This window comes from Podarcis raffonei, chromosome 5, assembly GCF_027172205.1.
Source record: "Podarcis raffonei isolate rPodRaf1 chromosome 5, rPodRaf1.pri, whole genome shotgun sequence".
Lineage (NCBI taxonomy): Eukaryota > Metazoa > Chordata > Lepidosauria > Squamata > Lacertidae > Podarcis > Podarcis raffonei.
The window spans coordinates 21,191,473-22,344,905 of NC_070606.1; the positions used below are offsets into that span (position 1 = coordinate 21,191,473).

Consider the following 1,153,433-nt stretch of genomic DNA (forward strand, 5'->3'; position numbering starts at 1 on the left):
CTCATGGCAGCGGAGGTTTAAATTCAGAGTTGACAAGCCCCATCTGCCCCCCCCATTTCCCTCAACAGTATGTGCAAACCGCCTTCTTGACCACTAGACCCAATATCGGCCTTGTCCTCTCAATCCGCCAGAGCCTGTCTTCGCACGCAAGGGAAGGCCCTGACTCACTGAGGGTTTGAAGGTAGCCACCCTCCCCTGGTTTAAGTAGCCAGTCAAAGCCATGGGATGTGGGCGCTGTCGCTTCTAGGATTAAGAACTGGATTCACAAACGCATGTTTAAGTTAAGAGTGGGTCCTGGGTCTTGAAAAGGTTTGAGTGTAGTAGTTTAGGGTGACGTGTTTTGAGAACTTAGGAAAAGGACTGTATACAGTGCTTTTTTTCTAGACAAAAAGCTGCCAGAACACACCTCCCACAGAAGACCCACCCCAGAGCCCAAAGAGAATCTCTTCAGGCTGAGGGTCAGGTCTCCTTGCCAGCCAGAAGCTTGTTGAGGCTGTTCCGCTGAGGTGAGGCGAGCCTTCTGCAGCTTAACAAGCCTCACGTGAGCCAGACCAGCTGGTGACTTACTCAGCTGAGGCGCCGCTTTCCCACGCATCTGCTATTTTCTGGGGGGCTGAAGAGCCTCAGCAAAACTCCGATGCGCCTCCGGCTTGTGAGGAGACCCTCTCCAGAGCCCATAGAGAACATCGCCTTTCGGTACTCCTCGTGACCCGGAGGCACAACGGGGCTTTGCTGAAGCTGGTCAGGTCTCTTCCTCCACTTCTGGGGCCCAGCTGAGAGGTGCTGTTCCGGCACGTTCCGGCTGGAAAAAAGCCCTGTCCATATACATAATAACTGTCATTGTCTTCCTCAGGAGACAGGCAGATGGAGTGGCATGGCATGCACATCTTTTCTTTAGATGGAAAAGGTGTGTTTCTAGAGAGATGGAAACACAGAGAACAAACTTCTTGCCTTCCAGATCCCTCTCCATCATCGCTCTCCACTCTGTGAGAGCGACAAAGCATCAGACTGCCTCCATGTGCCAAGGAACTACAGCTCCCACAGTCTCACCAAACATTTGTTGATCCAGAGAAAAATAAAATGCGTGTAAGATGCAGGACCGTGGGAAGAAACGGATGCTACAAGGAAACCATACTATTAGTAACATGGGACAACGGCTATATATATGGGGTCGCTCAAAGCAGGCCCCAGAGGAAATAGAGCTTGCTCCCAATTTGCAATGCAGCAAAGATGTGCACACAGGATACCTTTTGCCCAACTTGGCTGTGGAAGTCAGAGAATCCACAGCTGCCTGCCAAATACCCATTCCCCTCCAAGTTGTCTGCAAACGATTGAGAAACTTTTCTCCCCCTGCTGGCCTTTCTTTGGTTGTGCTGCGTTTCCGTTAACGATGAAGGGCTTTTGTCAGATGGTTTCAATTAGACCCATAAGGATTTCACTAAGAGAAACGGTCCAGTTTTTGTGTGTGTTTTTTGGTAGATTCACACTTCATGAATTCCTTGGCAGGCTTGCCTTATGTAACACTGATGTTGCTTTGGATTGCGACATTGCGTCACTGGGCCTGAAATGCGTTGGGGACACACTATCTTACTCTCCAACGCTTCACGGGTGAAACTGAGGACACGTATCCTTGTCACAACTTAAGTGTGGGTTTTGCTGCAAGGTGCCCTGCGAATATCGGCTTTAAGGGCAGGGCTGAAACATCAGTGACAATAACATCTGCAGTCACATTAAAAATAACTATCTTAACCCACATCTCTGCTACACATTGCCAAAAGTTCTTCTGAGCCGATTGTATTGAGAATTGTAGTCCAAACATCTGGAGGGTCACAGGTTCCTCGCCGCTGATGTGAAGGATTGCAGTATAAGGAAATTAAGGAACAATATCCTCTCTGCGGACCCATGGGTTTAAACTGCTTGGCTGCCTATGGCTGTGGCCATGCTGTCTATGGATTTCAGGCAAACAGATTAACTATCTTTTGGAACAATGTACAAACAAGAAAGTAACCATCCAGATTTCTCTCTCTCTCTCTCTCAGCTATGATAAAAGGTAAAGGTACCCCTGCCCATACGGGCCAGTCTTGACAGACTCTGGGGTTGTGCGCCCATCTAACTTAAGAGGCCAGGGGCCAGCGCTGTCCGGAGACACTTCCGGGTCATGTGGCCAGCGTGACAAAGCTGCATCTGGCGAGCCAGCGCAGCACACGGAAACGCCGTTTACCTTCCCGCCAGTAAGCGGTCCCTATTTATCTACTTGCACCTGGGGGTGCTTTCGAACTGCTAGGTTGGCAGGCGCTCAGCTATGATAGGTTCCTCCTTATCTTCAACAAATGTGGTATGGACTGTATCCAATATTCCTTTTAGCTTAAAAGGCAGTTGCCAAAAGAATCCACTAGGAATTCCACCACCAATACATTTCTGCCACACATACAAATTTTATTGACAATAAGGAATATAGATTGAAAAAAATCTATATGGGCTGATAGCACTAAACATACGCACAAAATGCTCAACAGGGAGAGGTCAAATCAGGAATCGGAAGAAAGGGAGAACAGGAAAAGGAACCACAAGGCAGTTTGATGGAGTTTCCTTGAGTGTTGGAGACTAGGTGCTCCCTTCCTCTTGGCTATCTGAAGTGTTTGGCACCAGCTGTCCAGTGGAAGGGAGTTCCATCTGATCTAGTCCAACCTCTGTGGTACCTCGACAGAACTTTGGGTTGACACCATCAGGCCCTTCCAGTCCTTGGGAAGATGTCTCTTGATCCTCCATCCCCTCCACCAAGGTGATGTAGAACTTGCTCTCAATCTTTTCAGAAACGTCCTCCTGAAGTTAGCCACAGGAATAAGGCGCACAATAAAGCCCTCTCCACATTGCAAAGGTATCTTACTCAGGGGCCAAGTTTCAGAAATGTCTTTTTTCCAGCACCCTGCACTATGAAGGGAGACTCCTCCATTCAGGAGCACATTAGAAATAGTTACTATCAAAGCTAGAAAATAAATTACTGCACTGAGGAGACAGTGGGCATGGAAAAAGGAGGAGCAGAATGTGACAATTGATCCACCCATCCCAAAACACTGAAACGAATTGCGTGTGAACCTGAGTGAAACATTTGGAGCCTGATTTACTCCCACTTATTGAATTATTCCCATACTGGGTAAAGCCACATTTTTCAGGGGGAAGCATCAACTGATTGACTGGAGCTCCCTGTCTATCATATATTTACAGGCACACACATTCCCTTTGCACATGGGGTGTGCACAAAAAAGTGTGCACTTTATCATTCACATAATGACAGTGGTTATTTTAGAGGTGGTATGGACAGTCAAGAAATTAATGATATTTCTTTTGCCTGCTTCAAAATGACTGAGTAGCCACTCTGTGTTCTTTCATTCTACAAACTTTTTTTCCTTTTTTTAGTCGTTGCCGAACTGCAGTCATTGGCACAGGTGAAACAAAAGGTTTGGGATTTCTCCTGTCTGACCAACACTATTGTCTGCAAACTCTTGATGAAGGGCTCCCTCTGTTGGGAAACTGGAGCAAACTAAATATGAGCTCTTTTTGTTCATTGCACTGTACTTCCAGGTTGATAACAGTAGTAAAATCACTAGACTGGCCAGTCCGTAGTTACATAATTTTAGATGATCTTCATAATTCTCTTTGGTGGTTCGGACAACAATATGCCCAGCAAGTATATTATACATGAAAGATAGCAAAGATATAGATGTTTAGATTTAGATTGGCTCTGTGTGTATATGTGTGTGTGTGTGTGTGTGCTGCGTACACACCATACATTTAAAGCACCCCAAAGGAATCCTGGGAACTGTAGTTTGTTAAGAATGCTGGGAACTGTAACTCTGGGAGGGCAAACTACAGTTCCCAGGATACTTTAGTGTGGAAACGTGCTTGTACTGTACGTAATGCTCTCTACATGTATGGTGTGTACGCAGCCGAAATCCTTCCCCCTAGACTAATTAACCAACAAGCAAGTCTCCACATGATGGCAGCAGAGTGTTGAATGAGTCATCCTATCCAGCAGTATGTTACAGACACAGCCATATGCTGTTTCATTCGAATCCTCTTTGGGACCACAGAACCTATTTTCACACCTGGATGATGTTCCAAAAATGACCAGAGGAATCAGGGCTCACGCCTCCTTCAACAAGTCCTGATCTTGCAACTTAAGGGATATTACGTGAGGATTCATTCTGTGGCACAATCTAGCTGTGACTTAAGAGAGGAAGACTGCACAGAGATCTGCCCGACACACAAGGAAGCTGGAGGTTCCCCATGCAATCTCTGTGGCTGCCGACACTGGTATGAAGATGTTATGCTCGTTTGGTAAGTGGGTTACAATTATTCCATCTGCATAAAACTGTTCTTACTGGGCTGTTTGCTGTTTGTGACTAGTGTTCTTGCTTTGCATCCGTTGCATTTTTAGGATGTTTTGTGGTTTTAAATTGATACCGATTTGATTCTGTAAATTTGTATGTTAAATCACAAAATTTTAAAACAAATGGATCAAAAATTGAAAGTCATCAATAATAAAAAGAGATTAAAGCGGAAAAAGTTACTAGCTACAAAAACGTATACTGTCCAACTTGCCCAAACATACGTATATAGATAATTTTTGGTTCTTTGCAGAAAGAGGGAAAGAAAGGAACCACTTTGTGTTCCAACATACAAAGGCTTTCCTGCCTTGGCTAGTCATGGCAACCAGGAAATGACTAAACCTCTTCCCTTTCATTTAGAACACAAATCTAGAAACAGAGTATCACCCAGACAAATATTTATTTTGTATTCTCTTCCATATTGTACTTTTCTCCATTTAAGATGCATGCGCTTTCTTTTACTCCCACCCCACTGCTTTTGGAACCATGATATAGCAGTGAATGCTTGCACAGAGAATCATAGAATCGTGGAGTTAGAAGGGACCATGAGGATCATCTAGTTCAACCCCCTGCAATGCACAAATCTTTAAGAGGGGGGAGGAACTAGGAAAAATTATAAAAAAGAAACTGTTCCTAAATTATGTAGAATGTACAGACAAAAATATTTGCGATAACCAGCTCTGCTTCAGAAGTTTCTAGGTGTTTGTAGTATGCTGAAATAACTCCTACATGCCACAAGAGGGCTATGTATATATTGGTCTAGTTTTCAGACTGTTATTTCTGCAGTAAGTTCTACACGCAAAAAAAACAACACATAAATATAAAAAATATAAAATAATACATTTCTTACCCACCTTTCACCACCAGTTCCCAGCACAGGATACAATAATTAAAAATTTAGAATTAAAAGCAGTTACAACAGATTTCAGTCATTGGAACAGGGTGGGTCTTGAAAACACACAAAAGACCAGGGTAAAAAGTGCATCTTTAGCAATCGCCAAAAACTCTATAGTGGACCCAGCACCCAGACCTCTGAAGGAGGTAGAACTTTCCTCTTTGTTGCCCTTAGCACCTCAGTGGATCTATAGGGAAGGAGACAGTCTTTCAGATATTTGGGGCTGAAGTAATTGAGGGGTTTAAACACCAGTGTGAGTACCTTATATTAGGCCCAGAAACAAACTGGCAGCCAATGCAGCTGTTTTAGAACAGAGGTTATAGGAGGCAACCCAAGCCAATAATTTGGCTGCTGCATTTGGACTGGTTGAAATTTCTGAGTCGTTTTCAGTGGCAGTCTCACACAGAGCTCTTTGCAACAATCCAATCTGGAATCTGCCACAACATCATCTCCATCTAAAAGTTTGCTGCAGCTGGCAAACCAGCCATAGATGGCAATAGCCACCGAGGCTACCTGGGCCTCGGGCAACAACACTGGATCCTTGAGTACCCCCAAGCTACAGAACTGCTCCTTCTAAAGGAGGACAACCCCACCCGGAAGAGGCTGCCTTCCCACCTCCTGGATTTGAGAACTTGGAACACAGAAGAGCTGTCTTTTCGGGATTCAGCTTGAATGTGTTTGCCCACATCCAGTCCATCAGGGCCTGCAAACACCTGCCCAGCACTCGCACGTTTGTTGTAAACAGCTTTGTTTGCTTTTATAAAGAAAGGATATGTCATTAAAGTAAATAATTAAATAATCAGGACCAACCAGAAGCACCTGGTGATGACAGGAAATTACGATCAATATTGTTGGTGGGCTTAAAGTGTCATCTTTTGAGAAACAGCAACTGTTTGGGCTGAGCAAAAAAACCCCAAAACCCTTCAGTCTTGTTTCGATTGCCAGCTACTTGGAATGTAGCTAGAATGCAAAGGCTTTTCTGCAAGTCACACCCACCTTGAAAAAGCAGATTGGAGACCTTAAAAATATGTGCGTCGTTCTGGCTCAGTTGGTAAATGTGAGGCTCAAGGCAGCAGTCAGGGTTGTCTTTACAGCTGCAATAGACATTCTCATACTCTCTTCTTCCAAGGAAACTGACCCTGAATTCCACATGGCTATGGGAGGGGCTGCAATGAAGCAGGCAAACACATCTTTTGTATTGTCAACAGAAGGCATCATTTGAAATGATCAGGAAACAGGTGATGGGTAAAGCTTCTGTCTGCTCCCTTGGGGAGCTGCTAACAGCCAGAGAGGACAGTCCTGGGTTAGATGGCCTGAGCTGATATGAGGAAGCTTCTAAGCAGCACTGTTTTTCTAGAAAAAGAGATGCCAGAACTCACCATGAACGCCTCCCTTCTTCTCTTATAATGACAATGATGACCACCTGAGAGGTGCCGGAACTGAGTTCTGGCGAGTTCCGGGTGGAAAAAGCCCTGCTTCTAAGTGATTCTGTGAAAGGGAATTGGAGGTACCTCTATAATTGGAGAAGGATCATATGCAGGTCCACACTATTCCCATTTCCTTCACTGGATCCGGGGCGTTAAAATAAAACTGCCTGAAGTAAACCCTACACAAATCCAGAGTGGAGTCCCTAAAATGGTTGGATGGAGTCTTGTACGCCTCCTTCCGGCAACTCCTGTGGCCAAGCTGGTGCCAAATGTATTGCTGTGCTTTCCTTTGGACCACATCAGCCGGGCCAGGAGGGGTGGCTTTTGTTGTCTGGGCAGCCCAGGACCTCCATAGAGACTGCCCAGGCCTGTGTCCAGGAGTTTCATTTTAAGCCTCTTCTTATGCCCTTCTGTCCACATACTGCTTTGCCCACAATTTCTCTACCTAATCATGCCTGTGCTCAATTTTTTTCTCAGCTTATAAAGCCCCTGGTTCCTGCTACTAGACACCCCCACCCTTCCCACCATATAGATTGTAAATAAATGTGGGCAAAGGGTCTCTGCCAGCCGGGCTCAGGAACTTTACTCCTTGCACTGCCATGGCAGAATTGGCAGAAGCCTTTTCCCCATAATATATGCTGTGTTGGAACTGCTTTTGAAGACAATTTGGACATCAGCTGACTCAAAATGCAGGAGCCAGAATTTTAACAGGTGCTGCCTGCTAAGACCACGTAAAAGAACCACATTGTCTGCTAGTTTCTGGGCTCAGAAGTGCTGTTTTTGACCTTTAAACCCCTACATGGTTTTGTTAATCCAAATAAATAACTCCTCCCACATACAGTGCAGTGGTACCTCGTTTTACAGACACTTCAGGTTACAGACTCTGCTAACCCAGAAATATTACCTCGGGATAAGAAATTTGCTTCAGGATGAAAACAGAAATCGCGTGGCGGCAGCGGGAGGCCCCATTAGCTAAAGTGGTACCTCAGGTTAAGAACGCACCTCCGGAATGAATTAAGTTCTTAACCTGAGGTGCCACTGTATTCCACATACAACCCTTGGCACCCTGTTAGTAGTATAGTGGGTGGCAGTTACAAGGTGTAGAGCCTTCTGGGTAGAGGCACCCCTGTTTGGAACCTGCTAATAAGGCAAATTCATCTATGGTCCTTTAGGAAGTACCGTATTTTTCGCACGATTGGACGCACCGGACCATAGGGCGCACCTAGTTTTTTGGGGGGGAAATAAAGGAAAAAATTTTTCCCTTTATTTCCCCCCCAAAAGCAGGTCAGGGAAACCGAACCAGGTCGAGGAACAGCGGGATAGTGGCGCTGCGCCTCCCTGCTGTCCCCCGAGCTTGTGGGGCTGGCTCATGTCTGCCTGGCGCGCAGGGCGCTCTGCTTCAGGGCGCCCCACCCGCCGGGCGGCAGGCTGCTATCCGCAGCGTGGGGAGCCTTGCGGGGAACTCCTGCAGGGCTCCCCACGCTGCGGATGTCTGCCCGGCGCGAGGGGCGCTCTGCCTCAGGTTGCCCCGCCCGCCCGCCGGGCGGCAGGCTGCTATCCGCAGCTTGGGGAGCCTTGCGGGGAACTCCTCCTAGACGGCTAGCGGAGACCTTGCCGGCACCCAGAAGCTTGGGGCGCGCTGAGCTCCGCACGCCCCAAGCTTCGGGATTAATGCAGCGCTCCGCTAGCCGTGGGAGAGCTGGGTCTCCCACGGCTAGCGGATAGCTTCCTGAAGCCTGGAGAGCGAGAGGGGTTGGTGCGCACCGACCCCTCTCACTTTCCAGGCTTCAGCGAAAGCCTGCATTCGCTCCATAGGACGCACACACATTTTCCCTTGCTTTTTAGGAGGGAAAAAGTGCGTCCTATGGTGCGAAAAATACGGTAAGTAAAAAAAAGTTATCATTTTAGCAAGACGTTGGATTTAAGATGGAGTACCAATATTTTTAATCCTTGTCATATTGGTTTTTTGAGTCTTGTGGTGGATTTTATCTTTATTTATTTCAGTGTTTGTATGAACATTTTCTTTTTGTTTTTTAACTGAATGTGCGAACTATGGTTATAGCGTGGTATATAAAAGTAATGACTGTAGAAACAATGTTTTTTTTTAACTATGTAAAAAAGTGAGACCAATGAAAGGGCGTGTGTGTCATACCAGTTTCCTTGGAGTGTGATTTGCCTGTTGCTTTGGAAATAAGCTCCAACTTCTGGATGACACAACTTCTGTTGTGACACAGAGGCACATGAACATTAACACAAGGTACTTGCTCTGTGCTAATAACAGATGTCACTACTTTTGGTAGGATTTGTCTTTTTATGAACAGGATTGGTTTAAGGAAGGTGCTGTTTATTTCAGCATTGTTACATCGTTAAGTAGAAAGAGATTTTGTTGTGTTGAAGGACTCTAATGGACATGCCTTAGTTGTATTCCCCCCCCCCCCTGGGAATGTACAGCACACTTTTAAAGTTCCCAGTTAGCTGCCTGGTGGGGTGTGAATGGGTGTCTTCTCTGGGACAGATCCATACAATTGGCTCTGGCGAGGGAATTCCCAAATTGCTGAGTGTTAGATTTAAACTTAACTGCGGGAGGCAGTGGAAGATAGGAGTGCCTGGTCCATGGGGTCACGAAGAGTCGGACACGACTAAACAACAACAAGATTTAAACTTAGTTTTGGTCATTCTGTTGTTGTTTAGTCATTTAGTTGTGTCTGACTCTTCGTGACCCCACGGACCAGAGCACGCCAGGCACTCCTGTCTTCCATTTCCTCCTGCAGTTTGGTCAAACTTATGCTGGTAGCTTCGAGAACACTATCCAACCATCTCGTCCTCTGTCGTCCCCTTCTCCTTGTGCCCTCCATCTTTCCCAACATCAGGGTCTTTTCCAGGGAGTCTTCTCTTCTCATGAGGTGGCCAAAGTATTGGAGCCTCAGCTTCAGGATCTGTCCTTCCAGTGAGCACTCAGGGCTGATTTCCTTAAGAATGGATAGGTTTGATCTTCTTGCAGTCCATGGGACTCTCAAGAGTCTCCTCCAGCACCATAATTCAAAAGCATCAATTCTTCCGCGATCGGCCTTCTTTATGGTCCAGCTCTCACTTCCATACATCACTACTGGGAAAACCATAGCTTTTACTATACGGACCTTTGTTGGCAAGGTTTTGGTCATTCTATAAGTGTGCAAAATATTAAGAAAACTGGACACGATGACACGAGGTTAAAAAAAACCGGATCACTTGATATGGAATGACCCGTTGGTAACAGAAGCGGACTTAAGAATCGCCTGAGCTAAATATTCCGAAGCGAGCGCGGGCGTGGCGGGGCTTTAGCAAGAGGAAGTGCACGTGTGTATGAGAGATTTCTTTCATGGGCAGAGCGGTTACTCAGCAGACCTGTCATTTGTTCCACCCGAAAATGTTTGCAGCGTGAAACCCGACGCTGTTGTTGCTGCAGCTGCCGCCGCCAAGTGGGAGGGCCCAGAAGGAGGAGGAAGGAGGAGAAAGTTCAGCTCCTCCTCCTCCTCTTCTGGGCTCTTCAGTTATTTTCTTCCATCTCGGAAGAGTTAGGCGAGCAGAGCACGGCTGAGAAAGCAAGAGGAGGACGCGCAGCGCTTGGGCGTTCCCTGGTCCTTCCTTGACAGCCTTCCTGGGGGCTTACCTGCCAGGTGAGAGGGTTGCACCAGGGGGAGGCCGCAGCTGCGCCTTCGTGCTCGGCTGCTGCGGGCGCTGGCGGGCATCGGGCGCGTCTCTGCTGGAAACGGAGCCCCGGGCGAGGCGGGCCTTGCTCCGCCTGAAGCCAGCAAGGCGGGGGACTCCCTGCCACACACCTATAGCAGGTTGGGAAGCGGCCCCTCTTAATTCAAGGGGGCCTGAATCTCAGGGAAGCTGGTGTCCTTCCTCTCTTAGGTCGCCCCGACCTAAACTGGGTTTGGGGGAAGGGTTGCCCTCCCTTCTCAAGCGCAAACATGGCTTGCAAATCTTCCTTCTCTGCCCGCCAAGGGCGGAGGTGCTGGGTTGGGTCGAGGAAGAGCGGGAGCCTCGGGCTGTTGCTCCTTGTTGGGTCAAACAGCCTGGCTCGGTGCGGGCCTTGCTCTGCAACAGGGCGGGGTGACTTTTTCAACTTACAACTGACAAAACTTGAGGGGTGCTCAAAAGTTGTAACGTGACTTGGGAGTTCAAAAGATTTAATAGGATGTTTGGTGGGTAACACCAGTGTAAAATCGCTTCAAAATCGTTTAAAAGGATGGCCAAGTGCTTGTAGTTGTGTAATGTATTAATATTCGTTATTTAGTGTTACCTGATGTTTTCAGAAGGTAGAATTAAAATGGTTTTCCGAAAGCAAGTTCATGTGCTTCTTCATCAGACGTAGACTAACCAAGATAAATGTTGTCCAAACACAAAAATAACAGCAGATTTGAATTCCTCAGACATATTTTCAAGACCCCTCGCAGAAGAAAATGGCAAAAAATAAGCTTCACTCCCTAAAATGCACACTCTACTCATGTAAGCTTTTCTGCTTCGCAGCATAGAATAATAGAATCATGGAGTTGGGAGGGACTATGAGGGTCATCTAGTCCAACCCCCTGCAATGTAGGAATCTCAACTGACACGACATATTGTCATCCAACTTCTGCTTAAAAACCTCCAAGGAAGGAGAGCCCACCATTATTATTATTATTATTATTATTATTATTATTATTCCTTAAATGTATACTCGGTGTCTTCTCTTAATGAATTCTTAACAACAGCTGCCTTTACTTGTTTTCTTTAAAAAAAAAAAAACCAACCAGGCAAATTTAAGATTAGAAGCTCCTTGGGGCAGGGACTTTTCTTTCTGATGTTGTGTGTTGTTGCCTTGTAAAGTGCCTTGGCATTGTGAAAGTAAATAATTTCTACTGGGCCCTTATAGGTAAAGGTAAAGGTACCCCTGCCCGTGGGGCCAGTCTTGACAGACTCTGGGGTTGTGCGCCCATCTCACTCAAGAGGCCGGGGGCCAGCGCTGTCCGGAGACACTTCCGGGTCACTTGGCCAGCGTGACAAGCTGCATCTGGCGAGCCAGAGCCACACACGGAAACGCCGTTTTACCTTCCCGCTAGTAAGCGGTCCCTATTTATCTACTTGCACCCGGGGGTGCTTTCGAACTGCTAGGTTGGCAGGAGCTGGGACCAAACAACGGGAGCTCACCCGTCACGGGGATTCGAACCGCCGACCTTTCGATCGGCAAGTCCTAGGCGCTGAGGCTTTTACCCACAGCGCCACCCAGACCCCCCTGGGCCCTTATAGCTGCATTTATATTCTTTCTGGCCTTTAAAGTGCTTCAAGTACATGATCTCAGTAATCCTGTAATTAACCCCTTCATTATTTGCCCCCGTATCCTGGCGCATCACAGCAGCCCTCAAGTGCAGGACAGAAAATATTTATTTATTCGTCCATCCTCCAAAGCGACATACATGGTTCATCTCTTTCCTCCGTTGTATCTTAACAACAGCCCTGTGAGGCAGATGAATGACATGCTCAAAACTTCCTTGCAAGTTCCATGCCTGAGTGGAGATTTGAATCTGAGTCTCTCCAGTCCTAGAATGAAACTTTAAAAATTTTTTAAAAAGATATTTATTAAAGTTTTACAAAAAGAAAAAAGTTACAGAGTAAAAAAGAAGAGAAAGGAAAAATACAAAAAGTACAAAAATACATGGGGGGGGAAATGTAAAATACAGAAAAAATAAATAGAAAATAGTTAAAAACAAATCAATCTTTTCATATCTTAGATTTCATTTACTTATTCCCCCGACCTCCTCACACCTCCCTTTTTTGTATTCCCGTTCACATGGTTAATTCAGCAAATCCTTACCCTCTTTATTTTAATCTTAATTCTATATCTCAACATATTATAACTTTATATTTTCATCCGTTATCAATCCATTTTTACATATTCTTATTAACCTTGTTGCTAAGGCCGCTTCATTTCAATCCAACATCATTTTAACATTCATTAATTTTACAATGTTTCTGCAAATAGTCTTTGAATTTCTTCCAATCTTCTTCCACCGACTCTTCTCTTTAATTGCTTCTCTGCACCACTTGTACATAGGGATAGGCCTGCCCTTGTCAGACTAGGTACATTCCGTGGGCTTAAGGTTAAGGTCGAAGACCTCGAGAACAAATACCTACAAGCAGATGGGCAGTGCTTGGTGAAATCTCAAACCTGGGATGTGGGGAGGAATTCAGTGCCCTACATAGCATCTTCCCTATGACTAACAAAGGCAGACCAAATTATGTTAGATAAGCAGCTCTATGAAAATTTGCTTATTTGTCCATAATATATACAGGGTGTGGAACCATGAGTTGTCTCAGTAGAGATCTTTTTTTAATTTTACATGAAGTTGTACACCTTGCCTTCTGTGGATTGTAAAATGATTTGCACAGTTGAAGTGCTATAATATTTTTTATGAAATGTGCTAGGTACTACACTAATTTCTAGACATGCGTGATGCAGATTTTTAAGGCCTAGCTTATTTCTGTAATTTTAAGTTGCTTAAGACTGAATTCCATATTATGTTGTCACTGTTACCTGCCCCGAGACCTTAGGGTGAAGGATGAGTAATAAATTGTTTTAGTAGTAGTAATTAATAATAATAAATAATAGAAATGCGTAGTGATATGTGTGGATTTGTGGTCTGCGATACTCACCCTTGTTTCCCAAATGTGGCAGTGTTGTTTTCTTTCCCTTCCTGTGTCTGAACTGACAACAAAGATTGTTCTGTCTCTTTATCTTCTATAGTTGTTCCTAATAACATTGTTGTTTCTGGGATCCTGTTTCTGGTTGTTTGTTGCAGAGGATTCTGGTTTAGGGGCTGCTTCAAAATGTGTTAGGTTGGCTCCTGCACATCCAGTGGCTGCTGCTCCTTCCAGGATTATTTTGGGATGTGTGTCTTGTTGGTAGACCTGCCTGAAAGCTACTGTAGTGACTGAAATGCTATGTTGCTGGTCTAGCATATCCCATAATGCTATTGTAATATGCTAGTGGATAGGGGTGGGCTGCTTAATCTTCCTCCCTGCCAATGACTCCAAGCAGCTTTCAGTTCATTTCCCCCCCAGGTGGGCTCTTAAACTGGAGCAAGGCCAGTTGAGATCAGCCTTCAAAGAACATTTGCATGGGAGAACTGGCAGCAGGTACAAGAGAGATTAGTCTCTCATTTCAGCCTGCTTACCCCTCTGCTCCACAAGTCCCATCCCCAACCCCCAATTCCTGGTCGGGAATAGGGTTAGGAATGTTCTTATGCCAAAATCATATGTAGCTCTGCCCAGAGCGTAAGATGTGGGAATCCCCTCGTTACCAGTACACATCGCGGAGAAACACATTTGATGGCTCCAAGCCACGGTCTTTTGATTTTTTCACTTCCCCATCTGCAATGTAGGGGATAATTATGCCGGCTCACTTTGTAGATCTCTCAAGTCTAGAACGATGGGATGGATATCTGCAATTACTGTTCATTCTCATTTAGATTTCAGCCTGCGCAAATCAGCAGGATTGGCAGAACCAGCCAGTATAACATCAGATCCTCTTTTCCCCACGCACTGTTTTATTTTTTTATGTACTGCCACCCAACCCTTTTGAGCTGTGGTGTGACCTTGCTGTGGCAATGGGTGGCCATTTGTGTCTCCCCTGATCAAGGGGGCATAAAGTGGGGCAATTGTTACCACAGAATTTGCGTGTTGGCAACTGAACCCTGTCCCCCCAACCCTGCCTTACCTCGCCATACTCCGTTGCTACGGGTGCTTCTATCCCAGCTGGAGTAGCGGTTAAAAATGGGATTAAAAATGAAGAATGTACCGGGGTAGAGACAGGGTTCAGCTGCCTTCGCCCATGCGCAACATTTGTGGTAAAAGTTGCCACCTTCTCCACCCGAATGTTATGCGTGAACTGGGCATAGAGGCCATGAAGTGCGTCTGGCCCCTTCATGTCCGGTTTAGACCTTGGTTTCAGCATGTGGACGTCTGGAAAAAGGAATCGGTGTGGCCTCAGTTTTGGCCTTGGAGCTTTCAGTCAGTTCCTTGCTCAGTTTCGGACAAATTCCAATCTCTTGGCTTCCATCCCTCAGCTGCTGGGCAGGGGAATGCAAATGCAGAACAGGGTGGTAACGAGGCCAAACTAAAAATAAGAATGTACATTTTGTAGTATTGAATAGCTAATAGGTTGTATTAATTATGACCACTAAGTTTCGTATAAAAATATATGCAGAAACATAACTTTGCTCTAGTAAAACAGGCCAGAGAATGAATTTTTTTGGAGGGGAGGGTTTCATGCAGTGGTGGTTGCTAGCTATCCCGTATTATCCTGAGCCTATCTTGCCTCATAGGGTGATTGTGAGAGAGAAGAAGCAGCACAAGGTTGTTTGGGGATTTTTATGGACCCAAAATCCACATACACACAAATTAATAAACACTGGCTCCAGTCTAGCAGGAGGTTGAACTGCAAGCAACCCATTGAAATGACTGTGCTCATGCAAGTCCTCTTCATTTCAGTGGGACCTGTACAAGAAAACCTCTCGAGTTGCACCTAGGGTAAATGCATTAAATTCTGTGCATCAAATCAATGATCAGGCAGGGAATTGTTTGATTGTGAATTCAAGCACACTGGACAGGTTTTATTGTTGTAGGCCTCCGAACTTCAGGAAGAGGGATGTGGGAAGAAAACTTCATTAACCGAGGGCTCGTTTGTTTCATTGCCCTTTCTTCCTCATTAACTCCCACATGTTTCTTTGTGCATTACAGCTTTAAGTGCTCAGTAGCAGTTTCTGCTTTCCTTCTAGAATAATTGACTTGTGACATCACTGCTGGCTGTCATGGAAACCATAACAGCCCAGCACAGTGTGTGGCAACCTTCCCCAGCTTGGTGCCCTGCATTTTTATGGGATCACATCTCCAATCAAGCCCAGCCAGCACAATACAGCTTCTTAAAATGGGACAAGCGCTGCAGGAACTGGCCAGGAACTCCACTGCTGATGGGAGCTCTTCTCATGAACTTTCTTACCACCCCAGTTCAAGAAGGATGTAAATACAATGGATGGGATTTGGAGGAGCACGAGGGAGATATGGAAGAGGTTTGTTAAAGTAATGGGGAAAGTCTTCAGGTGTTGAAGATCAGTGTAGTTGGCCAACTGGCGATCCTTGGGCTGGAACAAGCTTTTGAAATAATTGTCCCTGGAAGCTCTGACAAAATCAAGATGTGGCAGAAAGTTTGCCTGTGCTTTTGGCTTGTAAAAAAATGGTTCCCAAAAGAGCGAATCCAACACTTTAGGTTAAATCCGGATTGTAAATCTAATTCTGTAGAGTTTTGAAGCCCTTAAGATGGCACCAACTTCCTTGCCATCTGTGAAGAAAGGTCAGTTTGTATAGCAAAATATACTCTGGCTCCCAAGTTACTATAGTGCAGACCCTGAAAATATAGATTTGCCATTCCTGGGATATAGTTAAATTAATGGTTTTCAAATTCCGTACCTTCTGGAAACCATTTTGGATGGATCCATCTACTGAGGAACCTTCCCCTATAGAGAAAATTCTGGAAAACATTAGAGGGACACTCTGGTTTGGTTAGTACATAAAGGCCAGACTATGGTTTGGTGACTGAGACTTTGCTTGTGCTTATAGTTTGCTTGATTCGAACCCAGTGGCAATCTAAGGAAGTAAGAGAGAGAATTAATGTGATCTGGCAGCATGGTATGCATGATCATGTGCAATTCCAATCTTTCAAAACCAAGTTGAGAGAGAGCTGCTACTCTAAATATAGCATTTGCCTATAAAAAGATTAGTCTTAAGGTACCAGTGTGGTTTTAAAAGGAAAGTAGTAATAGAAGCTTTCATTTTTAGCTGTATCATAGTATATTCTGTATCTTAAATAGTAAGCTTAGTTCCCTGAGTGTCAGTCCTTATGTAGATGGAACTCAAAAGGGGAAGGCAGCAGAATTCAGAAACCCCTCCTCCCTGGGCTTTTTTTAGCTGGAAATCACCTGAACTCAGTGCCGACACCTCTCAGGTGGGCGCCATTGCCATTCTTAGAGAACAAGGGAGGCGTTCATGGTGAGTTTCCAGCACCTCTTTTTCTATAAGAATAGCACTGGGAACACCAGTATTTACAGTAGTACTTTGAAAACCTTGAGCAAAAAAATGGAGGTGGGCGGATTAATTCTCATTGACCGCATAATGCTGACTGATAGGGAAGAAAAGGAAAATGGGTGGGAAGCTGGGAGTGGTATGGAATATCCTTGAAACTAGCATGGCTGGGGCTCGGAGCAGTCTGCACTGTATAGGGAGCCACCATGACTAGTTGCCATTGACACCCTTATCCTCCGTGACTTTGCCTATGTTAAAATGCAGGCTTTGCTCTCACAGAAGGCAGTGGTGGCCATGAACAAGGAGCAGGGGCGGTTGCCCCAGGTGCAAAATTTCAGCACCTGGTGCTTCCTCGATACTGCTGCATGCTTCTGTTGCTGGGCTCCGTTGAAAACGGCTTCTCCATATGAAGCAGGAAGTGACCTATCCAGACAACGGAATGACTCTTATCTCTGTGGCGGCAATCTCCTGGGTGACAGGGACGCTGTTAGGCAGTTGAATGCACATACGTACTCAGTCCATTTCCCACCCACCCACCCCTGCCCCTCTGCCCAGCCCCGGGCGCTGGCTACCCATGCTATGCCACTGCTAGATGGGCATTGACCTGATCCAGCAGGTTAAGCCCCTTTGAGAGCTGTGTAAGGTGGTAGCCATCACATCTTCTGGTAACTAATTTCTTAAGTTCTGCATACTACATATTGAAAAGGTCTCATCCTGCCCCAGTGAAGGCTGGGATCCATTGCACCACCTTCAGCCAGCCTTCACCTGCTTGCTGTTGTACTTTCATCAGATCCAGGGCTGACTCTGGCTCTATCCACTTCTTGTCTCCCTTGGCTTCTGCCCTACTGGTTTCATGGAGCACCACTCCACCCCCTGACCCAAATGTATATTTATATTGGTGGACATGGCATGAAATCCTACAATCATCTGTACGAAAACTAAACAGGGGAACTCTGCAGTATAGAAACAGTGGCTTTATTAATGCTGCTAGGTAAAAAAAAAACAAATCCAAAACCCCATGGTTGTAAAAACTGTAGGCCTCTATTTACACTGCAGGCTTTGAGGGAAAGACCTTATTTATCCTTCAGCAAGCGAGTTCTCACATATAAATTGAGAAACTTTGTGCTTCTTTGGGGTATATAAATATGCCTCGGCTGTCCAATTTAAAGAAGTTCATTCAGCCGTGTATTTGCCAGAGTCCTGTGATTCACTCTTTAATTGTTTTCTGATGTAAATTTATAAATCCCACTCATGACCTACTTTCCTTTTGGGTAGAAGTATTCTCTTTTATTATTTATTTTAAAAGATTAAATGAAACTGCTAAAGTAATGAAAAATTAATCTGGTGCCTTTTTTAAAAAAAACCAACAACACTGTGTTAACTGATACAATACTTTTTAAAAACGGAATGTAGTTATGTTGACTCACAGGAAAAAAATCATATTAGGCCAGTACCTTCATTAAAACAACCAGTTAAGTCACATCATTCATTATTATGCAAGCTTTTGAGCTAAGCACCACTAGATGACTAGATGGTACAAAATAATGCAAGGCAATGGGATGAGGAACAGGATTTTATTTTATTTTATTGGCTGGTGTTCAAGTCACACACATCTGGATCTAACAAGAGTCTTATGATGGAGTGTGGCAGCAGGAGCCCAGAAAACTTTCAAAAGAACAGCAAGCATAATATAATCTGCCTTGCTCTTGAATACTGTGGGAGGGTCTGCCTTGTAAACTTTAGATATTTCATTGGGGAAGGTATAACGGTAATTTAAAAAGCCTTTGGGGGATGATCATCTTGCTGTTGGTACACTGGTCACTATTAAATCCAATAGGAATATGCAGTGGCAAATGGTTCCGGGTAATTCTTTGTTACTGTTTATATAGTTGAATATATTTTGGTGCGCTAATACTTATTAGTGAGGCCCATAGCATTCTTCTGTAGTTGTGAGGAAGTTTTACTTTGAGGAAGACTCCTTTGGTTTCCCCCAGAGTTTCAAAAGACTACTTTCCCTTTGGATATTTAAGATGCCTCAGAATATTTCAGTTCCTCACAGCATGCAAGTCTCCGTTCTCTCTTCAATTGATCAAAGTACTTCAGCCAAATTATGGCACACGTTGGGTTTGGTTATATATACAGTGTCTCAGCATGTGGAATGGCTGTAGAGATGTAGCTCCCTTGGTGATATTTTTGACCACATCTCTAATCTTTCAGCGCAGGAAAATGAATTGATGAGATGGAAATGGATTAGAACTTCCAAATGCCCCAGGACATTGAGAAGTCTGAGAAGTATCTGATCAGACAAGGTTTCATCTGGGTTTCCTGTGAATTAAGAGTAGAATTGCAGAAGGTGGTGCTCTATTCCAGTGAAATGCTAAAAGGTGCAACACTTTAATTTAAAAAACTGCCCTGCAACTTCTAAATTAGTAATTCACGGCAACACTTCAGAATATCATTTGCAATCTAGCAACAACTTTCTGGTCATAACTATGAGGTTTCAATCTGATAAAGAGTTATTAAACCATTGAAACAATACATGTAGAGCTCCAAACCATTTCTTGATTCAGTCAGTTTGTAAAAGCCACATAAACCAGAGTGTTCATTTACAGATGTTTCGCCCGTTTTCTTTTGTCCGTGATTGACAGCAACTTGCAGGAACAGCGCGAGTGTCTCACATAAGAAAACCTCTCTGTGTTAGCTGGATTGGGTCTGTTTAAATAGTTGCATCTTGGAAAGGTCAAATGCACCCAAAGGAAATGCTGATAAAAAGAATTGCTGCCTTATCACTCATAACAGGCATGTCATAAAACAGAGTTCGAGGCTGCAGGAGACAGTGCTTCCTTAGATTAGTCAAGAGTCACAAACTAATATATAATGTGTTACAAAGGCGTCTCATGTGACTTTTAAGGTTTCTGTGTGATACAGTTGGATCTTTCTCAAGCTTAAAGGCAGGGCTTTTTTTCAGCCAGGACCCTTCAGAACTCAGTTCTGGCACCTTTCAGCTGGGCACCATTGCTATGATAAGAGAACAAGAGGCGTTCATGTTGAGTTCCAGAACCTCTTTTTCCCTAGAAAAATAGCTCTGCTTCTAATGTGTGGCCATCTTCTTGTGCATCATTGTTAGGCGCTAACATTTGTAGCTCAAGAACAGGGTATGTTGGACTAGAAAATTTGTGGTGTGAGTGCCCCTGGCTGCCTGGAAAAACCCATTGTTTTCAAATGGAGAACATGAAAGAGGCAGGTTCAACTTCATTCAGAAACTAAGCAAAAGCACTTCAGTTTTATGTCGCATGCCACTGAACTTGATGGAGTTCTTTCAATTTAAACTTCACTTTTGTGACCTAGGCCCACATTTACAGCTGCAATGTCAAAATATTACATTAGGCTGTGCTATGGATGGCTTTTGACAAAGTGATCCCACATATTGGGTTTCTTCCTTGTTCAGCTGGCAATGTGGGTAGCTCCTATCCAAAGTTGCTTGCCTGGCTCTGCAACTCCTAAATATAATTTTCCCCTTTGGGTGGGCCTGAATATTTCTCAGCTGACAGCTGAATGCAGAGTTGGCTGGCTGGCTGCAGGGACTTGTCTTGTTTGAAACTGCGTGGAAAAGGAGGGAAGCTGTAGAGTGTGTATGAACAGACCACGCCAAATGCAACATGTTCTAATAGTTCGTCCTATATTTGGGTAGCTTGTCCTCCTGCTTTGTGTATTTGTACTTGCCCTTTGTCAATATTGTGTCATCTGCGCTTATATTTTTAAGGGAGCAAGCAGAACACATGCTCTAGGGATTGCTTTAAAATAATGGCAGTAGGAGCTGAGAGTAAATTTCTCTAGGAAAACCACTATCTATTTTTCAGGTTTGTTTCATGTATTGCAAAATCTAATCAGTTACCAGGTTAGCTTAAAAGCACACCAGTGATTGACTAAAAGAAGTTCCAATTAAGTGGGCAGCATATATATTTTTTTACAGAATTGTAAGGCAGGAAAAGCACATTCCATCTGCAAGTTATCATAACAAACATTTCCCTCTTCTCTCTTTGCTTTCAGAGGATGTTGAGTTACTGTCCCGTCCCCCACCCAATATTCTTTGCAAATTGATATTGTTTGCCTTTGTAATACCTTTGTAATGCAAGTTGTTTACTCTTTCCAAATTCTGCTGGTGGTGTTATAAGGCTGCTAGCTGGGATTGCAAAATACCACCAGAGTCCCATCTGATACTGTTTTCCGGAGTTGGTTCCGGGGGCCCTTTGGTGAGTTTGGGGCTGTTTGTTTAAGATACTTTGATAACATATTACCCAATGCAGGTACGGTACCAGAGAGAGAGAGAGAGAGGGAGGGAGAGCTCCACAGCCTGTGCATGCTTGCAAACCAGGAAACAACATGATGTAACCTCCTGCCGTCATTCAGAATTTCACTTGAGCCTGTACATGGAAGGCTGTGGGATTTGCATGAGGAGGAAAGAGGATGCTAGTCAGGTTCGGCATATTGGTGGATCTAACTCTCAAGATTGTTGTAGTGCTTAAGTGTTTCTGTTTTGGTGTGCTGGCAGGATTGATAACAGCCATCTATCTCCTAAACTTATAGCATTTATAGCATTTTTATCCCACCTTTTTCTCCAAGGGGTACATGGTTCGCCCCCCCCCCCCAGTTAATCCCTACAGTTACCCTGTGAGCCAGGTTAAGAGGCTATGACTGGGCAAAGGTCACCCAGTGAGCTTCATAACTGAATGGGGATTTGAACCCTGAACTCTCTAATCCTAGTCCGACACTCTAACTGCTACACCCCACTGGCTTCCAATAGTAGTTCTGCTATGGTGCAGCTCTGTAGATTGAGTAGCTAAATAAAAACAGGGAAAGCAAAATGTCACTTAGAGAAGGATCTGAAATATTTTCCTTGAGGCTTGGATTTGTTTTTTATGGTGTTTTAATGTGTTGTGAATCGCTCTGAGATTTTTTCCCCTTTAAAATATAAAGCGGTATAAAAGTGAAAGATAATAATAATAATAATAACAATAATAATAAACAAATTCCACAGGGGGGGTAGAAGACACCTACACATTCCGTTGTGGCAACCGTAACCTGGGTTTAAGGTGCCATTTGGCGATTAGCTCGTATATCTGAGTTTCTAACACTGCTTATTGCATCCTGCACCTGGTGGGAGCGTACTTGCAGTTGAGGCAGGTGACAGGGTGCAGGTGCGCAACATGTTTGCCTCTTTTACGACAGCCGGAATGGACTATGGAGTGGACTTTGTTCGCGACCTCGGTTTGAATGGGGAATCCAGGCAACACAGGATTCCATTGCATCCCAGGGATCTCCATGGTGTTCCCCGTATTGTTCTTGTTGCGCAGTTGCGAACACGTAGCAAGCCTTTGGTAGGATTTACTCAGGCTGCAGATAAGAGCAGCTCTGCTGCAGGGTTGATGGCGACTGGGAGATAACCAGGAACTTGCGAATTGTAGGGCTCTTGCCACAGAGCGAAGTCTGAGTCATTTAAAAATACATCAAAGAAGGAAGGAGGAAGGGCCTGGTTTTAAAAGGGGCTGAAAAAAGGAAGCAGGAAAGGAATTGCTTCTGAGGAGTTGCTTCTGCCTTTCCCATAGGGAAGGGCATTGTGCAAATATTACGGGGATTATGGCGACACTCTAAACACTTGGTGGTACCAGAAAATTGGGTAGGAGCAGTGCCCCAGCTGCACTCAAAGGTCCAAGTGTAGAAGCAAGTGTTCATCTCTACAAACTGAGAGCCAGGGCTTTTTAAAAATAAAATAAAAGCCACAGTTTCAAGGTGTCAGGTTCCCTGGTTTGCATTTACGGATAGCTTTGCTGATGAGCCCACAACTGCTGCTAGCAACAGAGATGACTAGTCTGTCAGCACTTGTGCCTAGATGGGCTGTGTGTGCTGTGCATATTTCCTTGGCTTGTCTCCTGGAACCAGTTCTTACTTGTTACCGGCAAGTGGCTATTTATGCACCTGGTTGAATGAACAACTGCCATTCCTTCCTTTCCATTCTCCACTTTTAGTTAGTTTAATCTAAGTCAGGCATAGGCAAACTCCAGCCCTCCAGATGTTTGGGACTACAATTCCCATCATCCCTAGCTAACAGGACCAGTGGTCAGGGATGATGGGAATTGTCGTCCCAAACATCTGTAGGGCCGGAGTTTGCCTAAGCCTGTTCTGTTTCCCCCTTGCAACAGTTTATTATAACTTTAAAAATCAAAACGAATTAAGATGGGAAGAACCTCCGAAAGGTTTTTAGAATGTCACAGTATAAGAACTTTGGTTTTAAACTGTGCTTATAGACTTGGAAGAGTTGAAGGGGACCCCCAAGGGTCATCTAGTCCCACCCACCTCCTGCGATGCAGGAATCGAACTCGCAACTTTCTGAGGAGCAAAATCACAACTAAGAGCTTTAAAGGCAACAGTTATTGTGGCGTAAGTTTTAGTAGGCTAGAGCTCACCTGATCAAGTGAGTCGCTCTTTCAAATGCAGGATGTCGTGGGGGCGGGGGTTGAAAGGCCATGGAATCTAAGATACAGCAGAATGAGTCTGACACCATAAGGAATTTCTCCCTAAGGAGCTTTCAGATTGTTAAGTAGGAAACTTGAGAAATCTAGAAGCAAAACCAAAGCAATTTCAGTTCCTGGTAATGGTGGAAATCCGACTGTTAATTACAGGCCTGCGCAACTACTGACTAGCCAAGCCTCACGCAGCTCACCGTGACCTGCCAGAGGCTTCACTGCTCTCCTCTTTTTAAAGGTTTGTCGAGCCACTTGGTGGGCCATCATCCATGGTCAGTCAGTTGGGTTTGTTGAGCTTACTGTGCCTCGAGTTGTGCTGGCCAGTAGTAGTAATAAATTGTATCTAGCATCCTTAGTTTGTGTTGCAGTGGCACACTCCTCTGTTTCTTTCAGTCTTGGGGAAACTGGTGATGGAAGAGGAAAATTGAGTGGTTCAGCTCCCCATTTCTCTTAACTCCCTCTAACTTGCTATGGGTGGAAACTTCCCTTGGAAACTGCATGAGGCTTAAAAATTCCAGTACAACATCCTGTTGTTGAGGACTGGCTATTTTCCTCTTGCTTTTGTTCCCAATGTTTCCTCCCACACTGATAAAAGGTAAAGGTACCCCTGCCCGTACAGGCCAGTCTTGACAGACTCTGGGGTTGTGCGCCCATCTCACTCAAGAGGCCGGGGGCCAGCGCTGTCCGGAGACACTTCCGGGTCACGTGGCCAGCGTGACAAAGCTGCGTCTGGCAAGCCAGCGCAGCACACTGAACGCCGTTTACCTTCCCGCTGGTAAGCGGTCCCTATTTATCTACTTGCACCTGGGGGTGCTTTCGAACTGCTAGGTTGGCAGGCGCTGGGACCGAGCAGCGGGAGCGCACCCCACCGCGGGGATTCGAACCGCCGACCTTTCGATCGGCAAGCCCTAGGTGCTGAGGCTTTTACCCACAGCGCCACCCGCGTCCCCCCACACTGATAGTAGGCTGCAAATTATCTGGTGGTCGGTTTACATAGATCTGTGTGGCTTTGCCCCCCACCAAATCAAAGTCAACCCGCTGGCTCTGAATGGCACCCCAGTGAGGACTCAGTGAAGCCTCATGGTTTTCCTACCTTCCTAGAACTGCAAAAATGGGGAGGGGGGTGTTAAGTACCTTAATAGGTTGCCAGTGGGCTACATTTGGCTTGACTGGTCAGTCACAATGGATTCTGAATTGATGTTACTGAATCTGTGATCTGTTGAATTACGCTAGAGGAGGAGGGAGGAGGCATGTTAACACTATTTTCCCCCCTTTTGGTCTGTGCTGTGTGCAATATGCTATAAGAGATTAGGGCATGGGTAAGCAAACTAAGGCCCGGGGGCCAGATCCAGCCCAATTGCCTTCTAAATCCAGCCTGCAGACGGTCTGGGAATCAGCGTGTTTTTACATAAGTAGAATGTCTCCTTTTATTTAAAATGCATCTCTGGGTTATTTGTGTGGCCTGCCTGGTGTTTTTACAAGAGCAGAATGTGTGCTTTTATTTAAAATGCATCTCTGGGTTATTTGTGGGGCATAGGAATTCGTTCATTTCCCCCCAAAAAATATAGTCCGGTCCCCCACAAGGTTTGAGGGACAGTGGACCGGCCCCCTGCTGAAAAAGTTTGCTGACCCCTGGATTAGGGCAATCCTTTTCAGTATTAACCATGGTTGGTGCCAGTGCATTTGTAACAGTGCACCTTGGTTAAATAAAACCATGCAGTTCAGATGAGAGGGTCCGAGATGTTTTCCGCTTATAGAATCAAAGAATGCTAGAGTTGGAGGGGACCCTGAGGATCATCTAGTTCAACCCCCTGCAATGCAGGAATATGCAGCTGTCCCATGCGGGGATCAAACTTGCAACCTTCACATTATCAGCCAACTGAGCTATTCAGGCTAGTCTTGTGCTTCCTGGGCACGAGTCCAAGCATTTGCCTTTGCCCCACAGTCCGTCCCCCCCAATACCCCACTCTTCCAGCAGTGAATTGGAGCAAACATCAATCCAGAGAAAATTGATGTTGGCTCTGATTTACCAGTCAAGATATCCCTGGGGGCAAGCAGCAGAAGAGTGAATGAGCCCTTAGTTCTGTAACACCTATGTAAAACTATTCTCGTCATGGGCAGGGGCATTGCTGGATGTCATAGTTTCAGAAAGTGCTGTGTGAAACAGCCATTTTAATTCCATTCCCAGTTAATTCCAAAAAAAGGCAATTCTAAAGGAATTTCCCTCTAAATCTCTTTCATCTTCCATCTGTGTGTAAAATAGGAATAACATAAGTGTTTTACCAGTTTCACTAGTTCATAACGCCTCTGAACTTATCCATGTGCAGCTTCTGGTTAGCACAGTTCTAACTGGAATGTGGTCCCACAGTATCGCCATAGTTCCTGCAGGTAACGCAGGGTGGGAAAGTTGGCATAGCAACGCGCTTTGGCTTCAGACGGACGAAGTGAATTCCAACCTCGGGGAGGCAGCTAAATCAACAAGCTTCTCTGCCTGCCGACTTGTGTTGCCTCCCAGCACAGTTCTTCGCTTGTGCTCCTTGTTCCCTCTTTCCTTGCTGGCATTTGGTGTGGCTGGTAGGAATGAATGAGCCTATTATGGTTGTATTTTTTTTTAAAGAGCTTTACAGTTCTAGAGGCAGAGGGATCTAAGTATAACATCAAACACTTGCTCTCCTGGATTTGTTCGTAATGGGGCAGATGTTTGTGTGCCACATCTGGAGAAGGCTCCCCTCTTTTTACTGGTTGTTACTAACAAGTAATGCTAGCTTCCATTGATGCATTTTCAGTTAGCTATGTTTCACACCAAAGCAATGTGTTTGAGTTCTTGTTAGCTCTCATTTGAAAACCTTTACTTTGAAAAGTAGAAGTTATAAATGTAGCTTAAAATAAAGGAAGTGGCTTCATGTTTTTACTAGGGAGAAAGAACTGCTTGTGGACAGGAGAGCTTGTCTAACAGCCTGATTCTGGGGGAACCACCCTGGGAGTATTATTTAAGTGGGGGGAGGGAGGGCAGGGAAGCTGAAGAAAAACAGGACCTGCTTTAGAAATTTAATCTGCAGCATGCATATTTAAAGCGTTTTATATGTGCAGATAAGTAAAAAAATGTGCTTGCAGCATACACATGCAGCATATCACTTGCATTTGATTGGCTGCTGGTTCCCCACTTTGTGAACATGATGCTTGAGCGAACAATGCATGTTCACTGTGTGGACATGCATTGCAGGGGGTTAGACTAGATGACCCTTGGTGTCCCTTCCAATTCTACAGTTCTCTGATTCTGAGATTAATAAGTACACATCTTCAGCCGTTTCACTAAAAAAGGTGCACCAGTTTCCAGCCTGAGGATGAAAAACCACTAAAGTGTCCTTATTTTACCTGTGATTGCAATCATATGAAAAAGTCCCGTAGCTACAGAGCTTTGCTGTTTCCTAAATCTAGATCTCATACAGTTTTGGATGGCAGGATCTCCTGAGATTGCCAGGATCATGAGGTTACAATTTATCTCAGTGATAGTGGCATCAAAACTATAAAAATGCACAACACGATGTAATGAGAAATAGTTGCGTAGTGGCTAGAATTTGACAAAATGGCCCTTCATTTGGCCACAAATCCTACTTTGAGCCACTTGCCATCTCTCAGTGTAACCTACCACAAAGAACGTTTTTGAGGATAATGGGTGAGGATGGGCAGAGCTTTGTGGAAGAAAGGCAAAACGAAGCTAAATTTGATGGTAAAATCCCAAAAGTTCAAAACAATCCCAGCTGCTTTAGTTTTAAGCTGCTGTGTGTTGCATATATAAGAATGTACGGAGAGCCTGCAGGATCAGGCCAGTGGCTCATATAGGCCAGCATCCTGTTCTCAAAGTGGCAAACCATATGCCTTTTTGGAAACCGCAAGCAGGATCTGAGCACAACTGCCTTCTTTCCAGCAACTGGTATTCAGAATATAGAATCATAGAATTGTAGAGTTGGAGGAGACCATGGGAGTCATCTAGTCCAACCCTCTGCAGTACAGGAATATTTTGCCCAATGTGGGGCTTGAACCTATGACCCTAAGATTAAGAGCCTCATGCTCTACCAACTGATATAAATAAAATATGTAATTAACACTTTGCATTGTATTAAATCATTGTTCTTCTTTTTGCAGTCCTGCAGAATGAGTTATCCCGGGTATCCTCCTGCCGGTGGTTATCCACCTGCTGCTCCAGGTAAGCTAACTGTATTTCATTTAAGAATCATAGTAACCTGGCGGGAATTGGATAATAGAAGGGTGCAAACCAGAGGAGTAGTGCAAATAACCTTGGATTCAGCCACCAGCATATTCAGTTGAAGGGATCTCCGGTTTGTAGAGCTCAAGAGGCCTGGGAGAGCTGTTGCCAGTCAGAGTAGACTGAACTGTGGCTGATAGACCACTTGTCTGACTCTTGTATGCAGCAGCTGCATATAGCTTCCTATGAAGATATAGTTTACATTCCCTGCTGTTATCACCTGTTCTCTCTTACATTGTTAGAAGGAAGGAAGAGACCGTTCCTCCTGCCATGTACTTTGCTCTAGTGTCTGTTATTTATATGCTGCATGTTTTGCAAACAGATGATTATCTATTTGACGGCTGTTCATTAGCCTTTGAAATGCACGCATGGTTTTAGTGTAGCTTTCAGAGAACCAGCTGCTTTATGTTGCAACATCTGTTGGTCCAGGGATGGAGAACAGAGCAAAATGGAACTGCATCAAAGCGTGCCTGCTTTTGCCAGTGGCCATTACAGTGAAAATTCTGCCATAGAAATCCATATGCTAACAAACAGATATACAACTGTTCTGTAGCTCTTGTGTATTTTTATTTTTTAATATTTCAGGTGGCAACCCCTGGGGGGCTCCCAGCTATCCTCCTGCAAATCCTCCTCCAATTGGGCTAGAAAATGTTGGGAGCTATGCCAACCAGTTTAATCCAGACTATATGTCAGGCATGGTGAGTAATTTCAGTTGGAATTTGGTAGATCTTCCTGTTTCTGCTAAAGCCAGCTGTGAAATTCTGCTGCCTGAATTTTTGTCTTCTTTTAATATATTTAGATCCTGCTTTTCAAGGAAGGGCCTCATAGTGGTTTACAGCAGTTATAAAGTTACATTCAACGTCTCTTCCCCTTGTCTTCTTTCCATATCTGTCCTTTATTTCATCAGTGGTAAAAGCTGTAACAGACAGATTATGTTCGCAAAAGTATTCTCTGAAGCTCCTCCTGGTGGTTGCAGCAACAATACTGTTAGCACATTTGTAAAGCTAAGCAGGGTCCCATATGGTTTCAAACTGGATGAGGGACCATGAGTTCAGATTATTGCATTTCAGGGAGTTGGTCTAGATGGCCCTCAGGGTCCCTTCCAAATTTATGATTCTACAGTTCTGTGAAGCACAGTGTGTAACAGGGTGCTCCACACCCCCAATTCTGTTTAACATGGCAAATGAGATATTTGCATAAGCCCATATCTCAAGCAGGCAAATGATACAGAATGGTAAAACCCTGTTTATATGCCAATAAAAACCCCATATTATCGAGGAGGAAATGGATACTTTGCATGTGCAAAGTATTGGACATTAGCATATGCTTACATAGATGAAATGCAGAACATAAAATATAAAGGTAGAAAATATAAAATAAAAATTTCTATGCCATGGTTCATTGTTGTACGAACGAACCTACCTTCCCTATCATAAGCTTTTTCTGATTAACTGCAGTGCAGCTTGTTGTTCAAATTCTAAACTGTGGTTTTTACTGTAGGTAGAGAAAACAAGACAGATTCGTAAACTACGGTGTGAAGTTACCTTGTTTCCACTAAGCATAGTTAACCCACAGTTTGGGTTACCATGGTAACATGGCAAACTGCGGTTAATCAAAACCAGAAACGAAAGATTCCAAATTCATCTCTGCCACTGTGCTGGTGGAGGAGCAGGGAGCACACAAGCTCATTAGTAGTCTAGACTCTGGGACCTAGGGAGCTCTTCTAGCCTGTTCAAAAAGATGACCCTGTTAATAGTTTGGATTGATGTGGAGCATCACACAGATGATGATGATGATGATGATGATGATGATGATGATGATAATAATAATAATAATAATAATAATAATAATAATAATTAATAATAATTTATTATTTATTATTTATACCCTGCCCATCTGGCTGGCTGGCCCATCCAGCCACTCTGGATGGCTTCCAACTAAATATTAAAAACAATACAGCGCCATACATTAAAAACGTCCCTAAACAGGGCTGCCTTCAGTTGTCTTTTAAAAGTAAAATAGTTGTTTATTGCCTTGACGTCTGCTGGGAGGGTGTTCCCCAGGGCAGGCGCCACTACCGAGAAGGCCCTCTGCCTGGTTCCCTGTAACCTCACTTCTCACAGCGAGGGAACCGCCAGAAGGACCTCGGCGCTGGACCTCAGTGTCCGGGCTGGATGATGGGGGTGGAGACGCTCCTTCAGACAAGAGTAGCACAGTGGACAAGTAGCTGGGCGGTCTTGCCAAGAAGTCCCAAGCTCAAATCTAGTGAACCCCAAAGGTCTTAAGCAACCTCCTATCTTGTGGCTTCCTATCTGTAATAATACCGGCCTATTTAGATGGTGGTTGTAAAGATGTACATAGAGTGCTCTCAACCCTCAAAGTGTTACAGAAATGTTACGTGCTATTTGAGACACACGTGCTAACTTTGTGCATGTGCTTGTTCAGGCTTCCAACATGTCGGGAACGTTTGGTGGCGCCAATGTGCCGCAGAGCATGTACCCTCCAGTCCCTGGTGGCTACCCCCCGGTTCCTCCAGGAGGCTTTGGACAAGCTCCTGGAGGCTTTGGGCAACCTCCTCAAGGACAGCAGCCGTCTTACGGAATGTACCCGCCAGCGCCAGGAGGAAACCCGCCAACAGGAATGCCATCTTATCCAGGGTACCCAGGTGGCCCCATGCCAGGAGCAGGACAGCAGCCCCAGCCGTATCCTGGGCAACAGCCATATCCTGGGCAGCAGCCAATGCCACCACCAGGGCACCAGCAACCTATGCCAAGTTACCCTCCTGGCCCAGCTGTTAATCCTTCTATGCCATCTTACCCAGGACCAACAGTGCCCACCATTACTCCCGGAGCGGTAAGAGAACCTCTTCTTAAATTATTGAGCTTCCTTTTCTTCCAGTGTATAATAGGAAAAGTGCAAAAACTAGGTGTTTGATGGCACATGTTGCATCTGTGTGCCCCAGATGCTGTTGAATGCTAAAAAGTGACGGGAGGGAGTTCAGTTGGCGGTTGACAGGTGGTGCATGGGGAGGATGCTTGACCCTTACCCCACCACTTTCCACCAGCCATGGTTTCCTGGTATGCGTTTGCCACGTTGAGTGGAGGGCGAAGGACGGGTATTGATGTGTTGTAAGGGAAAGTGGCAGGCAGGCGAAGTAGCAAACGTTGGTTGATAGCTTTCTCCCCCATTCTTCTTTGGACACTGCAGTCTGGAAACCGAGGCACAGTCCGTGATGCTCCATCCTTTGACCCTCTGAGGGACGCAGAGGTGTTGAGGAAAGCCATGAAAGGCTTTGGTGAGTAGTGCTTGCACTCAAAAGTTGGGTGCTTTTTCTTCACGTAATGATGTCCTCTTTGTCCCACCCTTTTGCTTCTTGCACGTTCAGGGATAGTTTGGGTACTGCTTTGCAAAACGTTGCAGGTTACGTCTGTGTTCTGGGTAACGTGAAAGCGATTCTGAGCGTTGCATCTTCTGCCCTTGGAGCACAGCCTGTGACACTGGCCATGGGTCTGGCTTCTCTGTACCAGGGATTCGGAAATTCCGTGAGCCCAACAGATGTATGCCCAAGTACACATAGAATCATAGAAATGGGAAAATCATAGAAGTGGGTTGTCTAGTCCGACCCACTGCAATGCAGGAATCTCAGCTAAAGCATCCATGACACATGGCCATCTAACCTCTTCTTATAAACCTCCAAGGATGGAGAGTCCACCACCTTCTGAAGGAGTCCGTTCCACTGTTGAACAGGATCAGAAAGTTCTTCCTAGGGTTTGGTAGGATTCTCCTCCTTGTAACTTGAATTCATTGGTTCGGGTCCCACCCTCCAGAGATGGAGGAAACATCTTCCATGTGGCAGCCCTTGAGATATTGGAGGATGGCTATCCTATCTCCTCTCATGGAGGAAAGACTGTTCATGACTACTCTCCCTGTTGGAAGCAGCCGTGCTTCTGATTTGCAGTTGCTGGACACAGGAGGTGAGAGTGCACTTGTGTTAAGTCCTGCTTGCGGGTTTCACAAAGGCATCTGGTCAGCCACTAAGATCAGGATGCTGGGCTAGATGGGCCACTGGCTGGATCCAGTAGGCTCCTCTTACACTTGGGGCTGTTTCAGCAAGGCTGCAACCCACCTGTCCTACTCCAGATGTCCTATTGAACTTTAGGTATGGGGCAGGTCAAGGTGTGTGTGTGTGTGTTGTGGAATAAACAATAAAGCCAGCCATCCAAATCTGGCTTCCCATCCTTGCTTTGCAAAGTCAGTCACTCAGATATACCTTTACAAGCTGGAAGGAACAAGTTTAATGTCCACCTCCTCTTCCAGCTAGAAAACATAAGAGGGATTTTGTGGAGCTTGCTTGCTACCCTTGAGGGCAGGGCCCCCCAACACTCTCCCCAAGCCACCCCCCTTTCCGGTCCTGCTCTGTGCCTGGAGGGAATCTGGTCCTGCCTGGATAGAGAGGGCTGTGTATAGACATCAAACTTTTGCATGGCTGGAGTGGAGCCTACTGTGCAAAGATAGAAGGGCATCTGTTGCTGCACTCAAGTTTTCCGTAGTTGCTCATTCTGATTGCAACGCCCAGATTTCTATTCCTTTCTAGCATTTGATCTTTTCTTCAAGGTTGGAAGACCTCAAAAGTTGCTTTTAGCTTCTTTGCTTTTTGTGAAACATTTTTCAGTGTTATACAAATTATTTCTTTCCTTTCCCACTGAATTCTGTCCTGCTTTTTTTCTCCCAACTTAAACCTCTCCATTCCTAGTCTATGCAAAACGTGTATGACTCTTCAATCCAAACCAAATGCACAACTGTCCCTTCCCTCAGAAATTTAAATATTTGGATTTCTTTTTTTTTAAAAAAAAGTAATTGGAATGTGTGCGAATACCCCATAATGTCATACAGGCTTAGCTCATCTGTCAGGCTTTGCTGCCTAAAGTACAACAGAATATAGAATCACAGAATCCTAGAGATGGAAGGGACTATGAGAATCATCTGTTCCAATAACCCAACTCCCTGCAATGCAGGAATCTTTTGCCCAGCGTGGCACTCAAACCCACAACCCTGAGATTAAGAGTCTCGTGCTCTACCAACTGAGCCATCCCATAGTTACTCATGACTGCTGCAGATTCAAATATGCATTTGAACAAGTGATGCCATGCAGTGTATAAGGTGGCAGGAGACAATACACTTGGTTTTAAAAGTTGGCCTTTTCCGATTACTCAATGCTGGGTTAGATTCTGCTGAAGTGGATTGATCAGAAAGTATTATAGCGGTGGAAGAGGCTGCACTAAACACTTGATTCTGTATATTTTCAGGAACCGACGAGCAGGCAATCATTGATTGTCTGGGAAGTCGCTCAAACAAGCAACGCCAGCAGATTCTGCTCTCTTTCAAAACAGCTTATGGAAAGGTAAGTTCTCCACCATGAAATTATTCTTTGATTATTGCAACAGAGGAAGGAAGTGGAGGCAGAGCTAAACATGGAAGTCATGTGCAGTCGGTCTAGTTTGTATGTTCTTTGGCTTAGCATCATGCTGAAGTCGCCAGAGGGCTAGGATTTTGTGCCAAGGGTTAAATGGAAAGGGCAGGGTTTGAGGATGGATTTAAAGGGAGGGGTGGCATTTGTGCAGGTGTTCTGGGAGGCAGTTTTAGGCCTGCAGCACAGTTAAGGGAGAAGGAGTCTTTTGAGGGAGGCCTTCAAATGGATAAGGATGGTGGAGCTGGACAAACAAACGGCACAGGCAGGAATGCAGAGAGATAAGGGGACAAGGCCATGGAGGGGGGTTGCATGTAGGAACAAGGCAGCTGGATCTGAGAATGGACAGGAAGCCATTGGAGGGATTTAAGGACAAGGGGTTGTCACATTATCGGAATGAAAATAATGAAAGAGACTTTAAATATCTTGACACCCCAACGAATGAGAGGTACAAGATAAGTTTGGTAATATCTTGCAGTTTTCAGCAGGATGACTTTTGTATTCCTCAAACACACTCTCTTCATATCATCAACTTTTACTGGTCAGCCACTCTTAAAAACCTTTGCATCAGAGTTCTACATTTTTGCTAATGAACAATTATCATCATCATCTTAAGATTACTAAGTGTAAAAGCACAAAATATGTAACAAAATAACAATACACATTCTTCTAAGGAATTACTTTTGCCAGCTTTGTGCTTGCTTAATTTTTAAACGGCACCATGACCCTTTTGAGCAAATTATTTATTTAATAAATAAAATAAGTATTATGTTCCTGGGTTGCTGCTTTTTAGTTTATGACATTGTTTATAATGTGTTCATTTGCTTTTTCCATATTTCTTATGCTGTGAAGTTGCTCTCAGCATATCGTGGACATAAGAGCGGGGTTTAAATTACTGGCTACTATGGTTCATTGCCCTATTCAGCTGAAATAAAACCTAAAATTTGTGTGGCTGCAAATATTCACATTGTTACATTTGTCCTCTGCTCTGGTAGAAATTTAGTTTGTAAACTCCTTTGGGCAGAAATCTTACCTTTACCCTTCCTTATGTTACTCAATAAAGTGCAGTCGACACTGATTGTGCTATATTAATAACTTCACAGATATTACCAAACTTTTCTGAAGTCTGACATTGCAAGAAAAGAGATTCAGATCATTAGTATAGGAAGCTTTGGCACAAACCTTTTGTTTCTCATCCTTTAAAAAACTCACTAAATATTACTTTACAAGGGAAACATGTGGTGTTTTTTCACTTAAAAAAACCCAGGATTTGATCAAGGACCTGAAGTCTGAGCTTTCCGGCAACTTCGAGAGGACAATCTTGGCAATGATGAAGACTCCTGTCCAGTTTGATGTTTATGAAATAAAAGAAGCCATCAAGGTGTGTATGGTTTAAATGAAAGCTACTGTTGTTGTTACATAATTCTTGCCTCCCTAAATTCTTTATTTGACGCATCATCTTTCTCCTGCTTCAAGCCTGTCTTCAAAACCCACCATTCTGGATTTGCATGTGTGAATACCTATCCTGTGACCCCCTCCACCCAACCCTTGCAGTATCAGTTTTTATTATGCTACTGAATCAAGGGACTTCTGCTTATCTTTCTGGTTCAAGAGCTATGTACAGTGTGATGGGACTACGGTATACCGTTATCAAAAGCAACTCTCCATTTGTATAATTCTTGGAGGAGGGGATTGCACAGCAGTTGCAGTTTAATCTAACTGAAGAAACTGAGAGCTCTGTTGCAATGTTTGCAGTTCCTGCCCTCTACACCTGTGTCATTGCTCAGCCTGTGCTGGCATCCAGCAGTCCACTGAAGTGCGCATATGAAAAAAAAATGCAATAATAGTTCTTTTGTCCTTTGTGTGATGCGCTCCTGTCACATGTGAGAGGACACCTCTTTTGAGGTGGTCTTTGTCAACCCTCATTCTTAAAAGCACATTCAATAATACTTTATCTGTAGACCAGTTAAGTCTATCAAAAAATAGAGAAATCAAACTGAGCAATGGATTAAACATTGCAGACCTAGTAAGAGTACACTCAGTCCACGTGAGGCCTAGAAATAGGAGTCACGCCAATAAGCCTGGCACTCTCTTAGCCTTAAAAGAGGGCAGAACCCAGGAGACAAATGCTTCTGCCTAGTGGTGAGCTTGAGTGTCTTTTCCTTTTCTTAGGGAGCTGGCACAGATGAAGCCTGCCTGATAGAAATCTTGGCGTCTCGCAGCAATGAGCACATTCGGGAAATCAGTCGGGCATACAAAGCAGGTGAGTTTTCCTCTCAACTCTGCAACTTCTGCTGTTCTGATAGAAGGCCATCCCAATACCTTTAAAGATGACGGGTTTAAGTTGAGCAGAAACATTTGTAGGAGGAATTGCATTTTGGACATTGAGGTCGAAGGCTGTTCAGTGCATAAGCTGCTGCTTTGTTTATAAATTTGAGCTTTGTTGGTTTGTTGGGTGGGGCTGTCAAATTTAGAATGGAGAAGACAATTTACAAGGGCAAACTGGAGTTCATGAAGGTTCACCCTTTTTCAGGCAGTTGTTTGATCCAGCGGTTTGTGCAGAAAGAGCCACTTAGTGCAATAGTACATTGCTAACAGTTCCTGGAGCTGAATATAGTGTGTCTCTCTTTGTTCTCCTTCCCTGCCTCTGTATTTTGTGTGATTGCAAAGTGCTGTATAGACTTGATGCACCACAAAGATTGCAGTCTGTACCTGCTTTTTCTAAGATTAAGACCCATTTAGTTCAACGGTACGTGCTTCTAAGTGGACACATAAGGCAGCAATCCTGCACACAGTTGCTTAAGAATAAACCTCAGTAAAGTTGTTGAGACTTCATCTCCAAGGAAGCATATGCTGGATCAGCTTACAAATTCATAAAGGACTAACATCAGCTGGCATGGTCAGTGGTTTGGGACAATGGAAATTATAGGCCAGCAACTTCTGAAGCACACTACATTATCTAGGGTTTCATTTGTTTAAAACACATAATTTTAAGGGTTTTCTTGACAGTTCTTGGTTCCTTTTCTGTGCTGTATAGAATCCTATCATGTGTTTGATCCGCCAGCTGAGCTTACGGTATCCAAAGTTTGCCCTGATTTAGATGTCCTAGTTTTACTTTCCAGGAATAAAACCGAGAGCTCCCTCTCCCTGCCCCACTAACAGTGCTCCATAAATCTGCTTGCCCCTGGTGCGCTTACTCCCGTTCCCACATATCGTCCGTCCCCCCCACATTTTGAAGGGGGCAGAGACATCATCAAAGCACTGCTGAATTATCTTGCAAAGTCCCAGTGTGAGAGACGGAAAAAGCACCAATCACCCCTTTTCTGCCCATGGCAAATTCAAAGGAAGAAACGGATGATGGTTTCTCAAAGTAGGATTTGTTAGTATCTTTGGAAGCCCAGCTTGAGTGATGGAAGGTATCTTGCGAGGAGGAACTAGTGGGCCGCCTTAAATATTCCCTTTGGCTAGTAGGTCAAACCGAAATTGGGCTATTTACACGAACTACTTTTAGTGTAAAATTTCCCTTTTCATCTCCCCCCCCCCCTTGATATTTTGGCTGGAGTATAAAAGAGTGGAATGTGAATCCTCTCCCCCAAGCAGATGTCCTTGCGGTGTGTTATAAAAAAATAGATAAGAATTATCTCTTCCTCTCCTCCCTTCTCTTTCTTCCCACCCCAGTGATCCTTATAATGAAATAAACACGGACCATTTACAAAACGAGTTTCCTTTGTATTTCTCACAGAGCATAAGAAAACTTTGGAAGAAGCCATCAGAAACGACACATCTGGACACTTCCAGAGGCTTTTAATCTCACTGTCTCAAGTATGCGCAAGATCCTTGCACCCGGTTGTCCTGTGTTGGTGTTGCTATAATTTATACGTAACCCAAGTTCTCCTAAGATTTACATTCATCCATTGAAGTAAAATTCACAGAAGTATTGGGGTGATATCTGTTGTCAGGCATATTTTGAGTCCATTCCTTTCAGTGGTTCTACTCATGAGTATGACTAAGACTGGAGATCACCTTTATGTTTTTAAGCCAGTGTGAAGAGGTTATGCCCTCTTGCCTCTAATGGAGGGCACAGAACATCCTGGCTGTGGTACTGGATGTCGGTTCCCTATGATGTGATATAATTCAAGACGAAAAGCATTGGAGTTAATGGAATTGTATATTGCAAGTTTCTTCCCCCTAACCAAACAATTCTCCCTCCTCAATTAAAACATTAAAACTTTCCTCCAGAGGGCGCCCCGTGCTTCGGGCTGCAGGCTGCTGCCCGCAAGGCTTACGGATAGCTTCCTGAAGCCTGGAGAGCGAGAGGGGTCGGTGCGCACCGACGCCTCTCGCTCTCCAGGCTTCAGCGAAAGCCTGCATTCGCCCCATAGGACGCACATATTTCCCCTTCATTTTTGGAGGGGAAAAAGTGCGTCCTATAGGGCGAAAAATACGGTGTATATATATCTCTGATAACTGTTGTCCATCTATATTTTACCAAAGAATCTTAAATTATCAGATCTTGGATATCAAGTTAATAGTGATCATGTTTGAAAATATACAGACTGGTGAGAATTTGTCTGTCCCATTTAACCTTAATGTGTTGCAACATTAAATTGGAAGCATCATGAAACAAATACGCATGTTTAACAAGCAAATAGAACAAAGCATACTTTAAACTGTTCGGCTTGCTTTTTGCTGGACTAACAACCTCATTAGGCTAACATCAGTTACAGTGTTTCAAAAGCAGTGTTTCATCTTTTGACTTGGTAATTATTTCAGGGAAACAGAGATGAAAGTACCAGTGTCAACATGGCGGCTGTCCAAAGCGATGCTCAGGTTAGTATGAGGAGTATTGTCTAGTTTATGTTCCACACTGATTTCTTTTTAAAGGCCCAGCCAGATGGCTGCTGCATTGAGCAGACTCTTTCCCGGAGTGGTTTCCTTTAAACATCTCCTACTTTAATGAAATCTGAAACTTGAGACCGTGTGTACCCCCCCACAACCTGGCATGTTTCTCCTCTGGCCTAATTTCTAGCGTGGAAGTTACCCTGAGAACAGTTTGCTTTAAAAAAATATTCCTCCTGACCCCACAGCCCCTGTTTCTGAAAAAAGGGGGGTATTGGCATGGCTTTCCCTCAGCTCTACATTGAGCAGTTTGCACGGTTTCCCTTTTTCAAGTTACTACAGATAAATGATCTCAAGATAACAGCAATAAGAAGATTGCAATCGAATATATCGAATATAAAAAACCCTTCTCAAATTTACCTGCACCTATTCCATTTTTGGAACTATTTACTAAATGAATTGGTGCTGCAGTAATAATTTCCCTGAAATATGCAACTTTCTCCTTTTGGTTCATCATGTGGTGAATTTTTTTGTTTATTTCAAATTGTATGGAAGGAGGAACCACGCACCTTTCTCAGGGTTGCATAGACTTGTGACTTACAAATCTGTCAAGTTTTTCTGAGCGAAAGCATGGAGGGAGGAGAGTTGGAATGTACTTGTGGAATTTTTCATTCACCCCCATTTCACACCGAAAACGTTCGCTCTGTCACATTTTGGCTCGGCCCTAGTTATAAGGAATACGCCACTGCCATTTTCAGTGGCATCCCTTTGTCCCAATATCATTTTGCAAGGATTTTCGCGCCAGTAACTTTCAGTCAGTAGTATGAGGTGGGGGCAGTGAAATGTGCAGCTTAACAGCATCAGTTGGGATGCAAGGTGAAGTTGTGTTGTGTGCAAGGGGAAGAAAGCAAAATTCAACATGAGCCTGTAGTACTTTGGCTGCAGTCCCAGGTTGCTTGCATTATAGTTGCATCCTTGATGGTTAGGGAGGTTAGCAAAGGTTAGCTAAGTGAACAAAGGTGTGGGAGAGAAATAGGACCAGTCCAGAAATATCAAGATAATTAAAGAATGAGTAGTAAGGGAGAAGAAACCTTTGAAAGCAGAGTGAAATTTGGAAAGCAGCTGAGCTCAAGTAATGACCTGTGATTTTTCTTTTTCTTTTAAGGCGCTGTATGCAGCAGGAGAAAATCGACTTGGGACTGATGAATCCAAATTCAATGCAATTCTCTGTGCCAGAAGTAAAGCTCACCTAATAGCAGGTAATTTCTGTCTATACTTTGCATCGAGAGGATGTTTGGTGATTGTAAAATTAGGCTGCAACAGTGCAAGAGACTACACAGGCTTTTTCTTGACAAGTGGTAACTAATATTTTCATTTTTGATGGTGCCTAAGATCAGCCAACTCTGATCAGATGCAAAGAAGGACTGGGTTCTTCGACCCTTTTAAATAGTTATGTAGAAATTTGTCAGGTGAGACAAGCTGCACCGCCTGAAATTCCTCCTTCTACATAACAAAGGGCGTTTGTCCTCCTGTTAGGGTCCACAGTTAATAATTGGGGAGGGGGTGTCTGTCTGTCATCCAGCCGCCAGATGTCAACTTAGATAAGTGATCGGAGTTAGGGCCATACCAGACAAAACAACTGAAGGCCTGTGATGGGGCAGCACAACTGACTCAAAACTTAGCAACATCCTTCAAGAGCTGGTTGTCAGACTTCACTCTTCCCACTCACTTGGCTTAAATGACTGATGATCCCTTTTCTCTCTCTCGACAGTTTTCAGTGAATATCAGCGAATGTGTAACCGTGACATTGAGAAGAGCATAATCAGAGAGATGTCGGGAGACCTCGAATCTGGGATGTTGGCAGTAGGTGGGTGAGGTCTCTTTAAGAGTGAAGATCATAGAATCATAGAGTGGGAAGGGACCCCGAGGGTCATCTAGTCCAACCCCCTGCAATACAGGAATCCAGATCACAGGCATCCCTTGGTGGGCTCAAACCACCAGCTTTCTGGTTAACAGCCAGATGCACTTGACCCATTGCACCACTATGAATCTAACTTTTCAAATTGTGGTTTGAATGTTCCTAAACACACACAGTTTTCTGGCCTGGACTGCACTCTTTAAAATATATAATTTTTGAAAAAGATCCAGAAGTTGGGGGATAGCAGGCTATGTATGGCACCTATTGGCTAGTACCTGCAATATCACCAACCTCTTCTCCCGTAAATTCTCAGAGTAGCTTTTAAAGTATTTGTATGTTTTGGGAGGGTAAAATGTGACATGTATGTTACTTAAGATGTATTTCAAAGCACAAAAGAGGGGCAAAACTAAGGGATATCGTATCTGAGTCATGTATATGTTTAGAAAGCAAGTCATAAAGCTTGGTTCAACGTGTAGGTGAAAAACTTTGCCGTTCAGAATATTTTATCATATATTTCATGCCACTTTCTACACAATAGTTCTCTTGAGAATATTTGGCTTTGGCTGCGAGTTTCAGTTTGGAGCTAATAATAATAATAATAATAATAATAATAATAATAATAATAATATTTATACCCTGCCCATCTGTCTGAGTTTCCCCAGCCACTCTGGGCGGCTCCCAATCGAGTGTTAAAAACAATACAGCATTAAATATTAAAAGCTTCCCTAAACAGAGCTGCCTTTAGATGTCTTTTAAAGATAGGATAGCTGCTTATTTCCTTCACATCTGAAGGGAGGTCGTTCCACAGGGCGGGTGCCAGCTACTTTTACTTCCCCCAGAGAACTTGGTTATAAATTTCATTTACCATTCCTTTGGTTTGTCTCGTTAAACCTGGTTCCCATTTAACAAATCACAGTTCATGTGATTGGGGAAATGGCTAGGATTCCACTGAGGATGCCCTTTGAACTTGCTACTTCACCTTCCATGCCAGGCACAGCAACCTTTGTCTGTATCCTCTCATCTTTCATTCCTCTTGTTTTGAAGACAAGTCACGTCCAACAACACCGTGTTTACATTCTGAGTGTGTTTCTTGGATGGGGCGAGTGTTGTGCCAAAAGCTTTTGCCATCACCAAGTTCCTAGGATCACTTAACCTGTCCTAAGTGGCCAACTATCAACCAGTGAATCCCGGAGTGCTAGTTAAAGTGTCATATTGGCCACAAATTCATTGGGTGACCTTAGGCAAACTACTATACTGACCAACCCTGCAGCACGGCCGTAAGGATTTACAAGGCAATATATATGAAGCTGCTTGAATATTTAAAATGTGTTCCATAAACACTCACTGTTTTATTTGTCGTATAAAATGGCTTTTACTCTTTGCACCAGATCTAACTGGAAATATGTACCCTTTTTTTTTTGGCTCCGTTATAGCTTTCAGGATTGTAAGCTTGGTAACTGTATGCAATACTCCCATAGTGTGTGACTAACTTCACTGCCTTCCATTTTCCGGTCTTGAAGTGTAATGTGTGCCTTGTTCATCTACATGAGAAATCTTAACATTGATATCAAAAAGGAACATACCTTGTATTAGGTTACAAATGAACATCACCATTGGTTCTTTCCACTCCCATAAAATGCTCAAATTAAAAGGTAGATGTTGTTTGATAGCTGTTTGGATTGCATGACTGTGTGCTTTTTTTAAAAAAAATCTGATTTTGTGTGATTGTCCCCTTTGTTCCTCCCCATGACATTCACTGAGTCATCTCAACTCCCAGGTTAACCTGAGAAAGCAGATTTCAGCAAAAACAGTATGGCATTGATGTTTTTTTAAAAAAAAGGTTAGCAAATGGTTAACAGTCAGTAACTGGTGATCTCAATTTCTTTTGCAGTTAAGTGTGTAAGAAATACACCTGCTTTCTTTGCAGAGAGGCTGCACAAGGCCATGAAGGTGAGTTGAAATCATGTGGGCCTCTGCACGTCCGTGTGGTCAGATATTCAAATGAGCTGTTAGAAGCTGACTCTGTTGGGATGTAGATCTGAGCCCAGGATATCAGATTTTAGGGGTGGTAGACATGTTTCACACAAACCTGTGTAACTGTAGCTTGAAAAACCTCTGGAGGCAATGATCGAGCAAGAAACGGCTACGGGTGTGTGCACATAACCCATTGCCATTTTCTTTATTCCAATTCCTCCCCCCCCCCTGGGTTCCACAGCCCTGATTTTAAATGACAGAGGTGTTGGGGTTGGAGTGTTTGTGAACTGAAATGGGGTGACAGCAGGGAGGCAAAGGGTTTGGTGCCCCCTTTTCTCCCCTCTCCTAGTCTCCCTTTTTCAGTTGTCCCTCCCCTTCCCCAACATATTTTCAGGCTAAAAAGGATATGCCACCCTGTTGTTAACAAATGGGCATGTGTAAAGTTTTGGACTTTGAATTTGTTATCAATTAAGCAGCTGTCCCCAACTCTGTTCTTCATATATTTTGGACTACCACTCATATCAGCCTCAGCCGTTGTGACCAATGGAAAAGGATGACAGGAGTTGTATAGTCCAAAACATATTGAGGGCACCACATTAGGGAAGGCCTGCCATAAAGCCTCGAGCGGCCATTTTGAGTAACAGTCAATGCTACATGTTCAGAGGGAGCATCGCAGTCTGGTAACAATTCACATTCTGGCCCTTTCCGCCACGTTCTTCACAGGGAGCTGGAACCAAAGACCGGACTCTCATTCGCATCATGGTGTCACGCAGTGAGGTTGACCTGCTAGACATAAGGCAGGAATACAAGAGGATGTACGGCAAATCTCTCTACACAGACATTACGGTGAGATTGTGAGGGGCTTGTCTCGCTTTCCATGCGTGCCAACTCAAGATGCCAATGTCCACACTGAAACCTTGAACTTGGCCCAGTACCATTTTTGGGAGCCGGTGCCATGTTCATCCATCTTCACAGTGGGGCTTTCTCCACCTGAACTCTAGCCACCATCTGGCCCAGTGTTTCCCAAACATGGGTCCCCAGCTGATTTTGGACTACAGCTCCCATCATCCTTAGCTAGCCAGACCAGTGGTCAGGGTTGATGAGAACTGTAGTTCAAAAACAACGGGAGACCCAAGTTTGGGAAACACTGATCTGGCCTGTTTCATAGGCTGTAGTTCCACAGTATACCAGGGGGCCAAATGTGCTCCACACCACTGTTGTTTTAACAGAAAGCAAAACAAAAAAACCCCATCATATTAAATAAGATGTTGCTATTGGAGTGTTGGGGGGTGGGGGGAGGGAGAGAAAAAATCAGGTGGCTGCTGTCTCCCCAGGTATAAAAGTCTTGTTTATAGGTTCAGATGAGCAGGGTGTATGCCTTGTGTAACTGGGAGGTTCACCTGTTGGCTTCTGGCACAAAGATGATTGCTCTCTTTAACCTTTGGCACAAGATCACTTTTTTCCCCTTTTGGTGTTTCTTACCAGGGTGACACTTCTGGAGACTACAGGAAAATCCTGCTGAAATTGTGTGGTGGAAACGACTAAGTTGAGCCCCCTGGAATTTTGTTTTTGTTTTTTTTAAAGAAATCAGCTGGTTTTACGCTATCATTTCACACATGCTGTCAAAACTCCAAATATCCAGAAGATTCTTTCTCTAAAGTGCCACGTTATTCCTTTCTTTGAATAATATATCATGAGTACAGAAATAAATCCTGCTATAGAGAGAGGCCGCTGCACCAGATAGCTGTAGTTCACAAACAGGTTTTTGCTTTCTTATGAGGGGGGGACGGACACACTCCACTGTATGGAAGTGGCTTGTGTTGCATGAATAGCTTTTGTTTGGAAACGCCTTTGTGTGTGCCAAATGATTCTATACAGCTTTGTGTCTTACCAAAAAAAAAGTACAAAACATTTTTTGTATGTGTGGTGAATGGTGCATTTGATATTTACATGCTTGTTGCTTAAATTAAAAAAAAAAACCTGTTCTGAAGAGTGATTGGGTAGACTTTCAGACCCTGTTCACTCACTGCTGTTCAAGGAGAAATGTAAAAGTCTGGCTAGAATCTTTATGCTGCCTTATGTTGTTTCGAATGCTGGATCTCCCTGAAGTCTGTGATATTGTCCCTCAATTGAAGGAAAAGGGATGTGGTGCATTGGCAGAATTCAGGACCAAGATGTTAGGAAGTCTGCCAGGGTGTTTGTCATTAGGGTCCCTCCGAATGTCCTGTTTCTTGTGCATTCTTGCAGATTTATGCTCCTGCTGATAACATGGTGGTTATGCAAGACCCCACTTCTAAGAGTGGACCTGCAAAATGTGGTACAGCTATGTTTTCTACTAGAAACATTTATTTTTGTCCCATTTTCACGTGCTAAGAGTGCAAGAGTGCTATTGAAGCATCACAGAACAACTAAGACAGCAGGATAGTGTCTTAATGCACTATTGTGTCAATGGCATGTTACAAAGCACACCCACAAAAACCTAAGTCTGCTAAGGCTTACACTTGCCAATGAGAGCTTTCCTCTCCAAGATGTAATAGCAGCATGAAATGGAACAGTTTTTTGTTGTTGTTGTTCAGAGTTGGGATAAGGAGAGGAAGGGCTTAATCTCTCTGCACATGCAGAATCCCAACACTTCAAACACACATAGCCATTTTTAAAACTTAAAAATCTATTGGCTTTCTGTTGATGTCTTCAGCATCATATCTACAGTAGTTTAGCTCTCAGGGACAGCCTACAATCAAACGCTCATTCATTTTTCAATAAGCAGAGGATCAGCTTTTTCTCCTGAAAGCAACATGTGAACAAGGCTTCATTGTTAGAAAAGGCTGCTTTACAAGCTCCAAACTTTTTATTGGAATATAAACAGGAACACAGAAACCAATGGAGATTCCACATAAAATGCTCCTCTTTTACAAAAATAGGCACAAAGGAAACCCCCATTGATTTAAGCGTTCAGCACGTTTCACTTTCCCCATTCAGTCCCTGATTCTTAGATGGACTTGCCGCTAGCATGATCCAGCCAAAGTTGTCCTTTGGGAGGCTCCAAATGCCTTCAATCTGAGTGTATGCCAAAGCTTTTTCTCTTTGCGTGTTTTTGTAGAATTCTACCTTAAAATCAAATATATAATTTTTTAAAAGATGATTTGTACAAATAAACCAAATTAGTACCCAAGCCTCCTGCACCAGTGTTCTTATTTCTGCCATGTTGACAGCATCATTTCTTTGGGATATTCAGCTTCAACCATGGATGGCTCCCCTCGGGGAATGGGGTGTGTCTCAGGCAAATCAGACTAGTGAGCTTAAGCACCATCAGGCAGTTTCTTGAGCAAATGTTTCAGAGGCATATGCAGAGGGGTTCTAGCTTCTACATAAAACATGAAATCATTCCACTTAGGCTGCTCACTGTGTCTCCTTGGTGACCTGTCCCTTCATAGGAAAGGCTTGGGCAAAGACACGAGGACAGAGTGTTACAAACAAACTCACTCCTGGGCCACTGAGCTCTGCATCCTATTTCCAACACTGGACAAACCTGGATATTTCAAGAAGTTTGGAGCCAGTTTTTGGCAAGTGTGCCACAAGTCCAGAAGTTAAGAGAATGCCCCTCAGTAGATATGCACTCAATGCGCTTTCACAAGGTGTTTCAGCTGGGGAGTACTGCCAGATTTGGAAGTCTTGCTGGACCAGACCAAAACTCCCACCATGGTGCTTCCAGCAATGATCACCATTAGATGCCTCTAGGAAGCTTGCGAACAAGGCTGTATATTTGACTGTGCTGCAGCCAGGCTCACGTGCTTTCCTGCCCCTACTCTCCAGGAGCGCCATAAGCACCTGTTGTTTATTTTCTCTTGTGGCACCAGTGCTACAGGTTAGCTAGTTAACAGGTTAACCATCCTAAAATTTGAGCAATCAATTAATAACAACAAAAATTTCTTTGTGACCAGAGATGCCAACCGAGTTTTGGAGACTACCAGGTACCCCATGAAAACTTCCAACAGTACCTCTTCTAATTTCTGCTTCTTTTTCTTTACCGCCAGACGGCTGGACCTTCTGGGACATTTAACTTCTCCGCGGGGGTCCTTGCCATGAGGATTCTTTTACGACAATTTTAGGAGTCTCTAAATCTTCAGGATAGGTGGGAAGAAAACTTCTCTCTTGGTATTCTGCGTCAGTATGATTAGATCGTAACACAGAATAACTTGTGATGGAATACTCCCCATCCCAAGTCTGAAGACATCTGTCTGGTCTGGAAGCTTATGAAAGAGTGCAATATGGGTTAATTATGCAGGTGGGAGATATAGGTATATAGATATTACAGTCTGTTCCTTTGGTCCGTTGTCTTGAAGCTCAGCTGGTATCTAGCAAATGAGAGAGAGGAAGGGAGATTGTAGTGGCAATCCACCAAGCCATCGGTTTCTAGAGAAGGCAGTATTTGTTAAAAAACAAATGAAGGGTCACATCCCAGTGTTAGCCTTCCACTAACAGAAGCAGGAGGTGCAGTTTTCACTTGATTCTCTCTCTCCCCCACCCCAAAAAAACCCAGAGGTAACCAAATTTTCCAGAGCAGATTTCAGGGCGGCACAGGGTCCTGCAGAGGGGAAACCCTCTCCCCAACACACCCACCCACTAGTGAAGGTTTTGCTAGATTAAAGCCCTTCTGTGTACAGGATTACTTCATTTACAGAAGGTCAACAATGAATAGTAGCCGATGAACTTGAAACAGATATTTCAGTAGTGTTACACAGCTTGGAGTTTTAAGGGTACAGCAACAGACCATATTATTCCCCAAGTGAAGCGATCTTCAGGGTACAACTGCATTCTGTGTGCTGAATTGCAACATTTACAAGCGGTTGTGGACGCTTGGATAATAGATGTACTACATTTCTCTGTGATTCATACCTTCAAAGATATCCACCAAGGGAGTTCCAGGAGCAAGAGGAACATTCCATGCAGTTTCACTTATGGTGTTCAGCAGGGACTTGACTTCAGAGTCAAGAAGATCAACCGTCTTTTCCACCTGCTAATGAAGACAAGTGAAATTTAGGGTAATCCACTTCTATCAGCATCTCCTGAATTAGCCTGGTTCTATGGCTTAGTATTTTGTGAGAACTCTGCCAGACAACTTAACTATGGTTTCCTTCCTTCCTTCCTTCCTTCCTTCCTTCCTTCCTTCCTTCCTTCCTTCTTTTATATCCCAACTTTTCCTTCAATGAGCTGGTGTACAAGGTTCTCCCCTCCCCATTTTCTCCTCACAACAACCCTGTGAGGTAGGATGTTAGGCTGAGAGACGTTGACTGCCCCTAGGTCACCCAGTGAGTTTCATTGCTAAGTGAGGATTTACTGCCAACAAGCTACTATCAATCCAAAGGCATTGTCTTTTGTTGGCTATGAATCTTGACGTTGCATGTGAACCATAATAATAATAATAATAATAATAATAATAATAATAATAATAATTTATTATTTATACCCCGCCCATCTGGCTGGGCCTCCCCAGCCACTCTGGGCGACTTCCATAGAAACCAAAAATACAGTAAAATATCACACGTTAAAAACTTCCCTGAACAGGGCTGCCTTAAGATGTCTTCTGAATGTCAGGTAGTTGTTTATCGCTTCGACATCTGCTGGAAGGGCGTTCCACAGGGCGGGCGCCACTACCGAGAAGGCCCTCTGCCTGGTTCCCTGTAGCTTTGCTTCTCGCAATGAGGGAACCGCCAGAAGGCCCTCGGCGCTGGACCTTAGCGTCCGGGCAGAATGATGGGGGTGGAGACGCTCCTTCAGGTATACCGGACCGAGGCCGTTTAGGGCTTTAAAGGTCAGCACCAACACTTTGAATTGTGCTCGGAAACGTACTGGGAGCCAATGTAGGTCTTTCAAGACCGGTGTTATATGGTCTCGGCGGCCGCCCCCATAAGGCTTGTTTGATCACCCTATCGCAGCTGTCCAATCTACAAAGGTCCAAGGCAAGAGCAAGGCTGGAAGAGATGTCAAACTTTTAAGGAAAAAAGCCATGGTTTGTCTGGTCATCTGGGGGAACAACTTGCAGTCACCACAAGAAAGTTCTCTGTTTGACTGAGTGGGCTCTGGGAGGCTCTTGCGTGGGTTTCGGAGGCTTTCACAAGAGCCTCCCAGAGCCTGGGAAGCAAATCGGAGAGCTTAACGGTTCTTCCCACGATGGGCTTTTAAGCTCTCCGCCTTGCATGCATTTAATTTGTTTTATTTCAGCTGGCTGGCTGGCCGCCATGCACATAGAATCATAGAGTTGGAAGAGACCACAAGGGCCATCGAGTCCAACCCCCTGCCAAGCAGGAAACACCATCAGAGCACTCCTGACATATGGTTGTCAAGCCTCTGCTTAAAGACCTCCAAAGAAGGAGACTTCACCACACTCCTTGGCAGCAAATTCCACTGTCAAACAGCTCTTACTGTCAGGAAGTTCTTCCTAATGTTTAGGTGGAATCTTCTTTCTTGTAGTTTGGATCCATTGCTCCGTGTCCGCTTCTCTGGAGCAGCAGAAAACAACCTTTCTCCCTCCTCTATGTGACATCCTTTTATATATATGAACATGGCTATCATATCACCCCTTAACCTCCTCTTCTCCAGGCTAAACATGCCCAGCTCCCTTAGCCGTTCCTCATAAGGCATCGTTTCCAGGCCTTGGACCATTTTGGTTGCCCTCCTCTGGACACGTTCCAGTTTGTCAGTGTCCTTCTTGAACTGTGGTGCCCAGAACTGGACACAGTACTCCAGGTGAGGTCTGACCAGAGCAGAATACAGTGGCACTATTACTTCCCTTGATCTAGATGCTATACTCCTATTGATGCAGCCCAGAATTGCATTGGCTTTTTTAGCTGCCGCGTCACACTGTTGGCTCATGTCAAGTTTGTGGTCAACCAAGACTCCTAGATCCTTTTCACATGTAGTGCTCTCAAGCCAGGTGTCACCCATCTTGTATTTGTGCCTCTCATTTTTTTTGCCCAAGTGCAATACTTTACATTTCTCCCTGTTAAAATTCATCTTGTTTGTTTTGGCCCAGTTCTCTAATCTGTCAAGGTCGTTTTGAAGTGTGATCCTGTCCTCTGGGGTGTTAGCCACCCCTCCCAGTTTGGTGTCATCTGCAGATTTGATCAGGATGCCCTTGAGTCCATCATCCAAGTCGTTGATAAAGATGTTGAATAAGACCGGGCCCAAGACAGAACCCTGTGGCACCTCACTAGTCACTCTTCTCCAGGATGAAGAGGAACCATTGATGAGCACCCTTTGGGTTCGGTCAGTCAGCCAGTTACAAATCCACTGAGTGGTAGCATAGTCAAGACCGCATTTTACCAGCTTCTTTACAAGAATATCATGGGGCACCTTGTCAAATGCCTTGCTGAAATCAAGGTAGGCTACATCCACTGCGTTCCCTTCATCTACCAGGCTTGTAATTCTGTCAAAAAACGAGATCAGGTTAGTCTGACATGACTTATTTTTCAGAAATCCATGCTGACTATTGGTGATCACAGCATTCCTTTCTAGGTGCTCACAGACTGTTTGCTTAATGATCTGCTCCAGAATCTTCCCTGGTATTGATGTCAGACTGACTGGGCGGTAATTATTTGGGTCCTCTCTTTCCCCCTTTTTGAAAATAGGGACAACATTTGCCCTCCTCCAGTCTGCCGGGACTTCGCCTGTTCTCCAGGATTTCTCAAAGATAACGCTGCAGCTGTACAAGTTAAATGTGCGTAAGTTGCAAGTCCATTGTACCCCTTGCCCGTTTGGATTCATCACTCTCACAGTGAATGCAGATGCAGGTGGGAGTTCATCCTTTGCAAGCTGCATCCGCCATAAGCCAACCCTACACCAAGGACTTTGATACACTACAAGCAGGGAGAGATCATCTGTAGAGCGCAGGGTTAGCATTTCTGGTCTTGTGCTGCCCTCTAGTGGACAAGGGTGTTGGTTGATTTATTTATTTTTTAATTGAGATTAAGCGGGCACTGGCCTGGTTTGCATGTACTTGTAATGTTAAACCACCTTCCTCTGCTGTGGTTGACAGAAGTGTTTTTTGTCTGTTGAGCGTATAAATTTATATTATTTTTATTAAGGTAAAGGTACCCCTGCCCGAACGGGCCAGTCGTGACCGACTGGGGTTGCGCGCCCATCTCGCTTAAGAGGCCGGGGGCCAGCGCTGTCCGAGGACACTTCCGGGTCACGTGGCCAGCGTGACGAAGCTGCTCTGGCGATCCTGCACCAGCGCAGGACACCGAAACGCCGTTTACCTTCCCACTATATAAAGCGGTACCTATTTATCTACTTGCACTTTAAGGGTGCTTTCGAACTGCTAGGTGGGCAGGAGCTGGGACCAAACGACAGGAGCTCACCCCGCCGCAGGGATTCGCACCGCCGACCATGCGATCGGCAAGTGCTAGGCGCCGAGGTTTTACCCACAGTGCCACCCGCGTCCCATTATTTTTATTGTAACAGAACAAAATAAAGCAAATAGAGTTGTAAAGAAAACAAAAACATGAACACACATATTAAACACCAAAAGAAGAAAAGAAAATGGATATTGTGAGCTAAAAACAAATGAATTTCTTTACCAAAATCATATAGAACACATTAAAGTCCTAAAGTACCAAGTAATACAAACAGGTTTGCCTAATCTTGAACCTTGTTGCTCCAATACACTATGAAAACAATCCTTTTTTCAGAAAAACCATCTGACTGGTATTGTCTGGTTCTCGCCCTATTTGTAACCTTAACCATATATACACAATGTCCCAAATTCTGATTATCCATTCTCATGAATGGTGTCATCCTCCTCCAGTTACAGAAGGTGATCATTCTGCCTACACAGTCAGATTCCCTATTTTCTGTGTACAATGCCTTTAACATAAAACAAGAGGACCCACTTATAATCTATAAACCTTTATCACTTCCAGTTACGTTCTTATGTCCTCCCCCAATGCAGGGCAGACTTTGGTAGTTCGGTGCCCTGAGTGAGGACAAAATTTAGCGCCTTCCGTGCTATGCATGCTCTCAAGTGCACTCCGTCAGAGTTTTACACCCCCTCATCTTGGCACCTGTTCAAGGGAACTGCCGTAAACCCAGCGCTGTGAAATGCTATGACTTCAGGACACAGACAGAGTATATACACCACAGCCCAGCATTTGCTATTTTTGCTGTACTATATATCTGATTAAGGCACGACAGCGTTAAGTACAAGCCACACAGAAATTTATAATAGCTTGGCTTAAGGCTTACGCTGATTGTTTGCTGGGGTACATTCTGCCCGATCCCATTTCCAAGGATCTGGAAGAGGAGTTTTGATTAATTGCAGCTTAGTGGCTCATCCGAACCCACACAAACTGCAGTTACTCTTAACTATAATCTACCAAAAACAAAACAAAACCCCAAGCCAAGTTCAGACAGTGATGAAACTGATTTAGTTTACAAAAACTGTATGCTAGAACATAGTCTTATAACAAGTCAGACTGTTGGTCGATCTGATTCAGGGTTATCAATCTTGCCTAGCAGCCATTCTGCAGGGCTTCAGGTAAGAGATTTTCACTAGGCCTACCTGGAGACCTTTCACATACAAAGAACGTGCAAACCCCTCATTTTATGATTAACTATAGTTTGGGATTCAGATGCAATGGTAAACTGTAGTTAAAATGGAATGACTTTCTTCAAAGCCACGCCAGAGGGAGTGCATCCTGAGGCTCGCATGAGCTCATTCTCATACCTCTGAATGTTCCATGCAAATACAGCCAGTGAGGGGTTCTTATACGTTGCTGGAAACACATACAAACAGAGGTAAAATAAAAGTGCTGTGTGCAAAACATGTGGGTGAAGAATCGAGGCAAGAATGTATTTGACAATCAGATTTCTGCCCAAAGGTTTCATGCACCTTGGTTGTTGAACGCCTTGGTACGCCTACATTTCGGCTCCCGAACGATTGAAACCCAGAGGTGAGTGTTCTGGTTTTCGAACGTTTTTTTGGAAGCCAAAGGTTCCTGCAGCCAATCAGAAGCCGTGCTTTGGTTTTCAAACTTTTGGAAGTCGAACAGACTTCTGGAACAGATTCCGTTCAACTTCCAAGGTACGACTGTACTCCCAAAAGTGATCACTGATGATTTGCATTTAACCTGTCCCTCCAAGCTCAAGGCAACATGCATGGATTTTCCCTGCACAAACATGTTATCAACATATATCAAACCATGTGGGGTAAGTTAAGATGAAAGATGGTGATTAAGCCAAAATTGATGATCATGCCTAAACAGGGATTTAATCCTAGATGTGGTACTCCATCCACTTCATCACACTGGCTTTAACATATGCACAGGAAAACCACTGCAACTAGCCATTGGTTACATAACCCAGTTTTGTTTATTCCAGCTCTCCAGAACCTAGGACTGGACCTGATACTTTCCATCCACAATGCATGAGCTGTAATAATGAATCCATGCTTGCTGGTATACTGTCACATCTAATTGCCCCGAACCTTCCCAGCACAGTAGTTCAGATATTTGTAAGTGTCTAAAGCAAGATTCATGAAAAGAAAGATGTTGTATTTCCCTCCCCGCCACCTCAGTGTGACACAATTACAGATCTCTTGCCCCTTTGACTGCGACCCATATATTGTGCAACCAGATTTTGTGGAAATCCCCAATCAAACTTGGTATTTTAAGTAAGCCATTTTGGAGAGGTACCAAGGAACAGACTGGAAGAGTAACTGTGGCCTGTAACATTGCTCTGCTAGATCGCCTTACCTCTTGGATAGTATCTAAGCGCTTATGAATTGTATTGTGTTCATCACACCAGTCATTCTGCTCCAAACTCCCTGGGAGATCAGTGACAGGATCAGCAGCAACTGCAAGAGGGGGGAAAGCAAGCAATATTAAAACTTTGCCTAGGCTTTGTTTTGTTATTCCACGCTATATTTAGGTTTTGCAAAAAATACTTAGAATCCCCCATGTCTGGGAACATCCACTGAAGAGTTGACCTCTTAAGGGTTCCACAATTCAGAAGAACTGGGACCTCCTATAAAATTAAAGCTCATCAGGGGTGACTCACCACAGAGATGACCTCTTCTTTCTAAAGTTTACTAGTGTGTGGAGGGAAATATGCCAAAGATCACAACTGTGTGGTTTTTCAATGTAATACCAAGAGAACAGAACAGGCAATTGAACTCTCTTAGGGTAAGTGACATTATTTACCGTATTTTTCGTCCCATAGGACGCACCTAGTTTTTTGGGGGGGAAATAAAGGAAAAAAAATTTCCCTTTATTTCCCCCCCAAAAAGCAGGTCGGAGAAACCAAACCAGGTTGAGGAACAGCGGGATGGCGGCGCTGCACCTCCCTGCTGTCCCCCGAGCTTGTGGGGCTGGCCGATGTCTGCCCAGCGCGAGGGGCGCTCTGATTCAGGGCACCCCGCCCGCCGGACGGCAGGCTGCTATCTGCAGCGTGAGGAGCCCTGCGGGGAACTCCTGCAGGGCTCCCCACGCTGCAAATGTGTTCCTGAAGCGCCGGGCGCCCTGAAAGCAGAGCGCCCGATGCTCCGAGAAGCAGGCTGCTATCCGCAGCCTAGACATCCCTGTGGGAACTCCCGCAGGGCTGCCTAGGCTGCGGATGTCTTCCTGAAGCCTGGAGAGTGAGAGGGGTCGGTGCGCACTGACCCCTCTCGCTCTCCAAGCTTCAGCGAAAGCCTGCATTCGCCCCATAGGACGCACCCAGATTTCCCCTTCATTTTTGGAGGGGAAAAAGTGTGTCCTATAGGGCGAAAAATACAGTATTTATTTATTGGTTGATTGATCATCTCATTCGCCCTCCTCTGCACATGTTCCAGCTTGTCAATATCCTTCTTAAACTGTGGTGCCCAGAACTGGACACGGTATTCCATTTCTGGTCTGACCAAGGCTGAATAGAGTGGTACTATTACTTCTCTTGATCTTGACACTATACAGTGGTACCTTGGGTTACATATGCTTCAGCTTACAGACTCCGCTAACCCAGAAATAGTGCCTCAGGTTAAGAACTTTGCTTCAGGATGAGAACAGAAATCGTGCTCCGGCAGCGCAGCAGCAGCAGGAGGCCCCATTAGCTAAAGTGGTACCTCAGGTTAAAAACAGTTTCAGGTTAAGAATGGACCTTCAGAACGAATTAAGTTATTAACCCGAGGTACCACTGTACTTTTGTTGATGCAGCCTGGAATTGCATTAGCTTTTTTTGCTGCTGCATCACACTGTTGACTCATGTTAAGCTTGTGGACTAGATCCTCAATAAATAGTAATATTGTTCGTAATATTTATATTGTTTACATCAATAATATTCTGTTGTTGTTAAACATAAGGCAGAAACTGGAGTGCTGTGAGATTAGGCGCATCAGTCCACATAGCGCTAGACCCTAGGAATGTTTACTCTGGCCAACTGAATTCAAGATGACTTAAAAGGTAAAGGTAAAGGTACCCCTGCCCGTACAGGCCAGTCTTGACAGACTCTGGGGTTGTGCGCCCATCTCACTTACCCAACAGTAAATTAGTATTAGTGCTAATTCTTTACACTGGTTTCTTTATTTTGCCTTTAGCATTGTCTTTATATGAGGGAAGCTGTCTCCTCATAATGGCAACACAAATATCTCTTTTTAAATCTTTATGGAAAGAAAAACAACATGTAATTAAAGAGTAGGGAAAAGGCCCTCCTCAAATATTTGGGCCAACCATCAAACCTTAAAAAGTTTTGTAGTGGAGGCCCCACCCATTTCAGAATGATGAGTGCAACCAAAACTATGTGGAACTCGCTTGCCTCAAAGTCAGGAAAGTTGGTTAAAAGTGTGTGTAATGCTAAACCACCACTGAGCTTTGGAAAATGTTTTTCAGTGGGGGGACAGCAAATGTCAACAATGTATTCCCTGACTTAATATGAAAGAGGCCACTTTACACAGGAAACTCCCAAGATGTTACTATAAAATAAGTACAAATGCTGCCAGTTTAAGAAAATGTAGGCTGTCAGCAGGTTTTTAACTTGGCATGGTAACTCTGGCCTGTGGCTGATATGTATAATCACCTCAATGAGAAATAATGGAATTTCCAAAAAGAATTTATTTCCATTAATTTACTTCCAGAGAGCATATCCCACAGATCCGTCATATACTTTGTCCCTGCACAACACTGAAAATTTTCAGCTTTAAAACTCATCTAAAAACTTCATGCTGCCACAACCTTTTCCTCCCTGCCTGGTTATCCTTTGTTGCAAAACAGTCTTCAGTCACCTCACGTCGGCTGCCCAAAACGTTCACCTCTTCTATCACTCAGGCATATGACTCTCCTCCTCAAATTCCTACCCTGGTTTCCTACATCCAGTGAAATCTCTTCACCTCTCTAGTGCTTTTTCCCCCTGGGGGACGCAGGGGGACACATACCCCTAAACATTTTGTGAATCCTTGTACTTTTGTCCATTTACTGTACAGTCATACCTCGGGTTACAGACACTTCAGGTTGTGTTTTTTCAGGTTATGATCCGCCGAAACCCAGAAGTACCGGAATGGGTTACTTCCGGGTTTTGGCAGCCGCGCATGCGCATAAGCGCTAAATCACGCTTTGCGCATGCGCAGAAGTGCTGAATCGCAACCCGCGCAAGCGCAGCTGTGCAGCTGCAGGTTGTGAACGTGCATCCCGCACGGATCACATTTGCAACCCGAGCATCCACTGTATTTATTTTCCCCGATCTGAACCATAAAATGGTGATTTTCTTGAGTCAAAATGAGAGTACCCCTAAGCATTTTTTTAAAGAAAAAAAGCACTGCCTCTCTCAGAACAGCCCTAGCGTCCATAGGTAGGTTAGGTTGAAACCTGATTAACTGGCCCAAGGTCATTGGGCAAGTTTCTGGGCTGAGTGGCAATTGGAACATGGGTCTCTCAAGTCCTAATCCAACACTAAGGATTAACAACAATACCATGCCAACTATTGCTTTGCTCAGCAATATAAACAGATGAGAGAAAAAGGCAGACAGCATTTTTATTTTGGAATTAACTTTCAAACCACATAATAATTAATGTGAGTTATTATAATTAAAGAGGCAACGTTCCTAGCTGTAGGACACAGAGCCACACACAGCATGATACAACCAGAATAACTATTTCCACATGTGATATCAACATCTGCTCGGAATTTCTTAGAAACATGGCAGCTTCGAGTTTTTTTTGCTGAATGCTTTCCTGGACTCATTGTGACTTACTCCTGATTAAAATATTTCTGTTTTCACTTATGCTGGGGAAACCTCAGCAAATTTTAAATCCTGTTTTTTAATGCATTGGGTACAGCAGATAAGAGAAACACAATTCTGCAAGATGAAACATCAGCCAGCGTGGAGGGGGGAAATAGAGTTTTGAGCAAAGTAATCACATGAGCACAACTGGTGGCGTGTAGAAAATGGTCTTTTCAAAATAAAAGCTACCAGAAGGCTGCTTCAGATGTGACATTCATGTTTTACCAAGCTGAAAATGAGCATCAGGCATGCAAGCTACTCCCTTGTCCATCTTTCCTTCACAAATAAACCAGGATCTCTGCATCAAAGCTGGCACACAGGGAAAGCCTAGTTCACAAGCCCATCACTCATTTCTGGCTTCATATTGTCACAAAGAATGTTTTGCCTGACTCCAAACTGGGACAAAACGTCTAAACTTTAACATGTTGTGTCCAAGCTTAGTGGACTGGATCTTGCTTAAATCTCATTTAACAAGCAGGCGGAAATAGGGCTTTGGAGGTACAGGGTTCATCCAAGTAGATCTGAAATAGAGTCCTTGGACTGCTTCTGTTTCCCTGCCCATCCATTCCAGAAAGCCTTTCTTGCTAAAGTTTGTGGATATCTCTACTTTGTGGGGTGCGGGGGCAGAACTGGACTAATTGCTCTTTAAATGTAAATTTGAGCTGCACTGCATTTGTCCCACCTTCAGAAAATGCACCTATCCCAAGATGAGGCAGCACACACACCTTCAAAGAGGGGGAAATGTTGAGCTGCTTTTTTTTATATATAGTTTTGCCCAAAATTGTTGAGCTTTTTGATAAATTCACCAAAAAAATATGAAGTTTTTGAGCTGTTTTTAAGAAACATAGTCAAAAACAACACTGCCAATATGAGTTGGATTTTCCTGGACATTTTTAGTGATTTTTGCCCAGACACAGATATGTCCAGGAAATTCCAGACATATGCCAACCCTACTAGACCACAAACCACCCCTTCTCACCTGGAGACCCTACCACAAGCTCTCCTCCGATGCCTTTGTTAGCAGCCTAATGCCAAAATTTATGAGGTCCAACCACCAACTTGCCAGAGGAAATCCTTTGCTTACTATTTGTGTGTGTGTGTTATGCTGTTGCTAAAATACAGACATGGTGGGGCAGAACCAGTGAAAATGGTGACAAGCCAAAGAGGCGAAGTTTCCTCATAAGCCTGAATAATTTGGTTCAGGCTGTTTCTTGTGGTTGCTATCTTCTCTACAGTACTCTAGCGTGAGCTAGAGCCTCATAAAGCAGCAGGGTGGAACGTAAGTTCTGATAGAACAAAACAAAGATTCTTAACTGGATTGCAGCCAAGGGTGAGAGTTGATTTCTAAAAAGAAATCTGGGAGCTGATTATACTGAGGTCATTCTCTCCAGCAGAGACCATTTCTTATGCACAGCCTATTTTGATTAATGCAAAAAAAACCCACCATTTCTTTTCTTAGATATGTAGCCTCAAAGCAGCAATTGTCAAATTGTTCCTGGTGCATTCTCAGTTAACACAGTATGACTGTCAGGCCCAATGGGTCTGGCTCCTTCCCATGTAAACTGAGTCAACCACCTCCCTGGGATCCTCTCCAATGCACAAATATTCCTCCTCTAGCAAAGCAACGTGAAACAGGCTCCTTGGAAAATATAGGGACCTGAATGCATGTCTCTCTTATATCGCAAGGTCAAACAAAAGATCCACAGAGCCGAGGTGATTTTTGCCTGGGTGTTTTTGTCCTACTCGGTTTCGTTTACTTGACAACGTCCCCTCTGTCCAAAATATTACGTCAGGGAAATAAGAACTCGCTTGGCTTAATTCTGTGCTTGCTTTGGCTATCCTTCCTCGCGCTTGGGAAGAAGATAAATATTTCTGAGAGGACTAGGAGCATTTTCAATTGCTCTTCAGTGGTAGATGGAGTTATGTGTCTGTGTGATTATGGAGATACTTAGCACCGATAAGAGTTCTTCAGAGTGTTCAAAGCACTTTACATATATTACTTTGGAATTATAATTCCGACAAGCCTGTAAGATCTGAGCTCCCTGGAATAGTCCATACCCTCCAAGTGTCCCGATTTTCCAGGGATAGTCCCGGAATTACAAAAGTCATCTTGGCTTCTGATTGGATCCTGGAATGTCCTTATTTACCGGTACCTCGCCAGGGCCACTGTAGCTGAGCCTGGAGAGGAGGATGAGCCAGGGCTTATACCGAGCAGTGACAGTGGCTGCCAGGAGCATCCCATGGCCTCTCCATGGCCAATGATGCCAGCCTCCTCCCTTGGGGAGCTTGTAGCGGCTGCTGGAGAGTGGGCGAGGAGGAGGAGGAGAGGCTGTTGCTGCCGTGGCCCAGCCCTGTGTGACGTGTCAGCTCTCTGAGGGGCAGGCAAAGGGCAGGGCTGCCCTGGGAGGGAAGAAAGTCTTGATTTTAAAAATAATAACACTTTGCGTGTTTGCATCTAAGCTTGTCCCTTTCCAAAATTTACTTATTGGGGTCTGTTTTTCTTTGTGTAAATCTACCAAAGAATAAAATAAAAGCGGGGTCAAGGGGAGTGTCCTGTTGACATAGTTGTATTGGCACCTGCCCTTCTTCCGATAGGAAATGCTCTGCGGCAGGGGTGAGAAACACAACAATGGGGGTGTCTAGTGGGAAAAGTCCCTACTTTCATCTGAGGGATGTTGGAGGGTATTCATTTGTACTCTGCCTTTTGGATCCAAAGTTTCTCCCCCAGCTGGCTACACCTTTCAGTTGCTAACCCATAAAACCTCCCAACTGACCATAAAAAACAGTGATCTCAAACAATGAAAGCTAAAACCCAACCAGAACAAAACAATCATTCATCAATATGTATTTACTTGATTTGTGTTTGCCATTGTGAAAGCTTGCCCCTAACTCCATCTCATAAAATCAGAATCACTTCAAGCCCATGAAGTTACTGTAGGGATAAAATCCTGCTTGTGCTATTTGCATTCTAATAATGGGAGCCCACACCACTGCAGACCACAGTTTTGTGGGTTGTGGTGGGAATATAAACCTTAGGATTGGTGTGTTTTTTATTAAAAAAAATGTTGCAAATATTTCTCAGAGGGGTAGCAAACACAACAAAGCAAACACAAGAAAGAGTCTTGTGGTGCCTTAAAGACTAACAAATGTGTTATGGCCACAATAATGTTGGTTTGGCTGTTCCAGACTCACTTATACATTTCACTAGAGGATTGTCCAGAGCTATAGAGTCTTAATTAAAACTGTAGCAGACATGATAAGCTTCTGCATCTTGTGTAAAACCTTTCACACGTGTGCCCATATTATATTTTTATTACTTTAAGGTAAAAGTAGTTGCCATCTATTCCCACACCCTTCCCACAGATTGAGGGAAATTTTCTCTTGTACTCCTCAGGAAATAACTTCAGCTGTAACTGAACGTTAGAAGTTTGCAGCTGCCAGAAAGAAATAGCAACCACTGAAAAAGCTGTTTTAGGCACATCTGAGAGTTTGCATGTGCACTGATGTGATTTGAGGTTGGTTGGTTTTTTTAATCTGCAGAGCCCATCGCAAAATGCTTTGGAGATTCCCCTCAGCACAAAACTAGAGCTGATGGTGACAAACCTGTTCACCTTAACCCAGGTATATCCCAAACATGCATATAATAGGGGACAGGTGACCGTTGTTGTTTTTTAGAGTAAAAGGAGAGCACAGGTGTTGGGCACGAAATCCTCTGTACCTGCCCATGGCCTCCCCTCCCTCTCACTGCACTGTCTTCCTAGCTTGGCATCTAAGCCCTATGAAGGTTAAAAGTGCTTGTGGGAACAGGTTGAAGGGACATAATATGCCATAAAGATGGGGAGGGTTTACCATCTGCCCACCACCTCCAGAACACATACAGAGTGGCTGGGGGGGGCCCAGCCAGATGGGTGGGGTATAAATAATAAAATTATTATCATCTTCATCAACCTCATCATCATCATTATATACTTGCCTGCTCCTTTTGCTCTAAACAACAGGACACATGCATACAGATCTCGATTTAAATTAGTGGGCTTCTTGCCTCATAGTTTGTTTATCCCTTGATGTCTAGTACTGAGCTACTTAAGAAGAACAACAAATTATAATAAATACGGTAATTTGCTGTGTAATTATGGGAGTTTGCTGTCTGAAAAACACAAGTCCTCTAAAACCTTGGGCATGTTGAACAGGCTGCATAGTTCTTTGCATCCTGCGCATTATCTGTGGGCGCCAGTTTTCACTTCAATAATACTTAGTATTTGAAGGTACCTGCGCATGTGTGTGCAGGAGCTGGTTTCTATGTGTGCATATTTCTTGCTGAATGGGGAATTGTGTGTGCAGTGTTTGCAATTCCACAGCACACTCCCACTTCGGGTTTGGGAAGCTGTGTACAAGGGGTGTTAGCTGCCATCCATATGTATCCTGCAGCTATCCTGTTATTTGTTACAAAATACTATGTTATGATACATTTCCCCACAAAACAGTTTTGATCCAAACTAAGAAAGAAAAACTGCCTGGCTGTGTTTTAAGCGTGTACACATCCTCAAGGCACAAAGCAACTCAAGAAGGTAGCACAACTGAAGCAGATCCAAAAGAGGAAAGTGGGGGGGGGGATCCAAATCAACAAAAAAAGTCCCAACTTGAATGTATTTCAAGTGAAAGGTCTGATTTTGCAACTGCGTCTGCATTTAGTGCTGCTTGCCAATCAACTGATCTGCCTGCAAGTTGGATTAGTTCCATGGCATTTTCCACAAGTGCTCAAAGGTTTACCTCAGTAATTCTTATAACAGCCCTGTAAGGTAATTCTACATTTTTATTATTATTCCCATACTGCAGGTTTGAGGCCAAGGTTGAGAGACAGTGGCTTGATCTGGCAATTGAGAACAGAGGCAGGAATTGTCCTGACTTATAGCATATTACTCACTGCTTCTACATAATGACTAAAGCAAACTCACAAGAGGGAAGTGAGGATCTACAAGTGGGATTTGCAGCCTATGGCAGGCAGCACCTATATACCTGGACAAAAGTAATTACCATAATGCTTGAAGAAATGCCGCAAAAACAACCTGTCTACACAGCCCTTTAGCATTTCTATGCAATACCGAAAGAACATGAAGCATAATGGGAGGGGTAAATGTGCCCAATGGAGACATGGGTGAAGCATGAAAGCCTACACCATGGCAAAAACAAAAATCTTTGCAGATTTAAAGCAATGTCTAGCAAGGATTTTTATACCCTGTTCATTTCAGTGAAACAGTTAAACACTGGCAAAATTTTCTTCTACTGAAATAAATTTTAGTCAAATCCTCTGCAAATTAATTCAGAAGTGGGACCCAATAAATTCAATTAGACTCAAAAGTATGTATGCATAGAGCTGCAGCGTTCATTTATTTGCCTTCGCTAGATTGCACCCTTATTCAAGAATGGCAGTGTGTGACACAAAGGTATCTTTAAAACATTTGTACATGCTAAAAGTCAAAGATCCAGCATTGTGCAAACCATTTCCCCTGCTACACAGTCCAATAAAAGAACTTAGAGTGGCAAACACAGCACTATTAACCAAGAAAAATCTCTAGAGGTAGGCTAACAAGCCTCTTCATTCCTAGCTTCTTGAAACACTGAAGTTCTCACAGCAATTTAATTCTTAAGCTCTCCAAAACTGAATGCTGTTCAGAGGGCCATATGACTGACTGACAAAAGTGAATCGCACTTGAACCTGCATACCGTTTTGGTGGTATTACTCTGACTTTTGGCAAAGCCTGACAAGTACTGCATATTTTTGAGCCCTGTAAAATTTTATAGTTTGCGTCTATAAAACATGATCTCCAATTGCACAGAGGTCATGCTTATTATATAGGGCTTTCCTTATGTGAACTTCAGAAGTTAAAATATCCCACTGGCTGTTTTGAACTAAGAATGAGCACATTGTATTTCTATCCATCTCTATCGATTTGCTTCCAATGGCTGCTCTTCCCTCAAGCAGATAATGCTTCTACAAGCTGCCAGTTTTGAAAGACTTACCCAATCCTTGTCCATTCAGCATTAAAATAAAAAGCAGAGGCCAAATGCAAAGCATAGTTTCAGAGGCTCCGTCCGGAGGAATCTCTCCTGGTCCAGCAGATGAAGAGAAATAAGCAGCCTCTCTCCCCAGTATGCACTGGCCCTCTGCAGAACAGTTTGGATTGGCAGCCGGAGAATTGGGAGGAAATAGTCTCTGGCTGCTGAGCCAAGTTTCTTAGGCGGTCCTCGCCTTCCTTTTTCCCCACCCCCATCCAAGCCACCCTTTAAACTCCACATAGGGACCAGTCACCCAGGGAAGCTCATTCTAGGCCAAATCTGCTGAAGCAAAAGGTGGGGCGTGTAAGAGTTTATTTACTTCTATGAAACATGAATGGAATGTGCCGAAAAAGAGCTCCACTGAATACAACCAATTGGATCAAGCACAAAGCAGCTGCCTTGGATTTCTGTATGCATAGTTTTTAATCACTCTGCAGGAGAGAACAAAGTGGAGTTCACCAGTCAGGCCTATTATTACTTGTTTGATTAGATTTCTTTAAGAATTCCACTCTGTCTTGAAAGCTCAGTGCAGGTTACCATAGTTCCAGTATTTTACATGTACTCACAAACTTAAGATTCCCCTCAGAAACATAAATCAGAGGCATAGGAAATAGGCTTTATACCACGTCAGACAAATAATTTATCACACCCAGCATTGTCCACAACAGAGATGGGGAACCTTTTGGGCTTCAGAGGCCAGATTGCACCCTGGGGGCCAACAGTGACGGTGGGTGGGACAATTCACCTGCTCAAATCCCTTGTGTGGGTTTCCACACAAGGGATTTTGAAAGCTAGCTGGCTATCAGGTGCTTGGGAACTGCAGCACAAGGGGAATTGCCTGCCTTACGCTTCCTGCTTTGGAAAGCCCAAAGCATAGTACTGGCAAAACATGGGCATATCCAGGATTTATGTCGGGGGGGGGGGCAGGACAGCCACCTGTCATCATCCTCTGTCTGGCTCCATCTAGCAGATTTGCAACTCTTTTAAATTACTTTCTTTTGACCCCAACTGCTCAGAAAAATCTCTCAAAACCTTTCTACAATTTCTACTTTTAGTTAAGTATCCTTATTTATTTACTTGATTTAAGGGCAGCTGCCCCCCTCTTCCCCCCAAATACACCCATGTGACAGAGCACTTCTTTCCCTACCCATCGACTGTTTGGGGGTGGGGGGAGTGAAAGAACGCTGCATTTTTCAAGTAATGGCTGTGCAAGGGAGAAGTCCTTCTCACAGCCAACGCCCTCAATGGGTATTTAGGACCCCCACACATCAGCTGACAAGCGGGGAGGGAGGGAGGTCAAATCCTGATGATTTGGCTGCACGTGCCTGTTCCCTCCTGTGAACAGGCACACACAGTGAACACAAAATCAAGAGAATTGTGCTCTTTTGTCTTTCCCATCAGCTGATGTCATGAGTTGCACAAGCTGATTGGCAATTGGGCGTGGTTTGGGGGAAGTAGTATCATGGGACAAAACTGACCTGCGGACTGGGGCTCCCCCACTCTGGTCCACACTGACTAGAAGCAAATCCGTTATGTCTTGAGCTTGAATCCCAGAACAATAGGCAGGTAGGATTCTAGAATGCAGCAACTTGATTCGCCAGTAGGAGCTGTCCAATCTGGCTCCAGTAGGGGAGTTTGAATCGGCCTATCATGCGTGACTGGTGGTATATAAATAAATATACTGGTGGTATATAAATAAGGTATATATAGCCCGGGGTCTGGGCGGGGCAAAGAAACAGGATGATTGACTGTTTTCACTATGAGCTGAAATACACACATGAAAACCCGAAGGCTCTACACTGAATAAAATCTCAAGGGTCTCTAGGTGGCGTCTTTCCCACTCCTCCCTGGAAATGCTGGGGACGGAAACCTGGGATCTCTTGCGTGCGAAACAATCTCTTGGCCACTACATTTCACTAAAATGGTTTATCAACTGCTGTATTAATTTATTACTCTTGTACTTTTACCCCACCCTTTCTCCAAGGCGATCTCAGGGCGGCATCCATAGGAATGGCCACATTTTACTTGAACATCAGCCCAGAGGGGTTGCTTAGGCTAATACGGGGGGGGGGGACCTGTGCTCCTCTAGATGCTGTACAACTCTCAACATCTCTCATCAATGGCTATACAGTGGTACCTCGGGTTAAGTACTTAATTCGTTCCGGAGGTCCGTTCTTAACCTGAAACTGTTCTTAACCTGAAGCACCACTTTAGCTAATGGGGCCTCCTGCTGCTGCTGCGCCGCCGGAGCCCGATTTCTGTTCTCATCCTGAAGCAAAGTTCTTAATCCAAGATAATATTTCTGGGTAAGCGGAGTCTGTAACCTGAAGCGTATGTAACCTGAAGCATATGTAACCTGAGGTACCACTGTACTGCCTGGGGCTGGTGGGTGCTGGAGCCCCACGAACAAAAACAACATGTAAAAAATAGGGACTGGGTGTTTTTAAACAGCAACAATAACAACAACCCGACAATTTAAAATACAGCTGCAATTTTGCCATACAGTCTTCTTCAGTGGTGGAGATTGTTTACTGCTTCAGAATGGATCCAGAATACACAATAGCTCAGGCATCTTTAAACAGGGATGTAAACAAAACTGAGATACTGTATGTTCCATGCCACTGAAGAAGACTATGTTCAAAATGCATTTGGCAGCAGAAAGTGTTGTTAATTTGCAAGATATTTTGGGAAATCGTTTGTTCACTACGCATTCAGACACTTCGTAAGGGATCATAACCCAATTTTGCATGGTGGTCCCCAGGAGCACAAGCTCCTGGGATCGAGCCCTTTTGGGGGGCCCAATGTCCAAGAAGAGCGGAGTCCCTTCAATTTAACCCCAATACCAGTTATGTATCAGCAGAGCTACCTCAAAAAGTGTGTGTTATTTTCCATTTGAGCAGCAGCATTAGTCAAAAGCTATGCCACAAACAGGCTGACATTTTTGAATAGTCTTCAACAGCAGTCTCAGGTAAAGGACATTAAAACAGAAAGCACTATGGCAGGGGTTTTCAATCTTTTGGGGGCCACATTTAGAAGTCTGGAAAAACTAGTTGGCACTACCATAAAATGGTTGTCATTGGAGGGGTGCAGTGGCTGCGCAGTAACAAAATGGCTGCTGATCTGACTTGCCTTTTCATAAAGGAGAAATCATTCCCCAAGGAAATGAGCGCAAGACAGAGGTTGAGGCTGAGCCCCAGATACAAAACCACATGCTTGCCTTTACAAAGCACAACAGAACAACCCATTTCACAGAAAGGAAACTGACAATGCTTACCAGAGAAGACTTTGCTTACTATACCAAAGAGTGCTCATGTGTCTTAAATAGTCGAATGGCAGAGTTTGTTCTGCAGCACATTTTAAGGCAATTTTCATCCTTTCTGTACCCTCCCTTAGTTTTATGAGTCTGTCTGTTTAAATAAGCATTATCTTCCCACACATGATTCCAAGTATAATAAAAGCAGTAAAGCACACTGGTGTTTTTAAAGATCAACTCAAGAGAAGTATTCAATTCAAAATAACGCCACAGATTTTTGGCACAATAATAGCCTGGAAAGCAAAAACATTCCTTCGTATCTTTAGTCCTAATATGGACTATTCTGAGAAACTAGTGAAATCATATGAATAAGAGGTTTGAGCAAAATCTGAGATTCAGTAATACCTTCAAGATGACAGCAGGTGCAGGGACTATCACCCTAATGCGATAGCCAGTGTTTTTATTCTATCTGGTTAAGTGTTGAGAGAGTGGGGACATGGTTGCTAAGCAACTGCCACCCCAATCCCTCAATTCTACTGGATATCAGTAACAACAAATTCATATTTTGTTTGCAAAGATGATAAAGTGGCAAAAAAAGTGTACATACCCTTCAGTTGCAAAAGAGAGAAAATGAATGCTGATGAATCTGATACACGCTATATATATATTTCCCTTGGCTATAGTAGATATTTCTCGGGGGTGCTAATGTGGAGTTATAGGCACTAGGTTCCTGGGAGGGTTTCTATACCTTCAGGAGTTGAGTAGAAGAGAGAATCTTGGCAGTTGCTGCTCTTATTACGGTGCAGCTGGGGGCCAGAAAAATGGCAGGTTGCTGTTAAAGGTACAGAAGCAGGACCTATGAAAAGGGGTTAGCAGCCCCAGCTCCTTTATAGGATGCTGAGTGAAAGGAAAGCAGGTGTGTCATAGCTGCTTACCTTATTCTTCTTATTTACCTATACCTGCAAGGCAGATATATGGTTCTCTCTGCGCCCATTTTATCCTGCAACACTATACCCCGTGACAGGATGTATTATGATGAAGGGCAGGCTATAAAAATCAACAAACAACCCTGCGAGGTAGGTCAGGCTGACAGCGTCTGGCTCAAGAGTCACTCCCTGCTCCACTTCTGTCGGAAAGGTGCCTGCGAGGAGAAGGGGAGATTGTGGGGAGAGGTCACCCCTGTGGTAGGAGCTGCATGTGGGAAAAGTGCCGAGCAACCAGGCCCTAGCAGCTGGGGGAGCAGCACCTGTAGCTCTCTGGATGCTATTGGCCTCTATCATAATTTCTGACTGCTGCCTGAGTTAGCCAATGGGAGTTCAGAAAGCCAGAGTTTCCTCCGGTCTAGAAGCTGGTGTTCGGCATTGATGGTGACTAGCTGCAAAGGAAGGCAGGGCTTCTTTCTCTTTAATGGTTGCGTAGGAAAGAGATTTTCAGCAGGTAGTTTTCTTACCCTGTAATGACAAGCTAGGATTTGCACTTTACACATGCTGGGGCACAGGAACCCTGTCCTCCTGTACAAACATCTGTTCATGCTATGGGCTGTGCATAGACAAAGAAGTGTGTTAGCAGTCCCAGAGTTCAGCTTTACATAGATAGCTGACATTGATAATCAGAAATCTGGAAGACGTCCTAATACATACACACATACAATTGGGTATGTGTGTGTGTGTGTGTATATATATATATATATATATGTATATGTATATATATATACCGTATTTTCCCGTGTATAACATGCCCCTATGTATAAGACGGCCCCTATTTTGGGGGACTCCAATTTAAGAAAATGAGGGGAGATGGGCCAGAGTTGTTGAGCTTTTCTTGGAAGGGAATGCTGAAAATAACTCACCAGACTGACAATCGCACTCGTCACAGAAGCCACAAAGTATCTGCCCACTTGCCACCAGCAGCCGGCAAGCGCACACCCAATTGCTGCTGCAGTAGCCAATCCACAGCAGCCCTTGCCACAGCCACCAATCACCCACCCAATCGCCTCTGACAAGCTCCTGCTCGCGGCTGCAGCCAATCACCCGCCTCCCTCTGCATTATCCGTGTATAAGATGACCCCTGATTTTGAACATTATTTTAGAGTAAAAAATAATAATACAGAAAAGTACGGTACACACACACACACGATTGGGTACTAGTAGAAAAATACTGCCCTTTCATATCAGCTTATTCATCACCATCTTTATCATGTTTGCATAATAATCCTAAAGCCATGATTGGTCAAGCTCACCTTATCGCTCTATCTCAGCCAAATGACTAACTTCTGACAACATTGTGTGCTAGACATTCATTGATTACTGTGGAAGACCCCTTGGGGGTCAAATGTGCTTAGTCTTTAGCATGAATCTAAGACGCCTGCTTCTTGGAACAAAAGCAGTGACAAACCTAGACAGCATCTTAAAAAGCAGAGACATCACCTTGCCAACAAAGGTCCATATAGTAAAAGCTATGGTTTTCCCAGTAGAGATGTATGGAAGTGAGAGTTGGACCATAAAGAAGGCTGATCGCTGAAGAATTGATGCTTTTGAATTATGGTGCTGGAGGACTGCAAGAAGATCAAACCTATCCATTCTGAAGGAAATCAGCCCTGAGTGCTCACTGGAAGGACAGATCGTGAAGCTGAGGCTCCAATACTTTGGTCACCTCATGAGAAGAGAAGACTCCCTGGAAAAGACCCTGATGTTGGGAAAGATGGAGGGCACAAGGAGAAGGGGACGACAGAGGACGAGATGGTTGGACAGTGTTCTCGAAGCTACCAGCATGAGTTTGACCAAACTGCGGGAGGCAGTGGAAGACAGGAGTGCCTGGCATGCTCTGGTCCATGGGGTCACGAAGAGTCAGACACGACTAAATGACTAAACAACAACAATCACTGCATGGCACATCAGCTCAGCACTGATGCATCATTCTCTATTGTTGAGTACATAATTTCTTGGTTTTAGGAATTTCATTCATATTCTGAGTTGGGGCGGGGTGTCTGCCTGGATGATATCCGTGGATCCCTTCCAGGCCTGTGATCCTTTGTCCAGTATATCCAATCAAAAAGGCTGTGCAGCCTGCCCGCCCAGTCCCTTTGTCAAGGTAATGGCTTTGGTTGGCTAGGTATGTACCACGATTTAGCATAAACGAAGAAGTTGCCCTTTGCCATAGAACAAATGGGTAGACCTTTTCCCCTCAGGCCTTCACCCCACCCCCTCACCTAGCTGCTATGTAGGAAAAGTATCTGTGTATGTGTGTGAGAGAGATACCCTCCAACATTTCTCCAGTGGAAATAGGGACGACCTATTCAATAATAACAAAAATAATAATTTTATGTGCTGCCCATCTGACTGGGTTTCCCCAGCCACTCTGAGCAGCTTCCAACATATATAAAAACATAGTAAAAGTATACAAGCCTGCCTTCAGATATCTTCTAAAGGTTGTATAGTTACTTATCTCCTTTGCTCAAGGGTCGCATAACTCCATACCCTCCAACATTTCTCCAATGAAAATAGAAACGTCCTAAGGAAAAGTGGGACTTTCCAGGATCAAATCAGAAGCGAGGACGGACTCTGTAAATCTGGGACTGTCGCTGGAAAATATGGAGACTGGGGGGTCTGCTGTTTGTGTGAGAGAGAGAGGGAGGGAGAGAAGCTAGCTAGAATCTGTAGAGAGACATGCCTTGTCTTGCTCTGTGCTAGACCTTTGGCTCCCCTGAAAACCTATAAGGGAAGCAAGGTCTAGGGTGGGTGTTGTAATACCACCCATCTTACATGCAGGTTGTATATATGTGTAAATAAAACCCTATATCCTAAAGACACAATAGTCTCTGCTGACTTGCATTCCAAGGAAACCAGACTTCTGGGACCCCTGGAGTCTGTCACTGCTCAGAGACTGAGGTGGCATTTAACAATATGTCTAATGTACATTCAGAGTTCAACTCCCATCGGCCCCAGACAGCTTGGCTGATGGTTGGGGATGACGGGAGTTTGGAGGGCCATGAGTTTTCCTAACCCTGAACGAGCCCAATGGCACAGACACTGCAAAACAACTCGCTGTGTAGTCACATGTCCAAGAACAACTGGCCCGCATAACGATGCATATAACTACCTAATGAGAACCATGTGTCACGAAGGGAAGGGGCACTGGGAGACTTCCCTGAAGAGCCAAGTCTGTTCAAGCACAATACGGCTTGTACTACGCTGAGACATCCTGCCAGCAGCGAGTGAGTCAGCCTTCTGAAAAAATGTCTTTGGGGGTTTTCAGTGCCAATATCTGGTGCTAAGTATTGTTTGCCAAAACTGAGAAAAGCTACACTGGTTCCAGGCCTGCCCTTCAGGACTGCTTGAAGAAAGGTGGGGCTTTGTAGTGACAAAGTGTGGTCTGTTTTCTGTTTTTAAAAGAGAAGTTGGTTAAATTTCCCAAACTGAGCCCAAAGTTGAAGGCTGTGCAACATACATGCTTCCTTTCTGTTGTGTGACCATATGCTATCAGCTGCCTGTGTCCACTTCAGTAGGACAAATAGTAGTTTAGAGATGGATCCCCTAGATTAGGCTTTCCCAAACTTGGGACTCCAGCTGTCTTTGGACTGCAACTCCCATCATCCCTAGCTAGCAGGACTAGTAGCTAAAGATGGTGGGAATTGTACTCCAAAACCTGCTGGAGGCCCAAGTTTGGGAAAACCTAGATGATGGGCAGAGCCCAACATTTGCTTCCTGAGACGGCACCTGAATCACATTGGTGATGTAACCCTTGAAAAATGGTTTCTTGGGAAGGTCCAGTCACAGCAGAGAAGGGTGGGCATGCATTCGCAACATATCCGATGTGCATAACACGGATGGGGTATGTTTTATAGGTTCCAAGATCAGGAAGTGCCTGTGGTCAATATGTGCTTGCATTTTTGTGGTACTTTTCATTGACATTTGGGCAATAGACATAGAAACGGAGGTGTAGTGAGAATACCTGGGTTGGTCCAAAGTCAGCTAGCAGCAGACTTTGCATCAAATACACGTCAACTCTTCCTCTATTTCAAAGAAGCCAGTAGCTGCTAATGTTGTGAGTGCAGCTGCCCTCCTAACCCTGCCATCGTTGCTGCTTACCTGGACTTGGCAGGGTCAGAGCAGTGGCAAAGTTGGAGCTGTGCAAGTAAATGGGTGGGAGCACTGCCACTAATTTGGAGTTCCCACAAAGCCCTGATCTTGACGCTGCCCCACCCTCGACCCATCCAGGTAAGCAGCAGCAACACTGGTGTCAGGAGGGCAGCTCCACCCCACTGCAGTCACCACTGCTACATTTCAAGCTTATTGGAACTTACTTGGGAGTAAATCAAGTACCGTACTGGGCCGAACATAAGCCGCACCCGCAAATAAGCTGCACCTTTAAAATTCAAGACTTATTTCTGGTGCAAGCTGCCTCCTGGCACTGCTGCCCTGAACAGGGGGCGGCCAGTGCTGGCACTCTGTTCTGAGTGTGCTGCGCACCTGCCTCCCGGCTCTACCACCTCCCCGCGCTCCTGGCACTACCTCCCCAAGCCGGCGTCCAGGGAGGCTTTGGCGCTGCGGGCAGGCTGTGCACCACTGTCCCACACCCCCGATGGCCCTCCTGGGCAGCTGTTTCAGCAGCGAGACCGTAAGGGTAAGCTGCACTTAACTTTTCACAATTGGAATTTGGGGGGGAAAGTGAGCCATATATATGGGCCAATACAGTGTAAGATTGAGTTGGAGACACTGGCCAGCTGCTCTGAGCAGCTCTGGGGGCAGAGCTTGCCCCAAAAGTTACCAAGCTGTACAACTAAAGAAAATAACCTGGGGGAGAGACAACAGCTTTGCCTCCTTGCTTTCTGGGAAAAGACCTCTAAGTAAAACCCAAAACAAAACAGCCAAACAGTTAGTTGATTCCCTGGCTGACAGGCTGCTGAAAGACTTACTCCAGATTTAATTTCCCTTTTCTCTTGGTTCAGTCCATCCAGAGTAAGAGTTCTGGAGTGGCACTAAGCTGGTTGTGAAGCTTGTTTTTAAACGCAGAGTGAACTGTGATTCAAAGCTAAGTCGGTCTAATTGGACACAGCTGGAAGAAGGGGAAAGGGATTTAGATCAATAGGAGTCTAGAACAGCCTAAGAGACTTTGAATGTTTAAGCTTGCAGCTACTTACACTGATTGGAAAGGAAAGAAGTTTAGGTATTCCATTTTGACAGCCCTGATGGATTGTGTAAGGCAGAGGTTTTCAACCTTTTTGAGTCCACAGCTGCCTTGACCAACTACATTATTTCTGCAACACCCCTGTGGGGCTCAGAAGCCGTTATGTCACACCCCTTGCCTGCAGAGCTGGCAGCCTCTACCTTGGGGAGTGTTCCCTCAGCCTCCTCTCCAATCCCACCCCTGGTCTCTGAGCTGCCTCCCCTACGTCAGAGAGGTTCCCTCTTCAGTTGTTGGGGAAATATACTCTTTTTATTTCTATCCATGAGCTTTAAGCCCACAGTTCAGTGACACCCTTGGCTCCAGGTTAAACCAAGAGAGTTTGCTGCTTGGGTTGGTCAGGAAAAGGGACCATCTCAGAGGTATTTTTCCTCTGAAAAGATAGATACCCTAAGATGCTTGTAACAATGAGCTACATCCCTTGATTTTTGTCTTTTTCCTGCCTACTACTAGTCCCTATCCTGATTTTAGCTACCTGGAACAACACAGGAATTTTAAAAATGTATTTTTAAGTGCCCTGTACCAATTAAAAACGTTTTTCCCATCATGTTTTGTACTTGAACAGTATGGTAGGGGAAATGGGGACATTCCAGGATCAAACCAGAAGCTTTTGTCATTCCAGGACTGTCCCTGGAAAATCGAGAGACTTGGAGGGTGTGCAAGTGGTAGTATTTAGTCCCACGCTGTGAAAAGCTTCAGAGGCTGATTTGTACTTGTGTAGATCAAGTTAAAGAGCTAGACTGCATCCTCCCCCCCCCCCAATGGCTGGCAGCCATATCTGGACCTCCTACACTGCTTTCTGTTCCTGCCTAAAGTTGATCATTGTCTCCAGAGACCACCATGTCTGGATTTGAATGTTGTCCCAGATTATGGGCACCATGCCTTTCCACTTTGGGGAGTCATCTCAGCCTGGCCTGCTCCTTCAGACATGAATCCTGGCCTACATTGACCCTGCATTTGGCTTCACCTTTTGGTGCCTGTTCAATCTCTCTGGTCCCTGATCTTGTCGACCCTGATCCTCTCAAGGCCACTTACACACTTACTCTTAGCAGCCCGCAGAGATTTGCAGATCAGAAAGCAAGCTGGCCCGGTTATCTTTCCCAACTGGTTCTGTAACCATTTAGGTGGAGGAGGACATTCTGAGGACTCTTCTACATGCCTTTATCTCGTTGGAAAATCACGGTATTTGATAAAGTGGAAGCATCTTTTGCTGTGCTGAAGGCTTTGGTAATAACTGGCCACAGGGGTCATTCATTGTCAAAGGAACAGACAGCAGAATCACACGGGAAAGCTTAGCAGGATCAGGCTTTAAATAGCCAACATCCTCTCAGTGTGTCTGCAAACACACCCCTTCCTTGTGAAATGTAGAAGCAAAGAGAAGAACCAGCCATACTATGAGGAGATGGTCCATATGGCACCTGAACTGACTAATATATGTGCAAGCAATTTACTGAAATGTGTGGTAAAACATCCAAGAAGGGGAAAGCTAATGTGGGTTATAGCAGTTAGAATACCAAGGTAGGACAAGGAAGAGTTGGGTTCAAATCCCTGCCCAGTCACGAAGCTCACTGATATTGTAATCTTTTGCATCGGGGTTGGGGAACTTCAAGCCCTGTGGCCAAATGAGGTCCTCCAGCTCTCTTGTGTTCATCTCCATGCCACACCCATTTCCCCAGCCGCACTTTTAATCCAGCTGGAATGTTTCCTTGAATTTTGATGACTGGTTTGAGAATGTTTTTCTTAGCTACCTGGGGCACACAGATGGGAAACATCAGAGAGAACAGGAATGTGTTCTAACTTGAGGGTTACTCCCAGTAAGTTGATCTGGTTCTCAAAAACTTTTGCAATTGAATAAGAAGATATTAAACCCAAGAGAGCATATAGCTCATATCAGCATCCAACCATTTATCTATCCCTAGACTGCTGTGATCTCATAGTGGGACAAAGTACAAATGTGTGAGTCTGCTGTGTAATATTATTGGTTGTGCAGAATGGGCTTATTTCTCTTTAGCTTGACACTTAATGAAGGTCCTGATTAGAGCTGGGCAATATATCGACATTGTGATATACAACCAGCTAAACATCACAATATACCGATACATCACAATGTCTGAAATAAGGATGGAGCTATGGCTGGCTTCATGTTTTTCCCACATCATGGTTTTTGCATAGCAGACACACAGACACACACACACGATTCATGATATATTGCCAGGTCAAAAATTATGAAACCAATATTATGGTGTGGACTTCAAGCTGGCTTTGGACAATATATCAATATATCGCCCAGCCCTAGTCCTCATTAATGACATCTGAGACCAGTGACTACTCCAAGCCACTGAAGCTTGTATCCAACCCCAACTGGTTGTAAGCTTGGAAATATAATTTGAATGAATGCAGGCAGAACTTAGAATACAAATTGAGTTGAGAGCTTGCACAAGCTGTTGCCAAGAGATTTCCGGGTGGCAGAAGTAGCTTGCCAAGATCTTGGGGTGCTTCACTGCTTTTGGTACAGGATTACTACTGCTTGCATGCATGTATGCTTCTTTCCCATCTGTTGTGCACCTGTATGTTTTGCAAACAAACAGCTTATTCCAAAAAGCACCATGAGACTCCAGTACCTTTGCCATACAAAGGATGTCAATGCTATAAAGTTGAAGCTGTCTATCAGTAAAGGGAGTGTGAATGGATATACTATAGTCTTAGCCGAACCACTGGGCAATATGTACAAGCAATTGCCTGGCAGAAGTTCATTTGGGATGGATGGAGGAGGAGGCCAGACTGAAGTTCGTTTTTTTGGCATCAATAGAAAGTGCACCAGGATAATCTGACACCAACCAATAATAGTATTAGTAACAAAGGAAGGATGCTGAATTTCCTAAGATGGCATATAAAGGAAAAGGGCAGTGAGAAAGTCCAGATTAATTCTTTAGCAAAGACTGTCCTGGTTGCGGAGAGGATTTGAGCAGGATTACAGTGCAGAGAGAGCAGGGTCAGCATTAGGGGAATAGTCTGAAAGTCTATTGTTTGTTTTCCAACTGTCCCACAAGATTAAAAAGAAAAATCATTTGTTACTAGACATACTGAAACCAAGACTTACCGTATATTGTTTATATACAATGGTGTTGTAACACTGTCTCATGAAAGAATTATGAAAGGCAAATCTGGTCAGTTAAAGGCATGAAGAACAGGATAAGAGGATTTACCAGTAGCAACAGAGTATGACAGGTGGGAATGAAAGGAAGGCCAGTACAATAATAGCTCCTTTACCCTTTATCTACCATTAAGAAGATGAACAGCTCCGACTACGGCTAGTTAATTTTAAACCAAAGATGGCAACTCAGCACCTTCCATATTCAGCTCAGTCAGTATCACCATATTAGTGAAACAATGTTTGTCAAAAATAATGACCTAAAACTGTCTTGGGGGTCTTTGCATTTTTCTCTAGAAAAATGGAAACTTGAAGGAAACTTGCGTCAAGACAGACAGCGTATAGAAGCACCTACCATCTCCCCAGATGTTGAAAGGGGCTGAGCATTTTTGTTTCCTCCTCGATCTCTGTGTCCTCTTCTCATTTTTTTCCCCTTTGCGGAGCAATGAGAGACAGAGCTAATCAACAAGAGCTGCAGCACAGATATGGCCTAAGTATGATTTTATGGTTTGCTGCATGAATATGACAGTGTTAGCTCTGTGTGTCCTTACATTCTCTGAGATCTATAAGTCGATTTGTGTGCAGTCTGTTACCAAATTATAACCTGTTTCAAGAACGGTTAAACTTTGTGACTTTTTGGGAATTTAAGAATGATTTCTCTTATTTTGCAGATAACAGTGGCTGGGCTGTTTTCTCCAACTCTCAGTTCTTCATGGTAGTGTGGGAAGCTGTTGTGCCAACATTCCTTAAATTTGCTCCTCAAAAGCACTGGTAAGCATACATTGGAAGTGCAATGTTTGGACCCTTCCGCTCGTTTCATTTCCTAGAAAGAGACACTTTGCAGCTTTGCAACAAACCACAATATCGTTCTTCAGCTCAGCAGTGAACATCTAAAGCTTTAAACATTCAGCTAACTGAATGCCAGCGAAGTATAATCCAGGGCCTGACTCAAATTGACAGGGACAGGTTGGCCTGTGAAATAATCTCTTTAAATAGTAGCAGCCAATCCTCAAAGTCGTTTCTTTGTCCCATCTTGAGTGGGAAGACGTCTGTCAGCAGCCTGTTCGCCAGGCAGACTGCTTTGCTGCCCTTCCTGACAGTATTTGGAAAGGCAAGTTTTGCTCATTGGCTGGGACTCCTACCTTTCAATAACAACCAAGGCATTGCTATGAATTTTGCTGCACAATTTCTCTACTCCAGGGTTTTTAAGAACCGAACTCCCAGGGAACGCGTCAGAGAAGAAGAAGAATATGACCCTTTCTGGCAAAGGTTGGAGAATGTTGCCATGTGACGTAGACCTAGAGTGTTGATTTCTTCCCCTTAGGAATTATGGAAAGTCCTAGGTTTGTGTCTGGGGCCAAGCCACTGGCCGTCGCCTCCTCTGGATCCTTCCTGCCTCCTTATGGTGCAGTAGTTGGAGTATTGCTTCACTTCTTTGTTTATTTCATTGCCATGCTTTATAGGTAATGATGATGATAATATGTTCTTCTACTTTATCTGCTCCTAATTCCCAAGTAACTGCAGTCTGTGTGTTTATTTTCAAACAGTGGGCAAAAACCATTAACTCTTGAATAAATTGCTAGAATTCAAGGCACCATCAGGAATTAGATGTGTTTTATTGTGCCTACAAATTAATTCTTGTGGATTTGCTTTACATCTCTGGATCTTTTGACCTCTTGTTGTCAATATTCTGCCAAAAATGAGCTGCAATAGCCCAATAGAAATATCAGTAAATGGTACTTATCCCATGGGTTGTATTCAGTTTTATATGCATTCCTTTAGCTGTTGTCATGATCACATTAGAAGTATATTTTGATGGGAATTTATGGATCTGCTTAAAGCTAATTGTATTACAGCAGTGTCCAGAGTCTTCAGTTGAGCTTAAGAAGCCTTGTGGAATGTTCAAGACATTTATTTGTCTCCCGGACTTCAAGTCCAAAGACCTGAGCCAACAAAAAGTTAGGATAATGCATAAACATTTGAAAGATCAAATTCCAACTTTCCTTGTAATGTGCATGGAGCTAGAAGTAGTGCAATTAAAGATGCTCTCATATAAGCCATTCAAATTGCCATTATGTAATGGATGCTTCCACACTAGAACCATTTAACACTGCTGAGGAAGAATTGAAACCGGATGCACATAGCATTTAATACAGTACCAAATTATCTAGCAACGCCCACACCCATTGCCAAAATCCTTCCTTTCGTAATGTCTTTTTCACAAGTAAATTGCATCCAGCCAAGGTCCCCCTGGTAACTTCAACTGACGTTTATAGTTTTTAGGATCAGCTGGTTGTATTACTACCTATTATTGTTTAGTAGTAGTATATTGATATAGTATATCACTCAGAGCACCTCACATTCATTCAGACTGTACAGTGTGATAATTACAGAGTAAAATGATAGTCATTATTTTAAGATCAATAAAATCTAAAAGAGCAAAATTAGTTGAAAAACAGCAGGGATGACAAAAGTCAGTTGAAATAAAATATAGCGTCATTTCTGTATTTAAAATAAGAACATAAGAAGAGCCAGCTGGATCAGGCCAATGGCCCATTTAGTCCAGCATCCTGTTCTCACAGAGGCCAACCAGATGCCTGTGGGAAGCTCAGGACCCGAGGACAACAGCACTCCCCCCTCCTGCTGCTTCCAGCAACTGGAATTCAAAAGCATATTGCCTCAAACAGTGAAGGTGGACCACAGTCATCGTGGCTAGTGGCCACTGATAACTTTATTCTCTATGAATTTGTCTAATCTTCTTTTAAAGCCATTCAAATTGGTGGCCACCACTGTCTCCTGTGGGAGCAAATTTCAATTTTAAGTATGCACTGTGGAAAAAAGTCTTTTTTTGTTGTTGTCTGTCCTGAATCTTCCAATGTACACCTTCACTGGATGACCCTGAGTTCTAGTGCTATGAAAAGGAAAAGCTTTTCTCTGTCCAGATTCTCTACACAATGTATAATTTTATACATGTCTATCATGTTTCCTCTTTCTCACCTAATATTGATGAAGAAGAAGAAGAATTAGTAATTAAACATCCCCACTGACACACAGGAACTAAAATTGGACAATTCTCAGGAACAGAAACGGACATGGGGGAGAGGTTATTCAATGGGAAATTGATCACTAATCCCTCGGTTTGGATAGGAAGCACTAAAATAGTCTAGATTTGCAATGGGGAACTGTGTTATTTAAAGGCACAGGAGCCAATAGCACTAGTGATGAGTAACAAATTGCCTGTTAATTGTTCTTTTCACGTTAATTGTTCTTTTCTTTTACACACACAAAGGCACACAAAAAATGGGGGAAAGCCTCAATATCAGGTCTGCTCCAAGAGGATTACTGGCCTCCCCATCCCTTCTTGTGTGTAAGTGCAAAATATCACTTTTTCCTATAAAAAGGGTAAATAAAAATGGTAGGAAACAAGTAATTAAAGTCCAAAATAGAACCTGACTGAGTCTATATAAAACTAGAATCTTCCTTGCTTTATATCTTGTTGATCGGAGCTCAGAGATTACTAGCATTGTCATTGGCATGGGTCTTGTCTCGATAGACAATGGAGTGCACCTCCAGAGGTGAAGTAAAACCGCTGGAGAATCACAGTGCTTGCTGTGGCTGCGGAGGCCAGTAATTCATAACTACTGCCTCCTGCATTGTTTTTTGCTGCATTAGCAGTACTAGAGTGACCTTTCCAGGACACAAGCCTGGGCAGTGTGTATTGGGGTCATGGGCTGCCCAATCTGCAAGACCCTCTCTCAGCCTTGCTGATGTAGTCCAAAGGAAAGCAGAGCAATACATTTGGCACCAGCTTGGCTGCAGGAGTAGCCAGGAGGAGGCGTACAAGGCACCATCCAACCATCTTAGGGACTTCACTCTGGATTTGTGTAGGGTTTGCTCCTTAGCCTTTTCTTCTCCCAAATATATCCTGCAAGGCAGTGGGTAGATTACTAATGAACAGCCTGTTAATTGCCCCTCAAATAACCTCTTGTAAGTGCAGTACTTTTGAGTACACATTATAAGAGGATCTTGCTGGATATGATAGTGCTATATTAAATGCTTATATGAAATCTTCATTTTAATTTAACTTTCAGCTAGTTATTAAAAAGCAATGTCCCTCAGCAGTACTAAAGGGGACTCTGATGTGGAAGCAAACTTGGTATCTGACAGACTGTTATAGGACTTTAGCATCTCTCCCCTTCTGCCAGGAGCAGGAGGGCTGGCTGCTAATGTATTGATTTCTTTCACTCCTTTATTGCCTTTCGTACCCATGTGGCTTTTCTGTGTTTTCTTCCTCAGCTTTGCAAAGAAGCTATTTGCAAAAAAGTAGGTTTTAAAATTGCATTGCATGTTTTACTAATCCCACTAAAACTGAAATGGAAAAAATACAGGCATGTCTCCAAGTCTCACAGTTCTATTATGCATGCATATTTAACAAACAAACAAATAAATAAAAAAACAAAAAATCCCCTCAAACATAATCCTGTGCACTGGAAACAGTGAAACTTACTTCTGAATTAAATGCATAGGATTTTGTTTTAGTGTACTGGGATTATACATAAACTCAATTACTGATTAATAAAGTTGACTATCCAATATATTTTCAGTTTGTAAATTTAAAACCTTTCACCAGAATTATGCATCTACAAACAAGGCCTTTAAGCAATAACCTCAGTTTGACAAGATCCTCAGTGGACTCCTGAGTTGCTTTTGTCTGGGCCTTCTGAAAAAGCGGAAGAGGGTGGTTTCACCCTGTGACATTGCTCTAGGCAGAGCTTTGTCTAGAGCAGGAGTGGGCAGGCTTGTGGGATCTACTTTGGTTTTTTTACTAGAACCTTGAGATCCACCAAGCAGAGTCATATACAAAAGACCATTCTCCATTCCAAAACTTAGAACAAATCATTTAGAAATCCCAACATATTAAAAAAACCACATCCACGGCCTGATAGTCTACTTTGTATTCTGCATAGAACTACAGTAAATGACACATTTACTGCTGTCTCTTGAGTTTCCTTGCTGTTTGGTCCCACTGGAGTAGTTTATTAATGTAGCCATGTGTGCTGTGTATATGTATGATATAACACTGAATTTTACTACGTTAGACTAACATGGCTATCCTTCTGGAATCCATCATGTTTGCGTGTCGAGGTCCCCAAGACACCCACCAATAAAACACAAGTGACACATTATTTTTGTTTACGGTTTTTGGCATAATTTTGGCCACAACTTTATTAAATTACAAGCAATGTGAGTGGTTGCTTAGGCATTGGTTGCGACTATCTGACCCCACACAGGGACAGTCTGACATTCGCACGCCTGCAAAGTCAGAAAAGGGTAAGACACCCGGGGAGAGAGATGGGACTGGGAACCATGCCTCACCTCTCCCCAAATGCTCCCGGGGACTCTTGCGTAGCCCTAGCCCTTTGACAGGGTTCGGACAAAAGCATGGCGAGCCCCTGGGTTCCTTTAGTGGAAAACCCTTGCAGCAGCAGCACTTTTGGAGGGGCAGGCACAGCCAAATCCATACCCCTCCATCAACCAATTCCCAAACCAATGCCTAACCGCAACCTTACAAGTTGTGACGATTTGCTACGCAGTAGGCAAAAACCAAATGGCATCAGCCAAATGGACAAAATTCCTACCGGGCCCCTGCCCCAAAAGCAGACGACCCCATGATAGGCATAGCAAGGTCAACCAAACAGCCTAAAATAGGGAGGGAGGGCGGGTGATCCAATGCACGCAGAGAAAAGAGGAAGCTCAACGCTGCGTGCAGGGCATTTAAAGACTAGGGCTGTCAATCAAAAAATGGCAACATATAATTCTCCCCAGCAACAGCCAGCCCTCTGCTAATGGTGGCCAAACTCTTTCCCGCCCAGCAACAGTGGGGTGTCTTGCTAGCTTCCACCGCAACACATGCTCTCCATGAAGGAGAACACACTTTGTGGAAATGTGACTAGTGGTACCCACTCAAGGCCTTCTCCAGAGCTGACAGCAGCAGTCAGAAGACTCAGATAGGGCTCACTAGAAGCATCATGGCTGCTTTTTTATTGGACTTGCTTTATTTTGTATTTCCTTTCATTATTGATTTTTAAAATTCCATTGAAATTTGCAACTACTGTTCCTTGGCCCTGCATGATTTGCAGAGGAGTGGCAAGTGTGACAAGAACGCTCAACCTTTCCCTACCACCCATTTTCTGCATGCCACACCGTCCCACCACATTTCAAATATGGGTTTGGAACAGAGGCTGGGGAGAAGTAACTATGGTATGTCTGTATGCAGGGGTTGGACCTTCCACTTACTCCAACTTAGATGCATGTTGCACCCTTCTGGCACTAACTTGAATAGGAGGAGAAGTAGCAAGGCTTTCAAGATACAATGGCCAAGCAAAACACACAAGTCAGACTATGTGGTTCCTGGAGTATCTGATGCAGAGGAAGCTAATCCACAAACTGGCAAGCTGATCTACAACTCATATTTAAAATGAACGGGGCATCTCTTGCTACTGCTTGTAAAATGTGCATTTAACTTGCAGCTTGTGATGTTGGTTGACATCACCATTGCTATTCCACCCCCGGAACACAGTCATTCATTTGATCATGAGCATGCATGGTTGTCTGTCATCTTGCTATCAAACTGATTCACTGCATGTATGTGCTGTATAGGGAGTAGTATAGGGACAGTGTAAAAGATGGAATAGGCTCTTTATTATAAATGAGCCAAAGAGAGTGTGATGTATTAAAGGCACTTGAGACAAATATTGTAGAACACAAGCCATTCCAATATTGTACTTTACCCTGGCCTTTGTTCCCTGAGATGTATGTTTTTGGGACTCACCCTATTCTTGCATCTGTGGTTTGTTTTAGACTGTTGCAATACTGTAGTTTCAATTATTGTAACCTGTCCCCGGATGTCATGTTCACAGGAGAGTCATGGAATGGCCCACAAGTGCAACTTTTAAGCTAGCCAAACCAAGAAAATAGTGACTAGATGGGATTGATGCAGGAAGCCACAACATGTGCACAGAGACAACTACTGGATACTGTTGCCAGACAATAGACTGCTGGGAGTGTCAACTTCTGAGCTACTCAGATTACTAGCTTAGATTCATGGAGTAAGCAAAAAAAAAAAAAAAGTCCACAGAAACTACATTCTAACATCCATTCTGAGCTATAAATGATTTTCCAGAACAGCTTCCAAGCTAGTCAAAGCAACCAGATTCACCAGTTCAACACGACTAGATTGGCTTCATGTAGTAAGCAACAAACTGTTCACAGAAACCATATTCACATGCTGGTTACAGGTCATAAACAATGCTCTAGAAAAATGGCCCAGAACACCAACTTCTAGCCAAACCAACTAAATCCCCCAGTTACACACAGCTAGATCAGCTTATACAGTAAGACACAGAACGTTCACAGAAACCATGTTCCAATTCCCATTCTTGGCAATAAAAGGTATTCTGGGGAAATGGTCCAGAACATTGTCATCAATTAATTAAATTTCTATAATACCTTTTATTGGACGATCACAGGGCAGATTTCTATAGCTAGAGCTATAGATATAAAACATACCATAACAACAAACAGAAACAATACCTCCCAGAGTTTAAAAGGTCACACATAGTTTAATTAGCCAACATATGTAACAAAGACGCCAGGCGAGCCTTCCTGGGGAGAGCAGGGAGCCACCACAGAAAAGGCCTTTTATCGTGTTGCTGCCCTTCAGACCTCTGCTGAAGGAAGCACTTGAAGAGGGGCCTCAGATGATGATTGCAGGGTCCAGGTTAGTTCATTTGGATGTTATCAGTTATTAGATGTTTTGTGGCTTACTGTATTACCCCCATCTGGCTCAATGTGACTTTTGACCTGGGTTTGTTTGGATAGCTCAGAAGTGGGCTATTTTTCTGGAACACCATTAATCCAAATTTGGTTTATGCGGAAGTTTTGTGGCTTAAGGCATCATTTGCTTTCATGTGACTGGTAAATTGGGTTAGTTCAGCTAGCATAGAAGTTGGCGCACCTGGCTGTATTTCCAGAATGCTGTTGAGTGCCCTGAATTGGTTATCCAAATGTGGTTTCTGAGGACGTTTTTGTGGCTTATTCAATTCACAGTGTCATCACACAACTATACTTCTCCAAAACATCTGACTCAGGGGAAGTTGTATATGACCTGGAACATTGTCTGGGTGCAGTGGTGGACCAGATGAGGGCTAGTAAGCTGAGCTTGAGTACTGGGAAGACAGACTTGGTTACCATTTCTGGTTGTGAATAGGTGTGTGTCAATCTGATCTTTTTCTATGGTTTATTACTGTGGATCACGGCATGAGTAAAAAGGTTGGCATAACTTAATATGACAGGAGATCCCCACTATGAACTTTCTTGACCCTGGTCCCAGACTGATCTCAAACGTGTCCTAGAAGGCATCGAGGAGACATATTGAGCTCCTAATACCTTGTATAAAGATCAGCCCATGTAATCTAGTTACCAGTGAAATCTAATCAACATCTCCTGCTAAAGAATGGTTGCTACACAGACAAAATGGTATGACAACTTTTTGCAGGATGCAAACAAGGATGACCAGTTTAGCTATTGCTCACCAGGATTATAATCTTTCACCTTTCAATTAAGCAGAATAAACAAAATAGGATATAGGCAGGAAACTATGGGAAGAAACAATAGAATAGAATTATTGGAATTTGCCCCTCCAACCTTCTCCATTAGAATGCATTGACTAAAATTAGTACAAAACCCCTAAATTTTCAATGGTTGGTTAGCTCTCCAAGTTCCAACAAGGAACTTGGCACTCTTAAGGAACCAACACACACCCTTTCTCTTGAATGAGCCAGTGATTTCTGAGGAAGTTTTGTGATTTACTATATCTGTCTGTCTCATTATACCTGGTGAATTTGGCTGGTTTGAACAGCTCAGAAACATGCCTCTGGACTGCTGTTCTAGAACACCATTTATGCTCTGAAACAGATACAGTGGTACCTCAGGTTAAGTACTTAATTCGTTCCGGAGGTCCGTTCTTAACCTGAAACTGTTCTTAACCTGAAGCACCACTTTAGCTAATGGAGCCTCCTGCTGCCGCCGCGCCACCGGAGCACGATTTCTGTTCTCATCCTGAAGCAAAGTTCTTAACCCAAGGTACTATTTCTGGGTTACCGGATTCTGTAACCTGAAGCGTATGTAACCTGAAGCGTATGTAACCCAAGGTACCACTGTACCAGAATGTGGTTTCTGTGGATATTTTGTGACTATAAAAATTCCAGGCCATTTCCCTGGAATACCATTTAGTGCCTTGAACAGGTATTGGAGTGCGGTTTAAATTGATGTTTTGTGGTTTTCTGCTTCAACCTTTCTAGTAGGTTCGCTTAGCTTGGAAGCTGGTGTTCTAAGCAGTTCATGGTCATCCTGTTCTGAACTGAATGGGATCTGGGCGTGAATGGATTAATGAAAAGTACACTGTTCGGATTCATTGAGTTCTAAAATGTTATTCTCAACAGTCTCACATCCCATTGTTCCCAGAATGGGCACCAGAACATGGCTTCTATGGGCATTTTGAGGCTTAATACACCATTCCTATTGGGTCCTATTGGATGAGTTAAAAGTTGGCTTTTTGAGCTATTTTTCTGGAATATTGTTTATTGCCTGGAATGAGTATCAGAACATGATTGCTCTGGATTTTTTGCAGCTTATTCAACTAATACCATATAGCCATGTTTGACCTGTGGATATTATTGGTTTGGATAGCTTGGAGGTTGATGTTTGAGGTCATTTTTCTGGGATACCATTTAATGCTTGGAATGGGTATCAGGGTGTGGCTTCTGTGGATATTTTGTGGCTTACTGCATCAATCACATCTAGTCACTATTTTAGTTGGTTGAACTAGCTGGTTGGTTTGATGAGAGCCACCCAGTCAAATGGGCAGGGTACAACTACTGTTGTTGTTGCTGTTGTTGTTGTTTTGAAAGCTTGCCTTCTGGGCTGTTCCAAGCATGTTTAGGGCATGAAGGGGCTAATAAAAAGGATTCTTTGAGTTCTAAAATACTGTTCTCAACTGTTGCTGACACTTCTTACTGTACCCAGAATGGTAGAGTGAGGTTTATGTGGACATTTTGTGGCTTTGTGTTTGAATTGCATTTGGCTTAATATGACTGGTGAATTTGGTTGCTTTGCCTAGCTCAGGAATTGGCGTTTCCAACTATTTTCCCACCATACAATATATTTCTTGGAATGGCAATCTCTCCACTTGATTTCAGTGGAGGTTTTGTGGCTTACTGCATCAATTTCATCAAGTCACTACGTGGCTAATTTGGTTAGCCCAGAAGTTGGCATTCTGAGATGTCCAGGGCAATTCCATTCTGCTCCAGGTGGGTCCTGGGTGTGAAGGGGTTAAACAAAAGTTTGCCGTTGCAGTGGTTTCAGTTCTAAAATGTTGCTCTCAAGCTTCTGTAACACATATCTTTGTACCCAAAATGGGTATCTGAATGTCTTTTCTGTGGACATTTTGTTGATTTTTTTGGATCAGTCCCAAGAAATCCCATTGGACTGGCACATTTGGTCAGTTTGACATTCCTGGCACTTTCCCCAGAATTCTGTTTTTCACCTAGCAGGTATCGGAATGTGAAGGAGTAAATGAAAAAATATATTGGAATAGTTTTTGTTTGAAAAAACATTGTTCTCAATTGTCTCTACCACATTCCTCTGCTTTTTCCTGTGTAAAGGGTTTTTCCATCCTGTTTCAGTTTTTACACTGCCATTGTAGAATGCAAGTACAAGCATCTGTACCTAGGTGTGGTTTTTAACTCTGCTTGTTTCATAAGGCAGTTGTTTCTCTTTCCCTTTTCTCCATAGAGATGAATGTATAGTGAGAAAATTGGATGTCCCTGCACACTGTGAGCTTCGGTGCTGTAAGGAGGGGCCAGTAGGAAATGGTCTCATTGGGCAGCGGCCACCCTCCATCAACCCTGAGAGACTGAAAGATTTTGGTGAAGAAGATTACCTAAATGGGGGAGTGAAGACATGGGAAATGAAGATAATCAGCCATAACGAAGAATTGCTAAGAGATCCAGTTGTTCGTCCAGAAAGAAGTAGCCTGCCAGCCTACAACAAGTTTATTCGATTTGAAGATATCAGTGCAGCAGCGTTCAAAATTCAGTGTGGAGTCCAGAAAACGCCTTGTACGGTATGATAAGCGACTTGTTTCACTACGCTAGTTAAAACGCAATGCATCCTAGAAGTTATTTACTTTATCGGTGCCCCACTGGCTTTAGTATAACATATGGATTGTGGCCTTGCTTTAAACCTCTGCGCACAAGGCAAAGATGAAGGCAACTTAGCCCAAACAAAGTGCCTTCCTTTATAAGCTTTGCTTATACAGGTTTGGCATCTGTTAGCAATGTTTCTCATTATCTCACATGGGTCTCTGCTCAGTATGGGAGCCTCCAGACTGTCAGTATTTTGCAGAAGAATTCAAGCACATACTGGAACCTTAAGGTAAAGGTAAAGGGACCCCTGACCATTAGGTCCAGTCGTGACTGACTCTGGGGTTGCGGCGCTCATCTCGCTTTACTAGCCGAGAGAGTGGGCGTACAGCTTCTGGGTCATGTGGCCAGCATGACTAAGCCCCTTCTGGCGAACCAGAGCAGCGCATGGAAACGCCGTTTACCTTCCCGCCGGAGCGGTATCTATTTATCTACTTACACTTTGACGTACTTTCAAACTGCTAGGTTGGCAGGAGCAGGGACCGAACAACAGGAGCTCACCCCATTGCGGGGATTCGAACCGCCGACCTTCTGATCGGCAAGTCCTAGGCTCAGTGGTTTAACCCACAGAGCCACCCGTGTCCCACACTGGAACCTTAGGTTTGCACAATTAAAGTGAATTAATGTAGTCTTTCTTTCACCCTAGTACAACAAATTCACTTAAAAAAAACCCAACCCCATAGGCTTTTTGTGGTTTGGAAAGGGGCAGAGATCAAATTAACTCCAGAATGTTCCATTGTTTTCAGTATTCTAGGCTTTCAAAGCAGTATGGAATGGACATATATCTAAAGAAAGAGTTCCTTCAGTACACAGGATCTGTCAAGGAGCGGGGTGTGCTTTACCTTCTGATGTCTTTGCAACAGGTAGGAAAACCAGTGGAGCAAAATCTGAGCATCAGAGTGAAGTGGCTCTTCACTCAATTTATAAACAACCCTGTGAGGTAAGTTGGCCAGAAAGAGAACGCTTCTCTCCCCATCCCTTAAAAAACCCACCACCTCTGTATTTGTCACCTTTGGACTGTTGAGGGGGCTCAGAACTTACAGGGTTAAGAGTTCTGAGTGATGACGCCTCACATTCTGAGGGCGGGCAGAGAACACGGAAGGGGCGTGGATTTCTCTGTGTGTTTTTCAGTCTGCGTGTTAAGCTCCATGGAGAAAGGAGCAACATGAGTTGCGTCTCACCGGGAAGATTTACGATGTGTTGATCTGTACAGCAATAAAGACTTTAAAGATAAGGAGATTGCTGTGTTTCAGCCTGAGTTATTACCACACGACAGAACGTTCCTGCTTCTGCTTCTGCTGTGTTTACTCTGCTGGAGTCAAAGGTCCCGGGGGGAAGAGCAGAGCTGCGCGGAGGAAGTGTGCCGGACCCCCCGGACGAACTTGACCCCCCCGAACATGGACAAAATCAGCCAAGCTTAGAGGGTCTTCCAAAAAATGATTCGTAGTTAAATGGGGATGTGAACCATGGTTTGCAATGTGTAAGCCCCACTGTCACGGTCTGGTCTGCTGCCAGATCCCATAGGCATTTCAGGGACACACAGGCAACTTGCTCCAGCAAAGGTTGAGAGCAGATTGAGGCCTTGTAAGCTTTTTCCTCCAGACTGCTTCTTCTAGGCTCCATCCCCTTGTAGAGAACTTCAGATTCTTACAGGGCCAACCCTCTGGCTTGAAGATGGGCACTCCTGCTCTGTTCTGTAGCCTTCTGCCAGTGTGCAGCCTGTGCTCCCAGACCAGAGACGTACTGTGAGCAGCATTATGGTCCTCTGATAGGAACCCGCAGCTGACAACCTCTAAGCCAGAGGTGGCCAAACTTTTTTGGCTTGTAGATTGCGCTGCCACTACTCCAGGGGCTGCATGCCAGCAGTAGGCATAGCCAAAAAGTGGGCAAGTCCACATTCTCTGGCCTACCACTTTCTAATTGCGACCTCCCTGTAAAACTAATTGCTAACCAGTGTCCTATGATTTGATGGTTTGTGTTCTGCAGGATCAGCAAAGGAAAGGTGTGATCGTTGCCTCGGACACTAACTTCTCCATGGCAGTCGCATATCATGCCTCAGAGCACCAAATCCCAGTGTTTGTCATCATGTCCACCAGCACCTTGCCAGCCAGAGTTAAAATGTGCCGCGAGTACGGTGCCATGGTCATTTCCTATGGCTCTACAGCGAGAGATGCTCAGATTCATGCCAAGAGGCTGGCACAGGAAAACGGCTACTTGTATCTCGAAGAGTAAGTGGATATTTAACAGATAATAACCACAACACTCAGGATGACCTTTTATAGCAACATCACTATAAAGATCTTGTCGGAAACACAGCTTGAGCCTTACCATATGTGGTGATGGGGAAAAGATGGGCTACATCTTGTGCATCATCGTCACTACAAGAACACTGCAGATAAGTCCTCCCTAGGTAGGAATATGAGTAATGGAACATTTCCAGTGTTGCACATTATTTCCTTGGCTAAAAGTAGAAAAGTCCATTTGTTTCTATAATTCTCTGAGCGGAAAATATAGCACATGTATTGGCCGCAGCATCACAATAACTGTTGAGATACCTTGGAACTAGAATATTTTCTTTCTTGCCAGCCGTAAGCGTCAAGCATTATTCTGGATCTCTGCTTGCTGTATCCACTGATGAGGCCAGTGGAATGAGCAGCTTCCAAATGCTATTTGGTACAACATTTCCATTAATTTGTCATCCTGCAGGTTAACGAATCAAATAAAAATAGCTCTTATAATTAGCTCTCCCCACTTCTTCCTGATCTGATATTGCTGCACCCACTTTAAACTTTGTTTCCTTCGGTTTACTCATAACTTGCTTGCTAACTGAAGGAGTTTTTTAGTTAGGATTTGGGCTGCCTTAAAACTTCTTTGTAGCCTTCAGGGAGGTCCTCCAAGTCAGAAGTTAAGGTATCAGATGTTGGCTTTGGGTCATGGAAAGACTTATTCAATGTTGGTCTGCACTGCGTTTCTGCAAAGAACTAAACTGAAAAGCTGTAGTTTCCTGTAAATTCCTTGCTGTCCAGAATGCTAAACTGATTTTGCCCTTATAGCAGATTAAGAAAGAGATCCGACGCCATTTCTTGCATTTTGAATGAGAGCAGAAAGCACCAGAGAAAGGAGAGCAATAGCAGAATAACCCAGGGATTCCTGCCAAGCCATAGCTGGTTTTTGCTGGAAAAACAACAACTAGAATAGCCCTCTCAGCTCTCTGAGAGGAAAAATGTACATTACAGACTTAATCTGATTTAATAGTTATGTCTTTTCCTTAGAATATCCTGGGAACTATTTAGACTACAAGGCGGCAAAGGGATCTCTAATGCTGATTCTCAGCCGACTCATCAAAAACAACTCCAAGGATTCTTTTTTTTTGGGGGGGGGACATGACAGCTACACTTGTAAAGAACAAATACCAGTTTGGAGTACAGATGTGCCCTCTGTAACCCTTCTGTTACCGTAGTCTTGTCTGCCTCCTAGCTCGAAATGATGATTTCCGCTAGTTCAAGTCATTTGCAGCAAGTGATGCATATGTTAGTTTTAAGAGTGTGTCTGTGACTTTTGTCACATGAAATGAAGTCAATTTGTCCGATGCAGTAACACCCATCCATGCATTTAAGGCAATAAGCAAAAAAAGGAGGTGGGGTGGTGGAGAGTACGTAATCTTAAAATGAGGCTATGAAGCAGCTGGGTTGTACCACCAAGTTATAGCAGGCAGGTATCCTCTCAAGTCTAGACAATTAAACCCACACCAGGACCATATAATCTGCTATGGCTGCTGTTAAAAAGAAATTCATTTGCCTTCACCATTAACGATGGCATGTGCTTTGTTAAATTATCTTAAATTTACTTAACATCTAAAATATGTAGGGCACTCTATTTCCCTGAATGATGGTGCAGAGGCTTGTTTCTTTCATCTCCTGATCTGGGTGTGTCTGGAAGCCTCATCAAGAGATTTCAGCAACTCAGAAGCCTGTGTGAACCTCCCAAATTCCATCCAGTCCTTAGTCCCATCTGAGTTACTCTAGATCTAGAAACGGGGTAAAGGGAGGAAACTTCGCATTGTGGAATACTTCAAGAGATCCAGCTGCACTTGGGTGCTGCACCCTCACTTTAGGATTTGTGTTCCTAAAAAATTAGTCTTCAAGGTGTCGCCAAGCCATTTGCTGTATTATGGGGAAAATATATTTTTTCAGGGTGCTCAGTGCCTTATATCCTTGTACAGCTTATTCATTCATGAACAAAATATTCAAAAATAAAAGCAAAGAAGGTGGCGGACTCTCTTTCCTTGGAGGATTTTAAGTAGAGGTTGGATAGCCATCAGTAATGTATGATATAGCTGAGATTCCTACATTGCGGGGGTTGGACTAGATGACCCTTGGCGTCCCTTCCAACTCTACAATTCTATGATTCTATGAACAAAAGCCATAAATTATACATACATACAAACTAAATATATAAGCAATGAGATATATATATATATATATATATTTGCATTCCAACAGAACCTGCAGCTGTTTTAGCAACATGCTCACGAAAGTTAACCCTTAGCTATTTTATCACAGCAAATAATGAAGGTATTGTTCATTGCTGATGAGCAAATATTTTCCCTCTGCTTGCTTTTGCAGAGAAGACAGTTCTGTCTATCTATCAGGGCTGGGGACCATGGGACTGGAGATCTACGAACAGGTGCCAAAACTGGATGCAGTGATATTCCCGGCAGGGGCCCACTGTGGACTGCTAGCAGGCTCAGCTGCTGCGCTGAAACACCTGAACGAACATATTTCTGTGATTGTAAGCATCTATATAGATTTAGCTCCTGCACGTATGCATTTTGAAAGCTGTACTTGGCTGTATTTTGGTTCAGACTCTAGTAGCATTAAACCAGCTTGTTGAAACTAACAATAACTAAACAAATTAAAAAATTGTCCAGTAGCACCTTAGAGACCAACTAAGTTTGTTCTGGGTATAAGCTTTCGTGTGCATGCACACTTCTTCAGATATTATTCATGGTATCTGAAGAAGTGTGCACGCACACGGAAGCTTATACCCAGAACAAACTTAGTTGGTCTCTAAGGTGCTACTGGACAATTTTTTAATTTTTTATTTATTTTGACTGCGTCAGACCAACATGGCCACCTACCTGAATCAATAACTAAACAGAAAGACATTGGGCTTTGATACAGGAGTTAAGTAGAAAAGCACACCCAAGGAGCTTCCTGGCAAATGGCACCGAAAGCTTCAGCTTTTGCTCTTCAAATCACATGAGCCAATCTACCTTTAGCAATGCTTCAGAAAAAGGTATTTATGTGTGATGCATTGCGTCAAAATGTATGGAGGGTAGTGCATGGAGCAAATGTGTATCTCACTGAAAACAATGTAACGAGGAGAGACAGGAATGAGAGTTCAAAACACATTCCAAGACACACATTCACAATTATTATCATTAATATGATTATTACAGTATTTTTTATATATATCTCACATTTTTATCAGTCTGGGACTCAATTGGATACGCATCCAGTTTATGCCTGTGATTTCTGGTCCCACAAGTGAAATGTGCAGAACGCCTATCTGTTCAAAAAGCGTTAAGCCAACCCACTTAAAACAAAGTGCACCATCTAGTGAAAAAGTTTGGCCATGTTGATTTCAATTGAAGAAACCTGGCCCCTGCATAAATAGTTCCCATTATTATTTGGTTTTGTAATTTCTTTTTTTAAAAAATATTTATATAGGTCAAAAGAACCTACAACATTTTCAAGTGACTTAGGACTCCCCCACCCCTCTATGGTTTCCTTAATTTTCCAAATAATGCTGCATATTATTGCTATTCTATACCTTATCTTCTCCGCAATATTTTCAATTTTAAATGTTACTGCCATTCTTATTCCGAAGCTACTTGCGCTTTTAACACGTTCGCAATATTTTTAAACAATAATCTACAAATATTTTCCAGTCCTCCTTAAATTCTACCTCATCTTGATTTCTAATTTTACTAGTTGCCAATGTGGCAGATTCCATCAACTTCAGCTGCCAATCCTCTTTAGTAGGTTTCATAATTTCTTACCTCATCAAAGGAGATCTCATGGCAGCTTACAAGATTAAAACTGAACTAAAGCTCCAAACCACAGATAGATCAATGGAACATGAAAGTGCTTATCTTACCTTTGATGGATCATAACCTAGATTTGCACAGGTACAAAGAATTGGTTTCACAATGATTTGGTGAAAGTATGGCTTGGGTGCAGTTTGTCAGGGTAAGCGTTGTATCTTATTTATGAGAAGAGTTGTACTCTTATGAGAAGAGAGATGTCTGTAGCCCTGCCTCTCTGTATAATTCACACTGGCTACTGGGTTGCCTAGTTGCAGATGAAAAACAAGGCCTGTGTGGTCGGCATAGCAACCCTATCTGAACTGCTACAAGAATGCTGCTGCTCCTGTCATAGAGGACAGGACCATCAATGGAAATTGTGTCGTGCCATCTAAATGGAGCTTTAGACCTTCAGAGGCAGTCTGTGCCCAGCTATATTTTTTTATCTTGGAGAGTTTTTTATATGAAAAAAGCACCCAGACTTTCCATGTCCCCACCTGCAGGCTAAAATGGATAAGACACATAATGTAAGTTGATCACATTGTTCAGCTCAGGATTCTTAGATTTTGATGGCATGAAAGAGGCAAGGATGAACTTTGTTGCCCATGACCACCTAATGAATCCTTTCTGGTAGAATGCTTTTGCAGTTTGTGTTTGTTAGGTTAAGCCTCATGGGTTATTCTGGCCTAGTTCTCACTGAGGTGATAAAGGTGACTGTATTGTACTACTTTGAACTTGGGAGTTAACATGACTGAATCCTCTTTCCCATGCAACTATTCCTCTTCATCTAAAAAACTGGATGCTGAGGGTATGGGTTCTTGCCTAATTTTCTCTGTGACACATTTGTTCTCTGTATGCACTGAATTGTTCCACATGAAGTTGTATTCAATCATCTGAATCTTCCACCGGCAATTTGAAGTGGCAAAAGACAGCCATAGGTTTGCTGCCTTTGTGAAAACTAGGTCTTGTACAAGGATTGAATTTCCGTGTCACTTTGCCTAGTCATAACACACTGCCTGTACCTCTTTGGCACAGGAGAACATGGTTGAGAGCAGTTGACTGAGACATGGAATGTTAGGATGCATGTTTGAAAACTAAACTGAAATGCTAAACCATCATTTAAATTGTCTTTCTCAGGGTGTAGAATCGGAGAGTTTTCCTGTGTTGCAGCAATCGTTAAAGATTGGTCACCCAGTAGAAGATCAGACCCACAGTAACCATCAGTTTTACAGAGGTAAGAGACTTTGGCATCTTTTCTACTTTACATATGTTCCCATTCCATTGAAAAGGAGACACTAAGTTATCCTGTTTTGTTTTTCTGCTGTTACCTGTGTAGGTAAGGTAGATGTTCAGATGCTCTTTGCCGTGTTATAAGCTGCAAAATGGCCAAGTATTTTTTTAAAAAATGTTTCACTTACAATTAGCAGGAAAAATAATTTACTACCTGCCCCCCTTGCTTTTTTAAAATGTGTTGCTTCAACCTACAGATGTGAGCGGACCTTGTTTTGGCACCAACTCCTTGCAGCTGACTGGGAAATTTGTTGATAAGGTTGTAACAGTGAGGTGAGTACAGCAAATGAGTAAATCAAGGACAACTATTGTCTGGTATTGTCACTTCCTAGAGCACTTCCAAGTGATTCCAAGAGGCAATTAACTTAAAACAAACCCAACAACCACCACCACCACAAAAGCCCCTGAGCACAAAATGTACTTAATATGATATGAAGAGTGAAATATTCATTTGGGTTGGAAAGGCATCATAAGTCACTATTGTAATAAGAAAGGGGCCTGGAATCCCTCAGTGAGGTTGGCTCCTGCAGTCACCTTTTTGTGGCCTTTTTTGACATCCAGGGCACCACAGCCCTTTACAGTCATTTGGTGACATCAATGACAGTCATATGTGTTGCCACAGCCAACAGAATTAAGTGGTAGCATGGACAAACGGGGACCAGGATGGGTAACGTAAAACTGTTGATTTTCAAGCCAAAAGTCAGAGGAATTGGCCACCCTCCGGGTGCCCGGCTTGAAACCTTGTTGACCTCCCTGTCAGCGACTCCTGGCAAGACCAGGCGAGGTCTCAATCGGCGATCCTTCTCAACGTGAGAAGAACAAACCTCCCCTCTCATCCCCAGGGAGGGGAAAGAGACAGACAGAAATGTATTTACATGCCTTTATTCCTGTCCTTCCAGCAGTACAGAGAAAACGTGACTGCTCTCTCTCATCACCAACAGCAGAGAGAGAAAAACTCCTCCCATGTACTTCCAGTACAGATCATGTGCCACTCTGAGCTAACATCCGGTGCTCAGTGCACTGAATAGACTGTCCCTTGTTCCCACGGTACAGTCCCATAACATCAACATCCTGTTTGGCTTTCCAGCCATCTGGAGCACTCAGCTGCATTGCTCCTTTTTCGTAACATCCTCCCCCAAAAGAATCAATGCGTGTTGCGGCAAGCAAAGCGTGATCCAGAGAAGAAAACAAACAGTTGTTATACACATAACACTCCCCTGTTGTTACAGTTCCACCCTTGGAACTCCCCGCCACTGGTTTCCCCAGTGTGCCTCTCTGGTTGTCTGGCTTCCAAGGAATGAGTGCATCTGCATTACCTTGGCTAGCAACTCCCTGTTGTGTCTTTGTCTCTGACTTAGACACAGCTCCAACCTGTCCTTGGTTGTGTACAACAGCAACACATGCAACAGCTAAGTTAGCAAACTCTTTTGAGTACCTCTTGGGTGGATCACCCTTTGTAACTCTCTCAGACCTTCGTATGAGGTGCTGATTCTCTCTGCTCACTGGTTCAGTCTCAGGACTCTTTGGAGAACCAGTTCCAATAGTTAACAGTGGTTCATCCTTCACCTGTGAAGGCCTATCCATTGTGTGAGATTTCCTCTCAATGACTGTGACAACTGAGCTCTCTGAGCTATCACTGTCACTCTCAGTACCACTGTAATCAGTAAAATCATCATCATCTGAATCGTCCTCAGTGGGAAATGTGTGTACTATCACTCTCTCCTGTTCAGGAGCACTCTCTAGAAATTTTGTGAGAATCACCTGACCAGATTCAGACAAAATTACTCTGTAGAGAACCCTTTTCATATCCCACAAAAATGCCTCTGGCATTCTTTACTCCACCTGGAGCTTCTGTTCTCACATGAGACCCAAAAACCTTGAAATGGGCAACAGAAGGTTTTCTATGGAACAGTTTCTCAAAAGGAGAACTTCCCAACTCTTTTGAAACCTTTCTCAACCACGTATAATTATACGACATTAGAGACTCCGCCCAGTACTCATGTGACAGATGTGAACTAAGCAATTGCGCATTCATCCCCTTTTGCAATTCTTTGTTCACCCGTACACAGACACCCCTGTTCCACGCTTCCGCTGAAACAGCAACCTTGTGTCTTATCCCTTTCTTCTGCAAGAACTCCTGGAAATCCTGTAAAAGAAAAATCTGCTTTTCATCTGTGAAAAGAAAATCAATGTTAGCATCATGCATATTTTCAACCTTATCACAAAACTCCTGAAACCTTTCCAAGGCTTCCTGTGGTCTTTTCAACACATAAATCCAGACAAAATTAGAGAAATGATCCACACACACAAGATAAAATCTTGCATTGCCTCTAGATGGTTCTAGAGGACCAATCACATCAGCATACACCCGCTGAAATGCTCTGTCGACCCTGGCCATCTTCTCGGCACTCGTTTTGGTCACACCTGCGAGAGAAATCAAGTTAGACTCAGAATTACATTCCATGTAATCACTTTGTGCATAAGTCAACAAATACATTCCATCTTTCTCTCTGGCAGAAAGAAACAACTCTCCATCTTTGAAGATCTTGCAGCTCTCAGCATCATAGGACAGTTTCAGTCCTTTCTTGGCAATCTGTGAAACACTCAGCAGATTGAACTTCAATTCAGGAACCAAGTAAACATTTTTTATAGTCAAGTTCAGACTCTTAAGATACACAGTCCCTATCCCGGTCGCTTCCAGCTCCTGACCGTTGGCCTGTTTCACAGCGAAGCTTTGCTTCTTAAACGTTGAAAAGAGTCCTTTGTGTGGGGACATATGAACCGTGGCTCCAGTGTCGATTACAAACGAGTTCCCAACATCTGGTGTGGTTCCTTTCGCCATCAAAGCCTTTGCAGGTTTCACCATAGGCTTGGTATGACTTTTGCCTGATGCCTCAGGCTTTGCTGAGCGGCCCTTTGCTCCTTTCAGCTGGCGTGGCTTCTTACAGTTCCGCTGAAGATGCCCAGCCTGTCCACAATTGTAACATTGGACAACGTTCAAAGCTACATTCTCTCTAGTAGCAACATCTGTGGGGGAATTAGAACTCCGTTCCTCCCTCCCCCTGTCCTTTACTTCCAGTGCAGCAAGCTGGTTGTGTTCATCCAGAACAACGGCACTCAGGGGAGGTGGATAAGGTAAACCTTCCCCCTTCTTGGCATCCATTCTGAATCCAAGTGTCTGCTCTCACTGTCGAGCCAGTAAAAATCCAAAAGTCTCTTTCAGGTTGTTTACTGCTTACTCTGGCAGGAAAACTGCACGCTGTTTAAAGCTCTTGCCAAGATAGTCAAAACAATTCCTCTTCCCAGGCTCTCTGACTGAGCCAGTAACTTTCCAAGCCTTCTGGCTGTCGTTGCCTAGCAACTGTGCATACTTCTTCTGCGGACAGGAAATCTTATCAACCACAAGAATTCCTGGTATGCAAGCCTTGCTCTCAGAGCTGTTTTTCCAAACGCAGCTCTCGTGAACCAGAGAATAAATCAATCTGCGTTCACACTTTTAGCCCGAAATTCCTGCGTACCTTTTGGGGCTCCGTTGCCTGGAAAACACCCCCTCTCGGTGTCCAGCTGTCTGTTCAGCTTCTGGCTGCATGCAGACGTTATCTTCTTCTTAGGTGCAGAGGATGGCAACGATACATCGACCTCTCACCTCTCATGCTGATTCCCATGGATCAGATAACCATCGGCTATTGCTACCAGTTGTTGATTTTCAAGCCAAAAGTCAGAGGAATTGGCCACCCTCCAGGTGCCCGGTTTGAAACCTTGTTGACCTCCCTGTCAGCGACTCCTGGCAAGACCAGGCGAGGTCTCAATCGGCGATCCTTCTCAACGTGAGAAGAACACACCTCCCCTCTCATCCCCAGGGAGGGGAAAGAGACAGACAGAAATGTATTTACATGCCTTTATTCCTGTCCTTCCAGCAGTACAGAGAAAACGTGACTGCTCTCTCTCATCACCAACAGCAGAGAGAGAAAAACTCCTCCCATGTACTTCCAGTACAGATCATGTGCCACTCTGAGCTAACATCCGGTGCTCAGTGCACTGAATAGACTGTCCCTTGTTCCCACGGTACAGTCCCATAACGTCAACATCCTGTTTGGCTTTCCAGCCATCTGGAGCACTCAGCTGCATTGCTCCTTTTTCGTAACAAAAACAGCATTTGTGCAACATAAAATTGATGGATATGCTTTTTGACATAAACATAGACACACACACACACAAACACACACACACGGACTAGTTGCCTTGTTGTGCTGCCGCTTGCTGTCATGCCCAGTGAAATGCTTTGGGGGAAAAGAAATATGAGAAATCAAGTGATGTGTGCATAAGCAACCCTCTGTTTGACCCTGTTCCTCTCACTCTTCAGAGAAGAGGACATTCTGATTGCCATGCTGAGGTTGCTGGAATATGAACGAGCCACGGTCGATGCAGAAGGATCCATTGGCCTTGCAGCTCTGGTCACTGGGAAGTTGCCAGAGTTAAAGGGTAAAAGGTACGGAAATATGAGGAAGGAAAAGAGAACTGTGTTTCTTAGATGCAAAGAGGGTTGTTTAGCCTCTCTCATTGCGCCTCCCAGATTATCCACTACTTTTGGGTGGAACACATCCAGAACCAAAGGACCCCCTGTTTTGAAGGTATTAGAAGTCACTTCAGCTGTTCTGTGTTTTTTCTTTTCTTAGCTTCAGTGAAGCAATACTGGGTGAAGGCAGGAGCTAAGCTTGCCAGAAATAATACTTCAGTTTCAGTAAAATCAAGCCCATGCCACAGTTAAAGCACTTTAGCTTATACATTACGGAGACTTCCACCACTCAGTAAAAATGGTGTTCTGCTGGAGCCAATGGCCAAGCACAGCTAAAAGGAAGTTTGAGGCCCAGATGATGATTCATCTCAAATCCACTTTTCAGTCTCTTGAATGACATTAGTATTCTCTCAGGAGCCCATCTTTATATGAAGAGCCAGGATAATGTAGTGTTAGCAATATTGATGCCTCCATTCTTAACTTTCTATTCCAGGAGTAGCATACCCCTGTAACTCTGCCACCTCACTGCCCTTTCTTAGCATACCTTATTTAAAAGCACCTTCCCACCACCAAGTTCCTTTCTGGAAGGAGAGACAAGTGATCTCTTCTTGTCCCCTCATCGGCTTGTGACAGTTAGATCCTGCCAATTGCTGGACTGCAATAAGTTTACTCCACAAAGCGCAACATGCAAGCTACTTGTGAGTCGGCCTAATTTTGAACACAAACAGATGCTCTACTGGGGAAGAACCAAGCCTGCCATTCAAAACAGTTTTCCTGGGGTGTAAATGGCTGATGTGATAGTACTCTTGGTCGATTTTGTTCATGGATGTCTGTTCTAAAAAAATGACATATAAACAATCGACTATTTCAGAGACCTGGCTTGAATTGACAGATATCAAATGAATATCATTTGCTTTGTCATCTATGCAAATGGCAGCTGTAATGGATGGGGGAAGGCAATAACATACTGTACATTTTAGCAGATGTTATCACGCTGATATAAAACATGATGAAGGGACTTCTTTTGTATAGTAATGAATTTCTGGTTATCTTATTCATTTTCCAGAGTGGCTGTTGCAGTGTGCAGTGGTAACCTGGAACTTTCACTGATGAGGCAATGCATAGATCGTGCCCTTACGCTGGACAACAGGGTTTGCAAATTCTCCATTCTGATCTCTGACTGTCCAGGCGATATTTCAAAGCTACTGGCGATCTTGGCTCGGGAGGAAACAAGGTAGCCTAGAATGATAACCTGGAAGAGAACAGTACTCAAAATACAACTAATTGGACTGCTGACATTCATTTTATGTTTCATATTTGGGGGGGAGGGGAGAAAGTCACATTGAAAGATACAAGAATGGGTTTATTGTTTTCTTTTGAGCTATATTTCACTGAAAGAATAGAGGAGGTAGGAATACACGATTCCAAATCTCTTCATTGCTCATTCATGTAACACCCAACCATGATTGGTGTTACATCTGAATTGCATCTTTCACTTGTACAATAACAAGTGAAAAATGAGAGAGATCAGGAGCAGTAAAGAGCTTCAGCCTGTCAGTCATATCCTTCCCTTCCAGCAATGATTTCTCTCTCTCTCTCTCTCTCTCTCTCTCTCTCTCTCGCTCTCTCTCTCTCTCCACACACACCACACACACACAGCCCCCAAGCTGCTGGCCGGAAAGTATCTGTGCTGACCTTGGAAGGCAACCATTCCAGCACAAGCTGGAAGAAGTTTATGATCTCTCCATGCAATGCTGCAAGGATGCTGCTCGTTCAGGTTTTCACGAGTACAGGCAGAAAGAGTCAGCATGGCCCTCCCTGAGAGAGATAGGAGACAAAATTAAGAGAATGACCCGTGACTCTTAAGACTGATGCTTTCTCTGATTTTTGCCCTCCTTTCCGCTAATTGGCAGATGCTAAAAAAAAAGAAAATCACCTTCTGCATAAAGGGCATACAACTATGACTAGATCTGCTGTGATCTCACATACAATCTCTTTGTTCTAGAGTATTGGACATAAAACAGGAACACATGTACGTGGCATCTGATCTGTTCACCAGTGAGGTAAGGAAAAGTCTTTCATTATGGCAATCCTGCACAGACTCAGTTGTGACTGTGTATGAAACTGCCACATACAGTCATACCACTGGTCAATCTTACCCAAATGGCACATGTTTTGACAGGCAGTAGCTTCCCAGGGTCTTCAGTAGAGTTCTTCCCCAACCCCTGATATTTGAGATCCTTTTAAGTGAGCAGCTAATCTAACCCGTAGGAGTGGGTTAGATAACACTAGAACTGGAGATCCAGTGAAATTGGTTTGTAGTAGATTCAGGAAAAATAAAAGTACCTCTTTTTCATAGTACATCATTAGCTTATGGAATTCCCTGTCACAAGATGATGACCATGGCCTTAGATGGATTTTGACAAAGGGACAGCTCTATGAATGCATGTGTCAGGGAGCATTGACCAAGTAGGACTTCCTGGAGCGAATCCCTAAGTTTTTAGTAACGTGTGTCCCTTTAGCTCACTTTATACAATTTCTGTGGAATGCGGATACAGCCACGACAAACATGATAGCTGCATAAAGTGCAACGTTTCACGAGTGAACGGTTCCATCCACCAAGAACTGATGCGATTCCAATGTAGTCATTTAAATGAATGGAGATTGAGCATCAACAGTGCTTGGTGGTTCATACTGGCTCCAAGCCTTGCTAGGCAGCGCAGTAAATCTGAACTCGTTAGCCAACTTTTGCTTGAACATTACACATTCACTCATGGAGAGCTGAGCATTTCCTGGCTCACGTGGTTGCTTAGCGAAATATTGATGGGATGGTTTTGCTTTCTTTTACATATAGCATTTATTCAGCTACCTTGGCCAGCTCTGGACAATTTTAATAATCCCCAGTGCTCCAATTATGTTTCACTGGTAAAACGCAATACAAGAATATTTATAGCTGAAGCTCCCAATTGATTCCAGATTTTTGGAACTTTCATAGCCAGCAGAGATACTTAGAATACATTAAAACATACATTGGAAATTCACTCAGCTTGCTAGAGAACAGATTATCTTTACAGAAAAGTACCCGGTTTCAAGAAAAACAGACTTTTGCCTTCCAGCTGCCACATGCTTTCATTTTAAAATGTATAATTTTGTTGGGAAAGGGGGTGGGGAGCATAAGTTAAATGGGACAATACAATGTATATGAATAGTTGAAAGAAAAATCCTTACAATACAGTTTAACAAGCGTTTGTGCACACCACTCTAGAAAAATGGCTGTTCTGGGCACTTCCAGACTGTAACTCTTTTCAGGGGGACAGAGAAAAGATCTGCACATAGTAAGGAACTGCAACAGTGAGGAAGGTGTGGAATCTTTCAAAACTGATTGGTAACAGAACCAGATAGATCTTTGGCTGGAGGCACCTGACATGTCTGTCACACACTTTGTGACTCCTGCATCTGATTCCACATCCCATGCTTTTTAAAGAGTTGCAGAATATACACAGCCCTGATCACATTTTCCCCATTTCAAGCCATGCATGGTTCCTGGGATTAGTATTTCTATATCCCTTTCTCCATGCCCTGGCCTAACCTGTCCTCAGATTATTGCACTGCCCCTCCTCAGTCTTATGACACCCTGCCTCTGGACATTACTTTGCATTCAGCTGAAAAGCTCTCTCTCTTTCTTACTCCACATCCCAATAACTCTATCTTCATGTCAACAACTCGCATCTACCCCTGTTCCTCAGTTCTGTGTGAAGGTTTTTTCCTCAGTGAAGTGCATTTTTTACTTCTGCATCTTGTCAGCAGTTTCCTTGACAACTTCCCTCCTGAGTGTTCATGAAATTCTATGAGGTCACAATAACATGTCCCGTGTTTACAGGGGGCTCACAGGCAACCGGCTGGCAGTAGTTTTTAGCCTATTATATGTTTTGCAAGCCAGCCAAACCATATACTGCGTCTCGCTTGCCAACTAGTGTGTTGTAGCGCTGCCAAAATACATTCAATCTAAACCAGGTAAGGGTTAAGATGATTTGTAAATTCAGTTGAGCTGTTATGCCTGTTTAGAAGTGAGTCTCTATACTGTATCAGTTTTCCAGCTGTAATTTCCTTGATGGTCTCATGTACAGCTTGCATGTCTTCATAGGTGAAGGACACATGATATACTTTATCAAATAAAAGAACTGGATGAATTACAGGTGCTACATCATAGCCATTCTCCATAGAGATGTTGTTTCCCATCTAATGATGGGAAGAATGTGAACACAATGTGGTCCTAATCACCCAGCTGTATACAGTGATCTCAGATGATGGTCCTAGGATGCGCCTGGCTGGGTAGGCAGCAGAGAGTTAGGAAGATGTGGCCCCAGTTTTAGTGGCAGCAGCAGGGGAAGGTATAGTAGGAGTGGGGGAGCTGACCACCATCTGGGGTGGAGACCTATACATTTGGTTCCTATCCTGATTCTCAAGTAGTCACTGTTCCAACACATCAATATGAGGGATGGAGACTGAAGACATGGGGGCAGCAATGAACTCCTTTGTCATGGCTGGACCATGTAACATGGTTAACTTTGGAACTGTAGCAGCACTTTGCCCCTGTAAATCTGGTGGGTGTTCAGATCACCTGCCTTTGGACACTTGTGGAACCTGAAGCAATCCTGAATGCTCTTGGGGGGGTCTTCTAGTGGAGATGCCCACAATCCTGCCAAAACCCTGGCTTTGCTATGGCATGGCAAGATGAAACGGGCAGCTGACACAATCACTCCCAAGCATCCTCTCTAGCCCCATGGAGCCTGAGTGGCTCCTTGATATCCTGGGGAGCTTCTGGCTATAAAGCACGCTGCACGAAGACTAGAGCCCCAATGGCGCAAAACACACTCCGAAGCCAAGTGAATGCTGGCTAGAGCACATAATCATGCTTACCATGTGGCTATGTGGGCTGCGAAGAAGGCTCATTTTGCAGCTTGCCTGGCATCCTCTGTAACTAGTGGGGAAGCAACCTCTGAAGCATGCAGAGACCCACTGTGACCAACTGGCAACACATTTGGAGGGTAAAGTCTAACTGCAGAGTGACCTTGATTCTGCAGTTCCAGATGAAGTATCCAATGCCAAGGATGTGTGGTGGGATCAGTTTCAGCTTATGCAGTCACCTGGTGTACACAAGGTGCTGGCGACCATATGCCCAGCCACTTGCCCTCTTGACACCTGCCCCTCTTGGCCTATTAAAAATAGCAGAGGTGACTTGACTACTTGGGGCCAGAATGTGGGTACCACTTCATTGCATGAGAGGGGGGTGCATTCTTTCAGGCCTCAATTCTTGCCCAGGCATCCTTCGCCATTTGCTTTCTTCAGCTGAGTAACAAAAAGTGGGGTTTTGCATTGCCTGGGTGAAACACCTTTCCCAAACACACATTTGCTAGGTGTAGTAGCAGCATTTGTGGGGAGAGTCACTGAGGATGAGAGTGGGAGAGTTGAGTCTTCCTTGCCTGCTGATTTCTCCAGCATTGCCTCCTGTCAGGTCTCCCCAAACTGGAAGAAAAATGGAACAAATGGGTGAAGGCAGGGGAGGAGTTGTGAGTGGACAGCCTCCCCTTTGCCTTGCAACATGGAGCTCTCAACAGAATTTGAATATATGTGTGAGCTGCGTGCATCAAGATGCGTCACATCGTTGTCTTGAATGCCTTGAAAGCTGCACGCAGTCGGAATATTGCAGATGCCAGATGGGGACTTTTTTAGGCAACAGCAAACACATGTGCTCCACGTGGACAATGGCTTCTTGCCAAATGGCTGGGTGGGGCGCTCCAAAGCGCTCCGCATGAGTTGTTTCCCAGCCCTCATTTATTGTTTTTATAAGGGGAGCTTGCCAGTTCTGCAACTCTCTTAATCTGCACCCCTTTGTTTAGCCTGACATTCCTCAGTGCAGGTGTGCGATAGCTATTTTTTAAATGTCTTTTTTCCCCCCAGCAACGAAAAAATTCAGCCGGCCTGGCTTTTGAATTTAAAAATGTCCTATAACACAGGTGAAGTCCTTTCACCTCCTATATGTTGGCCATTTTAACCCCAAGGAAACCTGCCCTCTGGGCACACAGCAGGGCTTAAAACAGGGATGAAGTTTCCTGTAAAACGAGGCAGGGCTCACCAAGACTTAGCCCTGCTCTGTATGCCAAGAAAAAGTATTGCCAGGAGTCAGACCTAGAACTGAACAATCTCCTATGATCCCAAGATCATCTGTGGGGCAAAATACAGAACAATCACACCAGTCACTGCAGACTTGCCTGGTATTTTTGCTGAAAGAGAAACCGTCAACCACGCCAACATTTGCCTTCAATTGGTTGGCAACAGTGGCACACAGATAAAAATAAAAACCCAATTTCTGGTCATGGGAACTGGCTCTTAAGAACAGAGTCTAACTTCCTTTCTAATTGATGGCTCCTGCTTGTCTGTGTTATCAAGAATTTCTTCATAACAGCAAACATATACCTGATCTGACGTTTCCTAAGAGAACTGGAGAAAATGAAAGCGGACCTTAGAAGCAAGACTTTAATGGAGTCTTTGGGTATTTACTGAAGAATCAGCAACTCACGATGCTTTCAGAAGACAACTGTTATCTTCCAGCTGCTCTGTCTAGGAACGCTGCACTCTGGGGGAGCAGTTGTTATAGCCAAAGGCAGGGGTAGGGTGCCCCCCAAGTCTTTCCATCCAACCCTCCAGACTCTCCCTGGGCCATGCCTCCTCCCTCAAGCAGCATTCCTCACCATCCCTGCCCTGTGCTTCTGTCTGGACAGAATGTCCTCTGGAACTGCAATGGCTCCCACTCACCTGTGTGGAGGTGTGTGTTTGTGTGCACGCATGCCCATCCAGACACTTCTGACTTTTGCATGGTTGAAATGTAGCCAGCTGCACAAAGGAAAGATTCACATCTGTTCCTCCATCAGTTTGCCTAGAGCACCGCCCAGCAATGGGGTGTGACCCCTATAATGCTGCTCATGGGGGGATGTGGTATTTGGGGAGAAAAAGGTTTCCTAGAGTGATATCACTGTATGTGGGTGCTTCACACATGCCGGACTGAACCAAAGTCCTACCATTTTAAAGTGGCAAAGTTTCTGCGGATGAGAAACCTGGGAATAATCCCACTGGTTTAAATGATGTTTGTTGCTGTTGTTTTGCAGGTCACCTGCATTGTAGAGACCAGAGACAAAATCCACACTGCCCAGTTAAGGAACGCCCTGCTAGACTGCTACCCAATGATGACATGGATGGAGCGGTGATGAGCCAGCCAATTTGAAAAGCTCCACGATCATCATCTTTGTTTCAGTTTCAAGAAAGTTGAAGATGTTATTGTTGCTTATTTCTATAGAGCCACCACACTGTATATGGTGCTTTACAAAGAACCGGGATCGACAGGTTCCTACTATCCCAAGGGGTTTACAGTCTAAAACAGCACTGCAATCAAAAATACGATTGCGAAAGCACTGGTATGTTTAAATCCTGCAAAATGAAAAAGTTAGGAAATAGCAGTAGGGTTTCTCTTCTGTGTATTCTCTCAAATCAGAATGAAACACCTATACTGTATCATGAAGATGAATAACTTATATCTTTAACTTAAGTGCTTCATAGCAGCTGCAGAGTTCCAACTGTAATCTTTGTATTAGCTATGTATTCCCCACCCCCACCCCCCATATGACACCACCCCCAAATTGCCTTCAGGATGATATAACTGAGAAACTGTTGAGTTCCCTAGTGTTGTATGGACTCCTGTAAAATACAAGAAGTAAATTCCAGAAAGGGACTTCTCCAAGCTCTTCTTCTGTGTAGGCAATTCCTGCTCCTTATGATGATACTTCCTTCCTCATTGCTTTGCTTATTCCACAACTTCCAAACCAGAAAACAATACTTCAGCCTTGCAATAAGTCCGGGGGGGGGGGGAGGGGAGGGGGAGGGGAATTACAAGTCCACAGAAATGTTTACAAGCCTGCCTACTCTATGCTAGTTATTTGTACCACCCTGACAATCCGAAAGAGGGGAGGTGAAAGAGTCCAGGATATCTCTGTTTACAAAATCTTCTCTGGTTCATTACCTGGAGGCAACACTTGCTCACCTTAGGCCAGGGGTCAGCAAGGTTTACCTTGCCTGGGCCAGTTCACTCCAGCGAAGATCCCTCTGTGGGCCGGATCACGTGTGCACGCCATTTCTGGCGTCTTCATCTGCGCAGATGCGATTTCCAGGGCCGCAAAAGTGAGTCCCCAGCGCCGCGTTGGTTCAGCGCAGCACGCGGGGACTTGCCAAGCGGGCCTCTCGGTTTGGGGGCGGCTCATGGGCCAGTTAAACGACCCCAATGGACACTTGTGGCCCATGGGCCTTATGTTGCCGACCCCTGCCTTAGGCGATTAGACATGTGGGTGTTTACAAGCCTGAATTACCTGAAAGTTGGGTTTTGTTTTGTTGGCTCCCCGCCCCCACCAGCCTGTAGATCTCTACTTTGCACATATTAAAATGTTAGTGAAAACTGCTTAAAGTTGTAGTACTACATGTTATCATGCTAATTTAAAAAAAATAAAGAAGAGAATCAAAACCTTTCTAATTATCACAATTTAAGCAAAGTGTTTTCCCCCCGATTGAACACTTCCAATCCATTTTTGGCATTTCATGAATTTAGTAATGGGAACCATGCTTCAGTGAATAAGTGTGTTGCGCTAAATAAACTTTTTTATTTAAAAAAAATGGGGTCATACATAATTTTCTTCTTCTTATGGCTGCTATGGGGAATTCCCCAACCACAGCAGCTATGTCATAACCACTGAGGTGGATGGAACAAAGTGGGATAAGCATACAGGAAAAGTGAAATACCCCGGTGGTGTGGAAAGTCAATTGCTGTTATGCTTTTAGCTTACAGGGGAAGAGCTATGATTTATTAGCACTAGGAACCATCTGTCTGGAAGCAGCCCAAGACTGTAAATCAGATCAGCTGATTAATAGCCATTCAACCTACAAGTCACAGCTATAATCTTTGCAAACCATTTTTCCTCCTGTTCAATCCAAATAGTTACAAAAAGTGAGGTGGGGTATAGAAGCTTGAATCACATAGCAATTGTTCGTGCACTTTGGGGAGGCCTCATACTTTAATGTAGAAGGTTAAGTAATAAAAGATGGCACCTACTGAGTTCATAATTCATTTCTGTATCACTTGTGATTGTTTACATTATTGCTCTCCTGTAGGTCAATAGTATTTCCATTTTACAGATGGAGAACTGAGGCTGGTTGATTGGGACTTGATGAATGCCATCCAGAGAATCTATGGGCAAGCTATTAGATTTTGACTCCAGTAGTCCATGAATTATTTTTAAAAACAGACAACATCTTAATTGCTAAGTATTCTAATTGCTAAAGTTGGTCCCTCCTTTAGACACCAAGGAAATCAAAGGTGTGCTAAAGAAGGTGTGCAGGGAAGCTAAAGGAATTAGGTGTTTCTGTCTTTACCGTGGGAAATGCAAAGCAGATCCCTATGCCTGAACTTTCTGTGGGACTGAGGCAAACAGTTTCAACAAGAGATTAGGTTCTAAGGCTTAATGGCAGATTAAAATGACCAGATTACGAGGCACAGATAGTTTCCACTGAAGAAGCTTCTGTAAAGTAAGTCCTGTCTCACGTTTTAAGAGGTATTTGAGAGTGTAAGCATGTGTATAGGGGTAATCACAAGGGACACAGCATTGTGTACATGGACATTCAGAAAGCTGTTGATACAGGGTGTATCCAGCACTTCATGCAACAGGTTCCACTTGCAGAACAGACTTCTTCTCCACCTCCTCTTATAATAGTAGCATCTGGTGTATTCCAATGAAGCTGATGCATGAGAGGGCTCTTGCCCCATGTCCTAGTTGCACGGATGGGACAGTATGCCAGACTAGATAGGCCTTTGGTCTGATCCACTGGGACTCTCATGTTTGCATGCCGCCGCCACCAACTTTAAGCATTATATTAACTAAGGAGCTCAATTTGATTAATGGGAAGTGGGACCACAATACTGGATCTTCCCGACGTGGCACGCATTTCTGGCCCTGCCCTTTGGCCACATGTTGAATGCAGACTCTTGTAGGAATCCTGATTGTGCACAGTATCTACGCACATTTACCTGCTCATGCAAAGGTGTTTGAATTATAGCCATTGAAGGGTGATGGCCAGCAGCACAAGCCTGCTGGGATAGCTCAGTCAGTACAGCATGAGACTCTGAATCTTGAGGCTGTGGGTTTGAGCCCCACGTTGGGCAAATGATTCCTGCAACTGCAGCAGGTTGGACTTCCAAACTCTACAATTCTATGTATATGTACCCTTATCACTTGGGAGTCGATGGGGCTTGTGATGAGAGAATATGGGAAGCCAAACGGAATGTTGTTTTATGAAGAACACAAGAACCTGCCTCTTTCTTTCTTTCTTTCTTTCGATAGAGGGAAGTTCTCACTATGAGGTTGGCAAACATTGATCCAAACAACTGAAAAAAGTTTAGAACTTTGTTTAGTTGGCATTGTTAAGTTAGAGCTCCTCCCGCTGGCCTTTCTGTGAACATGATCACAGTGATTAGGGTTGTAGATTCAGGCCGTTGTGCTTCCAGTCTACCAGTTCAGACTTAGTTCTCTGCTTATTTTATTTTTTTACTTTTTTCTCACACTGCTAGGTGGTGTTGCTGTTGCTGCAGTTGCTTCCAGTTACTAGTTGTATTTCATTATAATGACACCTGCTGTAGCATGCTAGCTAAGAGAGCAAGCTAAAAATCAGAAAGCCCCAGCTTTGACTGCTGCCTCTCTCATGCATTCACCAGGTTACCTTTGGCAATCCACTTTCTGCACACACCCCCATCTGAAGCATGGGGGATAATAATACTGATTTCCATTACAGGGCTGTTAAAGTTTACAACAATATAACGCTCATTTGAACCCTTGAAAGCGCTATGCAAATGTTAAGGATTATTCCATTGTTTTTCAAATGGTTATGAGATGCCTTTAAATGCTGTAAAATGAATGGTAGCATTACAGGATTCGAGCATGTGCAATCTTCTTGCACACAGTGTCTATGTGCAATACTTGGTGATCAAAATAAAGGTGGGGAAATACAGGAAGAAGGCTGGAAACAATGACAAAATGTCTTTATTGGAAAGAAAGCTGCAACACTCCCCAGCCACCAATTTAACCAACTAATTTGTATTGGAAATCTTCCGGGTGTTTCAGTAATATCATCTTCCTGCCCTAATCTCCATCGATTATTCTTTATTACCACACTGCAACACCCTTAATCTTCTCTCTGGCTTAATGCGAGCAGACTAGAACCAAGAAGTCCAGGATTTTGATAAATGCAGTGGAACCTCGAGTTATGTACCGTCCTCCTTATGAACGCTTTGGGTAACGAGCTCCACTAACCTGGAAGTAGGTTTCCTGGTAGCAAACTTTGCCCCAGGATATGAGTGGAAGTCGCAAGGCAGCGGCAGCGGGAGGCCCCATTAGCAAAAGCATGCCTCAGGTTAAGAATGGCTTTGGGTTGAGAATGGACCTACAGAACGAATTAAGTTTGTATCCAGAGGTACCACTGTGTATGGGTGGGGAGCCTATATTTGCCTACAGTCCCTCACGCCTCATAGAGTGCAAGTCTAGAATTACCGTATTGGTCTGAATATAAGCCTCACTTTTCCCCCAAATTCTGACCGTGAAAAATTAAAGTACGGCTCATATTTGCAACCTTATGGTATGCAGCTCGGAGCGTGGGGCAAACAGCACCAGGAACACGGCAAAGGGGCGTCTGCCCCGTGCGTAGTCCCCCATCCTCTCCCCCAAGGCCAGGAAGGGAGAGAGCGCCCCCAGTATGCAGCCAGGAATGCAGCGGTTTATATTCGGGTATTTTTTCTTTTTTTCTTTCCCCCCTCCAATTTTCAAGGTGCGGCTTATATTCGAGACAATGTGGCATCCTCTTGCGTTCCTGAATGGCATTTGAATCTATCAGCCATTGGAGGGAGGAGACTGAAAAAGCCCTACGTGCACTTGGCCTCCTCAATTTTCGGCTTAATGTGTATCCATGTCTACATGGAAATTTTGTGCCAATTAGAACAGGTACAGCAGGAAGTTCTCCTGTCACCTGCCTCCTCAACTTCCGTGACAAGCAGTTCCTGGGGGTGGGGCACGATGAAAGACAGGAGCATGTGGATGGGAACTTTTGCCAATGCCTTGTCTTCTACAGTATTGAGAAATGACAAGGTCTCTTTCCTAGTGGGCAAAATGAGAGGGGACACCTCCACAGGTGAGTCCCTTCAGCCCATTATCACGCAGAAGGCCCTGGGGGAAGAAACTGGCATGCCAGGAGCTGATGAGGAGTTCCATGAAAGTTCAGTGACCAGCCTAATCAGATTTCGTGGAAATAATGGGGAAATGCGGAAACATGTCCTTTGCCTCAGCTAACAAAATGGCTTGCACTGTTCCTGCTATCTACCCAAGTATCATCCTGCATATAACATTAACCCTTTTAATATGCATATTGCAAAATGTCCTTGTATGCAATGAATTCCTGCAGGCAGCTGAAAAAGATGGCGATGACTTTCCTGTGCTGGTGCTGAGAGACTATGACATTCCGTTCCCAGAAGTTTATCTATCTTGACCTCTTCCCTCCCACTTTTTCACAGGCAAGTCAAGCCACATTTTTTCAGAAGACTTTCAAATATTTTGTTAGTCTGGTTTCCAAACATCTTTACTGCTATTTTTAATGCCTGGAGCGTTGTGTTGTTAACCTTTTCTTTTCTTTTTTATGCTTAATGTTGGCTTGAGGAGAGATTGCCCTTTACAGGGCTACTGTGAAACTCCATATATAAACTGACTGGGCATTCCAATGTGGACAATATGTTCTCAGGCCAGTTGCAAGCAAAGACAGATTCCTGCATATTCTCCAGCAAGGGCAATGCACAGTTTTGTCACATCACCCTTTGCCAACCCTCTGGCGGCAACATGCCAGTGGTGGGTATGGACAAAAGTGGATGCGATCACCCTACACTGTCACACATGCACTCACACAAACAGCCCCCCCCCTTCCTAGTCAAAAATCAAAGCAGTCTTAGGGGAAGGGAGATATTTGCTTGAGAGATCAGGGCAGACCTGTCTATACCCACTCAATAGGGCGGGGATGAGAATGTCTAATTCCCAATTTGGCAGATGGGCAAGGGTTAAATTCTGCCTCAAGTCAGACACTACAATGAGAGTAATCCAAAATGGTTGCACCTGATTTGGCAAGCCATTTGCTCTTACCACATTTGTAGTGTTAACACATGCACACTTTTACAAATTATCTGGCCGTGTTCCTGGGATGCCCAAGCGCATTTCCTCACCAACTCCTTAGCATTCCTGCTGCAAACAGAGGGAACTGAGGAAAGAACCCAATACGATGACACACAAAAGCAGGTACAGTGGTACCTCGGGTTACATACGCTTCGGGTTACATAAGCTTCAGGTTACAGACTCCGCTAACCCAGAAATATTGCTTCAGGTTAAGAACTTTGCTTCAGGATGAGAACAGAAATTGTGCTCCGGCGGCGCGACAGCAGCAGGAGGCCCCATTAGCTAAAGTGGTGCTTCAGGTTAAGAACAGTTCCAGGTTAAGTACAGACCTCCAAAACAAATTAAGTACTTAACCCAAGGTACCACTGTATTGTTGAGTCAACCCCTTCATCCTATTAAGGCCTGGTTATTGTTCAAAGTTTCCTAGAAGGTGGTGGGGAAACCCAGGCTGCATTAAGAATTCTTAGGAGGCCCTATACTTTGTGTTTTGGCACCCCTGCTTTAAGGATGTGAACCCCCCCATCCTTTGTAACAATTTCAGGGCATGCATTATATTTTAGAGAGAATTATTAGCTTTATTCAAGGCCAGCAGTGAGACAGCTCTCAGAAATTATCAGCTCAAAATGCAGCATTATACCAATTAAGCACCCTATCTTAGGACACATTTTTATCACAAGATGCAACAGTCAAACAGCTCACCATATTTCCCTTCAAGTATTAACAGTATAAAGAACAGCAGAAGCTACCTTTAATCATCCAGACAATACCCAGGTAAAACGTAATGTGTTAAAGAGGTGATTCTCAATAGAACAAGCATGATGGAATATGCAGGGTGTTCAAGCACAAAGGCAAAATGCTGAGCTAAAACTATGAGCAGCAGTGTTCTTAAGAGCTGCCTAAAAATAAATCCAAATGAGACACAGAGTTTGAAGGACATTATAGGGCATTTCAGCAGAAATCATCAAGAGAATTAAAAGTCCAAACCATAGGCAAGAACTATGGTCCAATGTGGCTGAGTCATAACCTTTATATATTTGCTCAGGCACAGAATCAGCGGATCTGTCTCCTGCACCAACATAACAATGGCAAGCACTACAAAATGCTAAAAAGTTGGTGGGGTGGAGGGGTTTATTGAAGCTCCATGCTGGTGCCCTTTGCTTCTCACCCTCGTTCTGCCCCTGAGCTTATACTAGTGAAAAGTCTCTCTAGAGAGGGTAAAATCTTGTAAACCACTTCACTCTGCCAAGCAATGCCATGCCAGGGAAAAACTGCACCAGTAATTTTCCTTTCTCGGATCTGGGTGGTGGCATTGCATAACATGTAGATACTAAACATGTAGATACTAAACACATTGGCCAACACATCTATGAATTAGACACCCACTCATCTGACAGGCACTGTTAACTACTTCCTCCTAATCCAACTAACGTGCTGTTTCTAAACCTTCCCCACAGACAGCTCTGTCTATCACGACACAGCTTGGATGAGGAATGCCTAATGAAAGCTCTATCAAAGCTTTCTCTCAGATTGAAACTAGTAGACCTGCTTTGATGTATTTCTTGGGGGGGCATCTCCCCTAAAGAATTTAAGGCATGTAATATAAAACTACCTTTTAACAGCAGGTTGGATCTCTGAGAAAGAAAACTGCCCCAGTGGGATTTCTTGGTCTTGACTGCAGTTCTTATGTGGTCACCGCTTTCTCTCTCACAGCCTTTTGCACTTCAAGAAAAGCTTGCGCCATGCCCAAGAGTTTAGTGCCACGGTTATTAACTAAAGTGCTTTGCAATGCATGCAGGTTGTTAAGAGAGCACCAAGAAAACATAAGAGCAAAACCTGCTGGTAGACCATTATAAATCAGAGGGGTGGTGGCAGCGTTTGTGGAGAAAGATTGCAAGATGTTCGGGATGCAATGCTGACCACATCTACGGCGGATAAACCCCTTTAAACTCTGGGTGGGAAGGTGGGTGAGAAATAGAAGAGGTTTATTTCTCAAGAAAGGGGAAGAAAAGTTAACCAAGCCACCTGCTAAAACTGGATGCCCAACAAGGATAATCTGCACTGTTGCACATTATTTTTTAATAGTAATTTGTTGTTGTTGTTGTTGTTGTTGTTGTTGTTGTTGTTGTTGTTATTAAGCACAGCTAAAAGTACTAATGGAGTAGCATTAGCCCTCTTGGTCTATGGTGCAAATGACAGAGAATGAAAATGCCACCTTGCCTCCCAGTCACAGCTACACCCTGGACACAGTGTGGCTGCATGTAGAGATCAGTGCTCACAGACCTGCTTAATCTGCAATCCTTACCTGTAAAAAGGGTGGCGGGGGAGGGGAGAAAGAGGCTCATAAATGAAGGGGACTATCCATACAATCACTTATAGAGGGCAATCCAGCCATGCAGGCAAAACCAGGGGAGCAACAGACAGGTGCAAGTTGGGCCCAAAGGAAGATGCCTCACCACACTTCTATACAGCTCAGTTTATGAATAAGGCTACTGTTAGACCTGAGAAGTAGAGACTATAGGTTGCTCTGTGCTTGCTCTGTTTGTCACCCCTATTTTAAATTGGTCCTATGCAGATATCTTGTGAGTGTTGGCATTTTGGTCCTGACCATTAAGAACTGGCTTTATTTCCTTGATCTAAAAAGAAAGGCTCCATCCCCCATTGTCACAAGCTAGTTTCCTCGCTTTGCCCACAGCTGCAAAACCTGCAGAGGAAACGTCTGAAAGAAATTTCTCTTTCCAAGTGAAAGATTGCCACACTTCTGAACGCACAAAAAATATTTAGGAATACACCCATCCCTCTCCCTGAAAAATATACCCCAAAGCTAGAATGCATTGGAACCTTCTCTTCTGGCTGAATCCTTCACCAGCTTTTCTTCCGGGGGTTGTAGGTCAACAAAAAGTAGAGAGATCCTATTCCAAAGAAAAATGTTTGAACCAACCACAACCGCTGAGTTGAAGGGTCTGTGATGCCTTTCATCCTGCAGTGAAGAGACAGACAGATAAAGCCTGACATTTCTGCATGTATTACTTAAAATCCAAGTTAAGTAGATAGATGTCTATTTTGCCCTCAGCTGCTTGGAGGATGGGCGGAAACTGAAGTTGGGCTGTCATCCACACCCCTGCTCCCTCACCAGAAGCCTTCAGGGAACTTTCCAGGGTGGCATGTGATACACCAACGAAGGAAAGATATCAGCAATGCAGTCACTAGTTCCAGATAACCTCGAAACAGGGTTTTGAATCCAAGTGCATATATTTGGGATTTAGAACCATCATATTGTTACTCCTCTACTGGCACTCACACAGACCAGCCTACTTACACAGTCACTGGCTCCTTCTTGTGCTTCTTTTATGTTCTTTTATTTTGCTTACTTCATTTATACATCCCAAAGCAATTAACAATACAAAATCATCAACAATAAAGGCATATATAAACACAATGCAGATAAAGGCCAGGATAAAATTCTGATTAAAAGGCTTCTTAGAAGAGGAAGGTCTTTAAGAGGTGCCTAAAAGACAATAGACAGAGTTCTCAGGGGTAGGTGCCACCAAAATTTAAGGTCCAGTTCCCGCATTATACGGAGCAGATCTCCTGATGAGATGGTATCTGCAAGAGGCCCTCTCCTGCAGAATGCAACCATCAGTTGTATATATAAGGTGCAAGACAGCCTTTTAGGTATCCTGGTCCTCAGATGTATAAGGCTTTGTAAACTAGTACCAGCGCCTTTATTATTATTTTTTAAGAAACCTGACAAAAGGATCAGGGTAAGTTCACCTGCCACAGCTGGGTTGGGTTCCAATGCACAGCACACCTCATTGGTTCAATGTTGGAAAGCACTGGTTGCTTTTTAAAAAGCAAATTCAACAACAGCTCCGAAGTCGGTCCTTGACAGAATTTACTTTAGACCCAATTCTTGCAGATAGGTTGTGAAGATTATTAAAACCTGTGTGTCACTTCCATACCACTTCAGGCAGTGCTCATGCACAACACCCCATATCCGTACCCAGGAAACCAGCTTACAAGCCCAGACACAGTCCTAAACATTCTGCTGTTTAGGAGAGGGCAGAGGGAGGTGGAGGTAGAAGAGAGACCCAAAATAAAATAAAAATAGCTTACTTGCATAGCTTGAGGGCAAATAATGCTTCCCCGATGTGGATTAACCAGGTAATTAAATATCTGAAAGGAAGGAAAATAACACCATTTGTAACTGGCGTAAATTAAAGCAAGATAAGGGTTAGCCCAAAACATTTAGGTATTCCCAGGGGGAAAGCCAAACACATTCCCAATCACCAGCTAATTAACATGGGACACAACCCTGTTATTTCTCATGCAAGCCCTTGTGAAATGGACAGGAGTTCACTGAAGCAACACAAATATGCTTTGTGCAATGCCTCTTCATTTCGGTAAGCATGGCTTGTGCAAGAGAAACACACAATAGGCTCTGCCATAGGCTCTATCTGCCTCTCATGCCACTGCCTCTGAAGGGTACCAAAGATCAGCTTGTCTTATTGTATGGCTCCCTCTGTACTACTTGCATGCTGAATAAAGTTCAGGTGCAGGAACGGGGTTTTCAAAAAGCAGGCAATCATTCTGCCCTGCCCTTTACATTCATGTGCATATTTCTAATAACAAGTTATGCATAGCCTAAACCGGACCAGAAACATTACACAGTCTGAGTGGAGTAAGGCATGTATGGAGCTGCTCTTTAACCCATAGCTGCCAACCGTCCCTTATTTGGCGGGAAACTCCCTTATCCCAGCGCTGTGTCCCGCTGCTGTCCCTTATTGATGATGTCCCTTAAATTTCCCGGGTTTCATGCTCGCCAAGCTCGGGAGGGAAGCAGCGGCTCGGGGTCCTCCGCCTCGAGAGAGCAAGAGAGAGCGCGTGCATGAGCTGCTGTGCCTCCGTCTCTCCTTTTTCCCCCTCAGGGGCACATTGTGAGGAGACGGGTGGCGGCGGGCGGGCAGGCAGCCCCTCTTGCAAGACTTCTGCCGCGCTGCTAGGGGAAGCCGGAGGCGGCAGCGGTGGCTGCGGCTGAGGAGGCGGCCTGAGGGAGGAGGAAGAGGAGGGGATGGGGAAGGACACAGAAGGGCGGCACTTCAGCCGCCGCACCGCAACCGCCTCATGCCGGGCTCACGGGCGGCATGGGCAAGAGTCTCTCTCCCTCCCTCCCTCTCTCTCAGGCGGGGTAGGGCCGATGGAACTCCTTGTCCCAGGACGATGGCAGCCCCAACGTGCTGCTTAGCATACCCTCCAACCAGTGCAGTGATTTCCCCCTCTGCATCCCTTTCATAACTCTATTTTTATAAATCATTTGTCCATCCATAATTCAAATTTTTACTACAAGTTTTCTGTCAATCTTACCAATGTATGTAACTCTTTACAATAACACCGGTCTTGAAAGACCTACATTGGCTCCCAGTATGTTTCCGAGCACAATTCAAAGTGTTGGTGCTGACCTTTAAAGCCCTAAACGGCCTCGGTCCAGTATACCTGAAGGAGCATCTCCACCCCCATCATTCTGCCCAGACGCTGAGGTCCAGCGCCGAGGGCCTTCTGGCGGTTCCCTCATTGCGAGAAGCAAAGCTACAGGGAACCAGGCAGAGGGCCTTCTCGGTAGTGGCGCCCGCCCTGTGGAACGCCCTTCCAGCAGATGTCAAAGAGATAAACAACTACCTGACATTCAGAAGACATCTTAAGGCAGCCCTGTTCAGGGAAGTTTTTAACGTGTGATATTTTACTGTATTTTTGGTTTTTATGGAAGCCGCCCAGAGTGGCTGGGGAGGCCCAGCCAGATGGGCGGGGTATAAATAATAAATAATAATAATAATAATAATAATAATAATTATTATTATTATTATTATTATTATTATTATTATTATTTACAATAGCTTTCCAAATAAATGATAAGCTTTCCCCATTCTTTATTAAAGAGGTCCTCTTTCTGGTTTCTAATTGTGCCTGTAAGCTTTGCCATCTGGACGTCGTTCATCAGTTTTGTCTGCCACTCTTCTTTGGTGGGAGTTGTAGACCCTTAGGATCATCTAGTCCAACCCCCTGCAAAAGACAGTCAGTTGCAGGCAAAGCAGCCTGGCTCCATGAGTGCGGGATTTGTGTGTAAGTCAAGCCAAAATCCCTTATTTTGGCTGCTGGTCCCTTATTTTTGAGGCTGCTGGTCCCTTATTTTCAAATCTGTAAGTTGAGAGCTATGCTTTAACCCAGGTGACAAAAGTGCTAAGGGGAGATAATTATGGGCTGGAAAACTACCAGAGGAAGAAGAACAAAGGCTAGACAGCCTGTCCCGATCCACCCTTCACACATGTGTCGGACTGGTTTTTACAATTAACAAGGAAGGAAGAGAAAAGAATGAGGCCCTGGGTCCATTGTTAGAAACTCTACAATTCTATGACTCTATCATCTATGACTCTATCATCTCAAAATACATTGCTTGACTGTAGCTTGCTCTTACATTTCACTTGTCCCTCCCAATATGCAAGGAGAAACACATACATATGGCTGCATATTATATTACTCAACCAAAATCCCCACTGTTGGGTGAGCAGAAGGAATGTAAACAGGTAGAAGATGAGAATTCAGCTTACCCGATATTGAGAAGAGTTTTATGGTTTTCCACCAAATATTTAGTGAAGGTGCCTAATGGTCCCAGAAGGTCATAGGGGATTGTTGAGGGTGAAAAGACTGCCAACTGAGGTGTGAGGAGGGGGAGGGGAGAAAGAGATATACATTTAAGTAAGCATACAGGAGGTATTGTTTTATTTACTTCAGCTATACCACTTAATATTCCTAATTCCTAAGCGGCATACAGTGGTACCTCTGGTTACGTACTTAATTTGTTCCGGAGGTCCGTTCTTAACCTGAAGCACCACTTTAGCTAATGGGGCCTCCCGCTGCTGCTGCACCACCGGAGCACAATTTCTGTTCTCATCCTGAAGCAAAGTTCTTAACCCGAGGTAATATTTATGGGTTAGCGGAGTCTGTAACCTGAGGCGTATTTAACCTGAAGCATATGTAACCCGAGGTACCACTGTATATACGTGTCAACATAACCCATCATCCTGCAACATCAGAATTCACAACTTTTGTGTTTATCCCCCAGTATCCATACATAATATATGAAATTCGGGGATATCAATACAATGTGGCACAATCCAGAAATTAGCAGCCATTTGACCAAGGGTAGGCAACCTAAGGCCAGTGGGCCAGATCCAGCCCAATCGCCTTCTCAATCTGGCCCACAGACGGTCCAGGAATCAGTGTGTTTTTACATAAGTAGAATGTGTCCTTTTATTTAAAATACATCTCTGGGTTATTTGTGGGGCCTGCCTGGTGTTTTTACATGAGTAGAATATGTGCTCTTATTTAAAATGCATCTCTGGGTTATTTGTGGGAATAATTTGTTCATTCCCCCCCCCAAAAAAAATAGTCCAGCCCACCACATGGTCTGAGGGACGGTGGACCGGCCCACGGCTGAAAAAGGTTCTGACCCTTGCATTTTACAATGCAGGGTGTGGAGGACCCTGAAACACTGGACGTAGGCAAGAAAGCCCACAGCTGATGAGATCTCGGTCTAGATCCCCCTAAAAAAATAAATCACAATTACCATATAATGTACTTCCAGAATAAACCTCACCAGTACAGTGAAGCCGGCTGTCTTCATGAAATGCACTAAAAGTGCACTACGGTGGAAAACATATTTATACTGGACTCCAATCAGGGATTCAGCTCCCAAAAACCCTTGAGTGGAGGGATTTCAGAGCAGCAGAAAACACAACTCAAGATTCCGGGGTTTGTTTTGTTTTTTTCCAACCCATTCATTTCAGTGGAAGAGTTTAAACACCTGCTTGAGGCTTCTACCCTTTGCCCAGTTGCAGTGGAGTAATGCCCACTGAACTCAGTGCGGCGCCCTTCTGAATCCTGTAAATTCTCCCCGTGAAATAAATGTGACTTTAAAAAAAACCACGCTTGATTTGGGCGGGCTCATCCCTAACATCTTCAAAGCTAAGTACGGTACACAGGGATCCCCTCCAAGCCTTCCCATCTCTGGTTCCCACGGCAAGAGAGACATAGCTCAGCCAATGGAGGACGAAGACTTTAACTTCCAGGTCGCGCGTTCGAGTCTCGGGCGAAATGTTCCGGGTTGGACTATGATCCTAGCTGTCAACGTTTCCCTTTTTAAAAGGGAAATTCCCTTATTCCGAATTTGCAAGAAAAGGGAAAAGTTGGCAGCTATGACTATGATCCCCTCACGTCCCCCCCCCCGGTGCCCTTTGGAGCCGTGGCACCCCGCGCTTCCCCGCACCAGCTGCCCCGGGAGCCTGCAGGGAGGCTGCGCTCACCCCGTAATAGGTCAGGCCAACCAAGATCGCCACCATTACGAACAGGTTGGAGCGTCGGAAGTAATCGGCGCGGTGCTCGCCCTGGGAGTCCATCGAGCCCGCCACCCTCCTCATCTCTTCGGCGATCGGATCTGTTCCCGCCGCCTCTTGCGAGCAGCCCCAAGAAGCGCTCCGGAGGGGCGTGGCACCCTTCTGTGTCCCTCATCATTTGCATACGTCGCCTGCGTCACAAAGAGGGCCCTGTTGTTACGCTCAGCGCAGGCGCGGGGAGGAGGAGGGTTGGATTAGGAGGGATCCGCGGGACTCGCTGCCGCGGGCTCCGCGCTGCTGCCTGCTGCTTTCCTCCTCGGGCAACCGCGAGTGCGAGTCTTTGTGGCAAACTGCTGACGGCAATTCGCACAATTGGAGAGTTGGAAGAGGTCCCCAAGGGTCATCTAGTCCAACCCCGCCTGCAGTGCACGAATCCCGCCGAAAGCCGTCCCTGCGTGGGCTCGACTTCTGGTTAACAGGGCACTGACCCATTGTGCCACAATTCAGCACAGTGACAAGCGAGACAAGAGGGGGGATCGTAGAATCGTACAATTGGAAGGAACCCTGATGATCATCTAGCGCCCCCCCCCCGCAGAGCAGAAATCTTTTGCCCAGCGTGGAGCTTGGACCCACGACCCTCAGATTAAGAGTCCCATGCGCTACCAGCTGACCTGCCCGTGGTGGTGCAGTAGTGTCATGCGCACCTCATTCACACAAAATCACCACCACTCATTCGCCTTTCTGGAGTTTGCACACTCACTGAGTCCGCATCCCTAATGTGCTTATTGTCTGCTCTTCTTCCCCTTTCCAGTGCCCAGTGCTTGACCCCTCTTGCTGTTGGCTATTCTGCAGATTACCGTATTTTTCGCCCTATAGGACGCACTTTTTCCCCTCCAAAAATTAAGGGGAAATCTGTGTGCATCCTATGGGGTGAATACAGGCTTTCGCTGAAGTTTGGAGAGCGAGAGGGGTCGGTGCGCACCGACCCCTCTCGCTCTCCAGGCTTCAGGAAGCTATCAGCAGGATAGTTCCCGCAGGGCTCCCTAGGCTGCGGATAGCAGCCTGCCGCCCGGCGCGCGGGGCGCCCTGAAGCAGAGCGCCCTGCGCTTCGGGCAGACATCGGCCAGTCCCACAAGCTCGGGGGACAGCGGGGAGGCGCAGTGCCGCCATCCCGCTGTTCCCCGACCTGGTTTGGGGGGGGGAATAAAGGGAAATTTTTTTCCTTTATTTCCCCCCAAAAAAACTAGGTGCGTCCTATGGGACAGAGCGTCCTAGGGGACGAAAAACGGTAGTTGCGCTGCAGAAGGCGTGCTGGGGAGACCACACATTTCAAGAAACGCAAAAGTAACTTTTGCTAGGTTTTAATAACAAAAACAGAAACTCCTTTTACACTAAATTACAATATATCAATAAGCATGACCCATCCATCAGGGTATTGAGAGAGCTACGTGCTTAATTAACATAACAGCTTAACATAACAGCTTAATTAACATAACTTAACATCACCTGCTAAACTGCTTCACAGCTGTAAAACTAGGTCATGTTATTTGCTCTGGCCCTTAAAGCCATACACATCCTGTGAAACAATAATGAGCCTTATATTTAAAGAAACCATTCAACACTTGCTTCTGGTTTGCCTTCCTTCTCTTCTTTTATAAAACAAAAAATGGGCCAGGTTTTGTGTGTCAAAAACGTTGGTTTTGCTGGACAGGTTGTTTTTTTTCTTTTTATTTCCCTGCCTGCAAATAGTTAATGAATGGCAGCCTCTGATTGGCCGTGGTTCCAGGAGGGAGAGTTTAAAAGGAGAGGTTTTGGAGAGATAGTTAGTTTGATGAGAGGGTTGGTTGAAGTGGGTTGGAATTGTGGTTGGAGAAGGTGGGAGATAGGTAGGGAGACAGGTTAGGAGACAGGCTGAGGTATAAAGAGTGAATGGGAGAAAGAGTTGGTTCTGGAAAAAACAACTTCCACTCTGAGTGTATTGTGAAGGACAGAGTGTGGTGTCCTGAAGGAGGAATAGACCAGAAATTTACTGGGAGGCAGAGGCTGAACCAGGAGAAGTAGAAGCTGGAAAGGAACAGCCTACTTGGGACTCAAATCTAGTCTGGAGGGGAGAGATAGATTCTTCTAAGGAAAAGAAGAAACTCCCAGACCCAGTGAAGGGAGGGAGTGTGGAGAGCCCTGTGGTCTACATCTGAAGGCAGCCCTGTTTAGGGAAGCTTTTAATGTTTGATGTATTACAGTATTTTAATATTTTTTTGGAAGCCACCCAGAGTGGCTGGGGAAGCCCAGCCAGATGGGCGGAGTATAAATAATAAATTATTATTATTATTAGAATGGACCTCCGAACGAGTTAAGTTTGTAACCAGAGGTACCACTGTATTACTTAAAGTACCTCAGGAGCAGGATTGTTAAAGGGGGTGGATAACTGAAAGAAAGTATCACCAGAAAAAAAGAACCAAACCATAATGCAAAAACTGAGGACAAATTTAAAGTGAAATTGCACTGTATTTCTGAACTAACCTAAGTTGAATCCATTTGTTATATACTATCTTGCCTTAAATAAATCTTTATTGTTTATTTAAAGAAAACCTGTCTGATACTCCAACTTACTAGTTACCCCTTCACAAAGCTCCTTTGCAGCATACTCTGGGGCTAGAATTTTTAAGGGAAAAAGGAAAGAAACCTTCAGGTAAAGGGTTGTTCAGTGAGGTGGGGGCAATTTATCTAAGTGAGAGCGGGCCCAACGGCATGAGAGGAAAAAGTGCCGTCTCACCCATCACATTTTGTCCTCAGCATTTCTAGCACATGAAAGGAGTCAAAAGTGCTGGCTTCCTGCATGTCACATTTTCCAGAGAAGCCAGAAAAAGGGCTGCAGTGATGGAGAGGAGTGGGAGGGACCTGGTGCCAGAATATCACAAGTGCCAAGCTCTGCTGATCTGGCAGCTGCCTCCCTCTGAAAAGCAGGGGTAAGCACATTGTCTCTGCCAAAGAATGCTAGAAACAGCCATTTATCCCCTCACGGAGCTACAATTCCTGGCCCCCTTATGGGTCCCAGGATTGTTTTAAAGGACCATTAAATGTATGATGTGTGTGCAGCCCAGAAGTGCTTGGGCCATCTGGATTTGTTTCTCATAATGTTACATGATGCTTCACACATTTTAAGTATATTGCTATTACTGCAATTTAAAGCACGGGGGAAATTTCAATTTAAATAAATTACTCACAACTGTTTCCCCGTGCATATATTTTCAGAATGTATGTACATGAATGTAAATTACATATTCCCTGGGAGGACATGCATAGTAATTAGTTGCTACTTGACTTTCTATGAGAAGGCTTGCTGTTGCTGAGCCCAACCAACCTCAACTTCATTCTATGCTGTAGTGGTAGCAGAGGGAAACATGCAGCCTTTCTTAAAAAAAAAAATAAGGCTCTGTGCTTTAGCCTAATGTGACTTGGTTGATTACTTACTTAATATTAATGATTACTAAATCTATTTCACCTGCCTACAGGAATTAATGACCTACAATGAAATTTTGGAATAAACATATTAAGTGGTTATTTACTCGTGTGTGGAGTGTTAGAGGAGGGTAGGACCTCTGGTGGAGGACACATCATGCTCCTTCTGGGATAGGTTGCTCACCTTTGGTCCCCACCCTGCACTCAGCTCTCACCTGTGGCTCCTAGAAGCCGTCAGCATGTGACAGCAGCAACACCCTGGGAATGGCTTTGACTGGCTAGCTGAACCAGGGGAGGGTAGCTGATGGGTCTCAAACCCTTGGTGAGTTAGGGACTTCCCTTACATGTGGAGACAGTCTCCAGCTGTTTGAGCAGACGAGACCAATAGTGGGTCTTGAAGTTTTGCAAGAGCTGCCTGTTGCAAAGTTGCATCTGTGTGGGCATTTTCTTTACCTGAGCAGCATGTTGCAGAGAGGAGCAATCTGCTGGAGCTATCTGAATTTGTTCCCAGAAGATCTGCATTTAAATAAGGAAACGAAAGGATGAAGAAATGAGATAATAGGATTATCATTGCTTCAGAATATGAAGGTGTAATTTTAAGAGGGATTACAACTTGGCACCAACATGAACCTTGTACCTTCAAAGTTGCTACATGCAGCGGCCTGATTCTTAGAGAATTTTTTTTTTTTTTTACATTCATCAGAGCGAAAAGATTAAAATGTCGTTAGCTGTTGACCCACAAATGAGAAACATTTCCTCCTTGATTGTTTATTGTTGTTTTTAGGTATACTTATACATAAGTGCAATTGAAGACACAGTCCTGCAAGAGACTAATTCTCTAGTCGGAGTAAAAATGAAGGATGAAAAGCATCCCTGAATGAGAGAATGAGCTGTTTAAATCCAGGTTGAGCTAGGCTGTTCTTTCCTTGCTGGTAAATTATTATTATTATTAAGCAGCTATCCTATCTTTAAAAGACATCTGAAGGCAGCCCTGTTCAGGGAAGTTTTTAATATTTAACGCTGTACTGTTTTTAACACTTGATTGGGAGCTGCCCAGAGTGGCTGGGGAAACTCAGCCAGATGGGCGGGGTATAAATAATACATTATTATTATGCATCCTTCCTTCCTTTAAAAAAAATTAAATTCATCATCTGCATTCTGCTGTCAACGTGCATGCCTCTTTAGTAATAAAACAGCCAGATCTAAGTCCAATGAGTTTTGGCAGCATCAGACTGGGCTAACTCAGCAATACATTGCAGCCAGCACACAACTGTGTAGATGCACTGTGGAAATGCTAATTGACAGACAGCAATTTGCCGTGTCATGAGGCTCTGCTATCTTTTTTTTTTTTTTTTTTATAAATTTTTTTTATTGCTTTTTTCCAGAATCTAAATCCATCATCAATAACACAACAAAAGCGGTTTTACAGAAAGAAAAAGAAATTAAACAAGAAAAAATTCATTTTTCGAAGTCTTTTTTTTTTTTTTCATCATCCACTGGACTTCCCCATCTCCTCCATCCCTGCATTCTTTATAATAAATATAAACAGCAAATTAATACCTTGTTTCCTGTGTTTTTGTATTTTCATCTAATTATTCACTCTGAAATTAAAACTTTTCTCAATCATTAACTTTGTTTCTATCAACTCCGAATTTCAATACTGAAGCATATTTACCTCAAACCTTAGCAAATTTTTAACATTCATATATCTTATAATGTTTTTGTAAATAGTCCTTAAATTTTTTCCAATCCTCTTCCGCAGCCTCTTCTCCCAGGTCTCGGATTCTGCCAGTCATTTCGGCTAGTTGCATATAGTCCATCAGTTGTGTGTGCCATTCTTCCAGTGTGGGTAGCTCCTGTGCCTTCCAGTATTTAGCTATGAGAATTCTTGCTGCAGTCGTTGCATATAGAAAGAAGGTTCTGTCTTTCTTAGGTATCCTCTGGCCCACAATGCCCAAGAGGAAGGCCTCTGGTTTCTTCTGAAAGGTATACTTAAATACCTTTTTCAACTCGTTATAAATCATTTCCCAGAAGGCCTTCACCCTCGGGCATGTCCACCAGAGGTGGTAAAAAGTTCCTTCAGCCTCCTTACATTTCCAACATTTATTATCAGACAAATGGTATATCTTTGCAAGTTTGACTGGGGTCATGTACCACCTGTACATCATTTTCATAATATTTTCCTTTAAGGCACTACATGCCGTAAATTTCATACCGGTGGTCCATAACCTTTCCCAGTCCTCAAACATAATGTTGTATCCAATATCTTGTGCCCATTTTATCATGGCTGATTTGACTGTCTCATCTTGAGTATTCCATTTAAGCAGCAAGTTGTACATTCTTGAAAGCACTTTCGTCTTAGGTTCAAGTAATTCTAGTTCTAATTTTGATTTTTCCACCTGGAAACCAATTTTTTTATCTTTTTTAAAGATCTCTAAAATTTGGGCATAGTGAAACCAGTCTCGCACCTTCCCTTTCAATTTTTCAAAGCTCTGCAACCTCCAAGTGTCACCCACTCTTTCTATTATTTCACAGTATTTTGCCCAGCCACCCCCCATATTAAGTATTTTTGTGGCTTTAGCCTCCATCGGTGATAACCACCTCGGAGTCTTGTTTTCAAATAAGTCCTTGTATTTAGTCCAGACAGAAAACAGAGATTTCCTTACAATATGGTTTTTAAACAACTTATGAGACTTTACCTTGTCGTACCACAAATATGCATGCCACCCAAAAGCATTGTTGAACCCTTCCAGATCTAGGACATCAGTGTTTTCTAGCAAAAACCAATCTTTCAGCCAGCAGAGGGATGCAGCTTCATAATACAACCTTAAGTCCGGCAGGGCAAAACCCCCTCTTTCCTTTGCATCTGTTAATATTTTAAATTTTATTCGGGGCTTTTTGCCCTGCCAGACAAACTTCATAATGTCCCTCTGCCACTTTCCAAAACATTCCACTCTGTCCACGATCTGTAGGGTCTGGAACAGAAACAGCATTTTTGGCAATACATTCATCTTTACTGCTACAATTCTTCCCAACAAGGAAAGTTTCAATCTTGACCAGATTTCTAGATCCTTTTTAATTTCAGACCAACATTTTTCATAATTATCTTTAAACAGATTCAAATTTTTCCCAGTCAAGTTGACCCCCAGGTATTTCACTTTATTAACAACGTTTAGTTCTGTTTCCTTCTGAAACCCATCTATTTCTAAAGGTGTCAAGTTTTTTGCCAAAACCTTAGTTTTTTGTTTGTTTAACTTGAATCCCGCCACCCGACCAAACTCAGAAATTAATTCCAATACTCTTTTTGTGCTGGACACCGGCTCCTGTAATGTCAAAACCAAGTCATCTGCAAAGGCCTTCAGTTTATATTGTTTTCCTCCGACCTGTATTCCTTCCACCTGCTGATCCTTCCTGATCAAATTTAGCAAAACCTCAAGGACAGAAATAAATAGCAAGGGTGATAGGGGGCACCCCTGTCGTGTTCCTTTTTCAATTTTAAACTCTTCTGTCACCACATTGTTTACTATCAATTTAGCCTTTTGTTCTGAATATATTGCATCTATGCCATTTTGGAACGCCCTTCCCACTCCCATCCCTTCCAAATTCTTCTTCATAAATTTCCAAGATATATTGTCAAAGGCCTTCTCCGCGTCTATAAATATCAAAACTGCTTTTGTATTCAAATTTGTCTGTAGAAGTTCCAGAACGTCAACAATGTTCCTAGTATTATCTGACAAATGCCTGCCAGGGAGAAAGCCTGCTTGGTCTTTATGAATAACTCCATTTAAGACTTTTTTCAATCTATTTGCCAAAATGTCAGCAAAAATCTTGTAATCCACGTTTAGGAGTGAGATGGGACGGTAGTTCTTAAGTTGAGTCTTTTCAGATTCCAATTTTGGTATCAAAGTGATGAATGCCTCTTTCCACGATTCTGGTGCCCCCTTCCCTTCCATAATTTGATTACATACCTCCATCAATGGCTGAGTCAGGTATTCCTTCAATATCTTATAGTATTTGGAGGTAAGTCCATCTGGGCCCGGGGATTTGCCTAGTTGCATGTTCTGAATGGCATTTTCGATTTCCTGTTGGGTTATTTTATAATTCAGGTCAGTTTGTTTGTCTTGTGTTAGTTTTTGTAGGCCATAGCTTTTTAAAAATTTATTTATTTCAGTCTCCACTTGGGGTCCTTGGGAAAACAATTTTTTAAAATATCTCTGGAAACACTTTCTAATTTCCTCTGGTTTCTGAATACATTCTCCTTCGACCTCTAGATTGGTAACAAAGTTCAGTTTTTGTCTCTTTTTCAGCTGCCATGATAGCAGCTTCCCACATTTATTTGCCGATTCAAATGATCTTTGTTTCATCTGTTTGATTTTCCATTCAACTTCTTGATTTATCAGTTTTGCATATTGTGCTTGATGGAATTTTATTTCTCTCAAAACTTCTTTTGATTTTGGATTTAGTCTCAACTTTTTCTCTCCGTCTTTTATCCTTTCCAAGATCTTGTCCTTTTTACCGTTCCAGAGTTTTTTCTTAATAGAATTCTGCTGTATCAGAAACCCTCTCATAACAGCTTTGCTTGCGTCCCAGATTGTTTTTTTTCCACCGAAGTGTTCAAATTTAGTTCAAAGTAGTCTTTCATCGTCTTTTGGGCCTTCTTCACTATCTCCTGGTCTCTAAACAATGCATCATTCATTCTCCATCTGAAGGATCCAGCTGGTGTAAGTCTCAAGTCCATTTTCAAGGGGTTATGGTCGGAGCAAGTTTTAGGGCAGATCTCTACTTTTTTGGTCTTGGGTGCCAGTCCTCTAGATATCCAGATTTGGTCGATTCTTGTCCAGGATAGGTGGGCCTCAGAAAAGAATGTTCCCTCTCTACCTAGGGGGTTCTTTGTCCTCCAGATATCAATCAAGTCCATATTGTCTGTGAGTTCAAAAAAAGTCTTTGGTAGTCTGCCATCTTTAGTCACATTTTGATTTTGTGACTTATCCATGTGTGTGGAGACAACCCCATTCATATCTCCCATCAGAATGATGTTATTATAGTCCATATGGTCCAGCATTGTCTCATGCAGCTTCCCATAAAATTCAGATTTCCCCTCATTTGGTGCATAAATTCCAATTATCAAAAATTTTTCTCCTTGTGATTGTATTTCGATCGCCAAAATTCTTCCTTGTTCATCTTTGAACACAAATTTTGGTGCTAGGCTCTCCTTTGCATATATCACGACTCCCCTTTTCTTTTCTTTAGCTGATGAAATAAATTCTTGGCCTAGTCGCTTGTTTATTAGCACTCTTCTGTGGAGCCTAGTCACATGGGTTTCCTGGAGACAAATGACGTCTAGTTGTTCTTTCCTCAAAATGTGAAAAATCCTTTTCCTTTTTTCAGGGGAATTTGCCCCATGGATATTCCAACTAAAAAGCTGCAGAGACATCCTGGATCAGCTTGTTAGCCGATGGGGTTGTCTCCCTTCTCGTCTATGTCTGGAGGTGGATCTTTTGTACCAGGCGTGGGGGGTGGCCAGGTACCTGCTGTCCCTTTTCGAAGGTCCTCCCCGTGATCGTTTAGGAATTTTTCTTGCTCTTCTGCTGTTCTGATTCTCACCTTCTTCCCTTTCAAATTAAAAGATAATCCTTGGGGGAATTCCCACCTGTAAGGGATTGTGTTGTTTCTTAATAATCTTGCCAGATCCTTGTATGTAGTTCTTAAGTCCAACAATTGTTTTGGTATGTCTCTGAAGATTTCTGCTGTCTTTCCCTGTATCACCAATGGGTTTTTAAAATGTAGGCCAAGTATGTTGTCTTTTTCTTGCTTGTATCTCAATATGATCAAGCAATCCCTTGGTTTATCTTTCTTGGCCACTCTTCCCAATCTAAAAGCGGTGACGATTTTGAAGTCTTTCTCTTCTGCCAAACCCCAGAACTTGGATATTTCTGCAGTCAAAAAGCCAGCCAAATCTTCCTTTTCTAGTTCTGGAATATTTCTAATCCTAAGATTACTTTCCCGGTTTTTCAGCTCCGCCATAGACAGATAGGCCTGTTGTTCAGTGACCTGTCTACTCAGTGGTCTTACTTCCCCTCTTAATTCCTCAATCCTTTTTTTGTTTTGGTCTGCTTTCGTGTTTGCGTCCTCAGCTAATTTTCGGTTCTCTGATATAGTCTTTTCAAAATTTCCTATCGCCTGTGTGTTTTGAGCAACTTGGTCTGTCAACTTATTAATCGTTGCTGTAACCTGGTCAAATTTAGCCGCTTGTTCATCAGCTTTCTTATTTAATGCTGCCAGTTGATCCAATATTTCTTTTGAAATAGGGTCTAATCCTCCTGCAGCCATATCCTCCAAAACTGGCTGTTTAAATTGTCCTTCTTGCAGACCTGTCACAATTGGAACAGATGATCTACGTGGCTGCACAGGCAAAGTTGATTGCAATAGTTCAGTTTGTTTTGCTTTCTTGGCAGCCCTTGTTTTTCCTGCCACACTCATTCCACAACTGTCTAGGTTTCAAGGTCAAATTGTAAATCCCATGGGAAAAGCAATCATCCAGGCAAAAAGATTTCCAAAACAACCAGCAGTTCTCAGAGGTTTATATTTCCACAATCCAGCAGGGGGAGCTCCCCAAAAGTTTCCACCATTTAATTCCCAAATATGGTAAAATCCAAAATAAGGGGGGGAAACCCTCTAAATTCACTTTAAACTGCAGATGATAAAGGTTCTTTGCGAAGGTGTGAACAACAGTTCCTTTTTTGTAACTGCAAAGTAGCCCAATGTAACTTTATGTCTCTATACACAGTTGCCACAGTCTGATGTTACTTTGTATCCAGGCAGCCCGTGAGCTGGGGCTTATAACTTTATAATCCACAAAATATAGAGAGGTATAGCACAGTCTCACAATCAAATCCAAACTTGCAGGGTAAGTTCCAACTTCTTTTAAACTCCTTTCAACGCTTCCGCTTTAAAAAAACTTTGCTCAGTACTTTAAACAGGGACGGAAGACTGACTTCCTTTTTAGCGTCTCCCGCTTTCAGCCGAAATTCACCAATTTGATGTCCAAATAAAGCCTCAAATTTCTTACTCACGAGTTTGTTGTTTCCAATCAAATGTTCAAAGAAGAAAGGTCAGCGCTCATCAGCAGCAGCCGCGCGGCTTCGCTTCCGCGGAAAGAGCGATGGATTCACAGCACCGCTACCCCCTCCACGTTCCGGAGCCCCTTACGGGGTCCCTTCTACGTATCCGAGGTCGCTCCTGGTGCCCGCCGAATCCCACGGCCACGGGCTCACTCTACCCGTGGTTTTCCTAAACGGGTCGTCGCTGTGCCGCAGCGCACGACCCTTTTCCGCGGAGCCCCTCTTCAACAACTGAAGAGGACCGCCATTGCTGTTTCGCGCCGCCTCCGGCTCTGCTATCAAGACACGGCTCATAACAGCAATAAGAGACTTGGAATCAATGGCAACTTCTGCAAGACAGATTGCTCTTCTTACAAACTGATACAGCTTCCTTAACTTTCTATGTTGGAAGAGATTGTCTTAATATCTGCAGCTCCAGAATCTGGGTTTCCAGAACATTTATTTATCTGCCAAATAATATTTGTTTTCCAATTTTTTAACAAACCAATGCCAGGTTACATCAAATTTAATATTTATTTATTTATTTATTTATTTATTTCTGTCTGTCTGTCTGTCTGTCTGTCTGTCTGTCTGTCCCTCATCCCCATTTATCTTCACAACAATGTTCTGAGGTAGGTTAGGCTGAGCTATAAGTGGCTTAAGTCTACCCAGTGATCTTTGTGGCTCAGTTAGAGCTAGAACCATGTCTCCATGCATTCTAACCACTACACACTCTTCTGTCAGTAACTACAAGAAGAGTTTTTCTGTGCATGTGCAGATTGTCCTTTTACCCTCGAGCATTCGCAACCTAACCATATTTATTTAAGAGTGAAGAAGTCAGTTGGTCCCCAAGCAAACATGACCTCTCTTTTCCAGAAATGAAGCATTGTTGCAGACAGCACCATGGGCGTAGCCTGGATTTTTGTTTGTGGGGGGACAGGACTTTTGTTAGGAGGTGCAGAACCGACATGATTGGTTAGTTACTTAAGTATTTCTATTGTTTTGCTTGATGGGGGGCAGTTGCCCCCCTTGCTTACACCCATGAGCAGCACACTTATCTTTGGGACTGGAAATGAGGCCCTTTACTGGTATCTAGGAAACACAACAAAATCCTGCAGGGAATAAGGATAATCTGTTGGGCACGGAATAACTTCTGTAGAAACAAATCCAGATAGCTCAAGCAAACAAGAGAAAGCAGATAAACAGCATCTTAAATTCACAAATAAGCACTAGGGGGCAGTATTTCCCAGTGTTTCGCATCTAGATCAGATCCAAAAAGAACAGTCATTTCAGAAATTATCAAAATTAGGCATACGTATAGCCCAATATCAGATGTATAAAGTATTATCCTGAGTTGTAGAGGATTGTAAGTGAGGTCAAAGGGAAAGGAAACGCCCCCAAACCTTCTTAATAATGGACTGTTAATAACCAAATCATCACCATCTGAACTTATCTTCCTGGCCTCTGCTGTTTACAGTTCCTCCCACATATTTGCTGGCCCTCTGGGTCATTTATAGCCTCAGCCCCTTTCAGAATCAACTGATATAAATTATCGGGGCTGGGGGAGGCCAGTTTGAATAACTGATATAAAGCAAGCTTCCCACTGATATAGCTCCATATATATTGCAACAGTGTTGATTTACAAGTAAAGATAGTATTGTTTATACTGTTATTTCATTCTTACAACCAAGCTTCACATACCTTTTGCGGAAGAAAAACCGCAAATGCTAGGTGGTTGAATTGTGGAGGCATTGTTTGATATTATTGCAAATGACACTGTCCTTGTTGGTCTGCCATTTAAATCCTGCAATGAAAAGTGCACCTAGGATTGATTTCAACCACCTTTTTGTGGAGGGAAGATTAAGATACCCCCAGCCAGTATGATCAAATATTATTAGAGTTGTAGTCCACCTAATACATTTTCCTGCATTGGAGAGGGTTGGACTAGATGACCCTCAGGGTCCCTGCCAACTTCACAATTTGATGGTTCTGCTTCAGCACTGTGGAGAAGCTCTCTAGGGTTTCAGGTGGGAGTCTGATCAAGCCCTACTACCTCGGAGACACCAGGAGCTGGACCTGGGACCTTCTGCATGCAGACAACACGTTCTGCCACTAAGTTACAGTGTTTCCCATCACTGCAATAAGGTTTTCCCAGTGGCCAGCAATCTGTAGCGAATCTGTTGGTTCTTGCATCAGCTCATTTCCAGCTTCCATCTCTTTGCTTATGCTTATATCTATATGGAACTCATGAATGAGCAGAAAACTTTTCTGTCCCACGAAGCCTTTGCAGGCAATTTAAAGCACATCGCCCGCAATGGTCTGCTGGTGTTTGTCTCTAATTATTTTGCTTTTAATTTTTGATTATATATATATATATATGCAAATGTAAACCACTGTGATATATTATATCTATCTAATATTGCTTGCTAATTTTTCTGGTACAGCTTCATGCCTTTAGTTCCATGTCTTGCTGCCATGAAGACGCAGTGATGGGAAACAGTTCACTGGGGACATTTCTGCTAAATGAACAATTGTAAATACAACTGAGCCACAAGAGAAGTAAAAGGAAACTATTCTGGGAAGTGCAGCACCTTCCCACATTTTGTGGGATAGATTTCTGTTTCTGTGGTCTGCTGATGTGAACAGGACCCTTGCAATGTTGCAAGCAGCTTCTTGTTCTCTTGATCTCTGTCCATCCTGGCTGGTAAAGTTGACAAGTGTATCCAGGGGCCTGCTCCCTTTGGTCAATCAGTAGTACATAAATCCCTGAAGAAACCTCTGTGACGAAAAAGTTGGTTTTGCTGGACAGGTTGGATGAACAAGTGTTTCTTTCTTTTTTTTCCTGCCTGCAAATTGTTAATGAATGGCAGCCTCTGATTGGCCGTGGTTCCAGGAGGGAGAGTTTAAAAGGAGAGGTTCTGGAGAGACAGTTAATTTGAGAGGGTTGGAATTGTGGTTGGAGAGGGTGGGAGATAGGTAGGGAGACAGTTAGGAGACAGGCTGAGGTATAGAATCATAGAATCATAGAGTTGGAAGAGACCACAAGGGCCATCGAGTCCAACCCCCTGCCAAGCAGGAAACACCATCAGAGCACTCCTGACATATGGTTGTCAAGCCTTTGCTTAAAGACCTCCAAAGAAGGAGACTCCACCACACTCCTTGGCAGCAAATTCTACTGTCGAACAGCTCTTACTGTCAGGAAGTTCTTCCTAATGTTTAGGTGGAATCTTCTTTCTTGTAGTTTGGATCCATTGCTCCGTGTCCGCTTCTCTGGAGCAGCAGAAAACAACCTTTCTCCCTCCTCTATGTGACATCCTTTTATATATTTGAACATGGCTATCATATCACCCCTTAACCTCCTCTTCTCCAGGCTAAACATGCCCAGCTCCCTTAGCCGTTCCTCATAAGGCATCGTTTCCAGGCCTTTGACCATTTTGGTTGCCCTCCTCTGGACACGTTCCAGTTTGTCAGTGTCCTTCTTGAACTGTGGTGCCCAGAACTGGACACAGTACTCCAGGTGAGGTCTGACCAGAGCAGAATACAGTGGCACTATTACTTCCCTTGATCTAGATGCTGTACTCCTATTGATGCAGCCCAGAATTGCATTGGCTTTTTTAGCTGCCGCGTCACACTGTTGGCTCATGTCAACTTTGTGGTCAACCAAGACTCCTAGATCCTTTTCACATGTAGTGCTCTCAAGCCAGGTGTCACCCATCTTGTATTTGTGCCTCTCATTTTTTTTGCCCAAGTGCAATACTTTACATTTCTCCCTGTTAAAATTCATCTTGTTTGTTTTGACCCCGTTCTCTAATCTGTCAAGGTCGTTTTGAAGTGTGATCCTGTCCTCTGGGGTGTTAGCCACCCCTCCCAGTTTGGTGTCATCTGCAAATTTGATCAGGATGCCCTTGAGTCCATCATCCAAGTCGTTGATAAAGATGTTGAATAAGACCGGGCCCAAGACAGAACCCTGTGGCACCCCACTAGTCACTCTTCTCCAGGATGAAGAGGAACCATTGATGAGCACCCTTTGGGTTCGGTCAGTCAGCCAGTTACAAATCCACTGAGTGGTAGCATAGTCAAGACCGCATTTTACCAGCTTCTTTACAAGAATATCATGGGGCACCTTGTCAAATGCCTTGCTGAAATCAAGGTAGGCTACATCCACTGCGTTCCCTTCATCTACCAGGCTTGTAATTCTGTCAAAAAAACGAGATCAGGTTAGTCCGACATGACTTATTTTTCAGAAATCCATGCTGACTATTGGTGATCACAGCATTCCTTTCTAGGTGCTCACAGACTGTTTGCTTAATGATCTGCTCCAGAATCTTCCCTGGTATAAAGAGTGAATGGGAGAAAGAGTTGTTTCTGGAAAAAACAACTTCCACTCTGAGCGTATTGTGAAGGACAGAGTGTGGTGTCCTGAAGGAGGAATAGACCAGAATTTTACTGGGAGGCAGAGGTTGAGCCAGGAGAAATAGGAGCTGAAAAGGAACAGCCTACTTGGGACTCAAATCTAGTCTGGAGGGGAGAGATAGATAGATCAATTGGGGGGGGGGAATTCTGTGCAGTGTTTGAGCTTTCAAGTAGTTTGAGGAGAAAGGATACACACCTGGTGCTTCAGAGATCTGCCTGCCCTCACTGTAGTCTTATTCTTATCCTGAATGCAATTGGAGGACAGCCAAGCAGAGCAGTTTCCCAAGTTATCATTCTCTTAGGATTGCTTCACACACTATTTAGGTAGACATCTGAATGTTCAGCAAATCCATTTAAATTTCAATTCAGATAGAGCTATTCATGACATCATAGATGTTAACATGGTGATCAAAGTTCTCTGTCAATAGTGTAATCACATTGATGAAGCAATACTCAAGAGTTTAAGTGTTAACTGGTCAGGGTGGCAGAATCATTTTGTCTGGATGAATAGAAACTGGTCTAGAGAGCAACAATTTGGAACAAAAATGAGGTTCACATTTAACAAATAAATAATAAGATCCAACCTCCCACTAAACTACACTTTTAAAAGCTACAATCCTAAAATCATTGAACTTTCCCCCCTTGCACTTTGCCTTTGCTGTTTTATTACATTTTTAATTGATGCTTATTGTTTTGATATATTGATGTAAAGCACTTTGTGAGGTTCATTTCAAAAGCAGTACATAAGTAAATGAAATGGTAGGGATTGAGAGGGAAGTATTTCTGACTAAATGGATCTGTCTTGATTTATAATAATTAAAAATCATGTTCAGCCAAAAATAAAAGAGAACAAAAAACTTCCAAGCAGAGGCGGATTTAGGGCAGCACAACCCCCCCCCGCACTGCGTTATCACAGATCTCCAGTTCAGATAATTCAGAAAAGGGCAAGCAGAGTGATCAAGTGGATGGAACAATGAGGAAAGCTTTGGAGCATTGGGGACTTTTTGGTTTAGAGAAAAGTTGAATAAGAGGTGGCATGACAGAAATTTATAAAATTTTGCATTGCATGGAGAAAGTGGATAGAGAAAAATTTCTCTCCCACTGAACTACACTTTTAAAAGCTACAATCCTAAATGCATTGAACTTTCCCCCCTTGCAGTTTGCCTTTGCTGTTTTATTACATTTTTAATGGATGGTTATTGTTTTGAAATATTGATGTAAACCGCTTTGTGAGGTTCATTTCAAAAGCAGTACATAAGTAAATGAAATGGTAGGGACTAAGAGGGACGTATTTCTGACTAAATGGATCTGTCTTGATTCATAATAATTAAAAATCATGATCAACCAAAAATAAAATGTAGCCTTATTGGAGTTAAAATGTAGCCTTATTGGAGAGGAAAATAAACTTCCAAGCAGAGGCGGATTTAGGGCAGATGAGCCCCCGCCCCCCGCGCTGAGCCTGGAGGGGCCAGAGGGGAGCAAAAGGATAAAGTAATGAAAGGAGCAGCATGGAAGGCGAGAGGGGGCAGCCTTCCTCAGAGCCCAGACATGCTAATGCGCTTATCTGGCTTCCTGGGTGGGTCCCCCCTGCGGGTTGGGGTGGGGGGATCATTGTGTGAAGAGGGAGCGAAGAGGAGACCGAGGGGAGGGGGGAGAAGCGGGGAGACCAGGGAGGAGGAGGAGGAGGGCCGCCTCAAGGTCCCAGGGGAAAAGGTGGGGTCCTAGGAGCCAACTCTTGGGCCCAGGTCCCTTGTCCACCCCCCATTCTTCTATTCAAGTGGGCGCCCTTGGGTGGGATATAAATAGAGAAATAAGCTCGTGGAATTGAAACTCGGTTTCAGAACCATTTAGCTGGAAAGCAGAGGGAAAGCAAACCCTGAACCCTGAACCGCATAAGCAGAATTGGTCCCTTGTCTGGATGTCAGAAGCTCAGCAAGGATTAGCTTGGTTTAAGATTAGGTACAAGAGGAAATACTGAATGATGAAGTGATAAACAGAAGCATTATAAACAGATTGGAATCTTGTAAGGCATTCCCAATACTCTCAATTAGCATCCTCATTTAACATTTTGAATTCCATGATTTAACCCAATGTCTGAGTCACATCATCAAGCTACTGTGGATTTTGATTTGGGTGAACTCTTCCTTCGTGGAAGTTGCACGTAAAAGCAGAGAGGGGATCCGGCAGAACCAATCCCTTTCTGTATTCAGGCAACATTTCAAAAAGGGAGTGCATTATGTAGCATGGCAGGCAGGCAGGGCTTAGAAAAATCCATCCCCATAGAATCACATGCACAAAAACGCACGTATATATCTATATCCATATATGCTTTATTGTTTTCTGCAAAAAGTACAAAAATATATTGTGCTTACAACACAATGCATCAAACATTAAAAAACGAAACAAATAAATAGCAAACCAAGAAACCAATAGTAATAATAAATAATAATAATAATGAACAGTTTATACTTATACCCAAATTAAAGTAACCGCCAACCCCAACTAAACATTTAACCCACATCAACCCAACAAAAACAAAAGCAAAATTGGAACATTTTGAAACATTTACCCAATTGTTCTAACCCCAGATTTTGACTTTGGTCCTTATTTGAACAAGTGGCAAATTGTTCAGCTTTTATTTTTGACTTCAGTATACAAGTGGTCTTAGCGTGCTTGGGCAAAGGGAAGCGAATGCTTCAGTAAAAGGAAAGCCAGATGATGATCCCAGACAAAGGCATTAAAATAACAAACTTTATTGAAAAACTTTAAAATGTATTTATATGGATGGGTAACCCTAGAAGGCGTCGAGAGAAGGGAAGATATTGCTTTGCTGCCCATTTTGGTAATCTTCAAACAACATTTGCAGCTGGATGATTCCCCGTTGCATAAGTGTTCGCCATTGAATGACTGTTCCCCATTGCAGACCAGGGAGTTTTACTGCTTGATGGAGTGCAGAAGTTACCAGCCCTGCTGGAGGCTGCCTCATCATCTCTGCATCATAATATGGAACTGGGCAGTTGCTTGCCTTGGAAGTCTCACAAAGCCCAGTTCCACCAACAGCAGCTGGCTGGTAATGAACCGGGTTCAATTCCTGGGAGTTCTGCTGCTGTGCTGCATAGACGGGCTCTCCTGGTTGCGTGGTGCTGAGAGGTCACTGCCAGAACCCTGCTCCTTCATAGCTTTCGGGATAATGGAAGCTGCGTGGCTGGTAATGTTGCTGCGTCGGACTTCTTGCACTGCTCCTCGGAGTGCTTGGACTTCTTCTGTCAGAGCGGCTATAAGGAGTTGTAGCTCGGTTCCTGATCATTGTTTTGGACCCAGTCATCTTTGTTCTCGCTCTTCAGTTCTGAAACCAGGTCTGAACAAAAGAAAGGAGAGAACAAAATGCCCATTATTTCCAAATGGATAGGTCATAATTTCACTTTCTAGCTCAGAGGACAGCCAAATATTTGTGCTTCGTGTGGTGTAAGTTTTTCAGTGTGGGAGACCTAGGGACTTGCGGAACATTGGCTAGAAAAGCAATGTTGCTTAACTGTGGTTCCAGCTGAATGCTGCACATTTGGTCTCCCAATGCAAGATGCTTAATGCTGCCATCCTAATAGGATTATCCTATGCACACTCCCTTGGGAGTTCAGTCAGGTGGATCGGGCTATAAAGGCAGCCTAGAAAACCGGGTGGTTTTATCCTCAATTTAGGTTGAAACCAGGTCTGTTAAGAGTTTTTACTGTTCAGATCCAGAACCTTTGATATTTGAAAGTATGTGCCTCCAATAATTTGAGTGGGAAGGAAAAGGAAGCCTTAATCAGGAACCAGGATTTCTGAACAAGTATGGGCACAATTTCTTCCTACAGTTGAAAAGGAGGGGACACAACACACCCACCCCTTACAAAAAGCCTTTACATCCACGGTACAACACGCCCCCCCCGAAATAAAACCCCACAAAACCCCAGGAAAGAGGAAGTCGGCTCTTGAATACGGCACCTTTCACGTTAAGCTCGGAGGCACCAGGAAGAGCTAAGGCATTCGAATGACAACGAAAGAATTATTCTGAGCGATTTAAATTTATCCAGTATTTGCGGTTTAAGGAAGTCCCAGGAACCCCCACTATCCCTCTTCTTACGTGCACACGATCTTCTTCGACTCCGATGCACCTCGCCAGAGCCTCCCTAGTCCCGTATCCGGGGTACGGGTTCTCTTCAAACGCCTTCTTTAAAAGCTCGATTTGGGCGGGGGTAAAAACGGTCCTTTTTCTCCCATCTCCACCGACTTTGGGGTAGCTTCCTCCTGGGAAAAGACAAAGAGGCAAATCTGAAGGAAGCGCTGGGCAAACTTAAACTGAAGCGACGCTTGACATGCTCCCGCCATGGAAAGCTCAGGGCTGCATCGCCTGCACTTGACCCGGAGCAAGTCCTCCAGAATCGGGCGCTGCCTGAGGTTACACTGCGTAAAACAACCACCAGTATAGAACGCTTCGGTGGCAATTCTTTCAACCGCCCCGCTGACCACCCACCCGGCAGAGCGCAGAAGGGCAAAGCCTTTGCTTTTTACAGGAAGGCTTTTGTACCTGACATTGAAATCCACGCACTTTGTGGCCTTTAAATAAACCTCCGGTTGCTCGGCACAAGGCTTGCATGAAAACAAACCAAAGAATTTTCAGTAAGAAGTTTACGCTCTTATTTCTATGTCTGCCATCGTTTTCCGCAGCCGATCCTAATCGCGTTTATTGGGAAATTAAATCGCCGTTTATTTGAAAAGGATTTAACGTTCAGGAAAGTGTGTCCTGTAGAGGATCACATTTTCCACGCACTAAATGCTTCGTGTTTACGAATAAAGGTGTGCAAAGCAGTCTTGCCTGGGCTTCTTCCCAAGAAATAGCGAGACATGTTTAATCTCTCCCCGGCTACCACAAATGGGTCTTTGAAAGCCTTCCTTACGCCAGGATCCTGACCCAGATGAAACAGAAATCATCTTCCTTCCTACTCATTCCCCTATAAATAATTAGAGCAATGTTGTTTTTTATAGAAAGTGAATTAATAATCATTTTTTTAAAAGTTTCTTTTACCTTCGTTGTTGGTTGCCATCATGAAAAAACTCTTTCTCGCTCTCTCCTGAATTGGTTTTGCCTTAAAAATGGACACTAAGATCCCTCAGGTTCACTCTGCTATTCTGCTGGGGGTTCGGTCTGGGCAATTATCTCCGGTGGGCGAACCCCACCCTTACTTCTCAGCCGATAAGAGGGAGTCACCTTTTTTTTCAGTTGTTTTGCTAAACTGAGTCAACCCCCTCCCTCCCTCCCTGGCCACCCCTTTGGCAGTTGACTCTTCGGCCGCCAGTAATAACCAATTGACTCTGACCTACTTTAGTCTGTGATTTCTTCCTTAGCCCTTGGTTTTAAGCAGTGGTTCCAACCTTAAACTGCTGTTGATTCCAAGAAACGACAGACTAGCTGACGTCGTTTATTGCATTTTAAATGGTATTCATTGCATGTGAAAAAGCAATAAAATACATTTTAAAAAACGGCGTTGATATGCTTAATATTTCGCTGTTGGCACGTTTCGACTTGGAGCATTATCCAATGCAGGCAACTGAAGAGAAGAGAATTCAGAAGTGAGGGGAGAGAGAGAGAGAGAGAGAGAGAGAGAGAGAGAGAGAGAGAGAGAGAGAGAGGGGACTTTCCGGCGACTGCTACACATTTTCTTTGCCAAGCCAGTGCAAGTAACTGCCCCAGAACTGAATAAAGTGGGGTGTCCCACACCTGCATCGTACAAAAATCACACTTGCGGTCCAACCAAAGAACACGCCCCCCCCCGCGCTTTACCAGGTAGCACACACTTCCTATCTTAAACGGATAATAATAAAATAATAATAAATTTTATTTATATCCCGCCCTCCCCAGCCAAAGCCGAGCTCGGGGCGGCTAACAACAATAAAACAGTACAACAGTACAACACAACACAACACTCTAAAATCATTCATTACAAAATTAATTCAAATCAAACCAATGGCAACCATTGGGCCAGAGCTCCGTGAAGATTGCCAAAGGAGGGAGTCAGGCTGTGCCTTTTTAAAAAGTTTTTGTTGTTGTTCTAAAAAGAAGCAAGTGTAAATTATTTCATATGGACACAGAAGCTTGGAACAACTTAATTCCAATACCCCTCAAAGCATCCTCTCTCGTCTAAATAGATTTGTACATCGCCTTGGATGGAGGCAGTGGCAACGGCCAGGAATCGCATCAAATGCGAATAAGACGATAAACATAACAGCAGTGGCGAAGGAAATCTAAGCTGAGTAAGAAACTATATTTTTATTAATAGACTATTAAATTTGCGTCCATTTTACACTAGAAAAAAGCTTACGTTATTTTAAAAACAGTGCATTGGATACGCAAGCGCAGATCTCCTATGAAACCATTTAATCTTAAGATTCTGGGCGCCAAATCCCAGAGAGGCCCCAGACCTGAATTAATCCACATTCTTAAACATTTTTATTCACACCAATGACTTTGAGACGTGTGACAACCCAGAACAGAAATTCTAATCAAAATCTGCTTTTTAAAAATGTGGTGATCTGTCAGGGAACAACCCCATTGAAGATGACAACAGTGGTTACCCAGAACTCATTGCTAGTTGTGAAGGGGCCCCCAGAACAGCTCAACTTCAGGGCCCCAAAAATGTGGGTCTGTCACTGCTTGGGACTGATGTTGGGAGAACTGTAATAGTCATCTGCTGTTGGGTTTTAAAATAGCAAACGAGGGTAGGGTAGGGGAGTAGAGATTCAGAACTATTTGTGGTACAGGGGGAGGGGGATTATTTTGCGGTTATTGTGTTTATAAACACGGGGAGGGGAGGTCAGCAATCCTTTCTGATCTACTGCAAAACACCCAGCGTTCTTCCCACCGCTGCCATGCAAAGGAAACAGCAATTTAGAAAGCAATTAGGACTGGGGTGGGGGAGCGGGACAGGGATTAGTTGCGCCCCCCATCCCACCCTATGCATACAAGCATGTGATGAGTTATCACAGATCTCCAGTTCAGATAATTCAGAAAAGGGCCGGCAGAGTGAAAAAGTGGATGGAACAATGAGGAAAGGTTGGAGCATTAGGGATTACTTAGTTTAGAGAAAAGTTGGATAAGAGGTGGCATGACAGAAATTTATAAAATTTTGCATTGCATGGAGAAAGTGGATAGCGAAAAAATTCTCTCCCACTAAACTACACTTTTAAAAGCTACAATCCTAAAAGCATTGAACTTTCCCCCCTTGCACTTTGCCTTTGCTGTTTTATTACATTTTTAATGGATGCTTATTGTTTTGATATATTGATGTAAACCACTTTGTGAGGTTCATTTCAAAAGCAGTACATAAGTAAATGAAATGGTTGGGATTGAGAGGGACATATTTCTTACTAAATGGATGTGTCTTGATTTATAATAATTAAAAATCATGATTAACCAAAAATAAAAGAGACCGAAAAACTTATATGGATGGCATCATAGAGAGCATAAAACACCCAAGCTTCAATAAAGAATTAAACCATGTGGGTGAACCAAAAGGTCTTCACTAGATGATTTAGAGAAGATAAAGAAGGCACCAGGAAAGACTCACTGAGGAGGCTGTTCCATAGCTGGGGTTCTACTGCCAATAAAACTCTCTCTCCCTGATCGACACCCACTTCATCTCATTTCCGTTTCAAATATTAAAATTATTATATTACTCAAATAAGACCAATTTGACTGTGGGCAATGTGTTATGCCTGCAGATATCAGAAAAAGTGGAGTTGTGTCTTGACATTTCCTCCAAAAGCTCAATGTATATTTTAAAAGAGCAATCTTTAAATAACCATTTCAGCTCTTTAAATACCCATAATGCTTCCATTCATTAAGTTTGCCTAAAAATTCTTTTCACCATAAGTTATTTTACCAGAAATCATACTTCAATGTGGGTGCTCTTTCGAACGATCTGTAATTAATTAATTAATTAATTAATTAATTTGTGTGAGTGTTAGACAGTAACTTTGTGGTTTCTGAAGCCCATTGTGAGTAGGTTGTTTTTCTTTTCTTTTTAAAAGATATTTATTGAGATTTTCCACCTTAATACATTAAAAAATGAAAAAACAAAAAACAAAAAAGTTAAAAACACATAAAGTTTACAATCCCTATTTTCAATAACATATTTCCCTGACTTCCCCACACCTCCCCTTCTTATATTCCAATTCAAATTGTTAGTTCAACAAGTTCTTATCCCCCATTTTTTGACCTTTTTATATTTAATTCATTTTAGAAAAACCAATTTTAACTTATAAACATCAATATTTGTACATCAGTGCTCATTCTTAAAACTTTTTTCTAAGTCGACCCAAATTCCCTTCCACGAATTCCCCAATTTTCATACTAATAACAAAATAAAATAAAAAAGATTATAATTGTACACCCTTTGGATTCCCAAACCCCACCCCACCCTTTCCCGGTTTCGATCCCCAACAAATGTCCATCAGTCTTAGTCTACTATCAGCCTGGAGACCTCACGTCCAAGGCTCTTAATTCTCTCTCAATTCCTCTCTGCCGGTTTTTTTGGTAGTCCTTAGTATTAAACACCAGATCTCGGAGAAGCTCTGTCCCAGTAGGGTCCATGTTTCTTCCAGCCAGACCTTCATACTTAAAAGTGGAGCCCGAATCTTGTTTCTTACTCCTTTTAAGTCCAAATGTCCCGAAAGCTCCAACTTCCACCTTAATCAAATTTGTAATCCATAGGTCTTCAGATCTCCACATAAGGAGATCTCTCCATTCTTCAATCTCCAATTCAGACCAATTTCATCATCCAGTACTTATTTTCCTTTGTAACCATCATGTCAGGCCTCTGGCTCTCCTTTGTCATCTGCAATATTACATCTCCTCCTTCCTTTTCCTCAGAAACAACATATATCTCTTTCTCCACACTCTCAAATCTCTCAAGTTTCTCTTCTTGTCCAGCTGCGTGAACTTCCTGAGTCAAATCCTTATCAAATTCAATGAATTTGTTTACTGTTAAGTCCAGAGTTGCAACATTGGTAGCCAAAACATCAATTTGGCCTTGTAACTTTCCCAAGAGAAGAAAAACTCTGTCCAATTTAGCTTGAATTTTTCCTTCTTCAGCCATTCTTGTAATGTCCCAAAAACCCCTCTAGAGGGATTTTGGTTACTTAATCTTCCTTCCAGTTCAAATCCAAAAATCAAGTTAGTTTGTATCAGTTCTTCCTTGTTTTCAACAAAATATAACCAAATTGTAACAAATATATCCAGCAGAGACAACAGAAACAAAGTTCTCTTTTTCCTTCTTGACAGCTAATGTGACAGCTGTCAAACTCTTCTATATCTCCTCAACAGGCTCTCTCGCGGATCACTCCCGGGTCCGGGGGGGTGGCACTTCAGCTCTCAAAATTAACTCTTATCCTCCAGTAAAATCCCCGATCGTGCCTAATTCAAAAAAATTTTTTCTTTGCAAATCCAATTTCCGTACTACTCACGGGTTGTTGCTTTTAAAGTCCAATTGTTCACAAGAAGAAGTCAATGCTCTCCGACCATGGCATGCGGCTTCACTCCGCAGGAGAAGCAGTCGACTCTCAGCACCGCGCCGCTCACCCCGTCCCCCGTTCCGAAGCCTTTAAAAAGGCTCCTTCCCGGGTCTGGGGGCGCAAATGATGCCCGCCAAGTCACCAGGTTCACAGGCTTCAGCGCCTGTGATTTCTGAGGGTCCTCGCGTCGCCGCAGCGGCAAGACCCAAATCCTGCAGAGCCAATTCCCTCCGGAGCTCGGAGGGAATCCGCCATTAGTCGATGGCGCTAACCCGGAAGTTCGTGAGTAGGTTGTTTTTCACAAAGTTTAGCCTTGTTGAAGAAAAGTATAGTGGAAATTTGATTAAACAAAAGAGTGCTGGAACACAGACATAGCAGTCACACCATTCTTTGAAGGGCTTTATGGTCTAGCTGCAGTTTTCAAACAACTGCCAACCAACAGTCAGCATTTGGACAGCAGACTAAGCAGGCATTCAGGTCACCTAAATACAGTGAGAAGTATTATATTTCTGTTTAAATTACAGTAATTGTTTTTATGTTGCCTTTGGCCATTTGTTTATTTCATTAAATGTATACACCACTTGATTGTAAAACAAAAAACTGCAACGTGGTTTACTAACAGATAAAATAATAAAATTGAGGGGTGGGAATCAACCATACTTCCAAGCACACAAATTAATATTACCTTAAATTAGCACAGAGCCATTGAGTGATATCTGTGTCCTCGTTTTCGACAGTGCTGTGCTGTGGTGGTCACCATTTAGTCTTCCTCCAATGAGTTCTGGGAGGCACCTACTAGGCTATCACTCTAGAAACCCTTTCTCTCACCTAAGGGAATCTAACAGGAGCTGGTAGAGGATTTACTCCCAGGCATGTGCAGAGTGCTTATCCCTCAGCATCTGGCAACCACCCAGAGAATGCTAGTGCTCAGGACCCTCAGGGCTTTCTTTATGGAGGAGGGAAACACCAGCCGAATTTCCAGGGGCAGGTTCAGAAAAGGAGGCAAAGATGAAAAGGGGGCACAGGCTTCAGGGTGAAATCCTCCCTGGGTTGCATTTGCCTGAGCTGACATCCCAGCCACCTTGGCCAGACTTACTCCTGGAGGGGGGTCAGCAGGGCCGGCCCAAGACATTTGGTCACCTGAGCCGAGTCCCAAAACTGTCCCTCCCCCCAGGGGAGAAGGGGAGAAGGGAGGTCTACATCAGGAATGAGGGACAGGCTCTCCAAGAGTCTCTACTTTACCGGATTTACAGAAGGCGTCCGGTTTCTGATCAGTTCCTGGAATCACCCACTGTCCCTTGGGACGCCCCTGCTTTTAGCAGAGAAACGCTGGAGATTGTTGGGGGATCAAGATGGCGAAGAAAGGCGAGAAGAGACAAGTGGCGCCTCCTCTTTGCCCCGAGGCTGCTGTAGAGGCAGATTTGGAGTGGGGTAGAAGTGGAAGTGAGGAAGATCCAGCTTCCAAGCAGAGGAGGATTTAGGGCAGCCAAGCCGGTTCCCCCTCCCCCGGCGCTGAGCCTGGAGGGGCCAGAGGGGAGCAGAAGGATGAAGGAATGAAAGGAGCAGCGTGGAAGGCGAGAGGGGGCAGCCTTCCTCAGAGGCCAGACATGCTAATGCGCTTATCTCGCCTCACGGGTGGGTCCCCCCTGCGGGGTGGGGTAGGGGGGTCGTTGTGTTAAGAGGGAGAGGAGAAGAGACCGAGGGGACGGGGGGGGAGAAGAGGGGAGACCAGGGAGAAGGAGGAGGAGGGCGGCCGGTGTGGCCAAAGGGACAGGCGGGGGCGAATGCGCGGGGGCGGTTTGGGCGGGGAAATGAAATAAAGTGTTCAAAATATCCCCCCACAAAGTTTTTAATAGATATAAATGCCCATGTTGCAGGCTACGGCACATACAAGTTAAACTTAGATGTCATTAAAGCTTTGGAGAGCAACTTAACACACTCATGGTAGAAAAATCAATTAAACCTTATATCCCCATCTCAAACTTCTGTTTTTTAAAAAATGGAAACCGAACTTATTAACAAATCTACTTATAGCAGGATCTACAAATATACTTTTGCATACAAAGAAAATACAGCAACTTCCCACCACATTTATTGCCACCTACTCTAACCTCAGATACAGAGACTTAAAAATAAAAGAAAGGGACAGAAAGCCATTGGTGCATTAAAATGTGTCTCAGGAATTTTCAGCCATTAGAAGACCTGACCTTTTATCTCAAGAACCACATCTACCGCGCAACGGACTTTTTTCTATGGGAAAATTAAGCCCATGTTGATATGCTTGCACACAGGAAAGTGAATGTTTCAGTAAATGGAAAGTTAAATGAAGACTCCAGACAAGCTAGTAAAAGAACAAACTTTATTCAAAACATCCAAGTCATACATTAAAAGAGGGAGCTTGGAAAATATGTACAGGATAGCAAGGAAGGAGTTGGGGAGTGGGGATGCTAATTTGGAACCTGACTTAAAGAGAAAAACTGAGAGTCCGAAGCACTTCCATCAACATTCTGCATTTGTACAGGATTTGTAGCTGAATAATTCCCCGTTGCAGACCAGGGAGTATAACTGCTTGATGCCATGAAGAAGTTACTAGATGATGGTGGAGGCTGCCTCACCATCTCCGCACCGTAATATGGAACTGGGCAGTTGCTCGCCTGGGAAGTCTCACAAAGCCCAGTTCCACAAAAAAAAGGAGCTTGCTGGTAATAAGCAGGGTTCAATTCCAGGGAGCTCTGCTGTTGCGGGGCATACTCTCCTGCTTGCGTGTTGTTGAGAGGTGGCTGCCACAACCCTGCTCCTCCATAGCTTTCAGCATAATGAAAGTTCTGTGGCTGGTAATGTTGTTGCGTGTGAATATTTTGGAGGTTTCCTCGACTGCTTCTCGGGCTGCTGTCCAGGCTGCTTCTTGGACAGGTTCTCTCACTGTGGCTATAAGGAGCTGCAGCATGGTTCCCGATCCTTATCCTGGAACCTATCCTCTTTGGTGTTCTGGCCCTTCTGTTTTGAAACCAGATCTGAACAGAAGAAAGGAGAGAACCAAATGCCCATTATTTCCCAACGGGTAGGTCATAATTTCACTTTCAGGTACAACAACCAAACAAAGATTAGTGTATTAGTGGGAGAACCTACGTTAACTTGTTTTGTGTTGTGCGAAAGGCATATAGGCATTATGTTCAAAAGCCTTTATATCCACGATACACGCCCCCCCCCCAAAGAAAGAACCAAGAAAGAGGAAGTTAGCTCTTGAACAAGGCGCCTTTCGCGATAAGCTGAGAGGCACCAGGGTGAACCAAGGCCTTCGACTACGCAAGGGTTATTCTGAGCGTTTCAAATTCTTCCAGTATCTGCGGTTTAGGGAAGTCTTGGGAGCCCCCACCATCCCGATTCTTACGTGCACACGATCTTCTTCGACTCCGATGCACCTCGCCAGAGCCTCCCTGGTCTCGTATCCGGGGTACTGGTTCTCTTCAAACGCCTTCTTTAAAAGCTCGATTTGGGCAGGGGTGAAAACGGTCCTTTTTCTCCTATCTCCACCGACTTTGGGGTAGCTTCTTCCTGGGAAAAGACAAAGAGGCAAATCTGAAGGAAGCGCTCGGCTTAAACAGAAGCGACGCTTGCAGAGGTTCCTCCCGACATGGAAAGCTCAGGGCTGCATCGCCTGCACTTGCCCGGGCGCTGCTTGAGGTTACACTGCGTAAAACAACCACCAGTAGAGAACGCTTCAGTGGCAATTCTTTCAACCGCCCCGCTGACCACCCACCCGGCAGAGCGCAGAAGGGCAAAGCCTTCGCTTTTTACAGGAAGGCTTTTGTACCTGACATTGATTTCCACGCACTTTGTGGCCTTTAAATAAACCTCCGGTTGCTCGGAGCAAGGCTTGAATGAAAACAAACCATAGAATTTTAGATAATACGTTTACGCTCTTATTTCTATGGCTGCCATCGTTTTCCGCAGCCGATCCAAACCACGTTTATTGGGAAATTTAATCCCGTTTATGTGAAAGGGATTTAACAGTCAGAAAGTGTGTGTGTAAATGCTTCATGCAGTAAAATGCACTAAATGCTTCATGTTTACAAGTAAAATATGTGCAAACCAATCTTGCGAAATGTTTCCAACCCAAGACATTTGAGCCCCTGTGTAATCCCTCCCTGGCTACCACAAACGGGTCTTCCCTACACCCTGATCCTGACCCAGAAACAGAAACAACCTTCCTTTATAAAAACCTTCGTTTATGAAACCCTCAATTTATATCAAAGACAAGTGAACTAAAAATCGTTTTAACAATCCTCTCTTCTTACCTCGGCCGGTAGTTTTCATCTTGCAAAAGCGCTGCCTCGCTCTCTTCCAACAAAGCTGCTTTTCGCTTCCAAAATTGCCCTTTCTCCTCAAGGCGCGCTCCAGGTTTCTGGAGTTCGGCGCCTTTATAGCCCCTCCTGGCTGCCAATTGGCCGGCGCGTTTTCCTTGGAGAGAAGCGCTCCAATGGGGAGGCGGCTTTTGGGGAGGAGCGAGTTTCAAGTTCACTTTTCAAGCGCTGCTTGACCAATCTAGATTGGCTGGAGCGCACCCTTCCCTTGGCATCACCCCTTAGCAAAACTGGAAAATAGCCCCATAGGCTTGGAAATTAGTGCGCACAGTTGAAGAGAAGGGAATTGAGAAAACGGGTTGGGGAGCGAGAGAGCCAAAGAGAACTGTGGTTTATTTTTTAAAAACATTATTATGAGGCTTTCATTTTACAGACAGAGATGCGCCAAGAATGAGGCATGTTGAAAGGCTTTGCCCAAGAAGCCTAGATGCAGCAAGTACACTCTGAAACCCCCTGCCTTTTGAGATGAAGCAGGCGCCTTCACTGCACCCTTTTCGGCGCCTGCTATAAACTTTGTTTCCTTTACCTGCAAAAAGTTGCTATGCCTTTTAATCGGTGGTTTTAGCTTAACTGTAATTGCATTTTGCATGTTTTTCACTTTGACTTTTATCGATCATGTTCATGCTTTCGTAAGCCGCTTAGAGGTTTTCCTAAAGGTTAGGCGGTGCAAAAACTTTAAGGGAAGAATGTGAGTAACACCATTGCAAATAAAGGGAAGGCAAACTCCTCTTGCCAAGAAGTCAGTAGGTCTTTCAAGCCCAAGCGGTTCATGTTAGACTCTCGGAGTATTCAGCCCCTGACAGACGTCGCAACCAAATCCTGAATCTACACAGTCTCACTATAGCTTGTAACTGCAACGGGGTTGCATTCTGAGTCAAAGGGAGCTTTCCGTTTCCTAGGCTTGCTTCACACGTTGCTGGTGCTTCTTTTTCACTTCCACTATTTCTCTTTCTGGCTTTCTATCCCCACAACTATCCCGTGGCCATATTCCTCTGCCTTTCAGGGACTTGCGGCATCCAAATAGCCTGCCGCTCCACCCTGCACCCGAGGCAAGATAGTTGCCTCCGATCCTCAAAGGAACTGAAAACGTTCTGAAACCTTCCAGCTCATACAATGAATGTTCCCAGTCCCTGGCAGTTTGTTAATCAATAATGTTTCCCCATTGGTACATTCTTTGCTATTTTTGCTTAAGAAAATTAACACAAGGGACCCTCTCTAGGTGTACCTATAAACCCTAATCCTAAGTATGCTGACTCAGAATCGGCAAGGAAACTTTTTTTCGAGTAAGAACTCCATTTTTGTGGTGAGCTATGGGAAATTCAATATATTTTTCAAAATGTTTTTTTTTAGCATTTGCAGAGTGTTTTTTATGTGTAGATTCCACCCAGGGCAGCCGATAACGCTGCAGTCTTTCCTCATCCACACCAGATGACACACCACCTAGTACCTTTCCTTTCACTAAGATTTAGCAGTCTCTCCTGCGTAATGATGCCCTGTGCTCTCCACCACTCAACTCTTTCCCTCATTGAGAAAGATGGATGTGGGGAAATAAATCCCGCACCTTCCACTCCCAGAGAGGCGTGCCTGGCATCACTTTGATGTTTTTGTATGTGTCAGGTGAAGACATTTAGATCTAGTTGCAGCTAGTTGTCCTTATTGCAGCTTTTATCCTCCAACCTTAGCTTTTTGATCTCAATTGGGTGTTGTTTTAATCTTGCCTTTTATCTATTGTATTACATTTATCTCTCTCTCCAGAGCTGTTCTAGCATCTAGATTCTGGCATTTTCCCTATGTTTCCCTGTTGTTGGGTTTGAAAACAGCAAACTAGGGGAGGGGAGGGGAGGGGAGTAGAGGGGAGTAGAGAGTCAGAACTATTTGTGGTGCTGGGGAAGAGGTGTAAATACCATGCTATTTTACCCATCCAAGTTGCCCACTCAGAATTAATATTTGCCCAATAAGGGACTGGAAGTCACAGGCACCATGCAGCAAGAGATTTGCTTCCCTCGCTTTAACTAGAACCTAGGATCCAGCAATAAAGAGCTTAGTACAAAAGCCATACTCTTAGAATACAAGAATTATGAGCCCAGGAACTTGTTTGGAGAATCAGAATTAATGGGAGCTCACAGGCTTTCCACACATAAATCCGTTCCTGGTTAACTCAAGTATTCTTCATCTCAGCAGTATAATGTAGAGGGGGAGGGGGAATATTTTGCAGTTACTGTATTTATAAACACGGGGAGGTGAGGTCAGCAATCCTTTGTGATCTACTGCAAAACACCCAGCGTTCTTCCCACCGCCGCCATGCAAAGGAAACAGCAATTTAGAAAGCAATTAGGACTGGGGTGGGGGAAAGGGATTAGTTGCGCCCCCCATCCCACCCTATGCATACAAGCAGGTGATGCGTTATCACAGATCTCCAGTTCTGTGAGTGGAGAACTGGCAGAGTGATCAAGTGAATGGAACAATCAGGAAAGATTGGAGCATTGGGGACTTTTTGGTTTAGAGAAAAGTTGGATAAGAGGTGGCATGACAGAAATTTATAAAATTTTGCATTGCATGGAGAAAGTGGATAGAGAAAAATTTCTCTCCCACTAAACTACACTTTTAAAAGCTACAATCCTAAAAGCATTGAACTTTCCCCCCCTTGCACTTTGCCGTTTTATTACATTTTTAATGGATGCTTATTGTTTTGATTTGTGAGGTTCATTTCAAAAGCAGTAGATAAGTACATGGGATTGAGAGGGAGATATTTCTGACTAAATGGATTTGTCTTGATTTATAATAATTAAAAATCATGATCAACGAAAAATAAAAGAGAACAAAAAACTTATTTTGCAACTTATATGGATGGCATCATAGAGAGCATAAAGCACCCAAGCTTCAATAAAGAATTAAACCATGTGGGTGAAGCAAAAGGTCTTCACTAGATGATTTGGAGAAGAAGGCACCAGGATAGAATCCCTGAGGAGGCTGTTCCATAGCTGGGATACAACTGCCAATAAAGCTCTCTTTCCCTGATCGACACCCACTTCATCTCATTTCCGTTTCAAATATTAAAATTATATTACTCAAATAAGCCCAGTTTGACTGTGAGCAATGTGTTATGCCTGCAGATATCAGAAAAAGTTGTATCTTGACATTTCCTTCAAAAGCTCAATGTATATTTTGAAAGAGTAATCTTTAAATAACCATCAAAGCTCTTTAAATACCCATAACTCTTCCATGCATTAAGTTTGCCTAAAAATTCTTTTCACCTTAAGTTATTTTACCGGAAATCATACTTCTATGTGGGTGCTCTTTGGAACGATCTGTAATTAATTAATTAATGTGTATGAGTATGATGATCTCCAGGTTGTTAGACAGTAATTTTGTGGTTTCTGAAGCCCATTGAGAATAGGTTGTTTTTCAGAAAGTGTAGCCTTGTTGAAGAAAAGTATAGTGGAAATTTGATTAAAGAAAAGAGTGCTGGAACAGAGACATAGCAGACACAGCATTCTTTGAAGGGCTTTATAGTCTAGCTGCAGTTTTCAAACAAATGCCCACCAAAAGTCAGCATTTGGACAGCAGACTAAGCAGGCATTCAGGTCACCTAAATACAGTGAGAAGTATTATATTTCTATTTAAATTACAGTAATTGTTTTTAAGTTGCCTTTGGCCATTTGTTTATTTCATTAAATGTATACCCCACTTGATAGTAAACCACTTTGCAGTTTTTTGTTTTACAAACAGAAAAAATAATAAAATTGAGGGGGGTGGGTGGGAATCAACCATACTTCCAAATATAAGGATGAATATTACCTTAAATTAGCACAGACCCATTGAATGATATCTGTGTCCTCGTTTTCGACAGTGCTGTGGTGGTCACCATTTACTCTTCCTCCAATGAGTTCTGCGAGGTACCTACTGGGGTATCACTCTAGAAACCCTTTCTTTCACCTAAGGGAATCTAACAGGAGCTAGTAGATGGTTTACTCCCAGGCATGTGCAGAGTGCTTCCCCCTCAGCATCTGGCAACCGCCCAGGGAATGCTAGTGCTCAGGGCTTTCCTTATGGAGGAGGGAGAAAAACACCAACCGAATTCCCAGGGGCAGGTTCAGAAAAGGAGGCAAGGATGAAAAAGGGGGCATTTGCCTGAGCTGACGTCCCAGCCTCCTTGGCCAGACTTACTCCTGCAGGGGGGTCAGCAGGGCCGGCCCAAGACATTTGGTCACCTGAGCCGAGTCCCAAAACTTTCCCCCCCAGGGAAGAATGGAGATTGTTGGGAGATTAAGATCAAATGGCGAAGAAAGGCGGGAAGAGACCAGTGGCGCCTCCTCTTTGCCCCGAGGCTGCTGTAGAGGCAGATTTGGAGTGGGGTAGAAGTGGAAGTGAGGAAGATCCAGCTTCCAAGCAGAGGCGGATTTAGGGCAGCCCAGCCGGTCCCCCCCCCCGCGCGCTGAGCCTGGAGGGGCCAGAGGGGAGCAGAAGGATGAAGGAATGAAAGGAGAAGCATGGAAGGCGAGAGGGGGCAGCCTTCCTCAGAGGCCAGACATGCTAATGCGCTTATCTGGCTTCCTGGGTGGGTCCCCCCTGCGGGGTGGGGTGGGGCGGTCATTGTGTTAAGAGGGAGCGAAGAGTAGACCGAGGGGGGGGGGAGAAGCGGGGAGACCAGGGAGGAGGAGGAGGGCGGGATTCTATGAGGCGAAGCGAGAGGGAGTGGGGGGTGGGGGATGGAAGCGAGAGGGAGTGGGGGATTGGGACCAGAAAGAGGAGCGGGAAGGACACCAACCTCCGCCCCCGTTGCCCCGGGGAAATGTTCGTTATAGCGCTGATGCTGCGGGAACGTAATAAGGGAAGACAATGTCGAGAGGGAAGCCCTTCAGAGTTATCTCGTAGCCGGTCCCCAAGCGCCACCACAGGACGCGGCTATCTTCCCTCAGGCATATACAGTGGTACCTCTAGTTCACTGGCAACCCTCCCATAAAGCTTCATTGAAGACAGTAGAGCACAAAACGGGAGGGGGGGATTAAGAGCAAGAAAATGAAATAAAGTGTTCAAAGTATCCCCACACAAAGGTTTTAATAGATATAAATGTCCATGTTGCAGGCTACGGCACATACAAGTTAAACTTAGATGTCATTAAAGCTTTGGAGAGCAACTTAACACACTCATGGTAGAAAAATCAATTAAACCTTATATCCCCATCTCAAACTTCTGTTTTTTAAAAAATGGAAGACTCATTAATGGAAACCAAACTTATTAACACAGAAAAGTTTTACTAAATCCACTTATAGCAGGATCTACAAATATACTTTTGCATACAAAGAAAATATAGCAACTTCCCCCCACATTTATTGCCACCTACTCTAGCCTCAGATACAGAGACTTAAAAAGAAAAGGAAAGGGACAGAAAGCCATTGGTGCATTAAAATGTGTCTCAGGAATTTTCAGCCATTAGTAGACCTGACCTTTTATCTCAAGAACCACATCTACCGCGCAACTGACTTTTTTCTATGGGAAAATTAAGCCCATGTTGATATGCTTGCACACAGGAAAGTGAATGTTTCAGTAAATGGAAAGTTAAAGGAAGACTCCAGACAAGCTAGTAAAAGAACAAACTTTATTCAAAACATCCAAGTCATACATTAAAAGAGGGAGCTTGGAAAATATCTACAGGATAGCAAGGAAGGAGTTGGGGAGTGGGGATGCTAATCTGGAACCTGACTTAAAGAGAAAAACTGAGAGTCCGAAGCAGTTCCATCAACATTCTGCATTTGTACAGGATTTGTAGCTGAATAATTCCCCGTTGCAGACCAGGGAGTATAAGTGCTTGATGCCATGAAGAAGTTACCAGATGATGGGGGAGGCTGCCTCACCATCTCCGCACCGTAATATGGAACTGGGCAGTTGCTCGCCTGAGAAGTCTCAGAAAGCCCAGTTCCACAAAAAGCAGCTTGCTGGTAATAAGCAGGGTTCAATTCCAGGGAGCTCTGCTGTTGCGGGGCACACTCTCCTGGTTGCGTGTTGTTGAGAGGTGGCTGCCACAACCCTGCTCCTCCATAGCTTTCAGCATAATGAAAGTTCTGTGGCTGGTAATATTGTTGCATGTGAATATTTTGGAGGTTTCCTGGACTGCTTCTCGGACTGCTGCTGTCCAGGCTGCTTCTTGGACAGGTTCTCTCACTGTGGCTATAAGGAGCTGCAGCATGGTTCCCGATCCTTATCCTGGAACCTATCCTCTTTGGTGTTCTGGCCCTTCTGTTTTGAAACCAGATCTGAACAGAAGAAAGGAGAGAACCAAATGCCCATTATTTCCCAACGGGTAGGTCATAATTTCACTTTCAGGTACAACAACCAAACAAAGATTAGTGTATTAGTGGGAGAACCTACGTTAACTTGTTTTGTGTTGTGTGAAAGGCATATAGGCATTATGTTCTGTGAATATAGAAGACATTGTTACCATGAATATGTCTTTTTGATCCAACAGAGAGAATTACATTTAATAAATTATGCTTATTCCTCTGGGGTTCCACAAGACTCGCTTTATTGAAGTATAACCTGTGGATCATCTGTGAGCATCATCTTTAAGAAATTGTCAAGCGTTTCTTAATGCCAAGTGGATGGCTGCATACAAGACTTAACATATCTGTGTGAATTTGAGCTGGAAGGCAATACTTTATGCCTGGCAAATGTTTTAAAAATTCAATAAACTTAGTAATAGTAATTTTAAATGGCTCACTCAGAAGACCTACCCATTTGTTCTGCCCTGTTTGGGGTCAGAATCTCAGAAAACTCAGAATCTGCATTAAATGAATGTGTGCTGTGCATAATTTTACTGGGAAGGAAAAGGAAGCCTTAATCAGGAAGCATGATTTCTGAACAAGTATGCGCACAATTTCTCCCTAAATTTGAAAAGTAGGGAGCACAATCCACCCACCCTTTACAAAAAGCCTTTACATCCACCATACACCCCCCCCAAAGAAAGAACCAAGAAAGAGGCAGTTAGCTCTTGAGCAAGGCGCCTTTCGCGATAAGCTGAGAGGCACCAGGGTGAACTAAGGCCTTCGACTACGCAAGGATTATTCTGAGCGTTTCAAATTATGTGCGGTTTAGGGAAGTCTTGGGAGCCCCCACCATCCCGATTCTTACGTGCACACGATCTTCTTCGACTCCGATGCACCTCGCCAGAGCCTCCCTAGTCCCGTATCCGGGGTACTGGTTCTCTTCAAACGCCTTCTTTAAAAGCTCGATTTGGGCAGGGGTGAAAACGGTCCTTTTTCTCCTATCTCCTCCGACTTTGGGGTGGCTTTCTCCTGGGAAAAGACAAAGAGGCAAATCTGAAGGAAGCGCTCGGCTTAAACAGAAGAGGTTCCTCCCGACATGGAAAGCTCAGGGCTGCATCGCCTGCACTTGACCCGGAGCAAGACCCCCAGAAACGGGCGCTGCCTGAGGTTACACTGCGTAAAACGACCCCCAGTAGAGAACGCTTCAGTGGCAATTCTTTCAACCGCCCCGCTGACCACCCACCCGGCAGAGCGCAGAAGAGCAAAGCCTTCGCTTTTTACAGAAAGGCTTTTCTACCTGACATTGAAATCCACGCACTTCGTGGTCTTTAAATGAGCCTCCGATTGCTCTGAACAAGGCTTGCATGAAAAGCCAAAGCGTAAGAATTTTACGCTCTTATATCTACGCCTGCCATCCTTTGTCGCAACTAATCCTAACCACTTTTATTGGGAAATTTAATCCCGTTTATGTGAAAGGGATTTAACATTCAGAAAGTGAGTGTGTATATGCTTCATGCAGTAAAATGCAGTAAATGCCTCATGCTTACAAGTAAAGATGTGCAAACCAATCTTGCGAAATGTTTCCAACCGAAGACATTTGAGCCCCTGTGTAATCCCTCCCTGGCTACCACAAATGGGTCTTTGAAAGCCTTCCCTACACCCTGATCCTGATCCTGACCCAGAAACAGAAACACCCTTCATTTATAAAAACCGTCGTTTATGAAACCCTGAATTTATATCAATTATTTGAGCAATTTTTAAAAGACAAGTGAACTAAAAATCTTCTTAACAATCCTTTCTTCTTACCTCGGCCGGTACTTTTCATCTTGTAAAAAAGCTGCCTCGTTCTCTTCCAACAAAGCTGGTTTTCGCTTGCAAAGTGTCCTTGCTCCTCAAGGCGCGCTCCAGGTTTCTGGAGTTCGGCGCCTTTATAGCCCCTCCTGGCTGCCAATTGGCCGGCGCGTTTTCCTTGGAGAGAAGCGCTCCAATGGGGAGGCGGCTTTTGGGGAGGAGCGAGTTTCAAGTTCACTTTTCAAGCGCTGCTTGACCAATCTAGATTGGCTGGAGCACACCCTTCCCTTGGCATCACCCCTTTGCAAAACTTGAAAATAGCCCCATAGGCTTGGAGATTTAGCAGTCTCTCCTGCGTAATATGCCCTCTGCTCTCCACCACTCAACTCTTTCCCTCATTCAGAGAGATGGATGTGGGGAAATAAATCCCGCACCTTCCACTCCCAGAGAGGCTTGCCTGGCATCACTTTGATGTTTTTGTATGTTTCAGGTGAAGACATTTAGATCTACTTGCAGCAAGTTCTTCTTAGTGCAGGTTTTATCCTCCAACCTTAGCTTTTTGATCTCAATTGGGTGTTGTTTTAATCTTGCCTTTTATCTATTGTATTACATTTATCTCTCTCTCCAGAGCTGTTCTAGCATCTAGATTCCGATATTTTGCCTATTTTATACAGAGAGCAGCTTGGAATCAGGGGCATATCTCCTACGAAACCAATGAATCTTAAGATTCTGGGCACCTAATCTCAGAGGGATTTAGTCCACATGCCTACACATTTTTATTCACACCAGTGTCTTTGACACGTGAGACAACCCAGAACAGGAATTCTAATCAAAATCTGATTTTTTAAATGTGGTGATCTGTTGAAGAAGACAACAGTGGTTACCCAGAACTCATTGCTAGTTGTGAAGGGCCCCCCAGAACAGCTGAAGCTACAGAGCCCCTAAAATGTGGGTAGGTCTGCCACTGCTTGGGACTGATGTTGAGATAACTGTAAGTGATGTTGGGAGAACTGAGGCACATTGTCATTCAAATAGTGTGTATGTGCCATGCCATGTGACAAAATCTGTGGGGTGGGGCTTTCCTGGGACCCCCACTATTTTATTCAAGTTGGCACCCCTGATAATGGGTGTCGCCCCCCTTGCCTGGCATCACTTTAATGTCTTTGTATGTTTCAGGTGAAGACATTTAGATCTACTTGCAGCAAGTTCTTCTTAGTGCAGGTTTTATCCTCCAACCTTAGCTTTTTGATCTCAATTGGGAGTTGTTTTAATATTGCCTTTTATCTATTGTATTGCATTTATCTATATCTCCAGAGCTGTTCCACCATCTAGATTCTGGCATTTTGCCTATGTTATACACAGAGCAGCTTGGAATGCAGGGCAGAGCTCCTTGGAAACCAATGAATCTTAAGATTCTGGGCGCCAAATCCCAGAGGGGCCCCAGCCCTGAATTTAGTTCACAAGCATAAACATTTTTATTCACACCAGTGACTTTGACACGTGTGACAACCCAGAACAGAAATTCTTTTTTTAAAATGTGGTAATCTGTCATGGAACAAGCCCATTGAAGAAGACAACAGTGGTTACCCAGAACTCATTGCAGGTGATGCGTTATCACAGATCTCCAGTTCAGATAATTCGGAAAAGGGCAAGCAGAGTGATCAAGTGGATGGAACAATGAGGAAAGCTTTGGAGCATCGGGGACTTTTTGGTTTAGAGAAAAGTTGAATAAGAGGTGGCATGACAGAAATTTATAAAATTTTGCATTGCATAGAGAAAAATTTCTCTCCCAGTGAACTACACTTTTAAAAGCTACAATCCTAAATGCATTGCAGTTTGCCTTTGCTGTTTTATTACATTTTTAATGGATGGTTATTGTTTTGAAATATTGATGTAAACCGCTTTGTGAGGTTCATTTCAAACCCAGTACATAAGTAAATGAAATGGTAGGGACTAAGAGGGACGTATTTCTGACTAAATGGATCTGTCTTGATTCATAATAATTAAAAATCATGATCAACCAAAAATAAAATGTAGCCTTATTGGAGTTAAAATGTAGCCTTATTGGAGAGGAAAAAAACTTCCAAGCAGAGGCGGATTTAGGGCAGCCCAGCCCCCGCCCCCCGCGCTGAGCCTGGAGGGGCCAGAGGGGAGCAGAAGGATGAAGGAATGAAAGGAGCAGAACGGAAGGCGAGAGGGGGCAGCCTTCCTCAGAGGCCAGACATGCTAATGCGCTTATCTGGCTTCCTGGGTGGGTCCCCCCTGCGGGTTGGGGTGGGGGGATCATTGTGTGAAGAGGGAGCGAAGAGGAGACCGAGGGGAGGGGGGGAGAAGCGGGGAGACCAGGGAGGAGGAGGGCGGCCGGGGTGACGCCGCAGGGGAAGCCGTGGCCAAAGGGCGCCCAGGCAGGACAGGCGGGGGCGCATGCGCGGGGGCGGTTTGGGCGGGAAACGGCGCCAACCTGGATTTTATGAGGCGAAGCGAGAGGGAGTGGGGGATGGGCGGCCGTTGGGCCCAGAAAGAGGAGCGGGAAGGACACCCCCCCCGTTGCCCCAGCAAGACGTTCGTTATAGCGCTGATGCTGCGGGAAAGTAATAAGGGAAGACAATGGCGAGAGGGAAGCCCTTCAGAGTTATCTCGTAGCCGCTGCCCAGGCGCCACCACAGGGCGCGGCTATCTTCCCTCAGGCATATATATATCTCAGATGTGTATCTCATATGTTTTTGGGGTACCAGTGGAAGTCCTCAAGAGCACCATTGCACCCCCAGTCCCCGTTTTGGTAACCCTCTTGGGAAGACCATATATTTGTCCCATTTTGAGATATGAAACTAATACTGAGGATGACGTGACCTGGAAATCAGCTTTATAGCGAGCTTTTTATTTCTTTATTGTGGGAGCCTCACAGGACTGTCAAGTGAGATAGAATTACGATTCTCAAAAATGGAATATTAATGTCCCTAGCCGAGGCCAAATTGTCTGGAAATATTGACTATCAAGTATAAATGGTCTGGAATCCACTTCACATACCATCATAAACAGACATACTTGGATTCCAACGTTGATGAGTCAAAAAGTCTCCTTCACAGCTAATACATGCCGCAATCCCTAGATTTTGATGTTATATGGAAGCCATACTATGACCACCTGAAAAGAATGCTTAGAAATACAGTGGTACCTCGGGTTACAGACACTTCAGGTTCTAGACTCTGCTAAACCAGAAATAGTACCTCGGGTTAAGAACTTTGCACAGCATCCTAAATCTCCCTTCCAAAATAAGAGAATTTTGAAGCAAATTAGTTGAGACACATTTCTATATTCTGGAACGAATAAGACACCCCTTACATTCTTGATAGATGTTCCACCGCTATGATGAAGAATATATTGAGATAGATTGCAACGTATTGTATCCCAAAGGATACAAGTAAATGTTTTCCAGGAAATTCTGCTAGTCCCTACTGTGAGTACCTTTCAGGAATACAAGTTTATATCAATTGCCTTCTTCAGAAATACACCGAGCTTCTAAGCGATCATGATGGCAGAAATTAGAGACATTTCATCGTGTCTCTCCCACCCCCAATGTGAGCCCTCTTTTGTTCAGGGATAATCTTTCCTGAGACAGTACTGATATGTTTGCTGAGGTTTCCACATCTTTCTGTAACGCCCGCAACCTTCACGGAAGCTTTTATTTCAGTCGTAAAAAATGTAGTTCTTACTCGAAAAAAGAAAGTTTCCTTGCCGATTCTGAGTCAGCATACCTATGATTAGGGTTTATAGGTAGACTTAGGGAGGGTCCCTTGTGTTAATTATCTTATGCAAAAATAACAAAGAATGTACCAACAGAGAACCATTATTGATTAACAAACTGCCAGGGACTGGGAACATTCATTGTATGAGCTGGAAGGTTTCAGAAAGTTTTCAGTTCCTTTGAGGATCGGAATTGTATTCACTGCATGTTAAAAAGCAATAAAATACATTTTAAAAACCGGCGTTGATATGCTTAATATTTCGCTGCTGGCACGTTTCGACTTGGAGCATTATCCAATGCAGGCAACTGAAGAGAAGAGAATTCAGAAGTGAGGAGAGAGAGAGAGAGAGAGAGAGAGAGAGAGAGAGAGAGAGAGAGAGGACTTTCCGGCGCCTGCTACACATTTTCTTTGCCAAGCCAGTGCAAGTAACTGCCCCAGAACTGAATAAAGTGGGGTGTCCCACACCTGCATCGTACAAAAATCACACTTGCGGTCCAACCAAAGAACACGCCCCCCCTTTAATAGGTAGCACACACTTTCGACTTGGAGCACGTTTCGACTTGGAGCAGGCAACTGAAGAGAAGAGAATTCAGAAGTGAGGGGGGAGAGAGAGAGAGAGAGAGAGAGAGAGAGAGAGAGAGAGAGAGAGGACTTTCCGGCGACTGCTACACATTTTCTTTGCCAAGCCAGTGCAAGTAACTACCCCAGAACTGAATAAAGTGGCGTGTCCCACACCTGCATCGTTCAAAAATCACACTTGCGGTCCAACCAAAGAACACCCCCCCCCCACCGCGCGAGCTTTAGCAGGTAGCACACACTTCCTATCTTAATCGGATACTCTCCTTTTTAAAAAGTTTTTGTTGTTGTTCTAAAAAGAAGCAAGTGTAAATTATTTCATATCGACAAAGAAGCTGGGAACAACTTAATTCCAATACCCCTCATTTCAGCCTCTGCCGTCTAAATAAATTAGCACATCGCCTTGGATGGAGGCTCTGGCAACTGCCAGCAATCGCATCAAATGCGAATAATACGGTATACATAAGAGCGGCGGCAACCGAAGAAAGAAATCTAAACTATGCAAGCAAGCTATATTTTATTAACATATGATTTAATTTGCACTCATTTGCACTGGTTTTGAAGACTTAGGAAACAGCTTACGTTCTTTTAAAAACGGTGCATTGGATATGCAAGGGCACCCGCCATCTTAGAAGAGGAATTCCTTGCACCAAGAATGCCTTTTCCAAGCTGGTACCTGCAAGTTAGGATTCGTATGTTAATCTTTTATAAACCCAAAAAAATAAAAAATAAGACGACAGTGCCGTTGTAGTTGGTTTAATTTGCTTTAATTCAATCTGGACGGCCAGCCCATTTAAAGAGGTTCCCCGGTTGCGGAATGCTCTCTCTAGTGAGCTGCCCCGTCTTCATCATTATTGCGTTTCCTTAGGAATTTGAAAATATTGCTGTTTGCTCAGGCATTTGGTGGCTGCAGAATAATGTTCCTGACAACCCCGAGATCAGCGGACAGAAGAATAGTTTAAAAAACAAACCTCCTATAATTACTGTGTTTGCAATTGTTATTTTTTTTTAATATTTGAAATGGTTTAGAATGTTTTTGCTTTGTTTTTGTTTTTAGAGTGTGTACTGTTTCTGTTTGCCGATCTGGACTCCGAAGGGCGGCGTATAAATTCCGTAAATAAAACCGTAAGAACATAGCAACCCGGAACATTGCATAGGTTTTATTTGTAGGAGGACAAGGAAAGGAAAACAAGCAAGCAAAGTTGAGGTATCAAATACATAGCTGCGTTTCAACCTATTACTAGTTCGTTTATACATTATGTCCCTTTCTTCCTCCTAGGTTCAAAGATCCCAGTGTTTCACCGCATAAATTGTAATTTCACAAATTTCAAAGCAGAATGTACCACAAAGTAACTTCGTAATAAGAACAGTAGCCATGCCAATGAGAGATTAGCGCTGTGCTGGTGGTGGTTATAATGAACATTTAAACTTCATGGCTACTGAAACACACGGACCAGGAGGTCAAGTTTCTGCTGGGAAATACGTGTTGAATTAACACTGGCAGGACGCCTAAGGGGGCAGTTTCAATAGACTGACCTTTGCTGTAACTCGAGGGATGTTTTCTATTATGGATTTTAGGCAGAAAACCGATAGCAACCTAACCCCCAACCTCTGAGCTGCGACAGACTTGTCCACCACTCAACTCTTTCCCTCATTCAGAGAGATGGATGTGGGGAAATAAATCCCGCACCTTCCACTCCCAGAGAGGCGTGCCTGGCATCACTTTGATGTTTTTGTATGTGTCAAGTGAAGACATTTAGATCTAGTTGCAGCTAGTTGTTCTTATTGCAGGTTTTATCCTCCAACCTTAGCTTTTTGATCTCAATTGGGTGTTGTTTTAATCTTGCCTTTTATCTATTGTATTACATTTATCTCTCTCTCCAGAGCTGTTCTAGCATCTAGATTCTGGCATTTTCCCTATGTTTCCCCGTTGTTGGGTTTGAAAACAGCAAACTAGGGGAGGGGAGGGGAGGGGAGGGGAGTAGAGAGTCAGAACTATTTGTGGTGCTGGGGAAGAGGTGTAAATACCATGCTATTTTACCCACCCAAGTTGCCCGCTCAGAACTAATATTTGCCCAATAAGGGACTGGAAGTCACAGGCACCATGCAGCAAGAGATTTGCTTCCCTCGCTTTAACTAGAACCTAGGATCCAGCAATAAAGAGCTTAGTACAAAAGCCATACACTTAGAATACAAGAATTATGAGCCCAGGAACTTGTTTGGAGAATCAGAATTAATGGGAGCTCACAGGCTTTCCACACATAAATCCGTTCCTGGTTAACTCAAGTATTCTTCATCTCAGCAGTATAATGTAGAGGGGGAGGGGGAATATTTTGCAGTTACTGTATTTATAAACACGGGGAGGTGAGGTCAGCAATCCTTTGTGATCTACTGCAAAACACCCAGCGTTCTTCCCACCTTCTTCCCACCGCTGCCATGCAAAGGAAACAGCAATTTAGAAAGCAATTAGGACTGGGGTGGGGGAGCGGGACAGGGATTAGTTGCGCCCCCCATCCCACCCTATGCATACAAGCAGGTGATGCGTTATCACAGATCTCCAGTTCTGATAATTCAGAAAAGGGCCGGCAGAGTGATCAAGTGAATGGAACAATCAGGAAAGATTGGAGCATTGGGGACTTTTTGGTTTAGAGAAAAGTTGGATAAGAGGTGGCATGACAGAAATTTATTAAATTTTGCATTGCATGGAGAAAGTGGATAGAGAAAAATTTCTCTCCCACTAAACTACACTTTTAAAAGCTACAATCCTAAAAGCATTGAACTTTCCCCCCTTGCACTTTGCCTTTGCTGTTTTATTACATTTTTAATGATGCTTATTGTTTTGATATATTGATGTAAACCACTTTGTGAGGTTCATTTCAAAAGCAGTAGATAAGTACATGGGATTGAGAGGGAGATATTTCTGACTAAATGGATTTGTCTTGATTTATAATAATTAAAAATCATGATCAACGAAAAATAAAAGAGAACAAAAAACTTATTTTGCAACTTATATGGATGGCATCATAGAGAGCATAAAGCACCCAAGCTTCAATAAAGAATTAAACCATGTGGGTGAACCAAAAGGTCTTCACTAGATGATTTGGAGAAGAAGGCACCAGGCTAGAATCCCTGAGGAGGCTGTTCCATAGCTGGGATACAACTGCCAATAAAGCTCTCTTTCCCTGATCGACACCCACTTCATCTCATTTCCGTTTCAAATATTAAAATTATATTACTCAAATAAGCCCAGTTTGACTGTGAGCAATGTGTTATGCCTGCAGATATCAGAAAAAGTTGTATCTTGACATTTCCTTCAAAAGCTCAATGTATATTTTGAAAGAGTAATCTTTAAATAACCATCAAAGCTCTTTAAATACCCATAACTCTTCCATGCATTAAGTTTGCCTAAAAATTCTTTTCACCTTAAGTTATTTTACCGGAAATCATACTTCTATGTGGGTGCTCTTTGGAACGATCTGTAATTAATTAATTAATGTGTATGAGTATGATAATCTCCAGGTTCTTGGACAGTAATTTTGTGGTTTCTGAAGCCCATTGAGAATAGGTTGTTTTTCAGAAAGTGTAGCCTTGTTGAAGAAAAGTATAGTGGAAATTTGATTAAAGAAAAGAGTGCTGGAACAGAGACATAGCAGACACAGCATTCTTTGAAGGGCTTTATAGTCTAGCTGCAGTTTTCAAACAAATGCCCGCCAAAAGTCAGCATTTGGACAGCAGACTAAGCAGGCATTCAGGTCACCTAAATACAGTGAGAAGTATTATATTTCTATTTAAATTACAATAATTGTTTTTAAGTTGCCTTTGGCCATTTGTTTATTTCATTAAATGTATACCCCACCTGATAGTAAACCACTTTGCAGTTTTTTGTTTTACAAACAGAAAAAATAATAAAATTGAGGGGGGGGGGTGGGAATCAACCATACTTCAAAACATACAGATTAATATTACCTTAAATTAGCACAGAGCCATTGAATGATATCTGTGTCCTCGTTTTCGACAGTGCTGTGGTGGTCACCATTTACTCTTCCTCCAATGAGTTCTGCGAGGTACCTACTGGGGTATCACTCTAGAAACCCTTTCTTTCACCTAAGGGAATCTAACAGGAGCTAGTAGATGGTTTACTCCCAGGCATGTGCAGAGTGCTTCCCCCTCAGCATCTGGCAACCGCCCAGGGAATGCTAGTGCTCAGGGCTTTCCTTATGGAGGAGGGAGAAAAACACCAACCGAATTCCCAGGGGCAGGTTCAGAAAAGGAGGCAAGGATGAAAAAGGGGGCATTTGCCTGAGCTGACGTCCCAGCCTCCTTGGCCAGACTTACTCCTGCAGGGGGGTCAGCAGGGCCGGCCCAAGACATTTGGTCACCTGAGACGAGTCCCAAAACTGTCCCCCCCCCCCCCCGGGAAGAAGGGGAGAATGGAGATTGTTGGGGGATCAAGATCAAATGGCGAAGAAAGGCGGGAAGAGACCAGTGGCGCCTCCTCTTTGCCCCGAGGCTGCTGTAGAGGCAGATTTGGAGTGGGGTAGAAGTGGAAGTGAGGAAGATCCAGCTCCAAAGAAGAGGACGGATTTAGGGCATCCCAGCCGGTCCCGTCCCCCCCGCGCGCTGAGCCTGGAGGGGCCAGAGGGGAGCAGAAGGATGGAGGAATGAAAGGAGAAGCATGGAAGGCGAGAGGGGGCAGCCTTCCTCAGAGGCCGGACATGCTAATGCGCTTATCTGGCTTCCTGGGTGGGTCCCCCCTGCGGGGTGGGGTGGGGCGGTCATTGTGTTAAGAGGGAGCGAAGAGGAGACCGAGGGGACGGGGGGGAGAAGCGGGGAGACCAGGGAGAAGGAGGAGGAGGAGGGCGGCCGGTGTGGGTTGGCGCCGGGTTTAATGTGTGACAAGTATGTGGTAATCTGTCAAAAATTACATTGGCTGTCAAAAATTAAAAGCAAAATAATTAGAGACAAACACCAGCAGACCATTGTGGGCGATGTGCTTTAAATTGCCTGCAAAGGCTTCGTGGGACAGAAAAGTTTTCTGCTCATTCATGAGTTCCATATAGATACAAGCATAAGCAAAGAGATGGAAGCTGGAAATGAGCTGATGCAAGAACCAACAGATTCGCTACAGATTGCTGGCCACTGGGAAAACCTTATTGCAGTGATGGGAAACACTGTAACTTAGTGGCAGAACGTGTTGTCTGCATGCAGAAGGTCCCAGGTCCAGCTCCTGGTGTCTCCGAGGTAGTAGGGCTTGATCAGACTCCCACCTGAAACCCTAGAGAGCTTCTCCACAGTGCTGAAGCAGAACCATCAAATGGTGAAGTTGGCAGGGACCCTGAGGGTCATCTAGTCCAACCCTCTCCAATGCAGGAAAATGTATTAGGTGGACTACAACTCTAATAATATTTGATCATACTGGCTGGGGGTATCTTAATCTTCCCTCCACAAAAAGGAGGTTGAAATCAATCCTAGGTGCACTTTTCATTGCAGGATTTAAATGGCAGACCAACAAGGACAGTGTCACTTGCAATAATATCAAACAATGCCTCCACAATTCAACCACCTAGCATCTGCGGTTTTTCTTCCGCAAAAGGTATGTGAAGCTTGGTTGTAAGAATGAAATAACAGTATAAACAATACTATCTTTTCTTGTAAATCAACACTGTTGCAATATATATGGAGCTATATCAGTGGGAAGCTTGCTTTATATCAGTTATTCAAACTGGCCTCCCCCAGCCCCGATAATTTATATCAGTTGATCCTGAAAAGGGCTGAGGCTATAAATGACCCAGAGGGCCAGCAAATATGTGGGAGGAACTGTAAACAGCAGAGGCCAGGAAGATAAGTTCAGATGGTGATGATTTGGTTATTAACAGTCCATTATTAAGAAGGTTTGGGGGCGTTTCCTTTCCCTTTGACCTCACTTACAATCCTCTACAACTCAGGATAATACTTTATACATCTGATATTGGGCTATACGTATGCCTAATTTTGATAATTTCTGAAATGACTGTTCTTTTCGATCTGATCTAGATGCGAAACACTGGGAAATACTGCCCCCTAGTGCTTATTTGTGAATTTAAGATGCTGTTTATCTGCTTTCTCTTGTTTGCTTGAGCTATCTGGATTTGTTTCTACAGAAGTTATTCAGTGCCCAACAAATTATCCTTATTCCCTGCAGGATTTTGTTGTGTTTCCTAGATGATGGGTTACCAGTAAAGGGCCTCATTCCCAGTCCCAAAGATAAGTGTGCTGCTCATGGGTGTAAGCAAGGGGGGCAACTGCCCCCCATCAAGCAAAACAATAGAAATACTTAAGTAACTAACCAATCATGTCGGTTCTGCACCTCCTAACAAAAGTCCTGTCCCCCCACAAACAAAAATCCAGGCTACGCCCATGGTGCTGTCTGCAACAATGCTTCATTTCTGGAAAAGAGAGGTCATGTTTGCTTGGGGACCATGCTACCTGACTTCTTCACTCCTAAATAAATATGGATAGGTTACGACTGCTCAAGGGTAAAAGAACAATCTGCACATGCACAGAAAAACTCATCTTGTAGTTACTGACAGAAGAGTGTGTAGTGGTTAGAATGCTGGACTACAAGCATGGAGACATGGGTTCAAGCGTTAACTGAGCCACAAAGATCACTGGATAGACTTAAGCCAGTTATAGCTCAACCTAGCGGGTGGTGCTGTGGGTTAAACCACAGAGCCTAGGACTTGCTGATCAGAAGGTCGGAAGTTCGAATCCCCACGATGAGGTGAGCTCCCGTTGCTCGGTCCCTGCTCCTGCCAACCTAGCAGTTTGAAAGCACATCAAAAAGTGCAAGTAGATAAATAGGTAGCGCTCTGGCGGGAAGGTAGACGGTGTTTCCGTGCGCTGCTCTGGTTCGCCAGAAGCGGCTTAGTCATGCTGGCCACATGACCTGGAAGCTGTACGCTGGCTCCCTCGGCCAATAAAGCGAGATGAGCACCGCAACCCCAGTCGGCCACTACTGGACCTAATGGTCAGGGGTCCCTTTACCTTTAACCTACCTCAGAAAGTTGTTGTGAGGATAAATGGGGATGAGGGACATCATGAAAACCATTCTGAGGATTTGTAGGATGAAAGTGTAATAAATAAATAAATAAATAAATAAATATTAAATTTTATGTAATCTGGCATTAGTTTGTTAAAAAATTGGAAAACTAATAAATACTATTTGGCAGATAAATAAATGTTCTGGAAACCCAGATTCTGGAGCTGCAGATATTAAGACAATCTCTTTCAACCTAAAAAGTTAAGGAAGCTGTATCAGTTTGTAAGAAGAGCAATCTGTCTTGCAGAAGTTGCCATTGACTGATTCCGAGTCTCATATTGCTGTTATGAGCAGTGTCTTGATAGGAGAGCCTCATGACATGGCAAATTGCTGTCTGTCAACCAGCATTTCCACAGTGCATCTACACAGTTGTGTGCTGGCTGCAATGTATTGCTGAGTTAGCCCAGTCTGATGCTGCCAAAACTCATTGGACCACATCAGTGAGGCCAAGAGGGGGTTACTAAATTTGGACTAAATTTGCCTAGGCCGTCCTGTTAGATGAGCTTTGTTGGGAGAGTGATGCTTCAGCAGTCTCTCACATTGGCTTTTGATACCATCAGCCATGGTATCCTCCTGGTCTGTCTACAGAAGATGGGTACCTGGAGCATTGATCTGCACTGGTTCCGGTCTTGAGATAATGGGCAGTTCCAGAAAACAGAATTGGATGAGTGTTTCTCAACCCTCTGTCTCTTCAGCTGTGGGGTGCTGCAGGGCACGATATGTCTCCAGTGTTGTTTAAAATCCATATGAAGCTATTGGGACTTGAGAATTATGTGAAAGGCAATGCATTAATTGATAAAATAATAGTGTACATTCAATACCCGGTCTTGAAAGCTTTTTCTGTGGCTCACTTTAAACCATGGCAACCTATAGCTGATTATCCTTAACACCATGTTATATAAGTAAATAATTGTTTTTATAATGTACATTTTCATTAGATGATATCTATGGAGGAAATAGAATCATAGAATTGCAGAGTTGGAAGGGACCCTGAAGGTCATCTAGGCCAATCCCCTGCAATTCAAGAATCTCAACAACTAAAGCATCCAATTCTATAGAGATAAAACCCTTTCCCTTCCAAGCTCTTACAGAGGGATACGCCAAATTTGGATTGAGACCATTGCTGTGGTGTTATTTAAAGGCAGTTTCCCATTCCATATATTTATTTGCTGCATGGAAAAGAAATTGAGATCAAAGCCAAAGTCTCATGAAATTTTAAGAGAAATAAAGTTCTATCAGAGACAATATATGGAACTGATGAACCAGGAGATAGAATGGAAAATAAAGCAAATGAGACAAAAGACATTTGAATCGGCAGATAAATGTGGGAAACTTCTGGCATGGCAACTGAAGAAGAGACAAAAGTTGAATATGGTTACAAGCTTAGAGGTTGAAGGAAAGAACATTTTTAGGCCAAATGAGATTAGAAACTGTTTTCAGAGTTATTTCAGGAAACTTTATGCACAAGGGCCGGTGGAGGAAAAAGAGATGGAAGAATTTCTCAAAAAATATGGGTTACAAAAAATATCTGAACAAAGTAAAGTGATTTTAAACCAGAAAATAACTGAGCAAGAAATAGAGGGAGCCATTCAAAACATGAAACTGGGAAAATCTCCAGGACCAGATGGCCTGACTTCCAGATATTACAAAGCTTTGAAAGATTGGCTGATTCAACCGTTCAAGGAAGTCTGCAATGAAATTTTAGAGGGGAAGAAGGCACCTGAATCGTGGAAAGAAGCATATATTACACTTATACCAAAATCTGAGACTGAAAAGAACCAGATTAAGAACTACCGCCCTATATCATTGCTTAATGTGGACTACAAAATTTTTGCAGACATTTTGGCAAAAAGACTGAAGAGGGTTTTGGTGGGTGAGATTCATAAAGACCAGGCTGGCTTTCTCCCGGGAAGACATTTATCTGATAATGTGAGAAATATAATAGACATTATGGAGTTACTCGAAAATAATATTAATACTAAGGCAGTATTAATATTTGTGGACGCTGAGAAAGCCTTTGATAATATCTCTTGGAGTTTTATGAAAAAGAATCTCAAAGGAATGGGGGTAGGCCAAGGTTTTGAGAATGGTATAGGTGCAATCTATTCTGAACAAAAAGCAAAACTAATTGTAAATAACGTGGTTACTGAAGAAATTGCTATTGAAAAAGGGACACGACAGGGGTGCCCAATATCCCCATTACTTTTTATAACTGTTCTGGAGGTTTTACTAAATATGATTAGAGGGGACCAGCTGGTAAAAGGGATTCAGGTCGGAGCTAAACAATACAAGTTGAAAGCGTTTGCAGATGATTTAGTTTTAACTTTGCAAGAGCCAGACACTAGTACGAAAAAAGTTTTGGAGATAATACAAGTTTTTGGTCGAGTGGCAGGTTTTAAGTTAAATAAACAAAAAACAAAGGTACTGGGAAAGAATTTAACAGTGGAGGAAAGAGAGAAGTTTCAGAGTGAAACTGGATTAATGGTAGCAAATAAGGTGAAATATCTAGGGGTTAATTTAACAACTAAGAATGTGAACTTATTTAAAGATAACTATGAGAAATGTTGGACAGAAATTAAGAAAGATTTGGAAATATGGTCAAACTTGAGACTTTCCTTGTTAGGCCGAATTGCTGTTATTAAGATGAATGTTTTGCCAAGAATGTTGTTTTTGTTTCAAACACTGCAGATTGTGGACAGAATGGACTGTTTCAAGAAGTGGCAGAAAGATATATCGAGATTTGTCTGGCAGGGCAAAAAGCCCAGAATAAAATTTAAGATATTAACTGATGCAAAAGAAAGAGGGGGGTTTGCCCTGCCGGACTTAAAACTGTACTATGAAGCAGCAGCTTTTTGCTGGCTGAAAGACTGGCTACTTCTTGAGAACACAAACATTTTGGATTTAGAAGGGTTCAATAATAGGTTTGGTTGGCATGCATATATATGGTATGACAAGGTAAAAATTCATAAAGGTTTCAAAAACCATATTATTAGGAAAGCATTATACAATGTTTGGACTCGTTATAAAGATCTGTTGGAAAATAAAACCCCTAGGTGGTTGTCACCAATGGAGGCTAAGGAAGTTAAAAAACTTAATATGGAATCTAAATGGCCAAAATATTGGGAAATTATAGAACAAGAAGGTGGAAATGTGAAATTACAGAGTTATGAGAAACTGAAGTTTAAAGTAAGAGTTTGGCTTCATTATTACCAGATAAATGAAGTTTTTAAACAGGACAGGAAAATCGGCTTCCAGGTGGAAAAGTCAAAGTTAGAAACAGAATTGTTAGAACCCAATACTAAGAATTTGTCAAGAATGTATAATCTGCTGCTGAAATGGAATACACAGGATGAAACGGTTAAATCAGCTATGATTAAATGGGCACAGGATGTCGGTCACGACATTATGTTTGCTGACTGGGAACAGTTATGGACCACCGGTATAAAGTTTACGGCATGTAATGCCTTAAGAGAGAATATTATGAAAATGATTTATAGGTGGTACATGACCCCAGTCAAGCTAGCAAAAATTTATCATTTGCCAAATAACAAATGTTGGAAATGTAATGAGACTGAAGGTACTTTTTACCACCTTTGGTGGACGTGCCCAAGGATTAAGGCCTTCTGGGAAATGATATATAATGAAATTAAGAAGGTGCTTAAGTGTACCTTTTACAAAAAACCAGAGGCTTTTCTCCTGGGCATAGTAGGCCAATTGGTGTCAAAGAAAGATAGGACGTTTTTTATGTATGCTACAACAGCAGCAAGAGTGCTACTAGCAAAGTATTGGAAGACACAAGAACTACCCACACTGGAAGAGTGGCAGACGAAGGTGATCGACTATATGGGACTAGCAGAGATGACGAGCAGAATCCGTGACCAAGGGAAAGAGACGGTGGAGGAAGACTGGAAGAAATTTAAACTTTATCTTAAAAACTCTTGTAAGATTATGGAGTGTTAAAATGTCATGGTTTAAGCATAGCAGATTTGCAGCGATAAATGATTGGACAAGAGGAAAGAAAAGGGTTAAAGAAAGGAATTAATAAGTAATTCAGACCAGGGGTTGCTGAAAAAATTTAAAACAGGGATGCAGAAAAGGGAGGCATGGGGAAGTCGTTGAAATTGGGTATATGAAAAAAATTATGAAATTATACATGTTTATATGTTTGTTTGTTAGTGTTTGTTTTTTGTATTGTTTTATATTATATGTTGAAAAACCAATAAAAATTTTTTATAAAAAAAAAAATATTTATTTGCTGCATGTAGCATCTTAACTGTTCTTATCAATCCAAACTTAGTGCATAGCTGTACAGCAAAAATTATGGTGAATTAGAGTAATGAATTATTGCCGTACCATCATAAATGAGGGAGGCCTTGCCAATTTTGTGGATAAGGCAGCGGTCATTTTGAATGCACACTTCTCTTCTCACCTGCACCCCTAGAAGTCGTAACCACGGACATAATTTCTTTATCGGAAACTCAATATATAATTCCATTGTTTCCTCTTTCTGTCAGCTTTTTGACATCTAATAGACTTGATTTGAACAGAAAGAAGAAGAGTTTGGATTTGATATCCTGCTTTATCACTACCCAAAGGAGTCTCAAAGCGGCTAACATTCTCCTTTCCCTTCCTCCGCCACAACAAACACTCTGTGAGGTGAGTGGGGCTGAGAGACTTCAAAGAAGTGTGACTAGCCCAAGGTCACCCAGCAGCTGCATGTGGAGGAGCGGAGACGCGAACCCGGTTCTCCAGATTACCAGTCTACCGCTCTTAACCTCTACACCACACTGGCTCTGGATGTTTTAAAATTAATTCTTCCTATCCTAAAATTCATAGGAGACTCTTTGTATCTGTTTCCATACCCCACCACCACCTTCTGAGGAAGAGACTTAATCTTGCCTCTGGGTCAATGCCAAGCAGATGGGGATCAAACAAGTCCAGAATAATGCTAAAAGTGGGAGGGGAGGAAGGGAAGTGGGAAGGATTGCTCACATTTGGCAGCAGCTCCTCACACATCATGGAATGCAAGTCCAGAAGATTCTCTGACTTTCCTGAATAGCCTGTGGGCTGATTTGCCACTGAAGGGAGGAGACTGAAAAGCCCCTACACGGACATGGCGTCTGTGACAGAAAAGTTGGTTCCACAAGTATTTCTTTTTACTTTTATCTCCTGCCAGCAAATGGTTAAAGAACAGCAGCCTCTGATTGGCTGAGGTTCCAGGTGGGAGAGAGTTAGTAAGGTTGGTTTAGAGTTGTGTTTGTGGAGGGGGATGGAATTGAGGTTGGAAAGGTTGGGAGTGAGGTTAGGAGACAGGTTGAGTGCTGAGGAGGGAGAGTAGTTGGTTCAGGAGAAAACATCCACTCTGAGTGTACAGAGAAAGACTGAGTGTAATGTCTTGCAGGAGTAAGAGGACTGGATCTTGCTGGGAGACTGAGGGAGAGACAGGAGAAGTAGTTGAAAAAGGATCAGTCTACTTAGGTCTCTAGCTAGTCTGGAGGGGAGAGACTCTTCTGAGGAAGAGACTCCCCAAACCCAGTTAAGGAAGAGGAGTTGTGAGCCCTTAAGACTATTACTGAAAGTTACCTCAGGAGTTGGATTTGTTAAAGGGGTGGGTACCTGAAGGAAAGTGCTACCTCAGAAAGGAACCAAACTAAAATGCCGAAACCTCTGTGAAACAAATTCAGCAAACTAGCTTATTAATTCTGAAGTAACCTAAGTTTCTCCACTTGTATTATAATACCTTGTTTTAGAATAAACTTTTATTGTTATTGTAAAAGCATCTGCTTGAGACTCCAGCCTAGTGGTTGTCCCCCACAGGATACTCTGGGATAGTTAGCATTTGTTTTAAGGGTTGTTCAGTGAGGTGGGGGCAATATATGTAAGAGAGCGGGCAAGTCGGTGTGAGCGGTAACTGAGGCACCGAGCTTGTCACAGTGTCCTCCATTTCAGGCCTAACATAGTGGTTCTCAAAAGGTGTGGCACGCCACACTGCTGTTGCAGGAGGGGGTGGCAAGAGCAGCAGGAAGATTCAAGGACAATCAAAGAAACATATAAATTATTTCAGTATAGTATAGTATCAAAATACTTGACTGGAGAAACCACCGCTCGTTTATTTCCTTTTTTACTCCTTGCTCCCCCTCCTCATCCTGCCCCCAAGGAGAAGCAAACCAGGCAAGGCTTTCATATTGTGCTTCAGTTCCCTGCAGCTTTGGCTGAGTTAAGGTCATCCACGTAGCTCTCTCAATACCCTGATGGATGGGTCATGCTTATTGATAAATTGTAATTTAGTGTAAAACGAGTTTTTGTTTTTGTTGTTAAAACCTAGCAAAAGTCACTTTTGCGTTTCTTGAAATGTGTGGTCTCCACAGCACGCCTTCTGCAGCGCAACTAATCTGCAGAATAGCCAACAGCAAGAGGGGTCAAGCGCTGGGCACTGGAAAAGGCAAGAAGAGCAGACAATAAGCACAAACTCCAGAAAGGCGAATGAGTGTTGGTGATTTTGTGTGAATGAGGTGCGCATGGCACTATTGCACCACCACGGGCAGGTCAGCTGGTAGCGCATGGGACTCTTAATCTCAGGGTCGTGGGTCCAAGCTCCACGCTGGGCAAAAGATTCCTGCTCTGCGGGGGGGGGGGGGCTACATGATCATCAGGGTCCCTTCCAATTCTACGATCCCCCCTCTTGTCTCGCTTGTCACTGTGCTGAATTGTGGCACAATGGGTCAGTGCCCTGTTAACCAGAAGTCGAGCCCACGCAGAGACGGCTTTCGGCGCGATTCCAGCACTGCAGGCGGGGTTGGACTAGATGACCCTTGGGGACCTCTTCCAACTCTCCAGTTGTGCGAATTGCCGCCAGCAGTTTGCACAAAGACTCGCACTCGCGGTTGCCCGAGAGGAGGAAAGCAGCAGGCAGCGGCGCGGAGCCCGCGGCAGAGAGTCCCGCGGACCCCTCCTAATCCAACTGCGCTGGGCGTAACAACACGTCCCTCTTTGTGACGCAGGCGGCGTATGCAAATACTCCGGAGCGCTTCTTGGGGCTGCTCAGAAGAGGCGGCGGGAACAGACTCGGTAGCTGCAGAGATGAGGAGGGTGGCGGGCTCGATGGACTCCCAGGGCGAGCACCGCGCCGATTACTTCCGACGCTCCAACCTGTTCGTAATGGTGGCGATCTTGGCCGGCCTGAGCTACTGCGGGGTGAGCGCAGCCTCCCTGCAGGCTCCCGGGGCAGCTGGTGCGGGGAAGCTGGGCGCCACGGCTCCAAAGTGCACCCGGGGGGGTGGTGCGGGGATCATAGTTACAGCTGTCAACTTTTCCCTTTTCTGGCGAGGAATCCTATTCGGAATAAGGGAATTTTAGTGCATTTCATGAAGACAGCCTGCTTTAATGCATAGCACACACTGTTTATTCTGGAAGTACATTATATGGTAATTGTGATTTATTTTTTTAGGGGGATCTAGACCGAGATCTCATCAGCTGTGGGCTTTCTTGCCTAAGTCCAGTGTTTCAGGGTCCTCCACACCCTGCATTGTAAAATGCAAGGGTCAGAACCTTTTTCAGCCATGGGCCGGTCCACCGTCCCTCAGACCATGTGGTGGGCTGGACTATTTTTTTTGGGGGGGAATGAACAAATTATTCCCACAAATAACCCAGAGATGCATTTTAAATAAAAGCAAACATTCTACTCATGTAAAAACACCAGGCAGGCCCCACAAATAACCCAGAGATGTATTTTAAATAAAAGGACACATGCTACTCATGTAAAAACACACTGATTCCCGGACCATCCGGGGGCCAGACTGAGAAGGCGATTGGGCTGCATCCGGCCCACGGGCCTTAGGTTGCCTACCCCTCGTCAAATGGCTGCTAATTTCTGGGTTGTTCCACATTGTCCCCAAATTTCATATATTATGAATGGACACTGGGGGATAAACACAAAAGTTGTGAATTCTGATGTTGCGGGATGATGGGTTATGTTGAAATGTATATATGCCACTTAGGAATTTGGAATATTAAGCGGTATAGCTGAAGTAAATAAAACAATACCTCCTGTATGCTTACTTAAATGTATCTCTCTTTCTCCCCTCCCCCTCCTCACACCTCAGTTGGCAGTCTTTTCACCCTCAACAATCCCCTATGACCTTCTGGGACCATTAGGCACCGTCACTAAATATTTGGTGGAAAACCATAAAACTCTTCTCAATATCGGGTAAGCTGAATTCTCATCTTCTACCTGTTCACATTCCTTCTGCTCCCCCAACAGTGGGGATTTTGGGGGTGGGTGGGAGGGTGAGTAATATAATATGCAGCCATATGTATGTGTTTCTCCTTGCATATTGGGAGGGACAAGTGAAATGTAAGAGCAAGCTACAGTCAAGCAATGTATTTGAGATTCATAGAATTGTAGAGTTTCTAACAGTGGACCCAGGGCCTCATTCTTTTTTCTTCCTTCCTTTTTAATTGTAAAAACCAGTCCGACACATGTGTGAAGGGTGGATCGGGACAGGCTGTCTAGCCTTTGTTCTTCTTCCTCTGGTAGTTTTCCAGCCCATAATTATCTCCCCTGAGCACTTTTGTCACCTGGGTTAAAGCATAGCTGTCAACTTACAGATTTGAAAATAAGGGACCAGCAGCCTCGAAAAAAGGGACCAGCAGCCAAAATAAGGGATTTTGGCTTGGCTTACACACAAATCCCACACTCATGGAGCCAGGCTGCTTTGGCTGCAACTGACTGTGTTTTGCAGGGGGTTGGACTAGATGATCCTAAGGGTCTACAACTCCCACCAAAGAAGAGTGGCAGACAAAACTGATGAACGACGTCCAGATGGCAAAGCTTACAGGCACAATTAGAAACCAGAAAGAGGACCTCTTTAATAAAGAATGGGGAAAGTTTATAATTTATTTCAAAAGCTGTTGTAACGAGTTACATACATTGGTAAGATTGACAGAAAACTTGTAGTAAAAATTTGAACTATGGATGGACAAATGATTTATAAAAATAGAGTTATGAAAGGGATGCAGAGGGGAAATCACTACATTAAGATGCTGCACTGGTTGGAGGGTATGCTAAGCAGCCCGTCAGGGCTGCCATCGTCTTGGGGCGAGGAGTTCCACCGGCCCTTCCCTGCCTGAGAGGGAGGGAGGGGGGCCGCTAGGGGCGCATTGGAAGATGGCCGACAATACCATCTCTCCAACTCACACGAGGTAATTAAGAGGCTAATATGGGAGTAATTAGCCTCCCGAGTTTTCCCAGGGGAATTGGGAAAACACTGCCTCGTCTGCGGTTGCCGATAGTTCACCCCTGAGTTCAAAAGAAGGAGGGGGTGAGGGCACTAGACGCACAGCACTTTTGTGAGTTCGCTCTCCCAGACACTACTTCTTTTCGCGCCACCTGGTTGCAGGAGCTCAAAATAAACAATTAGAGAGCAGCAAATGCACATGTTTCGAGTGAAGAAAGGGAGTACTGACTGCTAACTGAAGCGACCTCTGTGAAGCTGAGCGACGGGTTGGATTCAACAGGAAAATATATCAAGAAGATGCATCAAAGATGTTGGTATGTCGGAACGGGGCGGAAAGGGGGGGGGACTTTTCTTTTTCTCTCTATGTGATTGCCTAACAATCCCCCCCAAGAAGAACCATTGCACAATTGATAACAAGTGGGATAATTATGAACTGTGTGGAAATGAATTTTTAACCAAAGGCTTTGTTTTGTGGAAGATCTGGAAAGGAATGGAAGGCTCTTGGAATGACGCAGTTCTAAAAAGAGATTCGCCATGACAGGCAGGCTTTGTTGCAGGATTTACGATCAAGAGGGGGAGAAAGCCATGACTTTGTTATCATACTTGACTCTGTGTTTGAACTGGCAGAACCCCCTGAAAAGATTGATGTTGGAGCGACAAGTCTGTGAAAGCTAATGAGCAGACGTTAAGACTGTTTTTTATGCAAGTGCTGAACTGGCGTCTGCTGTCTGAATATGATTTTTGGATTAATGTGAAAATCCACACAGGACTATAACACGTTTGTTTCAACTCGCTTGTGGAGACTTTCAGAGGGTATAAAGAAAGGAAAAATATACTATAACAACAAGAAGAGATGATTTGTAAAGGAGAACAACAAAGAGCGGAATGGACAGAATTGTGAACATCAAGGCAGCAGCAATAAGAGATGACTGGATTCCTTTCTGAGCTTGAAGCATGGGTACCCCCAACAAAATTTAAAATTTGGATTTGTAATTTGGAACTAATGTGATTTGATTCGTTTGTTAATAAAAATTATTTTTAAAAAGAGAGAGAGAGAGGGAGGGAGACTCTCACCCACGCCGCCCGTGAGCCCGGCATGTGGTGGTTGCGGCGGCGCCGCGGCCGCTGAAGCACCGCCCTTCTGTGTCCCTCCCCATCCCCTCCTCTTCCTCCTCCCTCAGGCTGCCTCCTCAGCCGCCACTGCCGCCTATGGCTTCCCCTGGTAGCGCGGCAGAAGTTTCACAAGAGAGGGGCTGCCTGCCTGCCCGCCGCCACCCATCTCCTCACGACGCGCCCCTGAGGGGGGAAAATGAGAGACGGAGACACAGCAGCTCATGCGTGCGCTCTCTCTTGCTCTCTCAAGGCGGAGGACCCCGAGCCGCTGCTTCCCTCCCGAGCCGGGCAAGCATGAAACCTGGGAAATTTAAGGGACATCATCAGTCCGGGACAGCAACGGGAAACGGCGCTGGGATAAGGGAGTTTCCCGCCAAATAAGGGACGGTTGACAGCTATGGGTTAAAGAGCAGCTCCATGCATGCCTTACTCCACTCGGACTGTGTAGTGTTTCTGGTCCAGTTTAGGCTGTGCATAACTTGTTATTAGAAATATGCACATTAATATAAAGGGCAGGGCAGAATGATTGCCTGCTTTTTGAAAACCCCATTCCTGCAACTGTTGTGTGTTTCTCTTGCACAAGCCATGCTTACTGAAATGAACAGGCATTGCACAAAGCATATTTGTGTTGCTTCAGTGAACTCCTGTCCATTTCACAAGGGCTTGCATGAGAAATAACAGGGTTGTGTCCCGTGTTAATTAGCTGGTGATTGGGGATGTGTTTGGCTTTCCCCCTGGGAATACCTAAATGTTTTGGGCTAACCCTTATCTTGCTTTAATTTGCGCCAGTTACAAATGGTGTTATTTTCCTTCCTTTCAGATATTTAGTTACCTGGTTAGGCCACGTCGGGGAAGCATTAGTTGCCCTCAAGCTATGCAAGTAAGCTATTTTTATTTTATTTTGGGTCTCTCTTCTACCTCCACCTCCCTCTGCCCTCTCCTAAACAGCAGAATGTTTAGGACTGTGTCTGGGCTTGTAAACTGGTTTCCTGGGTACGGATATGGGGTGTTGTGGGAAATGCATGAGCACTCCCTTTCGCTGCCTAAAGTGGTATGGAAGTGACACACAGGTTTTAATAATCTTCACATCCTATCTGCATGAACTGGGTCTAAAGTAAATTCTGTCAAGGACCGACTTCGGAGCTGTTGTTGAATTTGCTTTTTAAAAAGCAACCAGTGCTTTCCAACATTGAACCAATGAGGTGTGCTGTGCATTGGAACCCAACCCAGCTGTGGCAGGTGAACTTACCCTGATCCTTTTGTCAGGTTTCTTAAAAAATAATAATAAAGGCGCTGGTACTAGTTTACAAAGCCTTATACATCTGAGGACCAGGATACCTAAAAGGCTGTCTTGCACCTTATATATACAACTGATGGTTGCATTCTGCAGAAGAGGGCCTCTTGCAGATACCATCTCATCAGGAGATCTGCTCCGTATAATGCGGGAACTGGACCTTAAATTTTGGTGGCACCTACCCCTGAGAACTCTGTCTATTGTCTTTTAGGCACCTCTTAAAGACCTTCCTCTTCTAAGAAGCCTTTTAATCAGAATTTTATCCTGGCCTTTATCTGCATTGTGTTTATATATGCCTTTATTGTTGATGACTTTGTATTGTTAATTGCTTTGGGATGTATAAATGAAGTAAGCAAAATAAAAGAACATAAAAGAAGCACACGAAGGAGCCAGTGACTGTGTAAGTAGGCTGGTCTGTGTGAGTGCCAGTAGAGGAGTAACAATATGATGGTTCTAAATCCCAGATATATGCACTTGGATTCAAAACCCTGTTTGGAGGTTATCTGGAACTAGTGATTGCATTGCTGATATCTTTCCTTCGTTGGTGTATCACATGCCACCCTGGAAAGTTCCCTGAAGGCTTCTGGTGAGGGAGCAGGGGTGTGGATGACAGCCCAACTTCAGTTTCCGCCCATCCTCCAAGCAGCTGAGGGCAAAATAGACATCTATCTACTTAACTTGGATTTTAAGTAATACATGCAGAAATGTCAGGCTTTATCTGTCTGTCTCTTCACTGCAGGATGAAAGGCATCACAGACCCTTCAACTCAGCGGTTGTGGTTGGTTCAAACATTTTTCTTTGGAATGGGATCTCTCTACCTTTTGTTGACCTACAACCCCCGGAAGAAAAGCTGGTGAAGGATTCAGCCAGAAGAGAAGGTTCCAACACATTCTAGCTTTGGGGTATATTTTTCAGCTGAAGCAAGAAAAGTGGTGCTACCCTTATGCTATTCATATAATCAGTTATCAGTAATCAATATATTCACATATGCACACATAGCAGGGCTTACAGTAATATCATAATCCATTTGAATCAAGAAAAGCTTTTTGCCTAAGCTAACTGCAAACTGCTTGGAACCGCAAGTCCAGAACCGACCTTTCACCTAGTAACATCCTGCACCCTATAGGAAAAGGGAAGCCATGAATCCCAAGGCGCTGGTACAAATCCCCCCCTCAACTACAGGCTAAAATGGTCCACAAAACAGGAAGGGCCAAACCACAAAAACTCCCTACAGAGCAGATGCATAAGGGGGAGGTAGCGCCAGGAGATTCCCACCCTGAGTCTTATTTCCCTGTTCTGTCAGAACTAGGGAAAAGGTCAGACTGTGCATCATTGTGCAGACAATGGAGTGAACTCTGCATAAGATCAGGAGCATGGCAAGAAGCGCGCTAATTGGTTATTTTTCGCTGGAGTTCGTGACTGTCTCATGATTGTCTCATGATCTGTGATTTGCTCAGGTATATATTCTCAGGATTTGTATGGTTCTGGGTCCCAGTCTTTTGGAAAGGATTCCAACTGGGTCCATTATTGCTCAGCAATAAACCTCACCTTCTTTTCTCCAAGTTGCTGCGTCTGTCTGATCCTTGTTTAACCCTAAGTGGGTACCTCCTATATTTCACGTGCTTCACAGGGAGAGGGATGGGTGTATTCCTAAATATTTTTGTGTGTGTTCAGAAGTGTGGCAATCTTCTCTTTCTTTTTTTTAAAATAATTTTTATTAACCGACCAATCAAATTAAATCAAATCACATAAATTCCAAATTACAAAGCCGAATTTTAAATTTTTGTTGGGGGTACCCATATTTCAAGTTCCGAAGGGGATCCAATCATCTTCTTGCTGCTGCTTTAATGTTCACAAATCTGTCCAAATAATGTTCACAATTCTATCCAATCCTTTCTTGTTGTTCTCCACATCTCTTCTTGTTGTTTTCATATATTTTTCCTTTCTCTTTGTGACCTCTGATGGTCTCCACGAGCGGGTTAAGACAAATTGTAATCCTGTGTGGATATTTCCGTTCGTCCAAGAGCCATATCCAGGCGGTTTCCGTATAGCATCGCTTCCATAAATAAAGACACTCTTACCGTCGTTAATCTTCACAGGTCTATTGCCTTTCTCAGTCTACTGAGGAGGTTCACCAGGAATCCAGTATGAAAACAAATCAATTCCTCCTCCCGGTCGTCAATCTTTTGACAGAACCTGCCAACACGGCAACTCTGTTTTTATTGCTGCGTCATTCCAAAAGCTCTTGTTCTTTACTCAATCTCCATAAAACAGACTTTTAGTTAGAATTCATTTCCACACAGTCTTTAATCATCCTGCTTAGGTCAGTTAGATGATGGTTCTGACTTGAGGAGGGGTTATTGGTTAATCACATAGTAGAAAAGAAAAAAAGCCCCCCCCCATCCAGTCCCGCTGCTGACATACCAAACCTTTGACGTATCTTCTTCATGATATATTCCTGTTGATCCAACCCGTCGCTCTTCTTTCACAGAGGTCCCTTCAATTAGCAGTCTTCACTCCCGTTCTTCACTTGAAATATGTGCATTTGCTTCTTTCTAATTGTTTATTTCAAATTGGACCATAGTTCTTGCCTTTGGTTTGGACTTTTAATTCTCTTGATGATTTCTGCTGAAATGCCCTATAATGTCCTTCAAACTCTGTGTCTCATTTGGATTTATTTTTAGGCAGCTCTTAAGAACACTGCTGCTCATAGTTTTAGCTCAGCATTTTGCCTTTGTGCTTGAACACCCTGCATATTCCATCATGCTTGTTGTATTGAGAATCACCTCTTTAACACATTACGTTTTACCTGGGTATTGTCTGGATGATTAAAGGTAGCTTCTGCTGTTCTTTATACTGTTAATACTTGAAGGGAAACATGGTGAGCTGTTTGACTGTTGCATCTTGTGATAAAAATGTGTCCTAAGATAGGGTGCTTAATTGGTATAATGCTGCATTTTGAGCTGATAATTTCCGAGAGCTGTCTCACTGCTGGCCTTGAATAAAGCTAATAATTATCTCTAAAATATAATGCATGCCCTGAAATTGTTACAAAGGATGGGGGGGTTTCACATCCTTAAAGCAGGGGTGCCAAAACACAAAGTATAGGGCCTCCTAAGGATTCCTAATGCAGCCTGGGTTTCCCCACCACCTTCTAGGAAACTTTGAACAATAACCAGGCCTTAATAGGATGAAGGGGTTGACTCAACAATACAGTGGTACCTTGGGTTAAGTACTTAATTCGTTTTGGAGGTCTGTACTTAACCTGAAACTGTTCTTAACCTGAAGCACCACTTTAGCTAATGGGGCCTCCTGCTGCTGTCGCGCCGCCGGAGCACAATTTCTGTTCTCATCCTGAAGCAAAGTTCTTAACCTGAAGCAATATTTCTGGGTTAGCGGAGTCTGTAACCTGAAGCTTATGTAACCCGAAGCGTATGTAACCCGAGGTACCACTGTACCTGCTTTTGTGTGTCATCGTATTGGGTTCTTTCCTCAGTTCCCTCTGTTTGCAGCAGGAATGCTAAGGAGTTGGTGAGGAAATGCGCTTGGGCATCCCAGGAACACGGCCAAATAATTTGTAAAAGTGTGCATGTGTTAACACTACAAATGTGTTAAGAGCAAATGGCTTGCCAAATCAGGTGCAACCATTTTGGATTACTCTCATTGTAGTGTCTGACTTGAGGCAGAATTTAACCCTTGCCCATCTGCCAAATTGGGAATTAGACATTCTCATCCCTGCCCTATAGAGTGGGTATAGACAGGTCTGCTCTGATCTCTCAAGCAAATATCTCCCTTCCCTTAAGACTGCATTGATTTTTGACTAGGAAGGGGGGGGCTGTTTGTGTGAGTGCATGTGTGACAGTGTAGGGTGATCGCTTCCACTTTTGTCCATACCCACCACTGGCATGTTGCCCCCAGAGGGTTGGCAAAGGGTGATGTGACAAAACTGTGCATTGCCCTTGCTGGAGAATATGCAGGAATCTGTCTTTGCTTGCAACTGGCCTGAGAACATATTGTCCACATTGGAATGCCCAGTCGGTTTATATATGGAGTTTCACAGTAGCCCTGTAAAGGACAATCTCCTCAAGCCAACATTAAGCATAAAAAAGAAAAGAAAAGGTTGCAAAAATATATCACTTGCCCGATAATAAATGTTGGAAATGTAAAGAAATTGAAGGTACATTCTTTCACCTTTGGTGGACGTGCCCGAGGATTAAGGCTTTCTGGGAGACAATTTATAATGAAATGAAAAAGGTACTTAAATACACTTTTGTGAAGAAACCAGAGGCCTTTCTCCTGGGCATAGTTGGCCAATTGGTGCCAAAGAAGGATAGAACTTTCTTTATGTATGCTACAGCAGCAGCAAGAATACTCATCGCAAAGCATTGGAAGACACAAGAATTACCCACCTTGGAAGAATGGCAGATGCAAGTAATTGACTATATGGAAATGGCTGAGATGACTGGCAGAATCCGAGATCAGGGAGAAGAGTTGGTGGAAGAAGATTGGAGGAAATTTAAAATTTATTTACAGAAGTATTGTAAAATGTATGAATGCTGATGACATTGAAATAAAATGAAGGGGTTCTAGTAATAAGAGATAAAAATTTGAAATTATAAATTTGGGAGGTAAAATATATAAGGACAAAGTAGTAGGATATCAATTTGCTGAACTAATTGTTAAAAAGGGATATAAAAAAGGGAGGCGTGAGGAAGTCAGGAAAGTAAGTTAAGTGAAGATGAATATTTAGAAAAGAGTGATTTGTGTTTTTCTTATTTTATTTTATGTGTGATGATTGTTTTTTTCTTTCTTTTTCTAAATGTTTGTATTTTATGTATTGTGAAAGTTTGTATTGTTGTCTTTCATATTTTTTCTGGGTTTCTCTGTGTTTTTATTGTTCTATTTTTCTATTGTAAAAACTAATAAAATATCATATTAAAAAAAAGAAAGAAAAGGTTAACAATACAACACACCAGGCATTAAAAATAGCAGTAAAGATGTTTGGAAAGCAGACTAATGAAATATTTGAAAGTCCTCTGAAAAAATGTGGCTTGACTTGCCTGTGAAAAAGTGGGAGGGAAGAGGTCAAGATAGATAAACTTCTGGGAACGGAATGTCATAGTCTCTCAGCACCAGCACAGGAAAGTCATCGCCATCTTTTTCAGCTGCCTGCAGGAATTCATTGCATACAAGGACATTTTGCAATATGCATATTAAAAGGGTTAATGTTATATGCAGGATGATACTTGGGTAGATAGCAGGAACAGCGCGAGCCATTTTGTTAGCTGAGGCAAAGGACATGTTTGCGCATTTCCCCATTATTTCCACGAAATCTGATTAGGCTGGTTACTGAACTTTCAGCACTGTTGATGGGGCAGAGTCCTCAACTGCACTCTAGGGCAGCAGAATAGCATAGGGAGTGCAGGGCAGAAAACATGGCAGACATTTGGGGCCTCTTTCCATCCCTCAGAATTTGTCGCCTGAGGCAGCTGCCTCACAGAAGGGTAGGAAGCCCTGGGTGCAGGCATTTTATAGCTTCTAATGTTCTGACAGATCCAAGCCTTGATGAGCTTCCAGTGGACCATTCAGTCCAGAGGGGGAAGGGATGACGATGGGATGAGGGACGGTAACTAGGGGAATGGGCGTCCTTTCTGGAGGGAGAACATGAAACTCCTCAGCAGCTCCTGGGATGCCAGTTTCTTCCCCCAGGGCCGTCCACATGATAATGAGCTGAAGGGACTCGCCTGTGGAGGTGTCCCCTCTCATTTTGCCCACTAGGAAAGAGATCTTGTCATTTCTCAATACTGTAGAAGACAAGGCATTGGCAAAAGTTCCCATCCACATGCTCCTGTTTTTCACCGTCCCTCACCCCCGGGAACTGCTTGTCACGCCAGTTGAGGAGGCAGGTGACAGGAGAACTTCCTGCTGTACCTGTTCTAATTGGCACAAAATTTCCATGTAGACATGGATACACATTAAGCCAAAAATTGAGGAGGCCAAGTGCACGTAGGGCCTTTTCAGTCCCCTCCCTCCAACGGCAGATAGATTCAAATGCCATTCAGGAATGCCAGAGGGTACCGTATTGTCTCGAATATAAGCCGCACCTTAAAAATTGGAGGGGGGAAAGAAAAAATACCCGAATATAAACCGCTGCATTCCTGGCTGCATACTGGGGGTGCTCTCTCCCTTCCCGGCCTTGGGGGAGAGGATGGGGGACTACGCACGGGGCGGGTGCTGCTTTGCCGTGTTCCTGGCGCTGTTTGCCCCACGCTCCAAGCTGCATACCATAAGGTTGCGAATATGAGCCGCACTTTAACTTTTCACGGTCAGAATTTGGGGGAAAAGTGAGGCTTATATTCAGACCAATACGGTAATTCTAGACTTGCACTCTATGAGGCGTGAGGGACTGTAGGCAAATATAGGCTCCCCATCCATACACAGTGGTACCTCTGGATACAAACTTAATTCGTTCTGTAGGTCCATTCTCAACCCAAAGCCATTCTTAACCTGAGGCATGCTTTTGCTAATGGGGCCTCCCGCTGCTGCCGGCATGCGACTTCCACTCATATCCCAATGCAAAGTTCGCTACCAGGAAACCTGCTTCCAGGTCACTGGAGCTCGTTACCCAAAGCGTCCGTAAGGAGGACGGTACATAACCCGAGGTTCCACTGCATTTATCAAAATCCTGGACTTCTTGGTTCTAGTCTGCTCGCATTAAGCCAGAGACAAGATTAAGGGTGTTGCAGTGTGGTAATAAAGAATAATCGATGGAGATTAGGGCAGGAAGATGATATTACTGAAACACCCGGAAGATTTCCAATACAAATTAGTTGGTTAAATTGGTGGCTGGGGAGTGTTGCAGCTTTCTTTCCAATAAAGACATTTTGTCATTGTTTCCAGCCTTCTTCCTGTATTTCCCCACCTTTATTTTGTTCACCAAGTATTGCACATAGACACTGTGTGCAAGAAGATTGCACATGCTCGAATCCTGTAATGCTACCATTCATTTTACAGCATTTAAAGGCATCTCATAACCATTTGAAAAACAATAGAATAATCCTTAACATTTGTATAGCACTTTCAAGTGTTCAAATGAGTGTTATATTGTTGTAAACTTTAACAGCCCTGTAATGGAAATCAGTATTATTATCCCCCATGCTGCAGATGTGGGGGGCGCAGAAAGTGGATTGCCAAAGGTCACCCGGTGAATGCATGAGAGAGGCAGCAGTCAAATCTGGGGCTTTCTGATTTTTAGCTTGCTCTCTTAGCTAGCATGCTACAGCAGGTGTCATTATAATGAAATACAACTAGTAACTGGAAGCAACTGCAGCAACAGCAACAACACCTAACAGTGTGAGAAAAAATTAAAAAAAATAAAATAAGCAGAGAACTAAGTCTGAACCGGTTTACTATAAGCATGACGGCCTTAATCTACAACCCTGATCACTGTGATCGTGTTCACAGAAAGGCCAACAGGAGGAGCTCTAACTTAACAATGCCAACTAAGCAAAGTTCTAAACTTTTTTCAGTTGTTTGGATCAATGTTTGCCATCCTTATTATAGTGAGAACTTCCCTCTAATTCCCAGTAAATTTATGCACAGCACACATTCATTTGATACATTTGATGCAGATACTGAGTTTAAATCATTAAAAAAAAAATTCAGAGACCCACCTTAGAAATCTAATTTCTGCAATGGATGGACTTAGTGCTAAAAGTACATTAATTCTGGTTTTTAACACTAACTCCCAAGGTACAGTAATGTGCAAAGGACTGCAGCCATAAACAGCTTGCACTGGGGAGACTAAAACGAGTTATGTTGCACTGTTTTTTCTGGCAAAAGTTGAGTAAGTACTTAGTTCTCTCCTACAGAGAAATTGGCATATAGAAATATATATATATAAACCCTTCCCTGCCTAGTCCATTACCCCCAGGACACTTGGGAGGCTGAGGCAGAAGACCCCAAACAGGGCACAACAGATGGGTAGGTCTTCTGAGTGAGCTATTTAAAATTACTATTACTAAGTTTATTGAATGTATAAAACAATTGCCAGGCATAAAGTGTTGCCTTTCAGCACAAATTCACACAGAGATGTTAAGTCTTGTATGCAGCCATCCACTTGGCATTAACAAATGCTTGACAATTTCTTACAGATGAAGCTCACATCCACAGGTTATACTTCAATAAAGAAAGTCTTGTGGAACTGTACACTTGTACAGCTTTTAAAGGTGGCTTTTTCTGATACTGCAGAACAAAATACAGCCAAATAGCAGTATTTAGTCATTCCAACTTAGAAGCTTTATGATTAACAGTAACTGGAGGATATGAACATGGGATATTTGAATGCGGAGCTGAAGAGAGTAGAAAAATGCTGCAGAGAACTAAAGAGAAACCCCAGAGGAATAAGCATAATTTATTAAATGTAATTCTGTCTGTTGGATCAAAAAGACATATTCATGGTAACAATGTCTTCTATATTCACAGAACATAATGCCTATATGCCTTTCACACAACACAAAATAAGTTAACGTAGGTTCTCCCACTGACATACACTTATCTTTGCTTGGTTGTTGTACCTAAAAGTGAAATTATGACCTTCCCGTTTGGAAATAATGGGCATTTGGTTCTCTCCTTTCTTATGTTCAGATCTGGTTTCAAAATAGACGAGCCAGAACACCAAAGAGGATAGGTTCCAGGATAAGGATCGGGAACCATGCTGCAGCTCCTTATAGCCACAGTGAGAGAACCTGTCCAAGAAGCAGCCTGGACAGCAGCAGTCCGAGAAGCAGTCCAGGAAACCTCCACAATATTCACATGCAACAAAATTACCAGCCACACGACTTTCATTATGCTGAAAGCTATGGAGGAGCAGGGTTGTGGCAGCCACCTCTCAACAACACGCAGCCAGGAGAGTGCGCCCCGGAACAGCAGAGCTCCCCGGAATTGAACCATGCTTATTACCGGCAAGCTGCTTTTTGTGGAACTGGGCTTTATGAGACTTCCCAGGCGAGCAACTGCCCAGTTCCATACAGTGGTGTCTCGCAAGACGAAATTAATTCGTTCCGCGAATTTTTTCGTCTAGCGAATTTTTCGTCTTGCGAAGCACGAAATCCCATAGGAATGCATTGAAAATCAATTAATGCGTTCCTATGGTCAAAAAAAGTCCAAACACAGCCAAATTTGGTACAAGAGTTTATTAAGTGCTCTTTAAAGTCACACATACTGTAAAGAGCATTTCAAAATTCAAACCCAGAATTTTTTTAAAAAAACAGCAGAGTGGCCCAATGGTCACAGAAAATCATAAAAATGCAGAAAAAAAACCACAAGCTTCCAGATTCTTGCAAACCCCTCCCCAACTGTTCCCCCAGCAACCCAGCACACAGAAATTCAAATCCAGAATTTTTTTTAAGAAACAGCAGAGTGGCCCAATGGTCACAGAAAATCACAAAAATGCAGGGAAAAAAACACAAGCTTCCAGATTCTTGCAAACCCCTCCCCAACTGTTCCCCCAGCCACCCAGCACACAGAAATTCAAATCCAGATTTTTTTAAAAAAAACAGCAGAGTGCCCCAATGGTCACAAAAAATCATAAAAATGCAGAAAAAACACACACAAGCTTCCAGATTCTTGCAAACCCCTCCCCAACACCAAGTCCTTGAATTCCAAACACCCCAACCCAAAATCCAAACCCCCCAAAAAAAGTTTTAAAAGCTTAACTTACCAAATGGCTGCAAAAGAAGTTTTGGAAAAGCTTCAAAAATCACCAAAGTCTTTAAAAACCTCAAAAAAGGCTACTATGTACACTGCGTTCTATGAGTTGCTCCTCGAAGTCAAGTCGCAACTGTATTAACGGTGTTAAGAAAAAGGAAACAAACTTGCAAGACGTTTTCGTCTTGCGAAGCAAGCCCATAGGGAAATTCGTCTTGCAAAGCAGCTCAAAAAACGGAAAACCCTTTCGTCTAGCGAGTTTTCCGTCTTGCGAGGCATTCGTCTTGCGGGGCACCACTGTATTACGGTGCGGAGATGGTGAGGCAGCCTCCACCATCATCTGGTAACTTCTTCATGGCATCAAGCACTTATACTCCCTGGTCTGCAACGGGGAATTATTCAGCTACAAATCCTGTACAAATGCAGAATGTTGATGGAAGTGCTTCGGACTCTCAGTTTTTCTCTTTAAGTCAGGTTCCAGATTAGCATCCCAACTCCTTCCTTGCTATCCTGTACATATTTTCCAAGCTCCCTCTTTTAATGCCTTTTAATGTATGACTTGGATGTTTTGAATAAAGTTTGTTCCTTTACTAGCTTGTCTGGAGTCTTCCTTTAACTTTCCATTTACTGAAACATTCACTTTCCTGTGTGCAAGCATATAAACATGGGCTTAATTTTCCCATAGAAAAAAGTCAGTTGTGCGGTTCTAGAGATAAAAGGTCAGGTCTTCTAATGACTGGATATTCCTGAGACACATTTTAATGCACCAATGGCCTTTCTGTCCCTTTCTTTTCTTTTTAAGTCTCTGTATCTGAGGCTAGAGTAGGTGGCAATAAATGTGGTGGGAAGTTGCTATATTTTCTTTGTATGCAAAAGTATATTTGTAGATCCTGCTATAAGTAGATGTAGTAACACTTTTCTGTGTTAATAAGTTTGGTTTCCATTCATGAGTCTTCCATTTTTTAAAAAACAGAAGTTTGAGATGGGGATATAAGATTTAATTGATTTTTCTACCATGAGTGTGTTAAGTTGCTCTCCAAAGCTTTAATGACAAGTTTAACTTGTATGTGCCGTAGCCTGCAACATGGGCATTTATATCTATTATAAACTTTGTGGGGGGATATTTTGAACAATTATTTCATTTTCTTCCTCTTAATCCCCCCCGCCAAGGTTTGTGCTCTACTGCCTTCAATGAAGCTTTATGGGAGGGTTGCCTGTGAACTAGAGGTACCACTGTATATGCCTGAGGGAAGGTAGCCGTGTCCCGTGGTGGCGCCTGGGACCGCCTACGAGATAACTCTGAAGGGCTTCCCTCTCGCCATTGTCTTCCCTTATTACGTTCCCTCAGCATCAGCGCTATAACGAACGTCTTGCTGGGGCAACGGGGGGGGGGGTGTCCTTCCCGCTCCTCTTTCTGGTCCCAACGGCCGCCCATCCCCCACTCACTCTCGCTTCGCCTCAGAGATTCAAGGTTGGCGCCGCGCGCCGTTTCCCGCCCAAACCTCCCCCGCGCATGCGCCCCCGCCTGTCCTGCCTTGGCGCCCTTTGGCCACGGCTTCCCCTGCGGCGCCACACCGGCCGCCCTCCTCCTCCTCCTTCTCCCTGGTCTCCCCGCTCCTCTCCCTCCCCCGTCCCCCCTGTCTTCATCTTTGCCTCCTTTTCTGAACCTGCCCCTGCCCCTGGGAATTCTGCTGGTGTTTTTCTCCCTCCTCCATAAGGAAAGCCCTGAGGGCCCTCACACTAGCATTCCCTGGGCGGTTGCCAGATGCTGAGGGGGAAGCACTCTGCACATGCCTGGGAGTAAACCATCTACCAGCTCCTCTTAGATTTCCTTAGGTGAGAGAAGGGATTTCTAGAGTGATAGCATAGTACGTGCCTCCCAGAACTCATTGGAGGAAGACTAAATGGTGACCACCACAGCACTGTCGAAAACGAGGACACAGATATCATTCAATGGCTCTGTGCTAATTTAAGGTAATATTAATTTGTGTGTTTGGAAGTATGGTTTATTCCCACCCCTCAATTTTATTATTTTATCTGTTAGTAAACCACGTTGCAGTTTTTTGTTTTACTATCAAGTGGTGTATACATTTAATGAAATAAATAAACAAATGGCCAAAGGCAACTTAAAAACAATTGCTGTAATTTAAATAGAAATATAATACTTCTCACTGTATTTAGGTGACCTGAATGCCTGCTTAGTCTGCTGTCCAAGTGCTGACTGTTGGTGGGCATTTGTTTGAAAACTGCAGCTAGACTATAAAGCCCTTGAAATAATGCTGTGTCTGCTATGTCTCTGTTCCAGCACTCTTTTCTTTAATCAAATTACCACTATACTCTTCTTCAACAAGGCTACACTTTCTGAAAAACAACCTATTCACAATGGGCTTCAGAAACCACAAAGTTACTGTCTAACAACCTGCAGATAAACACACTCACACATATTAATTAATTAATTAATTAATTACAGATCTTTCCAAAGAGTACCCACATTGAAGTATGATTTCTGGTAAAATAACTTACGGTGAAAAGAATTTTTAGGCAAACTTAATGCATGGAAGAGTTATGGGTATTTAAAGAGCTTAGATGGTTATTTAAAGATTGCTCTCTTTTTTACATTGAGCTTTTGAAGCAAATGTCTAGACACAACTCCAGTTTTTCTGATATCTGCAGGCATCACATTGCCCACTGTCAAACTGGACTTATTTGAGTAATATAATAATTTTAATATTTGAAATGGAAATGAGATGAAGTGGGTGTCGATCAGGGAGAGAGAGCTTTATTGGCAGTATTTTTTGTGGGAATGTTCAGGGGTGCAGGAGAGGATATATTGTGAGATTATATCCTAATCCAACTTGTGCTAACAAGTTCCCAAAATATCAGCAGAGTTTATAGACATTCCCCTTTAAGTTCGCAACGGTAACGTGTGCACAGGTTCGCTAGAACCTCTATAATAATTACTCTGGTAATTTCCCCTTTGTTCCCTCTTAAAATACAAGACACAACACAGTCTTCATAAAAGTATAAAAGAGTTTACTCACGTTCTGTTCACAATATGATCCCAGAAGGCAGACAGGCTTAAAAAGGTAAAATACATTTAGAATCTATCTTGTAGCAAGATAGTCCTTATCTCCTCTCTTGGCTGGGAGCCAAGAGAGCATCCTTAGATGTTTCCTCATGGAAGGAAGATGGCAGAGAGAGAGAGATGGCTGCCTGCCCTGTGCTTTTGTCATTTACCTGCACAGGTGAGGCCACACCCACCTCTGGTCACATGCAGAGGAAGTCCGTCCCCAGGAAGTTTACCTGCTTGCTGGACAGACATCCCTCCCCATGTTCTAACATGTACACTCTAGGAATGTTGTCATTGACTGCTCCTGTGTTTACATCCCACATTTTTTAAATACTGAAATACACTTTTCCATTTTTTAAAAAACAGAAGTTTGAGATGGGGATATAAGGTTTAATTGCTGCTGCTGCTGCTCGCGTGAGTGTTGGGAGGACCACTCCCTCTCCTGCCAACTCCATCCGGCCTAGGGGGCGGGGCCTGCACTCACCGCCACAGCTTGAGGGCCTCCATCAAGGCCTCCGGGACACGGCTGCTGTTGCTGCTTGTGTGAGTGCTGGGAAGACCGCTCCCTCTCCTGCCAACTCCATCCGGCCTAGGGGGCGGGGCCTGCACTCACCGCCACAGCTTGAGGGCCTCCATCAAGGCCTCCGGGACATGGCGGCTGCTGCTGCTTGTGTGAGTGCTGGGAAGACCGCTCCCTCTCCTGCCAACTCCATCCGGCCTAGGGGGCGGGGCCTGCACTACCACTACAGTTTAGAGGCCTGAGCAGCTACCGGCAGCAATGGACAAAATGGTTTTAAATGTTTTAACCGCTTTTAATTTGCAGCACCTTAAATGGTGGTTGTTGTTTTTTATAATATTATATTATTTCCTTATTTTATTTTTGCTTGGGGTGGGGTAAGCATTTAGTCAGCACTATTGTTTCTTGCTTTGTTTCGTTTTGTTTTGTTTTGTTCTGTTTTGTTTTATTATTATTATTATTCTGTTAAATTATTATATAGTTTGTATTTTGCTTTTTAAGGGGAAGGGTCATGGCTGCCTGGGAGTGGGCCTCAGCCAATAGATTGGGTGGGGCAGGTTCCACAGGGGGGGATGTATTGGGACACCCGATCTCAGTGATCACGGGCAGGAGGAGGAGTTATGCTAAGACCAGACCATGTCATTACCGAGGAGGCTGGTTTAGTCGTTGTTTGAGGACTATCCCTGCCTCCAGGTCTGGTCCTGACCGGAAGGATACAGTAATCAGCAAGGGAAACCCACATGACCTGAAAGTGTTGCTGTGCAATGCCAGGTCAATGATGAATAAAACCACTGCCATCCACGACCTGATTGTGGATGGAGGATTTGACCTGGCATGTGTGACAGAGACCTGGTTGGATGAAGCAGATGGGCCTGTCCTTGCCGCTGCTTGCCCACCAGGTTTCTCTTACGCACAGCAACCCAGGTCATGTGGGCGGGGAGGGGGGGTTGCAGTGATTTTTAGGAAGTCATTAGTCTGCACCAGGCGTCCTATTGGGAAGACCCAGTTTTCTGAGTGCATGTTCTGGAAGTTGGGCAATAGGGGCAGTACAGGATTCCTACTGGTGTACCGACCTCCCCGCTGCACCAAGGATTCCCTGCCCGAGCTGCTTCAGGTCGTGGCGGATATGCTCCTGGAGACACCTAGCTTGGTTGTCCTGGGGGATTTTAACATCCATGCCGACACGACCTTACAAGGGGCCGCTCGGGACTTCGTGGAAAGCATGGCCTCCATGGGGCTGTCCCTGAATAAGTTTGGCCCAACTCATAGCCGTGGACATGCCTTAGACTTGGTGTTCACCTCTATGGATGTTGGTGATCTGACACTAACTAAAAGCGAAACAAAAGAAGTGCCATGGTCAGATCACTTCCTGGTGCAACTGGACTTCTCCACAACCCTTCCCCTCTGCAGGGAGGTGGGACCGATTCGGATGGTCCGCCCCCGCCACTTAATGGATCCAATTGGCTTCCAGAGAGTGGTAGGGGATGCTTTATCCCAAGTTGATGGCCTTTCAGCTGATTCCCTGGTGGCACGCTGGAATGCGGAGTTAACCAGGGCTATTGACTGTCTGGCTCCGAAGCGCCCTCTCCGATTGCATGGAGCCCGGACAGCCCCGTGGTTTTCCCCGGAGCTGAGGGTGATGAAACAAACGTTGAGACGGCTAGAGCGCCGGTGGCGGAAAACTCATTCTGAATCAGACCGGACACGGGTTAGAGCTCAACGTCGAGCCTACCAAGTGGCAATGGCGACGGCGAAGAGGGCCTTCTTCGCTGCCTCCATTGCATCTGCAGAAAACAGCAGCAGGAGACTTTTTCAGGTGGTTCGCAATCTATCGGAACCACCTGTACCACCGGGGCCTGGTAGGGACCCCAAGATCTCCTGCAATGCTTTTGCAAAGTTTTTTGCAGATAAAATCGCTCAGATTCAGAAGGAGGTAGACTCCACCGTGGGAGCAGGGCCAGGGCAGGAGAGTGCTAGAGTTCTGTCTGGTCCTGTTACATGGGATCAATTCCAATCTGTTACCTCCGAGGATGTGGACAGGCTGCTTGGACAAGTGAAACCGACCACCTGTCTCCTTGATCCTTGCCCATCCTGGCTGATAAAAGCGAGCCGGGAAGGGCTGGGCGATGGGCTCTGCGGGGTGGTGAATGCTTCCCTCTGTGAGGGAGCCTTCCCAGACCCGCTGAAAGAGGCGGTCATTAAACCGCTTCTTAAAAAAACATCTTTAGACCCGGCCAATTTGGCCAACTATCGCCCAGTCTCAAATCTGCCATTCTTGGGCAAGGTGATTGAGCGGGTGGTTGCTGAACAACTCCAAGCACGCCTGGAGGAAACGGACCATTTGGATCCCTTCCAATCGGGATTCAGGCCTCACCATGGGACTGAAACTGCCTTGGTCGCGCTGGTTGATGATCTCCGGCGGGCTAGGGACAAAGGTGAGAGCTGTTTCCTAGTTCTGCTGGATCTCTCAGCGGCCTTTGACACCATCGACCATAACATCCTTCTGGACCGTCTAGAGGGGCTGGGAGCTGGGGGCACTGTCATACAGTGGTTCCGCTCCTTCCTCCTGGGCCGTGTCCAGAAAGTGGTGGGGGGGGGATGAGTGTTCAGACCCCTGGGCTCTCACTTGTGGGGTGCCTCAGGGTTCTGTCCTCTCCCCCATGCTTTTTAATATCTATATGAAGCCGCTGGGAGAGATCATCAGGGGGTTTGGACTGGGTGTTCATCAGTATGCAGATGACACCCAGCTCTACCTCTCCTTTAAATCAGAACCAGTGAAGGCGGTGGAGGTCCTGTGTGAGTGCCTGGAGGCGGTTGGAGGATGGATGGCGGCTAACAGATTGAGGTTGAATGCTGACAAGACAGAAGTACTGTTTTTGGGGGACAGGGAGCGGGTTGGTGTGGGGGATTCCCTGGTCTTGAATGGGGTAACTGTGCCCCTGAAGGACCAGGTGCGCAGCCTGGGAGTCATTTTGGACTCACAGCTGTCCATGGAGGCGCAGGTTAACTCTGTGTCCAGGGCAGCTGTCTACCAGCTCCACCTGGTACGCAGGCTGAGACCCTACCTGCCCGCGAACTGTCTCGCCAGAGTGGTGCATGCTCTAGTTATCTCACGCTTGGACTACTGCAACGCGCTCTGCGTGGGGCTACCTTTGAAGGTGACCCGGAAACTGCAATTAATCCAGAATGCGGCAGCTAGACTGGTGACTGGGAGTGGCCGCCGGGACCACATAACACCGGTTCTGAGAGATCTGCATTGGCTCCCAGTACATTTCCGAGCACGATTCAAAGTGTTGGTGCTGACCTTTAAAGCCCTAAATGGCCTCGGTCCTGTATAGCTGAAGGAGCGTCTCCACCCCCATCGTTCAGCCCGGACACTGAGATCCAGCGCCTAGGGCCTTCTGGCGGTTCCCTCATTGCGAGAAGTGAGGCTACAGGGAACCAGACAGAGGGCCTTCTCGGTAGTGGCGCCCGCCCTGTGGAACGCCCTCCCATCAGATGTCAAAGAGATAAATAATTACCTGACATTCAGAAGACATCTTAAGGCAGCCCTGTTCAGGGAAGTTTTTAATATGTAACGCTGTACTGTTTTTAACACTGATTGAGAGCCGCCCAGAGTGGCTGGGGAAACTCAGCCAGATGGGCGGGGTATAAATAATAAATTATTATTATTATTATTATTATTATTATTATTATTATTATTATTATTATTTTCTACCATATGTGTGTTAAGTTGTTCTCCAAAGCTTTAAAGACACTTTATTTCATTTTCTTGCTCTTAATCCCCCCCCCCAAGGTTTGTGCTCTACTGCCTTCAATGAAGCTTTATAGGAGGGTTGCCTGTGAACTAGAGGTACCACAGCATTGGTGCTGTTCATATTAGGAAGTTACTTTGTGGTACATTCTGCTTTGAAATTTGTCAAGTTACAATTTACGCGGTGAAACATTGTGATCTTTGAGCCTAGGAGGAAGAAAGGGACATAATGTATAAATGAACTAGTAATAGGTTGAAACGCAGCTATGTATTTGATACCTCAACTTTGCTTGCTTGTTTTCCTTTTTTCGTCCTCCTACAAATAAAACCTATTCAATGTTCCGGGTTGCTATGTTCTTATTGTTTTTATTTACTGAATTTATACGCCGCCCTTCGGAGTCCAGATCGGCAAACAGAAACAGTATACACTCTAAAAACAAAAACAAAGCAAAAACATTCTAAAACATTTCGAACATTAAAAAAATAACAATTTTAAACACCAAAAAGCAATTTCAGTTAGGAAGAATCGTAAAAGTAATTATAGGAGTTTTGTTGGTTTGTTTTTTCAACTATTCTTCTGTCCGCTGATCTCGGGGTTGTCAGGAACATTATTCAGCAGCCACCAAATGCCTGAGCAAACAGCAATATTTTCAAATTCCTAAGGAAACGCAATAATGATGAAGACGGGGCAGCTCATTACAGAGAGCATTCCGCAACCGGGAAACCTCTTTAAATGGGCTGACCGTCCAGATTGAATTAAAGCAATTTAAACCAACACCAACGGCACTGTCATTTTATTTATTTATTTAGGTTTTTAAAAGATTAACATACGAATCCTAACTTGCAGGTACCAGCTTGGAAAAGGCATTCTTAGTGCAAGGAATTCCTCTTCTAACATGGCGGGTGCCCTTGCATATCCAATGCACCGTTTTTAAAAGAACGTAAGCTGTTTCCTAAGTCTTCAAAACCAGCGAAAAATGAGTGCAAATTAAATCATATGTTAATAAAATATAGCTTGCTTGCATAGCTTAGATTTCTTTCTTCGGTTGCTACCGCTGTATACGGTATTATTCACATTTGATGCTATTGCTGGCAGTTACCAGAGCCTCCATCCAAGGCAGTGGCGTAGCGTGGGGGGTGCAGGGGGGGCCGGCCACACCGGGCGCAACATCTGGTGGGGAGCGCGCTCGCACTCGCAGCTCTCTGCCCCTACTAAAATCCACAGGTTAGGGGGCGCAAATTACTTGCATTGCCCCGGGTGCTGACAACCCACGCTACGCCACTGATCCAAGGCAATGTACTAATTTATTTAGACGGCAGAGGCTAGAATGAGGGGTATTGGAATTAAGTTGTTCCAAGCTTCGTCGATATGAAATAATTTACACTTGCTTCTTTTTAGAACAACAAAAACCTTTTTAAAAAGAGAGTACCCGTTTAAGATACGAAGTGTGTGTGTGGGGGTGTTCTTTGGTTGGACCTCACAAGTGTGTTTTTTGTACAATGCGGGTGTGGCTTGACAAAGAAAATGCGAAGCAGGCGCCCGAAATCTCTCTCTCCCCTCACCTCTCAGTTCTCTTCCATTCAGTTGAAGAGTCAATTGCCAAAGGGGTGTCGACGGAGGGAGGGGTTTGACCCAGTTTGGCAAAGCAACCGATTTTTTGAAAGAGAATGTAACTCTTTCTATTGGTTGAGAAGTAAGGGTGAAACACAAAAATGATGAAGACGGGGCAGCTCATTGGGAGGGCATTCCGCAACCGGGGAACCTCGCATTGGTTGAGAAGTAAGGATGGGATCGCCCACCACTTCTTTTTAGTTTTTAAAAGAAGAATGGTAAGAATCAGAATGTATTGTCAATCTATTACATTCTTTTTTATTCATTTTTGCTTTTAACAATTATCATCTCACATAAATCATAGTCATTCTACACACAGGATTCTCTGAATCCCGAGACTTCCCTCCACCTTTCCATGGTTTCCCAAGATCTTCTTTTCCAACTGCAGCATATAATATTCTCCATATTTTCTTAAAACTCAGTTTTTACAATAGTTCCCACTACATTGCAAGAGCTGTTTGGATTCCTGCCAATGTTTTTAATTGTTTGCAGTGTTCTTTTAAGTAACTTATAAAGTTTCCCCATTCTTTATTAAATTTATTGTCCCCTTGGTCTCTGATTTTCCAAGTCATTTTTGCCATTTCGGCATAGTCCATCATCTTTATCAGTCATTCTTCTTTTGTAGGTACTTTGTCCTCTTTCCATTTTGGGCAAATAGCAGTTGTTGTAGCATACATAAATTGTCTATTCGGATCCTTAGGTATTTCTGGATCTAAAATTCTTAGTAAGAAAGCTTCAGGTTTTTTCACAAAAGTAATTTTAAATATCTTTTTCAACTCATTATCAATTTTGTCTTCTTGCACGTCCATCACGTGTGGTCAAATGTGCCTCCTTTCTCTTTACATTTCCAGCATATATCTGTAGCTGTTCTATACATTTTTGCAAACTTGGTAGGAGTTCAGTACCAGCGATACATCACTTTCATATAATTCTCTTTCAACATATAGCATGTTGTAAATTTTAAATCTTCCCTCCATAATTTTTCCCATGATGCCAATTGTATATTATGTCTAATATCCCTTGCCCATAAATCTATCACATTCTGATTCTTGCAGTGCATTTTAAAAGAATCTCCTTTTGAAATATGTATGAACAACAATCCCATTTCTGCATTGATCGTGAAGACCTTCACAGCTGCAAGAATTTGACTATGCACTTTGGAAAGTATGATGGTTGAATTGAAAATGAGTTCCTTGTCTTGCCAGCCACAGAATTTGGCTGAAGGCCAGCAAGTTGCTAACCAATCAGAGAATCAGGAAACCATCTTAAAATGCCTACAAAATAGAAAAGGTTTTGTCAAGTGTCTGAAGTTCAAAAGGCAGGAGAGCTGTCTAAACTCAGTCAGGACTGGGTCCATAATATTGAATGCATAGAATTTGTAAATTACAAGCTGTTCATCTGAACCATGGGGGACCACCACCAACGTCTTCCCTGAAAACCTCAGTCATCAAACTGTAATATAAGGGATCAGATGGGCTGTATCCTCCAGAAACTCCTGTAACAGCTCCTCCACCACTCTCTTCACCATGTTGCCCAAGAAGGGGGTATTTGCAAGCAGATGGTGGTTGTCGTAAAGCACAACAAAAGGTGCAAGAGGAGGCTGCAACAGGCACAATGACACTTTTTCCTCTCATGCCTTTGGGCCTGCTCTCACTTAGGTAAATTGCCCCCACCTCACTGAACAACCCTTTACCCAAAGGTTTCTTTCCCTTTTCCCTTAAAAATTCTAGCCCCAGAGTATCCTGCGGTGGACCTTTGTGAAGGGGTAACTAGTAAGTTGGAGTCTCAGACAGGTTTTCTTTAAATAAACAATAAAGATTTATTTAAGGCAAGATAGTATATAACACAAATGGATTCAACTTAGGTTAGTTCAGAAATAAAGTGCGATTTCACTTTAAATTTGTCCTCAGTTGTTTTTGCATTATTGGTTTGGTTCCTTGATACTTTCTTTCAGTTATCCACCCCCTTTAGCAATCCTGCTCCTGAGGTAATTGACCACAAGTCTCTCCACACTCCCTCCCTTCACTGGGTCTGGGAGTTTCTTCTTTTCCTTAGATGAATCTATCTCTCCCCTCCAGACTAGATTTGAGTCCCAAGTAGGCTGTTCCTTTCCAGCTCCTACTTCTCCTGGCTCAGCCTCTGCCTCCCAGTAAAATTCCGGTCTATTCCTCCTACAGGACACCACACTCGGTCCTTCACAATACGCTCAGAGTGGAAGTTGTTTTTTCCAGAGCCAACTCTTTCTCCCATTCACTCTTTATACCTCAGACTGTCTCCTAACCTGTCTCCCTAGCTATCTCCCACCCTCTCCAACCACAATTCCAACCCACTTCAACCAACCCTCTCATCAAACTAACTGTCTCTCCAAAACCTCTCCTTTTAAATTCTCCTTCCTGAAACCTCGGCCAGTCAGAGGCTGCCATTCATTAACAATCTGCAGGCAGGAAAAAATAAAGAAAGAAACACTTGTTGATCCTGTTGATCCAACCTGTTCAGAAGAGAGGATTGATCACATCAGGTCAATTACCTACTTACTTCAATCTGTTATAAAACAAGAGTGACTACAGAACTGAAAGCCTCTCTTCTATCTGAGATGCATTGGTGACACTTTCCTATCACAGGCCTTGGATGACAGCCCATTAACCTAAAAACACCTCTTCATGAGTAACAGGCCATATAACAGGATTGTGGACAAGAGGGACCAGACGCTGTGGCAGAGCCAGGTACCAACTTTATTCCCGTATCTAGTTTAACATAATTATTACAGGAGCTAATAATGTCAATAGAACCTGAGGGGCTAATTCACCTGCTCATCTTCCAAAGTAATATATGCCATCATTTGCCAAGAATGACCTCCTAGCTGGTCTATGCAAAAGAATGAATGAGCACAAATCTGAAATGGCAGTATAGAAAAGCCAATGAGGGAACATTTCAGCTTCTCAGGATGCTCTGTCACTGACCTTAAGGTGTTCATTATTGAATGAAGTGACCTCAAACCATGAGACCATTGTATTACAATGCACCAATGCTATTATTTGCAGATGGAATCAATGCAATAGGTGCTGGGTTTACGTTTTTTAAAACCACACTGGATGTGCTAAAAACTGGCTTACCAGTGCAAAGATGTCTGTGTTATCAGCTACTGTTTTTGGTGCATCGTCGCAGTTTAAAAGGTCATTATCCTCAACTGTATAATTCAGCATTTAGTTTCCCTCTGATCTCTTTTTACAAGCTCCCCACCAATTGTGTCCCTGCAACTCAGGATAACACTTTTGGCATCCAGTGAAGTGAATTATATTGTGTGTGTCATAATAATTTTTTAAATATTTCAGGTGCTACAAGACTCTTCTGTTGTTTTGCAGGATTGAAAAGATTCCCCCTGCACCAATTTTACAATGATTGCTTACCGATTGAAATGGTAATCTGAAAAAGCCATTGTGAAATGGGTAGTAACTTTTGTACTAGATTCTACTGCCTCAAATGAATGGCATCTCAGCCTGTGGTCTTTATCTTGCAGGTCCTGATTACAACATCTGATTGTGCTTAACTAAGAAAGAAACTCTGATCTCCTTCACCCCCTGCTTTGTGAAACACCTTGTCTGGTGAAGAGTTCTGGAGAGCTTGCCATACTTGTTTGGCATTCCTGTCGGTTTCAATAAACACATTACCCTACTGTGGATTGTGGAGTTGTGTTGTTGTTTTCTAATGGGCCAGCATGCCTACTTTTGCTTTTAATTGAGCTTATTTACAATGGATAGAGTACTCGTCATCTCCAAAAGAGTGCAGTATAGACTGAGTGCATCTTCTGAAGGCAAGGATATGGTTTGTTTGTTTTTTAATTGCATGCATTAAATGCTTGTTTTTATTTCTTTAACTGCAAATGATTCTGGAAGAAGATCTGGTCAGTTGGCAACTAAAGAACTACTTGTAGCTGTTTTATTCATAGAACTCTTGTATCACATCTAATTTGTGTATATGTGACCACCTTTCTGTATATGAGGTCTGTTTAGGAGAATGCCAGGTTTTCCAAGAAATGCCAGGTTTTCCAAGCATTCTGCTTCACACAGTAGCCAACCATAGCACTATGCAATACCAAAAGCAGGACACAGGTCAGCTGAGTACACTTTCGCCCTGTTCTTTCCCAGCAATTGATATGCCTCTGATAGCATATATCCATAACGATTAGTAGCCACTGATAGTCTTAGCATTCATGAATTTGCCTAATCTCTTGAGAAAGCCATCTAGGTTGGCAGCCATAATCACATCTTGTGTAATTCCAGGGCTGTGCTTGCGCACATACACACACACTAAGATGTGGACCCAGATCAGCCCTATCCCAACCTGGGTCACACCCAACCCAGATCTGGTCCTATATCAGGGTAGGACTAAAGGGGCAGGGCAGGGCAAATCCACTAGATTCAGTTTGATCTGCCCAATCTAGCGCCCAGCCCCATTAAATTCCATAGTGCAGTGTTGAGAAATAGAGTGGACTGGGCAGGTGAGGTTTTATGACATGGATTTGTCATATATTCCAAGCCTAAAGCCTATATCTCAGTGAATGGAGTAAATTCAGACTCATGCAGATTATGTAGAGATACTCAACAGAGATGTCCTCTATCTCCACTGCTGTTCGCACTTTCCACTGACCCATTAGCAGAACTATTTAGATCTGAATATATAATCAAATGAACAGGGAACATAATGATATGCCAATAATGTAGCATTATTTGTGAAAAGCTCTGAAACAACCATTTGGAGATGTCTTAGGCTTTGATAGATTTATACTCTTAGGCTCAGTTGTTTCAGGGTTTTTGCTGGGCGGCGGGCGGGGAGCATGTTGCAGCTGTTGTTGATTTGGTTGTGTATTAGTAAGTTCAGTGGGACTACTTCTAAATTAGTTGTCCTAAGAGGGTCCAATTAAGAATCTAAAATTAACTGACTTATTTTATAATGACTAAACCTGGTTAAATCAAGGCTGTACGTCACACAAGGCAAACTGTATTGGACACAATCTAGTTCACAGGCAACCCTCCTATAAAGCTTCATTGAAGGCAGTAGAGCACAAACCTTGGGGGGGAGGATAAGGGCAAGAAAATGAAATAAAGTGTTCAAAATATCCCCCCACAAAGTTTTTAATAGATATAAATGCCCATGTTGCAGGCTAAGGCACATACAAGTTAAACTTCTATGTCTTTAAATCTTTGGAGAGCAACTTAACACACTCATGGTAGAAAAACCAATTAATCCTTATATCCCCATCTCAAACTTCTGTTTTTTAAAAAATGGAAGACTCATTAATGGAAACCAAACTTATTAACACAGCAAAGTGTTACCAAATCTACTTATAGCAGGATCTACAAATATTATTTTGCATACAAAAAAAATACAGCAACTTCCCACCACATTTATTGCCACCTACTCTAGCCTCAGATACAGAAACTTAAAAATAAAAGGAAAGGGACAGAAAGCCATTGGTGCATTAAAATTTGTCTCAGGAATATCCAGTCATTAGAAGACCTGACCTTTTATCTCTAGAACCACATGTACCGCACAACTGACTTTTTTCTATGGGAAAATTAAGCCCATGTTGATATGCTTGCACACAGGAAAGCGAATGTTTCAGTAAATGGGAAATTAAATCAAGACTCCAGACAAGCTATTAAAAGAACAAACTTTATTCAAAACATCCAAGTCATACATTAAAAGGCATTAAAAGAGGGAGCTTGTAAAATATCTACAGGATAGCAAGGAAGGAGTTGGGGAGTTGGGATGCTAATTTGGAACCTGACTTAAAGAGAAAAACTGAGAGTCCGAAGCACTTCCATCAACATTCTGCATTTGTACAGGATTTGTAGCTGAATAATTCCCCGTTGCAGACCAGGGAGTATAAGTGCTTGATGCCATGAAGAAGTTATCAGATGATGGTGGAGGCTGCCTCACCATCTCCGCACCATAATATGGAACTGGGCAGTTGCTCGCCTGAGAAGTCTCACAAAGCCCAGTTCCACAAAAAGCAGCTTGCTGGTAATAAGCAGGGTTCAATTCCAGGGAGCCCTGCTGTTGCGGGGCACACTCTCCTGGTTGCGTGTTGTTGAGAGGTTGCTGCCACAACCCTGCTCCTCCATAGCTTTCAGCATAATGAAAGTTCTGTGGCTGATAATATTGTTCCTTGTGAATATTTTGGAGGTTTCCTGGACTGCTTCTCGGGCTGCTGTCCAGGCTGCTTCTTGGACAGGTTCTCTCACTGTGGCTATAAGGAGTTGCAGCATGGTTCCTGATCCTTATCCTGGAACCTATCCTCTTTGGTGTTCTGGCCCTTCTGTTTTGAAACCAGACCTGAACAGAAGAAAGGAGAGAACCAGTATAGAAGACATTGTTACCATGAATATGTCTTTTTGATCCAACAGAGAGAATTACATTTAATAAAGTATGCTTATTCCTCTGGGGTTCCACAAGACTCGCTTTATTGAAGTATAACCTGGGGATGTGAGCTTCATCTGTAAGAAATTGTCAAGCGTTTCTTAATGCCAAGTGGATGGCTGCATGCAAGACTTAACATCTCTGTGTGCATTTGTGCTGGAATGCAACACTTTATGCCTGGCAATTGTTTTAAAAATTCAATAAACTTAGTAATAGTAATTTTAAATGGCTCACTCAGAAGACCTACCCATTTGTTGTGCCCTCTTTGGGGTCTTCTGCCTCAGCCTCCCAAGTTTCCTGGGGGTAATGGACTAGGCAGGAAAGGGTTTATATATATATTTGTAAATGCCAATTTCTCTGTAGGAGAGAACTAAGTACTTGCTCAAGTTTTGCCAGAAAAAGCAATGCAGCTTAACTCGTTTTAGTCTCCCCAGTGCAAGCTGTTTATGGCTGCAGTCCTCTGCACATTACCTTGGGAGTTAGTGTTAACCGGATCAGGCTGCAAAGGCAGCCTATAAAACCAGATTAAATGTACTTTTAGCACTAAGCCCATCCATTGCAGAAATTAGATTTCTGAACTGGGTCTCTGAAGATTTTTTAAAAATGATTTAAACCCAGAACCCACCATACACACCCGCCAAAAAAAAAGAACCAAGAAAGAGGAAGTTAGCTCTTGAAGAAGGCGCCTTTCGCGATAAGCTGAGAGGCACCCGGGTGAACTAAGGCCTTCGACTGCGCAGGGATTATTCTGAGCGTTTCAAATTGTTCCAGTATGTGCGGTTTAGGGAAGTCTTGGGAGCCCCCACCATCCCGATTCTTACGTGCACACGATCTTCTTCGACTCCGATGCACCTCGCTAGCGCCTCCCTAGTCTCGTATCCGGGGTACCGGTTCTCTTCAAAGGACTTTTTTAGGAGCTCGACGTGAGATGGGCTGAAAACAGTCCTTTTTCGCCTTTCTCCTCCGACTTTGGGGTAGCTTCCTCCTGGGAAAAGACAAAGAGCCAAAACTGAAGGAAGCGCTCGGCTTAAACTGAACCGACGCTTGCAGATCTTCCTCCCTGAATTGGTTTTGCCTTAACAATGGAGACTAATTTTAAATAAACCTCCGGTTGCTCTGAACAAGGCTTGCATGAAAACAAACCAAAGAATCTTAAGTAAGAAGTTTACGCTCTTATTTCTATGCCCGCCATCGTTTTCCGTAGCCGATCCTAACCACGATTGTTGGGAAATTTAATCCCGTTTATGTGAAAGGTTTTTATCAATCAGAAAATGTGTGTGTAAATGCTTCATGCAGTAAAATGCAGTAAATGCTTCATGCTTACAAGTAAAGATGTGCAAACCAATTTGCGAAATGTTTCCAACCGAAGACATTTGAGCCCCTGTGTAATCCCTCCCTGGCTACCACAAATGGGTTTTTGAAAGCCTTTCCTACATCCTGACCCAGAAACACCCTTCATTTATAAAAACCGTCGCTTATGAAACCCTGAATTTATATCAATCATTTGAGCAATTTTTTAAAGACAAGAGAACTAAAAATCTTCTTAACAATCCTCTCTTCTTACCTTGGCTGTTGGTAGTTTTCATCTTGCAAAAGCGCTGCCTCGCTCTCTTCCAACAAAGCTGCTTTTCGCTTCCAAAATTGCCCTTGCTCGTCAAGGCTCGCTCCAGGTTTCTGGAGTTCGGCGCCTTTATAGCCCCTCCTGGCTGCCAATTGGCCGGCGCGTTTTCCTTGGAGAGAAGCGCTCCAATGGGGAGGCGGCTTTTGGGGAGGAGCGAGTTTCAAGTTCACTTTTCAAGCGCTGCTTGACCAATCTAGATTGGCTGGAGCGCACCCTTCCCTTGGCATCACCCCTTAGCAAAACTGGAAAATAGCCCCATAGGCTTGGAGATTAGTGCGCACAGTTGAAGAGAAGGGAATTGAGAAAACGGGTTGGGGAGCGAGAGAGCCAAAGAGAACTGTGGTTTATTTTTAAAAAATATTATTATGAAGCTTTCATTTTACAGACAGAGATGCGCCAAGACTTAGGCATGTTGTAAGGCTTTGCCCAAGAAGCCTAGATGCAGCAAGTACACTCTGAAACCCCCTGCCTTTTGAGATGAAGCAGGCGCCTTCACTGCACCCTTTTCGGCGCCTGCTATAAACTTTGTTTCCTTTCCTTTACCTGCAAAAAGTTGCTATGCCTTTTAATCGGTGGTTTTAGCTTAACTGTAATTGCATTTTGCATGTTTTTCACTTTGACTTTTATCCATCATGTTCATGCTTTCGTTAGCCGCTTAGAGGTTTTCCTTAAGGTTAGGCGGTGCAAAACTTTAAGGGAAGAATGTGAGTAACACCATTGCAAATAAAGGGAAGGCAAACTCCTCTTGCCAAGAAGTCAGTAGGTCTTTCAAGTCCAAGCAGTTGATGTTAGATGCTCGGAGTATTCAGCCCCGGACAGACGTCGCAACCAAATCCTGAATCTACACGGTCTCAAGGCACTATCGCTTGTAACTGCAAGGGGGTTGCATTCTCTTTCTTTTTTCTTCTGCTTTTATTAAAGATTTTCTTGTTTTACAGAAGTATGTGTAATGTCTCGTATTTTTTACATGTAACATTTTTACAAATCCGTTTCATTTGTTGAGACATTAGGGGGAGAAAAAAGGGCTGGAGGGTGGGGATATGAGTGGGGGTGGAGGTGGGTGGCGATGTTTCTATTATGCTTAATTTATGTAGGGTTTGGTGTCAGCGTTGCTTGTGCTGTTCACTTGTGTTCCTAACGGGGTTGCATTCTGAGGGAAAGCGAGCTTTCCGTTTCCTAGGCTTGCTTCAAACGTTGCTGGTGCTTCCTTTCTTTTTCACTTCAACTATTTCTCTTTCTGTCTTTCTATCGCCACAACTTTCACGTGGCCATATTACTCTGCCTTTCAGGGACTTGCGGCATCCAAATAGCCTGCCGCTCCACCCTGCACCCGGGGCAAGATAGTTCCCTCCGATCCTCAAAGGAACTGAAAACTTTCTGAAACCTTCCAGCTCATACAATGAATGTTCCCAGTCCCTGGCAGTTTGTTAATCAATAATGGTTCTCTGTTGCTACATTCTTTGTTATTTTTGCATAAGATAATTAACACAAGGGACCCTCCCTAAGTTTACCTATAAACCCTAATCATAGGTATGCTGACTCAGAATCGGCAAGGAAACTTTTTTTCGAGTAAGAACTACATTTTTTACGACTGAAATAAAAGCTTCCGTGAAGGTTGCGGGCGTTACAGAAAGATGTGGAAACCTCAGCAAACATATCAGTACTGTCTCAGGAAAGATTATCCCTGAACAAAAGAGGGCTCACATTGGGGGTGGGAGAGACACGATGAAATGTCTCTAATTTCTGCCATCGTGATCGCTGAGAAGCTCGGTATATTTCTGCAGAAGGCAATTGATTTAAATATGTATTCCTGTAAGGTACTTACAGCAGGGACTAGCAGAATTTCCTGGAAAACATTTACTTGTATCCTTTGGGATACAATACGTTGCAATCTATCTCAATATATTCTTCATCATAGCGGTGGAACATCTATCAAGAATGTAAGGGGTGTCTTATTCGTTCCAGAATATAGAAATGTGTCTCAACTAATTTGCTTCAAAATTCTCTTATTTTGGAAGGGAGATTTAGGATGCTGTGCAAAGTTCTTAACCCGAGGTACTATTTCTGGTTTAGCAGAGTCTAGAACCTGAAGTGTCTGTAACCCGAGGTACCACTGTATTTCTAAGCATTCTTTTCAGGTGGTCATAGTATGGCTTCCATATAACATCAAAATCTAGGGATTGCGGCATGTATTAGCTGTGAAGGAGACTTTTTGACTCATCAACGTTGGAATCCAAGTATGTCTGTTTATGATGGTATGTGAAGTGGATTCCAGACCATTTATACTTGATAGTAAATATTTCCAGACAATTTGGCCTCGGCTAGGGACATTAATATTCCATTTTTGAGAATCGTACTTCTATCTCACTTGACAGTCCTGTGAGGCTCCCACAATAAATAAAAAGCTCACAATCAAGCTGGTTTCCAAGTCACGCCATCCTCAGTATTAGTTTCATATCTCAAAAGGGGACAAAGATATGGTCTTCCCAAGAGGGTTACCAAAACGGGGACTGGGGGTGCAATGGTGCTCTTGAGGACTTCCACTGGCACCCCAAAAACATCTGAGATACATATTTCCCCTGCTCACTGCCCTCTTCCTCAGCAACTGTGAAACTTTATCGGATACAGTAGACCGTCGTTCACGAAAGCATATGCCACATTTGCGCTGTTAATTCAACACGTATTTCCGAGCAGAAACTTGACCTCCTGGTCCGCGTGTTTCAGTAGCCATGAAGTTTAACTGTTTATTAAAACAACCACCAGCACAGGGCTAATCTCTCATTGACATTGCTACTGTTCATATTAGGAAGTTACTTTGTGGTACATTGTGCTTGGAAAGTTGCCAAGTTACAATTTACGCGGTGAAACATTGTGATCTTTGAACCTTGGAGGAGAAAGGGACATAATGTATAAACGAACTAGTAATAGGTTGAAACGCAGCTATGTCTTTCATACCTCAACCCCTGCTTGCTGGTTTTCCTTTCCTCGTCCTCCTACAAATAAAAGCAATTCAATGTTCCGGGTTGCTATGTTCTTATGGATTTTATTTACTGAATTTGTACTCGGAGCCTAGATGAGCAGTACACACTTTGTGTGTGTGTAGAAGGATTGTGGGGTGGGTGTGTGTGTGCTGATACGCCGCCAAATATATATATTACCTGAGGGAAGATGGCGCCGCCGCGCCCTCTGGTGGCGCCTGGGGACCGCCTACGAGATAACTCTGAAGGGCTTCCCTCTCGACCTTGTCTTCCCTTATTCCGTTCCCGCAGCATCAGCGCTATAACGAACGTCTTGCTGGGGCAACGGGGGGGGGTGTCTTCCCGCTCCTCTTTCTGGGCCCAACGGCCGCCCATCCCCCACTCCCTCTCGCTTCGCCTCAGAGATTCAAGGTTGGCGCCACGCGCCGTTTCCCGCCCAAACCACCCCTGCGCATGCGCCCCCGCCTGTCCTGCCTTGGCGCTCGTTGGCCACGCCTTCCCCTGCGGCGTCACAGCGGCCACCCTCCTCCTCCTCCCTGGTCTCCCCGCTTCCCCCCCTCCCCCGTCCCCTCGGTCTCCTATTCACTCCCTCTTAACACAATGACCCCCCCCCCGCAGGGGGGACCCACCCGTGAGGCGAGATAAGCGCATTAGCATGTCTGGCCTCTGAAGAAGGCTGCCCCCTCTCGCCTCCCATTCTGCTCCCTTCCTGATTTAGAGAAGATAAAGAAGGCACCAGGAAAGACTCACTGAGGAGGCTGCTCCATAGCTGGGGTTCTACTGCCAATAAAACTCTCTCTCCCTGATCGACACCCACTTCATCTCATTTCCGTTTCAAATATTAAAATTATTATATTACTCAAATAAGTCCAATTTGACTGTGGGCAATGTGTTATGCCTGCAGATATCAGAAAAAGTGGACATTTCCTTCAAAAGCTTAATGTATATTTTAAAAGAGCAATCTTTAAATAACCATTTAAGCTCTTTAAATACCCATAATGCTTCCATTCATTAAGTTTGCCTAAAAATTATTTTCACCGTAAGTTATTTTACCAGAAATCATACTTCAATGTGGGTGCTCTTTCGAACGATCTGTAATTAATTAATTAATTAATTTGTGTGAGTATGATAATCTGCAGGTTGTTAGACAGTAACTTTGTGGTTTCTGAAGCCCATTGTGAGTAGGTTGTTTTTCAGAAAGTGTAGCCTTGTTGAAGAAGAGTATAGTGGAAATTTGATTAAAGAAAAGAGTGCTGGAACACAGACATAGCAGTCACACCATTCTTTGAAGGGCTTTATGGTCTAGCTGCAGTTTTCAAACAACTGCCAACCAACAGTCAGCATTTGGACAGCAGACTAAGCAGGCATTCAGGTCACCTAAATACAGTGAGAAGTATTATATTTCTGTTTAAATTACAGTAATTGTTTTTATGTTGCCTTTGGCCATTTGTTTATTTCATTAAATGTATACACCACTTGATTGTAAAACAAAAAACTGCAACGTGGTTTACTAACAGATAAAATAATAAAATTGAGGGGTGGGAATCAACCATACTTCCAAACACACAAATTAATATTACCTTAAATTAGCACAGAGCCATTGAGTGATATCTGTGTCCTCGTTTTCGACAGTGCTGTGGTGGTCACCATTTAGTCTTCCTCCAATGAGTTCTGGGAGGCACCTACTAGGCTATCACTCTAGAAACCCCTTCTCTCACCTAAGGAAATCTAAGAGGAGCTGGTAGATGGTTTACTCCTAGGCATGTGCAGAGTGCTTATCCCTCAGCATCTGGCAACCACCCAGGGAATGCTAGTGCTCAGGGCCCTCAGGGCTTTCCTTATGGAGGAGGGAGAGAAACACCAGCCGAATTCCCAGGGGCAGGTTCAGAAAAGGAGGCAAAGATGAAAAGGGGGCACAGGCTTCAGGGTGAAATCCTCCCTGGGTTGCATTTGCCTGAGCTGACGTCCCAGCCACCTTGGCCAGACTTACTCCTGGAGGGGGGTCAGCAGGGCCGGCCCAAGACATTTGGTCACCTGAGACGAGTCCCAAAACTGCCCCCCCCCAGGGGAGAAGGGAGGTCTACATCAGGAATGAGGGACAGGCTCTCCAAGAGTCTCTACTTTCCCGGATTTACAGAAGGCGTCCCGGTTTCTGATCTGTTCCTGGAATCACCCACTTTTCCTAGGGACGCCCCTGCTTTTAGCAGAGAAACGCTGGAGATTGTTGGGGGATAAAGATGGCGAAGAAAGGCGAGAAGAGACCAGTGGCGCCTCCTGTTTGCCCCGAGGCTGCTGTAGAGGCAGATTTGAAATGAGGTAGAAGTGGAAGTGAGGAAGATCCAGCTTCCAAGCAGAGGCGGATTTAGGGCAGCACAGCCGGTTCCCCCCCCCCCCGGGCGCTGAGCCTGGAGGGGCCAGAGGGGAGCAGAAGGATGAAGGAATGAAAGGAGAAGCATGGAAGGCGAGAGGGGGCAGCCTTCCTCAGAGCCCAGACATGCTAATGCGCTTATCTCGCCTCACGGGTGGGTCCCCCCTGCGGGGTGGGGGGGGGTCATTGTGTTAAGAGGGAGAGGAGAGGAGACCGAGGGGAGGGGGGGAAGAAGAGGGGAGACCAGGGACAAGGAGGGCGGCCGGTGTGGCCAAAGGGACAGGCGGGGGCGAATGCGCGGGGGCGGATTGGGCGGGAAAATGAAATAAAGTGTTCAAAATATCCCCCCACAAAGTTTATAATAGATATAAATGCCCATGTTGCAGGCTACGGCACATACAAGTTAAACTTAGATGTCATTAAAGCTTTGGAGAGCAACTTAACACACTCATGGTAGAAAAATCAATTAAACCTTATATCCCCATCTCAAACTTCTGTTTTTTAAAAAATGGAAACCGAACTTATTAACAAATCTACTTATACCAGGATCTACAAATATACTTTTGCATACAAAAAAAATACAGCAACTTCCCACCACATTTATTGCCACCTACTCTAGCCTCAGATACAGAGACTTAAAAAGAAAAGGAAAGGGACAGAAAGCCATTGGTGCATTAAAATGTGTCTCAGGAATTTTCAGCCATTAGTAGACCTGACCTTTTATCTCAAGAACCACATCTACCGCGCAACTGACTTTTTTCGATGGGAAAATTAAGCCCATGTTGATATGCTTGCACACAGGAAAGTGAATGTTTCAGTAAATGGAAAGTTAAATGAAGACTCCAGACAAGCTATTAAAAGAACAAACTTTATTCAAAACATCGAAGTCATACATTAAAAGGCATTAAAAGAGGGAGCTTGGAAAATATGTACAGGATAGCAAGGAAGGAGTTGGGATGCTAATTTGGAACCTGACTTAAAGAGAAAAACTGAGAGTCCGAAGCACTTCCATCAACGTTCTGCATTTGTACAGGATTTGTAGCTGAATAATTCCCCGTTGCAGACCAGGGAGTATAAGTGCTTGATGCCATGAAAAAGTTACCAGATGACGGTGGAGGCTGCCTCACCATCTCCGCACCGTAATATGGAACTGGGCAGTTGCTCGCCTGGGAAGTCTCACAAAGCCCAGTTCCACAAAAAGCAGCTTGCTGGTAATAAGCAGGGTTCAATTCCAGGGAGCTCTGCTGTTCCGGGGCACACTCTCCTGGTTGCGTGTTGTTGAGAGGTGGCTGCCACAACTCTGCTCCTCCATAGCTTTCAGCATAATGAAAGTTCTGTGGCTGGTAATTTTGTTGCGTGTAAATATTTTGGAGGTTTCCTGGACTGCTTCTCGGGCTGCTGTCCAGGCTGCTTCTTGGACAGGTTCTCTCACTGTGGCTATAAGGAGCTGCAGCATGGTTCCCGATCCTTATCCTGGAACCTATCCTCTTTGGTGTTCTGGCTCGTCTATTTTGAAACCAGATCTGAACAGAAGAAAGGAGAGAACCAAATGCCCATTATTTCCCAACGGGTAGGTCATAATTTCACTTTCAGGTACAACAACCAAGCAAAGATTAGTGTATGACAGTGGGAGAACCTACGTTAACTTGTTTTGTGTTGTGTGAAAGGCATATAGGCATTATGTTCAAAAGCCTTTATATCCACGATACACCCCCCCCAAAAAAAAGAGCCAAGAAAGAGGAAGTTAGCTCTTGAAGAAGGCGCCTTTCGCGATAAGCTGAGAGGCACCCGGATGAACTAAGGCCTTCGACTACGCAAGGATTACTCTGAGCGTTTCAAATTCTTCCAGTATCTGCGGTTTAGGGAAGTCTTGGGAGCCCCCACCATCCCGATTCTTACGTGCACACGATCTTCTTCGACTCCGATGCACCTCGCCAGCGCCTCCCTGGTCTGGTATCCGGGGTACTGGTTCTCTTCAAACGCCTTCTTTAAAAGCTCGATTTGGGCAGGGGTGAAAACGGTCCTATTTCTCCTATCTCCACCGACTTTGGGGTAGCTTCTTCCTGGGAAAAGACAAAGAGGCAAATCTGAAGGAAGCGCTCGGCTTAAACAGAAGCGACGCTTGCAGATCTTCCTCCCGACATGGAAAGCTCAGGGCTGCATCGCCTGCACTTGCCCGGGCGCTGCCTGAGGTTACACTGCGTAAAACAACCACCAGTAGAGAACGCTTCAGTGGCAATTCTTTCAACCGCCCCGCTGACCACCCACCCGGCAGAGCGCAGAAGGGCAAAGCCTTCGCTTTTTACAGGAAGGCTTTTGTACCTGACATTGATTTCCACGCACTTTGTGGCCTTTAAATAAACCTCCGGTTGCTCGGAGCAAGGCTTGAATGAAAACAAACCATAGAATTTTAGGTAATACGTTTACGCTCTTATTTCTATGCCTGCCATCGTTTTCCGCAGCCGATCCAAACCACGTTTATTGGGAAATTTAATCCCGTTTATGTGAAAGGGATTTAACAGTCAGAAAGTGTGTGTGTAAATGCTTCATGCAGTAAAATGCACTAAATGCTTCATGTTTACAAGTAAAGATGTGCAAACCAATCTTGCGAAATGTTTCCAACCCAAGACATTTGAGCCCCTGTGTAATCACTCCCTGGCTACCACAAACGGGTTTTTCCTACACCCTGATCCTGACCCAGAAACAGAAACAACCTTCCTTTATAAAAACCTTCGTTTATGAAACCCTCAATTTATATCAAAGACAAGTGAACTAAAAATCGTTTTAACAATCTCTCTTCTTACCTCGGCCGGTAGTTTTCATCTTGCAAAAGCGCTGCCTCGCTCTCTTCCAACAAAGCTGCTTTTCGCTTCCAAAAATGCCCTTTCTCCTCGAGGCGCGCTCCAGGTTTCTGGAGTTCGGCGCCTTTATAGCCCCTCCTGGCTGCCAATTGGCCGGCGCGTTTTCCTTGGAGAGAAGCGCTCCAATGGGGAGGCGGCTTTTGGGGAGGAGCGAGTTTCAAGTTCACTTTTCAAGCGCTGCTTGACCAATCTAGATTGGCTGGAGCGCACCCTTCCCTTGGCATCACCCCTTAGCAAAACTGGAAAATAGCCCCATAGGCTTGGAAATTAGTGCGCACAGTTGAAGAGAAGGGAATTGAGAAAACGGGTTGGGGAGCGAAAGAGCCAAAGAGAACTGTGGTTTATTTTTTAAAAACATTATTATGAGGCTTTCATTCTACAGACAGAGATGCGCCAAGAATGAGGCATGTTGAAAGGCTTCGCCCAAGAAAACTAGATGCAGCAAGTACACTCTGAAACCCCCTGCCTTTTGAGATGAAGCAGGCGCCTTCACTGCACCCTTTTCGGCGCCTGCTATAAACTTTGTTTCCTTTCCTTTACCTGCAAAAAGTTGCTATGCCTTTTAATCGGTGGTTTTAGCTTGACTGTAATTGCATTTTGCATGTTTTTCACTTTGACTTTTATCCATCATGTTCATGCTTTCGTAAGCCGCTTAGAGGTTTTCCTTAAGGTTAGGCGGTGCAAAAACTTTAAGGGAAGAATGTGAGTAACACCATTGCAAATAAAGGGAAGGCAAACTCCCCTTGCCAAGAAGTCAGTAGGTCTTTCAAGCCCAAGCGGTTCATGTTAGACTCTCGGAGTATTCAGCCCCTGACAGACGTCGCAACCAAATCCTGAATCTACACAGTCTCACTATCGCTTGTAACTGCAACGGGGTTGCATTCTGAGTCAAAGGGAGCTTTCCGTTTCCTAGGCTTGCTTCAGACGTTGCTGGTGCTTCCTTTCTTTTTCACTTCCACTATTTCTCTTTCTGGCTTTCTATCCCCACAACTTTCACGTGGCCATATTCCTCTGCCTTTCAGGGACTTGCGGCATCCAAATAGCCTGCCGCTCCACCCTGCACCCGAGGCAAGACAGTTCCCTCCGATCCTCAAAGGAACTGAAAACGTTCTGAAACCTTCCAGCTCATACAATGAATGTTCCCAGTCCCCAGTTCCCAGTTTGTTAATCAATAATGTTTCCCCGTTGGTACATTCTTTGCTATTTTTGCTTAAGAAAATTAACACAAGGGACCCTCTCTAGGTGTACCTATAAACCCTAATCCTAAGTATGCTGACTCAGAATCGGCAAGGAAACTTTTTTTCGAGTAAGAACTCCATTTTTGTGGTGAGCTATGGGAAATTCAATATATTTTTCAAAATGTTTCTTTTTTTTAGCATTTGCAGAGTGTTTTTTATGTGTAGATTCCACCCAGGGCAGCCGATAACGCTGCAGTCTTTCCTCATCCACACCAGATGACACACCACCTAGTACCTTTCCTTTCACTAAGATTTAGCAGTCTCTCCTGCGTAATGATGCCCTGTGCTCTCCACCACTCAACTCTTTCCCTCATTCAGAGAGATGGATGTGGGGAAATAAATCCCGCACCTTCCACTCCCAGAGAGGCGTGCCTGGCATCACTTTGATGTTTTTGTATGTGTCAGGTGAAGACATTTAGATCTAGTTGCAGCTAGTTGTCCTTATTGCAGCTTTTATCCTCCAACCTTAGCTTTTTGATCTCAATTGGGTGTTGTTTTAATCTTGCCTGTTATCTTTTTATCTTTTATCTATCCAGAGCTGTTCTAGCATCTAGATTCTGGCATTTTGCCTATGTTAAACAGAGAACAGCTTGGAATCAGGGGCAGATCTCCTACGAAACCAATGAATCTTAAGATTCTGGGCGCCAAATCCCAGAGGGGCCCCATACATGAATTTAGTTCACATTCTTAAACATTTATATTCACACCAGAGACTTTGACACATGTGACAACCCAGAGCAGAAATTCTAATCAAAATCTGATTTTTTTAAATGTGGTGATCTGTCAGGGAACAACCCCATTGAAGATGACAACAGTGGTTACCCAGAACTCACTGCTAGTTGTGATGGGGCCCCCAGCACAGCTCAAGTTCAGGACCCCCAAAATGTAGGTCTGTCACTGCTTGGGACTGATGTTGGGAGAACTGTAATAGTCATATGTTGTTGGGTTTGAAAACAGCAAAGGAGGGGAGGGGAGTAGAGATTCAGAACTACTTGTGGCGCTGGGGAAGAGGTGTAAATACCATGCTATTTTACCCATCCAAGTTGAGGTTCATTTCAAAAGCAATACATAAGTAAATGAAATGGTAGGGATTAAGAGGGACGTATTTCTAACTAAATGGATCTGTCTTGATTTATAATAATTAAAAATCATGATCAACCAAAAATAAAAGAGAACAAAAAACTTCCAAGCAGAGGCGGATTTAGGGCAGCCCAGCCCCCGCCCCCCGCGCTGAGCCTGGAGGGGCCACAGGGGAGCAGAAGGATGAAGGAATGAAAGGAGCAGCATGGAAGGCGAGAGGGGGCAGCCTTCCTCAGAGGCCAGACATGCTAATACGCTTATCTCGCCTCACGGGTGGGTCCCCCCTGTGGGGTGGGGGGGGGTCATTGTGTTAAGAGGGAGCGAAGAGGAGACCGAGGAGACGGGGGGGGGGAGACGGTGCGGAGATGGTGAGGCAGCCTCCACCATCATCTGGTAACTTCTTCATGGCATCAAGCACTTATACTCCCTGGTCTGCAACGGGGAATTAGTCAGCTACAAATCCTGTACAAATGCAGAATGTTGATGGAAGTGCTTCGGACTCTCAGTTTTTCTCTTTAAGTCAGGTTCCAAATTAGCATCCCCACTCCCCAACTCCTTCCTTGCTATCCTGTACATATTTTACAAGCTCCCTCTTTTAATGCATGACTTCGATGTTTTGAATAAAGTTTGTTCTTTTAATAGCTTGTCTGGAGTCTTCCTTTAATTTCCCATTTACTGCAACATTCACTTTCCTGTGTGCAAGCATATAAACATGGGCTTAATTTTTCCATAGAAAAAAGTCAGTTGTGCGGTACATGTGGTTCTAGAGATAAAAGGTCAGGTCTACTAATGGCTGGATATTCCTGAGACACATTTTAATGCACCAAATACTTTCTGTCCCTTTCCTTTTATTTTTAAGTCTCTGTATCTGAGGTTAGAGTAGGTGGCAATAAATGTGGTGGGAAGTTGCTGTATTTTTTTTGTATGCAAAATAATATTTGTAGATCCTGCTATAAGTAGATTTGGTAACACTTTTCTGTGTTAATAAGTTTGGATTCCATTAATGAGTCTTCCATTTTTTAAAAAACAGAAGTTTGAGATGGGGATATAAGGTTTAATTGATTTTTCTACCATGAGTGTGTTAAGTTGCTCTCCAAAGCTTTAAAGACATCTAAGTTTAACTTGTATGTGCCGTAGCCTGCAACATGGGCATTTATATCTATTATAAACTTTGTGTGGGGATACTTTGAACACTTTATTTCATTTTCTTGCTCTTAATTCCCCCCCCCCCCCGTTTTGTGCTCTACTGCCTTCAATGAAGCTTTATGGGAGGGTTGCCTGTGAACTAGAGGTACCACTGTATATGCCTGAGGGAAGATAGCCGCGCCCTGTGGTGGCGCCTGGGCAGCGGCTACGAGATAACTCTGAAGGGCTTCCCTCTCGACATTGTCTCGCAGCATCAGCGCTATAACGAACATTTCCCCGGGGCAACGGGGGCGGAGGTTTGTGTCCTTCCCGCTCCTCTTTCTGGTCCCAATCCCCCACTCCCTCTCGCTTCCATCCCCCACCCCCCACTCCCTCTCGCTTCGCCTCATAGAATCCCGCCCAAACCGCCCCCGCGCATGCGCCCCCGCCTGTCCTGCCTTGGCGTCCTTTGGCCACGGCTTCCCCTGCGGCGTCACCCCGGCCGCCCTCCTCCTCCTCCTCCTCCTCCTCCTCCCTGGTCTCCCCTCTTCTTCCCCCCCCCTTGCTCTCCTCTTCGCTCCCTCTTAACACAATGACCGCCCCACCCCGCAGGGGGGACCCACCCGTGAGGCGAGATAAGCGCATTAGCATGTCCGGCCTCTGAGGAAGGCTGCCCCCTCTCGCCTTCCATGCTTCTCCTTTCATTCCTTCATCCTTCTGCTCCCCTCTGGCCCCTCCAGGCTCAGCGCGCGGGGGGGACGGGACCGGCTGGGCTGCCCGAAATCCGCCTCTGCTTGGAAGCTGGATCTTCCTCACTTCCACTTCTACCCCACTCCAAATCTGCCCCTACAGCAGCTTCGAGGCAAAGAGGAGGCGCCACTGGTCTCTTCCCGCCTTTCTTCGCCATTTGATCTTGATCCCCCAACAATCTCCATTCTCCCCTTCTTCCCGGGGGGGAGGACAGTTTTGGGACTCGTCTCAGGTGACCAAATGTCTTGGGCCGGCCCTGCTGACCCCCCTGCAGGAGTAAGTCTGGCCAAGGAGGCTGGGACGTCAGCTCAGGCAAATGCCCACTTTTTCATCCTTGCCTCCTTTTCTGAACCTGCCCCTGGGAATTCGGCTGGTGTTTTTCTCCCTCCTCCATAAGGAAAGCCCTGAGCACTAGCATTCCCTGGGCGGTTGCCAGATGCTGAGGGGGAAGCACTCTGCACATGCCTGGGAGTAAACCATCTACTAGCTCCTGTTAGATTTCCTTAGGTGAGAGAAAGGGTTTCTAGAGTGATACCCCAGTAGGTACCTCGCAGAACTCATTGGAGGAAGAGTAAATGGTGACCACCACAGCACTGTCGAAAACGAGGACACAGATATCATTCAATGGGTCTGTGCTAATTTAAGGTAATATTCATCCTTATGTTTGGAAGTATGGTTGATTCCCACCCACCCCCCCTCAATTTTATTATTTTTTCTCTTTGTAAAACAAAAAACTGCAAAGTGGTTTACTATCAAGTGGGGTATACATTTAATGAAATAAACAAATGGCCAAAGGCAACTTAAAAACAATTACTGTAATTTAAATAGAAATATAATACTTCTCACTGTATTTAGGTGACCTGAATGGCTGCTTAGTCTGCTGTCCAAATGCTGACTTTTGGCGGGCATTTGTTTGAAAACTGCAGCTAGACTATAAAGCCCTTGAAAGAATGCTGTGTCTGCTATGTCTCTGTTCCAGCACTCTTTTCTTTAATCAAATTTCCACTATACTTTTCTTCAACAAGGCTACACTTTCTGAAAAACAACCTATTCTCAATGGGCTTCAGAAACCACAAAATTACTGTCTAACAACCTGCAGATTATCATACTCATACACATTAATTAATTAATTAATTACAGATCGTTCCAAAGAGCACCCACATAGAAGTATGATTTCTGGTAAAATAACTTAAGGTGAAAAGAATTTTTAGGCAAACTTAATGCATGGAAGAGTTATGGGTATTTAAAGAGCTTTGATGGTTATTTAAAGATTACTCTTTCAAAATATACATTGAGCTTTTGAAGGAAATGTCAAGATACAACTTTTTCTGATATCTGCAGGCATAACACATTGCTCACAGTCAAACTGGGCTTATTTGAGTAATATAATTTTAATATTTGAAACGGAAATGAGATGAAGTGGGTGTCAATCAGGGAAAGAGAGCTTTATTGGCAGTTGTATCCCAGCTATGGAACAGCCTCCTCAGGGATTCTAGCCTGGTGCCTTCTTCTCCAAATCATCTAGTGAAGACCTTTTGGTTCACCCACATGGTTTAATTCTTTATTGAAGCTTGGGTGCTTTATGCTCTCTATGATGCCATCCATATAAGTTGCAAAATAAGTTTTTTGTTCTCTTTTATTTTTCGTTGATCATGATTTTTAATTATTATAAATCAAGACAAATCCATTTAGTCAGAAATATCTCCCTCTCAATCCCATGTACTTATGTACTGCTTTTGAAATGAACCTCACAAAGTGGTTTACATCAATATATCAAAACAATAAGCATCCATTAAAAATGTAATAAAACAGCAAAGGCAAAGTGCAAGGGGGGAAAGTTCAATGCTTTTAGGATTGTAGCTTTTAAATGTGTAGTTTAGTGGGAGAGAAAATTTTCTCTATCCACTTTCTCCATGCAATGCAAAATTTTATAAATTTCTGTCATGCCACCTCTTATCCAACTTTTCTCTAAACCAAAAAGTCCCCAATGCTCCAATCTTTCCTGATTGTTCCATCCACTTGATCACTCTGCCGGCCCTTTTCTGAATTATCAGAACTGGAGATCTGTGATAACGCATCACCTGCTTGTATGCATAGGGTGGGATGGGGGGCGCAACTAATCCCTGTCCCGCTCCCCCTCCCAGTCCTAATTGCTTTCTAAATTGCTGTTTCCTTTGCATGGCAGCGGTGGGAAGAACGCTAGGTGTTTTGCAGTAGATCACAAAGGATTGCTGACCTCACCTCCCCGTGTTTATAAATACAGTAACTGCAAAATATTCCCCCTCCCCCTCTACATTATACTGCTGAGATGAAGAATACTTGAATTAACCGGGAATGGATTTATGTGTGGAAAGCCTGTGAGCTCCCATTAATTCTGATTCTCCAAACAAGTTCCTGGGCTCATAATTCTTGTATTCTAAGTGTATGGCTTTTGTACTAAGCTCTTTATTGCTGGATCCTAGGTTCTAGTTAAAGCGAGGGAAGCAAATCTCTTGCTGCATGGTGCCTGTGACTTCCAGTCCCTTATTGGGCAAATATTAGTTCTGAGTGGGCAACTTGGATGGGTAAAATAGCATGGTATTTACACCTCTTCCCCAGCACCACAAATAGTTCTGACTCTCTACTCCCCTCTACTCCCCTCCCCTCATTTGCTATTTTAAAACCCAACAGCAGATGACTATTACAGTTCTCCCAACATCAGTCCCAAGCAGTGACAGACCTACATTTTAGGGGCCCTGTAGCTTGAGCTGTTCTGGGGTCCCCTTCACAGCTAGCAATCAGTTCTGGGTAACCACTGTCTTCTTCAACAGATCACCACATTTAAAAAATCAGATTTTGATTAGAATTTCTGTTCTCGGTTGTCTCACGTGTCAAAGACACTGGTGTGAATAAAAATGTTTATGCTTGTGAACTATATCCCTCTGAGATTAGCCATCCAGAATCTTAAGATTCATTGGTTCTCTAGGAGATCTGCCCCTTATTACAAGCTGGTCTCTGTATAAAATAGGGGAAATGCCAGAATCTAGATGCTAGAACAGCTCTGGAGAGAGAGATAAATGTAATACAATAGATAAAAGGCAAGATTAAAACAACACCCAGTTGAGATCAAAAAGCTAAGGTTGGAGGATAAAACCTGCAATAAGAACAACTAGCTGCAACTAGATCTAAATGTCTTCACCTGACACATACAAAAACATCAGAGTGATGCCAGGCAAGCCTCTCTGGGAGTGGAAGGTGCGGGATTTATTTCCCCACATCCATCTCTCTGAATGAGGGAAAGAGTTGAGTGGTGGACAAGTCTGTCGCAGCTCAGAGGTTGGGGGTTAGGTTGCTATCGGTTTTCTGCCTAAAATCCATAATAGAAAACATCCCTCGAGTTACAGCAAAGGTCAGTCTATTGAAACTGCCCCCTTAGGCGTCCTGCCAGTGTTAATTCAACACGTATTTCCCAGCAGAAACTTGGCCTCCTGGTCCGTGTGTTTCAGTAGCCATGAAGTTTAAATGTTCATTATAACCACCACCAGCACAGCGCTAATCTCTCATTGGCATGGCTACTGTTCATATTACGAAGTTACTTTGTGGTACATTCTGCTTTGAAATTTGTCAAATTACAATTTATGCGGTGAAACACTGGGATCTTTGAACCTAGGAGGAAGAAAGGGACATAATGTATAAACGAACTAGTAATAGGTTGAAACGCAGCTATGTATTTGATACCTCAACTTTGCTTGCTTGTTTTCCTTTCCTTGTCCTCCTACAAATAAAACCTATTCAATGTTCCAGGTTGCTATGTTCTTACGGTTTTATTTACGGAATTTATACGCCGCCCTTCGGAGTCCAGATCGGCAAACAGAAACAGTACACACTCTAAAAACAAAAACAAAGCAAAAACATTCTAAACCATTTCAAACATTAAAAAAAAATAACAATTGCAAACACCTAAAAGCAATTTCAGTTTGGAAGAATTCTAAAAGTAATTATAGGAGGTTTGTTGGTTTGTTTTTTCAACTATTCTTCTGCCCGCTGATCTCGGGGTTGTCAGGAACATTATTCAGCAGCCACATAAAGGCCTGAGCAAACAGGAATATTTTCAAATTCCTAATGAAACGCAATAATGATGAAGACGGGGCAGCTCACTAGAGAGAGCATTCCGCAACCGGGGAACCTCTTTAAATGGGCTGGCTGTCCAGATTGAATTAAAGCAAATTAAACCAACTACAACGGCACTGTCATTTTATTTATTTATTTATTTAGATTTTTAAAAGATTAACATACGAATCCTAACTTGCAGGTACCAGCTTGGAAAAGGCATTCTTAGTGCAAGGAATTCCTCTTCTAAGATGGCGGGTGCCCTTGCATATCCAATGCACCGTTTTTAAAAGAACGTAAGCTGTTTCCTAAGTCTTCAAAACCAGCGAAAAATGAGTGCAAATTTAATCATATGTTAATCATATGGGTCCACATATTAGTGTGTGTGTGTATGTGCACAAGCACAGCCCTGGAATTACACAAGATGTGATTATGGCTGCCAACCTAGATGGCTTTCTCAAGAGATTAGGCAAATTCATGAATGCTAAGACTATCTGTGGCTACTAATCATTATAGATATATGCTATCAGAGGCATATCAATTGCTGGGAAAGAACAGGGCAAAAGGGTACTCACCTGACCTGTGTCCTGCTTTTCGTATTGCATAGTGATATGGTTGGCTACTGTGTGGAGCAGAATGCTTGGAAAACCTGGCATTCTTGGAAAACCTGGCATTCTCCTAAACAGACCTCATGTACAGAAAGGTGGTCACATATGCACAAATTAGATGTGATACAAGAGATCTGTGAATAAAATAGCTACAAGTAGTTCTTTAGTTGCCAACCGACCATATCTTCTTCCAGAATCATTTGCAGTTAAAGAAATAAAAACAAGCATTTAATGTGCATGCAATTAAAAAACAAACAAAGCATATCCTTGCCTTCAAAAGATGAACTCAGTATATACTGATTCTGTATGTCCCTCATCCCTAAAAAAAACAAAAAAAGCTGCTTTCTCTCTTGGAGATGACGAGTACTCTATCCATTGTAAATAAGCTCAATTAAAAGCAAAAGTAGGCATGCTGGCCCATTAGAAAACAACAACAACAACAACAACAACAACAACAACAACAACTCCACAATCCACAGTAGGGTAATGTGTTTATTGAAACCGACAGGAATGCCAAACAAGTATGGCAAGCTCTCCAGAACTCTTCACCAGACAAGGTGTTTCACAAAGCAGGGGGTGAAGGAGATCAGAGTTTATTTCTTAGTTAAGCACAATCAGATGTTGTAATCAGGACCTGCAAGATAAAGACCACAGGCTGATATGCCATTCATTTGAGGCAGTAGAATCTAGCACAAAAGTTAGTACCCATTTCACAATGGCTTTTTCAGATCACCATTTCAATCTGTAAGCAATCATTGTAAAATTGGTGCAGGGCGAATCTTTTCAATTCTGCAAAACCAAGAGAAGAGTCTTGTAGCACCTGAAAGATTAAAAAAATTATTATGACACACACAATATAATTCACTTCATTGGATGCATAAAGTATTATCCTGAGTTGCAGGTACAGAATTGGTGGGGAGCTTGTAAAAAGATACCAGAGGGAAACTAAATGCTGAATTATACAGTTGAGGATTGTGACATTTTAAACTGCAATGATGCACCAAAAACAGTAGTTGATAACACAGACATCCTTGCACTGGTAAGCCAGTTTTTAGCACATCCAGTGTGGTTTTAAAAAACGTAAACCCAGCACCTATTGCATTGATTCCATCTGCAAATAATAGCACTGGTGCATTGTAATACAATGGTCTCATGGTCTGAGGTCACTTCATTCAGTAATGAACACCTTAAGGTCAGTGACAGAGCATCCTGAGAAGCTAAAATGTTCCCTCATTGGCTTTTCTATACTGCCATTTCAGATTTGTGCTCATTCATTCTTTTGCATAGACCAGCTCGAAGGCAACTGATGGCATATATTACTTTGGAAGATGAGCAGGTGAATTAGCCCCTCAGATTCTATTGACATTATTAGCTCCTGTAATAATTATGTTAAACTAGATATGGGGAAAGAGTTGGTACTTCGCTCTGCCACAGCGTCTGGTCCCTCTTGTCCACAATCCTGTTATATGGCCTGTTACTCATGAAGAGGTGTTTTTAGGTTAATGGGCTGTCATCCAAGGCCTGTGAGAGGAAAGTGTCACCAATGCATCTCAGATAGAAGAGAGGCTTTCAGTTCTGTAGTCACTCTTGTTTTATAACAGATTGAACTAAGTAGGTAATTGACCTGATGTGATCAATCCTCACCTCTGAACAGGTTAACCAAAACTGGATGATTACCAAAGTCTTAGAGCTGCTTGGAGAGTATCAGAAAAGGATAAAATACAATGGAATAAAATAGATAGGCATTCACAGCCACAACTGCAAGGAAAGCTTTTAATTTTTTAAATTAAGCCTACGATCCTGAACACACTATAGAGTAAGTCCCATTTAATTCAGTGGATTTTATTTCTGTCACACTCGTATTTAGTCTATGAGAAGGTGACGGTACACAGGGTTTTTTTTTAAACCATATAGTGAGAAAATCCCCTTATAAAATATGGGAGAAAATATAAAGAAATACTAGAACCAAAGACCCCCTGGTGGACCTCACCGACAGAAGCCAGGGCAGTAAAAAAGAAAAATATGAAAGGAGACTGGCCAACGTATAGAATGATATTAGAAGAAAACAATAACAAATTGACACTGAAGAAGTTTGAAGAAATTAGGTTGTACCTGATGGATTAGTTACAATATTTTCAATTAAATGAATTAAATGAAAGTTACAATATTTTCAATTAGTTACAATATTTTCAATTAAATGAAAGATTAAGTACAGATTTAAAAAAAGGATTTGAAAATAAGACATCAGATTTGGGAAAAGAACTAATCCAATCCAAAGGAAAATATATTTCAAAAATGTACAATCCATATCGCGAGTGGGAGGTAAAAGAAAAGGGAAAAGAAAGGGGTGATGGTGCGTTGGGCCCAAGAACTTGGATATAATATTCGCATGAACCAGTGGGAGAAATTATGGAAGGTGGACATGAAGTTTACAGCATGCTATAATCTTAGAGAAAACATCATGAAAATGATGTACAGATGGCACCTTACCCTGACCAAATGGTATAAAAATAGATCAGAAGTGTGCTGGAGGTGCAAACCAATAATGCAAAAACAACTGAAGACAAATTTAAAGTGAAATCACACTTTATTTCTGAACTAACCTAAGTTGAATCCATTTGTGTTATATACTATCTTGCCTTAAATAAATCTTTATTGTTTATTTAAAGAAAACCTGTCTGAGACTCCAACTTACTAGTTACCCCTTCACAAAGGTCCTTCGCAGCATACTCTGGGGCTAGAAATTTGAAGGGGAAAGGGAAAGAAACCTTTGGGTAAAGGGTTGTTCAGTGAGGTGGGGGCAATTTACCTAAGTGAGAGCAGGCCCAAAAGCATGAGAGGAAAAAGTGTCATTGTGCCCGTTGCAACCTCCTCTTGCACCTTTTGTTGTGCTTTACGACAACCACCATCTGCTTGCAAATACCCCCTTCTTGGGCAACATGGTGAAGAGAGTGGTGGAGGAGCTGTTACAGGAGTTTCTGGAGGATACAGCCCATCTGATCCCTTATATTACAGTTTGATGACTGAGGTTTTCAGGGAAGACGTTAGTGGTGGTCCCCCATGGTTCAGATGAACAGCTTGTAATTTACAGATTCTATGCATTCAATATTATGGACCCAGTCCTGACTGAGTTTAGACAGCTCTCCTGCCTTTTGAACTTCAGACACTTGACAAAACCTTTTCTATTTTGTAGGCATTTTAAGATGGTTTCCTGATTCTCTGATTGGTTAGCAACTTGCTGGCCTTCAGCCAAATTCTGTGGCTGGCAAGACAAGGAACTCATTTTCAATTCAACCATCATACTTTCCAAAGTGCATAATCAAATTCTTGCAGCTGTGAAGGTCTTCACGATCAATGCAGAAATGGGATTGTTGTTCATACATATTTCAAAAGGAGATTCTTTTAAAATGCACTGCAAGAATCAGAATGTGATAGATTGACGGGCAAGGGATATTAGACATACTATACAATTGGCATCATGGGAAAAATTATGGAGGGAAGATTTAAAATTTACAACATGCTATATGTTGAAAGAGAATTATATGAAAGTGATGTATCGCTGGTACTGAACTCCTACCAAGTTTGCAAAAATGTATAGAACAGCTACAGATATATGCTGGAAATGTAAAGAGAAAGAAGGCACATTTGACCACACATGATGGACGTGCAAGAAGACAAAATTGATAATGAGTTGAAAAAGATGTTGAAAATTACTTTTGTGAAATAACCTGAAGCTTTCTTACTAAGAATTTTAGATCCAGAAATACCTAAGGATCCGAATAGACAATTTATGTATGCTACAACAACTGCTATTTGCACAAAGATGGAAAGAGGGCAAAGTACCTACAAAAGAAGAATGGTTGATAAAGATGATGGACTATGCCGAAATGGCAAAAATGACTGGGAATATCAGAGATCAAGGGGACAATAAATTTAATAAAGAATGGGGAAACTTTATAAGTTACTTAAAAGAACACTGCAAACAATTAAAAACATTGGCAGGATTCCAAACAGCCCTTGCAATGTAGTGGGAACTATTGTAAAAACTGAGTTTTAAGAAAATATGGAGAATATTATATGCTGCAGTTGGAAAAGAAGATCTTGGGAAACCATGGAAAGGTGGAGGGAAGTCTCGGGATTCAGAGAATCCTGTGTGTAGAATGACTATGATTTATGTGAGATGATAATTGTTAAAAGCAAAAATGAATAAAAAAGAATGTAATAGATTTACAATACATTCTGATTCTTACCATTCTTCTTTTAAAAACTAAACTAAACTCCTTACTTCTTTACTGAGTAGAGATGAACAACTAATGGCCTGGGAACTCAACCCATGCATTGGGAGTCATTCAAATCTATCATCCGTTTGCAAATTCTAAAGCCCACACCTCCATACATTTACTCCATGCTCTATGTGAAATCTACTTCCTACACTAAAAATTGTTTGTCTGTGTTACACAGAAAGTGACTTGGAACCAAGCCAGACCTAATTTTGTAAGTTTATCTGTAATAAACTCATTTCTTGTTAATTTTAGAAATGGCAAACACAACATGGGGGGGCAGGTGATAGTTACGGATTCAGATCTGTTTGCGGTGCTAAGGAATGGGTTTAAAACACCATGCCATTTCACCCAAGTTGCCCCCTCAGAGCTAGTATTTGCCCAGCAGGAAGGGTGGAGGTTGCAGGCACCATGCAGCAAATTTGTTTTCCCCCGCCCCATTTTATTTTATTTTTTACTGTATAGAATGTACAATTCTGAATTTAGGGGAGGGGGATTACTTTGTTGCTGTTATTGATAAACATGGGGAAGTCAGAAATCCTTTCTGAACTACTTAAAATCACCTAGAGCTCATCTACCTTCTGACCATCCCTGCCATGTGAAGAAAATAGAAGCTTCGGAAGCCATTCAGATTGGTGGGGGGAAACAAAGCAGAAAGGGTTAAAAATCCCCTTTCAAGCTCTTTCTGACTCCACCCACCCCCTCAGCTGCAAACATGTGATGCCTTATCACTGATCTCCAGACATTGAGTCTAGATTGATATCAGCTGTCTAGCAAGCCTTTGTTCACATTGGTGGGAGGAGTCAAACTGCCACAACTGTGTTGTTAAGGGATAATAATAAAGATTGCTTAAATACTGATTACTCAGTACTGTCAGGAACTGATCACAAATGCCTTGTGTGTTAAAATGTCTGGTTTGTTTTGCACAAAATTGTCAAATGTCATGAATTAAAATAAAGCAAAGGCATTCTAATGAAAAAAACAAAAAAACTGCCAAGAGTCAAAAGGCTTTGTTAGTATTGTGAAGAACACAAAATGTTGTCCCTGAGAAAACTGGAGCACTCTAGTCTCTCAGCACTCTAGAAAGGGCAGTGGCAATGGTAATAGAATGTACAGTGGAATGGATATCTATACACATTATGTGAACTCAGAAATCAGGCCCAGTCTTCACAATGTGCTGCATGTTAGAATGTGGTTCTTCTAGGGAAAACACCATGAAGAAGTTATATAAAGTAAAGGGTACAGGGACCCCTGACCATTAGGTCCAGTCTGGGGTTGTGGCGCTCATCTTGCTTTATTGGCCGAGGGACCCGGCATACAGCTTCCGGGTCATGTGGCCAGCATGACTAAGCCGCTTCTGGTGAACCAGAGTAGCGCACGGAAACGCTGTTTACCTTCCCACCAGAGCGGTACCTATTTATCTACTTGATCTTTGACGTGCTTTCGAACTGCTAGGTTGGCAGCAGCAGGGACTGAGCAACGGGAGCTCACCCCATCACGGGGATTCGAACCGCCAACCTTCTGATTGGCAAGTCCTAGGCTCTGTGGTTTAACCCACAGTGCCACCCGCGTCCTAAGATGTTATATAGATGGCATCATACCCCCTTGAAACTAGCGAAAATGTATAAAGGAGGATCATCGATTTGTTGGAGATGTAAAACAGATGTGGGGTTATTTTACCATATGTGGTCATTGGGGAATTCTGGGATAACATCTATAATGAATTTAAGAAACTATTCAAACTCACCTTTAAAAAAAAACCCCAGAGATCTTTCTTTTAGGCATCTTACCATTAGAAATTAAAAAACACCACCAGAAGGAAAACCTTCACAAACTAGTTTATAAATTCTTACTGAAGCTACTGATCAGATCTTAGAACATGTCATTGGCCTGGTTGTACGTAACACTAACCCCTTATTAACATTAACCATAGTTAATAAACCATGGTTACAACTGAGGCATCAGGCAGATAATCAGTTAAATCTTGATTCAATGCATTGTAGAATCATTAAAAGCACAGTGAGAGCAGATGTATCTTGAGAATAGTTTGAATTTTTTGCAGTACTTCATTGACAACATTACAACTTTTGGGCGATGGCACTTTAACCATAGCTAAGGAGGGTATCCAGGTTGACATGTAACACTAAGCTATGGTTAACATTAGCTAAGATTTCTAAACCAGCTAGAACATTTAACCATAGTAAATAAACCATAGTTATGGGCTGGGTTCACACACAATGCAGCTAAACCATTGTTTAATAAAACATAGTTTTGTAAGCCATGGTTTTAGCATTCTATACAAACTGATATGCTAGGCAGGTTGCTGGAAGTCACAAGGGCTTACTGCCATCAGCAAAGCAAAACATTTCCAAGCAAACTCTGCCAATGAGTAGGGGTAGTCCACATGCTTCAGAACTCCTCTTCTTTTCAGGCTGCATGTTAAAACATACTCACACAATGGCAGTGATCAATCTCAGGATCAATTATGGTTCATCATGCCAGGAATAAGGCTGTAATACAAAGAAATCCTGTAATCTTAATTTTCAGATGAGGAATTCTCTCACAGTTAACTGAATAGATAATTTGTGCTCAGGCCAAGGAAGTTGGACCATCAACTCCAAATCAGCCTGAGATGACTCTGTCTCTCTAAATAATTATCTTCTTTATGGACACAATCAAGCCCAACCTTATCATTCCAAGGGGCTAGGGTTGAGAGACAGAACTTGTCTAGGGCCATCTCTTGAGTTCATAGCTAGATAAGGCAACATGAATGAAAGGAATGTTTCCATGCTATGTTAACAGGACATGAATGTATCCAGGCCCCATAAAAGTGTGTGTGTGTGTGTTTACTCACACTAAAGTAACTATTGTCTTACTGAATAGGAAACCCTCTTTTAACTGAGAAATTTGGAAAGTATGAAACTGAAGTAGACACAAGCTATTTGTTGTTGTTGGTTTTTTAAAAAAAACAACTATGAAGAGAGGCCATTTTCAGAAATGATTCTCAAAATAGTTATCATTTGGTCTGCATGAATAGAAACTGGTCTAGAGAGCAACAATTTGGATCAAAAATGAGGTTCACATTTAACAAATAAATAATAAGATCCAACCTCCCACTAAACTTCACTTTTAAGAGCTACAATCCTAAAATCATTGAACTTTTCTCCCTTGCAGTTTGCCTTTGCTGTTTTATTACATTTTTAATGGATGCTTATTGTTTTGATATATTGATGTAAACCACTTTGTGAGGTTCATTTCAAAAGCAGTACATAAGTAAATGAAATGGTAGGGATTGAGAGGGAAGTATTTCTTACTAAAGGGATCTGTCTTGATTTATAATAATTAAAAATCACGATCAGCCAAAAACAAAAGTGAACAAAGTGAACTTCCATGGAGGGGCGGATTTAGGGCAGCACAGCCGGTCCCCCCCCCCCGCGCTGAGCCTGGAGGGGCCAGAGGGGAGCAGAAGGATGAAGGAATGAAAGGAGAAGAATGGGAGGCGAGAGGGGGCAGCCTTCCTCAGAGGCCAGACATGCTAATACGCTTATCTCGCCTCACGGGTGGGTCCCCCCTGCGTGGTGGGGTGGGGGGGTCATTGTGTTAAGAGGGAGCGAAGAGGAGACCGAGGGGGGGGGGGAGAAGCGGGGAGACCAGGGAGAAGGAGGAGGAGGAGGGCGGCCGGTGTGACGCCTCAGGGGAAGCCGTTGCCAAAGGGCGCCAAGGCAGGACAGGCGGGGGCGCATGCGCGGGGGCGGTTTAGGCGGGAAACGGCGCGCGGCGCCAACCTGGATTCTAAGCGGCGAAGCGAGAGGGAGTGGGGGATGGGCGGCCGTTGGGACCAGAAAGAGGAGCGGGAAGGACACCCCCCCCCGTTGCCCCAGCAAGACATTCGTTATAGCGCTGATGCTGCGGGAACGGAATAAGGGAAGACAATGTCGAGAGGGAAGCCCTTCAGAGTTATCTCGTAACCGGTCTCCATAGGGCGCCATGTTCCCTTAGGCATGTATACATTTGGCGGCGTATTAGCGTGTTAGCCTAAGGCCAGGCAGGGTTCAAATCCATGCACACACACACACACCCCAATCCCTACACACACACACACACACCCCAATCCCTACACACACACACACACACACACACACACACACACCCCAATCCCTACACACACACACACACACACACACACACACACACACCCTACTACCACCCCCGAAGCTCACTCGGGTGCCTTTGCGCCTCTCAGGCTGGTCTCCCTCGCGGGGGGCTGAGAGGGCGGAGGGGGAAGAAGGAGGTGGGCCGCCTCAAGGTCCCAGGGGAAAAGGTGGGGTCCTAGGAGCCAACTCTTGGGCCCAGGTCCCTTGCCCACCCCGCCCAATGTTCTATTCAAGTGGGCGCCCTTGGGTGGGATATAAATAGAGAAATAAGCTCGTGGAATTGAAACCCGGTTTCAGAACCATTTGGGTGGAAAGCAGAGGGAAGCAAACCCTGTACCGCATAAACAGAATTGGTCCCTTGTCTGGTTGTCAGAAGCTCAGCAAGGATTAGCTTGGTTTAAGATTAGGGACAAGAGGAAACACTGAATGATGAAGTGATAATGTGTAGTATTATAAACAGATTGGAATCTTGTAAGGCATTCCCAATACTCTCAATTAGCATCCTCATTTAACACTTTGAATTCCATGATTTAACCCACTGTCTGAGTCACATCTTCAAGCTACTGTGGATTTTGGTTTGGGTGAACGCTTCCTTCGTGGAACTTGCACGCAAAAGCAGAGAGGGGATCCGGCAGAACCAATCCCTTTCTGTATTCAGGCAACATTTCAAAAAGGGAGTGCATTATGTAGCATGGCAGGCAGGCAGGGCTTAGAAAAATCCATCCCCATAGAATCACATGCACAAAAACGCACGTATATATCTATATCCATATATGCTTTATTGTTTTCTGCAAAAAGTACAAAAATACATTGTGCTTACAACACAATGCATCAAACATTTAAAAAAAACACAAATAAATAGCAAATCAAGAAACCAATAGTAATTAATAATAATAATAATAAACAGTTAATACTTATACCCAAATTAAAGTAACCGCCAACCCCAAGTAAACATTTAACCCACATCAACCCGAAAAAAGCAAAAGCAAAATTGGAACATTTTGAAACATTTCCCCAATTGTTCCAACCCCAGATTTTGACTGTGGCCCTTATTTGAACAAGTGGCAAATTGTTCAGCTTTTATTTTTGATTTCAGTATACAAGTGCTCTTATCTTGCTTGGGCAAAGGGAAGCGAATGCTTCAGTAAAAGGAAAGCCAGATGATGATCCCAGACAAAGGCATTAAAATAACAAACTTCATTGAAAAACTATGTATTTATGTATGTATTTATATGGATGAGTAACCCTAGAAGGCGTCGAGAGAAGGGAAGATATTGCTTTGCTGCCAATTTTTGTAATCTTCAGGCAACATTTGCACAGGATTTGCAGCTAGATAATTCCCCATTGCATGACTGTTCCCCATTGCAGACCAGGGAGTTTTACTGCTTGATGGAGTGCAGAAGTTACCAGCCGATGGTGGAGGCTGCCTCATCATCTCTGCATCAAAATATGGAACTGGGCAGTTGCTTGCCTAGGAAGTCTCACAAAGCCCAGTTCCACCAACAGCAGCTGGCTGGTAATGAACCGGGTTCAATTCCTGGGAGTTCTGCTGCTGTGCGGCATAAGCGGGCTCTCCTGGTTGCGTGGTGCTGAGAGGTGGCTGCCAGAACCCTGCTCCTTCATAGCTTTCGGGATAATGGAAGCTGCGTGCCTGGTAATGTTGCTGCGTCGGACTTCTTGCACTGCTCCTCGGAGTGCTTCGACCTCTTCTGTCACAGCGGATATAAGGAGTTGTAGCTGAGTTCCTGATCATTGTTTCGGAGCTAGTCATCTTTGTTCTTGCTCTTCAGTTCTGAAACCAGGTCTGAACAAAAGAAAGGAGAGAACAAAATGCCCAGGTCTGTTAAGAGTTTTTACTGTTGAAACCCAGAACCTTTGATATTTGAAAGTATGGGCCACCAATAATTTGAGTGGGAAGGAAAAGGAAGCCTTAATCAGGAACCAGGATTTCTGAACAAGTATGGGCACAATTTCTTCCTTCAGTTGAAAAGGTGGGGACACAACACACCCACCCCTTACAAAAAGCCTTTACATCCACGGTACAACACGGCCCCCCCCAATAAAACCCCACAAAAACCCAGGAAAGAGGAAGTTGGCTCTTGAATAAGGCACCTTTCACGTTAGGCTCGGAGGCACCAGGTTGAGCTAAGGCATTCGAATGACAACGCAAGAATTATTCTGTGTGTTTTACATTTATCCAGTATTTGCGGTTTAAGGAAGTCCCAGGAACCCCCACTATCCCTCTTCTTACGTGCACACGATCTTCTTCGATTCCGATGCACCTCGCCAGCGCCACCCTAGTCTCGTATCCGGGGTACGGGTTCTCTTCAAACGACTTTTTGAGAAGCTCGACGTGAGATGGGCTAAAAACGGTTCTTTTTCTCCTATCTCCTCCAGTTTTGGGGTAGCTTCCTCCTGGGAAAAGACAAAGAGGCAAATCTGAAGGAAGCGCTCGGCTTAAACTGAAGTGACGCTTCCTCCCGACATGGAAAGCTCGGGGCTGCATCGCCTGCACTTGCCCGGGGGCAAGTGCCCCAGAATCGGGCGCTGCCTGAGGTTACACTGCGTAAAAAGACCCCCGGTAGAGAACGCTTCAGTGGCAATTCTTTCAACCGCCCCGCTGACCACCCACCCGGCAGAGCGCAGAAGGGCAAAGCCTTCGCTTTTTACAGAAAGGCTTTTGTACCTGACATTGAAATCCACACACTTTGTGGCCTTTAAATAAACCTCCGGTTGCTCTGAACAAGGCTTGCATGAAAACAAACCAAAGAATTTTCAGTAAGAAGTTTACGCTCTTATTTCTATGTCTGCCATCGTTTTCCGCAGCCGATCCTAATCGCGTTTATTGGGAAATTAAATCGCCGTTTATTTGAAAAGGATTTAACGTTCAGGAAAGTGTGTCCTGTAGAGGATCGCACCAAATGCTTGGTGTTTACGAATAAAGGGAGTCACCTTTTTTTCAGTTGTTTTGCTAAACTGAGTCAATCCCCTCCCTCCCTCCCTGGCCACCCCTTTGGCAGTTGACTCTTCGGCCACCAATTCACTTCGGCCTACTTTAGCCTGTGATTTCGTCCTTAGGCCTTGGTTTTAAGCAGTGGTTCCAACTTTAAACTGCTGTTGATTCCAAGAAACGACAGACTAGGTAACGTTTATTGCATTTTAAATTGTATTCATTGCATGTGAAAAAGCAATAAAATACATTTTAAAAACCGGCGTTGATATGCTTAATATTTCGCTGTTGGCACGTTTTGACTTGGAGCATTATCCAATGCAGGCAACTGAAGAGAAGAGAATTCAGAAGTGAGGGGAGAGAGAGAGAGAGAGAGAGAGAACTTTCCGGCGCCTGCTACACATTTTCTTTGCCATGCCAGTGCAAGTAACTGCCCCAGAACTGAATAAAGTGGGGTGTCCCACACCTGCATCGTACAAAAATCACACTTGCGGTCCAACCAAATAACACGCCCCCCCTTTAATAGGTAGCACACACTTCCTATCTCAAACGGATAATAATAAAATAATAATAAATTTAATTTATATCCCGCCCTCCCCAGCCGAAGCCGGGGTCAGGGCCGCTAACTACAATAAAACAGTACAACAGTACAACACAACACAACACAACACTCAAAAATCATTCATTATAAAATTAATTCAAATCAAACCAATGGCAACCATTGGGCCAGAGCTCCGTGAAGATTGCCAAAGGAGGGAGTCAGGCTGTGCCTTTTTAAAAAGTTTTTGTTGTTGTTCTAAAAAGAAGCAAGTGTAAATTATTTCATATCGACGCAGAAGCTTGGAACAACTTAATTCCAATACCCCTCAAAGCATCCTCTCTCGTCTAAATAGATTTGTACATCGCCTTGGATGGAGGCAGTGGCAACGGCCAGGAATCGCATCAAATGCGAATAAGACGATAAACATAACAGCAGAGGCAAGCGACGAAGGAAATCTAAGCTGAGTAAGCAAACTATATTTTATTAATAGACGATTAAATTTGCGTTCATTTTACACTAGAAAAAAGCTTACGTTATTTTAAAAACAGTGCGTTGGATACGCAAGCGCAGATCTCCTATGAAACCATTTAATCTTAAGATTCTGGGCGCCAAATCCCAGAGAGGCCCCAGACCTGAATTAATCCACATTCTTAAACATTTTTATTCACACCAATGACTTTGAGACGTGTGACAACCCAGAACAGAAATTCTAATCAAAATCTGATTTTTTTAAATGTGGTGATCTGTCAGGGAACAACCCCATTGAAGATGACAACAGTGGTTACCCAGAACTCATTGCTAGTTGTGAAGGGGCCCCCAGAACAGCTCAAGTTCAGGGCCCCCAAAATGTGGGTCTGTCACTGCTTGGGACTGATGTTGGGAGAACTGTAATAGTTTTAAAATAGCAAACGAGGGGAGGGGAGGGGAGTAGAGATTCAGAACTATTTGTGGTAGAGGTAGAGGGGGAGGGGGATTATTTTGCAGTTACTGTGTTTATAAACACGGGAGGGGAGGTCAGCAATCCTTTTTGATGTAGTGCAAAACACCCAGCATTCTTCCCACCACTGCGATGCAAAGGAAACAGCAATTTAGAAAGCAATTAGGACTGGAGTGGGGGAGTGGGGAAGGGATTAGTTGCGCCCCCCCCCATCCCACCCTAAGCATACAAGCATGTGATGCGTTATCACAGATCTCCAGTTCAGATAATTCAGAAAAGGGCCGGCAGAGTGATCAAGTGAATGGAACAATCAGGAAAGGTTGGAGCATTAAGGATTTTTTGGTTTAGAGAAAAGTTGGATAAGAGGTGGCATGACAGAAATTTATAAAAATTTTGCATTGCATGGAGAAAGTGGATAGCGAAAATTTTCTCTCCCACTAAACTACACATTTAAAAGCTACAATCCTAAAATCATTGAACTTTTCCCCCTTGCAGTTTGCCTTTGCTGTTTTATTACATTTTAAATGGATGCTTATTGTTTTGATATATTGATGTAAACCACTTTGTGAGGTTCATTTCAAAAGCAGTACATAAGTAAAAGAAATGGTAGGGATTGAGAGGGACGTATTTCTGAATAAATGGATCTGTCTTGATTTATAATAATTTAGAATCATGATCAACGAAAAAGAGAACCAAAAACTTCTTTTGCAACTTATATGGATGGCATCACAGAGAGCATAAAACACCCAAGCTTCAATAATGAATTAAACCATGTGGGTGAACCAAAAGGTCTTCACTAGATGATTTAGACAAGATAAAGACTCACTGGAAAGGAAAGACTTATTGAGGCGGCTGCTCCATAGCTGGGATACTACTGCCAATAAAGCTCTCTCTCCCTGATCGACACCCACTTCATCTCATTTCCGTTTCAAATATTAAAATTATTATATTACTCAAATAAGTCCCGTTTGACTGCGGGCAATGTGTTAAGCCTGTAGATATCAGAAAAAGTGGAGTTGTGTCTTGACATTTCCTTCAAAAGCTCAATGTATATTTTGAAAGAGCAATCTTTAAATAACCATCTAAGCTCTTTAAATACCCATAACTCTTCCATGCATTAAGTTTACCTAAAATGTCTTTTCACCATAAGATATTTTACCAGAAATCATACTTCTATGTGGGTGCTCTTTGGAACAATCTGTAATTAATTAATGTGTGTGAGTGTGTTAATCTGCAGGTTGTTAGACAGTAACTTTGTGGTTTCTGAAGCCCATTGTGAATAGATTGTTTTTCAGAAAATGTAGCCTTGTTGAAGAAAAGTATAGTGGAAATTTGATTAAAGAAAAGAGTGCTGGAACAGAGACATAGCAGACCCAGCATTCTTTGAAGGGCTTTATAGTCTAGCTGCAGTTTTCAAACAAATGCCCACCAAAAGTCAGCATTTGGACAGCAGACTAAGCAGGCATTCAGGTCACCTAAATAGGGTGAGATGTATTATATTTGTATTTAAATTACAGTAATTGTTTTTAACTTGCCTTTGGCCATTTGTTTATTTATTTCATTAAATGTATTCACCACTTGATAGTAAACCACTTTGCAGTTTTTTGTTTTACAAACAGATAAAATAATAAAATTGAGGGGGGTGGGTGGGAATCAACCATACTTCAAAACATACAGATTAATATTACCTACATCAGCACAGACCCATTGAATGATATCTGTGTCCTGTGTCCTGTGGTGGTCACCATTTACTCTTCCTCCAATGAGTTCTGGGAGGCACCTACTAGGCTATCACTCTAGAAACCCCTTCTCTCACCTAAGGAAATCTAACAGGAGCTGGTAGAGGATTTACTCCCAGGCATGTGCAGAGTGCTTCCCCCTCAGCATCTGGCAACCGCCCAGGGAATGCTAGTGCTCAGGGCCCTCAGGGCTTTCCTTATGGAGGAGGGAGAGAAACACCAGCCGAATTCCCAGGGGCAGGTTCAGAAAAGGAGGCAAAGATGAAAAGGGGGCACAGGCTTCAGGGTGAAATCCTCCCTGGGTTGCACTTGCCTGAGCTGACGTCCCAGCCACCTTGGCCAGACTTACTCCTGCAGGGGGGTCAGCAGGGCCGGCCCAAGACATTTGGTCACCTGAGCCGAGTCCCAAAACTGCCCCCCCCCAGGGAAGAATGGAGATTGTTGGGGGATCAAGATCAAAAGGCGAAGAAAGGCGGGAAGAGACCAGTGGCGCCTCCTCTTTGCCCCGAGGCTGCTGTAGAGGCAGATTTGGAGTGGGGTAGAAGTGGAAGTGAGGAAGATCCAGCTTCCAAGCAGAGGAGGATTTAGGGCAGCCCAGCCGGTCCCCCCCCGGGCGCTGAGCCTGGAGGGGCCGCAGGGGAGCAGAAGGATGAAGGAATGAAAGGAGCAGCATGGAAGGCGAGAGGGGGCAGCCTTCCTCAGAGCCCAGACATGCTAATGCGCTTATCTCGCCTCACGGGTGTGTCCCCCCTGCGGGGTGGGGTGGGGGGGCCCTTGTGTGAAGAGAGAGCGAAGAGTAGACCGAGGGGACGGGGGGAGAAGCGGGTAGACCAGGGAGAAGGAGGAGGAGGAGGAGGAGGGCGGTCAAGGTGACGCCGCAGGGGAAGCCGTGGCCAAAGGGCGCCCAGGCAGGACAGGCGGGGGCGCATGCGCGGGGGCGGTTTGGGCGGGAAACGGCGCGCGGCGCCAACCTGGATTCTGTGAGGCGAAGCGAGAGGGAGTGGGGGATGGGCGGCCGTTGGGACCAGAAAGAGGAGCGGGTAGGACACCCCCCCCCCCGTTGCCCCAGCAAGACATTCGTTATAGCGCTGATGCTGCGGGAACGGAATAAGGGAAGACAATGTCGAGAGGGAAGCCCTTCAGAGTTATCTCGTAGCCGGTCCCCAGGCGCCACCACAGGGCGCGGCGGCGCCATCTTCCCTCAGGCATGTATGTATTTGGAGGCGTATCTGCGTGTTGGCCTGAGGCAGGCAGGGTTCAAATCCCTGCACACAAGAACACCACAATCTCTGCACACACACACACACAATCCTTGTACACACACACAAAGTGTGTACTGCTGATCTAGGCTCCGAAGGGCAGTGTATAAATTCCGTAAATAAAAACCATGAGAACATAGCAACCCAGAACATTGAATTGGGTTTATTTGTAGGAGGACGAGGAAAGGAAAACCAGCAAACAAAGTTGCGTTTGCAAAATACATAGCTGCGTTTTAACCTATTACTACGTAGGCCTTTGGTCTGATCCATTGGGACTCTTATGTTTGCATGCCGCTGCCACCAACTTTAAGCATTATATTAACTAAGGAGTTCAATTTGATTAATGGGAAGTGGGACCACAAGACTGGATCTTCCCGACGTGGCACGCATTTCTGGCCCTGCCCTTTGGCCACATGTTGAACGCAGACTCTTGTAGTGAAGGGACAGGATACCCAAACCTGACTGTGTAGTCACCCCAACTAGGCCCCAAGACTTCCCAAATTCTTTCTTTGAGGATTCAGCAGCTAAAATGCATTAGCTAGAGCTGTATTTCTTTCTTTGAGGATGCAAACTTAAAATATGCATTAGCTTTTGCTGTATAACACAAAGTAGCTGAATGAACAAAGCCTTCTCCTCTTCTCAGTCCATGAAGGCATAAAAGATGGCCTTGTCAGTGGCACATCCAACTTATCTTACCAGGTTGCAACTATCCTGGCGCACTGACACACAGACCCCGGGAATGGCACCAGGAGTACAGAAACAATTTCTATTCATCATGAATGGAAATTGTTTCTGCAAACTTACATGTACAAGCTCATGAGGCTGGATTCCGGGGGGGGGGGGGGACCTAAAGAGAATATAGGCTGCCTGTTTCTACTCTTAAAAGTGCTGCTTGCTGTGGTTGACCACGCAAGTGCCTTTCTGCTGTCTGGGAAGCAGAAATAAAAAACTCTTTCTCTGAACCATCCTGTGTTTGGCTCCTCCCTCCCTCCCCGGGAGCAATGCTCATCCTACCCATGGGAAAGGCCTGAAAGGCTACAGTAGGAATCCTGATTGTGCAAAGTATCTACGCACATTTACCTGCTCATGCAAAGGTGTTTGAATTATAGCCATTGAAGGGTGATGGCCAGCAGCACAAGCCTCAACTCGAGGCTGTGGGTTTGAGCCCCACGTTGGGCAAATGATTCCTGAAACTGCAGCGGGTTGGACTTCCAAACTCTACAATTCTATGCATATGTACCCTTATCACTTGGGAGTCGATGGGGCTTGTGATGAGAGAATATGGGAAGCCAAACGGAATGTTGTTTTATGAAGAACACAAGAACCTGCCTCTTTCTTTCTTTCTTTCTTTCTTTCTTTCGATAGAGGGAAGTTCTCACTATGAGGTTGGCAAACATTGATCCAAACAACTGAAAAAAGTTTAGAACTTTGCTTAGTTGGCATTGTTAAGTTAGAGCTCCTCCTGCTGGCCTTTCTGTGAACATGATCACAGTGATCAGGGTTGTAGATTCAGGCGGTCATGCTTCTAGTCGACCGGTTCAGATTTAGTTCTCTGCTTATTTTATTTTTTTACCTTTTTCTCACACTGTTAAGTGTTGTTGCTGTTGCTGCAGTTGCTTCCAGTTACTAGTTGTATTTCATTATAACGACACCTGCTGTAGCATGCTAGCTAAGAGAGCAAGCTAAAAATCAGAAAGCCCCAGCTTTGACTGTTGCCTCTCTCATGCATTCACTGGGTGACCTTTGGCAATCCACTTTCTGTGCCCCCCCCCATCTGAAGCATGGGGGATAATAATAATGATTTCCATTACAGGGCTGTTAAAGTTTACAACAATATAACACTCATTTGAACACTAGAAAGCGCTATGCAAATGTTAAGGATTATTCCATTGTTTTTCAAATGGTTATGAGATGCCTTTAAATGCTGTAAAATGAATGGTAACGTTACAGGATTTGAGCATGTGCAATCTTCTTGCACACAGTGTCTATGTGCAATACTTGGTGAACAAAATAAAGGTGGAGAAATACAGGAAGAAGGCTGGAAACAATGACAAAATGTCTTTATTGGAAAGAAAGCTGCAACACTCCCCAGCCACCAATTTAACCAACTAAATTGTATTGGAAATCTTCCGGGTGTTTCAGTAACATCATCTTCCTGCCCTAATCTCCATCGATTATTCTTTATTACCACACTGCAACACCCTTAATCTTGTCTCTGGCTTAATGCAAGCAGACTAGAACCAAGAAGTCCAGGATTTTGATAAATGCAGTGGAACCTCGGGTTATGTACTGTCCTCCTTACGAATGCTTTGGATAACGAGCTCCACTAACCTGGAAGTAGGTTTCCTGGTAGCAAATTTTGCCCCAGGATATGAGTGGAAGTCGCACGGCAGCGGCAGCGGGAGGCCCCATTAGCGAAAGCACGCCTCAGGTTAAGAATGGTTTTGGGTTGAGAATGGACCTCCAGAACTAATTAAGTTCATAACCAGAGGTACCACTGTGTATGGGTGGGGAGCCTATATTTGCCTACAGTTCCTCACACCTCATGGAATGCAAGTCTAGAATTACCATATTGGTCTGAATATAAGCCTCACTTTTTTCCCAAATTCTGACCGTGAAAAGTTAAAGTGTGGCTCATATTCACAACTTTATGGTATGTAGCTAGGAGTGTGGGGCAAACAGTGCCAGGAACACGGCAAAGCAGCACCCGCCCCGTGCGTAGTCCCCCATCCTCTCCCCCAAGGCCGGGAAGGGAGAGAGCGCCCCCAGTATGCAGCCAGGAATGCAGCGGTTTATATTCGGGTATTTTTTCTTTTTTTCTTCCCCCCCTCCAATTTTTAAGGTGCGGCTTATATTCGAGACAATACGGTACCCTCTGGCATTCCTGAATGGCATTTGAATCTATCTGCCATTGGAGGGAGGAGACTGAAAAGGCCCTACGTGCACTTGGCCTCCTCAATTTTCGGCTTAATGTGTATCCATGTCTACATGGAAATTTTGTGCCAATTAGAACAGGTAAAGCAGGAAGTTCTCCTGTCACCTGCCTCCTCAACTGGCGTGACAAGCAGTTCCCAGGGGTGAGGGACGGTGAAAGATAGAGGAGCACATGGATGGGAACAGTTACCAATGCCTTGTCTTCTACAGTATTGAGAAATTACAAGATCTCTTTCCTAGTGGGCAAAATGAGAGGGGACACCTCCACAGGCGAGTCCCTATCATCACTTGGACCATGCTTTAGCCCTTTTGTAAGTTTGATGGACCACAGACAAGGTCTGACTTTTAAAGACTTGATTGGTTATTTAAAAGAAGAATGCATAGATAGAGCTGAATCTCCAGTGAGAAATGCTAAAATCAAGGACAGCAGTTATGCATCTAGGCAATTTACAAAGTCCAAAGAGATGCCTAAGAAAGTGATTTGTTTCAATTGTAACAAAGAAGGGCACATTGCAAAGAATTGCAGGGCTCCTAAAGCAAAGAAACCCCACCCCTTTCAGCCAAAAGGGGAAAAGAAGGGAAAATGTGAATGCACATGGCTGCTGCAAGAAAGGAATTAAGCTGTCCAGAATCGTGAGAATAGACGTAATAAATGGATAATTGATTCAGGTGCCAGCTCGCATTTTTCATATAAAAAGGACTATTTTAATGAGATAAATGAGATAAATGATGAAGAAGGATCTGAAATTGAGATTGCAGATGGCAACAACATTGTTAAAGCAAAAGGTGCAGGTTCCATGAGCCTGAAATGCAATATAAACAATGAATGCATTGAGAACACAATCTCTAGAGTTTTGTATGTTCCAGAGCTGAGCTGCAATTTAATCAGCGTGTCCACTTTGGACAAGAAAGGTTTCCAGATCACATTTGGAAATGGAGAATGCAAAAAATGGCAAAGTGGTTGCTCAAGCAAAGCTAATAAATGGTGTATATGAGCTTGATCTTTCAGAGAACCAGTCTGCAAAAGTGGCATATTCCAGCCAGAAGAATGAAGTGGATCTGGACCTATGGCACAGAAGGCTTGGACATAGAGATACCAACGTCATTCTGGATCTACAGAAAAGAGATCTTGTAAGAGGTTTGCAGGTAAAGCAGAGCAACAAAGCTCCAGCAAAGTGCATAAGCTGTATTACTGAGAAGGCTGTAAAACCTTCATTTCCACATTGTGCAGAACAAAGAAGCAACAAAGTGCTTGACATAGTGCACACTGACATATGTGGACCCATGAATGTTCCCTCACTGGGAAAGAATAGATATATTTTAATATTTCTGGATGACTTTTCAAGATTTTGTGTTGTATATTTCCTCAAAGAGAAGAGTGAGACAGTGGACAAGCTCCAGGAATACATTGCCATGGTCAAGAATAAATTCCAAAGAGCTCCAGCTGTGTTAATGAGCGACAATGAAGGTGAGTACTGCTCAAATGAAATGCAGGCTCTCCTGGCCAAGGAAGGAATTGCACACGTAACCACAATTCCTTACACACCACAGCAGAATGCCATAGCTGAGAGAAAGTTTAGGTCCATTATGGACATGACAAGGTGCATGCTAAAGGATGCATGTTTGCCACAGAAGCTGTGGGCCGAAGGAGTATACACGTCGGTCTATTTGCAGAATAGACTGCCAACTAAAGGAGCAGAGCGCACACCATTTGAACTTTGGCATGGGAAAGCTCCCAATCTGTCTCACATACGTGTGTTTGGAAGTCCGTGTTACAGTACTTCCACGTGCCCAAAGAACACAGACACAAGCTTGACTCCAGGGCAAAAGCAGGTATCCTGGTAGGATACGCCTCTGGAGGCAAAGGATACAGAATTATGGACTTACAAACTGGTAAGACAAATGCATACCATGCGGTTTATTTTGATGAATATGGAAAAGTAGACACTAAGAACACTGTTGTGGATTCTTCCGATGAGTCAGAAAGGACTCAAGAGTTTGTATATTTCCCTTTTGAGACCCCACAAAGTAATAATCTGCCTTCGAGTGTTGCAGCGCCTCCTACAGGCGACGCACCAGAAGACGCAGAGGACCAGAACCCTGGCGGCACCAGAGACGAAGAGGAGGACTCAGATGGGGACATGCCTGCATTGGAGGAGGATGAGGAAGCTGATGCAGTCACAGAACCAGAGGTCAGGTGCTTGTCCAGAACCAACAGAGGTGTCCCACCATTATGGTTGTCCTACTTTGCAGGGTCGGCGTTTCCACAGGAACCTTTCACTTGGGAAGAGATACAGGAGATGCCAGCTGCAGAAGCTAGTCTCTGGAGGAAGGCCGCGCAGGAGGAGATGGATGCACTGCATCAGAACAAGACCTGGACACTCACTGAGCTGCCTCCCGGTAAGAAGGCCATTGGCAGTAAATGGGTTTTCAAGGTTAAGAAGGGGTCAGAAGGAGAAGCTAGACTTGTAGCACAGGGATTTTCACAGCGTTTTGGTGAAGACTATGATGAAGTTTTTGCACCAACCGTGAGGTACAGCAGCATAAGAATGCTTTTAAGCATTGCAACCTCCAAGAAAATGAGGGTGAAACACATTGACATTGCTACCGCTTTTCTACATGGGCAGATTTCAGAGGAAATTTACACGAAACAGCCCAAAGGTTTTGTAAAACCACATGAGGCACATTTAGTGTGCAAACTCCAGAAAGGACTTTACGGACTCAAACAGGCTGCTAGAGCCTGGAACCAGAAGTTGCATAAAATGCTGATGCAACTTGGGTACAAGCAAGGCAACGCTGACAAGTGCTTGTACAGTAAGTCAAATAATGGACAATTCTCATATATCTTAGCTTTTGTCAATGACCTGATTATTGCCACAGCAAGTGAAAAAGACTATACACAGATAGTAAAACACCTTAGCAAAGAGGTGGAGGTCAAGGAGCTAGGAGATATCCAGTACTACCTCGGGATCCAGGTGGAAAGAGAAGAGGACGGCTCATTTCTTCTCAGCCAAAGACAGAAGATCCACGAGATGCAAGATGCACATCCAGTTGCTACACCAATGGCTACTGACTTCCTGAAGAATCAGCAGGATTCGAAGCAGTTGCCAGACAACAATGACTACAGGTCGGCGATTGGTAAACTTTTGTATTTAGTTACCACATGTAGACCTGACTTAGCTAATGCTGTGGGGATTCTTAGCAGAAAGGTGAATTCTCCCACTGAGCATGATTGGGCAGGTGTAAAGAGGGTGGTAGGGACGCGGGTGGCGCTGTGGGTAAAAGCCTCAGCGCCTAGGGCTTGCTGATCGAAAGGTTGGCGGTTCAAATCCCCGCGGCAGGGTGCGCTCCTGTTGTTCGGTCCCAGCGCCTGCCAACCTAGCAGTTCGAAAGCACCCCTGGGTGCAAGTAGATAAATAGGGACCGCTTACTAGCGGGAAGGTAAACGGCGTTTCCGTGTGCGGCTCTGGCTCACCAGATGCACCAGATGCAGCTTGTCACGCTGGCCACGTGACCCGGAAGTGTCTCCGGACAGCGCTGGCCCCCGGCCTCTTAAGTGTCTGTCAAGAGTCTGTCAAGACTGGCCCGTACAGGCAGGGGTACCTTTACCTTTAAAGAGGGTGGTGCGATATTTGAAAGGTACCATGAATTGTAAATTAAGGTTACCAGCCGTCAGAGACCCTAAGTTGGTTGGGTATACTGATGCGGATTGGGCTGGGGATAATGCTGATTATAAATCAACAAGTGGTCGTGTTTTCATGTTTGGGGATGGACCTGTTGCATGGGGCAGTTATAAACAGAGCTGTGTAGCATTATCTTCCACAGAATCAGAATACGTTGCAGCAACAGAAGCCTGCAGAGAGATTGCCTGGCTTGATCAACTCATAAAGGACTTTGGGTTGGTGAGAAAAGGGCCTGTCAGCTTGCTAGAGGACAATCAAAGTTGCCTGAAGCTGACACAGAGTGAGAAGTTCCTAGCCAGAACAAAACACATTGGAGTTACATATGCCAGATGATCCAGGATGGACTTGTGGAGCTATCCTACTGCAGCACCCAAGAGATGACTGCTGACATCCTGATGAAACCCCTACCAAGAGAGAGTTTCCAGAATCTACATGTCAAGCTGGGACTCTTGGTGGTTGAATAAAGTTGTTTATGTTTTGTATAATGTTGTATTGCCTGAGAAGGGGTATGTGGGATGTAAACACAGGAGCAGTCAATGACAACATTCCTAGAGTGTACATGTTAGAACATGGGGAGGGATGTCTGTCTAGCAAGCAGGTAAACTTCCTGGGGACGGACTTCCTCCGCATGTGACCAGAGGTGGGTGTGGCTTCACCTGTGCAGGTAATGACAAAAGCACAGGGCAGGCAGTCACTCTCTCTCTCTGCCATCTTCCTTCCATGAGGAAACATCTAAGGATGCCCTCTTGGCTCTCAGCCAAGAGAGGACAGTACTATCTTCCTATAAGATAGATTCGCGAAACGAAAGAAGTGCCATGGTCAGATCACTTCCTGGTGCAACTGGACTTCTCTGCGACCCATCCCCTCTGCAGGGAGGTGGGACCAATTCGGATGGTCCGCCCCCGCCACTTAATGGATCCAAATGGTTTCCAGAGAGTGGTAGGGGATGCTTTATCCCATGTTGATGGCCTTTCAGCTGATTCCCTGGTGGCCCGCTGGAATGTGGAGTTAACCAGGGCTATTGACTGTTTGGCTCCGAAGCGCCCTCTCCGATTGCATGGAGCCCGGACAGCCCCGTGGTTTTCCACGGATCTGAGGGCAATGAAACAATCGTTGAGACGGCTAGAGCGCCGGTGGCGGATAACTCATTCCGAATCTGACCGGACACAGGTTAGAGCTCATCGTCGAGCCTACCAAGTGGCGATAGCGACGGCGAAGAAGAATTTCTTTACCGCCTCTATTGCATCTGCAGAAAACAGCAGCAGGAGACTTTTTCAGGTGGTTCACAATTTAGCGGAACCACCTGCAACATCGGGGCCCAGTACGGGCCACATGTTCTCCTGCAATGATTTTGCAAAGTTTTTTGCAGATAAAATCGCTCATATTCGGGAAGAAGTAGACTCCACCGTGGGAGCAGGGCCGGGGCGGGAGAGTGCTAGAGTTCTGTCTAGTCAAGTTGAGTGGGATCAATTCCAATCTGTTACCTCCGAGGATGTGGACAGGCTGCTTGGACGAGTGAAACCAACCACCTGTCTCCTGGATCCTTGCCCATCCTGGCTTATAAAAGCTAGCCGGGAAGGACTGGGCGATGGGCTTCGTGGGGTGGTGAATGCTTCCCTCCGTGAGGGAGCCTTCCCAGACCCGCTGAAAGAGGCGGTTATTAAACCGCTTCTTAAAAAACCATCTTTAGATGCGGCCACGATGGCCAACTATCGCCCAGTCTCAAATCTTCCATTCTTGGGCAAGGTGATTGAGCGAGCGGTTGCCGAACAACTCCAGGCACGCCTGGAAGAAGCGGACCATTTGGATCCCTTCCAGTCGGGATTCAGGCCTCATCATGGGACTGAAACTGCCTTGGTCGCACTGGTTGATGATCTCCGGCGGGCTAGGGACAAAGGTGAGAGCTGTTTCCTAGTTCTGCTGGATCTCTCAGCGGCGTTTGATACCATCGACCATAACATCCTTCTGGACCGTCTTGAGGGGCTGGGACCTGGGGGCACTGTCATACAGTGGTTCCGCTCCTTCCTCCTGGGCCGTGTTCAGAAAGTGGTGGTGGGGGATGAGTGTTCAGACCCCTGGGCTCTCACTTGTGGGGTGCCTCAGGGTTCTGTCCTCTCCCCCATGCTTTTCAACATTTACATGCAGCCGCTGGGAGAGATCATCAGGAGGTTTGGGCTGGGTGTTCATCAGTATGCGGATGATACCCATCTCTACCTCTCTTTTAAATCAGAACCAGTGAGGGCGGTGAAGGTCCTGTGTGAGTGTCTGCAGGCGGTTGGAGGATGGATGGCGGCTAACAGATTGAGGTTGAATCCTGACAAGACAGAAGTACTGTTTTTGGGGGACAGGAGGCGGGCAGGTGTGGAGGATCCCCTGGTCCTGAATGGGGTGACTGTGCCCCTGAAGGACCAGGTGCGCAGCCTGGGAGTCATTTTGGACTCACAGCTGTCCATGGAGGCACAGGTCAAATCTGTGTCCAGGGCAGCTGTTTACCAGCTCCATCTGGTACGTAGGCTGAGACCCTATCTGCCTGCGGACTGTCTCGCCAGAGTGGTGCATGCTCTGGTTATCTCCCGCTTGGACTACTGCAATGCGCTCTACGTGGGGCTACCTTTGAAGGTGACTCGGAAACTACAACTAATCCAGAATGCAGCAGCTAGACTGGTGACTGGGGGCGGCCGCCGAGACCATATAACACCGGTCTTGAAAGACCTACATTGGCTCCCAGTACGTTTCCGAGCACGATTCAAAGTGTTGGTGCTGACCTTTAAAGCCCTAAACGGCCTCGGTCCAGTATACCTGAAGGAGCATCTCCACCCCCATCATTCTGCCCAGACGCTGAGGTCCAGCGCCGAGGGCCTTCTGGCGGTTCCCTCATTGCGAGAAGCAAAGCTACAGGGAACCAGGCAGAGGGCCTTCTCGGTAGTGGCGCCCGCCCTGTGGAACGCCCTTCCAGCAGATGTCAAAGAGATAAACAACTACCTGACATTCAGAAGACATCTTAAGGCAGCCCTGTTCAGGGAAGTTTTTAACGTGTGATATTTTACTGTATTTTGGTTTTTATGGAAGCCGCCCAGAGTGGCTGGGGAGGCCCAGCCAGATGGGCGGGGTATAAATAATAAATTATTATTATTATTATATTCTGAGTGTATTTTACCTTTTTTAAGCTGTCTGCCTTCTGGGATAATATTGTGAACAGAACGTGAGTAAACTCTTTTATACTTTTATAAAGACTGTGTCGTGTCTTGTATTTTAAGAGGGAACAAAGGGGAAATTACCAGAGTAATTATTATAGAGGTTCTAGCGAACCTGTGCAGACGTTACCGTTGTGAACAAAAAGGGGAATGTCATAAACTCTGCTGATATTTTGGGAACTTGTTAGCACAAGTTGGATTAGGATATAATCTCACAATATATCCTCTCCTGCACCCCTGCACATTCCCACAATTATCACGTGGAAGGCCCTGGGGGAAGAAACTGGCATCCCAGGAGCTGCTGAGGAGTTTCATGTTCTGCCTCCAGAAAGGACGCCCATTCCCCTAGTTACCGTCCCTCATCCCATCGTCATCCCTTCCCCCTCTGGACTGAATGGTCCACTGGAAGCTCATCAAGGCTTGGATCTGTCAGAACATTAGAAGCTATAAATTGCCTGCACCCAGGGCTTCCTACCCTTCTGTGAGGCAGCTGCCTCAGGCGACAAATTCTGAGGGATGGAAAGAGGCCCCAAATGTCTGCCATGTTTTCTGCCCTGCACTCCCTATGCTATTCTGCTGCCCTAGAGTGCAGTTGAGGACTCTGCCCCATCAACAGTGCTGAAAGTTCAGTGACCAGCCTAATCAGATTTCGTGGAAATAATGGAGAAATGCGGAAACATGTCCTTTTCCTCAGCTAACAAAATGGCTTGCGCTGCTCCTGCTATCTACCCAAGTATCATCCTGCATATAACATTAAACCTTTTAATATGCATATTGCAAAATGTTCTTGTATGAAATGAATTCCTGCAGGCAGCTGAAAAAGGTGGTGATGACTCTTGACCTCTTCCCTCCCACTTTTTCACAGGCAAGTCAAGCCACATTTTTTCAGAGGACTTTCAAATATTTCTTTAGTCTGGTTTCCAAACATCTTTACTGCTATTTTTAATGCCTGGTGTGTGTGTGTGTTGTTAACCTTTTCTTTTCTTTTTTACGCTTAATGTTGGCTTGAGGAGAGATTGTCCTTTACAGGTCTACTGTGAAACTCCACATATAAACTGACTGGGCATTCCGATGTGGACAATATGTTCTCAGGCCAGTTGCAAGCAAAGACAGATTCCTGCATATTCTCCAGCAAGGGCAATGCACAGTTTTGTCACATCACCTTTTGCCAACCCTCTGGGGGCAACATGCCAGTGGTGGGTATGGACAAAAGTGGATGCGACCACCCTACACATGCACTCACACAAGTCAGACACTACAATGAGAGTAATCCAAAATGGTTGTGCCTGCTTTGGTCTTAACACATCTGCATTTGCTCTTAACACATCTGTAGTGTGAATGCAAGAACAACATGTTTGTGTATGTATACACATGCACACCTACACATTATCTGGCCGTGTTCCTGGGATGCCCAAGCGCATTTCCTCACCAACTCCTTAGCATTCCTGCTGCAAACAGAGGGAACTGAGGAAAGAACCCAATACGATGACACACAAAAGCAGGTACAGTGGTACCTCGGGTTACATACGCTTCGGGTTACATACGCTTCAGGTTACAGACTCCACTAACCCAGAAATATTGCTTCAGGTTAAGAACTTTGCTTCAGGATGAGAACAGAAATTGTGCTCCGGCGGCGCGACAGCAGCAGGAGGCCCCATTAGCTAAAGTGGTGCTTCAGGTTAAGAACAGTTTCAGGTTAAGTACAGACCTCCAAAACGAATTAAGTACTTAACCCAAGGTACCACTGTATTGTTGAGTCAACCCCTTCATCCTATTAAGGCCTGGTTATTGTTCAAAGTTTCCTAGAAGGTGGTGGGGAAACCCAGGCTGCATTAGGAATCCTTAGGGGGCCCTATACTTTCTGTTTTGGCACCCCTGCTTTAAGAATGTGAAACCCCCCCCCCATCCTTTGTAACAATTTCAGGGCATGCGTTATATTTTAGAGAGAATTATTAGCTTTATTCAAGGCCAGCAGTGAGACAGCTCTCGGAAATTATCAGCTCAAAATGCAGCATTATACCAATTAAGCACCCTATCTTAGGACACATTTTTATCACAAGATGCAACAGTCAAACAGCTCACCATGTTTCCCTTCGAGTATTAACAGTATAAAGAACAGCAGAAGCTACCTTTAATCATCCAGACAATACCCAGGTAAAACGTAATGTGTTAAAGAGGTGATTCTCAATACAACAAGCATGATGGAATATGCAGGGTGTTCAAGCACAAAGGCAAAATGCTAAAACTATGAGCAGCAGTGTTCTTAAGAGCTGCCTAAAAATAAATCCAAATGAGACACAGAGTTTGAAAGACATCATAAGGCATTTCAGCAGAAATCATCAAGAGAATTAAAAGTCCAAACCAAAGGCAAGAACTATGGTCTAATGTGGCAGAGAGTCCCAACCTCTATATATTTGCTCAGGCACAGAATCAGCGGATCTGTCTCCTGCACCAACATAACAATGGCAAGCACTACAAAATGCTAAAAAGTTGGTGGGGTGGAGGGGTTTATTGAAGCTCCATGCTGGTGCCCTTTGCTTCTCACCCTCGTTCTGCCCCTGAGCTTATACTAGTGAAAAGTCTCTCTAGAGAGGGTAAAATCTTGTAAACCACTTCACCCTGCCAAGCAATGCCATGCCAGGGAAAAACTGAACCAGTAATTTTCCTTTCTCGGATCTGGGTGGTGGCACTGCATAACATGTAGATACTAAACATGTAGATACTAAACACATTGGCCAACACAGCTATGAATTATACACCCACTCATCTGACAAAACAAAGAATTTTTTTTCCTTCCAGTAGCACCTTAAAGACCAACTAAGTTAGTTCTTGGTATGAGCTTTCGTGTGCATGCACACTTCTTCAGATACAGATGTGTATTATTCAGATGTGTATCTGAAGAAGTGTGCATGCACACGAAAGCTCATACCAAGAACTAACTTAGTTGGTCTTTAAGGTGCTACTGGAAGGGGAAAAAAAATTTTGTTTTGACTATGGCAGACCAACACGGCTACCTATCTGTAATTCATCTGACAGGCACTGTTAACTACTTCCTCCAAATCCAACTAACGTGCTGTTTCTAAACCTTCCCCACAGACAGCTCTGTCTATCACGACACAGCTTGGATGAGGAACGCCTAATGAAAGCTCTATCAAAGCTTTCTCTCAGATTGAAACTAGTAGACCTGCTTTGATGTATTTCTTGGGGGGGCATCTCCCCTAAAGAATTTAAGGCATGTAATATAAAACTACCTTTTAACAGCACTTTGGATCTCTGAGAAAGAAAACTGCCCCAGGGGGGTTTCTTGGTCTTGACTGCAGTTCTTATGTGCAGTGGCGTAGCGTGGGTTGTAAGCACCCGGGGCAAGGCAAGTAATTTGTGCCCCCTAACCCGTGGATTTGCGCCCCCTAACCCGTGGATTTGCGCCCCCAAACCCTAACCCCCAGATGTTGTGCCCAGTGCGGCCGGCCCCCCCTGCACCCCCCACGCTACACCACTGCTTATGTGGTCACCGCTTTCTCTCTCACAGCCTTTTGCACTTCAAGAAAAGCTTGCGCCATGCCCAAGAGTTTAGTGCCACGGTTATTAACTAAAGTGCTTTGCAATGCATGCAGGTTGTTAAGAGAGCACCAAGAAAACATAAGAGCAAAACCTGTTGGTAGACCATTATAAATCAGAGGGGTGATGGCAGCGTTTGTGGAGAAAGATTGCAAGATGTTCGGGATGCAATGCTGACCACATCTACGGCGGATAAACCCCTTTAAACTCTGGGTGGGAAGGTGGGTGAGAAATAGAAGAGGTTTATTTCTCAAGAAAGGGGAAGAAAAGTTAACCAAGCCACCTGCTAAAACTGGGTGCCCAACAAGGATAATCTGCACTGTTGCACATTATTTTTTAATAGTAATTTATTGTTGTTGTTGTTGTTGTTGTTGTTGTTGTTGTTGTTGTTATTATTATTATTATTATTATTATTATTATTATTAAGCACAGCTAAAAGTACTAATGGAGTAGCATTAGCCCTCTTGGTCTATGGTGCAAATGACAGAGAATGAAAATGCCACCTTGCCTCCCAGTCACAGCTACACCCTGGACACAGTGTGGCTGCATGTAGAGATCAGTGCTCACAGACCTGCTTAATCTGCAATCCTTACCTGTAAAAAGGGTGGCGGGGGAGGGGAGAAAGAGGCTCATAAATGAAGGGGACTATCCATATAATCACTTATAGAGGGCAATCCAGCCATGCAGGCAAAACCAGGGGAGCAACAGACAGGTGCAAGTTGGGCCCAAAGGAAGATGCCTCACCACACTTCTATACAGCTCAGTTTATGAATAAGGCTACTGTTAGACCTGAGAAGTAGAGACTATAGGTTGCTCTGTGCTTGCTCTGTTTGTCACCCCTATTTTAAATTGGTCCTATGCAGATATCTTGTGAGTGTTGGCATTTTGGTCCTGACCATTAAGAACTGGCTTTATTTCCTTGATCTAAAAAGAAAGGCTCCATCCCCCATTGTCACAAGCTAGTTTCCTCGCTTTGCCCACAGCTGCAAAACCTGCAGAGGAAACGTCTGAAAGAAATTTCTCTTTCCAAGTGAAAGATTGCCACACTTCTGAACGCACAAAAAATATTTAGGAATACACCCATCCCTCTCCCTGAAAAATATACCCCAAAGCTAGAATGCGTTGGAACCTTCTCTTCTGGCTGAATCCTTCACCAACTTTTCTTCTGGGGGTTGTAGGTCAACAAAAGGTAGAGAGATCCCATTCCAAAGAAAAATGTTTGAACCAACCACAACCGCTGAGTTGAAGGGTCTGTGATGCCTTTCATCCTGCAGTGAAGAGACAGACAGATAAAGCCTGACATTTCTGCATGTATTACTTAAAATCCAAGTTAAGTAGATAGATGTCTATTTTGCCCTCAGCTGCTTGGAGGATGGGCAGAAACTGAAGTTGGGCTGTCATCCACACCCCTGCTCCCTCACCAGAAGCCTTCAGGGAACTTTCCAGGGTGGCATGTGATACACCAACGAAGGAAAGATATCAGCAATGCAGTCACTAGTTCCAGATAACCTCCAAACAGGGTTTTGAATCCAAGTGCATATATTTGGGATTTAGAACCATCATATTGTTACTCCTCTACTGGCACTCACACAGACCAGCCTACTTACACAGTCACTGGCTCCTTCTTGTGCTTCTTTTATGTTCTTTTATTTTGCTTACTTCATTTATACATCCCAAAGCAATTAACAATACAAAATCATCAACAATAAAGGCATATATAAACACAATGCAGATAAGGGCCAGGATAAAATTCTGATTAAAAGGCTTCTTAGAAGAGGAAGGTCTTTAAGAGGTGCCTAAAAGACAATAGACAGAGTTCTCAGGGGTAGGTGCCACCAAAATTTAAGGTCCAGTTCCCGCATTATACGGAGCAGATCTCCTGATGAGATGGTATCTGCAAGAGGCCCTCTCCTGCAGAATGCAACCATCAGTTGTATATATAAGGTGCAAGACAGCCTTTTAGGTATCCTGGTCCTCAGATGTATAAGGCTTTGTAAACTAGTACCAGCGCCTTTATTGTTATTTTTTAAGAAACCTGACAAAAGGATCAGGGTAAGTTCACCTGCCACAGCTGGGTTGGGTTCCAATGCACAGCACACCTCATTGGTTCAATGTTGGAAAGCACTGGTTGCTTTTTAAAAAGCAAATTCAACAACAGCTCCGAAGTCGGTCCTTGACAGAATTTACTTTAGACCCAATTCTTGCAGATAGGTTGTGAAGATTATTAAAACCTGTGTGTCACTTCCATACCACTTCAGGCAGTGAGAGGGAGTGCTCATGCACAACACCCCATATCCGAACCCAGGAAACCAGCTCACAAGCCCAGACACAGCTTTGCCGCGCTATCTGCTGTTTGGGAGAGGGCAGAGGGAGGTGGAGGTAGAAGAGAGACCCAAAATAAAATAAAAATAGCTTACCTGCATAGCTTGAGGGCAAATAATGCTTCCCCGATGTGGATTAACCAGATAATTAAATATCTGAAAGGAAGGAAAATAACACCATTTGTAACTGGCGTAAATTAAAGCAAGATAAGGGTTAGCCCAAAACATTTCGATATTCCCAGGGGGAAAGCCAAACACATTCCCAATCACCAGCTAATTAACACGGGACACAACCCTGTTATTTCTCATGCAAGCCCTTGTGAAATGGACAGGAGTTCACTGAAGCAACACAAATATGCTTTGTGCAGTGCCTGTTCATTTCGGTAAGCATGGCTTGTGCAAGAGAAACACACAACAGGCTCTGCCATAGGCTCTATCTGCCTCTCATGCCACTGCCTCTGAAGGGTGAGCAGAAGGAATGTGAACAGGTAGAAGATGAGAATTCAGCTTACCCGATATTGAGAAGAGTTTTATGGTTTTCCACCAAATATTTAGTGACGGTGCCTAATGGTCCCAGAAGGTCATAGGGGATTGTTGAGGGTGAAAAGACTGCCAACTGAGGTGTGAGGAGGGGGAGGGGAGAAAGAGAGATACATTTAAGTAAGCATACAGGAGGTATTGTTTTATTTACTTCAGCTATACCTCTTAATATTCCAAATTCCTAAGCGGCATACAGTGGTACCTCTGGTTACGTACTTAATTTGTTCCGGAGGTCCGTTCTTAACCTGAAGCACCACTTTAGCTAATGGGGCCTCCTCCTGCTGCTGCTGCTGCTGCTGCTGCACCACCGGAGCACAATTTCTGTTCTCATCCTGGAGCAAAGTTCTTAACCCGAGGTAATATTTCTGGGTTAGCGGAGTCTGTAACCTGAGACATTTAACCTGAAGCATATGTAACCCAAGGTACCACTGTATATACGTGTCAACATAACCCATCATCCTGCAACATCAGAATTCACAACTTTTGTGTTTATCCCCCAGTATCCATACATAATATATGAAATTTGAGGACAATGTGGAACAACCCAGAAATTAGCAGCCATTTGACGAGGGGTAGGCAACCTAAGGCCCGTGGGCCGGATGCAGCCCAATCGCCTTCTCAATCTGGCCCCCGGATGGTCCGGGAATCAGTGTGTTTTTACATGAGTAGCATGTGTCCTTTTATTTAAAATACATCTCTGGGTTATTTGTGGGGCCTGCCTGGTGTTTTTACATGAGTAGAATGTTTGCTTTTATTTAAAATGCCTCTCTGCGTTATTTGTGGGAATAATTTGTTCATTCCCCCCCCCAAAAAAAATAGTCCAGCCCACCACATGGTCTGAGGGACGGTGGACCGGCCCACGGCTGAAAAAGGTTCTGACCCTTGCATTTTACAATGCAGGGTGTGGAGGACCCTGAAACACTGGACGTAGGCAAGAAAGCCCACAGCTGATGAGATCTCGGTCTAGATCCCCCTAAAAAAATAAATCACAATTATCATATAATGTACTTCTAGAATAAACCTCAGCAGTACAGTGTGTGCTATGCATTAAAGCCGGCTGTCTTCATGAAATGCACTAAAAGTGCACTACCGCGGAAAACATATTTATACTGGACTCCAATCAGGGATTCAGCTCCCAAAAACCCTTGAGTGGGGGGGAGAGACAGAAACAAGAAAAATGGCCTCTATTTCAGAGCAGCAGAAAATAACTCAAGATTCCGGGGTTTGTTTTGTTTTTTTCCAACCCATTCATTTCAGTGGAAGAGTTTAAACACCTGCTTGAGGCTTCTACCCTTTGCCCAGTTGCAGTGGAGTAATGCCCACTGAACTCAGTGCGGCGCCCTACTGAATCCTGTAAATTCTCCCCGTGAAATAAATGTGACTTTAAAAAAAACCACGCTTGATTTGGGCGGGCTCATCCCTAACATCTTCAAAGCTAAGTACGGTACATAGGGATCCCCTCCAAGCCTTCCCATCTCTGGTTCACACGGCAAGAGAGACGTAGCTCAGCCCGTGGAGCACGAGGACTTTAACCTCCAGGTCGCGCGTTCGAGTCTCGTCGGGCGAAATGTTCCGGGTTGGACTATGATCCTAGCTGTCAACGTTTCTCTTTTTTAAAAGGAAATTCCCTTATTCCGAATAGGATTCCTCGCAAGAAAAGGGTAAAGTTGGCAGCTATGACTATGATCCCCGCACGTCCCCCCCCCCCAGGGTGACCTTTGGAGCCGTGCACCCCGCGCTTCCCCGCACCAGGTGCCCCGGGAGCCTCCAGGGAGGCTGCGCTCACCCCGTGGTAGCTCAGGCCGGCCAAGATCGCCACCATTACGAACAGGTTGGAGCGTCGGAAGTAATCGGCGCGGTGCTCGGCCTGGGAGTCCATCGAGCCCGCCACCCTCCTCATCTCTTCGGCGATCGGATCTGTTCCCGCCGCCTCTTGCGAGCAGCCCCAAGAAGCGCTCCGGAGGGGCGTGGCGACGGCGCCGTATTTGCATTTGGGGAGGAGGAGGGTTGGATTAGGAGGGATCCGCGGGACTCGCTGCCGCGGGCTCCGCACTGCTGCCTGCTGCTTTCCTCCTCTCGGGCAACCGCGAGTGCGAGTCTTTGTGGCAAACTGCTGACGGCAATTCGCACAATTGGAGAGTTGGAAGAGGTCCCCAAGGGTCATCTAGTCCAACCCCGCCTGCAGTGCAGGAATCCCGCCGAAAGCCGTCTCTGCGTGGGCTCGACTTCTAGTTAACAGGGCACTGACCCATTGTGCCATAATTCAGCACAGTGACAAGCGAGACAAGAGGGGGGATCGTAGAATCGTACAGTTGGAAGGGACCCTGATGATCATCTAGCGCCCCCCCCCCCGCAGAGCAGGAATCTTTTGCCCAGCGTGGGGCTCGGACCCACGACCCTCAGATTAAGAGTCCCATGCGCTACCAGCTGACCTGCCCGTGGTGGTGCAGTAGTGCCATGCGCACCTCATTCACACAAAATCACCACCCACTCATTCGCCTTTCTGGAGTTTGCACACTCACTGAGTCCCCATCCCTAATGTGCTTATTGTCTGCTCTTCTTGCCTTTTCCAGTGCCCAGTGCTTGACCCCTCTTGCTGTTGGCTATTTTGCAGATTAGTTGCGCTGCAGAAGGCGTGCTGGGGAGACCACACATTTCAAGAAACGCAAAAGTGACTTTTGCTAGGTTTTAATAACAAAAACAGAAACTCCTTTTACACTAAATTACAATATATCAATATGCATGACCCATCCATCAGGGTATTGAGAAAGCTACGTGTTTAATTAACATAACAGCTTAACATAACAGCTTAATAAACATTAACAGCACCTGCTAAACTGCTTCACAGCTGTAAAACTAGGTCATGTTATTTGCTCTGGCCCTTAAAGCCATACACATCCTGTGAAACAATAATGAGCCTTATATTTAAAGAAACCATTCAACACTTGCTTCTGGTTTGCCTTCCTTCTCTTCTTTTATAAAACAAAAAATGGGCCAGGTTTTGTGTGTCAAAAAGGTTGCTTTTGCTGGACAGGTTGGATCAACAAGTGTTTTTTCTTTTTTTCTTTTTATTTCCCTGCCTGCAAATTGTTAATGAATGGCAGCCTCTGATTGGCCATGGTTCCAGGAGGGAGAGTTTAAAAGGAGAGGTTTTGGAGAGATAGTTAGTTTGATGAGAGGGTTGGTTGAAGTGGGTTGGTATTGTGGTTGGAGAGGGTGGGAGATAGGTAGGGAGAAAGGTTAGGAGACAGGCTGAAGTATAAAGAGTGAATGGGAGAAAGAGTTGGTTCTGGAAAAAACAACTTCCACTCTGAGTGTATTGTGAAGGACAGAGTGTGGTATCCTGTAGGAGGAATAGACCGGAATTTTACTGGGAGGCAGAGGTTTAGCCAGGAGAAGTAGGAGCTGGAAAGGAACAGCCTACTTGGGACTCAAATCTAGTCTGGAGGGGAGAGATAGACTCTTCTAAGGAAACGGATGAAACTCCCAGACCCAGTGAAGGGGTGTGTGTGTGGAGAGCCCTGTGGTCTACATCTGAAGGCAGCCCTGTTTAGGGAAGCTTTTAATGTTTGAAGTATTACAGTATTTTAATATTTTTTTGGAAGCCGCCCAGAGTGGCTGGGGAAGCCCAGCCAGATGGGCGGGGTATAAATAAATTATTGTTATTAATTATTATTATTATTATTATTATTATTATTATTATTATTATTATTATTATGGACCTCCGGAACGAGTTAAGTTTGTAACCAGAGGTGCCACTGTATTACTTAAAGTACCTCAGGAGCAGGATTGTTAAAGGGGGTGGATAACTGAAATAAAGTATCACCAGAAAAAAGAACCAAACTGAACCAAACCAATAATGCAAAAACAACTGAGGACAAATTTAAAGTGAAATCGCACTGTATTTCTGAACTAACCTAAGTTGAATCCATTTGTGTTATATACTATCTTGCCTTAAATAAATCTTTATTGTTTATTTAAAGAAAACCTATCTGAGACTCCAACTTACTAGTTACCCCTTCACAAAGGTCCTCCACAGGATACTCTGGGGCTAGAATTTTTAAGGGAAAAGGGAAAGAAACCTTCAGGTAAAGGGTTGTTCAGTGAGGTGGGGACAATTTATATAAGTGAGAGCGGGCCCAATGGCATGAGAGGAAAAAGTGCTGTCGCGTCCGTCACATTTTGTCCTCAGCATTTCTAGCACATGAAAGGAGTCAAAAGTGCTGGCTTCCTGCATGTCACATTTTTCAGAGAAGCCAGAAAAAGGGCTGCAGTGATGGAGAGGACTGGGAGGGACCTGGTGCCAGAATATCACAAGTGCCAAGCTCTGCTGATCTGGCAGCTGCCTCCCTCTGAAAAGCAGGGGTAAGCACATTGTCTCAGCCAAAGAATGCTAGAAACAGCCATTTATCCCCTCACGGAGCTACAATTCCTGGCCCCCTTATGGGTCCCAGGATTGTTTTAAAGGACCATTAAATGTATGGTGTGTCTGCAGTCCAGAAGTGTAGGTGGATGGGGCTTGCATGCTTGGGCCATCTGGATTTGTTTCTCATAATGTTACGCGATGCTTTGCACATTTTAAGTATATTGCTATTACTGCAATTTAAAGCACAGGGGAAGTTTCAATTTAAATAAATTACTCACAACTGTTTCCCCATGCGTATATTTTCAGAACGTATGTACATGAATGTAAATTACATATTCCCTGGGAGGACATGCATAGTAATTAGTTGCTACTTGACTTTCTATGAGAAGGCTTGTTGTTGCTGAGCCCAACCAACCTCAACTTCATTCTATTTTCAGAATGTATGTACATGAATGTAAATTACATATTCCCTGGGAGGACATGCATAGTAATTAGTTGCTACTTGACTTTCTATGAGAAGGCTTGCTGTTGCTGAGCCCAACCAACCTCAACTTCATTCTATGCTGTAGTGGTAGCAGAGGGAAACATGCAGGCTTTCTTAAAAAAAAAATAAGGCTCTGTGCTTTAGCCTAATGTGACTTGGTTGATTACTTACTTAATATTAATGATTACTAAATCTATTTCACCTGCCTACAGGAATTAATGACCTACAATGAAATTTTGGAATAAACATATTAAGTGGTTATTTACTCGTGTGTGGAGTGTTGGAGGAGGGTAGGACCTCTGGTGGAGGACACATCATGCTCCTTCTGGGATAGATTGCCCACCTTTGGTCCCCACCCTGCACTCAGCTCTCACCTGTGGCTCCTAGAAGCCGTCAGCATGTGACAGCAGCAACACCCTGGGAATGGCTTTGACTGGCTAGCTGAACCAGGGGAGGGTAGCTGATGGGTCTCAAGCCCTTGGTGAGTTAGGGACTTCCCTTGCATGTGGAGATAGCCTCCAGCTGTTTGAGCAGATGAGACCAATAGTGGGTCTTGAAGTTTTGCAAGAGCTGCCTGTTGCAAAGTTGCATCTGTGTGGGCATTTTCATTACCTGAGCAGCATGTTGCAGAGAGGAGCAATCTGCTGGAGCTGTCTGAATTTGTTCCCAGAAGATCTGCATTTAACTAAGAGGAAATGAAAGGATGAAGAAATCAGATAATAGGATTATCATTGCATCAGAATATGAAGGTGTAATTTTGAGAGGGATTACAATTTAGCACGGGCATGCAAGTTGCTACATGCAGTGGCCTGATTCTTAGAGAATTTTTTTTTTTTTACATTAATCAGAGTGAAAAGATTAAAATGTCTTCAGCTGTTAATGCAATGGGACATGCTGTTGATGCAATGCAACACCCACAAATGAGAAACATTTCCTCCTTGACTGTTTATTGTTGTTTTTAAGTATACTTATACTTAAGTGCAATTGAAGACACAGTCCTGCAAAAGACTAGTTCTCTAGTCGGAGTAAAAATGAAGGATGAAAAGCATCCCTGAATGAGAGAATGAGCTGTTTAAATCCAGGTTGAGCTAGGCTGTTCTTTCCTTGCTGGTATGCATCCATCCTTCCTTTAAAATAATATAAATTCATTATCTGCATTCTGCTGTCAATGTGCATGCCTCTTTACTAATAAAACAGCCAGATCTAAGTCCTGCTGAGCTTCCAGTGTACTCTTCAGCCCAGGGAAGGAAGGGATGGGATGAGAACTGGGGGGAACGTGTATCCTTTCTGGAGGGAGAACATGGAACACATCTCCTGGGCTGCCAATTTCTCCCCAAAGCCTTCTACATGATGATGAATGAGCTGAAGGGACTAACCTGTAGGAGTGTTCCCTCTCACGTTGTCCACTAGGCAGGAGATGTTATCATTTCTCAATACAGTATAAGACAGAGCATTTGCAACTGTTCCCATCCATTTGCTCCTCTACCTTGTCTTTCACCTGCCTCACTTGAGGAATGCTATGGACTGGGAGCTGCAAGGAGCGTCCAAACATTGAGGGGGCCCAACACCTCACTAACAAATATTGTGGGGGGCTCAAAGGGGTCCAGCCCCTAGGAGTCAGCGCTCCTGAGGGAAGACAAGCCATGTGGGGAACTACTTATCCCCCGCCCTCTTCTCTCAAATATCATGCCAATAATTATGTTCAGAATTTGGGCTTCTGGGCTACACAGACACAAAACTGCTTGTTTCTAGAGACCTGTTGCTCCCAGGCTGCAGCTCTGCGGATAATAATAATAATAATTAATAATAATAAATTTTATTTATATCCCGCCCTCCCCAGCCGAAGCCGGGCTCAGGGCGGCTAACAAAAATCAAATAATCCCACATTCTAAAAACATTCCATTATAAAATTAATTAAAATCAAATTGATGGCAACCGTTAAGCAAAATTCTGTGCAGATTGCCAGAGGAGGGAGTCAGGCTGCGCCCTGACCAAAGGCCTGGTGGAACAGCTCTGTCTTGCAGGCCCTGCGGAAAGATGTCAGGTCCCTCAGGGCCCTAGTCTCTTGTGACAGAGCGTTCCACTAGATTGGAGCCGCAGCTGAAAAAGCCCTGGGGAGCAGAAGGATGAAGGAATGAAAGGAGCAGCATGGAAGGCGAGAGGGGGCAGCCTTCCTCAGAGGCCAGACATGCTAATGCGCTTATCTCGCCTCACGGGTGGGTCCCCCCTGCGGGGTGGGGTGGGGGGGCCATTGTGTTAAGAGAGAGCGAAGAGGAGACCGAGGGGAGGGGGGAGAAGCGGGGAGACCGGGGAGGAGGAGGAGGAGGAGGGCGGCCGGGGTGACGCCGCAGGGGAAGCCGCGGCCAAAAGACGCGAAGGCAGGACAGGCGGGGGCGCATGCGCGGGGGCGGTTTGGGCGGGAAACGGCACGCGGCGCCAACCTGGATTCTACGTGGCGAAGCGAGAGGGAGTGGGGGATGGGCGGCCGTTGGGACCAGAAAGAGGAGCGGGAAGGACACCCCCCCCCCCGTTGCCCCAGCAAGACATTCGTTATAGCGCTGATGCTGCGGGAACGGAATAAGGGAAGACAATGGCGAGAGGGAAGCCCTTCAGAGTTATCTCGTAGCCGCTGCCCAGGCGCCACCACAGGGCGCGGCTATCTTCCCTCAGGCATATCCAGTGGTACCTCTAGTTCACAGGCAACCCTCCCATAAAGCTTCATTGAAGGCAGTAGAGTACAAACCTGGGGGGGGGAATTAACCTGGGGGAGGGGAAGACCTGACCTTTTATCTCTAGAACCACATGTACCGCACAAGTGACTCTTTTCTATGGAAAAATTAAGCCCATGTTTATATGCTTGCACACAGGAAAGTGAATGTTTCAGTAAATGGAAAATTAACTCAAGACTACAGACAAGCTATTAAAAGAACAAACTTTATTCAAAATATCAAAGTAATACAATAAAAGGCATTAAAAGACACAGCTCACTCGGGTGCCTTTGCGCCTCTCAGGCTGGTCTCCCTCGCGGGGGGCTGAGAGGGCGGAGGGGGAAGAAGGAGGTGGGCCGCCTCAAGGTCCCAGGGGGGAAAGGTGGGGTCCTAGGAGCCAACTCTTGGGCCCAGGTCCCTTGCCCCCCCCCGCCCAATGTTCTATTCAAGTGGGCGCCCCTGGGTGGGATATAAATAGAGAAATAAGCTCGTGGAATTGAAACCCAGTTTCAGAACCATTTGGCTGGAAAGCAAACCCTGAACCGCATAAGCAAAATTGGTCCCTTGTCTGGTTGTCAGCTCAGCAAGGATTATCTTGGTTTAAGATTAGGGACAAGAGGAAATACTAAATGATGAAGTGATAATGTGTAGCATTATAAACAGAATCTTGTAAGGCATTCCCAATACTCTCAAATAGCATCCTCATTTAACATTTTTAATTCCAGGATTTAACCCAATGTCTGAGTCACATCATCAAGCTACTGTGGATTTTGGTTTGGGTGAACTCTTCCTTCGTGGAAGTTGCACGCAAAAGCAGAGAGGGGATCCGGCAGAAACAACCCCTTTCTGTATTCAGGCAACATTTCAAAAAGGGAGGGCATTATGTAGCATGGCAGGCAGGCAGGGCTCAGAAAAATCCCTCCCCATAGAATCACATGCACAAAAACACACGTATATATCTATATCCATATATGCTTTATTGTTTTCTGCAAAAAGTACAAAATACATTGTGCTTACATCTCAATGCAATAAACATTTAACAACAAAACAAATAAATAGCAAACCAAGAAACCAATAGTAATAATAAATTATTATTATAATAATAATGACAATAATGAAAAGTTTATACTTATACCCAAATTAAAGGAACCGCCAACCCCAACTAAACATTTAACCCACATCAACCCAACAAAAACAAAAGCAAAATTGGAACATTTTGAAACATTTACCCAATTGTTCTAACCCCAGATTTTGACTTTGGTCCTTATTTGAACAAGTGGCAAATTGTTCAGCTTTTATTTTTGACTTCAGTATACAAGTGGTCTTAGCGTGCTTGGGCAAAGGGAAGCGAATGCTTCAGTAAAAGGAAAGCCAGATGATGATCCCAGACAAAGGCATTAAAATAACAAACTTTATTGAAAAACTTTAAAATGTATTTATATGGATGAGTAACCCTAGAAGGCGTCGGGAGAAGGGTAGATATTGCTTTGCTGCCCATTTTGGTAATCTTCAAGCAACATTTGCACAGGATTTACAGCTGTATAATTCCCCGTTGCATAAGTGTTCCCCATTGCATGACTGTTCCCCATTGCAGACCAGGGAGTTTTACTGCTTGATGGAGTGCAGAAGTTACCAGCCGATGGTGGAGGCTGCCTCATCATCTCTGCATCATAATATGGAATTGGGCAGTTGCTTGCCTAGGAAGTCTCATAAAGCGCTGTTCCACCAACAGCAGTTGGCTGGTAATAAACCGGGTTCAATTCCTGGGAGTTCTGCTGCTGTGTGGCATAAGCGGGCTCTCCTGGTTGCGTGGTGCTGAGAGGTGGCTGCCAGAACCCTGCTCCTTCCTAGCTTTCGGAATAATGGAAGCTGTGTGGCTGGTAATGTTGCTGCGTCGGACTTCTTGCACTGCTCCTCGGAGTGCTTGGACTTCTTCTGTCAGAGCGGCTATAAGGAGTTGTAGCTCGGTTCCTGATCATTGTTTTGGACCCAGTCACCTTTGTTCTCGCTCTTCAGTTCTGAAACCAGGTCTGAACAAAAGAAAGGAGAGAACAAAATGCCCATTATTTCCAAATGGATAGGTCATAATTTCACTTTCTAGCTCAGAGGACCACCGAATATTTGTGCCTCGTGTGGTGTAATTTTTTCAGTGTGGGAGAACTAGGGACTTGCGGGACATTGGCTAGAAAAGCAATGTTGCTTAAGTGTGGTTGCAGCTGAATGCTGGACATTTGGTCTCTCAATGCAAGGTGCTGAAAGCTGCCATCCTAATAAGATTATCCTATGCCCAGAAAACCGAATGGTTTTATCCTCAAATTAGGTTGAAACCAGGTCTGTTAAGAGTTTTTACTGTTCAAATCCAGAACCTTTGATATTTGAAAGTATGTGCCTCCAATAATTTGAGTGGGAAGGAAAAGGAAGCCTTAATCAGGAACCAGGATTTCTGAACAAGTATGGGCACAATTTCTTCCTACAGTTGAAAAGGAGGGGACACAACACACCCGCCCCTTACAAAAAGCCTTTACATCCACGGTACAACACGCCCCCCCCCCAATAAAACCCCACAAAAACCCAGGAAAGAGGAAGTTGGCTCTTGAATAAGGCACCTTTCACGTTAAGCTCGGAGGCACCAGGAAGAGCTAAGGCATTCGAATGACAACGAAAGAATTATTCTGAGAGATTTAAATTTATCCAGTATTTGCGGTTTAAGGAAGTCCCAGGAACCCCCACCATCCCGATTCTTACGTGCACACGATCTTCTTCGATTCCGATGCACCTCGCCAGCGCCTGCCTAGTCTGGTATCCGGGGTACGGGTTCTCTTCAAACGCCTTCTTTAAAAGCTCGATTTGGGCAGGGGTAAAAACGGTCCTTTTTCTCCCATCTCCACCGACTTTGGGGTAGCTTCCTCCTGGGAAAAGACAAAGAGGCAAATCTGAAGGAAGCGCTGGGCAAACTTAAACTGAAGCGACGCTTGACATGCTCCCGACATGGAAAGCTCAGGGCTGCATCGCCTGCACTTGACCCAGAGCAAGTCCTCCAGAATCGGGCGCTGCCTGAGGTTACACTGCGTAAAAAGACCCCCGGTAGAGAACGCTTCAGTGACAATTCTTTCAACCGCCCCGCTGACCACCCACCCGGCAGAGCGCAGAAGGGCAAATCCTTCGCTTTTTACAGGAAGGCTTTTGTACCTGACATTGAAATCCACGCACTTTGTGGCCTTTAAATAAACCTCCGGTTGCTCTGAACAAGGCTTGCATGAAAACAAACCAAAGAATTTTCAGTAAGAAGTTTACGCTCTTATTTCTATGTCTGCCATCGTTTTCCGCAGCCGATCCTAATCGCGTTTATTGGGAAATTAAATCGCCGTTTATTTGAAAAGGATTTAACGTTCAGGAAAGTGTGTCCTGTAGAGGATCGCACTTTCCACGCACTAAATGCTTCGTGTTTACGAATAAAGGTGTGCAAAGCAGTCTTGCCTGGGCTTCTTCCCAGGAAATAGTGAGACATGTTTAATCTCTCCCCGGCTACCACAAATGGGTCTTTGAAAGCCTTCCTTACGCCAGGATCCTGACCCAGATGAAACAGAAATCATCTTCCTTCCTACTCATTCCCCTATAAATCATTAGAGCAATGTTGTTTTTTATAGAAAGTGAATTAATAATCATTTTTTTAAAAGTTTCTTTTACCTTCGTTGTTGGTTGCCATCATGAAAAAACTCTTTCTCGCTCTCTCCTGAATTGGTTTTGCCTTAAAAATGGACACTAAGATCCCTCAGGTTCACTCTGCTATTCTGCTGGGGATTCGGTCTGGGCAATTATCTCCGGTGGGCGAACCCCACCCTTACTTCTCAGCCGATAAGAGGGAGTCACCTTTTTTTTCAGTTGTTTTGCTAAACTGAGTCAATCCCCTCCCTCCCTCCCTGGCCACCCCTTTGGCAGTTGACTCTTCGGCCGCCAGTAATAACCAATTGACTCTGACCTACTTTAGTCTGTGATTTCTTCCTTAGCCCTTGGTTTTAAGCAGCGGTTCCAACTTTAAATTGCTGTTGATTCCAAGAAACAACAGACTAGGTAACGTCGTTTATTGCATTTTAAATTTTATTCATTGCATGTGAAAAAGCAATAAAATACATTTTAAAAACCGGCGTTGATATGCTTAATATTTCGCTGTTGGCACGTTTCGACTTGGAGCATTATCCAATGCAGGCAACTGAAGAGAAGAGAATTCAGAGATGAGGAGAGAGAGAGAGAGAGAGAGAGAGAGAGAGAGAGAGAGAGAGAGAGGACTTTCCGGCGACTGCTACACATTTTCTTTGCCAAGCCAGTGCAAGTAACTGCCCCAGAACTGAATAAAGTGGGGTGTCCCACACCTGCATCGTTCAAAAATCACACTTGCGGTCCAACCAAAGAAGACCCCCCCCCACTTTACCAGGTACCACACACTTAAACGGATACTCTCCTTAAAAAAAAAATAATTGTTGTTCTAAAAAGAAGCAAGTGTAAATTATTTCATATCGACAAAGAAGCTTGGAACAACTTAATTCCAATACCCCTCATAGCATCCCCTCTCGTCTAAATAGATTTGTACATCGCCTTGGATGGAGGCAGTGGCAACGGCCAGGAATCGCATCAAATGCGAATAAGACGGTAAATATAACAGCGGTGGCAACCGAAGAAAGAAATCTAAGCTGAGTAAGCAAACTATATTTTATTAATGGACGATTAAATTTGCGTTCATTTTACGCTAGAAAAAAAGCTTACCTTATTTTAAAAACAGTGCATTGGATACGCAAGCGCAGATCTCCTATGAAACCATTTAATCTTAAATTTCTGGGCGCCAAATCCCAGAGAGGCCGCAGACCAGAATTAATCCACATTTTTAAACATTTTTATTCACACCAGTGACTTTGAGACGTGTGACAACCCAGAACAGAAATTCTAATCAAAATCTGATTTTTTTAAATGTGGTGATCTGTCAGGGAACAACCCCATTGAAGATGACAACAGTGGTTACCCAGAACTCATTGCTAGTTGTGAAGGGGCCCCCAGAACAGCTCAACTTCAGGGCCCCCAAAATGTGGGTCTGTCACTGCTTGGGACTGATGTTGGGAGAACTGTAATAGTTTTAAAATAGCAAACGAGGGGAGGGGAGTAGAGATTCAGAACAATTTGTAGTAGAGGGGGAGGGGGATTATTTTGCGGTTATTGTGTTTATAAACACGGGAGGGGAGGTCAGCAATCCTTTGTGATCTACTGCAAAACACCCAGCGTTCTTCCCACCTTCTTCCCACCACTGCCGTGCGAAGGAAACAGCAATTTAGAAAGCAATTAGGACTGGAGTGGGGAGTGGGGAAGGGATTATTTGCGCCCCCCATCCCACCCTATGCATACAAGCATGTGATGCGTTATCACAGATCTCCAGTTCAGATAATTCAGAAAAGGGCCGGCAGAGTGAAAAAGTGGATGGAACAATCAGGAAAGGTTGGAGCATTAGGGATTATTTAGTTTAGAGAAAAGTTGGATAAGAGGTGGCATGACAGAAATTTATAAAATTTCGCATTGCATGGAGAAAGTCGATAGAGAAAAATTTCTCTCCCACTAATCTACACTTTTGAAAGCTACAATCCTAAAATCATTGAACTTTTCCCCCTTGCAGTTTGCTTTCGCCAAAATTAAAAGAGAACCAAAAACTTCTTTTGCAACTTATATGGATGGCATCACAGAGAGCATAAAACACCCAAGCTTCAATAAAGAATTAAACCGTGTGGGTGAACCAAAAGGTCTTTACTAGATGATTTAGACAAGATAAAGACTCACTGGAAAGGAAAGACTCACTGAGGAGGCTGTTCCATAGCTGGGATACTACTGCCAATAAAGCTCTCTTTCCCTGATCGACACCCACTTCATCTCATTTCTGTTTCAAATATTAAAATTATATTACTCAAATAAGCCCAGTTTGACTGTGAGCAATGTGTTATGCCTGCAGATATCAGAAAAAGTTGTATCTTGACATTTCCTTCAAAAGCTCAATGTATATTTTGAAAGAGTAATCTTTAAATAACCATCAAAGCTCTTTAAATACCCATAACTCTTCCATGCATTAAGTTTGCCTAAAAATTCTTTTCACCATACGGTGAGAAGTATTATATTTCTATTTAAATTACAGTAATTGTTTTTAAGTTGCCTTTGGCCATTTGTTTATTTATTTCATTAAATGTATACCCCACTTGATAGTAAACCACTTTGCAGTTTTTTGTTTTACAAACAGATAAAATAATAAAATTGAGGGGGGTGGGAATCAACCATGCTTCCAAATAGAAGGATTAATAGTACCTTAAATTAGCAGAGACCCATTGAATGATATGTGTCCTCGCTTTCGACAGTGCTGTGATGGTCATCATTTACTCTTCCTCCAATGAGTTCTGGAGGCACCTACTGGGCTATCACTCTAGAAACCCTTTCTCTCACCTAAGGGAATCTATCAGACGCTGGTAGATGGTTTACTCCCAGGCATGTGCAGAGTGCTTCCCCCTCATCATTTGGCAACCGCCCAGGGAATGCTAGTGCTCAGGGCCCTCAGGGCTTTCCTTATGGAGGAGGGAGAGAAACACCAGCCGAATTTCCAGGGGCAGGTTCAGAAAAGGAGGCAAAGATGAAAAGGGGGCACAGGCTTCAGGGTGAAATCCTCCCTGGGTTGCATTTGCCTGAGCTGACATCCCAGCCACCTTGGCCAGACTTACTCCTGGAGGGGGGTCAGCAGGGCCGGCCCGAGACATTTGGTCACCTGAGACGAGTCCCAAAACTGCCCCCCCCCCCAGGGAAGAAGGAGAGAATGGAGATTGTTGGGAGATTAAGATCAAATGGCGAAGAAAGGCGGGAAGAGACCAGTGGCGCCTCCTCTTTGCCCCGAGGCTGCTGCAGAGGCAGATTTGGAGTGGGGTAGAAGTGGAAGTGAGGAAGATCCAGCTTCCAAGCAGAGGAGGATTTAGGGCAGCCCAGCCGGTCCCCCCCCGGGCGCTGAGCCTGGAGGGGCCGCAGGGGAGCAGAAGGATGAAGGAATGAAAGGAGCAGCATGGAAGGCGAGAGGGGGCAGCCTTCCTCAGAGCCCAGACATGCTAATGCGCTTATCTCGCCTCACGGGTGTGTCCCCCCTGCGGGGTGGGGTGGGGGGGCCCTTGTGTGAAGAGAGAGCGAAGAGTAGACCGAGGGGACGGGGGGAGAAGCGGGTAGACCAGGGAGAAGGAGGAGGAGGAGGAGGAGGGCGGTCAAGGTGACGCCGCAGGGGAAGCCGTGGCCAAAGGGCGCGAAGGCAGGACAGGCGGGGGCGCATGCGCGGGGGCGGTTTGGGCGGGAAATGGCGCGCGGCGTCAACCTTGATTCTGTGAGGCGAAGCGAGAGGGAGTGGGGGATGGGCGGCCGTTGGGCCCAGAAAGAGGAGCGGGAAGGACACCCCCCCCGTTGCCCCAGCAAGACATTCGTTATAGCGCTGATGCTGCGGGAAAGTAATAAGGGAAGACAATGGCGAGAGGGAAGCCCTTCAGAGTTATCTCGTAGCCGCTGCCCAGGCGCCACCACAGGGCGCGGCTATCTTCCCTCAGGCATATCCAGTGGTACCTCTAGTTCACAGGCAACCCTCCCATAAAGCTTCATTGAAGGCAGTAGAGTACAAACCTTGGGGGGGGGGGAATTAACCTGGGGGAGGGGAAGACCTGACCTTTTATCTCTAGAACCACATGTACCGCACAAGTGACTCTTTTCTATGGAAAAATTAAGCCCATGTTGATATGCTTGCACACAGGAAAGTGAATGTTGCAGTAAATGGAAAATTAACTCAAGACTACAGACAAGCTAGTAAAGGAACAAACTTTATTCAAAATATCAAAGTAATACAATAAAAGGCATTAAAAGAGGGAGCTTGGAAAATATGTACAGGATAGCAAGGAAGGAGTTGGGGAGTGGGGATGCTAATCTGGAACCTGACTTAAAGAGAAAAACTGAGAGTCCGAAGCACTTCCATCAACATTCTGCATTTGTACAGGATTTGTAGCTGAATAATTCCCCGTTGCAGACCAGGGAGTATAAGTGCTTGATGCCATGAAGAAGTTACCAGATGGTGGTGGAGGCTGCCTCACCATCTCCGCACCGTAATATGGAACTGGGCAGTTGCTCGCCTGGGAAGTCTCATAAAGCCCAGTTCCACAAAAAGCAGCTTGCTGGTAATAAGCAGGGTTCAATTCCAGGGAGCTCTGCTGTTGCGGGGCACACTCTCCTGCTTGCGTGTTGTTGAGAGGTGGCTGCCACAACCCTGCTCCTCCATAGCTTTCAGCATAATGAAAGTTCTGTGGCTGGTAATGTTGTTGCATGTGAATATTTTGGAGGTTTCCTGGACTGCTTCCTGGGCTGCTGTCCAGGCTGCTTCTTAAACTGGTTCTCTCACTGTGGCTATAAGGAGCTGCAGCATGATTCCCGATCCTTATCCTGGAACCTATCCTCTTTGGTGTTCTGGCCCTTCTGTTTTGAAACCAGATCTGAACAGAAGAAAGGAGAGAACCAAATGCCCATTATTTCCCAACGGGTAGGTCATAATTTCACTTTCAGGTACAACAACCAAACAAGGATTAGTGTATTAGTGGGAGAACCTACGTTAACTTGTTTTGTGTTGTGCGAAAGGCATATAGGTATTATGTTCTGTGAATATAGAAGACATTGTTACCATGAATATGTCTTTTTGATCCAACGGAGAGAATTACATTTAATAAATTATGCTTATTCCTCTGGGGTTTCTCTTTAGTTCTCTGCAGCATTTTTCTACAAATCTTCAGCTCCACATTCATATATCCCATGTACATAATCTCCAGTTACTGTTACTTATAAAGCTTTTACATCCACGATGCACCCTCCCCCCCCAAAAAAAAACCCCAAAAAGAGGAAGTTGGCTCTTGAACAAGGCGCCTTTCGCGATAAGCTGAGAGGCACCCGGGTGAACTAAGGCCTTCGACTACGCATGGATTATTCTGAGCGTTTCAAATTGTTCCAGTATGTGCGGTTTAGGGAAGTCTTGGGAGCCCCCACCATCCCGATTCTTACGTGCACACGACCTTCTTCGACTCCGATGCACCTCGCCAGCGCCTCCCTAGTCTGGTATCCGGGGTACTGGTTGACTTCAAACTCCTTCTTTAAAAGCTCGATTTGGGCAGGAGTGAAAACGGTCCTTTTTCTCCTATCTCCTCCGACTTTGGGGTAGCTTCCTCCTGGGAAAAGACAAAGAGGCAAATCTGAAGGAAGCGCTCGGCTTCAACTGAAGCGACGCTTGCAGATCTTCCTCCCGACATGGAAAGCTCAGGGCTGCATCGCCTGCACTTGCCCCCAGAATCGGGCGCTGCCTGAGCTTACACTGCCTAAAAAGACCCCCAGTAGAGAACGCTTCAGTGGCAATTCTTTCAACCGCCCCGCTGACCACCCACCCGGCAGAGCACAGAAGGGCAAAGCCTTCGCTTTTTACAGAAAGGCTTTTCTACCTGACATTGAAATCCACGCACTTTGTGGCGTATAAATAAACCTCCGGTTGCTCGGAACAAGGCTTGATGAAAAGCCGAAGCGTAAGAATTTAACTCTTATTTCTATGCCTGCCATCCTTTGTCTCAACTGATCCCAACCACGTTTATTGGGAAATTTAATCCCGTTTATGTTAAAGGGATTTAACATTCAGAAAGTGTGTGTGTAAATGCTTCATGCAGTAAAATGCAGTAAATGCTTCATGCTTACAAGTAAAGATGTGCAAACCAATCTTACGAACTGTTTCCAACCCAAGACATTTGAGCCCCTGTGTAATCCCTCCCCGGCTACCACAAATGGGTCTTTGAAAGCCTTCCCTACACCCTGATCCTGACCCAGAAACAGAAACACCCTTCATTTATAAAAACCGTCGTTTATGAAACCCTGAATTTATATCAATCATTTGAGCAATTTTTTTAAGGACAAGTGAACTAAAAATCTTCTTAACAATCCTCTCTTCTTACCTTGGCTGTTGGTAGTTTTCATCTTGCAAAAGCGCTGCCTCGCTCTCTTCCAACAAAGCTGCTTTTCGCTTCCAAAAATGCCCTTTCTCCTCAAGGCGCGCTCCAGGTTTCTGGAGTTCGGCGCCTTTATAGCCCCTCCTGGCTGCCAATTGGCCGGCGCGTTTTCCTTCGAGAGAAGCGCTCCAATGGGGATGCGGCATTTGGGGAGGAGCGATTTTCAAGTTCAGTTTTCAAGCGCTGCTTGACCAATCTAGATTGGCTGGAGCGCACCCTTCCCTTGGCATCACCCCTTAGCAAAACTGGAAAATAGCCCCATAGACTGGGAGAATTAGTGCGCACAGTTGAAGAGAAGGGAATTGAGAAGACGGGTTGGGGACCGAGAGAGCCAGACAGAACTGTGGTTTATTTAAAAAAAATAGTATTATGAGACTTTCATTTTACATACAGAGATGCGCCAAGACTTAGGCATGTTGAAAGGCTTTGCCCAAGAAGCCTAGATGCAGCAAGTACACTCTGAAACCCCCTGCCTTTTGAGATGAAGCAGGCGCCTTCACTGCACCCTTTTCGGCGCCTGCTATAAACTTTGTTTCCTTTCCTTTACCTGCAAAAAGTTGCTATGCCTTTTAATTGGTGGTTTTAGCTTAACTGTAATTGCATTTTGCATGTTTTTCACTTTGACTTTTATCGATCATGTTCATGCTTTCGTAAGCCGCTTAGAGGTTTTCGTTAAGGTTAGGCGGTGCAAAAACTTGAAGGGAAGAATGTGAGTAACACCATTGCAAATAAAGGGAAGGCAAACTCCTCTTGCCAAGAAGTCAGTAGGTCTTTCAAGCCCAAGCGGTTGATGTTAGATGCTCAGAGTATTCAGCCCCGGACAGACGTCGCAACCAAATCCTGAATCTACACAGTCTCAGGGCACTATCGCTTGTAACTGCAACGGGGTTGCATTCTGAGTCAAAGGGAGCTTTCCGTTTCCTAGGCTTGCTTCAGACGTTGCTGGTGCTTCCTTTCTTTTTCACTTCAACTATTTCTCTTTCTGTCTTTCTGTCACCACAACTTTCACGTGGCCATATTCCTCTGCCTTTCAGGGACTTGCGGCATCCAAATAGCCTGCCGCTCCACCCTGCACCCGAGGCAAGACAGTTCCCTCCGATCCTCAAAGGAACTGAAAACGTTCTGAAACCTTCCAGCTCATACAATGAATGTTCCCAGTCCCCAGTTCCCAGTTTGTTAATCAATAATGTTTCCCCGTTGGTACATTCTTTGCTATTTTTGCTTAAGAAAATTAACACAAGGGACCCTCTCTAGGTGTACCTATAAACCCTAATCCTAAGTATGCTGACTCAGAATCGGCAAGGAAACTTTTTTTCGAGTAAGAACTCCATTTTTGTGGTGAGCTATGGGAAATTCAATATATTTTTCAAAATGTTTTTTTAAGCATTTGCAGAGTGTTTTTTATGTGTAGATTCCACCCAGGGCAGCCGATAACGCTGCAGTCTTTCCTCATCCACACCAGATGACACACCACCTAGTACCCTTCCTTTCACTAAGATTTAGCAGTCTCTCCTGCGTAATGATGCCCTGTGCTCTCCACCACTCAACTCTTTCCCTCATTCAGAGAGATGGATGTGGGGAAATAAATCCCGCACCTTCCACTCCCAGAGAGGCTTGCCTGGCATCACTTTGATGGTTTTGTATGTGTCAGGTGAAGACATTTAGATCTAGTTGCAGCTAGTTGTCCTTATTGCAGGTTTTGCGTGGCGAATTCCCGCCCCCCACCAGAGTAAATAAAGACACGAGACACCATAATTTAAGGTTAATTGGGCGAATTAGGCCACAACTTTATTGAATTCAGGAATGAGAGGCATTGACTTAGGCATTGGTCCTAACGACTATCCGGCTCCAGCCCGTTTGCTGGAGACGCGGGGAAGGGTTAACCTTATATCGGGGGAGTCTCCTGCCGAGGCACGTCGACTACCCGGGTCACCGCTCTGGGCGTGCCTTTGGCCCTCACCTCCATAGGCTTCGGACAGGGCCACGCCCCCGGAGTCCTTTAACGGGAACATTCATTGTATGAGCAGGCTATTTGGATGCCGCAAGTCCCTGAAAGGCAGAGGAATATGCCACGTGAAAGTTGTGGTGATAGAAAGACAGAAAGAGAAATAGTTGAAGTGAAAAAGAAAGGAAGCACCAGCAACGTCTGAAGCAAGCCTAGGAAACGGAAAGTTCTCTTTTCCTCTGAATGCAACCATATATGCTTTATTGAATGCAGCCATATATGCTTTATTCCATATATGCTTTATTGTTTTCTGCAAAAAGTACAAAAATACATTGTGCTTACAACACAATGCATCAAACAGTAAAAACAACAACAAATAGCAAACCAAGAAACAAATAGTAATAATAAATATAAAAATAATAACAATAATGAACATTTAATACTTATACCCCAATTAAAATAGCCACCAACCCCAACTAAACATTTAACCCACATCAACCCAAAAAAAAAACAAAAGCAAAATTGGAACCTTTTGAAACATTTCCCCAATTGTTCCAACCCCAGATTTTGACTGTGGCCCTTATTTGAACAAGTGGCCAATTGTTCAGCTTTTATTTTTGATTTTGATTTTTTGATACAAGTGCTTTTAGCTTGCTTGGGAATGGGAAGAGAATGCTTCAGTAAAAGGGAAACCAGACAAAGGCATTAAAATAACAAACTTTATTGAAAAACTTTAAAATATACAAAATTTAAAAGTTAGGGTGGATTTATATGGATGAGTAACCTTGGAAGGTATCGGGAGTAGGGAAGATTTTTTGCTGCCACTTTTGGTGATCTTCAGGCAACATTTGTAGCTCGGTTCCTGATCCTTGTTTTGGACCCCGTCATCTTTCTTCTCGCTCTTCTGTTCTGAAACCAGATCTGAACAAAAGGAGAGAACAAAATGCCCATTATTTCCAAATGGATAGGTCATAATTTCACTTTCTAGCTCAGAGGACCACCGAATATTTGTGCCTCGTGTGGGTAATTTTTTCAGTGTGGGAGAACTAGGGACTTGCGGGACATTGGCTAGAAAAGCAATGTTGCTTAACTGTGGTTCCAGCTGAATGCTGCACATTCGGTCTCCCAATGCAAGATGCTTAATGCTGCCATCCTAATAGGATTATCCTATGCACACTCCCTTGGGAGTTCGGTCAGGTGGATCGGGCTATAAAGGCAGCCTAGAAAACCAGATGGTTTTAGCCTCAAATTATAGTTGAAACCAGGTCAGTTAAGAGTTTTTACTGTTCAAACCCAGAACCTTTGATATTTGAAAGTATGTGCCGCCAATACTGGGAAGGAAAAGGAAGCCGTAATCAGGAACCATGATTTCCGAACAACGGGCACAATTTCTTCCGAAATTTGAAAAGGAGGGAGCACAATCCACCCACCCTTTACAAAAAGCCTTTACATCCACGATACACCCTCTCCCCCCAAAAAAAAACCAAGAAAGAGGAAGTTAGCTCTTGAAGAAGGCGCCTTTCGCGATAAGCTGAGAGGCACCAGGGTGAACTAAGGCCTTCGACTACGCAAGGGTTATTCTGAGCGTTTCAAATTGTTCCAGTATATATTCCAGAAATAAAATGTAGCCTTATTGGAGTTAAAATGGAGTTAAAATGTAGCCTTATTGGAGGAAAAAAAAAACTTCCAAGCAAAGGCGGATTTCGGGCAGCCCAGCCGCCGCCCCCCCCCCAGTCGCGCAGAGCCTGGAGGGGCCACAGGGGAGCAGAAGGATGAAGGAATGAAAGGAGCAAAATGGAAGGCGAGAGGGGGCAGCCTTCATCACAGGCCGGACATGCTAATGCGCTTATCTCGCCTCACGGGTGGGTCCCCCCTGCGGGGTGGGGTGGGGCGGTCATTGTGTGAAGAGGGAGCGAAGAGGAGACCGAGGGGACGGGGGGAGCCATCTTTCTCAGGCATAGATATATTTGGCGGCGTATCAGCATGTTGGCCTGACGCCAGGCAGGGTTCAAATCCCTGCACACACACACACAAAATAACACCACAATCCCTGCACACACACACAAAGTGTGTACTGCTGATCTAGGCTCCTAGTATAAATTCAGTAAATAAGAACCATAAGAACATAGCAACCCGGAACATTGAATTGGGTTTATTTGTAGGAGGACGAGGAAAGGAAAACCAGCAAGCAAAGTTTAGGTATCAAATACATAGCTCAGTTTCAAACTATTGCTATGTAGTTCGTTTATACATTATGTCCCTTTCTCCTCCAAGGTTCAAAGATCACAATGTTTCACCGCGTAAATTGTAACTTGGCAACTTTCCAAGCACAATGTACCACAAAGTAACTTCCTAATATGAACAGTAGCAATGTCAATGAGAGATTAGCCCTGTGCTGGTGGTTGTTTTAATAAACAGTTAAACTTCATGGCTACTGAAACACACGGACCAGGAGGTCAAGTTTCTGCTTGGAAATACGTGTTGAATTAACAGCGCAAATGTGGCATATGCTTTCGTGAACGACGGTCTACTGTATCCGATAAAGTTTCCCAGTTGCTGAGGAAGAGGGCAGTGAGCAGGGGAAATATGTATCTCAGATGTTTTTGGGGTGCCAGTGGAAGTCCTCAAGAGCACCATTGCACCCCCAGTCCCCGTTTTGGTAACCCTCTTGGGAAGACCATATCTTTGTCCCATTTTGAGATATAAAACTAATACTGAGGGTGACGTGACCTGGGAATCAGCTTGACTGTGAGCTTTTTATTTATTGTGGGAGACTCACAGGACTGTCAAGTGAGATAGAAGTACGATTCTCAAAAATGGAATATTAATGTCCCTAGCCGAGGACAAATTGTCTGGAAATATTGACTATCAAGTATAAATGGTTTGGAATCCACTTCACATACCATCATAAACAGACATACTCGGATTCCAACGTTGATGAGTCAAAAAGTCTCCTTCACAGCTAATACATGCCGCAATCCCTAGATTTTGATGTTATATGGAAGCCATACTATGACCACCTGAAAAGACACTTCAGGTTACAGACACTTCAGGTTCTAGGCTCTGCTAATCCAGAAATAGTACCTCGGGTTAAGAACTTTGCACAGCATCCTAAATCTCCCTTCCAAAATAAGAGAATTTTGAAGCAAATTAGTTGAGACACATTTCTATATTCTGGAACGAATAAGACACCCCTTATATTCTTGATAGATGTTCCACCGCTATGATGAAGAATATATTGAGATTGCAACGTATTGTATCCCAAAGGATACAAGTATATGTTTTCCAGGAAATTCTGCTAGTCCCTACTGTAAGTACCTTACAGGAATACATATTTAAATCAGTTGCCTTCTGCAGAAATACACCGAGCTTCTAAGCGATCATGATGGCAGAAATTAGAGACATTTCATCGTGTCTCTCCCACCCCCAATGTGAGCCGTCTTTTGTTCAGGGATAATCTTTCCTGAGACAGTACTGATATGTTTGCTGAGGTTTCCACATCTTTCTGTAACGCCCGCAACCTTCACGGAAGCTTTTTTTTCAGTCGTAAAAAATGTAGTTCTTACTCGAAAAAAGAAAGTTTCCTTTCCGATTCTGCGTCAGCATACCTATGATTAGGGTTTATAGGTACACTTAGGGAGGGTCCCTTGTGTTAATTATCTTATGCAAAAATAACAAAGAATGTACCAACAGAGAACTATTATTGATTAACAAACTGCCAGGGACTGGGAACATTCATTGTATGAGCTGGAAGGTTTCAGAAACTTTTCAGTTCCTTTGAGGATCGGAGGGAACTATCTTGCCCCGGGTGTAGGGTGGAGCGGCAGGCTATTTGGATGCCGCAAGTCCCTGAAAGGCAGAGGAATATGGCCACGTGAAAGTTGTGGTGATAGAAAGCCAGAAAGAGAAATAGTCGAAGTGAAAAACAAAGGAAGCACCAGCAACGTGTGAAGCAAGCCTAGGAAACGGAAAGCTCGCTTTCCCTCAGAAGGCAACCCCGTTAGGAACACAAGTGAACAGCACAAGCAACGCTGACACCAAACCCTACATAAATTAAGCATAATAGAAACATCGCCCCCCACCCATATCCCCACCCTCCTCCCCTTTTTTTCTCCCCCTAATGTCTCAACAAATGAAACGGATTTGTAAAAATGTTACATGTAAAAAATACGAGAGACATTACACATACTTCTGTAAAACAAGAAAATCTTTAATAAAAGAAGGAGAAAAAAGAAAGAGAATGCAACCCCCTTGCAGTTACAAGCGATAGTGCCTTGAGACCGTGTAGATTCAGGATTTGGTTGCGACGTCTGTCCGGGGCTGAATACTCTGAGCATCTAACATCAACCGCTTGGGCTTGAAAGACCTACTGACTTCTTGGCAAGAGGAGTTTGCCTTGCCTTTATTTGCAGTGGTGTTACTCACATTCTTCCCTTCAAGTTTTTGCATCGCCTAACCTTAACGAAAATCTCTAAGCGGCTTACGAAAGCATGAACATTATCGATAAAAGTCAAAGTGAAAAACATGCAAAATGCAATTACAGTCAAGCTAAAACCACCGATTAAAAGGCATAGCAACTTTTTGCAGGTAAAGGAAACAAAGTTTATAGCGGGCGCCGAAAAGGGTGCAGTGAAGGCGCCTGCTTCATCTCAAAAGGCAGGGGGTTTCAGAGTGTACTTGCTGCATCTAGGCTTCTTGGGCAAAGCCTTTCAACATCCCTAAGTCTTGGCGCATCTCTGTCTGCAAAATGAAAGCCTCATTATAATATTTTTAAAAAATAAACCACAGTTCTATCTGGCTCTCTCGCTCCTCAACCCATCGTCTCAATTCCCTTCTCTTCAGCTGTGCGCACTAATCTCCAAGCCTATGGGGCTATTTTCCAGTTTTGCTAAGGGGTGATGCTAAGGGAAGGGTGCGCTCCAGCCAATCTAGATTGGTCAAGCAGCGCTTGAAAAATGAACTTGAAAATCGCTCCTCCCCAAAAGCCGCCTCCCCATTGGAGCGCTTCTCTCGAAGGAAAACGCGCCGGCCAATTGGCAGCCAGGAGGGGCTATAAAGGCGCCGAACTCCAGAAACTTGAGAAGAAAGGGCATTTTTGCAAGCGAAAACCAGCTTTGTTGGAAGAGAGCGAGGCAGCGCTTTTGCAAGATGAAAACTACCAACAGCCAAGGTAAGAAGAGAGGATTGTTAAGAAGATTTTTAGTTCTCTTGTCTATAAAAAATTGCTCAAATGATTGATATAAATTCAGGGTTTCATAAGCGACGGTTTTAAAAATGAAGGGTGTTTCTGTTTCTGGGTCAGGCTCAGGGTGTAGGGAAGGCTTTCAAAGACCCATTTGTGGTAGCCGGGGAGGGATTACACAGGGGCTCAAATGTCTTCGGTTGGAAACATTTCGCAAGATTGGTTTGCACATCTTTCGTTATAAGCATGAAGCATTTACTGCATTTTACTGCATGAAGCATTTACACACACATTTTCTGATTGTTAAATCCCTTTCACATAAACGGGATTAAATTTCCCAATAAACGTGGTTAGGATCGGCTGCGGAAAACGATGGCAGGCATAGAAATAAGAGCGTAAACTTCTTACTTAAAATTCTTTGGGGGTTTTTCATGCAAGCCTTGTTCAGAGCAACCGGAGGTTTATTTAAAATTAGTGTCCATTGTTAAGGCAAAACCAATTCAGGGAGGAAGATCTGCAAGCGTCGCTTCAGTTGAAGCCGAGCGCTTCCTTCAGATTTGCCTCTTTGTCTTTTCCCAGGAGGAAGCCACCCCAAAGTCGGAGGAGGAAGGAGAAAAAGGACTGTTTTCAGCCCATCTCACGTCGAGCTCCTAAAAAAGTCCTTTGCAGAGAACCAGTACCCCGGATACGAGACCAGGGAGGCGCTAGCGAGGTGCATCGGAACTGAAGAAGATCGTGTGCACGTAAGAATCGGGATGGTGGGGGCTCCCAAGACTTCCCTAAACCGCACATAACTGGAACAATTTGAAGCGCTCAGAATAACCCTTGCGTAGTCGAAGGCCTTAGTTCACCCGTGTACCTCTCAGCTTATCGCGAAAGGCGCCTTCTTCAAGAGCTAACTTCCCCTTTCGTGGTGTGTTTTTTTTTGGGGGGGGGCGTATCGTGGGTTCTGGGTTTAAATCATTTTTAAAAAATCTTCAGTGACCCAGCATAGAAATCTGATTTCTGCAATGGATAGGCTTAGTGCTAAAAGTACATTAAATCTGGTTTTATAGGCTGCCTTTGCAGCCTGATCCAGTTAACACTAACTCCCAAGGTAATGTGCAGAGGACTGCAGCCATAAGCAGCTTGCACTGGGGAGACTAAAACGAGTTAAGCTTACATTGCTTTTTCTGGCAAAAGTTGAGCAAGTACTTAGTTCTCTCCTACAGAGAAATGGGCATTTAGAAATATTTCTAAATTGTCATTTAGAAATAAACACTTCCCTGCCTAGTCCATTACCCCCAGGACACTTGGGGGGCTGAGGCAGAAGACCCCAAACAGGCACAACAAATGGGTAGGTCTTCTGAGTAAGACATTTAAAATTACTATTACTAAGTTTATTGAATGTTTAAAACAATTGCCAGGCATAAATAACCCCAGAGGAATAAGCATAATTTATTAAATGTAATTCTCTCTGTTGGATCAAAAAGACATATTTATGGTAACAATGTCTTCTATACTGGTTCTCTCCTTTCTTCTGTTCAGGTCTGGTTTCAAAACAGAAGGGCCAGAACACCAAAGAGCATTGGTTCCAGGATAAGGATAGGGAACCATGCTACAGCTCCTTATAGCCGGAGTGAACGAACCCGTCCAAGAAGCAGCCTGGACAGCAGCCCGAGAAGCAGTCCAGGAAACAGCCAAAATATTCATATGGAACAATTTTATCAGCCACACAACTTGCATTATGCTGAAAGCAATAGAGGAGCAGGGTTGTGGCAGCCGCCTCTCAACAACACGCAACCAGAAGAGTGTGCCCCGCAACAGCAGAGCTCCCTGGAATTGAACCCTGCTTATTATCAGCAAGCTGCTTTTTGTGGAACTGGGCTTTATGAGACTTCTCAGGCGAGCAACTGCCCAGTTCCATATTACGGTGCGGAGATGGTGAGGCAGCCTCCACCATCATCTGGTAACTTCTTAATGGCATCAAGCAGTTATACTCCCTGGTCTGCAACGGGGAATTATTCAGCTACAAATCCTGTACAAATGCAGAACGTTGATGGAAGTGCTTTGGACAATCAGTTTTTCTCTTTAAGTCAGGTTCCAGATTAGCATCCCCACTCCCCAACTCCTTCCTTGCTATCCTGTACATATTTTCCAAGCTCCCTCTTTTAATGCCTTTTATTGTATTACTTTGATATTTTGAATAAAGTTTGTTCCTTTACTAGCTTGTCTGGAGTCTTCCTTTAACTTTCCATTTACTGAAACATTCACTTTCCTTTGTGCAAGCATATAAACATGGGCTTAATTTTCCCATAGAAAAAAGTCAGTTGTGCGGTACATGTGGTTCTAGAGATAAAAGGTCAGGTCTACTAATGGCTGAATATTCCTGAGACACATTTTAATGCACCAATGGCTTTCTGTCCCTTTCCTTTTCTTTTTAAGTCTCTGTATCTGAGGCTAGAGTAGGTGGCAATAAATGTGGGGAGAAGTTGCTATATTTTCTTTGTATGCAAAAGTATATTTGTAGATCCTGCTATAAGTGGATTTAGTAACACTTTTCTGTGTTAATAAGTTTGGTTTCCATTAATGAGTCTTCCATTTTTTAAAAAAACAGAGGTTTGAGATGGGGATATAAGGTTTAATTGATTTTCCTACCATGAGTGTGTTAAGTTGCTCTCCAAATCTTTAAAGACATCTTAGTTTAACTTGTATGTGCCTTAGCCTGCAACATGGACATTTATATCTATTAAAAACTTTGTGGGGGGGATATTTTGAACACTTTATTTCATTTTCTTGCCCTTATCCCCCTCCCAAGGTTTGTGCTCTACTGCCTTCAATGAAGCTTTATAGGAGGGTTGCCTGTGAACTAGATTGTGTCCAATACAGTTTGCCTTGTGTGACGTACAGCCTTGATTTAACCAGGTTTAGTCATTATAAAATAAGTCAGTTAATTTTAGATTCTTAATTGGACCCTCTTAGGACAACTAATTTAGAAGTAGTCCCACTGAACTTACTAATACACAACCAAATCAACAACAGCTGCAACATGCTACAACACGCCCAGCACAACACGCCCATGCTACAACACGCCCATGCTACAACACGCCCAGCAAAAACCCTGAAACAACTGAGCCTAAGAGTATAAATCTAGCAAAGCCTAAGACATCTCCAAATGGTTTTTTCAGGCCTTTTCACAAGTAATGCTACATTATTGGCATATCATTATGATCTAAATGGTTCTGCTAATGGGTCAGTGGAAAGTGCGAACAGCAGTAGGGATAGAGGACATCTCTGCTGAGTACCTCTACATAATCTGCATGAGTCTGAATTTACTCCATTCACTGAGATATAGGCTTTAGGCTTGGAATATATGACAAATCCACGTCATAAAACATCACCTGCCCAGTCCACTATATTTCTCAACACTGCACTATGGAATTTAATGGGGCTGGGCGCTAGATTGGGCAGATCAAACTGAATCTAGTGGATTTGTCCTACCCTGCCCTGCCCCTTTAGTCCTACCCTGATATAGGACCAGATCTGGGTTGGGTGTGACCTAGGTTGGGATAGGGCTGATCTGGGTCCACATCTTAGTGTGTGTGTGCGCGCGCACAAGCACAGCCCTGGAATAACACAAGATGTGATTATGGCTGCCAACTTAGATGGCTTTCTCAAGAGATTAGACAAATTCATGAATACTAAGACTATCAGTGACTACTAATCGTTATGGATATACGCTATCAGAGGCATATCAATTTCTGGGAAAGAACAGGCGAAAGGGTACTCACCTGACCTCTGTCCTGCTTTTGGTATTGCATAGTGATATGGTTGGCTACTGGGTGGAGCAGAATGCTTGGGAAACCTGGCATTTATTGGAAAACCTGGCATTCTCCTAAACAGACCTCATGTACAGAAAGGTGGTCACATATGCACAAATTAGATGTGATACAATAGATCTATGAATAAAATAGCTACAAGTAGTTCTTTAGTTGCCAACTGACCAGATCTTCTTCCAGATTCATTTGCAGTTAAAGAAATAAAAACAAGCATTTAATGCATGCAATTAAATCACAAACAAACCATATCCTTGCCTTCAGAAGTTGCACTCAGTCTATACTGATTCTGTATGTCCCTCATCCCTAAAAAAAAAAAAAAAGCTGCTTTCTCTTGGAGATGAGGAGTACTCTATCCCAGTGTTTCCCAACCTTGGGCCTCCAGCTGTTTTTGGACTACAACTCCCATCATCCCTAGCTAGCAAGACCAGTGGTCAGGGATGATGGGAATTGTAGTTCAAAAACAGCTGGAGGCCCAAGGTTGGGAAACACTTCTCTATCCATTGTAAATAAGCTCAATTAAAAGCAAAAGTAGTCATGCTGGCCCATTAGAAAACAACAACAACAACTCCACAATCCACAGTAGGGTAATGTGTTTATTGAAACCGACAGGAATGCCAAACAAGTATGGCAAGCTCTCCAGAACTCTTCACCAGACAAGGTGTTTCACAAAGCAGGGGGTGAAGGAGATCAGAGTTTCTTTCTTAGTTAAGCACAATCAGATGTTGTAATCAGGACCTGCAAGATAAAGACCACAGGCTGAGATGCCATTCATTTGAGGCAGTAGAATCTAGCACAAAAGTTAGTACCCATTTCACAATGACTTTTTCAGATTACCATTTCAATCTGTAAGCAATCATTGTAAAATTGGTACAGGGGGAATCTTTTCAATCCTGCAAAACCAACAGAAGAGTCTTGTAGCACCTGAAAGATTAACAAATTTATTATGACACACACAATATAATTCACTTCACTGGATGCCAAAAGTGTTATCCTGAGTTGCAGGGACACAATTGGTGGGGAGCTTGTAAAAAGAGATCAGAGGGAAACTAAATGCTGAATTATACAGTTGAGGATAATGACCTTTTAAACTGCAGTGATGCACCAAAAACAGTAGCTGATAACACAGACATCCTTGCACTGGTAAGTCAGTTTTTAGCACATCCAGTGTGGTTTTAAAAAACGTAAACCCAGCACCTATTGTACTGATTCCACCTGCAAAAAATAGCACTGGTGCATTGTAATACAATGGTCTCATGGTTTGAGGTCACTTCATTCAATAATGAACACCTTAAGGTCAGTGACAGAGCATCCTGAGAAGCTGAAGTGTTCCCTCTTTGGCTTTTCTATACTGCCATTTCAGATTTGTGCTCATTCATTCTTTTGCATAGACCAGCTAGAAGGCAACTGATGGCATATATGCAAATGTAAACCACTGTGATATATTATATATATTATATCTATCTAATATTGCTTGCTAATTTTTCTGGTACCGCTTCATGCCTTTAGTTCCATGTCTTGCTGCCATGAAGACGCAGTGATGGGAAACAGTTCACTGGTGATATTTCTGCCAATTGAACAGTTGTAAATACAGCTGAGCCACAAGAGAAGTAAAAGGAAGCTATTCTGGGAAGCGCAGCACCTCCCCACATTTTGTGGGATAAATGTCTGCTTCTGTGGTCTGCCGATGTGAACAGGACCCTTGCAATGTTGCAAGCTGCTTCTTGTTCTCTTGATCTCTGTCCATCCAGGCTGGTAAAGCTGACAAGTGTATCCAGGGGCCTGCTCCCTTTGGTCAAGCAGTAGTACATAAATCCCTGAAGAAACCTCTGTGACAAAAAAGTTGGTTTTGCTGGACAGGTTGGATCAACAAGTGTTTCTCTTTTTTTTCCCTGCCTGCAAATTGTTAATGAATGGCAGCATCTGATTGGCTGTGGTTCCAGGAGGGAGAGTTTAAAAGGAGAGGTTTTCCGCGCCCCATTTTATTTTATTTTTTACTGTATAGAACCTACAATTCTGAATTTAGGGGAGGGGGATTACTTTGTTGCTGTTATTGATAAACATGGGAAAGTCAGAAATCCTTTCTGATCTACTTAAAATCACCTAGAGCTCATCTACCTTCTGGCCATCCCTGCCATGTGAAGAAAATAGAAGCTTGGGAAGCCATTCAGATTGGTGGGGGAAAACAAAGCAGAAAGGGTTAAAAATCCCCTTTCAAGCTCTGACTCCACCCACCCCCTCAGCTGCAAACATGTGATGCCTTATCACTGATCTCCAGACATTGAGCCTAGATTGATATCAGCTGCCAAGAGTCAAAAGGCTTTGTTAGTATTGTGAAGAACACAAAATGTTGTCCCTGAGAAAACTGGAGCACTCTAGTCTCTCAGCACTCTAGAAAGGGCAGTGGCAATGGTAATAGAATGTACAGTGGAATGGATATCTATACACATTACATGAACTCAGAAATCGGGCCCAGTCTTCACAATGTGCTGCATGTTAGAATGTGGTTCCTCTAGGGAAAACACCATGAAGATGCTATATAAAGTAAAGGGTAAAGGGACCCCTGACCATTAGGTCCAGTTGTGACCGACTCTGGGGTTGCGGTGCTCATCTCGCTTTATTGGCCGAGGGAGCCGGCATACAGCTTCCGGGTCATGTGGCCAGCATGACTAAGCTGCTTCTGGCGAACCAGAGTAGCGCACGGAAACGCTGTTTACCTTCCCACCAGAGCGGTACCTATTTATCTACTTGCACTTTGATGAGCTTTCGAACTGCTAGGTTGGCAGCAGCAGGGTCTGAGCAACGGGAGCTCACCCCATCACGGGGATTCGAACTGCCGACCTTCTGATTGGCAAGTCCTAGGCTCTGTGGTTTAACCCACAGTGCCACTCGCGTCCTAAGATGCTATATAGATGGCATCATACCCCCTTGAAACTAGCGAAAATGTATAAAGGAGGATCACCGATTTGTTGGAGATGTAAAACAGATGTGGGGTTATTTTACCATATGTGGTCATTGGGGAATTCTGAGATAACATCTATAATGAATTTAAGAAACTATTCAAACTCACCTTTAAAAAAAACACCCAGAGATATTTCTTTTAGGCATCTTACCATTAGAAATTAAAAAACACCACCAGAAGGAAACCCTTCACAAACTAGTTTATAAATTCTTACTGAAGCTACTGATCAGATCTTAGAACATGTCATTGGCCTGGTTGTACGTAACACTAACCCCTTATTAACATTAACCATAGTTAATAAACCATGGTTACAACTGAGGCATCAGGCAGATAATCAGTTAAATCTAGATTCAAAGCATTGTAGAATCATTAAAAGCACAGTGAGAGCAGTTGTATCTTGAGAGCAGTTTGAATTTTTTGCAGTACTTCATTGACAACATTGCAACTTTTGGGCGATGGCACTTTAACCATAGCTAAGGAGGGTATCCAGGTTCACACGTAACACTAAGCTATGGTTAACATTAGCTAAGATTTCTATTTTATTTTTTTTAAAGATATTTATTCAGATTTTCAAAATATTACAAAATGAAAAAAGAAAAATACAAAATAAAAATAGTTAAAAACAATTCCATCTTTCCATTACTTATCTTTCATTTGCTTGTTTCCTGGACCTCCTCACACCTCCCTTTTTTGTATTCCAGTTCAATTTGTTAATTCAGCAAATCCTTTCCCTCTTTGTTTGTCCTAGTCTTTAATCTTAGAATATTTTAACATTAAGTTTTTACCTGTTAATAATCCATTTTTTCATATTCCTTTATAGCATTATAGCTAAAAACCACTTAACTTCTTATCCAACATCATTCTAACATTCTTTTTTTTTAAAATACGGTCAGTGACCAGGAAGCAATTTATAAAAAATATGACATTAAAAGTAGTATTGTGCTACAAATAACAGTAGAAATATGGCCAATTCACAGAATTGGTGCTTATATTTATGACCAGGTTTCGACTTTTAAGGTTTTAAAAATTCAATTCAGGTGTCGCTACTGTTTATTATCGTTCCTTCAATGTTTACAATTTGAACTCCGTTGTTGACATCATTGCTCGTCTTATTCTTGTTGCAATGTAACAGTACTTTGCCACGGACCTGTTAATTTCGGGCTCTTTGTCAGCTAAGAGGTGTCTGATATGTACTACGAGGTATTTTCCTCAGAATCGGTTCGATCAGCTCTTTTCTTGAGTCTCGATATAATGGGCAGTATAAGATGACATGCCCAATGGTTTCGATTTCATTGCTGTTACAGGGACATAATCTTTGTTCGATCAGTATTTTATTGTATCTTCCCTCTAGAAGAGCTGAAGGGAGAGCGTTAAAGCGGGCCCTGGAAAATGCCCATCGGTGTTTAGCGTTGTCTAGAACTTTGAGATAGTTTGCTAGATGGGGCCTTTGGGGATTGTATAGAAGTTTATAAGTTATTGGAAGTTGATTAAAGTCATTTTGGGCTTCAATGTCCCTGAGTCTTTCTTTGATTATGTTCTTGGCCCTTCCCCTTTCTAAACTTAATAAATACTCTGGGGAGAGACCATATGTGGCCATTTTTCTGAGAGTGCCCTTCAACCAACTAGATTGGAATTGTCAAGAAGCATCAGGGAAAGTAGTCCAACCGGCGAGTTGTTAAGTCTTAGCCAAGTGCATAAGGTTCTTATCCATACTTTGGCTTTAATGCTGTATAAGCCCGCTTCCAGTCGTAGGGCGGCGTTTGGGACACATTTAGGTGTTTGCAGGAGTGATCTAAGGAAACCTGATTGTATCTTTTCATATGGGTCTAGATTAGAGAGGGAGACGAGTGGTGCGCCATATAGTATTTGTGCTGTTGGTTTTGCAATGAATAGTTTAATTGTAGCAGGAATGAAATTTCCTCCCGTTGTACAATGGAATCTTAGGATTGCTGTTGTACTTTTTTGTGCTGTGGAGGAGCTGTAATTTATGTGGGCAGTCTTCTTCCTTGATGCTTCGAATATAACTCCAAATATTTAAAGCATGTCACTTGTTCAATCTCCTGATTGTCTAAATTCCATCTGTATATTTTCCTTTTGTTAGAGAAAACCATGATTTTTGTTTTTTGGTAGTTCACTGCTAGTTTCTCTTCTCTACAATATTGGGATAAGCTGTTAAGAGCTCTTTTGAGGCCCATCTGAGTCTGGGACAATATAACCGCATTGTCTGCATAGAGTAGGATAGGCAGTTTTTTGTCTGCTAATTTTGGGGCGTGTGTATCCGCTCCTTGTAGGTGGTCTATTAGGGAGTTTATATAGATGTTGAACAAAAAGGGGGCCAAAATGCATCCTTGTTTAACTCCCTTTGTTGTTCTAATGAAATTAGAGAGTTGACCTTCTTGGCTGCATCTTATACGAAGTCGTGTGTTGTTGTACAGTTTGTATATTAGTAGCAGCAGACGTCGGTCTATGGATGATTTGTTGAGTTTGTCTCAGAGTCGGGTTCTTGGGATGGAGTCAAAGGCTGCTTTAAAATCTACAAATGCTGCGAATAGGTGGTGATTGTGGTGCGACGTGTATTTCTCAGCTAGGTGCTGTAAGATCAGGCAGTGTTCCATTGTGGATCTCCCCTGTCTAAATCCTGCCTGTGCATCATCAAGAATCTTCGCTCTTTCTATCCATTCGCACAGTTTCTCGCTGAGGTGTTTAGCGTATAATTTACTTATTATATTCAGGAGGCTTATAGGTCTATAGTTGGAGGGATCATCCCTCGAGCCTTTTTTGTAAATGGGAATAATGATGGAAGTCCCCCAGTCGTATGGAATCTGTGCAGTTCTATCTATATATGTGAACAGAGAGGCTAGCAAGGGGGCCCACCAGTTCGCATTGGTTTTAAAAAGTTCCGCTGGTATACAGTCAATTCCGGGGGCTTTCCCATTCTTTAGTTGGTCAATCAGCAGATGAGTCTCTGTTATTGAGACTGCTGGCCATGGCTGTATCTGATCTTCCGGTATGTCTAATGCGTAGGACACATCGCTAGATTCCTAGTAAAGATTATGGAAGTGTGTTTCCCAGGCTTTCATTGATATGCAGCAGGATAGTTGTGATAGGCCCCTATTCGGCTGTACAGCTATGATTCTCCAGAATAATGATGGATTACTTGATTTGGAGGCCTCTATCAGTTGCTGCCATAATAACTTCATTGCGTATCTTTTCTTTTGTGTCAATTCTAACATTCATTAATTTTACAGTATTTCTGTAAGTAGACTTTAAACTTTTTCCAATCTTCTTCCACCGACTCTTCTCCCTGGTCTCGGATTCTGCCAGTCATTTCCGCCAGTTCCATGTAGTCCATCACCTTCATCTGCCATTCCTCCAGGGTGGGTAGATCTTGCGTCTTCCAATGCTTTGCGATAAGTATTCTTGCTGCTGTTGTGGCATACATAAAGAAAGTTCTATCCTTCTTTGGCACCAATTGGCCAACCATGCCCAGGAGAAAGGCCTCTGGTTTCTTCAGAAAGGTATATTTAAATACCTTTTTCATTTCATTATATATCATCTCCCAGAAAGCCTTAATCCTTGGGCACGTCCACCAAAGGTGAAAGAATGTACCTTCAGTTTCTTTACATTTCCAACATTTATTATCGGGCAAATGACAGATCTTTGCAAGCTTGACTGGTGTCATGTACCACCTGTATCTCATTTTCATAATATTCTCTCTTAAGGCATTACATGCCGTAAACTTCATACCTGTGGTCCATAACTGTTCCCAGTCAGCCATCATAATGCTATGACCAACATCTTGTGCCCATTTAATCATAGCAGATTTCACCGTTTCATCCTGAGTATTCCATTTCAACAGCAAGTTATACATTCTTGACAAAGTCTTAGTTTTGGAATCTAACAGTTCTATTTCCAATTTTGATTTTTCCACCTGGAATCTAATTTTTTTGTCCAAATTGTATGCCTCCATTATTTGATAATAATGAAGCCAATCTCGCACTTTGTTTTTTAATTTTTCATAACTCTGCAATCTTAGCTAAGATTTCTAAACTAGCTAGAACATTTAACCATAGTAAATAAAACATAGTTATGGGCTGGGTTCACACATCATGCAGCTAAACCATGGTTTAATAAACCATAGTTCAGTAAGCCATGGTTTAGCAAGCTATACAAACTGATATGCTAGGCAGGTTGCTGGAAGTCACAAGGGCTTACTGCCATCAGCAAAGCAAAACATTTCCAAGCAAACTCTGCCAATGAGTAGGGGTAGTCCACATGCTTCAGAACTCCTCTTCTTTTCAGGCTGCATGTTAAAACATACTCACACAATGGCAGTGATCAATCTCAGGATCAATTATGGTTCATCATGCCAGGAATAAGGCTGTAATACAAAGAAATCCTGTAATCTTAATTTTCAGATGAGGAATTCTCTCACAGTTAACTGAATAGATAATTTGTGCTCAGGCCAAGGAAGTTGGACCATCAACTCCAAATCAGCCTGAGATGACTCTGTCTCTCTAAATAATTATCTTCTTTATGGACACAATCAAGCCCAACCTTATCATTCCAAGGGGCTAGGGTTGAGAGACAGAACTTGTCTAGGGCCATCTCTTGAGTTCATAGCTAGATAAGGCAACATGAATGAAACAAAAGGCAACATGAATGAAAGGAATGTTTCCATGCTATGTTAACAGGACATGAATGTATCCAGGCCCCATAAAAGTGTGTGTGTGTGGTTACTTGTACATATATATTCACTCGCACTAAAGTAACTATTGTCTTACTGAATAGGAAACCCTCTTTTAACTGAGAAATTTGGAAAGTATGAAACTGAAGTAGACACAAGCTATTTGTTGTTGGTGGGGTTTTTTTTTTAAAAAAAACAACAACTATGAAGAGAGGCCATTTTCAGAAATGATTCTCAAAATAGTTATTTTTATTCAAATCTTTATTGGCATTGACCTACAAAAACTGGCAAGCACTGGAAAATAAAAATAACAACAAAAAAGTACTATATTCGGCACCTGCTAAAGGTGTTTTTGCTTAGGCTAGCCTATCTAGGCATGTAGAAATGGAATGTGTTTTAATATCTTTTTAGCTTACTGCTGATTTAAATTATATTCCAAATTTTAAAAATACTTGTTTTTAACTGTCAGTCATTGGTAATTTTAATGTTTTGTTTACAGAGATTCTATTACAATCAAGTGGTCTTTAAATGTTTCTTTTTAATGTATCTTTACTAAAGATTTTCTTGGTTTACAAAAGTATGTGCAATGTCTCTCTTTTCTGTCTTTAAATGTTTTTAATTAATTGATTGTTTTTAAAACCCTCCTAAAACTAGACAAATAGAACAAATCAGCAGCTCTTCCTGCATCCCTAAATCAGACAGAAATAATCCAATGTAGATCAATCGGTGGGGGGAAATTCTGTGCATTGTTTGAGCTTTCAAGTAGTTTGAGGAGAAAGGATACACACCTGGTGCTTCAGAGATCTGCCTGCCCTCACTGTAGTCTTATTCTTATCCTGAATGCAATTGGAGGACAGCCAAGCAGAGCAGTTTCCCAAGTTATCATTCTCTTAGGATTGCTTCACACACTATTTAAATAGATATCTGAATGTTCAGCAAATCCATGTAAATTTCAATTCAGATAGAGCTATTCATGACATCATAGATGTTAACATGGTGATCAAAGTTCTCTGTCAATAGTGTAATCACATTGATGAAGCAATACTCAAGAGTTCAAGTATTAACTGGTCAGGGTGGCAGAATCATTTGGTCTGGATGAATAGAAACTGGTCTAGAGAGCAACAATTTGGAACAAAAATGAGGTTCACATTTAACAAAAAATAATAAGATCCAACCTCCCACTAAACTACACTTTGCTGCTTTATTACATTTTTAATGGATGCTTATTGTTTTGATATATTGATGTAAACCACTTTGTGAGGTTCATTTCAAAAGCAGTACATAAGTAAATGAAATGGGAGGGATTGAGAGGGACATATTTCTGACTAAATGGATCTGTCTTGATTTATAATTATTAAAAATCATGATCAACCAAAAATAAAGTGAACAAAAAACTTCCAAGCAGGGGCGGATTCAGGGCAGCTCAATCGGTGACCCCCCCCCGCGCAGAGCCTGGAGGGGCCAGAGGGGAGCAGAAAATGAAGTAATGAAAGGAGAAGAATGGGAGGCGAGAGGGGGCAGCCTTCCTCAGAGCCCAGACATGCTAATGCGCTTATCTCGCCTCACGGGTGGGTCCCCCCTGCGGGGTGGGGTGGGGGGGTCATTGTGTTAAGAGGGAGCGAAGAGGAGACCGAGGGGACGGGGGGGGGAGCGGGGAGACCAGTGAGGAGGAGGAGGAGGAGGAGGGCGGTCAAGGTGACGCCGCACGGGAAGCCGTGGCCAAAGGGCGCCAAGGCAGGAGAGGCGGGGGCGCATGCGCGGGGGCGGTTTGGGCGGGAAACGGCGCGCGGCGCCAACCTGGATTCTAAGCGGCGAAGCGAGAGGGAGTGGGGGATGGGCGGCCGTTGGGCCCAGAAAGAGGAGCGGGAAGGACACCCCCCCCGTTGCCCCAGCAAGACGTTCGTTATAGCGCTGATGCTGCGGGAACGTAATAAGGGAAGACAATGTCGAGAGGGAAGCCCTTCAGAGTTATCTCGTAACCGGTCTCCATAGGGCGCCATGTTCCCTTAGGCATGTATACATTTGGCGGCGTATTAGCGTGTTAGCCTGAGGCCAGGCAGGGTTCAAATCCCTACACACACACACACACACCCCAATCCCTACACACACACAAACACACACCCCAATCCCTACACACACACACACACACACACCAACCACAATCCCTGCACACACACACACACCCCAATCCCTGCACACACACACACACACACACACACACACCCCAATCCCTACACACACACACACACACCCCAATCCCTGCACACACACACACACACACACACACACACACCCTACTACCACCCCCGAAGCTCACTCGGGTGCCTTTGCGCGTCTCAGGCTGGTCTCCCTCGCGGGGGGCTGAGAGGGCGGAGGGGGAAGAAGGAGGTGGGCCGCCTCCCAGGGGAAAAGGTGGGGTCCTAGGAGCCAACTCTTGGGCCCAGGTCCCTTGCCCCCCCCGCCCAATGTTCTATTCAAGTGGGCGCCCCTGGGTGGGATATAAATAGAGAAATAAGCTCGTGGAATTGAAACCCGGCTTCAGAACCATTTGGGTGGAAAGCAGAGGGAAGCAAACCCTGTACCGCATAAACAGAATTGGTCCCTTGTCTGGTTGTCAGAAGCTCAGCAAGGATTAGCTTGGTTTAAGATTAGGGACAAGAGGAAACACTGAATGATGAAGTGATAATGTGTAGTATTATAAACAGATTGGAATCTTGTAAGGCATTCCCAATACTCTCAATTAGCATCCTCATTTAACACTTTGAATTCCATGATTTAACCCACTGTCTGAGTCACATCTTCACGCTACTGTGGATTTTGGTTTGGGTGAACGCTTCCTTCGTGGAAGTTGCACGCAAAAGCAGAGAGGGAATCCGGCAGAACCAACCCCTTTCTGTATTCAGGCAACATTTCAAAAAGGGAGTGCATTATGTAGCATGGCAGGCAGGCAGGGCTCAGAAAAATCCATCCCCATAGAATCACATGCACAAAAACGCACGTATATATCTATATCCATATATGATTTATTGTTTTCTGCAAAAAGTACAAAAATACATTGTGCTTACAATACAATGCATCAAACAGTAAAAACAACAACAAATGGCAAACCAAGAAACAAATAGTAATAATAAATATAAAAATAATAACAATAATGAACAGTTAATACTTATACCCCAATTAAAATAGCCACCAACCCCAACTAAACATTTAACCCACATCAACCCAACAAAAACAAAAGCAAAATTGGAACCTTTTGAAACATTTCCCCAATTGTTCCAACCCAAGATTTTGACTGTGGCCCTTATTTGAACAAGTGGCCAATTGTTCAGCTTTTATTTTTGATTTCTATATACAAGTGCTTTTAGCTTGCTTGGGAATGGGAAGAGAATGCTTCAGTAAAAGGGAAACCAGACAAAGGCATTAAAATAACAAACTTTATTGAAAAACTTTAAAATATACAAAATTTAAAAGTTAGGGTGGGTTTATATGGATGAGTAACCTTGGAAGGTATCGGGAGTAGGGAAGATTTTTTGCTGCCAATTTTGGTGATCTTCAGGCAACATTTGTAGCTCGGTTCCTGATCATTGTTTTGGACCCCGTCATCTTTCTTCTCGCTCTTCTGTTCTGAAACCAGATCTGAACAAAAGGAGAGAACAAAATGCCCATTATTTCCAAATGGATAGGTCATAATTTCACTTTCTAGCTCAGAGGACCACCGAATATTTGTGCCTCGTGTGGGTAATTTTTTCAGTGTGGGAGAACTAGGGACTTGCGGGACATTGGCTAGAAAAGCAATGTTGCTTAACTGTGGTTCCAGCTGAATGCTGCACATTCGGTCTCCCAATGCAAGATGCTTAATGCTGCCATCCTAATAGGATTATCCTATGCACACTCCCTTGGGAGTTCGGTCAGGTGGATCGGGCTATAAAGGCAGCCTAGAAAACCAGATGGTTTTAGCCTCAAATTATAGTTGAAACCAGGTCAGTTAAGAGTTTTTACTGTTCAAACCCAGAACCTTTGATATTTGAAAGTATGTGCCGCCAATACTGGGAAGGAAAAGGAAGCCGTAATCAGGAACCATGATTTCCGAACAACGGGCACAATTTCTTCCGAAATTTGAAAAGGAGGGAGCACAATCCACCCACCCTTTACAAAAAGCTTTTACATCCACGATACACCCTCCCCCCCAAAAAAAAACCAAGAAAGAGGAAGTTAGCTCTTGAAGAAGGCGCCTTTCGCGATAAGCTGAGAGGCACCAGGGTGAACTAAGGCCTTCGACTACGCAAGGGTTATTCTGAGCGTTTCAAATTGTTCCAGTATATATTCCAGAAATAAAATGTAGCCTTATTGGAGTTAAAATGGAGTTAAAATGTAGCCTTATTGGAGGGGAAAAAAAACTTCCAAGCAAAGGCGGATTTCGGGCAGCCCAGCCGCCGCCCCCCCCCCCAGTCGCGCAGAGCCTGGAGGGGCCACAGGGGAGCAGAAGGATGAAGGAATGAAAGGAGCAAAATGGAAGGCGAGAGGGGGCAGCCTTCATCACAGGCCGGACATGCTAATGCGCTTATCTGGCTTCCTGGGTGGGTCCCCCCTGCGGGGTGGGGTGGGGCGGTCATTGTGTGAAGAGGGAGCGAAGAGGAGACCGAGGGGACGGGGGGGAGCCATCTTTCTCAAGCATAGATATATTTGGCAGCGTATCAGCGTGTTGGCCTGACGCCAGGCAGGGTTCAAATCCCTGCACACACACACAAAATAACACCACAATCCCTGCACACACACACAAAGTGTGTACTGCTGATCTAGGCTCCTAGTATAAATTCAGTAGATAAGAACCATAAGAACATAGCAACCCGGAACATTGAATTGGGTTTATTTGTAGGAGGACGAGGAAAGGAAAACCAGCAAGCAAAGTTTAGGTATCAAATACATAGCTCAGTTTCAAACTATTACTATGTAGTTCGTTTATACATTATGTCCCTTTCTCCTCCAAGGTTCAAAGATCACAATGTTTCACCGCGTAAATTGTAACTTGGCAACTTTCCAAGCACAATGTACCACAAAGTAACTTCCTAATATGAACAGTAGCAATGTCAATGTGAGATTAGCCCTGTGCTGGTGGTTGTTTTAATAAACAGTTAAACTTCATGGCTACTGAAACACGCGGACCAGGAGGTCAAGTTTCTGCTTGGAAATACGTGTTGAATTAACAGCGCAAATGTGGCATATGCTTTCGTGAACGACGGTCTACTCTATCCGATAAAGTTTCCCAGTTGCTGAGGAAGAGGGCAGTGAGCAGGGGAAATATGTATCTCAGATGTTTTTGGGGTGCCAGTGGAAGTCCTCAAGAGCACCATTGCACCCCCAGTCCCCGTTTTGGTAACCATCTTGGGAAGACCATATCTTTGTCCCCTTTTGAGATATAAAACTAATACTGAGGGTGACGTGACCCGGAAATCAGCTTTATAGCGAGCTTTTTATTTATTGTGGGAGACTCACAGGACTGTCAAGTGAGATGGAATTACGATTCTCAAAAATGGAATATTAATGTCCCTAGAACAGACATACTTGGATTCCAACGTTGATGAGTCAAAAAGTCTCCTTCACAGCTAATACATGCTGTAATCACTAGATTTTGATGTTATATGGAAGCCATACTATGACCAATAAGAGAATTTTGAAGCAAATTAGTTGAGACACATTTCTATATTCTGGAACGAATAAGACACCCCTTATATTCTTGATAGATGTTCCACCGCTATGATGAAGAATATATTGAGATTGCAACGTATTGTATCTCAAAGGATACAAGTATATGTTTTCCAGGAAATTCTGCTAGTCCCTGCTGTAAGTACCTTACAGGAATACATATTTAAATCAATTGCCTTCTGCAGAAATATACCGAGCTTCTAAGCGATCATGATGGCAGAAATTAGAGACGTTTCATCGTGTCTCTCCCACCCCCAATGTGAGCCCTCTTTTGTTCAGGGATAATCTTTCCTGAGACAGTACTGATATGTTTGCTGAGGTTTCCACATCTTTCTGTAACACCCCCAACCTTCACGGAAGCTTTTATTTCAGTCGTAAAAAATGTAGTTCTTACTCGAAAAAAGAAAGTTTCCTTTCCGATTCTGAGTCAGCATACCTATGATTAGGGTTTATAGGTACACTTAGGGAGGGTCCCTTGTGTTAATTATCTTATGCAAAAATAACAAAGAATGTACCAACAGAGAACTATTATTGATTAACAAACTGCCAGGGACTGGGAACATTCATTGTATGAGCTGGAAGGTTTCAGAAAGTTTTCAGTTCCTTTGAGGATCGGAGGCAACTATCTTGCCTCGGGTGTAGGGTGGAACGGCAGGCTATTTGGATGCCGCAAGTCCCTGAAAGGCAGAGGAATATGCCACGTGAAAGTTGTGGGGATAGAAAGACAGAAAGAGAAATAGTTGAAGTGAAAAACAAAGGAAGCACCAGCAACGTCTGAAGCAAGCCTAAGAAACGGAAAGCTCGCTTTCCCTCAGAAGGCAACCCCGTTAGGAACACAAGTGAACAGCACAAGCAACGCTGACACCAAACCCTACATAAATTAAGCATAATAGAAACATCGCCCCCCACCCCCACCCATATCCCCACCCTCCTCCCCTTTTTTTCTCCCCCTAATGTCTCAACAAATGAAACGGATTTGTAAAAATGTTACATGTAAAAAATACGAGAGACATTACACATACTTCTGTAAAACAAGAAAATCTTTAATAAAAGAAGAAGAAGAAAGAAAGAGAATGCAACCCCCTTGCAGTTACAAGCGATAGTGCCCTGAGACTGTGTAGATTCAGGATTTGGTTGCGCCGTCTGTCCGGGGCTGAATACTCTGAGCATCTAACATCAACCGCTTGGGCTTGAAAGACCTACTGACTTCCAACCCCCTTATTGCGCAAATATTAGTTCTGAGTGGGCAACTTGGGTGGGTAAAATAGCACCTCTTCCCCAGCGCCACAAATAGTTCTGAATCTCTACTCCCCTCCCCTCCCCTCGTTTGCTGTTTTCAAACCCAACAGCAGATGACTATTACAATTCTCCCAACATCAGTCCCAAGCAGTGACAGACCTACATTTTCGGGGTCCTGAACTTGAGCTGTTCTGGGGGCCCCTTCAAAACTAGCAATGAGTTCTGTTGTCATCTTCAATGGGGTTGTTCCCTGACAGATCATCACATTTTAAAAAAAGAATTTCTGTTCTGGGTTGTCACATGTGTCAAAGTCACTGGAGAGAATAAAAATGTTTATGCTTGTGAACTAAATTCAGGCCTGGGGCCCCTCTGAGATTAGGTGCCCAGAATCTTAAGATTCATTGGTTTCCAAGGAGATCTGCCCCTGATTCCAAGCTGCTCTCTGTATAACATAGGCAAAATGCCAGAATCTAGATGCTAGAACAGTTCTGGAGAGAGAGATAAATGTAATACAATAGATAAAAGGCAAGATTAAAACAACACCCAATTGAGATCAAAAAGCTAAGGTTGGAGGATAAAAGCTGCAATAAGGACAACTAGCTGCAACTAGATCTAAATGTCTTCACCTGACACATACAAAAACATCAAAGTGATGCCAGGCACGCCTCTCTGGGAGTGGAAGGTGCGGGATTTATTTCCCCACATCCATCTCTCTGAATGAGGGAAAGAGTTGAGTGGTGGAGAGTAGAGGGCATCATTACGCAGGAGAGACTGCTAAATCTTTGTGAAAGGAAAGGTACTAGGTGGTGTGTCATCTGGTGTGGATGAGGAAAGACTGCAGCGTTATCGCCTGCCCTGGGTGGCATCTACACATAAAAAACACTCTGCAAATGGTTTTTTTTTTAAAAAAATTTGAAAAATATATTGAATTTCCCATAGCTCACCACAAAAATGTAGTTCTTACTCGAAAAAAAGTTTCCTTCCCGATTCTGAGTCAACATACTTAGGATTAGGGTTTATAGGTACACTTAGGGAGGGTCCCTTGTGTTAATTTTCTTATGCAAAAATAACAAAGAATGTACCAACGGGGAAACATTATTGATTAACAAACTGCCAGGGACTGGGAACATTCATTGTATGAGCTGGAAGGTTTCAGAACGTTTTCAGTTCCTTTGAGGATCGGAGGCAACTATCTTGCCTCGGGTGTAGGGTGGAGCGGCAGGCTATTTGGATGCCGCATGTCCCTGAAAGGCAGAGGAATATGGCCACGTGAAAGTTGTGGTGATAGAAAGACAGAAAGAGAAATAGTTGAAGTGAAAAAGAAAGGAAGCACCAGCAACGTCTGAAGCAAGCCTAGGAAACGGAAAGTTCTCTTTTCCTCTGAATGCAACCCCGTTGCAGTTACAAGCGATAGTGCCTTGAGACTGTGTAGATTCAGGATTTGGTTGCGACGTCTGTCCGGGGCTGAATACTCTGAGCATCTAACATCAACCGCTTGGGCTTGAAAGACCTACTGACTTCTTGGCAAGAGGAGTTTGCCTTCCCTTTATTTGCAGTGGTGTTACTCACATTCTTCCCTTAAAGTTTTTGCACCGCCTAACCTTAACGAAAACCTCTAAGCGGCTTACGAAAGCATGAACATGATGGATAAAAGTCAAAGTGAAAAACATGCAAAATGCAATTACAGTCAAGCTAAAACCACCGATTAAAAGGCATAGCAACTTTTTGCAGGTAAAGGAAAGGAAACAAAGTTTATAGCAGGCGCCGAAAAGGGTGCAGTGAAGGCGCCTGCTTCATCTCAAAAGGCAGGGGGTTTCAGAGTGTACTTGCTGCATCTAGGCTTCTTGGGCAAAGCCTTTCAACATCCCTAAGTCTTGGCGCATCTCTGTCTGCAAAATGAAAGCCTCATTATAATATTTTTAAAAAATAAACCACAGTTCTGTCTGGCTCTCTCGCTCCCCAACCCGTCTTCTCAATTCCCTTCTCTTCAACTGTGCGCACTAATCTCCAGGCCTATGGGGCTATTTTCCAGTTTTGCTAAGGGGTGATGCTAAGGGAAGGGTGCGCTCCAGCCAATCTAGATTGGTCAAGCAGCGCTTGAAAAATGAACTTGAAAATCGCTCCTCCCCAAAAGCCGCCTCCCCATTGGAGCGCTTCTCTCGAAGGAAAACGCGCCGGCCAATTGGCAGCCAGGAGGGGCTATAAAGGCGCCGAACTCCAGAAACCTGGAGCGCGCCTTGAGGAGAAAGGGCATTTTTGGAAGCGAAAAGCAGCTTTGTTGGAAGAGAGCGAGGCAGCGCTTTTGCAAGATGAAAACTACCAACAGCCAAGGTAAGAAGATTTTTAGTTCTCTTGTCTATAAAAAATTGCTCAAATGATTGATATAAATTCAGGGTTTCATAAGCGACGGTTTTAAAAATGAAGGGTGTTTCTGTTTCTGGGTCAGGCTCAGGGTGTAGGGAAGGCTTTCAAAGACCCATTTGTGGTAGCCGGGGAGGGATTACACAGGGGCTCAAATGTCTTCGGTTGGAAACAGTTCGCAAGATTGGTTTGCACATCTTTCGTTATAAGCATGAAGCATTTACTGCATTTTACTGCATGAAGCATTTACACACACATTTTCTGATTGTTAAATCCCTTTCACATAAACGGGATTAAATTTCCCAATAAACGTGGTTAGGATCGGCTGCGGAAAACGATGGCAGGCATAGAAATAAGAGCGTAAACTTCTTACTTAAAATTCTTTGGGGGTTTTTCATGCAAGCCTTGTTCAGAGCAACCGGAGGTTTATTTAAAATTAGTGTCCATTGTTAAGGCAAAACCAATTCAGGGAGGAAGATCTGCAAGCGTCGCTTCAGTTGAAGCCGAGCGCTTCCTTCAGATTTGCCTCTTTGTCTTTTCCCAGGAGGAAGCCACCCCAAAGTCGGAGGAGGAAGGAGAAAAAGGACTGTTTTCAGCCCATCTCACGTCGAGCTCCTAAAAAAGTCCTTTGCAGAGAACCAGTACCCCGGATACGAGACCAGGGAGGCGCTAGCGAGGTGCATCGGTACTGAAGAAGATCGTGTGCACGTAAGAATCGGGATGGTGGGGGCTCCCAAGACTTCCCTAAACCGCACATAACTGGAACAATTTGAAGCGCTCAGAATAACCCTTGCGTAGTCGAAGGCCTTAGTTCACCCGTGTACCTCTCAGCTTATCGCGAAAGGCGCCTTGTTCAAGAGCTAACTTCCTCTTTCGTGGTGTGTTTTTTTTTGGGGGGGGTAGCCGTATCGTGGGTTCTGGGTTTAAATCATTTTTTAAAAATCTTCAGTGACCCAGCATAGAAATCTAATTTCTGCAATGGATAGGCTTAGTGCTAAAAGTACATTAAATCTGGTTTTATAGGCTGCCTTTGCAGCCTGATCCAGTTAACACTAACTCCCAAGGTAACGTGCAGAGGACTGCAGCCATAAGCAGCTTGCACTGGGGAGACTAAAACGAGTTAAGCTTACATTGCTTTTTCTGGCAAAAGTTGAGCAAGTCCTTAGTTCTCTTCTACAGAGAAATGGGCATTTAGAAATATTTCTAAATTGTCATTTAGAAATAAACACTTCCCTGCCTAGTCCATTACCCCCAGGACACTTGGGGGACTGAGGCAGAAGACCCCAAACAGGGCACAACAAATGGGTAGGTCTTCTGAGTGAGCCATTTAAAATTACTATTACTAAGATTATGGAATGTTTAAAACAATTGCCAGGCATAAAGTGTTGCCTTCCAGCACAAATGCACACAGAGATGTTAAGTCTTGTATGCAGCCATCCACTTGGCATTAACAATATACTTCAATAAATCGAGTCTTGTGGAACTGTACACTTGTGCAGCTTTTAAAGGTGGCTTTTTCTGATACTGCAGAACAAAATACAGCCAAATAGCAGTATTTAGTCATTCCAACTTAGAAGCTTTATATTTAGCAGTAACTGGAGATTATGAACATGGGATATATGAATGTGGAGCTGAAGAGAGTAGACAAATGCTGCAGAAAACTAAAGAGAAACCCCAGAGGAATAAGCATAATTTATTAAATGTAATTCTCTCTGTTGGATCAAAAAGACATATTTATGGTAGCAATGTCTTCTATACTGGTTCTCTTCTTTCTTCTGTTCAGGTCTGGTTTCAAAACAGAAGGGCCAGAACACCAAAGAGCATTGGTTCCAGGATAAGGATCGGGAACCATGCTGCAGCTCCTTATAGCCGGAGTGAAAGAACCCGTCCAAGAAGCAGCCTGGACAGCAGCCCGAGAAGCAATCCAGGAAACAGCCAAAATATTCATATGGAACAATTTTATCAGCCACACAACTTGCACTATGCTGAAAGCAATAGAGGAGCAGGGTTGTGGCAGCCACCTCTCAACAACACGCAAGCAGGAGAGTGTGCCCCGCAACAGCAGAGCTCCCTGGAATGGAACCCTGCTTATTACCAGCAAGCTGCTTTTTGTGGAACTGGGCTTTGTGAGACTTCCCAGGAGAGCAACTGCCCAGTTCCATATTACGGTGCGGAGATGGTGAGGCAGCCTCCACCATCATCTGATAACTTCTTCATGGCATCAAGCACTTATACTCCCTGGTCTGCAACGGGGAGTTATTCAGCTACAAATCCTGTACAAATGCAGAATGTTGATGGAAGTGCTTCGGACTCTCAGTTTTTCTCTTTAAGTCAGGTTCCAGATTAGCATCCCCACTCCCCAACTCCTTCCTTGCTATCCTGTACATATTTTCCAAGCTCCCTCTTTTAATGCCTTTTAATGTATTACTTTGATATTTTGAATAAAGTTTGTTCCTTTACTAGCTTGTCTGTAGTCTTGAGTTAATTTTCCATTTACTGCAACATTCACTTTCCTGTGTGCAAGCATATCAACATGGGCTTAATTTTTCCATAGAAAGAGTCAGTTGTGCGGTACATGTGGTTCTAGAGATAAAAGGTCAGGTCTTCCCCTCCCCCAGGTTAATTCCCCCCCCCCCAAGGTTTGTACTCTACTGCCTTCAATGAAGCTTTATGGGAGGGTTGCCTGTGAACTAGAGGTACCACTGTATATGCCTGAGGGAAGGTAGCCGCGCCCTGTGGTGGCGCCTGGGCAGCGGCTACGAGATAACTCTGAAGGGCTTCCCTCTCGCCATTGTCTTCCCTTATTACGTTCCCGCAGCATCAGCGCTATGACGAACGTCTTGCTGGGGCAACGGGGGGGGGTGTCCTTCCCGCTCCTCTTTCTGGGCCCAACGGCCGCCCATCCCCCACTAACTCTCGCTTCGCCTCATAAAATCAAGGTTGACGCCGCGCGCCATTTCCCGCCCAAACCGCCCCCGCGCATGCGCCCCCGCCTGTCCTGCCTTGGCGCCCTTTGGCCACGGCTTCCCCTGCGGCGTCACCTTGACCGCCCTCCTCCTCCTCCTCCTCCTTCTCCCTGGTCTACCCGCTTCTCCCCCCGTCCCCTCGGTCTACTCTTCGCTCTCTCTTCACACAAGGGCCCCCTCACCCCACCCCGCAGGGGGGACCCACCCGTGAGGCGAGATAAGCGCATTAGCATGTCTGGGCTCTGAGGAAGGCTGCCCCCTCTCGCCTTCCATGCTGCTCCTTTCATTCCTTCATCCTTCTGCTCCCCTCTGGCCCCTCCAGGCTCAGCGCAGGGGGGGGCGGGGCGGCTGCGCTGCCCTAAATCCTCCTCTGCTTGGAAGCTGGATCTTCCTCACTTCCACTTCTACCCCACTCCAAATCTGCCTCTGCAGCAGCCTCGGGGCAAAGAGGAGGCGCCACTGGTCTCTTCCCGCCTTTCTTCGCCATTTGATCTTAATCTCCCAACAATCTCCATTCTTCCCTGGGGGGAAAGTTTTGGGACTCGTCTCAGGTGACCAAATGTCTTGGGCCGGCCCTGCTGACCCCCCTGCAGGAGTAAGTCTGGCCAAGGTGGCTGGGACGTCAGCTCAGGCAAATGCAACCCAGGGAGGATTTCACCCTGAAGCCTGTGCCCCCTTTTCATCTTTGCCTCCTTTTCTGAACCTGCCCCTGGAAATTCGGCTGGTGTTTCCCTCCTCCATAAAGAAAGCCCTGAGGGCCCTGAGCACTAGCATTCCCTGGGTGGTTGCCAGATGCTGAGGGATAAGCACTCTGCACATGCCTGGGAGTAAACCATCTACCAGCGTCTGATAGATTCCCTTAGGTGAGAGAAAGGGTTTCTAGAGTGATAGCCTAGTAGGTGCCTCCCAGAACTCATTGGAGGAAGACTAAATGGTGACCACCACAGCACAGCACTGTCGAAAACGAGGACACATATCATTCAATGGGTCTCTGCTAATTTAAGGTACTATTCATCCTTATATTTGGAAGTATGGTTGATTCCCCCCCCCCCTCAATTTTATTATTTTATCTGTTAGTAAACCACGTTGCAGTTTTTTGTTTTACAATCAAGTGGTGTATACATTTAATGAAATAAACAAATGGCCAAAGGCAACTTAAAAACAATTACTGTAATTTAAATAGAAATATAATACTTCTCACCGTATTTAGGTGACCTGAATGCCTGCTTAGTCTGCTGTCCAAATGCTGACTGTTGGGTATTTCTTTATCTTCTCTAAATCATCTAGTGAAGACCTTTTGGTTCACGCACATGGTTTAATTCTTTATTGAAGCTTGGGTGTTTTATACTCTCTGTGATGCCATCCATATAAGTTGCAAAAGATGTTTTTGCTTCTCTTTTATCTTTGGTTGATCATGATTTTTAATTATTATAAATCAAGACAGATCCATATAGTCAGAAATACGTCCCTCTCAATCCCTACCATTTCATTTACTTATGTACTGCTTTTGAAATGAACCTCACAAAGTGGTTTACATCAATATATCAAAACAATAAGCATCCATTTAAAATGTAATAAAACAGCAAAGGCAAAGTGCAAGGTGGAAAAGTTCAATGATTTTAGGATTGTAGCTTTTAAAAGTGTAGTTTAGTGGGAGAGAAATTTTTCTCTATCCACTTTCTCCATGCAACGCAAAATTTTATAAATTTCTGTCATGCCACCTCTTATCCAAATTTTCTCTAAACCAAAAAATCCCCAATGCTCCAACCTTTCCTCATTTTCCCATCCACTCTGCTTGCCATTTCTTAATTATCTGAACTGGAGATCTGTGATAACGCATCACCTGCTTGTATGCATAGGGTGGGATGGGGGGCGCAACTAATCGCTGTCCCGCTCCCCCTCCCAGTCCTAATTGCTTTCTAAATTGCTGTTTCCTTTGCATGGCAGCGGTGGGAAGAACGCTGGGTATTTTGCAGTAGATCACAAAGGATTGCTGACCTCACCTCCCCGTGTTTATAAATACAGTAACCGCAAAATAATCCCCTCCCCCTCTACATTATACTGCTGAGATGAAGAATACTTGAGTTAACCAGCAACGGATTTACGTGTGGAAAGCCTGTGAGCTCCCATTAATTCTGATTCTCAAAACAAGTTCCTGGGCTCATAATTCTTGTATTCTAAGTGTATGGCTTTTGTACTAAGCTCTTTATTGCTGGATCCTAGGTTCTAGTTAAAGCGAGGGAAGCAAATCTCTTGCTGCATGGTGCCTGTGACTTCCAACCCCCTTATTGCGCAAATATTAGTTCTGAGTGGGCAACTTGGGTGGGTAAAATAGCACCTCTTCCCCAGCGCCACAAATAGTTCTGAATCTCTACTCCCCTCCCCTCCCCTCGTTTGCTGTTTTCAAACCCAACAGCAGATGACTATTACAATTCTCCCAACATCAGTCCCAAGCAGTGACAGACCTACATTTTCGGGGTCCTGAACTTGAGCTGTTCTGGGGGCCCCTTCAAAACTAGCAATGAGTTCTGTTGTCATCTTCAATGGGGTTGTTCCCTGACAGATCATCACATTTTAAAAAAAGAATTTCTGTTCTGGGTTGTCACATGTGTCAAAGTCACTGGAGAGAATAAAAATGTTTATGCTTGTGAACTAAATTCAGGCCTGGGGCCCCTCTGAGATTAGGTGCCCAGAATCTTAAGATTCATTGGTTTCCAAGGAGATCTGCCCCTGATTCCAAGCTGCTCTCTGTATAACATAGGCAAAATGCCAGAATCTAGATGCTAGAACAGTTCTGGAGAGAGAGATAAATGTAATACAATAGATAAAAGGCAAGATTAAAACAACACCCAATTGAGATCAAAAAGCTAAGGTTGGAGGATAAAAGCTGCAATAAGGACAACTAGCTGCAACTAGATCTAAATGTCTTCACCTGACACATACAAAAACATCAAAGTGATGCCAGGCACGCCTCTCTGGGAGTGGAAGGTGCGGGATTTATTTCCCCACATCCATCTCTCTGAATGAGGGAAAGAGTTGAGTGGTGGAGAGTAGAGGGCATCATTACGCAGGAGAGACTGCTAAATCTTTGTGAAAGGAAAGGTACTAGGTGGTGTGTCATCTGGTGTGGATGAGGAAAGACTGCAGCGTTATCGCCTGCCCTGGGTGGCATCTACACATAAAAAACACTCTGCAAATGGTTTTTTTTTAAAAAAATTTGAAAAATATATTGAATTTCCCATAGCTCACCACAAAAATGTAGTTCTTACTCGAAAAAAAGTTTCCTTCCCGATTCTGAGTCAACATACTTAGGATTAGGGTTTATAGGTACACTTAGGGAGGGTCCCTTGTGTTAATTTTCTTATGCAAAAATAACAAAGAATGTACCAACGGGGAAACATTATTGATTAACAAACTGCCAGGGACTGGGAACATTCATTGTATGAGCTGGAAGGTTTCAGAACGTTTTCAGTTCCTTTGAGGATCGGAGGCAACTATCTTGCCTCGGGTGTAGGGTGGAGCGGCAGGCTATTTGGATGCCGCATGTCCCTGAAAGTCAGAGGAATATGGCCACGTGAAAGTTGTGGTGATAGAAAGACAGAAAGAGAAATAGTTGAAGTGAAAAAGAAAGGAAGCACCAGCAACGTCTGAAGCAAGCCTAGGAAACGGAAAGTTCTCTTTTCCTCTGAATGCAACCCCGTTGCAGTTACAAGCGATAGTGCCTTGAGACTGTGTAGATTCAGGATTTGGTTGCGACGTCTGTCCGGGGCTGAATACTCTGAGCATCTAACATCAACCGCTTGGGCTTGAAAGACCTACTGACTTCTTGGCAAGAGGAGTTTGCCTTCCCTTTATTTGCAGTGGTGTTACTCACATTCTTCCCTTAAAGTTTTTGCACCGCCTAACCTTAACGAAAACCTCTAAGCGGCTTACGAAAGCATGAACATGATGGATAAAAGTCAAAGTGAAAAACATGCAAAATGCAATTACAGTCAAGCTAAAACCACCGATTAAAAGGCATAGCAACTTTTTGCAGGTAAAGGAAAGGAAACAAAGTTTATAGCAGGCGCCGAAAAGGGTGCAGTGAAGGCGCCTGCTTCATCTCAAAAGGCAGGGGGTTTCAGAGTGTACTTGCTGCATCTAGGCTTCTTGGGCAAAGCCTTTCAACATCCCTAAGTCTTGGCGCATCTCTGTCTGCAAAATGAAAGCCTCATTATAATATTTTTAAAAAATAAACCACAGTTCTGTCTGGCTCTCTCGCTCCCCAACCCGTCTTCTCAATTCCCTTCTCTTCAACTGTGCGCACTAATCTCCAGGCCTATGGGGCTATTTTCCAGTTTTGCTAAGGGGTGATGCTAAGGGAAGGGTGCGCTCCAGCCAATCTAGATTGGTCAAGCAGCGCTTGAAAAATGAACTTGAAAATCGCTCCTCCCCAAAAGCCGCCTCCCCATTGGAGCGCTTCTCTCGAAGGAAAACGCGCCGGCCAATTGGCAGCCAGGAGGGGCTATAAAGGCGCCGAACTCCAGAAACCTGGAGCGCGCCTTGAGGAGAAAGGGCATTTTTGGAAGCGAAAAGCAGCTTTGTTGGAAGAGAGCGAGGCAGCGCTTTTGCAAGATGAAAACTACCAACAGCCAAGGTAAGAAGATTTTTAGTTCTCTTGTCTATAAAAAATTGCTCAAATGATTGATATAAATTCAGGGTTTCATAAGCGACGGTTTTAAAAATGAAGGGTGTTTCTGTTTCTGGGTCAGGCTCAGGGTGTAGGGAAGGCTTTCAAAGACCCATTTGTGGTAGCCGGGGAGGGATTACACAGGGGCTCAAATGTCTTCGGTTGGAAACAGTTCGCAAGATTGGTTTGCACATCTTTCGTTATAAGCATGAAGCATTTACTGCATTTTACTGCATGAAGCATTTACACACACATTTTCTGATTGTTAAATCCCTTTCACATAAACGGGATTAAATTTCCCAATAAACGTGGTTAGGATCGGCTGCGGAAAACGATGGCAGGCATAGAAATAAGAGCGTAAACTTCTTACTTAAAATTCTTTGGGGGTTTTTCATGCAAGCCTTGTTCAGAGCAACCGGAGGTTTATTTAAAATTAGTGTCCATTGTTAAGGCAAAACCAATTCAGGGAGGAAGATCTGCAAGCGTCGCTTCAGTTGAAGCCGAGCGCTTCCTTCAGATTTGCCTCTTTGTCTTTTCCCAGGAGGAAGCCACCCCAAAGTCGGAGGAGGAAGGAGAAAAAGGACTGTTTTCAGCCCATCTCACGTCGAGCTCCTAAAAAAGTCCTTTGCAGAGAACCAGTACCCCGGATACGAGACCAGGGAGGCGCTAGCGAGGTGCATCGGTACTGAAGAAGATCGTGTGCACGTAAGAATCGGGATGGTGGGGGCTCCCAAGACTTCCCTAAACCGCACATAACTGGAACAATTTGAAGCGCTCAGAATAACCCTTGCGTAGTCGAAGGCCTTAGTTCACCCGTGTACCTCTCAGCTTATCGCGAAAGGCGCCTTGTTCAAGAGCTAACTTCCTCTTTCGTGGTGTGTTTTTTTTTGGGGGGGGTAGCCGTATCGTGGGTTCTGGGTTTAAATCATTTTTTAAAAATCTTCAGTGACCCAGCATAGAAATCTAATTTCTGCAATGGATAGGCTTAGTGCTAAAAGTACATTAAATCTGGTTTTATAGGCTGCCTTTGCAGCCTGATCCAGTTAACACTAACTCCCAAGGTAACGTGCAGAGGACTGCAGCCATAAGCAGCTTGCACTGGGGAGACTAAAACGAGTTAAGCTTACATTGCTTTTTCTGGCAAAAGTTGAGCAAGTCCTTAGTTCTCTTCTACAGAGAAATGGGCATTTAGAAATATTTCTAAATTGTCATTTAGAAATAAACACTTCCCTGCCTAGTCCATTACCCCCAGGACACTTGGGGGACTGAGGCAGAAGACCCCAAACAGGGCACAACAAATGGGTAGGTCTTCTGAGTGAGCCATTTAAAATTACTATTACTAAGATTATGGAATGTTTAAAACAATTGCCAGGCATAAAGTGTTGCCTTCCAGCACAAATGCACACAGAGATGTTAAGTCTTGTATGCAGCCATCCACTTGGCATTAACAATATACTTCAATAAATCGAGTCTTGTGGAACTGTACACTTGTGCAGCTTTTAAAGGTGGCTTTTTCTGATACTGCAGAACAAAATACAGCCAAATAGCAGTATTTAGTCATTCCAACTTAGAAGCTTTATATTTAGCAGTAACTGGAGATTATGAACATGGGATATATGAATGTGGAGCTGAAGAGAGTAGACAAATGCTGCAGAAAACTAAAGAGAAACCCCAGAGGAATAAGCATAATTTATTAAATGTAATTCTCTCTGTTGGATCAAAAAGACATATTTATGGTAGCAATGTCTTCTATACTGGTTCTCTTCTTTCTTCTGTTCAGGTCTGGTTTCAAAACAGAAGGGCCAGAACACCAAAGAGCATTGGTTCCAGGATAAGGATCGGGAACCATGCTGCAGCTCCTTATAGCCGGAGTGAAAGAACCCGTCCAAGAAGCAGCCTGGACAGCAGCCCGAGAAGCAATCCAGGAAACAGCCAAAATATTCATATGGAACAATTTTATCAGCCACACAACTTGCACTATGCTGAAAGCAATAGAGGAGCAGGGTTGTGGCAGCCACCTCTCAACAACACGCAAGCAGGAGAGTGTGCCCCGCAACAGCAGAGCTCCCTGGAATGGAACCCTGCTTATTACCAGCAAGCTGCTTTTTGTGGAACTGGGCTTTGTGAGACTTCTCAGGCGAGCAACTGCCCAGTTCCATATTACGGTGCGGAGATGGTGAGGCAGCCTCCACCATCATCTGGTAACTTCTTAATGGCATCAAGCACTTATACTCCCTGGTCTGCAACGGGGAATTATTCAGCTACAAATCCTGTACAAATGCAGAATGTTGATGGAAGTGCTTCGGACTCTCAGTTTTTCTCTTTAAGTCAGGTTCCAGATTAGCATCCCAACTCCCCAACTCCTTCCTTGCTATCCTGTACATATTTTCCAAGCTCCCTCTTTTAATGCCTTTTATTGTATTACTTTGATATTTTGAATAAAGTTTGTTCCTTTACTAGCTTGTCTGTAGTCTTGAGTTAATTTTCCATTTACTGAAACATTCACTTTCCTGTGTGCAAGCATATCAACATGGGCTTAATTTTTCCATAGAAAAGAGTCAGTTGTGCGGTACATGTGGTTCTAGAGATAAAAGGTCAGGTCTTCCCCTCCCCCAGGTTAATTCCCCCCCCCCCAAGGTTTGTGCTCTACTGCCTTCAATGAAGCTTTATGGGAGGGTTGCCTGTGAACTAGAGGTACCACTGTATATGCCTGAGGGAAGGTAGCCGCGCCCTGTGGTGGCGCCTGGGACCGCCTACGAGATAACTCTGAAGGGCTTCCCTCTCGCCATTGTCTTCCCTTATTACGTTCCCTCAGCATCAGCGCTATGACGAACGTCTTGCTGGGGCAACGGGGGGGGGGTGTCCTTCCCGCTCCTCTTTCTCGTCCCAACGACCGCCCATCCCCCACTAACTCTCGCTTCGCCTCACAGAATCCAGGTTGGCGCCGTGCGCCGTTTCCCGCCTAAACCGCCCCCGCGCATGCGCCCCCGCCTGTCCTGCCTTCGCGCCCTTTGGCCACGGTTTCCCCTGCGGCGTCACACCGGCCGCCCTCCTCCTCCTCCTCCCTGGTCTCCCCTCTTCTTCCCCCCCCCGTCCCCTCGGTCTCCTCTTCGCTCTCTCTTAACACAATGACCCCCCCGCCCCACCCCGCAGGGGGGACACACCCGTGAGGCGAGATAAGCGCATTAGCATGTCTGGCCTCTGAGGAAGGCTGCCTCCTCTCGCCTTCCATGCTGCTCCTTTCATTCCTTCATCCTTCTGTTCCCCTGTGGTAAAGCATCTACCAGCTCCTGTTAGATTCCCTTAGGTGAGAGAAAGGGTTTCTAGAGTGATAGCCTAGTAGGTGCCTCCCAGAACTCATTGGAGGAAGACTAAATGGTGACCACCACAGCACATCACTGTCGAAAACGAGGACACATATCATTCAATGGGTCTGTGCTAATTTAAGGTACTATTCATCCTTATATTTGGAAGTATGGTTGATTCCCACCCCCCTCAATTTTATTATTTTATCTGTTAGTAAACCACGTTGCAGTTTTTTGTTTTACAATCAAGTGGGGTATACATTTAATGAAATAAACAAATGGCCAAAGGCAACTTAAAAACAATTACTGTAATTTAAATAGAAATATAATACTTCTCACCGTATTTAGGTGACCTGAATGCCTGCTTAGTCTGCTGTCCAAATGCTGACTGTTGGGTATTTCTTTATCTTCTCTAAATCATCTAGTGAAGACCTTTTGGTTCACGCACATGGTTTAATTCTTTATTGAAGCTTGGGTGTTTTATACTCTCTGTGATGCCATCCATATAAGTTGCAAAAGATGTTTTTGGTTCTCTTTTATCTTTGGTTGATCATGATTTTTAATTATTATAAATCAAGACAGATCCATATAGTCAGAAATACGTCCCTCTCAATCCCTACCATTTCATTTACTTATGTTCCGGGATTTGGCGCCCAGCATCTTAAAATTCATTGGTTTCGTAGGAGATCTGCCCCTGATTCCAAGCTACTCTGTGTATAGCATAGGCAAAATGACAGAATCTACATGCTAGAACAGCTTTAGAGAGATAGATAAATGTAATACAATAGATATAAGGCAAGATTAAAACAACTCCCAATTGAGATCAAAAAGCTAAGGTTGGAGGATAAAACCTGCAATAAGAACAAGATACAAAGCTGAAACTAAATCTAAATGTCTTCACCTGACACATACAAAAACATCAAAGTGATGTCTCTGTGAGTGGAAGGTGCGGGATTTATTTCCCCACATCCATCTCTCTGAAAGAGGGAAAGAGTTGAGTGGTGGTGAAGAGAGGGCATCATTACGCAGCAGAGACTGCTAAATAAGAGGGAGTCACCTTTTCTTTCAGTTGTTTTGCTAAACTGAGTCAATCCCCTCCCTCCCTCCCTGGCCACCCCTTTGGCCGTTGACTCTTCGGCCGCCAGTAATAACCAATTGACTTTGACCTACTTTAGCCTGTGATTTCGTCCTTAGCCCTTGGTTTTAAGCAGTGGTTCCAACCTTAAACTGCCAAGTCAGTGCAAGTAACTACGCCACAACTGAATAAAGTGGCGTGTCCCACACCTGCATCGTAAATAAATCACACTTGCGGTCCAACCAAAGAACACGCCCCCCCTTTACAAGGTTGCACACACTTCGTATCTGAAACGGAATGCAATCCCAATGCAATCCCTTCTCCGTGGGTTTGAGGGACTGACACAACAGCCCTGCAATGCAAGTCTGTCGCAGCTCAGAGGTTGGGGGTTAGGTTGCTCTCGGTTTCCTACCCAAAATCCCTAATAGAAACACCCCTCGAGTTAAAGCAAAGGTCAGCCTACTGAAACTGCCCCCTTAGGCGTCCTCCCAGTGTAAATTCAACACTTCAACACGTATTTCCGAACAGAAACTTGACCTCCTGGTCCGTGTGTTTCAGTAGCCATGAAGTTTAAATGTTTATTAAAACAACCACCAGCAAAGCGCTAATATCAAATTGGCATTGCTACTGTTCATATTAGGAAGTTACTTTGTGGTACATTCTGCTTTGAAATTTGTCAAATTATAATTTATGCGGTGAAACATTGTGATCTTTGAATCTTGGAGGAGAAAGGGACATAATGTATAAACGAACTAGTAATAGGTTGAAACGCAGCTATGTATTTGATACCTCAACTATGCTTGCTTGTTTTCCTTTCCTCGTCGTCCTACAAATAAACCCAATTCTATGTTCTTATGGTTTTTATTTACTGAATTTATACGCCGCCCTTCGGAGACCACATCGGCAAACAGAAACAGTACACAATTTAAAAACAAAAACATTCTAAAACATTTCGAACATTAAAAAAATAACAATTGCAAACACCTAAAAGCAATTTCAGTTAGGAAGAGTCCTAAAAGTAATTATAGGAGGTTTGTTGGTTTGTTTTTTCAACTATTCTTCTGTCCGCTGATCTCGGGGTTGTCAGGAACATTATTCTGCAGCCACCAAATGCCTGAACAAACAGGAATATTTTCAAATTCCTAATGAAACGCAATAATGATGAAGACGGGGCAGCTCACTAGAGAGAGCATTCCGCAACCGGGGAACCTCTTTAAATGGGCTGGCCGTCCAGATTGAATTAAAGCAAATTAAACCAACTACAACGGCACTGTCGTCTTATTTATTTATTTGGGTTTATAAAAGATTAACATACGAATCCTAACTTGCAGGTACCAGCTTGGAAAAGGCATTCTTGGTGCAAGGAACTCCTCTTCTAAGATGGCGGGTGCCCTTGCATATCCAATGCACCGTTTTTAAAAGAACGTAAGCTGCTTCCTAAGTCTTCAAAAGCAGCGAAAAATGAATGCAAATTTAATCATATATTAATAAAATATAGATTGCTTACGTAGCTTAGATTTCTTTCTTTGGTTGCCGCCGCTCTTATGTATACCGTATTATTCGCATTTGATACGATTGCTGGCAGTTGCCAGAGCCTCCATCCAAGGCGATGTACTAATTTATTTAGACGACAGAGGCTGAAATGAGGGGTATTGGGATTAAGTTGCTCCCAGCTTCTTTGTCGATATGAAATAATTTATACTTGGTTCTTTTTAGAACAACAACAAAACCTTTTTAAAAAGGAGAGTACCCGTTTAAGATACGAAGTGTGTGCTAAAGTGTTTGTGGGGGGGGGGGTTCTTTGGTTGGACCTCGCAAGTGTCATTTTTGTACAATGCGGGTGTGGCTTGGCAAAGAAAAGGTGTAGTAGGCGCCCGAAAGATCTCTCTCTCTCTCTCTCCCCTCTTCCATTCAGATGAAGAGTCAATTGCCAAAGGGGTGTCGACGGAGGGAGGGGTTTGAGCCAGTTTGGCAAAGCAACTGATTTTTTGAAAGAGAATGTAACTGTTTCTATTGGTTGAGAAGTAAGGGTGAAACGCAAAAATGATGAAGACGGGGCATCTGACTGGGAGGGTCAGGTCTTCTAATGGTTGGATATTCCTGAGACACATTTTAATGCACCAATGGCTCTCTGCCCCTTTTCTTTTCTAAGTCAATGTATGTGAGGCTAGAGTAGGTGGCAACAAATGTGGTGGGAAGTCGCTATATTTTCTTTGTATGCAAAAGTATATTTGTTGATCCTGGTATAAGTCGATTTAATAACACTTTTCTGTGGTAATAAGTTTGGTTTGAATTTACTCCATTCACTGAGATATAGGCTTTGGGCTTGGAATATATGACAAATCCATGTCATAAAACCTCACCTGCCCAGTCCACTATATTTCTCAACACTGCACTATGGAATTTAATGGGGCTGGGTGCTAGATTGGGCAGATCAAACTGAATCTAGTGGATTTGTCCTACCCTGCCCTGCCCCTTTAGTCCTACCCTGATATAGGACCAGATCTGGGTTGGGTGTGACCTAGGTTGGGATAGGGCTGATCTGGGTCCACATCTTAGTGTGTGTGTGTGCGAGCGCGCGCAAGCACAGCCCTGGAATTACACAAGATGTGATTATGGCTGCCAACCTAGATGGCTTTCTCAAGAGATTAGGCAAATTCATGAATGCTAAGACTATCAGTGGCTACTAATCGTTATGGATATATGCTATCAGAGGCATATCAATTGCTGGGAAAGAACAGGGCAAAAGGGTACTCACCTGACCTGTGTCCTGCTTTTGGTATTGCATAGTGATATGGTTGGCTACTGTTTAGAGCAGAATGCTTGGAAAACCTGGCATTCTCCTAAACAGACCTCATATACAGAAAGATGGTCACATATGCACAAATTAGATGTGATACAAGAGATCTATGAATAAAATAGCTACAAGTAGTTCTTTAGTTGCCAACCGACCATATCTTCTTCCAGAATCATTTGCAGTTAAAGAAATAAAAACAAGCATTTAATGCATGCAATTAAAAAATAAACAAAACATATCCTTGCCTTCAGAAGATGCACTCAGTCTATACTGATTCTGTATGTCCCTCATCCCTAATTTTTTTTTTAAAGCTACTTTCTCTCTTGGAGATGACGAGTACTCTATCCATTGTAAATAAGCTCAATTAAAAGCAAAAGTAGCCATGCTGGCCCATTAGAAAACAACAACAACAACTCCACAATCCACAGTAGGGCAATGTGTTTCACAAAGCAGGGGGTGAGGGAGATCAGAAACTCTTTCTTTTCTTTCTTATTTAAGCACAAAAAGATGTTGTAATCATGACCTGCAAGATAAAGACCACAGGCTGAGATGCCATTCATTTGAGGCAGTAGAATCTAGCACAAAAGTTACTACCCATTTCACAATGGCTTTTTCAGATCACCATTTCAATCTGTAAGCAATCATTGTAAAATTGGTGCAGGGCGAATCTTTTCAACCCTGCAAAACCAATAGAAAAGTCTTGTAGCACCTGAAAGATTAACAAATTTATTATGACACACACAATATAATTCACTTCATTGGATGCATAAAGTATTATCCTGAGTTGCAGGGACACAATTGGTGGGGAGCTTGCAAAAAGAGATCAGAGGGAAACTAAATGCTGAATTATACAGTTGAGGACAATGACCTTTTAAACTGCAGTGATGTACCAAAAACAGTACTGTAGTTGATAACACAGACATCCTTGCACTGGTAAGTCAGTTTTTAGCACATCCAGTGTGGTTTTAAAAAACGTAAACCCAGCACCTATTGTACTGATTCCATCTGCAAATAATAGCACTGGTGCGTTGTAATACAATGGTCTCATGGTTTGAGGTCACTTCATTCAATAATGAACACCTTAAGGTCAGTGACAGAGCATCCTGAGAAGCTGAAATGTTCCCTCATTGGCTTTTCTATACTGCCATTTCAGATTTGTGCTCATTCATTCTTTTGCATAGACCAGCTAGAAGGTCATTCTTGGCAAATGATGGCATATATTACTTTGGAAGATGAGCAGGTGAATTAGCCCCTCAGATTCTATTGACATTATTAGCTCCTGTAATTATTATGTTAAACTAGATATGGGAATAGAGTTGGCACCTGGCTCTGCCACAACGTCTGGTCCCTCTTGTCCACAATCCTGTTATATGGCCTGTTACTCATGAAGAGGTGTTTTTAGGTTAATGGGCTGTCATCCAAGCCTGTGAGAGGAAAGTGTCACCAATGCATCTCAGATAGAAGAGAGGCTTTCAGTTCTGTAGTCACTCTTGTTTTATAACATATTGAACTAAGTAGGTAATTGACCTGATGTGATCAATCCCCTCCTCTAAACAGGTTAACCAAAATTGGATGATTACCAAAGTCTCAGAACTGTTTGGAGAGTAGCAGAAAAGGATAAAATACAACTGAATAAAATAGATAGGCATTCACAGCCACAACTGCAAGGAAAGCGTATTTTTTATTTCATTTTTTAAATTAAGCCTACGATCCTGAACACACTATAGAGTAAGTCCCATTTAATTCAGTGGATTTTATTTCTGTCACACACGTATTTAGTCTATGAGAAGGTGACGGTACACAGGTTTTTTTTAAAACCATATAGTGAGAAAATCCCCTTATAAAATATGGGAGAAAATATAAAGAAATACTAGAACCTAAGACCCCCTGGTGGACCTCACCGACAGAAGCCATGGCAGTAAAAAAAGAAAAACATGAAAGGAGACTGGCCAACGTATAGAATGATATTAGAAGAAAACAACAACAAATTGATGCTGAAGAAGTTTGAAGAAATTAGGTTGTACCTGACGGATTAGTTACAATATTTTCAATTAAATGAAAGATTAAGTATAGATTAAAAAAAGGATTTGAAAATAAGATATCAGATATGGAAAAAGACCTAATCCAATCCAAAGGAAAATTTATTTCAAAAATGTACAATCTATATCGCGAGTGGGAGGTAAAAGAAAAGGGAAAAGAAAGGGGTGATGGTGCGTTGGGCCCAAGAACTTGGATATAATATTCACATGAATCAGTGGGAGAAATTATGGAAGGTGGACATGAAGTTTACAGTGTGCTATAATCTTAGAGAAAACATCATGAAAATGATGTACAGATGGCACCTTACCCCGACCAAGTTGTATTAAAATAGATCAGAAGTGTGCTGGAGATGCAAAAAGGGTAAAGGTTCGTACAGTATATGCATATGTGGTGGGAATGTAAGAGGATAAGAGAGTTTTGGGACATCATATATACAGTAATGAATTAAAAAAGATACTAAAATTCCTATTTACAAAGAGACCAGACCAGAAGCCTTCTTTTTAGGAATAATGTCAACAGAAATTTTAAAAAATAGCAGACCACTCTTCATGTACGCAACAACAGCAGCCATGATCCTGGTGGCGAAGAATTGGAAAAGTGAAAAGACCCCTGACAAAAACCGAATGGCAGGTTAAAATGATACAATACTTATAATTGGCAAGGATGACAGTGAGAGTTAGAGGATACCCGATGCAGAATATCAATAAGGAATGGATAGTATTTAAAGAATATTTAAGAAACTATTGTGATAACAAAAACCTCCTGGCATATCTTGAGTGACTCTTGTAATATAAAGGTGAAAAACAATAGAACTTCTTTGATAAGATTTTGGAAAACAGAACAACAATAAGGCACTGTGTGATAAATAACAAAAGGAGAAATAGTACAATGAGAATAATCGGAATTATATTTTAATTACTTTAATTTTTTATCTTTACCTTTTTCTTTATTTTCCTTTTTCCTCTTTCTTTGAAAAGTAGTTGTAGATTGTAAGGATGTAGTGTGTGATGTAAATATTGTATTGTTGTGTGCTGTTATGTAAGTTAATGTTGATTGTTTAATAGTTAATAATAATCATAATAATGATTACACTGTAAATTTTAATGATAGGGTTGTCATCTGTTCACGATTTTTATGGGTTGCTCATATTTTGACACCACAAGGAAATAAGATTATAGAGTTTGTTGTTTGTTAGGTTTATTATTCTTGTTGCGTCCCAACAGTCTTCAATTAGTGTGTTTTCATAGTTTTCATAGAAAAACAATAGGATTCTAGCAATGTAGGGGCTTGGAAGAGATGACCCTCAGGGTCCCTGCCAACTTCTACGATTCTATAATACCGGCATTATTTTGGCAGACCTACTTTGAAAAGAAAATTGCTGTGAAGAACATCATGGTGTTATGACCATTAATCAATGATTACCTTTGTTTCTTATTTAAAACAGCTATGACTCAGGAAGTCCATGGTTCAATTCTAACGTCTGCTAAAAGCTCACTAATGTCAGAATCCTATGCACACACTGCTCTCAGAGTAAACCCCATAAGACACAGGCTATGTAGAGATTAGTGGATTAAAACACATTGAGGTCATGCTCCCCTGCTGTGTTTCACATCATTTTAGCACATTGCTGTACATACCAGATAAAGGGTTTAGGTCTGATGTCTTCATCTGATGTGAATTACCTGTTTGGTTTCCCCTTGCCTGCAACTCCTATCCACAAAGCTGTCATCTGCAACAACTGTCTCAAATGCACACACCTCCTCTTAACTGAAAAGTGAATGTGGATTATGTTTTTGACATGGTGGGAAACTGGTTTCAGGGCAAATGTATCAAACAGCAGCATTTCTCAATAACTTTGGAATAGATATGGATTGTGGGAAGTGTCATGCGTACACGCTCTGGAGCCACAGTAAATGGTAATGTGTACACAGCCAAAGATAAGTCTGGGATGTAAGCTGTAGGTGGCCTTGAGCAAGACCCCCTGCCCCCCTGACCTTTGCAGCTGAGATAATGCTGATCTATCTTACAGGGTTGTTTAAGGATTACAGAAAGGTATTTTTGCTCAAATGCATTAAATTAGAATCTTCATAATCATAACCTGATCGTAATCAGCCTCCTGATGTGACTTCTTGGCATGCCCACAACTTGTCAAGGTTAAAAAGTGATAACTTTACATTTTAGAAAAGCTTGTACATCAGATTTTAAAACAAAAACCAACTTCTGAGTAGTGACTGCCAACAGAAAGTTGTGGTGTTCCTGTTCAGGGCTCCAGTGAGCCTTAATTAGGAACCACATAGTGGTCTTTGGAGTGCACAGGAGTACAGGGTGGCAGGGTGCATCTTTACCCTCCACTCTTTGAAATTACCATTATTATTTATTGCATTTATATTCCCACAAGTGTCAGTTCCTAGTTTTTAAGGCTTCACCGCCCTGCGGCTCCAGCCAATGCACTTTGCCATAGTTGAAGGACGCTGTTGCAGGATCCCCTATGAGCAGAGAGCTTGCTCATGAGGATGTGGTGTGTCTGAGGGTTTATCCCTCTACAATGCTGGCTCACCCATGAGGTGAGGTGACTGCCAGGCAACAGGATCCACCAACCTATTCCTGATGCAAATCTTCCCGGAGGGGGGAGGTGCATTTTGGGGTCTGCCTCAGGTGCCAAGATGTCTTGGGCTGACCCCGCCTCACTCCTTGCTGGTTTGCCCAATCTATTCAAGGACTCCAGCAGCCTTATTCAATTATTTAAAACTCCCAGCGAGGAGATCGATTGAGTATTCCATTACCTTTTTATTACAGGACAGCCCTCCCAGACACCTCTGAAAAATTGGCCTGTTTTGCCAAAGAGCAGCAACTTTGAGGAGAAATGACTGTGGAGGCGGCAAGTTACATTCTCCAGGGAAGCAAACTCTCCGTCTGACAGAACGTCCACACCACATTTATTGCCACCTACTCTAGCCTCAGATACAGAGACTTAAAAAGAAAAGAAAGGGACAGAAAGGCCATTGGTGCATTAAAATGTGTCTCAGGAATATTCAGCCATTAGTAGACCTGACCTTTTATCTCTAGAACCGCACAACTGACTTTTTTCTATGGGAAAATTAAGCCCATGTTTATATGCTTGCACACAGGAAAGTGAATGTTTCAGTAAATGGAAAGTTAAAGGAAGACTCCAGACAAGCTAGTAAAAGAACAAACTTTATTCAAAACATCAAAGTCATACATTAAAAGGCATTAAAAGAGGGAGCTTGGAAAATATGTACAGGATAGCAAGGAAGGAATTGGGATGCTAATCTGGAACCTGACTTAAAGAGAAAAACTGAGAGTCCGAAGCACTTCCATCAACATTCTGCATTTGTACAGGATTTGTAGCTGAATAATTCCCCGTTGCAGACCAGGGAGTATAAGTGCTTGATGCCATGAAGAAGTTATCAGATGATGGTGGAGGCTGCCTCACCATCTCCGCACCGTAATATGGAACTGGGCAGTTGCTCGCCTGAGAAGTCTCATAAAGCCCAGTTCCACAAAAAGCAGCTTGCTGGTAATAAGCAGGGTTCCATTCCAGGGAGCTCTGCTGTTGCGGGGCACACTCTCCTGCTTGCGTGTTGTTGAGAGGTGGCTGCCACAACCCTGCTCCTCTATTGCTTTCAACGTAATGCAAGTTGTGTGGCTGATAAAATTGTTCCATATGAATATTTTGGCTGTTTCCTGGACTGCTTCTCGGGCTGCTGTCCAGGCTGCTTCTTGGACGGGTTCTTTCACTCCGGCTATAAGGAGCTGCAGCATGGTTCCCGATCCTTATCCTGGAACCAATGCTCTTTGGTGTTCTGGCCCTTCTGTTTTGAAACCAGACCTGAACAGAAGAAAGAAGAGAACCAGTATAGAAGATATTGTTACCATAAATATCTCTTTTTGATTCAACAGAGAGAATTACATTTAATAAATTATGCTTATTCCTCTGGGGTTTCTCTTTAGTTCTCTGCAGCATTTGTCTACTCTCCTGAGCTCCACATTCAATTATCCCATGTTCATAATATCCAGTTACTGTTAATCATAAAGCTTCTAAGTTGGAATGACTAAATACTGCTATTTGGCTGTATTTGGTTCTACAGTATCAGAAAAAGCCACCTTTAAAAGCTGCACAAGTGTACAGTTCCACAAGACTCGATTTATTGAAGTATATGGTTAATGCCAAGTGGATGGCTGCATACAAGACTTAACATCTCTGTGTGCATTTGTGCTGGAAGGCAACACTTTATGCCTGGCAATTGTTTTAAACATTCAATAAACTTAGTAATAGTAATTTTAAATGGCTCACTCAGAAGACCTACCCATTTGTTGTGCCTGTTTGGGGTCTTCTGCCTCAGCCCCCCAAGTGTCCTGGGGGTAATGGACTAGGCAGGGAAGTGTTTATTTCTAAATGACAATTTAGAAATATTTCTAAATGCCCATTTCTCTGTAGAAGAGAACTAAGGACTTGCTCAACTTTTGCCAGAAAAAGCAATGTAAGCTTAACTCGTTTTAGTCTTCCCAGTGCAAGCTGCTTATGGCTGCAGTCCTCTGCACATTACCTTGGGAGTTAGTGTTAACTGGATCAGGCTGCAAAGGCAGCCTATAAAACCAGATTTAATGTACTTTTAGCACTAAGCCTATCCATTGCAGAAATTAGATTTCTATGCGTAGGCCTTCGACTACGCAAGGGTTATTCTGAGCGCTTCAAATTGTTCCAGTTATTTGCGGTTTAGGGAAGTCTTGGGAGCCCCCACCATCCCGATTCTTACGTGCACACGATCTTCTTCAGTTCCGATGCACCTCGCTAGCGCCTCCCTGGTCTCGTATCCGGGGTACTGGTTCTCTGCAAAGGACTTTTTTAGGAGCTCGACGTGAGATGGGCTGAAAACAGTCCTTTTTCTCCTTCCTCCTCCGACTTTGGGGTGGCTTCCTCCTGGGAAAAGACAAAGAGGCAAATCTGAAGGAAGCGCTCGGCTTCAACTGAAGCGACGCTTGCAGATCTTCCTCCTTGAATTGGTTTTGCCTTAACAATGGACACTAATTTTAAATAAACCTCCGGTTGCTCTGAACAAGGCTTGCATGAAAAAACCTCAAAGAATTTTAAGTAAGAAGTTTACGCTCTTATTTCTATGCCTGCCATCGTTTTCCTCAGCCGATCCTAACCACGTTTATTGGGAAATTTAATCCCGTTTATGTGAAAGGGATTTAACAATCAGAAAATGTGTGTGTAAATGCTTCATGCAGTAAAATGCAGTAAATGCTTCATGCTTATAACGAAAGATGTGCAAACCAATCTTGCGAACTGTTTCCAACCGAAGACATTTGAGCCCCTGTGTAATCCCTCCCCGGCTACCACAAATGGGTCTTTGAAAGCCTTCCCTACACCCTGAGCCTGACCCAGAAACAGAAACACCCTTCATTTTTAAAACCGTCGCTTATGAAACCCTGAATTTATATCAATAATTTGAGCAATTTTTTATAGACAAGAGAACTAAAAATCTTCTTAACAATCCTCTCTTCTTACCTTGGCTGTTGGTAGTTTTCATCTTGCAAAAGCGCTGCCTCGCTCTCTTCCAACAAAGCTGGTTTTCGCTTGCAAAAATGCCCTTTCTTCTCAAGGTTTCTGGAGTTCGGCGCCTTTATAGCCCCTCCTGGCTGCCAATTGGCCGGCGCGTTTTCCTTCGAGAGAAGCGCTCCAATGGGGATGCGGCTTTTGGGGAGGAGAGATTTTCAAGTTCATTTTTCAAGCGCTGCTTGACCAATCTAGATTGGCTGGAGCGCACCCTTCCCTTGGCATCACCCCTTAGCAAAACTGGAAAATAGCCCCATAGGCTTGGAGATTAGTGCGCACAGCTGAAGAGAAGGGAATTGAGACGATGGGTTGAGGAGTGAGAGAGCCAGACAGAACTGTGGTTTATTTTTAAAAAATATTATAATGAGGCTTTCATTTTGCAGACAGAGATGCGCCAAGACTTAGGCATGTTGTAAGGCTCTGCCCAAGAAGCCTAGATGCAGCAAGTACACTCTGAAACCCCCTGCCTTTTGAGATGAAGCAGGCGCCTTCACTGCACCCTTTTTGGCGCCTGCTATAAACCTTGTTTCCTTTACCTGCAAAAAGTTGCTATGCCTTTTAATCGGTGGTTTTAGCTTGACTGTAATTGCATTTTGCATGTTTTTCACTTTGACTTTTATCCATCATGTTCATGCTTTCGTAAGCCGCTTAGAGGTTTTCGTTAAGGTTAGGCGGTGCAAAAACTTGAAGGGAAGAATGTGAGTAACACCATTGCAAATAAAGGGAAGGCAAACTCTTCTTGCCAAGAAGTCAGTAGGTCTTTCAAGCCCAAGCGGTTGATGTTAGATGCTCAGAGTATTCAGCCACGGACAGACGTCGCAACCAAATCCTGAATCTACACAGTCTCAAGGCACTATCGCTTGTAACTGCAAGGGGGTTGCATTCTCTTTCTTTCTCCTTCTTTTATTAAAGATTTTCTTGTTTTACAGAAGTATGTGTAATGTCTCTCGTATTTTTTACATGTAACATTTTTACAAATCCGTTTCATTTGTTGAGACATTAGGGGGAGAAAAAAGGGCTGGAGGGTGGGGATATGAGTGGGGGTGGAGGTGGGTGGCGATGTTTCTATTATGCTTAATTTATGTAGGGTTTGGTGTCAGCGTTGCTTGTGCTGTTCACTTGTGTTCCTAACGGGGTTGCCTTCTGAGGGAAAGCGAGCTTTCCGTTTCCTAGGCTTGCTTCAACGTTGCTGGTGCTTCCTTTCTTTTTCACTTCCACTATTTCTCTTTCTGTCTTTCTATCCCCACAACTTTCACGTGGCCATATTCCTCTGCCTTTCAGGGACTTGCGGCATCCAAATAGCCTGCCGCTCCAGCCTACACCCGGGGCAAAATAGTTGCCTCCGATCCTCAAAGGAACTGAAAACTTTCTGAAACCTTCCAGCTCATACAATGAATGTTCCCAGTCCCTGGCAGTTTGTTAATCAATAATAGTTCTCTGTTGGTACATTCTTTGTTATTTTTGCATAAAATAATTAACACAAGGGACCCTCCCTAAGAGTACCTATAAACCCTAATCATAGGTATGCTGACTCAGAATCGGAAAGGAAACTTTCTTTTTTCGAGTAAGAACTACATTTTTTACGACTGAAATAAAAGCTTCCGTGAAGGTTGCGGGCGTTACAGAAAGATGTGGAAACCTCAGCAAACATATCAGTACTGTCTCAGGAAAGATTATCCCTGAACAAAAGAGGGCTCACATTGGGGGTGGGAGAGACACGATGAAATGTCTCTAATTTCTGCCATCATGATCGCTTAGAAGCTCGGTATATTTCTGCAGAAGGCAATTGATTTAAATATGTATTCCTGTAAGGTACTTACAGTAGGGACTAGCAGAATTTCCTGGAAAACATATACTTGTATCCTTTGGGATACAATACGTTGCAATCTATCTCAATATATTCTTCATCATAGCGGTGGAACATCTATCAAGAATATAAGGGGTGTCTTATTCGTTCCAGAATATAGAAATGTGTCTCAACTAATTTGCTTCAAAATTCTCTTATTGGTCATAGTATGGCTTCCATATAACATCAAAATCTAGGGATTGCGGCATGTATTAGCTGTGAAGGAGACTTTTTGACTCATCAACGTTGGAATCCAAGTATGTCTGTTTATGATGGTATGTGAAGTGGATTCCAAACCATTTATACTTGATAGTAAATATTTCCAGACAATTTGGCCTCGGCTAGGGACATTAATATTCCATTTTTGAGAATCGTACTTCTATCTCACTTGACAGTCCTGTGAGGCTCCCACAATAAAGAAATAAAAAGCTCACAATCAAGCTGATTTCCGGGTCACGTCATCCTCAGTATTAGTTTTATATCTCAAAAGGGGACAAAGATATGGTCTTCCCAAGAGGGTTACCAAAACGGGGACTGGGGGTGCAATGGTGCTCTTGAGGACTTCCACTGGCACCCCAAAAACATCTGAGATACATATTTCCCCTGCTCACTGCCCTCTTCCTCAGCAACTGTGAAACTTTATCGGATACAGTAGACCAGGGGTGTCAAACTCAAATTCATCGGGGGCCGCATCAGCAGTTTGGTCACCCTCAAAGGGCCGGTTGTATCTGTAGGACTATGCGTCCACTCTTTATTATCATAAATTATTGTCACTGCATTCAATTATTACTGTTTTTTGTAATAATGTAGACGGTCCAGAAGGATGTTATGGTCGATTGTATCAAAGGCCGCTGAGAGATTCAGCAGAACTAGGAAACAAAGTTGTTACAAATAATGAGCCCTTGCATTTACTTGAAACTCCTGTCGAAGAAAGTGAGGCTGGCTTCTGAGTAAACATACACGGCATGGGGCTGTAAATAAAATGTGTGTGGGGGAGAGAAAGAGAGAGAGAGAGCTCTGGCAGGAAAGCATCAACATGCCTTGTGCACTCTCATTTTCCTTGGCTAATTCCCCTGCCCCCCCCCATCTCGGGGTGCCATTGCATAGTGCAAAAGGCGAAAGAGCGCGAGCACGCTGCCTGCAACTGGATCTCCGGCTTTTTCCTTTCCTTCCCCGAGACGGGAGGGAGAGATCAAGACGGAGCTGCTGGCAGGGCGGAGAGCGAGCCGCCCAATTGTGTGACCGAGTGATGGAAGGGCTGCAAGGAGCCGCAGTCCGATCTCCTCCCAGGAATGTGCCAGCGGGACTGACATGTGCCGGACGGGGAGAACCGCCCAGCGCCGCTGCGCGGGCGCAGAGTCCAACTTGTGGAGCTGAGATAGAGAGCCGGGCGCCAGATCGCCTTCCTCGCTTGGCTTGCCTCGAAATTGCAAGAGGAGGAGGAGGAGGAGGAAGGCGGCGGTGGGGTGCAGGGAGTGGAGGGGGTGCCAGGGAACACAGCCCCCTCCCATCACGGCCATCATCATCGCCGCCCCCACTTTACATTTATTTTAAGGGTGTTTGGAGTGTGCGCGCGCGCGCCCCTCTCTCTCTCCCACTCACCCCCCCACACACACCAGCCACCCCATATTCCCAAAGAACACGGGCATCGTCGGTCCTGGAAAGGCTGGCCGTGCAAAGATGGAGAGGGAGGCGAAATGCAGAGGAAGGGAAGGGAAATGAAGAGGAAGGCGAAATGAAGAGGAAGAGGCTGGTGAAATCCAGCGCGGAGGAGAAGAGGACGCCTCCCGCAGGGCGAGTTTGCACACCGGGATCCAGCATCCCCAGAGAAGATCTAAGGCTGGAATAAAAAAGTTTCTCCGAGGAGAAAGACTCCCCCTCCGCGGCGCGGAGAGACCTGACCTTCCGCTTGCTCTTTTTGAGCAGTGAGTGGGAGAGAGAAGCAAGCTGCCCGCCTCGCTTCAGCCCCCGGACGACGAAGGTGCAAGTTGAGAGACACGGGGACATTTGAAGCAGCAGCCACGTCCTTAAGAGCGATGGGGGGAGGCGAGTAGGGAGGCGCACCATGTAAACTTTATTGTGTAAAAAAAACACACAAGCGAGAATAAAAGGTGAAGGCTGGTGGCCGGCGGCGGCTACACGGGCCACATGATGAGGTCTGGCGGGCCGGATTTGGCCCGCGGGCCTTGTGTCTGACACCCGTGCAGTAGACCGTCGTTCACGAAAGCATATGCCACATTTGCGCTGTTAATTCAACACGTATTTCCAAGCAGAAACTTGACCTCCTGGTCCGTGTGTTTCAGTAGCCATGAAGTTTAACTGTTTATTAAAACAACCACCAGCACAGGGCTAATCTCACATTGACATTGCTACTGTTCATATTAGGAAGTTACTTTGTGGTACATTGTGCTTGGAAAGTTGCCAAGTTACAATTTACGCGGTGAAACATTGTGATCTTTAACCTTGGAGGAGAAAGGGACATAATGTATAAACGAACTACATAGTAATAGTTTGAAACTGAGCTATGTATTTGATACATAAACTTTGCTTGCTGGTTTTCCTTTCCTCGTCCTCCTACAAATAAACCCAATTCAATGTTCCGGGTTGCTATGTTCTTATGGTTCTTATTTACTGAATTTATACTCGGAGCCTAGATCAGCAGTACACACTTTGTGTGTGTGTGCAGGGATTGTGGTGTTATTTTGTGTGTGTGTGCAGGGATTTGAACCCTGCCTGGCGTCAGGCCAACACGCTGATACGCTGCCAAATATATCTATGCCTGAGAAAGATGGCTCCCCCCCCCCGTCCCCTCGGTCTCCTCTTCGCTCCCTCTTAACACAATGACCGCCCCACCCCACCCCGCAGGGGGGACCCACCCGTGAGGCGAGATAAGCGCATTAGCATGTCTGGCCTCTGAGGAAGGCTGCCCCCTCTCGCCTTCCATGCTGCTCCTTTCATTCCTTCATCCTTCTGCTCCCCTGTGGCCCCTCCAGGCTCAGCGCGGGGGGGGGGGGCGGCTGGGCTGCCCGAAATCCGCCTTTGCTTGGAAGTTTTTTTTTCCTCCAATAAGGCTACATTTTAACTCCATTTTAACTCCAATAAGGCTACATTTTATTTCTGGTTGATCATGATTTTTAATAATTATAAATCAAGACAGATCCATTTAGTCAGAAATACGTCCCTCTCAATCCCTACCATTTCATTTACTTATGTACTGCTTTTGGTTTACATCAATATATCAAAACAATAAGCATCCATTTAAAATGTAATAAAACAGCAAAGGCAAAGTGCAAGGGGGGAAAGTTCAATGATTTTAGGATTGTAGCTTTTAAAAGTGTAGTTTAGTGGGAGAGAAATTTTTCTTTATCCACTTTCTCCATGCAATGCAAAATTTTATAAATTTCTGTCATGCCACCTCTTATCCAAATTTTCTCTAAACCAAAGAATCCCCAATGCTCCAACCTTTACTCATTGATCCATCCACTTGATCACTCTGCTTGCCCTTTTCTGAATTATCAGAACTGGAGATCTGTGATAACGCATCACCTGCTTGTATGCATAGGGTGGGATGGGGGGCGCAACTAATCCCTTTCCCCCTCCCCCTCCCAGTCTTAATTGCTTTCTAAATTGCTGTTTCCTTTGCATGGCAGTGGTGGGAAGAAGGTGGGAAGAACGCTGGGTGTTTTGCAGTAGATCAGAAAGGATTCCTGACCTCACCTCTCCCAGTTTATAAAGACGGTAACCGCAAAATAATCTCCTCCCCCTCTACATTATACTGCTCAGATGAAGAATACTTGAGTTAACCAGCAACGGATTTATGTGTGGAAAGCCTGTGAGCTCCCATTAATTCTGATTCTCCAAACAAGTTCCTGGGCTCATAATTCTTGTATTCTAAGTGTATGGCTTTTGTACTAAGCTCTTTATTGCTGGATCCTAGGTTCTAGTTAAAGTGAGGGAAGCAAATCCCTTGCTGCATGGTGCCTGTGACTTCCAACCCCCTTATTGGGCAAATATTAGTTCTGAGTGGGCAACCTGGGTGGGTAAAATAGCACCTCTTCCCCAGCGCCACAAATAGTTCTGAATCTCTACTTCCCTCCCCTCCCCTCATTTGCTGTTTTCAAACCCAACAGCAGATGACTATTACAGTTCTCCCAACATCAGTCCCAAGCAGTGACAGACCTACATTTTGGGGGCCCACCCATCTGGACTACTACCTCTAGTAGCACGAGATGCTCATAGAAGTCGGTGGTCCAAAGTAGTGCATCAAAAACTACTTATATGTGGCCTCCAAGCACAGCATCTCCTGAAAATGGGTCTCCTCAAGGCAAAAACCATTATTGACCAGCGCATGAAGGATACTGAGCAGCAGAATAATCTGGCCTATATTAAGAAATTTAGTACTTGGTACGCTTATCTGCCCCCCCCCCCACTTTGATTTTCGGGCACCTTATTTGTCTACTTTAATCATTCCAAAACTCAGACGGGCCTTTACACTGGCCAGACTAAATATGTTACCCTCAGCTGTTCTTGAAGGTAGATATCAAAAAATTTCATTCGAGAACCGGCTCTGCCCCTGTGGAGCTGGCTACATAGAGACTGTGTCACACGTTCTCTTGTCTTGCTCCCTATATAAAGATCTCAGGGACAAGACCATCACGTCACTCCTATCTGCCATCCCGGGCCACTCTTGTGAAGCCAAATTGTTCTCACTCCTAGCCGACCAGAACAGCTCGACAACAGAGAAGGTTGCCAAATTTATTGAGAGAGCAATGAGACTGAGAGCTGCTATCTGAATGACATCAGTGTCATCACCCGGATTCCTCGTCTAGGAAGTTATTATTATTATCATTATGTTTTACTATTATTATTTTATTACCTCTGCCAAGTTTTAAGTACTGAGATAATTAATTTATCTGCATCTGGTTATTATTATCTTTCTCCCTGTCCTGACCATCCCTCCGAGGTTATATTTATATTTATAATCTTGCAATTTGGCTGGTCTATTTACTTAACCGACCTGGAACAATCTACCAGAGAAAAGGCCGCCGCCCATGGGACAGAGGGTCATTGATGAATGATAATCCAGCTTCTACACACACACACACACACACACACACACACACACACATATAGGACCCTATATATAGAAATAAGGAAACCAGTGATATTTTAGGGAGCAGGCCAGCAGGAGGGGCCCATTACTTACACAACACAAAACACTGTTGCTGTATGTAAGTTTATTTTTATTTTATCTGTTTTTTATCTTATATTTTGGAAATGTACAACCAGTTTTTCTCCCTTTAATTTTTTGGGGGCCCCGCAAGAGAGTGGAGCCCTAAGCTATAAAGTAGCTTGTTTAGCTTAAACGTAAATCCGGCACCGAGTCACCCTATAGCTGCGTCTGAAATGCTTTCTATTGCTCAGGGAAGGGCTGAGGCTGCTTTGGACTCATAACACCCAGAAATCCCCCGTGCAAAACACTCCTCGGGGTAACCTGGGCGCCAAACGCCGACCCGTTTCAAATATCTCGGCTGCTATGGTTTCCGCCCCCCCCCGGTGCCTCAAGCATTGCCTTCCTTTCCTCTCTCCCTCAGCTCCCCGTCCCCCCGGAACAAATGGTCGCGCGCCGTTGTTTCCGGAAGGAGCCAGGAGAAGTGAGCACCGGCAACCACACGCTTCTTCCGTCTGGGCTGCCCATGAGGAGGACGGACCCGTTTGGTAGGCCGAGCTCGGCGGTTTCTGTCTCGGTAGTTAGTGCGGTTGTCCGAGAGATCCCGATTCCACCCCCCCCCCGCGGTAGAAGCGATTTCTCCGAATCATAAGCCGTAAGAAAAGCGCTTCTAGGAATGGTAAGAGAAGTACTAAGGCAGGGTATTTAAAATCGCGGATCATATTCGGGATGGCGAGCAAAGCGCTCATCCACGTGTAAGGCTAAGAAAATCATTGCCGCTCCCGAACGAAGCACCTCTTCCGAGGCTTGCGAGTTTCTGGCCTCTCGCTTCCCCTCACGGTTCATTAATAAAGTGCTGCCGCCCCTATTTTGTCTTCCGGGAAGAGGTGCTGAATCGATGCTGGCTAGAAATCTGCGTGGTGCTGCTCGACTTGCCATTCTTCAGGTTTCATCTCCACCTTCCAGCTGGCAAAAGAATAGCTGTTAGTGGGGGATGTTGCTTGAGCACCTAGGGTTCTATTTACCTGCGATTATTTATTATGCTATTTAATACACACAATCCCCGGTTTACATGAGATGCTTTAACCAAGATACAAGTACTATTCCAATATTTTTTTTAAAAAATTTAAAAACAAAACATTGTAGTAAAACTTGATAATCTTAGGGACCCTTGCATAAAAAGGTACGGTTTCCAGAGGTGTCTTAAGTCCTGTTTTCTACTCCCTAATTGCATTTGGGAAGGTGTTCCAGAGGGAGGCTGCCCTCGCCCAGAAGGGTTCCTAGATATTATAAAGTGGCAGTCCACCGATTGTAGTACAGTGGTACCTTGGGTTACAGACGCTTCAGGTTACAGACTCCGCTAACCCAGAAATAGTACCTCGGGTTAAGAACTTTGCTTCAGCATGAGAACAGAAATCGCGCAGCGGCGGCAGTGGGAGGCCCCATTAGCTAAAGTGGTACCTCAGGTTAAGAACAGTTTCAGGTTAACAAGGGACCTCCATAACGAAGTTCTTAACCCAAGGTACCACTGTACAGCTAGCAATGCTGCCTCCTGAAGAACTTAAAAATTGGTTGGAAGCACATAAGGGGAGGCAATATAAGGGGAAGCAGACTACTTGTCTCAAGTTATTTAGGGTTTTATATGGCAATAGCAAGACCTTGAACATGGGTTTGGAGCTAACCTCCCCTGATGAGTGCAGTGGGATTTAATTCCAAGTAAATATGGGTGGTGGTGTTCAGACCACACTTTGTGTGGAAGCTAGTCAAAGTGAGCAAACATTCTCCTCCACTTTTATTCCACCCAAGGGGATATACAAAGGGAAAACAGTCAGTTGCCAGCTACTGAAAGTTGGGAATTAGCTCATTTTATTTTATCATCTTTGTTTTAGACAGTTGTTGAAGCACCTTCACTTCTCACCCACTGAGTGATGCATATTATATATAGTACATTTGTTTGTTTATCTTAACATTACGTTGGTAAAAACAGGTATTTTGCCCTGAGTGATAGAACACCAAGAAAAGCAATGGAGGAAAACGATAACAAACATCACCGCAAGAGACACAGTGGGCCAAAGGCTGGCAAGAAAAAGAAGCGTCATTTGAAAGATTTAGGGCTTGAAGATGAGGAGGATGCCCGGAAAAGAAACCCAAAGGCCTTTGCAGTCCAATCTGCAGTCAAAATGGCCAGAACTTTCCACAGGTATGGAACTGCTAGACTTGGTTAGCATACTGGTTTCCTCCTCCCTGTTAGAATGGTTTATTCTTGCATTTAGCTTCAGGTTGTGTTCTTCAGCTTAGAATTTGTAACTGTATAACACTCATGAGTTGTCTTCATATATATTCACATGATAGATCTCTCTCCATTTTGGTATGATGTGGTTTTTTTTAATATATATCCTGTTCTTTAGGGAAACCAGCTTTTTAGCCTCACAATAATCTTATGAGAATGATTACACTGAGTAACTAGCTGATGACTGTCCACATCTAGGTCCATGAGTTGCAGCTGATCATTTAGTTCTCATGGTGCTGTATAGGACTCCCAAATCATTTCCATGTAATTTTATGGGACTCAATGCAATCCTGATGTGAATGGATGTAACTAGATGGCATGAGATAATTTCCTTGGATTCCAGGCTGTTGTGGTACATGCAGGGTGGGGGGAGGAATTTGAGGATGGGTGAATATTTGGTCTGAACAACTGGTGTTATTCTTGTTTTTCTGTGTGGCAGGGCACTTGTTCTGTCTACTTTGTAGCTTACAGTAAACGTTATTCTTAAAAACAGGACCCAGGATTTGAAGACGAAAAAACATCACATTCCAGTGGTTGACCGCACTCCATTAGATCCTCCTCCTGTCGTTGTGGTTGTGGTTGGCCCTCCGAAAGTTGGAAAGAGCACCTTGATAAAATGTCTTATTAAGAATTTCACCAGGCAGAAGTTAGTTGAAATCCGGGGTCCTGTAACAATTGTGTCAGGTAAGAACTGACCCACATTAACAAAAGCTTATGTACATGTGTGTGTTTGGTTTATGTTTAAAACAATCCTCAGTTGAGACCTACCAACAGTTGGATGTTTTTAAGTACTGTTGATTTTCATGGAAGAAAATGTAAGTGCTTACTGAGTTCTGCTCTTTTGAAATAATTGTGGCTTTAAAGTACATTACTTTGACTGTACCCTATATAAAAAAATCTATAGTTAGACTAGTTGAGTGTTCTTGGGGAGTGTCCACAAATGGGGTGCCACCACAGAGAAGGCCCCATTGGCCCTTTGCCTCCTGCTGCATTTTGGATGGGAAGAAGTACTTGGAGCCAGGGCATCCAATGATCATGAATATAGGTGGTCCATATTTGTCTGAAAAGCAAGGACATAATTAGAGGAGTGAAGTGTGCTGTACATAAACATATGTGCTATAAGAAAATTTGAATAAACTAAAATAAGCCAAAATCACTTTAATTTCCCTGCTGGCCTATCTGATTTTGACAGGAAACCAATTATCACATGATAGTGTGATCTGATGTTCTCAATCAATGAGCTGAAAAGTATTGTTACGCTTTTAATGGTAGTACTAAAATCTGTCATGTTTTGCTCTTCACCTTTGTTTACAGGTAAAAAGCGTAGGCTTACCATAATTGAATGTGGATGTGATATTAATACAATGATTGATCTAGCTAAAGTTGCCGATCTGGTGAGTTGAATCAGTATTTGACAAGCTTTTCTTGCTATAAAACAACATATGCTAATTATAAACTTGGGAAAACATCATACACTAATTACAAGATGGATAAAAGTCAAACTGTATATTTTTCTAGAGCTTAGCTCTATAAACATTAGTTATACCTCAATTCTATGTGTGTGCTTAGAAAAAAGTCCTATTCAGTGAATAATTTTTTTTCTTACTGGATTAAGCATATTTTCTTTGAAAGAAGGAAAATGTTGTTTACTATGCAACATGCACTTTATTTGATTCAGGTGACCCGTTGTTGATAGTTGGATCATAACACAAATTCTTTTCTTTATTAAATTCTCAATATATGCTAGTAACGTTCTGAAAAAAAGTAAATTGAGAATTTAATTTATACTGAGCATTAACTTTTTCCAGCTCATTGTTGGTCCACGTGTTTCCCCCCTGACAGTTTTCTTTCCATTTCTCAGGTTTTAATGCTCATTGATGCCAGCTTCGGATTTGAAATGGAAACATTTGAATTTTTAAACATTTGCCAGGTACATGGCTTCCCCAAAATTATGGGTGTTCTTACGCACTTGGATACCTTCAAGAATAACAAACAGCTCAAGAAGACTAAAAAGAGACTGAAGCACAGATTCTGGACAGAGGTTTATCAGGTATGATATTGCATCAGTGGCTCACCCTTGAGTTGAATGTAAAACATTTAGAGTTGTAGGCAGTGAAGCTAGAAGGCTGCATTGTACCTCTTCAGTGCGTTTCTGTTACAATTTCCTTTGGATCCTTCTTGAAAATTTGTCCTTTATATAGTTCCATATCCATTCATGGTTAAAGTCACAGATTTGGATTCAAATTTTAGGCTGGAAGATAATTATCCACAGTGTTGTGTAATGAACTTTCCACAGTTCAAATGAGTTTTCAAACCCAGTACAGATTTTGGTACTTGTATGACTTTGCTGTAGGTGCACTCTTTGTATAGCATTTTAGTTTAACCGGTAATCTTGCTGCAGGACTGCAGTGCACTGAAAAACATGGCAAGATAACGTTTGCTGCAGTTTGTATAAATCGTGCTTTCCAGAGAGTGGAGGCCAAATGTATGGATCACAGGTGGGGAAGCACACAATGTGGTGATGTCCGGAAACATTATGGGGGAAGGAGATTGTAATTCAATTTGGGGATGCAGTCTTTGTTGCAATCCTGCTGGATATAATGGCCATAGGTTAGCATAACATGTTTGATATGCAGTTGGGCTTCTCTTTCTCCTCCTGGGGGACTTCAGAGGTGCATTTTTTTGCTTTAGTTAGCCATTGTTCATCTGGTCATCTGGCATGACAAACTGTGGCCAATACATAGCTCTCCCTGAAATTCTCAGGAAGCTGAATTCCACCGTCAATATACCAGTGTGGTGTAGTGGTTAAGAGCTGTAGTCTTGCAATCTGGTGAACCGGGTTCGTGTCTCCGCTCCTCCACATGCAGCTGCTGGGTGACCTTGGGCTAGTCACACTTCTCTGAAGTCTCTCAGCCCCACTCACCTCACAGAGTGTTTGTTGTGGGGGAGGAAGGGAAAGGAGATTGTTAGCCGCTTTGAGACTCCTTAAGGGGAGTGAAAGGTGGGATATCAAGTCCAAACTCCTCCTCCTCCTCCTCCTCCTCCTCCTCCTCCTCCTCCTCCTCTTCTTCTTCTTCTTCTTCTTCTTCTAATTGTGCAAAACTGCATCATGTACACAACTCTTGTGTTTATTTTCAGAGGAAATCACACTCATGCTAGAGAAACAGTGAAGTGTAGTGTGTTGCTTCAGTCATTCTGTGAATTATTCTCTTAATTTGTCAATTTAGGGTGCCAAATTGTTCTATCTCTCTGGGATGGTACATGGAGAATATCAAAAACAGGAAATCCACAACCTGGGGCGCTTTATTTCCGTAATGAAATTCCGTCCCCTTATGTGGCAGACGTCTCATCCTTACGTACTAGCAGACAGGTAATTCCATCCCACACACCTCTCATTTCCCCTGTTTCCCTCCCAGCACTCTGCAATGTTGTTAGATGACTTTTTATTTATTTATGTGAAAGTACTGTGGATCTTTCCTTATATTCTGTAGGATGGAAGACTTGACAAACCCAGAAGATATCAGAGTTAATCCAAAGTGTGACAGGAAGGTTTCACTTTATGGTTACTTAAGAGGAACGCACTTGAAAAACAAAAGTCAAATACATATGCCAGGTTGGATACCACCACTTATTTCTTATTTTTTAGTTCTTGCAGCGCTGTGTCTTGTTGACAAAGGGCAGCCTTGTATTAAGAATAATACAATTTGTACGTACATTGTTCCAATGAAGTGTACATGGAGCTCTTTTTAAAAGACTATATTCCTGCAAACAACTGTCTTCCATTCAGCAATATTTTAGGGCTTAAACATTGCCCCCATATTGCAGATTGGAAGGCTGAAGCTGTAATCCTATACACACTTTGCTGTGAATACCTGTTGAGCCGGAAGTCAGGCATTTAGTGTTGCCAGTCCATTGCTGTGAAACTCTCCTCTAGAAGAGATTTGGCAGGCATCCTTGCTTTTGGCTTTTATGTGTTTCTTGAAGATTTTTTTTATGCTTACAGGCCTATGCAGTTGTTTAATTTTTTTACTGAGTAGCCTGTTACTTTAATTAATATTCTATATTGCTTTTAAAGTTGTATTGCAACATGCTATTTAAGTAAATATAGAAAATACAGAAAAGTAAAAAACAAATATAGGAGATATATAATTAAAAATTGGGGTTTGTTCATATAGGCATTTTGCCAGCTGGGCTCATTTTGCCAGTCTCTCTTCATGAGATTCCTGTACCTTAACAATAAGGTAGTCTAGGAAGTCTCATCCATACAGTACTTCATTGACACAAGATCACTAACACAGTGAAATCACTGTGGTCAGTTCGCTGCATGTGTGGTTAATTTTTAGCAATTCCTACTTGGACCCCGTTTTGATTTTCTGTGCTTCTTCTCATCCAGGCGTTGGGGATTTCACAGTGAGTGATGTCAGTTTCCTGCCAGATCCCTGTGCGCTCCCTGAACACCAGAAGAAGCGTTCCTTAAATGAGAAGGAGAAGCTTATTTATGCACCACTGTCCGGTGTTGGGGGCTTAGTTTATGATAAAGATGCAGTTTATATCGACCTTGGAGGAAGTCACACACATAAAGAAGAAGAGGTGAGCGTTAATTCTTTAGCAGTTGGTAATGTAGTGTTAAATCTTGTACAGTACTGAAGCCAGTTGTATGTACCCCTGACAGACTTCTCTCCCCAGCCTGCTTGATGAGGTGTAATCTCTTGGCATAAGTACCACTATGGTCTCAGCTAACTTACGCAAACAGCAAAATAAGAATGTTTAGAAAATAGTTGCTAACAGAATTTTGGTTTGTCAGGAGGAAACAAGACCAAACCATGAACTAGTCCAGAGCCTCATCTCTACGCACTCCACTATTGATGCCAAAATGGCGTCAAGCAAAGTGTCTCTCTTCATGGATTCCCAACCGCTAGAGACTGACATTGACAACCAAGGGTAAGTTGATAACCTTTGATTACCAAGGGGGCAGTTGAGAGAATATTTCACTTATTAATGTTTGTAGTTTTAGTCAGCCTAGCAAGCAGATTTTGATGAGTCCAAAAAAGTTTTTTTTTTTGTTTTTTTTTTGAGGGGCGGGGGAAAACCGTTTATGGCTCCAGAATCAATATCAAAATCCTTTGCATGGGGTCCCCATGCTTAAGAACTGAAGCACAAGGGTATTGACAGCCCTTTGTTTTGGTAGTCTCCCCCTATTTCTCCTTTGCACCCCAATGTTGGAGGTGGAGAAATGCCATCTGGGGAGTTTTCAAAGAGCAGCATTGAGAGGGAGAAAGGGTTTCCCTTCCTTGTGCAAGTCTCATTCTTACTGCGCACCAGTGGATGGGTGATTGGGGCTTTTCCTTGCTCCAGCAGAGAAACAATCAGGAACTGATGTTAAGCTCCTAATTGTTCCTTTGAAGCCTCATCCTTACCTGTGCCACCCCTGACAGAGCGGGTGAGTGTGGCTTTCCAAAAACAGCCTCACAAACCAAATTTGACCTATGGCCTGGAAGCTCCCCAGATATTCTCTGCAGTATCTTTGTTTTTGAATGGTTCGTGATACTTGATTTTTGCTTCTTTTGGAAGTCTGTTTGAGATGCCTAAAGAAGAGAAGGAAACTGACCCACATACTGGGAGGGTACGTCGGAAGGCACTATTTGAAGATGAGGAAAAAGAAGATGGTGGAAGTGATGAGGAGGAAGATGAAGAAATGTCTGAGAGTGGTAGTGATGGTGACGAGGAGGATGGGCAACAAAGTGATGAAGATTTCCCAGATCTGGAGCTGGCCATGAGATCTTCCAAGCGTTTTAAAAAAGAACCCAAACCAGGAACCCTAACAGAACTTCCAGCATTTGCTGATAGCGATGACAATCTTGAGATAAGTTCAGGTGAGGAAGAAGAAATGGGCCTTGATGGGGACGGGGAAGATGGAGAAGGAGATGGACAAGAAAGCGAGGAGGAGAGAGTTGCTGATTCTGAATCTACAGCCAGAAGCACAGATTTATTGACTAGGTCTGCATGTGGTGAAATGGACAAAGAGGAGAGAAATAGTAGAAATCTGCGTAGAAAGGTGGCTGCCGCTACAGATTCTGGAAATGGGACAGCAGAAGAAGCATCAGCATCTGAGATGGAAGAATCATCTGCAGAGGACAAAGGAGAATCAATGGAAGATTCTGATACGGAAGAATCTGATGGGGAAGATTCCCAGCCGCAGTGTGCTGGAGTTAAAACACAGAAATCAAAGTTTGACAAAAGCGAGGATGATGTTGAAGGTCTGTTGAAAGAGGAAGAGGAGTATAAAGAAGCCTCTGACTTTTCTCTAGATACAGTTGGTATGTACACACTGCTCTCTTGGCATGTTTGGCATGACATTCAATTGAGATTGCCCACCTTCTATGGTGTTGTTCATTTGCTAGTAAAAGGAGTTGTGCTACTTAGGAATTATGAGGTCTGCCAATCATTTCTGTAGCATAAATGTAGTTCAGTTTAATTGCTCTTTTGTATTTTTGTTTTCATATTACCTTGCTGTTTTCTAGTGGAAGAGGATAAAACTGTAGGTCTGTGTGCCTGAGAATAAGCCCCACTGAGCTGAGTAGATATGTATAAGATTACATTGTGAACCATGGGTTGGATCCAGACTAAGTTAGGTCCCTTAGGTTCCACTGAAATCAATTTGAAAAGTTAGTCATGACTTAATTTAGGCTGCAATCCTAATCCCATTTACTTGGGAGCAACTCCCATTGAATTAAGTAGGTCTTACTTCTGACTAGGACTTGCCAATCAGAAGGTCGGCGGTTCAAATCCCCGCGATGGGGTGAGCTCCCGTTGCTTGGTCCCTGCTCCTGCCAAGCTAGCAGTTTGAAAGCACGTCAGAGTGCAAGTAGATAAATAGGTACCGCTCTGGCGGGAAGGTAAACGGCGTTTCCGTGCACTGCTCTGGTTCACCAGAAGCGGCTTAGTCATGCTGGCCACATGACCTGGAAGCTATATACCGGCTCCCTTGGCCAGTAAAGCGAGATGAGGGCCGCAACCCCAGGGGTTTGTGCTGTTAGTCTCAATGGTCACAATGTGAACTGTGGGCAACTAATTTACATACCTACTTAGTCTAAGTACTATTGAATTCAACAAGGCTGATTCCCTGCTAAGTGTAGTTAGGACTGAAGCCTCAGTTTGGATCCAGCCCCATGCATATGAGAGGTGATTAAGAAAAAGTGAACTCAAATAGGAACTGGAAAAAGTAAATAATCTTTTGGCGATTAATGGCAGCAGGGACCATTTATATTAGTGGTAGAATGGACAGTTGCGAATCTGAGCGAGCATTGAATCTGCTCAGTTAAATAAACCATATTGTTTCCCCCCCCAGGTGCGCTTAAATGGAAAGAAGGCATTACTCAAAAGGCAGCTGAAGCATTTCTGAGGCAACAACAATCAGCTCCCAATCTTCGCAAACTTATTTATGGAACAGGTATAATAAATTCACTGCTTTCCCTTAAACAGTTTAAGAAAAGGGACTAACAGACTGGGTTGTGGAAGGAGAGAAAAAATAACATATTAATCATTTTTGGTACATTGGCTGCATGAAAGATGAAAACGTCCAACTCTTTCCCATCTTATGAAAGCTGCTCTGGTTGGTCCCAGAATATTTATTTACAACCAGGCAACCAAGTGTGGTCCCTGATAGGCTTTCTGGGTTCTAATCTGTGTCCTTCAACCCAGTTGACCAGCTTCCCAGCAGTTGGCTCAGCCCAAAATCAGATTGTTGGAATCAAGTTTCAAGTCCTTAAGAGGTTCTTGGCTATTTTGTAGCATATCGACCATGCTGATGATTAAGGGCAGGTTACTTCTTCAGCAAACAATAACACAGATTGAAATCAAGAAGCTTGGCAAGCTATTGTTGGAAAAGACAGAAGATATTCCAGTGAGGTGGATCAACTTAATAACAAAAGCAAGAAGAGCAACTAAGATGACATTATTAAGTGTTGATTATGATATAATATTGCTATGTTTAGAGGAGAAGAGACTTGGAATTTAAAGAATAAGAGTCAAGATCTTTGTCATACATTTTGTAATAGAGGATACAGTGGTACCCCAGGTTACATACGCTTCAGGTTACAGACTCTGCTAAGCCAGAAATAGTACCTTGGGTTAAGAACTTTGCTTCAGGATGAGAACAGAAATCGTGCTCCGGTGGCGCGGCAGCAGCAGGAGGCCCCGTTAGCTAAAGTGGTGCTTCAGGTTAAGAACGGACCTCCGGAACGAATTAAGTACTTAACCTGAGGTACCACTGTATTTATTTTTCACTGCACAAAAACAAAATGCCTTTCTCTCAAGCTCTCTGGCATATTCAGCGGACTGGAAGAGCGATGGGGCTGTTTCTCAGTTGTGCAGACATTTTCACTATGCATCCTAAACCACTGGACAAGTGAGGGGGGGAGGGGATGTATGTCAGTGAACATTCTTCTCACCAGAGGACAAGACCCATTCAGTCCTGGGGAATGGATTTGTGGATGCTTGCCCCCGACTACTTAAGCTTGCACCCTAGTAATGAAATATTACAAGATGCAACATTCCCAGGGCTTCCTTTCAAAGTATAACTGTGAAGCACTTCTGTTTTTATTCAGTGGCTGAGGATGAGGGGGAGGAAGATGAAGAAAACAATGAGCTTGGAGGGTTGTTCCGCATCAGCCGTCCCAACGAAGAATCGAAGCGAAAAGCCGATGCCCTTGACTGCTCCAAATTCCCTGTGGAAAGCCCACAAGATTGGGACTTAGATGAGGTGCTTACTGCAGATTCTGTAGATTATATCCCAGATACTGTATTCATAATAAGACAGTGCATACGGTACATGCTCACTTGCTGGTATCAGTGGAGGTTGGGAGGAGTAGAAGTGGTGATGACGGTAGAAACATAATTTACCACTCCCACAGATTTGAGGATCTTTGAGAATTGTGGATTAGACTTGCAAAAAGAGAGGAGCTGGAGTTTGGGAAGGAAAAGAAGCAACAAGCAGTAGGGTGGAGATCAGTAGGGAACTAAACTAAACTAAACTAAATGTTTGGGAAGGGTGGTTAAGGAAGGAGTGGCAGTATTTGTATTGTGCAGGCATTTTTTTTGGTTTTGTTTATGTTTGTCTATGCTGGTCATATGGAAGGGTAATTTTTAGGGCAGGTAGTCTTTTCTGTGTGGAAGGGTGCATAGACTAAGAAAGCCACTTTGAGGCACAATATTGTAGATTATTTGATGGCTCACTTACATGTTGAGTATCCAGTTTTGCTGTACCTGATAGCCCTTTGTTCTTGAAAACACAGTGTCCAGATCTTTCATGGCTTCCTTGACAAATGTGTGCGTTGACCGTGTTCAGCAAAAACAATAGATTAGAAATACTAACAAATGTTTTTGTATGGGCGGCTCAGCTGGTAAAATAATTGCCACTACATTGGGTCATTTCTATAATTAACATGTGTTTGCAGCAGAAAACAAGTTTGCTACTCTGCCTGCAGGTTATGGACAGTATCAGAGACTGTTTTGTGACTGGAAACTGGGAAGCTGATAAAGATGCTGCAAAACTGTTGAAGGAGGATGGTAAGTTGGAGCCTTTTCCTATTGTTTTCTTAATAGTTGGAAGGAAAGGTCTGAGCAGCTATGGGTGGACCTGCTTCAGGGCTAGCTTTAGTGGGTAAGGGCTGATGAAAATATGGGTTTCAGCGGGGGGGGGTGGAGTTCTGCATGTGGAGGCAATGCTGAGAACTGTAAGGAGGGTTTGGGAGGGACACTTTTTTGTTTGTTTGTAGAAAAACAGTATCAGGGAGATTGTTTGGGAGATCTGTGGAGCAGGAATGGGCTCTGGAAATGGCTGATTTCCTTTATTGGAAGATCTGAGTGCCATTGCACTCATCTCCTTGTTTTAGTGGAAGACTTCGTATAGCCACTGAATGTAGGCACACAGAAGACCGAGTACGAAAAAGTCCACACATATATACCACCTCCCACCTGCCAGTTTTTCATGTCTTATGAAAATATCACAAATGAAGAGACCATGGGGGCTTGGTGTATGTGTGTGTGTGTGTGTTTAAGTGTGTGTGTGTGTGTGTGTGTGTGTTTAAATGAAAACACATTCAGATGCATGCAGAAAATTTATCAAAGATGAACAAGCTGAAAGATTTACTGTATAGGAGAAACTAAGGCAGAAAATATTAATGATTTTGCTGATGTCTACTTTTTATAGAAGAATTATATGGCGATTTTGAAGATCTTGAGACAGGAATTGTACACAGTGGCAAAGCAGCTGATCAAGGAGATGAAGTAGGTTTGAGAGAATTAACTGTGATTCATTTGTTGAACAGGTGTTCAAAGCTAGGAAGTTACAGATTCTCTTGTCAAGAGAGACCCAAATTCTTCAGCAAATATATCATGCAGATCATGGGAATTTGAAAATATTCAGCATATTTTTTTCTCGGTGTTAGCAGATGTGTATTTTTTCTTTGTTTGCAGTTTATGTGTCATTGCATCTCTTCTGTGTGGGACTCATAATTACCTTTGAACTGTTCAGAGCCCACAACTTTTTCCCTACAACTTTTTCCTTACTTTGTAGGATATCAGCAGCCATTTACTAGAGTGCTATGCAGCAACATGTAGCTCATCTCCAGCTCTTGTCAGAACTGCTTAAATTCTCACATAAGACACTTGTCAGGTGGATTACAGTGGCAATTTTTTTAAGCTTTCACAGACACTATAAACCCAGTAATGTTTATCTGTTAATGATGCACAGATTGAGTTTGAACATTTTTTGCTGTTTTGACTCCTTGTTATTGATGATCACTAGTTAATTACATGAATGGGCAAGTCATAAATTTTGATATTTCTTAGGCCTTAGGTCTAAGTTGAAAACAAAAAACTGCAGTATTAAAATGACTTGTAATTTTGTTCCCTGAGGACAAAACACACAGAATAAAGCCCTCTTCCCCCCGCCTTCCCCATTAGGCATCAAGTGAAGAAGAGAAAGAGAATAATAATGGGAAAGAGGACAAATCTGGTGAAGAGGAAGAGGAAAAGAAGAAGCGCATGGATAAGAAACGCAAGCTGAAGAGGATGTTTGATGCTGTGTATGACGAAGGAGAAGCCACCTACTTTGATGACCTAAAAGGGGAGATGCAGAAACAGGCACAGGTATAAATTTCATACCTGATTGGGAGCTTCTGTAGCTTAGTGGCCAGAACTGCAAGACTGAATTAGATCGGACTTACTTCTGAGTAGACATGGTTAAAAGGTTGAAATATGGTTCGGGATATCTCTGGTTTGAATTTCCCCCTTCTTCCACAATTCACTAGGTAACCCCTGTGTGTCAGTTTCAACCCTTATTTATAATAAGAAAAATAACAATGTATGTGAAATGGTTTTAACTCTCTAACAAGCACTCTCCAGCTGTAAGGCACTAAGTATTATACAGCTTGATGGCAATGTTTTATAATTTGAAAAGAATGTGTACATTTTCTTTCTAGTTCATTAACCTGTACCAGGAGGCTTATAATGCAAATGTTCATTATTATCATTATTGGTTTACAAGTATTTTTTCTGTCAGTTTAATGGATCTCCGAACTGCTTCTGTTGCACAGCTTAATCGGACTGAATTTGAAGATCAAGACGACGAGACCAGAGTTCAGTATGAGGGATTCCGGCCCGGAATGTATGTACGGATAGAACTGGAGAACGTCCCATGTGAGCTGGTGCTGCATTTTGACCCACACTATCCAATTATCCTGGGTGGCCTGGGAAACACCGAAGGAAATGTGGGATATGTGCAGGTATGCAGTCACAACGCTATGTTCTCCTTTATGGTGCAGAATTCTTTGGTGTCTCAGTTCATCACCTCCTATGTGACCACATTTTCCCACTCCCATACTTTTGGGTTAGGGTTGCAGCACTTGCTTATCCCACTTTTCAGATAATTATTATCCCGCTATGCAGCTTTCCTCAAGGAGAGAGGGATGCCATGGCATCAGGCTTACTAACTAAAAAGGCAATATTTGCAAGGGAAAGTGGGTGGAGGGAAGGTAGAGGAGGGAGATTCACCCATCAGGTCCAGAACAAAGCATTTATCCCCATTTGGGGCTGGGCTGATCTTTTCTTACTTGCTTATTCAGTGCCAGAGCAATTGAACTGAGTGTGGAAGAAGCTCTCATAAAGAGATTCTTTGAGCAGTGCCGCTCTTCTTATCTCCATGGAATCATATCTAGCTGTTTCTTCACATGAATGGCATTCCAGTTTGCTGCTACATAACAACCCTCCATTTTTTTGCCACCCTAGATGGCTTTCAGTGTGCCTCCAGATTCCTTGCCTGCATCTCCTTTCAGCAGACCCTTGTCAAAGCTGGTTCTAGAACATAATTGTACTGCCAAGGCTGCCCTTCCTTGTGTGGAATGTCTCTTCTGCTCACAGAAGGGCTATCTCACACCTCATGATAAAAATTTTCATGAGAGATTATGCTCAACTCACAGCTAGTTCTTAGGCAAGACTTCGCAGAACTTTCCTTCCATTCAATGGTCCTTTGTATCAATCTCTTTGAGGATGAAAGTTGCAAAATATTCTATGTGTTTCCTTGATCCCTGTTATCATTTTCTGTTTCCAAGCGTTCTCTAAACACCAAGCACCGAACCACTCACTGCATTTTATATAGTGCAAGGTGGCCTCAGTACTAAGACAGGATAAGGGACTGCTGAAATAATTACTGGCATAAATGTAGGAGTTTGCTTTTGATGAAACATCCTTGGTTTTCCTCAGATGCGCTTGAAGAAGCATCGTTGGTATAAGAAAATACTTAAGACTCGTGATCCTCTCATTTTCTCATTGGGCTGGAGGAGGTTTCAGACGATCCCTATGTACTACATCGAAGACCATAATGGCCGTCACAGGCTACTCAAGTATACACCACAGCATATGCACTGTGGGACAACTTTTTGGGGTAAGAGCAAACTCTCTAAAGCAAACTCTGCAACTTCCCAGCCTCAGGAACAGCACTGATAAAGCCACCTTATGATGATGATGAATTGTTTGAAGTTTTATGTATGAGCTGTGGTGGAATTAGAGGGGGAAATGCAAAACCCGCACCTCTGCCTCGTTTATCAAATTTACAGGGCTAGAAGGAGATTGACTGAGCCACAGTCAAGAAAAAGGGTTTGCTATTTCAAGGCATGGATTATGTCTTGTTTACCTAGCCAGGGTGTAGGATAAGAAATCATCCCTGGTTCACACAATGGTAAGCCCAAGATAAGGGAAACTTGATAAAAATAGAGATAAGTAGATACTGGCAGCCATGCAGGGGGAGGAAGGGGGAGCGTGTGAGTCAAGCTTTGAGCCAAAAACAAATTTAATTCATAATAATAGTGCTAAGCCATGGCTTAGCATGTTTTTTTCCTGTCTTGGATCCCTATGTATTGTTGGGCTGTAATTCACATAATCTACAGCCAGCATGGCCAATGATCTGGGCTGATGGGAGGCAGGATTCCAACATTATATGCAAACCCAAAGTTGAGGAAGGCTGGTTTAGTGCTACATGTGAATCTGGCCACCGTGTTAAGAGCCAGGTCCAAGAAAGCTTCATATTTCTTTACCTTAAACCATGCTCCCTTGATTATTACTTGTGCCAGGGGGTTGATGAACAGTGGACGCTCGGGTTGCGAACGTGATCCGTGCGGGAAGCACGTTTGCAACCCGCGTCTGCGCACATGCAGGTTACAATTCAGCGCTTCTGTGCATGTGCAAAGCACGATTTAGCGCTTCTGCGCATGCACAACCGCCGAAACCCAGAAGTAACCCGTCCTGGTACTTCCGGGTTTTGGCGGTCTGCAACCTGAAAAAACACAGCTGTAACCCGAGGTATGACTGTATTAAGAACATTACCTCAGTTTTGAAAGGAAGCATTTTGTTTTTCCTTTTAAGTCCCTAGTTTGTCCTGGGTTTTACTTCTCTCACTACGTTTTTAAGAGAAGATATTCGCCTTTGAACCATACACTGAAGGTTTGGGTCAATTTTGTTTGTTAGGTCCTATCACGCCACAAGGAGCGGGATGCCTGGCAATCCAGTCAGTGAGCGGAGCAACAGTAAGTATTTACCATGGACGGTTTATAGTTGGCCTAGGGTGCATTGCAGGGGGTTGGACTAGATGACCCTCGGGATCCCTTCCAATTCTCTGATTCTGTTGGTGGATTTATTTGTGAAGTATGCAGGAGGGGCAATGTGGATAGATAAGTAGTGTAGGAAATAAGGCTTCTGCTTGCTAGGGCAAGTTCCTTGGTGAAATGTTTCCATTAGTCAAGAGAGGGGGAAGAAGGAAGGAGTTTCTCCTCTTGCATTGCTGAGTTTTGGACCAAGCAGAAGCAATGTGTGAGTCTCACTATTTCTATATGTCGTGTGAAGCCAAGTGCGATGTGAGAGGCCCTTCTCTCCCCCAGCTTCTCTGGTATGCATATGCATACACATACATACAGTAAGCCAGACCAAAATTTATAGACCCATGAGCAAAATAAATGAGAAATGGAGATAAGCACCCTGAACCTGCACTTTCCAATGCATGTGCACGCCCCACCCTGCCTGCCCACATCTGTGTTCGTACATGGGCTCACGTGGATATCTTATAACAAATACAAGCAAGTTTCTGTGCTTTATATTTCAGCCTGATTTTCGGATCGCTGCCACTGGAGTTGTGCTTGACTTAGACAAGTCCATAAGAGTTGTGAAGAAATTAAAGTTGACCGGTTTCCCATTCAAAATCTTCAAGAATACAGCATTTATCAAGGTATGTGTTTGAGCAGTAGGAATGTTGAGGACCCTCTTGGGGGTCAGCAGAATAGTAGTTCTGCCGCCTTCAGAATTTTGGTGTGTGTGGGTCCCACCACCAAAAAGCAGCATTTTCTGTGGCAGCCCCTGAGTTGTGGAATTCCCTACCTACAGAAGTGCACCTGGCACGATCAATATGCAGCTTTTGGCAAATGCAGAAGATGTCGACCTTTGCTTGTTGACACCTGAGATGCGTGTTCTCAGGACTTGCCCTATTCCTGCAGCTTTAATTTGTTGTAGCTGTTTTTAAATATTTAATTATAACCCACCCTGGGAGTTGCTAGGGTGGAGAGTACATTTAATTACTGCTGTTGTTATTATTCCCAGAGGCAGCATACCTCTTAATGCCTGATCAGGGAAGTTTTTAATATTTAACGCTGTATTTTTTTAATACTTGATTGGGAGCCGCCCAGAGTGGCTGGGGAAACTCAGCCAGATGGGCGGGGCATAAATAATAAATTATTATTATTATTACCTAGGCTGCCAGCAATGGTGATGAACTATGGCCCTGTTTCAGCTGCCCCTAAAACATCTGGCTGGCTTCTGTTGTGCATAGGGTGTTATGGATCCTTGGCCTGATCCAGCAAAGCTGTACCTACCAAAAATGGTAGCCAGGATCCTGAATCTTTGTCCCTAACCTTTCCCTACAGTCCTCAACTCCATTGAAAGAATAGCAAAAGCGTCATGTGCCGGGTGACACCCTATGATCTTGGATGCATAATGGATATTTTAAACGCCCAATGCATGTTTCTAAAAGCCTTACGCAATTTTCCTATTAAGTCAACATCTCCTGTGTTGCCTCCTTGTGCCTCCGATAAGGACCTTATTGAAATGTGTTGGTCATTTTCCAGGACCATTTTGAAGTTGCTCCCCCACCCCACACCTTTTAAAAACTTCTTTGTGTTTTAAACTCTTTTGGGAAGGAGCTTTTTTTATCTGTCATGCTCCATTTTGAACTTCAGACCCTATCTTGGAAGTCAGCTGGGTGTAACTGGGTGCTATGACTCACTCAGGGGCTCCATTCTTTGCTGTTATCTCTCTTAGGAGACACTTTGGAACAGGCACCTCCCACAAAGACAGTATCTTTCCTTTTTGAAATTCAAAGTCTTCACCTAGCTCCCTTTTGTGATGCAAGCGTCTCTTTTCAGTATGTTTTTTGAAGACGGACAAGAAGTCTAGTATGGTTGTTTTGCAGTGCAGGTAGTCCTTCCACATCAAGTAATCCCATTTTTTTTACACCACGTCTTCCAATTTTCTTAGTATTTTGATATGGAATGACCCTCCCGTGTGAGCTTCAAAATCAGGGCCAATAAACTGGGTTTGAACTCTGATGAAATGGAGCCTCCGTAGGTAAGTGGCTCCTGCAGAGTGTTAGAAACTCAGATATATAATCTAATCACCAAATGGCTTCTTAAACCTAGACTATGGTTGCCACAATGGAATGTCTAGGTGCCATCCCCCACCCACCCTGATGGGATTTTATTAGTATTATTACCCATTCCATTACTATATAGTTTTATATTTTAAAGAAGAAATCCCAAAGCAGTTTACAACACATTTAAACAAACCGGAATAAAACTAATTCAGGTTTCAAAGGAAATATTTCAGATCCTCCTCTAAGTGACATTTTGTCCCCCCCCCAGTTGCCAACCTGGTGTCCAGAGATCTCCATGTGATTGCAATTGGACCCGCACCAGTTGCAAAACACACCTGGCGCCTGGCTAATTTTGAGCACTGCTCCTGCGTCAAGAGGATAGGCCAGCAGCCTGTTCTGGACAGGGTCGCATGCCCTCCAAAGGAGTAGATCAGGCATCCCCAACCTGCGGCCCTCCAGATGCTTTGTTCTACAACTCCCATGATCCCTAGCTAACAGGATCAGTGATCAGGGATGATGGGAATTGTAGTCTAAAACATCTGGAGGGCCGAAGGTTGGGGATGCCTGGAGTATTTGTCGTTAGAGGCACAAATGACATATGTGGCTAGGCGTTTCTTTGGGACATAGGAAGCTGCCTTATACCACGTCCATTGGCCCGTATTGTTCAGTATGGTCCACAATGATTGGCAGCAGCTCTCTGGAGTTTTAGACATGGAGTTTCTCCCAGCCCTATCTGGGCTGTTGTTGAGGATTGAACCCAGGAACTCCTGCAGGTAAAGTACTTCCCCTGCAGGCTTTTACAAGCTTTGTCTGGTGTGCCAGCTATGACCATGTCTGGACTGGGATAACTTGGGCACTGTAGCCCATGCCTTTAGGGCTGCTCTTCATGCGGAAGCTCCAGCTGGCACAGAACACAGCAGATGATGGGGGCAACATACTGTATCTCTGTTTAACCATCTGCATTGGCTGCCCACTTGCTCCCAGACTAGGTCCAAGGCTCTTGCATCACTATACAAAACCCTGAACACCTTGGGTGCAGGATCTCTTAAGGCCCGCGCGAGCCCTTTTATTTACTCAGTCACTGGGTGAGCGCTGTAAATTGTGGCTTGTCTTACAGAGGCCTTGCTGTGTTAAAGAGCTCACTGCTTGTCCTATGTGGAGTAGGGCACTGCCCAGCAGATTCGGCAGGCATCCTCACTTTTGATTTTCAAGCGTCTCTTTCAAGCAGGCCTTTGCAGCTGTTGAATTTTTGTGATAAGCCAGTCACTAATGATTGTATGGCTCTAAATCAAAGCTTTGCAAACTTTTCATGTTAGTGACACACTTTAGACGTGCATCATTTCATGACACGGTAATTCAGTCTTACTATTAAACCAGAGGTTAAACTAACCCCTTTCCAGCCCCAGAAGGAGCATGGGAAGTATTCACACTGCAGCTGACACACTAACATGTCACGACACACAGTTTGGAAAGTTCTGTTCTGAATGGTGCTTCACGTTTTAATGTTGCACACTGCCCCAATATGTTATGGTGGCATAAGAATAATTCTATTAATAAATCAGTAAAGCATACAGGGCAGTCATCTGGCTGTCCTCCTCTGTTCTCCAAGGCCTCACAGAAGCCTACACAGCTTTGGTATAGAAGGGTGCTTTTGGTGATATTGCAATATCAAGCTCAGTATGAAGTTTTTCATTCCTACTTTGTTTCACGTCAACATAGGGGATGTTTAACTCTGTACTGGAAGTGGCCAAGTTTGAAGGCGCAGCCATTCGTACTGTGAGCGGCATCCGAGGTCAGATTAAAAAAGCCCTGCGGACACCCGAGGGTGCCTTCCGAGCCACCTTTGAAGATAAGTTGCTAATGAGCGGTAAGTGGCACCTTCCAGTTGCTTTGCAGGATGATTTTTTCAGGAGCCTTTATTTTCAGGAATTGCCAAAGGTGAGGTTGCACCCCTGTCATATCTGTGGAATGAATTGCATAGTCTTTCTGAGAGGGCAGGTTTCTCAAACTCTGCTATGCCTCCTTTAATGTAAAAAAGCTCTGCCCTCTAGTGGTGATCAGTGAAGTTGTCACACCAGGCTGGTATTTCTGATCATAGTTTCAGTGCATCCCTCCCCCCCCCCCCACCCCTATAGAAAAGTATTGGTAGCAAGGGGTTAGTTTCAGAGATTCTACATGTGTTCCTTAATTGTAATAGTTGTAGCAATACCGTTCTGATTTTTACATTTATAGTAAGAGGCAAACTCAATAAAGATATGTTTCTGCTTTGTGCTCTGGATTGCTGTCGTCTTTATGACCGTCTCAGATTCCTGTGGTGGCAGTTGGCGTGTTCAGCTTCTGTACAGGGCTACAGTTGTGTATTTTACTGTGTGACAACAGGACCGGGGTCTTGCACATAATAGCAGAGTGAGGTGGTAGAATGGGCTATGCCACCTTCTGCTAGGAAAACCTCTGTATAAGTAGAAAACTAGTGGTACAGGGCAAAGGTTGAGCCAGAACCTGATGTGCTGGTTTTGTATTGTGTTCTACTTTCACATAAGGGAGATTCAGAAATGACATTCTCCTGCCACTCTTCTCGTCTCAGGGCTCTGTTGCCTCACTCTGCTTGCAGGTCTAGGAGGGGAACCCCTTAAGATGCAAAGCTGTCATCCAGATGTGTGGGAATGGGGGTTCACCTGCAACTCTTCAAAGCTTGCCTCCTTAAAACAGTTTTAAAAGCTTAACCAGTTTCTTCCCTTTCTAGATATTGTTTTCTTGCGGACTTGGTATCCTGTCTCCACCCCAGCCTTCTATAACCCAGTGACTTCCTTGCTAAAGGCTGTGGGTGAAAAAGACTCCTGGGCAGGAATGAAGACAACAGGCCAGCTAAGGCATGAGAAGGGCATCAGACTAAAACAAAACAAAGATTCTCTCTACAAGGTAGGGGGTGTATGTTGTTTCGTGTCAAAATATGCATAGATTTTATCTTGAATTGCCTTTGATCAGCAACACTCAATAGCAGCACTATTAGTGAAATAGTGGAGGCTCTGAAAACATATTGAATGTGCAGTGGCACAGGAAATTAAGCATAGTCCTGTCTTTGAAAGCTTCCCTAGTCCACCTTCTTTTTTCCACCTCTGTCATCTTCTCACTCTTTCATTGAAAGACTAAATAGGACAACTCTGCTTTCTCATCTCAGTGGGGAGGGAAAGCCCTATTGTGTGCCTCTTTCCTTAGTAGTATAACTTACTCCAGATTCATGCGTTTGGTGCTATGTTTGCAGAGTAGGTGATTCTCATAGAATCAGCATTGAAAGGGACCCTGAGGGTTATTAGTCCAGCCCCTGCAATGCAGGAATATGCAGCTGTCCCTTATGGGGATCGAACCTGCAACCATGGCATTCTCAGCACCATGCTCTAACCAGCTGAGTTATCCACCTAGTGATTTTGTGCCTGAGATTCAGGATAACCCTGGGGGAGGACCTTCTGTGATTTCACAGGCCTATGTAAAGCAGGGTTGGGCGACATGTGCCCCTTATTCCAGATGAGGTTGAACTACAACTCTCATCAGCCCCAGCCATTAGCCCTGCTGGCTGGGTCTGGTGAGAGCTGGAGTCCCAACATGTTGAAGTGGAAGGCACAATTTCCCCACTTCCGATTAGTAAGGTATTCCAGCTTTCAATTTATAAAATTGCCTTCAGCCCCCTTGCTAGATATGCGGCAGTACATAGAACAGGATTCTGTCTGTCCGCAACAGTTGTGACATCATTTGATCTGTAAAATGATGATGAAGTCTGTTCATGAGACCCTGTTTTTGAATTACGTTTATGCTAAGGGAGCCACTGCAAGGCAGTTGCCTCCTGTGTTGCTCAGATAACATAAATAGAGCTCACCCAGTGACTCTTGCTCTTGTCAGTATAAGCCAGATGTCATCACAGGGAAAAATGACAACATGAACTCCTACATGGCCAAGGATTCAGCTTGGATTACATTTCGGTTGGGAAGGAGCTATGAACATAAGCCAAGATATTTTATTTGCCTATTTTCCTCATACTTATTATAATGCAGAATGTAATGGGCAAGTTAGAAAGCAAAATGAATGTTGCTGTTCAATTTACATTCACTCTTTTTTATTTTAGCCTATAATGCGAGAAAAGAAACATTTCAATAAACTGCATATTCCAAAAGCGCTTCAGAAGGCTTTGCCATTTAAAAGCAAACCTAAGCTTCAGGAAGGAAAAGGAAAAGTCACAAAGGACAAGTGGAGACCAGCTGTTATCAGGGAGCCTCATGAAAAGAAAGTAAGTTGTTTCAGGTTTTGTAATAATCCTTTGTTGGGTGCAAGAACCACTTAAAAATTGCAAGTTAGGAGTACTTTCTGACTGCTGACCAATATTGGTGTTTTTAGTCCTCATTATTTTTGCTGTAATTTACAAGGATTACAAGTTATTCACAATCTGTAACACAGATTACTATTAAACGTCAATGATTCCTTCCCATAAAAATCAACAGATTTGTCAGGAATTTCTCTGAGATGTGGATTGCATCTTAAACTTGGACTAGGACAGTGTTTCTCAAACTTGGGTTCGCAGCTGTTGTTGGACTAGAACTCCCAACATGCCTGACCACTGATCCTGCTAGCTTGGGATGATGGGAGTTGTAGTACAACAACAGCTGGAGACCTAAGTTTGAGAAGTACTGGACTAGGATCTGGGAGACCAGATTTCAACTCCACACTCAGCCATGCAGCTCGCTGAATGACTTTGTCCTGTCCCTCATCCTAACCTACCTCAGGATAAAATGGAGCAGGTGGGATGGCCATGTAAGTTGTCTTTTGAGAAAAATCCATCCATCCAAAATTTCTCAGGCAATCGGGCAGCTGTGGTTGTCTTGCATCCATTTCTATGGCCAAGGGAGTAAAGGTACTTCCAATTTGTTGTAGTTCTCCAACGTAAGGCAACTTGACTTTTAGCTTTTAGGATAGTAAACAAATAAATGTACCAACTGGTATATGACTGCCATGAATCTTAAAGGCCTGCTTTATGCAGCACAGTGGTTCTCAAACTTTTTTTCTCTGGGCCACACTTCCAGAATAAAAATTTGCGGCTCGCACCACACTAGTTTTTGTTATTGATAGGAAATATACTGAGAAACAAAATGAAACAATTCCTTGATTTATAACATAGAACAGAGATACTTTCTAAGCTGATCATGGGACATCCACAAAGTACAAAACAATGCAGCTACATGAGAATATGAATCACTCCCACAATATAATATTGGCTGTCCTGGAATCTTCCCACCGAACTTGCCATCCTCTTCTGTCACACCCTTTGAGAACCACTGGTGTAGTGTGTTTGATCCAAGAAACAGTGGATACAGTTATCAAGATACAAATTGTGTTAATTATCCTAGAGGGAGATGGGTGTGATAAATGGAACACAACCAACAGCTCTGTTTGATATAAGAATCTGTTTGATATGATAGGGGAAAGTTCCTGCTTATGTCATTGCTAAGATTTTGATCTTCCTCCCAGAAGTGCATGTGCTGATTTGCATTGCTGCAGCTCAGTGCTAGTGAGTAGCATTTTAGTGCTGGATTTCCCTTTCTAACAGCAATTAAATCCTGGGAAATCAGCCCTGTAATTTGCCAGTACTTGCTCCCATTTGTCAGCCCTGAAGTTCAATATGTACATAACACACGTTGTTCATTGTTTTTGTTAAGATTGCAGCACTTCTGTCTGCTTTGGGTACGGTACACAGTTACAAGCTGAAGAAAGCCAAGGTGAAACATCGGCAGCAGCTTAAAGAACGTCTCAAAGGGAGGCAGAAAGAGGAGGAAGAGAAAATAAAGAGGCAGAAAGAAGCAAAGAAGAAGCTCTTTCGCATTATTGGACAAAGGGAGAAAAAGCGGCAAAAATCAAGCCTGAGAGGATCTGCTGAAAGGGAGAAGTGAGTTTTCAGCAGCCACCTGAAGGAAGCGAGAAGACATTTTACCCTGGAGTGCCCAGTTAAGAGCAAGACCCAAAAATACTGTTAATAAGGTTCTGGACTCCAATGAACTTGCCTTGGAGGAGAAAAAACAATGACAATGTCATTTGAAAACATCAGCATCAGATGTAAATTATGGTTTATGGTGTTTACCCCGCAGTATGCTTCAGGAAGTAGTGAAGGTGTTACACACTTTGTGGTCTCTGATCATTCATTGAAGTATTTTACATGTGATTATTTGGATGGGATTCATGTTTGCTGTTAGTAAAAAATGTTTTACTAACAATGTTTATAAACATTTACAGCAAATGTTGTTTGCTGTTAGTAAAAAAATGGATCATGCAGTTGTACATGGTTTTAATACTAATGTTTGAATGAGATAAAAAAATGGGCAGCCCAAGTTGAATCTGTTCATGAGTTATTTCTTACACACTGAAATATTGTGCATTTCTCTAGGAAAAGCCATGCTTCCTAAGAAACGTGAAAGCAAATCTTTCTGCCAAGTAGCTGAACTTAGATCCAGCAAAATTTGTAGTGCACCTTCTGACTACATTTCATCTGTGGAGAGTAGACTGCTCCTTATTTATGCAATTACTTGATTATTGCCAAAACAGAATAATTGATAACTGATGGGGCATCATTTGACCTGCTTGAATCTTGACAAATCCTACACTGATCTCATTTCTGAGGGTGAAACTATGTGTTATGTTTTATTTATAAAATTCTTATCCTTTCTTTCTGAGGCTTGTACCTTACTCAAGGCAGCTTACATACATAAAAATCACATTCACAAATACAACTTATCAAATACAAAAAATATGGGTGGGATATGTCAAACAGTCATCAACACAGGACTGCCACCAAAAATGCTAGCTCAGTGTCAAGGGTTGTATTTAAAGGTAAAGGTACCCCTGACTTTTAGGTCCGGTCGCGGACGACTCTGGGGTTGCAGTGCTCATTTCGCTCTATAGGCTGAGGGAGCCGGCATTTTGTTCGCAGACAGCCTCCGGGTCATGTTGCCGCTTCTGGCAAACCAGAGCAGTGCATGCAAATGCCGTTTACCTTCCTGCCAGAACGGTACCTATTTATCTACTTGCACTTGACGTGCTTTCGAACTGCTAGGTGGGCAGGAGCAGGGACCGAACAACAGGAGCTCACCCCGTCGCGGGGATTCAAACCACCGACCACCTGATTGGCAAGCCCTAGGCTATGTGGTTTAGACCACAGCGGCACCCAAGCCCTGTTTGGAAGAGACCCTTTAAAATTAATGAATTTAAGTTAGTCATGGTCATTAATTCAATGAGTCTAGTCTATTCATGAGTTACCCACTGCCTTGCAGGACATCATCGGGAGAAAAAAAAGGCTACACAAATCTGAATGGAGTTCCTAAGGTAGTTTGATGATGCCTTGTATACCTCCTTCCGGCAACTGCAGCCAAGTTGTTGCCAAACGTATTGCTCTGCTTTCCTTTGGGCCACATTAGTGAGGCTGAGAGGCAGCCAGGACCTCCATACATGCTGCCCAGGCTTGTGCCCTGGAGAATTCACTTAGGTGCTGCTAACGCAGCAAAAACAATGCAGGAGGCAGTAGTTAGAGCATGGGTAGGCAAACTAAGGCCCGGGGGCCGGAGCCGGCCCAATCATCTTCTAAATCCTGCCCACAGACGGTCTGGGAAGCAGCATGTTTTTACTCGATTAGAATGTGTCCTTTTATTTAAAATTCATCTCTGGGTTATTTGTGGGGCATAGGAATTTGTTCATTCCACACACCCCCCTCCAAAAAATAGTCCGGCCTCCCACAAGGTCTGAGGGACAGTGGACCGGCCCCTGCTGAAAAAGTTTGCTGACCCCTGAGTTACCAGTCTCTGCAGCCACAGCCAGGCACTGTGATTCTCCAGTGGTTTGACTTCACTTCCAGAGGCGAACTCTGTGGTCTCTTGAGACAGACGGATGCTAACAGCAACTATTCTGAATGGACAACCGTTGAACCAGGTTTTCTCCCCACCACATATGTAGTACAGCTACCTTAGTTTCTTGATGTCACACTGATAGTTTCTTGATGTCACTATGATGTTTCCCTATCAATGGCAGCCATTTGAGGGTGAGTTGTGTACAGTATGTTACAGAAGTGGCAGAGTTTGTGGTGACCTGTTAGGCATAGTATGTCCTACTTCTCTAAGAATATAATAAATAAATAAATAAATATGGGAGCAGACTCCATATGTGTAATTTGCATTTGCTGAGTTACCAGCTGAGACCTAGACTTCAAATTCCTTTGTTGTTTATTTCATATACACATATGAAAGTAATTAAGCAATTAAGGACCTCTGATCCTTGTGACCTCTGATCCTTATGCAATGAAGCGCATACAGGTTCGCTGGTAAACAGGTTTGCTTAAGAAAATGACGACAAATGCAAAGACTGTCTTTTTGCTTTTCTTAGGAATGAGCTTTGTGCAAAACAGCAATTCAGGTAAGAGAACATGGAAGCCTAGTGTTTTTCAAATAGGTAGCTTACATTTTTTTTGGCTGTTTGATTTTATGGATTGTAATTGGTTCTGTTTACAATGGGCAAACACATTACAATCCAAACATTCCTGCCTGTGTTGCAAATATATGTTAAAATGTATTAAAATCATAACATCATGATTGCTAGATAATTCGCCTGCTGTTCAGTTCTGTATGTCAGGGAGTTTTGCATGGAGTCTCTTAGCAAGTTTTTTTTTTTAAAAAATGAATCAGTTAAGGCAGGGAATTGGCCCTCATTATTAATGGAGCATTTATTTCAACAATATTTGGGACATTCAATGTACATCTCTCTCCCAGCCCACATGTACATGTTTAGCTCTTTAACAATATAAAGCATAAGCTGGTGAGGGGAAGGGCTTACATATAGAGAAAATTGAACCTGCACTTCGGCAGAGATGATGCCAAATTTTGTACACAACACTAAATGTGTGTGCAAATGTCCAAGAGCATAGGAGATGTGTTGTCAAATGCAAAGCTCTTTTTGTATTTTTCTGCTAGTTGACAGCTGCAATACTGTGGCAGAAAGCAATATTTTGCTGGTGGTTTCTAGCATGGCATGTGTTGCTCAGAAAACATTTTACTTGTGTGCAATTAGATAATGATCTGAAGCTTGACCAGGCCCTGCTCTCTGTCAACAATTACCTTCCTGAACGAATTGCTGCTTTCTATGTCTCTGAAGCCTGCTACAAAGTAAGTAAAAAAGGCATCGCTGAGAAAATAAGGGCTGTGCTATCTGTAATAATGTGTGGGGAATCAGCTGAGTTTAGGGGGGTGAGGGTTTGTGGTATTGCAGAATTTGTTAGCTGCTTGATCACAGAGCATCTAGTGTTTCTGTGAAGCACTACAAATAACCACAGGCTTGCAGCCCACAGATCAGGCTAGTTATTTCAAATCAATATGGGATTTCTCAACTCCTCACCAGATAGTATAAGAACATAATAAAGACCTTCCTGGATTCAGTTAATAGCTCATTAGCATACCATTTTTCACTCTTTTGTTAAGCAAAACACATGCAAGGTGATAAGCTAACATTTAGCCATTTAGCCAATGTCTCAGGAGGGTGGGAAAAGTGAGAAAGGGGCAGGACTTGTTCATTCCAAAGCCTCTCCCTTCCTTACAAGAAATAATATTTTTTATTTAAAAAAACAACAGATTCCCAGTAGGCAGTTAGTTGTTCTAGCTCCAGAATTTACCCAGCGCTCCCCAAAAGTCAGCACACTTCTGCTACGCATTAAGGACAAACGGATATATTTTCCTCCCTCCTCTTTCCACTTCTAATGTGGGTTAACTGAACCTGGCAATCTTTTTGTCTGCCTCCTGTACCAGTGATAGCTTGAAGCCATCCATTCAGCAGTTTGAATAGACTACTAGAAACTGGATTTGCATGTGTTGACCTTTACACAGTCTGAATCTGAGATGAGGCCAGTATCAGGCTTATACTAAAGTCATGCAAGATTTATCATGATGGAAAATCTCATGTCATTTTAAAGTTATGCCAATGATCTACAGAGATAAACCATAGCATAAGATCAGATTCACACACGTCTGCTCGCAAATTGCCTTGAAACTTGAATAAACATATATAAAAGGCAATTCATAAATTAATAAAAATGATAGTAGCAAGGCTTATTTTTCAGCTGTGAACTTTCTGGAACTCACTTCTGGCACAGCTCAGGTGGACTCCATTGCCATTATAAGAGAACAAGGGAGTTCCAGCACCCTTTTTTCAATAGAAAAATGGAGGAGAGAGAGGAAATTAGTCTACTGGAAGGAGGAGGATATTAGGGTTAAAAAGGTTAAAAGGTTAAACAGCCACAAAAATCTCCCTGTTTTAGGCAGGAAGACCTCAGGAGAGAGGAAGGAGACCACATTTTTCTTTTTCTCACCCAGAACTGGTTGCAATTAAGTTATCCAGTTTAGGCCTGGCTGACATCCCTGAAATAAAGCCCTTCCGTTTATATTCTCTCTCTCTCTCTCTCTCTGTTTCAGGAATGTTGGGAAAGACAAATGTGTCTATCTTATTGTGCCAAGCTAGCTGGAGCCCTGAACACCTGTTAGGCCTGTTAAGGCTTGTGGATACATTGCAACAGTTGGCCTCCTTGTTTTGATAATAAAATAGAGTTCCTCAGATCCACTCTATTCTAGATAGTTTGCTGGCATTCAGATTAATATCCCATCAGCACAGCCTGCTTCCCCTCAGCTAGATTACTATCCCCATCGGGGTCTTAAATCATAAAAGACGTGTCTGTTTATTCCCTTGTTTCTTTAGTGTCTGCCTCAGCCTCTCCTCACGGTTTCACCGGCTTCCATGGGAGCTCCTTCAAACACAAGCGTGGCGGTTAGTTCCCACTTTGCTCTCACAGTCACAATGTTTGCAGAAGCAGATGCAGTTGCCCCTGTTTGCAGGTAAATCGTGCACAGATGCATTTCAGGGGGGCGGTTCTGAGAGAAAATGGTGGCAACTAAAGGCCGCTTCACACACTCAGGGGAATCATGAGGCGAAACCTTTCCTGTACTGTATAATTTCAAAACAAAAATTTTTTTTCCTTCCAGTAGCACCTTAAAGACCAGCTAAGTTAGTTCTTGGTATGAGCTTTCGTGTGCACCAAGAACTAACTTAGTTGGTCTTTAAGGTGCTACTGGAAGGAAAAAATTTTTTTGTTTTGACTATGGCAGACCAACACGGCTACCTTTCTGTAACTGTATAATTTCAGTGTTACTCAAAATAATACTTCATGGCAAAAACCTTACACCCAGAATGATATAATATCAGGGAGAAGTTGTTTATGGGCTTCTGTGAGTCTCCCTGAGAGGATTACTGTACTTTTCTTTGTATATGACTAGGTTTTTTTTACTTAAAAATTATGTGAAAAACTGGGGGTTGTCTTATTCATGAATAGTGAATGGTGGGGATTTCTTAAATTGGAGTCCCTAAAAATAGGGGGCATCTTATACATGGAAAAATACAGTATATTCTCTGCTGCTGAGTATACAGAGAAGGGTGTTTTATTTGTTCCTAGGGCAGGCCAGAGGTCTGGGAGAACTTTTGAAATTTGCTTATCCAAAGTCTGGAAATCAAATTCTACTGGGGGTACAACTTGGAAACAGATTGGGTGTTTAGTGGCCATATCTACAAACCAGAGGTGATTGGATACTCCCTTCAGATTCTTGTAGTTTGTCTCAGTTTTTTTGTCTGTGACTTAGAGATAAGCAGTTGGTTGCATGATCTGGGCCTTTTTTGCATTGCAAAAGTCTCTCACATCCTCCTAATCCTGCTTGGCTTATTGTTCCCCATTCTAGGATAATGTGGCATCCAGCCAGGTGAGGTGAGGTGAGAAAAGGCTCACCCATTTGTCTTTATGGCAACAGGAGGTCAACAGTACTTAACTGGCCAGATAAGGCTATTACCCTACAAATAAACTGGCTGATTGATTCAGGGAGCATCATCTGCTAGATTCTAAATTCCACTGGATGCAGAATCACAGGGCTGGAAGGAACTCATCCAGACAGACCCCCAACAACAACAAAAATCTTTAACAGTACATTACCTTTATTTTCCTACTTGCAACCTCTAACCCTGCCTTAACACTTATACAACTAACACCACACCTGACATGCTAGTGTTTTAATTAATTAAGAGAGAGAGAGAGAGAGAGAGAGAGAGAGAGAGAGAGAGAGAGATGGAGATCAGAAATCTGCTTATACACAATATAGACAAACAGAAATACAAAGGCTAAAACATTTGCAAGGCTCAGTGCCAAAGTTCCAAAACAAGTGTGTTGATGTCTTGGAGTTCACTCTCTGCTCAAGAGAGCTTTTTCTTGCCAGGGATCATGTGAATTTAAGAGCAACATATCATCTCCAAAATCAATGGTAAAATCCTTTCCTCAGCCCAGGGAACAATTTTAAAACAAAAGTCCTGTCAGAACTGATCGCATTACCATATACTGTATTTTTCCGTATAAGACTATATCCCCCCCCCCAAATTTTTAAAGTTGAAAATTGAGGGTTGTCTTATACACGGAATGTTGCAATTAATTATTTCTTAATTTGGGGCTCAAAAAATACATTTGGGGCCGTCTTAAACATGGGGGTGTCTTATACATGGAAAAATACGGTATATCTTTTCATAGTAATCAGGCCAAATTCAGATTGAGAAATGAAAGACAACTAGGGTAGAGTGTCTGCAGTATAATACTTTTGCAGGAACAAATAATAAATTGGTTAGCCTTTTAAAAATGCTACAAGACTAACATAGCTATCACTCTGGAAGATTTTGCAGCATCAAGGACTTAGTACTCCTTAGAGCTAAGCAAAAGCTGTGAACAGAGATTGACAGGATTTAGTTGCAGCCTCCTTCCCCAACACCTCCTTTCACTGGGCCTACTGTGAGTGGAACAAACTTTGGCTACAATCTGAAGAATAAATTCTGGGGCTAAAGCCATAGGATTTGGGGTTCAGTCTGGTTGCCCCTTTCTGCTTGAATATGGCAGAGTCCCAATAACTATCATGGTCTTCTATAATCAGTACTATAGTCAGCAGTATCAGGGGGTCAGTTCAGCGTCAAAGGATGGGAAGAAAAATTGAAGCTGACTCTAGTGTGAAAAATGAAGATTGATATTGGTATCATGACCTCTGGCATTGCATAATAGGACTTTTATCCCTCCAACTTCTTCCTTTCCCCCCCTTGCTTGAATGAACTGGGATGATTTACTGATGCTGTCTTAAAATGGGACAGTAGTACCGAGGGAGAAGCTGAATCTCCCTCACCCTCATCTGAAATCCACTGCCCTCCCCGTACCCTTTGGCTGTTCTTTGGTTGAACTTCAGTGCTGTGAGTGTAGCGACTGGCAGATGGTTCCTAATTTAAAATGTGCTGCCTGACATCAGCTCCAAATTTGTGTCCCTGTCAGATTTTTTATGTTCCCTCAAGTTTGTCCTTTCATGTACTTCACTTCCCCCTTGATAAGCAAGACAATGCGTTTCCTGTCCTTTCTGCTATTCTCATATTTTAGTGAATTATATTAATTTTGATCCATTTGTCTTTGGCTTTCTTCTCTCTTTGCTGCACACCATTCTATTTTCACTAATCTGTAAGGTAGATTTGAATCTTCTCTCTCTTTATACATGCATTTTTTTAAGCCAACTGAAATGTACTTGGGGTACATCTGATGGAGCTCTTTGATGCTTGAAGTTAAGCCTGCAAAAATAGTTTAAGATGAGAAAATATACATTTGTGTGTCCTGTTTCCACAGTATTGTGTTTCTGGTTTTTCAGGAGAAATATGTAAGAAGTAAAAGAGCCAGCAGATGTATCACTGAACTGTCATTGGTTTCAAAATATTTTAAATTGTATATATGTATATGTTTTAAGGCTACAATTCCCTTTGGGAATACAATTTCAATAAGGTGTGTTACAGTGGGCTCTCATCAAATTGTATTTCCCAGATATTGTCTGGGATATCAACTGTTGAGGCCTACACCTCACAAAGGATATTGTAAAGCTGGAAAAGGTGCAGAAGGGGGCAACCAAAAAAAGGTGCTGGAGCAACTCTCCTTTATGGAAATGTTTCAAGATGTTGGCCTTTTTAGTTTAGGAAAAAGGTTATCCATCCATGGCTTCTAGCCATCATGGCTATGTTCAACCTCCACCATTAATGGCAGTGTATGCCTCTGAATAACAGTTGCTCCCCATTTATTCTTTCTGATTTGTTCTTATGCATTTTCGTTTAGTTGGAGAGCATTATATGGAGAACAAGGCTGGTACTTGCTAACTGTCAAGCCCATCAAGAATACAACTGAAGTCTCTTGTACGTTAAGTGTGGAGAAAGATCCTGAGAATGGTTACATCCGTAAGTATCCAAAACATTGTTAAATCACTGTACACAGGGAAGGGACTGATGTGTTACAAATATGTTTACCAATAAGAGTTTAAATTGATGTGTATTTCAGTGAAAAGTTCATCTGGGCCTACTGAGCTTCCAAGCGTTTGTTTCAAGTTGTTTTACTCATGTTCTGTAATCAATTCATGTCCTGTGTTTCATTATGAGTCTAAGGCAGCTAACAATTTCAAATGAATTATCAAAGGCGATTATTTTTGGTTAGATGTCTGTTCCATTATCTTGGCATGCTGACTTTGGGTTGCATTGGAATTTATAGAGTGTTTTGTTGGTGCTTAATGGCAGGGTGTGATCCAAACCTTCTGCATTGCAGGTTGGTCAGCTGTAGCTGAGATCACTTTTTGGGACATCAAACACAATAACCTAACAGTACAGGGCATGAGTCCACACCTCTCTTGTGCTTTGCTGATTGTCAGCCAAGCATGGCTCAGAGCAGGTGAGGCACCATTGCCTTTGCTACAGTTGGCCCTTGTTAGCATCTCTTGGGTTCTGTCCGTCAAACTAGATTTATTGAAGAGGAACATAATGTCAGTGCTGGATGTTGCCCTGACTTTGCCACCCCTTGTTCGTTCTTCGTCTGGCACTCTCTCTCGTCATCAGAGAGTTCTTGTAATGCAAGGCAAGATACACTAAAGTACCACAAGGCAATCCGTTTCCAGCGTTTTGTCACTGACAGATGCAGTTGTCATTTTCCCGCTGCAGGAAAATCTTCCTTTCCAAACCCATAATTTTGGAAGTGATTGCAGAAAGTTACCAATGTTCCTATCATTCACAGGATTAGAAACGTAAGAACTACCGGTAAAACCAGGTGATTCCACCCCCATTGAGGAAGTAAGATAATGTATCTTTCCTAAGAGATTTGGGAGTAACAAACCAGTCTTGAGAATGCTTCAGTATGTGTCCAGGTAGTGACTCATCACTGCTTGAAAAACCTCTCTAAATTCTGTTAAGCCAAAATATGGTGATTTGTGATTGGAAGCAGCATACAGGAAAATTTGCAAAACCATTTAAACATACTAATGCAAAGTTCAGCATAGTTGATTTGATTGCATAAAAAGAAAACTTAAGTCCTTAATTTAAGGACAAGGTTATACACAGAGAAATGTTTCATGGTGCCATTCTGATGGCCTAAAGTCAAGAGTTATTGGTGGCGGAATAACCACAGGGATGGTGGATTGAATGTATCCTTGTTGACAGGAGGAGCAACTAATAATGATGCTGTTTCTTAAAATATGTAATCCCTTATGCTTTTAATTAGGGTCACAACATAGACTGCAATCCTAACCCCACGTACCTGGAAATAAGTCCCAGTGAAGTCAGTAGAATTTCCTCCTTTTTAAATAATGTATTTTATTGATTTTCAAAAAACATGGAAAAGTACAAACAGGAAAAATAAAAGGAACATGCAGAGAATAATGCCCCCAAAGTAGTCCCCCTGCCCCACTTTCCTAGAACAACATGGATTATAAAAAGACAAGGAGTTGCCAAAATATTTTTACTCCAGAATACTGTTCACAAAATAAAATTGACCAGATATTAGAATTTACTGGTGAGTAGACACAGTTTAGGATTGCAGCCTAAATCATTACTGTATTTACTCAAGTATAATGTGCCATCAAATCTAATGTGCACCTTATTTTTTGCAATGTGCTTTGGCCAAAAAAGGTGAGCATTAAATTTGAGTAAATGCGGTATATGATGATTTAAAAATGGGGCTGTACTACTATATTGTACAACTGTATTGCATGTTACAAGAAATGCAATAACAATATCCAGTCCTTTCACAGATCTGCAATTCAAGGGATATCTTAGTGGGCAGGGGGACAGATAAACCATGGCAGATTAAACTGGCTTTAAACTTTAGGTATGCAATGGAAATATGGTTGTGTTAATGCATGATACTAAATTGCCAATTTGCACCTGTGAAAACTGAGAACAGGAACTAATTAAAGGCAAATTGAGGGGCAATTTATCCATATTGTTATGGCCATTTTAAATAGAAGGAGGCGGCTTCTAATTAAAGGCCCAATACCCCTGGGCTGGGTGGCAATAGTGATTTAAGTGAGGGGAAATCGCTACACTTGAGGTCTGAAAAAAGGAGTATGGAATAGGGTTAGGGTCAGTGCTTTTTTCCTAGAGAAATACCGGTAGGTTCGTACTCACTGTGAAGTTGTTACAGTAAGTGCCACACTTTTTAACAACAACAAAAAAAGGTGCCGGTAGTATGTACCTTGAGTACCCCCTTGAAAAAAGCACTGGTTACAATTGCTTAGCACTGACAATGTCATAATTTACTGTAAATGTGTCCTGCTTTTTCGCTTTTCTCTTCATTTTCCTGAACTGTCAGTCAGCATTATTTGCCCACTGAGCATGTTAAATTCTCATTCTTCTGCTGTTGTTGTTTTGTTCTTCCCTTAGGATTCCCCCTCCCCATTTGTTTTGTGCTACTCTGATTCTCCCAAGCCTACTGTGCATGGATAGTATTGTTTTGCTATATAAAGTCCAGTACCCTTTGAGATGCGGGTGGTGCTGTGGGTTAAACCACAGAGCCTAGGACTTGCCGATCAGAAGGTTGGCGGTTCATATCCCCATGACGGGTTGAGCTCCCGTTGCTCGGTCCCTGCTCCTGCCAACCTTCCAGTTCAAAAGCAAGTCAAAGTGCAAGTAGATAAATAGGTACTGCTCCGGTGGGAAGGTAAACGGCATTTCTGTGCACTGCTCTGGTTCGCCAGAAGCAGCTTAGTCATGCTGGCCACATGACCCGGAAGCTGTACACCAGCTCCCTCGGCCAGTAAAGTGAGATGAGCGTCACAACCCCAGAGTCAGCCACGACTGGACCTAATGGTCAGGGGTCCTTTTACCTTTACCCTTTTACCCTCCGAGAATTTAGTTCGCTGTTAAATGAATTTTATATTTTTTTATATCATGTGTCAGGAACCTTTGGCCCTCCAGATGTTGCCATCAGCCCCAGCAATCACGAGAGTTGTTGTTTAGCAACATCTGGAGTGCCAAAGGTTCCCCACACATGATTTATATTATTTAGAACAGTGTTTCCCAAACTTAGGTCTCCAGCTGTTTTGGGAGTGACTACAACTCTCAGCATCCCTAGCTAGCTGGACCAGTGGTCAGGGATGATGGGAATTGTAGTCCAAAAATAGCTGGAGAAACCCTGATTTAGACAGTCACAAGGACATCCCCCACTTATTTTTTTTTTTATATTTTATTTAGGATTTTCTTGTTTTACAGAAGTGTAATGCCTCGTATTTTTTCCCCCACATGTAACATTTTTACAAATCCGTTTCATTTGTTGAGGCATTAGGGGGAGAAGAAAAAAAAAGGAAAAAGAAAGGGGGTGGAGGGAGGGAAGATGGATGGGGGTGGGGTCAGGTGGTGGTGTTTCTATTATGCTTAATGTATGTAGAGTTTGGTGTCAGCATTGTTTGTGTTGTTCACTTGTGTTCCTTTGGTGGTGAGAGAGTTTGGGGTTGGCCTAGGGTGTGATTGTTTGTTTCTGATTGGCTGAGGTGATCTTTGTTTTCGTGTGTGAGTGGGGTGGGTGGGTGTTTTGGATCAGGTTAGCCATATTGATTTGTATGCTGTTGGTGGATTATTGTCATTGTCTTGTTGGGCTGTGTATGTGATAAAGGGGAGCCATACCGGGGTGAAGGTGTCTTCTTCTGTTTGTCCCCGTGTCAGTTTCAGTTTATTAGTTACCGTATTTTTCACACTATAGGACGCACTTTTCCCCCTCCAAAAATAAAGGGGAAATGTGTGTGCGTCCTATGGTGCGAATGCAGGCTTTCGCTGAAGCCTGGAGAGCGAGAGGGGTCGGTGCGCACCGACCCCTTTCGCTCTCCAGGCTTCAGGAGAGCCCCACCGCCAGCCCCACAAGCTCGGGGGACAGCGGGGAGGCGGAACGCCGCCATCCCACTGTCCCCCGACTTGGCTAGAAGGCTGGCGGGGGGGAGAAGCCTGCTCCTCCCCGTCGCCAGCCCTGCAAACTCGGGGGACAGCGGGAGAGGCGCAGCGCGCCATCCCGCTGTCTCCCGACTTGGCTAGAAGGCTGGCGGGGGGAGAAGCCTGCTCCTCCCCGTCGCCAGCCCTGCAAACTCGGGGAACAGCGGGAGAGGCGCAGCGCGCCCTTCCTGCTGTCCCCCGACTTGGCTAGAAGGCTGGCGACGGGGAGAAGCCTGCTCCTCCCCGTCGCCAGCCCCGCAAACTCGGGGGACAGCGGGAGAGGCGCAGCGCGCCCTTCCTGCTGTCCCCCGACTTGGCTAGAAGGCTGGCGGGGGGGAGAAGCCGGCTCCTCCCCGTCGCCAGCCCCGCAAACTCGGGAGACAGCGGGAGAGGCGCAGCGCGCCATCCCGCTGTCCCCCGACTTGGCTAGAAGGCTGGCGGGGGGGGGGGGGGAGAGAAGCCTGCTCCTCCCCGTCGCCAGCCCTGCAAACTCGGGAGATAGCGGGAGAGGCGCAGCGCGCCATCCTGCTGTCCCCCGACTTGGCTAGAAGGCTGGCGGGGGGGGGGGGGAGAAGCCTGCTCCTCCCCGTCGCCAGCCCTGCAAACTCGGGAGATAGCGGGAGAGGCGCAGTGCGCCCTTCCTGCTGTCCCCCGACTTGGCTAGAAGGCTGGCGGGGGGGAGAAGCCTGCTCCTCCCCGTCGACAGCCCCGCAAACTCGGGGGACAGCGGGAGAGGCGCAGCGCGCCATCCCGCTGTCTCCCGACATGGTTTGGAGGCTGGCGGAGGGCTTCCTCCTCCCCCAGCCCCGCAAGCTCCCAGAGCGATGCCAAAGCTGCGCGCAGCTTCGGCATGGCTCTGGGTCCCGTTCTGGGGGAGGGGGAAGCTCAGGCTTCCCCCGCCCCAGCCCCGCGCCTGGGGGGGGGATAAATTTTTTCCCCTTTATTTCCCCCCCCAAATCTACGTGCGTCCTATGGACCGGTGCGTCCTATCGTGCGAAAAATACGGTAAATATAGGGTTTTGTGCCTATTCATCAATTAACTCCCCTTGACATGTTACAAAAAAAATAAACAGCAATGTGTTGTTTTAAACATTTGGGTACTGATAAGGCGACTTCTTGAAAAATGTATGGGTACAATAACTTCCTTTCTTCCTTTATAAAGAACATTCCCATTGATAGCTATTTAAAAAATGAACTTCCAAATTAGCCCTCAAATTCTTTCAAGTTTACTTCTTGCTACCTATGCCGCCCAGTAGAGGGAGCCACACACCTCCAAAAAACAACATGCAGCTCTGGGAAAAGTATCTGTCCTCAGCTGTTGTCCTTTGGGTGCCCCTCACTGCTGAAAGCAGAACCGGGGGAGTTAAAATGGCATTCTTCCTAGCATGCTGGTACAATCTGGGTGAAGAATAGGAGAGAGAATGAATTATGGTGTAAAAGAGTAATAATTTATATACTGTAATGTTTAAAAGCAGGGGCTTCAGGCTTGTCAGATTTGCTAGAACCTAAAGATCTACCAACTTCAGGTGCAAAAGACTTACAGGTAGAATTAAGGAAGTACCCTTGAGCATATTCTGAGTCTAGGATTCCACCCCCCTGCCTGGACCAGTACTGAACATACCGTATTTCCCCCTGTATAAGACGCCCCTGTGTATAAGAGGCCCCCTATTTTGGGGGACTCAAAAAAAATGGGGAGGATTTCCGAAAGTTGTTGAGCTTGGTTTTTTTTTTGTGGGGGGGAATTGTCCAAGGCTATTTGTCGAGCTTTTTTTGTGGGGGGGGGGGGGGAATGAAGAAATTCACCATCCAGAATGACAGACACTGACAATCGCTCACGTCGCAGAAGCCAACAACTGATCACCAGTCCCCTCCTAGGCACTATCCACCCCCCAGTGGCGTAGCGTGGGGGGTGCAGGGGGGGCCGGCCGCACCGGGCACAACATCTGGGGGTTAGGGGGCGCAAATCCACGGGTTAGGGGGCGCAAATTACTTGCCTTGCCCCGGGTGCTGACAACCCACGCTACACCACTGCGCCCCCCCCATTTTTTAACATTATTTTGTAGTAAAAAAACCTCGTCTTATACATGGAAAAGTACGGTCGTTTATTAGTCCTCTCGCACGACACTCCATTGCTGGTTGGCTTTCTTGATTTTAACAGCCTTGTTTAGGTCAAAAGAAAGCTGTTTTGTATTGTTTAAACAACTGGGCTTCAGAAACCCTTGCTGATTTCCTGCAGATCACCAGAGATCTTTCAGTGGATCCCAATCAACCTGGAACTAACTGAGCTCCCCCACCCCACCCATTCTATTTTTATTCCATATTTCCTCCTCGGAGTTCAAGGTGATTCTGTGAAATAGTCATCAGTTGCTGGACTCATAAAATAGGTATCTTACAAAGGAGGAAAGCTGGTTTATATTTGATATAGAATTTTTGCATTGTGATTGGTTCAAGGCAATGGCAGATGTATTGTCTCCTTTGTAGAGATGTAAACTTATCACAGAGACATGAAAAACATTTCCATTCTGGCAGCTGTAACAGGCAGGAGGTCTCGGGCCATTTTCTTTGTGAACAAGATTATGTGTCATAAAGCTGTCAGGAGCCGGTTCTAATTTGACAGTTTGTTGGCTCTGGAGACTGCAAGACGATGCACATTGGAGATGGGGATATCTTACAGATGCCACAATATCTTTGCGGATGGCACTGATAAAAGGCGGGTGAATTTTATGGGCAAATGAAATTGTCCTTGCAAAGAAATAAAGCCGTTTTCTGTGCTTTGACAGTAGTATGTCACCTGACACACTGTGGGGCAACAAAGCTGCCTCAGGGTTTAGAGCAGTTTTAATTTCATGTTGGAATCAAGCTATAGATTGTCGGTTCATCAATTCTTTCTGAAAATTAGGGTTGTAAATTTAATCAGTAGATTATAACATGCAGTCCAGCATTTCAAATGGTTTCTCTCTTGTGTAACACCCATGTTCTCTCACCAAGAAATGTGGCTTGAACCCTCTTCTCTGCCTGTTCTGCAATGGTCAGTCCTGAGCTGGTTTCTGAGAGCCAAACTAGCCATGACAAGGGAGATTTGTCACTCAGAAGCAGCTACACCTCCAGTTTCTAGTTTGGATTGAGGTTACAGCACCGGTTGATGGATTCTAATTCCTCCCCCACCCCCTGCCCAATATTTTCCTAACTGTAAATCTCCTTCTCTCAGAACTGGTACTAGCTACTGGGGCAAAAGATGCGAGGAGAGGACAGAGAAAGGATTCCATATCGTAGCAGTCTTTTTACCTCCATGGTAAATAGCAACTTCGGGGAGGAATTGCGGAAATGGTGGAAGTGAAAGGTTTAACAGTGCCACAGCCTCAGTCCAAATCTCTCTCTCTCTCTCTCTCTCTCTCTCTCTCTCTCTCTCTCTCTCTCTCTCTCTTTGTGTGTAGATACTTCCAGTTGAAGAAGTCATAAGATCTGCCCAAGATCTCTTATGTTGTGTGTTGTTCAGCCCTGTGGGCTTAATATACTGTCCACAGCGCCAAGGAAATTTTAATTTCACAATTTGATGCAATTTGATTTATTTGTGACTCTATCCCATGGGCTCAAAGTAGGTTATAGCAGTTTTCTTTCCTAAATGTAAATTGTTCTGTGCAAAAGGGCCTCACAATCTAAGTAAATCAAGTTGCTGGGGGATAAAAGAGGCCAATTTTTTAAAAAGAACATTGTCAGCTTAAAATCACATGCTTTAATTTGGCAGCAATTCATATACTGATATGCAGTTATGAGAAAATAGAATAGAAACATTTCTTGTTAATAGAATTAACATTTCTTGTTAATGTGCATGATGTCAAGATGCATAACCCCTTCAGATTTTAAATTACAGACTCTGGGACTGAAATCTGAAGAATGTCAAGTGTAAAAACTCTCACCAGTGCCTTTTGTTTTAATTTAAAAAACCAGCTTCTGTCCTAAAGGCAATAGAAAGACAAAATTTTGTGTGGAGTACTTTACTATGGATAGGTACTTAAAAGTCATGGATAATCACTGGGGAACCAGGAATATATTGTATTAGTTAACTAAAGCTTTAGTTGACTGACTGGTGAGTGCACATTTTAATCAGCAGGGTTAAAAGTTAGCAGCATGTTCATTTTGAAGTTATTTTGGTTCTGGTCTGTTACTGTAATAGGGAGTGATAAAAGAAAGATGGTGGTCTAATAGTGAGTGGCAGCTTTTGTTTATTACATTGTGTTGGGCATTTTGCCAATGCAAGAACCAATTTAATGAATCCATGTATTGGTTAAAATCCATTAAATTGGTGATCAATGACATATTTGACATTCAATTTAAGATTTATATAGATGATTATTCATAGTATCATGCTTCACTCTGTTCTGGCTGAGTTGCCTCCTTCCTTTTTTTTGTAATCTCAGATGAATACAGAATAAGAGGGCTAGTCAGAGCAGCCTTTTCCTGCAGAGGGCAGGCTGACCATATGAGTCTCCAGGCAGTTGCTAACCTAGAAGAGGCAACATGTACATGTGAACTCTCTTAATTTGGCTTAGAACCGCTTGGGTTAGGCGTCAGGTTCCATGTAAAATAGAGCTGGGGAGCCTGTGGCCCTCCAGAGGTGGAAGGACTACACCGCAGACTACACCTGACCATTAGCTGGGCTTCCTGGGCTGATGGGAGATGGAATTCAAAAACATCTGGAGGGCCACTGGTTCCCCACCCCTGTGATGTGTACAGTATAAACAGAGAACAGCTGAGAAGTGGGCCCTTGGCTGGTCTTGCAGTCCTGGCAGGTGCCCAGCCTGCCACCCTCTGGAACTGGTCCTGATGTTAGGAGCCAACATGTCCAGGTTTTAACTGAAGGTGGAGCTGCTTGCCTGCTTGTGGGTGTAAACAGTTCTCCCAATATTAAAACCACATAACTCTTAGGCTGAGAGAAATGAGTGCAGGGACAAGGGGTTTTCTGTTTTATTCAGGGTAGCTGCCAGTGGTTGGAATCAGCCTACTCTTGTTCTGCATCCTAAATGATTACATACCCTCCAACATTTCTCTGATGACGACGACGACAACAACAACAATAATTATAATGTAATTATTTATACCCTGTTCATCTTACTGGGTTGCCCCAGCTACTCTGGGCAGCTGCCAACATATATAAAAACATAATGAAACATTAAACATTAAAAGACTTCCCTATACAGGGCTGCCTTCAGATGCCCTGTAAAGGTTGTATAGTTACTTATCTCCTTGGCTTGGGGGCCCCATAACTCCTTACCCCCCAATATTTCTCTGATAAAAATAGGGACATCCTAAGGAGAAGCAGGACATTCTGGGATACTGCGACAGCTTCTGTAAATATGGGACTGTCCCTGGAAAATAGAGACATTTGGAGGGTTTGCGATTAACTCCAATGTTATTTGTGCAATGATCAGGCCAATCTGTTCCTCAAGTCAAGAGACTGCCAGGATTATAGCCACTGTTCTCTTTCCCTGCAACAATACAGACAGACACTGCTCTGAGCTGCACAGAAGTATTAAAGACACCTAGCTAAGAAAGCAGGAGACATCTTTTCTCTCCATGTAAATCCTTTTAAACTATGAATTCTGATGCCGTAGAAGAGACCTCTTTGACCCAGTGCCCTGCTTATCACATTTACTGGTTAGCTGAGCCCTCCTCCCTTTATAAGAACACTTTAACCCTTATCCATGTAGGTTAACTTAGGCGTCTGCAAGGGGGAGGGGATGTCCATTTATTTAATTATACTTAGCCCATGTGAGGCAACTGGGGTAAGGCGAGTTCATGGCCTTGCTTTGCAGAGGAGTTCATTTTGTTCTCACAACAAGTTTATACTATTAAGCTGGCACATCCGGTCAATATCTAATTTAGTGCAGCAGGCAAAGCTCGCTGACAAGCCTGATGACAAATGTGGTCCTTGCAGGCAAGTAGCAAAAAGAGACAAAAGGCAACAGGGCTGCCAAAGGATTAACTGCTTAAAACCCCATTTGTTTTTTTCTTGAATATTTGTTCAGCTGGTTGACTTGAAAGATAAGCCAACTTTAAGGTCATACTGCAATAAAAAATGTCTAGTAACCACCTGTTACCAACAGTGTGGCATATGTAATGCCATCTCGGACAGAGTAAAATTCAGAGAGAAAAGCATGAAGGGAGCATTTGAAACTAAGCAAAACGTATGTACCAGCCATTGATTTTTACTGCTTAACTGACTCTCCATAAGAATCAAAGGACTAGCAGCTGGGGATTCCCCACCCACCCAAATTTAATGTTGAAGGTACCAGTTGCAGCATTTTGAGCAATTGCATGAGGTCTTTCATCTGCAAAGCCAGGTTCACACTGCACACCAGGAAATCAAAAATTGGCTTGGCAAGTGAGTCCTATCCTTTTCCTTAAGTGTCAGCCAGCTTAAGCACATAATAGTTCTAGTACATTTATCTTGCTCTCTGCTCTTCCTTTGTCTTACAAAAATATGATAAATATGTTAAAAAACAGTTGCAGAACTGCTCCACGTCGTGTGTGTGTGTGTGTTGTCCTGTACTTATAAGGGGAGTGAATGAGAAGTGCTGAACAATATCTTTCTAGAATTCAAACTAGGCTCTGGAACCAAGTTGTGGCTCAAGTTAAGACTTGTACTACTCCCTATCCCCATGTGTATCCATATGTGTTTGTCTTTGGGATATTCTCTTTTCACTACCATGCCAACCCTGGGCACCCTCAATGTATTTTTCATTTGCTATAGCTCATGCCCCTTTTCAGTAGATGCCATTGCTTTATGTCTGCTATTTAAAAGGGGGCAATAATGCAGGTGCTGATACATGAATGTGCCATGTCATTCATGCTATTGCAGGGGGTTGGGCTAGATGATCCTTGGGGTGCCTCCCAGCTCTATAATTCTGTGATTCTGGGCTGGATTAAAGCAACAGTAGCCTGTGGCCAGGTGCTTCTGGAAATTTGCAGGAAGGGCCTGTGGGTGATGCTTTTCCCCTGTGGTTTTTATCCCTACCACCTGTTGTTTAGAAATACAGTGCATCTCTCTATGGAAATCCTATTCTCAGCTTTCATGATTAATGAATAAATGCATGCTTAATCCTCCAGCAAAAATATACGAATAGCCTCTCTTGCCAAGTCCAAAAGTGGCTTTCTTTTTTCATTGGCAGCCTAGCTAGATGAGTGCCAGATCATAAGCAGGACATGAAGGTCATAAGCAGGACATGGAGTAGTTTGACCCAGAGAACAGAGGCCAGCCTCTGGCAACTGTTTAGGAAGGTCTCCAGCTTTGACAGTGCACTGGGGGGGGGGGCTCTCTCTGTTAGTGGGCTTATCAAGTGGTGATGGTGGGCACAAATGCTCTGAGCAATGGTAGGCAGCCTGGTCCAGCCACCATCTAATTTCCCCACAGTGCTCCAGAATGAACTACATTGTGCTAAGTTGGAAACAATAATTTGTAACAGCAGACTTTAGGATAAGGTTAAGCAGGATAGGCTGCCTTCCCTCCGCACCAGACAATGGCCATTTACATCTTTTACAATAAGTGTGTAATGTAACATATTTTTCAGCTTAGGAACTCAGAAGGGCTTTACATTTTGGAATGAAGGAGAAGGTTAGGGATGACCTTCATTACAGACCTTCCAAGTGTCCCTATTTTCCAGGGACAGTCCCAGATTTACAGAAGCCATTCTGGTTTCTGATTTGACCCTGGAATGTCCCGCTTTTCCTTAGGACGTCCCTATTTTCAACGGAGAAATGTTGGAGGGTATGGAGTTATCCAACCCCTGAGTCATCTGAAGGCAGTCCTGTATAGGGAGGTTTTTAAATGTTTAACCTTTTATTATGTTTTTATATACAGTGGTACCTCGGGTTACATACGCTTCAGGTTATGTACGCTTCAGGTTACAGACTCCGCTAACCCGGAAATAGTACCTCGGGTTAAGAACTTTGCTTCAGGATGAGAACAGAAATCACGCAGCGGCGGCGCAGCAGCAGGAGGAGGCCCCATTAGCTAAAGTGGTGCTTCAGGTTAAGAACAGTTTCAGGTTAAGAACGGACCTCCGGAATGAATTAAGTACGTAACCAGAGGTACCACTGTATGTTGGAAGCTGCCCAGAATGGCTGGGGCAACCCAGTCAGATGGGCAGGGTATAAATAATTAAATTATAATTATGGAACAGGACCTTCCTACTTTAATTAGAGAAATGTTGGAGGGTATTTCATTATCATGTTCTTGTTATGTGGTTTTGAGGTTGAGTGTATGGCTAGAGCAATCAAAGCGTTTTGGGGGGGAAATTGTTCTGAAAATGTAACGTGTACCTTTTAAGCATAGGGACACGAGTGGCGCTGTGGGTTAAACCACAGAGCCTGGGACTTGCCGATCAGAAGGTCGACGGTTCGAATCCCCGCGAGGGGGTGAGCTCCCATTGCTCGGTCTCTGCTCCTGCCAACCTAGCAGTTCGAAAGCATGTCAAAGTGCAAGTAGATAAATAGGTACCGCTCCGGCGGGAAGGTAAACGGCATTTCCATGTGCTGCTCTGGTTTGCCAGAAGCGGCTTTGTCATGCTGGCCACATGACCCGGAAGCTGTACGCCGGCTCCCTCGGCTAATAAAGCGAGATGAGCGCTGCAACCCCAGAGTCGGCCACGACTGGACCTAATGGTCAGGGGTCCCTTTACCTTTACCTTTTAAGCATATTCTTTCCTTCACATAATTCTGGGTGCTGTAGTTTACCTCTCACAGAGATACAACTCTCAGCAACCTTTAAGAAACTCCAGTTTCCAGAATTCCTTGGGGGTGTATATGTGTGGAAATGTGTTTCCAATATGCTTTAAAGGTATTGTGTGTGCAGCCTGTGTATACAATTTTTGGATTGGCTTGCTTTCGATCAAATTTGAAAATGCTTCATTTTAACGGAATCATTTAAAGCAAACAAAAATGGCATCGTCAGTGCTACTACTGGCATAATGGCAAAAGAAAGCTTGATTGCTATCTGCTAGTGGGAAAATCTGAAGCTCAAACCATACAGGAAGAAGTTGCAGGCAAGTAGCACACAGCTTAAATGTTTGCTTATTTTCCAGCACCTCCAAGCTCCAAAGTGGGGAAATCAAGGCTTGGAATAAACCTGTTCATAAGCTGGTTGCACCATAGTAACTGGCTTTGAAATATTCCTCATCAAAAATGGCCCATTGTTTGGTTATTCAAGTGTCAAGAACATACAAATGGAAATATAGGGCTGTCAATGACTCATTTTTGAAGAACCGAGTGTGTGGGGGTTGTATTTTGTATGTAAAGAGTGGATGACTCAGGGCTGCTAATCAATGATATTTTGCTATAAGCAGAATTGTAATTGACCAGCCACACTTGAGCCAGGTGGGGCACAGCAGTTTTTAAGCGTGTGCCTCTTGCTATGTTCTCTCCACACAATGCATGTGACGTAACCATGTGGGCAGTGTTGTCTTCACCCTTTCCCTGCTTCTGTGTTTCCACACACAGCAACATTTTGAAGAAAATGGAGTGAGGGCAGCTCAAACCCTGATGGCTCAGTAGTTAAGGGGCTGGAAAGGGATGTGCCAGTCACTTCAGGCCTTCTTCAGCACAAAGCAAGAGGGAGCAACCATGTAGAAGTGCTCTCCTCCTTTCCCTGAGAGTTTTGCTGGGGAGTTCAAGGTGGGGTACATAATTCTCCCCCTCTCAATGTTATCCTCACAACAACCCTGTGAGGTAGGTTAGACTGAGAGACTGTGAGTGGCCCAAGGTGAGTTTCATGGATAAGGCCCTACACACCCACCCACCCACACCCACCCACACATTCCTTGGTGGTACGTCTCCTTCCTCATTCTCCCATTCTGGCAACAGGACTTAGGTGGGCAATCCTGACAGAGAACTTACCTCCATCTCCAGTTATGGTGCTTTCTGCCAGCCTCTTTGACCTCCTTGATTTGCCTGTCCCACTTGGTTGATGACAGGAATGAGCTGGCAGTAAATCACAACTTCACAAGTTGAGGTTACCTCTTTATTAGCAAAAACAGGATCTGCACAGGCCTAATGAGCACAGCAACTCATCTCCGACAGGTCTGGCCCCCATGAGACTGAAGGTCCTTGCCTCCCCACAGCTGCCTAAGTCCCCTCCTCTCCAGGGTTTTTCCTAAGCAGACTGAGACTGTGCCTGCATGAAGCTAACTTCTCCTCCACCCTCTTCATGCCTCTCCTGGTTCTGGGAGACCTGTGAGGAGCGGAGTTTGTTGCAGCAGAAGGGGGAGACACCCATGCCTCTTCACCAGCCAGACATCTCTGCCTCTTGGCCTCTCTCCTCTCCTGCGTCTGATTCTGGACTTCTCTCTGCTACAGACACTGCCTGCTAACTAAGCCCTGTTGCCTCTTCAGCTTCCGACACCTCCCCATCCCCAGTCCTTTCCCTCTGCTCCTTCTTACCCCTCATCGTCATCTCACCACCACTCCCCGGGCTCTGAGTCTTCTTCCCTTGGCGGTTCCCCCCACCATTCCTTTTTTTATTTCAGATGGTTGCAGGAACGGGGTGGCGGAAAGAGACTCATTCTCCCCACCTCCTTTCCAGGATGGTAAATGGGGGCTGGGAGTGGTGTGGTAGGGACCTCAAAGTGCACATTGGCCAAGGTCCCCTAAAACCTGGTTCCAACTCCACCACGTCTTGAGGGTGCTATGTGTGTCCCTGCTCTGTCCTCCCTGGTGGTGTTGTGGACACTTAAACGCCTCAACTATGCCAGTCAAGGAAGTAGATAGGGGCCATGGGAGCCCACTAGCTGCCCACCTTGGGCTCTGCACCTAGGGACAGGCCTGTGGGGCAGGACTAATAGTGTGAGATCTACAGCTCAGGGTCTATCTCTCTCTGTGTGTGCGTGTATAGAGCAATAAACCTTGGTGATTAATGCTTTTGGTAACACTTCACCCTCTCCCTGGCCAAGATGTCAAGACTTCTCAAAACTGCTCCTGGGAGCTTCCTATTTTTTATTTTTTAATTAATGATCAGTTGCACTATAGTGCAACTGCAAAAAAATAAAAAATGTGTGGGAACAAAAGTCTCGCAGACATGCAGGCCTGCACGCATACCACTCTGAGGTAAACTTCATGTTGCAGACTAAGGAGAGATCTGCTTAGAAACTCAGGATCTTGCCACAAAACATCTGAAGAGAGGACTCCCCCCCTTTCCTTTCCTTTGGGATGAAGCAAAGCATGGAGACCTCTTTTATGCCTCCGGCTTCTCAGCTTAGCTAATGAATACTGCCTGATTGATGAGCTGTATCTCTATTTTTTTTCTTATTCATTACAAGCATGAGGAATCAGGGAGAAGGAGGCTTAGTTCTCCTCCACAGCCTTACTCAGAACACAGATATCACCCAGACCCACCCACACAGAGATATGACCTTTGTGTGTGTGGAGGGGAACTGCCCACTGTGCAGACGGCCCAATCTGCCGTCTGGTGTAGGATGGGGAGGAAACAGATAAACCTCTCCTCCCTGCACTAATTAAAAAAGTTATAGCAGATATGAGCGTTTGGCTTTTTGTTTGTTTGGGAGGGGGTTGCCTTGTTCGGGGGTGGGAGTGGGGCCTGGGGGAGAGTACTTCTGAGCATCCTGCATTTTTCTTGTGTGAAATGGATATTTCGTGCTGCCTGCAATGCTTTTTCTCAGATTTCTGAATGTGCACTCAGCCGCCAAAACTCTGGAGACCACTGCTTTAATGGGGGTAGTTTGTTGGTGAGGGCCTGTTCTTGCAGTTCTCCTTGTGCCTCAGTCAGATTGCTTCCCCTCAAAGAATCTTGGGTGCTGTAGTTTACACCCCACAGAGCTACAATTCCCAGCACAATGTGGATGTGACCTATGGACTATGCCAGTGGTTTTCAGCCAGTGTGCTGTGGCACTCTGGGGTGCCTTGAAGGATGGTCACTGGTGCTACTGGCAACACTGGTCTCCATCCCTTTCTCCTTCCCTCCCTCCCTCCCTCTGATGCCCTCTGTTGTCTCTGCCTCTCAAAGGCTTGCACAGCTGTTTGTTGCAGCAGCCACTGGTGAAAGGTGCCTCTGGAGCTGGTCGGGGGTGCTGGTTGCCAGGAGCTGAGGCATGCTTGGAGTAAGCAAGAAAGTGGGCGAGGGAGCCCATCCAGCTAGTCCACCAGCCCTTGCTGTTGGGAATGGACAGTCCCAGGTTCCTGTGGGGCAGTGTGAGGAGGCACCTCTCTTTGGGGCAGCGGGAGCAGCTCAGAGACCAGGGGTGGCAGCAGCAGCTGCCCAGAGGACTCCCAAGGAGAGGGGAGAGGAGAGGAGGCCGAGGGAACACCCCACAAGGGGGGGTGTTTGAAAAAGGGTGAGTGGCTGCTAGCTTTGCAGGCAAGGGATGACACAACTGGGCTCCTGAGCCCCACAGGGGTGCCACAGAAAGAATGTAGTTGGTCAAAGGAGTTGTGGACTCAAAAAGATTGAAAACCTCTGGACTATGCATGTATTCCAATGGGAAGTACTAAGCAGCTCCAAGCAAATACATGCAATTAATAATGATAATAGTAATAATGACATAGCTGTATCTCCTCTAATTAAAGAGCTAATTGAAGTGTGAGGATTGAGGAGGTCTAGTTCCAGCCTTCCAGGAAGTATTGAATTAATTGAAAGCTGGTGCTGGAGCTGTTTTAGATCAAGAGAAAGGACCGGAAATGCAGGGCAAGCAATTAAGAAAGGAGGGGCAACCCCAAACTGTCACCCACCCGGTGAAACTCTCACTGTTCCCCAATCACATATTTTCCTATTCACACCTGTAAAATTATTGTTCTACTCTACCTCTCTCCCCCCTCCTTAGTAAATTTTCCTGTGGTATGAAAGAAGACAGATGCAACTGTTTAGTGATTTTCAAACTTTGTGCCAAAGGAGAGGCAGAAGTGTGTATTTTATACCCAAGCATAATGTTGGATGCATCCATCAGTATGCTTGCCGCACTGGGGAGACCCTGTTCAGTATGGATTCCCACCCTCAATGGCACCTTCCTGAGGATTTACTAAATTCTTGGGGTTTACTAATACAACTGATCAGGGGGCGTCAAGTTGAATAAAATATTGGGGGGGGGGCAGGTAAGCCCCTCCTCGCATAATCAGTCACATGACAGGGTGCACCCACACCATTTGAGTGGCAATGCCCATCAACTTGGGGGGCAGTCCCCTCAAATATTTTATTGAGGAGCCTGAATGGACCTTGGCCCCTAGGAGTTGGCTCCTGTGCAACTGATGGTGATGAAGGAAATCCCAGAAGTATTGACATAGACCAGCAGGCACAGATGGTCATGTGAAAATATCTAAGTTGTGTTTTGTTACAGGAACAAAATGCAGTCTGTGCTGAACATTTTGATTTGGAGTACACCTTGCTATTTTCATGGCTTTCAAATGGCAACTGTGAACAAATGGTTTCATGCTTGGCCTTAATGCTTTGTTCTGCTGGCAAATAATTTTTTAAAGCCTTTTGAAAGCCTTTGGTCTCATTTGCCTCCTATATGAGCTAACTTTTAAAGAATGGGCACAAATGCATTTAAGGCTGTTTTGATGCTGTCCTAAAATACAATATTTACTATCCATGTGGTTAAGGGAAGTTATACTTACTGAATATGTATGCTGTGTAACTTTTTGGAACTTGTATGTCTGCTATAACAGTATGAGTTGCAGTTTTATGGGCTTTATCATCTTTTTAATTTTTTTAAAAATTTGTAATAAAACATGTAAACATAACAGAGGCACCACAGGATCAACAGTTAATAAACATACAAGCCGGCTAAAGGAATAAAAGGTGATTCTCATTCATGACTGGGTGAATGTAAGATAACATCTCTGGTGCAGAGTGTAGGTATTATTTTTTTAATGCAAGAATAAAAACAAAAACAAAAAACCAACAACTTGTGTACATATTTAAGGGTGTATTTATAGGGAGCAGTGTTTCTGGGCCCTTTGCTATCTTCTTTTATCATGTAATCTCAGTAAGCAAACTCAAAGCAGACAAATCCCTGTACTTAAGCCCACAGATTCCGGTCATTTGTGGCAAGATTTGCAGCAGGGTATTAAAGATTTCTTCATAAGCTGTGAAGAATCAGATCATCCAAGTTCACTGTGTTCTCTCCACTCCGTTATTAATCCCCTTTTCCCATTACGTGCGTGTCTGTTTACTTTTGCAGAGGCGCTTTATGTATTCTGAAGGACAGCTTCCTATATCCTACGTAAAACACACCACAGTCTTTCCTGTGACCTTTTCTAAAGGCGTTTGTAAAGCAGGGTCCTTTCCCTTAAGAGCAGAGCAAAATCTGCATGCTCTGTGATGCGGTGAAAATAAATGGCTCTGTTTAATAGAAAGTGCCGCTTGGAGCTGTTAATTTAGCTTTTGGCAGAGTTGCACAAAATGATCCTATGCTGCAATATATATTCAATCTGGGTGGGGGGAGGGTGGGGGAATAAAGAATACTTCATATGGTGATGCCTATATTGGAAAAATAAGGGTGAATGCATGTGTTGTCATTAAACTCCTGCAAAAGAATATTTGCCTGTGACATCGCTGGTGGCAAGAAGCACAACTCTTCTCTTACATGTGTCTTCCTACAGATGGGGCTTGTCAATCTAGAAAGGTAGCCCATCTAAAAGAAGGAAAATTCTGGTCCTGAACCTCTGCTGCCTTGCAGGATATCTTCAGGAGAAGAAAAAGCTAAGGAGTAAACCCTACACAAATCTGGAGTGGAATGCCTAGGCTGGTTGGATGGCGCTTTGTATGCCTCCTTCTGGCAACTCCTGCAGCCAAGCTGGTGCCAAATGTATTGCTCTGCTTTCCTTCGGACCATATTAGCAAAGCCGAGAGAGGGGTCTTGTTGTCTGGGCAGCCCAGGACCTCCATACATGCTGCCCAGGTTTGCATCCTGAGGAGATCACTTCACTGCTGCTAATGCATCCGTTTGGTTTCAGCAACTTTGTAATGTATATTCATTTTGAATAGCTGCATGGTCCTCATAAAGTTGTGAATCTTGATTTCTTTTCCATTTTCAACAAGAGGAATGAGGGCCAAAGTTCATACTGTTCATGGGCTGGTGAGTAGAGTGGCCATATGCCCTGCTTTGCAAAGGTGAAGTTGCCTATCAACAGTTAGTACCTGGACAACAAACTGATCAGGTACACCAGCCATCCAGTCACAGTCTTTAATGCTGTACATTAGAAACAGGAATCATGTAAATTCAGCCCATCTTCATTTTAACTCCAGAGGGAGCCATGCCAGTAAACTTTTCTACATAACTTTGTATGCAAGTTGGCACTCAGGAGGCCGTTTGAGTGCTCACTTTTTATGCTAATGACAGATTTAGCTCTGAAAATCCATTCCATGTTCATTGCTAGTTTATAGCCAAGAACAAACTATATCAATCTCTCAAATGGTATACGAGACTCTTTTAAAAGCGTTCTTTTTCTGGTGCCAAGGACATGAGGTAAAGGACACTCACAACTTCACAAACATGTGCATCATTGCTTATTTGTTGCTTAGGATCAATGCATCTTCCATCAAGATCCACTCAAACTGCCATATACTGTTGCTGGGTAAATGTCTTTCTTTCTCAGTTGGTGGGCCTATGTCGAATGTGATGATGTGACTGCCCCATGTATCCAGACCCTCCAAGTGTCCCTATTTTCCAGGGACAGTCCCGGATTTACAGAAGCCATCCTGGTTTCTGATTTGATCCCAGAATGTCCCACTTTTCCTAAGGATGTCCCTATTTTCATCGGAGAAATGTTGGAGGGCATGAAGTTATGTGACCCCGAGCCAAGGAGATAACTAACAATACAATCTTTAGAAGACATTTGATGGTAGTCTTGTATAGGGAAGGTTTTTTAAAAATGTTTAATGATTTATTATGTTTCTATATATGTTGGAAGCCAAGCCAGTCAGATGGGCAGGGTATAAATAATAAAATTATGATGATGATGAAATAGGACGTCCATATTTTCATCGGAGAAATGTTGAAGTGTATGTGTATCTGCCTGCATACAAAAATAAGAGGGGGAAAGGTCCCTCTAACTGGGAGGGAGCATCTAAGGTTCTACCAAAATTTTTGTTACTCTTTACTTTTGGATTAGAGTGTTGAAGTACTCTTGACCTGTTTCTTGTCTGACAAAGCAGAAAGTGGTATAGAAACATATGCAGGAGTACCTTTGGATCTGAGGGCTGCTGGAGGTCACTGGAGAAGCCTAGAAGTTTAGGTCTCTGGACCAGCAGTTCCTTATCTCTTAATACTCCCTATAGTATTAGTTAGTGATGTTATCATATTAGGCAGGGCTGTGAGGCTGACTGATTGTAGTTTGCCTAGCTTGCTCATGGCTGAAGTAAGATTGGAACCTGGGAATTCCTGCTTATAGCTCAAACTCTTAGATGCTGTATTACACCAGTCAAAACTTCTTGTTTTTTAATCACATTTCGCTGAGAACCACATGACTGCAATTACCTATTTGAAATGCATGTACCAGGCAGCCATTTTTATAAAAACCTTTTTTTCTCCTTGCCCCACATAAACTACTGTATGGAAGGAAACACAAGGCATAACATGCTGTATAAGAAGATAAAACATGAAGCAATCCTTCTGTTCAATTTCATGCAGTCTTCTCTGTGAGGCAGTGCTTTCAGGCTACATTAAGTCTGAACACAATTGAATGGTATCATCTTTGTGCTGTTCCGTTGGAGGGACGTTCTGTGAAAAATAGGCAAGTGTTTAGTTTATAGACTTGGGAGGACAAGGGGATTTTTTTAAGTTAATAATAGTTCATCCTTCATTTCAACAATATGAGTGAACTAATGGGCAGTGGGTAAAATAATGGCGTGTCTTCATACCTATTCATTGACTTTTGTATGTTGTAGGATCATATATGCCAATATGGCATGGACAATTACACAAACTTGTTATCTCTCTGGGCACATCTGCTTTGGTTTAATAGTAATTTCTTCTCTTATGCAAAACCTGTGGAACTGTAGTGTGTTGTAGTGAACAGTGTGTTGGACTTAAACCAGGAAGACCTGAGTTTAAAACCACCTCTATCATCATGACTCCTTAAAGAGCACTGGATTAGCATAGATCAGTTACCAACTCTCAGCCTAACCCATCTTGTAGGGCTATTTTAAATATAAAATAGGGAGGGAGAACACCACCATATACAGCAACTTGAGAACAAGTTGTGTTTAGAAAGTGCATTTCTGAGGGAGGCTTAGGGTATCTCAGCACCCTTAGCAAGCTGCATTTTCCAGGAGCCATTTGAAGGGTACTAGGTTGGGGAAGGCTGTCACAGATAATACAACCAATAAACTAGCCACCTTTCCATTAGATAATGAGTTCCCAGAAGCTTGGATAGATCAGTGTTAGTCCCAAACCTTGTAGAGTATTTTGCAACTTAATATTTTGAAAGTGTAACTATTGAATAACTTAAAAAATATATGGGTTGGTGTTCCGGGCAGTACTCACCTCTGAGGAATTGTTGTTCAACAATTGCATACATTTAGTTTAGCTGCCCTTAACTCACCAATTTTGTTGGTACAAGAGCGTGCAATCATTTGTACACCCCTATAACTCATTGTTGTTGTTGTTTAGTCGTTTAGTCATGTCCAACTCTTCGTGACCCCATGGACCAGAGCACGCCAGGCACTCCTGTCTTCCACTGCCTCCTGCAGTTTGGTCAAACTCATGCTGGTAGCTTCGAGAACACTATCCAACCATCTCATCCTCTGTCGTCCCCTTCTCCTTGTGCCCTCCATCTTTCCCAACATCAGGGTCTTTTCCAGGGAGTCTTCTCTTTTCATGAGGTGGCCAAAGTATTGGAGCCTCAACTTCACAATCTGTCCTTCCAGTGAGCACTCAGGGCTGATTTCCTTAACAATGGAGAGGTTTGATCTTCTTGCAGTCCATGGGACTCTCAAGAGTCTCCTCCAGCACCATAATTCAAAAGCATCAACTCTTCGGCGATCAGCCTTCTTTATGGTCCAGCTCTCACTTCCATACATCACTACTGGGAAAACCATAGCTTTTACTATACGGATATAGTAAAATCTAATATAACTCATTAGACTGTAGTGAAATCTCGTATACATGGAGTTGATTGTGCTTTGGGGTATTTTATCTGAGATGTGCAATTCAGTTCAGACATGGAAGCCATCATTTAATATTGCCATCCTCAAGTGGCAAGCATGTAGGCATGGACTAGCCCCCAGTTCGAAGAGGAGGTAGTCCCATTTGGACTTCCTTCATCGCCATTTTCCTTTCATACTGAATGTGGCGACCCTGTTGCTGCTTTGTAAAATATCCAGCACTGAAAGTACTTGGAGTGTAGTCAAATTTTATTTCTTTTGAAGAAAGCTCATCAAGATTAAATAATGCATGGCACATAAAATTTACTTGGCTTGTTTAAGGCAGTGCACGTTAATTAAGCTAACAGGAGTCAAGAGCAGCCAGAATACATGGCAAACCAGTCAATGATTTCTAAAAATAAATATAGCATTATTACACATCCTCTAATGTAATAACGCTGTAATATGTTGGTGACGTTTCCAGTTTGTGGAGTGATTTGCATCCCAGAACACATTGATCCAACATTGTAAGACAGAGCCTGTCATGCCTTAGAACTGTGTGGGGGAGAAAGGTGGGTGCTGAACACCCCCAATCTGAGCAGTGTGAGATGCCAGGAGTTCCAGGCGCTTACAGTGTCTGTGTTTCCTTTTGGCAATGAGGCACAGTGGAGGCCATGGTGTCTTCATGATATACAGTTTATTTATGCATATATACAACCTGAGCCTACGATGGAGGGGTTCAAAGCATTAGCACCCCAAAATGGTCTTGTTTCTCCCATAGTTTGAGCCTTGGATTCAGATGGAAACCAACCAGTACTCTGCCTTTCTGGCTTTCTAGCTTGCTGCTTTGTTTCTCCATCATACCACATTCCCGTCCCCACTGCCCAATCTATGGTTACCTAGAATTGCCACCATTTGCTCTAGTTCGGTGATCAGCACAGTGATGAGCAAAGCTATCTGTGGACACCTGGTGTGTTTTAAAGGGGCCAGATCCAGCACGTGGACCGCTGGTTTTTCACCCTTGATTTACTTCGTTTTAGGTTTCTACTAGAAAACTACTTGTCAGCTTTTATGTGGGTAATGTTGTGGCCTCATCAACACACTCCAGCCAGCTAAACTCACATCTAACCCACACTTCCATTTAAACCCATCATCAGCTTTATTAATGGCTTGAAATCAATTTTAACAGCAAATAATTTACAAATGCAGATGACCAGGCTGCAACTCAGTGTGGCAGAGAAGGCCAGAGGCAATCAGTTTTAACCAGGTCTAAACAGGATTAGATAACCTACACAAGAGCAACCAACTGAAGATACTAGATACCAAGGATTGATCAGAAGCTAATGGGGTTGCAGACGGAAAGTCGAAACAGTTCTAAACACATACACTAGGGGGCAACATAACAAACAACACAATACCCATTGGGGGGCAGAACACATTATAAAAGTTTATTTTGAGAGCCAGGATGGTGTAGCAACTAGAGTCTGGGGAAGTTCACGTTTAAATCCTCACATATCTTGCTTGCTGAGTGAGCTTGGACCACTCCCTCTCTCTACCTCACAGGGTTGTTGTAAGGGATAAAGGAAAGGAGGGGGGAACACTGCATACACTATCCATTCCTGAGCTCCTTGGAGAAAGGATGAGATAAAATGAATGTAGTAATAATGGTATTGATTCTGATATGCTTGTTAATGTCCCCCCCATTTGCATGACTAAAGGCTACTTCACATATGATGTAGGTGTGTGTTTTATAAATAGATCTACATGCACCAGGGATCCTCTCTGATGTGTGCATGGTTTCCCCCCCAACAAGCATACACAGCTTTCAAATAATGCATTTTTCTCTGCTGTTGGGCTGCAATTCTAAATGACCATAGACTAAGCAGGGGAAGTGCATACACCCAATTGGGTCATGTCTTGGAATTTTTCACTGTGCGCTGTTGCCCAACAGAAATGGCAAGGTGCTTTCCTATATGAAACTGGATAACTGAGCAGTAAAAAACAATCTCAAAGCAATAGGAGAATCTGTGCACAAAGATTAGCTGGGCATAGGCAGGCTATGTACTGTGGGCAAGCCTGAGGTTTTTTTGCTCTGTCTGTGTGGATTTAAGATTCTGCCGATATACTGAAAGTCAGACACTGGATAAAGCAGTAATTAAAATACTGTGTTAGGATATCAAGAGCAGGAGTCTGTTTTTGTAATCAATAAAAGGTGTCAGACAGCCAAATAGCTGGAAGTTACAATTCCCCAAACTCATGTGCACTGCTATTACACTGCAGCTTCATTGTTAATCAATTGCCTAACATCTGCGAAATGTCTCTTTGGGAAGATGTGGAGAGCTCATCCCCTCCTCTCCATGACCCTAACTAAATTCTGGGATAACAATAAATGCTGTTAACTTCATAGACACATTGAAAAGAGGCAACTGAAAACTGTTTCTCATACCTAATAGAAACTGGTGCTAACCAAATGACTGTATGTGGAAGATTTCCTTTTTATTTTTTTTCTGAAGGAGCAATGAAGCAGAACCATCCATCTGATTACTGGAAATGACCCAACGCCTTCCCCCCTCCCAGAGTGGGCAGGGGGAGGGCAGTGGCTATTTCTTCTAGAGTTTTAAAATGAATTGCCAAATGAAAGCACACTTTGTTCCTCAGAACATTGTGGTAGGCAGAATGTTCATTCACATTGGCTTAAAATATTCCTCCAGGTTGCTGAAAGATTGGGAAGGATGGCTGCTTCTTTGTTATATAGTGTTTCATCAAGTGTGTTCACACACATTGGCCATGTTTAGACATAACACTGAACCACAGCTTAGTACTGCATGAATGAGCCAAACCTCTTTCTGGGCTCTTCTTCCCCTCTCTTTATTCTGCACTGCTTGAAGGATGACTTCAGAATTGCTTAGTTTTAAGTCAGCCATGCCTTCTTGCGTCATCTGAACTGAGATTTGTAGTTACCACTAACTAGGGTCAGGCTCAAAACAAACTAGCTTAATAAACTGCAGTTTGAAGCTGGCTTCTTTCGAAATGGACTATGGTCAGTGCTAAACCACAGTACCGAGTTCAGATGAAACAGGAAGCCATGGATAGCTAAAAATAAGAGGAAAAGCTTTCAAAATCCTCCTGGCTGTACAGGAAGGGAGAGTGTGTGTGAGCTGGGGAGGAGGCTGGGCAAGTTCATGTAGTGTTTAGTGCTGTGTCCAAACTTGGCCACTGTCTCAGTGGTCCTTACTGGGAATCACTTTTAACACTGATTTTTCAGTTCTTAGTGTTCAGCTTTACAGGGCCAATCATTATCTCTGCAATGGAAGCCAATATTATGATTAAGACATGCTGAAAGGGCAGCACCAAAAACCAGAAAAGGGGTCAGAAATCCCAACAGGTGCAGGAGACGAACTTAGTATATTGAGTGCTTTAATCTCTATCCCAACAGGGGACTGTTGCTACCATGTTGCGGATGGTGGGCAGAAACTGTGAAAAGTGGTTTGCATAAGGCCACCCGAAACAATTGCTTGGATCCAGTGTCCCCTGTGTGAGACAGTGAGGATTTTCTCATACTGCCAATGTCCCTCTTCTGTTTCTGCCCCCATGTCCTTGTGCATCCATTGTAACTTCCTCTTACCCTTGGAGGAACTTACGCAGGACACTCTGTGATTCTTTGGATCCAAGCCAATCATTAGTTGGAAAGAAAGGGGGATTTTAGATGATAATGTCCATGTGCAGAATTGTGATGATCAGAGTTGAATTCTGGGCGAATTCCCAGCCCTATATTGATTCTGTTTTCTCAGCAAAGTGGAGCAAAACAAAACAAAACAAAGAAAAAAGGAGAATTTGACAGTTAGGCCAGCTTGAGTTGGAAGGCAGATGTCTGTTTCAAATTGGGGCAATGGCTGTACTTATGTGAGATATTATTTCAGTGCCATTTCTTTTCCTATCAGCAGTAGAGCAGTGCTCTTATAGTAGTTACATATTTCCCATTACAACCAATGTCTGCTGACTTGCCTTCTGGTGAGTGAAGTCAAACTGTGCAGGTATTAGGAGGCAAAGGTCAGCTGAAGACATGGTCTGACTGAGGATCAGGTATTCTCAGGCAAATCTGCCACCTTTTCTCCTGCCATGCAGTGCTGCTGTCCACTGGAGTTCTTTGGTTCTGGGCACAAGCTGTGCATACTTGGCGACAGTGAGTGCCACTCTTGGTCTCATTCAGGTACACTCAAGAGTTGGGGTTCACTGCAGCTTCCTAACCAGAGTACAATCAGTGTCACGCCTCAGTTTGTTGCCACGTTATGTGTGAACACGGCTGATTCCAAAGGGCAGCAAATGGGCTGTTGCCATGGCTCCTAGACCACTGAAGGGCCCACTTCCCCCAAAGCAGCGCCATTTGTACTTTGACCAGAAAAAAGACTTCCTGTAATTATCCGTACTGAAGAGAACTAGCAGTAAACAGTGTGTTGCACTTGATCCCAATGCAAGTCCAACACTTTGGATTTGACCTGGTTTGAGATTCCTGCTTAGCAACGAAGCACACCTGGGTGCATCCTTATTATGCAACCTACCCTATTTCAGGTGGTTCCTGTGATGATAAAATGGAGGAAACCGCAATTATGGTATCTGAACTTCTTAAAGGACAAGCTGGGATATTAATGAGAAAAAAGAATGGAAAAGCAGAAAGCAGTGGCAGCAAAAGGTGAATGCTTTAGTTACAAATTTCTGTACTAGCAGAGTGAACAATTTGGGGAAGATGGTGAAGAGAGGTGTGATGTGGCAGCTGCCGCCTGCATTCTTGGTGACACAGATTAATTAGATTCCTTCCAATCTGGGAACAACTGATTTGAACAGAACCAATAAATGAATAACAAGTTGCTTATAGAATCAGAGAATTGTAGAGTGGGAGCGGAAACATGAGGTCATCTAGTCCAACCCCCTGCAATGCAGGATTTTTTTGCCCAATGTGGGGCTTGAACCCACAACGCTGAGATTTAAGAGTCTCATGCTCTACTTACAGACCTATCCTGGAGTCTAATTTGTCTTAATAATAACTTGCTAGCTTGCAAATGCCAACTGTTCCTGACTAATTTGTAAAATTTGAAGTGTATTCTACCATAATTACTTCCTGTGCCAGGGGTGACTCACAGTTTGTATGTTATGACAAGCATGTGGAAGCAGTGCCCAGGGGCTAGCAGGGTGTGATCCTGCTTCCCCATGTGGTTTGTCTATGCGCTTTGGTGAACTTGTGCATCTCTCAGTGTGGCTGAAGCTCTTTGCAATTCCTTGTTTGCACAGGGCTTACCTTACTTATAACAAACTGGAGTTAGGACTATAATATTTAACCCACTAATGTCACCTTTGGCATTAAATAGCAAGCTCCTTTTGCTAAGGATGTATATTGCTAGAACTGGTGGAATATGCAATTCCATCTGCTTTTATGGAAACAAACTGGGGGAAATGGTCCAGCTGTGTTCAGAAAAGGAAACACAATCAGCAGTGACATCCTTCAAAATCTGATGCACTTATTGTAAAAATGCTTATTTGCAGGAATTTGAAAGCAATTGCTTTGTTTGTTGGAAATGGTTTTAAGAGAATGAAACCTAATTTTACAATTTTTGTATTATATGTGTCCAGCAATTTTTAACACATCAGAGCAGTGGCAGCTATATTTGATATGAACATGAGCTTGCAAAACCTTAATTCTGTTTCTTTTTGAACCATTGGGGGCGGGTGTGGTGGTTATTCAAGGTCAGCAGCACCGAGAGGCAAAAGTGAGTCTGTCCAAGGCAATATTTATGAATGGGCTTTCATCTGCCTCTAATTGAAATTAGCATTGAGTCATTCTCTCCCCCCCCCGCCAGTAACTTTCCAAGGAGACAAATTTAACTTGACAGAGGAATAAAAGGTCTGAACTCAAGCTCTCCAAAAGAGTACAAAATGTGGCCAAGCTCGTAAATCACACCGCTAAATTGTAATGTGTATGCTAATTGGTCTCAAGTTCCATTTTTAACCTTTCCTTTAGCATCATAAGGACAAGAAGGATATTTTAGCATGCAGCAGACAAGAGACACGCAGAGAACTTAAAGCAGACTGAGGAAATGGACATTCTGAAGGGCTGCATGACTCCGCCCAGATCTCCTTCATGCTGGACCAAGTAGCTTAGATGGCTAAAATGAAACCTCTGTTTCAGAGACAGCATAACTCCTGAGTATCAGGTGTTGGGAACAAGCAGAAGAAGAGAGTCATCACCTTCATGCTTTGCTTGTGAGCTTCCCAGAGGGATCTAGCAGGCAGCTGCTGGAATCAGAATGCTAGGCTAGATGAACCCTTGGTCTGATCCAGCAAACCAATGCTTGATTTCTTTTTTAATGGTTTTTTTTAAAAAATTTCAAGTATTAATTTCAAGTGAGAACTACAGAGCTTAGGAGTTGTACAGAAAAGAAAGAAAAATAGCAATTGATGATTGTAGCAATGAGGCCATTCTTATGATCTCCAAAGAAGTGTAGAATCTAGGCAGGTATGAATTAGAGATGAGATAATTCTCTCTTTTTTGGCCATATCTCAGAATTAATTATTCAAATGTTGAATGGAATAATTTAAACTTTTAAATTCAAATTCTAAATTCTAATTTACCTCAGGATTTGCAGCACAGGGATTTGCTCACCCTCTTGGTGGGGCGTCGTTGTGGGACAGCGAGGGCTCTCCTAAGGCCCTGACAAGGGAATCACAGCATTGGCGTCCCATTCAGATAGGTGGTGTGGGTGTAAACCTGTGCCACCTGTCAGGAGCTAGATCCTAGCCTGCACCTGGGATTGGTAAATGGGGGTGCAGGCTTGGACATGGGCTGGGCCAGGGGCAGAGCCAACGGAGTAGGAAGGCTTCCCTTGGGTCCACGCCCTGGCCATTTAAACAGCCCGCACCTGGGGCCCTACCTGCTTTTCCTTCATTGGGAAAAGTGCTTTGATCTTGTTGGTGCCTTCTCTTGGTTGTTTTGATGGGAAGAGACCAAATATTGAATGTTCTCCATGTTCAAATGATACGAAATACAAGCGAACAATCAAATGCTATCCAATATCAACTAGGGGGTAATGTTGAGCATCCTAATACTCAAATATTCAAATAATATCCAATATGTATTTGGCAGCAAAATCTGAGGAGAACTTTTGGGGGAAAATGAATTTCAGTTCCAGAATTCATTCGTTCTTTTCTGCGCACAGGCATATTTCATTTTTAAAAAAATAACTAGTCATGATGCATCTCTCTACCCTCTCAGAAAAGTGTGTGACAAATGAGACTCAAGCACATATTATTGACTCTGAATTTCTGCCCTGTCTCCCTCAATGGGCATAGCACAAGGATAGAATATCTGCTTTGTGTGCAGAAGATTCCATATTCAGATTCTGGCATCTCCAGGCTGGGAGAGACCTTAGTTTATAATCCTGGAAAGTCACTACCCATCAGGGCAGACAATACTGAGCTGGATCGACCAATGGACTGATTCGGTATAAGCCAGTGTTCATGTTAGTCTCTGCTGCAGAACACTTAGCTTCCAACTGCCAAAAAAGCATCTGTCCGGTGCAAACTTGCACTACTGGAATGTGGCTAATACTGAATGCAGTCCATCAAGTAGGATAAAAGTAGTACATATTCCCATTATATTAACAACAGCAAAATGTATTGTGACACTTTAAATGCTAACAAAATTATTTTGGCATAAAGGGTTCATGGACTAAAGTCTACTTCATCATCAGCATTACACTAAGTTATATTCACGCCTTTCAAAATTAGTTCCAGCTGCGTTGCATCAGAAAGCCAGGCTGTTTGTTCAACAAGCAAACCTACCCACTCGACCACTGCCAAATTGCCACCTTGCTTTCTGTTTCAGCACGCCATAACACCAGATTCAAGAGCTTTCTTGGTGGGCCAATCTGTTACTGATTGTGCTAACCCGCGGAAGTATTCCCCAGAGTTACATTGGTTTCCTGTTTTGAGAAATTGCTTCTGCATGACTTCAGAGGCTAGCTTGGTATCTGGGAGCTCTACCAGGAATTCCATCAGCAGTGATACATAACAGCCCACATTTCACTGGGTTCATCCCCATTCTAGCCATTGACTTGTTCGCCTTATTATTGCCTGAGAAGCAAAGACATGGTTAATTGTTTCATATGGACCATGAATTCTAGCGTCTTAAATGAACTGTGACTGTGAGTGAGGCTACGGCTCTTCCAGAACCAATGAACAATTGCTCTCATGTGGTGAGGAACTGACTATTTTTAACAGGCTATCGTCCAAAAACTATGTATTCAAAATGTGGCTTGGAAACTGGCTGGTTTCAAGGGATTAACTGCAAACTACTGAGTTCAGGACTCCTGCTTAAACTGGGGCAAACTGGGAGGTTAGCATCACGCTGGACTTTTTTCTTATCAAGCAAAATCATTTCAAGATGTTTAGCTGTAGAAAACGTATTACCCCCCCAAAAAAAACTAACCAAAAGATTGCAGACTCTTTTAACTGCAGGGTTGTTTTGTGCCCAGATGTATTTTAGGCAACAAAGAGTTGCTTACCAAGAAAGAGGACCTTAGTCAATGCCACACAACCTTAGTCATGCCTCACAGTCACACCTACTGAAATCAGTGTACCTAGTGCAGGTGGCGCTGTGGTCTAAACCTCTGAGCCTCTTGGGCTTGCAGATCATAAGGTCAGCAGTTCGAATCCATGTAACAGGGTGAGATCCTGTTGCCTTGTCCCAGCTCCTGCCAACCTTGCATTTTGAAAGCATACCAGCACGAGTAGATAAATAGGTACCGCTGCAGTGGGAAGGTAAATGGCATTTTTGTGTGCTCTGGTTTCCTTCACAGTGTCCCGTTGCGCCAGAAGTGGTTTAGTCGTGCTGGCCACATGACCTCGAAAGCTGTCTGCAGACAAATGTTGGCTCCCTCGGCCTGAAAGCGGAGATGAGCACGTCATTCCATAGTCGACTGGACGTAACCGTCCAGTGGTCCTTTACCTTTACTTTTACCTTTACTTGAGTATATTATTTATTTCAAGTATTTATAGACAGCTTTTTTATCAGAAAAGATCACAAAGCAGTCTGAGTCTGGCTTCGGCTGGGGAGGGCGGGATATAAATAAAATTTTATTATTTTATTATTATTATTAACCCTAAGGACAGCATGGATTGAACCTGGGGACTTTCTTCATGGACATCATGTGCTCTGTATTGCCCTTCCCTTTCCCCAGCCCAGCCATGTTCGACTGTGGCCAATGTGTTCTTTGTAAAACAGAACTTTGTCTGGAACCATCTAGAAAGTACAATACACATGATATGAACTATAGGCAAGTTTTCAGAAATTAAAGTTTTATGAGCTTCAGAAAATATCATAAATATTAAGCAATCCAGTAATCTGAATTCATGCAAGAAATCATGGTTTGCTGGAGTGTTGGTCTGGGGAACCATGGTACACTTTCGCTTACCTGTGTGAGCAGTGAAAGGAAGGAGAAATCTACCTTCTTGTGTCAGGTTAGAACCTTGCCTCATTCTCCCTTGCCCCTCTTGTAGTCTTGGCCGAATGACTTAACTCTTTTCCCTCTTTTTCACTGTTTATTGAATGATGTGGAAGCAGCTGGCAATAATGAGCTTTACCACTTGGAGGTGCTACTTTACAAATATATAGAACAAAAGGGCACCAACAGTAATGTCTTGTTTCTAGTGAAACTGCTAATTTCAGACTGTGTTATTTTACCTTCTTACCTTCCTCACTGTCACTTTTCTCCTTGTTGTTATTTCTCTTGCGGTTCAAATTGTGACAAACTTTAATGTTCAAAGGTTATGATTCTCAGCATGCTTGCAGGGCAGTAAATTGCAATGAAATCAGGGGGACTTGTGTCCAAGTAATATGCATTGTGTTGGGTTGCACAGCTACCTTGCCTTTGGAGTACACTAATTAAAACTTTCCAGAAAATTAAGAGGTAGCATTTCTCATCTTGACGCTGTGAACCAGAAGTGATGAGCAGCTATCCATCCTTTCTTGCTAGATGTGAATGGACCATAGCTGAATGGTAGACCTCATGCTTTGTGTGTGGAAGGTCATTGCTTCAATTCCTGGCTTCTCCTGGCAGGGCTGTAAAGGCTCTCTAGCTGAAACCATGAAGTGCTGCTGCCAGTCAGTGTAGGCACTATTGAGCTAGGTAGATTAATGGTTGGACTTGATATAAGGCAGCTTCTGTGTTTCTGCGCGTGCATGTGTGTGCGCGTGCACCCACCCACCTCTTTTGTCATGTAGTTCTGACTTCTTAATCAATGTTCTGCTTTCAGAGGTTTTTGGTGTACATTTACTCCTTTTTTTGCATTTTACTGACTGGAATTAATTTGTATGGTCTGTGATCTCAGTTATTTGAGATAAAATGAACGAGAATTCCGTGAGGAGAATGATTGTAACTGTGGGTGTCAAGTAACATGGGGATTTGGCATTTTTTCACAATTTGCTGTAGCTATTGATGGTGCTTCTTGGTCAGCAGATAAAGAGCAGTTGATGAACTTTTTAAAAAGCCTACAGCTCTCTATCACAGCAACTCCCCCCCCCAAAAGAAACCCCACACGCCCTAGTACAGAAACTTCCATATTACGTTGGTGAATTTTGAAAACCATTATTTGGGCCTGAAAACCATGCTCTCTCTCTCTCTTTTTTAAAGTGATGAATTCAATCTGTTTTCTCTGAGCATTCAAATATATTGTTACGTGCAGCAGACTTTTTGATGCTGGCTTGGACCAACTGCCAGAAAGAAGGCGCTTGGCTTCTAGAAGTCACCGTTGCTGGGGTGACAATATCAACAGGAGGAGGGGATCACTGGGGAGGAGAGGGCTGCCAGGAAAAAGAGGTAAAGCCTGGTGGGCTTCTCCAACCCTGGTTAGGAAGTCACAGCTAGTGCAACTCTCTTAGAATAAATGTAATGTGCTTTGAAGGAGCTCCACCAGCCAGCAGCCTTGCTCCCACATTTTGCACCAACTGTAGCCTCTAAACCTATCCCTCAAGAGCAGCTGTACACAGAGCGCATCACAACAGTCTAGTTGTGAGGTAACCAGTACAGGAGTCAAAGCAGCTAGGCTACCCCTGTCTAGCCTTAGCATTACTGGGCACCTGCCAGGGCAAACATCCCTGCAGGGGACCTACTGACATTCTCTGGAGACTTTTGGTCCTGTTCTCATCCTCTTGGCTATTGCTGCCTGTGTTTGCCTGCTGTCTCTGAGCATGCAAGGAAAGTCAAAAGTAAGTTCCAGCAGCACCTTCCACCTGCCTTGGGTCTGGGCTTGGAGCAACCAGCCCAGGCATTCTTAACTGGTTGGTTTACATGGTGGAAAGAAAAGGATGGTGGAAAGAGTTTGGTAGCCCTTCCTTCCAAGGTGAGGGGGAGTGGCCTAAGCATGGACTTAGCACCTCCATGTATTATCGTATTTTTCCGTGTATAAGATGCCCCCATGTATAAGATGCCCACTACTTTTGGGGACCCCAAATTTAGAAAATGAACATATGCACTATCCATGTAGAAGACGCCCCCAGATTTTTAACTTTATTTTAAAGTAAAAAAAACCCCTAGTCTTATACATGGAAAAGTACAGTAATTAGAGTTAAACGTTGGTTATATGAGGCTGATTTATATGTGTTATATTGCCACGCCTGCCCATAAATACATATTAACACACTTGTGTCAGGCAGCCAGAAAGACAGAGGGCTTAAATAGAGGAAACAAAAGAATCGAAGGTACCTCAATCAATGCTCTGATTTTTTTTAAAAATGGGATATTTTAAGGGGCTATGGGGAAGGTGACCCATGTTACTAATTAATACTGAGAGACAGTTCTTGGGCATTGGTTTGATGTCATTACAATGCATAGTGCAGCCAGATATAGTTATTGAAGTGTTATAATTCCCCTGTCTGAGAAATACGTATGAAAATTCACTCTAGCTGTTGGATGGATGAATATTTAAGAAACTAAATCCATGGAAAATAATTCTGGGATGAGGCGTCTTAGCCTTAGACACACTGGCTAACGAAGTATTCGATTTGTATTATTAGCTCTGCTGGAAATAGTCCAGTAGCATTTTATTTGATTGGGCTTGTATCTTCCATTGTACGCTTGATGAATAGATATTGCTTGCTGGCAGGATTATAAATCCAGTCAGATTTGTCATCAGTTTGCAGTTACAGGAAATAAGTTACATATGGTTTTATAAGGCAGTGGGGGAAAATAGAACCTTCCATTTAAAAATGAGCGAAGTCTGTGGCATCCACAAACTGAGGCTGAATTTGTCATGTAGTCAAAATGCTCCTTGACTCCATCACTTGAGACTCCGTGGGTGAGATGGGGAGAGTGCCTCTCCATAGAACAACCCCTCTGCACTAGAAAACTAGAAATCAGAGAGGACAAGTATAGCCTGTTCTGACAAGTTTATTCCTTTTCTGCATGCTGGGATTTTGTTTCTCAGTAGAGTATTCAATTATTTATTCAACTATTTTTTTATTAAATTTTTATATAGCTCTTCATTCAAGGCTCACAGGGCAGTTTACAATATCTGACACACAAACCCCAATTCACAGTCTAGTGGTACAGTCCAATTTTACAATGTAATCTGGTAGTCTAAATTTGGTTTCAGTCCCACTTCTGTTTTTAGATTTGTGGTGTGGGAGCTGCTAAAACATGGTACTGTGAACTGAGTGGAACGTTCCACAGATCCAGTTAATTTGTTCAAAAGTACAGTAGTGATCTTTGAGTGGGCCAAAAGCTTCCCTTCCCCAGTTAATTCTAGTTACCGGAATATAGTGGTACCTCGGGTTAAGAACTTAATTCGTTCTAGAGGTCCGATCTTAACCTGAATAAACCTGAAGCACCACTTTAGCCAATGGGGCCTTCTGCTGCCACCACGCCACTGCTGCACGATTTCTATTCTCATCCTAAAGCAAAGTTCTTAACCCGAGGTACTATTTCTGGGTTAGCAGAGTCTATAACCTGAAGTGTCTTGTAACCTGAAGCGTCCGTAACATGAGGTACCACTGTATATTGATATTTTTTAAAAATTATAATTGTTCACATCCATTTCCTCTTTGCTGCCATAATGAGCACCCATCCATTTTATTCCTCTTCAAGTGACCAGAGATTATCACATAGCAAATTTAGGTACTGGATGACATAATTAGGGTCAAATGTAGCTCATTTACAATGAGAACAATGCTTCCCAGGAAGGCCACTGGGGGGGGGCAGCATTCCTCAGGACAGAAACTATTTGTGTGAGGGGGCTCCTTGCTTAGTAAACGCCACCTTGATTTACCCATGGTGGGCTTGAAATGAGCTTTTGCACCTTAAGTGAAAACCAAGATGATCACAGTGCCAAGCTAGAGACTGTGCTTTTGTGGGAAATATAGGTGCTTTGACCCTGTAGGTGAGAAAGTGGAGCCCCAGCTGAAACAAACAAACAAACAAACAAACAAACAAACAAACAAACAAATCAAAACAATTCATCTTGTGCAACTTTGCCCCAGGGCACAAAGATCTCTGTGGATCTGCCCTAATTGTTTCCAGTCATACACTGCAGGTACTGCAATTTCTCCTTCCAGTTACAGTGGTACCTCAGGTTACAGACACTTGAGGGTACAGACTCTGCTAACCCAGAAATAGTACCTCAGGCTAAGAACTTTGCTTCAGGATGAGAACAGAAATTGTGCAGTGGCAGCGGGAGGCCCCATTAGCTAAAGTGGTACCTCAGGTTAAGAACAGTTTCAGGTTAAGAACGGACCTGCAGAACAAATTAAGTTCTTAACCCGAGGTACCACTGTATAGCTCCTTCAAGGACACAGAGTGCCATTCAAGAGCAGTTGTGCATTTGGGTGATGTAATGGACTTACAGGAGGCCTAAACAAAATAAAAAAATTCCTTCCAGTAGCACCTTAGAGACCAACTAAGTTTGTTATTGGTATGAGCTTTCATGTGCATGCACACTTCTACAGGAGGCCTGTGTGCCCCCTGGACTTACTGGTCTTAAATCCTCCCCAATGCTATTACTCTCCAGCAGTCCTCAGAAAATAGGGACATTCTATTCTACATCAATATCAATGCTGGTTAGTAGTATTTATTGATTTGGGGTTTTCTTTTTCCCTCAGAGCTTCCCTAAATGCAATACATAAATTCCAAGATTTCTGTGCTTTAAAGTACCCCAGTTTTGTGTGTTTCCTCTCATAACTTTTGTACACTTGACCAGGAGGAAATGCTCAAGCATTAATAATGGCATAGAAAAGAATGTCCCTGTTTTCAGAGGACTGTTGGCGGTATTACATTCACTTACCTCAGAAAGTAGTAAGCTAGTCCTGCTGTGTTTGGAGGACTCCTCCTGCTCATTCTTCGGATATACATCTGCCCCAAAGTCTTGTCCTGGCGGCACCATATTTCTGACACTTGCAAGTGTGAGGAGACAATTGGGTGACACAGTATGAAGACCCAAGGGCAGGTGTGGAGGCTAGAAAGTGGGCCACATATATGATATATGAACGGATTTGTCAGAAACATTTCTTTGCGATAATTCCACTGTATTCCAGTGGCAAGAAAAGTAGTCTGCATTATTTTCTTTATTAAAATAATCCATGACTGACCGCCCCATCACAATGCTTTCTTATCTGCAGCTGGAGGTAGTCATTTTTCTTAATGGGGTGTTGTTGGGTTTTTTTTTTGCAGAATGAAATTGTGAAATTATAGATAAAATATTTAGTGTGGCGTTTGCTAATGGTATGTAGTGAAAGGATGTGGGGTGGAGTGGCGGGGAGAAAGAGAATCTTGTAACTCAACCACAAGTAGCTAAATTGCTATTTTTCTCTTCAGCTTTGTTGGTTGCTTTTGCCTGCATGATTGCTGTGGCCCTCCTGTATTTTCTTGGACTTTATGTCTCCAAGTAAGTCTGTGTAAGTGATATGTGGATCTATATGTTTTTGTTCTATGTTTTAAATCTGCAAGTTATCATTGAATTATTTATTTCTGCATTTATTTATTTTAAAGTATAGACACATAAAGAATTAGAATAAACAGTAATAGTTTCAGTCCATTTTTATGGGCGTGGGCCTTTAACTGGGTGATAGGAGTGGCCATTTTCCATGTATGTGGCTGATGAAAACACATTTATGGTGGTATATTGCCAGTCACAAAGTTCAGCTTTGCCCCGTTGACCTGGTTCTTGAATTGTTGCTCATGGCAAGTATGCCCATGCCTAGAATTGGATTTTGGCCTATATCTGTGTGAGATCATCATACAGGCATCAAATGGCCAATTTCTAACACTTTTAATCTATTGTGTGATTACTCTTGATATTTTTGATTCAGTAAAACTAGATGCACATATGCACCACCAGTGTTGGCAGTTTTCTCTGCAGCCACTGTCGTGGCCATTTCAGTGCAAAATGTGGCTTGCTTCATTAACAGAACAAGAAGCCACAGTGCTATGTCAAAGAAACCTCAGGCAACATGTGTGGTTCTTCCTGATGTGTGTGGAGTGCTTTGTTCCTGTTCTTTATTTCCTACAAATTTGAATAAACTTAAATTATTGTGAGCTTCTTCATTGTACATAGGGAATTCAGGAACCCACACCATCTTTTGAAAGTTAGTGGGTAACCTTCTGCACCTTAAATTTCTTTTTGTTTTTTGTTTTTAAGGAGTTTTGTAAATCTATTGAGTTACAGGAGACAAACTCCTCTTTAAACTGTTACTTATATTCAGGTTTTCTAATTCTAGGTAACATTCAAGTCCTAGATTTATAGACAGGTTACTTTTTGAATTCTTGCAGACTTCACTGTACCCGGGTACACTGCCATTGCCTTCAACACAAACCTACTTCCATTGTAAGTATATGTACCGCTTCACATTCTTTAAACATTTATGGGAGTATTCAACTAAGTTTTACTTACAGTAGATCCATTGAAATGAATAACTCTTGACTAAATAAGGCCAATTAATTTAAATAGGTCTACTCTGACTAAAACTTAATTGAACCACCCTTAATTGTGAAATATGCATGTCTCATACAGTGGTACCTCAGTTTAAGAACAGCCCTGCTTACGAACTATTCGGTTTACAAATCTCCAAAACTGGAAGGAGTGTCCCGGTTTGTGAACTTTACCTCGGTGTAAGAACAGAACCTGAATAGTGGAAGGGCACTGGTGGCAGGAGGCCTCATTAGGGAAAGCGCACCTCAGTTTAAGAACAGTTTCGGTTTAAGAACGGACTTCTGGAACGGATTAAGTTTGTAAACCGAGGTACCACTGTATATGTTTCTAATGCGCATAAATTTCTGCAAATACCTCCTTTCCCAACCTGGTCATGTTTTAAAGAGCAATCCCTGCTGCTGGAGTGGTGGATTTAGTAATTAAGAGTGCTTATTCTTGAGTTTTGAGTGATAGGCATAAAAGCACCCTCCTTTTTATTAAACAGAGTGCCTTGACCTGTGCTATGTACTATGTTTCAGCTTTCTATTTGTTGTGGAAGGATCTTTTACCATTTTGATGCCCCCCCCCCGGGGAGAAAGTGAGTTGTGTCCAAGCACTTGTGAACACAGCTTGCACTTTTCCACACTAATATGTTCCTGGTTGCCACTGCAAAGCCACCTCTCACAATCTGGTGATGCTTCCAGGGTTTAAAGGGGGAATTTCTTCACCCCTCTGATCCTAGTATACGCGTTGATGTTCTTTTTGCAGTGTAGTTTGCCCCTAAGTATGCTGCTTAGTGGAAAGTTCCTTCCTTCTGGCCTTTTTAGGCTGCTTCCAAACCACCTGATTATTGAGCATTCATCATGGTTTGTGTTTACCAAGTTTGCAGGCATGCTAGATGACACCAGCTCTTTACTCAGCATTCATTCTGATCTCTTTGCAAGTTCAAACAGCATTACATCAACCAGTGTTGTTTTTACGCTTTACATTTCCACATCACTTTCCTTATCTCAAAATGTCTGATTTTGGGGAGAAGGAGGTTTGTTGCGCAAGAGCTCTGCATCAAATTTAATTGCGCAACTTGAATTTTCCAGCATGTGATTGAATTTGCCAATCTGTGATACCACCCCAAAACAGCGATAGCCTGGAAGAGCCCTTAGAAGACTGTCTGTTCTTCTCTGATAGCAACCCTACTAAGCAGATAAAATGCTGTGGGGCTCTTGTTTGTGTCCCTGTCTTGCTCAATAGTGCTTGCTGTCAGACAAGATGCTGGGTGATGTACTTTTCTTTGCTTAATGTGGCAGCTAACTTGACAGTAATGAGAGAATGCCACTGCTGGAGACAGATTTGAACTGCTGTCAAGAGCAGTCAGAGTAGATGGAGGTGTTTAAAAATATACGTGGCAGGTTTGTAGAAGAACCTCAGGGTGTATTCTTCTACAGCAGGTGGTTTTAAGCAGGTTTTTTGCTAGCCTCTGCTTGAGATATTCAGGCTATGAACGGGCACTGTGCTTTGTTAGTGGGCTGTGACCATATGAGGAACAAGTTCTGGAATGTGTGTGTCAAAACTCAAGATCCGTGTAGTCAGGGGCTGGGGCCAGAGCTTCAGCTAGGGCTGGAGCTGACACCTTCATTGTTGACCAGGCAAAGCCAAGAGGCCAGGCAACTAGTACAAATACCCAGAGGCCTCATTCTATTCACCCATCACAGTGGCTGATATAATGCTCCTTTCCTCTGGGCTTAAAAGGTAAAGGTACCCCTGCCCGTACGGGCCAGTCTTGACAGACTCTAGGGTTGTGCGCTCATCTCACTCTAGAGGCCGGGAGCCAGCGCTGTCCGCAGACACTTCCGGGTCACGTGGCCAGCGTGACAAAGCTGCATCTGGCGAGCCAGCGCAGCACACGGAAACGCCGTTTACCTTCCCGCTAGTAAGCGGTCCCTATTTATCTACTTGCACCCGGGGGTGCTTTCGAACTGCTAGGTTGGCAGGCGCTGGGACCGAGCAACGGGAGCGCACCCCGCCGCGGGAATTCGAACCGCCGACCATGCGATCGGCAAGTCCTAGGCAGTGAGGTTTTACCCACAGCGCCACCCGCGTCCCACCCGCGTTCTCTGGGCTTACAGTAACGCTATTCCCCACTTCTGCCAAGGCATCTCTCCCAGAAGTTGTTAGCCCTCATACAATGCCCTTTTAGAGTTTGAAAAAACTTGTACAAACAATGAGACTTCCTGATTTAATACTGATTGCTTGTCCACTGGCATTAGCAGTAAATTTGTTTGCAGGAAATAGGCAAATGTTTGTACCCTAGAGCAACTTGTAATCTATCATATATACTCAGAAAATACTGAGTATGAGACCAGCAGGGATAAGAATGTTCTGCTGGTTTCTTTTTTAGGTGGTACAGCTTGTGTGTAGTTCATAAAGTATTTCTCATCCTTCTAAAAGAAAAATGGATCGCAATTATGAGTTGGTTCGGAATGGGCCTCAGTTGGCTAGGTGGATATAATGATATAAAACGGAAATAAAGTAGGTGATGCCATATATCAAGCAAGGAAAAATTGAGTTTGGAGAGATGCAATCTGGCCTCCAGCTCAGGCTTTTAATCTTGAAGGGCATTTTTTAACATGATGTGATTGCTAATAATACTTCACAGCAGGTTTTAGGAAATTAACATTTTTAAAGAGAAAAAGAAGCACGCACACACCAATGACTGGAACATACGATTCCAGAATCTAAAATTCCCAGATGTCTAGATTTTGGCTTAATGTTAGACTTTTAAGGACAACCTATTAATTAATTTAAAACAAATGCTGTGCCCAAATATTTTTTAAACAAATATAAAAATGAATTAAGGATACATCCCACCCAATGATCTGCAGATGTTTGCTTTTCACTTATTTTTGCTTTTAAGTTGGTTTAAACTTTTTATGATTTCATTGTTTGGTTTTACGTTTTTATATTGCCGTAAACTGATGTGATATATTTTTTATGACACAGTAGTATATAAATATTTTCATAAAAATAATAAAATAAAAATAAAACAGCTAAAATATTACCAGTGTTAAAATTTAGCCTCTTCAAAGTTAATGCTGTGTCCACCCTACTACAGGCAGAAGTAGCTGGAACATACCTAGCAAAGAAATGTCTAGCTGTTCCTTAGATACTCTAATTTGTTGAACAGATTGTTGCTCAGCTACTAGCTGTGGTGGTAGTCTTCTGAATGCCACTTGCTGGAAACTGCAGAAGATGAGAGTGCTCTTGTACTTGCGCCTTGCTTGCAGGTTTTCCACAGGCATCTGGTTGGACACTGTAAGAACAAGATGCTGAACTAAAGGGACCATTGGCTTGATTCAGCAGTTTCTTCGTATGTAATTATAACATATAAGAAAAAGAAGCAGTCTTGGCATCTGTTCACCTGCTGTTTGTCTGAGGGGACCCTCCAGACTGGTGCATTCTGTAACACGTTCTTGACACATGTGTGTGTGTGTGTGTGTGTGTGTGTGTGTGTGACATACACACGTGTTTGTTTGTGTTGGCATCTATCTGTCTTGGGAGACAATGGAAGAGTGCACCTGCACATTAGTGCTAGATTTATTCTGCCTTAATTTGTTCTGTAATACTTCCCTCAATGCTACTACATTGCTGTTATTTTAAATCTGCCCTTCACCCTAAGGTCCTGGGGCAGCTTGGAACAAACCTCTCTTTCCAACAATATGCACTAAATGGAAAGGAAGCACTGTGAGTGGTTTATTTAACTACTCTACACTAGCATGTTGAATGTAAAAACTTGCCTTTAGTGGAGAAAGGGAAGTCCCTTGCCTTGGCACCTACTACAGGAACAACAGCTGGAGAATACTTTTAAACATGTTTGCACACCCCTTCACCTGGAGCTTCTGGCAAGAAGAGCAACCCAGCTGTTCTTCACTTACCATGCACTGGCTCATATTCTTCCCCAATCTGGTGGTGGCTGCTTCCCCCCACCCCCCACAACCCATCAAATTTATCCTCACCAACAGCTTGCCACAAGCTGTCAGGAGGAGGAAAGTCTTGCTTTCCCATTTGCTTAGGTCGGAGTTTTTCAAGCCTTTTGGGTCCACAGCTTCCATGACCAACTACAGTGGTACCTCGGGTTAAGTACTTAATTCGTTCCAGAGGTCCGTTCTTAACCTGAAGCTAATGGGGCCTCCTGCTGCTGCTGCGCTGCCAGAGCACGATTTCTGTTCTTATCCTGAAGCAAAGTTCTTAACCTGAAGCACTATTTCTGGGTTAGCGGAGTCTGTAACCTGAAGCACATGTAACCTCAAGCGTATGTAACCTGAGGTACCACTGTACATTCTTTCTGTGGCACCCCTGTGGGGCTCAAGAGTCCAGTTATGTCACCCCTTGCCTGCAGAGCTGGCAGCCTCTCACCCCTTTTCAAACACCTTCAGCCTCCTCTCCTATCCCCTCTCCTTGGGAGTCCTTTGAGCAGCTGCAGCTGCCACCCCGGTCTCTGAGCTGCCCCCCTGCCCTAAAGAGAGTTGCCTCCTCATACTTCCCCACAAGGGCCTGGGAGGCACCCCCTGGCCAGCCCCAGAGGACCATTTGCCTAGGGAGCTTGTAGTCAGGGCTGCTGCAACAAACAACTCTGCAAGCCTTTGGGAGGCAGAGACATAAGAGGGCATTGGAGGACAGAGGGAGGGAAAGAGGGACACAGGCCAGTGTTGCCCGTGGCACCCCTGACCATCATTCAAGGCACCCCAGGTGCCATGGCACACTGATTGAAAACCACTGGCTTAGGGGAAAGCCTCCATCACCAGAATGAGGTATATTTGGAGAGCAGGCTGCCTGTTGTGGATTTAATTGAGCTGTACTGGCAGTGGCTGAAAGAACTTGCAGTTGCACTGTACAGAATGACAGAAGGATGAGCATGCTTGGAAGTATTCTCCAGCTGCTTCAGCGGCCATTGGTGGAAAATTGGCTGCTACCTTCTTTCAGAAGCGAATACAGGCACAGGGTGGCTTTGTTACATTGCACCCTTTAATTAAGAAAATTGCATGTGAATTGGCTCATAGAAAGGGGAGGAGGTAGATTTTTAGGAATGGCGGGCCCAAGCATTGCATCCAGAAAGACATCTGCTTCTGAGATGTAGAGAATGGAAAACAACTCTGCACTGTGTTCTCTGCTTCCTGAGCTAAGACCAGGAGGAATCCATATGAATAAGATGTATACTGGGGCCCAAACACAGGATTTGATCTCTTGGAGATCGTTCAAAAAAGCCAAACCAAACCTGAGGACTGATTGATGTCACCACATGGTTTACCTGTTGATTCCCTGGAAAATCTTAACCATGATCAAATCCTAGAAAATGTCCTGTTATATAGAACTGTTGTCCCAAACAGTGTGGGAATAGTACATTTAAGAGCGTGTGCAGTTCCCATTCAAGCCACCCAAACTTTCCTGCATCTGCATTTGCATTTAGAAGCCTCTCTGTGATAAGGAAACAAATAATCACACGGCAAGGTGGTTCTTGGACTACCCTCACAGCAGATGAGGAAATCACATGACAGACTTCTCTCCCATATCAATAACTCTTCGGTTGGAAAGCTGAATGTGAGGAGAAGGGTTCCAGCTTTTTTCTTTCTTTCTGAACGCATAAAATTTCTCCAGGACATACTAGCTTTCAACAGGGTTTTTGTAAGCAGTGGTATTCAATCATGTGATTCCCCCTCCATGTACAGTTAGAGATGGTTTAATCCAGGAACGTTTTTTTTAAAACACATGATGCTGCTGGTGTTATATATCAGAACACAGGTATGAGCCAAAAGTTGAGGTCAATATACTTTCCAGACAAGAGAGTAAAAATGTGCCGTAGCTTCCAGTTATTGCTTACAAATACAAAAGCCTAGATGAGGCAGCAATTTACTTAAGGAACCATTTCCATTATCAGTGAATCATCTCTTTTTATTAGATGAGAAAGGCAGGAATGCCAAGTCTTTGGGCACAAAATCATAAGTCAAAATGTCTCACAGGAACCTGTACTTTTCCACAGTTATTGCTTGGCTGTCTATATTACCTCTACCCCTTGCCCCTTATTTGTGTGTGTGTTTGTTTAGAATTTGATCTGACCCATCCCAAAGGCCCAGAATGGGTAACAGTAGTAGAAAAAAGACAAAAGATCCACTTAGGCTTCTAAGCATTCTAATCTGGGGAGATGCATTCCCAGAGGTTTGCACAGCCAGTATGGAAATAGTAGATATAGATTAGTACCCAACCTTTTTACTTTGTGAACAGAAGGAGCTTCCATTCAAAGAATGAGAGAACAACACTTCTTCCATTTACAGAACAAAAACACTGGATTCTACGCACAGTGTTGGACTTGGCTGGAGGCATCTGGATTTCAAATAACTCATGTTTTACCCCACAGTGATCTCCTTAAAACAGCATACCCACCAACATTTCTCCAATGGAAATAGGGATCTTCTATTCCATAATAATAATAATTTTATTATTTACACCCCGCCCATCTGATTGGTGTGCCCCAGCTTCCAACATATGTAAAAACACAATAAAACATCAAACATTTGAAACTTCCCTATACAGGGCTGCTTTCAAATGGCTTCTAATGGTTGCATAGTTACTTATCTCCTTGGCTCAGAGGTCCATACCCTCCAACATTTATCTGATGAAAATAGGGACGCCCTAAGGAAAAGTGGGCCATTCCAGGATCAAATCAGAAATGGGGACGGCTTCTGTAAATCTGGGACTGTCCCTGGAATATAGGGACACTTGGAGGTTTTGAACCAGGGCTGAGGAACCTCAGGCCCAGGGTCCAAATGCAGGCCTCTTTATCTGATGCAGAGAACATTCTCCAGGCCACACCTCCTCTCCTGAAGCCACACCCCTCACTGGCTCTGCTTCACATCTGAAAGTTTTTGCCTGACTAGAATGTGCCCACAAGCTGTGAGAATTCCTCTTTCTTGCCTTGATGGAGGGCAGAGAGGGGTGTAGAAACTAGCTGGCATGTTGCTCAGAAGGGAATGTAGCCATCAGTCTGAAAATGCATCCCTACCACTGCCCAAGAGGAAGGGTGGGGTGCATGTTGGCATCTTTCTGTCTTGGGAGGCAAGGGAGGAGTGTGCCTTTGGGGGTGAAGTCAAACTGTTGGATGGTTACAGCATGTGCTGTGGCTGTAGAGGCTGTTATGGGAGAGAGATGTTTTGCTGCAGGTGAGACAGATGAAGGTGTCCAGTTGTGCTGGTGCAGCTGCACCATGGTGTTTCCTCTCTCTGTGTTCCTCCTAGCGGTCATTCCTCCTCTGGTCACTGCTATGGATGCGCAACCTGTCTCCAGGCACTGTGGTTATCTGCAAGGGATTCCCACACAGTGGGGTTGGTGTTCCCAGCCTTCGTGTTATGCCTGCAGACATCTTTGTATCACAGAGTTGGTCTGCCGATGGGCCTGGTGCCTGAAGCCAGCTCCCCGCAGAGCACATCCGTGGGGATCTTGACATCTTCCATTCTGTGTTCATGTGAGAGGGATTGTTAAGTTCCTTGGGGGGAAGCACTGACATAGCAAAATGCTACAGTTCTCTTGGAAATCTTGCTTAGCACATGCTCTTTAGTGTTCCGTGACTGTATTACTGCTATTGAAGTGGGAGCCCCACCGATGAGACAATACCTGGCTTGGCTCCATAATATTTTATGTTTTGTTTAGATACTGTACTTTCAACTTGTTATGTTTGGAATATCAGAAGCATTTGGCATTGTTTCTTTGGAGTCTAGGAATCTCCCAAATGTAATTGCAATCCCTTCTCAAAATAGGAGAGCACCGACTCCAATTTAATTTTCTGGGAAATGCTGAGTTGATTATCGATTTGCTTGACATCCTTGGCTTGGAAGAGGCTCCTAACATCTCCAGTGTGATCTCCAAGTCAGTGTCTGTTAAAAGTCTGCTCTGCACTGCCACTTTCATTTCAGTTTGCTTTTCACTATTCTAGCACAAATATTTTCATTTCCTCCAGCATTAGACCCCACATGCTGGCACTGCAGGCTCACCCATCCCCAAATCACACCCATACACCTGCAATATATTTATGCAGTTCCCTAGAAAAGAGGGACACTTTGAAAATGGATGGTCAATTAGTCCAGTTTAGCTTCTGATAAAATTATTTAGCAGAAACAAATCAATAAGGTGTCCAAGAAGAGAAGACAGAACAGGATTTTTCCAGTGTTGAAAGTGTGATAAAACTATTGTGTGTGGCATAAGCACTCATATTTTCTTTTGTCCCACTGTAGTCTCTGGTCAAAACGGTTTTGCAGGTTTTTGAAGCAAAATAAAAGTTTTTAAAACCTGTTTAAAGGAAAAGGGACCCCTGACCATTAGGTCCAGTCGTGGCCGACTCTGGGGTTGCAACGCTCATCTCACTTTCTTGGCCGAGGGAGCCAGTGTACAGCTTCCGGGTCATGTGGCCAGCATGACTAAGCCGCTTCTGGCGAACCAGAGCAGTGCACAGAAACGCCATTTACCTTCCCGCCGGAGCAGTACCTATTTATCTACTTGCAATTTGGCGTGCTTTCGAACTGCTAGGTTGGCAGGAGCAGGGACCAAGCAACGGGAGCCCACCCCGAAGTGGGGTTTCGAACCACTGACCTTCTGATTGGCAAGTCCTAAGGCAGCTTTGGATTTAGGGTGGTGTGGGTGGTTCCCTTTTATAGGGCACTGAGCTGAGGGGTGCAAAATAATAATAATAATAAATAACAGTACCACCTTATTTGGGAACCTATTGAAAAGAGCCATTAAAAAGCAACTGTACCAGCATGAATTATTGTGAAAATAATAAATACTTGGGGGTGCCAACTTTTGGCTCCCTTCAGGGCACAATGTTACCAAAGTCAAAGGTTCCCTGAATGTGCAATCGAAGCCTTTGTGTGTAAAGTCTTACAGACACTGGGTGAGATCCATTGTTAGTCATACTTAGAGTAGTAGACCTATTGAAATAAATGGGTCTAAGTAACTTCTGTTTATTGTTTTCAGTGGGTCTAATCTAAGTATAAGGTAGTTTGATGGTGAACAAATATAGGATGAATGTCTAAATTACGCTTTTGCTGCTCTCTTCATGTGAACAACAGCAGCAGGGAAAAGTGTCAGCTCAAATATACCTTAAAGTTGTAAATGAAATATTGACTTAATTTAAAGATGCTGATGTTTTAGGGCTGCAACATGCAACAGTGCAATTTACCCATCACTCCTAGGCAAGTGGATTGTAGCCATAACTTATTAGTTTATCAGAAGTTTTTAAAATCAATTAATGTAAAAAGACATCACAGTTAATTAGGGAGCAATTTCATTTTCATAAATAATTTTTTGATGCAAGTAATTATGAAAATTGCAGTTGGCAGCACCATGTTAGAAAGGGCATTGCCCATTTTCCTTCAGGAAGGAGGGGAATAACTCTTCTTTTTGATATTTTATTAAAAGTTGATGAAATAAACACATAAAAATGTTTTGTTGTAAACCGCTCTGATATTTTCATAAATAGTGATAAATATTTTTTAATAAATAAATGAGACTGAGAAGTTATTTTATCTCACAACAACCCTGTATACAACCTGCAAGAGAGGCCCTTTAAATAAGATAAAGCCATTGGAGGAAGATGAATAAAAAACTGTAAGCGACTGACATAAACACTATAGTTCTTCCATTTGTAAAGTCTTGCAAGAAACAGGATTCCCCATACAGAGCACCAACAAAACAACCTTCTAAACCTGCTGTGATATTTGTCTGGATATGAAAACAATTCCTTAACAAATAGACTACCCATTTGTTTTTTCTAACTCTAGTCTAAACAATCAATGCGCAGTAAAAATTAGCATTCAGGCTTCTTTCTGCTCAAGACTTTCTGTGATAAATGATGATACTCTTTCTTGGCCTTTCAACTGTGGTGCAAAGTAGTTAACATAATGAATAATTTCCTGAACAATAAAAGGACCTCTGTCTTTAAGAACAATGTTTTAGAGATTGTAACACTATTTTATTTAGTAGTACTTTTCAAGAAGATTTAGAAATGAAATTAATCCCGCAGGGACGTCTCTTTTTTTTGCATATGTTGCTTGGTAAAGTATCAACTTCACTGATGATATATAATGAATTTTTGTCCAACTGTGGATCCTTATGATCCTTATCTAGCCAAAATGACACCATTCACATGGAAGAGGCAGGCTTGGAAAAATCTCACCATTTGCTGAAGTACAAAAAAAACTTTAGAGAAAAAAAGCCTAAGGGGAAACCCTCAAAAACAAACCAGTGCAAACTGAGCATGCTTAGTGAGCATGGAATACTAACTTACTGGCTGACATCTGGAAGACAAAAAATAGAAACCAGAAAAATGAAGAGGGAGAGTGGAATGTCATATTCTGGAATGCACACAGCTGGCTGGAACCCTGAGTAGAAGCACTCCATATGGCAACCTTTTCTTGCAGGTCCTGCTTGCAATGAGAGAGGTGCAGACCCAGAGCCAGAGTTTTATATTCCAAGCAAAGCTAGTTATGTTGTTTTAATTTCTGAGTCCTCCTACATCTCTAATCAAGCATCCATTTTCCAAGTGGGGCAGAACATCCTGGGCTGAAATATGGCTGGGTTGTCTAATGTACGCTAGATCAGGCCATTGGGTCATCAAGAAGACCAAATCCGTTCCTCTTTCCAAAGCTCCTTCCCAGCTGGCAGCAAAGCTGGGTGAGTGAACTCCTCCCCTCTCACCAACTGGTTGAGAGGTGAATGTCACGGTCTGGTTTACGAAGTCCTGGCGGAGGACATTGCGACCGGGGGCAAGATGGTGGGGTGGGAGCAGGAACAGGAGTCCGGAAGCCAGAAGTCCGGAAGCCAAGGGTCCGAGGCTCAGGAAACCAGGAGTCGAGGAGTCAAGGGTTTGAGGATCAGGAAACAAGGAGTCAAGAAGCCAAGGGTCCAAGGATCAGGAAGCAAGGAGTCAAGAATCCAAGCGCAGCAAGGCAGGAAGTGTGTTGCTGTGGCAAAGAGCCGAAGGGAAATGCTGGTCTTATATCCCTTCCCGGCTCTTGCCACCAGGTGCTGTGAGTTACCAATCGACCTCACCTGTGCGGCCGCATCTGTGCTGCTTCACTGCCACAATAGCCTCCCTTACCTGGGTTGCTTCCTCGGCAGTGTCCGGGTGGAGCACTTCTAGGAGTGCCGCCTCTTCTGTTTCCGCTGCCTGAGGCAGCTGCTTCACTCCATGTCAAAGTGGACCGGCTCAGTGGAGAAGACATTTCTATGTGTTCCATGCACACCAAACAGAAACAGATGTCCTAGTCTGCAAACAAGCAGCCCAATCCCATACAGATCTGTTCACACAAAGATTTCTAACAATGAGGCCCAAGCACTTGCTTCTTTCTGCCAGCCAGAAAATAAAGATATCATGTATTCAGCTTTCAGTATCTCTACTTCTACTTTAACTACAGATGGTAACCAGTCTAACCAAAGAAGTAGAGTAGAGTTTGTTCTGTGGAATAATTAATGGCCTGGCGACTTACATAGTGCTGCATCGTGGATTTGTGACCTTCTGGTGAAGATTTGCTGACCTTGCTTGCTGTCTGAAGAGTTGGATTAACTAAAAATAGATGAGACTAAATGAAGTTCTCTCTTAAGAACACTTCTTCCAACCAAAGACATAAAACCATTTTGAAGTGACCCCAGTGTAAGGCACTGGAAAGGTCAGGTGCCCATTAATATCCACAATTGTGACAGACCCATTATAGTTTGCAGCAACAGAAGAGCAAATTCTCCATGTCCAAAGGTGAAAAATGACTTTGAGAGGCCAGTTTTAGCAGAACTTTTGGAATTCACAAGTTGGGGGTTTTTAAAAAAAATGTTATCCAATTTCTTCTTCCTCTTCTTCTTCTTCTTCTTCTTCTTCTTCTTCTTCTTCTTCTTCTTCTTCTTTGCTTAATGAATGCATTCACTCATTTAATGCTGCCATTCAATATATATAGTCTTCTTACAGTAGCTTGCAACATATAAAAACAAAAGACATATAAAAATACAACAGTGCACCAATAATAATTGCCGTGGTGAAACATTTTACACTAATCCAATTCTACCAGCCTCATAAAAAAGAACAGAAAAGAACCCTTGGTAAGCCAGTCATGAATACAAATATTTTTCAGGGTTCAAATGTATTTCTTCACTCTAGGTCATCACATCATAGAATAAAATGGGGTGGGGTGGGGGATAAATACCAGAGCCGTAAGTCATCACACCATAAAATGAGGGGATGGATCTAACACAACAAATGAGATGAAAATGTTAAATAGAATCAAAAATTAAAATGTTTTTAGAGCCTATTTAAATGAGAACAAAGAGGCGGCTGATTGTATCTCTCAGGAGAGGGAGTTTCACATTCATGGGACCACCCACATAGAGCCACTATCTTTCATGCCCAGTAGCATAAACCTTCTCTGTGGCAGGCAAAGGAGTAGAATCTCTGCCATGGATCTTAAATCTCTTGCAGGTTTGTTTGAGCACAGGCAATTAAGTATGGAATTATCAATATTGTACCTAAGAACCAAATTCTTTTTCTTTCTACACCAAGTTTTGGAAAGAGCAGAGGAAAGGTAAATGAAGTTAAGCCCAGAGTTTTCCTTGCTCATAATCTCCCTCACTTCAATATTAAATCTGTGCAGAGCTTGAATGAACTATTAAAGGATTTAGACATCATCATCTGTTTCTCCCTTAGCCAACCTGTTCCCCCCGCTTTCCCAGGAATATATCCTGCCATACGGAAATGTATCTTTCAGCTGTGTGTCCTCTCCCCTTACTAATTACTAATCCATGCTAATTTGTTTCATGTTGGGGGGGCATGGAGAAGCTCTGTTCTTGAACCCCTGCCCCACATCCCAGCACATCAGTTTGTCACTGAGCTGGGTAGACCAATGGTATGACTTGGTATCTGGCAACTTTCTATATTCCTAAACATTGTTGGGTGTGGCATTTATATCTATTTCTCCAATTCTTTTCTCAGGCCAAACAAACCTAAAAAACCTGTGTGATCAGAGGCACTAGTTAAGGAATAAATTAGGGTCATCTTTGTTAAGGGCATGGTGGCACCAATGCTTTCCCTTCAGTTCATAAAAACCTAACCTGTTTATAACCTACATAGAACATCTGTAGGTATGTACTGACAATGGGATGTCACATTAGCAGCCAAAGCTGTTGCTGCTGATCTAGCTTGTCCAGTTTAGTTAATCCTAGAAGCAACTTGCTAGAAAATGGGTTGCCATAATTTTTGGAGAAACTGCAGCAATTATTTTACAGCAAGCTAGCAGTCTCTGTGCATATGCTGGGTTACATTAGCGCTTGCTCCTGATAGCCTAGAGCTCTAAAGCACCATTCTTTGCCAAGGAGGCGGCGGCTATCTCCAATCTGGCATCTGAAAATGACAAAGCGATCTATCAAACAGAATTAGGCAGGCAGATCCTTCCTGTTCTGTTTAGCGTTGTAATTCAATATGGCCAAGCCAGAGGCCTAACCAGGAGAGAATCGTCCCTTCAAATCTAATGAAGCACGGCTCGCCTTTTGCATCCCACAAGCATTAGCATGTAAGCTTCCTCTATTTTTAAATGGAGATGGGCATACTGTACATGTCAAGCAGAATTTATAAAGGTATTTTGGAGACAATCTACACTGGGCAATAGTTCAGTGGTAAAAACACACTGTGAAATACCAGTTTTGACTTCTGGATCCTTTGAAAAAAGTGTTTGATGTATGTTTGCACACTTAGGTTTTGATGCATTATTTCCTGTTCTGAGAAATGTGGGCAGTGCCACACTGACATCCAGGTCTTAAAGTGGGCAAAACGTGATTGTAAAAGAGTGGCACACAAATCTCTATCCGTGAGAAGCTATGCATAAGGCAAGGTTCCAGAAACCATTTTAAAATTAATGGTTGTTTTTTTTAATCATGTGTTTGAAAGGAATGTGTTGCTACGATGCTTCCCAACATAATGCATTCCCAACATAGTGCATCCCATAAATGTAGAATTCAGTATACCATCAAACTCAGCTTTCTATTAAAATAAGTTAGGAAAAAGCCAATGACTAGACCATATGGCTTCAAAGATTGGATGGAAAATGCAGAGACAACCTCATGATACCTCTGAAGTGCGGATATATAAGGTGGGAAAAATCCTGCTTGGAACTCCACCATCTGAGCAATACAAAAGAGGCATATTCACAACTCACAGAGAAACAGATTAGAATGATGTAAATTGTAAAACACCCAGAGAAACCACATTTGGGTTCTTGCTTTGGACCATAAATGGTATTCTGGAAAAAAAGTACCTGGAATGGCAACTTGTGAGCTAGACAAACCAACCAAATTCCTGAGTAATAATAATAACTGCTAACAAACTGCTTCAATTGTCCATTTAACAGTAATGGAGTAAGGCACTGGAGAGACATAAAACTTCAGTTTGCACCTTCAAAATCCCTGAGGCTGAATCTCACCTCTTTTACACAGAATCTGCCTCTGCTAGGATGAGTGCCAGATGAGGAGTGTGACCTTGAGAAGTCACAGGGGCTAGCTTGATGAAGATTTTGACCAAGTGTGTGGCAGCTGTGAAAAAAAGGAGAATTCCATGTTAGGGATCATTAGGCAGTGCTGAAAATAAAACCGAAAATAAAACTGCCAATATCATAACACCATTATATAAATCTATGGTGCAACCACACTTTCAGTCCTTTGTACAGTTAGTGAAATGAGAAGTTTCCCCACCACTTGCATCACAATGCCAGAACCTGGGGCATCCAGTGAATGAAGCTGAATGTTATATGATTTGGATAAGGACAAACCACAGAAACTACGTCTTCACACAACACATAATTAAAGTATGGAATTTGCTCCCACAAGATGGAGTGATGGCTACCGACTGGGATGACTTTTAAAAAAGGTTAAATGAGTTCATAGAGGTTAAGGCTTCCAAGATCTGATGGCTCTGTTTTACTTCCACGGTGAGAGGCTGTATGGCACTGGGTACCATTGGCAGGGAATACCAAGTGGAGTGACTACTGTTGTACTTGGGTCCCGCCTGCTTCTGAGCTTCCCCTAGGCATCTGGTTTGCCACTGTGAGAATCGGGTGTTGTACTAGATGGACCTTTGGTCCGCTGCAACAAGACTCTGCTTACGTTCTAATGTGTGAATTGGAGTGCTTTGCCTGGCTTGCAAATTGATGTTACAGCCCATACCCAGTCACGTGTCACTGGTGAATTTAGTTAGTTTGACTGGCTCAGAAGGAGGCATTCTGGGCTGTTTACACAGAAAATGGTTTATGTCCTGCAATGCGTATTGAAATATGGTATCTGGAGGTTTTGTGGCTTACTTCATTGTGCCCATTGGGTCAAATGCGACATTAATTTGGCTGGCTCTGCTGGCTCAGAACTTGACATTCCAGTTTTTCGACTAGCGCTTGATGCTTGGAATGAATATTGGGGCATGGTTTCTGTGGATGAACCGTGGCTCATTGCATCAATCCAAAATGCTTTTAATGCTTGGAATGGATATTTGACCATGAGTTCTGTGGCAGTTTTCTTCAGGATTCCTTGTGTGACTGATGAATTTGGTTAACTCAGTTAGCTCAGAAGTTGGCATTTTAGGCCATTTTATGGTGGGGAATACCATTTATGGCTCAAAACTGGTATTGGAATGTGGCTTCTGTGGACATTTTGTGGTTTACTCATTCTGATGAATTTGGCTACCTTTGCTAGCTTGGAAGTCTCCATTCTAGGCCATTCAGTTGTGTTCCAGATGGGTTCTGGCTATGAAGAAGTTAGTGTGTGTGTGTGTGTGTGTGTGTGTGTGTGTGTGTGTTCTCAAGTGTCTCTAATACATTGCAGTTTTTGACAGCAGTTTTATGCGGAAGGGGGTCATTCTGGCCCATTCTGCACCAGCTTTGAGACATCCTCCAAATTCTTAATGTGGCAAATTATTATAATGACCAGCTTGAATGGGAACTGTCTTTTCTAACAGTTCAAAAAGAGGCCAACATTTGATGCCCCGCTGCAGCCCTTGTGCTGTCTTCCCAAAACTGCTTAAGCAAAGCACTGGGCTTTGGGAAGCAGGCACGAAGCTTGGACAAGGTCCTAGAGCCCTCCACGCCTTCTTCTCAAAGCCGGGAAAGTGCTAACTAGACTTTGGGAAGGAAGCGGGAGGCCTCTAGGAACCTGTCAGAGTCCTCATGCCTCCTTCTCAAAGCCCAACACTTTGTTTACCTGGCTTTGGGAAGGCAGTTGGAGGACTGTGGCGGAGGTCAAATATTCCTGGGGGTTGCCAAAAAAGGCCTCGAGGGACTCACGTTGGACCACTTTGCTATAAGTAATTAGCAAAACTCTAATCTTACACCAATGCTGACTTCCAGCTTTTTCAGTCTTTGCCATGCTCTGACCCTCCTTGAATGGAGAACTTGACTGTCAACAAAGGTACATCACTCTTTTCTCCACTTTCCCTTTTAGGAACTTAATTCTGCAGAGAGCCCAAGACCAGTGGAGGAGAAACCCAAACGCCGAAGACTCCTTTCCCTGGACACATTTAGAGGGTAAAGTCCTGCACCATGTTGATTTGCCATAGTCTTTAAAATTAATTTTTACAATACAGTGGTACCTCGGGTTACAAACACCTCGGGTTACAAACACTTTGGGTTACAGACTCCACTAACCCGGAAGTAGTACCTCAGGTTAAGAACTTTGCCCCAGGATGAGAACAGAAATCGCGTGGCAGCAGTGGGAGGCCCCATTAGCTAAAGTGGTTCCTCAGGTTGAGAACAGTTTCAGGTTAAGAACGGAGCTCCAGAATGAATTAACTTTGTAACCAGAGGTACCACTGTAGATGAATTTATACAGTTTATCATTTAAACTTGGAGCAGTGTTTATATCGTGCCTTCTTACTGGGGGATGGGGGGTGCAATGGGTTATGCAGGATGCTTAAGCCCCACCTTTTCTGATGGCTGCAAATGCTACTGAGATCTTCATTTTGGGATTTAAGCAGAAACTGCTCACACACATTCAGACTCATTCACTTAATCATATGGTCTAGAAACTTGGTTTTAAAAAACAAAAACAAACGAGTTGTTGGCTGGTTTTGAATTCTAGACCCATTCCCCACTCCTGTACTTTCCTTTTAATAGAGAAGAAGACGCATTCTCTTTAGTAGAGAAGGGCATTTACTCAGCCCTTGGCTAAAGGCTGTGGTGTTTTTCATACAGCAAGTTGTTTTGTTTGTGTTCATGTAACTAAATGAGGAAAACAGTTTTCAGAGCAATACCCTAGATACTACTATAATATAAATAGTAAGAGAGCAGTAATGTTAATGCCATTTTGAGAAAAATGGTGGATTACTCGGATTCATAAAGACATGAGAGATAAGCAGTTGACCAGATCTTTTCCATGTGCTTCTGCAACTTCATTTTCTTATTACTGTAGTTGTTACAATCCCACTGGGAGTAAAAGGTTAACATTGTTACTGCAGTGGATTTCCCCCTACCCTTCTGCCTGATGAGCTAGTAAGTCTCTCTCTTTATTAAAAGATTTTTCTTAGGTAGCAAAGGTACATATGATTCTGTTTTCAAATCACAGAGTCCTTCATACAGGTCAGTTACATTCAGAGCGAGACATTACTGTTATAGGCAATATGTAAACAACAATAGGAAATGGAGCCAAGCCAAGAATCAAACCATTGGCATTTTAGAAACAGTGCTATTTTCCATTGTGTCTATTCTACACTGCCATTTTTAAAGGACAGAGTTAACGTCTAGTAGCTGGCAGAGGGAGCTTGTGAGTACATTAACTACTTAGCTAGTTATGCTGTTAAGAAGGTGCAGAATTCATTAGAGGTACATTGGGTACAGGCAACACCCCCATTTACATGGAGGGATTATATTCTGAGGCATTGTGTGTGTCAGTGAAATCACGTATATTTGAAACACCATTGGAAAAGCCCTTTTGTGATATTTTTGTGACGTTTTCAGGTTACTTCCAGGTTTGGCACAATGCATGCTTGTGTGATCAAGCATATATTGAACGAGCCAGTTCCCAGGATTCCTTTGGGGAAGCCATGACTGTTGAAGCGTGGTAAAAGAGTGCTTTAAATATATGGTAGGGTGAGACTGCTGTTTGTCTAAGGCAATCAAGGGAGTTCATAGCGAGGCAAGATTTGAACCAAGGACTTCAGGCTCACAGTCCACTCTCTTCAATGCCATGCTACCCTACCTCAGTACTAGCAGTGATGGGGACACGGGTGAGGCTGTGATCTACACCACTGAGCCTCTTGGGTTTGGTGATTGGAAGGTTGGCCATTTGAATCTGTGCACATGAGGAGGGGGGAGCTCCCATTGCTCTGTCCCAGCTCTTGCCAACCTAGCAGTTCGAAAGCACACCATGCAAGTAGATAAATAGATACTGCTGCTGCGGGAAGGTAAACAGCATTTCCGTGTGCTCTGGCTTCCGTCACGGTGTTCTGTTGCACCAGAAACAGTTTAGTTATGCTGGATGCTGACCCGAAAAGATGTCTGCGGAAAAACGTTGGCTCCCTCGGCCTGAAGCGAGATGAGCGCCGCACCCCATAGTCTTTGACTGGACTTAATCATCCAGGGGTCATTGACCTTTTACCTTTACTAGCAGTGATGTGACATGCTTGTTTTGCTTCTGTTTAGTCTGCATGCATGCAAGCAAATGTACAGTTTCTCCTAGGTGGTTTCCTACTAAGTAGCTGCTAACTGGGATAATATATAATAAAAAGGCACAGAGGTCATGAACTGGTTAGGAGGCAATTTGGTTCCCTTCCCGCATGCCTGCCAGGTCACCAAAGATATCAGCCTGCTCTGGCTGAGTAGCTACTACAATGAGCTGCTTGTGGATTCTGAAGGGAAAGCAAGCCAATATAGCCCAGTCTGGCTGCCTGAGCAACACTTAATTGCATTTCATGGCATTTGATGCTGCTTGCTCTTCCAGGGAGGAGATGGTGCAAAGCTAATGCTGTCACCACCATGTATTGTAATTAAGGTGAGAGATAATGTTATGCCATTTGGAAAACAAGATTTAAGCAAACATGTACTCAGGAAAGAAATGAGGCTTTAGGACATATTTTTCCCAAAGGGATAGCAAAAGGGTCTTATTAATTTATGGCATTTATATCCTGCCCTTTAGCCAAAAAGGCTCTCAGAGCAGCTTACAGAACTCTGTGCTAAGATGGTCCTTGCCCTCCAGCTCTCAATCTAGACATGGCACATGAGGTAAAAGGAAGGGGAGGGAGAAAGGAAAAGCAAGCTAAGTTTTTTTTTTTAAAAAAGTTACAGTTCTTATAATGCAGTTATATAGATAGTTTTGCTTATGCAGATTTTGTCTCTACAAGAGCAACAACTCCCTGTCAATGTCAGTGGTGGTTCTGGCTGCCTTGCCATTGATAAAAAGGAGTCTCATCCCAGAAGCAGTCTTTCTCCCAGATCAGCTGCAGGAGCTGAGCTGGTGATAATGTCTGCATTATTCCATCAGACTTGATAGAACTACGTTGATGGCAGTTAGATGCCTTCCAGGTGGGGTCTGGATGGAATTAACCTTCTCCCTTGCCATGTCCATGGCAGTTCTTAATAAGGCATAACAATATGTAAAGCAAAGGTGGTCATATTCTTCTTCAGGCAAAGTGAAGCAACTTCCTCTGGTGGTGGATTTTGGGTAAGGGCAGCAGAGTAGAAGACAGATCTTGCCATGTTGTGTGAGTCACCAAGGTTTCTTGCTCAGGCGCCACTGAAATGAACAAAAACATAGCAGTTGCATATCAATGAGCCTTGAGCTAGAAGAACTTCTGGAGAACTTAAGAGCCCTGTGAATGGATCAGACTGTTGAGATTCCTGCATTGCAGGGACCCTTCCAACTCTACAGTTCTATGATTTGGTGATTCCTCTCTAGTTTAGCATCCTGTTACCCAAAGTGGCCAGCCAGCTGCCTTTTGAAAGATTACAAGCAGGGTAAGAAGGCATTAGACTCTTTCTGCTATTGCTCCCCCAGTAACTGGTATTCAGAGGCATGGTACCTCTGATCGTGTAGGTCATATACTGCCATTGTGCGAATATGTCTAATCCCCTTTTAAAACCATCCAAGTTGGCAGCCATCATCACATCCCAGGGTAGGATATTCCAATCTAAAGCTACAGAATGTAAGAGTTCACATTGCCTGTTCTGAAGCCCCTGCCATTTTGTCATTTTAGATGAGCAAGGGGAAATATTTATCTCTACCCATTTTCTTCACAAAGCATAATTTTATCAACCTCTTTGTCTTGTCCTTCCTTTCCAGTAGATTCTGCTCCATTTCAGTTAGCATTAGGGAGGTCATTTGAATTTTCCCTTCTGGTATCAAAATATATTGAGCAGGCCCTGATTTAAAATGATGCAAAAACTGAATGTTCTATAAACGTTTGCTGCATAACTCCCCCCCCTTTGGTATAACAGGCTGCCAAATACTCAACTAGTACATTTGGCATCCAAATATACAAAAATTCCTTTGGTCAAATCTGAAGCCTATAGGGCATTTCATATAATAATATCCAGGTCTAGCTCCCATTTGGATTTTAATGTTAGAAATGGCAGACTTGACTTGATCCCAACCCATAAAATAGAGCAGAATCACCAAAACCTCATGTAAACACAACTTAAAAAAAAGTAGGCACAATACATACTTTTCTATAATAACCCAAATCCAAAAATATTTGGGGCTATTCAGCCTTTCTTCAGGGACATATTTGATGCTCAATGTAGCTGCATTTGAATAGCCTTATAGGTACAACGAGTCAATGCTGAATCAATTCCTCTGTTGTTTGGTTACAAGGCAGATGATTAATCAACTAAAATTATTTAATTAGTGGGCAACTTTATCAGTCATACAAGACTATGGATTGTACTAGCCTGGTTCTCATTCTAAAACACTTACAAACATATATTTAAAATGCTTTAAATGTGATCCATAAAGATCTTCTTAGGGCAACTGACCTAGTTGAGCACATTGATCAACTAGAGTCTCCCACTCCACTCTATGCATTATGTTGATGAGACAGATGTATAGCTGGCAATCTACAGATATTCCCACTTGCTTAATGAAAATCTGTTTTCTACACTGTCATTGTCTAGGACCGAATATATCTATCATTCTCAACAGGTTCCGGCTTCGTGCTGTACAATGCAGTGATGTGGAACTCTCATGATTGCTAATGCTAAACATGAGTGATGTGTTAATATTCCTTGCTTCACCAAATAATTAGATCTTTCATTTTCTCCCCGAGGCCTTCTTTCCCTCTGGAACCTCTCTCTATTTCTCAACAAATCATTTCCCCTCCCTTTATCTGTTGCCCTTTTTATGGTTCCAAGATTTGTGTAACTGCCATCAGTTCTTTGGCTTGCTTTGCTAAAATGCCAGTAAGTGGCATGCTGCACACTCTGTGATGTTGGCTTCCTTACTGAGCTGCAAACACTGTCCAGTAGAAATGTGAGCTTTCCCCTGATCTTCCCACTTTGCCTTTTGTGTGTGTCTGGGATAATAAAGTTCAGACTAAACCAAGCCACTGGACCTCTGCAAGAGTGAAGGTTCCTACCTTAGAAATGTTGCAGCATCCGCACAGGATGAAACGGTTAAATCAGCTATGATTAAATGGGCACAAGACATTGGTCATAATATTATGTTTGCTGACTGGGAGCAGCTGTGGACCACCGGTATGAAATTTACGGCATGTAAATTATGAAAATGATATATAGGTGGTACATGACCCCAGTCAAGCTTGCAAAAATTTATCATCTGCCCAACAATAAATGTTGGAAATGTAAAGAGATTGAAGGTACTTTCTTTCACCTCTGGTGGACGTGTCCAAGGATTAAGGCTTTCTGGGAAATGATATATAATGAAATGAAAAAGGTGTTTAAGTACACTTTCTTGAAGAAACCAGAGGCCTTTCTCCTGGGCATAGTCGGCCAATTGGTGTTAAAGAAGGATAGAACTTTCTTTATGTACGCCACAGCAGCAGCAAGAATACTCATCGCAAAGTATTGGAAGACACAAGATCTACCCACCTTGGAAGAATGGCAGATGCAAGTAATCGATTACATGGAGATGGCAGAAATGACTGGCAGAATCCGGGACCAGGGAGAAGAGTCGGTGGAAGAGGATTGGAAGAAATGTAAAGATTACCTTCAAAAATATTGCAAAATTTATGAATGCTAAGATGATGTTGGATTTAAAAATAATATGGCATTAGTGATTAAGTTATGGAATATGTAACAATGAACTAAAAAGGGATGAAAGATTGGAGATATATTATGTTAAGCTATATAATTAATAATGAGAATTGAAAGAGGGTAGGGATTTGCTGAATTTGATTGAATAAATGGGAACACAAAAAAGGGAGGTGTGAGGAAGTCAAGAACCAGGGCTAAACAAATATAGAGTTAAAAATTGGGTTTTTTTTCTTTCTTGTTTATGTTTTTTCATTATCTTTTTTGTATTGTTTTATTGTGTATTCTTTGTTTATTCTTTGTGTAACTTTGTTATTTTTCTTTTTTCTTTTTATGATGTATGTATTCATATGCTTTTTTGTAAAACTTTAATAAATATTTTATTTTTTAAAAAAAGAAATGTTGCAGCATCCGAAACCATCTCAGATGGCTTAGGCTGGGGAACTATCTAAGGACCTAATGGAGACCTAAAGGATAGGTTGTGATATTTGGGCCTGGCACTGATGCTTTAGTTCCTAACAGTGACCGTGGATGCTAAGAATATAAATTGCTGTAGGATCATCAGACATTAGAAATGAACATAGCAGCATTGAAAGGCAGGCATGGAAGGTGGGCAGAATTTCTGCATCTCAGCTCCCTCAAATGTTGCCACAAACTCCTCAGTCTGTCCTCCATTTTGAATCATGGAGTTGGAAGGGACCTGAGGATCATCTAGTCCAACACCCTGCAATGCAGAACCATGCAGCTGTCCCTCACTGGGATTGAACCTGCAACCTTGGCATTATGAGCACCATGTTGTCATAAACTGGCAGGACAATGGGGAGGAGGAAGAGGATCCTGGTGATGGGTGTATCCTATGGTTCAAGACAGACAACTCTAACCAACTGAGCTTTCCAGCTCAATCCAGATGTTGTAGCTCAGGGATGGGGGAACCTTGGGCCTGGGGCCAAACAGTATCTAGCCCTGGGGACATTTCTGAGCCACACTGGAATGTGTCCTTGAGCTCTGACAATGCCCCATAGATGGAGGTTAGGGAGGGGGTTGTGAACATCTGCAGAAATCAGCCACTGTGCAAAATTTATTACTATTTATTGCATTTATTACTATGTCTGCTTTTGCCTCTGACCCTGGTCATCTTTGGCATGTGACCCCTAGAAGACTGCCCAGCAAGGAATGCAGCTTTTGGGCAGAAAAAGGGTCCCTAGCCCTGAGCTAGATGGTAAATGTCAAACAGTGTTTCCTCAGAGTGGTCAAAGCAGTCTTGATGGGCTGACTCCTGCTGGTGCGGCTTGCGTGGGAGAAAGAGGCTCAGGTGTCTTTGCAAAGAGTACTGTACATTGAGACACATTGCACCCCCACCCCAGTCCCTGCACTAAACAAGCCTTCCCTTTCCATATGCATTGGCTGCTGTTTTGCTAGTGCTGTGCTTATTTAACTCATAAAATGCACACACTGATAAATTGTAGGGAAAAACCTGAAGCAGTATAATCAGCCTTCTCACTGACTTAGGGAGTTGGCAACCTGTATGCTGACTAGGCAGTTTTAGCCAGATGTGTGCCATCTGTGTAACAAATTCAGGCTGAAAAGGGTAACCTGTGCAACTCCTTGCCACTCAGCTCTGATTTAGAGGCTGACTTCCAATGTACTTACAGTTGGGGGTGATTTCATCAACATGAACCCCAGTGGTGAAAGAAAACAAAACCCTGCAGTGCGCTGCGTCTATTCAGCCATAGCAAATGGTGCTGCTGGAAAGAGGCAGGTAGTGATAAACTGACTTCCAGCACTGGGCTTGAATGACCCTAAGGACTAGATTGCACCGATGTTATTTAAGCTTCCCAGTATATGAATCTTGGGTTGTTGACATGTCATGTGACATACGTGTCATAATTCATTACTACTTTGACTTTTTCAGCATAGGATGCACTTACAAACATGCGGCTGAAATAGTTGTATTAATCTTTCTTTGTGGGTCAGATGTCATCTGTTTGTGGCGGGTAATGAATCATGAATCAAGGTCCATGACTTGATGTAATGCCTTTTCATATAGCAAAAAGCAGCACTGCGCAGCCAGCATGGCATTCTCCTGTGTGCTAGTGTCCTGGCTGTCCTGAATTTTAATACATTCCTCCTCCTGCATCATATAGATGAGGTTAGAGTCCATTGATCTTCTCCTCATTTAATTAACATCTTGATTTTTCCTACAGGTTCAGGATATGCTTTGATCTCTTTTGATCTTGATCTGCATCTAAATAATTGAGGCTTTGGTAGAAATCTTTTATAAATGAGCTAATCATTGTACATTAAAACCTATTAGAGTCAATCTATTTTATTCCCATTGGGGGAGACCAAGTGCAGGAGGAGGTATGGAAATGTACTCAGTTGTGTCAAAAGAAGCAGCTATAGAGGTCTGAGACCAAGCAGCACTCTTCTGCTACTTTCCTGTAATTCCATTAAAAACCCCTGTTATGCAGTGAGGTGAGAATGTTCAGCTGCTAAAATTGGAGGCTAACAGCCATTCTACCTTTAATTTACTTTTTGAATGGGACCTATTAAAATTAGGAAAATACATATAAATATACATAAGCAGCTTTATATATGTCAGCAATATTGGCATTGATTTGAGGAATCAGATACTCTATTTTTCAGTTCCAAGAAAATCAAGAGTGGTTTGCAATTAACAAAAAATTAACTCAAACTGCAAAATGCTAAAACGCTACTAAAACAGTGGAATAACCATCTCTGGGCTCTTACTCAGGGTTCATATTTCCTTTGGCATGAGATCACAGCGGAGATTGTGGTGTCTATATGATATATGGTTTATTTACACATATATGCAACCTGAGCCAGTGATGAAGGGGTTCACAGCATTAACATCCCCAAAGGCTCTTGTTTCTCCCATAGTCATGGCCTTGGATTCAAATAGAAATCGAGCATTGCTCTGTCTCTCTGACTCTCATCTTTGCTGCTGGCTTCTAGCTCACATCATTCAACTCTCAGCTCTGCCTTTGTCTTTCTAACTGCCCACAAATTGAAGGAGGGGACCTCACCCATTTTCTGCCTTGCACAGAGCCCCTTTCCTTTGTTCTCTTGATGGCTATTCCAGGAATTTGAATCCTTGATTAAATTTTAACACTTGCTGGATTAGAAAGGTCTCAGGGTACAGCCTACTCTCCCCCAAACTCATGGGGGGTTTTTTTTAACCATATCCCCCTCCCTAACATGGTTGTGACAAAAATTCCCCTCTCGGAAGCTGATGGTGGAAGCCTCCATGGACACTGATGGAGCTTGGCCATCAGGTTAAGTCTTCTGAGCGTTCCATGCATTCCCATTGAATTGAACAGGGAGGGAAGCAGACTGAACTCCACCACTTTGCTGCTGCAAATTGGGACAGTTTAATCCAGCAGCAAATGTTGGGGAACTGGAAGTGTTAGCACAGCCCAAAGTAACAAGAGATCTGGCAGAAAAGAAGATCTGAGGTTCATGGCAGCTTGAGCATTAAGACTCCAGTCTAAGGATGTAGTAAGGGAACTTGAGAAGTGGCAAGGTAGAAAGGACCAATCAGGAGACTTTACAGTCGCCACGGTTGCTCTTTTGTGCTAGTCTGAGGATTGTTGCTAACCAATGTAACAACTGAGGTTTCAGAAACAATGGGTGCAAGACCTCTTCACAAACTACGTACATGCCAAAAAACTAGGTTTATAACCAGCTGTTTAGCTGACAGGGAAGGGAGCTGTAGCTAATTCTAACTTATTTATTGAGCATTTGTTCTGATGTTTGTGGGGTGGTTGTACAACAACGAGCATTCATCCTGATTTGCTTGTGGGGTGTTCTTCCTGTTTGTCATTTGTTCAGTACATTTCCTTGTCACTTTCCAAACTGCAAAAAATCTGTTTTTGTTTTGTTTTAATAAAGTAGATTTGTTGTGCTAGGGCAACTGAGGGCTTTAATCCACTTTAAATGCACAAACCTAAAGTTTTGATAAACAATTGAGTCACACCGCAAAATCTTGAGAGAGTGTAGCCACTTGATACATGTTTGCGTTTGACTCATTCAAAGTAGGCACACTTTTCCAAAATCCTAAGTTCAGATATAAAAACTCACAAATGTGTGAACTGACGATGGAACTAAGGCTAGAACCTCATTCTGGTATAGGCAGTTATCACCTAGTTTTGTCTAGAAGGCAGCTGCTTTGGTTCATGTTCAAAGGCTCCCACTGGGACTGGATAGTGGATATCAATGACAGCTGGCTTGGTTGATATAAGACTTGTTTAACTGAGGGGTAGAATGGGGAGGGGAGGCTTAAAATGATCAATTTTTATGACTAGCGTGCAAGTTGAGTATTGTGCTTATGTCACTGTGTGAAATACACCCGTGTGTTGGCTGAGATGTACTCCTGCTGTGAAACAATAAGGTCTTGACCTTTTAAAGCAATTAACCACCGCATATGTGTTTAAACTTTTAACTCCAGTGGGATTCCTCAGATGTTGAGAGTTAAGTATGTGCTCGGATCAAAGGCTGGCTTTTTTCAAGTCTTAACGCCGTAATACTAGCTAGTGATTTTTGGTGCCTGCCTTCAAGCACTTTGCTATGTGAAGGTTAGATCCTTTCAAAGGGTTTCAGGTTGAGCATCAAAATATTTAACTGGGAAAGGAAAATGGAAACCCAAAGAGGGGAAGAGTGAATTGATTTCCTTGCACCTCAACAGGTTATAGTATCCTTGAGCTGGAAGAAGACACAGCTGGTTGGTTGGCTGGCTGGAACATTCCTGTTGGGCTGAAAAAGATCCCCCACCCATGCTCTAAGGGTCACATTCCTTTGTGAGGAGTCTTCTGGGGTGTGGTCAGACTTATACCACTCTCCATCCCCCATTCAGATGAGGAAGGGTATTATCACAGGTCAAGAAGACATTCCAGCCAGGTAAAATTGGTAGACAAAAGCATACAGCTGGGTCAGTGAGGGGTATAGCCTGTACAGAGTCTTGACAACCAGATGCAGAGGTCTGGAGGGCTGCATCTGACCCAAAGGAGGACTGACATTCCCTGCTTCTGTGTTAGGGGGTGAGGATATACAGCAACATTTCTTGCAGGCTCCACTTGTACATATGTTATCATTAGTCACATAGCCTTTCTGAATGTCTTAAGAAAGAAAGATGCTTCAGGACCGTAACTTCCATCCATAAGAAGCCTACCAATGGGAGCACTTCAGATATGACATCTACTACATTCAACGTATACACAACATTGGAGGTTTCCTACCCTCCTTTTTATTGCTTTCAAACCTGTGGTTGCACAGGAAGGAAATCATTCACTCTTAGCCCATATGTATTTTAACTTATTGGCAACTGCTAATATTTTATAACTGCCACCACCAAATTTATCCAGGTCAGCTTGGATGTCCAACATAAACTCAAGCTGTAGGGAAGAACGGCTTTAAGGTCTGAGATCCATCTGTCTGTTCCAGCCATAATTTCCGAATCCCTCTTCTCTAATCTGGGCATTAAGTTCTTTCAAAGAAGCATGTAACCAAACAATCGAAGCAGGATATTTCATAAATCCTGGGCCCAGACTGATAAAACTGTGACACAAAGAGGAAACAGGCAAAAGACAGCTCAAGACAGCAAAATACAAGATTACTTAGGTGGATTGCCCTTCTTCATTATGTGGCTAGGATAGAATTACTAAGCAGGGCCTCAAAACGTCCAGGTTCTATCCTTTGCCTTAAGCCATTTCCAAATGGATTTGGCTGAATGTTCCCTGGAACAGCTCCAGCACAGCATGTTTCTTTTAAGAAGGTATTGGGAGAGTAAATGCGAAGAGAGAGTTCCCCTTCCCCACCTGATTATGAGCCCACCTCCTTCTTAATACTTAAAATGCTTCACAATTGCACAAAGGTTATCCACCCACCCTGTTGATGTAATCTAGCCATTATTTTACAAGTGAGAGGAGAGGCTGCTAGAGAAATGTTTTTGGATAGCCAGGCTGTAAAGCTTAAACCAGGTCTGGTGGAAACTACAACCTTCAAATAGTTACTGGACTACAGCTGTCTTCATCCCCAACCATTGACTTTGCTGACTGGGGCTGATGGGAGTTGAAGTCCAGAAACATTGAGGGGGGGGGGTGCGTTTCACAGGTTTCCCACCCTGGTTTCAACTGATCTCACATTATCACCTCTGGGCAAATCTGGCCTGGAAGAAAAACCTAGGTAAACCTCATGTACTACAGCTGGATAACGTCTGATGCATAACATGCTGATTGAGAGCTGAACCAGAGAGTCAACGAAAGGATAGAATGTCACCCTGACATCTCTGTGGGGGACACGGAACAGGTGTTTCAGAAATTCTCTAGAGCAGTCCAGGTTGCCCAAATTGAAAGTAGATGGAAAGGGGTGGGGGTGGGGATACAGGCTTCTGCAGTCTACATAACAGACGAAGGAATCTATCCAATAACTAGAACAGACACGAGTTGCTGACTCTTCCCCACCATCTCCACCCTGGAGCTTTGCCCTTTTCATAATGGAAGCTATTATGACAAGCTGGGCAAACAATGGAAATTGTGGCGAATATAGGTCAGGTGCATCATAGCCCTATGGACTCTTCTTGCATCTGAGAAGAAACTTCTCGGAACATTGTTGATGGTCTCTTTCTAAACAAAGCAGATATTACGAAGGGACTATAGGTCTGTAGAGCTCTCTCTCATCCAAAGGGAACAAACTCTGTAGCATCTGCTTTGGAACTTCTTGCCATTTGGAATTGGGGAGTGAATAGCATTACATTATTCTGCTATACATGCCCCTGAAGATTTTTTTTAAAAAAATAAAAATGCATTAGGCAAGTGATAAAAAAAAAGGCAAAGGACCCCTAACAGTTAAGTCCAATTGCAAACGACTTTGGGGTTGCAGCACTCATCTTGCTTTACAGGCCGAGGGAGCCGGTGTTTGTCCACTCTGCAGACAGTTTTTCCGGGTCACGAGGCCAGCATGACTAAGCCGCTTCTGGTGCAATGGAACACTGAAACCAGAGCAGCGCACAGAAATGCCGTTTACCTTCCCGCCAGAGTGGTACCTATTTATCTGCTTGAACCTTTTGGTGTGCTTTCGAACTGCTAGATTGGCAGGAACTGGGACCAAGCAACGGGAGCTCACCCCATTGTGGGGATTCGAACCGCCAACCTTCTGATCGGCAAGCCCAAGAGGCTCAGTGGTTTAGACCACAGCACCACCTGCGTCCCTAGGCAAGTCTTAGGTATTAATAAGTCACTATTTTAAGCATTGCCTCTCCTTTCCCCCCTGATTTCACTCCCAGGCTCCCATTCCCTTTGTTCCCTTGACTGCCTTTGTTCTTGCTGAGTGCTTGTATCCTGTTCCAGCCTCTTCTGGCCACAGTCCTCAGTAGCTTAGGCCAGGGATGGAGAACATGTGGCTGTCCAGTTGCTGTTGGACTCATACTCCCACCAGCTCCATCAGGACCAGTGTTTAGGGATCTGTGGTTTGGCAACATCTAGAGAGCCACAGGTTCACCATGCCTGGGTTAGACCCTGGCCTGTGTTGGTTTTTGCCTCCAGATTTCCTCCCCTTGCTTTGCGACTCTTTTCTCTCCTGCTCCAGCATTCTGCCCCACTTCCTCTTCCAGATCAGCTAGCATTGATACTTTCAACACTGTGTGCACCGCTGGCTGTCCCTAGCCCAGCAGAGAGGAAAAATAGAGTGTGGGGTTCCTTTATAAAATGGGTATTGGAGGCATCATTGTTGGTGCATATGAGAACTCACATTGTTAATACCTTCCATGCCCCCCAACCTGGCACTGAATGTTACGTGCTATTCGGGTCATTTGGCCTCTGCTCTAATTTATTACCTATTCATTGCTCTGCAGAGATTACAGGGTACTATGTGAAAGACTTTGACTTATTGTATTTGCAAAAGCCATATGCATTAGTGGGAAATGTGTGCCAAATATGTTCCATGTAAGACTTTGAAATAAATTCAAGCAACCTTCAGCTCCTGCACAATAGTTTGTGAAGTTGCCGAATGAAAAACTTGCGGTTCCCAGCAAAAACACGGGTATGCAGCCATCTTTCCTAGTTTAAACAACCAATAATGCTTCCCTAAGAGTGAAAGAGAACCTGACGCTTTATAGCGTTATGGTCCTGGAAGAAAAAGAATGAGTCTCGCAGGAGCCACAAAAAACAAGCTGTCATCTGTACAGTGAGGCTTTGAAGTATGTAGGGCTATTTGTTTTGCATTTACTGCTCCTCGTTGTCCATGTTCATTCTTTTCTGTGAGCTTCAGCCGCTAAGTGAAGAAAGCAGTCTGTACAAGTGAAAGCTAAAGAGCAGTAGCCAAAGTGCACCTTGTGAATGTGAAATCCAATAGAAAGGACTGGCTTCTTAATTGTATTATCTTTAAAAACATGACTCGGAGACCGCAATGCATATCCCACCTTGACATTGACCTTCATTCCTCCGTCACTACAGCACTAAGCTGCCTGATGGGATTTTGTCCCGCTCTGCCACTTGTACCTGGAACTTCCTTCCAGAATACCTGTGCAGTTCACCCTTTCTCTTCCTCTTGAAACAAAGTTGAGTATCCATCTGATCAAACTTAATTTCCAGTTTATTTTTGCCTTTCTGTTTCCTCTTTCTCTGTGATTTGATATGCTTCCCTCTCCTCTCACAGTTTAGATTGTAAGCTGCTCAGGGCAGGGGCCTGTCCTCTGTTGTTGTTACTCAGTAAGTTCTATGAATACTGATGCCACTGCACAAATAGAAATAGTATCACAGAATGGTGCTGGATTATCTTTTCCTGTTTATAAACTTCCCCCTTTCCCTATTTATTAACTTGAGTTTTAGCAAAGCTTGTAGCATGCCTGATGGCTTACAGACTGCAGTCGGCGAGCTGCCAAGTGCTTTGGGCACAACCCAGTAATTTTCTTAAGGGTATGCAGAATTTGTGTATTAGTCCTATTAAGAGTTTCAGACCAGTTGCCTTTGACAAGGGCAAACAAGGAGGTTTTCATGTTAGCAGGTTTTACAGCCACCGAGAACTGAAACGCGGAATCAGCAGGTGTCAGATTTGTGGCTGAAGTGACTCACTTCAGGCGGTATGATCCGGCAACATATAAAGTAGATAAACTGCGTTGTCATGCCCAGTGGTGCTGCCCACACCAGCAAGGGGATTGTGCTGGGTGGCAATGCCCCACACGATTTTGCTAGTCTGCATTTGATTACAGTCATACCTCGGGTTACAGCCGCTTCAGGTTGCGTCTTTTCAGGTTGCGGACCGCCAAAACCCAAAAGTACCGGAACGGGTTACTTCTGGGTTTTGGCGGTCTCACATGCGCAGAAGTGCTAAATCGCGCTTTGCACATGCGCAGAAGCACCGAATCGCAACCCACATGTGCGCAGACGCGGGTTGCAAATGCTGTGGGTTGCGAACGTGCATCCTGCACAGATCATGTTCGCAACCCGAGCGTCCACTGTATTTATCTCAAGCATTTATTTATTTATTTATTTAATTTACAACATTTATATGCCACCCCCCAAGGCAGGTGTTCATGGTGAGTTCTGGCACCTCTTTTTCTAGAAAAAACCCCACTGTAAGATCAAAAGATTGGGTGCCAGGTGGGCCTCCTTGGAGAGGGCATTCCAGAGTTAGGGTGCCACCACCTTCCAGAAGGCACCTACTGGACCTCACTAGTATTCCCAACTTGTGCTCGAGGTGGTTTGTGGTATGTTTCAAAGTACAGTAAAAAAGAGTTACAGGGAGGATCAAAAGAGTTTATAAGCCTCCCCCACTCCCCCACAATCCTTACTTGCGTGTCGAGACCCTGCAGCCACCCCCTCGTTGGAATAATAATAATAATAATAATAATAATTTATTATTTATACCCCGCCCATCTGGCTGGGTTTCCCCAGCCACTCTGGGCGGCTTCCAACTGAATATTAAAAACAATACAGCATTAGACATTAAAAACTTCCCTAAAGAGGGCTGCCTTCAGTTGTCTTCTAAAAGTAAAATAGTTGTTTATTGCCTTGACATAACTCACACAAGGACACAGATATTAGGTTTATGTTATTGGGCAAATTTTGGCCACAACTTTATTGAAATTACAGAATGTGAGCGGTATTGGCTTAGGCATTGATTGGACCTGACTATATCTGACTCCTGCCCATTGTGCAGGAAGTCCAGTAAGGGTAAGCCACTGCTGGGGGAGCCCTGTCGATGCGAACCAACTCAAGCTCCCCCTGGTGTTCCCGTTGGGGTCGTGTCAAGGCCTTAGCCCCCCAGCCGGGCTTCAGACTAGATCAACACCCCCGGATTCCTTTAACAGAATACCCTTAAGCATGGAGGGGGAGGTGATGGCCACACCTCCCCTCCCCCCCCACAAGGTCAAACAATGCCTAACTGCAACCCTAACAAAGTTGTGATGATTGCTACGAGGTAGGCGAAAACCAAGTGGCCAGTGCCAATTTGCCAAGTGGAAAAATTCCTACCAGGCCCCTCTGACAACCAAGGCGACCAACCAAAGTCCATAGCAAGGCCATTGCCTAACCTGCAAAATAGGGAAGGTGATTGAGGAAGCGAGCCAAAGAGGAAGTCCTCTGGCTCGCTCCTCAGTTTAAACAGCCCCGGCCACGCCCCCCCAGCCAACGGATTGGCTGGCCGGGCTCTGATGTGGCCAGGATCCCCCAGGCAACGGGGGACAAAGTCCCCCACCCCCGGTGGGGAGTGGGTGGCCACGGTCCACCGCAACTCCTCCCCACTGGGAAGTGGAGCGGATTTGTACCAACTGCCACTCTGCTGCTGAATCCATGGGCCACAGTAGGTCTCGGAGGGAATGACCCCAGCTTTAAAATGGCTGCAGGAGCAGCCAGAGATATTACAAGAGTGGCATATTGTGAAGCCATAGGGAAGTCATCACTGCACAGCTAGGGTAATTTGAGATACCTGATTTGAGAATGGAGGAGGAAATATGAGGACGACCTAGGACAACTGGGAGGCTGTATATCCCCTGCTATCCACAAATGACAATAAGGCAAGTGGGAGACCAACCAGGCCTCATCCATCAGCCAAGAAGGAGTTCAGCTCCAACTGCTAGTTCCCTTGAAAAAGCAGGAGCAAAGGTGGGGGGGGGGAGACTCTGGCCCCACCCACATGCCAATGGAATAAGAGCCTCCAACTGTCCTTCAAGCAAGAATGTAGCAAGGGAAGATCAGCCTCACTGCAGTGGAATATAAACACCCACTTGTAGTGGACCATTTTGTTTTGACCTTGAAGAACTGATCTCCCTCCTCTGCCTCTTTCCTTCCCTTCTGCCACTTGCCTTTTTACTTTGTAAGCCTGATGGCAGGTTACCTCTCTTTTTTTTTAATGTGAGCCACTTTGGGAGGGAACAATTGCCTTAAAGTAGGGTGAAAATACAGTTAGTAAATAAACAATGTCAATTAGGGTGTGTTGAAGAAGGCAGCAGCACAGGAGACATGAGCAGAAAAGGTTTGCTACGACTCTACACTCCGTTTCATCAGTCTCGGTTTAATCTCTACAATGTTGTTGTTGTTTAGTCGTTTAGTCGTGTCCGACTCTTCGTGACCCCATGGACCAGAGCACACCAGGCACTCCTGTCTTCCACTGCCTCCTGCAGTTTGGTCAGACTCATGTTTGTAGCTTTGAGACCAGTGTCCAACCATCTCGTCCTCTGTCGTCCCCTTCTCCTTGTGCCCTCCATCTTTCCCAACATCAGGGTCTTTTCCAGGGAGTCTTCTCTTTTCATGAGGTGGCCAAAGTATTGGAGCCTCAGCTTCACAATCTGTCCTTCCAGTGAGCACTCAGGGCTGATTTCCTTAAGAATGGATATGTTTGATCTTCTTGCAGTCCATGGGACTCTCAAGAGTCTCCTCCAGCACCATAATTCAAAAGCATCAATTCTTTGGCGATCAGCCTTCTTTATGGTCCAGCTCTCACTTCCATACATCACTACTGGGAAAACCATGGCTTTTACTATATGGACCTTTGTTGGCAAGGTGATGTCTCTGCTTTTTAAGATGTTGTCTAGGTTTGCCATCGCCTTTCTCCCAAGGAGCAGGCGTCTTTTAATTTCGTGACTGCTGTCACCATCTGCAGTGATCATGGAACCCAAGAAAGTAAAATCTCTCACTGCCTCCATTTCTTCCCCTTCTGTTTGCCAGGAGGTGATGGGCCCAGTGGCCATGATCTTCAGTTTCTTGATGTTGAGCTTCAGACCATATTTTGCGCTCTCCTCTTTCACCCTCATTAAAAGGTTCTTTAATTCCTCCTCACTTTCTGCCATCAAGGTTGTGTCATCTGCATATCTGAGATTGTTGATATTTCTTCCAGCAATCTTAATTCCGGCTTGGGATTCATCCAGCCCAGCCTTTCGCATGATGAATTCTGCATATAAGTTAAATAAGCAGGGAGACAATATACAGCCTTGCCGTACTCCTTTCCCAATTTTGAACCAATCAGTTGTTCCATATCCAGTTCTAACTGTAGCTTCTTGTCCCACATAGAGATTTCTCAGGAGACGGATGAGGTGATCAGGCACTCCCATTTCTTTAAGAACTTGCCATAGTTTGCTGTGGTCGACACAGTCAAAGGCTTTTGCATAGTCAATGAAGCAGAAGTAGATGTCTTTCTGGAACTCTCTAGCTTTCTCCATAATCCAGCGCATGTTTGCAATTCGGTCTCTGGTTCCTCTGCCTCTTCTAAATCCAGCTTGCACTTCTGGGAGTTTTCGGTCCACATACTGCTTAAGCCTGCCTTGTAGAATTTTAAGCATAACCTTGCTAGCATGTGAAATGAGTGCAATTGTGCGGTAGTTTGAGCATTCTTTGGCACTGCCCTTCTTTGGCATTGGGATGTAGACTGATCTTCTCCAATCCTCTGGCCACTGCTGAGTTTTCCAAATTTGCTGGCATATTGAGTGTAGCACCTTAAGAGCATCATCGTTTAAAATTTTAAATAGTTCAGCTGGAATATCATCACTTCCACTGGCCTTGTTATTAGCAGTGCTTTCTAAGGCCCATTTGACTTCACTCTCCAGGATGTCTGGCTCAAGGTCAGCAACCACACTACCTGGGGTATACGAGACATCCATTTCTTTCTGGTATAGTTCCTCTTTGTATTCTTGCCACCTCTTCTAGATGTCTTCTGCTTCTGTTAGGTCCTTTCCACTATATAATCTGTACAATAGTCTATTCTTATTTTATTTGAGTTTGTATTTCACCCTTTCCTAGAGGGTAGGTTATATAACACATTACCTAAGATGAAGAAAGAAGCAAAAAACATGAGGCCCATTTCAGTGGTGAGAACATTCAGGCAGATGCTCCAGTGTTTCCACAAAACTTCACATGTTCAGAAGGCTTCCCTGTCTTCTTTTATGAACCACTGAATGTTTCCCACGTGCCGTGGTTTTCAGCAAATCCCTTGTTTGTGTGGCTTCTTTCTCCAGTCACAGAAGAGAATGTGAGTATTTCTAATTGTACTGTATCAGACCAAGCTAAGACGTATAAAATTTTAGAAATTACCTAGAGGTTATTGAAAAATGTTTCTCTGAACCTTGGAATTCTGTTGTGGTGAAAGCCTTTGCGGAACAATGTACATTATATATTTTTCTCTCCCTCTGCTGGACCACTGCATCCAATACACCAGTGAATTTTAATCTTCCTTGGATGAACGAATCCCCAGGTGTCTTGATAATAATTACGACATGTTGTACCATCTGTTGAGATCAAAACTCGCTTAACTCTCCTCATCCTTCTTTAGGACTGTTTAGATTTCTCTGCGATTTGTGTATTGTTTTCTTCTTCTTTTTTGAGAGCTGCTGATGGAAACGTGCTTGACAGATCTCTTACTGTTATCTAGTCTGATGTCTGTGATCTTTGCAAATGAATGAATCTTGTCTAGGAAATGAATCTTGGGATTAATGCAGCCCCATTGCAGAGGATAAGTTTTCTGGAATTCAGCTACAGGATCTCCATTGTATGGGTAAACAAGATGGATGCGGAGATAGAACTACACATTGTTTTTAAATGGCTGAGGAGAAGTAGCTGGAGACAGGAAAAATGTGATGCCTGTCAGGCTTGTAAGAAGCAAAAGCTTGGGTGTATTAAATGGAATATTATTCTTCAGTGATTGCTTTTTCAAGAACAAATCTTAGGTAATAGGTAGATGCGGTCTGAGTTAAAGGATGTAGGCACTGTTGGCGAAGTCATAGAAAGCAAGGTTCTGCCTCAGCTCATTACATCTCCTCGCTGTCTCCTGATTAAATGAAAGCACGTTTTAGATACAGTAACTTTGGCCTGGGTATTTGTGGCATTGTTGTGCATGTAATGGTTTTAATAAATTTCATTTGCCGAACCAAACAGAGGCACTCACCAGCAGACTGAATGATGGCTGGAGTGTGTTAACTCTTTGGGAATCAACTCTCTGAAACGAGGAAGAGAGAGAGACAGAGCTGTATTAGGATGTGCAGAGTAGAAGTGATTCCCTCTGCCCTCATATTTGCACAGGATTATGATATGCGCAGTGTGCACTGGGTAACTGAGTAGTAATATTGGCACTGTTAATATGTTAATAAAAAAAATCTCCAAATTGCATTGATTTAAACATTTTCTTGCCCATTCCCTAGCCACTTAAAGGCATTTTGAACAAAAAGATCTTACATGAAGTAATGGGGGGAAGTGGGTGTGCAGAAAGAGAAAAGAGGTTGGCTCCACCCATTTGAGCTCTGGCCCTGCCCACTTTTACCTCCACCTCCACCAGCATGCAGTCCTTTACAGATTACCTCACCCATGGTCTAGGCCAGTCTTATGTATTGTGGTGGGACAATGGGGAGGAGTTGATGCTTTAGGTATGCTGGACTCGAGCCATTTAGTGTTTTATAGATAATCACAAGCATCTTAAATTTTGATTTAAATCTTAAATTTAAATCTTAAATTTAAATCTTAAATTTAAATTAAATTTAAAACTTAAATTTAAGTTTTGGGTGGTGCTGTGGGTAAAACCTCAGTGCCTAGGACTTGCTGATCGTATGGTCGGCGGTTTGAATCCCCGCGGCGGGGTGAGCTCCCGTCTTTTGGTCCCAGGTCCTGCCCACCTAACAGTTCAAAAGCACCCCTACGTGCAAGTAGATAAATAGGTACCGCTTTATAGCGGGAAGTTAAACGGCATTTCCGTGTACTGCGCTGGTGCTGGCTCGCCAGAGCAGCTTCGTCACGCTGGCCACGTGACCCGGAAGTGTCTCCGGACAGCGCTGGCCCCCGGCCTCTTAAGTGAGATGGGCGCACAACCCTAGAGTCGGACACGACTGGCCCGTACAGGCAGGGGTACCTTTACCTTTTACCTTAGATAATCACGAGCATCTTAAATTTTGTCCAGAAAACAATAGGGAGCCAAGAGCCAATAACTGCCCAATCTCTAATTTCCATACTCACATGCCATAATTCAGTGCTTTCAGTCTCCCAGCACATAATATGGGGAGGGTCTGGACCCTGCACTAGCCTCCAATAGTCAAGAGAAAGCAGGCCAGTTGGTTTCAAAGTGTCAGTGAAACAGTGTGTCCCAGAAGGCCTTGTGACATCATAGAGGCTGATGGGGTGACACTTCCCAGATGTATGCAAGTGTGTGTGGTCCAAGGGTTAATCCCCGTCATCCTTTATGACAGGGATGGGGAACCTGAGGCCCTTCAGATTACAACTCCCATCATCCTGACTATTTGCAATGCTGGCTGGAGTTGATGGGCATTTGAGTCCAGCATCTGGTGAACCATAGGTTCTCCAATCCTACTTCATGACTTGGCAAGGAATTCTGGAAATTAGTTTTTGGTGCTATAGCCATATGAAGAAGCAGAATATTTTGGCCTGGTTCCACCTGCCTGCTGTCTTCCAAAGGAAATGAGGGACAATGGGATGAGGCACCCACTGGATCAAATTACTTTCTGAACTGGTTGAGTTGTTTTATTAAAATGGGATCCTTAGAGTTTGCATAGCGAGAAGTTTTGATTTTCCTAAAAGAATCAAGTGCTCACTTTAGAGGAGCGTTTGTAATTTTGCAGGAGTTAAATATCTGACCCATAAATTGTTAGCACTGGGTCACAGTTAGTGAACTCCCTTTCAAGAGTTAATTTTATTTCAGAGCTCTGGGGAAAAGTACATTTATCTCAGGTTGGTTGGCATGCTCTGTATCACTGCTTTGTTGCATTTTGCCCTTTGAGGTGAGAACCAAAGTACTTTTGGAATGCTGTGCTGTAATTTTGAATCATATCCCCCCTTGGAATAATTGCAGCATTTATAGCTAAAACCCAAGAGATGTGCTGTTGAAAAGGAAATGAACATTTTTCTGTAGAAGAAACTGCTTTAAAAGAAATCAGTAGACTATTTGCTCACATTCATACCTTGTTGCCTTTGTTCCTCCTCATTATCAAACTTTACACTGTCAATCCTTGGGGCCACACTTATGCATCATGCTAATGGATAGTGCTGCATAAAATCATGAATACCAGTAGTCCAAAATAGTATTTCTGCAGCTCATTCTTCCCATTATTGCAGAAGGATTAACTGATATTACTTCATTTATTTATTCACTTTCTATACCACCCTTCACTCGAAGATCACAGGGCAGTTTAGAATACAGGTAATGACCGATTTATGTGCATTAGTTTTGTGCGCGACTGCACATGCATGCATGCATAGCAGTGATCTGGAAGTGCCCAGAAAAGGGGGCAGACTGGGAGTGGGAGCATGGCAGGGGCATAATTTAACCGCTGTGCAAATCAGGGGTTGCCTGTATTAAAAACATAAAAATACGTAACATAGAATCAAACAAAAATAATAAGCTACATACACAGTGTATTTTATTTTATTTTATTTATTTATTTAAAATCATTTGGTGCCAGTCTAAAAGACTCAATTTACCTTAGTGCTATGTCTGTATTGGTATTACCGTAGGTTTGTGCTTGTGTTGGGTGCTATTGAGCCTGATCTGAAAACAGTATTGAGGGATGCTCTAGGAACAGCTTCTTCCTTAGCCTCCTTACTACAACAGTAGCCTGCTATGAATTACCATTTCCTCTCTCTCCATGTACAGAAGTGAATGAATGTCCTGTTTTGTTCCCTGCTTCCCATTATTCTAATTATTATAAATACTTCCTCTTTCTTGCTGCAGCAGCAGCAATCAGGCATCACTTTTTGCAACTAGTTTCTATCCATTTTCTTTATCAGCGGTCCTTGTTCCTTCCATCCCATCTGCTTTTCCTTGACCATCTGTCAAGGCTGAACATATGATCCTGCCTTGCACTGGGTCAGAATGTTGGCCTACCTAGCTCTCCAAGGGGAGCTCTCCAAGGTCTCAAGCATAGGTCTTTCCAGGCCTGCTATCCAAAGTTCTTTTACCGGAGATGATGGGGATTGAAACTAAAACCTTATGCATGCGAAGAATATGCTCTGTTACAGAGCTGCAGACCTTTCCCAAGATTCTCTCTTGACACCGTTTTAAAGTGAATCCATATGCCATTTTGGATAGGAATTAAGCTCGGTCTTACATGGATTGCACAAACTGCAGTTCTAAACGAAGCAAAACCGACATCCATAATCAGTATCATACATGAATATAACAAGGGGAAAAGCTGTAATAAGCCAGGAAGAGAGGAGGGAGGAAAGCCTAGAAGATTTCTATATCAAATTACTGTGAATTTTCATGCCAGGATGTGAACTGAGTGCATTCAAAGTGGAGGGGATGTTCGGCTGACCTTTTCAGCTGTTTTGAAATGGACTTCGCCAGTGACAGGGAAGTACTGGAAAAATTAGCTGTGGCAAAGAGGCACACTTTGCCTGTGGGTAGGGTTAATAGGCCAGCCAAGCCAGCCTACTGCCTGTCAGAGTAGATTACACATCAAACTGTGGCTCATGGGTTCTATTTACTTCTTTTAAACCATCATTTATAGCATGCATTTTCTTTGCAGTACAACTCAAGAGTGTGATGGTGCTGTTGGCTGTGGTATTTTTTGACATGGGTTTGGTTGTTGCAAGCTAGAGAAAGTTTGAAAAAGTTTTGGTAGGGTCAAGAGAAAAGAGACAATCACAGGAAAGCAAACAAGATCAACTGTAGTAGACCTGTGACTACTACCCAAACTGTGATATGCACACACACTTTAATTTGGTGATCTAATCTGGGAGTGAAGCGTCAAAGACTCAAGACCATAACTGAATATAGCCTACTCCTTCCTAAATCAGAACCTGAGACTTTTAGAAATCTCTTCTCCCCTGGAAATCTGTTGCTGCTCAGATTTGTGATGGCTAAGACAGGCCAGCAAAATGTGGAATTCACCAAGCTAAATGTAACTCACTATTCACATATAATGTGATGTGGAGATGCATGAATCTGCCTGTGACTGAAAAAAAATTGATTTTGTTGTGTGCCTAAACACTGATGCAAAAGTAATGGTGGGGTGCATATGCAAACATGCCATCAACCTGGCAATATTCAGGTTGCTCTATCTGCACTTCCAGCTTTTCATTCCAACCCTCCAGTTTAAAGGCTTTGGCCCTGTATACCTGAAGGAGCATCTCCACCCCCATCATTCAGCCCGGACACTGAGGTCCAGCTCAGAGGGCCTTCTGGCAGTCCCTCATTGCAAGAAGTGAGGTTATAGGGAACCAGGCAGCGGGCCTTCACGCCTGCCCTGTGGCCCTCCTGTCAGATGTCAAGGAAAGAAAACACTATCTGAGGAGGTTTTTAATGTTTGATCTTTTACTGTGGTTTTATAATTTGTTGGAAGCCACCCAGAGTGGCTGGAGCAATTCAGTCAGATGGGTGGCACATAACTAACTAACTAACTAACTAACTAACTAACTAACTAACTAACTAACGTCTCTAGTTATCTCCCTCCGCAACAGCTTCAGTCTTGAACTCTGTCTTCCTTTAATATGCTTTCCCCTGGAGGAGTACACCATCGAACATGCTTCTGCTCCTGAATGCTCCTGTATTCAAGTCCTGCTTGCAGGATTCCCAAAGGCATCCATTTGGCCAATTTTTAAGAACAGGGTGCTGGACTAGATGGCGCATTGGCCTGATCCAACAGGCACTTCTTAGATATGTAATATGTAGGGGGCTGCTCTAACCACTTACCCGTTTCAGTTTACCAAGGTTAGCTTCAGGTAGAGGTGTGCCTGGGCAACTCAATTTTCCTTTTGTAAAGTTCTGGTCCTGGTAGATGAAAAAAGCTATAAAGAATTTTTTTTTGAGGCAGGCATGTATTAGATTAGTCAGAGGATTGGGTTTGATGGTTGTGTGTGTGCTTCCAGTGTAACATCTGAAGCAAGAACTCATACATCTTTGACAAAATCAGAGAATGCTCACCACTTTTCACCCCCAGATAATGAAACATGTAAACATCAGTGGGTGCATCTCTCCCTGTGAATTTGCCCCATTTGGGGGGGGGGGAATGAAACAAAACCCCTGCATGTCAAAAATACTACCACATCACAGGGAGAGAGAGGTTTACTGTAGCATTTTCCCCAATTTGCCAGTGTACTTCATCATGGAGCTTTTTATGTGGGGGAGCAAAATATCAACTCCTCTGCTTTCTGCATCTTTAAGTTGTACAGTCTAGGATTCTGCTATCACAGTCTACCACCTCATTCTGAATAATGTATAGATTTGGATCTAAATGTTGATTGGGTAAAGTGTTTCCATAAAAGCCATTTGTGTGTTGTCATAGCACAATTGAGAGCATTTACCCAAACACTAACATAAATGGTCTGGTGTTATAACTGGCACCTCATTGTGGTTAAACTTTAGTTCTTGAGAGCGGTTAAATATTTGGAGTGATATAACTAGGCCTATTAATTTAATGATGCCCCTGTGGTACGCCTTGTACAATCATCATTTATAGCAATCAGGAAATGGGTCACTGTGCAATTAGTGACATATATACAGAGACGAGCAATTCTATAAATGAAGCAGAAGTAGTAATTTCCTATCCCGAATGGCTAGGCCTTTTGTCTGACAATTTTCTGTGCAACTGCTTTGCAGCTTATTGATATAGGAATCACTCATTGTTAATGAGAGGAAAACATGTAATTTATATTGAATCCCTGAAGTATATAATCATTAATATCTCCCATTTCTATATTATAGCTTTAATAGCAGAGCTAAGGCTGCTGCCCGATTATACTTTTGTGGATCACTCATGTTTCGGAAGCTTGGTCTAAAATAAATACAAAGTGTATTTTGAGCAGACGTGGGCATGACAGGCTAGATATAGACACAAGTGGGAGTCCACAGGATCTGGATGGATGTCTGAGGGTGGCACACTCAGGAAGGAGCTGCAGGACCCTGGACAGCTCCAAACAGATAATTTGCTTGGTCTAGAGCTCAACTGAGGCCTTTTATTTCTATCAGTCCAAGCTATCCCACAGAAACTTCATCCTTTTCCTGGAGAGTCTTGAAGGTGTAATCCTCTGGCACACCTCAGCCAGTCCTGACCAGGCTGGGTTCCTCCTCCTCTGTGTCAGAGTCGTGACAGCTGCTCAGGGTCAAGAGGATATATATTCAATGGACGCAAACTTGTGCATCTGCACAAGCAATCAACCCAGTCAGTTTCCCCCCAATATTTGTGTTTGAGGGAAGAAAGAGGGTTTTGGAGGTCATACAAAAGCAGCCACAAACATTGTATTACATATACAGGCCATTTTATGGGCAACTGGGCATTTGGGATGTGTTCATTAGCTGAAAGGTGTGTGAATCCTGAAAGGTGCCCTGTAGCGTGGGATGGAGTTGCTGTTGTCTGGTTTCATTTTATTTTTTTGCTGGTCATTTTGGCTTTTCCCTGGCAGGAGCAAGGAGCAGTTCTCCTGGCAAGCAACATTCTGTACTGTACTTTTGTCTGCTGATCATTGTCAAAGGCTTCACTGCTGCAAGTGTAGCACAATATAGATGCCTAAGATTATGGTGCTGCTCCCCTAAAAGCTTCAGTTTTCTTTCCCTCAGTCCCTGTGATCTCTCAGGTTATCCCTTTGATTATTCCTTCTATGCACCAAGTCTTTCCGGTGCACAGATTCTTAAAAGTCATGTCCACACTGCTTATTACTGGAGATAAGCCCTTATTATGGTCCAGTTGATCTTGGTACAAAAACTATACATTATAAAATGTCATTTAAGAGAGAACCCCCCCCCCAAATTCTATTTAAGATAACCAAATTCTATTTATAGTTGGTTATCATTTGGTATTCCTATCACATGCCTTCCAAGCAATCGCTGTTCCTAGGTCTTACGTAATTGTGCTTTAGAAACACTGTGTGCCAATCAAAAGGTTAATAATTCTGCAAGGAGAGAGCAAGGACCAATCAAGGAAAGGCTCCAGACGTAGACTATTTTAAGTAATTGTGCTACAACAGAGATGTAATGAGATGGTGATTATAGAGCTGATCATTCGTAATGGTCTGAAGCTGAAGATTTGGCTGGTTGTTTCAGATCAATATGTGAACTCCAGCCTTCCTCATCACTGCAGCTTCTAGCTGTGTGTGAGAACCTCTCCTCTCCAACCATTCTCTCTGCCAGTTTTCCTCCCCCTATCAGAGTCTAACTTCTGGCATTTTCTCCTTTCTGTCATTCATCTGTGCCACTTTTTCTTCCAACCCTCCTTTTCTAGGTTCCATTGCGTTCTTCAGACCTCCCTTTTCACGGACTTCTTCCTTCTCTTTTCCTAGTGTAACAAAAGTTTCTTGGCCTATGTTTTACTTGATAAGAAGTCAATGAGATATAACTTTGTATTCCAAAGAGTTAATTATTAAAAATGCTTTTAAGACTTACTCATTGGAGTTAAACACAAATCAAAAGCTCCCAGTCTATTCGGATGAATAGTTCAGGCACTTTTGGTTTGTGTTTTTGGTTTTGTGAGTTTGATGGTTGAACAAGAGTGGATAATTTATTATGTAATTTATTATTTCTTAATCACAACATGATCAGCGGATATGGCTGCAACTTAGATTGTGATGAAGCCTATTTGCAACAAAAGACACCTATGTGAATGAGTTAAAGGACAGTATGAAATAAGGACAGGTTATTATTTTGAAGGGATCACGCTCTAGCTGAATTTATTTCATCTTCAATGACAGCCAGTATTTCAGCGTGGAATTTCTATATACAGTCAAAAGTGTCTGGCCTGGTGTTAATTGTTCTGTCTGAATTAATATGGCCATGTTATTTATTGGAACAGAGCAATCAGACCCAGCTGCTGACTGTAGCATGGGGGTCCCATTTCAATTAACAGGCCTATCCTCCCAAAGGAGCAATTGCATGAAATGAGCAGCAGGCATACAATGAAAACAGAGGGGGTGGGTGCCTGCCTTTTGGAGAACAAAGATAGTGTTTTGTGCAGGATAGAAGATAATCAAAAACATCCTTTGCTGCACCAGCTTACCTTTTGTCAAACTGGGGATAAATTTCAATTTGAAAACCAAGTATATTTACTAGCTTCATGGCAAATCTGAAATGCTGATGGGACAAAAGTCATCTTCTTTGTCTGAGGTCTGAAATAACTGGCTGGATAACTAACTAAATTGTGAGCATGCTCAAAAGTTATGCTCAAAAATGAATTATTATTTTTTTGCATAACTTTCACTGCCTTATGCCCTGTGTTTTCTTCTTTAAGGGTCTACCCCTGCCCTTTACTCTGCTGTTTTGTAAATCTGTGTATATTACATATGCCAGGTTTTGGTGGTGTGGTCCCATTGCCATATGCCACTGTACTAGTGCTATACTGGGATGTATGGCTGGCTGACTTATTTAGCACCTGAAGTTGTGCCATTGGACTGATTTTACAGTGCTTGTGTAAGATGAAGTTCAATTTTAGAACACCCCATTTGTCTTGGGGAAATGTCTACAGTCCATTAGAAGTGCTCTTGATTCAAAGAAGTAGGCATTATTCACTCCACTATGCCTTTTGTTGTTACTTTGACTCATTGATGATATAAAATTCCCCAGGGAGCTATTAATCCTTCTGCTACTGAAATGTTAGTAAATTTTGGTACATAGGGCATCACCTTCCTGCCTTTTATAGCACTGATAGTTTGTTGTGTCTCATCTCATATTGCTTTTCTCATTAGGAGCTTCGATGTGGCCAATTTCATTGGCTTTTTTATTTGTGCTTCTTTAAAATCATGTTCTCTGGTGAATTATGAGCCAGTAAAACACCGGCTCTTTGATCAGAGCACATGTGTCTGGGTGGTTGTTCAAGAATACTGCAATATTATATATTCCAAGCAATACAAGCACACTAGGTGTCAAGATGTAATTCAAGTTGTGCCTAATCAAAAGCACTGTACAACTTCATCTCTTGTCAGTTTTGTTTTTATTGGGTTAAATAAACGGGGTTTAAAATACTCAACACAGTACAGTCAAACAGGAATAACTAAGCAAAATGGTAGACAGAATGCATTATGAACTTTTTAGTGGTTTCAAATATGATGGCCCTGTCTTTCTTAATAGATAGCATTATTTGTTAAGTACTCAAAGAGCTTCACATACACGATCCCTACAACTATGATGTAATTAAGGCTGGTACAATTATCACTACATTAGAGGTTATTTTGTGTTTGCAGGTGTGAGAGAGCGATAGACAGAGAGAATGGCTTGCCTAAAACTATTTAAACTACAAACTTATACTTGCTTTATTGGGGGTATGTCTTATTGAATTAAATGGGACTTACTTCTGAGTACCCATTTATTTATTTCATACAGTGGAAACTGTTCTACATTCTGAGAACCAACAAGAATTTAAAACTGCAGAAATAAAATAGACTGATTTGGAAGGGCTTGGGAGCAAATAACAGTCTTCAACCAAAAAAAAAACACCCACGTTGGGCTTGCAGAGAACTGGTGCCACAGTGCTTTCCCAGAGGAACATATGGCACCATCAACAAATCTTCATCCACAGAACTCAGCGACCAGGAAGGCATGCAGGGGGAGAGATGACTTCTCAGATATTATCCATATCCATTTGATTGCATTGTTGGTGAGTTTGTTGTTGAGATTTGCCATTGTTGCCACTTGCTCAGGTGAAGAGAAACCTTTGTTCTCTTTGGACACTGATATATTGTGTTTCACATGCCTGATGTTTGGTAGTAGTACACTTCCAGTAAAGGTTTGAGGGACACTGTTCTCCTGTGGCTACTGTGAGCTTGGTGAGGCAGCAACAGCAACATTAGTCTGAGGGAGAGGACTGTTTTTCCTTACTGTTCCCTCAGTGCTTCCAGCAGTCTCCTGCAGCAAGCGGTTCAGAAGCCAAAAGCTGCTGATTCCATATTCTCAATGAGACTTGCAAGCCTTTCGAAAGAGTGTAAATGGAGCTGTAATGGAAATTTTAGAATTAAGAGGTTTAAAATGTTATGATAGTTTAGACAATGTCATGGAATTGAGACAACTTCTTGGGGGGGAAAGAGGAAACAGGGATGATCCAGCTCACCCTATGTGCATAGCTAATACACAATTTAAAAATAATCTCTTCCATAAGTTTAAAAAGACATGAGCAGATTCGATCCATTATAAAACGAGGCAATTGTATATTGAGTTGAATGTCGATATAATCTAAAATGCATGTGATTCAGTCAAGCAAATAATCAGGATCAGAAGTAGCATTATATTTAACAGATAAACACACTACTTCTGTGAACAGATTGTATGGTATTCCCCTAATTATATCCCTTTTTAAATTTCAGATATCCAAATGGCTTGCAAATACTGTTGATGTTTTGCTCTGAGACTCAGAAAACTTTGTAGTTCCTCTTAATTCCCCACCCCATTGCTTGTAATATGTACGGTAATTTACGAAATGGACATACTTTGACACTTTCGCGTACATTAAATATTCCAGTGATTATCGTTTGCAGTTAGCTGAGGCATGAAAGCTTTTCTTTAGCGGATGTTTTCTTTATATTTTAAAGTTTGTCATGTTGTAAAATATCATCAACACAGTAATAGCCCTACACTCAGAGCCATCCCATGATATCTCTATCCCTGATACAGATAAAATGTGTGACTTCCTACTCTTCTGTGAAAGGAATCAGGAATGGGAATCAACTTTGATTTCCTGCCTTTGGTCCCTCTTCTGTCTTCTTCCAGTCAGATGGGCTGGAGACAGAACAGGAGTCAATCCATGATGGTTATCTGAGGTACAGCAATCACTGACTGCACCACATTGGGTACCTCTGGTGTCAGAAGTTACGCTGATGGAGCAAAGGAGGCGAGAACAGCAAGCATTATCGTTTTCTGCCTTCAACGTGCTAATTGGTGAAAATGAAATCCAACTGATCCTTTCTGAAAATGGTGTGAAATATTTGCCATTTGGAAGCATAGGCTCTTACATACTTTCACAGAAAACACATCAGTAGTTCTGAAACAATTTTAAGCTGAGATTCCAAGTTGAAACTGGGTCTTGGTAGCAATTAAAATCCTCTTTGTCGGAGGCTACCTTGAAAATGTATTAATTGGCACATGGCATTAACTGATACCTTGACATTAGAATAAAGTGAATAATTAGGAGACAACTGAATTGCTTATGACCTTATTGTGAAATTACCCAATTGTTTTCTCTCCTCATTGGAGAACTCCTAGTTCACTGTGCATTGAACCATATCACTATTAAAATTTAATCTTTCCCTTTTTTATCAGAAGTGACCTGCAACAATTAAGCTACTGTGTGCATCTCTGAGGAGGGGACTGATTTAAATATTGTAAATTTGACCATCTCTGTTTACTTTCTCTGCTGCTACCAGACTGGAAAGGAAGGTGGCAAAAAACCAGCAAGAATTTGGTATAATACCATTATTTGGGATGTACCGCTTTTCGAAAATGACTTAACCTCTGCCTCTGTTGCCAGGACAACTAATGGATATAATTGGAAAAATCTATGTTAAAGAGACACAGGGTGTGAATGAGTAGAGGAGCTGAAGAATTTTTGAAGTGTTATGGCATAATGATGAAATTAATGGACTGAAATGCTATATGAGCAAATTGTATTCCCTCAACACTTCATATTTTAACTCCCAAACTTGCATTTCCCCCTCAAATTGTTGATCCTGTATCTCAAGCTTATAAATACTCCATGAAAAGTTCCTATAAAAACACAGGTTCATTTAACACACCAATGCAATGCTTAATAACCTACAATATAATCTGAAAATTGCAACACATTCTCCTGGGATTAAAAATAATGTCTCTAATGGCATTTTCACATGGATTCATATTGACCCACAAAAGAGTTAAGAATTAGATCATACCATATAACTCTATCGAATTTTTAGACAGGGTCCACGACAAGCATGCCTTCTTTGACTCTCTGTTCATTATGTTTCAAGATATTTAACTGACCTGAAATCAATGAAGCTGTGTTGGATTTCTTGAAAAGATATAACGGTAAAAAGAGAAAGAAGATCTCAAAAAAAGGTTTTTGGTCTGTTCAGAGATCTAAGGATCCAGTCCCAGTCATGCCAAAATCTGAAATGTTGACTACTCTTAAATAACGCTTAAGGAAAAGTGTTTCATCCTACCCATTTTCACCCCAACATTAAACTAGCTGTGTTTGTCACTTGATAGCAGTACCAGGACATGTTTGTGTGTTTGGGGATCCTAGGATTACTGACTAGGGCTATCTTTTTGAGGGAAGCCTTATTTTGCAATGCTCATTTATGAGTGCTGGTGCTGGCTAGTAGCTTTGAAGTTTTGCTGCAGACTTTTCCCTCACTATATATTGCTGCTGCCTTCAGGATTCAGATAAGGAAAATATCAGTGTCTCTTCTTTCTGTTACCTAGCCTGAGAAATACTTGTATCCGAATGGTTAATAAATCACTTCTTGTACCTGAGCATTAGTGTGGAAAGATAAGTGGTACAAATATTCTTATGTTTTCTGGGCTAGCAAAGACACGCTCCCTAGAAATACAGCTGATAGCAGTGGATCATATGAGATAGCAGGCTAGCACAAAAATAGTCCTTTATAATAAGAATAATAAAAAGCATGTAATGGCTTAGAAAATGAGACAAAAGTGCTAATTTGTTTGCAGAGCAAGCTGAAGCAAAATCCACAAGAGAGAGAGAGGGGAAACAATGTGAAAAATTAGAATGTAGGAAAAGTAATATTACAAAGTGTGTCAAAGCACCCACAGATACGGTCAGTACAAATGAATAAAAGAGGAAATGAATGGTTTTCTATGTTTGCCATTGGTAGGCAATATGTTTGGTGTGTTGGGTTGTTGCTAGTATGGTTTCTTGCTTTAAATCATGTAAGAATCATATCATAAAGCCATTAAAAATATATATGGTGGCATTGCTCTTGGAGCACAGTGTACAGTGCTGGTTGCTGCCCCTCAAAAAGGGTATTAGAGAGCTGAAAATAGTTAAGAAAATGGTTAAAAAATGCTTAAGAAAATGATCATGCAGCTGGAACAACTCCCTTATAGGGAAAGGCTACATTTTAGTTTACGGGGAAATGAACGAGAGGGAGAAGATGATGATGATGATGATGATGATGATGATGATGATGATACTAGCTGGGTTTCCCCAGCCATTCTGGGCGGCTTCCAACAAAATATTAAAATACAATAATTCATCAAATATTAAAAGCTTCCCTAAACAGTGATGTATAAAATAAAGCACAATGTAGAGACAGTAGTTGGGGAGAGATTTTTTTCTCCCTCTCTCATAATGCTAACACTTGGGGTCATCCACTGAGGCTGAATGGTGTTGGATTCAGGACAGACAGAAGTTCTTTTTCACCCAGTGGACAGTGATGGCTGCTAATGTGGACAGATTTAGAGGGGAGTCAGACAACTTCATGGCAGATCAGGCTGCCAATGGTTGCTAGTCATGATGGCTATGTAATGCTTCTATTATCAGAGGCAATGTGCTTCCGAATACCAATTGCTGCTGATCATGAGCTAGAAAGGAATACTGCACACGTGTCCAGTTTGAAGGATTTGACTAGGTGCGTCTTTGATGCAGCTGGGCTCTTCTTAACAGTTGTGCGCTTTGCTATTGGAGTAAATGGACAGTAGCCACGTACCAGGCCACTGTGGTAAATGAGATGAGCAGTAGGAGGCCCATGGCCTGTCAAAAGGCTAAAAACAGAATAGCTTTTTTATGAGGAAGTGGGTTAGGTAGGATATACAGTGGTATCTCGGGTTACATACGCTTCAGGTTACATATGCTTCAGGTTATAGACTCCGCTAACCCAGAAATAGTACCTTGGGTTAAGAACTTTGCTTCAGGATGAGAACAGAAATCGTGCTTCAGTGGCGTGGCGGCAGTGGGAGGCCCCATTAGCTAAAGTGGTGCTTCAGGTTAAGAACAGTTGCAGGTTAAGCATGGACCTCCGGAACGAATTAAGTACTTAACCTGAGGTACCACTATAACAGAGGAAAGAGGACAAATGTAGGAGGCAAGCAGATGAATGGGTAACAATGGTTCTTAACTGGCCCCACACCCGTGGACTACTGTAAGTGACCACTTAATAAATTAATTTTCTTCACTGCCAGCACCATTATCAAAACCAGGGCTATGTTATGAGTATCATGGTCCCTAGGCTACTAAGGCTACTAAGGCAGGTTCCTTTAACTGATTCATTTTTAGGGAATAGATAGTAGATTGCAGAAGCACTGTGTTATTCTGTTGAATAACCCCAGCCCCGGTCAAAACCGACTTGATCTTCATTGTCAGAAGAAATAAACTGGGTGCAAATCCCAACTGTTCTGTGGACCACAGTTTGAGGAACATTGTACCCAAGAATCTGCAGAAGTGAAATATACCACTTAAAATGGTAAGTGCCTAAAGACAGGGACCTGTCTTTAGTTTATGTTGCTCAGTACAACACCATATATACACTGAAGGTGCAATATAAATAATACTAAATGCTTCTGCAACAACTTGAATGAATGCTCTGTCGGAATCAAGCCTTAGTCAGAGGAATTTGCCACTCTCCAGGCACCCGGCTTGAGTTCCTTGTTGACCTCCCCGTCTGCGACTCCCGGCAAGATCAGGCGAGATCTCAATTGGCGATCCTCCTCTAACGTGAGAAGAACACACCACTCCTCCCCTGCCATCCCAGGGAGGGGAGAGAGACAGACAGAAATGTATTTACATGCCTTTATTTCTGTCCTTCCAGCAGTACAGAGAAAACGTGTCTGCACTCTCTTAACACCAACAGCAGAGAGAGAATAACTCCTCCCATGTACTTCCAGTACAGGTCAGGTGACACTCTGAGCTAACATCCGGTGCTCAGTGGTGTGAATAGACTGTTCCTTTGTTCCCATGGAACAGTCCCAAACATCAACATCCTGTTTGGCTTTCCAGCCACCTGGAGCCCGCTGCTGCATTGCTCCTTTTTCGTAACATGCTCATCTTAATTTCTTCTTGCTGGTATCCTTGACATTTTCAGTTTTCAAAAAAAGATGCACCAAATTTAATTTATATTAATCTGTCCAATGAAGATTTCATGGGAAAGTTTAAACAAGCTTGAGTCAGTGGTGCATTCTGCTACCTGCATCATGGCAGCTGCTGATGCTATTTCATGGAGCTAAAGCACACATGTTGCTCCAGGACTTTTCTTACTGGGTTAAATGACAGCCATCCCATATTGCCACAACTTATAAGCCACCCCCTACACAAAACGTAGGTAAAATACCACAAAGAACCCAATACTGCCTGCAAAACACCAAAAGAAAGGGCCTATCATTAAGTACTTCAAACTCAGAATAGTCTGGAAAATGAACACCATGCTATAAGAAGCAGCTGCTTACGAGAAGACCAAGTTTTGGCTTAATTCCAGTTCTCAGTATTTGTTGCTTAAGGGTTTCAAGGTTAAATGGGACCAGACAATCAGAAAAACGGTTCCTGAATTTTAATTGGATGGCTACTTCACTCCATAGTTGGCCTGCCATCCAAAAGGAAAAAAGAAATGGATAAAATGAACCTAGTAACAGATGTACACATGAGATCTATAAGATCTCTGTATAACTGAAAGATATATGTATTACCATATGTCTTACTGTATATATATGTACTACTGAATACAAAATGAATGTATTACTGAGAAATAAATATCTAGTATGACTACCACTTTCCTTTATTTTGCCTCCCACTAGGTTTTAGTAAAGACTTTGAATAATATTTTAATAATAAGATTTATAGACCCATTGCAAATGGGACAGGACAAACTGTTATGAAGTGTTGGACAAATTTAAACTTTACAAGAAGTCTTGCAGGGTTACTTTCTTTTAATGATATGAAGCAGCAATGTTCTCACATGAAATCTTACCAATGGGAAAACAGTTTTGTGTAGATGTCCTAAATTCATTGCTAGGTATTAAGCATTTCCTCTTCTCCTTAAATACAGCTACATCTGTATTGAAAATTTAAGAGGATGGCTGAAGTTGATGATTTTAGCTGTTATTGTTCTTCATTTTATTAAAGGAGGTTTTATTATTATAGTATACTTCTGATAGTGCAAGCTGACCTGAAAGCAATGTGGCAGAGTTCTTTTTAACAACAAATACAAATATGCATAAAGGTATGTGTTGATGCAGATATTTCTTTTAAAATTCATATATGATTAATAAACTGCCATATTGGGTCTCCTTTGTTAGGCAAAAATAAGAATAAAATTCCAAATGTATCTAACACTAAAAACTGATTTGCTGGATATTTCTGTAAAAACATTGTCTGGCATATTTTCAGATAACTATAGAAGAAATTTAAGAGGTGCTCTGTTTTGCAAAATGTTGCATATTAGGCAGAAAAATAAGAGTATAGAAATGGATGGAATAGCCTAGCCTTCAGGAATCAGCTGTGGTGGCTGCATGAGGCATCTCTCATAGCTTTTCTAGCAAGTGCAAGAATTAATTAATGCCATCTATCCTTCTGCTTCTGACCTCAGGTTGTCATATTCCGTTTTCCCACTCATTGATCTGTAATATAACCTTCCATTTCCTGCAAGAGCTGTTAAGTAAAAGAAAATGCATAATGGTTGTGCTCCTGAACCACCATAACACCTGCACAGTGCTGGGGGTGGCGGCACATGGGGAGACTAGAAAGAGCATCAGCAACTTGCACAGTTGAAATGATGCACTGTCATATTTTGGGTTACAATTTCAAATTGAGGAAAATGTGGAATATTTAATAACCAGCTGTTTGAATAGTATTTTTCCCATTGTTCAAAACCAACACCAAAAACAGTGTCCCTCTCTACCTTCTTCTTCTCCTTCCTCCCCCTCCCCCCCTCCTCCTCCTCCTCTTCTTCTTCTTCTTCATAAAATGCTCTCTCTATTAGCACCTAAGTGCATTGTCATCCCAAGGGCAAGCATGAAAAATATTCATTAAACAGAAACTAATCTCCTCTGTCTCCTTAAAAAAAAAAAAGATGCCAAAAGCAATATATTTTTGTATGGTTAGGCTAAACCAGCAGCTGCTGATGGCTCCCTACAAAACAAAATGAGCCAAATTATCAATTTCCGTAACTCTCCTTATCTAGGACCAGAGGAAGCTGCTGCTCATTATGACCTGAATGTTTTGTTTATACAAATATTTTGTTACAACAGCCCTTGGTTGCTGTATGATCTGTGTCTTTTTGAAGGTTCAAGAACCTGAAGCTGGCCATGCAACCTAGTGCAGCACCTTCATGAGAGTAATAATGGACGTGCAATTTCACAAACTTGAATGAAGCATAGGTGTCTCTCTAGAAAGCCTGGAAGGCACAAGCAGACTCGGCCCCGGAAGTTGGTCAACAAGACCCAAACATATGGCTCCTAATCGCTACATGGTAGTTTTCTGGAAGAGGGAGCTACCGGCCTCATTATGCACCTCCATTGCAGATGGCCAAAGGGTGATACTACAATTCAGCAGGGATCTGGGGTCAATTGCATTCCACCTGGCCTGATAAAGCTACTGATTCTGCCCTGACATTTTAGTCTCAGAAACTTGTGGTTAAGGTGTGGACAGAAGTATTTTTAAGAGCTGCTCCAGGTGTCCTGTTTGTTGAGTATTCTTCCTGATTTGCTTGGTTTAAATAGAATTTTAAGGTGGGCAAATGGTCCATTGCTTAGTTGCAATTGGGTAGTGAGGTATACACATATTTCTAAGGCAATCTACATATGCAGTGGGTTTATTTATATCCCAGCGAACCTCAGGCAACATACATGTGGTTCCCAGGCACTCACCCATCCAAGCACTGACCAAACCTACAGTACAGACCTGCTTAGATTCAGTAAGGTGGTAACCTCCTGTCAAATGGCAAAATCTTTCCCAGGCTATACCATTTCAGACTGCATTTTTAGGGCTGGACATATGAATGTGCTTCCAACAGAGATATAGGTGGGAGAAGCAACCCTTTCTGCACATAGAAAAATAGCATGCTAAGATTCCTTTGTCTTGCCGTGGTAAAAATATATATAGATTACCTGTTGTTGTTTTCTTTTAATGCATGCTAAGAGTCTTTCTTTAATGCAATGTAAGCTTATGTTCAAATTATTTAACACAAACTTACTCATTTGCAGAGAAGAATGTTATCATTCTAAGTCGTTTAGTCAATCTGATTTTTAGTCTGATTTCCAACCTTTAGGTACGACAGCGTCACTGCCCCAAACCAGTAATTTTTCACCTGGTTTCCTAACCCATTAACCCTTTTCTCCTTTCAGATTTTCTCTCACCATCATGGTTTTTCTGAACTGTGGAGGCGGGGGCTACTGGTTCTTTGAGCACGCTGCGTGGAATGGTAGGGGACAACTTTCCGTTGCATTTGCTGCATCCCTAAGCACTTTATACAAATCAGCAAACTCATTATTGATCTCCAAAAGAAACAGGAATTAATATGGCCTACCATATCCTCTGTAGGTAAAGAGTATTTAACAATGAACTCTGCTTAAACTTCATAAAAGCCTCTTCAGCAAATCAGCAGGAAAAAATATTGATCTTAAAATAAGCATGTGAATGCTAATTGTATTTTGCCTTTCCACTGGAGGACCATTACTTTATTTAGCTGGAGTTCATCCTTTAATTTTATTGTCTCAGTGCATTGTCTATGAGGCCATTTTCTTTAGGTTTAAGCAAGGTCTGTAACAGCTCCGTTTTGCTGACCCTTCCTTTTTTGCAAGGAGTATATTGACTTCTGAGAGCTAGAGAAGCTTTTAAGATCCTGTTACAGTCGCCCCAATCTGAGTTACATATTGTGTAACAATGGTTTCCTGTTATTGGGCTCTCGGTTAAATGGATTAGCATGATGCCAAGTACAATAATTGCCTCGCTCTGTATTTTAGCTCAGAAATCAATTGGCGGTACTTCTGAACTGCCATCTTCATAACACAGGCTTTAATTACATGCACAGTTTAATCTGGGAAAACCACACGTCTTTTCCAGTCCTGCTTCAGTCACGAGAGTATTGGTTTGGTGGATCTCCTCTTACAACTTGTCAACACTCAACAAATGTTTCTTGAAATATTCCTCTGTCCCTGCCAATTGGCACTGGCCCACTGACTCTGTGAAACAAAGTTAGATATATCTTCATCACTTTTGTGTTGTGAAGTTACTGAACAGGGAAAAGAGCATACTAAAAATGAAGGGTCATTCATTTCATATTATGTTGTCCTCACTTCCTAATGTGTATGTGGACTGTTATACAGTGGTATCTCGGGTTACATACGCTTCAGGTTACATACGCCTCAGGTTACAGACTCTGCTAACCCAGAAATATTACCTCGGGTTAAGAACTTTGCTTCAGGATGAGAACAGAAATCATGCACCAGAGGCTCAGGGGCAGCAGGAGGCCCCATTAGCTAAAGTGGTGCTTCAGATTAAGAACAGTTTCAGGTTAAGAACAGACTTCCAGAACGAATTAAGTTCTTAACCCGAGGTACCACTGTATACACTTGCATGGCCATTCATATGTTACATAAAGTCTGACCAGCTGGAGCTTCCAAGCCAGGCACAATCTACCAGCCATTCATAATGGCTTGCCAAGTCCTTGACAACTCTTCTGTTTTTGAGGTCCAGGCAGCAAAATTAGAGTTATAAGGCTCTGGATTGCTTGCCATGCATTGCTAGTGGGCCGTGTTTGACTTGGTGTGCCATAACCTGGGCAGGGTCTGTGTTTTAAGACATGGGACCCATCTGCACTATACATTTAAAACAGGATTATATCACTTTGAACAATCACAAGATTCCCCTAAAGACTCTTGGTTTGTTAAACCTACTGTCAGCTGTTAGGAGAACTGCACTTCCCTAAATCCAGTGCTGTTGTGAGGCATTGACCTTCACGGAAATGTTTCTTTGCACATTATTTTGAAAAATGATTAGGCAAATTAAAGATATGAGGAGCAAAGGAGGAAGTTACTATGTGTGGGTACAGAACCTGAAGACACACTTAAAAATAAGCAACCTGTTTTATTAGCTCTGCCTGGAAAATAGTACCTCCTTCTATAGCGGCAATATATCTCTCAATATCACATTCTGGGAACAATAAGAGGGTGGGAATCACATTTGACCTTTGATTGTGAGGTTCTGACTCATATCTACTAGTGGAATGGTCTCCCTTACCAGGTTGTGGACTCTCCTTCCTTGGAGGTTTTTAAGTAGAGGTTGGATGACTATCTGTCATGGATGCTTTAGTTGATATTTCTGCATTGCAGGGGGGTGGACAAGATGGCCCTTGGGGTCCCTTCCAACTCTACAATTCTATTAGAAACAAAATGTTGAGTCAAAAGTACTAAATAAAATAATGGAGTACATGAACTCTGGTCAGTGAAAGCCCAAAACTTTTTGCTACCTGAATTGGAGACCTTTAAAAACAACAACCAATTTCTGTACCATTTAATCTTATGTCTCTATCTGTCCACCCCCTCATGGTGCCTCTTGAAACAGGTCTTCATCATGGCAGATGGCAGGGCTAGCCATGACTGGGGTGTGACCCAGCAAGAAAATTATGCTGCTTTTATCTGGGCATTGATCTTGGTTTTCAGTGCTTTGCCATATCTGAATCTGGGTTATACGAGCCAACTCAGCAACACTCTGCTGTGAAAAATCCCCTTGCCCTTTGAAGTAAGAAAATTCAAATTCGGAACTTAGAACAAATGAAAGAAGTAAAGAAAACTTACACAAATATGCTTACTCTGCATAAAAGGTGTGGCATATTTGCCTTATTCAGAAACCAAAAATAATTTGTGTAAGAGTCAGAATATTTTTGCAAGGATTATTGTGGTAGCAGGAGGCAGTCATAATGATTGGAGGATGTGTAAACTTACAAATGCTGTAGTATTTGCAAACAATTCTAATATGCTTCCAAATGTATTCATATGGCCATGAGGAGTAGCAAGATGCTGTGTCAGACATCAGATCCATTTTGTTGTTCTTATCTACCACATGAATTGGTAAACTGTATTGTTAAACAATCAGCGTTTTAAAATCATTGTTCTGTTTTCATCATAGGACTGACAGTTGCCGATCTGGTCATGCCCTGGTAAGCTATCAAAAACTGCTAAGCAATATCATTTCTTTCTGCTCTGAAATATTCTTTGAACTTGTTCACACATGCATGGATATCACTTGGTTATTTTAACCTTAATGCCTTGTAGTTAAATATTTGAATGAATTTAAATGACTAGCAGGTTATGTGAAAAGGCCAACTTTCTTACCTTCCTGGTCACCTTGAGGGATTTTGCTTTGCTATTTGCTTTAGTCTCACACTTCGGACTGAACTGAACAGTAAGCCCATAATTTACGCAGTATGATCCAGGGATCGCGCCTAAAGCCAAAACCACGTACAATCAAAGCCCATTGGGTTCAGTGACAGGTGGGATTGCCAGTCATTTTCCCCAGAACCCTGCCCTCTTTCCACTTCTTAAAATAATAATAATATTGCCACATAAGTAAAACTGAATGCACACAACTTAAATGTGCATAAATTACAGACTTACTATATTGGCAAAACTATAATTTGACACATAATCTGCATAGGCCTGACAAGTGATGGAACAGAATCCCTTAACTTCCTCATAACAGCCATTTTCTTGATCAATAACCCACTCAGACTAGTACCTTTTTCTAACATGAAAGTTCCTTTTCCAAACTATTTTTTCCTCTTCAAATCAGCATTCAAACTTAACGCTGAATAGAATGAAGGTATCTTGGTCATGTTTCTTAGGTTAAAGGTCAATGTAACCTTACATAATTTTGCTTTCTATTACAGCCAGTGCTATATGATGGGCAAATTCTTAATACTTCTGAATTCTGTGATTAATAATAACATATAATGTTAGTCTCTGTTCCAAGATGGGTGCATATAGAGCTTTCTCGGCAACACAGATGCAATTAAAAATTCCAAGCGATGCATTCTGTTCCAAGTCAGAGTCTCTGTGTCCTAAATCCTAGTAACTACATTCGAGATATTTGAGCTTCCTCTGTGCCATATTTTCCCCATCTGTATCGGTTTGTCAAGGCAAAAGCTATCTAAACAGTCATTCTCTCCAACATCTATATATGACTGTCAAAATACCCTAACTCAGCAAGCATCCTATCAGCAGCATATCCCCTTCCCCATTTTGGTCCAGTCACCAGGGGGGTATTCATTTTTGCTTCAGCAATAAAAAACAAAACAAAACCCCAACAAATGTAATGGAGTTTATTTAGACCCCCTTGCTTTAAGTAAGCAAGTTTTAAATCTATCGTGTGCATTCCTGTAATGTAAGGTTGATGTTAATGGGTTGTAAAGTGGGTAATAATTTTCTTACTGGCCCCTTCAATCAGATTAGATCATGTTATTGACCATGCTGTTCGTTTTATAACCACAATCATATTGTGGAGGAAGATCTTTGGCAAGTTGCACATTTATAAGTGCCCATTAAGGCAAAGAATGACAGATTTGCACATTTGGCATTTTTTTAAAAAATGTCCTTTCCCTGAAGACTGTTTTCCTCTCCACATCCTGAATTAGCATCTTTACATCCGTCTCAGGTTTTCATGCTGTTCAAGCAATAGCTGATTGTTCAGAACACTTATTTTATAAGGCAAAGTTGTTAGTCACATTTTAAAAATATATATCCTCTTTGAGCCATTTTGCTTACGTTCATCTTCTTGCTCTTTATTTCCCCTTTCAGTTGAAGTGTGTCTTTACTTTTGTTTAGATAATGTTGCCGTATTTGTTAAAATGTTCTCTTAAAATAGTCCCCCTGCACCCCAAATTATATACAATCCTATTCCCTCTCCGACTTCCCCTTTTCATCATATTGAAAATAGTTACCAATTACTTCATTAATTATTTCCATTTCATGTTCACTTTAAAGTAATGGTGTATTTAATTTAATAGTGTATTTAATTATGCTTTCAACCATGTTTCAACCTCTATATTGAGGTTTTAGTTTAAACTCAAATTCTCCAATAATTTGTCTAATCAACTTTTAAAGCTATGGAAGCCAGTAGTTATCTCCACATCTTGTACCAGCTGGTTTATTAGGAATTTTGTGCCTATTAAACTGCCAACTATTTAAAAAAGAACTTTTAGTTGATTAATCTGTGTTTTGACTGAATTAATTGATTAGATGTAAATCAATTTATAGATTATTTACAACATTTCCTCTGTCCTCTGGGCACTTTACAAAACTCAGTAATAAAATAAAAAATGCAAGCAAAATAAATTTAAAAGCAATGAAAAACAATAGTACGTAACCAACAATGTAAAAATAAACACAAAGCTAGCATAAATCAATATGGCAAAGTTACCATTCATTAGAACTAAATGCAACCTTTGTTCTTTGTAACTATTTTACAATAAAACTATTACCATGCACCAAAACCTGTCCCTTTATTCTGGACACATCAGCTGCTCTCATTATTCACTCCACAGCTCTCAAAAACAGACTTCTTCTCTTTATACATGATTGGTTTAGACCTAGTCTTCTGCCATCATCTCTGATTTGGCCCTTTGCCATTCCTGATATTAAAAGTAAATTTAAAAGAATGACTCTCCAACTGATGAATGTTGGGTTACTGGTTGCTGAAATGGATATACCAAAAAAAGACTAGTTGGAACAGTTCTTTCACTGAATCATTTGCCCTAATACTGACTTTCTCTTGCATAAAGAGCAGGAGGCTGCTAGCATGTTACTATAGCTCCCAAGCTCTAGGAGACAATCTAAGGGCATTTCCACAAGGGTCATTTCCTCTACCACAGCCCTCTTAGCCAACAAGGCAAGGTGCTTTTAAATCTGAGTTGTAGTTTGTCTCATCTATTAAGAAATGTGATTTCCCCCCCTAGAAAATAATTTTATTTACTTCAGGAACACCCATTTTGGAAGTGTGAGATGAAAATATATCCCCAAACAAATGCCCATTCATCCTTACCTTCCTTGTCAATGGTGATTTTACTTAGGCAAATGGAGTCCATAGATTTGAATCGAAATGAAAATCAATGAATGTATGGTTTGAGTTGGGTTTTTGACAAATCCTTGATGTTTATAGGTTTGTTTTCATCATTGGCACATCAGTAGCACTGGCTTTCCATGCAATGATGAAAAGAGGAGTGAGCCGTATCCAGCTCTTGCGTAAATTGACCTGGAGGACTGTGATCTTACTCTTGATGGGACTCTGCTTCCTTAACTACGGACCAAGAGATGGTCCATGTAAGTATAATTGCCTTTCGGTCATTAGTGTTTTTATCATACAATCACGTACAATATCCACACTTATGCTTTCCAGGCATGGCCAGTGCTTTAAATCTCTATGGCCAAGTGCCCCCCGCTTCCCCCCTTTTTTGCTGTGGGGCATTGCTGGCCCTGCCCCCAGTGTCTCTGTGCAGTTCTGGGATACTCTGTCCAGTTCTGGTTGCTGCAATTTAAGAAGGATATTGACAAGCTGCAACACATGCAGACGAGAGCGACCAAGATGAGAAGAGTCTGGAAACCAAACCTTATAAGGAATGGTTGAGGGAACTGGGTATGTTTAGCCTGGAAAAGAGGGGACTGAGAGGAGATATCCATCTTCAAATATCTGAAGGACTGATGCATGGAGGATGGTACATGCTTGATTTCTGCTGCTCCGGAGGGTGGGACCCGAACCAATGGCTTCAAGTTACAAGAAAGAAGATTCCAACTAAACACCAGGAAGAACTTTCTGACAGTAGGTGATGTTTTACAGTGGAAGGGACTCCCTCAGGAAGTTTTGGAGACTGTTTCATTGGAGGTTTTTAAGCAGAGGTTGGATGGTCATTGATGATTTAGTTGAGATTCCTGCATTTCGGGGGGGGGTGGACTAAATGACCTCTACAATTCTATGATGCTTGCTCCCTCCCCAATCTTCTTGTGTTTAGAGAGAAGGTCTCTGGGGCCTCGTGAGCACATATGACCGAGTTCCTGATAGCAAGGGGACTTGTAACATGTTTGCAACCCACTTCAGATCGTCCTGCTCGGAAGGGGAAAGCGAAGAGCCTCCATGTGGCCTTTTGAATTCATGAATAGGACTATTATTTCCCCCAATGGTGCATTATTATCTCCATCTGCAGATAGAAGATCTAGGCTTTAAAAATAACGAATGGTTAAAACCATTTATTGAGTGGGGGACCCTACTATGCGTTCTAAAAAGAAGTCCCTGTTGATTTATTTTTAATTTTTTGGTCTTTTGAGTAATAGTTGCTATAGTTTTATTTGCTTGTTTTGCTAAATACACAACAGTCTGCAACAGCAAATTACAACTTTGCATTCACCAGCAGAACATATCTAGTTATTGCCTATTAAAGTCCCAGCAGCTGGTGCTGGGCATGTCAACTGTTAACACTTTTCTGCTTTCAGCAAAAATGGCTTGCTAATTTAGTTTGGCAAAACAGAGAGGTACTTTTAGTGACAATAATATGATCTGGAGACTTTTAGAAACAACAATTACCAGACCGGAGGTGTCTCATTTCTGCTGCCCCCAATGGCAAATCCTGTAAGCACTGGAAGTATTTGGGAAAGGCAGCAACAGTCATGGTGGCATAACACCCTGTGTGGATCATTTATTTATCAGAATGCTTTCTCCTCCCTCCCTCCTTCCCCCCCCTCTCTTTTGGCTGTTACATGCAGCATCCATTTTCCAGCAGAAACCAAAGACAGCTCTTTTTATGCAGCCCAAGGGAAGGGAGGGAAATGAGAAGGAACTAAGAACTTGGCACTTAGATTAGATATGTTTGTGACTTTTTTATTTTTATTTTTTTTGCAAATCTCTGCACTTCAGTACTGCAGGATAGCCAGTTCCAAGTACTGAGTACTTATGGAGCCATTGTGGTGTCGGCTTTCAAATCCCGATCTCCACCCCCGAAATGCATTATGTTCTTGACAGTTGCCCTTTTAAATCCACAGTGCAGTGCAGTTGGGGTCACACATATTTCTTCCTAACCACGAGTTTCTGCTTTCTTTAAAGGAAGAGCTTAATAATGGAAACCTTAATAAAGTTATTAAGGATTCTGAAGCTGGAACCAGGATAGATGTATGGTTTCCTCTGTAGAGGACGGCACTGTGGGTGGGTGGTATTCAGATAGGTTTCTTCAGAGTGTTGGCATCCATCTGTCTTGGGAGGAGTGCGCCTCTGTGCTATAGCAGGGCAGGATGTAAGAGACAATGGCTGTCCTAAAACCCCCAATCCAACTCAAAAGATTCAATTAAATGTATCTTCCTTCAGCTTCTAGCATAGACATTTCATCCATAGCAATGCTAACACTCCTCCTGCTTCATCATCATCATCATCATCATCATCATCATCATCCTTGCGTTCCTTTTACAGGATTTACAGAGCAATCTCAGGCCTGTTTGCTTAGAAGTACTACTGTGTTTAGAGGACTATGTTTCCCAAAGGTGTGCAGAAGACTATAAAGAAAGTCACTCTCATTGCTCTAAAAAGCACCCTACTTCAATAAGATTATCAACAGCTGACAGTCCTAAACCTAAAAGAAGCTTTAGTCTAGTGAATAAGATTAGGAAAGGGACGTGAATAATTTCTGGCAGAACAAACAACGTTGAACATCACCTTAAGTAGAGTATAAATGGACTGCATTTCTGAAATGTAAAAGTATTTGGGCATACCAGCAGGTTCCAGTGTTAAAAAGAATTTAGCTAACAATGAATTCAGTGTTTGAGAAAGATACTTGGGCCTGGGAAAGTTTTGTCTGCTTGCAGTTTTAGCAGAGGACACTAATGGGTTTGAGACAGCATTTAAAAGGGTGTTTGGATGAATACCTTGCCTTATGATTTGTGTTGCCAAGGAAACAGGGTGTGGAATTGCCTCCATCAGACCCTAGGCCTTATTCCATCTGAATAGGGCCTAGGGTTTGATGTATCCACATCTCAGTTTCTTACCTGTAAAATTCATGTCATTGTGACTTACTTCAAAGGTATAATGGATTGTATAGCATATCCTCCAAGTGCCCCTATTGTTCAGTCACAGTCCTGGAATTATGAAAGCTGTCCTGGCTTCTGATTTGATCCTGGAACTTCCCTATTTCCCCTGCCACTGCTGCCACTGCTGAGGTCGAGGAGGAGGATGAGCTGGCCCTTGTCCCAAGAAACGGTGGTGATGGCAGTGGCATCTGCTAGGGCGTATCCCATTGCCTCTCTGTGGCCACCACTAACTAGCCTTCTCCCTTGGGCAGTTTGCAGCAATTGCTGGGGAGCAGGCAAGGAGAAAAGGCTGCTGCGACCGAGGCCCAGCTCCGCGTGATACGGTGGCTGTGAGGTGCAGGCAGAGGGCAGGGCTGCCCCAGGTGGGAAGAAAGAGGAAATGGAGCGCAGCGCAAGGAGTCTTGATTTATTATTATTATTTAAAAAAAGCTTTGTGCACCTGCGTCTAATCTTGCCCCTTCTTCTGACAGAAAAGGCTCTGTGGGGGACAATGACCAAAAAATGGGGGGGGGGCAGTTGATGAAGGCCAGTTGGAGGTGAGTGAGAAATGTCCCTATTTTCATCTGAGGAATGTTGGAGGGTATGCTATAGTACTTAAAATAATTTGAAAGCAGCGAAAACATTAGTAAAGAAAAACATTTAACAGTTAAGAATTTGCAGGATAAGCTTTATTATATGTTCCAGATATTGCTATTTATGCTAGACAACAAGGCAGTAACCCCTGCAGTAGCATAATTTGCCTTCACCTGAGCCAAATTCAGAATTTTAAGTGTGAGCAACAGGAAAATAATCTTAAGTGTAGGAAGTTTCTCTTTTGGAAAGCTTTGCATCTGAGCCCTACAGATCTAGAATTATGAATTTTAAGCCTCCAGATTATATTTTATTATCTTCCTGATCCACTACCTCCCGTTTTCATTGGCTTTTGTGCTCAGATGTGTTTTGTACCGAGACGCCAAAAGAAATCTTGGAAATAATTGAACCAATTCATATGGCTGATTGTGTCTCATATTCAAATATGGAATGAAGAGAGGAAATGTAATAAAAGATTATATTTAATACCAGTACCTTAGTCTATGCCTGGCTGATTGGCATGATGCAAATTTTATCATATCTGACTATTTTAGGATTCTGAAAATACAATAATATAATAATTTAATAAATAACTAAATGTGATTGAAAATGAGCTAAATGATACGTTGTGACTTGAGTTTTCAGTATCTGCCAGCTGGCTTTGTAGTTTCCCAAGAGTAATGTGAAGGGTTTCTACCATGTATCATATGATCAAAAAACCTAATACTAACCCAATCACACCCTAGTACAATCTAACATTTTTTCGTAATGTGATGGAAAATGGGTAATATTATACCACACTTTTCCATTTATCTGAATCAGAATGGACTTTCTCAGCAATGTTTCAATTCTAGCATTTTTTACACTCATCCCATTAGTCAAAGGGTCTTTGGTTGCCCACCCCCATTCATGCCAACATTTGTGTGTTTGAAAGGCAAGACAGGATTATATATTTAGCAACACAGCGATTTCATATATATATATATATATATATATATATATATATATATATATATATATATATATGAAGAGTGCAATTTCAGTCCTCTCTGAAATGATTCCACACAAATACCTGTGAGAGCATAAAAGTTAGAAAAAGAATGGTATGTCTGCAACCTAGCTGGCATTGCATGAACATAAGAACACGAGAAAAACTTGCTGGATCAGGCCGATGGCCCATCTGGTTCAGCATCCTGTTCTCACAGTGGCCAACTAGAAGGCTGTGGGAAACCAGCAAGCAGGATGGGAGCACAAGAGCCCTCCCTCTTCTGTGCTTTCCAGCAACTGGCATTCAGAACTGTTGCTACCTCCAACTGTGGCAGCAAAGCATAGTCACTGTGGCTAGCAGCCATCAATAGTCGTGTCATAGCTAGTAGCCTTTGAAGGAGGAACACCTTCATATCAAAAGGTCAAAATTATAAAGCTCCTCATTCCAGCACTAGCAAGCCAAGCTACATCCAGGACAAAATGTCAGGACTGTGCAGACTCTGTTATCTTTTCACAATTGAGTAAGGCTTAGCTGCAGGGCTAAGAGGAGCTGCTAGCAATAGTTCGCTAAATTTACAGAATGCCAAGATTTGCTAGTATCTTATAGTGAGCTAGCCTATTGGTCTGTCCCAATATGGTCTATCCTGAGTGGCAGTATCTCTCCAGAGTTTCAGGCTCAGAGATTTTTTTTCCAGCCCCATTGGGGGCAGCCAATGTAAAGCCCTCCAGAAGTTGTTAGACTATAGTTCCCATCATCCCCAGCCAGCCCCATCATCCCGGCTAGTGTTGAGTGATGATGGGTGCCGCAGTCCAGCAACATATGGAAGTCACCACATTGGCAACCCCTGATGTAAATAATCAGATAAGTCTCCAGTGCTTACTCACTACAAGGAAAATGGACTGTAAAATACTGCCCCCTACTCCAAAATATCCTACAGCTTGAAATGGAGAACATAAAACAAAATGATCGCCTTAGACAAATGACATTCCCATAAAATTTGACTTTAGTTCCTTGTCCTTTTGTTCGGAATGGCCAAGTTCCGCCTCCATGAGAGCAAATGAGAAAGCCAAGCACTCTTCAGCAGCCTCCTCTTCTGTCTTTGTCCCCTTTGTGCTTGCACAACAAAAGAGCAGTACATTAAGAATAAATGGCAGTAATGGACTGGTGGGAATACTTCCCCTTTAAGTGGACAGCACAAGCTGGATGGAGCCCAGAGCTTTAAAAGTATGAAACCTGCTGATTAATCCTCAGATTCACTATTGTAAATGTAAGCACTTTAAGTTGCTGGGTGGCTTTGTGGAAAGGACAGTATTTTAGAATAGAGAAGAGACAGCTTGATTGGGAGAAAGTTGAGACATATCTGAAATTGTCAGAAATTGTCAAAATGTCTGGGCACCTCTAAGGAGACTAGCTAACTTTCATCTTTCGATAGTGGTGGGCTGACAGGGAGGCAAAGACATTGATGCGCACAGGGCGCAATGAAGGTTGCATAGAGGAACTTTCTCCAACTGTTCTGTAGTTCATTGAGCACATTGTCAGAGTGAGGCTGTTGATGTGAACAGCTATACCCAATTCCAGACCTGAAAGCGTTTGGTTTTTTGCAATCCAGGGGTTCTGCTGCTCTTGGCTGGAGGTGACACTGGGGAGTTGAGTTGAAGCCTGATGTGCAATAGGCTCAATAGCCTCAAAGTGCTACTTCAATGAGTTGGCCAATCAAAGGCAAAAGGCCAGCTCCTAAGATCTATGGTGAATCTAGAATAGCCTTCACCATCCTAGTGCCCTCTGGAAATTTTAAAATGCCACTCCCACTAGCCTCAGTCAACACGATAGCTCAGTTGGTGGAGCATGAGACTCTTAATATCAGGGTCGTGGGTTCGAGCCCACGTTGGGCAAAAGATTCCTGCATTGCAGGGGGTTGGACTAGATGACCCTTGCTGCAATCCAGGGGTTCTGCTGCTCTTGGCTGACTGGCAGTGGCTCTCCCGGGTTTCAGAAAAGTGTCTTCTCCAGGCCTACCTGAAGTGCCAGGGATTGGACCCAGGGCATTCTGTATGCAATTCTATATACAGGGCATTCTGTATACAAAATTGTCCAACCCTACAGTTCTATGATTCTATGACTGTGCTGGCTGGGACTGATGCGAGTTGTAGTCCAAAACATCTGGAGGGCACCAGGATGGCACATCTAGAAGTCTCATACTGCCTGTCAACTGCAAAGGCTATTCTTGCACCCATGTATTCCTTACTATGCCTGAAGAGGCTTCTGGGACCTGAATGCACACAATCACTGGATTCCAAGCCTTAGCCCATGAGTTTCTTGGTATTGGAACCAAATCCTTGATGCATCTGATTACTCAGTAATTTTGGGCCAAATATAAAAATATGTAACATGCATGATTGCAGATCATGTACTGGAATTTTTTTTCTCAAATTAGGTCTTATATGTAACATTCAGCTTTGTACCTACAGTGTCATGGAGCTGGGCAAGGATTCCAGGTGTTCTGCAGCGTCTTGGATTTACTTACTTCATTTTGGCTTTGATGGAGACCTTCTTTTGCTTAAAAGACCTTGGCAGATATCAGGTGAGATGCAATGGGACTGACCTTGGAAAAACATACCCTTGCTCACTTTTGAGACCCCAACAGATCCATTTGGTAGTATGTGTGTGGCATCCAGCTAGCCTCATATTATTGATGTCTTATATTTTACCAGTTTCCAGACTGCTGACTTTCTTATCTATAATCTCACTCTCTGGCACCACTAAATTTCAATCAGAAATAATCTCAATTGTCCCTTTACCTTGGCTACACTGTAACCAGTGCCCTTTCTTACTCTCCTTTCGTAGTGAGGTATATTATGCTCAAAGGTTTCACAAACTGAATCTCCACACAAGTTTTAAAAGTAAAATAAATACCATTCTCACAATAGCTTAAAAACAGGATGATATTATTATTATTACTATTACTATTATTATTATTATTATTATTATTATTATTATTATTATTATTAAATGTGAGGGGGTCAGCAGATAATTACTGCAGCCTTGGTGATGCTCTTGCATTGAGTCAGTCACGTTTTCAGCAGAGGCAGTACACTGGTAGCACAGTAAGTAAGACACCAGGCCTTGGCTACTGTTGGGTTCCTTGCCCCTTATAAGAGCCTGGTATTTAGTAGGTTTTCAAATTAAATACTTATCTAATTAATATGCACCTATCCACTGCATCAAAAGCAAATGGCTAATGCATCAACAAATTTGGTAGCAGAGGAACATTAAAGGTGTAATTCTGAGAAATGTTGAAAGAGAGAGACTTCACATTAATCCCAACAACACTATAATGCAAGTATATTATTGTTATTATTATTTATTCAATTCATATACCCACTGGCGGAGGAATGGGAGTGCAGAGGGAGAGGACCACCCCGGCATCACTATTCCAGTAGGGTGCCATCACGATGGTCTCCCCTGGACACGTGCTGCGCACCCCCCGCACGCTGGGCACCCCCCCCCCAGAATGTGACCATGCCCTCACGGGTGGCATGCCACGCCCCCGGATGTGCACCGCCCCCCACGGGCAGTGTGCCACACCACCGGGATGCATGCACCAGTCACGCCCCCACCTGCTCTCCGTCCCCGGTAGCAGAGCATGCAGCTTTTGCCACTGCATATACCACCCTTTACCAGAAGATTCTAGGGTGGTGTACAACATTAAAAACACATTATAGAACATCAGTGATAACAACATACTAAAAAACATAATGACAGACAGCCCAATAGTAAAATAATCATCATAGTGACATTCCACTCCCCCACACTTTCACATGCCATAGATTACTTAATAGCCATAGGCCTGGATAAAGAGAAATACTTCTGCTTGGCACCTGTAGGCATGTAGTGATGGCACCAGGTGAGCTTCTCTGGGGGGAGCATTCCACAATCAAGGTTTTCTTGTGTACATGTTTGGGTTTCACAGGTTGAAGACAGAAGTAACATGTTAAGATGAGTGAGGCCACTTTGAAAGCACCCTCACTATGTTCAGTAGAAACAGACATTTTCTTTCCTGGGATGAGCTCTGCATATTTTCAATGCAATTCAGTGTGAAGAATTACTAGGAGAAAATGGAAGGAATGTATTGGCTAGCACCTTCTCCATCACCAACTCACACAGCCCAATCCAATAGCTGTTTATGCAAATCCCGTTCAATAAAGGTGAATAATGAACATATGACATGCATTCGATTTTAAATATATATATTTAAAATGGATAGCTTGCCCGGAGACTGAGGGGAGGAGCTAAACCAGTGTTTAACTTTCTGGGATTGTGCTTATGTGTATGTAAGGCAAATCAGAAATCTGGAATTGCACTGGGGATGCAGGGCCATTTGTGATGAGTGTTTTGTTTCTGTCTTCACCCTCTGAAAAATGGGGATGCTTCCATTGGCTTCCAGTCTGAGAAGATCAAGACATAAATTAGAGGGAATGTTACAAATAATATTTCTTCATTGGCAAGCAAGTGAACTGAGTGACCTCATTCCTCCCTCCCTCCCTCCATTTCCTTTTATCTCTGACTTGGACGATCCTGTTTTAAATTTGGTTTAAATGCGTATTTATAGACCAGACTCTAGTGTCTTCTCCTAGTGATAATGATCAGCTAATAATGATAAATACTTCGCTGATGAGCTAAGTATGTAATTACACAACAGGCTGCAGTCACTCAATAAAGCTTTTACAAGCTGCTGGATAACTGTCTTTTAATAACTGCCTACATATATGTTTGCATTAGAGACGGCAATGGGTGTGGTGGCAAATTAAAATGATGTGTGCATTAATGTGGGGCAGATTTTATCCTTCCTGTTTTATTTGATGCTTCTTGGATCAGACGCTTGCACGAGAGCCACCTTTGTAACCTGACACCAAAGGCACACATTTAAAGATGGCTGTTCTCTTGCACATTCATGTTCGAAAAGATGCCTTCCAGTCCCATTTCATGCACAGACCAGACATCTCTCAGCATTTAGCAGGGGAAAGGGCTCCTTGGAAGTGAGCATCAAAGCAACACTTCAGTAGTCCTAGCAGTTCTCCTGCACACACACACATATATACATACATATATGCATGCGTAGCTAAACCCTTTCCCAATTTATGTTTCCCAATTCCTGTGTCAGGAATGAATTTGGGTGACCACACCAAGCATAAAATACTCAGGTAATAAAGATCCAGTGACAAAGGATGGCATAAAAAATGAATTGAACCATTAGTTGGCTAGAGAACTGTATTGCATAACTTGGAAAAAGTGCAAGTATGTTTTGGTTTGCATCTTCTTCTTAGAAAATGCCAGTTACCTTTAAATGCAGACTGAACTAAATCCCCCCCCCATCTGTACCCACCATCCTCAGGGCTATATTGTCAGGAGTAAAAGGTAAAGGTAAAGGGACCCCTGACCATTAGGTCCAGTCGTGGCCGACTCTGGGGTTGCGGCGCTCATCTCGCTTTATTGGCTGAGGTAGCCGGCGTACAGCTTCCGGGTCATGTGGCCAGCATGACTAAGTTGCTTCTGGCGAACCAGAGCAGTGCACGGAAACGCCGTTTACCTTCCCGCCAGAGTGGTACCTATTTATCTACTTGCACAGCGTGTTTTAGAACTGCTAGGTTGGCAGGAGCTGGGACCGAGCAACGGGAGCTCACCCCGTCGCGGGGATTCGAATCGCTGGCCTTCTGATCGGCAAGCCCTAGGCTCTGTGGTTTCACCCACAGCGCCACCCTCGTCCCAGGAGTCAGGAGTAGGTAGCTATAAAACACCTGGTGTCAGTAAAGTCAACTCTTTATTCAAAGAAACCAAAACAGTGCAGGCCTAGTGATCCCAGCAACTCTTCCCAATAGGTCTTTCTTGCCTCTGTGAGGCAGCTGTGAGGAATGAAGGTCCCCAACTTCCCACCACTCTCTAAGACTCCTCCCCTGGTTCCTTCCCTATCAGCCTAAGGCACCTTTGTATTGTTTCTCATTGCTTTGCCCTCTTCATTCCTCTCTGTGCTCTGGGAGACCTGTGGGCAAGGGAGCTCGTCACAGCAGGAGAGGGAGACTCTCTGGCTTCTTCAGCAGCCCGCCTCCACTCTGCTTCTTGGCCCACCTCTGCTTCTGCTTTTGAGCTGCTCTCTGCCACAGCCTCGTCCTGCTCATTCAACCCCGTTGCCTCTTCATCTTCCAACACCTCCTCCTCCCGGTCTACTCCCTCTTCTCCCTCTGACCACTCACCATCATGTCCCCCATCACTCCCTTGGCTCTGAGCCTTCATCCTCTGGGAATTCCTCTGGGGGTTCTCCTGCTGGTGCTTCCCACCACTCATCTGCATCCAGCCAGTCCATGACACATACTCAGAGCATAGGAGATTGCATTGTCTATTGTCTGCACAACAAACTTTCCCCTGGTTAGCACATGGGAGATGAGATGAATAAAGTTCTCTCTTTTTTTTGAAGGCATATTGCACACAGCCTGAACACATGTAAAATCACTGACCTAGTAGCTGGGCAACTGCATGATAAATATGACCTTATGGCTTTTTATGAGCACTCAGCATGCTCACTCACCTTCCCTCCGTAGGTATGCCTAGGATTTGATTTGATGGATTGTCTTCAGGGTTTTTTGCATGTGAATCAAGTGACGGAGACAGGAAGTGGCTAACATTCTAATTGCTGCTTTCACTTTCATGTAGTTAAGAGAGCTATTTCCTATTGATGTGTATGAAGGTGGGGGAAGAAAACTTTTGGGGGTTAAAGAGTGGTTAAATAAATATGGCCACTTCCAGACGAATGTGTGTCAACACATTCTTCTGGAAGTGGCCATATTTATTTTCTTGACCGCATCTCTGATCATGTGAATTTCCTTCTCTTTGAAGTTTGATAATTGGTGGGCTCCACTAAGGGATATTGTTCTCTACTGGCCGGAGTGGGTAATCATGGTGATCCTGGAGACCCTTTGGCTGTGCCTCACATTCCTGCTACCTGTCCCTGGATGCCCCAGGTAAGCAAGTCTGAATGCACAGTAGAGTAGAATTTTCATAATGGAAAAAAGGGCATTCTATAAGTGTATTTGTAAAGGTCTTATTCACTATCATGAAAGGTCATTTCCTAAACAACCTATTGTATGAAGGGTACATAACTCCAAAAAGAGGCCAATAGTTTTACCCATTTTCCAAGTGAAAGAATATTCTCTGTGTACTCTCCCCCCCGCAACAGGATCTTTTTCTTTGCAGTGAGAGAGAAAGCACTGGAGGCTCATAGTATCTTTGTAACATCTGTTAATTTGCAAGCACACAATTATAGCTTATTGAAAACAAGCAGATTCAGAGAGCGGGCAGCAAGTGCCAATCCCGAATCCCAAAGTGTGACATTTGCATCCTACTTCTGCCAATGCCAGCCAAAAAACTCCCATCTTTCCGTCTGTCTCAGTTTAAATGGCAACTGCTGTATTTTCTGCCACACACAAACACCACTTGTCAGGTAGATTTTTCGTTAAGGAAATATATTCCAGTTATTATCTCCAATTGAGAAAATATCACCTGGTTAGCAAGCCCTGACCACTGGTCAGGTGACAGAAGGGGGCCAATGGAGTTGCAACTGGGGCTCAAAAGCTTTTAATTCTGAGTGGGCTGCTCAGATTTAGTGCAAACTGCTCCCTGAGTGTCCGCCCCCTGACTATCCATGTTCCTCTTTCCAAGCCCATTTGCTTTCCAGCTTGATTGTTCGGTCAATATCTACTTGAGTTCAGACAGCCAGACCTGGTAGAAACATACCTATGCATTAGACTTGCTTCCATTTACAATCTGTGTTGGAAATAATTGGATCCTAAAGAACCCTCCACTCCCATTCTAAGTGACACCTGCCAGGCAGTCATTTTTAATGCCCAAGTGTATTATTCCCTACTACACCGAGCCCTTTCCCCAAGTCCAGTTAAAAAACATTTGAGAGCTCGTCTGTCCCAGATTCAAGGCAGAATCTCACCTCTCCCTGTCCTTAGGGTTGTGCTGTCATTTCTCATTTCTTTGGACAGAAAATTGAAGGGCAGTGTCGGTGGTGTTAAATTTCAAATCCCAATTTTGGAAATGAGTGAATTTAGCCCCCTTAAAACCCTGTTCTTTGGGAATTGTAGAAGAGGGAACAGGGCTGGCTTGCTGTGACTGATACATACCTAGTAATATACGCTGTTGGGTGTTTTTGGCTGTGTTTCTCAAGCTCTTTCATGTACCCCAGGACATGCATCCTTCAAAAAGGCACTGGCAAGGCAAGGCTGTCATATGCTATGTGTCCTGCTGTTTTATCATTTAAAATAATGATCTAGCCATCAGCAGACACAGCTTGAGGTGCATGCAAGGGATTGCAGAAGAGCTGTGTGAAATAGATGTATCAGTTTGTGTTTTAGTATGGGATCATTTGCATGTCTTAGTGAATAAGGCAAAGCTATATTGCTACCTCTTAACAATTCCCCCTCCCGTTACTTAAAACGAAGCAGAATAATTTTTTCCCCTTGCAGATAAATGTTGCTTTATCTTAAAACAACAGAAGTGAAAAAGAAGCCAATCTTCTCTTTCGTGGCATGTGAAGAGAGACAAAAAAACTGTGTAGGAAGAGTTATTTATGGGAAACAATAACGTCCCCTACCCCATTACTGGTACTATGACAGTAACCTAGATTTTGCACCGGAATCTTACAAGTCTTGCACTAAGGGGAGGTTGAAGGAGCTTTGGGTTGTTTCCCTATTTCTTAGTACCACACAAGTCAATGGAATGATAAAGTTCATCTTTCTCTACTCAACCCCATTAGTTACCCCATTAGAAAATGAAGTATTTTGAAGCTAGATTCTTCGAAACTTTTCTTCTTCAACTGGGTAAACTTTGTAGAGTTTCTCTACTGCTTGCACCTGCAAGTTAGCAAAGATTTTTAATATGAGATACAGAGAAAGTCAATAGTTATTTGTTTATACATTTCATTGTACACACCATACTTCTGCTGCAGAATTGATTTAAAGCTGGTGGTGATTTGTTGTCTATTAATGGTAGAGAGAATTTTTGCAAAATTGCTTGCAACAGGAAGTTAGCGTTCAGGTTCTTCTGATGCACCCGAAGTGCAATAAAAGGGACTTGTGACACCTTGATTTCAGTTGATTGGGAGGAAATGATATGCCACAGAAATACAATAGATAGAAAGAAGTGTTCTTGAAAGTGTAAAAAGATGGATGCAGCTTGTTCCTCCATTTCAGATTGCTCATGACAGAGTGTGATTCTTTAATCTCTTTCACTCCGTGGAAGCTAATATGTGGCCATAAATCACACACATCAACTTCTCGAGGAATAAAACACTCTTTTTCTCAATGAACATTGGACCACGACCCCGAACTATTTAAGAAGAAATGCATGCTTTCATGCACAGAGGTGGAAGCCAGGTTTAACATGGCCACGTTGGCTGTGACCCATTCTTCATTTAAGGCTATGATCCTGACCCATTCTTCATTTTGCATCATTTGTTGAAATGGTGTTCCTGCCACCTTTTAAAAAGTTAAATTAGGAGAAGCCTAGCTGAATGTATTTTCAATACCCAGAACTATGTTTTCCACTCTAAGCACTGACAATCTGGTACCAATTTCATGCACATATGTGCAGTTGTATTAGTGGAATCAGCTTAGCATAAAGTGAGTGATGGAATATGCATTCTACACGCTCTTAGAAGCTGTGCAGAAACTGCAGCTGGGGAGATGTGTGAAAAACTAGCTCCATGTTTTCAGATTAAGTTTCTATAGCGCCAGTCATAGGCAAATGGAATTAAGTTGATTTGTTAAGTTTGTAGGATTCTAGGGAGGGTGTTCATTCTCATAAGTGTTGGTGAACCACATTAGTGGTTTTTTGGAGCGAGCCTTGAGGAGTGGCTCATCCTCCTGACGACTTTATGAAATGCACCTGCAGTTTAGACACAACATGCAGAATTTGCAAACATACGAACTACAATTTTTGCTAAGGCTACTGTGTGCCTCACAAGGCAAGGTTCTGCATTTCCCAAGAAATGCTGGAGACAGATTTGAGTAACTGCTGGTTTGCAGTTTGCTAAGGATGAGTAACCATTGCCTCTTTTGCTCTAGTATTCCTTACTGCAACCCAAGATCGTTTTGCCACAGGCAGGATCTAATTTAGTTAAGTGAGCATAAAATCTCCCATATTCCATTTTAAGAGCGTTACAAGCAGCAGACTAGGCTTCCCCAATGCCCAGCAACACATTTTTCTTAACCATTTCTTGCATAATAACCAGCTAGAGGATGGGTTCACATTAGGGTTGCCATATGTCCTCTGCTTCCAGGACACATCCTCTTTATCATGGGCAAAGTCGTCATCACGACCCATAGTTAAAAGTAGAAGTTGGCAAATGTCTCCTCTTTTTTGCTCTTCAAAATATGGCAAACCCAGAGATAAACACAAATGTCTGCTCACTACCATGTGAATTTTAGTTTGTCTTTAAAAATGCTATTATACCTCTATTGCCACCCACAGCTATATTGTGCAGTTGCAGCCCTGCCAACAGGTAAACAATACCTGTTTTCTGCTTGGAAAGCAATATTTGAAATTTGAGGGTTACATTCTGAGTGTATATACTTTCAGTGAGTAAAAGCTAAAATTTTGTTTTGTGGGAAAATGCAGCTTTGTTAGGGATGAATCCACACAGTAAATATTGACACAATAGAACCGGTTTTATATTCTAATCATGATACCATCCTCCACTGTTTTCAGAGACGGGAAAAGCAAAGGCACATCAAACATTTGAATTAGTAGAGATGTGTTTTGTAGATATTTTGCGGCAGATGGTACATCTCAATTAGGGAAGCATGTTTTCAGATTGCCGTATTCTAATGCATTTTAAAAATTATATCTCATTCTGGGGGGAAGATCAGAGAGGCAACAAAAACCGTGATTGCCAGAATTAACAGAGCTTTTTGGCTTTCAGAGATCAAAAGGATCATTACACTTAATGGTGCATGTGTAGTAAATGCTATTCAGGAGTTGAAAATAAGCTCACTAATTCGTTTTCAAATTCTTGTCATATCAGACTGGTCTTGTGACGAAAAATAAAATCAGTTCCGGTGCTTGGAAAACTGACAGCTGCAATTAATATTGTGTGTTCTCTCTGCAGAGGTTACCTGGGCCCTGGGGGGATAGGAGATGATGGAAAATACCCCAACTGTACTGGCGGTGCAGCGGGGTACATTGATAAGTTGGTGCTTGGAGAGGACCACATATATCGCTACCCTACATGTAAGGTAATTGATTATCTGCAGGGCTGGCTTGGTGAAGTGTTTGTAAGTGCTGGGCTTATCTGGCCTTTGGCTTTTATATGATAACATCGCTTAGCCATTCCCTTCCTTCTCCTGTCAGACATTAGCCAGGTGCAGCCAAACAAAAGGAACACTTATTGTGGCACCGTTATCATACCGATTTTTTCCCCTCACCCCCAGAGGATGAAAGAAATCTATTTTTTTTTTATAATATTTTTATTAAACAATTTTTATATTCATACAAACAAAACATACATAAACAAACAAAAGACAGAAACAAAACAAGAAACAAATACCATTTCATGTCCTAATTTCTTAAACCTTTCTTCTTCGACTTCCTCATGCCTCCCGTTTCTGTATTCCAAATTCTAATCAATTGTTCAGCAAATCTTCCCTTATTTTGCTATAAATTTAAGCTAATCATCCTTATTCTCCTTGTCTTAACCATTACTAATAGTAACCTTTTACTTCAGTCCAACATCATTCTAACTGTCATTAATTTTGTAATATTTCTTTAAATAGTCCTTAAACTTTTTCCATTCTTCTTCCGCCGCTTCTTTTCCCTGGTTTCGGATTCTGCTCGTCATTTCTGCCAAGCCCATGTAGTCCATCACCTTCATCTGCCATTCTTCCAGCGTGGGTAGATCCTGTGTCTTCCAGTACTTTGCAATGAGTATTCTAGCTGCTGTTGTAGCATACATAAAAAAGTTATATCTGTCTTTAACACCCCTTGGCCGACAATGCCCAAGAGAAAGGCCTCTGGTTTCTTGGGAAAGGTATATTTAAATACCTTTTTCAGTTCATTATAAATCATTTCCCAGAATGCCTTAATCTTCGGGCACGTCCACCAGAGGTGAAAAAATGTACCTTCCTTTTCCTTACTAGAAAGAAATCTAGTGTGAAAGCAGTGTTAAGGTTTGACAGTCAGGAGTTTCAGAGTCAAGTTCACAAGCAATCTCAGCTCTTTAGGATTTACCTTTGCATATAATATTATAAGAAACACCACAATTTAGCTGGACAAATGCTCTCCGTCTGTCCTGTCTCTAATCCAGATGTTTCAGGAAGTGTTAATACCTCTGTGTATTAAGAACATTTGACAGAGCATTAATTCCTGGTCTCTAGAAACTGATCTCCTTTTAAATTCAGTGGTACCTCGGGTTAAGAACTTAATTCGTTCTGGAGGTCCGTTCTTAACCTGAAAGTACAACTTTAGCTAATGGGGCCTCCTGCTGCTGTTGCGCCGCCACCGCACGGTTTCTGTTCTCATCCTGAAGCAAAGTTCTTAACCCAAGTTACTATTTCTGGGTTAGCGGAGTCTGTAACGTGAAGCGTCTGTAACCTGAAGCCAGTGGTACCACTGTATAATTTTCAAGTTGCTGGATATATAGATCAGGCGTTTCTAATTTCTGTATCCTTGAAGGGCCACTGTAATCTTCAGAGAGTCACCCAGTGTCTAAAAGTGTCTTTTGTTGCATGAAACAACTTACCATACTTAACAGCAGTTCTGCGCTCCATAGTAAGAAGCTGGCATCATCTAGCACCTTCCAGTGTCCAGCGTTTTATATACATTTGCACGTGACATACAAAATCCAAAAGGGAGCTGGGACATTGAAAAGTGGAGCACCTGCCTTGCAAACATTTATCTTTTTCTGAAAAGTGAAGTTGTGCATGAGCTTTTTGCTTTCCCCCCTTCAGTGATAGAACATCTGCTTTGCATGCAGAAGGTCCTCGATTGAATCCCCGGCATCTCCAGGTGGTGGTGAACCCTCTGTCTGAACCCTGGATTGCTGCTGCCATTCAATTTAAGTAATGGTGTGCTAGATGGACCCATAGCCTAACTCAGTATAAGACAGTTTCCTATGTCTTGTTTAGAATTTAGGAGGACTGTTAGAGGCCTGTTAAAATCCACTTGATGGCTGTATGTGGCTTAGCAGGCTACCAGCTGGCCATTTTTGAATAGTCAGAAGAAGAAGAAATCAAACTAGCTTGTCAAACACAGTGGTGTTTAGATCTTCTGTCATTGAGTGCCTTGCCTACAAACAAAACTACTGCCACTGGCAATAAAATGCTTTCTATCTGATACTTTGGAGGCCCTAGACAGCAACTAGTTTTCTTAAGAGGGTCAGGGCGCAGGCTAATGAGTTACCAGTTTTCCCATAAAGTGGCTGCAGTAAGCCCATCCCTTCCTCTGCCGTTCTGATGAGGCAGTTGGCTTTTGGAATGCTGAAGGCACGCCGTTGCTGCGGTGATGCTAGGAACAGGAGTGGCAGACCAACAGAAGTAAAGACAGTTGTGGGAAGAAAGCAGGCAGTGAAAGGAGGCTGAGTGGCAGCGTGGGACTAAGAGCCTAACCCGGTGACAATGCTACGCTGGCAGCTCTCACAAACTACATTGGCTGCTCTCTCCATGTTCCTTTTTAACCTCTGGATTGGCAAGTCAGAGAGGCTAGGTTTGCCTCAAGGACAGCTAAGCGACAGTTCTTACTGTCAGAAAATTGTAGATTTTTTGTTCTGTATACATTTTTGCTCAATTGCTCTGTGGAATGATTTAGATGGCTATGCACTAAAAGGCAGTGCTAAAAGGCAGTGAAGTACAGTAAAATTCTAGGTATATAAGGATCAGGGAGCAAAAGGAAGCTCTGGGAAGTTTGTTGGTCTTGAATCTCCAAGCGGGCTGACTTTTCACAACCCTGTATCAGAACAGTGGCCCATCTAGCTCAGAATATTTATTAATCCTGGCTAGCAGTGGGTCCCCAAATTGCCCCCCATCTGATATCCTTTAACTGCCAGTGCCACAGAATTGGCCAAGGACCCAATATCAGGCAAGGATGTGCTCTTGGTGAAAATCAATCAGTATTTTAGTGCAAAATTTTTCTCTCTCTTTGCAATTTTGCCTAATATGCAGATTTTTGCAAAGCAATTTCCCCTAATATAGTGCATCCCCCCTGTTATTTTCACTAATACATGTATCTTATGCACACTTTTCTGGCGTACATGTGTTTTTATACATGTTACTTGCATGTGTGCAATGATTTGAGATCAGTAAAGCTGGAAAGACTTGAGAGGGGACCTCTTTTTCCTCATTCCATGCTTTTAGTTGACACTTCTCCCCGCCAAAAAAACCCCATAACTGGTATTGTCAAAATTTTTGCAAAAGTAGATACACAATCTTAGTTTGAAATCTTACTGAATTCTGAATATTCATGGCATCTCTACGAGCTGGTGATCTGTAGTGTCCAGCAGTAGCATAAGGCAAATTTTGCTGTGTCCAATAAATATATAATGAAGTTGAAATATATAATAGTAGAGTGTTCCCTCATTATGGATGGATGGATGCTGCAGATTGTCAGCTTCCCATATAGCTGCTGTAAACCTCCCAAGAGTTTAAAAACACCTTGTGAAGAAAGCTGACTGGTAACCACCACATGTCTCAAATCTGTAACTAGCCTGCCATTTCTATGGGCAACTTGTTGAGGCTTCTGTGATTATTATTATTATTATTCACATAATTTCTATAGCGTTTTATATTTTATGTTCTTAATAAGAATGCTATATTAGCTGCTATCAGTGTTACAGATTTATGTGATGCCTGCTTATTCCTAATGTTATTGTTTTTGTTATTGCTTCAAAATAAATTGGGGGAGGGGGGATGAAATGAAGCGAACAATTATATAACATTTGTATTTGTATAATCGCTTCAGAGAAAAGATTTGGATCAGCAGTGAACATTGGGGTCTCAAATTTCAGGGGTGCGCTGTGCCACACCAAAATTCATCCACCGCCCACCTCTCATACTCCATTTTAAATCATAGTTGTGGTGTCCCTTGCAGCCCCCCCCCCAGGGCCCAGGCCCAGTGCAACCAAACTGGTTGCGCTTCCCTAAATCTGCCTCTGTTTGGATGTCTTTGGTATAGAAATGGTAATTTATTTTAAAAAGGGAGTTACATTTTTCTGGCACAGGATAAATGAACAAATGAGCCGGCTGCCTCTGAACTTCTTGCATTAATGACTGCGTTTGATTCAATGAATAGATATGCATATTTAAGGAAGTGAGACAATTTGGATGTATGCCACATTGTCTTATGTGGCCGACATTTATTTTGTGACCTGTAATATTGTAAATTGAGAGGCTGCCTGCTGTTTTAGATCCTGGGAGTTTTGAGTAACCAAAGCAATGTTTTCTTTCCTGTTAGGAGCTGTACAAAACCACTCAACCTTTTGATCCTGAAGGCATCTTGGGTACAATCAACTCCATTCTGATGGCTTTCTTTGGACTTCAGGTAATTTGACGTGTTAAAAGTGCTGTGGTCAATGCACTGTACACACAAGGTTCTTTTGGATTCACATGACCAGCTTTTCCTCATCTCACACAGTAGCAGCCATGGGCAGCTGGGTTGTGAGAAGGTACACTCTACACTGTAGAATGGATGCCTCCCTTAGCTTTGTTGGTGTGTGTGATGGGCAAGGGACAGTAATAGGACCAGTTTGCAGAGCTATTTGAAGCCACCAGCTGGTTATGGAACAATGGAGGAAGGGCAGGTACATGGAACAATATTGTTCATCAGAGACAAACTGCACATGATGGATGTGCAGTCAGGTGGATGTGACCCCTAAGTTTTTACTCATAGCCACAGTAAAAAGCAGCAGTCTGTTCCAGATGTTCATGCTGAGAGGAAGGGGCTGCTAACCTGTTACCTGTGGGTGTTTGATCTCATTAAAACTATCCTGTCTTGAACTGTCCGTCCCCCTCATTGGATGGATACTCATCTCTTCCCCGCATGGAGCAAAAGGCAATTCAGATGGGGAAAAGTAACAAGTGTCACCATCCTGCTAGCCCTCCACACTCATGTACTTCCCACAGCTGCTTCGGGTATTTTAAAAAAAACCTTTGGGAAAAAACATTTACTTGGCTGAGCATCATATGTAGCTTGACGCTTGAAAAGCATATCCCCCAGTGAAGAGATGATGGTACACTCTGTTCCCGCTATTGCATTCCCTAGGAATGAAATCTGTCTCAATGTTGTGTCAGAACCAGACCACAGAGGCCAAAGGAATTTATCTATTAGTCTGATGTAGGAAAGTGGTTCTGAAAGGGGATCATCCTCAGGCACATCAGTAGAACTTTATGTGGGGGACAGTTATGAAATAATAATAGTAGTAGTAGTAGTAGTAGTAGTAGTAGTAGTAGTAGTAGTAATACCCTACCCATCTAGCTGGGTTGCCCCAGCCGCTCTCGGTGGCTTCCAACACATATAAAAACGTCAAACATTAAAAACTTTCTGATACAGATACCTTCAGATGTGTTCAGATGTGTTCTGAAAGTTTTGTAGTTCTTTATCTCCTTCTGATAGGATGGCAACACTTTTCCTCTATAGGAGTGGTGTTTTTTAATGCACCCTAAATATGTTTCTTTGTTTTTCTGTCCCATCTTTCCTCAAATAGAGAGCAGCTCCCATGGAATTTCCTAGTAGACCCCCATCTGTATACTACTAGCCAGATTCAGACTTGTGGTGTTGAACTTCAACAATGGAATACCGCATGGTATTCTTTGGGTCCAGAAATGTTGATGTTGAAAGAAAGATCTGCAGGCAGGAATCTGCAGTTATTTAGCACCCTGCTTTTGAGTCTTTCCTGCATAATCCTTGTGGATTTTTTCACTGCAGGGCAACATTTTCCATATGGCAAAAGCAACCAAGAGTCCTGCAGCACTGTAAAGACCGACAAATTGATGGTGGCATAAGCTTTCCTGGACCAGAGTCCATTTCATCAGATGCCACAATCAATTTGTTCATCTCTAAGGTGCTGCAAGACTCTTGATTGCTTTTGTTGCGATGGACTAACACAACTAGTCCCTCTAGAAATATTTTATATGTCGAGTTCTCTGTGTAAGAAACAAAGTTGCATCAGAAACAGCTTGTGTGGACCTTTTCACTTTGTGACCCTCCTGTCCCTTAATATTGCCTGTAAAGTGACTTTATGAGAAAAAAGAGGCCCAGCCATTTTGTGTATAAGACCATAATGGATCAATAACAGAGAGGTGTTTTTTTGTTTTGTTTTTTAAAAAAGGAGAGAAGAAATCTTGTTTCCTTTTTAGCATTTTTTAAAAAAAGATATTAATTTGTTTAACAGATGCTGCACATCATGAGAACATGAAGTAAACCGGGTAAAAAGCACTGCCTCTTTTGTGTGAGATGTTTAAGAAAATTGGGTGTTTCGTAAATACATGGAAAAGCTGCTTTTTAAAGGCATCTTTTATGGCTCCCTTGGTCTGAGGATAGTTACCCGTAGAATTTTGAAACCCAAAGCTCATTACAACTTTATGGGACTCTTGTTTCCTAATTTTATGAGCACAGTTAATTCTCAGGCTTGTATGAGGTGTCAGGTCTGTCAGCTGGGAGAGGCAGAGGGAGGATTACCAAACAAGTCTGAGAGGCTCATTCCCCCACAATGTTCCTCACTGGCTCTCAGGACCCTTTCAGCGGAGTCCTCCTTCAGGACAGCTGCTGCCTGACATCATGGTGCAGGCTAGAATTCCCTGCAGATGTTTGCTGTGTAATTTGCTGAGAGTGGTTTTTGAAACCAGCCGGGTATTGAGGTCTTAACCAATTATTGCTGTTAAAGGAAGAGCTTTTCAAAGCTGATCAGCTTCCATGAGTCAAGTGAGGGAAAGGTACATATGAGATCTGCAGGAATGAAAAATAGTGACATACACAATGTGGGACCATTTGTCTGTTTTTGGCTCTTTATAATTTCTTCTCTGACTGGCAGTGGCTCTTCAGAGTTTGAAGCAGAGTCATTTTGTGGAGTCATTCTGAGCCTGGCAAGCTTTTGCCCTGATCCTGCTATGCTTGTGTACAATAGGTTGTGTGCCTGCAGCTCACAGATCATTGTTATGGTGCTGATCAGCTATTCAGGGCTGTAAGTCACTGTGGCTTGACCAGGGCAAGATAAAATGACTAACAAATTTAATAAATAATAATAATAATTCAGGGAAGGAGCGGGCAGAGTGACAGTAACCAAGCCTCCACTTCCAAACAGCTACTTGGATCTCTCCCCAAATTTCTGATTAGAGCTGGTTCAGGAAAGAAACCTTACATGTAACTGGTTGCGTGCTTCTCCTTATCTGCCTACTTCTGTACAACACACACCCTATAGATGTCTCTAGGTCTGCATGACTGATACAGTGCAAATGCTTATTTAGTGCTCCTGAGGAATATTTTTTACCTAATAATGGTGAGATTTTTTTCCATTTGGTGGTTGTGCTGATTTCGCCTTCTTTCTGAAGGTAATTAGGCCCTTTTTATTCTGCCTGCACTCAGTTCTCTGACTGTTATGGCTGAACTGTTAAGAATGTGCTCTTGATATTTGCAAATCTTGTAGTGCAGCAAATTTCTGCAATCCCTATTCAGTGATAAAGATGGTGAGATGTGTTGAAAACTCTCTAATGGATAGCACTCAGTCAGCCAATGCTTGTGGGGTGGCTCTGTGGGACATTTCCCTTATTTAGCCGTTTAAGTTATCTGGGCAGTATTCCATAGTAACGCTTATATTTTTTGTGCTTTGGCTGGGCCTCTATAAAGCATTGTAAAGTGTTAATGGTGAAAACATGTGCATTAAACATCCCAGTTTAGGTGTTTTATTTTTGTTCTCCTACACGTCATGCCTTCTTTCCAATGTTTTAGCTCCTGCTGGAATCAGTAAGGTAAAATAAGCTTCACTTTGACTGCTTAAATCCTCTTATTCCTAAAGAAACAGCTGCACAGTTGGTGATCATGTCCTGACCTACTGTGGCAGCAAACCTTACTGTTAATGACAGAGACCACCTCCTGGTGATAATCATTACTAGTGCAACACAGTTATTTGCTCTCTATTCCAGCAGAAGACTGTGGGCAGGCACAGATGTAGCGTTAGGGCTCTCTTAACAGCTTCCCTGCTGCATTAGAGGGGCAAGATGTGTGCTTTGTATGTTGGTGTTAGTATTCTGTTCCACTAGCCCCCACCCCAACAGTATTCATGTATTGGCGATGCTGTTCTATGGTACCTCCATTGCCACTTGCAGGGTCACCTGCCTCAGTCTCACCTGCCTCAGATGTAATGGAGATATAGAGTTGGGTACCATTTCCATTACGGGACGCGGGTGGCACTGTGGGTTAAACCACAGAGCCTAGGACTTGCCGATCAGAAGGTCGGCAGTTCGAATCCCCGTGACGGGGTGAGCTCCCGTTGCTCGGCCCCTGCTCCTGCCAACCTAGCAGTTCAAAAGCACATCAGAGTGCAAGTAGATAAATAGGTACCACTCTGGCAGGAAGGTAAAGAGCATTTCTGTGTGCTGCTCTGGTTCACCAGAAGCGGCTTAGTCATGCTGGCCACATGACCCGGAAGCTGTACGCCGGCTCCCTCGGCCAATAAAGCGAGATGAGCACCACAACCCCAGAGTCAGTCACGACTGGACCTAATGGTCAGGGGTCCCTTTACCTTTACCATCTCCATTACATCTGAGGCAGGTGAGGCTGTGCAAGCCCTGGGCTGGAGTCTGGGTACCATGGTGGGCTGGATGAGGCTGAGTAAATTGAGCTTGAATCCTGGAAAGATGGAGGCCCTGTGGTGGTGGTTCCTATGTCTGGGAAATAAGCCAATTGCACTCCCTCTGGAGCAGGTCTGTTGCTTGGGGATGCTCCTTGACCCATCTTTGACAACCAGGGGCCCAAGTGACCTCTATGAATAGGAGTAAAGGTAAAGGTAAAGGTACCTCTGACCATTAGGTCCAGTCGCGGATGACTCTGGGGTTGCGTGCTCATCTAGCTCTATAGGCCGAGGGAGCCAGCGTTTGTCCACAGATAGCTTCCGGGTCATGTGGCCAGCATGACTAAGCCACTTCTGGTGAACCAGAGCAGTGCACAGAAATGCCATTTACCTTCCCACCGGCGCAGTACCTATTTATCTATTTGCACTTTGATGTGCTTTTGAACTGCTAGGTGGGCAGGAGCAGGGACTGAACAATGGGAGCTCACCCCATCATGGGGATTCAAACCGCTGACCTTCCGATCGGCAAGCCCTAGGCTCTGTGGTTTACGCCACAGCGCCACCCACGTGCACCTTCTTTAAAAACCTCACTAGCTGATAGGGAAGTACTTATGGCTTCAGCAGCGTTGTGATCATGCAAGTCAACTTTCAGTTCACTACAGCACGCTAGTATTAATTTGATACCTTGTTGTTTCCAGAGAGATGAAATCTCATTTTTTAAGCTAAATCTGCAGCCTTCAAATCCATTTCTTTTCCAGAGAAGCTGTCCTGATGTCAGTAGGAAATATTCAGGAATAATGAAGTTGGATGAATTTGTTCCTCTAGGAATTTTTTTTTAAAAAAATGTATGCCCCCATCAGCTTCAGTCAAGTGGCATTTGTTCTGCCAATATTATTTAGATGGTGGTATAATTTTTCGACAACTAAGCAGGCAGAAACTTTCACTCACACTCCTCAAGCATAAAAATTGGGGTTGTTATTAATGCATATGGAAAATTAGTTTTGGAAAGGAGAATTTTCCCACACTTCTGAATAGCTGTTGAGTGAAAACTGCTGATTAACAGAACACAGCCTCATTGCCACTTCAGCTTTGCCAATTGCCATGACTGTAATATTGTCTTCCCACCAACAGTAAAATAAAATTCCCATCAGCTACAGCCAGGGCAATGTTTGGTCCCATATGCTGTGCTCTTCAATAAGCAGAAATCTGCCTTCATAAAAACAGTAAGGCAGTCCAAATCCAGGCCTGGATCACATCATTCACTCAGGACAAAATAGTCAATCTAATCAGTTTTGCCTCTGATACCCAAACTAGTTGAATGATGATTTTCAGTTCTACAAATCCTACTGCAAGTCATAAATTGTGGGGAAAGGTTTCTACTAGTGAGAAACATACTGGGCTGGACAGTGGCAGAGTAAGCTGCATGTGTGCCCGGAGCGGCAGCCATGCAGTGCACCCAGGGGTGGCCGATCCACCGCCCAGGGGGTGGGGCAACCTTCCGCTGCAGCAGTGTTTGTGCGATCCTCCACTTGCGGTGGGATCCTCCGCTCGTGGCTGCACCACAAGATCATCCGCTTGTGGTGGCAGGATCCTCCACTCGTGGTGGTGGCGGCAGGATCCTCTGCCCGCAGCTGCAGCAGTGACGGGATCTTCTGCATGAGGCTGTGGCGGTGCGATGGCGGTGGCTAGCAATGGCGGCGGCTAGTGCCACCACACCCGGGGGCAGCAGGTGAGCCTTTTTGTCATCCCCCTCAGAGTTGGCACCTGGGGCAGACCGCCCTGCCGCCCTCTTCCTCCGCCAGTGGGGCTGGATGCAGAGGTGCTCCTGTGCAACTCCACTTGTACAGTGGTATTTTCCAGACTCCTGACTTCCCTACATACCCTTTCAACACCCCCAAAAGCTGCTCCTGGGAGTTGATGCACCTTCTGGGGGAAGCTGTAGAGGGATGGGGGATTCAGTAGAGCTATATTGCACAAGCAGAAATATCTTTGGATCCACGTCATGGGTTATCCAAGAAATCTCAGAGCCTATATTGCCTTTCCTTTTTGTTACAGGAATGATTCACACACAGCTGATATACTGGGAAAACAGAGGATAGGATTGTCAATAGCTATACGGAATGTTATGGAAACTGAGCCTTCGTTTTTCACCTCAGTTTACTAATGTGTACCAGGTGCTGGGGAGAAGCCACAGGTGATAGTCATCGCCTTTATGCCTTGCTTGCAAACTTCAAGGGGCTTCTGGTTGCTTTCAGAGTGACCAGGGAGTCCCAATCTGCTGTGAGGTGTGTTCCTTTGGACTTTGATCAGAATGCTGTATTGGAATATAAGATGTGTGGAACGTGAGGATTAATAAATGGATAGAGAAGGGTGATGGGAGAAGGAAGCACAAATGAAGGAATGGATAGAATGTGTAGTTTAACAAAGGGGGTGGAGGTTTGGTTTGGGGCTCACCCACAGATGGCCTCATCTCAGCCCACCACTGGTATATGTCCCCTAACAGATTACGGCAGAGGCAATGTGGTCTTTGACATAAAAAAGTTTGCCAACCCCCAGACTGGATGGACATTGGCCTCATCCACCAAAACAGTTCCTCTTTTCTTAAGTGACTCTATATCCAGAGGTATAATGGGGGTAATGTGAAGCAGTGTGTGGTTCAGAACTTAACTGTTTTGAAAAAAATATAATACTCCTCAGCAGTGGGTTTACTTCACGATACATGATTTAATGTTTATAACATTTTGTTATAATTGGAAATCGGAAATGTAATAACTACAGGGCCCACCCTTAAAGCATAAGGGAGAATTTTCATGTGAGTGGACTGAAACGACTATGAGGCAATAGGTTTTCAGCTTTGTTTCTTTAAAAAACAGTCTTTATGTTTATTTCATGTGTTATAATCTTTAAAACACATGCATAGTAAACAAAGATGATTATTATTATTGGTTTGATTTTTTTTAAAAAAATATTTTTATTGAAAGGCAGTGGCTGACAACATCAGTCCTTTTTTCTTTTCTTTTGCAGAACAATAAAACAAATACATTTCCTAAATTGAGATAAAGCCTTGATGAATTGGGAAGTGGAGATGATAAGCTATGCTTCTTGTGGTCTCTTTAATTGTATTCATTCGAAGTTCTCATTGGCAGGAAATTACATCAACCACTAACTCCTTTTACAGAAGGACTATATCTGATAAAACAGGAGGAAGGGGGGGGGGGAATCTGGCAGGCACCTTTGAAAGTAACTTTACTCCTCTTTCAAATGCCTTTCAAATGCACTCTGACGGAAAGATAGGCATGTAATTTTATGAAAGAACATTCAGACAGCTGTGAGCCTGAATGCTCACGTGCTTGTCCTCAGAAAATCAGAGGACTTAGTCATGTCCTAAGAATATTCCTTGCAATGAGGAAGGACTATTGGTAAAGCCAATAGCCTTCCTTGGAAATTGCTTTAGAATCCATTGCCTTTATGAACATAATTACCACGTGTTCTTGTTCTTACTCAAATTTCTGGTAGGCAAGTTATTGAGTGACCCGACCTGTTCCAATGGGGATGCCCAATGCCCATGAGGCATGCTGGGCAAGGGGACCAACCTGGAATGAAAAGGTGCCCAGTAGTAGCACATGGTAGCAATGAATAGCTGGTATTCGTAAACAAGGCAACAGGTTGCAAAGAAGTAAGTGACCACAGCACTCAGGATCAACAGGACCAGGGACAGAGCCAAGATAGTGGCGACATTGCTCCTATAAGGGGCTAAGTTCACCTGAGCTGTTATATCCTGGCGCAGGCTTCATGACGGTCCAGGCCTTGCCTCTTAACTGGGAATGGAAAGGAACTCATAGAGCTTATGCTCTTGCATAAATAAATAAATGTATTTATTTGTTTTTATTTTCTTCTAACTCAGCACACTTGCACACGTAGAGCAAAGCAAAAGTTAACATTGTGCACATTCTTCATAACGTTTATGGTATTTAAGTACAGCATTCATCAGTTGCACTTTTGGCCCCTTGGGAAACTTCAGATGCATCTTTTGGCAGCTCAGGTGGTTGTTTACAGGGATCTCAAGGAGTTCTAAATCAGAAAGCAGTGTTGCCTGCCTGAGTAGATCTTCATGAGTCTTCCCCTACGTGGGGATTCACATGACAGAATGCTCCTCCACAAACAATTTCCGTGTAGACAGAAAATTAGCATGCCAGCAAGAAGGCTAGGCTTCAGTTCTATACCCTGACATCCTAGTTTTCTGTCTACAGGAAATTGTGTGTGTGTGTGTGTGTGTGTGAGAGAGAGAGAGAGAGAGAGAGAGAGACAGAGAGAGAGAGAGAGAGAGAGAGAGAGAGAGAGAGAGAGAGACCCAGTGGCTGTTTGAAGCAGACACGGGTTTCCCCGCACATTGAGAACTAAGCCATTTTCTGTATGGCTCCCAAGGATCAATTTCTGCTTCAGGGACAATTAAGGAAAGTCATTTCCAAATTAGTAGGTTTATATGCTGAGGGAGGGGTGTCTGGCAGCCCCCCAAATATGGATAGTGTCAGACTGCAATTCAGGATTTAAAAAATGCAGACAGAGGAATGTGTTGTCCCAAGATAGAGTATTTGGGAGCAGTACTTGGACAGTGAAGATATTCTTCCTCTGCCTACCAGTTTGCTTGGACCACTTTACTTCCACCATGAGAATACTAATTTTAAAAATTAACATTTGAAAAAATGTGAGGAACATGATGTAGAGCTTGGTTGGAAGGAATTATTTCCCATTCCATGTTGGTTGGGCTTATTTATGTATTTAATTGTATAAATGACATGAAATATTAATTCTGCATTTATGTGTTCAAAGCATTCTGCTTTTTCCATTAGAAATTGTGTTTTCTGCTCCCCCGTTTTTAACCTCTCGGATGTTTACACTGAGTTATGTCTCAGTTGAATACTTATGACCCATATTTTACATTTGTTTCTAATTTTCCTCCATCTGGATTTATCCTAACAATGACAGGTATAAAAATCCACGTTGCAATATAAGCTATTTACTTAATAATAACAAACCATGCAAATTCAATTGGGATTTCTTGAGGTTCTCCACTTGTATTTTAAGGCGCCCTAGGAGATTATTGTGTTGGTCTTTAAAAAAATAAAATAAGGCATTTTATGAGTTTGGACAACAATTTATATATAACAGGCATGTCCAACAGGTCGATCATGATCCACCGGTCGATCGGGGTGGTGTCTTAGGTCGATTAGCTTTGTGTTCCAACTTTGAGCAATTCCCCCCCCCCCCAATAGATCACAGCTGGTCTTTTTATACTGTGAGTAGATCGCAGCCTCTTGGGAGTTGGACGTGCCTGATACATAACAATTGTGTAATGCTACTCAGAAGAGCTAGAATCAGAATTGTTGAATTCCAGCATTGTGAGTTCTGAATAACTTTAGACTGCAGAGGAGGACTTATGTGACTGAATGCATGTAATGGAGAAGCTAGCCTTTCACCACGGTGTGCTTATTTTCTATGTACAGGATTTTTTTTGTATGAAGGATCACAAAATCAAGTGAGCCCAATCACCTGCAGTCTGCAGTGGTGCCACTCAGACACAGGTTTGTCAATTTCGGTTCTTTTAGTTTCTTATTTTCCCAATCTTTAATTCAGCTCTCCCAATTTGCAGCAATTCACTTTTAAAAAAAGCAACTCATGAAATTTTGTCTGGATTTCTCCTAATGAATTTTTATGTGCACTTTTGACCAAAGTACATATTTCTGCAAGCAGTTTTCCAAATATAAATACATTTTAATGTTGTTTTCACTACTATCTTCCTTTTCAATGCACACTTTCCACTAATATATGCATTTTTGTACGCATTGGTTGGGTGGAGAACTGTATCACAGAATTTGGATGTGGATTTTTAATAAAGGTTGTGTTTTGGTTTGCATATTGTTGCAGAAAGTGCAAATTTGATAGATTTGACTTTAAATGCATATTGAATTTCTTGTATAGCCTTACCCTGAATATCAACCTTTGTAGTTTTGTGGTGCGTACCTAGCAGCCCAGTTAGAAAAACTGCCATATTATTATTCTCCTTTCTCCCGGTCAACAAAATTATGGGCAAGAATTGGGCAGCATCCTCCAAAGCAGGGCACCACAAAGTTGGCAACCATCCTTGCCAGTACAGTACTTATTGCCCTGTAGGTTTTCTTCTGTAACGGCTATCCATTTATTAGACTGAGAAGCAGAAGTGATGACATGTCACTAGGGTGACTCAAGCAGAAGAAAGAAATATTGGAACTCTTACAAAGGCATCTGTTCTCATGAGTTTGATTTCAGATTTGACAGAGAGATGAATTCTGACAAAGCCACAAATGGGAATGATTACTTAGAAATGGAAGTTAGATACTGAATCTCAAAGGGTTACTTTCCCATAAATCTGTGCTCTCTTGCTGAAGTTTTTAGTGGTAAAGGGTGACAAGAAGTGAATATGCTTAGGACTTAGCAAACTTAATTCAGGAGTCAGACACATTTTATGATACATTCCCACATGGCTTTAGTTACTTTTCTTTCGTTCAGGCAAGAATGCATCGATGTTCTCATTTTCACCCATATTTGCAGATGCCACTTTAGGTTTAAGAATATGTTAGTATGCATTGGAAACATTATTTATTTAGAAAAATGTGTCATATGTTTACAATGCTAAACAAGTGTAGCCGTGACAGACAATCAATTACAATACAAAGTAGAAAACAAGGAAATCGTATTTATTTAGAAAGATAGAAGAGAAAGAGCCAGAAAGGGGCAAAATAATAAGAAAGAAAAGAGGAAAAAAGAGGGAGAGGGAAAAATGTGTGTGTGTATACATTCTCTGTATCATGTTTGGTTTGGAGTGGGATGTACTTGGAAATAATGTTTATATAGCGGAACCTCGTTTTTTGAGTGTCTCAGAAGCCGAATGATTTGGAATCCAAATGCCAAAAACCCGGAAGTGAATGCTTCCAATTTTGAACACGCCTCGGAAGTTGAACGGCTTCCAAGGTGCCGTTCTCTATTTTCTCCATTGAAATTGCTGACCGCCCATTGCGTCTTGGTTTAATGAACGTTTTGGAAGTTGAACGGTCTTCCAGAATGGATTATGTTTGACAACTGAGATTCCACTGTAATATTAATGCCAATAATCATTTTAGGGTTGTAGCCAACAAAATAACCTGGTTATAGAATGGAAATTCCCCCCATATCTCTTCACATGCCCCACCCCATCTGCTCTGGAGATTTCAGGGAACCTCTAGAACAGACATGGGCAGCCCAGAGGAAAGGAGAGGTGGGGGAACTTCCATAGCAGAAGCCCTTGACAAAAAGGATGACTTCACTGAATACAACCTTTGATATCTCTCCACAATCAAGTCAAATAAAACATACAACTGAGCATTGTCTTGAAATCTTCAGTTCCAATGGTTTATAAATAACCTCTGCCTTTCTATGAACCTATGAACCTAGTAAGATGATAAATGATAAAATAGTACTATTTTACTAAGATGCATAGTAAAAGTATTTAAAGAGATTGTTAACCTCCTTTGGCTCTCTCCACCATGTGCTTATGGTTTAAAAATAGCTGATTGAGGACTATCATTTTAATTATGCAACATTACACTGTTCCTAGTCATTTCTTGAACCATACTGGTAGTGGCGCCCGCCCTGTGGAACGCCCTCCCATCAGATGTCAAGGCAATAAGCAACTATCTTACTTTTAAAAGACATCTGAAGGCAGCCCTGTTTAGGGAATTTTTTAATGTTTAATGCTGTATTGTGTTTTTAATATTTGGTTGGGAGCCGCCCAGAGTGGCTGGGGAAACCCAACCAGATGGGCAGGGTAGAAATAAAATTATTATTGTTATTATTATTATTACTATTATTATTCTGTTCTTGTATAGCTTCACTTCAGTCTGACTTGTACAGGAGAACTTCCCAGTGGATGTTAGTTAGTACTGATGAGGGTGTTGTTTGGATTTTCTAATTCAAGCATAAAGGCACTATTTAGTAAGCAAAGCCATCAGATCAGCAATGGTTCACCTTCAGCTGCCCAGCTATTTGTGGCCACTGAGTCACTTCTGGGCAGCCTATGGGACATTATGGGGCCAGTTCACACATGCATGTTCATCACTTGTGAGTTAGCATGGAGTGGACTTTTCAGTCGAATGTGCGAACTCCATGTCTCCATGGAAAAATATTGTGTTTTGAATTGACTCTGAGTAATATGAAAATTCTACATGTGGTGACTGGAAAAATTGCAATTTAATGGCATAGTCAGGAAGTGACAAACATGTATGTAAGAACCCTAACCTTAGAACTGCAAGTCTGCAACCCCAAGCAAATGTAATATATGTAATTTTCACTGAAGTAATAGGACCTCCTGTAGTTTGCAGGCCCCTGTGAATATGTTTAGATAAGTAGATGGGTTGTGCATCTTTCACTTAGTTGTGAATTAGGTCAGGATTGTCTGAAACAAGATGTGTAGAGATGAATTCGTTTCTAAACTTGAGGACAAATAAGATGCTGTGGAGAACTGACAGACTCAAACTTTCACTGTACTTTGTTTGAAAGCAGCACACCTCTAGAGCAGTAATTTAAGTCTTAGCATCTCTCTGATGTTGAGCTCTTACAGCGCGCTTGTTTAAGCTTCCATCCTTTTCCTGTCACTGCAGGTGTTCCTTAGCTCTGTTAATACAGCTTTATGCATCAACAACATAAACAACACGGGCCAAATGCCCTCTGGTTAGAGACTGAGTATCATTTCCCCAATTTATAAGAAAGCGAATAGGAATGATCCACAAAACGATTCGTCAATTAGCTTGTTAGACATCTCGCCAAAGCTACAGTATATGCATGGCATCTCCTTCAGAAACGATCAGACAGGTTACAAAGTTCTACCCGGACACTGAGGTCCAGCACCGAGGGCCTTCTGGCGGTTCCCTCACTGAGAGAAGCCAAGTTACAGGGAACCAGGCAGAGGGCCTTCTCGGTAGTGGCGCCCTCCCTGTGGAACGCCCTCCCACCAGGTGTCAAAGAGAACAACAACTACCAGACTTTTAGAAGACATCTGAAGGCAGCCCTGTTTAGGGAAGCTTTTAATGTTTGATGTATTACAGTATTTTAATATTTTTTGGAAGCCGCCCAATAATAATAATAATAATTATTAAGTAACAACGTTATTCTGAGGAGGACACAGAATCATTGATCAATGTTTTACAACCTTATGTTATGATCTCTTGGGGGTGGGGAGAGAAATGCAAAGGATGCGTGCACAAAACATCATCCACAGTATGGGAAAAATCATGGCTAGCACATGCACAGACCATGCATCAATGTCTTACACACAGTAAAGTGTAGGAGCAAGTATTGTGCTTATGTGTGCACAGGCTTACACGTGCAGCATTAATGCGCATGCCCAAATGATGGGTAGAATTCAACATTGCACTATTATAAATGCTCCACCTGTGCAAGCATACCAGCTTGCCAGACAGAATAACCTACCTTTCCCTTTGTGCAGTTCTGGGGGTTTTGACCCCCACCCACTGAGCCAAATTTGTGCAATTTTCCTCCTCCACGTGTCCCTACTTGGAAAAGGAGGTGGGGTAAAGTTGCCTGGCATGGGCAGTTCCTAAGAACAGGCAAGTTATGCATGTGGACTCCATGTCAAATGTTCTGCTCTTTGTGTGAGGGTGTGGATGGAAGTGGAGGAAAGCATGAACTGGATGCTGCCTCAGACTTTGAACTGGCCATTCAGTTGTTATTGTTTCCCAAAACCTCTGGGTCTTTCTTGCTCTGCCCTGCGATTTTGCATGGCAGCCAAGTGCTAAATGGTACTCCCCCTGGGAACAAGTACGGTAATCACATTGCTGTGAAGTCCTTTTGGTGTCAGTCCGAGCATCAGCTACCAGGTGTTGCCTCAAATTTCTTAGAAGGGCAGGTGGCTAAAATATGTCTCTCAGCACCACTGTATTAAGAAGCCGATTAACAGTGACTCATGGCCGCTCCAGTTTCCTGTTGATGATTTCTCCACAGTCAACAAAACCTCGCCAAATAGCTGAGACTGTGTTTTAAAAAGAAAAGGCTAACCTTTAGAAAGACCTGGAGTTGATACGTTCACTTGTGCTGCTGAAGCTGGGGAGAGCAAAGCACAAATCTTTTATTTAAAAACACTCTCAAAGTTGGTAGAAAAAATCCTTATACTTTTGGATTTTGCAGTGCAGCGTGTTTCGCATAGTAATGATACAGATGGAATGAGACATCTTTTCATTGCACTCTCACCACATTGTTGTTGCTGGGGTTCTACCCTTGTGGGACAGCCCCAGCCAATCAGTTCTCAGTGTGGTTGTGGCCGCAGGTGATTTAACCGCGGCACAGCCGGCAAGCACCCTGCTTTAATTCCATGGTGTGTGTGTGGGTGTGTGTGTGACAGCTGAATGTGTGTCTGAGTTGACATTCTGTCCCTGGCGTTTGGTCTGTGAGAGCCCATTCACATGTGCAAAGATTCTTCCCTCGAAGCAGCCCATAGCACAGAGTTCTGCCATGCTTCAAGGATACGTTTTTTCTTCCATGGTCTCCTGTATGCACTGCTGTGGCTGCTGCCAAAGCTGCCCTTGTAAAAAGAACAGGAAAGAGGAAGGAAAGATTTGCATGGGGCGGGGAGAACACCCTACAAGTTGAGCATAAACAGAGAATGGGAGAAGAACCTTCTGGCACGAAAGAGAGTCTTTAACCCTCTTTTGTTGACCACCAGCATTACGCTTTCCATTTTTAAGTTGCTTGGGAAGATGATAATCAGGCATAGCCCAGGTCTGTAAAGCTGCTTTTCAGCTGCTTCGAGGGGGTGATGCAAGGCATCTGGGCACTGGCAATGCTAGCCAAGCCCTGGCTCCATGGCCCACCTAAACAGAGGGAATTCTTTTCCCGGGCAGCTGGCAGAACCCCTCTTTCCTGGGCAGGGGGCTGCCACATGCCCTGGCCTCCACAGGAGACACACAGTCCCTCTCTGTGTCTTCGTTCCTTTTCGGCCACCGTCAAACGAGGGTGATGGCCACTGAATTACTGATCCCACGTTGAAGAGCTGCCCAACCCAGCTTCAGGTCCCCCACTAAGTGCCCCCCTTCAGAACCCATCGCTCTCAGCCGACTCTCAACTGCTTCCCCCCCCAACATTCAAACTCCCTTTCCAAGCCTCCGCCAATCTTCTCACTCTCTCTTCCCCCCTCCCTCCTTGCTTGACTTCTCCTTAGGAATTCTAATAGCATTACCTCAATTACCCTATAACACACAATACTTCTCATAGATTTGTGGGGGGACCCCACTAAACCCTAAAAATTAATAGATGGTAGGAATTTGGGATTATTTGCCATTGAACTGAAAATGGAATGGTTCTTTATTCTTCCTCATTTCTTGCTTTCTTCAGTTTCTGTTTCAGCTAAGTTTTCCTTCTCCATGTAGCTGCCTGTTGCTCTGCCCTTTCTTCTCCTTCTGACCTTCTCTTCCCATTGTGTAGGCAAGAAATGCCACAACACTGCTGCCACTGCCGCCACAGATGGCACTTGCACCACCATGTTGGGGATCAGGCAGTTGGAGTACATTACATCCATACTGTACCAGTTGCACTGGTTGCAGGTGTGTTTCTGGCCCCAGTGATAATGATAAATCACCTGCACCCCCATCAAACCTGCCCAGGTGCCTGCCAACAAACACAATTAGGCTGGTGGGCACATAGAACAGGGCCTCTGTAGAAGTGGCCTGGCAGTGATAGAATGCCATTCTGCTTGAAGTTAGGTAAGTTCCGAGCCTCAGCATCCCTCAAGGGCAGGCATCAGTGAAATAGTGGACCTTTTCTGGATACTGAGGCTGGATCTAGTTATTCTCTCCAGTAAAGCAGGAGCTGGACCTGACAGACAGTGGCTTGCTTAAGACTACTTACTGAGTTCATAGCTAGGGTGAGATTTAAACTCAGAATGATAAGCTGGGCTTGGGCCAAGGCTTTGTTCTGACCCCTTCCTTTTCGAAGAGTGTTTTGGCCTTCCTTTTTGAAGAATACAACCAAATGTTTCTCGCAGAACTGAATTCTTTACAACTTGAATTTTCTGGAACTATATTTACAACCCCTGACATTTAATTCCGAGTTGGTTCTCCGCAGAGTCCCCCTCTGCACTTGAAAAACAGTATTTTTAAAAATGGAAGGGAGCACAAAGAAGTTAGCCTTTGTGGCATGCGTTCAGTTATTAATCACTGTGACAGCCACATTTTCTTTCAGACTGAACGCTACGCGCAAATACCAAGGCATGATATTAGCTTGAGCGAAAGACGACCAGATATTGAATAAAGGACTCTCTTTTTCTTATTTCTTAAAATATTGGATTGATGGGACCCAGGCAATCAATACTATTCTTTTTCTCATTAAAGGCTCTTGCAAGTATTTTGCTCCAGAGCCTCAAAGAGCAAATTTCAGCATGAAGAAATCTGTCAGTTTCTAGTAATGGTACATTAACAAGTTAAGTAAAAATTATGGATGAAATGTTTAAGCCTGATTATGGAGTGCCATTGGTTTTAATGAGTTTTGATAGGAGGTTCAGAGACTCAAAACCACACAGGCCTCATCTTTTCCTTAGTTTAAGACAATGCAATCTCTGTCCTGCACCTTCTACTGCTCCCATAGCAATTCTGAATGTTGTCTATTCCAAGTGTTGTGAGCTCCTATTGGATAGTGCTTGTGACATCAAAGTCCAGTGAGGATATTTCCCTTGTCACGCTGCAACGGCCTCTTTGTAGATAGAACTCTGCCCCCTCTCCCCCTCTGTATCTCCCTTAAATCTGTTCTGATTCCTCAACCCTCCAGAGAAGATTTGGAGAGTGCACAGAGTGCGTATTGCGGGGGGGGGGGGGGGAGAGAGATGTCACTAGCAGGTGTCAGGAGCAGGTCAGCAATAACTCACACAAAATCAGAGAAGTTAACTCTTTAATCAAAGAAACAGGACAGCTCAGAAAGCCAGGCCTAGTGAGTACAACAACGCTTCCCGGTAGATCTTGCCCCTATGAGGCAGTTGTGGGGACTGAAAGTACCCACCTTTTCCTGAAGTCTCCTCCTCCCCCAGGTTCTTCCCAAGCAATCTGAAACTTTGTTGCCTTGCCTGTCTTTTCTCTGCCCTCTTCATACCTCTTCTGGTTCTGGAAGACCAGGAGGGAGGGAAGCTGGTTGCAGCAGGAGGGGGAGACTCCCTGGCTTCTTCAGCAGCCTGACTCATCTCTGCCTCTTGCCCCTCCCTCCTCTCCAGTCACTGATTCTGGACTGCTGTCTGTCACAGACTCTTCCTGCTCATTAAGCCCTGTTACCTCTTCAGCTTCCAACACCTCTTCTTCCCAGTTTGCTCCCTCTTCCCCCTCTGACCACTCATAGTCATCCTGCTACCCATCCCTTGGCTCTGAACCTTCTTCTCTTGAGGGTTCCCCAGCTGGTACCTCATAGCAGTGCTCTGCATCCAGCCAGTCCATGACAGGAGAGTAGGACAATTCCATTGCTCAAGCATAAATCCTTGTGCTGACAGGATGTGCTAGTTGGATACCATCTTAAGAGTCCAAGCTTCTGGCTGGAGAGTAGAAAATGAGTGTGAAGATGAACAAGAGTTCTACCCCAAAATTAACTTAGTTCACCTTTAGTTTGCTCTGTAGTTATGGGAATGACTTTCGGGTGCTGTTCAGCATTTTTTGAACTAGTTCAGTGAACTTTCAACTGGACTAGTTCATTCCAAGCTTCACTCCACTGCTTCTTAGTGATGTGATTTTAACCACTGCTGCTATCTGGAAAGAGATTGTTTTCATATGTTTATAAGATTCATAGTTGATTTTTGACCTGGTTTATGATTGTTTTATGTTATGAACTGTTTTGAAAAGCTGCTGGTTTGACTCTGGAAGATGTTATAAAATATTTGAATAATAATATTACACATATTAAAATTGACATCCATACACAAACCAGCGCTAAATGCAGGAACAAGCAAGTGTATAAAAAATGTATCCCCAGTGTGTGTTTTAGTGGCACATTGATGAATTGAAATTTGCAAAATAAGACTCCACACTAAAAGAGGTACCTATTACCTCCATTCATTTCTGGAATCTTGCAAGTGTTTTTCCTACCTTTGGAACATGGTGGCATTCTGCATCTCTGGCCTTACAGGGAGGTAAATATTCCATTCATCACTACTTTTGCAGGATCAGGACGTTCATACCATTAATTACTAGAAAGAAACAAGTTTCCTTCACAAATAATGGATATTGATGCCTGCATTGGCTTAAGGTATTCTTTGTTCTAATGGTCCCAGTTGGAAACTTTTAGCAGGGCTGGCAAAGATTTCTGCTTATCCTCCTGAATGGCTCCCTACTCAAGATGCTTTATGGAAAAATGCCACAGACTCTTTCTGCCTGAGAATTTGATTTCACTTAAAACAAATAATCTTCCTCTGCAAACAGACTTCTCACCACACAACTTAGCCCTGAATCAGGTCACAGTTCGGCTCACAAAATCGCTCGTAATCTTAGGTGATGACAGTGCAATTTTGACATATGGATGGAGACACTGCCTGATTCAGGAATAGGATCCTGGGAAGAGGTTATAGTGAGAAGAAGTTCAAGAGTTTTTAGATTCCTGCTGCATTTGCACTTTAGAATAAACATATGTCTGGACAAGGAGAGAGCCATAGGGACATTGGAGGAATCTGTGAAAATGGACTATCAAGCAATTTTCCTTCCTCCACCTATTCAACACCTATTGGACTCTAGCCAGGAAAGCTGCTCTTCTTAGTTCTCTACAGTTAACTTTTTTAATGCGTGCACACATTATACATAGATAGATACATAAATTGTTTTGCAATGTGCATTATTTGCATAGTCGTGGGGGGTATACAGCTTCTTCTTTATTTGTTGCTAAAGTGTTGTTTGTTGCCAAAGGCAACCTATGTGCTTCCTAACCATGTCTTAAAATACCCACCATGGTATTGTTGTTTGTTCTCCCCCCCCCCCAAAAAAAGACATTTAAATACCATCTCTTTCAGAGTTTGGAACTTCCTCCCCAGGTCTCATGAAGAAGCATTTAAAGGTCTAGGGAAGAGACAGCAGTCAGGGTACAGTGGTGCAGTGCAGGCATTATATGAATTGTGAATATTCCTGACTTAGACAGCCTTAAGAACATAAGAAGAGCCCTGCTGGATCAGACTAAAGTTCCATAGTCCACCACACTTGTTTCCTAAACCAGGGAATCAGATGCCCACAGAACGCCACAAGCAGGACATGAGTGCAATAGCCTCCCATTGTTGTGCCCCAGCAACTGGTATGCCATCTTGGAACAAGCATGTAGCCATCATGACTTGTAGCCTGACTAATATTCAGTAGCCATGTTCAGCAGCTCTTCTGAAGAAGTTTGCAGGGAGCAGCGCCTGGCTGAGTTTATGTTTAGTAACGGCTACTGCCAGAGACGTAGGGACGCGGGTGGCGCTGTAGGTATCAGAGCCTAGGACTTGCCAATCAGAAGGTCGACGGTTCGAATCCCCGTGACGGGGTGAGCTCCCGTTGCTCGGACTCTGCTCCTGCCAACCTAGCAGTTTGAATGCATGTCAAAGTGCAAGTGCAAGTAGATAAATAGGTACCGCTCTGGCGGGAAGGTAAACAGCCAATAAAGCGAGATGAGCGCCACAACCCCAGAGTCGGTCACGACTGGACCTAATGGTCAGGGGTCCCTTTACCTTTACCTTTTACTGCCAGAGACCTGCTTTCCTTTTCATCAAGCCCACACCCAGTCGGTTTCTCTCCGTTCCTCATTCCCCCTTTCATTCCTCTGTCCGTTCTGCTTCTCTTCTGATCCTGATCCTCCACTTTGCCCATCCCAACTCTGGGCTGAAAGCGGAAGTGGGTCAGCATTAGTGCTGTGCTGAAACTTGCCCTCCCCGTTCCTTGTAAGTTTTATTCTGTGTTGTACAGAGTTTTGAGATTTTTTTTCTTTAAAATATAAAGCAATATAGAAATGAAATAATAAGAATAAGAATAGGAATAACAGAACTTCTGTGTATGGGACAGATCGGTACAGCATGAGACTCTTAATCTCAGGGTAGTGGGTTCAAGTCCCATGTTGGGCGAAAGATTCCTGCATTGCAGGGGGTTGGACTGGAAGACTTGTGGTCCCTTCCAACTTTACAATTCCTCAGGTCTATGATGCTTCTCTCTCACTCTCAGGGTGCTTTAGAATTTATTCATAATTCTGGTGGGTGCAAGTTTCAACTTAACTTATCATTGTGAGGTGGCTGAGGCAGGTCTGTGTGGTTTTCATGTCATTAATGTCTCTCCAGTACACTGCACCCCCTCCCAACTCTCCACACCTTCTTGTTTTGAAAAGGCCTCATAGGAAGAGTTAGATCATGATGCTTTCCCATGCCAGACAGCACAGTGAGTATTTATAGAATGAAATGAAGGCGCAATCACAAAACATCTTGACCTACCTCAAAAGGAAGGCAAGCATAAGAAAAATCCTGCTCTCTGTCTTGAGGATTTCATTGTGATTTTCTCTTCCCTCTGATAATTTATGAATGCTATTTCTTCTCTCAGTAATTGATGGGAGATGGTTGGGGAGAAATGTGGGAGCATCAGAGAGCCATGTCTCAGGCACAGAAAACTGACAGTCTGATCTAGAAGACTTCCCTGCCTTTGTTCAAGTTACATTCCTCTCTGCCAGCTTCTGCCTGTGGCAAAACGTATGTGTTCAAGCTGCCCTTTGCCACCACTTTAGCGAGTTAGCTTGCCTCTTTGAGTACAAGGTGAAAAATAAACCATATTAGCTTACTGAAAATAATCACTGCTTCCCTGATTTTTTTGTTTGTATTTTCATTATGTTTCTCTGATTTGCAGGCGGGGAAGATTATCCTAATGTACCGTCAGCAACCACTGAGCATTTTAAAGAGATTTCTCATCTGGGCTGTTTTGCTGGTGAGTCGTTGAAGCCTGATGTTTTAAAGATAATAGCATTAGCGGTGCTGCCAGGCCCTCGTTATTTTTAATTACAGTAGTTGCTCACAAACTGCAGATAATCTAACAAGAAGGGAAATGGTCCAGGGCCCCAAAGTATTGCAGCATGCCATCTTGTTATCTCCAACTGCTCTTCAAAACATCTACTTCTGCTATAAGGTATCTAAACAGGAAGTAATCGGGTACAACCCTTGTTCAGCTCTTCCCTCTTTCTTGGTGGGGTCAGGGGCGGTCCATCCTGTTTTGCCACCTGAGGCAAAATGGGTAGGTGCCTCATACCTCATGCCTCACGCTTACCAAGTTCACACAACTTCAACTTCTGGCAAGGTATTGCAAGGCGTCTGTTAGATCTCTCCAGGAACCAGAAACCCCAGGCACTTCGACTTCCGGTCAGCGCCAGCGACAATGGCGGATTTCCCCTGATCTCTCAGGGGAACCGCTCCGGGGATTTAGGGTCTGCCGCTGCGGCGAAAGCGAAGACCCGCTAGAAACCACAGGCGGGTGAAGCCTGTGGACCTGGGATCCGGCGTGCACCTTTTGCACCTCCCTTGCTCACGAGGAGACCTCTTTTTGAGGCTCCATCACGAGGCGGGGTGAGCAGCGCGGTGCTTCGGATCGACCGCTTCGTCCCCGGAGTGAAGCCGCACAGCTGTTGTCGGAGAGCGCTGATTTCTTTCTGGACAATTCGGCTCTAAAAGTAACTACCCGTGAGTAGAACCGATTAGAAGATTTAAGATAAGGACCGAGGCTTAAAGAAATTAAACTCTAATTGGAAATTTTTTAAGAGGAAGAGTTAATCTGGATTTAATAGCCGGAAGGTCTAAACAGGAAGTCCACCTTCCGCTTTTGTATATAGCCTGAAGCAAAGACACTACAAGCAAAAATCCTGCAATTTTATTTTGCAAGTCTAAATATCCGCTGTTTAAGGTACTTACCCCCTTTGGAGGAAGTAGGGGGAAACTTTGATTTGGACAATATTAGGACTTAAAACCATCTCAGCACTGACCTGGGAACAGGCTGCCTGAATGCTAAGAAATGATTTTAAAAATTACTTCTTTTTTCTGACAAATGGATGTTGACAGCTGTCTAAAAGATACAGTTTCCTCTACCCTCTTTTGCATTCAAAATGGAAATCTGCAACATTGTTTACTTCTTCTTGAAATTGAACTGGCACTCGGGAAATAGTTAAATTGTATCCCTCTAGTGGGGAAACTTTGAAACTGCTACAGGAACAAGTGCCAGCTGCAGATAAAAGTCTGGGAATTGACCTTGAGCATTTAAAATGCAGACCTCTGAAGTAATAATAAATGCAATACACAAAATAAACTTTCTGTTGGAAGGGCTCCATAAGAAATTGGATGACATGATTGGATTGGACAGTGGGGAACAGGAAAAGAATGGTGAACTGGTGGAAGGAAAGGAAGAAGAGACTAAAGTAATACATGAGGAACTTTTGACTCCACAGATGCAAACTGAGGTTTACAAACCGAGGACATGTGGCAAGGATTTTGCTGAGGGACAGATTGTTATAACAGGATGCCAGTTCGGATTGGTAAAATGGAAGGATCCCATTTCACAGGGATCTATGGACTGTTGGAATATGGACATGGACTTGGGTTTGGAAGACTCAGATGGTCTGGGGGCCTACGGGTTTGGAGGTACTTGGATATACCTCCTGAAAGATTACTTAAATTACAATTATAACCTCCGAAACCTAACTGAATTGCATAAAGGATGTAACTTTAATGTCAGGATGGAATACTTCAGAGATGAGTCAGTTGGTATCAAAGAGTATGAACAAATTCTGCAGAAGGGGCCTGGAGGGGACTTAAGAGCCTCTGATATCAGATTTCCAGATTGAGAGACATCAGGGAATGGACGGAAAGGACAGGCAGTTTTTGGGACCCGGGGGGTGCTGAGGGGGAAAATTTGGGAAATTCAAAGTGTATAAAATATATATTAAGCTCAAAGTTTAATGTAAAACAAAGTAAAATATTTGTGAGATTGAACAACGGTGGATAGACACTTCCTGGACTTTGTGTAAATGATGTGAGAGTTTATGTAATTATATGTGGTTAACTTAAAGTTCAAACAAGGCTGAGGAAAGTATGCTAAGTATACAGACAAAATTTCTGGTAAAATGGGAGGGATTTGCTGAAATAATAATCTGAAGCGGAATACAAAAAAGGGAGGTGTGAGGAAGTCAAAGAAACAAGCAAACGAAAGTATGACTATGGATGTTTTATTTTGTTTTTATGTATTGTTTACTGTTGGATTTTTCTTTTTGTTTTTCCATTTTTGTGTTCTTATTTGTTGTTATTGTTTGTGTTTTATCTTTAAAAACTTAATAAATATTACTTAAAAAGGGGGGGGGGACAGAAGCCCCAGGCACTTCTCCTTGCTTCTCTGGCAGGGGCAGTGGTGTGCGAGCAGACAGGATTTTTTTTAAAAAACCCCTCAAAATTCAAAGTTCAGTTCCCATTTCCCCCCACATTATTGGAGGTCGAATAGTTACCATTAGCCTATTTATCATCATTCTGCTAGCTGGCTTTAATGGAATCAATATTAATTACTGAATATCAAGCATAGTCCGAATACAAGACACAGGGCTCTTAATGTCCCTGTAGCTTCCAGAGAGTGAAGAGGGCTTATTGACATGATGGTAGCCGTTTCTAGGACCACCCCTGTTCACCTCCTTAGAAAATGATTTCATGATTTGATGATTTCATAAATTCAGGATTTCATGATTAAATCATGATTTCATTATCCCATGATTTAATTCATGATTTCACGAAATCATGGTTTAATTCAGGATTTCACAAATTCGCGATTTAGTTCATGATTTCATGATTTCATGATTTAATTCATGAAGTCATGATTTAATTCAGGATTTCGTTTATTCATGATTTGGTTCATGATTTAATTCATGATTTCATGATTTCAAGATGCCTTGATTCAGCAAAGAGCCACATTCAGCAGAGGAACCCTGGAAACAAGTGGGTGGGTTGCCTGGATTCCCACCACCCTCTGTAGCTGTGCACATGGAACCCTGTCAGAAAACTGGTTTGTGTTTCCTTTTGGGAATGAGTGGAGACTGTGGTGTCTTTATGATATAGAGTTTATTTACATATCTAGGCAACCCCCAATGTGTGTGGGTGTTGTATTCTGGGTCAATGCATGCGATGGCAAAGTGCACGTAAGACTGCTACGCTACATTTTGCCCCTTTTCCGGCCACAGTCGGATTGCCATGATGTGCGCGTGCATGGTCGCATGTCAGTTGGACGCATGTAAATCAGTCACTGCCTATATATACAACCTGAGCCTATGATGGAGGGGTTCACAGCATTAACGCCCCCAAAGGGTCTTTCTTCTCCCATAGTCACAGCTTTGGATTCAAACAGACCTCTGACCCTCTCTCCAGCTTGCTGCTTTTTTCCTCACACACACTTTCAACTCTGAAATCACTATCCATGAGTTGAGGGAGGGGGCCCTACCCATCTGCTGTCTGGCACAGAGCTCCCTCTCCTTTGCTTTCACAGTGCCCCATCACCTTTCTTTTATTCTCTTAATGGTGATCACCTGAACATAGGAAGCTAGACTGGTATGATTAGCTTTTAACACTTGCTGGGTTCAGAAATTAGGTGCCTTGCACCCAGTCTAACCTACCAAGACTTGATTAAATTCTAACACTTACGGGATCCAGGAATTTAAAGGGGTCTGGCACTCCCAAACTCATAAGAATATTGTCCTTTTCCATATAACAGTTTTATAAGTTAATGTATTAAGTCACTTTATTGAGGAAAGGAAAACTCTGTTGTCTGAATTCGAAGGCCAGTCTGAGGTATTAACCCAGGAAGGGTAGAGAACACACAGTACTCCTCCTGTTCCTTCCCTTTCTATTTTTGTTTTCGCCTGGCTTGGGGCCCATTGCGACATTTTATTAAAAAAAAATTATATCAGTTCTCACCATATTTCATTAAAGCACTTTGCTAGAATGCTGAAAATCTCTCCTTCATGTCCTTTCCCTTCCATTCACCTTCTAACTTATGCACATAATTTTTGAGGCCTGCTTCAGGTCCAAAGGCATGGTTTGCCAAGACGCAGACAGGTTTCTATGTGTTCCTCTCAGGAGTTGTAGGCATGCCAAATGTTTAACATCATTGACCGTGAAACACAGGAAAGCCTCTGCGACAGCCAATACCTCTTGCAACAAGCTAGTGATCCACTTTTGATACTATGTTTTTAACAATGAAGGATGTTTTAGGAACTCTCTCTCTCTCTGTGTGTGTGTGTGTGTGCGTGTTTGCTTTCACTTAGATTTTTACCTAATCTAAATGGTCACAGTAAAGTCATCTGATGATATCCGTCCAAGTGTTAGGGGTTAAAATTACTGATAATTCAAGAGCTGCCAATAGGCTACATCTCCCAAACAGCCAGCAACTTCCCCAGTCTGTAGGTGTGAGGAATAGCAGATACATCAACTGGAACACAAGTGTAGATTAAGACATTTCATTATTTAGCAAGAAAAACTGACAAAACACTCAGAACAATATACTGTATATTTCATGTCTGTGGGTTTCAACACTGATTTAGACCCAGCCTCTATGATGCCAAGCTTTAAAACTTCATGACTGGATAATTCCTATTTATGAAGTTATGTAAGTCCTCCTTTCATGAATGCCTCCTGGAGTCTGATGCTCTGAAACTAGCTAGCATCTCCTGTTTTCATGCCTTACTGTGCCTGTTAACTCCCCTACCTCCATCTGGTAACTCAAAATAAAATGTTCCATGTCCTGTCCAAAAACCACAGCTTTGAATCATCCCCTTTGTGCACCAAATTTCCTGCTAGGCTTTGCATTTACTGGACAATTTCTCAATTCTTCCTGAACATCTGTGATAGTAAAATAATACCATAGATGTCAGCTCTTAATAATTTGGGTAATTTTCTGTTGTCAGCTTATTTCAGCTAAAACTCATTTGGAGTTTAGTCTTCTCCCTTGCATTTTAAAGCTGCAAACATTTATTTATTTATAAAAAATATTTATACACCACTTTTCATTGTAAAAAAATCTGAGTGGTTTGTAACAATTCTATGTAACATTATGCAATAAAACCCATATTGAAATGTTAAAACCAGAAATCAACTATTATGGGAAAACGTATTCTTAATTGCCTGCATAAGTCTGGTGGGGTGGTGGTGGTTAGCAGGCAAGTTGAAACCAAAGATGTGCTGAATCTCTGTTGGCAGAGATCATATTGTGCCGATGACATTAACAGCTCTGATTCTTGTTGCTGTCAGATGAGCCTTGCCAACAATGCTCCTGCAGTGATTGAGCTGGGATCAGGTGGTCCCAGTGGTATGCTGGTATGTTGCTCAGGGCTTTGTAAATTAATACAGGCACTTTGAACCTGGCTCAGTAGTAGTTGGGTGCAGATGTTTGTAACAATGGAGTCACATGTTCTCAGCCAGAAGCCCCTTCACCACCACCAGCAGTCTGACTGCTGCATTCTGCACCAGCTGGAGCTCCCAAACCAGGTTCAAGGGCAGAACCCACACAGAGCACATTGCAGTAATCTAGCCTTGAGGTCACCAATGCATGGATTACTATAATGAACACACAACTTTCCGTTAATAAAACCATTCACAAAATTGGTTCCCATGTCCAAGAAATGGGTCACCTGCCTACCCTGAATGGGGTTGCACCCTCTCTGAAGGAGCAAATTTGCAGCCTGGAGGTGCTTCTAAATTCATCTTTGTCACTGGAAGCCCAGGTAGCTTCTGTGACTAGAAGCACCTTTTACCAACTGCAATGGTTACAACAACCATGACCATTTGTTTGGCTGCTGTAGATCATGCACTGGTTAATTCAAGTTTGGATTACTACAGTACAATGCACTTTATGTGGGACTTCACTTACACTTGTTCTGGAATCTGCAGTTGGTGCAGAATGCTGCAGCATGATTTCCCAGAGACCTGTGCTATCAAATATGGACTTAAAGGACCTTTAATACCTCCAACAGCTAGTCACCTTCTAGTCACTGATGCAGAGAAGAACATTGCTTCATGCCCTCTGTATGAGCTGCCAAAGACATCTGGTTGACTGCTGTTGAAAACCGTGCGGCACTAATTGTGTTTCCATGCTCAGATGCAACAAGTTTATATCAAATGACTGCTTCAGCATGTTGCCATCTATATCACAGATTTGATTCCCTTCAGGCTTCCCTGGACTGATAGTTTTGTGACTTGACCTTAAATATCTCTGAAAATCCTAATAAGCCACATTCACCATGTAGTGAACACTGAGACAGAACCACCAGCAACCATCCTTCGATTACATCCTGCCCATTCAGCAAGCATTTCTCCATTCCCCAAAGCACAGTGATAAAGATCTTTGCCACCCCCCACTTTTTTGAATGGCAGATCCTGCAGTTCATCTGAACAGGATGATGGTTCAAGTCTGTCAAGACTGATTATGCCAATCTCAAAGATCCCCAATCTTGACTCCGAGGTGGGAAGAGTACCTCCCTGGTCACTTACTTGAATGAGGACTTGGATGATTGATGCATCAAATTAAGAAAATCAATGGAATGTTCATTTACAAAAAATTAATCAGTTAGCATAGTTCTCAATGCAGTCTTGTTTGCCTCAACATAAAAGGCAAATGCCTGATTAATAGTGACAGCAAATGAGCTAACAAGTGTGCTGAAATGCACTTGGATCAGACATGCTGGAAAAGCTGATCAAGAAGTAAAACAGTTTCTCCTTCTATACCTTTTGGATTCTGCCCCCTCCCCCGCATTGTTCACCAAAAGTATTTCAATTATTTGGAGTAGTGGGTTGAATATTTCACATGTGGTAGTTCTTATGTGGTTTGAATTGCTTATTACTGCTTCTGGGCTACCAGAACTTGACCTGGTGAATGGTCTGAAGGCTGATAGGCCACCTTAAGCTAATCAGGCCTGGCTTTGTAAACTGCTTTGATGGGAGAACACTTGGGAACTGGCTGTAATCTGCTCCAAGCTCCTCAGAGGAAGAGTGGACTATCAATTAAACAAATGCCATCCTGCAAACTCCCTCTTCACACAATGTTACTACATAAAGTGTGTAGCTGCTGTTAAATTGCAGTTGACTATAGATGCCCTTTAGATATTCTCCCAGCCATGTGGGAACTATTTATTGATGAGCAGCTCTTGCACAGCACAGCAGGAGGAAAATTTAACTACCCTGACTGCATAGGTGCCAAGGCTGGCCCTACCATTAGGTAGATTAGAACAAGGTGGATGTCTCGGGGGGCAGGTGGTGCAGGGCAGGGGGCAGCATTGACATTATGAAGGACAGAACTGTGTGTGCCACATTGGCTGCCTGGTGCTTTGTAGCTGTCCAATTGCCAATAGCGAAGTAAGCTTCTACTGCTAGTTCATTTGGCTTCTGAACATGGAATTGAGGGACATCTTGACATTTCACTTCACAGCAAAACCTCTTAGACCGGTCCTGTTGGGGACCGTTAAAGGTAATTGAAATAACAGATAAAATTATCTGCTACCATGAACTGTAGTGAATTTGCCTCTGTGATCATTTTGATAAGTTCAGTATATGGTTATATTAAATTACACAACTGAGTCCAGCCATTGGGTCCATTTTGTCCAGTGTTGGCATCTGTGACTAGAACAGGTTCTTGTGGGTCACAGGCAATTGTCTTTTCAAACCATCTCACAAGAAAGCCTTTTAATTGGAAATGGTGGGTCAACTGGGTTATTTTTCTTTAAAAAACTATGTCTTAATCTGTGCAGAATGGGTCTCCTTGCTTTCTGCCATTCCCTCCCTCTCTCTCTCTCTCTCTGGCTGTCAGCACAAAATGGTAGGGAATAGAAAGAGACCATTGTAGGTGACAAGTTGGAAATTATGTGTTTGCTCAGCCATGGTATAACAAGCCTGGAAGGCACAATTGACTGCAGCAAGCAGAAATATTTCCAAGCCATTGATCCAGGCTCCACACACCATGCAGGAAACCCAGACTGCAGCTTGTCAGAGGCAGTTAGCAGTGGCTTTTGTAAAGCTGCCTCCTTGAGGATCTGCTCTTGGACCTTGCTCAGCAGGGGGCCTTGATTTCTAAAGATGAGTACCAGTGTTTGGAAACAGGTTTGCTTCATCGGTTCATATGTTGTTTCACAGTTCCTCTAGTTACATGGTTGGATCTTCCATGCAGTCCTTAATGGGGTCGAATTCCTATGAATAGAAATGTAAGGCCTTTCTGTAATAATCCATTTACAACAGACAAGTTGTGCAGGAAAAAGAAGGAAAGCAGTTGCACACATAGATGTTATTCATCTTGAAGCAGCATCAGTTCCATAAGCCGCAGCAATATGTTCAAACTGCTTCTTGCCTGTTTGTCTCCAAATCTAAAACTTCCTTTCCACTAGCTAACATTTGAACTTGCTTTTTACCTTGTAGGTAGATATGGCCTGCATTCCACCCATAACAAAGGGGCACAACCCTAACACAGGTTGGGACACAATCCTAACTACTGCCATCACATCAGCACAAGGGTTTCCACTTCTGTAATGGGCCTTTTCCTCCTCTCCCACACCCAAGCACACTCCCACACCCTTCCCAAATCTGCTCCAGGTGGTTGGGGGAACCCCTAGAACAGATTTAGAGCATGTGCCGTGAAAATCTTTGCACTGGCAAAACGGTTTCCTTAGCTTTACATTGGATTCCACCTGCAGTCCTTGTTAGCCTTGATCTTTGCAACACTGGAAAGTGTTTTGGTTTGCAGAAAACAAAGTATAATTAGGTTGAGCATTGGGTTACCAGCAGGCAGCATTTTACTCACCAGTAACCCTCTGTTTTGTTAGGTAGTCAGTATCAAGATCTAAAAAGTCATAAGATTCTCCCTGACTCTGCTCCTCACCCGACAGGTTCCACACCTTCCCTCTGCCCATGAGCTGCTCTATCGCAATAGACTCCATTTTCAGCTATGGCTCTACCTTTCCTGGCTTAACCTAAAACTCCTAAGGGGGGCAGTATTCTTGAAATTGAAAGCTGGCCATCATAGCTGAACATGGCATTGCCTTGTTCATGAACTAAAATTTCATGTCAGTATTATTTCTTATGCCCGGTGAAGGGAATGATAGAAATTGAAGATGGGCCATATCCATGCAAGATTTAACTCTTAATGGCCAACTCTGAAGCGCTCTTCTTATTTACATCTCCTCCTCTTTGTTCTTGCCCTTTGTTCTTGGGGGCAAGTGTTCTTGTCAATTGACAAGTGTTCTTGTCAATCTCAAAGGCTTGACAAAGGCAGCGCACATGACTCATGTCACCTTGAATTTGTCTTTGCGTGTGCAGTATGTCTAGTGTTCATACACAGCACAATCTAGCATGGCTTTTTTAACAGGTCTGATTCTGGGTGTCACTTACGTTAGCAGTGGTGCAGTTAGCCTTGCCAAACCTTTCAGCTTGGGCACCTGATATTCCTGTTACTCAGCATTTAGGAGACCAAAGTGAATGTTTAATTCCACTAGTAACACAGTTCCACAGAGGGAACTCCATTTAGCGAGGGGGATTACTGCCCTTTGCTTCATGTCACATGTGATTATCCTTTAGAGTCACCTATATTTCCACCCAACTCATTAGTGGTTCCACACATCGAATGGCTATTGTTATAAACATGCAGATCCCTTTGCTTAGCAAAACAGGATAAACTATTTGGTCAGTGTTGGAAACATGGCTGAAATTGCTCTTGAGGTTTTTTTAAATAAAAAAATAACCATAACCAATGCTCTTAAAATGGGCAGAGTTTCACAATTTAATTGTGCATGTATCCAAATGCAGTTCTTGAAATTTTTGCTCCCCTTAACAAAATATGAAATGGTGCCTCTGGTTTTATAGAGCACCTAAGTGAAATTCAGCTTCATGTGTGCTGGGTAACACTTTATTTGCAAAGAGGTCAGAGCTAGTATTGTCTCTTCCTCATACAGCCAGTCAGATTGTGCCTTTGCAATGAATTATGGGTCCGCCATCAGCTATCTGATCTTGCCCTTGCAGACTAGATGGCACTAATGAACATTGCCATGACACAAAATCAAACCTAATTTCATTTTGTGAGGGACAGCTGTGACTTTTGCTGTAAATATGATCCTATTGTGGTTTGGTGTGTGCACGCTGCAGTGATGGATAGCTGCATGTAACGTTAAGAAATGTTGCCATCACTTGTCAGTACAAGCCTATGTGAAATAAGCCCATTTTTTTAAAAGGCATTAAAAGAAGCTTGTCATTTTTCTAAGGCTCAAGGCAGGAAGAAACATTTCCTTATGCTAGTGCTATATAACAATTGCAGACTTAAAGGATGAATGTAAGGCAAGGATGGGGAGCCTCCATCCCATAATTTCTCTTTGCCTCTCTATGCTGCCCTGAGGACTATCTCCAGGACTGCTCCTTCTCTCCTAGTTTGGCCAGTTGAACATGCCCCCCCCCCGAGAACATGCATCATCAAAAAAGAGAGGACCAAAGAGAACAGGGACTTATCATTTGCATAAGATTTGCATGTGCTAATTTACATATAGATGCAGATGTAGAAATAATACTGCCATTTAAACAGGAATATAGTAAATCTTGCCAGGGTGGGGAACAAGACTGTGGGCAGGTGAGCTGCTTACAGTGCAGGCCAACTCCTCCTCTCCCTTCTTATCATTCTTTATTTTTAAACTACACTTGGACTGGACAACCCTTCAAACAGTGGACTCTCCTCTGTTCAGTAGTGCACATGGCCATTCTGCCTTCTCTCCAGGCCAGTCTTGCTTTGCCTGGCTGGAATGTGTCCTCCTTGGTGTGTTGGAGCTTTTCGAGCAGGAAAAACCAACGTGGTGCCCTCCAGATGTTTTCACCTACAACTCCCATCAGCCCCAGTCATAATGGTCAATGGTCAGGGATGATGGGAATTGTAGTCCAAAACCTTGGAGGGGGCTATGTTGGCTGCACCTGTGCCAGGGAACCACACACACACTCCATGCCCTTTGGCATTGGTGACACACACAAAATATTTACTGGGGGTATTGGCAGGTTCTTTTTTCTCACATTATCCTGTTATTCAGTTCCTGAATATACCATAAGCTAACATTATCAACTAAATAGAGGATCTCTCAAGGTCAGGCATATGGAGGAGCTGTGATTTAAGTGGGACCACTGCAATGTAGTCTTCAAAGTACTGTGAGATAGTTCAATATATTGCCCTTTTTTAAAGACAGCCAATGTGCAGTACAGGATTGCATGTCCCAGCTAAACCACTTTTTGACCAGTGAATAACATTTGTGAAACTGGATAATGTGTGCTTCAATGCACATTAGTCAGTTTTGCATGTGTTATTTGTTGCACCCATGATTTTTCTTTATTTCTTGGACACAAGCAATGGTTGCTGCAGTAAACACTGATCAACACATCTTAATGTGGTTGTGTATTTACACCTTAAATTTTGTGCTTTTAACTGCAGCATGAGGGCTTTTATTATGCATGTTTTTTGGCTCTTTTCTGTTTTCCTCATTGTAAGCCTTTTCAAGGACCACATAGGTTGAAAAGCAGCTCTGCAATAAATATATAAATAAAATCATGTTTCAGCATTTTTTAATCTACTTTTCTCTGCAGGAGGGATGGGAAGTGAAATTTCCCATTGCATATTTGTGCAGTTTCTGCAAGACCTTGTAAACTAGACCAGAGAGGGGTATAATCTGGGAACGCCAATTCCTCCCCACCCAAACTTTTTGAATTTCAAACATATTTCAGGATCCAATCATGTTTGGAGCCCACACCCAAATTTGCAACATGAGTACATTTCTAACTCATTCTACACACACACACACACACACACACACACACACTGCTTTTCTTTTCATGCTAGTAACATGCCATTTCCTCACTCATCTTTCCGCCTAAATTGCAGTGCTCTGTTTTGCTGATTTTAAAGCACAGAAACTGAACAAATATAGATTTTGGTGATCTTTAACTAAATTTTAAATGAGTTTGAGGTGGGCATGTGTACGTTTGAACACACCACAGTAATATATCTAATCCTGAGATTCTTCCCAACCTTTTATTACAGGAACAACCCACAAAAGATTTTCAAGGACAGTAGCTCAGTGGTAGCACACATGTGATATTTGAGTGCTAGTAAAATGCAATTTCCCTGCAAATAGGGCTGCCTCGCCACCTTCATTTACTGACCACTGTGCCTTCAACAAGAATCAGGCATTCAGAAAATAAGCACAGGCAAAATCATATGTGAAATCTCCTCTCCCTTTCCCTTTTTTTGAATTATCAATATTAACACAAAACTTGCTACCTTTAATCAGGGTCTGCAAGCAAGCTTCTGGCTCTCATTGCAACATCTGTTTTGAAGCTAGTAGTGATTGTCTTTCGCATTGGTGCTGGCACAGTTCATCACCAAGAGATTTTTCTCTGCAAAGAGAAAAGACGGGAGTTCACACATGCAAAAGGAAAAGAGGAGGAAGCAGTGTGTGAGCCTGCAGAGCACATTCAAATTCTTAACCCGTGGTCAAGGGATAACAATATTATATCTGCACCAGGCCTTTGTTTGGAAAGTCCATAAAAAGTAGTGGGCCAACCCTAACTCCCAGCAGAGAGCAGTGGGACTGAACAGAGCATTGGAGCCATTGTCACGTCTGAAGTCTGGTCATTTATGCCAGCCAGAGTAGAAGAAAGAGTGGGTTAGGACTGCTCTGTAAAGGAACTAATTTTCATTTCTGATTATAACCATGCATGAAAGTAGACTATTTTGCCATTGGCTTTTTCAGCTGCTCATTATTGGCTGGTGGGGAAACTATCAAAAACAGTTGTGTATGATCATTTTCTAATTACACAGAAAATCTCTCTGTATTTCCATCTCCTCCTGCCTCCCACTGCCCTGATGTTTGATTTCAAAGCATCTCCATTCTTGTGTTACAACATGAAACCTGAAGCATTCGTTAAACCACCTCAAAGCTGATTTAACCACAAATCCATTACACTTTAAGGCAGTTGATACAGCTTGTAAAAGTCCTGAATTTCCCACACACTACAGATTAAACGTTTGGAACTATATCCATTAACCTGTTAGTATAATACTAATATGCAACAGGGAAACTGTTAGCTATTTGTGATAAAATAGATGCCTTACCCAAGACTTGAAGATAAATCTTTACATGTCAGGTTGGCAACAGTTGAACAACAAGTATTATTCATATGAATACAATGTGCTTTTCTCTCTTGAGCCCAACAGAGGGTTTAGTCTTTGTTTGTTTTCAAAACTCCTTCATAAGAGTGCATAAGTTATTAATCAATAGCTTGCTTAAATCTCACAAAAATCCTCCAGACAGGGTCTGCTTGAAGTCACCACACTTCCACACTCTCAGCCAAAGAATCAGCTAACAGAACAACCAGCCAACTGCCAACTGCTAACTGCCACCTCCTTTCCCCAATACCATTTATTCTTTGTGAAACACATTTACAATGCAAATATAATACAAATACTAACAGAAACACCTGCTAGATGAGTCATTTATTGACACCCAGGGTTAACAAAAGAAAATTTCATGTTTCTGCCTAGTTACTGAGTCTGTGTCCATGCGTGCAGGATTAAAGCAGGAATGGGAACTTATGGTCATCCAGATATTGCTGGACTCAAATTCTTATATTATATTATACTGGCTGGGACTGCTGTAGCATATGGAGGGTCCCAGGTTCCTGTAGTAAAGTATATGATTCAAAGAGACGCAGCTGTTAGGCCACAATGCTGCACATGGCTGATGGGCAAAGTTTGGTTAGTGGGTCTCATATTGTATAAGACTTCCTTGGTGGTATCACTGCAGTCTCAGCTTAAATGTTCAATTCCAGTACAGGAGGTGGAGGGGAACTTGACCGGTATAGTATAAAATTCTGTACTTCTCTCTCTGCTGCTTTTTTTAATTTTTAAAAAAGAAAGGAGTAATATTCCCCCCCCCCCCGCTTGGTATGAGGGACAGGGAGGCACCACAAAATGGGGACTTCCACATGTTAAATTCCCTCTCACTTCAAAGCAAACCAAACCAAACCAAACCAAACCAAACCAGAGCAGCAAATCATTTCTTTTTCTCCCCGCACCCTGGATCTGACTCGCTGCTCCTACGGCCGCTTTGAATTATGACACACTGTCACATTTATAGGGTGATTTCATCAATTGATTTATTTAATTAATTTAGCGTTTTTAACACCGCACAGAGGGTATGTGACAGAGTGTGGCATTAGCAATTTCCTTCAGCAATAGATTTATTTGAGTTTTGTCTGTCAGGATTTATTTGAAAAAATACCGAAGGCAGCTTTCTGGCCTTGCTGTTCGTTGTGGTGCAAACACCAACAGCTTGGTGTCGAAAAAGAAGAAAACCAGGCCAAATGTTCCTGAGGCTTAGAGACAGCAAAGCTACTGCAGTGGAGACTTAGCTTGCTTCCTTACCATCTTGTTCAGGATATAGGACTATAGGGAGCCTTTCGGATAAAGATGTCCAGGTCTCTATTCTCATGAACAGGCCAGTAAAGGGCTTCATTTGAGCCATGGCTTGATTCTAGAATGTGTCTTCAATAATAAGGTCCAAGAAAGAGCAAGTAACGCTGGCTGGCAGCTCATTTAAGTAGCTTGCAGTAAGGGATTCATGTGAACCAGGCCTTGGCATCTATTTCTGAAGGCAGATTTGTCCCAGAGTCCAGCAGTTGCTGGCCACTATAGCAAAGTTTTATGCTAAGAACTTAGTGTAGGCATGATGTCGGAACACAACAGCCTCATCCAAGATGATGCTTAAAAATATTAAGATTGTCTTCTGTTGAGCTGTCATTTGTCAGTACCCTTGACCAATCTCTCCCACCAAACTGTACAAAATAATGTTACTATTGGGCTCAACCTCTCTGGCATCCTTGAGGTTCTTTGACTCAGGCTGATCCAATTTCTGGAAAGGGCTTTGTTTTAGGAAACCTCATACAATAAAATAAAAACAATCACACTTCAAATCAAGGTCTTCTATTCAGTTCAGTGCCTCTCTCTTTGCTCTGCAATGCATCTTTTGATTAGTTAATCAATGGAAACACTTAGAACTTGGCACACAATCTGTTCCTTCCTCTTCCTTTGCCTCCCCTCCCCTCTCTTTTCTGTTTTCCCTGAGTTAGATATGTTATCACTTGCTATTGACCTGTTCTCTTTTCCTTCTTATTAAGGGGATTATCTCTGCCATCCTAACCAAATGTACACAAAACGAAGGATTCATCCCCATCAATAAAAATCTCTGGTAAGTGCTTTCAAGTCTACCTTATAAGTTTGATTGATGCAAGTCACGGCAAAATTTGCTCATAGTTTGCATCATGCCAAGAATAAGATGAAAGATGTGAGATACCAGACACCACTTGGTTTGCCCTATTAAGATGCTTCTATTGTATTGCCCCCGCCTTCATTGGGTTTACGTTATTCCCTGGTGTGATGTGGGCTGTATTACAAATGCTGATGCTCATCAGCTGATCTCCTGTCATTGAACAATGACTCACTGCTTGAAGATTGGCTCCACTGGAAAGCATTGCTTCAGCGGTTGATCTGCATTGGCTCATTCCCACATGCAAGGCTTCATTTGCTGCTACAGGCAACAGCTGATGAGCATGCATGTATGAGCCACCCCTTTAAGTGGTCTCACCACACATTGCAAATGCATGTAACAGGTCCCAAGTTGAACTCCTGGCATCACTGCAGGAAGGGCCTCTGTCTGCATCCGTGGAAAGCTACTGCCTGTCCTTGCTCATGTCCAAAACAGAGGCAGATTCTAGTCTGGGTCCTCTTGCAAGAGAGAGTAGTAGCAGCAATAAATCTTGTCTGACCCAAGGTTGTGGGTTTGAGCCCTGTATAGGGCAAAAGATTCCTGAATTGCAGGGGATGGACTAGATGACCCTGGTGGTCCCTTCCAGCCTCACTTGGTACAGTATAAAGGCAGCTTTCTGTTCCTCTGGAGAAAAGCTGCTCCAAGGGGGTATATAGAGCAACACCAGTGGTACATGGGAGTCTGTTTAACCTTTTCCCTATTTGTCACTTCTCCACTACAGAGCCCCCTCCCAAAGGGTGTCAGGCATTTGTTAACATGCAATTCTGCTACCAGCTACTGTTTTCATATTTACTGATAGCCATCTGGTAGTGGCATCCATTCAACTGGTAATAATACGTGGTTAGAGCTGGTTCTCACTGGGGAAGGTGGGGCTAGGATCCATAGCTGTCAACTTTTCCCTTTTCTTGCGAGGAATCCTATTTGGAATAAGGGAATTTCCCTTTAAAAGAGGGAAAAGTTGACAGCTATGATAGGATCACAAATGTGCTATATATTCACACTATCCGCCCTGACAATGTAGGCAGACATTGCACTCATTACCAGGAAACACAGGCTGGCGGCAAATACCATTCTGCTGCCAGCAATTCAGGAGGCTGGCCTAGACCTCAGATGGTAGAATCAGAGCATTCTCTTTTCTAGTGGGTTAGATTGAAAATTTATGGTACAGTGATGATCCTCTCATGAAAATCCATATAATAATATTTATCTTAAAAACCAATTCTGTAGTGTGACTTGATACTGTAGCTCTCAAATGCCTTGGTCTCCCCCCTTCCTTTTAAATAAGCACAAGGGAATTGTAGCAAAGACACAGTGCCCGTCTTTCATGTTTTCTAGAAAGCCTGAGAATATGCAGTGACTCCTAATGGAGAGTTAACTAGTTTTGAACACCTACAGGGGTTCAAATGAGTCTGGCCATTATCTCCAGCCCTTTTTATGGTGCTTATCAGAGAGGATGAAACACTTGGATGAAGCACTTGACGGTTTTAAAGGGAAAGTGAAAAATCAATAGCTACTTACAGCCCTTGCAGTATGCAAATGAACAGCCTAGCTGGCTGGGTGTAAGGAAGGGCATGGAAAAAAAAAATCACGTAGGACAATGGACTTCTGAGCCAAAGAGGAAAAATATGCTGCCGCAAGTAAACGTATAGCTTTACTGAAGTGAAACTGCTACATCCACTTGCTGTTTTTGTTTACTACAGTGGCAGCAAAATTAAGAGATTTAATGAAACTTGCACAGAAATTGACATGACATGACCTAACTATAAAAAATTTTTAATGTGATGAATGAGAGTTTTCAGTTTCTGAAAATATCCTGGGGTAGATAATGGCAAAGGACTGTTCTTGTTAAAGTGATGTAGCCTAGTGACCAACAAATGTAGCCCATGTATGCTTCCTTGGGAGTAAGGCCCACTAAGAATCAGGCATGGCTAACCTAGTTGCATCTGTCTCAGGGAGTGATGATGGTCATTCATGCCTTCTTTGCATGTGTTGACGTATTCCAGCGCAGGAGCGTTACAAATTGTTTGGGGCAGATTCAACAAAATAGCTGCACTAGGGGGAGCCAGTGCTACAAGTCCCGCTAGCGCAACAGGGCTTTCACTCCACTGCTCACCCACTGTACACCTCTAAATCAGCTCAGGGAGATTGGGAGAGTCCCTAGAACAGCACATTGGGCTGGTGAGACCATTACATCTGGCAAGCAAAAATGCTTGCACTGATAGAATAATTGTATTAACACAACATTGAATTCCACTCTCAGTGTCCCTCAATATTTTGTGGTTAAAGCTACAAGACCAGTTATGATAGACCTGCTAACAATGGTGTTATCTCTCACAGTTGCTCTCGGATTTCTCTCCTATTTATATGAGAGCGGGCTCATTAGCTCATGGCTAGAGAAAGGGAGCAATTTTATTTCATTAATTGACTAACTGAATGAACTTCTAGGCTGCTTTCAACCAAAGTAGTCTATAACATAGATAAAATTAAGAGCAATTCAAATGGGACCATGATGATCCCTTTTCCTGTGTCTTCTCTGTTCCATAGCACTTGGCTAGGTGGGTTTCATACTCCAGCATAGCCCCACACAGTGAAGTTCTGCTTTTCTGATTGTTTTCTGTGTTTGCTAGGTCTTTGTCCTTTGTCACCACCCTGAGCTGCTTCTCATTTGTCCTGCTGGGAATAATGTTCTATGTTATCGATGTGAAAAATTGGTGGGGAGGTCAACCTTTCATTTTCCCAGGTAAGATATTGCAGCTGTGGCCTATTATAACATTTGACTGGGGCAGTAACACCAAGGTAAGTTTCTAACAGTAGCCCTGTGCAGACATTCAATCTACATTGAAAATGATATGGGGTAGGGGGTCAGGGTCACACCCACTGGTCCTGCCCCATCATTGTCCATAGCCTCGATGCATGGAAGAGTCTGTCCCTACAGGGATCTGTCCACATACACTGCTAACATGAAATCTGTGCTTTGCATAAATGGAGGTTACAGATCTGCACATAAAGAGCTTATGAGTTTTGACAAGTCCCAACTCCCTTGCATATACAAAGGTCTGCACAAATCAAACATCAACCCAAGACTATTGAGGAACCTTTTTCAGTTAGAGTAGCCAAGAGGACAAAACCCTCCTCTGCTTTTGACAGCAAGTGAAATATTTTTCTTTTTTATTTCTCTTATTTTCCAGAGCCTTTCCTGGCTACTTACGTTGCTTTGGCTTTTGACCCAGCAGTGTAGTCTCTGTTTTGATTGTGGCTGTTGTGCATTTTAACGTTTTATTGAGAATCTATTTTATAGATTGTTTTTATGGGGTTGTGGGTTCACTTTTGTTCTTAACTATTAGATTTTAATAGCTTGTTGAAAGTTGCTTTGCCTGCTTTTTGTAGAAGGGCAGAAAAATGACTAATGAATGAATTAATACTAATGAAGCTTGGTGATGGTACACATAGACACCCCACAAACCCTTGCCTGAGAATTGCACAATGTCAATTCCAAAACACATGAAAAGGCTGCTCTGTGATTCATTTAAGTGCTTATTGACATTAACAAGTGATGCTACTTTGAGAGTGCAGTGACTGTACCTGGTGGAAGCCAAGGATAAATCATTCTGTATTTTGCTCAGTCTTAAGACTTCCTCTGGAGCCACTTGGCAATCTCTACTTAATTATGTGTTTGTTCAGGAATACAGACTAGTAATTTATGAAGCTGTTATGCCAAATGGCTTATGTCTATCATAGGTCATAACTCAAGTCTCTAAGCAGCTAGACTTTTGCTCTCAGCAGTCCCTCTAATGCTGCTTAGCTATACATTGCTGATCTCATGCTGGACAATGCAAGTTAGAGTCAGGTTCTCCCAGACAATTTCTCACTGCACATACCCTCATTAGAGTGTAGGCTGGAGTTGCCCCTGACAGCTGTCCTTTGTAAAACAGTGTCCCTGTTTTATTTCCATCTTCCCTTTGGAGGCAATGCCATGCATCCTTTTATAAAACATCGTTAATGTGAATGGTCAGAGTTGCCACCTTTCAGGTTACAGCCCTCTGTCAAGTAGCGCCTCTAGAATCTAGATCCTAAGGACTTGTCAACACCGGAATTTAATGTTCGTCTCAGATTTCCGCAGTGCCCTGTGTGATGCCAAAGTCTGGTGCTCCCCCACCTCTCACACTCCATTCTAAATCATATTGCAGCACCCCCTTTTGCCTCTATAGGTGCACAACATCAGAATGCTGCAGAAGTGGGCTTAAGCCCTACTCTGTTAGGTGCAGCTTATCTGAAGTGTAGCCCATGTTAGTGTTCGTATCCACTGCTGCTTCATATAGTGTGAATGATGGTAGTCACAATGACCATGCTTCAATTTAAAACTTTTATAATAATAATAATAATAAATCTGCCCCTTTTGCAATTGTTATTGACTGTGGTTGTAATGGTTTTGTTTCTTGTAAGCTGTCTAAAGGGCCCAATAAGGTCAAAAGGCAGGTTTAGAAATTTTAAGACCCATAAAATAAAATATCACCTGACCTGGTGTGGAAGTGGAAGAATAAAGTGGCTCTGTCACATGATCATGTTGGAGGTGGCAAAATGAATCACCGCTAGCATCCTCACCCTTAAACTTTGGGTAAGGCAAAAAGGCCAATTACAATAATGATTCACACCCCACAAGGAAATGTATGGGCAAAATAACTAGCGATCATTCAGAATTGCAGTGCAGTGATTTTTAATATACAGATTGTCACACAGAGGTTATGCAAGCTACTGTGGTGTAATGGTTAAGAGCGGTAGACTCGTAATCTGGGGAACTGGGTTTGCGTCTCTGCTCCTCCACATGCAGCTGCTGGGTGACCTTCAGCTAGTCACACTTCTTTGAAGTCTCTCAGCCCCACTCACCTCACAGAGTGTTTGTTGTGGGGGAGGAAGGGAAAGGAGAATGTTAGCCGCTTTGAGACTCCTTCGGGTAGTGATAAAGCAGGATATCAAATCCAAACTCTTCTTCTTCTTCTTCATCATAATGGTATATCCTAAACTATGTTTCTTCCTATGAATTTACAGGGATGAATTCAATTCTCATCTACGTTGCAAGCTCCCTCCTGAGCACATACTTCCCTTTCAACTGGGAAATGAAGTTTCCAAACTCCCACGCCGAACCCTTGTTTCAGAATCTACTAGGCACTTCACTTTGGGTATTAGTTGCTTATCTCCTCTATAGGAAGAAGTTCTTTTTAAAAATATGACATCCTGGGATTCAGGAACGTAATTTCCTCCCTGCCCCCAGCTCTTGTAATATGATTATGATAACTGACAATCTCAAAACCTGAATCCTACATAGGATATGGTGGTGTTGCCGCTCCATGTCTCTTCTCCATCTCTTCTTGCAACATGTGACATAAAAATGTGTGATGCAACAGCACCATCCCTGCATCACAATAATATGAGGCTGGAGTGGGGAGACGCCAGTCACAATGCCATTACATCTCACTTTGTTTAAACATTACAAGGAAAAGAGGCAGAATATAGAGAGAGCAGCAGCTCTTTGTCTCGTATAGCATCTGGCTCACTCCCAAATCAGTCCCAGGAATCCAGTCTCAGCACCAAGCAGCAAGACTGGTAAGGAAGTATTCTGCCAAAACAGTTTCTCATGGATACCGATTGGAATTGACAATGAATCCATTCCAAAGATGGGGGATAGAGAACTTGTGGCCCTGCAGGTGTTAGATAAATTCAAACTCCTATCAGCCCCAGCCAACATGGCCAAAGGTTAAGGATGATAGGAGCTGCAGTTCATCAACATCCAGAATCCACATGTTCTCCACATGATGCAAAATGTTGTATTGGAGCTGGCCCCAAATATCAACAATGGTATGAACTTCTGCCATGAACCAAATACGTTGGTACTGAAGTTTAGCTGGTTTCACTGATTCTTTGTGTACTTGTTCCCTTTTATCAAATGTGTGTCTCGAAGGTACAAAATAAATAAACAAGCAGCTTAAACGGTTGATTCAAGATGTCGTTTCCCTCATTCACTGATGTACTTTAGAAACCATATAGTTGCACATTTGCGTTCAGCAAATCTCAAGTCATGTGAAACTTGAGGACATACTTCCCTAGGAAACAGGGTTAATGTAAGGACAGCATGTTGTCACCTCACTCTTCTTAAAAGTGAGGACTCTTCCTTTATGTTGTTGTTGCAGTATCAACCAGACTGCAGACGTCTGATATCTGCTACCTTTAGGGCGTGATGCTTTTGATAACTTTATGTTAATACAGCTTGGGGCTGTAGTATGCCCCACAAGTGTTCTAGCGGTGTTACATTTACTAGTCTACTGTATCTGGTACTCGAGGCAGAAATCTTTATTCTCCTTGCTACAATCCTATGTCAGCAGCCTACTCCTCTGACCAGAAAACAGAAGCTAATAAACTTTTTATTCATTGGTTACCCAAATCTATCACTGCCTAAAACTGATTCCCCTACCCAGGAAGCCACCATTTTTCTCCACCCATGACAAGAAATAAGTATTATTATTATTATTATTATTATTATTATTATTATTATTATTATTTAAATTTCTATACCACCCTTTCTCCAATGATCATAGCGCTGTTTACAATAGAAAAACACAAAACTGCATACTATAATAACAAACCAAAACAATACCCCCCCCCGCACACATACAGTTTAAAAGACCATAGGTTGTTTAATTGGCCAAAGGCCTGGAGAAGAGGAATGTTTTTGTCTGGCACCAAAAGATATGTAACAAAGGCACCAGATAAGCCCTTCTGGGCAGAGTATTCTACATGCAGGGAGCCACCGCAGAAAAGGCCCCGCTGTCATGTTGCTGCCCTCTGGTCCTCTCCCATCACTTGACGTGCCACAGTTCTTTCTACGGTTGAAGGCAGGGCCTTGTTTTTATTTTGCTCTTCAGTTAAGCATGGCTAGCATCACAGCACTACATTGATCTCCAGCACTGGTGAGAACCTCACTGCGCTGTCCTTCAATCAGTGCTGAAACTGCAGGATCTTAAGTGCCTTAAGGTCTTAAGGTCAGGGTTATGGCACTCCATGGGATTAATTTAATTTTAAAATTTCCAATCATCTATATTTAATCTGAGCTAGGGAAAATAGTGAGTCACTTTGTTTCAGTATTGTGAGGCCTCCAGAATGTCGCCACTAACTAAGACTACAGGGTAATGTTAATATATTTCAAAATAGGGAACTTTCTCTCAGCAGACTTGTTAAGTTATATCTTAATATTGTCTTGGGGTGGGCATTAATAATAAAAGATAATTAAATGTTATTTAAAAAAAGAAATTTATGTGCTTATACTAGTGTTTTTCAAGCTATCCAGGAATATTTTCATACAAACCTCTCTACTCAAAATGCCCTGGATATCACTGTATATTGTAGAGGATTGTGAGGGATGTTATGGAGCAGATATTTGGCCTTGCCTGATGAGCCTCATCTATCATGAACAGAGAATAAGCCAGTGTGATCTGAGAGTGTATCCTATGCCAAACGTTGTTCACGGCTCCACATTGCAGGGGGAAAATCAGGAGTTACAAGTGAGTTGTCTGTCTGTCATTACTGATCTTCAGACTGCCTGATAAGCTTCCAAGGAATACCAGGATTCCCTGAAACACTGTTGGAAGACCACTGGGTTATACCTGCACAGAAGCTCATTTTTGTGGAAGTTCTTAGCAAGCTTGGCCCCCATTACCACACACAAGGACTTGGAAGTACCCGATCCTGCTGTGGCCTTAACATTGTGAATGGGATCCTCCCTTAGCCCCTTGTGCTATTTACTGGAGGATGACTAGGAGAGTATCATCTACAGGAACGAAGGCTGCAGCAGAGTCTTTGGCCCTGGATGACTTTTACATGTACATTGGAACACACAATGGAGGAGAACTCCCATGATTAATCTGCCCACTGGACTTCTTGAGCAGAACGCGGGTGGCACTGTGGGTTAAACCACAGAGCCTAGGACTTGCTGATCAGAAGGTCGGCGGTTCAAATCCCCGCGATGGGGTGAGCTCCCATTGCTTGGTCCCTGCTCCTGCCAACCTAGCAGTTCGAAAGTACGTCAAAGTGCAAGTAGATAAATAGGTACTGCTCTGGTGGGAAGGTAAACGGCATTACCGTGCACTGCTCTGGTTCGCCAGAAAGTGGCTTAGTCATGCTGGCCACATGACCCAGAAGCTGTACACCGGCTCCCTTGGCCAATAAAGCGAGATGAGCGCCGCAACCCCAGAGTCGGTCACGACTGGACCTAATGGTCAGGGGTCCCTTTACCTTGAAAGAAGGAATTGTATGTCAAGTATTACTTTTTCAGTTAATGGATAACTCTTCTTGTTGTTGTTTTTCAAATAAGGGCTTTACCTTTTTATATTCAAAATTTATACTGGGTTCCTTTTTTATTTGAAGTTCTCAGAGTAAAGGAATACTCAGAGTCCTAGCTCCAAATCCCAAGAGTCGGCGAGTAGCCAATTTCTGTTTGTATTCCAAAGTCATATGAAGAGTACTCTCTGGCAACCCAGCCTGGAAGAGGCTATAATGTGAATATGACAGCTAGGCAATATTTGGTTGGCGATATTAGAGAAGAAGTGTATAAGTGCCTCTGAAGAGGAAATCAGCCAGACTTGACTCTAGGTAAGTGGGATATCAACAATGTGTCCTAAACCCTCCAGTTGCTGCTGTATGGAAGTTTTTGTTTGTTTGTTTAAATTTATATACCACTTAAATGTGACAAAAACATCAAAGTGGTTTACAAAATTGGGATCCTAAATCATATTAATTTCATTTTTTTAAAACTCAGTCAGAGCAAAGGACAGTGAATGGAGAGCACAAATATTTCAAAAACAGCTGGCTAATGCTATAAGGATTGCCTGTACTTCTAACATATCTTTTTCTTTTTTCCTAACATAGCAAAACAGTCAAATAATCAAGGGAAACTTATTTTTTGAGGGAATCTTGTAAAAAAATGGTTGGGGAGAATTAATACTGAAAGGGAAAATTATTTCTGAGCATCTGGCTCGGAAAGGCATTATTTGTGGGGTAGGTGTGTTAGAGGAGAATCTGGCAGAGAAATTAAACTGTGAAAGGGAAGCTGTTTTCTGTATGTTTGGGTGATAATTGTGTTTGACCACTGCAGCAAAAGTACACCAAATTCATCTTAGTCCGATAGCAGCAATCCAGATACTTCTGAAAACAAGCAGCGCAGCGCAGGAAGGTATGCCAGATACTACAAATGTATTTCAATTCTTAATGTGTTGGCTTGCTCTGCAAAATCCTAGCAATCTCTCTCTCAGGTGTGGGGAATCTGTGGGACACCAGAGGTTGCTGGATTCCAATTCCAGTATGGCCAGTGATTCGGAATTGGAGTGTAAGAACATATCGGGGGTGTCACAGAGTTCCCACCACTGATGTAATATTTCTGTTTGAAAACAACAACTGATATTGTGATGCCACTTGTGTTACCCACTTATGAAAGACCAGTAGTACACAATCCCTACTCTCTGCCACCTTCACTTAGCCTTATCATTCTGCATACAATTCTGATTTTAATCTGAATTGATATGCTCCCTTTTAATTGCAGGGAAGAAGCAATCAAGGGCTGAAAACTAAACATTGATCATTCATAGCACGAAACTGGCACTTATAGCATATTCTGCCTGATTTGCCATTAACTTGCTGCAGTGGTCTGCTTTTTCTGCAACTGTTGGCCTGTGAATGGCCATTGAGTTGTTCAGTTCTGCACTTTGCTGGCCAGACAAGCCATTGATAAAAAGGGACGTTGTGGTTTTGAATTGCAGACAGACCAATCAATCAGGGGACAAAGGATGAAGGCAAGTTATTAAAATTCAAACTGCATCTCAGCTTCCTGTAGAATTTTTAAAATTATTATTACAGCTAACTTCATCAGCAGTCAGAATAGACATGAACTTGCCGGCAACTGACATTTAAAAACTTCTTTTTGTGATTTACTTCTTATTTTTCTGTGTCATTATCTTTGCCTGAACAATGGGCCAATATGTGTGACAGTCCCTTGTCCCTTCATACTTTGTTGAAATAAAGTTTAAAATAAATTAAAATTCATTAGATTTTTGCAAAGCATCAGAGCAGATTTTTGGCAACACAATGTTTTTAAATTGCACAACTTTGGGGAAATCTAATATAGACTTGTATAAAAAGTATGTGTGCTTGACCAATGATCAGGGGCAGATATATTATCTGGTTGCCACTAGCCTCCTAAAGTGGGAAATGGCTGTGCTGTGCTGGATAAAAGACATTAAATGTGTTTTTTGGAGTCTGTTTCTCCATAGACCCACAGCTGAGGTCAATGCAGAGCAGAAATTTTCCATCCCCTGGAGCAGCTTGCCATGAACTTGATTATATGACCATATAATGGTGTATCAGATGTATCTGTAGGTGTTGGATTAATATGCAAATACTGGAAGATTATGTTATACCTCTTTCGGTCCTATTTGCAGAGCTGGCTGCTTGCTCATTTTACAGTGTTTTTTTTAAGTCGTTTTATTTTAACGGTTCACAGTTTAGAGGTGGGGAAACCATAAAGGCTATTCCACCTCCCTTTTACAAGCCGAGGCCAGAAAAACACAGCAGAATATTAGAAATACAAATGACAAAGGCAGGAATGAAATTAAAAGCCTGTGATGGCCTGGGATTCAGACTCAGAGGCTGAACCTGTGGAATCCCAGCCTGCACAGGAGTCCCCACCTCCAGAACCAGCTGAGCCGGGGCCGGGGCCTGAGCCTGAAGGGTCCTCACCTGTGCTGGATCCTCAGCTGCAGGCACCAGCTGAGTCTGCTCTAGCCCCAGAGGTGACGGAGGACCCATTGCCTGCAGGTGCTCCACTCTCAGCCCCATCAGGGGAAGAGGAGGTTGCCTCTGGGTCTGGTAACCCTCCGCCTCTCCTGAGCTGCAGAGGCTCAGGGCAGAGAGGCGGAGGGAACTAAGTTCCTGCAGGAGGAGTGCTCGCCTCCAGGCCAGGAGAGGCGAGTCACCTGTGGACCAGGGCCGCCCTACGCCTTGGGGCAGATAAAAGCCAGTCAGCCCCAGTCCCAGGTTGCGGGAGCAATGTTGTTGCTAGCCTGTCCTTGCCTGCACCCTGTCCTGCTCTTCTGCCAGAGTTCCTGACCCCACCCGACTCCCTGCCTTGGACCCAGCTACAGCTTTGACAGACAGCCTCCATACCGCACCATCGACCTTGGACTGGACTTGGACCTCGCCTCTTAGTTAGCCCCTGGGACTAGCACAAAGCCAGTCTTCCCATCACACTCTCAGGGTGCTCATGATTCTGGGTGGAGAGGCAGCAGACGGAGAGGCTTCTCTTAGGAAAGGCAGCTACTGACGGATCCAGATTTGGGGGCTGGACAAAGTGCCTGGTGACTTTACAGGGTGACAGGTGACAGTGGTAGTTTGGGCATATGAAGTAGCGCTGAAAGGAAAGTTGGGTGACTAGCAAGCAAAAGAGGGAGCCAGCATTTTCATCTCTCCTCATTGCTCTCAATGTAGTGTCACAGTGGATTAATGGTGAATTTAAGAGCGGTTTTCAGGCTCCATTCCAGACAATGCTGGGGTTCCTCAGAAGCCAATGAAAAAGGTCAGCAATGGCAGGGTGAGACATTAGGGCATAGGTGCCAACTTCCTGGTGCCCTGGGTGCCCAAGCACCCACAAAATTCTTCATGAAGGGACTGGACACCTGCAAATTTCAGTGTCATACACGCTGTAGGGCACCCACGGTCACAGGGCCAAGTTGACACTCCTGCATTAATGTCCTCAGTCCTCATCTGACATGCTCAGTACTATACCACAGTGGTCTGTACAAGCTGCATATTCATAGGTTCCACATAGATATATTTGGCTGAATGGACAAAGGCTGGGAATAGGGTCCATCACCATGATAACAAACCTCTCCTCCATGTATCCTGCTCATCATCTAGATAAGGCTTGGCTCTTACATCAAGAACCACATTTCCTCATGGTCAACCAGGGGCCTGTGGTGAGTGGGGCCAGAGGTGAAAGGGGACAGGGCAATGGGTACGACTCCTATATTTGCATGGTAGGTTATATATTCCAGCCAAGCACAAGCCTCTGTAAGTCCAGTTACATTTTCCATACAGACAAGCAAGAGGCATCATCACTGTTCAGTAACACATTTCAGCCACAGAGAAACACCCAGGGAAGCTTGTGGAGCAGGGCTGGCATGGAAAGTGGGCAAGAGAGAAGGTACAGCCTAGGGAGAGTCCCAAGACCTGATGCTCCCCACCTGTATTCCCCTGTATTGGAAGAGGAATAAACAAAGCACTTAGCTTCCTATAAACACAGCCTACTCTAAGCAGTCAAAATGGCGGTCTTACCAAGTTTCACTGGGGAGCTTCCAAACTGAATGCAGAAATGCAAAGGCCTCACTCTTCCATGTTCTGCATAGGTGGGCTAGGAGAGAGGTGCAAAGACAGGTTGAGGGCTGAGGCACAAAACTGGCTGCATCCATTGGATTTGGCGAAGGAGAGGCTCCAGGTGGAAAGAGGACTGCAGCCAACTTTCCATGGACTTAGTGGTTGGTGAGTTTCAATGGTCGCTATTTTTGCTTAGTGCATATATTCCTTTATGATGATGCCCCACCTTGATTGATGCAGAACAAAAAGCATACTTTCAAATTCCTGCCTTCAGCAGCAGGAAGCTGATTATCTTCCAAAACTGTTGTAACAAAAGGAAGGCAATGACTGCTAAACTGAGCAATTGCTTTTCACTGGACCCTTAAGAAATCTTTGACATCCACCTCCTTATGCCATAATGAGTGTGTTAGTCTTTAAGGTACCAGAATATTATTTTTCAGAAAAAAAAAAGACTAACAAAGTTGCCCTTATGGAACTTATTTGGAGATTATCAGGGAAAGAAACCAATAGGAGAGTTACAGTACTTAAAAGTTGCTAGCTTTTACCATATTTATGTATTTATTACATTAATATCCAGCCTTTCTTTCCATCATAGCACTCAAGGGAGCATACGCTGAGTTTCCCAGACCAGTCCCAGACCTGCTTAGCTTTAGCAAGATGGCTGCATGTGGTTTTTACCCCAGCTGATGAGAAAATATTTTACTATTTCGCAACAGTACATATACTGGTTGGTCATTGATTGACAAGAGAACAGTTTAAACTGCAGTTACAATTATACCAAGGCTGCAACCCTGTGTAAGCCCTGTTGAACTCAGATTTATTTTCTAGGTAAACATGAATAGCAGATGTGGGGAACCTTATTTTTCTTCCGGAGGGAAAGGTGGGTAGAGGGCAGCTTGCCTTCCAGAAGTGCCGTCCAACACCTCCATTCCACTTGGTCTCCCCAGGAAAGGCAGGATCATGTGCTGAACCCTTCAGGTTGCATTCTACTGTTGCATAGGATGCTGCTGCATGTATATTTTTTTATTGTACTCCTAGCCAAACTGACCACGCCAAACTTCAAATCTCACATGAAAGCATATGCCGTCTTGTGAAATCTTAAAAAGTATCTTTGCAGTCAAAACCAAGTACAAATTCTCACTCCATTGTGTATATTCAGTTGAAACAGAATATGTTTTCTGTTAATATATAGGAACCCTCAAACCATGCATCGTTTATTCTACCTAATGTGCTTCTTTCAAATTCAAATAACGCAGAAGCATTTGTTGGAAGCACCCAAGTGTGCTTTCCTTGTCCTCATATATAAAAGTGCAAATGTTAACCATGAATTTTTAAAAGGTCACTCCAGTTGGTCAATCAGTATAAATTGGATGTAGCTTGTGGGCAGAAATGAATCTAGTCAAGCACTTAGGTCTATGGTTTCCTTGTCTCTTCCATGAGCTCTTCTTAGGCTGTGCTGTTCATCTTCCTGCTTAAAGGTCCAGTTCGTAGGAATATGGGAAGCTACCTTATACTGAGTCATTGCTCCGTTTAGCTCAGCATTGCCTTTCCAGATCTTCAGACAGGACTCTCTCCCAGCCTTCCTTCGAGATGCTGGGGACTGAACTGGGGACACAGTAGATGCCCTGCCATTAAGCTATGGCCCTTCCCCAATAGATCCTATGGCACCACTGGGACTTGTTAGGAGGCCCTTATTCCCCCCGCAGAGCTACAATTCTCAGAGTGGTTTAACAATCACCCCTCATTCAGGGGAGCTCTGGGAACTGTAGCTCTGTGAGCAGAATCAGGCTATCCTAACAACTCTGCACAACTCGGTTGTGCAAATGAGCCACAAGGGGCAGGCTTGTATACTTGCTCCCACAGGTGAGCATTTTGCTTTCATTCTACATTTCAGTCAATGTTGAACTCTCCTCTGTACCCAGCAATGCCAGGAGCAGACTGGTAAAACCACTGGGCTTGAACAGAGAGCTGGGGGGGGGGAGTGTAACATGTGCCTGAAACCAACACCTTTTTAAAACATTTATCATCTTGTATCATGTTAAAAATCTACGCTTGTCTGTGCTCACCAATCCCTACTTCCAGCAGAATAATAACAGTACAAAATTGATGGTCCTTAGAGCAAAAGTTATTCTTTCTGTCCTGGATTCCCCTTCACTTTCCCCCCATGTCCATTTATCAATCATGGAACTTTTTTATTTTTATTTTTTGTCAGTATAGATCTTGTCCTCTGTAAACTGTCTGTTTGTGTAATGGATGGATTGGTTCCTGCTTTGCTTCATTCAGATGGAGGGCAAGTTCAGATGCCATATGCCTCGGAGAGAAAGCAAGGCAGAACCAGAGAGGACAGAGGAGGGCTTTAGAGGACCTCTGGCTGCTCTTTTCAGTTTTATTGTTAGATCCATCCATGGGTGACAGTTGTATGTGGTGAGGGTGAATTTAAAAACAACACTACCCTAATTTTGTTTTAGCATAATGGAGAATGAAAAGAAAACATTAATGAAGTGCATGTGTGTTTTGCTACAACAGGCCAAGGCTACTGCTGTCACAAAAATGGCACAATTACATAAGATTTAAATCCTGCTGAGATAGATTCATACCTCAAACTTCACACAGGAATTGGGGAACATTTTCTGTTAATGTTGGCTGATCCAGTCCCTTTGGTTGGCCACGGTTGCACGTTCCACAGTCGCACTTGGTCATTTGATAATTGGTTTTCAAATAGCCCTTTAAATAAACATCAGGAACTCACTGGTAACATAAGACCAGGCCTTCCCACTGATTCCCTGGGACCAACTGACCAGTTTGGATCTCTTCTTTCAATAACAGTCTGTCGTTGCCCTGACAACGCTTGGGCCCAGAACTCTGGTTTGCCACTCCAGGTGAAGCTGCTGATGCAGTGAAACAGAGTGTATTAATATGCTCACGATGTCAGTCATTTTCCCCAAATGACTGAACAATTTAGGCATTTTATTAAACCAGTGAGTGAAATAATGATTTTGTGAAGTGATTTAATTTCCGTCATTTCATCAAAAGTATTGGTTTCACAAGGTTACTTTCACAGGGAAGGGCAAAATCCATTCCTCAGTTGTGTGGCCTGCCCCACACCCACCGTGCACAATGTCCCAAACACCCTTCAGCCCCACCCTCTTTTCCAATGCAAGACATCGATCCCCATGCAGATCCCTGCTTGGGGGTGTGTGATGCCCTACTCTTCCCACCCAAACTTCATCTGTTGAGCATACATTAATGCTGCTTACAATATAAAACTTGAATATAAAATTGTAAGACATGCATTGCAACATTTTTAAATACAAATTTGAAATATGTGAGTAGCCCTCCCCACCAGGGTTTGGGTTGTGGAGATGGCTAATATTTACATGTACCCTTGAACCTATCTAAACAATCTTGCAGCATTGCTAGTGCAGGCTGAGGATGCCTGTAACACAGGTTTTAGTCGTGCCAGGAAGTTTCCTTGACTTTTTAAGATAATGTCATGTTGACACACTGGATCAAATCCTTCCAAGGTGGTTTTATGTGATATGGTATGCTGACATTACCCATGCTCCCTTAACTGAGAGCAACTTGTGGGTGTGCAATAGGTTTCCGGCCACATAATCTTCTGAGCAAACATAATGCTCCTTCTGCAGGTTAATCTGGGTTTTTTATATATATAAAAGCAGCACAAATGTCAGTGAATCTGAATAAATTACCTGTCGAAGGAAAGAGCCACCACTTCTCAGTTTTATTAATGTTCTTTTAGCACAGAGGCTTTGAACTTTAACAGATATATTGCAAAGCTCAAAGTCCTAACTGCAAACTTGTACAAAATGCAAAAAAGACATTAAAATAATTCCTAATTAAGAAAATCAACCTGCCCAGTTTGTGTTTTACAAAAGGGAAGAAGAAGAAGAAGAAGAAGAAGAAGAAGAAGAAGAAGAAGAAGAAGAAGAAGAAGAAGAAATTTTAATCCCCTAATGATCTTTATGTGGGCCTGGGGCCCTTGATGCCAGCCAGATGTCAAGCGTGGTTGTACATCTTCTGAGACAGTGTAGGTGGATTCTTTAACCTTCTGGAAATGATCAATGGAAAGCTGGTGTAACATAATGGCTAAGTTTGAACTGTGAGCCAGGCAGTCCTTGGGTAAAATTTCTCCTGACATGTCCTGTAGCAGACCTTTGTTGTTGTTGTTGTTTAGTCATTTAGTCGTGTCCGACTCTTCGTGACCCCATGGACCAGAGAACGCCAGGCACCTCTGTCCTCCACTGCCTCCCGCAGTTTGGTCAAAGTAGCAGACCTTACCCTCCATTAAAGTGGTAGAATTTTATCACTTTTGTTTGTTTGTTTGTGGAGAAATTTTCTACATTAGACCACTGGGTCCCACCAAAGGGGTCAGGATTCCACCCCACATTCATTCAGTGGTCCTGATTCTGTGTTTTTAAATTTAGCACATGGAGTTTTCTGCATCGCTCATATCTCCATGCCAAGGAAATAGCAAACCCACTTTGCCCTGTTTAACTTCTGTTTCTGTTAAAAGTGCAGGGCCAATAAAATGAAGGGAAAGTCAAAATGGGTCGTGCTGCATTCCTGGTGTGGTGTGTCCTCTGAATATAATATAATATAATATAATATAATATAATATAATATAATAATATAAGTGTGTGTAGATACAGCAATGCATACTGATTTCTCAAGACCTTATTTTGTGCAATGTTTTAATAGTCTGGGAAATTGTCTTGATTACATTACAGTTCAGATGCTGGGGAGAAATGATGAATTCACTCTCCCTATACATTCAGATCACCTTTGGAAGCCCCCATCTGGGAACCTTCACCATTTGAGGTGAGCAAGGGCAACACAAGAAGAGATTCTTATTAGGGGTGGTAACCCTCTTGCAGAATGTTCTCCCCAGGAAGATTTCCGTACCTTTTAACCTTTCTATTAGACAAACCCCATTTAATTCTCCCAGGCCTTTTAATTAACTCTTTTTAATCCTTGATGGAATAAAATTTTAATTGAGGCTCTTTTTAATCTCTGTGTATTTTAAATCTTTTGTTAGTGTTAATACTGCTGATCTTTCTTTATTGATTGCATTGGAGGGGGTCGAGGTTTGTAAACCTGCTGGGATGTGTATGTGTTGGAGGCCAGATAAAAATCCACACATGTGTGTTGTAAAACAAGGGTTTTTTTTGTCCGCTTGGGTATTTATGCCATCTACAACATTTTGTGCTGAGAACAGGAGGAAGCAGGAGTGTGTGGTTTGTTTTTCCACGCACTACTAAGTTTGTACAATCACAAATGTGATTCCCCTGTTCAAAGGTAATTTCTCTCCTCCTTGTAAAAGCTGAGTGAAGGAGGCAAATTAAGACCTGCAAGGCAAGCTACAGTGCACCTAATGCTTTATTGTGACACAATTGTTTGTTTTGTTGCTTTTGAGTTGAAGATGTAGGGCATAGACTCTTTCCTGCCCCCACCAACTAGCTGAATCCATCAGTGGAGGTATTTTCCTATTCCTTCCAGCTGCCTGGCCTGCTCTATGCCTTTAACAGCTTTTTGATGGGAGGAAATCAGCAGGTGAAGCTCCACAGCTTGGAAATAAACATTAACACCTCCTGATGTCTGCCAAAGAGACAGCTACAGTGCTTTGTAGAAAGTTGGCAGCTGTAGCTGCCACTGACTCTTCCCAAATCCAATCAGATGCCATTAGTGAGGAACAGGAGGAGTAATAAAATCACAGCAATGTGACCATTGCCTTTTACTTTAGTCAAACTCACAACCTAGGCTGACTGGTTTACATATATTGAGCATTATTGGGCCGTTGACCGAAGATTCTACTCTGTATAGATTAGAAAAGATTTGACTCTACAGATTTGCATAGATTCTATTCTCAGGTGATAGAAGCAGTTGGTTTTTAAACAGACTGTAGGTTGAGAGAATTCACTGCTCCTGGACAGCCTGGCTGTATGTGCTGTGGGAGAAGTTTCTAGGTAAGGAAAACAGCATTTTTCTTTTGACAAAAAGAGGAGCTATTTCTTGTTTTTCTTTTTGGTGTGTTTAGGTGGTGGATGGTGGAAGTACAGCCAGCAGGAAGCAGACTTCTGAAAATAACCTTGAAAAGTTGGGATAAGGGCTGCCTGTTCTCCTGGGCAAACATGATGAATAATAGTTTCATATGAAAATTCCTCTTGATGGAGAATCGTTGGCAGGTAAATTGGTTTCAATTGAGTAGGCTTCCCAAAATAATTCCCACAATGTACTGCATCAATGCTGAGGATCATATGATGCTATTTTTAAAAATTGTATTTCATGAAACATAGCACAAAGAAGAGTGGATATGGTTATATGTCCCATGTTTGCAAGGTCAAGGAAACCAATGGGCATCTTATGATAACTGCTACTCAAATGAAGTCCTGGTAGTCTCTCCCTCCATATGCTCCACATACACAGAAACATGCCATATGCCAGCACAGTGCCAGGATCTGTCGGATCCCAAAGCCTAAGGTGGATGGGATCTTCTCAGAAGAGGAAGCAGTCCCAGTGCTTGCTCTAGCCCCCAGTCTCTCTAGCCCCCAGTCCCAGTGCTTGCTGGGATTATGATTTTGCATCCCTTAGCAGATATTTTGGAATAGTCATTGCAGAAGAACACATCACCCTTGGGCTCAGCTGGATCTGCTTTCTACAGCTGCATATGAAAGGTTCAAATAAAGCATAAACCCCGATATCTATAATCTCTTTCTCAACTTTCAGTGACTATTGGGTATTTCAATAATGGGGACCAGTGAGGCTCTGAGTCTACTACATTTCCATATGTGGAAAAATATGTTTGGCTTTGAGGTTGGGAAAGAGGAGAACAGAAGGGGCCTAAAACAGAACGAAACATTCAAATTAGAAATGTTATCTCGATGCTGTCCTCTGAGAACTAACTAAAACCTCTCTTTCTGTATTGGTTTTAGTTACTATATCTGGAAATATGCCACTCCCTTTCATTATATTAAAACAGGCCTGATATAACCTCTCTCTTCCCCTCCCCAGCCCCTCTTTATATATGCTCAGACCCCACCCCCACCACCAGTTTTTGAGGAAGCCTTGCCTGAAAAGCTGACAACTCACAGAGAGACCTATTATAGCTTTAATTACTTGAAGTCAACGCACAGGAGAGGAAGATGTCGTCATTTTAAGACTTTGCATGTCTAAGTGCATTGCCAGGAAGAAGTAGAAGAAATGGAACGAAAAAGCTGCAATGATGATTTATACGTCTTGGCTTAAACTCAGGTAAAAAGACACAACCCAAACTCCATTGATATCCAGCATCTGTTCACGGGAATTCTTTTGTTTCGGATCCAAGTCTGACTTCTTGTATTATCATACTGACTGGTACAGTGCTACAGAAACACAGAAGGTAGATACAGTAGTGATGCTCACAGCACAGCAATTGTTTCCATGCTGCAAGGTTGTATTGCTGCAGTCTAGGGAAAGAAATAAGAGACAGCTACACCATAGATAATACGCGCAGCTTGACTAAACAATTGGGATAATTATAGTACCAAAACATTAACCTTCCAGTACTTTTTTTGTTGGCTTTATTCATTTCTACCTGGGTCTACTCTGGTAGCCAAGTATCAATAGATGGAATGATATTAGGGCTTTCTCAATATTTTGCAATATTTATGCTTGCAGAATAGAACCCTTTTTGGGAGCAGGGACCTACACATTTTATGAAACCAATAAGTACAGAGGGACCTTGGGTTACATACGCTTCAGGTTACATACGCTCCAGGTTACATACGCTTCAGGTTACAGACTCCGCTAACCCAGAAATAGTGCTTCAGGTTAAGAACTTTGCTTCAGGATGAGAACAGAAATAGGGCTCCGGCGGCGCAGTGGCAGCAGGAGGCCCCATTAGCTAAAGTGGTGCTTCAGGTTAAGAAAAGTTTCAGGTTAAGAACAGACCTCTGGAACGAATTAAGTACTTAACCTGAGGTACCATGGTACAGTTAATAGATCTAGCATAAGGTTCAGCTGCCCCACTTAATTATTCTGATGTATCCCTGGCAATTTATTATCATCATTTTTTTGGGGGGGGTGCTTTTCAAAAATTATGTAGGCATGAGTTTCTGGTCTTCAGTTTTTAGCCTCTTCCCCTGATCTAGCCAAGGATGGGGAACTCCCAGCTACTATCAGCCTTAGCTAGCATGGTTCAAGGTGATGGAAATTCTAATAGCATCTGAAGGGCCAGAGGATCCCCAATCCTGGTATAAGCTGAGAGCTCATATGCTGTAGCTCTTGAGGTTTTTTCTTAACTGTTGATGCCCTGTTGTAGGACTGTTATGTTTTGCTGGTTTGTCTTTGACTGAAATGCATGCTCTTTGCTTATAAAGCAAGCCACGATGGGCTATGGCAGAGCAAAAACCAAGGCAGCTTTCAGCAAAATATAGGGGTGGTGGTGGATGACATTAAGGCAGTAGAATTGGGGAAATTTCCTTATTTTTGTCTGCAATATGCAGTAGTGTGTTAGCTTGGTGTATATTGCACCAAAGCATTTTATACAATATTTTATCCAAAGTGGTATGTACAATTCCCCAGTTTCAAATGATTTGATGGCAGTTCCACAGTAGTGGTACATTTATTTACAGGTGTATATATCCCTGATAAGATGGCTTCTTGAGTGATTGGGTCTCATGTTTTTGCTGAGAGTTGCAGATGTGTACAGTATAAGTTAGGGAAATATTATCAGTGGACCTGTGTGCTGTTTCGCAGATGAGAATAGGGGGTGCAAACCATTTTGCTGGGGCATGAGTGAGAGAGCGTCAGCTGTGTTGCCATACCATCAATCAATGGTTTTAATTACTTACATGATTGAATAATAAAAATCCTCACTGCTGAATTGATTTCTTGGTCTGGCAAATGCCTGCTTTATGCTGAAGCAATTTTTCACCCAAGCCAAATACTGTGTTATCAAACTGCAGGGACTGTTTTCATATAAAGACTCAGAAAGGGAGGGAAAATGGGCAATGAGAACTCTGCACCAAACTGATGTGGAAATGGGCTGAGGAGTAAGCCCAATACAGACAGTCCCTGACCAAATACAGAGTTTTAACAGCACAGAAGCATCAAAACTGGAAGATTTTCCACATGCCTAGCAGACAGCAAGTGAGTCTGAAAACATCCAGAACTTGCTGAGATGCCTCACAAAGCATGACTAGTGGTGTCATCACAATGAGCATGTGACAATGTTGGCAGGTTTGGAGGAAGTCCATTTATGCAGGGCACAGCTATTATGTCTAGAGGGACATGGCTAATATATCTGCATGTACAGAGATCAGTTTATCTGCTATTGGCCAATTGACCCAGATGGGAGCCTGTCTTATTTATAAATATTACTATTTATACATATTATTGTGTGCCATACTCTCCAACATTCCTCAGATAAAAATAGGGTCATTCTATTCTGCATCAGTGCCCCCGGCCCTCCACCCATATATATATGCACACTGCTGCGGAAAATATGGGAAAAGAGCAGGGTTGGCTGAGCTGCCCCAACAACTGTTAGCAAGAGGAGTATGTAACAATGCCATACAGGCAATTGTCTTGGTTATATGCTGAAGCCTTAGATGATATACGTTAAACTGTGAGGCTTGCTTCAGCCTGTTGGAATGTGAATAGATGCTAGGTGAGGGTATATTTATTAGACACTATCCTTCCTTCCTTCCTTCCTTCCTTCCTTCCTTCCTTCCTTCCTTCCTTCCTCTTGTTTGTGAGTTCAGCAGTGCCATCCCTTTGCAGCTTAAAAAGTAAGCTTAGATAGGCTAGTCTTAGCCTTTTAGTTTAAGTAATCAAAAAAGTTTTAAGGACGCGGGTGGCACTGTGGGTTAAACCACAGAGCCTAGGGCTTGCCAAACAGAAGGTCGGTGGTTCGAATCCCCGCGACGGGGTGACCTCCTGTTGCTTGGTCCCTGCTCCTGCCAACCTAGCAGTTCGAAAGCATGTCAAAGTGCAAGTAGATAAATACCAGTAGGTACTGTTCCGTGTGCTGCTCTGGTTTGCCAGAAGCAGCTTAGTCATGCTGGCCACATGACCCGGAAGCTGTACGCCGGCTCCCTCGGCCAGTAAAACGAGATGAACGTCGCAACCCCAGAGTCGGCCACAACCGGACCTAATGGTCAGGGGTCCCTTTGCCTTTATGTAATCAAAAAAGTTTTAAGGCAGGCTGAATTATCTTGGTATTTCCCCCTTTTTGCCCCATTAAAACAATAATCACAGTCTTGTAAAATATAAAAATAACATTTATTCACTCAGAATACTTGTTGAAGAGTAACAGACACAGCAGCTTTGTTCAGGCAGGCTTAAAATGGTAATTCAGTTATAAAGACATACTTAAGTCTAGCTTAAAATGCAATCTGAGCATTTAGCTCAGACTCAGTAGATATTCTCACATTTCTGGCTTGGTGGAAAGTGACGAAAAAGAGGCAGAGGTTGTGCCCAGGGAAGTAGGAGAATATATAGATAATCATGGGATTATCTAGCACATGGGTAGGCAAACTAAGGCCTGGGGGCCAGATCCGGCCCAATGGCCTTCTAAATCTGGCCCACGGACGGTCCAGGAATCAGCATGTTTTTACATGAGTAGAATGTGTCCTTTTATTTAAAATGCATCTCTGGGTTATTTGTGGGGCATAGGAATTCGTTCATTTTTTCTTCTTCAAAATATAGTCCGGCTCCCCACAAGGTCTGAGGGACAGTGGACCAGCCCCCTGCTGAAAAAGTTTGCTGACCCCTTATCTAGCAAAACATGAATTGTTGGCTTGACTAAATATCTGACACTGCCTACCTTGGGCATCAGAAGAGGCACCTGTGCTGGATGTTTTCAAGGCGGCACTTCTGCATAAGCATAATAGTTTCTATGGTCTGCAGCTATTACTGGCGGAGGGCATCTGTGTTCCTGCACAAGCTACGCCCCCTTAGGCTGCTCCTGCTGCCGCAATCACTGTAGTTGGATGCATTAAGCAGTACTGGCTGGCAGAGTGCAGGAGTACAGCGGCAGCAGCTGGCGCCCCTCCCCTCCCTACGGGTCCTCCTCCACAATCTGCCCTTCCCCACATCCTTTCACCACTTGCGGAATTCTGGACTGTGTATAATGTAGTGAGAAGCCATGGTGCTTTAAGGGTTTTAGTGATGGTCCTAGCATGTTGGGGGCAGTTGGCGATTATGGTGTCTGTGTACACACATATAGGAATGTTATTGTCTAAATCCAACACAAAGTTATGCTTACTTAAACCCATTTCTTTCAATGGGCTTTAATGAAGTGTAGGTCTGTTTTGGATTTGGGTCTGTTATCTTCAAAAAAAGAACCACACAAATAAGGCCTTGCTAGTCATCTTCTTCTTTTCCTCTTAAGACTAAGATATGACCTGGTTGCAGACAAGTATTCTCTCTTTGTTTTTAATCATCAGAGCACCATATATTTTAACAGGTGCCTTTTAGCATGGCTGTGGATTTTTAAAAGGCAGTCTAATCTTTTATTGATTAAGTTTTTGAAACATATGGTGAAGAATGTAAATCAGCTTCAAGAAATAATAGAACCCATTGCGTGTTAACTTACAGGTTAGTCCCCTATAAGTCCTCAGTCTGATATTTTTATACAAATTCCTATAGTATCAAAATTAAATTTTATTCCAGAAGATGTTATCTTTCCTTTATGAACTTTATGTTCGTGGACATAAATAATATTAATGTTAGCTCTGTTCCTCATGGATTTTACCCATTAGTTAGACTGAATTCCTATTTCTGTAAAGGGGAAAAAACGCACCCATTTCATGTACAGTCATACCTCGGGTTGAAGTAGCTTTGGGATAAGTATTTTCGGGTTGCGCGCTGTGGCGACCCAGAAGTAACGGAGTGTGTTACTTCCGGGTTTTGCTGCTTGTGCATTTGCAGATGGTCAAAATGACGTCACACGCATGCGCAGAAGTGGCGAATCGCGGCACGCACAGATGTGCAGATGCAGGTTGCTTTCGCTTCTGGATGCGAATGGGGCTCCGGAACAGATCCCGTTCACATCCAGAGATACCACTCTATATGCAATCATCACTTAATTTCTTCACACTTCATTGCTCTGTGCATTGGTCACAATTCAACACCAAACTGGAGCTCTTTGGAATTGTTGGCATGACGAAAGCTAACTGAACTGGATTGTGACCCACATCACTGAGAGCTTAGGTCATGACTAATTTGTGGCCTAAATTCAGCTGACTTAGTCTGGTTCCAACCCTTCAGTGTGTGAACTACTGTAACTGAAAAGAACTAGATCTAAACTGCCGTCAGTGGATATGAGATCCAGTGTGGTGTAACGGTTAGAGTACTGGACTAGGACCTGGGAGACCAGGGTTTGAATCTCCACTCAGCCATGAAGCTCACTGGGTGACCTTGGGCCAGTCGCCATCTCTTAGCCTAACGTACCTTACAGAATTGTTTTACAATATGTAACATAAATTTCATTTCTATAGATTATTGATTAGATATGTCATATTATTATCCATAGTTGCTAATGACCTACTATATTCTGTTTAAACTTGTTTCAGATATCAATGTATTTGTCAAAACAAAATCTACCTATACAGTGGTACCTTGGTTGTTGAACGGCTTGGCTCCCGAACACTGCAAACCCGGAAGTAAGTTTGCAACCCGGTTTGCAAACTTTTTTGGATGCCGAATGTCCGACGCGGCTTCCACGGCTTCCGATTGAGTGCAGGAAGCTCCTGCAGCCAATCGGAAGCCACATCTTGGTTTTTGAATGGTTCCAAGAGTCGAACAGATGCCTGGAACAGATTAAGTTTGACAACCAAGGTACCACTGTATAGGCAATCTGTTCATATGTTTGCACTCATAACACCTTCTAGTTTATACTAGGATTTAAAATATATTGTTTTGAACATCTACTCCACTAACTAGCCTGCTAAGACTCTCAAGGCAGCTTACAACAATAAAAATCATGCCTAAAATATCAGTCAAGACTATAAATACTAAGTCCAATAAAAACTAGGAAATCAATAAAATAAAACAGCAATAAGGCCTTAAAACCTTTACAGTAAAAATAATATACCGTATATAGTGGTCTGCTCAGTCATAGGCTTGGCAGAACAATGTAAGTTCACCGGCTTCTTAAAAGGTTCCTAGAGTTTGGGTTTAGCACAATTACTTTAGTTGCACTTGCCCGTGCCTCTGGATGGCAGTTGTGCAGACACTGCCGATGCCAAACATGGGATGGGGCCAGAAACATACTTTGGCACACTTTCCTCTGCGGCCAACCCCTTTTCTCCCCAACAATCACTTCAGGAAGGGAGGGCTCATTTAGTGCTGCTGACATGAGTGGGGTGGATGGCAGAGAAAGCATAGTCAGAGCTCCATCCACACCTCCAGTGTTTGATTAGTTGTAGGGAACAGAAAACGAGCAAAGGCATCAAGTTCTTTGGTCTCAATTCCCTTCCCCTAGTTCTGTTCCTTGTGGATTCCCGCTCCCCAGGTTCCTTTCTAATTCCAAACTCTGATGTCCACAAACTTAAGTAGTTTTTGTTAAGGGTGCTGAGAGTTTTAAGGAGCGGGGCTGGCCGAAGACATTTTGGAACCTGAGGAGAACCACAACATTTTGTGCCCCCCCTTCCTGCCAAGAGTGAAGATCTACATCAGGAACAAGGAGGAAATAGATCTACATTGCAACAAGGGTGGGAGGTAGGCGTGCCATTGGGGAGGGGCGAGGGCCCCCCAAATTTTCCAATTTTTTTCAAATTCTGCAGCAGCCTGACATCATGTACACATGTTCAAGTTACGCTGCCCCGGCCCCCTCAACCAGTGTGTTTGGTGGGAGGACAGCAGCAGTGCTTTCAATTCACCCAGAGGCCACTGTAGAGGCAGCATTAGCAGGCCTCCTGAGGAAACAGCCGATTCATACCATGGTATGTATTCCTTGGAGACTGGATCTGCTGCCCCTATGGATCCTGCCGCCCAAGGCAGTCGCCTCACCTTGCCTCATGTGGGTGGGCTGGCCCTGGTAATGAGACGCACATTCCCCTCACAGAGCTACAAATTGCAGAGCGGCTTAATGATCCCTCATTCTTCACAGAGAACCCTGAAAATAGTAGCTCTGTGAGGGGAATGGGAGCTTCCCAACAACTCTCAGCACTCTTAGCAAAATTCGGTTCACTGGATTCTTTGGGGGAAGCCATGATTCTTTAAAGTGGTATGATACTGCTTTAAATGTACAATGCAGATGGGACCTGCCTGTAAAGACTCAAGGGCAAAATCTAATCTGGTATGCCTTGCCCTTAATTCTGTAACCCTCTAGACAGGGGTGGAGAAAGGGGTGTGCGGTGGGGGTGGGTCGCCCCGGGTGTCACCACTGAGGGGGGTGACAAAATGCCGGGTGGCACTCACTGAGGGGCCTGCAGTGTGCCTGAGCCATGCGTCTCTCCTGGGAGTGACGTGGTGGCTTAGGCGCCCGCCGGCTCCATGCTGCCCCAAAGGGTCCACCCGCCACCCCCCTCACCTGTAGGGCAGCTTACTGGGAGGAGGCAGGCAGACTCCTCAGAGGCCCCACGGAGTGCCCTGCCCTGGTTCACCCCACCCCCATGGGCAGCTGGCCCCACCCCTGGGCACAAGGCACATGCACCACCCCAATTGGCTTGCTCTGCCGCTGCCTCTAGAGAAGCAGAAGATAGGATTTCTCTCTTGTGGTTGCAGAGTTCTTTGTTTTTAGCTGTCACAGTGTACTTAGCACTGCTTGGGTGAGGCATAACTTTACATGTAACATTACCTCATGGAATCCCTAAGTTTTTTTTAAAAAATGAGCTCATTACCTAAGTGGTTTTTTAAAAAAAACAAAAAACAAAAAACAAAACACGTCACTTAAAGACATTTTAAGCCTCTACCCCACCGTTGGCACATTTTTAGTCCTCACCCCGCCATTCTTTCCATAGAGCCAAATGTATTTGTGAGTGGCTTTTCCACACCTTAACTTCTTCCCCCATACAGAAGTGCGGTGAGGAAACCTAGTCAGTTTGACCAGTACGGATGTCTCTCCTTTTTCACCTGACAGCATCGATTTCACTGAAGAGCACAGTGGTGTCAGCGCTAAAGAGAAGGAATGGTGAAGGAAATTTCATTTGTTTACTTATTCCATTTCTGTCGCACTCTTTATCAATTCATAATCCCAGGGTGGGTTTAACATGAAATATAACGGTAATAAAATACCACAAACAATAAAGCTTAGCAACAAAAACAACATTTAAAAACCTCTTGTTAAAAGAGCAGGCAAACTTGGCAGTGTGTGGGGGAACCCAAAAAAGAAACTTGTGGGATTGTATCTGAATCTATATGGGCTGGAGAAAAGGATGGTGACATTTAACGTGGGAAAAGAGCACTGTAAATAGCAGTATGTAATGTGCATTGAGTTAAAGAGGAGGAAGATTCCTTAATGATAATTAAAGGGCATATGTGACTTGGTGTAGATGTTGGAGAACGAAAAAGCATGTATTTCAAATAGCTATTAGTAGTGAGTATGAAGCATATGAGCAGAGTGTGTCTATAAAATGGTAGTTTGTGGTGCATTTATGTAATCCAAGTGATGCTTAGGGTTTGTTTTTTTAAGATTATCAAAGGATGCACATTTGAATCCCCACAAGGATTCATCATATGAGCTAGTGGTGTTTTCTGTTCACAGCTACCTCATGCAACTGTTTGGCGGTAGTAATGCTTCCTATGCAATTAGACTTCATGAGTTCTGGAGAACACAGTGACAATCCCTCTTGCTAAATCAGGTTGAATGCATGTTTCTTATGGTCATAAGCTGTGGGAGCCAAAATATTATTCTTATTCCATAAACATCTAACTGTACAGGTTTCAGGTTTATTAGTTCTGCCTCAAAAACTTAGAGACAATACAATAACAATAAAGGGATTAACATTTTAATGAGCCACAGCAAATGCTCATAAATGTAAATTATTGGCATTGGATGAACCAATGAAAATTTATTTTGGCAAGGTATTTAAGACAAAACTGAGTACATTATAGCAACATAAGGAAATTCCTCAGCATGTTGCACTGCAGTTATCATGCTGCACAGCAAAGTCTGTGATCAAAATTAGCAAGCACCCATTAACAGCTTCAGCGTTTAAAACACAGCATCATACAAGGCAACTTGTGTAATTTTTAAAAACAAAAGTACAATGATTTGATTGATCTGCACTCACAGTGCAGAAATAAATGAGTCCTCAAGTCATTTAACGAACTAGTGTGAATTTTCAAATCCTTATTCATCCATGAAGCTCATAGGCAGACCTTGGGCCAGTCACTATCTTACAGCCCAGCTTACTTCACAGTCTTTTTGTGAGAATGGGGAAGAAACATATACAAGCTATCTGAGTTCCTTGGAGGAAGAGTGAGATACAAGTGTGATTAGTTATAGAAAGCAGCCTACAGAAAAATATTAGATTTCACTCCTGGGTTTTTTTTGGGGGGGGGACACATTACATTGTTGTAGAATTAAGCAATGGGTCTTGTTCTTACAGATAAAATAAATGAGGGCTGTCATTTCACCATTTTCTGCTGATTTTAAAAATATTTCTTCACAATGCTTCAGTTCAAAGAGTATAACATTTTAAGGACAACCTGAGATGATACTCTTATGGTTCTCAACAATGTACACAAGTTAGAAGTGGGAATCCCTATCACCTCATAAAGGGTACCTCCAGATGGCCTCTTTAATGACATTTCATACTGATTTGTTTGTGCAGAGACAAGGTGACAGCTATTTAATGAGCAATCACTTGATTTATATATGGGGAGGCTAGACGACATCATAGCAAAGCAGGTTTTATTTTCCTTGAATTTCCTCATCACTTTCCTTCAAGCAAAAAGTCCCATCTTCTGGGAAAGTCATGCAATAAACCATAAATTCATAACCCAAATTTTCTGGCATATGATTGAACGCCACCCCAGAATAGCAACAGTCTGGAAGCACTTAAAGTTCTTCTGATTTACTGAGGGTGAAGAAGAGACTCCAAAGATTGTGATGAGATGACAAGGAGGGACTTTGGCTTTGCAATGTCAAAAGGATAGGCTGCTTTCAAGGAAATTGGATGGATTTCGAATGTTTCCTTGCAGTGAGTAGACACCAAAGGAATTGTGCAGGTGTTGTGGTGTAGGAGTGAGGGAAGAGGAGCAACTTGGCTGCATGGGGAATATGGTGGAGCTGGTAGCGCCAAGCCAGGTGGACGGAGACCCACAAAATATTTGCTGTCTCTCCTAAAGGGTGGAAAATAGCAGTTATTCATTTGCACATATGGAATCATTTCAGTGTATGCATACTTAAAACTGTCTGTTTACTGACAGCGAGAATTACTTTAAAATGCTCAGTTAGCCTGACTACTAAGGACATTTTGAATGAAAATAATTCTTCTCGCTAGAATGATTTCCCTTCTACTACAATACATTTCCTTTCATTGTCTTTTTTCCAAGTCTCTGCTGAAAAGATTGAACCCATCTGTTCTATTACTGTTGTCTCATCTTTCCTTAGCAAGATATTATTTATCACAAAACGAGTTACAGTGTGACAAAGAGTTTGTCAAAATTCAATGATGAATCCTAATCGATAGCGCAGCCTTCATATCTCAGAGTAGGGGGAGCAACTCTCCCCGTGACAAACACTTCAATAATGAAACATTAAAGACTATCCCCTGTTTAGATTCCCTGAGTAATTCCACCGAGTTTTCTGCAATCACCTTTTTTTTAAAAAGCACACTTTTATTCTGTTTTCTTTTTTCGTGGCTCTCAGGGCAGTGTAGATGGGGGCCCTTACTGGTCACCCCATGCAAGTACTGTGACCAGATCCAAAGCTGCTTGGCATCATGAAAGTTGCTTTGTTGTAGGACTTGCTTAAATTGTGGTCTTGAGGTATAAATTGTAGGGAAATAACTACATAACCATGAGCACAACCATGAACCCCAGATCTGCTAGGCATGAGGATTGGGTGGATATCCCCTTCACTGTTGATGTGATTTTTTTTTGTGGCGGCGTAAATGCATGTTGTGGCAAGTTTCCCACCCATTAGATCTGGCGGTGTTTTTGCTGGTGGTAGCCAAGGTTTGGCTTGGGAATGGGGTGTTCTGGAAGCAGACGCAGCCTTGGATTTGCTGGATCCAAAGCCTCTTCATTCCCCCAATGGGCCCCCGTGCTGGGTTCATCACCAACTTTAGCCTGGGGCTAGCACAGATGCTCCCCCACTCCCTCTCTCTCAACAGTGAGAAAAAGTTGAAATACAGTGGTACCTTCAGGTTACAGATGCTTCAGGTTACAGACTCTGCTCACCCAGAAATAGTACCTCGGGTGAAGAACTTTGCTTCAGGATGAGAACAGAAATTGCAGCGGGAGGCCCCATTAGCTAAAGTGGTACCTCAGGTTAATAACAGTTTCAGGTTAAGAACAGACCTCCAGAATGAATTAAGTTCCGAACCCAAGGTACCACTGTATGGGCAAGAAACACTCAAGCCATCCACCATGGTTGGTGTAAGACAGCAGAGCTTTGGGTCATCTGCCACTTCACCAGCCCACTTAGGTTTGCTTTGCACGTCATTTAAACTTCTTCTGGGGGCAACCCAAACTTGAAATAAACATTAGGCATGAGGCCTTATTAGGCTCAGTATAAACTCTGGCATGCTATTTTGCTAAATTGTATTTTCAGGCAGCAAAATGTCTTAGGCTGGCCCTGATTATGGTAGTTTAAAAAGTTTTGGGATGAAAAATTCTAGGACCTTTGTCTAGAGCTCAAGACTTGTTGGCACCTAAGGCTAACCACAAAATGGCGCCCCCTCTCCCACCAGGGAAGAAGGGGTAAATGAATAGCTACATCAGGAACAAGTGGGGGGGGGGATAAAGATATACATTGGGAAGAAGAGTGGGAGGGGACTCACAGTGCCTCCTATTGGCCAAGAGGCCACTGTAGAGGTGGAACTGGAGGGGGGCAGGGAGAGGTCTGATCACCAAGGATTGCACTGCTGCTATTGGTGCATTCATTGGTGGCTAGATCTGCTGCCTCTGTAGAGCCTGTTGCCTGAAGTGGTCTCCTGACCTTGCCTCATGGGTGAACAACCCTGCCTCAGCCCAAATGGATTGGTCCCCATGCCTTTGAAAAGCCTTTTCATTCGTTTCATTCAATTGTTCTTTAGTTTTAGATGACACCCATATTGATTCATTTATGGGTTGATATTCTTAAAAAAAAATATGATTCAAGAACAAGATCAATTAAGAGTAAAACATTTCTACGCAAACCATTGATTTGAGGCATATTTTGCCTGCGTGTTGTCTTTCCAACATTATTACCCTGATAGAGATTCATTAGTTTCTACCTTTCCTGCTCTGTTAATTTCCAGCTCTCAGACTGTCTCTACAGATTCCCAGCATGCAAAAATAAGCAAGCAAATCTTTCTTGAATGCAAAAAACTGTTTTATATGAGCACTTTCAGCATTTGTAAGGACCCTGGGCTTCCTTACCCAAGGGCACAACTTAAACGAAAGCCTTCAAGGTTAATGGTGTGAGTGGCTTTCTTAAGTTCAGTGGGATTTACTCTCAGTATCTATGCACAGGACTGCAGCCTATGTCAACGTTGAAGTAAGTCTCATGAAAGAATATAGAAATGCAGCCTAGAGCATTTGGGCCCTACTGGCATAGTGTATCCAGAAAACATTAGAGGCCATAACCTGGGGAAGGCAGGGATGTTTCTCTGTGGTGGGGCCAGACTGGGGCCTCCAAGGAAGGCAGCTAAGCAGGACTGGGAATGTAGAGAAAGTTCCTTCATGCTGTTCTCATTGTTGATTGGGATATGAAGCCAACACAGCACAGGAAGTCTGTGGGCTTTGTGGGTTATGTCACCTGCCAAACTGCAAACCAATGGGCAAAATTAGCAGCCATTGTTTGCAATAACTTTTATCTTTGTAATTTGGTGGGTGTGAGGTGTTTTTCCCCCCCTATATAACGTGATGGAAAGAAATAGAGAGAGCTCTGTTTTCTAGAAGTTAGGTGTGAGCAGAGGATGGTGAGCAAGAGTGTTTTGTAGATAGTGGGAAGTTTTCCTACATTGTAGAGACAGCGTTGATTAGAAGAGGGAATGTTTCTCGGAAAGCATCAAATAGATAGCTGGAAAGCTGATTTCATGACAGAGGTGCTGGCCTTCTACTTAACATGCTAGTTTTATTTATGAAGATAAGGTTTTTGAAAGCAGGAACATACAATCATGTGAGCTGCTACCCACATTTCTGAAGTTCTGAACTGTGGCATGGTAGGTTCTGAAATTCAGAGGTATAACCTCCGTAAGGACTAGGACCATGCCTCAGCTCAATCATTAACTCACCACCCATATTGGCCTGTAACAGTAAACCAAGAAGCTTGGCTTAAAAAACTGCATGGTGCATGAACTCATCACTTTGCTTCTCTTTTGGTGCAGGCAGGTAAAGCAGGAAGAGGATAGCTTAGCATTACATCTGAGCCTGGGGTTGTGCTTTGATTTGCCCTAATAAGCCAGGATGCATAAGCCAACAAGAATGGTTTTAGACCAGCAAGCAGTTCTGGCTTGCTTTACAAAGCCATTTTTCTTGGATTATGATTACATGTAAACACAGCCACTCAGTGGCCTTTTATGTGAGCAGCTATATTTCTTCTTCAGCCTGACCCTCCAACTGCTGATCTGTATTGCTAGTTGGTTGTTTTATTTATGAATGAAATAAAGTGAAGTATTTTGGGCACCCCACCCCAATACATTGTTATTCAATGTTATTTTTTATTATTAATTAAATTTATATACCACCTTTCATCCGAGGATCACTGTAGTAGTATAAATGAAAAATATTGTGTCCTCCCTCAGAGTTGCTGAGTTCACTGTGGGTTGTTTTTTCTTTTCTTTTTTAAGGAGACCGCGGGAAGCCATTTGTGTAAAATGCGAATACATGTAAATTCATTGCTCCATGCTGCAGTCACATTGGCTCAAATCCTTGTCACTCCATCATGGTTCCTGGAAGCAAGGCTGTCTCTTCCGGTTATGTGCACTGCACCTCCCACCAGTATAGCTTTATCCTGGATTCAAGAATGCTTCTGTGACCTACGGGGAGCTTCCATTTCCTTCTGGTGTGCTCCCTCAACCAACCAGCTATCCATTCTCTCTGAGCAGATGAGGTATGCTCTACGTTGGGAAAGTCAATGGGCCTCTTAGTGCCCATCTCTGTGTAGAGCAGAGGTTTTGACCAGATGATGACCTGCAGGCTTTTTAGTACTTTGATTATGACCTATGTTTGACTAGGACTATGATTCAGCAGTGACCTCACTGCTCAATATAGATCATTTATATTTTATGCTTCCAAAGTTTAATGTTTTTGCTACTTAGGTAAGCACTGCAGGATGGACTAATATTTTCTATTAATGGAAATGATGCTTGTTGTTGCTTTTTAAAATAAAATTGAAGGAAGCTGAAACAGGCTTGATTGATTAGGGCTATTTATGAAAGGTATGGCAGGGGAGACTTTGCCGCAGGTTAGCTACTTTGCACGGGGTTGTGGATGTGAAGGTAGGCAAATAAAGGTACATTTTCAGCATTACTTGGATGGGGAAATGCAGCAGAAATTGAAATTGCTGGGGAACAAGCCTGAGATCTTCTGAATGCAAAGCAGGCACTCTACCAGTGAGCTACAACCTTTCCCAAACTTCTGTGGTAAACAACAACTAGCCTCTCGGGATGGAGTTGTGGTTCAGGATGAGTTGTCAGTCCTATGTAGAGCCAGAAGAGAACTTGGTGGATCAATGCAGAGCCTAGTACAGTCTGTGGATATAGGCTGGAGATCCAGAAATGGAGTCAGTAACAAACTTCATTATTTCTTAGGGCAGCTTTGAGGTTTATTGGCTTTTCAGACTGCTTGAGCTCAGTTTAACTGGTCAGACAAATATATCATGGGCGGCTGTATAGTCACCTACCATGCCTCAGTTGCTCAAACAATGCAGGCATTACTACATGATGAAATTGGCTGAGAATTGACCAACCATGGGAGCCTTTGGATCTGATTAAATGGCACATAAACATGATAGACTGAAGGCCTAGAGGATATTAGCAGATACATGGCTGTGATCATTGCAGAAAATGTCTGCACTGCATTCAGATAGTCTGTGATTTAGATTTTCTGTTATTCTCCATTTGGTTTTTTAATGTGTCATGAATGAAGTCCTCATTTTCTACTGATTTTGTGGTGGGTGGGTGTTTAAGTTGTTTATTTAAAGCATTTTCACCCTGCTCTTTTCCCAAAGAGCTTGCAAAAATCTGTAAAGAGACAGTTCTTGCCTTCAGACTTGCAATGTGAAACACACAACATACATGGGTGGGAAGGAGGAAAGTAGTGCTAAAGTAATCAAAAGGCTCATAAACCCTGATCAATCAATAGGTTCACTAGGTGTTCCTTGAATAAGCGAGTCACTCTAGTCTTTAGATATTTCAAGGAGGGCAAAGTTGCCATGGGCTTGGTTGATGAAAACAGCGTAACAGAGAATTAGGGTTGGGGGCATACTATATGTTGCATACAAAGGAAGCCACAATGGCTGTTCTAAAGAAAACATAAAATCAGCTTTATGAGAGGGGGATTTTGATCAGAAATCTACCCCATTTGCTTTCCCCCATGTGGGATTCCAAACATGTGCTCACATGAGGAATTACAGAAGCAGCAAACTGCCTACAGCCATAAAGACACCTAGCACAACCTCCTTCATTTATTCCAAGCAGAGAGAAGACTTGGCCAACACAGCAAGTGAAGGAATCACTCTACAACACAGGAGCGATGGCAAAATGAAAGTGAAACCAAAAAGGAAACATTCCAAGGCATACACAGAGAAGGGAGTGATCACAACCCACAGTGTAACAAGGCACAGCAAATGCTCCATTTGTTTTTAAGCAATCAATAACTCCTGGTAGCTTGGTTTTATTGGAAGAAGAGATAGCTGCTTGGTTATGAGAAAAGACTATTCTACATTTTGTAATCACTGACTCAGGCACAGCAGCATCACCTGATATTGCTCATCTGGCACATGGTGTACCCTGTGTGCAATTCCAATGCAGCACTCGAGAACGGTTTCCACGATAGCTCTGAAAATTGGATAGACTTGTGGTCCAAAAGCAAGAGGAGCTGCTGACAAATAGTGACAGTAAAGTTACTGATGTCATCATTAGGTTTGTTTTGCATCAGCAGTCAGGCCAGCCAGAGAAGAATTTTCCAAACTTGTGATAGTCAAAACATACTTCCTCACCACAAGGCAAGTAGACTTTCTTCTTCTTCTCCTCCTCCTCCTCCTTCTTCTTCTTCTTCTTCTTCTTCTTCTTCTTCTTCTTCTTCCCCTTCGTCAGTAGATTTCAGGGTGGTGCACAGCATAAAAATACAATGTGAAAAAGTAAGAATTCCCCACGCTTTGTAAGTTTTGTATGAATCACTGTGCTTCTCATGACTCCAGATTGGAAGGAGACAAGTTCAGGGGAGGTGACTCTTGGAGACTCCCTTAAGGGAAAGAGCTGTTATGGCATATCTGAGGGTGGGGAATTATGGAATTGAACATGATGCAGACATATGGCTCAATTACCCACCTTCCAGGTTCTTGGAGTGGGGTAAGGGACCTCAGAGCATTAAATCCTGCAGAGATGCAGCTTTCGAGCTACTCTGGACCCAATAGTTCCTTATATTTATTTATCATGACAGAGACTTTGTGAATTCCTGGACTGGATACTTGCAGATATGAACATATTCTTACTGGTGTGTGCATTCATTTAGGGCTCCATAATACTGAGTGGTTTTAGTAGCTGCTCTTAGGGTTTCTCGGGAACATAAACATAACATTTGCAGAGTTTTTAAGTAATGCTTCCTGGGCAAGCAATGTATAATGTTATCTGAAACTTCCAGAAGCCGAAAAGCATTCCTATGGATTGATCTTCACCCAAGCGAGTAGAACCATTTCCCTTGCTACCAGCAGCTAAGCTGGGTTTGCTGCTGCATATGCACTCATCTCTGATGAGTGTGCCTGTATGATGTAGGTGTTTTCGAACACCAATTTTTAAATTTTTATTCTTAAGGCTTGTGAAAATCCCCAGTACACTTAACTTGAGAGTAAGCCCTGTCGACCTCTTGCAACATATTTAAAAAAAAAAAGGGACAGGTCTCAGTGTGGAAAGTTCATCCAACTTTTCTCCCCCGAAGAAGAAATTGTACACAGAGGGAACTACAGAGATGGTGTTGGCATTATGCAACAGAAGTGGCTGAGGCACTGAAGTGCTTCCATTCCGCAATGCATGCAACGTTTGCTGGGGCTTTTAGCTGAGTATTGATGGCTTGCTGGGAAAGCTAATAGGTTGAGCAAAGTCCCCCCCCCTCATTTGTGGTTCAAAAGTGGTGTTACACTAATAAGCAGCAGCTGCAGGCATACATTCTAGGCTACTTTGGGCATCTGCCAGGTAGCTTGCCTACCCTTAAGCATCCTCTCACCATCAGACAAAAATATCTGTTTCCCCAGCAATTAATTATTCAGCATGTTTAATGTATCCAGGGCGGGGCAAGTTACTATTCTGAAATCGGTACCTTCGTATTAAGATGTAGTTACAGAGGACAGGCTGCTGTTGCTTTATCACCTCTCTTCCCCGCCCCCCTGCCCTGCTCCAGATCTTTTGGGAACTCATTTCTGCATGTTTGTTTGGATGTCCTCCCGGTTCAACCCCATCCCTACTTTTTGCCTCGATTTTGCAGGCCCGATCTTCCGCACCCCGCTCTGGGCTTGCCCCAACCCCTCCGGCCATTTTTCAAAGCCAAGCCTTCCACTCTGCTTCTGCTATCTTGCAACCAAGCCCGGGGAAGGGAGCAGGTGACGGCGTCCCCGGCCTCTGCGCCCGGAGGCTGTTTGGATGCAGCCCCATCTCCAAACTGTTGGGTGCTTTCGTTTTTAGAACGTTGCGCAAATTATGCAAGGACCAGTTGCGTTCCCAAATGCTGGTCTTTTGCATTAGGCGCCCTCGCCCAAACTTCCTACACCTGGAGTTAGCAGCAGCAGCAGCACCTGTAGCAAAGCGGTCCTGAGCTTCCCCTTGACTCTGCCCTCCTTTCTTGAGATTTGATCCCTCCCCCCGTTTTTTCTTTTTCGGCCCCCTTTCGGTGGGTCCCTTCCTGCCTCTGCAGTCAGGCGCCCTGCCCCCTGATCAGTTTCACACTCCTCCCCCCCCCCCGCTGCTGCAATTTGTTCGTTAACTTGGGGGGGGGGGGAGAGAAAGAGAGCGGCTTGTCCATTTGCTGCCTGGACCGAGCCATCCGCGCAGCAGCTCCACCGCGAGGAGGGGGAACAGCCCTGCTCGCTCGCTCGCTCGCTCTGTGCCTGCCTGCCTGCCAGCAGCCTCATTAGGCGCACGGCAGCTCCGCCGCAAGGACCCAGGCAAGTTCCCAGCTGGCCCAGACCACCCCAGGCGGCAGCCAGCAGCACCACCGCCCCTCGCTCAGCACAAAAGCCGAGCTGCTCTTAGATCTTGCGGAGCAGAGCGACTGAACTCCTTCCATTCCCGGCTGGAGGGAGGCGTCGGAGCGGCATCCTTTCCCCCTTCGCCTGGGAGGGGGCGCTGCAAAGTGCACTTGGAGAAGATCAATGCAGCCGTGCAGTTCCTGAGCGCGCCAGCCGCCTTGGAAGCAAACGGAGCAGATCTTAATTTCCACTTTTCCCCCCACCACGGTCTGGACCCGCTCAAATCTCTCTCTCCCCCTCACCCTCTGTTCCAGATTCAATGAAGAAGCACCCTGTAGACTCCGATGGGCGGCTAAAGACCAACGGGAGTTGAGCCAGTGCTGCCTAGGCAGGTGGGCTGAATCCGCCTCGTCCCTGCGCGCTTCTGGGTCTCTACCTCTCTTTCGATTTCTGGGGAGAGTAGAGACCTGGGAGGCGCCCCAAGCGCGGCTCTTCGCGACCCGGGCCGGCAGGAGCAGACGGGAACCCCCCTTTTCACTCGAGCCCTTGGTTTTGTTGGCGTTTGGCAGCCGCAAGGGATCTGGAGACCCTTCGGAGGATGGGGCGACCTGACTGAGGAGCGGACTGTTGTCTCCCCACCCAAGACCCAGGCGCCTGCTTTGTGGGGAGCGCGGAGAACTATCTTATCTCGTGCACGTTTGAACTCCAGAGCGCCTTGCCAAGACTTTTTCCCTGCCGTCGAAGAAGTTAGGAGAGGCGATGGGATTATTGCGAGGGGGAAAGATGCCTTTAGCCCGTTGGGCGTTAAGTGTCGTCGTCCTATGCGAGGGTAAGTAGATCCGATGGGGAAACCCTCTTCGCACTGGTTTAGGGCACGATTCAGCCAAAGTTAACGCATTACAGTAATTGAATATACTCTCAGTGAGATGCGTTTCCTTGTAAACGTGCAGCTGGCTCCTCGTCCCGTGGATTTCTGTGCAGAGCGTTGAGGACCTGCTCGGCTTTACTCTGCTGAGATCCGTGAGGGTATTGCAGCCCCGTTTTACGCATGTTTACTCGTGTCTAAGGAAGCCAATCTAAGAAGCTCATTTGCTCGGGAGTAAGCCCCATTGAACTAAGTGCCACTTCCGAAGAAACATAGGATTGAGTTGTGCGTCCCAGGGAGTTCAGTGGGGCTTACTCCTGAGAGAGTAGGCAAAGGACTGCAGACTTCGTGTGTGTTTATCTGGAAATAAGGCCCTCTGTATTGGGGAAGGGGGCTTATGTCTTGGGAAATGTGTTTCGGATTGCAGTCTTAAAATGCTTAACTTTTACTCGGATCACCCTTCCTGGTGATGACAGACTGTGCTCCGAAACGACCCCACCCCTTAATATGCCTGTGATCTTTAGCTCTTGATTTACTCTTTTATTTCTTTTTACAATCTCATCATTCTTGTGTATAAACCCTGATTTCAAACAAATCAAGATGCAAAAAGGGGAAATGACTTTTTAAAAGTTTATGAAAGATCTTTAAAAAACAACAATATCTTTCTCTCTCCCCACCATCATCAAATTAAATTGGCTTCAGGTTGATAAATGGAAGAGCCTACAAGATGAAAAGTTATTGGCTCGCCGCACAGATGATGCTTCCCGCAGCTGTTTAGTTTCTAAGGCAAACAGAAAAAGCCATTATCTTCCTCCCCTCCATCTGGCCGTGTTTGCCAAAGCGTTTCTGATGTTTACGTGAATAAATCAAAGTTTGTCTGTTGTAAAGAAACTTGTTCGCACTCTCCCGGGGTGAGGGTCCCCTTTAAACCATTCAAAATAACAAAAGCCAAAACAAAGGAATACCTTTTTTCAGGTAGACATCAGTGGCTGATCTAGAAGAGGATCGTTTGCCGAATGCTGGGTCGTGATTAATAATTTTAAGCCAGTTCACAGTGGTTTTAAATAGCCATCAGTTAAAAACAGTGAAAAAAGGAGGTTTTTGGTTTGAGTCTTGGAAGCACTGATTGACATACACAAGCCTTTTCTTCTTCTGCCTTACACATTTCTTAAGAATACCCGGGGCCCCTTACCCTATTTCAGATCTTCCTTAAGTCCACCATTCAATCTAAACTTCTGTGTCTCTTCAGTTGGTGTTTGTAGCTTGAAACCATAACATCAAGGTCAAAATCGATAGAATGCAAACATTTTAAAGCCCTGTTTTCTCTTTATACTCAAAAGTGTACTGAATGTTTTCAGAAATGTGTTTAATAGAGATTTTTGCTTAGGCTATGCCTCTTTGTATTAGACAGGTCCCTGCCCATAGGAGCTTACAATCTAAATATTGATGGTATGGGTGGAAATGGAAGGAGGGGAGAGGGAAGGACAGTATATTATCATTCTCCCAAAATCCTTTCTCCCCCCCCCCAGCAGTACAGTGTTGTATTTTTTGAATACACATGTTCATGTTTTGGAAACTGATGTTTCACTGTAAAATGCAGCACCATATTTATCACAAATTAATTTCGAAGCTGCTTTTAGGTCTCCTCCTTTAAACTGAATATGGTTTTTAGTGCAAATGCTAATCTAGAAACTGAATGTTTTTCCCTTTAACATTAATTTGCCGCCTTCTTTACTTCTTTAATGTTTGTAACCTTTATGCTTTTATGTTCTTAACATCTGCATACTGGATGAGGAATAGAAACACATTTTCAAAAATAGCCCATCTTCTTTAAATATCAAAGCTTCTTAGATGACAATACTGTGGAAGTGACCTGAGATTAAGTCCCATTGAATTCAATGGAACTTGCTTCTTGGCAAATGTGCGCAGAATTGGCTGCAGAATTGGGCTATTGGTTTTAACAAATGGAAAACCGCTAGAAGGGTTGTTTCAGAAGTGATGCTGTGAATGCTTGTGAATCTGGATTGTGCCGCTTGTGAATTGGGGTGTGTGTATGTCAGAACTTTTTTCTCTTTCAGAGCTTGTGCGTATGAGAAGCAGAAATTTAGCAGCTACAGATGTGCCCATTGCTATATTTGTGTGCTGGGTAGTGCTGCCCCCATGTAACTTAACACCTGTCTAGCAGCATGTGCCATGCTGAATGAAGATCTAGATAGAAAGGAAAAGAACGCAGATTTTCCTGTGGGGGGGCTGGAATTGGAGGTGTAGGAGATCTGGCGAAAAATACCAATGGTCAATGGCGAAAATTGCAATAAAGGGAACAATGCAAGGGAAAGTTCTTCTGTTTAACCAGTATCTAAATGTGCAGGAGCTTGCAGCTCACATTCATTTCAGTAGCTTAATTATCTACAAACCCCAACATACGGGAGGTGGCATTGCACAGGAGAACTCCCCACTACACTGGTTTGTATAGGACCAGAGGTTGTTCTAGAGAACTGCAGGATGCAGCACATTTATATTTGAATGCTTGCCAGTTCTGAACTTCCTTTTAGTGAGCATTTGCAAATGCTGCTCAGTTTCCTCCTTCCTTATTCACCGAAGCTGATTGATCCTTAAATACCAAATATAGGTTGTGGGTGCAACAGGAGGCATAGCTGAGTCTTTTTATCTAACCGTCTTTTCTCCTCGTTATCTTAGTTGAGCTTCATGTGAACTGAAATCTGCTAATCATTTTATTTATCTCATTGACTAAATATTTATTCTATTCAAAAGCATCATGAACGAGTGTTAAGAGTCAATGTCAGGAGATAACATTCTAAAGTGGGGCTGAAGTCCAATTCCTGCTCTTGTCTCACATGCGAGACACTTGCCTCCTGCCTCATGAGGCTTGAAAACAAACTTGCCACTGGAAGTGCCCCCTTCCTCAGCAAAGTAACAAAGTTAGCTTCCTTAGGTGCACATTTTCCGCTTGTGGGCCTCAGTAGATGACTAATGCCATTTTAAATTTTTGAGTCAACATAGCTGCAGATGCTTATTAGGACAATGTTAATTAGGAATGCAGGGTGTCTAGCACAAAAGGTGCCTATTGTGTGGGAGAAATGAAGTCTGAAAGAGGTGTGACACCAGCTCCTATTTATGTTTCTGAAATATCCACATAGGTAATGGGAAAGTACTGTAGACTTCTGGATGAATTTTGAAAGCTGCTCAGGTTTATTGATCTTTGACCAATTAGGTAGGGCCATTTCCCCTGCTACCCAGTAGCCAAGCTGCATTTCCCTCTGTGCATGCCCCCCCCATCCCTGTCTCTGAGTGTGCCTGTGGGGTGTAGGTGTTTTCAAAACACCGACTTGTCATGTTTGGGTCAATTTAGATGTACCTCTAAAAAGAAAAAAGTGCTTCCGCCTTATGTGTGTACTTTAGGGCAGTGATTCCCAAACTCCCCTCCCCCCATGGACCGCTTGAGAATTGCTGAGGGTCTTGATAGACCCCTTAATGGTGGTTGGTTGGTTTTTTGCCTTCTGTAGCAATTGTAATGTAATGTGCTGTGCTAGGGTGTGTTTTTTGTTTGTTTGTTTGTTTTATTATATTTTATTGTGTTGCAGTTTGGATTCAGCAAATAATAAAATACACATATGAAAACTAATAGAAGCAGTAAAAATACAATTAAAATCAATGTGAATATTTAATGCACTGCGCCAACTGTTCACAGCCACTGCTCCTGCTGTTCTTCACAGGCAGACAACAATGGACCACCTGAATGAGGCATGCAGATCACTGGTGGACCGCAAACCCCTGCTTTACAGAGCATTTCCCCCATATATACCTCTACAATCAGCTGCTGAGAGTGCTAGCCCTCCTGTTACATAGAGTGAGGTGGCTGCCTTCAGACAGCTGATTTTGGGAATTGCGAACGGGCAACAAATATATTGTATTTTTTAATCCCAGGGAGAGCTGCTTGTAATGCTTTGTGTCTTGGGTGCTAAAATAACCTGGCCAGCCTTGATACTTAATGCACCCCGATTTGATGGTGCATGTGGCAGGGGGTTTCATTTGCTGTTCTGCCTCAGATACCAGCATGTCTTGGGCTGGCCAGGCCCCCCCCCCCGCATACTCTCTTCGACTGATGTTGGAACAATGAGGGCACAGGGCAATGGTTTCAGAGTTTGGGATGCCCTCCTTATGGAACTCATAAGTACGACAAATTTTGTGTGTGTGCCCTTTTCATTGGGAAGTTATAGCATTTTTTATTTGAGAAGTACTTCAGAGATGACGGATTCCAAATGGGAATTTTGCTGCTGCAGGCTCTGGGCCACACAGGTTTTAAATCGTTTCGCTTTGATGGATGTTTTCATCATATGCAGAGAAGCATGTAACAAAGAGCAGTTCTGTTGTGTGTGGCTGAGTAGCCAACACACCCAAAGTCCTGCTGACTAGCCGTGCCCTGGGCAGGAGGTAGTGGTGCAGCTGCTGTTCCCATTTCTGTTTCTTTCACAAAGGGCGAGAAGTAGGCCAGTCCCAGGGCTGGCATAGCTTTGATGCCCGTTTGGGAGCACGTGGTGGCAGCTTAGAATCCTTGGCATTATTCATGGAACTTGCCCTGACACCCACAAGGAATGTCCTGTTTTGGCCCACACTGTTGGCAGAGGACATAGGTGGTACCCTGACAGTGGGCCTTCCTCTCCACCGGTGGCAATGGCACTTACGCCACTTGGTAACTAAGCCAGCCAAATGTCAACTGCAGGATTGCACACACACACACACACACACACACACACAAACGCCCCGCCCCCTCCACACACCATGCTTTATAAATACAGTGGTACCTCGGGTTACAAACGCTTCAGGTTACATGCGCTTCAGGTTACAGACTCCACTAACCCAGAAATAGTGCTTCAGGTTAAGAACTTTGCTTCAGGATGAGAACAGAAATCGTGCTCCGGCGGCCCGGCAGCAGCAGGAGGCCCCATTAGCTAAAGTGGTGCTTCAGGTTAAGAACAGTTTCAGGTTAAGTACGGACCTCCAGAACGAATTAAGTACTTAACCCGAGGTACCACTGTAAAATTAATAGTTGATGTGGAAAAATGATGGTGAACATGTACGCCTGATCTTTTTATGTTTTTTTGTTGGGATGTTTTTATTTATTTAATTTATGGACCGTCAGGTATTAGTCATGAGCTCATTATTATTTTTATAGAACAATGAAATCTTAGACTGCTACGAGTAAGACAAAAAGCCTTTATCTCTAATCCATACTGAAGGTTAGAGAAAAGAAATATGGCTTGCGCTTGGATTGTAATGCGTCTTTGGTTTATTCATAGTCGCTAGCATTTCAGGACAGCTTTTCACTTGCCTGGACTGCACCACTATAGACTGCTCTCTGGGCTCCCGTGATTCACTGTTGCTCCTTCCAGAGATTCCTGCCCAGAGAAGGCAAGCTGTGGTGATACAGTGGTACCTCGGGTTACAGACGCTTCAGGTTACAGACTCCACTAACCCAGAAATAGTAGCTCGGGTTAAGAACTTTGCTTCAGGATGAGAACAGAAATCGTGTGGCAGCGGCGCAGTGGCAAGTGGGAGGCCCCCTTAGCTAAAGTGGTGCTTCAGGTTAAGAACAGTTTCAGGTTAAGAACGGACCTCCAGAACGAATTAAGTTCTTAACCCGAGGTACCGCTGTACTGCTTGCTTGCCTTAACAGGATAGAGGGGTGTGTGTTGATACTTCTGACTTTTGTGTTGCCTGAATCTAGCCTATTTTGCAATGGTGGGAGTCACACTTGTTGTCTACTTTTGCCCTTGGCCCTACCTACCTCTGGGATGTGGCCTCTGCACCTGGAAGGTTTCCTATGAGGTTCCCCACCCCTATAGAAGAATTACTATAGGCAGATATTGTTCTACTGTGAATAAGGCTTTTCACCTACGGAGGTGGGGAATCTTTTTCAGCCTGAGGACCACAGTTACCTTATGGGCAACCTTATGGGGAGCCAGATCCTATTGGTGGGCAGGACCAGAGTTGATAAAAATGAGGTGTGGGGACACAAATATGAATCTTACATTTGTACTTTGTACATTCCATCACCACAAAAACTAGAAGTTCCTATGCACATCATCATCCTCCATTCAGGCAACCAGGCACAGTTCAAGGCATTTGAGGAGGGTGTTGAATAGTACCGGGAAGGGCTGTGGCCTCAGAAGGAGGCTTGGACTGGGAAGAGTCCCAAGGGCCACATAGGGAGTTATTGAGGGCCACATTGGGCCAAATTTAGCCCCAGGCTGGAGGTTCCCCACCCCTAATTTAAATTAACCAGTTGGTGGACCAGGAATCATTGGTGTTAAAGTCAACAGCCCACCATTGGGTCAAAACCAAGTTGGGGGAAAAGCTACCGAAACTGCTTATTAATTTCCTTGTGCTAAATCCTGAGTGAATAATGGCCAATCTTAAATTCAGTTCTCTGAATTTTGCTGCAATTTGTTACTTTTTTTTAAAGATCCCCATTATATTTTTTTTAGCATTTTAGTAGCTTTCTTTTAACACACGTTTTATATGTAGTTTTGACTAACACACAGTTTTGCAAGCAGTTTCCACTAATACACATCTGTGTATTAACTTAACCAATATATTTATTTTGTGCACCCTTCCCCTCTTTTAGGCATTTTCCTAAATATTATTTGGTTGGTGAACAGCACAGCATATATGTGAATTTTGAAGAAAAGCTGTGTTTCAGCTGGCGTATTGTTTCAGGCTGCAGCAACTATAGATAGGGCTCAGGTTCAGACTAAGCTTTCCCTTCATAGCTTTAGGTACAAACAAGACCTATAGCCACTGAGTATTCTGGAGACATGTTCGATTTAGTAATAAACTTTTTCTGCAGTAGGGATTCATAATAACAGCTATTGATCGTATAAAACACACATTGTATAGGTCTTCCTTTGTTAAAGTTGGAAGACAGAAATAGCCATTGTGTGGAATGCTTTTAATTTTTTTTAAAATTATTTGCTTTTGTGATGAAAACTAAACTATGTATAACTTCATAAACATACCAGTGACATATAGTTAAATCTCTGCTGTACTGTAAAATATTGGTTCTTTACTTGCAACTGGAATTCTCCTTACACAGTCATTCCACAAGGCCATGTATTGCCAGTTATGCTTGCTTTGCGCTACAGAATGCTTTTAATTCATTATACTAATATGGATTAATTTAGTAAGTATATCTTCTGTTCAATATTGGACTGTATTACTGATGTGGTGATACTGTTCCCCCACTCTACCCCATGGCTAAATATCCTAGGAGATTCTGGTTACTTATGGGTTGCATGCAAAGTTTCTTTTAATTTTAACAGGAAAGGAATTCCTCTGGATGAAGGGAATTTTTTGCTTAGATCTTGATGATCTTGGCTTACATGATCTGATCTGGTCCACATCTATATTCAGCAGTTTGGCATCAAGTGGTTTATTTGCAGACCATTTTGAAAAGTGCCAGGCTGTTTTTACACATGATGCTAAAAAGAAGCATCCCCTGTGAATATTAATGGAGGAGAAAGCCGTTTGTCAGTCAGGGTGACAACCTAGACAACGCATGTTTTCAAACCGCATTACAGAGTGCTGAATGCACGAGTGCCGTGTGTCCTTAGCTTCTTTTATCTGGACAAATCCCTTTTTAAATGGTCTCTCTCAATGTCGTCTCCCCCCCGCCCCATGCTGGAAGAAAGAAAGAGCCTAACATATATTATAATCTCCACTTCTGGGAAGTGGTAATGAGAGCAGACAGTAAAGTCAGTTCACTGGTAAAGTCAAGGGCCAGGTTAAAAGTGGATACAGGGTGGGTTGGTTTTTTTTTTTTTTTGAGATGTCAGTCTGGTTTGGTAAGAGGAGGCTCATGGAAATGTGTGATTTCCTTTGGAGTTTAAGGTGGAGAACCCTCCAGTGCCCATCAGCCCTCACCAGCGTGACCAGTAGTTGGGGATGATTGGAATTTTAGTCCTGTGATATCTGGAAGGCCACAGGTTCCCCAGTCTTGGTGTAAGTCAATCATTACTGCACTTTTCCTGCAAGCTGAGGAACAAACTAGCTGCAGTGACTGCATGACTTGATAGGACTTGCAGTGAATTCTTAAAAACGGGGGCAGGACAGAGGGCAATTAAAAATGCAGCATGAATGGTAGTGAGAGTTGAACTCTTTGCTTGCCTGTGTTCTCTCTTCCCCAAATAGCCACATTTTCCCCTGGCAAAGGCTTCTTCTGTTCTTGGAGCTCCAGTTGGCAAAATGATGGCTGGGCAAAAGTCTTCACGGTGGTAGGGATAAGCCTCTCATCCCTTCCCCACTGTGTGCACTAAATCATCCCTTGTTTTTTATGGTTTTAGTTGGAGGCTTGATTCTAACATGCAGGTCTGGAATTGTCAGGTGTGTGGCACACTTATATTCCTCAGTTAAAATTGGAGGCACGCTTCATGATCTTTACTCCTTTAAACGACTTAAATGTGTTGGAGTAAGAATAACCTTCCTTCAGATGAGTCCAACCCCAGTGTTTCTGCATGAGTCACTGTTCTTAGAAGGCCAGAACTTGGTCTCGTGCAGAGTTACAGCAGGCAGCCTCTTTTGTGGGTAGCTGGGTGCCTTGAAGTCGCATCATCTGTAAGTGATTAAAATCACTGTTTCAGTACACTTGCATTTCCCTTGTGGCAAACTGTTTTGGAATTTTCGCTTGGGTTATGACCTGCACTTTAAAGGCAGAGAAAATAGACTTTGGGCACACAGTTGACTTCCTTTAAATGGCATAGATAATGATGGGGATGTTTGTTTCAAGCACTTGTTTCTTGCTTCTCCAAGACTGGAGGCAACTTCTAACAAAGTTAAACAGTAAACCAATACCATTCATAATATCACATAATCTAAGATCACAGTCTCATAAACAATGTTCCGTTAAAGAAAAACGATACTCTTTTCCAGCAACAACAATATGGCAGTAAAGATCTAGAAGCTTGTTCAAGAGCCATAGGCACTTTGAAGAGACTGGCTTTGCATCCTTTCTGCAATGCTTAAAAGCACAGCAGAGTTCCGAACCATAGAAGGTTGGTTGTTCCGTATCCTCAGAGCAATTGGCAGTGAAAACCCTGCTCCTCACTGCAGATGCAGTATCTTTAGCCAACAGGGACACAGGGCCCTTCTCCCAAGACATAAACAACTTCTATGGGGAAAGGGATATGTGGATCCCTGGTTGTGATGGGGAAGAACCAACCCACTGTAGGGCAAAGAGTGCAGAAACCTGGGCAGACCCAAAGAATATAAAAATATCAGATGTTGGTTTCATACTTAGGTTGTCATGCCTCAGGTGGGTCCCACCACCTCACTTTTAAAAGGCCCTCTTCCCAGTTTAATGGGGGTGGTCTCATGATCTGATTGGGCTCAATTGTTTTAAACAATTTTTCAACTTTTGTTGTGGTGGTGGGAGAAAATAATGCTCTTGCGCTCTGTTTTCTTCTCAGAATTCCGGCCCCCAATCCTTTATCGCTTACCTATTTTGCTGTATCTCTTGATGAGTTTTGTTATGACCAAAGATCCCCTTGGATGGCAAGAAATATGAAGATTGAAAAGCCAACACTTTTATGTGAAATACTGAATTCAGTGGGACATGATAGATAGGGCAGACCACTTTATTAAATTAGGTTTGTCACATGGACTGATGGTTCGCATTAATCTTGTATCTACATACTAGGTTATGGTAGGATAAGTGGAAACTAGTATTTGTATACCAAACCCTTAGAAGTCCTAGTGGACACTGACCTAGCCTGTGGTTACTATTGTTGGGTACAGTTTCTGCTGCAAGAAGGGCTGTAGGTTTTAACTGGGAATATGATTTACTTTGTGTGAGCCAAAAAACACCCTGAAATGTCACATTGTAGAAAGCAAAACTCTTCCAAGTCCATAATAGAATAAATCTAGATGCCCAATATTATGTAAATTTTTCACTCAAGCACATTTATTTCTCAGCAAGTTGCTATTTGTTTTCATCCATAAACAAATACCACCTTCAAACTTCAATCAGTATCTAGTGATCTAGAATGTAGGAGTAAAGAGATCTGAACTCCAAAGGTTAATGAAGATAATCTGTCTCTTTGATGTTTGTATAAACTTAAATAAATAAGGTATGGACATATATCCAGTCATGAGAAATACTGAATTGTGGCTAAACAGCCTGCATGCTACCCAGCCTGTGTGTATGTAATTTTAAATACAGTGGTACCTCAGGTTAAGTACTTGATTCGTTCCGGAGGTCCGTTCTTAACCTGAAACTGTTCTTAACCTGAAGCACCACTTTAGCTGATGGGGTCTCCTGCTGCTGCCACGACACTGGAACACGATTTCTGTTCTCATCCTGAAGCAAAGTTCTTAACCCGAGGTAATATTTCTGGGTTAGCGGAGTCTGTAATCTGAAGCATATGTAACCTGAAGCATATGTAACCTGAGGTACCACTGTACCATATGCACTCCTAGAAGACTGGGTTCAGTTTGTGAATCCAAGAGTCTCAAATTCCAGACCATAGTCTTAAGTACTGTTTAAAGATAATATGCCAAAATCAATGGGGTGATCTAAATATTCATATACGGTACAGAGCTTGGGCATTAGTGTCAGGAAGAAGCAAACTATTTTGGCTGACTTGCCAATTTGAAGCTTGTCTACACATTAGTTACCTTATACTTGTTTGCACATTAGTTCCTTAACTTCATCCATTCGAGTACCTTAGCACCCTACAGGAACATCGCTATTCTGGACTGTTGTTTGTTTGTTCCAGCAGTGAGCATAGGCAACTAAAGGGAATATGTTGCAACAGGGCTCAACCAGCTAAGAGTCCCCATAAGTGCAGCCAGATACTATGCACAGTGCAGCTTCTCTGCTCCTGGGTTGGTCTCCAGCTCTGCCAGGACTAGGCTCTCCAGCTGGAGAGCCTTCTTCTAGCCTTGTGCTTTTGGCAAGTTGAGATTCCCTGTCACTGCTGCCAGCCACTCACCCTCGCAGCCACCACAGCTTTTCTTTGCCAGAGAAAACAAGGCATTCGCTGTACGAACTGCTTTTCCTTTTCCTCTCTCTCTGGCTTCATCTGTGATTTTCCCTACTGTTATCTCTTCCAGCTACAGGCAAGAGCAGTCACTGCCAAAGCAAAATCTGAAAACAGCCCATGCAGTGATTTCCTTGATGCTTCCAGCTAGGAAAACCTGGGGCTGCTTGGAGGAGGAGGAGATGCTGCTGAGAGTGCAGGTTGAGTCATGGGGTGGAAGTGTGGAATGTGGCTCCAGATGCCTGTACTGGCTGTTTGAATGCAAGGCTGGTAGAGTTTCCTGGATATGGTTCTGCATTAAGAGGTTAATAAGGGTACCTGCTCTGTCCGTCTGGTATTCTATTTCTTTGAATAAAACCTGCACAAGTGCCTTTTGAAAAGCTGATTCGTGTTATTGATTGGTTCAAAAATGGTATTTCCCTGTTAATGATCCACTGATGGGAATTTACTTTTAGAGATTCATAATGTATGTTCATGAAGGATGGCAATGATGCCCCAAGCTTCATTAATTTGAAACTGTTATTAATTCAGGCAGTTAGTAGTTGTGATTGCAACCGTATGGTCTCCTAATGATATTATGGCATCTGTTGTGTACAAATATTACAGGATGCAGCTTAACAACAAAAAGCCCTTCCAAACAATGTGCTGGAAGTATTAATCACTTTTGATGCTGAAAGTTGCATCCATCTGCACTTTGGGTGCTCAAGCAGAAGCCATGGTAGAATCTAGAAAGGCCACTAGCTATTCCATTCTGTGATCAGAGACTGGGCTGGATTCAGTCTAAGCTAGTCATGCTTTAGTCTCATCGAAACCAACAGGACAAACTGAAGACTAATTTAAGAATAATCCTTGGGCACAGTGAAGAGAAAAACCAAGCAGAAGAACTGCCCAATCCAAGCTCAGGCTGGCAGGGAAGATTTCTTGTTGTCTTTCTGTCTCCCTCTCTCTCCCTCTGCCCCCACCTTCAGACATGTATTTTCCCTTTATATTTTCTCCCACTACTTGCAGTGGCACAACTATGCCAGCTCCAGAGCTGGTCTGCTCCCTTCCCCGCTTCCAGGCAGATGTGGGCGGAATGGGAGGTTTCACTCCGTAGATGTTACTGCCATTGAAGTGCCAGCAGTGAAGTGGGCAAGGGCAGCAGAGTTTTCTACCCCTGTAGAGGGGAGCCTTGAGAGGCTGGATACCTCTGCAGGCAGAGAGGAGATCTGCTGTGTCCTTAGGTCTCAAGGCACACTTCCAGGAACTCTTGTTTTGTGTCCTTAGTCTTGATCCAACTCAATATTATCTCCTAGAAGTCTTAAAACTGTTGCAACCTTTTTATTTTTACTTAAAAAAGCTTATTCCAGGATGGAGTAGGAGGACAGGAGGAAGGGATGGGGGAAGAGAATGCATTTTATGCCTTCTGTTTGTCTTAAGAGGCCTGGCAAGTTTGAGGATTCGTGTGGGAGGAGGTTAGGGAAATAGCAGGAAAATGGTCTCTCCCTCTTGCCTCAGTGGTGCTTTCAGAACCCTGCAGACCTTTGGAGGAAGGGTTTAGTAGGAGTGCACGTTGGTATCTGCCCCAGACTCTCTAAATCAGTGGTTCTCAGACTTTTTTTCTCTGGGCCACACTTTCATAATAAAAATCTGCTCATGCCACAGCAGGTTTTTTTTATTGATAAGAAATACATTGGAAAACAAAAAGAAGCAACTCCTAGCAGTGCTTGATTTTTAACATTTCACACAATTACTTTATAATACGATCACGGGACATCCAGAAAGTATAAAATAGTGTAGCTACAGGAATCATTCCCAAAGTATAATTTTTAAAAAGCCCCTTGCATGTTTACCTTAACTATGTATGGAAACTCAATTGGAGGTGTGAGCTTGCTTTTGCTGGGCAATTTCATTTATATTAAGTTGGATCTGAGACAGACAAACTCATCTCATCAATTTCTCCCTAGCCTAGCCTGGCCTAGCCTAATACTACACTATACCATAACTGTGCTGATATGTTCAAATGTTTATTTGATTGCCCTTGAATCTTTCCGCCACACTTGCCATCCTCTCCTGCCACACCCTTTGAGTACCACTGCTCTAAATACTCCTGATTTGTGTCTTTCTCACCTTGTTCCTACAAAATATGTTTCTGGGTGTTTGCTTTATATTGCTCAAAGAATTTTCTCAACAACTGTACTTTTAAATGAAGAGTCTGTATTTCAGAGACACCATTTTTTTAAAAAATAAATGTCTGAAATGGCATGAATGAGCCAGTAGAATTAGAGAAAGCTTTCAGAATAAATGACGCCTTGCCACTAGCAGAAATGTTTTTTTTTATTAAAAAAAACTTTGTTCAGTTAATCATGATACAAATACACTTATTCTGCCAAATTACCTTTCAGAATCTGTCTAACTAAATCAGTGGTTTCTCTGATTCTGCAAAGGAAGATGGGTACATTATCCCTAATGGTTAGCTAATGGCATATGCATTTAGAAAACTAATTAAACATTATATTTAGCAGATATTAAAAAGTTGCTTCTGTTACTCTAATGGGTTGTTTTTATTTTTTATTTTCTTTTAAAAAACAACAACATTAAGGAGAAACTTACAAAGGAGATAATAGGAAAGTAGGTGGTTTGGTTTCCAGTCCATCAAAACAGATTTCATAGAATCATAGAATTGTAGAGTTGGAAGGGACTCTGAGCTCCAACTCCCTGCTATGCAGGAATCTCAACTAAACCATCCATGACCGTTGTCTATCCAACCTCTGCTTAAAAACTTCAAATGAAGGACAGTCCACCACTTTCAAGGCGGTCCATTCCACTATCAAACAGCTCTTACCATCAGAATGTTCTTCCTGATGTTTAGTCGGAATCTCCTTTCTTGTAACGAAGCCATTGGTTCTGGTCCTACCCTCTGGAACAGGAAAGAACAAGTTTGCTCCATCTTCCATCTGTTATTTGAAAATGGCTATCATATCTCTTCTCCGTCACCTCTTATCCAGGCTAAATGTACCCAGCTCCCTCAACCATTCCTCGTAAGGCTTGGTTTCCAGACTCTTGATCGTCTTGGTCACCCTCTTTGTACACATTCCAGCTTGAAGATTCTTCTTCAAATCTGGTGTCCAGAACTGGACACAGTATTCCCAGTGTGGTCTGACTAAGGCAGAATGGAGCAGTACTATGACTTTCCTTGACCTGGAGACTATACCTCTGTTGATGCAGCCTAGAATAGCATGATCTTTGTTTGCTGCTGTATTACATTGTTGACTCATGTTAAGCTTGTGGTCTAGCAAGACCTCTAGATCCTTTTCACAGGTACTACTGGCAGATGGTTCTTCCTGCCAAAGTGTAGAACCATACATTTGTCCCTATTGAAATTTCATTTTCTTGGTTTTGGCCCAGTTCTTCACTCTGGGAAGGTGGTACAACTGGCTGTTCCTATCGGGCATCTCCGAGGACACCGGGCATGGGAAGTGCGCACCTTTCATTTCCACAGTGTTGCAGCTAGAGCTAGGTTGTGTGCAGGTCTTTGGGAGAGTTTGAGGACTGTTTCTGGCAATCTACATGTTTTGTGATTTACGTCTTTTGCATTCCGTACCTAAGCCAAATTTTGACCAGGCCAGGCAATGGGAAATAGCTGTGGGTCAGTGGTAGAGCACATACTAGCCATGCAGATGATCCCAGGTTCAGCCCCTGGTATCTCCAGGTAGACTTGGTAACATCTTAAGTTTTAAACCCTGAATGGCTATTAAATGGACCATTTGGAATAAGGCAGTTTCCTCGGTTCTGTGCTTTTGTTGTTGCTGCTGCTGCCAATCTCTATTGCACAAAGCTGCCCCATAACTTTCTACCAGTGAAACTGCAATGTGATGGCTGTTATCGAACGTGCATATCTATCTATCTATCTATCTATCTATCTATCTATCTATCTCTCTCTCTATCTATCTATCTATCTATCTATCTCATTTCCAAGCTAACTCAGTGGATTTTAAAAAAATAATTACTCCCATCATTTGGAACTTTGCCTTTTGTGCCTTCAGTGTAGCTCCCTAAAGCACATTTTTTCCAGCAAGCTTTAACTTTCTTAAGCAGGCCCTGCCCTGGGGGAGCACGGAGTCTATTTCACAGTCTAATACATTTCGCCATTAAAGAGCTTCCTCTTTTAATTCCAGGATATTCCAGAAGGAAGCACTTAATTTGAACTGCATTGCAATGAGTAGAAAGCTAGCCTTCTGGCATCCAATGCTTCCTAATTATTTGCCCTGGGGAGAAGAGCGGATGGCAGCGGAAGTGGAAGCAGAGGCTCTGGAGAGAAAGGAAAGATGGGAATGCTCCAAATTAAATAAACCATACCAAGAAGGAATTGGAGGTACCACATTCTTCCTTTCCGGAGACTCCCTAAAACCTTCATTTATTTTGACTTGCAGCTGAAAGGTTTCACTGTCACCTCTTCATTGTTCTGCAGTAGAACAACAAAAAGCTGTAAGCATGTGGAACAAATATTGAGAAGCAAACTGTTTAAGCACATGGTACACTTTGTCACATGCTTGGGTTTCCAATATTTCAGGTTTTTCTAAAGCGAGACACTTGATTCCTTCCTAACAAAGCCTGAGAAACCAGGAGAAGAGGCGATTGGTTTTTTTTTTTTTAATGATGGGAAAGATTGGGAGGAAAGTCCAGCCCTGCCTTACCTTCCTGCAATGCCTAAAACCTGAATAAAAGTATATCAACTAAAAGTTGGCAGTGATGGTAGGATAGGACTTGAGTAGTTCCTGGAATGCCTTCTGCTCAGGGGATTATACATGAGGTTCATCATATAGGCCTAAAGACATCTAGGCAGGAGGCTTCAGAGATGCACCTAAAATGCTCCCATTTGAAGCACTCTCATACCACTTGAACAGTCATGGCCTCTGCCATAAAATCACAGGAACTGTAGTTTGTTAAGGGTGCAGAGAACTGTTAGGAGAGCCTGCACACAGTTCCCAGCACCCTTAACAAACTAGGTTTCCCAGGGTTCTTTGGGGGAAGCTGTAACTGTTCAAGTGGTGTAAGAGTGCTTTAAATGTATGGCGTTGAAGTGACCCAGTAAGAATATGGGAAGCTGCCTTACACTGCGATGGTCCTTTGGTTCCTCCAGATCAGTATGATCTTTGTTGACTGGTGGTGGCTTTCCAGAATTTGGGACCAATCTAGGACCATTGAGCTATGGGCTGCCTCAGGCCCAACCTTGGATTAGTGCAAAAATGTGGGTTCTCAAAGGGGAGCTCCCAGCAACTTTGCTCCTTTTTTTGCTGCTGTTTCTGAGCAAAGCCAAGGTTTGTCTTAGGAGGTTATCTTAACCTGGACCCAGACGAACTGCTTTTCATTCTAGTTCATATATTCACTCCTATTTTCCTAGTTCCTTATAGTTCTTCTGAACATTTCCATACGCTGACTATCTGATACTTCTGAATGCCTAACTTTATGAATGCCCTGTGCTGTGAATCATCTTTATATTCCCCGTGGCATCCACATTTGGATCGTATTTCAATTTTTCTGGAAATACAAATATAGTTCTATTACAGTACCTGATACACCGGCAATTAATAAGCCAGTTGCCAGATATGTTCGGAAAACAAGACGGGAATGGGCAGTAGGGATTAGGCAAGCAGAAAAGAGATCACAATCCTCCTTGAGTATTGCTAATCATGAAGTTCATTTTGCATTATTATGGAATCCTAACTGTTGAGGGAACTCGCCCAGTGGCTTATTTGACAGGAAGAGTGGTGATGAAGTGACTGTTCCTCAGTGTTTGCCAGATACTGGAGGTCAGGGGAAGAGGGAAAGCAAGAAAGAAATGAAAGGTGAGAAACTGGCAGTGTCTTTGGTTGAGTCTGGTGATGCTCTTTCAGATAGAAGCATTTTTGGAGTGAGTTCAGTTTGAACACTCATCACTACATGTTTAATGGTTCTGTGCTTAGTCATGCAAGAGGCCTCATGGTATATTTTTCATTATCCACCTCTCCCAGATTTTTGGAAAGCTGTCATTGCATTTTGCAGTTATAAGCAGCAAAATCTGGTATCCTGAGCTGCCTTCCATCCTGTACACTTTCAAGTTTAGCAGCTTATTGGAGACCATTCCAAGTTGGCTTGTCTGCTGGGAAACATTGTGTATTGTATAACTCCCATCATCCCCGACCCAGTGACTATGCTGACTGGCTCCCAACAACTAATATGTCATTCAGGGATTTGTGTTACTTTCATGGGCTTTTTCTATGTGCTTCATTTCAAACCCCCCCCCCGGCAATAGATCAATCATATAAATAAATAAATCTGGAGGGCTACAGATTTTCCAACCTTGTTGTAGTAGATCCTGGGTCACGTTCCAAGATTGAACAGTAAATCTCATGGAGAGCTAGCTAGGCTTATTAGCAATATAATGCTCCCATACAGCTGCTCATTTGCACGGGAAAGGTCATCAGTGGTGGGCAAACTCTTTTCGAGAAATTTGCCACCATCACTACCTCAGTAAGCTTCTAAGGAAACTCAGGATTCACCAGAGCACAGTTGGAAAGATATTGTGATGTGTGGTTTTCATAAGGCAACCCCCCTCTACCGCCCAAGATTCAGTAAAACTACTGATTTGCTCCATTTATGTTTCGGTATACTGGCTTTCCACAAATGGTGGTTTTAACACAACAAGAATGGACGCTTTTAGATCTCCTTCCATTTCATGCAAAGAGAACGGGGAAGCACACAAGTCCAAGGCTCTTGCTGGCTTGTTTGTGTAACAACAACCCATAGTTTGTTGTTACATCTGAACCTGGCCCAGAAAATCCTGCCCATTTTAAAAACATATAAATTCTGAGGAACCTTGGGGAAGGTGCTTGAAAAGTGCAAAATTGCATGCCTTGACAACTAACATTTTAAACTTTGCATGGCTCAAAAGCTTTCCTCTGACTCTTGCTGTTGTTTGAGGAATAAAACTGTGTGTTCCTGTGTGGAGGGGGAAAGACTCCAAGCATAATACATGATCAAACCCCAATTTTGTTTAAAATCTGCTGTGTTCCCTAGAGCATTGTGTACTTGCATTACCCGGAGTGTGTGCTTTTTACCAACCCCTCTCCCGGAGGTTGCACATTATCCTGTTACTTAGTTATGAGGGGCAACTTGCCTTGTGTGGCGACAGTTTGGGAAGAGGCATAAATAAGACACAGTTAATTGAAAGCAGATTCCCACTGTCTACCTCTAAAACCCACCCAGTCCATTAAAGCTCTCATGAATGAATCACTTTTGCAAAGAGAACTCTTTGCTCTTCTTCTGCCTCACTAAACTCTTACCTGGGGGAGGTCGAAGCTCTTGAATTTGGTGACATTGATTACTAGGGAATAAACAACACGTTAAAGTACAGTGTAGCGTTCAGAAGCCAGAAGGACATGGAGATTTAGCCCTTTGAACCTGCTTTGTTTCAATGAGTGGGTACGGTTGGTAATAGATACAGTGATAAGGAAAGGTCTTGACTGCATTACCTGGTGTCAGCTTCCGCTGCGCCCTGAACGGAGACCACAGACCGTATTTCATTTGAAGTGTGCTCATGCAAGAACAATAGATCACAGATTTCAGATGGGGCCTGGCTACTAAAGCAAGAGAGCCAGGTGGAGCAGCTTTTGCCTTTTAAGAAATAATAATCGGGGCAGCTGCTGCTGGAAAAGGATTATTTATAGCAATAGCAGGTTAGGCAAATCAAGGGCAAAACTTAGCACTGTTGTGTCTTTTAATTTCTGAGTTACGTCTTTGGGAGGGAATATTACAAATACCACATAAACTTACCTTAAGCATCAGCAAGTCATTTTAAGAAGGGGATTTTAAAAAAAAGCAGTAGCAGCATTTTGTCTGCAAGTTAAGCTGTTCCAGTTATCCATTGGTTTTGAGTTCGTGTGTGTGTGTTAAGATTGTGCAGTTCTCTTTCGCTTGGTTCATTCTTAAGTCAGCCTGGATAGCTCAGTTGGTTCGAGTGTGGTGCTGATAATGCCAAGGTTTCAGGTTTGATTCCTGTATTTATGGGATGGCTGCATGTTCCTGCATGGCAGAGGGTTGGACTAGATGATCCTCAGGATCCCTTCCAACTCCACAATTCTTTGTTTCTACGTTTACAACATTAGGCCCATGCGACACATTTTGATTAGATAGGGAAGGACCATAGCTCAGTCGTAGGGCACCAGTTTTGCATGCAGAAGATTCCAGGTTCAATCCCTAGCTTTTTCTTCTTTGGCAATCACTCGTAGCCGAGTAAGATTGTCCTCTATGAACACGGTCTTAACAGTGAGTCCGTAAGTGACTGTGGAGGCAAAACTTTTGCATCATAGTAAAATCTATGATGCATGACTATAGCCTCACTACACTCCTTGAAAGTTGTTCAGACTGGCTCAGTGTGAGTCCATGTACAGAAAACCCCCAGCAGGGGCAAATCTTGCTCAGCAATGGATTAATATGTCTCGTTAACAATAAGCTTGAAATAACAGTACTGAAAATTCAAACATGAATGAAAGAACATAGCATGGAGAGGAACAAGCTACCATACCTCTGAAATAATTGACCATCACGACAACTAGGTTAAAGGATGTGCTACAGTAGGCTTTCTTGATCAACATCAATAAAACATCTAAAAATAACTACACAGATATAGTCTAAGTTGATTAGCAGTAATTGCCCTGAGTCAGTGTAGTCACTGATGGGTGATGTCATGTGTAATATTCTCTTAAAGTGATTTTAGCAGACGTAGCCTTTTGAAGAGCTCTTATAGTCGGCATAAATATCTTCCTGGTTCCAAGCTGGATGCCAACAGTCAATGATATGTCTAAATATGACATAATACGGTATTAGATTATATCTTTGTGCTTTTCTTGTTATATGTTGCCAAAGAAAAATGACAGCATCTGTCTTTTTAATGCAAAAAGGGAGCCATTAAAATCTTTGAGAAGCAGAACATAGTAGCAGGGAAATCATGTAAGAACAATGAAGGTGAACTTTCAGATATTTAGGATCTGCAATCCTCTCAGTCACAACATAAGCATTTGACTTTTCTGCAAAGTCTGGAGATGATAACGGTGGAGAGGTTCTTATCCTATGCTCATGAATTGAGACAGAACTTACGTGCATGTATAGAGGAGAGGACATAGTTGGCCTGCTCTCTAAAAAGGTCTGGGCCTGACTCAATATGTGTTTGGTTAAAATGTAATAATAATAATAATAATAATAATAATAATAATAATAATAATAATAATAATAATAATAATAATAATAATAGATGCATTATAGGACTCCTCCCCCATATATATATATATATATATATATATATATATATATATATGTATATGTATATATATACCTATATATATATATAGGTATATTTATATACCTATTGTATTGCTATGAGGAAGAAAAGGTACTCCTCTTCAGACTGGGCCAATAGTATTTTTCTCAGTCCTGGTCAATCCAGGAGCTTCCTACTGCTTGCCAAATGCAGGAACTAATGTTGGGCACCCACCTCCATTCTATGCCTGAAAAAGATTCTGAGGCCAACATGATAGCTCAGTTGGTTAGAGCATGCTGCTGATAAAACCCCAAGGTTGCAGGTTTGATCCCCCTATGGGACAGCTGCATATTCCTGCATTGCAGGGGGTAGGACAGATGATCCTCAGGATCTCTTCCAACTCTACAATTCAACCTGGTATGCTGGCCTGTCACTTCCTTCAGTACAACGTCACAGATACCACACTGGACTTGAGGTCTATTAATAGACACAGGCCAGGGACCCCTACCTCCTTGTGGTCATAGCGAGCATGGGGAACCATTCCCATCCTCAACACAATAGCAATGCCAGGATCATACAAGCTGCCCACATTAAGTGAAAAGTATAATTTTGTGTTTACAAGCTCTTAGCAGTTAAATAAGTATGTAACTCTGGCTCTAGTTTTTCAAATGTCTCTTCCAAGTCCCGATTCCTTAGGTTTCCGCTTCACCTCCCTTCTCCAGTTATCAGTCTTTCCCTCTACAAGGGCATTATGAACCAAAAGTTGCACATTTGATTTGGAGGCAGCATCCTCCAGCAAAAGCAACTTTTTAAGAAATAAATTGGAGTGGGAAATGAATGAATGGACGGATGCATGCATGCATGAATACCTGTTAGTTGGAAAGACCTTTTTTCTTTTTCTCTTTTGTTCCTTATCACAGTTATCTTCCAGAAGGCAAAGAACCTCAACCCCCCAAAAAAAATTCCCGTAACTGTCAATACAATCAATTGGGATTTGTCCCCCCCCCCCCGTCAATAATTAACAAAAGCTTTAAATCAATTCAGCTTTGCGGTACTTGTTGTAATACTTAATGTTTAACAAGGAACTGTAATCCTCTTTCACCATTGAAGCATTTGGCTTTGTAGAATGTAAAAGTGATGACTGGATAAGTTAAATAATGGCCAGGATCCAACCTACTCTCTCCAGTGTTTTGAGTGGAAAGTGTTTCCGTTCAAGTGGAAGGGGTTTTATTTCCTGCTGGTGAGAGTCCATTGGGCATCATAGGATGTTGCTTCAGAAACGTTGTGGTGGGGGTGGCTTTGTGGGGCAGCAGAGGATGCTGTTGGAAGGGGGTGCTGAAAGGAGATCATCATTCATGGCACTTTAGACCCCACCCATAGCTTGCTTGCGGTTTCACAAGAAAACAGAGCAGGAGCCATATTTAGTTGGCGGGCTATGTCTCAATGTCAGGGTAATATGAGCCATGGCTCATTGGGGCTCAGCCCAAAGCCAGCATTCAGGGAGAAGGATCAGTCTTCTCATAAGAAGAGGATATTTCAGAGAATGGGCAGAGTGCCTTCCAGTGCTGGTTGGCAACACTAAACTAAGCTGACAGAGAGAGGGCCACCCCCTGGAATGGTTGTAACAGTCATGGTGGATGCAGTGATGCAGGCAGGTCCCCTTTCTTCCTAGTGCCATTTGTCACTTCCGATTACTGAGAAAGGGGGGGATAAGGCAGTGGAGAGTTTGGTGAGGACGCAATGCCAGGAGCTTTGGATTGGCTCTGCCATTGCACATGCACCGAGCTCCCTGCTTCCTTCTGTGTCCCAAGTAAGGATGCAGGCAGGAGGGAGCTGGCTGAGGGCAGAATGAAGTTGTTGGAGCAGTGGCCCATTTGTCCCCATTGACTAGCTTCCCCTGGTACCTTCTCAGCACTGAGTAATCAAAACCAGCCGATAGGCATCCAGGAGGAGGAGAAAGGCTTTCAAGTCAGCGAATGTGTCTTATCGGTATGCTTGAATTCCTACACCTCTTAAATTAGTAATGAAATCCTTCAGGGTAGTCACAAATAACTGGCAATTGCCAGATAGCCATTTAAAAGGTTACCGTGTGCACATGTAACCTTGTGGGGGAGTCATTTCTCCCTACCATCCTGTTACTTCTCCATTTCGCCCAGATTATTGAGCCTTGGTAACAATGGTAGTTTTACCATGTAGTTAGAGGTTCCAGGCAGCCATCTATCTCGCCATGTGGATACAATTACCATATGCTAAGCTTTAAAGTGATGACTACTTGGCCTGCAAGCATTTATTTTTATAGTCCAAGGTAAAAAAAATTTTTTTTTTTCAGGATGGAGGCTTTGAGCAATTTTACTTTGGGATTTTCTCCAATAATGAAGCCTCTGTGGAGAAAAGGAAGTCCAGCAAGTTCATTCTCTATCTCTGAATATAGCTTCTCCATCTCTGGTGACACCATAATTAGAAACTGTTCATCCTTCCTACATATCTGAAGCGTTTTTCTCCCCACTGTGTCAGCATTATATTTTAGCGTTGTGGTCAAGAGCTAAGGCCATAAAGGTATTTTTAAACTAAAGTTCCTTTAAGCCAGTAAGTTCAGAAACTCTTTGTGGCCTTCTTCTAAAAGTCAGTTTACTTTTTGGAACTCCTTTCCCACTGAGCTTTTTTAAAAAATGAGTGAGAGTCGCCTGGGATATCCTCTATCCATTGTTGGGCTCCAACTCCCCTCTGTTGAGGCTTTCTTTTTACAATCAAGTGGTCTTTTACGTTTTATGAGCTAAATAAATGAACTAGAAGAGAAGCCATGGGAAAATACTAAAATAATATTTAGTGATGGGGGATTGGAGATTGGAAATTGAATTTCATGGTTCTAAAACCCCTGAGCCTGTTTCAATCCAAGTCCATAATGACCTGAACTTTGTTCCTTCCCCATCTGTGAGTGTCCCTATTACCCACTTTTCCTAACTTAAACAAGCAAAATGGGTTTCAGGCAGGATTTGAGGTGCTACAGTGGTACCTCTGGATACAGACACTTCAGGTTACAGATGCTTCAGGAAAGTAAAAGACTCCGCTAACCCAGAAATAGTACCTCAGGCTAAGAACTTTGCTTCAGAATGAGAACAGAAATTGTGCGGTGGTGGCGCGACGGTGGCAGTGGGAGGCCCTATTAGCTAAAGTGGTACCTCAGGTTAAGAACAGTTTCAGGTTAAGAATGGAGCTCCAGAAAAAATTAAGTTCTTAACCCGAGGTACCACTGTATAAACATCAGAACTGAGTTCTGGATGCTGCCACAACTATAAGCAACAGCATCTACTGGACAGTGGGAAACACAGAAGCAGGGCTGGGCGCTATCTGGTTTTCAAGACCACGATGTACACCAGCTAAATATAGCAATATATCACAGTATATCGGCAGTGGTGGAGGGTCTTGCTGGGCCTCCCTGCAGTGGCAAGGGGCCCACCATACCTCCCCGCAGCAGCGGAGGGCCTTGACGAGGCTCCCTGTAGCGGTGGAGGGCCTTAAAATATAAGGGAGTAGTGGATTTAATAAAAAATATAAAGTAAACTTCCATATAATATATTTAATGTATTTTCAGCTAATTTAAGAGTAGTTTAAGTGATTTACTAGCCAACTTGCATCTGCTTCCCCACTCAGAGGTCCCACTTATAGTTTCAATCTATGCATGTATAAGCCCCACTGAGTTCAACTAAACTTGCTTTTACTTTCCTGGGAGTAAGTCTCAATGATTTCAGTAGGGATTGCTTGTGAGTAGACATGCATTTGCTTGCACTGCTTACCGACAAATCCCCTCCCCATCATTCTCACATAGTACCCAACCTCCCATTTCAGCATAAGGCAGCCAGCTAAACATTCTCCTCTCCATTCAGTCCTCCACAGAAGCCCCCCCCCCGCAAACGCCCCCATACCACCAATCTCTCCCCTTTTTAAATCTCTCCTCCTTTTAAGGGAGGGAAGGAGGGCAAGCAAGCAAGCAAGCAGAGACTTAATCTCCTTTAAATAAATTTTAGAAACCTTCATTTTTAATATGGGGGAAAACTATTTAGGGGGAACCACCAGAAGATAAAATAAGAACTCTTCCCACTCTCTTTTTTTGGGGGGGGGTGTCAGTGTGAGGAAAGAAAGAAGTGTTTTCCAGTTCTTTGTTTACATTCTCTGTTTACTTTACCCCTGGATCTTTAATTGTCTAGCCATGGGGGTCTTTCCTGGATTGTTAGCAGGCTCTGCATAATTAGCTGAGTTCTAAGTGGAAAGATACAGGTGAAGCTAGAAGAGTTTGCTGGTTTGTGTGAGGGCTTATCCTTACTTCTTATTGGCTAGGAGGGAGTATACAGTGGTACCTTGGTTCTCAAACTTAATCCGTTCCGGAAATCCGTTCCAAAATCAAGGCGTTCCAAAACCAAGGTGTGCTTTCCCATAGAAAGTAATGAAAAAAAGATTAATCTGTTCCAGACTTTTAAAAACAACCCCCAAAACAACAATTTAACATGAATTTTACTATCCAATGAGACCATTGATACATAAAATGAATGTACTGTACTATAAAATAAATAAGACAGTATTGTAGATGATTTAGAATTCCCCCCCCCCTTACCTACACTGATGATAGTCATTGTTTGGATGGGGGGCTTTTATCCATTTCTGCAGTCACACACAATCAATCAATCAGTAGCTGAAATGGGTTCCACACAGTCACAAAAAAAACAAAATTAACCGAAAAAGCCCCCAAAACACAAAATCAACAGCAAAAACAAAAGTGCCAAACTTAATTTGTTCCGGTAGTCTGTATGACTTCCAAAATGTTCGAAAACCAAGGCACAGCTTCTGATTGGCGCAGGCGCCCCGGAAACAGTAGCTGACAGCTGCATCAGACGTTTGGCTCCTGAAAAAGTTTGAAAACTGGAACACTTACCGGAACGTTTCCAGCGTTTGGGAACCAAGGTGTTTGAGAACCAATGTACCACTGTATTACCTTGTTGAAACACTACGATGTTGTTTTAATACCTGGCATTCAACGATTTATCACACAGCCCTATATCGGAGCCACATTTTCTTGGGACTGTGATCTGGATGTGCTGACATGCGCTTGCTTCAGCATCCATTGACCTGGAGAAGCAGTGTACAATGCCTTGAGCATTTCCCACTATCGGTTTCCGTGGAATGCTTGTGCCACTGTCCACCTCTTTGTGATGTCAACTAATGTTGCAACAAGTATGTGTGGCAATTGCCTCAAGTCGGTCTTGCCAGCTCATTGCCTTGGTAAGGTGAATTTGGATAAAAGAGGAAGGGCTGGCTTGGCGGCCCCATAATGCTCTAGCCTTCTGATAACATCATCAGGAATGATAGGACTGGGCAGGAAATATGTGGAGAAAGCCTTGTCTCCCGCTGCCCTGCCTTTTCTGTGGTTGGATTAGAGGGTGATTTAAATACAGTGGTACCTCGGGTTAAGAACTTAATTCGTTCTGGAAGTCCATTCTTAACCTAAAACTGTTCTTAACCTGAGGTACCACTTTAGCTATTGGGGCCTCCTGCTGCCACCACGCCACTGGCCCTTGATTTCTTTTCTCATCCTGAGGTGAAGTTCTTAACCTAAGGTACTACTTCTGGGTTAGCAGAACCCAGTAACATGAAGCGACTGTAAGCTGAGGTACCATTGTATATGTGTCCCATGTCTGGGTCCGTGTTTGAAATTCTTCAGGCGCCAGGTGCAGTTTACACCTGGCTATCGGCCACTTGAGACCAAGTTAAGATGCCCGGGCGCCAGGATGGTGCCTGACGTCTCCACCACCTGGAGGTGCATGCCTGGGGATCCTTGGATCATTCCTGATTTCACATACAGTACAGTGGTACCTCAGGTTAAGTACTTAATTCATTCCGGAGGTCTGTTCTTAACCTGAAACTTAACCTGAAGCACCACTTTAGCTAATGGTGCTTCCTACTGCTGCCGCCGGAGCACGATTTCTGTTCTCATCCTGAAGCAAAGTTCTTAACCTGAGGTACTATTTCTGGGTTAGTGGAGTCTGTAACCTGAAGCGTATGTAACCTGAAGCGTATGTAACCTGAGGTACCACTGTACTAGCAACACATCCTGAAGAATTCTATCCATTATATTTTATCAGCACAATCAGAATGAATTTGAGGAACCAAAAAGTCGTCTTGAAAAATGCGACTTTTGAGCTGTCTGGCCCCAAAATGGCAACTAGGCGTTCCATTTGGGTGACTGTAACCCTGGTTTAAAGAGCCACTTGGTGCCTAGCTTATATATCTGAGTTTCTAACACTGATTTTGGTTGCAGTGTGGCAGCTCCCACTCCCTTTGGAGCCATGTGGGGGACCCTCTTAGTGTTTGTCCTGATCGTGCTATTGCTGTAGAAGTGCTAAGCTTTAGATCAGCAGCTTGGAACAGTGATCAATATGATAGCCACTTCATTTGAATGCCTTCCTGACAGGAGATAGACTTTCTTAATTGTTATAAGTGCCAATACAGTTGAGAGTCTGTTGGTATTCATCCAACTTCCATGTGAGTGTTGGCTGTGTCCTAGACTAAGCTTGAGTCCCTACCCACTTTTCAAGGTCTTCAGGTTACCAGTAAATTATATCTATACACTTGGCAATTTCTTTGCAAAATCCTGCAACTAATTGAAATGCCCTATATCAAACAGCAGACCATCAAAATAATCGCAGAAAAAATGGGGGGAAGGCTTCAATTTAAACTTTGAGGACAAAAGCCTTGATGCAGGGGAAATCAGACAAGGTCCCTCACCCGCCCCTGCTTGTATGGAAGTTTGCCAAAGGTTGCATTTATGTTCATTGAAACTTTTAATTCCAAAAACCAGCACTTAAATGCTAATAGGAACAGGGTTTAGAAGCTCAACTGCCCTTCTCTCTCTCTCTCTCTCTCTCTCTCTCTCTCTCTCTCTCTCTCATACACACCCACCCACCCACCCCACAAATGTAAGTTAATTCCCCACTCCCAAATCTTGAAAGTTGGCATGTGTGTTTCTAGTTTGCTGGCTTTTCTTTACAGCACAAGGAGAGAGGAACCTTCCCCTTACTCCTTCCAGTATGTCAGTCGGCAAAGCAGCTACAAATAATTTGTGGGAAAATACTGTTTGTGTGTCTTTTTCTGTTGGAATTTCAAATAGGGCTAAGCTGAAATGGCCTATGTTTTAATTTGACTTCCTTTTCCAGTAATTCTTCAACACACGCTGCTAAAACAATTCAACCATGTTTTGAATGGCATTAATGCTAGAGAACATTCAAGTTACTGTATACACCTTGGGGCTCCTTGGATCAGCCAGATATCCAAGGTACAGTCATACCTTGGTTTGCGAATGTGATCCATGTGGGAGGCACATTTGCAACCCGCAGTGCTGCGTCTGCGCATGCATGTGATGTGATTCAGCTCTTCTGCGCATGTGCGTGTGCATGACGTTATTTTGCACTTCTGTGCATGCGCGAGCGCCGAAACCCGGAAGTAACCTGTTCCGGTACTTCCAGGTTTGGCGCGGTCCGTAACCCGAAAATGCACAACCCGCAGCATTCGCAACCCAAGGTATGACTGTAGTGGCAAAAGAGGAAGAAAGAGGTGAGCCTCACACTGGTGCCCAGACATACAAGAAACATTAATAATATGAAATTTTCAAGAATCATAGACTTTCTAGAGTTGGAAGGGACCACGCGGGTCAACTAGTCCAGTCTGCAGCAGTGCAGAAATCTTTTGCCCAATGTGGGGCTCGAACCCATGACCTTAAGAGTCTCATGCACTGCTAACTGAGCTATGTGTTTCAGTGAGGCACAAAAACAGTATTTCGGGTGGGCCCTTAGAGGGCAATTGGAATGCTTCTTCTTTTCTGTGCAAACTGTACTCTGTGAGCAGTCACCCTGTTGCTCAAGTGCCGCTGCTGCTGATACAAGAGCATTCAAGTTGCTCCCTAGAGAGCCTGCACTATGGATGTCACCCTTTGGGGTGTTTCTGCATCTGACTGTGTCACCTTATTTTAGACACTGAGGGAAGCAGCAGAAAAGTTGCTAACGGGGAAGGCACAAAACTGTTTTGGCAAAAAAGGGAGTTTTCTAGTGTCTTGTGTTCTGCTTGGCAAGCAGTTATTCGGTACTTGAAGTACATATTGTGAGACAAAAGTAGAATGTTGCAAATATTTGGATGAGCCTTTACTGTAGATCAGGATGTGGGCTTGATGATCTCCACTTCTTCCTATTCCCCCAAGGGGAGCAATCACTGTGATACAAGTAGCATATTTGTGTTACACTTTGGAAACCTTGGATAATCCCTGTTTTGACCTTGGAAGACCCATTGTGACAAACATTGAGAACAGGGTGCTCTCCTGTACCAGTTAGATTTTGTTCTGTATAACAGCTGGAAAGGATAAGGAGTTTGTACATGCGACTGGGGCTAGGGGTGAGGGAGAGATTGAATTCAGTTTGCATTAAAAATCGAACCTACCTAATTTGCACTGCTCAGGACAGTGGGAGAACTAAAACACAGCTGTCCTTCAAAATGTGTACATCTCTGAATCTCGTCGTGATACAGTTCTTGAACCAAACGTTTACAAAAATGTATATATTAGTGGAAACATGCATTACGTTGGGGAAAACCACATGCAAAAATGTGTTTATTAGGAGAAAGTCACACTAAAATGCTGATGAATTTTCATGTCACACACACAGAGACATTTATACACATGCAATGCAGATGAGGTGCCCACATATATGTGTGCTCAATATAACAAATGGAGAGGGTCACAAATCATACTTTCCCCATGCCCTCCCAAGTATATATACATGCCAGACCTTAGGGTAGATTCAGATTAGGGATGTTTGAAGAATATGAACTTTGGGAATTCTATTGCGAAGTGACTTGATCCACACTTCCTGGACTAATGTGCAGGTTGGAATTTAATTATCTGCCGGTGTTCCCAAATATTGGAACATTTTTTTAATAAAAAAATGACACAGGGAACCTTGTCTTTGCATACTGTTTTTAAACTATTTTTGACTCAGAAGAATAATTTTTAAGTGCATTTTAAACCTATTTTGATACATTTCCTTTACTCAATAACAATTTCAGTTTAATGCAGAATGGCATGGAACAGATTTATAGGTGTGCAAATGCAAAAGCAACCAAAAATATACTGATTTGCTTAGCCCAAACACAGATAAGCAAGATTTTCCCCTAAGAAATGCGACTTATCACATGTCACCCCAAGCTTGAAGCACTATCTTGAAACACGTTCAGTAGCCCAGATTGCACATAATGACCTTGCGAGGCATATCTGTTTTACTGGTGGTTCAGAAGCCTCAGTTGGTATGGTTGCCAGAGTTCTTTGTGCTGCAGTGTGTCTTCACAGTTAGCTCAAAGGAAAGTACAAAATAAAAAATGGAAGAGGTGAGAGAAATGGCCATGAAGGGACAGGACAGGTGCTAGTATTTTGTGGGCATAACAAGGGCTGCTGAACACTGATTTACTAAGTTTCCCTCTACATGATTAGCAGATGGAATTGAGTTTCTGCTTTTGTTTTCCACATATATTATCCATGCGGGAGAACTAAGGGACTCTGTTAAAGTTATCATCTAGTAAACACTGTTTGTTGCTTCTCTTCAAAAAATGCTTCCTGGTTGGTCTGGGGGATCAGTTTGCCTTTTTTTTTTTTTTCAGAAATACTTGAATTGTAACTATTTATTACTTTTTAAAAATCTCTATATAAAACAGCTTCTAGTATATAAAACAGAACACAATCAAAATAAAAACAGGATACTGTTGTTAGTTTCCTGTTCTTGCATTTGTGTCACACCTGCTCACAGTGCTACAGCATCAGGTGTTCACAGATCGTATATCATTAACTCATGTAAATGTTATTAACAAGACTTGAGTCAATACTGCTGCGCATTGTAGAAGCGATTACTCTGTCAGCTTAGGGCAGATCCACACCTCGTATTTAAGAGCACATCCAGTTGAACATTTAAAACTTCTGATTTCCCCCCGAAGAACCCTGGGAACTGTGGCTTGCGAAGGGTACTGTGAATCATAGCTCCGTGAGTGGGAAACTACAGTTCCCAAGATTCTTTGGGAGAAGCCATGTGCTTTCAGTGTGCTTTAAATGTATGGTGTGGTTTTGCATTTAGTCCTCCACAGAAAGGGTTGCTTTGTTTTTTGGTTGTTGTTTTTTGTAAATCAGAATATTTTAAAGACTATTATAAAGGCATTGGTGATTCACATTAAGTTTCTTTATGCACTCAAGGGCAGTTCTAAATTCTGGAAGGATGCAGAATTCAATGGTGGATTTCAGGCCCACTGGGGATGGGACCTTCTGAAGTATGGGAGGCAGAGGCTCACAGGACATGGGAGAGCTTCATTTGCACTGTGCAAATGAAGTCCATAGCAGTCTCATTGGTGTCTGTAGAGGCCCTGGTGTTTGACCTAGTTGGCCTAGAGGTCTATGCCCTCTTTTGATGTTACTCACCCAGGAAGATAAACATAACTATGAAGGGATTTTCGTAGAATAGTAGAGTTGGAAGGGATCCTGAGGGTCATCTGTCCAGCCCCCTGCAATGCAGGAATATGCAATGTCCCATATGGGGATCGAACCTGCAACCTTGGTGTTATCAGCACCCGCTCTAAACAACTGAGCTATCTAAGTACATCTTTAGGCCAACACCCTGAGGTAGCACAGTCCATTCCAGTCCTTCATCTTTTGAGAGATAACATACCAAAGGAGACAACCTTTTCTCTACATAGACTCTCCAATATGCTTTAGGGTTTAGGGTTCTTAATCATCTGGGAAACCTACTCCTCTCTAAATCAACCTGTGAGGGCTGCAAGGAGCCACACCATCTCCAGGGTTGAGGCTGAATGCACAGCCCTGTTGAATCTGTGTTGCCCTTTCACACGAGTAACATGCAAAGAGGGCTCTTGTGCAACCCAGTGGCAACTGAGGACTCAGCAGGGTTGTTAGGTATCCCATTTCAAATGGAATTTTTTGGGTCTACAAATCATGCCAAGTGATTCATTTCCCCACAAATCAGCAAGTTTTCAAACCGATCCATTCTTAAGGAAATCAGCCCTGAGTGCTCACTAGAAGGACAGATCGTGAAGCTGAGGCTCCAATACTTTGGCCACCTCCTGAGAAGAGAAGACTCCCTGGAAAAGACCCTGATGCTGGGAAAGATGGAGGGCACAAGGAGAAGAGGATGACAGAGGACGAGATGGTTGGATAGTGTTCTTGAAGCTACCAGCATGAGTTTGACCAAACTGCAGGAGGCAGTGGAAGATAGGAGTGCCTGGCGTGCTCTGGTCCATGGGGTCACGAAGAGTCGGACACGACTGAACGACTAAACAACAACAACAACATAATTCAAGTATAAATAAGTTACATAAAGACTTCTTGATCCATAGACATTCAACTGAGATTTCAGCTTCCCTTTATGTGAGGCTCTGAGCTGTGTCTGATTTGTTCCAAGTTGAGTTGTTGGAGGTCTAGTGATGTTCTTACCATGTGTCTGAAATCAAAGGTGGAAAATTGCAGTACTTTCCTCTTCGGGGATTACATTCCATCATCTTTGCCATATCTTAGTAACACCGTCTGCTCTTAACATTACCGTACATTTCCGATGTGCAGTGTTTTTTTGCCAGAGCTGGAGCAGAGCGCATGTTTTCCCTTGTTTTGCTGGAAACTACAGCAGATCAAAGATGCTTCATGTCATGATCCGCAGTCTGCACGGAGTGTCTCTGTGTTACATATTAACCAGCTTTGATGCCTCTTTACATGAGGTCACAGCTTCCCAAATTAATTCTGTCACAGGAGAGGATTCATTAGATTCTTAATTGACTATTTCCTTACAAACAAGCAGGAAGGAACTTCTAGAAAACAAAGTAATTAAACAGTAAGCAATGCACATAAATCACATTTCTGAGCAAATTAATGAAAAAAATACAGAATTTGTTTCACTTTATACAAAGGGTGTTTTTGTTTGTTTGTTTTTTGGCAAGTATACAAGTGATAACCCAGGGTCCTCAGCCAATGTTTTTGAAGTTCAAGCTTGGTTTTTTAAGACAGGCTGAGTATCAATCCTGGCTGCAACTTCATGGGCATGGGGAATTTGTGCCTTTTTCTACAAGTTCTTTCCACCATGAATATGTTTGCAGTTGATAAATGTAAAGTTGGATGTCTCATGCCAGTTTTAGACCTGTGGCAGAAACTGATTGCATCAGTTTACTTTGTGGATTGAAAAACAGAATTGTGCCTTCACAACCCCATTGAATGTTTGAAAAGGGAATAGCAGTTCTTCATAATGAAAGCACTTTCACGTGAGAGGTGCATAGTTATGTTTATCACTTAGTTCTTTAGCAGTTTTCAGCCACCAGCAGAGGCTTTCACTGATTTTTTTTTCATACATAAAAGAGTAACGACATGATACTGTTCCAACTACGTTTTGAAAATAAGGGAAAGATTGAAAAAAGTACCTCCTGTATTGCCAGTTTTGTGTGAGGCAGTGGGATAGTGCAAACACTTTTTATTCCGCTCTTAGAGCTGAGCTGAATTTCCATGAGTTTTGATTTTTGTGTTTGATGGGGAGGAGGAAGTGCTTTTGGTGAAGTGTTACAAAAAATGTGCAATGCTTAAAATTGTTCCTACGCTTTGTCCAAGTGCTGAACATTAATCACAGCTCCGACAGCTCTCTTCAAACTCCCTGGAAATCTGAGTTTCACCCAGAAAATATATTTAGTAGGGGCATCTAACCTGTGGCCGTCCAGATGTTGTTGGACTCTTATCACTCTATCAAGCCAACATGACTAATAGCCAGAGATGGGGGGAACTGCAGTCCAACAAAATCTGGAGAAGCCACAGGTTAACCACTTCTGATATTTAGGAATTCTGCCTAAGATTTATCTCATTTGGGTCAGAGAAGTTCCCTGAGTTCAGTCAGTCAAGTTCATGGACTGCACAGTTCTCTTGTTTCTAAGCTCAGATGTTTCCTTGTGCTGTGTTCTGTCAGATAACTACACTCCAGAGACAGTTCCTTGGGACCTTAAAAAAAAGTGCCTTTGAAGGCTTTTGAATGCTGACCTCATGGACCTGGCTGCCTGAGACCCCTGGTGCCTTGTTTCACATGGGAGGTAGCTATAATGCAGATGATTCTGAAACCAGTATCACTCCTGGGAGGTGAGGCACAGCTCTGAGGTAATGTGGGAGACAAGGCCCTAAGTACTATCATTTGAGCATAGCTTATGATATAGGGCACATGCCAGAGACCATCTTCAGGTAGGAACCATCTTTGGTATATAGACCCGTTTCTAAAAAATGGCTAAAGGAGGGTTGGAAATTGAAATAGTTGGAGATCCGGACCGCTGTATTTGTTCCAGTGGCCTAAGCAGGCTGTGTGATGGTGGGAACCTGCAGGCTGTTTTGCTCTTTTAGCTCTATCACATCATCTTGAACTCAATTACAAATACCCCACCAACTTTGGATATGCTTTTTTTTTTTAAAAACCAACAACATAAAAGTTGATAATGAATAGTAGTAGCCTCTGTTCATATAGCGAGTAGCTTTCTTGTTGAGTACCTGCAGCCCATTTGAACATATTTAGATTTTTGTTTCAAAAAGGAGTGCCCCGTCTCCCTTTACAACAAATCCAATCTAGGATTTTTTTACTAAAACAAATGACAGCATATAGCTTGCTGAGATAACTCTCCAACTGCCTTCAGATCTTGGGCTGGTACAACATACTTAACAGTACAGTGGTACCTCAGGTTAAGTACTTAATTCGTTCCGGGGGTCTGTATTTAACCTGAAACTGTTCTTAACCTGAAGCACCACTTTAGCTAATGGGGCGTCCTGCTGCCGCTGCGCCGCTGGAGCATGATTTCTGTTCTCATCCTGAAGCAAAGTTCTTAACCTGAGGTAATATTTCTGGGTTAGCGGAGTCTGTAACCTGAAGCATCTGTAACCTGAAGCGTATGTAACCCGAGGTACCACTGTACCTTCTCAATTTTACCACTGACTTGCTCCTATTAGAACAACATGATCCCATGCATCATATTTTTGCAGGGACTCCCTTGTTTGATTCCTATGGTCAGCTTATATTTCAAAGTGACTGTGTTGCACTTAGGAAAAGTACAGTAGCAGCTAATTTGTATGACTTGATGTCTGTTGCTGCTGACTAAGAGAAAGGGACAGGAAGCAGCAGCTTTGGGGGATAAGTATAAGCAGCACTACACTCCAATCTGGCTACCAAGTGATTCAGCTTCATCCCATGGTTTAGCTCAACAGGTCATTCTCTGTGAATTACTGTTAATACAACTTTCACAGACAGTTAGCATTAATATTAAAGAACGAGAGGCAGATAATGCTTGAGAGTGTTTCCGTTTCCTTTTTCGCTAATTGCAGTGTCGTATATTATCTCGTCAGTTACACACTTATGAGAGATTCCCTAGCAAGGTATGTGAAGTCTCTGGGGAGATAGTATTGCTGTATTTATTCATGAAGATACAAATAATCACTTCAGACCGGGGCTGAAATGGTAGAAAGAGAACCCCAACACGGTGCTTCTCAGATCCTTCTTTTCCTCCTCCCCGCTTCCTCCTTTTGTTATCCAAAGTCTCACCAGATGTTCATACATGGTTGTAATGCTTTCAAGGGACCTATACAGAAGCAGAGAAATTCATCCCAACCAGCCCTGTTCCCTTGCCTTGCCTTGCCCCATATATGAAGGTGAGGGTTAGCAGTTACATGGAATTGTGACATCATAATAATGCTGTCTATTTCATCAGTGAACTTGGAGAGAGGTGTGTGAAGGTGATGGATCAGTTACTTCATATGTGATTATCATTTGTTGAATGCAGAGTCAACTGGAGACTTTTCTTTGTGTGAATGAGCCCATTAGAGACCAAGCAACACAGATGGAAGACTTCTGTACCCTACGAAAAAGAAAAGAAAAGGTAGCTGTGAATTACGGTGACAGGGAGTAGACACTGACTTTTCTATTTTTGGGATGCCAAATTGTCATCTTCTGGGAGCACTTATTCTTCCTTTGGATGCCCTGTTGCAAATGTCAGTGGAAAAGGGTGGTGGTGGGCTGTGCTCATGTTTGAGTGGGCTCAAAGACCAACCTAGCAGTCTGCCCAGATCTTTTTCAATACTGGTCATCATGACTGGGGGGAGATTTGAACCAAGCCCTCCATTCTGAATCAAGCGCTCTGTTCTTACTCTCTCCCCTTGAAGTGGCATTGAGCACAATATTATTAGAGTTGCACACAAGAAGAGCATTCACAAGAAGAGCCGGTGTGGTATAGTAGTTAAGAGCGGTAGATTCGTAATCTGGGGAACCGGGTTCGCGTCTCCGCTCCTCCACATGCAGCTGCTGGGTGACCTTGGGCTAGTCACACTTCTTTGAGGTCTCTCAGCCCCACTCACCTCACAGAGTGTTTGTTGTGGGGGAGGAAGGGAAAGGAGAATGTTAGCTGCTTTGAGACTTTTTCGGGTAGTGATAAAGCGGGATATCAAATCCAAACTACTCCTCCTCCTCCTCCTCCTCCTCCTCCTCCTCTTCTTCTTCTTCTTCTTCTTCTTCTTCTTCTTCTTCTTCTTCTTCATAGCCACCCACCATTTCGTGTGAGTAGTTTCCCCCCCTCCTGTTGGATTGGACCATCATTTTTACATCTAAAGTTCTCTCATGAAATTTGGTAACAGGACATGTGCACGTTGTATTCTGATGCTCTGCCCACTTAAAGGTGACTAGTGGGGTGGGTGAAATCTTGCTTTCCCACTGTGAATGGGGGGACGGACATAATTAAGTACTTGTAAGGAATAAATCCTACACAAATCCAGAGTGGAGTCCCTACGACGGTTGGATGGCATCTTCTGCCCCTCTTTCCGGCAACTCCTGCAGCCAAGTATTGCTCTACGTTCCTTTGGACCACATCAACAAGGCCGGGGGGGGGTCCTTGTTGTTTGGGCAGCCCAGGAGCTCAATACACACTGCCCAGGCTTGTGCCCTGGGGAAGTCACTTCAGTGCTGCTAACACAGTGGTTTTGACTTCACCCCTGGAGGCACACTCCATTGTCTCTCAAGACAAACGGATGCCAACAGCTTGTAGTATGCTTATAAGAGGCTCCTTAGTTATATGTGTTATATTATTTCAGTACTGGCAGAATATTGAATAGTAAAGTAAATATATATTCTGTATCTATGTGCAAAGCAGTGTTTTGGAAGATTGAACATCGCTTTGTAGACAAAAACCCCCTCTGCTACTCATTTTCTGCATAAGCTCAAGGAAGCAGATAGGAAATCAATTTTGTGGGGGATTCCCTTCAGAGACCACCAACAGCTCAGGCCTGCCCACTTCCATGATTTTATGCTAGGATAGTGAAACATCAAGTAGTTAAATATTTGCAATTGAACAACTGTCAATCATCATTAATAACTGTAGCCATCTTAAGAACTCTCGCTTCCACCACCGCTCTGATTGATTACTGAAATATGATACTTAACCACAAATAGTGGGTTATTAATAGCAAGCATCATGTTTGTCTGGTAACCTCGTTATCTTTTCTATGTGTTAAAAAGAGAGAGAGCCCCGGCTTCACAATCAGAATAAATAAGGATATAGTTAATAACACGACCTGGTATCAATAAGATGTGGTGAAATCCTAGGGATAAGAAATGGGACTTTTTATTCTGTGATAGAAATGCTGTTCTCTGAAAATACAGCAAATGTAGTTTAAATAAGTGTCATAAAGAGGCCTTGTTTGCACAGTGTAAGGTATATAATTAGGGGGAAATCTTTTGCTTCCTAGTTTGTAACCAAGAATCTCTAAGCCCCCCACCCCACCCCAGCAACTGAAACCAGTGTAGTTAAGCCGGTTTTGTGAGCTTGAAAAGTTTTTTGGTGGGGGGAAAAATTAATCAAATGAAAACTGAAGAAAAAAAATAAAAGACTAGAAATAACAGAAACAAATCAATAAACATTCCTAAAATAAGTTGTCATTTCAGGCCAATATTCACTCAGTGTTCATTTAGAAACAAATGATTGAAGAGATCCCTGATAGACTCAGCCAATGAAGGTTTTCTTTCAACTTCATATTTAATTACCTCCCGTCTCTCTCTCTCTCTGTGTTTATTTATTTATAATATTTCATATTGACAAATGATGCAAATAAATTGTGTACATAAGTACGATAATTTAGTTTGCCCTGAGTAATTAATTTTTCAGAGCGCTTGTACCCCGCTCTGCAGCCTGGAAAACTTCATGCACAGCTTACAAAGCAATACAAATATCACAAGCCAGCCCTCAGGCTTGGTTTACTCTTGTTTTTTAAATGTTTGTTTTTGTAAGCTGATTTGAATGCATCTTTTTGCAGAGGGAAACTCATGGTAAAGACCCATATCTAGATATTAAAAAGTGTGACCAAAAAAACCCAACAACATGACCATCAGTTGCCCCACCCCCAATGCCCTTCTGCTTCAACCCTATTGACTGCTGTTAGGAGGAGGGTGGAGACTTCATGATGCCCTATTTCTATGAATGCTTATTTCACAGAAAAGAAGTGGGTCTTGATATGGGGTTGCAGTCTGTATACACAGCATAAGATGCTGGTCAGGAGGTGATTTGGGGATGGAATTACCTTACTTGCAATGTGCCACAGCGGGGAAAGCAACAGCAGGCCAATGTATTAATTGCTTTTTAAAACCATAAACCCCATCCTCCTTGTCTTTTGTTAAGACTCCCACTCCAAACAGAATCTTGCACCCAGGCACCTTATTACTTCTTTGGAATTTAATTTATGGAGCAGGGTAATTTTGATTGATGACTGGGGCAAGCAGTTGAAGAGGAAATTATTTTGGAGCGGGATCCGGGTGGGCAATTAATGGGGGTAACTTAATTGGATAGGTCCTTATTAATTTAGGGTTATCTGGGGCGGGGTGCGAATTATTTGAATACCGCAATTGATTTGTGCTGATCTGAATGGAAATTAATCGGCTTGCCTTCTGTGAAATTTAAATTGCAGCAATGGTTTCTAAATCTGCACCCGTACATGTAAAGCAGTGCATGTAAATCTATGTCGTGTTTTGCCCTCTTTTTGGACACCCTGCGAGGAAGGAGGTGGGGGAGAGACAAGGATGCCAAAGGATGAATGTGGGCAAATGCAGCTGCATGCATTTGTCACTTGGTTACAGTTTGGGATAATGATTAAGAGGTTAAGCTTAGGATAGGGAACTTTTTTCCAATCTGAGACTGTATATTCCCTTTTGGTCTAAACCACTGAGCCTCTTGGGCTTGCTGATCAGAAGGTTGGCAGTTTGAATCTCCGTGACAGGATGAGCTCCCATTGCTCTGTCCCAGCTCCTGTCAACCTAGCAGTTTGAAAACAGGCCAGTGCAAGTAGATAAATAGGTACTACTGCGGCGGGAAGGTAAACGGCATTTCCATGCACTCTGGTTTCCACCACAGTGTTCCATTGTACCAGAAGCAGTTTAGTCCTGCTGGCCACGTGACCCAGAAAGCTGTCTGTGGACAAACTCTGGCCCCCTTGGCCTGAAAGAGAGATGAGCGCCACAACCCCATAGTCGCCTTTGGCTGGACATAACCATCCAGGGGTCCTTTACCTTTTACCTTTATTCCCTTTTGGGCACCACAAGTCAGTGGTGGGTGGGGGCCAGAGTCAAAAGTGAGTGAAACAATGAATTTACCCTTTTACAGTAGGGTAGTCTCTACACACACTCAAACCACAAGCATCGTCGTCAGAGTGCAAGGACCCTCAAGGAGGGTGTGAAGGAAGGGCAATGAGAGGCATGACCTGGGAAGAGGCCCCTTGCAAAAAAGGTAGATTTTAAGGAGAGATCCATGCTGTAGGGGTAGCAAGAGAAAATGGGTAGAGCCATACAGTGGTACCTCGGGTTACAGACGCTTCAGGTTACAGACTCTGCTAACCCAGAAATAGTACCTCGGGTTAAGAACTTTGCTTCAGGATGAGAACAGAAATTGTGTGGTGGTGGCATGGCGGCAGCATGAGGCCCCATTAGCTAAAGTGGTACCTCAGGTTAAGAACAGTTTCAGGTTAAGAACAGACCTCCAGAACGAATTAAGTTCTTAACCCGAGGTACCACTGTACTTGTGATAAGTAAATTTGCATTTGACTATTACTAGTTGGAAGGGCCACAGGTGGCACTGTGGGTTAAACCACAGAGCCTAGGACTTGCTGATCAGAAGGTCAGTGGTTCGAATCCCTGTGACGGGGTGAGCTCCCATTGCTCGGTCCCTGCTCCTGCCAACCTAGCATTTCAAAAGCACATCAAGGTGCAAGTAGATAAATAGGTACCTCTCTGGCGGGAATGTAAATGGCATTTCCATGTGCTGCTCTGGTTCGCTAGAAGTGGCTTAGTCATGCTGGCCACATCACCTGGAAGCTGTATGCCGGCTCCCTCAGCCAATAGAGCGAGATGAGCGCCGCAACCCCAGAGTCAGCCACAACTGGACCTAATGGTCAGGGGTCCCTTTACCTTTACTGCTAGTTGATTAAAGACATGAAAAAATGGGTGCCTTTCAAGTTTGATTCGTGACAAAAACTCCACAGAGTAGTGAGGTGCAAAATAAAATGGCAGTAATAAATTATTGCGGAAAGGTGGAAAACAACAAGGGCATTCTCTTAAGAGCTGTTAGTTTTCATTTTGCAACTTGTCAGACCCTTCAGCAAGAAATTATTAATAAATGTTCACCTCCTTTATTACTGTCCTAGATTATCAGTTTAATGTATGATACATTAGAACAAATCACAAAGGCAGCCGTAAATCGTGCTACAGTGATTCATTGCTAGTGGCAGTGGTCTTGTGAATCATGACCATATTTCAAAGGAATTATGTAATGTTTCCAAATAGAAATGTGTACCTGCAATGCACAGCATTCTGTAGGGTCTTGATTAAGCAAGTCCAACAATAAGAGACAGCTAAAAGTGCAGTCCTGTGTTTGTCTATTCAGAAGGAAGTAGGTATACACTGTACTTTGTATGTGGACAAGAGCTGAAGCAGTGGGCTCTAATTTAGGGAATGCTGCGGCTAAAGAAACTTTAGCCTGGTTGTTTGTTAGCTGCTTTGGAAAGAGATGCCTATTAGGGAAAAAAGCTGCTGGCTTTTCAATGTTTTTCAATGTTCAAAATTTTCTTGGCACCATAGTTAAAATTCAGTGTATACTAGGGATAGGGAATTATTATTTAGAATTATTATTATTATTATTTAGAATTATTATTTTCTTGCACCCCTCTCTGTCCTCCACACAGGCAAGGAAGAGGCATTCTAGCCAGGCAAAACACTCAAACAGGGTCAGTGAAGGTTGCAGGCTTGGAAGAGTGGTTATGGATGGGGAGAGTTCATAGGGTCAGATATAGAGAGGCCTGAAGTTCTCCATGCATGACATATACCACAATGTCATAGATGATGTCACTACTTTCAGGGAGTCTGGGATGTTGAAATTAAGGATGCTCACTAGGAGAAACTCTTAGAATCAGGCATCTCTGGTCACCTTGCATCTAGCTTTGTGTTCATTGAAGAGAAAGGGAATTTATGGGGGAAGACAAATACCGCACAATGTTCATATTAGCCTATGGACCTAGGGAGAGAGGTTGCAAAAAACACGAGCTCAATGAGAAAGCACTTAAGATTAGTTAAGAGGGTTCAGATGCAAGTTGTGTGATGTAAACGGTATGGTGTGATCCCAGTGTGGTGTATTGGTTAGAGTGTTGAACTAGGACCTTGGAAGATCAGGGTTGAAATCCCTGCTCAGTCATAAAGCCCACTGGGTGACCTTGGGCCAGTCGCAGTCTCTCAGCCTAACTTGCCTCACATGATGGTTGTGAAAATAAAATGGAGAGGCAAGAGAACCATGTGTTGAGCTCCTTGGAAGAAGCTCAAGCCTTGTATAAAGTTAATAATAAATAAAAATAAATAAATGGTGTAAAGACCTCAGAATCAGCACAGTAGCATCCCGCCCCCCAGGTAATGTGGTGAGTGAAGAGCACTGATGAGGACAGGGAGTATGGGACTAACAAGAGTCTCTGATGTGGGGCCATAAAGACTTTTCCTTGCCATGGGTGGGGTGAATCCCAGTACCTGCATTTCTTAGAAAATATGTTTGTGGAGAATATTGTTTTAGCAGTAGAACAAATCTTGCAGGATGCCTCTGCCTTGCTTTCCAAGCATAGGTTTAAATTGCAGTGTTGTTGGCTCAAGTTAGATTGCAGTGCCATAGTTCCTGATGTAACGTATTGTATTATTTCATATTTGTCAGTTTGTTTCCTTTATATGAAGCAGAGAAGCACCTGAGAGTTCAGGTATCAATGCTTTTGACATCTATGCTACTGGTCCTGAATTCATTCAGACCAAATGAAATAACTGCATAAAGCAAGGCTCCTTTGTTGCATATTTTACAGCTCCATACCTGCCTTTATCAGTGCTCCTTCTTTGACAGTTGTAGACCTGTTCAGATTTGTGAACAATGTGGAAAGGCAGCTGTCTGAGGGAAGGAAATATAGAACCACACTTCAGAGCTGCCTGCTGAGAATGAAACTGTAGGAAATGGGTTCTGATTAAGCTCTAATTAAATAAAGTGCTTAGTAGTACCAGGAAGGGAAATAAAAAATGGTACTGAGAGTGATCCGTTGCTTTCAGCATAGACTTGATTAAAAAAACATTTTGACCTTTTCTGTGCAGTTTTATTGCATATGATTTTGAAATTACTGTTAAATCAGTTTAGGTCTATAGTGTAGGTATGTCAAATAGGTCAGTGTTGATTTGATACAGTGTGGGTTCATGCATTAGCCACTGGAAGAAGAGTTTTCACAGGAAAATTGCTTGAAAATTAAGAAAGGTTTAATATAAGGGAGGTGTTTGGGATGGATAAATGACTCCAGAAAGCAAGTGGTCAGTTATGGGCAGCTGAGATTGATCAGCTAATTTGTTCCTCCCCTGCTTTCTGTTTTTAAAATGTTATCATTTAGATAGCATGTGCAATTCCACCCCCATACATTTTTATTAAAATGTCCATTTTAACAATACAGTACAGGAACTTAAATTAGCAAAGAGAGTGAACCAATATGACCACCAATGCTTGCTTTATTGTGATATAGATAAACATAGTTAACAAAAACATTTGTAGAGGATTAACACAATAAGGGACGTGGGTGGTGCTGTGGTCTAAACCACAGAGCCTAGGGCTTGCCGATCAGAAGGTCGGCGGTTCGAATCCCCACCACAGGGTGAGCTCCCATTGTTCAGTCCCAGCTCCTGCCAACCTAGCAGTTTGAAAGCATGTCAAGTGCAAGTAGATAAATAGGTACCGCTCTGGCGGGAAGGTAAACAGCATTTCCGTGCGCTGCTCTGGTTTCGCCAGAAGCAGCTTAGTCATGCTGACCACATGATCCGGAAGCTGTCTGCGGACAAACGCCGGCTCCCTCGGCCTATAGAGCCAGATGAGTGCACAACCCCAGAGTCATCTGCGGCTATACCTAACGGTCAGGGGGTACCTTTACCTTTACCTTTTTAACACAATTCACAAACATAAACATTGCATCTAGAAGGGAATGCAATGAGTTGCTGGAGAGCCAAATTCTGTGTGCTACATGGAATATGGAGGTAACATCCTCTACCTGAGGCTGCAACATTTCTTGGATTGTCCCCATGCACTGCTGATATCTGACTATTGCACAGTTCAAGATAATAATATATTTAAAACCAGTTATGGTTATAAAATTAAAGAATAAGAATATATTCATATTCACATATCACCACTTTTTAAATATTAGGCCCATCTAGGCATATGAAGCAAATGTATACCAAACTGCCCTTTTTTACAAAACCAGTGTGGCAGATCAGTTTCTACACTATTGCTTTCCTTTTGCATTTTATTGAGCAATGGGTTGAACCACACGGCAGCTGGTACAGCTTTTTAATTTTTGTTAGGCTTTTAATACCCTGCCCTTCAGGATGTTTCCAGAATAGCTCCCAGTGCAAAAATGTGATACAACGATGCTGAAATTAACAAGCATTACGAAGCAAGTTGACCAGATGACATCCAAAATAAAAACAGAGATTGAAAAGGCCTGAGAAAATTTTAAAAAGGGTTCACCTGGTGTCAAAAAAAGCAGTAAACCCAGCCACAGCTGAAGCTTCCTAGGGAGTGAGTTCCAAACCTGGAATGTGACTCCATAGAAGGTCCCCGTGTCCAGTCACCACCTACCAGATGGGGATGGGATCTGTAAAAACTTATGAGGCAGATCTCAATATGGAGGCAGGTATTTGAGGAAGAGGTGGTTAATCTAGCATGATCAACCAAAGAACCAGCTGGACAAATATATCTCTTGAAAGTTACAGAAAGGAAATGTGTTGCCTTTGCAAAGTGCTTTTTTTAAAAAAAGGTCCACCTAGTCATTGTACATATTGCATTCCTTCATTTCTGTATCTTTTCCAGTTGCCTTTGGCCTCTACTTTCCCCGGAGGGAATATCATGAGAACGTCTACCTTGACCAACCCAGCGGAACCCCCCTGCTGCAGATCCATGCCTTGAAAGATTCGGAAGAGGAGAATACATATTTTTGGCTGTGCCCACAACTCCACATCCCACGAGCTGGAAGTAAAGACAATCTCTGGTTTCAAATCCAAGAGAAAACTGGACTTCTTTTCCTCAATAAGAGTCTAGATAGGGAGGACTTCGATATGCTGTGTAAGTCATGCAGATGAAGCAGACGTCCTCATTGCACTAGTGTGTGTGTGTGTGGGGGGGTGGTATCATGTTTACCTTCATTTGCATCTGGTGGAATTTATCCAGATACTAATTGTTACCAAATCAGTAGAACTCTTCATTGAATGGAAGGTACTCTGGAACCTCTTCCTAAATATTGGCACAGACACAAATAAGAAGACGGGTAACCTTGTCAGTCAACTGCAAGAACAACAAACAGTCCTGTTGTTACCCCCGAGATCAAGAAATTAATCATCACGTTATTCCCCCACCCAGTCAGCCCCTTGCCTATAGAAACATATCATACCACAAATACATTAGTTTTAAAGATTGACACAAGAAGTGATGCATCAATAATAATGTGATTCTGTTTTGTTTACTTGTGGTTAATGTGTGGAGACAGAGAAGCAGGCCTCAAAGGATGCTCGCAAGTAGCAGTTTATTATATGAAGGTTGCCCAGAGTGTCTTGGCCATTTATCTTCTCATGTGTCCTTCTCTGCTACTTTGGTTCAAGCCACTCACTCAAAGGAGATAGCACTTGGACGAATTGTTCTAATTGATTCTTGGAACGTGTGACAGATGAGTGAAATAATAACTCTCTGCACTCTAAGGTTATGTTTAACTTACTTGTAAACCCAAAATCCTAGCTCTGAATGAACTGTACAGAAAGAGGAACAAGAACAAACCAGAGACTTAATTGTTGTTTGTTGCGGTTAACAGAAAATTACAATTCTTTATTTAAGATTGGTTTTTTTTTCTACGTCGTTCTTTGGGCCAGTCTCAGAAAGCAGTATACATGGAAATATTAAAACCCTAATAAAAGAGCAAAGACAGACTGCAGGGGGGGGGAAGTCCCATGAAAACCCTTTGAAAGGTCTTCCCTCCCATCAGGGCAAAGTGATTCAGTGGCACTTGGGGGAAAGAGAGGCCAAATAGCTCAAACAGTAGAGCATGAGACTCTTAGTCTCGGGGTCCTGGGTTCGAGTCCCACATTGGGCAAAAGAGTTATGCGCTGCAGGGGGTTGAACTAGATGGCCCTCAGGATCCCTTCCAACTCTACCATCCTGTGATTCTGTGATCTCAGCTGGAACACTTCAGAGCTACATGGTGGGCAGCTGTTTGGGGTGCTTTGTCTAGGTGGGTATAGAACCATAGATGATGCTGAATTGCTAAAATGAGGGTTCTTTGTAATCTTCCCTGTTTCTCTTGTCTCCTCCCTAATAGTTCCAGGAATTTCGGTATCAAAGCTGATCCTCCAAGTTTTCGTCTCACCCCAACCTTTCCAAGGGAAGGAGTGCCATGAATCTTATACCAAAGTATTGGTGAAGCTTTCTGTTATCAATTCCACCATGCCAGCTTGCAGTTATGGGATGCCAAGCCAGTTGTGTTTTTCCAATATGGACCTTTCTTTTCACATCAAGGAGAACAAACCACCAGGGATATTCCATCAGCTCCAGTCATATCCTCTGCAAAACCAGTGCCAGAATGCAAGCATTTCCTATGAGGTGATAGCAGGTAAAGCAGCTGCTTGTCCAGTGGGTAGCGGGGATCCTGTTTGCCTTCGCAAATCCTTATTTCATTGGGTTTTTTGTGTAGCTTTAGAACATACTTCCAAGTATGGCTCCCATGAGCCTCTGGAGGAGGTGTTGGAAGCTGGGTAAAAGTTTGCATTGGAAGGCACTTGCATAGGTAGAAGCCACATATGAAAATACTTGGTCAAAACATTTGGAAACTTGGATTAGATATAGAAGTTATACCACCCCCACCCCCACATGTGCAATGGTTCAGCAAATTCCATAAATTAAAAAAAAACATTAAGCAACAGATTTCATGGCCTTCATTGTTTAATTAGGAATATTTCACTATTTTCAGAAAAGCATTAAGTAAACACTGTATCAGTGATGGTTGAAATTCCATATTAAGAAGAATTATCGATGGGAATTCTGGTTAATACATTATAATGGTCCTAGTTACAGATAGGTAGCCGTGTTGGTCTGCCATAGTCAAAACAAAAAAATTTTTTCCTTCCAGTAGCACCTTAAAGACCAACTAAGTTAGTTCTTGGTATGAGCTTTCGTGTGCATGCACACTTCTTCAGATACCAAGATAGTATCTGAAGAAGTGTGCATGCACACGAAAGCTCATACCAAGAACTAACTTAGTTGGTCTTTAAGGTGCTACTGGAAGGAAAAATTTTTTTTGTTTTTATAATGGTCCTGAAAGAGAATTTTCACATCCCCACCATTGCGGCAAAAGTCTTGGAACATTTATGTGGCTGGGTATTTGCTGAAGTGTTTAAGGGATTCTGGAAAGGGCTTCCAGTGATTCAAATTTTAAAAATCCAAGCCAAACCAATGCTAGTTTTCCTCTTCATCTTGATTATGATGTAACTTACGTTTTGAGCTGCCTTGAGCATCTGGGAAAGGCAGGTAAAGAAGCATTTTAAATAGATAAATAGAATAATGGACCTTTCCACATTTTCTTTCTTGTAAGACTGGAGCAGGGGTGTCTCAAAGCAGTGACTCTAGCAACAGGACAAAGGCACTTCCTGCAGTACCGTAGTGTCTTGCCTTGGCTGCGAATTTTTGACCTGTTCTCTGCTGTCCTTCAGCACCACCACTAAGGAGGAAGGAACAGCCCTCTGCCTCAAAAACTACCTGAGCCTGCCTTGTAAATTTCCTTGCATCTTTTTCTTGCTCCCTGAAGTTTCATCTCCCTCATTTCACTCTGTTGCAAGATTTAACGTGCCTGCTTTGATACAGGGTGCAGGTAGTCCCCTTTCCCTTGCTTTTCCACAGAAAAATATTCAAAGTGGGCAAGAAGATCATAGCTAAAAACATTATGCGATCATTAAAGATATATAAGCATAAGGTTAAATATATATATAGTAGAACAATGAAGCATTAGAAACAATAACTATCCCTTAATTTAACAGAAAAAAGCAACACCCTTTGATAGTTTTGTCATGAGCCACAGTTCATCCATCAATAGTTCATTCGCTAGTGTGGCAAAGGCACATTAGACAGTAGGTGTGGTGGGTCTTTATCACTTGGGGGTGAGTGGGTCTTCCCTAATGATATGAGGAGGAATGAAATGCCAGACAGAGCAAACCAGAGATACAATAAAGGTATAGAACAGGGGGAATCCTTTCAACCCCTAATTCCAGTCTTTTATAACCAGCACGATTTCCAGAACTCTATAAAGAGTTCTAAGATTGAAGAATGGTGTAAATAACACATAATTGACTGGATTTGAGTTGCAGTTTGGGTGTTGCTGATTGTGAATTGTCTACTTCTGGCATAGGATCCTTTACCCCCCCCCCCCAGGTTGTATCACAAAGAGCTCCTGCTTTGTTAGTGATGGAATGAGACATTATTCTTGCTGTCTTCTAGATAAAGGTGTGCCATTTCTTTACAACATGGACACGGCGAGTATCAGCGTGGCACAGCCTCTGGATCGAGAGGAGCGAGAGAAGTATGAGCTGATTGCCAAATGTACTGTGACAGAAGGTTCCAGGGAAACTTTTAAGGAGGTGCCATTTCTTGTAGCTGTCTTTGATGAAGATGACATGCCCCCCTTCTTGCCTAATGACACAAACACGGCAGATGCAGTTGTGGAGTTCAGCAGGAAAAAGGTAACACTCCATGATGGTGCAATGTGCTACTGTGACTTGTTGGTGATTTAAGAGTCCTTTGCAACCTTTCCACTCCCATGATTTTTGCATGTTTTGAAGGGCTCTTTTGAGTACGTCCATGTGGAAATGTAGAATTCAGGTCCATGTAAAGTTTTCCTGTAGCAGGACCTGGTAGGAAACACGGATCTTGTTTGTCCATCCCAAGAGTTACATGGATAAATTTTAAGTGAAACATTTCTTCTTGAGGGTGTTGATGGGAGCACTTCCAGAAGCAACCCATGAATACAAAACATTCTCCCATAATATGATGTTAATCATTAATTCCCTCTAGTAGCAAATTTTGGGTTGTCAAATACCAAGGAGTCATAATGTAATGCTGTTTACACACTTAGACACCTCCAAAACATGCAGAAGCATATAAGGTTGTAAGCCAACAGAAAATAAATGTTCTAAAGGACCCTGTGAGCTTCCAGGACATACGGAACATTGAGGTCATTGAGATAAGAAAATAGTAGAGTAACTCATCTCATTGTCTGGAGAGGGAACTTCCAGGGTCACATTACATTGAATGCAAATTACAAGAGATCTTTTCCTCCCTGCTGCCGATTTGGTGGTTGAGGAGGAAGATGCTTTGTTAAAATCCTGGATTTCTCCATTGTTTTCTATTAGCAGCATAATTGTCTGCTCTGGGGTTGTGGAAATATGTCTAAAGCAATTGGAAGTCGGGGCAGTGAATCTTCTCAATTAAATCTGTGTTTGAGGGCAGTTGAGCCATTGAATATTGAAGGCGTCAGCTAAAATATCAATGGAAAATGGAAGGAGACGGAGGGAACTAGCCTGCTTAAGTCCCACTCAGTCTATAGTCAAGTGAATGTACATCATAAGTACATCATAAGTTTTAAGGACTCTCCTTCCTGCGCTACATTTCCTCTCCCTCCCCCAGCTGTATTGCGATAAAGCAGTCAGATGAAATTTGGGATGTTCAGGATGCTATGGCAGTAGGTTTTCTTAAATAAATAAAGCAGTCAGGGCCAGAGCTGGTAGCTTGCCCCAATCCCAAATAAATGAAGAAATCTGAAACCCTTTTATATAGGACAATGGGGGAAGATTTTAGGAGTGTCCCCTCTCCTACCCCACCCCATTTCACTCTTAAACACTCCAGAGTGCTATTGTGTTGGAGCTCCCTTTAATACAATCTCATATTTTTGTTAAAAAGTTCTAACAGATTTATCACGAGAAAAGTAAGTTTAAAATTATAGGCCTGTTTCTTTCCTGGGCAACTTATTTCTTTGGCTGCTAGATTTTGCATTGGAGGGATTGACCGTTTTTGGATATTTGCTGCCACCAACAGGCCAGAACCATTTTTTCCCATTTTATCCACCTCAGCTAGCTCTGGAAAGTTAAAATTGAAGGACCACCGTATACTCTGAATGCTGAATGAAAACCTGTATGCTAACTATTTACCAGCAAGCTTAATCATGTATGCAATGTTGGTTTGAGGAAGCATATCTGAATCTAAAACCAGTAATCCAGATTCCTGCTAATTGAGATCAAGCAGACACCTTTACTGTACTCTTTTCTAATGGGATAATTATCATGGCCTTGTAAATTTGTTGCATATTGAAGCACTTTACATTATATTTTTTATTCTAGGATAATGCTTAAATGCCAAGCCAGAAATAATATATTGTGACTGCAAGCAATTTCCTCCCACCTATTCTCTTTTAAAGGGCACTGTCATTGCAGAATTAACTGTCTACGATGCAGACACCACCCCTATTTTCCCTATAGAGAGTAGCAGGAAGAAGTACACTGGCACCATAAGTACATCTGATCCATGGATCAAGGAGACCTTTCAAGTGGAGCACAACTTCCATGAGATCTTGTTCAACCCAAATGGCAGCCAAGTGAGGGGAACACGACACGAATACAGTAAGTTTATGTGGATTATTATTCCCAAAGGAGTAGTAGTGTGCTTACAAAGAACTAGTTCCGCATTTTGCTGCCTTATCCAGCTTTTGAATCATAAGCTGGAGATGTGAGATAATAAGTAATAGTATCAGACTTCCGGGAGGCCAGGGAATGTCATGAGATAATAATTCATTGTGGTCCAGTGGCCAGTGCTAAAGAGATAATTGTGATGCTGTAGCAATAATCCTTTCAGCCAGCAAGGGCCGTATAGAATAGTCATAAATCAGGGTAGACAACCTGGTAACCTCCAGACATTCTGAACTAAAAGTCCCATCAGATTCAGCCAGAATGGCCAATGGCCAGGAATTATGGGAATCATAGTCCAGAACATGTGGAGTGCTCCACATTATCCCTTTCACAGATAACAGACCTGACTAATCACCATTGGTGGAAGTACAATCTCCTATGCTTTGCAACAAACTAGGACCTGCACTGTAATTATTTATTTATGTTGAGATATACACCAGCAACAGTTGGATTTTGCCATGGAAAAGTTTTTCAGTTTTGAGATGTTCAAAGAAACCAAGGTTGCCTTTTATTAACTAAATCCCTTATGGTAAACTGCCTTTACTATGGAAGGCAAGAATATGCAAACGCAAGTTCATGGCAAACCATGGGAACTTGCCAGGTATGCTTGAAAATCCTAACCAACAATGGAATGCCATTGTGCTCACAGCTCAACGGTTCATGTTCAGCACCTTCAGTTCAGTTCATTTGTTGGCATAATTCCCAGTTGCGTTAGTGGACTAAAGATAAAGATTTGTGTCTTAAAATAAACCAGTTAACAATTTTAAAGTTCAAGATGGTTTGGAGCATTTTCAAATTTTAGGAGATGGAATTAACTGGCCTTTTCAATATTTATATGGTGACAAGAAACCAAGAGCTTTTAATTGCAACTGTTGTGCAAAGGCATATGGTCAGATTATATTCCAGTCTGTACAATGAATAGTAATACTGTTTCCTTTAAATGAAAGTATAATAAGTGTTCTGGTTCAGACATAACAGTCTTGGTCCAACAAGCCATGGTTTATTGAATCAAAAATAAGACTTTCACCTGCATTCTCCTGCAGGTTGTTGTTATTTTAAAATACAGTGGTGCCTCGCAAGACGAAAAGAATCGGTTCCACGAGTCTCTTCGTCTTGCGGTTTTTTCGTCTTGCGAAGCAAGCCCATTAGCGGCTTAGCGGATTAGCGCTATTAGCGGCTTAGCGGGCTTAGCGGATCAGCTGATAAGCGGCTTAGCGGATCAGCGGATCAGCTGATAAGCAGCTTAGCGGATCAGCTGATAAGCGGCTTAGCGGATCAGCTGATAAGTGGCTTAGCGGCTTAGCAGATCAGCTGATAAGCGGCTTAGCGGCTTGGGAAAAAGGGGGGGGGGAGGAAAAAACCCCTGCAGGAACTCGCAAGACATTTTCGTCTTGCGAAGCAAGCCCATAGGAAATTCATTTTGCAAAGCACCTCCAAAACGCTAAACCCTTTCGTCTAGCGGGTTTTCCATCTTGCGAGGCATTCGTCTTGCGGGGCACCACTGTACAATACAGTGGACCCTCCTGATATGAACTTCATTTGTTCAAGGGGTCCGTACGTACCCCAAAAAGTCCGCATCTAGAGGTGCCGCTTCTGCGCATGTGCATGGTGTGATAGAGCGCTTCTGCACATGCATGCGCGGTGAAACCTGAAAGTATACACTTCTGGGTTTGCCGCGGCAAACCCAGAAGTGTGTACTTTCAGGTTACCTGAAGGTAACATAACCCAGGGGTCCGCTGTATTAAAAGCAGTTTAAACTAATTACAATCAGGAGAATACGGTAGGTCCTAAAATATATATCTGAAGTGTCCAAGGCCAGAGTAAAGAAGTATGTCTGATGAAAACTGCATAATGAAGGGGCCAGACACATCTCTGTGACAAGTATGATTGAAAGAGGGCTGAAGAGCCAATGTTGGGTCATGTAACTGTTCCAAATAAGATTGTTTCTTCTGTTTCTCTCTGATGCACATGCTTAGTGGGGTTTTTTATTTGTCTTATAGAACAGAGCTCTGCACACCGTTATGCCTGTGCCCAATTTTCGCCATGAGCTCTACATTGTAGAGTTTGAGACTCTTAATCTCAAAGTTGTGGGTTTGAGCCCCACTTTGGGCAAAAGATTCCTGCATTGCAGGGGGTTGGACTAAACGATCCTTGTGGCCTCTTCCAGTTCTATGACACTCTGATTCTACAATCTGCTCTTAGGGTGCCTTTTTCACTCCTGCATTCCAAACCAGCCATTTTTGCCCTGCTTTCTGTGTCCACTGGATGTCTCTCTTGACCGCCTTTCTCTTTCCTCGAGAGAGTATCCCTGAAGTGTTTATGTATTGCAAACTTAATGAGTCCAGTCTTCTGTTTCTGCAGGACTGGTGTTAGGCAAGAGCATTTCAGTTACTGAAAGCAGCTCCCACCAGGTGGACGTTATTGTGAACGACACAGAATACCAGGGGCCTAACAAATCCCTGATGCTCCACTTCAATGTCACCATTCTTCCAATCAGCATCCAGTTTTCAAACGTGACATATCAGTTCACAGTGAACAGAAATGCTGCCAACTTTTCACAAGTAAGGATTGTGTGCTCTTTTGTTCCATTTGGAAATTCAACTTGGAATTTACAGTGCTGGAAAATGTTTATATAAATGAATATCCTTCAGAGGTTGGTTATGTCCTTTGTTGTCTTTCCAACTTTTTAAATAAAAAAAATTAGTACAATTTCTTGTGCCAAGGGCGGACGTGTTTTGCTAAGGAGTCCTCCCTCTCAGGTTGGAAAGAGAGCACAGAGTCCCCTGCCATTTCTGGGGCGTTTCATTCCAGAAGGGAGATGTCTCAATGGCTACCCTGGTCCTCTTCTCATACAGCTTCTCAGCTCTGATGGTGCAAGGTGTAGAGTTTCTTCCTTGTTAAAGTCTGTCCACTGCTGCACTTCTAGGCTTGTAGAAACCAGTCCCTCCCGTGACCAACCTCTAGGTTGAATATTGTAGTGTGTCAAACCTTGGGTGTGTGGGGTTGTTCTGGGGAGTCTTGAAAAGTGACATCATAGTAGGCAATTTCAGGGCCACTCAAAAGGTATGAAAATGTTCATATTAGGGATTTTGATCTTTTTTAAAAAAAATCCATTTGTTTAGAAATTATCAGCGCGCCTCATGTGAGTCATGCAGTGATGGCAGCTGGGTTAAGCACTAGGGAACCCTCCCTGCTGACTTCCACTGCTGGGCATGTACCACCCATCAGCCTACCCTGTGCTAGATCATACTACTCCCTCATTTCCTACATATTTACCCCCACTATATGTTGTTCATCTTCCAGTAGATCTAGAATACTAGCTGAGTGTACATTCATTTTTTAATGAATGGGCAAGATGAAATGAAGGGCCCCTTTGTTTCATTCGTTTTTATTAAAGAAACGAATGCACGAGTTCCAAAATGATTCCAAGCATCGTATAATTAATCTGGTACTCACTCAAAACTATTTTAGCTTTCATCCCCACCCCCACCCCTTACGAGTCAGAATAGGTCAGATGGAGGTTTCAGAGAGAGCAGGGTGTCAGGAGTCTGCCCAGTCTTCAGCTCAAACACATTGGAACCAAAGTGTCCAACATTCTGGTGGGTCTTTTTCACCCATAGAACCTTCCAATCATAGTGCTAAGGAGAGGGAATTGTGAAAGTCTATAAAAGAGGGAGAGAATGCTTGGGTTTTTGTTTTTGTTTTTGCCCCTGCAGATTTTCTCCTCCATTAGTGAATATTTGCAGGTCTGTCTTTTGGTTGGTTTGTTCTTTGTCTTTCACAAAAACAGTTCCCACTCAGTCAGCCCTTGCAGTTCCCTGAAGCATTTTCAATCCACTTTGCACTGTATTACTCCTACCTCTCCCCATTCCCTTGTGTTTACTTACTTAAAGTATTTTCATCTCCCTCATCGCTTGACAAGGCTCCTAGAGTGGCGTGCGTTAGATTGATAAAAACAGCAACATATGATTAAGGCAGTAAAAATAGGCTATTTAAAGAGGTGGCACTTACGACAATTTGCTGCTGCTTCCTCTCCTGCTCACAGGGCAGTTGGTTTTTAATGGCCACCGGGAGAGGAAGAAGGGACCAGTCTCTCCTGGTGAAGTGATTTGCAGTTTATATTTTAGAGAAATACATTAATTAAAAGTTACATGATCTCGGCAAATCGTACTCTAAGTAGACTAATGTTGGATAGCACCCACAGCCTGTGCAAGTATATGAATTGGGGGAGACTGGGGGAGCAAGTGGCACCCACATAGTTGCAGAGCAATTTAAGCTTCATGGGTCAACAGTGGTTAATGGCTGCTGGTAATTTGTCAATGCAAAAACTGCTACATCCAAAATCCACTTGGCAGTGGCTGAAAGACGCTGTGGCAAGCAGAAAACACTCACACCTGGCAGCGGACACAAAGACATACAATTTCGACCAATGACACCAAATCCTGACGTACCACCCACCCAAAACACACACAACCACCAACACATGCACATAACAAGCACAGCCCGGTGCAACACTGGAAACAAATGCATGTGCACACGCTGGCACCCCTGAAATGCACAGCAATCACAGACCCCGCATGCTTCCCCACAAATCAAGAAACCATGACAACACAAAGAGAGCAATGCGAAGGAGAGCTTTATTGGAGCCATGGAAGCCCACACAGTCACAGCAGCATGCAGTAATGACAGGCAGACCAAATACCCCTTGCTCCCATAGGGGACACTCCCTCTCAGGTGTGGCAGGTGGAGGTGAGCAGGCACATCAGTAGAGGCGATGACACCACAGCTCACATCCTAACCATAGCTAGATTGATGGCCTTCAGCATTGGATAATGGACCACCAGTCTCTCCCTGGTGGCCACCCAGGACCCTGGAGGTGGTTCCTGGTATAGCAACAGAGCATAATTCTCCCCTAGCAGCACGGGGGAAGAAGCAGAGCATGTCTGGAGTGGCTGAGCACGTATCATGCGTGCCACCTATGGTTGATGCCAAGCGCCTCTGCAACCTGTGTGGTTGTGATCTGCAAAACAAAAGCCATACAAGAGTTAGCTTATAGACACAGGTGTCATGTTGGCTAGTGGCTTAGCAATCTTTTACTCCTCTTAGGCACCTACTGCAAAAAGTGTACCTAGTGTGGGGTTAATTTCCCCAGATTGGGCCCAGCCCATTACTTCCTAGGTGACTTCAGCTGGCAGGGGTATTTATACTTATCTGTTTTCCCCTCGACAGTGAAGGTCTCAGGTATGTTGTATCCTACCCAACACGGCAGACTTGGAGTTCTGATAGCACCTGGTGTGTTTTTGCTGCTCCTGTGAGTGTCTTTAGTTGAATTTGCAAAGTTCTATTTACAGTTAGTTTAAATCACGGTTGGGCTTTGCCTTTTTATTGTCTATAAAATCAGTTCCCTTATTTTCTGTCTAAAATTTCAGATAGGATCCCTTGGAGGAGAATTTCTGAAAGTTTAATGCTAATTGGATCGAGAAAGCCCCCCCCCCAAAAAAGTTGCAAAAGCAGCAAAACAGAAACTGGGTATCCTATTGAAGGCAATGGGAGATGAAAACTAAATAATATAAAAAAATATGAATGAAATAACTAAATAAATGAGGTTTTAAAAGTAAGACTGAATGGATTAACCAAACTAAACATTCCTCTTCACCCCTATAATTAGCTTTACAATGTTTCTCCCCCATTTTTGAACAGCATATAAAAATATACTTGGAATGCCTCCTCCTGAGTCTTGTAGATTGAATATACATTACAGATGCATTCCATATGTTTGTGCTTCAGGCTTGCTTCAGGCTGGCTTGCTTTTATCAGCATGTGGAGTTCAGGCATCAACTTATTTACTGCTTTGTCCTGTGGAAACTTCCTAATGCAGTTTTTCAGGAAGAGAGGAAATAATCAAAATACTTGGGATCTTGAGCTTACCCTTCCATAAGAAGTGCCATTCAGTTTCTGTTTACAGATAGAGGAAATCAGCACCCTCCCTTCTTCATTCAATTTGAAGGGTGGTAATTGTAGGTAATAATTGTTACTGCCTTCTAAGTGGGAAAATAGCTAGCAAGCTTGCTCTCTCTGCTGTGCAGGTATCATCTCACCTGAGCCAAGTGCTCCATGCAAATGCCCAGTCATGTGCAGCCCCAGTTTGTTTGGTTCTTGCCCCAGGATGGAAGGAGGCAAGCTTGTGCCTTCACCATATCAGGTTGGTACATAACCCGGTGTGCATATGATTTGGGGCATAGCATCTCCCCTCCCTCCTCTCAATTTGGATGTCAGTTTAAGATCTGCAGCAAGGAATTTGATTCAAGCAGCTCACTCCCTAGAGGGTGGCACTCCACATTCTTGAAGTATTAAGCATAATCTGGAATGATTAGCTAGCACAGGGGGAAGTTCAGGATGAACTAACGCAAAGGTGAAATGGCCTTTTGCCCTGAGGAAAATATGAGAGTATGAAGGAACAATTAACCTTTGGGCTGATGCCATTTCTCCATTTTGACAGTCAAGTGAATGAATGAAGAAGCATGAACGTGGCCTGGCAGCAGCCTGTCCCACATCAAAAATAGGATTTAACCCCCCCAATGGCTTCAAAAAGGAGGCGCTATCCGCTTGTTCTCAGGCAAAATGGTCACGTGTGATTTTTTAAGGAGGGAAAGTTGCTGTGAATCTCACAGTACACATACTTTCCATTTGGATTGCAGTTGAGGATAGAGATACATAAAAATGAAATGAGATGCTGCATCTTTTTACATTTGTGTTTTTCTTGTCTGGTTGCAGAACAAAACATCTTGGGGCACTAATTGAGCTCAGTGCATCAGATGTATGCATTGTTACCCTTGGGGTGTATGTGTGTATATGAAAAGAGAGAGATGGGATCTGTAAACAATGTGCCCCAAAGGCCATTATAAATAGAGGTACATAACCCATCTGTACAAAGGTCAAATGTACATAATAGCATTTACTGTTAACTTTGCATTGAAATGTCACATGTCTTCTATACTGTGTGAAATTCATGGCTTTTGGGATCTGCTGTTTGCAGTGTTATCTTCTGCACTCATCTCTGTGTGAGCATGTGTGTGACCTATCTACCAGGGAGATCACTCAATGTGTCTTAGTCCGTGAAAGCTTATGCCACAATAAATCTGTTAGTGTTTTAGTTGTTGAATGTTGGCTACTGTCAGGTTGCCAATCAGGAAAGTCCCTTTCAGTTGGCCCCACCTGCTTGGTTGCAGTGTTTGCATACATGAGAAAGAGCACACCACAAAGCAATTCCACCATGGTTTGATGGGTGTGAGAGGAGGAAAGCAATGCAGGGCCATAGAAATCCATGCTTACAGCCCAGTCCTATGCAAGTCTGCTTGGAAGTAAGCCCTGCGGAATGCAAGGGATTTATTGACATACAAGTGTGGATAGGATTATGGCTTTAAAATTGGAAGCCCTGTGTAGATGCTTCTTCACATATTTAAATGTGGTTTCCCCAACCACATGAGCAAGAAAATTATTGTTTCGCCTGCAAACAAGTATTTGTACCAATCCAGTTGTCATCAGATCCCACAATGTGTGAAATTGTGTCCAGAGTTGCAGAGCATTAGCATCTCTGAATATACTGTTGCTTCTCTATGATATTAACTGTTGATAACATGCATGAGGCCACCATTAGTGCTGCTTCAGTATGTTTGTTGCTGGTGGCATTTTTGATGATGATTTCCTTTTTTCTTTGAGCCCAGATAGGAAAAATCTGCATTGACAACTGCATGAGGTTTTATGGCGTCAACGTCACCTATAGCTTACAGACCCCCAATGTCAGCTGCTATGCTGTGGAGATTGCTCAGGGCCCTGAAGACCAGTATGGGACCCTCTACGTGAATGATTCTGCTGTGCTACAGAGACCTGACTGTAAAGAAATCCAGTACGCTGTACTAGCTAAAGAAGAGCAGAGCAGGAAGGAAGCGCTCACCCATGTTACCATTGTCCTTGATGGATCACGTAAGTTGTCTCTGGGCTTTGGTCTTGCCGGTGATATGAGCTCTGAATACGCAAAGCCTCCTATACTTGAATATGCAAAATATTTGGTTATTCAGGCCTTTTTATGCAGCAGCCCTTGCATGCATGTGAGATATAGGCCTCAGGGAGCCTGTTAACACCCTCCCTTCTCTCACTCGGGACAGCAACACAGAACTGTGTTGTTGGATGAAATCCTTTGAATTCAAAGGAAAGAATGTGTTCTTTGCATTTTGTAAGCATTGGGTAGACGCTTACAGAATTTTCTGGTGATGGTATAGGCCCTTCTTCTCCTCTTCTTTGTAGCTATACATACTGATGATGGTTGCCCAGACTCATGTTCGATGAGCAAGACCCGATCAGAATGTGAAGAGTGTGGTGGCCTCGGAGCGCTAATGGGAAAATGCCAGTGGAGACAGGGAAGTGGTAAAGGTATGTCCAGACATTCAGCAATTGAATGGGAATCCAGAGTAGGGCAGATCTGAAGAGAGCATTGAAGAGCATGGGCAATTCTGTCACTGGGAACCTCAGTCAGATATCAAGGACATTCAGGGCATTCTTTGTAACCATGAGTTGCAAACATATTAATATTAATTGATCATTTTATTCCTTGAGCAGCCTTTACTGCTCTGTGTGTGTGTGTGTGTGTGTGTGTGTGTGTGTGTGTTTAGAGAGGTGATACTTAAAGATACCGGGAAATCAGATGTTGTGATTGCAAACTATAAGAAGTCAAATACATTCTCCATTCCTCTCATCCTTCTCTTAGACAAACACTTTTGTATGAGATTTTGTGCAGGAAAGAAGAATAGCACTATGTCATCTATTACATAATCAGTAGAAATATGTCACTGATAAGAGAGCTTTGTTTGGAGTGGCAGCATATGTATTTAAAGGTGAATTCCTTCAGACCAATATAGTAAATTGCCATGGAGACAATGTATATTAGGATCAGTTTGATTCAGTCTTGGAGGTGTACAGCAAGCAGCTGGAACAGTGGCTGTGATAAACCACACACACACACACACACACACACACACACACACACACACACATATAAAGAAGAATTACTATGTGCTTCTTCAGGGGATGTTCCAAGGCCTGAAGGGACCAATTTGCCTTGTAAATGTTTGCTGCTAAAATTTAGCAAAGTCCTAATCAACTTATTTGAAGAGGTGTAGAAAGAGCTTTCAGATTCAGAAAGTCACCTGAACTGAAAAATAAATATAATTACAGTCTTTCCTTTGACGGTTTCATGCAGCATCACTTTAGGAAGAGTAAAGGGTAATTTTTCAGTAGCTCATCTTGCAGTGTAAAGATGCTGAGGCCACAACATGCTAAGTTCCTTCTTTTGTTTCTTGTTCTTAGGAATAACAACAAACTATTCCACCTGCACTCCAAGCATCAAGACCTGCCCGGATGCTATCTGTGACGCTGTTGAGAGCAGAGATAAAAAAATATGCCCTCAAGATTGCACAAGTATGGAATCGACACCTCTCAATTTTCTTTTCTCTTGAGTTTTGCTTTCCTACTTCTGGGTCAAGCTGTTGCTTTATCTTAAATGTGAACCAGGGCCAAAACGTTTACAACTGTCTTCAAGGTTGTGCAAGTTTCTTTTAAGGCAGATAACAGCTGTGTTACTTTTTGCATTCAGACTGATTTATGCAGGGTGCCTGTATAAATATTAGAATGTGCTTATTCTGTATTTTATTTTATTGTTTTTTGAAAATAGCCATGACCCAAAGAACTACTCTAGGAACGTAACAAGAGATTTTCTACTTGGTTTTTCTCTGCTAGTTGTTTTATTTTGGTCCAACCACAGCCACTCTGCATTAGTGGCTATTTCTGAAGATGCCCAGAGTTGCAGGGTGGCTATCTCAAAAAAATGAACTGGAATTAAAAACACAACATAGATTCAAAATAATTTTTTTAAAGAAAGGTTATGTCTTGAAGGTACTGGTTTCTATTTTATTTAAATGTGATAATTCTCACATTAGGCTCTGATGTTGCAGCAGAACTGCACCATGAGTTCTAGTTCCATAGTTACTGGGTTGAGTGGTTATATTCAGTAATAGCATACATCCTGCCTGGATAGTTTAATGTTCAGTTAAAGGGTTATATAATGTAGTTATACTTAGCACTTTTGTTGAGTGCCTTGAGCCAGAGTGTCTCTGAGCACTCTGCAAAAGTTGTTAAGTATCTTTATTGCCATTTAAGATGAGGAAATATAATAGGAAAAAAGGCTAAACTGATTCTTCCAAGAAGTGAAAGGGGATATTATTTTCCTGGTTCTCCCATTATCCTCCTCCTGTGCTCTGTACTGGGCTGAAGTCCAAATTTAATGTGTGTGTATTTCTTAGTTACCTATGTATTGTAGCTAAGTATGCTCAGGGTAGCATTCTTATGCTGCAGTCCTACATTTGACCCCCTTGGTTAAACTCAGTGGGATTTACTTTGAATAAGCAATGGCAATGGGCTGTAAGGGTTTCCAGCTATTCACCCATTCAGATACTGGCCTGGCATGCTGAGTCTCGGAAGACACAGGTGCACTCATGTGTGTGACAGGTACACCTATCACATCATACATTATCTCTTGATACCCAGGCCACAAATTAAAGTGGGGTTCGTTGTTCTAGGGGCAGCTTGCCCTTGCACAGAACTGTGCGATAGTAGGAAGCAGACTCAGCACTGTGGTATTGTAAGCAAAATACTATGCTTCTCTTATATTCGGGAATGCCTGTGCACTTCTTAATTGATTCTCATCATCAGCTGGCACTGACTGGTTTGCCGAGCCTTGATGAAAAATCTTCTGTTTAAACATATGGTTCCCCACATCCCTCTGTGGTAGGAACTTCCACTAGGAAACTGCTGCAAGGTTCATTTTCTTATGAGGAGCGAGCACTGGAAACACAAGGCATTTTTTGGGGACATCTGTTTATTTACAAGTATACACACACTGAACATGGGGTAGCAGACAAGCATTGAGAGAAAATGCTCGTCTATAAAATACAATCAGTTTTCCCCAAAGCAAACAGCATCCACTTGGACCACCCATCCAGTTTTTCCTGTCAGCTGCAAAACTCAGACCTTTGTCCCACTTACTGCTACATTCCAAAACCAGATTGCTTCTTCCTCGTCACGCATGCATGCATGCATTGGCAAAACATTGTTTTTACCCCCACCCCCAGTAAGCAAGTATACCCTACATTTTCCCTTGGAAGCAACAATTCATCATTAGAGCTCATTAGAGGAATACATGCAGATGTTAGATGGGCAAAAGCTAATGGATAGTCCATTCTTTTCCTTGACACTCATACAACCCAATAATTTTTCCATTATTGTCATGTCCTGCTTTCCCTATCCCTCACACCTCCCAGTGGTCTTCCCAAACCCTTCCAGTTGTGTTGGACTACAACTTCCATTCCCCCCCGACTGTTAGCCACACTAGCTGGAGCTCATGGGAGTTGTATTCTGGAAGATGCCCTTATTGAGGAAGACTGGCCGTTCTCCATTGCTTCCAAATCACCTCCTCCTACCCATGCCTGTTTCCCTATCCTTCTTTGCTGTGCTATAGCATCAACCTGCCTTGTATTTTATTTGAATATGTTCTTGAGCACCCAACCACAGCCACTACAATGGCACTTGGGGAATAAGTCCATTCCACCTATTCCTGCAAGAGAAGTGATGTCTGTCTCTCCCATTCCACCAGCTTGCGGGGAGGGGAGAAAGAAAGCTATGTTTTGCAAGCAAGAGCAGCAAAGCAGAGACGCTCCACTTGCAAATGCCAGCCTTGTCTCTCCCCTGCCAATCAATGATGGGGAAGAGAGAAATGAGCAGATCGCCATCCCTGTGCTCAGTGCTTTGAAGTGCCCCTTTCAGTGTGGTTCTTGCTGCTGTGTTGTCACCAGGGTAGGATGCAGATTGCCACTCCTCTCACCTTGCCACCCAGGACACCAGCAGCTCCTCCCTCCCTCCCTCCCTCCCTCCCCCCCTCTCTCTCTCCCCCTCTCCCCCTCCCCCCCCTCTCTCTCTCTCACACACACACACACACACACACCCCTCAGTCTAGGTCTGGCAACATATTCTGTGCATAGATTGATGCATACCGTTGCATGTGGATATACACTATTGATTTGCTAGGACCCAGTCATGGCATAGTGGGCAGGATTATAGCTTTGAAGACTATTTCCAGTAAAGTAAAGCTAGCAGTGGTGTAGCTGCTTTTGCATGTACAGCAAATCTATACACCATTGTGAATTCCATTTCACGTTTGTCTTTACTGTCATATTTTAAGGCAGGCTGTTTTGTGGCAGCAACTGATAATCATCATAATAGCCACACAAAAACAAGGTCTCATACAGTTGCTTCTTAGAGCTAAAGCCCCAAAGACAGATGCCAGTTTTCATGCCCAGATTTGTTTCTCCTGTTTTTACAAACGAAATTTCAAATGCTCAACAGGATAAACCCACAGAACATACTGACATGATACTTTGAGCCCTGGCTGTGGAATGGTGCATGCTCACATTTGTGTTTAATTTAGGGACCAACATTGTTGGTGGCCACCAGAAAGGCCTGAATGGACTGGGAATCAAGGCAGGACATGGAGTTTGTCACTGCTTTCCAGGAACTAGCTGTTACTGCGAGAAAGATGATATCAGAGGTAAGTCTGAAGTTTATTTACTGACTTTACGCTTGTGCTATTGAATGCTCCAACATTTCCATCTTCAAGAGATAAAAAAATCTATGTGTGTGCTCTTCCTCTCTCTCTCACATGCACATGGGATAGAAGGGTGCATACAGGACACAACCGCAGATGGAAACTGAAGGATAGTGTATTTCTTCCTGCCAAGGAAACATTCAGTACACAATGAGATTTTGATGTAGGAGCACATTGAAATGAGTGATCATCCTCATGCCTTCGCTAATGGAAATAAACTTCCACACATAACTGTCACCATCTCCTTACTGACTGCCCTCAGGTCACTGTGTGCTGGTTGTGGATTCTGAATTCCACATGCCTATGACTTACAGCTGGGATATGTGCTCTCCACAACACCCAAAAGCATCTCCCTGACTATACTGTAAAGCAGCACACATTGCATGAGTTGGGGGCAATTGTGTTGTGAGCTTCCTTGCCCCAAAGCTTTGTCAATGGCAAGCAGTCATAAGATGCTGGCTGCAACTCATTTGCTAATAAAATCAGCTTCCAGGGGATAGGAAATTCCCTGTGGCCATGTACACTGATTGTGCTATGGTAATAGTAGTAGTAATACAATATGGAGATAATTATTCTGATGTTTAGATTATCATTTTTAAATAGAGATGGAAATGAAGAAAGAGCAAGCACTTTTAATTTTCCAAGGACTCCCCCCCCCCCATTTAATGGCTGACATTATCCTTTAATTAACTCTTGATCAAAAGGAAGATTGAAGAAAATTAAAGATTGAGTGAGATGGGACTAAAAAGAACTAAAGACAGAAGGAGTATCTCAAGCTACACAGTTGGCTTGATTTGGCAACACTGATCAATGCAGCCTGCTGATTTTAGGGAGCAAGTAAAGCAGCTTTTTAGCAACAGTGAAAGCTGCTTTAACATTTGAGAGTATGTTAGGTAGCTGATGTAGGTGTTCCTCTACTTCCCAAGTTGTTTTCTCCTAATACTTGCTTTCAATAGAGATGCTTTAAATGTGATTTTTAATTGGCATGGAAAGGAAAAAATTGTGGCAAGTGCCATGACCAAATTATTCTTTATCCACAGAGCCATTGTGTGATTACATGTGCAAAACTGTGATTGCAGGAGGAGTCCTGCTATCCTTCATTATTTCGGTACTCCTTTCTTCCTACTTCATCCATCGCTATCACAAGAATTCTCCAAAGCCACCTATTGCTTCTGCAGAGATGACCTTCCGCCGCCCTGCCCAGTCATACCCCATAAGCTACTCATCAACAAATGTCCGTCGACCGTCAATGGACTCTGAGAACCAGATGTCAGTAGACACGTTTAAAATACCTGTAAGTTTTTTCCAGTTTTCAGCTACTTACCATTCAAGGCATATGGAGAACCAGCTTCTATTTACTACTGCTGATTTACCAAGTGTGCAGAAGAGTTCCTGGTTTACTCCCACCATTGTACTTATTTTTCAAATCCTTCTAACAGCTGCCGCCATGTATCTTTACTATGTCTGCTGTTTACTAGAGCCTTAAATCTACATAGTAGCGGTGGTACTTTGTTTGGCATAAAACAAGCCAGGTTCACAATATAAGTAAATAAAAGTAACAAGTTGTTCTTTAAAGGGTAAAATAAGGTAAATACTATACCATACCCTCCAGCATTTCTTCAATGAAAATAGGGACATCCTATTCCATAATGATAATTTTACTGTTCATAACCCACACATCTTACTGGGTTGCCCCAGCCACTCTGAGCAGCTCCCAACATATATAAAAGCCTTAATTTTTTTTTTTTAAAAAAACTTCCCTATACAGGATTGTCTTCAGTTGGCTCGAGGGTCAGATAACTCTATACCCTCCAACATTTCTCAAATGAAAATAGGGACATCCTAAAGAACAGTGGGACATTCCAGGATTAAATAAAAACCCGAGATGGCTTGTCTAAATCAGGGACGTCCTTAGAAAATAGGGACACTTGGAGGGTCTGCTATACTTAAACCAGTTACTGTTTCTTGAAGATTTAGGTTTGCTCTAATAAAGGCTACTGTTACTTTAAGCGGTAAAGGTAAAGGTAAAGGTAAAGGGACCCCTGACCATTAGGTCCAGTTGTGACCGACTCTGGGGTTGCGGTGCTCATCTCGCTTTATTGGCCGAGGGAGCCGGCGTACAGCTTCCGGGTCATGTGGCTAGCATGACTAAGCCGCTTCTGGTGAACCAGAGCAGCGCACGGAAACGCTGTTTACCTTCCCGCCGCAGTGGTACCTATTTATCTACTTGCACTTTGACGTGCTTTCGAACTGCTAGGTTGGCAGGAGCAGGGACCGAGCAACGGGAGCTCACCCCGGTGCGGGGATTCGAACCACCGACCTTCTGATCGGCAAGTCCTAGGCTCTGTGGTTTAACCCACAGCGCCACCCTTGTAAATATGGAAACTTACACAGAAGTGAAGGAGAGGAGGAGGGTGGAAGAGGAAAAACTGGCAGCAGGGAGGGAGGGGGAGCAGAAATGAATGGAAGGAAGAGAGAGAGGGGAAAGGCCCCTCTTCAAGAGATCAGTTCAGACCTCTGGCAAGAGTAATCTTGTCCCTTCTCTGATAGTTGTCTTGGGCAGAGAGATATACAGAAGGGGGGCAGAAAGAGTTAAGGGAGGCCCCACCCACAAAGGGCACCAGCCCCACCCACAGCTGGCTTGCAGCTACCAACAATTTATCCCTTAGTCAATGCAGGGGGTGGGAATCCTTTGCATAATGCTACTTATTAATATAATTCATTCAGTTTCCTTTCTTCACGTTTGGCCGATGTTCATATGGAGTTTGAGATCTTGGAAAACAACTTGCTGCAAGTTTATCTGCCTGAAAATTAGACCCATATGAATAGAAAACGTTCCATTCAATTCTGTGGTTGTTCCACCTAATACAATAGCTTGTTTGTTAGTTGTACGTCCTTTGGTATGGAACCATAAATGACCGCTTGTTCTACTGGAATGAACAATTAGATTACAGTTAACTAGTCCCTCCAGAAGTCTGCAACTAATTATTTTAGCGTTTCCTAGCAACCTGGTTTGGCTGCTCCTCACTGCAGCTGTATCAGTCATACTAGTAAAATATTAAAGCCCGTTGGCTTGCTTGAGAAAATTTCAGCTTTTAAAAAGTCAAACGAATAGCAGTCTTTTTAAAAATAAAAAGATAGCTTGTGGTCATCATGGCCACCTGCATTTATCCTGAGCTTATGTTTTACTATGATTTGAGACTACATGTTTGCATACGAAGTTCTACTGACTAGGTCAGGAATGGCCAAACTTGGGTTTCCCCGACCCCCTTGCTATCCTTCCTGTGTCATATTAGGAGTCTCAGTTGCTATGCACTGCTGCTTCCTACTTGGCAGACAAGCCTTTCGTTTGCCATGGGGAAGAAGGGTGACTGCAGAGAGCCTTACAGCACACAGCCTGACCCACACAAGCTGACATAGGGAAGAATTGCAGGGGCTGTGAGAGTCACATGCTGTACTTCCCCCCTCCTCCCATTTTCTAAAAAGTGACCTCTCATCACTGGGGGGGGGGGGCTCACTACCAACAGCACTGACTTGGCTGAGCACCATGTAAGAGAACCACATGCTGTTTTTGCACCAATAACAGGTCACCCCTGAGGCCTCTGTGTCACTGCAAAGGCCTCTGAGATGACTTGTGTGTTACTAGCTGGAGGATGAGGTAAGATTTGGCACGTGACATTCTCCAGCCTTGCTTGCACATTGCAGGCTCCCTTTCCAGCCAGGTTCTTGAACCTGGCTAGACTTCTGTAGGTGCAGCCAATATACTGGGGTAGGAGAGCTGAAAATACCGTATTGGCCCAAATATAAGCTGCACCTTTAAAATTGGAAGGGAAAAAGGAAAAAATACCTGAATATAAGCCACTCCATTCCTCGCTGCTCCTGGCTGCATACTTGTGGGGGGGCGCACTGCATTGCCGGAGGCCTTTCCCCTTCCCCGCTCTCTCCCTTCCCGACCTTGTGCGGGGCAGGCGCCGCTTTGCCACGCTCCTGGCTGCATACCGTAAGGTCGTGAATATATAACTTTTCACGGTTGGAATTTGGGGGGGAAGTGAGGCATATATTCAGGCTAATACAGTAATAACAATATATTTCACATCTGGCAACCAAGGCACCCCTTTGGTTTCAGATAGTACATGGGTTGTCAAGTCTAAAATGCCCGGGACACAGACTTTTAGAGGCCTCTAGCAGCCACTGTGGCTCATTCACCAGAAGTAATGCATTTAGCTTTAACTCTGGAAGTGTATACTCGATTCTGACCAAACTAAGCCTACTGATGTATATTTTGCTCTAGGAGGCTTAGTTTGGTCAGAATTGAGTATGTACTTTCAGAGTTAGTGCTAAATACATTGCTTCTAGTAAATGAGTCACCATAGCCACTGGCATTTGCCCTGGGCCACTGGAACAGAATGAGGTAATAAATAAATAAACTATCACATAAAAATGAAGAGTAACATCAATAGTGGAAATATTCTTCGGACCCATATGCTACCTTAATTTGCACCAAATAATTTTATGGAATCTAGTTTATGAAATGATCACAGACACAGAGTCACAGGTTACCAACCTTAAAAGTCCCATTATAAGCTATGTGGGAAAAGCATCCAAATTAATAATGCTCACTTAATGCCTAAGCAAAACAGAATTCTGTTTAAATGGTAATCTGGTGCATATACATGAAAGGACAGAGGGTGAAGGCTCAGTTCCAGGAACATTAAGCTCAATGTGGTTGCTAGTGTCATAACCTTAAAAATCCTTCTCTGCACAACGGGGAATCAATGTTGGAGGCATTTTGGGGAGCTTTTGCCAGTGAAACACTGTCTTTTTGTGCATCTCATTTGTCTCCCTAGGCTATATTTAGATGTTAGGGGATGGTACTTTCATAGAGGCATGTATGCTGTTTGCTTTTGTTTCTCTGTTGGTTTATACAGTCATCACTGTTCTGTGACTGTCAGGCTTGATAGGTTCCCGAAACAGAAAGGCAATTGTCTGAGATGAATGGTTGAATTCTAAAACAAGCCTCCCTTCCCCTTCGGTTTCCTCAAGCTTATAAAACGGTGAAATATTTTTACCCAAGAGCATTTACTTTTCATTTCTGGCAACACTGATGGCAGGAGTGCAGATAGTTTTCACCCTAATTGCCACCTATCATGTGCATATACTGGCTTCATAGTTTTATAAAAGGCAATTGCACCTGGGAACTTCAGGGTTGGGAACTAGTCCAATAAATTTCCATGGATTATGTGTGATCAGGCCTCAGAACCTTCTTCAGTGCAGAAGGAGTGTGTCACTTCAGCCACTGTGTTCGGCAAGCAGGGGAAAAAGACCATTTGGGTTGGCCAGGTCTGGTATATATTATTGCTCTGCCAAAACTTATCCTCTGTGGTTTTTTCAACCATTATCCATCAGTTAATAAGAAAAGAAAGTGAAGGTTGTGTCTAGGCCTGGGCAATATATTAATATGAGGAGTACGGGGAGCAGACTGTGATGTCAGCTTCACTCAGCAGTGTATCACTGGTGAAACTGCCACCACTCCTAAGTCCCTCTGCTAGCGACTTTCTCCAGAGAGTGTTGTTAGCAGAGGGACTCAGGAGTGGTGACGGCTTCACCAGCGATATATCATGGAGTGAAATCGCCATCCCACTCTGCCCTCATACTGCACAGACGGACAAAAGGGCTGCATCTTCATCTTTTAACTGCTCGGCTGAGGAGTGTTCAGTTACCGCTCCCCTTAACTGAGCAGTTAAAGGCTCCCCCAGCCCGGCACTGGCTCCCACTCAACCGGCGAGAGCACTGGGCATGGCTCTGCTGGGGATTGGGAGCCCTCTTGCGCCCCAGCTAAATGTACAAACAAGCTGCCTTGTCCCAGACTGCTAGGGGCTGGGGTGAAACCACCTCAGCTCCCATGATGAGAGCTGTGGCGATTTCACCAGGCACCTGGCAGGCTGGCGGCAATGCAGCTTGTTTTTTCAACAGCGTGGTATATCGGCAGGCCACGATGTTTGGCTGGTGATATACCGTGATGCTGAAAAGCTTATATCGCCCAGCCCCAGTGGTCTCATTTTAAAGATATTGGGGGGGGGGCGGCCGGATTAAGGTGAAAGGAAGGGCTTCCTTTAAAACAAAATCAGTGAGTGTATTGCTCTCTGGCTCCTGGTAGCTCAGCATCCCCAGGTCCCTGTGCTTCAATTAAAGCCCAGGTATCTCCTCCCTTAGGGCTTTTTCAGATCAGGAAGCACAAACAGCCAAGGAAAGGGGAGAGTGCTGGAGAAATGTTTAATGGAAAGAAAAACACACACACAACGCTTGGCTAACTTGAAACAACCATAAGATAAGCTCAACCTTACACCCACTGTAATTTTTTTTTTAAAAAAATAATAATCTAAAATTACCTGCTAATGAGGCAGAAAAGCAGAAACTTCTTTTGCAAGGAAATATAACTATTGGCAGATTAAAGAAGGTATTGGGGCCTTTCTTCCCCATTTGGCAGAGAGAGAAGGCAGGTTGGAAACCGTATCAGATGACCTGCAGTGGAAAGGAGAGGGAAGTGCCCTCATCAAATGCTGTTACTCTTCTGTCTCGTGAGATTTACTTTTCCTCTAACACAGGAAGATCCAAAGTGGGAATTTCCTCGGAAGAACCTGGTGCTTGGCAAAACGCTTGGAGAAGGAGAATTCGGGAAAGTCGTCAAGGCAACTGCTTTCAGGCTTAAGGGGAAGGCTGGCTATACTACTGTTGCAGTCAAAATGCTAAAAGGTACGTTTTCTGCAAGCGCCTGGAAATATCTGCAAATGATTTGGTAACTTATGACAGAGGTCCAGCTTGGAAGCAAAAAGCTGCCGGATCCCACATACATTCCAGCCGGATGTCCTAAAGCGTTCTATTTATATTCTGACATTTTCCCCTGTGCTTCATTGATGAGGGCAGTCACTTCCACGGGGCACAAGGGCAACTTGACTTAGCTTGGCCAATGTAGCTCACTTAAATTGTCATCTCAACAGAGGCGTTTCAAGAGCATTCTAAAAATGCTGCGCTTTTCAGCTTTAGCTGAACTCTTTCTTACAGATACTTTAGAGTACAGTATAAAAATAGCACCTCATTGTCACACATAAGATGTGAAAGAGCAACATGCTCACCAGATCTTTCTCTCTAACTATAGCTGCTCTATTGATATACAATGGCCAGTTCTAGAGTATTTGGTTTGTCACAGCAGAGTGTGACAGAAGCGAAGCAGTAGCTTGGGAGGAAGGCCAGCTTGCCCATGGGTATGCCCATTGTTCCTTTTGCTCTCCTTCATCTGCCTTCCTTTTCCTGCATGCAGAATGGTCGGGAAACTCTTAGCTTAGATATGTTCAGAGTGAAGAGAGAACGCATTTGGCCTGGTGCGGGGCCACTTCCCCTTTCCCAAACACATTGGCATTGGGCTGCAGTATATCAGGGGAAGCAGTGATGGGTGAACCAAGGGAGATGAAAGGTGGTAGTATTACCCATCTCTGCAAAGAAGTAATAACAATTTCAAGTTATGAAATGGTAGGGCTATTAAAAAGCTGAAGATCATCTAGTTGAGATATCTGTACCAGGCAGAATGTTATAAACCTCAAACAGCAGTTCAGGCATTATTAGCCTCTTGTTGGCATCCATATGTCTTGAGAGACAATGGAGTGTGCCTCCGAGTCAAACTGCCGGAGAATCACAGTGTCTGCTGGGGCTACAGAGATCAGTGACTCATAACTGTTGCCTCGTGTGCTGTTTTTGCTGTGTTAGCAACACCAAAGTGACCTCTCAGGGGTGCAAGCTTGGGCAGTGTGTATGGAGGTCCTGGGCTGCCCAGATGAGAGCCTTGTTGATGTGGTCCAAAGGAAAGCACAGCAATACATTGGGCACTAGCTTGGCTGCAGGAGTTGCTAGAAGGAGGTGTACTGGACGCCATCCAACCATCTTAAGGACTCCAAATTTGGGTAGAGTTTACTCCTTTGTCTTGTCTTCTCCCAAAGATGTCCTGCAAGGTAGTGGGACATTAACCTGTATCACCCAGTTAATATTGTGACCAAGCAGGAGCTAGCTATCATCATGCCTACAGTGCAAAAAGGAAGTTTCAGATACCTTAATTCTCAACATCTGCTTCCAGGTTCTGCTGAGTATGCAGTAACAGTGTCCCCCCCCCGTCCCCCCTCCAAGAACAAGGGGATATTAGCAACAGACCTGACTTTTTGGTGTTGAATCATCTGCAAAATATTACTAAAAGAGGAGCAGTTTCAGTTAGATTTCTTCTTTAATGTTCTCAAGTGGTTCTCACTGTTTCCCTTTGCCACCAAATCACAGCAACTTATTCAGGCAAGATACTCAAAGCCATCAAAGAATACAGGAGCTTGGATAGGAGCAGTTTGGCCTGCATTTGTTCCCTACCTGCTACAGCTTCCTTTGCAATAGAGTGATTAGAAGGTTAGGGCTGAGACATGAGGGGTTGTTATGGCAACCCAACTGTTAAAGGTGGGTGTCAGTTAGAGAATCTAGTGGAGCAAGTGTTTTCAAGATAATTTAAGATTCTTTCATGAAAATAAACAAGCCTGATTCACTTCATGTCTCTCAGTACCCTCTTCTTTGGCTTGGAAGAGGCTAATTTCTTCCACGTGGGTAGAAATCAAGGAAGCACTTTCAGGCTTTCTATACATTATTCATTTAAGGCATTTTAAACCTGCTCTTCAGCTGAAAAAGGCTCCCAGAGTGGTTTACATGAATAATTAAAACAAGGAACACCTTGCCCCTAATTTGTTTAAGATGTTGATTTGCAACCAGTAAGTGCCAGAGATCCAGGTAGTATGTCAGTATTTCAATATTATGGGAATAGTGTTTGTAATTAATATATGGTATTTCTTCCATTGCCCTGTTCTGCAGAAAATGCTTCCCAAAGCGAGCTGAGAGATCTGCATTCAGAGTTCAATCTTTTGAAACAGGTCAACCATCCACATGTCATTAAACTCTATGGAGCTTGCAGCCAAGATGGTAAGTGAGAGTCACACATTATACAAGTGGGGACCATTTTAGGCATGTCCAATGTAGCATGACTGCTGACGCACGGGTCCTTTTGGACCTGGAGGAATGGGGTAGGACAGGGGCAGGGTGGGCTTATGGGCATTCTGTCGATGTGCGCTGTGGCCTGGAGAGCAAGCCCCATGGAAGTGGGGAGTTGCCTGTATATAAAATAAGAGACGGTATGTAATCCCCAGAGTGCCACAAGAGAAATACAAGCTTGGCACAGTCAATCAATCAGTTTTTCAGTCCTGTGCCCCAAAGTATCCATCAGCAGAGGAGGCTGCCCTTTACTTCTGCTGTGGCACTTTCACTGCTCTGGTCATTCCTACTTCCAAACATATTCCACTGGGGGCCTGTTTTTGGGCCCTACCTTCGCATTGGATGCAATTGCTTTTCTGGTGAAAAGATCAACAGAAATCTGGGCTAAGGAGGCGGCTTGCAGAATCACCGGGCTTTATTGGACAAAGGTGCTGCCGTCTTAGATATTGAAATACTCCCATTACATGTGTATTAGTCAGCTAAAATGGTAGTACCTGTGGCCACCTGCTTTGGACATGACAGGGACACTTTCACAGTGATAGGTACAATCCAGCAAAACAAGTAAGAAACACACATACGCCTTACTGATAACTTTTTGGATTTGGTCAATTACCATATTGGCCCGAATATAAGCCACACTCAAATATAAGCCGCACATTTAAAATTGGAGGGGGAGGGAAGGGAAAAGAACCCTGAATATAAGCTGTTCCCTTCCTTGCTGCTCCTGGCTGCATGCTGGGTGGGTGGGTGGGAGGTGCACTGTCATTGCTGGAGGCCTTTCCTGTTCCTCGCTCTCTCCTTCCTGGCCTTGGGGGAGAGGACGGGGGACTACACATGGGGTGGGCGCTGCTTTGCTGCGTTCCTGGCTGCATACCATAAGGTCGCGAATATAAGCCACACTTAAACTTTTCATGGTCAGAATTTGGGGGGAAAGTGAGGCTTATATTCAGGTCAATACAGTAAGTGACAGATGCTTAGTTTAGAAATAATATTCCATAGGACGGTGCAATAAAACAGCCGGAGGGGGAATTATTAGTCTGGTAACTTAGGCATTCATTTCAATAGATCTGATGGCAATTGTTGTTGCATAGCAACAGGCTCACATTTGAAGGGGAACTGTGCCTTAAGGGACTGGCATGTGATTTGTTATACTGCCATACTGAAGTTGGTTGATTTGTGCAGCCGTATATTCAGCAGCACCCCCAGTTTCTGAACTTGCTAATCAGCCACATTCATTATATGTTTCCATATGGCACAATTTATAAGAATTTCATTTGTGGCTGACAGCATGTGGGGAAGGTTTTTGTCGTCTCCAAAGCCCTGGGAGCAGGGTTCCATAGGAGTCCCTGGGGTCAGAGTTTTAGTGCCCTGCTTAGCATCTTGTCCCTCCTATGGCTAGCACAAGCAAGATAAATTACACAAAGTCTATGCAGATGTATTTAATTTGAATAATGTATACAGGCTGCAGCATCCTGCTTTTGTGTATATAAAATTTGGATTCATGTGGCCTGGAATTTCAGGGTGTTGTTATTTTTAAATCAGAGAAGACACAAGGCCCTGCCTAACAAAGATAAATACAGGGCTAGGTTTTAAGGTTGGTGAATGAGTAAAATTGATACAAGCTTCGCACTCTCTTGTTAGCCTGGTACAATAGGGGAGAATGCTAGGAATCCTGCTGTTTCTGGTTTGGATGCTTATATTCTCTACATTCTGTTAAAGCTGGGATAGGAGAGCTTTGAACCTCCAGGCCTCTGTGTTCAATATTGTAGCATGGGGGAAAGCATTCATGTGGGTGGCTGTGATGAGGCAAAGCTTGCTAATGGACTGAAATGTCAGGATCCTTTCTGCAGGAATCTATACTTGAGAGCTTTAACAAACCACTGTAATTAGTGTGCAGGGAGCACAAGATACTGTGAGGATTACCACAGGCTGCAGAAAATAATGTTCATACCTTAAACTAAGTGCTTTTGATTGGTTTCTCTGCACAGACCAATTTGCATAGAAATCTTCCTTAAACATTCCATAAAACCAAGGAAACATCACAATTTATCTGTCCGACTTTGGAAGAAATGCAGCGTAACACAATTGATTGCTTTTCTTAGACAGGATACCCAAAGGCATGTTCCCAGAAATAAGCACTTTTCATTTCAATTGCCTGTCTCCATGGTGGGAGAACACTTCTGAACATAAGAGTTCACCTTATAGCACTGGGTTTTGTTGTGCTCTTTTTCATAGAAAAGTTTATACAGTGGTACCTCGGGTTAAGAACTTAATTCGTTCTGGAGGTCTGTTCTTAACCTGAAACTGTTCTTAACCTGAAGCACCACTTTAGCTCACGGGGCCTCCTGCTGCTGCTGCGCCGCTGCCACACGATTTCTGTTCTCATCCTGAAGCAAAGTTCTTAACCCAAGGTAATATTTCTGGGTTAGAAGAGTCTGTAACCTGAGGTACCACTGTATAATGTTCCTTTAGTGGGGTAGGAGAGCTGGAGGGTGGGGGAAAATCACATCTGGAAACCAGTGTGCCCCTTTGGTTTCAGATAGTACATGGGGTAGATGAGTCTAAAAAGCCTAGGACACAAATTTTCACAGCCCCCCAGCAGCTATGGTAGTACATTTGCCAGAAGTAATGTATTTAGCATTAAGTGTATAGTTGATTCTGACCAAACTAAGTCCCCTAGGATTGTGTGCAAATAAGCCCTTACAGTGGTACCTTGGGTTAAGTACTTAATTCTTTCCGGAGGTCCGTTCTTAACCTGAAACTGTTCTTAACCTGAAGCACCACTTTAGCTAATGGGGCCTCCTGCTGCTGTTGCACTGCTGGAGCACGATTTCTGTTCTCACCCTGAAGCAAAGTTCTTAACCCGAGGTACTATTTCTGGGTTAGCGGAGTCTGTAACCTGAAGTGTCTGCAACCTGAAGCATATGTAACCCGAGGTACCACTGTATATTCAGATTTGCTTGATATGCATAATTTAGGCTGTAGTGCTGCAAGGGAGTAAGACTCATGGATCTTAGTGGGACTTAAGCCTGAGTAAGCATGCATAGGACTAGACTGTTAAAATAGGTAACAAAATTAAATGGTTTTTTTGGGGTGCAGGTGTTTGTTTGTTTTTAAGTACAAGGTGTATAAATCTTGCTGATATGCTGCTTTACTAATTATTGAGAACAAGAATTTTTATGTATCTTTTTATGCCTCAGGGCCTTTGTACTTAATAGTCGAATATGCTAAATATGGCTCCTTGAGGAGTTTTCTGAGGGAAAGCCGGAAAGTTGGGCCCAGCTATATGGGGAGTGATGCCAACAGGAATTCCAGCTACCTGGACAATCCGGACGAGCGAGCCTTAACCATGGGTGACCTGATCTCGTTTGCATGGCAGATCTCTCGCGGAATGCAGTACCTTGCTGAAATGAAGGTATGGCGTCCCTCATTCTCACCCTCTCTTTGTGGCCTTCCTAGTAAGCATACATGACAGTTAAACGTCTCTCTTTCTTTTCCCCAAAGCTTGTACATCGTGATTTAGCAGCCAGAAATGTCTTAGTAGCCGAAGGGCGCAAGATGAAGATTTCTGACTTCGGTTTGTCACGAGATGTTTATGAGGAGGACTCTTACGTCAAGAGGAGCAAGGTACAAACACAGTCACTGGCAGCCTGGGATTGATAAGTTGATAAGGAAACTATAAACATTAGTAAGAGAACTTCTGGACACACACATCGAAACATGTCTAGCAGGACTCATCAGTGCACAAACTTTTGTGTGCCTTGAGATTGTAAAAAGGAACAGCTAATATAGGTTGTGTAAAACCTGTGTATGTAGCCTTCTGTTTTTGATCTTGTGCAAGCTATTTACTTTCAATCCAAGGGTTTTCCTGGTGCATCCATGTTTTGCTGTAATCCATATGAATGAAATAAGGGACGCAGGTGGCGCTGTGGGTAAAAGCCTCAGTGCCTAGAGCTTGCTGATCGAAAGGTCGGCGGTTCGAATCCCCGCAGCGGGGTGCGCTCCCATTGTTCGGTCCCAGCACCTGCCAACCTAGCAGTTCGAAAGCACCCCCGGGTGCAAGTAGATAAATAGGGACCGCTTACTAGCCGGAAGGTAAACGGCGCTTCCGTGTGCGGCTCTGGCTCGCCAGAGCAGCGATGTCACGCTGGCCACGTGACCCGGAAGTGTCTCCGGACAGCGCTGGCCCCCGGCCTCTTGAGTGGGATGGGCGCACAACCCTAGAGTCTGTCAAGACTGGCCCGTATGGGCAGGGGTACCTTTACCTTTTTATATGAATGAAATGCACATTTTCTGATAAAAGGCATATGAGACTACTTGACAACATGCATGTTAAATGTGACAAAAGTGAAATGAAAACAAATGTGACATGAGAAGCAGTGCTAAACAGAACTTGCAAGCAGTAATAGTTCTTTATTTTCCTGCCAGGGTCGGATACCTGTGAAGTGGATGGCAATTGAATCTCTCTTTGATCACATCTACACAACACAAAGTGATGTGTAAGTCTATGTATTTATGTTCCCTGTCATGCAACTTTGTCTTTGTACTCACGCTGTGCCAGAACACCTCGGGCTGAAGAGGCCATCTGCTCTATAGCCCTACTGTAGAAAACAGAGCAAGTTGTAGCAGGCTGGATAGTCAGCTTCTCAATCACAAGATACCCAGCATCTCCTGCAAGGAGGAGATTAAACCTTAGCTAGCAGTACCTCAAGGTTTGTTTAACAAGCTTTTACTGGCCAAGGCATTCATGAAGCCTCACTTTCCGCTAGCTTTCTGCAGTCCTCCAAACACATTTTCTGTAACACTGGACAATATAAGGTGAAATGGATTGCTGTAATCTGGACAAGGCTGAATTTCCCTAGAATCAGAAGCCCTCTAACCCAGGGATGGGCAACCTTTTTCTGTCAAGGGCAGCATTCATAGAATTGTAGAGTTGGAAGGGAGCATCAGGGTCATCTAGTCCAACCCCCCTGCAATGCAGGAATCTTTTGTCTAATGTGGGCTCAAACCCATAACCCTGAGATTAAGAATCTCATTCTGTACTGACTGAGCTATCCTATGCTTGAGGGCAATCTGTCAAGGCTGCATGCCCACAGTAGGCAGGGATAGAGCCAAAAGTGGGCATAGCCACCCATTTTCTCTTTGTCTAGCACCCTGTTTTCTTTCCCCTTCCCCACCAAATGAGTTGCTAGCAGAGGGACAGGTCACTCTTGCCACAACGCTGTAATGATGAAGGGGGGGAACCTTTAATCACTTGATGCCGCAGCATAATCTTTAGATTACATGATAGTTCCACCCTTGAACCTACAGTCCATTGTAGTGCATTGTCTCTGACCCCCAGCTCCCCAATGTGCTATTTTGCCCTGCAAAGAATTGCAGCTCATCAGATTTCGTACAAAACCAGTAAACCTCTATCTTTAATGTTTGTCTAAAGTGGAGGATCTGAGGACATACATAGCTCTTGGTGGGAGAAGCCTGAGCCACACCACTTTCTCTCTTTTGTGCCATTATGAAGCACAGAGGCTTTCTTGAATGCAAACTGGTGAATTTACCCTTCAGAAATCACAGGGTTTTTGTCCATTCTCCTTTTGCTGGCATTCCTGTTTTCTCTCTCCTTGCCTCAGTAATGTTCTGTATCTGTGAAATAAAATAGACTCCGTCTGAGAAATTGTGGTTTCTTTAGTATGAGGTCACATTCCCAGGATGTTAGGTGTCGGGACTTGTGTGCACAGATGGGGCCCTCGGAATGCAGTTTGAAGAATTGTGCTGGGTTCTGGGCATGAAGAATTCTTTTGTACTCAGCAAGCTTTTTGCTCATATTCCAGTGACCAGCAGAAGTAACCACAGAATGCTGGGAAATAGCCAGCTTGAACCGTACCGGGGGGGGGGGGGGGGAGAGAGAGGGAGAGAGAGAGAGAGAGAGACTTTCCACCAACTAATGAGGGGAGCTTAACAAATACAATCGGGCTATTTAACATGTATTCTGCTGGTGACATTACTTTGTGCAAGTGTTCATTCAAGTCCACGTCTCTCAGCGTGATTCATGCTAAGGAACGGTGTTTTGGCAATGTGAACTGATCAGTTAATTAGAACTATAGGTGGCCAACATTCATTTAGTGCTAAACATCCCTGCAAATCAGTCACCTGAATTTATCAATGTGTTTGTGACCCTTCTGTGGAACCTTCAACTACAGAAGCATGGAAGGGCAGCATCACCTCCATGTGAACTGGCAACTGTGGGAAACAATGTTGGTCAGATAATGGCAATACAACTCTTGTGTCTCAATTATCTGATTGAAGTGTGCTATTTAGCAGTGAACAGGTCTAAGGCAAACATAAAGCACGATAAAGCACAAGTTACACAGGGCTGGGGAACCTTTGGCCTTTGGGCCAGATTTGGCTCGCCAGGCCTTCCAATTTGGTCCACCAGACCATTTCCCCAAACCACACTTACCTGTCCTACACCTGATGTCCCATGTGAAGTCAGTTGCCGGGAAGGTAAAGATGTGGTTGGATCAGCTGTATGTGCACCTGAAACCAGAAGATAGCAAGAATGAATCAATGCTACACATCAATCCTGCTTGGTCAATGTCTACCCCCCGCCCCTGGCTAACTTTATATAGGTGGGCAGGCCATTATGATGTCAGATGATTGACAACTGAGTGATCCTGGGCGACAGCAGCATAAAATGGTGAGGGACATGGGAGGTGGCAGATCTTCAACGAAAAGCAACACAAAATGCAATAAATAAATTGAGCAGGAGCTTGGAATAGGTATAGGTTAGTATAATAACTAACTAGCGTGACCCATAAGGACCCCTCCAATGCTATAACTAATTCTGTGGCAAACTATTTTTACAGAAACAAGGGGGAACCATAGAAATAAAATTCAAATTACTGTAAACCCTGTTTGGCATCATCATAGAGAGAATGATAAAACTGTGTGGAAGAGGCACAGATTCAAATAAAAGGCATATAAAGGGAACAGATGGACTTCAAAAACTCTGTGAAAGGTTATCTGACTTAATTAATTAAACCAAACATCAAGGAAGTTGCAGAAAGTTTCTTTCCATGCTAATAATAATGGCCTGGTTAAGAAAAGAATGTAAAAAAATCATATGACCAAATGAGGCAAGCAGTTCAGTTATGCAACCATTTTTGCAAACCAGTTCCTTACCGAAGTAATTTCTTAAAATTTATGAAGCAGAATGAAAAAGGTTTCAGTTGCCAAAAATTTCAGGAGGAATCCCATCCTAGTTAGTTTAACACAGCTTGTGACTGCAAAGCTGAAAAGTGTTGAAAAAGTCCCAGCCACTTAGAACACATTCAATCTCATACAGCTCATTAGAAAAATGCACTGTTAATCACTTTGGTTACAGGGTAGTCACTTGCACATTACAAAAGAAGAAGAAGAAAGAGAGAGAGTACAAATTTGCCTAAATTTTGCATGTGCTAATAGATACATACATCTTTCTCTATGTACAGATGCACATTTATATAATGCCTATACCTTAAATAGAACTACAGTGGAACCTTGGTCGTCAAACACTTCGGAAATCAAACATTTCAGCTTTCAAACGCTGACAACCTGGAAGCAAATGCTTCCGAGGCGCATTTCTCTATTTTCTCAATAGATTGTACAGACCGTCCATTGAGCCTCCGTTGTCGAACGTTTCTGAAGTCGAACGGTCTTCCGGAATGGATTACAGTCGACAGCTGAGGTTCCACTGTACAGTACATCTCACCATTGTGGGGAATACTGTGGCCAAGTGATCTGTGTGCCTGATCTGTTTGCTGCCCAGGTGCTGACTGTTGAGGAACAACTTCAACGCGCCCACTCTCCTTTCTTATGGTTATCTTTTAATTAGACATAAGCAGGGCAGCCCTTTGAATAGAGGATTGGAGCCACTGATTTAAGGGGAATAGCCGTGTCTCCCTTTCTCTGAATTGTGTTTTGTGATTAGGATTGTTGATCCTAGTTATTTGAGAGCTAAAATAAAGCTTTTCCTTTTTTAAGTTAAATGCGCAATTGCAGCGTGCAGTTCAGCGAAGTTGCAATAGAACATTGGGTTGTATCCATCATTAGTCATATTTAGAGTAGACCCATTGAAATTAATGCAAATGACTAACTTGTATCTATTCTGAGTAAAACTTAGTTGTATACAACCCCATAGATTTTGCAGTGTGAAAGCGAATTCTAGAAAACAATCAGCTTCATCAGATATGTAGATTTAGTTTCACCAGTGCACAACTGATGTGCAGTATGGAGGCTGGAGTAAACTTCAGTGTAAGCCCATTACCCTAATGCTTCCAGTAAATATTCCTTTCTTTTGTTCTCAGATGGTCATTTGGAGTTCTGCTGTGGGAGATAGTCACTCTGGGAGGTAACCCTTATCCAGGTATTGCGCCTGAGAGACTATTTAACCTCTTAAAAACAGGCTATAGAATGGAGAAGCCAGAAAACTGCAGTGAAGAAATGTAAGTAGCATCAAGCTGCCAGCATTGCTAATCAAAGAAATTCCATTAGTTGATTATACCAATAAAATATTATGATCAGCTGCTCTGATTTAGGTCTTTTCCAGACAGAAAGTCTTGAAGATGTAGCTTGAGTGAGTTTAGAAAAACAAAGAGGAGGTGTCACACCTTGCCATCATAATGAATTGTGAAGCAATGAACTCAGACATAAAACTTGACATATAAATAGACCAAAGATATGAGCTGGAGCTAGGTGAAAAAATCTATTCACCGATGCATTTGGTGGAGGCAGGATAATGTACCCATCAGACAATTCAAAACAGAAGTTGAGCATACCCAAAAATTCTTGCCTCAGATCAACACACCCATGGCAGGATAGGCTATTCATATGCAACCATTGTTTTTCCTTGGGGAGCCAATTATATACAAGGGTGTAATTCTATGGTTCAAATGGTACACCAGCCACATAGGAGCTGCTTGCGGAAAAGGCAGCACCCGTGCCACTATAGAGCATTTGAAGGACACCAATGACTGCTTTTAGGGCTGCGAGTAAGTTTGTTTCTTCATTCGCTTAGTTTTCGGCTCAGACAAACCTGCTTTAACTTGCAGGCTGAAAGGCATCTTACAAAGGATTTTTTTTTTTTAGCCACCACCAAAAACATTGGATCCAAAAGCAATTTAACCATAAATGGGTTGCTTGTTACGGTATCTTATCTTCCTGGCTGTTCCAAACAGCCAACTCTCTGTGCATGCTCCTGCTTCTCCCTCAGTCCTGGGGAAAGGCAGTAGGCAGCTTTGCATTGATTCTTCACTTTTTTAAAACAAAAAACAATGAAGATTACACAATGATAAAATTGAATTCTGCAGTCTGTATAAATTAGATGTCCCAATAGCACCCTGCCTCTGCCTGCTTGCCACTTCCTTGTTGATCACTGCGTGATCTGAGTAGAAGCTGCTTGTTTATACAAGTTGGCCAAGGGTTTTGTGTAGAGGAGGATAAGAAACCATTTTATTTTTTTTGAGCCAGAGAGTCACATTCCCTTGTGTGGCTAACCTTCTGAGGGGTGGGCAATGTCACAGTAGTGGAAACTCACCTGAAATTCTCACATGTCTACACACATACAGCAATTAGGTATTAGAGGGTTTTTCAAGCTTAATTGCTTAGCGAGGGTATGATCTTAATGGTGAGCACAATCAGTAGGGAGTGAAGAGTTAATATTTCTCTCCAGTGCTGCGGTCTCCATGAAGATACCGTCCCCCTGCAGGGCAGTTAAACTTTTTTAAAACACTTCCATTGTCACCAGTGGTCACATTTAAAAAACCCAACCTAACTCCTGGATTGAGGTCAGATAAGGAGGGGAGACCCCACAGGTTGCATTCATCCCATGGGGTGGAGGTTTCCCCTCCTTGGTGTAGACACTTTGATTTCTCTGGCGCTGTTGCCACTGCTAAATGTTTGGGTCCATTTGTGCATGTGAAGCATCTCCACAAAGTATTTGTATTAATCAATATGTGTCTTCCTGAAGGTACAATCTGATGCTTCGCTGCTGGAAACAAGAACCAGATAAGAGGCCGACATTTGCTGAGATCAGCAAAGAATTAGAGAAAATGATGGTAAAGAGTAGGGTAAGTGCCTTTCAGGCTTTATCACTGTGCATGAAGGAAAGTTGGAAAGATTTTCCAGTGCAAGAATTTACATACCAGTAATTGGTAAGACATTGTCCATTTTTCACCTTTGAAAAGAATTCATCTTTCAAAGAATGATTCATCTTTGAAAAGAATGAGATCAAATAAGAGTCCAAACGGGGGATATTTGAAATTGGGAAGCCCTACCTAATGAGAGGAGGTTGATGGTTCAGAGGAAGGGATGCAATTGCATATCACAAAAAGCTTTTTCTGGTGGCTGATTACATTTTTTATATACACCAACAAACCTTAATGTGCAAAAAGGCACTTATATTCACTTGGTATTAAACTTTTATGTTCCTTTTGAACCTAGACACCACTCACTTACCTGTTTGCAGCAACATATGATTGCAACAAACAGGTGTTTTGAGAACACATGCTGCATTCACCAGAGACAAGATTACCTGTGCCCCCCTCTTAAATGGCCATTTATGGGGCAAGCCCAGGTTATTTGCTCATAAGCAACTTGAGTGTTTCACAAATTGTCATGGAAGGAAAATTCTACAACAGTTTTCTTTGTCTAGTTGTAAAAGCTAAATAACTAAATAAATGAATAGCTGAAGATCATACTCCTGTAAAGAAGTAACTGGCTTATACCAGCATTCAGGTTTCAAGTCACTTGTTTTTCTAAGTGATGTACCCTCATCTGAACAAAGTGTTGGAAGTTTATGGGCTGCGTTAAGGTACCCTTCCCCCAGTTCCTCTGAAAGCTTTGGTGCCTTTAAAACTGTTTCTTCTGGCAGCTGCTGCTCACAGCCAGCTCCAGTTCTTTACAAGGCCCTGTGATCTCTGCCCTCGCCCCCCAATCAGAAGAGCTGATGTGGGTGGGCTTTGGCTCATTGGTACTCCTTGACAAACAGAGCTAACTGTGAGCAGCAGCTGCTGGAGAAGAGTTTTTCAAGCCACAGAAGCCCCATTAGAAGCTTGGAATTTGACCAAGGAAGAAGAGGAGCACATTCCTGCACAACCTCATTTCCTTCTAGTTGGGGAGAGGTGGAAAACTGCATTTGCATGTGAGAAACCTGTGCTGAATTATACCAACCACATTGACTGCTCCCTCAGATTAGATATATACTTTAATGAAATATATGTTAGTTATTGCCCAAAAGTTTTCCTTTAAGGCTCTAGACATTTGGGGATGTATCATGCTGCAGCCCTAGCTTCACTTAGCTGAGGGAATTGGGCTGTCATTCATTCATGTAAAACCCAAATACCTATTTCTCATTAAGTAGAGAACAACAGATCATTTAAGTGTAGATAGATGCAAAATGTCAAAATCCAGAGGTCGGCTAGTGCAGCAGAGAAAAAGTAGGTTTTGTTAGGTCTGTATTTTGTTTTTTTACTGGAATCCCCAAAGTGGCTCACCAAATTAATCAAAAATACTGTTCTGTGAAAAACCTTTTTTAAACAAAAGTCTGGATAAAACACAAACTTTCTTCTTAAAAGGGTAGTATAAAAGGCCAAGCACAGCCAGGCTCGGTTACTTGATTTCTAGGAGTCCTTTTAAAGTCATTTCCAAAATGGCAATTTATTCAAAATGGCATCGAAAAACAGGTTTGGGAGGACACACCCCTCTTGCCAGCTTGGAGTAGCTTCATCTAGTCCATAGGTGCTTTATCCAAGTATTCGCTAAATGAACCTTCCCCTCCCCAAATCCAAACTCTACAGGACTGGCAAAGTGTAAGTATCTCCCCACTCCTTGACGAGTAAACTAATCAAAATTCTGCACGATGGTAAGATGCTGGGCTTGAGAAAAATCGCTCAGGTAAGCTTGTGCTAATAGGTACTAGCATTTACATGGAAAAATACATGGCCAGAGGAAAAGGTCCGGCAAGTTGCTGTGTATGATGGACAGAGGTACCCATAAAATAGACCCTGCTGATTTCCCAAACTGGAGTTTCAAGCTTTTTAAGATAAAGAAACTAGAATGTCAGGCTGACCAAACCTTAACTATCAGGACATCTGGTTCATCACGCTCTGCAGCAACAAATAGCTATTTGCATACTTGGTAAGTGTAGTTAATGTGTTCATTAACTGCCTCTCAGAAGAGTTTATAGTTATAAATACACACACACTACTCCAAGACGCAGCTTTCCAGGAAGGGCAATACTATGCTATGAGTAGGGAGTTGGACCTGACAGTGCACAGTCCAGATATTCATAAGGAATAATGGGATTTTAAGAAATCCAAATGATTCAAAAAGCAAAGCTTCACAATGCAAGGAAGTCCATTCCAGAGTGATCAACTCACAAGTAATGTTTGTGATTTTTTCAATGAAAGGGAAAAGGTGGACAAGGTGCTTGGATCGGTCAGGAAAACCGCTTGTGCTGTGGACCCTTGCCCCTTGCTAGCAGCGAGGGGGCAGCTGACTGAGCCAGGGAGATGATTAATGTCTTCTTGCAAGAGGGAGTGGTCCCTGCCCGCTTGAAGGGGGCACTGGTAAAACCGCTTCTCACTTGCTGCCAATGCAAAGTGTTGATTTTACCTATAAAGCCTTAAACTGCTCAGGACCTCAGTACTTCACAGGCCACCTCTCCCCACATGAACCAACCCAGACCCTGCAATTATCACCAGAGGCCCTTCTTTGCATGCCTCCACAAGAGGTCCAGAGGGTGGCAACATGAGAATGGGTCTTTTCTGTGGGGGTTCCCCATTTGTAGAATGCTCTCCCCAGGGATGCTTGCCTGGCTCCTTTGCTACGTATTGTTAGGTGCCAGGAAAAAACATTCCTCTTCTCCCAGGCCTTTGGCTGATTCAACAAACTATAGCTTTGAAACTGAGGTGGGGGGTATTGTTTTTGTTTGTTAGAATGTTATAACAAATGTTGTTTGTTAGAATTTTGTGATTTTATATTGTATAAGGTAGTATACAAATTTTATAAATATGATGATGATGATAAAGTATTCCTCTACCCAAATATGGTAGTCAGGTAGACCTTGTCTCATGAAGCCATCTGATGGAGCAGACCAACCAAAAGTCTGATTTCAACAGTGGCTAACTGGATTCCTCCTGGAAGCTTATAAGCATGTAATGAAGGCAACAATCTTCTTTTGTGGTCCTATTCTAAATAATTACTATTAGAACTTTACTGTATCACTACACCACCTCACCTAGCATCTTATGTCCAGCTGTGGCTGTTTCTGAAATTTCACAGAAAAGGGGGGGCATTACCCTTTCTAGGGGGCTGGAATCTTCCTGATTCCAGCAGTAACCCTTCCCAATGTACCAGATTCATCAAATAAATCCATTGCTTCTGAAATGGTACCCGATTGCTCAGAGGAGCTTCTGTGCCATGCTGATAATCATACTCAGAACGCTTCTGCTATCCTGGAAGAGGCACAACATTTTCCAAGTCTGCCTGCCAGACTCACTATGTTAACTTGCTGGCAAAGGACATCGCTCATGGGGAGCCGTAATTGAGCATATGTCTAAAGAAGCATGTCTAGTGTTACTCCAAACAAATGTGTTGCCAAGGATACCATTCTTGCAGAAAGCAGGTTGGTGATGATCTCATCCATACTGATCCTTTAGTGTTCAGTTTAAATGGTGAGAAATGTGGATAGAAATGATAGCCAAAGAGCTGCACTCTCAACCAACCCTAATCCCTCCTCTCTCTCTTTTTTAAATCTGTTTAGGACTACTTAGACCTTGCAGCTTCCACCCCATCCGACTCCTTGCTATATGATGATGGACTCTCAGAAGAGGAGACACCCCTCGTGGATTGTAATAATGCTCCCCTCCCTCGAACCCTCCCTTCCACATGGATTGAAAACAAACTCTATGGTAGAATTTCACATGCATTTACTAGATTCTAGCAACACACACCCCCAAAGTGATTTTCTTCTGCACTGTCCTCACACTCTCTGTAATATCCTTTAGAGCGTTATTTGTCTGAATGAAATCAGTCAAAATTTGCTTGGCAAGTCTTTCTTTTCCTTTCATTTGTCACTGTCAAAACTCTGCATTAGGTTCTTACTTTAGCCGGTTCTGCAGCTGTGTTTAATTTTTTAATTTTTTTTAAAGAAAAAGGATGTGAAAACGTGCAACTTTACTAAATATATATTGTATAATAAAGAAAAAAAAAACCTAATTCCTAGATCAGGGAAGTACTCTCAGGGGAAGTTTAAAAAAATGCTAGCAAATATTCAATTAAAACTATACTTTTCGGTATCCATGGAATTGAAAGCACTTCAAGTGCATCATTTAATATGGCATCTCTAATTTTAGGTAACTTTTTTTTTTTTACTACTTGAAGATTTTTATTCCCCCCCTTCCCCTCACATTTCACTGTTAAGAGTCCATTGCATAATAGTTCTTGTTTTTATTCTGATGGATTCCTGAATTACAACTGTTGCCTGTATATTTTAAGTTCCCAGTCGGCTATGGCTGCTTACTAAGTAGTGGAATTTAGGGTGGGGGCAGAGAAGGGAAGTCTAAAAGAGTCAGCTTACAATGCAGAGAAGTCAGAGTAGAGCAAGTACAGCTGTGCATTTCATTGGAAGCTGAATTGGTGAGGACCACATGAAAGCAACCTCTTCTGTTTTCACATGCTTTTGGTTTCTCATGAAAATGTCAACATCTAAGCCATGTTTTGAATGTTGTCGCAAGTGTCTTAAAAGGAATGTGCTTTAATATTGTGGTGGTGAGATGGACAGTAAAGATGGTTCTTGCCAAAACTCCTACATTTTTTTGTCTTGTAATTAAATGCTCTACATGCCATTTAATGCTTTCAAATTGCTATAATTCAAGCCATGTGGCTTTTCCCCTTTGCCCATTTTTTATTTGTCAGCGTTGAGGTACTGATTTGGAGCCTAATATTGGAGCCCCCGTTCTTCAATTCATAGTTAGACTCTTAAATTAATGGGCATGTTTTTCAGATGGCTTATGTACCAGGCTAATCTTTCTGAAGTCAATGAGTTATTTGAATGCCCCTTGAATAGTCTAGAGTAGACCGTAGTTGTTATATTCAGGTTCCAAAAGAAATACTTGGAGATTTATTTGTGTCTTAGACTTCAAGGCATACTTGCAAGGAGTAGTCCTGCCCCACCCCCCAAACTAAACAGAAACAATTAGGTGATTCAGGAAGAAGAGCGAGAATCAAATCTGACATTCATGAGACATTCACTGGCCCCGTGGAAGCTGTTCCAGGGCCCATTAAAAATATATATGCTTATGTACATACATCCTATTGACTTCAATGGGATGAATGTTGAGTGAAACATGCATGCTAAGTATTTAAACTTGTCAGAATGGAAGACTATGTAGGCTTACTACTGCTTTGAGCACTTTATTTACCACAGGAATACTCCATTGCAATAACCAATCTGCTGTATTCCCATGAAGATACAACATTGTGAGATCCAAAGACCTATCAGGAGCTTGTACTGGGGATATATATCAGGAGAGCACTTTATTTTTCATTGTTTTGGCCTTCACTGCAACCTGTGCTTCAGTGCCTTTCAAACACAGTTATCTGTTTGGTTTTTTGTGTGTTTTCTTTTCTTTTCTTCTTTTTGTGGTGGTGGGGATATTTTGTAATTTGGCTTGCAATTGTTCAAGGGAGTTTTGCCAAGGGCCTTACTGTCTGCACATGAAGTTTTGGTTCTTCAGTGCAGAAAAAATTATCTGTTTTCATTTTTAGGCATGTCATACCCGAACTGGCCTGAGGAGAGCCCCGTTCCACTCACAAGATGCGATGGCCCTAAGTCTGTGTTTTCAAGATATGCAAATGATAGTGTATATGCTAACTGGATGGTTTCACCCTCAGCGGCAAAATTTATGGACAAGTTTGATAGTTAACAGTTTCTTGGTAAAAAAAAAAAAAAGGTAATGGACTCAGGAGGGGAGCAAATGTCCAAAGAACGGCCTTCCCTTTGGCTCATTCTTTGCATAGTAACAACTGGTTGAAGCTACAGGAACATCTAGAATGGGAAATGTTCCTCTTACTTTTGGGTAGTACCTAAAGTGTCTTCTCTCTCGTGTGATGAATACTATAATTGACTCCCTGCCCCCTTTTAAAGTTGTATCAAACTGGGTCACATGATAGTTTCAATTCCTCGGTTGGTTTTTGCCATTCTCCAAGCAGTCCATTTGGGTAGCTGTGTTTTTACGCAGTAGGACCTTCCTACTTAACAATGTTCAGGGCAAAGACCCAGTTCTGGAATGGATATGAAGAGGGTGGGGGCAGGGGAGGAACACTGTTGTTTCACTATATAAACTGCTATCTCTATGGTCATTGCTAAGAAAAAGCAAACTGATCCAAGCATGAAGCACAAATTATATGATGGGAACAATTTTCTCTTAAAAAAAATTCCTGAGTTTGCTGTAGCGTTACGTGTTACCATGTTGTTGGCAGTAACAAATCCTGAGTTAATGGGGTTTTGGGACCAAGACATTGAACGATTCTAGTCAGTGCTGAGATTCAACTTTTCAAGTCTTGGAACCCTATAGAAATATATTGTTCCATCTTAATGGGAAAAAGAGGTTTTTGTTGAAAAATCAGGGTTAAACTATTCTTAACTTTAGCACAATGGAAAGTTTTTGATATCAGATATACTTTAATAGACTTGACCTACAGAGTGCCCACCTGACACAACTTTTTTCTTTACATCCATTTTACTGATGTCTCAAAATCTGCTCAGGATGTTTTCAAATGAGCTGAAGCCAAGGAACCTTGTTAGCAGTCATGCCCAGAGGGTTTTTGTCCTTTCGGCTCAAGACTCTCTTAATTTCTGCAACCCAATTGCACAACCATATGGGACAATGCAGACACAGCACTGGTTCCCTATTAAGAATGGTTGATACACTGGGAGTCAGGCTTAGAATTGTGTGCCGCCTCCCTCCCCCTTAATTGCATTTACATGGTTTGTCTCACCAATGTTCACCATGGTTAATGTTAAACAGGGTTCCCCATATCCTATGATTTGAATCCCTCTTCAAACTTCTTTCAGACCATGGTAAAAATTGGGAATCCTGGTTAGCCAGAGTTAACGTTGGTGGTGACAAACTGGTTGTGGTGAAGGAGAAACAGCCTGCAAAAGAAAGCACACCTTCCCAAGGCCAGTTCTTTGTTTTTAACAACAGGTAACAGGGACCTCCTCTTGCATTAACCCCTGGAGAACTTTTTCTTTACACACTTATTTTCTTGTGAATCATGTGCAGACAAAACTTTTTATTCAATGTAGTCTTTACTCTTTTTTTCTTTTTTCTTTCTTTTTTCCTGTCCATATGGCTAATATGTCTAAGGGTTTGGGTTTTGTTTTTTTGAGAGTAAAGCTAATAATTGATGTGATGTTTTAATTTTAGTGTGGTGTTCTGGAAGATAATCTGACTCCTGCAGAGGTTAGATAAAATGATTGATACACACGGCATTATGTTACTGTATTTTGTTATGAAGTTACAATGTTAAGGAAGGGGAATGCTGGAATGTTAACTCAATGTGTTTATCCTTTTTGGATACTCTTGCATAATCAAAAAATTATACCAAAGTATTGCTTCTGTCTCTTGGGTTTCAGCTATGTAGTTCTGTGTGTCTCTTTTACATGTCCCATATTCCAGAAATCAATGAGTCAGATTGCCAAAAACTGTAACCACTCTTTTAATGCAAGAGGTCTGAACACCTCAACAGGATAACATTGTTTGAAAGTAAGCCTGTTCTCAGACAAAGGGACAGGTTAAAGTTATTGTTCTGTAAGCTAACTACTACGCTAGACACTGTGTTTACAATAAAAGATAACTGCCTACAGAGATGTGAAACAGCCCTGATTATACTGTAACAAGCAATCATCTCAAATAATAAAAATGTAAATGTCATAGGCTTGCTACTTCATTGTTGTTGAGAGGAATTATTTGTAAGGACTCAAGCCCACAGTGGGTACTGCTGGTGTGTGTCAACACCCAAGTCGAAGGAAGGAAGGACAGACAGCAAACCAATATATGAGCTTTATAAAAACCTTTTGGATCTAAGCTTGACCACACTTCTGACCAACAAAGAGAGCACTTCCTCCTGCTAAATACAGATCACCTTTGCTTTCCTCCCACTCTGCTTTTGCTGTATCCTGTTCTTGAATACCAAAGAGCTGGATCTGAACTATACCATCTGTATCTGCCTTTCTTACTAGAATTAAGGAGAAATCATATACATGGGTGGTGCTGTGGTCTAAACCACTGAGCCTCTTGGGCTTGCTGATTGGAAGGTCGGCGGTTCGAATCCCTGCAACAGGGTGCACTCCTGTTGCTCAGTCCCAGCTCCTGCCAACCTAGCAGTTCAAAAGCATGTCAAAGTGCAAATAGATAAATAGGTACCACTCCGGTGGGAAGGTAAACGACATTTCTGTGCACTGCTCTGGTTTTGCCAGAAGTGGCTTAGTCATGCTGGCCACATGACCCAGAAAAACTGTCTGCGGACAAACGTCGGCTCCCTCGGCCAGTAAAGTGAGATGAGTACCGCAACCCCAGAGTCATTTGCGACTGGACTTAACTGTCAGGGGTCCTTTACCTTTTCCTTTTAATGCTCACCTTTTTTGGCCAAATTACATTGTGAAAATTAAGGCACACATTAGATTTGAGTAAATACACTATATTCCCTGGGAATAGTCACAACTATCTGATTTTCCATGAGTTGAGTATTCCAAGGCATAGTAGCTTCCGAACGGAATACTTGATCCTCATTTTGCAACAATTACAGCATGTGAATAATACCCAGTTTTTCTATTCCAGTATTTTATGGTATGAATGGCTGTCCTATACTCTTGAAGTAAGCAAAGCACTGAATCTGATACATCTTATAGTCAGTAGTTAATCTTTTAGAGGACAGAAGGTATTCCATATCATTTGCTATTCATTTTTTGGTCCTTATGCATCCACTAACCACTCCATTTTGCTGCCCGAGACAAAGATGCACCCCACTCCACTCCATGTACAGAAGCAAATTAGCATGGCAATTAAAGCTTTCTTCATTACTGGTGATGGGACACCATCCTCCCCCATTGAAGGAGATGGGTATGTTTAGCCTGGAAAAGAGGAATGGGAGGAGATCTGATAGCCATTTTCAAATAACTAAAGGGCTGTCACATGGAAGATTGGAGCAAGCTTGTTTTCTCCTCCTCTGGAGGGTAGGACTCAAACAAATGGCTTCAAGTTACAAGAAAGGAGATTCTGGCTAAACATCAGGAAGAACTTTGTGACAGCTGTTCAACAGTGGAATGGTCTCCCTCAGGAGGTTGGACTGCCTTTCCTTGGAGGTTTTTAAGCAGAGGTTGGATGGCTGTCTGTCCTGGATGCATTTGCAGAGATTCCTGCATAGAAGGGTGTTGGATAAGATGACCCTTGAGTTTCCTTTGAACTCTACAATTCTGTGAATTCTTTGCAGAAGAACCAACAAAGACAAACTCCATGAGGGTAGGTATATATTCCATATTACAAGCAGAGCTACCCTTGCTACCTCCATACAGTTCAAATGAATCAGAGCAACTGGATTCACGTAGAAGAAGAAAGAATGTGCAGCTACTTTGGCTTACTTCAGCAATGGCCCAAAGTAGCAAACAGCATTTATAAGCAAAATATTACAGAAAATGCTCTTTTCTCAGACACTCAACCCCCAATAACCAAGGTCCTTTGCACTCCATCTGAAGCAAATTTCAGCTCTGTTGGCGGAGTACCTTGACCAAGGATTGTATACAATGATGAGCTCATAATCTAATTGTGGGTGTTGTTGCAGATTCGCTAAGTTTTCATATGTGCTTCGCTAAAGCATGACTTGGTGACCTCATTTTGTCACAAATGCGGCAGTTCTTTCAAGTGTACAAATCACTGTTGTGGAACCTGCATTTCCTAGCACAACAGCTGAAGTAATGCTTAAACACTGATGGTGTTATTTTAGTTACTTCCACCTGACACTCAAAAATATGTTTATAATAATGGCACTCTTTCTGCACGTTCATTTTAAAATCAGGCACTCCACATATTCTGTTTCATAGCCATGCATATTAGTTGTTTTTGTTAACATCTAGGGCCAAAAATAGATTTAACTGTAGGAATGGAAGAAGGGGACATAGATGTGGATTCAGAACAGGGAATGTATTAACCATTCACAGTAAAGCAGCTAAGGATTCTTTCTGAGCTGAGAATATTTCTGCAGACTCCTCTTTTCTTAAACCTTTTCAAATGAGCCAGTTAAATTAAAAGATGGCATATTGCATACATGGACTGTAATCCAGAAATCAGGATTGTCAGTTCTGGAAACCAGAGCTATGCACATACGCTGTTCTGTATTTGACAATAGGAAAGCCTAATTCACATTTATGTTACTCTGTCATGGCTGTCACCTGGCCAGGTGACATGTGGGAAGGACCAAAGTATATATGAACCTTAAAAAAAAAAAATCTAGAGAAAGCAATAGAAGACCGTTGTGGGATTGGCTAAAACTCCAAGAAGGCAGAAAGGGTGTGGTCCCAGAAAAACAGCCATGCTGTGAAGGTAAAGGGGGGAAGCAGCAGAAAAAGACTGCAGGCTAAAGAAATAGGCCCATGCTTTCAGTAGTTAGGCATGTGGAAGAAAAGCACTTAAACTGGGGTAAGTCAGCAATTACCTACATCAGTGCTGCCCAACCTTCACAAGTATAACCCCTTTTTAACACCAAAAAAATCCACGGACTTGCCCTACACTAATTTTTTTTTAATACTCTGTTTATTATCATTATTTATTGAATTTATACACTGCCCTATACCCAGAGGTTTCAGGGAGGTTCACAGAACAAAATCAAAATATAAAACCACAAAAAATATAATCAAAATAAAAACAACCCAATAACCCCACACACACACACATTTTAAAAGGGCATAGGATGTCAGTCAAATCAACCAAAGGCCTGGTTAAAAAGGAATGTTTTTCCCTGGCGCTTAAAGGTGTATTATGAAGGCGCCAGGCGAACTTCCCTGGGGAGAGCATTCCACAGGTGAGCCACTTCAGAGAAGGCCTGTTCTCATGTTGCCACCCTCCAGAGGAGGAGGCACATGAAGAAGGCCCTCAGAAGTTAATCTCAGGATCTGGGTAGGTTCATAGGGAAAGAGGCGATCCTTGAAGCATTGCAGTCCTGAGCCATTTAAAGCTTTATAGGTAAAAACAAGCACTTTGAATTGGGCCTGGAAACTAATTGGTAGCCAGTGCAGTTGGGCCAGGATCTGTGTAATATGCTTAACCCGTCTTGCTCCGGTGAGCAACCTGGCCGCTGAATTCTGTACTAGCTGAAGTTTCTGAACAGTCTTCAGAGGCAGCCCTACATATAGCGCATTGCAGTCATCTAACCTTGAGGTTACCAGAGCATAGGCAACAGTAGTTAGGCTATCCCCAACTACTATCCCCTAGGGGCATAGCTTGGGCCACAAGCCGAAGCAGATGGAAGGCACTCTGGGCCACTTGAGGCCACCTGCGCCTCAAGCAACACCAAAGGATCCAGGAGTACCCCCAAGCTATGAACCTGCTCCTTCAGAGGAAGTGTAACCTCATCAAGCACAGGCGACCTCCCACCCATCCACTCTAGGGAACCACCCACTAACAGTGCCTCAAGTCCTATCTGGATTGAGATTCAGTTTGTTGGGTCTCATCCAGTCCATTACCGAGGCAAGACACTGGTCCAGCACTTTCACTGCCTCACCTGAAGATGTAAAGGAGAAATAGAGCTGAATATCATCAGCATACTACTGATAACATACTCCGAACCTCTGGATAACCACACCCCCAGTGGTTTCATGTAGATGTTAAAAAATGTGGGGGTTAGGATTGATCCCTGCGGAACCCCACATTGAAGGTTCCATGGGGCTGAAAAGCAATACCCTTTGGAAATGACCATCCAAGTAGGACTGGAACCACCACAAAGCGGTGCCACCCACCCTTAGTTCAGACAGTCGCTCCAGAAGGCTACCATGGTCGATGGTATCAAAAGCCGCTGAGAGATTGAGAAGAATTAGCAGGGACATGTTTCCCTTGTCTCTCTCTCTCTCTCTCGACAGAGGTCATCATACAGAACAATCAAAGCAGTTTCTGTGCCCAAACCAAGCCTAAACCCCAACTGAAATGGGCCAAGATAGTATTGTTTTCCTCTTTGAAAACCAACCAACAAGAAGCGAGTTTGGGCATTGAAGCTTCAGCCCTGAGAATTTATTTGGGAGTGAGTTCTATTAAACTGGGCAATTGGGACAGATTAGGGATTCTGCTGGTTTATCGCCCACCTCGCTGTCAAGCAATCTCTCTGCCTGAGCTGAAAGAGCTGGTCTCAGAGGTGGTGTTGAGGACTCCCAGACTGCTGGTTCCATGGGGTGGCAGAAAAAGGTCTTCCTTTCCTTCCACTCTGCAGTTTTAATCTGAAATGTTAAGCGCAGTACTAGAGCACCGAAACGCAGAAACAACTCCCATCATTCTTAGCTAGCAGGACCAGTGTTCAGGGATGATGGGAACTGTAGTCCAAAAACAGCTGGTCTAGACTCTACAGCTTGAAAGGAAAACAAAATCCTAAACTCTGACTGTGTCTGGGCATGTGTAAGAGAGAAAGAGATCCCTGAGATGGTGTACCTAACCATCAGCAATATAACTATAAATAAAAAACCAGGCAAGTTTTCCCCGCCCTTTACATGAGAGACTAGTCTCTTCAAAAGAGGATGAGGAAGTAAATTGAGCCCTTTGATGTAGCACTACCGAATACAAGGCAGGGAGACACCTCCCGTTCCATACAAATATTCCCAGAACATCGTGGAATTGAAATCCAATGAGAAGATGAAAGCAGAATAATCAAAGGAGCATAAGAACACAAAATAGTGAAAGTATGGCAAATAAAGAGGTGAATGTGTCATACAAGCCTCCCTAGTGAGAGTGTGGTGCACCGCTGACAAATGACTTCTTTCCAAGGTACTACCAGCCTGAAAATGTTTTATTCAGAATAATGGCTCCTTTAAGGGAAGTAGCACTACTGTATTATGTAATGGGAAAGCTAAAAACATCTTCCGTCAGTTGGATGGCACAACTGAACAGGCCTTCTCTCCAGTGACACTTGCCTCATCTTAGGTGGCGGTGGCACATATAGGAGTGCACTAAAAGCGATATGCATGCACAGGTAGGTTGATGTGGAGGAGGAAATCCCCCAGGTATCTTCATCCCAATCTAGACAGCAGTAAAGCATATACAGTGCAGCAGAATAGCTTTCTAGAGGAAGCATGTTGCAACAGATGACTTACATACTAGCCTCGTCTGTCTGAGTGCTTATCTGCTCCCTTGTACTCAGCTTTCATATTTGTATATAAAACTTCACAACTGTCCACTACACCTTCATCACAAGGAAGCAGAGCTTGTAAAAAAGTGTCCATGGACATCCAGCTACTCAGGGAAATGGGGAGTGCAAAACAATGCCAAGCCTCATACTACAGGGAAAGGGTGGAGGGAACTAGCACCTCCACCTGGCTTATTTGATATGTGCAGGTGTGGGGGGGGCGCTTCTGATCCTGAAGGATGCAAGCCTTGTGCAGCCTATTATAATTATACACGACTTACTAGTCTTCAACAATATTTGTATTTTTAAAAAATTAAACATGCAGCATCAAATTCCAGATGGGGATTTATGACATAACAGCTCAGGAATTGTAAAGTGTATTGAAACAGATTTCATGAACATTTTCAAAATTATTACTTGCACATTTTGGCTTTGCTGATCATGACTAATTTACAACAATAAAAGCAGCATCACATGGGGATCATTGCTGGAGTTATTCTACCATTAAGGTCTGAACCATGGAATTTTGTAAAAGGCCCCTCTGGCAAATCAAGCTAATGACTTTCTGACAGCTCCCAAAAAGCTGAGCACAATCTATGCTGCCTCGGAAACATGTCTTTACTAAAAGCACTGCTTTTTTAGATTTGAATCTTATTCTCCTTCAGTTATTTTTCAGTTTAGTACCAGGTATCTGTTGCTACCTCCACTTTGCATTTACAGTGGTACCTCGGGTTACAGACGCTTCAGGTTACAGACTCCGCTAACCCAGAAATAGTACCTCGGGTTAAGAACTTTGCTTCAGGATGGGAACAGAAATCGTGCAGCGGTGGCGCGGCGGCAACAGGAGGCCCCATTAGCTAAAGTGGTGCTTCAGGCTAAGAACAGTTTCAGGTTAAGAACGGACCTCCAGAATGAATTAAGTTCTTAACCTGAGGTACCACTGTACTGTTCTCCCATTTGTTATCTTTTAGGATGCAAAAAGCCTTTATTTTAGTAATGTATCATCTTCTCCTTTCCACTCTATCATAAAAACAAAAACGTCAACAGACTGAACTAGTGCACCTCTATTCTGAACACATCTTTTTCATAGTTCCACTAACAATTCAAAGTGATGGAATCCTTTCCATTTTTTAATTAAAAACAGCTGATCTTAATTGGTGGGGCTCAATACTGGAAGCTGTTACATTTGCAAACAGGAGATCAAGGTGGGGTTCAATGAAGACAACATGGGTGTGAATCACAAAATGTGGCATTGTTCTTACACGGGAAACTTTGCATTTTCTTGGTGTAACAGCATGAGGCAGATCCCACAATCACAGAAACATTTAGCAGCAGCTGCTGTAGCATGATTAGAAATGTGCTTCATGGTATGTAAGTGGATATAAAGACAAGTGTTATATTGTCATCCTTTGATACTACAGACCACTTCTGGGAGGAAGAGAGGGTCTGTAGAGATCTGTGATAGCAAGTGTCTCCAGAAACACTGCATTATCCTTCAGCCCTGTCTGGGGGTGAATAATCGCTACCATTCTACATTGCAAAATGAAATAATATCACTGGTACCAAACTGCATGGGAAACAGTCCTACTAGAAAAGCTAACCAACAGATTGAAACAAACACAGGGACAAACAAGGATGCCCTCACCCTAGTATGGCTCCCCTTTATTACATATACAGCCCTACAAGACAACAACATAACCCCCACCCCAAGAGCATACAAATTGATATAGCTAATCTGACCCAACACACACACACACACACTGGGCCCTTCACACAGCAAAAAAATCTCACTGTAATCAACTAAATGCAACTAACCATGCTCTGGGCTCTCCAACCTCTCCTACTGCCAACAAAAGCAAACAGATAAAGAACCTATCCTCACAATGCTAACACATAAAACTATGAAAATATTTTAATAAAAGCAATAAAAATACAATGAATTAACAATAAGCAAACTTAAAAAAGGTACCATCTTGGAGAAAGATGTCTCACTCTGCCCCTAAGGCCAGGGTCCTAAATTCACAAGGCAAAAAAATCTGGTGTACCTCCACTAATTCACTAATTGCCAATTCCCACCCCCCCACCCCTGCCCCACCCCAGAGTTCCTGACAGAGAAAATACACAGCCGGTGGTCACCCAGCAGCCCTGCAGTGCATAGTTTCAAGCCATGGCTCTGCTTAGCTTACAGGTGAGGGATGGGATAGAGAGCAGATACATAAGAGCTCTGCTTCATCATTTAGGAGTTAAACGAGGTTCCATTCTAACCACTGACAAAACAATTGGTTTTTTGGAAGGCTCTCCCAGTTCCCTGCAATGCCCAGACTTACCTTCTACTTGCTGCCTGCTCTCCATTGTCATGATGTTGGGTCCTGCAAGGATTGTTATGTGAGCTTTCATCCTGGTCAGACTACTAGGTTCTGGCTGGAAATAACAGCTGATTTCCATCACCATCCTATAAGCTTCAGCTGTGCTAGCACAAATCTACATAATTCACTGTGATGCACCACAGCTGCCCTAAGAAGCTTGGTTCTTCCTTTACTTGAGGCCTCCAACACTATTACTTTAAACAGGATCAAAAGGGAAAATAGGAGTCTTCCACAGTGCCAAAGTCTCAGCATTGCTGCCACCAATTGCAATCAATCAATCAATCAATCAATCAATAAATGTCCAGTAGCACGCGAAAGCTTATACCCAGAACAAACTTAGTTGGTCTCTAAGGTGCTACTGGACAATTATTTATTTATTTATTTTATTTATTTTGGCTGCGTCAGACCAACACTGCTACCTACCTGATTCTAGAACCAATTGCCTAGTTATTCACTTTGTCTCAAGGCCAGTAGGATCCTGAATTCAGGAGTAACTTATACGAGAAGGAATCTAGTCGTCTGCTGTACCAGTTCTTCCAAACTTACTTCTATATATATACACACCACTTCAGCACTTACTAGTAACTTTCACCTTTAACAGTCAAGAAGCTTGTGGGTACTACTAGCGTTGCAAGTTATACAAGGCAGGGTGTATATTTAGCAATTTAAGAATAAATTATAGGCTGTCACAAGGAAAGAACAATAAACTGTGTAACACTAAAATTAAGCAACGTGTTTCAGAAGTCTTACTCTAGACTGGTGTTATATCAAGAGTGGTTTCTCAAAGTCGTTGGAGTAGTTTTCTCAGTTTCAAATGAACTTTAACTCCAGCAGCCCTAAAGACGTTGCAAAGGAGGTTGAATATGGAGGAATCAGCCACAGTCCTCTTAAATTCCCTTTTATAGGAAGCCTGCCTAGTAACCTGAGAACGACATCATAAACTCTTAACTGTAGGCTAATGGCAGTTGTTCACTAAAGTCCAGTTAGAACAAATATGGCAACTTTTGTCTAAGACAAAAGAAACTTCTTCTGGGTACTATGTGGAAAACAAATGGTCTTGTTCTGAAGACGTAATTAAGAATATTTCCACTGGAGTCTAGACAATGCAGTTAGCCGTTCATTATCTTCCCTCAGTCAGTTCCTGTGACAGGAGACAGTCCTCCTGATATCAGATCCTAAACCATTTAAACCAAGAACCAGCACCATGAATTAGACCCCCAAATAAAATGGAACCCAGTGCAGCCAATAAAGTACATAAAGGTATAAGAAGGTCAAATGACCATGTTCCCATCACAGGTCTTTCTACCATGTTTTGTGCCATCAACGAAAGTTTGTGAACACCTTTGTTTTATTGATGTTGGTCTATATAAGCCATCTTTCAAGGATTAGCCCTCCCATAGTGGCTCACAATGTATTTTTTAAAATGATAGCATCTTATAACATAATTACAAAGCCTAAAACCACACTATAACAGGCAGCCCCATGTAAAATGTATCATAGTACTCTAGGCCATGTGCGTAGCCAGGATTTATGTTGGGAGGGCAGGAGTTTTGTGGGGGGTGGGGGGCAGGACCGAGCTATCTGCAACTCAATTGATCAGTTAGTTAAGTATCTTTATTTACTTGATGGGGGGACATCTGCCTCACCTGCACCCCGCTGGCTTACGCCCATGGCATGGGCCTATGTCAGGCATAGGCAAACTTGGCCCTCCAGATGTTTTGGGACTACAATTCCCATCATTCCCGACCACTGGTCCTGTTAGATAGGGATCATAGGAGTTGTAGGCCAAAAACATCTGGAGGGTTGAGTTTGCCTATGCCTGGCCTATGTAACAATAGCAAGATCAGCTTCCTCCAAGCAAGACCACATATTGGCCTAGATATCACCTGCTTATCCAGGCAGAAGGCAGGATCCATAAATATCCCCAGGCTACATACCTGCTTCTTTAGGGAGAGTACATTCCCACCCAAAAACAGGCGAAAGACAGCTTCCTAGGTCATACCTGGCTCCTGTCATCCATTCTTCCATTTTGTCTGCCATAAGCTCCAGTTTGTTAGCCCATATCCAATCCTTTCATTGCTTTCAGATGCTGATTCAGAATTCCCACAGCTTCCCTACAATCAGATCAAAAGGAGATTCAGAGCTGGGCAATCTTAGCCAGTGGTTTTGTGCAGATACCAAATTAGACAGACCCCTGCAGAACGCCCAAAGCCAATGGTCACAGGATTGGAAATGTGTTGGAGAAAGACAAAAGTTGAGAGGAAAAATGGGTAGTTTATTCCCCAGTTAAAGAAGTTGCTTATTTGAAGAGATGGTATAGCATGGATGGTTGCCAAGGTAGAGGTGACATCAACATGGCTTCCCTCCAATATTCCTAGTGGCCAAGGTCCATTTGGCCCCTGCAATAAAATATTTGAGGGAACTGCCCCTCCCCCCCAGTTGATTGACATTGCCATTCAAATAGTGTGTGCGCGCGTGCTGCATCACATGATTGATCATGTGGGTGGGGCTTACATGCCCGCCCCCCAACATTTTGTTCAAGTTGGCAGGCCTGTTGGGAACTGTAGTTTATTAAGGGTGCTTGGTAGTTCTATGAGGGTGTAAGCAACACTTCCCAGGATGCTTTGGGGCAAGCCACATGTTGCGGACGCTACCAGAGTACGCATGAGCTGCGGTTCAGTTGCTCCCTTAATTACAAATCCTGTCTCAGCCATTTAACTTACCAGATGGCCTCTGACAAGCCACCGTATTTTCTGAGCGTCAGTCACGCATCTCCAATATGGGCGTAACAATACTGGCCTGCCTTGCAAGGCCCGTTCCGTGGATAAAGGGCCGTTATGTGGAACGCTTCCAACACTCCGCGAAGTGCCGCTTGTCGCTATTGCCAAAGAGCAACAGCAGAAGCGAAGTACTTTTTGAAATGGGAGGCGTGAAGAGCGCGCCCGCGGAGATGAGGCGGAGCAGGGACGGTGCTCCTCTCGAGGCGAGAGCCGCCGCTTCAGCCGGGGCTGGGATGGCGAAAGGGGCGCACGCCGACGCCTCTCCGCGCAAAGGGACGCGCGCGAATTGCGAGGTAGTTTTTGCGCTGTGAGGCGAAGCGCCTTTATGCAGGCGCGCGCGCGCGCAGGGAGTTGAAAACGCAGCTCCGGGAGGGTTTTGTCCGCGTCAGCCGCTGGGGTCCCCGTAGGGTGGCGTCGAGAGGAGACGAGACCCGTCGCGTGGGGAGGGGCGGGGGGTTAGGGCGCCCGCCCCTGTGGCCGCGGGAGGGCGCCTGGCCTCGCCCTCAGATGGCTCACCCCTCTGTCAGCAGGGCGGGTCGGGTAGCGAAGAAGTGGCAGCGGCGGTGGCGGCGGCGGCAGCAGCCACGCTCCTCTCCCGCCGGTGCCTATCGCTTTAAGGGGCTGCCGCGGCCGGGAGGAGAGTAGTGGCTGAGGCGCGCCGATGCCGCCTCCTCCGCCTCATTTCCTCGCTCGCTCACAGGAAGTGGGGCCGCTGCTGCGCGGCGCAGCCTGCAGTCCAACAGCAGCAGCAGCAAGAGCTGCTAGTTGAGCCGAGGAAGAAGCAGCAGCAGCAGGAGGCGGCGGCGGCGGGGGGGCTCCGTTCTGAGGTGAGTCTTGCGGGGCGCGCGGGCCACGTTCGCCGTTCTCCCGTTCCTCCCCGCCATCTCAGCCTCCCCGTGGCTTTGGCGCATCTGCCCCAAGCAGGTTCTCCCACTCCTTTCTTCGCTCCCGGTGCCACGATTGCCGCCCACCGACCCACCCCCACCCCCTCCATGACACCCAAATCTAGGCTCTCTAGGTCTAGTCCAAAGTCCTTTGCGCACGTAACGAAAACATCTCGCCCACCTCGGCTCGTTGTTGTGCCCACTCGCCCACCCCCGGTGATGTATGTGCAGGATGGGTAACAACTCTTGGATACCTATCTACACACCTGCGTGTGTGTGTGTGTTTCTTTTTCTTAAATAAACCCTCCGCCTCGCCGTATCTTAACCCTTTCTTTCCTCCCGCCGCCCCATTACAGAAGAACCTTCTATCCTTCCTTCCTCAAAAATCCCCTCGGGGCTTCAGGACGCCAAGCCGAAGATCTCTGAATGCAAATCGGGTGACGCCTTGTACTCCTCATTCGTTCAGTCTGGTTGCAGAGTGGTGGAAGGCAACATCCCCCGCCCCCACTCCACCTTTCCAGAGCTTATATATTTTGGGGAATAGCGTTTCTGTCATAGGAATTACTTGATTATAGCATCAAGGCTGGCGGTTATTCCGAATAGGTTAGACTAAGTTGAAATGCTAGAAGATAGCCTGGATGGCTCAGTTGGTTAGAGCAGTTGGTTAGAGCATGGTGCTCATATTGCCAAGGTTGCAGGTTCAATCCCTGTACAGGGCAGCTGCATATTCCTGCATTGCAGGGGGTTGAACTAGATGACCCTCAGGGTCCCTTCCAATTTTATGATTCTGTGTGCAAGATTCTTTGGTTGTTACCCTTATTCCTATTAATCACAATTGTATTTCTTATCTGTGCCTTATCTATCCCGGACACACTTTTCCTAGCCTGTTTTCTTCAAACAATTGCGTAAAATCACACTCCACTCTTGCAAGTTGTCCTATAGCTGCTTCAGTTGCAACCAGATTTTTTCCTCCGTGCGCAAAAGCATGCAGTGGAGGAATAGAAAGCCATCTGTTTCTGTCATAGTAGTTTCATAGGCAAAAGGATAGTTAAAATGTGTCGCAAGACTAGCAGCCCACATGCAATAACTCTGGGCTGTGTACCCTCTATATATTTTCTCTGTTGCATTGTGCTGTATGTTCTCTTCCTTCCTTCCACCCATAAATTTATAACTTAGTTCCCTCTATTTTGTGCCTGTTCTTTTCTTCACATATCTCTTCTCACTTAGATACAGAAAGAGAGAAAACTCATTATTTCTTCAGATCCCTTACAGAGTAAGCTGTTTTGTAAGCAGTGGTTTATCCCATGCAGACTGGAAGGCTGTGGGTGGTAAATGGATGGTGTGCTAGACAGTATTTAGCATGTGTTTCTCTCAAGATGGGGTGCTTTGTTAATGAAGAACTGAGGGCTTTTTTTTTACTAGCGACAATCGATCACTCATATTTCCTGTCTTTTTAAAAAAATGGTATAGGACAGGGATTCAGAACTGGTAGACCTTTACATGTTGCTGGACTTGAATTTTCATTAGCCCAGCCAGCATGGCCAATGGTCAGGGATAGGAGGTATAGTCCAGCAACATCTTCGAAGGGTTCCCCATTCCTGGTTCAGAGGAGCAAGTAGATAAATTACTCCTATCATTTTATTTTGTTGGATGTTCCTCTTTCAAGTTTGAGAGAAGAACCAACTGAGGTGTTCCAAACTGTGTTACAGAACTGGTCATGGCTACAAAGCTGAACCATGAATCAGTAAGTCTCTGTTTTGTATTTTGCCTCTGCCACGAACTCTCTAGGTAGCCTCAAGCAAGTCACAGCCAGTTTCCTCTGGAATACGGCGATAGTACTGACCTAATTTTACAGGGTGGTTGCAAGTTTAACATTAAACATGTCGTACTGGGAAAGCACACAGTAAATTGGCAGGATGTTTCGGTATCATGGGAGGTGAGAAGTGCATGGATTGCTGTAGCCTCAAGCAAAGCCAACTTGCATTGTTGTGACACAGTGCAGAAATCATCTGGCACCAGTTGAATTAAAATATATTGGAGTTTGCAGTAGGAATGGTGAGGTGAAGTTACTCACTTGAGATTCAACCCTTTGGTGCTTTCCCAGATAGATGAATTGGCTTGGGCTTCCCCAAGCCCTTATGTAGCATAGCTACTTAAGAGTGCATTCAGATCTTGGTACATGTCATTGGAGCGGGGGCAAATCAGTTCTGGTGTCCCATTGCCCCTGTTTAAATGTAATGATCCCATAGTGACTGTTATGTCTGGATTACGATTGCTCCCCCGACCCATATCTCTTCTTTTCTTGGTTCTAGGCAGAAAAAAGTCAAAGCATGTTGATTCATTCTTTTGTAATGTCTCTCTCATCCGAGATGGAACTAAACTATAGGATATGTGGGAAGTTGTTATGAAACCAAGGGCGTCTAGTAGCCCTGCATGAGTCTTGCTGGTCTTATCTGGCACAAACTAAAAGAGAAGACCAGATATGAATTGTGGTTCTTGGCTTTAGGCTGCATTCTTTCAAAAAAACACAACAAGTTTAAAATATGCAGAATCATCACGTAACGCAGATTTCTGGTGCTTTAGAGTATTCATACCTAGATTCTACACCAGGGGTCCTCAAACTATGGTCCGCGGGCCAGATCCAGTCACCAGAGTCCTGAACCTGGCCCGCCCGGCAACTGCAGAACCCGCCTCGCCCCCCCCCCACTTTCCTTTTTCCCACGGGGAGGCTGTAAGCAAACGCTTGGCACACACAAAAAGGGAAGCAGCGAAAAGTAGCAACAATTCCGTCCCCAGCGTTCCAAAAGGCTCCTCGGCATTCCGAAAGGGCCCCTCCCCCTCCCCACCCCCAACGTTCCAAGGCTTACCTGTGCCAGTCAAGGAGGGCTTGGAGGGGAGAAATGCGACACTGCTGGGCTGCTGGGGAAGCAGGATAGGGCTAGCCGAAGGTGTTCCTTTTAATATATGTTGGTGTGGCCGCTTGCTTGATCGCCTCTCCCTCCCCGACGGTCACAGATCCATTGCAAACACAGGAGGGCCATGTAACGGTGGGCGAAGCTCCCTTTCTCTCTGCCTCTCGTAGCTCCCCACCTTTTCCCCTCCCCAAGCCCAGGCCAAGAGACAAGCTCAACAAGTATACGACCAATTTAATAATAATAAGGTGTTTCGGACAGTACTGCAAGTAATTGGGAGGTGGGCAAAACTCAGTGTTACTCTACGTAGACCCCTTGAAATTAATAGACCCAAGTGACTCATGTTCATTATTTCCAGTAGATCTACTCTGAGTGATCTAGCAAACTGGCATTGACTACAACCCATAACATAACATTTTAAGAGCCAGTGTGGTGTAGTAGTTAAGAGCGGTAGATTCGTAATCTGGGGAACCAGGTTCGCATCTCCGCTCCTCCACATGCAGCTGCTGGGTCACCTTGGGCTAGTTGCACTTCTTTGAGGTCTCTCAGCCCCACTCACCTCACAGAGTGTTTGTTGTGGGGGAGGAAGGGAAAGGAGAATGTTACCCGCTTTGAAACTCCTTCGGGTAGTGATAAAGCGGGATATCAAATCCAAACTCTTCTCCTTTTCTTCTTAAATATTGTATTGTTTTTCCTGTTTTGTGCACTACAAATAAAATACAGTGGTACCTCTGGTTGTGGATGGGATCTGTTCCAGAGCTCCGGTCAGATCTCGAGGTTTTCCGCAACCGGAGGTGCTTGTTCTGCGCATGCGCGTGGTGCGGTAGAGCAATTCTGCGTATGCGTGTGTGGCGAAACCCAGAAAATTACTTCTGGGTTTACCGCATGTGTATCCCGAAGGATACATAACCAGAGGTGCGCGTAAGTAGAGGTACCACTGTATGTGCAGTGTGCATAGAAATTTGTTCATATTTTTTTCAAACTACAGTGGTACCTCAGGTTACAGACGCTTCAGTTTACAGACTCCGCTAACCCAGAAATAGTACCTCGGGTTAAGAACTTTGCTTCAGGATGATAACAGAAATCGCACAGTGGCGGTGCGGCCGCAGCAGGCGGCCCCATTAGCTAAAGTGGTGCTTTAGGTTAAGAACAGTTTCAGGTTAAGAACGGACCTCCAGAACGAATTAAGTTCTTAACCCGAGGTACCACTGTATAGTCTGGCACACAGGAATGTCTGAGGAACAGTGAACTGTTTAAAAAGTTTAAGGACTCCTGTTCTACACCATATGAAGCACCATGTCACAACTTTCCTGTTTCTTTTAAAACATATTGGTGATCTCATTTGGTTAAGGAAAATATGTTCATGAAATCATACAACTGGCAGATGTCTACTCTTAGGGTGGGTTAAATATTTGTTCCCATCTGTCCTTGCTTTGATTAGAGAAAAAAAATACTGGAAAAAAGTTGCATAGAAAAATTGAAAGCTGGTCACTTGAAATCATGTGGGCGTGAAAACTGTTGCTTTGTAAAGAGAGCCAAAACCTTGGCTATCATTGTTTCTCGCATAAAGCCTCTGTTGCACTGATGGAATGGGAAGGAAAGGGCTTAGAGTGATCAGGTATTCATGTTTGTCTTTTGATTATGGTTAAGGGACTGGATTGTGTGCTTCAAACCTATGCATGTAAACTATCAGCACCTTTAAAGACCATAGAATCATAGAAATACAGAGTTGGAAGGGATCCCAAGGATCATCTAGTCCAACCCCCTGCAATGCAGGGATCTTGTGCTGGGTGGGCTTGAACCACCAACTTCTGGTTTACAGTCACACACAATGATTCATTGTGTTACAGAGTTACAGGGGAGCTCTGGTAGCTAAAGTGATCAAATTTCTCATTGGTTAGGTGTCCTGTTTTTCACACACACACACACTGCTTTTTTAAAAAAAATATTATTATTATTTGCTTTAGACAGAATAATTTGCCCCGGTTACTGTCCAGCATTTGAAAGTAGCCAGGCGCATTTTGCTTCGAGGAGCTGAACCATGTTCAGCCATGGTTCACATCAATGCATGTGTGTCCCAAACCATGATTAACAATGGCATAATCTTTCATGTAAGAAGAACGGAAATTTGTCATTCTGTGTCCCACTTCTGACCCCTCAACCTTGGTTAAAAGCTAAAGAAAGTTGTTCCTATGCCAGCCCCAAGTACGGTATTCATTTGCAAATAGTACTCAGTAGTTACCTGTGCTGCCCATGAAAGTGAGAAAATTCAATTTACTGACATGGTGAATAAAATATACTATTTCTGGATATATATGTGTGGGATTGCACATTGCTGCTTAATAGAATGTACTGTCTATTACTGTATGTTAATTTCACAAATAATCTTCATGTGATTATGGCAAACATTTTAACTTAAAATATTATTAGTTTTTCTAATTGCTCTTGGGTAATCCAGTACTGACAATAGAAACACTCCTACTTTTCTTAGTTTAGTTATAATGGATATATTCAAAGAAAAGCCAAGAAAGTTTGCTGCAACAAAGATTAAGGCTGCTTTATGGCTGTGAATCTAAAAAGACAACTAGGAGAACTCAAGTTTTGTTTTCTAACAAAATCCATAAATATGTCATATTGTAGGACTGTTGAAGTCTCTGCTGCAACACTCTGTGCAATGCTAGACACTTGCAATGTGAATGAGATAGATACAATGTTGGAACTATTTGACTAGCTGAATGTTGAGTAATTCAACAGTTCTTGACTGTGGAAATTTTGTTGCATTGACGTGTCCTAATCTCAGTGTAGCTTTTAACTGCACTGCTGTAAAAGAACCTGGAAGTGATGTTATTTTCTTTGCTACTTTAAAGTCTGCTGATCTTCTAATTGCATTTTGTATTTTTGTCCCGACCCTGAAGCAGTTAGGTGTTCTGGAGATGACTGCTCCAGGGTAATGTGGCAGCACAGATGTCAAATATCATGCTATTGTAGTATATAAAGTAATGACTTTATGTGCAGATAATGATGATAGTGAAGTATTCTTGTGTTTGGTGCTATTTTAAAGAAATTAATTTAATGTAACTGAGTGGTAGGAGTAGCCATTTGTGCAAGGGCTTAATGAGACAGCTGGTGCTCAATGTCTGCAGAAATGTCATTCGCTCGTACATGTCTTGTTTTGGAAGCAATATGTACATAATACTGAAAAAGTCTTTACAGTCAGTTTATATGTTGAAAAACTGAGGTCTACAGTCTGACCTCAAATGTTTCATAACTAAACCGATTTCCATCTTATCCACACAGGCTTGGGGCAGCTGAGCCTTAACTCTATAAAAAATAATAATAGTGACACAGGTAGTGAAAAAAGTCTACCATCCCATCTGTGATGGGCATGAGGTTGAGAGAGGATTTTAAAACCCGCTCTGTTGCAATTTGATTCTGCTCCTTGTCTCACAGGTTTCCCCCTCTTAATGAAGAAGTGAGGGTGACTGCAAATGAAGAGGAGAAAAAATGTTCAGTTTCCTTGTAGTTGCAGCTTATTGCCCTACATACTACTGCCCTGGATGAGAAGAGTGGCTTAGGGGAAGAAGGGTGTTTAAAAATGGTGGCTCCCTGAAAACTCTTTCCTCCCCTAGGTTATAGGCAGAATAGTCCTAAATTCGCATGATGAGAAGATTGAAGTGACAGATTGTCCATCATTTCCAAAGGATGATGTTTTCCTTTTTTTGAACAGGTGGAATCTATGTCTTCAAAATCCTCCAGCTGAAACCAAGCAGGTCCAAGGCTGGCCCCAGAACACCCCATTTCACGTCCTCCCACCAGCAAACCCACCTGTGCTCACCAAGCTTTCAGTGGGCTTAGTGAGGGCCTCCCTCAGGTGTGTCTTGCTACCAAAACTCATCTGTGTGAGCAGAGGGGCACCTCTATCCTGTTCAATGCCCTCTAGATTATGCCTCATTTATTTGGCAAATATATAGGCAATAGGCATGAGCACTAGGCTCTCAGGCAGGCACACACCTAAATACAGTGTGAACAAATGCAGTAAAAAGACAGACTAAAACAATGGAATTGGAAAGCAGTAGGCCAAGAGCAGATGATAAAACTCAGCAGAAGGCTGAGAAACAGTGAAATCAGCTGGTTACCATACTGGAATGCCTGGACAAAGTATTTCACTTTATCAATATGTTGGAATCATATTTGGGAACACCCTTCTGATGACAGAGGGGCTTGTAAGTGAGCATCTGACAATGACTAATGGTCAGACAGGAACATGTGGTTGAAGTCAGCCCCAACTTGTGCTTTGAATTGTGCCTGAAAATGGACTGGCAACAAATGTCACTGTTTAACTACATGGGAGAAACTTTGTAAAGGGCAGTGCCAGTTCTAAATGCAGCTGTCTGGCTATCAACAGGAGCTTCTGTGAAGTCTTCAAAGGCAGCCCATGTAGTTGACCAATCTAGTCAACTAGTCATCTAGAGGTTGCCAGGCCATGGATAATGGTCAACAGGTTTTCTCTTTCCCAGGGGGTGGGGAGTCGCAGCTGATGCACTAATCCATGGGTAGGCAAACTAAGGCCCGGGGGCCGAATCCGGCCCAATCAACTTCTAAATCTGGCCTGCAGACGGTCTGGGAATCAGCGTGTTTTTGCATGAGTAGAATGTGTCCTTTTATTTAAAATGCATCTCTGGGTTATTTGTGGGGCATAGGAATTCGTTCTTTTTCTTTTCCAAAATATAGTCCAGCCCCTCACAATGTCTGAGGGACAGTGGACCAGCCCCCTGCTGAAAAAGTTTGCTGACCCCTGATAATCATAGCTGAATTCTATTGGAATTGAAAAATAGTGTTTTATGGTCTTCAAATTTTTGCTTCAGATAATAAAATTTAGTGTTTCAAGTAGAGTTATATGGCACTATGGAGTGTGATATAGCCTGACTGCTTATACAATACCTGCTCCCATTGCAGACTGTGTGTGTGTACTGTCTTGCTATGGCATGAATAAGGTAGGGTTGGCCACTGTGAGCTTGGCATTGGTAACTTCAAGACTGGACTACTGCAATGTGCTCTATGTGGGGCTTCCCTTGGGCTTTACCTAGAAGATCCAGCTGCTATAGAATTCAACAGCTAATTTGTTGATCCTATCAACACCAAATAACAGCTTTGCTGGAAAGACCACTGGTTGTAGTGGCTCTCTGTTTGTGGAATGCTCTCACCTGGGAGGTTCGCCTAGTGCCTTCATTATACACCTTTAGGCACCTGGCAAAATTGTTCCTCCCTAACCAGGCCTTTTGCTGATTGACACTCAGTGCCCTTTCGCTGTGCTTCTCAGATGGGGTACTGCTGGGAGCAACTATAGGCCCCCGAGGTGCACTCAGCCTGTCCTGGAAACTGGATTTTCAATGTTGTAGCTCCAGCCTTCTGGTATTATTCACCAGCCAAAACTAGAAAGGCACCTAGCAAGATGATGCTTAGGTGTCTACTGAAGACCTTTTTGTTCAGGAAGGCTTTCACCGAGGTCTCTCTACTAACAAACCACTTTTCTATGAGTGGAGAGTGTATGTTGGCTTGTTCTTGGGGATAATTCAACATGTAGCTGCCAGCCCCCAAACACCTACATTCTGCTGCGGTGATTCAGTTGATTGTAAAAGTGGGCCCAGTGTTGGAGTAGGCAAGATGAAGCTTTTTTAAAACTTCTGATAGCTGAGGCATTATTTTTCTCAAGTAAAAATAATTCTGTGATGGTACAAACTCCATGCTATCTGGGGGCACCCACCCGCTGTGCTTCTGTGTGCATTCCTGACACCTCCTTGGGGTGGCTTATTTTGCTGTGCTTCTGTATCACGAGTGAATTATTTAGTTTCACTCAATGGCAGAGACATAACAGAATTACAGGCCCCTAGCAATGGTTGATTAGAAGGGGACAAGGCTAGAGCAGTGAATGAAGCAATGAAAGCAGCAAACAGCTATTTATGAAGGCAAACAATTTTTTGTGTTCAGCTGAGTCTTAAATTTATTTTTAAGTCTCATGTCATGACCACTATTAGTGGGTCTTGGCAAAGATGTTTACTGTTTACAAAGTTTACTACGGATTCCTAGTTAATAAAGTGAGGGTTGCTGGAATAGTAGCAGAGGATAAGGCATTTGAAAAGGGGTTCAGTCAATGCAGTAGGGAAGGATGAAGTGATATAGCTTCATTTCAAATTAGGACAGACTCAGTTTAACCTGTGGCCTGTTCATTATCTTTATAACCACACTTGCTACCTTTAAAAGAACAGAAATAATGAATTTTATGCCCTGCATCCATTGTTGGAGGCAGTATGATTCCGAATACCAACTCACCCTTACCAGATGACTTTGCAAAATATATGATGAATAAACCAGTGATCTCAAGCCCATAGCGGATTGGGGGAGGAAGTCTGAAAGCTTTTCTAGTAGGTCCCATGAAGATTCATGAAGGCTAACATTTCCTGTAAGTAAAATAAGAATTTTGCTTGAAAAAACGTGTCACTTTCCAAATGGCAAAATCAAGGAAAAGTCTGGGAACATTTTTCTCTTGGAGGTAAAATTGCTGATGATCTTAAACTGAGTCAGATAACCACAGAACGATGAAGCCAAAGGACCATTTTGTAGCCTAAAAAAACACCCTTAAGATAGTTTTGGGAAGTGAAGTTTGCATATGTATCAGAAGAATATATTCAATCACACCATTATTATGATAGAAGTGTTTGGTCGTCTAACAGAAGCCATTATTAATTTTGTCTGGCTTACCTTTGCTTTAGAGTATGTGAGATTCTTTTGCAAGAAGTAATGTGGTTATCTTAGTCATACGTAGTTGCCATTTTTTTGTCTTGCATTTTTTGGGAATTGTACTAATAAAATGCCCATAACAGGCCATCAGGGGATGCTGGTTTAAAACTTGGGACATCAAAGAGCTGAGTCTTGTACATAACTGGTGAGCTGTCTGAGTCTTTGTGTGTTTAGAGGTAGAGTAGGTCTCATAAGAAGAATCAGCCTCAACTGAGAGCCTGATAAAAGATCCTTTGGGTACTGGATCTGTCCCTTGAGCTGCTAGGTTTACAATGCATATTGGTTTACAGTGCTATTGCATCTGTGTAATCTGCCAAAGTATTCAGTTTGTTAGATGATGGCTGCCAGCCTTATTCTCTGAAGAAAGGGATACTTGCTTCTCAACTGTGAAGTGTGTTTGGAGGTTGAAGTGACTGGTTAAACAATGCCGTGTTCTTTCGCTGTTCTTATATGTCAATAAGCAGAACGCTGTTGTCAAAAGGATGTTCTCTCATGGTCAAGAAAGCAAACTTATGCTGCGATGGTTTCCCCAGAAACTCAATGGATTGCCTCTATGTTGCTATTGTTAGCCTAGTCTGTGCTTGAGGTTTAAATGGACTGAGCTTTCTTGTTCCTATTCGTTCTACTCAGATATGAATATTTTACAGCCTTCAGTTAACATGGTAATAAATACAATTTCTGACTTATATGCCTTAAAAAAATCTATTCCAGAACAAAATCTGATATTCATGAATACTTATGCCTTAGCAGCATTTTGAGTGGACTAAGAATGTTTTGAACAGAAAACCTTTTTGTTAAATATTTGAAAGTGGGTTTGAGCCCTGCTGCTGCATTCCCTTCCCCAAAATTTGGAATTTCTCTACACGACCCCTAAATCTGCTCTGTTTTCCTTCACCCCCCCTTAAACTTGTTATGATAAAAACTTTTTAAAGTCCTTGCACTAGCGGAACTGATTAGTTAGATACAGCCCATAGAGATTGGAAGCTGGGTGTTGTTTTTTTGTCTCATACTTATCTCCTAGTTTGGTACATAATGATGTGTTTTGTTTCTTGCATCTTGATTCACCACATCTGGACTCTAGTCAGTGACTTGAAGATACACCTGGTGTTAGTTACTTCAGTATGCATGTAGATATTAATTTATAATTTTATCTGACTCTTCCCTACGCCCAAAACACTCTTCCTAGTGGAAAGGCCTTAATACCCTGACAGGTCTTCAGAGATAGGTGTTTTTGTCAATTGCGGAGGAGCTATTGTTAGTACATCTCTACAGTGCTTTTAGCACTTTGCATAGGGGTAGTTTTGTTCAGAGGTTCTGCTGAGACTGTTTTAGGATTGTGGGAGGATTGGTCTTTACCTACCTGCAGTTATGTAAGTCATGCAAGTTGGAAGGCAATCCCCATAGATTGTTGTTTTAGAACCATAAAGCCCCTCTCAAAATACAAGTGCACATTCTAATATTTTTGGAATTCTAAACCTCATATCTGACCATCCCTTTTTTTACCTGAAAAAACTACAGGTTTCCTGTGTACCCTTTTCAGAAGAAGGTAGATGTTCCTGCGTGGTGACAGAAAATATAATTGGAAGTAGGAGTTAAATTCACTAACTTCTTAATACATTGCCATTTAAATAAAAAACTGGTTATGATGCATTCCAGAAATGACAAAAATAGCAGGGGAAAGAATTCTGACAACCACTTATGTAGCTGGAAAAAAAGCTGTTTTTTACTAGCCTGTTGGATGAGTTTGTTTCAGACATTTCCACAAGAAGGAAATCACTGGTGTGTAACCCAGTAGAAAGAATTGAAGGTTTACAACCCGCCTCTGTCATGGGCCATCGCAGAAAAATAAATTTTGTGATTCATCATGTCTACATTTTTAGGATATTAAAACTTGCCTTCATGTGTTTTCCAGATGTTTGCCTGTTTTGCAATTCTAACTGAGTGTACTTTTCATTTAATTCTAGGCCCTCCCTTAATTTTGCTGACTCAGATTACAGATTTCCAAGACGGAGGAGAGAGAAGCATAAGCACCAGAGGAAAATATCCTGCAGACTGCCCATGAAAATTACTATTGCCCAGATATTTATGGCTCTGACGGGGGTGCGCAGATAGTGAGAAAAATATTTTTAAAATGCCCCCACGGCTATAAATTGCAAGATTCTTTTGCTTTATACTTATCAGAATTTGATACATTTTCAACTTGTTGTCTTTAGAATACAGAAGCATAGCAAATTCACTACACCTCCAAAAACGTATGTTTAGACAAATTGCCCTGAAAGTAATGGGGGCTGTATCTGACTGTTTAGACTGTAAATGCTTGCAATAATGGAAGTTGTAGCAATACTGGGATTTGCGATCTCTGCAGTATTGCTTGAGCAAGACAACAGTTGCAAGTTTCCCCCCTTCTTTGCCTCACACAAATGGATGTATCAGTAGAAATAGTTTTGGTTCAGCTTACAAACAATTGCTCCTTTCAGAAAATACTAGCAAGACATGACCAAAAACATCAGCTGTTTTAGTTGGAATACAACTTAAGTGCCGTAAGAATGCCTAGAAGAGGCATAATATTTCAAGCCAGAACTCGGTGGCTGTTGGTTGGTCTTGCCTTGCTGTTGAGTTTGTTGCTGTTTATGTACCTCCTTGAATGTGCTCCACAAACGGATGGCAATGGATCACTTCCTGGCATTGTAGGGGAGAGTTTTGGTAAGGAGCACTACCAAGCCCTCCTGCAGGAGCAAGAAGAACATTACCAAACCAGAGCTATGAGCCTTAAGCGCCAAATTGCTCAGTTAAAGCAGGAGCTTCAGGAAATGAGTGACAAGTTAAAATTGTTACAGGAGAAGAAAACCCCAAGAGTCAACAGCATGGGCTATCAAGGCACCAAAGAACAAGCGCCCAACGATCTCCTGGAATACCTGCATTCTCAAATAGACAAAGCTGAAGTGAGCATGGGGGCCAAGCTGCCTAGTGAATATGGAGTCGTTCCTTTTGAAAGCTTTACTTCCATGAAGGTGTTCCAGCTGGAAATGGGGCTAACGCGACACCCAGAGGAGAAACCTGTCAGGAAAGATAAGCGAGATGAATTGGTGGAAGTAATTGAGGCTGGCCTCGAGGTAATCAATAATCCAGATGAAGAAGATGGTCAAGATGAAGATGACGGAATAGGGGAGAGACAGCTTTACAATGAAAACGATTTTATAGAAGGTACTTTATGCATTTTTGAATTCTAGTTCATAATATGGTGGTCTATACCAAATGGCAGAATTTCCGAGACAGAAGACTGGCTTTCCCCAACCAGGTAGTCTGTAGGTGCTTTGGACTACAATTCCTTTCTGCATATGACCAGGGATGACAGGAGTTGTAGTCTGAAACATCTGGAGGGTGTAGAAGGTTGCAGTAGGTCATTAAATAACAGGTTTGGGGGATGGCACCATGAAATTGCAAGCACTGCCCTTGACTTGTGTGTGAATTTCCCTATATCCTTTCTACCTGTAGAAGCTTCCAACACTGGTTCTCCAAGTGAGTTTATAAGCATACCTGGTTTACTTTAACCTGTGTAGCTTTTGCATTATTACCAAGCCAGATAGAGGGCCTAAGTGTGTACAAGGTAAGGGCATGCACTTTTCTGCGGCTCACTCCTATCTCCTTAATCCCTATTCATCCCTTGAGACTGAACCAGCCTTGGTTTATAGATATCACAGGAATGATGCACTTTTCTTTACTGGTAACTGCAATGATATTGGGTGGAATTCAGCGTCATGCTTTGATTAACATTCTGTCTGTGCAAGCCTTTCGGCTTGCCACACATAATGTTCCCCGTTCTCTTGCTCCCATGTGCTGTTCTCAGGATTCTTACCCCTCCAGAGCCAATTTTGGGAGGTGCGGGGTGGGGAATCCCTGTTGTGCACGTGGAAGACTTTAAACAGGTCTTCCACTACTAACAGGGCTTGTTAGGTGAATCCCACCCATTGCAGTCCTTCTCTTATAATATTTACTCCGTTGCGAATTTAAGGATTAATGATAACTACAACAGAAATCCAGATACTCAATCAAAGCAGGAAATAGTTACTGGCCTAGTGTTTGTGATTTATTTAATTACTTATTTATTAAATTTGTATACCATCCTATATACCTTCAGGTCACAGGGCAGTTCACAGGATAAAATCACAATATAAAAGATACAATATAAAAAACATCAAAATAAAAACAAAAGCAACCCAATAACACCCCGTCCAAAAAAAATACAACCCACATTTTAAAAGGGCATTGGATGTGAAACATGTGAATTGGATGTGAAACATGATGTATTTCATGTTATGCCCATGTGTGTGTAGAGAAGAAGCATTATATTATTGCTCAAGAAAATGAACAAGGGTGAGAACCAGATCATTTATATGGTGTAAAGCAGTTGGAATGGTGCAGATTTGCCAGCTGCCAGCTAAGTAGTCCATTTGAGGGTTAAAAAATGAAACAAAACAAACAAAAACCTTAAATCATTATTCATTTTTGGATCAACTTCTACAATTCCAAATTTAACTCTATTGCTGTCGTTATTTAAAGGAAACTATCAATGACACACTCCCCTGCCTGATGAAAATATGTCATAAGCTTAAATATTTCTGGACTTTACACTTTTGTGTGTGCCATTCTCTCTCCCCCCCCCAAAAAAAAAATCTGACTGGTCTGAAGTCTCAGCATTCTGTTTTGCATGCACAACTTGTGGTGTATCACTGTCATATGTGTTGGACTACCAGGAGCTCAGTAAACCACCTGAGGTTTTTCCCCCCTGCCTACCATGGTTTGAAAACTAGGGGGAATTGTCCAGTAGCTGGTGGGTTGCATCTTCTCTGGTGTGCAGGGCTGCCAGTTATTGCATATGTATATAATATATTGCTTACTCATTCAGTATTTTTGGCATCTGATTTATAGCATGTCAGAGCATTGATCCATCTAGCTTAGCACTGTGTGCTCCAGAAGTGGGGGAACCTTTTTCAGCCAGGGGAAAACAATCCCTTCTTGGCAACCTAATGATCTGTAGGATGAAAGGGAAGACACCCACAAATAAAAAGCCCATACAGTGTCCTTGGCCACCTTGCAACGATGAGAAAACTCAAAACCCTGCACATAGCAAACTTCTAAAGGAATTCTCAAGTGCCCTGGGAATGAAGCAGAAAAAAAATAGAAGTCTTTTCTCAGAGGAAGAAAACCTTTGAGAAATTGGGAGGACATATTTCAGCATAGAACTAAAACCAGGTAAATATTGAAGTACTGTACAGGGGTTAAATATCCCCCTCACCCCCATAGACAGCAGCTCCATACTCTTGCCTTCTTCCCCCACCCCTGTCCACTTTCCACCAGTCTAGTAACAGATGACATATTTTTTTAAATCACAAGTTGGCAGGAGTACTTCAGTATGTCTCAGGCTGCGGTATAGTCCTGTAATGGGGGTAATAAGTTACATGTAGTACTCAGCATTTTTTGAGTAGTCTGGTGGAGCACATATTAGCGATCCCAGACTGGGTGTACTTGAAACTTCTCAGCTGAGTTTTCAAACCAGGACACCGTGTGCCCCAAAACGTAGAAAACTGCTGTGACCACCCTTGACTGGCCCTTGAATATATTCACTTGTTTAGGAATCTTTGCAGTTCATTATTCTTAGGCTCTAAGAAACTTAACAATGATGGTTTCACTTCATTGCTAATTCTTCAGGCAGGAAAAAAAAGGTTTTTTTTCTTCTTTTGGGTGCTGTGTCATTGTTTCCAAAATGCGGTCAAAAATATGGCAATGATTTCTAAGACTTATTGAAAATGTTCATGTCTAAGATTGCCTTGAGACTGTCATTTTCAAGAAATTGCACCACAGTGGTAAGTACTGCTCTTTTTTTATGCACCTGCTTTGTCTCTGTCATCATGTGTACTTGTGCAGTTTTGTGAATTGCTATCTCAATCTTCAGGTCTTGATAATTTGTTTGCTCCATGAAGGCGCCCATGTTGGCATATTGTTGAATTATACATAATGTATGTGAAGTGCTTTGAATACCCACAAAGCACTCTGTAAATACCAAGACTTTTACATATGCATTTCCCTTAAGAGCAATGCCTTCAGAACAAAGTGAGCATGTTCTCTTCATGGCCACGTGTCTTCATTGTTGGCTTATAGTTGCTGTTGAATCATTCTGCAACACTTAAAGGAAAATCACTCTGGGCAGTAAATCATTAGAGTAGGTTAGTAGCTGGCCGCAGTAATGCTGCATCGCCTCTTTTCGGTACGTTTCTTTTTTTCTTTTTTTAAGGCAGTTAGTCTGCAGTTTATAAGATGAGGAAATAGCATTGACTAAACGTTTTCTGGCAAGCCAACAGAAGACTTTTTTTGGTCAGAACTGAGCAACTATGGCAACCAATGACTAAATCTTCCACTCTTAATATTTTGTTCCCTTTGGTGGTTTCAGTATCTTGTATATCTGCTCACTTCATAAAAATTGTTGCCTGGCTAGCTTGCATCAACAAATGAAGTAGTTTTCCAGACAAATTCAACTGCTTCACTTGATATTCTTGCCTTGTTACTTTTTTTAAAAAATGAATTTTAAATAAGAGTTGTTCAGCACTGGAACAACTACAATTTTATGATTCTATTCTTAAAAGCACTTTTAGGGGTTAATCACAAATGTTTAACTCTTAAGAACTGTGCGCATTACAAACACACATCACAACGGCAAGTAACAGTAACCTAAAGCATATTTCTTTAAAAAAATCAAAATTGGAATCTTTATCAGAATATTTAGGTTTTCAAATTTTCAGTAAGCAGACAGTTGCAGTTGTTAAAATACCCATGAACAATTAAAATTATTATCACTTAACTGTGACCGAACGGAGAAACCGAATTCAGGTTAAACCATGAGATCTCAACAGAATTTGGGTTTGAAGTTCTTTGGGAGTTGTAACTGTAAATGCAGTGATGCCAGTATGTATAACACGATAGCAGCAGGTAGGCTAACCTGTGTCCACTCAAACTACTCAACAAGAAAAAAACAACACCTCTGAGAATTTGGCTAGATGCACCCAGACTCTATTCAAGAGTGAATTGCTATGGATTTTCCCCATTACTACCAGCAGAATGCAATATTACTGATTTTTGAACTTATAATCAGGTTTTAGTTAAATAATTTGTTTCACTCAGCCACAGAATAAAGTTATTGTTTCTAATTTCCTATTACAACACCTGAGATTCCCAGCCATTTCACAATAATGGCTAGTGGCATTCTTTAAGTCATACGATAAAGCCAGAAAATTGCGGAGTACACACTATGCCCATCCAAAAATGCCTCATTATTTTTTTTAAAAAAAGCAAAACAAAACACTGAAGAAATGAGAATAATCAGCAAGGGGGAGGATGACGGGAATCATTTGAGCAGTGGAAAGGCCTCAGTAATTCCAGTAGTACAGGCAGAACTTGTGGCAAAACATAGACTGCCACTTGAGCAGGCGAGCAAACATTGGGATGAGGTATTTGTGCTTTTCCCTATTAGCTACTAAACCAGATAAAATGAGTGCAATGTATGATGGAAATAATCATGGATAGGGAAGAGTTATTGCTGCTGTTAGTTTTTCCAAAACTCATTTCCCTGTGTAGTTGTATCCTTCATGGAAAAATAGCCTAGGGATTAGTCAGTGAACCACTCTGTTGCAAAGAGTGTTGGGTGATGTTTTTGGTTTTTTCCAGAAATGTTTGCAATCTCTCTGGCAAATTTGTTTATAAACTCTTGGCTTTAAAATATTTTAAGAGTTCATTGCTCACTTGGACCCATTCAGTTTTAACAGCCATTTAGCATTGCCATTTCCCCTGATGAATACTCTTGATTACCAAGACTACCATGTTACTTGGTGTGGGTTCAAAAATGATAAACCGGTTGATAAGTTTGCAGCTTGCCTGGTTGAAGCCGGAAACCATTACATCCAGAAAACGTATCAGTTTTATTTTATTTGCTAATTCAGCCATTCTGTCATAACAAGTCTACTGTACAAGGAGTTTGATATAAATATTACAGTTGTTAACTTTGAGAAATAATCATGGAAATAACTGGACTGCTGATAGTTTTCAATGCATACCAGTAGTCTTTTGCCTGCTTTTAAATTTCCGATGTGTTTTGAGCAGGGCCTTCTTTAGCCGGGGATGCAAGGCGTGTGGGGCACCCAGGTGCAGAATTCTGGGGGGTACCAGGCTCCCGCCACTGAAGCCACCTAAGTGTATTGTATTGAGCTGCTATGCGGCAGCAGGGTCAGCGACACCTTTGACACGACTGATCTCGCGCTGCCTGCCTGGGAGGAGCAGGCAGACAGACAGGTGGTGCAAGATCAGTCGTGTCAAAGGTGCTGCTGACCCAGAGTGAAACTCGTATATGCGCGCTTGCAAGGGCCCTCCCAGCTCCTCTAGAAATAAGGGTGCTCCCACAATGAAAGGCTGCCCAAGATGGCTCTCCCACACATGCGCACAATGCCCGCCCGTCTCATCTTTCAGACACCTTCCTACGACCGTAAGCACATGCACATTGATAGAATTGTACATATTCTACAGGAAACTGGATATACACATTTAAAAATTGTCCATTCATATTATGTAGAAAAATTAATGTTCCTTAAATGAATTAGCATAGTATACTGCAGCAGAACCGAGCATACATTGTGGAGGTAAATTGTGGCCATTTTTAATTAGGCGGTCTTGGTTGGCAATTGCACAAGTTATTTGTGTTTGGGGCAGGCTGATAAGTTTCTAAGAAAGATTAGGAGCAGAAACAAAGTCTTCATACTGTTAGAATAGCTGATTTGAGTCTGTTAGTGAAAGGAACACATAACGGACTCTTAAGATGAACCCCGGTTCAGGTGATGTCAGTAAATCATGAGCTTTGCCAAACTGCAAGCTCAGACATTGGAGATGGGATGTAGTTTTGAATGGCAGTTTGCAACATAGCAGTTTCTGGATTTTTCTTCACAAATGCCATTTCAGCATAAAAGCAAGAGATAGAAATCCAGAAGTTACTTTTTCAGAAACGTCTGTTAAGAGGTCTGAATGCAGCCTATTTTCAGACTCTTAAATTATTTTTGGTAGGGGCATGGTGACCTAGTCCTCAGTGGCCTGAGTAGCTGAGCAGAGCTTTGACATCATTAGTCTTGACAGGATCTGTAAAAATCCACATAGGACTGGTGATTAATTATCTAGCAGCTATGCGTGATAACTCTGTTTGCTCATAGAGAATTATAATTTTCTGACAATCTCTGCACACTCTGAAGGTGTTTGTGCCCACCTTCAACCCTATGCTATGCATATTTACTTGACAGCTGTGCATTGGACTTCTGTGGGACTTACCGTATTTTTCGCCCTATAGGACGCACTTTTCCCCCTCCAAAAATGAAGGGGAAATGTGTGTGCGTCCTATGGGGCGAATGCAGGCTTTCGCTGAAGTCTGGAGAGCAAGAGGGGTCGGTGCGCACCGACCCCTCTTGCTCTCCAGGCTTCGCGCAGCTCTCTGCAAGCCATGGGAGCCAGCGCCGGGCTCCCACGGTTTACGGAGAGTTGCCTGCATGCTGAAGCCTGGGCGCGCTGAGCTCAGCGCGCCCAGGCTTCGAGCTTCGCACAGCTCTCCGCAAACCGTGGGAGCCCGGCGCCGGGCTCCCACGACTTGTGGAGAGTTGCCTGTTCTGGTGGCTGGGGTCAGGGGAAGCTCGGGCTTCCCCAGCCCCGTGCCTGGGGAAAAAAAAATTCCTCCCCTTTATTTCCCCCCCAAAAAACTAGGTGTGCCTTATGGGACGGTGCGTCCTATAGGGCAAAAAATACGGTAGTCCAGGGGATACTGGTATAGTATTGCAGCCTTCAGGTATCTTAACACTTTCAAACTACCAGTACAGAAAGACAGGTGTTGTCTTTATTCTTATTCCTTTTGAGTTTTTAATCATTAATGTCATACCTTGGGTTAAATATGCTTCAGGTTGAGCACTTTCGGGTTGCGCTCTGCGGCGACCCGGAAGTAACGGAATGCATTACTTCCGGGTTTCGACGCTCGTGCATGCACAGACAGTCAAAATGATGTCACGCTGTCAGAGCTGCCCGAGGTCCCAGCTCACAAAGGACCAACGCCGGTTCGTTGTTAAGTACGAAAGTCTTTATTGAAGTTCAGTTTCGCTTTCACAGCCGCAGCGTGCAGCTCTACGTCTCAAACTCTAGACCGCTGAAGCTCCGTCTGAATCTCCTCCCCCCAGAAACCAGTTCAAGACTCTAGCCTTGCTCCACCTCTTCCTTTGCTCTCTCCTCCTCTGGTTCCGCCTGTCCGCCGGGGTCTCGCCCTTCCTAGACTCTTCTGATGCTGAGTCCCCTGAGTCTTCCCCCTCCCTCCGGCGGGCTTTAGGACCTGGTTCCCAATCCGGGTTTTCTGCTGTCCCGCGCGCCTGTGCATTCGAACTTGGCGCGCTTGCCCAGCCGGCAACCTTCCTCCTGACCATTACACTGCTGCTGTCACTGCTTCCCCCTTCGGGGAGGCTAGCTGGAACTGACCTCCCCTCCGTTCCCCCACTCTCCGATGGAGTCGTGGTCAGCCCTGACTCATCTTCTCTCCCCGCTGGAGGAGACGCTGGTCCTGACACATGTGACTCTTCCCCCCCACTACGCTCTGGTGGGGAAGCTGGTCCTGATCTCCCGCTGCTGCCTTGGGAGTCCTCGCTGGCCCCTTGCTTCTGGTGCGTCCCCCCTGGGACCCCCCTTGCCCTCACCATCGGCGCCCCCTTCTGGGAAACTTCTGATTCGCTGGAGAAGCTCATGGAATCTCTCGGGTCACTGTCATACTCCCCTACGCTGCCCTCAGATTCTTCCCCTTCGCTCTCTATTTCCTCTCTCCCTTGTGCTTCTGCTCCTGAGCCTCTGACACACGCGCATGCGCGGAAGTGGCAAATCGCGACGCGCAGGTTGTGTTTGCTTCAGGATGCGAACGGGGATCCGGAATGGATCCCGTTCGTATCCAGAGGTACCACTGTATAGTGTTGGCCGCATTATTGTTATATGTTTACTATTAACTAGAAATTGTGTGTGTGTAGAGGGGTGTTAAGTGGAATGTAAGTTGAGCAGTAGGCCTGGGCGATGTATTGATACATTGCCTGGAAACCTGTTTAAAGTTAAAATCGCAAGAACGATTCCAGAATTTTGGAGCAGAAATCCCCGTGTTTGCGTTTGCAGTGTCACACGGTGCCCCGGCTGAAGTGCTCCACTCAGAACAACGCTACCTGCCTGGCCTTGTTGCCAGGAAGCAGCAGGAGCTGTGCACAGTGACGCTGATCATCTGCATGGCCGGCAGCTGCCTCCTACCTCCTTGCCTCCTTTCCAACATTGTAATATATCGGGATATCGCAAGTTTTAGCTGGCGATATATTATGATATATTCCGAAAGCAAATTTTCCTAGCCCTGTCAAACAGTTAATGTGCATGACAGCTAGTCTTTGCGCACATTCACTTGGCTTCATGGAGAATGTGCATATAATGCTTCCATGAAGAGGGAATAGTGCACATTTCCTGGTCAATATGCATAATCTTCAACAGGCCTTGGAGAATGTGTGCATATTGACTGCTTGCGTGTTTCCCACAGGCATTTGGTTGGTCACTGTGAGAACAGGATGCTGGACTGAATGGGCCATTGACCTGACCTAGTATTATTCTTATTAGGTTTTTTCCCCTTCTTGCTTTTATTGTGTATTTTGTGTTTTTATCTTGCATTTTTAATTTGTGAACTGCGCTGAACTCTGTGGATGTAGGGTGGTATACAATAAATAAATAAATAAAATAAAATAAAACCTTTTTTCTTCCAGTAGTTCCCTGGAAAATATTTGCCAAAACTGTCATCCTAGCTTCGCCGCTGATAAATACGATACAGATTTTAGAGAGGCTGTTTTTGCACAGCTCTATGAAAAACTGTTCCCTTAAACTTACCCTTTTGATCCTTTCCAGTTCAGCAAATATTTAACTCAAAATTTTCACTTTGAGCAGCATTTATAAAAATTTCTGCAAATGACAATAGTGTTTGTTTTAATTAGATCTACCACAGTTCACTTTCTATCAAGGAAACTGATGGAGAGAAAATTATTTACCTCCTGCAATGGGCATTTTTTGAGTCCAGCTATGGAAATAGTTTGCTACTATTTGGTTTCTGTAATGCATATTTGCTATTTGGTGACAATACAAGTTTATTGTCAGTGTTTGCCAAATTTGTCATCCTTTAGTGCAGGACTTCTAAATGCTCGCAGATTACATTAAGGATACGGGAACTATTTAGAGGGGAAAAATGATAATGCTTTCTAGTACTTGTTCCTTTGCACCTTCTGCTTCTCCCTCTCCCCCCAAAAACCCTGGGTGAATTATGTACACTTAGCCTTTGATAAGCCTAAAGAAGTAGCATCTTTTTTCTTTTTCAAAGAGAAATTGGGAATGGTCGTTTCAATTGCTAAATCAAAGATTACCAACAGATACTTTTATAAAAACTGTATTTGGTAGTAATTATAATGAAAGCTTTCTTGAGAGCCCGATGTTGCCAAGAAGCAGGTTAGACTTAAATGAGTACAAATTTGTTCTATGAAAGTCAGCCAGCTGATTTTAAAGTATTGATCTTCTTGAAGAAGGATCAGTCGCAGCTTAACACAGTCAAGCCAAGTCATCTGCTGCTTAGTGTAGGACTTGACCTACTAAGCATCTTAATCTGTCAATAAAATTCTACAATAGATAATGAAGGCAGGAGTCTGATTTTCATTTTGAACATTGGTTACTGCAGTCTCTCTCTCTCTTTCTTTCTCTGCCCCCTCTCCCTGCAAGAGTGCAATTTACAACTTGGCTAGCATTTTGAGAGCAGGAGACACACTTGGGTTGGTGCTTTTGTTGCAGAAATAGTTAAGGAACTGCCTTGTAGAATCAGATCATTGTTCCATCTGCTGTGACTCGCAGCAGCTTGTCTAGCATTTGGCTAAGGTCTTTTCCTCATCTTGGTACTTGAAATACTTTAAGTGGAATTACAAGGGGTTGAATCTGGGTTTTATATATGAGAAGATTGTGCTCTGGAGTTCCTTTCACATTTTCAGTCTTGACAGCTGAGTTTGTTTTTCTACATAATAATGTACCTGGCTGAGCACCATCCTGAATATTGACACTCTCCTCACAATGTATAGTAATTCCTGAAGCAGTGGAATTTGTCACCGAGTTTAAAGTCTGTGACTGAATCAGTTCCTCCTGTAAATTGTTCCTAAGGTTATTACCGCACTGAGAGAGACAAAGGAACACAATATGAACTGTTCTACAAGAAGGCAGATGATATGGAATACAGGCATGTCACACTGTTTCGTCCATTTGGGCCCCTAATGAAAGTGAAGAGTGAAACTGTTGACATCTCCAGGTCAATAATAAACATTATTGTTCCCCTTGCTGGAAGGACAGAGGTTTTTGCACAGTTCATGCAAAACTTCAGGTAAGTGCTTCAGAAACTAGGCCCTATACCAATCCTATGTAGTCATTTTCTACAGTAGAAGACAAATACAGTGAATCTTCCAATCAACTATAACGCGTAGTGGTATTGTAGAACGCTTGTAGTTCCAGTTTGGAGAAGCATATTCTCAATTTAAAATCTGAGATGCTTTTTTGCCTCTGAAATAAAGGCTAGTGTGCAAAATGTGACCATAGATTGCTGGAGCATTTGGTACCTGATGTGCTATGGATTAAACACTAGCCACATCTCAAGAAGCAGTAATGGGAAGAAGGCACAAAGGATGAATGAACTGCAGCCGTTTGTCATTCATTTATAATGGACATCACACCTATAAGCCTGGTATTCCCGACAGTGCAGTGACTTAGTGATTAATTTGGTCAGATTGGTTTCTAGGATGCAATAGGTAAATGTATTTGTAAATAGAACAAATCCAGTATGCGATATTTGCTATTTTAAATTACAAAACCCCTTGTTAAGCTATTGCAACACCAAATACTTGTTTTGCTTCTCCAGGGAAGTGTGCATTAACCAGGACAAGCGGATTCACCTCACAGTTGTATATTTTGGACATGAGGGGCTTTCTGACGTCAAGAGCATCTTAGAATCAGTTGCTAGGTGAGTTGAAAAAGTTTGAACTTTTGATTATGTAAAAAAGCAGCAATTAGCTGTTTAAATTTGTCTTAATGAGGTGCTAGTATAATGCTTCCCCCAGATAAGGTTTTGATGACTGGCTGGGGTTAATAGAAAACCTTCAGAGAAGCCCATGCAATATTATCACTTTGCATTTTAGTGAGTGAGTAGCAAAGTTTTTATTTTTCTGAATTTATTTTTTAGCAAAATCAATATTCTACTGTTCCTTTACGAGAAAACACATTGTAACAAACCACAACAAACACAAATCAATGCAAAAACCTCACATAAGAATAAACAGCCTTTGTTTAAAAAAGCAACAACCAGAGGAGGCAAAGACCCCAAACTCAGCAGCAGCAGAAATAGTAGAATCAGCCATTACCAAAAGCTTCCCAAAACAGCTGTTTCTTTATTTCACATAGCTGTATACTGCTTAATGCCAGAGCAGTCTCTAAGCAGTTTCTAAAAAGATGTCACTGCTGGTAGTGTTGAGGCCAGGTTGGCATTTCCGGGGGAAACAGTTCACAATGACTGTCTTGGGGACATCTTTGTTCTCTATATTCGCTGAATTCATGTAACTATTAGATAGCTTTTTTGAACAAAAATCGGTGGTAGCTCTAAGATTTGCTGATGTGGCAATTTTTTCTAAAGCATAAAAATATCCTATGCCAGTAGGAGATTTTAAATGACAAAATAGAGGATGCAGACAAGTGTTTATGGTTCTGTGTTCAAAATACATCTACATTGGTAAACTGGGGTTTTATTGGGGGGGGGGAGTGGTAATTTACAGCATACTTATTGCAGGCAAGGTGTTTCAAGTTTTTCTTGAAACTATTTAATTTCGTGGTAGAAGTGAAATCTTGCTACCATTTCTGTTTCATATCTTGGAGAAACTCTTTTTACTTGGAGCAGAATATAGAAACTAAAGATAAAACTGTATTGACTTGCAAAGAAGGCATCAAGAGTTCTAGTGCCACTACAGATAACACTCTAATTTGTCACCTAGTTGTCCTTGCTTCTGACAGAATCCAACAGAAACATATCCAAATTGGCAGCATCCATAAGTTCAAAACCTATTCCATAAAAGAGATTGAGCCCAGGCTGTGTATGAAGCATAGTTTGCCAAGCTGAAGCTGACTTGTCATGAACTGAACATCAGTTTTAATATCACTCTTTTCCTATGTCCCCACTCCTCTTTTTTTTCTTTCTTAGAGAGGCTAACTTTCATAATTACACCCTGGTTTCTTTGAATGAGGAATTCAATCGTGGTCGGGGACTAGATGTGGGTGCCAGAGCCTGGGAAAAAGGCGAGGTCTTGATGTTCTTCTGCGATGTTGATATTTATTTCACAGCCGAGTTCTTAAATAGCTGCCGCTTGAATGCTGAGCCAGGTATGTTCACACTAGGTTCCTAAAGTCAGCAGAGGCAGCCAAGGCTTCTGGAAAGTGGGAGGGTTGCAAGTCCCACCAGCTCTACTCAATACTGCTTCTCAGTGCTCTTCCCATAGAAGTGTCTGCTATCATCCATGATAGTTAAATGGAATGAAATAGCTCAGAGGCAGGATTCCTCCACATACTAGATCCTGGGGACAAATAGGAATGCTGTCTCTATGCATCACATGCATAGTTCCCACTGGCCACTATGAAAAGCATAACACTGGGATAGGTGTGGGCAGATAATTTGTTAGGGACTGGAAACTTGAGTATAAAACAAAGATGGGAACTGAGCTTCAAATAATGGAGTGGCATAGGCCACCTGGTAGAGCATTCAGCGCTGCATGCAGAAGACCCCCAAGTTCAACTCACAACATCTTCCATTAGCACTGGAATGTCTCCTGTCCAAAACCAGAAAGCTGCTGCCACTCACGTAAACAGTTATGAGCTAGATGGACCAATGTTCTCACTTGGATTAAGCAGTTTTCTATGTTCCTGTCACCTATCTTCTCTTGCCCAGCACCCCCACAGGCAGGGGACAACCCCACTGTGCATTTTTAAACTGGCACTGGCACCTCTTCATTAGATCCGACGCTGGTGGCGCTGTGGGTTAAACCACAGAGCCTAGGACTTGCCGATCAGAAGGTCAGCAGTTCGAATCCCAGTGACGGGGTGAGCTCCTGTTGCCTGGTCCCTGCTCCTGCCAACTTAGCAGTTCGAAAGCACATCAAAGTGCAAGTAGATAAATAGGTACCGCTCCAGTGGGCAGGTAAACGGTGTTTCTGTGTGCTGCTTTGGTTCGCCAGAAGTGCCTTAGTCATGCTGGCCACATGACCCGGAAGCTGTACGCCGGCTCCCTCGGCCAATAAAGCGAGATGAGTGCCGCAACCCCAGAGTCAGCCATGACTGGACCTAATGGTCAGGGGTCCCTTTACCTTTAATAAAAGAATTAAATCTTGGTCTCCCCAAGATGTGACACTCTAATCACTATCCAACACCCTTGGCAAGAGCCACATCTGGAATTGGGCCAAAATTTACAGCAATGGCAAAGACTATACCTTTTATTTTAGAGGAATGTTGAGGTTAGGAGTCATGTGTCTTTCCCATACTGGTGCTTGACCCTTTTTGAAAGTTTTATTTATAGTTACCTTCATCAGAATGATCTCCTCCAGTCAGGAATAATTTGAACACTGTTGCTTTTAACTCCTCAGGTTATTTGATGCTCTCGTTCCAGACCCAAATATAATATTTGGCTGTGCATGCTTGGTTCCATTCCCCCTTTGTGCTGTGATTGATGCGTAACATGGGTTTTTTGAGCAAAAGTCTTAAGAGTTAGACTTTCTTTTCTTTTCTTTTGTTTGTTAGATGGATTACTGTTTAATAAAAAAATAGAGGAAATGTGCAGCTGCTTTTTTCTGCCCAAAGATGTCCCATAAGGAGTAACAAATCTCTCTGTCTCTGTAGGGAAGAAAGTTTTCTATCCTGTGGTATTCAGCCTTTATAATCCTGCCATTGTCTATGCTAATCAAGATGTGCCACCCCCTGTGGAGCAGCAGTTGGTAAGTGACTGGAGTTTAAAGAAGCTTAAAAACCTTGTTCTCCATATTAACCGTAGCAGCTTCAATGCAGTGTTTGATGGAAGAACTGTTTATCGTGGAAAGTAGGTCCTTTAAAATTAGCTCTGTTGAGCCTTCTCCATTAAGCAGAGAGGACAAGAGTCAGATCAAAGGAAAAAGAAATTTGAAATATTTAAAACGCTGCATGGGATGATGAAAACTTAAAAATTCAACACTCACTGAAACATAAAACAAATGTGTAAATGAGCACATTCATTTACATGCCAAGGAGCATGTAAATCATTAAATGCTAGGTAGGGGAAATTCAAATGTGAAATAAATAGAGCGAATAAAGATTTCAGTAATTTACTCAAGAACAATCAACTTAGAAGAATTTGGAAATAAAAATAATTAACCAAACAGATACTAGTAAGCCTTAAATTGCATACTCCTTAAATGTTCCATAGTCCCAAAAGCTTCCTAAATTCCCAACTATTCATCCGGTTAACCTAAAGATAAAAAATGTAGAAGGAAGATTATAGCTTTATCCACATATAGACTGGTGTTAATGCCAGTTATCCTCTTCATCTTCTTCTTCTTCATCATCTTCATCATAAAATTTTATTCGTATCTCTCCCTCCCCGGCCAAAGCCGAGCTCAGAGCATCTAACAAGTAAAAATAGCACAGTGTACAAAAAATCACACAGTCAATTAATTCAAATACATTCTAAAATCAATTCAGAATCAAATTAATAGCAACCATTGGGCTGGAGTTCTATGGAGATTACAGAAAGAGGGGGGGAGGGTCAGACTGTGCCTTGGCCAAAGGCCTGGCGGAACCGCTCTGTCTTGCAGGCCTTGCGGAAAGATGTCAAGTCCCACAGGGCCCTAGTCTCTTGTGACAGAGCGTTCCACCAGATTGGGGCCACGGCCAAAAAAGCCCTGGCTCTGGTCGAGGCCTCCCTGTGGCCCGGGATCTCCAAGATGTTTTTATTTGAAGACCGTAAGGTCCTCCGTGGGACATACCAGGAGAGGCGGTCCCGTAGGTACGAGGGTCCTAGGCCATATAGGGCTTTAAAGGTTAAAACCAGCACCTTAAACCTGATCCTGTACTCCAGTTTACCCCATACTCTTCAGTAAAAATGACAATAATTCAGCAGCATCTACGAATGATGCATACAAACATCTTGTAAACTTGCAGAATTTTGTGTTCAGTTTTTTTAAAAAAAGGATCAGAGAGTTAGTGGTCAAAGGTGAACGATTCTACCACACCATTTGCAGAAGAATAAAATGGCATGTTCCTAATGATACATGGTGTTTGCTTCATTAAAGAAGAAAACTGAGAAACATTAGATGAGGGCAAAACTGGAAATCTGTTACTAAGTAATGTGTAGCATACTGGCTGGAGTACGAGGTAGGCTAAGATCCTATTCATGCTGCATGTAAAGCTATAAAGTAAGGAGCCTCCACAGCTGAAGGCCTGTGTGGTCAAGGAAGCCTGCTAAAGCTGGGGATCACACAGGAAGTTCATAGAAGGCCAAGGAGATAGAAGAGGAATTGCAGTGTGTGTTTCTTTACACAGGGTGATTTGATTACTTTGCACTGACTTCTGCCTGCCAAATGTGCCTATGGAAGTGCCAGCAGCAGCATCCCCGAAGCATACAGCCTTCAAACTGAGCTTTGTGGGGCTGAGCCAACCCTGGATTCATTAAATCCTGTGTTTTCCCTGTGCTGCATCAGGTGTGATCTGGGCCCAACCAGTGCACCAGCTCCAAGCTGGCATTGCAGTCATTCTGCCACTGCTTCTTCATGAAGCCAGGCTGTGGGTGGGGCGAGTTAGGATTGCTTCCTTAGTCTCACTTCAACTTGAACTTGATGGGACAACAAACATGGAAATCCCAGCGAAAACACATTCAGAGCACATTACGACTGTATGTTGTTATAGAGAAGCGGGTAGTCTACATGCCATTTTTGGAAATAAACTCATGTTGCCTGTTATGCCTAGTTTTGCCTTGATGCCATTGTTTCAAAATTGGCACTGCAAATTTTTGTATGATTTCACTAACACATGCATTTTATGGACACTTTACCCCAGTGTATGCATTTTTGTACATGCTACTTTGCTAGACAACTGCAAAATTCAATGGACAGCTGTGCTTCGGTTCTCAGATTGTTTTGGAAACTGCCAATTAGGTACCTTTAAATGCAAATTGAATTGAAATTCTCCCCCATCCCTAGTGGGTGGTGAGTGAATTGTTTACTGGGATAATTAATTTCAGATCCTGTTTCTTCTCGAAATGCCTAAATATGCATCCTTTTTATAATTGTAGGTGCACAAAAAGGATTCTGGTTTTTGGAGGGATTTTGGTTTTGGAATGACTTGTCAGTATCGAACAGATTTCCTGGCTGTCGGTAAGATGCTTTGCTTTATGATTTTTGTCTTGGATTTTGTCAGATATCCTCTGTTTACTGATTGACATGGGAATGTTGCTTCTTGCTGGATATTCTGCACCAATACCCAGCTCAAGTGACTCTTGCTCTCACTAAGGAAGAGAAATGATTTCTTCCAGGAAACTATTACTTTACATTATTTCTGTCGGGCCTTTCAGTCTAAAGACACCCAGGGCATACTTAATTAAATCATGGTTCTTGAACTTTGTAGGGGAAAAAATGTGTGAGTTATTTACCCATGCGGTTTCTTACTTGAGCATTTAAAAAGCTAGCACAAGCCTCACAGCTTAGTTTTGTCTATATATGTTGGCACCACCTTGTGGCTTAACTGAGTTTTGATATTGTATAATAGCTTTATGTCTTATTTTAGTACAATATTAATGCTGCTTTTAAAAAATGCAGTAGCACTGCATCAATATTTTTTTTGGTCTTGCCTCTCTTCATATTTTTAATTAAGGCAAATTACTGTTTACTTCCTGTTTGTCTGTGGGCAGCCCAAGCCTAAGTATGTGTGACTCTGCTCCAGCTTCTAGATTTCTTTGTTCCCTGTCAATGAAAGATGAGAGTGTCCATAGTGCCATAGGATTAGGTTATCTAAAAAAGAGGAGCAATTGCTAGGGAAGGGATAACTGGAGGAGACAAATAAAGCCAATTCAGTGGAACAAGAGTTTGGGTAGGGAGATCAGAAACAATTCCAAAGAAAAAGAGAAAGGAATGGCCACTTTTGCTATAGAATTCATCAGTCTTGGTAATTTTGTGTGTTCCCACTGATTGTTGTTTGGCTTTGGGGCCTTAACTAACCCTTGTTAATTTTTAAAGGAAACTTTTTATTACAAAATTTGATTATTGCTGACAAGAATTGCTCTTTTGCTGTGTCCATATTACACATTTTTTTGCTTTTAAACAGTTCATGTTTTTCTATAATCTGGACTTCTCAGTTTATTACTTGCATTTTGTTGTACACCTGTGCTAATTATTTTAGTATTTTTTCTGCCAGAAAGTGTGCATTTTATGCTACTTCTGTTCTTTGTGAAGTATTGTGTTTAATACTGAATTTTATTCTTTTAATGCTTTTAATAAATAAAATAAATGATAAATTGCAATGACTAATATTTCTTTGCTTTATTGCTTGCTTTAACTGCAGTTGAGAGTAGAGGAGATTGTTGAATGGGAAAGTGTATGTATAAATGGCAGTGCTTTCTTGTAAAAAATGCACAAATGTGTGTGTGTTCGTAGCTTCCCTTAATGAATCTGTTTTTTTAAAAGTTTTTTTATTCAAAATTAAAACAAGGCATATTATTCAAAAATATATCATCCTTGTTTCCTCCCCATTTTTCCTCCCTCCCTCCCCCACCCTCCCCCACAACTCCCCCCGCCCCCGCCCCCACCCCCCCGACTTCCCTCAGTTCCAGTCTTTGGTTTCTCTGAGACTTCTGTTTTCTGCATGTTACAAAGTTGTATAGATCCTCAAACTACTTAGCTGATTATTATCAATAGAAAGTTTGTGAATGTCTATTCAAAACCTGCCAAGGAGTCCCTTAATGAATCTGGAAACTAATTCCTCCCTTTCAGGATTAAGATTTTATATAACATCAGGACCTGAGTCCTAGCATGTGTGTAGCTATAGCTTTCTTGCAGAGCTTATAGGCAATTGTTAGCTTATATCAGGGATGGGGAATATGTGGACCTCAAGAGATTGTTGGACTCCATTCCCTTAATCCCTTACCATTGGCTGAGGTTGGTGGGAACTGGAGTTGAACAAACTTTGGAGGGTTGTGGGTTCCCTATTTTTGGCTTTCACCTATCTTTCAGTTACAAGAGTTCTTGGACTTTATTTTTTGCCATCTTCATGTTTTAAAAATGGCAAATACAGTGGTACCTCGGGTTAAGAACTTAATTTGTTCCAGAGGTCCATTCTTAACCTGAAACTGTTCTTAACCTGAAGCACCACTTTAGCTAATGGGGCCTCCTGCTGCTGCCACCGCGCCGCTGGAGCACGATTTCTGTTCTCATCCTGAAGCAAAGTTCTTAACCTGAAGCACTATTTCTGGGTTAGCAGAGTCTGTAACCTGAAGCATATGTAACCTGAAGCGTATGTAACCTGAGGTACCACTGTAACTGCTAAAGAATTAGCAGCAAGATGGCTGTACTCATTGTGCAGATTTTTCATGATTTCTGATGGATCTAGGTTCTGGAAGCTGTTCACAACTGAGGACAACAGTTGAATAATTCCAACTAAAATATAAGATGTGATCATCTTTGTAAAACAGGTTCCCCTTCTCTGTCAACAAAATTTTGTTGACTCCTAGGTGATTAGAATCTGAAGCTCTTCAGACAAGGACTTGCCCTTTATTACCTAACTAGCAACTTGAGATCTCTACTTTCAATTATCATTTAACCTTGTGAGTCCTGCTGGTTTATCTTGCTTGGAGATATAGGATCTTGAAAATGAATGTATCCTCTCTACACCTCTGCTTGTGAAGTAATTTGATTACAGCATTTCTGATTTCTGTCTTTGATTTATTGCAGGGGGGTTTGACTTGGAAGTCAAAGGCTGGGGTGGAGAAGATGTCCACCTTTATCGAAAGTACTTGCATGGTGATCTAATTGTGGCCAGGACCCCAGTCCCTGGCCTCTTTCATCTCTGGCATGAGAAGCATTGTGCCGATGAACTGACTCCGGAGCAATATCGCATGTGTATCCAGTCTAAAGCCATGAATGAGGCCTCTCACTCTCACCTTGGGATGCTGGTGTTCAGAGAGGAGATTGAGACCCACCTGCGTAAGCAGGCGTACAGGACTAACAGTGAAGCAATAGGTTAAAATGATCCTCAGTGCAATCCTAAGACTCTCGAGCTGCTATGAACCAGCATCGTTCTGAAGCCTTAATTATAACTCAGCTAAAAAAAACAACGCAGTGCCTCTCTCTTGCTGAAGACGATTTCAAAGATCTTTCTCTGGCCAGCTGTTACCTACACATTGCACCAGATCAGGCACTTGAGCGAAAGGAAGCATTTCAGTTTGCTTTTAACATGTCTAACTGCATGGGGGGTTGTGGGCAAGGGAACAAGAACAGAGTATATTAACTTTTCTGCATCTAGATTTTTCTTTTAACATTTTCATTTTTCAGATTTGCATTATGTGGGAATAAGAGTCACAATTGAATGAAAAACTGCCTTCTCCACTGCCTATCATTATTCTGTGCTGCTTGCTTCACTGTAGTTTTTTTAGAAAGGGACACTATAAGTACGTACGCATTCCGTGGGAAGAATAAAGCCCTGAGGCAAGAGCCCGTGGAGAATTATATGCAAAAAACCCCACCATGGTATGTTGTGCAGCCAGAATCACTGAATTCGCCTTATTAACCATCAGGTACATAAATCAACTTGCAAAAATATGTATTTAAGGTATTTAAAAGAAAGGACGTTGAACAGTTTACAATAATATTGCATTGCTGTTCTTTATTGGATTGTAAATGAATTGAGCTTGTATTCTGTCTGCTTATCCTAGCTACTGGCCAAATAACTTTTTTTTGCATGTTTTGGGATGTAGAAAGAAATGCTGTCTTGAACATAAGCAGTTCATTTCACTGCCTCATTATTACACTTCTGATATCCTTCCTTCTTCAGGTGACTGTTGAAGTCTCTGTCACTTGGGAGAGGGGACAGGAGAAAAGACGGCAATCGCTTGCGAACTTGGGGCTGTTTTATTTTACTTTTGGCACTGGGCACAATAATGTCTCCTGCTTAGGCCCCATTGAAACGAACAAGAGTTGCAGAAAAGCAGAGCTGTGCTTTTGTGCAGTCTCTTATCCGTTTCGAATGGGGTCTGCGACAGGAACACTGGGAGCATTGTGCCAATTGAATTTGTGGGCAATGAAAATAATACGGCTTTTAGCTCTGAAAGACTATGTACTGTTTGAAAATAGTTCTGGACACTGATCTTTTTAAAAAACATGTAATTTGCCTTTATAACATTGTGAAGAACAATGTAACTTGTCTGAAGTGGAGAGAATGTAATGCAAGTTGGCTTGCTGTTGTCTTCTCTTTATAATTAAATTGAATACTACTGTGTTTTAATATAGGACTGGTTTCTTGTTTTGAGGTCATGAAGCAATGTGCGACAGCCCTAAAGTGCGTTGTGAATGCATATAGTGTAGTGTGGCCAGCAAAAAAGAAAGAAAATGTTGTGTACTTCCAAAGATACAAGTTATGACTGTAGATTGAAGATGATGGCATATTTTCTGTGAGGAATCGGATGCATAGAAATCCAATTGCATGAGAAATCAGGGAAGCTGCAAAGAACAGTCACAGCAGGGTTTGTTTGTTTTTAAAAATCAAAGTGGCACCTGATATAGGCGCTGTTTTCCTGCCCATTTCAAATAAAGAAGAATAATGGATTGAAGATGGAGTTGGGAAGCCACCCTTATTGGTTAACTATCTACATCTTGCTCCTGCTATAGCTGAACTGATTTCATTCTTCTGTACCTTCACAGGCTGATACCATATCTGTCTTTTCGGACTGCCCCCACGTTCCAACAACCTTTCATCAGCGTAATAGCAATACTCTTTCTTTGCTTTTAATTTCACATTTTGTAATGTTCAGTGTGTCATTCTGGTAGTGGAATAAGAAATGCCCAACCAAATGAACTTTCAGTCACACAAGTTCCAATCCGTAGAAGAATTTTCCCAACACCAGATTCTTTAATCGGTTAGAGAACTGCCTTGTGATTCAGTATCTGGGAAAATTGCCAGCAAGACAGAAGATGGAAGATGAACTGCTTTAAGGACATAAGAGACCAGCTGGATCAGACCAATAACATGTTTGCACCAGAACAAATGATGTTAGTAAAATAATGGAGGAGGTGGCTATTCAGGATAGAAACTGCACTGAGAATCTTGGGCAGTAAGCCCAAATTGAAAAATCTACAATAGGGGCAGGGGTCCCTGTAGCAGAAAATATCCAGGCCCTGTTATTGTCTCTGTATGTCTTCCTTGCAGCTAATAGTTTGGGAGCCATGGGGGGAGGGTGCTCTTGCACTCATGAATTGGTGTGGGGCTAATGTATGCACCTAACTTTTTATTTAAGGAAAAAAGAAAAACATTGGGAGAGCCAACTGCAGAACTCCCACATAACTTGCTGTTTGATCCCTTTGACAAGGATCCATATTTAGGCTCATGTATGGGATTTGCGATAGCCTGGTGGGATTTGACTTTTGCTTGGCTGACCCCCCCCCCACCCTCATGCTGTGTCATAAACTGCTTTTGAAACTTCCCTTCCTTTGCTGTGCAGCATTTAGCAAGAGGGAAGTTGAGAATAACAAGTGTAAAATATCTCAGGGCACCCAAACTGATTCCACAGTTAATCTGGATTTAACCAGTTGTCTACAGTCAGAATATCTGTCTCAGGCCACTTTGTAGGTCCTGTGAAGTTGGCCATATTCACAAGCCTATTATTCTGCTTGTGGGGTACTTGGTGTTCCATTCACTATACCAAAGTAAGGGAAATTTAAAGAATATATTGTATTTTTGGGAATAATATTTTATTCCACTTAGGGTTTTTTTTTATTTTCTTTTGTTATCTGTTTTAAAACTGTTATTTCTGTGGTGGAGTGAATTTTATTTACACATTTGCACACCACCCAGAATAGTTTTAATGAAGGGTGTCTAAGTAATAACTTCAAATAGTCTCATTATAGGGTTGAAGCCATAGCAGCCTACATAATACATCAGTTTGATCTTGACCATTCAGCAGTTCTCAGAGTCCAGCACTGAATGTGTTGAGCAAACCTGATTATCGTGGGGAGCTTTTTGTGTCAGCTACCAAAGGCCCACAATCTGCTTCCATGGAAGTAAAATTGTAATGCTTGACCTTGTATTTGCTGTTCGTTTTTTTGGTGTTGCTCATACCTGTCCTTTTGGTTTCACAGCTGGATATGTTGTGAATTGTTCATCTCCTATGAGAGAGACTAGGATTCCTAAGTGAATTCAGTTTCCTTTAACAAATGCAACTCCAAGCAAACACTCTTTAAAAAACGCTTTTCCTAGGGAAGAACTCTTATCACCCATGCTGTGTTTTATTGTGGGATTAATTACAGCTTTTATGAGAAGGCGTCTTGACCTGTCTCTACTCACTGAGAAATAGAACAAGACCCTGTTTGTTCAGTGTTAATCAAAAGTAAATTGCATGGTATGCAAGGATCAAACTGTCTCATTTCTGTCACTGTTCATCAGCAAATAAATGCCCCGTGTTTAAATTCCCCTTTCTTTTTGTCAAATTGTGAAGAATCAACACAGCCTGTCTGGTTTGTTCTGACGTACCTAGTAAGAGAATTCACATCTTTCTATAAGTGGGAAACAATGACTTCCCAGAGAAGACAGTATAGAGGAGTTGGTCAAAGCTGTAGTATCCTAAATAAGGTCATTCTACAGATTTAGTTGCCAAGATTGAATCTGCTCATTTTATTTTCACTCCACTTCTTAGGGCAAACTGTTCCATGAATAAGTCCTCCTGGACCATGAATAACTGAGGGTGATTTTGCTGAAGTGAACTAGATTCCTATTCTGACTCCTAGACAAAAAAAGCAGCTGTTCAGCGGAGCTGTCTAGAAACTAGCAAATTTACTGAAATACACAAGAGTGCAACTTACAGTCATGGTCTAGTTATCAGAGTGCTCTCATAAGGAAGGAACCAACAGAGTTGCTTTCTTTTTCCCAGGGAAGAAACATTTAAAAGGAAAAGGAAAGTAGCAACTTGATTAGCTTACTGTAGTCTGTCCCAAAGAAGAGAACTGTAGAGTGAAGTGAGAGGTGATATTATGACAAGTCAGAAAGAGGCTACATGTTGGCAGGGGGGAAGGATGGGGGTTGCAGCCATGGAAGTTGGCAGGAGATACAGTTGTACCATTCCTTTCTTAAGTTTTGTCTGAAAGACAGGGAGGGGCAGCAAAGCTGCTTACCATCAGGTTAAATCAAAAGAGAGAAAGAGCAGGACACTTTCTGTAGCCTTGGAAAGACTTTATGAGGTAGATGCCAAGGTTGCCCAAACCCAGGAACTAAGGAAACTTGTTTGGACTAAGCGGCAACAAAAATCCAACCTGAGTCCACCACCAACCAGACCTTGCAAAAATAATAAGCTGCTGCTACTCCCTGTTGTCCCCTAGCCTGGGTTAGGAGTTCCCCAGACCTTACTGGATGCCCCTGCAGATAACTCATGCTTCTAGAGCAGGGATTCCCAAATTTGGGTTTTCAGCTGTTGCTGGACTACAACTCCCATCATCCCTAGCTAGCAGGACCCAGTGGTCAGGGATGATGGGAATTGTTGTTCCAAAACACTGGAGTCCCAAGTTTAGGAAACCCTGTTCTAGAGAATGACCTAAGAACTGCATCAGAATTTCCCAACCAACTAGAAGCTCAGCTGACACTAACTTTCTAGGACTTCAGTAAGTGCATTCTCACAGATCCACAATTGCTGTTAATCAAGCAGGCAGCCAAACTGACCTTGAGCTCACAGCCATCACTAAAGAACACAGGTGCACTCAATCCATGATCTCATCCTTATTAATAAGAGCTTCCTTTCTCACCAGAACTCAGTTATCTGGTTACTCAGAAGCCTATAGAAACAAGTGTTTGGTGAAGGCCTAAGCAAAAGAAGGCTTTTCTTGACAGCAGAGACCACTAGAAGTGGAAGTACAGAAAAAGAGCACTCAAAGCCAGATTTCCAGAGTCAATCAGACCACGCTTATCCCAGAAATGCCTCTTCTTGAATCACCTTTGCCTAAAACAGGTAGGCAACCTTTTCTCTGGTGAGGGCTGCATCCTATTGAGGGTAATCTGGTGGGGGAACACCCCTTCTCCCTGCCTTTCGCCCTCTTTGCCACCCACAAAATTAGGCCATGGGTCACAGGCTATCTATCCTGACCTAAAAGTTCAGGGATTCAGAGGTATAAGACAAGTACCATCACAGGAGCCAGCCAGCCAGACCAAGGTCCTGTTTGCATGGCCATTCCCCAGAATGAACACTTGGAAAATTCACTGGTGAATAAGGCTGCAGTCCTGGGACCACTTACCTGAGAGTAAGCCCAACTGAATTCAATAGGACTGACTTCTGAGTAGATACAGCTCAGATTATGCTCCATGGGACCAAGCAGAAATGCTGTTCAAAAGTTACCGTACTTTAAGTATTCATATTATTGTATATGTAGGCAGGCAAGCTACTACTTTTTTGTGGGCTAGTCTCTTTTGTAGATTAATTAATCAGTGATTTATTGACATACTACATTTCTGCCCTGCAGGTGTGTTCACTGAAGAACTCTGATTCTGCATTTGATGGAGTCACCTGCAAGGTTTGTGGCTAGTTTTCTTAGCTTGCTATGTAGTAGGTGTTCTCAAATACCTGTTCATTGCATTTGCACTATATTTTAGTTGCACACTTAAAAGCCAACAACTAAGGTTAAGCACATTCTGTATGAGGAGGTTCTGTCACTAAGCCAAAGTCTCTGGCACACTTTTGTGTCCTGAGCCTATGACAAGCAGTCAATTCCTTATTGGAAATGAGCGGATCTTTTCCCCAGTGACTGTTGGCTTCCCAGAATTCTAGTAGGGGCAAAGAAGGCTGGCACATGTGCTCTGACTTATTGCTGCACAATCTGCCTTGCATATAAAAGACACCCCTTTGTGCTATATACAAACTATTCTCCCTCTTGTAAGGGAGAGGTTTCCCTTGTCATCGACTTGTCCTATAGCAGAACTCACCTGGCACTCAGTCACCTCCTGCTTGCAGGGGGTTGACTAGCTTAGATGATCCTTCTGGTCTTTTCCAACTGTATGATTCTATGACTCTTGACTATGGAATCCTGGGGGGTCGAATAGAAACAGTGTTGCTAGGCAACCAACTGCCGAAGACACAAGAGGGCAGGTGCCTTTCAACAGCAATCTTGTCGTCACAAAGTAAAGGGATATTTGTAGTTTCCTTTGTGAAGAGCCTAGGTAAGTCCGCTCACCTTCCTGGGTGGGTGATGCTGCGGCCAGGCCCCAAACTGTGCAAGTGATCTGACCAATGTCAGACCAAATCACACGGCTATTGGCCAATGCCCGCAGCCCTTGTCTGGGTGTTCCCCTGGGAGCAGGCCCAACCAGCCAATGGGGACACTCCCAGGGACAGTTAAATTGCAACCTGCCCGGCAGTAGTTCCTGCCTTTTTGTCGGAGTGTCTTCCTGCATTGAGCCACATCGTAGGGCGAACGAGGTGCCTAAATTTAAAAATGTCCATTTGGGGACTCTGTTGCCTTTAATTTGTGTTGCTGGGGGGGGGGCAACAGGAGTTGCCCATTTGTGTGTAAGCGACAACATTTTGTGGCCCATTATAAACGCCCCTTCACACTTCACTTGGGCTCTTCTCTGTCAGAAATCCTGTCCACCGCAGCCTTGTATTACCATCTTCTGGTGCTCTTTTATTTTGGTACGTTTTATACTGACAATTTTTAGAGTCTATTTTCTATTTATACCATCCCCTGCTTATTTCAACAATAATCAGTTTAGAAATAAGCCTAAATAAATAAATAGAGGGACCCCAGCTTGTAAGGTAATTCTAAATCTTTAATTTTGTTGGCCTTCAGCCATAGATTTCTATGTTGGATTATAACCAACTTTGTTTGACTGTATTGGAAGGAAAGTTTGCTTTCCTAATGCTTCTCGGGACCTATTTTTTATACCTAGTGTACAGTTACTATATAGGAGATTTGGATGATGTAGGGCAGAGCTGAGGGACCTGTATCACTCTAGATATTGTTGAATAATAATAATAATAATTTATTATTTATACCCCGCCCATCTGGCTGGGCCTCCCCAGCCACTCTGGGCGGCTTCCATAAAAACCAAAAATACAGTAAAATATCACACGTTAAAAACTTCCCTGAACAGGGCTGCCTTAAGATGTCTTCTGAATGTCAGGTAGTTGTTTATCTCTTTGACATCTGCTGGAAGGGCGTTCCACAGGGCGGGCGCCACTACCGAGAAGGCCCTCTGCCTGGTTCCCTGTAGCTTTGCTTCTCGCAATGAGGGAACTGCCAGAAGGCCCTCGGCACTGGACCTCAGTGTCCGGGCAGAATGATGGGGGTGGAGACGCTCCTTCAGGTATACTGGACCGAGGCCGTTTAGGGCTTTGAACTGACAACTATAACCACCAGCGCTAATCAGCATGGCCAGCGGTCAGGAATTATGGGAGTTGTAGTCCAACAATATCTGGAGGGTCACAGGTCCCCATCCAGGTTGTGTCCTGATTTTCATGTGGGGCAGTGGAGGGTATGGAAGTGGCTATTGGTAAAACATTAGCATTATATCATGACGTCATCACACCAGGACAGAAACTGAAATGTCTCCTTAGCTAGGATGTTTGTCAACATAGTCTGCAGGCTAAGAGTACTGTTTCATTAGGCTAGCTTTAAAAAATAATAATAAATAAAGGAGACACTTAAGTGCTTAAAGGTTGAATGGATGTTAGTAATCGTTACAACAATCTTATAAGGTTGGCCAGTATTATCTTTGTCAGAGGCTGGGAATGGGTAAGAGGCTTGTCTCTTTCCCCTCTTTCCCATATTGATGTTTGAACTGGAAACTTCAGCTAACACTCTTGTTCACGATGCTGTGATGCTATGTCAGTCCTCTTTTGGTTCAACCCTGTGGTTTTCCCCTAGAATCTCTTAATTTGCCTCATCCAATCAGCTTGCTGCTTTACACATTGAAAAATGGCCTGGGAACCTCTGAATTCCTACTTTTCGGGAGCAGAAAAAGTGACAACGATTCATGCTGCCTGGTTGAAGCAATTCTGATTTTATTAATGCAAGCACATCTAGTCAAACACAGAATATCCTGCTTTATGGTACAGCTTTATATGTAGCAATTCAGCTCAGAATAACAAAAACACGGATGGCGAAGGAATGTATCAAACCAAAGGAAAAGAATATAATAATAATAATAATAGAAAGCCATATAGAAATGGCACTTTTTCAAGTATATATACTAGAACCAATTGACCACTGGAGTGCACATTCATGTAAAAGCTTTTTCTGTCTTCTTAAATATGTATACACAAAGTGTCCCAGAACTGCATTTCAAATATATATCTCTGAAATTTAAAGCATCCTTTTGTAAATTTCAAATACATTAACAAAGCTGATATACAATCCCTTTCATAGTGTTTGACAATGTTGCTAGCTAGGACATCTCCAAAAGTGCAAAAAACCCACTGTAATAATACAGTATAAATATTCTCTTACCTCTAGGGCTGAAGATCAATACTTCAGCATTGGGGGGTGGGGGGGATAGCAGCAGGTCACAAATAATCAAAGCCACTAATTCTGTCTCTGTCTTTGTGGGGCCATCTTTCTGTTAATACATAATATTCTGTTTCCTCTTTTGAGGTGTATAAATCTGTTCCATTGCTTCTGTTTAGTTAATTTGTCTTGCCTTATTCGCTGAACAATTTTTGTGGTGGCAGTGAAATGCTTTGGCAAATCATATTTGTTTTTTCAATAAAACTGAGTTTTCTTCCCAGAGAAACATGTATTAACTTGAAAACAGGGGTAGGGTGGAATAGTAAGATCTTTTCACACATTTATGTTTTTAGGTGTTGCAAATATGGTATATTAATTGGCCCACTATGGGTTCTTAATTTAATTGTTCTCGAGAAAGTAGTAGGTACATGATAATATATAATTATCACTTAATTAAAACAAGTATTTTTAATCCAGTGCTTGGTGTTTGTTTTTTGTCTAATTGAAAAATTAATTAGGAAAAAGCTGGATAGTAACAAGATTTTTAAGCAACTGAGAAATCTGAAGCCTAATGATTCTTATCAGTGAATTAGCCACATACTCAAGAACAATTAAAAATAAGTTAAATTAGGCTAGCTTAATTGGTTTTGGAATATGCTCCTAAACTTGGTCTGTAGGGATTTGTTCCAAATGGGGTGGTTTTGCTCTTATGGGCTGGTTCGCATATGGATGTTCGGCACTTGAAAAGTGAAACATCAAATCATGATTTTGCATGTAAGTGAGCACCTCAAATGCAATACTCTTCTATTGGAGTCAATTCACACATTCAGCTGCCGCCTGAGTAATCAAGTGATGTGGCTTGTGTGTGAGGACAGCTTGAAGTCTTTCAAAGGAGCAGGGAAAATAGTGTAGCTCTGAGAAATGAAAATATCAAAATAGCATGATAGGAGATTTATAATGAGTAGGAAACGTTTCCTCAAAGCAATATAATAAATTAAGAAGGGAGGCATTGCAATGCTTATAAATTTGAAATTGTGCCTTGCACAGCTGTGATTGCACCAGAATGTGGTGGTTTGTCTTGACAACCTCTTACAAGTTCCACTGTCACCAATAATTATACAACAAGCTCCATCATCCCAGGAGGAGTTAGGTATCAAAAGGTGACTTCACATTACATATATTGGGTTGTCTCCAGCATCAGTCTGAGTAGACCCACTGAAGTGGATGGAGCCAAATTAGTCATATCCATTGATTTCAGTGGGCCTACTCTGAGCATGACTGTATATATTATAAACAGTTATAACTACAAAAGTTACTTAATCGGGTAAATTGCTCTTACATGTTATCATAAGGTCAGGGGACATGAACTAATATTGATAGTCAACTGGCCTACCAGTAGGAGCAATGCATGGCAGCAGCAAACTGTTCTCAAATTCACTGCAGGATGTTTTAACCCAGGAATAACCAATGTGGTCCTCTAAAAGTTGCTCCCATTATCCCTGATCATTGGCTTTGTCAGCTGAGGCTGCTGGGAGGTGCAATATACCAGCTTCCAGAGGACACCACACTGGCTACCAATGGCTTTAATATTTTACCTGATCTTTGAGCTCACCTTAACTTAGCAAAGCCTTTTTATAAAGTCCACCTTGAACCATGTGTTGCAATACTCTGGTTGACCTCCTCCGACTAATTTAAGGATTTGTTAGTCAGAGGCTAGTTTGTAAAAGACAACACATCATTGGCAGTTAATCTTTTGCTGAGACTGTGACAACTGTACTCTCCCTCTCTTAAAATCCCTGATAAACAAACACACAAATGTAAACTAAAGACTTCTTGGGTCTAGTAAAGGAGGGGTAGGGGAGGAGGAAAGATGAAGGAGGATCTAGCAATTATCCTATTTTACCTTGTCAAACCTTGTAACAAAAATAAGTTCTGCTGCACCATTACTGTAGGTATACTCTAGTTCATGTGCCATATCTTCCAGTTTATTTACAAAGCTGTAGCTGGTTTTTTTTTAATTATTAAAGACATCCATATTTTTATTTTGCTTGCTTCCAACCCGAGTTGCAGAAGAAGGTACGCTAAACATTTTCAGTACCTTGTAAGGCACTATTCTCTGATGTAAGAGGGGAGCAGCCATGCTGCTACAGTGGTTTTTAAGGCCAGACTAAAGGAGACAGTCTTTGTGCTGAACCGCAGAGGCTCCCGCGCTGTTTCCTTGCAGTCGAGGGTCTATTTACACCAGGGGTGGGGGGAACCTTTTCGGCCTCGTGGGCCAGATCTTTCTCCGCCCTGCCCCCACCTCCATCGGCCAACTCTGACAGGTGGGCGGGACTACCGGCCTGTCTGCCAATCATACCAAACTTTACAAAACTGGCAGAATTAAATGGTGAAGCTGGACCTGATCTGGACCGCTACAGGTGGGGGTGGATAGGCTTTTGTGTGCTCTCCAGAAAAACAAAAGAATTGGCTTGGATCCTAAGAGAGGTTTACTTATGAAAGTTCATGGAAAGAAAGTTTCCCACCATTCCCCCTGCCCCGCGGCAATCTTGGCCTCTTAAAAACAAAAGACACTTCTCTGGGTGATTGGGAGCCCTCCTAAATTATTTGGGATGGGTTGCAGGGAGCTGTTGGGAGAGGATGAGACAGGAAATTTTTCGTCCATGAACTTAAGTAAACTCCAAGTCCAATTTGGGAGGCTGCAGTAGCCCATCTCACATTATTCAGGAGGGAACCCTGATCCTTCAAAGAAGCAGGGGGAGGAGAAGGAACACTTGACTTCCATGAACTCCCTTACATTAGTGTATCTTATGATCCAAGGCACTGTATGTAGAAATCTAGCATATTGGGTAGAAAAATCTTCTCCAAGGTATGTTTCTTTTATTTGAACATTCACACATGAAAGCAACACCACCCCTCTGTCTATAGCGGTACACTCCAAGCTTTACTGCTTGACTCTGTTGACTGTATAAATTGGCCCCAAGAGCACAATTTTCTAGTGCTCCACAAAGTAAATGAGGCCAGGAAAGCAGCATAAAGACAAAAAGGGGGGGGGGGACCCAGAACATTGAGAAGAAATTCCAGAAGTGTAGCAGTGTAGAATCCATTGCAATAGAAGCAACAAAGAAACCTGTGGCATGTTGGAAACTCATAGATCTGTTGCGGTGTGAGCTTTCATAGGCAAAGTCCTACTTCACTAGATGGAAAAGGGGGGGGCAACAAGGTGTGGCTTGGAAGCTGCTTTTTGCCTTCTGTTTTCTGTGATGCAGCAGGAGAAGCAAGCTCTTCAAAAATATCAGATGCCCCAAATGAGGGTTATAGTTCAACCAAGGGCTCTGTGCTTATACTGTCCTTAGTCAACCTGCACCTGTTCTGGGAAACGCGCTTGTCCCTCTTTAGGTCTGTGGAAGCCTTGCTGATTTCAAACGCATCAGCCCCACATGACAACATTTATTTTCAGGAAGCGTTGGGTGGATCAAGGCATAGCGGAAACCAAACCTGCAAAATGTTGAGCCCGTCTGAGACTGTGCGTGTGTTAGGTGGAAGAAACCGAACATGAAAATAAAGATCTGGATGTCATCACAATAAGACACCACCATAGATACCACTCCCTACAATCCATTTCATCTCTGAGAACAGGGCCCGGCCCTTGATTTTTCTTCTTCTTTTTATAGTTAAAAAACAAAATCCTTCATTTTTTTAAGTGCCTTAAGGTTGATGTGAAATATTTAGCACATTTTTTTTCTTCTGTAATTCATAAAAGGCATTGTATCTACAAAACAGACCCCAACCAGTGAGGCCTTCCTGTTTCAAATCATGTCTTCGAGGATTTAAAAACAATGTTTTTTTTTAGTGTGTGCTTTAGAATCCAGAGCAGAAGTCCAAAATCTCAGGCTCTGTTGAGCAGAGTTGTCCTGAAAACGGAGAGATAAAAATGAAAAGATAACGTCAGCAAATCGTCTTAAATGTTGTCACCTTAAGTTACATTAAGACAAACAGATGCAACTGCGAATATACTTGAGATCAGCTCAGATTACTCGCTGGTATAAGTTCCCAGCTATTGATGTCTGGCTGCCCCATTAAGCTTGGCTTCAGATCTCCCAACTGCATAGCTGGATGATTAGGTTTCTAGTTTTCTCTGTTACCTGTCTTTACCCCAGTATTCTCAATCATTTGATAATGACTTGCCAGTCCTCAACCATGTATTGAAAACTGACCATGGATCAGGTTTCTGGCCCTTGATATGGGAACTGGTGTTCCCTGGTTGGTTGGTTTTTTATATTAAAAAATCTAGACTAATACTTGAGTTTAGCTACTACACCTACACTGTATCTCTCAACCAAAAAGTGATTTTGGATCCAGCCTATGTCAAGCAAGGCCTTGACTGCTGTGCAATTCAGAGCTGTTCTACTGCGTTGCATTTAAATTTGCGGCAAAATGAAGTGAAAATAAGATTGCAGAATGTTGATGGGCTGTAGTGCCTCAGGCAACAGGTGGGAAATATCACTTCTCAATACTATCCAAGTTAAATATTAAAAACCCACACAAAACATCCTGCAAAAAGGAAACTAGTAGACCAGGGAGAAGTCCTTTGCTGGTTGTGTTGGCTTTCTATTTTTCAACAAAGATGAGCGTTGTACAATGTCATCCCCCCCCCTTTCACATACTGTGCAATCATGTATTGCATGCGGGTTATGTTCCCCTGGGTGGTTTGGGTGTTTGGCTTTCAGTGTAGTCCTTCAAAGCAGAAATAGACCAATAAGTCTTGTGTGGCTTTGATTTTAATTTGAGCTAGAGAAGAATTAATTATCTTCTAATTCTCGCCTCTCAATTGAGGCAAGCATCATGGAGTCCATGAGCGTGGCGAACCTTGGCGGCACCTCTTCTTTACCTAATGTGTATCTCCCATGCCAAATTTCTGAAGGCTCAAAAAGGCCGGTAGCGTAGGTTGCATTTCGCAGGATGAGAAAGAACCAAGAAACTGGTTTCATTACCTGAGTGTCTTCCAGCTGTCTTTCTCCATATGATTTTCTGGACCTTCACTTTCAAATGATGCAATAAACAAAGCTGAGGGTTGGGAGGGTGGGGCAGAGAAGGACGGGAAGTCAGTCAGAACATGTAACAGGATTTTGATCACATAGGAACAGAGGAAGTGGCCTTATATGTAATAAGAACATTGCCCAACCTAGCTCAGTACTGCTTTGACTGGCAGTGTCTTTCCACAACTTGGGACAGGGAACATTCCCACCCCTGTCTGTTCCTTCCACAACAGAGCTACAGCCCTTCTCCTTTTATAGCCATAATGATGTCAAACGATAGCATTTTAGGAGACATAAAAGATAGAATACATTTCCCCCCTCTTATCTCCATGGTATTCTGTAAAGCATGGATAGTTACAACTACACCTGCCGCCTTGGACCCTAAGCCTATAAAACATTGTGGTTGCATTATTGTCAGCAGCCTTGCAAGTATGTATCCTTTCAAACGGAGCCCTAACAGCAGAAGGAATCCTCTAATGGATTCTTAGAATACTGCCACGTGGTTTAGGCTTGTCGGTTGCAGAGTTTATATCTCTTCCTCTTCAGCACTAACAACATCCACAGCTGTTGGCAAATTTGCCCATTTTCACTTTCACTGTTGAGCCTCTTGCACATGTTGTGGAAACGAGCAAATTTTGCATGAGCTGCCGAATAATCTTACCTTCTTCACTATAAATAGGTGCTGTGAGCAGGTAGCTCTGGATTTTCTTGTCCTTCTCAAAAGGACACTCCACCTGCTTCCATGTGATAAAGTCGTGGATTTGCCTTGAAACTTCCCAGAACTTCTGTGTGAGATAAAATTATTCAAATCAGCATTTCATTATTGTTTATTTCATGCCACCTTCTGAACTTTGGTTAAGCCTGTAGTTCAATGGTTGGAGATGACAGTGTGCAGCCCCCCCCCCCGGGAAACAGGGCCATCAAAAGGCTTGTCAACTGTATGGGCTGCATCCAGTGCTGCAAAAACATAACTTTCTCTTCCTTTCCCCATGCATCCTTCCTTCCAGAATGTGCTCCAGAGTCCCCCAAACCCTCCAGAGCTGGTTTGAGGTATGTGCAGGAAGAGCCAAGGAGTTTTGTTGCACAAGCACTAGGACAGCACTGGATACAGCCCTATGGATTTGCTGTCACCTTTGTTGGCACAGCTGCAATGGGCCTTTTTAGAGCTGCTGCAATTGTGCACATGGCAGCAGCCACCTCACTCCCTCCTCCCATGTAGAAGCACCCGATCATGCATCCAGCTCCTCTGTGCAATCCTGGCAACACCAGCTTTGGGGCTGAGCAGGGATTTGAACCCAAGTCTCCCAGGTCCTGTTCTGGTACTTTAACCACTAGGTAAAATAGTTTCATCCCCTGCCCATTATCCAGCCAGCACTTCCATCTTCTACAGATGGGGACATAGGAGTCAGAGGTTCTGTGTTCAATATTGTGATAGCAAGTAACCCAAATTTTTCTCATTGCTGAGATGCACTCACTTCAAATGCAATTCCACCACCCCCCGCCCCTGATTGGTTAATTGCTCTAGTTTGAACGTGAGGCTGTGAGCAAGCTGTGACAAACCTACTCTGAAGGAACAGAATGCAAACAGATCAGTATAAAAATGGCCAAGTGGCAAGCCTCACTGACTACATATGGCATTCTGTTCTTTTGCTTGGATGTTTTGTCTGCCTGCAGCGCTCACTGTGCAACTGCTTCATTCACTGCCTGCAAAACAAGTTGTACCTTGAAGTTTATCTGTCCGTTGGGCAAGTGGTTGGTGTGTATTTTATGCAGAAAGTAGATATCTTTAATGAAGAGGTTGAAAACGGGGATGACTATTTTCTCCCTGCTGCTGTGTGCTGTCTGCGATCTCTGTGCTGCTCCTTGAAGGGCTGTTCGGTAATTGCAAAAGTTGCTGGATGGGTCCATGTGATGCTGTTCGGATCAAAAAGAGAATTTGTTAGAATTCCTCTGAGTACAAAGGCTTACAAAATTTGCTTTATAGCAGGCATGGCCAGACTTGGCCCTCCAGATGTTTTGGGACTACAATTCCCATCATCCCTGACTACTGGTCCTCTTAGCTAGGGATGATGGGAGTTGTAGTCCCAAAACATCTGGAGGGCCAAGACTGGCCATGCCTGCTTTACAGTGATCAGAATGGGGGTAATCTGATAATTACAAACATCCTCCCCACAGAACCTTCTTGAGACTGGGGGAAGTGCTATTTCATTCCTTTAGACAGGTTGCATTCTGAGGATGGAGAGTTCTGTATGAGATGGGTGCTTGCCTATACGCTGCATGGGCAGGTTTGGATTTGACCTGGGAATTGTGATCCAGAGATTTTCAGGGTTGGTTCACACATCCATGTACATCACTTGATTACCTGACACCTGATGACCTACAGCTGCACATATGAACTCTGTCCACTGGAAAGCCTTGTGCTGGAGTGATGGGAAAGATATTGCCTATGATTTGTTGGGTGCACACATATAAGTCATCAGGCATTACTAAATATTGCCTTTGGAGAGAAACATCATTTGTTCCCACTTTGTTCCCACTTTGATATTTTATTGTTTGAAAGTGGGGTGTGCTTCTTTCACCAACTGGTTTTTGTTGCAAGGATCTACTTAGGGCCAGAGTGGCAGAATATTAGTGAAATTTCCAGTGATTCAGGACAAGCCCCCAACAATATCTTTCAAATATTCCAAACCATTTCACCCTCCTCGCTTTCTCTCTTCCCCGGTTGTGCTTGTTTTCATTTAAAAATAACGAAAGGTTTGTGGCAGGAATTACTCTGGTTAAATGTTGATCATCACTCTCCACCAGATGGCAGACTTAAATTGGAGATGAATATACATCATGAAGGCAAAAGGAGAATCATTTGTGTTTAAACAGGGCTGATACCACAGGGACTGAGGTGGGGGCACCGGCCACAATTAGGGATATTCCAGGTCCTTTCTCTGAAAGTTCAGCTCCCGTTTTTAAGAAGGATCTTTTACTTATGGACTAAAGATGCACAGGCACTATTCTGCCCAATTGCTCAGTAAGATGAACCAATGTATTCCTTCTCTGCAGTGTTCCAGCCCAATGCGTGCAAAGCTGCAGATGTCTGATGAGCACTGGGGAACTTTTAAATATTATTTTCTACTGAAACTGAATTAAAGTTTATGGAGAAATTCAGTGGCTTATGAGAGATCATGCTATCTTAGCTGTTTCCCACTCAGCATCTTATAGTGTACCTTTTGAGCTTCATTCATACTATCTGGCTCTGGGCAGAGAACAATTACTAAACACAGTTTTAAAGACTTTTTTAAAAGGAAGAAATGCATGGCACATTTCTGGCAGTACATGGCAAAGCATGAACCATTTATGGTGCTATAATGTTAGTATTATCAAAATGAATGGTTTGGATTTTCATATCATGCTTTAAAATCCATTTTTCTGGGCTGTTCTAGTAATGCATTGATGCGGATTTTTGCTGTTGTGTTGTGAACCACTTGGGACACGTGGAAAAAGCAGCGTATAAATGATGATGATGATGATGTAATTACCTCTAAAACATCAAATTTGGCTGTTTTGACTTTGGACCAAGTTTTCTTTAGCCGGGCAACAGGACTCAAGTTCATACCCGCTAAAAACAGAAAGAAAAAAACAAATAGAAAATTTTCAGCAAATCATTGAAAACATCCCTGCATGTCTGTCAGGATGCTTCCTGCAGTATTGTTGGTGCTATGTTCTGCAAATCACTACTTCTGCAGGCAGTTGTGTCAAAGGAGGGTAGTGCAAATGTAACGAAGGGCTCTGGTAACCCCAGGTAAGAGATCAGAAACAGGGCATGGGATCGCTTGCTCCTTCTCACTTGTTCCTCTCCTCTCCAGACTGCATCCCTCCTTAGCCACCCTTTCTATGGTTCAGCACTGCACTGGCACCAGCACTGACCTGGCATCCCACTTAACCAGGATTCTTAAGCCCCCTTCCCTGAAGAGGGAACATCTGTAAGTTGGGGTTGCAGCTCTCTTAACTGGGGCTGCACAACTCTTCCAGCCCATTTGCATGTTTAAAGTGTACTTCTGCAGTGGGTGAAAGCCCTGATCTTCCAAGAGCCTAACTCACACAGGGAATCTCCATGAATACAGAAGGCTGCTGGCTGCAAAAGTGCACTTTAAAGCAAGGTGGGACTGGATGTGTCCCCACAGCCTACATCTATGTGTGTTTCCTCTTCAGGTGACAATGCCAGTTTTGAGTCTAGGACAGGAATTCTTCTTAGCTCAATCCCCATTAAGATAGCTGTTGCGTACCTTAAACATGTTTTAACGCAGGATGGAGGGAAATTTTGCTATTGAGAAAACAATTCTGTGTCTGATTTTGGTCACTTTTGTTACATCTGTGCCAAAGTTTTGAAGCTGGGAGAAGTTTGCATTTTCAGAGAATCCAAAAAAATGTCCTTTTATGTAATCAGGACAATTCACGCATTAGGCATACACCTAAAATATTCTAAGTGTGGACTAGATTATGTAGACAAGAAGAGGCACACTTGTCTTTTGCAAACATGCACTGACTCACTCTCACCAGGGAGCCAGGATTGGTTGTACCTCTCTGTCAAATATGCTTTGAGCCTCAAACTCTGATTTGCCACTCTGCAACGCATGAAAAGGTCTTGTGTGGCTCGTCTCTTTGGCAAGCGCAGACTACTTTTACCTGTCTTTCCCCTGTCTCTTCTTTTGATCTCTCTCTCCCCCCCCCCCGCTTACCAGTTAATTATTTGGAGATGCTCACTTGGTAATATCTTTGATGCCCATTTGTCATCCAGAGTGCAGCACTCTCAGCGGGACGCTGCATCTACTCAGACACCATCATTCTACTGACGCTGTCACACACACTGCCCACAGGTGCCTTGCGGAAGAGTACTCACAGATAATGGCCATCATGGAGTTAAAGTTTCCAATGTTGAAGCACTCTCTTGCCACATCAATGAAAAATTCCACTATTCTTGTCCGCTGCTTTTTCTTCACAACCTGAAATTTTAAATGCAAACCTTGAATGGGAGAAGTGGGGTTGCATTTACTCAATGGAGGCATGGCATCCCGCAAGCAAACAACATTTGTTTGTTTTTAAAGGCTTTGAGGAAGAGCATTTCAGTGGAAAAGGTGTTGATGCTTCTATCCTGATTTGAGTCACCTCCCCCCCCCATTTTTTTTAGAGTAAGCCTTTGTGATAGTGATCTAAGATCCCTGTTTTGTTTAAAGAGCCATTATCTTTGGAAGATCATGAAAACTTTGTATGTCCATGGATGCTGGAATCCTGTAGCCTTATGTAAGGAAGAAACTAGGCGTTGGGGAAATTTTGTCAAGCAAAGAAAGAATGATTTTGGTGACTGGAAAACCAAATACATTTAATACATTCTGTCCTCAAATGTAGAAAATAGGAAATATTCCATCCAGGGGAGGTGTGCTTCTGTAGGGTGGAAGCAGGGGGTTTGCTTCACTATAGCACTGAGGATTTATAATCCAGCTTTTTTAACGTTATTGTTGATAAGGTATCCTGAGGTAAAGCACTAAGCTCACTTCAAATCTGCAGGGAAATGAGACTAAGCAACAACATTTGCACAATTATTAAGGCAGAACAAGAAAACGGTCTCAGACAAGGCAGCGAAAAATTGCCAGCCCCTCACTCTCGCTCACCTCATTATTGGCTGCTAGTCCTGATGCTACCACCTAGCAGAGTGAACATGTCTGCCACCCCATGCACCTTCTTCTCCTTCACTGCAAGGAAGGTCCAAGGGCCCCCCCCCCAAGTGAGGCATTTTTCCAGGAGAGTCCTGGTGCCACTGCAGCAGTTTGCCACAGTAGGAAAAAAAATATCTTTACATTTTCATTTAAAGTGGGAGACTTAGGCATGCACTTAAATCTCTCCCCCTGAAAACAAAGGGTTTTTAAATTCTTAGCTTTGTCCGAATGACTGCCCCATGTTGTTTTTTTAAAAACACATTTGCTTCCCACATGACGTGTTGCTGAGTTGCATTTTTGTCTATGCTGTTTGTAATTAGCTTCTGAGAATTAATGGGTTTGGTACAATTATCAGTCACTGTTCACTAGCCTTGTTGATAGTGGATCAATGCTTGCTTTGTGCATTATTTTTTCAAGTTTTGTTTCTGAGGTCTAACAAACGTTTTTTCTTTTTCTTAAAGGGAGAATCACATGTATGGAGTGGCTATGCTAGAACCTTTCTCCCAGTGTGCAAGATTTTACATGCAGAAAATTAACTGACATGGTGGAGCATCCAAAAATATCACTGCCTGCCTGCAATCTATAGTAATATAAGCCAGGAAGGATGCTACCACATGATTCTGCCACATGACTCTAAGAATTTTGGAAAAATGCACTCCAATATTTATCACTGTAAGTTTTTCACTACCATACTGATTTTGTACGTCTGGAAGATGATGTTTTGGGATACATTTCCATCTTCCAGTCAGACTCTGACATGTTACGAATCCTATGTGCGGTTGGTGTCCACCTGTTTGCATACAGAGAAGACACTTCTGTTGAGGTAAGCCTACATATTCTCTATATTGGGTTTTCACAAACTCTAAGAAAGTTGTTCAGCTCTCAGCCACTAATAGTTGTTCTAGGTACCTCTAGATACTTTCATGTCACAGGCACACAATTCTCCCTTCCTTTTAATATATGGAGTTTGAGAAAGAGGCATGTGCTGTATGTTTTAGTTTGGCACTGTAAGCAGCTCAAGTGAAGCTTGCATCTTGGAAGCCACAAAGACTTTTGCATCTCCACACCTACACACTGTTCATTCTAAAGCGAAGATGTACTGTTTGTTACAAGGCATGATGTAAAAGGTAAAAAGGTAAAGGTAAAGGACCCCTGTATGGTTAAGTCCAGTCAAAGGTGACTATGGGGTTGCAGCGCTCATCTCGCTTTCAGGCTGAGGAAGCCAGCATTTTTCCACAGACAGCTTTCTGGGTCATGTGGCCAGCATGACTAAACAACTTCTGGTGCAACGGAACACTGTGACAGAAGCCTGAGTGCACGGAAACACCGTTTACCTCCCCCCCCCCACAGCGGTACCTATTTATCTACTTGCACTGGCATGCTTTCAAACTGCTAGGTTGGCAGAAGCTGGGACAGAGCAACGGAAGCTCACTCCGTTGCGGGGATTCGAACCACCAACCTTCTGATTGGCAAGCCCAAGAGGCTCAGTGGTTTAGATAAGGCATTATGTGTGTTCATATGACCAAACCCATTCCCTCGCTGTGCTCCAGTTCATACATTTCCAGAGCAACATGGTTCCTGTTTCCCACAGCCCCCATCCCATAAAGTTCCAGAAATATATGACACACTTAATTGTGTTGGAGGCGCCACAATTGTGTTGGAGGTGCCACATCTGCTAGAACTCAAGAGGAAGTACAATGATGAAGGAGCCTCCTGGGATATCACTACACCCTACAGTATTAGCATCGCATGGGATGGAGCCAGGTGAAGCAGCAGTAATGCTGCTTGGGGAATGTATGAACTGGGCTTTTGCTACGCAGCGTGAGTCAAATCAGAATAGGATGAGAATGGGTGCAAAAAATACAAATGGAGTGTCATCAAATATTCTGTAAAGGATTGCATTTTTGCATGGGCGGGTGCATTCATATGCATCCTGAGCCAGAGGAGATGTTACTTGGTGGGAGGTGGCTAAGATACACAGAGTTTCAGCCAAGGCAGTTTGGAATGAGTTGGGCCAAAAACTGCGAGAGTGAAGGAAGAGTAGCTGGCGCATTTCCCTTGTCAGTACTTGCCTTACAAATCTCCGTTGCCACCAACATGCTGAGGCAATTAAACCAGTTGTCGTACGCCTCCAGAGTGTAAGTCTTAGTAACGTCGCCTCGGCACTGCAAAAGAAAGGTTGTAAATTATGCCTGTATGAAGCGCTTGCAAAAAAATGGTTGTTTCCAGTGACACCCATGCATCTCCACACAAGTGACTTCAGCTTGCATGCTTCAAAGACAGTCACACTCTCCAGGTTGCGATTCAGTGGCAACATGGGGCAAATGAACTCCCCCATCCCATGTGGTATCCTCCTTACTAGATCAGTGCCCTCTGTTATGGGGAAATGTTATGTCCCGAGTTCTGTCAGATGCAAAAGTATTCTCCGTTTGAGACATTTCCAGCAATCAAGGGCCCCACATGGGCAATTCCCCCTCACCTCACAGGATTACAGCCTATGTGAGGTTGGGGAGCAGGGCTGAAGTCTCTGGCTCTGCCTCCTATGTCACTTCCTTGTCACCTGGTCTGTGCACCTCTCACATATTGCAAGGGTAACTTCTTCAGGGGATGGGACTGCTGTAAGTGTTGGATATGTAATGATGGTGCCAGGCGAGACTCCCCGGGGAGAACATTCCACAAGTGGGCAGGCACACTGTACAAATGTGTGAGACGCACGGTCTGGGCAATGACAACACCCCCTAAGGAAGGGGTGAGCCCACGAAGCATGGCCCTGTTGTTTCCTCCCTTGACAATTATAATTGTGGGAGGGGAACACCCCAAATATGGCCAATTGTTTTGGCTATAAGTGCACCATTAAAAATAAGAATTTTGGTTCTCTTTTATATCATTCTGAATTTTTGGTCTGGACAGCTCTCTGGGAAACCACTTAGAGCATTCAGAGAGAAAGGGGTGTATATTTCTCGTGCTTTTCCTCCTGGGGTGTTTGTGAAAATAGTAAGGATTTGCATATTGTCTTCAATAAGTGTTTAGGAATGACAAGCGGGGGAAAAAATACACACTGTCCAAACCCATTTTGTCATATTTAAGAGATGACTGCATGTTCAGTAACATTATATGCTAGTAGGGAACAATAGCTAAGGTGGGCGTACTCAACTCACTGTATGTAACTGAGAAACTTCAAATTGCTTTTAACCTTGAAGGAAGGTTGAAAAAAAAATAACAACATATGACACTTTGCTACCTGGGGACTTTAAGGAAAGAGGCTCAAAATAATAAGTACTGGTGTGAATTATGATATTTAATCTTTTCTTGTTGTTGTGTCTAGACAGATCCCAGTCTTGTACAATATCCCTGCAGACTTCCTTGACCTCTGAATTCCATAATTGCTAACTTGCAGAAAAGAACTGCTACATAAGGTGCTCTTTACATGTTCTCCCAGCTGTGTAGGTGGCAGCACTCTCCCTCCTATCTGAATAAAATCCACAGGGCACCTAGGAGACAAAGGGGATGGGGGCAGCGAAAGGGGCTATCGTCTTATCCAGCAATATTTGTTTGTTTGTTTATCCTCAATGCTCAAGTATCATAAAGCATGAACAAAAAAGGCCTCCTTTGTCTGTCAAGCTATATGTATGCACAATATATAAAAATGTACTGAAAGCCTCAGCTAGCAAAGAAATCAGTGCAGTCAACTTATTTAACAGGAGCTGTCCTATTAGAGCAGAGCTAGCCATATGGTCCTTACAGATGATATTGGACTTCAGCTCTCACAATCCCTGAACATTTACCAAGCTTGCTGAGAGTTGAGCGTTCAGCAACATCTGAATGGCACCACATTGGCTATCCCTCTCTTAGAGTACACCCCTCTTTATTCTCCCATATCCAAGTGCAGCTTGGTTGTTTGACAGTTCAAGAAACTAGCTAAATACCGTGGGTGATAATTTTCCTATTTCTTTACATTCGATTCTCGGGTGTAGAAAAACTTGGTATGTGCCATAAGAACTGGGTGTCAACTTAAATGTGGCAGATTGGGCAGCTACTGATGGAATGTCTACACCAGTTGTTGTGTACCAAAACTCGCATCAGCTCCAGTCACCACAGGGCTGTGATTGATGGGAGTTGCGGTCCAAAATATCTAGAGGGCACCTGCTTGGCAAAGGGTGGCCTGCGCTATGGATTTAGTCTGCTGTAACAGTCATCCTCTTTCTTGAGGAAATCCTGGAAACTGTAGTTCTGGGTGGGAGATAGTAGCCTAGGGATTTCTGGCCAAGGATCTTAATCCTAACCCCCATATCGTGCCCTTACCAAGCTAAAATGCTCAAGATTCTTTGGGGGAAATTATAACACTTAAACTATTACAGAAACAAGATAAGTTTGCCTTTAATTTTAAACACCTGCATAAGCCATGCACACAATGTTACCTGTAGCCCTGTTTCAAATTGCCACTGCGTTCACACTTTGTACGCACCTTGTGATTATCCAGGGAGTCCACGTGGCTGACTATTTGCATGAGGTCCTCGGGGTAAATGTTGCTCACCCTCTCCTAGATACAGCAAGATAGCAAAGGCCGTCAATTTTGCAAGCACACATATGAGGAACAGAGAGCTGTGACAGCCAGCCGGCCCTGTCAGGCCAGATCTTAATTGACATCTGTTTAACAGAATAGGCTTTGGGTCCTGCAAAAGACACACCTTGTTCTGCTTCACAGAGTCACACGCATACTTAAGAGTTCGCTTTCTCTCTTGCTACCCCTTTCTTTGTCTAGATTTTTCAGTACTGCCTGACCAGATTCTAGTTGTGCCTAAGGCTGTGTATATCTATTTAAAGCACACTGCTTGCCCTCCAAAGACCCCAGGATCTGTAGTTTGCCCCTCACAGAACTACAATTCCCAGCACCTTTAAATGACTGTTCCCTGGATTCCTTTTGGGGGACCACACACTTTAAATGCATTGTGCATATGCAGTGTAAGTTGGTGCTTATGGAAAGTGCAGGAAGGAATTTTTGAAATGCATCAGCTTGGATTGCTTGTTGCTAACCAGGAGATTCTGTAAGGGCGTAGAGCAGTGGGAAGACATGTGGCAGAGTGTCTTCCCACCCTGCTGCTCCATTGGTCCTTTCTCCACCCTTTTTTCCTTCTCTGCTGTAGCAAGCAGAGATTCTTGCTGCCCAGCACAGCAGAGAGGAGTGATGGGTGGGCAAAATAACCATTGATGTAATGGGGCAGGTGGTGTCACAGCTGCATATTCACCAGCAGAGCTTCCAGGTTAATATTTGGCATCCCTTACTCCAGGTCAGGGAACAGTAATGCAGATATGTGGTTGGACCTTTAAGAGAGGTGGTCCTTGGGAAAGATTTCTGCTTTCATTTGTCTCTCCTAGGCTCTGGGTGTGTTAGCCTTGCTCTGAGATGACCTTTGAAATCAGTCCTGGTAGCATGTATGGATGGGTTGAGTGGCTGAAGTACTCATTAGAACGATTTAGAAGACAGTGAGCTTCTGACGTTGACTGTGACTCCTCTTCCCCCTCCCTTTCCCTCCTTGAGATATTCCAGGTCAGGAACCAGAGTTTGCTAATGCAATGAATCTCCTAAAAGAGGTTGCAGGAGTGAGAAAGTGATCAGTCGCAAGTGGTCTTTTCTCTCTCCAGCTCAAGTGAGTTCATTGTCTCTGTAACTGCCAGACTCCCTTCTTCCTTCAGTCTCTCTTATACCTAGAAGCCACTTTTCTCAAACCTTCAAGCTGTAACTCAGAGCTCGGCTGGAGAACAGCTTGCCCTGGCCCTGCTAAACCTTCAAGTAGATGGAAGATAAAGGAACTCACCAGCTCAATGTGTGTGAGTTGCTGCGCAAGGACAAGTGGGTCACAGCAAACACTCAGTATGTCCTTCTGTGATGACTGAGGCTTTGTTTTAAGGATCGTGCCTTTGTCAGTCACGGGTTGGCGGAACTTCTCTCTGATCTCCTGGTACTGATTGCGTGCCGCAAGAGTCATCAGTAGATTCTGCGTCATCTGGCTAATGATCTTCTTCACAGTTCCATTTTCCTAATCAATAAAACAGACTGATGTTAATTATTCCTGGCTGAGGAAATTCTAGATTGTCTCTTTGTTAATCAGAATTACGCTGGAAAGATTTCTGACTGGGATACTAGAATTCAGCATCAAGTCAGTTCATGTGCTGAATAAGCCCTCAGGAGGATTGGAGAGCTTTTTGCAGATGAATTGTAACATCATTCCAATTTGTGTAGGATTGCCAGGTGATTTGAGATACCAGCCAAAACAGGGAGGATGCTAAGTACTTAAATGACTTGAGTCAACAATGCCCCTGAATGGAAGCTAAAACTGCCAATCCATTCTAGTCATATAGAATTACTAGATCAGCTTACAGTTTATACTCTTAGGCAGCCAGCAATTAGTTAACCTAGGATAGCTCAGTTGGGTAGAGTGTGGTGCTGATAATGCCAAGGTTGCAGGTTTGATCCCTACATGGGACAGCTGCATATTCCTGCACTGCAAGGAGTTGGACTACATGAGCCTCAGGATTCTAACTATACAACTCTATGGTTCTAGTTCAGTTAACAGTTGCACGTTAACTGAATTTGACGTTAACTGAACTGGATTTGAAACAGTTGTTTCAAATCACATGGGAGGTAACAATCAAGGAAAGAGCCAGCTCAGTGACTTCTAGCCCAAAGCACAGTTCAACATCAGCTCCAACATCAGGAATGCAGGAGAATATGAGGGGAAGTGAGTATATTAAGATGCTCCACCTTTCCTTGATAGAGGCATCTAGTCAAGAATATTCAGGCTGCTTTCCATGTTATCTGTGTAATGTATAGCCTTGCTAAAGTCCTGCGGAAGAGGAACAATAACCTCTCACCTTAGAAACAAGCTCTAGTTACATATATAAGCAGGGACAACATTGCTACAACTGCATAAACTCTCTTTGCTGACGTTGGTGTTAATTTGGCTTGTTGCTCAATTGTGACCTCAAGCACATGGCCATGAACCTTGATAAATGTCATCTTGCTTGCATAGGCATGCAGGCTGCTTGATCTTCCTTTAGTATTCCTTACTGCGCCGAGATTTTAAAGAACTGCCTACGCAATACACTTGGGCCCTGCTCATGTCTGAAATCCTTGGTATGTCTTGCATCTTTGCTTACTCAGGCAGCAAAAGCAGCCTGTCTGTGTCATCCTTGAGTCTCCACGGCAAGCGACATTGCCAATGTCAGCATGTTTATTTTATGGCTGTTACCTGACTGCTACGTTACCACTGCATATATATATAAGCACAAAAGTCTGACAAGTAGAACCATGTCCCTAGGATGCCCTAGACATCAGAAACATTGGCTGAGAGAGTTGCCTTGGCTAGACTAATGTGTGACTAAACCTACAGCAGAGGTTAATCTCACTGGGCCTCCTCGCAGAGTGTCACATGTGTGATGTCACGCGCACGCAAAGAGCCGCCTCCCCAATGTCGGGCAGAGCTTGGTGCCTCTGGCATGCACCAACTCCCCCTTTGTTTCCACAGATACTTCAGATATTGCATTTTGGGGATATATTGACAAGAGTGAGTAAGCAATCTTCATAAAGCTCAGATTTTTCAAATGGTGATTTGATGTTCCCACATTGTTACCACTTAAATGTGAAGGATTGCACATGGCTCTCAATTGAAAAGACATATGTCTAGATCAGGTTTATATCCTAGGTACACTTAAAGGTAAAGGTAAAGGGACCCCTGACCATTAGGTCCAGTCGTGGCCGACTCTGGGGTTGCAGCGCTCATCTCGCTTTATTGGCCGAGGGAGCCGGCGTACAGCTTCCGGTGGCCAGCATGACTAAGCCACTTCTGGCGAACCAGAGCAGAGCAAGGAAACGCCATTTACCTTCCTGCCAGAGCGGTACCTATTTATCTACTTGCACTTTGACGTGGGGATTCGAACCGCCGACCTTCTGATCGGCAAGTCCTAGGCTCTGTGGTTTAACCCACAGCGCCACCTGCGTCCCTCTGCTAGGTAGACTTACCTGGTTGTAAATCACACTGAAGCCAGTGGGGCTTACTTCTGAGTAGACATGTACAGAAATTGTACATCACAAGCAGGTGGCCTTATAGCATTTTATTGTTCTTTTGCATAGGCATGCAAACACATATACACCACTCTCCCTGTCCCCATTTTATTGGCTCACATGCTATTGTTGATCTTGTTGGATATTTGTAGGCATATTTTACAGCCTGAGAAGCATAGACATTTACCAAGGTGAATTATTTTTACAGCTTATTATTCTTGATTCAGGTATAGCCTTGCTGATGAATGGGAGACAAGGAGGAGACAGGAGTGTTTCCTCCAATTTTGAAAATGACCCAGATAATGAAAACTGAACATAAAACAAAATATAATTGTTTTCCTTTAGTGTGAGATTGTACGAGTGTTTGTGCGCACACCGTTTAAAAACCCAGCACATAGCCTTAATCATTTCCTCTTGCCTTCAGGTTGTGACAGCTTAATAAAATGCAGGTAAACAACATTGCTGACATCCTGAAACTTGTCATGCTACTCTTGACAACACCTTTAATATCAAAGCATCACCTCCAATCATCATGCATTGCTGCCAAAGTTGTTGAACCACTCTAGTCTTTTTGGCCATTAACATTTTAAACAGACACATGCCTGTCACTCTTAAACCTCTGGGGCCAATCTCAAATATATATTTGGAACAGTCATTTCAAAAAGACAGCATTCTTCTCGCTCTACCCTTTATAGTACTTAGGCAACATGCCTAACCAGACATAGACTCAGGAAGCAAATACCACTGAACTCAGCTAGACTTTGGAGTAAACAACTTTAGGATTATGCTGCAAGGATCTAGTTAGAGCCTTTTATCCCCCTCCTCCCTGTGTGTTTTCAGAATCTATTTGATTTATCAACATAAAATAAGGTGCAACAGGCAGTTTTTAATCACAAGGCCATGTGTGAATTTTGTACCTTGGCACCACTTGGTAGGCTGTGCCTTGATGCACAGACAATTCATATAGAATCAGAACTGTAGAGTTGGAAGGGACCCCAAGGGTCATCTAGTCCAACCCTCTACAAGGCAGGAAACTTAGCTAAAGCATCCGTTACAGATGGCTGCCAACCTGCCTGAAAAGCCCTTTCTAAATTTACAGTGAGATATGGAAATTCTAATGGAATATGTTGACATCACACCAGCAGTAAGAAAAAATAATAGGCCAGTTGCCTTACAGGAATATGATGAACATCCAAGCACTATCCAAGTGGAGCCTGCAATAAAATGTTGCAGTGTACCCTCCCTCCCTAGAAGGAGTGCTTCTGTTCAGGGTTCTAGGCAGCTGTTCCTTCCAGACATGACATTCCACTCTCTTCCAACTGTTGTTTTTCTATTCCAATTGATTCTTAGTGTCCTTGGCTACTGAGTGCACTCAGTTTTCATTTAGCTGTATTTTCTGGTGTAGCAGAGGGCTACCCACTTAGACTTGTTTTTGTTTTAATTTAAAAAACCACAACATTTTGCTCTTCTGCAAACCTCAGGGCTTCCCTGAGCAGTGGTGGAGCTGGCTGCTTGGGCACCTGGAGCAGTGCATATGCCGTGCACCCGGGGCGATTCACCCGGAGGGCCGATTGGCGTGGTGGTGATCCACCTGGGGGGGCAATCGGTGCGGAGGTGATCTGCCTGGGGGGCCAATCGGTGCTGCGACAATCTGCTGGGGTTGTTTGTTTTTTTACCCCCCCTGAATGACACGTGGGGTGGGCCGCCCCCACAGCCCCACGCCAACTGATACCTCCCTCTCCCCCAACCCCAGTGGCTTCTGGGCTCATGTCTTCAGCGCTCACCACTTGAGATTAGGGGGAGCAAGGGAAACACAGATATAGTGGTTTGGGCTCTCTCATTGCTAGGATTACATTAAGACCAGTCCCATATGGGGTTTGCAATGGTAGCAAGTACCATGAGTTACTCAATAGTGGTGATGTGGTCAGTTGTACATAAAATTTGAGGAGTAAGAGGTCCCTGAAAAGGCAGAAAGGGCCAACTCCTCTGCTCTTGTTAATACCATTTAGGCAAGTCATGGTCAGCAGTTGTGGAGCCTCAACGCATCTAGCAAATATTTGCAATCTGTCAAGACAAATTATAGGTTGGGACGGGTGGCGGTGGTGCCTGTTCCACCTGCATGTGTGTGTATTCGTTTCCCCCCTTACCTCATCACACTGTGTGATCCTGTGAGCAATTTCCTTCAGCTCTTTCATAGATTTTTCATCCTGGAAGTCATAGGGGAAGGTTTCTGTCCATTCTTTCAGGAGCTGAATGATCTTGGCAGCAAAGGACTTAAGCTTCGCCTAGGAAAGAATGCAGAGTGGTTAATCAACGAGCCAAGGAGACTTTCCTTGATGGTGACTTCTGGGTAACCAGATGGCACCCCAAGTGCCAAATCTTTGAATCATTAACAGTGGCATATGAAAACAAAAGGAAAAATAAGTTGTGTTAGGCTAAAGTCTCAGCTGGTCTTACAAATCCCTTTCTGTCTTTCTTCCAAATACAGAGCATTAAAAAGAGAGAGCAGGTGTGTATAATGCTTAGCGCAGCATCCTCAAGGCTTTGCATCAGTGTGGTGTGTGTTTGCGGGGGGGGGGGGCAGCTTGGTTCTTTCAGCTGTCTCAAGTGCATACACAACAGCCATAAAAGAAAGGAAAAATTAAGGGATACCTTTGATGCAAAGTTTTAGCGGCTTGCTCTACGGCTTTAAAGCACATTTTGTCAGAGAGCTCTGTCTCCAGCTTCTTCCATACAGACAATGCATCCCTTGGGTTTATTTTGTTTTAGACATTAGCCAGTCAAAGTTAAGCACGTTGATTTAAGCGTATGCTTAGCTTCCTCGTTAAAAACAACAGGAAGCGAAGGCGCTTTTAACTGTGGCTGGATTGTGGCATTTATTTATGCATCCCGCAGCGCTGCAAGTCCTCATAGCAGCTTACAAAATATCAACATAAAAATAAATGTGGTTTCATGCCAATTTGATGCATGATATTTAAAATGCATAGAAAACCGCCCCACATACACACACAGACAAGCAGGCATGGTGAAGGAAAGGCACTGTCTTCTCTGGCAGCTCAAAAGCTGTTTTTTTCCTTAAAACAAAAAACAAAAGAAGGTTTTGCCAAGTGGGTTTCTCAGGGAGAGTTACAACGAGAAAGCACTCCAGGTTTGCAAAGATTGCCCTAAGCAGAGCTGCTTCTGAATATCATAACGAATATGAAGGAATAAAGTGCTGAGGTGCTCCTTCAGATACTGAGGGCCCAGGGCTTTTGGGGTTCTGAAAATCAAAACCAGCACTTTGAACAAGCTTGCAAAGTGGGAAGGGACATAGGTCAGTGACAGAACATATTCGTGACATGTAAAAGATCTTGGGTCCAACCTGGTATCTCCAGGTAGGGCTTATGAAAGACTTCTGCCCAAGACCTTCTGCCAGTTACTGAGCTGCATAGACCAACGGTCTAACTCGTTCCTAAATCCAATGTAAATATTTAAGATAGGTGGTGATTTCTGCAGCAAATGCGCATTGGGCACCTTGAATTGGACCAAGTGTCATTTCCAGCACTTCCCCAAATCCAGTGCATTTACTATACAAGGAACATGCACATCTTTCTACGTTGTAATCGGGTGTCATGAGGCAAGATCATTCTTCTAGTTTCATTACACATTGGTTGGAGTTTAGTATCAGCAAATTCCAATGGAGCATTTTTTGGAGGGAGATGGAAATTTAGATTTCCTTCATTACTGAGTCATTTGAGCTTCATCCAGGCTTTGGAGGGTGGGGACTTCCTAAATACTCCTTGGTCACAGGGCATCTTATTCATTTCTCCTAATAGCCCTGTTGTTGTACCTTTTCTTCACCCTGCTTGGGTATATTAGCTAATGACATTTAATTAAAGTTCTCAGCGAGAGAAAATGATTTCAGTTTTGCTGTGAGAAGGAGCAGAAATAGTGCTCTCAGCAAAGTTTGGGGGAGCAACCATTTCCTTTGTTTGTCATTCTAGCCAGTTGCTTTAAGTTTCTCCCCACCCACAGCCACTCCATGCAAGCAAGGGAAGGGTTATTCCTTCCGTGATTTCCACCCTTGCCTGGGAATTTACAGAGCTCTAGGGGATGTCAAGCAGACAGGTTCCCTTTTCGGAGAAAGAAGAAAATGCCTTGCGATTGCCTAACATAAAGAAAGTGATCCTTAGGCTCCAGTATTTCAGGCTTTGGTGTGTTTTTTTTGTTCTTTGTTTTAATAAAAATAACCCAGCAGCTCTTTATTGATTCTTAACAACTCACCAAAGACAATCTGCTGAAGACTTAGCCACTTGCTTGCGATATTAATGTCTAACCAGATTACAAAGGAATTCTAGAAAAGGGTTGTTTAAGAACTGCAAGGAATAACTGCTCTACCACCCAGCAGATGCAACATCTAGGGCAGAAAATGGAAACTGGCAGTTCCTGGGCTAGACTCCGTGTTTTAACATTTGTCCCCAAGGTTAACAAGGAAAGAGTGATGTGTGGAAGGAGAAACATTCATTTTGTAAAACTTTAATAAATATTTTATTAAAAAAAACAAAACAGAGGACTTAAGCAGCAGTCTCTGAAGGGTTGGTAGCAGGATAATGGCCAATCACCCTCCCTGCCTACTTCTAAAATTCCAAAGTCCAGGTTCACATGTGAATATATATCCTTTAATTTCACTGTGCTTGATTACTGTGCACTTGATGATTGAACAAAAACTAGAACTGAGCCAAAATTTCTCAGAATACATATTTTTCTAAGAAAATAGTCAAGATATCCCCCCCCAAAGTAGTCCATTTTGCAGAATTCTCTGCCATTTATCATGTTGACCACCATTTCCCCATCCAACCACCCCTGAGCGGCGCTGGACTTTGGGTGGGATGCAAATTGATGGCCAAGCTGCCAGCACAGTTGCTACATCTGCAGCATCAGCAACAAAAAATATTCAGGGGGGAAGAGACAAAGAAGCTGTGGTAATGATGAGCCACACCCACAAGGAATAGTTGGAGAACTCCTCCTCCTCCTCCTGAAAGAAATCTGGTGAAATGGTTTGCCCAATTCCTCTCCCTACCAGGGTGGAGAAATTCAAGATACAGTGAAGCGTTTAGTGAATGGGAACATGTGGACTTCCAGACATTGCTGGACTCTCATCTCCCATCATCTCCAACCAGCAGGGCCCATAATGGCCGGGGGTGATGGCAGCTGTAGATGGGATCTGAAAGGTCACAGCCCCCCCCCTATTTTAGGCAATTAGTTCTTCTGGGAAAGTATCAGTCCTCCCCACCCACAGTTGAGATGCTTGTTAGTTTCACAATAAATCAATGTTTCCCAAACTTTGGGTCTCCAGCTGTTTTTGGACTACAACTCCTATCATCCCTAGCCCGCAGGACCACAGAGGTCAGTGATGATGGGAATTGTTGTTTATAAACAGCTGGAGACCCAAGTTTGAGAAACACTGCAATAAATCAAACTGAACTGTTCAAAGAGAAGAGAATGGTTTTTAATAATAATAATAATAATAATAATAATAATAATAATAATAATTCCTATTTTTGACACATACCCAGTGGAAAATTTTGGCAGTGGAAAACTTAAAGAAATGAAACAGCACTCATTTGCTTTACTGGTAGGGGGGTGGGCAGTGTTGACAGCTATCATGCATTCAGGTCCTAAATAGTTCTACCTTTTCAGCAATTTTCTGGATTCTAGCTACATATTACATTCTGGCAGTTCCCTAAGGAGGGCAATATCTGATTTCCCCCCTTTTCCCTATTATATAGCCTTGTAAAGTTAACTTGCTACTTTTTGGCAGGGTTAACAGCCCTCTGACATATTTATGAAAACGTGGTATTTTAAAACACCGAGCCCCTCTCCCTTGTCAAATAAAGCAGCAAAAACCTCCCAAGTGGATCTGAGCAGGGCTAAAGTTTGTGTTTAATTTGTCAGCTTGTGTCTTGGAACATTTTCTGTGAGATTTTGCTAGTGGCTGGTGATGTCATTAATAAAGGAATGATAAGTATAAGCACATAACCACAAAGCCTGGTTTCTTGCCAGGGTTTCTGCTCACACGCCACCCAACCAGTATTTGATTTCATAGTTTGTTTATACAGGTACCTTATCACAGTGCATCAGAGCTCTGTTTGTGTGTTTCATCTATTTTGCACAGTAGTAAGCTTTGACTGGCAGCACTATGACTTTTCAGAACTCACGATTCCTTAGCAGATCATGGACAAAATTAAAACAAGAAGTGTTCTGCTGAAGAAAGCTCAACAGACGCAATAAACAATGCAGTCTCCAACATTTGAGAAGAGGAAACCAGAATCTTGATACATAACCATTTCCTCTTACTATGTAAGAGTTAATGTCTCTGGAATATGACAGTGTGACACAAGAAAGACTTCTAATATTGTCCTGAAAATAAATATTTGCAAGCTTTTAAAGGACAGAGGAGATAGGACTCCTAGAGTCTAGACTCCAGTGCATCACTCTTCTATCCTTAGCTATTCTCTTCTGGTGGTGATGCCCAGAAGCATGGAGAAAGCAAGGGATTGATTCATTATACATGGTTTAATGAGGATCAGTCCCAATGTATATGTATCCTGGGCTTGTTAAAGCAATTTATTTGTTTAGGGACAGTGGTGCCCAATGGGCTTGGTGAGGGGCGAGGCAGAACAGTGAATGGTAAGTGGAACCAGGAGTTATAATAGGTAGAATCAATGCTTAGTTCATAGAATCAGAGAATTGTAGAGTTGGAAGGGACCACGAGGGTTCATGTAGTCTAACCCACTGCAATACGGGAATATTCTGCCCAATGTGGGGCTCGAACCCATGACCCCAAGATTAAGAGTCTCATGCTCTACTGACTGAGCTATCCCAGTCTAGCAACTCTCCCAACCCCCCGTCCATTTTTCTAACAGGTCCCACTCCTGATCTTTAGCAACAGTCTGACATAAAATAAATTAATGGCTGTTGCTAGGTATAAATTGCAGTGTGTTTCCTACATGTGTAGCATTAATATGCCCAGAATCTATTGCCTGAGAATGCTGCAATTGTAGGTACCTTGCACATGAGGCTGTCTCTGTAAAGTCTCACACAGATAATGCTTTGTTTGTTTTAACATTTGACTCAGATGATGCCTAGGTACGTTCAGTAATGACTGCTAAGGTGAAATTTACAGGTGTTTGTTTCAAGGAGGACTTACACAGCCGTGCTTATCACGATGTAAATGCAATTACCCTGGCAGCATTGCTGTGCAAAACAGCCAAGGCGGTTGCTCAGTGCACGAAAACAGCTATGAGATTCAGTTCTCCGACCCACAGCAATAACACTGTGCCAGTTTCAGTAAGTACAACTGGCAGTAAAGTTCGTATTACGGAGTATACACAGCACGTGCAAAAACGAATAGGTTAGCAAAAGGTGACTAGGAGATTGTATCTGTTAGCTGGAAGAACCTGTTTGACAAGAGGATGTAGAGATTTCAGGGAGAGGAGAAGAAAAAATACATTGCTTCTAAACCAGTGAGAAGCTTTGTATTCCACATACCTTGTCTGCGTCGACTCCAGTCTCCAGTTGCTGCTTCTGTTTAAGGCAGATTTGCCCCACTTTAGCTAGGAGTTCATGGGGGTGAATGAAGACTCGGGAACTCAGTAGGAAGGTAAAGATGTATGTCCTCTGCGTTGGAAAGACAAGGAAAAGAATAAAAAAAGGGAATGTGAATGACTTCTTCTCAGGGTTAGAATCTAATCATCAGACAACTGGTATCACTTTGACAACCACCAGCCAAAATAGACTAAGCTTTTGAGTTTCATACTAACATATAACTCAGAAATTCATACCAGCAGATCTTAACCACAGTTTACTTGGAAGTTAGGCCTGCACCACGTATTTACATACGCAGATAACTACATTTTTCTACAGGTGATGTGATTTTTCTTGGTTGCAGGCCATGTAAGATTTGAGTCCTGGTCTGGGCAAAAGGAGATATATAAATAATGATGATGATAATAGTAACAACCCCAAGGTGTTCAAAGCAGGTACAATGACTGCATAGTAGTAGTGGCACTGCCATAACCTGTGTGTTTCATTAGACCCTCCTGCATGCTTGGCCCCTTCTGTATGTGTTCATTGTACACATTTTTAACGCCTGAGGAGGCCTGCAAATGTAAATAATTTTCTGCTTCTGTCTGTAGTGTTAGACCACTCCACTTCCACATGCAAGCCCATACACGTGTCAGCCATCACATAGTAACCATGCATGTGTGAACCAAGCTTGATGTAAGTAAGACAAAACTTCTAGTTTAGAGTTGCAGTCTTTGTTCTGTGTAATAATTTGTGTTTACATTTCCCTCTTAGTCTGCACGCAATTAGAGTAAGGAATATGGACTTCCTTCTAAGAGGAATATGGATCTTTGTTCCTGGAATCTTTGTGAAAATGTTAAGAATCAATGGAACTTAATTCTAAGCAGGCGTAGGATTCCCAGAGTAATCCCTTCCCACCCAAGTAACTTCCCATGTAGTTAGTACCAATGCAGTTTACCCTGGTCTACTCAGAAGTCCTATTGAATTCAATGGGGTTTATAAATGGGCTTAGAATTGCAGACTTAGGCTGGAAGGATCTGGTGTACACCCTCAACTCTGAGTTTAATCTGAACAGTTCATCGTACAGACAACATACCGGTACATAGCACAGCTTGCCAACAGTACAGTAGACATGTATAATTCGTGAACAATCTCTACCAAATTGCCTAGCACTGTGTACAGTACCATTGCTTGACAAGGTCAAATGTTCTCCATTCTCCAGACCCCTCATCCTCTATGCTTCCCTTGACTCTCCATCTGTCAGTGAATGAGGATTTCTCTCTCTCCCTGCTTGTCCTATGGTCAAAGCCACAAGACCACCAAGGGAAATTTTATTTTTACTGACTGTGGCTGCAAACATGTGCTCTAGAATCAATCTTATTGCCAGAGATGAGCAGCTAACATTTGCAAAATATATGACCATTTATTTTTATAGAAAACCCCATCATACATTACATTTTAATGCCTAGCTGAGTGAATCCATCATGTTAATGCAGAACTTATGATCTATGGAAGAATTACTAAGATCTTAAACTCGCTTGAGGACAGATGAATTATCAATAGCTGGGGCAACATATGTTCAGAGGTCTGGAACTCATCACAGTAGAAGGGAGTGGAGCACGAAGGAAGCATGACTGATAGAACATTATTATGAGGTTGGAGAAGGCTATGTGCACTGGGTTTCATGATGTTCAGAATGCCTGTTTAGTTTGGGAGACAAACGACCTATGTCCAGTTATGCTATGACTTTAACCTTAAAAAAACAACAGACTGGTGTAGTTCCCCACCCCCTTGATTTAGGCCTAGTTCATATATGCCCTTACAGCTTCTATGTGGCCAGGAACCCACAACTGTTCCCAAGTGGAAGCAGAAGCGGTATGGGATATAATCACATCATCTTGCTTGTCTAAATGTTCCCTGCAGATGTTCCCACTTCTGTGTGGGATTCTGCCATTTAGAGAGGGTAAGTGTGGGCTGTTGCCTCTCTCACATGTGTATTTCAGCTCACATGATTGCTCCTTAGGAACATCTTTATCTCAAGTTCTTCGCTACAGTCATTGCTGTTTTCTGATGCTTGTTGCTGACTTGTGTGTAGGGGATGTTTCTATACTATTTGGAAATTTTAATTTTATGTTTGAAGTGACGGCTCAGGATGGCAATACTCTGCCTCCATCATCTGAGGCCCTTCCACGTGTAGTCTGGAGGGTGGCAACATGAGAATGGGCCTTCTCTGTAATGGCTCCCCATTTGTGGAATGCTCTCCCCAGGGAGGTTCGCCTGGCTCCTTCATTATATATTTTTAGGTGCCAGGTGAAAATGTTCCCCTTCAAATAGGCCTTTGGCTGATTAATATTCTACAGCCATTTAAATGTGTCTGTGGGAAGGGGGAGTTACTGTTTTGCCGTTTTGTTTTTACTTATGTACTTGTTTTTATCCTGTATTTTATTCTGTGAATCGTCCTGAGATTTTATGATATTATTATTATTAATAATAATAATAATAAAAAGAAATGTCCTTGATATTTGAGAACCACCTGTAAAATGGAGCTAAGCTTGTTAAGCAAGTTTGGTAACTTTTTTTGGGGGGGTAGCAGCTGACATCTGTTTCTTTGGTGGAAGGTTATCAATTCATTCTTGTTATTTAATGCACAGTTTCAAGTTCTGATAAGTCAAAAACCTTTGACCAAAGCAGGAAAAAAGACTCATTCTCCAATCTGTCTGCTCACACACAGATAGCCAAGCTTGCTGTGACAAATTATTGACTCAGCTGACAGTGACAGGACAAGAGGGTACAGTTGCGTGTTTGCAAGTGATAAACGCTTCACATATTTTCCTGTTCCCCTGTTCTCCTTCCTTTGCCGGCAAGCTGTACTAAGTGCAGAACTGGATGTAATATACAAAGATGGCCCTGCAGTTTGAATTGTGTCCCCCAAGCTTCTAGTTCAAGTGAACACCTACCCTGACATTACAATGAGCACCCCCCCACCTCACTTTATATAACTGCTTGGTGGGACAAAAACACACATTGTAATGATGTCAGGACACAATGTAGATTGAAGCAAACATTACAGAACATGAACTTGAAGACAGCACCCCCATGTTGAGTTCTTGTTCCATGTTCTCTGCAACGAAGTTGCTGGACTCCATCACCCCAGCCAGAGTGGCCAGAGATCAAGGATGAGGCAGTTAAGTCCAGCAACAAAAGAGGGCCAGAGGTTCCCTGTTTCTCTTGTATGGAGTAGATTTACTTTCTCTGTGATTGCATAGGATTCCAACAAGAATTTATCAGAGATGGTATCTGTGTTATGGTTGTCATTGGTAAAACTTTGGGTTGGAATGCACACTAAGTTAGTCAAACTTAGTTCCCACTGAAACCAATGGGCCTCGCGTCATGTCTGGTCTGTCCCAGTGAGGCCTAGGTTCAACTAACGGTCTGGAACCAACCCACAGTCCGCAATTTGCCTTTGAGGGAGATGCAGGGGTGCTTATTTAAAACGTTGTTACTCGCATACATATATGTTGACTGGAGTTCCTTGCCTTTCATCCCTCCGTCTCCCACCCTGCTCCTGGGCACCTGCAACTTAAACCCAAACTGAGTACTTCACAAGAATATTGTGAGCAGTTTGCTGACTTTAACGCAAAACTGAAGAGCAGCTGTGTGAGCAGAGGAAAGGCCGGGGCAGGGGTACTTAATCCTTTCCCCTCCTGCTGCTGGTCCCTGCAGAGGAAAAGATGTGGGAACTTCATATATTTCCCCCTGGGAGCAAGACAACAACTTGGTGATTTTGAGCAGGAAAGGTTAAGCTGCCCCCTCTTCAGCTCACAACTGCAGCTTCCAAGGCCGCTTCTCCGTAAACAGCAACAAACGATCAGGAGGCTGTTTATATCTCCCATGTTTTGCCCTTGAAACCCTGAGGTGGCGCTGGGAAGAGCTTGGGCAGATGCATTTTGATTCTAGAGCACATGTTTGCAGCCACACATACATGGGCCTCAGTTATTTCCACTCCCATCTCCTGTCTCCAAACCAACATATTATGATACTGAAAGATCAACATCTTTCCTCTTGCTGCTATTATGCAATGAGCACAACCAGTTTCGCTGAGCGATTAAACATTCTCACGTTTGTTTGTTTTTAAGAGGAAATTGTTGTAGTTGGTTAGCTATAGAGTGGCTGGGAATCTCAGCCAGATGGGCGGGGTATAAACAATAAATTATTATTATTATTATATCCTGCTTCTGAAGCCAGGGCAAGACAGGCAGGCTGCTGCGGCGTTAATGGATGCAGCATTGTGATGGAAAGTCTTCGGCAAAATCTGAGTGGGGGAAAAGAGCCTTAGGCTCTTCCTTGATCTGCAAATAAGGGTGCTGCAAGACTGTTCCTCGTTTCCATCTGTCAAACATTGGAGGGAATGAAAGGGAAAATGGACAGGTGTGGCTATAGTCCTTCATGGTAGCGTGCCAATTGCCTGCTGCTTTGTGCCACCTCCATTCCAACTCTTGAAGTTAGGAAGAACTGAAAGAGGTTTATCTTGGAAAACTGAATAAATCCCCCCCCCCCCGCACTCTACTGGAGAAAACCGGTAACAGTGGTGTTGGCGTATGTCATGCAGAGGTTTTTGCTACATGTGTCAGTGCAAAGAATCTGACATGTAAGCAGCTCTGCCCTGTCAGTGACCCTTCTTCCAACAAGCTAGGCCACATTCTTCTGAGGACAGCATGTTATAATTCAGTCCCCTGCACTAATTCTAGTTTGGGACTCTATTCTGAACAGTCTGCATAAAGCAGGAAATTGCTGTCTAAAGCTGAGATAACTCCAGTCCGAATGCTGGCTTTTCAAAGGCTGTGGGATGGGAGCCATGAATAACAAAGGCTGTCAATACAGACAGGGCCACCAATTTCTCCATTTATCACAATCAAGAAGGTTGTCTAAGGCATCAGAGTCCCAGGTTCACTCGGGAATCATGAAAATATTTTAATACCTTTACATTTTAAAACTGCTTATATTATTAGCCATCGTGTTTGCAGAGAAAGATCAAATTGTGTGTGGGTTTTTTAATTTATTTTTTACACTGTACATTCAGAAGACATAAATCCCAAACAAACACAACCCATATTACTAGGTTTGGAAGGAATATTCTATTCTAAGAAATGCAGGGCATCTCTGTTGATATAAAAGACTCCTTCTTGCAGAGAGTTACCTTCCACAAGTTGTTAGGTGAGAAAAATGGTCAAAGCGGCTACGCTGTTCTAATATACTTCCACCTGCTGCTCTCCTGCCATATGTTTGCACTGTTTTCTTCACAATGCCACAAGAGATCTTGCACATCTGGGAGAATGATTCTAGCCTAACCTTTGCTTCTACAGGTTAGTGTCTAATGTGCAGTGTATGTGTATGTGTGTTGTGGGAGAAACCATTCAAACATACTCCGTCCCTTATTATCACCTGCAGTCTAAAATAGCACAAGTCTAGTCTAGTAACAATTTTTCAGCCTCAATTACTGTTTGTGTAGGCCAGAGGTTTCACTGTCTCTGGGAGTGGTTCTGCATTTGAGACCAACGTGTTTTGTTTCTCGTGGACAAAAGGTTTGCAAAACAAGAAACTACAGAGGCCTATGTGGCATTTCCCCAGTGTTCAGAAGATGGGGAAATACCTGGGGAAAACCAGGACTAAACACTTCTGCAGAGGGGGAAAAAAACAGCCTCCATGCAAATAGTCACAAGTTTATGAGCCAGAATGTCGGGTTAGATACGAGAAACTTGGGTTCCAATTCCCATTTGGCTCTGAAATTTGTGGGGTTGTGCAGGGGCAAGTCCAATATCTCTTAGCGAAACCTTCCTGGCACTGTTGTTGTGAAGCAGAAATTCCGCACTGAGCTCCTTGAAAGAAAGTCAATTATACCAAATATAAATTGGGTGCAATCTGTTCCTGGAGTTGCGCCTGCTCAGAATGCTTAGTAGGGAGCAATGCCTGGAAAGCACCCCAAAATTCAATGTCTTTTCCTTAATGTGTTAACTTCCAATGTGCAGAGAGGCTTTTATGTGGGGAATACTTTACAGCTGAGCCCTCCCACACACAGTCTGGAGCGAGACACTTCTCTGAAAAGGTTGGCACACGCAGCGTCCCTAACGTTTTGAATAGGTTTCCATATGTTAAAAGGAAACCAGGGAAACCGTTTAAGACACTGAGGGGTGGGTGGGTCTAGCTTTCACAACATCTTTGATTGCATTTCATGTGGGAGTGTGTCCAAACCTGTGCCTACCTGACCCCAATCTCATATACTGCCGTGTGTAGGCAGGCAACCGTGTCTGGGAAGGTGATTTGAGACGTTCTGTACTAGAGCCCTGTAAAATAAGAAAATCAGCCCACTTGCAATCCCGGTAATGGCTTTTAAATGTCTACGGTGAGGTGGCCCCAAATACACTATCACTCATTATGCCAATGCTGCAGGCAGACATGCTGGAAGTGTGGGTAATTAGGGTGTGGGAGGGTACTTTGCCCTTAGATAATCCAGTATTCCTTTACAGGGGGGTTAGGCAACTGGGGGCCCAAACCAGCATCTGAATCCCCCAGTCTGCACCCAACAGAAGCCCTGATCCCAAAGCCCTCCCCCCACACCCTTGTTAAAATGTGTTTACAGGAGAAGAGGTACTCAGGAGTGGCAGATGCTTCACCCACGAAATACCACTGGGTGAAGCAGCCATCGTGCTCTGGCCCTCATACTGGTCCAGGGTGATGTATCGATACATCAGCCAAGCCTAGAGTGGACACTGCAAACTAGGAATGTGCACCAGATTTGGTTAAATCCCAGTGGGCAGAGGGCTCAGTCCTGCTGGCTGCGGGGGTCTCCTTCACCAGTATGTTCCCTGCGGGGAATGTGCTGGCAAACAACATCCCAAGAGGCTTGCAGTGGGGTCAGAGGGAGAGGGGGCAGACAAAGTGCCTCCTTTCTCCCTTGCCCCCTTTTGGTTTGGGTTTAAAACTTTAACAAAACATTAGGGCTTTCTCCCCCATCCTACAACTGTTTTTGGGGCCCAGATCCAGAATGGAGGCGTGTGTGCCCAGCCCTACTGCCAACTCCATTTTTGTGAGAGTGGTTCAGGAGTGAACAATTTGTTCTGGATGGAAGTCTGCGCACAGTGAGTTGGAGGGAAGCAGCTGATGAGCTTATTTTAGTGGCCTGTGATTAATGTAATTTGAATGTCATTTTTTAAAAACACTGCAAAATGCATATTACAGCAAGAGAACACTTAACGTACTGCATTCCTCTGTGTGTGCTTTCCTTAAAAAGGACAGACTCAAGCCAGCTCTTGAGTAATGATGTATGAACTTAGAAAGGGTGAGAGCTGAAAAACAAGTTGGGTTCTCTTCTAAAAACAACCTACACTGATTTGATTCTTAGGATGGGGAAAAAATGAGGGAAGCGATCAAGTTTGCAAGTAAATTTGCAGCTGAAAGTCCCCCCTGCCCCCGCTCAAAACTGCTTATGTTGCCTCAAGAAGCAGTTTCCTTTTTAAATAGATTCATAGACTTCTAGAAAGAGGACTGAAATAAAAGTTGGATCCAGATGACCTGTTCATTATTGAGCATTCATCCTGATTTGTTTGCACAAGGTTTGCAGTCATGTTAGACGTTGGCTGTTTATGGAGCATTCATTCTGATTTGTTTGTGAAGAGGTTAAGCAAAGCAAATCTTATTCCAACTTTCCAGTGCTTCTTGCCACTTTCCTTATCATTAAAATCCAATCGGTGGGGTGGGGTGGGGTCGGAGGTTTGTTGCACAGGAGCCCCAAGTCAACATTAATAGTGTAACCTGAATCCCACCCAAATATGGCAACAGTGTTGAAGCACGCTAAATGAGGCTTTACAAAGGTTGCAGGTCCCAGGCAGTAAGGCAGAATTGTTGTCTCGTATGAAAAGCCAAAAAACCCATGCATGCATGCAGAAATGCTGAAAGTCAGAGAGATAGCTCAACTTCCCCACCCTGCCCCGCCCAAAAGGCTTGTTTCTATGTGTGGGGAGTTTTACACAGATGAGACCATTCCAAACATTCACCAACCACTGACAACTATCAGTGTCAACCAAAACATCATCCTGGGCAGATACCGGACAAATGTTCCAATTTTTAGACACAGGACCCAGGTAATGCTAGATGGTAGCACCAGCCACTCCTCTAAGGGACTATTCAGATGCAGCACAAACATGCATGGAGGCCACAAGCAACTATCATGATATTTTTTCTGTGCCACCATGGTTGTGCAAACAAAATGAGGCTGTGGAATCTTTGGGGTTGAAAATTACACCCCATTTAGTTTCCAGCAGCTGGAGAGAATTTGGGAGAAGGGGAAAACCATGAACCCTTGGCCCAATTTGAGATGATACAAAAGAAGGTTTGGGGCCTTGAAACTGAAAAGGTCGAAGTGGATTCCTATAGCTCCTAAACTTGTTGCTAAGAGACATGCTTAATTGAAGGAGGGGTGGAGGAGAACAGGAAGAGAACATGTAAAAGGGAAGACTAAAATAGTAACTGTTACTTAAGGACCAAGAATGCAGTGATAACTTCTGAGGAAGAAGAAGAAAAATATTTTCCCCTTCAGCTCATTCTGTTCAATCCAGAATGTTTTGTCTGAATATTTTTCTGAAATGTTTGCTTGCAATGGGCATCAAAGGTTGCAGCTAAGGACATTCCGTTCCTAACCTCCAGAAAGCTGAAGTCTTGCGAGTACACATATTTTCCTGGGTACTAGGCAAATGAAGTCCTGTATGCACAGAATCCTCTATGGAACTGTGTGTACCTCTTCTCTCTCTCCCCCCCAACCACCCTTGCAGTTTTCCTGTTACCCTCCAGTGTGGCCAGAAGAAGATGGGGGGAAAACTTGTTACACTCCAAGTGACCTTTTTGTGCCTTTCTGGAATTTGTATCCAGTTGGAGACATGGGCATGGGACAATTTCTGCTTGGGAATGGTGAGGAAGTAGCTGGTCGTTAAAATGGTGTGCTAACATGGCCCCAGAATTTAATCTGCGCAAAGACTGCATAAAGGCAACTTTTGTTTCCATTGTTAATTATGTCAGTAGTGTAAGGAGACAGCTGGATAGAGTGTGGTGCTGATAATGCCAAGGTTGCAGGTTCGATCCCCGTAAGCGACAGCTGCCTATTCTCACATTGCAGGGGGCTTGACTAGATGATCCTCATTGTTATTTCCAACTCCATGACACTATGAAATGGGGCAAGAATGGCACACCAGTCTTGGGTATAACTTGGATAATGGCACCAAAAGGCAAGGATTGTGCAATATATGGGCCACTATTGAAATATTGTATTTTCTTGCTGCAGACTGTGCAATTCCCCCTTCTTCTTGAATTGATTTGAAAGATAAAACTGCAAATCTCACAGTCCTTGGCAGAAAATGATAGCCAAAGACCACGGTGATTATGCTTTTCTCTGTTTCCTGATTCAATTCAGGAGGCATAGAAAACTCCTGCATATACTTGGGTGGGAGGGCATAATTTCCAGCTAAGGATAGACTACACATCTGGTTATCCCTTCTCTTACCAAAATTAACTATTACTTTTTGTTTGGAAAAAGGGGAAACCAGCAGGGGAGGGCTGGCTAGTGCCAGGAGCAGGAGACAAATGCAGTTTCAAGGTGGTCCCAATTTAAATGTGACAAGTTTTTGGTTTGTTTGTTTTTAAGCTGGTGTTCATATTTGGAATCCTTCAACCTTCAGAGTTTGCCCCTAATTCATAGATACATAGAAGTATAAATATGCCCCCCCAGCATCATAAAGGAAAGATCAAACATGCATGTTGTGCTGTATGCATTTAAAAGGTCAGGAAAGAATAGAGCAAACTATTTAGAAGCAACCTTCCAGGGTTTACACATACATGGGAACTGCCTGTCTACTAGGTGCAATGCAATTGCAGGTCAGCATAACTGGTTTAATAGGCTGGCAGGACTCAATAACTTTTTATCATGTGACTAAAGTTGAGTATATCAGACATTCTCCTCCTTCAAGAGGTACACGAATTGGCAGATTTGATTGTGGGAGCAGGAGGAGGAGAATATGAAGAGATTGTTTTAAAAGGTGATAATGCAGCTTGCCCCTGAAATCAGGGACCTCTGAGATATAACAATACTCATGCTACTTGGCATTTCACTTTGTCCCTTTCTTAGCATGCATGAACAGTCATACCTTGGTTCTCGAACGGAATCCGTTCTGGAAGTTTGTTCAACTTCCGAAAACATTCGAAAACCCAAGGCGCGGCTTCCGATTGGCTGCAGGAGCTTCCTGCACTCAATCGAAAGCCACAGAAGCCACGACGGACATTGGGCTTCCCAAAAAAGTTCACATACTGGAACACTCACTTCCGGGCTTGCGGCATTCGGGAGCCAAAACATTTGAATCACAAGGCATTTGAAAACCAATTTATGACTGTACTTAGATACTCAACAGTCACAGCAGTATGCAAACCAAGAGGCTTAAGCCACTGCCAAACATCATCTCAGTTTAAGGGTGGATACTTTCTAACACACCTAAGATGAAAATTTATTCACTTAATTTTTGTGTGAGATAAGCCCCTCATTGTTGAAACGGCACGATCAAATCATTTCCCTGAGGTCTGGCAATTGGCATGCTGTCTTAAGGAATTTACAAAGGTGTATACTCAGAAAATGCATTTTTAAAACACTGGATGCAGCAAATCTGCATTTGTTTTGCTATTTATATTTAGTTTCATGAATTTCCTCTATTCCAAGTAACTCAGGTTGGTATAGTTTCTCCTCAAAATAACCCTATGAAGCCAGTTAACAAAGAGAGAGTGACTAGCCTAAGGCTACCAAGTGAGCTTTGAGCCGAGGTCTCCCCAGTCCAAATCCAAATAATAAAAGCTTGAAAATTCAAAATGCAGTGTATACTAACAAAGATCTGACCAGCAAAGTGAGAAAGCTGACAGTTCAACAACCAAACAAAAGTATCTAGGCCATATCTGCACAGCAAAGTTCCACTGATTTTATACAAGTTCTTCTTCTTTTTTTTACATGGCTTTCTCCACTAGGATCCTTAGCTGGATAAGGCTGAAAACAGCCTCTGGTCAGAGGGAGGAGATTCCCCCCTCCCCCTCCCCCCAAACTACAGATCACAAAGCTCCTTAGGGAGAGAAAATGACTTTTAAAGAAATTTAATTGTATTGTGCAAATACGCTCACCATGTTTCCATGGGAAAAGCTGCTTCAACCAACCAACCAACCAACCAACCAACCAGTTGCTAACTAAAAATCCTAGGAAAGTGTTATAAACTTATAAACACCAAGGATGAATTCAGTTCTCCTCCAGCAGCTCTGCATACCCTCAAGTCCCCAGGCCATGAAAACGGTGGCAAAAAATAAGGAAAACTCCAACCATTTACTTACATCTGGATAATAGTCTGTGGTGGGTACTAGGCGCTCAATCAGGGCCTCTAGTGATCCAGAGATGAGACTCCCATCTTGATAAACAGGATCTCCACTCCTCTCTCCTGTATCTGGCTGCACCTGCCCACTACATCCGGAACCAAGCATGCTGGAAAATATTGGTGTCTGGGGCATAGTTTCCTGCAAAAGTGGAGGGAGAAAATGGAAGCGATGTGAGCCATATACAGCGGCTTTTTCATGTGTCTCATTGGTGCTTTCCCATGTTTTGAAGAAATATCAGCCTGATCCTGTGCAACATTAGGCCTGCTTAAGTCCACTACAATTATTCGGCTTAGACCTCTGGCCAACTCTTCATAGGGTCAGACTGCTTTTTTTGTACTGCACATAACATAGCATGAACGTTGGAAGAGGAATTTGCAGTCCCAACATGCCCAAGTGTGCACGAAGCCTTTTGTCTGGCTTTGTTGTTAAATTAAATACGCATTGATAGGCCTACATTGTGCACTGGCTAGCAGGATGACATTTGTGTCTCACAATAAGAGTGTTTGAAGACAACCTCGAGGACACATTCTTACAATGGAGTAAACCAAACAATCAGTCTTAAAAATTGTTCATAAGGATTCCTATGAAAACAAGTAACTATTAAAAGAGAAGCTTAAGATTCACAATTAAAATATTCCAATGAAAAACCCACAAATTAAACACATAGTGGAAGTGAGTTGCCTTACAACAGGAGTTGGGGACCTGTACCCTTCCAAGGGTTGTTCAACTTAATCCTCAATAGCCTCAGCCCAAGTGATCAGTGGTCATGGTTGGTGGGCTCTTCGTCCAGCAGATCTGGAAGCTCCTCACTCCTGGGTTTAAACTTTGTAAGTAAAGACTTCAAACAATGGGCCTTACTTGGGGGGAGAATTCTCAAGAGAAATGACACTGCTCTTCCAAGGCCATCGATGTTCAAGCATCCCAAGGATGGGGCTTGTGTAGTGTGGTCTCTTCAATGGATCTTAACAGGACAGGAAATATCCACATGACATGAGGAGCTTCCCAAGGTGGAACAAAGCAATTCTGCCTGACCCGTTTAAATGGCTACTTAGCAGAAAACTGATTCAAGCATGGCTGTTCTGCTTCATCTGGTTTAGATCTTGACAGCAGTTCATCTCATTTGCCCTGCCCTCTCATACATGAACAGTTCTAGAAATCACTGAAGATGTGTCTGCTGACACAACATCTGCCAAAGAGCAGGTAATCTGGGGAGGCAGTTGGCTTCTGGAACACCGAAGAACGCGTTGCTGGGGTGATGCTTTCAAAGGTGTGTGGGCTATAGCGACAGTTGGGAAAGGGAGCAGTTGGTTAAATCGAGTATCTGAGTCTGGCAGCTTTCTCTAAGCATGGTCAGAGGAAGGTAGCAGGAACCATGTCTTAATCTGGGACAGAAACACATGTGGCCAGACTGCCTGTTTGTCTTAACAACATACTGGTGAGTGCAAACACAACCTTACAGTGTCTTGTGTTTCTGTCTTGCTTCAGGGAAAAATAGTATACCTGCTATCCTGGATTATTGGCAGAGATCAGAGCTCCCCCCACCCAGCTTTTCTCCTAGCTATCAGACTGAAGTATGCGATAGTCAACAACTACAAATATGTGTGGCTGCAAAGCAAATTTACATGGGAGGTGAAAACAATCGAGTTGCCATGGTGTGCTTAGATCATGAAACGTGAATGTCAGAGTGATTATGCATCAGCCCTCCATATGCTTTCTCAGTATCTCGTGTTTACTAGCCTGAATTTTCAAGGTTGCTAAGCTATATCAGGAGTAGCTGCTAAGAGAAATCCTCAATAGTGGCTCAGGTGACATCACTTTGCTTCCTTCGTGCCATGGATATTGGGATGGCTTTGTAAACATTTCATGGCTGGTATGTATGGTATCACGTCCGTGAGACTGTGTTATTGCCACGAACAAGGGATCTAGTGGAAAATTAGTTTCCTGAAATATGTGAATACTCAAGGCCTATAGCCAAGATAGGGCTCTTTATTGCTAGTTAATATGCAATTCTTCACCTTTGCATTTCCTGGTCATGAGCAATTTTGCCATCTCAGTTTTCTTTTCTTTGCAGTCTCTCTCTCCCCCGCCCCAGCTTTTGCTTTCCCTCTATTATTTGGACTCTACTTTCTTCGGCGGATTGGCACTGCTTTCTCAGGACCTTTCCTTTCCAAACCCCCCATTTCTTCCATATCGCCTTTCCTGCTGCCTGCCATGCTTGTTTCTGGGCTCTGAGCTGCTGAGCCAATGGCAGTCAGAGACATTTCTGCTTTCTGTGACGTTAGAGCAACTAAGTCAGTCACTGCCAGGCACATCATAAACCACAAAGTCCCCTTAATCGCACTAAAATGTAGATATCCTGCAATATCTGAGGATTCATTAACTACCGTATTTTTCGCTCTATAACACGCACCAGACCATAACACGCACATAGTTTTTAGAGGAGGAAAACAAGAAAAAAGATATTCTAAACAAAATAGTGGATATATGATTTTTGTGGTTCATGCTGTGGCCACAGACATGTGATCTGACAGTGAGTTTGGAGTAGCCCAATGCAAAAATCCTGAGGATCCATGTGGATCCATGCTTTGTAACCATGGAGGAGGGAAGGAAGGGGAACCATGGATCCTCTGCTCACGACTGCAGCAGATCCCCCCCCCCGCCACCCGCAGGCATTCGCTCCATAACACGCACAGACATTTCCCCTTACTTTCTAGGAGGAAAAAAGTGAGTGTTATGGTGCAAAAAATACGGTAAGTTATAACACATCACTGTTAAGTACGGCTAGAGCTCCTGTATACCATCACTCAGAATTCTACCATGCATATGTAATGTCTATATGGCACATGAAAAATTCCACCAGCCATGGAGCTTCAGCAAACTTTGTAATGGGCATGCATGACTCCTTACTGCCCTTTGATGCATATGCAAGCAAACAGTTCATGAACCTCCCACTACCTGATGAAAATTCATGGATGTTCATTGCAAGGTCCAAGGTGGTGAGTCAACCTCACTTCATCATTAATACTAACACTAAAATAATTGTTGCTTTCTACTGTTAACCCTCATCCACTCCCCGCATTCCTGGCAGCTCAACACAATACGAAGGACATGCAGCTGCCTGGCTTATCCAAATCTAGGGGGCTACTGTGAAACCCAAAACAAACCCTGAATGGTGTAACACAAATGCCTCACACCTCTTAGGACAACAGGGGCTAGAACAAGGGTATTGCAACTCTCATAACTGCTCCCATTGCAGGTCCTTCCCTTCACACAATTTACTTATATAAAAAAGAGGGGGATGGAACTACTTTTGGGCAACCTTGAGGAGGCAATACCACAACATGATGTGAGCTGGGGGAGCAACATTAAATTTCATATGGGACATTAATTCAGTGTGAGCCAGCTCTGCTATATAAAGTACCAGCCAAACATTATGTTCCCTTTTAAGGCAGCTCCCCCCCCCCCAAGCAATATTTAGCAAGCCAGTTGGGGACTTGTCTAAGTTAATTCCAACATCACCCTGACACCAAGACATAACTAAAAGAAGAAAACTCCTGCCAGCTCATATGCTAGGACAGAATCCTGCACAGCTGTTTACGACTTAGAAGGCGGAATGTCCCTAATAGTAAACAGCAGCATATCCCTCCCACAGTTCAGGCCAGTGTTTGTCATTTAAATGTTTGAAGTGACTCATGTGAATGGGGACGAGAGACAAAATGTACAGCATCTAATTGACATATAATTGAGAAATGAGACACGGCAATTCTATGCACAAGTGCTTTCTTGGTAATGTTCTGTGGTATTTCACAAATTTAGTCACAAGGCATCCTTGTAGGCTCACATGACAGCTTGACAAATGGGATGTTTCTTTGGGAGGGAGGGAGGGACGTGGAAGGCAGCTTGACTCTGTTTATTATGCGAGTTGCCTGTGAGTTTACTCCTTCCTTTTAAGGGATATGGCAGTGGTTTTTAATGAGCTACCCATGTACAGTGTGCACTGTCAGGCTATTTCATCTAGATGCATGCCCAAACTGCAGATTATGGAATAGGAGGGAACATGCTTCTTTCATAGTATTAAAACGCAGGGTCAGGCAATGAAATTGATTCATTGGCAGGGTTAACACAGGCAAAAGGAGGTATTCCTTCACAAAGTGAATAATTAACATAAGATTCAAAGCAACAAGATGCAGGGATCTGCTTAGACCAGTGGGGCCTGCAACAAAATGTTGTCATGTAAAGGTAAAGGTAAAGGGACCCCTGACCATTAGGTCCAGTCGTAGCCGACTCTGGGGTTGTGATGCTCATCTCGCTTTATTGGCCGAGGGAGCTAGCATACAGCTTCCGGGTCATGTGGCCAGCATGACTAAGCCGCTTCTGGCGAACCAGAACGGTGCACGGAAATGCCGTTTACCTTCCCGCCAGAGTGGTACCTATTTATCTACTTGCACTTTGACATGCCTTCGAACTGCTAGGTTGGCAGGAGCAGGGACCGAGCTCTGGGAACTCACCCCGTTGCAGGGATTCGAACTGCCGACCTGATCGGCAAGTCCTAGGCTCTGTGGTTTAACCCACAGCGCCACCCGGATCCCAAAATGTTGTCATGTAGTGCACTTCTTTTCAAGGTTAGAGCCTGCCAGCCAAGCCCTCTTCCAGGAACACCATCCCATACTGCTCCCAGTTGCCATTCTACCAATGGACATTCAGCATCCTGAGGCCACTGACTATGGACAGTACTAACTAGATGGTTTTGGTAGTGTTGGGGTTTCCCTTTTAAGATTTCCCCCTAGGGAAATCTTTTTGTACTTTTGGAAACCTTGGGTTTGCTTCCAAGCCTGCTGCTCCCTCCCTCTTATTCATCAGTGGCCCCATTTAGGATACAATCCTGATAATAATAAAAATGTTATTATTCATACACCAGCCACTCTGGGCAGCTTCCAACGCATACAAAAACATAATAAAATGTCCAACATTAAAAACTTCCCAATACAGGGCTGCCTTCAGATGTCTTATAAAAGTTGTGTAGTTCTTATCTCTTATCAGTTGAGGAAGACAGGTGTATCAACAGCTCTCAGCTGTGATAGTTGAAGGTTACCATGTTAAGAGGCAGTAGACCTCTGAACACCAGATGTGGAGGGCAGGCAACATGGGAGGGCTGTTGCCTTCATGCCCTTTCTCATCATCTGGCCAGCTGTTGATGTAAACAAAATGCTGGACAAAATGAACCTCTGGCCTGATCCAGAAGGACCACTCTTGTGTTCTTAGGCACCTAGATTTGAATATGAAGAGTAGAATCCTTGGCCGTGCATGAAGAGATTCCAAATCCATGAAATGACATGTTAGCACATCTATACTAAACAACCCCCTCCTCACATGATAAATAAACTTGGGTAGAGGCTTGCATCTGCTAGCAACTTTGCTGGTATTGGTGCACACACTACCCACGCTCCCTGGCACCCACATGTTCAGAGTGAGGGTAAAAGCAGAATGTGTGCAAACTGCTGTACATGTGTACAGCTTGGTTTGTGGGGCAATCAGGGTTCCCAATTCTGTGAAGGAGCCCCATGTGTATTTGGCTGTGGGCAAGGAGGCCACTTTCACACTCACCCTGAACATCCAGAGTTTAAGAAGCAATGCTAGCAGGCATTCTGCTCCTGTTCCTCACCCACCATCACTAGAATGTACAGCTAGAGGGAACATATGCACACCTGGGGCGGGGGGGGGGGGAGGTCAATGCACTCAAGTGGTTCTTACGACTGTACATTGCAATTCAGCTAAACCTACCCAGGATCCATTTCTTTACACCCTTAGGTATTCTGTGGCAACAAAACCTACTTCCATTTCTCCCCACTGGAAAAACCAGGAAGAGGTCTTAAGGGGAGGGAAAGAAGGAAATTGGGGTTTTCCCTGATTCTTTTCTTGTTTTTTTTGACAGCGCCTTCACATCTCTAGAGAGGACTGGCCTGTGGATTTCCTTTAAAATACCTCATTTTCTTTTCACAATGACCTTCTGAGGTTGGCATAACAGGGACTTACTGAAGGCTACCCCCAAAACATGACTGAATAGATGTTTGAACCTGGATTTTCCCAGCCCAGGGAAATGCCACCCCCCTGTACCACATTGACTACCAAGACCATGGATTCAATGGTTTTGTAGTTGATGACATGTTTCTCTTATGCGGTATATTATAGAATAATATAAGCAAAAAGCAAAACCTCTCCCTGCCCCAAGGAACTCAAAAATCTAAAACAACATAACATTCTGCCGTGTGTTCCCTCTCTTATCATTGATCGTGGTGTCAGAAAAATGAAACGGGTGATGACATCACATTGTGCATTGTAGAATGCTATAGGTTGCCATGAGGAGTACAAAATATACACAAAGTAGTGCGTCTAGCAACATCTAGTTCCACTCCAAGAAAAGAGAGCAATAACCAAACAAGTTAAAAGCTAACTGAGAGAGAAAGAGAGAGAGAGAGAGAGGAGGGGAAGGGAGAAAGAGAGGGAAATAATATATTTGCTTTGGCATGTTAAGAATGCGGAGCTGGGATGTTTAAGATCTTTATGTTCGCCCATGCCGAGGCTAAAAGTCACCTACTCTTGTTATGTATGTCTGTCAGTAAACACTGGAATAGAGCTCAAAGAATTCCTTATTTCTAGATAAAACAATGTAAAACGCATACTGTACTTTCGCCAGCAGTCTCTGGAGCACAAGTGCTCTGAAGCTGGCCCAATTATATTTATACAACAGCAGCCAAACGCGAAACCAAACCGCAATGTGCATTTTGGATCTGTAAGCAAAAATGCACTTTGACAGGATCCCATAAAGAGAAAAAGAGAGAGAGACTCCTCCAGGTTTTTTTTAACGTGGGAGCCGTTCTTTCCCCCACAACACAGCAAAGCCATTTAACAATATCCACATACGCACTACTTTTAAACCTTGGCTGTAGTGCATGACATGCGACACGACTCAGTTTAGCAGAGAAGCCAAAGCTTCACCTGGGGGGACTGAGTCCCGAATGTCGTTTACTGCTTTTTCGGGAGGAGGGGGAAAGAAGTATTAGAACAACATAACAAAACATTCCCAGAAAATTCCGTAAAAGAGAAATAAAGGAAGAATGGGGAATTATTTTTCCTTACCCTCATTGTTTTCTGTAGTATGTACATAAGCTTGTAGTGTTATGTTGATCCCGGTGGCTTTCTAAAAGAGGTAACCCTTAGCCGAGCATCGCAGTTCGAGCCTGAGAGGAGAAAACGAGAAAGCTCTCTGGCTTCAGCTGCCCTTCCCGCCAGCTCAGATCTCAAAAACAGCTCCAGTTCATCTGAGCAAAAGCAGCAAGCCTGCAAGCTTCCCAGACGAGCTCTGACGTCAGCAGCTGGCTTGGCTTGCCGTTGGCTGAGAGGAAGCTTGTCTGATTCAAAAGGAGTGGAGTTTACTACTACAGCTGCCTTTTGTGCGCTGAGAGTGCCAGCTTTGAAAGGAAAAGCCCACCCTCTGCTTCCCTTTATGAAAAGCTTTCCAACAGGTTGGGTCGCATGGTAATACTATTCCCCACTCACCCTTCAGCTCTGCTTTCTCGGAGATCGAAAGGGCTGGGCTGCAAAGATGAGGAACTTACTTGAATGATCTGGAGTTTTTATTTTGAAAAAATAAAACACCCAAGGTCGTGTGTGGAACAGTCAGGGTATTTCTAGCCAGTTTCACAGAACCGACTCTGTTTCTCTAAATAGTTCCTCGTTGTTTCGAACAAAGGCTTTTTGAGTTATTTCTTGTCAGAAGGGGAATTCTGACAGATAGTAACGGTAAACACTGACAAACAGACCCTTTGCATGAGTGCCAAATCGTGGATTGTGTACTTGTGATTTGGATGACTATTATTATTATTATTATTCATTTATGTAGCATTATCAGGGCACATGGCTCCTTACAAAGTTTTACAAGCAACAAATAGTATGATCATCCAGCAATCCAAACAGACTGAATTAACAGATACACAGCACACTCTACATTGCCATCAACTTCACATTACTTCAATATGATGTTAGCAGCTGTGGAAAAATTCCCCAGATCCTAATAATTAAAACAGTGTTCTCATCCCCAGCTAAAACCTAACAAACTTTTGCTTACATTCATCCTGTTTCCTTTGCCTCCCTTCCTTCCCTTTGTTGTCTTCCGCATTGTGTATATTTAGAATGTGAGTTTCTTGGGGTGGAGACTCACCCTTCCCCACTTGCTAATGCTAATATGCTGCTACTCCTACTCTTATAACAATGGTCATAATTAGTAAATAATACTAAAATAATAATAAAACAATTACTGTATATCATGTTAGTGTGCTTACAATAGCCCTTTATTGTCCGACACGTTTTGCCCAGCTAATAGGGTTAACTGCTGTCCTGTCCTGTCCTGGAATAATTTATGGGTTAAAGGGCAGGTACTGTATCCCTCTGATTTTTTTCCGCAAGTAGCCAAGTCTTTTGGTATTCATTTGTTACCTCTTTTTCCAGTATTTAGACATATCAAATATAGAAGAGGCTTATTTTAAAAACTGAATGAATGTTCTAGCTCATTTAGGTTTCATTATTTGTGTTCAAGTGTAGGAAATGCAAAAGACAATTTAAAAGCTGATTGCGAAAACAGTTCTTAGATGCACCACTCCCTGCCCCCATGACCCTTTCCCCCTGGCCCTTCATTGCTGTGTTGAAATATGCACGAGATTACTCACATGGTTAATTGTTAAATGCAACACAGTCACATCTGACTTCAAAAGAGGAAATTTCCCCAAAATGAAGTTGAAAGAGAAAGTTAAGAAGGGTCAGATGTCTCCAGAATGCTTCAGGGTTATTGAAAACTACAATATTAGAAGTTCAGTTAGAATGGTTACCACCTTTCAAGAAAGGTACCACCAGGACCAAGGGGATGTGGTTTGCAAGCAGAGTGAAGGAACTGTTAGAAGCAAAGAAGGCTTCCTTCAGAAAGTCTTGTCCAAATGAGGAAACAAACTTTGGCAAAAGAAGTGCAAGCAGACTGTATGAGATGGGGGGAACGAAATGTGAGGAGCACATAGTTATGAACAAGCAAACATAAAGACCAACAACAAAAAATCATTATATACATTAGTAGCAGGAGATAAGCTAGGGAGGTGCTTCAGCCTTTAGACGACAAGTAGGTCAAAGGTATATTGAAGGAAGAAAAGAAGATTGCAGAGCAGCTGGGTGAATACTTTTACAATGGACAATATAGTTCAGATCCCTGTGCCTGAACTAACTTTCACAGGAAGGAGAGTCTGAAGAATTGTGGTGATAAGAGAAAGTGTTCTAGGCCTTAGAAACAAAAAAAAAAAGACCAAAAAAAAAGGAAAATCACCAGGTTCAGATAGCATTTGCCAAAGAGTTCTTAAGTAACTCGAATGTGAAATTGCTGATACTCTTAACAAAAAAATTTAATGTGTCTCTAAGATCAGCCTCTATACAGGAAAGTGGCCATCAGGATGCCAGTTTTTAAACAGCGATCTGGGGTAATCTAAGAAATAACAGCTAGTTAGTTTCATGTGTCTTCCAGGAAAGCAGGTGGAAAGCATATGAAGAACAAGTCTTGCTGAAGCAAAACCAGCATGGCTTTTGCACGTGTAAGCCCTGTCTCACTAACCTCTTAGGGTGCTTTGAGAGTATTAACAAGCATATAGATAGAGGTGATCCAGTTGATATCTTGTACTTGGAATTTCAAAAAGCTTTTGACGACGTACCTCGCTGAAGAATTTTGGAGAAATTCTAATAATTTATTTATCTACTTGTTCTGCAGGATCAACAAGAATGAATTAAGTGTGCATTTCTGGCATTTCCCCCCTTAAGTATTATGATCATATTATTTATATTGCATTATGAAAGAAGAGAAAAGAATACAGTATTATCTAAATTGCTTGGGACCCATATACTTCAAAGAGCACCTTCTTCCATAAGTTCCTCTTCACATGCTCCATTCATCACCTAAGGAATCACCTGAATCCTAGGGGCGGCAAAATGGAGCAGTCCTTTTTGTGGCATCCACCTTGTGGAAAGTCCTCCTGGCTTAGATTTGCCAAGCCCGAACACTTTGTGGGCCAAAGCCTGGTTTAGGATGGAAAACCTCCATCCTCTCATTCCTATTAATATTTTAAGACATTTTAGACATTTAAAGATATTTTAGCTTCACTCAGTTTGGGGAGCTATATGAATGGATGTTTTTTGTTGATTTAAAAAAAATATTAAAGGTTTTTATTTTTTGTGTGGTTTATTTGTCAATTTGGTTTGTGTGTATATTTTATTGTTACTGGCAGCTTTGAATTTCTTTTTGCGGGGGACAGGAGAAGGATATAAATTTGTGAAATAGACACCAATCATTTAGCTATATTTGGTTTAAAGGCAAGTATGACTAAGTTTTTTTTCCAATTTTTATTTTTCTTAGTCTAATTCCCATTGCTAAAACTGGGCTACTCTGTACATCACTCCAGTTTTGTAACCTGATTGTAGCAACCCATCACTTCCCACCTTGCTTGTAAGAATGTATATATTTCAATGTATTTAGAAACACTTAGATTTTGGCCTCCACTGCTCTACACTTAGTGCCTGCCTTGTGCCTCTTGAAAGCAGCTGTGTATAATAACAATGGCGAACATGCCTAATAAGAATGACTAACCTGCGGCTTAGGCCCTTTTCTAAACAAACCTTGGAAAGAACTAATTTCTACGAGCTTTTCATCTTGAATGTTGATGGGTGGTTAGGGACAAGGTTGTGTGTTGCTCTTTCCACACTCTGTTACAAAGGTCATGGCAGTTCATCTTCCTCCCAAGAACCTCTGTCAACATTTGAGGCTTTCCTTGCATGGTGATAAGAAGGGTTCTACCAAGGTAGTTGAGGAAACAACGGGCTTTTCCCTCACAAGCACATTTCCAGTATCTTATCCCTGGTGTTTTCTGTATGTGGCTAGGAGTATTCAAAGTGTTACCTTCCAGATGTTGTTGACTTATAACTCCCATCAGTCAGCACAGCCAAAGTCAGGGGTGATGGGCAGTGGTGTATCTAGGGTCCCTTATGCAGTTGACAAGGATCTGTATTGCCCCACCACAAAAATCACTTTACCATAGTAGCCACATTAGAAATCACTATGTGACCCAAGTACTCAAAGTGTCTGGAGTGAGGGTGAGGTGAGTAGGAAGGGCAAGAAACACAGGAAGAATCTCCTGTGTTTGATCTTACTGCAACAGCAGTGGCATGTTGCTAAACACATATACATCATAGATGCCATAGTCTCCAGCGGTCTACCTTCATACCGCCTCTCCATTTCTCCTACTGCTCAGTTTCCAGCTCTGGTCTAAACTCATGACCTGACACAGATAACTGGAGGCAGATTTCTAGGATGATTTTTGTGCTCCCCAAGGTCCTGTGCCCTGGAGAGTGCCGGCTTCTCCAACCCCTAGGTACACCTTTTGTGATGGGAATTGTAGTCCAACAACTTTAGTGCATTTAATATGTGTGTATTGTCTGCAAGAAGAAGTACAAGTCTGACTTTGGCTTAGATTGTGGATTGATAAAATACTTGACCCAGATCTCTGTATTTTAAAGAAAAGTGTAACGGAAACGAATAACCAAGCATGGTTTGGGTGCAAGGTTGGTAAAGCTCCCCTTAGATACCTAGATTTTACATGGCTTTACTTAGAAGTGTCTGGAAATGTGTAAAGGAAGCACACAATAAAACTATAGTCGTCAGTTGACTGTAAACCAGTTTGCCCCCCAGCCAAGATGGGGTACATTTCAAAGTTGAGTGAAATTACAGGAAAGAACATTTGGGTTGAGAGTATTACAAATCTCTCCTTTTGCTGCTTGCCTTGAACTGCCAAGGCAGGGAGGTTTTTATGCACCTGGCTGGCTGGTAGGCTTGCCAAACAACCAGCAGGAAACTGGCCTGGCCAGATGTTATCTGTGTTGTTTTTACTCGCAGGCCGGTTGGTTTGTAGCTGTGCACCTTGGGGTTTTCCAGGGTTTTGCTGCTGTTTTCCTTTGCAAGCCATTCTCTGTTTTGTCTTGGTAAAATGCAAATAATATTTCAGTTATAGGTTAGACGGTGATGCTTATACTATGGTAAAGGCTGTCATTCAGGTTGCATTCTTCCAACTGCTGAGAATATTTTACAGTTCCTCTTTCCTTTATCTACTCCAAACCCTTCCAAAAATGACAGTTTTGTCATTTTTATGGTGTGAAACTGAAACTGATTCATTCAAAGTCGCTAACGACAGAGTTTATCACAGCTGGCCAAAAAGTGTGACCCTATCCATATTTATCCATAAAGCTAAAATCACATATAGTCAAAACACAGGGGGTTCAATGGTGGGTGAGATTACCAAAGTCCTTTTTCCTGGATGCCCACCCCCTTTCCACCCCCTTTTAATTCTCTCCCCACCCCAGCCAGCACATAAAGATGAACATGCACAAGTTAAAGGCATGTAAATTGTGGGCATACTGTATTAAAAAATAAGTATTGTGATATTTGTGTCTTAAGCACAATCCTATATGCACTTACTCAGAAGTAGGAGCCACTGAACGATGATGTACTTATTTCTGTGTAAACAGGCATAAGAATTACAGCTCAGACACAAGACCAGTGCGCTCCATTTGCACTGCAGTATGTGTTATGTACACATAGCTCTATAAATAGCACTCAGTTTGACACATAAAATTTTTGGGAAGAGAAACTGTTCAAAAGTATTTTATCCTACTCAACAAGTCTGAGCGGGGCTTCCTTCTTTCTTTAGACTAAGCACTTTTACATAAAATTGTGAAGGCGGGGGTCAAAGGGAACCGTGATAATTTAAAGAGTCAAAAACAAACGAAGAACTGGATTACAGTGCGCTGCAACCGATTTACTTAAAGACACTTGGATAAATTGCATACCCGATTCCTACAGGACAGCAACAAGTAATTACAAAGGCACCAATTTACATTCTTCTGAATCATGTTAATTACAAGGGAAGTAGCTTTGACATATGCCATTTACATCCTCTTAGTAAGTTCTTTCAGTAATGTTTAGGTTCATTACATGTACATTGCTCTTTAAGAAGAGTTCGCAGAACAACATGCATGCTACAACCACTTGAAGAATTCACATTTTTTGGGATTCCTATATGAAACGACCTGATGCACACATCTCAGACCAATGCATGCATTGGAACTTAAGTTATCCACCATATTTCACATTTCTCCAGGTGTAATGACATTGTTCTGGAAAGTATCAAAATATAGATTTTGAGAGCAAAGGCCCATTTTAATGCATATTCTTGGAGAAAAATACTCCAAATGCCAACCCTTGACCCCACCCCTGATTTTGAGAAGGGTTTGGTTTGTTTAAAAAATGCAGATTAATGCGGAAATTGAAATAAATTATGGGTGAAAGCTTGTGACGTGGTCTAGAAACATAGAGATTCTTCCTTCCCTAATACATGTGCAATGAAATGCTGTTCTGAAAAAGAAGTTTGGTGCGGAAGGAGTGAGGAAATGGGGAAGGAATAATGAGGGCGGGCCACGGAAAAGACATGATCTTTCTCACTCTGTAAATAGCAAATAATGAGACTTCTAGCTTAATAGTGATTTCAGTCACTCATGTACAGTAGCAAAAAGGTTGGGGAGCATCTAAGGAGAAAACATAGAGGATCTTATCATAGAGGATATTTCACCTCAGATTTGTACAGGAGGAACACTTGGAAACATTGCTGAAAGTGCCTTATTGGAATGCAGTGATGTGGTAAACCAGTGGAGGGGATGACATGCTGGATTGCTTTTCTTTCTTATGTAACAGCACAACCTGTACACAAAGGGAAGTATTCTTGGAATGTTCATACTCAGCATGCTTTATGAGCTTAGTATTACCTTGGGCCTCCCAGTTAGAAGGTGTGGTACAGAGGCGTGAAGCAGAAACCCTCAGTTAATTTCAACATATTAGATACTCCATTGCAAACCAGATTGGCCACAACTGTGGTGCAGGCAACTTCTGCAACAAGTGCTTAAAAGCAGTTTACTGAATCTTCAGTCAGGCTACAGCCAATACCTTCCACGGCATCTTTGGATCTAGTTGCAATAGTTTTCAAGCTTCCCTCCTTGCAGAGAGCCTTTCACATCGGTTTCATTTGTCATGAAAACCCAAAGCCCTGCAGAACATTGTGGGCTGCGTTCTAATGTCACCCTCAGTTTATGTGGGGCATTGAAAGAGTCTTGTTTATGAAACTGGATTCTACAATGTGCAAATTGAGAAGGGTACTCTGGAATTGCAAAGGAAGGCTAATAGGAGCATGCCATCTCACTTTTAGGGAAGCTTGCTTGCCATTACTCATGAGGAACCCCTGAAATGTGTCTGAAGATCAAAGGGTTTCTACAACCAAATTTGAAAATCATTGGAGCAGTATAAAATGGGCCCAACATCTTTAATGTAGAAACTGAGCTTTTATCTCATGATGTTACATATTTTGCTATAAACTAAGCTGGAAATAGGGATGTGGGTGGCGCTGTGGGTTAAACCACAGAGCCTAGGACTTGCCGATCAGAAGGTCGGTGGTTCAAATCCCCGCGATGGGGTGAGCTCCTGTTGCTCGGTCCCTGCTCCTGCCAACCTAGCAGTTTGAAAGCACGTCAAAGTGAAAGTAGATAAATAGGTACCGCTCTGCCGGGAAGGTAAACGGCGTTTCCGTGCACTGCTCTGGTTCGCCAGAAGTGGCTTAGTCATTCTGGCCACATGACCCGGAAGCTGTACGCCGGCTCCATTGGCCAATAAAGCGAGATGAGCGCTGCAACCCCAGAGTCGGTCACGACTGGACCTAATGGTCAGGGGTCCCTTTACCCTTTACCTTTAAGCTGGAAATAATAATAATGACAATAATTTCTAGTTTGTTTTATTGTACTGTTTGAAATCAGGCCCATAGCCAGAGGTTTTGTAATGGGGATGGCATAGTGCTAACTGTTGAGAGTCATCCTGGAAAGAGTGAGATTGGAGTGGGAATTGGTTTTTTTTTTAATAAGAAATAACAAAGCCCAAATACATGTAGTCCAGTTTAAGCCAATAAAATACAAGTTTGAATCCTCCTAAGGATAGATCATTATTCGCCAGTGCTTTTGCAATAACTAACCAGAATGCTAGAAGCAAGGAGCAAGTTTACTTCATTGTTCCTGAGAGAAAAATAATTTTGTTGATGTTTTAATGTGGGCAGAGAATACTCTTTAATATTGTGGTGTTCATATAATCACTTAAGAGTGCAATCCTATGTAGCCATAGGACAGACTGGATCTTCACCTTGGATGTTGAAGACCAAACTTCAGTGTTGGAGCCTAGTTCTTCAAAACCACCAGCGTCTCTCTGAAGTCCTGGCCCAACTGACATCACACTTCTGGCATCAGTAGGGCCAGAAAAGGGACATTCTGGGGACATTCTGGATCCAACAACTGGAGAAAGGTTTAGACACCTCTGAGCATCTCTAAACCTCTCCCCCGCCCCTTTCCCCTCCTGCTGGAAATAATGGGATGGAAACAGACAATCCTCACACCCAAAATTAATACTTTAAGGCCCAGAAACAACTGAGGTATGCAGACTGTTCGTCCATCCTCACTTCCACTCTGCTGGCTTGAGACCAGAAGGGGTTTGCATTAGGTGGTAGAGCTGCCTTCAGATTTACGCCTCCCCTCTGACATGTTGGTATTACACCCTCAAAAAATGGATTATATATTTTGAGTATGGCAACTGAAACACCATGCTACAAACTATCCTCTCAACTGTAAATCATATGCTTGCTATTTTACTGATGATACTAAACGCCTCCTTTCTTTAGAAACCTCAGAGTTGTTTACATGGGATATATGTCATCTTCCATCTAGGCATTGGCCAGGTTCCATACTCATTGAGTGCTTCCACATACCTAGTGTCGTATGTACAACGTAGTGTTGTATTGCTACACTTCAAGCACTGTGCACTGGTTTATTGTGAGGTCCACAGCTCTTTTTTTTTGTAAACTTCTTTTTATTCATTTCCTATAACCAAACAACAGCAAAGAAAGAAAAAGAAAAATAGCCAACACAGCTCTTATTTGATACTGCACCACATCAAACAAGCATGCTATATGGGGAGGTGATGCAGAAGTTTTGGAATTTGCAAAACGGGGTGGTTGTTCAGTTTGCCTGTTATCTCTACGCAGCGAAGTAACAAAGCCATTTAATGCAGCAAACACATCTTTAAAAAATTCATTTTTTTATGCATTCAAACGGAGCACGTGGCACTTCGTGAGAATGTTTTTATGTGAGTGAATTTCATTGAGTCTATTACGAGTTTAAATGCTGCAAGCTCTGTGCTGGTTTGTGACCTTGTCATGTGCGAGTGCAATGGTAAACAAGCTTATTCAAAACTGGGCTGGATTAAGTTTAGGGTATCAGTTCTTGGTGTTCTTGTTTATCGCTACTGGGTTGCTTCGGCAGGGTGGGGCTCTTTTCAGTTGGCAAACAAAGCCTGACACAAACAAGAGAGGCACGCCGGGTGAGGTGGCAGCATGGAACGTGCAGGAAATGCCCTCCAGGAGCAATTAGCAGCAGGTAGCTAAGTACGCAGCCTCAGAGGGCACCTAGGGGAGAGACCTCTGTATATTATAAAGTTTCATTACATTATTAGTATTTGAATCTGAATTATGCATAATGATAATGCAGTCCTATGTATATTTACCAGTGAGGGGGAACTCCCACTGAATTTGAGCTTCCTCCTAAGTAAAAAATACATTTAATTGGCTAGTGCAAAACAAACAGTGTGAATAAAGGACGTGTCTTTTAACAATAGGAATTAAGTTGCCAAGGACCTCAAGCAGGGAATCCTGGGAACTGTAGTTCTGTGAAACAGCTCAGGGTCACTCCTAATCATAACTAGTTCCAAGTTCGTTTACATTTTCAGTGCAAAAGATACTTTTATTTTAAAGGAAAAGCCTTCATTTTAAAAATTTAACCTCCCAGTTCCTTTAAAAAAATTAAAAAATTGTTACCCGTCTGTTACTTTAAATGTTCTGTTTTTAATTTAGTAAAAGGTACATTATATGTAGATTTTTTAAAAAAATAAATTTTAGAAAAGAATTCACTGTGGATTTTGTATAATAAATGTTAAGATTTAGTATAATAAGATGCAGTAATGGTCTCAATGAGGCAGTAACTTAATTTAGCTCTTCTCAGTCAGCTGTGAATATGAGAGCTATCAGTAAAAATCAGGTTTGTGGGTTCTGTGGCCATATCAACAGAGTTTAGTCAGTTTAGCAGTCATTCCTTCTTCCCCTTGGGATCCTGGCACCAGAGGTTCTGTGAGGGGATCTCTTAAAGACTGTCAGCACCCTCACTAAACTGAATTTCCCAGGATTCTGTGGGGGAAGCCATTGATTGTTAAACTGACTGGGGCTTTTTTATAGTATAGGATGATATGCCCTTACAGTGTGAGCCAATCAGTGGCTAGTCAGAAGTGAATATACATATGTGAATGTTCTGTATTCACAGGAGCATGCACTCAAGGCAGTGTAAACAGGACTGTGAGCCACGTAAGACTGTAATCCAACTCCCTGGCTGGCAGCAGCAGAGCTCTGATAGAGCAACATAACCGCTACCATACCCTCCAAGTATCCCGATTTTCTAGGGACAGTCCTGAAATTACAGAAACCATCCCAGCTTCTGATTTGATCCTGGAATGTCTCCATTTCCCCTGCCAGTGCTGTTGTCAAGCTAGGGGAGGAAGATGAGCCAGCGCTTGTCCCTAGATGTAGCAGTGGTGGCGGTAGCACAAGGGAGCACCCCGTTGCCTCTCCATGGCCGCCACTGCTGGCCTACTCCCTTGAACCAAAAACAAACCCCTGTGTTGCAATAAGAACCAGTCACAACAATACAAACATAAGACATAGGCTAATAGTAGAGAATATATAATAGAATAATGATATCATTCAAATTATAGGAATAAGCCAATCAGAGTTCATATGTACAATATAATAGAGTGGTAGCGAGGACCGTCAAGCTGTGTGTTCAAAACAGATGTCTAAGGACAGTCTCACAATAGTTTTTCAAAAGTTTCAACAGAAGAAATCTCAAGTTTCAATAGTAAAGTCTCTCAATAGTCTTTCAAAAGTTTCAACGGAAGATGTCTCAAAAGCCTCAAAAGGACAGCGTCTCCGGAATGATACAGTGGTACCTCTGGTTACGTACTTAATTCGTTCTGGAGGTCCGTTCTTAAGCTGAAACTGTTCTTAACCTGAAGCACCACTTTAGCTAATGGGGCCTCCCGCCACCGCTGCGCCACTGCCACACGATTTCTGTTCTCATCCTGAAGCAAAGTTCTTAACCCAAGGTACAATTACTGGGTTAGCAGAGTCTGTAACCTGAAGCGTCTGTAAGCTGAAGCGTATGTAACCCGAGGTACCACTGTACTACTGTTTCATAATAGTCTTCATCAGCCGATATTTTTCAACAGAATATGTAAGTAAGATTCATGCTAAGGATCAGTGCTCACTAGATAGTGTAGCTGCTGATCAACTATTAACTATGAAGAAGAAGAAGAAGAAGAAGAAGAAGAAGAAGAAGAAGAAGAGGAGGAGGAGTTTGGATTTGATATCCCACTTTATCACTACCCGAAGGAGTCTCAAAGCGGCTAACATTCTCCTTTCCCTTCCTCCCCCACAACAAACACTCTGTGAGGTGAGTGGGGCTGAGAGACTTCAAAGAAGTGTGACTGGCCCAAGGTCACCCAGCAGCTGCATGTGGAGGAGCGGAGACGCAAACCCGGTTCCCCAGATTACGAGACTACCACTCTTAACAACTACACCACACTGGCCTACGTGTTGTGACTGGCCTCCTCCCTTGGGCAGCTGGAGAGTGGGCGAGGAGGAGGAGAGGCCGTGGCCCCCCAGACTGACGTGACGTGCTGGCTCTGAGAGGCAGGTAGAGGGCAGGGTTGCACTGGGCAGGAAGAAAGGGGGAGCAGAAGGAGTCTTGATTTTTTTTTTTAATAAAATGCGTCCATGTCAAATCTTGCCCCTTTCTAAAATTTATTCATTGGTGTGTGTTTTTCTTTTTGCAAATCTACCAAAGAATAAAATAAAATAAAATCGGGATCATTGAGTTTTCTCAGGACGATGTCTGCTGTGTCCCATTGGTGTAGTGGGGTGGCACTCTCACTACTTGCGACAGGAAATGCTGTACAGGTAGCGCTGGCTGTGAATGCTCTCAGTAGCACATTTCCCCCCACATGGGACTGGAGTATGAATTATTACTCCCTGCATCCTTAGTTGGAAAGTGATGCTATCCCATTCCTGCTTGGGAGGAGGCTTTGTGAATAGTATCTGAGACATCACTTCTCCACCAAGGATGCTGGGATATAATTCTAGTCCCAGTTCTGGGGGCAGGAGGAGGAGGAAAGGAAGAGATGGTTTTCAGGGACAAATGCAACCTCTGCTTTCTCTTCACTTCCTACATTTTTTCCATGGTGGGGCAGGGAGCTTGGGAGGCAATGGCTTGCAGACTGAACACAGTTCTGCTTGCATCAGGCTGCAAGCCATCCTATGTTCCCCTTGTTCCTTCTTGTGAACATTTGTGGAGGGGTGTGTGTGTGTTTGGCTCTCCTCAAATGCGTGTGACTTTCCTACTAAAATTGTACCAGCATAGCTGAATGTGCAAAACCCCTTATGTCAAGATGCAAGCACATGAATGTTTCAGCAAATCGGCAGAGACAACACAAATGTCTGCTGATGTCAGTCTTTAAAGTGGTATTTTGGGATGTTTATAAGCTTCCTCTTATTTAACAACAACATTCCCTTTGAAAGCTTTTCAAGCCACAAGACATCAGAAGCAGCAATGTGTTAAAGAAAACTAAAAACAACAAGGCTAGCAAGTCAGTTTAATAGTTCTGGCAGGCAACAGCAAAGCAACTTTCTTTATTTTCCCAGGTTAGATTTAAGCTGTTGCTTTCTTGTATAATTTTGAAGGATCCCATGTGTGAAAATGACCATGAGACAGGCACAAACTGATAAAACTTAGGCACATGAGCCTTACGTTTACTAATACAACAATTTCAGAGCAAACCTCAGCCATGAAAGTTTCCAAAACACTGATCTGAGTCATTGCTTAACTCCATTTGCAGAAAATCCCCATAGAGGTGAGATTCTCTTGCTCTGAAAGGATCAAATGCATTTATAAAACTTATATTTTGCAATGGATCCCTGGCTTGATTGGCCATATTCACAAAGTTCTGGAAACAGCTTTGCCTTTTCTGGATATGTGTTCCAGCGATATACAGTATTAAAATCTTAGCAAATAATGCTTTTAAAATAGCAACAACTTTTTGCATCTCTGCTCTCTTTCTGGCGATAGTGCTAAATACTTACACCATGTCTTCTAAGGTATCCTGCCTGAAAGACATGCAAATCAGCCATCCTTTCCAACTGCTTCTACTGTATGCTGCCCATTTAGTTAGATGCAATGTCTTGTGATCTTTACAAACCGTTTATTTTAAAAAGTTTTCAGAGCAGCCTGCCAGTTTGGCATATATACTAATAAACACAAGGCTACCTCTGACTTTCCAAACAAGAGGTAATCCAATAAACAGATTATAGCATCCTGATTATTGTATTCTTGTCTATTTCCAGAACTCCTTACCCATGTCCAATTCCAGTGCATACAATACAAGCATCCCTTTGCAATAGTGTACAAGCAACAGTTGCCACCAGTGGCTTGATGCACCTTGTGATGTTTCCATGGGATGACAGTGCCATAAACAATCTTCTTACAACTAATTTTGCCTATTAAACAGCGGAGACTACCCAGTTTGCAAATAGTGGCTGATGGCTGCTACAAAAGTTGGCTGACTTCCCCTCTCTCTGCCCAATGGTGGAAAGAACCATGGAGTTCCAGGCACTCACCCAGGGTCTGTGGTCCTTTAGGGAATTGAGATATGGCAGAGACTGTCATAGTTTTAAGAAATATGGTTGATTCACCTATTTACACCTTCAGTCTGCATAGAGGGAGTCCAGATCTTACAGCATGGTGATTTCAAGAGGGACTTGTATCCCACAGCAGTGCAGCCATGGAGTCCAAGGCATCTCTCCTAGCCTACCTGCAGCCAACCTGCCCAACATGGATCCCAGTCCTTCTTCCTTTTCCTTCTTCCAAGCAACCCTTGCTAAAGACTCTTCCTATCACCTCATACCCAATAACCCTGGCAACCTTCCAAACCCCTGTCTCTGGGCAGGGGGGAAGGACATTTTTCTTGCCTTGCCAGTAGCCCTCAGTGGCCCTGTATTGTTTCTTAATGGCCCTAGCTTGGCCAGGTCATTTTGCATAGGCTTGCCCAGGAATTACTCTGCAGTTTGTATTTCTCCCTTCACATCCCAAATAATCAAAATCCTGCCATTTATTAATTTCTTGGGGTTTTTGGGGGGACGGGTCCCTCTTCCAAATCTATAACATGGCTAACATTGATCAGTGACCAATAGCTTCTCCTGTAACACAAAAGAGAGCTGTGTGGATGAAAAGTTTTTTTCCTTTCCAAGATCTGAATGGCTGATCCTGCTGGTAAACTTCCATAGATATTATCTGTGTGACAATGATGATCATACATTTCTCAACAGCCTTTGATGGCTTATGCAGGAAACCTTCCTTTGCATGGCGCACTGTGATAATGACCCGTGGACATAAGGGATGGATAATGACTGAGCAGAGCTCTTGAGCCAGGGCTCAGATAAAAAGTTGAAGGAAATCTTATCCAGATGCATCCTTTTACAGTTACAATCAATCTGAACCACCTTCCTGTCTCGGTCCCAGCCCTTTTCACAAAATATACACGGTTCCTCCAACCCAAAAAATACATGAGACTAATGTTCTTTTCACATGTAGCTACAGCTACAGACATGTTATCCAAATGTGTCTTGAAATAAGGACACCTGCAGACAAAATTATTATTCTGCTGAACATCAAACATCTCATTTAGAGGGAGAGGAGAGTGGGGGTTTCTCACCCAGCCGCCTTTGTTTGACACCACATATTATGATTCCTCAGAGTCAGGAGTACATATACTGCTGATGACAACTTTTCACACCACATAATCACAAGAAAATCCCTCCCCCCCATGGAGCGCATTGCATTTTTGCAATTTAATCTTGAATATACCCAAGAGTGTATCGTCAAACCTTTATAGAAATCCCAGTCATTACCAGAATGCTCACTGCTCCTCTGCCACCATGGAGACATGAAATTATACCTCTGCACAGTGTTCAACAATGGTCATCAAATATATGTAGAGCTACTTTCAAGGGCAGGCCTCCAGAGTATGCTTATCACAGGTATTAATGTCCCCCATATCTTCTATGTAATTAATAGCACCTGTAAATATATACGATGCCCTCTGATAGGGTCTCCATGATGCCAGCATCGCCACCCTGTAAGGAACATGAGTTCTGCCATGGAGATGCCCCATGACTCAAATAAGTGGGCATATTTATTATTGTTATCTACCCAGAGGCAATGGAGGCAAGTTCTCCTGTGAAGGTGTAATGTATATTTGTAGCAGACTATCCCTCTTGCAGGAATTGCCGACCACTGTCCCATGTGAAAAAGGACCCAATTGCATCCTTTCTGTGAAGAACATTCCAAGTTCTGGACTTGGCCTATTCACTGGACTACTGGCTGCTTCTGGGCAGGAAGTTGTATATGAAAGCTTCCTGTGTCAACTCACTGGCGCTTTGCTTCATCAGAAGGGTCTACCTGAGCTCTTGTGTTCCTGGTCTTGCCTTCAGTACTGCCTGGTAGCTCACTCTCTGATCCTGATTGCCCTTCCTTTCCTGTCTTCAGACACCTTCCCATGGTCCAGCCCTGATTCCTAGAAAATGTCAAGACCAAATCTTACCCCAAAATGCACCAGCTATAAATTAGAACCCATTTTTTTTTACCTGTTTCAAAGCTGCCTGTTGACATGTGTTTTGTTAATTGAAGCAGTGTTGAGATATCAAGAGATAGAAATGTGGCATATGTCTGTTTAAACAAATTACTCATCTCCCACGTATACAGAAGCCCCCCTTCCAAACTTTCTTTCATATTTGTTCTGCCCGGCACTGATGTTTCTGCAAAAAAGCTAATCCATTATTCATCAACACCTCTGATTTTGGCCTAAAATCTGAATTAGAGATAATTGGAATCTCTTCCATTGTTTATGTTCATACATCAAGGATCATCTAGTCAGTGCTGTTATGCTTCATGTACTGAAGCTAATCTAATTTTTTGAAAAACGGTTTCCATAATGGAATTGTTGCATTTAGGCTTGCATCTGTCACCAAACGAAATTTAGAATTTGAATCTGTGAAGATGGTGGAAATAATCTCATTGGCGTTAATGGGATTTGCATCAGCATCATGACTGGATCAGTACAGGAGGCTATAAAAAGACAACAAATGTTATGGCACCCGAGTGCCTAAGCTTTTGTAGGCTCCTACTTGTTTGATCAAGTGTATAAAGTGGACCGGGATTGTTATGAATGTTTATTTTGTTATGTGCATCCTTTCTCTCCAGGAAGCATAGGGCAACATATCCAGGGGTTATCCCACTTTTATGCCCAGTGAAGTAAGGGAAGCCACCCACATTGGTTCATGACTGAGCATCTCTCAGGTCTATCTATTATACCAGAGATGTTCAGACTTCATCCCTGCCAAGGAAACCCTGCACATCTGCTACACAACCTGTGTGAGGTACAGAGAATTCTTGGGGAAGAGGTTATGTGTTTTGTGCATTCTGCCAATGCCAATTGCTGGCCAGATGTGTTGGGACTCACTGGTGCTACATGATAAGTACATGAGCTGATAAATGCATGCAACACAAGGGATGGAACCTGTGGTCCTCCAGATGTTGTTGGACCACATTTCCCATCAACCCTACTCACTGGCCATGCTGATGAAAGTTTTAATCAAAACCATTGGGAGGGCCACCATTTCCCCATCCCTGCTGTAGGAGAAGACCAGTAGTATTTGAGAAACTGCTTTTCAGTAAAGTTTGTTCACCATTACTGATCTTGATCAGCTACTGAGAAAACTCAGGGTCCCCTACAATACAGCTTGGAAACCACTTCACCCCACTAAGCTGGCTCTCTGTATCCTGCACATACACACTGTAGACCAAAGGGTGGAATGACTAGCAAGGTGAGAACTACAGAGAGCAGAATCCACTCTGATTAGCAAAGGGTTACAAAACTGGAGTGATCCTGAGCACATGATCCTGTAAGCTGTTGCCCTACGACCTTTTCGTTTTAGTTGTGGGCTATCATTTGCATCTCCAGCTAAGTATGTTGATGGCTTGCACAACAGCACTTCACTCAGAATCAGCTCAGTGAACAGTATCCATACCAACCAAGACCATATGCCCATAAGCTATACCAGCAAAGCTGCACCCTTCCCCCTTCCAACTCCGTACACACATATGTGCCATTCCAGGAATCTTAAGATTTGACAATAAAAGGCTATTACCTTTTCCCAAGAACATATTATTTGAAGAGACAAGGCAAATGCCTCTGTCGCCCACTCAAAACTTCAATTCCTGCTATTACAAAAGATAATCACCTCTCTCACCTCTTGTTCCCTCTAGTTTCTCTGGTTAGACAACTGAAAAGGGGATAGCCATTAGAATTTTATTGATTCACTATTTCTGTATGGGTCCACATAGCCTTTCTGTGCATGGTCCTTTTCAGATAACTTTTAAAGGAGAAGAAATAAAGAAAACTTCTTAGAACAAGTCACAAAGACAGAAAACTCATTCTCCTATTTTCCAGGCTCAGTCTCTTCCTCTAAAAGAAATACTTTGCTTCTATTGGATTTTCTTCTGCTAATGTTAAATGTGCACATTGTGTGATTGTGTGATATTTGGAGCTGGCATTGCACCATTTCTCTGTTTTTACACTTGTCAGGGAACTGCCATCGGCTCAGGGGTGAGAGGGGAAAAGCCAGATGGATTACAGAGAGCCCCCAAAGATCGTGGGAAGCAGCACCTCCTCAGCGGAGGAAGGTAGCCAGGCTTCCAGTGGAGAGGAGCTTCAGGGCTCAGAGGAGGCGAGGCAGTGCCAGGACACCTTGCCTGAACAAAGCGGGGAGGAGAGAGGTCTTCCATTACCCACGCCCTCCCTGCACAGTAGGCTTCCGCGCCAAGAGGGGAAGCGCAGATTGGGTCTCAAGAAACTACTCTGCTGGGGAAGGTTGAAGGACCACCCACTCACAGATTCTGCCAGTGAATGAGCGAGCCACAGAATAGTGGCGCTCTGCATGGTGAAGGCTTTTTGGCACCAATAATGAGGCTTTACAGCCAACCATTTGCCTGATTGCTCTCGAGTAACCCCCTGATATCCTTACAACACTGGTGCAAGCATCCTTGATTGCAGCAAAGTTGTTGGCACCTGTCTATCTTGAGACACAATTGAGTACATCTCTGGGGGTGAAGTCAAAACTGCTGTGTTAAGAGCACCAAAGTGACCTCCCCGGGGTGCAAGCCTGGGAAGTGTGCATGGAGGTCCTGGGCTGCCCAGATGGCAAGACTCTTGGCAGAGCAATTCATTTGGCACCAGCATGGCTGCATGGCCGCTGGAATGAGGCATATAATGTGCCATCCATCCATCTTAGGGCCTCCACTCCAGATTTGGTAGGGTTTGCTCCGTAGCCTTTTCTTCTCCCAAAGATGTCCCTCAAGGCTGTGGAGGTTTAGGGTCAGTTTTCCTTCTCCTAAGTGGGCTGTTTTCCCAGGCTGACAAGTCTCATCAAACTAAAGGAGAAGAATATAGGATGCAACAGTTCATGGGGGTACACTAGGCAGTTTCTGCTATTGGACTAAGTACTTCCTCTGAATAGAGAAGCAGCTGCACTATTGCTCAATAGTCTGGTTCTTAAGTTATGCAAGCGGTGTGATTATTGCTCCCCATAGCTGCTTTCCACACTGCTCCTGTAATGGATGAAGGATATGTTTATGCAGCTAAAAGCTCATCAGCATCACCTTCTTAACTCAGCCTTTGTTGCTGGTGTGGTTCTTCCCATGTGATCCTGCATCTCTTTGTGGTTCATCCATTCCTACATTACTGGAGTGATGTGGAACCTAGGACCTGGTTTTCTGTATGAACTGGTTCGTCTTGTTGTTTCCAACAGCGGCTAGTCTGGTGCCTCCCCTGTTGATTGTCTCGATATGGAATACAGAGGTACCGGTATACTACTTCTGAATTTTAAAGCATCCATAGCTAAAAACCGTTGATAGACCTTTCTCCATGATTCTGTCTACTCCTTTAAAATGTCATTGAGGACGGCGCTCATTGCCACATCATGTGGCAGTGAATTCCATAAGTTAAGTATACATTTGGGAAGGGGGAATTAAGCATGCAAGGCCAGACTACACATTGATGTAAAATATAGTTTGATCCTTGTTTGCTGACACTATTGCAGAATAGGGCTCTAAGCTGCTTTTGGTAGGTTGACCCCCAAATATTTTATTACCTGACCTCTATGAATACTCCCCCACACACTTCATTTCCAGCAGATCTAGGGGGGGAAATTAAACATTAAAATCTCAAACAGGATGCTGACCACCTAGGCTGTTGACATTCTTAGATAACCCCTCTCTCGCTAACTAGACTTAATCTAAGAATGCCAGCTGCCTAGATGGTGAGCTTCCTGTTTGAGAAATTGACTAGAGCTTCAACAGGAAGGCTTGCCAAGTCTGCTGAAAAGTCAGTCTCCATGGACAGACTGAAGACCTATTGGATTCATCGACCTCTGGGGAAGCACCATCCTGGCAGATCCCTCACCCTGTGGGACTCAGACAAATGGGACTTAGGCATGACTAAGTTTTGCTGAAAATATAGCCCATTTCAACTGACTAATGTTTATGTAATTTCTGCTGATGAAATTATCTGAGAGGGAAAACTATTTCTATATGTATCACCACTTTTCTCTCAAATCTCCCTTGAGGTTCTGCCACCACCAGATGCCAGAAAAAAGAAAAGGGGGGGACGACGCCAGTTTGATCATGTCTCTAAAATCTAACATTTTTCAATGCTCCTGTTAAAATAAGTATTTAGGCTATTGTTTGTTCTCTTGAAGGCATTAATGCTCATTGCCAAGATTACAGAAAATATAGTAGACACCAGTGCTTCTGCATCCCTTTAAGGGGATGCTATGTGATGTTGTATTACAATGGATTTGCAAATCAGAGCAGTGGCTATAAACACTTACTCAAGGGACTATTCATGTCTCAGCCCATCTGAAACTGGCGCACTCAGAGAATGTGGGTTTTATATAAACAAGCTATATATAGATAAATGCAGCTTGTCCTTTACTCTTCTCCTTTCTCCTGTGAGGTTTTTGGAAAACCAAGTGAGGCTTCTTGCCGTCTGTGTAGTACGTACACCCTTCAGGATTGCATGTAAGCTTTGGCACTGAGGGTTGAGAGATGTGAGCACTGTGTTCATGTAGTAGTAGTAGTAGTAATAACAATAATTTTATTATTTATACGCTGCCCATTTGGTTGGGTTTCCCCAGCCACTCTGGGCAGCTTCCAACACACATAAAAACATAATAAAATATCAAACATTTTTGTTGTTTAAAGCACTCTCTCAATTTGGATCTTGAAGCACTTTTAAGGGTATTGGTCCTTAATTTAGTGCCAGTTTTAAGGCAGTGCAGGTGCCCCCACCCACACCGCACAGGGCACTGAGCCAAGGGGGCACAAACTTGAGAAGATCCATAATTGAGAAGATCCACTTTTGGCCTCACACAGGGCGTTAAAGATTGCCAAAGTCTGCCCTTGCCTTAACCTCTCCCTGTTAAGTTGCAAACTCTGGAATCTGCACCAGTTCCCTGACTTAACTCTGTATTTCCCCTTTGGCTAATGGCAGGTCCCATTTGGATTGGGGCAGTGGTATGGGATCCTAGGGTTAGATTCCCCTACTCCCTGCCCACAGTAGCCCCAATCCAAATCGGGAGCCCCTTCAGCTGCTTTTTCTACAATAAAAATACAGCAAGCATTCCAATCACATATATAGTGTGCTCTCAGACTTCCATGCATTACATACCAGCAAACAGAGGTTTGCCAGTTAATACACATTAATCTGTGTACTCACTCTGGTTTATTTTTCACCCAGCGTGCTCCACCACTGATTTGGAAATTTTGTACACACAATGTTAACTACAATCCACATCTACCTTTTTTTGTTTTTTGTTTTAAATGAAATACTACGCTTTGATGCATGTTACTCCGAGCCAGTGCCAATACAAATTGGGAAAAAAAGTTGTTTGAAGTGGCCCTTAGACCTGCCCCAACTAATACAGGAATACAGTGGTACCTCTGGTTAAGAACTTAATTCGTTCTGGAGGTCTGTTCTTAACCTGAAACTGTTCTTAACCTGAAGCACCACTTTAGCTAATGGGGCCTCCCGCTGCTGCACAATTTCTGTTCTCATCCTGAAGCAAAGTTCTTAACCCGAGGTACTATTTCTGGGTTAGCGGAGTCTGTAACCTGAAGCGTATGTAACCTGAAGCGTATGTAACCTGAGGTACCACTGTAATGACACCAGTCTATTTTTTGTGGGCTGTTTTAAGAATTATTGCGTAATGAGCTTAAAACATAAACATTAAATAGTATTATTTTCAAGGTGCAGTTTACCAAGGCTTCCTTCTTAGCTATTGCCATGGGTGATGTCAGAGGGTGGGAGGGCAAGCGCACCCCTGCCAAAGGAGCTCCCCACACTTGCCTCCTCCATTTTTGGACTCCTGTCATTAACATATACTACTATTTTTCTTCCAGAGACCTTAACATGTAGTAGCAGGACACAACTCCCTCACTTCTGTGTCCCCCGAAAATTTCTTTCTTTTGCTGCCACCAGCTATCATAAAAGCTCTTGGCATTAATATGCTCGTTACTTTTAACAGTGATACTGTTTTAGTTGCTACGGGGGGAGAATAACATTCACAAATCTAGAAGGAAGAGTCTTCCTGGCTTTTGTCCTGAGGAATCCCTGTGTGCCATAGTCAGCGCAGTAACTAGAGGGTGGGGAGTTTAAATCTTGGAAATCCCCCCAGAAACCTGGCACGAGCACACAGCAAGACAGGCTCCCATTTAGTCTGATTCTTTAGCCTCAAGCAAAACTACGTACAGAACAACCATTCAAAACAGAGACAAATAACTGCTTACCTTTCTGGCTACCTCCTCCAGCCAAATATCTGTCCTACAGATTATCTGGGACCACCCGGCGAAGTTTTTCTGCAGCCCATCTTTCCTGCCAACCTGCTAGCAACTTCAGGTTCTTGTTTTGCAAAAAGGAGCAGGCAAGCAGCGGGCTCTAAGCCAAGCCAGGGAGCTGAACGGCTTTTCCTGCTGGCATGTGTTCAGTGGATCTGAAGTCATTAACGAGAGAGGAATCTGTCCACCTTCTGAAATCTCCTGAGGCTTCTTGCCCAGGCGCACTATCTGCAAATCTCTCTGGTTCTCTCCCCACCCCCGCCCTCCCCGCTGTAATTTTGCACAGTTTTCCTCCGCCCCTGCCAAATCAAACGCGACGAAATGGCAATTTTCCTTGCTTACTACACTTGTTGATTCAGGAATGTTGTCTTTTGTTGCCACTTTTTTCTCCCTCAAAGAAGGAAAAATGTCTTGCACTGTGGGAGAAGCTTGAGAAGCAATAGAGGGCTGAACATAACGCTCTACAGTGCCACCCTATGCACGTTTACTCAGATGTAAGTTCACGGATTTCCATAGGATTTACTCTCTAGAGAGGGTGTATGGGGTTGCAGCCTAAAACCACGAGCAAGAGTATTTGTATAACATGGTTATGTGGGGGAAAGGGCACATTCTAAGATTTTATTCGTGCTTTGGGCTTCTGATATTCCCTCAGAGTTAAGCTACTGAAACAGCTTTTATGATGCAAATATAGCAAGCGAAGACAGCGTCATGGGAACAGATTTTGGGATTTAGGTGGCTAACCTATTGAGTAGGTAATAAGTAAACAGGGCTAAGTAAACAGGGGTTCCCCCATTTGGAAGCATTTTCCCCCATTTCCTCATTTGTAAGACCTGCCTATCAAAGGTAGGCAAGCTATATCCTTTGGGTGGCGAGCTATGTACTTTTGTAATAAATATACAAGCGGATAGTTTTAAAAAATTGATCCTCCTGCCAGAATTTCTCATTGATCCTTCAAGAGGGAAATCTGTTTGATGTAAGGTTCAGGAGTGTGGGTTAGTTCCCAGGCAGTGCAATCCTCGGCTTACACAGTCTCGCTTACTCCGAATCCAGCGTGCTCCCACCACTGGTGTCTGAAGCCAAATACGCACGATGTTACCCACAATCAATCCGTCTCTTGCAGCTTCTTGTTTGATGTGCTTTCTCTCAGAGCAGCTTGTGTCTGATTAGAAAATGGAAGCTGTGGTTAAGCTGAGGGGTGTACAGTCCAGGCAGCCTTTGCACACGTGCGGATGATAGCACACGCACAGAAGGCAGCTTCGGTGAATTAGAACTGGGTGTGGGGAAACCAATCATGTAATGGGCATCGAGGGGAAATATCCTTGTCCCCTTTTAAGCACATAACGCCCCCTAACCGCATTTATTCAGAAGTAAATTCCACTTTTTTCTTCCCCCACACCTTTTGATTTCTCTTTTGATTTAATCATCTTGTTGTCTGTGTTTTGAGTTTTGCTTGTCTCAAGGGATTTTTACTTATTTCGTTTATCAGCCATAGCCTGCCTTATCAATTATGACTTTATAAGAGTCATTTTGTGTGGCTGTTTCATACACAATACTGTCTAGTTAGTGTACACACTAACCCATTTGTAAAACAAAAATGTGTTGTTGTTTTCTGAATAAGGACTTACTCATTCTTGTCCTCATGAAGCATGCTGCTTTTGTTCTAGAGTGATTCCAGATGGTGGCATCAACAAGGGGGGATGTGGTTACTTGATGCACATTTGACACCCCCCCTTTATTATATTATCCGCACCTTCCCCTCCCTGCACGTGCCCCAGGTGAATGAAGAAAGAAGAGGTGATTGTGACTTTACTGTGGGCCCCCCACAATAGCATTGGGCAGGTGTGGACCCCCCCACATTGTTGGGACGACCCCCCACACACATATGTTTTCAAATGTGGGGTAATACAAAATCAATTTGCAACGAACTTTTATTTTTTGGAATGAAACCAGTTTCTCAACAATATATTTTCAGGAGCAAAAAATATGCGGATGGTGTGTGGATGACAGACAAAAATCAGTCTCTATTGATTCTAGAATAAAATGGTGGGTGTATACTAGGGATGGGTGATAAATCAATATATTGTCCCAAACTGGATTGAAGTCCATATTGTGATATTGGTTTCATTATGTTTGACCTGCTTACTTTATTGGGGCTCAATAAAGCAAACTCATTGTTGCAACCCTTACAGACTGAGGGTGCTCTGATGTGCCCAATAATTTACAATGCAAAATTCAGAACAAACAAAACCAAAGAGAGGAAACTAGATCCTTTTTAGTTCTTATTTCCCATCCCTGCAAACCAACTTTAAAGATGCCTAGCATAAAAACCTCTGGACCTATTTCTAATTTGTCAGGTTTCCTTCCCATGTTTATTTCCCAATAACAATGCGTTATGGGAAGCTTTGTTTTTTGACTTGGTTTTGGCCTCAAACCCCAAGCCAAATCAGGCAGCCTTCAGATCAAGGCATGCTGTTTTCTGAAGTGCCACATCAAGTCTGAACCAAATCTTGAGGCCATTGCATACCTGCTACTTGTAGAAATCCCCTTGTAATGAAAGGTGAGCTGTCAGGAAGCAGAATTGTGTGTCCAGTACTACACATTTGTTCCCCAGAGCCCTGGAGAATTGTGGTATAGACATATCCTGAGTTACATCTTGCTTAACTCAGCAATTTAACAATTCATAACATTCCCCCCCCCCCAGTTTATGTGGTCAGTTTGTTTTCACAATGGGAAGAATGTAAGAAACAGCTTCATTTTCTGGTGGGGGTACCATGCATTAACTGAGTTTGTTTTCTTCCATGGCTCCAAGTAGGCTCAAAATGTCATCTGTAACTGTGCATAATGTGCCATTTTCTTACTGCTAAAACTAGTACTGTGTCCTTCCCACAACATTTACTTAGTGCTAAGAAAATAACACATTTACACATGCTGAGATGAAATTTCGGCCAGACACTTTTGCATTGTGTCTCTGCACCATTTCTGTAAAAATTAAGCAACATCTTCAGCTTATTAACAATGGTTTCTGGTGAAGGCCCTCATTCTAATAAGTGGAAGAATGTCCTTGAAAATTTGAATGCAATGGGCCCACAGTCTAGATTAATTCAATCTGGAGTGTGACCACTTTGTTTGTTTTATGTAGGAGACTATCCAGAGATTAATCAACTCTAAAATTTTATTTCGACTTTTTGGGGGAAATGTTGTTAATTGATTGGGGCCCCATTTCATATCTACACTTAATGACATATAAAGGATGCCAGGTTTGTATATCAAATAAGCAGTTATCATGCCTGTTCCAGGGGTTGTTTTTGAGTGCAGCCATAGCTCTTTAGGAACCAAAGACAGCTGACAACAGCTATGTCTTTTCAACGAAATATCACATTCTTCAATGAACCATGGACTATTTTTTTGTTGAATGTACACAAACAATGTGAAAAGGCTAAAGCAGAAGGCAACCATTTCTCTGTTTTAGTCTTAGCCCATAATAAAAATGGTATTAAAACAAGGTAATAACAGGAGCTAATAAAAGTACTAAGCGTATTTCTAATACAACAAGCCCTTAAATCAAACTCTGTTATGTATTGACCAGAGCCAAGGGAAGGGAAGTCATTTGGCTGGAGCTGGTGGGAATCATAGCCTAAAACACCTGTGATCTTTCAACAATATAGCTAAAACATTTTATGGACATTCAGAATGATAGGGTAGTGAAACTGCATGGGTAGCCAATGTGGTACCCTAGAGGTTGTTGGACTCCCATCATCCCTCACCACTGGCCATGCTGACTAGGACTGATTTGGAGTCCAGCAGCATCTAGATTGTGTCATGTTGGCTTCCCGCTGTTATAATACTTTTACTATTTATACTCTGCCCATCTGACTGGGTTGCTCTGGGTGGCTTTAAGCACATATAAAAACAAAATAAAACATTAAACATTAATAAAACTTCCCTATACAGGGCTGCCTTCGGACAGCTCAGGGGTCAGATAACACCATACCTTCCAACATTTATCTGATGAAAATAGGGATGTCCTAAGGAAAAGTGGGACATTTCAGGTCCCAATCAGAAACCGGGATGGCTTCTGTAAATCCAGGACTGTCCCTGGAAAATAGGGACACTTGGAGGGTCTGCTAAGGTAGATGAAGACATTGCTCAATAGATTGCTAGCATTGTGAGACAGCTTTCACTCCCATGTTGGTACATAAACACAGCGTACTATGTTTACTTTGGAATTTGCCCGAGGGGCCAAATCTTTTTGGACGTGTACATTATCCTCCTTTTAAATTCAAGTTTTGCGGTAACTGCCCTAAAGCCAGTAAAATAATCTAGCGAGAAGCCATGCAATTAGACCATCTGCCAAACCCTCTGCAGCCACGATATGTAAATCGACAGGCTAAATTGGCTTTGCTCCAATAAACAAAATTTTGGAAGCTTAAACCAAGAAAAGCAATAGCATTCTGTGGCTTTAATTATACGGTGTGTAACATCTCCCCGGTGGACTTAAGGCCTCTGTCCAAGACCATCAGCTGGGGGTGGTTGTTTTGTGTGCTGAGCTGCTAGCAGCAGTTCCTGCATCCAAACTTGCCAGTTCAAAATCCAAAATATAAAATGCAAGTCTAACAGCTCAATTATGACGCCTACATTAAGAAATTTGGGCAAATTCCTAAACCTCATCTAGGACAAGATGAACACAAACTAAGATTGTAGATATGCTGAAGATGCTTTCAGGCAATTAATCGCCCTTAGTGTTTTAAAGTCTCTATTATATGGATCTTGTCTGATATGTCTATCCTTCCTTGTACACATCTGAAAATGTTGGTGTCTAGAGTTTTGCTTCTTCTGAATCATACCAGCTCTTATATTCTAGCTACATGGAAGTCAGGGTGTAGGGATTTTCTCCTACCGTGGAGTACTTGACTAAGGAAGCATCTTATTCTATTAACTTCCTAAAGACTATAGTTGGTAACCTCCCCCTCTGCCTCTTTGTAAATTTAAAATAATAGGCAAGAAAGAAGACTAGCAAGTAATTTTTAAAGGGGGGGATATGAATTTGATATCACGTTATTAGACTAAATAAAATTGTCAATATGGTCTCCCATTTTCTAAAGAACCGTTTTAACAGGGGTGGGTGGAAATCCCACCCCCCCAAAAACAATGAAAGTGACATTTTAGTTGCTATCAAGCTATTATGGCTTCAATTCTCAGCTCAGACCTACATCGTTGTGGTGGGAAGTCTATAATCCAAAGCCAGTGCTGGACTTAATAATGACAATACTCAGCATTTACTTCAGGCTTCCCCATGTGATGCTCCCCAGATGTTTTGGAGTACAACTCTCATTATTCCTGACACTGGCCATTGTAATACGAAACATCTGCAGAGCACCAAGCTGTGGAAGACTGATTTCCATTGTGCTTTGGGACTGATCAAAGGACTCTGCGTGCATCAGATGTGGGGAACGTTTGTCAGCCTGAGGCCTGTAGCCCTTGTGGGGAACCTTCTAGGGACTTCATGACATTGGTGTCTGGGGCCAAAGTCAAGAGCGGCTGAAGCAATCACGCATTTCAGCTACCCCAAACCAGAGGTTTCTACAGACACACACATTTATGCCTTTGTCCTCCATCTAGCAAACAAGCAAGCAGACATTCCAGCTAGGCAAGAGCACTCGAGGAGGGACTAGAGAAGAAAGGGGTGGCCCGAGGGGGCCATGGTGTAGGGAAAGTCCCAAAGGCAGCCACACAGAGAGCCCTGGGAGGTCACATTCTCTGGTCCTGACACTGAGGAAACCCTGTCAGGCAAGACAGTATCGCCTCCATAACGCAGATGGCACTTTCATAGGTTTTTTTTTTTAAAAAAATATAGTTTTTATGAACCATTTTCTTGGGTTACAAAAGTACATACATTGTCTCTATTTTCAGATCATAACAACCTTTCTACAGATCAGTTATATTCGATGTGAGACATTAATGTTGTATGCAGTAGAAAGTTGGGGAGAAGAGAGGCAGGGAGAGAAAGCGGGTGCGGGGGGAGAGGGGGGTAGTAAACTTTCATCGTTTTACATAGTGTATGTGCAAAGTTCTTGTGTCAGCATCACGTGGATAGGTTCTCTTTCTGTTCATTTTTTAGTTTTCATTGGCAGTGAGAGAGGCTGGGAGGCACAGAGCATGGTTGGTTGCCTTCAGTTGACTAAATTTTGCGTGTGTGTGCGGATAGATGGGCGTTGCGTGAAGTTAGCCATATCAGTTCATATGCTGTCAGTGGCTTATTGTTGTTTTCTTGTTGGCCTGTGTGTGTAACAAAGGGGAGTCACACAGGGGTGAATATGTCCTCTTCCATTTCTCCCTGTGTCAGTTTCGGTTTGCTGGTTAGCTTTTCTAGTAAGGCAGTTTCCCATACAGTTTGGTACCAGTGGTCCATGTTCACTCCTGAATACTCCCTCCAGTGTCTAGCTATGATGCTGTGGGCTGCTAAGAGTAGGTGGCCTATAGTTGAGTGTGAAATATGAACTTTAGGTGCTACACTACCTTGCCTGTATGCTACTGAAACCGGTGAGAGCTCGATTCTGATTCTCTTGGCCTGCATAAAGCTCATTGGGTGGCTTTGCCCAAGCCACCGTCTGTCAGGCTAACCTTACCTCACAAGGGTGTGTTGCATTCAAACAGGCCACCCGGAGCTCCTTTGAGGAAAGGTGCAATACAAATGTGATAAATATAAAATAAACACGGCATAGGCAACGATATTAAAGAAAGCAATAAATGCTAGTCCAGGAGGGTGCTTCATGCGAAATGTTTTCTGTGGTTTCTATGGTGACTGATTAGACTGCCTGGTGACTAACAGCATGAAATAGTGCTGCTGACTGAGAATAGTTGATTCCTATGGAGTCTGGGAATTGCATGCCAACTAGGTATTTGTTATCTGGAGTGATGTGTTTGTGTGTGTTAGTTTAGCCTGTGGGTACCTACCTACATGCTTATCTAGTTTAGTTTGAGATTGAAAGAGGAATGCTTCTAGGACCAAAGTCTCCTGCATTTTCTAAATTACACACACACACTCTCACACACAAACACGCAATGCTTTAACCTAATTCTCCCCTTTGTATTCCACAACATGTTTTGGAGAAACCCAAAATTAGATATAAAAGTTACCTTAAGGCTGTGATATGTAATCTCAGTTGAAAACCACAGGGTTGATATCCTGATCATAAGGACACTTTATGCTTTCTGACCTCAGACCTCCACTTTGCAGCCTGCTTGACCAAATCCTGCACTGAACATAAGGTTCACACTGCAAATACACAGGTCCTGGAGTGGAGCCATAGTCCTCTCCTCTTTTTCACCTGGCTGCCCCAGTAAGGGCACTTGTAGGTATCTATCCAGCTTGCTTTCATACTCATTTTGTCTCTTTCCCCTTGAGGAAACTTGACTTTCAAGCTTCTGCTTTATTTCTCCTTAGCTTTCTCAGCTAAGCCCACTGTGAAGAGCAACTCTAAGAGGCATATCAAAAGCCCCTGAGGATGAGTGAGTTTGCGCTGAATTCAAAACAGAATCTCCCTGTACTCTTTCAAAGCCAAGTTGCATGCTTGAACAGGTCTGTGCAGCAGGTGGATGCAGTGGGGAAATGTATTTAAGTCCCGCATTTCTGATTTCATTTTCCAAGAGCAGGAGGATAAGTTTGGTTTTTTTGGCCAAGTCTGTGGGTTGCAGGAGTGCAGTCATCTTTATTTGCATCTCTGTTTAGCATATGTGATCCTACATGTTTATAAGGGTTCATCCAGTTTTCCACTGGTTCCCCTGGGAAAACCCCATTTTTACTGCTGAATTGGAGCAAACGTCAATGGGATTTTCTGCAGACTAATATTTGCACTAAAGGGTGGTTTTTCCCTGGGAAAGTGGTGGGGAAACAGAAAACCACTTGGACCCATGACCAGAAAGCACAGGACAAGCAAAATACCATTCAGACTTATGTTTTCTAGGCATGGAACAAGTGGAAGTATGGATGAATCCTTAGGAGAGGTTTTTTCTGTCTCGTAGGTGAGCAGGGGTTCAAAATCGTCCTGGATCTGAGAAATAAAGCCTGATCCCCTAACCAGCAGAAGTAAGAAGTCTCAATGATATTATTATAAAGAATAAAAATATGGACTTGATGACCCTCAAGGTCCCTTCCAACTCTACAATTCCATGATTCAATTTTATGATATATTGCCTTTCAGCCCCCAAAGGCCACCATTTTAATTAATAACACGGTGCACCCTGATGTGGTGAGGGTTGGTCACCAGGTTTCATAGGTCTACCCCACCAAATGCTGGAGTCTGTTTTGATGCCAAATGAATCTAATCCAGTTGGCTACACCTCCCCCTCAAGTCTCCCCCAGCTCCCCCTTTTTGTCTCCTACATTTCCCTTGGGTCGTGGCAGCCCACGATAACTGCCACAATGCTCCCACCAGCACCTCGAATCAAAGTAATGAGATCCACTTTCCTTAATAATACCTGGTCCTTTGAGCTCTAACCTTCAACAACTCTGGGAAAGGGAGAATCATAAAATCGTAGAATTGCAGAGTTGGAAGGGACCACGAGGATCATCTAGTCCAACCCCAAGCAATGCAAGAATCTTTCGTCCAAGGCGGGGCTCAAACCTACAACCCCAAGATTAAGAGTCTCATGCTCTACTGGCTGAGCTAGAAGGGAAGATGTGTGTGTGTATTGCTCCTGGACTTTGTTATCTGGTGTTCTGCGGGGACATCCTCCATTCACACACGGCAATCTGTCATCTTTCACCCCTTGTCAGTGAACTGCTCAGGTGAGACATCTGAAAGAATCCATAGCATGTCCTTTTTGGTCATATCTGAGCTGGCAGGGTTAGAAGGGAAGCATCTATCATCCCTCCCTCCCTCCCATCCCACACAACCTCCAATTTCTCTTAATATGCCTGCACAGGAAAGGCCAATTTGAAGTGTGATTGCTGTGAGCGTTTGCCTTATGGTTTGTTATTCCGCAGGTCAAAGGTGAAGGGTTGGGGCATTAATCAGCAAGCACAATGCAGAGCAGAGATGCTAAGTGTGTCTAAAAAAAAGGAGCCCGCTGTCATGGGAACAACAGATGAAAGAGAAGCCTTTTCAAGGATAACATTCACAAATGAGACAGCATACCTCAAATGTGCCTTTCAAGACGTGTGCGCGCATGTATGTGTATAATTGTTAATGCTTTAAAAAGAATTGGGAGCCCATCCTTTCAATCAGTTTATACATCTTGCTGCCTGAGGTGAAGCAACAAATGGTTATTACCCCACTCTCCATCTTCCCGCAAGCCAAGGTGCAAAGTACCAAAGACTAATTATTTTGGCATCCGGGACACAAGTACCCCTCTCACTCCCTGCAAATGCGACTACAGTGGTACCTCGGGTTACAGACGCTTCAGGTTACAGACGCTTCCGGTTACAGACTCCACTAACCCAGAAATAGTACCTGGGGTTAAGAACTTTGCTTCAGGATGAGAACAGAAATCGTGTGCCAGAGGCACAGCAGCAGCGGGAGTACCCATTAGCTAAAGTGGTACCTCAGGTTAAGAACAGTTTCAGGTTAAGAATGGACCTCCAGAACGAATTAAGTTCTTAATCAGAGGTACCACTGTACTCCTACTACCACTATTTGCTTACCTCTCATGACACCCCAAATCAGCTGCAGGAGGCATATTCTCCACTCTGCCTAATGGTAGGGCCAGCCCTGGAAGGTGACAACCTGAGTGCAGAACCTAACAAATATGCAATAATACATGATTGGGCTGTACCACTTGAAAGCATTATCTGCATACAGACAATTTGGTTCCAGCATCTTATGATGATTCACTTTATATTCCTTTTACTAGAAATAAAAGCTTATTTGCCACATCCATACGCTTCTCCTTTTCTCCCTCCCCACTTCATGTGAACAAAAAGCAAAACTCAAGATGGAGTTAAGTAGATAGGAGCAGGCTTGGATTGCAAGAGTGACCCGGAGTGCAAAGGAGGCTTAGTTGTCACTCCTACAATATCTTCAGTTGCTCCTCTTTCCCCTATAGAAGTGTATAATTGCCACTGAGACTTCTGGGAGGAAAGAGTTGCCCTTGAGGATGTTGAAGTAGTGGTTAAACTTGCCTTTCTTGTGGCCTGAAAGGCGGGGCGGGCTGCAAATTGCCTCCTGAGATTCAGGGATGCCCTGTACCTGCCTCTTTTGGAGTCCTTGTAGTAGCCAAGACACCCTCACACACCACAATGATAAACATTTTGTTGTTCTCAAATTATAAAGCTAAGGGAGCAATCCTAGTCCCTGGCTGTGGAGCAGTAGGGCTGGATGAAGCAGCAGAGACTCTCAATCAGCAGAGCCTGAGGCTCTTAATCTCAGGGTTGTGGATTTGAGCTCCACAGTGTGCAAAAGATTCTTGCATTGCAGGGGGTTGGACTAGATGACCCTCATGGTCTCTTTCAACTCAAAATTCTATGATTGTACCTCATCCATAGTCCTTCCACATGCACAGGAAAGGGTGTGGGGGTATTTTACCTATTTATTTACTTGCAGTATTTATAGCCCATTCTTCATTGAATATTTTCAATCCCAGAGTGGGGAACAAAGTGATAAAATAAACGGAGAAAAACAACACACAAAAATTATAAACTCACATAAAGAGGTTCAATAAACACAAATTTAACAGTTCTGTCACATGGTAAACTAGCAAAACCACAATAACATGAATTTAAAATTCCAATTTAACAAAATGCCTAGGTAAAAGCAAACATGAGACATCCAAAGAGATTTAAACAGATGAGAAAAACCAATGGTTGCAGTGCATCGGTTCCCACCCCGGTTTTTTTCCTTAGGGCAGCCCATTCCCTCCTCCTCTGCCTTTCACACGAAGAGGACCTACTCTGTGCCTACAGACTCTCTGTGGCTTCAGAGTAACCTAACACCTTTTGCCCCACCATCCAGCCTCTCACCCTGAGTGGTATGAATTGTTGCCACAAGCATCCACGGAAAACAACAACCACCACCCACAGCACAAACAGAGGGGAAAGAAACACACACACAAAAGGAAGAGGGGGATGGCAATAAGCCACAGCTGATGTTTCTCTCTCCTTTTCCATTCCTGAGGAAATTCAGAGGCCTCAGTGTCAGTCAGGCTGCCAGATAGAGATGTGTAGATGGATTTGCAGGTCTCCTCCATCTCATCTTTCTTTACCAGATGGTACAAACAGTGTCCAAGGTCTTCCCAAGTCTAATTCATGCGCTGCAAGCTCCAGGAAACACCATCAATTGTAGCCTGCCAGTGGGCCCTCGGAGCTGGACCTCAGTGTCTGGGCTGAATGATGGGGGTGGAGATGCTCCATCAGGTATACTAGTCCGAGGTCATTTAGGACTTTAAAGATCAGCACCAACACTTTGAATTGTGATTGGAAAGGTAAAGGTAAAGGTACCCCTGACCGTTAGGTCCAGTCGCAGATGACTTTGGGTTTGTGCACTCCTCTTGCTCTATGGTCTGAGGGAGCTGGCATTGGTCTGCATACAGCTTCCAGGTCATGTGGCCAGCATGACTAAGCCACTTCTGGTGAACCACAGCAGCGCATGGAAATGCCGTTTACCTTCCCGCCAGAACAGTACCTATTTATCTACTTGCACTTTGACATGCTTTCAAACTGCTAGGTGGGCAGGAGCTGGGACCGAACAATGGGAGCTCACCCCATCGCGGGGATTCAAACTGCCGACCTTCTGATTGGCAAGCCCTAGGCTCTGTGGTTTAGACCACAGTGCCACCCGTGTCCCTGATCAGAAATGTACTGGGAGCCAAACCAAACCAAACCAAACCAAACCAAACCAAACCAAACCAAACCAAACCAAAACCAAACCAGGTTTGCAAATCAGCACTGATGCTTTCAAAAATGCTCCAGAGATTCTCCCTCCTGTCCCCCCTAAATGGTGGGACTTGGTCTTTTCCCTTTCTCACCTTCTTAATCTCTCAGCCGCTGGGAAGAAGGGGGCAGTGGGGAAAGACCAGGGCACAACACCACAAGCAGGACCTCTGCTTTCCAAAATAACTTGTGCTCCATTTATCCTTCTCAGTTGGTTGACTGGCCAACCCATATCTAGTCAGAAGTAATTCCCAAAGAGTTCTTTGGGGTTTGCAGGCTGTAGCCGTAGTTGTACAAAATTCAAGTAAAAGCAAAAATGTGACATCACTCTATGCTTCTGCGTTGCTTACTGAGAGCTGGTATAACATCGTGGCAGAACTGTGATCACTCAAGTCTTGCCTTTGACGTGAATTTGCTTAGTGGCCTTGGGCAGGCCATTCTCTCTCAGAATGCTGATCAGTCTACAGAATCATTCTGAGGACAAGGAAAGGCGGCATGGGAGAGATTTGCAATTGGATCTCTCGACATCTTTGCATTGGTTAAAAACAGCCAACAGGGCTCCTAGTTGAGATTGGAGTCACGACACGAAAGGCTAAACCTGTCCTGCTTCTCTCTGTTTCCCTGACTTAAATTGTTCCCTTCTGCCTTCGTTGGGTGGGTGGGTGGGGGGAAGACAGATGGACTATGGGGGTGTACCAGAAGGAGACAATGCAGCCACATAAAAGTCATAAGGTTTCTGCACCCTCCCCCACATTTCTCCATCCTCTACAAAGGCAAGCAAGAGGCATTAGCACAGAGACATTCAAGCCAGACAAAATATCTTGAGGAGGGAGCTGGGCTGGTGAAGGTTGAGAGAGTGTGGCCCCAGGAAAGTCCCATGGGCCAGCTTGAGGCTGCATTTGGCAAGAGGGCTGGAGGTTCCCTGTGCTTGCTTTTAATTAAGGGGGGGGGAGGAAGATGTTGGGAAAATGCACTATATAAATGCTAAGTTTGTATCAATGCCTTTTGGGTTTCGATTCACTCAGGCTTGCTGATTTATTGACTGTTTCCGTAGTCTGCTGCCATTGCCTGTTTCGCTGAAGTCGGAATATTGTAAAATTGGGTTTTATTATATAATGTTTTATCCCTGCTGTGTATTTCTACCCTGGGATCTTTCAATGAAGGGGGAACTATAAATAAGATAGATAGATAAGTACATTTCTTGTTTGGGCCAGGGGAATCAACTTTTTGCAAGATAAAGCATTTTATTGTATTTTATGAACCCATAAGCTGGCACATTTCTATGCCAGTCACTTGTAGCTTGTGAACTTCGTATCTGTAATGCTTCCCATTTTCCTGCTTGGAGGCCATTTTCGTTCCCCGCAAGTGAGCCAGATCTTACAAGGCTGAGATAACAAGCCTCAGCTGTGACGGGAAGTCTTTTCCTTGGAGGTTTTGAAGCAGAGCTTGGATGGCCATCGCCATGGATGTTTTAGTGGAGATCTGTACATTGCAGGGGGTTGGACTAGATGACCCTCGGGATCCCTGCCAACTCCGTCATTCTATGATATACAAGTCCTTGGACTGTGTCTCCCAGCAGTGCTGTCTTTAGCATATGCGCCCCTGGGGTACAAAGTATACTTATAAGTATTCAAAGGTGCTGCTGACCCAGCTGCCACACCGCAGCTCAATACAATACGTAACATAATACTTTGATGTAAGAGTTAATTTCGCGTGCACGGCGCCGTTGAGAATGAGAAGCACAGTCATTGAGTCTGACAAGCACCGCCGTTGTGAATGACAAGTGCCGCTGCTGGCGCCGCGCGTCTTTGGTAAATAAGCGCACAAAGTCAAAAGTCCTTTAGTGAAACAGTAGGTATACATTTTGGTAATACCTAGGTATATATGTATTTTGTTTTTCTAGCTTGATCAAAATTATTTATTATTTAATAACAGGTAGATAATTAAGAGCTTAGGGGCCTCAGTAGCAGGTGCCTGGTGCCCCCCAGAATTTGGCGCCCGGGTGCCCCGCACCCCTTGCACCTCCGGGGAAAGACAGTCCTGTCTCCCAGTGATACATACAAGCGTTGGCCTGGATAAGGCTCTTAAAGATTTAGATTCCTATAAGCTTCAATCCTATAGCCTGCTATTGTCTGCTGGATGAATGGATAGATAGATGGCAGCCACGAAGATATTTATACCTTGTGCCTAAACAAGAAAGTCAGTCCCCGTGATAGTCACAAAACTTGCTTTCACATAAAGTATATTTCTGATTCAGAAGACGGTTTAATCAGTGCAAGATGAAACAGACTTATTAAACTTTTAAAAATCATTTCATAAAATCTCTTTTCAAGAGATACTTACATGAATACAAAGCTATTTGAACTATTTTTCTTACCAAATTGTTAATCAAGCCATTTGGGGGGAGGGGCACAAGAAATGTATATAGTTTTACAAATACACACAGGTCCCGTCCTGCTTTATGAACACAGTGCATTTCCTGGTAATCTTTTATCAGGCAAGTGTTTGTTTCATGAGTTGATGATTTCTATTGATTCCTATGAGGAATTTTCTAATGCATTTCCAACCATGTATACCTACTGTATATAGCGAGGTTTAGGGACGAATTTTCACATAGTGAGGACCTGCATAAAGTGGGACCTGCATGTATAAGAAATACTGGAAATTTACATCTGGAAGATGTAAAGGCTTTGCACTAGTTATTATATATGTATACGTATATCATATACAGTAATGCATCTGCATTTGAGTATTGCATCTGAATGCTTGATTTGCCTCTACCGAAAAGCCTGCTTTGCACAGTGATTTGAAAGTTCCCTCTCTCTGATATTTCTGTGACGGGTCATACACAAACGTGAGCCCTCACTGGACATTCTTCATTGGATGATTATATTGTGAAGAAGGGATGTGCATAGACCCCTGATTCACGCTGTGGTACCACTCAAAGTGCTTTGAAGATGCTCGAACTCAAGATGAAAGGGAGAAATGTGCTAAGAGGAAGGCATGCTTGACAAACCCTCACCATTATCAACTCCCGCCTGGAAACCTATGTCCCCACGGTGGAAGGATGTGTGGGTCCAGAATTGGCCTCCACAGTCACTTATGGACTCACTGTTAAAACCATGTTTTTGGAAGACAATCTTACTCAGCTACGAATGATCACCAAAGAAGAAGAAGACCACTCTATGGCTCCCAGATCAGGGCAATTTGCCCTGTGTTGTCCCACCCATCCCAGATTCATCCTCTAACCAATTCAGGGATGGGGCTAAGAATTTTCAAAAGCCCTTACAAATGTTCTGTGAATGTGTGTGCACAGCATTGTGCAGGATCAGAGCCTCCCACTCAGCTAAAAGGTTGCACAAAAGGAGAACTGCAACCAGCACAGTGTAGGATCAAATTGGATCCTGTGTGGATGAAGCCAGTTGAACCCCACAGGATTGATCCAGTCCAAGAATCTGGGGTTCTTTTGGTCACATGTGCTGCATCAAGAAGATAATGGGCATCACACGGCAGGACAGAGTCTCAAACAAAGATGCGCCCTCTCAAAACTTTCCAGCACGTTCACACTCCCATTTCAGCAAAACGTCTATGGCTGGCTTAGTCATGTTCACAGAATGGAAGATGGCAGGATTGCCAAGGATCTCTATGGAGAGCTGGCTTAAGGCACCAGGCCCATCGGCAGACCAGCTCTGCAGTAGAAAGATGTCTGAAAATGTGACATAAAGGCTAGCAACATCAAGCCTGTTGTATGGGAATCCCTTGCAGATAACCGCAGTGCCGGCAGACAGATAGACAAGTAGTGCATCCATAGCAATGAGCAGAGGAGGAACGACCGCTGGTAGGAATGCAGAGGGAAGAAATGCCATGCTGCATCTGCAGCAGCACAACCAAATACCTTCATCTGCCCCAGCTTCAACAAAACATGTTTCTCCTGTATCAATCACTACAGCCACAGCAGGCACTGTAACTCCCCGACAGTTTGAATTCACCTCGCAAGCTGCACTCTTCCATCGTATCACAGGACAGATGGGTGCCAACAACTAGGGCTAAGTCTAGAGAAAAATGTGAAGTAGGTATTTCTGAATGCACAGGGAATACATTTCCCCACTGAGTTACTGTCATCTGTCCCTAATCGCTTAGGACTTAAAGGCAGGTTCTTCCAGGGCAGATGAGCTCCAGTACCTTTCTTGTTAGAAATTAAGTATTGGGGGCAAAATAAACAACCCTTTGCTTCTTCTCCTGCTACCATTAGCTGCATACTTCTCATCCTTCCGTGAGTTAGAGGCAGGAAGGGGGACCTGCATCACACCGTGTTTAGCTTTGTGCAACTACGAAGGAACACATGGAATCACTGTTCCATTTCATGTTTCTTTAGCCTTTGATGTGTGAAGCAGAGAAACCTAGGGACTGGAGCCTTGTGGTTCCCACGTTGCCTCTTAGAACGCTATCTCGTCACAGACAGCGCCGCGGAGCATAGCAAATGCATTGCAGTTTGCTCTGTGCAGATACTAACTGCTTAGCAATTTATTTTTTCTTTTTTTGCCGTGCTCCACCAAGTAAAAAAGTAAGGGGAAATTACATAGAGGAACAAAACCCACACCAGCTTCTCGTGATGTCAGATGAGTGGCTGTGATGTGTGGGTGGGTGAGGTGGGAGCTGGAGGGGGAGGCTGACACTCTTGAAGGCATTGCCAGTGCTTCCTTCTGTGTTACAGCTTGTGCCTACTCGCTGCATCTCATTACCAAGTAGGGCCTGGGATAAACGGGGGAGGGAAATGAACTTTGGCTTGACGGGGGAAACAAGTAGAAGGAATTTCAGTTCTCTAAACTGTGAAAACCACCGTGTTAAATGAACAGTCAAACGTGCCCTTGTTCTATAGCTTCCTACCTTGGAAAACCCTTTCCACATCAGTTTGTCTGCTGATTACCTGACATGGAATTTCCATTGGACTGCAAGTGGGTCTAGGCATATTCTGTGTGCAAACACAGTATAATGAGGATGCTGGTGGCCAGGCAGTCAGAATTTGCAATTGATTTGCAAATTCAGCATGGTTATCAGCCAGGGGATGGTCACTGTTGTTGATTAAATAATAATAATAATAATAATAATAATAATAATAATAATAATAAATAATAATAATAATAATTTTATTTATATCCTGCCCTCCTCAGCTGAAGCCAGGCTAACAACAATAAAATAGTACAGCATTCTAAAATCATTTCATTATAAAATTAATTCAACTCAAATTGATGGCAACCATTAGGCTAAAGTTCTGTGAAGATTGCCAAAGGAGGGAGTCAGGCTGTGCCCTGGCCAAAGGCCTGGTGGAACAGTTCTGTCTTGCAGGCCCTGCTGAAAGATGTCAAGTCCCGCAGGGCCCTAGTCTCTTGTGACAGAGCGTTCCACCAGATTGGAGCCACAGCCAAAAAAGCCCTGGCTCCGGAAGGCTGCAGGCTCCCCATACCTCGTGCAGACAGTCCTGAACTGGACAGGCCAATGATCTGACTCCGTATAAGGCAGGCAGCTTCCCATGTTACAATCAGTTGGCAGCACCACCCTCTTGTGGGCAAATTTCCAAGCCAGTGTGTTTCTTTCAAAGGGCTGCATGGGTTCCATGGAGAAATAGACACGGCAAGTTTCAATTGGGGGGGGGGAACAACCATGTAGATTTTGCAGTAAATATCTCTAAGCAACGTGCTTCCCAACTGTAGCTTGAGGCGTTCTGGTGTAATGCAGCTGCTCAAAGCCTGTTTTGGGAAGTCCCCGCTTCAAATTACCACCTTGGCTAAGAACTCACTAGGTGGCTGTAGGCCACCTCTTCCTCTGCAATATGAAGATAGTAATAGAGGGTTGTCACACTGACAGCTGAAGTATGTGAAATGTGAATACTAAAGAAAAGTGCTATAAGCCACAGCAGATCTTTCAGGTGGCCCCTGTACTTTATCAATCACAACCACCACTATCAAACTCCTCTGCATAGCCTTTCCTACCTGCCAGCTTCTCTTAGCCACATTCCACTGTTTCTTTTTCCAGGTCCCATCCTTCCTTCAGTCTCGCCTCCTTTTCTCCCTTTCCTTATCAGATTTCCTTCCACCCCACTCTTTCCACAGGGTCCTGCCATCCTACTGCCTATTCTGTTCCCTAAGCTACCCCAACTGTGCCATCACAGTTGCTCAGCCTTTGTGATGTCAGCATTGCCAGCAGCTTCACTGACGTCACAAATCCTTACTGCACGAAATGATTAGTGATTTTCTTCGCAAAATCAATGTGTTGTTTTTTTTCTATCCTGACGCAACACTTTCCACAAAAATTCCTTCTTGAGAGCCAGTGTGTGTAGAAATTGTATTTGATTTCTACATTATATTGTACCATGTTTTGTGAATTATGAGCACTGCAGCACTGTCAGGATTTGGATTGGGTTGGCAGGCTCTGATGGAGGAGGAGGAAATGGAGGACTGAATTGGGTGAATCTTGGCTGGAGTCAGTTTGTAAGGGGGAGAAGGGATGTCAGCTCTCCCCTCTGTCCTTCCTGCTGAGCGGCAATCCTCAGTGGAGGCTGGGGAGGGCTTGGAGGGAGGGGAGGTTGAAGAGGAGGTGGTAGTGATCGAATAGGAGTCTGAGCAGGAGGGTACAGTCTTGTCATCTAGAACCAGGCCACCACATCTGCAGTTTGGAGCAGACCCATTAGCGCCGACAGAGTGTGCACTTGCCACCCCGATATTCCCACTAGGTGGAAAGACGCAATGCATTGTCTTTAAAAGCTTAGCGGGAAGGGTGGGGGAACTTGTTGGGACACTTTGTCACTTTGTTGGGACATCTTTGTCACTTCTGTCCAGTCCTTGAACTTCTGAATTGTGTCTCCTGAGCAATGTCTCTGCTGCTGAGCCTGTATCACTCCTTGCCTGCATAAAATTTTCTTCGTTCCTTCTGAGTAAGAGCCTTTGTCTGTGTGTGTTGGGTGGGAGCCAGAACCTTTCTGAGAACTAGAGTCATGGCTAGATGGCACACTTCCCTGAACCAACAGGTTTTAAAAAAATTAAATTGTACATAGCATATTTCCATTTAAACATATCAATCACCTTTACATTTAGGATTCTCAGAATCCCTTGACTTCCCTCTGCCATTTTCTGGTTTCCATTGCCCATCCCTTTTTATTCAGCTTATCCCCCCCCCAATTTATTATATCTATTATTTACTTTTTCATTATAACAGGCTACTCTCATGTACATAGACCCATAGGAACTGAGTGTATGTTTTGTTGTACAACTGGGATTGCAAAAACAGTTTTCCCACCTATGCATACAGAGGCACCAGCTTCTTCAGAGGATTGGGGCCCCTGGTGTGACATCATGTGACATCCTCTGAATATTGAGGGTGGCCCGGCACCCTCAAAAAATATTCAGGGAGCCAAAACTGCCTTGGCCCCTACAAGTCATGATAGAAATCCTGATCTACAACCAGATGAATAAGAGTGGTTTTGTGCGCCTTGTTTGGGTCCACCACACCACACCTCTACTAGTAAAAAATGAGAGGGGCCTTCAGATGGCCGGTGGGCCAATTTCCAACGGGAGGTGCAATTGCCACTGTCACATCATGACAGAAAAGGCTGTGGGAGAAACAGAAACCCCCTCACACACTCTTGGACTGTTCTGCAAAATGGTTGGTTCAGGTGAATCCCTTACTGCCCACAAAGAAGCTCCTATGAGAAAATAACACTTGGTTTTCTGTTAAAGATGCTGGCAAAATTTGAAGTTTTCAAATGCTTCTTCTAAATGTCGTTTTTTAATTGGTGGGGTTTTCTCCACAAAGATTTCCCTAGGGCAAAGCTTTTGTATGCTTCATGTTAATCCTGCCCAACCTTTGGGGACTTGCTGCTTGCCTTAATTTGGGGGGTAAAGTCACTTCCTTTGTTATCATTAATAAAAGGAAAGAGTGTAAACATATTGGTGAAGACTAGATAACCTGAAACTCATGAGTGGCTTTGTATTCAGTGCACCTAAAAGGCGTGACAGAGTTAAAACGCATATCCTTGTCACAGGCAAAGGACAACGGGTTAAACTGAGGGCTTGGCTTCTTTGCTCAGTCTCAGTGCAAATTCTCTAATCCCCTGCTAATCAGTGTATATTTTTCTATTTTTATATCAGTGATTGTCTATTCCCACAGCTATCTTTACTGACTAAAATATTTGCTTTGGCAACCAACTTTGCTCTACACATATTTGCAATTTGGGTTGTTGTTTTTTCTCATTCTGTTCGATAATAAAAGTTGTGTGTAATTTTCAGGTTTGCATACGTTTCTATGTTTGCTTATGTTTCTATACGATTCTGTATAGTAGAATCTACTACACAGCATATCTTAAAAGTGCATGTACTCCCCTCATTGACTAACATCAGTTTTGAGGGATAGGTTGGAGTGCTTTCTTCATTGAGGAAATGACTCGAGATGGAATGAGTTAAACACCCTTCCACAGTGCCATTGCTAGAATCAAATTTGGGATACTTGGTGTCTGTTTTAAAGTAAACAAACATACAGAAAACCCAAGGAAAAAACAATTGCTCTATCAGATTATGGATCTCCAACTTCGTGTCTGGCCTCTAGCAGCTGATAAACAGAGCCCAATTGAAAACAGGCCTGTGGAGCCAAATGAAAAACAGATTTGAAACGCTTTCCCATTTTTATTTTTTTATCAGGTTTGTGCTTTGGATTTGTATACACATTTTGTCTCCAGTTATTGGTAAGCCCCACATCAAAATGTTTACAATCAGGTACTAATCAAGCACATAATTGAAAAGATAGCATTACAATAGCAGCACCATTTTTTTCTGTTTAGGGTCTTCTGCACCATAAATTTAAACCACTTTGATACTGCTTTAAAATGCGTTTAACTGGCACAGTTTGCCCCCAGCAACTAGCAATGTTAGTTTTGGCGCTGAGGGTGAAGTCCTTTTCTTTTGTGTGCCTTCATAGTACCACATTTCCCAGGTCACCTTGGTTGGGCACCAACCACGTTGGAAACTAGTTTAAATTTGAAGTCATGAATATGTTTTCTGTGTTTAAACTTCACCAACATACCTCAAAGGGATATAAGTACAAATTAAATTGGGACTTATAAGTATGTGTATTTACCTCACAGAAAGTGTCTTAATAAATTCAAAGGAGACATTTGTGTTTTTAATTTCATATCTGTTCCTTTTAGCTGTTATTAGGCCACAGTACCATTTAGGTGCCATCATTATGGTTTTGTTTATTTATACTGCTGAGAATGTATAGCAGCATGGGCAGTGCATGGGAGGAAACCATGACACCCACAGGTTTCCACTACGTGGGATCACATGCTGCAACTTGTGGTTAACCAGAGGAGCTCTGGACTTGCAAAGCGAAACAAAACTTGTGTGCTAATCCTTTCCCTTTGTGGCTAAGTAGGCGTGTCGGGGACTCCAGGACTTGAAACCGGAACATCTTAGTTGGAACGTACAACAGCTCTCTCTTTCTCTCTCTCTCTCTCTCTCTCTCTCTCTCTCTCTCTCTGTGTGTGTGTGTGTGTGTGTTTCCAAACTTTAGAGCCCTCTCCATGCACAAAACACAATCAGGCAGTAAAAACAACGGTCTCTGCATGATGTTTGACACTAGAATGACCAGATCTAGGCCGTGTACACCTAATTGGCTTGAAATGCAACTCTTTTTCTCAATTCAGATTGAAGCTAGTAAGGGGCAAATGCATCAAAATCCAGCGCTTCATAAAACATTACAGAGTGGATACAGAATAGATATGGATTGTGGCTAATCCAGAATATATACCGTTTCTCAAGATGAGAACAGATGTGATCTCCATCTTCTCCTTTTTATTATTAGTTTTTGTTGACTGTTGTTTAAACCAGGGACTAATAAGATGCCTACCCACTTTTACAGTTCATCCCCTACACATTAAGCATCCTATTGTATTTATATCAATATATACCCGGTTTTATCTCAATAAAGATAAATTTCAGATTTCTTAGGATCTATGAAAAGACTGACATCAAACTTTGAGCAAGAGCTTTCCAGAACACAGCCCACACGATATGATATGATAGGATTAGTTTATCAATAAAGATTTAGCAGATACAGGACTAGCCTTATGAATATCATATCCTTTTCCTGATACAGGAAAGATCTCTTTTATGCATGTTCAATAAAACTGAATGACCTGCATCTTACTCCACTTACATTTTTATTTCCTGGTATGTACACCTGGATTACTGTCTTGCTGTCCTCCATATTTCTATGTAAGTGTGCAGGAATATAGCCTTAGCAGAATGTGACACTAAACACATTGATAAAAAGGTGTGGGGAGAAGGTACCGGTAATTCTTTGCTCTCCAGCCACAAGCCTGATAATTCAGTCCAGACACTGAAATCCTGCTCCGAGGGCCTTCCGGTGGTTCCCTTATTGTGTGAAGTGAGGTAACAGGGAACCAGGCAGAAGGCCTTCTCGGTAGTGGCGCCTGCCCTGTGGAACGCCCTCCCATCAGATGTTAAACAGATAAACAATTATCTGATATTTAGAAGACATCTGAAGGCAGCCTTGTTTCAGGAAGTTTTTAATGTTTGATGTCTTAACTGTGTTTTAGTTTGTTGGAAGTTTCCCAGAGTGGCTGGGGCAGCCCAGTCAGATGGGTGGCATATAAATAAATTATGGTGATGATGATGATGATGGTGATGATGCAGGAATGCTTCGGTATTATCTAGAAATATCCTATTACTAGGATCAGGCAGAGAATAAGGACAGTACAATAAACCAAAAGGTTCCTATTTTTATCTGTGATGTGCTGAAATGTTACTAAAGTTTACTAGATGGGGCAAATCAAATATAGGCAATTAAATATCTCAGTAATAATAATAAAAAGTAAGAGGGGCTAAAGAGAGAACAAGGAAGCAGGAGAAGCAGGAAAGAAAAGTGCACGGAGAACAGTCTAAAAAACAAAGACAAAAAGAAGCTTCAAAGCTAGAGCAAATAAAGCTGCATGACCATTTATGTTTTAAGAAGAGCAAGAAATCGAAGAGAAATTTGACCAATGCAACAGCAATGATTAAAGGGTTGGAACTCATGAGAAAAATTGCTCGGTGTGTCTGGGTGTGTTTAATATAGAGAGAGGAAATTTAAGGGGAGCCATAATAGCAGTTTTCAAGAGTCTAAAAGGCTGCCTTGAAGAAGAGGTTGAACAAATGTTTCTTGGGCTCATTCCCTGGCATTATTACAGAAAAGCAGATCTAGGTCTAGAAACTCTCCATGAATCGATAAAGTGCACTCTAAGTCTATAAGGTTCCACAAGAAGCTTTGCTATTTTTTCCACCTTTTAAATACCACTGAACTTTTTTTTAACAGACATTTACATCTCCCCATCAATATGTCCCGCATTGACACCTCCAGAAAACATATTTAATGCTTCTAATGAGGACTACAAGTTTTAATCAGTTTAATTGCTTGATGACACAACTCAGACTTCAGACAATTATTCAATAGGGGTTATTTTAATTGGTGGGGATGACTTTAAATTAGTTGTACAGCAAATTAAATATTTCTTTGTCACTTTGAGGCTATAATAGTTTTAATGAATTGGGGGAAGGAATTAAAAATAATAATACCCAGAATGGCCTTTCTAAGAACAAATGCTACTTTTTTGTTTATTGCATAAGGAAATGTAAGATTACCAAAATATAGGTGGCATTGGGGTAGGTCCTTTGCTGGATTATGGAAGTGAAGTGGTGCAACTGTGGATTCTAATTCCCCTCCTTGAGACTGTACCCCTGGTTTTGAGAGGCGAATCAGCCTTAGTCCTCTTCTTTGTGTGGCCTACTGTTGGATTGGACACTGGGTCACTTTGGAGTTGGTGGTACTTCTAAGGTAGACTGTGAATGTCTGTGAATGTCCCACATCTGTGATTTTTGTGCCTCTGAATCTCTGTGCAAAATAGCTGGGACTGGGTCATGACATGCACAGCACTATCAAATGTCAGTGCTACATATGTGTTTACTGAATGGAAAGCTGGCCCTTCAAACAATCGCGAACCATTCACAGTTGATGAGCAAAACTTTGAATGTTGGGAAGATTCAAATCTGAGTGGTTTTTGCTTTTAGCATCAGCCACAGTTGCCAGCCACACACCCATTTTGAAATGAAACCAAATGCTTGAAAACAAAACCTATAAATATAAGATGGATAACAGAAAACAGAACTTACTTTACATTTCTTTACAGCAGCATTGCACGGTGGTTCTGCCATCCAGACCTTTCTAGGAGGTGGACTTGGAGCTATTTCCCTCTGCAGTTTTTGTCATCAATCTTGCCACCTTCTCCTTTAAAATAAGGTGAGTACCAAATTAGTGTTTGGGTTCTTCCGACATGTTTCTCCAAACCTAGATAAATACTGTCTTCTGTCTAGTTTTGTTTGAAGAGAGATGCTTGTCGTATTTTCCAGTCAGTTTTTGGAAACTGCCATTTTATTGTGTTGCTGAAGTTGGACGTTACATTGTTCAAACACTGTTGTCATGGTGGATGAGTTTTGAGAACTCTTGGTGGATGATCATGATCATGATCATGGTGATTTAATAAATTTATATATTTAAATTATGGAATGTCACAAACCCAAACCAAGTAAGAGAGCTCTTGGACAGTTTTGTTTTATTTTTATTTTTTTAAAAAAATCAGTTACATAGGGTGCTCATGAATTGCAAACAGGTCAACTGGCATCCTTAGGGGTGGTGACTACTGATGTCGGAAGTTTATAGCTAGAATTCTATCTTCTTCTTCTTTATCCCCAAGCAGCAAATTTGCACAGAAAACCCCAGTGATTACAGTGGTACCTCGGGTTAAGTACTTAATTCGTTCCGGAGGTCCGTTCTTAACCTGAAACTGTTCTTAACCTGAAACACCACTTTAGCTAATGGGGCCTCCCGCTGCCACCGCGCCACCAGAGCATGATTTCTGTGCTTATCCTGAAGCAAAGTTCTTAACCCGAGGTACTATTTCTGGATTAGCGGAGTCTGTAACCTGAAGTGTATGTAACCTGAAGCGTATGTAACCCGAGGTACCACTGTATTTCTATTGGGTTATTTTGGCACTGCCATCCCTACAATAATCTCAGGTGGCTACTTCAGTTAGTCCCTCAATGTTTTTGTACTTTGCTTTAGGTCTCATTGTATAATGGGTTGGCCATTTTAAACTGTGATTTACTCTAAGTATTATCTGATGTTGTTTGGTTCTATTATGCCTTTACTTGAGATGGGTGAGTAGCAGAGTTGGTGCAGGAGTGCTAAAATATAGCAAGAATGGTGATATTGCAAGAATGCATGACATTCTTCGAAGCAAGCATATCAACAAGACTAAGCAGACAACACAAACACGTCAACAAGACTAACTCTGGAAACTCAAAGGCAGCCATTCTCTCCCTTTAACAGAACTGTTTCCCAATAGTACAAATCACAAAAACAGGCCGCTGTGGTTTTCAGCAGGGAGGGGGAAACCTTGTGTTTTATGAAGCAGAACAAATAGCAGCTAATAAAATGAAATGGTGCTTATTTTGAATAAGTGGGAAGTTATAGTAGGAGCATAAATTGCTGGTGATTTTGACACCTTTCACTCACTTTGTGATTCCAAGTTAGTCTGTGGTTTCGGATCTTTTGAACATCCACACTATCCTTTTCTCCCTGATAGGGACTAAATGCAGCTTACAGATCAAAAAGCCCTCCAAACTTAAGTTTCATTTTCTTTCCTGGAAACTGGGTATGCAGCTGCTCTAGTAATTTATTGGATTTATCTATTTACCCTTCTTCCGGGTGCTGTGAGCAATTCACACTCTGGATCTCGGGGAGACAGAGGGGAGATATCCAGTTACTGTGTGCCTTCCAGCAGCAGGTACAACACACCACTGTGTCCATTTTGCTCGCACACCCAGTTCTCCACTAGCTGCCACCCTGTTCCCTTCCCTCAGGGAACAAGGGCGCCTTGGTACACTGAGCATCTTTGCTATCGCTTATCATGGGATTGATCCTGCCAACCTAGCAGTTCGAAAGCACGTCAAAGTGCAAGTAGATAAATAGGTACCGCTCCAGCGGGAAGGTAAACAGCATTTCCGTGCGCTGCTCTGGTTCGCCAGAAGCAGCTTAGTCATGCTGGCCACATGACCCGGAAGCTGTATGCCGCCTCCCTCGGCCAATAAAGCGAGATGAGCGCCGCAACCCCAGAGTCGGCCATGACTGGACCTAATGGTCAGGGGTCCCTTTACCTTTACTTTTTTATCATGGGATTGAACTACAAATGACACTTTACCATTGAGAATTAGGTTTGATCCACACTAATTTTCCTCTGTGCTTTCTAGGCTTCCACTGGACCCTCTGAATGTTCTTTTTGGTCACTTGTAAACCTCTTGAAGGTTTTGAGAACAGGAGTCCTCAAAGGGCCTGGTTGATTTCTCTGGGTGAGCCATCCTCACCTATCCTCAACTGCAGTTGATGAACCTAAAGTAAGGCAGTTTTATAGGTTCAGGTACTTGAAGAGTCCCAGAGCTTGTGACCCCACCCCTAGGGCCCACTTCCCAGATCATGAGCCTAATAAGTGTGTAACTTTTAAAGCACATTCCTCCTAAAAGTAGATATTTATGAGCATATGATAATAACCTCTGCCACAATGTGGTGTTAATGGCAATCTATGATGACCACAGGGGGCATGAACTGCAACCTTACAATGACTCTATAGACGTTTTTTTCCTATCAAAAGATTTCACAATACATTTCTGGGTTTTTGTAGGGATGTGCATTGACAGGCATAATTAGCTTGAAAGAGGTAATTACGGCAGCGTTGCCTCTGCCTTGGTCGAAACATAAAATTAATGATGCACAATACAGCCTTATATATGCCTCGTGTACTGTTGGGAGTAGATAGTTAATGGTTTTTAAAATATATAAACACATATCCCAAAACCGTTCTCTGATACTGAGGAGCTACATATGGCAGAGCTTTAAGACAGGCATAGGCAAACTCGGCCCTCCAGATGTTTTGAGACTACAATTCCTATCATCCCTGACCACTGGTCTTGTTAGCTAGGGATGATGGGAGTTGTAGTCCCAAAACATCTGGAGGGCCGAGTTTGCCTATGCCTGCTTTAAGATAAAGAGCTGAACTTCTCAGGACATGCAATCAACTCAAAGATTCCACATGCAACAGCACACAGGAGTGAAGATCTGCACAATGTCCCATGTCGCACATGATCCTTGCATGTGCAAGTGCCTACACAAGAAAGCCCATCTATTGTGAAAAGGGGTTGATGTGATGTTGGGAGCAGGAGCTACTAATCAAAGTATTTATGTGCTAGCATTAAAGGTTATGATTGGGGGGGGAGGGTACAATCCCTAGCTTGTTCCTGTGCCCTGCCATATAATAACTTTAATGTCTGAACTATGTGAAGAGTAAGTTCACACTCTTCCATGTTTGCTTCGTTCCTCTCTGTATCTCTCTCTTTTTTTACATTTCAGTAGCTACGCACTCCAGTTTTCACTCAGTATTGCCTAGCAATTTCAACTCACATGGTTGTGTTTTTTTGTATTTTTTTTAAATATAAATCTGTCTTCATATTTGCAATATGCTGGTGTACACTTCAGAGTTGCCATGGGAATGGTGCTGAAAATAGCTTCCCATATCAAGCGATCCCTGCCTGGTCTGTAACATTTAGAAGCACTTGCCAGCAGCCAGAAATGTGGAGTCGATTTGTGATGGCCAATCCCTATACAATGCTCAATAGCTTTTTATATTTGTGAAGGATATGCCACTGTGGGGAGGCTGTTTCAGCGGCATTCCCATGATGACTGTGATACTCACTTTGACACTTCAAACTCTGACACCTAGATGTACAAGGGAAGGCCCAAGAATATATGGTTTGACAGTCAAATATGTGTCGAATATTTTATTTGCAATATCAGGCAATTTCTTTTGTTGTTGTTGTATGCTCAACCCCACTCCCTGAGACTCGTGCTCAGATAGAGAGAAGTGAGTCAGATCTAGTGAACACTTGGATACCAAGGGAGTGGTTTCCCTAGCAACAGTAACAATGTGAAGTGCTCTTTAGAACTTCCCCTCTGTGTTCATGCCGGCTTTCTCATGTGACATTTGCTGCAATGCTGCAGAGAGCTTGTTTGTCGAAGTTACGGATTCTTCTAAATAAGACTTTCCACATTTGGCTTCTCTGTTTCCACCCCCTCCCCGCCAATGACTTGCTTTTCAGTGACTGACAAGCTTCCTCTGCTTCCAGAGGACTGGCTTTTCCATTGGACGAATGGAGCATTTGTGCTGCTAGGAGGAAACAGAAGATTCTCAAATGGAAAATGAAAGAATGAAGGGGGGGCAAGGAGCCCGAGAAGGAGGTGAAAGTAGATCACACAGGTGACAGGACATCCTGACACTTGACCAACTGCTATAGTCGGTAGATTTAAGAAACCATTACTACATCTGGGATGGCAGATATCTAGCATAATTCTGGTTGGTGAATTTGGCTCTCAGTAAGGTCTGCTGTAATTGGCAGAAATCTTTCTCAGCCTTACCTGAAGATACCGAAGATTACACCTGAGACCTTTTACATGCAGATAAGCTCATGGGAAGAGAAGCTCAGAAGGGGTATGGAAAACTACTCTTCATCTTCCTTTTGAGGTTATTTTAGGTAACGCAGCCAGGAATGTTGTATCTGGTCCCACAAATATTAACTACAGTTGTACCTCGGGTTACAGACGCTTCAGGTTACAGACGCTTCAGGTTACAGACTCCGCTAACCCAGAAATAGTACCTCGGGTTAAGAACTTTGCTTCAGGATAAGACAGAAATCACGCAGCGGCAGTGGGAGGCCCCATTAGCTAAAGTGGTACTTCAGGTTAAGAACAGTTTCAGGTTAAGAATGGACCTCCAGAATGAATTAAGTTCTTAACCCGAGGTACCACTGTAGTTGCTTTTCTCTCTCTCCATGTTAATGTCTCTGGAGCAAGGTATCAAATAGATAAAGTTAACCTGAACTGGGTTGTGAAAGCCAGTGTGGTGTAGTATCTAAAGTCTTGGGCTAGGACCTGAGAGACCAGGGTTCAAACCCCCACTCAGCCATGAAAATCACTGAGCGACGTTGGACCAGTTCCTGCCTCTCAGCCTAACCTACCCAGTGAGAATAAAATGAATAGTGAGAGAACCATACACACCACCTTGAGCTCCTTGGAGGAAAAGTGGCATATAGATGTAATAAAAACAAATAAAATATATGTAGTTACAGGCCACAGTGACCAATAATGATGTCTTGTGGGGGTACAGCTCCGTTTATTTTGGCATTTCTTAATTGCAAACTTTGGAATGGTCACAAGGGGGGGAATTAGTGACTGCTTTGCAAGTGTGAAAATGGGCTTTTAGCCTTTTACTCACGTGAACAGTTAATTTACTAGGACAATTTTATGAGGAGTTGTTGAACAACTATTATTCCCTCTTGCACTCTGCATCGTCTGTCTGACCTCTCACCAATCCTTCGCAAGTATGTCACATTGTCCTCTTTATAATGCAGATTCTTCTGTACAGCTCAGTGCTAAGTTTATCAAGTCACTTTGAGTGCCTCTTAGTTTTTCATGGCGCTGAAAGGAAACTTTCTAATAAGAGCCTTTGCAAAGCCTGCTCCTAATTAATCAAAGCTGTTTGGAAGGGAAGCTTATTTGCCAGCGGTTAACACAGAGACATGAGCTATTGTGGGAACCTTGCTGATCCTCTGTTTTAACAAGGCAGATGCAGCTTAACATTGCTGTTGAACTGATGACCTATGGCTACGATGCCAAAGGAAACTGGGGAAAGCAAACAGGCAAGCCATTGGTCTGGAATTGCCTGCTCCTTTGCTGTTGTTTTCAACAATGAAGATTAGTGACACCTATGGGTAGCATAGGAGAGCAGCTGGGGCTTTTCTTAACTAAGGCTTGCCTTCAGATGCATATTTTTAGATTTTAGCTAAAGCCAGTGGTTCCGTTTCAGTGCACTAATGGTGTATGTCTGAATTGAGCATAGATAGCAGACTCCAAAACACCAAAATATAGCTGTAGACACAACTTTCCAGGGACACGGAACAGAATCAAAACAACACAGAAGAAGGATTGATCCACAAATCATCTACAGTCCCAAAGCCCCTGCTTTTTCTTCACTGCACACAAAAGAACGTGCTCATATGTTTTCAGGAAATCACACAACAAAAATAAATAAACCCATTTCTTCTTCTTAGCCTAGTATTATTGCCCATGAGCTGGGTCCCAGGAAGGGGCTTTGCAGGTTAAAAGGGTTAGGGAATGCATGTAGAAGTGGTCTGAATTCTCAATATCTTCCATTAATGGTCACATTATTATAGTCTGTATTGGATATTCTATCGATTTTAAAAAGAACAGGTTCTGACTGATAAAATGAATTCACTGTGGTTTTTGCAAAGTAGATATGAACAGGGCAAATCGGATTTTCCCCAAGACTCTGAGGGTCAACAGAGGTAGGGCGAGCCCCCAAGTCAATTGTGTTTCAGAGTAAAGTCCTTCTTTTCTCCCATATATGTAAACATCTACCATTCACTCATGGAGGAAAAGGGCACAATTGAGGTCAGGACAAAATGTGCTCTTTAGTTTGGTCGATAGGGTGCATCCTGACACCCTACTTTGTGTGTGCATGTCTCTCTGTGTGGCACCCTAACAGAGATACCAATGTGTTTGTGTGTGTAAAGAGCATCATTTCCACACACTCACAGTTTCTGTGCTATGTGGGTTCCTTCTTACCTATGTGATTGGAACAAAGGATGTTTAGGAGATAGAAATGAACAATGTTTGGCTCACAAGACCAAGTTAGGATTATGCTAATTCCTTGCATGAAGGAAACAAGTTAAGACCTGTTGATTTTGTCAGGCCTACAGGAAAGGGGATGTTGCCAAGGTCTTTCTTTTTTGCTGAAAGCCATTTTGTGAGCCCATTGGGTGGAAACATGAACAGGGTTGAAAACTGGAAATGAATAAATAGGTCACATAGTGGAATGGTATCTTTATAGTTTAAGCATCAGAAGAACTGATGTAATCAAATGAGAGAACAGGTGGGATTTGACCCAATAAAGTATAAATTATCTTGACATGGCAATTCTGTGAATGGGTTGATGATTTCCAAGTCCACTATCTGAGCCAAGTGGCTGGTTTAATAATAACCTACTTTAGCTTACAAACCACTCTTGCCGTGTGTACTGTATGTTTTCAACTGAACTTAGCACATGACTGCCTTGTAGCAAGGTACATTTTCCAGGCTTGAGTTCTAATTGACTTATTATGAGCTTTGGTCTCAGTAAGTGTTTTGTTGATCTATCCCAAGATACTTAGGTTGTTTCTGAAATTATTAATCGGAGTGTCTTGTCTTCAGTCACGCAACATGAAAATGCTTTAGTGCCGATTCTTGCTCAATGTTGGGTTAATGGGTTCGCATACATTGTGAAGTCACTCTGTTCAATGTTCTGACTTGACTCAATGTCAAGAAATGTACCAATACCTATGTGGTCATTGGAGGAATGTCAGGCACGGTAACTACTCTCTGATGAAGTAACAACTCGGATATGATGAAAAGGAAGTTAAATGATCATGCACCAATGATTTCTGGTTTCTTAAACTCTGCCCTACTCATTATAAAACAAGAAGCTTAAAAGAAATTAGGGAAATTCTCTTGCTGTTATTTTTGAGTGCTCAGACTTCCCTTTAGTGGTTTATGGAGTCACAAACTGGCTGGCTGTCAAACTTGGTGCCCTACTGATAGCTTATAGAATAGACTAGGTTACTCCCACCACCCCCGCCCTAAGGGGATGATGCCATTAATACTAAGAGGAAGCATTTTGTGGAGAAACTGATAAATGAATAAAAAGGAGAATTGCGATTGTAATATGAGCAGTTCTCTTATTCCCTAGTCCCTTAGTCTTTTTTTTTTTAACACTACAAGGGAATTATTCAACCAAATTTTGCTCAGAGTAGACTAAGTTAGGTCCATTAATTTCAGTGGGCCTACTTCGAGTACAACTTAGTTGAATACTGCTCCCAAACCTCACTGTATTTTATTGCTAGGAATGTGCTAGCTGTGTAGCAGTGCTGCAAGCCCGTTTTTAAGATTTCATGGCTTCAAAGAGATTTTATAGATTAGTTTCTCTGTGCAAGTGGGCATTTGTTGCCATGGATTGCAGTGTGAGCGATGGCAGAAACACTCAATTCTTCACCAGTGTTCATTAATAGCATCCTGTTTCGCACTGATACAGTTTTTCTATTCCCATATAGGCTTTCATTTTATCTTATGAGATTTAGATTATGATAAATAGGCCCCCTCTGGCTATATTGGTTGCAGTAACATTATTAAGATAAAGGACTGTAAACCTTTGTTGGCTAGAATTTGCTGATGGTAGTAACTAAGTATGAGTCACTTTGTGTCAAATCCAATTTAGACCGTAATGGGCAGACAACAATTATCAATTTTATTGCTAATATTACCAGTGCTTTGTAGAAAGAAAAAAAGAAAGATAGACAGAAGAAACAGCTGCATGTTTGTTCTGTATTACTACTACTACCTTTCTTTCTGAAGATTATTTAGTAGCACTCTATAAAGGAGAAGTATTCCGGGGTCATTGTCTAAATGAATGCATTTCTATTTTACTCAGTGTGTATCCAGGGCCGGCTTACCCATAGGCAGTAGGGGTGCGGGGCACCCAGGTGCCGAGCTCTCAGGGGCGCCAGGCCGAGAATCCGGGGCTGAGATTTGGAGTCCGGGGATTGAAGAGCCAGGCCAGCCAACAGCCACTGCCGAGCAGAGCAGAGCCTGTTGGAGCGCTGCAGGCTTTTCTGCGGGCGCTGAGGCAGCCAGCCAGCCCCGCCCTCCTGCACGCCTGGGATTGGCGGGCTGTCGAGAGGCCCACTCAGCGCACACATGCTGCTCACACGAGGCGCACAGCTTCCCTCCCAGGGTGCGCAGCTTCCCTCCCAAGCCTCTGTGGGGATTGCTCTCCTCCCTCCACTTGCAGCGGCATGGGAGAGAGTTGCGTGCCCCCCCCAAAAGCTCAACAACTTTGCCCATTAACCATTAACCTAATATGCTGTATCCTAGTATCTTTATTCATCACGGGGGGAGGCCTAGGGGTCTCAATGCACAAAAACCAATACCATGCAGTGATCTGTTTTTTTGAAGGCTTCATCAGTGGGTGTTTGGTTGGCTCAGGGCCCTGTTATCGATCCTACCTTGGTACTCACCGGAGATTGCCATGACCATGGCTAGTCTAGGTTGATGAGGCACAAGGTGGAAGGTTATGCTGGGGTGGAAAAGCCCTCTCAACCAACTTCTGGTGAAGTAGCTATGGTAACATGGTATAAAAAGGTAAAGGGACCCCTGACCATTAGGGCCAGTCGTGACCGACTCTGGGGTTGCTGCGCTCATCTTGCTTTATTGGCTGAGGGAGCCGGCATACAGCTTCCAGGTCATGCGGCCAGCATGACTAAGCCACTTCTGGGGAACCAGAGCAGCGCATGGAAACGCCGTTTACCTTCCCGCTGGAGCGGTACCTATTTATCTATTTGCACTTTGACGTGCTTTCGAACTGCTAAGTTGGCAGGAGCAGGGACCGAGTAATGGGAGCTCACTCCGTCGTGGGGATTTGAACCGCCAACCTTCTGATCAGCAAGTCCTAGGCTCTTTGTTTTAACCCACAGCGCCACCCGGTATAACCGAAAGCTATTGTTAAGGCATGTGCACTGCCTTGCCCCCATGACTGATGGGGCCTTGGCCGTGCAACGTCAATACTTCATGCACGCATGCCCTGTGGTGTGCGCGCATGGTGTCAGCATGCAATAAAGCCTGTGAACATGATGTCAGCATGCCCTGCAGCATGCTTGCACCATCACTCGTGCATGCCATGACATCACTCACATTTGCCATGGGGCATGCTGACATGCCGTGTGAATGCCCCCAACCTGTGTGTGTGATGTGAACACACCCTGTGGCATGCATGCATGGCCACCACAAAACTTTGAGAGGGCCCAGCTGCTTCACTGAATTATTATTTTTTGGGTCTGCCCCCCCCTACTTGGTGTGCCTAAGGCACGGTATGTTTTTGAAGTGTGTGTGTGTGTGATAGATGTATATTAATATCAGTATTGCAGGCACAACAGTTCCATTTTTTAGGAAGCAGAGAGCTGTAGTTGAAGGAGAATGTTCACATAATGGGCATTGATTTGTTGGAAGAAAGTGAAAGGCCAACAAATTGTTAATAATTCATGTTAATGCATTGGAAATAGAGTCACAGAAAGGGTCACAGAAAGTTCATTATACTGCCTATTTTCCTTTTGATTATTAGTGCCCTGTTTCAGCAAGAAGAAGAATTCAGAGGCCTCATAATGCTTCCTTTTTGTGAAATATGGGTGCTCTTGGAGGGTATGCAGGGTGAGTATTCAATCATATGATTTTCGCACTGTGCAGCTGCATAGTAGTGCTGGAACTTCACCGCATACCTCTGCTGATCATGCAGTTCAGCTCTGAGACAGAAGGAAATGGAAGCTTCCTGGAGAAGCAATGATTTGGTATTAGAAAGGCTCAGCATTCATTGCATTGCCACCTGTGCCTTCTCATCAGCCAGCTACCCTCATTAAGGGTGCTGTTGGAAACTGGTTCACCTTGAACTTAAAAGGCCTCTGGTGTGCACAGATTTGGCATGGAAATGAGTTTCTCTTTGCGAACGGGTAAGAACACTGAAGAGCGGAATTAGTATCCTGTAGAATACTTCAGATAGGGAATGGCTCAACTTTATGGGCTGAATTCCTATGGGTTGAATTACTACTTGCCGAAAGCCACCTAGGTGGGAAAATTGAGGTTTATGTAAGGCTTGGCTTAGCAATTCCTATTGGTTGGGCGCTGCTGCCGCCTGCTAGAATTGTCTCCAGTTGCAGCTGCTGCTTTTCTGCTGCCAACTGCTGTTTGGAGTTCCTTACTGCAGTGCTCTCAAAATTCTGCCTCCTGCTCATCGATTGCAATCCTGAACCAACTGTAAAGCCTAAAGGCACATACTTCATTTGCTATAGCTGGACCTCAGGAGGAGGTGGGACATTCTAGATTTAGATACATGTTTGTGCTACTCTCTGTACTGTTATCTCTTGTATTATTATTATTTAAACACACAATCCAAACAGGGCTAGACAAATTCATGTACTATAGGCCTCACAATGGCCATTAGCTATAGTGGCTAAGTGGAACCTCCATCTTGAGATTGCCTCTAAATGCTTACCTCAGGTTACCAACTACCGGGAAGGAAGGAAGCAACATACACCTTCATGTCCAATTTTGTGAGATTCCCAGGGGCATCTGTTTAGCCACAGACTAAGTGCTGGGCTCAACAGATGGTTAGCCCAATCCAGCTTAGGCTGTTCTTGTGCTTCTTGATTTCCTGCACGATGAAGGATAGAAATCTGCATTCTTGTTTTGTTCTGTGGGAAGGAGACACTGCTCATTGCATACACTCGGCAAATCAATACCAACAAGCCAAACCTATATTCTCTCAGGTTGTAGCTGGGCGCGTGTGTGCCAGGACAGCCATAGCCTCGGACGCACAATTTTTAGGGGTGGTGGTGAGCCAAGCACCCCTCAACACGGATCCCTGTTCCATCCTGCCCATTGCCGGGGGATCTCTAGGCCCTGGCCTCACCACCGCATCCCCAGCCCCCTTGCTGAATGGCCGCATGGCCAGTGTAAGGGGGGATTTCCCTGCCAAGGGCTGCGTCAGCCAGCCACTCCTCCCTGCATGGGTGGCAGGGGTGCATCATGGCTCCGGGAGCTAAGGCTGAGATGATGTGTGGGTTCTGTGAACCCTCTGTGCCCTGTGCGCATATGCTCGGTATGAGGGTTGGCCTGGCACTGTGGCTTCTGTTGACCCTCCGCGCCCCACCCCTGCCCAGCATGCGCACACATACCCTGGGCACCAGAAAAGGACATAACACCACTGATTTGAAGGGTAACATCCTGTGGACTGTGCAAATCAAAGTGAACGCAAACAGCCACAAACCCACAGCAGGCTCCAGTGTGGCAAAGCACACACTTTTCAAGTTGAACTGGTGGTGATGTTAAAACGGAGTGTGTGTGCATGAGTGTGGTTGCGCATGGATGTGTGGGGTGCTTATGGCAGCTTCTCCAGTTTTAAATGTGCTTTCAGGCCCCAAATGATTGGCAGCCCTGATGGAAGCTCACCCAATGTCAGTGGTCATTTCCTGTGATTCATCTGCTAGCATCTGGTACCCGATGGACACGTTGGTTCTGAATATGAAACACATGCTAGTGTGATTGTAGGTTTATTCAGGTGTTCAAAGCATACATGAGGGGATGAAGTGTAGAGGGGGCACATGGTGTATGCACCACTCCTGCCAACAAACCTGCCTGCTCCACCCCAACCTTCACATATTGAGGCTGTAGACCTGTAGGGAGATTCTGTGTTCTGCCAAACATTCAAAGCATCACCCTTCAGACTGCCTCTCTCAATGTATGAAAATCAAGGATGGAGCTGGTAGGGTCAGGAACATGTGGTCTTCCTCCCATAATTTCTTCCCCCAGCTTTTATTTGAACACGCAAATAAGGCTGTAATTGCTGGGCAACCTGGAATAAAAATCGTGAAGAAATGAAATTCAGGATTCTTTCTAAGGATTCATTCTAATTTAACTGATTGCTGTCACTATAGTCATCACATGTTGCTGGAGAGTAGGACTTTAGTCTTCAGACCAATTTAATCACCTGTAGTGTTAGTACTGTGCTTTTTGCTGAAAAATACCCACCCACTAGATTGAAAATTGTGTTTTGGTAACATATGGAGGTTTTGGTGATGTGTGTTGCCAGTGTGGTTTCTGAATTTTTTAAATACCACAGTTTGCACTGGCATGGGTAGCAAACAGGTTTTAAGCATCTGTTGCAGCACTTTCACTAATGTGGACAGAATGATCTCAAGTCTATCAACTAGGCTTTGGGAATGTGTGTGTGTGTAACACACTATTTCGGTAACATGCCAACAGTGCCTTGGTCAAATAACAACAGAAACAGAATTATAACATCGCATTGGTTTCTAAATTAACAAATTTGATATATGACGGAAGACAATAGATTGAGACTGATGGAAAACCAATAGCTCATTACAAAAATATTTGAAGCAAGAAATAACTGGCCAGTTCTGACCCTTTCTCACACTTTGCTGTATGGAAAGTATCTAGTAAAGAAAGCTGAACTTTAGTCTGTTTTCATACTGATTATGGATTCATATTCGTTTTTGGTAAATCAAATGTAAATCAAAATCCCTGTGCAGAGTAGCAGTGATGTTCTCTGAAGGTAAAAGTGATTACCACATAAATGGATTTTAATGCTTCTTTTGATTAGGTTCTATACTCTTTTTATTTAGCTCATCATGAGCATGTTAGTTCTGTTCCACTGAAATAGCCATTCTCAATCATACAGAGTAAATGTTGTTGCTTTTATGATGACAATAACTTGGTGTGATGAACAAGAAACCTGAAGCAAAACAAGATTGCTACAATAATGTCTACTTGAGAATGAAGTGAGTTTGCTGATTTAATATTGATTAATTTAACAGTAGCGTTTAAGTATGTGCTTAGGAGCATAGCTGGGCAGAGAGATGCTAAAACCATGCGTTTGCACTGATAACATCAGTTTTGAAAATCAAGTCATAGATGAACCAAAAGAAGCATCCTGCAATTGGTCAATCACTTGAATACAGAAGCCCCATTTTTAAGGATGATGTCGGGCCACTGTGAAACTGATTGTGTCTACAATATCTTTCGTTGAGATCAAAGTTACACATGTTTCATAGCACAGAATACTGTTGTGATCTCAACCTCATATTTCTGTTACAGAATTCACTATATATCCTACTAAATGCAAGATTTGGGTTTCGTGGATACATAATATTTTCTGCTCTTCTAGCTGTGGTTAGAGACCCACACCTTGGGGCTTCCACCTCCGCCTTGCAATCAACTCTCCCTTTTTTCATTCATTATCCTGATACAGCATTATATCTGCACCACAGCTTAACTCTGGGTACCTTTGACCAGCGCTTGCAAAACCAATTTCAGTGCTGAAGTACCTGAAGTCTGTAGTTATGAATTGGCAGTGGGGGCTAGCATCCATCAGCAACAATGCATGCTTTTCTATGCATTTCTACACAAAACACACACTTTTGTAACCCCCAAATGTGCATTTTTGTGCCTTTTTTATTAAACTGAAAGTGGATCACAAAATTTGGAGAAGAACACAATCTGATGGTTAATTCTGTTCCGATCTGCACATAAGTCCAGGAGCTGCACATTAGGTCTGTGGGGCAGACTGAACAAAATTATACTCTATCCCTAGCTGAAACTGGGACAGAAATTTGCACCCCTTCCTGGGCTTCAGATGATTCTCTTTACCTTGAACTTCCCATGCTACTGAGATCCAACCTGTTTGCTTGTATTTCAAGGGCTTGTACCAGAACTAACTGTTGCAATGGATTTCCCTGTTAAGTGTGTGGTTTGAATGAGCAACTGTAAATTTTTGGATTTATTATAATATATTTAAAAAACCCATCTCACTAGCATTTAACAATGTCTTCAGGCTCGTTTGTCTCAGATTACGTTGTTTCAACATCTGGTGCAATCTAAATGTTATATGGAAACCTAGATAATGAATACTGATCTCTCCAATTCTGTCCTAATGCTCCGTTCAGCTGTTAATCCTTTACGTTTTTCCTCCCAGGTGCACCCATTTGCACCAATTCATTTAATGGAAATGTGGGATAATCCAGTTGGTTTACTGAGCCATCTTTAAGCATTATTGCTCTTGATCACTTACACTATTAATGTTTTACACTGAAGAGGCTAATTGATTTCCTAACTTGTTAAAAAGTTACCACTGTTTCCCCCCAGTCCTATTCCAGCTGTGTTAAAAACTGTATAACATGCAGAACTGTAGCAACGGCCACACACCCTCAATTTTGGATGTAACTTGGCATCTCTGTCCAGGACAAACCTTTGGAGGAGAGGAGGGAATGGACTGCATTTCGCTTGATTTTCCTATAGTACTTTTTGTGTGCAAAGTTCTGTACAAACCCTTATTTTATCACAATGTTCCCCTGAAGGCAAGGGTTGGACTGTTAAACCTATTGACGTTTGCAAAAATCAGTAGGATTAACAGTGCAATCCTATGCATGTCAATTCAAAGTTCAATGGGGATTACTTCCAGGTAAATGTGTACAGAATTGCAGCCTTAGATAAACTGCCAGTAGGCATCAGTTCAGTCAAGAAACTTGGCCATCGCCGCACTGCCTTTAATCTTTGGGTGTAAAAAACATGGTTTGGAATTGTACCTAGAAGCTGTTCTTTCTTCCACCTCAGTCCATTATGTTTTAAACAAAGAGTAGTTTAGAAAGTGGCTTTCCATTTTTTGGCTAGCATTAAATGTCCGCTGTAGAAATAAAATGAGATGCAAGTGAGTGGTGTCTGTGACGAGAGCTGGAATGAACAAAGATATGGATGCACTTCCATCCAAAAGAGGTGAATTCTCTTAACAAAGAGTAGAAGATGCCAGTCTGTTAAGTGTGAAGAGTGATCTGTCTAGCTGTCTGTCTTTTAGATAAACAGATGACTTCATTAGCCAACACTGTCATTTCTAGCATTTCAGGGAGCTATTAAAAATCCACTTTAAAGTTTAGCAGGAGAAAAAAAATATATTCTCATTATCTCTGAAAAATCCAGACATCACACAAAAACACAAGATTAACCTTACATACCCTGCCCTTATTTAAGCATGTAGCAAGATCATTATATGACACTTTCTATGTACTTACATTTTAATGAGAATTTTGGAATAATACTAGCTTAATGCAAAATGGTTTCTGTCAGGGATTTACAGCATGCATAATTTTGCGATGTTTGTGAATCTGCTACAGCAATAATGATCCTTTGCAAATCCCTGGAATTCACTTACAGACCGAAAGGAGAGGCGGCCAAACTACAAGCATTATCCTTATTATTGGGATGTGTGAAGGGTAGCTAACCAGCTGGAAAATTACCAGCTTGGAAGGTTCAAGGCTCTATGTTCCACTTTGCCATGACTGAGTGATTTTGATGAAAGGATCTTTTCCCCAAGCATTTCCAAGCAACTTATGTTTTTAATATATGATTCTGTATGTGTGCAGAATCCATAGGCATGTAAACTGGGGGTGGGGAGAGAAACCCGGAAGCGCGTGTGTATCTGTGGCTCTGAGAGAATTTCAAATTTCTGCCATGCCTGGTCAGGGCCTCCCATCTACTTCTTCAATGTGAGTGGCAGGCCACAGTGTGGTATAGTGGTTAGAGTATTGGTTTAAGATCTGGAGATAAGGTTCTAATCCTCACTCAGCCATGAAGCTTTGTCCAGCCACTCTCCTTCAGCCTAACCTACCTCACAGGGCTGTTATGAATATAAAATGGGGAGGACCATGGCAAGCAAAGCTATAAGATAATTCCAAATATGTTAGCTTGTCAAAAATTGCACATTTGCAGATACGTGTCCCAAACTCTCGGTAGTAGTTGCTGAGGCAGAAATATTTGCAGAAATAATTGGGTCTGGTGTGGGTGGTGATAATGTAAGATGAATAATGTTGTTTTCGTCAGAAGCTGAACTGCAGCAGAACATCACTGCATGCAACGAATTCATGGTGGAACAGAAATACTTAACACTCCTGTTTGGGATGCTTTCCTGGAACTGCAAATCTCTGCTTTTTCCTTTGGGGAAATGGAAATCTTGGATATTTGTTGCATCTCTATATTTCCTATTGCTCATAATGACTTAAATTAATATATTTCCCCCATCATGATCCAGCTCAATGCCTTATCTACCAAAGTTGTAATGGTTCCTATGAGGAAAGCGAAAACTCGCAAGCTGGCCAATTCGCTTGCAGGAGAAAATTCCTCCCTGGCTTTGAATACAGTGGCCAAGTAAACCATAGGAAGGTCCATATGCCAATTGTCCGCCCCCCCCCAAGGGGCCCCTAGCAGACTGGGTGGGTGGGTGGAAAATCCAATGACGAACAGCCAAGAAGATGGTTTGCACCAGGCCAGGGGTGGGCTGGGCACAGCCCCCAAGCCCTGCCACTGATCAGCCCTGTCTGCCCTCACCTGAGAGGCTGTTGCGGCTGGAGGTGGGTGGAGGCAGGTGACAATCTTCTCTCCTTGCAGCGCTGGAAGATAGCAGCCTCCCCGGACCCACTGTGGCTGAGCCATGTGGCAAATGTCACCCACCCGGAAGCCTGGGTGAGCGGTTAGTCTCTGTTCACCTTTCGCCTTTCTGCTTGTTCTTTTCTTGGGCTCTTTCCTTCAGTTTTCTCTCTCTCACTTCACCCCATGGACCTCATCCTGTTCCAGCCAACCCACCTTTTCTAGACTGCTTTCCTTCTCCAGATCTGCTGCCTCTTTAGGTGCTTTCTTCTTCCTTTCCAAGGTCCTTCTGCCTGCTCTGATACTCTCTAGGATCTAATTAGCTCATCAGTGCGGTGAAAGACCTTTGACCTGCTGCATCCTTCTATAATGTTTAGGGCAGTTCAACCAATCACTGCCTGCGGCTTGACCACCAATACCATAGTATCTTAGCACAATACAATATAGATAGAAGGGGCAAAGAAAGACCCACAGCATCCATAACTGAATCCCCCCCTTCTTAAATGCTCTGATTGGAAATCTTGCCCATTGACTCATTAAATTTCACAACCATATGGCAGTGATAAAGCATAACAAATAGCCTAGAAATGAACACATACAAAAGCAGTAATTCAAATAAGGAGATAGTGCTGAAGTCATAAATTGTAATAGCAGAAAACATCAACAAAGCTGCCATGGTGAATTACCGACTTGTGTTTCCCTTTCAGTATGTTGTTGACATGCCTATATATATATATATATATATATATATATATATATATATATATCCAATTTATTCTATTGAGGGTATGGGGGAAATGGGAATGCATTTTATATATGTTAAACATATTATAGTTGTGCAGGGAAACATGTACAATCCGAGTAAAAGCAGATGTTCTTGGAAACTGATTTGCTGTGCCAAAAGGAATCATTTAAAAAAGTTGCCGTATGCTAAGTTAGCAGTAATAATATGCAGAACATTTTACATTCTGTGGGATCTAACAAAAGCTGACACAGAAGAATTCAGTGGGGGTGTAGGATCAATGCATACAAAATGTATCCACATTGAAGCAATTGTTTTGACCTGTTCTGTGTTAATGAGTCTAGCACAGAAACGACAACAGGTGTGTGTGTGTGTCAAACTAGCCCTAAATGCTTCCCATATGCCCCCCCTCCAAATGAAGGTTTTGATGCGAACGGCCCCCTTTACCTACACATCAGCAACTTTCTCTTGCAAGGCACAGTCAAAGGGCTCTTTAACTCCCTCCTGTGTTCACCGGCAGATTTCACAGAGCCTTGCCTTTATTATGTTTTTGTGACACTCACTTCAACGTATAGGCAACATGTGTAACCCACTTGCCCCTTGGGATCGTCCTCTCCTGTTAAAGTCACATTTTGGTAGAACATGAGGCTGTGGCCTTCCTAAAGTCAGAAAACGTAGGTCTATAAATTCCTATGCATTTTCCTTCTTGTGGCAGTCTGCGCTGCTACAGAATTCCACAAGTTAGTTTCACTTTTGGAAGGTTGATTTCAGCAAAGCTCGGAAGTGCAATCCCAGCATTTTGAAACTGAAAGAGAATAATCTCCACAAAGATGAATAGGTTTTCGATGTCACCAAAATTCATACAGCATAATCCATCTTCTCTCTGAGTGTGTGCGTGTTGCCTGAATATAGCAAGGCTGTATCACACCCTGCTTGCCTTGCAATCTTCAGAAGATGGAAACTCTGCAGGCATATTATGAACACCTTGCTTTTAAAAATAGCCACATAGCTAATAATGACGTACTTTCTGCTTTCCAGAATAAATTCAGTTCTCAACATTCCGTCACTCTCTAGTGTGATTAAGAAAGAGTTTGCAAAAGAGTTTCATCACAGCCTGATTTCTTCATACCATGAGAAGGTCAAATCCTTCTTGCTGCCTCATAGAAGAGTCATATAGTTCTTATATTCCTACCAACTCCACTAGATTCAGGCATTCTTCATATCTATATATCTAGCTATATCATGGGTGTCAACTTGAATAAAATATTGGGGGGCCCAGGTAAGCCCCACCCCACATAATTGATACAAGACATGATGTACCTGCAACATTTGAATGGCAATGCCTATCAACTTGGGGGGCCCTGGCCCCTCAACTATTTCAGGGGGGGTGAGCGGTCCTTGGCCCCTTGGAGTGGGCTCCTATGATCTATATCTATATGTTTTGTAACTGTGAACAGCTATCAGGATCATGGTAGAAAGTCTCCTTGGTTTTCCACACTTACAAGGAAGTGCAGCCAAGGTGGTCATGGCATTTTCAGAAAGTATGGACACCCTGGAAGGATGCAAAATGCCGACAGGTGGATAGATGATTTGTTGAATGAAAGGACAAACCCCCTGCCCATCTCCAAAGGTAAATGCAACAATGCCCCCTGCACCCCAGCCCTGAGAATTGCAGCAAAAATTTCTCACCTATTTGATAATTTTTGAATGTATTTTCTTTGCTCATTAATTGATGGGGACTTGTAAAAACCCAGAAGTGTTGGGCACAGAACTACCTCTACATTTTCTTCTTCTAGCGCAGGCTTCCTCAACCTCAGCCCTCCATATGTTTTGAGACTACAATTCCCATGATCCCTGACCACTGGTCCTGCTAGCTAGGGATCATGGGAGTTGTAGGCCAAAAACATCTGGAGGGCCGAGGTTGAGGACGCCTGTTCTAGTGCCTGTGAACTACCTTTGAACAGCTCAAGGCTTGCAGGTGGTTCCTCAGTCACAGGGTAATGCTCCACCGCCTCCGAGAATGTAAATTAAAGTGGAAACCTGAAACCACTTACTGTGCGATAGCTGCTTAAAATGGCCCACTCAGTATTTTTGGATGACACATAGATGGTTTGTTTTATGAAGTATCTCATGAGTATAATAACTAACTAACTAAAGGGAAGAAGTGGTTGCCTGTAGACGTTGGCCACTGTGATGTCATGAACTGACAGAACAATGGAGAGGAGGAAGACCAAGCACCAGAGCAGCAGGACCCATCACCACAGCCAGAAGGGCCCCGGTCTCCACAAACACAGTGGGCTCAGAGATGTAGGGAACAGTGGGAGGGGTGCTCTAGGTGGCTGAGGCAGACAAGGGCCCACAGCCCAGCTCCCTAGCTGGCCAGGTGGGGCTTGCTAGCTCTGGGATAAGTTATGTGATTTCTCAGGTGGAGTAGGCTTGGAACAGGTGAGGGTCACATGCCTCATCAAGCCCAGATTCTGCAGTATAAAAAGGCAGCAGAGCTGAGGTGCTGTGTCTTCTCAACTGCCCATGTTGATGGACCTTGACTGGGAGGCTCCTGGACCTCCACATAACTGTGCTTCATTTTTGGACTTTGAACATGGGGAATTGACCCTGGACTATGGACTTGATATACTGACTTGCCACCAGGTAGGCCAGGGGTGCAGGACATGTAATGACCCTTGGGTGTGGTTAATACGGGTGTGTGACAAACCTGACAAGTGCCTTGAAAGAAACAGCACATGCTGGGGTTTTTTGTGGTAGATTGTGTTGGCCATTTTGGGTGCTGTGATCTCTCGCACTGCACTCTTGACACACACCCAAGTGCTTTTTTGGTGGCGCACAAGATGTTGCCTTGAAAAAGAGCTTTTTGTGGCGAGAGTGAAGTGTTGGTCACATGACTTGCTTGGGAGCACTTCCTGGAAGATGTTTTAGGTCTGAAAAAGTTGGATGGTATGGTGTGGTTGTTCCATGACGTAGTCCTTAAAAGTTGCAGGCCTTCTCAATTTAGCCACACAGTGTGTGAGAGAGATGGGTGTGGATGATGGGTGTGACATGCTACAATCCAGTCAGAAGGAAAGCTAACTTCTGGGCAGCCTATACCATTTATACAAATGAAGCAGATTGATACCATTTCTATCACTTTGCATAAGTTATTTGCTTCTGCTAATCATTGAAAAAGCTGAAGGCCTGGGCCTTGACAACTGGGAATCCCTTCATTTATTTGTTTAAGAAATGTATGCCTGCTTCCAACTATATGTCTCAATGCAGCCTATGTAAAAAATCAAATGTAGATTAAAACATCAGAAAACAGAACATTAGAAAATTATTTATGGCATAAAGGCAACTCCATGTTCTATGGGTAACTCTATGGGTTAGATTTTTAAAAAATGCAATTCTCAGGAAGATGAGTTTTTCAGCCTGCACACACCTATGTAATTCTGGCACATTCATACATAACTATGGTTACCACACACTCTCCTGAAAGTGTTCAGCCTTAGAAATCTGCATTTGGTGATGAGGGCATGATAATAGCTAGCTCAGTGTGTAACTGGAGTTTACAGATAATGTTCCTGACTCCATGCAGTCAGAGCTACTGTCTTACAGTCAAAGTAGAAGGGAGATCTGTGGACTTGACATTCTCATCATTTGTATCCATGCGTTTATATGAATGTGGTGTAGAGGGGGAAGGGGAGAGCAGTCACTACCCCCAGAGTTTTAATTATGAGTTATGAACCATTTTAAGACACCCCTGATATCTCCCCCCAAAAGCAAAATAGGGAGACTGAAAATAGGGGCAACTGGAGTGTATGCAGCAGTGGAATAATTTTTGTTTGTTTCCTGTAGGTTTCTGTCTGTTTTTAAAAATAAATTTATTTAGGGTTTTGTAGGGTTTTGGTCCTGTCTGCTTATAAGAGTCGGTTGCGTGGTGTTCCCTCCCCCCACCTTCTGTTAAAGCAGATTGTGTTGCTGCATAGATTTCAACACCCCTCCCCAATCCTGCTTTGCTAAAGAGCTTTTAAAAATGCTTCATTCAGTTTACAGCAGGGGGAGAAAAACACAGAAAGAAGTGAAGTGTGCGCTAAACATTATTTTATAAACTGCGAGGCATTGTCTTAGTCTGAAAGGCTCGGGTATCTTCCGAGTTGCCATGGTGAGAGAGAAAAATGGCTCAAACAAATTCCTGTGGAGAACACCTTTTTTATAAAGTGAAAATCATCGTTCAATAGGCCCCTGTGCTTAATAACTCATGAAAACATTGGTGGGCATTTTCAAAGGCTGGGGTGATGTTTTCACAATGGTTTGTCTTATTCCATTGAACTGGTTGCACAGCTGAAAAGCAGAAGCTGTAATAATTTGATTTCCTCCCTCTCTGTGTGAATGTGGGTGAGGGCACTGGACCTTGGTAAGATTGGATCCTCATGGGGGGGAGGGGCCATCGTTCAGTGACTGAGTGCATGTTTTGCATACCGAAAGTCCGCAATTCAACCCACAGCACTGAAAGGACTATAGGGAGCACGCCTCACGAGAATCTTTGCCTGAGATCTTGGAAGACTCGCTGTCAGCCAGCTAGTGTAGGACACACCATTATGGGCAGCCCCAAAGTCTGACCTGCAGTAGGAAACCATGTTTGTGGCTACATAGTTCTTGAAGAAGCAATAGGATGTTCCAGGTTGCACAAAATTCCGCACAAAACTTTGGACTTGCATATCCTGCAACTTTTAGCACAATGGGTCAGTGTGTCTGGCTGTTGACCAGTAGGTTGGTGGTTTGAGCCCACCCAGGGATGGCTGTGGGCAGGGGCTGGACTAGATGACCCATGGGGTCCCTCCCAACTCTACAACACAGGTGGTGCTGTGGTCTAAACCACCGAGCCTCTTGGGTTTGCCGATCAGAAGGTCAACGGTTCAAATCCCCATGATGGAGTGAGCTCCTATTGCTCTGTTCCAGCTCTTGCCAACCTAGCAGTTTGAAAGCACGCCACTGCAAGTAGATAAATAGGTACTGCTGTGGTGGGAAGGTAAACGGTGTTTCTGTGTGCGCTGGCTTCTTTCATGGTGTTCCATTGCACCAGAAGCGGTTTAGTCATGCTGGCCACATGACCCAGAAAGCTGTCTGTGGACAAACGCAAGCTCCCTCGGCCTGAAAGCAAGATGAGCGCCGCAACCCCATAGTCACCTTTGACTGGACTTAACCACCCCAACTCTACAATTCTATGATTCTGTGATTTCTGAGGTAAAAACAAAGACATATTTGTGTGGAGATTCTTGAAGAATTTATGGGGTGGGGGCGGTCTGCATTCTGGTGTGAACTTGGTTTCCAGATTAATGTACAGACTTCTCTGAAGTAAAGCTCTGGAATTCTACAAGGTAAATGGTTTGCAATTTCATTTGCAATTCTAGCTCCTTGGAGCAGCTGGAAAGCACAGCAAGTGGACCCATGGGGACATAAATCTTCTTTTTTTGCCGTGTCATTTCCCTGAATGGATTTATTTATTATTTATTATTTATTATTGAATGTATATCTCAACATTCCTCCCAAAGGAACCCAGAGCAGCAAACGGCAAGTGATAAAACAATGAAAAACATCTTTAGAACAATTCCCGTGCAGATGTAGTCCAGGGGAGATCTCAACTTAAAAGTCTTGTTGGAAGAACTCCGTCACACTGCACGTGGTCCAGCTATGGAATTCACTCCCCCAGGATACTGTGATGGCCATCAACTTGAATAGCTTTAAAAAGAGGATGGGACAAATGCATGGAGGAGAGGGCTATTAATGGTTGCTGACTATGATGACTATGTTCTACCTCCACAGTTGGAGATAGCAATGCTCCGAGTTGCTGGAAACCGCAGGGAGGGAAGAGTGCTCTTGTGCTTTTGTTCTGTGTGCTGGTTTCCCACAGGCATCTGGTTGGCCACAGTGAGAACAGGTTGCTGGACTAGATGGGTCAGGCTGTTCTTATGGTCTTATGTTAGGAGGAAGGTATTCAGTAGGCAACAGAGTTAGCAGAGATGGTGCCTCTCATGTTTAAGAGGAAGGAATCCCAAGGGGTAGGTGGCACAACACTAAAGGCAAATTCCTGCATTGTAGGGAATGGATATCCTACAGCATGTAGTGGTTGATTGGATTATATAAGGGGGTGAAATGATATTTCACGTATCCTGGTCCCAGGCTGTATAGGATTTTAGACACCAACACCAGTACCTTGAACCTTGCTCACTAGCTAAGTTGGTATGTCATCATGCACTATTTCCTTCAGGGACGTTTTTTGATACATTTTCAATGTCTGTAGCTGATATTCAACTTTGGAACTATTTCCCTTAAAAGAAATGGATGAAGGAAGCCGTTGAACACTTTGTAAACTTGTACGTACTTTTGTGTACATAAAATTTTGTGCGTTTTTTTAAAAAACCACACCACATATGTGAAAATAGAATGGAACACACTTTCTGTTGGTTGCTTTAAACATCACCACAAACTGAATTAAGATTGATTTGTGCATTGTTTTGTGTTCTTGTGTTACCCTAATTCTCACATCAAAAATCTCTTCCCAAGCGTGTTACCAAACGCTAAGAGTTCTGCTAGACTTTTGCCCTGCTTGCCTATTAGTCAGTACAAAAGAAATGTTCTTCATTGGTCTCCGTGAAACATTGTCACACTGATTATGAAAAAAGAAAAGAGGATGCTCAGCCTAGCCCCAATTTGTGGGCCCCTGGGCTGACTTGCACACTACTTTTAAAATTGTTTTTTATGGAAACAGCTCCAAAGTTTCCTTAGAAGGTGGAATGGGGGCATGACATTCCAAGGACTGTTGTCAGAAAATCAGGACTGCTTCTGGTAAATCAGGACAACTGGAGCACATGCAGAGCTCAAGTGTGTTTGCTTATTCAGATGATTTGGTGAAAGCATTTGAGAATGAGAGAGTGGGATTCTGTGATCTTGGATGGTTTATCTAAGCTTCATGCTTTCCTTTATAGGGTGTTAGAGCTAAGAGGGTGATAACTTCTAGATCTCCATTGATAGGCACCAGTGCCTGCAGTCATGACACTTTGATGCAGCACCATCTTGTGAACACCATATGCTGCAATTTGATAAATTTAGAAAGGAATTTTTCTTAGCAGGCAGAACTTGGCAGTACTCTCTCCCCCTAATCCTACAGACTGAACAGTCTCTGCCTAGCTGCTTCCTAATATGATGGTACAGTGGTACCTTGGTTCTCGAACTTAATCAGTTCCAGGAGTCTATTCGACTCCCAAAACCATTTGAAAACCAAGGTGCAGCTTCCAATTGGCTGCAGGAGCTTCCTGCAGTCAAGCAGAAGCCGCGTCAGACGTTCGGTTTCCGAAAAAGTTAGCAAACTGGAACGCTTACTTCTGGGTTTGCTCCATTCGAGAGCCAAAATATATAAGTACCAAGGCGTTTGAGAACCAAGGTGTGACTGTACTTGGGATGGGGCAAGGTTCCAGGCATGTAGGAATTTGATATGGAATTAGGAATGTGAGGATTTTCCATCTTACTGGTTTATGTGACATTAATTTGCTCTGCCCTGTATCCTGAATTCCATTTTAACTAAGTATCCACACTTCTTTTTGGTTCCCTGAGTTCATTTGTACCTTTCCCTCTGCTCCACTACAGATCCACATGTGTAACTTGGTTAAATCACTGTAAAAACGATAAATGGTAATGCGACTGAGTGCATCAACGTGCTTTTCTGTGGTATTTTACTGATGCACAGCTGCACATTGGTAAAATTTGATAAGAAACAATCTTAAGACATTCATATGTTCAATCACATCAAGTTTGAGCTTTTCATCTTTATCATTGCATTAAACTGTTGCAAACTGTGTGCAGTTCTGTACAGCACTCAGTAGATATTTGTAATTTTTTTTAATAAAAAGGTGTAATGCAGTATCTCCAGTTAGTTCCATGGAAACAAGGCCATGGACTTCAGAACTTCAGCCTGGCCAAAGAAAGAACAGTTGCAGAGAACTCGCTTCTTTCCTCCCTCCCTGCCAGAAAGAACTCTCAGCTCCAACTGCTAGTGGGACAGCAGAAGCACAGAGGGAAGCACATTCTGAGCCCACTGAGTAGCCAAAGGAAGACAGGCTGTGGGGTCAAGTGCAGAACTGAAGGCAAGCTGCCGCCTCTCGTTTAATGATGCTGTGCCCCCTGAGCTGCTACATCACAGAAACCAGGTGTTTCACCCCGCGAATGCCAAACTGCCCCTCCGGATTGGATGAGAAATGACAGTGCAGCCTCCTGATTGGCTGGAGGGCAAGGAGCAAGTTGGTGGGAGGTGGAGGCCTCTACCTCCCCACCCTACTCCCTCCTCACCAAGCCCACACACTCATCCATGGCTTCCCCTACTGCATTCCACACAGCAGGAAAGGTTTGCCTTCATGGTGAGTACTGGCACCATTTTTTCCTAGGAAAAAATGCGCTGGTTCTGACTATACACAATTTTGGCTTTATGCGCAATCCTCAGAACCTAACCCAGGTTTCCTCAACCTCGGCCCTCCAGATGTTTTTGGCCTACAACTTCCATGATCCCTAGCTAGCAGGACCAGTGGTCAGGGATGATGGGAATTGTAGTCTCAAATAATAATAATAATTTATTATTTATACCCCGCACATCTGGCTGAGTTTCCCCAGCCACTCTGGGCAGCTCCCAATCAAGTGTTAAAAACAATATAGCATTAAATATTAAAAAACTTCCCTAAACAGGGCTGCCTTCAGATGTCTTTTAAAGATAGGATAGCAGCTTATTTCCTTCACATCTGAAGGGAGGGTGTTCCACAGGGTGGGCGCCACTACCGAGAAGGCCCTCTGGTTCCCTGTAACCTCACTTCTCGCAATGAGGGAACCACCAGAAGACCCTCGGTGCTGGATCTCAGTGTCCGGGCTGAACGATGGGGGTGGAGACTCTCCTTCAGGTATACTGGACCGAGGCCGTTTAGGGCTTTAAAGGTCAGCACCAACACTTTGAATTGTGCTCAGAAATTGTGCTCAGAAACTGGGAGCTAATGCACATCTCTCAGGACCGATGTTATGTGGTCCTGGCGGCCACTCCCAGTCACCAGTCTAGCTGCCGCATTCTGGATTAATTAGTTTCCGGGTCACCTTCAAAGGTAGCCCCACATAGAGCGCATTGCAGTAGTCCAAGCAAGAGATAACTAGATAACAAAACACCTGGAGGGCCGAGGTTGAGGAAGCCTGACCTAACCCCTGCACAAGTTGCAAATCAACTGTGTTTCTCAAGCACAGCCAACAGAACACAGGGCGCATTACGTATTTTTGCAGGCACCCCCCCCCCCAAACCAGGTCCTACACACCAAGGAGCTTCCAGTCTAAATCTTGACAGTGGGGAAATGATGAAGGGGAGAGGAGGAGAGAGAAGAAGTGCATGACTAAGTAAATGCTGTGGTACATAATGAGGCCTGGGGCGTTCCTGTGTGCCACGCAATAACATGTGTAAGATTCCACCACAAATGCTTCCCCTCCTCACCGTAAAGCAAAGCTGTGTTGGGAGAAGGGAATTTAGAGCAGAATAGGAGAAGCCGTATTTAAAGCTACCCCTGACTGTGGTTTCCCTGCTCCAAATTGCCCCCCAGCTTTCCCTCTGCAGGGTTCAAAACACATGTTTGTGAAAGTAAATGTGTTCATCGGGATTTGGCATAATAAAACTGATATGTCTGTAGCGGAGATGCGCCTTTTAGACCATATGGAATACTTTTATACAACTGGAGTATTTGTCAGGGTTAATTTCATTCTCTGATCATGGCTTATTAACAGACATTCATATTGCTGGCTATCATTAAACAGTAGCTTAGGGAAATTAAGAGAGTTTCCTCAGTAAGTAATTAAAAATGGGCAGACTTTTAAATATACGCTTTATGTAGGCTCTCTATAGGGAGAGTTTCATCCTTTCTGAAGCACCCAGTCAGAGCCCCTTAAATATTTCTTCTTCTCTATGCTCTGTTTCATCAGTTTCATTTTGCTGATACAATCACACTTTTGCTTTCCCAATTATGCATGTTATGCACCGAAGCATAATATGTGGGCAAAATCCATACAAAATGAAGCAAAGTTCATTTGGTTTCAATGGTTAAGTATGTATTTACATTTGTTCAATAAAATCAATTGAGTTTAGGCTTACTAGGGAATAAGCACCACTGAACATGGTGTGTGTGTGGGGGGGGGTAGAAAGCTGCCTCAGGTCTAGAGCAGCATTGCCTACAAGGAATTATGGCAGAAGTTCTCCAGATTGAACCTGGAACTTTACCACAAAGCTATAGACTTTCCACTAGAGACTTACTTTTGGGTAAACATACTTAGGCTCATCTTTTGCTTAAGAGGCACCACTCTGCCCCCCACAAATAGCATAATAGTTATGCATGCCATCTTAGAAAAACACTTTGTTATAACAGAGTGAACATTAGGTACCATCAGACTCTCCAAATGCCCCTATTTTCTAGGGACAGTCTAGGATCTACAAAACCATCTCTGAATGTCCCACTTTTCATTAGGAGGTCCCTATTTTCAACAGAAATGTTGGATGGTATGGAGTTAAGCCCCAAGCCAAGGAGATAAATAACACTGCAACCTTAAGAAGATATCTGAAGGCAGCCATGTACACTGGTACCTCGGTTTACATACGCTTCAGGTTACATACGCTTCAGGTTACAGACTCCGCTAACCCAGAAATAGTACCTCTGGTTAAGAACTTTGCTTCAGGATGAGAACAGAAATCATGCTCCGGCGGCGCAGCAGCAGCAGGAGGCCCCATTAGCAGGCCCCACTGAAGCAATGGCGCTTCAGGTTAAGAACAGTATCAGGTTAAGTACGGACCTCCGGAACGAATTAAGTACTTAACCCGAGGTACCACTGTATAGGGAAGTTTTAAAATGTTTCATTATGTTTTTTTATATGGTGGAAGCTGCTCAGAGTGGCTGGGGCAACCCAGTCAAATGGGCAGGATGATAATAATAATAATAATAATAGAATAGGATAGGACATCCTTATTTTCAATGGAGATATGTTGGAGGGTACACCCCGCTTCATATTCAGTTTATATACTCCTTCCCCATGTAGGAGGATTATCCCTGATACTGCTAGCAAGGATTCTTCCTGTGGGATCCCAATGCAGTGGTACCTCTGGTTAAGAACTTAATTCGTTCTGAAGGTCTGTTCTTAACCTGAAACTGTTCTTAACCTGAGGTACCACTTTAGCTAATGGTGCCTCCCGCTGCCACGCGATGCCACCACGTGATTTCTGTTCTCATCCTGAAGCAAAGTTCTTAAGCTGAGGTACTATTTCTGGGTTAGCGGAGTCTGTAACCTGAAGTGTCTGTAAACCAAGGTACCACTGTAATAGTATCCCCATTTCAATAAATTTGTTATCTTTTGTCTACCTTCTTTTACCCAAATAAAGAATGACAGTTTGTACATAGCCGCTCCAGTGCCATTACCCCAATCAATGATTTTCCTTACTTGGAACTATTTTTACGTCAACATGCTGTGGAACACTTGTGTATCTGTTGCAGATCCCCTAGGCATTGCAAAAGGTTTTGGAATACATCATAGGGTGTACTGTCAACATGGTATGTTGCCCTTAGGCCTATGGGGCTTTGGTATTCCTCTGCATGATCTGAGAGGGCAGCCTAGAATTTCTGCAAGGGCAGAAAAAAATTCCTCCTTCTACATAGACACTAATGGCACAGGAGCCCTTTCCTTCTTTAGTAAGGGTCATCCTAATTAATAGCAGAGTTGGGAAAACCTGCTACCACAGAATAAAATTTCCCACTGGATTTTTGCAGCCAATTGTTTCATGGAATTTTGTGGATCGATTCTAGTGGAAAAGGGTTCTTGGCTACACCAGGACAACCAAAAGGCCTCTAGGCCTTGGTACAACACCTGGATGCTGTCATACATCGTACAATCCTTGATGAATCTTGGGAAATGACTCTGCAGAGGTGATACAAAAGACTTCATATGCTGAAGAATGCAACTGGGGATGCAAAGGACGGAAAGGATCCAGATTGGAGTCTGCTGTGGGCTTCTGTAAATCCAGCCCTGAACCTCAACATCCACTGTTGAATTCTGATTCTCTCCTCCCTCTCTCCCTGAGTATGGAGGCAACCTGCATTAATAGCATGCAATTTGGAAGGTTTTATGTTGGATACTACACAACATGGACTAACAAATTACGGCCTCATAGTTCAGAGTCTATAGTTTACAACTCCCACTGCAGAAGCATTTTAGTATTAAAGCTTCTTAAATGGAAAAGCAGCAAGCCCCATATTTTTTAAAACGGCAACATTGACAGCTAGACAGAGTAATATGTTGGTGCCATATAGCTTTTACAAGCGGCTCACAAATACAGGAGGGAAGGTGCTGAAAACATAAACTTGGTGGTGCTGGGGAGGGAGGAATTGGAGCTTCATTCTCCCTAAAGGTTTGTGCCACTTAAGACAAATCCCTCTTGCCTGGAGTTGGCCTGAAAGTATAAATATTTAGAAGGTATCACTCCAAAGCGAGGGTGGCTGGGATGCCTCTGGAAACTTGAGCAAAAAGCAAGTGCGGTCTTACAGATTGGGTTGTTCTTCACCTGCAGCATATATTACAGAACCTTACTTTCCTGCCTTCCTGTGAACATAACAAAACTAAAATCTTCTTAAGCTACTTTAATGCCAGTAATCGCCACCAACCTCAAGATAGTCTGAGTATGTGTTACTGCAATTGCTCTTGTGCATTCCTCCTCCTTACCCTGCTTCTCACCTCCTTTTTTGCCTGATTGTCAGTCCATAGAATATTGTAAGCTCCTTGGGGCATGCATATATATATATATATATATATATACACACACACACACATACACACACACACACATACACACACATACACATACATACACTTTTGATTTTGCTTGCACCTAATAATAATAATAATGATGATGATAAAAATTTCATTATTTATACCCCACCCATCTTACTGGGTTTCCCCCCAGAACCCATGAGTTCTGAGCCAAGCTCTGAAGTAGGAAATAAGCCATGCTGAAGGAAAATTGTGGCAGGGGGCACTTGCAAGGAAGGGTGAAGCACCCCTTCACATCTTTCTTTTCTACAAACACCGCCTCACCCCTGTATTCACATTATCTCAGCAAACCTCTGTTTGGAAGCCCATGTTTGCCAACACAATGTTTGCCATCCTGCAACATATTGCCCAAGATGTGGATAGCTCAGCTGGTAGAGCATGAGACTCTTAATCTCAAGGTTGTGAGTTTGAGACCCACATTGGTCAAAAGATTCCTGCATTGCAGGGGGTTGGACTAGATGACCCTCGTGGTCCCTTCCTACTCTGCAAGTCTATGATTCTATGCTGTAATGGTCAAGCTGGCCCAGGTGGGTATTGATAGCTGCTAATGCAGGTTGAGCAAACACACATTAGTTCTTGTATTGCAGGTAAACTGCTTCAGTCTGATGGCAGATTTATAATAAGGAATTCCCTTTCCAATTTGCATTGTAGAACGGACTGCAAAGGCTTTGCCACTAGAAATACATGGCTATAGCCTCTATTCAGTGAAATCAGAAGTGACACGCTACAAATGGTTTCTAGCTTCAAATTACAAGTCCCCATTACTGTCATCTATGCAAATGTTTTTCGACAGCTGCTCTTAGTAAATCATAAGAGGACGTGAAATCTTCAAGACGGTTTTCATCATTTGTCTATTTTCTTTTCTTCTTTTTAAAATGTTTATAGTCATCGTGGCTTTTCTTTCCCATTTGTCTTGTTGCACTCCGTGAGCACGGTTCAACCTGGAAGGCTAAATTTATTGGTCTGGAAAATGCTCGTCAGAGAGAAATTTGTCACAGCTTAGCCTAAACATTTTGCTTGATGAGTTTTCTTGCAGAAATTGTTGTGGCTTGATGTTTCCTTACATTCCGTTTAGATGAGAACTATGCACTTAAGACAAAGCTGAAACACATGATCGACAGTCTCGCTGGATGTGTTTTTCTTATGCTGAGCTATGCCATGTCAGAATGCAGGTGGCAGCTTGTGTGTCTGGATGCTGCCCACCCCTAGGCTAGCCTTTAGCTGTGGTGGAAGAAGCTATACTGCTGATCCACCCTCCAAAACTTTGACTGGTGCTCAGGGCTGTCTCCCCACACATCATCACACCTCCACACCAAACATACCTCATGGATGGAGAATAGAGAGGTGTACGTGAGTGTCTACTGTACAAAGTCCAAACCTGCATGTGTTGTTCTGCCCACTTCTGCCTCCAACCCTAACCATCATTGGCATTTGGTGCATGGAAGGTTTCAGCTATTGGATTGAAGGAAATGAGGCCCTTTGGATGAACAGTGTTTGCCCCCCCCCCCGCTGTTGACAATATCATAGTACAATTTGGTTACCACTGTGATTGGCTTTTGTATATGTACAGTGGTACCTCGGGTTAAGAACTTAATTCGTTCCGCAGTTCCATTCTTAACCTGAAACTGTTCTTAACCTGAAACTGTTCTTAACCTGAGATACCACTTTAGCTAATGGGGCCTCCTGCTGCTGCTGCTGCTGCGCTGCCACTGCACAATTTCTGTTCTCATCCTGAAGCAAAGTTCTTAACCCGAGGTACTATTTCTGGGTTAGCAGAGTCTGTAACCTGAAGCGTCTGTAACCTGAAGCGTCTGTAACCTGAGGTACCACTGTATCAGGGTGGGAGAGTCATTGTGTTGTCCTTAGTGTTAGGCAGCAAAATGACTTGAGATGAACCTGGGACAGGCACACCAACTGTATAGGGCTGAGGTGTCTTTGTTTGACCCCCTCAATATTTCTGGCAGGGGCTGTGGACCCTCAGTGTTGAAGGGGTGGAGGAGGCTGAGCATGGAGCCGAGTGCAGGACAGGCTCCTCCTGAGCATGAGAGGAGCTGCCACTGGCCACTGAAGGCACACCATGCTGGGCTCCATGCTTGGTCTCCTCCTGATGATGCGTGCGCTGGGTGCATGACATCAGGCATGTGACGTGACACCAGGTCCACTCAATCTGGGGTGCAATTCAGTACCTCTGCCCTGGGATCAGGTTGAAGGAGCCAGCCAAGTGCTTTCAGTAATTCCCTCTTTCTGTGCTTGTGCACCGATTATGATGCACTAATTTCATGAGAGTTGTGCTTGCGTTGGGAAAATGAGGAGGAGGCAAGAAACCTCACCATCAGTTTGTTAATTAGGAGTTTGCTCAGTTCACGTCAGAGGTGGCGGCTTTGAACCTATGATAAGCTTAGCAAGTAATGTACTAAAGTTAAGTGCATTGCCATACAGGAAACCCCCTTAAGTAACTGCTTGTACCCTTGTTAACTGACAGCTCAGACTTGAGAAAGCCAGCATTATGGCAAAAGCACCAATAATAGCACTGGGATAACCTTCTAATCCCTCTGCACATTTCTAGAAACAATGCTTTAGAAGACTCCAGCTGTCAGTCTAGGTCTGTCAGTGTAAGATGCCAAGACAGAGAAGGTTAGATGTGTGGTCATTTATTTATTTTTGAGGAGGAGAGGAGGGTGAGGAATAACAGAAATCTACCAATTATTCAATGTCTTACTATAGGCTGAATTTGACATTAGCAACCAGCATCAAACTGCACGCTGCAGCTTTGGCTATTTAACCAGCCCAGCCTAACTTGGTGTGTTTAATCAGTTAATATATCCCCCCCCCCTTTGTAAACAATTTACATCCCTAGCAGCTTCCATTTAATAAAATGAAATAACACCAATAACTAAATAATTTTAAATGAATAAAAACGCCATTCAAAACTTTTGCAGTTGTAACTACAAACTATAAGAGCAACATATAAAACAATTTCAAAGAGTGGTAAAGCACTTAAATAAGTGAGTAACCATTGTGCAATGGATCAGACCAATTAAAATTCATAAAAGTCTATTAATTGCAACAGGCTTTCTCCAGAGTAGGGCCATGCAAGCATGTTGTCTAAATCCTGAATCAAATTGGGCCGATTTGTACCAAATCTGAATCCCATCAAAGCAGATACAATAGCTACATACCAGGCTCAGTGAACCCACCAGATACATATCTCGGTGCCGATATCTAGACCTCAAAACAGTCTCTGAAAAGGTCAGCCAGATGTCTCCAAAGTGTTATTAATGACAACACCAGGGTGTAGGGAGGTGGAAAGCTGGATTTCACTAACTGGGAGATTCTTCACAGTTTGGCGGGATGTTGCTCCTGGCTGCACTGCGTCTCCCATCAGGAGAGGTTGCCCAGACCAACACAACACAGCCTGGTGGGCAAATGTTGCATTGGGAGGACGATGATGCAACAGTCGTCACACATGCAATGCACTCACTGCGTGCATGACGCCAGCCCCTCCCCCCAATGTTAGGTGCAACTCAGCACCTGTGGACATAATAAAATCACCAAATTAGAAGGCAGGGGGAAATGCAAAAGGGAAGGCCTGTTGGTATGAATGGAAAAGGCAAACGTTGCTAATCGTAAATCCAAATAAATGCAGATGTAAACTTTTCTGGTTTAATTCCAATGGGGAGGGGAGGTGGATTGACAGCTAAATTCTGCTCAAATGTGGATAAGCCTTTAAAATGAGAAATCCAGTTCTTGATAGTAACCACTTCAGAGAACAGGTCTGGGTTTGCATAATAGAATTCTCCCTCACACAAACCAAGATTCCTGAACATGGAAAAGTAGCCTGTTTATTCTGCTGATCATCTCAGAAAAACATCTCTGTGGCTCTACTTTGGTTTCACTTCTTCCCATTATGACTTTTGCAGTTGATTTTTTGGCAGCGGGTTGTAGGCATTTGCAGGCAATCTGCAGCTCCTCTGCACCACATAGACAGACACACAGCTGTGATTCAGCAAGCCATAGTCTTTGAATTGGAACACTACTAGGGGACTTTTTTTTCAAAAGCCTTGCCAAGGTTTCTGTCTGCCCTGCTGTGCCAGTGCTGGTTAGTGGCCTAGCTAGAACTACCTTAGGGTATCTTTTGTTTGCATGGCCGTATTTTCCATACATCCCCAACAGGAAATATGATTGCTGCTCTTTTCATCTGGCTGTCAAATGTTTGCATCCTGCAGTTACCTTGAATATCCCCTCATTATTTCCCAGCCATGCGTACAGTTCAACATTGAGCCACATATTTTTGTCTCAAATGTATGCATTGTGTTTTGTAGTTGCTCTCCCTCTTGAAAACTGATGCGTATTTAGAAAAACACATTGTGTTTATAAAAATACTCAAAGCAATTGGCAATGAAAATTAAAAATTAAAAGCTAAGAACAACAATGAAATGTGCATACCATAAATATTTAAGTTAAACCACCATTACAACCAATAACTAAGGAACTTGACAGCAATAGCTGGGGAAAGCTCTTAAGAACAAAAAGTCTTCATGTGTTGTTGAGAAGAACATAAGGAAGTAGTTTGTTGAAATGCCCTTTTTAGAACATTGTGTGAAACTTCCTATGTATCTTTGTATTTTCTGCTGTAACAAATTGAGTTTTACTGAAACTAAGGGTAGTTTGAAACAAGACAACTTCAAACCATGGTTCATGTTTTGCTTAAACCAAATTCATATTCATCTAAGGAAATAAAGTGGTTGCATAATGAGGGACAGATATCTGTCAGGATTATTTGGGTACTTTTGGCCTCTAAAATAAGTTTGTGGTATGCTTTTGTAGCCAAATATCGAACCAATCCATTGTAAACTGCCTAGTAAACCACTAATAGAAGATTGGTACTTGTGTGTTTTTTTTGGTGGGGGGGGGAATGGCAAACCAGTGGCAGGCAAAATAAAATAAAATAAATGTACGAAAATGTGGGTTTCATTTGTTTCTGGGAAAAGGAAGATGGGGAAAGGTGCATTCTGGTGAATGTGATTAAGTTCTTGCCCCCCTCTGAACTCTGTTAAAATACATCACAAAAGATGTCTCTGCAGAAGTCAGTCGGTTCACTGCACGCGAACAATGCATAATGATTGCTTTTCTGCTATTATTGTTAACATCAACATTCATTTATGCACAGCGCTTTGTCAATAGAATGCTTTTCGGAATCAACTGACAAACTAGAGCTGGTCAAATTGGTGCTGCTGTTACTGGTTTGGCACACGTCTCCCTCACCACCCCCGGTGTACGTTCAATAGTCTCCTCTCAGGTTGCTACCTAATTTCAGCAAAAGCAAAATTCACAGGGAATTTGGGAGGTTCTGTTTTGGCAAAGCACCTGTCATTTTCATTTGAAGCTGAAACTTTGAGATCATTGAAATTGTTCCTGAGCAGTGCTATTTTTCCAGAAAAAGAGGTGCCGGAACTCACCACGAACGCCTCCCTTGTTCTCTTATAATGGCAATGGTGCCCACCTGAGAGGTGCCAGAGCTGAGTTCTAGCAAGCTCCAGCTGAAAAAAGGCCCTGTCCCTGAAGATTTCTGCAGCTTGACCCTCCCACCTTCTCCTGTGGTGCAATTCAGTACAAAGTCAGCTATGCTGCCCGAAGCAATAGCTTCACCTTGCCTAATGCCTGGGCTGTCCCTGCTGGAGATACACTGGATATATCAAATGATGCCTCCACCTGGTGTCAGGTATGAGTGTGGCTGCTATTATTGTGTGCTGGTCAGGCATGTGGCTTTGACATGGAGGCGCTAGCTCACACATCTGATGCTTCCATGCAATTTCAGCCTGGTCTTACAGCTGTCAATAGCCCCATGCAATTCCAGGGAAGCTACAAACCATTTGAAGTGTCCCTGTGCCAGTTTATTTACATGCTCACATGAGTGACCTTATTATAGTCATTAGTGTTGTTTATTTCGTTATTTAGGGTACTAACTCGATCCATCCAGGAAGTTACAAGTGGTAATAATATTTTTAAAGGAGAGGGCTGGCACTCATTCTGAAATGTTGGAGAGCCATTGCCAGTCAGTGTTGACATGGCCAAACTAGATGGCCCATTGGTCTGACTCAGCGTAAGGCAGTTTAATATGTTCCCATGGAAGGAGTGGCTTATGATAGCATTTAGGACCTTGTCTATTGAACCCAGAACTTTGCATTGTGCCTGAAACCCCAAGCAAGGTGTATTCACTTAGGAAGTCGGAATTCAGGGAGTTAGTGTTGCAAAAAGTGCAGCAGGCTCCAAACCGCCTTCGAAGTTAGTCATGAATATAGTATCACAGGAAACTTATCCATGAGATTATGGATTATTTATTTAGTGATCATTTATTGATTTCATAAAAATTATATACCGCTGGATTGTAAAAAAAAAACTTCAAAGTGGTTATGTTTGCCTATTTCTCATTCCTGGCCACCATTCTAACCTGCAATTCTAAATGCAATGTTGCAGTAAGAGGAAAAGCTTTCTGATCCTACCTCTTTGCCATTGATGGTTATTTCAATTCTCCTAAAATTAATTAATTCATTAATTCACCTGGATTTGGCTTTAATTTGGTTGCCCTCATCCAGGCCCCTGCAGTTTTCAGATATGCAATCATCTTTCCATAAAAGAAAGATTAGTGTGTGTTTCGAGTGTGAGCAACTGCTGTCTAGCACCCTTTCCTTTGGAGTAAAGGTGTTGATAACACCAGGTGTCAAAAGACCAAACTTCTCCTGGCTGGTTTTCAGCAGCCAGAATTAGGCCTGGGCCCAATTTGCATGCAGTCAGTTCCCAGTAGACTGACTGGGTTCACTGTTTGCTTGAACTTGTCCTCCCAGTGCTCTGTTAATAGCTGATTTCCAATAAAATATTCACAGAAAGGAAAATCCTAAGCTTGTGAAAACTGAGGAGGAATTCTAAAAAATATCTTAACAAGTATTCAGGACAAATTGTTCACATTCTTTGCTTAGCTCCATAGAATTAGTGTGGTTGCTTTGCAACTTCTCACTGGTACTGTATGATTTCAATGCTTGATAAATATGTTTTGTCTTCTGCTAATCCACCCGCCATTTTGTGTGACTAGACTTCAAATTGGTTGAAGTAAGATAACCTACATTGTTTGAATAAGAAAATGTTTTCTTACATTTGTTCTATTTAAGAGGCTTTTGTGATGTTTCTTACAGGTTCTTCAAAAGCAGAAAGGAATCAATGGGCAGATGTGATGCTTGCAGAGACAATATGTTGCAGAATATAGATGTCTCAGAGAAAGTAAGTGGAAACTGTTGAACAAAGGCTTTCCCTAATGAAGAGCTGATATCATTCACACAATTATTGCCATCACAGTTGTGCCTTAGGTGAAATTAGAAGTAAGCCTATTGGCTGCTCCTCAGGAGAAGCATCTGAGGAATTTTAGAGGAACCAAAACAGTTTTGATAAAATGAATGCAATTTCTGAGAGGGGTTTTGCACATCCCTGGTCAAAATGTGTTGCAGCGTACTGTCTATTCTTTAATATATTTATGAGAATCTATTTGGTTATTTACAGCTTGTGGCCAAGGTTGCCATCCATCAGCATGTAACACTAGTGCTGAGGGAAATGCGCCGGGTGCCAATATGCTACTGAGCCAAATTTAAGGTCTTACTATTATATAATTAAATAACTTAGGGCCAGATCATCTGAGACCTCTCCTTATCCCATATATACTTGCCTGCTCACTGTGATCACATGGCCATTCTTTATAGCCCCAGATACACTGCAGTAGCAGGGAGTTAAGTTTTGTCTTGTGGATCAGGCCACTCATTTTGTATTGAACAGCACTCATCAGTTCCAGAAAGTGGTCAGAGGCTAGAAAACTCCCTTGTCCGCATCCCCCACTTTAATGTTGAGAGAACAAGACTAAGAAGTAACTCAGAATTGTCCCTTGGATGTGTTTGACCTCTGAGGCCTCTGCTTGGCTCAGCCTGCCCCAAGGTTGCTCCTATCTGTTTTGATAAGTTTTTATTCTTTTGTTGTAACCCTTACTTCAGGACCAGGGACAGTTCTAGCTTCTTTATCACTGATGTCAGTGGTATTTCCAGGGCCAAGCTGTTCACTGACCTTGGTTTTATGTAACTGGCAGATGGAAAATCGGAAGACCTTGTTCTTTATTGTTTCTTGTTTATTTTCCTTTCCTTTTTTTCCTTTCTCTTTTTTCTTCTTGCTACTCTTTCTCTCTTCCTTTTCTTTTCTTCCTCCCCTTTCTTTCTTCATTGATGTCCTCTACTTGGGGCCTTTATTAGGGTCCAAGGATTGTACATTCATGGGGGTGGTAGATGGTTGATGGAGGGCCTGGGGTAGAAGGCAGAGAAACATTGGTCTCCCAGGGTGGGGGGCTGGGAGGAGAAAGGAAAGATCCCAGATAAGACCTGGGAGGGACTGTTACCTTCTGTGGGTTGTAAGGGTTAAGAACAACCTTTAAAAGAGGACCCCATATTTTAGTTTTGCATTTTGTAGCTGTTTTTGTTTATTTACATCTTTTTCCCCATAATGTATCATGAAAAAAAAAATAAATAAAATCTTAACACCCCCCCAAAAAAGGGGTTCATTGCCCTTGGTTGGCTTTGAGACTTTAATACAAATTGGAACCTCTATCACTAGTTTCTGGACATTTCTTGTAGATGGGAGTTCTGCACTTTTAAATGAAAAATAGTCTCTCGAAATGTAAATTAGTTTTTTTTTGTATTCTGTTTGTATTCTTGGTTTTATCGTTAGACAACTCTTATCTTCATTAAGGAGTTGTTTATTTCTGCGTATTAATTAAAAAGGCATTAATATGCATATGGATATAAAAACACTTGGTGAATGATAGGAAAAGTTCTCATATTCCCCTTGGAGTATGCATTATAAGCACAATTCTTTTAAATGTTTCTTAGTCGGGCATTATTTATTACCCTAAACTTAAGACAAAGGGAGAGTGCTAAGGCTGATTATCGCTTGGGTGTTCTTCAGTGCTAATTGAGTTATTTAACTCAATTGCTATATGTCATCTTTTTAATAACTTAAAAACCAACTCCTGTGGATATTCTATTTTTTTTAACAGTCTAAACATATGGTCTTTTAAAAATCTGGCTCTTTGCTATACACATTTTAACATAATAATTAACTAGCTGACGCACAAACACACTCTCTTAGGCTTTGCCTCATCTATTCTGCATGTGTGCCTTCCTTTTCTTTTCATCGTGTCCTCCCTAAAAGTGGGCATGTGTTGTGGTGAGACCTGGAGACCGACCTCCTGTGTTGTGGGTGGGTAAGATTGGATAGCCTCAATACCCGATTGGTAGGTCCCTCAATGTTGGGTTTAATCTGGCCAATAGGGCGCAGTCCAAACGGATCAAGGGAACCTATATAAACCCATGCATGCAACCCAGAGCTTCCTCCTTTGGCTCGTGCATTCGGAACACCCACCCACCTCTGCCTACTTTTAGGGCATTTTTTGCAATTGACCTTGCTATGCCATAGTGTGTCGTCTGCTGTTGGGACAGGGGCAGGGCAGGAATTTCCCCACTTGGCTGATTGGCTGTTGCCATTTGGGTTTCGCCTGCCACGTAGCAAATCATCACAACTTCTAAGGTTGCTGATAGGCACTGGTTCATGTGATAGGGATGGGAGAATAGTCTTGCCATGCCTATGTGAAAGATATTTCATTAAAGGAATCCAGGGACTCAGCTGGTTTGGTCAACCCCCGAGAGGGGGTTGTGCCCATGCCTGAGTCCAGGGGGGCATCTGGGTGGTGAACATAGTCTGTTCCCGGCTTTTCGCCTACCCAGGTGTTCACCCTCGGCTGACCTATGCTGGTGCCATGGGTCAGCGCTGCCTGAAAGGGTGCAGGGAGCAAGTCAAACCAGAGTCTATGCAACCACTCACTTTCTGTAATCAATAAAGTTGTGGCCTAAATTCTGCCAAAAACCAAAACTAAAATTTGAGTCAAATGTGTCTTTATTTAGTGGGGTGGTCTCTGGGTCTGAACACGCAACAGCAGGAAAAAACTTCAAAGGATACACATTACAAGTAAATTTCCATTGTCCTTTCCCATCCCTCTCTGCTCCTTCCACCCCATTTGAATGGATCAACTCATGGTTTGGGGTGGAGATTTAACCATAGTTTCCCAATCAACAAACCCCGGAAGTTCTGCATTACAGCACATGGGGTAAGGACTGAGAAGAAGGAAGTATGCTAGTGAAATCTCATCCTTGGCCCAGTAAAGCATATTTTATTGGGCTGAGTTTGCTATGTCTTAGCTGAGCATTTATAGATATATTCCCAGTTATAACATTCCGTGACCCAACCTGTTTTATACATACCGTATGTTAGTCACTGTCTCTTTACTGGCTAAATGCAATATAACAATGCATCTGCCCATATTACTATTTATTGCCTTGATGGTATGTAAGACCCAGCACATAAGAGCACTCTGTGCAAAGGCTTCCAGGTGCAAATTTGATTGAATACAAATAACCTCTCAATGGGAAGAACTGTGATTAGCCTGAACTTTGATTGCTAATATATTCCAACATCACAGTTTCCCACAAAAACGATGAAGAAACTAATCAGGTTTGAATTACTTCTGCTTTACAAAAAACAACAACCAACCCTGTAAAAAAACCAAACCCTGTTACAATTGGGAGAGTAGATGAAAGATGTGTGTCACAAATCACTTAAGCCAGAGGTTTTGCACTCAACTTAATTCATTTAAGGGTTGCTCTCTGGCAGCCTGGTTATATGAGGGCAAGCTACTCAGCATTCCAGTCTACCTTCATATTCTGTGGTTCATATTATCCCATTGTTTGCTTGCTGAGCTCTATCTCCAGTAATCTGCTGCGGTCCCAGCAATGGGGTATATATTTCTCTCTCTCAAAATAATTTTATCCAAATCAATTTAGAAGGAGAAAGATCATATGTATAATAACAGAAAATTAAAAACAAGACACAAAACAAAAAAGAACTCCATCTGCTATGTTCTGCCCCAGACCAACTTTCCAAAACTCTTTCAAGGGCAGCCCCCTCATCCCAAATACATTTCTGTAGTTCAATAATGAGGTGGCAGAATTATGAATGACAGCTGCCAGGTCCTAATTGATGTGAAACATAGCACTATCACTTTGATGTCTGTTGGTGCTCTGTGGGGGTTGTTTGAACTACAGTTGTTGGCACTCATGTTTTGGATGAGTGTTTGTGGTTTTCTAGTTGTCTCCTCAGGGCATTGGGAACACTTGTTCCTGTTGTAGGTAGGATACCATGCCATCGATAGAATGATTTTCCCCTGCCCTTCTTGGGGTGGCTTTCCAGATCTGCTTGAAAGTGTATTTTGTAGACTCTGAATAAACTGCTTCTAGTTCGTGAGAAAATCAGGGCTTGAACTGCCCCCTCTAGGTGTGCTTGGAAAAAAGCTGGGTATGCACATAGAGAGCTATGTTGTGATAGTTTAGTTGGTAAGAGCATGAGACTCTTAATCTCTGGGTTTGAGCCCCATATTGGGCAAATGATTCCTGCATTGCAGGGCGTTGGACTTAAATGACCCTTATGGTCCCTTCCAGCTCTATGATTCTATGAAATGGAGCTACCTTATTGTAGAGTTCCATCAGCACCAGCCAGGATGACCAATGATCAGGGATGATCAGAGCTGTAGTCCAAAAATGTGGATGGCACCAGACTAGTCTCATCTAACTGGAATTACCTGTTCAGGGTCTCAAGAAAGGGTCTTAATAGCTCTGCTGAGACCTTTTCGTTGGAGCTGGCAAGGATAGAACGTGTGAGATTCTGCATACAAAGTATCTGCTCTGCCTCTGAGCTGTGCTGCCGTGGGATGAATTGCCTTATACCAGTATCTTGTGAAGCTTTTTGTAGAAAAATTAGGTGTGTTTTTTTCTTTTAATAGAATTTATTTATCTGTCCTATAGGCTGAAATCACCGATAGTAAAGGGCCACACTGAGACAACATAGAGCATAAATCAACAGATGATAACTCACTTATTGATTGTTGCTTTGCTGCGCAGAGTTGCTTGAATTGATTTGTTGTTCAAGTTGACTTTTCAGGACTAGCCCTACCAATAAGCAAAGTGAGGCAACTGCCTCAGGCGGTAATGCTGAGTGGCAGTAGGATATTTTCCCCGAGCCCCATTGCAGTGCCTTTCTATTGGAGGACAGGGCTGTGTGTGCCATGCAACCCGTAATGCACCCTGTAACTAGTCTCTTTTCTCATGTGCCCCTATAGAAGTAAGATTCAGCTGTCAGTCCAGTTGGCTTCTGTATGTTGAATGTATGTATGTACCATCATGTCCTTCACCCCAACAGCTAAATGTCATGGGCAAACCCTGGACCCATCTGTCAAGCTGTTTCTTGCCTCACCCCCATGGTGGACCTACATTTTTGGGTCCTGAAACTTTAACTGTTATGGGGGCTCCTCAGCAACCAGCAATAAGGTCTGGGTAACCACTGTTATAGGGACGCGGGTGGTGCTGTGGGTAAAACCTCAGTGCCTAGGACTTGCCGATTGCATGGTCGGCGGTTCGAATCCCCGCGGCGGGGTGAGCTCCCGTCGTTCGGTCCCAGCTCCTGCCCACCTAGCAGTTCGAAAGCACGTCAAAGTGCAAGTAGATAAATAGGTACTGCTTTATAGCGGGAAGGTAAACGGCGTTTCCGTGTGCTGCGCTGGTGCAGGCTCGCCAGAGCAGCTTCATCACGCTGGCCACATGACCCGGAAGTGTCTCCGGACAGCACTGGCCCCTGGCCTCTTAAGTGAGATGGGCGCACAACCCCAGATTCAGACACGACTGGCCTGTACGGGCAGGGGTACCTTTACCTTTACCTTTAACCACTGTTATCTTTCTCAATGGGGTTGTTCCAGGACAGATCACTTGTTAAAAAAATAACTACTACATCTCAGATTTTGATTAAAAGTGCTGCATTATATTATCTCACGTGTCAAAGTCATTGATGTGAATAAAAATTTCCTATGCCTATTTATAGTTTTCACATTAGTGCAACATTCCACCTTTACAACCTCTGTGCTACTGACTCTCAAATTTTGGGATTGTTGAAATATATACAACAATAATGTAATCAATTTGCATTGTGCAACTCAAGTTGGGTCTACTAGACCCAAAGCTTTTAATCAATGTGGACTAAATTAGATTCTGGAGCCCTTCTGGGATTAGGAGCCCTGAAACCTAGGCTTCATTAGTATCATACTAGATCTGCCCCCATCATAGAGCTTTTCTAAAGATACCTAGACATGTGTCCGCACATTATAGGAATATTTATAAATAACTGCATCACATCACATCATAAAATATGCCTAACATTTTCCTTGAAATCTACTGCATGGGAATTCTAGGAATCCCAGATAGACTGCAATCTATTGTGGCAGCTCTCCCATCTATCAGTCGTTGCACTGACTGCTGCTCCGGAGTGACTTTGAAAAGTAAATATCTTGAATTCATCAAGAGGTTTCTTTCACTGCCACCTTCTCTTCTATTACAGCTTTGATAGAACAGCATCCCTAGAGATCTGTAAAAGGCATTAAGTTTCCTGGATGATGAATTGAACAAGGCAAAAGTACATCAGAACCACAGCACTCTGGGGGGAGTGTGCTGAGAAGGGGTGGGGTGGAGTAGAATGCTGGTGGGGGCAATGAAAGAATATTTTTATGGTCTATTTGAGTTGCTTATTGTTTCTGTACTGAATGATGAAAAGGATAAAATGGATCAAAATAAATGAAGGTGAGCAAAAAATAATGGTAGGTTTTGCCTGGCATCCATGGCCTGTTCTCTGGTTGTGGCTGATTCCATTCCACTCTCTAGCTTCTTCCATGGGTGGGACTGGGCAGGCAGTATCTTTTAAATAAAAATGTGGAAGCCAGTTATCATTGTGTTCAGCCGTTGTTGTTGTTGTTTTAAAAAATAAATGCTTTTGACTGAGGATGGAGTTATGCATCTCAGTTGTTCAGCCTAAGTTAACATTTTCAGGCAAACGAAGGTCTTGTGAATGGTCCAGCCTGTGTCCAGATTAGAGCAGTAACCTATGTTCTATTTGCACATGGCTGGGCAAAGCTCTGAGTAATCAATCCTCCAGGAAGTTTCTTTAATTTTTTCAGAGATTGGAGTGTAACCCCGAAAATTGCCTTTGAGAATTTTCATGGTTTAGCCCTCTTCATTGTTGCCTTTCTCCATATTATTTTAACATTAGCATTTACCAAGGCAACGGGGAGACCACTTGACAAGAAGCCGACTACTCTGGCATACTGTATACCTCATCAAAAGTATTTGTGCCTGTTACCTAAAGCCATGACTCACCTAGCAACAAGCTTGTTATGCAGCTTTCACAAAAGCCCAGGAAAGCTGTGAAGGGGGGGAAAAACCCCCACACACTTATTTTGGAAGAGGACCATTTTCACAATTTGCAGAGATTTATTATTATTATATGTGAATTATTTCATTCCTGATTGAAAAGCGTGGTTCTCTCCCCCCCCCCCTCGCCCCAAGTTGCTTGGCAACTAACTGAAGGCAAGTGGGATTGAAATTGGAGTTTGGACATATTATAGTCTTTTTGGTTTCCCTTTCAAGTGGTAAGCAGAGCAGTGAATTCTGAATCCCTGGCTAATTAGTACCTCTCTATGTAAAATGGGCTAGTGTATTGCCAACTGGATTATCATGGGGAGTGAGGATGTTACCTCTGGGTAACTATTCAGGTGAGGAGATGACAGCAAATTGTGAAGGCTGGCTGGCTGGCTAGGAGAGAGCGTCCCACATGCATACACAGACAGACTCTGCCAGTGAAATTCCTTATTTTCAACTCCCCTGCTGTTCTGCTTCTCAGTCTTCCTAAGCAGTCTGCTTATCATCTTGAGCTGGGTGGTAGGAGAAAACTGCCAAGCACATTTCTGAAAGCACCAGTGTAGAACCACCCTCTTGGGTTATGTCACATCTGAATAAATTGTGACCCTCCAAACAAATGCAACCTCCCAAAACAGTATTTACTGAGGTCCTGATAGGCTGCAAAATGGTGTTATTTTGGGGGGTGGGGTTTCCCTAAACCCTAGTAATTAATAATTGGAAGGATTTTGATTATCTGGGATGTGAAGGGAGAAATACAAACTGCAGAGGAATTCCTGAGCTGGCATATGCAAAATGACCTGGTCAAGCTTAGGACTATTATGAAACAATACAAAGCCATTGGCAATACAAGAGAATTGTCCTTCCCCCTTGCCCTGAGGTGTGAATGGAAACTGGAGATTTGGAAGGTTGCCAGGGTAATTGGGTGCAAGGTGACAGCAAAAGAGAGTCTGTTTGCAAGGTGTGCTGGGTAGAAGAAGGGAAGACTAGGATCCATCTTGGGCAGGATGGCTGAAGGCTGGCTGGGACAAATGCCTTGGATTCCATGGCTGCACAGCTGTGGGGGACAAGCCCCACTTGAAATGACCCTGCTGTAAGATCTGGACTCTCTCCATGGAGAATGAAGGTGTAAATAGGTGAATAAACCACATTTCTTAAAGCTATGACAGTACAGTGGATGCTTGGGTTGCCAACATAATCCGTGCGGGATGCACATTTGCAACCTGCAGCGTTCGCAACCCTCACCAGCGTGTCTATGCATGCACAGGTTGCGATTCGGCACTTCTGCACATGCGCAAAGCACAATTTAGTGCTTCTGTGCATGTGCGACCACCGAAATCTGGAAGTAATCCGTTCTGGTACTTCCAGGTTTCGGCGGGTACGTAACCCAAAAAAACGCAACCTGAAGCATCTGTAACCCGAGGTATGACTGTATCTCCAAAGGAACACAGAACCTGGGGAGTGCCTGGAACCCCCTGGAGTCTTGCAGAGAGCGTGGGGTGGCACCTGACTTTTGTAACAATATGGAGAGTGCAGCCTTTCAGAGACTCAGTAGATACTCTGTTTCTATGAACTGCTTCAGACTGAAAAGACAGGAGGATTTGCAGGGTCTAGCAGCCTACAACATCCTACTGCTGCTTGGCTGCTTGGCAGTTGAGCCTTTGTGTGCAGTTCAACTGCGTCTTTGTGCAAAGGCACGAGGGTTTTGCAAGCATTCAGTACAAGTGCTCACAAAAGCTTGAAAGCAGCTGCTTTCCCCATACAGTCATACCTCATGTTACGTTCTTTCAGGTTATGTCCCACGGCGACCCAGAAGTACCGGAAAGGGTTACTTCCGGGTTTCACTGCTCACGCATGTGCAGAAGCGCTAAATCGTGCTTTGCGCATGCGCACAAGTGCCAAATCGTGCCACGCACCTGCGCAGATACAGTGCTTCAGGTTGTGCTCTTTTCATGTTGCGAACGGGCCTCCGGAATGGATCCCATTCGCAACCAGAGGTACCACTGTATTGGATTCCTACATAGGGCTATGTTCTGCAGGGAAAGAATTAAATCTCAGGATGAGGAGTCAGAAGCAAGGAAGACAGCTATTTTCCATGGAGGCCAGCCCTGACCTCCACAGTCTAAACTTTAAACTGCTCTGCAGCTGCATTGGTGAATCTGCCATTTTAAAACATGGTTATGTGAACCAGTCCTTGGTGAGAACAGCACTGAGAGCATTTTAAGAGTTTGTTTCAAATGAGGCAACAATTCATATGGAGACTGTTACATTTTACATGAAATCCAAATGATAAATTTCAGCTGATGCTCTTTTGAGCATCCCTCAAAATCTCTCGTGTTTTGCTGAGCAAGAACCAGCAGGTTCACCTCAAACTTTGTTTTAGGCAGCATTCAGTGACAAACTAAAGATGTTCAAAATGCCCTGGAGGAAGTTTCCTTAGCCTTGTTGAAATCAATTCTGGCTTTCCTCAGATCTCTTCTTGCCCCAGCAGGAAGCTGCAAATGCATCACAATGTTTTGCTTCAAATGAGTTTGAGTGGCAAGCTCTATCATAATGCCTTGCAAATCTTTGACCCTTTCGTTTGTGCTTCATAAGAGCAACTTTGGCCACAATCCATTTGCCCATTACTGTAACGATTTCCACCCATTCCCCCCTAGTTAGTTGGTATAAGGAAATCGGTTTGGGGTCAGCAAAAGATTTGGCCCTATACAGTGGAGTATGACGCCATTAAGTCTTGCTCCTAAACACTGCCAGCAAGAAGAATTGCCTCAGGGAACCTAGTGATAACACGGTTCATTGCTTATCTGATGCTATGTTGTCTCCCTACAGTCCTTCTCGCTGTGCAGAACAAGAGCTATGCTTAATTTGCCTGACACGTCTCCTCGACTGGGGCCAGGCGCAAGCAAGTGAGCAACAGCCATGTTGCATCCCTACACTTGGAGTCTGTAATTTCCTAGCCTTGAGACTTCACTTCACTTTGTGAATAAGTGACTTTGCTCCCTTTAGAAGCTTTTGGCTAATTAATCATGGTTGCAGAGTGCTGTTGCAGGCAGCTTGTTATAACATTTGATTAATAGCAAGTGCTGATTTGGGAATTGTGGTACAGTGAGCAAGATCACATCTGGCAAGGCATGACAGTTACTTACTCCTTCACAATATGAGCTTCTTTTTTTTTGTCCCTGAGTGTTTTGCTCTGCGCTGCTAAGACTCAGAATGAAGATGCTAACCCATTTTCCCAGGAGGTGTTGAGTTGAAAAGTTTTTTGGGGTTGTTGTGCATAAAATACATTTATAACACTTATTAAACTGCAAAGCCAATCGGATTTGGCTATGTGTTGATGCCATTTAGGTTAAAAAATGATGGCAGTGCAAATGAAGAAGCAAACATCTTTGCAAGGAGTGCTGAAATTATGACCAACAATTGCATTTTTCAGCATCACTGAAAATATTTAGAAAAAAGTAAGTTGTTTCAATTTGGCACTCGTCTTAGGAAGCTGAAGATCATGAGCACGTAACCTGTGTGTAGGATGTTCCATTTAACCCATATATAAATGCACACTATTTCTGTGGTCTTTACTAAAATGACCTGAAATGAATCAGAACAGTAGTAATAAAATCAAACATCATTCCATTAGAAAAATATTGGCAACTGATACTCTCCGGCCTTTACATACCTCCTAGCTTTGGTCTCCAGTAATTAACCCCATCTGCAACCACTTTTCAGCTAATAAACATTTGGAAATTTCACCCCAGGCCTGAAAAATGTGGCATACCACAGACAGAATTCTTCCTTTCAGGGTTTCAATTCTGTATCTTCCCAGCTAGCTCTAGGGTTGAACTTGGAAGATCAACTACACACAGGCAAGCGGCCATAGCTCAGCACACACTCTGCATTTAAGACAACCCAAATTCAATTCTTGGCATCTACACCTGAGGTAGGAAGGCACTTCTGCTTAAGTAGGGATGCCAAACCATTGGTCCATAGGCCAGTTCTGGTCCTCCAAGCTTTTTTTTTAAATTTTATATTTTTTACCCGCAAGACCACCTACCAATTTTACATGTGGCAGGATAGCAGCATCTGCAGGAATGGCGAAAATGATACCCAAATCAGAACCATGTGTAAGCAGGCATGCCAGGGGATCTGTGGGGTGGTGGTGATGGCAGCATCTGTTTTGGAGAGTTTAAGACAGTACTGGGGGGAGTTTTGGGGCAGGTCTTGGCAGCCACTTCTGCCTGCCACCCTCTTTTCCACTCTGATCTGCACTTCTAGAAGTGCTCACTTCTAGAAATATCTCACAGCGCTCAGGTGTCCATTCATCTGCTCTTCTTGCTTGACTGTGCTGAGCTTGCTGAATGTCCTAATGACTGGTAGATCTCTCAGTGAGCATCCTCACATTGGTGCACATGTCGAAGGGGGACAAGTAATAATGGTCCTTTGATTATTAAGAGACTACCATATTTTTCGCTCTATAAGACGCACTTTTCCCTTTCTAAAAAGTAAGGGGAAATGTGTGTGCGTCTTATGGAGCGAATGCAGGCGGGAGGCTCTGCTCAGCGCTCCCTTTAAAGAGCCACTGGAGCGTTTGTGCGGCTCTTGGGGGCTTTCCCTCCTCCCTCCTCAGGAAAAGCCCCCAAGAGCTGCACACACACTCCGCACGCTCTTTAAAGGGAGCATGGCTCTTGGGGGAGCCTTAGCCGAGTGCAGCCTCTCCCGGGCAGGGGGATGAAGACTCCCCTTGCCCGGGAGAGGCTGCGCGCGACTATCCCATAAGCACAGTGATCCTGCCTGCTGTCCTGGCTTCTGGGATTCAGAATATTTTTTTTCTTGTTTTCCTCTTCCAAAAACTAGGTGCGTCTTATGGTCTGGTGTGTCTTATAGAGCGAAAAATACGGTAGTCACTTGTGACTAGAGCTGAGCAGAGATGACATGTGTGAAATACCTGCTGCGGTTTTACTGTTTGCTTTAAAATGTGAAGTGTGATTGTGACAACCATTTATTTTTTAAGAGCAGGGATGGGGAACCTGAGACCTGTGGGCCAAAAGTGGTCCTCCAAGCTTCTGTATCAGGCCTTCAAGCCACACTTGCTTTCCACAGGCCATGCCTCTGCATTGTACCCCAGGTGTTTTTGCCTTGCTGCTGTGGCCATTGCCCCCACCTTCTGCCATGGCCAAAAGGAGCTGAAATCTGCCATGCCACATCTCCCCGGCTCCTCTTAGGATAGCTCTGTAAGATTATCTTTATCCCACTTATTTATCCCACTTTTTTGACCTGAGTCTCCCAAACGGAGAATTGCATTCTTAAAGTGCAATTCTAGTACCAAACCTGGGGATCTAAAAACTCAAACCTGGTAAACATGTGTATCACACAGGGAGCATTCACTTCATAGCAAGTTTCTGAACAATGGCCAAAGCTTTCCTGTTGTGGCAAAATCATTGCTGGGAGAGGGTTCATTTTGGAAGGTTTCCATTGGAGCTTGTGTCTGCTCTCATGCTGCTGTTTGATTTCTTTAAGGGGATTGTTTAGTTTGTAATGGCTGTAAGCTGCCCTGAGCAATGCATATGCATTGGAAGGGAGGGGTTTAAGTTTTACAAGTAACTAAATACATTGCATATGATGGGCTCATTATAGTTGACAGCATATATGTGTGCGAAAGCACTAGGACAAACACAGCCAGAATTAGGAAGCAGGATTTAGACTCAGTATTGTACATTTTCTGAAGTGAACCAAGGAACTTCTTCTGCATTATCTCCCATTATAAACATGATTTATAAGCCCTGGCAGATGCTGCCTGGGTTTTGCTGTGCTTGTTATGCTAATACACCATAGTTTGCAGGGAAACCGGCATTTGTCAAACCGTCTTCCCTTGTTCAACATACATTGAATTATTGTTTCACTTGCTTTAGTTCTTCTTCTCCCCCTTTATAATTAACTTTCAAATCTGCTCAGGGAACATAAAGAGCAAACAAATTCATTTTGCAATAACCTGTAAATAAAAGGGTTTCCAGATCACAGCTGACAGCTAATAGTGAGCAAGTCTGCTGCTGCTTGAGAGGCTGGCGAAATGAATGACTCAGAGGTATGAAATATCGACGATTAATTCACATTTCTTGGCTTTAGTCTTTTAGCACATAATGATCACATAGATTTTTAGAGGTGCTACAAAGAGCAGATCTTTGGGCACTGATCATATTTCCACCTTCTAGCAAATGGAGGCCGTGCAAATCTTGCTATCAGCTTATAAAAAGAGCCAATATAACACAGTGCTAAAACTTTATGTAGAGTAAAGAACAGAACTTTTAAACTAGCAGTTATCAGTGAAGTCTCTATAGTCTTCCTTTTCTAGGAAAATGAATAATTGTCCTTTTCCCCTGCCAGGCAAAAGATGCTTAGGTAGCACATAACAGCTAAATCTATAGACAAGCTATAACTCTCGCAACAGAGACACATATCTGAAGGTGTGACATTGGGGCCCCCAATGGAGATGTGTTCCTTGACCTTTATCAGCCTCAGAGTGTTTGTATGTCTGTGATCACATCCATTGACTTATATGCCTATTGCCAAGGTGAATGTATTGCCACAGTGCTGTAGGAGCACAGCAATCCACAGAATGCAGCGCTGAGCACAGAATCCAGCTTCTTCTAAGATATGATCTGAAGTGTAACGGTAATGTTTTACAAAATATCAGAGCAGCTGCACATTTCTTTGCTCCACTCACTAACAATGCTAGAATAAAATATTTTTTAAAAGAGAAAACATGCAAATTTCCACAATGCGTGTTACAGAATCGAGCTTTTCTTGGTGCAGAATTTGAATAATCTTGACACAGAATACCTATTTTGTTTTTATTTTTTCACAAAGTGTACACAGCTCTGTCTGTTGGCGACATCTGCTTATGCTTGACAACAACCATATTTGGTTATGTCTTTTGGAAAAGATTAAAATATACAGTCTACAGCAGTGGTCACCAACCAGTTTGGACGAATGGGCACATTTCAGATTTTGAGAAAGTTCTCTCAGCGCCATGCACAAAAGGGTTGACATGGCGGGGGCATGGCATAACATAAAAATAGAGAGTGTAGTTATTCCTGCTGTCCCCCCCCCCAAACGCTTTGCTCCCCTTCTCTCTGTTCAAATCCATCTTTCCCTCCATCTCACTTACTACACATACACACAGACCAAACAAACACTGCCCCCCTCTCATTGGCCAAGTGCACCGCTATCAATCACACACGCACACATTCGGAAAACGCCCTCCATGGGTGAAGGAAGTGCCGGCTATTTCTAAAAATCCACACACACCCTAAAAACAACCCCAAGCACACAAGGGCCAATAGCCTGGTGCCCCTGAGTGCCAGTTTGGCAATCTCTGGCCCGTGGGTTGTATCGGATGCAGTGCCAGTAGGGTTCCACTGGAGCAACATCTGCCCATCCCCATCCGTGCAGGACCAAATTTTTGTATGGCCCCTCAACACTTCAGAGCCAATTCTGAGGCTCACGGGGTGCAGGAAGGGCCAGAAGATGAAAGGAAAGTTTAATTGCACTTCTAGAAGTCCCAACACCTGCAGAGCTGTACCACTGGATACAGACCTAAAGAAGTCTACAGACATCTCAATTCACTGCAGGCTCGCCGAATTTGTGACTCAGTAAGTTGAATGTAGGCTTCCTGTTCCCTGTGGAACTTCCTGTTCCCTGTGGCCCCCTAAGTGTTTGACACCCACTCTCTCTCCCTGCCCCCCATTACAGGGACATCATAGTGTGCCTTTTGTGTGTTAGGTTCGTGTGATCTGCTTGATCAAGATCCTGGCAGGCCACAAAGCTTAGCTGGGGGAGGGTCCGCAATAAGCTTGATGGGTCAGAAGTTGTGCAGGCCTGATTTATTGCAAAACAGTAAAAATGAAATCTGTGAAGAGTAGCAGTGCACCCACTCAGACACTCATACTTATTGACAGGTGCTGTATAAATAAAACCAGTCTTTGTTAAATGTCAGGTCAATCTCCGTGTATGTTTATAGTGACTAGCTGTAAAGAAGTTGAGGTTTCCTACTTCATTAATAGCTGTGTAGCAAGAGGGAATTTCAGCAGGTATAGATTTTCTTACCACCACCAAAATTCTTCCTTCTGCACAACTATTCAGGACAGTCTCTTTTCAATGTTGTTTAACGGTGGTCCCTCTGAGGTTTGCATTTGGACTAATGGAGAATCATTAGCAGGAGGGAGTGATGGCTGTGATGCAAGGAACAGTGGGGCATGCTGTTCCTTTTCTTTTTCTTTTTCTTCTTTTGAGATTAGCCTTTCTAGTGGGAGGCTTATTGGCTTAGCACTTTCTATCTTATTAGTGGCAGGCTGGCCTTTCTCGTTGCAAGGCGCTTTTCACTTTAATCTGATTGGCAAGTGAATCAAGGGCGCTGCTGGCTTAAATTGGGCTGGTTACCTCTTTTCGGTTTTTACTGATGCTAATTCTTTTGTTTAGGGAGATGAAGAAGTCCCATCAGATGCTGTTTTGGGGTATTCTGGTAATCTGCTAGTTACTGCCGTAGGGGTAGGCAAGTGATGTTTGGTAGGCCCTGCTGTGTCTTTCTGTTTATCTCTCAGCAAAACTCCTGTTCCCAAGGTTTTCCTTTCATATTATGCTAGTCTCACTTTATGTATGAATTGGTAGTGGAGTTCTTCTGTATTATATTCCTTTTTTCCTCCATTTTTTCCCTTTTGTATCAGGTCTACTAGTGCCTTAAGTGCATTGGCAGAAAGGTAAATGTAATATTAAAAAAAATGTAAAAGAGTGAACATTGGCAGAAGCTTTGGCAAAGCCCTCCCTTATTGTTGGACCTGTTTCCAGTACAGGTGTGGCAGAGACCATCCATACTTAGTAAAATTGTGTCCCTGCATTGTACAGTTCAGCAAGCCAACCTGATCTGAAAGCTCAAGGATCAAGAGCAGGCAAAGGCAAACTCAGCCCTCCAGATGTTTTGGGACTACAACTCCCATCATCTCTAGCTAACAGGACCAGTGGTCAGGGGTGATGGGAATTGTAGTCTCAAAACAACTGGAGGGCTGAGTTTGCCTATGCCTGGTCAAGAGTATCACATAATCGGCTCTTGCCTGTTGGTGTAAGGAAGGAGACATGGGACTCAGTTACATTAGTAAAGAAAAAGTGCTTTATATGAGTTATAACACTCACACCAGATGGCTCGGCGAAGTCTCATGTTTCACCAATGGGATTTCCCATTATGAAGTTTACAATGCGTTTAGCTGAATCACTTCTTTGATGTGTCTAGATCCAGTCATGTTCTAGGCAGGTATCCCTGTGGATCCCTTTATTTATCCAGATCTTTGGTGGTGGTGTGGTGTCACTTGATGAAATCCTGCCTGACACCCCTCCATTGACCTGTTCAAGATAATCTGTGAGGCGTTCTGATGCTTTCATATGCATCAACTGTTCAGTTCCTTCAGTTCTGCATAGTTCTCTGCTGCATTTCTGCAATCTACAAGGCATCTCATAGTTTTATTTTTGGAATCGTGGATGGAAAAATAGGGTATGGAATTAGGGCCTGCAGTTGGTAAGAAGGAACCGAGACTATGGTTTGTACAGTGAATATATATATCCCCCCTCCCAGTGATTTGAAGCCCTATTCTGTTTCCTGACATTTCAAAGCTTTGGAAGCTGCTAGAATTCATTATGGCTAGAAATTTGCTCATTTTACAATGAAGGATGAAGATTTCTGAAGTCTGATTGGCCAAATTAAATCCTGGAACTAGATTCTGTGATCTGCACCATGGTTTGAGTTGCAAAATAAACAGGCATCATTAGCTTTTGGGCAGGAGCTCTTATCTTTTCTCATATATGCAGTTTTGGTCTATCACATTTAGGTTTTCAGTCTGACTTGGGAGTGATTATAGCAGCTTGTTTTATTTCCTTGTTTCCAATCTACTGAAGCATGTCTATTAAATATATGCAAGTTGTCTGCATCACCCAGTACAATGCTGATTATCTCATGCTCTCCCAGATTGTGCTTCCATTTGTGATTATTATTAAGACCATTTTCTTCAGCAACCTTGACTTCTAAAGCTCTGCAATTTGTTGCCTACAGAATAGTGATGAGTTATCAACAAGCAATTTGCTGTAAATTTGGTGACTGAAGACTGTGCAGATTTGCATTGCTTCGGCTTATTTCTGTTCCTAGCAGACAAAGTGACTCAAACACACGGCTGATTTCCTACAAAAATGCTGGCAAGAAACCTGGTTAAGGATTACCAAGCAAGCATACCAAAATGTGTACTTTTATAAATCCCTTTGAGATGCAGCGCGGTCCCAGTAACTGGGCAAGGGTCTAACACAATTTTGCTAGGGTGGCATGGAGATCTCAACGTTACAGTTGCAGTACTCTTTAGGCATGTCACTCCTGTGTCGGTCATGGGTGTTTGTTTTTGTTTTGCTAATAAAGAGTTAACTCCAACTTTCACAGTGTGATTTGCTTCTGGCTCGCTGCTGACAACAGGGCAACTGTACCAAAATGAATTGCTGTGAAAATAAGAGGATGGGGTTGTCTTCACTCAAGGTGCCATATTCCCAAATTCCACTCCTGCTCTCTACAATGACGCTTCTCCCTGCTTCCTTCAATATATTAGAACAAGTGTCTAGTGATCTATGCTACCTTGAGGCTAATGCCAGTGAAAGGGGGACGTTGTTGTTGTTGTTGTTGTTGTTCCATAGAAATAATTGTCTACAGTCAGTATCAGAATATTGTCTGAAATGACAACAGTCCAAATCTTCTGGAAGAAATAATACCACCACCCAAAGTAAAACTGTGTATGATATGATATTTAATGCTCCAGCTGGATGGACTTAATGCATAACAAACACAATATGTTTAGAATTCAATATATAAAAGAAGGGTGGGGGCGCGCAACCCCTTCCACACCCCCAGAATTTATGACCCATGCTAAGAACATTTGTCAGAAGTTAGTAGGTATCCAGCGGTTAGAAAAAATGGGATTTCTGCTTGTGCAGTCATTAAGGCAGACTAATGAATGACAAAATATAATAGCATATGTTATCTTTCCCAACCCTAGGACAGAAGGAGGCTGATGAAGTAATTTAAACCTCATCATTTAACTCTCTCTCTCTCTCTCTCTTTCTCCCCTCTAGTAAAAAAGACTGTGCAGATTTGCAGAGCCCTCCAGAGAAATGTTGTTAGTTTCATCAAAATGCTTCTCTCGCCCCTTGAAACTGCTCAGGTGGTTTTGTCAAGGAAGAATCTGCAAACATTTTGAGTTAGACAAAACCCAGTGGCAATTTGAGCCTAGGACCAACTACCTTTGGTCTTTTGCTGGCAGTTTCTTTACCAGCTGCTGATAAACATAGAAAGTTCTGGTGAGAGGTTGATGGTAAAGCTTCCATATTATTTATTTCCTGTGGGTTCTCCAAGTACAGGATATCTTAGAAATTTTGTCAGTCTTATTGAAGGTAATTTTTATTCTCTCAAAATTTTGCCTGAGGAGGAACCTCCATTTCAAAACTCTGCTTTTTGTGGAATTTACTGGCCAGTCTAGCCGTATTTATTCAGTGTACATTTTCCTTCCATAAGTGTGTTTATTTCCCCTTCTGCTGAAGCTAATGGAACTTTGCATGCCTGCTGAGGAGATAATATATACATTGCGTCCTTCAGCTTTGAGGTATTTGTCAAAATGGCAGTAGCAAGAAAATGAATTATAAGCAGGTAACACTGTTGTTATGCTGAGGAGCTGACAGTTTCAAATTTTAGCTGGGGAGTGACGATCTGATAAGACAACAACCCGCTGGGAATGAAGCAGTTTTTGGACATTACTGGGTGATCACATGACTCTCATGGAGAAAGGAAAACTGTTCAGAGAATCTTTATGCTCTGAATAGAATATATAAAGCTTGGTTTCCACAATTTCTTCCAGTGTGAGGCAAAACAATGATAAAGCCATTTTCTTTCTTTCTTTTAATACATTTTTCCCACACTGTCACAGAGATGTTGCTTTTTTTCCTCCTGATATGCTTTATTTGCCTAAGAAAATATCTGAATAATGACTGTTTTATGTATAATTCCAGAAGGTTGGTATCTGCTGTGATAACTGAGGGCTCCATTGTGATAACACAGATTTTAAACTGTTTGAAATTCATCAAGTGGCCACTGGTTCCCTAAAAACAGACTAACAACCTGTGGGGACTGGAAATTACTTGTCGGAGATCTCCAGCCCTTTCTACAACTGCTATTCTCAGCATCATGGCAGTTCAACGGGTTTGAAAGTGGTTTACACTACAATTCTACACTATTCAAAAATAGTCTCATTGAATTTAATGAGGCTGTCTAGGAAATTTGGTATAGGACTGCAGCCTTGAGTATGCAATATGGACATGCCTTTTAATACTTGGGTAGTACAATGCCATGGGCCAGCTGAGATGTAATTAGAATCAGAGTCCAACCCCCTGCAATGCAAGAACCTTTTTGACCGATGTGGGGCTTGAACCCATGACTCAGAGATTAAGAATCTCATGCTTTACCAACTGAGCTATAGTAATAGGACTGTGCACTGGATTTGGCCAAAAGCCCAAATTCCAGGCTGGTTTTAGGAGGCCTGGGCTTTGGCTGAGTCAGGGCAAAGATTGGGGAAACAGATCCTCACCAGCTGGTGAATGGGGGATTCAATTCTACAGGCCACAGGACGCTCCTTTCCATGGCCCCCAGGGGAAAGGTGATTGCAAAGCAGGGCCCTGCAGGATGGAATCCACCAGCTAGTTAGTGGAAGATTCAATCCTGCGGTCTGCAGTGTTCTCCTTCACAAGTGCCTTCAGCAAAGCAGCATCCAGCAGAACTGAGCCCTCCTGCTCTTGGTCAGGAAGGGGGAAGAAACACAGGTGTCAGCGCTGCCCAAGGTCCCAGCTCACACAAGACCAACGCTGCTTCTTGCTCAAGTTCAAAAGTCTTTATTGAAGTTCAGTCTCGTTTCCAGACGTGCAGCGCGCAACGCTACATCTATCCGTCAGATCATAGAAGTCCCATCTGAATCTCCGCCCCCCTGACACCAGCTTAAGATTCTAGCTTTACTCCACCTCTTCCTCTGTTCCTTCTTTCTCTGGGTCCTTCTGCTAGTCGGAGTCTCTGCCCTCCGAGATTCTTCTGACGCTGATTCTCCCGACTCCTCCTCCCCCCTCTTTCGGGCTTTAGGACCTGGCTCCCAATCCGGGTTTTCTGCTGTCCCGCGCTCCTCCACATTTGAACTTGGCGCGCGCGCGCAGCCTCCCACTTTCCTTCTGACCGTTACACTTGTGTCACTGCTCCCCCTTTCGGGGAGGCTAGCTGGACCTGCCCTTCCCTCCGTCTCCCCACTCCCCGATGGAGGAGACGCTGGTCCTGACTCCCATGCCTCTTCTCCCCCACTGTGCTCTGGTGGGGGAACTGGCCCTACTTCTCCGCTACTCCTTTGGGACTCCCCTCTGGTTCCCTGTTTATGGATCGTCCCCTCTGGGATTCGCCTCGCCCTTACCATAGGCGCCCCCTCCTGGGAATCTTCTGATTCGCTGGAGAAGCTCATGGAATCTCTCGGTCCACTGTCATATTCCCCTACGCTCCCCTCTGATTCCTCTCCTCCGCTCTCTATTTGCTCTCTCCCCTGCTCTTCTGCTCCTGAGCCTCTGACATCCATCCCCCCCTCGAAGCCCCCCCTTCCCCCCTCCCCCTCTTCGGGTGTGGGTTCCAGGTGCTCCAGCGCTGGGGGTGTGAGTGCTGGCTTCCGTTCTCTCTCCCTGGTGTGCAACCGTCCAGCGGGATCAGGCCCCCCCACGATGGGTTCGTCGACGTCGACTTCCTCTGCTTCCATTTCTCTGCTGTCGTGCTCAAAACCAAGATCCTCCCCCCACACGTCCATGTCCTCCTCTCCCCCCGGTCCCTCGGGTGAGGCTGTGTGCAAGGGCCCCCTCAGCAGTTCCCTGCTCCACCCCACTTCTGGTTGAGTGTCCCACCAATAGGAGCGGTCCGTGGCAAACCCCGAGAGCGACCCCTCCGGGGAGCTCATCCCCGGCGTCGGCTCCTCATCTGAGGAGAAACCTTGGAACGTGCTGGCTGACAGTGTGGGTGTGAAAAGCCAGTCGTCAAAATACTCCGCCGGCATGGGTCTGTGTGGGAAGATCGAATGGAACTCGTCTTTGAGATAGTGCTCCTCCACGGCGTAGCACGGCACCCACTCGTTGGCGCTGGCCGGAGTACCCTCCCTGGCGAGGAGATATTCAACTCCCTCTTCCCCCCATCTGGAGTCCAAAATCTCTGTGACCTCGTTGAGTGGCGTCGCCCTCTGTGGTCCCTCCCCTGCTGGCGATGGGCTACGTGGAGCTGGTGCGGTCCCTGGCGCCTGAAACCTGTGGGGCGCCTTGTAAGGCGTGAGCACTGACCTGTGAAAGACTGGGTGCATTCTGGAGCCCTCCGGGAGTGTCAACCGGTAGGCCACTGGATTGATTTGTGCCGCGACCTGGTAAGGTCCCAGCTGCTTGTGTCCTAGCTTCCTCTTAGCTAGCGTTCTGGCCGGCACTGCCTGAGCTGCTAACCAGACCCAGTCCCCTACCTGTATGTCTTCCCCAACCCTCCTGTGCCTGTCTGCCTGCATCTTGTAGGCGTGTTTCGCGAGTTCCAAGTGCCTTCGGAGTTGCTCATGGACCTCCTGTAACTCTGCGGCTAAGTGCTCTGCCCCCCGTGGCTCCCCCTCTGCCTCGGTCTCCAACCCCGGGAAGGTTCTGGGGTGGCGCCCATTGTTGGCGAAGAACGGTGTCACCCCTGTAGACCCGTGCTTCGTGTTGTTGTAGGCAAACTCGGCTAGCGGTAGGTAGTCCACCCAGGTCGAGGGCTGTTGATTGGCGTAGCATCGCAGGTACTGCTGCATGATGGCGTTGACCCTCTCCGCTTGTCCGTTGGTCTGCGGGTGTCGTGCCGACGCTAAGTTGATCTTGACGTTCAGGATGCCCAGCAGCTTCTGCCAAAAGTTCGAGATGAATTGGCGGCCCCGGTCGGACAGGATGGACCGCGGCAGGCCGTGAGCTTTGAACACGTGGTCTATGAACAGCTTGGCGGTCTGTTCCGCTGTGGCCACCTTCGCGCACGGAATGAAATGCGCCATTTTGGTGAAGAGGTCTACGACCACGAGTACTGCTGTTTTGCCGCGCGAACTGGGCAGATCTGTAACAAAGTCCAGGGCCACTTTCTCCCATGGTTCGAGCGGCGTCTGCAGCGGTTCCAGCAGACCCGCCGGCTTCCTGTGTACTGGCTTGGCCCTTTGGCAGGTGTCACACCTGGAAACGTAATCCGCAACTTCTCCCCGCACCTTGGGCCACCAAAAGTCCCTGGTGACTAATTCCGCCGTCTTGTCCTTGCCGAAGTGCCCAGCGCTGGGCGCGTCGTGCAGCTGCTGCAAGACTCTCGCGCGAAGGTCTTCTCCCGGTACGTAGAGAGCCCCTTTGCGGAGGAGTAGTCCGTCGCGTATCTGGAACTCGTCGTCCCTCGCTGTGCCGTTTCGCACCTCCTCCATCTTGGTTTGCGCAAACGAATCTGCCTGTAGCGCACGACGGACTGCGTCCAGGTCCACTGCGGCTGAAGCGCACGCCCACACCTCTGGTGCGAAAATGTGTTTGGCCGCTGCCGGTGCCGCTTCCTCGAGATACTGCGGCTTCCTGGATAGCGCATCCGCCATGACGTTGTTGTCTCCCGGGATGTATTCTATCCGGAAATCGAAATCTGCAAAGAACTCCGCCCAGCGGATGTGTCTCTGGTTCAGGAATTTCGCCGTGCGCCAGTACTCCAGGTTCTTGTGGTCCGTGCGAACCTGCACCGTGTGTCTGGCTCCGACGAGGAAGTGCCGCCACGCCTTGAAAGCTGCATGAATGGCCAGCAACTCCCTGTCCCAGATGGTGTAGTTCTGCTCTGACGTGCTGAGCTTCCTGGAGTAGAATGCGCACGGTCTCCAGTCCCCTTGCGGATCTTGCTGCAACAGGATCGCCCCCACCGCTCTGTCCGAGGGGTCCGTTTCAACCCTCATCGGTTTGCTGGGGTTTACGTGTAGCAGCTGTTCTTCGGACGCGAAGAGACGCTTGAGCCTCCGAAAGGACTGCTCCGCCTGGTCCGTCCAGGTGAACTTCTTCTTCTTGGAGCTGAGGGTGTCCGTGATGGCCGCTGTCTCCTTCGCGAACCCCTTGATGAACTTGCGATAAAAGTTGGCGAAACCGACGAACTTCTGGACCTCCTTCCGGTTGCGCGGGCTCTTCCAGTCCAACACTGAGCGGACCTTGGCGCTGTCCATGGCAAGTCCCTTGTCGGACAGCTTGTAGCCCAGGAAATCCACCTCTGTCATGTCGAACTGGCACTTCTCCAGTTTGGCGTAAAGTCTGTGCTCCCGTAGTCTCTGCAGGACCTCCTTGACGTCCTCCTCGTGCGCCTCCTGCGAGTCCGAAAAGATCAGGATATCATCTAAAAAGCAGACGCACTTCTTGTAGAGGAGTCCCGCTAGCACGTGGTGCATGAAAGCTTGGAAACAATGGGAGCCATTTTGGAGACCAAACGGCATGACTCTGTATTCATAGGTTCCTAAAGGCGTAAACATGGCTGTCTTCCACTCGTCGCCCTCCCGCATGCGTATAAGGTTGTAGGCCCCTCGTAAATCCAACTTGGTGAAGATCCGTCCCTTCCTCACCGTCGCGAGCAGGTCGTCAATTTTGGGCATGGGGAATGCTGTGGGCTTTGTCCTGGAATTGATGATTCTATAATCCACTATGAGCCTCCGTTCGGGCGTGTCTCTCTTCACGAAAAACACGGGACTGCCCCCCACTGCTTTGGATTCCCGGATGAATCCCCGCTTCAAATTGCGATCTATGAACTCCCTGAGTTCTTGCATTTCGTCTTCAGACATGGAGTACAGTTTCCCAGTTGGCAGCGTCGCCCCTGGCAGGAGGTCAATCTTGCAGTCGTAGGGTCTGTGGGGAGGCAGCTTGTCTGCTTCCTTCTCGCAGAAGACTTCCAAAAAGTCCTTGTACTTGTTGGGCACCGCTTGCACCACGCCTAGGTGTAGCTGCGGTGCATCCTCTTGCCCCTCTCCTTCCTGGCAGGTCTGGATGCAGTGCGCTGCGCAGTAGGAAGAGCAGAAGGTCAATTGCCGCTGGTACCACGCTAATGCCGGGCTGTGCCTATCCAGCCAACTCATGCCCAACACTATGGGCGTGTCCGACAGGTGGGTGACGTTGAAACTGATGACTTCGCGGTGGTTTCCAATTTGCATCACCAGAGGCGGTGTTTGCTGTACCACCTCTCCTCCCAGTATCTTCCTGCCATCTACCGTGACAACATTTAGGGGCATCGTGGCTGGCAGGAGTGCTATGCGATGCTGCTTGACGAAGTCCAACCCTACAAAGTCTGCGTTGCTACCAGAGTCAATGGTAATAGGGACCTCCAGGGTGAGCCCATCGGGCAGCTGGAGCGATGCAGTGAGTTGCACCACTGGTTTGGGTGGGAGGGGGTCTGTGGGCTGCAAAATCTCTGGGGACTGTTTCACTGACTCGCCTGGTTGAGCCCCAGAGCCTCCATCTCCAACCAGGCGTCGCCTTTTCCCTGCTGCTCAACTCCCTGCTGAATTCCTCCTTTAACAGTTGCTGAGGCTGCAGTGTGCTTCTGGAGCCTCTGGGGACACTCTTTCGCCATGTGCTGTGCACTGTCGCAGATGTAACACTTCCTGCTCCCTCTAGGAGCCTTCGCCTTGACTGCTCCTGGTGTCTGGGCTCTGCTTGCTGTCTGAGCCCTTGCACCTCCGATTTCCATTGGCTCCTCTCCACTTATGAGAGGAGGCGTGGACTGAGCGCGCTCTGTCTCTCTGGGTAGGAAGGGAGTCGTTCTAACTGACGTGTTTGCTCTTCGCCCCTCCTCCCTGCTCCACGGGCGTTCTTCCAGGCGCACCCCAATTGCAAGCGCCCTTTGGACTACTTCTGTTGTATTTTGGGGTCTCTCCCCCCTCGCCAGTTCATCTTTAACGGCTCCATTCAGCCCCTCCCAGAACAGATCCCTGACGGCAGCTGAGTCCTTCTGCCAGCCCAGCACATTTACTAACCCAAAAAAGCGGGAATGATACTGGCGCACCGTCGCTCTCCCTTGTCGCAATCCATGCATTTCCCTTCTAGCGACATCCACATCCACCGTTGATTTAAAGCAAGCGTCCATGGCTCCAATAAAAGCGCTTGAATCTTTGAGGGCGGGGTCATTTTCGCGTAGCAAAGTTCGCAGCCACGACTTAGCTTCCCCATGCAGATGAGTGATTATGAAACCCACTTTCTCCTCCTCATCTCTAAAATCTTTCCGAAGCAAATTGAGCGCGAAGACTACTTCTGCTCTGAAGTTAGGGTACTGCTGCAGGTTCCCGTCAAAATGGGTCACAAGGCTTGCCCCCCTTTTCCCGAGGCTAACTCCCTCCGGCTTGGCTCCCAGCTGCCCCTCCTTTCCCCATTTGTCCCACCTGGCTTGCAGATCCTGGCAGAGCGCAGCTGTGTCTTCTTCTTTTTTCCTAGACGCAGCTAATTCTGCGTAGAGCGTTGACACCGCTTCCTGCAATTGCTTGACTTTTTCCTCAGTCGTCATCTTTGCCTATCTCCGTGAGCTCGCAGAGTTTATTTGAGATGGGACTTACTGTCAGCGCTGCCCAAGGTCCCAGCTCACACAAGACCAACGCTGCTTCTTGCTCAAGTTCAAAAGTCTTTATTGAAGTTCAGTCTCGTTTCCAGACGTGCAGCGCGCAACGCTACATCTATCCGTCAGATCATAGAAGTCCCATCTGAATCTCCGCCCCCCTGACACCAGCTTAAGATTCTAGCTTTACTCCACCTCTTCCTCTGTTCCTTCTTTCTCTGGGTCCTTCTGCTAGTCGGAGTCTCTGCCCTCCGAGATTCTTCTGACGCTGATTCTCCCGACTCCTCCTCCCCCCTCTTTCGGGCTTTAGGACCTGGCTCCCAATCCGGGTTTTCTGCTGTCCCGCGCTCCTCCACATTTGAACTTGGCGCGCGCGCGCAGCCTCCCACTTTCCTTCTGACCGTTACACTTGTGTCACTGCTCCCCCTTTCGGGGAGGCTAGCTGGACCTGCCCTTCCCTCCGTCTCCCCACTCCCCGATGGAGGAGACGCTGGTCCTGTCTCCCATGCCTCTTCTCCCCCACTGTGCTCTGGTGGGGGAACTGGCCCTACTTCTCCGCTACTCCTTTGGGACTCCCCTCTGGTTCCCTGTTTATGGATCGTCCCCTCTGGGATTCGCCTCGCCCTTACCATAGGCGCCCCCTCCTGGGAATCTTCTGATTCGCTGGAGAAGCTCATGGAATCTCTCGGTCCACTGTCATATTCCCCTACGCTCCCCTCTGATTCCTCTCCTCCGCTCTCTATTTGCTCTCTCCCCTGCTCTTCTGCTCCTGAGCCTCTGACAACAGGTCTCTTTCTTTCCCCCTGGCTGCATGTTGAAAAACCCAATCAAACATTAGCAACCCCTGCCCCCAATTGATTCAGGGTGGAACCTGGGCTGGGTGTTGTCCACATCAGGTGAGCTGGGATCCTGCGCTCCCTTAGCAGCCCCAAAGCAGCTATAGGGAATACACGAAGCCAATAGCAATGAGATCCATTAAAGCATTGTATTGTTAAATCGATTTTTCAAATATATGTGATTGTTATCATGGTATTTTTTGTTACTTAGTTGTACAGTACAGTGGTACCTCGGGTTAAGTACTTAATTCATTCTGGAGGTCCGTACTTAACCTGAAACACCACTTTAGCTAATGGGGCCTCCTACTGCCTCCGTGCCACTGGAGCACAATTTCTGTTCTCATCCTGAAGCAGAGTTCTTAACCTGAAGCACTATTTCTGGGTTAGCGGAGTCTGTAACCTGAAGCGTATGTAACCTGAAGCGTATGTAACCCGAGGTACCACTGTAAATACGGTACTTTTGGAATTTTTAAAGTGAGATGCAGTATATGTTTAATAAACCCAACCTGGCCTTAATCAACACCCGCCAATCAAACTGTTGCTCACTGCCCCCACCATGCCAGTCATGCATGGAAGACCCTGGGCATCATGTGGTGAAGGTGGGCATCTCATGACAACATCACAGAACTTGTTCCATATCCCTGTCCACAAACATGCCAGCAGAAAGAACTCACTGAAATGCCAGGAATAACTCATAGAAGTCTTTACTCTATTTAGCAACAAAATATTGCACTGATAACTAAAAGAAAAGAGGATGGATTCAGTTACAACTGAATCTTAATCCCAACTCTCAGCCTGCTTTCATTTCCTTACCAAACTCTTAGCCTGGGCTAAGATTTGAAGTCCAGGTGTCAGAAGGTTCTGGCTGAACGGTTGTTTTTTCCCTGCTGTTCCTGATCAGTATACATTCTGGCCTTTGTACTACTTTTCTTTAGAAGTCACTGCACTTTTCCCTTTCTCTCTTCTTCCCCTCACCTTTATGCCTTGGAGCATAAAACACAAGTCTAGTCTTGTGCTCCTGAGACCAAGGATGCCACACTTCTTATATATAGGAGCAATCTTTCAATTTCAAGACAGGAAGGGACAAGTGAGTTCAGAAAAGAAAATAACCCTCTGATCATCTTTGGATGGCTTCGAAATGTGTTGCTGACATTTCTCACACTTGGTATCTATCTTTATTATGTAGGCTCTAAGAGCCCTAGATGTGCAGCATTACTTGAGGCTATGTTTGGTGAATTTGACATGAGAGGGAAACAGCAAACATTCAGTATAAGGGCAAGATAAAAAAAAAAATCTCATGAGATTTCCTGTCAAAATTGCAAACATAAATGAAAAATGAGACCTTTTTAAAAAACCAAAATCAACAACTTATTGAATCAATCTAGAATTCACAACCTTTTTGATATTATCCTGTGGAGGTTTTTGTGTCAAAGCACATAAGATTTCTCTGCTAATTCCATGCCAGATTTTTTTTAAAAAAACCCCACATAAAGCCAGTGGGGTTGAAAATTAATATTTAAAATGGAGTTTCAGAATCTCAGAAACAGCATTTCATGGGTTTGAGCTGGTGCACATGGTACTACTAGATTTCAGGTTGCCAAATACTGCTATAGAATCATAAGGTTATAGAGCTGAAGGGATCCCAATGGGCATTTAATCCTGCAATGAAAGACCCACAGCTAAATAATCCCTGACAGATGGCCATTCAACCTCTGTTTAAAATGAAAGATTCCACCCCTTTTTGAGGCTGTCCATTCCACTGTCAAGCAACTTACTATCAGAAAGTTCTTCCCAGTGCTTAGTTGGAATCACTTTTCTTGCAATTGGTTTGGGTTCTACCCTCTGGAGCAGCAATAAACAAATTTCCTTCATCTTCCATGTGACAGTTCTTCACCTCTCAGTCTTCTCTTTTCCAGGCTAAACACACCCCACTCTTTCAACCAGTCCTCATAATGCTTGGTTTCCAGAACTGTTATCATTTTGGTTACCTTCTGCTGTACATGTTCCATCTGGTCAATATTCTTGCATAATTGTGGTGCCCAGAACTGGACACAGTAATTGCAGTGTGCGACGGGCGTGACGGTACTTTTTCCACTCATGCCATTGGGCCTGCTCTCACTTAGATAAATTGCTCCCCACCTCACTGAACAACCCTTTACCTGAAGGTTTCTTTTCCTTTCCTCTTAAAATTCTAACCCAGATTATCCTGTGGGGGACCTTTATGAGGGGATATTTAGTAAATTGTACTCTCAGACAGGTTTTCTTTAAATAAACAATAAAGATTTATTTAAGGCAAGATAGTGTATAACACAAATGGATTCAATTTAGGTTACTTCAGGAGTACAGTACGATTTCACTTTAAATTTGTCCTCGGTTGTTTTTGCATTATTAGTTTGGTTCCTTGATACTTTCTTTCAGTTATCCACCCCCTTTAGCAATCCTGCTCCTGAGGTACTTTAAGTAAATAGACCAAAGGATTCTCCACACCCCCTCCCTTCACTGGGTCTGGGAGTTTCTTCTTTTCCTTAGAAGCATCTTTCCCCTCCAGACTAGATTTGAGTCCCAAGTAGGCTGTTCCTTTCCAGCTCCTATTCTCCTGGCTCAACCTCTGCCTCCCATTAAAATTCTGGTCTATTCCTCCTACAGGACACCACACTCTGTCCTTCACAATACGCTCAGAGTGGAAGTTGTTTTTCCAGAACCAACTCTTTCTCCCATTCACTGTTTATACCTCAACCTGTCTCCTAACCTGTCTCACGACCTACCTCTCAACCTCTATTCCAATCCCTCCTCAACCAACCCTCTCCTCAACTACCTGTCTCTCTTCAAATCCTCTCCTTTTAAACTCTCCCTCCTGGAACCACTGCCAATTAGAGGCTGCCGTTTGTTAACCATATGCTGGCAGGGAAAGAAAGAAAGAAAAGAAACACTTGTTAAACCAACCAGTCCAGCAAAACCAACTTTTTCGTCACACGGTAGAGGTCTGACCAAGGCAGAATAGAGTGGTACTATTATTTCCTTTGGTCTAGATACTGTGCTTCTGTTGATGTAGCCTAGGATTGTATCAGCTACTGCATCAATCTGTTGACTCACGTTAAGCTTGCAGTCTACTAAGACTCCAGGATCATTTCATATGTACTGCTGTCAAGCCAGGTGTCCCCCATCCTATATCTGTTCACCTGATTATTGCTGCCTAAGTGCAGAACCTTACATTTGTCCCTGTTGAAATTCATTCAGTTTGGTCCAGTTCTCCAATCTGTCAAGGTCATTTGAATCCTGCTACCACTCCTAGTTTCATGGCATCTGCAAATTTGATGAACGTCCTCTCAATTCCTCTATCTAAATCACTTATGAAGATGTTGAACCACACCAGGCCCAGGAAAGAATTGCACTCAAGTGCAATTACCAAAGCTCTTGGTATTAATTTTAGGTGTTTAAGGTCAAGAATCAGCCTCCTCAAAGCATGAAATGGGCTGGGAAACCAAGAGATACGAACATCAAATGAATATGGAATTTTAGCTATTAATTTTTTTTCAATTACACTTCCAAGTTGTTTTGAGATGTGAGGACTAGAAATTTTATTTAAATTGAAAGGACTCCCAGAATTCTGATATGATCCATGTGTTAACCTGAATTGATAGGCAGGAAAATTGCCAGAGGGGCCTGTAAAAGACTAATAGATAAATTAATATGGGATCTTTCACACTCTTGATCTCAGATTGAAAGCCTACTTTGCTTCTGCCCAGCTTTCCATTTTTGCTGGTCTGACGCAGTTTAGCTAATCTGTGGTGCAAGGGCCGTAACTTGTATCTAGAGGTCACACTTTCAAAGAATAAAAGCGAACACGGTATCTCTAACAGCTGCGTAACCTTGTAGAAATCTTGATAATCAGCTGTGTAGAATTTGGTGTGGAATTAGAAAAAAATGTGCCCTAACTTTACAAATGATTGCTCTGCTCTGAAGTCTCTCTTACTTTCCCTCTGCAGCTGCTCTCCTCCCCAGATAAAAACCACAACTTCTTAATGTTGAGAGATAAATATTGGCAGCCCTTGGCTTTGCTTTTCATCGCCTGCCTGATGGGAAAATGCCAGGAACTTTGCATGCTTTTCCAAGCAAGTCTGTAGAGGTTTCTTTGACCAGATTTTGAATTTGGCACAGAGTTCCCAACTTCTCTAGATAAAAACGGTAGAATTCATTTGGATCTCATGTTCAGTGAACCATTGCTCAAATTTAGCATGTAATAAAAGCCTATCCTTTAAAATAAAAAGCTTTCTGTCTCATAATAACATGGCTATTAAAAATAAATGGTTAAAGGCAGTCCTCTTTAATGTTGCCATGTAAATAAAACATGCTTTTCATATTGAAAAGCTTTATCTTTCGGAGCACATACAACAATATGGCTGATAGCTCCCTACCAATGGCCACATAACTTGGACTCTAGAGTGCTTTGGAATGGATGTGGATATTATTGCTGATCCTACGCACAGACCTATTTTGCTGATTCACTCCCTCATCCAAACAGTGTGGGAACTCTTTCTCCTATCTTCTGTTTATATAAAAGCCAGCTCCTAACATATTATGGTAACCTAGAAATAGCACAGGATTCAGCTTTGTGGATAGCAGCACAGTTAATTCTTATGGACCAATGCCACCAGGATCATGCAGCAAGGCAACTAGAGCCTTGAATGCTAAATTTGCTTGAATATGTCAATTTGGAAAAGCCGATTAAGACACGCAAACCACACAGAACATGGCAACAAAGCTAGGCTTGAGTTGCAGTCACTTCTGTGTCTCTGACTGTACTTATATAACACATTTTTCCAACCGTGGATGCTATCAAGCCAAACAATTGTGCTAAGCACAATTCTGCTAAGCTGCATAATGGAATTTCCCCACCCTCTCCTTGCACGATCCCAAAATATGTTCTGCAGGTTCTGCCAACCTTCTGGAGCAGATTTGTGGGGGATGCAGCAAGTGGGTGGTGAGGCTGCATGTGCAGCTAAAAGTCCTTGCATTAGTAAACTGGTTAGTTGGATAGCATCCTGTGAGTTGGTCTCATTCACACAGACCAAGTGCACACTTTAAAACATAATGTTATGTGACACATATATTGCAATTTGGTGCCATCTGGACTTTGTTAGACTCCAGTTCCCACAGGCCTCAGTTACCACATTCACAGTAACATTCTTCTAGTTAACTTAGTTAGTTTTGATTCTGCCTGGAAAGCAAAGGCTGGATTCTCAGTTTAGTGAAACTCATAATCAACAATCTATAAAACTAATTACTTAATTAAATGAGAGAATAAAAGTAGAAGACGTGAAGACTTAGCTACCCTCTTTGTACATATATTTTCTCTTATGCTGTCAAAACCATATAGCTTCCAAATTCAATTTTTGATTTTAGTGCCTAAATATAATTTATTACCTTAAATGTCACATAAATATTTTACTGTTTTGAGATAAAGCTATAGGCTTCTCACTGCCACCATGATCCTTAATAAATGAGCCATACTCTACCCACAAAATAAGTGATCTTGAGCAGTCTTAAGAAGAACTGAATCTACTTGAATTTAAGTCCAACTGATTTCAAGGGAATTTTATCCCCACTGCATAGAATGGCAATGCACAGATTGCAAACAGTCCTTTAATAAATTTCTGTTTCATTTTTAAATACCAGGTGCCGCATGCCTCATCTCCTAATACAGTGGTACCTCGGGTTACATATGCTTCAGGTTACATACGCTTCAGGTTACAGACTCTGCTAACACAGAAATATTACCTCGGGTTAAGAACTTTGCTTCAGGATGAGAACAGAAATTGTGCTCTGGCGGCGCAGCTGCAGAAGGAGGCCCCATTAGCTAAAGTGGTACCTCAGGTTAAGAACAGTCCTCCAGAACGAATTAAGTACTTAACCCAAGGTACCACTGTACTGGTTTTACTATCCACAGTATCGGAGGCAGTATGTATTTGAATATCCGTTGCTGGGGATCATGACTAAGGAGTACTGTGGTTCTTGTGTCCTGCTTGTGACCTTCCCACAAGCATCTGGTGGTCTGCTGTGAACAGAATGCTGGACTAGACTGACCTTTTGTCTGATCCAGTGGCGCTCTTCTTTTGTTATGTTCTGATGTAGGCTATAATTTGCAGTGCGCACTGTACTAAATTTATCTTGTTTCGGTTAATGTCAAGTTCCCTTTTTAAAAGTGTAGCTCTGAAGTCAATGGTTACAAGGTAGTTCATAGAACTACTAGGCACATGTGCAAACACATTTGTCTGTATCTCCAAAAAGAAACACAATAGACTGTTATTTCATAATGTTGATCTAATTTGCTCACAGCAGTTGATCTCAAGCAATAGAAGAGAACATTAATTCCACTGGATAATTCTAGCTTGCATCATCAGTGAAGTCATAAAGAAAATGGGTGCAACCATCATTAATGATGGTGCCTAACAACAACAACAACAACAACCAACAACAACAACAATTTATTTATACCCTGCCCATCTGTCTGGGTTTCCCCAGCCACTCTAGGCGGTTTCCAACTGAATATTAAAAACAATACAGCATCAGACATTAAAAACTTCCCTAACTACCCAAATGGCTGTTAAGCAATGTATTTGAGGCACATTTGTGCCCAGTTTACTGTAGGGTGGCCAGCTGTTTTGGGACTACAAGTCCCATCATCCCTAGCTAGCAGGAACCCAGTGGTCAGGGATGATGGGAATCCAAAAACAGCTGGAGACCCAGGTTTTGGAAACGCTGCTGTAGAGTAATGGTCCTGCACCTGCTTCTACCAAAGGTCTGGTTTTCACAGAAGTGGTAAACCTGTACCTCTGGACTGCACCACTTGGATTCACCTGACTGCAGGTTGATTGACACAACCGAATGCTCCTCCATTTGAAGAAGAAGAAGAAGAAAAGCTTCCTTGCCCAGAGAAATCTGGCATGTTAGTTTCAAATATGACAGGATGGTTTTTGTATGGGGGAGCGTTCGATTAAGTGAGTCCCCCACATGCAGCTAGAGTGGTTCAACCCAGACACACTTCAGTGAGACCTAGGCTAAAGAACAGATCTTCTGAGGGAACCTTCTGGAACACTGAAGGTTTTGTTGCTATCAACAGAATGAGCTGATCCATAGGGAGAAAAGAGCAGGAAGATAAAGGTCTGACAGCTTTCTCTGGGTCTTATTAGGAGGGACAAATGGGAAGGAAAGGCCAACCTTTGGATCACCTCGCCAGTTTTCAAAAGGAGCGGAAAGATGGCTTTTCAGTAAGTAAATGAGAAGGATGGTTTGTTTCCCAGATACCGATTAAGCACAACTTGCCTTTGCAGCCAATTTAACTTCAGATGTTAGTGACAAATCAATAGCAGTTGGAGTAACTGACACAGATACATGGCTTAATGTCAGTAAGAGCACAATATTAAGCCCACGTGTCTCATTTCAAGCAGCAAAAGCAGAAGCAAGTGAATTTTTTAAAAAAACCCTAGTTATGTAAGTGGGTGGAAACTTGTTTCTTTTCCCTCCTAATACAGATTTGGAGGAGGGAAAACTTAAACTTTTCCATTTTGGAAGGCAAAGAGAACTTATAAAAGATGGCTCAGCTGGTATTGTGTTTGTTTTCTTTTATTCTATGCGGGACTCATCTGACTTTAGTCACTGTCTGGAGCAGGTGATGGAAGTGATGGGAAAAGCTCCACCTTTCTGTAAACATGCCAGGAAATAGGCTGCTAGCTGTTAGCAGCACAAAATCCCTGCTAGTTTTAAAGGGGGTTCAAGGTAATGGCCGTCACACTGGCCTGGAATTGAAGATGGCCTTGGTTGATTCTCTCCCTGCCCCATTATTTCGTTTTTCATTTCTGGATTATTGTGCAAATAACAGCCTTCGTTGTGGAAAGGGAAATCAAAGCTCTTTTATTTCTCTCATGCTCTTTGCTTTAATGCTTTGGAAAGAACCCAGCCAAATATCACTTTTGTTTTCCAAGGAATAGATTTGTTACAGTTGCCATTGGGAGCCTTGGTTTTATTTGGGGAGAGAATCTGTCCACCGGACCTTAATTTAGATATCCACTGATGAAATAACAAACGCCAAGATTGTGGCTTTCAAGGTGGTGAGCTCATTTCCTACAGGAATATCTGAACAGCTTATTTTTTTATGGACAAGGTAGGAAACTTGATGGTTTGTTTTCTGTCCTGGGCTCCTTTGGGAGGAAGGGCAGAACACAACATCAAGCCCTCAAGTTACCTTTCTCTTTCCTTTGATCAATCCATTCTTCTCAACTTTGGTAAATCTATGAATATGCTAACCATCAGTTTGCGTAGGAATGATTTTTTAGTACTGGAGAACATATGTTGATATGTTTTATTGTTGCTATGGCCATTGGCTAATGCGAATAAAGTTTTATCTATGTTGAAAGTAGATTTATGAAAAATGTTGCCACCAAGCATATCAATATTGTCACTGGGGGTTGTTTTGTGAATTTCCTATAAATTTCATGTTTTTATGATGTGTTGGATGCTGTTTTTGTGTAACAAGTGATGAACAAGTTAAATAAATAAATAATCAATATTCAAAGGACATCTATGAAGTGCAAGGCTTAACTTGTCAAGCTTAAAAGAATACTAAGTTTATCTCACAAGGTACTGGCAAGGGAGTGTGGATAAAGTAAATCTACATACCAACAGGGCTGATTGTTGAGGTAAATACAGACTTGCCATGCAGAAAGACAAAGGGTGTGGGTGTGGGTGTGCGCGCGCGCGCGCACGCATCCACACCCTGTTTATCCTAGCTTTTATGTTTTATTAACTTTCTGATTTTCCTTAAAGTTGATTGGTGCTGATTGACCTCTAGTTGCTTTTATAAAATGAATTTACTCAGCGCTACATGCAATAGATCACCTAGAAATAAAGTCACAATATGAATGTACGCTGCAAAATGCACTGTCAAGATGAGAATCGAAAGCTGGCATAAAACCTCAGCTATGATAGTAGTAAAAATACTACAGTATGAAATCTATCACAGTCACCACCGCTTACCAAAAGCCACATTAGGTATGCATAGTGGTAATAACCCAGGTTGTATACTCTGAGGAGGTTTGGACAGTAGAACATAAATTCTAGACTGATTTAGGTATTGAATTTGCACCAAGTTCTGCCCTTAATTAAAGGATGGGGACTGATCTTGTATTGGCTGACACACCTTTTTTTATTCCTTGTTACTTAACTTTACATATGCATGGAATTCATATGAATTGCATGAGTCTCTCTTCTGTCTATAAATGCTTTCATCCATAAATAAATAACACATCCACATGGCTCCTGCCGAATCCCCTGAACTATTTTACACATGTTGCCTTGTGGTGCTTACCATTTGCACAGTTAAAGGTAAAGGTAAAGGTACCCCTGCCCGTACGGGCCAGTCTTGACAGACTCTGGGGTTGTGCGCCCATCTCACTCAAGAGGCCGGGGGCCAGCGCTGTCCGGAGACACTTCCGGGTCACGTGGCCAGCGTGACAAAGCTGCATCTGGCGAGCCAGCGCAGCACACGGAAACGCCGTTTACCTTCCCGCCAGTAAGCGGTCCCTATTTATCTATTTGCACCCGGGAGTGCTTTCGAACTGCTAGGTTGGCAGGCGCTGGGACCGAGCAGGGGGAGCGCACCCCGCCACGGGGATTCGAACCGCCGACCTTTCGATCAGCAAGCCCTAGGCGCTGAGGCTTTTACCCACAGCGCCACCCGCGTCCCTTATTTGCACAGTTGGGTGCAACCAATTTGTTTGGTAACTTGTTGCTTAGACAGTTGGTTGGTTCAGGCAAGATCCCAGCATGTTTTGGTCAAGAAGAAATTCCTTTGCTTGCTGGCATGGAAAAGGAAGCTCTATATAGCTCAGTAGACGACCACATGCTTTGTACACATAATTTCGAATCGATGCCATCTCTAGTTAAAGCATCTAAGATAGGGATGCTGAGAACTTCTCCTTGAGGAGCTGCTGTTAACTTAAATGAAGAAATGGACTTACTCTGTGTAGGACAGTTTCTTGTACCCTGAAATCAAGCATTTTTCCTACAGTTTCATAGGATATGATGCGAGAATCCCAGTTGTCTTGAGAGCCAGGTTGCCAGCATGAACACACTCTCCAATTTTCTCTGCCATAGCAGTAGCATTAAATGGCTGAATGTGCTTTACTATGTTAGGTGGCAGATACAGAGCCAAGGAGGTGTGATAGTGGTATACCTCTGCCTAGCCTGGTGCTCTTGCTAAGCCTTAGAGCATTCTGGTATTTGGCTTTCCTCCACCAAACTAACTATATTCTATGTTTAAAACTATACACAATTTAATACTATGACCTTTGCCCAAGGAGGAACTCCTCCTGATGACCTGTTCATTGAGAATTCAACCTAATATGCTTGCACAAAGCTCATGTGGAGGTTAAGATTATGCCTGGTCTTTATCGATCCATCTGGTTTGTTTGTGGGGAGGTTATATAACAATGAACATTTATTCTGTTTGCTTGTGGGGTTTTTATATGTTGTTCCATTAATCGTGCATCACAGGTTTCCAGTGCATTTCCTTGCCACTTTCCTAAACTAAAATAAAATAAAATAATAAAAAAACAACAACAGTGGATTTGTTATGCTAGCATGACAGATTTAATGCACTTTAACTGTGCAAACATACGTTTCTGGTATATGTTGGATTCCTCCTGCAAAATACTGACAGTCTGGAGTTGACCTTGCATTTCAGTCCAGGATGCACCCAGTTTAGATTCTCCTGTTGCTACACTATTGTCATGTTGCATTAGGAATAGGGGAAGGAATAAAACTAAGCAATGAATTTCTTTTGTTAGCAACTTTGTGTTATAAGTCAGCAGGGACTAAGTAAGTTCTTAAAATTTGATGCACAACTGCTTGGTATCTAATTAATCTCTCTTGTCTCCTTTGTATGTTTTGGTTCTAGAGATTAATTGTTAGCGAAAGTAATTAAGTGGGCAAGCAATTATATCACCTACCTACATATATATGAAGACAGCTAAAGGATGAGGTGAAAATATGTGAGGATCAATAGGAGGCCTCTGCTAATGATAATGACTTGATGCTTTAATTTACAGTAGTTTTGCATTATCATGGGAATTGAGATTGGTGCCTGTGTGACAACATGGAAATAGCCAGATTTTGTACAGTGATCTTTAGCAGTGACCAGGCTTATTTGTTTCTTGGTGGATTTGTTCAACAATGTGTCTTTCTGAAGCTTTTCTACACAATTTCTAGATTAGTGTAAATATGTTTGAAGAAGGCCAACTGCTTGTGTTAGCTTTCCCTACATCCCAGGTAATTTTAGTGGTTTGCCCAATGGGATGTCTTTGTGCTGTCCAAAGGATGAAGGAACAAATTCTCCATCTTCCTCCTAGAATATTTGGCCACAGCTCTTTGTGGTCACATCTTAGCATTCACATCTGCAAAGCAGAAGAATCCCTTGTGATTAAGCACCCCTGTACTGAACTCCATTGACTTGGGAGTTCCTCATGAGGGGACAAAAAGGCAAATATCTGCTTTATTTGCCTTACAAATACCTATTTCAATTGTGTGGATATGCTGTGAATTTGTGGTTTGAACAGTGAGAGAGCTGTTTCCCCAAGGTTTTTTGTTTTTGTTTTAAAAGTGTTATAGTGCAGAAAACAAAGTTGCAATGGAGAACTGGCATTAGCTACGCTGGCTAAGGCTGATGGGAGTTGTCATTCAATCCCTGGCAGGCCACAGTTTCCCCATCCCTGTTGTTGCGATTAAAGGCTTAATGTGTAAAGGGAATATATCAGCTCAGAGAAATTAGTGAAATTGCTTGAGCCATAGCTCAGCAGTGGTTGTGCACATGTTTTGAGGAAGGGAGACATTTCTACAGGCTCACATAGCTAAGGCTAAGGATCACCTGGCTTTGTAGCCAAAAGATTCCACTTGAACCCCTTGCATTTCCCGTTAAAAGATTCCCCATTACCAGAGCAAGGAGAGGCTTCACTGCCTGAGATCCTGAAGAACAGCTCTGGAAACAATACGGACAAGGGAAACACATAGATAGTGTTTCAGTTGTATGACTATTTTTATTGAAAGCTTTTAAAAGTAGCCACTGCAAAGAGGACAGGAGCTGAATTCATAAGAGACTTGAAATTACGTGCTGGCAGCTTGCCGCTTCTTTGATATCCTGTGCTTGGCTTATTACAGTGACCTTTCTGGGACTGTCACTATTGTTATGCCATTCCTTGGCTGTAGATACTACAGTGCGGAAAAGCTAACAGACGGACACTTCGTGCAATGCTAACAATGCTGATGGTGTCATTGCTATGGGCTTATATTCAGCTCATCCATCTCCGAATTGCCTACTCTTTAAAATTGCATGTCCTGTTGAGGTCTAGATTTTGTTATTAGATCTTTTAAATTCTATCCCCCCCCCCGAATGATTAGCAATTCATAGATCAAAGGATATGCAGGGATATTGAGCATATCTTGAGGACAGAAAGTGGCAGGGGAGGAGGAAGCATTAATGGGTTCAATTTCCATTTCAAGATGCAACGGGAATCTCTACATTTCATTTGCATGTGGTGAGTGGTGTGTTTGTGTGTCTGGGGCAGGGCATGAGAGAGAACAAAACTGGAAGACTTGGAACCTATGACTATTCATGTACTGTTCACATGGCTATGGTTCAAGTTTGTATGATGTAGAATATAAATATAATGAATAGAAAAACGTAATGAATAAAAAATGCTTGTGTATGTACCTGCATCATGTTACCTGGTTATGTGCAGGAAGCAATCACCTAGATACTCTATCCTGTAAATAGATGAAACAGCCCAGCTGCCTTAACTACAACTAGAGAAGGTATAATTGGAAATAATAGCTTGATGGAAATTTAGCGTTTCTTCCAGGATCCAGGGCCATTGTAATTGAATTCAGATCCAACAATTTTTTAAAAAATACAGTGGTACCTCAGGTTACATATGCTTCAGGTTACATACACTTCAGGTTACAGACTCCGCTAACCCAGAAATATTACCTCGGGTTAAGAACTTTGCTTCAGGATGAGAACAGAAATCGTGCTCCGGCGGCGCGACGGACCCATTAGCTAAAGTGGTGCTTCAGGTTAAGAACAGTTTCAGGTTAAGAACGGACCTCCGGAACGAATTAAGTACTTAACCTGAGGTACCACTGTAAATAAATTTGCCTTACGGGCAAATTGGTTTCTAATATGTAAAACCCCCACAATGGGTGATCAATGGATTATGAAGGAACAAGCCAATAAAAACAAAATAGAACAGTATAATCTAGTGAATGAAACAGTCTCACGCTTTTTGCAGTGCCACCTGTGTCACAGTGCTTCCAGTATCATTTATAAAAATAAATCCATACAAAACAATTTTAGTGAAGAGTCTTGTTGCACTTCTTGCAAGCCCATTACCAGGAAGTAAGAAAACTGGGGCTAAATTGTCTGTCATGGTTGGGGACGTTTGGGCAAATTTATTTCTCTGTAAGCTAACGGATGAAGCTTGTGAGAATTACTGCAGCCAGTTGGAAACAATGTCTGAACAAAAGAAGGAGCATGCTGAACCAGGTAGTTGCTGGCTGTGTGTGTGTGTGTGTGTGTGTGTGTGTGTGTGTGAGAGAGAGAGAGAGAGAGAGAGAGAGAGAGAGAGAGAAAGAGAAAGAGAACACTGAAAGCACATTTTCCTCCTCAAAGAATTAGGGGCACTATAGTTTAAGTGGTGCTGGGAATTGTAAGGGTGCATTCAGACATGGGGAATATTTTGTTACTTTTCCTGATTATAATGTAACCTGTGTTGTTTCTTTAAACCAGAACTTGCCGGAACTCAGTTTCGGCACCTCTCAGGTGGGCACCATTGGCATTCTAAGAGAACTCATGTTGAGTTCTGGCACATTTTTTTCTAGAAAAATAACACTGTTCCTTTCTTACTGCAATACCAGTTGTTATGGAACTTGTGCCTTTTTGACTGATATACCGGTATGCCACACTAAATTTCATTCAACCAGTGGGTGTGGTGTGACACAACAACTAATGTCATTTCGCAATGTCACTACTGCCCGACCCTTATGTTTCCTCATGATTCTCCTATGAAAATGTTAGGAAAGAAAGGGTGCCAGTAAGCTGCCCCAAATTTCATCACTTTACTCCCACAATTTTCCAGGTTAAGAGGTTTCTAATGGATCCCACCCCACCCCCAGAAAAAAGCACTAAACATGCACTACTTTCCATTATTTTACATCATGCGAAAGCTCAAATGTATTGTGGAAATTGACCATTAGGGAAGTGTTTGGAAAGAGGGATAAACTACTGTGTGGATCCAGTTTAACTCTTTGTGGGGGTAGGCTACAGTGGCCAGAATTCTTTGAGGGGGGAAATGTTCTTTAAAGTTATAGTCAGGGTTGACCCAAGATATTTTGGCACATGAGGCGAACCACAGAATGGCGCCCCCTCTCCACCAGGGTAGAAGTGGTGAGTGAAGATCTATATGAACAACTAGGGGGAAGAATAAAGATTTTCACTGGGATCTGCTGTCCCTGCGGATCTTACTGCCTGCGGCAGTCACCTCACCTTGCCTTATGAATGGGGCAACCCTAGGTATAGTATGTATACAGCCAGAGAAAGCAAGAGAGCCATACTTGTGTGGGAAACTAAAAATATTTACGTATACACTTGAAATATGTGAAGTAATCTTTAAAAAGAAAACACTAGATGAAAATGGAAAGAAAAGGACAATTAGAACCATCCACAGGTTTGTTTCATAAATAAATATTTAAGCTGTTGGGGCTTTTTTGTCTTAGGAAAATGACAATTGTGGGGAAATATGGATGTCTTGTTGTTTGAAATGTAGTTATTTCTCTTTTTGTACCTGCATTCTTCATTTTCACTCACTCTGGGTAATGTTTCTAGTCTTTCCTCTCCCTAAGTTTTATTTGATTATTTGATTCAAGCACGTGCAAAAGCCTACTACTTTCAGCTTTAAAATATCAGTAAAATTGATTATTTTTGCCTCTGCCTACTGACAACAGATTGTCTCATTATTTTCCAGCTTCTATGTTTCTTTTCTTTCCAGTTTGCTTCTTTCCCATTTCTTTCCTCTCCTTTTAAAAATGTATTTTTAATGCTATGTTGCCCATTTGCAATTTGTCTTCTTATGCTTCATGTTTTGCCCATGGCTGTTAATTCAGAAAGACAGCCAAACTTTTGTTGTGACAAAGCTGATTGCCTATCTATGAACACACTTGCAGGTGAATTGTTTAGCCTCTATTTATGTAACCATTGCAACTGGTTTTAATAGCCAGGCTATCTTCCTGATGAAGTGATAGCTTGGGTGATGGGCCATTACGGGAAAGAAAGGAAGTGGCTCTGTGCCAGAGGACAAATGGGTGGGGCCCCTCCCTTAACTAACTGTCTGGTAGTTAGAAGAACAAGAGCTAGAGTTGAGGTGTGTAAGCTAGAAGTTAGAAGCAGGCCACAGGCTAGGGCTCTTGACAGACAGAGCCATGCCTGATTTCTCCTGGGATCCAAGGTTGTGCCTATGGGAGAAGCAAGACCTTCTTGACGTGTTAATGCTGTGAGCCCCTCCATCATTGGCTCTGGCTGTACATATGTGTAAATAAGCCATATTTCATAAAAAATGTCTCTACTGTGCCTCATTCTGAAGGAAACATGATCCCTGGGTAAGTGCCTGGGGTGTGTGTGTGTGTGTGTGTGTGTGTGTGTGTGTGTGAATGGGGGAGGGGAGAGGATGTTGAATGCTTATAAAATTTAAAACATTTATATACCACCTTTCAAACGAATCCCGGAGAAGTTTGTAGCCTTAAAACAACACAACAGCTGTAATTTAATTCCAATAAATGCACATTATGATACCGGTAAATACAAATTAAAATGCAACCATAAATTCAGTAACAGTAACAGCTCCTAGTGCCCCCACTGCAGTGTAGCTGGTTCAGCAAGATAACATGTCAGTAGTACTAGAAGCCACTGGGAGATCAAGTAAAAGCAACAAGACAGTGCTACTCCCTCCCTCCTTCCCCTGATAAAGAAAATTCATCAGGGCAATCAGTGCTGATTCAGAGCTGAACCCAGATTGGAAAAGTTCCAGAAAAATGGAATCGCCAAGACCTGTCCTATTTAAATGTAATGACATTAAAAAAATTGGGTAGCTGGTACGTGGGAGGGAGAAATGAGCTTATGCCAAGTGGCAGACACCTATGAGCTCTTAACGGCAGCAAGCAGCTCCATGAATTTGTTACTGTACCCAGGTCTGTAGTAAAATAAGATTACACAATAAGTAACTTGCTGTTAAACATTTCTGTTGTTTATCACTGCCATCTGCTAGCATAGATCATAGCCATTAGACACCTGTGCGTTTGGTGATGTTGGGTGCCCATCTGTTTGAACTGTGGTTATGACTGTGTTCAAAGCACTTGACATGTCTTTCCTGCCTGGGAGATAACCAGAGTGGAGAGAGAATCAGACTGCTGCCAGGGAGGAGAAAATGTTTTTCATTCCGGTGTTGTTTTAGTCATTCATGTCTCAGAATTCATACAGGCAGTTTTAAAAAAAATATATCTTTATAACACCTGCTTAACCAGTAGTAATCTGCTATTGATCTCAGTTTGCCGCCTTCACTCGAGAATTAATCTCAGTGCAACACATTAAAACCTGCATGTGTGTGTGCATGTATGTAATATGTAAAACTATTTTGCACAGCCTGTCTCTTCAGGTTGAGGAGTGGAAAAGACTGTACAGGGACTGTACAGTGTTGTTGTGCTCATTTTGGCTGAACTACTGGCATGGTGGCTTAGAATGTATATCTGCTGGGGATGGGGTGAAGGAAGCAGTTTGCAGATTAGCTTCTGCAAGGGAAGGAAGAAGCGTCCACTTGGCTGTGATTAAAACCTATTGTTGTATTTATGCCTTTCCCCCTGATGGGACTCTTAGAGAGGTCAGCTGAGCATTCAGGGAGTGGAGCTCTAGTCATAGGGAACTCATAGGCAGGGAGGCTGTTCTGCTTGGCAACAAATGGAAATAGTGGGATCTGCAGGAAGAGTGTTGGAGGAGGCAGTTAGTGGAAGGGGGCAGAGGAGAGGAGCCACAAAAAAGGAGTGAGGCCTCTGAAGGAGCTTCACAGTAGCACCATTCAGGCATTACCCCCCCCATGTGAAATATAATAATATTAATAATAGACTTAACAATGAAAATATTTTTAGGAACATTATTTCACCTTCAAAAACACATTAGAAGCACGAAAACACCCAGGGATGAGGAAGAGCATCTAGACAGTAAGCAAGTGAAACATGTTAATCTTTGTTCAGCCGCGCAAACATCTGCACCTCGAGTGCTAGATCTGATCACAGTCCTGTGCATCGACTAGAGGGGGAGTGATAATCTATACATGTCGAGAACCATCATATGTGAGAAATGTGGTACATGTCCAAGTCTTGAAAAGGAGCATGCTATTACCTTTTAAAGGGCACTCTTGGTTTTTCTTAATAATGCAAAAACCCTTTGAAGGTGTTATAGATTGCAGCTGCTGCCAACCTGTCATCAAGACCACGGTGATTAAATCAATTCAGTAATTTTTAAGAGATGCTTCCATTTTATGATCAGAACAGGGAAAATACAACAGTCGAGAGGAATGACATTTTCTTAAGCACTGGGGATTTTCTACCTGTTTTATTGTAAGGACAGGAGGGGAAATTCTTCGGTGAATACCTTTTTTTAATTATGGCAGGTTGCCATGCAGTTAAATATCTGTCTTCCTACCCCATTGCCCCAAGAGTTTAATTTGCTTTATCTGGAAGACGTTTGATAAGAAATCTGAGAAGGGATTTTTGTCTGCATCTGAGTTTGTAAAGGATTCTCTGGGAGACTATTTCCTAAGAAGGTTCAGTTTTCTGGTGGATTTCCACATCCAACAAAACCCGTGGGGGCCATGAAGAAGGGTAGTCCATAATTCTTTGCACAGTATCCCCTCCTCCTCTTCCTGTGTGCACCCAGATTTGCTCTGGAGGGTTGGGTCAAGCACCAGAACCAATTTAAGGGGTACTCAGCAGAAAGAGAGAGGGGGAAGTTCCATTGTGGAAGGAGAAATCCTTGTGGTAATGGAACAAAATATTTAGCACTACATTTGGATACAACATCATACAACCCTTGGTTTATGTAACACACAGTATTATCCTATGCATGAAGTATTCAGATCTCATGGAGTTCAATAGGACTTGCACACAAGTAAGTGTTTGTAGTATTGCAGCCTAATTTTTCTGCTAGTCCTGAACAGAAGCAAAAAGGCCAAGCCTCCTGTCCACCACGAACCCTATGGAGTTCCTCCTGATTTCAGATCTAGTGAGAGCCAGTGTGGTGTAGTGGTTAAGAGCAGTAGTCTCGTAGTCTGGGGAACCAGGTTCGCGTCACCGCTCCTCCACATGCAGCTGCTGGGTGACCTTGGGCCAGTCACACTTCTTTGAAGTCTCTCAGCCGCACTCACCTCACAGAGTGTTTGTTGTGGAGGAGGGAAGGGAAAGGAGAATGTTGGCCACTTTGAGATTCCTTAAAGGGAGTGAAAGGTGGGATATAAAATCCAAACTCTTTTTTTTACTGGACCTCACCCACTAATGATGTTGCCAAAGTTTGTAATTGCTTGGTTTGTCTACCCTGCAATGTTCTTCTTCTCTATAATGAATCAAGTGGCACTTCCACCAAGAGTTCTTCTCTAGCTTGGCATATCAAAACAGATTCTAAACAAACACATTCAGCTGACCAGATACATCCAAACCAGGTATAAGCACACAAACATAAGTTCATGAATTTTAGACTTCCTTAATACTTGGTGAAATTCTGGCTGATAGGTGTAAGATGCAGTCTCAAGCAGACTTTTTTGTCTGGGGAATAATATATGAGTAAACCATCTCAAGTTGTTTCCTGTAAATGTTTAGGTGGGTACACTGGATAGCTCAGTCAATAGAACATAAGACTCTTAAACTCAGGGTTGTGGATTTGAGCCCCATGTTGGGTAAAAGATTCATGTGTGGCAGGACTTTGGACTAGATGACCCTTGTTGTCCCTTCCAGCTCTACAATTCTGTGATGCTATGATAATAAGCCAACTCAGACGTTGAAAGGAGGAAACTAAGCTCCTCTTGTGATGTTTTCTGAGGATGGTGGTAATTGCCGATACAGTTCTGAATAGCGTTCCCTTGTCATTACTGCCCATGTACTTTAGTGACTGTTTTCACAGTCATCAAAGCTAGAAAGATAAAAGCTGGTGATGTTGAATTCCACATTCATTGCTATTTCCTTGGCTTTGGGGGAGGGCATTCAGAACATGTGCAGACCAACTCCTGTCCTTTATTGTAGTTTAGGAAATCAGAGAATATGTACTATTGAGCTCCAGCTCGTTTTGGAAGACTGTTTCCAAGGTGCTTTTTGTCTATTTGAATATGTGTCTACCAAATGCCCTGTAAGCCCTGATCTCAGCGAGAGATCCTGCATTTGGCAAGACAAATAACATCTGTTGAAAAATCTTCACACATAAGATTTGCAGGTGCAGAGCCCTAGGCAGCTCTGAGCCTTTGAATCTCTCGTTTGACAGCCTCAGACTCCACTGCCCAACATTTAACATCTTGAATTTTTCTGCATAGTTTGGTTCTGTGTGCTGTTGCCAGATATGCAAATGAGTTTAATGAAGTGCTAAGAGTCAAAAGCCTGCAGACTAAAAATAAATAATTCCTTGCCAAATGTATCCAATATAGCTGGTCAGAAAATAAATGAAATTTTTGTGTGTGCATGTGGTCCATTTTTAAAAAGCAAACAGTCCTTGAGACTGCATTCCCCATTAGCTTTTAAACCAAGCTGATGTGTTTTATGATGGGTATTACAATATATTAAATGCGTTGCTCCTCAAGTTCCTGGCTGGCCAGTATGGGAAGCGTCTTGAATAAAGGCAGTCACTATTTCCCCCTGGGAGAACCTACTGAGTTTTTGCAAGAGTTGAAGAGCAACGACTAACACATTGCTTTCAGATACTGTATATTTAAAAGCTTTCCCCAGCACCTTACTTGATACCCACACCTTTGTATATTTTCATTGGCATCTCTCACAGGAATCTCTGTGAACCAGCCCTAAAGGGATATAATACTACTACTACTAATACTACTAATAATAATTTATTTATACCCCACCCATCTGGCTGGCCTTCCCCAGCCACTCTGGGTGGCTTCCAACAAAATATTAAAATACAGTAATGCTTCAAACATTAAAAGCTTCCCTAAACAGGGCTGCCTTCAGATGTCTTCTAAAAGTCTGGTAGTTGTTGTTTTTCTCTTTGATATCTGGTGGGAGGGTGTTCCACAGGGCGGGTGCCACTATTGAGAAGGCCCTCTGCCTGGTTCCCTGTAACTTGGCTTCTTGCAGTGAGGGAACCACCAGAAGGCCCTTGGCACTGGACTTCAGAGTCCAGCCTGAACGATGGGCGTGGAGATGCTCCTTCAGATGGGATGCTTCTTCCTCAGTCTTGACCTGAGGGACTCATGTAGTCCTTTGGCTAATCTAAAAGTTCCAAGCCTGAGGATGATCCTCAGAAGAGAAGAATCCCTGCCCCCTCCAATTTTTTCTAGCTTTATCAAATCCGTTCCGTCATTTGTTGTATTACCTGAAGAAGGAAGGAACTCCACATTTGCTTCACGTTTGAGGCTACGCATTCCTGGCAGTCCCCCCTTTTCCACCATGAAGGAGGTATATAGTCTTTGAACTGGTCAGGCTTGGGGCATTTCCCCGGGGATTGGTTTCTGGGGCTTTCTGAGAGACTGCAGAACTGCTGCACGAGAGGAATTCAATTTTTACCCTGAAATAGATTTTGCCCCCAGTAGACTCCCCCCCTTTTAAAAGAGCCAATTTCCAATGAAAAAAATGGAAACCCACCTAAATACTCCCAGTCATAATGTACTTTAAGCCACATTAGAATACCGCATGCTTCTGTTGCTGGGAAAACCCTCTTGAAGTCTGGCCTTGGGCTTTGTGATAACCAATGTTTCATAACATATTTGTGGCTGATTTCTTTAATTTCTACAGAGAGCTTTTAAGCACTTCACTTGCCTCATTTACATTTGAGATATGTGATACTCTTTGCAAAAAAGGCCTATGCTTCACTGGGGCTTGGGGTGGGATCATGCCCTGTTTAAAAGTGTTAAGTTGTCATTTAAAAATTGGTTGTGACTGGCTACAAACTTGATGTGTCTGCTTAGTTTGTTGTTCAGTATAAATATTCCTCAAGATAGAAAAGTAATGGAATGATGGTGAGATATGGAGGCAGTTAACTATACAAAAGAGAGCAAATATCTCTTGAATCACCATTTGGTAGGCCTGTGTTTTGAGGTTGAGCTATGAAGTAAGGATGGCTTGGAATAGCAAGACGATTTGTTTTTCTTTTATTAAGATTTGCAGTCTTGATTCTTGAGTACACACATGAAACTATCTGCCTCTGCTGAAAGGGAATAATTCTGTCTTCCTTTTGAAGCCTGTTAAACTTTCTGATCAGATAACAGAGAGATCCTGAATGTTTTCCAACTCCTTTTATATTGCCATATAACTTGAATAAAACTAGCAGCAGAGGACCATGCAGAGCTTCTCCTGTCACCACTATAAAGTGTTTAATTGCTGGGTTTTCCTTTTTTGCTAGTTTTTCTCTTATTTATACCTCTTCTACACACTTCTAATGAATATAACTATGTAGTCAGCTTGTTTAGACTGCAATTCCAATTCAGATCCATTTGCCATATCTTATGTTCCCCCTGATCCTGGGCTCATCCAGGTGTGTTGGTATAATCTATGGAGGAAGTCTGCATGAACAAAATCTCCCAACATCCTATGAAGGTAGAGAATGCAATTTGTTCCATTTTGCTCAAGCCCACACAGAAGATGAACATTGATCTGTTGGTTCTTGCACAGCAGTGGATTTTAAAGAACTTTTTCTTTCTTTCAAGGAAGACTTTTCTGAGCCAAATGGTGGTGTGTTCTGGTACTGTTCTTGTTGTGGTTTAGCATTCTTGGTATGGTTTGGGTTGTTCTGGCTTAAATTTCAAACCCGGAAGCCACAGCACCATCTTCTGTGCCAATTCTGCATGGAATGTTGCTTTCCGGGCTTGGTTTTTACAGCACTTGGCAAACACATTCTGTACTCAGGCTCAGGCGAAATCAGATCTCTTTGTCAGCTCCTGTCCTGCTGATTGTTTAGTGCCCCTGAGATTCTTCTCCATGTTTTGTGTGCATGTGCTGTTTCTAGGAGTATGGCTGTTGGAAGAGTTAACTCTAACTGCTGTTCTAAAGGTCATGCTTCCAAGGCATCATATCATCATTTCCATGCTGATCTTCAAGAGTTTGCACCGTATTCCATTCTTTTCCCAATGGAACATTAAGACAAAATGGAGTCTCCCAGTTATATTTGATCTCACTTTCTCTCAAACATATTGTCAAAAAATTGAAATCTTTCTTTCCCCCCTTAATATCTCTAGATACAGGTTTGCCAAAATTTCTGTTTCTGTATCCTTCTCTTTTGGTGGCACCTCAGTCTACACTTTCCTTATTACTTTAAAGCAACTAAATCATATAATATAGTCTCTGGGTTGTTTATTCCCTTTTGCACATATTACATTTACCCTAAGAGCATCCTTGATACCAATTAAACCTTCCTGGACCATCTGTGAACAAGCTCTGAATGTTTCTTCTCCTTCTATGTTTTGTATTTAAGCAAGTTTTATTTCCAAACTACTTATAAATATCACTTTATGATTATTAGTTTAACCACCCTCAGTTTGCAAAACCACATGTGAGATGGGAATCTATTTCTTTGCATCCAGTTTTGCTTTGTGAGACATTTTTATCCCACACAGAGACATGGCAGTGCCATCTATTCGCAGGCCAGTGCTGTGAGAAGCCATATGCTTTGATGGGTTTGATTTCAAAGTCTCTAAGCAAAGGTCTTGATAGCAAATTACATGGAATAATGATATCAGTCACTTTGGTATTATGGATCAGATCACAGATGGGAATGGTTAAAGATGCGTTTGAGTGCCTGCCAGTCTTTCATGAAAGAGGGAATCAAGTGAAATTTTCTATGTGAAGAGCAGAGCTCTCACTTTCCACTGATATTCTTTTTCTCTGTGGAGTTACAAACATGGATACTGGGCTTGCACAGAGCCTTGCTTTGGAACATTCTAGAACTAGGCTCGCGGGTTGGTCGGCAGCCTGCCACCAGCTTAGTTGTGCCACATTAAAGGCTGTGTGGCTCCAGCCTTCCATTTCAGCTTCTTTTGACTGCCACAGTAGTGACCAGAAAGCAAAAATGCTTAGGGCAACCTTGTTAACTATTCAGCATCTGTCAGTATGAGTGAAGGAAACAAAGGTCTGCATTGCCCTGATGCTAGAAATAAGACCATTTTCCATCCCAAGAGCTCAGTGGAATGATGGATAAGTGCTTCTCTGCTCAATTTGGAATTACCTCAAAATGTTCTTAGAGAACTCACTCTGTCTGTCTCTCAAAACAAAATAAGACACACATTCCCCACCCCCCGGTATTTCCCTGGGCCTCATAATACTGACAAAACTTTTTTCAGGGGTCTCTAGTGTGTTGCCTTCAGAAATTGGACTACAACAGCTGAGGGCACCAAAATCCTCCTAACTTTGTCGTAGTCCTAGAGAAAAGTTTCCAAACTGCCCCCCTCAAGCTGTAGGGAACATCCTGAGACTTTGGAATAAGGGGGCTGTGAAAATAGTCTGCAATAAGAATGGTAGCTCATTTATGTGCAGGGTGGAAGAGGATTTGTGAATCTGAGGCACACTTCCTTACCTCATGTGAGCCAGTCCTATGAGTATGGAGCATCTAAGATCAACTTATAATATGCGGTGTCTAGTGCATTGAGTGAGGTATAGCAGAAGAATTGCTGGCTATATACAGTGGTACCTCGAGTTAACTTAATTCATTCTGGAGGTCTGTTCTTAACCTGAAACTGTTCTTAACCTGAGGTACCACTTTAGCTAATGGGGCCTCCAGCTGCCACCGCTGTGCAATTTCTGTTCTCAGCCTGAAGCAAAGTTCTTAACCCGAGGTACTATTTCTGGGTTAGCGGAGTCTGTAACCTGAAGTGTATGTAACCTGAAGTGTATGTAACCTGAGGTACCACTGTACTATAAATAATCTCATCTTTGAAACTATTAAAAAGAAACAGAAGCATTTCCAATAATAAATACTTTTTTCAGGGTTGATTAGTACAGGGAGAGAACACACCAGGTACAGTGGTACCTCGGGTTACAGACACTTCAGGTTACAGACACTTCGGGTTACAGACTCTGCTAACCCAGAACTAGTACCTCGGGTTAAGAACTTTACTTCAGGATGAGAACAGAAATTGTGTGCCAGCGGTGCAGCGGCAGTGGGAGGTCCCATTAGCTAAAGTGGTACTTCAGGTTAAGAACAGTTTCAGGTTAAGAACAGACTTCCGGAACGAATTAAGTTCTTAACCCGAGGTACCACTGTATTTCTCTACTTTTGCAATAAACTTGGTTTAGAAGATCAGCTAGAACAGAAGTGATTTTTGAGCTGCGGCTCTTTTGAGGTTAACTTTGTCCCCTATTGGCGAACCAGATCCTGTATTTAGTGTGAAGTGTGCAATTCCTGAGTCATGCGTTCTTCATAAATCTGAAGTGTAAAAAACCTGGCCCAGTTGTCGCTAAATAGAGGTGTAAAAGCTTGAACAGAAATGAGCTATGGGGGTGTCAGTTGCAAGAAACATTATTATTTATTTTTTAAAAGCTGTTTTGGAGAATATTTTAAAAAAGAAGTTAAGAAAAAGAAGTTCAATAATGTGATATTTGTTTATAAATAGTGTTTAGAAAACTTTGGACAAATATCTGCTCACATAAAAGGCAACATGTGCCTAACAGCTATATTAGTAAAGCCCTTTTGGACATTCTGCCTTGTGTTCATAGGCACAGTGAGCTTGTCGGAGGAATGGGGGCCAAGGTGGAGAGAGTGATATAACACAAGACAACCTCTTGGGACTGAAATAGGCCACAACTTTTGTTGATTACAGATGTCAGTAGGCTTTGACAAAGCTATCCAGAATAATCTAAACCGCCTGCTGATCAATTGTACATTAGGGTCACAGGGTTAAGGATACCTTATGATGTATATCAGAGAGGTATTGGCACTATGGGGACTGGAGCACCTCCCCCTGCACCCACTTTCCTGGGGGTAACTTAAGCCTGCCCCTCTCCACCTTGACTAAGGATCCAACTCAATGCCTTATTCACCAAGTTGTGGCAGTTGCTATGTGTTAGGTGAAAAAGCCCCAGACAGGCCCAATTTGTCTGGAGGGGAAATTCCTGCCTGGCCCCGAAAATGGCAGCTGGGATTTCCATAGCAACCTTATACCCCTGACCTGCCCGCTTACCTTTGGGCAGGGCTCAACATTCTGCACAGGGAGGAAGAGTGGGAAATCTGGCTCAGACTTAGCTGCCAGGTCTGGGCACAGTCCTCTTAAATGTCCAAGGAGTGGACCTAAGTGAAGGCAGGAGGGGGAAGTCCTCACTCCAGTCCTCTGCTTGAGACCCATCCGCTGGCCCACCCATGATTGGCTGGATCCATGGGCAGGTTCCCATCAGTCTCATTGACCAGCAGAGGCAGCCATGACACCCCCTGCCGGCCATCTGGCGATTGCCCAGCTTAGTCATGGGCCGTGCCATGCCACGGCCGCCACCGCTTCCCACATAGGAGGTAAGCGGACTTCTGTGCTGGTCAGCATAGAAGCAGGACTGCACTGAGTAGCTCTGCCCATAGGCTTCACACAAAGTACCACCATCTGTAGTGATGGAGCCTTCATGTATACATAAACATGACACCTCCATCACAATAATCAGGCTCCTAATGTGACTGCTAGGGGGCAGAAATACTCCATGTGTCCCCACTTCTGTCTCGACCAACACAGGAGCAAGAACGCCAGCTTAAATGTATTTCATAGAGAATCTGAACCATTTTAGTAATCTGATGAAGACTTGGGGGCTGGCTTAGATGGAGTGAGGACTCTTTTGGGAGATTCTGTAGGAGAGCACCGTTCTGTGCATAAGTTTCCTTGATGGGTGAAGACCCAGAAAAAAGATCCATTCCAAATTAAGTGCATGTTTAAATGTTTGATTTGTCAGATACAGGCAATGAATGACAAATCATGGTTCAGTTACATCTAGCAGTCTTTTGGTTCATAATGTTTGAGCTAGACATGGGGTAGCTGTCTAGATCTGCGATGGACAACTGGTGGCTTGTGAGCTGGGTGGAGCTGAACAAAATTGTACTGGGCTCTTAATCGTTAATCAGGGTGGGTTAAGAAGATTGCCTGTTGGCTCACCTGAAAGGAAAATAAAAAAATTCCCAGCCATTTGTTACTTCTGTCTCCGATTGATGGGGAAATCTGCAGAAAGAGCTAAATACTATTTTGGGAACTACTAGATGAACTAGGTGCTACACTTATGATATGGGATAGTTCCAACATTCTTGCTGATAATTGCTGGCAACTGCTAAGGATGGAAGGAACTGTGTACTATTTAATGAGTATCTGCTAGTGATTAAAAACTATTCTCCTTGAGTTTTAACAGCTCCTGCAATGATTCCATACACACGCACTCTGTAAATAATTGTAGCTTAGTTTTCGAATCGAATAACCTTTTTAATAGTCTTTCAAGAAATATACCCGGCTTCTAAAGATAATTAGCCACCAATTTATTAAATTTACTAACCATGTAATACGCCAACATCTTCTTAATTAGCCAGTCTTGCAAAATGCCAATAAATGTGTTTAATGATAATTTGCAATAGCACAGGGTTGCATCCTTAATGAATCTAAAGCATAGACTTTTTGTTCAGCCACCTAAAATAGCTAATAACAGTAAGTGTCCTGACCTTTTAAAAACTATGTTAGAGTACAGCCTCCACTGTCCCTAAACCCCTCACTTTGTAGCATTATTGCTTTATATATCTGAGATGGCTGCTGAGGAACTGATTTATAGAGTGGGCCTGGTCTTTTTATATTATTATTATTATTGTTATTATTATTATTATTGTGTGTTCAACTTGTGTGTTTTTGTAGTCTTTTGATGTATTTGTGTCTGGAGAAGGATCTAACATGTTTACAGTGTATTTCCCTGAATATCCTTTTCCCGGTCTGCCAACAAAAACTGAATAAACAGAAAATTTAATGAAAGCAAATAGGACCCTTGTTTTAGTAGGGGTGGTTCAAAATTCCCCCATACTGATAAACTGATACTAGTGCTAATTGCAGGCCCAGGGGCAGTACCCCAACTTCACCAGGTGCAGATGTGTTGTAGGTAAAAATGAATTCAGGACAGTTTATTGGGATTGAAATAACCACAAGAATTGATTACATACCCTTCAAGTGTCCTGATTTTCCAGGAACAGTTCTGGAATTATGGAAGCCATCCCGGCTTTTGATTTGATCCTGGAATGTCCCTATTTCCCTTGCCAGTGCTGCCATTGCTGAGCTCGTGAAGGAAGATGAGCCGGTGTTTGTCTCAGACGTGCCTTTAAGAGACGATTGTGTGTTTTCTTTTGTCTTTGTTTTTATTTAGACTAGCTTCTTTTATCTTATTGCATTATGAAAAAAAAACTTTAATAAACTCCTATTTAAAAGGAGCAAATTAAAATAGAACTTTTTCTTCTGATCCCCTACTGAGCAAAATATCACCAAATGCATATTTGAAACGAATGTATTGAAGTCCTGTATTCTATTGGATTACTGAGATAATGTATGTAAGCTGCCTTAAATACTTGGAATGTGCTAAATGGGTATTGTTTGCTACTACTATCAGGTCACATACATTGCCAAACCAATGCTCTCAAAACCTTGTTTTCCATTCCAATATACTATTTTTCTTAATTATCCCCTGCTCCCCCTGACACACACACATCCCTCACAGAAATAGCCAGTTTTGCCTATATTTAAATACCGTATAAAGAAATATATATATATTTATCATGCAGAGATTAATATGTCCTGTAGTTGCACACACGAGAGGCAGAGCTGTAGTGGAGAGTAAGAGAATCAGCCTTAAAATAACTTATAAGTAACATTTTAAGGCATGGAAAACCTTGACCCTGAGCGTCTTTCTTCCTTTCCAAGCTGTTTTGGGAAGCGATCAAGCTATTACTTACTTAGCTTGTGCTCTACATTTTTCACTAATGTGGGAGCTGCTGCTAGTTTTTTTGTACATTTTTGTAATGTTGTCAATATTGCGATGCAAGGCTGGTTCTCGCACACACTTACATACTTGTTCATTGGGCATGTGTGAAGGAGCCATCACTGAATTAATGCCACAGATGGAACTTTCATATGGCTTCACAACTCTGCAAACAAAATGCTTTTCAACGGACTTGGCTCCCATTTGGCTACAAGTCAAGTGCTGAGTCATTTGCCCAGTTAATGCATCTGGTGTTCCCCCAGAAGGCAGGATTAATGTGCAAGCATCAATTATATTCACGTCTGTGTCCACCAGAAGCTGTGCACATGAACTGAATCATTACATGAGCGTACATGTGAGATGTCCCATCGATGGTGATGTAGATCAAAGCATCCAAAGGCTGCCTAATCTGCTAGTTCTTGACCTACTTGGATAGGAAATGGGACTAATTCATAACAATACAGATCTTTCATTTAATTAGATACGTTCTAAAGAGACTGGGCAGACCTCTCAGCTGTGATACTGTGCATCATCTTCACATTTTGCAATACAGTTCTTGGCTCAAAAACATACTAACACCCACATAAAAACGCACATTTTAGGCTATTTTAAACAAGAAGCGAATTTTGTACAGTTTTTAAAAAGTTGTAGATTGCAGATAGAGGATAGAAGAGACTCATAAATGAATACGTTCAAAACTGAGAGGGAAAACTTATTTCCATCTCTAGGTGAGGACAGTACTATGATTAGTTGAATTTGTCAAAGGTTTTTCTCAGTTTGGGTCCAACCCATAATTTCCCCCTTTTTTTTTTCCTGTTGAGGCTCAAATCCATATTTGAGGGCTTTTACAGAGCCAAGAAAAGGCTTAGATGAAAAATAAAATGTGGAGGGAACTTTAGAAAGCAAATTTTAAAACAGTTATGGGTGGCTTGTTTTTTAATAGTGGCAGCTGACCGTAATTTATCATCTTGGCCAAGAAAGTAATGCCATTCAGTTTCCACAGCCTGTGATTTATAGGGAGATGTTTTCATGAAAAAAAGAATAATTAGATTAGTGCATGGAGAAGAAAAGGTAAATACACTTCTTTGACTCCAAGTTTCTCAAGGTTGGTGCCCTCCAGAGGTTCTGGTCCAGGGGTGCCAACTTGAATAAAATATTGGGGGAGGGGCAGGTAAGCCCTGCCCTGCATAATTGATCACATGATGCAACACATGCGCACTATTTGAATGGCAATGCCCATCAACTTGGGGGGGCACACCCACAAATATCTTTTGGACTACAGTTCCCATGTGCCTCAGCCAGTACAGCTGGTGACCAGGAAATGATGGAAGTTGTAGTTCAAAGCAGCAGGAGAGCACCAGGCTGGAGAGGCTGGGTGTAAACAGAGAAGTTATAGATATTACTTTTGAAAGATGAAAGTATTCCTGATGCCTTTTCATACTAACATGTCTTTCAAGTAAGAATGGTGAAGGATTGACAGGAATAGTGTAAATTTATTCCTCAATATATTTGCTCAACAGGAAGGCATGGGTTTCCTATTCTTGAACTCTCATATGGTTACTAAATTCTGAACTGATATTTTATATCATGCACCCCCAGCCTTCGGCCCTCCAGATGTTTTGGACTACAATTCCCATCATCCCTGACCACTGGTCCTGTTAGCTAGAGATCATGGGAGTTGTAGGCCAAAACATCTGGAGGGCCACAGGCTGGGGGTGCCCGTTTTATATTTTAACATTTAAAAGAATGAGAATAGGTCTTTTGCACTTCCTACATCGTCTTTGCTTTAGTGAAGAAAACCTGAAATTGTATACACAGTAGTTGACTATTGTTTCCAGACCAAGGGACTGGAAGTGAGGCATAAAGTTGAAAGGTGATGCTGTCTGGGGGCAAAAATGGTATCTGCGAGGGTAGGGCAGAGACTTGTTGTGTGTGACATCTTGTGCTAGGATGCAGATGAGCAGCGGTAGTTGGGGAGCGGGAAAGAAGCAAAGCAGGCAAACCTCTCAATCCAAGCAAAAACAACAACAAAACCCCTGCCAGAAAGTATGGGAAAGAGGACGTGCTGCCGATGCCCTCCACCAGGGGCAAACTTTGGTAATCTTTCATAATATGGCACCCTCTGTGAGCCCAAACCTTTGTGTCTCCAAATAGATCTTCTCAATTACGGATCTTCTCAATTTTGTGGCCTTTTGGCTCGGGGGAACTGCTCACACCACCCTAAATCCAGCACTTTCCTTTTGCTAGTGCCAGACTCTGCTACGGGAGAGATAAGAGTGAGAAAGACTCTCTTCCCCCACTGAATTGTATTTAGATGACTATGGCCTCTTAGCGTGCAGCAAGGCTAGAGCTAGGAATGCAGCTTCCTAGCATTTTGATGTGTTTATTTTTGGTCTGTTGATTTTGATGTAACTCTGTACTTGTTAGTTCAGATTCTTTTCTTGTAACTACTGAATTTATACTATGCTTATTTGAATTGTAGCAAGTTGTCTTTTCAAATGCAATGTTTTGAACGTTTCCTGTGGACCACTTTGGGGACAGCATTACAGTGGTACCTCGGGTTAAGTACTTAATTCATTCTGGAGGTCCGTACTTAACCTGAAACTGTTCTTAACCTGAAGCACCACTTTAGCTAATGGGGCCTCCTGCTGCTGCTACGCCGCTGGAGCACAATTTCTGTTCTCATCCTGAAGCAAAGTTCTTAACCTGAAGGACTATTTCTGGGTTAGCGGAGTCTGTAACCTGAAGTGTATGTAACCTGAAGCGTATGTTACCCGAGGTACCACTGTACTGTGGAAAAGGCATATATAAACTATACTGAACTGGAGAACTGGAGAAGAAGGCTGGAAACTTAGAATCCAGCAACAGAAACTTGAAAAGGAGATGTGGCGAGGAGAGAGGATGCTCTTTCCTATCACAAAGCATGAGGGAGAAAGTGATTAATACTACTTGCCAAATGGAGATATTTTTAAACTGGGGGTGAGTCACAAGACTGTGATCCATGGTTCGCATTGAGCCAACAGTCTGCACAAGACCAAGAGAAAGGAAACAGAACAGAAAATATCTCATGGCCTCTAGATAAAGGGAAAATGATTGCCCCATGACTGCCCTCACCCCAGTTCTAGTTCTTGACTTTTTTCTTTTTGGTGATACTGGATTTTTTATTATTATTTATTTATTTTGCAAGAAGCAGGCCTACAGCTTCAGAAATATGAGAGTCTACATGAGATTATTCCTCAGGGGGCCTTGTGTGTCTGATTTTATTATGAGATTTAAAAATAACTACAACAATGTTCAAATAGTGTTTTTTACACCAGAGAGGCTTAGCTGTTGACCCTTCAGGAGAGAACAAGTTCCATGCAATAGGGTACTTAGGGAGGCAAAATGTCCCATGAGCCTCTGAGTGCTTGCTACTTTTGTCACTATGCACTGCAATACTCAATCATTGTGTGGATCGCATGTTGAACCAGTTGCATCTTTCCCCCCTTGAATAAGAGGCCTTATTCAATCACTTGTTGAGGTGCACATGGAGAATAAAATTAATGGTGGCATCACTAAAGCTTAATTATACCCAGTGCATGTTTATGGAGATAACCTTGGAAATAGTGAAATTGAGATTTTACTATGCAAAGGACAATTCCTTTGTTTTTATTGACACTATCACACCTCATCCCTATAACGGTGAGGACTTCTTTGAAGAGGAGGGGGATTGTGTAGTTATAATCCAGTATAGTTACAATCTAGGCTGCAAACATAATTATTTGATTTACACTATGCATGTTTACTCAGGGATGTGTGAGGAATTCAATACTGGCGATTTCTGGTGCGAACCGGCCTGATCTTCCCCTCTTGGACTAATGTGCAAATCAGAACTTAATTATCCAACAGTTTTCACACTTCCTCAGCAGCTTAAACATATAAAAATATGTTAAGAAATACTGTTTTGAGTGATAATATATTTATAAAATGCACATTTTAATATGATTGTTTTCTGGGGGGGGTTGGCAGATAAATACAGAAACGGGACAGAATGGATGGAAAAGAAACACAGGTAAGAAATAGATTAATAAATCACCCATCTTGACTTGGAAGTAAGTCTCACTGTGGGTCTTACTCGCTAGGATTGCGAACCATAGGGAAATTGTTCTTTGAATAGGGAACATGATGTGCAATTTGTCCAACTGTGTGCATAATGTGTAATGATTTTTACATTGTCTTTCAATGAAAAGTGCTAGATGTGATGCCAGTACAGTGGTACCTCGGGTTACAAACGCTTCATGTTTCAGACTCCGCTAACCCAGAAATAGTACCTCGGGTTAAGAACTTTGCTTCAGGATGAGAACAGAAATCGTGCGGCAGCGGCGCGGTGGCAGCAGGAGGCCCCATTAGCTAAAATGGTACCTCAGGTTAAGAACAGTTTCAGGTTAAGAATGGACCTCCAGAACGAATTAAGTTCTTAACCCGAGGTACCACTGTATAGGAAGGCAGATATTTTCGTGAAAGTTGCTGGAAAGGATTTGCATTTCTGTTTGCCTGCCTACACCTTGAAATCTTGCCATATTTATGATTTAAAGTGGAGGTGTGATTTAACACACACACACACACACACACACACACACACACACAGGATCCCAGTGGCATTCCCCCCCTAGATCATGGCTCTCTGTTTAAATAATGAAAAGGGGCAGAATAGCTCATGAGGTTAGTAATTACTTAGGGATTTTTTAAAATTTTGTTTTACCTCTACTTGGAAAAAGCAATTTGTTTTCACCTGACAGCTGTTTAGCATGTTGTGTGTTCAATGGCTTGATGGTTTTTGGCAAGTTTCTCGTGGGCAGCTGTCCATACTGCACAGTTGGTGCTCGTGTTGACAATCTAGCTCCCATTGTGAAAGGAATGAATTGGGTGTGGGGACTGAACAGCTCTTCCCTTTACCCCAGTGTTACCATGTAGATAGAATTTGGCAGTCAGAGCATAGGAGGCGGATTGTGTTCCTTCTGTCCATGTTGTACATAAATCTAGTTGCAGTGATAGAAGTCAGTCTCCAGAGCTATATCAATTCAAGCACCTTCCTTTGCACAATAATATTGCCTTGAATGTTTATTTATATCTGAGATATAATATGGCATTCTCTCGCAAAACAACTTTCCTGTAGAAGCTATTTGCCTAATCATACCAGCGCTTTTATTTATTTATGCTACCTTTTCTCCAAGGAGCTCAGGATTAGAAATCATAGAATCCCAGAGTTGGAAGGGACTGTGAGGATCATCTAGTACAGCATTGCTGAAATCTTTTGCCCAATGTGGGGCATGAACCCATGATCCTGAAATTAAGAGTCTCAGGCTCTACAGACTGAGGATGGTGCGCAAGGTTTTACCACCTCCCCCCCAATCCCTCCCCACTCCCCAGTTATTATCTTGAGGATAGTGACTGACCCAGTGAGTCTTACTGCCAAACAAGAATTTTAACAAAGGATTCCCTCATCCTTTGGCTGCACTATATCTTTAAAGCACATTCAAAGCACACTTTTCCTCTACAAAGGTCCTGGACACCATAGTTTGTTAAGGATTGCTGGGAACAGGGCTGGATTTAGGTTTGATGAGGCCCTAAGCTACTGAAGGTAATGGGGCCCTTTATATGTCCAGCTGTCCTTTGTCAACAACAAATTGTCGCTGTTTTTTGTGTTGCATATACAGTGGTACCTCGGGTTACAAACTCTTTGGATTACAAACGCTTCAGCTTACAGACTCTGCTAACCCAGAAATAGTATCTCGGGTTAAGAACTTTACCTCAGGATGAGAACAGAAATTGTGCGGTGGCGGCGGCGTGGCGGCAGCGGGAGGCCCCATTAGCTAAAGTGGTACCTCAGGTTAAGAACAGTGTCAGGTTAAGAATGGACCTCAGGAACAAATTAAGTTCTTAACCAGAGGTACCACTGTATGCTATATGGTGATTTATGGACCTAATAGGTATCTAAAGCCATTTGCACATGTTGCCATGCAACCAGTCCATGCAGACTGTAGGCACCCTGTATATAGAAATGAGCAAACCAGTGATATTTTAGGGAGTGGGCTAGCAGGCGGGGCCCATTACTTACATCATAGGAACCTACACAACACAAAACACTGTTGCTGTATGTAGGTTTTATTTTATTTAGTTTTTTATCTTATATTTTGGAAATGTACATCCAGGTTTTTTTTCCCTTAAAAATTTTTGGGGGCCTCCAAGAGAGTGGGGCCCTAAGCTATAGCTTGTTTAGCTTATACATAAATCCGGCACTGGCTGGGAATTATAACTTGTTGAGGGGTAAACAACAGCAACCAGAACTCTTTGAGGTGGGAAATGAGCTTTAAAAGTACAGGGTGGAATTCAACATGGCACCCTTCCAGTCACTCCATTTGTGGAAGCATTCCTGCTTGCCAGATGGAATGATCACATCCATGTGCTGTGTTCTGAGGGTTCTCCTGACATCCCCCTCCAAGCTGATTTGGGGGGGCACATAGGGGAGGAGAGGGGGAGAAAGCCCCATTATGTAAGCAGAAGTCCTTCATCAGGCTTTCACTTACAGCAAGATAGCAAGAGAAGCAGGTGGGGGAGGGAGTGGTTAACACGAACCTAGATATATTCCCTTTTCTCTCTAACAAAGTATGTCCTTATTTATTTTTGTCGTATCTACCTAAGACCAAAACAAACCAACATAATACGTTGTCTGTTGGGAATAAAGGTAATTAAGTCAATTGCACATGTCACAGGCAACAATGAGACCTATTTTATGCTGCTTAGAAACAATGTGATTTTAAGTAGGGAACACAATGCACAATCTAACTCTACACATGATGTGGAACTGCGATCTGGAAAGTTTGAAAGTGGCATCGCCAAATTTCTCAGCCCATTCTCTTCCCACCATGGGATACTTGAGGAATCTAGTTATTGCAGATTCCTGTGCAAAATGTAGGGATGGATGGACCAGCTCATTCCTGTTCTGTATCAGTTTTGCATATGCTCAATCTATCCTGGTTTTTGTGAATTTTTCAAAGCACATGAAACTTTCATATATAAATAGTTCCCATTTTAGCATATTTCCCAGTGTGCTTCCCCCTAAAACAACACATTTTTGTGCATTTTAAAACTGTACTTGTACCACAGAATTTGTATAAGTCTGTCATCCAATTGACAGGTGTATTCTGATCTGCATATAAATCCAGAACCAGCAAATTAGGTGGCTTTAGAATATGGACCATACGAATTTCTTCTCCATCCTTAACTAAATAACCCAATCCTTATACAGGTAAGATAGGAATTTAACTACCCTTTTCTTAATCCCACCAATATTTGAGGGTAATTGCCATTCAGAATACAGGCCAGTGTAACAAATCTCATTGCTTTTTCAATTGTTAGGCTATTCTTTTTAATATGTAAGCCGTTTTTTGGAACAGTTCAAAGTGGTATGTAAAATATTCTAAACAAACAGAAACAGTCCATTATGAATCTGACATGTCTACAGTGAATGCCCGCCTGTGGAAGCAAAGGACCATTTTTAAAAGCTAAGCCATTAAAACAAGAATACTACTTGCTGAGACAGCACCATTCTGTTCAGCTGCACAGCATGACCCAGCAAAAGAACTATCAACAATTGGTATTTGGCCTGCCAAGGAGAAAGAATCACCAGGAACCAAATGTTTGACCCTTTAGGCATAGTTTGGAAGAATTATGATCTAGGAACAAAGCAAAACCTGCTCACAATATTCAAAGATAATACCCTATTTAATTGAGCAACGGGCCACCAGCAGGTGGGGAAACCCAAATTTTAATGCTCCTTTTCAAAGCCTAGTTTTTAGATGGCAACTCTCACTGTGCAGCTCACACCAGGTGTTGCTGTTATCTTATTTTAAAAAATGCTTCAGTACCACTGCAGTATAGATGTTAGAACAAGGCTAAGCTAGAGAAAAGGCACACAAACAGATGGGCTGCAATTTGCGCAGGATTTTTTTGGAAAGCCATGGCAAGAAAGGGGGATGGCTTTTGTGTGTGTGTGTGCAGCTGAAACAGAGGGATGAAAGATGGTGGTTCCTCTAAGCATCTAGACTAATTTGAATGGGGCTTGTGTTGCTGGCACACTGGTTTAGTAGGTCAGGTAGAAGACAGGCATGTGAAGAGAGTCAGAGCTCAGTGGGAGATCACATTATTTGCATGCTTAGTGACTGAGGTTCCATTCTTTACATTTCCACTTTAAAGAAGGATCCTAGTGACAATCATCAACATCATGATTCATGACTCAAACCTGAGCAGCCTGGAGTTATTAATACAATTTAAGAGATCAGGGCTAGCAAAGAACTTTCCTTAACCCCTGGGAGGCCTACGTAGGCAATACTTAACTAGATGGACCAGTGGTTTGAGCCTTTAGGAGGCACCTTTGTATGCTTGCATAGGTGGTGCCATGTGTGTTGGAAAGAATTAGCTCTTGTTTCAAGACAGGTGATTATTCACAGACTCTCCAGTTGTCCATATTTTTCAGGGACAGTCCTGGTTTCTGATTCGATCTTGAAATGTCCCGCTTTTCCTTAGGACGTTACCAGTGCTTTTTTTCTGGAGGGAAGCGGGGGGGGGTGCATACCCCTAAACATTTTGTGAATCTAAGTTTGTCCTCATTGAGGGGCAGTATTTCAATATGAGTAGGAAAATGAGAGTACCCCTAAACATGTTTTTTTTAGAGAAATTGCACTGGACGTCCCTATTTTCATCTGAGAAATGTTGGAGGGTATGGAGTTATGGAGCCAGATAAAAGAATAAAATTATTATTATTGTGGAATAGGACATCCCTATTTTCATTGGAGAAATGTTGGAGGGTATGTATTCAGCAGGAACTCTTGTCTGTTGTCAGTTTATTAGTTCTCTGCACAACAGTCCTATATAATAAACAAAATGGACGTAGATTTTCTAGAAATGTGGGACCTAGTTCTGCATAAACATGCACAAAACTGAGCTGTACATGTCTCTGCACTTGCTGGCATTTGTTTTTCAGTAAATGGTTTTTGGATTAGGCTGCAAGGTACTGCAAGCTGTGACTTTATGGGAAGAACAAACAATCTGCGCGTTATTTCTCATTTCATTTGGGTAATTGGTCCCTCCACTGAGCTTGAGGCCACACAACATTTTGGAACAACTGTTTTATACTGTAAAACCACATGCTGGCATAAGAACATGTGTTCTGCATACCTAGAACAAGTCAAGTTAAAATGTCATGAATACTTGAAACCAGTGTTTCCCAAACTTGGCTCTCCAGCTGTTTTTGGACTACAGTTCCTATCATCTCTGACCACTGGTCCTGCTAGGTAGGGATAGTGGGAGTTGTAGTTCAAAAACAGCTGGAGACCCTAGTTTGGGAAACACTGCTTTAAACTATATATGAGTATTCAGAATGATAGTGAACCAGAATGAAGCAGTTCACAAATAAAAGAACTTCAAACTGTTATGGACAAGTTTCCAATGAAGTGTCAACGAACAATGAATGAACAGATATAGTATATAGAACCACATATTTAGTCAAGACAGAAAAAGGGCATTAGAGGGATTTTTAAAAACAAACTTTGTAAAAAGATTAAAAAGTCTATGGAGAAATGGAAAGTGAATCTTGACTTGTGGAGAATTAAATACACCCTTCTATTTCCATAGGAAATACCTATTATTGTGTGTTTAAAAGAGACTTTATCTGTGCGAAGACTAGGGCATGTGATTGTGTGCTGATCAGGCCCCACCTGCTATGGGAATCCAGCCCCCAAGAAGTTTCCACTGGGTGATCCTCAACCCCCAAAGCAGCACTATTTTTCTAGAAAGAGGTGCCGGAATTCTCTTAGAATGGCAATAGCGCCCACCTGTAAGTTCCGGCTTAAAAAAAGCCTTACCCAAAAGGTTCCTCATCCCCAAATAGACCTTGTGTTGGATCTAGACGCATCAAAGAAGCAGTTCAGTTAAACGCATTGCAGACTCATACAGGGAAATCCGGAAGGGAAAGACGGGACTCCACAATGCCATTTGATGTCAGTGTTACATCACATATACAACACATATGAAACACTTTTTCTTTACCAATCTAGCTGAGTCCAGACTGTAACCCAGGAAGGAAATTCTTGTGGCAAACACTGTAGTTGCTTTTTGAGCGCATGTGTATTAGTATGCCACAGTTGCTGCTGTTTGTTGCAGTTGTGTGGCAGCGATGGCCTTCCCAAACTCCCAACAGCCCTTTACTGTAGGGGGCACCCAGCTGTACAACCCTTTCCTGTGGAAGACTGATACAATAGCTTGTCACAATCGCCTTGTCAAATGTTTTAGACACTCAGTGTGATAGTGACATTGTGACTGACTCTGTATAATCAGTGTGGCGGGAGCTGCCTGCAGCTAAACCACCCCCCAGGGGATGATCTTGTGCTTTCTCACTGTGTGAGCACTATCTAAATATCTAGCAAGAGAGAGAAGGGCTCCTAAGTAAAGAATGAGGAGTCTCTCTTTTGAATGCGTGGTGGGACTGAACATCAGAAAGCCTGTTTGTTTAATTTAGTTTCTCACCTTGGTGTGATTGTTTAGACTGAAGGCAGTGTAAGGTACCACATGCACATTTTGTGGGGCGGGGAGGGAGATGAATGAAAGTTCGGGTTTCCTCAGCACATTATTAAGATTGCTAGTACCTAAAATGTGAGAATGTGATCATGTGAAGAAGAAAACAAGAATCACCCTGACTACTGTTACCTTTCTTCTAGAGTAGTCACATTTACCCTCTTGGCTTGGATGCCATTCCATATGAGCATGCTCTGTTTGACCAAGGTACCCTTTGTGACCAGCCTGTTCCTCAATTGCATGAAAATTATATCGCGATATCTAATGACTTCATTGCAGTTTGCCATAAAAACAGGAGCAGCTCAGATAGTGGGATGGTGCCACACCACCACCCTCCTGACACAGTCCGCCCAAAATGGTCGCCAAGATCTAGCACGAAAAATGAGATTTCCCATTTTCCCCCAGGGTGCTTGGAAGATATGCAATGTGCAGTTGTCTCCAGGATATTAGGGATCATAGAAACAGTTCTTGTGGTTTCAGATAAACTGGACAATGGTGTGCCATGACTAAAGCAGCCCCTAAAGCCAAAACAAGGTCCATTTTGGGGCTGCTGCGACCAAGAAACAGAAAGGGGCATGGGAATAAAATAGTTTTGTGGTAAGAAGCTTCTAGGACCTTACTGTGCTCTGATGACACAATTAGACGAATTAATTTGGTCAACGTCCAAATCAGAGCAACTCTCTGAAATGGGACCCATTTGAAAGCAAGTCAATGTCCCAAAGGACCAGAAAATACTTTTTATGTACGGAACAACTGCCACCCAGATGCTACTAGCCCAGAGATGGAAAGAAGACAAGGTCCCTACAAGAGAAGAATGGCAAACCAAGCTGATGGACTATGCCGAAATGGCAAAGCCGACTGGAAAACTCAGGAACCAAAACGTAACTTATAAATTTTTCCCATTCTTTTGTTATCTGAGAGACCACTGTAAGCAGATGGAAACACTGGCAGGATTTTGATTTCACTTACAGTGTAACAATTATAATGGACAATATGAACTGATAAAAAAGTTAGAGGTTGGAAGAAGATGCAGTTTTAAATGTTTAAAATGGGACTTCACAGAGGGGGTAGGGGGAAGTCCTGAGATTTGGAGAAATCTCTATATGGATATAGATTTGGTTTTTTATAACTCTGTATTGTTAAAATCAAATAAAAAGGATTTTTAAAAATGAAAGCAAGTCAATGGTATCTTCTCTTGCGCAAGTTGAAAGGCAAACTCTGATCACTACATTGGAAGGAGAATAATTCCTAAATGAACCATCTTCTAGGAAGACTTGCCAATAATTAAAATTAACTATGAAATTTAAATGTAATAAATAAATTGCTGCATTTCTATATTTCTATGTGGAAGCATCTGTATACAAATGCATTAAACTAATGTGGCAGAATCTCTGAACTTTGCTAATAAAAGGTCTCTTAGAATATTTCAGCAACCCAAGCAGTGTTATCTCCAGTGACGTAAGCTGCAGTTTGTTAATAGAGTTGCTATGGCAACTAAATCATGAGAACCACAAGTGTAAACTTCACCCATTGCTAGCGCATGCCATTTTGCTGCCTGAGGCGGACTAGCAAATCTGCACCACCTTCTGCTATTCCGTACTTGGTGACACGGAGCTAGCCACTACCTGTCAGCCTGACCTACACCACAGGGCTGTTTTTAGGATAAATGTGGGGAGACCATATACACCAGCTTTGGCTTCAGAAAGAAAGAAAAATGTAAAAGTATAAAATAATATATATTTACCACTGTTGTGTTGCTCTGCTTTCCACTCCCACTCTACCCCACACATATAAACTCGCCTATCTTAAGTGCTTTGAAATCCTCACAAGGCCCTGCTTTGTCATTGGTCTGTACAATTCCCCGTCTCCTCTACAATATTTCACGAGGGGTATCTTGACTTTCAGTGGAAGCTTCACCCTCCCTGAAATGGCAACTTTCATCCCCAAAATCAGCCCTGCTGTCCCTTATTTATTCAATTTTTATATACCATTCAAAAATACAAAGAAATCTCTTAAGTGGTTTTCATAAAAAATAAAATTGATATAACTTCATAAAAGAATACAGCAACAACGCTCTCATAAAACCTTGTAAAGGCTAAATAAAAACAGCATAAAACTCTACACCATAGGTATAAATGGGCATTGCACAGTTTAAGAAAGTTAATGTACTAGGAATCTGAGTTCAGGAAAGCTTGGGTAAACATGTAGTGTTTTTAAGAGGTCTTTAATGATGGTTATTGCCTCTGCCTCTTAAACTATCTGGGATGGGGAAACCATTCTAAATGGTGGATGCTCCCACCAACAGAGTCTGATTCCTTGTTTTCCTCAGTGAAATACACTGGGTTTTCCTCAGAAGATTTTAAGGCTGGGCTTGTTCTGCACTGGAAGAGGTAGTCAACTTGGTATCCTGGTCCCAAGTCATTGAGGGCTTTCAGTGTCAAGAGAACCTTGAATTTGGTGCGGTAACTGATACCGGTTCAGATCTTTCAACACCAGTGTACAGTGGTACCTTGGGTTACATACGCTTCAGGTTACATACGCTTCAGGTTACAGACTCCGCTAACCCAGAAATAGTACCTCAGGTTAAGAACTTTGCCTCAGGATGAGAACAGAAATCGTGCTCTGGAGGCACGGCAGCAGCAGGAGGCCCCATTAGCTAAAGTTGTGCTTCAGGTTAAGAACAGTTTCAGGTTAAGAATGGACCTCCGGAATGAACTAAGTACTTAACCTGAGGTACCACGGTAATGTGTGCAAAGCTGGGTGTCTCACTGAGCAACCTAGCAGCTCTGTTTTGCACTGCCGCAGCTTCCAAACCAGGCACAATGATAGCAGTGCACTAAAGCAATCTTTTCCTTAAACCTCATTCTCCACATACCTCTCCTTCAGATTTCACTTCTCCAGCACATTGCCTGTTCCACCCTTCCATCAGCCATCCTGTCTCTGTGCATCTCTGATGCTTGAGCTGTCTTATCACTTGGGATCTCCTTGTTTCTCACCTGTCTCTATGTGAGCTTTTAATCCCAGCCAAACTGAAAACCCTCCCTTCCCTCACAGAAAATGGACTGCAAATGTCTTTGCTTCCTGAGCGACCGAACATTCCAAGCCACCAGCTGGGCTCAACCAGTCACAGTCAGAGCCTATACCTGGACAGTTCTTTGAAAGCATGCAAGTTGAGCATATGGGGAACGGATGTGATTCCTCTCCCCATATGTTTACTGACCACACAAATATATATACATCTAAACCTCTTGGAAACATCTACTTGGCTTATCGCACCCATGCATGTGTTTGGGGGATTCAAGAGAAAGCTGGGAACTTCATGTTACGCTGATAACTTGATCTCGCCTGCTGAGATGCTTAATTAAACAGGCAAGACTGCACAGCTTTTATGTGAAAACACTTGAACAAAGTCTTCCCATTCTGCTTTGAAGAGAGGTATATTGTAAAAGAAGTCCAGCCTTCAGCTACTGTGAAATATAAATATAATGTAAGGCTGGAACTAGACATGAGCAAATCTGTCTATTTCGGCTTCTCTGTTCCTCGTTTTTCCAGTGCAGTTCACCACGTTTCTGCTGCGGTTTGTGTGTTTTGTTTAAATCATCACAAAAATACTGATAGCATTGTAGTGTGCATTTCTCCCTATATATATTCTTCTCCCAGTACAGATAATTGGTACGCAACTTCCCCTAATATAATGCATATTTGTATGTTTGCATATTTATGAACACTTTCCCCTAATGTATACATTTTTGTACACATTTTTTGTTTGGTGAACTGCATCGCCCGATTCAGTAAAGTGTGAATTTGGAATTTTAGTTTCCTTGTTGCTTTGGGGAGTGCAAAATGGGGAGATTCGCATTCGGATGTGAACTGAACCAAAATTCTCCTTCATCCCTAGCTGAAACCAGCCATCTTGGGAGATGCTGTGTCTCGTTGCTACTGACAACTGCAGCTCTGCCTCTCCTTTTCCTGTCTTCCTTGGTAACACCCAGAAATAAAAAATGACTGAGGTTAATTTATTTATTTGGCATATAATGAGGTTTTATATGTAGATTCTAATGGTTGGTGGGATGTTACCTCACAGTAAGTTTGCACATCCAAGCAGCCAATGAAAGAGAGAGTGTTTGGGGAGAGAAAGCTTGTTGCATGCTGTTTTGAATTCATACAAAGTCCTAGTAGGACTTGTGCAGCAATATGAATGTTCTTGATTAGAGTTCCAGCCAGCCAGCCAGCCAGGCCCTCATCCAGGATATCCCATTTCCATTCTGCTTGCCAATTTTTCTTCTCCAACTGATATACAATCGTCTGTGGCCACTGAGCATGCTCAGTCCCCATTGGTCTGTTTGGGGAGCTTTTGCTTCCTTAAGTTTTTAATGTGCTTCTGTGAACCTCAGGGTTCCTCTGAGCACACTGCTAACCTCCTCTGTGCTTCTCAGTGGTGCTGTTTTGGCTCCCATCCTATCAGCACAGCCCAACCTGAAATTGCTTTCAGTAGGAGTGACGTAACATCACTTTCACCAACAAATATAGCAGGGAGAGGAGAGTTGGAGCTGCTGTTCTTGACAGCAGCCGAAACTCTTGTAACTTTGAATTTTGGCCTCCAACCCAGGCAACTAACATGGTGTGAAAGCCCATGAGAAATTACATCAGTCTTAGGGAAGTTCATATATTGTACCACCTCTCAAAATTCCTGTACATATTTTGCCTGAGCAAGAGCTGTTTATTGTATGGTATTGTGAGATAGTTGTATCTCCAGTAGGGATGCATGTAGCAATAGGTCTCTCACTCAACTCCCCTGCCTCCCGCCTGCTGGTAATAGTATTAGTATTAGTACTACTACTACTAGTAGTAATAATAATTGTTGTTACTATTATTATAATGTATTATTTTATTTATACCCCACCCAACTGACTGGGTTCCCCAGCTACTCTGTGTGGCTTCCAACAACTATAAAAGCAGATCAGAGCATAGCAGATAATATTTGCAGTGCATGGTTCAGTCCTGAAAATGTGAAGTAATAGTCTCTGTTCATGTGCAGAGTACATGTGAGTAATCATAATCATCCTCTTATGCCTGAGATTAAGGAGAATATTTGTCAGGTCTGGGAGATGATGCACATCCAGACATGCATGGAACATAAACTTTTCATTTCTGACATTTTTGAAATTCACTGACAAACTCACAAAACAGCAGCAGCAGCAATTCCCACCATTCATCTGCAGTCATCCTATTTTGAATTTAAGCTCGGGGAGGATCTTGTTGGAAGCAGATCCATGCACGTTTTCTGGAAAATACTCTGGAACTGTGATTCAGATCAGTCTGCCTTGTCTCACCCAGTAGCTGGTACAGCTTTTAGTGAGTGAATGCAGGAAAATAGTTAATACAAGGCACCCACCATTTCTTTCCCTAATCCATCCAAACAAACAAATGTGAAATAGTTAAGTAAAAAATATACATACATTGTAGAAAAAGACTCAGAATGTCACTTGCTTGCTTGCTTCCCACTCCCACTCTCTCTAGCAAAGCCAGAAAACTCTAAGGAAAAAGTGCAATGCTGCTGAAACATTTCCTGACTACTAAAATATCCTAAGAGTTGTAAGGAGATGTGGCCTTCAAGGAAACAGCTTGGAGCATGTTCAGAACAGATGCTAGTGAATCTGCCACATCAGCAGACCACCTACTGTTATATCCTGTGTCTGGATTGACCTCATGACTACAGGAGGGAGCGAGAACCTGCACAATTAGCAAACAGTCCTAGTAACACTTTTAGAATGGAACTGTCTGAGTGGTACAGAGAGCTGGTTGGCCAGAGAACAGGAGATTGACAGAAATATCTCTAAGACAGAGTTGCCATATTTAAATTCCTCAACACACAAAACGTAACCGGCTGTACTTTTGAATAAATAAGGTATACTATTCATTGTATAATTTGTAGATTTCAACAGAAGTCTCATAAAGTTCAACGAAAAAAGCAGAAGACCCAGCGGATCATCTAGTCAGTTCATGCATAAGGTCCATACATGTATAAGTATCTATTCCACCTGTCTTGTTCAAAGAGTCCAATAATCCACATGAAGGGTTGTTACATTTCCACAGAATCACAGAGTCTAAGACAAGGCTTTCTGGAATATTAGCCTTGTTTCGCCATCCTAGGCTTCCTCAGTAGAACAGTCCCATATGTAATATTACAGGATAGTGGATCTTATAGCATAGTAATGTTTGCAGTCTGTAACAACCCTTCATGTGGATTATTGGGCTCTTTGAACAAGACAGGTGGAATAGATACTTATACATGTATGGACCTTATGCATGAACTGACTAGAGAATGAACCGATCCACTGGGTCTTCTGCTTTTTTCGTTGAACTTTATGAGACTTCTGTTGAAATCTACAAATTGATACAATGAATAGTATACCTTATTTATTCAAAAGTACAGCCGGTTACGTTTCGTGTGTTTATTATGTTCCACGTAACCATAGGTTTGTTGTTGTTGTTTTGCGAATATTTAAATTCCTGACACCTGCAACGTTGTTGAGCTTTACTGGGGAAACCTCCCCCCAAAATAGTGGTTTTAAGCCTTTCTGGAGCTGTTTCTGCTGCTTTCCCCACGTTTGACATTCTCCTCGGCAGGTTTGTGCCCCAATGCAAGAGCCTCCGCTGAGGGATATTTGAACCAGGGGTTCAAGCGATGTTAGGTCCTGAGTATTTTCAAATGTCTGTGTCAAGGCATGCTGCCAAACTCCATGCAAACAGCATTTGGCTTCTCCATAATCACACTATTAACTCTTAATACATTATGATAAAACAAGTGTCTTGATTTTTCTCTATGATTTGTTATGGAGTACGTTAGTCTTTCTGGTTATGCTTTACAGATTAATTCCTACTTAAGCAAGGCTTCCTCCTCTCCTTCCTAATTTTGAGATGATCTCTACAAATGCTAATTTCTAATGCTGTGAAGTAGATGTCTGTAAGATTTAGCTTTTTCCACTTGGCAGCTGCCTTGGACGTTTATTGAAAGTAATTAAATTAGGCACTGCTTAATGCAACTGAATATAACAAATGGCTTTCTATCATATTGAGTGCCCAGAGGTGAAGACTAGTTGGTCGAAACTGTCCTGCAAAAGGTCTTGCTTATTAGCATTGCAAATCATGTAAAATATGAGATTACTCCTTAACAGGGATGCCATGCATATACATAATTTTTTAATTGTATTGTAAAAGTGCGTCCTTGCTGTTAAGGTATAAGTTTCCTACATAGATAGTGGCATTAAGTATATTGTTTTGGGATCTTAAATAAATATATATGGGTGCAAACATGCAGTTGTTTGAATCTGCCTTTTTGATGATACTGCTAAGTGCTCTGAAAAAGGCAAATATTGGATTTTTACAAAAGGATGTATAGCATTATACACAACACTGAATCAGACCCAGAGCTGGCGCTACCGTGAGGCACACTGAGGTGATTGCCTCAGATGGCGGGCTCTCACCGACATCCAGAAGTGGCAGATCCCACCTCTGTTATTGCCTGCTGCCAAGCCCACCCACTGCCATCTCTCCTGAGCTCTCATTTCTCCTTCTGCTCCTCCTCACTTCTCTGGTGATGTGGGGGGGGGGAGGTGCCTGCAGTGACACCAGAACTCAGTGGGAACCTCCTGCCCCCACCCCCGCCACCAGAGGAGAGATTGAGGCAGCCAGAGCCAGAGATAGCTGCTCCAGCACCCAGGGGCGGGGCCATGGGGGCAGGGCGAGCCACCCATGGGGGCCTGCTTCCTGGGCGGGGAGGGGGAGAGGGAGCTGCACCACTTTGCCAGCAGCCTTCCTCCCTTCCCTCTTCCTTTAGACAGCTTAGGGGAGGCTTTCCCCCACCCCAGAGAGCAGCCTGGGAGTGAGAGGCAACGGCATGCCGCCTGCGACTCCCAAGCCTCCCCATAGCTGTCAAAACAAAGAGGGAAGGGGGAAAGCCCCTGGCAAGGTGACAGAGCTCCACCACTTCCCCCGACGGCTCGGGGTAGGCTTGGGAGTTGCGGGCGGGTGGCGCACTGAATGTCACCCCCCTCAGTGATGACACCTGGGGCGGACTGCCCCCACCCCCTTCCTCCGCCCCTGGAAGTGGCAAGACCCTGGCTTTGGCGGTAGTGGGGGGAGGTGGCAACTTCCTGTTTTGCCTCAGGTGGTGAAATGGGACGGTCTGCCCCTGATCGGAGCTTTCTTAGAATGAGAGTGCACTTTTGAGAACATGATGCACATATGCCACAAAGATTCCAATTTTAATCATAAAAAAACGAGCCAAAGTATTCCACATGTTTCATTCTCGCAGAAATCGCCTGGTTGCTGTCTGTGACTAATTTGTCCAGCTGCGATTAAGGTGGACAACTGAGAACATTTGTTTCATGTGGCAAGATGCCTGACCTACATATGAGCAATTTTAGCAAAGGACATCAGTACAGTGCAGAATTCTAGATTAGTAGAACCTGCCCTCCCCCTCCCTCCCTCCCTCCCTCCCTCTTTCGGCTTGATCAGCAGAACTTTGTATCAGTCTTGCATCTCTGTTGACCTAATTCTGGCAAGCTTAATGCCTCCAATGTCTAAACTATTCTCTGCCCCTAGTATAGTTGTTGTGAGCAACTTTGTGTTGTGTCTTGAATATGTAGTAACTGATATTTTGCCTCTCTTTGAAACTTACGACTCAGAGCTGGGAAAGGAGCTTGCTATTCTAAAGCTGCTTGTGTTTAATTTTTTTATATATAACTGTTAAAAAAGTACTACACTATAGAAGATAGATAAATACAGAAAAAAAATATAATACAGAAAAAAATCACCTCAAATATAATGTAGAAAAAGAACACCTCAAAAATCTTGATTGACAGTTTAACTGGTTCAGTAGTTTGAAAAGAAGTCAAATTTTAAGGGGGGGGGGGACTGTCAGATGCTGTACCCTCATGTAGCCTGACCAGTTTAATCAATTATGTGACATTCCAGATTTTCAAATAATATCTGCTTTTGGTGCCATTTTTCTGTTTCATAGTAGTTTTCAACCATTAATTTATTTGTGGGCATTTCAGTATTGTTTACTTCAGCTAGGTCATGCAAATAACTTAAAAATACCACCTTGAGTTTAGTAAAGTCATCTGACCACTTGGACTCTCCAAGAAAAAGTCCAATAACTTCTATTATTTTTGGTGAAAGCTCATATTATTTCCTTCTCTCTCTCTCTCTCTCTCTCTCTCTCTCTCTCTCTCTCTCTCTCCCTCCCTCTCTCTCTCTCTCACACACACACTGGGCAGAAGTCTTCATTTAGCATCCCACACATGTAACATTTAACATTAATGTGTTACATACAGTTGGTTTTAGAAGAGCAGCTGTGATGATTTTCAACTAGTTTTCACACAACTACCAAGAAAAGCAAAATAGAGTCTACTTGTTAGATTTAAAATAACTGGCTTACCACCTGGACTGTTGGCTCCCAGTGGAGAATGAACAATTAGTGGTACAAATATTTGGTAAAACAAGACCTCTAACTCAGTTTCACTGGAAATCCAGGAAGAATTTGCTTGGAATTGGCTTGTGGAATGCAAGGAAGCTTGAATCTCATTTGTAGCTTAAGGCTTTTCAACAACGTGGATGTTGTGTAATTCTTTAGACCGTGAGCTGGGAAATCCATTTCACATCTGGAAGGTACAGGCACTTCAGGTTTACCTCTTCATTGTAATATGGAGCTATGGTTGGCCCACCTTAAAGAGCCATTGTAAGGATTGCTGCTGAAATAGGTAAAGTGGTTTGAGTATTTTGTTGTTGTTTAGTTGTTTAGTCATGTCCGACTCTTCGTGACCCCATGGACCAGAGCACGCCAGGCACTCCTGTCTTCCACTGCCTCCCACAGTTTGGTCAAACTTATGTTAGTAGCTTCAAGAACACTGTCCAACCATCTCGTTCTCTGTCATGCCCTTCTCCTTGTGCCCTCCATCATTCCCAAAATCAGGGTCTTTTCCAGGGAGTCTTCTCTTCTCATAAGGTGGCCAAAATATTGGAGCCTCAGCTTCACGATCTGTCCTTCCAGTGAGCACTCAGGGCTGATTTCCTTAAGAATGGAGAGGTTTGATCTTCTTGCAGTCCATGGGACTCTCAAGAGTCTCCTCCAGCACCATAATTCAAAAGCATCAATTCTTCGGCGATCAGCCTTCTTTATGGTCCAGCTCTCACTTCCATACATCACTACTGGGAAAACCATAGCTTTAGCTATACAGACCTTTGTTGGCAAAGTAATGTTTCTGCTTTTTAAGATGCTGTCTAGGTTTGTAATTGCTTTTCTCCCAAGAAGCAGGCGTCTTTTAATTTCGTGACTGCTGTCACCATCTGCAGTGATCATGGAGCCCAAGAAAGTAAAATCTCTCACTGCCTCCATTTCTTCCCCTTCTATTTGCCAGGAGGTGATGGGACCAGTGGCCATGATCTTAGTTTTTTTGATGTTGAGATTCAGACCATATTTTGCGCTCTCCTCTTTCACCCTCATTAAAAGGTTCTTTAATTCCTCCTCACTTTCTGCTATCAAGGTTGTGTCATCTGCATATCTGAGGTTGTTGATATTTCTTCTGGCAATCTTAATTCTGGCTTGTGATTCATCCAGCCCAGCCTTTCGCATGATGAATTGTGTATATAGACCTATATAAATGCTACGGATACCTATTGGAGATTTATTTCCATGATATTAGCTTGCTCAAGATCAAGGTTTGGGGCATGTGGTTAACTTGGGATACTTCCAAGCAAGTTTATTGGGTGGAACAGAGCCACTGCTCTTATCCTTCTAGCAGGTGGGTCTCTTTTGCTTTCAGAAGGAAGAAAGGGAGGGGCAAGGCAGCAGGAAGGTTGATGCAGTGCAAGCGCAGTGGCAAGGAGCATTGGAATGGCTCCGCCAGTGCTTCTGCACTGCACTGACCTCCCCGCTGGCTCAGCTCTCTCTTTCCTGATAAACAACAGCAAATCTATCTCATGGAAAACTAGTATAGAAGCTCTGTTCTACCCAGCAAGTTGCTTTCTCTTCTCAGTCTGCCAACAACAACAAAAAGGTCACCCTGTTACAATAGTTGTTACTTCCAGCTGACCTAGCAGAAACCTGGAGAAGCCAGCGGCTGTAAAACAGGCTTGTGAGGGGATCCCAGCTGTGCAAGAATGAGGGGCCCCCCAGCAGATGAAGCAGTAAGATAAATAACGAAGAAGCCAGGCAAGTTAAGCAGCTCTCCAAGTTTAGCCACAGGGAGGGCAGTTAAACTCCCACATCCATAACTTTCCAAGTAAGCAAGTGCAATAAACAAAAATGGTTATGAAGGTAAAAAACCAGAAAGGTGTGTATACAGTGTATTGCACAGAGTGCCACATGAAATACTATTTACCACTGGGCAGAAAATATGGGTGTGAATGAAGTGGAATGAGCTCTTGTTTCCTGGAGAGCACGTTCTTTCCCTTGAGGCCACAGGAGCTAATCTGGAGAGACAGAGTAGCTTGTGGATGAGGCCTTCAGGAATTGGAGCATCCTGCTCCCAGCATGAAGAGTTCCTCTGCTGTCATGAAGGATGCAGGTCTCGGGGAAGGAAGGTGCCAGTTTGCAAAAGAGGGAAATGAACCCTTAAAAGACGCACATTCCTTGGGGGTCAGACTGATACCCTGTTGCATTAAGGATATGCCTCTAAAGGATAGGGGCTTGCAGTCATGGACGATTCAATAAACACAGAGACCTGGGCTCCTGGCGGGCATCTGAACCACTTGATAAATTGTTATCTTGGTGTGAAGGCTGTGAATGTCACACTTCATCTAGATTGACTGCTAGATTGTGCTGTCGGGAGAGTCAGCTGTCTAGATGGATGTAGGAAATGTAGTTGCACAGTTTTGGAAGCATAATGTATGTTACTGGTTAGAAAACTGAAATCCAGGACTTTTAAGGTAGTTTTCTCAGAATTGCTACCTGTTCCAAGTCCAGGGCCAGCTAGACAGTCAAGGCTAAGGGGTCTCAATGCACAGATAAGATCTTAGTCTTGGGAAGAGATGTCTGTATTTGTGAGATGCTAGGAACCATTTTGGGACAAGACAGGCCCGTACAGTGCAGTTTCAGCTGTAGAATACTTAGTTCTGCCACAATCACAAGAGAAAACAATTTTGGCACCGTGTTCTTCAATCATCCCTCTGCAGGGACGAGCCTTCAGACACAATAGTTATCCAAGTGTGAAAGTTGTGTGAGTGCCGTAGTTCAATTGTTCCATTCATGTTGGATTTGCTCTGTCCTGAGACAGAGTTGTGTCACCCAAACACTTCTCTGTAGCAAAACTGACATGCAAATCACTTGCTATTCAAATGTGACATTGGCATGGATCTTAAGACCCCCTGAAGCAATTCTTATTAGCTGTGGGCAATCTTGCAAACTTTTAGTTACACTTGCCCAGTGTTTCACTCATGGGGCAAAGGAAATTGTTTGCAGAAATAGTGTGTGTGAGAGAGATTCAGCACTATCTCTTTTTGGAGTAAGGAACACTTGAGCTCATGCGCTTATCATGCTGTGTATCAATACATAGCTTAATATTTAGTGGAAACGATCAAGCAATTGAGTAAAATGTGCTTTGCTCTGCACATTATTTCTTTATTTACTGTTTTTCTCTTAGCTCCCCTTTTTGCCCTCACACTAAGAACACAAGAAGAGCCCTTTGGGATTGGACCAAAAGCCCATATAACCAAGCATCCCATTCCCAAATTGGGCAAACAAGGCATATTCTTTCTTCTCCTCTGCTTCCCAAATCAGTTCTTCTCCTGTGATCATTTTGGGATAAATCAATGGGAAAAGAAATGCTGCAGAGTGCGGAATACAGTGGCGAGGAAGACAGAGAAAGAAACAGGTCTTGCCCCCTCCCCCTCCCCAGCCATGAACTGTAAATCCTTCAACAGGGTTTCACTTGGGTATTATCCTCTCTGGGTCCCTCTGTTTCATAAGACAGCTTTTCATTTGCAGAGTCCTGTACAGTGTGCAGGCGTCGTATGAGGCCCCAGGGAACCTCACACACTCTTCCTGGGAAGATGGTTCTGAAAGCAGATTTTTAAATTTACATTTGGAGGAATAGCATGCCGAAGCTTTTGCTTAATGTGAAAGCTTAAAGGTATATATATACCCTCAAGTTACTGTGTTGGTGCACCTTTTTGTAAAGAAGAATAAATGGTAAGTCAGTCAAATAATTGCACGTTAATGATGCAGGCAGGAATTCCTGGTTTATTTTATTACAGAAGGCGATGGTAGCGTCGAACATTGAGTCTCAGTGCCTTTGTAAGTCACTGATTTAAAGTAACTCATAACTTTCTCAACAAATACATTTTGGGTTGCGATTTTCCATGCTTGGCTAGGGCGAATGAATTGGAAAGCCTGAGCAAAATCAATTTCACTGTGTTAAGGTCTGGAGCATAGAGTGCTCTTCACACACACACACAGAGAGAGAGAGAGAGAGAGAGAGAGAGAGAGAGAGAGAGATACCCTGCGTGTGTTCTGATCAGAAACTGTAATTCATAACTCTAAGTTCTGAATATATATATATGGAATGCATCGTGCTTTAAAAAAATCAGTATTTTTTGTTCATTTGAATATCAAACTTAATCAGCTTTAAAAATCCATTTATTCTACACTTCACAAGATTTCAAAAGAATAGAACAGTAGTGAAGACAAATAATTGACAATTAAGTAATGAAAAGCAACGTGTGATTGTAATAGTAGGAGAAGATAATGTGAGACAATGCAGAAAACCTGAACAAAACCCACAAAGGCATGGATAACGTTAGTGGGTGGGAGATGGTTCAGAGAAAGGTAAGTGATGCTCTTATGATGAAGTTTCAAAGTAGAATGAATCCTTTTAATTAACTTTCTTTAAATGAATTGATTTCCCTTCTTTCTGGTTAATTTGCTAGTTTTACCTTTGCAATCGTTCTAGTGGGGGAGCTTTTTTATTTCCATTTTGAAAGATACTGTTTAATGTGTGCCGTGTCATTGTTTCTACAGAATCCAAATAGGCAAATTCTGCAAACCTGGATGCTGCCAGGCTAAAATGAAAGAGGGAGGGTGCCAAGAGTTGGAGAAGCATAGTGGCTACGTTGACTGAGAGCTGGGAAGTGCCTGATGCACACCTCCCTGTGGTCACGAACGCATTCTCACAAAGGTGCGAAACAATTTGAGCACCCCTGGAAAGTGTTGTACAAATGAGGATCATCACTTGACTGGCTAGCAGAATTATTAAAAAATGGAAGCTGGAACTAAGACGGCAATTCTGCATCAAATGCTGCTCGAAAAGTTCTGGTACAGAAACAGCCTGCCTGCTGTGGCAGAGCCACAATTCTAACCTCCCAGAAGTAGCAGCGTGACTGCCACTTAGCAAGAATGGGAGGGGCAAGGCATCAATTGGAGAAGTTGAAGTTATGCAGATACGTTGGCAGGAGTGTTGGATCGGCTCTGCCCATGCATGCACTACTGCCAGAGGACTAATGTTACGGGAAAGCCACTTCTGCTCTAGTGTATTTCTTTGCTGTTTACCCTAGGCTTCACTGGGAACAGTGGAGAACCTTGGGGTCTCACATTGCAATGGCACCCTGTGCAACGCCAAAATTTGACACCCCTCCGACCTCTTGCACTCCATTCTAAATCATAGTAGCTGTGTTCCCTGTGGCGCCCCCGAGACTCTGCAACCAGTGCGTTGTTCTCCCCTCAATCTGCCTCTGCTGGGAGGAAATGTGGGGTCAAACATTTGTAAATAAAAGGTGGGCATCTTGAAGTTTGCCATGCTTTTGACAAATCCTGACTCTGGGATTTCATTTGTCACATCATACAGCTGTGCAGTTACCTTCTTTCATTAGTTCAACCCTCACCGACATCCTCGTACACCCTGGCAGAAGCAAGTGTCCCACTTGAACACCCTGAGACACATGCCTCCTCACAGTCTGGAGTACCTGAGTGAGCAGAGAAAGGAGGAAGTGATGACTTCTGAGCCCATCAAGTTCCTTGCCTGCCCCTCTCAGAGTTCTGTCTTGAGGTCAGATGATACTTGGGCGTTAGAGACCCGTTTTGTTCTAGCATTTCTGGTCAACAAAGGAACAACGCATGACAACACTTTAATGATCAACATCCAGGAATTGAGTGGCTCCTGAAAAGGAAGCACATGGGTGGGATTGCCAGCCAATCATCTTGGCAGGGCTCCCATGTCTTGGACAAGCGTCTTGCTAGGCAACAGTTGCAGTGTTGCTCATGGGTCCATCTCCATGGTGGGAACCTCTTCAACCATTGCACAGCGGTCATGAAGCTTGCAAGGATGGCGGAGCTGGCCTGGAGCCAAGTAGGTTACCAACCGCACGGAGGAACAGCTGGGGTCATCCTGGTCACTCCTGCTGGCAGTAGGAGAGGTCTCTCTCCTGACTAGAATAGAATAGGCCATGGGGTGGATCCTGTACCTGTGAGAAATCGACCTATGAAGAGCAAGGACAGACAGAGTGTATGAAATAAGCAGCAGCCTGGAGCACGAAGTCCCTGAATAGTTTTTGCTTTTTTAAAGTATACACAGCATTTCCATATAAATTAAACTCCTGAGTGGTAGTAAATATTAGAAACAGAAGAAGAAATTGTGCCATATGAGTGCTTTAGTCAGTTCTCAGACCTCAGCTTCCCTTGGAGGGAAGGGGAACTGACTGTGAACATTTTCCCCATTTGGGGAATGTAGCAAAATACTGTGCATTAGGTAATAGGTTGTTTTGCTGCATGCATCCAGACTGTGATTCTGCATGCTCATAACTATTTGACCAGCAGTGGCATAGGTTGGAACAGAGGCGACCAATTCGGTTGGTCACACTGGGCACGGAGCCTAGAGGGTGCCACAACTATGATTTAGAATGGAAGACGAGAGGTGGAGGGTACTGAATTTTGCTGTCACACAGGGCACTGCTGAAATTTGAGACCCCAAGGTCCACCACCAGTTGGAATGAGGTATCTAGCAACTATCGACAAAGAACCACAGAGATGTCTCCTGTTTGTGGCATACACTACTGCACACTGTTGGGAGTGGTGGTAAAATGTGCTTTCACAATATAGTGCAGACTAGGGATTGAAGGATCTGTAAGTTTTGGTTCCCTCAGTTTCTCATTTTCCCAATCATCAATTCACTTATCCACATTTCTGCAGCAAGTTGTGCTTTAAACAACAGCAAAACAAACAAGCCATCAGCAAGTTTAGTGTGGATTTCTCCTAAACAAGCTTTGTATTCAGTTATGACTCAGGCACACATTTTTGCAAGCAGCTTCTCCTCCTATCATGCTTTTTTTTTCATGTAACTTCCACCAATCTGTATTTATTTCCATGCATACTTCTATGTACTGTATGCATTTTTGTAAGCACTGGTTGGAGAACTCCATTTCAAAATTCAGATATGGACAAATTTTGAAAGATGCCTGTTTCAGTTCTCATAATTTTCCCCCCAGAAAGTGCAAAATTGATAGGTTTGCCTTTGAATACAAACTGAATCAAATTTCTCCTCATCCCTAGTTCAGACAAAACATGACATTCACATGTAACAAAGGAGGTGGAAAATAAACCAATTGCAGCAGTTAACTACATTACAGAATAAGCCCCTTCCTTCATTGTTTACCTCTGTATGGCGCTCTGTCCTGGTGTTGCCTGTTGGCGGAGTGGGTTTCGGGTTGTTGTGTCCTGGGTCCTGAGGCAAGATACCTGTCAGAGTTCTAAGCAGAAAAGTTTTAGCAATGTGCTCAAGTTCCCCTGTGTCTTCCCAAGACAGGCTGTTTGTGCAGAGTTCTTTCTTTGTGTGCAAAATGACTTTACTCCATAGTTTCCCATCGGCCGCTATGAACTCTGATTGAATTTGACATGAGGCCAGAGAGGGAGAGAGATCCATGCTGTGTGCTCTGTCATCTGCGTCATGTACCTATCAAGCTGTGTTTGTGGTTATACAGGTGGTGGTCTGCTGTGTTTTCTTGATGGAGGATCTCCTCTGATGTCACAGTGGCCCCTTAACTATGTCACCGTCCTTCTGTTTGACATTGGCTTACCTGTGCTGAGGAAAGGACTTTGAAATGTTGAGATGTCTAAGGTCTGTGGGCAACCAATCATAGAATTGTAGAGTTGGAAGGGACCCTGAGGATCATGTAGTCCAGGATTTCCCAAACTTGAGTCTCCAACAGTTTTTGAACTACAATTCCCACCATCCCTGACCACTAGTCTTGTAGCTAGGGATGATGGGAGTTGTAGTCCAGCAACAGCTGGAGACCCAAGTTTGGGAAGCTCTGACCTAGTCCAACCCCTTACAATATGAGAATATGCAGCTGTCAAATCCTCTTATCTGTGCCAGGATCCTGTGGACTTTTGAATGGCACATGGATGGTGCCATATTTGTTAAACAATCTCAGAGTGAATTAGGCTCACTTTATACATATGTCTGGCAAGGCCATATTGCTGACTTGTTGTCCACTGTTCTTCTGAGACAAATGGAGCTGAAGAGTGGCATGAAATGGAGATACAGAGGTATCAAAGTTAACTTTAGAATTCAGAGCCAAAGTGGGGAAGAACATTTCTGGTAGCTTTGAAAAGGTGACTTTAGTGATTGACACGAAAGGCTCAGCAATATTTGCCAATTCAGGAAGCACTTCCCTCACTCTGAACTGCCTTCAGCCATCCTTAGCAATATCATCACATAGCCAAAGCTGATTTACACAGAGTTGTGACATCATTTTCTTTCACTGCCTAACTGGTGGTTTCCACATGATTTCTATATACTGTTGGATTTCTCTTTCTGGATCATAAAATTGTCCTCTGTTTCACCTAGATACTTCTTGGATGATGGATGCTTAAGCTATATTTGCTACCCAACAGATGCTTGATTAATAAAGCACCCTTGAGAAAGACCCTTGCTAATAATTAAAAGGAATGTGTGATGGATGCTAGATACTATTTGCATATTTGCTTGATGAACATAATCTCTGTACTTGTCCAAGATCAGATTTAATTCAATTACAATTGTACTGTTTGGTGCATCTTCAATCAGAGTGGAGGACAAATTGATGGGGAAGTTTATAAACTCTTTGGAATTTATTCATCTTCCTATGTAAATTATTCAAAATTTTAAGCTGTGCCTTCTTGGATAATAGCTGAATGTAAAGAACCGGGGTTTAGAATTCTGAACATATTTAGCTTAACTTCTAAGAAGTGAACAAATGCAATGTTTTAGAATGCAGTAATGTTTCTGAGATTTGTCACAAGGGAGCACAAAGAAGGGGTGCTTCAACTGTTCTGAGTTTTGGATTATTCCTGGTTGCTTCATTTTCTCAGTTCAAGGTTATGCACCAAATACTAGAGAAAATGGAATGGATATACAACCAATAGTACACAGTCATTTTTCAATGAATTAAATCGTATTGGCCAATTTGGGGAAGGAATGGAGGCATACTGAATACAGAACTGATAGTTCTGGAAATTAACAAATTGGAAGGAAGGGTCTGAAATGGCTGCATACTTCCTTTGCGGTGAGCGGTGGTTACTGCCCAACGCAGCGCCTCCTCCATCAGCCCAGATGCGACACCCCACTTTGTCTGTGCGCATCCCCCTCAGCAGCCATGGAGGCTCATGTGTTCCTGCCAAACCTGTTTTCAAATTGGGCCAATCTGTGGCAGCCTGGGGGGGGGGGCATGGCTGGGCGTGCGGACCTGAGTCAGGCAGGCTTCATGCAGGTCTGCCCGCCTGCTATATATCTTGGCCAACACTGTGCTCCTCATCCAGTCAGCCAGGAGCATCAACCACCCTTTCCCTCCCTACTTTAATTTCTTAATTTCTTGCTGCTTTAACCATTTTTTTCTTTTCAGCTAGAAGGGCTTTGCTTTGGTCTGGTGACGGTTGCCATATTCAGGGCTGGGAAGGATTTTCCCCTGCTCTGCAGGTTTTGCCTTTCCCTTAGCAAGGGGAAGGCAAGGGCTACCACAAATGTGTGGATTTACTGTTTGCTGTTTAATTACTACATTAACATTGCGTAGTTAGTAATTGCACAGCTATTTACCGGAACACACAAACATTTTATGTATACTTCTAAAACTATGACTTGGCAGGGATGGGGATTAAAAGCCAACAGCGCAATCCAATACATGCCTACTCAGAAGTAAGCCCCATTCAGGTTCAATGGGTTTAACCCCAAGTAAACTGTAGCTTGAGTTTCTTTAGGCTTTTCTAGTAGGGAACATGCTCAAAAAACCAAGTCCTAAATTATTTTAGCTGTCAGTTTCTGTATTTGTAGTTCCATAAGATGTTTCTAAGCTGCACCAACCAAAACTCAGTTGCATTCCTAATGTAGCCACGGCACGGATTTATTTGGTGAGATTAAGCCACTTTCTGTCTTTATTTCCAACCTTTCTCCTACTATATCCTACAAATGAGCCTCACTCCCCCTTTTTACCTTAGGACACATATCTGACATTATTACTGAGTTTTCCGTCATGACCCAAAGATCTCTTTTTCTGGTAGGCAGAGTAGTGGTGTAGCACGAGTTGCCAGTGGCCAGGGCTGCGCAGAGGGGTGGGTGGGAGGAAGCGAAACAGACGCAGTACGCATGCACATTCAACTGCCTCTCTGCTGCCTTGCCGCCCCCCGGCCACCAGCTGGGAAGCCCAGTCAACAATGCATCCCCACCTGCACTGCCCTGCCGGCCACTACTGCATTTAACTACTTCATACTTTGCCAAATCAGCTTCTTGCTACTTGGGGAAGGGCTTTAGCTCAGTGGTAGAGCATCTGCCTTGCAAGCAGGAGGTCCTGGGTTCAATCCCTGGTATCTCCAGGTAGGGTTGGGGGAGACTAGAGTGCTGCTGCCAGTCAGTGTAGACAATACTGAGTTAGACGGGCCTGTGGTCTGACTCTGTTTAAGGTAACTTCCTATGCTCTTATGTACTCCTGAGGGCTGGGCCAGATCTCGTGGTGTCCAGCTGCCTGTGACCTTCTCTGCTATCTGCTGCTGTTTGCTACTGCTCCGAGGGTCGTGTTCCCCATTTCATTTCACTTTTAATTTGTATACTGCCTTTCAATGCTACTATACACAAGGTGGTTGACAGCAACAAAATATGCAACAAAGGACATGCACCTTACAATAATCTGATCCAATACAAAAAGTCATAATAAAACGTAACTTTAAAATGGAACGACTTATATCGGATAAAGTAATATTCAAGAATCTATTAGGATATAATAAAAGGTAAAGGTAAAGGTACCCCTGCCAGTACGGGCCAGTCGTGTCCGACTCTGGGGTAGCGTGCTCATCTCGCTCAAGAGGCCGTGAGCCGGCGCCATCCGAAGACACTTCCGGGTCACGTGGCCAGCGTGACGAAGCTGCAGCTGGCGAGCCAGCAGCAGCGCAGCACATGGAAACGCCGTTTACCTTCCTGCTATAAAGCGGTCCCTATTTATCTACTTGCACTTAAGGGTGCTTTCGAACTGCTAGGTGGGCAGGAGCTGGGACCGAACGACAGGAGCTCACCCCGCCGTGGGGATTCGAACCACCAACCATGCGTTCAACAAGTCCTAGGCACTGAGGTTTTACCCACAGTGCCACCCACGTCCCATTAGGCTATAATAGTACACAATAAAAGTTAACTCTCAAAACATCAGCAAATAATAAACAGAAATTCTCTCTTAACAATTGCAATAAAGAATTACTAAACTATGATCAATAAAAATAGCTGCATAAAAGTCTCAATGCATAAAATACTACAATATATGCAATAAAATACTACAATATATGCAATAAAATACTACAATATATGCAATAAAATACTACAATATATGCAATAAAATACTACAATATATGCAAAGCCACGTAAAAGGATCAATTTGAGAAACACAGACACACAACTTATAAGATTTTTTTTTTTAAAAAAAATCCCTGCTTCTGCTGTTCTTAAAGTCATGGCCTGGGAGAGGCTAATTGCTCAGACCTCATGCAGCACTCAGATTGGCTGGACTGGGACAGTCCCCCTCTGTCGTCAGGAGTAATGAGAATTGTAGAGACAGGTTGCTTCTGTTTCTATCTCCCAAACTTTCTTGCACTGTTTTTCTAGTTCTACAGTTCCTCTCCTTCCAGCCACTACTTTTACATTATTTACCAAGGTGAATGAGGAAAAAAATGGGAAAGTGGCCCAGACCGTTGGGTAGGAGAATGGAGCCCTTCACAAGCCTCTTGCAAAGAGAATTTCTTCTTTTACATACCCTTCTCAAAATGTTTCTCGATGCATAATATCAAATAAGGTTTGACAACAACAGTTTATCCATCTTGACAAAGAGAAAACAAATCCTCCAGTTCGGCAGCACTTAAGGCTAGATGTTGTGCTGTCTCTAGTTAGAAGTAATAGCTGGCATTGTCTCTTTCTGTTATAGATCTATCACTCGCAGAGTGTAACAGTACAACCCTATGCATGTCTACTCAGAATTCCCATTGAGTTCAATGGGACTTGCTTGCAGGTTAACTGAATAGGATTGCTGCCTTAGCATGGTAGCTTTTTTTTTCTAGGGTTCATCTCCTTGGGAACAGGGCAACACAAACATAGAATTGCACGAGTGATGTCTTATTGGAACATGATTTCTTCCCTTGGTTGCCAAGTTACAAATGAACTGTTATCTCATTGAATCGCATACATTTCAATAGACCCTGTTTTTCCAGCTAAAGAGAAGCACGGGGAGAACAGCTGATAGCACACAGATAAGTATCAAACTCATTTATGAATGGGTTTTATATTGTATTCACTGGCAAACAGGATCAGACACTGCCATTTACACTGAAGACTTGTTCAAACCATCAAAATGGAACTGAAGCAATTGATAGAACTCTTGCAGGCTATAATTTGCTCCCCACATTTTTTTTAAGGACAAAAGTAAAACAAAACCAACCAGCCTAGATATTAATAGGTGCTTCAGAGCAACGCATCATCAAACTGTAATCTTCCTTGTCAAACCAAACCTCTGCATACACATTTCTTATTGATCCTGTTGAATATGGAAAATAGTGATGGCAATTGGAGGTGTGACATTTATCAGATGAATGCTCCAAATGACAAAACACAGTTATGAACCAATACTTTCACCGTGGGAGGGGAAAATACAGAACAGGAAACTCAAATTTGGAGAATGTTCTGAGTGCAATGCTGTTACAGCTATGTGGGTCTCTTTCTGGTCAGTGCCTGGATAGGAGACTTGCAGGGAGCTATGTCAAAACTGTTGGGAGCTTCCTAAACTGACAGCAGGAGATATATAAATATGAAATAAACAGCTGCTTTTCTCTAAAACATCTACAGTTACTCTACAGTTACTACATAAGTCCTTTCTTCTGTAGCATGTATTGCCTATAAATCCTATTTCTGGATTTCTCTGAGATATCCTGTTGGATACTGTGGACAGTAAGATGCTGGATTAATTGAAACCTTGGCAAGCCCATTTTTAAACCTCTGTGACTCGGGGTCTGCATGTTCATTTAAGGCCTAAGGTCTGGTCTCATCTGGAAGGGTGAAGGATCCTTATGTAGGATCACTTACCCTATGTAATTAGGATGCATATGCTTTTTGTGTTTTTTCTTGGCAATCAACTTCACATCACTGGCTGCTATGGGTATCAGCAAGGGAACACACAATGTAATGAGAGCACAACATGGAATGAAGGATCCTGCATAGCAAAGGCAGTAGAGAGAACCTGATGCAGGCATGCTGCTTTCTGTTGCAGCCCATGTTTCTCATAAGACCATTCAGCATTCTTGGAGGGTGCTGCTGTGGGCCACTGTTCCCTCTGCGAACAGGTGGGGAAGGCCCTTTGAGCTGCCTGGGAAAAGGATCCAGCCCACTCACTCAATTGGCCAATCACAAGGGAAGAAAGGGGGTGGTTGTGGGCCACTCCCCAGGCATTTAAGGAGGACCCATGGTTTGCCTTGGCAGCCACTCCTTTGCTGTTTCTGCCACTCCTGGGATCTCTTTGTTGGATCGTCAGTCTTGTCATTGGACCTTGACACAAACACTAGATGTCATGTCTAATTATTCATGAAATTTGGGTGGTCCATAGGGTGGGGGTGCAACATGTACTTCTGAATCTACTAGACAAGACTGAAGCAATGTGCTTGGGAGAAGATGAAGAGGGAAGGCCACATGCTGCTGGTTTGGTTTCAGCTGTCCCTGCTGACAGGTCTCCAGCCTTAGGGCTCTCCTGGACACATTGCTCTGCCTAGAACCCCAGGTTTCTGCAGGGGGCAAGCAAGCATTTCCCTGATGTAATCTGGTTATGGAGATTATGCCTCTTTTTGTAAGAAGTTATTATAACCTTGAAACTGTAGACTACTGTAATATACTCCATGTGTTTTTTCTTCTTGAGGACTTCAGGAGATCCTTCATCCACTTTGAAGTTATACGGTGTCTCTTTTAACAAGGTTGGATTGTTTTTTAAATAAAATACCACAAACTTCTCCTCTGGGTTCCTGCAGCCTAGCAGGCACAATTCAATGCCTCATATTCACACCTAGAGCTCTAAGAATATTGGGTATAATTTCATGAAGAGACTGCCTCATCCCTGATAACCCATTGTAATGCCAGTGGTCAATAGAGAATGTACTGTTAGGAATAGAGTCTGCATGACATGCTAGCATGCAAGCTTTCTTTTTGATTGTTCTGTAAATTGTAGAATTTTCTTCCCTTAGGGTGTCATCCCAGCCTGGAATACTTTCTTGAAAGTTTTAGAAAACTTAAAAACAAAGAAAAACAAAGCTGGCTTGGGTGGATGGAGCAAAGCAAGTTAGAGTCGAGCACGAGATCTATTATAGCACATTTTCAATACATGTTTCAGTGCAGATGGCTTAACTACTATTAGCCACTATGAGACTATGAAATAAGGTGGACTTCACATTTAAAAGATTTTGAGGTAGATGTAATTAAACTTCTTGAATAGCAATATCATTTTCTAAGAACACACAAAGCATTGGATCATTAAAAAAATAAGCACAGTTTAAGCAATTAAATATAATGTGTTACAGATGAGTTTCAGTTGCAGTGTTTGAGTCTTCTCTAGGACTCAGAAGTGTGGGTGTGTTGCTATGCCTGCGGGCACAAGGGATGTGTTGCTGCCATCTTTACCCCTAGTGAAGGATGCAACTGTTCAGATCAGAAATGCACTCAGTACAGCAGCAATCAGCAGGTTTACTTGCTACACCAATAACCACATTTAGGCACCACAGCTCTTCATATACCAGTTCATGCAGAAATAGTGGAAACAATCAGCATGATAAACTGTGGCCAATCTCTATACACAACCCCACAGCATTAGTTATTGCATGAGCAGCCTCTTGTCTGACCCTTTAATTGCATAAAAGCCATTAACTCATTACAAAGTATTTCCCATCCATAGTGGGTCCAGGTGAACCAAGCGCAATGTAAAGGACAAACAATAAAACACTTCCATTTACAGCACACAAAATTAAACCCAGCGGAGAAAAGAGCACTGCATGCATTATTATTACAGTTAGAGAAAGTTATTTGGTGCTTTTGGTCCAAAACAGACATCAAGGAGCACAGCTCATAAAGATTGTTTGAGGTCCCTGCTCAGCTTCTCTTCCATGTATTAAATGCACTTCAGGAAAGGTTTATTTAATGGAACCACTTCCGAGATAAACTGGCTGGTTCCTAGAACATTAGCTTGACAGAGAGCGCACACAAGCAAGATGGATATTTCAATTAGAAATCAAAGATAAAATGCAAGCAGTAGCATTAGGACTAGACACCAGATTCAGACAACTAATAGAAGAAAACTGTACCCAGGAACATAAAATGGTTCCCTATGGCTCAAAGCAACGAGTTGCAAGCTATCCACACAAATGTCAGGGTGCTCCCACATGCACGTTTGTGGGTTTCGTTTATCAAAACGTAGTGCCAGGCTTTTTATCAGTATCAGCACAGCACAGAACAGTTGATAGTCCCTGGGTGGGCTTTTTTCAGATGGCTTGAGTGAGTGCCGTGGCTTTCAAAACACTCAGCATAAATTAAGGAGATGTATTTGTGCCTGGGAGGCTCTGAATTGCTAGGGATATCTTGGGGGGTGGGGTGGGCAATGGATAGAGCAAAGTGCTTCTTTGAACTACGAAACCTGAGCTCAATTTTGCAAGTGAGGAAAGCTGCAAGGCTGCATTTCTAATAAACCCCTGGTCTTCCCTAAAATTGATCCCTGTGGGTACCTCCCGAGAGGAGAGTTTAGGAATGTTGAGCATCTTTTTATATCTTGCCGCAGCTGGGGAGCAATGCCCTCATTAAGAAAAGTTGCACTTGAGAAAGAAAAGCAATCTATGTGGCTGGCTTCAATCTGTCTGTTGTGATCAAGGACTACAGCTCTAGAACAGCACCCCAGAGGCTAAGACCAGGAAGGAATTACTAGTGACATGCCATGCCAGGTGTAGAGTACCAGTGTCAGCCATCCATCAAAGCCTCAGAGGTGTATTGCTTTAATATATCTAGAAAGAGAGAAGCAATCTTCCAGCCTTACCTTGATCTGGTCCAGTGTAGCTTTTTGGCTGTGCTCCGTCCACTACAAGAAAGAGAGGGATTAATGCCAATTCCCTGTGAGTCATCCTAAATGACAGAGTAGGTTCACTCTTTGCTCAGGCTGCTTGCTGCCTCCGCTATGTGACAGCTGCCGGCTGGCTTTGGAACAAGAGTGTCCCATTCTACAGCTTACTGCAGGGGGAGTGTTAGGTGGATACGCACAGGCAGCAAGAGAAAGCAGAAAAGCAGGAGGGTGTGGGAGAAAGCGAGAGCAAAGAGACTGAAATAGGAATATACCATCTGAGTCGGCATTGCCTCTGTCTCCCTGCCTCCTCGTGTTGGATGGTTTTAAAAGTTTCTTTTCAATAATGAGGCATGGATGCTCTTAAAGAACTTTAGGGACAGAATTGCCTGTATCTAGCATTGCCATCCCAAAGAACTATTTTGAGATCATAGCTTCTTTGAACAGTTTGCTTGTTGAGAAATGTTTTAGCTGCTGCTGGTGCAATACAGGATAATGTTTCCCTGGGTTGTGACTGGCTTGGGTGTTCATTTGATGAATCCATGGCGCCACTGTGGCATTGTCGAAAGAGTCTTGGGTCAAAGAGACCAGGATTCAAGTGAGCTGTGTGCCGGATATTCACTGGTTTTGATATCTTCTTTGAAATGGTCATATTTTGCAGCTGAATTAATTCCTGAGTGGGGAAGGAGTGAAAGTAACCTTGCTGGCTTTGTTTATGAGTGCCTGTGTGACATCACGTCGTACGCGCCATTGTGATGTGGCTGGCAGACTCCTCCGGGTTGCCATAGGCAATCAGATTAAATGGGAGTGAGGGCAAAGGAGCAGAGGAACAAAGTAGGCTGCCAAACCACAAGCAGCCAGGAGGACAAAAAGGTGCCAGGCTGCATCAAAGCAACAGGAAGAGGTTTGCAACAAGTATCTGAAATTGCCACAGACGGGAGGGGCTTTCAGGCATTCACAAGAACAAACCACTTCAATTCAAATCTCCCGAGCTCCAAGGAAACTGGCTGGGTTGCCTCAGACAAGTCAGTGTTGCTTAGCATCATCTACCTCAGAGGGTGGTTTGAGGATAAAAATAAGTAAATTCCATGTATGGTGCCCTGAGTAGGATTCAACACTGCTTGATAAATGTAGGGCCCCCTGCAGAGGGGACCACAAAACACTGTTGGGCTTTCTAGCTATTCTTTGGGGAGGCCCCAAGGCACTTCTGTTCAGTTCCAAAATATCGGATGTAATAGTAATAATAAATGGAAGGTTCATCCTGACAAGATGGAGAGCCTGTGAATAGAGAGTATTGAACAAATTCTGGGTGGAGTTGCACTCCGCCTGATGAAACAGGTTCAAAATGTAGCTATGCTCTTTACTCTAACCATGGCTTAACAGGCTAAACCAGTGCAGGGCTTCTTTGCCCAAGCTGGAGCCTCTCCTGAACAGAGGTAACCTGTCCGTGGTTATCTATACTCTACTAACAACCTGTCTGGATTTCTGCTGTACATGTGCTGTACATAGGGTTACCTCTGAAAATGGTTTGGAAGCTTTGGCTGCTGTAAAATGTATCCACCAGAGTGTTGACTGGCAGCGATATCTCATCAGTGTTAGAAAAACTTTATGGGCTCCATTTTTTGCTTCTGGACCTAATTCAAATGGCTGGTGTTCACCTCTAAGGCCATAAAAGGTTTGGAAACTTGAAAGAGTGCCATTTTCCATGCCAATTTATCTGTACACTACGGTAGTAAGCCGATGATTTATTGCTCAGAACTGAGATTAGTTGTAACACTATTTCTTTTTCGTAGTGGTACCTTAGCTACAGAATGCCCTGTAGGTATACCTGGTGCCACATTTGCTTACTTTTAGGCACCAGACAAAAAAACACTTTAAAAAAAATATAAGTAGCATACTACCCTCCAACATTCCTCAGATGGAAATAGGGATATTTCCTACTCCTCTTCACTGACCCTCCTCGACCCACCATTTTTGGTCCCGTCCCCCCGCAGAACATTTCTGCCGCCACTACACCAACGGAACAGAACACAAAAATCCTGAACAGTCCTGGTGAAACCTCTTAATCCTGATTTTTATTTTATTTATTTCACAAAAAGAAAAACATGCACCAATAAATAAATCTTAGATAGAGGCAAGATTAGACATGGATACACATGGATGTTTAGGGAAGTTTTTAGTGTTTGAAGTTTTATTCTGTTTTTAATCTTCTGTTGAAAGCCGCCCAGAGTGGCTGGGGAAACCCAACCAGATGGGCAGGGTAGAAATAATTATAATTAATTATTATTTTTAATAATAATAATAATAATAATAATAATAATAATTATTATTATTATTATTATTTAAGCATTTAAAAAAATCAAAACTCCTTATACTCATCTCCTCTCCCCCTTTCCTCCCACCCAGGATGGCCCTGCCCTCTGCCTGCCTCTAAGAACCTGTGCCTTGATGGAGGTGGCCGCTCTTCCTCTTCCTCAGCCACTCTCCAGCAGCAACTATGAGCTGCCGGAGGAGGAGGCTGGCAGCAATGGCAAGGAGAGGCCATGGGATGCTTGCAGTTGTGACAATGGCCATTGCCATTGCTCAGCACAAGCGCCAGCTCCTCTTCGCGGAGCTCAGCAGCAGTGGCACTTGCAGAGGAAACTGGGACTTTCCGGGATCAAATCAAAAGCCGGGATGGCTTTTGCAATTCCAGGACTGCCTTTGGAAAATAGGGGCATTTGGAGGGTATGTATTTTAAAATACATCTGCCGTCTTAAGTGTTCTAATTCTTGACTTGCAGCTGCATTTTAGCTCCTATTTCTTATATGTATCCATTGTTGTTTTACTTAAATGTTTGCAAAGTGCCTTGAAAATGTTGATGAAAGGAGATGCATATGTGTTTTAAATTCACTGTTGTGTTTTTTTTTTTGTCTGTGTCTCTCAACTTGGCCTGGAACCAAAGAACTACACAACCAACTCCCTGTGCCCAAGGGAGCTCTGGGCTTTCACTACATAAACAGCGCTCCCTTGCTCAACGCCATGTGGCTAATCCCTTTTGGAGTTTTGCAGAAGCAGCTGTAAAATGCCTTGGAATATTTGTGTGTGTGTCTGCCATTCAAAGGAAAATAACCAGAAACCCCACCGGCCATGCCATCGTTCTTGGCTGTACCTCAAAATAAGTCTTTGGAGTCCAACTTTTGTTTTTAACCTAGAACTGGCACATGAGAAAAATATCTGATGTTACCAAATGCCTTTTGAGGCTAGTAATGTGTCACACAAATTTAGGTGTGGGTTTGTGGAGCAGCTTTTGTTCAGTTTTCTGCCTAGTATTCTAAACAATGCATATTCTTTATTTATGCAAACTGCTGGCTATTTTACAGGTTAAAAAAAAAAAAAGCTGAATACCTAGTAGATCCTTTCTGGTGGTGAAGAAAATGAAGCTTGTGGGACATAATCAATTGCTTTCATTTTCCAGCAATTAAGGGGACTGTAATTGAGATTCATGTTGCATGGAAAACCACAGATTCAGTAGATTATTTTGTAGTACAATGCTGCTCATGTTGAAAGAGCTGTCACTGCATTGCCGACTCATGTTGGCATCAATGATACATTAATATATCAACTTGAAAATGAAAAATGTCTTTATAATCAAGAAGAAGGGGCAGCTTAAAAACTTCACTGCGGCCTGATTCTGAAATCTATCAAGGTAATTTATAGGTATTTTGCAAAATACCAGCCTCTAGTGAAGTCTGACTCCAATGCAAAAAATAACCCACACATCAACAATAATTAATGGAGAATGATTTGTCTTTAATTGACAGATGCCTTAGTGTAGATTATTGTTCCTGTGTTGATCCTGAGATGCAGCACTGATAAAGTGGTATCTATCATTGGGCCAATTATCCATTCAGCATCAAAATGCTACAAGCCTATTTCTGCAAGGCCTGTCATCCAAACAACCAACTAGCTGTTAATTGATTGATCATGTTTACATCACTTTATATTAATTAAATGAAACCGGTTTCTCTTTGGAGAAAAATGTTTCTAAAGATTCCATTAAATTAAAATTTACAAACTTCTCATGAAATTCTACCCGTATCTATTCATAAGATTTTTTTTTTCTGTGTTCAGTGGAGCTTACTGTCAGCAAAGTAGGTAGACGATTGCAGCCTGAAGCAAGCACTCATTTTTATTAGGAGTGGCCGTCTTAATGGCAATCTTTATCATCAACATTCCCTACTGCAGTATTTCGCCTGTAAAACAGATTAAAACCAAGTAAAGCCAAATAATATTATTTGCAGACCCAGGTGCATTGAAGCTGAGGGAAGGGGTGCATGAGGCATATGAAGATGAGGAGACAGATGTTGGACTATATATAATTAGGCCACAACTTCACTGATTGCAGATGCATAGGTTTGGCGTAGGGCCCCAGGGGTTCCCAAACTTCTTTCAAAGGGGGCCAGATTTGATGAAATGAACATGTGTGAGGGCCGAGCAAAGTTGCTGAGCTTTTTTTAGGGTTTTACCCCAGGACATATACTGCCATGGAGGCTGGATTAAATTGATCAGTGGGCCAGATTAAGCCCCCTAAATGGACTTTGGGTATGCTATCCTAATGTCTAGTGATGTATAGAAGTGAGAGCTGGACCATAAAGAAGGCTGGTCACCGAAGAATTGATGCTTTTGAATTATGGTGCTGGAGGAGACTCTTGAGAGTCCCATGGACTGCAAGAAGATCAAACCTATCCATTCTTAAGGAAATCAGCCCTGAGTGCTCACTGGAAGGGCAGATCCTGAAGCTGAGGCTCCAATACTTTGGCCACCTCATGAGAAGAGAAGACTCCCTGGAAAAGACCCTGATGTCGGGAAAAATGGAGGGCACAAGGAGAAGGGGACGACAGAGGTCGAGATGGTTGGACAGTGTTCTCGAAGCTACCAGCATGAGTTTGACCAAACTGCGGGAGGCAGTGGAAGACAGGAGTGCCTGGCGTGCTCTGGTCCATGGGGTCACAAAGAGTCAGACACGACTAAATGACTAAACAACAACAATCCTATTGTCTGTTCCACACAATACAGCAATCAGGCCTCAAGTGTGGTGGCACTTACCTTTGGAAAGCGCTTCCATTACATATTGCATAGGTGTCACCTCTGTTGTCATTTTGGTGCCTTCTGAAGACCTTCCCCTTTCAAGAAGCCTTTAAGCAGAGATATGTATCCCAGTCTGCATCTGTAGTGGAACAACTTTTAACTGTTTTCATATGTGGAATTGTTTTTCACTAATAGTATTGTTTTTATATATGGAATTGTTTTATATTTTGAACTGTTTGCAGTTGGTTTTTTACATTTGCTTTATACTTATGACTTTTATCTGTTATATATTTGTGTATTTTATCATTGTATCTTGCCCTGGGACCTTGTGGTGAAGGGCAGGTAAGAAATCTAATGAACAAATAGTTTATTGGACATTGTTATTCTTTTGAAATGATCCTTATAAAGTGAAACTGCTCGTGAAATGGGAGAGCCATTATTGGCTCTCCAATTAGCCTCTGCCCACCCCAGCGTTATTATTCCACCCACCATTTTGCTGCCACTGACAAAAATAGTGGAGTTAAGTTATGGGCGAACATATCAGACGACACAGTGATTCTTCCAAAGCAGCTCTTTATTTGTAAGCTGGAACAGAACTGAACTGAGGAGCTCAGTCAGCCTGCTTATATAGAGCTCCACTAGAATGCAACAGTAACCATATTCTGTAACTAGCCAATCACTGAACGTCACTTTCGATCCTTCATTTGCATACAAACTATCCAATCACTGAACGTCACTTTCGATCCTTCATTTGCATAACTATCTACAGTATCCCCCTGCTGGCCCAGGGTGAGAACTTCAGTACATAACAAGTGGGGTCTGGCTGGAGGGGTGGAGGAGACAAACATTTGCTTGGGGGCCCCAGATGAGGCCCCTCAAACTGGGGTTTCACTACCCATAATAGATGCCAACTCCTTTTTCTTTTCTTTTCAGAATTAATCAGGCTCAAGAATGAAGGAAGGAACAGGCTGCACTTTTGTGGCACTTTATTTATGTTCAAACAACATGCTAGGAAAGCAACGCACCTATGCAACTTGACAGATGTCTCAAGATGCACAAAGGGAGGGAAGAAAGGAAAATATTGTGTGTGTGTGTGTGTGTGTGTGTGTGTGTGTTTATGTAGTGGAAAATGGTTTTATGCTTGTAGTTCTGGAAAATTGTGTTGACATTTCTCTTGTGTTTGGAGACAAATGACGGGGAGTTAGTGTCAATCTGACACGTTGTGTGAAGTCTTCTGCATGACGACTAATGTTGCCTGATTTGGAGTGATTGGCAGGCTCGACTCCCCTTGAGGAATGTAGGTCAGCAGCATTTGAGGGGCTGTGTGACAGGGGCTGTGTGCAGAAGTTCTTTGGACAATGTGCGCACCTCCACTGTTTGCCTGGCAGGTCAGGGGTGCCGTCAAATCCTTTTCTTATGGGATTATAAAATGTACTTTAGTAAATGAAACACTAAATGCATTATGTGCAGCTCTTAATCTTTCTTCGCTTGTGGAAGCCAGCAAAAGCACGGTGTGTGCATTAAGGCTTTGCGCTTCAGTTCCAGAATACAAATAGGAATAGCTCAGCTGAAAGCAGGTAAACTTGCTTTTGGTATATTGCATTCAGCTTGACCCGTGAGTCACCTAATGATTAGCAACCATTGTTAACATTAATTCTTACAGCTGCCAAATACAGGCTTGGATCCAAAATAACAAATAGTGTTTACCAGGCACAATTCCCGATCCTTTTCCTCTGCAGCCCCTCATGCTCTCTGACCCCTTGCCCACAAATGGAGGGTGATACAATCTGGAGGGAGGTGCAGCTTGAGATGGTGAAGGAATTGTTGGAAATTAGTGACTCCATTATGCACAAAGGGATATGTCTTCCATTTACACAAGCTGATCTTTGGACCCAAGCCATAGAGGTGAAACCATCTTTGTGGACCATGGTATCTGATATTCTCTGAGTATTTACCAAGGGTCGTATCTCTCTACACAAAGTAGATCCACAGAAACATTGTGTGGTGGCATTACAAGTCAAGAGAGTGCTGTCAGGCAAAGAGCCCTCTGACTCTGTGAGGGAGTGTGGGCTGTTTCTAAATTTTGAAGTAGGAATGGGGCAGAAATCTGACAACATTTAAAGCTGGACCTGCTTAATTCGTGCACTCTGACACAATCCACTGTATCACCACCTTCTTTAGAAATTTAGAAATCCACAAAAAATTGTTAGGTTAGGAAAAATTGCTTTGCGGAAATGTGTATGGAGTTTTGCCTAACGTGTATATTAGGATAAATTTACGAATGTGTATATTAGGAGAAAGTCACAGTAAAATGCAGATGAATTTTCATGTGCACCTTTTTTTTAAAGCAAACTAAAGTGGAAATGTGAGTGGGGTATAATAAAATTATTATTATTGTTATTAAGAGTGAAAGAAGTGAGAAACCGAGAAAACATAAGATTACATATTTGCCCATCCCTTGCTTTAAGAGCATTTTTGTTGTTGTTGTTCTTAAAATATTAGAAAAGGCCTGTGCTCATTCACAGTTGACAAGATTTCAGCAGTTCTTCAGGAAGCCCTGTCTGCCTGGAATCTGGTCAGCAAAGAACCCAGCGCTGCTCTGAGCAAGCATGGGGCTTTATTACAATGTTGGGACTAAATGAAAGATCCTACATTCAATTTCTTTGGTAAGCAAACCTGCACAGCTCTGCCCCTTTTGTGACATTTTGGTCGGTCAAATAAAGGCATTGCCCTGATGTGGATTTCTGAATTGATTTCCAGACTGGTTTTTCATGGGAGATTGCCAACCCAAATGAATTTGTGTTCCCTGGAAATATTTGATGAATCATAAATGGAAAAGTTGCTTTTGGTCTTCTACACCTTCTGAAAGAAGATTATCTATCTATCTATCTATCTATCTATCTATCTATCTATCTAATCGTTGTGCCACTAAGCTGACACTAGTAGCTAAATCGGTTGCTGGCTCTTTGCCAGCTTCCTTCAGCTTGGAAAAAGCCGCCGTCTCGCTTGGCACAGCAGTGATGTTGTGTGCCCTGAAAGTGAGGGCCAGAGTGTATGAAGGATGATTTTGGCTTTCCAGTTTTGACAGCCTGTGCATCCTGGATATTTAATTACCAATTAATGAATGCTTTTTGTATTATTAACTCTGTGAAATGGCCTGTGATTAGAAGATGGTCCCAATTAGCCTATGGCACTCACTCTTTCCAGTTTGTCATATGCGTGTCAGCATTAAGGAATTTAATCAACCCAATGTTTAAATATGGAACTGTATTACTGTATTATTATTGTTATTATTATTATTAAAAAAAGAGGTGCCAGAACTCACCATGAACACCTCTGTTGTTCTCTCAGAATGGCAAAAAGGTCCCACCTGAGAGGTGCTGGAACTGAGTTCCAGAGAGTTCTGGCTGGGAAAAAAGCCCTGGTTGTTTTGTTAGAATGAGAATTAGAATTAGAATTACATAGACTGTAATAATGGTGCAGAAGAAAAAAAACAGAGTCTCTGTTCGGTAATGTTGCAGAATCTGTTGGGAAGAGATGGTCCAAAAACTCCCTAGCATCTGTGGATGTTGTTGGGTTATATCCTCCATCCTCACTATTCTGCCTGTTGGGAGTTGGCGTCCAACAAGAACAGGACATTTTAGCTATGCATGGTAAGAATCAGACACACATGCTCCCCTTCCCCTCTCTTCCACACGTCTGTTTGTCCTGTTGCTTCTCCTGGGGAAACTCACTGTTTACCACTCAATCGGAACAAATGTCAATGGAGTTTTCTTTGCGGATTGATGTTTGCTCTGATTTGGCGGCAAAGAGCAAATATTCCCGAGGAAAGTGGCAGGGTAAATTGAAAACCTCTCGGACCCTGTGCCTAGAAAATATGGGACAAACAGTAAAGCTATCAGACTCATGCTTTCTAGGCATGGGACAAGCCCTTACTTTGAATATAGTGGTACCTTGGTTCTCAAACGCCTTAGTACTCAAACAACTTGGAACCCAAACACTGAAAACCTGGAAGTAAGTGTTCCGGTTTGCAAACTTTTTTTCAGAAGCCGAACAAGCTCCATTTTGAGTGTTACACTTCTGATTTGAGTGCCACACTTCTGTAACCCAAGGTACCACTATAGCTTTAAATATTGAAGTCAGGTTTCAAAACTGCTTCAGTGGGTGTACTGATATAGCATTTTCTCCTCTGAAAACCAGTCAAATTAAGAGACTATCCTGTGTATGCTGAACTTCATTTATCTATTAGAGATGGTGTTTGGAGGAGGGAGGTTCCAGGGTAAAATAACAATATTTTCTGTTGTTTTTTTAAAAGGATAGCATATCCATTGTATTCTTTCTCCTCATCTCTTTTTGTGTAACTTCCATTATGACATCAATCTTTTGGGAGCAAAATCTGTCAAAGACGAGCTTTCAAAAGCACCACAGGAAGAAAACATCCACAGGTTTTGTTCAAAACATCTTGTTTCTTGTGGCTCATGAGAGAATTGTCAAACGGTTCTGCAACAGTCTGACAATATCAAGAAAGAAGTATTTAATCAGAAAACCAGCTGATGAGACTCTACAGGATTTCTGAAAGCTTCAGTGATTTGTTATGTCTTTGCTTGAGGGAGGGGGGCTCAGTTTGACAGTAGCACTGCTGCATTACAGAATAACTCAAATTGTGTTGCAAACTGTGTTGTTAGAACAAGTTCAATGTCTTGTGCTCCTAAGGCCTCTTTCTCTTTCTCTCTCATAATGGAGTGGTGGTAAATTTTGAAGCAGAGAAGTTCACAATGACAGCCACCCTTGCCCCAAGGAAAGCTAAAAAATGAAGCTGTCATACCCAGCTGATTAGGGTATGCAGGTAAAGGATGTTGTAGGGGTTAAAGTGTTGGCATTTAGCTATAGGGACCTAGGTTCATGTCTCTAATGAGCTGTGTGGCATGATCACAATCACCATCATCATCATCAAACCTTTTATTGGCATCACATACAAACATCCAAAACAAATCAATACAGAATTGCCACTTCCCCAGTGGCACAAAACATTTGCTAAAAGAAAGCAGGCAGAGCAGTCTAGACCACAATCTTATGGATAGCTGGCTGGTAGTAAACTGCATGGAATGCTTGCTTCTGACTGCATGGGTTCAACTTTAAAATCACACTCTGTTGAAATGCAAAGTTTAGGTTTTAATTAGAAATGCAAACCATCTTGCACACACGTGTTGCTATTCAAGCTGCAAGCATGAAGCCGAACCCCATCAAAGGAAATAACTATCCAACTGCTGCTTGATTTCATTTTCTGCAACTCCCTACATTTTAATATGTCACAAATGATTGTAAAACTTGAAAGCCTTGTTTTCACCTCATTCACTTGTTGGACCACAGAGGTATGTCAGATGATGTAATTGCTGGTGATGCACCAGCAGATGATGTGATCTTGTTTCTGTCTCCCCCTTTCTGCTCTACTATACCGCTGTGTGTATCATTTGTTTGTTCATTCATTCATTTGTTCTGTCTGTCTGTCTGTCTGTCTGTCTCTCTCTCTCTCTCTCTCTCTCTCTCTCTCTCTCTCTCTCACACACACACACACACACACACACACACACGAATGAGAGTGCTGCATTAGAGTTGCTTTCTGTTGGTGTCTCACTTGGCTGCCCTGTAGTTATGTGTGAACATGGTACCCACATGGATGGGGCTAATCATGTGGGGCTTCCCCCAATCAGCTCATAGCTTAATTTGCAGGGCGCCCATTGTACAGAAAAGATCTACGTGACTCGTCCTTGTCCATGTGGCTTTTGTGTTGATGTTCTTGTTTCAGCTTGCGTTTGATTGTAATTTCTTGGGGTTTTCTTTCCCTCTTGTTTTGCAAGCCACTTCAAAAGCTTTTTTTGTTTTGTTTTTATAACTGCAAATATATTTGACTGGGAATATAAATGTAAGTAGTTGATAATTCATACCTGGTTGATAATTCATATGGTTGACACACAGTCGCCTATTTCAGAATTCCCATCATTATTCCTTCTATTTTGAGTGTTGAGGTTGTGAGTGCTGTCGTGTGTCAGCCCAAAATGGCACCAGCCATACACAAGAGTGAGGAATCTGGAGAAGGGATGGAACAAACAAACAAACAGAGACAGAAACAGGGAGACAAGGGGAGTCAGAAGTTCGTTCTCTCCTCTTTATGGCAGGGACAAGTGAACTAATAGCTATTGTTGTTGTTTAGTCGTTTAGTCATGTCCAACTCTTCATGACACAATGGACCAGAGCACTCCAGGCACTCCTGTCTTCCATTGCCTCTCACAGTTTGGTAAAACTCATGTTAGTAGCTTTGAGAACACTGTCCAACCATCTCATCCTCTGTCATCCCCTTCTCCTTGTGCCCTCAATCTTTCCCAACATCAGGGTTTTTTCCAGGGAGGTAACAAATAGATGAGGATATAGTGCAAGGATGTGGCCATCTAGCTATTGTAGTACTGAAGGGACATTACATGTCCAGAATCTGGGATCTTGTGGTGGCATGATCATTGTTGTTTATCTGGCAACCATTTTGTACAATTTGCTCCATTGGTTGTACAATTGGCTCCATTGGCTCCACCAGAAGTGAAACTCTCTTCTCCATAAGAAATCATGGTGTCTGTTTACATTTAGCAGTTCTACGCCACCCACTTTTTAAAAAATATATTTATTTATTTTTGCCTTGGTGATAGAAACATCATGTGCTCTGACAGCTTTTTCGCAGCTGTGGGAATAGAATTCACAGTTGACTGCAAGCATTTCATTTCATAAAAAGAGTTAATTAAGCAACTTGCATGGGTGACCCTTTCATTATCAGCTTGTGTCGTTATCGTGCCTCTCCTGAAGGATCCTTCAGTTTTTCATCAACAAATTGAGACTCCTACCCTTCTGCACTGCAAATATTTTTGTCGTTTCTGAAGACAAGTTTTCTAATATGATTTGTCAGTCATTCCAAAATTATTGATCAATTTTTACTCAGCAACTCGATGGTAACTGTTTTTCATCAAGCTGTTTATATGTATATATTTGAACAGATTGATTCTTTAAAAATAGTGTTGCTGTTTTCTGCTGTCTTCTGACCTGATGTCTGTAATATGACTTAATTTAATTGTCACTTATATGAATCTTGGGGGGGGGGAATAGTTTGCTATATATCAGGCCACAAGAGAGAGATATTTGGAAAATATTCATTTCATGAATTTTTAGGTCTGGAGTTGGGAACTTCTGGCTGTTGGCCTAAGTAGGCTGGCTAGGCATCGCCATTTGGCCTGCAAGGCCATTTCAGCTAAGCCATGCCCACCTGCCCGAAAACCTGGCTCAGCTCAAATGGAGTTTGCAGGCACCACCAACCAACTGACTGTGTAAAGTGCTTTCCAGTGGGCATTGCAACACCTGCCCAATAGCTGATGGTTGGGTCCTGTGAAGCCCCTTACAGAGCATCCCACAAGATCCAACAGTCTAGATTTTAGACCATAAACACGTAGATTAAGCATGCCAATTCAGCATGTTTCACTTGTGTGGTTTCTTTCAGGTGCATCAACCTTCCCCCAACCCAGAGATAGCAAGGGAATGTTAAGAGACCTGTCTTCCAACCTGCCAAGAGAAACGGCGTTGCCAGGTAAGCCTCACTTCCCTTCTCCAAGAGCAGACGTGTGTTGCAAAATAAGCATTTGGTCTCCCACGTGCTGCTGCTTAAGTAAAGCCAGTCCCACCATCGCCACAGAATTACAGATGCTATAGTCAAATGACAACCACTGTGGTGGTTATTCAATGAGCCACTCTAGGCATGCCCAGTGCTTTTCTCTTTTGATTCTTTAAACCAGCAGACCTGTTTATTATGTCAGAAATTTCTTATTAAATTAGTTTTAAAAAGCTGATCGTCATGTAGCATGGGCGGCTTCTCAAGAAACACAAGGAAGGGTGAAGAGAAGCTCTCCCAAATGCACAGCTTTAAATCAACAGGGTAGCCTGCTTCTGCTGCTTCCAGTTCTCAAAAGACAGCCAACCCCTCCCAGTCCCAGCCCCCCCATACACTATTCTTTCCCATTCCTTCCCTTAAACTGGTGATATGAACAGCAGCAAAAGTGTGTGAGGGAAATAGAAGAGAGACTTTCCGCCCTCCTTCCTTTCTGTCACATCACCATGTAGGGCACATAGGGTTGAATCTGACAGCCATTGTACAAGTGGAACAACTCCTGCTCATGAAATAGAATGCCCCATGCCTCTTCTCCCTCTATGTGCCCCCTTCCCCTCACATCAGATCCTGAGGGTTGGAGGAACCTCCAAACAGCTGGGGGGGGGGGGCTTTGTGGGGAACAAGAGGGGTTAAATTCCATTGTGTAAGTGGATGTTTCTCTTCTTGTTCAATGACTTCATAGGATACAGCTATTAGAATTTGTAAAGTCCTGGTCTTGAGGGGCTTGACCATCTAAAAAAGCATCCCTTTCAATTCCTTACATATTCAGACATGAGGAGTTAATGTATTATACATAGTATCTTGGGGCATTAGTATATTTGGCGCTTTTTTCATTAAGAAGAATGGAGCATGATTTAAGTTTGCATACCAGCACTTTCTTCTCTCTCTGCAATCATGCAGAGTTACCTTGCCATTTTGGAAGGGTGTTGAAGCGTGCCTAATTTCACAGATTGTGCCCCTAGGCCCGTAGCATCCCTGTGTCTAACAAACATAATTTATGTGGAATTGATTTAGCTTGACCTGTTTTGAGATGCAAATGCGCTTGTACCTAATTTCCTAAGATGTCTGTTTTGTGCACTGTTGTGGAAGATGTAAACATTCAGCACATATATGTATGAGACAAGAAATTAAATGGGATGAAATACTAGAATTGTTAGCAAAAAAAGAGAGAGGGGTGGGGCTCCATTTTTAATGCAGTGTTTTCGGTAAAGCATAAATGTAGAGAGAGGGTGATTAAGATTATCAGTCATGAGTGCATTCATGAAAATCTTGCAGTATCCATAAACAGCAATTTTTCATTTAAGTCTTTAATTTGGGACCTGTTTCAAGTCCATATTGTGCTATCAGTTTCATAATTTTTTACCTGGCTATATTTTGTGAATCATGATGTGTGCTGGGGATGGGCAATAAATTGTCCACAACCGGTTTCAAGTCCATATTGTGATATCAGTTTCATAATTTTAGAAGTGTGTGTGCGCGCGTGTGCACGCATGCACACGCTATGTAAAAATATTTTTACATAGGTTTTTGCTTTGCTTTGTATTAATTGGAAAGGCTTTCAAGGTGGTAGGTGGAAAGTGTTGTTATTTTTCAAATTTTTAGTCGCTTGCCACAGAAGGAGTCTCCAGGTGACATACAAAATTCTTTGAGTATGACACATAACAAAACCAGCCAAAAGAACAATACCTTACACTTAAAGCCATTTTAAACTTATAAAGCAGACTCCATAAAACAGCAGCAAAAACTGCATAATATAAGCTTTTTCACAAGCACCGTAATGTCACAAGGCAGCATCATTTGAGATTCCTCTTGTAGCCTAACATGTTAAAGCACATTCTGCCACTAAAGAGGGTTGGTGAGGGAAGCCCCGTTCTGTGCCCAATAAGCACGGGACACCTTTGCCCGGTGGCACTGTGCCCATAGATTGCAGCTAAATACTGGGCATGGTTTTGCCCAGTATCTTCTCTGTGTGATGGGCTCATGGGAAAAAACTGTCTCATGAGCCCTTGCTGAAGAGGGGAGAGGAAAGCCTATGCAATGGTACCTCTAGTTACAAACTTAATTCATTCCGGAGCTCTGTTCTTAACCTGAAACTGTTCTTAACTAGAGGTGTGCTTTCGCTCATGGGGCCTCTTGCTGCTGCTGCGCTGCCGGCACATGATTTCCATTCTCATCCTGGGGCAAAATTCTCAACTCAAGGTAACTCTTCCAGGTTAGCGGAGTTTGTAACCTGAAGCATTTGTAACCTAAGGTGTTTGTAACTCAAGGTACCACTGTATAAGGCTACTTCCCCGGTAGCTCACAGCCATTTTGCTTTGAGAGCTTCCTGCCTGCTCACCCTTGGGTTAGAGCCTTCACTGAGCAATTTTGGGTCACTGGTTGACAGGGTCGGAAAGGATTCTCTCCCTCTCTCTCTCTCTCTCTCTCTCTCTCTCTCTCTCTCTGATTAGCACTTGGTTGGGTTGCCCCCCCCCCGCCTTTCTCTCAGTGAAATTATGGTTTTCCTTTGTTAGGCGAAAGAACATGGTGGAAATGCCAATGGACAGGATCAACATAGTATGGGGGGGGGACATAAGGGGCCTGAGGGGAGCATTGACCACAGCAAAACCTAAGCATGGGTTTGGTATCTGCCTGGTTGGAATCTGCACCCTGGTCCCCCAGTGACACCTTGCTTGCTGGTACTGCAAGGTTCAACACTGGCTGACTCCTGCCATACAGGTTCGGAGTGATCCAAACCCAGCGGATCCATTCCATCAACATGGGGCTTGTGGAATGATGAACTGATCCTGGGACCCAGTGCCATGCCAACCCTTGCCCTGCCCACTGCTGTCAATAAAGATTTGGCCTGATTTTATCCCATCGCCATTGTACAGTCTGGTTATTTTGCTGCTCTCCTGGGTCACATAATGTACCTGCCTGGGCAAAGAGAAAATCAGAAGCAAGCTATTGATTGGGCTTCATCCAGCCTATTGCTGACTTCCAGATACTGGCTCATCATTTCTACCTCTTTCCAGGCAGCTGGCAAAGAGGCATTAATCACCCTTGCTCCCAGAAGGTCCACCCCACTGAGCTAGATGCTATCAGCCATGAAGGGCTGAGCAAACATTTGATCGGTCATTCCCCTCCAGGTGCTTCGTCCACACATTCAAGCTGTGATACCCTAAACTTGTCCTGCAAGACAGGACCAGATGGTGCTCCAGACGCACTCACTGACTGAAATAAAATTGGTGGCATCCAAGGCAAGGTGGACGAAACTGGTTTTATTCTCTGAATGTCTTGAGAACACGTCACGGCATGCTTCTGAGAGCTCTCATACCACCCCCACCCCTTTGGCCAGCCCCAGCTGGAATAGGCCCTGCTCTGCTGGCTGGACCTTCTAAAGATGCAATGGTAGTGAAGAAGTATCCTTTCTTTGTTGCCGTCAATGACAAGGAAAAGGCATGATATTGTGGGAGTCTGGTGAGTCACAGGTTTGCTATCTCCCCCTCAGGTTTACCTGTTCTGAGGATATTTGTGTAATTGTATTCAGCACTTGATTGTACTTTTTCCACGGCAGGCCTGAAAAATCGGGGCAGTTAGAGTTTATAATGACAAGGTTTTGACTAAAATTTACTGTATTACAAACAACAAAAAGTCTTGTTGCACATGAAAGACTAAGAAATTGATTATGACTTAAGCTCTCATGAACTACAGTCTATTTCATCAGATGCATGGAAAGGTTATGAAGTGGACTGTAGTTCAGGAAAGCTTGTGCCGTAATAAATTTGTTGATCTTTTAAGGTGCTACAATACTTTTTTTTTTTTTTTGCTGTTTCTTATATAATGTGTTTTAGTAGTCACCTGTTGCAGCAAGCACAGCTACCTCCTTTGGTCATTTTATTACGTACATTGATATGAAAACTAAATATTAAAGCAATAACATTTCAAGCAGCTTACTCAAAATGCAGAATTATCATAATTCCCCTTCAGCAATGTGACATAGCTCTGTCAATAAAATATGACACATTAGAATGGCTGTCACTGAATTGAAAGGCAAGGCTGGTTTGAAGGTTTGCAATTCAGGAATCGCATTGTCTGTCCCCCAGCCCTCACTCAGACAAGCTGTAAAACTCTTTTTTTCTTGAGGAAATGACCAAACTACCGTACTTTGAAACTGCCCTACAAACTCACACTGGTAATTCCAGTCAATTTAATTATAATATAATAATAATAATTTATTATTTATACCCTGTCCATCTGGCTGGGTTTCCCCAGCCACTCTGGGCGGCTTCCAACAAAATATTAAAATACAATAGTCTATCAAACATTAAATGCTTCCCTAAACAGGGCTGCCTTCAGATGTCTTCTAAAGGTCTGGTAGTTGTCTTTGTTTGGTTCATTTCCCTCATGCATGCATTGTGGGGATTTTTTTTTTAGTTTTTATTTAATGTGCTGTACTGTAATCTCATTTCTTCCTTTTCTGCTCTATGTGGCTAAGCTGAACAAAGAGAAATTCAGACCTTCCAAGTTGTCCCTATTTTCCAGGGACAGTCCTGGATTTACAGAAGCCATCCCGGTTTTTCTTAGGACGTCAGATAAATGTTGAAGGGTATGGTAGGACAGCCCTATTTTCAGTGAAGAAATGTTGGAGGGTATGGAGTTATGCGACCCCCCAAGCCAAGGAAATAAGTAATGATAGAACTGAAGTCAGCCCTGTATAGGGAAGGTTTTTTTTCCCAATGTTTAATGTTTTGTTATGTTTTTATATATGGTGAAAGTTGTCCAGAGTGACAGGGGCAATCCAGTCCGATGGGTGGGGTATAAATAATAAAGAAGTTGTTGTTGTGGAATAGGACATCCCTATTTTCATAGGAGAAATGTTGGAAGGTATGGTAATCTCATACGATGGAAGACTAGGAGAATACTGGGTCCTTCAGGCTATCCTACGCACCATATCCCACTATAGGCTACTAGATAAATGGGAAAAGGTAAAGGGACCCCTGACTGTTAGGTCCAGTCGTGGAAGACTCTGGGGTTGCGGCGCTCATCTCGCTTTACTGGCCGAGGGAGCCAGCGTACAGTTTCCGGGTCATGTGGCCAGCATGACTAAGCCGCTTCTGGCAAACCAGAGCAGCGCACGGAAATGCCATTTACCTTCCTGCCAGAGCGGTACCTATTTATCTACTTGCACTTTTACATGCTTTTGAACTGCTAGGTTGGCAGGAGCAGGGACCGAGCAACGGGAGCTCACCCCGTCGTGGGGATTCGAACTGCTGACCTTCTGATTGGCAAGCCCTAGGCTCTGTGGTTTAGACCACAGCACCACCCGCATCCCTAGATAAATGGTACCATTTTCCAAAGCCTGTTTCAACTGCCATCTCCATCAATCTTTATTTCTCTACCAAGCCACAACATCATTCCCTCTGGACACCCTGTTCTTCTTTCCAACAGACTCTGCATTAAGTTCTGTTACCTTTCTGCTTAGCTCTCTGTTGACAGCATCACCAATAGCAACAGGACCAGCAGTATTCTAGAAGCCAGGAGACTTAACTGACTCCTACCTTTGGCACTAGTGATGTCAGGGCTATTTTGAGATGGTGGAGACTGGGGCATGAGATGCTTGACTGATCAGTTTGCTGCAACAACTCTTAATCAACCCCTGAGAACAAATGTGTGCCTGTGAAGGTGCTTCTTTTAGTATCCTTTTTTTAAAAAACCATCAGCCATGTTGCTTACATTTGATAGGGCATAATCTTTCCTGGAGGGGCTTATGATTTACCATGTTCTAAGATTAACCTGTTGCTAATTATCAAAGGCAGTGCTTTTTTCTGGGGAGACACAGGGGTACACATACCCCTAAACAGTTTGTGAATCTAAGTTTGGCCTCATTGAGGGGCAGTATTTCAATATGAGTAGGAAAATGAGAGCATCCCAAAACATTTCTTTTTTAGAAAAAAAGCATTGATTAAAGCTATTTGTCATAGTTCTGCGAGTGCTCATTCAGGTAGAGAATTTGCACCCCAAGGGTCTTTCTGTATGAAATCTCCTGTAACTTATGGGTTTTCTGATATAACAAGCTGGAAGAAAGGCAGCTGTTTTGCATTGTTTTTCTGACCCATATTTGTTTCACATGGGCCCATGTCTCATCCTGCTTCCACATTAATTCGCCATTCCCTCCCCCAAAAAATAATTTTAAAAAATCATATTAAACATGTTTTTTTCACAAAACATTCATTTCTAAAATTATGTTCCCTCAAATGTGCATTTCTGCTGTTCCCCCCCATGTACGTGTCCTAAAGTACATATTTTTATACAAAGTTTGGTATGTTTTTTAGCCAAGAACTGCAACCCAAAAATTAGAGAAGCAGAACATCTAATGAACTTCTGCCTTCCAGTCTGCACTTTGCTCCAGGAGGAGCAGGTCGGATCAGCCCTGACCAGAATATGCAAAGAACAAATTCCTCAAGTGTTTCTGGTGTGACTTTTTTCCATGGTAACTTTCTCAGCTTCCATTCTTCGTTTCAGGTTAACTCCCATAGCTGATTACTGAAAGGGAATATGATCATTTTCTTATCTTTCTATGATCATTCTACTCCCATGGCTACATTCATTTTTTAAAAAATTAAATTATTAGTTGCTTCAGAGAGATTTGTGAGAGATTTCAGTATCTTTAACAACAGTTTTGTTCTCTTAATTCCATAGTATTGCATCTGGTCTATTGTATCATATTGTTTTTATCAGTTTACAGCAGAATTATCCCAAGCATAAGGTGTAATTGCTCTTCCCAAGAACTGGGTAGGGACTGACTTGATTTGTAAAAAGGCAGCAGTTCTCAAATGATTAGTTGATGCAGCCTACCCAGCTCTTAGCGAAACATTTTTGCAGACTGATTGCCTTTGGCAAAATGTTCTGTATTGGATAGGACAGAGAAGCTGGTGATTACATGTTCTATTGTTTCTGATTTGTCATTGCGTTTTCTACAACCATCTGTATCTGTGGTCTTTTTTTCTTTTCTTTTTTTCCTTACTAACAAAATGCAGCGCTAACAAGTGAGTGTGTCTGTGGCGGGAGATTGCAAGAGGCCTGGGTGTGTTTCATTTATGCACGCATGCATGTGTAGTACATCTCTGTGTGATTTATGTCTGGTTATAATAGTACCCTGTTCAAGAAAATGTGTTTTGTTACAATGAGACAGTTCCAGCCTGGCGTTCCTGGCTTATTAAAGCCTTAAGCCTGGAATGAATGTCAGCCCCACATGCTCCCTCCTCGCCATCCTCTCTCACATTTGCTTTAGCACTTCAGTCTGGGTCATGTTGCACAAAACATGGAACTGTGGGAGCCAGTGTGGTGTAGTGGTTAAGAGCGGTAGTCACGTAATCTGGGGAACCGGGTTCGCGTCTCCGCTCCTCCACATGCAGCTGCTGGGTGACCTTGGGCCAGTCACACTTCTTTGAAGTCTCTCAGCCCCACTCACCTCACAGAGTGTTTGTTGTGGGGGAGGAAGGGAAAAGAGAATATTAGCCGCTTTGAGACTCCTTAGGTAGTGCTAAAGTGGGATATCAAATCCAAACTCCTCCTCTTCTTCTGACCACAGTTATCCTGAATAGTTTTGATGGGGGTTGTAGTCTGTCTTCTTTAAATGAAAAGTGGCTGTCTCTTATGGACTATTAAAAACTAAAATAAAATATTACAGTCAAATGAAATCCCAGGTAGGATTCGAGATAAAAGCAGCAGAAGAAAAATAATAAAATAATTGTAACAGAGAAACTTTTTGCAGTAGATAAAGAAAGGCATTTTTCAGCAGGAACTCACAAGAACTCAGTTCCGCACCTCACAGGTGGGCGCCACTGCCATTCTAAGAGAACGAGGGAGGCGTTCATGGTGAGTTCCGGCATCTCTTCTTCTAGAAAAATAGTGCTGGATAAAGGTATAACGTAGTAGGAAAGGTTTGAGTAAAAACACTTTCTAGGTGAGAGTGGGCAGTCAGCTTATGAAACAATGTAATTGTGTGATTTGAAGTTTATTGTGGGAATGTTCAATAATTTTAATAAAAAATTATATACAAAAAGTGGTATATAAATTCTAATCCTCCTCTTCATCATCCTCCAACAACATTTGGAGAGTCACAGGTTTTCTCATCCTTGCTACAGAACTTCTGCATAAGCCATTGGTGTTTATCTCACTCTGATGTGCTATATGGATTTCCTTTGCTATAGAGCAGCCTTTCTCAACCTGTGGGTCCCCAGATGTTGTTGAACTACAACTCCCATCACCCCTAGCTGGCAAGGCCAGAGCTCAGGGGTGATGGGAGTTGTAGTCCAACAACATCTGGGGACCCACAGGTTGAGAACCGCGGCTATTCAGTGTTTGTGAAATTCAGCATAATGATTTTTCTTCCATAACTTCTACACACCGTGCCAAAGCTGCAGATTGCCAGGGTCATTATCTCAACTTTGCTTTCACAATCTGCTTGTCTCCTTGCTGTTCTTATGCAATAGTATTTGTCTGTTTCTTACATTTATTTTTGTGGATGTAATGCATATTCTTACATTCTGATGGGTTTTCACTTGTATTTGTCATTGAACTTATTGAAGAACTTTGTGCATATCTATGGCTCCTTGTAGCATTTAATACAGGATTTTGATGTGTTCTGTCCTGGAATCTATTATTTTTACCGCCTGTCTCTGTTCAATTCTTCTTTCAAAATGCCATGTTCACACAAGTACCAGCCATTTTGGATCATTTGGCAACAAAATTTTTGGTGTCTCTGTAGATTCTTTCTTCCATCATGCTTGCTCATACATCACATTCTTTGTTGGTTCAAAATGCATTTTGTTTTATTTCTAATTATTAGGAGGGATCTTCCATTTCTTGTATCTCAGGTAGGAGCAGTGTTGCAGTACTTAACTTATTTTTGCTCTTTTTCATTCAATTCTGTGGCAATTTTAAAAGTTTTCCATTGTCCCCTTTATTGTATGCCAGAAGCCTAAGAAATGGAATCTGTCTGGTTCCCATTGCAAACTATTTGCTTCACTTGACATCTATGCTGCTTTGATCCTTTGTCTTCAGAATGACACTTTCTTTCTGGCACCATGTTTAAATAGTGCCTTCATTATTCAAGAGAACACAGAGACTTTGTTACACTGATTCACATCTGTATTGAATATGCAACAGAAAATGTTTTCTGGGTAGTGGGCTACTGCTTTGACTCCTTCAGTTGTCTGACATATGACCTCTTTGAGTACATACAGGTTAGGTAAGATCTTTGCTGCAGCTCCCACTGTTGGATGGAGAGATGGTTCATCATATGAGTACACTGTGGTGATCATTAGGATCTGGGGTGAAGGCTTATAAGGAAGATCGGAAAATATTTGTAGATTATTTTAAAAGTCAGTGTAAACAGGTAAATACGTTAGCAAGTTTAGAGTAGATTCAGCAGTATATGGTAAATTGAGGCAAAAAGAAGAAGAGGGGGAAAGTTATGGAATATTTAGAATATGTGGAGTAGAGGGGGAACTGAAGAAACCATGGAAGGAGGGGAAGGGAAGTTGAGACTATTGAATTATTTGGCTGGTTATTGTATGTAACAGAAAAGCAAATAAAATTATATATATATAGGATCTGGGGCGAAGGGTAGATTTTACCTTTTCTGTGAGAGTATCACCAAGTGTAAAATTTTGCTTTCTCTGTTATGTGAATGCTCACTATTTACTTCTTACAGAGGTGCATTCTGGGCACCGTTGAAGGAAAAAGACTGGGCAGGTTTAGCCCCTTCACAGTTGTATCTCAAGTTGCAGCCTGCTTCCTTTGCCCCATAGAATCTGATCTTCATAGCCTTGCTCTCTTTTATAACTAACCCCATATTTAGAGTGTGGTTAATGCTATTGTGCAACTAACAGAACAATGAAACTTGTTAGAGCAAGATGCACACAAACGTGCATATCAGCATTAGTCAAGGTGGTGCCAACCAGATGTTGCTAGACTGCAACTCCCATAATCCCTGACCATTGTCCCTGCTGACCAGGGCTGATGGAACCCGTGGTCTACAACATTTGGAGGGCACCATGTTGGAAACTTCTACTGAATATTGACTTATTTTATAATTATTGGTAGCAGTTAACAGGGCCTTGGATAGCACTGATAAAACCTTTGGTTTCTGCTTTGAGGAGAAAGGTTTTTATCTCTTAAGCAGTTTATGGCTAATGAGTTGTTTTGAAAGAAGCAAGAGATTCTAATCTGCAAAAGTGAGGATTCTGAGGAATGGTTTAGTAGCTGTGTTGAAGGCCGTGTTTATCTGTTAATAGAGTTGGGTCCAGAGTGTCAGGGAGAAAATTCACACACTGAATCTTTGCTTTTATCAGGGAACAATGTTGGGGATGAAGATTACAAATGAAGCAGGAAGCAGACAGGACTTTCATTACTAAAACTCTTTTAATTACCTTCATTTCAAGTCTTACTTGTACCAAGATTTAAACTCGTTTATCTCTGGTGATAGCAATTGCCATAAGATACAATATGGAGAAACTAGAGGGAGAAACCTTCTTGCCTTTTCATTTAGTTTTAATTGAAAGGGAAAAGGCAAGTGCGTTCAGCTGTTTCTTGTTACTCCACACTGCCATTTTGAAATTACTCACTACTGGCTCTGGCCTGGGGTCATTATAAAAGACCCTACTCCCACATGAATTTGGGTACAAAGTTGTAACAACTGCAGGAACTCCTGGAATGAGCTCTTGAATTCTACAACACAGCTGCTTTGGACAACAAGCTGTGTTTTGCCAGCCCTGTTTGTTGAGTCATCCAAATCCAGCACACACAAAAATATGCAGACTGCAATGTTGTATTGCAGCTGCAGCTTGCATAAGGATTTGGTGTTTTTTTTTCTAATTAATGCCATTAGTATGTGTTAGAGTTCTCAAGTGAAAAATATGTTAACCTTGAATAATGAAGGCTTTAAAAATAGATTCAGCTAGGACAGGCAAAAATTGAGATTCTATGATGATATTTTCAGCACACGTTGATTTTTTCCTTGATATTGGTTTTAAGTCTCCCTGGAGCTTTAGGAAATCTTTTGCAAATATTAACAACTTACTTCAAAATCTTAGTGTGACATTTTCTTTCAGATTACCTGATTCATTCCTTATGAATATCTGCTCAGAATTCCAATCTCCTCTCACACTGATAGTGTTGCCTTACATTGCAGCTCAGGTACAGAAGAAGAGAAATGCAAGAAGCCCTAAAGATAACCTCCATGTATTTGGCATTCTGTAGTTTTAAAAAAATATTATATTGAATTTTCAAATCAACATCCACTAGAACGTAACCATAAACCAAAACATGACTTTGCACTAATCATTTTAGCATAAGAAATATATCAACTGGGGAGATATGACTGGTGAAAAAACACTATGTAATGACGAGGGGTAATTTAACAGAGAAATGTGTAGGGTGACTGTTTCATGTTTGTTGTTGTTTAGTCGTTTGGTCGTGTCTGACTCTTCGTGGCCCCATGGACCAGAGCATGCCAGGCACTCCTGTCTTCCACTGCCTCCCGCAGTTTGATCAAACTCATGCTGGTAGCTTCAAGAACACTGTCCAACCATCTCGTCCTCTGTCGTCCCCTTCTCCTTGTGCCCTCCATCTTTTCCAACATCAGGGTCTTTTCCAGGGAGACTTCTCTTCTCATGAGGTGGCCAAAGTATTGGAGCCTCAGCTTCATGATCTGTCCTTCCAGTGAGCACTCAGGGCTGATTTCCTTAAGAATAGATAGGTTTGATCTTCTTGCAGTCCATGGGACTCTCAAGAGTCTCCTCCAGCACCATAATTCAAAAGCAGCAGTTTCATGTTAGCTTACTGTAATCCAAAACTTAGAGGGGATGTAATGCAAGTGACTTGTGAACACATCTGTGCAATTCCATATATTGCTCATATGATTCATAGATTGCCAGGGAAGAAATTCAGTTCAGTTCACCTTTTAATGTGAACCTATGTTATTCGCACTTCCTGAAACAATATACAAACTGAAATGCAGCTGTCTTTTGAAATTTGCATGGTGTCTGAATTTTGTGGTGCAGTTCTCCAACCCAAAAATGTGTACATGGATGCACATATTAGGGGAAAGCATGCATTAAAAAATACAGCATACAAAACAGCATACAAAAGTGAATTATATTAGGGAAAATGGCTTGCAAGAATACTGTATGTATATTAGGCAAAATTGCATAGAAAAATGTGTATAAAGTCCTAACAAGGAAGAGACAGACAGACAGACAGACAGACACACACACAGAGAGAGAGAGAGAGAGAGAGAGAGAGAGAGAGAGAGAGAGAGAGAGAGCGCTGATATGGAAATGTGCAGAATTGAATTTAAGATTTTAAAAAAGAAGAAATGGAGAGAAACCAAAAATTGTCCACTCCTAGTGGTGTGGGAATCACTTCAGATTCAGGAATCATCTTGTGCTATTTTGGTAACATCAGCAGAAATAAACCACATGTGTCCAATGAATGACATGACACCTTGCTATTCCGGGCAAACTTTGGCATGACAAAAATTGACCTGTTGCAACAGAGCAACTTTGGTAGCATCTGGAAGAGTTTGCACTATGCATGATGCGACAAGAAAGTGAACCTGCACACCCTCCCTCATGGTACGTAAAACTGGCTCTACACTCATGACCTGTAAGGATAGGGAGCCGAAGCCATTGGCTCCTGACAGAACCATCAACAGCCTGAGAGAACGTCTGTGGCAGCCCCTCCACCATCTTGCCTGGGGCTGCTTCTGACCTTTGTGACCTGAGCAAAGACAGAAGCGAGGGGACCCAGGCCAGGGAGCTTGTGCCATCAACTCCCACCTGCCTTAAGAGGACTTTGTCACTCAACATGTGGTATCATTTATTTAGTTTCGTACAGTGGTACTTCGGGTTAAGAACTTAATTCATTCTGAAGGTCTGTTCTTAACCTGAAACTGTTCTTAACCCGAAACACCACTTTAGCTAATGGGGCCTCCCGCTGCCGCCGTGCCGCTGCTGCGTGATTTCTGTTCTCATCCTGAATCAAAATTCTTAACCCGAGGTACTATTTCTGGCTTAGCGGAGTCTGTAACCTGAAGCGTATGTAACCTGAAGCGTCTGTAACCTGAGGTACCACTGTATTGTGAAGGCAGGATGAAAATGCCACAAATACGGTAAAAAGATTCCAATGTGAACAGGCCTCTCTTGTGTGACACTTTCTTCTGTGAAAAGAGATGTATGGTTCGAATAAATGAAATTTGTGCACATAGGCATTTCTTCACAGGGTTTGTTCTTAACAAGGAAATGTATACATGGCCCCAAAGCGTGTGCAAACGAAGGCATGAAATTTATTTCATGTATGTCTTCCATGTTCTGGCCATGTGCGGACCATCCCTCATTAGCTGAAGGAACTTCAAATGTTCTCTTGGATAACCACACTGTGAGAATGTGCCGTCTCATGTGTCATGATTTTGACCCCTCCCCCTTTAATGTCTCTCTCTTTCCTTGCTTAGTATTGTTCAAACACACGCTTTTCATTCATCAGTTTTGTAATGAGTGTTTGGATCTGTGAATTACAGCTCGCTTTTCAATTGCTGCTGATGCATTTTTGCCCTTTTGCACTGATGAAGGATTTCATTTAGTTGTGTGGAGCAGATTGAAAGTGGCTGCTTTGATTTTCTTTCTTTCTTTCATGTTTTCAGGGCTGGGAAATAATTCCATGCCTTTTGCAGAGCTCTGCCGGCCACATTTTAAGAATGATATGGTTTGCAGTAGCGCTAATTAGCTTGACTGTCTTGCATTGTGTTTAGCCTTGGAATTCTTGACTGTTTGGGGGGGGGGTGTGATGTACATTTGTTCAGAGTGACCATTTGGCCTGAAAAACTGAAACTTGGCTGAAAATTGATCCAGCTGAACTTTACAACAGAGTTGCTGGGAAGTTGGTTGTAATACATAGTTCATGCTTTTTATTACTGTGGCCTAATTCATGCTGTTTTGAGAATTATAAGGTCTAAGATATAAAATAAATGTTCAGGCAAACTCATATGTAAATATATAAACCACATGTTTGAAAACAGTACAGGAAAACAGTCCTAAAGCTCTTTCAGTGACCTCAAATATTCCTCTGCAGTTTGGATGGAAATGGGAAAAGCCTCCCCAATGTCTCTGTGTTCACAAATCCTGCCTTAAGGGCACATTTGTGTATGAATAGGGTGAGCCTGTGACCTGGACTCAGGAATTAAGTATTTATCATCACAAAAGAATGACCAGGATGTCCAGGTAAACCCATTAACAGGTTTCCTGCCAGACAAGATTCTGCTGTAGACCGCCCCTTCTGTGATGTGGCAATTTCAAGAGTCTATATAAGGGCTTGCACACCATTGTTCTGAGTTCCTCCTCCCTTCTGCGTGGGGTGTGTGTGAGAGAGAGAGAGAGTGTGAGCACCCTGTTGCAACAGTTTAATAAAGATCATGCTTACTAGCTGTTTTGCTTCTCAATATTCTCTGGTTGGCCTCTATTATTTTCTCCTACCAATAGAGAACCTCCGTACAAGCTCTTGGGAAAAAGGAGCAGTTTTTTCATATAACAATGCTTACTGCTGTCTCCCTGCAAAGTACAGGCTGAAGAGCAGCATCAAGGCTTAGGAATGTGCTCTCTCTTCTCCACTCTCTGGCCTTTTTTTTCTTTTTTCTTTCTTTCTTTCTTTCTTTTTTTTTGCACATTGACTTTAACCATGATTGGTGGAACATTTGCATTGCCATGATTCTTGGTCGCTCAGATTCTCAGCTCTAAATACAGTGGTACCTCTGGATGCGAATGGGATCCGTTCCGGAGCCCCGTTCACATCCTGAAGAGAGCGCAACCCACGTCTGCGCGTGCGTGGGTCGCAATTTGCCGCTTATGCGCATGCACGTGACGTCATTTTGAGCGTCTGCGCATGCGCAAGTGGCGAAACCCAGAAGTAACACATTCTGTTACTTCCGGGTCGCCGTGGAGCGCAACCTGAAAACACTCAACCTGAAGCAACTGTAACCCGAGGTATGACTGTACTTGCAAGTCCAGCCTTCTACAGCTTAGGAGGTAGCAAGTGCCTGGAGTAAAAGAAACATTTGGTAGAATAGGGCTGCCATTTATTGGAAATTATTGCTGACTGATCATATAAGGTCTATCCATAATTGTCTGCATCTTTCTGTCTTGGAAGACAATGAAGGAGTGTGCCTTAATAAACACTATTATAAATATAGATGGTAAGATTACAATATGCTATCTCAGTAAGGCCTTGAGGAATATCTTGTTGTGTTTCAGGACATCCCTAATTCTGACGTGCTTCCAAAGCATAACTATGTTGGCCCTACAGATCCTTCAATACGTTTTAAGTACCAAATAAGGTGAAGCAAATATTGAAAGCTCACCAAAAAATTAAGATTTTTTCCTGAGTTCAAAGTTTCAACTTCTCTCTTGCTGCTTTTGATTTGGGGATGCATCAAATCCCAAACAACATAAGGGATAATCTGTCAAAAACGGTAGCATGTTACCTAGCAAATGCTCTCAGATACAAAATATTGCCGCATGCAACCCATCATGCAGTACTACAGAGGATGTCAAATACAGGCATCAAAGATTCACCAAGATATGCGTGAGAGGTTTTCTTGAGGTATGTTTTATTTGTTCTATTGCAGCAGGGTCCAGTCTCCTCACTGGCCAGAGCCACGATATGATGCAACTGGGGCCCAGAAAGTTACTGTGTCAGCACCACAAACCGGATAATGAAAAGAAAAAGACATTAGGGTAAATAAACATTTAATGATCTATTTGTTGTGGATGGATCTCTTTTAAGCATATTGCTTGTTAAGTCTGCTCAATGTTGTGCTACTATTGCCCATTTAGGTCTCTTTCCCCTGTTTCTGCCCTACTGTCCCCCATTGCATTATTTGTGTTCTGGATTATATTTCCCTAGATGGCTTTTTGTGTCTTCTGCCCTCTCTCTTTAAATTGAATCTCATGTTGCTGTCTTCTGCCTATTAATCTTTTTTGGTTCTCTTTGTGTTTCTGCCTACTGAATGGATGGTCACAACTCCTCCTAATTTATTATCCTCTACAAATTTCATTAATGTAGTAAATTATTAGGAAGATATTAAATAAAAAAACAGACCTCATTACAGTATCCTGGTAACTACCTCAACCTGTGTTATTGATTTTTTTGCCACCAGGGTACAATAACAGACCTGCAGTTTAAAACAAGCAGAGCACAAAGTGAATTCCCCATATTTTGCTTTCCTTCTTTCACAGCAGTGAAATTATCCAGTGGAGATGTGGTACTGGAGGGTACACTGTATCCATATCTTTCTATCACCTATCTATGAACTGTATCTCTAATATTGTATCTCTGGCATCCTATATATTTTCCATTCACTCTGATTACCAGTAATGTTGGATTTGTAATTTCTTGTCAGAAGAACCACCAAAGCTTAATGGTCGAACTTAATATGCCAAAGGTCCCTAGTTCATCTCCAGATAGCAGATCTTGGGTTGCAAGTCTTGGAAAGACCTTTATCTTCTTTAGCTGCTGCTAGTCAGAGAACAGTATTAGACTAGGATGGACCAATGGTCTTGATGATATAAGGTGAACCATTGATGCATTTCTTAGCGCAGATAGTATTGATCTGATGTGTAGAGATCTTTCCTATTCTACTTAATTCAAGAGGGTCCAAGAAGCTCCTGGAAACTTCTCTGTGTGAAAGAAGCAAGCAGAAGGTTTATGATGTTTGGGTTATTCCTTCAGAGAAGCTGAGTACAGCTGGTTTAAACTGGTTCTGTTAATCTCCTTCTGTCAAGGTCATGCTGACTATAATAGTAGGGCCAGAAGGAGCATGGGTTTCTCACTTCCTCTTTCTCTCTTTTCCGTCTGGTGTGGTATTCTGTATGTGTTAAATTTTAGACTTATTATAAGTTATTGTAAATTTTAAGTTAAGTCTGCTGCAACGGGATTTCTTATGGACAGTGCCAATCCTGAATGTATTAGAATTGTGACCATTATGCTCATTTGCCTTCAGTAGCAGTGAAGCACTGCTGGATGAAAAATAATTGCCTCTAGTCTATTTTTTGGGAATCTTGCAACGTGTTTAAGTTTTTACTCTGCTAACTATACATTGGAATCTGCTCTGGATCAATACTAAGTACACTTTCACTGGCAATGTGAAGGGAAATGAGAGGTACACAGATGGTTCAGTCAAACAAGATGAAAGGCCTTTGAGTAGCTTCTCCATGGAAACCAATGGCATTGCACAGAGATAGGTTGATGGTTGTATGGCCATGTACCAAGACGTAATTTACCAGACTATCTAGTCAATCACCATTATTGCCCTGCTAAGTGAGGCAATATGGTTCTGCATCTGGTCCCAATCCAAGGAAGCAGAGGTGCAGTAAGATTTTTTCATCACTAAACAGGATCATTACTGATGATTAGCTCACTGAAGGCATCAACATTCCAATGCCATATATGTGGATTATTATTATTGCATTATTTGCTGCATTTGTATCCCACTTTTCCCTTCAAGTTGCTCAAGGTGGTGTACCCTCCTCATTTAATCCCCACAACAACCCTGTGAGGAGGTGGATTAGGCTGAGAGGCAGTCACTGGCCCAAAGTCACCCAGTGAGCTTCATGGCCCAGTGGGGATTTGAGCCCTGGTCTCCCAAGTCCAACACTCCAACCACTGCATTCATGGTTGGATGGAACATGCATACAAACCCTGCTCCCAATTTCCCCATGCAGGCCACCCCACCTGCTGTGTCCATTACTTTCCTCATGTTGATTGAGGAAGAAAATTCCATGCAATCGGCGATGCTATTTTATCCATGATCACATGGAGGGTTCTACTTCTGTATAAGTGATTGCAAGTAGAAACCCCCTGCAGACCTTCCCCTCTCAACAAGGTCAGTGTCACTGAACAAGAGAACCTTGGGGGGTGGTAGGGCATGTGAGCACACCCTACCAGCTGTCCACAGACATATTGCTTCTGTGTTCCATATGCAATGACTTCTAGCAGTGCGATTTTTCTTGAAAAAGAGGTGCTGGAACTCACCATGAACACCTCCTTCATTCCCTTAGAATGGCAGTGGTGCCCCCCTGAGAGGTGACGGAACTGAGTTCAACAAGTTCTGGCTGAAAAAAAGCCCTCGTGTCTAGGAAATTATCACATGGTAAGTTGTCATCTCTGCTTCTTCTGTTGCCTGGAGATATTGCACGCTAAAGCCTCTCTTTTGTGACTTCTCTATGACTTGCTTTGTCATAACTAGCATGGTTTAGAGACAAAAATAATCGTACATGGAATTAATTAATAACAACATAATTTTTAGTGGTGTGGTAGTAATATTGCTGCATGGCTGTCAAATTTGGGTCCTCTTTAGGATCAACAATTGTCCTGAAGAAGTTGTCACAAGGAAGCTATGTTTGGAATGTGTTGTTATCAACCTAATTATGGCAGCTAATTTGCATAGTATAATCCCATGTGCTGAAGCAGTGGAATAATGCAGCAATGGCATCTTAGGGTATGGATTGTCAGTTCCATTCAGAAATTGAGGGAAAATTTTCCCAGTGTGTTTTGACAGCATCTTTAACAAGGCTAGTTATTCATGTTATTCCTTCCTTTTTAAAAATAAAAATAAAGGAGGGGGGAGATACCTACTACAGTAATTTCATACATATATTTTTGAGATTTCCTCAGTCTGTAGCTTTTCGTTGTGCAGGTTCCATGATAGACTGAACTGAATATTTCCCCTCTTAATAAAGACAGAGTTGAATGCGTTAGGAACTTTCCACTTCTTGCAGCTGACTTTTGCGTATGTGCTTGTGTGGTGCATTAGAGCTATTTTTATCTCCCTCTTTTTAATCTCTTTTTCCTTTGTGCTGGATCCCTTTCTGGTGAAGTGCTCAAGGTTACAGAGTTGAGAGGGAAAATCTCATCCAGTATTTATCAGAAGAGATTTTTTTTGACAATTTTTGAATGTAGTCCCCCCCCCCCTTCGACTATTTCCCTGGAGAATATTTGGCAAGGTGGTCTCCCTGCTCTTGCCATCCACGAGAAGCTGAGAGCTTTTTACCAACCTCCCACATTGCATCATTCTGTTTTATTCCACACCCCTCTCCCTACATGTGTTCACATGCCTGCTACATGCCCTGCCTAGATTTAGGGTTATGATTCTGTCCTCCCTGTTGGAGTTGCTTCTCTCTGCTGGCAACTCTGCTAGGGGAGTGTTTTCTGCTCCTCCTCCTCCAGTCCACTTTCTTTTTCAGCCCTCCCTTCTTTTCCTTGGCTCAGTTCAAATCTCTAATACACTTGCCCCCTATTGCTGGCAGTTTTGCCCTTGGCTGGGGCTGGCAGTCTGGCTCCCATCCCTGATGAAGAGACATGATGGTTCCTGATGGTTCCTGAGAGAAAACAAAGCAGAAAGTTACTGTAAGCACTTATAAATCGTTTAAAGGACTGTAGGGCATTTGGGCACTGCTAGCAGAGCAGGGACGTGGGTGGCGCTGTGGGTTAAACCACAGAGCCTAGGACTTGCTGATCAGAAGGTCGGCGGTTCGAATCCCCATGACAGGGTGAGCTTCCGTTGCTCAGTCCCTGCTCCTGCCAACCTAGCAGTTCGAAAGCACCTCAAAGTGCAAGTAGATAAATAGGTACCGCTCCAGTGGAAAGGTAAATGGTGTTTCCGTGCGCTGCTCTGGTTCACCAGAAGCGGCTTAGTCATGCTGGCCACATGAACCGGAAGCTGTATGCTGGCTCCCTCGGCCAGTAAAGCGAGATGAGCGCCGCAACCCTAGAGTCGGTCACGACTGGACCTAATGGTCAGGGGTTCCTTTACCTTTACCTTAAGGAAGTCTCTATGGGAGTATATTGTATTTAATTATGGGGTATCAAAATTTTTAGGGGGCTAACCAGGCTGGGATAGCAGGCTTTTTGGTTTCTGAATGTCTGATGTAGATTTTCAATTTCGTTGAAAAGGTCCTTTTACCTTTACCTAGCAGAGCAGTTAGATATGACAGTGGGGAAAAGATAATGATTAAAAAGTTATTTTACAGCAAACAAACAAAACATGCATGGGGAGGGCTTTGGGGGGACCCAATTAACCCTCTGGGGGTTGGGTGTGCCCTCTTGGCCATTAGTTGGCCAGTGTGGTCTACATCTTTGATCAGCTTTCTTTAACCAGAATTTTGGACCGAGATTCTGGTGCCCTGAGTCTGGGTTAAGCCTCCTGTGCTGTATTTATATGGATCTGTTAAATCTGTCACCTAAAAATGAGATGAAGCTGAAGGATGTTCTTTGGATTTTAGTGCATGTTCTTTTTATGGTAATTGAAGAACAAAAGTTCAGTACACTGGTAAAGCTTTTACTGGACTGATCTAGTGGTTGAACAGTCCTCCATGGGGAAAAAATATATCTGAATGTAGAAAGCTAGTGTGACCTAGGAGGTGGATTCAATCTCGCCTTCTCCCTGCCATCTTTCCATCTATCTAAATTTTCATGGAGGAGCATCCCCTCATGCACACCTGAACCCGTACAGCCTCAGAAAAGCTTTACCAGTTGCTTCTGGTCTTCAGTCAGGAAGGTGTATGCTGGGCCAGTCCTACCTTGAGGCAGAGTGTGGTAGCTGCCTCAGATGGCAAATTCTGAGGGGTGGAAAGTGGCCACAAAGGTGTGGCATGTGGTTTGCCCTGTAGCCCCTAAGCTAGCTTTCTGCCCCAGCATGGCTGGCATACCAGTGAGGCAACCTGAGATGATTAGCCTTCGGTGGCATGAATCTCCCACTCCACCAGGGCATGTGTCTGGTTCAGGAAAGGGGAAGCATTGGTCTCATCTCTGACACCAAGAGGTCTTGGGCCGGCCCTGGGTATATGGGATAAATTTGCAGCAGCCATCCTGATTTTGTTGAGAAACGATCACAATGCGTATGGCAACAATGCTGAAATAAAACCGCTAAGCTGGGCTGGGGGGTTGATCTGTTTACTTGTGTGCAAAGAGCCAGATCCCAGTAGCCAAAAGAAATTGGATGAGCCTTTAAGCCTTTTCTGTTGACTGCATTCTATTTATATTATTTTTTTAATGAGAATATAATCTGTAGAGTTAAAATAAAAAGAGCCTATCCTTGGAGGAGCTGGAGGAATCTTCATGTAGGGATATTGATTTTTGTGAGACAGAGATTTTAAGCAGAGATTTTAAAGAAGCTCAGGTGTTTTTGTTTTTGAGCAAACATAGTTTGCTGTTTGTCACTAATTTCATGGTTGACTTCAGGGTTTTAAATTTTTTATCTCAGATGTGATAGAGCATATAAAATGTTTGCTTCCACCACCCCCCGCTTCCTCCTTTGCTTGGTGTGTTTTTTTCCAAGGAAATCTACAGACTGAAGTCTGAATTACAGTCTTTATTTATTCTTTTAGAAAAAGAAAAATGTATCAACCACTTGTTTAAAAACCATATTTTCTTTTTCTTTGGTGATCACTCATAGCCAAGTAAGATGGTCTTCCATGAACACGGTCTTAACTGTGAGTCCATAAGTGACTGTGGAGGTCAATTCTGGATCCACATGTCCTTCCACAGTAGGTTTCCAGGTGGGAGCTGATCATGGTGAGGGTTTGCCAAACGTTCCTTCCTCTTAGCACATTTCTCCCTTTTGTCCTGAGTTTGAGCGTCTTCAAAGTCCAGGACACCTTTGCTAAAAGCTGTTCTCCAATTGGAGCACTCACAGGCCAGTGTTTCCCAGTTGTCAGTGTTTATACTACATTTTTAAAGATTTGTCTTGAGAGAGTCTTTAAACCTCTTTTGTTGACCATCAGCATTATGCTTTCCATTTTAAGTTCCTTTGGAAGAAAATAATCAGGCATCTGAACAACATGACCAGTCCAATGAAGTTGACGTTGAAAAATCATTGATTCAACACTGGTAATATTTGCTTCTTCCACAACGCAGAGTACTAACTACTATACGATTACAGCTTCTTCCAGTACACTGGAATTAGTTTGCCTGTTTTCCAAATGTTTTTTTTTTTTTGAAACACCGTTGATGGAATCTTCTGAGGAGTTTGGGATGGCGTTTATAAGTGGTCCATGTTTCACAAGCAGTAGTAAGGTTGGTAGTACAATAGCTTTGTAAACAAGCATTTTGGTTTCCCTGTGAATGTCCTGGTCCTCAAACACTCTGCACTTCAGTTGGAAGAAAGCTGCACTTGCAGAGCTCAGGCAATGCTGGATTTCGGCATCAGTGTTGGCCCTTGTGGAAAGATAACTGCCCAAGTAGGAGAAATGATTGACACTTTCCAACGTTACACCATTGAGTTGGGTTTGCCCAAGCTCCTAATGCTATGCCTCAGTTTTGAGTTATACCTGCATGAGGTTGCTGTGTTAATAGCAAGAATGCATTATAAGGTGAGCCACATGTAAGCACAGATATATTAGGATTGAGTGTAGGAATACCTCAGTTTTCCTGTTCTCCTATATGTGGGGTATATATTGGAAGAATGAAGAGACTTCCCAGTTTGAAATAAAGAGGAAGTGCCAATTGTATGTGCAATTTTGAATAAGGTAGCATATTCTAATAATTGCCATGGGGGTGTACCGTATTTTTCACTCTATCTATAAGGCGCACCAGACCATAAGACACACCTAGTTTTTGGAGGAGGATAACAAGAAAAAAATATATTCTGAATCTCAGAAGCCAGAACAGCAAGAGGGATCTCTGCGCAGTGATCTCTCTTGCTGTTCTGGCTTCTGGGATAACTGCGCAGCCTGTATTCGCTCCATAAGAGGCACACACATTTCCCCTTACTTTTTGGGAGGGAAAAAGTGAGCCTTATAGAGCAAAAAATACGGTAATTGCAGTCTTGCTAATTCAAAATGTTGTGCACAGTCTAAAAGTAAGGGACGCTCAGCTGATGACCTCCGATTCTACTAGCTCTAGGCATTCTTCCTTCTCTCTCACAAGCAGCATGGCCACAGTCCCATACTGAAAGAGGCAAAGGCAGGGGAAGACCACAGGGGCTACGAAAAGACTGCCCCTGCTCCAGATGGCATGCTACAGTTGTGATGAAGCTGGCACAGCACCATAGTTTGTTGCAGCCTCGGGTTGAAGAAGCGGATGATGGAAATGATCCAGGTGGTGGAGCAAAGGCAGCTGTGAGAAAGTGCCAGCAAGTGGCCCAAGATGCAAACCGACTTCAGCAAGATGGAGCAGGCTTTTAGAGGAAATCTCTCTGGAACAGCAAACGCGGAGAGCTTAATTGCTTTTAGAAATGCTCCAACAGGAAATGACTCTCTTTGGCAGAATGTAGGAAAGGAGGCACTGACACTCGGAGCCATAAGGGGTTGTTTATAATAGAACGCATAGGGGCTTATCTTGAGAGCAAACCTAAATAACTTTTAACGTGCCATTCCCCCAAATGGAGGACCCAGCCCTAGACAAAGGAGAGGTGGTTGCAGTACTTAGATAAGCAGATGGTGTCATCTTCTTGCCACGCCAGAAAACTGGTTACAAATAGGTTGGTAGATTTTGACAATATACATAAGGAAGATGTAAAGAGTGGCAAAGATGGGGGGACCCACAGAGGTGGTTGCCCTATGCGCAAAATGATTAGGGGCACAAAATTTCAATACCCAGATCTGCCTCAATACGGCTGTGCACTTCCTTCGCTGGGCTCTATTGAAAACAGCTTCTCCATGCAAACCAGGAGGTGACCTCTCCAGACAACAGAACGACTCTTCTTTTCTCTGTGGCTGTGATCTCCTGGGTGATGCAGATGCTGTTAGGCAGTTGAATGTGCATGCGTACTCCATCCGTTTCCCTCCCTTCCAGCCCTCAACACAGCCCTGGGCACTGGCAACCCATGCTACACCACTGGAAGCAAAGTAACCTGAATAGCTTCTGAGTGGGTGGCAGGGTGATGATGGGATTTCCCCTCCCCCCAATATTCAGAAAAGGTGCTGCACTAAAAAAGAGCAAAAAATCAGAACTGTCAAAATACATTTGCTGTAACGCTTATTTTACTTTGCTGCTTTGCATCAGAGCAGTGTGTTTTGAGCTTTCAAATGGCCTTTCAAGATTCTCCACTGTAATTGTGAGCAGATGAATTGGAGGAGACCATCTTGCCAAATTTCTCCAGTGAGAGAGTAAATTCTCCAGCAATTTCTCGGGGTGGAGCTCACCATTTGCAGGGTCAGTAGCACAGGCTCTTTGGTTTCCCCTACGGCTTTTTTTATTTTTGCTGCTGCACGTAACAACAGCAACCATCACAATGTTCTGGATGTAAATCAGAGAAAACTCTGCAAAGTGCCATTCCCATCCACCTCTAGAGGACTTAGTCCAGCACTCCTAGTTCAGCATTCCAGCCACTCTGGCTTTCCCTGGATGCATTCCAGGCAGGAAGAAGCATTTGGGTGGGGCATGGAGCAAGGCCAGTGAGGGGTGTAGCCTGGGGAGGGTCCTGAGGGCCTGGTTTAAAAGCATGGAGGGCCACATTCCACTCTGTTTTTAGCCCGTTACCTAAAATGGTTGTTGTGGTGGTAAAATGGGCTAACTTCCCCTCAGCTCATGGAGGAAGGATGAGAAGAATAAATAACATTTAGTGAAGAGGTTTCTTGTTGACATAAATGGCTCCTAGGATATTCCAGGCACTGAATTGATGTTGCTTTGGAATGTCTGTTGTGTTTGTTCATTCTTTCTGTCTGAGCATCCTTTACATTTGTAATGTATAAGAATCTTATGACAGAAGGCAGTATTAAGTCCCTGGTGTGCTCTGTTCTGTAAAAGGCTCTCTCTTGAATGTCTTACAATTCACACAAAAATGGGGAACAGGAAAACACTGTAGTTTTAAGTATGGAATGATATTTGGAATTTTGACCAAGATCTGTAATGCTAGATTTGCCCCAAGGGGAGAAAAGTCCAACCATTCATATACCGGGCAAAGGGAAATTGAGGAGGAAGCAAAGAAACACTATCAAACCTTTTGATGGCACAAAGCTTTCTCTCCCTTCGTATATTCTTTTTTGTTTTCAACTTTTGAAGTACCATGTTTCTGTGTCCTCTTTCTCTACCAGCTGAGGTTAGGGTCACAGCCAGCAACAGCATGAGGTCATCCTCACTACAGAATGGGTATTGAGCCACTGAAGGAGAATTTGACAATTTCTGACCCACTTTAATCTTTTTCTCTGTTCTCACCGGCGACAAGGAAGAGTAGGAACAGCAGTCTCGCTAGGTGTTTCAGAGCTGTTTGACAAAATGCTTGCTATTTAGTTTGGTCACCTTGACTTTTCTAAAAAATATATATTTATTAATGTGTTTATTTATTGCAGGTATATATAATGTTCTTCAGGGGTAACTTTCAAACTCTGTTTTTTTTTATTTTTATGCTGCAGTTAAAGTATGCAAGAGAAGTATGTTGCCAAATTGTACAAAAAAATTAAAATAAATACAGTAATAGTTCCACTATCCAAACTCATAAAGGTGCAAGTCCAGTTTAGTTATAAATCCCAGCAGCTTTATCACAAACTCTTGCAGTACTTTGTCATAATTTCATGTAACAGGGAACTTAATGGCCCCATGCCATCCAGTAGGGGAGTGAGATTGAGCCACCCATTGTCACTGCCCCACACCAGGATCCCTCAGAGAATCCTGCCTTTGAAGAAATCCTATGGTGCGCAAACATATTTGCTCAGCTCGGTAGGTTTAGACTGCACTAATGGTTTCCTGCATTTCTTATCTCAGCCCTAGTGATGTACCCCATTAGGCTCCATAGTGGAGATCAAGTGAACTGAGAAGTGCAAAGCATAGATCATGGAGAAAGCAGTTTCTCAATGACCTGCTGCTTAGACACATGACAAAGTGAGGGAGGGGGTGTGGGGAGAGGAGGGGCAAAGGAAGAAATTTATTCCCCCTCAGTGATTTGATGGTCCCTTTTAATTTGTCACATTTGTATCCCACCCTTCCTTCAGTGAACTCTGGGCAATGTAGATAAGGTCTCCCATATATCTCCCCATTTGGAAAGTGAAGGGAGGGAAGAACCTGCCAGTTTTGGTTCCCTCCGTTTCTCACCTTTCCAATCTCAAATTCAGTTCTCTGCATTTCTACTGCAATCTACTTTTTAAAAAAATCCTCATGAAAATTCATCAGCATTTTAAGATGAATTTATCCCAATAAACACATTTTTTTATGCAGATGTAGTTTTTGATTCGTGCACATTTGTGAAAGCAATCTTTCAGAATAAGATGTGTTTCTGCATGTTATTTTCACTAGTATGTTATTTTTTATTGCAGCCTTTTCCCTAATATATGCATTTTTGCAAACATTGTTTGGTTGGAGGATTGCATCACAAAATGTGGATAACTGAATTTCAAAGGATGGCTGTGTTTTGGTTCTCATATTGTTTTGGAACATGGGAGGTTGATACATTTGCCTTTAAATGTGAACAGAATGTCCTTTCATGATGAAGAAAGAAAGTATGGAAGCTCTTAGCATAAGCCACTATCAAGGTGAGCCCTGTGTTTACTGTGAACCTTGAAAGCTGTAGGAAACTGAAGGTAATAATCTGATCTTAAGGAGCTTCATAACTCCACCATATTAAATTGTGCAATGCAACAATAAGTGGCACTTTGACCTTTCGATCGGCTAGTCCATACTAGTATTATTAGTTAATGCTGACATGGCTTTTCTGTATCATATACCTTTAAATGTCAAGAGTACCGAGATGAAAGTGAAGTGACCTATTGAGCAAAGATTAGGGAAGGGTTTCCAAAAGGCAGAGCCTGCTTTATTTCATGAATGTCCTGAATATTGGTTGCAAGACTCATTTTATTTCCAAACAATGAATGCATCTGAACGTTGCAGAGATTGTCACTGTGATTCAGTTTTGCACTTGCTAATGTCCTGATTGAGAAGCTCTAACATCCTGCATGTGGCGTGCTCCCATGAGCACCAGAACCCATGTCCCAGCAGCAATATATGTGGCCTGTGAGGAATTGGTTGACACATTCACCATCTACCAGAATTCGTGGTGTTTATGCCTGAGTTTATGCTATATTTTTGAGCAATGGATCCTGTTTTCATTAACAGGCAGTGCAGGGCAGGGAGAAGAGAATTTGGATCACTCCCTGGAAAACTCTTCCTAACAGTTCTGCCATCTTTGCCATATGCATCTTGCTACAGCCTTGGATTTCTCTTTGATCATTTTGCAAGGGAGAAACCAGCAAAGACATGATGAAGAGAGCACAGCAGAGGTTATATTTTCTGAGAATCCTCCGGAAAAATAATCTCTCAAAGGACCTGTTGATGGCATTTTACCATTGTACTGTTGAGAGTGTATTAACTCTATGTGTGTGGTTTGGGAGCTGCACGGTCAGGGGAAAGACAATGCTGTCCAGGGTAGTAAAGATTGCGGAGAGAATAATTGGGTGCACTCTTCCCACCTTGGATCAAATCTATGCTTCCAGGTGCCATAAGAAGGCTGCAGAGATAGTGCAGGATAGTGCGCACCCTGGAAATTATCTCTTTCAGCTTCTGCCTTCTGGAAGAAGGTACAGGGTTATAAAGACTAGGACTAGCTGCCTGAGAAACAGTTTCTATTCAAATGTGATTTTGGTTTTAAACGCAGTGTAAGGTAGTCTCTATGGGAGTATATTGTATTTAATTATGGGGTATCAAAGTTTTTAGGGGGCTAACCAGGCTGGGATAGCTGGCTTGTTGCTTTCTGAATGTCTGATGTAGATTTTCAGTTTCGTTGTTCTGTATGGAACAATGACAATAAAGATTATCGTATCGTAGTGAGTGTTTTGTCCTTTCAGCTCTCTTTATCTAAGTGGGGGGAAACAACTTTGTGCCACAAAACTATTCTGTTAATTTAAAGGATACACCAGCTGCCTAAGAAAAGCCATTATAATTCTTTACTTGTGTTAAGGAGATGGCAAGGGTAGGAGGTACAGTGGAGCAAACCATTATTGGCGGATGCAGTCTTCTGGTTTGTAGCTTTAGTTGCTACAGAGCATGCAACATTGGGCAGAATTGTCCTAAAGAACTCAAGCGTTGCATAATGGAAGCTGCGCCTGCATTTCTGTTTGCATTCATAATAACTTGTTATCTTGTGGAATAGGAAAGTTAAACAGGATTGTTTGGCTTAAGAGAGTTACATGTTTAAAAACCAGAGCTCCTTGTTTGCTGTCAAGGTGTAAATGGGCTTTTTAGCAGGGTTACAAGCTGCCCTCAACAGTGCTCGGCAAGTAAATGCTTTAGGGGGAAAGCCAGTTAATTATATTTATGAGAAATCCAAATCAGCTTTATAACATTTGGATTCTCTAACCCTTAATAAAATATCCACCCTGGCCAACTGGCAGTGTTTTATCACCAGGCTCGAAGATGTATGGGAGTTCATAAAGACTCTATCAATTGTAATTCAAAAAAGCTCAAAAGATGTGATTTATTACCATGTTGCAACACAAATTCCTTTGTGATATGAGAATTCCTTGTCCTATAGAAGGTCATAATTTAATTATCATTCTCTTATTCACATTCCTAATAATTAAATATTGTACTTTCCTCTTCAAATATGCATATTGCTTTTGGGGGAGGTATCTCATTGGTGTGTGCGGTTAAGAGAATGCAGCAAGCTTTGTCAAAAGACAAGTCTGAAGGAAATGAGTCTGGTTGAATGGTGGACATCCACTATGAACTGAGCTAACAACTTGTCCTATGGTTCAGATTAATTTCTTGCAGATACATATATTGTGTTGACGAAAATGCAAAAGCAGTTTTTCCAAAAGCCCTCAGCTCCTGGTTATTCAAACAAGGATGTGAGAGAGCTTGAAAAAAATGAGGCCAAAATCTCTTCCAGCTTAAAGGTATTGACTCCCTAATTCTCTCTCTAGCCTCATTAAACTGAGGCAGGTGACTTTGTCACAAACAAGAACTCACATAAAAGGCAGAATAGTTTGCAGTGACTTTACAAAGCAATAAAAATGCATTTCAGGTACATGCAGATGTTTGCTGCTGTTTTCATTAGTGGAGCTTACCTTGCCCTTGGTGGGCACCCTTTTCCCCATGCAGCTGCTGCCTCTTTCTTCCATCTCTGCAGTGTCTCCACTCAGGTACGGGGTGGGGGCCTCCCCCTAGAAATGGTAGGGTGCGCGCTTGGAGCCACCGATGCCGACCGAGCTGTTCGCTTTGCAGTGATGCCTCGGACCTTCGTCCTTGTCCTCGGAGAACGCGGATTCCTGGGTCAACTGCTTGGAAGGCAGCTATGCTAACCACTATACCACCAACGATCTATAGCTTGGCAGTATATGTAATCAAAACCAAAACATGGCCTGTTTGCATGTTTACAATATAAAAATACAAGGTAAGAAATGGAAGCATATTGGAGTTGGAATGCGGAGAAGGGGTTAAAGCAAAAAGTTCTCAAAGTGGTACTCAGATGGATAATTAAGAGTGTTCCTTTGGTACATTTATGCATTTATAAGAAAATGGATAAACCAATGAATTGCTGCCCAAGTGCTGAACAAAAATCTACAGAAATATATAACAACTACACTAAAAACATTTTTAGGACAACAGATAAACAGCTCCTTCATTGTATATATAGTGTCAGCTGCGGGCAATTGCGTAAGCTATTTGTGAAGTTCGGAGTATTGAGACAATAGTTTTAAACCAAAACCTTTATGTCATGTCAATTATGATGGTTGATTATTATTAATTTGTAGCTATGTATCCTTGTGGTCTCAAGGTGACTTACGAGAAACACAAAGTAAAATATTTTCAAAGTGACATACAATAAACTGCAATGAAAAGATAAAAGTGATCATACACTCTCAATAGTTGAACCCTCCCTGCCCATCCCGCTCCATTACCACTGAGTATTCTCTGGACATTGCAACTATTAAACCCATTTATTAAGGTGATTACCCTGAGGTCAGTAATGGATAACTTGGAAATGGAGGCTATTTTCTAGGAAACTTCACATAGTAGGTATTTGGACCAGCTTTGCATACTACAGCAATAATACCTCACAGTGCATCTCAGGAGGTCTCATGAATTGTGCATGTTAATAGCAAGTTACGCTATTGTTGCATTAAAAAGAGGCATTTGCTTCATGGTGGCCCATATTTGACTCTGTTTTGTCCCATTATCTGGCTATAATAGAGAGAAGCCAACCTTGTCAAAGTATACATTCAATTACTTGGCTTGCAATGTGTATTGTAAATTGGTTTTACATGTTGTGCTTGTTAGATTTATAGGGCAACCAGGCAATAAAGAATGATGAGCACTGAATATTTTGGGCATAATAGAATTTTATCACAAGCCATCTGATATTTGACAGATAGAAATGGCTGGAAGCTCCTAGTGTCTTTGTAGCTATGGAGCTATAACTGGGATTGAGGACTGAACACATTATGATGGCCTCTCACCCTGTGCCAACCACAAACCCAACTATCACACCAAGGGAGGGCACCTGTTAGTTTAACTTACAACTTATATTACTGTGATCAAGTGGTTTCTTTTCTTTCTCTTCCTTTACTTTCCTTTTGCAATTTTAACCAGTCACTTTAGGGATTTGTTTTTATGCATCCTTTTATAATTTAATGCAACCTGCATTGAGTTCTTATTTAAATATGGTGAGGTACATTTTAAAAATAAATTACATTGCAGGAGATAGGATTTAATAATATTAGCAACAGAGCATAGAGGCAGTCAATGTGATGTCTTTGAGAAGTTGCTAGATTCCAGCCTCCATCAGCTCCAGGCAGCATAGTGTATGCCCAGTGATTATGGGAGTCTAAGAACCCTGTATTTTAATTAGCATTTTTAAATAACATTTAGATTAAAAGAACTGGAAAAGCCAGTTTGTTATCTGCTAGACACAGACATTATGTTTACACAAGAAAATTTGACCACACTTCTGCACATAATCAGAAATATAGGCAGTGGGTACAATTCAGTTCATAACTGGGCAGGACAATGTAGATCATTACAGACCATTGTTATTGTCAGTGTTATATTGTAAGTACGGTAATTTCTTGGTAAATGAACATCTTTATTCACCCCAGATCTGCCTGCATACTGATGACTTCAGTAGTACTCTACTGAGAACTGTTCCCCAAGTTATTTGATGCTTTCTTCTCCCACAAAGTAGGCTTCCATTCTGTCTTATTCAAAGGGTACACTCAGGGCTATCTTAAGCATATGAAGTGCTGGGGTGCAAAGATCCACCCAGTGCCCCCCCAGGTTGCCCAGTCCCAGGCATGCAGGAGGGCTGAGCTGGCCGGCCGCCTCAGTGTCTTGCTGGCTCGGTCGCCCCCGGACTCACGGCACAGAGCCGCCCGCAGCAGAAGAGCCTGCTGTGGTGCTCCGACCAACGGGCAGGCTCTTCCCTGGACTCAACTCTCAGGCCCCGGACTCTTGGTCTGGCACCCCAAGAGCCCGGTGCTCAGGTACCCTGCATCCCTAGCGCCTATGGGTAAGACGGCACTGGGTACATTACAATTCCTTTATCATTTTTTAAGGTGCATAGTTCAGGTTTTTGTTGTGAGGTAGTCAATATTTCATTACCATTAAATATTTCCCCAGCACTCTGCAGCCTTCCTGGCTGTCATCACTCCCTGATCTAAAAAGGCCTCATAGGAAGATAGGCTCACAATGGCCTTTAATTGAAACACGGGAAGCCAGGGGGACTGGCTAGCAAGCACCAAGACTGGTGAGCTTCCTGATTTTGTTTTTAAGGCAATGTCTTCCTTTCACCTTAAAAAGAACCTCACTTTTCCTGGAAAGACCAGCCATGGACATATTGCAGTTTGCAGGGAGCTTGGGTATCTAGGAAGCTTGAAAAATGCATACCACCAAAGATATAGCTTGTATTATTTTATTTATTTTAATTCATAAAATTTATACCCCACTTGATTGCAAAAGAAACCCTCAAAGCAATTTACAAAAAGCTAAAACAATCAAATCCAGAAAAAATTACAACCATACTTTAAAAAGATACAATGTAGAATGAAAAGACATTCATTTCTCAAGCATCTTGAAAGTAAGATAACTCCTAGAACCGTAACAAAGATCCACCCCAACCTGTAGGGGCTTCACTGATTTTTTCTCTCCCATTTGATAATTTCTGGTGGATAATTAATTGATAGAGGATGGTCGGGGGGGGGGAGAGAAAGAAATCTTCAGCATAGCACAAAATTTCAATGTGCAGCACGGATGTTCCCTTCTTTCCAACTTTATTTTCTTTTGTTTCTTTTTAATATACATCTTTTACATAATCCAGGACATGCCGCTTAATTTCCTTAGCTTTTTTTTTCTTTGCAGAGAAATGAAGGTGGCAGCATAGTTTATTGATTTGGATCACGTCCCAGCTTTCAGGTTAAATGGGGATACTTTGCTCACAGGCTTTTTTGTGAAGAACTGTTAGTGCTGACAATAATGTCATTGCCTGATTTCTAAGAAATTCTGCCAAAGCAATTATGCTCAGGAATGAAAAATAGCTTATTAGCCAGGCCAAAATGACAGGTTGTAAGTGCTTTATATGGTAATGACGAGAAGTTGGTTCCGCCTTCTTGTGCTGGGTGCACTGGTGTAAAGTAGATCTGATCTGAAACAGTCCCTTCAGTTTTGATTCTCATATTCGGGAACATCACCTTCAGATGGGCTCCTTGAAATTTTGTCTATTGTTTTCCAATTCTTGGACTGTAGGGGAAGTATGCAAAGCTCTCAAAAAAAAGATCTTATGGCTCTGGGAAGCTGTGTAGCCCTTACAGCACAAGGAACAAAATAGTGAAAGACTCGTGATAGTGAGCGGATTAACTAAATTTGTGTTAAGGATAACTTCAATTTCCTGAAATGGGAATGTTTGCTTATGTGGAATTGCTGTGTATTTTTAGCATGGGTTTTTTCCTTTGGCAATAGCTCTCATGTGATTGGCTGACTGTCAGTCACATGAGAGAGGCATTCCATTCTGTTGTGACTGCTATTCAAGGAACTGTTGTTTTAAACTTTTTTTCTGGCTGCTGAGAGAGACTTCTGCTGCTGAGGACAGTGTGTGTTAGTGTGATCTGTCTGAAGTGAAACAAAGGAGATCCCTAAACGCTAATAGCAATCTGAGCATGATATTGTAAATATATTCTTCTAAGTTTTATGTTTATTAAAGTAAAGGTTTTAACCTGGCCATTTTTTCCTCTGCTACCCTCACCTTACCATTGTGTAGATGATTGTCATTGAGTATATCCTGTACTTGACAACTAAATATGCATATGTTAATCTATAAGTCAGATGTGGGTGAACTCCGGATATGCCTAAATGGCATTTCGGGGGGAAGTTGGAATCAGGCTTGTTCTAGGATCACATGTTCCAGTTCATCACAAAGGGTCTCCTATCATATTAGAGTTATGTCAGTCTTATACATGTCATGAGTTACAGAGATACACCATGTCATAAGTTCAGATTCATATACATCTCTTCACAATCTTGAGAGGTGGGTAGGTGGTAGGATCAGGTTGGGGAAGGCTGATATAGGAGCATTCTTCATAACTGTGGTGTCTTGGTGTGTAAAACCAGAGAGACAGCTAGAGAAAAAAGTGCCCCAGAGGGACAATCATATCATCTGAAACATCTATGGTGGTACTCATATGACACTTGTCTCATGACATGCCAAAACGAGTGCTTGTGTGGATCGATACCCCTTCAAAGAAAGCCCCAAAGTCACCAGCTTGATGTTCCTCCAGATGTTTCCAGAAAACACAGCTGCTTCTCACATGTTTGTGTTTCTTATTCTTTGGCAAGCAGGCAGCACTTTAAAGACTAGTTATCCCATCAGAAGGAGAGAAGGCACTGAACCGTATGAAAATCATTTCAAGGAAGGGTGCTATTCTATTTGGTGGGTTGTGTAAATTATAGATGAAATTTCCCCTTTAAAAGTAAAGGGTTCTGTTGCAAGGGTGAGGTGGGGTGGGGAGTAGGCTATAATTTTCCTTCTCACTTTCCCCCTTCCAGCAGCTGATGTATTCTGGGAGGGAGGAAGCCCAGGCTACTTGATTTGAGAATACACAGAAAATGGACCTTGTCTTAGACCATTGCAGGAGGGAAAACAAATCAAAGTTTATATCAACCGTATAAATGACTCAGAGTAGAAGGGCTGTTTTTTTTCTCCTGCTTTTTGTGGCAGCAATCCTTTTTACACAGAGTGACTCAATTCAAATGATGCTCCAAGGCCAAACAGCGGTTTGGAGTACCAGAAACCAGACTGGGCTCTGTCCTCCCTGTTTCATGCACTTTTCTCTCTCATTTCATGTTTGAAGTTAAGGATAAATCACTTGGATTTATCAGTGCAATTATTACTAGTTAAGCACAGGAGCATGTCAGGTTTGTTTTGCTTTTCTCACAACAGAAAGCTTCTTTGACATGGGAAGAACAGAATGGTCATTGGAGAAAGCCTCTCCTCCTTACAGAGGGGAGAAGTTGTGAGCAGGAGTCATTTCCCGTGTTGGCAGGGGGTGTTTCGGCCCTGGCCCAGCTGGCCCGGCTGCTGCGCCACACCCCCAGGTAGCCAACCAGTCAGGTGGAGGTTTGGGGGCGGGGTTTAGCTGCTCAAATCCGGCCGCGGCAGTGCTTTCCTTTCATTGTGCTGCTGGTTTTCGTCAGATCACCCACCCACTCTCCCTTTAGTTCATTGCCTAGTTCTTGACATTGCTATGGATCTGCGGTTGGTCGCCTTGGTTGTCCAAGGGGCCTGGTAGGAATTTTTATCCAACTGGCAAATTGGCATCGGACACTTGGTTTTTCACCTACCTCGTAGCAAATCATCACAACTTTTTGGGTATTGGCGGTTAGGCATTTTGGAATATGTTTGTGTATTGGAGGGGAGGGTGTGGCCATCGCCTACCCCTCCACTTTATGGGTATTCCGGTAAAGGAATCTGGCGGTTGTGGATCCTGTCCGACGCCCTTGCTGGTGGCTAGGGCCATGGCATGACCCCCGGTGACATCAGGGGGAGCTTTCAGTTGTATTTGCATCAACAGGCTCCTCCCACTGGTGGTTAACCCTTGATAGACTCACCCCTCCCTGAGAGGGTGGAGTCACTCGCTGTGGTTTATCCAATGCCTAAGCTAATACCTCTCACACGCTGTAATCAATAAAGTTGTGGCCTTTTTTAGCCCATTAACCTTATATACCTTGTCCATGTGTCTGTCTTATCCTCAAGCAGGTGGTGGGTCCTCGAATCACAAAAGAAACCTATTGTCTCTTGATCATTTTCAGCCTTACTTATCAGTATATACATTATACTGAAACAAAGGGATTTGGTATCAGTTTACACATGAATATTACAATTTATTACTTGGGCACAATGCTATGCAACCATTTCTGTTTGTAAATAGGGCCATGCAACAAAATGTCGCAGTGTGAAGTGCTTCACTTCAGGGTACCAGGCTTTCCATTCCAACCTCTCTGTAAAAGTTGGTCAGTATTCTGTTCAGCCTTGTATACCTGAAGGAGCGTCACCACCTCCATCATTCAGCCTGGACACTGGGATGATGATGATGATGATGATGGTGATGATAATTCCTATTGAACACGTTCAGTCTTCATGGGCTGTTTTGTGCACAGAGTGAGAAACACTAGTATTCAATCCTAGCTACATGAAAACCCTGAGTTTCCCCACTGGTTTCTATGGAGAGCTCTTATTTCCTTCACTGAAGACACTGAAAAATAGCTTTTTATTTTGATCCAGGAAACGACCTATCAAGATAATGAGATGGCGCTCTCTCTCTCTCTCTCTCTCTCTCTCTCCCTCCCTCCCTCCCTCCCTCCCTCCCTCCCTCCCCCCATCCCCCACTTCCTTCCCTCCTTTGACAGCTTCTGTGTTCCATTCCCTCTCCCACCCAGATTTGTTTTTCCAACATCAGGGAGACACCTACCTGTTGCAGCCTGGAGGTTGGAGCTGCTTCATTGTTCATGTAGGAAAATTTGTTTTGGTGTCAATAATTCACCTTTCCATGTTGTGCTGCACAACAAGATGCTTTGGTCTCAATTCTACGGTGTCTAGTTCAGGTGTTAGTGTTGCCCTGTAGTTACCTATCTGCATGTGTTCATACCTGCATGTCTGTGCCCGCGCACACACAAATGAAATAGCTTTTTATAGGTAAAATAACAAAGGAATCATTTTGTTTAAGGTTGCTTGGCTGTACATAATTGGTTTTTTCTTGCGTAAATATTAAAATACATATTTTAGCAAATGAATTGTTACTGCATGGGAAGCATCAAAATTCTTTTTGTGCACTTGGTTAGCTTCAGTGAAATATTCTTATTCTTGAAAACTCTGGCAATATAGGTGGATGCCATGCTTTCTGAAGCCCTTTCCTTCTTTTAACTGAATGGGCTATGATTTCATATAATATTATAGTCAGCTAGCGTTTATAGGTTCTCGAGATACAAACTCCCCAGTGCTTCATTAGATCACATATTGCGGAGCCAGTTGATATAGTATCTTTGGAATGAAATGGGACATAAGAAGCTTCCTGTGCTGAGTCAGATCATTGGTCCAGCTCACTGCTGTCTGCTAGCTGACAGTGCCTCTCTGGGGCTTTAAACAGGGGTCTTTCTGCCTGAGATCATTTAGACTGGAGATGCCAGTGGTATAATCTAAGTCGTTTTATAAATGCAAAGCCTCATGTTCTATTGCTATGTGCCCCTCATCTCACAAAGCTACATCACCACTACATGCATGGGAATTTTCCTTTACTGCATTCCAAAAAGTCACCATGGCACCTTTTGTGGACAACACCCTACTTTGTCAGGTGCACAAATTAGATAGCGGCAAACTGACAATGTGGGATGTCGATGTTCTTGCAGTTAGCTACATAATTAAATTAGCTGGCAAAAGGGGTGAGCTGCTACGTAGTTGGATAAATCGGTCCAACCCTTGCAGTGATCGTTTATACCCTTTCCCATTATTAGCAATTAACAATTTAGAAAACCTCTGGAAGAAAATAAATATGTTGTAGGGTTTGACATGAACATAAAGGCGGATAAAGATTCCAAAGCAGCATTGTTTAGATCTGCCCAATGAAAATACTTGAGTCCTTTAGTCCATATTAAGCGGTTTTAGATGTAATTATTATTTTCTGCTGCATTCTTTTAATGCCAGTGCATTTGCTGCTCTGAGTTCCTTTGGGAGGAATGGTGGGATATAAATTTAACAAATAAAATTAAATAAAATGTTGGAAAGTTTGGACATGGAAAGCACTTGCAAGTAGGAAATGGCATGCATCCTGCATGTGGATTGCTACATATTTATATTTGTGTATTATTATTTTTATCTTATAGTCTATTCTTCCAATAGAAAGCTTGCAGACCCTTAGGGGAGGATCATGATTTTCTCTCATCTGAGCACTGATTGAGTCCCCAAATCCTAAACTTCACCAGTGCTAAAGGAGTAAGCGAATAATCACATTCATTGCACGTGACTTGCATGTTATTTGTGTTACAGGAGTGCCTTGTGCCTAGTGTTTAATGAGTGTGTTGGTGCTATCTTACAAAGAAAAGAGAGTCAGCAAGTCAGCATTGCTTTCATCTGTTCTGCCGTGTGCTAAAATATCTCCAAAGATGCATTTTAATTAACTGCACGGGTGTTGGGCCCGAGGCAGGCTGTGTGGAGAAGAGTAAATCCCTCTGCTCTCTGGTGACAGCAATGTCCCCAGTTGCAGCTGTGCATGAAAGAATGTGGGGTGTCCGATTCAGAGACATGGGAAGTCCCTGTGCAAAACTAGTTGCTCTTGGTGCTCGGAACCAAATTGATGCATGCTAGATAGCAGTTCACTTGAAAGATTCAGTCGGCAAATCTTTCTCAAAGTGAAATGGAATCCTTTTTCATGCCACATTTCCTTCCCCTTTGGACCTGCCAAGACCCCACATGATCCCTAAATTATTAAATTAGGGCTTTCATGATCATCCGAAGGTCATGGTGCCTAATGTGTGCTAATGTGATGGAAGTGTCAGATACAATTATCTTTGGCAGTAAAACATGGTTTTATAGCCCTAAATACAATAAATTAGAGTAGGCTGCTCAGACTGCTGTCGTCAGGGATATTTCTGCACCATTAAGGTCTGATGAGGGAGTCAGGTCTTTGCTTGGATGCTGGGGAGAAGCAGAAAGAAGGGAATTGGTTTGTTTCACTTTCTGTCATTGCTACTGCTGCTGTTTGATGGATTAAATATCAGAGTGATTTTCAAATTCCTCATCTTGTCTTGGGGGCAAAAATCAAAGCGGATCCACATTATGATGATTCTAGTGTTTCCTTTGCAGCTGTCACTCTCCGGTGTATTTCCTTTGCTTCCCTTTCTGAAAGGCTCAATCTTTAAATCCTCGGCTATCTCTTTGGGCACAGCCAAGCAAACTGTAACTGATTTAACATAGCTTGTCTACACATCTCGTTCCTCCAGGGACAACCAGGTAATGAACCACCATGCCTGGGATGTAAGAAAATACAGCTGTTTAATTTTGCTTTGCACTCGTATCTGTGAATAACTTAATTATGGCAGTTTCCAGGTGGGTTCCAGTTTGGCTGACAAAGTTGCTCCCTTTGAAGGTGCATCCCCAGCCAATCAGCTGCTTAGCACCAAAAGTTCATCTTCCAATGAGGTTTCTGTAACTGCTAATCAGCTGATCGGTGGTTACAGCAACATCTTTTAGCTTTGACAGGTGTCAATAATGTGATGCTTTTATGCCAGTTGATTGGCAGGTGGTTGGTTGTCTCTTGGCACCAACATGTTGAATTACTAGTTGGGCCAATCAAGTATCACTTTCATATGTGATTTACTTTACAAAAGATCTGAAACCGCACCTTTTCTATGCTCTTCTAAAAGGATGTGCAATTCGTGGGGAAGGGAAGGGAAATTATTCTGCTTGACATCGATCTGTTGTCATATTAGTTAATTCTGGAACGTCAAGCTCTTCCTCACCTTCCAAAGCACATGTCTGAATAGATAAGAAAGACAAAGCCAGGTAACCCAGCTGGGAGTAATAAAACAGGGTAAATTACCATTGTCTATAATCTGTCTTAATAGAGTCGGATGCTACAATTAACTGCTACTATATCCCTTTTCTGCCTGTAAGCAAAAAACCCCATACAGATAGCAGGCAATAGGAGGGACGGAAGAGAGAAGGGATCAATTTTAATTGAAAATTCTTGTAGCTTTGCTGTTGAAAGGCATAAGAGACAGTACCAGATTGTGAAAGGCTTGTCTCAGATAGCTGAAGGGTATTAAGAGAGAAGGGAAAAGTTCACTCTTCACAGAATAAAGTCCAACACCTTTGTGAACCTGAACTATTGAAAATGAAACCGAAACTTCAGTCCTTTGGCTTGAGTAATTGCAGGATGGGTATCATAAAACTTTGGGGAAGAATTTTGCTATAAAAAGTAATCCCATATGTTTAACACTAGCATATTCTTCAGGGGGGTTTTAACTTTTTTCCATTGGGTGGAAATACCATTGTCATGCCAAACTTGAGTTGCTGAGTTTGCATACTTGGAGAACTCCCCAGTCATTTAGGTGGCTGTTGGTGCTATTGGCTCCATTTCTATTAACTAGGTTGAGAGTTGGTCACACTGGGAAGGAGAGTGCCAAAAGAACAAGAACAGGCAAGAATCTGGTGAAGAACCAGAGGTGACTTTTAAAGTCACTGGGGACTCCCAAGACTTGACACTCAGAGCTGTGGGATCTGTGGGGTGAGGTCAGTGTGAGTGTGTGTCTGGGAAAAGCTGGTCCTGCTCTCTTGGGTGAGCAACAATTTGTGTGAACCAGCCCTAGAGGGACAAAAAATGCAACGATTTTGACTTAACAAATTTGTGGCTCTGACTAACTGTGGGCTGCTTCAGAGCTCACTGCTGTTAACCTAGTTGTACAAATGGGGATTGCACAGCTCACATTTTCTGATGACACACAGCTTAGGTGAAACATCTAACTCTGAGAAAAGCAGAGATAAAACTCAGCAGATTCTAGGGAAGCTAGAGACGGGCGAAGAAAAAAATCAATAGAATGAGGTTTAATCAGGATAAATGTGGAAATGGTTCCATTGGGAGAGAATAAATTGGTATGTAAGGATAATCCAGGGGGAAAAATGTCAGCTAGGAAGCCACACTGAAGGGGGAAGATTCTAAACTGGAAATAGCAGGGTGTGGGAGATTAAATTTGGATATACATCTTGATGAAGCGAAATGTTCTGTGAAGTATGTTGTTTATACAGAATGAAGACAGTGATCCTGGCTTTATAGCAGCACTGCATAAGCCACTGACTTTAAATTGTGTGTTTCTCTCTTTGTTATCTATATTATTATGTGCTACTGGGGAATGCATACTTTTTAATAGCACCATCTTATGCATATTTTTTCAGAAGTAATTCTTGCTGAGTTTGTTATGACTTACTCCCTGTTTCTCTGACAGCATGAACCATGACTGGCCCAACATGGAGCTGTTGTCAAAAAGTGAATCCTTCTGATAATTTCTATAGGTGTATGTCTTCCAATGATATGTGAACTCTGCTTGGGGCTCCTCTAGAGTTGGTTGCACTACTGCACTGGAAGCTTCATGGTGAATATTTCCTATGTTTCCTGATTAAGGAATTTTTTGCTCAATTACCTTTTGAATTAATGGAGTTAATGGGGGGTTTACATGTTACATTCAGTGAGTGCGCAATCTATGCACCTGTGTACCCAAAAAGGTTGGGGGATGTGTGGTGAAGTACATCTGGAAAGGGACATGAGTTGTGGCAGGAAAACAAAAACCCTTAGAGGTTCACTCTTTGCAGGTTGGAAGAGGTCCATGCTGGCTGTGACTTGACCAGCCACTCCCTGAACTGAGAGCAAACCCCAGAGTCCCCCTCTGCTGTAACGCTGGTGAGAGAGTGGTGAGTTCTGATGAGCTCCAAGGGCAAATTTTGCAGCTTAGCAAACCCTTGACAACTGCTACCTTTGCTTTATAATTCCCAAGTTCTGCAGTCTACAATTTTCAAGCTATCAGTTCAGATGCAGTGATAGCTTTTTCACCTGCATTCCATACATTTATTGACTGTTTCTTTGTAACCTGAAATCTTTAGTTGTTAATATTCATATTACAATTTGATTCAGCCCTTCAAAACCTGTCTTCTCAGCTTTGGGATTTTGAGTATATGTTCATATTGATTACAATTATTTGATTTTTAAAAACCAGAATAGCAAAAAGGTCACTTATAAAGGCAAGCTCAGGCTCTGTTCATTACCTTTCCATATTCTCTCTCTCTCTCTCTCTCTCTCTCTCTCTCTCTCTCTCTCACACACACACACACACACACACACACACATACTTACACTTTTAAAGATGAATCTTTTCTGTCTCCCTCTTCTGAGAAACACAAGTTGGTAAAGATTGCTTCAGCAAACGGGAGAGTTCCCCCAGGCATAATTGTCTTGTAAGTCGACTTCTGTTTTTAATTAATTAATTGCCTTGGTTCTCCAGCTTTTGCTATACATCTTTTCTTTTCTCTCTGCGATAGAAGGATTTAATTCCGTAGCTCCCAGCAACATCACATCTTATTATAAGCACTTTCATTATAACAATGCATCTTAATTATACTTGAAATGCTTTGAACTTGAGAATTCTGCTTTAATGAGTGTGCTCTGTGCATTGTACTGTCTTCTCAGAGGTGTTTAACTGAAGATGTGAGGTCTTCATTGGATCCTGTAGCCTGGTTCAGTTACTGACTGGCCTGGTGCGCCAGTTCATTCATGTGATGGAAGACTAGGCATGTGCCACTCTCTTCCCCATGCACCTGAAGTAGTTTGCAAGGTGTGCAGGAGAGCTGAGCTGAAACAGTCCTGTTTTCCAGGAAAGCACTGCTTTTCTGTGTGCTGACAAACACCCTCCATGTAATTTTGACCCTGGTCCTTTGAAGGATATCTGTGGATGCTCCAAAGGCTGCTTTAGAAGTCTCAAGGCAACTGGCCTACCCTTTTCTACCAAGCACAGAGAAGTCCCCTAACCCAACTGAGCCAGGGGAAAGGAACCTGTTGTTGGACTCCAACTCCCATCAGCCACAGCCAGCATGGCTAATGGTTGTAGATGATAGGAACAGTAGTCCAACAGCATCTGTAGAGCCACAGGTTCCCGGCTTCTGGTTTACATGGAGTCCTTTTATGTACGGTGGTCACACAACTCATGCTCACTTTACATATTTGATAACAACCTTACGTGGGTGGTGTGGGGATAAATATGTGATAAATAAGTAAATAAATAGAAATCAGAGGGAACCCACCATTCCTCACTTTCCATTTATTTCTTTTTAACCCACCCACACAACCAGCAGGTTTTCCTTGCTTACCAGGCTCTGCTAAGGTTGCGGGATAGCCCCCCAAAACTTCCCAGAGTATCATTCCAAGAGGCTGGAAAGAAGCCCTCCACCATGTTTACCAACCTCAGGGAAGGAGAGGTGAGAGGTCTGGGAGCATCCCAGAGGTCAGTAAGGAAAGTGCCGCCATACTTGCTAGGCTCTGGGATGGTTGCGGGAGGGCTCTTAAAGTGACCATCCCCAAACCTGGTAAGCAACCTTCCACCTCACAGAGCGGAGCAGGGTGGGGAGGGTGGCAATTCTGGGGTTTCCTAACTTTGATTTTGCCTTTGCGTGCAGATCCTAAGAACTGAACCCTCACGTAAGTGGTTGACCAACTAAATTCACTTGTAAGCCCTCCCCTAAGGCCATGTGATTGTACATAACCCCACTCTGACGTCAGGCCTTCATGTGAGTAATGAGGAAGGGAAAACTCACAGAGGGTATATATACCACAACATGAAAATACAAAATGAGAACACAAAATACATAATAAAGACAAGAATGAGAAGAGACCAATAACCTCACTCCCACAAACACATTTTAAAGGGCATAGACTGTTAATCAGTCAAAGGGCTGGTTAAAGAGAGACCTTTTCACCTGGCACCTAAAGATATGCAATGAAGGCACCAGGCGAGCCTCCCCGGGAAAACATTCCACAAGTGGAGAGACCATTCCTGTGTTGCCGCCCCCCAGACCTCTCCTGGAGAAGGCACATGAAGAAGGCCCTCAGATGACAATCGCAGGGTCTGTGTGTTGGCATGCAACCAAGGAAACGGGGGCAATTGGCAGGCCCCCAGCTGGTCCCAGCCCACCGGCCGGTGTGCCAGGCGAACTCCAGTTCTTGGTGCAGCATGAATCTGCGATCCGAGCTTCAGAAGCTAGGGCACGCTACTCAGCAGAGTAAAAGCTGCACAAACAGAAGAGGCAGGAGAGGCTGTGTGAGCATATTTACAAGCAGTTTATTCAGCTTACATCAGGACGAAAGGAAACATGTCTGATCTCCTTCGTGTCCAAAGCATAGCGGCAAAAACAAAATCTATACACAAACGGAAGTTCCCAGCATACTGTGCTGGAATGTAAACAGACATGTGACACACAACAATCATGCCTGTTCCTTATGGTGGAACGGAATATCCCAACATCCTCCCCCTTTCCGTGTAACCTGTGTAACCTGTGTCGCAGTATTTCAATCCAATTGCAACCGCTGTTGTTGTTTAGTCGTTTAGTCGTGTCCGACTCTTCGTGACCCCATGGACCAGAGCACGCCAGGCACTCCTGTCTTCCACTGTCTCCCACAGTTTGGTCAGACTCATGTTTGTAGCTTCGAGAACACTGTCCAACCATCTCGTCCTCTGTTGTCCCCTTCTCCTTATGCCCTCCATCTTTCCCAACATCAGGGTCTTTTCCAGGGAGTCTTCTCTTCTCATGAGGTGGCCAAATTATTGGGGCCTCAGCTTCACGATCTGTCCTTCCAGTGAGCACTCAGGGCTAATTTCCTTAAGAATGGATGCGTTTGATCTTCTTGCAGTCCATGGGACTCTCAAGAGTCTCCTCCAGCACCATAATTCAAAAGCATCAATTCTTCGGCAATCAGCCTTCTTTATGGTCCAGCTCTCACTTCCATACATCACTACTGGGAAAACCATGGCTTTTACTATACGGACCTTTGTTGGCAAGGTGATGTCTCTGCTTTTTATGATGCTGTCTAGGTTTGCCATCGCCTTTCTCTCAAGGAGCAGGCGTCTTTTAATTTTGTGACTGCTGTCACCATCTGCAGTGATCATGGAGCCCAAGAAAGTAAAATCTCTCACTGCCTCCATTTCTTCCCCTTCTATTTGCCAGGAGGTGATGGGCCCAGTGGCCATGATCTTCGTTTTTTTGATGTTGAGCTTCAGAGCATATTTTGCGCTCTCCTCTTTCACCCTCATTAAAAGGTTCTTTAATTCCTCCTCACTTTCTGCCATCAAGGTTGTGTCATCTGCATATCTGAGGTTGTTGATATTTCTTCCAGCAATCTTAATTCCGGCTTGGGATTCATCCAGCCCAGCCTTTCGCATGATGAATTCTGCATATAAGTTAAATAAGCAGGGAGACAATATACAGCCTTGCCGTACTCCTGTCCCAATTTTGAACCAATCAGTTGTTCCATATCCAGTTCTAACTGTAGCTTCTTGTCCCACATAGAGATTTCTCAGGAGACAGATGAGGTGATCAGGCACTCCCATTTCTTTAAGAACTTGCCATAGTTGTCTGTGGTCAACACAGTCAAAGGCTTTTGCATAGTCAATGAAGCAAAAGTAGATGTCTTTCTGGAACTCTCTAGCTTTCTCCATAATCCAGCGCATGTTTGCAATTTGGTCTCTGGTTCCTCTGCCTCTTCTAAATCCAGCTTGCACTTCTGGGAGTTCTCGGTCCATATACTGCTTGAGCCTTCCTTGTAGAATTTTAAGCATAACCTTGCTAGCGTGTGAAATGAGTGCAATTGTTCGGTAGTTGGAGCATTCTTTGGCACTGCCCTTCTTTGGGATTGGGAGGTACACTGATCTTCTCCAATCCTCTGGCCACTGCTGAGTTTTCCAAACTTGCTGGCATATTGAGTGTAGCACCTTAACAGCATTCAGTTGGAATACCATCACTTCCACTGGCCTTGTTATTTGCAGTGCTTTCTAAGGCCCATTTGACTTCACTCTCCAGGATGTCTGACTCAAGGTCAGCAACCACACTACCGTCACTGTACGAGCCATCCATATCTTTCTGGTATAATCCCTCTGTGTATTCTTGCCACCTCTTCTTGATGTCTTCTGCTTCTGTTAGGTCCTTACCACTTTTGTCCTTTATTATGGTAATCTTTGTACGAAATGTCCCTTTCATATCTCCAATTTTCTTGAACAGATCTCTGGTTCTTCCCATTCTGTTGTTTTCCTCTATTTCTTTGCATTGCTCGTTTAAGAAGGCCTTCTTGTCTCTCCTTGCTATTTTTTGGAAATCTGCATTCAATTTCCTGTATCTTTCACTATCTCCCTCGCATTTTGCTTGCCTTCTCCGCCATTTGTAAGGCCTCGTTGGACAGCCACTTTGCTTTCTTGCATTTCCTTTTCATTGGGATGGTTTTCGTTGCTGCCTCCTGTATAATGTTGCGAGCCTCCATCCATAGTTCTTCAGGCACTCTATCCACCAAATCTAAATCCTTAAACCTGTCCCTCACTTCCACTGTGTATTCATAAGGGATTTGACTTAGATTGTATCTTACCGGCCCAGTGGTTTTTCCTACTTTCTTCAGTTTAAGCTTGAATTTTGCTATAAGAAGCTGATGATCTGAGCCACAGTCCGCTCCAGGTCTTGTTTTTGCTGACTGTATAGAGCTTCTCCATCTTTGGCTGCAGAGAATATAATCAATCTGATTTCGATGCTGCCCATCTGGTGATGTCCACGTGTAGAGTCGTCTCTTGTGTTGTTGGAAAAGAGTGTTTGTGATGACCAGCTTGTTCTCTTGGCAGAACTCTATTAGCCTTTGCCCTGCTTCGTTTAGAACTCCAAGGCCAAACTTGCCAGTTGTTCCTTTTATCTCTTGACTCCCTACTTTAGCATTCCAATCCCCTATAATGAGAAGAACATCCTTCTTTGGTGTCAATTCTATAAGGTGTTGTAAGTCTTCATAGAATTGGTCAATTTCAGTTTCTTCAGCACCAGTGGTTGGTGCATAAACTTGGATTACTGTGATGTTAAAAGGTCTGCCTTGGATTCGTATCGAGATCATTCTATCATTTTTGAGATTGCATCCCAATACAGCTTTTGCCACTCTTTTGTTGACTATGAGGGCCACTCCATTTCTTTTACGGGATTCTTGCCCACAGTAGTAGATATGATGGTCATCTGAACTGAATTCACCCATTCCCGTCCATTTTAGTTCACTGATGCCCAGGATGTCAATATTTATTCTTGCCATCTCATTTTTGACCACATCCAACTTACCAAGGTTCATGGTTCTTACATTCCAGGTTCCTATGCAATATTTTTCTTTACAACCGCTGTACATAAACCTTAAGTTGTTCTCTGTTAACAACCTTAGACAACAGATCTGTAGGAATTTCGTTTCCTGGCATGTAGGACAGTTGAATGAGTCTTTTCTGGATACACTCTTGTGCACGAGGTAATTTATCTCCAAGTAGAGGTTCGTATAAAAGTAATCTCCCTCAGCTTTTGCTGAGTTGGGTCAGAACACTTCATGTGACAGTGCTAGGCTGTGGCTGCAGCACTTCTGGCAAGAACATGACAGCCTGCTGGATCAGGCCAATGGCCCACCTAGTCCCACAGAGGCCAACCAAGTGACTGTAGGAATCCCACATGCAGGACCTGAGCCACAAGAGCCCTCTCTCCTCCTGTGGCTTCCAGCCCCTGGTATTCAGAAGCATTACTGCCTTTGACTGTGGAGACAGATCATAGCCATCATGGCTAGTAGCCATCAGTACACAAAAGTGTCCTTGTAAAACCAGGGATTGGGACTCTGCAATGCCTCTTTCCTACCACATTCTTTAAGAGGGCTGTAGAAGTTTGGGCGTGCCCTCTGGGCTGCCTTCTTGTTCACCCTGTTCTAATGCATGCTTCTATAAATTTCTTTTATTTTTTAAAGACACCATAATCCTAGAGTGTTCTTTAATGAGCGCCGGACAAAGTAGCTTGCACTGCTCCTTATTCTGGCTTGGAAATGGGAGGCCTGACCTCAGATTGCTTCCTTAATAGGCCAGGATTGGCACTTGCTGACTGCCTTCCTCATCCCCCATTAGGAGAACTGTCAGGGAAGTTTAAGTGTGGCAAACTCACGGTTCTCGACGCAAGCTCTATGAGAGTGCATGGTGGGTTAATTGCCTTGAGGCATGTGACAAGGAATCCTAACTTGTGGAACAGCAACTTGTCGGCAAGGAATCACACGTGATGTGGAGCTCTGGACGCAGAGAGTCTTCGTCACCGTGGTAACCATTTGCACCTGCGAATGGAGGAGTGAGTCACAGGGCTGAGAGTCGGCATTCTTTTTATGGAACATCGGAAGCTATTTGTAGTCAAGCTCTTGTATAGAGTAGAAAATCCCCCCTGTTTTTAACACCGCAGATGCCTCTTGAGAGAGAGAGAGAGGAGGAGAAAATACTGAACATCATTTAATCATAAGTGCAGAAGTACTATCTTGCTGGATCAACCTAAGATCCAATTCAGTGCTATTGCTTATCCCCACTTGATGAGCTTCCTGTTGTTCAAGGTGCTAGTCTCTCGCTCAGTTCCCCATTTCAAGGGCTGACCAGTTTAGTTCTGTGAATAGTGACCAGCTATTGCTAATCCAGACCTTCCAAGTGTTCCTATCTTCCAGGGACAGTCCTGGATTTACAGAAGCCATCCCAGTTTCTGATTTGATCCTGGAATGCCCCACTTTTCCTTAAAGGTAAAGGGACTCCTGACCATTGGTCCAGTCACGGATGACTCTGGGGTTGCGGCGCTCATCTCGCTTTATTGGCCGAGGGAGCCGGCGTACAGCTTCCAGCTCATGTGGCCAGCATGACTAAGCCGCTTCTGGCGAACCAGAGCAGCACACAGAAACACCGTTTACCTTCCCGCTGGAGCGGTACCTATTTATCTACTTGCACTTTGACGTGCTTTCGAACTGCTAGGTTGTCAGGAGCAGGGACCGAGCAATGGGAGCTCACCCCATCGCGGGGATTCGAACCGCCGACCTTCTGATCGGCAAGTCCTAGGCTCTGTGGTTTAACCCACAGTGCCACCCGTGCCCCACTTTTCCATAGGATGTCCCTATTTTCATCATAGAAATGTTGGAGGATATGGAAGGACCAGGGATTTTTTTCAACGGAAACTCAATGGAAATCCATACTGGAACCTCTTAGGTGGGCGCCATTGCCCATTATAAGAGATCAAGGGAGGCATTCGTGATGATTTCCAGAACCTCTTTTTCTAGAAAAATAGCACTGGGTAGGACATCCCTGTTTTCATTGGAGAAATGTTGGAGGGTATCCTAATCTCTGTATTTCATTCAAATGAAGGCTAGTGTAAACAATGCCAGACAGTTTCATTTCTTTCCCCACTCTGTGCAGTTGGATAATTGTGAAGCAGGTCACAATTAACGGCAATTTGTATACACAATTTGTATGTACAATTTTTTCCAAAAAAACCCCACTGCACTTTCCTGCAGTGAGGAATCAATTTTTGTGTCTGGAAATAAAAATAATGGAAATTTTGTTTCATTCCTATAACAGAGTATGGATATATCGGCAATTGTCCACTCATAGGCAATCTGGGGATACATAGTTTTTAAATATATATTCAGAGTCAGGCACGTACTGGAGGCCGATCATTATGTAGTGTCATAGCTGCTAATTTAAAACTGGAGTGATGCGTTGGAAGACTAGCGTTGTTTTTATCCTCCAGATCTAATCTGTTTAGGATCAGTTCATTTTCTTAGTTACCGCTGTATTTTAAGAAGGCAATTTTTCAGTTCTGTGCTAACATCATTTATCACCTCCGTACAAGGCTCTGACAAGACACTTGCCTTGTGATTATACATAATAACAGCTGCCCTTTTCTGAACCTCCAAAGTTTGCACTCTGCTATCTCTGTGCAGCAAAAGTATTGGTGTAACTTCCTTGAGCGCCCAGTTCCTTCACCCTGCTTGGTGCTGCTGTAACAAAGCCAAAGGGTTAGTTAATTTCTCATCCTGTCCTGTAACAGGCAAGATGTACTCTTGGTGCTAAGTGTAGTGGAGAGGAGAAAGGGGCCAGGGCTGCTGTCCAGTTGTTTGATCTTCTCAAGGAGGAAATAGCAAATCTGACCTCTTAGCTGCTGAACGTCACTCAATTAATGTCTCGGCAAAGGGCAAGAGCAATGTCTCAATTCCATTAGGGATTAGGTGGAACAAAAGGGATGGTGCGAGAGCACCATGTTGGTAATCAATTCTCTGATTAACAAGACCAACCTTCTAGTAACCCCAAGAAACTTAATTAATGCAGAGCCTCTTCGGATTCTCTTGCTCAGCGCATAGAAAGGAGCTCTTCATTCCCTAATGAATTCTCGTCTACTTCTCAGGGTCCATATTGTGACAGCGTCCAATAACGTCATCAGGACAGACAGACAACTGAAATTGTCACAAAACCTCTCCTAAGCAATGACCGCCACATGGCTGAAGGCCCATTCACTGCCATGTGCTTCTATAAGGAGACTCATTGGAATAGGAGAAACTTTTTTTAAAAAAAAAATATGCATGTGTAAGGAGTGCCGCTGTGGATTTCATCTGGTTGCTTTTAATGCTGCCATTACTATTTGGACCAAGGGAAGGACTGTGACAGTGGTAGAGCACATGCTTGGAAAGCTTCAATCCCCAGCATCTCTAGGTATCGCCCCCTGAAAATATGGAGAGCTATCGCCAGCCAGTAGAGACTTGGGATGGAGAACCACTAGCCCTTCAGATATTGCTGGACACCCAACTCCCATCAGCCCTGGCCAGCATGACCAATGAACAGGGATAATCTAGACCACAGGTCTAGTGCAGGGTCAGCAAACTTGTTCAGCAGGGGGCCGGTCCACTGTCCCTCAGACCTTGTGGGGGGCCGGACTATATTTTGGAGAGAAAAAATGAACGAATTCCTATGCCCCACAAATAACCCAGAGATGCATTTTAACTAAAAGGACACATTCTACTCATGTAAAAACATGCTGATTCTCCGACTGTCTGTGGGCCAGATTTAGAAGGCGATTGGGCTGGCCCCAGCCTTGGGCCTTAGTTTGCCTACCCATGCACTAGTGTATGCAGAACTAGATGGATCAGTAATCTGATGATATAAGGTAGCTTCCTACATTTGTATTGTTGCTGTTTGCAACTGGTGGTGCTTAGTGTCCTTACTTTGGAGTTTTTGTTTTCATTATTTATTTCATAACATTTGTACGCTGCTTGATTGTAAACAAACAAACAATAACCCTCAAAGTGGTTTACAAAGAAGATATTGGTTTAAATACTGTATTTAACTACAGTTGAAATTTGGTTCCCAAACGCCTCCGTTTTGGAACGTTTTGGCTCCTGAACACTGAAAACCCGGAAGTAAGTGTTCTGGTTTCCGAACATTTTTCAGAAGCTGAACATCCAACGTGGCTTCCACTTGAGTGCAGGAAGCTCCTGCAGCCAATCGGAAGCCATGCCTCAACAACCGAGGTCTGACTGTATTATGCTTGTATCCAGTGCTTTTTTCCTGGGGGGAAGCAGGTGTATGCATACCCTTAAACATTTTGTGAATCTAAGTTTGGCCTCCTTGAGGGGCAGTATTTCAATATGAGTAGGAAAATGAGAGTACCCCTAAACATTTTTTTAGAAAAAAAGCACTGCTTGTTTCCTTTCCTTCCTTTAGCTAGCGCTCAAAGTGGTGTTCATGGGTATTATTTCATTTTATCATTGCAACAAACCTGTGAGGTAGGCTGAGGTTGGCCCAAGATTACTGAGTGAGCTTCATGGCTGACTGGAGCCTGAAACAAGGCTTTGCTAATCCAAGTTCTGTATCATCCACTTGCCACACAGGCTCTCAAAAGTGGCTCTTTATATCAGCCTTTCCTAACCGGGTGTTTTCCAGAGGTTTTGGATTATAATTCCTATCATCCCTGACCATTGACCTGGCTGGCTAAGACTTATGGGAGTTGTAGTCCAAAACATATGAAGGGCACCAGGTCAGAGAAGGGTGCTTCATAACATATTTGTCGAGCAAAGCACCTCAGGAATTCTTATGGCAGGATGAGATGCTCTCTCTCTCTCTCTATATATATATATGGAACCAAGAAAGGAATTGAAAACAGAGAGCAGCAGCATTCATAACCTACACTTAAATGGATATCAGATTTTCTCTGCACGCAGGTTCTGGTGCTGTATGAACAATGGGCCACATTTCAGTTGCTACAAATATATTGTGGCATTAATAAAAGGAGGGATATATCTACATTTATTTCTACACTGACAAACATATTAAAATGGAAGCAGGATTGCTTTGGACTTTAGCACTGAAAATAATAATTGCAGCTCTATTGGATTTTTACCATCTCCAATGCGTGTGTGATTTGCAACCTCTCTCCTTATCGGCTAAAAACAAGGTCCTTGTGTCAGAGTTCCAGAAATAACTGCATCCTCATCATGAATTTGAATATCCAGCTGGGATTTCAAATTGCAGCCCCAGAGAGCAAAGGCTAATGCATTAAAGCAAATTCCTCATTAGCGCCTTGAGCTTCTATATTGGGCTGTGCTACATGTAAAAGGTTTGTGCTGCATAGATCAGTACAGAGAGGAAGGGATGGGGGGGGGGGAGATGATCTGAGGCTGTAATATGTTGTTTTTCCTTTGAGAATATCAACCTCATCTTGGTGGTTTTGTTGGGGATAATGATGATACCATATACTCAATCAGGATTTATAGCTGGTTTCACTTTAATCAAATGAGGCTAAAATCATCCTGGTGACCCTGTAATCTTGCCCCCTTTGACCGGGAGAGGTTTGTGACATGAATACATAAGAAGCACTTAAGCCTTGAGAGACCACCTACTCTGATCAAAGCTTCCCTTTCTTTTTCTTGCACTGTCGGTAAAGAATGCTGACTGAAACCAGCATGGTACGGAATCGGTCTCTCCCTATTAATGGGCATCCCTTATTGTGTGGAAACATGGCAAGGGAAGGTGAGAAGACTGGCCTATAATTGTCCTCCGTCTGTGAAAGTCCATCAGAGAAAGAACCATGAACTAACTGAGGGGTACTCTCTGTCATACTGAGCCCTGATTCAACCCTAGACAGCTCACCCTTTGATGAGGAACCAGACTTCCTGGACTCTGGAGATGTGGGGGAACAGATAGAGTACCCCAGTTACACAATGGACTGAAAAGTTCTCTAGGTCCTCTCACCATGAAGGATGTGTGGTAGAGGAGCCCATGTCTGAACTGGAGCAGGAGGCTCTTGGAAGCATTGCTGCAAAAAGACCTAAGCTCAGGCAGCTGGTTGGCCAAGAATGACTCCCCGGAAGCCCTATATATTTGTGCTACTTTTGAGTAAAAGGCTCCTTGACAGTACCCACACTTCTCAGTAGTAAAGTGTTCCTGGTGAGCAGGCTTCAGCACCTGTAGGTGATTTTGGGTGGTTCTCAAGATGCCATGCTGTATAAGCCTTCTTTTGAGATCTGCTGGTTGCAGGAGCAACAGATTACTTTCAGCTCTTTCCCCTGCTGCAATTTGATTTCCCTGCCTTTGTAATGCCTTCTGACAGGTCTGTCTAGCTGCCAGCTTCTGCCTTTGCATCCCACTTGACTCAGGACTGCTTTCTTGTGCTTTGCCCATGCTTCACATTGGCTTTGCTTTTGGACCCCACTCGCTACTGTTTTGGGGCTGCTGTGTTTTGGAGCTCAGCTTTCAACGGATGCAGTGATGCATTCTTGTCCCCAGCCAAGCTCAGGGTCTAACCCAACCAGATTAGGACCACTTGTATTTGTCTGTGTGGTTTCTGTCCCTCATCTCTGATGAATGTATGAATTGCTGCACTTTCTGCTTGTGTTAGCATTTCTGGTGAAATTCTCCAACCTCCCTACTCTTGTGTTGCAGGGGCTATTCAGTTTGCTCAGACATCTTCCTTATGTGTTACCCTTGTGGGCTTGCTCAGATAGATAATTTTGTTTTAAAAGAATGAGGGCAGAATCGTGAAAAAGACACACACAACAATAATTGGAAGTATTTTCTTGCCTAAGTAAAACTAAATTGGTGGTTTTTAGCTTTACTAACTTTGGAATCCAAATTAACTTGCAGTCAACTCAATCATAATTTCCAGGCTCATACTCAGAAAGCAAACATTGTATTGATTTTTTTTGAAAAAATAAAACTAAAAGTCTGATGAGAGCCAATGAACCTGACTATTTTTAGAACCAATTACTGCTTTATTTGGATAATTTTGTATGTGTATTTGTATGTAAACCACACAATTCTCTTACCGGTTGGATATGCATAGCAGCTTGGGGCTGTTTCTTCGTTTTTATTTCGCAGCATTTATTTTTAAACCAAAGACAACACCCAGTGAGTGATCTCATTATGGCTACGATGTTCAGTGGGCCTCTTGGGAACTGGTTTCCCATTTTAGATTAATTTAACATCTCCCGCCTCTCGTTCAAAAAAGAGGGAGGGAAGTGTGTCAGACTTGTTTTGCATGGCTAAACATTGATGACATTTTGCTGTGCTGATTGGGAGGGAATGGATCGAGCATTATAGAATCCGGTAACAGGGAAAGTGCCAAAGAAATCAAAGGCGATAGCCAGTCATGTAAGGAAAAGCATGCATTGATTTGGCGTTTTGCTCTGGACATTAAGGTGTTGATGGGCCGTGGGATTTTATTACAGTGCCAAGATTAAGCCATAGACTAGGAATGAAGAATGTGTGGCCCTGTTGATGTTATTGGACGCCAACTCCCATCAACCCCGGCCACTATCAGCTGTAGACAGCATGGTTAGTGGTCAGGGATGATGGGAGTTACAGTCCAAAAAGCATCTGGAGGGCCACTGGTTCCCCATAGGCAGTGGTCCAAGATGAGCTAAGAGCAGGAGTTTTGAGATGAGGCACAACAACAGGTGAGGGGAGAGAGACTTTGCAATGGCTTTTTCCACCTACCTTGCGCCTCTCTCCAGCTCCAGGAGCTTTTCCCAGACCATGACTTCAAGAACAGCAGAAGCAGCTGGGAAGAGAGAAGAGTTCAGGGATATTAAAATAATAATTTTATAGGTTGTATTTCCTTGATTCTCAATTTGATCCTTTTACATATTTTTAATGCCTTGTGACCAGCCATTATTTTTATTGATTATAGTTTAGTAAAGTGTAAACTGTTTAATTATTATTTGCTGATATTTAATTTTACTGTTTTATTATTGAATGGAAGGCAGGGATGGGCTTAATTTTGCCAGCCGGCGGATATGTATCAGGACCTAAACAGTTTCCTGTTTCAGCATCTCTCCTGTAGATGGAAAGTGGCAACTGTAGGTAACAGCTTTCAAAACACTGCTGATTTCATAGTTGTGGAATTAAATTTAGTTGGTTGCATTTTGCTTCTTCCTACTATGTAGTAGTATTTCCCAAAAGATTTTATGGTATGGCGCACTTCCTGACTTAATGCATGATCAGAAGAAATGTACAAAGCTACAGAAGTTGTTTCCCCCAGAATTTCACCAGTTCTCCCTGTCATGTAGTCAAATAGCTGCCATTATAGCCATGTTCAGGTGTTCTAATGAATGTTCTAGCTTTGCCTCCCTGTTGGCATCATTCTCCATGGATTTGTGTTGTGTGAAGGGTGATTCATGGGTATATTTTTATATTTTTCCTGTTTTACAATATACCTGCTATGTGGAGTCTTGGAATAATCTCTCTCCCCTTGAGGGACCTTTCTGGGCTCATCTGGCAAAGGTGTGAAGCAATTCTTGTGCTTTATCTTTACTCCTGTTTGCAGCCATCAAATTTTATGACAGTTTGTTGTTTATGTAAATATACTGCAGACAAGGAAGGAGGCAGGGCAGTGCAGAGATTAGGTTTGATGGTACAATGAGCAGAGTAGGTTCAGCATCTCAGTGAAATGAATAACAACCAGAGACGAAGTCCTGTTTTTATCTGCATTGAACACATTTCATCCAAGTGTGTTAATATATTAAATAATGTGCCACATCTTTGTGAATCTGTTTGTCTGCCTTCACCTTCTCAATTCTTTTGCTAGTGCAGATAGGACAGGTACTGGCGAAAGCTGAGAACGAGGGGAAGGCAATGGCTTCTGTTGAGATAGCCCCGCCAACATCCTTTCCCCACTTAATACTGCTTTCCTTTGGGGTGAAAACAGTCCATTTGTAGCATTGTTGGCTATTTCTCCAATTGCCCCCCTCACCTCAGTCCTATTTTCATGGCTAGCAACTAACACATTTCAGACAACGCTTCTCAGACTGAGGAAAATGGTGAAGACTGTCATAGTTAAAAGGCCTGAAAGCAAGGGAACAAGAAGAAAGTGGGCATACTGTGGTGGTGAGCTCAACAGCCCATCTTCGTGGAAACATAACTGCGTGACTGTTCTGCCAATCATAGTTGTTCAATAAGCATGCTTTTGAGTGAAGATCTCACATAATTTCCCATATGTTCATAACAGTCCCACACCATGTTGCATTTATCTGCAGTTTTTAAAAATTGTGTGTGAAAATATGGGTGTGTGTTTAAAGACATGCTCTAAAGCATTTTCCTGCAAAATAAAATATTTCTAAATGTATTATATCTCAAAATACATTTTAAAGTTAAGAACTGCATTGCAATATTCATAGAAGTTTGAAATATGAAGGAAAGCTATGTTCTGATCTGTAGTGAATTTTTAGCTCTCTGAAAACTATTGTCTCTTTTCAGGTTTGCATTTTCCTGCTCCCCTCAGTATCCCACCAGTTATTGTCGCTGAGCTAACATGACAGGCTTTACTCAAACACCTGCTGGGCTTTCTTTATATGACAATTTTTCCATCTGTTTGTTCCCCAGGAAGGGCTTAAACATTCCTCCACAGAAAGGAAGCTGGCTTACAAGCAAAGCCTGACAAACTCTCTAGAGTTCTGAGTCTAGGGAAAGCATAATTACTATTAATGAAAATTATGAATCATTGAAAAATGCTCCAATGTATTGCAGTGGTTCTGTGCTCCTCTGAGTCCTCCTACTTTTTTCCTGGTACATCTGGGAATGCAGTGCTTTATAAAAATGCAAAATCATCAGACCCGGAGGCTGCAACAGCTACAGACTTAGGAACAATCTTGAAAATTCTGGTGTGTCCAATATTATGAATTAATTCGTAGAATAAATATAGCCCTCTGGTTCTGTTTTCATAATCACTTAGTCAGTTTATAGACTTTAGATTTATTTTCTCTTTTTTTAACAGAATGCTGCATTATCATTTCATCCGGGCATTGAAAATACTACAGGCAATAGCTTAGGGCAGTTTCACACCTTACATGGATTTACCAATTCTGGGACTGTCACAGCAGTATCAGGGCAGTTGAGAGGTATGAGATAGCATGGGAAGCTCTGGTGCACATAAATCTTTGAATGTGAACTGAGGCTGTTACGGGTGACTACATACCCTCCAACATTTCTCCAATGAAAATAGGGACCTTGTATTCCATTAAAAACAATTTTACTATTCATACCCTTCCCATCTGACTGGGTTGCCCCAACCACTCTGGCGGCTTCCAACATAAAAAAATAATAAACCATTAAGGATTTTAAAAGTTCCGTATACAGGGCTGCCTTCAGATGTGGATAACTCCACACCCTCCAACATTTCTCTGATAAAAATAGGGACATCCTAAGGGAAAGCAGGACATTCCAGGATCAAATCAGAAACCGGGATAGCTTCTGTAAATAGGGACACTTGGAGGGTCTGTGACTAGGAGTTATCTGTCATAATAATAATAGTTTTCAGGTTTTACATTTCCACATTAACATCTTTAATTATACCCATACATTCAACGACTTCCCTCCTTCCCCTTCCAAGGTTCTTTTAATTTACCTGTAATTCCTGCATATTCTTGTATCTGTCTCTATATTACCTTTTCCAAAGAAGATGTAAAGGTGTAGGAGTTTCTGCAAGTATCCTGTACGCATGGTTGCAAGCCCAGTTGTTCCAACATTAGCCTAGCTGAGCACCTTCTCTGTTGCCTTCTCCATGATAGCTTCACTTTGGGGTCAGGCTACATTCACCATCCCCTTTAGAACAAGGAAACTCTTTCCTTTCTCATCTGTATGGCTAGGAAGCTCCTTCTACTAGGAAATGGTGCCCAGTCCTTGCACTCCTGGCATGTCACTCAGTATCTAGTTCAGGCATCCCCAACCTGCAGCCCTCCAGATGTTTTAGCCTACAACTCCCATGATCCCTAGCTAAATGGACCAGTGGTCAGGGATGGTGGGAATTGTAGTCCAAAACATCTGGAGGGCCGAAGGTTGGGGGTGCTTAGTCTAGTTGCAGTGGGGTGCTGGGAGTCGGAGTTGAATAACATCTCGATGGTGTCATGTTAGCTCTTCCCCATCTAGCTAAATCATTGCCTTTACATATATTTTCAGTTGCATGATAAGTGAACATACTGATTACATGAACTAGGATTACTTGTGTCAGATGCAGGTCGCGTGTGATGAAGGATGGCATATAAACTGAAATTATGTAGTTTACACACATTCAAGTGTTGTTGTTTGCAATATTACTCTCCAAAAAATAATCTGTGGCATGGTTTGAGACTGCCTAGGCAGATTCTAGAGCAAAGGATATAATGGAAATAATTTTATAATAAATAATTTTTTACAAAATAATAATAATAATTACCATTGTATTGTATAATGTTTAACCACTTTTTGTAGGTACATTGGAATTCTATAACAGCCTGTTATAATTTAACAGAACTTTTTTTAACACTGTAGAGTGTTCTAGAAGTTAATCTATACTCAGTTTTGAAAGTGAACGTAAAATAACATTATTATATTTGTATTTGCTTGCTGGGCTTGAAGACAGGCTAGTGGCAAAGTAAATTTGCAAGCAGTTTTTATAAGAAATGTCGAGGGACAGAAAGTGAGGCTGAGATTTTTGGCACAATCCTTTGTAGACATAATAAAGGCAAAATGAATGGGCACAGTTAATGTTCTCTGTTACTGATAGGTCTGTCAACTGATTCAAAGTTTGTTTGTTTTTTAGTTGCTCAGGTAGTTCTTTTTTAATCAATCAATGGGTTAAGGTTTAAACAAATGTGCATATTACCAAGATTTCAATACCAGTGCCATTTTGATATATCAAAGGCAGTATGAGGCAGTTTAACAAGAGGAAAGGGGGCCTGATGACATTTTAGTTTTCATTCCCTGTTGCAGAAATACACCATTTCAAAAAAAACCCACATTAAAATTGTCCCCCAACAACTAATCAGCTGAAGGTTGGGTTGATTAATTTAGGGATTCAAGCTTGCTGCCATACTTCTGCATCCACTTTGGCGTGTGAATGACAAGGATATTACAGTGGGGTGTATGAGAATCTTGTGCTGGTGCAGTACCTCTATTAATGCAAATAGTACATCTCCCACTGACCTTTCTCTCCTATTAGCCTGCTGGCCAGAGAAGATAGGAGTCTACTCGGGCTGGGCTTAGGGTGCTACAAGTCTTGAAGAAATCTAGCGTGCTGAATTATCCTATCTAATTCCGCCCTCCCCAAACAATCCTGTTATGTACCTCAAATAGGCATGTGAAGTAGTAAACCTACAGCAATGCCAAGCCCTAAGTTTTCATGCGGTGACATTTATTAAACATAATATTAAGGGGAAAGGGTGCTGAAGGGAGTGACCTCAATGATGGAAAATCAATTCAGCAGGGAAGAACAGATGCTACCAGACAAGTTGAACTTATTGTCAAATCCAGAAGCTCAAGGTCATGAACTGCAGCTAATGGAGGATCAAATCCTATGGGAATATTGATGGAATTCCTTTACTTTGACAGACAGTAGTTAAGAAAAGGAATCGACAAGGGTGAAGGCAAAAAATAATTTACGAATAGGTTTAAGAGTTCTTGTTGTTGTTTGTTAAAAACAGCTTTATAGAAAGTTTGGCTTTTCTTGTGTTCTATGTTGAAAATTTTCAATAAAAATACTTACAAAAGGCGTGCGGGGGGTGGGTGGAATCAGCTTACAATTGTTTACATTCCACCCTTCCTCCAAGAGCTCAGATTTTAACTATCCTACTAGTCAGGTGTGTTTCCCCTCACAACACCCCTGTGTGCCAGCGGTTCTCAACCTGTGGGTCCCCAGATGTTGTTTGACTACAACTCCCACCATCCCTGACCACTGGTCATGCTGGCTAGGAATGATGGGAGTTGTAGTCCGACAACATCTGGGGACCCACAGATTGAGAAACACTGGGTTAAACTGAAATAGAGTGATTGGTCCAACATCTAAAAACATTATCTCCCCCCCCCCAAGATGGAAGCCTTTTGTAACAGAAGGGTAAATGGAAGAGTGATTGACAGCAGAGGACTTGGAATGGAAGCAGGAGTGAGTGACAGGGAGAAGAACGTCAGTTAGGAATGAGTAGTTGGAGGAGGGGAGGAGAGAGACACTGAGAGGAATCAGAGAAGAAAGAAAATGAAGTTTGTTCCTTTTCAACTCTGGCTCCCTAAAAAAAAGCTCAACAACTATCACTGTCCTTTTTTTATACTTTGAGTAGATCGCAGTCTCTTGGGAGTTGGACATCCCTGTTTTAGATTAATCAGTTTTAACTGTAAGTACTTTGTATATTGGACCACTACCTGTTCTGAATGTTATGGCCCTTACTTAAATTCAGGTTTAACAATCTGTTTTCTGTTTTGGGTAGTTTAGCAGGCATATTTATCTCACCCAACATGTGAAATCTGACTGGTCCATGTCAGTTGGCAAAGGGAGATTTCTCTGCAAGTCAGTAGGTGGTGGCAACGAGTATCTAAGGGAAGTCTGAGCTCTGCATATTTCAAATCTAACTGTCACACAGACCATGGGGGGGAGAGACACAATTCTCCAATTTCAAAAGAATTGTATCTCATTCTTACCTTTAACACAAAAAAGTTAGATGCACCAGTTCCATGGAAAAATAAAGCAGGATAATCTAATGTTGACTTCAATTGGTCTTGGAAATATACAGGGGATTTATGCCTCTTAAATGGGATTGGGACCAGAATCTGGCTTGTCTTGAGCAGCACTGCAAAGGTGTAAGAGCAATGTTGAAGTGATCTATTTTTGATGAGAGCTGAAATATTTATAGATAGCAGTAGCTGAGCCAGCCATAGAAGGGGAGAGTTCAAAGGAGCTGCTTCAAACTTAGTAGATGAACAGATAAAAGCTATTACTATTCTGGCAGTTCATCATGTATGTAGTGATGGACCTTAGTTAAAATCCAGAGACAAATAGGATCTAACTTAAGAAGGGAGAGTTCTCTTGTGATTTCAGTTGCCTACTCAAGCATCAGTTCATATGAGGAAATAGTTACTAGGTTATACTACTGCAGGTATGTGGGGGGAATCATGTGATCAAATTCATCCAATTGTGCATATGTCACAGAGAAGGGTTCGACCATAGTTTTCTCCCTAGCCATACTTGTTTTCTTTGTGTGGGGATTTTGTGGAGAAGCATTCAAAGTTATACTCCCTTAGCAAAAGGTTGTGATCTGTTGTTTTGTTTTTGTGTTTTTGTCTGCACTGGCCACAAACCACAATTTGATAAAGCCAGTGTACATAGATTTAAGCTATTGAATCCTGAATCCAGTAAATCCAAGTGATCTGCTGGAAGTGATTTGTGGAGCCAATATGGCAAAATACTCTTAAATCCATGAGTTTTTGTTTAACTGCACAGCTTCCATGGTTCTTTTTGCATAAAATGACATGAGAAAGTTGGGCCATATATTGCTGTTCAGTGCTTCTGCTGCTAAGGCAATCTTGGATTTTCTATGTGACCTTTTTGATAAGGTGAAGATTGCCCGGGGAGGGGAGAGATAGATATGTTCTGAGTGTTTGAAAAGAAATTGATTTACTTTGGAGAGTGAGTAGGTTATGTCCTAACATGCCTGATACAGCTATTTTGTAACTGGAACTTGAGTTGAGTGTGTGTGCACTCATCCTTCTTCAGATTATTTCCTACACATCTTGAATTTGTCCTAGATGCATTCAAAATAGGGCTTCAGAGGTGGGATCATGTGATGCATTGTGGCCATATATCAAACGCATGATGATAGAATCTGAATAGTAGTTGCAGTGATGTTTGGTGTTATGTGAAATCTCCAGATGGGTAAGTGAAACAAAAAAAAAAAGTGTTACACCTTCAAATTCATCCAAATTTTAACTAATTCATTTTTCAGATATGTCACATTCAAGCACTCATTTGTTCAAATGGCTTTGAGCCCTGGATGACTTGGTTTCAAGTGGTGGAAAGCAGAAGAGGGAACCATATTTTAATGTCCAAACGTCATATTTCCTGATGAGAATTATGTGGCGGCAATTTCAAAATACACTTTTCCCATACCTTCATGCTAAAGCATTTAAACTAAATAAGGAGGGTCGCCCCCCCCATAGCTAAATAGATACCTTTTTTCTCATTGTGGAGCTTCACTGTAGCAGCTCATTGTTTGCACACTGCTCACATATGGAACATGTATGTATTTCTTAAAAATCAGATTAATGTACAAATGTGATGCAATGAAATATGAACATGGGAAATTGACAGTGAATGGAAATATACTGATCCATCCCTTATATAGCCAGTGAATGTTATGTGCATATTTACAAATATAGACTCAGAGAAGCACATCACTTGCTGTGTTCTATAGACTTTGTGCTGTGTTCTCATGAGACATTAAAACAGAGTACGAATATTGTCACAGTGGTTAATGAAGTAATGTACCATGAAAGCTAACACTGGCAGTGTTTGAACTGAATATTTCTCACACACGGTTTAGGTTTTGCTTTTAATAAAAAGAGTGCATGTACAGAATGGCTCCTTAAATGTGCTTATTAAACAACAGCTGCTTGCTGTATATGATTAAGGTTTTGTTTTTAAAAATCCAATAGGCTAATCAGTAAACATACAAACTGCGTTGGTTTTCAAATATTCCTTCGTGTTTGTTAACATATGCATTTGCCTTACTCTCCTGAAGATTTAATAAGATGTTTGTTTAAGAAATGAAGAAGTAGACAGATATGAACTGCAAAGACCTTATGGGCAAAGCAGAAGAACTTGAGCCCAAATTAGTAATGCAGAATAATGTTAATCACAGCTGCCATTCATAACCAAGAAGAACATTTTGAGTGTCTCTGTGTTGCCACTTGTTAATGACAGATGAAGCAGTCATCACATAAATTCAAATTATAAAGTGTAAGTACAGATTGTAACTTGGCACATGGCACCAATAATGTCAGGAAGTATGGAAAGAATTTATTTGAAGAGCTTGTCAGCAAAAAACAACAGTACAATAAAAGAGAAGGTATCAGCAGATAACCATTGTAATACAAATTAATTGCTATTTGATGTAGTAAAACCAAGGTTTAAGAGGAGAGTATTTTCAACTGATAACATACTCTAATTACTATTAGAAATAGATCACAGTAATCCCAACTACAGAAAAATTGAATTGCCACTTTGGGTGGTTGAAAACTTGAGTGCAAATCCTTTGAAAGGTCCTGGTATTTCTAGCTCTGAAGATAAGCTATACTTATCATACGAACATCTGAACAGGCTAGGGCACTGTGGCACAGAGGAAAAAAATGAATTTGGAAGGCTTTTGATACTGTCTCCACTCAGAAAAATGGAGCCCACTGAGTGACTTTGAGGCAGTCACTTTCTCCTAACCTAATCATCTTCATCAGGTTGTTGTGAAAGAGAAAAGCAAATAGTCCCAGGTACAACTGGAACATGCAACAAATTTATTGTAGTGTGGAACGCTCTTTTTCCAAGTTTCAGTCAGCCAACCATCCCTTCCTCCCCAATACAGCAAATCCTCTCACCTGGTTTTCCACTCACCCACAGCATACACTCAGCATTTTGTGGCCACTTAGCATTCTCAGTACTCATTGGGCTGTATGTGATGTTCCCTTGCCATTGTTCTGTAAATATTTTGTGTACTTCGGCAAAACCTGCTTGTGCATTGGGTAATGCTGTTTTGACTATATAAACAACTGCACTCATGCCTGAATATCAGGAATGATGTTCCCCTGAGGATCTAGGGAGTATATCAGGTTACATATGTAATAAATAAATATTCTAAAGCATCTGACAGCTAGTCACAGTATCCAAACATGCAGCCCTTTAAAGTGCCCAGTCCTAGCTAAAATAAGCCCAGGTGAAATATAAAGGAAGCAGGTCAGGGAGAGGGATAAAGCACATAGCTGGGGCAGCGAAGGAGTTTGTATGGACTTTAAGATTGCAGATAGTAAAGCAAGAGTGGAGGGGGAGGAGGGAGAGAGAAAGGACCTTGGACAGCTCCCCAAGAAGAGACAGCACATTCTGACAAATGCTGGAGGCTAACTGAACTCTTGCATATACCTAACAACCTCAGCCCGTCTTTCCCAGACTAGAATAAGAATAAGAATAAGAATAAGAATAAGAATAAGAATAATCTATTATTTGTACCCCAGCCATTCTGGGCGGCTTCCAACAAAGATTAAAAATACATCAAAATGCCACACATTAAAAACTTCCCTAAATAGGGCTGCCTTCAGCTGTCTTCTAAATGTCAGGTAGTTGTTTATCTCTTTGACATCTGATGGGAGGGCGTTCCACAGGGCGGGCACCACTACCGAGAAGGCCCTCTGCCTGGTTCCCTGTAGCTTTGCTTCTCGTAGTGAGGGAACCACCAGAAGGCCCTCGGAGCTGGACCTCAGCATCCGAGCAGAACAATGGGGGTGGAGACGCTCCTTCAGGTATACTGGACCGAGGCTATTTAGGTCTTTAAAGGTCAACACCAACACCCCTGGCTGCAGAATGAAGACCTTTAACTTTCACTTTTGGGGAAAGGGCTGTACCAAATAGTCTGGGTGACTGTGATGTCCATTTCAACCCCACCCCTTACAGTGAAGGCTTTAGGGGAATGTGGGAAGGAGCTCCTTCTCATTTCTTCACAGTTATGAAGGCAAAATGAGAAGGTTCACACTTACATCCTGAATGTATAGCCAGATAACTTAGGGGACAGATCATGTCCCAGAAGGCTTGAGATGTAATATTTATTTTATGAAACTCCTATGAAATTTTGTAGATAGCATACCATAGCTATAGCATAGCATCTCATAAGGATGCTATTAAGGCAGGAATGGAAAACCTGTGGTCATCCAGATGTTTCTGGACTATAACTCTCACCACACCTGACATTGGTCATGCTGCCTGGGGCTATTGGGAGTTTGAGTCCAACAATACACCTTCCCTGTACAAGTGCATAGTAGTGTGGGCTCTCTGACACAGTGAAGTAAGTGTGCATGGCTTCAGAAATCAATGTGCTTTTAAGAAAGGTAGTGCGCATGAGGTTTTTTGTAGGTCTCTCTAAAAAGCCTTAAAATGCCCTCTTTCTTTAATGGAAGAAACCGCTATCAAGAATAATGGTAATAAAGTCATGTAGAACAAGTAGAAATTGTTGGATGGAAAAATTCCTCTCATCTCAGAGAAATTCAGATTAAGAAATTTAACAGGAAATGAGAGGATCCATTAAGGCATGATCCCATCAATATGCATATAAAATTATAAATGCTGTAGTGATTATTTATTAGTTCAAAGAATGAGGTTTTTTCACCATTTCAAAAAATAAAAGGATGTGCAAATTAATATAAAATCACCATGCACACCTTTTAATGCCATTTTAGTGTGAAATATGTTTAGCATATGTTGAACCTTCTCTTCGTTTTGAATTCCAATACCTAAAACTTTTGTGTCCCACAGATATCTCTCTTAACTAAGGCATGTTAAGCATCTGGTTAATGGGGGAACCTTTTGGTGTTCCAGGCATGTGGGAACTGATATGCTGAATCTCTTCAGCTGCTTCTAACCTTGCAGTTAGCTTTCTGCCAAGTCTCCACCCCCTTTCAGTTCTTATTTAGCACCGCACAACAACGAATTGTACATTATATTCTAACAGCACAATACAAACCCAAAATTCACCAGGACAAGAAAGTTTGGATTCAGTGGTTCTTGAGTTCTCCTCATCCGAGGTCAGTCGGGGCATAGCTAGCCTGGCCAGACCCATTTGGTGGAACTGAAGTTTCTATACACAACTATCATTCCATTCTCCATCCAGGCAAGGCAGGGGCATTGTGACAATTCAGTGATTTGAATGCACTTGGGTGTCCCTTCACATATTTAGTGAATACAACCTATTCTTTGTAAACCACTTAGAGGTTTTATTTACAGTTAAACTGTATGCAAATGCAGGGACTTCCGGGTTGGCGCCATTGTTTAATGGCGGATTCCCTCCGAGCTCCGGAGGGAATCGGCTCCGTAGCGTCTGGGTCTGGCCGCTGCGGCGAAGCGGAGACCCTTAAAATCACAGGCGCGGATGCCTGTGAACACAGAGACTCGGCGGGCACCATTTGCGCCCCCCCAATCCGCGACGGAGCCTTTTTAAAGGCTTCGGAACGGAGGCAGGGTGAGGCGTGGTGCTGAGAGTACTCCCTCGCCTACGGAGTGAAGCCGCAAGCCATTGACAGAGAGCGTCAACTTCTTCTAAGACCGATTGGACTCTAAAACATAAACCCGTGAGTAATACGGAGATTGGGACTTTAAAAATTTTTTAATTTTGGATTTGGAACGAGCGGGAAGGGGCTAAAAAGGAAGTCCACCCCCCCTCTTTGTAAACAATTTAAAGCAAAGGACTGGGCAGCTAAAGTCGAGAGAATCTGTTTCTTGTTTTTTAATGAAAGATCCTGACTTCACGGTTTTGACACTATAAGAAGATTTACTGGAGGATAAAAAGAATTTTGGGAGTTGAAATTTCACACCCCCCCCCAAGACCCGGGAACGTCCTATGAGAAAGCCTGTTGCATTGAAGATTTTGACAGCTGTCAAGTGAGCTGTTAGTCAGCTAGTTGTCAGCTGGAAAAAGAGAACATTGTTTCTGCTGTTTTTGCTGGTTTATTTGGTATAATTTGTTGAAAATAAAGAGGGCTGATACAAAATAACTGGACTTTTGGTTTTGAGTTGAAAGGAACACTAAGGAATTAAAATCCCCCTAGAGGGGTAATAGGGACACTACATCATAAAAATGGCTGGAGTATGTAAAATCCAAGCAGAATTGGACAGAGCACTCGTTCTCTTGGGAAACTTGCAAGATGAATACAATGCTTTGTCTACAGAGGTATCACTACTACACTGGACAGTAAACAACAGTTTTGAGCCTGATAAGGACTTGAAACAGGAAGCCTATTCAACTGAACAAATAAATGAAACTGAAAGTGTAGATACGATGGAGCAATATGTTGTTTTTGAAGAAAATGAAGGAGGAGCAGGAGATTTGCAGGAGTCAAAGGAGAGTTACAATATGAGGCCTGACATGATGATAAAAAAGGACAATAAAAATTGGATGTGGAAAGCCTGGTCTGAATGGGAGTTTGGAAAATGGAGAGATCCCCTTTGGAGGAGATCTGAAGACCTGAGGATTACAAATTTGTTGAAGGTGAAAGCTGGAGCTTTGGGGACATCTGGATCTGAAAGAAATTTGAAACAAGAGTTGGAGCACCCCATAGGCTTTGCTTTTAAGTATGGAGGACTGGCTGGAAGCAACATGGATTCTGTTGGGCCGGAGCCCCTCCGAGACTTGGGGCTTAACATCAAGGACTATCAAAGAGACCGGCAGAAAGGAACTGAGAGAGATATAAGGGCCTCGGACGTGAGATCTCCAGGCTAAATAAATAACATAAAGACTGATGGATATTGGTTGGGGACTGGAACCGGGAAAAGGGTGGGTGGAGGTTGGGAATCCAAAGGGTACATAAGGATAATTTGCTTTTTATATTTTGTTAGGGGTAAGGAAATTGGGTAAATCGTGGAAGGGAAATTTTGGTCGACTTTAGGAAAAAGGTTTAAGAATAATTAATGAGGTATAAGTTTTGATGTGTAATTTTAACAAGGTAAAATTGGTTTTTTCTTTTTAAATTAATTGAAAATAAGGCTGTTAAAAATAAATTGAGGAAATGGAAAAAAGAAGTAAAGTAAAACAATAGTATGTTAGAACAAATGTTTAAGCTAAGGTAAAGAAATAAGTTAAGGACTTGCTGAACTGACAATTTAAATTGGAATACAAGAAGGGGAGGTGTGAGGAGGTCTGAGAAATAAGGTTAAGAATAATAAGTATCAGAAACTTTATGTGTTTTTTTCTATTTTTTGTTTAGTTTTGAATATTATGTATTTTTGTGTGTTTTTTGTTTTGTTTATTTTTTGTTTTTGTTTGTTGTGTGTTTCTTGAAAATGCCAATAAATATTTAATAAAAAAAAATAAACTGTATGCAAATGCTGTTAGATAAAACAAATCAACTGAGCTTTTTGTGTGAGTTGAGCTTTTAAAGCTGGGCCCTATGGATGTTTAAATGCATCTAGGGCAGGCATAGGCATACTCGGCCTTCCAGATGTTTTGGGACTACAACTCCCACCATCCCTAGCTAACAGGACCAGTGGTCAGGGATGATGGGGATTGTAGTCCCAAAACATCTGGAGGGCCGAGTTTGCCTATGCCTGATCTAGGGTTTTCCATCAGTTTACTCTTCAGCAATCTTCCATAGTAAATTTCCACCAACCCAGCAATTTTGGAGAGTGCCTTGTGATTTAGGGGGTTGCTGCAGAGAAAATGCCACAGAGTAGCCTAGTGTGAGAATACAATTTCTTGTGTGTGTGTTATTAATTCTCCCTAGATCTTCATCTTTATAAAGAGCAACCATTTTTAGCCAATGCTACTGGTTAAAGATAGACATATTCTGAGCTTGTGCAAGTGTTTGGCTTGGTTGCAGTTTAAATACCTGTAAACAAGCAAACAAGCAGGCAGGATGAGGAGGAGCTGTAAATCAAAACAGCACTCTTCAACTCCATTTTCAATTTCTTATATTTTCCAGTCATGCACACACACAAACACACTCACTCTTCCTGCCCATCCACCCACAATACCTGCTTCCTCTATTTGATATGTTCCACTGTGGGATTCATTAATATGGAAATGATTAACTTAATGTTCTACAAGTAGAAAAATATAGATTACTGAGGAAATTGAGTTGCTTGTTGCTACTCCTCAAATGCCTGAATTGTGCTAGGATGACTCATAAGCAAAATTTTTTCTCTCTCTCTCCACCCATTATTATTTCAGCATCTCTTTGCTTTCAGCATGAAAATATAATTGCTGTCATTTTGTTTGTGAATTCAGGGAAACGTTTCGGGAGGCTCAAAATTTGTGCTGTGCTGTTTTGTTTTTGTACTTTATTGGCAGAAAATGTGTGCAGAAAACCACCAAACCCAACCCCTGGTGGGATACTTGTTTGTGTGTATCACTCTTGCGGGTTGAAATGAGATTGTCTCACATCAGATGCAGGTGTGTGGCAAAACCAGTCTGGTAAAATAGAGGTAAAGTAGTTGGGTGTTTGAGTGTCTGATTTGAAATGCATCTCAGCAGGGTGTCAGCGTTGTTTACAGTTTTTGTGCATTTTACTGAGCAATTTCGGGAAACCGTGGTGAGCTCCCACATCTGTAGTGACGAGGGACATAAAAAGGAAAGACCAGCAGTGGTGATGCCACTGGAGCCCTCAAGTGGTTTAATTGGCTCAAATACTGTAATACTATTTGACATGAGAGCCAGCATGGTTAAGCAGTAGTGACAGGTCAGTGGTTTATCTGCTGCGATAAGTAATAGTGTAATATGACAGTTTCCTAATGACACATTGTTAACCCTTACATTGAGAAGATTCCAAACTTTTATTTGAGATGTGAATAACATAATACATTACATGTGCGCCCTTGAAGACTACCTGGAAGCTCCTGCCAGTCCACAAGGCAGCTTTTCACCCATAGGAACAGCTTGTAGTGCACAGATCCTGCATTTTCTCATTGTGTCATCCTAGCACAACTGAAGATGCTTATTATGGCATGCAAAGCCCTAAGGGATGCCTCCCCTAACATGGACCAAGAATGCTGTCTTAACCATACAGCTCCAGCACTATTCATGCTCCACCATATTGTGGAATTCCCTCAACACAGAGGTGCATCTGGAACCTTCACTACATAGCCTTTGGCAAGTGCTGAAGACTTGCCTCTTTTTCCTGATCTTTGACACCTGAGAGGAGTATTTTTAGGATTCACCCTCTTCCCCTGACTGTGATTTGTCTTACCTATTTTTAGTACGTAATTTTAAATCGTTGTAACCCATGTTGGGGCCTGCTGGTGTAGAGTGAGAAAATAATAATAATAATAATAATAATGATAATAATAATAATAATACTTCTGAACTATTTTCTACAGCAGTTTAGGACTGCCCTGTACAGCAGCCCCATGTTTACATGGGGGTTACGTTCTGAGGCACTGTGTGCGTTGTTGAATTTGCATATAATTGAAACCCATTTAAAATGCCTGCAAACACCCCATTCCTCCCCTATTCCACCCTTTTAGTGACATTTCAGTGACATCTTTATGACCTTTCTGGGTCATTTCCAGGTTCGGTGTGATACACATGTACACAGTTGCACACATATTGAACGTGCATAAATTTGGGGCTGCCTTTACATCTTCCAGATTAGTAGGTGTTTCTGAACACAAAAACTTGATATTCATGAATTGTGGGGTATGGGCTAGGGTGCACACTCAATCCTCACTCCAACATAGTTGTGCCTGTTGCATGCTTGGCGCTCAACCATCTCCATGTTGAGTGTGGAAGATCTGCAGGGGGGAGGGTCTTCTCATGTCGGCTTGAATTTTGAGGAAAACCCTCCATATGATTGAGGACCCTGAATAAAACAACAGTCCCTCATCTAATGAACTGTTTTCTTCACATTCAAGTCAACACATGGAAACTCCCTGCACATCTTTCCTGCATGATGTACTTTGCACATAATTTTTTTTGTGTGCCAAGGTGGCACAGAAATAAAGGGATGTGACAGTTTGGTGAGTTGGTGTGCGTGTGCCACAAGGAGCACAGTCAGGGTGGGGCTTGCTTGCGAGCCTGCACCCACAGGTTGAGCGTTTGCATGTTCAGGTGAGTGCCCTTTAAACCTTTTTGGTAGAGCTGATATTTTGTAGCCCTAATTAAGCAGGGAGACAATTGTTTCAATGTATTTCTGTCACATCTTCTCATGCTTTTTCCCCTTGGCACGGTTCATACACAGGTGAGGTGTGTTGGGTCTATCTGTGAAGGGATGCAGGAACAAGCAGCAGACAATGTGTTTGCCTCCACCAAAGAAATATCTCTCTCTCTCTCTCTCTCTCTCTCTCTCTCTCTCTAAGGGGCAGTTCACAGAAGACAGATTGCCTGTTGCAACAAAGTAAAATTTGGTCCTGTAACTTCTAGGATCAGAAAACATCCTAGGTGCCTTTTGAAACCTCTTCTAGACCTGATGCATAGTTTCCAAAATTTCCATCTTCTTCCAGGTGATTTGCTCACTGAAATTTCTAATAAGTATAAAAGCAAGCAATTTGGCAAGATAAGGTGGTGTATTATTTTGCTATCTAAAATGGAAGGTGTTGCCTTAGGTATAGCACTTGGGATATTTCAAAATCCCGTTTTTGCAAGTGTCTTTCATTTCTGACCCCAGGCAAACCAGCCAGGTTGACTTAAAGAGATCTGAAATCCTGTATAATGTGTTGCACTTTCCTGCCATCCCATGGATACCAATTATGGCACATTTAAGTTTTATTTGGAATGAATTCACATTTGAGGGTCATCTAGTAAATTACTGTGGTGCTCCTATTGGTTCTTGGGAAATGAGGCTGAAAATTCTCAATTGGCCTTCAAGAAGCTTGAGACATGTCAGTTGGAGCGGTAGTTAGAGAGACCCATGAGAGATGTGGAATCACCTGTTTCTACTCAGGCTGGGAATGCAGCCAAAATGGCCTTGCTGTTCTATTCAACACATCCATTTAGGGCCCCAGTTTGGAGCCAGAAAGTGCATCAGCTGAATTAAGATGAAAAGAAGAACAACCCCCTACTACTCCCTATGAAATGTGAGTTTGGAGGCGTGCGGGGAACAGGTGGGTGGAGGAGAGAGAAGCTGGTTTTGAGCAGACTTTAGATTTTTCTGTACACATTCTTAATAGCTTGTCCTCAGACCTACCATGTATTGTTGGGTCATTTAATTTTCTGGCAGAGCAGTGGGATATTTTATACCAGCATTTCCCAACGGCTGGGATTTTGACAGAGAAATACTAGCTGGAAATCTTGGAGGAAATAAATGGACAGCTTCCGTCTGTTTTTTTTAGCCTAGCAATTGAACTCCAGACTTGTTACTCCTTTCTTTAGCATCGATACGAAAGTAAATATCCTATATGCAGTGCGTGTGTGGTGGGTGTTCTGCTTTCCCATACTTTTAGCAATTGGGCTCAAGAACATTTCAGCTACCACGCTTATCAGACTGAGAGACATCTGAAAGGGAGAAGTCAGATCTAGTTTGGAAAGGCAGCAATGATGTTGCCAGGTGTTGCGATTGCCTGGTTCAGAATATGAATCTGGCACACTTTTAATACACACCTGTACTGCAAACCCAGGGTCATTTCTTTTCCACTCATCGTACTCCAACTCAGATTATAAAACATGTCTGAAAAGGACTTGCCATTTCCATTTACTTGGCTACTGCAGCAAGAGAATAGGAGCCCCCTCCCCCCACAAAAAAGGGGACTGAAACATGAGCAACTTAGTTTGGATCTAGTCCATTTGTTTTTGTTTTGTGCATGCAAGTGTTTTGCACCCTGGGCAGCTGGGAAAGTGTCCCCCAGCTCTGTTTGTAAATGCACACACACCATTTTGGCTGGATTGCAGGGCTGAGAGTGGAGGTGGAAGCAGGAGTGGTTACATTCATCTGCAGCTGTTAGTATTTAAAAGTGGCGGGGCCAACAATGAGGTTGCTATAGCAGCAATAGCTTAGCAGATAACCTGAACCCAATGTGCTAGGGATCCCAGTGCTGGGTGATCAACAGCAGGCAGCCACCAGTAGCAACCAGGTGGAGTATATATTTGGGGTGGAGATGAGGGTGTGGTGTGTGTACTACTGGTAAATGTTTTCTAGATGCTTAATTTATTGATCCTGTGTCCATTGTGACTTACCGTAACCTTTAGGTAAGCTTGCTCCTTTTCTTGATCAGTTTGGCCTGGGTTTTCAGGTTGCTTCCATAGATTCACTGGTGGTGTTTCATGCTGGGGACGCTCAGTCTTGGGTAAAGCATTTACAGAATGTTTAATTTATGATTAATGCTTAATATAGGCTCCCTATTATTGCACACAGTCTGTGGGTGGGCTCACATGCTTGAGTTAATGTTTTGTGGAGATGGTATTGTTTCTTGGCCAGGGGTTTGTTAGCAAGAATTGTATCCCATGCATGAACAGAATCTATGTACTACTGAACTATGTGCTCACATGTTGTGTCCTTTTTTACTGCTCAATTGTGGCTCCTGATGTTCATATTCCACTCTTGATCTTCCTGGGCAACACCCCTTGACTTATCTGGGTTCTGATCTTGTGGCAGAATGTTGTTTTTCAGGAGTTGCCAACCCTAACAATTGTCAACCTTTCGGTTGCCCTTTTTACACCTTCAGACATCTTGTAGTGACTGAGACAGACCTTGGCTGTAATGGTGTAAAGAAATGAATGCACGGGCGTGTGTGAGATGGAGAAAAGCAGGAAAGGGAGTAGAATGTGCAGCTCCCCCCATATGATGGTTTGGAAGTAAGCAGGGCATTTTTCAGCTGAACTCGCCAGACCTCAGCTCCGGCACCTCTCATGTGGGCTCCATTGCCATTATAAGAGAACGAGGGAGGTGTTCGTTGTGAGTTCTGGCACCTCTTTTTCTAGAAAAATATCACTGGAAGTAAGTCCCACTGTGTTCAATGGGGCTTACTCACTAGTAAGTGTGTAGTCCAATTTAATTCCATTACGTTGTTTAAAGTGGCTTGTGGAATAGACTGGGAATTTCTAGTTAGCACCAACATTGAAGTTGCTATGTACATGTTAACGTTTCTTGGTGTAAGTTGCAGGATATCAGAGGGCATTTCTTCGGGCAATTACATTCCCTCAAAATAATTGTTTTTAGCTGCTAACCTTTGTGTAGTTCAAAGCTCTCATTTCTTTCTCAGTACCCATTCTGATGAGCATAGTTCAGAATACATTGCCTATCATCCATAAAATGCTCTGGGGCAAATTTCTCATTAATGGCATTATTAATAATTGTCACAGAAAAGGCCCTAATAGCATCAGACGTAATCCTGGTCATATGACTCGATCTTTATTATCAAGAGAGGGGGATGCATCATTAAGTCCCACCGACCATTTTCACGGAGCTGTACAAAGTGAAGCCCTTGCTCTCAGAAGCATGAAGTCTGGGGGAAATTAAAAGCTGTTCATTATAAATTCAGGATTCAAAAGTCTTGTTTTAAATTAATAAGGAGTGAAGAAGGACTGGGTTCATAACTTCTTTTAAGTTGGTATCATTCCCTAGTTACTGAACTCATTAAGAGATTCAAGCCTTCTGCTCATCTAATGCACTGAATTTATGCTGAGTTAAGATAGCCCTCCCAAACTCTTGGCATGTGCATATTTAGCAAACTAAACAACGTCAGCATGCAATAGGACAATAGGGTTGCATCCGTCTGAGCATCCTTTGGCCCCTCTTCGTCCACCATTGGCTTCTGCATCAATATGACACATTTTCCCCCGTAGACTTGAGTCCTAAGTGTGCATATCCAACATATAGGAGACCTGATCAAGTCCAAGCTAAGCATGTTTATATTCTATTTGTTTAAATGGAAGAGTTAAGCATGCTCCTAAATGTATCCTGTGGACAGGTGCTTAACTTTGAGTTGGATTATTCCCAAGAACATCTCCTTGTACCTCTGATTTAAAGCTTATTTCTCATTGAGACAAATGGCCTATATGCAGATGACATTGTGTCTGCCTGTCTATTCTATTCATTTAAGAAGGTTCATAAACTGCTTACTCGAAAGATATCTAAGCAGTGTACATAAAACAGTAAGATGATTATCACTAATATGCAGATAAAATCGGTGGGATTTAAAAACCAAGTATACATAACTAAATTATGTCTTCAGATAGGCTTGCTGAAATAGAAAGAAAGCTTTTTAGCAGGAGTATTAAATCTGTCTAATGTTAATAAGTGGGGAGCTCCAAAGTATAGGTGCTGCCACACTGAAAGGCTGAAAGACACATGCAGAATCAACATTATGAAGTGCTTGTAAATGTTCAGGTTCCATAGATTGAAGTGGCTGAGCACAGAATAGGCCTGAGACCATCATTAGAGAGATTTTGGGACTTTTCAGATATTCAGCTAGGGTAGAAGGTATTAAAAGGAAGTGGAATTGCAATGGCAGGTTCTGCCTCCCAATTATAATTGGTGGTTTGAAGATCGAAGAGTGTCTCTTACAGATACAGATGATAAGGCAGGGTTTCTGATCATGCAGAGAGGTCTCTCTTCTATCTGTGGAACAAATGAGGCTGTTCATAATACACATTGTGCATGTTCCCTCTACCCTAATTGAACATCTGAAAAACCCTACTGGGGCAGTGTGTCAAAGGGAGCAGTTGAGCTTAAAAACCTCCAAGGAGTGAGAGTTCACAACCTCCCAAGGGGGACTGTTCCACTGTTGAACAGCTCTTACTGTCAGAAAGTTTTTCCTGATGTTTAGTCGGAATCTCCTTTATTGTAACTTGAAGCCATTGGTTTGAGTCCTACCCTCCAGAGCAGGAGGAAACGAGCTTGCTCCATCTTCCATGTGACAGCCTTTGAGATATTTGAAGATGGCTATCATATCTCCTCTCAGTCTCCTGTCATAGTAATGGGATAGACAAGAGATGGAAAAAATGGAAATTTTAACTACATGAGGGTTTGTTTTCTGTAAGCCGGTTCCTCAAACATCCATCTGTCTGGTTTTAAGGTGAAAGCCTTGAGACCGTCACAAAGAATGATAGGCTTTGTTAGAGAAGGGAACTTGATCAGCCCACCTCATAGGCTATTTAAAAGGAAAGCCATAATCCATCCAAAATAAACTTTTAAAGTCTGTGTTAGCAGGATCTCCCGCTGCTTCTATGAGAACAGAGGAAGGCAAACAAGCTTTTTGAGGAAATTGCTGAATAAAACCCAGATCAACGGCCTTGATGCTGGCTTTAAAACTATGAGAGATTTTTCCCTGAAGAAAGTTCATAGCCCTTGTCAGGTGTTCTAATGTCAGGGTCTGAAAACAGACAAGATGGGCCTGTGGGAATGAATTCAGTGGTACCTCGGGTTAAGAACTTAATTTGTTCTGGAGGTCCATTCTTAACCTGAAACTGTTCTTAACCTGAGGTACCACTTTAGCTAATGAGGCCTCCTGCTGCCTCTATGCCGCCGCTGCGTGATTTCTGTTCTCATTCTGAAGCAAAGTTCTTAACCTGGGGTACTATTTCTGGGTTAGCGGAGTCTGTAACCTGAAGCGTCTGTAACCCGAGGTACCACTGTGCACTAGCTCTACCCCACTGCATGAGATGGAAGGCAACTGCCCAAAGTGGGGAGACTTCTCTCCTTCTGGAGCCCCCCCATCTGCTTTAGAAACCCCAAACCACTGAAGTACAGTGCTCCAACCCCTAGCTCCCTGAGCCATTCCAGAAGGACACTGCAGTCAACACTATTGATTTGAGCTTATTAGCCGAGTTTTTGCTGCCCTCACTTCAACACCCCTCCTCCAAGGAAGCATTAATTACTCACTGGATCCATGCAAGCAATTCTATTTGGCAAGCTCTAAGAAGCTAAGATGGGTCAGCGTCAAAAGGCAGGTGATCAACCACACTTCCCCAAGCAATGGGTCCACATCCCTAGGTGACAATAATTGAAACAGATCCAGCATCACGAGCTGCAAAGTGTTGATGCGCAATCTGTTGGTGTTTGTGTGTGCGTGCATGTGTGTGTGTGTGATGACTAAATGTTTGGATAACAATAGCACTTGATTCTGCGTGCATTTGCATAGTATTTATAGGCCACCTTTCCCATGGGAAATTGCTCAAGACAGCATACGTGCGGAAAATAATAATCAATTACAGTGAAAACAATACAACATAAAAGCAGGCGTAAATACGAGGTATGAAAACAGCAACAGGCAATTCAAATCAATTAACACCTTTTGGTAAATACAAAAGATATTTTTAGCTGCCTTCTGATGAAGGGGTTTGAAGCAATGACGTTTCAAAAACCACAAACCTTTTGACACTTTTCTTTCTACATTAACCCGTTTAAAATCGTGTGCTCCAGATTTGCCACTTGGCAAAACCTTGCCTGACTTCCAAAACTGGAGAGATTAAAGGAATATAATAAAATATTGCAAACTTTAGCATAAATTATCTGGGAAGTGCTGCCTGTACAAGCTCTCCTGAAATCAGCCATCCAGCTAAGCACATTTTGCCCCATTGATAACAATGGGAGAATCAAGCATGTATAGTAGTCTTTTCCATTGAACTCTACGAATGCTTAATTTGGACTGCACCAGTGCCATTTTTTAGGGTGGAATGTCCGTTTGGTATGACACGGGGCTGCTGATGAAAACAGCATCCCTGTGCTACATTCTCCCCTCCTCTTTCAAAATATGTGACGCTCCTGTGTCATGACATTCTAATGTGTGGCCCCCTGCTCCATATCAGCCAATGGGAGAAGTAGTTTTCTTCAATTACATTTTATTAAATTTCAACATTTTTAGCTTATATAATCAAAACACAATTACGTCTTTTTTCTTATTTTTGTGAACTTCCCAACTTGTTTTCCGTGGAGTAGTTGTTTCTCCCCTTCTTCTTTCTATTAAATCACAACCACAGTATACTACAGTGGTACCTCAGGTTAAGAACTTAATTTGTTCTGGAGGTCCGTTCTTAACCTGAAACTGTTCTTAACCTGAGGTATCACTTTAGCTAATGGGGCCTCTCGCTGCCGCCACGCAGCCGCCACACGATTTCTGTTTTCATCCTGAAGCAAAGTTCTTAACCCGAGGTACTATTTCTGGGTTAGTGGAGTCTGTAACCTGAAGCATCTGTAACCCAAGGTACCATTGTAATATAATTACTTCTGTGGCTCATAGCTCAAATCCTGCTCATGAGTTCATCATACTATAGTATTTCTTTAAGTAGTCTGGAAAAGGCATCCATTCTTCCATAAAACACTCATCATTAGATTATCTTACTTTTGCTGTTATTTTTGCCAGTTCTGCATACAGTAGTTCATTATCTTACTTATCCATTCTTCTTTTGTGGGAACATCTTCCTTCCATTTCTGCACATAAAGAATTCTAGCTGCTGCTGTTGCATACATGAACAACTTCAACAGTTCTGGAGTGGGGGATTTCTGCCCCTCTAATCCCTAACAAAAACACTTCAGGGTTTGTTTGTTTTGTTTGTTTGTTTGTTTGTTATACTCATTTTATTTTTATTTTTTTAAAATGATATTTATTCAGAGTTTCAAAAATATAGAAGAGAGAAGAAAAAAGAAAAAAAGAAGAAAAAAATACATAAAAACCAATACAACAACACAACAAAAATAAAAAATACAAATCCCATATTACATCTTTCATTTGCTTATTTCCTTGACCTCCTCACACCTCCCTTTTTGTATTCTAGCTTAATTAGTTGTTTCAGCAAATTCTTTCCATCTTTATTTACCTTAATTTGTTTAACCTTATCTTACCATAAAATACCTTAAAGTTTAAAATTTAATACTTATTTATACGTAACTCCTTATATCATTTCTACTAAGGCCAGATAATTTCATTCCTACATTTCCCCTAATATTCATTAATTTTACACTAATTCCGAAAATAAAAAAATTTTCTTTATAGACTTTCTTCTAATTTTCATCCAACGTCCCTTCTTCCTGGTCTCGGGTTATGTCAGCCCTTACTGTCCATTCCATCCAGTCCATCAACCTGGTGATCTTATGTCCGAGGCCCTTAAGTCTCTTCCATGCCCCTTCTGCGGATTTTCTTCTTCTTGTTTATACTTGCACTTTTCCTTGTCTTTTGTTGATTTCTTTCTTGATTTCTTTCCTTTCTCAATGAGGAGTAGGTCTCTGGGAGATTCCAGCCCATAATTATCTCCATCTCCCCTCATCAGACCAGCCCATTTCCCACAGTCCCACTCCCCACAGTCATCCATATAATCCAAAAAATATTTAACAGCATATTTCAAAGTCCCTCCAAAGTTAAGAGCCTCCTCAGCTCCAGGCTCCCCCTGGCCCACTCCAACTTCAATCTTCCAAAACAGCGGCTTATGCTCCTGCAGGGCCTCAGGTCTCTCCATTTGTATTGCTTGAGGTGCAACCGCAACCTCCTCCATTATCATCTGCCCCTGCACTTGCCCAGTCGAACCAGTTTCCTGAGTTGGTCGCTGTATGGTTTCTGTGTCAGTATTCCCTGTTTGTCCACATTCACTGACTACAGCAGTCATCAAATCCAACTTCTCATTCATCAAACCCATCTTCTCATGCAATTGCTCCAGCAAAGCATTTGTCTTGCAAAAAGCAAGCACCAAAACTTCCTCCTGGCACATTTTTATTCAAGGTCAAAAGACTGGTTCCACGATCTTAATCTCGCAGCTGTAAAGTCGCCAAGTAAATTGCAGCAACAATTTGACAAGCTCCCTCTAGAGGAGACAATTTCTATTTGTGTCCATCTTTTTTAAAGCATGTCCAACAAAAGAAAGTTACTTTCAATTTTCAAATATTTTCTTTCTTTAGAAAGCAGAAGGCAACATTGAAATCAGTTTGTTTCCCTTTTTTAGCTATCTGTCAAAATGTTCCATTCACAGTCAATGAACGCCTCCAACAATTTCTGTCTCTGACACCCCGTTCCCAGGTTTGAGACAGTGGAAACTTATTTTCCTTTACTCCCTCTCCTGCAGGCTTAAACAGTCAAATCCCCCCCCCTTTTCTCCTGCTTCCAAGGGGGTTTTAGTGGTTATAAATGAAGGGAATTTCGACCTTTACAAACAACTTTTCAGGCTATTAGCTTACAAGGTTTTTGCTTCAGTCTATTTACAAAAAGCGGAAGGCGGACTTCCTGTTTTGAACCTTCCCGCTTCGGTGCCAAATTAGGGTGTTTCTTGATCCAATTTTCCGTTTTTACTCATGGGTACTTGTTTAGAGTCCAATTGTCGACAGGAAAAAGTCAGCGCTCTCCGGCAATGGCTATGCGGCTTCCCTCCGTGAAAGTAGCAATCAGTTCGCAGCACCGCGCCGCTCACCCCACTTCGCTCCGGAGCCCCAAAACGGGGTTCCCCGCGAGTAGGGGAGGCGCTCCTGGTGCCCTGCCAAACCCCACATTCCCAGGCTTCCTCCACCTGGGATTTCTAGCGGGTCCCCGCCTTCGCCGCGGCGGGAGGACCCAATTTCCACGGAGCCGATTGGAGGAACTCTGCCATTCGCCGATGGCGCTAACCCGGAAGTCTCTGTTTGTTATACTCATTTTAAACTTTTTTTAATCTTGTCGGGTATCATTTCCCAAAATACACTCACTTTTTTAGAAGTCCTCCATGTAAGAAAGAAAGAGTCAGCTACCTGTTTACACTTCCAGCAATTGTCAGGAGCCAATGAGAGAAGTCTTTCTGCATGTTATGGAGGTGTAGAATGCAACACAGGTGCCATTTTTGGAGGATGAAGCCTGTAGCAGTTACCTCGCATTCTGCACTCGACAGTTCCATTCTAGGTTTCCAGCACTAATATTACAACCAGCACGGTGTCATTCCATCAGCCCTGGAGTACAGTTTGTGACACACATTGCCAATTCTCAGCTCTCGAGGCTCCTCATTGGTATGCGGTGCAAGCACAGCACCTCTCTATAACCTTGATAAATTAAAAATTGACTTATCAATATTCAATCATGCCACCTCATTTGTCCATTCCTTTTCTGTCTGGCATTTCTAAGTTGAAATTGGCAGTGGCCTAAGTAAATGGAATTAAAATTGCATATTCCCCCTTTAAAACTGAAATTAAATCAGTCTGCTACTAATGTCATCCTAAAACACCATAGTTTAGCTGAGGTGATATAATGTATAGTGGCAGATGTAATATTAACAAGTGTTCCTTTTCATTACAGCACTGGTCTTCTGGCATTTTATCAAGCATCTGATTTAATATTTCACTGGGAAAGTGAAGCAATGGCAGGTGCAGGCTGTCCAGCATATTTTGGTATTAAAATTAAATTTGCATACTTCTTGGTAGCTTTTATTTATGAGGCTCTATCACACAGAGAAGGGAGACTTTCAAGCTTTTGCATGCTGGCTGGTTGGTGATTTCTCACATGTGCCTCTCGCTTACCTTTTGCTTCAACTTCTCTCTATTTTAGAATCCATCAAGTCAATGTGTCTCCATTCTAAAATCTATTTATTTTAAAGTGATTCACTTTCTGAATACAACTGCGGCGTAGTTTACTAGTGTGGAGTCATTCCCAGTTAACAATATTGGCTAAAGAGACTAAAAACATGAAGCCTGACTTGGTTTTCTCCCGTTGTGGTTTGTAACGTAAAATTATTGCATCAAGACATCTAACCATTTAAGCATCATGCTGAAGTATCTGAGCATGAAGTATCTGAGGCATGCGACTTTCAGAGCTGTCATATTTCACTTTTAAGCTCAGGCATGAAAATTATTGGAATTTGAATGGCACAATAAACATGTAGCATTATCAATTGTAAACAGTGTGCATGCATTTAAAGAGCAGAGTTTCTCTGCATTATACAAATGTGTATGATGATTCTTATTCTTTTATTTATATAGGCCATCTATCACTTTGCAATGTTACATGAGCAAAGAACAAGCCCCTGTTGTGCAGTGCTTTCAGTCTAAGTTGGGACTATGGGCGAGGATAAGCAAGGGTAACAGATCCAAAGAGAGCAATAGGGAGGGGGGAACTGGGTAATATGGGGTCTGAATGTGAACAAATGCAGTTATATGTATTTAACCTTAATTATGGTTGAGAACAGGGACGTGGGTGGTGCTGTGGGTTAAACCACAGAGCCTAGGACTTGCCAATCAGAAGGTCGTGGTTCGAATCCCTGCAACGGGGTGAGCTCCCGTTGCTCGGTCCCTACTCCTGCCAACCTAGCAGTTCGAAAGCACCTCAAAGTGCAAGTAGATAAATAGGTACCGCTCTGGCGGGAAGGTAAACGGCATTTCCGTGCGCTGCTCTGGTTCGCCAGAAGCAGCTTAGTCATGCTGGCCATTTGACCCGGAAGCTGTATGCTGGCTCACTCGGCCAATAAAGCGAGATGAGCGCTGCAACCCCAGAGTCGGTCACGACTGGACCTAATGGTCAGGGTCCTTATGGTTGAGAACAGAGGGGTAAATCTGAAGGCTTTGTGGAAGAAGCAAACATTGTGTTGCGAGTGAGGGAATCTGTCTATTTCAGGTCTGGGTCACTTTTGCTTGCGCCAAATTCTGCATTGATCTGCCATGTTTTTGATCTTCATGAAAACTCACATTTAAATACAATTTTCTCTCAGTTGATGCACTTCTGAACTTTGTTTTCTCTTCACAATATGCACTTCTAAATGTATTTTGATAATTTTGAGTACAGAACGGCGACAAAGCGGCCCACCTCCCCACTTTACCCCGACAGCTTGGGGTAAGCTTGGGAGTCGCAGGCGGGTGGCGCGCTGAATGTTACCCCCCTCAGTGAGGGCACCCGGGGCGGTCTGCCCCCACTGCTCCCCTTTCCTACGCCCCTGATCACTATCTCCCTGCAGTCTGAGGGAAGAGAGGGACCATGCACCTCACAAAGTTGTTCTGTGGGAAAGGGCGTACAGAGGTCATGATGGAGAAAGGACCAGGCCTTCACTTCTGTGCACAGCACAAAGGAATTGGTCTATTTTATATAGATGTTCCATTCATAATTCATTACATCAAATTTGTACCATGTCATCTAAACTCAAGCTACATTTTGCATGCAAGTTTAAAAACTGAAACAAGATTCAGTTTTGATAGGGGAGCTAACCATTCCGCGACTCCTCCTCGTAGTCTAGTTTATGCTCTCATTGCAATTCAGCAAGGAAAAAAATTGCTAAATTGTTGTTAATTTTGTGAGTGCATCCAGATTTTATGGTTTGGGGATTACATTAAGTATTGTTTTATTGTCCCTTTTAAAAATTAAATTTGATTATCTTTGGTTCTTATTAGTTTTACCCTCCCGGGTTCATCTATAGCAGAAATGTTCAATCTGTTCTGTCAGCACTTTGATGCTCTGTAGGCAGTTCCATAGACAAGTCCTTTTCACTTTATGTATTCTGAATGTATTTATTAGGGGTTGTGCATCACCTCTGTTGCTTTCCGAATTATGAGTCAGGTGGGAACAATTCAGGCAAGTTTATCACATTCCTAAGTCAAATGGCATCATTTAAAAGGTGTCTCAAAAGTCCTGAGTCACTCTGTGGACTTGGGTGCCCCCAAAACACTGCGCTTTTAAAAAGCAAAACAGATTAAGCTTTCCCAGAGAATGCTCTGAGCATGAGTGAGAAGGGGCAGAAGAGGTGAGGGGAAATCTTTCATTCTGATGAACAGATCTAGGTTTTAATCAAAGTAAATCATTTCTCCAGAGCACTCCAATCACAGTTATTCTTTTTTTGGGGGGGGGGGAACGGTGAAACTTTGTTTTTTTACATGCATCTAGGCTAATTCAAGGCCCCCTCACCCCATCAACAAAAAACCTTCTAGTTTATTATTTGCAAATTTAGAGGGGAATATTCTTTAGATATTGCAGAATATTTGTTCCCATTATAAATAATTAGGCTCCTGTCAATAGATCAATAATCATTTCCCCTATCACCAAGGGGTATAACATATTTACATATCAAAAAATAATTGTTAGAGGGTCCATAATGATTTATTTTTCTTTTTATATAAATTATGCTCAAAGCAGTTCAGAGTCTGTAAACCCAAACATCAAAATGTTAGTTCTGCAACAATTGTAAATGTGAATATGCCAAATATGTAAATACACCAAATAAATCAAAACATTGCCTAAGGCTACAATTCTAGCCCCATTTGCTTGGGAGTAAGGCACACTGAATTCAGTAAGACTAACTTCTGGATAGACCTGATTAGAACTGCACTTATAATTGGTAGTAGCTAACAAAATGACAACATTCAGCCAAGTAACAGGTTGAATGTCTCAGATCTACACAGAAGTAAATCTCATTAAGTTTAATGGGAGTCACTTCCAGGGAAATCCTAAATTTCCCTAAGCATATCACACTCAAAACATGCTTTGATAAATGAGAATGATGATCACAAAAGCAACCATGTTTAGCTAGCCAACAAATACAGTGGTACCTCGGGTTAAGCACTTAATTCATTCCAGAGGTCTGTTCTTAACCTGAAACTGTTCTTAACCTGAAGCACCACTTTAGCTAATGGGGCCTCCTGCTGCCGCTACGCCACCGGAGCATGATTTCTGTTCTCATCCTGAAGCAAAGTTCTTCACCTGAGGTACTATTTCTGGGTTAGCGGAGTCTGTAACCTGAAGCGTATGTAACCTGAAGCGTATGTGACCCGAGGTACCGCTGTATTTCTCAAACTAATCTATACCAATAAAATATCAGCAGAAAAAAATGTGAAGATCAAATTGTACTGTGATTAACACAAGTTATGCGCTTCAAAATCTGTCAAACAGGTGGAATTATGATAAGGCAGTGGAAAGTACAAGCATCTCAAAGAGCATCAGAGAACACCAGAAAACCTCTCTCTAATTTTTTGTCCCTTTAACCACACCCCTAGCCCCTCCCAAGAGAGTTCACCAAGACTCACCAACAATGCAGTGGTAGAGTTTGACAATCGACAGCTTTTTAGATCCCACACCAACCAAAAGCAATACTTTCTGTAGTAAATTTTTATTGATTTACAAATAATAAATAAACCAAAAAAATAGAAAAAAAAGAAAAAACATACACATTACATAATTCACATCGAAAATTTCACATTTCCATCTCTTATAAGACTTCCTTCAACTTATCCGTAAATCATTCGTAGTAATAATTAAGATTACGCATTTCCTGGCTTGTATTGACAATATATATCTCTCTCTCTTCTATTCCCTTTAGTCAATAACTCTTCGTCTTTCACAATGCTTCTTTAAATCCCCTTAACGTTGTTTGACCCTCACTTATATATTCCAGGTAATCTACATATTTTCCCCAATCCTTAATGAACTTTTGGTCTCTTAAATATCTAATCTTTCCTGTCAATTTATCCAACTCCGCGTAGTCTAATAATTTTGCTCTCCACTCATCCACCGTTGGCGTTTCCTGCTGTTTCCACTTCTGGGCTAGCGTTACCCTTGCTGCTGTGACCGCATAGTACACAAATTTACAATCCTTCTTTTGTATCTCGTTCCCTAAAATCCCCAATAGGAAGATTTCTGGTTTCTTTAAGAACGTATATTTTAGAATCTTCTTGAGTTCACTATATATTTTTCCCCAGAATTCTTTCACTTTTCTGCACTCCCACCACATGTGGTAAAAGGAGCCTTCCTTGTCTTTGCATTTCCAGCACTTATTACAAACCTTGTACATTTTTGATAGTTTTATAGGTGTTATATACCACCTATAAAACATCTTCATGACATTTTCTTTTATTGTCGTACATGCTGTAAAATTTAATCCATCTTTCCAGAGTTTTTCCCAGTCTTCGAATTGTATACTATGGCTCACATCTCTAGCCCAGTCCAACCAAAAGCATTACTGTCAAGACAAGAGAAACAAACAAGTCTGAAGCATTCGCATTCCAAATGGCAATGGAACCAGTTGCCATTCAAAGTGAATACCGGTAATTGCATCCTAGACTTGAAAGTTCTCATACAGATTTTGCCTACAGATTTGTGGATATTTCGACGTTGCGGGCGGGGGGGGCAAAAGCTCTTCTTGCCAGTCACACTGGGTTTGAGAAGTGCTCAGAAGCAGTGAGAAACTCAGAACAAAGTTAAAAAGGTGCCCTTACCAGTCACTTTGTCCTCACCACAGTGCACTTACCAGGCCAGGTCATAATATATTCTCATTGTGAGTGTGCTGGTGAGCATAGTTGTTGACCTCAAGTCATATGTCTCCCACCAGAGAAAAATTCTTCATGGGATGGAAAGGGATGGGCTTCTGAAAGACCCTAAAGCACATCTGAAGCAGGGGCTCTGCTCAGAGCTTCCTATGCACTGCCACATGATTCATCACCTAAAAAGAAGAAGAGTGAAAATAGAATAAATTAGGGTATATCTGCTGGAGTCTTACATTACTTTCTCCTAGATGGTAAGGAGGGACAATTGCCCATTCCTGCACTATGCAGAGAGAAAATCTACAGCAGACAATGTACAAATCTGGGAATAGGAGATCCCTTTCCTGCATCCTCATTTTTGTCTTGGAGAATGAAGCGCATTCTTTCAATTTTGTCTCTTATTTTTAAATAACGAATCATTTCACAAGAGAGCTCCAAATCCGTAATCTGTTCTTTTAAAGATGGGATGTTTTAATGTGTTTTTGCAGCTTATCCAGACTTTGTGCATATTTGCTCTGTGCAGTAAATATTACCACTGGCTTCACTCTTGAAGTGCCTATTGCTAGCAATTACTTCCCAGGAAAAATTCGGTGTAATATAAATGAATAGTATATAGTTTTTTTATCTGCTGGAAATAGAGCCATGTTTCATTTTCTCATTCTCTCCCAAGTACTGCCTGGGAACTGATGGGTTTGGTCGGTATTTACTGATATGTGAAAAATTAACTTTCTATTCACTGGCTGGAATTTGCTCTGCCGCCAGGGATGGGAGATTGATGTTGGGGGAGAGTGATTAGTGTTCTGACAGTAAGACAATGGTTGTTCCTGACCCTTGCTTGGCCTTTCTTACACCTCATTGCATCCTGATCCATAGGAGGAGTTGAGCTGACTTTTTCTCACTTTGTGTGGGTGCCACACAGGGAGAGGCTGCCTGTGAGTTAGTCACCAAAGACCCTAGAACGTTCCTTCCGAAAAGAGCCATCCAAAGAATGGCTATTCAGTCTGAAGTCAGACAGGTCTTTGAAAATTGGGATTAAAGGATGTTCTAACTTATCTTTGCAGCAACCAACTTCTCAGAGGTAGTCAATGAAGCAACCAAGTGGTAGAAAAGAATTTAGCTAGAGGAAAACACCTTGGAGCACAGGAGCCAACTCCTAGGGGCCATGGGGGCTTAGACCCCCCACAATAAAACATTTGAGGGGGCTGGGCCCTCACAAAGTTGATGGGTATTCCCATTCAAATGGTATGTGTGCACTGCATCATGTGATCGATTATGAGGGGTGGGGCTTACCTGGGCCTCTACAATATTTTATTTGTTGGCACTCCTGCCTTGGAGGGTGTATTGGGATGGAGGAGAAAGTTGTTAGTTTGCATTTTTACGCCAACCTACCTAATCCACACTTCCCCAAACAATATGTGAATTGAATTTCTCTGAATTTTGTGGTGCAGTTCTCTAGCGAAAAATTGTGTGCAAAAAATGTGTATATTTAGGGGAAAGTGTGCCCAGAAATGCACATAATTGTGAACATAGCATACAAATATGTGTTAATGTTAGACAAAGTTACATACAGAAGATGTATGTTTTGGGAGAAATGAGCATTTAAATGCGGGAAACTTTTCTTGAGGACTTAAAAAAAAAAAGGAAACTGTGGCGAATTGAACTTCAGAGAGAAAGAATGGGAAACTGAGAGAAACCAAAATTGACAGATCTGTCCATCCCTAAGTATGAGAAGCTGAGCACATGGCACCATTAACTTGTTTTCAAATGTCCTATCCATCATTGTAATGTTTTGGAGACTGAAGAAAGCAGGTATCAAACAAGTGTGAAGTGAAGAGACAGGCTCTGGGCAGCATATTCTGTGAGCTTAATGGCAGAGATAAATGTCTTTTCCCCCCATAAGATTTTATTAAAGCTTTTTCATAATACAATAAAAGAAAAGAAACTGAATAAAAACAAAGCAGAGAAAGGAAGAGAAAAGAAAATGTAGACACCTCTCTCAAAGGTAGCTCTTCATTTACAGAAAGTGGTGGACCCTCCCAGTTCTCACCTGGGAATGTTCCTTCCTTCTCCCAGACTTTCACCCTGGGAGACCTTCACTTCCATACTTCAGGGTTCTTCCAGCAACTATCCACCACCTTCCTGTGGACCCCAATAACGGCCCAGAGCAGAGGACACCAAAGAAGAAAAAAGGGAAGGAAAGGGGAGAGAAAGACAAAAAAATAAAAGGGACTTCCAATTTTCTGTCCATCAGTTACATAAAATAGATTATTCAAAACGTTCGCTCTAGGATGACATCCAACTATTCTGCTTTACACGTGAATGAGGCAGACACCTATGTAAACAAGTGTGGCTGTTGCCATCATGCTAGTTTGATCCTAACATTTTTTTCCCCTTTGGGGAGTTGTGGTTATCAGCACTTTCAAAGAGCGTTGGGGAGATGTTGGCTTATTCAAGGGACTTCCAAGCAATCTCTCAAACCTAAGTCTCGTTATCTTGGTAGGGAAAACCAGTAGGTGCTGATGGCGGCCAGCTTTCTTTCTTTTCTGAGATGCTCAGCAGCTCTGGGAAAATTAAGCTTGTTATCATAATTGATCCTGGGGAGAAGGTGCCGACACGTTCATTCATTTCCATGCCGGCATACTGTGAGATGGCAAACACAGAATTATGACCTTGCACCTGGCTCGAGCAGGAGAAGAAACTGGACCCCAGGGATCTTTGCATTTCATGCAGATACAAAAAAAAAAAAATCTAACAGGGGGAGATCTTAAAAAGTGATTGCCCAAGTTTAATTTTCTTTCTGAATAAATAACCTCTTCTCTCCAAAAGTGGTTCCAGAGTGCAAGATCTCATTTAATTGCATCTAGCCATGATATAATTTGTAGCGAAAGTAAAAAGGCATAAAATGCCACCCCCAACAGAATTCCTATCTTATATGAGGCTCTGCAGGTGTCAAATATGAAGCTCTTAAAGAACAAAAAGGAACCAGTAGCAATTATTCCATTTCCACACTGGTGGGATGTTGCCAGAATCCAATAATATTTGAAGGAGCCGGTACCTTTTAGGGGATATAAAATGTGGGTCTGTACTATCTTCTGCTGAATTGCAGCAGATAACCATTGTCAGACAGTTTCCTGGGTTGCTGAAATTATTATTTTAAACCATCACAGATCTGACCTTCAGATTTTAAAACAAATTTGTATGTTGGTGTTGGCTAGCACTAGAAGTTTTGCTTGTTTGTTTTGCTTATCCTTTGCTGAACTTCCTTCCATATTTCTGGCTGGTACTGCATAGCAACCCCAATCCAGCTAAAAGCAGCCATGACTAAGCCCAATCCAAAGCCTTGGGATATTTGAGTTGCACCTAATTTCTTCTGTTGGTTTCAGTGTGACTCGGTCACAAAGATCAGTTATCGTGAGTGTGCACACACAGCGATTACATTGATAGATGTACCCCTGAAGCTTTGGACATCATATCCCAACAGTTTCATGCAGATCAGGGATTGGGGTCCCTTTTCAGCCTGAGGGCAGCCTTCCAAGGGCCAGATGTCTGATGCTGATGCTGGATGAGACCAGAGCAAAAAGTAGGCGGAGCAATAGGTGTGACTCTTACCTTTGCACAGCAGGCTGCATTTCAGCTATGGGAAGGCCAGAGTTTTCTACATACCCATGCTCCATCCAGGCTAACGAAAGGCATTATCATGGTTCAGTGACACATTCCAGTCAAGGCAAAGCACTTGGGGAGGGTGTGGAAGAGAGCCAAGGAAGAGTGTGGCATGGGGATATTCCCAAGGGTCAGGTGGAGACATTTCACACCCCTCACCCAAGCCAGAGGTTTTCCACCCCTGGTGTCGAAGCTTAAACAGCATGGGGGGACAACATGGAACCCTGCAGAACCCCGTAAGTCAAATGTCACAAGGATGTACCACTGTCTGTCAATGCCACTTCTTCAAACCTACCAATCAGGAAGAATCAGAATCGCTATAAAAGAGTGATATGTGGCTTAGAAGGATATCGGTTGTTGGTTTATCGGAAGCCATTGAGAAGTCCAGGATAACCAACAGGAACACACTCCCCTTGTGACAAGGCCAAGTCTCTGAAACAAAGGGAGGTAGCCAGCATATCACATGAAGCTGATAAAAAGCATTCCTGGCTAATGCCGCCACTTGGTTATCCAACAAAACAGGATGCCAGAAGGATGCCCAAGAAGTGCCCCAGATGCAGTAACATATATGCAATCCAGTAGAGATGCCAGGGGACCTATTTGGTCAGAGAATTTTAAGAAAACTGACCAGATTCATGCTTCCCAGGCTACTACATGGATCAGAATGCAGTTACCCTTTATTTTTCAATCTTCTCTTAATTTTGTGATATATTTCTTGTGTGTGTGTGTGTGTGTGTGTGTGTGTTTAATTTACCAAAATACACATGTAAATGCTTGCATATAAAAGCAAATTTTGGTTTTTGGTTAAAATGTGTGCAAAACCCCATTTTTAAAAACATCAAATCAATATGGAAATGGGACATAACATGCAAAACTGAAATGGACCAAAAAAAAAATTAAACTGATCCATCCAGATCTATGCTCCTGCCAATATTGCTTCTGTTCTCCATTCTGGGTTCCATTTCAACTTCTCATCCACATTGGCCACAGCTTCCAGACATCCATTCAGAACCATGACAACTGGTCCTGGTTGCTTAGTTAAAGTAATACTGTATAGAGCTAGGTGGTATCAGCATGCCAGAGACGTCCAGCCACAAAGCTCTGGACAATCTCTCCTTCTGCCCGAAGGGCCCCAATTGTGTGAACAAGCCTTCAGTTGTTGTAACATGCTGTGGAATTGCTTTTTTCCTTTTCTCTCTGGTTGTGAGATGCATTCCCTTGATGCCACTGAAACTGTTGGAGTGACAGATGATTGGAGAGATGTGCGTGTTGGGCCAGTGAAGCATTTAACTGCATTGCTGTCAAGGGAATCCTTTGTTCAATCACACACATTTTCTGCCCCATGGAGATGGAAGTTCCATAATCACCATTCATGGGAATGGCACTCACACAAAAGCACCACTTTTGATGCTTATTACATATCTGAAGAAAGGCATTGCTGTGTCCATGTTGCCTTATTTCTGAAAGGAGCCATGAAGATCAAAATCCCCTATTTTCCTAGATATTCTAATTCTACATCAACCACGTTCAGTCTTTACTGTAGCCATTCTCTTCCATAATTTCTTTTCTGGGCATTTCTTTCTCTTTTACTGCATCTTTCTTGGAGGGAAAGCATGGGTCTAATTCGACCAATAGCAAACATCTGACACCATGTTTGCCATTTCTCCCAAAGCTTGGGGGAAGTTAATTATGAATACATCCAAGGGTGAATCTTGCTGTGGATTTTGCCATCTCTACTGAAGTCTTTACTCTCCCTTACCAAAATCTCTGGGTACAGCCTGACAGCAAAGTGTTTGAAATATGGACAGTTAGAACCTTTTTCTCTATTTTAGCTAGTGCGAGTTGGTGCGGTGTAATGGCTCGGAGATGGAACTGTGAAACTGAAACTCTCAAATTTGAATCTGGGTGCATAGGCATTGCTTTGAAAAAATAATTTGTGCTTTATAAATGCAAAATATTAATAACAGCAGCTGCTGAACATAACCCAAGGAGGCCTGATCCTATACTTTGCTTTATAGATGGATATGTGTATGTTTATGTAAATAGTGTATATTTGATAGAGGCTCAACCTGACAGTGCTTCCCAATTGGGGGAAGGGGGTTTCCCTTTACAAAGGAAAAATAGCAAGTCAGAGAAAGAGTTTAGCCTTCTCCCAGATGTGGTTCTGTTATGTATACAAGTAAATCTAAGGCTAAAGTCTTCTCAATTTTAATGAACATTTTTCAATTGTTTTTGACACTTTTGAGAGACTGACTGCCTATTCATTTCCATTGAGCTGTATTTCTATTCAATTGTCTTAATGTATTCTAGTGATATCATCATGTAGTAGCCAAATCCTAATAGCCTTTGTGATGTTGTGATGTTATCAATTCACTGTTTGATCCCTGATTGAGTGGGATCAGTCATGTGACTATCTCAGGAAGCACTGGCTTTGATGGTGTTCTTACATAGCCAAACTTGAAACGGTACTGTTGTGTTATCTTCCCATTTACTGTATTATCCTTGATTGTTTGGGATTATCCATGTGACTAATCCAAGAAGGAGGAAGAAACAGCAGGCAGGATAAAACAGTGCTGAGAAGTAGCAGCAGCAGAAAGTTATTTTTAGAAAATGTTTCACAGAAATCATGACTCCCCCCTCCAAACTGAAATTGGAGAATATTTGGCAGTGTTTTACTCCTATGGGAGCATCCCTATATGTAGCTCCCCTCCCTTTGCAGTTTGAGATGGTCCAGTCCTGGAAAAAGTTAAAAACCAGTTTGGTGTATTTAATTTATATTCTCCTTTTCAGATCCAAAGATTCTCATCCCCCCCCCCATGGTGCACAACGATATAAACAACAATTAAAACCATAAAGAATTCCACTCAGTTTATAAACTGGCCCCTAGTCATATATGTCAGCCTCTATTTAAGAACAATGATTTAGCTAAATATGCATAACAGCTGCCCAAGTTCTATACTAGCTTGCATATTTCCAAGTTCAACTTGATGATGGATATTTAGGGACTCTGATGGGGCTGCACTCCTCAAAATCACAGAGGTTTCTTTGCTATATTAGAAATGTGAAGCTGCAGCACTGACTCCCCTGAGGGAACAGATATTCTGAGTTTGTCTGAGTCCCGTATTAGATACAGACTGCTGTCATGGACACACACCAAAGCAAGAGCAAATACCCTCAGAAAAGAAGTTATGCTAAATCAAAAATGGAAGCTATTTTAATGGTGTTATTTTTAATACCTGTCCATATTTATTCATGGGCCTGCTGCTTCCTAAGTAACATTGTGTCATCACAGGCCAACCATTTGTTGTTTAGAATTCAGAGTTTTGTCATAGCTTTATAAAAGGCCATTGTTCCCCCACCACACTTACATTGCTATGCTAAAAAGTCAACAGTCCTTGGGGTTTGATGCTGTTCTAAAGTTCTTCTCTTGATGCCATGTAAGGCATCGTACTTGGGTCAGCAAACCACAATGTCTGTACCCTTTATAGCAGCCTGTCAAGTTAAACTGTTCAGATTCAGCATGAATACTCTCGTCTCCGAATGCACATGCAGGTAGTGCTGTCTCAGTGAGCAATCTACACAAAGCACATGTTTAAACAATCATGGCAGTGGTTCCTGCATAGAAACCCTTGTGCAAAGAAGGCACATAACATTTGGCTTCTTGGTTTCTATTTTTTTGCCTGTCCTTCTTTCAAAGAGGAAGTTTATCTAACTAAAGGAGATGCCTGCGGAAGGAGATATACAGCTGTGTCTGGCCAGTTGCGTTTTTCTACCACTTAAGTGCCACATTTGGTAAAGGAAGGAAGGAAGGAAGGAAGGAAGGAAGGAAGGAAGGAAGGAAAGCTGATTTGCCTTGTCAGTCCACATTTGGCACCACTAAGCACAGCCATATGAGTATGATTCTCCTATTTTTGATAGCTTAATGGTTGCCTTTCCAGGCAGGGGGGTATTTTTACCCTTTTTAGATAGATATTAACAAATGTTTAGAGAATACAGTTGTAGATATTGAGAAACATTTTGAGAAGTTACACAATTTGTTTATCATATATGTATCTCCATTTATTATTTATTTATTTATTTATTTTTTAAAAATATAATTTAGAATTTTCATTAAGTTTTCATTAGGTTCTGAAGCACATCCTGTTAAAACCTGGGAGCTCTAAGCGCTAGCTAGTCTTTCCACATCCATACTTACAACCTTCTTAGTAGGAGTTAGAAGCCAATTTCCCTCTCAGACCGAGCACTTAGAAGCACGTTTGACAGGTCCCCTCCCTCGCCCAAGTCTTTTTGCTCACAACTCCTTGGAAAGCAGGGGCATGCCCCCTGTGTCCTTTAAGCATCTAGCAATGCCCCCCTCCAGGAAGGCGGATTAAGGTGGGAGGAAGTGACTAGCCCAGGAGCTTCATGGCTGAATGAGGGTTTGAATCCAGACTTCGCCTATTGCAGTCCAGCATCTATCCACTTCAGTGCACTGACTGTGCAGGTTTACCTAAGCATATCATAATTACCTATGAATGTAATTATGGATTAACTGTGGAAACTGCCCGTTGGCTTAAGGGAAGTTTTCTAAGAGTGTTGTGTTTTTATAGGAGGCCATTTACCTAGCATGCTCCCCTCCCCTCTTGTAACAATTTCTATTAGAAATTCCTCTATCAACATCACAGAACACAGCCAGGAAGCTTCCATTCCTGGGCCATTATCATGCAATTGTTCAGACTGACACAATTCACAAACAATAATGTATAAGAGAGTGGTATGAGGCATCATTGAAAGTTATGTGATAAAGGCGCTGTTGCGCAGGTGGCGATGTAGTCTAAACCACAGAGCCTAGGGCTTGCCGATCAGAAGGTTGGGGGTCCAAATCCCCACGATGGGGTGATGTCCCGTTGCTCGGTCCCTGCTCCTGCCAACCTAGCAGTTCAAAAGCACATCAAAGTGCAAGTAGATAAATAGGTACCGCTCCAGCGGGAAGGTAAATGGCGTTTCCATGCGCTGCTCTGGTTCGCCAGAAGCGGCTTAGTCATGCTGGCCACATGACCTGGAAGCTGTCTATGGACAAACACCGGCTCCCTCAGCCTATAGAGCGAGATGAGCGCACAACCCCAGAGTTGTCTGTGACTGGACCTGACGGTCAGGGGTACCTTTACCTTTTTACATACACACATGCTTTTGTCACACTGTTGTCTCTGGTCAAACAGGCTTTGAAATATCCCCCAAACCTGCAACACCTATTTCCCCAGAGGTAATAATGGAGTGACAATACTCACCATGGACAACAACTATCTTTCATACCACCTTCAAGACTCAGAAAATTTTTGTCATATGCAAGATGGAGGGCAAGTGGAAGAAATGGGTGGATGTTGTGTGAAGCAAGAAGTTTGGAATGATGAGTAGGGTATAACCTAAATATATATCACTAACGCTGAGGAAAAAAGATGTGCAATTCACCTGTTTCTTGTCCAGTGCCAGCGAGAAATAAGCCATGTCCTCCTTGCACTGAGGCTAACGGGACTGTAGGTAACAGCTGGCATTTCTTCAGCTGACTTCATTCTAATATTTCTTCATCTATATTTTAAAGCACTTCGCCACTCATGAATTTTAGGTAGCGTCTTATTACTCCTTAGTTCCTCTTGAAATAATAATTCACTGGGGACAAAGTCCAACTAAAATACTGCTACGTTTGGGCTCATCCTGATAAAATCAAAATGAAACACTTTTGAAAGCTACAGTTACCATGATGAGGACTGATTTATTATATATATATATATATATATATATATATATATATATATATATATATATAGTGAAATCACGAAAACCTGCAAACTGGCCAATTTGCTTGCAGGAGAAAATTCCTCCCTAGCCCCGAATATGGCGACTGAGTGAATCATAGCAAGGCACATACACAAACTCTTCCACTCCCTCACGGGGCGAGCCCTAACAGACTGGGTGGGAGGGAAATCCCATGAAGAAAGTGGCTTACATTATGTTGCCCTGTTAAAAATGGCAGGGGCAGGCCTAGTTCTGACCGCCCCCCCCATGCCTGATGGACCTGATGATTGGGCCATGCCTGTAGGTCTGGCACAGCTGGGAAAGGGTGGCACCTGATATCCCACCCACCCATGGCTGTGCGGGAATAAGTAGAGCCCCTTGAAACCAGGCCGCAGCCAGCCACAGTCGTAGAGAGGAGCGTCTCCTTGGCCAAAAGGCAGCACAAATTTTTCAAATAGACAAATAAGTAAATAATATGGTTAGGGAAGACTGAGCTCTAAAGAAAGTAATTAAGTGGGCTGCTCTGAGGTCTGCATTTTTCATTCTTTTTGAGAATGGAGCCAAAGCATGGACCAGCATTGGTTAATTTGATGGATGGGTGGATAATTCCACACTCCATTTCATTTCCTTCTGGTTTGTCGAACTCGCCTCCTCACCCTCCACCCACCCACCTCTGGCAGATTGGCAAGTGGGATTATTAAAGGTTTAACTATTGTGATTTCCCAAGGAGGTGACCTCTTGAGTGGTGCAAAAAGTTCACCCTACCTGGAATGAGGTGGAAGATGGTTAGCCTGGAAATTGCAATGACTGGGGAAGTGGCTCAGTCCCCATGGTAAAACGGATGCGGAAAACATCAGCCTACCATCAATGTGCCATTGTAACATGGATTTGCCACTGGAAAATGGTCGAGAGCTTTGCTCTCACTCCCATCCAGGATGGAGGCTTTTGGACACTATACTACCCCAGACAATGCATGGCTTATGTGTTGGGTGGCTCTGGGTGTCTCCCAACATATAGAAAAAGATAATAAAACATTAAACATTTTTTAAAAAACTTTCCTATACAGGGCTTCCTTTGGTTGTCTTCTAAAGGTTGTATAGTTACTTATGTCCTTGGCTCGGGGGTTGCATAACGCCATGCCCTCCAACATTTCTCTGATGAAAATAGGAACATCCTAAGGAAAAGTGGGGCATTCTGGGATCAGATCAGAAACCAAGAAGACTTCTGTAAAACCAAGCTGTCCATGGAAAATAGGGACACTTGGGCAGTCTGAGGTTGTTTGGCTGAGACCATCTATTCAAGTGTGTGTGTGTGTGTGTGTGTGTGTGTGTGTGTGTGTGTGTGTATGAGAGAGAGAGAGAGAGAGAGAGAGAGAGAGAGAGAGAGAAAGAAAGAAAGAAAGAAAGAAAGAAGGAAAGAAGGAAAGAAAGAAAGAAAGAAAGAAAGAAAGAAAGAAAGAAAGAATAAGATGAGGGCTCCCCCTGCCTTTTTTAAAAAAATAAAATCTTTCTTCGCCACCACTTCTCTAGAATATAATCTTCAGACTCCATTGTTCACTTAGCAAAGGTGACATGGAGGGTTCTTTTTGTTCCTTCAAAAATCCTTCCCTACCTTCCCTTTCCTTCTAAGTTAACTTCCCCCACAAGCAAACAAGCAAGCAAGCAAAAATAAATTAATTAATAAAGCTAGCTAGCTAGCTAAGGGAACCATTTTCCTGTGTTTCGAAAAGATTGCTTTTGGTGAAGGCATTTAGCTGAGAGAGATGTGGACTGATAGCAGAGCAAGGCCTTTAAAAAGCACTGTTGGGATAACAAAGAAAGTACAATCAGCTTGTCAATAGAAGCTGGATTCGGATTCAGCCAGGTGACAGAAATGGATAACAGACAAGTGCTCCACAGTTGAAATCCCATGAAATATTTGGTTTAAAGTGCCCCCTAGTGGTTCTATTAATTTCCTGTTGTCTAATTGCAACATTACTGGAATTGCAATTTTTGCGCTGCTCTCTCTTGCTCAGCACAAAATGTCAAATTTATTTCAGAAGCAAAGGATTGCAGCTGTTCTACATTATGAGCTTTTCAGGTAACTCCCTCCCCTTTTGCCCATTTTCATCAGCAGTGGCAGTGAGAAGTATACAGAAAAGTGTGTTATTTAAATGGTGTCTCAGTAAAGGTTCCGTTCTATAAGTAGCTGAATTACTCAGCCATGCTTGCAAAAGGATCCTCGTCTTCTCCTTGCTTAATAAATTGTTATTTTGAGTTGCCTCTTCCTCCTTCCTATGCTTTACTGTAAAATGGTTCTTGTGCCATAGTCACATTTATGTGGGTTGTTTTTAATCTGTTTTCATGGTATCTGTGTCTGACCATGTCAAGTCCTAGTGATAATCTCTGCTTGTCTTCTCTTGTGAATGTATTTTATATAAGTCATTTCCTTCAAAGTAGGCCATTTTAAAAAGGGGAATCGCCTCTGGGTCAATTTTAAGCGGATAACACGATCTAGGCAGACATTTCACACGAAGTAGTCTTCTACAGTTGTTCATCCAGTTCTCTGAAGGGAGTTATTTGCTTGTTAAGTACACGATACTTAACAGAGTTATATGAAGAAGATAGGTCTCTGCCCCACGGAGTTTACACATCAAATCAGTGTTTAGTGTTTCCATTGCAGAAGAGGCGGCATCTTTTTCAAAGGACCACATACTTTAAAAAGTATTTCATTTAAGCCAGAAACCCTTCCTGCTTACTAAGACTCTTAAGTAAGTCTCGCAGAATTCTTCATGACTTACTCCCAAGCAAGTTAACATGAGACTGCAGCCTTTGATCCATTTAGACAGAGGTAGATTTAGGGGAATGTGACTGGTTTGATTGCACTCAGCACAGGGGACATTGCAAGTATGATGCAGAATGGAGTGCAGGAGGCAGAGGGGCGGCGAATTTTGGCATTGCACAGGGGCTCTGCTGAAATTTGAGGCCAGTTAGATCAACAGGCCTGAAGTGCTTAAACGCTGCCTGTATTTTCCAGGGCAGCCTGCTGTCTTTTTCTAGGCAGGAACATTTGGATCCTTAAGTAAGAACATAATCACTATAGAAACTGCAGCAGAAACTCTGACTTATACACAGTGCCATTCTAGGAGAAAATGCTAGCTTAGGGAGATACAAAAATAAAGCCCCTATTAAAAGAGGATAATATTTGAAAGGAAACACCCGTTATTTGGGGGCTTTTGATATGTCAGTTCCTCTGTTCCTATGAAGGCATCGTACGTACATACAATCTGCAACATCTGCATGAATCATTGTGGGCCATCATTCTGCTTCTGAAAGGGAGCTTTCTTCTCCCCACTCCTTTTTTACTACCTCAATCCACACATAAAAAAAAATATTTATTCTGACTAAAATATTGATGTATTCTAGCCATTTTGAAGTTCAGTGGTGGACAGATCCTTGTGTGCCAGTCGGCGGTTTGAATCCCCGCGACGGAGTGAGCTCCCGTTGCTCAGTCCCTGCTCCTGCCAACCTAGCAGTTCGAAAGCACATCAAAGTGCAAGTAGATAAATAGGTACTACCCCGGATGGGAAGGTAAACATCGTTTCCGTGCGCTGCTCTGGTTCACCAGAAGCAGCTTAGTCATGCTGGCCACATGACCCGGAAGTTGTACGCCGGTTCCCTCGGCCAATAAAGCGAGATGAGTGCCACAACCCCAGAGTCAGCCACGACTGGACCAAATGGTCAGGGGTCCCTTTATCTTTACCTTTAGGCCACCTTTTGACTCCTCCATTTCGAGATAAGCCCAGCAACTGTGAAGGACAAGGAGGTCTCAAGCACCCTAAGAGATAACCAACACAGTTTAACCTAACTGTTAACATGCACGTATTAAAATGGGCCAAACCTTGGTTACAGCTCCTGGTTTGTTTGAAGAGTGCTGAACCACAAACCCAGGTTCAGACAACATGCCCTTTGTTTCTGGATGTAGGCATCCAGCTCATTCTTTTATTAATTGCCCCACACAGGTGAGCTATATCAATGAAAACATTGTGGTGGTGCAGGAGAAGGGTGGATACACGTGCCTCTGACCCATGAAGTGAATAACTGGCAGGGTAAATGTATGTCCCGGTCCTAGTTCCTTGCAGAGTGATTATTTTCATTTCAATCTCTTTGCTTTAGTTCTATTTGTCATATATTTTTGTGCTGACTTCAGATTAGTAATTTGATTGTCAGTGGACTGGGGCTTCTCACGGGCTTTTTCATTTCAAAAAGAACATTAACTTTAAACATTTTGAATAGCTTTCAAATCTCCCAGGAGCAGTATTGTTCTCGGCACAGAGGATTCATTTACTTTGTTGTGGAGTTAAAACCTCCCTGTAACTGACAGTCCTAAGAAATTTCTGTGATCTTGCCAAGTTAGCCTGGTGGAACTACATTAAGCACTCCTGTCAATTGCCTTGTCTATAGATGTTCTCCTTTAACGGCCATTTTGCACAATATAAAATAGCAAGCTCGGGTTGGCTGAGTGTCAGATGTTCACTTGAAAAGAAGCCAGAGCCAATTCTGACTTCTCAATGAGCATACCTATGTGGTCTGAGTGGGTGGGTGCATGTGCTTGTTGCATTCATACTTTAGATAGACTTAAAACTTAGATGTACACCTACAATAAAATCACAGGTGAGGTCTACCTTCAACATTCTTCGCAATCTTGGGGTACACACCTGTAACCAAATACTCCTGGCAGTCTCAGTATAATTGCTTGATGCTCAAATGACAACAAGCAATGTAAGTAGTTGATAGGCACAAACACCACCCAGAATACAGAGCAACATTTGATTTAACCGGAGAAATGCTTTATGCATTTGAGGCAAACTGAACAGCTGTCTGCATTCAAAGGAATTAGTTGTATTAAATGTTCACATGGATTACGTGTGCTTTGAATATAGGGTGCATTTTGAAAAGGCTTCTTTGGTGCTTATACATTAAGTCTGGCAACCTAGTAATTGATTAATCAAATAGATGCATTAAATGAATGGACGGCATCCACGTAAATATGTCTGTTGCTAACTATCTTAGTTCATTTATACGAGAGTGGGCAAAAGCTACCACTTACCCTTGCAAGGAGAGATTGTATTTAGAATTTTATTTTCATTCCAACGTTACTTAGTCATTATTGAATCATAGAATTTTAAAGCTTGAAGGGACCGTGAGGTTCATTCAGTCCAGCCCCCTGCAATGCAATAATTTTTTTGCCAAATGTGGGGCTTGAACCCACAGCCCTGAGATTAAGAGTCTTTTGCCCTACCGACTGAGCTACTGTTTTAGCTCAAGAGTTGCAGACCTTTCGCCCTTGCTCAATCCTCCAGGGGCTGCATAGCAGCAGTGGGTGTGGCCACCCCAAACTTATACAGTGGACGCTCGGGTTGCGAGCGTGATCCGTGCGGGAGGCAGGTTCACAGCCCACAGCGTTCGCAACCAACAGTGCTGCTTCTGCGCATGCGCGAGCGCGAGTGCCAAAACCGGGAAGTATCCAGTTCCAGTACTTCTGGGTTCGGCGCGGTACACAACCCAAAAACGCACAACCTGAAGCATCTGTAACCCGAGATATAACTGTACACCCACAGACACATAGCCCTCCCTCATCTGATATATGTCGTTTAGCTAAAGAGAGGGCTATGCCCCACCCTGCTCATGAAATGATTGATCTGATGACTGGGAAAGGGGTGATTTGCATCAGGGTGGTTGCTGGACTGAGAGGTTTACAGTTCTTCACCCACCCCAGTGCATAATTTTATTAACTTTTTATCATTCCTCCAGCAATCTTTCCCTCCTGCCCTGCTAATCAAAACTTAAAATCCCCAGTTGCTTTGGCATTTCCTCTTAGGGAGCATGCAATGACCGTTTGATCATTTATGCTGTCTTTTGGGGCACCTTTTTCAGCCCATCTTTTTGAGATGGGGTGACCAGAATCTTGCGCGGTATTCATAATAGCTCTGTATAATAATAGTTGAAAACCCAGAAGCTCAGGTCCGCAGCAAGTATTGAAAGCTGCAGTCTTGTGCTGGTGTGTATGTATATAGCTCTCAAATAAAAAACTTTAATTCTCTGTTTGTCACCCGCAGAGCATAACTGCGGTTCAAATTCTGAAAAGGTTCAGCCATGGGTGTGATCTTCCCATACATCAGGTTCCTTTGGGAGAAACTCTATTCCACTTTCAGTAATCCACATGCAGAGACTGGCCCTGGATGTGGAACAAGCAGGTCTCTTGTTGCTTTGCTGACATTTCTTCTTTCGCTGAAATTCTTTGTAGGGCCAGAAAGTACATGACTAGTCTAAGTGAGAACACATGCACACACACACACTCTTAAAAAATCCCTGTGTTTCACAATTTGTGTTGACATTATGGGGACACACAGTTACCACTTTGTTCAGTATCTTGCATCATCTAGGAACATGAATGTGGAGGGACTGCTTACCAGCATGAGAACAGTGGGAGGGAAAACCGTTTTTAAGAAGAGAGAGCAAAAGTTCAGGTCATCTGAAAAGGAACAAGGTAGAACTTTATAATGAGCATAGAAAAAGACATGATTAATGAAACCAAAGAATCAAAGAAAAAAAAGCACGTAAAAGGAAAATGGGGGGGAATGTGATAATGGGGTGCTTAGTACTAAAAGACAGCGCTGGTGTAGCGGGGATGTTAGGAACCTGATGGAATAGTGAGAATCAGTGGGACAACAGCTCTTTATGAAGATTAATTCTATAGAAAGGACCGGGAATAGTGTGTTGAGACGGGTCTTGCTATAAATATCAATTACAGATAGGTAGCCGTGTTGGTCTGCCATAGTCAAAACAAAAAAAACTTTTCCTTCCAGTAGCACCTTAAAGACCAACTAAGTTAGTTCTTGGTATGAGCTTTCGTGTGCATGCACACTTCTTCAGATACTGACTTCTGGCCCTTCAGGTATCTGAAGAAGTGTGCATGCACACGAAAGCTCATACCAAGAACTAACTTAGTTGGTCTTTAAGGTGCTATAAATATCAAGTAGAACATAAATTTTAGATACCGAAATTGGCTCTCTTTGCCGGTCATCTCTTAGCAACTTTCATGGAAGACTTAGAGGCCACACCAGTCAGGAGTCTAGACAAAAACTTGTTTGTATCTCTCCATCACAGAACAGCAATAGGATATCAGATACCACTAAGTAAAGTGCTACCTAGTGATTAAATTATATAATGACACTATCCATGTTGCTAGCCAAAAACACAACTCAAATGTCTGGTAAAGTATTTGAATAGTAAACTGTGCCATGCAGATTATTCACAATGAGAAAATCCCTGCCAGTGTGTTTGATTTGTGTGTAGACTACAAAATCCTTCATTTCACATATATTGGTTTACCTTGTTGCAGACTTGGAGCTTGCGGGGGGTGGGTTGCACATGCAAATAAGTGTCTTAAATCACCCCATCTAGCCTATTGGTTGGAAGCGGCTTACAGGACACATCAAGAATACAATGGCATCAAGCAAACAATTAAGCAATATGAGAGCACAAAACTTGAAACTTCCTTTTGGCTCAAGGGATTTTGGTTCCTGCACTGGAGTAGCAAAAGCTGCCACCTTTGCTCAAGCTACAAAACTTGAAGGACTGCTCAAGTTATCTTGCCAGCTGGGGCACGAATTCCTATAAGTACCTCTCCCTGGCGGTAAAAGTACATTAAATTAAATAGCCATCAATTTGCCGCTGCCCTTACATGACACTCCAAAATCAGCTGTCTAAGTTAGCTGCCTCAATCTGCCTAATGGTAGGGTTGGCCCCAACTGGGGAAGCATCCCTGTTTGTGGAGAGAGACAGTATTTATCAATGTAATATTTCAAGAGAATACCCATGAAATGTACTTTCCCAGACTGTGTTCAGATTTTGCTAGGGGTTTTTAAGCAGAAGTTGGCAGGCCATCTGTCAGGGATGCTTTAGTTGAGATTCCTGCATTGCGGGGGGTTGGACTAGATGACCCCCATGTGCCCCTTCCAACTCTGCAATTCTGTGATTCTATGTGCCCATGTGAAGATGGTAATGCTGAAACAATGGTTTCGGTATTGCTATTTGTACAGAAATGTGCATAAAGAGCTCATCAACCTCTTTGTATCATCTCATCCAGGTCATCCCACTGATTATTATGTGACTATTCTCCTTGCAGATTAAGATAGGCTGGTGATAGCCAAGACTGGCAAACATATGTTAGCTGCTTTTAAATTAGGACCACAGTGCTTCTTTCTGAGTTTTAAAGCGTACATAATTTTTGATTTACTTTTGCAATTTGATCTGCTTAGCTATAGCTATATGTGTTTGTGTTTTGCACACAAATTGCAATGGCTGGTGGCTAGGGCCAGGTGGTAAGATCCACAGGGGCAGAAGATCCCAATATAGGATCTTTATTCCACTTTGTTCTCCTCCTTGTTCCCTGATGGTGATGGGGGCATTTTGTTGTTTGCCTCAGGTGCCAAAATATCTTGAGCCAGCCCTGTTGGTGGTTGATGTAAATAAACGTGCAATCCTTGAAAAATCCAGCTACCCATGGAAGTCCGCCAAGCCTCAACTGGCCAGCCCTCTTGCCCAAATGCTCACAGACACTGCTCAAATGTTTGTGTCCAAAGAACGAGGCAGAAATAGCTCAGTTAAGTGTTAAGCAAGGTGTGAAATCCTGTGGACATTGCTTTGGGGGACTATCTCCTATAACTAGGGAATTTTTTAGACATACGTTCCCAGAAAAGAAGAATCATTAATCCTTAGTAAATAGTTTCCTGGTTCATGCCGCTCAGCTTTTAACTAAAACAAATGTTTAAGTAAGCCACGTTATGTAATGTCTCTTCCTTGGCTCAGTTCAAAGCCTAAAGCAGCCTTTTTCACTCTTGGGTCCTCAGATGTTGCTAGACTACAACTCTCATCATCCCTAGCCAGCAAGTGATCAGGGATAATGAGAGTTGTAGTCCAACAATATTTGGGGACCCAAGGCTGGCCTACGGTAATGAATAAATCAGATTAGATTTATAACGAGCAAGTTACCCTTGCCTTAACTGTGTTTATGTGCTCCAAAGAACGCATGAGGGTGCAAAGTTCGTATGGGGTGCGTGTGCAGTTGTCCCCTCCACAGTATCTCCATGCACACGGACACACCAATGCCCCTTTCACTCTCTGCCCACTACACAAATGTGTGAAGGGAAATGCTAAGGACGTCCAGCTGATTTTGGTAGAATTCATCTTGAGGCCTTGGGAAAAGGAATGGAACATTGCAGGGGGTTGGACTAGATGACCCCTGTGGTCCCTTACAACTGCACAATTCTGTTCCTTAAAAAAGAAAAGTATGCTGGTGCCCGGAGTCTCTTCTGTAATAAGCCCTTCTGCTTAACTTGTAGCTTCTAAATTAAAAATCAGATTAATTCTGGCCCCAAACATTTGATTTTGATTTCCATGTATTGTGAGTGGGGTTAAACTATTGTGGTCAGTTTACTAGCACACTGAGCTTCAGTCTCTCTCGGGATAAAAGAACAGGGCACACGTCACAAGAAGCACCTTCAGGTGTGCAGGAGGGGTGGCTACGCTTTTTGCCTTGAGGACTGAATCCACTTAGGGTCACAAACCAGTGAACCACTAAACATACACAGGCACAGAGCCTCTCCCTCCCCCACCAGCTGATCCATGAAGATCAACAGAAGAGGGGAGTTATGTACCCTTCCCCACTCCTCAGACAATCTATTCTGATGGAGAAGGAACAATTCACATCCTAGTCAAGACATGGGACTGCATTTCTCTTCCCTCTGCCGTGCTGTGTCTGCTTTAAGGCTCTGATTGGTTAAACACCTCACTGGCCCATTTCACACATAACACTAAGCCATAGTTTAGGAAACCAAGGTTTAACATTATGCATGAACCCACCCCAACAGTTTAACTGTGGTTTCAGCTCACTCATTAACCAAGATTTGGACTTGTTTTCTAAACCTTGGTTTAGCATTTTGTAGAAATCTGGATTTTATCACTGCAAATGAAAATAGGTGGGTGGGGGGAATCAAAGTGCTCCGAATAATCAGCTGTTTCACTGGTGCTTTTAACTGTTTTGTGACATGATCAACCCAAGCTTCAAGTGATCATTTGTCAGGCACCTCAGCTTTAACTATGGTTTATTAACTGTGATTAACTTCACCCATGGTTTAGTGTTACGTTGGAACCAGACCATTCAGAATAAGCACTGCTCTGAAACTACCAGACGCTGTAGGTTAGCCTTCCTCAACCAGGCACCCTACAAATGTTTTGGGGGGCAGCTCCCATCAGCCTCAGCTTGGATAGCCAATAGTTGGGGATGGTGGGAGAAATATTCCAAAACACCTGGAAGGCCACAGATTGGAGAAGTCTGCCCTAGACACATTTTCAGAGCAACTCCTGTCTGTCTGTCCCAATGGCATTAGTCTGCCACCCCGATTGTGTAACTCTGGATTTATTGTCTCTGAGATGAGTTCTGCTTCTGTGCCAATAAAAAAAAGCCTACATTGCACTGCATTGAGAAATCTTCAGGTAAATCCACATTTGTTTCCTCGTGCTTTTGGGTCTGTGGCTGTCAGGAGATTTTTGCAATGCTTGTTGATTTTGAAAGATCGAACTGTTCTTAAACAAAAAAACTTTACCAGAAGGACCTCCTTTGAGCAATCAGTTTGCTCAGCCCCCACATTGCTCAATCAGCAGGTTATTTTAAATATAAAATGACCGCTGTGTGATGGAAACCTTATTCTCAGTGAACCTCCATCCAGAGCATCAGCTATATCAGAGTAAGTTGGGAATTGTAATCTCATGGTATTTTCGTTTTTCTGCTGTTTTGATCAGGAATTGTAGGTTTCTAATAAGCATCCTAGCTGAAATTTCCTTTCAGTAAGGAATTGCTCAGTTTTATAAATGAGGTAGAGTGCATGATCTATGTAGTATCTATTTTATTTAGTGCCCTGTGAAACGGCACCTATTATTTTTAGTTTGACTGGTCCTACATACACTAATAGATTGAAGACGCCTTGCAAACCATGGTTTGGGTACGTACTATGCATTCAAACCAGACTGTGCAACTATGGCTTGAAGACAGGTTGCAAACCATGATATGTTCAAGTGTTATAGATGCACTGAGCAAACCGTGGTTATGTAACTTTTCTTACCTCTCCAAACTCTCCTTCTAAGGAGCCAAGCTGGTCTTCCTGATGTATCCTTATACACAACCTTAGAGAGTGGGGGAGGCTCAGCCTGATAAGTTAACCCCCTATTTTCATAATGTATCTGGTTAAACCAAGTTTAAGGCAGCAAACGATAATTATTGCTAACCCTGGTTAAGTATTATGTCTGCACTGTCATTGTTTCTGCCATGTTGGACAGATTAATACAAATAATCACAATGTGAATAGTTTTCCAGGTTTGGCTTGTACATTTTGAATTAGAAATTTGCATGCTTTGCAGAGTCATCCTTTTTGTACACTGCCTGGAAGTAAGTCCATTGTGTCCAGTGGGGTTTCCTCCAAGTAAGTGTGCAGAGGATTGCATTTTTCGTGTTGTTGACATCTCTTGATTGTTTTGATGTTGGGCAGTCTGCCAATATTTAACCTTACAAACTGTCAGCTGTCAAATATTAATTACCCTTGGATGTGATCTATTGAATGCAGTAAGATACTATTTAATGCTGTTGAATGTTCTTAAAAATAGTGCCTGCTACAAAGGGAACATTGGCAAATACTATACACCAGTGGTATGTTCTACAGCAACAAGGTAGCACTGTAGTGAACAAACTTGAAAGACCTAGGTTCAAATCTCCACTCACTCATGAAATGCATGATATTAAGTCCAGTTGCTAATTCTCAGGCCAATTTACACATCTCTAGATTGTTGTGAAGATAAAATGGCATAAAACAAATCCCAGGCACATCATTCTGATGGAAGGTCTGGATTGCAAAAGTGGTAAAGATGGATTTGATACACTTGTGGTGGTGGTGTTTTTAAGTCACAATCATTATTTTATTATTACCACCTGCAGCAGCAACATCCCATACTTTTAAAAAGAGCACACAGAGAGAGATATAAAAATATGACAAAACTGCAATGTTTTGAACACTGAGATACTAAAAAAGCAGAAAAGGCCTTGGAGCACATAGAGCACAACTACACAAAATTCAAGCACTATTTAATCCCATTGGTTTCAAAGGAGGGGTAATTTTGTGCTTCACTTGCTTCTGTTGTGATCAGTGAGGATTTAATAGTGCTTAGCTTTGGATTGATTGTGCTTAAATTATGTGAACACTAAAAGTTAGACTCTAAAGTTGACTATTAGCCCTAGTCAGCACAGCTAAGCATCCAGGCCTGGCTAAAAGCATTTGTACTCATCTCTATTAATCACTGTTATGTTATTTATACACTGCCTGTGTAACTGGTTTGCCCCAGCCACTCTGGGCAGCTCGCAACAAAATATTAAAAGCACAATAATATATCAACCATTAAAAATTTCCCTTCAGATGTCTTCTCAAAGTCAAATAGTTGTTTATCTGATGGGAAGGGCGTTCCACAGGGCGGGCACCACTACCGAGAAGCCCCTCTGCCTGGTTCCCTGTAACCTCACTTCTTGCAGTAAGGGAATCACCAGAAGGGCCTCAGAAGTGGACCTCAGTGTCCAGGCTGGACGTTGGAGGTGGAGATGTTCCTTCAGGTCTACACTAAAGTGAAGCAGCAAGTGTTTTGCAACAGGTTTGGAGAATGAATGGATGTTTAGAAACCCTTTAAAACAAAACAAAAAATACTATTTGTGGAGCAGCATAATACTCTCTACTGTAGCTGCAGACCAAATTCAAGGTCAAGAACACAGGACAATAATCAAATGGAAACTTGGTAGGCTGCTACTGCCACCTTACGTCATCAGGGACACCAGCTCACACTCTCACTGTCTGTCTCTCTCTCTCTCTCTTTTTATATATTTCAGACAGTCTGAAAGATGCGTCTGTTTCTAGCATTCAGTGTTCTTCTTCTGGGAACATCTTTGACCAGCTCACATCCAACCCCAGACGAAGATTTGAACAAAAGTACGTTTGTATAATAAGCACGTGGATCAGACATAGCTCAGGGGTACAACACAGGCTTTCGAGGCAAAAACTTTGGTTCTTGACATCTCCAATCAAAAAGGGATCTTAGGCAGTAGAGATGGCAAAGACTTCTGCCTGAGATCTAGTTCTCAAAGGCTGCTGGTGGGGTGGTTAACCTGTGTTTGGACTGTACCATCTCAGAAACAGTAGAATGGGACTCAGGTGTTGATCTACTATTAAAAAAATGAACAAATCACACCACACAGAAGCCAACAAATCAAGGCTGGGCCTTGCCTTATAGCTTTCTGTGTGCAAGGAATGTTTCTTTTTGGATAAGCACTCAGATGTGTGGGACCTTACCTAAAGTGGGACAATCCAGAAATAAGGTTAACTAGCACTTACTGTTCATAAGAGTTAGACCAGAGCCACTGTCAGTTAACATAGCTAATACACGAAATGGGGCAATTGTCTGGTTTTGCGTAAGCCAGATCCATATATTCTTTAGACATATGTTGAACTTAGGGGATCCAATTGAAGAATGAAAAGTGTATATTCAGAGTTTTAAAAGTAAATGCCATACCCAAAGAGAATAGGTATAATGCATGCATAATAGCTAATGGGATTTCTTCAGATGGATAGAAATCCTTTGAAAGAAAAGATAGCAAGCCCAAGGAATATTAAATGTTCCTGGATATTTGTCTTGGAGAGTTAAGTCCCAGTGAAAGTGATACTGTTTTTCCTTTCAGGAGTACACGGTTTGGAAGAAACTGTGAACCATTTGAAAATAAAATTGGACGCACTAGACAATGCTTTCTATACAGTCCATAAAGGTAAGACAGCTGGAAGTATGTTATTTCCCTCAAACCATTCCCAGAATCCTAGATTCTTTTCAATGTGGATTTCCATTAAGTGGTCCACTTTAGAATTACACTCAGTATGTTATGTTTGCTGCCAAGTTTTTAAGATTTTTTTTTTTTAAGTATTTAGGATTTGGGAGTTATCACAATATTGAAATGTTGATAAAAATAATTCCTGGTCTTGGCTAGTGATGTTCACACTTTGATGAGGAAACAAGTGTCCCAAGGTACAATGTCTATGCTGCGGAAACATTGTGTCCAGACGTCCCTATTTTCCAGGACAGTCCCAGATTTACAGAAGCCATTCAGCTTTCTGATTAGATTCCAGAATGTTCCGCTTTTCCTTAGAATGTCCCTATTTCATTGGAGAAATGTTGGGAGGTATGTGTGTCTTGCCAGAGATTCTGGGTTATGCTCTCGGGTTTGAATGGGTCAGAGACTGTCAACATAGTGCCCTCCAGGTGTTGATAGACTAGGGCTCCCATCAGCCCCAGCCAGCGTAGCCAGTGGTCAGGAATTATGGGAGAAATTTAATAACTAAAAATAAACAGCATCTGAAGGAGACACCAATGGCAATCCCTAGACTGTGGCTCAATGCATAGCTCTTCACAAAGTGAGAATGTCCTCCCCCAGGCACCTAAACTCTCCTGCAGCTACAGATTGAGTGCTTAACCAATGCTTCCTCAGCAATCTTGCCTGCCATTACTGAGTTCCTGTTCATTTCCAACGTAACACAGGATTCCGTGTTTACAAATTGCTGAAAATAGACTCATAGCATATTAGAACATTGCTAGTTTTAATTTTTGAGTTTGACCAAACGGTGGGAGGCAGTGGAAGACAGGAGTGCCTGGCGTGCTCTGGTCCATGGGGTCACGAAGAGTCGGACATGACTAAACGACTAAACAACAACAACAGTTTTAATTTTTAACCTCCTACTCTTTAAATAAGGTGCATTGCCCTTTGCTTCTCCATTGCCGTCCTCCACATCTGATCTCAGATCGTAAGCTCCTGGGGTCTTTCACTTAAGTTGCTCCATAGTGCATCGTGAATATTGGGGTCTATATCAACCAACTTGTAGCAGCAGAGCATTTGAAATTATTGGAATGATTGTCTCCTGTATTTCCAGCTCGCAGTTTTGGAACTGGCAGTGAAAGGTTATACACCACAAATCTTGGTGAAGGGGACTTCGAAACGCTCAGGGCCACCTGTCTCGCCGCTGGCGGTCATGTTCCTTCTCCGAAGAAGGAGGCTGAGACCAACGCTTTGCAGAGTGTGTTGAAGAGGCATGAGAAATCGGCCTATGTTACAGGCCACAATTCTGACGCATACACAAACTGGGCATCTGGGGAACCAAGCAACTCTGATGGAACTAAGAACTGTACAAAAGCTGCCAAAGATGGAAAGTGGCACTCTACATCATGCGAAGAGAAGCTCCTCACTGTTTGTGAATTTTCCTTTATCCCCTAAATTCAGAATCAGTCTGGTGTTAATTGGAAAGAGTGGTGGACAAGGAGGACCTGGGTTCAAAGTCTCACCCTCTGGGTGACTCTCAGCCTAACCTACCTTGCTGTGCTGTGAGGATAACATTGGGAAGCCCCCATGTATACTTCCTTGAGCTTCTTGGAGGAAGGATGGGAAGTAAATGATTGTGATAAATAAATAAAAGGCACTGCTTGAGCTTCTCTGGTACGCTTGATATGTGTTTTGTCGGTCATGTATGAAGCTTATGCCTAGGAAAAATAAACCTACTCCATATTACCCACCCCAGTTTCTGTTAAGCCAGGCCAGCAAGGTGAACCTACCTACCTAAGTCACACATTCTGAAACAATACATGAACTAAAATGCAAACATATTTTGAAACTCACACTTTCTCTTCCCGGTCAAAACCAGACTTCCTTAGCGTATATACTTAACAGCACTCATGTTGCATCAGTTAGTCGTTTTTCCCAGAGTCATCATGCTTCAAAGTGTCATCAACCACCCATTTGTTCATTTTATACTTACCAACCACTCCTCCAAGAAAACACAATCAAAGCAGGTACAATTAAAATATATAAAGGCAACCAACTCATACTAATCAGTAGGCACTTTTGCATCTTATTCTGAACATTGTCTCCAAAGGCTGTGTGTGTTGTATACAATAATTTCTTAAAGAGTGTCAAGCATGCCATTCAGGGGTGCCAACTTGGATAAAATATGGGGGGGCAGGTAAGGCCCACCCCACATAACTGATTACATGACACAGCACACACATTCCATTTGAATAGCAATGCATATCAACTTTTTTTGGGGGGGGTCTGGCCCACTCAAATATTTTATGGGGGAGTGAAGGGACCTCAGCCCCTAGGAGTTGGCTCCTATGATGCCATTTTTTGAACTGCATATCAGCTTTGGAAAACATTTGCTTCAGCTTCTTACTTACCAATTACAGCCGTACCTTGGTTGCAAAACGCCTTGGAACTCGTACGTTTCGAATCCTGAACAATCGAAAACCGGAAGTGAGTGTTTTCGAAAGCCGAACATCCGGTGCAGCTTCTGATTGGCTGCAGGTTGTTCCTGCAGCCAATCAGAAGCCGCGTCTTGGTTTCGAACAGTTCCAGAAGTCGAACGGACTTCCCGAACGCATTCTGTTCGAGAACCAAGGTACGAATGTATATTTATTTCAGCACAAAGACTTCCAACAAACCAAAAGAAAACCCCAAAGCACTGCTCTCCTTTCAGTTTTGTGACATGTTTGAAGGAGATATAAGCAATACGCTGTTTGCTATTTTATTACCCTTATTTGAAGTGGTATCTCCCATGGAGAAAACCTTACGGCGTGTGAAAAATCACCTACAACCATTTTCTGAATCAGAGTACAACATATCAAGAAACACATCCTATTTCCAATTAAGATCTTTGAATAAGAGATAGTGACAGAATCCAGTAAAATGAAAAGGAAAAAAAGTCATCCCCAGGAATGTGTAAGTTTGTTTTCTTACACTCTCCCATATACATTATTAAAGTTTTCAATCCATTCCCTCTGTGACTGCCAGGAGGCTCTTTGTTTGCTTGTCAGCTCAAGCAAGTATTGAACAAGTCTTGATTTATTCATAGCAAAAATAAAGATTTACAAAACACTCCGTTTTACTGTCAAATTGCAATGTTCAGCAAATAGCTGGCAAGCACAGCTCAAGACTCCATGGGACAATGAAAAATATTTTAAAGACCATCATTTCTTTGGGGTAATGATTTGAAGGAGCAGAAGTGAAGGGGTTTAGGAATGTGATTTAGCATTTGTTAGGGTTTCAACCAGGGCTTTGTTTTTCTTCAGCTGGCACTTCCCAGGTGGGCACCGTTGCCATTCTAAGAGAATGAGGGAGGTGTTCGTGGTGAGTTCCGTGAAAAATAGCACTAGTTTCAACCAAAACAAAAATCAGATCTGGGGTGGATTGAAGTGTCTTGTGGTTCATTCTGGCATTGGGAAGAGGTTTCTGAGAATGCATGCGGCTAACCCCACTTGCTAAATGCTGCTGCATGTACCAGTCACACCTCCGGATGATGTGCAAGCAGCATCAGGTTGACGGGGACCTGTGCATGTACAGCCCCTTCCTTCCATGGCGATTGGAAGACTGGTCAATAATAATAATAATAAATTTAAAAAAAATTATTTATACCCCGCCCATCTTGACATCCTACAGAGAAGCTGTACATGCACACACTATTACAGTGGTAACTTGGGTTACAGACACTTCAGGTTGCAGACACTTCAGGTTACAGACTCCGCTAACCCAGAAATAGTACCTTGGATTAAGAACTTTGCTTCAGGTTAAGAACAGAAATTGTGTGGCAGTGGCACAGCGGCAGTGGGAGTCCCCATTAGCTAAAGTGGTACCTCAGGTTAAGAACAGTTTCAGGTTAAGAACGGAGCTCCAGAACGAATTAACTTCTTAACCCGAGGTACCACTGTAATTTGCTATTTGCTTACTTACTGGATTTCTTACCCATCCTTATCATCATAGCATTTTCTCCACCCCCCTTTTTGTTTTTTAGGAGTCTGGGCCCCCTCAATGTTCAGAGGGCATTCAGTTCCGCCCCGGCTCCTCGCAATGTTGCATGCGCAACGTCGGAACATCATGTGACGTTGCACATGGGATATCAGGATGTTGAGCTGGGCGCCCTCAATCACCCTAAGCAGCTGTTACCTCTGCTTACTGTAATGACCTCAGGGTGGGTTACAACAATCAAATATACAATTATAAAACAAATGAAAAGGTCACAAACATAAAACCAGAAAAGTGTAAAAAAAATAATAAAAACAGTGTAAAATAGCTGCAACGCAGAAAGGCTAGTTGGAAGAGGAAAATCTTCATTAAGTATATATCCATGTAGGAGGGTCCCCTTCAGTGTTACAGAAAGTGTTCATTGGCAGAGGGAGGGAGGGCTACCTGAGCGCCACCCACGTTACCTAATTGTACACATCTACAGGGGACGCAGGTGGCGCTGTGGTCTAAACCACAGAGCCCACGGCTTGCTGATCAGAAGGTCAGCGGTTCAAAACCCCATGATGGGGTGAGCTCCCATTGCTCGGCCCATCTCCTGCCAACCTAGCAGTTCAAAAGCACACCAAAAAGTTCAAGTAGATAAATAGGTGCCACTCCAGCGGAAAGGTAAACAGCGTTTCTGTGCGCTGCTCTGGTTCGCCAGAAGCGGCTTAGTCATGCTGGCCACATAACCCGGAAGCTGTATGCTGGCTCCCTCAGCCAATAAAGAGAGATGAACGCCGCAACCCCAGAGTCGCCCACAACTGGACCTAATGGTCAGGGGTCCCTTTACCTTTACACATCTACAGACACACACTGCTCTGTTCCTGCTGCTGGGTGGCCTGACTATGTTACCCTTATACCACTCATGTTATGAAGGTGCTGTCAATTGAACCTGAGGTCAAAGAAACAGAATAGACCCTCCTTTCTCTCACACACACTTTTTGCATTTGGGAAGCTCCCCCATAATGGTACAATGGGATCTCCAGTTTGGTTGGGGTTTTCTGATTTAATTTGCATGCAGGTAAACTGAACCGTGCTTTTCTCTTAACACTAAATCTCACAAAGGTATTAATTTCCTCAGAGAAGAATTGCTGTGTTCTCTCAGGAACATTGTGTCACTGCCAGCTGGAGAGAGGCAGGCTGTGCCTCCACCAATAGCAAAGGTTGGTATGTGCAAGAAAAAAATATGTGTTCCCCCTATGAAGGCCTGTGTTAGGATTTATTTTTAATTTGTCATTTCTCCTGCCTACGCATTGAGACAATCATAACATGCTTTATATAAGACATAGCATGCGTTTAAGGCACTTTGGGCAGATCCTATGTTAGCTGAGGGCAGGGTGAGATGAATGAAGATTGTCAGGACGGCAAAGGCAATCTGCTGCATGGCAGGGATCCCAGTGGGGTTTTTTAAATACAAGGAGGCTTCCTTGGCTGGTCTCCCTACAGTTCCTCCTTTAGGTAGACCCAGGTGATAACCGGGGCCAGCCTATTACTATGAAGAGTGCAGAAACTGCCTTAGGGAGCAGATATTGCCAGCGGGGTGTGGGCAATGACCTGCAGCCTCCCAGTCATGCCCCCCTATTATATAGGGCAGAGTTCTGTGTCCAACGTTGCCAGTCCTCCACCCACTAAACTAGACTGCTGCCCTCAAGTGCCCTGAAGAATTCCCCCATTGCCAGCGTTGGAAGAAGAAAAAAAACCCAACTGACATTCCAGTTGGTTTCTGGGAGAGGCTATTTTGTTCTTTGCCTCGGGTAGCACAACATCTTCGGCTGGCCCTGCTGAAGGCACATTGGCTGGATCCACCTAACATCCTGTCACAGGTTCAAGACACATTATGGGTTCACAAGCTTTTGGCTTGGAATCAACTTGATCCCCTCCCCCTCTTTCCTCTTTCCTATCTCCTTCTGTGATGGAACTCCTATTTGGGGACTTCCCTGGCTTTTTTCTGGCCCACGTAGGACCAGTCTGGATGGTTGGCCTTGGTGAAGATTTGACGTTTTCATCCCCAAAAAGTTTTTGATTTGAGTTTCTACTGAAATGAGGCTGCATTTTAATGTTGTATTTTAATATTGTTTTTAAGTTGTATTTTAATCAATTGTTTTCACACCTGGTGTTAGCTGCCCTGAGCCCGCTCTTGGCTGGGGAGGGCGGAGTATAATAAATAATAATAATAAATAATAATAATAATAATAATAATAATAATAATAATAATAAATAATAATATAATGTACAAGTGGGAAATGTTATTGAGTCACAATTTGTACCAGAAGTGCAAGGTAAGAAAGGAGGGAGGGAGGAAGAAATGTTAGCTGCATCCTCCCCCACTCATTTGTGCTTGCCTGAAAGTACCCACCATAACAGTCCAGGGAACTATGGGAAATTTAAAATGGTGGCTCACATGCCTGGCTTCCCAACATGCCATACTTTCAGGGACAGTGAGTTCTGCTTTTGTATGGCGGTCTTAGCAGCTGCCCGTGGATGCCGACAGCTGGCGCCAGTGCTGGCAAGGCCCTTCCTCATATTACGACTGGACTTCCCCCACCCTGCAAAGCTATTGATATCAGTGGGGGAAGAGGAGAGTGAAAATTTCTAGACAAATAACAAGGATAATCCTTACTGCACAGCAGTTGTTTTGAACTGGTGAAGCCCATTAAACTTTGTTGACACAGTGTTGGGGAAAGACTCAAGTAAACAAGGAAGGCATGAAACCATGTAATTATAAATTACTTATCTCCTTATTTCCTTACTTTCGTTGCCTGCCCCCCTGCTCAGATGCACACACCAGTTGCCATTCTTCATCATATTATATCTATAATAGCTGTCTAATTCTGCAACAGGATCAGGAGGGGCGGAATGCTTGTGCCTATATAACAACGCCCTCCTTGGCTTTGACCACACGGATTTATTTGCAGAAACGATTCCTTTATCTTGGAGAGTTCCTCCAGTTTCAGACTGTTTTCCTTTGAACTTGTTCCATATGCCAAGAACGACTTTAAAATTAAAACATCATCACAGCAGGTCATTGTCAGCCAGAGATATAAGACATGCGGAAGACAAAGAGTACCTTATTGGCAAAAGTGGTATTAGTGGTAAAACCATTTCCCGGATTACCGGTAGGTTAAATAGTTATGTGAGCTCATAGTGCACCCAATAATGGAATGTCATTCATCCCTTTTAGATGCTGGCCCTACTCAAACCTTACCTGAGATTTTTCCTGACTAGGGCTTAAAATGAAGCAAACCTTAAAAGGTAAAGGTAAAGGTAAAGGGACCCCTGACCATTTGGTCCAGTCGTGACTAACTCTGGGGTTGCAGCGCTTATCTCGCTTTATTGGCCGAGGGAGCTGGCGTACAGCTTCCGGGTCATGTGGCCAGCATGACTAGCTGCTTCTGGCGAACCAGAGCAGCGAACGAAAATGCCGTTTACCTTCCCACTGGAGCGGTACCTATTTATCTACTTGCACTTTGACGTGCTTTCGAACTGCTAGGTTGGCAGGAGCAGGGACCGAGGAACAGGAGCTTACCCCGTCGCGGGGATTCGAACCACGACCTTCTGATCTGCAAGTCCTAGACCACATAACACCGGTCTTGAAAGACCTACATTGGCTCCCAGTACGTTTCCGAGCACAATTCAAAGTGCTGGTGTTGACCTTTAAAGCCCTAAACGGCCTCGGCCCAGTATACCTGAAGGAGCGTCTCCACCCCCATCTTTCTGCCCGGACGCTGAGGTCCAGTGCCGAGGGCCTTCTGGCGGTTCCCTCACTGCGAGAAGCAAAGCTACAGGGAACCAGGCAGAGGGCCTTCTCGGTAGTGGTGCCCGCCCTGTGGAACGCCCTCCCATCAGATGTCAAGGCGATAAACAACTACCTGACATTCAGAAGACATCTTAAGGCAGCCCTGTTCAGGGAAGTTTTTAACGTGTGATATTTTGGTGTATTTTTGGTTTCTATGGAAGCCGCCCAGAGTGGCTGGGGAAACCCAGCCAGATGGGCGGGGTACAAATAATAAATTAATTTTATTTTTATTTTTATTTTTATTTTTATTTTTGGCTCTGTGGTTTAACCCACAGTGCCACCCGCATCCCGAACCAAACCTTACTTGCCCACAAAAGTTCTGACTAGCCTGCTTGCCCACACATAACATGCAATTGAAATTTATGCCTCAACAGCTCAACACGGAGAAGAGGAAAGAACTAGACAAGAGGCCTTTAGTGTACGGACAGTGGCATCTCCCCTTTGGAATTCCCTCCCAGGATGTATTAGACTGGTGCTGTTCCTGTTGGGAGATTTAGGATAGAAAAAAGAAAGTACTTCTTTCTACAGTGCATAGTCAAACTATGGAACATGCTCCTCCAAGCAGCAGTGATGGCCACAAACTTGGATGGCTTCAAAAGACAAATTTATGGAGGGGGTGGTTATCAATGGTGACTAGCTATAATGGTTGTGGCTCTACCTCCATGGTTGCTGGAAACCAGGGGAGGGGAGATTGCTGTCATGTTCATCTTCTGCTTCCTGGCTTCCCACAGGCATCTGGTTGGCCACTGTGGGAACAGGATGCTGGACTAGATGAACCATTGGCAATGCAATGTCCATTCTCTCTCTCACACACACACACAAAAATTCTCATTCAAAATGCTGGCATTGCTTTCTAAAGTGTTTGCAATATTTTGTTGGAAGCTGTCCAGAGTAGCTGGGGCACTTTGGTGCTGCTGAATCAGACCAAAGACCCCATCTAGCAGTCTGTTCCCACAGTGGCCAATCCGATAGCTCCAGGAAGCACTCAATCAGGACATGAATTCACTTTTATTTCATGTAGTCATAGAACTGTAGAGTTGGAAGGGACACCGAGGGTCATCTCATCCTTCCCCCTGCAATGTAGAAATATGCAGCTGCCCCATATGGGGACTGAACCTGCAACCATGGCCTTATCAGCACCATGCTCTAAGCAACTGAGCTATCCAAGCTCAACCACTCAGCCCCATCCCATTCATGATTCCCAGCAACTGTTATGCAGAGGCATACTAGTAGCTACTGATAACCTTACCCTTCATTACTATTTCTAATCCCCTTTTAAAGCTATCCATGTTAGGGGCCATCACCACATCTCGTGGTAGCAAATGCCATGATTTAAGTATGAAATCACAGGAAGGAAATTACAGGTTGGTCCTGGGGCTCTGCGAAGCACTATTGTGACTGTTGAAATGAGCAGTTAAGGAGGTTCCATTTACTTTGCTGAAACGTTTTCGCAAGAGACAGAAATATGCTGAAAAAGTCCTATACAGAGTACTAAGCTATGGATTTTGCAAACAATGCATAAGCACATGCCAGTTACTTAATATACTGCTGTTTCAGAGAGCACCATTTTAACCGCTGATTTTTAAAGCTGGAGACTCAGAGCTCAGGGAGAGGAGGGGTCAGAAAGCTTATGGAAATGGATCAGCTTTAGAATGCCTGGTGAAATACTGTTGTTGAAGAAAATCTTTGTGTGAAAAAACCGTGTGTGTCTCTCTTTCAAAGGGGCGTTGGCAGGATTACCCATGGGTGATTATAACATATTTGGAGTTCCTTAAGCACTCCCAAAAGTACATGATGTTGCACAACAATTTGGTAAGGTGGAGCTTGTTATTCAGCTATGCCATGCTTTTTACGGGGAGGAGTTGGGAGTGAGCCAAAATCTTGCAAAACTGGATGTGAGAGAAGCAGCATTTTATAAAGTCGTTCATGGCAATCGCATGTTATATAAAGTGCCAATTTGCATGTCTGAATGAGGTATCATAGATCAAACACCACAGAAAAGGTCACTCTTTCATGTGCATAATGGCGAGGAGGAGTCATAGCACAAGGGTGATGTAGATGCTATTCACAGATAAGTAGCTACCCCTGGTACCATACATAGTTAGAAAAGCTTTCCCCAAGATGTCCCCAAAAGTTGTTGGATCACACATTCCACCATCCTTGACAATTAGCTGAGTTGGCTGGGGATGATGGGAATTGTAATCTGAGAACATTTGGGGACCCAAGATTGGGGAAGGTGAGTAAGACAATTTCTAGTACAGTGGTATCTCAGGTTACAGACACTTCAGGTTACAGACTCCGCTAACCCAGAAATAGTACCTCGGGTTAAGAACTTTGCTTCAGCATGAGAACAGAAATCGTGTGGCAGCGGCGCGGCAGCAGTGGGAGGCTCCATTAGCTAAAGTGGTACCTCAGGTTAAGAAGAGTTTCAGGTTGAGAACAGACCTCCAGAACGAATTAAGTTCTTAACCAGAGGTACCACTGTAGTAGAGCTGGAGTAAACTCTGCTTGAGAACTGGATCAGCTATTGCCATTGAGAGTAGATAGTACAGCATGAAACAGATGGATGGTCAGGTCTAGAATAAGGCCACTTTACATCTTAGAGCACTTATTGATGGGCAGGCTAACATGTGGCCTGACTCCAATGAGCAACGTTGTGTATGAGACCATTTATGATGGTCCATTCACATGAGGAGAGCACTATTGCATTCAAGTCTCATTTCTGGGCTCCCCATGAGCGTCTGGGGTTGCCAAACTAGATAGCCACATGGTCTAAGATGGGTAGTCAACGTGGTGCCCTCTAGATGCTTTAGACCAGTGTTCCCCAACCTTGGGCCTCCAGCTGTTTTTGGACTACAATTCCCATCATCCTTGACCACTGGTCTTGTTAGCGAGGGATGATGGGAGTTGTAGTCCAAAAACAGCTGGAGGCCCAAGGTTGGGGAACACTGCTTTAGACTACAACACCCATCATACCTGGCTATTGGCCATGCTGACTGAGGTTGATGGGAGCTGCTGTCTATAACATCTGCAGGCTACCTATGCTCTGAGAGCATATAAAACCTGCTGGATCAGACCAACATCCTCTCTAGCCTAGCATCCTGCTTCCCAAAGGAGCCAGCCAACCAGACTCTAGGAGCAGGACATGACACTTGTTCTGATGTTACAGTCATCAAAGCTTGAACATGCTTGAACCAGTTCCAAGTTTTCATATCACTGGGCAATGCCTCAAATGCAATGCTTTTCCATGGAGTCTGTTCACACGCTCAGCTACGAGTCAACCACTCAACCATCACTTACCCTATCATTCTTTGGGCAAAAGATTCCTGCATTGCAGTGGGTTGGACCAGATGACCCTCATGGTCCCTTCCAACTCTACAATTCTATGGTTCTTTGGTTCCAGTGGGGTCATTAGCCATATCTGGGGAGACCCTGACCATTGAGTCCTGTTACTGGCAAGATATGCTGCTTGATGTTCTGCATAGTAAAAATATTCTAGCATATTTGAGCCCCCAGCCCTTTTGCTCCTAAAGACAAATTCCTTACATTTTGCAAGCCATGGGAAATCCCATCCTTTGTTCTGTGCATGTCTTATCAGCTACACAACGTTGAAAGAGGCCAACAGCTCCCAAAGTGTTATAAATTGGCTATAAGTTTCCTGTGAGGTCACATGATTGAGAAACCAAAGCCTCTGTTACTTAACTCGTAGCCTATAAAAGGAAGGCTGAACTCCTAACGGATGATTCCTGTCCGGGCCTTTGTAGAACACCAGAAACGTCAAAGTGAGTGAGTAGATTTTTAATTTGTCCTTCCTTAATGATGGCTATGCGATGGAAATACATGCGATATTGAAGACTGCCGCCAGTTCCTTGTTCAAACGGGTCAGATTGCATTGTGCTCCATGGATTTGATTAATTTCAACCAGAGCTAGATCTGCCGCCTTAACTCTCTCTTCATTGATAATCCATCCTTTGATTATTAAGTGCTTTCCGTATCAGACTTTCACATCTGCCTGCGCTTATCTAATAATTAGCTCCAGATTTAACGACGAGTTGATTTTGTGTCCAACAGCAATGTAATTTGTTAGTATCTTGATCCATTTTGCTTAACACCCTGATTTAAATGCAGTTGGCAAATTGTCCTTTTGAATGTATTGTTCGGAAGGAGGCATTCCGTTGCAAAGGAAGAAGGCATTTCTATTCCTTTTATAATTATGCAGGGAAAATGGTATTTTGGCCAAGTACAGCTTGCCCTACCCAGGTAATAAAAGTTCCACTGGCTGAGATACCCTCTTAGTTAGAGCTGGGAACTAACTGCTTTGCATATAGTCACCTGGTGTCAGCATCCCCTTCATAACCTTCTGGTTTCATGTTTTCCATCAACTCAATTTAGCCCAGAGATGCTGCTGAAGCATAACAGGGGAAGGGCCTTAGATCAGTGGTACAGCCCGTGCTTTGCATGGGAAAATCCCAGGTTCAGTTGTGGGCATCTCCAGCTACAGAGGTCAATGTCTATTGAATCAGATCAGTCCATCTAGCAACTTTCCAGGATTTAAGATGCTGGAGATTGAACCTGGAACTGGAGGCGGTCCCCCTGCAGGGCCAGGAAGGCACCTTCCTACCTCCTTCCCAAAGCCTAGTAAACGCTTGCTTCAGGAAGGAGGTGTGAGGACCCTGACAAGGTTCTAGAGTCCTCCCTCCTCCTTCCCAAAGCCTAGTTAGTGCCTGATAACCCAATGCAGTACAGTGGTACTTCAGAAGTCAAACAAATTCAATGGACTAGTCCAATATACAGTCGTACCTTGGTTGCCGAACGGAATCTGTTCCGGAAGTCCATTCGACTTCCAAAAATGTTCAGCAACCAAGGTGCGGCTTCCAATTGGCTGCAGGAAGCTTCTGCAGCCAATCATAAGCCACGGAAGTCGCATTGGATGTTCGGGTTCCAAAGAACGTTCACAAATCGGAACACTCAGTTCCAGGTTTTGGGCGTTTGGGAGCCAAAACGTTCGACTCGCAAGGCGTTTGGGATCCAAGGTACGAGTGTACTATCTTTCTGCATGTATTACAAAGATTACTACATGCATATTTTTAACACAGTTACATGCATTCCTTTATAGAACTCTTTATGTGCTTGCTACTTTAGGAAACACGGAATGTATATGCAAATAACAATTGGTATTTTACTCAGAGGAAACCTGCTGAAATAAGGGGCATGACTAATTTAGTTCCACTACTTAGTCTCCAGGTAAAACTTGGTTGAATAGCACATAATACATGTGTAATATGATACGCATGCATTTAATATGTGTGAGTCTTATTTGTATTTTTAGCAGAACCAGTAAAAATAGATAAATAGCCCACTTCTCATCAAGATCAAGGAGTGATGTAGGAGGGGGTTTTTTGGGGGGGGAGGGGAACCATGCAGATAAGCTTGACACTGCAATTATACCCTGCCCTTTGACATCTGAGATATGTGGTTTCAGGACACCCACACCCCATACCTGAAATTGTAACTTGCTTTAACTGACCTAACCCCTCCCCAACAACTTACAAACCAATATGGCTAACCTGACACAACAACAAAAAAGCCCGCACACTAACATGCAAATAAACCACACTGCAACCAACCGAACGCAGCCAACCAAACCTTAGAACCTCCAGTCTCTCACAATGCCAATAAAAACAAATAACTATATTAATAAAGGACCTACTCATGAGACGCTGACACAAAAACCCTGCAGAAACACTATGCAATACAATGAAAAGCTCCTCACCCCACAACCCTCTCTCTCCCCTCTATTTTCCCCCCAAAGTCTCATACTGAATGTAAACAAACTATGAAAAAAGACTCTATGAATTGAAAGCGGAGACGCTATATGTACTTTTCCTTGTTTGTTTGTTTGTTTGTTTTGTATCACAAAATATTTGTTTTTTTTAAAAAACTGCTTATAATACTGAATTTAAAGTGCACCCTGGGACCTGCTGGCAAAGGGTTGGTTATATTGTTGTTGTTGTTGTTGTTGTTGTTGTTGTTGTTGTTGACAATAATAATAGTATTAATATAGGTAAAGGTAAAGGGACCCCTGACCATTAGGTCCAGTCATGACCGACTCTGGGGTTGCGGCGCTCATTTCGCTTTATTGGCCAAGGGAGCCGGCGTACAGCTTCCGGGTCATGTGGCCAGCATGACTGAGCCGCTTCTGGCGAACCAGAGCAGCGCACGGAAAAGCCCTTTACCTTCCCGCTGGAGCGGTACCTATTTATCTACTTGCACTCTGATGTGCTTTTGAACTGCTAGGTTGGCAGGAAGTAATAATCTAGGTGCTAGCTATTATGATAGGCATGAGGCCTCTTCTGGGTGCTCTTGGGCTCCAACTTGCATCAGCCCAAGGCAGCATGGCCAATGGGTTCTCCTACCTTGCATAAAAACTTTCTTGTTGTGTGTAGAGATGAGGACACAAAAGAAAATTAAGAGAGTGTTGGAAATGGTGCACAATCCCCCTACTGCAATCTTTTAACAACACTTTATCCACAATATTTTAAATCCTTGTTCATATAGCCGGCCTTCATTTCATTGCAGTGCATTATAATTGGGACAGTTGGGTTTGGGTTAATTCTTTTCTCCCATCTCTACCTCTTTAATTTTTATTTTTTTTCCCCCAGGTCAAACCACTGAACAATGCTGGTGCTTCTAACGCTCTCTGTGTTGGTTTCGCAATTTTCACCAGCATCGTTCCAGGGCTCACCGCAAGTTATACAGAACTTGGATCGGAATGCCTGCTCACTGGTCATATGTGGACCAGCTGAGAAAGGGTTACCAGGGATAAATGGGAGAGATGGAGTCCAAGGACCAAAAGGGGACAAGGGAGAACAAGGTATGGAAAAGGTGGCTTCCTAAGAGTTCCTATTCTTTGAGGATCAGCTTTTGATTCACACACTGGGGGGGGGGGAGAGAGACAGGAAACCATGCAGTCCCACATAATTTAAGCAAAAGCGGCTTATGATGCAACTTCATGATGACCCCCAATTACATTGCCTTGTGATAAATAACAGTTACTTTTCAATGTTAAGACAACCTCTTCTCTGACTTAGGCTTAGCCAATGCCTAAACCACCACCTGAGGGTAAAAGGGTTAGTCTTGGTTGGAGGGGAGGTTGTAAGCTTCTTGTTGCCCTTCCAAGGGAAAGGGGTATCCTGTTAAAAGGATCCTGAAGGAGATGCTACTATCCAGATTCCCAGGTGGGGGCTAGAGCCATAGTGCCCTTCAAGGTGGAGATCCTGGTGGAGATGTAAGTCATCTGATGTAAGTCATAGGACCTCCTTGTCTCAGGGTAGACCCCTTGGAGAAGATACTTCCAGCAGGCGGGTTGGTTGTTATAGGATATATGCAATGCGTATGACAAACCTCTTACATCTGCAACCAATAAAGCTGTGCTCTTATTCAACTCAAAAGAATGTGTCTTGACTGGTTTTTCTCCACTGGGTAAGGGCAGCAGAGTCACGGCGCCTGGACATGCAAACAGCATAAAAATTCTACCAAGACAACATAAAAGCAAAGTAGCATGACATAAATATAAAAATGAATCTTAAGTTTTCAAATTGATACTGTAAAGACTGTGTAGGTCCATCAACAGTGAGGGCTAGAAGTGCAAGACCGTATGATGTTCTGCATTTCTCCTCCTCTCACTGGATTAAGAGGGACATGATGCCAAACAGAGAAGGAAAAGGCAAAAGAGGAGAAAGCAAATATAGGGAGGGGATGGGAACGTCATCTGGTGGATGTATGGCAACACCCACAGCCACCTTGAATGTAGCTGCCTTGGCTAACTTTAGGATTGCCATACATCCAGAATTTCCCAGACATACCCGGAATACTGTAGACGGAAGCAGTGTCTGGGTGGAAATCAGCTAAATGTCAAGGCAGACATATGGCAACTGATGTCAGCAGTGTCATTTTTGCAACTACAGTGGTACCTCGGGTTACAGACGCTTCAGGTTACAGACTCCGCTAACCCAGAAATAGTATCTTGGGTTAAGAACTTTGCTTCAGGGTGAGAACAGAAATTGGGCGGCTGCGATGGCAGCAGGAGGCCCCATTAGCTAAAGTGGTACCTCAGGTTAAGAACAGTTTCAGGTTAAGAATGGACCTCCAGAATGAATTAAGTTCTTAACCCGAGGTACCACTGTATAGCCAAAAAAGCTCAACAACTTCTCCGTCCAGATTTTCACTTTTTGAAATATGGCAACCCTAGATAACTTACCAATGATGATGACCCAAGACTGGAATCAATGCATTGCTTCTTGTGTTAGCATCTTTTAACTGAAACTGGCATGAGATCGTTTCATTTAACTGATTTGCCAGTAATTTATCAGCCATGTGTTCATCACAAGTGCCTCTTGTTCACCCACTTAGTAAACCACTTTTTTCTTTTTCTTTTAGATTTTAATTAATATGATATTATAACAATATGTAGCCAAAACCATTAAGCTGTACATCAAACCTGTTTGCTTCCCATGTGGAAAAAGAAAGAAAGAAAGAAAGAAAGAAAGAAAGAAAGAAAGAAAGAAAGAAAGAAAGAAAGAAAGAAAGAAAGACATATGAAGGGGGAAAGGGACAACAAAGACTCTATAGTATCATGCATAAGTCATCATTTCCACTGTCATTCTAGAAATGTAAAAACAAGGCCCACCTCTCAAACTTCTTCCTTGGGTTATTATGTATTGCATTCCTCTCATATGTAAGCTTTATCATTAAGATAACCCCACTTTCATTCTTCCACTTAATGCCAGGGTTGGCAGGACCAAGAGGAATTCTTGGTCCTCCCGGAAAAATGGGACCAGCTGGACCACAAGGAGAAAAGGGGACCCAAGGAGAGCAAGGACCCAAAGGAGATGCTGGAGCAATGGGTAAGGAGTGTTGTTGACTAAATGGAATTGTATTGCATTGAATTCAACAAAAGCTAGATATTATTAGAAGAAATCAAACTTCTTTTTAAATATTTTTATCTACATCTGTCTTGTTAGAGGGCCATCCTGCCCATTGGGCACATCAAACATTTTCCCTGGAAGGGAGTACAAACCCACCAAGGTGCTCTTCCCTTGCTCCCAGTACAGGACTGGCCCAAGGCATTTTGCTGCCAAGACAAGACAAGATGGTGCCCATACCCCAGTCCATGTACAGAACCTCACCAGACTTCCAGTTGAAACTTATTTCAACACTAGTGTTAAGACAGCATCCTCCACCACTCTGAAGACATACCAAATTGGGACAATAGCATGCACATTTCTGTGTTCCCAGTTTTAAGGCCCAGGAGCTCCTGATGCACTGCAACTCATCACAAGAGACCTTCCCCCTTTGGTGTATATCTCTGCCTGCTCAAAAAACCTCTTTCTTTTGAGTAGGACCGCGTGGAATCCGAGGTTTGCAGGGTCCTCCAGGAAGCGTCGGCCCCTCTGGAGCACAAGGCAACAACGGCCCCCAAGGTGAAAAAGGCATCAAGGGAGAAACAGGTAATCCTAAGTGCTAAATTGTTGGATTTCTGCTAGAGGGTTCAATATACCACAGTGGCCAGGATCCAAAGGAGCATACAACTACTTCTGCACACGCAGTGGGGTTTGAGGAGATTTCACCCCTCCCATATCCAAGAATCTCCTGATGAGTCTGCTGATTCTCCAGAGAGGAGGGGCAGTGTTCTGCTCTCTACTTATTCTGCTCCAGCACCACATCAAAGAGTCAGTCAGTCAGTCAGTGTGTCAGAGAGAGAGAGACTGAGTGTTAGAGATCATGTGTAGAGATAAGGTTGCTGCTAAGAGCCGCTGCAGACACTCAGTGTAGTGCAGCATTCATTTATGCTTAGACCTCATTAAGCTCTGTATATAGTTGTATAATAGTTGTAGATAGAATAAAGAAGATATTCTACAGAGCTGCTCTCCGAGTCATTTATACTCTGCTATACTCTGCTGTGCGACGACTGTCTTCTTGTGGGAGTGAATCCGGTGCTCACAACTCTAAGCTGTGAGTCCACAGCACTTTGACCTGTTCCTGTGCAGAAGGTGGTCTCTGGAAGTGCTACCCAGCTCGCCTAGCCCAGTCGGGGCTGAAGTGGATGAGTCCAGTTGGTGGTACTGGCTCAAGGGTGATGCTGACAGGGTTGGGGGCTTCTGCTTCTCAAACAGCCATTTGTGATATCCCTGGAGACCTACCATCCAACAAAACAAGTAAAAAGACCTAAATGTCAGTCCAAGTCCTTAAGCATGCCTAAGTAGCTTTTTTTGGATCCCAGCCACAGATTTTAAAAGAATACACTGAAAATGTTCACATCCACCCTGTTGTCCAGATACTTAGTATGGTACAGTTTCCAAGTTATAAATGCTATGTGTGGAGAAAGCAACCATAAAATGCCCATACCTCTGATGTTTCCCTCTATATATACAGTGGTACCTTGGGTTACATACGATTCAGGTTACATACGCTTCAGGTTACAGACTCTGCTAACCCAGAAATATTACCTTGGGATAAGAACTATGCTTCAGGATGAGAACAGAAATTGTGCAGCGGCAGCACAGCGGCAGCAGGAGACCTCATTAGCTGAAGTGGTGCTTCAGGTTAAGAACAGTTTCAGGTTAAGAACAGACCTCCAAAATGAATTAAGTTCTTAACCTGAGGAACTACTGTACATCTATCATGGATGCCAATGAAAGAACAAGCAAATACATCATAGGCTGACAGCTCTCAAGCTTAGAATCATAGAATCATAGAATCATAGAGTTGGAAGAGACCACAAGGGCCATCGAGTCCAACCCCCTGCCAAGCAGGAAACACCATCAGAGCACTCCTGACATATGGTTGTCAAGCCTCTGCTTAAAGACCTCCAAAGAAGGAGACTCCACCACACTCCTTGGCAGCAAATTCCACTGTCGAACAGCTCTTACTGTCAGGAAGTTCTTCCTAATGTTTAGGTGGAATCTTCTTTCTTGTAGTTTGGATCCATTGCTCCGTGTCCGCTTCTCTGGAGCAGCAGAAAACAACCTTTCTCCCTCCTCTATGTGACATCCTTTTATATATTTGAACATGGCTATCATATCACCCCTTAACCTCCTCTTCTCCAGGCTAAACATGCCCAGCTCCCTTAGCCGTTTCTCATAAGGCATCGTTTCCAGGCCTTTGACCATTTTGGTTGCCCTCCTCTGGACACGTTCCAGTTTGTCAATGTCCTTCTTGAACTGTGGTGCCCAGAACTGGACACAGTACTCCAGGTGAGGTCTGACCAGAGCAGAATACAGTGGCACTATTACTTCCCTTGATCTAGATGCTATACTCCTATTGATGCAGCCCAGAATTGCATTGGCTTTTTTAGCTGCCGCGTCACACTGTTGGCTCATGTCAAGTTTGTGGTCAACCAAGACTCCTAGATCCTTTTCACATGTAGTGCTCTCAAGCCAGGTGTCACCCATCTTGTATTTGTGCCTCTCATTTTTTTGCCCAAGTGCAATACTTTACATTTCTCCCTGTTAAAATTCATCTTGTTTGTTTTGGCCCAGTTCTCTAATCTGTCAAGGTCGTTTTGAAGTGTGTTCCTGTCCTCTGGGGTGTTAGCCACCCCTCCCAGTTTGGTGTCATCTGCAAATTTGATCAGGATGCCCTTGAGTCCATCATCCAAGTCGTTGATAAAGATGTTGAATAAGACCGGGCCCAAGACAGAACCCTGCTTGACTCCCATTGTTAGGCAATTGGCTGAGGTTACAAAAAGATTGTGATCTGTGACAGCCAGCTTCTGAAGTTATGTTCTGGCAACATGCAAGTTATAAAATGTAGTGATAAAGGCCACTTCATCAAATGCATCTGACACTAGTCCAGAAAAGCTTGTGCTATGATATATTTGCTAGTTTCTAATGCAGGGGTAGTCAACATGGGAGGTTGTTGGAACCCATCAGCCCCATTCAGCAAAACCAATGGCAAGGATGGTGTAAGTTGTAGCTCACCTTGGGAGGGAACCATATTGACTACCCCTGCTCTGCAGTACCATAGCCTCATCATTGTTTGTTTTGGTATACCAGACTAACAGGACTACCCCCTAATCATAAAATTGTGACTATCATATCCTCAGTACAAACCAAAGATAGTATATAAACACTGGAGCTATCATTTCTGTGAGAATGTCCAACCTAAGATGGAGGCCGCCTCTTCCCATATGAGCTGAGCCAGACAGTACAATCATCATCTGAGGCCTTCTTCATGTGCCTCCTCTACAAGAAGCCCAGAGGGCAACAACATGAGACCAGGCTCCCTGTTTGTGGAATGCCCTCCCCAGAGAGGCTCGCCTTTGTTACATATCTTTAGGCAAAAGCATTCCTCTTCTCCCAGCCTTTGGCTAATTAAACCATCTATGACATGGATAGGCAAACTCGGCTCTCCAGATGTTTTGGACTACAACTCCCATCATCCCTGCCCACTGGTCCTGTTAGCTAGGGATGATGGGAGTTGTAGTCCCAAAATATCTGGAGGGCCGAGTTTGCCTATGCCTGATCTATGACCTTTTAAACCGGATAGGTGGCCTGGTATTTTGTTACTATTGTGTGTATTTTTTTGTTTTTATATTGTAAACTTCCCTGTGATCTTTCGATGAAGGGCAGCATGGGAACAACAACAACAACAGACAAACTAGGGCTGAGCTGAAATTATTTACCTACTTTTGCATTTGTGATCGTTACAAAGTACCTTCCATTTTTGTTGATTCTCCCCTCCCCATTCAATATTTCTGTAGGTTCGAAAGGAGCTACTGGTGCCCAAGGTCCCAAAGGTGACACAGGTGTGGCTGGGCCCAAAGGCGACAGAGGCCCAGTGGGCGAAAAGGGAGCGAAAGGAGATGTAGGAGAAAGAGGTAAGTGGTGTGGACGAAAAGGTGCATCTGAACAAACATTTTGATGGCATGAGGAAGGTTCCGAAGAGTTGGATTAATTCGGCATAAACACCAGCGTGTGAAGATATTCAGCAAACAATAGGCGGAGAGTCAAGCAGACAAATTTCACACAGAAGCATATCATTGCTTACTTCAACTCGCCTGTGGAAACAACTCAGAGGCCATGAACGAAGGAAAGGTAACAACAGGAAGAATTAAAGAACTATTGGAAACTCAAGGCAGTAGAGATATAAGATGATCAGAGCCCCACTGAACTTGAAGCATGGGAAGCCCCAATAAAAAATTATAATTTGGCAGAATATTTCGAATATATGATATGTATTATTATTATTTGGAATATTTAATGTGATTTGATTGAATTGTTAAAATGGAAAATTTAATAAAAATTATTTTTTTTAAAAAAAGAGAGAGAGAAAGGTTCCGAAGAGACAACAGAAATAACTTCTTGATGTAGTGCATAGTTAGTCTGAGGGATTTTCAGCTGGCCACTAACTTAGATGACTTCTTTTTTTTTTTTAAGGAAACTGGAACTCCTCAGATTCAGCTCTGAATTTGAGGAGCAAATTGCCCTAGTATTGAATGCCCTCCCAGGTCAGTGGGACTCCAACGATCATTTTAAATTCCCCACAATACCCCTAATATAGCATCACTCCAAGGCATACTGAGCATTGAAAATGTCTGTACTCACTCCCCCCCCCCCCGGACTGCTGTTTCAATACTCCGCGGGGCTCCAGAGCTTTCCATATCACTTTGGGGAATTTAAAATGGTAACTCATCTTACCAGTGCCCAAGGGCTCTGCCCCAGGGGTGCCAGGTGTAATGCCAAGCCCTTGCTCATCTTCGGCTCAATGTCAACCTCTGACACTCCTTTCCAGTTAACGAAAAGAAAAGATGGGTGATTTGCATACAACCTTTTAAACCAATTGGCTATGGCTGTTTATCAGATGTTAACATGCATAGGAAAACAGAAGCCACCTACTAACTAACTTGCTAGGGTGTTGTTGCTTTTTTAAAAATCCTGTATCAATAAGTTTTTAATGTTAGACATCTTATTATGTTTTCATATGTGCTGGAAGCTGACCAGAGTGACTGGGGAACCCCAGCCAGATGGGCAGGGTATAAATAATAAAATTATTATTATTATTATTATTATTATTATTATTATTATTATTATTATTATTCTCTCCATAGGATTACAAGGAGCGACCGGTACCCAAGGGCCAGTGGGGAAACCAGGATCTCCTGGATCCAAAGGAGATAAAGGATCTGTAGGTGACAAAGGGACCAAGGGTGACAGCGGTCTCTCAGGTAAGGAGGGTAGCCTTTTGTTGTTGATGTTAAACGTGATGCATTAAAAGTGTTAGAGCAAAATTTTAATGCTGGTCTTTTAACTTGCTGTGCCCTTTTTAGCAGTGAAGAGTTGGGGCAATCCATGTGAATTTTGTAACTCTGATTATTGAGGGAAAGTTAAGTGAACAATCAGGGTGGATCTAACTTTAAAAAAAAAAATCACACAACTTGAATGAGAGTGTATTTAATTCCAGATCATTCTGGGGGTTGGGGTGAGAATACTTATTCTAGTTTGGGCCTTAACAGGAAGGTCTTATAGAGGGATCAAGCGATGGATACATGTATCTGTATAAACAAAACAAAGCCTTCTTTCAAAAAAGGGCAAACGTTTGCCATTGATGGACATTAATACCACTGAGCCATTAATCGTATAATTAATTCATACCATCCATATGCACATGCATACACCAACACAGAAGCAAAACACACCTAGTAAGAGATCACCACCCAATATTAACTAATGTACAAATTCATTTCCAGTTGATTCTACACTGAAATTATGTATTTAATATAGCATAATATTATTTAAATTTCCATAGAATTAATGAATGATGAATTAATTAATTATGGCAGCAATTGATTGATTGTGACAACATGTTTATTGTGTTGTGCCATTTGGATTGTCTGGCAATTTTTACTATTCCTGAGTGGGTGGAAGTTGGGGAGACAGGGGTGGCATTTGGTTTAACAAAATGTTTCACACCCACACTGTGTGCAATATATTGTTTACTGCATATTACTACAGTGCTGAATCTTGCAGATCATGATCCTTTTATTATTTCTCAGAGGTCAACCTTATGAAAAAACAAGTCAGTGACCTAGAGGGGCAGCTAAGAGCCTTGCAAGCCAGTTTCTCCAAATATCAAAAAGGTAAATGTTGCATGTAACAGAAACATTGTGAACCGTCTTTTGCAATCTTCCTCTGTCTGTTTGGCCCCTTAACAGAGAACCAGTACCAACATACAGGTCTATGGGCACATTATATGTGATAGCACAGGCGTGTTCCTCGTAACCCTTAGATTCCAGTACATGCATGCATCATTCCCTTGTTGTAGCATTAGAGAACCAGCAGCAACATTGTCTTTGCAAGATTATGACTGCAGCACAAGCTCAATAAGCACAGGGATAAATTGTGTAGGTTATCACTAGTCTTTTGCAGCGTTATCCGAACCCGCTTTTTAAAGATCCGTTTTCCTTTCCTGCAAAATAACTGCAACATTTTGAAAATTCAGTGAAGAAAATGTAAATACCGGGATTTCTTTTGAATGTGCTGTAGCCTGGCCAGAGCCAGGTGCACCATCAATTTTCAATTGTCACCTTTGTGGCCACAGCTAAGGTGCTATGAGGGTTCTCTTGATTCTACATAGGATGGCATTAATCATCTTGTTGCTAAAGTAAAGGTAAAGGGACCCCTGACCATTAGGTCCAGTCGTGACCGACTCTGGGGTTGCAGCGCTCATCTTGCTTTATTGGCCGAGGGAGCCGACGTTTGTCTGCAGACAGCTTCCAGGTCATGTGGCCAGCATGACTAAGCCACTTCTGGCGAACCAGAGCAGTGCACAGAAACGCCATTTAGCTTCCTGCCGGAGCGGTACCTATTTATCTACTTGCACTTTTTGGTGTGCTTTCGAACCGCTAGGTTGGCAGAAGCTGGGACCAAACAACGGGAGCTCACCCCATTGTGAGGATTCGAACTGCCAACCTTCTGATCGGCAAGTCCTAGGCTCTGTGGTTTAACCTACAGTGCCACCCGTGTCCCTCTTGTTGCTAAAAGCATTATCCAAATCCAAGATTTCTATGGGTTACAAATAGCAGAGGTTGCCATCCATTTATTGGCTTCGCAAAACACAGTGGCTGACTATCAACCTGACGCCCACTCCCTTTGTTTGTTTTAGTTGCAGCATTCCCGGGAGGGCGAATTGTCGGTAACAAAGTATTTGTCACCAGCGGCTACGAAGGCACCTTTGATGACCTGAAGCAAAAGTGTCTGCAAGCCGGGGGCCAGCTGGCCGCCCCCAGAAATGCTGCGGAGAACACAGCCATCCAACAGATAGTTGTTCAGCATAACAAGTCGGTCTTTCTTGGGGTAACTGATATCCAGACGGAGGGGAAATTTAGGTACCTGAATGGCGATGCCATCGTTTACTCCAACTGGTTGCAGGGAGAACCCAATAACGAAAAGGGCAGGGAGAACTGTGTAGAAGTTTATGTCAATGGAAAGTGGAACGACCGGGCCTGCGGGGAGAAGAGGCTAATACTCTGTGAATTTTAGGCCATTTGTTCAAAAAAGAAAAAAGAAAAAAAAGAGCTTGACCCAGCCACAAGCTTCAATACTGTGTTTGCTTTTTATCTGTAGACATTAATCATTATTTTGTTAATCCTTTTTTGTTTTAGTATATTGACATATGTGCACACATAACATAGCCATTGGGCCAGGGCAGGACCTGACAGGTTTTATAAGGACTGCTGCTTAAATTGCTTTAAAAAAAAATTTTTTTTTTTAATATCCTTTATAAAAAAAAATTTAGTGTTTCAACTGTTTTTAACTGAGTTGTAACGGCATTTTGTGGGATTTGTCTGGGAGGAGAGGAGAGGACGAGGAAGCTCCTTCAGGCAGCACCTTTCTTCTTGCTTGTGTTACTATATAAAGTACTATGTAGATTGATGGACTTATATCAATAAATCATGACCCGTTTTCCGCTTAAGACGCACATTCAAAATGAAATGTAAGGTCTTGTAAATCTGAAGTTTGTGGGTGTTTTGTTTTTTTCTAAGTGGGGTGCATTGCTTTTGATGTGAGTGGGGATTTTTACATGCACAGGATATTTTTATATTTATATTTTCAAAACTGTTTATTAAAAGAGATTTTCTTGGAGCAAACAGAAGTATTTTCATCATATGAGTAAGCATTCCTAGGAGCATTTATCTGAGGTAGAGATGGGTTAAAAAGTACTGAATCATCTAACTAACGAGGGCTGGCCAGAACCTGCTTTCCACTGTTCTGCCTCATGGTCTACCACTTGTGCAAATCAGATCCTCATTGGCATTCACACCCAAACATGTAAACTGACCAGCTACGCCATTGCTTCCAATAGGATGTACATCAGAATGTGGTAAACAATGCTGCCTTTCTATTCCATTGTGTGATGCACATTTGGGCAAACATTGGAAAGATATACACATATTAAATTCCACAATGGTTCATCATTTCCCCAAGAACTTGCACAACATTCTCTGCATCCAGATAGATTTCACTTTCTGACTCGCTTGCACTATAATTCATGCCGATTATATTTCCGCTGATGAAAAATAAACTGGGTGGAATTGGACATAACAAGGATTTGTGCTAATGGTTCATACTCAGCCAAACGACAATGCCCGGGGTTGGTTATTTTGGGTGGTAGTGTACGAAGTTTTGCTTAGTTAATAGAGGATATCATCTTACCTCCCCGCAAACAAATCAGAATGAATGCTCAATATGTAGGTAATTTGGAAATGACCTCAGTTGAGAAAGTATTTTGCAACTATAGGCTGTAATATTAGGGCATCGTTAGTAAGTTATACATGTATGATTGCAAGGCGAAAGCTGTACAGCCTTGACCACAGTAAATCAAACATCTCTCACTGTGTTTCTAGAGGGTGTTTTAAGATAAGCTAACTTGCCCTTCTCCAAAACAAATATTGGCTAGAAATGTAGTTCAAATACTGAACAAAATTTATTCTGCTTTAGCAATCTGGCCAATATGACATCTTTTTTCTTTTTTCTTTTACGATTTATTCACCTGTCCTAAAGTGGCGGCGGTGGTGGTGGTTCCTTCTTAACAAAATAAATTACACTACCTGTGTGCTTTCCGGCAACGTCTACTGTTTTCTTTGCAAAAGAGCATTTTCAGTTGGGGAGCATCATGTGCTATCCCCCTTCACATGGACTGAAATGGTAGAGTCAAGCAAAAGTTGCATCAAGTGATTTTCTTGAAATTTGCTTTCAATTCTTAAACCTCCTTCACTAGGGCTGCCATCAAAACTTTGAGCTGCTTGGTGACCAGTTGTGTCAGATTCTGCTGTCTGAAGTGGAGCAAATATGGATCAAGTAATTTCAACAAAGCCAATGAATTTTCCCCCACCCAAAACCTACCCTCCATACACGAGAGGTGGGTGGAAGATTGCTTGGCAGAAGTGCGAGAGACAACAGCCGTCATCTGGCAGCACGGGGATGTGCCGAGTGGTGGAAAACCTGCCGTGTCAGATGGAAGCCACCAGAGAAGGTTCTAGATCAAGTCCCTGGGATGACCATTAGGTCACTTGTCCACCTCAAGGCAAGAGCAGGGGGCCTCACTTCCTGAGGCACTCCAGCATAAGCCCTCAGAGCAAAATGAAGACCCATGGCAGGGAGCAACATGGATGGTGCTGTGGGTGGGGATGAAAATACATGGCCAAGCTTCAGATGAGTCCTCTGAAGCCCCATTCCTACAGTGCATTTTATAAAGGTGCTTGGGGGGTTCATTGATGTGAAAAAGGCACTCAGCACTCTCAGAGGCAATATTTACTGGCACACTACTAAAATAGTTTTTCCTGTGAATGGAACAAAAGAACTATATGAAACAATGGTTGAGGAACAGCAGGTTGTGAACCATGCTGGCTACCAATACAGTGGTACCTCGGGTTACATACGCTTCAGGTTACATACGCTTCAGGTTATAGACTCTGCTAACCCAGAAATAGTACCTCGGGTTAAGAACTTTGCTTCAGGATGAGAACAGAAATCGTGCTCCAGTGGCGCGGTGGCAGCAGCAGGAGGCCCCATTAGCTAAAGTGGTGCTTCAGGTTAAGAACAGTTTCAGGTTAAGAACAGACCTCTGGAACGAATTAAGTACTTAACCTGAGGTACCACTGTATGTGACCCAGCCCACCTCCACACTTGCTGCCTTTGTTCAGCTAATCTATGAACTTTTTTCCAATACTGAGGTGCCCCCCCCCCCAGTCTACACTAGGCTACACTACACTACTGCAATCATCTTATTGATTTATGGAATGACATGTGAATCGTATGTTATTATTTTTAACAAAACGCCATTGCAAAATGTGTTCTCAAAGGTCAACAACTTGGGAGGGATGACCCAAAACCCATCCTATCTTACATTGTAGAAGCTCCAGACTGTCTGTTGTCTGGAGTGGGTGGGGACTTGAACTTTGCTCCATGGAATTTCAACTGATAAACATAGTGGGTGGGAGAAGAAAAAAGAGAGAATATTCTCACTTGAGAGATAAACACAGAGGACACTGGGGTGCCACCAACATTGAAACAAGATTTGGACTTGAAGAAGGTAAGTGTGATCCTGAAAACAGGAACCTTTTCTGTGCCTGTACACTAGAGAGAGAGAGAGAGAGAGAGAGAGAGAGAGAGAGAGAGAGAGCGCATTCTTCATTTTAAAAGAACTCCCATGTAATTTTGCCTCGGCCAGATTCCAGCCACAAAAAGATTGCCAAAGCACATGGAGGAAGTAGATATCTATGCCACATGAAAATACAATCTCTCTGTGTGTGTGCATAGATAAATAGATAAATAAGATATATTTACAAGGGTTTTAGTCTTGTTTAACCTGCTCCGCTGTGAATTGTTTTTAGCAACCTTAATCTGTTTGAAAATTCTAGTGCTACTATACATTTGTTTTCCTTGTTGTTCCACGTCCTTTTCTCCATATGGATGAAAGGCAGGATTTTAAATACTTTACATAAAATATTATTTGCATGTGTACTGGGGCTGCAACATTTACACTGCAACCCTACTCAGAATTCAGCCTCATTCATTTCAATTGGATTTATTTCCAAGTAACTGGTATAGGAGTATAGCCTTAGTTTGTTAATTGGTTAGATTAAAATATTTTTCAAGACCTTTTAAACGTCAAGGATGATTAATACAAGCACTTATAAAAATTGTGACCACTAAACCTATCCTGAGAAAACTCTCACACAGGAGGGATGGCTCTTCTAAAAATAATAATAAATTCATTTGAAGATGGGTTTTCTATGACTTGCCTAGAAGAAATCTTGCAGTGTCCTTCCTGGCAGCTATTGCGCCATCTTCCCTCTGTTAACAGAACCTATAACATCTTCTTAATACGGTTTTGAACAAATGCACTCCCTCATCATTTATATATCTTGTTATTTTCATTTTCTAATTTTATTTTCAGAGAAGGTTGAGGTTTTTCTGACCACAATTAGTTTCATAATCCCACCTCAAGATCCCCCAATTGTCATCTTCCCTTTGACATTTTAAAGCCAATTTTGTATATAAGCACATTAGGTTTATAAGTACAGGTTCAGTCCACAGCACCTTCAGTTATAGGTATCGGGGCAACCTCTAGGACAGCCCTTCTCAACTTTGGGTCGGTCCCTAGATGTTGCTGGACTACAACTCCCATCATTCCTAGTTGGCATGGCCAGTGGTCAGAGAGGATGGGAGTTACACTTCCAGAACACCTGGAAACCCAGGTTTGAGAAGGGCTGCTTTAGAATCTCAGGAAGCAGAGCAAGGGGGTTTCTGTCTTAAACTGTTTCAGACTGCTGCAAATCAGAATGTAGGTAGGTGAAACACCATTCACAAATGTGAATGGCTTCCTAAACCAAATAATTTCAGGGAAGGTTTCGGATGACAAGCTGGTTAGGGGGGCTTTAGCCTTTTAGAGGGGCCCGCTATGGTCCCCATCCAAATCAGAGGTTTGTGCTTGCTGTTTGCACTAGAAAAGCTCCTGTTTGCACCAATATAGGCTTTCCTTTCAATACAAATGACAGCTGTGAGAGGATCCAAACTGGTAACGTATTTGGGGGCAAAGGGTTAAAGCCCCAGTTAGGCTCCCCCCCTTGAGATTTGCTGTTATCGTGCATGGTTATATAGTTCAGATGCATTTGTGATGTAAATGTTATTTTGGAATATTACTTATTTCTTATAATAAGTTTTGCCACAATGGATCATAAAACATGTATTTTAGCATAAAATGCAACTACAAATCCATATGTTGAGGGGAAGGAAGTATTTAAAAATGTTTTGTGTGTGTTTGCAGATCTCTTTTTTAGAAAGTCACATCTTAAAGTAGAAATGGGATGGAACAGATTTATGAATGAACACATGCAGAATTGGCCATCCCTAGTTGAAACTTTCCATGTTGTGCATCATGTGTGCAAAACTTACAGGGAGGCTATGCCTTGTTGAGCATTCAGTGTACAAAACCTCCTGTTGGTGCTATTGATACACGTTTCCTGAGCCTTTATTCAAATAGGCTCAGTTACTGCTCTTTATGTGCATTTGCCAATCGACTCAAATGTACCTGAAATTATATCTTACATATAAGATTTTTTCCATTCAAAACTAACAAAATCATTATTTCACACAACTGTTCTACTGGAATCACTTTAGAACTGTTCTCTGTAAAAACGGCAATAGATCATGCTGAAAAGGCTATACATGCATCCTTCTAAAATCAACTTTCTAGGCATGGGGTTCCTTTGGATTTTTGGCTTCCTTATCTTGCCGGCGGCATTCTCACAAAGCACAGTCCCCACTGCAGGCAAGGACAACACATGCCCTTTCATTCTTGGAATGCCTGGGAGCAATGGATTGCCGGGTCCAGCAGGAGAGAAGGGTGATCAAGGTACAGTTACAAAGACTTGTCAGCGATGGGCTTTGTGCAGGCATGTCCAAAGTCTGTTTTAGGGGCCTAAACCTGGTTTAATCTGGCCCCTGTGGCAGTTTATTTCCTGGGGTAAAATCCTAAAAAAAACTCAACAACTTCAATCCTTAAAAAATGACTGTTGTGTAGTAAGGACCTTGGTCAGCAATGGCTGCTCATCGCCTTCTTGGGGGCGACATTTGTGGCCCCTTGCACTCCAGCCTCTTTACCGCACACACTGACCAGCCGTTGCAGGGAATTCCCTATGCCCTGGGGATGGGGGCAGATACCCATTGAAGACCGTGGCAGCCCAGCCAGCAGCTGCGTCGCCAGGGCAGAAACTTGCTGGCTATCCGGACATTGGCCCCTGCCCTGCCCAACCAGGCAGCACTGCTTTAAAAGGCCCATTGCCTGGTGGAGCTCTACAGCGATGTCGGCCATTTTAAATTCCAGATCTTTGCCTGCCTGCGTTTGTACTCTCCCACTTCACCTTAGAATGGGAGCAAGAGGGGAGGGACCACAACTGGGAAACATTCTGAGGAGGGAGCGAAGTGACCAGCATTGGGATGCTACCACTGTGTGTGTGTCTCCAAACTGGAACACTGTCATTTCTGCCGCCCCTGACACAATCCTAATTGTCACTTTTGGGGGATACCCCTCTTGGCTTTGGTTTGGTATCTAGGGGACCAATGGTAGCCCTGATGGGATGGGATACGGCTGCCGATTCTTACAATAAGGCAATCTGAGGTGAGCTTCGTGGCTCAGTGTAAAATAAGCCATTAGCCATTAGTCAGAACTTTTCAAAACAAGTATTTCTGTATTTGATGCCGAAGTATGAGCGCATCACCGCCATAATTGGTCCAGCTGCTCAAGGTTTGATCGGGATCTAAATGTTTGTCCATGCAACGGATGTTCTTATAGAACTTGACCATGGATTCGTATTTCTTACTTCCTGTTATTCCTTGTATTTCTTGCTGTTCATTTAATCCCTTGATTTCTAGGACCCCAAGGAATTCAGGGACCTCCAGGAAAAGCTGGGCCTCAAGGCGATAAAGGAGATCGGGGTCTAGTAGGTGAAAGAGGACCAAAGGGAGACCATGGAGCAAGAGGTAGGAGCCGATTCATAGATTAGCTACCTGCTAATCTGCCATCTTTCTTCTCTGGTGGACAAATCATACTGGGCACTGAAGAGACAACCGCTGAATGCAACCTGCTTTCACGTAAGAGTATTTGCAAAGTACAAGGCATCATCTCAATGGTTTCACTTTCCTTCACCAGGTAGTAGTAAAGTTACAGCCACCAGAAATCAAGATATAATTTCACCTAAAGCAAACAAACATTGCCTTTTCTGTGGCTGTATCTGCACCGTGAGGGAGCACATTTATTCTGACAAATAATTACAGAGAAAGATCTCACCTTGTGATGACATTTCCCTGTGACAACTGATGAGAAAATCCATCACTTCTAAACTAACTGCACATTTATTTTGGTTATATCTCTATTATACCACAAGAGGGCACATTTAAACCAACTAGTAACAAATGACCAAAGAACAAAAAGAACACAAAAGGGGAAATGCCACTTCCTGATGACTCTTCAAAAAACCTGACTCTGGAAAACCTGATCTGATAAACTCATAATAGAATTGTAGAGATGGAAGGGACCCCAAGGGTCATCTAGTCCAACCCCCTGCCATGCAGGGATCCTGCCCACAGCAATCCCTGCCCACAGCAAAGCACCAACCTTCCCAGTAAACAGCCAGATGCACTGACCCATTGTGCCACAGAAAGCATCCGTCACTGAAAGATGATTGTCAGTACAAAGACTTAGGTAGACCAGGGTCATCTGGTTGTTTCAGTTTCAAAAAATTATAAGTGTATACATTTTGTAAACCTATAAAAGGAGCATTCCTATGGTCAGGGGCTCCAAGACTTGACCACATTGAATTTCCCCAGGTGTCACCAAGAAATGCCCACAATAGGCTTTATGCCAGTCAGTTTGGAATAATGGTTGGCTTCTTTGCTCATTATATAACAATAATGTCAGTAGTTTAAGACTCCCCTCTCTATAGGTACTCAGTTGCTGATGCAGTTCGTCCTACACCTATTAGGAAGTCTGCCTAAATGCCTCCACCTATGTAATTCCTATAACAGCATACTTGGTGGATATAGTACAGGCATAGGCAAACTTGGCCCTCCAGTTGTTTTGGGACTACAATTCCCATCATCCTTGACCACTGGTCCTGTTAGCTGGGGATCATGGGAGTTGTAGTCCCAAAACATCTGGAGGGCTGAGTTTGCCTATGCCTGATATAGTATCATGTTTCCATCATGATCTGCTAAGAGTACTGTTAGAGAAACCACACTGGCAAAATCCTTTACCTGTGCAGCAATCAGGGTGAGAACAATCATATCTCAAACAAGATATGTGGGTCCAAGTTCCTAATAGGTGATGGTGGTGATTTGCAGCATTTGCACAGAGCAGCCGGGACTGCGTTTGCATAGTCCTTTTTAAAAACAAACAAACAAACAAACAAACAAACAAACAGGAATCTATTTATTGAGCTGACTTAAGCCTGATAATACTTACCCATTTTGCTTCAATTTTGACCTACTGTATCTCCAATTTGTGTTTTTGGAAAAGTTTACTAAAGAAATAGTATAAAGAGAAACCAGAATCCTGCTGAGAACAAACTATTTAGTGGAGAAAGGGAAATGGAGGTGGCCTCAATCACCAGCTCTGGGACAGCTGATTGATAGGATTCCAGTTTTGGTTAGTGTATGGTTTTTGGAGATGTTAATCAGGTAGGCTTGCATGAAAATGTGAACCAAACAATTTCTTCCCCAGCCCAACTGTGCCCAGCTGAATCTAGGCAAAAATAGTTTTGTTAGACAACTGGGGTCATCGACTTGTTTTTAAACCAGCAGCTTTGTCTTCTGAACTGCATTACTTGCTGTGTTTATTAAAGTACTTTTTCAAAAACTGAGAAGCAGAGGCGGAGAATCCAGAGGTTTTTGATGTTGCACTTGTGGCTTATCACAGAGGTGGTTCCTCTTGTTGTCATGCTTTTTTCAGTATACGCTTTACATCACAATATTAAGAATTTTGTCTTTATTGTTACATCATTTAGAACTTCAGCAACTGGAATCTGAAGTGGCCCGTTTGAAAGAACAAGTGGAGGCTCTGAGAAACACTATGCTCAGGAACCAAAATGGTGAGAAAATGGAGTGGACTGGCGAGAATGTGGATATCAGATATCATTTTCTGCAAAATGCATGAAGTTATCTATCAAGTGTCCTGCAGAGGGACCTACATGTTGATTTTAGTATGATGATGCAGCCTATATCCAGCTGCTCTGGCTCTTGGAGTTAAAGCTCTGAGAGATAATTTAGAAAATCAACAGATTGTAAGCTTTCGCAGGACCGTACCACTTCAAGTGGCAAGGGCAGGGTTGCATGTCTGAAGGTTCCCCAACCAAAAGGGCAAAACAATCTCCTTCTGTATAGATTAGTTTGTTAGGAAGGAAGCTCAGCTGATCCTACTCAGTGCCGGATTTAAGTATAAGCTAAACAAGCTCTAGCTTAGGGCCCCACTCTCTTGGGGGTCCCCCAAAAAATTAAAGGAAAAAAACTGGATGTACATTTCGAAAATGTAAGATAAGCTTCCTAATTGTATTTCAGTTCAACAATTACTTTGATAAAATACATATTTTGTTATATGCGAATGGCTTTAGATACCTATTAGGTCCATAAATTACCATATAGCATATATTCAACACAAAAAAACAGCGACAATTTGTTGTTGACAAAGGACAGCTGGACATACAAAGGGTCCCATTACCTTCAGTAGCTTAGGGCCTCATCAAACCTAAATCCGGCCCTGCTACTGACTGTATCTAAAACAGCCCTGAAGGTGGGTTTGGGCAGTTTAATGCACTGTCTGTCATGCCACAACAAACACACAGCTGCTAACAAATTCTTCACTGTGGTGTTACTTTACCTTATTTCAAAGTTGAACTGCCAACTGAGGGAGGGCCCCTACTGTCTAAAATGGTAACTGTGTTGGCTTTACATCACTAATAAGGTCGTTGGTTCTGATTTGCTAGCTTTGAGTTAAACCTGATTCTGGCTATGGATGTGGGGATTAGACATGGGAAGAACTGCTGAGCTTTATATGACCCAAGCATTAATTGTATGATTTATGACAAACCTGATTCCCATTCATATTTGCACATGCCGTATTTTTCGCTGTATAAGACGCACCAGACCATAAGACGCACCTAGTTTTTGGAGGAGGAAAACAAGAAAAAAAATATTCCGAATCCCAGAGACATGTTCTGTTGCATATGCTGACTATGTGTGTGTGTGTATGTGTGTGTGTAAGTGTAAGTAAGTGGAATACATACACACACATATAGCCACACGAAGCCTCTTCAGGGCAGGGGGAGCCTTCATCCCGCTGCCCTGAAGAGGCTTCGCACGGCTAAGCCAGAAGCTAGAACAGCAAGAGGGATTGCTGCGCAGCAATCCCTCTTGCTGTTCTGGCTTCTGGGATAGCTGCGCAGCCTGCATTCGCTCCATAAGACGCACACACATTTCCCCTTACTTTTTAGGAGGGGAAAAGTGCGTCTTATAGAGTGAAAAATACAGTAATTATATAATTAAAGTCACAGCAGGTTTAGCAGCTGTTCTAACAACAGTGGTTTACATTTCCTAAGGGCATTCAAACCAGCAGAGAGATAGTGCACTCTGCTAAGTCCCCACACTAAAGATTACTCAAATATCAATGTGAACTTGTAAGGTTCAAACTGAAAGACACCACCCAAACTTCATCTTAATAAACTAAGCATCAGCATGAATCAACAAAAGTGGTAGAGAGTGCCACCCACTAGCTAGCTAAAATGTAAGCTCAAAATACATTTTCCATCAAGTTCTGTGATTCTTTCAACTTGCAAGATGCAAGTTGGTGTGGAAGAAGGATGTGTTTAATCCTTTTCCAGTAAAGGGATCAGACCATACCTTCTCATTGCAGAAGACCACCAGTTCAGTCCCTGCTATATCCTCTTAAAAGGATCAGGTATCATAGAATCTTTTGCTCAACCTAGAGCCCATCCTAGAGCCCATCCTAGATCTTCCGTTTGTACAACCTTCCCAGACTGCCTTGCACAACAAGGAGGAGGAATAACTAATCAAGTACCATTCAACGAAACCAAAACTTAACGCAGCTGCAACTGATTCTCTATTCCTCTAGCTCATTTATTCCCAAATGGCCGAAGTGTTGGTGAGAAGCTATTCAAAACCGACGGCTCCCAAGGCAGCTTTGAGGCAGCCAAAGCGACCTGCTTCCAGGCCGGTGGTCTGCTTGCCTCTCCGAGGTATTCTGCGGAGAACGCAGCCATCCAGCAAATAGTTGCTCGTCACAACAAGGCAGCTTATCTGGGGATGAACGACTTGCAGTCAGAAGGCACGTTTGCCCACCTGGATGGCAATGAAGTCAATTACACCAACTGGGCAAGCGAAGAGCCAAACAATGCTGGCGGGAAGGAGGACTGCATTGAAATATTTCAGGATGGCAAGTGGAATGACAAATCCTGCACAGAAAGACGGTTAATAGTGTGTGAGTTTTAATCCTGGCTGCCAACTTCTGCCCAGTCGCAAGATATGCAAGATCTCCGATAGTATTTGGGAATATCCAATGCGAACCCTGTTAGAGAATGGGGACTATCCACTGGCCCCCAGTTCCTGTACAAAGCAAGAACCCATCTCCTCCACTCTGTCTGTATTTTAACAGAGTCCTCTTTTTACGCAACTCAGGCATCCATTTCAAGAGGCACAACCCACACTAGTCTGTTTGCTCATTACGGTACCAACTTGCTCACTCTGAAGCCACACAACACAATAACATACCCACTGCATTTCTACTTGCTCATTCCATATGCGATTTCCACTTGTCTTTTCCAGTATTTTTTCCCCCTAACCTGATTTATGACACCTGAACACTGGGAGTGACTTAACCTGCAGAATCAGTTGGGAAATCTTTCTATCCCTCCTCCATTTTTGGCATTGATTTCCACCATTTCCTGGCCTTTCACCTTCTGAAATCTCAGATACTTCACCAACTTCCCCCCATTATTGTTCCAGTTGTTATGGAACAACATTTTTCTTTTGCATTTCCCCCAGGGATATTTCAAATGTGCACTTATGCAGGTGTATACAATACAGTGTCCTACACGCACAGAGCCGCGCACCTCTGCTTCCTCTCCTTTAATTTTTGTTACTTTAAATATGTGGCACAAATAGCCGCACAGGCAGTAGCAGAGAACCTGGCACTGGGGGAGCTGGTGTCACTGTGTTCACTGTTACAGAAATCCTTCCCCAACACCTTCAAAGGCTACATTTCAACATTACTCCAATGAAAATAGAGAAGTCCTAAGGAGAAGCAGGACATTCTGCGGTCAAATCAGAAACCGGGACAGCTTCTGTAAATCTGGGACTGTCCTTGGAAAATAGGGGCACCTGAGACTGCCAGTTGGCAAAAATGCATCTATACATCCTCACAAATATTGCAAAAACTGTGCTAAGCAGGTACCACCCACTTTGCCTTCTCCGCAATGTTCTCATTTTCTACTTGTATGGATTTTTAAAAAGAAAGGATGGAGGAATTTTTTTTTAAAATGACCCCATGAAGTGGTAACTATTTTACTACTTCAGATGCAGGGAAAGTTGACTTTTGCCAACTTCGTGCTCAAATTCTACCAAAATTGAAGTAGTGGGTGCAGAATAAAACTTGTGAACTAAGGACTCAGCTAGATTGGTAAAAAAGCGTTTTATATGCGTTGTATATGCGATAACACACTATGACACCAGATGGCGCTGTGGAGTCCCATCTTTCCCAACCGGATTTCCCTGTATGAGTTAACAAAAGAGTGTGCAAGACTAAAATAAAAGATATACAGAAATACCTTTGGTTTGCTTGATTTAGTTCTGAATCTAACTTTCCCTCAAGTGAAATTTGTCTTTTTAGTAGCAGCCAAAGACCGCCTTGCCATATTATGTTGCAACACTGTTGTGTAATGCTGTGCTTTAAAAACGAGGGGGGGAAATATTTGCTTTGACAAATAGCAACCGCAATGATATATTGGCAGTTTCCCCAGATAGTTCTTGCTTCATCTGGACTTTTCTTCACCTGAGAGCCATTGCTACATATTTTGTACATGGGGGTAGTGTCAGGAGATGCAATTCCCACACGAAGGTAGAGAGTGGGTGGATCCAACAGGCCGTAAACCACTTTTAAGTGATATGGGGCTGGGAGGTACTATAATCAGATTTTGCTAGGTCATACTTGGAGTGGATCTGCAGAAGGTAAGTTAGTAATTTTTTCTTCACTGTTGTATAAATCGTGACTTTTCACAAACTAACCTGCAATGTTAATACCCTGTTAATCTGCTGTGTTGCTGCTGTGCCAAAATCTTAATCACTTTTGGCAGAGTTAAAAGAGGGCTCACCGGGAAAGAAGAGGTTCGTATTTCAAGGTTGGCCATATTCCCTTGAGCCATGCCATAGACTTTGAGCCCAGGGCATGGCCTGGGGGAACATGATGCAGCTAAGCAGGTCTGAGTTTGATCAATACCAGTTTGGGAGACTGCCTAGGAACCCCATGTATTACAACAGCTTACATACCCTGGTGCAGAACAATCCAATCTTTAAGATCTTCCAAAGAGACCCTAGTGGTCATTTCATGACCAGCAGACAGTTATCACATGGTGACAAAAGGTTCTTCTCAGTGGTAGTACCCACCACTGGATGTCGTCCCTCAAGTCATTTGTGATTGCATGTCCAACTACACTCAACTTTCCCTTGTCTCTGTATTCTAAAACCCAAGAAGACATTATAAACTTCCTCCCATGGCTCCCAGTACTTCCATTTTGTCAAAAGGACCAGGTCCAAGATAGATTGTAATATGGGGGAGGGCAGTATTTGCCAACTATTGGCAATTGTTATTTATTTTGCTATCTGGTGGTGTGAGTGGTCACTTACTAATTATCTTAAACAGTTAAATACATACGGGACACTTCTTTTCGTATAGATATGCTCCTATTTATACAGACTGATATATCATGTATCTAAGTTTGAACTTGCCGAAACTACCAATACCCCCAAGGATTAAATCTGACATGTTTTCATTTTATTTCTCTCCTATAAAATCCAGCTTGACCAAGCTTATTACCCCTACTCCTGAGTTATGCACCCAAACAGGCAACAAAATAAGCTACAGCAGGATTTTGAAACTTGACACTGGAAGTCTGCATCAATACCTGGCATGGGTACAAAGGAATAACAAGGAACAAAGCAATCATGTTTCAAGAAATAAATAACTCTGCTGGATGGATGAGAGTGAGGGTGGGAAAATGAAGTTGAGCATCTTGGCTTCAGCTCTACAAACGCATTATACATATAGAGAGCAAACAAGTCAGGATTAACACTGACTGATTTGGGCCAAATGACAATCAGTTCTTAGAAAAGCCGCTTCCTTACAACCCAGCACGACCAAGCAGCCAAAATCAGTGTCAGGAGTGGCATTCAGCAGAGTGAAGGAAGCAGCCTTAATTTGGGGTGGGCCGGTGAGGGGGGGGGAGAGCAGTGGAAAAATAGGACTGGTGCCTGAATGGTGCAACAAGATCTGTAAACGTGCTGGCCCTTGGGATGGGCTCCACTTTAGGCAATGGTATGACTTGGGCCAGTGATCAGCATGAAGCCATTCATATGAAAGGGTGGCACTACACCAGACATAGGCAAACTCAGCCGTCCAGATGTTTTGGGACTACAGTTCCCATCATCCCTGACCACTGGTCCTGTTAGCTAGGAATGATGGGAGTTGTAGTCCCAGAAAATCTGGAGGGCAGAGTTTGCCTATGCCTGCACTACACTATGTAGATAGGAACAAACCTGGCACTGAACATCTGGGGTCAACAAGGGCAGTGAGCATCTTTAACCCCAACCCCAATGGAGTCTATGGATGCATTTGATGGGGAACCGGTGGCCATCCAAACGTTGTTGAGCTCCCAACTCTCATCATCCCTGAGTATTGGCCATGCTGGCTGGGAGTTGAAGTCCAACAACATCTGGATGGCGTCAGGTCTCCCATCCCTGTCATAGCGAAGAAGAAATTGTTGTGGGGGGGGGGGGACACTGCTGTTATGAGAATAAGTCCTGAAGAGACCAACTTGGCTGTGAGTCCTGGAAGATCTATTCCCTGCCTTGTAGGCCTTTTCCACCTGGCCTGGGAAGGTGCAGTTTGGACTGACACCAGCTGCAGAAGCTGAGGCTGCTGAACTGATTCTTGGGCTGGGTACTGTTTTTGTTGGGGTGTGCATTGTTGCTGCTAATTTGTTTGTATCTTTATTTTAGATCTTGTGATTTATGTGGAAATGGTTTAGTTTGGCTGTGTGCTTTTTAACTTTATTTATTGTCTAGGACTACTGTTATGTTGCAGATTTATGATTTTTTTTATGTTGTAAGCCGCCTTGAGCATGGTTTGAACTGTGGAAATGTGGCATACAATATGGAAGGTGGATGCCTGACACACTTGAGTCTGAATGGTCTAGGCCTGACAGACCCCACAGCAGGGTGCATTGTGACTTTGTACAGGGACAGACAAGGTCCCTGGGGATGCCACAGTGTGTAAACCCTCCCTTCACCCCCACCTCAACTAGCATGATGGGAGCCATTTTGCTACTACAGTGGTACCTCGGGTTACATACGCTCAGGTTACAGACTCCGCTAACCCAGAAATAGTGCTTCAGGTTAAGAACTTTGCTTCAGGATGAGAACAGAAATCACGCTCTGGTGGCGCGGCAGCAGCAGGAGGCCCCATTAGCTAAAGTGGTGCTTCAGGATAAGAACAGTTTCAGGTTAAGAACGGACCTCTGGAACGAATTAAGTACTTAACCCGAGGTACCACTGTAATAGTATAAACCAGTGTTTCCCAAACTTGGGTCTCCAGCTGTTTTTTAGACTACAACTCCCATCATCCCTAGCTAGCAAGAATAGTGGTCAGGGATGATGGGAATTGTAGCCCAAAAACAGCTGGAGATCCAAATTTGGGGGGGGCGATGCTGATATAAACTGGGACATAGCGGGGGGGGGAGGGGGCTGTGTGCCTGTTCTCCCCTACGCAGTTTGAGACTTCACCTGTTCAAGTGAAAGCCTGGAGATAGCTCAGACTTCCTCAGACTCGGCCCTACAGATGTTTTGAGACTACAGTTCCAATCATCCCTGACCACTGGTCCTGCTAGTTAGGGATCATAGGAGTTGTAGGCCAAAAACATCTGGAGGGCTGAGTTTGAGGAAGCCTGAGGTAGCTAAATTCACACATAAATAGACCCAGCAGTTGGTATTAGCCGTGTCATACCTTAATTGAAGCCATATAACCTCTGGTTGCTATATCCTGAGGAATAACAACAGGGCATTGCTATTATACAAGCCCCCGTTGGTAAACACTCGGCAAAATTTGTCTTGCCACCCTAGATGGATTTCCCATAAGGGTCACACACGTTCTGTTCTCGTGTACATAAATAGTCTGAATCAACTGCTGCTGGCGTTGGCAGATGTCAGAACTCTTGATTTCCCAGCACATACTCCAACCCACTTCACAGTGGCCTTTAAAAAAAACCATTTCCTTATTTACAGGAACAGGGTGAGCAGTTTAACACACATGTATCATCAGATTAGCCGACCTTTCCCACATGGATAAATGTCACGTCAAACATTGGGCAATAAAGAGACTAGAGTGACCTGCCTAATAATCCCATCAGTTAAGGTCTCAACTTCAAACCTATCAAGATTTCTGCTTGACTCTGTCACCATGATTGTAACATAGCTAGAGTTGTCCTCATAGGTATCCATTTCTTTTATTCTTGTGCAGGGATAAAATAATAAAAAACAGTGCTTCTCAAATCCCCCCCCCCATATACTAAAGGGGCAGTCAGTCACTCGTAGGGTGTCCTGAACCCCTGGCCTACCTGGCGGCAAGTCACTGTGCCACGTCCAAAGCTCAAAGTCCAAGGGTCAATCCAAACAAGTGAAGTCCAAAGTCTGAAGGTCAGGAAATGAGGTTCAGTGTCCATCCAAGTAGCCAAGTCTAAAGTCCAGCAATCAGTCCAGAGTCAAACCCAAATCACAGTCCTGTAGAAATCCAGGAGCATCCAAGTCAAGGTCCCTCGACATGGGCAGTTGGGCAGACACAGCACCTCAGGTCTGCTTACCTTTGGTGCCTTGCATACTGATTGCAGCTCCTGGGCTTGATGAGCAATATGACCCTCACCTGTTCTAAGCCTGCTCTAGCAAAGGAATCACACACATTCTCCCAGAGCTAGCAAGCCCCACCTGGCCAGCTTGGGAACTGGGCTGTGGGCCCTTGCTTGCCTCAGCCTCCTAGAGCACATCTCCCACTGTTCCCAACGTCTCAGAGTTGAGACGCTGAGTTCATGGAGACAGGGGCTCCTCTGGCTCTGGTGATGGGTCCTGCTGCTTTGGTTCCTGTGCACTGGCCCTCACCCCCTTGTCATCCTCCATCACCCTGTAAGGCCTTCTTCCACCAACCTCTCCATCCCCATCCCCTGCTTGCCCCAATGTGTCCCAGTCCCAGCTACACCCCTCACCAGGAACCCCTTCCTCCTCCCTGTTGTCCTGCCAGTTCATGGCATCTGTCCACAGGTAGTTGGACTCCAGCTCTCATCATCCCCAAACAGCATAGCCAATGATCAGGGAGCATGGGAACTGAAGTCCAGCAACTCCTGGAGGGTCACAGGTCAATTGCCCTCGCCTATGGTGAACATCTAGCAAACTTTCGATTTTGTGGGGGAAACCACTCCAAACCGTTTCCAGGAATGAAACTGATGATTAACTGGTTTTGCAACTGCTGACCTAGTTTGTTATACGCATACATCTTTAACTCTGTAATGAATCTGTTGCAATGGAAAGAGCAAGCAGATTTCTACTTCTTGCTAGCAGGGATCAGAGAGTGCTTCCTGCTAAGAGGCATTGGCTGCATACACACTGGACTTTTCAAGTACATGATTTCACCCAAAGAATCCTGGAAATTTTAGTTAACCTTCAAAGAGCTACAGTTCCCAGACCCCTTAATAAACTACAGTTCCCATGAGTCTTTGGGGCAAGTTGTGTGCTTTAGATACATGGTGTGTACCCGGCCATTGAATGGCTTGCTAGTATGTCAATACTGTGTGGGAGCCTACACAGACAGAGCAGGCTCGACCACTGCAGTCTTCCAGGAATGGAGGAAGACCAGTGGCCCACTTTCTCCTGCACACATTTGACACTAATTGCCTGAAGAGGACTAATGTCCCCTGAGCATTGCAGGTCATGCTAGGACCTGCTACCACATTTCTGCTACTCCCCCCCCCCGCAAAACCCCCCTCATGTTCCCTCTGATTTGGGGTGGGGCAGTGGGAGTAAATAGCAATGTGCTCTTTGCACAAATTGAAACCTATACCACAGGTGAAGTCAGGTTTACCCTTCTCTTGCTATTTATTATTCTAAAAAACCATTCATACAAGCAATAAAGCACTGGATAACATGCCATCTAGTTTGACCCTAACTGTGGCAAATAAGCCTGAGAAATCTGAAGATCCTAATCTATGTCTTAAGTATTTGCCTTGCAGAACTTGAAACCTGTGACCCCTACTGTAAGATCTTGTTTCCACTTTAGCTTAGGATAACAATGGCCCAGCTATGAGGTGGCAAAATCTGAGTCAGACCTAACCAAACTAGACTGCAAGTGTGTGATAGAATTTGCCCCTGAGAAAAAAAGATTCCTATACACAAATTCCTGGTGTGTGAGAGAAGACTACTGAGGACCTTTTTTGGCTGTGTGTGTGGAACTCTCTGTAGGGAAGAGGATTCAGTCATATAAAGGTAAAGGGACCCCTGACCATTAGGTCCAGTCGTGAATGACTCTGGGGTTGAGGCGCTCATCTCGCTTTATGTAAGTTCAGATGTACTATCTGGCATGGCCCCAGGCAGAGATGTCGCCTTCAACTAACTATACAAATGCTGTTGTGCTTTGCCGTAGATCTCATCATCGAGAAATGCAACGCCATGTCCTCTGCATTCTTGTGCTGGGTGCGTCATCGGTGAGAATGTCAGATCCGCAGCAATGCAACTGTGAAGAGAAAGTGCCAGCCTGCACGGTTATTCATGGAAGCAATGGATTGCCGGGCATCCCTGGGAGCAATGGACTGCCAGGAAGAGATGGGAAGGAAGGTCCTCAAGGCGAAAAAGGAGAGCAAGGTATGGCATAAGGAATTTCCAAGAGCTATCCAATGGTAGTCATAAAATCATAGAACTGTAAAGTTGGAAAGGACCTTGAGGGCTATTTATTCAACCCCCTGCAATGCAAAGATCTCAACTAAAGTATCCATGACAGATTACCATCCAATGAAGGAGAGTCCACAACCTCCCTCGGGAGTCCATTCTATTGTTGAACAACTCTTACTGTCAGAAAGTCCTTCCTGATGTTTAGCCGGAAACACCTTTCTTGTAACTTGAAGCCATTGGTTTGAGTCCTACCCAGAGCAGGAGAAAACAAGCTTGCTCCATCTTCCATGTGTTAGCCCTTTAGATATTTGAAGATGGCTACCATATCTCCTCTTTCCCAGGCTAACATACCCAACCCCCTCAATTGTTCCTTATAAGGCTTGGTTTCCAGCCCCTTGATCATCTTGGTTGCTCTCTCAGTATTAGGAGGAAATCATAGCTCAGTGACAAAGCACATACCTGGCATGGAGGAGGCCCCATGTCCCATCTGTGGCTTCTCCATGCAAAAGGGATCTCAAATAACACGACTAGAAAAGACTGCTGGTCACTCTCCTCCAAAGAGGTGGAACAATGAAGACCCCCAGTTTCCCGCAGAATGTCCTTTCAAATAACTATTTGTTGGTGTATTCATATGTTTAACTATAACCCAAGAATGCCCATCCATTATGTTGCTCACTTGTTCATCTTTTTTTGTTCATCCATTGGATTAAATGGCAGGTTTACGAGGAATGCAGGGACCCCCAGGAAAAGCCGGGCCTCCTGGCCTTAAAGGGGAAAGTGGTCAGAAAGGTGACTGTGGAGGGAAAGGTAAGGGATGTGAACAACTGCAGACACACACAAGCCAAGAGATTTTTCTGAAATTTGTCTGGGTTCTATACACAAGGCTAATAAGAATCTAAGCTTTGTGGTTCCATACAAAAAGTAAAACATTCCAAATGATGAGAGAGGATATGTCTTTATTGAAATATAAGTGTATTAAAGTCTAGAGTTACTTTAGATATCTGTCTTAATTAAAATGGCCAATTGATTACAGCTGCAAAATCAGTCTGGTTAAACTGAGGTTGTGTACTCCCATGATTTCTTTAAAACTGCTACTTCAATCAACAACAGAAATGTTTCATTTATTGATTCAAGCAGATTCTAGTTGATGGAAGCAAACAGTCTCATATAAAGTCCCATGTGACACTACCAATTCATACACATACACATGAGCTGGGATACCTCAGCCTGTAGAACATGAGACTCTTAAATCTGAGGGTTGTGGGGCTGAGTCCCACCTTGGACAAAAGATTCCTGCATTGCAGGGGGTTTGACTAGATGACTCTTGTGGTCTCTTCCAACATTGTGGTTCTATGATTCTATGAGCAAGGAAGTATGGTGCCATTTTTTTCAGCCTGCTATGATTGTATACACCATAATGACCACATACGTGGCCTTCCAGGGAGGCCAATACTTTACACAAGTTATGCTTCCATGTGAGTCTGGTTGTGACTCCCTCACTTATCTGGGGCTGTTTGAAAGTGTGAACCAGTCCACCAATCATACGCAAAAGGAGATCCCAACAAGTGTCTGATATGGAATCTCTATTCTGGCCTCAACATCACTATGGTTAGCTAAGGGAGGTGGGTGGAGTCTCTGAACCAGACCTGACCTGATTTGTTTTAGTTTGAAAATAGTTTCCTTGTTCCTTGATGAATGGTTCATTGTGTACACTATCAACCTTATGCATCTGATGAGGTGAGCTCTTCTGAACCACAAAAATGTATGCAACATTATATTTGCTAGTCTTAAAGTTCTGCCAAGACACTGCTGATTTTGCTGCAAAGACTAACACTCTTCTGGAATTAAGTCAATGAGAAACTGAATGGGGCAGGGAGAAGTTCAATGGTGGATTTGAGATTTGTCACTTCTGAAGAAGATTCTTCCTTTGTTGTTCTTTTGTAATCTTTTATACTTTAACACAAACAGAACAAGAATAATACTGTCCTTTTGCCTTTTAGAACTTGAACTGCTAAAAACTCAAATTAGTGATTTACAAGGAGAGCTGAAGGCTTTGCAGCTGACTGCAAGCAAAACCCAGAAAGGTAAGCTAGTTGTTTGTGTACCTTGATGAAAGATGTATGGGTTGCCATTAATATCATCCTCTGACCTTACACAGTCCTTAATGCAACCAAACCACTCATTTGAGCAACTAAATGTACAGCAATTGCTTTATGGATCAGGCCCAGGTCCTAAATTTGGGCTATTAATGACGAAAGCACTTTTGAAAAAAATAATTTTGATTGTATTGTCTGTTAGCCATTCTAGGTTACATTTTCTCAAACAGCACAAAAGTAGGAGGAAAACTATTTGTGACTAACGGCGATGACGGTGATTATGAGGCTTCAAAAGTGACGTGTAACCATTTTGGTGGCCAGGTTGCTTCTCCAAGGAATGAAAATGAAAACAACGCTGCACTGAAACTCTCTGCAAAAATGGGAAGAAAAGTATTTTTTGGAATGAATGACCAGGAGACAGAAGGCATCTTCAAGCATCTTAATGGTGAAACAATGGAATATTCAAACTGGGCACCAAAAGAACCCAATGGGGTGGAAGAGGACTGCATAGAATTGTATCCAGATGGCAAATGGAATGACATCTCATGCAATGTGGCTCGGTTAATAATGTGCGAATTTTGATCTGTCTTTATGGGTGTTTATAGACATATTAAAGCAGAATTCAAAAATCTGTTTATTTTTTATTTTTATTTTTATTTTTATTTCTGCTTTTAATTTTTTATTGAATTTACTTGATAACATAACATTATTATATATGGTCTTTTGAAAAAACAAAGATTACAAAACAATGTCAGTTCAAAATATAATACAATTCACCATACACTCCTACATTTATACACCTAAGATTTCCCCCCCCCACCCCACCCCAATGCCTTTACCTTTTCTATTTTCCTGTTGTACAAAACTTGACATTAAACTAATTATACTATCTTATAATTTCTTACTAATTTTTAGAACCTTTTCATTCATATATACAGAAATCATTCAAAAATCTGTTTAATTGACTGAATCACCTAGAGAACTTCAGGCACATTGTGTACCAAATTCCAAAGAGTAATAGGATTGCTGATAGTATAGAGGCCAAGAAGCTAATAATACAGTCGTACCTTGGATCCCAAACGCCTTGTGACTCAAACATTTTCTGCAAACCCAGAAGTGAGTGTTCCGGTTTGCAAACGTTCTTAGGAACCCAAACATCTGATGCAGCTTCCGATTGGCTGCAGGAGCTTCCTGCAGCCAATCAGAAGCCGCTCCTTGGTTGTCAAACATTTTCGGAAGTCGAACGGACTTCCGGAATGGATTCCTTTTGACAACCAAGGTACGACCGTATATCGGACTGTTCCATTGAATTTGTAGGTTTGCTACATTTGGGATAATACGCTGTTCCATTACTGTTTCTATACTTTCCATACTATATTTTATCTTGAAGTTACTGTTTTAGAGTGATAATGATACAACATTTACCTATGTGTTTAGCTAATGACATGCGGGCATATTTGACCATTATTGAAACAGTTTTTACTGCCCCAGTTCATTATCATTACATACCTCTCCACCACCTGACACACATCTTGCTCCTTACCTATTCATAGAATTGCAGAATGGAAGGGGCCACAAGGGTCATCCAGTCCAGCCCCTTGCAATGCAGTCCCCAAAGGGGGGCTCAAACTCAAGACCCTGAGAATAAGAGTCTTGTGTCCTACTGACTGAGCTATCCCAGCTCCATTGCTTTTAGAACAATCTTGAGCAGCCACTCTCTTGATATGATTTGGGGACCATCCTTTTTCACGCAAAAGAAGCAAACTGTTCTGTTTTGAGCAATTTTGTTGGGTGGTTCTTGCTACAGGTAAGAGTCTAGGTTTGGGCAAATAGAGCAAGACGTGGGGAGCTGGGGCAAGGTCTAGGCTGAGGTAAGGCAACAGTTGCAAGATTATATGGCACTGCTTCACCCAGGGATCAGGTTGAAGGGTGCACAAAGACAGAGTTCAAATACTGTTTCAGCAGCAATAATCCTCTAACTGAGGTTTAAGCAGGACCTACCTTCTGTGAGAGACACGGGTGGTGCTGTGGGTTAAACCACAGAGCCTAGGACTTGCCGATCAGAAGGTCGGTGGTTCGAATCCCCACAACGGGGTGAGCTCCCGTTGCTTGGTCCCTGCTCCTGCCAACCTAGCAGTTCGAAAGCACGTCAAAGTGCAAGTAGATAAATAGGTACTGCTCCGGTGGGAAGGTAAACGGCGTTTCTGTGTGCTGCTCTGGTTCACCATGCCGGCCACATGACCTAGAAGCTGTACGCCGGCTCCCTTGCCAATAAAGCAAGATGAGCACCGCAACCCCAGAGTCGGCCACGACTGGACCTAATGGTCAGGGGTCCCTTTACCTTTACATTACCTTCTGTGAGAGGATCTGAAAGAAAGCCACCCATTGAAACCTGCACTTTTGCAATGCCGTTCTCTGGCCATGTAACGTGTGCAAAAATGGATATACTAGGGTAAAGCGGCCATAGAAATGCTTGTCAGTGGAAAATAACATACAAATGTGCATTATATTAGGCACCAGCCCAGCCCTCGACACTGACGCTGTCTGCTAGGTGCGGGACATGGAGGGTTCATGGGGCTGCACTTTGCCACTTGCCTGCCCGCATGGGGGTAGCCCGGCCGGCCAAGACAGCCCTTGGTGGATGCATCACCCTAACACTGGCCGGGCAGCCATTCAGCGAGGAGGCCACAGTTGTGGTGGCAAGGCCAGGCTGGGCTCCAGGGCCCAGAAACCCCTGGCGGCAGGCAAGGTGGACTGGGGATCTCTGCATTGGGCATCTGCTTCACATGCCTCAGAATCATGCGCCCAGGGCTACGCTCCCCCCATGTCCCCCAGGCTACAGCCCTGACTGGGATTCTGGTGTTTGTAGGGAACACATTTAAACCCACAACTCAAGGAAATTAATCTGCAAATATCAACAAAACCATCAGATCATCTACATACACTTAATCTGAGGGGTTGTTACTTTATGACAAACACAATGATCCAACTTAAGCATAATGCATAGCAATATCAGTATTTCCCCTTTTCATGCTCATGTGGCCTGTAAGACACCTGAGCATGATTATGAACCAATGATAGGAATATCATTTACGCTGACATAAACTTCGCTAGGAATAAGCAACAAGCAGCTTTTTCTTTCTTGTTTCCCTTTGGAGCAAAAAGTTGCAACCACTGAAGAACATCAGTATTTTCAGTTAGCAGGTGTAAAAGAAAATTCATGTAACTCCCAGGAACAGAGTCAGAGGACCATGAGTAGGACATGCTCAGCTCTTCTATTTCCTAAAAGCAAAATGGTAGAATCAATTTTCCTTTTAAGATATGGGAAAGGGGCATTAATGAGGAACCAATAAGCATAGAAAACTCCACAGAAATAAAACAAATTACCCCCCCCCAATAGTTTGGCACACAGAACGGTACAATATCACAGGGTATAAATAATGATAAACAATTCTCCAGCCAGAATGTAGCCATGGATAAGAGTAATCAATTTACAAAATCAAATAATGCTTAAAGAAAGGAATACTGTATTAAGATCAGGATAAGGCATGGCAGTCGGTTCTGGAAGGAAACACACCTGTACAAAGGCACCTTGTTTGTTACTTTTACAAGAGCTATTCCTATACAAATCAGGGTGAAGGGGGGAAATAAGGAAAAGAATATCCACTAAAGTCCCATGGAGTTCACTTTCGGAGGGGGGGGGTGTTCAATAATAAACCAATAACATGGTACCTCGGATTACAGATGCTTCAGGTTACAGATGCTTCAGGCTACAGACTCCGCTAACCCAGAAATAGTACCTTGGGTTAAGAACTTTGCTTCAGGATGAGAACAGAAATCGCGCGGCGGCGGCAGGAGGCCCCATTAGCTAAAGTGGTACCTCAGGTTAAGAACAGTTTGAGGTTGAGAACGGAGCTCCAGAATGAATTAAGTTCTTAACCTGAGGTACCACTGTACAGCAAACAATGGTTACAGCTGGGAAACCTCCCAACACAGACCCCAAGAGAACAGCATTTCTCATTGATCGCAAAATAATAATAATAATATTCCGGGCGCTCAACCTTCTTTCTGCTCTTTCAACTTTTCAGCTTAACAGTTTATAAATGATTTTTAAGAGAACATATATGCCCTTAGCCAGCATTGGGAAAAGAGATTTTCCAGCTTTTATCGGATCATAATGAATTTAAACCTTTTGTAAATTTTCAGAATTCTACATGCAGAATACTTTCCCATGAATTTTTGGAATTCTGACTCTCAGAAGGCATTTTGAATTCAGATCATTTTTTATTTTTTATTAGCATTTTCAGATTAACTGAAACATGTTTTCAGCATTTTTCAGAATTCCAGCTGTCATACCTTTTTTGGAATTTTTATCCCTGGAACAAGTGTTCAGGAATTTTTGGAACTCTGAACCTTGGAACAAATCCCCCCCCCCCAACTTTTTGGAATTCCAACCCTCAGAAAGCATTTTGAAGGATTTTCAGATTTCAAGTCTTGAACATCCTGGCATTGTCCCTCATTTGGAGTTCTGTGTTCCATGGTAGGTATTGAGAAATATTAGAGACAGCTACAAGCATGAGGTGTATGAAAAGGAGCCAAAGACTTGACTAGTTTAAACAAGAGAAAAGATGTACATATTGTGCATATTCAAATATTTTAGATGATATTAGAAAGGGGAGGGAGAACAATTATTCACTTTATACAGTAAAGCTCTTAGAGATCTTGAATTTTTTGTTTCAAAAAGTGCAAAATGTTAGGAAACAGTAAGCATGCCATAAAATAATCAAAACATTCCAAAGATCACATTGGGAGAGAGGAAATGCTGTGCATCCTCCTTACAAACTTTTGAAATAATGTTATCTACAAAAGCCAAGCATATAGTATTGATTATGACAACATACTTATAAAATTAGCACAACCTTCTTTAAACTTTAGAGAGAGTCAGTTACATGATATCTAAACAAAGAAAATCTGGAATATCAAGATGTTCAGTCTAACATACCTGTCCAAAAAGTAGAGTAAACAGAAGGTTCTTTGAACGAGGAAGTAATGAAAGAAATGGAGACCAGTTATCACAAAAACCATATTTGATAATGTCACCTCTGACTACTATTTCACTGTTGTGTTAGTTTGTCTACAAGCGCAAATGCTATCCAAATGCTATCATACCAGTTTTACACAGTTAACAATCACTTCTCCATAAGAATGTGATCAGTATCTGGGCTGCTCCCAGGAAATGGATTTTAATTAATCACTTAAATAAAATATATTTATTTGCTCCTCAAAATAATGATAACAAGGTCTGGGTCTTTAACCACTGTAAAATTCAGAATTTTAGAAATCACACGCAATACATCATATCAATACTTGCTTACTGCCTGACACTCCCACCATAAGTGACTATAAGTCCCATTAGTGGAGCACCCCCAAGACAGAAAACCAAGCCACAAATATTATGTGCTTGCTACCACCAGTGGATTGATTTAAGCAATTGCTCCTTAACAAGTACTGTAAATTGTTCAGTAATGAGTTAACAATTTGTTTTGAATTGTTTACTTTGAAGTGGCAAGCTCCATTGTTCTCTGCATGTATTTTACCACCACTGGACAATACTTCCTTTGTGTTTTGCTTTGTTGGATTAACAGCGTCTATAGCAGGAACCCGGAAACCATGCTCTTGAGAAGTCCCACTTGAAAGCAACAGACCTGCTTTGATCGTTTGAGGATCGTGAAGCAAAATATTAATGGTTAAAATGCTTTGCATAAGAAACATGAGCTCTTGTTACATAACCCTTGGTCTATAAATGGAATCCTGAATGCCTCCTAAATTAGTCTTGCTAAGACTTTTGTGGAACAAAACGGAAATTACAAAGTGACTGGACTTTTGATATGAACTCCAAACATGGACCAAACAAAGAATCCTAACAGGTATAAATGATTGTATATTATTCTTTCAGTGTGATAAAATCAACAGGGACTTCTTGGACCGAAATACTCTAAATGCATTTGATTACTGTATAGATTAGCAAAATGCTTGTGATTATAATGGGAGTGAAGGGAAGGTGAAAAGAGGTACCATATATTGCAGGGCCCCCAGGAGGCTGTGCTATATTTCTTGGTGCTCTTTCTGTACAAGGAGGGTCCTACTGTGCTCAGTGGGACTTAGTCCCATGCAAGCATGCATAGGAGTTGCAGCCAGGCCCCAGGTAGGGCAGCATTTCACCATCACTTCAGCAATTCCCCGAGATGCAGAAGTTATGCTTCTTTGCATAGGAAGGAATCACACCCATTCACCTGGATTGGCGAAAGTATACATCTGTATTCTGTAGGGTGGCCAGATGCAACAGATGACAGGGCTTCCACACCTTTGTGTAGCTGATAGGGGCATGCAATTTACACCTGCTGAAATCCCCACTTTTGCATGGCTATTAAGACTACAGGAGCCCAGCCCTCTTTTGCAGGTGACCATGCTAGTACTCAGGGACAAGAACGGGGTAGGAAGTAAACCCTTATTGCTAGTGATAATAGTTTCTTGTAGGACAGCATGATTTGTCCGGGGGGGGGGGAATCACAGCCTGTTTGCTTTGACACAAAGAACTCAAAGGATGCAGTTGGGAGATTTCAGGATCCAAAACTTGGGCATCGCTGACGAAAGCAGTGATGCCTGTTACAAATACTTAGAATTTTATTTTCTTTATCCAAACCTTACCATGTAAAGGCTGTAGAAAACAGGTGGCACAAGTTATAAGATGATTGGCACAACAGGCTGGTGTACTATGGTGCTGAAACTGTACACCTCGCCTGATTCAGCAATGAATTAATTCTTTGCGGTACTGCCTGTTTGTGCCACATGTAAGGACCTTTGGGCTCTTGTTCTAATCTTTGGGTCACCAACTTGCTCTTTTGTAAGGTCCCAGTTTCCCCTAGTTCTCCCCTTTCAACAGGGCATCAAGCAATGTTTGCTGAACCTTGTCTTTCCAGATCAGAACCTGAAATCACAATCCTGAAAATCCATATCTGTTCCGATTCTCTGTCAAATATTGTCCATCTCCTTCTTAAAATCAGAAGCTGCTAATTAGGATAAAGGTCACACCCACACCATAAATTTAAAGCACATTTAGAGCACATGACTCTAAAAAAGAATTGTGGGAACTGTAGTTTCTTAACAGTGTTGGGAACAGTTGCTCTGTGGGTGACAGTCTACTGTTTCCAGGATTCTTTGGGGGAAACCATGTGCTGGAAATGTGCTTTCAGTGTATGGTATGCATGTGACCAGAGTTTAAGTTGTCTTCTTTTCTAATGATGTTGTGTTTGTTTCTGTCCCCACTTTAGACCATACATCCAGACAATGCTGATACTTCTAATACTTTCTCCATTGGTAAGGGGAGCATCTCTGCAGAGAACCACCAGCTCTGCTCCAAGGCTTTTTCTGCCAGGATGGGTTCCTAATGCTTGTACATTAGTTATATGTGCATCTGCTGAGACCAGACCAAAAGGAGAAGAGGGAGATCAAGGTACCAGAACATTTATGGGGAGGGTGCACTCTCTTTTTGTGCACTTTGGGGTAAATATGGGGTAAATAACTTCTATATAAGCTTGATCCACTCTGTTCTCATATACAAGCTTGGAGCAAGTATGTGTGGGCTCTTTTTTTAGCTAACTACAATAGATCAAAGCCCCTGTGACAGGAAATGGGGGACAGGGCAGCTTCCTGTTCCTTATAGCAACAATGTCAGGAAGAACTATTTTATGGTAATATAGTATTTCATAAGGCTAGAATATCTAACTACTGTAATTTAGGTAAACCACAGGCTACTTCATCACATGCACTAAAATAAAACAAAGACACATAAAGGTAAAGTTAAAGGGACCCCTGACCATTAGGTCCAGTCGCGGACAACTCTGGGGTTGCGGTGGTCATCTCGCTTTATTGGCCGAGGGAGCCGGCGTACAGCTTCCGGGCCATGTGGCCAGCATGACTAAGCCACTTCTGGCGAACCAGAGCAGTGCACGGAAATGCCACTTACCTTCCCACTGGAGCGGTACCTATTTATCCACTTGCACTTTGATGTGCTTTCGAATTGCTAGGTTGGCAGGAGCAGGGACCGAGCAACGGGAGCTCGCCCCGTCGTGGGGATTCGAACTGCTGACCTTCTGATCGGCAAGCCCTAGGCTCTGTGGTGTAGCGCTACTGTAATTTAGGTAAACCACAGGCTACTTCATCACATGCACTAAAATCAGACAAAGACACATATAGCAGATCAAATAAGCAAAAGGCTCCTGCCACAATGCTCAAGCTGATGTTTAACATGCTACAGGAGGATTGAGGGACTTGCAGTCCACTGATTAAATGCAACCCACCAGTCTTCTCAGTCCATCTTGCCAGGCCCTACCCAGGTCCTGTCCCTTGCCCTGTTCTGTGCACTCAAGTGTCCTTTGCTCAGGCTAGCAAAGGGTATCAGGCTTCTGATATTGGACTGGGGAAACAGAGGGATACCTGGATAGTTGGTAGCTATCCCAACTGATGGATTGCTCCGTTGGTTAGAGCATGGTGCTGATAATGCCAACTTTGCAGGTTTGATCCGCATATGAGACAGCTGCATATTCCTGCATTGCAGGGGGTTTATCCTCAGGGTCCCTTCTAACTCTTCTGTGATCTATGAACACTGCACCAATCTTTCTTCGTGGCTGGTACTGAAGCCAATCAGACTGGCAAAGCAGGAAGAGGATGGTCTGCTTCACAGCTCCGTACATCTCTGTGGCCCTTCCACAGATACAACTAATAAATGCCTGCATATGGAGGACTATGGTATCAGCACTTAACTAGCGGACAATAGTATAGGAGCCAAAGAACTCTGAGGCACAATTCTCAAGTAAAATCTCATTGGAGACAAGGTGACTGTTCTGACAAAAGAGTTGGGAGTACTGTCTACGTAACCTCAAATGATAGGCACTATAAAACAGAGTTGTTGTTGTTGTTGTTGTTGTTGTTGTTTTTAAGTCGCATATCAGTTAACTGATTTGGGTCTTCTTTATAGGATTACCAAGACCTCAAGGACTACAGGGTCCAGCAGGACCAACTGGCATTCCTGGTTCAGAAGGAGATAAAGGCTCTATAGATGGAAAAGGATCAAGTGGAAACAGTAATCTTCCAGGTAAAAGCTGTTGTTGTCAGTTATTATTATTATTGTCATCAGCAACAACATAGCTAGGCACTGTACAAAAATAAAAAATAATATGAGCCCTACCAGAGATTTATAATCTAAAGGGGGGGTTAAACTTTTTTTTTCTCGATGTGCAAAGTACCAGGAGGACAAAGATGATGACAATGATTCATTCTGACTGCTCTTTTTCAGTATACAAAGCATTTGACACCATTTTGCTCATTTATTATCAGAATAACCCAGTGAGGTAGGCAAGGGTGAGAGCTAGTAGTCCATTCCATATCAGTTGCATTGTTTGACCTCCTTATGTTTTTATTTGGTCAAAGTGAAATGTGTCAGTGTATAACACATAATCAGCAAGTATGGCACTGTATGGCACATAATCAGCAAGAAAAGTATAAACATAATTACAATTGCTCCGGTCAAATAGATTGGAAGAAAGTGTTTTCTTCTACAATGTGCAAGTATAATGAGGATCAAATTTCGAAACCGCCTCATATTGAAATTAGCAAAAAAGTGATACAAAGACTTGAAGTTTAGGCCGAAAGTCCACAGACACTTCTCAAAGTCAAGAAGTGAGGAAGAAATATATCCCTTTGGTTTCTGGGCCAGTCATGACTCCATGAGGAAAGATGCTCTCTCCTTCTGAATCAACTCTCTTCCTCTAAAAAATAAAATGCCTCTGTATGGTTATAACCAGTGCTATTTTTCTTGAAAAAGTGTCAGAACTCACCATGAACGCCTCCCTTCTTCTCTTATAATGGCAATGGTGCCCACCTGAGAGTTCCGGCAAGTTCCGGCAAGTTCCGGCTGGGGGAAAAAAGCCCTGGTTACTACTAATCTGGTGTGCACATGTGGACATTTCTCACTTAGGGGGTTCTGGAGGGCAGTTGTCGGCTTTCTTCCCCCGATGTGGTGATGTCAGTGTGTGCAAAAAGAGAAGCCACATCCAAACACTGACCACTCCTTTGCAAGTGCAATCTTAAGAGCCAACAAACAGGGCTACTGGTACTTAGACAGAAGCACTTTCTGAGCTCTGGGAGAAAAGAAACTCCACAGCAGACACTGTCCCAGCCCTAAGAGGAAAACCTCTTGGCAGTTTTTCTGAGTCCTCTCCCTTCTCCTTTCCCCAGAGGACTTCAGCTGGACCTACTATTGTCCTGTTGCAAGGCAAAAACTTGCACAGCCTCTCCACAAAAATGTCTCTTTCTCTTCCCATAGTTGGCCGCACAAATCTGTCACTTGCAATTATTAACCTGAGATTATTTTAATTCAATCTCCAAACAAGAGGGCATTTAGTTCAACTCGCCGTCCAGGAAGTTAACAAAATTTGCACCTGAAAAAAAATTTCCAAGTGAACCAGCCAAGATGAGTGAGCTCAAGAACTATTTGTATTACATTTCCTTCCTACAGAAGGCAGAACAGGAGAGAAATACTGAACGTTGGAAAACAGAATAGCTATTGTTTCTGTTGGCAAATGCCCTTCGACTTCTTTAAGAGGAGGAAGTTTATTCTGCTTCTTGTGTACAGTAAAAAAAATATTTGAATAACCTAAAAGAATGAGCAACTGAGGACCACTTGGCACATTATAGTTTTACAGTAGGTGCACTGTTCTCAAATGAGAGACTCTGCACCAGCTCTATAGCTACATGAAAGCTTGGCCATAGATTGTTATCCATACATATTTTGAAAAAGTTCACTTCTGGAATTTGCAGTTGATCAGGAAATCTAATGCAACTATTTTCTCATTCAGAGCTGGAAAGCCTTAAAACACAAATAAGGGGCTTGGAAACAGAGTTGGAGGGTTTGAAAGCTGCCATCACCAAAACTCAAAAAGGTAAGAAAGGGAAATTATTGTTTGCTTTTGTCCAAATAGGCTGATATAGCTTCAAGTTGACTATTTCCCCCAAAAATATTTTATTAAAGTTTTCACAATACAGAAAAATAATACCTAGAACAAATAGGATCAGAAAGACAAAATTAAAAGAGAAAAGAGCAAGAAAAGTTAAAGGGAAAAAGAGGAACCAGATAGATAAGGAACATTAATAATATCAATAATCATAATCATAATAAATATATATATATAGCCCTCTATCATAATTACACCTTAATCTTCACCTTCAAAGAATGAGTCTTCTTAGCTCTTGCTGTCTCAAGTTTACTACTGATGCAATTTGAGTTCACAAAAGTGATGGGGAACCTGTGACCATCCATCCATACATTGTGCAACCACTACTCCCATCCTCTCCTCTGCTTTAAACCATGCTAAGAACCTATCTCCTTCCACTGAAATATAAAATGCTGCCCGTACCATCAATGCACCTGACATTTTACAGTATTAGATTTGAAAGCCTTGCAATCCTGTCTCTTTCTAGTTCTCCTTGCCCCCAACGGCGTGATGGTTGGTGAGAAGGTATTCAAAACAGATGGATCCAGAGGTGATTATCATGCTGCGCATGAGACTTGCTTGCGCATGGGTGGCGCACTTGCCTTCCCGAGGAATGCGGCAGAGAACAGTGCCCTGCAAAAAATAGTGACCTGGTATAACAGAAGAGCAGTCCTTGGGATCAACGACATGGCGACAGAAGGGAGGTTTGAGTACCTGAATGGCGACGTCATTGGGTACTCTAACTGGGCCCCAGGAGAACCAAATAATCTTGGCAATGAGGACTGTGTAGAAATGCATCAAGATGGCAAATGGCATGACAGAGGCTGCACACTTGAGTGGTTAGTCATTTGTGAATTCTAAAATCAGGAGGTGTGGGGGTGGCCATGTTTGCGAGGCGAAGGAATAGTTTGTTCTAATTCTTTCAAAATTCAGAACCCCTCTAGCTTGAACAGTAAGTTACACAAGTGATATTCAAGATGCTACTTTCCTTTACCTGACTGTGTGCAGAAAGAATATGGCAAATTTAATGTGAGGCATGTGATTTCTAGTAAAGCATGTCCAAGAATAAAAATACACACTATGAGTACACAGACATTCAGGCAACATCCATCCCCATGGTAACAACAAGAAAACTACACTGGAATGCCCACGTGCCTTTTCAACCAATCCCAAAAATGCAAAACTGACATTTCCTTCTTTGTAGCCCAATTAAAGGAATTGTTCCTCACCTGCACAAGAATGTATCATAAAGGCTACTCCAGCTCAGACCATGGCATAACCTCATAAGGCGCTCAAGGAATTATACCAATGATTCTAGTATTCGGATTCAGGAACATTGCGCTCTGTACCAGCATAGGAGCTTGCTGAAGAAAGAAATAGCAGAGCAACAACACTCACCACCATTTCAGGTGATCAGCGGTAATTGTAGCTACCAACACAAGAGGCCAAAAGACTTCCAGTTGATCCTATAAGGCTACTGACTCTGACATTTCTTCCAGGTTTGTGCTATTTGTTGCTCGGACATAGGTTGGGTTGTTCCAGAACTAGCTATCTCTTGTTGCATCTCGAGGCCCCAAGACCCACCCCCAAAATAAATACACACGGGCACTTATATTAGTTTAAGTTTTGGGGCAAATTTTGGCCACAACTTTATTGAAATACAATCACATGAGCGGTATTGGCTTAGGCATTGACTCCCCACTATAACTGGCTCCACCTCTCAGGGTGATCGTCCAATGGGGTAAACCAAACGAGGGAGCTAGGTCGATGAGGACCAACCTAAGCTCACCCTGGGGTTCCTGTGGTCCTGGCATGGCCCTAGCCCCTCAAGCGGACTTCGGATGAGCTATCTCTTGTTGCATCTCAAGGCCCCAAGACCCACCCCCAAAATAAATACACACGGGCACTTATATTAGTTTAAGTTTTGGGGCAAATTTTGGCCACAACTTTATTGAAATACAATCACATGAGCGGTATTGGCTTAGGCATTGACTCCCCACTATAACTGGCTCCACCTCTCAGGGTGATCGTCCAATGGGGTAAACCAAACGAGGGAGCTAGGTCGATGAGGACCAACCTAAGCTCACCCTGGGGTTCCTGTGGTCCTGGCATGGCCCTAGCCCCTCAAGCGGACTTCGGATGAGATCCAGGACCCCCAGATTCCTTTAATGGAATACCCAATTCCTGGAAGGGCAGGTGATGGCCGCACCTCCCCTCCCCACAATCCAACTGAGCCAATGCCTAACCGCCACCTTACAAGTTGTGATGATTTGCTAAGGGGTAGGCGAAAACCAAATGGCTAAAGCCAATCTGCCAAATGGAAAAATTCCTACCCAGCCCCTGTTCCAAAACTGGCGACCCAAACCAAAGCAAGGCCAAGCGACTCTACCTAAACTAGAGAGGGTGGGCGGGTGTTCAACAGTGCGAAGCAAGTGCCCCTCCTTGCATCACACTGCTGTTTTAAAAGCCCCTGGGATCATACCACCCACTGGCTATTGGCTACAATCGCCTGGTGTGATCCCAGGGGAATGGCCAGGACTTCTTGCTCCTTCCCCCCCATTTTAACCCTATCAGGTGAGCTCTGGGGTCCTACGCGCAACCAGGACCCTCTGTTATGAGGATCCCATTTGTCTCCTTTCAACCAGGCCAACAACTCTGCTAAACTTCTGACCATCAGAAGCAGGACCCTATCGCTCACCAGTTTGGGGATACAGAGAAACCTAGGGAAAGTGGGCTACTTTTGCATAGCAGAATATCTATCCTCCTTTGTATTCCTGTGACAACTTGCATTGTCAAAGTATGCTGCATAAGGCAGAGAGGAAAAAATCCATGCTTTTAAACTGCCTTCTAGCTGTAATCCCAAATGCTTTGTATTATTACCGGACATTAGGTCAATGGAGATGTTTTTATGAACCACAGACCTTGCAAGGAAAAGGATATTGGGTTCCTGAGGGTACTATGATTGTGAAAAGAACCTGTTGCCAAGATCTGGAGACTCGCAAGTAATCTTGTCAATGGAAGCATAGTTCATTGGGTTACATTGCTAGCTCTAAGGTGTGGATATAGTACAGATTAGTCATTCCACACCTGTCTAATCTATACAGCCTGGTGCAGCCCATGTCATCCCTCTTCTCTGAACTGTCTTCTCCTACACTTACTCCAGTGATGAGTAAGAGCTAAAGTGCAGCCATAATGAATGAATCAAACATGGTTCTATACAGTGCTATTTTTCTAGAAAAAGATCTCCCAGAACACACCATGAACTCACTTTGTTCTCTTATAATGGCAATGATGCCCACCTGAGAGGAACTGGAACTGAGTTTCAGCAAGTTTTGGCTGAAAAAAAAGCCCTGGTACTTTATGATGCCACCTTCAGAGTCACATTATGAGTCAGTCAGTTGTATCAGTCTTTTGGATCTTCCCTCTGACTGAACAATACTATAAGTTAAAGCCCTAAATACTCACCCTATGTTGCTGAGGAGCATTACACTTTCATCAGCAAACACATGTTCCCTGTAAGGCCAACTTCAGGTAAGAACAACCCTAGGTTATATCAAGGTCATCTTTGTTATCTCTGTCATCTCATGACATCCTCAGAAAAACACTCCATAGAGAGCGCCAGTCTTTTCCTCTCTTTGAGTTGCAAGGTTTAACAAATATATAACAGAAGCAAAACAAAACAAAACAAAACCACTCCAATGTCCAGCATCTGACAGATCAAAAAAATACACAAGAAGAGTTGCTGGATCAGGTCAATGGCCCATCTAGGATTAAATTCTACAATTAAACAAATTAATGCCTTAGATTCACCTGAAACGTCAAATCTAAAGTGCATTTTAGAACCCTGATAATTTCTCGATACTACACAATGGAGTGGTAGTTCTCTGAAAGAAAGAACTTGCCCTATGTTCTTGAGCAACTAACATGTTTTGAATTAAGGAACAGTCATTAAAATAAAAGATTTCTGGCAGTTGGAGCAGATGGACTAGTTGATGCATGAATGTGCAAGAATGGTTATCATGCATTTATTTTATTCCCCCCCCCCTTCTTTCCACGTGATGTGTGTCATGGCAATGACAATGGATTATATTTGTCATTAACAAACCTGCGCCAAGGTCCAAAGAGCTTGGGCAGATTCTCTGCAAACACCACAAGCTACCTTAGAAAGCCTTCTTGGTTGCAAAGGTGGTTTGCTGTTTGCTATGAAGAGCTGCTGTTTGAGAAGCTCAAGGCCCAACCCCCTGTTGAGACTATGGTGGCCCATCATGTAACATGAACATTGAAACGGAAGGAGAAAAGGTTGTTGCTAAACATTCTGAGCTTTGTGGGACAGCGTCCCAAGATGTTCTTGTCCCCATTCCAAGCTTCTGTTGCCTGCATGCGTGTGAATAATCCTTAGATCTGACTGTATAAACCATTACTTTTCTTCTCTTATGCTGCCTTCGCTTTGACAGGAGTGGTAAATAAAGCTGGAGACAAAATATTTATTACCAGTGGGAAGGAAACCTTTGTATTATTGCCGGTCAGTGCAGTTATACCTGAAAACCCTGAGTTACCTCAGTCGGTAGAGCATGAGACTCTTAATCTCAGGGTCATGGGTTTGAGCCTCATGCTGGGCAAAAGATTCCTGCACTGCAGGAGGAGATAACCATTGTGGTCCCTTCTAACTCTGCAAATCTATTAATCTGTTACCCTGTGATATACTTTGCTGTCCCCTCCACATTCATGAAAGTCCCTCAGCTGGGGTAGCCATGTACATGTCATCAAAAAAAGAGTACAAAAGATGACACACATTTGCATAAAACTTGCTATAATTTGGATATAAACAGAGCACACCTCACCATGGTGGGCTTGTGGGGAAGACTGAGCTGTGTCAGTCTGCAGCTCGGGGTGCTGCTGCCTGTTCATGGGTCCCTGCTCTCCATCCTTATGGTGATTTATACTTGAATCAGGCTACCCTTCCAAAAGGGGACCCTTTCCAGTAAAGGGTGGTCCTCTGTAAAGTAGGACCCACAGCCACCCTACTTCCAGGCAGTGCCTGATCCTAAGATGTTCCTGCTCAATGAAGAATAATGGGATTTGTTTTACTTTGCTTGGATCTACAAGGGACATGTTTAACTTTATTAGAATGATATATCTAATATCTAATAATATCTTATTTACAATGGTATATTAGATATATCATTCTAAAACGTTACAGGGCAGACTTGTAGATTAAAAGCATTTCTTACCTTGTTTTGTCCGTCAAAACGTCATTTCCCTATTGCTGGTTCCTGGTTGCTCTGCAGAGCCCTCTGGTGTCTCATTTTAATAACGCATTATGAACATTAAAAGCGGAACACAATGTGTCCATCTACGTGGTGAAACCAATTTCTTAACCCTTCCTTAACATTATAAACCATGAGTGTAGATCCACCCTTCTTCTTTCTCAGGTGTGGCCATCCACTCTACCTGAACTTGCTCTTTTTGTTCTTGTGTTTTCCCCTTAGGTTCCAAAACACTTCTCAGGGTGGAAAGAAAGGAAAAAAAATACTTCCCAGGTTCCAGTTTAGATTCTGGTGTAACAGCTGGGATGGCATCAGCCACATCCAGCCTTTCTGAATAGGGAATATCCTCTGTGACTGGAAACAGGGCCTAGTGTTGAAACACGGATAAATAACTGTTCACCACCACCCTCTTTTGCCTCAGTTTCGACTGGCTTTAAATCTACTGTTCACTGCTAGCTTAATCTTTTGCAAAGAGCTTTATGGCCTCTCCAGATATTCTGGAACTCTGCTTAACTGCTTGGAGAGGTCATATGTGGATTTAATCATCATTACTTTTGGGAAACTTGGATGGTTTTAACAAAAACATGTTTACTTCCCTTTGGTTTCACCTATCTTACTTATCTGAGAGCTTACAAGGAAGGTTACTCTGAACAAACTCATCAGAAGGTTCAAAATGGTTATAGATTGACAGCCCAACCTTTCTGATAATGCTGCAAAAAGTATAAAGCATTTTAGATTTCTGTATCTCTATAATGCATAATATAACAGATTTCTGTATCACAGGTCTATAAGATGTCTGTAGATCTATTTGCTGGAAGAAGCACTTCCATTGATTATATGAAAGGGCAAGTTCTAGAATTTGTCCCTGTTTTCCAGTAAATTGACTGGCGGGGAAAGGTTATGCTGAAACACCTCATGCAGTCGTGCCAGTAAGTGCTGGTGTATAAAGTACAATTTTGCAATCTGCAGAGATAAAATAAAACATACTTATCTATGGGATTTTTCTACTGATTTTTTCCCCACCATTCTAAGCAAAACAGAAATCCTCCCCTTTCTTGGCTAGCCTTCATCTCTCTTCAAATCAGCTGAGCTGCTTCATTTGATCAAGGAAACATATGAGGAACCGGTAAGTAATGCTGCTCCAGATTAATGCTGGATGAAAACTTTGCTTGTTAAACTCCTCCAGTTCTACAAAATAGTTTAATCCATCTGCTGTTTCCTATTCTCAAAATAAGCCTGAATGTAATCCTAACCCCATTTACCTGGGAGTGAGAAAGTTTGAATTCAATAGAACTTATCTTGGAATAGACAGAGATAGGAGTGTGCTGTTAGTTGATTTACCATTCCACTTTAAATTGCTTTAATTTGTGGGACTGAATTAGAGGCATGCTTTTTAAAATGTCTTCCTTACAATATGCAACAGGCTTTATTTTGTTGGCGATGAAAAATTGGTAATATGGGCATTTATTTAAATTTATTTGATTAAGCAATGGATTGGTTCAAAGGCAGACAATTAATCAGATAAACTTGTCTTATTGACACATCTGTTTTAGTATGACAGCTGAAATACTATTTATAGTAGTGGGGGTAGGAGAGCTGGGGGGGAATCACATCTGGCAATCAATGTGCCCCGTTGGTTTCAATAGTACATGGGTAGAGGAGTCTGAAAAGCCCGGGGCACAAATTTTTATGGTCCTCAAGCTGCCACAGTGGCTCATTTACCAGAACTGTAGCTCTGTGCAGAAGCTAGAATTCTCCAACCAACAGCATTTGCAGTTGTCTCACACAGCTATAACACCAAGATCATTTGGGTAAAGTAACAATTGTTCAGAATTCACATTGACCAATGTCCTTCAATGGCGCAAAACACACTGACAGGTGGGCTGATGGCTTTCTGAGAGTCTCATCTTAAGAGGCCAAAACAGAGTCCTCTCTCACTGACAGAAAAAGAACAGCAGAGTGGCCATAGGCAACCTCTAAAAGATCTCAAAATAATTTCCTCTTAACTGGTTATCTGTCTAAGGTATCAGCAATGTATCTTCGAATTTTCATCGCCCTGATGCTGGGAACATCGCTGGCGTTGGCCACTGATTCTGAAACAAACACTTGCACAGTAATGGCATGTGGCAACCCAGGAATCCCTGGTTTACCGGGAAGAGATGGGAGAGATGGTCCCAAGGGAGAGAAGGGAGACCAAGGTATCTCCATATAGTTATATGGTAATCTTTGGAACCTTATGATAGCTCATCTATATCTCAGCTGGGTTTCTCATGTGTGTGTGTGACTTGGCAGGGTGGTTACACATTGCTATGTATTTAACCCTTCTCTCTCTCTCTCTCTCTCTCTCTCTCTCTCTCTCTCTCTCTCCCTCCTCTATTTGCTTACATTGACGTCATACTGTTTTCCAAGGTCCCAAAAGGCATGGGGACAGGGTGCGGACTGTCTCCATGGTTCTGAAAAGCAAGCCCTGGATGTTTTTGCTTTGAGTGGTGGCTGGCTGCTTCATAGCACTTTTCCAAGCTCTTCTCTTTGAGCATTGGAGGTGGAAGAGAGAAGTGACTGAATAGCTTCCCTTGTCCCTCTTGGTGGCAAGGGAAAAATAGGTCTCAAAAAGGAGAATTCCTGGATGCCAAGATCAGTTTGGGGCTGATACTCTTTGTTGAGCAAACCCTAGCAGATATTTTAAATCACAACATATGCAGGAAAGTAAAGCATGTAAATATAGGATGTTAGACCTTTGAAATATGCCCGTGTGAATTCCAAAACTCCCCTTTTCCCTTAACGTAGAAAAGACCACATGCTTGGTGAGTTAAAAGTGGTTTACTTGCAAACTCTCCAAAGGTTGGGTACATGTGCTTTCCATACATCAGCCGGAACACACAGGCAATAAAACTTGGATTAGATACACTAGCAGTGGCGTAGTGTGGGGGGTGCAGGGGGGCCGGCCGCACTGGGCGCAACATCTGAGGGTTAGGGTTAGGGGGCGCAAATCCATGGGTTAGGGGGCGCAAATCCACGGGTTAGGGGGCACAAATTACTTGCCTTGCCCCGGGTGCTGACAACCCATGCTACGCCACTGACACTAGTGAAAGTTCCTACATTATTAGTATAAGAACACAAGAAAGGCTTGTTAGAGCTATGCAGTCTGAGCTTGGAGCAACCAGTTCTAAACATATTTACACACTGAGCTTCTCAGACAGCTTGAAGGCGGATTTGTAGTGCGGAGATCCTCTTGGGAAGAAAGAGAATGATCTATGTGATGGGGGGAGTGATGCACTTGGGGGGGGGAGAGAGAGAGCGCATTGTCTGGGGAAGGGAGAGAGGCAGAAGGTATAATTGTATGTGAAGCTGTGTATATGTGAAATGTGCGAGAGAGACAGAGGAGGCAGGAGAGGGAGATATGCCTGGTCTGTATGTATGTGCTGAGCGCATGTATGCACTGTGTAGTGGAAGAAAGATTGTGGAGCAAAGCAAATCTAGGCAGAGCTGGTGGGGAGTCAGGGAACAGAGTGAGCAGGATAAATACATAGGAACCAGGAGGATAATAAACATTTGCGATGATTTGCAGTGGCATCAGCACAGAATCACAATTATCCGCTGAGTACAAGGTGAGCTCTAGGAACATCTTATCACGAAGGCTGCCATCAGGAGTGTGAATGTGTATTATTTAAAGTGACCTTTTTTCCTTGTTGGCTGTTTGTTACGGGGGAATAGTATCCGAAAGCTGTTTCTTTTTCTCAAACACAAGGAGTCCAAGTGAGGGGCCAACAGGGTTTTCCTGGGAAGGCAGGGCCTCCTGGACTGCCTGGAATTGCAGGGCCCCCAGGCCAGAAAGGAGAAAAGGGAGAAATGGCAGGTAAGAAATCAACTTTCTCTTGCTTAATTTTGCTTTCAGAAAGACATGAATGGGCACTTCAAGACCAACATAACCTCTTCTTTGTGAATGCCAGTGAATGGTTTGCATGATAATTATTCTTCAGTGAAAGCTTTGCTTAGAAAATCATAGGGCCAAAATGCATCTTGTGGTCCCCAAGCCATTGCATCTGGGAATACATCTGTGGGTTCATGTAGAAGCACCATTTATGTCAACCAGTGTCACAGTGGGGTTAGGGCATTCAGAGCCGTCCTGTTCCCTATTATTCAAGTGGCACCTTTTAAAGATGCCATCATCATTTAAACAGGGGCAGCTTGTGGATAAACTAATGTGGGGGCAATTCATACAATGATGTCTTCGTATCATCACAGCATGAACCTGGCTGCAGCAGACCCACATAGAGCAAGCACTTTGAGCCTGCTGGATGTATAAACTGAACCACAGAAATCTGAAAGTACTCCATGGATAATCTACTGTAAATCAGGAATAATAATTATTAATAATAATAATGTTATTATTTCTACCCCAGCCCAACCAGCATCCAGCACATATGGAAACATAATAAAACATGAAACATTAAAAACTTCCTGATACAGGGCTGCCTTCAGGTGTCCTCTAAAAGTTGTATGGTTACTTATCTCCTTGATATCTGGTGGGAGGGCGCTCCACAGGGAGGGCACCACTACCAAGAAAGCCCTCTGCCTGGTTCCCTGTAACTTCGCTTCTTGCAGTGAGGGAACCAGCAGAAGACCCTTGGAGGAAGACCTCAGTGTCCAGGCTGAACTATGGGGGTGGAGACACTCCTTCAGGTATACAGGGCCAAGGCCGCTTACAGCTTTAAAGGTCAGCACCAACACTTTGAATTCTGCTTGGAAACATACCAGGAACCAATGTAGATCCTTTAGGACAGTGATGGCCAAACTTGGCCCTCCAACTGTTTTGGGACTACAATTCCCATCAACCCTGACCACTGGTCCTGTTAGCTAGGGGTGATGGGAGTTGCAGTCCCAAAACAGCCGGAGGGCCAAGTTTGGCCATCACTGCTTTGGGACCACAACAGGAGCCCAAGAGAAATGCTTCCAAGGAAGTCACAGACCTCTCTATGCAGCTTAATCTGCTGCTGAACTGGTCCTATAATTGGATTAAACATTAGTAAAACAAAAACAGAAAAACCCTCCTTTCCTGTAGTTCAGCCTTCACCTGCCTGGCACCGTCCAGATGTGTTGGACTACAATTCCTATCAGCCACAACCAGCACTGATAGTTGTAGTCCAAAACATCATGAGAACACCAGTTTGGCAAGTGCATGCCTGATGCTTCTTGCTTCTGCCCCCAGTGAACAAGCGGTCCCTATCTCCCTTCTTCCTTTACTATATTTTGCATCTCTCTTTTTGGCAGAAGGGCTTCTGTGTTTGTGAATGTGAGCATTTATGCCCCAAGGAATGGGCTGAAGGCACATAATGCAGGAACATTGGCTGAAGCTAAGTAGGACTGGATCTAGTCAGTCCCTGACCAGGGCACCTGGGACCCTCAATGCCTTCAGCTATATTATGGAAGAAAGGCAGGATATAAATGTCATATAAAAATAACTGATACACGGGTGACAAAGGACAGCATGTAGTACAGAGTCAGGAATTGTTAATGGTCTGGGTGGCAACTTTCCAATATAAATCATTTGTGCTTAACCGTATGAACCATATCTTCATTTTCTCACCTTAGCCATTACTTCCACTCAACAACAATTAACTGCTTTGGAAAAGAAAATCCAGACTCTTCAAGCTGACCTTACCAAGTATAAAAAGAGTAAGATGGAATATGCATTTTCAATGCTTGTTCTTATATTTGTTTTTAAATGGTTGCTTGTGTTGTGTGTGTGAGTGCGAGTGCAAAAACAACAAGCTAATAGCAAGGTATGCAGGGACTCTTTGGGAGAAGCCATAACTGTTTAAATGGTATGATACAACTTTCAATGTATAATGCAGATGGGTCTAACTAAGATTTGCCCATATAAAGGAGTCAGTCTGTGTTGTCAATAGCTCATATGTTGCAAACTTTCTACTATTGTCTCATCTCTTTATATTACTTAGAGCCAGGTTATACTCTCCGCACAAAAAGTGAGGTGATCATGTCATCCCATGCAGATTTTACAACCAACAAAATTGATCCTTTATTAATCAGCTTGTTCAACATTCTGTATGTGTGAAAAAACAAAATTTGGGTTGAGTGGGTGCTAATCTGTTTTGCTTTTGAGGTGGGACAATGGGACTCAAAGCACTGATGATTGTGGGTGGGGTGTGGAGGAAAATGACAGATTTTTCTCAGTGTGTAGGATATTGATGAACCTAAAGAGCAGCCTCCGACAGCCTGGAACCTTCCAGATGTCGTAGGACTACAACTCCCATTATCCTTAGCAACTGTGCTTTTCTCTCTCTGTCTAGTTGTGATGTTGCAGCAGGTGAAAGTCGGAGAGAAATTTTTTGTTACAGCTGGTCAAGAACTAACTTACTCCAATGGGAAAAGACTGTGTGAAAATGGAGGTGCGGCTCTTGCCACCCCGAAGAACGCAGCAGAAAATGCAGCCTTGGCGGAAATAGTAAAGAGGAATTCGAAGATTGTTTTTCTCGGTATCAACGATATCCAAACTGAAGGGAGATTCGTGTATGTGAATGGGGCACCCCTAAGTTACACAAATTGGAAACAAGGAGAGCCCAATAACTCTGGTAATAAAGAGGACTGTGTTACAATAGTTGAGGATGGACAGTGGAACGATTTGGATTGTGAACGGAAAACACTGACTGTTTGTGAACTGTAACTTCTCCACCCCCACCCCCAAAAGATGCTTAACCCTGTGGGTGCCTGTGCTCACAGTTATTAACTTAATGGCACAGTAAATTTGCAGTTTTTAAGTTTGAGGTGGAGAGAGAGGTGGTTTTTAAGATAGCTAAAAGTAGCATGACAGAAGGGTTATTTTCTGCTGCTCTGCACACACAGCTTTTGTGCCACAGTAATCTTTGGTCAAAAGGCTTTTTCAACTTCTTGAAATGTTACAAAAAGCTGCAAAACATATTTAGCAGAATGATAGAGAGGGCAACAATGCTTCTATTGCACCACTTTCAACCTGGGGGAGGGGGCTCCTGTCAGTCTGCCAACCTCAATGATGGATGTGCCATTTTAGGCTTAAGAGTGCCATATGCAAAACCACCACCCACAAACCCTATTAGTCTAATTTGCAAAATATTCAACTATGTTATTAATTGTGGAAAACCATTTAACCTCATCAGCATGCCTCAGCTATGTCTAGATGTGCACCTGGAAAGACTGGAGATCTGCCCTTCTGTTTTATTGTTGTCATTTTCACAAATTTAAAGCTGTGTTTTTCATGAATCTCTTTCATGTACTAGATTCTGTTCTGCTGTAATTGCAGCCATGTGATGAATAAGTAAAACAGTCCATATGTTTTAGGAGTAGCAAGAGTATACTTGTATACTACAGTGTCTAGAGTGCTACATGCAGTGAAATGTATATTTATTAATTTCTAAGTACAGGTACACTGAGAGTACATGCTGCAGAAGACTCTGGTTGGTTCTGGATTCTTGCAACATGAGTTAGGTATTAAAAGAGATGAGCCAGTGTGGTGCAGTGGTTAGAGTGTTGGACTAGGGCCTGGGAGACCAGGGTTCAAATCCCCACTTGGGCATGAAGCTCACTGGGTGACCCTGGGCCAGTTACTGCCTTCTCAGCCCTAGCCTACCTCACAAGGTTGTTGGGATTAAATGAGGGAGGGGAGGTCTGTGTATGCCAGCACAACACTAAAGTCAATAGAACAAAGCAACCCAAAATCAAAACCAAGAGTAAATGAAATGATGCCCACTATCACCTGCATTAATCATACTGAGAACTAGAACAAATCTCATAGGGCAAAACACAACCACCATAAAAGCAGAGACTGACGTATTTCAGGTGATGGTTTTTTAAGGCTCAGATCACAAGGAAATTAGCATACCTAGCAGGCAAGCCTCCCTAGGCAACAACCCTCTCTCTCCCTTTTGGCCATCTCCTGTAGTTCAGACAGAAAGGTCACATAGAGGTGGGCCTCCATATATGTTCTAGAGGCTTAGGTATATATGAAAGAGGTCTCAAGCTATGTAGGACTCTATAGGTCAATTTGATTTTAGCAAATCCAAGTCTGAAACTAATTTAGTGGGTCCTAGAGTAGAAAATCCCTACAGGCATTCTCTACAGAATTCCTTTCAGATTGGCACATTTTCTCAATTTGGGGGAAGGATTATATCTCTCTAGCATGCATGTTGCCCAGGTATGGCACCAAAGTGGTTGGTTTTTCACAGGAATGGGGAACCTTAGACACATTTGGCATTTAGAGGCTATTAACAAATATACAAGTAGAGCAAAGGCCGAGACAAACATTGTAAAGTAAGTCTTTAGCAAATCCACTACCTCACATCAAACTGAGGGGGGTGGAATACCTATAAACCAAAGAGGTCTTTCAGCCTGCAGCTCCTGGCTCCTGTCTTTCTGTTCCTCTCTCTGTCTCTCACTCTCTGTTTCTAAAACATTCCTATAATTCTCTTCATAAGCAAATCTAACTTGGTCCCTCCTTCAGCTGGAGGGGCAGATGAGTCATTTCCCCATCTCAGTTCTGGAATTGTCTAGAATGGAAATTGCCTAGATCAAATGTGAATGAGTTTCACAATTTGGACAATCTTCCAACAATTTGTTCCCATAAAGAGATGTTCACTGCACATCTAAACAATTTGCCTGACAAAAGGTATGGCCTGCATAACTCTCACCACTTGTCCAGCATTCATAATAATGTGAAGAAGGAACTTGTACAGAACTTAAAAGAACAGATTCACTCAAGAATTGTTAACAAGGAGAAAATACAAAGTAGGGTAATTTGTAGCCTGTCACAGTTTGACTTAAATGTGTAAATTCAAACCCTATTCGTTTTGGTGGATTGCTCTAGAAATATCGGAAGTCCTTTCTTCAATTTATTTCAATACCTCTGTCTCATAATCATATCTACCCATAATCCCCGTAGCCCAATCCTCATCAGCCTGTTTTATTACTACATTAGCATGAGAAGATATTTCTGCTCAGATTAAGCCAATTTCTTCTTAACACTCAATGCCCCTTGAACATACTCCCAGCACTGTGTGAAAGTCTTTATATGTGGGTGGCTCCTGCATGCCTAGGAGAATGTTTAAATGGCACAACCAAATGGTCCAGGGTTGACTGATTCTCACAAAGTTGTCACTGTGCTGGGAGCAGTGATGTTGATTGTATAGGAAAACACTCATGCGTTCAGGCATTGTCCATGCAGCTGGGTTGTTTTCAGCAATCTTCCAGGCAGCCATCTACAAAGCTTTCTAAAGACAAGCTGTGCTAAATAAATACATTTGAACAACATTGGGGTGAACTACTTTTTCTTTATTTTTAAAGGACACATTGCATGCTTATGCAGAACATCTTTGTGTCCATGTCCATGTTCTTTCTGTGGGGACAGTCTGAACATTCTCTGATCCAGTAGAGCATGGGTAGGCAAACTAAGGCCTAGGGGCCAGATCCGGCCCAATCACCTTCTAAATCCAGCCCGCAGACGGTCTGGGAATCAGCATGTTTTTACATGAGTAGAATGTGTGCTTTTATTTAAAATGCATCTCTGGGTTATTTGTGGGGCATAGGAATTCGTTCATTTTTTCTCTCCAAAATATAGTCCAGCCCCCCCCCCACAAGGTCTGAGGGACAGAGGACCGGCCCCCTGCTGAAAAAGTTTGCTGACCCCTGCAGTAGAGTGTTTGCAGGGCAACCATAGCTATGTAAGCATAGTCCTGAAAAGAAGAAGTTGTTTGATGGGGAAGCTGGGGAGGGAGGTTAATCCTGCACCCTGTGTCACTTCCAGAAGCACTGATTGGCTGGATTTCACTGTTGTTAAAATGGATATACTGTACATGCTGATCCCTGCCCGTTGGGCAGGGAAGGGTGAAGTTCACACAGTCAAGTTCACACACTCTTCATTTATATCTGAAATCCTCTATTTAGCAAGGGATAGAAGCCTGATTTCTATATGATCAGATGACCTGGGGAAGTTGTGATCAGCCTCACTAGCCTTTCCACACACCCCACCGGTGACCCTGCTTTTGTTGTTCCTTGTTAAATCAGTTTTGTTTTTCTTTGCTTGCTTTTGCTTTCATGGTTTTTGAATGGCAAGCTCCATTTATATAAAGAACGTAGCAGACACTTAACTTTATAATGCATTATATCATTTCATAGAGGTTGCATCCCCAGTGTTTTACCCAAAGGGGAACATGTGAGCGTAATTTTGTCTTTCCTTGTGAATTTTGCAATCCATCGCATAATTTTTTTATTAAAGTTTTCACAATACAATAAAATTCTACCTAGAACAAATGAAATAAAAAAGAAAGAATGAAGGAGAAATAACAAAAGAAAAGAGAGGAAGGCAAAGGAATAAAGAAAAGAGGAGAAAGACAACAGAAATAATGAAACACACACACACCTCTCTTCTAATTATACCATAATCTTCTGTCCACATACAAAGAAGTTAATCTCCCCAGCTCCCATCTGGGAAGTTTCCCTCTTTCCTCTGCCTCACACCCTGAGAAAAACCCACTCTTGCCTGCCTCCCACACAGCCCCTTCCCTTCTAAACATCACCTTTCTGAATTTTGCAATCCAAAAGGCGAGCGACATAATGAGCATGGACCATGTGCTGCAAAGGCGTCTGGTGGGGGGGTGCACATCGAACTTCAGGTGTCTTACAGCAACTTCCTGTAAGTTGCCTGGTTTCTTTATAAAGAGAAATATAATCAAAAGTGGCGAAACTGCTAATTGCTGATTGTTGGCAAGCTGTTCTTTTCAGAAGGTGCCAAAGCATCTCGGAGAGGGGATAATAGAGGGCACCTGATTCGCTTCATGATGTGCTACTTCTCGGAAAATGCTATCAGCATGACTCAGATGTGTACTGAACACTTTGCTGCCTGAACGAACAGCTCTTGTTCTTTTCTTTTCTTTAAATGCAACTTAAATAACACAAAGGCTGGATGTTGCTTACTCTTCCAAGCTGTTAGGCTTTCTGGAAAGTCCCTGCTGGTCATTTAATTTTGCATTTAATTATACATTTGTTGTATTAGCACTAATCTGAGCCTGTTCATATGGTGCTAATGGAACTCTTGCAGGAGTTCCGATTAGTTAGTTTTTCAAAGGGGTTGTGTGTGTGTGTGTGTGTGTGTGTGTGTGTGTAAGGAGCTTCAGTGTGTGACTCAGATAAAGATGAGCAAGAGTCATTTCTTGAGTGATTATGAAAATTCAAAAAGCCGTTTTTTCTGTATTGCTAGTTACAACCAGGAAATGGGAAATTACCATAATTCTCACAGTATGGTTTAAGGCTTTGCCCAAACAATCCATCAAATCTGTATTATGCTCTTTGTTAAAAGAATCCAGGAAAAGGTCTTGTGTTTTGACACCCAGGTGGGGCTAGAGCCATAGTGCTCCTCAAGTCGGCGATCCTGGAGAGGTGGTTTGATGTATGTCATAGGCCTCTTATGTGCTGACAGACAGTTGCTTGCCTAAACAGTCAGCAAAACCCACTGCTTATGAGATGAGATTTGACGTTTGGTAAGCACCATAGTACCCTCATTCTATATCCATTGGAAAGATTCATTCTTCCAGGCTTATGGCCATCTAAAACTTACCAAGTGCACAACAAAAACTACCAGTGACTTACAGCAAATGTATCAGTCCTGAAAAGCATATGGGACATAGAGACAGGACCGGGGCGGAGGAAGGGGGCAGTGGGGGTGGGTCGTTCTGGGTGTCACCACTGAGAGGGGTGACAAAATGCCGGGAGGCACTCACTGCAGGGCCTGCAGCGCGCCTGAGCCACGTGTCCTTCCTGGGAGTGACAAGGTGGTTTGGGCTCCCGCAGGCTCCGCGCTGCCCCAAACGGTCCACCCGCCGCCTCCCCCTCAACTGTAGGGTGGCTGAGTGGGAGGAGGCAGGCAGTCTCCTCAGAGGCGCCATGGAGGATCCTGCTCCAGATGGCTCCGCCCCTGCAGACAGCTGGCCCCACCCCTGGGGCACACGTGCCACCCCAGGCGCCCAATCGGCTTGCTCCGCCACTGGACAGGACAAGGAGGACCTGCAACATAATGTTACAGGGTGGAATGCTCCTTTTCACTGTCTCTGTGTTCGAGTCATTCAGCCCACACCCTCTTTCACAATACAGGCATCTCTCCACTTGCACGCATTTGACTCGCACACGACTGTGTACACGTGGTGCCATGAAATAATTAAACAAATCGATATAAAGTGCAAAAAGGGGCAAAAAGTGCAAAAAAATACCCCAAAAGAGCAGGAAAACTGCACAAATGGCACAAAAACCCAAATGGCTAGCAATCCCAGGAGCCTTTGCATCATCCCCTTGTCGTTTCCACACTGTCCTCCAGCGATGAGGAAGACTGAGAGCCACCATTGCCACCATTCATGCCAATCTGGTAAGTGCTGCTGGCTGGGTATTTTAAAGGGTTTTTCAAGGGTTTCCAGAGGTTTAGAGCGTGTTTACAGGCTTTTTAGGTGGTGTTCTTCACTATACACTATTTCACATATACATATGGTACCTGGGAATGTAACCCCCACATAAGTGAGGAGACGCCTGTACAACATCTCTCCTCTCCAAAGTCTTCCATTTCACCAACAGCAATCAGTTGGCATGCTCAGTTCTCTAACAGGCTGTTTTGAGAGTTGCCCCCCCCCCCACAGCCCTTTACAGGTTTTCCCCCCTAAATATTTTCTGCACTTCAATGACCATTGAGTACTCTCAGCCTGCTAATATCTCCTTCAGGCAGCGTGTATGGTGCCCTCTGGGTACATCCAGACCATCCTCTGAACTTTGAAAATAGTTCCTTCAAAATTCTCATCCATAAAAAACAAGCCTAAAAACAAAGCTGGTTTGCACCAATGGACCAATATCCTTCTTCTGTGAAAAACTTTCTTTCAATTAGCAGATTATATTAAAGCCTGGAAGGCAGAATTATGAATTACACAGACTGCAAGAACATATCCATTATAGGGACCCCCAGGCATTAGAACAACTAATAATAGCCAGTTAGTAAAAAAGATGAATTATTATTCAAAAATGACCTGATAATGGAAGAAAAGGCATAGTGAAGAAATTGAGCATCATTGTTAAATGGAAAAGGATATTGTATTTAACATATTGGTATCATATGTATTGTTTAGATTTTTTGTTACATGAACAGGTAGAGCAGAAGGATATTTATTTTAACATGGATAGCTCATCTACAGAGTATTCCTTATTCACCTCATGGAGTGGGTCAGCTGTGCTGCAGAAAAGAAAGGGGTTCACAGAGCTTGCCCTCACCCCTTGCCGAAGCAAACAACAGTACATCTGAAAAATGTTCAGACTTCACCTTGGGTACTTATCTAGTGGGAAAGCTATGCTTTCCCTTCTCTCAGAAAGACCCCACCCTAGCCTTCTGCCTGGCTCAAAATGGGCTTTGGGAAGGAAGATTCAGGCTCTGGCAGGGTCCTAGAGCCCCCCTCCCCCAAGCCTGGTAAGTGTTTTCCCAGTTTGGGGAAGGCGACAAGAGGACTCTAGGAACCTGTCAGAGCTCTCATGCCTCCTTCGGGCAAGCCAAGCACTTACTGGGATTTGAGAAAGTGCCCTCCTTGGCTGCACGCCCAATATGGCTGCATCACTTGCACTGCCCTAAATCTGATTCTGCGACAGCTGGTGAGAATGCCCAGCATGTTATCAGAGGTTCACATTACAGGGATTCAGAGGCAAAAGGAGATATCATAGTATCATAGGGTCCAGCCAGTTAGCACTATCCATGAAACAGCATTGCGGGAGAGGAACAGGTAGCTTGAACTGAACTGCAGTGTGGCTGCTTCCAGAGCAGCTCCATCTCTCCAGAAAGGTGATTCTGCTTTCACTGTTTGTTGAGAGAAATAAGAATGGGATGTAGCTGCATCTCAAGATCTTTCCCATGTTGTGTGCAAAGCAGGTTTTTATTTGTTTCTAACTGCTTGGCTCTTCTATGGTCTTGGGACACATGAGTACTTCTAACAAGGACACTTGAGTTTCTGCTGCTGCTCTCTTCCCTTTTATAAATGTATTCCCATTTTGCAACTCACAAAGTGATTTCAGAAGAACACAGCAGGGGAGGATTCTGAGATATAAATGCATTTCTGCGTTCCAGTCAACCTTCTCTGCTAGGAGAACGTGAGCTTCGACAGCCTCAACAGCTAAAGGTCAGCCAGCAGTGTCCTCTTTCTGCCTGAATCATCAAGAGCAGTACACAGTGAACACTGTGTCCTTTTTGTTCACAGTCAAGTTGAGAGTATTGTTTCCCAGAAAACTGATTGCACACTTGAACTTTATGTCTTCTCCCTATGTGAGACATTTTTAAATGTTAATTGCCCTTTGTGGCAGATGGTTACACTAGTTACCACAGGGAAAGATGTGTAGATACAGAAGTCAGTACAAAACTGAACCCTTTGGATTCCCATAACCATCATGTTAATCCACTTGTCCTGAGGACCACAAATGGCCCGATTTATTTCTGACTGGAGCATTATGGGAGCTGCTAAAGTATATCAGAAGATCCCTACTGGATCAGACCAAAGGCCACCTTGAGATTGCTTACACTAAATCTTTCAAATAAATAACTAGTAGGCAAGAGGAAGTCAGAATCAAAGAGTATTGCTTTGGGGAAATTCAGATTTTGCCCAAGATTTATCCAAAGTCGCCCAAAGTGAATTAGGCTACCACCAAAGTCTAATTATGCCAACAAACAGGCAGTCTCCAAATATCTGTTAAAATTGGTTGCATTTTACAATCAAGCTTTCTATACAAGGTAAATGACAGGTGGGGAGAGGGGCAAAACTGGCCACCTCATTGCTGACCCCAACTCTAGGTCATTTATGAACAGTCAAAAAATATTAATCCCAGGAAAGATCCTTGAAGGAGCTAGCTCACTGTGACATCCGTCCATTTATTTTCAACCATTTGTCTTTTTTTTTTTTATAAGATTTTTATTGGTTTTTCAACATATAATGTAAAACAATACAAAAAACAAACACTAACAAACAAACATATAAACAAGTATAATTTCATAATTTTTTTCATATACCCAATTTCAACGACTTCCCCATGCCTCCCTTTTCTGCATCCCTGTTTTAAATTTTTCCAGCAACCCCTGGTCTGAATTACTTATTAATTCCTTTCTTTAACCCTTTTCTTTCCTCTTGTCCAATCATTTATCGCTGCAGATCTGCTATGCTTAAACCATGACATTTTAACACTCCATAATCTTACAAGAGTTTTTAAGATAAAGTTTAAATTTCTTCCAGTCTTCCTCCACCGTCTCTTTCCCTTGGTCACGGATTCTGCTCATCATCTCTGCTAGTCCCATATAGTCGATCACCTTCGTCTGCCACTCTTCCAGTGTGGGTAGTTCTTGTGTCTTCCAATACTTTGCTAGTAGCACTCTTGCTGCTGTTGTAGCATACATAAAAAACGTCCTATCTTTCTTTGAAATATTTTCAACCATTTGTCACCCATAAGGGGACCCTTTCTTTTATTCCATAGCTATCACATTTACTCAATAGCTTTTGGTGAAGAACCATGTTAAAAGCTTTCTGAAAATTGAAATGCATCATGTCATCTGGATCATTATCTGTACACTTGCTGACAATCTCAACCTTTAGCAAGGCAAATAACCTTTGCGGAAGCCATGCTGATTTCTTATCAGCGGGACTTGTTCTTCTATAGGATTGATAATTTTATCTCTAATAATATTTTCCACTAATTTACCTAGAACTGATATTAAGCTAAATGGCCTAAAATTTCCTGGCTCTCCCTTTCCTCCCTTTTTAAATCAGTACATTGGCCACTTTCAAGTCCTCAGGTACAAAGGCCAACATGAGGGATATGTTCCATATTTTTGTTAGATGATTGGAAATTTTGCATTTGAGTTCCATAAGATGTTTTTGGTGGACTCCACCTAGACCCAGTGAGTTGTTAATTTCTAATCTGTCAATGAAACTTTAACTTCCTTCTCTTGTCTCTTTTAAACCACTTGTATCCTTTGAATAAGGGACGTGGGTGACACTGTGGGTTAAACCAGAGCCTAGGACATGCCGATCAGAAGGTCAGCGGTTCGAATCCCCGCAACAGGGTGAGTTCCTTTTGCTCGGTCCCAGCTCCTGCCAACCTAGCAGTTCGAAAGCACGTCAAAGTGCAAGTAGATAAATAGGTACCGCTCCGGCAGGAAGGTAAAGGGTCTTTCCGTGCGCTGCTCTGGTTTGCCAGAAGGGGCTTAGTCATGCTGGTCACATGACCCGGAAGCTGTACGCCAGCTCCCTCGGCCAATAAAGCGAGATGAGTGCTGCAACCCCAGAGTCGGCCACGACTGGACCTAATGGTCAGGGGTCCCTTTACCTTTATCCTTTGAATAAGGAGCTGGTTCTTTAGAATCTCTTTTGTGGAATCTCTTCTATATGTTTGACAAACCCTTATGTTAAGGTTACCTCCCCTGTAGAACGTCACTCCATGTTCCTGCAGTGTGTTGCAGGAAACTAGTTCCAAAGGATGAAAAGCATGATGTGTTAACTGCAAAGGGACTGAGTTTCATGTAAGTCCTTCAATTTTTTGAATGGTGTTCCCCCTCCCTCAATGTGTAAATCTTTATATCTTTTTATTGAGCTTTCGGTTTGGAATCATCCTCTTTATTCCTGCAGATTTTCCTCCACATTTAGCTAAACAAAACTTTAGGTGTTTCCACTCCTGTTTTCAAGGGAAATGTCATCACTGGGTCCTTCATAATATCTGAAGTATTTGCCAAGCAAATGGAGTGCATTAATAAAACAAGGACTCCTTCAAACCCACCCTTACCAAACTTCCATCTACGTCCACAAGTGTATATCAAATTTCTACTTGAGTATGAAGCCAGCTGTGCAGCTGCACTGTATAAATTGCATGGTCTGAAACCTTCTTTCCTATCCAGGTGAAACACAAGGGTAAGTTGACTTCAGTTAGCATTTAGTGGTCAAGATTACTGGCTGAAACATCATCACCACCATCACTTGGAAATATTTCATCGCAATATCTTGTATCATCATTTCCTTTTGTAATATTGACCTTTGTCTGTCTTTGTTCGGGATGAGCATGGGGGGGGGCACCTTGAATGACGGAAACAAAAATTATTTAACATTTGAAGTTTCACAGTTTAGAACTAATGGCTTTGACTATTTTTTAAATGAATAATATGACTGAGCTCATTCTGAGAGAAATGCTGTGCTATTTTAAATGTATGCTCTCTCTTTTTTACAGCTGGTCAGAAATGAAAGTCTTGTCCCAGTTCCTTCATGCGGCAGTAGTAGTCGCCATTTTTACTCTTCCGTGTCTTGGACAGGCAGGAGACAAATGTGCAGGCGTTCCAGGCATCCCAGGGACTCCGGGGTCAAGTGGGGTGCCTGGGAGAGATGGGCGTGATGGGATGAAAGGCGACCCAGGACCACCAGGTATCAACTTGTTGCTATTATAATACAAAGCCTAGTATTAAAAATTGCCGGTAATGAGCTAGTATTGCATCTTACAGACACCTGATTGTAGACCAATTCATATCAGTGTTCAAATAGCAGAGTGTCAAAAAAGGACCAGCTCCTTTACTTGTGATATCCCCCTTAATTACAGTTTTCAGAGAGCTATGGTAAGGGAACATGGTTTGGGTAAAACTGGGGTGGGGATCAGGGACAATTAAGGATCACACACACAGAGACAGACACACACACACACATTCATCAATTTGATCATGAGAGCTCCTTTCCATATAAAGTGGGCCTAAAAAGATTGATGAGGGCATTCTCAGGATACTGCCAAAGAGAACAGCTGGCTGTGAATTACAAGAAAACTAAAGTCATGGTGTTTTCAAGAAACTATGGTCCCACTGGTCTCTAGTAATGTTCAGATTAGGTATGCATAACTTGTGACCCACCAAAAAGAATTGAAAACTGACTCACCACAGGTTTGCAGGACACAATTGCAACATCTCTGACCGACGGCTGTCCAGCACCCTCTGCTCAAATACATTCAGTGAAGGAGACCCACTACCTCCCAAGGCAGATTGTTGCACTGCCGTTTGGAAGTGTCTCCTAGTATTTCATTTCTCCTAATGTTTTAGGACAGAGAATAAGCCTACCCCATCTTCTGTGTGGTAGCGCTTCCGATATTTGAAGACTGTCTTCATGTCTCTCCTTATGCTTGGTCATAAACAAAATTGGATTGGGTAATTCAATGTATCGAGCAAATAAAAAAATGTTAATTGTGTGAATTATCAGGCAATGCATTCAAGAAAGGAGATTTCTTAGTTTGGTTCGACTTTTGTACTGGAAGGATGATTTCCTGAATCTTTCCAAAAAAATACTTTGGGAAAGAAAGAATAACTAAATTGTTCCTTTTTTATGTGATCAAAATATTCAGTGAGCAGCTAAGAGGTATTCAGTGATTTGTGTGCACACACTAAAAAGGTTAGCTGATGTGTCATCATATTTCATTGCCCATGAAATAAGGTTTTTATATCTTCAGGGACAAGAGATACTATAGTAAGATTTTGGTTTCCGAGTCATCATTCCAAGGAGATTGGACTATGGTATTGAGTTACGCAGACTGTAATGCAATCTGCTTCCTTGAAGGGCACCTGCAGCCTTGAAATTATTCTTTAGTCTCCCCTTCTATAGTGTACCATGGAGGAGTGACTTGCATATCTTTGTTCTTGTGTTTCCTTCTAGGTCCAATGGGCCCTCCTAATGGTCTGCCAGGTGCTACTGGAAGAGATGGACTTCCTGGTCCACCAGGGCCAAGAGGTGAACAAGGAGAAAAGGGAGAGAGAGGCCCAGAAGGTAAAAAGGAATTGCATAACCTATAATATAATTATAATAATATAATATAATATAATATAATATAATATAATATAATATAATGAGAGCCAGGAAAACTGTTGTGACAAGTTTCCCTGTACACTTAGGCGATACAATTATTAATTACTTTTGGGGATGAGGAAGAAATTTGATCCATTTCACATTACAACATGTGAACTGAAACACAGTCATCTTTTGACATTCACTCTTCCCCGAAATTTGTAATATAAGTCTAGCCAAGTAACGTACTGTGTACAAAATGCATATATTAGGGTAAAGTGTATATAAAGATGCATATATTCATGAATATGCTTGCAAATATGCATTATATTAGAAATTGCTTTACAAAGATGTGTATATTAGGCAATCCATATACAGACACAGTACATATCTTAGGATAAATTTGCACCAAAATCCTGGTGGATTTTTGTGAGGATTTTTTTTTTAAAGATAAATAAATTACAAACCGATGTAAAAAATGTGCAGAACTGAAACTGAGTTTGGAAAAATCAGAAACTGAGAGGAACCAAAATTGAAACCATCCCTATTTGCCTCAAAGCTAATGTTGAATCGACTCAGATAAATGAATACCCCAAGCATAATAAAACACAATTCATGCTATTATAAAGATAAGGGAATAAGCCTCTTCATCCCTGTATGGCCTTGTACAAAGGCTGGTCTGTGCCTAGGACATCTACAAGATCAAGTAAACACAGTGCAGACAAGGGCTTTCAATCTGTTAGGTAAAATATCTGTCTCACTGCACAGACAGATACAGATTAATTTGTCAATTACACTTTGGTACAATGTCTCTTGGGGTTAAGTATATGCCTTATGTATCATGCTTCAGAGGCTGATTTTCAAAATGATACCAAACTGTTTGATTGATCATATAAGATTTACCCCAAAGTCCTTTTGAAAGGTTCATGCTTTGCTTGGAATTACTTTTGATTGAGTTAGCTCCACCCTCATGTATATATTATCAATAGGCAGCTAATTTAGGACTTAAAAGAAAGAAAGAAAGAAATGAGTAGTGCATAGGATGCACCACAATTAGATTAGCCTTGTTTGGAATCAATGACTTTGAAAATGGATTAGAATTCATGTAGGATACCTGCTACAGATATTACACTCCCATTTGTGTTCAATTCATTGACTTACCTATCATTGGACAAAATAAAATGCATTAACCGTTTTATAGGTTTTTATTCTCTAGCTTAAAACTAAATGGTGAAAGGGAGATTTCTGTCTTTGGTATGCTAGGAATAAATCTTATTCCAGAAGGGATTTTTCGGTAGTCGTTGATAAATTCAAGATCAACAAATGGGCTGAATTATTCCTTGCTGAAAATGAAACACATGTCCTTCAAAAATGATTTACAGCAAGAACACTGAATTTGCTGTGGCCAATGAAGCTCAGCTCAACTCAGTTTTTTCTTCTTATTTTAATTGACAGGCCGTCCTGCTTCTCTTGATCCAGAAGTACAGGAAGTCCTCAGAAGTCTGAATCAAAAAATATTGAGGCTTGAAGGAGGTAATCTCTTTGCTTTCACCCTTCCTAATACTGCTGAAAACCAATGTTAAGAATAACACGGGATATCCTGACTTACTTTCTTTTGTGTAACTTCAAGCGACAGCTTCAAGAGAGTTAAAAGTGGTTTGAGAGAAGCTCACTTCCCTATTGCATTCACACATTTATTTATTTTTCTCTCTCTGCTGTCTCTAAAAGAACAAACAAACAAACAAACAAACAAACCCCACCCTGTTTACCAAATGTGAACATAAGGTGAGCGTCCACACCAGAAGGAGCAATCCCTCTTTCAAACTATCTTGGCAAGGGGGTAGGGAGAGAGAAATTCTATTGCCTATCATCAATCAAAATTTAACATAACACCGGTCTTGAAAGACCTACATTGGCTCCCAGTACGTTTCCGAGCACAATTCAAAGTGTTGGTGCTGACCTTTAAAGCCCTAAATGGCCTCGGCCCAGTATACCTGAAGAGCGTCTCCACCCCGTTCATTCAGCCCAGTCACTGGGATCCAGCACTGAGGGCCTTCTGGTGGTTCCCTCTCTGCAAGAAGCAAAGTTGCAGGGAACTAGGCAGAGGGCCTTCTCAGTAGTGGCACCCACTCTGTTGAACGCCCTCCCATCAAATGTCAAAGAAATAAACAACTATCTGACATTTAGAAGACATCTGAAGGCAGCCCTGTTTAGGGAAGTTTTAATGACTGATGTTTTAATGTACTTTAAATCTTTTCTTGGAAGTCGCCCAGAGTGGCTGGGGAAACCCAGCCAAACTATTATTATTATTATTAAAGCTGAAGATTGTTATACCCTCCCCTCAAAAAACTCCTGCAATAATATGAGAGCTGGTTTTAGGAAGTGGCCTGAGCCACACTTTTCGGATTTACATGCAGATCAGAACCTAGCTACCCACCTGCTTTTGCACTTCCCTAATATGTCAACACAGTATTTGGCTCAAAAATAATCATATGAAAATCAGTTTGTTTGTTTTAATGTCTATTTTGAGTTAAAATACATCTAGGCTGCAAACTTAAGTCACTGGGGAGGGGTGGAGCACTGAAGGGGGTTGATCTACAACATTCAATGCCAGTTGGGCTCTCACTGAGCCAGGAGTGATCTTGCACTTCTGCCTTCTCCAAGTCCTGCCCCCTGCCCCCCACCCACCCCATCGCTACACCATTGCCTGGGTTGGTGTAGTTTTCTTTCTGGTTTGGGGGCAAGTCAGGCGACTGAGAAAGCATTTGGTTCCTCAGATCCAAGTCTTCTTTTTGGCCCCTTTTGGCTCTATTGATATTGGTGCTCTGATGTTCATAGAGTAAGGGCCATGGGAGTTTCTACAGTAGCAGAAATGAGGACTCTGACATCGAACCTTGCTCTTTGAGGTTGGTGCTCTGTCCATCTTTACAAAGGGAGATCTGGTGCTTTCTATGGGGCTTCAGGACATCCTCCCTCAATTTGCATTTAGAGAAAGAAAGCATTTTTAAATATAGATTTTAAAATGTATTTAAATGCACATTTTGTGCCTATATATATATTTTAGAAAAAATGGAAATGCACAGCAATGTGTATGATGTGAGTTTGGGACAACACACAAAAAAGTAATATGGCCTGGAGAAAGATTGATTCACCCATTCCTAGTTTGTACATGCATGTTTTCCATTTGATGCTATAAAATGTAGCAGTGGCTTGCATGCATCAATTTTTGTTGCAATATAATACAAAATGGATAACCATGATTTTTCTTCTCTGCTGCAGTGCTTCTTCTCAAAGGAATGATAAACAAAGCAGGGCATAAAATATTTGCCACCAATGCAAAGGTAGTTGATTTCGAAACCATACTTCAAACATGCCAGAATTCTGGGGGTTCTGTTGCAAAACCCATGAATGAAAAGGAGAATGATGCTATTTTGGAGATTGTGAAAGAGAAAAACCAATATGCCTACCTGGGAATTAAGGAGAGCCCTATTCCGAGAGAATTTGAATATTTAGATGGAATGGCTGTCAATTATACAAACTGGCGTCGATATGAACCAAATGGCAAGGGAGCTGAAAACTGTGTTGAGATGCAAACGGATGGATCCTGGAATGACAAAAAATGCAACCAGTATCGTCTCACTGTCTGTGAATTCTAGTCAGATTCCTCCATCTACATTACAATCCTAAACCAACAAAACTGCCTTGGCTTCTGGGAATTGTGGTTCTGCAGATAAAAATCAGATTTATTTTTTTACCCACATCTGCCACATAGAATCAAGAAAATTAGAATTTCCATGCTTAGGAACATTTAAATTATTTTTTAAAAAAAGATTTATCTGTTAGATCTAAAGCAAAGCAGAATCATTGATGTTCAAATGCATATTCAAATATATTGAAAATGATTGTGAAGTTATGTGTTTGTTGTCTTTCGTGATTTTTGCATGAATTTTTGGCTTTCAAGGCACAGGTGTAGCTGGCAATACTCCACCATCAGTCACAAAGAAATAGATCTCAGCATAATTTCCTAGTATTTCATAAAACATCTAATTGGTACTTAGGAAAATATAAGACGTGGTATATTTATCCAACTAGACAAATGAATAATGGAACATGAAGCACAATTCTCCTCATGTGCGATTCTGATGCTTCTCAGTTAGTCAATATCCTAGTGGTGCAGGGATAAAAGTGCTATCACATTTGCAAAGCTAAGCAAGGTCTGTATGGTTTCAAACTTAATGGGGAACCCCTTGTTGAGCTTCCTGCATTGCAGGGGGTTGGACTAGATGATGCCCAGTGTCCTTTCCAACTCTGCAATTTTCTGATTCTTCTATGAGAGTGATGACAGTGATTCCCAATTCCAGTCACAATAGCCCTCAGTCAGGAAATAGTACCTTACACCATTGCGAGGAAGGACAAGGGCAGCAGTCATGTGACTCCCCACCCCCAATATTCTGAAATGGTGCAGTCCAGGAAGAGCTTGTTTTCCTGTGATTCTGCTATTTGGATTAACCAGCCCTGAGCCTATTGGGAACAGGGGTTTAAACACACTTCTTTAGCACTTGTGCATATGAGTGTCTAGAGCAGCAGCTGATAACAGCAGATGTGTGACCCAATATGGTATTTCATTATGTTTACAATGGCCAGTTAATGGACAGCTTAGGAAGGACTTGGAGGACTTGCCTGTCAATCATTAATAAAATGTATTGAAGTAGCAAGGATGAGACTACTATACTACACTGCACAACCTTTAAACAGCCTGCAAATGTTGAAGGGCTTGCTCCTTCAGAATGTTGAATGTTGCATCCTGATATATCAAATATTGCTGTGCTTTTGATGATGATGATGATGATGATGATGATGATGATTAGCCAGTGTGGTGTAGTGGTTAAGAGCAGTAGTCTCGTAATCTGGGGAACCGGGTTCGATTCCCTGCTCCTCCACATGCAGCTGCTGGGTGACCTTGGGCCAGTCACACTTCTTGAAGTCTCTCAGCCCCACTCACCTCACAGAGTGTTTGTTGTGGGGGAGGAAGGGAAGGGAGAATGTTAGCCGCTTTGAGACTCCTGAAGGGGAGTGAAAGGCGGGATATCAAATCCAAACTCTTCTTCTTCTTCTTCTTCTTCTTTTTGTTCTATTTACACTATTTCAACTCAAAATAAAAATTAAAAACAGACCGAAGCAAGAACACCCCCAAGAGCTGATGTGAATTCTTGCCTGGCAAAGTCAAAGCAGCAGCTTATGCTACCAGGATATTTCTTGCATAGCCAGCAATCTGAGTTCAGTATTTCTTCAGAGACATTTGCTTTAGTATCGACCTAAAACAACAGCAATAGCTTTTGATTTCCCATTACCTTGGGAAGATATGCTGCTTTCTTTTTTACTTTCTTTTTAAGGAGCCTTTTATAGGCCAGAAAGTTTCCATTTCATCTTTAGGAGAAAGAGAGGAAGGACGGAAGGAAGACAGACAGACAAAAATTGACAGGAAAATTTGGATTTAAAAAATGAAGTGTTCTAACGGGGAATAGTTTGTCCTATACATCTGTCTCAGCAATTGTAAATAGTCGTGCTGAAGATATGTTATTGCTGTACCTGCAGTGCTATTTTTCTAGAAGAAGAGGTGCCCAAACTCATGATGAACACCACCCTTGTTCTCTTAGAATGGCAATGGTGCCCACCTGAGAGATACCGGAACTGAGTTCTGGAGTGTTCTGGAAAGTTCCGGCTGAGAAAAAGCCCTGTACACCTACCTGGAGTTCTGTTGCAGCAGCTATGGAAATGTGTTAACCATACCACTCTAGGTGACGTGTAAACAGGGCATTAGTGACCTTTTGGCTCTTCAGGAGCAGCAGAGACATAGGTGAGCAGCCAGAGGTTTTAAAGGGCATCACAATTCCTGCATGCATGACTCCCATGACCCTACTCAGTGAACACATGAATAGTGAACATATGATGGAGGAGAGAAAGCACGCCTGCTGTTTCCACCCACAAATCTGAGCCAACCGACTGGCCCTCCTCCAAAGTCTGCGCATTAGAAAAAGCTAATTAAATATTACATGTATAACCGGTAAACAGTATTCGCCGAGAGGAATAATTTCCAGTGGAATGTTTGAGAAACAGGATGTTCGCTGCATTGAAGAGTGCTTGGGAACTTGTCCAAGTACTGTTGCTTTTAATGAGAGGAATTCTATTATGAGACATTATTTGTAAAAGTCTTAATTCCACACTGTAGAGAGAGCAGAGCTTTGTTTACAAGGTGCCTCAATACAGAGACACCTTGGAGAGCTTATATATGAGGGCTTTCTGCCTAGCCACATATGACTCAACTGAGTAGCCTAAAATTGTTTCTGAAACAGATCCCAACAGATACGGGCTGAAAAGTGGAGGCTGCAATCCTATACATGGTTTACCTGGGAGTAGGGATGGGGTTCATTGCTTTTCTCAGTTTGCGTTTGTGGTTTTTGTCATGGTTGCTTGGTCCATGACGACACTGGGCTGCTCATACAGTGCTGGCTTATTCCACAGCCTGAATTCTGACATTGAACTTGGTTCTGATGTCGATCTTTACCATTTTGGCCGAAAAATTGCTAATACAAATCATCTGCCCCCAGGGCACACAAAGATGGCTCTTGTGCTTTGAGCTACCTCATAGCAGAGTTCCGTCTTTGTCTCACAGTGGGATCCTGTCTTTGGACACAAATGCTACTGAACTCAGTGAAACTTACCCCTGAGTAAACATGCAAAGATTGTGCTTTGACTCTTTGATCCTTTGGGGCAGTTGTTGTTTTGCTTTCTCTGGGGGTTCCCAGTGTTTCTTAAAGCAATAGTAAGTTCTTATAACTTGGAGTTTCTCCAAACTTCTGAATCTGCTCCCCCTTTCTAAATCTAAATGAATCTTACTGGCACTCCTCCGCTCAGTACAACTCTTCTGCAAACATGTACAAAATTAAAATGTTGGGGTCATAAAATACTATATCAAGCAGTATTTCAGAAGAGAGGTGCAGCCCCTTCCCTCTGCCCTAAAATAACAAATATTTTTGCTTGTGTTAGTGTGTGTGTGTGTGTGTGTGTGTGTGTGTGTGTGTACAACATTTGTATCCCACTGTTCCTTATATGGTGGGAGGCTGTGGTGGCACTATCTATAAGCAGCAGCTCACATCAATATTTGAAATATAGGTACATTGTCTTAACAAAGCAATTTAAAAGATGCTAGAGATTGTCTTAGTCATTTAAAACCACTAAAATCTATAGGATCAACACCTACCATTTCAAAGCAGGTAAACTCAAAGCTTGCTTTAAATGCAAAGATGGCAGAAGACAGGCAGAGAGAGAGTCAATTGAGCATCCATTGGAAGAAAATCCCATACAGTGGTACCTCGGGTTAAGAACTTAATTTGTTCCGGAGGTCCGTTCTTAACCTGAAACTGTTCTTAACCTGAGGTACCACTTTAGCTAATGGGGCCTCCCGCTGCTGCTGCGCTGCCGCCGCACGATTTCTGTTCTCATCCTGAAGCAAAGTTCTTAACCCGAGGTACTATTTCTGGGTTAGCGGAGTCTGTAACCTGAAGTGTCTGTAACCTGAAGCATCTGTAACCCAAGGTACCACTGTTGTTTCTGCATGCAGCCACAGAGCTGGCTCTTTCTCTCGTGCATCCGGTCTTACCCAGCCATAGTCAGGAAACAGGGAAGAACCTTCCCTTCAGATAACGGTAACATATGATAAAGGGTCTTCATATACAGTGGTACCTCGGGTTACATACGCTTCAGGTTACATACGCTTCAGGTTACACACTCCGCTAACCCAGAAATAGTGCTTCAGGTTAAGAACTTTGCTTCAGGATAAGAACAGAAATTGGGTTCCGGCGGCATGGCGGCAGCAGGAGGCCCCATTAGCTAAAGTGGTGCTTCAGGTTAAGAACAGTTTCAGGTTAAGAACGGACCTCCGAAACGAATTAAGTACTTAACCCGAGGTACCACTGTAAATGTTTCTGTTTCTGTAATCTTACCCCTATACACACACTTTTTTGTTTTTGACTGGGAAGAGTGGCAAATCTCCCAAGTCAGTTTTTTTGTTATGGCTTGTGTGTGTGTCTAGGGGCGAGGTCTGTGCCATGTCTGAACTAAAACCCGGTTGGACATAGTATAATACCCCTTAATTCCAGAGAAGAACATAACAGTGGTGGGTTATTGGTTGACATTGTCTGAATGTCAAGGTGGAAAACAGAGCGTTTGACCTAGAGGAGCTGTATGTCTCCCTGTGTTTAATGTTCTAGGTCAGGTGTGTCAGATTACTAAAAACCTTTTCATAGGTGTAGATTCTACATCATGCGGGGAAATAATATATACAAAGGTTGTGTGTTTTTATAGAGATCTACTGAGAACAGCTTGTAGCTTATGTGCACTATGTCATGATTTGTCCTCCCCCCTCTCCGAAAATAGCACTGGATATATCATTATTTATTAATTATATTAAGTTGTATAGAAACCCTATATTTTGCAAACAATCCTCAGCAGAAATATTTTTCAAAGGTTCATTGTCCTGCTCATTATGTTAGATCTTATTTCAAAAAGTTAGGGAATCAATATGGGCTGTTGACCATTCCGTCTTTTATGTAATGAAGCAACTATGCAAATAAAATGGAGGGGGATAAATCAAGTTAAGCCAACCGCTATCTAACATGAACATATATATCAAATAACACATACTATAAATGGACCCTTTTAGCGCTTCTGCAGTATTCGGTGTTGGAAGAAGAAGGTAAGTCAAACTGCTCTGTTTTAGGCTGAAATCCTATATAAGCCCCATTTAACTTCATGAAATTTCTTATATATGTGGATTGTGTTGTTAGTGTAGCATTAACATTTCTCAGGTTGCATGCTTACTTTGGAGTAAGGTTATTGGACTCAGTTAAATTTACTTCTGGGTAAAGATGAATAAAATTAGAGTGCTCTTTTACGAGATTTTCACTCTTCTTTCAATTCATTCCAATCATATTTTATTGAGAATATCTATTTATTTTTGAAAGCATTTATATATATATATATTTAAAAGCTCTAAGAGCATCATAACAACAATCAGTAGAGAAATCCTATATAAAGAAGACAGCTGCAGGCGAGAAGGGCATCAATTCATCTTCAAGAAAAATACCATAATAAATGGATCCTTACGGGCACTTACTTCTGAGTTGTGCCACCATATTCTCACGCGGAAGTTAGTTTATTAATGTAAATTTTACAAAGATGAGCAGAACCAAGAGCATATAACAAGTGCATACTCCATTGGGGGCAGTGGCTAGGTTTGCCTTTTACGAACTCCATGTCACCTAGCAGCCAATAACACTCAATAGAATGAGTCAGAGATGAAGGGTGGGAGCAAGCAAAGCTGGGAGGGCTTCTCAAGGCACTAAAGCAATACAATACAAAGTTGTGACTAGCATCATCATTGTTTAGCTTCCCTGGCCATAGATAGATAGATAGATAGATAGATAGATAGACAGACAGATAGATAGATAGATGATAGATAGATGATAGATAGATAGATAGATAGATAGATAGATAGATAGAGATAGATAGATAGATAGATAGATAGATAGATAGATAGATAGATAGATAGTAGATAGTAGATAGATGATAGATAGATAAATAGATAGATAGATGATAGATAAATAGATAGATAGATGATAGATAGATAGATAGATAGATAGATAGATAGATAGATAGATGATAGATGATAGATAGATAGATAGATGATAGATAGATAGATAGATGATAGATAGATAGATAGATAGATAGATAGATAGATAGATAGATAGATATAGATAGATGATAGATGATAGATGATAGATGATAGATAGATAGATAGATAGATATAGATAATGATGATAGATAGATAGATAGATGATAGATAGATAGATAGATAGATATAGATAGAGATAGATAGATAGATAGATAGATAGATAGATGATAGAGATAGATATGGTTCCACGTTATTCTTTTGATTGTAATTTTTTTTCCATTGATTTTAATATTGTCATTTTATATTGTTGTAACTAGAGATGGGGGGTAATACAATTCAGTTTAAAGGCAAACCTACCCAGTTCACACTATCCAGAAGCAAAATGGTGAAAAAGGAAATAACAGAATAAAATTATTGTGATGCACCTACACCTGATAAATCTCTCTCCCCACCCCCACCCTGCTTCATTTAGCTGATTGAAAAGGATGCCTTCATCCCAGTTGGTTCATATCCTCCTGGCAGTGGCTGCTCTGCTTGTAACCGGTGATGCTCAGGAAACATGTCCACAACTTATAGGTAAGCTTGGAAATAGTCAAGTGCCTGGGAGAGGTGAGCAGGAGGACATGAAGTGTCTGAGTTGCACAACTGAATTTAACAGGAATATGTTCAAGAGAAAATGATTTCGACATTCTTAAAATCCAAATACATGCTGGAAGGTTATGATTGATTGCATGGTCATATCAAAAGACACATGAATCTGGACCATGTGGAAAGCTCATGGTCTGTACCATTTGGACCTGTGCTTTTCTGGACTCGTGGCTTTTTCGGATTCCCTCCCTGTTCTCCTGGTAACAGCTTTTCTAGATTGCTTCTGCATCCCATTCTTGTTGTTAGAGTTTGCCTACACGACAAACTGATCCACATCTGTTACGGATGTGGGGCCAAACCAAATACTACAGACAAGTAACCTGCTTATCCATTCCCAGCATTTCTCCAAAATGTACAAACTTTCTTTTTAACTAAAAGGCAATTGACATTATACAGAGGGATAAGATTCTAGTGTGATTCTGCAGAACCCCTTTAAGGTGTTTTGCTTGTGATGCAAATGTTTGAAACCCCTCAAAAGAGAATTCCTTCTTTGTTGCATTTTGGTCAGTTCTAATTTGTGGGGAACGTTTAAGTAGTTCTAAAGATGAATGTGAAATAAATGCAGACGGTCTTTAATGTGTGTGCCAGGTTTTCATCCTTCTATTTTTCACTTCAGCAGGTCCTCCAGGTCCTCCTGGACACCCTGGACCGCAAGGGTTAAAGGGCAGACAAGGCGAGAAGGGAGATCATGGGATACCAGGTGACTATGGGTATCATCTTTAAAATAGCATTTTAGTCCAAGTGTTTGCCTTCAGGTAGATTTTACATGCGTGGAGGTTGAACAAGGAACTGTGTGCCACTTGGCCCTGTCTCTTGCATCGTATGTCCTACCAGCTCTTTCCACAACATATGCACATTTAGTGCAACGTCTAAAAATATAAACCTACAAACTGTACGCACCTGGTCTCTCGTATGACTGGAAATCCTAGTCACACAAATTTATGTGTGTAGGCTCCCTTTTTCAGAGGTCACACTAAATGCTCGGATGTTGGAGTGGAAGTGACGAGCTGTATGGAATCGGGGTGGAGCCAACAGACATGGTCCTACTCTCCCTAGCATGTGCTTCTTCCAGTCCTAGGATAAGGCTTGGAGATACTTGGAGCTGCCACCCTGCTGAAGCTAAGCAGGCCAAGGTCTGCTCACTGCTTGGATGGGTGACCACTTGGCAACCTCATGGATGCCACAATGGTTTCAGTGATGGTGGAATAAAGGCAGGATATAACTGGAAAAAAATAAATAAATTTGCTATGTGCGTGGAGGCAAAAGTCTGATTCGGATCTTTGTGCTTGTCTAAGGTTGAGATTAGAGATGTTTCACAGTAATTGAACTTGAATGTGAGTTTTGCAATGTTCACTCCTTTGCCAGTGTGGTGTAGTGGTTAAGAGTGGTAGTCTCGTAATCTGGTGAACCGGGTTCGCGTCTCCACTCCTCCACATGCAGCTGCTGGTGACCTTGGCCTAGTCACACTTCTCTGAAGTCTCTCAGCCTCACTCACCTCACAGAGTGTTTTGTTGTGGGGGAAATGAGACTGTTAGCCGCTTTGAGACTCCTTAGGGTAGTGATAAAATGGGATATCAAATCCAAACTCTTCTCTTCTTTGCCAGTTGTCCAAGCCACTCAGGTTTCATGCAAGTGCTAGCAAATGCTAGCAATATTTTATGGTACTAGAGTTAAAAAAATAATCATCATGAATTTAACAACAATGATTTTGAACCCTGGCTATTATGCTAATGGTGCTCTGTTTGGTGTTTGGAGTTACTGTCCAAGTTGATGTGATGAAATGTATATTCCATTGAACTCTGTTTTATTGAGGTTTGATGGTAGCCATTCATATTCATATTCATATTCCATCTCTCTGCATATATTATATGATTGGGGTGAGGGGATAAGGTAGTAAAGCTTAATAGTACTAGTCTGTACTTTTTTTCCTAGAAAAACCATGAAGTTTTTTTTCCCCTAGAAAAACCATGAAAAAGAGGAGCCGGTACTGAGTACCCTTGAGTATCCCCTTTTTAAAAAGCACCAGCACTAGTACATAGGGGAATGTTTTTTTGAAAAAGAAATAATGGTTCTCTGATCATCACCCAGAAGTAGCTGAGGTAATCCTACCAATGAAATGGCTCGCTAATCTGCAAAATCATAATTGCTTAGACATTGATGCTCCGAGGAGCAAAAGTATCATAACCAGACGGAGGAGCCTGGAGGAGAGATGGCAGTGGATGGAAGCAATAATATGGCCTATACTGTAAATTACTACACTGGGTGTTGCATCCAGCATAGTTCACAGTCAAAGTTCACAGTCACAAGATGAGGTTACGATAAGGACGCATTATAAGGACGGGAGAAGAGAGCACAGCACTACAAGGCTTAAAGCATGGGTAGGCAAACTAAAGCCCAGGGGGCGGATCCGGCCCAATCGCCTTCTAAATCCAGCCTGCAGACGGTCTGGGAATCAGCGTGCTTTTACATGAGTAGAATGTGTGCTTTTATTTAAAATGCATCTCTGGGTTATTTGTGGGGCAAAGGAATTCATTCATTTCCCCCCTCAAAATACAGTCCGGCCCCCCACAAGGTCTGAGGGACAGTGGACTGACCCTCTGCTGAAAAAGTTTGCTGACCCGTGGCTTAAAGTAAAACTACATAGGGCACAACAACACAATTGAAGACTGAGCAAACTTTAAAACTGGCAAATAGTAAAACAAAGTATTTTCTTCAGTTGCAAACACAAACCCCATTAGATTCCAAAAATATAGAAAGGGTATGTCAGAATCAATGTGACACTGCAAGACAAACAAATCACAATACTCCTGGGGCATGCACCTGGTTACTTGTTGATGGGCAATGAACAACAGCAGCAGTACAGTAAATAGTGATACCCACCACATAAGCAACGCTCACAACACTGTCAGGAGAGCTGGAAACAATAATGTTATTTTCGCAAAACACCAGGTCAGGCCAAGATCGTACAAATTTAACAAAATGCAAACCACAGCTGATTGAGTCTGAGTTAGGATAACATGATGAAATGACAGAATGGCAAACCCCATGCCTAATGCGGATGGTCACCTCTGGTTTTCACTAAGCACTTTGCCCCTTAACTAAATCCAGTGATAGGTGATCAGTCTCAGTAATAAGGTGGGCACTAACCAGCAGCACATTATTATGAGATCATCAATTTCAAGGGGGAGACATTATGTGCTTTACTTTACAAATCGCTGAGGCAGATGCTGGACATTTAAAGCACGTTTCCCCTCCCTAAAGGACGCTGGGAAATGTTGTTTGGCCCTCACAGAGCTACAACTCAAAGCACTCTTAACAAACTACCATTCCCAGAATACCTGGGCAGTGCATTTTTCTGGGGGGATGCAGGGGTATGAACACCCCAAAACATTTCGTGAATCTAAGTTTGGCCTCATTGAGGGGCAGTATTTCAATATGGGTAGGAAAATGAGAGTACCCCGAAACATTTTTTTTTAGGAAAAAAAGCACTGTACCTGGGTGGGTGGGTGCTTTAAATATGTGGCTTTATATACAGCCTTAGTCAAGAGTCAGCAACCTAAGGCCCATGGGCCAAAAGTGGCCCGCAGAGGTTGTTTGACCGGCCCACAAGCCGCCCCCGAACTGAGCCTCCTGCTCTCACGCTACGCTAAACCGACGCAGTGTGGCACAGGGCCTCGCTTCTGTGGGGCCGAAAATTGTGCGTGCGATACAGCCCATCGAGGGATCTCTGCGGGACCGATCTGACCCAGGCAAGATAAACCTTGCTGACCCCTGCCCTAAGTGCTGCAGAAGTCTTTCTCCCAGCCACATGGAAAGATAAGAGAGCAAGGAACATGAGACCTGTGGGTGTGGGGTGGTATATGAATTTGATAAAAATAAAATAAATACTTGTGCTTCTTCTAGCTTGCTAACGTAGCACTAAACTATGGCCTGGTGTGAACTGACATGTGGGTCCCCCCCCCTTCACTTTTATTCATTTGTTATTTTCTGCACTCACAAAACCCTCTCCCCATTTTCTCACCTTCTGGTGGATGCACTCCTTAATCTTTCAACTCCTTTCAGTAGTGTTGAAGTTTATAAAATTTATTATTTTTTTAATTGTCCTTGGCTTCAGCACACTTAAGCCACACAGTGTACCTTAGGCTATGGTCCAAACCCCTGGCTGGAAGTGGCTGGGCTTAAGGGAGTGGCATAGGCACCGCCACATCCACAGCCCCATCAACCAGGGCGGAAGGAGCAGGGAAGATGCCCAGATTGGGTCTGTTGCTACATTCCCTGCCCCAAAATGCTTGTTTCAGGGCTGACTTGGGGTCTTCCTCATCAGCAGGGAGGCGGGCAGGGCTGACGGGCACCTTCACCTCCTCCAGCTCAGCTGTTTAGTGCTCTGAAAATGTAACGAATGTTTCCAGAGAGAGTTTGAGAATCACAGCCAAGCTAAATGAGTTTATGGGAAAGTTACAGGGGGAAAGCACATATAATCCCAATGAATAAGGCCATAAATGCGAAACCATAAACCTGCTGTGAAATACAAGGTCATCAATCAGTCTAAAAGCACCAAATATTAATTATTCTTTTCATTGCCCCGCAAGAATCTTGGTGAACTAGAAAAGTAATTCCAGCTCTGTTCGTTAGTTCTGTGCAAATGCATATTCTCAGCATCAAATTCCCACTGGACTCGATAATATATAGGCAGGCCACTAGAGGGAAGCATATCCTCTTGCAAAAGTCATTCTGCAAAAATCGTTCCGCAAGAATATTCAGGGTTCAAAGCTGACAGTAATTGAACAAAATGAATTTTTCTGGCCGAATCAGGTAAACACTCCAGACACAACACTTCTTTGGTTTTAAAATCTCAGTCCATCAGCTGGTTGCTATCCCCTCCAGGCTTCCCCTTTGATCAGTGAACTGATAGAGAAGAAGAATAGTTTTCAAACTATCTACCAAGGAAACCTCTTTTTCCAGATCGATTTGTCTTCTCAGGAACCCCTGAGGATTTGCAGAGAACAAGTTATTTATATTATCATCAATATCATCAGTGATGATGGTGCAGCGTTGAGTGCTCCTCAGTCGCTAGAGCATGAGACTCTAAATGTCAGGGCCATTGGTCCGAGCCCCACGTTGGACAAAAGATTCCTACATTGCAGGGTTGGACTAGATGACCCTCGTGGTCCCTTCCAACTCTACAATTCTATGATTCTATGTTCAGTATGCAATGTCAGCCATGCCTTATTTCAGGATATTCCCTCCCACCAACCCCACACTCCCCAGTTTCCCCTATCCATGAGCCATGAGGCATTCTGTGCCCACTGAGCATGCTCAGTCCACATCAGGCTATGAGGATGGGTTACCTCTCAGGCATCCCCCCCAACAATATATATTTTTTTCTACATCTGCAAACTTTGGGATCCACCCAAATATACTGATGATTGATTCCCTCTTGGTTCTCTGTAACCCTGTTTTGGCTGCCATAGCTGCCCTAACCCAGCCCTTGAGTACAAAATTAGTATATATTCTAGGAGGAGCACAGAGAGTTAAGAAACACCATAGTGTACCAGTAGCAGCAAAAATGGACGCCTTCATTTGACCCACCAGCAATAAAACATATCTCTCCCCTATCAGTCTCTACGGCCACAGCAGGCGCTGTAACTCTCCAATTGTTAGACTTTGCCCCTGAAGACACACTCTTCCATTGTCTCCTGAGACAGTCGGATGCCAACAACAACAAAGATGTGCTTACATAATGATTCTGGAGAACATCCTAGGACAGACATCTTACACAGAGTGTGCAAGGCATGTCACAGACTTCTGAGGTCTCTATGTGGCCCCACATTAACTGAATGAATGCAGCAGTCCATACTAGAACCCTCTGCAATACACATCACAGTTATGTTGGGCAGTAGCTCCTCTGTCATCATTGGTGTTAAAAAGATCTGATAAAGATACTAGGTGTGCGGTCTGAAAACTCCTGGGTTTTATTGGCAAGTGCAAACTAGGCATGTTTACTCAGAACTGTAAATCCCAGTATATTCATTAGGGCTTACTCCTAGGTAAGCATGCATAGGAATGCAGCCTGAATAGATAGTCAGACAAAACCAGCATTTTCTTTCCAATGTATAAGAAACATTTCTCACCAGTTCATAATCTGGATAACAAATATATCACAAGTCCATTTACTGCAGCAAAATGTGTTTATTTCAGATGAAAAACAAAACCAATATGCTTGGTGCGCTTTTTTTTTTTAATGTTTTAACACCACTTTTATAGAATCCATTCCTATTCAAGGCATCTGTTAAGAAAAACTGTTGTCTTGTGAATTTCAAAGTACCATACAAACGGATAAAACAAAATAAATTAATAATTGTCACTTCTGTTCACAGGTCTGTCTGCATCGGAGGATCCTAAACTGCAAGATGACCTTAAGGAAATCAAATACAGAATCACCATAATAGAAAGAGGTACCTTTTTTATTTAAATAATTGCTTCCTTCCATAAGGTGAGGGGGGACAGGGCTTAGTGAACTGGGAGAGTCTGTGGCAGAGGAGAGTCCAGAATGAGAGGCAGAAACTGAAGCAGGAGAATGGGAGGAGGGAGGCCAAGAGGCAGAGATGAGTCAGGCTGGTGAACAGTCAAGGGCATCATCCCCTCTTGCTGCAACCAACTCCTCTCTCCCTGGTCTCCCAGAACCAGAAGAGGCATGAAGCAGGAGGAGCAAAGACAAGCATGCAGATGCAGTCTCTGATTGCTGGGAGGGTGGGGTGGACTCTGGAGAGCAAGATGGCTTTGGGGAGGTGGGAATCTTTAGACTTAGTAACTGATACATGGGGCAAGACCTACTGAGAATCACTTCCTGTGCTCGTTAAACCAGACTCTCCGCCAAGCCTGTGCAGATCCTGTTCTTGGTAATAAAGAGTTAACTTCAACATGCACAGTGTGATTTACTGCTGGATCGCTCCTGTCATCTAATAGGACTAACCGGGTCTTCCATTTTGTTTTTCAGCCTTGGCTTTGAGTGGAAAGATTGTAACAGTTGGCAGTAAAGTGTTTGCCAGCACTGAAAAAACGGCTGATTTTAACAATTCAGTAAGAATCTGCAAAGCAGCCCATGGCACCATTGCTTCTCCAATGAACAAGAAGGAAAATGATGCTATTATGAGCTTTGTTAAATCCTTTAACACATATGTTTACCTGGGCATTACTGAGGGGCATGTTCCTGGGGAATTTCAGTACCTGAACGGGGAGTCCCTGAATTATACAAACTGGTATGAAAATGAGCCCACAGGGAAAGGGGCAGAAAAATGTGTTGAAATGTACAGTGATGGCACCTGGAATGATAAACGGTGCGATGTGTACCGCCTCACTGTCTGTGAGTTTTAAACTGAACTGTCACAGATCTTAATAAAGGGTGTTGGGTGTTCTTTTTAGGTTCTATGTAATTGTGGGGTATAGCAACTAATCAGATATGTAACTTGATAAGTTGTGATTTTTCTGTGTTCAGAAAGGGAAATCAATAAAAGCACAATGCATTGCTTTCCTTTTATGTTTTCTGAGTGCAAAGGATGAGCTAAACTAACTGGGTCAATGTCAGCTTTGTTTAGATGCAGAATTGGAATGTCTGAGACATGACTGAAAACGTGATAATAAATAGGATGATCAGTTAAGAATTAGAATTTGTTGCTAATGTCGTTACTGAGGGGGGAAATCCAGCTAAGACATACGGAAATGTGTGTCCATGGGGTATGTAGGGGGAGATCTGAGCTGATCTGAGCAGATAGTAATGCTGTGGTGAGGTTCCTTTTTTGTTCAATTTGCAAACCTACTTCAAAATGAACTTTATAAAAATGGTGGCAATGACCGCTCCCCACATCAAATGGGAGGTGCCTTTTGCGTGGTCGCCTGCAGCCCCCTGGATCCTAGTGCAGCTCCTGGTAGTTTGGGCTGGCTTCATCCTCCCCAGGCTGGATACCTGGAGGTCTCTACCTGCCTCAGCCAATCGCCCAATCCCGCCTGGGGAGGCATTGCCAGGGGATCGGCTAGGTAGGGGGAGGGACTGCCCTGCCCACACAACGGAAGGTGAATCTTACCTGTGAAGCGTCAGTTGGCTCCAGAGCTTCTCCCACCCTGCCCTCCCTCAGTTAAGCCTTCTTTTGCAGGTTAACCTCTTCTCCACAGGTACGCAGGCACTGCTATGTCATGGTCGCTGTTGAAGGGCCGGAAAGGAATTTTCCTGCATTGGCAGGTTTTGCCTTTCCCATAGCGAAATGTCACAACTTTGACGGTTTCAGGCCTTGGGCGGAATCCTTTAGTCTATCTTCCTAAATGAGGGGGGGGCGTGAAGCAGTGATCCACGCCCCTCTTGCGGCAGTGATCCTAGGGTTTCCCGTTAAAGGGGTCTTGAGGGGAGGCATTGGCCACACACCGAAAGGTTGTCATTGCTCTCCCCTGCGACGACGGCGAAACAGGGGGTGGGCTCTCTGCTTGAACATATGTTCTCCAGAGCCAGCCCAATCCCCACACATTCTGGATAACTCTGATGTCTCCCAGATCCCCAGCTAGGGACTGGGAAGGATAAACGCCCAATGCCTGAGCCAAGGCCTCCCTCCACTTGAAACTTAATAAAGTTGTGGCCAATTTTAATCCCATAACATGTTGTCTTGAGTCATTATTCCACTCGGGGGTCGCCTGGGTTGGGGGGGTTCTGCCTGTCCCCGCAATGCTTTGCAGGGTTCATGAAGTTCATGCCTGCTAAAAGCACAAGCCTGACTATATATATTTTTGTTCAGTTGGCAAACCTACTTCAAAATGAACATTTTAAAAATAGTGAAACAGCTTTGCAGGGTAGAAGCGCACTTCAAAGGTAATACATCAGAGCTACAGGTGAGTCAAGGTGAGGGGAAAGAGGACGTGATGGAAAACATTATCTTAATATCATTTGTTTCTCTACAAGCCATATAGCAGGTGTTTTCCACCTGTTCAGTCTGTGCCAGGGCAAAGCATTTCTGTTATGGGTGATTCAACACTGCTTTCATTTCGTGGCACATAAATCATCCTCCCCCTTCCATTTTGTTGATGCCTGAATTGTTTACTCAGCCTGGGATTTACAACTGTTTGTTCAAGGTAGTTGCTGTGTTATTGAATAGCACACTTCCCCGACTGGACACGCTGGCACCTGTGTTGGTATTTGCACAGATATTCAGATTATTAATTTTGGCAACGCTGTGCATATATCCCCCCTTTTCTTGCCTCTACAAAATTGTTTTACATTCTATGTAACTAAGAATGGGCACCAAGGATGTTGATTCCTGCAGAGGTCAAGAGGACAACCCGACTCTTACAGACCTTCCAAGGCTGGATCTACACTGACCTGTTTAACATTATTAGAACAATATTAGATATGTCGTTCTAAAATGTCACAGGGCATACTCGTTAATTAAAACTTGTTTAACTTAGGTTTTTTCCATCAAAATGCTGTTTCTCTGCCGCTGGTTGCTCTGCTGCACCCTCTGGTGTAACATTTTAATAACACATTACGAATGTTAAAAGTAAGATGTCATGTGTCCATATATATGTTATCAAAACCATTCCTTAACACTTCCTTAATATTAAAAACCATGAGTGTAGATCTGCCCCAAGTGTCCCTATTTTCCAAGGGACAGTCCTGTGTTTACAGAAGCCATCCCAGTTTCTGAGTCGATTCCAGAATATCTTGCTTTTCTGTAGGACATCCCTATTTTCATCAGAGAAATGTTGGAGGGTATGGAGTTATGCAACCTCTGAACCAAGGAAATAAGTAACAATACAACCTTTAGAGGACATCTGAAAGCATCCATGTATAGTTTTATTGAGTTTTTATATATGATGGAAGCCACCCAGAGAGCTGGGGCAACCTAGTCAGGCGGGGTATAAATGATTCATCATCGTCATCACCATCATCTTCCTAGCTTATTTCTCACAACATTAGCCACTACATTGCTAAATTAGGAAATGTGGTAGGGTGGGGTTTTTTTGCTTCATAGACATAATCAATACCGTAACCATCCGGTAAGGGCGACAGATGGGAGGATAATTTAGGCAGGTTGACTATTAATGATACTATTTAAAAACATCTATTATTGTTTATTAGAAGGGACGCGGGTGGCGCTGTGGGTAAAAGCCTCAGCGCCTAGGGCTTGCCGATCGAAAGGTCGGCGGTTCGAATCCCCGTGGCGGGGTGCGCTCCCGTTGTTCGGTCCCAGCGCCTGCCAACCTAGCAGTTCAAAAGCACCCCCGGGTGCAAGTAGATAAATAGGGACCGCTTACCAGCGGGAAGGTAAACGGCGTTTCCGTGTGCGGCTCTGGCTCGCCAGAGCAGCGATGTCATGCTGGCCACGTGACCCGGCAGTGTCTCCGGACAGCGCTGGCCCCCGGCCTCTTGAGTGAGATGGGTGCACAACCCCAGAGTCTGGCAAGACTGGCCCGTACAGGCAGGGGTACCTTTACCTTTACCTTTTATTATTGTTTATTATAATACGGCAGGGGTTGGTGCAGTGCATTTCTGTAACAGAACTAGAATCTTAAATACATAGGCACCTCCTCTGAGTCAGACGATAACAACCCTACAAAGGAGGTTTTCCTTCCCTCCCTGCCTCATTCTAGGAATTCCATCTGAAGCAGGCTTATCAGGCAGTTAAGTCCTTTAGAACTATGTGGAAAACTACTTTCACACATATAAAAGTATCCCGTCAAATCCTAGGATTACCAAAGAGCTCATTAGGTATGACAGCAGCAGGGTGGGGAGTGCTTTTATGTGGGCTCCTCCAAAGACATGGCCACACTGGGAGTGAAGCCAAACTCCTGGAGAATCACAGCGCCTGCTGTGACTGCAGAGACTGGCAACACATAACTGCTGCCCCCTGCATTGTTTTTGCTGCGTTAGCTGCAGTGAAGTGACTTCCCCGGGGTACAAGCCTGGGCAGTATGTATGGAGGTTCTCGGCTGCACAGACAAGAAGACCCCCTTCTTGGCCTCGCTGATGTGGTCCAAAGGAAAACAGAGCAATACGTTTGGCACCAGCTTGGCTGCAGGAGTTGCCAGAAGGAGGCATGCAAAGCACCATCCAACCATCTTAGGGACTCTACTCCAAATTTGTGTAGGGTTTGCTCCTTAGCCTTTTCCTCTCCTAAAGATGTCCTTCAAAGCAGCGAAGAGATTGAATTTCTACATCAGCCAAATTAATATGCAGATTAACTGAACGACTAGTGCTTGCTCTCGTACCCTTAGGAGCAGTATGGTGTACAGAAATCAGCAGTCGAAGCTTTTCCCAAAACAATAATAAACATGATCACCAGCTAAATGTCTACATTTCAAGATGCAGTTAAAGACTGGACTTTGGCAAGCTTAAATAGACTGATCCGTGCCAGAGGGAGGAGGGGAGTAAGTTGGCATTTTGTTTTTGTTTCTCCCTCCTTTTGTAATACTGGAAATCAATAAAACAGTAATCAGTTGAAAAGTTGGAAATGTTAAAGATGCATGCAATTTTCAGTTAGAAATCTGAAACCGAATCACAGGCAAATCCAGGGTCCAGCAAATTCAGCAGTTGTCTTTACAGCTCCTGAAAAGTAATTGGCTCGGCGTACACAGCACGACATCAATTATAGCAGCATCCCCGCCACCTCCAATGTAAATGGCTTTAATGAGAATGTACCAGTGACTCATTTGTCCTTCTCATAAAACCTCTGAGGGGTGCAAAGCCACCTTGTCCGGTTTGTATTTCACCCAAACTGTGGGAAGCAAACAGAGCAGGAGCAGATGGAAAGCTGCATGGAAATTTCCCTAAATGGACAGTGTTGCTTTAAGAGCAAGCAGGTGGGAGGTGATACAGGCACCCTACTCCAAATAGTTGTCTATTTCTACTGTAATACCAGCTATTGCCTGATCCCTGGTGTCCTAGAGATTGCTAGTCTCCCTTGCTTTTGACAGCTTCATTAAACAGCTGGAAGCTTTTGCAGGAAGAAAATGTGCTTTACTTCAGTTTGGCAACCCTGAATAAAAACCTACAACAAAGAGCAACTTGAGTCGAGATCAAAGGGACGTGGAGGCAAAAATATTTTATAAAAGCAGGTAAGACCGGAAAGACCAGACCTCTAAATTATACTGTGTGTGTGTTGTGTGTGGTAAACTGTCTCTCTCGACTACAATAAATGCAGCCTAGTGTGGCACTGTGATGGAAGCCTTGCTATTTCTAAAAGGTTAGGTTAAAAATAAATGTTTGGTGACCTATTCTGATAGACTCCTCCTCACGTTTGCCTGAAAATATTATTATCCTGAGAAAACAGGGGCTGATATTTCTGGTGTTTTTTCTTGAAGAAGAGAATCATCTGAAATTTTGAGGAGGGAATTGTTGCCTAACCAGAGTGGGCTTCTGACCAAAATATGCCTAGTGGGAAGCTGTGGAAAGACCCTTGTGAAAAGACCCTGCTTCTTTTGGCCACACTTCCCAGAATGCCTTGGGAGGGATGCGACATGATGCAGTGTTGCTCTCAAGGCAATTTCAGAGAAACTTCTACCCACAAAAAAATACTCTTCAGGAGGTAAAGGTAAAGGGACCCCTGACCGTTAGGTCCAGTCGCAGACGACTCTGGGGTTGTGGTGCTCATCTCGCTTTACTGGCCAAGGGAGTCTGCATATAGCTTCCGGGTCATGTGGCCAGCATGACTAAGCCGCTTCTGGCGAACCAGAGCAGTGCACAGAAATGCCGTTTACCTTCCCGCCGGAGCAGTACCTACTTTCTACTTGCACTTTGACATGCCTTCGAACTGCTAGGTTGGCAGGAGCAGGGACCGAAACAACAGGAGCTCACCCCATTGCGGGGATTCGAACCGCCGACCTTCTGATCGACAAGCGCTAGGCTCTGTGGTTTAACCCACAGCGCCACCCACGTCCCACTCTTCAGGAGAGCTTGGTTTTAATTCTACACAACAAATGGCCCCAAAGAAATTGATCAGCACAGCTCAAGGTAGGATTCCAATGTTTTTAACAGTGGTGCAGAAGATGCAGTTTGGGTAGGTTCAACTTTGCATGCAAAGCTGACCAGCATTGTTCTGTCTGCACAGCTGTTAAAAGAACTCGATCTGTCTTCTCCTTTGAATCTGGTCATCCTAATGGCACATGAACAATTCACGGTTTTAAATAGTATCATTAATAGTCAACCTGCCAAAATTATCCTCCCATCTGTCATTCTTGCAGGATGGTTATGGTATTGATTATGTCTATGAAGCAAAACACACACACACATAAAAACAAACCTAGTGCATTTCCTAGTGCAGCATCATAAAACGATTAATTTAGCACAATGGAGTGGCTAACCGAGTGAGAAATGAGCCAGGAAGATTATCAACTCTGGTATGCATTTTGCTTTCCCATCCACGTAACAGAATTTCTTCATGAGACCTAGAGTTTTCTCAGCCTTTGTCTGCAACATTTGGATAAATGTGTGTACCTACCTCACAGGGCTGTTCTAAGAATAGGGCGAAGTGCTTTGTTGCAGTGGAACGGTAAGTGTGAAGTGGTTTTTAATACAGTGATACCTTGGTTTACAACCATAATCCGTTCCGGTGGTCCAGTTGTAAACCAAAACAGGTTGTAACCCAAGTTGTGCTTTCGCCAATAGGGCCTCCAAAGAAAAAATTTGGTTGTAATTAAAATAAAAAGGGGTTGTAATCCAAAAAAAGGGACACACACTTCAGGGTTTGACGTGTTTGTAATCCAAAACGGTTGTAATCCAAAATAGTTGCAAACTAAGGTACCACTGTGCTTGAAATTCGCCATTGCTTAAAATGCCCTGTAGCACCTCTACGCTCCACACACTGCCCTAAATCTGCCTCTGCCCCACCCTTCACTAAAATAATTGTCCAACACCTGCTTCCTGAAATTTGGAAGGTCTCAACCAATGAGAGAACCTTTCTGCGTTGGCCTTTCCCCACCAGAATGCCCTCCTCTGAGATGCTTGTCAGGCATCTACATTGATGTAGGTATTTGACTGACAACACTATATTTCAGTCTGTGAATTCCTTTACCTTTTTACTTCCTGTCACAGTGGTTTGGGGAGGGATGCAGAAAGACAGTGACTTTGGAACAAAATGAGTGGTGTTTTGTTTTGTTTTTTTAAGTGCTGAATCCTGTTCTATTTATTTATTTATTTTGTCTATGGCTTCTTAACCCTTGCACCTACCCTCCTTACTGAAAGCATAAACCACAGGGAAGGTCCTTAAACCTTTTTATTAAAAAAAAGTCTTTTAACTGTGTGTAGCCAAGGACCCCTGAGCCTATTTGCACTGAAACGCAACATTTCTAACCTCTCAGAATAGGTTACTTTGACAGCAAACTTCACCCACTTATGCCAAAAAAATTAAAGTCTATAGGCAGGGCTTTTTTTTCAGCTGGAATTTGTCAGAACTCAGTTCCAGCACTTCTCAGGTAAGCGGCATTGCGTGGCGAGTTCCCGCCCCCCACCAGGATAAATAAAGACACGAGACACCATAATTTAAGGTTAATTGGGCGAATTAGGCCACAACTTTATTGAATTCAGGAATGAGAGGCATTGGCTTAGGCATTGGTCCTAACGACTATCTGGCTCCAGCCCATTTGCTGGAGACACGGGGAAGGGTTAACACTATATATCGGGGGAGTCTCCTGCCGAGGCATGTCGACTAGGAGCTCCCCCGGGTCACCGCTCTGGGGCGTGCCTTTGGCCCACACCTCCATAGGCTTCGGACAGGGCCACGCCCTCCAGAGTCCTTTAACGGACCACTTTTCGCTCGCTGGGGGGAGGTGATGGCGTTCCTCCCCCCCCATCCTCTTAACCCCTTCTTACCAATGCCTACCGCCAATGCCGAGAAGTTGTGACGAGTTGCTACGAGGTAGGCAAAAACCAAAAGGCCAGAAATTGCCAATTGGGAAAAATTCCTACCATGCCCCTTGCGGCGACAGACCGAAGTCCATAGCAAAGTCAAAGACCTACCTAAAGCCTACTTAAAGGGAGGGAGGGTGGGAAAACGTGAGGGCAAGCCGGCGAAAAGAGGGTGAGCCCCTTCCGTGCCGGCCCTAAATAGGGCAGGCCACGCCCCCCAGCCAGCTGATTGGCTGGCTGGGGGGGCAGACCTGGCCGGGATTCCCCTGCTCTCGCGGGGGCTGGAACCAGCCCCCGCTCACGTGGGGTGGGCGTGAAGCCCGCAACCCCACCTCCTGGGCAGGCCGGAAGTGGCTTTGCCATCGTAAGAGAGTTCCAGCACCTCTTTTTCTAGAAAAATGGCATTGGTTATAGGCATCTATATATAGTTCCATTGTAGTCAATTTCAGACTTTGGAAAGCAAGGCAATGAATCATATGCCATGGATATGAGGTGAAATGTGAGGTCGATCTGAGCAGCTAAGCTGAGGCAATGTCCTATTTGAGACAACGAGGTAGATTCTCAGGCTAATATTTTTCTGTGCACAGCTATAATAATTGTTAATGAATATGTTAAACGCATGAGTATTCTTGGGTACTCAATCTGTATTTCTACTTCTTTGTACTATTTTTATCTTAGCACATTAACCATGGAAATACAGAGGGGGTTTTCTGCTTCTTTGTACCATTTTTATCTTATCACATTCACAAATGAAATATAGATGAGGCATTGTTTCTCCTTGCCGAGATGAATAGCTATTCAAACGAAAAGAGGAAAAGAAAGCGTAGCACACAAAATGGTTTCTGATTGAAATAGATAACAGTGTTCTTCAAGGCCCCCTCAAAAGAGCAATGAACAAATGCATTCTGGAAACCAGCCTGCCATATTGACAATGGGCACAATTATTCTGGGCAGAAGTCAGTGCTTCTGCACTTCAGTCCTACCTGCCTAGGTGGAAGTTGCTCTCATTTCAGTGGGGATTACTCCCAAGGAAGGGTCTAGCTCAGGGAAAGCAAATGGTGCGCTTTCTCGGTGTAGTTGGCTGCCAGCTCCCATCATCCCCCGTCAGAATGTTCAATGACTGAGGGAATGATAGGAGTTGTAGTCCAACAGCTTCTGACTGGAGGGCACCATCTTAGCTACATCTGGTCTAACGTAAGTGCTGCAGGGATTTATTTAACAGAAATGTGTGGGGCCAAGCTTGACATGGTTTGTGCAATCTGTCTGGAATGTACCCTTCCCCATTGCCGTGAAATTAACAGAAGGAGCTAGTTAAATCAGCAAAACAACTGACTTAACCCCACCCCCACCCCACGTACAATGGCATACCCTCCAACATTCCTATATGAAAGTTGGTACATTCTATTCTACATCAGTATCACTGCTGAGGGAAGCTTTTAATTTTAATTTCCTGATTTATTCATTTTTTTGCATGTTAATATCTTTATTAAAGTTTTCCATGATACAAACCACCACCACCTGAAGCCCAGCTAGCCGCTGCCCCCACTCTTGGCCACTATAACCCAATTGCCTCCCCACACCCCTCAAACTCCAGTCCCCCACAGGCTTGCCTGCACCCCACCCACCAGAACCTTCCCCATCACCCCACGACCTGCTGCTGCCCAGGGTCTCCTCCAGTCACCACCTTCTTTTCAGGCCTGACCTGGCTCTCTTTCTCCTTTTTATTTGGCCAGCTATATGGGTGGTTACGGGCCGTGGGTGGTGCTGTGGGTAAACCACAGAGCCTAGGACTTGCCGATCAGAAGGTCGGTGGTTCAAATCCCCATGATGAGGTGAGCCCCTGTCGCTGGGTCCCAGCTCCTGCCAACCTAGCAGTTCGGAAGCACATCAAAGTGCAAGTAGATAAATAGGTACCACTCTGGCGGGAAGGTAAACTGTGTTTCCGTGTGCTGCTCTGGTTCGCCAGAAGCGGCTTAGTCATGCTGGCCACATGACCCAGAAGCTGCATGCCAGCTCCCTCGGCCAGTAAAGTGAGATGAGCGCCGCAACCCCAAGTCAGTCACGACTGGACCTAATGGTCAGGGGTCCCTTTGCCTTTACCTTTATGGGTGGTTATGGGGCCTGCCAGGCTGGGGTGTTGTAGCCTCCCACAACGGGGAAGGTGGCAGAATCCCCATTGCCTTGTGCTTCCTTCCTGCTCCCCTTCCTGCTACTGCTGCTATTCCACAGGCCAACCTGGTCCCTCTCTCAGATCCAGCAAAAGTCTCTCCCCACCTCACCTTCTCCGACTCCCAGGAGTGGTGGCAAAGGGGGTGATAGTGGTGGAGAGGGAGGCCTCAGTTGGCAATCCTCTATTCCTACTACTTCCCCCAGTGTGAAGCCATTTCCAGTTAGCATACCTCAACAAAGATGGGAATTTGGGACTCCGCATGACATAGGGAGAAGCCGTGATGGCTTAATGGTTTTTGTGACGGTCCCGGCATTTTCAGGGCAGTTGAAGATCATGCAATGGCCATAAACCAAATCAGCCCACGACCCCAACAGCTGTTTTTAGTGAAATAGAAATATATCGGGAGATCCATTCAGGGCTCTCACTGTCATAGTCTTTGGCCCTTAGCTGACAAGCTACTTCGGAAATCGGTGGAATTCTCAGCAGAGAAGTAGCAGACAGAAGGGAGATGCTTAGCTCTTTCTCTCCCCCCCCCCAATCAGCTGTTACCTGAAAAATATTTCCATTGGAGTCTGGAATCCTTCAAAGATAAAGCAATTGTGCTCCAGCAATAACCCCCTCCCCAAAAAAACAACAACCAGAAAACTTAAACAAGGAACTGAAACTCACTGTTTGCTCTGAGAGTAAGAAAGAACTGTGTTGTGTTTTACAGACGGTTGACTCTTAAGCTCAGCTTCTCAACTATCATTAAACACTACATATTTAGTTTGCTAATAAGGATGTCCAAGAGAGTGATCCTACAAAGGTATTTTTTTCCTAAAACCAATTCTGTAAGTCACACATATTTATGATTATAATATAATATGATCATGAAAATCATCGGTTCATCAAACATATTTTACAAGAGGATCCATGAGAGCCTTCTGCCTTGTGCCCAGCTTGAGGCTATCATAGTCAATAGCAAAGTGAACCAAGTGACCTTTAGACGACTCCAAAAATAGTCCTTTGAAGTTTAACAATGGATTATGAAACAAGTTGCATAAATATGGAGTGATTGGGCAAAAGCATACATTTATAGAATATTACAGCCTCTTTTAGAAAACCAGTTTAGCGATATATATTTTTCACTGCCGGAAATTGAACGGCAAAAGCCTCAATTTTCTCAGAGTCCACATGATGTTGCATGGTGTCTGCTCCCTTTGCACAATGGGGGCAACCAAATTTCATCTGCGCCCAACACTTCTACAGCAATCTGATTCTCTGAATGGTACTTCCAAGCACCAGAAGGAGGTTTTATATATACATGTATCTTATCTATATCTATATCTGTATCCCTAAAGGGGAGGAAACCCAAAACAGCTCAGTGAGAACTAAGCATTATCAGTGGGATGAGATTGTTAGGGGGTGGGAGAATGAAATAGAATGGAATATGTCACTGCAGATCTGGAAGGGATCCTAAGAGTCATCTAGCCCAACCCCTTGCAGTGCAGGAATCTCAACTAAAGCATTCAAGACAGATGGCCATCCAAGCTCTGCTTACAAACCTCCCAGGAAGGAGAGTCCACCACCTTCTGAGGGAGTCTGTTCCACTGTCAAACAGCTCTAACTGTCAGGAAGTTCTTCCTGGTGTTTAGTCGGAATCTCCTTTCTTGTAACTTGGATCCATTGGTTTGAGTTCTAGCCTCCAGAGCATGAGAAACGAGCTTGCTTCACCTTCCATGTGACAGCTCTTCAGATATTTGAAGATTGCTAGCATTTCTCCTCTCAGTCTCCTCTTTCCAGGATAAACATACCCAACTTCCTCAACAGTTCCTCATAGGGCTTGGGTTGCAGACCCTTGATCATCTTGGTTGCCCTCCTCTGCACACATTCCAGCTTGTCAATATCCTTCTTAAATTTTGGTGCCCAGAACTGGACACAGTACTCCAGGTGTGGTCTGACCAAGGCAGAATAGAGCGGTACTATGACTTCTCTTGATCAGAACATGATACTTCTTTGATGCAGCCTAGAATAGCATTACCATTTTTTGCTGCTGCATCACACTGTTGAGTTTTTGGTCCACTAAGACCCCTAGATCTTTTTCACGTGTACTACTGACAAGGCAGGTGTCCCCTGTCTTATATTTGTACAGCTGCTGCTTCCTATCTAAGTGAAGAACCTGACATTTCCTTGTCCACAGCTACATCAGCACATAACCAGTTCTAATTGGCTGTGTACTGTTGTGAAATCATCTCAATCATGACACGCTCACCAATTGACTGGCATCATCCATGTGACTACACTCTGAAAGATTAAGGCCCTGGGAAGAAAAATGGTGCCACCATCGTAGCAGGTCGTACAAATTAGGCCAGCAGTCTCAACCACTGAGCTACACAATTAAAATATTTCATGTGATTTAAAAGTTATATAACGATGGTGTGGTGCAGAAAAAGAAAACCCACATTGACTAGCAGCATTCCAAAGCCATAGAATTAATTATGCCTGCATACTTAGCAACATATCATTTGCATGTATGTTCCAAGTGCAAATTGATCTCCAGGAAGGACTTTTCCCCTTCTCAAGCATAATCTTGCACAATTTGCCAGTGGGGACACTCAGCAGGTACAACAATAAGGAAGAAGAGGTTTCCGAGGGCAATGTGCACAAAGAAACGGATCTTCAAGTGGAAAGCAAACAGGATCTGTTTTTATGGACCACAGAAACATGGTGGTATCAGAATTCTCTACACAAAAGTCATTAATGAGAAGGAATGAATCATTCTAAGTATTTACACATTGAGCAAGATTCAGAGTTTGTCCATTTTGAAAACAATTCTTTTGCTTCTTGTTTTCTGGCTGAAAGCTCTGAGAGTGCATCTAAGTTGCCCTGCTCCCCAAATCCTGTCAATGTTTCTTAGGTAACCAAGAAAGTTGCTTTAAAAAAAAAAAGCCAAGAGATTGTTTTCTTAATGTTCTGGTGTTCTCTTTCCTTCACATATTGCCGCAACTTTTTGTGTTGAGCCACCATTTTAGTTGACAGAAGAATGAATTTGTTTTCTTCCGCTATATAGTTCTCTTTGGCTTTGATTGTCATGCCTCATTGTTTTAAAAATCATCCAAGGACACTTCCTCATGCTTATTCCAGGGTTGTTGTTGTTTAGTCGTTTAGTCATTTCCGACTCTTCATGACCCCATGGACCAGAGCACACAAGGCACTCCTGTCTTCTACTGCCTCCCACAGCTTGTTCAAACTCATGTTAGTAGCTTCGAGAACACTGTCCAACCATCTCGTCCCCTTCTCCTTGTGCCCTCAATCTTTCCCAACATCAGGGTCTTTTCCAGGGAGTCTTCTCTTCTCATGAGGTGGCCAAAGCATTGGAGTCTCAGCCTCAGGATCTGTCCTTCCAGTGAGCACTCAGGGCTGATTTCCTTAAGAATGAATAGGTTTGATCTTCTTGCAGTCCACAAAAAAACATGGGAGGGATACAGCCTTCAACAGAGTCCTCTTCTTTTGTCCTTTCTCCTGGCCAGCAGACCATTAGGCAGGAGTGAGAAACCTCACATGCAGAGACCAAAGGCCTCTCAGTCTGATCCAGGGCCAGCGTGTCACATTTTGTTGCTTGAAGTGAAACACAAAGTGCTGCCCCCACCTCCACGGCACCCATGGAGAAGCGGCTCAGGCGCCAGAGCCCATTTCTGGTGAGATCTTGCCAGAAATTGGCAGCGGGGTGGGCAGGGAGCCCACAAAGGTGCCGACTTGGCTGCTTCACTCTGCCTCATGCGTGGGCTGGTCCTAGTCTGACCCATGGAACTCTCCCCAAGCTAGACTGCTTCCCTAGCCACACACCTCCCCAGGTGACAGCCCTCACTGGCCTTGCTTAAACAACAACCTCCTTGAATAATTTTGCCTGGCTGGAATGTTGCCCTTGGATTCTGATCATGCCTTTCGCTCGACTGGATGGAGGATAAGAGGAGGGTGTGTGAGTGTGTGCTGAAAGGCAAAATGTACATTGTCTCTGCTCCACCCACATTTGGTTGCGGCCCTCGGGTTGCACAAGGCTCCTCATCCCTGTCCTCAGGCAAGCACAGGTCACAGAAACTACTATTCACAACGTGAGGCTGGTGCATGGATAGTGATCTACTCCTTCCTCTGCTCCCCAGATCTGCAAATTCCTCCTGTTGTGGGCTGGCTAGGAAGGGCTTCCTTTATAGATCACGCCATAGGTGAATTGACAGCTCAACAGGCAACCTTTTGAAAAGGCTCAATCCAGACTTATTCCTTTTTCACGTCATTTTTGGAGGTGTTAGCCGGTATTGCTGCTGGAGCTGTCTTGAAAACTCATGTGAGGTTTGTGGTTGTTTTTTTTTTTTTCCCCTCTCCCTTAGGTACGTGTTTGAGCCAAGACGGCTGAGTATAAAGCCATGGTGGAAACCATCTTGGCACCGTGGACAATTGTCTTGGTCATCTTTGCCACAGTGTTTGTGATGAGCTTTCTGATGTTCCTCCCTCCGGCTGTCGTCTTGATCTGCAGGAGGAAGACCTTGTCACAGATCTCTTTGGAGGGAGCCGTATAGCCAGCCTCGTTGAAGATGACTGCGTGAGCATGGGGACTTGATGATGCTTGAGAAGCTCCATCGTAAATGTGGAGCAAGCTTTGCCTCCTCTGATATATGCAAAACGACGGATGCTGATATTCAGGATCCTGGATATAAAACAACATCTGAGACTTTTGATGCTTTGTTCCATTTTCTCTTTGAGAATATCAGTGGATGAAAAGATACAGAGGGAAAGAAAAGGCATATGGTCCCTGTTAACTCTGCACATATAATGCCTTTATTGCTCATGGTACTTTGCTTGCAAACAGTATTGAAAAAGAGAATTGTTACATTTAACTTATTAATGGTGGCAAGGCACTATACTGAAATCAGATATTCATAGTTCTTGCATTCATGTCGTACAAATGTGCATTTGGAATATGAGTCAATGTTTGACAGTTCAATGAAGACAATGGCCAATCTTATTTTCTTAATTATTTATTCAATATTTGCCAGTTTCTAGTTTTGTTACATTTTCTAACTTTGAATGTCAGTCTTCTGTGACACCCTTACAAAATGTGGCATGGATTTTCACTTCCCGGAAAATGAAACCAGGTGTTCTCCTGCAGTTAATCTTCATTCTCTTTTTTTAAATGTATTTTTATTAAAGATTTTCTTGATTTACAAAGGTATGTGCAATGTCTCTCTCTCGTATCCATTCTGACACCACATAGGATTCAAAGAGAG

The 1,153,433-nt window shown here is 43.1% G+C and overlaps 25 protein-coding genes and 9 long non-coding RNA genes across 61 annotated transcripts; 18 read left to right on the forward strand and 16 right to left on the reverse strand.

The window, feature by feature from the left end:
* The first annotated feature begins 4,078 nt into the window (after positions 1–4,078).
* Positions 4,079–44,972, forward strand: ANXA11 (annexin A11). Of its 3 annotated transcripts, none has more exons than XM_053388169.1 (15): positions 4,079–4,338; positions 27,482–27,542; positions 28,188–28,300; positions 30,048–30,455; positions 30,810–30,897; positions 32,909–33,003; positions 34,337–34,450; positions 35,242–35,332; positions 36,812–36,891; positions 37,843–37,899; positions 39,074–39,167; positions 39,680–39,775; positions 41,718–41,776; positions 42,524–42,646; positions 43,286–44,972. In XM_053388169.1, exons 2-15 carry the CDS (start codon positions 27,491–27,493, stop codon positions 43,343–43,345), a joined length of 1,530 nt encoding a protein of 509 aa, XP_053244144.1. In that variant the 5' UTR covers positions 4,079–4,338; positions 27,482–27,490; the 3' UTR covers positions 43,346–44,972. The 3 variants fall into 3 exon arrangements, with proteins under 3 accessions (XP_053244144.1, XP_053244143.1, XP_053244145.1); XM_053388168.1 differs by lacking the exon at positions 4,079–4,338 and adding an exon at positions 10,237–10,366; XM_053388170.1 differs by lacking the exons at positions 4,079–4,338; positions 41,718–41,776; positions 42,524–42,646; positions 43,286–44,972 and adding exons at positions 10,237–10,366; positions 41,260–41,698.
* Positions 44,973–45,833: 861 nt separating this feature from the next.
* On the reverse strand, positions 45,834–62,317 carry PLAC9 (placenta associated 9). Of its 2 annotated transcripts, none has more exons than XM_053388181.1 (4): positions 62,067–62,317; positions 52,552–52,652; positions 46,697–46,814; positions 45,834–46,155 (listed from the first exon to the last, which is right to left on the reverse strand). In XM_053388181.1, the coding sequence occupies exons 1-4, from the start codon at positions 62,119–62,121 to the stop codon at positions 46,145–46,147; spliced, it is 285 nt and encodes a 94-aa protein (XP_053244156.1). In that variant the 5' UTR covers positions 62,122–62,317; the 3' UTR covers positions 45,834–46,144. The 2 variants fall into 2 exon arrangements, with proteins under 2 accessions (XP_053244156.1, XP_053244155.1); XM_053388180.1 differs by having other exon boundaries at positions 46,697–46,817; positions 62,067–62,301.
* Positions 62,318–75,368: 13,051 nt separating this feature from the next.
* On the forward strand, positions 75,369–105,759 carry LOC128413757 (putative threonine dehydratase). Of its 2 annotated transcripts, none has more exons than XM_053388166.1 (12): positions 75,369–76,152; positions 78,986–79,012; positions 85,544–85,874; positions 86,700–86,816; positions 87,940–88,181; positions 90,579–90,744; positions 93,179–93,275; positions 93,529–93,604; positions 97,695–97,820; positions 98,914–99,081; positions 99,853–99,910; positions 105,014–105,759. In XM_053388166.1, exons 1-12 carry the CDS (start codon positions 76,019–76,021, stop codon positions 105,110–105,112), a joined length of 1,641 nt encoding a protein of 546 aa, XP_053244141.1. In that variant the 5' UTR covers positions 75,369–76,018; the 3' UTR covers positions 105,113–105,759. The 2 variants fall into 2 exon arrangements, with proteins under 2 accessions (XP_053244141.1, XP_053244142.1); XM_053388167.1 differs by having other exon boundaries at positions 75,369–75,958.
* Positions 98,449–103,975, reverse strand: LOC128413768 (uncharacterized). Its single transcript, XR_008330446.1, has 2 exons — positions 101,499–103,975; positions 98,449–99,086 (listed from the first exon to the last, which is right to left on the reverse strand). It is a non-coding gene; the product is annotated as an uncharacterized LOC128413768 (long non-coding RNA).
* Positions 105,760–113,282: 7,523 nt separating the features above from the next.
* TMEM254 (transmembrane protein 254) lies at positions 113,283–119,660 on the reverse strand. Its single transcript, XM_053388178.1, has 4 exons — positions 119,503–119,660; positions 117,748–117,851; positions 115,262–115,321; positions 113,283–114,125 (listed from the first exon to the last, which is right to left on the reverse strand). The coding sequence occupies exons 1-4, from the start codon at positions 119,614–119,616 to the stop codon at positions 114,008–114,010; spliced, it is 396 nt and encodes a 131-aa protein (XP_053244153.1). The 5' UTR covers positions 119,617–119,660; the 3' UTR covers positions 113,283–114,007.
* Positions 119,661–137,368: 17,708 nt separating this feature from the next.
* Positions 137,369–145,006, reverse strand: LOC128413767 (uncharacterized). The gene is made up of 3 exons (XR_008330445.1): positions 144,736–145,006; positions 138,486–138,788; positions 137,369–137,862 (listed from the first exon to the last, which is right to left on the reverse strand). It is a non-coding gene; the product is annotated as an uncharacterized LOC128413767 (long non-coding RNA).
* Positions 145,007–146,497: 1,491 nt separating this feature from the next.
* Positions 146,498–152,554, reverse strand: LOC128413761 (homeobox protein prophet of Pit-1-like). Of its 2 annotated transcripts, none has more exons than XR_008330444.1 (3): positions 152,213–152,554; positions 147,442–147,605; positions 146,498–147,064 (listed from the first exon to the last, which is right to left on the reverse strand). XR_008330444.1 is itself a non-coding variant. In XM_053388176.1 (3 exons), exons 1-3 carry the CDS (start codon positions 148,365–148,367, stop codon positions 146,498–146,500), a joined length of 750 nt encoding a protein of 249 aa, XP_053244151.1. In that variant the 5' UTR covers positions 148,368–148,700. The 2 variants fall into 2 exon arrangements, 1 of the variants encoding a protein (XP_053244151.1); XM_053388176.1 differs by lacking the exon at positions 152,213–152,554 and adding an exon at positions 148,349–148,700.
* A 1,445-nt stretch (positions 152,555–153,999) lies between these two features.
* On the reverse strand, positions 154,000–230,268 carry LOC128413760 (homeobox protein prophet of Pit-1-like). Of its 7 annotated transcripts, none has more exons than XR_008330443.1 (4): positions 164,757–165,362; positions 161,373–161,466; positions 155,543–155,706; positions 154,000–154,668 (listed from the first exon to the last, which is right to left on the reverse strand). XR_008330443.1 is itself a non-coding variant. In XM_053388174.1 (4 exons), the coding sequence occupies exons 2-4, from the start codon at positions 214,380–214,382 to the stop codon at positions 154,102–154,104; spliced, it is 750 nt and encodes a 249-aa protein (XP_053244149.1). In that variant the 5' UTR covers positions 214,383–214,557; positions 230,045–230,268; the 3' UTR covers positions 154,000–154,101. The 7 variants fall into 7 exon arrangements, 4 of the variants coding, with proteins under 4 accessions (XP_053244149.1, XP_053244148.1, XP_053244147.1 ...); XM_053388174.1 differs by lacking the exons at positions 161,373–161,466; positions 164,757–165,362 and adding exons at positions 214,364–214,557; positions 230,045–230,268; XR_008330442.1 differs by lacking the exons at positions 155,543–155,706; positions 161,373–161,466; positions 164,757–165,362 and adding exons at positions 205,414–205,577; positions 210,772–211,263.
* On the forward strand, positions 174,911–180,854 carry LOC128413765 (transmembrane protein 254-like). Its single transcript, XM_053388179.1, has 4 exons — positions 174,911–175,062; positions 175,971–176,074; positions 179,038–179,097; positions 180,251–180,854. The coding sequence occupies exons 1-4, from the start codon at positions 174,949–174,951 to the stop codon at positions 180,366–180,368; spliced, it is 396 nt and encodes a 131-aa protein (XP_053244154.1). The 5' UTR covers positions 174,911–174,948; the 3' UTR covers positions 180,369–180,854.
* A 22,664-nt stretch (positions 230,269–252,932) lies between the features above and the next one.
* On the reverse strand, positions 252,933–257,597 carry LOC128413769 (transmembrane protein 254-like). Its single transcript, XM_053388183.1, has 4 exons — positions 257,187–257,597; positions 255,373–255,476; positions 254,957–255,016; positions 252,933–253,807 (listed from the first exon to the last, which is right to left on the reverse strand). Exons 1-4 carry the CDS (start codon positions 257,562–257,564, stop codon positions 253,690–253,692), a joined length of 660 nt encoding a protein of 219 aa, XP_053244158.1. The 5' UTR covers positions 257,565–257,597; the 3' UTR covers positions 252,933–253,689.
* Positions 257,598–270,689: 13,092 nt separating this feature from the next.
* Positions 270,690–273,176, reverse strand: LOC128413770 (homeobox protein prophet of Pit-1-like). The gene is made up of 3 exons (XM_053388184.1): positions 272,978–273,176; positions 272,046–272,209; positions 270,690–271,486 (listed from the first exon to the last, which is right to left on the reverse strand). The coding sequence occupies exons 1-3, from the start codon at positions 272,997–272,999 to the stop codon at positions 270,923–270,925; spliced, it is 750 nt and encodes a 249-aa protein (XP_053244159.1). The 5' UTR covers positions 273,000–273,176; the 3' UTR covers positions 270,690–270,922.
* A 6,755-nt stretch (positions 273,177–279,931) lies between these two features.
* On the forward strand, positions 279,932–282,249 carry LOC128413355 (protein gooseberry-like). The gene is made up of 3 exons (XM_053387396.1): positions 279,932–280,146; positions 280,697–280,901; positions 281,686–282,249. Exons 1-3 carry the CDS (start codon positions 279,932–279,934, stop codon positions 282,247–282,249), a joined length of 984 nt encoding a protein of 327 aa, XP_053243371.1.
* A 2,302-nt stretch (positions 282,250–284,551) lies between these two features.
* Positions 284,552–292,811, reverse strand: LOC128413771 (uncharacterized). The gene is made up of 3 exons (XR_008330447.1): positions 292,411–292,811; positions 291,261–291,316; positions 284,552–284,711 (listed from the first exon to the last, which is right to left on the reverse strand). It is a non-coding gene; the product is annotated as an uncharacterized LOC128413771 (long non-coding RNA).
* A 7,857-nt stretch (positions 292,812–300,668) lies between these two features.
* Positions 300,669–303,387, forward strand: LOC128413356 (protein gooseberry-like). The gene is made up of 3 exons (XM_053387398.1): positions 300,669–300,895; positions 301,429–301,633; positions 302,709–303,387. The coding sequence occupies exons 1-3, from the start codon at positions 300,669–300,671 to the stop codon at positions 303,270–303,272; spliced, it is 996 nt and encodes a 331-aa protein (XP_053243373.1). The 3' UTR covers positions 303,273–303,387.
* A 17,572-nt stretch (positions 303,388–320,959) lies between these two features.
* Positions 320,960–323,332, reverse strand: LOC128413357 (homeobox protein prophet of Pit-1-like). Its single transcript, XM_053387399.1, has 3 exons — positions 323,311–323,332; positions 322,556–322,743; positions 320,960–321,627 (listed from the first exon to the last, which is right to left on the reverse strand). The coding sequence occupies exons 1-3, from the start codon at positions 323,330–323,332 to the stop codon at positions 321,064–321,066; spliced, it is 774 nt and encodes a 257-aa protein (XP_053243374.1). The 3' UTR covers positions 320,960–321,063.
* A 7,491-nt stretch (positions 323,333–330,823) lies between these two features.
* Positions 330,824–355,230, forward strand: BMS1 (BMS1 ribosome biogenesis factor). 3 transcript variants are annotated; one of them, XM_053388185.1, is made up of 23 exons: positions 330,824–330,922; positions 332,362–332,574; positions 333,158–333,348; positions 333,979–334,058; positions 334,526–334,714; positions 335,892–336,034; positions 336,156–336,277; positions 337,058–337,254; positions 337,469–337,605; positions 338,236–338,981; positions 340,013–340,114; positions 341,271–341,425; positions 342,150–342,231; positions 342,875–342,951; positions 343,630–343,815; positions 344,262–344,450; positions 345,427–345,607; positions 346,687–346,745; positions 347,318–347,440; positions 350,576–350,723; positions 351,600–351,775; positions 352,974–353,135; positions 354,559–355,230. In XM_053388185.1, the coding sequence occupies exons 2-23, from the start codon at positions 332,399–332,401 to the stop codon at positions 354,787–354,789; spliced, it is 3,852 nt and encodes a 1,283-aa protein (XP_053244160.1). In that variant the 5' UTR covers positions 330,824–330,922; positions 332,362–332,398; the 3' UTR covers positions 354,790–355,230. The 3 variants fall into 3 exon arrangements, with proteins under 3 accessions (XP_053244160.1, XP_053244161.1, XP_053244162.1); XM_053388186.1 differs by having other exon boundaries at positions 354,597–354,743; XM_053388187.1 differs by lacking the exon at positions 330,824–330,922 and adding an exon at positions 330,950–331,053.
* A 682-nt stretch (positions 355,231–355,912) lies between these two features.
* LOC128413775 (heparan-alpha-glucosaminide N-acetyltransferase-like) lies at positions 355,913–524,678 on the forward strand. Its single transcript, XM_053388191.1, has 18 exons — positions 355,913–357,295; positions 357,947–358,041; positions 359,621–359,757; positions 363,084–363,202; positions 400,151–400,220; positions 401,105–401,159; positions 417,744–417,826; positions 456,191–456,267; positions 458,973–459,003; positions 462,000–462,160; positions 468,932–469,044; positions 473,352–473,476; positions 477,628–477,754; positions 481,962–482,048; positions 503,190–503,267; positions 518,540–518,610; positions 521,316–521,428; positions 523,735–524,678. Exons 1-18 carry the CDS (start codon positions 357,226–357,228, stop codon positions 523,914–523,916), a joined length of 1,794 nt encoding a protein of 597 aa, XP_053244166.1. The 5' UTR covers positions 355,913–357,225; the 3' UTR covers positions 523,917–524,678.
* LOC128413781 (uncharacterized) lies at positions 506,255–516,864 on the reverse strand. 4 transcript variants are annotated; one of them, XR_008330451.1, is made up of 3 exons: positions 516,477–516,864; positions 515,643–515,758; positions 506,255–508,198 (listed from the first exon to the last, which is right to left on the reverse strand). It is a non-coding gene; the product is annotated as an uncharacterized LOC128413781 (long non-coding RNA). The 4 variants fall into 4 exon arrangements; XR_008330452.1 differs by having other exon boundaries at positions 506,261–511,534; positions 515,636–515,758; XR_008330450.1 differs by lacking the exon at positions 506,255–508,198 and adding an exon at positions 514,115–514,887.
* Positions 524,679–530,238: 5,560 nt separating the features above from the next.
* On the forward strand, positions 530,239–554,393 carry LOC128413782 (uncharacterized). 2 transcript variants are annotated; one of them, XR_008330453.1, is made up of 5 exons: positions 530,733–531,264; positions 535,848–535,938; positions 538,129–538,368; positions 552,048–552,310; positions 553,899–554,393. It is a non-coding gene; the product is annotated as an uncharacterized LOC128413782 (long non-coding RNA). The 2 variants fall into 2 exon arrangements; XR_008330454.1 differs by lacking the exons at positions 552,048–552,310; positions 553,899–554,393 and adding an exon at positions 530,239–530,302 and having other exon boundaries at positions 531,132–531,264; positions 538,129–540,637.
* Positions 547,944–582,925, reverse strand: LOC128413783 (uncharacterized). Of its 2 annotated transcripts, none has more exons than XR_008330456.1 (3): positions 582,816–582,925; positions 565,962–566,094; positions 547,944–548,391 (listed from the first exon to the last, which is right to left on the reverse strand). It is a non-coding gene; the product is annotated as an uncharacterized LOC128413783 (long non-coding RNA). The 2 variants fall into 2 exon arrangements; XR_008330455.1 differs by lacking the exon at positions 547,944–548,391 and adding an exon at positions 564,831–564,981.
* On the forward strand, positions 557,182–646,942 carry RET (ret proto-oncogene). Of its 2 annotated transcripts, none has more exons than XM_053388189.1 (20): positions 557,182–557,429; positions 601,287–601,538; positions 602,782–603,072; positions 604,950–605,191; positions 606,922–607,123; positions 609,551–609,750; positions 614,914–615,172; positions 615,494–615,619; positions 616,553–616,663; positions 619,725–619,844; positions 620,942–621,195; positions 626,507–626,654; positions 628,794–628,901; positions 632,171–632,385; positions 632,475–632,597; positions 633,399–633,469; positions 637,310–637,447; positions 638,971–639,070; positions 642,766–642,913; positions 644,772–646,942. In XM_053388189.1, the coding sequence occupies exons 1-20, from the start codon at positions 557,360–557,362 to the stop codon at positions 644,927–644,929; spliced, it is 3,336 nt and encodes a 1,111-aa protein (XP_053244164.1). In that variant the 5' UTR covers positions 557,182–557,359; the 3' UTR covers positions 644,930–646,942. The 2 variants fall into 2 exon arrangements, with proteins under 2 accessions (XP_053244164.1, XP_053244165.1); XM_053388190.1 differs by lacking the exon at positions 557,182–557,429 and adding an exon at positions 572,682–572,873.
* LOC128413784 (uncharacterized) lies at positions 592,273–628,799 on the reverse strand. 2 transcript variants are annotated; one of them, XR_008330458.1, is made up of 3 exons: positions 628,101–628,799; positions 626,291–626,423; positions 592,273–592,745 (listed from the first exon to the last, which is right to left on the reverse strand). It is a non-coding gene; the product is annotated as an uncharacterized LOC128413784 (long non-coding RNA). The 2 variants fall into 2 exon arrangements; XR_008330457.1 differs by lacking the exon at positions 592,273–592,745 and adding an exon at positions 611,818–612,209.
* On the reverse strand, positions 633,348–657,709 carry LOC128413779 (uncharacterized). The gene is made up of 4 exons (XR_008330448.1): positions 657,478–657,709; positions 656,757–656,868; positions 635,425–635,501; positions 633,348–634,607 (listed from the first exon to the last, which is right to left on the reverse strand). It is a non-coding gene; the product is annotated as an uncharacterized LOC128413779 (long non-coding RNA).
* A 23-nt stretch (positions 657,710–657,732) lies between these two features.
* Positions 657,733–691,780, forward strand: CSGALNACT2 (chondroitin sulfate N-acetylgalactosaminyltransferase 2). The gene is made up of 8 exons (XM_053388193.1): positions 657,733–657,827; positions 670,093–671,332; positions 681,398–681,614; positions 682,146–682,247; positions 683,475–683,653; positions 685,160–685,254; positions 687,582–687,663; positions 690,232–691,780. Exons 2-8 carry the CDS (start codon positions 670,675–670,677, stop codon positions 690,522–690,524), a joined length of 1,626 nt encoding a protein of 541 aa, XP_053244168.1. The 5' UTR covers positions 657,733–657,827; positions 670,093–670,674; the 3' UTR covers positions 690,525–691,780.
* On the reverse strand, positions 667,313–669,687 carry LOC128413785 (uncharacterized). The gene is made up of 3 exons (XR_008330459.1): positions 669,632–669,687; positions 667,667–667,788; positions 667,313–667,582 (listed from the first exon to the last, which is right to left on the reverse strand). It is a non-coding gene; the product is annotated as an uncharacterized LOC128413785 (long non-coding RNA).
* A 6,729-nt stretch (positions 691,781–698,509) lies between the features above and the next one.
* On the reverse strand, positions 698,510–919,277 carry RASGEF1A (RasGEF domain family member 1A). Of its 5 annotated transcripts, XM_053388194.1 has the most exons (14): positions 919,105–919,277; positions 790,146–790,260; positions 736,752–736,931; positions 725,310–725,438; positions 719,927–720,064; positions 715,534–715,755; positions 714,183–714,257; positions 711,790–711,882; positions 708,904–709,006; positions 707,543–707,622; positions 705,735–705,926; positions 704,674–704,797; positions 703,968–704,040; positions 698,510–702,887 (listed from the first exon to the last, which is right to left on the reverse strand). In XM_053388194.1, the coding sequence occupies exons 2-14, from the start codon at positions 790,185–790,187 to the stop codon at positions 702,863–702,865; spliced, it is 1,476 nt and encodes a 491-aa protein (XP_053244169.1). In that variant the 5' UTR covers positions 790,188–790,260; positions 919,105–919,277; the 3' UTR covers positions 698,510–702,862. The 5 variants fall into 5 exon arrangements, with proteins under 5 accessions (XP_053244169.1, XP_053244172.1, XP_053244173.1 ...); XM_053388197.1 differs by lacking the exon at positions 790,146–790,260; XM_053388198.1 differs by lacking the exons at positions 790,146–790,260; positions 919,105–919,277 and adding an exon at positions 783,918–783,937.
* A 117,850-nt stretch (positions 919,278–1,037,127) lies between these two features.
* LOC128413778 (phospholipase A2 inhibitor alpha-like protein) lies at positions 1,037,128–1,042,058 on the forward strand. The gene is made up of 4 exons (XM_053388199.1): positions 1,037,128–1,037,246; positions 1,039,424–1,039,523; positions 1,040,270–1,040,353; positions 1,041,507–1,042,058. The coding sequence occupies exons 2-4, from the start codon at positions 1,039,436–1,039,438 to the stop codon at positions 1,041,845–1,041,847; spliced, it is 513 nt and encodes a 170-aa protein (XP_053244174.1). The 5' UTR covers positions 1,037,128–1,037,246; positions 1,039,424–1,039,435; the 3' UTR covers positions 1,041,848–1,042,058.
* Positions 1,042,059–1,051,845: 9,787 nt separating this feature from the next.
* Positions 1,051,846–1,064,769, forward strand: LOC128413786 (pulmonary surfactant-associated protein D-like). Of its 2 annotated transcripts, none has more exons than XM_053388202.1 (8): positions 1,051,846–1,051,984; positions 1,054,865–1,055,076; positions 1,056,992–1,057,108; positions 1,057,604–1,057,711; positions 1,060,966–1,061,082; positions 1,062,313–1,062,429; positions 1,063,258–1,063,341; positions 1,064,367–1,064,769. In XM_053388202.1, exons 2-8 carry the CDS (start codon positions 1,054,881–1,054,883, stop codon positions 1,064,741–1,064,743), a joined length of 1,116 nt encoding a protein of 371 aa, XP_053244177.1. In that variant the 5' UTR covers positions 1,051,846–1,051,984; positions 1,054,865–1,054,880; the 3' UTR covers positions 1,064,744–1,064,769. The 2 variants fall into 2 exon arrangements, with proteins under 2 accessions (XP_053244177.1, XP_053244176.1); XM_053388201.1 differs by having other exon boundaries at positions 1,051,847–1,051,988.
* Positions 1,064,770–1,069,963: 5,194 nt separating this feature from the next.
* Positions 1,069,964–1,075,765, forward strand: LOC128413358 (pulmonary surfactant-associated protein D-like). The gene is made up of 4 exons (XM_053387400.1): positions 1,069,964–1,070,120; positions 1,071,140–1,071,247; positions 1,073,269–1,073,352; positions 1,075,389–1,075,765. The coding sequence occupies exons 1-4, from the start codon at positions 1,069,964–1,069,966 to the stop codon at positions 1,075,763–1,075,765; spliced, it is 726 nt and encodes a 241-aa protein (XP_053243375.1).
* On the forward strand, positions 1,073,285–1,086,199 carry LOC128413787 (pulmonary surfactant-associated protein D-like). 2 transcript variants are annotated; one of them, XM_053388204.1, is made up of 5 exons: positions 1,073,285–1,073,352; positions 1,083,228–1,083,445; positions 1,084,190–1,084,279; positions 1,085,473–1,085,556; positions 1,085,771–1,086,199. In XM_053388204.1, exons 2-5 carry the CDS (start codon positions 1,083,244–1,083,246, stop codon positions 1,086,148–1,086,150), a joined length of 756 nt encoding a protein of 251 aa, XP_053244179.1. In that variant the 5' UTR covers positions 1,073,285–1,073,352; positions 1,083,228–1,083,243; the 3' UTR covers positions 1,086,151–1,086,199. The 2 variants fall into 2 exon arrangements, with proteins under 2 accessions (XP_053244179.1, XP_053244178.1); XM_053388203.1 differs by lacking the exon at positions 1,073,285–1,073,352 and adding an exon at positions 1,077,389–1,077,499.
* Positions 1,086,200–1,091,263: 5,064 nt separating this feature from the next.
* Positions 1,091,264–1,098,163, forward strand: LOC128413397 (pulmonary surfactant-associated protein D-like). The gene is made up of 5 exons (XM_053387432.1): positions 1,091,264–1,091,495; positions 1,092,900–1,093,081; positions 1,094,606–1,094,722; positions 1,096,485–1,096,568; positions 1,097,107–1,098,163. Exons 1-5 carry the CDS (start codon positions 1,091,470–1,091,472, stop codon positions 1,097,478–1,097,480), a joined length of 783 nt encoding a protein of 260 aa, XP_053243407.1. The 5' UTR covers positions 1,091,264–1,091,469; the 3' UTR covers positions 1,097,481–1,098,163.
* Positions 1,098,164–1,102,646: 4,483 nt separating this feature from the next.
* LOC128413788 (mannose-binding protein-like) lies at positions 1,102,647–1,109,236 on the forward strand. The gene is made up of 5 exons (XM_053388205.1): positions 1,102,647–1,103,012; positions 1,103,910–1,104,084; positions 1,105,635–1,105,742; positions 1,107,479–1,107,562; positions 1,108,198–1,109,236. Exons 2-5 carry the CDS (start codon positions 1,103,919–1,103,921, stop codon positions 1,108,569–1,108,571), a joined length of 732 nt encoding a protein of 243 aa, XP_053244180.1. The 5' UTR covers positions 1,102,647–1,103,012; positions 1,103,910–1,103,918; the 3' UTR covers positions 1,108,572–1,109,236.
* A 9,920-nt stretch (positions 1,109,237–1,119,156) lies between these two features.
* On the forward strand, positions 1,119,157–1,124,542 carry LOC128413399 (pulmonary surfactant-associated protein A-like). The gene is made up of 4 exons (XM_053387433.1): positions 1,119,157–1,119,342; positions 1,120,609–1,120,719; positions 1,122,193–1,122,270; positions 1,124,017–1,124,542. The coding sequence occupies exons 1-4, from the start codon at positions 1,119,162–1,119,164 to the stop codon at positions 1,124,391–1,124,393; spliced, it is 747 nt and encodes a 248-aa protein (XP_053243408.1). The 5' UTR covers positions 1,119,157–1,119,161; the 3' UTR covers positions 1,124,394–1,124,542.
* A 6,404-nt stretch (positions 1,124,543–1,130,946) lies between these two features.
* Positions 1,130,947–1,139,028, forward strand: LOC128413400 (pulmonary surfactant-associated protein A-like). Of its 2 annotated transcripts, none has more exons than XM_053387434.1 (4): positions 1,130,947–1,131,046; positions 1,131,735–1,131,818; positions 1,137,496–1,137,573; positions 1,138,116–1,139,028. In XM_053387434.1, exons 1-4 carry the CDS (start codon positions 1,130,956–1,130,958, stop codon positions 1,138,490–1,138,492), a joined length of 630 nt encoding a protein of 209 aa, XP_053243409.1. In that variant the 5' UTR covers positions 1,130,947–1,130,955; the 3' UTR covers positions 1,138,493–1,139,028. The 2 variants fall into 2 exon arrangements, with proteins under 2 accessions (XP_053243409.1, XP_053243410.1); XM_053387435.1 differs by having other exon boundaries at positions 1,131,738–1,131,818.
* The last annotated feature ends 14,405 nt before the right edge of the window (positions 1,139,029–1,153,433 follow it).

Bases quoted from the DNA above. Each gene is read 5' to 3' on its own strand.
- ANXA11 (XM_053388169.1), top strand. From the start codon at position 27,491: ATGAGTTATCCCGGGTATCCTCCTGCCGGTGGTTATCCACCTGCTGCT. The intron at 30,456-30,809 runs GTAAGAGAACCT...TGGACACTGCAG, and splicing joins CCACCATTACTCCCGGAGCG to TCTGGAAACCGAGGCACAGT. The intron at 30,898-32,908 runs GTGAGTAGTGCT...GTATATTTTCAG, and splicing joins GAAAGCCATGAAAGGCTTTG to GAACCGACGAGCAGGCAATC.
- PLAC9 (XM_053388180.1), bottom strand. From the start codon at position 62,121: ATGCTTTGCATTTGGCCTCTGCTTTTTATTTTAATGCTGAATGGACAA. The intron at 52,653-62,066 runs GTAAGTCTTTCA...CCCCTCTTGCAG, and splicing joins GCTGAATGGACAAGGATTGG to TTGCTGCTGATCCTGTCACT. The intron at 46,818-52,551 runs GTAAGGCGATCT...TGTCTTCATTAG, and splicing joins GCTTAGATACTATCCAAGAG to CAGGTGGAAAAGACGGTTGA.
- LOC128413757 (XM_053388166.1), top strand. From the start codon at position 76,019: ATGGAAAGTCCTAGGTTTGTGTCTGGGGCCAAGCCACTGGCCGTCGCC. The intron at 86,817-87,939 runs GTAGGAAAACCA...TGTGTTCTGCAG, and splicing joins TTCTGATGTCTTTGCAACAG to GATCAGCAAAGGAAAGGTGT. The intron at 88,182-90,578 runs GTAAGTGGATAT...TTGCTTTTGCAG, and splicing joins GGCTACTTGTATCTCGAAGA to AGAAGACAGTTCTGTCTATC.
- TMEM254 (XM_053388178.1), bottom strand. From the start codon at position 119,616: ATGAGGAGGGTGGCGGGCTCGATGGACTCCCAGGGCGAGCACCGCGCC. The intron at 117,852-119,502 runs GTGAGCGCAGCC...CTCACACCTCAG, and splicing joins TTGGCCTGACCTATTACGGG to TTGGCAGTCTTTTCACCCTC. The intron at 115,322-117,747 runs GTAAGCTGAATT...CCTTCCTTTCAG, and splicing joins AAAACTCTTCTCAATATCGG to ATATTTAATTACCTGGTTAA.
- LOC128413761 (XM_053388176.1), bottom strand. The intron at 147,065-147,441 runs GTAAGAATCGGG...TCTTCTGTTCAG, and splicing joins TCGAAGAAGATCGTGTGCAC to ATCTGGTTTCAAAACAGAAG.
- LOC128413765 (XM_053388179.1), top strand. From the start codon at position 174,949: ATGAGGAGGGTGGCGGGCTCGATGGACTCCCAGGGCGAGCACCGCGCC. The intron at 175,063-175,970 runs GTGAGCGCAGCC...CTCACACCTCAG, and splicing joins CCGGCCTGAGCTACTGCGGG to TTGGCAGTCTTTTCACCCTC. The intron at 176,075-179,037 runs GTAAGCTGAATT...CCTTCCTTTCAG, and splicing joins AAAACTCTTCTCAATATCGG to ATATTTAGTTACCTGGTTAG.
- LOC128413760 (XM_053388172.1), bottom strand. From the start codon at position 206,178: ATGAAAACTACCAACAGCCAAG. The intron at 205,578-206,156 runs GTAAGAAGAGAG...GTCTTTTCCCAG, and splicing joins GAAAACTACCAACAGCCAAG to GAGGAAGCTACCCCAAAGTC. The intron at 154,669-205,413 runs GTAAGAATCGGG...TCTTCTGTTCAG, and splicing joins TCGAAGAAGATCGTGTGCAC to ATCTGGTTTCAAAACAGAAG.
- LOC128413769 (XM_053388183.1), bottom strand. From the start codon at position 257,564: ATGACCCTTGGGGACCTCTTCCAACTCTCCAATTGTGCGAATTGCCGT. The intron at 255,477-257,186 runs GTGAGCGCAGCC...CTCACACCTCAG, and splicing joins CCGGCCTGAGCTACCACGGG to TTGGCAGTCTTTTCACCCTC. The intron at 255,017-255,372 runs GTAAGCTGAATT...CCTTCCTTTCAG, and splicing joins AAAACTCTTCTCAATATCGG to ATATTTAATTATCTGGTTAA.
- LOC128413770 (XM_053388184.1), bottom strand. From the start codon at position 272,999: ATGAAAACTACCAACAGCCAAG. The intron at 272,210-272,977 runs GTAAGAAGAGAG...GTCTTTTCCCAG, and splicing joins GAAAACTACCAACAGCCAAG to GAGGAAGCTACCCCAAAGTC. The intron at 271,487-272,045 runs GTAAGAATCGGG...TCTTCTGTTCAG, and splicing joins TCGAAGAAGGTCGTGTGCAC to ATCTGGTTTCAAAACAGAAG.
- LOC128413355 (XM_053387396.1), top strand. From the start codon at position 279,932: ATGAACTTGAAAATCGCTCCTCCCCAAAAGCCGCCTCCCCATTGGAGC. The intron at 280,147-280,696 runs GTAAGAAGAGAG...CTTCAGTTGAAG, and splicing joins GAAAACTACCAACAGCCAAG to CCGAGCGCTTCCTTCAGATT. The intron at 280,902-281,685 runs GTAAGAATCGGG...TCTTCTGTTCAG, and splicing joins CTGAAGAAGATCGTGTGCAC to GTCTGGTTTCAAAACAGAAG.
- LOC128413356 (XM_053387398.1), top strand. From the start codon at position 300,669: ATGAACTTGAAAATCGCTCCTCCCCAAAAGCCGCCTCCCCATTGGAGC. The intron at 300,896-301,428 runs GTAAGAAGATTT...CTTCAGTTGAAG, and splicing joins GAAAACTACCAACAGCCAAG to CCGAGCGCTTCCTTCAGATT. The intron at 301,634-302,708 runs GTAAGAATCGGG...TCTTCTGTTCAG, and splicing joins CTGAAGAAGATCGTGTGCAC to GTCTGGTTTCAAAACAGAAG.
- LOC128413357 (XM_053387399.1), bottom strand. From the start codon at position 323,332: ATGAAAACTACCAACAGCCAAG. The intron at 322,744-323,310 runs GTAAGAAGAGAG...CGCTTCCTTCAG, and splicing joins GAAAACTACCAACAGCCAAG to ATTTGCCTCTTTGTCTTTTC. The intron at 321,628-322,555 runs GTAAGAATCGGG...TCTTCTGTTCAG, and splicing joins CTGAAGAAGATCGTGTGCAC to GTCTGGTTTCAAAACAGAAG.
- BMS1 (XM_053388185.1), top strand. From the start codon at position 332,399: ATGGAGGAAAACGATAACAAACATCACCGCAAGAGACACAGTGGGCCA. The intron at 344,451-345,426 runs GTATGCAGTCAC...GGTTTTCCTCAG, and splicing joins GAAATGTGGGATATGTGCAG to ATGCGCTTGAAGAAGCATCG. The intron at 345,608-346,686 runs GTAAGAGCAAAC...TTTGTTTGTTAG, and splicing joins CTGTGGGACAACTTTTTGGG to GTCCTATCACGCCACAAGGA.
- LOC128413775 (XM_053388191.1), top strand. From the start codon at position 357,226: ATGACGACAAATGCAAAGACTGTCTTTTTGCTTTTCTTAGGAATGAGC. The intron at 417,827-456,190 runs GTAAAGTCCTGC...TTCTCCTTTCAG, and splicing joins TCCCTGGACACATTTAGAGG to ATTTTCTCTCACCATCATGG. The intron at 462,161-468,931 runs GTAAGTATAATT...TTGTACCTACAG, and splicing joins CGGACCAAGAGATGGTCCAT to TGTCATGGAGCTGGGCAAGG.
- RET (XM_053388190.1), top strand. From the start codon at position 572,717: ATGAGTAGAAAGCTAGCCTTCTGGCATCCAATGCTTCCTAATTATTTG. The intron at 572,874-601,286 runs GTACCACATTCT...TATCTTTTCCAG, and splicing joins ATACCAAGAAGGAATTGGAG to TTGCCTTTGGCCTCTACTTT. The intron at 603,073-604,949 runs GTAAAGCAGCTG...GCTGTCTTCTAG, and splicing joins TTCCTATGAGGTGATAGCAG to ATAAAGGTGTGCCATTTCTT.
- CSGALNACT2 (XM_053388193.1), top strand. From the start codon at position 670,675: ATGCCTAGAAGAGGCATAATATTTCAAGCCAGAACTCGGTGGCTGTTG. The intron at 681,615-682,145 runs GTAAGTGCTTCA...TTGCTTCTCCAG, and splicing joins CAGTTCATGCAAAACTTCAG to GGAAGTGTGCATTAACCAGG. The intron at 687,664-690,231 runs GTAAGATGCTTT...GATTTATTGCAG, and splicing joins AACAGATTTCCTGGCTGTCG to GGGGGTTTGACTTGGAAGTC.
- RASGEF1A (XM_053388194.1), bottom strand. From the start codon at position 790,187: ATGGCAGAACCACCGTGCAATGCTGCTGTAAAGAAATGTAAA. The intron at 715,756-719,926 runs GTAAGGGGGGAA...TTTATTGATTAG, and splicing joins GGATCACACAGTGTGATGAG to GAAAATGGAACTGTGAAGAA. The intron at 705,927-707,542 runs GTAATTACATCA...TGATCCGAACAG, and splicing joins CCAAATTTGATGTTTTAGAG to CATCACATGGACCCATCCAG.
- LOC128413778 (XM_053388199.1), top strand. From the start codon at position 1,039,436: ATGCGTCTGTTTCTAGCATTCAGTGTTCTTCTTCTGGGAACATCTTTG. The intron at 1,039,524-1,040,269 runs GTACGTTTGTAT...TTTTCCTTTCAG, and splicing joins AGACGAAGATTTGAACAAAA to GAGTACACGGTTTGGAAGAA. The intron at 1,040,354-1,041,506 runs GTAAGACAGCTG...CTGTATTTCCAG, and splicing joins TTTCTATACAGTCCATAAAG to CTCGCAGTTTTGGAACTGGC.
- LOC128413786 (XM_053388202.1), top strand. From the start codon at position 1,054,881: ATGCTGGTGCTTCTAACGCTCTCTGTGTTGGTTTCGCAATTTTCACCA. The intron at 1,057,109-1,057,603 runs GTAAGGAGTGTT...TCTTTTGAGTAG, and splicing joins AGGAGATGCTGGAGCAATGG to GACCGCGTGGAATCCGAGGT. The intron at 1,057,712-1,060,965 runs GTAATCCTAAGT...ATATTTCTGTAG, and splicing joins AGGCATCAAGGGAGAAACAG to GTTCGAAAGGAGCTACTGGT.
- LOC128413358 (XM_053387400.1), top strand. From the start codon at position 1,069,964: ATGGGGTTCCTTTGGATTTTTGGCTTCCTTATCTTGCCGGCGGCATTC. The intron at 1,070,121-1,071,139 runs GTACAGTTACAA...CTTGATTTCTAG, and splicing joins AGGAGAGAAGGGTGATCAAG to GACCCCAAGGAATTCAGGGA. The intron at 1,073,353-1,075,388 runs GTGAGAAAATGG...CTATTCCTCTAG, and splicing joins TATGCTCAGGAACCAAAATG to CTCATTTATTCCCAAATGGC.
- LOC128413787 (XM_053388204.1), top strand. From the start codon at position 1,083,244: ATGCAACGCCATGTCCTCTGCATTCTTGTGCTGGGTGCGTCATCGGTG. The intron at 1,084,280-1,085,472 runs GTAAGGGATGTG...TTTGCCTTTTAG, and splicing joins AGGTGACTGTGGAGGGAAAG to AACTTGAACTGCTAAAAACT. The intron at 1,085,557-1,085,770 runs GTAAGCTAGTTG...ATTGTCTGTTAG, and splicing joins TGCAAGCAAAACCCAGAAAG to CCATTCTAGGTTACATTTTC.
- LOC128413397 (XM_053387432.1), top strand. From the start codon at position 1,091,470: ATGGACCAAACAAAGAATCCTAACAG. The intron at 1,091,496-1,092,899 runs GTATAAATGATT...TCCCCACTTTAG, and splicing joins CAAACAAAGAATCCTAACAG to ACCATACATCCAGACAATGC. The intron at 1,096,569-1,097,106 runs GTAAGAAAGGGA...GTCTCTTTCTAG, and splicing joins CATCACCAAAACTCAAAAAG to TTCTCCTTGCCCCCAACGGC.
- LOC128413788 (XM_053388205.1), top strand. From the start codon at position 1,103,919: ATGTATCTTCGAATTTTCATCGCCCTGATGCTGGGAACATCGCTGGCG. The intron at 1,105,743-1,107,478 runs GTAAGAAATCAA...TTCTCACCTTAG, and splicing joins AGAAAAGGGAGAAATGGCAG to CCATTACTTCCACTCAACAA. The intron at 1,107,563-1,108,197 runs GTAAGATGGAAT...CTCTCTGTCTAG, and splicing joins CCTTACCAAGTATAAAAAGA to TTGTGATGTTGCAGCAGGTG.
- LOC128413399 (XM_053387433.1), top strand. From the start codon at position 1,119,162: ATGAAAGTCTTGTCCCAGTTCCTTCATGCGGCAGTAGTAGTCGCCATT. The intron at 1,119,343-1,120,608 runs GTATCAACTTGT...GTTTCCTTCTAG, and splicing joins AGGCGACCCAGGACCACCAG to GTCCAATGGGCCCTCCTAAT. The intron at 1,122,271-1,124,016 runs GTAATCTCTTTG...TCTCTGCTGCAG, and splicing joins AATATTGAGGCTTGAAGGAG to TGCTTCTTCTCAAAGGAATG.
- LOC128413400 (XM_053387434.1), top strand. From the start codon at position 1,130,956: ATGCCTTCATCCCAGTTGGTTCATATCCTCCTGGCAGTGGCTGCTCTG. The intron at 1,131,047-1,131,734 runs GTAAGCTTGGAA...TTTTCACTTCAG, and splicing joins AACATGTCCACAACTTATAG to CAGGTCCTCCAGGTCCTCCT. The intron at 1,131,819-1,137,495 runs GTGACTATGGGT...TTCTGTTCACAG, and splicing joins GGGAGATCATGGGATACCAG to GTCTGTCTGCATCGGAGGAT.